The sequence below is a fragment of the Dermacentor albipictus genome, chromosome 7 (genome assembly GCF_038994185.2).
Source record: "Dermacentor albipictus isolate Rhodes 1998 colony chromosome 7, USDA_Dalb.pri_finalv2, whole genome shotgun sequence".
NCBI lineage: Eukaryota > Metazoa > Arthropoda > Arachnida > Ixodida > Ixodidae > Dermacentor > Dermacentor albipictus.
Genome location: NC_091827.1, coordinates 91,014 through 976,049, shown reverse-complemented (window position 1 = coordinate 976,049; position 885,036 = coordinate 91,014). Strand labels below are relative to the sequence as shown.

Sequence of the window (885,036 nt, the reverse complement as noted above, 5' to 3'; positions counted from 1 at the left end):
AGCACACCTCGAACAGCCACCTTGACTGCGGGTGTGTCAGTAGATTCCTGTTGTACATATGCTCATAATAAACTTCAGTAAACCTGAACTTCATAATAAGCTTGAAGGCAAATGGGACATTGATACATTGTTTTCTTTTAACATTTATTGTACACATACAATATATGTTATACTTTGCAGTGCTACAAAGCGTATTTTGAAGCTTTTCCCTGTATTTTGCACCTTTAATTACGTATGTGTTGTGTGGCCCTCAATGCAGTTCATGTTGTAGGAGCTGCTTTGTCTGTGTATCGCACATTGGCTTAAGCTCGTGATATCCACATACTTCTCTCACATATACAAAATAAAGTTCTATGTAGTCCTCAGTGTTACAACAAAAAATGAAAATAGACAATCCGATCGTGTAGTTGTGTTTATTACAGTGATTCCTATGACAGTTACTTACAAGTTGGGGGGTTTCTGGCTCTCGCGATGGTTGTGTGGGAGCCATTGCGTTGTGTTGCCGGGGGCTCCGTGTCCCTCTCCTCCTTGCGTGGACGGGGTGGCAGCGGGTCATAAAACACTGTCACTCTGCTGTCATCCCGCCCACGGGAAGGTCAACAGGCTTTCCCCATCGGCCGACATTTTGGCGGGATTCAGGCCCGGCTTGCGTGCACTCCGGGTAAGCGCGCGCAAGACGGGTCCCGGGGAGACCACATCGGGGCGTCGGAAGGTGCGTACGTGTTCCTCTCTGCCGGCGGCGGCCCCCTTTGTCCGCCGCCCGCCGATGGTTACTTCGGCTCGTCGGGGTCCCGGCCTCGGCGGGCGCGCGCGCACTCTTCCGTCGTCTCGATGTCCTGAGGCAGCGTCTGCCGATCGTGCCCCGGTCTGTTCGTCTGTCGTTTCTTTCTATTTCCCTTTTCTCTGCTGTGGGGGCGCGCGATGGCAGGCGCTGACCGAAGGATAGGCAACTTCTTACTGCTCGGGTTCTTTGTTCTTTGTTCCTCGTTTCTTCGTTCTCTCTTTGTCGCGGTGCGCCGTTAGCGGCCACCGGTGACCATTCGGCCATGTTTTGTGTAACTAGATTCATATTCGGACGTGACGTTAAAATGTGTGTTTGTATTGACTCCCAGTTTAATAAATGTACTTTCTGTCTTCTCGAGAGCTTTGCCTAGGGTCTCCCTTGCTGCGCGCGCCATATAATAATTAAAAAAACCCGACCTATCGTCGCGACGATAGATCGCGAAAGCGGATTTTGCAACATACCGCGCCCGTGTGAAGAGAATTACGGAACGCCAACGAGGAATCTGACCACAGCTTCGAGCTCGTAACCTGGTCGAGTGACACTCCTGCAACAGGCGTGACCGCTGAAAACCGCATACCGCCGGAAACTTCAACAGGATCATCCCTCGGTTGCATAACTGCCACCTGTACGGCCAACATGGACCACACCCACACCGTCCCGCAAGAACCAACTTTTAAAGCCCAAACACACGGCTGCACGCACATATCACGACACTACAAGCGAGACGCCATGCTGCTACGCTGCTACGGTTGCCGGATTCAAACTGACTACTGTCACCACGTCTAGCAAGCGTCTCAGGAGCTGGCAACCGCGGCGCGTAGCAACTTGGCGGCGCTCTTGCGGTTCCCGATTTCAATGCATGGGCCCTATGGGTAGCTTGTCCTCTAGAGACAGTATAGTAACTCTATGGTGACCCGTGCTTTCTTGAGAACCCGGCGGTGGTGACAATTGAAATATCGAAGTGGCCTAGCGCCTCGGCAGCGAAGTTCTGCGAACCGCAATGTGGCGTCGCCGTGTCCGACTTTGCTTAACGGACATCGAGGGATGGGCTGCTCGCTGCAAGTCACGTAAATTCAACTGCGTAGACCGCCCACTGTTCAGCGCTGAATGTGTGTTTTGTGTGCTGTGCCTGAAACGAGCGGTGCAGCCGTGCAGCGGGGGTGGCGGAGGAGCAGAGTGGGTTAGAGGCTCCGTTAGCGCGTTCACAGACATGTACTCCCGTCTTGGTCTCATTAGCGGCTGTCGCGGGATTGTGGTGTGCTAGCTCCTTGCCTAGTATGAAGCTTACGACGCCAACACACAGCATGTTCAAGTTTTTCCGCCCTCTGTGTCATTTGCATGACGGCCGAGTTGAAAACGAGACATATATATGTGTTCTTTGCGTTTGTGTGTTGTAAATTACTTCCTGTTTTGGAAGTTCTGGGGGTCTTATTACGCAAGGAGTGCGAACGTAAACATAAACACATGTGTCTGAAATTTGGAATTACCCATAGTACCCTTTACGACTGATAAGTGGGCTACACGGTCTGTGTGAATCAGCTGCCGTATGTTGCGATGCTCTCCCGTGTGGTAGACTGATGCATGGTGCGCGTTTATTTCTGTACTGTTGTAGAAACCATTTGTTTATTCACTCAATACAAATGTACGGCTTCTTCGCCGCAGTACATATTAGTTACGCGGTGAAGCATACTAAAAGTGGGAAGGGGCCGCTATCAGTCAGCACAGTATGTCCACTTAGGCGACCTGAGAGGCGCCGGGTGCGCGAGTGTATAATTAAAGAACTCTTATTAGGTGGGGGTCCAGTGACAGTGGCCCCTTTTCACTTTTATTATGCTTCACCGCAGTACATTGCTTAGGATTCACCGCGAAATATTAGTGTATTACGAGAAAGATAATCCTAAAAAGCTTAATTATGCAAAGTTTCTTTTGTAGCTTGCTACACCGCAATACAGGGGTGTAAATAAGCATCGTGCCGTAAAGCATACTAAGAGTGGCAAGGGCACATAGGTTTACACTGTACTCATTATTTTCAATTGTGACAAAATTTGCAAGTGCATCTGTGCTCGGGGTAAGCTTCATCGACAATTCTTTGTGCATTACAAGTTCATATTGCAGGGAAGCTTACTAAAGCACATTCGCCATTATGGTACGTGTTATTCACCTTCAATGCAGGAGCACAATGCGGATTCTTGCCCCTGCTTTTGGCTGGACTGCACATACTCTTTGAGAATTATTCATTGTCCATAAGTGCACTGGTACTTTACTCTAAATTGGAATGCTCAAGTTAATATGGATGCACAATTTTTATTTAGAGGACAAGATTTTGCCGAGATGGTTGCAGCACACCTTTTTTTTTCTTCCAGGCACCTTTTCTACTTGAAGCTTCCATTGCAGTGTTTCGAGCCTCTTTGAACCAGCACATAGTGTATATAAAAATTAGACACTGATTGGGAACATCGCCTAAGTTCATGCCTATATATAACAAAAAGATGTAGCGCGACCAGACAAAATAAATGAAGGGGGTGGGGTGTAGCAATACTAAATGTTAAATGGTGCTTTATCCTTTCCCTTGAGTTTTCTGTTTTTGTGCTTTTTATGGATACTCCGCAGTAACCATGCGAGTGCCGAACTTGAGATTGTTGGTTTCAAGTCTCGTGATTGTTACTAACAGAACAGGGTGATAAACGAACAAGGGCTTGGAGGCATCCGTTTGCTTTGCTTCAGGCACGTACCCAAGGGGAGGGGGGGGAGGGGGGGCCCGCCCCCCCCCCCGAAATCAAGTGGCATAACCCCCCCCCCCCTCCCCACCCACGCCACCACTCCTCATACATTCCTGAAGCGGCGCCAGATCAATGTTGAGACTTGGTCATCGGTCAGCATTATGCTGCCTTTTTCACTCCTTTTAGATGGCGGTAGTTATCGGCATCTCTTGTAATGTGAAGGACAATTTTCTCATAGATTCCGCACCCGCGCGATTAACTCGAGATGCGTTCAGTTGTCACCATCTATTCAACCGTCACGCGCATAGCTGTTGCTTTTGTTAGTTCAACCTTCTTTGTTTAGGCTGATCCTGGGACCAGGAGAGGGATGCGGCTGTTACTCAGCTGGTCTGTACTCTCATGGAACGAGTTGCGGCCACGGAGAAAACGCCAATTGCGTTAAGCTTTCCCTTTGCTTCATTATTTCCTTGAGTTACGGATCGCCGCGACGCTCGCAGGTGCCCGAAACCATATACACGTGATATGGGTTAGATAAGGTGGGAAATAAAATAATGTGAAAGAACGTCCGTCATGAAACCCTGCAATAATTCTTAAGCCCATAAGCAAGATGACTGTCGCCTGTTACCTCGTCTGTTTTTCCCTAATACTATAGGAAATTTTCGTGCCAAATTGGAAACTGGAAACAAAAATCGCAAGGAGTTGAGAAATTAAGCGATCTACTAAGGGAGAGAGCCAAGGCAACAACCAAACTGCAAGCAAAAGCGAATAATAAAAAAGCTAACCGTTGTTTATGAGAATATTTATGGATCAACATCTTTTTATTTAGGAAGGAAGTAGAGAAAACGCCGCCGGAAGTGGAGAACAATTACTTGTTTTGAATGACGCTTCTACAGTTATCGGTCGAACCGCCTCACGTAGCCACTTCTCTGCTGTGCTTATGTGAGTGTTTTTTAACCTTTCGCGGTGAGCACAGTACGTCTAGAACCGCAGAGTCCTGCGCTCTACGCGGTTCTATGGGAATGGCGGCCGCACAGCGTTACGCAATTCGCGGAACTGTCAAAACTGATCAACAAGGCGAAAATAACTGATATTCGAAACTATAACATGAGAAAGACTGAAGAAGCCGTAAAAAATTGAACGCACCCTTAAATCAGTAAAAAAGAAACCTGGCATAGGACAAACCATGATGTATGCACTAAAAGATAAGAAGGATAATATCATCAGCAATCTCGAAGATATAGTAAAAGCAGCGGAAAAATTCTAAGCGGACCTGTATATAGTACCCAGAGGAGTCACGATACCTCACTTAGAAACAGTAATGAAAAGGATACAGAAATTTTCCTATAACTGGCGATGAGGTCAGAAGGGCCCTGCAAGACATAAAACGATGAAGAGTGGGAGGAAAAGGTGGAATAACTATCGATTTATTCAAAGATGGAGGCGACATAATGTTTGGAAAACTGGCGGCTCTTTATACGAAGTGTCTATCGACTGCAAGGGTCCCAGAAAACTGGAAGAATGCAGACATTATACTAATCCACAAAAAAGGAAACATTAAAGAATTGAAAAATTATAGGACCTTTAGTTTGCTCCCAGTATTATATAAAACATTTACCAAAATAATCTCCAATGGAATAAGGGCAACACTCGATTTTGTCAACCAAGGGAACAGGCTGGCTTCTTGAAGAGATACCTTACAATGGATCACATCCATGTCATCAATCAGATTATCGCGAAATATGCAGAGTACAATAAGCCTCTCTATGTGGCTTATATAGATTACGAAAATGCATTTGATTCAGTAGAGATACCAGCAGTCATAGAGGCCCTACGTAATCAAGGAGTACAGAACGCTTACGTAAAAAGCTTGGAAAATATTGCTGCATGCGTGTGGTATTTGTTTGTTTGAACGAGGCGCGTGGGCGCCATCACTCCAGAAAAGAGGAGGAAGAATGAACTGGGCTCGCGCTGTGAATCTGACCGGTCTTCGCTGCAACCGTTGTTGTAAATATAATATGTAAATAGTTTCTCGTCTTACTGACTCATCCTTCGCGTAAGAATATCTATAGAGGTTCTACAGCTACCTTAATTCTACACAAGAAAAGCAGGGAGATACCTATAAAGAAAGTGGTCATACAGGGAGACACAATTTCTCCAAAGCCATTCACTACATGCTTAGAAGAATTCAAGCCAATAAACTGGGAAGGCTTAGGAGTAAAGATCGACGGCAAATATCTCAGCAACCTTCGGTTTGCCGATGACATTGTTCTATTCAACAACAGTGCGGACGAGTTACAACAAATGATTGGAGACCTTAACAGAGAGAGTGTAAGAGTGGGGTTGAATATTAATATGCAGAAGATGACGATAATGATAAATAGCCGGGCAAAGGAACAAGAGATCAGGATCGCCAGTCGGCCACTAGAGGCTGTGAAGGAGTACGTTTACCTAGGTCAATTAATCACAAGGAACGCTGATGATGAGAAGGAAATTCACAGAAGAATAAAAATAAGTTGGATCGCATACGGCAGGAATTGCCAGCTCCTGACTAGAAGCTTACCATTGTTATTGAAAAGTAAGGTGTGCATGCAATCAGTGCATTTTGCCTGAGCTGACATATGGGGCAGAGACATGAGAGCAAGTTAAGGACCGCGCAAAGAGCGATCGAACGAAGATTGCTAGGCATAACGTTAAGAGAGAGAAAGAGAGCGGTTTGGATCAGAGAGCGAACGGGTATAGACGATATTCTAATTGACATGAAGAGGAAAAAATGTAGCTGGGCAGGTCATGTAATGCGGCGGTTAGATAACCGTTGGACCATTAGGGTTACAGAATGGATACCAAGAGAAGGAAAACGCAATCGAGGACGACAAAACACTGGGTGGAGCGATGAAATTAGGAAATTCGCGGGCGCTAGTTGGAATCGGTTGGCGCAGGACAGGGGTAATTGGAGATCGCAGGGAGAGGCCTTCGTCCTGCAGTGGACATAAAACATGATGATGATGATGATGATGGAGGTGGTGGTGCCCCCCCCCCCCCGAAAAAAAATCCTGGGTACGTGCCTGCTTTGCTTGCCCCATGGTGCTGCCTCATAAGCACCGTGAGCATTCAGGCCAACTAGGAAGTGAGGTTTGTTGCAATTGCTTCTGAACTTTATTGCCACCAAAACAACAGTGCTCTCAATGACAGCTTTTGGACAGTAGAATGCTTGCACCCAGCGAAGTCTTAAGAAGGAAGCATTCAGGATGGGAGGGTGCAAAATGGGCTTTTGAAGCTGGCAGTATTACTGAAGGGGCTTTGGCCATCTGCCCTCTTTATAGATACACAAAGGTGATTTCCTCATTAAGAGGGATTGTTTCAGAGGTCGTTACATTGCAACAGTGCTGGGTGTCTAGTAGCTTGTCTTTGCCCACTGTTCATAACCTGTTCCTTCTCCAGTGCCCCTGTGAAGTGCCTACTTTTTGGACACAATGTGCTCTCCATGCATGCATGCATTTTTAGCTTGTAAAGACGTCTATTACCCCTTGCCTCAAGCAATGTACACTAACAAAACACTGTTGATACCAGTGAAACCAAATTAATGGAGCTGCTCTTTTTTTGTCCACTCCATCCTTGTTAGTTACAATGAGCAATGTCCGAACAGAAGGCATATGTTGTTGGTCGTGCATAGCCTGCGCACCAAGACTTGTTGGCATGTTATGACCTTAGCACATTGTTTATATGTAAAAACCTTCTGATGTGTTGATGACTTCCTTCTCTTTATCATACTTTGCCTGATGGAGCCAGCAAGTGGGTCAACTAGATGTTCGACAGGCTTCCCACTAGTTTTTCCAGAGTCTCCTTTACTGGGGTGCTGCTCATAGAGATCTGTTTTCTTGACCTTGCACTGCATTTCAACCATGGCCACACCTGCTAAACCTATAGCATGCGATCAAAAAAGTGCTATACATCATGTTGCCCCAAACTCGTGACATGTGATACAAGGCCTTGAGGAACACCCTCATTCATTTACGCCCTCATCATACTGTACGAAGCTTCGCATGATAAGTGCGAGAATTAACATCTGCTGGTTTTTCAGTGTTATTCCTGTCCAGCTTACTGAAAGCTATCGTGAGTGTTTCAAAAGCAAACGACCACTGCTGGACAAGAAGTGCTTAAAACAAGGGTCGCTATAACCACATATGTCACACGAAATGAAGAAGGCCACTGAGTATACAGGCTTTTTACTTCATATCCAACAAGCTTGGTTCTCCCTTTGATAGTGAGTAAACTCAACTTGCCCCGAACACATGGCCTGTGACAAACTATGTGCCAGATGCTGTGTCCCCTGCAAAGCTGAAGATGTGTACGAGATCCTGACACCCCGCAGCGGCTTCTACACTGTGCAAAGAGGCTACTATAAAAACGACTGCCTTTACTAATATGCTAATAACATGAAAACGGGCAGAAATTTGGCTATTCATTAGACCTAACTGCAGGTGCAGGCCATTCTTCCACCAGATGTGTGTTCACAGAAACTGGAGCTATACAAATGCAGATGAAGACAATGATGTTTGAAAGTAGTAGAGTTGAACTATGTCCTGCACAAGCAGTGCTACCTGCAGCACTAGTACCTTATAGCCACAATTCATGGCTGCACCACCATGCAAAGGCACTATTGAATTATTAACTTCTATTATATTTATGGTGGCCATATATTGCAATTACATATCATCCACATTGTGTGCAATATGGTTAAATGTCAATTATGATAGCCATTCCTAATCTGAAATGCAATAAAAGAGCAAATATAGGCAACAAATTGCAATTCAAAGAGAAACCAGACAACCAGTGCACAGGATAAGTGACAGACTTCCTTTAATTGAAAAATGGTCAGGCTTAGCTTGGTTAAGCCAAGAATGCGTTGCATACTGCGCGAGTTGGGTGCCCAGCTTTTCCTCCGGCTGTCGTGACGTCACGTCACGTGGTTGCGCTAAAGGTCAACGGTGGCTGCCCGGCCGCGCCCAGGGGCTGAACTGAGTGATTGCAATATGCAACGCATAAAAATAGAAGCAACTTAATAACAAACATAGCAAACTTAAAAGAGAATAAACCCACATATGAGATGCGCAGCAATGAACAATGGCTCATACCCTCAGTGGTGGCTGCCCGGCCGCGCCCAAGGGCTGAATTGAGTGATTGCAATATGCAACGCATAAAAGAAATGTGACATGTCTCATGCCACCAGCAGTGGGTAGCAATCTTTCAAGCTTGGGTGACAGAGGCAAAACTTAGCAAAATGCTACAATCACGCTGTAAAACGGCCTTGGACACAAAAAAACCGACATCATATTGTACAGAATGAAAGGGCAAGACTCCATCTAAGAACAGTTTATGGCACCACATACTTGAAATGTAAAAAATATTGACATGCCCTACCCATAAAGAAAAAGCAACAAACACAGAAGACACGCCTTAAAATGCAATGTACAAAGTCTGACACCAAGAAAAAACAACCCGAAAAAGGTTTCACTAAGTCTTTCAACGATTAAAATTGTCAAACTGTCTCACCACTTCTTAATGTGCCTGCACAGCTGAAAAGGAAGAAAAGCCTAGTAGCAGGGCTGCAGAAAATGTCGCCGAATAAATATACTGTGCTTACCAATGATACCTGTGGTTTAGTTGTGGTGTGTATAAACTTTTTTTGTTTAGAATGGTTTAGCGGATAGGGAAAAAATTACCATAAGAGCACCAGGTGTGTGCATAGTCAACGCACAAAAACCCACTGCTTTCTTACTTTTTTTTTCTCTCTACTACTATTCATGGGTATTTAAGTGCTTTAATAGCACTGCTAACATCCTACTGCAAAATACAAAATTGGGCAAATTGTGGCATAAAGAAAATTGCAGTTTCACTCAGTGTGAAACAATGATGCAGTAGCTGGTGAAATATGCACAGGAAGCTTACTTCAAGCAGTGTTTGTTGAAGTGAACACTTGCCAATGCAAGTCAGTAATCTCCGTAAAAATGTAAAATGAGTAAGTCGTATTTATTTGTGGGTGTTGTGCCTCCCAGTGTTGAAGTGGAAAGACTCGGCTTTTTTTTCTCCTCTTTCATATCCGGACTTGGCCACTGATCTACACCAAAACAACCCTTTAGCTTCTTACTGCTGAATTCGTTTTGGTTTTCTCAAATCTATATTTGGGCTACCCATTGCTAGGTATCATACTTTGCTTGAGGAAAACAAGACACCAACAGCTCCATCCAGTAAATCTGAGAAGCCAAGCACTAGAAGATTAATGAAGCAGATGCACCCAATCATTGTCATCACATGTAAGAAGAAAGGTTAACATAGGACTGCCTTCACAAGTGAGAAGGTGATGTGTAAGAACTTGAAGGTGTGGATGCCAGCTCTACATACAGTACACAGACATTGAGCAGGTGTTAGGCAATCATGGCACCTGTTGGCTAGATCACGCTCTCCGGGATCAGTATTCGCCACGACTGTACCTTCAGTAGAGAGGCTGAAATGTAGAATTGTGGACTGCCACTCTTTTTATCGTATGTTTGAATCCTCATAGCACAATGAGAACTTTATTTGCAATATTCTAGCAAGAAATTTGAGAATTCCAGTGACAACACCAGTAGACATCAGAGCAACCAGGGGAGTTAGCCCATAGCAGCTATTGCTGTAAAAAAGAAGACTGGCATAAGCACAAGAATTGAGATGGGCATACTACATGCCTTTGTTCTGGTAGTGGTCCACTACTTTGGTGCTACAGTTAATGATCTCCAGTGTCACTGGACATAATCAGAGTTATTTAATTATACATTCGCGCACCCGCCGCCTCTCATGTCGCCTAAGTGGACATACTATGCTGGCTCATAGTGGCCCCCCTCCCACCTTTAGTACGCTTCACCGCCTAACTAAAATGTACTGCGGCGAAGAAGCCGTACGTTTGTATTGAGTGAATAAACAAATGGTTTTTACAACAGTACAGAAATAAACGCGCACCATGCATCATTCTACCACAGGAAAGAGCGTCGCAACATACGGTAGCTGATTCACACAAGCCGTGTAGCCCACTTCTCAGTCGTAAAGGGTATTATGGGTAATTCAAAATTTCAGACACACATGTTTACGTTCGCACTCCTTGCGTAATAAGACTCCCAGAACCTCCACAACAGAAATTAATTCACAGCACACAAACGCAAAGAACAGAGAGATATGTCTGGTTTTCAACTCGGCCGTCATGCAAATGACATATAGCGCGGAAAAACGTTAACGTGTTAGCGTCGTAAGCTTCATACTAGGCAAGGAGCTAGCACACCGCAATCCCGCGACAGCCGCTAATGAGACCAAGACGGGAGCACATGCCTGTGAACGCGCAAACGGAGCCCCTAAGCCACTCTGCTCCTCCGCCACCCCCGCTGCACGGCTGCGCCACTCGTTTCAAGCACAGTACACCAAACACACATTCAGCGCTGAACAGTGGGCTGTCGACGCAGTTGCATTTACATGACTTGCAGCGAGCAGCACATCCCTCGATGCCCGTTAAGCAAAGTCGGACACGGCGACGCCACAACGCGGTTCGCAGAACTTCGCTACCGAGGCGCTAGACCACTTCGATATTTCGATTGTCACCACCGCCGGGTTTTTATTTATTTATTTATTTCAAAATACTGCAGGCCAATGTGTTGGCCCAAGCAGGTGTGGGTTACATCCAACATGAATGTGCAAAGCAACAGACAACAAAAAAAAACAAGCAAGAAAGAAGAAAAGCAAAAAAAAAGAAAAATAAAGCTTAAGAGAGAAGGTAACACTCCAACTCAGCGAGAAAATTATTGGAACCAAAAATATCAGACGGCAAAGAATTCCATTCTTCCACAGTTCTTGGAAAATAACTGAATTTGAAAGCCTTTGATCGGGCAAAGATTGGGGTTAGTGCAAATTCATGGCCATGGCGAGTGCGTCGTGTTGTTAAGGGTTTTATACAGTCAGGTAGATCTATTTTTATGTTACCAAGCATACAATTATAAAGAAATGAAAGGCGACTAAATTTTCTGCGGGCTTCTAGCGTAGAAATACAGTTTAATTGCATTAGGTTGAATGGGGAATCAAGTCTACGATATTTACCAAATATAAACCTAACAGCCTTTCTGTTAATACGTTCAAGTTGCATGATATTTTTCTTTAAATATGGATCCCAAATGATAGAAGCATACTCAAGCTTAGAACGAACACACGTATTATAAGCTAAAAGCTTTGTTTGCGAGGGTGCGAATTTCAGCTTTCTTTTAAGGAACCATAACTTACGTAGTGCAGATGTGCAGATATCAGAAATGTGGGTTGACCAAGTTAAGTTGCTTGTGAGGGTGACACCTAAGTACTTATATTTGCCTACAATCGAGATACTATTGTTTCTAAGGGTGTAACAGAACTGGCTCGGATTTAGTTTCCTGGTGATACGAAGTAGTACTGTTTTTTGAGTATTTGGTTGCATGCCCCAATTTTGACACCACTCGTCAATAACATTCAGTGCATGTTGCAATTCAATGTGATCTCTGGGGGATACAATTTGTTTAAAAATGATACAATCATCCGCGAACAAACGTACAGACACATTTTCGGGAATAACATCAACCAAGTCATTAACATAAATTAAAAACAAAAGTGGTCCCAATACACTTCCCTGTGGAACTCCAGACGTGACATGAAGAATAGCAGATGATGAATCATTTATTACCACATACTGTTGTCTGTTGTGAAGGTAAGCCGCAATCCATTGAACTATTTGTCTTGGTAACCCCAAGCACTGTAATTTGTAAAGCAGTTTCCCATGTGGCACTTTGTCAAAGGCTTTACAGAAATCTAAAAAGAGAACATCTATTTGACCTGATGCATCAAGCACTCGTGAAAATTCATGCACAGTTGTAACTAGTTGTGTAACAGTGGATAATCCTTTTCTAAATCCATGTTGAAATTTTGATAGTACATTGTTATCACTAAGGAATTCATGAATGAAGTTTGCAATAACATGCTCGAGAAGTTTACAACAACTGCTTGTAATAGAGATAGGACGATAATTCTCAAACGACAAGTGGTCACCTTTTTTATGAATCGGCTTAACACGTGCTATACCCCAGTCAGTCGGTATTTCCCCTGAAGACAGTGAACAGTTAAAAAGAGCAGTTAGAAACCCGGATAAATACTCAGCGTATCGGTTAAGAAAGGCATTAGGGATACCGTCAGGCCCAGCAGATTTTTTAGGATCAAGTTTTAACAGCATATGTATTACTCCTTCCCTCGTTACTTCTATGTCAGTATCAGTTTCAAGGACTGAATTCTGAAATTCGTAGTCATCGGTTTTAGTAAAAACACTCTGGAAATATGCATTAAAATGTTCAGCAATAGCACAGGAGTCAGTCATCACCAAACCATCCACATTCATTCTGCTAATCCCGGTTTTCGTCTCACAGCACGGGTCACACAACACAGATTCTGTACTGCTAGAGCTCACCGAGGCCAAAGCCGCACTGCCGCACCGCCACTACTCACGGCTTTCCGCCAAGTAACACAGAACCCAACGTTACTAGACTAGCTTCAGTTGTAAAACTCCCCGCCCGCGCGCTTACAGCCGCTGGCGCCACTTCTGTGACAGCCGCCAGAGGGCAACGCTGTTCCATCGGGCTCCACTGCAGACGCCTCGTCACAGCCTTGAGCTCGTGCGGACGGGTAGGTTGCGTGTGTTTCACGCTCGCTGGCGTTCGCCCTTGTCCGAATTAGTGATACCACGAGAAAGCGGTATCCACCTACAGCAATAAGATTTATCGCGCTAGTTCGTTAATACTGAAAGAAGGGTAAACTGCACGAAAGGAAGAAACGCATAGAGCCAAGCGCAGCAGCTGCGTTTCTAAATGTTGTTTCTTCCTGTCGTCTTAACGTTTCGCGCAGTTTAGGCTCACGAGCCTGAATATCTGGCCAAAGTGCGTGATTGTAGGATGATCTTCATCCCCACCGAAGCTTCTCACCACGCCAAAGAAGCGCTACAAAAAGAAAGATGAGGTTGGTCTTTGTACACACAAGCCACACACAAAAAAAAAGTCGGATTTTTTATTCCGTGAAGATGCTTCATCAGCGAAGCTGAAACGTGCGGCCCCGGTGTTTATCACTGGGTTAATCCCGAGGGTTCATTAAAGTATTTCTCAGTTATGAGGTTACACAATCGGCTGCGAGAGAGAACGACGTCACTGACGGTATGTCCGCAGTTGTCGCTTGCGTTCGATGTCTCGAGTTTGCTCGGCGGCGTGGTTAGCAGCCTTCGCCTGCGATTTGCTGCTTGTCATTCTTCGAAATTAAATTTCTTCAAAATTAAATTTTTCCGTTAGGTGTGACCATGGGTGGCTCATACTCCCTTAAGCAATGGCTCATACCCCCGTGAACGCGGCCTCCCCATTACGATGACAGAAGTGAAGTGAGGAGGAGGAGTAGATTTTAATGAAGAGAAAGGAGGAGAGGTCGGCCTGGAGGGCGTGTCTCTAGCCTGCTACTCCTCACTGGGGAATGGGGAAGTGGGAAATACAGGGAAAGGTAGGTGGCGGATGATTATGATATGGTACAATGAGATACTATATACACGTTGTCCAATATGCGGATGCGCACTGGAGACGCAATACACTAAGATTAATCTTGTCCATACAAAAGGTAATCTTGCCACAAAAAGTTTTTGCGCAAACACATTTCGCACTGACTACACGTCTCACAGCTTCTAGAGGCGCTCGTCTAAACCAGTCTCACTTAAAAAGTTCACAAGTGCTTTTATGGCACGTTGGGCACAGTCAACACTCCTCCACGCGCCCAAAAGCTTTTCTTCTGAAAAGGGGCGGGAGTCCAAGCTGTCAACAGTAGATTTGAGTTTTCTTCGTTCGGCCGCATATTGAGGGCACACGCAAAGTACGTGGGTTATTGTCTCGAGAGTGTGACAGACGCTACATTCAGGGTCCCGTGCTTGTCCAATCTTGTGAAGGTATCGGTGGGTGTATGCCGAAGTAAGTAAAGTGAAATTCTACGCTGGAAAGATGGGCGGCCACACAGCCAGTTGTGGAAGACGACGACGAACGCGGGAGCAGTGGCACGAGCGCGTGCCGTTGATTTCGCAGCGAGTTCCCGGTCGGCACGAGGAATCGCTCTGTTTCACGCCGAGCGAAGCGTCGCATTGCTGGGAGCACAGAAAAAGTGGTGCGCCGAACTGTCGACATCGTTCCGATAGCGGCCTATGCAGCCAGGTACGCAGCACGTCGGCATCGTCTGCTGATATTCTTCAGAAACTCGGCGAAGGCTACAGTTTCACGGATGACATGCTTGCTGAAATTCGCCGCCAACAACGAACCACAGAATACACCAACGCTGCACCGCGTGCTTAGTCTGGCCCGCCCGCGTAGCCGGCTAGTGAGGAAGTGAAGCCGGGCGCGACTGCAGCGCCACGAACGCGCGGTCGGGTGGCGGTTCCGCGCAACGGCGCCGAGTTTTAAAACTGAAGCTAGTCTAGTAACGTTGCACAGAACCTACAACCAACACACAAGCAACGCACGCACGATCACATGAGCAATGTTGAACAACGCGCGATGCAGAGAACGATCACGCCGAGGACGAACACTCCCCGGCGTCGCTCGGCGCCAGCATCGCGCCTTCTCAAAAATCCGTAAACGATGATGTCCCTAGGTACCTAGTATTGTCCCTAGGTACCTAGGATTAGGTCATTATAAGGCAAATAGACGCTCGCGGCAGCAACTGCTCACTTCATGACCGGGCGCATAGAGAAAGAAAAAGACTAAGAGCGGACACTCCGAGAAATCTGGCCTCAGGAACTACGTCACGGCTACGTAACGAACGAATGCTCTCATCAAACGCCAGGGGACGCAGGCGCAAAAAACGAAAATGTTGTAATGAATTCTGCTCAATCGCTTTACAAAATAATAATTATACACCCAAATTTGGCGTGTTTCTGATACATAAGAACAGAATTTATCGAGAACACCTTCCGTGCTTTTTGTTCTTCATTCGTACTGCCATCAACACCAATCCGCATTCGTCCATGGAGAAGAAATCAACGACACCAGCGGCGTGCCAGCGGGAACGTCTCGTGAACGTCGGCTGTGGCGGCGTTCTTGCGCGTGAGAAAGGTGAGTCACGTTTTTAAGCGAAGCTTGGAGTAATTGACTTGTGAGCGCGACGAGGTTCGCTAAAAAAAGCAGTTTGCGGCTCTATATGAGGCGGCTAGACGCGAACAATGCGAAAAGCATGCCCCCTCAAGAAACGCGTAGCAAGAGGGCTGTACTAGCTGTACTTCCTTGCTATCCCCACCGAGAACGGCATAATCTTTGTTGGTTGCGTTCCGTGAAAATAATCAAACGACGCGAAGCTGCCATTAACTTGCACCGGTTCACGGCTGTGCACTGCACTGCGGCTCGCAGCTTGTCAGACGCCATCGAGACGCTGCGTCTCGGTTTGCGAGGGTAAACCGTTCTTGCCCAGCGCTGTTTGCGATAACCGCGGTATCGGCGTTCTATTGAAATAGTTCGTGTTGGCGGATTAAAAATGATCTGCTGGACAACGCTTAAGGTCAATATCATGAATTGCACATTTCAGGAAAATTCCGGTTTCGAGAAAATTGAATTCCTAAACCGCGTTTAGATGATCGGGTCACGGTTGACGGTCTTTTCGTTGGCCCGTTCTAGAGGCTGATGAACGCTGGAAAGAACATAAAAGACGCCACGCTGATTCAGACCGAAAACGGCGTTCCGGGGACGGGCGCTACCTAAATAAAGAAAGCAGGAAGTTAGGCACGCTGTAGCCAAGTTTTGCTTGCTCGTTTCCCTTATAGAGTAAGGGCTCCTGAATATTTCAAAGATATTGCTTGCAAACAATGGCATGTGACATAAACAGCGAGCATAGCTTATTGTGTTTGGTACTTTAGCGAGGTGTGTATCTACGGCGCACGGACGGACGCTGGTGTATGCGTCCGTGCGGATTGTTTATACAGAAAAGTAACGGTGGGGAAAAGTCACCAATGACTACTGCATGTACTTATTGCGGCGGCCGTGTTGGGAAGTACTGCGCATTCTAGTAATTTTCGGTTCCTTATCATTTTTTCGTGGCGAAGACATTGCACAACGTATTGTCGCGTAGGTGTGGCGTGGCGCGCATTTGAACAAAGGCCTCGCATTTTGACGTTTCGAATGTATCTTCATCACGCTTATGTGAACTGCTATTTTGCCTACCAATGTACTCCTTATACTGAGTAGGTACAGGGGTGTCCAAAACTTCACAGGCCGCGGCTGCCGCGGTGCCCTCCATGGGATTAAATAGGATTGCGGCCTGGAAACTTTTGAACACCCCTGTAGGGAGTATTAACATTTATCCTTGTAAGTCCGGGTTATACGGGTCAGAGGTCAGGATGTGTCGGTGGTTTTATATCGTGCATCGGTTCGCTATTCATTCAAAGCGGTTTCCCGGTACAGTTATGACGTGTACATATGTTTTTGGTAATTAATGAAGCGTGCACTTATTGATATTTTCAGACCGTGCTGATGCCATGCCGTCCGGCAGTCCAAGCCACGGCAGCTACTGCTGTGTGCCGTGGTGCTTTGACAACGGCAGAACCCAGATGAAGCCTATCTTGACTTGGAAGAAAAAACATTGCGGAAACTCTGTCTCTTTGATAAATATGAGCGCTTGTACCAAAGCACAGTAGACAAGCGCGATGGATAAAGCCGTAGTGAATTATGATTACCTTTATCTCCATCTGTTACAACTTAATCGAAATAAAAATTGCGTCGCTACCTTAATTCACACCAAATATTGAACTAGACAAAAGAGTGAATCGCTAAATCTAAGCGACAAATAAAAGCGTTGCCATTTGGGTGACGAAAAGTGGTCTGAAATGACAAGCTTCCGCGACAGTCCAACGTCGGTTACGAGGGGTAATCCAAATTTCGCGCCAGCGAAACCGAAACAGGAAGTGCAGGCCAGTTTCTCTCATCAACCGTTAGGCGCGCTAGGTTTGATTGGGCCGCTGGGGGTGTATGGGAGTGTCCGCTCTCAACTTTTTTTTCTTTCTCTATGGCGTCTTCTGCAATTCGAAGAATGTAGATTGCGCTGAAATATACAATAAGATTTATATAGCGTAATACACAAAGCCGCAAATACGTCTGAATCCACAAGCACGAATATCAAATCCATGTACTTCCCATCATTCCCATGGTAGGACATAAAACCCCTTAAACTTCGTAAAGTAGTGTCACGCTTTGAAGAATGCCGCCTCCTCCTCCAGCGCTCTGGCCGAAGCCGACGCCGCGTCGCTATTGGCCTAATGGCATCACGTGGCCCCTTGCGCCTGCTTCGTTTGTTTACAGTCGCGCTTCAGTGCCATCTTTGCTCGAGAAGCGGCGCTTGTTGGCGGCATTCCTTGGCGGCTAAGTCCGGTGGGATGTTTTTCAACGATACAACTGATCAGGAGCTTACAATACAAGGCCACGAAATACCCCGAGTGGCCGAATACAAGTATCTCGGGGTATGGATAAACAAAGGGCAGATGTACACGGAAAAGCACGAACAGTCTCTAATAGCAAAAGGGCGAAGAGATGCCGGGATAATGAAACATAAGGCATTGTGGGGTTACAACAGGTATGAGGTACTGAGAGGCATTTGGAAGGGAGTAATGGTGCCGGGGCTTACTTTCGATATTGCGGTCCTGTGTTTAAGGGCAGAGGTTCAGTCGAGACTAGAAGTAAATCAGAGAGCTGTGGGAAGGTTAGCACTAGGTGCCCACGGGAAAACCACAAACGAAGCAGTACAGGGAGATATGGGCTGGGCATCATTCGAAGCAAGGGAAGCTCAGAGTAAAATCCTATACGAAAAACGTCTGAGGAAATTGGATGATAACAGGTGGGCAGCTAAGGTGTTTAAATACCTATACAGAAAGAGCGTTGACTCACAATGGCGGAAAAGAACTAGGAAGCTAACCAGTAAGTATGCCAGACACGAGGACGAAAAAGGACAGAGCATTAAACGACAGGTTAAAAATGCGGAAGGTAAAAATTGGATAAATTCAATGGAAAAGAAGCATAGTGTAGAACTATATCGATACTGGAAACAGCAGATCAGGAAGGAAGCGTTTTATGATAACTCAAGAGGCAGCGCCCTACTCTTTGAAGCTAGATCAGGATGTCTTAGAACGCGGAGCTATAACAAGAAATTTAACGAAGAAGACACATGTACTGTGTGTGGTAAATATGTAGAAACAATGGAACACCTCATACTAAAATGTGATGGTATCAATCCCGATGTCGATGCGGCCACAGTCACCCTTCCTGAGGCCCTAGGGTTCAGAGATAATGATAGTCATGTAAATAAATGTGCGGTGGAAATTAGCAAAAGGCGATTGGAGGATTGGTCGCTCAAAAGCAGAGAGGTGACATAAGGTTAAAAGGGTAGGAAGACGTATTTAAAGAAAATCGAGAAATTCAATAACACACAACACAGATAAAAATAAAAGGCAAAATAAAAATCTGAGCATGGTGGTAACTGCCATCGCCCCGTTTCAAAGGGGACGCTCCTACTTTCCATCCATCCATCCTTCCGTTCCTATTCTGTGTTGTTTTGATCTTGTGAACGCCTTGAAGGATGTTTTGTGGCAAGTGCACGCGACGTCGCTTCACGTCATTTTCTGTTACCATGACCTGCTGCGCGTTTGGATGCCAATATAGTTTTAGCAAAGGCAAGAATATGTTCGCGATACCGTCCGGTAAGCGCAACGGGTTAAGAAGAAAGACATGGCTTACCGAATCGGGAGGGAGAACTTCCGACCAACTTCCTCCGCGCGACTATGTGATGTAAGTTGTGGCTCTCTCAGAGTGTTGTATGTGCCAGGCTTGCGTATTGTGCTGCGGGCACTAACCTATAGACGAGAAAACCATGGCCAGGCGGCGCTACTGCGCCTCCCCCAATGTGGAAACGCCAAGCAGCGCGGTCGCGTCATGGCGTAGTCTCCGCTTTGTTTGCATTGTGCCGTCCGCGCTTTTCTTCGCTGCTCGTCCTCACGGCGCTCCGTTTTCGACGGCGGCAGATCGCCTGCTTGCGCAACAGCGATGCAAAGATTTCCGTGCGGTTTCCAGAAGGTTGCCGACGCCGACAGATTTTTTTCGTGGCGGCAACCTCACAATAGGGGAGCGTCTGCTTCCGAACGTGTACGGCGTTGAACAGATTGTGGACGGTGTGTGAGAGTGAAAGCCAAGTGCTTGTCACAGGTGTCCGACAAGATCGTATATGACGTCGAGTTAGAGGTACGCACCATGTTCAGAAATTTAGCCACTTTTATTTCAATTACAACATAAGTCACACTGGCAGCAGGAACTTCTGTTGTCATACTACCCGATGACTGCAGATCCATTGTGCTGCTTCTTGACGGTTCTGTCACTTCACAAAGGCATGTTCTGGAGTCTGTTTCACACGTGTCTTGCTGCTGTTCAAGAGCTGTGTCGCTGCAGTACGAAAGCACATGTCCGGGTGGTGATGACTGCTGAGAAGACTGTTGTGATTGCCATTGGTCTGTTTGGCGCCGCTTCCATCTGCATCGCATATAAATTAAATTAAAATTAAATTATGGGGTTTTACGTGCCAAAACCACTTTCTGATTATGAGGCACGCCGTAGTGGAGGACTCCGGAAATTTCGACCACCTGGGGTTCTTTAACATGCACCTAAATCTAAGCACACGGGTGTTTTCGCATTTCGCCCCCATCGAAATGCGGCCCGCATATAAATGAAGCAGTATGTGTGCCTATTTGTTGTGGGGATTAAATTCCAATAATATGTTTGCAAAGGTAACGTTCCTGTCATTGTGTGCATATATTATTCTACAAGAGCGGTTCCACTACAAGTTATGATACGTGCACACTTAGATACTTAGAAAGCATGGACAAACAACAAACATAACGCGCACGTCTCGAGCGGCTGCTTTGCGATCTGCCGCTTCCCGACGCATGCGACGACCGCGGCTTGCATTAAATACGGTCTGCTACCACACAAAAGTGGCGCGCGGCCCCTTTCGTTACCTGCACAACTAGTAATTTAAGTTGCAGCGTTTGGAAAAGGGAAATAATTATCTTGAGCTCGTCCATGCCGATCGCGAGGGAAGCCACAGTACAATCAAATAAATTCGGGGGTTCAAAACCACGAAATCATTATGAGGCCCGCTGTAATGGGGAGTCTCAGGAATAATTTTAACCTCTGCGGGTTCTTTAACGTGCACAAAAATCAAAGCACACGGTAACAAGGGTGTTCTTGCATTTTGGCCCTATCGAAATGCGGCCGCCGTGGCTGGGAATCGAGCACGCGTCGTAGAACTTAGCGGCGCAACACGCATGCATTTACCGCTAACAAACGGCGGATGCCACCACAATTCAACAACGCGACACGACTAAACAAACGACCGTGCACTAAAAACAGGCATACGACTATTCCGCTTTCAAGATATTACACGCGAATGCGAAAGTATGAGACTTACTTGACTCGGCCGCGCACTGCAGTTACCCATGCTTGTCGTCTGTCCTTCTCGTACCGCTTCCCAGGAAATCTGTAGAACATCACGGGTGGCGTAGGACCTTTCGTGTTTTCGAGGCTGCTGTGGTAATCGACAACACATCAGTATTGCGTGCCACCTTTCCTGGCTGATGACGTCGCACTCAGCATCGCAAAAACCACGCGCACGAGCGCTCCCGCCGTACAGAACACGGGCGCGCGCCAGCGCAGCGACGACCCTCGAGACTTCCATCGGTCCGCTAGGGGAGCATTCGGCGCTGGTGCCGCGCGGGCAAACTTTAGGTTGCCTCGTCTATAGTAGATGTTGCACAGTTCACTGTGTATGTTGTCATTTGTACGCACGCTTTAACATGATTTTTACGCAACGTCTGCTTTGCTTATATGCGCACTACGTGGTCGTGGCGGAACCGCATGGCGCGATTTCAGGCGCGATTGACGCGCGGATGGTGGGACGCGCGCGTCATTTTGACGCGTGCCCAGCAGGATCCATCACGAAATCGCGCCGCCGCGTGTTGCTGCTCGGAGTAGAAAAAAACGCGTCGCGCGCGCGCGTCCACCAATCAGAGTTCAGGTAAGTCACGTGGCATTTAGTCACGTGGCATTTTGGTTCTTTTTTTGCCACCAGATGGCCCTACTCTCTGCGCATCTCGACGGAACCTCCTTGGCGGAATTTTTTTGGCCGCCAATTTTTTTTTTGGCGGTAACTGGTGACACGCGCGTGGTAGAAGCGAAATGCCATACCAAAACGCTGCTGCCACGCGCGAAAGTGACGTCACAGTTATGATGACGTTGTTTAAACAAGTATGGCGTGTTCCGGTTTATAGTTTTGCGCGCGCTGCTGGAGCTGCTTCAGCGTTTCAGCTTAGCTAAAACACAATTTTACGGTTTCTTACTGTGTTGTGTGATAGAATGTTGTTCTAGTTAGTTGCGCTGGAAGAACCGGATGGTGTCCGAGCTTGCGATCTCGAGCCACACTCGGGCGCAACGCTGGAGCAGCCCGTTTCTTTATGCCTTGGAGCGCGTTTATGGTTGGTAGTGTGGTCTTGTGCAGCCCCTGTTATGTTTTTCAGTGCTGTTGCTCTTGTTTGTTGAATTTACTGATGTGAATGGAGCATATGTGGGCTCTCAGTTTGGCAGAACTTTTTGTTGTTATGGTAAAAACGTTTAAACTCGTTCCAAATGCTTGTTGCTGCAGTTGCCGCTTAGTGTTGTGCATCGATAGCGGAAAAAAAAAACAAATGTTTCATCCTTCGTAGGATTGCTGTTGCAGATATCGCCTAAGTAAGTGAGCTGTTGCAATTTTTATATGGCACTCGATGTCGCATTTACCTGTACTGTTTCTTGTCTTGCATGTTCATGCTGTTCCCTTGTTTATCGGATTTTGGCGGCTAGCGAATCGCGACTTGCTTGAGCACCTGCTCGCCACAGTTCTAAAGGAACATGTTGAGCAACCCCAATGTTAACTATGAAGACAAATATTGCAGAACGTGGCCCAGCTGCTCATAGTTCTACTTTGGCTCAATACATCGACGTCAATGCCGACGCGCACCACTTCTGCGTTTTCGAGCTCGAGAGCAGTGTGTCGACGTGGTGTCCAAGGCCAAATAGACATCCGACTTTGCCAGAAGGCGTACACACAACTTAAAGAATCGATACATACGACACCATATGCAGTCGGCGCTGTGCTACCACGACTCTTCGAAACCGACAGTCCAAATGAGGCGACATGTCGTGCTGTTTCGTGGATGCAGCACAGTGCGTTCGAAGCTTCTGTAGCTTCGTAACGGCAACGTTATTCGTACTCGCCGATATTACACAGTGACCCAATATGCACGGTCGGCGCTGTGCTACCACGTCTCTTCGAAACCGACAGTCCAAATGATGCGACATGTCGTGCCGTTTCGTGGATGCAGCACAGTTCGTTCGAAGCTTCTGTAGCTTCGTAACGGCAACGTTATTCGTACTCGCCGATATTACACAGTGATTCAATACTACAGTACACACCACACAGCCACAAGGAATCGCAACGGTCCTCCCATTGCGTGCACGCGTGTGTAAGCGCCGACAGTCATTTTCGATTTTGAAACGCAGCACAAAATAAATGCTTTATTTATTTAGGCGTAGTGTATTTAACAACAAAACGATAACGTTAGCATTTCGTGTATTTTTTTACTAAGTTTTCTTTTTGTGACGTCATCATGCGTGGCAGCAGCGGACTCCACTTGGGGTCTTCTGCTGCCACGCGCGTGCACCCAGCGCCGGCCTTTTTTTTTTTTTCTCTTGGCAGAACTGGCGCGCGCGTCGAGGGAAACATGTGCTACCGTGATTTCGTTCGCGCATCGTGTTGGTTCGCGCATCGTGTTCACCTAAAATGAACAAAGCAACCTTCAACGAGGCCCTAATAACTTAAGTGGAGAAGCGTCGCGTCTCATCGCTAATACTGGCAAGACAATTTGCTAATAATATTGCCAGTGTATGGTGCTCGCTCTCTTCTCAACCAGGCAGGCCGCACCCACATGTACCTCCTGACCCGCATTCTTTCTTGCTTCAGTATCAGCATCCCCCTTAATAGTAGCAATCGCCTCTTCTGCTCGGTAGTAAGCAGTCGACACTCCTTTTTACATGTGAAGTTGTAAACACTACTACTATATGGGGTTTTACGTGCCAAAACCACTTTCTGATTATGAGGCACGCCGTAGTGGGGGACTCCGGAAATTTTGACCACCTGGGGTTCTTTAACGTGCACCTAAATCTAAGTACACGGGTGTTTTCGCATTTCGCCCCCATCGAAATGCGGCCGCCGTGGCCGGGATTCGATCCCGCGACCTCGTGCTCAGCAGCCCAACACCATAGCCACTGAGCAACCACGGCGGGTAAGTTGTAAACAAGCAGCGGCTTCTCAGTATGTCGCAGTTTCGCACACAATATTGCTGCTTGAAATTAAGTTTGATAAATACACTTCGGAATGAAATGTCGCTGTCTAATTACACTCAGAGTATTTTTATTGTAGTGTTCTGTAAGTTTAAGGGCATATTATATATGCGGTAACAGAGACAATACATGTCGTTGAGAGCTATGTTGTCTGGCAACCCGGAAAACGCGGCGCGAAAGCGCCTCTCCTTTTTTTTTCGTAGGTGCTCGCGCGTCGGCGGCAACGCGGGCGTTTGCCGCCCGTCGCGTTTTTCGCTCGCGAAAAACGCGCCATGCGGTTCCAGCTTTAGTCATATTTGGTGTGCTTAATCGTTTTGAACTCCAACCGGCTTGAATTCGCGGGCACGCGAGGTTGCGTGCGATGACGTGACTACGAAATTTTTAAGATTCAGCGCAGTCCTTTTGATAAAATTTCAGTCTCGATCATGAAAGCGCCTCAGGAGAGCAAGTCTCTGCCTTTTGTGGTTACTTACTAGCCTTCTTTAGATAGACTAGCTTTGTTTGCCACATTTGTTCGCGTTCCTCGTTGGCGGTCGCCCGGTGGATTTGCGATACAGAGGCACCGATGAAAAGCGTGCGTGCTCTCCCGAAACCGTGTTACGCGGTGCGTTCGTCGTCGAGCGACTGCATCATAGGTAATTGAGACGTATGCGCTAATTCGCGTGAGCTTTAAAGTGTGCGAAGCTTAAGATGCGGCGGTGGAGCACTCGCAAAGAAAACGTGCGGTCGCCCGCCCGTTCCCTGGCTGGTTTAGTCGTCGTTCGTGCTTAGTCGTTTGCTCGTTCGTTCGCACGCTCGTTTAGTTCGCGCGCTCATATAGTCGTTCGCTTGCTCGTCTATGCCACTATTAGTTTCTACAGTCACTATGCCTAATTGAGACGCGCTTGCTGCAGGACTCTTAGGCTGGTGCGTTTATTTACGCAATGAGACAATAAATGGTGCACACGGACTTGTGACTGCAAAGGCAAATCTGTAATGCATCTATGTGAAAATAAACTGTTGACTTGCAACTCTAATGCCGTTTCATATCATTTTAACCTATGGATAAAACATCATTTCACTTGCCGCAATTTCGGCCGCGTCATGGCGGGGGGATTCTTTGCGCGATCATGACTTCACTAACAAAGTCATGCCTCGCAAATGTTACTTCGAAGGGAGTGCAACCGTCCTCAATGCATGCACCTCAGTGCAACTCGGTTCGCGACAAGTGGTCACTTAGTACACGGACGAACCAACGCACGATGAAGTGTTATTCGTGATAAGTCATTAACCTGAAAAAAATTACTGAAGGCCATAGTGGTCTTGTCAAGCATTGTTATCGCGCTCCCGCTTCGCGCACGAATGCTAAAAACTCATTTTATTTTCTTGTGTATGCACAGTCCCGACTCGATGATCGGCCGCGGTATTTCTGTCGGCGTTGAGACGCGAGAAACATAATAGCGCCAGCGCCCACCTCTGAGGCTTTGCGCGCGCTTAGATAGGCAAGCACGCACGTTGGTGGCACTGTAGCTTGTAATACACTTTCGAACCTCCAGAGCAGTGATCTCCGTCAGCCTTTGTACGTCATAGCTGATACGCGCCGCGAATTCACGTGGTAAGGGCGGCGCGGATTCTTTAGGCTGAGGGCTTGCTGGAAGCCAAGAGGTTGTCATTCGATGGTAAACGTGTTATTTACAACCATTCGCAACAAGATCTTGCTACACGCCCTTGACAAATGTTGCGTACCTAATTGTAGGGCATGCGATACATTCGCAGTCATCAACGCACAGCGTTAACACTCCTTCAGATACTTTTTAGGAAATAGTTATCAAAAAATGAAGCAAAAGCCGCCGTGACCGAATTTGTATAAGCATCCGACTAGAAATTCTATGCTGTACACGAAGTTACGCGGAGCTGGAAAGCCAACGTGAACGCCTAAAGAGCACTGTCTTGCTATGCGTGCATTCACTCTGCGAAAGGTCGTCTGCTGCGCTCGAGCATCGTAGGCGGCGCCATGGTCAGGAGGGAGCGTGAAAGACAGGAGAAACGAGGAGGAGTGAAGGCGGAGGAGGAGAGTGGCACTACTTTACGAAGTTTCAGGGACATTAGTAGGACATAAAGCCCCTCAATTTTTCAAAAGTAGCGCCATTCTTAGATTTTTCCGACACCCCGCTCACCCTGGCGCCTCCTCCTCCACGGCTCCTGTCTCCCCAGCCTCCTCCGCTCCCCCATTGGCCAATCTGTGTCACGTGGAAGCGGGCGCCGCGCTTTTGTATATTTTTTTCTTTCCAGCGTGGAGCAGGCGCCGCGCTTTTGTATATTTTTTCTTTCCAGCGCGCGCCGACCTCCATTGTTGGGCCTGCGCGACAAAAGTACGGCAGGCGGACTGACGGAGTGCGTTAGCGTAATAGAATGTGCAGGGCCGAGAAGATGCCATGCTGCTGCGCCTTCGGTTACCGCAACAGACACAGCGAGGGCAAAAAGTTTTTTGCTTTGCCGTCCGGCGGGCGCAACGCAAAATGAAGGGTGGAGTCGCAGGTTCGGGCGGGCTGACTTCGAGGAAGTGGCAAAGAACGCACGGCTTAGTGACGTAAGGGCCACGGCTACTCACAACCTCTTATTTTGAGCCTAGTTCACGCCTTCCGCTTCGAAAAAGTGTGCGTTCATGCTCTGCGTGGTTTTTAGCGCGTTGTCTGACTTTTTTTTTTTCGAATGTGTTCTCTTTGTTTCATGTAGTTTCGTCTTGCGGTGAAATGCACGCATCTGCAGCTGGCCTGTGACATAAAAGCGACTTTATTCAGGGTGTGTTTTGAGCTCCACCAGAAGTTCGCACATTCTCGACGCTTTTGCAAGGCTCACTATACGATGCAGTCTTAGCTTCGAATGTACGCCCGGATGTATTGATTTGGTTTGTGGTGATTAACGTTTTTAACGTTCCGAAGCGACTAAAGCTAAGATATCGTAGTGGATGGCTCCGGATAACTTTATCTAGCTCGCCTGGGGATGTTTAACGCGCACTTTGATCGTAGAGTCGTACGTGGGCCGGTAAATTCCCCGTTGGCGTTTCATAATACTCGCGCGCTAGCGCTGCTTTAGAAGTTGGCGCCTCGGCGCGATTGTATTTCTTCAATAAATTTTATTTACTAGTTGTAACAACTTGTCATTATTTCGTATTATTGACGGCACCTCCAGGGCACCAAAGCGTCAACGGGAACACCAAAGCTAGAACCAGGGCTGGATGGGGCTCGCCGAAGCCTGTGCATGCCAAGGGGGTATAAGATCGCGGACAGCCAATTTTGTATGCGAACACTCCCTGCGACGCCTGCATTAGTGTAATGTTACGTGCTCTTCAGAGGCCTCCGTTAGCCATTACATGTGCCCTCCTGGAGCAGTACTTGTAAAAAAAAAACAATATATCGTCACGATTACCAAAGCAACCCGCAATGAAAAAAAAACGGCCCTGTTGCCAGGCATTGCTGACCGCACACAGCCGGAATCTCTCACGCGCCGACCGAACGAAAGTGTCCTGCAGGTACATGAATTAACCTACGAAACCACGTACACATACTTTAACGCTGTCAACACCTGAAACTTTGGTAATTACGTGCGTGTTTGAGTACACCGCGTGCTTGTGTCGTGTTTCAGCAACACGAACTCTCAACGTCGCGCGCTTTACGCCTTGAATAATGGTAATTTTCTCCATTTCTTCCGCAATTCCAAGACGAAATTCTAAAGGCCAGTAACCTACTGACGAAGAAAGATCTCGATTGAAAAAACTGCTCCGCAGGGCTCGAACGAACTTTTCTGCGGATTTCCTCCCGTAGCGTGTTAGCCGTCGTCTGCTACGGCAGGCCCACCACCGGTGGCGCCACCATCGAGGCCGCGCCGAGCGGAGGAGGAGAGAAGCGAATGGCGCTACTATGGGAGATTGAGGGGTTTTAGTAGGACAACGACTGCAGCGCCAGAGTTCCCTCCAGTAATTTTTGTAGGAAACTCTATGCCCCTAGACCCCCTAGATCCCGGATATCTGTGCAGGTCTGGAGTTCCAGTAGGTTGGGGCCATAGAGTTTCCGAAACTGTATGGTCGTGGCTCATTACGTCAGCAGTCAGCCTTGGCAAGCGAACGCTCCATGACGCCACAGTAGTGACCCAACACGTGACCTATCGCGTACAGATCATGGAGCAAGAATCGAGATTTGCTGAAATGCTTGATTCCCAGTGGCTATGCCAATAGTTCTTATTCGGTGCTTGTTTGTGCAGCTGCCCTGCCATTGCTCTAGCTGCAAAGCGGGAGCTCTTAAACCGCGCACTTTGACAGTTTGACGTGCGGTCACAGGTTGGGCCGAAAGGTTTGACTTGAATCGCGTTGCCGTACGTTCCCTCAGATCTTTTTCTTCCTCCATGGCTACCACGGTGGCAGCACATACGGGTAACTTAAGGAACTTAAATATTCTTGAAATGACACAAGAAATAAATGCGCCGCGTATGCATTGATCTTGCCAGTACCACCTAGTACCTGGAGCAGCCGTTTCTTCCGTTTGCGTCAAGCAATTCTGCCATTTTGCAGAATGTTGTGCCGCAGTTTCGCACTGGGTCGGGTTGGCCGAATCAGCGCCTGGGCTCTTTCGAATCGACCCAGCGTATTAACAGGGGGGGCTCCGTACGGTTAGCATAAGTTACTATGATAGTGGAACGCTTGTTATAACGTTTAAATGTCAAGATTTTATTTTTTTGTCGTCAACAGCGTCCTCGTTCTCTATGTTCTCAGGTCATCGGCACAAGGTAAGCCCGCTGAAGAAAAAAAAAACTTCTTGCTAAGCAACTAGGGATAGCAGCGAATACTTTCTGCTGTTGCGACGATAGTGCCTTGGACTTAGCGAAAATGCTTTTTTTTTTTCGCCGCCGTAGCTGTATTTAGGCGATACTTCGCTCGACTTTGCGGGGGGGGGGGGGCGAAAACTCTGCTCGAAAAACGCTGAACGGGCTCCGACACGACCGAGGCCTCTCCTATGTTGTTTACGAGGTCAGCTACGTACGGGATGGCAATCCGTTGTCCTCCGGCTAATCGCAGAGCCCGATCACATACAATGCCAAGACTTGGTGTAAACATGCGCGTGTTGCGGCTCGGTTTGGTTGGTTGCGTGAATAACCCTCATACGAGTCAAGTTGTACGAAGACGAGACATTTCCGTGGGAATTGACGCGTCGTTCTTGCTTCGATTGGGAGGAAGTCTGTCTCGACCGTTCTCGAGGCCATCGTTCGTGAACAGATATGTTACTTGGGTGTCTCTGGTCGCCCGTGGCCTTGTGGAGGAGTTCGGCTGTAGACGCGCTGCTTTGGCAAAAGCGTTTTCGAGCGTCTTGAATTGTTTGCACAACAAACCCGTGTGCTTCTATCAGTAGTGATGGTAGCGTAGAGGAACGACTGATGAAACTCTGCCTACCTTGCCTTTAAAAAAAGCTTCATGTTTTTTTTTTAATTTCCTTCCGCGTGTCTGAGCTGTTTTATGTATATCTATCATCGCTATGTCTATGAAGCTATCTGATACGGTTCTCGAGTTTGAAGCTTCACGTTCAGTCTCGTTACGTTGGGCTTTATGTGAAAGCTTCCGTGGACTGCAATCTTCGCCAGGTTGGTAAATATCTGTTTTTTTAGATAGTTTGGTGCCACAGATGTATGCTTAGAGGATTGTATTGTGATGACTAGCTTGGTAGAAATGCGTCGCATTTTGAGCGAAGAGCTTATTCGTTGTCGCCTGCATAGCTGACGGGTAGCACGTGCCGTTCATTTTCAACAATAAGCTCAGCTTAGGATAGAAGCTTGAAACAGCCTAGTGCCAATGCGATTGCATTCATATTTTGAGGCCGTAGAAGCTTTTTTATATATAATGCATAATCATTCATAGAGCACTTCACGCACTTTCCGCGGGCTAGCCATGTATGTATGTATGTATGTATGTATGTATGTATGTATGTATGTATGTATGTATGTATGTATGTATGTATGTATCAAACTGTATCCCCCCTACCTTGGTCACATGCTATATCACGGTTGAACAGGTAATGCTGCTGCGCTGAGGGAAGAGGGTTGAAAACCAATCATCAGACCAACTTGGGTCACTATTTGGCAATGTGTACATGTGTTCCCCTCCTTTAGTAAACCTCTCACGTCGACATGGGTCACTGTAACATGAGGGATTGGGTAGGTACCGCTGTTCAAACAAACTGACGTTGACTTAGAGCACTGGCCATGTGCTACTCGGTCTCTTCAGCTCGTCAATGAATCTTTGACGCCAACTTGGGTAACTAGGTATGTGCCTCTGGGAATGTGTCGCTCTACAATGTCGAAAAATATCCCTTAAATTATTACAATGCTAAGAGGAATAGAACCCACATCACAAGGGTTCCTCAAGGACAGCAATCTGACACATTAGCAGGCAGTGCCACAAATGAGGGTTATGTGCGGCTTTTCAAAGAATGTGCTTCATGGCAGCGTGCTGTGCCATGAATGCATTGGGTATGTGCCACTCTTCAACTAACCTCTCGCCAACTTGGGTCACTGAGTATGTGCCAGGGGGTCTGCAGCAAGCGAGGGAACAATTCTCAGCCTTGTCAGCGCGCTGCGCTTCTTGTCTCGTAGGCCACATTGCAACTTCTAGGCAGCTCCACTAGATGGCACAGAATGCCCAGAAAAAGGCACGAGATAGGAGACTGGTTACCACGTGATGCATTTGTAAGCATGTGCATGCACCTAGCACACTATGCATTCCATCCGGAAGCCACATGAAGACTTCGCAGCGGGGGTGCTAGATGGCGGCGGGTGTTCTTAGGGAAGCGTGAAAGAAGAGTCCAGCTGCAGATATTCCTTACACCTGACTCGTTTCGGCAGTGGCAGTACGTTGTGTCGCTGTATTGATTCAATGCTAAATGCATTACTGTCAACTGTAATCGTGAGAGGGGTTCTGCCGCATTTATGTTTGTTAGTGCTGTACCATTGTTGGCTCATTGGCTGTAGCAGAAAATATTGCAAGTTATAACAATGAACTTCAAAAACCATTCTTTGACCATGGAGCATATGAAATAGGTTCACGTCTGCCAATGAATTCACGTAAATGTCTGTGTGAAGCTTGCATGCAAGTGCCTTCAGCTTCTGCGGATGTTTTTCATCCAAGTGAAACTTGGGAACCATCCCATGCATGGTTTCTGGCACTTTAAATATGTAATTTTATAGTTTGTTCCTGTTATGCAGCCATCCTGGCATGTATTCTTGGACTGCCACTTTCGGGGATATCGCTTTCAGTACGTGCTTATTGACTGGTTGACCACTGCACCACGCGAAGGTGATAGTATCACTGAAAGTGGTCATCACAAGATATGTTCCCATTTTGCTGAGCGTACATGTGCTATCAGTCAAGAGCTTATGCAGTAGTGGCCACTTAGATTAGTGTGTGTGTGTGTTTTCCAGATCAGGTTTCATCATACTCGAGTACAGATGATGATTGGTGATACACTTTCAGCACTTTTGGAATGCACTTTTGATATGTGAGGGCATTTGATTATTCACATCATCTGGAAATATTGGTTGAAATTGCAGAAACAATGAGAGTATATCATTTTAGCATCGTATCACATGTAAAATAATAGTATGTATGCAAGTAACTCTATAGAATTGAAAACAAATACATTTTCAAGAGCTAATCCTTGGTGTAACGTAGGATTAAGCCTTTTTAATGAAAAATGCAAACTGTGTTGAACGTGGTACTTGCAGAGATTAAAGTTCAGCATACTATCAACAGTAATATTGCTAGGGGATAGTATTTCCAATGACGAAGAGCCGAGCAGTAAGAAGACGACGACGACGATTAGAAGCTAGCGCAGGCTGTGGCCTCTTGGCCAAGCGCAGCGTATTTTCTTGTAAATATACTTGTACATAGCTTTTCATCTGCATCTTCCTACGTAACAATATTTACCTCGATAAGCAAGCTTAGTGTCACTGGTATCATAAATGAGCATTTGACGACCATATTTTACCCTGGGATGTGCTCTACTCATTGTGACATGTGTTAGTGGGGATAGAACGAGTGAAATTTATTGAAGAGCGATTACATTTGATGTGTACTCAGTGCGATAAATTTATTTTACCAGCTTTACTGAAAAATTATTGATGCAAATGTTGAAGGTGTGCTGACACTTATTTTTTAGAAGTAGTATTCTACCATACATTTCTCATGCATAAAAGGCTGAAACTTGGCAAGTATAAGGGTTAAGATACTTTGATTTCATACCAAGGCTGATTTCCAAATGCCGGACCTAGTGTGTCAGTGTTGACAATATTGTGACATGTTGATTCAGCAAAATTTGCTTATGCCTAGTAGTAAATGCAAGGCATGATGACATTGAACGTAAAAAGATTAATGAGAGCACTGTGCAGCATGTCTCGCTTGTGTATAGCAGCCACAGTGATCTCGGGAACAGAGCAAGCTGTGGTATATCAAGTACCAAATCTGGCTTGTAGAAACAAGTAATATAGTAAATTACTTAAGGCACTGTGGGCACTTTCCATCACTTTTGGTAAGGTTTAGAAGACCTGGACCTTTGTTTGGTCCCAAAATCGACAGCCTTTTAACATACTGTGTCAGTACTCCGTCGTTACTTCCGAGCAGCCTTTTGTTTTTCTCCTTTGATGTGAGCCACTGACATCTGCATTCATTCTGTGCATCAAGCGGGAACCACAGGGAGCCCATGTGAGTCAGACAGCGACTGTCGTCGGGCGAGCCACTATGCGTGTCACAACCACAGTTGCACCTGCCAGGTTGGCCACCATGAGGAGCTAGTCAACTCCAGCCTTGCCTGCGTTTTTGGTGAGCCCATGTTGTGGCATGACACTGCCTCTTGGTGGTTTGTGTTTTCTGTTGAAGCTAATATACATTCATAAAAAAAAATGCACAAAATGTTTTGGCACAAGTTTGTAACTTGAGAAAGATTAGAATTTCAGCACAGTCGTTCATAGGAAAAGTAAGAAAGCATGGGGACGTGCAAACAACCTCTTCCCCCTCAAAAAAAAAAAAAGATGAAATGAACGAAAAAAAGCTGTCACACAGATGAATGTAGTTGCTTAAAAGAACCGATGAATGTAGTTGCTTAAAAGAACCATAGTTATCTTTTTTGGATAAACATTGCGAATGTTCTAGAATTAAGAACCAGTAGCGCTGAACCATAAGCACTGAAGCGTAGCACACAAGTGGCCTTATTTCAGTACACTTTATTAAGCCTGTGCCTTCGCTCGAGGGGGATTCCCTTGCGTACATGGGCTTCTCGTGCATGTGTGTGTGCATGTTTCTCATTGATTGCCTGCTGAGAAGATGAATGATGATGATGATGAGAAGATGAATGAGAAGAAGATGCTGAGAAGATGAATGAGAGAAGAGAAGCCCATTTATTAAGGTAGGGAAGATAGACACAATTATGTACTACATTATTAGACACTAATTAAAGCTAGAACTTTTCGTCTAGTCTTTCCTGCGCTTCCTAGGCCTGCTGGTTTTATGTGATGGTTAATTGACCCGCTGCAGTGGACTTTGCTATCGAGCATGAAGTCATGGGTTTGTTTCCCAGTCGTAGTGGTCGTATTCTGATGGTGTGCAAAGCAAAAGAAATGCTTCTGTACAGTGTCTTGGGTGCACTTAAAGAGAACCCTCAATCGGACAGATTTAACCCCTTATCACATGGTGAAAGGTAAAATTGTTGTCCACCTGTACGTAGCACAAAGCTTCAAAGCAAACCCGTACGGGCTTTTCCGAAATAACGCTTCACAGTTTAGGAGAAATTCGTCCTGGTCTGGGATAGCTTTTCTCAACTGTGAAGCGTTATTTCTGAGCAACCTGTATGGGCTTCCTTTGTCGCTTCGTGCCACATTTGGGTATACAACAATTTTGCTTTTCTTGAGTACTTCCTCCACCTTGCGTCCTTCCGCAGAACTGATTCGCCTTGCCGCATGGTGCATTATATATAGTAAGCATAGAACAACTTCCTCTAGCATAACACATTCGAAAAGAAAGAAAATACTACATATTCATCCAGAATATGTGGTCCTAACTAGCAGTGAAAGACATACCTATTTTAACAGTGGAAATAAGGTTTGAGTTTTCTTTTAAAAAATGGCTGTGGCTTACCTAAGGTTAAGCCCAGGATGCGAAGCATACTAGCCTTTATTTTAGTTGTTGAACCACTGTTTAGCCTGGTGAACTGCTGTTGCTTGGCTATATTTGGTTCGGCTAGACGAAGAAACAACTCATGCGTTACTCTGCTTCGCCTTCAAGAGTGGAACGCGACAGCGTTCCCGTCGACCCACCAAGGGGTGTAAGACAATGGCCTACGGTGCAGCGACTACGCGCCCCGCATTGGACGCGGTGAGCGTCGAGCAACGCAGCGTTCGGCGCGGCATCGAAATGTGCGCCTGAGCAAGCGACGCACGCCTGAGCCTTAGAAACAGCTCGTTTCTAAGGCAACACCGCATTCACTAGAGGCGCTTTTGTACCGCTTTGAAGCATCGTGCTCGTGGCTCAGTGGTAGCGTCTCCGTCTCACACTCCGGAGACCCTGGTTCGATTCCCACCCAGCCCATCTTGCAAGAGTTGAGCCAAAGCCACCTAGAAAATCAGTCTCTGTAGCACGCCGCAACCTTCGCTTCTCATTCCAACGAGCAGCTCTGTCTCCAGGAGGCATCTCACCTCGTGACTGTCTAGCAGAGGCAAGTGCAGCTGCTTATATATACCGCCGCGACGGCGCGAGTTGGAGCCCCGTTTCTCCTCTGTCGTGACGTCACGGTGTCACGTGGTATTGAAGGCGACACCACCGCGCCTGAGGAGCTGGGTTGAGCTCTCGTAATATGCTTCGCATAAAATTGTATGGTGGCAGCGCATCATACAATGGGCAATATGTTTGTAAATAAGCAGGTTATTTGCACAATTTATACACTTGAAATCAGCACACAAAAAATATAGGGGCGTGTATTTGCGCTTTATTGGCCTCCTGTGATGTTTCGTTTGAGAAATACATTTGGGTGGTTCTCTAAGGCAAGCATTAAGTGCTATATTATATATTCAATGAGGTTGTGTTCAGATAAGGACAGACTGAGCGGGGGTCCCAACTATTTTTAGTTCTCAGCGAAATTATGTGAGGTGTGAAAATGTCTCTGTAGACAGGAATCAGCATTTGGTTTGCAAAACTTAGCCTGGATTTCTTTTTAAAAATTCGTATTTCACTAAAGGTGGAAAAGAGCATTTTAATTATTTGCATATTTTACAAATTTGAAGGCCTATCACTCTATTGACCCACAAGGAGCTAAATTTTACTCCCACAGTAGGTTCTTGCAAAATTTCCAAACCTTGGTTTTTGAGTAACTGTCTCTGATTGACCCCGAAATCAGAGTTGTTTATTGGGGCCAGTTAGCTAAGGCGATGAACCTGAAAATATTTATGGCAAATTTTAAAAAGGTCTCTCGCGAACTAAAAAAGTATGCAGCTACGCCATGGATATGTTTCTCTATAAAATGCCAGAACTGCAATAATAGAAAAAATTCTTACAATTCAGAGATTCCAAAAGAAGATAAACTCATTGCCAATTATTATAAAAATTTTATAGAATACCCACCTAGGACTAGTAAATCTAGTACTGCAAAAACATGTTGCATTATTTTATTTTAAGTGAGAAAATTGAGCCTCTTTTAAGACCCGTGTATGGTCATCCCAACGATTTGTCTCACTCTTACAATCAAATAAATATTGCATTCATTGTATTATGAATTTATTCTTTTTGTTGTAGTAAAGAAGAGTGACTCGGATTGTGTCTTTTTTGCCCCTTTTTAGCCAGGAAATGAGTTGAGCTTGAGTTTACAGGACTCCTGCATCTGTATTCCTACTGTGGTACGTTGAGGTAGCAAGCATGCGAGAGCATGTGCAGCAGGCTTTTTAAGACTAGTTGGCGGAGCCAATTTCTGACATTGATCTCTAATTATGTGTGATCTGGAATGCCCCCCGTGTACATTAATGATGCACCAGCCTGGAGGGAAAGCAAAATGACACCACTGCATTGGACGAGCTAGCTGGGTATGCTCGGATGAGGACAGTTGTAAACAGGTCATTTTTGATTTTCACTTAAATTTTTCTGTTAGGCGTAACAATCTTTCCATACTGCAAAACTCCGTCTACTGTTCCAAGAAACATTTTTTTTTTTTTTTTTTTGCACCCAAGAAATCTTGACTGAGGCAAGGTGCGAAGATCTCATTATCAAGTTGCAAAATGTTACATACTTTCAAAACGCATGGTATAGAGAACAGTTTTTTACATGTTAACGTTCTTACTTCAGATCTATACCGCCTTTCAAATGGAGTTAAGGCAGACTGAATTTAACATAATCTTCACCCAACAATACACACGAAGACGTTAAAGGCTTATTTGCATGTTTTTTAAGGTGTCTTAGAAAAAGAGTTCTTTTTCTTTTTCCGCCATTGTTTTTTAAGTGCTATGCAAACTACAAAATATTGTGTTGACCAATGTCTTCCTTTTGCTTGAATGTGGCAGGCAAATTAGAAAAAGGGGCCATAAAAAGTAAGGTTTGCAGCTGTTTTTCATTAAGTAAAACCTTTCCAACTTCTATAAAATTACTTGAGGACCATCTCTTGATGAACATCCTGCAAAAATGTGTTGCTGTACTCTATTGATAATAAAAGTATTCAATGCAGACTAGGAATTTTGTACCGATTCACTGTTCAGTGGTGTAATCATTGGGGTCAATGGCATACTTATCCTGATTTTGTTTATAAAGCAACACACTATTCAGTGGCTGGACTTGGTTACAATAATGAACAAGCAGCCCAAGCATTATCATAATGCAGGGTTATTTAGATGCTATCCTGAGGCTAATAGAGGTTGATTAATTTATCATTCACAATGTGGGCTGAAAGGGAAAGGGGTTTGAGGAGGTCACGTGAGAGTGCAAGAACCTTCAGGTTTAGGATTTCTGAATGAGTGTACTTGCACTATCCACAACCAGTAATATTCAGTCGGGAAGGCATGTTTTGCCCGAGTATTAGCCCTACAGCAACACGTTGGGCCAGGTCATGGGCAGTGTGAGACAGTGAGGTTTTCACAAACAGCTGCGATAGCTGACGGTGCAATTTTTGTACGTTTCTCTTATCATAGCGCTATGGCATTGTTTCATTTGAGGCGCGGATATACCTCCCAAGAACTCTCGAATGACAAGCATCATTGTTTCCTTGTTGGTCTTAGCTAAATGGCATAGCTTTTATTTATGCTACTGGGATCACCTCAATATTGCCATCCTTTCAAAAGAAGCCAGACTGTGAGATGCATTCCATACAAGCATGCAAAATACTTAAGTTGCATCTTTTTTTCTTAAACTACCATAAAAATTGGTTCTAGAACCCCTAATGTTCGCATTCTTTTAAAAAAAAAGGCTGTGGCTTAGGTAAGATTAAGCCCAGGATGCGAAGCATACTAGCCTTTATTTTAGTTGTTGAACCACTGTTTAGCGTGGTGAACTGCTGTTGCTTGGCTATATACGGTTCGGCTAGACTAAGAAACAACTCATGCGTTACTCTGCTTCGCCTTCAAGAGTGAAACGCGACAGCGTTCCCGTCGACCCGCCAAGGGGTGTAAGACAATGCGCTACGGCGCAGCGACTACGCGCCCCGCATTAGACGCAGTGAACGTCGAGCAACGCAGCGTTCGGCGCGGCAACGAAATGTGCGCCTGAGCAAGCGACGCATGCCTGAGCCTTAGAAACAGCTCGTTTCTAAGGCAACACCGCATTCACTAGAGGCGCTTTTGTACTGCTTTGAAGCATCGTACTCGTGACTCAGTGGTAGCGTCTCCGTCTCACACTCCGGAGACCCTGGTTCGATTCCCACCCAGCCCATCTTGCAAGAGTTGAGCCAAAGCCACTTCTCCTCTGTCGTGACGTCACGGTGTCACGTGGTATTGAAGGCGACACCGCCGCGCCTGAGGAGCTGAGTTGAGCTCTCGTAATATGCTTCGCATAAAATAACAATTGTTGTTTTTTTCAGCACTGCACTAAGATTATATCAAATTCAATTCACCTTAATTCCTTGTGAGAGAAGGTATAGATGTGGAGTAAAAGGCTTAACATGTAGAAAACTGTGTTCTCTATGCCATGCAACTCAATAACGAGACTCTTGCACCTTGTCTCAGTTAAGATTTCTTGTGTGTGAAAAAAATGTATGTTGGAAAAGTCGCAGTTCTGTGTTGTAGAAAGATTTTTATGCCAGATAAAAAAAATTTAAGTGAAAATAAAAAATGTTTGGGACCTGTTTTGCAACTGTCCTCATCTGAACTTACCCAGCTGGCTCATCTGCTTCAGTAGTGTCATTGTGCTTTCTCACTAGGCTCGTTCATGTAGATGGGGAGCCTTTTGGATAGCAGATGTAATTAGAGGTCAATGCCAAAAATAGGTTCCCCCAACTAGAATGTTAAAATTGCTGTCCCCACTCTTGTTACCTTGCCACTGTAGTAGGAATACAGACGCAGGAGCACTGGAAACTCAAGCTCAGCTCATTTCATGGCTAAAAGAGTAAAAAAAGACACAATCTGAGTAGCTCTCCTTTACCACAACAAATGGAATGAGTTCAGGATTCATTATGAGTGATTTTTATTTTATTATTAGGATGAAACCCATTGCTGCAATGACAGTTACGCAGGTCTTAAAATAGGCTAAATTTTCTCACTTAAAGTAAGATAATGCAGCATGTTTTTGCAGTACTGGATTCACCAGTGTTGGGTGGGTATTCTGTAGAATTTTTATGAAAATCGGCAATAATTATTCTTAGGACATTTCTAAAAGAAGCAATTTTCACTAATTTTGCAATATTGGCTTTTTGGGGATTTTATAATGAAATAATTATGAGGTGTAGCTGTGTACTATTCTTTTTCTTTAGTTTGCGAGATACATTTGTAGATTTGTCAGAATATTTTTCAGCTTCATCACCTTGGCTTAAGTGGCTCGAAAAGAACCCCTGATTTCTGGGTCCGTTAGAGGCAGTTGCTCAAAAAACAAATGTTTGGCAGTTGTTTCAAAGACATACTGTGGCTGAAATAAATTTAACTTTCTGTGGGCCGATAGTAGTAGTGGTGTAGATTTACCTAAAAAAATTTCGCTGGGTATAACGCATTAATTTTAGAGTGATAGGCCTTCGAGTTTGCAAAATCTGCAAGTGGCTATGGCCCAAACAATGAAACGTTCCTTTCCTTCGAGCGCTTCCTAACTTTACGTGAGGCCTCCTTACAGCGAAGGAACGATGGAGGAAGCAAGCGTACTCTGAAAGTTCCCTTCACCCGTCCTCACGTAAGGAGCGTTTGCCGCATGCCTGGGTTTGAGATTATATCTTAAAACTTTACGCGAGCACTATTATTCAATAAAAAATGTTGTATCGTCGCACACTCTTTAAATTGAAGAGCTAATATAGAGAAGCGTGGACGCTTTCTTCTAGTTTTGTTTACTAAACTTTAAAAGAAGTAGCACATTGCAGTGCAAAACTTGATGTGCTCCATCAACGCTGGCACGCCGGCGTCGTGCAACGCCTAGCAATGTTTCATGCCGCACGCGTGACTGAAACGAACATGCCTGGCAAGATGTACCGTGCTCGCGCTTCTCCGCAGGTGGGCGACAGCACGCATGCGCAAGCAAAGGTCCCGTGGTTAAGCAGTGAGGTGAAGCGCTCGTTCAGGGCTAGGAGCGGCGTAAGAATGCATGAAGGTAGCTTTAGAGCTACCTTATGCTGAGGAAGCACTAAGGAAGCCTTCACCGAGGGCCCCTCAGTAAGGAAGCTTTCAGAGTAACATAAGGTAGCCTCACCGCAATGAAGGCTTCCTTACTGAGGTAAGAAAGATTTCATTGTTTGGCCCTAAAACTGTTTCTTCCACTTTTAGTTTTCCCCATATTTTTTTCCCAAGAAATCCGTGCAAAGTTACGCAAAGCGAAGGTTGGTTCCTTTCTACAGAGACATTTTTGCACCTCATATAAACATTTTGCTGAAAACTAAATATAGTCGGGATCCTCCTTAGTCTGCCATTATGTGAGCACGTCCGTGATGGGGTGGGTCCATGATCTGGATAAACCCGCGCCCAGTGCTCTTTTCATTTTTCTGTCCCCTCTGGTGTCCTTGTGCTGTTAATGAAACTTTAACTCATGATAAAGCATGCAGTTGTGGTTTGTCTTGCGGAGAGCGGTAGAAGTATGTTCTCTCGTGAAATGACAAACCTGACAGCACAATTTATTGTTTTCACAAACTGTGCTTTTTCTTCTAACCATTATTGCTGCGCAGTAGGCAAGAAAATGTAAATGCCACCAGTGTTTACGAAGAATATATATAGTATGGGGCCTGCCATGTTCCAGGAACTACAAAACAGAACCAACAATGAACTCTTAGAAAAAGAGGAAGAATGTTTTCTCTTGGCTTGTGCCAAACTCATGAAGACTATGCAAAGCAGAAATTAACATGATACCAAGGTCTGTAATTGAACCGGCCTAGATATTGAAGGTATGAATTAATTTAAGATAACATAATCAAATTTTAATTAAGCTTTATAACTGGAGCTGTGAGAAATGCACTGCATCTCTTAAAGCAATGTTCCAAGGTTTTTCAATGGTTCTGATAGTTTTTGCAAGTTTTCTGCAACTCAAATGTCTTTATGCTGTGGGGTTCTCACTCGTGCTCTTGGGACAAAGGAATGACAACAGAGTAGTGCAAACAATCACAACGGCATTTATTGCATCTTTCATAGACTACTAGCTGAGTTAGCCAAGTTGCTATCACAAAACATGCCGTTGGGCGCGCAACAAATCGCGGAAGTCCGACTCACCGTGAGCGGGTAGTGAGCGAATATGTTCGCCCCATGCTGGACACCAACGCTTGTCTTTCGCGTGTACAATCATGCAAACGGTGACGCATTTGAACGATCGTGTTGTCCATTCCGGGGTAGGCCTCCTGAGACGGTCTCGCAGAAGCGTGGATCGGCGCACGCGCAGAACGTTCGCGCCGCTTGCCGACCCCAAGCCAAAGAGGAAGAGCCTTCTACTTTTTGTGCCCAAGCAACCCCGCCGTTAGGTGGCATTAGCAGAGCAACACTCGCGCCATTTCTCGTACTACTCTGCAAGCATACCGACTGCAGCCATAAAGCCACACGGCGAAGCCGGATTACAGGAGATGGGAGCTATGTGGGATAACATGCATGGGCTACACGCGTGTGGTATTTGATTGTTTGAACGAAGTGCGTGGATGCCATCAGTCGAGAAAAGAGGAGGAAGAACGAACTGGGCTCTTGCTGTGAATCTAACTGGTCAGCGCTGCAACCGCTATTGTAAATATAACCTGTAAATAGTTGCTTGTTTTACTTATTCGTCCTTCGCGTAACATCGTGGTGGAGGTAGAACGTTCCCTGTCCTCGCCATGGAGCTCCGAAGCGGCCGCACTCTCGTCTTCTCAGCCATGGCTTCCGATGGAACCTCCCCGTCGCTGCCTATACCTGCAGCGCCAACCACAACGTACGTTAGGGTTCATAGTCTCCGTGGTCCTGGGACATTCTCCGCCCAAAATGATGTTGACGTCAACGACTGGCTGAGCATGTATGAGCGTGTTAACCAGAGCCTCCACTGGGACCCTACCATCATGCTTGCCAATGTGATCTTTTATCTGGACGAGACGAGACACCACATGTCTGGTTTAACACACATGAGATCGAGCTCTCCAGCTGGGACATTTTCAAAGAGCGGCTTCGCGACCTATTTGGCAACCCGTCAGGTCGCTGGCAGGCTGCGCGAAAAGAGCTTGCCACCCGTGTCCAGTCGTCGACTGAATCGTATGTCTCCTACATACAGGAAGCGCTTGCGCTTTGCCGGAAAGTCGATGAGCACATGACCGATGTTGACGAAGTGGGCCATATCCTAAAAGGCATCACGGACGACGCCTTCAATTTGCTTGTCTATAATGTTTCTACCGTCGACGCCATTGTCAAAGAATGCCGCAGCTTCGAGGTAGCCAAAAGCCGCCGCGTCGTCCCACACTTCTCCCGGCTCCCAAACACCCCTGCCACGTCCTCTTGCTCCAGTCTTACTGCCACACAACCATTTCAAGAGAAAGTCGCCCATATCGTTCGCCGTGAGATTGAAGCGGTGAGTCCAGCCGCCTTCATCCACGACCCCCTGAAGGTACTTTTGATCAAACGGCCCCCACTATTTCCATTATCCAAGCAGTTATGTGGCAAGAAATTGCAAACCTTGGCATCCCTACCGCCTGCTCTGTCTTTACTGATTCGGCACCCACTCCCATGTCCACAACTTGTAATGACCAGTATTTTGCTCCCAGACCATGTAATCCTGCCGAATGGCGAACCCCAGACGACAAACCGATCTGCTTCCGCTGCTACCGCGTTGGTCATGCCACTGCGTTGGTCACCGCACCACCTGGATATCGCCATACTGGAGCTCATTCCCTGCTCCTCGCCCATATGCCGATGCTCGCCATTATTCACCTCGCCGTCTGTACCCTACTTCTGATGCCCCTGACCGCTGCTCCTCCCGTGCGATCACCGTCACCTCAACACTCCCCGCTTTTCCTCGCCAAACCGACGGATGGAAAACTAGGCCATGCAGCTCTTGGAGGTAGTGCTGCATCCCGTTCGTTCTGTCCAAATCCTCTGTTGACACTCCTCACCAACACGGACCTAATTTAAGTAGACTTAGATGGTTTTCCATTGACGGCATTAATTGATACTGGAGCCGAAGTGTCCATATGAGCACTAACCTATGTCGTCGCCTCAAAAAAGTTCTTACGCCTACCATCACTCGAGCCGTACGCGTCGCCCGATGGTGCCACTGTTTCCGTCAGGGATATGTGCACTGCTTGCGTATGAATTGCTGGCTGCCAAGTTCCAGTCCAGTTCACTGTGCTTACCAGTTGCCCTCATGACCTAATCTTCGGGCTCGGCTTTCTGACGACGCATTCTGCCCTCATCGACTGTGCCGCCGGTACTCTGTGCCTATTGCTTCCTCTTCTTTCAGACGTTCGCTCCGAACAGCCGAACACCCTCTGCACTACAGCGTTTGTTCGCTTACCTCCAAAATTCCTAACCTTCGTCGAATTGGCCTCAACGGCAACCGTGCCTGATGGTGACTATGTCGTCGCACCTATTCGTGATGTCCTTCTGGCGCGCGACATCTCTGTGCCACACTCTGTCGTAACCATTGCCGCTAATAGGATGCGTCTCCCCATTATCAATTTTGGCTTGACGAAGCAAGTGTTACCTGAAGGCATAGCGGTGGCCACGCTCCGGTCAGTGACAGACGACCCCATCGCTGCTTTTGCAGCTGGCACGTCCCCAGATCCTCCTGATTACCTGCAGGATGCCTTGAACCTCGACAGCCCATTACTTCCCATGGTCGCTCCGGGCCTCGCACCTGACCAAGCAGCCGTCCTATGTCGCCTTTCGCTTTCCTACCGCGACATATTTGACACTGACAATCGGCCACTCGGTCAGACGTCCCTTGTTAAACATCGGATAAACACTGGTGATGCTGTTCCCATTCACTGCCGACCGTATCGAGTGTCCACGGCAGAGCGGCAAGTTATTCAGCAGGAATTCAACAAGATGCTTGCCAGAGGCATTGTTGAGCCCTCGTCGAGTCCTTGGGCGTCGCCGGTTTTGCTCGTCAAGATGGCACGTGGCTCTTCTGCGTTGATTACCACCACCTAAACCGAATTACAAAAAAGGATGTTTACCCTTTACCATGAATCGACGACGCTCTTGATTGTCTTCACGGTGCCAAATACTTTTCGTCCATTGACCTTTGATCTGGTTATTGGCAGATTTCCGTCGATGAGCAAGACCAAGAATAGACAGCTTTCGTCACTCCAGATGGCCTCTATCAATTCAAGGTTATGCCGTTCGGTTTATGCAATGCCCCCGCCACGTTTGACCAGATGATCGACTCTCTGCTTTAAAGTTTCAAATGGTGAACTTGCCTTTGTTACCTCGACAACGTCCTTGGGTTTTCTCCTACATTTAAGATGCACCTTGAGCACGTCGCAGCTATCCTTGATGGGTCCAATTAAACTCATCGAAGCGCCACTTCGGGCGCCGACAGATTACAGTGCTAGGCCATCTCATCAATGCATCCGGAGTACAACGCGACCCGGAGAAGGTTCAAGCAGTAACGGCTTTTCCTGTACCTCAGTCTGTCAAAGACGTCCGGAGTTTTGTGAGGCTCTGTTCTTATTTCCGATGGTTCATAAAAGATTTCGCAGCAAACGCTCAACCACTCACTGAACTTCTGAAGAAAGACTTGCCTTTTACGTGGGGTTCCCCTCAGGCTGCCGCATTATCACGCCTTATCACGATTCTCACCAATCCCCACCGGTCTTGGCCCACTTTGACCCGTCCGCACCTACAGAGGTCCGAACCGATGCCAGTTGTTATGGGATCGGCACCGTCTTATCGCAACGCCAACACAGACACGACTACGTGGGATGCGCAGAAAGTGTTGTATATGAGCTTCCGCTGTCCTGTGGGAAGAAATACATCGGACAGACAGGGAGATGTCCTAATGACCAATTACGGGAACATTGCCAAACTGTGAAAAATAAGCAAAACGGTCATCTGTCAACCCACTGTCAAGAATGCGGCTGTGCGCCGGTCTATGAATCCTGTCGGGTTCTTGCAAAGCACAAAGATAAAGACGTGCGAGAGATCATTGAAGCGCAGGCTATCTGGCGGAATAGAGACGTGTGTTAGTGCCCCTTCAATCGACCTGTCAGATAAGGAGACGGCTTTTTTGAATGGATAAGATTTGGATAAGGTGGCGCCACTGTGCATGGTTTATATAGGTGTACTTCCTGAAAATCAAGTTGTTGAAGTTAGCGCATTGTGTTGTCGTCTCCCTTACGTCCTTGTTTGCTGGCGCTAAATATGCTTTCAATTTACCAACATGCCCAACAAATGGCAATGCTATGTTATAGCCTATGCTAGCTGGCTCCTGACAACTGGAGAGCACAACTATTCGATTACCGAGCGCGAATGTCTTCCTCTCGTCTGGGCTGTTTCAAAGTTCCACCCATATATGGCATGCGCTCTGTTGGCTTTCGTTGCTCTAGGATCCTACTGGCTGGCTCAGTCATTGGGCCATCCGACTACAAGAATATGCCTACACAGTGACTTACAAGTCGGGACGCCAACACCAGGACGCACATTGCCTCTGTTGCTTCGCAGTCGAAGACGCGAGCTCTACATCTGATACTGACACCGACGCCTGTGTTCTCTCTGTTTTTCCACTGCTCCATGTCGCCGACGAGCAGCGCCGTGACCCATCCTTGCGTGTCATCTTTGACCACCTGGACTCATCACTGCCGGCAGTTCGCTTCGCTTATTCACACTTCAGTGGTGGTCCAACTGCGCCATTTGCGCCATTCTGCTACAATTCGACTTGCCTGCTCTTGGCTGCGCCCACTCAAGTGCCATTTGCGCCAACTGCACAAAAGCGCGGTATTTTCTCATTTTTGCGGCAATGCAATGTTTTCAGTGGGGTTTGCAACTACAGTCAACGAACGATTTTCCGGACGCCCGACTTTTCGGACATGCCCAATGATCGGACACCTTCGCGCCACTGCCATGGTACCGCATAGTCAATGTATAAGAATGTCTGAAATTTCGGATGCAAAAACTCTTCGCCGTCCCATTTTCCAGACCTTTTTCCATGATCAGAGATCCGAAACGGCATTAATCGAAGCCACCTCCGCCGCCATTTTTATTATCTCGCCGTTTAGAACAGGCGCTCTCGCACGCAGATCCACTGGCCGCCGCCCACTGCCGCGGCAACGCTGCGCTAGGCCACCGCAGCTAGGCCTACAGCTACTTCGACGTCCGCAACCAAGCTTCTTGCTGTTCGGTCTTGTTTTTCATTAAAGCAATTCGTCGCTGTTAGCAGTCGCGCCGACTCCGTCTTTGTAATCCTCCCCCATGGCTTCGAAGCTCGGAAAGCAAAACGCGTTTAAATAATACCGGCTTCTGAAAGTCAGCTTCTCCTTAATACAGCAGTGTTATGCGGTGAAGCGTACGCGAAGAATTTTTGCGGTGAAGCATTGCAAAAGTGGAAGGGGCAATTATCACGGCACACAGGATGTACTGTATTCCTTAATTACACATCTGTGCACTCACTTCCCTGTCACAGTGCGAGCACCGATAAGCCTAGCAAGTGTACTTGCAGGCCTTCAGAGCTATTTCGAACGTTTATGTGGTGATTTGAGCCCTTGGGGCAGTAAAAGGCAGGTTCGTTTTTTCGGACGTTTTCGCGGCCTCTAGGGAGTGCGAAAATCGGACGTTACGAATCAACTATACGAATAAATTTTACATTCAAATAATTCATTTCGCGACTCAATTATTTGCTACTCTGTTTTTGCACGTTAAATGAAATATTCGGCTGAGGCCGATGCATTGCACGTAGCCTAACCGGGGCACTCAGATGGTTTCGGGACAGGAACGTCCGGGACAGAAACAGTTACGTGGCTGAACCACAATCTGATTATGAGGCACGCCTGTATTGGTACAAGGGTCGTCCCGGTCATCAACTCTAATCGAAACAATTCTTATACCCGACGCCGACAAAGGGAACGGCGACAAAAGCAGCGCTCATGTGCGAAGGTATAGGGCCAATTAGCCACTGGAAGGCACGGAGATCGTATCATATACGTGTTCATGCACGCGGATTCATGCGTTTGCACATGCATTTCGGAACCTTCTGCCAATCTGCAAGCTTCTATGCGCGATTGCAGTAGCTGCCGGCTTCAACAGTTGTCAAAAACACGTATACATGATCTTGGAACCGATCGCCGGTTAGCCACTCATACGAACATATTAGCGGCAAGCTTTCCGTTATGACTTGTGGAAAGCTTGCCGGTCAAATCGGCTAACAGCCAATTTTCGCCTTGGCACACTGCCTCGGCCTAGTTAGGCCTAATCGGTAGCGCTACGAATGGTCAGTCGAGTATAGGTGAAAAAAATTACGGTTTTGCGCCGAATCGACTGATACCTATTCGCGGATGCCACACGACACACGGGAAGGCGACAATCTGCCTCGCAACGAAAGCGAGCGTACCATCTTTGCGACATAGCGCACAACGGTACTCATTTTGGCACTGTTCATAGACGCATAGTCTTGTCAAGCTTCTAGCATTGTTTTAGGCATACTAATACCCATTTTGTCCAATGCGGTAAGTCAATCAAAGCACATTGGTCATTTGGAATGCACATAGGACATTGGCCATCACTTTTTGTCACTTCAAAATGGCGTATCCTACTGCCACAACGTTCACCCCTGACGGCCCTGCATTACTCCTTGTGATCCCTAAACACCTTCGCTTGGCTGTTCTCCACGAACTTCACGACCTACCCACTGCCGGTCACCTGGGTGTGTCACGTACCTACGACCGAATCCGTCGACGCTTCTTTTGGCCAGGGCTTGCTCGCTCCGTTCAAAAATACGTAGTTGCATGTGAGAAATGCCAGCGACACAAGACACCATCGAAGCTCCCTGCTGGGTACCTTCAATCAGTCGACATTCCCTCGAAACCATTCTTTTGGGTTGGTTTGTACTTACTTGGCCCTTTTCCTCATTCTACCTCTGGGAACAGGTGGATTGCTGTGGGCACGGATTACACCATGTGCTACGCCATCACCCGAGTGCTTCCTACAAGCTGCACCACAGATGTCGCCGAGTTTCTTCTACACGACGTGATTTTATTACATGGAGCTCTGTGACAACTTCTCACAGACAGTGGCTGGACATTCCTATCAAAAGTTATCGCGGACATCCTGCAGTCCTGTGCCATGAGGCACAAGCTATCCACGTGATACCATTCGCAAACAAATGGCCTCACGGAGCATCTCAATCGCACTCTCACAGACATGCTCTAGAAGTATGTCTCTTCAGACCATAGTGACTGGGACCTCGCTCTACCATTTGTCACATTTGCTTAAAATTCCTCGCACCATGACACGGCCGGTTATTCCCCATTTTTTCCTTCTGTTCGGCCGAGAACCAGCACTGTCCCTCGACACAACCTTCCCAGTTCACGCGGCACTGACCAGTGAGTATGCACTTGACGCCATCTCCTTCTGTGCCCACGCAAGAGTAATTGCCCGTGACCGCCTTCTGAACTCCCAAGAGAGTCAAAGGCGTTTGTACGGCCAGTGACACCGAGACGTGCACTTCCCATCTGGTTCTTTGGTGCTTCTATGGTCTCCTTCACATAAACTGCTGTCTCGTTACACAGGCCCATACCGATTGCTTCGTGCCGTGACTCCCGTCACCTACGAGATCGCCCCTGACGCCCCATCTACTTCCCAGTCCAGTGATATTGTGTGCACATTACACGACTGAAGCAGTATCACCCTCCCAGTGATGACAATTAGATGCTCAGGGACGTCGCTTCTGCCGCCGGGGGATTATGCTACCTGTGTGTGGTATTTGATTGTTTGAACGAGGTGTGTGGGCGCCATCACTTGAGAAAAGAGGAGGAAGAACGAACTGGCCTCGCGCTGTGAATCTTATCGGTCATCGCTGCAACTGCTGTTGTAGATATAACCTGTAAATAGATGCTCGTTTTACTGACTCGTCCTTCGCGTAACAGTGTCACTGGGACACGTGAGAGTCGCACATCCCCACAATGCATAGTCAGAATATATACCCATAACGGCACTGTGTATCTTTATTGATACTCGACTATTTTTGCTAATAAATTTGCAACCGAGCATTTTTTTAGAAAAGTGAGGTTGTTTTAGACATATCTCGCCTTAACGAAGGCTTCCCTAATTTTTTTTCACTAGAATATTAATTAATGTAGTAAGGGGTTAATTAGGGGCTCACAGTCTCTCTCATAGCTCATGGCTTGCCCTTGGGCATCAAGCTCCATCAACCACTGACTTAATCATGGTGAGGTATGGTTTCACAGCCTTTGTCCTAATAACTGACTTACCATTCCATTGTGCTCGCATTCATCCAGCGCATTGTGTTTCAAGCTGCAGAGAGCACATTTTATGAAGATCAACCAATATTTTCCCGAACTAATGGGGTTCTCCACTGCCTGAGCTGGAGCGCCCACGGAAATCCTGGAGTTAACACTCAGATTTCATTTGTCTGAATCTGACAGAACGGAACCTGCCACCTGTTTTATCAATATATGAAGGAAAACTATAGATAAACAGCGGTATATGTACTTAGAACATTTGCAAATACTACAGACAACAAGAACCAAAGTTTTTAAGGAGTATATCACTGCTTCATCATCAACCTATTTTATGTCCACTGCAGGACGAAGGCCTCTCCCTGTGATCTCCAATTACCCCTGTCCTGCGCCAACCAATTCCAACTAGCGCTCGCGAATTTCCAAATTTAATCGCCCCAACTAGTCTTCTGCCGTCCTCGACTGCACTTCCCTTCTCTTCGTACCCATTTCGTAACCCTAATGGTCCAACGGTTATCTAACCTGTGCGTTACAGGACCTGTCCAGCTCCATATTTTTTTCCTAAAATCACTTAGGTAAACGTTTAAGAACAAGCAGTAAAACACATTGTGGGGCTAGTTGGTGCATAGCTTTAAAAAATGATGTACCGACCCTGTGCCCGCAAGAAATTGTTGCCATATGAGTCTACACACTCCAAGACTGTAAAATGTGCGATTGCCACTATGTGCCTTGAATCCGCCCTTAAAAAATCTGGCTGTCATAAGGCACAAGCAAGCTTTGACGAACAGATTTTGAAGTTGTGGAAGGCTGGCTTTCCTTGTTTGGTTTTAAGCGCAGTTTCGGAAGCGCTATTGAAAAAGGTGAAAAAAGAAAGAAAACGAAGCAGTGCAGAATGTCAAACGTTCGAAAAGAAAACTAAACTAGTGGTGATACCGTATTCTCATAAAGTGGTGCATAATCTTAAACACGTCGCCGTGAAATACAAAGTCCCTGTGGTTTTTTTCTGCACCCCGAAAGCTTGCTACCTTGTGCCGTGCCATTGATTGGTTCTGATAGCTTGAAGAAAGTAGGATGTTCTATTAAACATATAAAACCTTTTGTTAAGTTTCAAGAAGGGGTCGTATACCGCATACCACTGAAGTAGGGAAAAGAGTATGTCGGCCAAACTGGCCGATGTGTTAATGAACGCTTGTGGGAGCATAAGCTTTTATTGAAAAATGGTTATGGTTAAAACTTGCCGCTTCATTGCAAGGCCTGCGGGAATGAGAAGAAACAAATATGTGAAGCAAGGCTTCAGGACACAACAGTCATGTTTAAAAGTAAAGATTCTCTGGCAGGTGAATTGTTGGAGGCCAACCAAATTGAGAAAAGAAGGGACGCCTGTGTGAGCACCCCATCTCTGAATATTTATAACAATGAAAGCATGTTTTAGATAAGTTTTAGATTTTGTATACAGTCGAACACGGATATATCGAACCCACATATATCGAATTATTGTCTGTATCGAACTCGTAAATTATCCCCTTGAAAATTCTGTGTAAAAGTATAGAAATTCGTACGTTTACATCGAACGATATTTTTACTCGCCATTGGATATATAGAACGCCGCGCGATCTCGGCACTCGCTGCACCCGTGTGCTCCGCGCCTCCCCCGAAAGGCTCGGAAAATGTGAGAGCGAGAGGGAGGGAGGCTCAGACGGTACTCCCGCTGTGCACGCTCTCCGACTTGCGGCAACACCTTGCTTGCGGAACTGCTTTTATTTTTCTCTCTCCCAATGTCTCTCATCCTTCCCCCGTGTAACCATACTGATCGGCTCGGAAAAGGTAGCCAGGAACGAAGGCGGCGGTGGCCTCCTCCTTTTGCCTTTTTTTTCTTGTTGCTTTTTCACGAGTTTTGCTCAGCCAACCACAGCTCGTGCCTTTCGTACGTCGCTGTCGCCCTCGGAGGTGACCATCGCGAGCGCTTTGTTGGCGGTGGTTGCGCACGTGAATTCTTGTGTTTTGTGTGCGTTCTTGTGTTTCGTGTTCATTATTGTTTTGCGTGCGTCTCACGACACGTGTGACTGGATCGTGGGGAGCTGACGCGGAAGCAATGGCCGCAGCAAGCACAAGCAGCGTCAAGAAGCGCAAGAACCTGGACTTTGCCACAAAGCTGAAAGCCATTCAGCGTGTTGAGGCGGGCGAGGAAAGTGCGACGGTGGCAGACGACTTCGGGATTCCTCGGAGCACTCTAAGCACCTTGTTAAAAAACAAGGCGGACATAAAGTCGAAAGCGGCGGAGTTACGAACGTCGGGAGCTTGTCGTGTGCGTGCTCCTGCCCACGAGAAAGTTGAAAAGGCCCTCTAAGCGTGGTTTTTAGAGGTGCGGGCTAAGAACATTCCGGTGGATGGCCCAATGCTAATGGCTAAAGCCAAATGGTTTGCCGCTGCACTCGGTGATGACAACTTCGCCGACAACACAGGGTGGCTGCAGAGGTTTAAGAACCGTCGTAAGATAGTTGGCAAAACCATTTCTGGGGAAAGCGGAGCCGTCATCATCCAGGATATCCAGCAGTGGATTTCGAAGGAATGGCCGGAAATTTGCGCGAAGTTTTCATTCGCGGAAATCTTCAACGCCGACGAGACCGGGTTGTTTTGGCAGATGCTGCCCAGCGAGCCGCTCGACGTCCGGAGCAGCAAGTGTCACAAGGGCAAGATGAGCAAAGTCCACGTGAGCGTTCTGCTCGCTGCTAACAGGGATGGCTCTCAAAAGCTCCAGCCCTTTGTGATTGGCAAAGCAAGGGCACCGCGCTGCTTCAAAAACTGTAAGCAGCTCCCCGTTCGCTACGCCTTCAATAAGAAGGCGTGGATGATGCGTCAGCTGTTCACAGAATGGCTGCAAGCGTGGGACGCCGAACTGAGCAAATCGGGGCATCACGCTTGGCTCCTCGTCGATAACTGCTCGGCCCATCACACCACCTGCAAGCTCGAAAACAACGCGCTCAAGTTTCTGCCGGCAAACACGACAGCAAAGTTGCAGCCGCTCGACCAAGGCATCATTAAGTTGTTCAAAGTCGGCTACAGGAGGCGACTCATTGATATGCTTTTGGTGAACCTCCGCATGGGCACCGAGCTTAAGGTTGACCTGCTGGGGGCCATTCAAATGATGACGGGCGCCTGGAGAGACGTGAAGCAGGATACTGTGGCCAACTGCTTCCGGAAGGCAGGCCTCGTGACAGCTAAACTTCCTGAAACCTGCGAAGACGGCGACGGCGACAACGAGTGCATGGACGACGCGTTTCGCGAGTTGTCGTCCCTTTTCCCAGCTGCCGTTCCAGCCGAAGTGTCTGCTGACGATTATGTGAACGTTGACAGCAATGTTCAGGCTGTTGCGAGCCTCGCCGACGAGGATATTGTAGCTGCAGTCGGAGGGACCCAGGCTGACAGCTCGAGTGGCGACGAAGATTGTCCGGACGAGGGCACGGCTACACGCTCGTACTCCGCCGCTGAAGTGGCGGCAGCGTTCAGCTTGATTCGCCGTTGTTGCGGCGACATGGAAGGAACCGGGCTTTCGCACCTGAACAGCCTCGATAAGATCGAGGTTGGCGTCTTTAATTTCATTTGCAAGGCGAAGAAGCAGACCAACATAAGCGATTTTTTTTCACGCAAATAAAGCATTACGTTGCGTCGTGTGGCCGGAAATAGTTGTCATTCTTGAATGCGCTGATCGGTAGTTCATCGTCCGCCACAGGTAAAGTCTCTGGGCCTGTATTTTTTATATCGAATTTTTGATATATTGAATTAATTCGCGATCCCCTTCGAGTTCGATGTATCCGTGTTCGACTGTAGTCGTGATTCTCTTCAAATATATATTCAGTGTTCTCGCACGTGCGCATTGACATAATCAGTGTCCCTCTTTTTTCATCCCCCTCTCCCCATGGCTATATAATCAGCCACCCTTGACTTCACAAAACAGTTGCAAGTAGCACGTTGTCCTATCTTTTGTTCCTTCTTAGTGGGCCATTACCATTGGTGCTTCATTTCTTGAAATAAAGAACAAGCACAAGAATGATAGCAAATAATGAAGCAAAGAACAGAATTTGCAGCAGAAGTACTGTACTCAATAAATCATATGAGTAAAAAAATGAAAGGAGGCTTTCGCGAGTGTATGAAAATCCGAGCAACTCAAACGCCAAGGACAGTGAAGATGTATAAGGGTGACCTCACATCCTTTGGAAGACTCGCGGGTCTTGTTTGCCTCTGCGGAGAATCTAAGCAAGACTTTGTAAATGCTTTACTACACGTGAACTTGGTACTCTTCATTATATCCAATACATGTGCCTGCACCAGCTTTGCTGTCGATGGCTTCCAGCTGTGTGTTCTGACAGCCTGGTCATCGGGTTGGTGGCGGTTTTCTGGCTGACATTTGATACTGACCACATCGTCACATGTTGCCTTCAGTTGCCGCCACTACTGATTTACTCGCATAATGATCGCACCCCTGAATTTTGTCGTCAAAATTAGCTCTTTTTTATTTCCTGTGTAATGATCGCACCCCGAACTTGCCGCAGCGATATGTCGTGTGCCAAGTCTAGCTAATAATGATCGTGCTATCTGTTGAATGCTACACGAATGACTCTTCAAGACAAACCAAGCGGTCTGCACGCACCAACGATTCTCAAGCACATGCCCCATTTCATTCCTTTCATCATTTTCCGCACTTCCATGACAAAAAAATAGAATAAAGAAGGCTACAACCAAACTCGCCTTTATTATGTGTAGGCTTTATAATGGCTGTGGTCAGCAACAACAACAACAAAAAAGGCGCCTTTCTAGTCTTCTCGTCTGCACTCGTAGGCATGCAACAAATCGCGAGCGGCAACGATAGCAGCCGTGTTTACACTGATACGTTAGAAGTGTACCCTAGTCATATACCGACGCTTGTAACACGGCTAAGATATTCGCCCACCCTTAGCGGAAACGGTGCCATATTAGGATAGTAGTGAAGTCAAATGCCGCAGTTTCCGCAGCATGCCCGCCATGTGTTCCTATGTCACTGGCAGTTAAGCGCGCCCATCTGTTTCTGTCCCCTCAAAGTGGACATGGCTACGTCATTGCCGCAAACTTGCCAATATTAACGACATTATTCATTACTGATATAGAAGAAACTGTTTCAATGCACGTAATGTACTCACGATAAGAAGAAAAAAACGCGTTCGGCACGTTCGGCTTGCTCCGCCGGCCGCTTTCTTTGTTTTGGTGTCCCGCACTACATACAGGGGCAGCCACCTATTTGTTGACCTGTTGTCATCCCGCAGCCAATGCGAGGTGCAAAAAAAAATTTGGGGGGGGGGGGGGGGAATTTATCTCTTGCAAGGATTGCACCCCTGAATTTGCGTCAATTTTTTTTTACAAAAAAGTGTGATCATTATGCGAGTAAATACGGCATTGCATGAAAACCACTGTTGAACTTCGCTGTAAAATGGAAGCCCCACACCTTAAGCCGGGTTGTCTGTCATTTAGTTCTGTTATCTCCTACGGAACCCCGCCCTCTCCCTTCCATGGTCACCCCATTATCCTCCTCTTTATGGATTGTCATTTTGCGTTTAGTAGTTAGTGAAAACTGCATGGTGGTGCTGGCAAAATGGAACTCTGATCATGATGGGCAGCAGAAGCTGATGATAAAGCTTTCACATGGTGGAGCAAATCGTGATTTGTGCGTGCGAATTGCATATCACGTGGTCGTACGTATGTCACCCGTGCCCACGATGCTTCCTCGGTCCACGCAAAGCGCTTCTCGATATGGCTTGGTCGCATTTGCTTCGTCGCCATTGCCCCCTGTGGGGACTGCTTCATCTGCACTGTCATACTCTGTCATGGTAATGTTAGCAGTGAAGTGGTCCAATTCATGTCACATGTCATGTGACTGATTCGTCCACGATAACGTTTGTTGAGTGAAAGCATCACCGACGGTGGGGTTGGGGGAAATGTGCGGGGAGCCACTGGCTGAAAATACGACATGGGTGAGGCGGGCATTCGCTAACAGAAACATTTTGCAAGGATTCTAGCGTTGTTGTATGCAGTTATATTGCTACGGAACAGCCGCCACAGTGCGGCTGCATTGAGGAGGAGGAAGATGACGTGGGCCCGCTTGATATAGCGTCGCCATCTTTGCCACCGTTGGTCTACGTGTAAATATATTGTAAATAGACTTGTACATCGGCTACACGTAACATTAATGTGGTGGAGGTGGACGTTCCCCGTACTCGTCGTGGAGCTTCACAGCGGTCGCAATGGCGACAGTGCAACTTCGGCTCCTGCTGGCGGCACTCCATCTACACAACCGGCTCCGCCTGCTGCCCCGACGTACGTCGACGTTTCCCCTCCTCGGGATCCTGGTGTTTTCAACGGAGTCGGCAGTCCTGATGTTGACGACTGGCTCCGCTTATACGAACATGTCAGCACCAGTCACAGGTGGGGTCCGACTATTATGCTTGCGAACATTCTTTTCTACCTCGACGGAGATCTCGAGCTGGGATCTCTTCAAAGAGAAGTTCCACGACCTCTTTGGCAATCCCTTTGGTCGCCAAGTCAATGCCAAGAAAGCCTTTGCCACACGTGTACAGACGTCGACCGAGTCCTACGTGTCGTACATTCTCGACGTCTTGGCCCTTTGTGCCAAGGCTGACCCGACCATGTCCGAGGACGATAAGGTTAATCACGTCCTCAAAGGCATTGCTGACGGCGCCTTCAATTTACTGGTGTTTATGAAAGTCACCAACATCGATACGATCCTCAAGGAGTGTTGCCGTCTTGAGCATGCTAAAAGCCGCCGGGTATCCCAGCACATCACGCAACTTCCCAACACAGCTGCTATGTCATCCTGTGACGACATCTTCCACCAGCCGTCGCGATGTGACAACTTGACCCGCATCATTCGTCGTGAGGTTGAAGCGGCACAACCGGCGGCCCCTTCATTCCCGTCACCTGATCATTCTCCGGTGACAATCTCCTTGATCCAGGCCGTCGTCCGTCAAGAGTCGTCCAATGTCGGCCTGCAATCCATTCGTTCCTTAGGCTCGGAACCTCTTTCTTCACGCACGTCCCTACCGCGCCCTTGTTACTCCTCTTATGGACAGCGCAACCCCTCCGAATGGCGAACCATGGACGACAAGCCTATCTGTTTTAACTGCCGACGCATTCGACATGTCGCTCGCCACTGCCGCAGCCGCTGGACTTCTCCGACACGCTATTCTCCTGATTACCGCCCTCGCCCCTCTAGCACGTCCTTTTCCTTCGCCCCTTCTATGCCCGCTCCATCATCTGACCCTGCGGCACCTTTGACATGACCCCGCTACTCCCACTCGCCTTCTCCCTCCCGTCATCAATCTCATTCGCCGCCGTCTCGCTGTGCTCCTTCTCCGACCTACTTGCCGCACCCCCGACCGGAAAACTAGACAGTGCAGCTTCTGGAGGTGAAGCTGCAACGACGACATTAGCACGAAATCCTCGCTTCACATTACCCACGAACAAGAATCTTTTGGACGTTCTCGTCAACAATGTTCCTGTGCGCGTTGATTGACACCGGGGCGCATGTGTCCAGTATGAGTGCTGCTCTTCGCCGTCAGCTCAAGAAAGTTCTGACACCTGCCCCGAACCAAGTTGTACAAGTCGCCGACGGAGGGACTGTCGCTATTGTTGGCATGTGCTCTGCCCGACTCACCATTGCTGACAGACACACCATCGTTCTCTTCACCGTCATCGAGCATTGCCCTCACGAACTCATTCTCGGTCTAGATTTCCTTGCCAATAGTCTTGAGCAGTCGGTAGCGGCCAATGTGCGGCTCCTCGGAGGTGCGGCTGCGCGGCGCCGAAGTCGTGCGTGTCGCAAGCACGGACACCTCCTCTCCCGTAGGGAGTTTAGGAGACTTAAAAATTAAGCCCTGGTCGGTCGTGACCGACTCATGGACGGTCTGCAGAGGTGTCCGCACACTGGACACGGCGAATGTGAGGGGGCGCAACTTTACTGTGCCTCTGTGAGCCTAGGCAGGCGGCGAATCTTCACCACAGTCGCCCTTCGCGCGGTCGTCGCAGCAACAAACCGGTGCGATCCAGCGCTGGAGACTCGCGCACGAGCATTATCCCACCAAGGCGTGTGCCTCTGCCGTGGCCTCGGAGCCGTCATCGAGGTTTGAAACAACTGTCTAGTGGCTCCCGGGAGGGTCGGGGTGGCGGGAGGGGCGACGCGAACACACCTGCTCACATGCACACACCGATGGCGGCGGATCCGGTGTGGACAACGGCACCGACGTTCACGATGCCGGACGTACACATCCGCGGTTAAAAGTGTGTGGTATGACATCGTTCACGTGGCGAGACTGAAGCCATACCACACACCTTTAACCGCGGATGTGTAGATTAAGCACCGGGACGGTGCTTCTACTGCCTGGGGTGATGCTACGGAACAGCCGCCATGTGTGGCTGCACTGAGGAGGAGAAAGACGACATGGGCCCGCTTGATATAGCGTCGCCATCTTTGCCACCGTTGGTCTACGTGTAAATATATTGTAAATAGACTTGTACATCAGCTACACGTAACAATATGCTTTTTTTTTTCTTTCCGGGCTGTTGTCACTGGAGATACTGGTTATACTCCGAAAAATACAGTAACAGTGTGGAGTATATATACATATAGGTGTGATTACTATTCATTTGCTCAAGCCCATTTTCTTTTTTTCTCTTTGCTGCATCCAATCTCCTTGACTGATGGCCACCGTCTCTCATTCTCTCAACTTCGCCTTCACCACCACGCCTTTTGACCACGCCCTCCTAACATGTGGGCCAATTGTTACATACCACCTCTTTAAAACACTTCTTGGCCTCTGATCACTGGTCCACTTCACATGAGCCCGATCACAACACAACCCACCAAAGCACTTCGTCTTTCACTTTGCATCCTATCACAGCACTTCATCGTCATTCAAAACTTCCTTCTTGTTTGTTGATGCATCACCCAGTCACAACTCTGTGTAATTCCCACCCAGGCATTTATGGCAGTTGATGAAGTAATTACTTTATGACTAATTTGAATAATTTACAAGCAAAGAGATGAACACAATGAGGAGAGTGTACAAAAAATGCTGAAGCACCTAGTAGAATCAATGCGCGTGATTCTTGGTGGTCTCGAGACTCCGGCCGCTAAAAGTGCCCTACAAGTGCTCGCCGTGCTAGAGCCGCTTATCGCAGCTCTTTATATGCTATAAGTATTTTGTTTGGCGCTTGTGCTGTTCACGCAGGGGAGGCCCTCACCAGCTTCGTCCTAACGCCTCTATTTTTATGTTCACTCAAATTGGTGACTACAAACTTGATGCGAAGCCTGATTGTGGCTTTATGGATGACATTTGTGAATGTTTGTCATCAGAGTGTTGAACTTGCTTTCACCTTTGCGCATCCCTCTTGCTATGTCATCATCATCCCTCATCACATCTTTATGTCCCCGTTCCCCCTCCCCCTGTGCAGAGTAGCAGGCTAGAGCACCTTAGCTCAGGCCAACCTCTCTGCCTTCTTTCAATTAAATTATCTCTCTCTCTGAATAATTTACTGGATATAGTACTTATAGTATATATAGTATAGTATATATACTATATATACTTTGAATAATTTTACTATATGAATAATTCTATATAAATAGACTAAAACCCTCGCATTCTCCTCGCGTGATGCAGTTGGGGTGCCGGTGGGGGAGCGCTGCTTGTCAGACGAGTCCTGCATCAACCACAACCGAACTCACTGTGGAAGCCGGCACATCTGCGTCTGCCGCCGGGGATATTATGAACACGGTGGCCTCTGCAAAACCGGTACGTCTGCACTGTTCTCTGTACACAGACTCTGAAAAACGGCTACATACAGTCTGGCCGAACTGCCTTGAAAAGATGCTGAAAGATAAATGGTTGTTAAACTGCTTTGGTAAATTACAGTTGTGTAATAAGCAAAACGGCCACCTTGGCTTGGGTAGCCAGATGCAGAAATGAAAGGCAGGAGGTGATGCTGCCATGAAGTTCCAGCTTGCCGGGATGGCATCAATTTTGACAGTAATTGCTGAAGTCTAGTTCATTGTTTAGTAGTAAAGAACCGCCTAAAGTGCATTCTAAAGGAAGCAAAGGCTCAACCCAGCAGGTTTTGTGAACTTCTTTGGCACCAAAATGGCCAGAATGTGAGAATGTACTTTTGAAATCTGACGTCAACCTAACATGCCAGTTTCAGCACAAGATTGAAGAAAGAGAAGTTTAGCCTTCATTTTTTGTACTTGTAATCGACCTGCCCCCCCCCCCCCCACCCTTTTTTTCCATGGGGACGAAATGCGAAAACACCCATGTACTTATTTATTTAGTACATACTGCAGACCACATTGTTGTCCTTGCAGGACGGGCAGACATTGAGTACAAGACATATACAGGATACATTCGTATACATTCATAAAATATATAGACTTTACAATGATATATTGCTCACAGAAACACTTGGTGAAAAAGATCAAAACGCAATACCCAAATCATTTCGTGGTGCAAACAGAACAATGTAAAAAAAGAAAGCCAAGGGAGTTTGAGAGTCGAGGACTTGCCTTGCTCATTCAACAGCAAGAACACATTCTATGCAAAAGCATAAAAGACAATAAAAACTTACATAAAACACAGTCACATGTTGTAAGGGGCGGGCAGCGAATTCCATTCAGAAATAGTCCGGGAAAAAAAGGAGAACTTATAGCTGTCTGTCCTAGCATAGATCGGTATCATCGTATCCGGACGATGGTGTCGTGTATACCCAGTGGAGAGATGACTTACATATAGTGAAGGGTCCAGAGCCAATTTGTGATTAATTAGATTATGTAAAAAATCTAGCCTGTGTTTCTGTCTTTGTTCAAGTGAAGGAACGTCGCTGGCCAACATCAACTTTGACGGCGAATCTGAACTTTTGAACTTGGAATAAATAAAACGAACAGATTTTCTCTGTATTCTCTCAAGTTTGTTAACGTTGACTTTAGTATAGGGATCCCATGCAATGCAAGCATATTCAAATTTTGGCCGGATATAGGTTAGGTAAGTGAGTAGCTTTAAGTTTGAGGGGGCATTTCTTAGTTTGTGTCACAGATAGGTTAGCTTCCAAAAGGCAGAAGAACATGTGTTGTCAATGTGAAGGTTCCAAGAAAATTTATTAGTGAACGTTACTTGCTTTAATGAAACAGCTCCCATTTGATACGAGTACTCCAGGGGATTCTTTTTATGCGTTATGCAAAAAGAGACAGTTTTATCTGTGTTTGCAGCTATGCCCCATTCTTCACACCACAAAAATATATTATTTAAGCTAGATTTAAGTTCCTTCTGATCATCCACGGACTTAATAGTACGAAATACAACGCAGTCATCTGCAAACAGCCTTATTTGTGTTCATGGTTTGATGACGGTAGCAATGTCATTAATATATAAAAGAAAGAGCAATGGACCCAGGACACTGCCCTGGGGAGCGCCTGAAGTGACTGGTAGATATAGGGAGTTGTGATCGTCAACTGAAACATACTGTTCGCGATTATCCAGATAGTATGTAATCCAACTAATTATGATGTCCGGAAGGTTAATGTTCCTTAATTTTAAAATTAGCTTTTTGTGAATTACCCTATCGAATGCTTTACTGAAGTCCAAAAACACTGCATCAATTTGACCGTTGGCATCCAAAGCTTTGGCAATTGAATCAATTATTGTTACTAATTGTGTGGTAGTGGAACAACCTTTTCTGAAGCCATGTTGAGCACTTGGTAGTATGGAGCGTTCATCTAAAAATTCATTAATGCGAGTTGCGATTATGTGCTCGAAAAGTTTGCAGCAAGATCACTTTAATGATATGGGGTGGTAATTCTCTAGCAATAATCGATCGCCTTTCTTAAAAGACCAGAACAACTTGAGCTATCTGCTAATCTTCAGGCACTTTCGTGTATAACAAAGATGCTCTGAATAATACAACTAAGAACTTGGCAACAGTTTCAGTGTATCGCCTAAGAAACACATTCGTGAGGTTCTTAGGGCCAGGAGTTGTTTTGGTTTTTAAATTGAGTAACATAGACACAATGCCATGGTAAGATATAAAGTTCGCCTCGTGCTCTTCAAACACTGCAAAACTCAAAGATGGGCCTGATTGTGCATGGGAGAATAGACTACGAAATTAAGTGTTAAAATGTGCGATGGTATTCAAGTCGTTAAGAATGATTCCATTAACTGCCATTTCCGTAATAGTCTTCTCGCTATTGCCAAGGTATCCCCAAAACTTATCTGGTGCATTTTTTTATAAAGTTGGGCAATGTTGTGGAAAAGTAATTTTTTTAATCGCGCAGAGTGCATGACAGTTCATTTTTTTAATCGCGCACAGTGCATGACAGTTTTTTTTTTTTTTTTTGAGTTCCGTGATAACGACCTAGCATGGATGCTTCTTTTTTTTATTCTTTTGATTGTGTGCTTTAGTTGTACTATTCCATGTTCATCCAAGGCGTACTTTTATTGACTTTCTTAGTTTTAGTGAGTATGAATATATCTATGCAATGCCTGCACATTGTAGTAAACGTGGTCCAAAGTGTAGACACATCACTACCACTATCTGCAAAGCACGCAAGACAAGTTTTCATGTAGTCAACTATGCTGGCGTCATCTGCTCTGGTATAATCTTCAAAAGATTGGGTATTGGCAGTTTTAGGAACAGTAGTTTTGACAATGGGCGAGAAAAGTGCAATAAGGTAATGGTCAGATAAGCCATCTTCGATTGACACGGTATGCTCGGAAAAGTTTTGGTTTAAAAAAACAACATCTAATATAGAACATCATGACCCTTGCACACGCGTGGGTTCATTAACCACTTGACTAAGATCATGTGCTAGCATAATGTCAAAAATAATGTTAGCATTTGCATCAGCCTTATTGTTTACTTGGAGGAGCTCCCAATCGACACCAGGCAAATTAAGATCGCCGATCAGAAAAATTTTCTTATTTTGGTAGAGAGACATATGCTCTTTAAGTTTATTCAAGTAATCTGGTGTACCATCAGGTGGTCTATAAATTGCGAACAGCACAAAGCATTGATCCCAGCACAGTAACCTGACGCATAGGTACTCTAGTTCGGGAGTATCACCGATAAGTGTGGCTCCGATTTGATCTTTAACTAGAACCGCTATACCTCCGCCTCTGCGCAGTCTATCCTTATGAAATACTTTGTAATGGGGTGGAAAAACGAGTTCATTTGTTATATTGCTGCGCAACCAGGTTTCCGTTATGACTGCGATGGGCAGATCGTGTTGTAGCATGTGAATTTCTAGGGAACCTGTCTTGTTACTCTTACGCAGACGTTTATCCTTGGCTGAAACTGAATTTCTGTGGATGGCAGGTTCGAAGATTTCTAAACATTAAAGTTCTGAAAGATTGTCTGGATCATCGGTGACTCTCGTGCCTATTTCTGCACTTGCACATGACGGCGGGTCGTTGGGCGGTATAGTTTTTCTGCATCGTTTTTTTTTTTACAGGAATTTACATTCAGGTCAGCCTTAAAGAACCCCAAGTGGTCCAAATTTCCGGAGTCTCCACTACGGTGTGCCTCATAATCAGAAAGTGGGTGTGGCACGTAAAACACCGTAATTACATTTTTTTCAGTGTTGCATTAATGTTCCATCCATGTCTGGGTGTTTTCATCATTTTCTTGTTTGAAACTCGTCAGGGACACCAACCTCATTGAAGGCTACAGGGGGCATAGAGAAGGCATAGTTACTTATATGCCTAACTGCACTGTGCCTGGGCTATTATTAACAACACTGCAGGAAATCTGGTGTTACTGTTGTGAAGCCAGCTACCATAAAATTCTGAGAGATAGCCCACCTAAAATCGAGAGAAAATCGAGGGAAAATGTGAGGTGGTATAACTTTCAGTGTGCAATGAAAAAAAGTTGAAAAATGCGTAGCAGCCAAAGAATGAACATGCATTTATTAGCACTGAATTAATTCATTGTCAAAACCGTCGAACAAACAGTTGTCACTTTCAAACAAAAGGTCGACAGCCTCCTGAATGAAAAGTTAGAGGGAATAGACAGGTCAATTCAGTTGCTGTCGGATCACTTCGATAAAATTCATGAACGCTTGAACGAGCAAGAGAGGGAAATAAAAAACATAAAATGCAAAATCGACAAACTTGAGAAGGAGGATCCAGCTAAGGGTCTCGCCCAGCTTCAAATTGATTTTGATGACCTCAAGTGGCGCAGCCGATGTCTGAATGATGAAATACATGGAATTCCTGAGACTGCAAGTGAAAATATTTTAAACAAGGTAAATGATCTTGCGAAAACCTTGGATTTGATGGAACTTGCTCCAGCTGATATTTCCGCTATTCACAGGATGGCATCAAGGCCAAGTAGAGAGCGTGGAGTGATCCTTCGCTTTGTCCACCAGGACCTTCGAGATACATGGTTTGAAAAAAGAAAATCCTTGATGCAGAAACAAGATCATGTTTCTATATAACTGAGAATGTGACCAAGCGTTCCCGGGCTCCCTTAATAGCAGTGAAAACCTGGGCTAGGAGAGTTGACTATGACTTTGCATGGCATTCCAATGGGAATGTCTTGGTGCGTAGAAAGAGTGGAGAACGTGCGCAGGTCATCAGGTGTGAGGATGACTTGTCAGCATTGAGCAATTTATGTGTTTGTCTTGAACTGGTCCCTAGCTTTTTTTTTTTTTCTGCTCTGTAAAATGGATGACCTCGAACATGCAGTCGCCGACCGATTTTCTGGGCTCCAAAAATTCGGACATGCTCGATTATTCGGTCTACTTTGCGGCACCGCCATTCTCCCCATAGACTATAATGTATAACAACTGCCGAAAGTTCGGACACCTTGCAACCTCTCATCTGATTTTTCGGACACTCCTTGAGCCAACTCGATCGATAGCACCATGCACCGACTCTGACCGGTGCATGGTTCGACTTGCTGAACGCCATTTTTGTTTTGAACGGAGCCTCCTTGCTGCCCCACGAAGTGGCGCTACTGTGAATCCCCGCTCATCATCTTCGTTTCTGCCTGGTTCGATAGAGTGGCTCTACAGCAGTTCCGGTTTCAGCTTAGTGAGCCTTGTTAAGACAATCCAGCAGCTGATTTGTTTCTGAGCACACGACGACACTGCGAGTTGGCCACGTTTTTCATTTGTGCGACTGGTGTCGGCATGGCGGTGTTTGCTTTGTGTGCCGTGTCAAGGTTCCGGTGATCCAACGTGGCATACGGAAACATAGCGCCAAGTGTCTAATGGCACCGACACTGCCCGCGCAGACTGCACTGGGGAATGCCGGCAAGCGCGGGCCGGGAAGCCTAAGATTTGTCGCCCTCCGATGTGCTCCCTACTGACGCGGAAAATGTTCTGCCGAGACCTGCACAGTGTTTGCATTGCGATTCTGGACACCGTCTCATTCGACAGTTTCACAGGTGCTGACACTGCTGTACAGACATGCGCAGAACTCGACGATGGCGAGATCATTCGTCAGCTTTCTGCTGCTCTGCCGGACGATGACACCGAGTCGAAAGATGACGCACCATGTGCTACGCTGCCGACGCACGCGGGGCGTGTACAAGTGGTGACTGTGCTTTCAGCTGCCTATAGTGACTGTGACATAGTAGTTCTGCGGAAACCCGCAAGGTGGAGAAAAGTAACGAATAAAGGGAAAATCAGACATCCACCCGTTCGTAGCAATTGCTACAAAGGAAACCCATACAGGTTCCTCGAAAGAAAAGCCTCATAGTTGAAGAAAGATTCGTCCTCTTGCCTTTGCTTCATGTTGTCGACAAATTCGACTTCGTCCTGCCATCAGCTAGCCGCTTGGTTAGCTCAGATGGTAGAGCGGCTGCCCCGGAAAGGCGGTGGTCCCGGGTTCGAGTCCCGGACCAGGACGAATTTTTCTTCAACTATGAGGCTTTTCTTTCGAGGAACCCGTATGTAGCAATTGCTACGAACGGGTGGATGTCTGATTTTCCCTTTATTCATTACTTCTCTCCACCTTGTGGGTTTCCACAGAACTACTACGTCAAACTCTTGCCTTTGCTTAGTGTTGTCGACAAATTTGACTTCGCCCTGCCATCAGCTAGCCGCCTGGTTAGCTCAGATGGTAGAGCGGCTGCCCCGGAAAGGCGGTGGTCCCAGGTTCGAGTCCCGGACCAGGATGAATTTTTCTTCAACTATGAGGCTTTTCTTTCGAGGAACCCGTATGGGTTTCCTTTGTAGCAATTGCTACGAACGGGTGGATGTCTGATTTTCCCTTTATTCACTATAGTGACCGTACGACCCTCTCCGAAATTCAGGCTTATTTGATAGCGCATAAATGGAACAGCGTGCAACAGCGCATTCACGATTTCTTCAAGCCTACTGCCGAGCCCGAATAAGTGCGTGGAAATAAAGGATTTCATTTTTTTTTTCTTAATCTGCTTTTTCGGACACCTGTTTATTCAGACATTTCCGCAGTCCCTGTGAGGTTCGAATAAACGGTTGGTGACTCTATCACCCTTCATGAGTCAGTGAAGCGGGAGTTAGGGAGCTGTATCACATACAAGCATTTACTTTGTGCTCAAAACGAGCAGATGTCTTATGGAATAAAATAAACTCTTTCATGGGCCGCAATCCGAGAACAGAACAAATTAAGGAGGTGCTCCATGATGGAAACTTGGTCAATGGAGAGGCTATGGCCAATGTACTTAAAGGGACACTAAAGGTTACCAGAAAGTCAAGTTAAAGTGGTAGAGCAATGTTCTGGAATGTCTAAGGCTTCAATATAATCGCAAACAGAGCTTTAGTAACCGAGAAATTGAGGTAAATGCATGACATGATTTGAGACCCCCCAGAGACATTCCGCTACTAGCCCAATGACGAAAGCACTCCTCATAATTTGCGTTACTAATACTGAACTACTCGTATTAAAAATATCAATTCATTCGATTATAAGACGGAAGAAAATGCTACTTGTCTACGTCTATTCGATTCTAAGAAAAAATAAAGTTTTGACGTTACCCTTCGGTAGTATGGGTGGTCGAAAGGTTTCGTTTTCGCTCGACTCTGCGCGCTCGACTCTGCGCCACGCACGCTTTGGAGTTTCAGTAGTTTCATTATCACGTCATGCTGTGCGGGTTCTGCTGGCTCGCGAAACTTTCATTTGGAGCAAGCGGCGAGAATGCCATGTCCATGTGATGTCGTGGGAAGACCTCGTTGCTTTCCCACTCCGGAGAGCCAGTGTCGAGGCCGCCGTCGTAGTATGCAACGACGCTGGCAGCGCGAGCCCTCAGCAGCAGGTTGCGCTCGTCAGTGCTCAAATCGCTGAAGTTGAGCCCAGCATCGCGAGCCAATCTGTCGTCAGGGTTCATTGTGACGAGCGTCGAAGTTTGCATCATAGAATGAAGTACCAGCTTATGGACGCGCGTTTCTCCTTCTGCTAGCCACCATACTCCCGCTTTCGCTCTGCTGTCGGTTCTGTCTTGGCTCTGTTTCTGGCCGCGCGTTTGCGTTTTGCGCAGAAAAGCCGTAGCGCCATCTGCGGGCGCCGTTCTACTCACCGATGGCGCAACGTCACTATGACACCATGATGTCAGTACTCCTTGATCGGAGGGCGGGCGATTTGAACTGCGCTAAAGGTACGCGGACGCTTCAGAATGCATTTTCTCTTAAAATAAGTCTCTCCATGGCACGAAACAAGCGTTTCGAGGTTTCTGGGATGGTATTTCAACAGTCCACGTTGACTTACTAGTAACCTATAGTGTCCCTTTAATGATTACTTTGTTTACAGAGACTTTGACGACAGATCACCCGCTGCTTGCCGAACTCTGGGTCCAGAAAAAACATGTTTTTCTTAGCAGGTACTACTGAACCAGAAGTCCGCACAGTATTCCCTGGCTTAAAGAACAGTCGCAGCTGCGATGCCGATGGCATGCAAATAAAACCAGTGAAATATGCTATTGATCAGATGAGTCCAGTACTAACACACATATTCAATCTCTTTTGTTTTTCTCGTTTACTCAATCTCTGTGTTTCAACAGGGAGTTTTTCCTTCGAAAATGCAAACAGCACTCATAATAGCTCTCTACAAAAAGGGGAACAAGCATAATGTTGCAAATTATCGACCGGTATCTATTCTACCTGTATTTTCTAAAGGTTTCGAAAAAGTTATTTTTAGTCGTTTACCCTGTTTTTGCACCAAATATGTCCTGACAAAATCGCAATATGGCTTCCAAAAACATAAGCATACAGAACTCGCCCTACTGGATCAAAAAGAATATATCCTTCTTAAAACTTTTTGTGCGCAAACTAACCGGGACGAATAATAGAAGAAACACAAGGACGAGCGCTTTCTAACAACTGGTTTTATTTTTGCTGAACCACCTGCTTAAATACCCACAGATTTGCGCGATATAGTCAACAGAGCACGCCTATAGCGCATATAATACACACAGATCTGCGCGATCAAGTCAAGAGAGGACGTCTATAGTACATATAACACTTGTGATAAAAAGACATGGACCAAAGCTACCCGGTCAACATAAGAACAGCAAGGTGCATGAAACAACCACTTACGATAAAATGCGTTAAAGATGTGATCATAGAAATGAATTTTCTTTTTGTTTTTCAATCCAGTGTGCTTCCACAATTTCCCTCGCGGTTTGATTCCTAAGCCTATACAAAATGTCGGTGCTACTAAGACAAGGTGAGCAATCATGGCCTTGGCGATGCATTGCCAAATGCGTACTAGGGCGACCTTTCAGACTGGACAAGTGTTCCCTTAACCTCGTGTTAATGCATCTCGCAGTCTGCCCTACGTACACATGACCACACGTCATAGGGATTTGGTAAAGAACTTTCTTCGCGCAGTCAACGAATTGGTTCTTGCGCGGATGTTTAACACTACATTCTTTCTTTACATCATCCTTTCTTTTGAACTTATTTTTAACCTTAGAGCACACACTACCTATTTTGTTTTTTGCCGAAAATACTACTTTTACTGCGTAACCACCAGCCACCTTTTTAAGTCTGTGTGAAAGGCCGTGCACATATGGAATCACTGAAACCTTGGAAGCTACATCCTTCTGCTTTTGATTCTATTTGCATTGTCCTTTATCCTGTTTAAGTTTTTTCATTAGTCTAGCGCATGATGCCTGCATCACAGCGAGCGGGTACCCAGCCTTTCTCAACCGATCAACTTGCTCAAAAAATGCAATCTTTACAGTGTGGTGACATGAATTCAACAACATTGACCGGAAACACGAGATGACTATGCCATTCTTCACAAGCCTGGAATGGTTTGAGGCATAGTTCATTAGCGGTTTTCCAGCTCGGGGTGAGAATGACCTACAACAGTTTGAACAAAAAAATTAAGTGGTAAGAATTTTTGTGTATTTCACACAAGCATTTGACTACACTCACGACTGCATTTCATTTAAAAATTAAACCATTACGGCATTCGCTGGCTTCCACTCGTACTTAAAAGCTATCTGGTGCATAGATGTCAATTTGTTTCTATAAATGATTTAGTAGCAGATAAGAAGATAATTTCAGGTGTACCACAGGGGAGCATTCTTGGTCCTTTATCGTTCACTTTATATATTATTAACGTAGTCCATATCTCCTCACAAGTTAAGTTTATTATCTATGTTTGCGCATGACACGAGTATATTTGTCACCTCAGCATCAGATGTTATTCTCTCTAGTAAAGGTAATGACGTCTTACAGAAGTTAGACAACTGGACAAGTAACAATAAGTTAAACCCCGCAGGGGCGTCTGCGCAAGCAGGCGTTTGGTGTGTTGCGACACCACGGACCCGAGCACACGAGGGTTGGACCCTCCCGCGTGTAGCCGTGCGCGGCTTAGCCGTGTCTGGGGAAAAGGGGATCCTGGGGGTTGAGCCGAAGCTGGGTGTTTGGACCTTTAAGGCCCCCCGGCGGAGGCAACACACCCCTTTGGCCTCTGCTTCACATAGACGGCACCCCCGGACTGACCCACCCGGGGGAAATCGGTAGTTGCCTTTTCCTGTCTCTCTCTTCCTCTAGTCTTCGTCTTTCTCTCACTTTTCATCTTTCCTGTCTTCTCCTAGCTTCCGCTTACTTCCAATTTTTCCAGGCAGCAAGGGTTAACCTTGTGTGAATAGCCAGCCTAGGTTATATCATATTTGGTTATAGTGGTAATGTACAGCTGGCGTTTGCAGGCCGTGTTTCACAGGTCCTGCAACGTCCCATTGTAGGACTCCACGGTGGGTGGCTGGCGTTACTGCCGAAATTACAGTCTCTTATGGCTTCTTCTTTTCCCCCCTTACCTGATCGCTCCCTCAAGAGGGGGCGCACCGATGATGTCTTCGAATTTTTTGCCTGTCAAAAAGAAACTTTTCCTCGTTTCCATGTAGTGCACTCTGAAACACCAGACAAACCAGTGCGAGCAATCTCACCATTCCTCGTGTCCAAGTCGCTGACCCAAGTTCTTGGTACAGGTTACAAAGCATCCAGAATGGCAAGTGGTGATCTCCTCTTGGAGCTCCGCAACCTGAAGCAATATGAAAAGCTACCTAATCTAGTATCATTTGGCGACGCCAAAGTAACAGTAACACCGCATCGTACTATGAATACAACCCGTGGCGTAGTCTCCGATGATGATCTCTTGGAGCTGACTGAGGCTGAGCTCTTAGAGGGCTTCAGTGAGCAGAATGTCATCAACGTTAAGCGAATTAAGATGAGGCGTGATAATAAGGAAATTCAGACCAAACACCTGATTCTTACTTTTGGCACAAGTGTTCTGCCCGAGTCCATCGAGGCCGGCTATATCAAGCTCCGTGTTCGCCCATATGTCCCAAATCCCTTGCGTTGCTTCAAGTGCCAGCGTTTCGGTCACAGTTCACAGAGCTGTCGAGGCCGCCAAACCTGCGCGAAATGCAGTGCTCATGAGCATACCTCTGAAACTTGTGAAAACTCTCTCCATTGTGTAAACTGTGAAGGGGAGCACACTGCATACTCGCGGTCATGCCCATCGTGGAAGAAAGAAAAGGAAATAGTTACAATTAAAGTAAAAGAAAACATAAGTTTCAAAGAGGCATGCAGGCGGGTATCCTTCCTGCCAAAGAACACCTTTGCCGAAGTGGCGCGTCAGGGGGCAGCGCCACAACGGTCTCCGGCGGTAGTCCGACCCACACTCAGTGAGCCGGCAGTGACGCTATCCGCCCCCCCCCCCCCCCCCCCCCCCCCCCGGCGTATGCAGCTAGTGCTCCTACGCCAACCCAGCAGACGGGGCCATCTACCTCCGGGCAGGTGACCTCAAAGGCCTCGTCCAACGTGCCGAGGCCTTCACGCCAAACAAAGCGCTCGGAAGAGCGCGTGTCCAGCGCCTCGTAAGAGGCGATGGACACAACCACGAGCAATACGGCGCCACCAGCGCCTAAGGAGCGGCGAGGCGGTCTCGATCGCTCCAAAAGAGACAGAACTCCCGTCACGGCGCCAGAAAAAGGCCCGTGAGCCAACATCAGTCTCTTAAACACAGCACCCCACGCATATAGCATAATGGATACACAAATACTACAATGGAATGTGCGAGGACTTCTACATAACCTCGACGACATTAAAGAGCTCCTACATGAATATAGACCAAATGTGCTGTGTGTTCAAGAAACGCACCTCAATCATACGCAAACTAATTTTCTCCGACAGTACGCTATTTTTCGTAAAGACCGTGATGACACTGTCGTGTCGTCCGGAGGTGTGGCCATTATAGTTGCCAAAAGTGTTGCTTGCCGGGAATTAAAACTTCGTACGCCCCTAGAGGCAGTTGGCAAATCTGATAAAGACTCGATAATTTCCGACTCTCACTAAAGGAAATGGAGCAAAGCGATTGTATTCCAACGAAGAATCAATGACTAAGCATATCAAATGCATTTCCTGAATACACAAGAAAGCCATTTAGCGCAAGCTGGAATGATTCGTGCAATTTCTGCTACTGAAATAAAAGTTACCAACCGTTAGTGGTTTTATAATGCTTATGCACTTGTCGATAACATTCCCAGCAAGGAGATGGGGAGAGGGCTGTCCGAGGAGTGTTGTTTAACAAATTAGTCACGATTAGTTCTATATACATTCCTCCGAATTACCATCTTCACAAAACAGAATTTCAAAACTATATAGATGAACTTCTGGCACCTTACATAGTTGCCGGCGACTTCAACGCACATAACACTCTGTGGGGAGATTCTCGTTGCGATGCGAGAGGTCGCCTAATTGAAAACTTCCTATCCTCCTCAGGAGCATGCATAATTAACAAGAAAGAGCCGACGTACTACAGTGTGGCACATAACACGTACTCATCAATAGACTTAAGTATAGTATCGAGTACACTAATTCCGTATATTGAGTGGAGTGTTCTGAAGAACTGCTTTGGGAGTGACCACTTTCCAATTATTTTAAACCTAACGAAACAGGATGCATGCTCGCCACATTTTCCGCAATGGAACATTAACTCAGCCAACTGGGAACTGTTCCAAGAGATGACGTATTTAGGCGATGATAACATTGCTGGTTTTAATATAGACGACGCTGTGGCATATCTAACAGGTTTTATTATTGACGCTGCAACTAAATGTACCAAGCAAACTAACGGTTTGGCAAGCAAACGTCGCATCCCATGGTGGAACGACGAATGTCGGAAAGCACGAAAAAATCAAAATAAGGCCTGGAGATTGCTTCGAAATTGTCCAACCGCTGAAAACCTTATTAAATTCAAACAAGCCAAGTCACAAGGTCAGAGAACATGTCGACGAGCAAAGAGAGAAAGCTGGGATAGGTACATCTCCAGTATAAATTCATACACTGATGAAACAAGAGTATGGAATAGGGTAAATAAGTTAATAGGCCGGGAGTCACATCCCCTACCGTTAGTAAGTAGCCAAGGTGACAGCCTGGAAAATCAGGCGGATTCTCTAGGCGACCACTTTCAATATATCTCCAGTGCATCGCACTATACAGAAACATTTCTAAGACACAAAGAACGCGAGGAGCGGCATCCCCTAAACCGCAAAGGCTCATTGCGTGATGCTTACAATTGTCCATTTACTTTGGTGGAACTTAAGGCGTCTCTGGCTTCTTGCAACCACTCGGCGCCAGGTGGCGATCGTATCATGTACGAAATGATTAGGCACCTACACCCTGAAGCTCTGGAAACACTTCTATCTCTTTTTAATACCATGTGGGCGGCGGGGTACATTCCATCGTCCTGGAAACAAGCTATAGTTATTCCCATACTTAAACAAGGGAAAGATCCGGCCTTAGCCAGCAGCTACAGGCCAATAGCGCTAACAAGCTGTCTGTGCAAAGCTTTTGAAAAAATGGTAACCCGGCACTTAATCAGCTTCTTAGAGAACAACAATAAACTAGACCCCCTTCAATGCGGTTTCCGAGAGGGAAGGTCGACAATAGACCACCTTGTCCGTATTGAGGCGAACATTAGAGATGCGTTCATTCATAAACAGTTTTTACTTTCAGTGTTTCTGGACCTAGAGAAAGCGTACGACACGACGTGGCGATACGGGATCCTCCGCGATGGGCGTCCGTGGGAACATGTTAAACACAATTGAAAGCTATCTCTCTAACCGCACTTTTCGCGTAAAGGTTGGTAATGTCTTATCGAAATCATTCACCCAAGAAACTGGTGTTCCGCAAGGAGGCGTACTTAGTTGCACACTTTTTATTGTCAAAATGAACAGCCTACATACAGTCGTTCCACGGACAATGTCTTATTCCGTTTATGTTGACGACGTACAAGTAAGTTACAAATCTTGCAATATTGCTGTCTGCGAACGACAAGTGCAGCTTGGGGTAAACAAATTGTCTAAATGGGCAGATGAGAACGGCTTCAAAATAAACACCCAAAAAAGTACCTGCATACTCTTCTCAAACAAGAGGGGGGTAGCACCACTGCCTAGTATTACGATCAAGGGAGACCACCTCTCTGTGAGCAGTCAGCATAAATTCCTGGGAATCACTTTAGATTCAAAGCTCACGTTTATTCCCCATATTCAAAATCTGAAAATAAAATGTTTGAAAACAATGAACCTCCTCAAGCTTCCCTCACACACTACATGGGGTAGTGATCGAAAGTGTCTATTAAACTTATACAACAGTCTTGTCCGCTCCCGCTTTGATTACGGAGCAATAATTTATAACTCTGCAACACCAAGTGCATTAAAAATCCTAGACCCCGTCCACCATCTGGGTATCCGTCTCGCGACGGGCGCTTTCAGAACAAGTCCAATCCAGAGCCTCTACGCTGAGTCAAATCAGTGGTCACTTCATCTACAACGGTCATATAGCAGTTTCACATACTTCGTGAGAGTACAAGCGAACAATGAACACCCTTGTTATTCAACCACAAACAATATCACCGCTGCTACGCTCTCCCATAACCGGCCTGCAATGAGGAAGCCGTTTGCTTTGCGTGTGAGGAACCTAATTGAGGAAATGGGTGTTCCCCTCCTTGAACAGTGTCCTATGACTCAAGCGAAACTGTTACCGCCATGGCAGTGGCAGATCATAGACTGTGATATGTTGTTTGTAGATGTAGGGAAACATGCGCCAGAGGCACATATTAAAATGCATTTTTTAGAACTCCAGTATAAGTACTCTTGCACTGAGTTTTACACGGACACTTCCAAGTCGGATGCAGGGGTTTCTTACGCAGCCACCGGCCCATCCTTTTCAGAATCCGGCGCACTGCACCCGGAAACTAGTATATTTACGGCAGAAGCCCATGCACTGTTGTCGACAGTGAAGCATATAATGAAATCAAAACTTCGAAAAACAGTCATATATACAGACTCTCTAAGCGTCGTAAAAGCCCTGAATTCACTCTCTAAACACAAGAACCCTGTACTTGTTGAGCTCTACTCCGTTCTGTGTAGAGCATACATATCTAACCAGCATATCATTTTATGCTGGGTACCTGGCCATAGAGGTATTGAGGGAAATGTTCTAGCAGACCAAATGGCCAGATCAATTACATCGCAAGCTACTCTTACTGCTGGGGTCCCTGCTACTGATCTGAAGCCTCTCTTACGAAGAAAACTACGAAACCACTGGCAACGCCTGTGGGACGTGGAAGCAAATAATAAGCTCCACGTGATAAAACCACAATTAGGATTCTGGCCCTCTGTAGCAAATTCACGCCGAACGGATGTCCTGTTCTGTCGTCTCAGAATAGGACACACGTTTGGCACCCATAATTTTTTACTCACTGGAAGTGACCCTCCAACCTGTGGTAGATGTGGGGATAGGCTTACCGTCCTCCATGTCCTCCTGGAGTGCCGGAAAGCCGAAGTGGAGAGAAAGAAACATTTTCCTCTTGCATACCATTACCACATTCCTCTTCACCCGGCTATGTTTCTTGGCAGAGAGCCCCTTTTTAATTTCAAGGCAGTCCTCAATTTCTTAAATGACGTTGTCCTACATGTTATAAGCCCATTACATTCGTAGAGCATCCTCGTTCCAGAGGATGCCGCTACGATAATTGTGTTGCATAGCACATGCCTCCAGACCCTTGCGTTTCAAGGGCTCTAAGGAGGCAGTAGTGCTCCAGCCATTCTTATAACCTTATATATTTTTACACATCGTATCATTCTTTTTAAATGCATCTTAATGTTCATAGCACACATCATACGCCATCGCCATAATCTTATTATACAGATTTTACGTACTTTAGAGCAACTACACCTACACTTTAAGGCCCCTTTACAGCCACGTCGCCCCAACTTCATGGAACTCATTAAGTATATCGCAAACCCATTATCATCGACATGGTGCTCTTTGGCCATACATGGCCCTTGCACCATTAAAAATCAAACATTCATTCATTCAACAATAAGTTAAAAATATATGCAACTAAAACAAAAGCCGCAGTTTTCCATTTGAAAGGTCAACAAGCAATTTTCCAGAATAACCTTGTATTGGCTCAGATATAGAAATAGAGGAGTCAGTGATACTACTTGGGGTACATTTCTCCAGTTCTTTGCAATGGGATGACCACGTCAATAATTTTCAAATAAAATTAAGCTGGATAACTATATTAAGCCGTATATTAAGCCGATATTAAGCTAGATATTAAGCCGTATCCGGTACCTTATCCCCAACTCGGTGATGTTATTATATACAAATCGCTGTTTAGTTCTTAACTACTGCTATTTGGCTTGGGGAACTACAGAAACAAAAAAATATATATATAGGATAATCAAAGTGAATGACCTATATCCATACAGACTACTATGAGAGTACTGTCTTAGCTGCAAATGCTCAAACTTCTTGTTTATGGAGATGGCAAATCTTTGCTTAAAGGAAAAGGCCTGTGAAACAAGAAATGCAAAAATGTGGAACGTTTCTTACTTTTGTACTAATTATGGCTTTCAGATGCTTTGATGTGCTTTTCCGCGAATTCTAAATCATTACACTAGCAAAGGTATAGATGTGTCTCATTTAAGTGTCGCAGAATTAACGGCTCTTGTTGTATAAGCTATGTAGCAATTTATTTAAGTACAGAAGATTGCAGCAGTTTTCTTTGTTGTATAAATTATGTATAAACTATGTTTTCAATTTTCCTTTATGGCTTAATCTTTACGTAAAACAGTGTGTTTATTTTAAAAAAGTGCTGTGATATTGTGATGTCCTTCAGCTGCTGCCATTGTTCACAGTGGGGCCGGAGGATCCCTCAAGCCGTCATTTGAACGGCTTTTTTCTCCGCCTCCGGTTACATTGCACTGTGATGAAGCAAATAAATAAATAAATGAATCCTTGCGCACGACATCCGACGTAATTGGTAGGGCAGCTGAAGAGGGGACTGCTGAAGCAAGCCGCTCACGATGCTCTCCGTCTTCTTATTCATAGTTATTCATAGAAATCTTTGAGATGATAAGGTACAAATGCGAGCGCTTGAGCACAGTAGTGACACTATCCGGCGAAGTATGCTGCTAGGCCTAACTTGTATGCCGCAAGCACAGTACCAGCAAAACGCAGAACAGAAATGAGAGAAAGAAAGCGAGAATATCACAAAAATCTAAAATCGTGATAGTGAGAGAGGTAAATATTTTCTGTTTGTAAATTACAAAAATAAAACGTGTTTGTATGCATGCCATTGCAATTTAAACAATCGCGCCTAGTACGCTGAGGGCACACAACAACTTCAGAGGGATCCGGTCGGTCGGCTCTTTGAGGATTATGAAGGCCCAAAATGGTATTGTCAGGCATGTGGTTATCTTTCGGGGTTGGGCCATCTCTCGGGGTCGGGCCATCTCTCGGAATATTATGGTGTGTTATCATGAGCAGTACGAGGTCAGTCTTGAAAGTTCACAAAAATTGTAAATAAATAAATTGTTTGCATTTACCTATCGACTAATTTAGGTTTGTCATCTTCGAAAATCTCCCCTTCTGAGTTGGTGTACTCAATCCAGTGTTTGTGCCATGAAAGGAGCGCTTCCCGGAATGCTTCTGTTAGAATGCTGTGCAGCTTAGCTAGCAAATTTTCTTTGATAGAATCAATGGATTGAAAATGCCGTCCTTTCAGAGTGGACTTCAGTTCAGACAACAAAAGTATTTTGGGGCTAAGTTTGAATATGGAGTTTGGGGAAGCATTGGCCTCAAGTACTAAGCCAGAAACTCTCTAATGAGCAGTATTGTGTGGGCGGGTGCATTATCGTAATTGCACATCCAGCCCTATTTTTAACCAGCATTTGGCCTTTTCCTCCTCACTGCTTCTTAAAATCACTTCAAAATTTCCAGATATTATTTCTTATATGGTCAATTACAATTGTGCAATAAGCAAAATAGCCTCCCGGCTACGGATAGCCAGATGCAAAAATGAGACAGGTGGTGATGCTTCTCAATACTAAAAAATTGTGAGCCAGATCTTCACATTGGACCGAAGTCATCGCACCTTCTTGGGTCACAGTGAACACCATAGTTGTAACGCCACCCGCCGGGGTTGCTTAGTGGCGATGGTGTTGAGCTGCTGAGCACGAGGTCGCAGGATCGGATCCAGGCCACGGTGGTCACATTTCGATGGGGGCGAAATGCAAAAACACCCATGTACTTAGAATTAGGTGAACGTTAAGGAACCCCAGGTGGTCCAAATTACCGGAGTCCCCCACTACGGCATGCCTCATAATCAAATCGTGGTTTTGGTGCATAAAACCCCATAATTTAATTTAATAGTTGTAATACCATGTCTCAACCTGAGCGATGACACTTTTTGTGAATTTTTCATCATCAGGCGTTGCTCGTTCCAGAACCTCTTCACTCACTTTCACTTGTCTGACGAAAGCTGCTGTACAAATGTTGCTGCGGGGCTGAGCATTCCTTTCTTGTCAGCGAAAATTTCATGGTACACAGTTTTTTTCAGCTATATACCTTTATACCTTGCTATATACACCAACCTTTTCAGCTATATTCCAAACTGTCGGGCAACAGTAGGAATGAATCAGTTCATTCACTTTCTCTACAGTGGAATGAGTTCTTAAAATGGATGGTCTTCCTAAATGGTCATCATTTCAACCCAAGTGCAGCCTTCTTTAAGCCATTTTCACCACTTGTGCATTGCAGTTTTCCTAAAGCTTGAACCCTCAGAAGCTGTTCATAGCACCTGATGTTTCTCCACAAAACGTTTTAGAAGTTTCACACAGAATTTTGCCGTTTCATCAAATACTTTACCGACGTTGCTTGGCCTTTGGCAGATCTTCTAAAGAAGAACACTGCATTCTCATGGGGCCCAGAGCAACCTCATGCGTTCGCCGCTCTCATCAGGTTTCTGACCACCCCTCCCATACTTGCCGACTTTGATCCATCTGCACCGATCGAAGTCCACACTGATGCAAGCGGCCATGGCATTGGCGCTGTTCTCGCCCAACAACAGGGTGATACCGAGTATGTGATAACTTATGCCAGCCGCCCGCTGTTAGCTGCTGAGAGAAATTACTCCATCACCGAGCGGGAGTGATTGGCTTTAGTTTCGGCTGCAGCCAAGTTTCAGCCATATTTGTACAGCCGCACGTTTTCGGTCATCACAAACCACCATGCCCTCTGCTGGCTGTCTTCCCTCTGGGATCGGACAGGACGGCTTAGTCGCTGGGCTTTGTGGCTCCGGGAATTTTCATTTATTGTCAGTCACAAGTCTGAACGTCAGAGCGCCACACTGGCCTACGTGACATTCGCGTATAACCCATCCCGACATAGCACCGCAGGGTATTCACCCTTTTATCTTTTGTATGGTCGGGACCCCACATTGCCGTTTGACACCATCCTCCCTTCTATGCCACGTGTTGCAACCCGGCATGCTCGGCATGCTCGTGAAGTCATCGATCGCGCTCACATGGTGCGTCAAGTCGCCCGATCTCGCTTATTAACCTCGCAGTATATACAAAAAGAGCATCATGACTGGTGCCATCGCTGTGTTAAGTTCGCACCACGTGCTTGGGTGCTCCTTTGGGGTCACCATGTCGCCGAGTCGGCCTCTCCCAGAAGCTTCTCTCTCACTACACTGAGCCTTATGGAGACCTACGTCAGGTTAACTTCAATTATGAGATTTCGCCATTACAGTTTGATCCATGCTCATGTCCAACGCCTGCTGACATCGTGCACGTTTCGTGGCTGAAACCAAACTTTGCTCGCAATTCTTCGCCTCCTATGTGCCGAGATGGTGCTTCAACACCTGGGGGTCCTGTTATGGAAGTATAAAAGAAGAGAGAAATGAAGAAGATCGCAAGACGCTGGCTGCTGCCTGTTGTTGCTGGTCAGCCATCTTAATTACACTGACTCTGCTTGGGTATGTATGGTAAATACAGTCTGTCTATACTCCCAGCATCCCTGTAACAATATGTACTAGAACAAACATATATGGCAGCACCACCGTGATTACTCGTCAGTCTGTTGCAATATTCCAATTTATAGTTAGGGAAGCAATATAAATGTTTGTCGTCGTCAGATAACCTCAAGTTTCAGTAATGCCAATTAGTGAAAATGCACTGGTTAGCAATGCGAAGAAATTATCAATTGCGTCGAAGGGATTACGAAGACTCCTGTGTTGAAATGAATGATGGAATGAAGTCCGCTTAAGAAAGAATTCTCTTGATCGGGTTTCAGTAGAAAAGCCATACTTGTTATGTCATTTAGGGAAACAATGATCTCTAGTCTATTTTGTTTAGGTCAGATTCATCTCGAATGCACAGAACTTTGCTATTAGTAGTCCTCCAAGCCTTAATTTGGCAGTCGTCTGTCCAAAGGAACATCCAGTTTTTTATTTTCTTTCTTCAGAGTTAGAGCTTTGGAAAAGAGAGCCTCGTTAAATGGGGTGAGAAGTCCATTTACCAACACAGGAGTGTTGAAAGAGCTGGAGAATCCAATATCGCTAAGACAGAGTTTGGCTTTACACGCTTGCTAACAAAGTCAGCTATCTTAGTTCTAGAACAGAAACGAGCGATCATATTTTTCTTGTCATTAGATCCAGTGGGTACACACTAGGCGATCGCTAGGCGATACGGGACAGCCAATTCTGTCCCCTACTGTTATTGTAATTGCAACACAGTCCTCTCCTTGGCAACCAGGAACACCTTTGATTTCGACATTTCCAAGGCGAGAGTACATTTCATGCTCCTCAGCCTTGTGAGTCAATGACTGGTTCTGAGATTTCAGCTGTGTGTTCTCAATCATTAGCATAGCATTTTGGCTACGTAGTTCTTCTACAAGTCCGTTCAAATGCTCAGCACTTGTATTCAAGGAATCAACTTCTTTTTTCAACTCAACAATCCCAATCACACACTCCTTCATTCTCAGCAAGTTTTTATCAAAGACGAGTTCACGCATATCTTTGGCCATGTTGTTAAATCTTTTCTTCCGCAGTTATTTAGTGCCATAGTGTTAAGAAGCCCGTGTCGCAGAAAATCCGGCGGCGGATGTCACATCGGCAAAAAGTTTTTCGAACCACATATACCCAAGCCTTCCATATGATGCAAGGAATTGACTGAACTAATTGAATTTCTCAAGCTAAAATACGTAGAAAAATCGTAAGCTATGACTTGCACACAACCCACAGACATGATAGCTCTCGGATTTTAATTTGACTATATGAGAAAACATAATTCTATTATGTGAAGACTCAAAGAAACCCCTTCACACACACAAACTGGTTGCGGCGTTCAGACCGGCCGCAGCGTCCACCATATTGCGCGCCTCGGTCGCGATGGGTGTCTTGGGGGCCACGGAGCGGTGCGCCCGGTTCCTTGCATTAACTCCAGCGAGCGCTTGCCTCCACCGCATCGCGCCCCACACAAGAGGCCTTGGTTCCATCACAAAGCTCGCCTTCATGCATAGCGTTCGCGGCAAGCGTTTCCAGGTAAACATTACAGTTACATATGCTCCAGTTTGCCGGGAAATGTGAGAAGCAGTCAGGGATCTTCAAATGTTATCGTGTTCTACTCTTAAAGGCAAAGCTTAAGCATAGTCCAGATTTTTTGACAGTTCTGCATTCGTCGGTATGGTATGAGTGTTAAACACAGACTTTGGTAAGGGGAAAAAAACAACAACAAGATTGATGGCAGCAGCATCAGCAGTGGCAGAAGAAAATGGCCAGGCTTAGCTTGGTTAAGCCAAGAATGCGTTGCATATTGTGCGAGTTGGGGCCCAGCTTTTCCACCGGCTGTCGTGACGTCACGTCACGTGGTTGCGCTAAAGGTCAATGGTGGCTGCCCGGCCGCGCCCAAGGGCTGAACTGAGTGATTGCAATATGCAATGCATAAAAGGGAAAGAATCAGCGTAGGAATACCGGCTCAAACAAAGGATTCAGGCTTAGATGTGGATGCCACTGCTGCCAGTTATTGTTAATAACTGATATTAACTGTTATTGAACATTCGTTGCATGACAATCATTAGTTGGAGCTAGCCTCAAATCTGCGCCAGTTGATCTTGTGAGTAGTATTAGAAACAGTTGTAGGAAGTGCGCCCCCCCCCCCCTAAATAAAGCACTTATTAAGTGTTAGGAATGTTGCCAAACTTTATCTAGATTTAGCAAAGCATGTGCTTTAAACTCTTGCAGTTCATTTGTGTGCTGAAAATTGTGCATGACAGGGGGTTAATATTCAAGGTAAAGCACTCAACTGCTTCATGGAGACATTGTGAAGTTAGAGTATGAAACACTTGAACCACAGCGAAAAACAAAGTAAGCTGCAGTGTGGATTCTTAATGAATTTATGTCACATAGTTGAAAAATTTGTGTAATAAGCATAATTCCCATGATGGCAAAACAAATTCAGTGCCACAGTATTATATTTAGTATGAAGCTTTACAGTGCGAGTGATCTGGAAAAACCATCTTGAAGTTGCTTCCTTTTGCACAGGCAAGGAGGATAGAATCCTAAGTGTTCCTTGCTCCTCTGTGCCTATGGCAAGCATTACATTCTCACCATTTCTTCAAAACAGGCCGCAAGCTTGGGGACCCATGCCGGTCCGACGTCCAGTGTGAAGCCGGCAGCAATGCGTCGGCGTGCCGAGGTTCCTCTTGCCGCTGCAAGGACGGCTACTACCAGGAGTCCATAGCGGGCAATAGCACTTGTGTACCAGGTATGCCCATCTCAGGGTTAATATTGTCACATAGTAGTGACAGGGAAAAAAAGCGACACTGTGAATGATGAAACTTGTTTTTATTGGGTGAACCTGTGCCCTCAAAAACAGGCTACAACCAAAGAACAACAATAGCGGAGAACAGCCTGTGATCATTGAAAATCTGATCAGCGAGTCAAGCGCATCGTCGGCTTTTATACATTGTTATAGAGCGCGGAATCGTTTTATTATTTAGTCAAAATGATTATGACCGATCTTGACAAGCCTCCACCAAATCTGTGTCACGTGCAATTTCATAAAGAAAACGCAAGACTTCTGAAATGATGAAATGTTTATTTTGCTGTATACAAATGCTCGTTTCGGGCTTCTTGTGCATTCATCCAAAGTTGTGGCACCAGTTAAGCAGCAGTCATTGCCATATGAAGCTCCACCGGACGCCATCAGCTGAAAGAAAGTAAATTACAAGCATGTATCATTTTGGCATATTGACCTAACAGGAGTATTGCGTGTAGAGGCGAAACGTGCGTAATTGGTGAATGAGCGGAATAATAAATTCACCTTTCCACACATATCGTAGCAAATAGACTTCTCCCAAACAATGCCATAAAATCTGAAGAAAACATCAGATTTTCAAACATCCCTCCTTTCCCGGGCATTATTTCTTGCACTTTAAGAGCACAAATACACAGGTGACTGCGTGTTTCTAAAACAACTTGGCCTCAGTCGACGCGATGGTACGCCAAGTGCACAGAGGTGGTCTACAACACGGGCTCTCAGCCCGTGGAAAACAGTACATGGAAAACTAACTCACGACGGCCTGCTTGCTTTTTTGCTAACAGCTTCACAACTCCAGGTGCGGCAAGCATGCCTCAAAAGTGTCCAAAAATTAGGAAACTAACTCACCACGGCCGGCTTGCTTTTTTGCTAACAGCTTCACAACCCCAGGTGCGGCAATCATGCCTCAAAAGTATCCAAAAATTAGGAAATAAAGTGCAATAATTTTGGGGGTCAGAGAATGCGTGACAAAATTCTTCCAGTAAGGTTCAGTACACGCGAAACTAACTGCGGCACACAGCCAAGCTGCTTTTCGCTAACTGCGTCACTACGCCGAGCGCAGCCACTGTGCTTGAAAAGTACCCCAAAAAGTTGCGAAATTAGTTACAATAGTGTCTGGAGTCAGGGAAAGTGTCAAAACTTGTCCCGGTAAGATTCAGTACACGCGAAACTGTGTCACACGGCCGAGGTGCTTTTCGTCACAAAACCAGGTGCGGCGAGCATGCCCAAAAACTACCGAAATAAGTTCTAATAATGCTTGGGCTCATAGAAAGCGTCGCAAATATCTCCCAGTGCGAGTAGTTAACTCAAGTTAACTAGGCCTGGACGGCGGAGCTGTTTTTCAATAACTGCGTCACTATATAGGTTCAATTTGTGCAGTAAGCCCAAATGCTTGAAGTGTGTCGCAGACTGTCAAATAAAATTCCTCACCTTGCTGTAGTCCAGTAGGGCAGCGGTGCTGTATCGAAATGCAGATGGAACACAAGAGAACACCGGGAGCCCGAAAAGAATGGGCTACATCCAAAACAGACAGGTCGCCAAGCACGTGAGCTTCACATGCGCAGCCCGCCTCTCTCACTCCTGTGGCATGTCTGGCGCATGATGTATGCACGCGCGCCTGGCGTGCTGCTAGCTTGTTGCTAGGCAACGCAAGACAAATTATTAGTAAAATATAAGTTCATTTACGCCCAAAACTTTTTAAGTTTTGGTCGGAAAGAATTTAAAGAATGAAACATTGTTTGTAAGTTCGTTTCACATTCTTTTTTTCCGATGCTCACGTCAACTAACGGATGGAGTTGACACTAGGCGTGACGTGTTTCCTTTTGCCAGTTTTTGCCGAGTGTCCCCTCTTGTTAAATTTCTTTCTCTGTGGTTGAGCTCTTGTCCTTCGGTCTGCCTTCTCTTCCCCATCCTTTTGTGTCAGTTCGGGCAAAAAGGGACGACGCTGTTTCAGGGAAGACTGCAATTGTGGATGCCTGCGTGAACGTTTCTCACACTGACAGGTCAATCATGCAGGGGCTAAGATGCCCTAATTACCTCTTGTGGTCGTCGACGTCTTCTTTGGGAGCCTGTGGAAGTATCAGCGCCTTCGTCAGCTTCTGCGTTGAGCTCTTGTCCTTTGGTCTGCCTTCTGTTCCCCCATCCTTTTTTGTCAGCTCGGGCAAAAAGGGGTGACGCCATTTTGGGGAAGAGAGCAATTATGTCGACATGGGGATGCCTGCTTGAACGTTTCTCACACTGACCGGTCAATCATACAGGGGCTAAGATGCCCTTAATTACCTCTTGTGATCTTGTGGTTGTCGACTTCTTCCTGAGGAGCCTGTAGAAGCATTACTGCATTCGTCAGGCTCTGCTGTAGAGCTCTTGTCCTTCGGTTTGCCTTCTCTTCTCCCATTCTTTTGTGTCAGCTTGAGGAAAAAGGGGTGTCTGCATTTTGGAGAAGAGGGCAATTACGTTGACATGGGGATGTCCACCTGAATGCTTCTCACACTTGACAGGTCAATCATAACAATGGTGAAATGCAGTCACCTGATAAAGATAAATAAGCACATGTGTCACTGCCCCCCTCTTATGAAAACATCGACCCGATGCTATGAACAAACATGAAAGTGAAAACAAAACCACGCGTAATTAAGAGAATGACAACTGTAGCAAAATAAAGTAACTAAGCCCCGAAGTTCATCAGTGGCCATAGAATGGCTTAAGACGTACCATGTGGATGACTTCAGGTCGTGTGCAATGTCACTGTGATTGCTAAATTCCATCTGGCAGGACCTCATAGTCCAGTGCGCCAATGTGACTGATGATCTTGTACAGTCCGAAATATCAGCGTAACATTTTCTCACTAAGTCCTCGTCGAAGTTCGGAGTCCAGCCCTAAACACAGTCGCCAGGCTGGTACTTGACATAGCGTCGTCGAAGATTGTAGTGTCAGTCTACTGCTGGTTCTTGACGCGCAGGCGGGCGAGCTGTCAGGCTTAATTAAGGGAAAATGAGACATCCACCCAATCGTAGCAATTGTTACAAAGGAAACCCATACGGGTTCCTCGAAAGAAAATCCTCACAGTTGAAGAAAAATTTGTCCTGGTGATGTGTGCTGCGTCTGCCAGTGGGAGAGGGCCACCCTGACGCACATCCTATGGGATTGCACCAAGTTCCCCGACGAAGCTTCAACAAGTACAACGATTCCGCCGCGACTCGCGGCTGCAGCGGAATGCTACGACCACGAAAGCCAAACCTGGGCCGTGCAGCAGGTCTCGGCGGCTCTTGAAAGACAAAGGCTGAGCGAAACCAACGGAACGTTGCCCCTCAGGGCGACCGACCGCGGGAGTAACATGCGCTGGAGTTGAGTAGAGACCTCCCGCTGAGAATACGTCAGGGCCCGCATCATGGCGCCATTTAGTCATGGTGTCGTTCTGCAGGCGACTACATGTACAGTCAACGACTGAATTTTCGGACATGCCTGATATTTCGGACGTCTTCGCGGCACCGCCACGAGCCCCATAGAATCAATGTACAGTAAAACCTAATTAAACCGTACCCGCTTAAACAGTAGTTTCGGTTTAAAAGTAGTAAAGTCAATTCCCTGACTCAGCGGCCATTGAACATAATGTATTTTGTATCCGCATAAACCGTACCAGCTTATTGCGTACGCATCGGTTAAAACGTAGCGTTTCCACTTTTCGTCGCGCAAACACGGTGGTGCGTCGTCTCCATCGGGCGGCCCGGCAGAACAGCAAGCCTCAGAGATCGGTACAATGGCCTCCAAGCGCCCAGTGCGTTTGCACGTGAAGCCGCATCAACATCAACATCATTTCGACGCCGCATGGACGCCGTGCCAGAGAGCGTTGTGGCGTCGTGCAAGCGAGGACTCGCGTCATGCCGAAGCTAAGATAAAAAAGACGCCGGGTGCTCCGCATAGAAGAAAAATTAGACATCGTCCGTGCTACCGAGCGTGACACGAAGAAGTCGGCACTGGCTTGCAACATGGATCTGCTGTTAACTACAGTGTGTGGCATTTGGAAGGCGAAGTTGCTCGGCAGCGCTGCTGCGACCGCGAAGAGATGTTGGCTACGAGGTTCGACTTTTCACCATCGTTGCCGCTGTTGTTGCCGAAGTGTCAAGTAGCGACAGTGATGAGGACGACACGGAAAGCGACAGCACGGGCTATTCAGGCCCGACAGTGGCAGAAGCTGCGCGTTACGTCAGCCTCATGAATGCGATCGTCGCAAGGAGAACAGGGGCGTGATAACGTAACTATTCCAAACGAAAAGTTTTCCGAACTCCGGCACTCGGCAATGAAAAAGGCGCCCCGGGACTTATGCAGCACTACTGCGCGTGTGCACGGAGAATACGTAACGCCAACGAGGAATCTGCCGTGCGAGTGTTTGCCGAGAGGAGGGGGGCTGGCTGAGAAGCTGGCACGCAGCTTCAGTAAGTTTGAGGCCGCTGTCGTCGTGCTAGGCCACCGGGACATCAAACGAAAATGACACTTACGTCCCGCGAAGTGAATAAATACTGCATGTTTTTTCCCCTTTCATCGCACTCTCTCCGAGTTCCGTTTTCGACAGGTAAGTGGGCGATCTCATGCTATTTCGCTTAAACAGTACTACCGTTTAGTATGTACTTTTTCCAAGCTCCGGCCGACTACGGTTTAACGAGGTTTCACTGTATAAGGACATCTGAAGTTTCGAACGCTCGAACCCCCCGCCGTCCAATTTTCCTGACTTTTTGACGCGACGGAAGGTCCTTTGGCTCCTCGTGCAGTGCCCTTGCGAAGGAAATAGACTTGCAGCCGAAGCATATCACCGCTTTGAACAACTAGCCGAATCTAGCCGTCACACACCGATTTGGTCTGGCCACGCTGGCTATGTTCATCGCCGCAAATGGCCACACTTCCACTTCCGGCGGAGTTTCCGGAGCGGCACTATTTCGTTTGCGCAGGCCACATTTTGGCTAGCGTGGTGTGTGGTTGTGCTGTTGTGTCAAGTGTGCTTTGCGACGCTAGGCCTAGGGGCTTCAACGCTCGTCAGCGAACTCCACTGTTCACAACCTGAGGATTTCGCTTGCCTTCGATGGCCCCCACTCCGTCTTCGCACTTGCCGATGGCATCGAAGCGCGGAAAGCAGTACCGTACCCACGGAAATAACTTTTGAACAGTTTGTTGACGCTGACAACAAGCTCAACTTCTGCGCAGAACTGACTGACGAGGGAATAGTCCGTCAGGTTGTGGGGGATTCAGAAGACTCCGATGTTGAAAATGAGGAGCCAATGCCTGCGCTGCCTACAAGCGCCGAGTTGACGCGAGCACTGTTGACTTTTTCATCGGTGTACCGTGCTGACATGACTCTTGCTCAGATCGAGGTGAATATGATCGCATGCAACCGGAACGCCATCCAAACAACAATCAACGAGAGAAAATGTTCCAAAAGCCAGGGGAACTCATGCTTCAAAGTGTTGTTTTCACTGCCTTTACTTAACGAAAAATAACAAAAACATAGACGTTTTGCCACCTATGCGGGTGGCATCGTCAGTACAAAATGGCAACAAATGAGAAATACATCCTATTTATCTATGAAACTGCCGTAAACATCCGGCAGGGGGCCACGGTTAGAGTTACATGAAGATTGATTACGACAGATGAACCATGATTCTACGAACTTTCTTGGGCCCCATCGGTGTTCCCGTGCTAGTGTGGTTACATTGTTAAAATCGAACATGTGTCCCTTTGATAAACAATGATCAACCAATTCCGTCTTGGCACGTGTAGCATGGGTGGCTTTCGTAGCATCTCTTAAATGTTCCTTGATACGGGTGCGACGTCGCCGCCCCGTCGCGCCAATGTAGCTGGCACCACAGTACGAGCAGTTGACCTTGTAAACGACACCACTTTGTTCGTCCGGAGGTGTGCGGTCCTTTGGCTTTGGGAACAGGTTTCCCAACGTGTACGAGGGTTTGAACACAGTTCGAACACCTAAAGGCCGTAAAGCCCTGCGCACTGCTTCTGATACACCATGGACATACGGAATGCACACAAAGGAAGCTGGCCTTTCGGCCTTGCTCTCGCGAGGCTTTTGCATGCGGCGCTGCGTATCATTGACAAAGTGCTCAGGGTAACTCCGTTTATGCAAAAGAGTGGCAACATTCGTTAATTCTTACTCCCTCAAAGTTTGCGTTGACGAGAACACATCGCAACAAGACAGGAGCGTGCGTACCACGGCATGTTTGTGTTCTATAGGGTGGTGAGAGTCAAAACTCAGCACACTCCCGCTATCGCAAGATTTGCGATATACGGCTGTCTCCACCGAACCTCCTTCGCTCCGTCGTACCAACACGTCTAGAAAGGCTAGGCTACCACTATTCTCCGTCTCACATGTAAATTGAATGGCATGATGGACGGCATTAAGCGCCTCGTGCATGGCACGCAGGTTTTTCTTTGCGACAATCACAAAGGTGTCATCTACATAGCAACAGTACATTTTGACAGGGAAGGGCAAGGACATCATCACAGCCGTTTCCACGTGTTGCATTAACAGATCAGCCACGATTACAGAAACAGGACTACCCATCGGGGGACGCCTTCTATCTGGTGATATATGGTACCGGCAAACGAGAAATATGTTTGCTTCAAGCAGAACCTAAGCAGAATCATGATGTCGTCAACAGTCAGGGAAGTACGGCTTTCTAACGTACAGTCCTCCTGCAGGCGTTTCTCAATAATATCCATAGCCAATGCTATCGGCACATTCGTGAACGAGGACACGACATCGTAGGATACCATAACATCGTCGTCCCGAAGCTGCTGCTGGCGTACCACGGTAACAAGCTCTTTAGAATTCTTGACCGTGAACGTGCTCCCTTCCGCAAGTGGCTTTAAAATTTCAACCAGAAGCTTAGACAAGTTGCATGTCGGCGACCCAACAAAAGAAACAATAGGGCGTAGGGGGCAGCCGTCTTTGTGAACTTTTGGCAACCCGCAGGCTCTCAGTGTTGCTCCGTCAGACGAAAAGAGTCGACGGTACAGCGACTGGTCGACCCTTCCTTTCGTTTTCAAGCTGCGCAAATTGTCGACCAACTGCCTTTTGCAAGTGGAAGAGGGGTCGTGCTGTAACTTCTGAAAGTGCAGAGGATCATCCAAAAGCAGTTGCATTTTTCTATCGTAGTCCTTGCGGTTCATTATTACAATACCTCCGCCCTTATCAGCTAAATATCAGATAAATAGGATGTATTTCTCATTTGTTGCCATTGTGTACTGACGATGCCACCCGCATAGGTGGCGAAACGTCTGTTTTTGTTATTTTTCGTTAAGTAAAGCCAGTGAAAACAACACTGTGAAACAATCAACGAGTTCTTCAAGCCACTGCAGCAATAACACTGGCTGCCCGACGATGCACATGTACATAATAAACTGGCAGTCGGCTGCATACAGAGTTTTTGAACACCTCTTTTTATAGCACTTCGTCCTTTACCTCTAGATTTGAGAAAAAAAGAAAAAAGGTGCGATTTTTTGCATGCATTCATTTTTTAGGACTGCCTGAATTTTCGGACGTTTTTACGTTCCCTAGAGGGTCCAAAAAATCGGTCGTTGACTGTAGTTGTTTCTCTCTGTCTCTCTCTCCTGGTCTGGGACTCGAACCCAGGACCACTGCCTTTCCGGGGCAGGCGCTCTACCATCTGAGCGAACTAGGCGGCTATCAAATGGCAGAAGTTCAATTTGTCAACAACTTGAAGCAGAGGCAAGAGTTTGATGTAATACAGTAGAGTCTCGATGATACTGCTATGGAATAGTATTACCACTGACGAAGAGGCGAGCAGTAAGAAGATGACGACGACGTTTGGAGGCTAGCGCGGGCTGTTGCCTCTTTGCCAAGTGCGGTGTAATACGTTGTAAATATACTTGTATATAGCTTTTCATCTGCGTCTTCTTACATAACATATCTGGTGGAGGTGGGCGTTCCCTGTACCTCGTCACGGAGCTTCGCAGTGGACGGTACGTCGCGCCTAGCTTCATGGCTCCCAGCGATGACAACTCGACTCAGCCGCCTCCGACACCTGCTGCCACTTCGACGACCTAAATCACTCTCCCTGCTCCTCGTAATCCAGGCGTATTCTCGGGCAAGGATGGGAAAGATGTCGAGGACTGGATCAGCCTGTACGAACACGTCAGCCGCAATAACCGGTGGGACCCTACTATCATGCTTGCCAACGTAGTCTTTTACCTCGGTGGCACACCCTGAGTTTGGTTTCGGACGCACGAAGATGAGCTCACCAGTTGGGATTCGCTCAAGCAAAAGCTCCAAGACTTGTTCGGCAACTCCTACGGTCACAAACTTGCCGCGCAGAAGGCGCTTTCCGGCCGTGTACAGACGTCAACAGAGCCCTATATCACATACATTCAGGACGTCTTGGCTCTGTGCCGCAAAGTTGTTGCACACATGACTGAGTCAGACAAGGTATCCCACGTCCTCAAAGGCATTGCCGATGACGCCTTCAACTGGCTCGTATTCAACAACGTCGCGACGGTGGATGCTGTTATAGAAGAGTGCCGCCGCCTGGAACTCGCTAAAAGCCGACGTATCGACCAGCAGTTTGCCCGTCTGCCCAACACCCCAGCGACATCTTCCTGTGCCGACGCTCCTCGTCCCAACAACACTGGCGATATTACCAAGATCGTCCGGCATGAGATCGAGGCCGCCTATCCGGCTGCCTTCGACTCCAGCCCCACCAACGCACCTCAAGTCATGGTTTCCCTAATCCAGGCAGTTGTCCGCCAGGAGTTCGAAAAGATGGGCCTTCACACCATCTGCTCAGCCCATCGCCCTGATACCCACCCGGCTTCTTCCATTCCGCCCCGTCCCGCATCTTCTTACCCACCACGCTTTCGCAACCCATCTGAATGGCGCACTGCCGACGACAAGCCCATTTGTTTTCACTGCCGTCGCATCGGGCACATTTCTCGGCACTGTCGAAGTCGCTGGACTTTTCCGACCCGGTCTGCTTATACTGCCTACTCTCGCCCCCCAGGTGGCCCTTCTCGTCCCTATGCCGCACGCTCCGATAATGTCGCCACTGACTCTCCTGCGCCGAACCGCCCCTATTCTCGTTCACCTTCGCCCCAACGACGACAATCTCGCTCTCCCCAACCCCGTCGCTCTTTTTCGCCGACTCCCTTCGGACGCCGCTCGCAGCCGGAAAACTAGATGATGCAGCGCCTCGAGGTGACGCTGCATTGCTCCCTACGTCGCCAAATCCTCTACTGACGTTGCCCACTCATCCGAAGCTTCTTGATGTGCAATTCGACGGTGTTCCTGTATCTGCTCTTATGGACCCTGGGGGGCATTTGTCGGTAATGAGCGCTGACCTGGGTACCCGCCTGAAAAAAATACTCACGCCCGCCACGACGCATGTTGTCCGTGTCGCCGATGGCGGAACAGCCCCCGTAATTGGTATGTGTGCCGCCCGTGTGTCCTTCGACGATCGCTCCACAATTGTGCTATTCACAGTCATCGCCCACTGTCCCCACGACATCATCCTCAGCTTAGACTTCCTCTCCGCACATTCAGCTCTCATCGATTGTTCCGCCAGTACTCTCCGCCTTGACCTGCCTGTTCTGGATCCCGCTGAACCACACCCCAGTCGCCTCAGTTCACCCCAGTCGCCTCAGTTCCCCCGACTTCGTTCGCTTGCCACCTTCTGCTGAACCCAGCTGATAAGAATTTCGGTGTGATACGAATTCGTAAAATTCCCCCGCCCAAAAGCATTGTGTACAATGGGCAAAAATTCGGATGTTCCGAACACTTTTTCGCGTCGCGCCAGGTGATAAGAACTTCGATACCACAACCGTCGAGCCGCCACCGACGCAGCCTGCGCCAGTGCCGGTTTGGGATTCCGCGGCAGCAGGGAGGCTGACGAGGCAAACGAAGCTTTCTCTCTCTCTACTTTTTGCGGGTGGCCTCTTCGCCTTTTTCTTTTTACTTTGTTGTTGCCCAAGGCTAGCGCCGCTGCTTATTGATCCGTTCGCCCTGCGAGCCATCCAAAATGCATCGGGAAATTCACGCTTCAAAACAGACAAGAAAATGCAACTGAACGGTACCGCATTCAGCACAACATTGAAACTTCAGGTACTTTGCTCTCTCGTCGTTTGCCCTTGCTGAGGTTGAAAATATTTAAGCTGTTGTGTGTGCCGCGATTTGTGTATGCTACTCAACAAAAGCAAATTCTGACAACCCCAAAAGGCCATGTCATCTCGTGTGAATCGAACACCCAAGTCGCAAGGGCGTGCGAAGCAAACATGAAAATGCACTTCATTTGCTGCGTAGCATGTCAACGAATACATAGAAATTAGAGAATGGCATCTGCAGCACAAGTTTTTTATTCTCCCTTCGCATACGTATCGAATTCGGCAATCCACGTCTGAGCGCATTACACTTGTTGAGTGAGACGCCATTTCCCAAAACAGACTGGCGAAATAGCTCTCCACGCAATTACGACGGAAAATCGCAGCGATCGCTGTGATTTTGCACAATCATTACATTCCTGCTGACAACCTTGGATGCTTTCTGCCTTTTGAAAAAAATCTGGAAATCTTCCTAAATTGGATGCCTGTATATTTTTTTCTCTCTCATATGGTATTTAGACCTTATTGATTAAGTAAGTCAACAAAGGTTTGTTAATTAAGCATTGGTTATTTTTTTTCAACAAAGAAGAAATTCTCATAACGAGCACAAACAAAGGCCTATCAAACATATAATGGGTGCCGTTCATTCACTCATATTTTTCTTGGCCGCATTCAGTTGGCACATCCGGTATGTAACTTCATAGTATTTTGCAAAGTCTATTAAAGAGCATTGTTTCTTATTTTGCCTGTATTTGACTATGTAGAACTTTACCAGGCTGCTCTAAAGCTCCCTTGGCCACTTCCAGCCTGTGGTATGCAGGGATGCCGAAGCAATTATTGCACTTATCGGTGGAATGAGCTGATGTGCATGACTCATTAACACTGAGCAGTGCAAAGAATAGTGCTGTGCGAAGGAGAAGGATTCATCCTTAGCAACATTGGTGGCAGAATGTGTAAAGTTTGGGGAGTTAAGATGTTTGTAAAACTGAGTATAATATAGTAGAAGCGACATCCAGCCAGAAAGTCAAGCAGAAGTTCTAGTGGCGTCTGAGTTTGCGTGATGATGTGCTGAGTGGCCGTGCTTTACAGGCAACCCTCCCCTGCTGCTGTGCTACACCAACTATGACTGCTTCATCCGTGACCGACACCTTGTTTGCGATGGCAGGTTCTGCCGTTGCAGGCAAGGCTACCACACAGAACTCACTGCTTGGGGTTGGCGATGCGCAGGTAGGTCAGTGCTGTTTGCAATAACCTGGTGCTGGTACAGATATTTCCATGGTATTCATGTGATCCAGCATGGATCAAAATGAGTCACACCCCCAAAATGTTGTCTTAGCACAGAGTTTGTACCATGTGTTCCACTGTTAGAGGGTACATTTACGTAGAGTGCAGTTAGCGTGACGGGCACCTTTCTGCACTGCTGTGCAGTGCATTGACATAGCCAGGACTTCTAGCTAGGGTGCTAGCAATGTGAGCAATACCCAGTAATGTTCCATTTGACAGCGGGCTGCACTCTGCAAAGAGTCTACATCTTCTTCAGGAATGACCTTGAGCAACTTTGATTGCAGAAATAAGAGGGCCTTGGAGCCTTGGATTACTTGAATGACAGTTTGGAATAAGACTTGGTAGTCAAAGCCACCATAAGATGTGATGAACTTCAAAAGCCATATGTAATGTAGAATTCCAGATGTTTAAAAAATAAAAGAAGTTAATGCAGTGTCTTCGGCTGTGGTGGTAGATAGTGCACCCTACCATTAATGACTACGAGAATGTCATAGTTTGCCTTCTTCCAGCTTGCCTGAAAGTTTGATATGCTACAGATTTGTATGTGTAGTGTGTTCAAAATCAATCCAGATTCCTTGTTTACAGTGTTTTTTCCATGTCACTCTGCAGCTCTTATTAGATGCTAAACCCTACCATTATTACTGTAAGGTTCTTGTAGATATTACGGGTTTTTCCCAGCTATGTGTACCTGCTCGTTTAGATGTGCTGTACAGATCAGTGTGAGCAGTGGCACTTGTGTTTTTCTGCAGATTCCTCAGGCTTACAGCGACCTGTTCACGGTGGGGTGGTGTCAGTGTTCAGGATTTCACCAGCAGCCATCCTTATCGCTTGCATTATCTTGGGATACATGTACGTACCACAGGTTTCTACACAGACACTTTTATCATTTAAATTGGTCCTTACTCTCCGCAATGGTGAACACGATGTCTCAGTTTGAGTTTCTGGATGGAGTCAAAATGAAAATTTGCTTGCATACTTAGGTGCTGATATTTTTATAAATAAAAATGGGGGCTGTGCTTTTTTAGTACAGTACAGCTTAAATAGGAGCTACTTGGTGAGACATCATTTGTTTTGCCACGCTGCTTTCCTGCACAAAAGATGACACGATAGACAACAAGGCACAGCAGTATTTTATTTGGGTTATTGGGCTACAGCATCTGTTGTTAGCCTCTATGGTGGTTTAGGGTGTTAAACCCAGTTAGTCAATATCTGTCACAGTCTAGACCGCTTATAATGCAAGTCGCTGGTGTCACAATTATCTGCACTCTAAGCAGTACCACGCTATAACACAAAACATTTGAAAGGCTGCACATATGCAAAACATGTACAAAAAGCAGCCGTGCATATTCTAGAATCGAAGCATACTACTGGGATGCTTGCATCTGTTCAAATTTACAAGTGTTTAACAGGTAGAAGAGTTCATTGTTGGGCTAGTTGGTCGTCCATATTTGAAGTAGTAGCGCGAATGAAACCACGGACACAAGGAAGACAGACAAGGACAAGCGCCACTCACAACTGTTTAATGGAAGGAAGGATAGTGCATATATATATATATCCCCTTGTCAGGCATGCTCCTACCATGTACTTCAAAGGCGGTTGCGCAAGAAGTTAAATTCGGCATCAATTAATGTGATAGAAGGCTCACTCACACATCTATCTCTATTCTTCTTGATAAAGAAGGCCTTAAGAGTGAGCCTGGAAGAGGCATTGCCGCTCCTGCCAAGAATAGTTGTCGTAGAAAATCGAGCGTCGCAACCACACGCGGTAACACGAGCCACCAAATGCGCGCCCTTATCATCTTTTTTCTTTAGTTTTTGCACATGCTCCCTTAACCGTTTCGCTGTTGGACCTTTCTGGCCATGACGCACCCCCAGTGTTGGCTTGGTTTCAGGGAACGAGCATAACAGGGAATGAACATAGCAATTTATTTTTGATTATGATTCGTGTACAAATAACATAGTCAATGGAATATGTACATTTCAGTGTTCTGCAGCTGTTCTTAGTAAATGTCATCATCATCATCATCATCATCAGCCTGACTATAATATCCGTTCAACATCCGTATCTGACGATGCGGAACTCGCCTCTTCCTCGGATGAGACGCTGTCCGAGTCCGAATCCAAGCTCAGCTCGTATTCTGAATCGGAAGAGCCACCGCTCCAATGAGCAAGCGAAGGTCCCGCGCTTAGCCATCCGAAAGTAACCGCGCACAGGGAGGATGCGCTTTCAGTCGCCCGCGCAACAGAGAGAAATGGGACTTTGCGTGATCAAAAAGACAGAGGGAGATGGAAAAAGGCTAAAAGAAAGTTTGAGGTGCTTTATGTGTCGGTCCCTTTTCAGAGGGGCAACGGCGCGAGCCCCTGAACTTGACCCGCCATAGCAGACACCCCAACAGAAGAAAGATAAAAACCTTCAAACCAGCGGAGATGGCAGAACAACCCTTGAACTCATAACCACACGCGCCCGACGCATGAGGCAGCGAACACGCAGCACCCGCGCCACTCAGCAAAGAGAGAGGAGGGAGGGAGTGGCAGTCGCAACGTACTCTTCAATACATTTATCAACACAGTGCGGGGTGAAAATACGAACTTGTAGAAAGATTCAACAGATGGCGCAGCCAGTCCAGGAGCGCCAGCTTTGCGCTCAGGCGCGAAATTTTGAACGCACGATAGAGAACGTGCCAGTACGTCCGGGACAGTGAAAGGGTTAAACGGTCATTCACACAATGCTCAGTTTGACCAATGTAGAGCTGCTCACAAGGGTGCAAGGGAATTGCATAAACAACCCCTCTGGAGCACTCAACAAAGGGCTTCACATGCCTCGTGTGGCAGCCCCGCCTGCTCCTACAGCAAACTCGAGAACACAGCTTCGAAAGCTTGTTGGGCACAGAGAAAACCAGAGGAATACCATGACGGTTAGCAACCTTTTTAGGGTTGTGTGACACCTTGTGTACGTAGAGAATAACCTCTGGTCTTGCCTTCGGACGTTTGACCTCAGCTCTCGCCCTTCGTCCTCCAAGCTTTACTATTTGCAGAAGAGACTCTACTATAGCGTTGACGACCGTCAAAGGGTAACCAGCTGCCAAAAGGCGTCCAACTTGGTTCGTAAAACTAGACCGCATTTGGTGTACGCACGATTTCCGCAAAGCCGATTCCAAGCAAACAAACACTACCAACTGCTCGCTTCACCACTTTAGAGTGTGCGGAATCGTACGGCAGCAATTGCTTCATGGCTCGTGGTTGATAGGACCAGCAGAGATGGCCAACTTCAAAAGACAGCTTTAAATCTAGATACTGCAGGCCTGTGTCATCAGGAAGTTCATAGGTAAAAACAAGCCCTTGGCCTTGGTTGTTAAAAGCTTCTAAAATAAAAGCAGGGGATGTAAAGTCACCCTTATTGTTTAGAAGCACTAAAATATCATCAACATACCTAAAAACGTTTAAAACCTGCCCCTCCATTAAAAACCTGCTCTAAAGACCTATAAAAAAAAAGACAAAAATATGTCGCACAAGATAGGAGCAACACAAGACCCAATACACACTCCCCGGCGTTGCAAATATGGCTGCTCGTTGTAAAAAATAAAAGTCACACTTAAATAAAACTCGAGCAATGTTAAAAAGCTGTTCACTGAAAGGCCCGCTGAGTTCTGGAAGTCGACCACGTCGTTGTATTCAATACATTCCCTTAAGAAAACCAGAAGCTTGTCCTGAGGAATTGAGTAGAATAGATCTTCTACGTCAACGGAAAAACCATGCTTAAGTTTTCGAAGCTGTGTTCTCGGGTTTGCTTTAAGAGCAGGCGGGGCTGCCGCACAAGGCATGAGAAGCCCTTTGTTGAGTGCTCCAGAGGCGCTGTTTATGCGATTCCCTTGCACTTTTGTGGGCAGCTCTACATTGGTCAAACTGAGCGTTGTGTAAATGACCGTTTAGGGGAACATGCGCAAAAACTAAAGAAAAAAAGAGGATAAGGGCGCACATTTGGTGGCTCATGTTACCGTGTGTAGTTGCGACGTTCGATTTTCTGCGACAACTATTCTTGGCAGGAGCGGCAACGCCTCTTCCAGGCTCACTCTTGAAGCCTTCTTTATCAAAAAGAATAGAGATAGATGTGTGAGTGAGCCTTCTATCACATTACTGGATGCCGAATTTAACCTTTGCGCAACCGCCTTTGATGTGCATGTACCGGCTACTCTTCTGCTTGGTAGGCGCATGCCTGACAAGGGGATATATATATATATGCACTATCCTTCATTCCATTAAACAGTTGTGAGTGGCGCTTGTCCTTGTCTGTCTTCCTTGTGTCTGTGGTTTTATTCGTGGTTAGCTACTACTTCAAAAATTTAACAGGTAACATCCGAGGAGCCGCAGCCTTTGCATGAAAGAAAGTAATGCAGAAAGAGAAAGTGCTATAGAGTTTTCAACAAATTTTTCAGACCTGCTTAATTATTCGGACTTACCTGTGGCACTGCCACTGACTCTAGAGAACCACTGCAGAACAGTGACAGAAATCTCGGACACCCTAATTGTGCCCCGTCGATTTCTAAGACTGATCCACGTGCGCACAATGTCGAAAACATGGTTATTGGGAACCAAGTTGCAACCATTCGAGTGCTGCCCGTGCCACATATGCCCCCACTTTCGTCGTCAAGGTGGTTCCTCTGCTCTCTAAGTGCTGTATAGCCACAGCAAAGCATTTCATTGACTCGGCACCAAACTGCAACTTTGGGTGCAGAGGCCCGATGAGGCACGCTGCTTAGGCTAAGCTGGCGGGATTGTCGAGCGACATGCCAGTAGGCAATTATATAGAGATCAGGCATGCAATCACGCGCACGGGCTCCACTGACAGCAGTGTGCATGAAGTGGAGTTTGGGTTCGCGAGGATCAGCCATCAATTACCATGAAAGCTTGTGTGTGGTGAACAAAACTAATGCCCCAAACTGAATTTGCAAAAAGCAGAAACTGACGGCATTACTAAGTCAAGGTTGCACATGCAATATCTGCACTTCACAACGACGCGTATTGTGACAGGGGAACACGAAAAGCACTTGCAACCTCGACCGTTGCGAAATTGTTGACATTCGTTTTTTCAGCCTGCCACCGTTTTTTCACATATTTTTGCAACCCCTTCCGTGTTAAAAGAATTTGTTGGCAATAGTACACAAACTGAAGAGTTAAAGAGTGACAATGCGCACCAGTTCAGCACAGAGTGCGTGCCGCTGCCAAGCGCCTGCAGCTTCTCCATCGCCTGTTCAACCCCCACATACCCACAGAGCCCGTACATGGAGCTCACCGTGGATTTTCTTTATTATTTTTTTTTTCATTCCCCGTTCTTTCACTCTGCGTCTCGTCCTCCTCCTTCGCGTTGCTCTCCCCTCAGCTAGCGCACCTCACTGAGAAGCACGCTCGCTGCCGCACTTGTCTGCGGGATTTTCAGGCAGCCGCACCACAACCAATGTTTCGTCTTGCACGGCTGAACTGTAAGTAATACCTGTATACATTGAGTTTTATTGGGAGGGTTAAAGGGAGTCGGGAAAGATTGCATTGTATCCAGTCCTGTGCTAAAGAGGTTACTTTATATGTGGTCTGTACTGTACAGTATTTTGCTTAGGGCTGTAAGATGTGCAGCCATTGTGGGTGAGCATTTTTGTGCATGGTTAAGGGGCTCCTGTGGACCTTTGTTAGTGCAACCTCTATACCCTTGCATCAAACTGGCTACAGTATGTGTGGCATCACCACTTCTCCAGGAAGCGACGCCAGAAGCCTGACACGGGCCAAGGGCTGCATGACCGCCAATTTGGAAGCCGTACACATCGATACATCATCCCATTCCGCCGCGGAGTCTCCCTGCGTGAGGTGGCTCAGCGTAAGTGCAATGTACCCCCCCCCCCCCTTTGTGTTTAAGTAAGCGACCAGTAGACCTTTCCACAGTTTTAATTTTCAGCTGATGATTGATTGATTGATTGATTGATTTTATTTTATTTTCAATACTGCCAGTCTCTTTCCGGGACCATAGCGGGTGGGCATACAGATTGTGCGTGTGGGTATAATAGTATTACATCAGCACCACATGACAAAACAGAAACAGGAATCCAATGCAGTGACAGTCATCGCAAAGGTATAAGAGTTAAAGGTATGCACAATAACTTTCCTTAATAATAATTAAGAATTAATGGCGAGCTGAAATTCTATGAACAACACACTTGTAACGCCTATAACTTATACACATTTATAATAGAAATAATATACAAAGTACACATTTTTAACCTCAGATAACAAAGTAAACAGCAGAAGATACAGCAGCGGCGTACCTTGCCACCAAGGTTTTCACTGCACTGGTACGAGTCGCGTGGGGCAATAGATATCTCTCGTTGTCGCTGTTGGACAACTCCTTATTGCCATCAACAGACCAAAGTATTTCATCCTTGTTGCCATCCATGGCATTCGAAATCCCGCACTTTTTAAAGGCCTTGTTGACCATGGCATGTGGGATCATGCACCTTGCATTTTTCACCCATCCAGCAAAGTCCTGCAGCGAGGCACGCTTCATTTTATTGGCGGGCGTGAATTCGTGGCAGCCACTGACAAGCCATTCAGTGTAGAGCGCCCGAATTCTATCTTTAACTGGCTTGTTCAAACAAACATCGAGCGGCTGGAGCTGCGATGTCATGCCGTCGGGTATTATGACAAGGTCGGTGTTGCATGCAGCCAGCTTGTCCATGATGCGCTGGTCAAGGTGGCACCTGAACGCGTCAAGCACAAGCATCCCACGCAGACCCAAACTGCCACTGGGTCTCTTCCGCCAAACGTTATCAATCCAGTCAGCGACCAAATTCGTGGTCATTCAACCTTTTTCATTTGCGCACACATTCATGCCACCCGGAAACACGATTTCTTTCGGGAGCGTCTTCCGTCTGAATATAAGATACGGAAGCAGCTTGTGCCCATCCACAGTGCAACAAAGCATTGCGGTGACTAGTTTTTTCGTGGCCAGAAGACAAAACGCGCACTTGCTTCGCTCCCTTCTTTTCAACAGTTGTGGTGGCAGGCATGTCAAAGTAGAGTGGCGTCTGATCGGCATTTCCAATCTATCCGAAATGGTAACCGTTTCTACGGTGCAACTTCAAAACGTACTGCTGAAACCTGCACAAATTTTCTTCATATTCTTCGGGCAATTTTTGGCATATCCCTGTCTGCCTTCAAAGAGAAAAGCCTTTCCTTTTCTTAAAGGGCCCCTGAAACGGTTCGGACAAATTTTGTAGACGCGTAGGGTACAGCTTAAGTAGGACATTCGCACCACAATTTAAGTGAAGCGTTACGTATTAATGGAGCTACAAGCGATAAGAAGTTACCCTCCTCCCTAGCCATGCTTTTCCTCCTCAAGTCGTTCGCCAAGCGCGCGGGGCTAAGCTCCGCCTTCACTGGTTCGACGTCACGATGCGACGTCACATCGTCCACTTCCAGTTGTTTTGGAGCCCGCCCCCGCCCGCGCGAGACCTCTCCGCTAGCCGCTTGGCCGTCGACCCCAAGCGGAGCTATCGAAGCGGCGTGCGTTGCGAGCAATCTGTCGTAGCGCCGAACGTGTCTGGTATTCCGGTAACCACAGGCAAGCTGATCATTTCGGCAAATGACTGGAGGCATAAACTCAAGCTGATGAAGGAACTTTAGCGTAGACGTACGTGAGCAGCCTGATCGGTCTGCACGGTCCAGACACTTGCTGGCGCAGCGCTTAACCAGCCAAACAAAGTGCTAATATTGCTCTAACCAAGTGTAAAACATTTTAAACATTTATAAAAACAATGTGTTGATAATTACACTCCTGCGAAAAATACACCCCAGCAGCAAAGAAGAATACACTTCGTTGCTGCTACTGTGTATGGTTGAGCTCTGTGCCACCAGGGGGCTGCACCGTGCAGACCATTCACATTTGCCCTTCTGCTCATCTCATGGCTCATCCCGTTACGGCACAGTCAAGCGGCCAGGCCCTGTCCCCTTGCACTTGCGTTTGCCCTAATACCGGACTCGCGAAACGCTATTGCGTTAGTATTCTCCCGGTGTAAAGTGACGGCCACAAACGCGCAAATCCTGGCGCCGATCGGATAGCGGCAGTGCGATGCGCAGCGGCCAGTTCGCTCGTGCGCTGCCTTGCAGAGGGACACGATGTCACAGCTTGACATATTGCCAGTCGCTACGTTTGCAGTCCACAAGGCAACAAAGTCTAATCATAGTGCTCGCGAAAAAACTGAGACCGACTCTGACCGCGGAGCTCTCGTCAAAATGGAGTACGTTGTACACAAGCAGACGACCATTGCTGTTTGCCGGAAGTGCTTAGATGTACTGAAAAATTGTTCTTGTGCATTCTCTTTATGTTACTTTCTCTTTATAAAAACAAATGAACTAACTTTCCAGCTATTACGAAGATCATTTGTTTACCATAAAGTTGGAAAAATTATCGATCACGCGCCCTGGTCAGCCAATCGAATAGCTCGCCCCACTGACGTCATATGGGTGATTGCGGTCGTATGGGTAAGGGCGGCTTAAAATTCCGCCGAGCAGTGCGCTGCGATCGGCAGCGATGTGCATTTTTAAAACCTTATAATAAATTACACGCTTTACGCGGAGCACTTAGATGTGTCAATTAATGATCAGAAGGACCTACTCTAACGACTCAGTACGTTTGTAGAAAATCGTCAAAAGCGTTTCAGGGTCCCTTTAAAATTTGATAGCCAGCACCTGCTCGCTTTGAAGTCGCTCCACATTAGCCCTATCTGTAGGGCTAACTGCATCGCCCGTACTTTGAACAGATCAGTCGTCACGGGCCGCTGTGCCGCTTGTTGCTCTCGCACGTATTCCACGAGCAGCTTTTCTATTTCGGTGAATCAGCCCTGCTTCGGTCCACTGAAACCCTTCCTTGTTGCTTTGCTGGCGAAAATATTCTCCTTCTTTTTGCGCCAGTGCCGCACGAACTCCGAACGCCCGTGATGCGGCCCAGTTTCCATCCGTCTCCACGCACATGATAACTTTCCATTTAAATGCGGCATCATGGTGGACTCGGCGTGTCTTCGCGGTCGGCACTTCCATGCTGGATTGAATAAATGCAAAAAATGGGAAGATAGGTGGCAGACTAGGTTACACCAGCGCCGGGTTACATGTACAACATGGAGGTATGCACATGGAGGATGCTACAGCGGCTAGGCAAGAAGTGCATACGAGGCGGCCATTTTTCAAATGCTGATGGCAATATGGTAACGTAGATTTATGGTCGTACTCGATTCTAATGCACATGCAATTTTTGGAGCCGTTTTATTGGAAAAAAGGTGCGCTTTAGATTCAAGTATATACAGTATTTGCTGCAGCATTCTGCATGTCGTAGGAGAAAAGGGTTGGGGATGTTGTCTGGTCCCGAAGATTTTTTGGGTCTAGTTTGAGCAAAAGACTAAATATTCCTTCGTCGCTTACACCTACAGTGCAGTCCACTGCACTGTAGGTGTAGCCACATATAACAATATATCGGTTATAACGATGGGACGACATGAGAGTGTCATTTTATGCATTAGGTCAATGGGGAAAAAAATAATTTATAGGTTATTCACCGCATATCGGATATAGCGGTCAAAATTTTGCCGTCTGGACGGCGTTTTCCGTGCCAAATAATCGTAACATTTGCATTGCTTAGTTCTTTGAAACGAACGATGTCGAGAAGAGGCGATGTTTACCTCCGTTAGTTCGTATCTGCCGCCACTATCGCGCAGCGCGTCCCGCCCCGCCCGCGCACCGGAGAATAGCTGAGTAGGCGCAGCCTGCCACAAGATGGCGCTAGCTGCTTCATGCGCGTCGGACACAGTCGCTCCAAAAGAGAGAGAAAGAAAGAAAGAAAAAAAAAGCGACAAGCAAAGCGGCACGGTGACGCCCGTCCCGCGTCTCTCTCTCGTGATAGCAGGCTGGCGCCACTGAAGCAGCGTGCAACCAACGGTTCAGAAGATGGCGCCGACAAAGCGCAAAGCTGTGTCGCTTGACACGAAGATGGATATTTTGCAGGACTCTCGATGCAGCATCAAGGTGAGCACCCTTGTGAAGAAGTATGAGCTCGCCCAGTTAGCGATACCAACCATCTTGAAAACCCGGGAGCACCGCGATGGTGAAGGCACATGCTATCAGCGGCCATGCCGATCAACGGAAAAGGGTTAGAGACCCTTTATACGCCGATGTTGAAGAGGCGCTTTACCAGTGGTTCATCACAAATTGCTTCAAAAAGGCGGGCTTTGTGCGTAAGGACGAACTTCCCCAACCCACTGAGACCAACACGGTGGAAGCCGCTGACATAACCGAGCTCTGGGAGCTCATTCCTACTGGTGACATAGGTGGTGCATCAAAGGAGGAGTTTTTGACAGCAGGCAGTGCTGTCTCGTTCTGCGATGAGGTCACCGACGAGGCGATCACCGAAGATGTGCTGTCTCGACAGACGGCAAAGTTGTGCGACGGTGGCGACGGCAGCAGCGACAGTGACAACGAGATTGACTGTGGCTCGTTGACCCCGACCTCGATGTCCATGCAAAGTGCACTGTCGTCGATCGACTCGTTGATTTTATGCATGCTAAAGGAGTTCGTGCAGCAGCTGGAATCCATGCACACCGCGCTTGTGAAGCTGAAGCTGCCGCAAAAGCAAGTGCAGATTTCGGACTATTTCGGCGCACCTAACCCTTGACACGGTCATTGGTGCTAGAAATAAAGTGTTTTTCACGGCCTACTAGGAGCTGCAAAGGTATGTTCCGCGTTTCTTCTATTTAAAACATTTTTTTTTAATAACTGCAGTCCAGATATAGTGATCATCGGTTATAACGATCATATTTTTTGTCTTTCTCGATATCGTTATAAGTGGACTGCCCTGTATTGGGTTGATTCCCATAATATCGGGGGGTATAAGCTGTGGAATTGTTCAGTTATCTTTTGGGAAGACAGAGTGGAAAAAGTTGTATATAAGTCAAATGTCAATGTATCGAACATGGATATATCGAATTATTGCATATATGAATACTTTCTATATCACCTGGAAAACCACATGCATTTAAAATTTTTTTTATGTTGAACGGGGTCGGACGTAATGTGGATATATCGAACTCCGCCACCCCAGACCACGTGCGCTCTGTTGACAGGCGGCGAGCATTCCCACAACACCCTCAAAGATTGCGGTGGCGCGATGGGCATTCTCGACTGCTGCGCACTATATCTGGCCACAATTAGTACATGACCGGGGCTGTTGGAGAAATATGGGAGAGGCCTTTGCCCTGCAGTGGGCGTAACCAGGCTGATGATGATATCTGCACACACCAATCGCGCTGAGGGCGCCATTTGAACGTAGCGGCGTAGTCATGCGGTAGCTTGGCTAGTTCGACATCAATGACGCATTGCATTTGCAGCACTGAGTCCTCCTCCGTGCCGCGCTCTGCGCCTGCCGTGCTTCGTGAGAACTGGCGATTTGCATCCGCAAAGACGCGCAACAGCACATGCTCACTGGGCTCTCTCATAGACGCCTTGGAAGACGCCACCTAACACCTTGTTATTGACAGTGTTTTAAAATGCCTTGATTGATGGACATGGAGGTCACAGCAAAAGTAGTGGCTAAACGAAAATGCTGCCGAGATTGATCCTGCAAGCGCTAATGTTGCCCCGCTCCCGATTTCAACTAAGGCTGTGGCTGCTTTGGCCTTTCTACGCCGGCACCGGCCTATCGCTTGTGGATCGTTTAGACTATGTTGAGGACTCCTTGTTCAAGCACACGGCTGCCAATAAGAAGCTGACTACACTGCTACAGTACTTTCAGCCAAACAAATAATTTGTGTGAAGCTTCAAGTGAGTATTTACTGCGCCTCGATTGGGGAGCGATTGGGGATCATTGTTAGGAGTGCTTGTTCGGTTGCGCCGTGCACGATTGGTCTAGACCGTGCCGACTTAGCGCAGCTGACGAAGTCGGCGCGGCCTACGGTAATTGCATGCAGCACAATCGACCACGTTCTCCGAACAACGATCCCATTGCGCCCTTGGTTCATTAATTGATTTGCAGAAGCTTTTGACGCGTTTTTGCACGATTTTATATATCGAATTCTGGCTATATCGAACTGTTTCACAATCACTGCTCTGTTCGATATATCGAGGTTCGACTTAGACTTCGCCTATTTCTGTTCTAATGTTAGCTCAGGACTGCCTGTTTTCCTAGGGTGGAAATGCTTTCCAAAACCTCTGCAGGTTACCAGTAATGTATGATGGTAGCGTTACTTTGAAGTAATGTTTTTTTTTTTGCTTGCTTTGCTTTAGTCTTGAAGTTTGAAATGGCAGTTTTTAGTTTTGATACATTCGCACTGCAGCACTTTTTCTTTACTGCTTTCAGTAGTCTTACTTCCCACTTTGCATGTAGAATTTCTCTTGTTAACTAGAGGTCATTTCTTTGGGGCCGTGTAAGTCTTAGTGGAATAAAGTTATTCATGCAGTAATAAACAATGTGCTTGAATCGTAGCCTGAGGTCATTTACAGTTGGGGCAGGGTCGCAGTTCAATTCCATGAACTCATCAAATTCATGAGCTGAATAAGTTAGTACGCTCGAGTCATCTGCTTTACTGAAGTTCGGAACGTGAGTTACTACTGATTGAAAGTGTGAGCTGTGATCTATTGTTAATCGGCACATGGGCACTGTGTGGTTCGAAATACCTTCAACAACATCAACTTGAGCATTGTTAAGGCTAAGGTGACTACTAATGAGTATTAGATCTAATATACTTGTGACTGTTCCTTGAACATGTGTTGGGCATGAAACAACTTGATGGAGGTTGAAATTTAACATTGAATCGAACAAAGCCTCCCAGCCTTGCGAGGTGTGGTGCATGCTACTCCATTTTATATCAGCAAGGTTAAAATCACCCATTAGTAGGACTGCAGAGCTAGCGACATGTTGCTGAAGCAAATCTTGGATGGAAACTATGCATCCAGGACCAGAGGATGGGCTACGATAAAAGCAACCCGCCACTATGCTTGTACCATTGCATGTTATTTTGCAGAAAACCACCTTTGTGTCCGGGACATGAGGCAGCAGTATATATGAAATAGAACGTTAAATTAAGGGGAGACACCCCTCTCTTGAACAATTCTTTTTATTTGTGGATCGATTGCAAGAAACTTCGATGTTCTGTGAAGTTTTATGCGCTGATTCTAAATCTGCATTTATTTTTTTCATACAATTAATAGTTTTCAAGATATTTTCAATTTTATGTTTCTCATTTGGAGTTTGATAATTTCCCAAACAATTGATCCCATGATAAAATTTAGCATACCAAATTAATGTTTGACATCTAAGGAGTGTAGTAAAACAAGAATGAGTCTCCTAGGCCAATTAGGTCTAAAGCTAGGGGTTGCCAAACCCATTGCAGCGAAAGTTCCCGCACCTGCCTTAAACAAAGCATCCTTCTTTTTTAATGTTACTGACCAATATGTGCAGTGAAATTAGTCTTACTACAAAGTAAGGTTTCTGCTTTCAAGGCAAAAAAATTACTGCACTAGCACAACTACAAGCAGAGATATGTTCACTCCAAAACTGCTGGTGTATCAAAATTGTAGTTTTGAAAAAACGAAAAACTGTTTCAAGCACCTTTATGAAAACGAAAGCTCATCATATTACAAGAATGCACCTGGGAAATAATCTGGGTGCATCCCAGATTGGTGCTTCTTTTTTGCCATCATCTGGAGGCCCAGTTATAAATGCCTGTTTCTTCCTGGAAAGCAGTGGTGCAACGCAAGTCTTTTTCTTTGGCTCTTTTTGAGCCGGAGTCTGTTACATTCACATTCATTTCTTGAAGTGTGGCTGTTGTTGGATATTCATTTCCAGTATTGAAGCGTAGTACTGCTTCTGCAACGGCTGCCTCCACAGCAAAAAGGGAGAAATGCTGCTCTTTGGAAATCATACTCCAGGTGACCGAGTGGAACAATTCATTGGAGTTTTGGGTTCTCCCTCGTTTGCACCTCTCCAGCAGCTTTCCATCTGCCAAGCGTTCATACACAGTCAAAAGGGCCTTTGCCACGTCTGCTGGCAAATTATACTTGTGCCTTGGTTGTGGCTCACCTTTTGCTGTTGCCGCATTATGATGGCACCAAGAATCCTTGCGCCTTGGGCATAGGCTGTGATTAGAACAGCTCTTGGTTGATGTGACATGGTGGTAAGTTGCCATTACCGCTCTCTGCATAGCGTCAACATCACCACAGTGAGACTTGAGTCTTCGACCATAATAGGCACTCATCCTGTTGATGAGGTCTGCTGTGAGCCTCCCCTTCCCACCAAGTCCTCGCATGCCTTCACTTTTGTGCTTCTGGAGCAGGTTTTGAAGTGCTGCACCCATATGTTTTTGTATATGATTAATGCAATGTTCTTTCTGTACATCTGCGAAGCCATACACCTTGGCATCTTTGATAGCATTAAAAGTACGACTGTCACCGTCACACAGCATGGTTGTGTACTTTGTTGCGTTCTAAAGAACACTGAAACAAGATCAATCCAGCCTCAACTTCCATTTGGCCAAATTTGCAATCAGTGTTCTTCTGGCACTGATGGGATTTCCTCCACCCAGCATACTCATCAGAGTCACGTGTGGGTCCAACTTTACAGCCCAAAGGAAAGTTCGAAAGCATGATGTAGCACAGGATGTAGCCGGTAAACAGCTCCACCACTGCACCTACTCCTATATGCAAAGAATGGCCTCGCATCATCCAGGTGCCATGAAAGCATACAGCAATGTTACCTTTGTGCCCAAAACACAAGTTGGCATAGTTCTGACTGGTGTGGTAGAAGTCTGTTGCCACCTTTGCGGGTCAATGTTGCCAGACTGCCTGCTAAATTTGACAGGGGAAAACACCGTCAAATATAGCGAATGCAACAAGGCCGTTTCAGAAGCGCACAGAGTTACCAGATGAGGAGTATAACACGCGTGCACGCTCCCAGCTCCTGATAGTACCGTAATGTTCCTGTATAACCCGCGCGCTTTTGAATCGCTTGTTGCGGGCCCTGTTTGACGTTAGAAGCACTTTCTTTCGCTGCGTACGCCGTGGCTGGTCCGCGCGAGATGACGCTTTCGCTGAATCTGAAACTGAGACGCGTTTCATAACACTCGGGTTGCTTTCTATCGCTGCAACAATAGAAAATGGTTACATCGCCTTGCTTTGCATAGGCAGTCTCCTGGGCCTTATGCTGCTCGCAATAAAGACTTTTCTGAAACTGAGACGCGTTGCATAACACTCGGGGCGCTTTCTATCACTGCATGCAATTGCTGCAACAGTAGAAAATGGATGCATCGCCTTGCTTTGCATAGGCAGTCTTCTGGGGCTTACGCTGCTCGCATAAAGACTTTTTAAAGAATAAAGACTAAAGTTTCAGAAAAGTCTTTATTAGTTGCGTCTGATCCTCGCTGCATCAGAGCTCAGACGCAACTGCCGCCCAGTATGTTGCTTAGCCCAGACCTCTCCTCCTGAGAGCATGCTACTAGCGACTGCAGCGTTGCACGCAGGCTGTCTCATTACTTTACTTGACAGGCCCCATGTGTCAGTGACAAACACTTCACAGTGGTGCGCCATCCAATGACGCTTGTACTGACAGCCGCCAATCGAGCTGGTAGGCCTAGCTCACTGACTGCCGCAATCATGACAAACAATGCTTACAATCTGACTACAGCTCATCATAGCGTGCTTATTGGTGCCAACCTAAATAACAGTCGTGCAATTCTTTTTGTGACCGTAGATGGCACTGTATCTGCAGAGCCATCAAGAGGCATTGGTTTGGCCAGGCTAGGAAGCAGGCCGCTTTCTAATAAATATCTCCCCTCCTGCTTAGGCAAAGTGTTAGAGCATGTAATTCTAAGCAGGCTGCAGAGTCACATGGATGACAGGTATGACTTCCTGCACACTATGATACGCTTTAGAGCAAATCTATCAACGCAGGACATCATACTAAGACTCTCAAAAGAGGCTTTCCACCCTATTCATAGGAAAAGAACTAGAGCTGTCCTAGCACTAGATCTAACAAAAGCCTTTAACAACAGTAAGCACGAAGCAATCATGCTTTCATTGGAGGAACTCAATGTCGGACACAAAACTTGCTACTATATCAAAGCCTTCTGCTCCGGCAGGACTGCCAAACTCCAGTTAGGTTCTATCGCATCTTCTTCATTGCAACTTGGCAGCAAAGGAACCCCACAGGGATCAGTACTATCCCCTTTCCTGTTTAACATCTGTCTTATACCACTAGCTGCTGCACTTAGCACAATCCCTGGCTTAAGACACTCACTATACGCTGACAATATCATGCTCTGGGCTAATACCGGAAGCGATAGTGAGATAGAGGAAACGCTACAAGCAGGAGCAGATAGAGTGTCATATCATGCGAATCAAATAGGTCTCTCATGCTCCCCCCAAAAGTCAAAACTTTTCATTATAAGGGCTCAACCACAAGCAAAAACGCCTCACCCGGACATCAAGGTGATGGTAGATGGCACATACATACAAGAATTGCAGACCCTTAGAATCCTGTGGATATGTGTACAAAACAACGGAAAGAATGCAGTCACCCTAAACAAACTCACAGGGTGTGTTAGCCAAACAAACAAGCTAATTAAGCGAGTAGCAAACAAACGTAAAGGCATGAAGGAAGTGTATCTCGGGCAACTTGTTCAAGCCTTCGTCCTGAGTTGGATAGTATATTCCCTTCCTTACCTGCACCCCTACCCGGCTAAAAAAAAAAGAAAATCAACTGCCTAATTAGACAATCATGCAGATCAGCCCTTCACCTCCACCCGCCGTGGTTGCTCAGTGGCTGTGGTATTAGGCTGCTGAGCACAAGGTCGCGGGATCGAATCCCGGCTGCACCGACCGCATTTCGATGGGGGCGAAATGCGAAAACACTTGTGTACTTAGATTTAAGTGCACGTTAAGGAACCCCAGGTGGTCTAAATTTCCACAGTCATCCACTACGGCGTGCTTCATAATCAGAAGGTGGTTTTGGCACGTAAAACCCCATAATTTCATTTTTTTTTTCCCTTCACCTCCCTAGATACACGACTGATGAGAAGCTCCTAGAATTGGGAATCCACAATACCCTAGAGGAGCTGGCCTAGGCACACAAATTAGCCTAGCTGGAGAGGCTATCCAAAAATAAAGTAGAAAGGCACATACTGGAGGGTCTGAGGATCCAATATGGATCCACACACACCTCCATTTGTAAACTGCCACTAAAATATACCACAGAAATTTAAGGATAGACCCAATACCAAAAAACATGCATCCTGAACATCATAGGGACAGAAGGAGAGCAAGAGCTAAAGCTCTACATAAACACTACTCAGGCCTGCAGGATACAGTCCACGTCGATGTTGCAGAATACACAAGTCGAGATGCCTTCTCCATAGGCATAGTCAACAATCAAGGACAGGCCCACTCAGCAGCAACAGTTAGTTGCGTGCATGCAGAGGAAGCAGAAGAGGCAGCTATAGCTCTGGCTATCAATGGTACCAACGCGAAAATCATGTTTAGCGATTCTAAAACTGTAGTTAGAAATTTTGCCAGTGGCAAAATCCACAAACCCACCTTGCAAATTTTAAACAAATATCCACCACCTGATCGCCAGATTCGAATCATCTAGGTCCCCGCACATTGCTCACACCCACGAAATGAGGCTACCCATAATTATGCCCGAGGTTTCGTCAGCCGGGCGGTGGGAGGTCTCGACCTGGGTTCAACGAGGGATCACAGGGGGACATTCCATGCAGTTACTATGCACCACCGCAAAGGTAGACAAAAATACCCCCCTCCACATAAATCACTGGATACACTGCAACAGTTTAGTTTAGCTGGAGACAGTTGCAGACTGGCTCATTTGCCGGCCCTTACAAGTACTCACTGATACATCCGGGCTGTTTTTCACCGAAATGCAAAAACTGCGATGCCCATAAGGTGGACCTGACACATATAGTGAGAAGCTGCCCCGGGCTAAAGCCTAGGGCAGAACTCCAACTTCATAACGCTTCGGACTGGGAGGTAAAGGTGTCCAGCTCGGATCCTGCAGTCCAGCTACAGACCGTCGACTAGGCTTTGGAGATCACCGAAAGTCGAGGGCTTAGGGCCACACCACGCCACCTGGCAGAAGAAATAACCCAGTAATTCACGTAATTCGAAGATCTGGTGAAAATAAAGTTCTTCCTCCTCCTTCTGATAAATTTATTTATTAATTCCTAACAATTGTCAACTAGGGTACCTATAGTAACATGTTTTGTTAAGTTATTTTGTTCTCATTTGCCTTCGCCGCCAACGCCAATAGCTGTCATGGTGAAGTTGATGGCATTCACTGGTAAAGCCTAAGAGTGGGACAAATTTCTTGAAGTCTTAGAACAGCACTCATCGCCAACGGCATTGCCCAAAACCAGAAACAGGCAGTGTTTCCGAGCCCCTGTGGACACCTGACATACTCGTTACCGCTTAGGTTACTGGCACCCAGAACGCCTGGTGACATCACACTTTTGGATAAAAGCCTGCAGCTGCTGATGACATACTACACGTCGAAGACTTCGGTGATTGTTCTGCACCACCAGTTCCCCTGTCAGGTGCAAAGAGAGGGCGAAATGGCAAAGAACTTTGTTGCTGAACTGCAGAAACTGCCGGGCCCATGTGCATTTGGACATAAACTTGATAATGACCTGAGACCTGGTCACTCATGGTGTTCAAGATAACACAGGAAGAGGATATCCTCTAGAAGAGCAAGACCTCACACTGGAGCAGGCCATTGGAATCGTCACCGGTATGGAGGCTGACCAGCCACGCATCGACTGTGCATATGCACCGGTTGTCTCGAAACAGGGATGCCATTGTGATAATATGGTACACGGAAGTAGAAAAAATAAACATTAAGGCAGTGCGCTGTGTGGTGACGAAGAGGGCACCAACTCTTGGCGAATACCCGTGAGTGAGGGCCCTCATCATCACCGACACCAAGTTGTGAGCGTCGACGGTGACGCCTCGAAAAGCGTGGCGTGAGAGAGTGTGGCCTCTGGCGTGAGCAGTGCACGAGGTTCGGCGTTCGAGGGCAAAGACCTTCCTCGTTGTGCGTCCGGCCCATAGGAGCTATCGCCGCCCACGTCACTATGACACACCCGAATCAACGCTGTCACCCGCTGGGAGGCTACCTCGCCCAGTTCTTCCACTGGGCAACTGGTCCAAAAGTACTGGCGGTCCTGAACTGGGGTGAACGAGCATCCGGGTGAGTGGCCACAGGGCCACCCCGCCAGCTGTGGACGTGACTCAATGACTGCTGCTGTGGGCTCCTGAGCGCAAGCCCAGCCGGAGGCAAACCGGGCACGCGGAGGCTCCGATATATCAATTGTGGCACAGGGCCACCTGAGCCCCGCGAGGCTGTCCGACCCTGCTGTCCGACCCTGCTGTCCGACCCTGCTGTCCGACCCTGCTGTCCGACCCTGCTGTCCGACCCTGCTGTCCGACCCTGCTGTCCGACCCCGCTGTCCGACCCCGCTGTCCGACCCCGCTGTCCGACCCCGCTGTCCGACCCCGCTGTCCGACCCCGCTGTCCGACCCCGCTGTCCGACCCCGCTGTCCGACCCCGCTGTCCAACCCCGCTGTCCGACCCTGCTGTCCGACACTGCTGTTCGACATCGGTTCCACGACGTCTCCGACATGGCGACATGCCCTTCCGCCTGAACTGTAGGCCGATTACATTTGACCAATACATATATATGTAGCTACATGTCGTCCAGGAGATATTTTGGGGAACTGTTGCATCTGTGTGCCGTTTTCAATGTCTGAACTGCATCAATACAAGTCTGATGTGGGTTTGGGCTTCTGTGTGCTGCTTCTGCCTCTTTCTGGAGTGATCCTGCACCCAATAACATCACAAACTGGCGAGCCTGCCAGGATTCACTCGTAAATACAGTGAAAGAGGGCAGTTTCGCTTGAGCGCAGACACACATTAGTAGACTGCACCATGTATTTAGAGAAACTCACGGCTATAGGACTCCAAATAGGATTGTCAGGCGCAGAACTTCGCAGATGGATTGAAGCAGAACAGGCAAAACAAAGGGACAAGAGAGCTGTGGAGCGAGTGGCAATCAAGGAAGCTGCTGAATTAGTGCACTTTGCTGACGAGAGTCAGCATGAGATCCTCCAGCTAAAGCTGCAGCTTCAGAAAGGAGCTCAGAATGTGCCGGCAGCGGCACCGGCAGATGGCAGGGTGAAGTTGAAATTATCGTACCTTGCGGGTTTCCGCAGAACTATTACGTCAAACTCTTGTCTTTGCTTCCAATTGTCGATAAATTCGACTTCGCCCTGCCATCTGCTAGCCGCCTGGTTAGCTCAGATGGTAGAGAGGCTGCTCCGGAAAGGCAGTGGTCCTGGGTTTGAGTCCCAGACCAGGACGAATTTTTCTTTAACTGCAAGGCTTTTCTTTCGAGGAACCCGTATGGGTTTCCTTTGTAGCAGTTGCTATGCTTGGGTGGATGTCTCATTTTTCCCTTTATTAATTACTTTCCTCCACCTTGCAGGTTTCCGCAGAACTATTACGTCATAATGTTATTCTATTAAGTTGTATTTCATTTCTGAAAAAACTACCGAATTTTTATGCTGCCATGAGCAGCCAATAGAAGCGAATGCCTTGGCTGGAATGATAGAACTGGTGAGGATCCAACCTGCTGGCAACATTGGCTCTGTGGCGTGCAATGATACACACTGTCTACATTGTTGACTGCGGCCATGCAATTGCTCCATCCTTTGCACCGCAGTATCCAGGGAGTTGGTTGGTTGTTCAGCGTCTGATCCCACACTGCATTCTATCAGAACCTGTAGGAAATCGGTTGGGGGCAGTCATTGGGATAAGTTAAATGCCGGATCAGATGCCAGATTCTATTGCATGTGCCCTGCTCCCACGGTGGAAGCATTGTTGGAATTGTGAATGACCAACATGGCACATTCTAGTTCACGTGCAGAGATTCATGAACACGTTTCGATGCACTTCCTTGCTGCAATGAATATAGCTGTTACCATGCCGCTTTCTGCATATGTGAATCTGTGCTTGGCTACCCACACTGCTAATGTGATGTGCGTTGACATGCGCTCACCCACTCTGCCTACATTCAAGACTAATCTGTCCTACAATGTGGTGGAAAATTGTAATTGACAAGCTCATTGCTAGCCCATTGCTTGTGGCGGCTTTTGTGGACAGGAAATCCATGAAATCTTTTGTCTCCTATTTTGGGGGCCTTCGGCACAATGTACCACAATGCATATTGTCAGCGCAAATCTGACTCCTTCCTTCTAACCTTGCTCATTGTAAAAGCACCTGTGGTAACTGAGGCACTCTGATTGATTTAGCTAGAGCTGGCTAAGTGCCTACTGGAACATAGTACGCAGCGACAACAGCACCATCACATCTTTGTGATGTCATGGGTTGGAGCAGGTACACAGAGCCTAGAATATATAGCTCAGTGAGCTTGGGGAGTAGGCATAAAGCTTTTGTAGTGTGACGTGTGGATGGGATTTTGGAAAGGAATTTTAATGCCAATGACGATAGCTTACCACTATTGTAGTTTTGTTTTGTATTCAAATCTAATGCACATGCAATTTTTTAGTAAACTTTTCCTGAAACACATGTGCTTTAAAATTGTGTAATTGCACTAAGTGACAACAATGGGTACTATGCGATGACAGACACATTAGGTGCGATTAAACTTCCATACCACGAAGGTAAATTCTGGACATCTAATTTTCTTTGTACAATGTTTTACTGATTGTCAAAATTGGAGGTATGCTACAGTTTCCTTGTTATAAAAGCTGGGCATGCATTAAGTTTTCTTGCACATAATTTCCTTACTTTGATATTTGTACGTGTACTAGTGTTAAGTGGTAGTAGGAGCACCCTATGGGATGATGAGCTTGAACCACTGCGGAGCCAGCTGCTGGTAAACATGATGCTTGTTCACTGCTTCCCCCTCAGGTGGTCAGAATGCAAGGACGGGCGACTCGTTTGACCACCTCCTGCCAACCACAGCGGCCTGCAGCAATCTGCCACCCGAACCACCGCCTTACCATCCGGCTGAGGAGGTAAAAGTCTAGCCTGCATGTTGCTTCCTTACCTTGTTAACTCCATAGCACGGAGCCATACCTACATTTACCGTATTTACTCAAATATAGGCAGAAATCTTTTCGAAAAATAATTTATGGACCAAATTCAAGGGTTAGCTTAAATTTGATGTGCAATTTGGCCACAACCGCCTCACATTGCCAATCACCCGCCGTGGTTGCCTAGTGGCTATGGTGTTGGGCTGCTAAGCACGAGGTCACGGGATCGTATCCCGGCCACGGTGACCGCATTTTGATGGGGGTGAAATGTGAAAACACCTGTGTACTTAGATTTAGGTGCACAATAAAGAATCCCAGGTGGCCCAAATTTTCTTAGTTTCCCCCTACGGTGTGCCTCATAATCAGATCGTGGTTTTGGCACATAAAACCCCATAATTTAATTTTTAATTTTCACGTTGCCGATCGCAGAAAGGTTTATGCCACAAGGCGGCAAAAGATGTCGCTGGTTTAATCGGGACACAAAAAGGGAAATGTCAGTAACCAGGGAGATCATGCAAGTGAAGGAGGCCGTAAAGGTTTGCAGCATTGCTCGGAACAAATTCAGTTGCCCATTTACTGACATGCCTTTGACATGTCTATTTTACTGGAGTAATGGATTGGGCCATGATGGCACAGACTAAGGCACCGGCCAACCAAATAATGTGAGCATTCCAAAAGTGATACGTCTCAAAGAGGTTGCATGACTCTTCACTCTGAATGGCTTCTTTTGTTTGGCCTGCTTTCAATGAAATCTTTCCTTTCATTTTGTGACTGCGAATTGTGGGCGTTGGCCTAGAACTGGTGCCAGCCTAGATAAATACAATATTTTGTATAGTATTGGTTCCGATTCTTGCTAGGGAAGCCATTACTGTGACAGAGCCACCCACTACAGTGGCTATAGTGTTCTGCTTCTGAGTGCAAGGTTCCAACCCTGGCCATACTCAAACAGGGGCAGAATGCAGAGAAGCTTTTAAACCCATTAAATAATGTCAAGCCACAGGCCTGTGGCAGGGGAGAGGGTGTAGGCGACCTGACACCCCCTAAAATTATCACTGCGGCAATGTACTGCTCAGCGCAGCTTACATAAGTAATTACAGTAGAACTTCACTTATTCGTTTGGAAAAAAACATACTAACCAGGAAAATGTACGATCCGAAGTAATTCCACAGACTCAACTGTTGTTGACATCTACGTAATGCGAAGTGTCGTGCGGATTGTTGCGGCACGAGAAGCCAACGCGCGTGTAGCCGGTGGTGCTCCAGCGGCCCAAGATGCGTTTTGTTGTTTTTCTATTCTGTGGTGTATTAAGAGAGCAGCGGGAAACGGAAACGAAATCAAGCTAGTGGACAACGCTGGATGCAGCCAAAGCAAAACATGATGTCCACATCCCATCGCCTGCAGCAGGGAACAGCGGCATGTTTGTATTATTGCCTGCTAAAAGCATGCAGTACGCTACCTCACGCTGTAAAACAGGTAGGTGAAGATGCTTATTGCAATAAGTTTGGCGGCAGTAGCTGTGAATGCGGCGTGCGATGACCCGGGCGAAGATTTGCTGGAATCAAAATGAGAAACTGAATGCGCGCCGTTGTTTTCACGTGAGACGGGCGGCTATATACCATCCTCGATCACGAGTGCTTCGCACCTTCTCTTGTCCACATGGGATCTAGTGGCAAGATAATGTATATGATCGCAATCTGGCAGCGAGGAATGGCAGCGTGTTTCGGTTATCGCCTGGTAAAAGCGTTCGCTACACTTCCTATCGCACTACACGCTGTAAAACAGATAGATGAAGATGCTTATTGTACTAGGATTGGCGGTGATAGCTGTGAATGCTGCGTGCGACAACCCCTGAGAAGACTTGCTGGAACCGGAATGAGAAACTGAGTGCACCCCGGCGTTTTCACATGAGACGGGCAGGCGAGTATTGCGGTGAACCTGCTGTGGTAGCCAGCAATATACTGTTCTCAATCGCACACAACTCGCGTATTTTCTCGTTTACATGGGGTCTGGCAGCCGGAAAACGTATCATACGATTGCAGTTTGTTGACGTGCGGGACACTGGTGCCAAAAATCGTGTTTTCTAGAAACGTATGAACAGGTGAAAAATGAGCGTGACTCTATTAGCAGCGAGAGTTTAGAGCGGCGCCCTCTCACGAGTGACGTCGCGGCCAGGACGCCGCTCACTCCGGCTCGCACGGCTGCCGGGTGCGCTCAATCGCTTCGTGCATGCTTGGGGTATGGGTGGCTCGAGCCGTACTTATTGAAGGATATGTCGGCTTCTTTCTGCTGCCATGTCTGAACCACAGTTCTTTCTTCAAAAGCGCGCGAGTCGAGAAAACTTGCGGCTTAGATATCACAAGCTATATAGCGTTGAAGGGGTCTACTGGTTTTACAATGTATATATGTGCCGTGTCTGTCCATAAATTTTGCGTAAGAAGAATGTCTGCAAATTCAACACGCGAAGTTGGGTATGATGCTCCCCTAAACACTTAACATTCCCTTAGTATTTAGCTATGAAAGACATTTTGTTTTACATGGAAGTAAAATCTTGCTAATTGACGTGAACATATGTTATCAGTGTTAGAAAGACACTGCCCAGTGAAGCTGTCATCGTGTTTTTTGTTACTGTGGTGAGCTGTTCGAGTCAAATATGGCCATTTATTAATGTGTAAAAGAAAGAGTTAGGCGCACATTTCTTATGAAAATGTTTGCTGCTACTTTCACCCTTTCAACGAAATAGTGAAGTGGTACAGACTTAACAGACAGACTATGCCGCCACCTCACCTGGGGCTTACCCGGGAGCAGGCAGTGTTATATAGGCAATTACAGACGGGGGGTCCTTGCTCACCCCGGTGCTAGCTAAGCTCGTGTGTCCGAGCGTGTACGCGAGTGACGTGTGTAGACTGTGCGCTAAGGAGAGAGCCACCGCGGCTCACATCCTTTGGGACTGTAGTATAAATTCACGAGAAGCCAGTGAGAAGACGACGATCCCGCCACAGCTAGAGGCTGCAACGAGGACCTATGACCAAGATACACAACTAAAGGCCGTCCAGCAGGTCTCGGCAGCTCTAGAGAGGCAGCGACCTCGCGAAACCGAGGAGAAGGGGGGCAGCACCCCCAGGAAGGGGGTGGCGGCCCTCTCGGATCCACAGAAGTAGCGAGGAACCAAGACCTCGAGGAGCATAATGCACGAGACTGACGTTGTGGCCGCGTCGCGGTAAAAGCTTGTCCTCCCTGCGTGGAGGGAGCCTAACCGACTCTGCAGGCATATTTACTAAAGTTGCTCTCTCTCTCTCTCTCTCTACTTTCACCCCTCTCTGAAACAGGCCTCCAAAAAAAACGAATTGCTCATGGCTGCTAACACGGTAGCACATCATGTAGAGTATTCACATAGTTAATTCACAAAAACCATAGTAGCAATCACCTGAGAGAAAAGTTTCGTGGTTAAGATCGAGAGCCAATCAATTGCAAGCGATGAAATGTTTCATGGTTGCCCTCAGCAGCCTTTATCAACAGTATGGCACACCCATCACGCAACGGTAGCAACCGACTGTCGGTATGGCGAGGCACACATTGTTTGCGGAACCCATCAGTTCACTACAACTTCAAATTGAAAGCATAAAGCATTTTTAGCACCGCCTATTCGAATGCCTAAAGTATTCTCGAGGTACTACAACGCAGCTTAGATTGCCTAGAAAAGGAACATTCAAGTACTTTCTGCCTCACCATGTCTCGATCCAGCGTTGTTTAATTATACAAATAGAGAACTGTTTGCTTCGTCGGTAGTGAAAGCTCGTTAATTCGAACTTCAATAATTCGAATTTATGGATAAATTGGACTGTACGATTTGGTCCGGCCAAGCTCCACAGAAATCTATGTATAAAAAAAGCCTGTTAATTCGAACACGAGAAGGTTCCGCCACGGATAATTCTAACTATGCACCACCGTGCCGGTGACTTGGCGCCTGGCACACGGCCAGAGAAACGTGTCTACTGTCTGCACACAAGGCTGCGTGGCCTCCGGAACGGAGAGAAGGCAAAGTCAAGAAAAATCTAACCGGCGCGGGGTCGGCCAGAAGGCAGCGGCGGCTGCCTCCTCTCCGTTGTACGTGATCTCCGAGACTTCTTGCCCGTCGCGAATCTTGAAGGCTTTGCAAATCTTGTGTAGCTGCTAATGTTGTGCGGCAGATGGCATGGTAAGCACCAAAACACAGCAAATCAAGCGCGTCACAGCTGCGCTTGCAATCAAAAACCGACAAATCGGGTCCTTTGCCACCTTCACATGTTCAGTGTCTTTGTCTCGGCAGTCTTCATTGGTTGTGCACGTCTGTTTTCAGCTTAGGAGGTACCGGCCGTCGCGACTCTTTGTGATGGTGTTAAGCCTCGGTAAATATTTGTTTCGGTGGACATCGGTGGTGTGGCACAGTCGGACCCAGAGCTGCGACTTGAAGATGGTGTGTGCCCGTGGCACACGCCATCACTGCGCCAAAACACTGCAAGAGAAGAGTGATATCCTGCGGGAAGTGGACGCCGGACTCTTGTCTAAGCAAGAAATTGCGAAGAAGCATGCAATACTGAAAAGCACGCTGTCTACTTACATAAAGAATAAAAGGGCCATTGAATATACCTTGGTGGCAGAAGTTGCCAACAAAAGGAAGAGGTTGCGGCTCGCAAAGTATCCCGACCGAGAGAAAGCGCTACTGCTTGGGATAAAGGACATGCATGCTCAGGATATTCCACTGAGCGGCCCTGTGATACTGGCGAAGGCATTGGACTTTGCCGTGCAGCTGGGTTGCAATGACTTTGCTGCTTCAGATGGGTGGCTGCACCGTTTCCGCAAGCGTTACGACCTTGTTTTCCGTGCTGTGTTGGGAGAAGCAAAGGTTGTAAACGTTGAAACATGTGAAGCTTGGCGCTCCGAGGTGTTGCAAGGCCATATGGAGAAGCATTCTCCACAGGACATATTTATTCCACACGAAACTGCTTTATTTTTCGAATTGCTGCCTGCCAAAACAATCACATATAAAGGCAACAAGTGCACTGGAGGGAAAAGAAGCAAGGAGAGAATAACTGTATTGGTTGCAGCGAACATGACGGGAACTGAAAAGCTGCCGCTTTTATTGATGGGCAAATCGAAAAGTCCGCGTTGCTTCAAGAACATCCGGTCCTTTCCAGTGGACTACGCGGCCAACAGAGAGGCATGGATGACGGGGGAACTGTTCAGACAGTGGCTAGCGAAGATGGACAAAAAGTTTGAGCGTTGTCGATGGAAAATCCTCCTGCTCATTGACAACTGTTCGGCTCATAAAGTCAACGTTGAGACGAAGGCCATTGAGCTAGCCTTCCTTCCACCTAACACTACAGCGGCGCTGCAGCCCCATGGACCAAGGTATCGTTAAAATTTTAAATCATTTTACCGGCGCCATTTGTTGGAGCGAATTATTTTGTGTAATAATTATCAGGTGGCGCTCCTAAGTGCGCTACACATGCTTGTGCCTGCTTGGGAGCAAGTAACTGCGGTTACGATAGCAAATCACTATCGCCGCTGCGGCTGCGGCGCTCAAGCTCTACAAGGAGGAAAGCAGCCACCTGCGCTCGAAGTTGGCGTCACCGCTCCCATGGCGGACGTTTTGCACGACATCACCTTTGCTGACTATGTCGACGGGGACGAGAGTGCAGTGGTGTGTGGTGTGCTGACAGATGAGGACATAATTTCTCAGGTCAGAAGCACTGAACCTGTCGCTGCCAGTGGCGAGGAGGAGGAGTAGGAAGACGAAGCATCAGTGCGGCCCTACGCTGCGGAGGTCATGGCTGGATTGTATGCTGCCCGTCTCTTCTTCAGTTTTGAAGAAAACGAAGAGGAGGCCTTTTGCCACATTCGCTCGTTAGAGCAAAAAGTGCTAGCTGTCGCCTTCAAGGAATAAAGGCAGACTACAATCACGCACTTTTTTAACCATTAAATTTCTGACATGCACTACTGCTTCCAAATCGCAGTGTACTGTTGTTCTCCTTCACTTTCGTTAGTTCGAACTTTCATTAATTCGAACTGAAGCAGCTTCTCCTTGCAGTTTGAATTAACGAGCTTTTACTGTACATAAAAGAGAACCTCACAAACTTTCATAAAGAAAACGCCACAAGACTTACATATTTCCCTTGATTTTTGAGCCGCCAGCGGGGAATTATGATATCTTCAATATGTCTCATACTACTAATGATTGACGCTTCGACTTTTTCAGGCTGCAACCATACGGTCCAAAAGGCACATTTCACTAAAAAATTTGGGCCGAGCAGCCTGTGTCAGTTCGCCGAACAGATTCGTCGTAGAACGACAGAAAGCTGAGCTTAGTTGGTAAGGGTTCATTATGCAAAAAAAAGGTGAGGCGTGCAGACAGCACACAAGAAAAGAGAACTGTACAACACGAACGCCGACTATCAACTGAAGGGAGCACTGAGGTGAAAAAGGAAAGAAGACACAAAACTCATCTGCACAAGCTCTAAAATGGTATCACCACGTGTCAGTCGGGTACGTACGCCGGTCTACGTGAGAGAGAGCTGTTAAGGCACTTAATTTATTCCTTATGTAAAATAATCGAATGTTGACTCACGCACGCACTTCCACTATTATAGATATGCCATGCCTCTACCATAAGACACTTATCTTCATTCTTGTGCATGTACAATATTACGCATTCATCTAACTCTGGCGTGCAGTTACAATCTTGGCAATGTAGGGATAGATTAGAAGGCGATCCACCGGTTAACGACCTTTTATGTTCCATTAGCCTCTGATTGAGATATCATCATTGAGATTCGTCATGTTTATTCGTCAAGCAACAAGCACCAGTAAATTCCTCAAGTGAGTTGAACGTGTAGCACGGAAAAGGGAATATATATTGGTACACTCCTTTTCCTATTCTGCAAATAGCTGTAAGCCTTCGTTAGCTTTACAGTCGCCGACCGATTTTCCGGACTCCGAAAATTCGGACATGCCCGATTATTCGGTCAGCTTCGCGGCACCGCCATTCTCCCCATAGACCATAATGTATAACAACTGCCGAAAGTTCGGACACCTTGCAACCTCTCGTCTGATTTTTCGTACACTCCTTGAGCCAACTCGGTCGAGAGCACCATGCACCGACTCTGACCGGTGCATGGTTCGACTTGCTGCACGCCAATTTTGATTTGAACGGAGCTTCCTTGCTGCCCCACGAAGTGGCGCTACTGGAAATTCCCGCTCATCATCATCGTTTCTGCTTGGTTCGATAGAATGGCTCTGCAGCAGTTCCGGTTTCAGCTTAGTAAGCCATGTCAAGACAATCCAGCAGCTGATTTGTTTCTTCGCGCACGACGCTGCAAGCATGCCGCGTTTTTTCGCTTGTGTGACTGGTGTCGGCACGGTGGTGTTTGCTTTGTGTGCTGTGTCGAGGTTTCGGTGATCCAACGCGGCATACGGAAACATCTCGTCAAGTGTCTAATGGCGCCGACAGTGCCCGCGCAGACTGCACTGCGGAATGCCGGCAAGCGGGTGCCGGGAGGCCTAAGATGTGCTCCCTACCGACGCGGAAAATGTTCTGCCGAGACTTGCGCAGTGGTTGCATTGCGATTCCGGACACCGTCTCATTGACAGTTTCACAGGTGCTGACACTGCTGTACTGGCATGCGCAGAACTCTACGACGGCGAGATCATTCGTCAGGTTTCTGCTGCACCGCCGGACGATGACTGAGTCGGAAGTTGACGCACCATGTGCTACGCTGCCGTCGCATGCGGAGCGTGTACAAGCAGTGACTGTGCTTTCAACCGCCTATAGTGACCGTACGACCCTCTCCGAGATTCAGGCTTATCTGATTGCGCGTAAACGGAACAGCGTGCAACGGCGCATTCGCGATTTCTTCAAGCCTACTGCCGAGCCCGAATAAGTGCGTGGAAATAAAGGATTTCATTTTTTTTTTTCATAATCTGCATTTTCGGACACCTGTTTATTCGGACATTTCCGCAGTTCCCGTGAGGTCCGAATAAACGGTCGGCGACTGTACTTCAAATTTCCGCCACCTGAAATAAACATGTGAAGAACCGCCTAATTTTGAGAAGCAGTTAAAGAAGCAAGTGGCGCTTGTAGAATCTAAACTGCAGTGTTAAGTCCTCGTGTTACTGCCGAGCGTTTCTGTGAAGAAATGCAAAAATTTGATATTACACCATGAACCACTTGTCGTGAGCAAACCTTTTATCGGATTAAAATCAAGGTAACTATTGTAGAAGTCTTATATAACCAGCATTTGTGACATACTTGTTGCACTGTGGCAGGTATGATATCATAATTGGATACCTTTATGGTGTGTTTTTTTGGTTGTCAATCTGCTCACGAAAAACCCGCAATGGGCTGGTTTGCATTCCTTCAACTGGCACAGTAGCATTGCCTTTGAGAGCTGCATTGTCGCCTAAGAAATAAGCTCACTGAATAAATTTGCGTAATGAAGGCATGGTAAAAATATATTTGAGACGACCGCCATAAGTATGCAAGCAGAGAGAACGAGGGCGAACGAACGAAAATACTGCAGAAAGCGCCCGGACACTGCCCTAACGTCACGCCAGCGGCACTCGCAGCGCCCCTGTAGTTCGTCCTTGGGGCTAATTGGGTCATTTTTTGTTTTGTTGATTGCAAACATTGGCACCAGGAAATCGTAAGTAACAGAAACATATCAACGAGGTTCTACTGTATATTGTATGCACATGTCGATAGTAGACGTCTGTTAATTGGACTACAGTTGTTTAAATTTTTCGGTTAATTCGATCCCAACTGGTAGCACTGTATTCCTATGGACCTAAACTTTTGCTATTTCTATCCTAAAATTGGCCTTCACCAGATAAATCGAACTTGACCAGTCAGCACGCACCTGACCCTTTATGGTGTACAAGGGTAGAGGCTTGGGCGAGTTGGTCATGGTTCATAATGGCAGTGTTTGCATAGCACATGAAAGCAGGAAAGGAAGGACGGAGACAAGTAACCCGAGAAATAATAGAAGCAGAGTACATTCACAATCTAGGTGACCGCTGCGTAATCATTGCTGTGTCACGACCTGAGCGAGATAACCTGGCCGTGCGCAGGGCAGTTGTGGGCTTGTGAAGTGATTTGACTCATCAGGGATGTGCTGGTTCTGCATATCCCCCCCTTTCCTCTGTGTTTTCCTGTTTCCCACGGATTTATATTATGCTTGTCCGCAAATAAAATCAGTCGGACGTACATGCTCCCCTCACACAATACTCCTATTGGAGCCTGTGAGTATTTTGAATAAATAAACATAAATAAAACTTTTTGAAGAATTCATCCTTAACGTATGTGCACGATATAGCACGACCACACTTTCTTCACAAGCCCCTATGATCGCTTTAAACACACTCAAGAACCAGATCACATGAGCCTCTGGGCATAGCCAGGAGAGCCCCGACATATGTGGTGCCACCTTTCGGCAAGAAAAGAAACTGGTGCTGGATTCTCACTTCGTTTGACGTGTCATCACTCCACCTAACCTATTTCTAACACCGTGGCCCTGACCAACTCTTTGTTGTGCCTACTCATCTGCGTCAGACCGTTCTCACCCAGTTTCATAACGTGCTGACTGCCAGTCACTTTGGCCTGTCACGGACTTATAACCACATTTGTTGGTGCTGCTTTTGGCCTGGCTTTTACTGTGACGTCGACTGTTATATTGCCGCATGTGACCTTTGTCAACGATGAGAAAAGCCAAGCACACTCCCTGCTGGCCGCCTTCAACCACTTGACATACCATCAGAACCATTCTTTCGTATAGGTGTTGATCTTTTAGGCCCTTTTCCTTCATCTGTTTTGGGTGTAGCAACAGACTACACCACCCGATATGCAATCACACGAGCTCTTCTGACAAGCTGTGAAACTGATGTCGCAGACTTCTTTCTAGAGAATGTCGTCATTCACCACAGTGCCCCTTGACAGCTCCTCCCCAAGCGAGGCCGCTCCTTTCTTTCTAAACTTGGGAATGATGTTCTACACTCTTGCGCAACTAAACACGAAGTTGCTACTGCTTATGACCCACAAACAGCCTAGCTGAGCATCTCAGCTGAATCCTTACTAACATGTTTTCCATGTATGTCTCCACTGACCATCGGGGGTGCGATGTTGCATTGCCTTTTGTTACTTTTGCCTATAAGTCTCCTTGCCACAATATCGCAAGTTTCTCTCCATTCCTCATGCTTGGCCGCGATCCTACGCTACCTTTCAACACCATTCAGCTTGCTAGTCTGAAGTCCACAGCATAGTACACCTGGAAAGCCATACTCAAGGCACAAGAGGCACACTATATTGCCTGATGTCAATTTGTGGACTTGCAAGAAAATCAGCAGTGCTTATATGATGCCTGCCGTTGCGACACCCACTACACACACCGGGCACGCCTTGGTCCTCCTTTGGTCATCGTCACCACAGAGCGGCCTCTCAGAGAAGTTACTTTCACCCTACTACGGCCCTTAACCACATCTTGCATCAAGTAAAGGATGTCATGTACGAAATCCCCCCTCTTGACCCCACTGAGGCTCAGCCTCGCTCCAATGTAGTCAATGTCACGCATGCTAAGCTGTATTTAGTCTCCTCGATTTGGCTGCCTTTTTGCACTAGTTCAGAAAAGTGTCGTGCCAGTGCAGCGCCAGTTCTTGAAGTGTGAGCGTAGCGCGACACTAGCGCTTTCGGTGCAGCGGTCAAATCGAGGACAAAAGTGCAGGAACGTACAGGCCTTCGTCTGCTGCGACTGGGCGACTGTGGCTTTTCTTTTGTTGGTGTGTGCCGCGAGCGTAAACATGTGCGCAATGTCCTTTTTTGTCCTGTGGGAAGAATTTATGTATTAGTACCTGGAAATCAGTTCAACTTCAGCATCATTATTCAGAAAGCATGACCAAGCGCAGTTTCCACACCTTTCTGAATCGTATATGGCACAACGTTTCAAACGACGGACCAATGTGGTTTCGCGTAAACGTAACGTCGAGGTAGCGGTAAGTTCGTGAGAATTAATACAAACGACTGTGACCTGCGGGAAAATCCCGGCCTTCAGTGCACTTAGCAGCAGCTGAACACGGAAAGCGCTCTTAACAAGATGCTGCGTACACACCCTAAAGAAAACTGGCGTCCGTGCTGCGTTACTAATAACAGGTGCCGTCGATGCCGTCTACCAGCACCCGCATGGCCACGGAACCGCATGTGTCGTCTGCTATCAAGAGCCTTGCACTACGTGCACAAGAAAAGAACTTGCGGAGTGTCTAGTGCCAAAGTGTACATGAACTCGTGCAGCACGACGTCAAATCGAGTGCCAAAGTGCAGGTGGCGCTAGCTGCACTGGCAAATTGAGTGCTAGAGTGCTGCACCGCCTGAACTAGTGCAGGAAGTGCAGCCAAATCGAGGAGACCAATTATTTGACTTCCTCATAAACAGCACCGGGTCAGTGCTTCACTCACCAGGGATCATGTGACAGGCTGATGAGTAAGTCATTTAAGATTAGTCCTAAGGAGAGGACGGTCTTGGACTTCACGAGCAAACTACCACCTTCTCAGCTGTTACAGTATTTGTAAATATTCTGTACATATATTTCGTGCTTCTCCTTTTCTCATAACATTATGTTGATACATCATATGTCAGCAATGTGCTTGATTCAAACGCAAAAATAGGTTTCAAAACACCACAATTTGACAATATTGGCACTGCTACACAAGACCCGCAACAACATTAAAAAATGCTCCGATACTTGTAGGCACATCTGCCAAATGACAACTTTATTGATAGCTGGCAAAGAACGGTCGCCAGAAGAAGATTTGCATGTAACATATCTGTATTGCTGCAGTTCCTCCACAAGAAACTGACCGATTAAAACAATTGAGACAGTTAGCTAGAAGGCTTCTTATACGCAGCCGGAAGAAATATCTGATTGTAGCTCGGTCTACATGACTTATCAGACTTGCAATCACCGACGAAGTGACAGCTACAAAGATATGTACAAACTGGGTTCCTAGTCACCAGTGCTTTTGCACCTGAAAAGCGTGAAGCAGGGGAAGCTTACACATAGCATCTGCAAGGTGATCACCAATTCTTACTAAACAACATAACCTGTGAGGTTAGACGTGTGCACTTGCCTCTGCCTACGAACAAAGTGGGCCCAGGCTGGGAATCTGTAGAGATTCACTGATTCGAGTGCATTTGCAGCGTCCACAGGGATCTTCGCACAACCTACAACATAGCACATTTGCCTGGACTTGGTAGAACACAGTATTGTCGCATGCAACACAACTGAATTGATGAAAACATGCCGTGCACAGTGGTGACAAGTCTTCGGGCCGTCTGGTGGTCACAACCAGCCATTCGGCGGTTCCGCAAGGTGTCACCACCTGTTAGCAGTCTGTTACTAGTACTGTGCGACAACTTAGGAATGTAGTAGAAGCTACACCCACAAACGTTACAGCTCTCTACACTTCCAATAGATAGTTCTTGTGATGTAGCAACATTGAAAGAAGTTTGTGGCTACCTTGATATCGCGGAAATGTTACAGCTCTCTACACTTCCAATAGATAGTTCTTGTGATGTAGCAACATTGAAAGAAGTTTGTGTCTACCTTGATATCGCGGAAATGAGTGTTGGACAGATTGTACTGGCATCTGCATTCTTAGGCCATGACTGAATATAGACCACAGTATGGTATTCTTGCATACCCTCTCAGACCAAGTGCACCAAATCTTGAACAAAGTCTCCAGCTGTCAGCGTAGCCCACGCTGAGATGCTACTTTTTTATTATTTTTTATTTAGTAATGCTGTAAGCCCATAAAGGGCCATTACAGGAGTGGAAGATACAAACAGATACAAGGATACAGTATGACAACAAAAGGCAAGCAAATGAACAACTGCAGACGTCTCAGCAGGGACGCGAATCAGTTTAGATTCTATGCACCTTACAAATTCCCCCCAAAACATAGGAAACAAAAATGAACAGATACTCCTTTGGCAAAGTTATGATATACACATTAGTTAGTGGCAAAAAGAATAACGTGTACACAATGTAAAAATTCCTCAGCGCTTGAGGCCGACATGACAGGGTCGGGGAGCGCATTCCATTCCGTAATACCTCTCGGGACAAAGCTGTACTTAAAACAGTCATTTCTGACTTGAGGGGGTGTGATGTACTGGCTATGATGATGTCTGGATATTTCACTTGTCGAGATTTTGAAGTACTTGTGTTTGTCGACACAATTTGATGAACATTGGGAACATGCGTACAATAAAAACAGACTCGGCGTTGTCGCAATTGTTCTTTTGCTTTTTTAGCCATTTCACGCATTTACCAGCAAAAAATGTGACTTAGAAGCACTGCGAATTCTGGTCTATAATTTTTCTGAACTATCCTTTCCTTCTTCAGGAGCCGCCACCAACGTACGAAGAGGCGGTGCGAGGGGTGCCCGTTGCGCCCGTACCACAGATGGTGCCAGGAGGGAATGCTGCCGCACAGCCAACGCGACGTGCCTGAGAAAAAGATAGTGGAGAGTCCACCACTCACCTACCAAACAGTTGTCGTCCCTACCTTCTGTATTCCTTTTTCTGTTTTTGAGTCCCCCGTCATTGCAGAAAAGCACTCATTATCACCTGTCTAGCCACGCGTGGACAGGGAGAAAAAAAGGTGTCGCGAATAAAAGAACCAACGCTGGCAGATGCATCAAAAGTAGAAGGTGGCAGCCTAATTGGAGAGGCTTTCTTCTTTGACGTGGCCACAGTGAAGTAGGGAAGGTCTGTGCATAAACTGTGGCGCTGTTGCCAAAATTGTGTGTTTTTTTTTTTTTGCAAGGTCTCGTAAAAGAACCCCTATAAAAATGAAAAAGAAAAACTGGTGCATGCTCACTTTTAGAGGATAGTTACATGGGCTTGTTGGGCTGCGCTACAACGAAGTAAAAAACACTTTTGGAGTTCCATATCTTTGTTTTTAAATGCTTCCTTCAATCGTTCTTCATGCTCAGTACACCAGCTATTTACTGCCGCAGTTTGCATGAGCTGTGCTAATTTCGAATAAGGCTTTGAGTTTTTGAGACCCTGTGATGAGACTTTTGCCTGTATTCTGCACCAAGGAAGCATTCTCAAAATAGAGATTGTTAAAAGAAAAACATAAGTTCCAGGATGTTATAAGGTGTGCTGTTAGTCAACAAAACCTTAGATTACATAGTGTATCTTAACTTTCAATCAGATTGGCGCAGGCTTGCCGACTATTTCATACTGTGCAAACAATTATCTGCTTGCGGCTGTTTCCTTTTGCTCTGCCGCAAGACTGGAGCCGTTTTGTGAGCACAAAATAGTTCTGCCTCAGTACATTGAGAGTTGTCTTATTCCTTTCTTACCTTGAAGGCATCATTTCTTTTTCTTCTTGTTTCGTAGTTTCGCATATTTAGAGATAAGCACGTGCATTCACAGTGTATGTGTGACAATGAAATTCAAATGGCACGTGAAGGCTTCTCTCAAAGTGGCTGCTTAAATGTACTCTTGTTACGAACCTAGTCGTGTAGAAGTAATTTACTAACAGAACAAAGCCACAGCGCTTAGGCTGCAGTAGGTTTAAGTCTCCTTGTGAATATTTGGGTGTGCATTTTTGTCCCTCCAATCCTCCTCTTATTTCACACATGCAGTATATATGTATTATATACTTTAAGGTCAAACTACAGTGCCAGCAGGCTTTGCCTTTTTAAGTTGTGTATCTGTGATAAAAATATTTTTTACACTACACACGCGTACAATTACCTGTCCGTCTTTTTTTAAGCAGCTTGTCCACTGTGTCACAGTCTAGCTAACTGCATCGTTTGCCACTAGATGTGAGCTTGTTTGTTTTCTGTTTTTTTGTCCTCCAGAAGCTCATATTTATGAGCTTGTAGTAATGTTGCATACATGTCATGTAGCCTTCCTCTCTCATTTTATTTTTTCGCTGCTATGGCAGAAGAAATGCCAGATTGAGCAAATTTTGCTCCTCAGAAACGTGGCGTTTGCTTGTAGCACCAACAGATTACATATAAAGCTGCATTCTTGTTTCACAGATGTTCTTGTACTCATGTGTAACCCTGTGTTCTGCTTTGATTCAGGCATAGTTGTACAATGGAACCTCTTTGAAACTGTGTACTGAATTAAGTACCTGGACAATAGTAAGCAAGCCTGATGGAGAGATAGGTCTTGTGCGTATATTAGTCAGATATTCCTATTTCCGCATGTTGTTTTTCTTGTGGGTGAGCTTTGCTGTACAGAGAGAGATTATAGAAAGGAGCAATAAGTCCGCCTCCACACCACAACTTTTTGTTTTGCATGCAAAGACTTCCACAAGCGTCAATGTTAAGAAAATGGTATGACTTCTGTTCAAAACTTTTTCCAAGCTTTACTCAAAAGGCGAATTTGTCAGTTTGTGCATTTAACGGGCACTCCCGTCAGGTAATGGTTTCTGGTTGTGCTAACACCTTTTCCCAGTGTGGGACGTCTGCTAAGCGCGACTTACTTGCACATTATGCCAGCTGTTATGTTTGAAAAGCTGCAAAGGGAGAAAAGAAGATACGCTTAGCTTTCTCTGTAGATTTTTATGTCATGGCCATGCAAATGAGCATCGCGGAAAGTGCAGTGTAGCTCCATGCAACTCCAAGCATGTTGTGTGGCCATTGCTATTGCGTCTTCAGTTACCATATACATTCCCACAGATGTATTCTCTGTCTGTCTGTCCCAGCTCTGTCTTACATAACTTTGCATGCTTTTTTTTTTCGTTTTTCATTGATACAGGAAACCCAGGAAATTTATTCATGCCATACTGTCATTAAAGCCTTATTCTCAACCATGGAAACTCCTTGTGTCTGTCTAGAAGCAGGTGTTCTGGTATTTTGTCTGTAGTGATAGTTTCATAGCTGCCTGACATAATGAAAGCTTTGCCTGCATGTACTTTAAAAGCTTCTGTACTCTGATTATGACTGCTTGCTGTTTTAGAGAGTTGTAGATAGCTATGTTAGGAAATATTCTGTCCTATGCTGCCATAACGGGGCCACAGCCTCAGATTTTTGGTTTGGTCTATGGGCCACAATGCCGTTGCACTATGCAGGCATTCTATGAAAAGAATATATATATTTGTGCTGGTTGGGAGTACCTCTCTCACAGTATCGAAATATCAATACTCGATTGGGAGGAGTTGGAAAAATGCAACGTAATGAAAATTCGTCTTTACAGTGGAATTTGTCAATGTTCAGCTGTCGTGCTGAAGTGCTCTTGGTTTCCCATCTCGTGTATGTGCTGCAAGTATACTGCAGTGCTCAAGACTTCGCATTCAGGCACTGCATCGTGTATTTGTGACATTTATTTGGAGCTCAAGCTGTGAATCGATGCGGTGATAATCTGTTTATTTATTTATTTCACATACTTTCAAGGCCCGAAGGCGTTACAGAAAGGAGTGGAGTCGAAAAAAGTAATGCAGTAAAAATACAAACAAAAAGTATTAAAATATATTGCGAGACAGCTGTTAAGCCTCAACAGTTTATTTCGCAGCTCGCGTGCTGAAGAAGATGACGCTGGCCACGATGATAAATATATACAGATGAAGAAGATAAAAGGGTAATGCTCACACAATTTCCCCCGCGTGTGGAAGCGGCCAACCTGGCTGCTGGTCATGGCGGGAAACCCCGTATGAAAGGCTTTAAACGCGAAACATGCACAATCTCTGTACATGCACAATCTCTGTGGCACGACAGCGGCCGTCCAAAGGCGGAACAACTGGAGTGACACGATAGTTCACTGGCGAAATCTGTTCCCGAACAATGTAGGGTCCGATAAAACGGGACTGAAGTTTCTCGCACAATCCAGAGAGGAAGAAGACAAGGAGGCGTGCGGACGTGTCTTGCGTGCGCTCCCAGGTTTTTCGATGTTCCTGCCGGATTTATGCTTGTGCTCAAGCCAATTTCGATTGGAATCATCAGCGGAAGTCACCAGGATCACCTGGATACCAAAATTGCGGCAAGTGGACCCAATTTTCGGCTATTTTTCGACTTTGACGCGTCGTCCCGGCGGCTGCGTTCGACCTAGCATCCACTCCGACCACTGCCCGCCGGCCAAGCGTCGGTGCGCCGCGCCGCCGACCCCTGGGGTTTAGCACGGCTGGATATTTTCGGCGGAAATGGAGGTTGTTGTTCAAGGGGAGGGTATTTCTCCTGAAGAATTTTCCAAAAAGGTCGGTTGGCTCATGATCAACACAAACCAGCAACGCGGCAGCCAAGATGGCGGCCGCAAAGGAGGAAGCCAAGGTGTTGGCTCGGATCGAGGAAGTAGACAAGATGGCGGCCACGGCCACGTGAGCACCAAATCAATCAAGATGGCGGGGAGGAAATTGGCACTGCGCTCCGTGGCGTCACAGCAACCACGCCTACCTACTGGCCTGCATAAGGTGATAATCCGACCGAGCGGAGGATTGAAAGCTCTATCTTTGGGTGGAGACGTGAAGATATATGAGATTGTTCGAACCGCTGCGGGCGTGAATTTGAAGTAGGCTAAGGAAGACATTATTCAACTTAACACCAAGCAAAACACCATTTTAGTGGGCACCATGAGTGAAGAAAGAATGCATCGGTACCTGAAGATAAAAATACTTCAGATTGATCAGGCAAAATACGAAGTAAAGGCCTACCTGTCAGCCCCCGATGGTAGTGGCAAAGGAGTTATTCATGGGATCCCGGTGGAACACACGGAAGCACAGATTCTGGACAACCTGGATTGTTCAAGGAACCCCAAAATCAGAGAAGTCAGAAAAATGGGGAAGACATTGACCTCAGTTCTGATACTCTTCGTAAATGATAATGTGCCGTTTTGGATTTATTATGGAGGCGGGCTCCTCAAGTGCTTCCTCTACAAAAAGAAGTTTGAGGTGTGCAACGCATGCAGACATCTTGGGCACCGCTATGATGTGTGTCCGGACCCGGACGACGTCAAGTGCCGCGGCTGCGGTACGGTGAAGCCACCGTATGGACACGTGTGTGATCCCAAATGTGCTCTTTGTAGAAAGGGACATGAACTGGGCAACAAGAAGTGTCGCGAGATCTACCGAACTCCGTACATCGTCAGGAAACGCCGGTGGGTGCGGAAGCTCCAAGAAGAGGAGGCGAAGAAAACACCCCCATCTGGGCGAAAAAGCCGCTCAAGAAGCCGGGAGGGCTTCCGGAGCCGCTCCGACTCCTTCCCTCGCCTCGATCACCTGGGCCGTTCCAGCTCCAGGGGCTGCTCCAGCTCCAGGGATCGTTCCGGCTCCGGGGTCCACTCCGGCTCCAGGGCAAGATCGTCGTCAAGGCCGAGGAATGAAGCCAACAAGCAAAGGGAGGTGAGCTGGGTAGATAAGGTCTCCCCAAAAAATACGGAGTCCGAGGAACTCGCCAAGATGAGAATCACGGTATAGAAACTCATTAAAAGAGTAGATGACCTCGAAAAAAAAAAACGCTATGCTAAAAAGGGAGAAGAAAGTAGCTAACTCAGTCAAAACAGCTAACACGATTGGAGCCCACCCAACCGTTGAAAGCACTGTGGCGATGCAGGTAGATGACACCCGCTCCCCACCTCTGAAAAGGAAACCAGGCGCAAACGCGCCGCAAGAACCCACAATGGCAGATCTGTGCAAGAAAATGGACGAGTTCCAGGCGAGCTGGGAGGCAAAGTTCGCATCAGTCGTCCAAGCCATCCAGGCGCTATTAAAAGAAAGCTAGAAACACAGGGCGGCGTTGGTGAGCATTAATAACTGGCAGAGGGAAACAGAGCAGAAGGTACATGGTGGCTCTCAGACGGCTGCGACCCTAATACCACTGGGTGATAATCCACAATTCAATCATGGCCAGTCACAATAAACACACGATTTGGCAGTGGAATTGCCGCGGGTACCGTCGCAAAAGGGCGGTCCTACAGCAGCTCCTTCTTGGCAAAGACAATCCGGACGTAATCGCTTTACAAGAAACTGCGGGGATGGCAAAATTATCGGGCTACATATCATTTAGTACAGATGATGGAAGATCCGGGGTAACCACCCTGGTCAGGAGGAACTTGGCAGTCGTTAAGCACGACACGGAGGTTATCAACGTAGACCACGTCCTTGTTGAACTCATTCCTGCAAAAAAGAAAGAAAAGGAAGCCTCTTTGTTCTCAATATCTATAGCAGCCCGAAACAAAGGAAGGCCCGATTTGGACCTCTTCTCCAAAAAACTCTGCGTATTGTCAACAGGCAAGCTTTGGGAGTGGTGGGAGACTTTAACGCCCAACACGCTGCCTGGGGGTACAGAAAAGAAGGAGCTAAGAGAAGGGAACTCTGGCTGGATGCACAGCAAGAGGGGCTCACCTTAATGACCGACCCCCAAACCCCCACTAGAACGGGGAATAGTGTCAGCACAGACACATCACCCGACCTCACATTCGTCAAAGACGTGGGAGATGCATCCTGGGTTAATACCCAGGAAAACCTAGGTAGCGATCACTTTATTCTCGAAACAGTGGTGAGCGCAGGCCCTGCCAGGAGAAAAGGCAGAAACCAGCTAATTGTTGAATGGGATGCCTTTCGCGAAATGAGAAGCGAGACGGCAGTGAGTGAGATAAGGGATATTGATGAACGGGCTAAGAAACTGGGCCAGGACATTAAAAACGCAACCAAGGAGATAACGGAGGACTCTGCACTGGAGACAGCGGAGAGCCACCTCCTCCATCTGTTGGAGGCTAAGCTCAGCATGGAAAAACGGCTCAGGAGGCAAAGGTGGAACCGCAATCTCAGGAGACGGATCGCTAGGCTCAATAAAGATGAAGAAGATTGCGCGCTCAAACTAACCAGGCAGAACTGGGAGTCCACCTGCGATAGGATGGAGGGAAATATAGGCCTAGCTAAGACATGGAATCTACTCTGCTACCTGCTGGATCCACAGGGCTGCAAAACAGCGCAGCGACAGAACCTTCAAAAAATTCTTCACTTGTACGAAGGTACGGAGGTAGATCTAATGAAGGACATACAGGAGAGATACATAGGGGACACTAGCAAGGAACCCCTACCTAACTATGAAGGCGTAGGCAACTCCAGCCTAGACAAACCCATCAGCGAGGCGGAGGTCCGGGCGGAGATTGCCAAGCTCAAAACCAAATCAGCTTCAGGCCTGGATGGCGTTAGCAATAAGATGCTTCGCAATCTAGACGATAACTCTATAACTGCATTAACTAACTTTATGCAGAAGTGCTGGGAAGAGGGTAAGCTACCAAATCAGTGGAAAACCGCTAAGGTGGTGATGATCCCAAAACCAGGTAAGAAACTCCAGATAGAGAACTTAAGACGCATCTCTCTAACCTCTTGTGCAGGCAAGCTTTTGGAGAACGTTATTCAAACGCGGCTCAATAACTACATGGAGGATAATGACCTCTATCCGCATTCGATGGTGGGCTTTAGGCCCAGGCTCTCCACCCAGGACGTGATGCTGCAACTAAAACACCAAATCATCGATGCGGAAACGGGGGACGCAAAGGCAATCCTAGGGCTTGACCTTGCGAAGGCCTTTGATAACGTCACACATAAAGCCTTTCTTGGGAACCTTCAGGACTTGGGAGTAGGCGTGCGAACCTACAATTACATTAGGGACTTCTTGTCAGACCGAGAAGCAAAAATACAGATTGGAGAATGCCAATCGGATGACATTAAATTAGGCAGCAAAGGGACCCCACAGGGCTCTGTGCTCTCGCCCTTTCTTTTCAATGTGGCCATGATCAAACTCCCTGAAAGACTGGAGGCTATTGAAGGACTAAATCACAGCATATACGCTGATGACATTACGTTGTGGATAGCTGGGGGCAGCGATGCCCAAATAGAGGAAACCCTCCAAAGGGCTATCCAGGCACTTGAAGGTTACGTCGGACCTAGGGGGCTTAAATGTTCACCGCAAAAATCGGAACTGCTTCTATACCAGCCGAAAGGCAGGGCCAGTAATGAACTGCAAATTTTTCTCACAGCTGGGGGGATCCCCATTCCAAAAGTGGACAAAATCAGAGTTCTGGAACTTTTGATTCAGGCCAACAGCTTTAATGGCGAAACAATAAGGAAACTAGACGGCTGCGTACTGCAGACCATGAGGCTGATCCGCAGGATCGCCAACAGGTCGTCCGGGATGAGAGAAGCGAATCTAGTTAGGCTAGTCCTGGCCTTTGTGATAGGTAGAATCGCTTATGTTGCTCCCTTCCTCAGTTTTAGGTCATTCGAGAAGAAGAAGATTGAAGGCATCATACGTAAAAGTATAAAACAGGCGCTGGGGCTTCCCATCCGCACTGCAAATAAAAAAGCTTTTAGCTCTAGGGCTCCACAACACTCTTGAGGAGATTATTGAAGCAGTGAGGATCTCGCAGTATGAGAGACTTGCGGGAAGCCCTACGGGCAGGAAAATCCTAGCTAGGCTAGGCATAAACTATGAGGGGCAGGAAGGCATCAAAGTCAACTTGCCGCGAAGCGTGTGGAACCGACTAATAATCCCACCACTACCTCAACACATGCACCCAATCCATCACAAGGAACGCAGAGAGAAACGGGCCGAGGCTCTTGAGAAGCGTTTCAAAAACTCGAAGGACGTGCTCTACGTTGATGCTGCAGACTATGGCAACGGCCGCATGGCCCTAGCTGTAGCGAGCGCTGAAACTAGATTGTTAGCCAGTGGCACAGTTCCAACAAATTGCTCTCACATTGGAGAAGAATCTGCCATAGCACTTGGAATTGCAAGTACTTCAGCCAAAATTATAGTCGGCGACTCTAAGGTTGCGGTGATGAACTTTGCCAGAGGCAGAATTTCTCCCGAGGGGAACAGAATCCTGCAGACCTGCAGAGATAGCAGGAAAATTGAAATAATCTGGGCACCTGCGCACGCCTCCCTCGCTGGGAACGAGGCGGCCCACGAATTAGCTCGAGGACTTGCATTCCGAGCTGGTGGGCTAGCCGAAGGCTTCACGGGGCGAGACTGCTTAGTGTGCTACAGAGAGATCACACAACACTACAGACTAGGGCGGGTTAAATATCCTCCGGCTGATGCATCCTTAAACAAGAGCCAGGCCTCCACTTGGCGTCGCCTGCAAACCAACTCGTTTCCAAGCCCGGTGTCGTGCAGCCTCTACTACCCGGGTCAGTACTCCAGCCAGTGTAAGCTATGTAAAGCCCGGGCTAATCTTAATGACATTCTGTGGGAATGCCCACAGGCTCCCTCTGAGGGAAGAATAAAGTCTTTAGAACAATGGGAGACCTTATTACTCAGCTCCGATCCGGAGATTCAACTGAAGACCGTCCAACTGGCCGAAACCGCCGCTAGGGTCCAAGGACTCCTGGCCGTCGTCTAGGTGGGAAGGCTTAAAGCCTTCCCTAGATCTGTTGGACAAATAAAGTTTTACAATCCAAAATCGCACAATCCAGGAGCGCAAACTGGGGTCCACAGTAACACTTCGTCTCCAGGGTGGAAGGAAACAACACGGTGAGATGCATCATAGCGAATTTTACGGTCTTGTTGACTGGCGCCGGTGTTGAGGAGGGCACGTTCGCGACACTGGGCAATGCGCGAAAAGAACTCGCACACTGATGTGGACAAGGCACGGGGTCATCGAAAAAAGAAACATCGGGGATAGGGAGCGGTTGGCGACCATACACAAGGAAAAAGGGCGAGTACCTCGTAGTGCGTTGGACGACCGTGTTGTATACGAAAATGACGAATGGTAGAATGACATCGCAATTGGTGTGGTCAGGGTTGATGTACATAGATATCATGTCGGACAGCGGGCGATGAAAGCGCTCTGTGAGACCGTTAGTTTGAGGGTGGCAGCTGGAAGTCGTTTTATGGATGGTATTGGAGGCACGGAGAACGTCGTCGAGAAGTTCAGAGAAAGATCCTGCCGCGGTCACTCAAAAGGACATGTGGGGCTCCGTGCCGTAAAAAGATGGCTTCCAAGAAAAAGGCTGCAACCTCCTCTGCGGATCCCGAAGTTAGTGCGGCTGTTTCAGCGTACCGTGTCAAGTGGTCTACAGCTGTGACGATCCATCGTTTACCGCTGTTGGTTAAGGGTAGCAGCCCATAGAGGTTGATACCAACGACTGCGAAAGGAGCTTCAGGACATGGGACAGGTTGGAGCAGTCCAGCCAGAGGTAAGGTCAGTCATTTGCGGTGTTGGCAGAGCGAACAGGAAGCCACATATTTCGCTACGCTGGTTGTAAGTCCAGGCCAAGAGAAGCGGCTGTGAATTTGCTCATAGGTTTTATGGAAACCGAAGTGACCGGCATTGGGATCGTCGTGAAAGGTCTCCAATATCTGGGCCCGAAGTGATCGGGGAACGACAGGAACCCAACGGTGTCCTTCGGGATGAAACACATATTGGTATAATATCGAATTTTCGATCTTGAAGTTCTTCAACTGCTGACTCTTCACTTTCGCTTCACTTTCGGGAAGAGTCAAGCAGTGAATAGCTCCACCTGCGGCACACCAAGTGGGGGCCGGCAACTTGTTTGCACGTGCCGCGCCTCAGGAATGTGGTCTCCGTGCTTCTGCGCTCCTTAATTAGCTGTGGTGGGATTCGATGTGGTCTGGGGAACGCGAAGTAGGCTCAGGAAACGGCCCGGTATCTAAATATATATATATATATATATATATATATATATATATATATATATATATATATATATATATATATATATATATATATATATATATATATATATATATATAGACTTTCCAGGTTTTCAAAAAAAATGCGAAGAGGAGTACACGGAAGCCATTTTTCTACCTAAGTTATGCGGCCTGGCGGTCGCAAACTGTGAGGACAATTGTCATCATAATGCCAGTATTTAATTAAATTGTATAATTAACTTCTTATTTACGGCAGTTAGCAGGTATGTTTATATCGAAAACTCGGAGGTGGTGCCATTCGGTGACGATTCCATTTTGTACAACTTTAGTAACGCGCCTGTGTCCCGACATATGCACGTCTGAAATTTTAACCCAAGCCGTCTAATTATGCATGCAAGACGGCGGCACCCGCTGTGAGACCCCTCCCTAGTGTGAAGCAGCTGATGCGTATGACGGTCCATCTGACAAGAATGTGGGGTGACAGTCGACGGTGTTTATTTTTCGTTGTTGGCCACTGCTTTCGTTCGTGGCCAGCGAAACCGAAGGATTACCTTGCGTGGTGGCTTGGCCGAGCTCTTTTTTTGAAGCAGTGACTTGCAGAATTGGCGACAAAACGCGGTGCCACCGTACACGCACTGTCGAAGCAATCAAGTGCAGGATTGTGATACTGGCCTTGGTTTTATTTATTTTGTCGCGAAGCACTTTGGGCAGTAAGCGTTCGCGACTAGAACGATAGAGCAGCGAGAGGTAGTACAGCCGATCGAGCACCGAAACAAGCTTTTTCTCTCTCGTCGTCGTTCTCTCTCTCATAGCCACAGCCCGACTGCTCCTTATTTTACAGTAGAGTTATCTCTCCCGTGGAAAAGGAAGCCATCCCGGTGACCTACAGGTAGGACAATGCAGGCGGATCATAGTACGGCTTGAGGCACTGGACATGCACAATTTCGCGTCCTCGACAGCGATGATCCAAAGGTAGCTCGAGGGTTTCCACGATATAGTTGACCGGAGACGTTTGGTTGATCACGCGGCATGAGTGAGTGAGTGAGTGAGTGAGTGAGTGAGTGAGTGAGTGAGTGAGTGAGTGAGTGAGTGAGTGAGTGAGTGAATAAACTTTATTGCAGGTCCGGCGAGGACGCGAACTCGTCGCGCACCCGGCTAGTCCCACGTCGGGACCGGCAGGTATAGCCCACCGGCCCGGTCGCGGGCACGCCGGACGGCCAGGATTTGCTTTTCTAGAGCGGGGCTATACGCAGAAGCGAGTCCCACTCCTCCTTGATAAACTTTGGGTACGTCGATCCGCACTCCCAGAGCATGTGAGGTAGAGTGGAGGTCTGGCCGCAGGACGGGCAGGCGTCGTCGCTATTGGCGGCGAGGAGTTACGGAGTCGCCATCTATCGGAAGCGCCTCGCTGGCGTAGTATGAGGGATCACGTGGCGCGCTCCTCATAGGTTTTGCTGTCAGCGCTCACTGAAAACACCACGCGCGAGCTCTTCCGGACATTTCTATAAGTACTTTAGAAACGAGAGAAGTTTTATACTGTCTAAATAATAATCTTGGGCAAACTGAAAGCACACAATCGTTTACAGACGCTATGTACCGAATACGCACAGTGAACGCCACTGCGCCCGGTCGCCGCGATGAAGTCTCCTGAACCAGCTTTTTGCGTGAAAGGTAGGTAAACGCTGAGAGCAAACTATGTGAAATATGTTCTTATAGTGTTTGTATAACTAAATGGAGCGTAATAGAACGAAGCCTCAATGCAGCGATCGCGCAGATTCTGCGCGATCGCGCAGTGCGCGTCTGCATGCTTGTCCGCGGACTGTTTCGCTTTCTCCGCGCGCGCGTTTTCGCACCGTGCCATGAGCTTTAGGCCGCAGAATATGAGCATTTGACAGTATATAAGCAACCATTGTTGCGTGGGCGCTATCACAGCTGTTCAAAAATAATTTCATTGTAGAGACATCGACGCCTACGGGGACTGTGATGTGCCGTCGCGACGATTCAATCTATTTTTTTCTTCTAAATTCTTTGACCTTTCAATACTATTTCTCAAGTTGCGTCGCACTTTATGTTTATCGGTGTTCTCAGCGTGCAATTTCCCGCTGCTCCTTTTTTGTACTCCAGTGCATTAATTCATAACACAAACATGACCATGTGCCATGCTTTCTTTAAATGTGCTTCTTACCGCTGCCTTTCCACTCCACTGAGCTTGCCAGTATCTATAGCATCGACAAGTTCATAGACCAAACCGTCACGACATTAGTCGGGCAGCGAACTCGGGCGAGCGTCTCAGTGCGCGTTTTCATAACATCGCAGACCGGGCGCCGTAGCAGAAATCTTCCTCTCGTCTGTGCTTGCTGCATATCCGAGTTGTAGCCGATGAGTGTTTGCCGGTTTTATGTTTCGCGAGCCGACCTTCACACAGCTTCTTGTCCTGCGGCTACGTGTGAATAAGGCTGACACCGGCCTCCATTACGTGCGCCCGGCCCTGCGGCACCGTGCAGTAGCCTACCATGTTGCGCGCCTTCAAAGGCAGCCACTACCTATTTTAGTGCTTTCAAGCGTTGTAAAGGAGACACTCGAAGCGGGAAAATTTCGCCACTAAATGAGGACCGCAGCGTACGAGGGAATTTAAACTCGTTTTCAGCTCGCTTCGGCACGCCCGAAGCAGCCGACGCGGCCGCTATGTCCACGTGATCCCTCCTAGCACGTCACGCCGACGGTGGCGCCAGCTTTTCCAGTGGTGGAGCTCGAGGCCAATACACGTCGGGGTAAGCCTCGTGGAGAGCGGACAGACACGGATATGTGCTGGTCTGTAGCAGCCTAAGCGAAACGGCTTGCGCCCCTATTCAACTTGGGGTGAGGGGGTAGAAAGACCCTTCTGGACATGTAGAAATATTTAATAATCTCGTTGTGAGTAGCGGGAGCGTCCCTGTGACCGTAGAGAGGAGGGGAGTCAGTGCTTCTTATAGAGGAAGCGCGGTCGGTGAGGTCACGCGCAGCCCCGTGAGCAGACTCATTGAGGTTCGGGGGAGCACCCTCGTTAGCGGGAAACCAGTGAATTGTATGGCTTGTGAGAGCATGTGGACTTGAGCTGCTAAGAAGACGAACAGCTTCCTTGGCGATGCAACCCTTCTGAAAAGCCCTAACTGCCGTTTTCGAATCACTATTAGCCCCGAGAATTAGGGGTGGCGCCCTCTCGCGAGTGACGTCACGGCCAGGACGCCGCTCGCTCCGGCTCGCTCGGCTGCCGCGCGCGCTCGTTCCCTTCGTGTATGCTTGGGGTATGGCTGGCTCGAGCCGTAACTATTGAAGGATATGTCGGCTTCTTTCTGCTGCCAAGCCTGAACCACAGTTCCTTCTCCTAAAGAGCATGAGTCAATAAAATTTGCGGCCTGGATATCGCAAGCTATGTAGCATTGAAGGAGCCTGCGGGCATTGCAATGGATGTATGAGCCGTGCCTGTACATAAATTTTGCGTAAAAGAAATGTCTGCAAATTCAACATGCGAAGTTGTGTATGATGTCTCACTAAACACATTAACATCCCCTTAGTATTTAGCTATGAGAGACATTGCATTTTACATGGCAGAAAAATTTGGTAATTGGCGTCAACATGTTATCTGATTATAGAAAGACACTGCCCAGCGAAGCTCTCATCATGATTCCTATTACTCTGGTGTGTTGTTCTATTCAAATATGGCCATTCATTAATGCGTAAAAAAATAGTTAGGCGCGCATTTCTTATGAAAAAGTTTGCTGCTACTTTCATCCCCCTCTGAAACAGGCCTCCAACAAACGAATTGCTCGTGGCTGCTAACACGACGGCGCGTCATGTAGAGTATTTGCATAGTTAATTCGCAAACACCATAGTAGCAATCACCTGAGAGAAAAGTTTCGTTGTTAAGATCGAGAGCCACTCAATTGAAAGTGATGAAATGTTTCATAGTGGCCCTCAGTAGCCTTTATCGACAATATGGCACACCCCTGATCACGTAACCGTAGCAATCGACTGTCCGTATGGCGAGGCACGCTATGTTCGCGAAACCCATCAGTTCACTACAACTTCGAATTAAAACCGTAAAGCATGTTTTTTACAGCGCCAACTGGAATGGCTAAAGTATTCTCGAGCTACTACACCGCAGCTTAGATTTCCTGTATACAAAAGGAAAATTCAAGCACCTTCTGTCTCACCATGTCTCGATCCAGCGTTATTCAATTATACAAACGGATAACTATTCGCTTCGTCGGTACATAAAAGAGAACCTTGCAGGCAAATTAAGCTTGCTCCAATCCAATCGCAAACATTCATAAAGAAAGCACCACAAGCCTTGCATATACTTTCACTTGATTTCTGGCCCTCCACCGGGGGAATTTCGATATCTTCAATATGTCCCATACTACTAATCATTGACGCTTCGACTTCTTTCTGGCTGCAGCGATGCGGTCCAGCAGGCATACTTCACTAAAAACATTGGGCCGAGCAGCCTGTGTCAGTTCGCCAAACAGATTCGTCATGTATATTCCTCAAGCAGCAAGCACCAGTAAATTTCTCAAGTGAGTTTGATTTGATTTAATAATTTCCATTTACACACACACATGTACAGAGGAGTGGTAAGTGGAGGTGGATGAGGGAAAAAAGTCGCTTGAGGTAACCTCACCCCCTTAGGTACAATAAGGCTGCATGGGGTAACACATCAAGCGTCATATAAATTACATTTATATAGTGGCCATAAAACATTGCAGTTATGCAATATATGAAAGAACAGTGAAATATTTCCACAATAACAATGCAAAACACACTGTGGCATTGAAATAAATAAATGATATACACTGGGTAACAAGACAAAAAAAGAGGAACATAACATACATTATTAATCATTAACAAACGCGCTCTAAAGAGGTGAGTTGAACGTGTAGCACGGAAAAAGGAATATATATTGGTACATTCCTATTTGTACTCTGTAAATAGCTGTAAGCCTTCATTAACTTTACTTCAAGTTTCCGCCGCTTAAAAAAAATGAATACGTGAAGAACCGCCTAATGTTGACAAGCAGTTAAAGAAGCAAGTGAGGCGTGTAGAATCTAAGCTCCAGTATTAGTTAAGTCCCCGTGCTACTGCCGAGCGCTTCTGTGAGGAAATGCAAAAATTCGATACCATAAACTACTCGTCGTGAGCAAACCTGTTTTAGCGGAATAAAATCAACGTAACTGCTGTAGAAGTCATATATAGCCAGCTTTGTGACATACTTGTTGCACCGCGGCAGGTATGGTATCATAACTGGATTCCTATAGGCCATGCTCTTGCGATTGTCTATCCGCGTATGAAAAACCCGCAATGGGCTGGTCTGCGTCGCTTCGGCTGGCACTGTAGCGTTGCCTTCGAGAGTTGCATTGTTGTCTAAGAAATTAGCTCTTTGAATAAATGTTCGCAAAGGAAGACGTCGTAAAAATATATTTGAGACGACCACCATAAGTATACAAGCAGAGAGAACGAGGGCGAACAAACGAAAACACCGCAGAAAGCGCCCGGACAACGTCCGATCTGTAGCAGACGACAGGCGCGAGTCCGTGCCCTGACGTCACGCGAGCGGCGCTCGCAGCGCCGCTCGTGTTCGTTCTCGGGGCTAATAGATTTCGGACCCACGACCGTCTAGCAGGGCGAGGGCGATGGCGAGTGTTTGTTGGCTTCTTATGATATGACTAGTCAAAATCGGGCCCCTCGGTCAACCCCCTCTCTTCTCGTTTATTACATTACGAGGGTCTCGAATCCGGCAACATTGTTGCCTTCAGGTAGCATGTGTGGATTTATTGACCAGTTGCCTTCACTCAAAAAGATCACGTTCTCGGGACGCCTGCGGCAAAAAAGGACGTTCCACGTCCGCCGCCAAGGTCTATGTGTGGTGGCGCTGGCTAACACTCCCAGGGTTCTACTCGGACACATAAATACCCAAGAAAGTGGATGGGGAAACAGCGCCGCGGTAGCTCAATTGGTAGAGCATCGCACGCGAAATGCGAATGTTGTGGGTTCGGTTCCCACCTGCGGCAAGTTGCTTTTTCATCCACTTTGATTTCCATTAATTTATCGTTTCTTCATTTCACTTATTAAGCACATCTAATTTTCCCTATGCTGTCCTTGGTGTCAGTGTTTGTTGGCTTCTTATGATATGACTAATCAAAATCGGGCCCCATCGGTCAACCCCCCTCTCTTCTCGTTTATTTGCCTTCGCCACTGATTGTCGCTACTAAGCTGGGCCATTGGAAGAAGCAAGCTCTGCTTCGGAACCTTCTGCATTAAAAAATGGCTGCTTCGTCTGGGTCAAGGTACTATTATACGGCAGAAAAAATGGATGTAGTGCTGTCAATGGCGGAGATGAATGGCAATGCCTCACTAGCAATGAGTCTGTACGCATCTCGCCATCCGGATCGGCGAGTTCCAACCAGAGCAACATTTGTTATCATTTTCAGACGTTTTCGCACAACAGGCTCAGTTCACAAAATAGACAGCCCACGAAGAGCATCATTGATGAGGACATTGAAATTGACGTCCTTGCCTGCGTGCATGCAATGCCAAATGTAAGCATCAGAGAGATTTCTAAACAACGTGGGAAAAGCGTGGGAACAGTGCACAACGTTCTAAGAAAGCACGAATTTCATCCATACTATGCGAGTCTTCAGGGCCTAAGTGAGGCAGACTTTTATAAACGGGCAGACTTTTGTGATTGGGCCCTAATAAAAAATTGACCAAGATAAGGATTTCGTATAAAGAGGGATTTGGACTGATGAGGCTCGATTTATAGGGAACGGCACGGTGAACATTCACAATGCTCACTACTGGTCGCAAGGAAATCCTCGTCCTGCGGCAACACAGCCACCAAATTCACTGGGGTCTAAATGTGTGGCGTGGTATACTTGGGAACGGAATCATTGGCACTCACTTCGAAGGGAACCTCGACGCAAAGAATTATGCGCACGGAATTCTTGCTGGTGTCGTCGATAAATTTGCCTCGAGTCTCCCTCTCAACAAACTGCATGAAGTTTGGTTGCAGCATGAAGGGGCCCCACCACATTTCTCCTCCACTGCAAGGAACTGGTTAAACTGTTAACTTTCCACGGCAGTGGATTGGACGCGAAGGAGAGATGTTTTGGCCGCCGAGATCCCCTGATCTCTCTCCACTGCACTTCTTATTGTGGGGCTACGTGAAAGACTGCGTTTACGCAGTTGAGCCCACTGATGTCACCGACATGAAGATGAGAATAGTTACCGCCTGTAGAAGCATCGACCCAGAACTGCTGCGCAGAGTTGTCGACGCAAGAGCGGTTCATGTGGCGTGTTGCGGCGGAAGGCGAGTGTTTCGAACATTTTTAACCCGCCGTGGTTGCTCAGTGGCTATGGTCTTGGGCTGCCGAGCACGAGGTCGCGGGATCGAATCCCGGCCACAGCGGCCGCATTTCGATGGGGGCGAAATGTGAAAACACCCGTGTACTTAGATTTAGGTGCACGTTAAAGAACCCCAGGGGGTCGAAATTTCCGGAGTCCTGCACTACGGCGTGCCTCATAATAAGTGGTTTTGGCACGTAAAACCCCATAATTTAATTTTTTCGAACATTTTTTAACCGTTGGTTCTCGGCGATTGTCATAATTCTAAGTTGAGAAAGATTTCATATCATTCGAAACTAATATTGTGTAAGCAACGGTATATTTGAAGCAAATTTCTAAAATGTTTGTCTTTTGTTTGTATGTAGGCCATGGATTTACACTGTATTTGCTTTTTTCTGTTCTTTTGTTCCCACTTCTTCCGAAGTAATGCCGAAATCGGAGCTGTGTGTAACTAAATAAATATGAATTTGACTACGGTGACACAATTTCATGTTCTGTCATGAGGACTGGTAGATACGTTCTAATTTTAAAAAGGTGACATATAGAATACGGGCCATTAACGCGCGTTTCCTAAGCACTGACAGTGCAGGGTCGCAAATTCTCTCAACGCATGTGCAAGTCGCCCTGGAAACTTTAGAGGTTAATAATGTGCTGTATAGTAGCTGACACTGTCGCTTTATCTTGTGAGATGGCATTAATTGCAATCATTCTGCAAACGAAGCTTCCATTATTATAAAGAAAGAAAAGCAGAGCAGTATCGCTGCGCCTGAGTGCATAAGTTTTAAGCAGCATGGCATCTTGTCACCCACTGTACTAGCAATTGTTCAAAGAAACAGGGTTCGTCTCACGTCGCCGCACTGTCATTCTTCGGTTTTGCTGGCCGAGAACGAGAAGTAATCACCGTCGCCTGTCGCCCCACATTCTTGTCAGACGGAGCGCCATATGCAACAGCTGCGTCGCACTAGGGAGGGACCTCACATGCGTATTTAGACTGCTTGGGCTGAAATTTCAGACGTGCGTATCTCGGGACACAGTCGCGTTACTAAAATTGTACAAAATAGAATAGTCACCAAATCGCACTGCCCCTGAGTTTTCAGTATAAACATATATGCTAACTTCAGTAAATAGAAAGTTAATTATCGAATTTAATTAAATACTGACATTACGACGACAATGAGCCTCACAGTTTGCGACCGCCTGGCCGCATAACCTAGGTACAAAAATGGCTTCTGTGTACTCCTCTTCGCATATTTTTTTTATCTCGGATAGTCGAACTTTGGACACCATGTATGTATATTGACACGTGTACTTGTCTTTATCGGGCGACACGTTTCACCGCCTAACATATGTTATCGCACAGCGCAGGACGCGCCTGCATGTATAGGAAGTTTCTGGAATGTTATCGATGGTTCCATGCGCTGTCTGTGACCGAACCTTGTGTAATCTTATTGCATGTGTGCGCGACGCGAATAATGTAGAACTTTGTGGAAGACACGCGGGTCCCAGCGATTAGTCTGGAACGTTCGACGATTGATGTATAAAAGCCGACGCGCTTGACCCGTTGATAAGATTTTCGACGATCACCGACCGTGTTCGCCGCCATCGCTGTGCTATAATTGTAGCCTGTTGTGTGGGCACAGGTTCGCCCAATAAAAGTTAGTTTTGTCGTTCACAGTATTGCTACTGTGTTCTTCAACGTCACCACCACGTGACAATATTATATAGTACCGGAGCACTTCGGCACCAGTTTTATGCCTGCACAGAGAAAGAAGTTGACGTTCATGTGTGTCTAGGTTTTTCGGGCTGTGGCTGCATTGTGTTAGTGGCCTTTTTCCAGATGCCGTGCCCACGTTGCTGAGACGAACACGCGTGTTACATTTGGTGGACGTGCTGGGTAGTCCCTTTCCTCGTCCTGGAGCTCCGCAGCCGTACTTCACCACCTCCCGCTGCAATGACTGAGGACGCCACTACCTCTCGAGCCGTACCCACCCCGGCGCCTGCCATGTGTGTTGGTGTGTTTCGTCAGCGTGACTCTCCGACATTCGGTGGTATTGACGATCGCGATGTGGAAGACTGGCTGTCCGAGTATGAACGCTGTTGCGCTCATAACAAGTGGATGACGCTGCCAAGCTGACTCACGTCAACTTTTGCCTGACTGATGTGGCCAGCTTATGGTTTAACAATCATGAAGCCGATTTTACGATCTGGTCGCTTTTCAAGGAACCCCTTACTTCGTTCTTCGGTCGGCCAGCCGTGCGCAAGCTTCGCGCTGAACACCGCCTGCGTGGCCGACCTCAACAAAATGGTGAGACTTTCACTAGCTACATTGAAGGCGTTATGGACCTCTGCAGGCGGGTGAATGCTTTAATGGCGGAAACCGAGAAAATAAGGTGCATCCTCAAAGGCATAGACGACGATGCCTTCCATAATTAGTTAATTAATTAGTGTTTTATGGCGCAAGGGCTACAACGGCCAAAGAGCGCCAGCAACAATGTTTAGTAGCGCGGTAGAATGTTATAAACATGTCAGCGGGTATAATGGGTTGCAATGCCTGTGATGTACTGCGGTGGCTGTAAAGTCCTAGGAATTAAAAAAACGTAAGGCTTGCATTTCTTGGCAGAATTTAAGATGATTATGTAGGATTTCGGGTAGCGTAGGCAAGATGAGCTTAAAAGCGGTAAGATATATTCGTCAAAAAGTTCACATCATTAAGATAACTTAACAGCCGGTCGATGAGGGAACATCGGCTCAGCCGATAGGAGAAATGCAGGATGCATAGGTAAATTGGTGCGGTAAAGTTCAGGAAAGTATTTTTTTGGCGTGGCTTCCATGCCAGGGCATTGTATAAGAACACGGATGACTGTGAGTTGATTTCCACATCTAATGCAGACCGGTGGATCAGTACCGGTTAGCAAGTATGAGTGCGTTGCATGTGTGTGTGTCCTATCCTCAGTCTCGACATTATTACTTCCTCCTGTCTATGCCGGTGTACAGGTGTTTGGGTAATGTAGGGTTGGATGATGTGAAGTTTGTTATTATTTTCTGTGTCCCAAGCTTCTTGCCATGTGTGACGCAGTATTCCTCGAACGACAGGTTTTATATCTGTATATGGAACATAACTTATGTCTATTTGGGGCCTTAGACCTGCTAAAGCCGCATTTGCGTCTGCCGCTTGATTACCAGGTATACTAGTATGGCCAGGTACCCAGCAGATTATAATATGTAGCCCTCTCTTGTAGGCTAAGGATAAGCTGCTGATGAGTGTTTATCACCGGATTCTTTCTTTGTTTTTCTAGGTATATCGACCGGACCACACTTAAGGCATCTGTTTATATTAATTATCGATTGATTGATCTATTTTATTGTTATTTCTTTAAGTGCGAGGAGTATAGCATGAGCTTCAGCAGTGAAGATACTTGTGTATTTATTTAATCTTAAATGGGCGACAAAATCTGGACCAATTGCAGCACATCATGTTGTCTCAGCAGTTTTTGAAGCATCAGTGTAAAATTCTGGACACTTTTACTTTGTAGTGATAAGTGTTGTTTTACAGCTTCTTGAGGTGCATGGTTTTTGTTTGTTCCTGTGAACGAGAAGTCACAATGTATGGTGACTGATTCCCATGGTGCTACTAACTCGTTAGTGTTTTGCAGGTGAACGTCCGACAGCAATATGTTGTTTTCTTGACATAGCGACAGTGCTTTCAGTGGAAATGGCTTTGCTAATCTTGGCCGCTTTGCAAAGAGGGTTTGCGTTTCTGTGCTCTTCAACATTTTGTAACACGGGTGTTCTCGGTTGGAACTAATCTTAAGTGCGTACATAAAACTACAATACTTACGTTGTCGGTCTAGGTTCCACTGATTAGCTTCTACGCGCAAACTTGGAACAGGGCTAGTGCGCAATGCACCTACGGCTAGTCGCATGCCAAGGTTATGTACAGGATCCAGAATTTTTAAAACAGAATGTGAAGCTGATTGGTAAACGATGTTCCCGTAATCGATACGTGTTCTAATTAAACTGTTATAGAGCGAGAGCAAGCATTTCTTGTCAGTTCCCCACGACTGGTGCGAAAGAATTTTGAGGATGTTCATAGTTTTTAAGCATTTCATTTTTATGTTTTTTATATGTTGCACAAACGAGAGCTTATCATCCAATATAACGTCAAGAAATTTCTGCCCCTTTTTTACACTAAGCGCATACCCGTTCATCGTAATATTCGGTTCAGGATGTATGCCTCTTTTCCGAGAAAATAACACGCATGTCGTCTTTTCTTCATTAAACCGAAAGCCATTCTTGTCAGCCCATTTTGAAAGCCTGTTCACTCCCAGCTGAATCTGCCTCTCGCATATGGACAGATTGCATGATTTAAAACTTATCTGTATATCATCTACATATAGACTGAGTAGGATATAAATGGTGCGAGTGTTTTTTGTAGTGTGTTCATTTTAACTAAGAATAGTGTGCAGCTAAGCACTCCTCCTTGTGGTACACCGTTTTCTTGCACAAAGACTCTCGACACTGCAGTTTCCACCCTTACTCTGTACTTTCGTTCGAAAAGGTAGCTTTTTATTATGTTAAACATGTTGCCTGACACGCCATACGACACGAGGTCTTGCAATATGCCATACCTCCAGGTAGTGTCATAAGCTTTTTCGAGATCAAAAAATACTGATAGACAGTATTGTTTATGAACAAATGCTTCTCGTATATAACTCTCAAGTAGGACTAGGCTATCTGTTGTGCACCTTCCTGGTCTAAAACTGGCTTGGCGGGGATCCAGAATTCCATTGTATTCCAAAAAGTAGATGCCTTCCATATGCTGGTAGCCAAGAACCCTCGGACAATCACCCAATTAATCGAACTGTCCCAAGTTTTGATGAGCTGCGTAACGAGCGCCTTTCCACGCGTCGTACTACTATGCAATCCGCGGAAATTTCAGCCTTGCAAACCACACGTACTAGAGCTGAATATTCCATTCTGCTGATGCAAATTCGCCAGTACATCCGCGAGTAAGTGGCCCGCCAGCTCTCCCTTGTGGCACCTGTTTCCGAGACACCTAGCGCATTGGGCAACCCGCTCCGTCGTGTCATTCAGACGCAAGTCGCCGAGGCACTACCAACCCCTGCGGCACCAGCGCACGTTACAGCGCCTCTCACGTACGATGAAGCCGTGAATCGCTCGTATGCGCGACCCCCGCCAGCAGCCCATTCACCAGCTTCTACTCGCCGCCACATACCGTACGCCCGGTTCACGTACCAGCGTACCCACTTCTCGGACACTCTCGCAACCCATGGCGTACTCCGGATTGTTGCCCGTCGCTGTCGCCGCCGTTGTTACGACTTTGCACCGCTGCACCACTATTACGACTTTGTGGTGGTCCCGTAGCGCTCGTAACCCGTTTCGTGACAGAGCGTTGGTAGCGAAGACTCCGAGTCAGGCGTCGGTGAGAATAACAAAAGGGATTTTATACACTATATACAGGTCATTATACAGGACAGGATCGGATCGGCACTGGGGCCGAGAGCTCACAGCAAACGCGACTGTTCCCTCACGGCGACGTCCGGCGAAAACGCGTGACACATCTCACCCCAGTCGAGCGCGGCACTCTGCTCCCGGTGGGTCGGCGGATCCGGTTTTCGAGGCGGCCGCCTCGCAGCTTTATAATCCCCGAGAACCATTGTCACTCAAACGGCCCAATAGAAAGCCAGCACTCGACGGTCGTCCGAGAGGTCCAACCAGCGACCGCGCTGGCCACCCGGTTCAAAGTTCGCGCGCGCGGTGACCTCCAGGCAAAAGGAGGTGCGGCGCCGGGCTGTCTGGCACTTGGTGACACGTTAGAACATGTTGCCCGCCGATGCTTCTCCGCAGGACACCGCTGCCTGACGGCTCAGCATCTTGACTTGTCAAGGGAGAATTTCGGCGCTCGCAGGATAAATTCTGCATCTTGCAGATTCGGAATCCGGGCTGGTGGTAATGGCACAACACCGTGTGTGTTCGTCGCGTCGCGCCGCCTTCAGTTCACGTCGGTCGCCTCGCCGCCGCTGTGGCTCTATCCGCTGTGGCTCTATCACTGATTCAAGTGACTTTTTTACGCCGTCTGAAGATTGTGCCCGTCGCCGGAACCTCGTACTTACGTTTGCCGTCTTCGAACTTGCTGATGGTTGCGGCGCAGTTTACGCGTACAATCCCTTTCCCTGCCATTCAACTTTATTACACGGCGAATGCCTCGGCCATCTGGACACTTTTTATGCCATTTTCCCATACCAGGCATCTTCTGATGTGGCACTACTGCCTCTTGATGCAGTCACTTCTCCCACCGCACCCTCCGAACGTGACCAAGTCATCCTGTCGCGCAGCATAGATAATGCCCTCACTCAAGCTCAGCGCAGCGAAGTCGTTCAACTACTTGAACGTCTCGTGCGTCATTTGACCTCGACCAACCTTCCTTGAGGTGCACGTCTGCGGTTAATCTCCGTTTTGACACTGGTGACCATGCTCTACTGCGCCAGCGTCCCTACCGGGTGTCACCGACCCAAAGCCACGTTCAGTGGCGTAGCAACAGTGGGGGCCGGGGGGCCGTGAGCCCCGGGTGCAAGGGGCCTGTGGCGGGGGGGGGGGGTGTCATATACGTTTGAAGACACCCCTCTTGGCGCCGGCTTGATTGGGCACAAATGGCAAAGAATGCTCCGGTATTCAGTAGGCCAAGCTCATGTACCCGATGTGTTGCGCCGCAGAATTGTCGGCTGCAGCTCTATCAACACCCCACGAAATAACTGCACAAATGTGCGGGCTAAAAAATAAAATTCGCAAAATGGTCGCTAAGCTACTCGCCTTAGAGGAACGTTTCATGTGGGGTGCGCTCGTGCCTTGCGGTCATGCTGGAAGCAAGCGTCGGTAAACATAGTCAGGCGTTGAGGCTCTTGGGTCCCTCTTCCGTTCAGAACGCGCAGCGAAGACGAACCAAGACAGCAGCAATTGCGCGTTCAACGAGCGTGCCCGGCGCTCGCGTTTACGGCGAAGCGTTCGTTGAGAGCGACGTTCCATAAGTGTGGCCGTCAAAAGTCACGAATGGGATTCTCTGGATCTTCTTCGGACTCGGTACCTGGAGTTCCTGGAATTTATCGGCAAATGGAACTTCTTTGAGTCCCTCCCTAATGTTACTGTTATCTTTCGCTTGTTCCTCACGATCTGCGTGTCAGTTGCATAATGCAAAAATAACTTTTCCAAGTTAAAGCTGATGAAGACGTCTCTGCGCTCCACCATAAGTGATGAAATGCTGTCCAAGTTGGCGATACTGACCACATAAAAAGAACACGGAAAAAATTTAAACTTTACTACTGTAATTAATGAGTTTTCAGAAGCGAAGTGTCAGAAAAAGAATTTCTGAAGGAAATGTCCTTACCGGTCATTACTTTAATGCGAAAGGCTCGATGTCCCACGATGGTTTGTGCATCGGCAATATGTGTACAATGTTCTATTCATAAATTTACATGGTTGTATTAATTTTTATCAGTTTCGCGGTGTTGAATAAAAGAACTTTCTTTTAGTCCTAGCTAACCGTTTCTTTATCATTTTGTTGTTGTGTGACTTCATGTCACAAGTACAGTGTCTGTCAGCTACACGGAATTTTACAAAAAAAAGGTTAATTTTGTAATAATATTTCCCGATATTCTATGACGTTATGTGTCTTTGTGATTACTAGGAACTCAGTAGCATGAAAAATATGGCAGATAAGTTATGACCATATCCTTAATAATCCCTTAATTAGTAGTTATAGGGGAAGCACTTCAATTCGAAAATTGAGGACTCAGTCATATTATTAACTCAAGCAAAACTTCTTAGACAAAATCGTTTTGGGTGCTACAGCCTGCAGTACTTTCGCACTGCGGGCGGCGCCCAGTATGGCAGCAGCGATATAAATATGAAATAGTGGACCAGTGACGTTGATCCTCTCCATTGCGAGTGCAGACCAACAGTAGTGCAAGCTTTCGCTGGCACGGGCTTCATCGCGGCCTTTCCTTTATTTTTATGCGAAGCATATTACGAGAGCTCAACCCAGCTCCTCAGGCGCGGCGGTGTCGCCTTCAATACCACGTGACACCGTGACGTCACGACAGAGGAGAAACGGGGCTCCAACTCGCGCCGTCGCTCGCGGCGTCGCGGCGGTATTGGCCTCGAGCTCCACCACTGGAAAAGCTGGCGCCACCGTCGGCGTGACGTGCTAGGAGGGATCACGTGGACATAGCGGCCGCGTCGGCTGCTTCGGGCGCGCCGAAGCGAGCTGAAAACGAGTTTAAATTCCCTCGTACGCTACGGTTTTCATTTAGTGGCGAAATTTTCCCGCTTCGAGTGTCTCCTTTACAACGCTTGAAAGCACTACAATAGGTAGTGGCTGCCTTTGAAGGCGCGCAACATGGTAGGCTACTGCTTGGTGCCGCAGGGCCGGACGCACGTGACGGAGTCCGGTGTCGGCCTTATTCACACGTAGCCGCAGGACAAGAAGCTGTGTGAAGCTTGGCTCGCGAAACATAAAACCGGCAGTCATCGGCTACAACTCGGGTATGCAGCAAGCACAGACGCGAGGAAGATTTCTGCTACGGCGCCCGGTCTGCGATGTTCTCAAAACGCGCACTGAGACGCTCGCCTGAGTCCGCTGCCCGACTAATGTCATGAAGGTTTGGTCTATGAACTTGTCGATACTATAGAGACTGCCAAGTTCAGTGGAGTGGAAAGGCAGCGGTGAGAAGCACATTTAAAGAATGCATAGCATATAGTCATGTTTGTGTTATGAATTAATGCACTGGATTACAAAAAAGGAGCAGCGGGAAATTGTACGCTGAGAACGCCGATAAACATACAGTGCGACGCAACTCGAAAAATAGTATTGAAAGGTCAAAGAATTTAGAAGAAAAAAAAAGATTGCATCGTCGCGACGGCACATCACAGTCCCCGCAGGCGTCGAAGTCTCTACAATGAAATTATTTTTGAACAGCTCTGATAGCGCCCACGCAACAATGGTTGCCTGTATACTGTCAAATGCTCATATTCTGCGGCCTAAAGCTCATGGCACGGTGCGAAAACGCGCGCGTGGAGAAAGCGAAACAGTGCGCGGACAAGCATGCAGACGCGCAGTCGGTCGCTGCGAATCTGCGCGATCGCTGCATTGAGGCTTCATTCTATTACGCTCCATTTAGTTATACAAACACTATAAGAACATATTTCACATAGTTTGCTCTCGGCGTTTACCTACCTTTCACGCAAGAAGCCGGTTCGGGAGACTCCATCGCGGCGACCGCGCGCAGTGGCGTTCACTGTACGTATTCGGTAAAGAGATAGCGGCTGTAAACGATTGTGTGCTTTCAGCTTGCCCAAGATTATTATTTAGACAGTAAGAAACTTCTCTCGTTTCGAAAGTACTTACAGAAATGTCCGGGAGAGCTCGCGCGTGGTGTTTTCAGCGAGCGCTGACAGCAAAACCTATGAGGAGCGCGTCACGTGATCCCTCATACTACGGCATCGAGGCGCTTCCGATAGAGGGCGACTCCGTAACTCCTCGCCGCCAATATATAAGCAGCTGCGCTTGCCTCTGCTAGACAGTCACGAGGTGAGATACCTCCTGGAGACAGAGCTGCTCGTTGGAATGAGAAGCGAAGGTTGCGGCGTGCTACAGAGACTGATTTTCTAGGTGGCTTTGGCTCAACTCTTGCAAGATGGGCTGGGTGGGAATCGAACCAGGGTCTCCGGAGTGTGAGACGGAGACGCTACCACTGAGCCACGAGCACGATGCTTCAAAGCGGTACAAAAGCGCCTCTAGTGAATGCGGTGTTGCCTTAGAAACGAGCTGTTTCTAAGGCTCAGGCGTGCGTCGCTTGCTCAGGCGCACATTTCGATGCCGCGCCGAACGCTGCGTTGCTCGACGCTAACCGCGTCCAATGCGGGGCGCGTAGTCGCTGCGCCGTAGCCCATTGTCTTACACCCCTTGGCGGGTCGACGGGAACGCTGTCGCGTTCCACTCTTGAAGGCGAAGCAGAGTAACGCATGAGTTGTTTCTTCGTCTAGCCGAACCAAATATAGCCAAGCAACAGCAGTTCACCAGGCTAAACAGTGGTTCAACAACTAAAATAAAGGCTAGTATGCTTCGCATCCTGGGCTTAACCTTAGGTAAGCCACAGCCATTTTTTATGGTGACGCCAAGAATCGACGCGAAGCGTGCTCTATTCTGTTCCCAATCTTGTGGTGGTACCGCAGCTCGGATAATCACGTTTGTCCGTATAGCGGCAACTAAAAAACAAGGCTTTATTGATCAGAATGAATAGAACTCGTAATTGTCATAGCATTGGCGCCCGCGCCGTAGGGAGGCAGGTGGCGTTTTCTAATAGGGTGGGGAGATGAGCATCACTGACACACAACTTAATTTTCGTTTTCGTTCAGGGCTGCCCACAGCCAAAATACTGTGAGCCATAGTCCCCAGGATGATTTTTTCAAAGCTGTTGTTGGGCAAGATATGAATGCCGGGCTTCAATTTTGCAAATGCAATATTGCCGCTAAAATTGGTAATTAAAACTTTATAAAGATATTTTTGTTACTTGTGACGTGAGCCATTTTTTCCACGATGCTACATTTGTATTGGCTGCCAAGCCTTACAGTCTGACAGAAAATGTGCACATGCGCTTATCACAAGTTATCAGTGCAGCACCCTGTGTTATTTGGCGCAGAAAAAACAGCGTGTATACCTGCTGCATTCGCCATCTCTGTGAAAGAAAGCGAAGGAGAGGAGGACCCGGGGGACGTGCGCGGTATCCAAGGCGGCTGTAGTGGTGCTGAAACCCGGAAATTGTCGATATCCTCGCCTTCCTCGACTACAACCGGGGGGGGGGGGGGGGTGACAGAAGACCTATGGGCCCCGGGTGCCAGACGACCTAGCCTCGCCACTGGAGGTTATCGGCGACCACGTCGACGATATGCTGAAACGTGGCTTGATTTAAAAATCCCACAGTACCTGGGCTTCTCTGGTCGTGTTGGTGCGTAAAAATAATGGTTCGATCAGGTTTTGCATCGATTACCGCCGGCTAAACAAGATTACACGCAAGGATGTCTATCCGCTACCGCGTATTGACGACGCCCTGGATTGCCCTCAGGGAGCCGAATACAGTAGCTGGATCTGCTCTCCGGCTACTGGCAAGTGCCCATGGCTGAATCCGACCGCCCAAAAACGGCTTTTGTCACTCCTAATGGCTTATATGAATTTAATGTGATGCCTTTCGGCCTTTGCAACGCGCCTGCAACTTTTGAGAGGATGATGAACTCTATTCTCAGAGGATTCAAATGGCAGACCTGTCTGTGCTACTTAGACGATGTAGTAGTATATTCTGCAGATCTTTCCTCTCGCATCGCTCACCTTGAACAAGTTCCTGAGTGTCTCACGTACTGCCGCAGGATTACAGCTTAACTTGAAAAAAATGCAATTTTGGCGCCCGTAAACTTACGATCTTATGCCACGTAGTCTCGAAAGAAGGCATCTTACCGGATCCTGCGAAGCTTCGTGCGGTTGCCCACTACCCCAAGCCCTGCACTATAAAGGAGCTCCGTAGCTTCATCGGCTTGTGCTCGTATTTCCGGCGTTTCATCCGCAATTTCGCCTCCTTGACGCAGCTTCTTGCCGACAGTACTGACCTCTCGACTTGGAATCCCGAGTGCGATGAGTCATTTACAACGCTTTGCCGACTCTTCACATTCCCTCCAATACTGCGTCACTCTGATCCTACCGCACCTACTTAAATCCACACGGACGCCAGTGGTGTAGGATTTGGTGCCCTACTTGTCCAACGCAAGCGTGGCTTTGACGAGTGTGTTGTGGCATATGCCAGCCGTATACCGACAAAGGCAGAGTCAAATTACTCCATAGCGGAAAAGGACTGCTTGGCCATTGTTTGGGCAATCGGTAAATTCGTACTTACCTTTACGATCGTCAGTTTGACGTCACCGACCACCATGCCCCGTGTTGGTTATCGTCGTTGAAAGATCCCACTTGGCGCCTCGCTCGCTAAGCTTTACGCCTTCAAAAACATGATAGCCGTGTCATTTATCGCTGAGGAAGTAAACACTCGGGCGCCCTCTCCGGTTCGCCCGTATACCTTCTGAACCTCAACAACTTCCACCTGCGATTCGTCATTACCATCACCGACATGCCGGTCGAACAGCGCAAAGATCCCTGGATCGCTTCGCTGCTCGACCATATGTCTCGGTCTTCGCCTGACTCACCTTTACGCACCCTTCGTCGTCAAGCTCCACTTTGCCGTTCGCGAAGGCTTGTTGTACCGTCGCAATTACTTAAGCCGATGGCTGCAGGTGGCTCCTTGTGATTACTCGTCATTTGCGCTCGGACATTTGCAGCGTTTTCCATGATGATCCCCAATGTGGCCAAGCTGGCACATTGAGGACGTACTCCCGTCTTCGCCTACGGTACTAGTAGCGCGGCTTGTATTGCTACGTTCGCCAGTATGTTAGGTCATGCCCTACGTCAGCGCCGCAAGACACCTGCTCACAGCATCGCCGGTCCTCTACAGCCATTGCCTTGTCCTGCCCGACCGTACTACCGCGTTAGAGTCGATATTTTTGGTCCCTTTGCGAACACTCCTGACGGCAACCGGTGGGTCGCCGTTGACCACCTCACACAGTATGCTGAAACATTGGCGCTGCCAACCGCCACCGCTAAAGACGTTGCTTACTTCCTTCTTTATCACGTCATTATGCGACACCACGTTAATTGCTAAGCGACCGTATCCGCGTGTTTCTCTCAAACGTCATTGAAGCCCTCTCAAAGAAATGTCAGATTGTACATCGCACCGCCTCAGCCTGCCATCCTCAAACTAACGGCATGACGGAACGTTTCAATCGTACCCTTGCCGACATGCTGGCCATGTACGTGTCCGAGGATCACACGAATTGGGACTGGGTACTTTTATTCATTACCTACGCTGATAACTCTGCCAACCAAGACACCACTGGTTTCTCGCCTTTCTTTCTTCTCTATGGACGTGAACCATCATACTGCGTAGACACAATTCTGCCATACCGACCTGATGTTTCTCAAGCGAAACCTATTTCTGAATCGGCTGCTTATGCAGAAGAATGCCGTCAACTGGCGCGTTCGTTTACCACGCAAGACCGGTGTCGTCGAAAATCTCGCCATGACGCCTCTGCATCAGCTGCGCACTATTCCCCCGGAACGCTGGTTTAACTATGGGTTCCGTCCACCTCTCTCTCTCTCTCTCTCTCTCTCTCTCTCTCTCTATATATATATATATATATATATATATATATATATATATATATATATATATATATATATATATATATATAGAGAGAGAGAGAGAGAGAGAGAGAGAGATGATAATGGCAATGAAATTGTTTTTCATCCACTTTCATTGCCATTAACTTATCATTTCTTTAATTACTAAGCACAAGTAATTTTCCCTATGTTCTTGGCGCCTTTGTTTGTTGGCTTCTCATGATATACAGGGTGCTTCATCCCGGCCACGGCGGCCGCATTTCGATGGCGGCGAAATGCGAAAACACCCGTGTACTTAGATTTAGGTGCACATTAAGGAACCCCAGGTGGTCCAAGTTATTTCAGAGTCCCGCCACTACGGTGGCCCTCATAATCCGATCACGGTGTTGACACGTACGTAGAACCCCATAATTTAATTTTACTGAATTTCAAAATCTCAGCGGTTTGTTTTTTATGATGCTGACAAGGCTTGACGAAACCTGTGAAGTGGGTGGTATGAGAAACTGGCATAAAAGTTCGGAATGAAATAACTTTCTTATATGATAAATTGCTGAAATCTAGTTAGCCCAAGTTAAAATCAAACACCAGCTCAGTCCCATATATATATATATATATATATATATATATATATATATATATATATATATATATATATATATATATATATATATATTTTATAGTACGCTTCTAGATGAGCTCGGCGTTGTCGTAGAACCCGGTAGTGTATTTCGAATTTCTAGTAGGTACAGCGGGGCGTGGCACTTGCGGAGGCGACGGACGTTTGCTTGCATGCTCGAGTAAGAGCGGGTGAAAGAGGAAATGTGGGGACTTTTGCTCCTTGAAATTACGACTCTGCCTAGGTACTATGGAGTTTTTTGGCGCGCGTGGTAGGCGCTTGTCCCTAGGCGTGCCCGCAGAAGTCGCAGGGCCCAGTAGTGCTGAACTTAGCATCGCAAGTTGGCGGCTCGACGCAGTTAAATTTATTCATGTTTTCACTAATGAAAACAATGTGTCATTATTTCTCATTATTGGCGGCGCCTCCAGGACACCAAGCTAGAACCCAGACTGGTCCGTGGGTTGGGGCTCGCAGAGGCCCGCGCGTGCCAGGGGAGTATAAGATTTTTTATGCCAATTTTTTATGCGAACGCCCCCTGGCACGCTTCGGCCTCCGCGGCCCCAACACACGGGCCGCCCTACTTCCAGCTTTGATCCCCCCGCTACCGCTTGGGTGCCCCGGAGATCCTGCGCCGCCTGCTTTAATATAACCTCAGGTGCTCTCCTGAGGCCTCCGTTTGACGGTTACATGTGCCCTCCTGGAGCAGTGCTTGTAAAAATCCGATCTATCGGCGAGACGAAAAAACCGACCCGCGACTTATACAACACCAGTCAGAACACTGCCCCTTCAGACACAGCGATCACCAATCGGCGTCCGCGCCCGCTGCCTTACCGCGCGGGCAGCCAGCGGCGGATCGTATAAGCTAACTGGACCGCACTTCGCAATGCCGGCATGTCTAGGGGACAAACGAATACAACGCGCGCTAAGAAACCTCCTCCGTCACGTGCCTAGGCAGAGTCACATATTCAAGGAGCAAAGGCCCCCAAATTTTCTCTCTCGCGCCCGCTCTTACTCGCGCTTGCGCAGAAACGTCGAGCGCCGTCAAAAGCGCCACGCCACGCTGTACCTGCTATGCAACCCGCTAGGGGCCGTCATACTTTGGGCTGAGCTTTGTAGAAAGGCCGGGAGTAGAGGAAGGAAGGCGCAGCCATAGCATGCGTTCAAGGTGAATACGATGGAAAGGACAGGCTTGCGTCATGACCATGTTTCTGGGTGGCCTAGTCTTGCGCGGTAAGTGAGCGTGCGATCTGACATTTTTCGGCATAAGTGGCGGCTTCAGGCAGAGTCGTAGATTGGGTAGCGTCGGGGCGATACAAAAGAATCGTGTCCATAAACGAGGAAGGTTCGCGACTATAAAGAAGAAACAAAGGAGAGAATCCCGTGGTAGGCTGAGTGGCGCTATTGTAAGCATGCGTAACAAAGGGAAGGATGCGATCTCAGTGCGGTCAGCAGAAACGTACATGGCGAGTATGTCGCCTAGAGTACGATTAAAGCGTTCAGTCATACCATTGGTCTGTGGATGATAGGCGCTTGTAGTTCTATGGACAATGTTGCATTCGCGAAGGACGGCTTCTACAGCTTCGGAGAGGAATGAACGACCACGGTCACTCAGTAGCTCGCGAGGCGCACCGTGTCAAAGAACGAGGTTGCGAAGGATGAACAACCCGACTTCACGTGCTGTGGCCGGCGGGAGTACTGAAGTTTCGGCGTAGTGCGTGAGGTGGTCCACGACGACGATTTACCAGCGGTTGCCATCTGGGGAGTACGGTAGAGGGCCGTACAAATCAGTGCCGATAGGGTCGAAAGGCCGGGAAGGACAAGGTAATGGTTGGAGCGGCCCTGTTATCTTGTGAGGTTGGCTCTTGCGGCGTTGGCACTTGGAGCACGAGTGGACGTACTGCCGAACGAAGCGGTACATTGCTCGCCAGTAGTATCGAAGCTGGAGGCGTGCATACGTCATTAGTTACCGGCATGGGGGCGTTGCGGATCCGCATGAAAAGAGGCACAGATATCGGGACGTAGAAGGCGAGTAATCACTAGCAACCATTTACGGCCATCCGGTAGGTAGTTGCGCCGGTACAGGAGCCCTTCGCGGATGGCAAAGTGGCAAGCAGTGCGCCGAAGCGAGCGGTCGGTTGTGCGTGGTGACGGTTGAGATAAATACTCTAGAAGAGGCATGTCGGCGAATGTGAGAGACGAAGAATCGTAGCTGGAGACAGACGGAGCACCATACTCATCGGGGAGTGGCGAGCGCGAAAGAGCGTCGGCATCCGAATGCTTACGCTCTGACCGGTAGACAACACGGATGTCGTAGTCATGTAGACGAAGCGCCTAACGAGCCAGGTGACCAGATGGGTCTATTAATGACGACCACCATCACAAGGCGTGGTGATAAGTCACGACGTCGAATGGACGGCCATATAAGTAAGGTCGAAATTTGGTGATTGCTCAAACGATTGCATTTTTCGGTGACCGAATAATTCCTTCCCGCTTTGGTGAGAGTGCGGCTGGCGTAAGAGACGGCGTACTCTTCCAAGTCAGACTTACGCTGGGTAAGAATAGCGCGGAGGCCTACTCCACTAGCGTCCGTGTGGATTTCTGTAGGAGCGTCCGGGTCAAAGTGGCGTAGGATAGGTGGAGATATCAGAAGATGGCGTCATGTGGTGAGGGCATCTTCGAAAGCCCTAGACCATGCCGAGATGCCTTGGCTGTTGGCAAGCATCTGCGTTAAGGGGGCGATTATGGACGCAAAATTACGCACGAATCGGCGAAAGTAGGAACACAGGCCTATAAAGCCACGGAGTTCTTTCAGCGTAGACTGCCTGGGGAACTCGGCGACGGCGCGAAGCTTTGCATGGTCGGGTAGGACATCGTCCTTGCTGACAACATGGCCTAATATGGTAAGCCGGCGGGCGGCAAAGCGAAACTTTTTCAAATTGAGCTGCAGTGCAGCGTCTGAAAGGCAAGTGGGGACGCTTGCGAGTGCGAGGCTGGTCAGATGGGAGCCAAAGTCCTTCGAAAAGGCTACGACGTCGCCCAGGTAGCAAAGACCCGTGTGCCATTTGAGGCCTCTAAGAATGGTGCCAATGAGACGTTCGGAGGGGCAGGCGCATTACAAAGCGCGAATGGCATCACGTTAAACTCGTATAGACCGTCTGGGCTTACAAATGCAGTCTTGGGATGGTCAATTTCATTCGTGGGGACCTGCCAGTACGAAGATCGAAGGTCCAAAGAGGAAAAAAACTCTGCTCCTTGCAAGCAGTCGAGAGCGTCGTCGATTCTGATCAAGGGATAAACGTCTTTTCACGTGATCTTGTTAAGGCGCCTATAATCAACGCAATATGTGGTGTTACCGTCGTTTTTCTTCACCGGCCTATACATTAACCATGAAATAAGGTGGCTGGGGAAGAAAACCGATTCGCTACATAAATGGCGCTGCACGAGTTTTCGACTGCGATAAGTGCAAAACGGAGGAGGGGGTTTTTGCGAGAGGTGAAGGCTTCGGAGAGCGCAAACAGGGCGGTGGAAGAGGGAGCATAGCCGCAAGGAAGTGGCCCAAACAACAAAAGACAAAGAAGGTATGTCAGTGTCCGCGGCGACGATCACTCGAGAAGGTGGCTTGTCAGACGAGGCGTCACAGGTCGGCGACAACTCAAGTTCGGCACGCTCACAGTCAACAACGGCGTGGTTAGTAGCAAGAAAGTCCCAACCCAAAATAACATCGCGCGAACATGGTGAAAAAACTACAAATTCGAATATGTACAAAATGTCCAGAATGACAAGGCGAGCTGTGCATGCCACTGAAGGTTGAATGTAGTGCGCGGTTGCGGTACGGAAGGAGACGTCGGAAAGCGGAATCGTTATCCTTTTTTAACTTGCGGCACAGTTCTTCATTAAGAACACACACAGCGGCTCCAGTATCGAGGAGTGCTTGCGCAGAAACACCTTCGATATTCACGGTGATTTCGTTCGCAGGTGGAAATCGAGGCCTTGAAGTGGTCGACACGAGTGCAGTTCTTGTCTCCCGAACTGCGATGGCTAGTTTTCCGCTTGAACGGGTGGGGGGCGACGAAGCATAGGGGAAACTGAACGGCGACGTGGTGAGGACGACCGACGTGTGTCGTGGCCACGTCGATTCGGTGAGCAGGCGTCCATCGTTGAGTGGGAGCAGGTCGGGTGCGGTGGCCCAGGACGTGAGTAGCCTTGATTTGCTGCGCCAGTACAGAAGTCCCGACGACGACAGAAACGTGTGGCATGGCCAGGTAGACAACAGAAATTGCAGATAAGCCTGTTGTCCGGGGTGCGCCAAGGATTAGGGAACGGCGGTGCGGGACGGCGGAAAGGTGGCGGGTTCGGGCGGACAGGCGCGCGCACAGCGTAGAAGGTATTCGCTGGTCTTCCAGGATCCGTGCCGAGTGGCATCGCTGCTGACTGCCTGCGTGCGACTTCAGCATAGGTCAGAGGGGCGGAAACAGGCGGATGCTGGTAGGAGGTTGGAATTGCTTCAGAAATGTGCTCTTCTATGGCTTGCCGTAGCGTCGGAGCAAGCGGCTGCGCGGAGTCCAGGACGCAGGGAGCAAGGGACGCTTGTCGGGCCACTTCTTCTCGGAAAAACTGCCGTATTTGCTGCATTAACGTTGTGGTATCAGTAGAAACGGCGCCTACAGTTAATGCTGAGATGTTGGCCGCGTCAGAGCTCGGGAGGCGGGTAGAAATGCGCTGTTTCCGCAACTCGTCGTAGCTCTGGCAGTACTGAACGAGGTCCATGACACTTTGTAGTTTTTTGGCAGTGAGCATTTGGAACGCGTCGTCCTCGATTCCCTTCGTGATGTGTCTGATTTTATCATCTTCGGACATAGCAGGGTTGATGCGACGGCAGAGGTCGACAATATCCTCAATGTAGGACGTGAAGTTCTCGCCGGATTGCAGGGCGCGACCGCACAAGCGCTGTTCTACGCGGAGCTTACGAACAGCGGGTCAGCCAGAGACTTCCGCGAAGCTCATTTTAAAGGGCAACCAGTTGGCAATGTGAGCTTCGTGGTTGTGGAACCGCAGCTGAGCCACACCCGTCAGGTAAAAGTTGTCGTTGCTGAGCTTGTCGGAGTGTTTCCAATTCGTTCTCGCCAATTGTGCTGCGTACTCCTCTGCTTTCGTTGTAATTGTCACGTTGATCTTGTTGCTCTTGTCACGTTGGCGCTGCCGTTCCTCGATCATCATCAGCATTTTTTCATTATTTAACCTAGGTAGGACATTAGGCAGGATAGTAGCAACAGCTTGGCGGCGCAACCCACCGCCCCGTTCCAAAACGCCCGCCCGCCCGCCCGCCTGCCCATCATCCCACTTATCATCATCCGTCATCCCACTTATTCTGGGCGCTTACCCGCTCATCCAGTCCTCGACGTTGTGCTCGCCGGTCCCATTGGAAATAGCAGGGTCTCGCTGTCGCAGTACTCCGGAGCAGGCGACCACAGGTGGTGCGGTAGCACCTTGCTGAGGCACATCGGTAGGCAATGCCGGGGCTGGGGGTAGGCTCCGGGCACGGAGTTCCAGGGTGGAAAATGGAAGCAGCATGCTCCACCAATTGATGGTGCACGTTTAGATGCGCTCGGTGTTTTATATTAGTGCACAGCTAGGGACAAGCAACGGCCGAGCGGAACGAGCGCGAGCACCAACAACAACAACCCCGTATTCTTCGTCTTTCGCTGGCGCCCGGATTAGCCACTACAATATATATATATATATATATATATATATACATATATATATATATATATATATATATATATATATATATATATATATATATATATATATATATATATATATATATATATATATATTGTGACTATGGGAGCAGATTTCAGTTCAAGCTTTTTTTACTGAAATTGGAAAATTAAAGAAACGAAAGCATCAAGGGGGGCGGGGGGTTACAATTTCACATCTAAGAAAAACGCGGACTTTATATAAATTATATATTGTACATTCCTTTATGAGATACCATAATTCTGCATATAGCACTTTTGCAAAACTTCGAACGAATCAGAACAAAACAGGTACAGCTAAAGTGCACATGAATAAGTTATGTGCGTTCACTCTTAGCTAGTCTAGTTTGCAGAACTGCGATATCTGTTCTTATTGATATGTAAGCTTGATGCGTCATGTTGGCAAGTTGTCAATTTTCGTCAAATATTTATGTTTATGTGCCGAAGTGAAAATTCTGCTCTAAATTGTGGGTAAGATTTTATATTGCTGCGAGATTCCTTAAGTGTCAGTAAAAAGAAAGATATGCAGGTCCCACGCACTGTGGGAACCGATGTAAGCGAAACTTTCCGTGCTGGATGCTTTGACGATAATTAGCGGTGACGTCGATGGCTAAAGCTTAATTTCTTCAACGTTTAGGCTAACACAAGAGTGGTGTGTTGATGTTAAACGTTACCTTGCGTGCACCACTGCTGTTTGTCTGCGTAGTACACAGAACACACAGGGAGACTTGTTTGCTTGAGGCGTTGTTGTGCAGCATATTTTATAGCCTCTGAGAGGGTTAAGCGTTGTTATTTACTCCTATGGCACGTCGCGTTGTGGCAGAACTATTAAACTTGTATTATGGGGCTGTACATGCAAAACCATACCTGGATTATGAGGCAAGCCGTAGTGGCGGACTCCGGATTAATTTTGACGCCGTGATCTTTAAGGTGTCCCAACATCCAAGTGCACGTGCGTTTTCTATTTCGCTCCCGTCGAAATGCGGCTGCCGCGATTGGGATCAAATCCACAACCTCTAGCAATACCATAGCCGCAAAGCTAACGCGGAGGCCACAGAAGTGTTGATTTGACGGTCGACCGTATCCATAGCGTCTCCTAGACCCTGCGGTGCGCTTTAATTAATGCGGCTCTGCGTCTGCACGCCCTGCGTAAGTTGCCCGCTTGACATGTTTGCACGGCGTCTATGTTTTCAGAAATAGCAGCAACGTACTGTGCCGTACCTTGAACTTAGTTATCCTGTTTCTCCGCAACCGCTGTCGTATAGTAGTGGGGTTTCCTTGCCTTCTGACGTCACTTCCTGCACCTCTTATATGAGAACTGCCTCTCCTCCTCCCTCGCCTCCTTCTCTCTACATATCTGCGTCCCCTCTGGCCTCGCACTTTAGTAGAAAGGGAAGCGCTGCAGTTTCTGCAATGCTTCTGAGGGGAGTCATGGATAATTACAGCTGTCAAGCGGCTAACCTTGCGACGGCCAGGGAGCTCCAGAGGGCATTGTGCACATTCGACGCGGTGGGGTGAAAACGAGTTCCTCCCGTCGCCTTTCCTCTCCTGCTCGCGCATGTCGTCTATGTACACGCTCTGAACCACCCCTCGACGCGGTGTGCGCGACAGCAGCCCACACACAGCAGCAGCAGTGGCAAAGCCGAAGGAAGAGGCTTCGCTATAATATTTCTCCATTTTTCGCATCCACTTGAACAGGGATGGCGTGTGGTAAAGCTTCGTCTTAAAGGGCCCCTAAACAACCTCTGGCAGTGTTTTGCACATTTTAAGCAAATGCACACATTGAGTAGAGAATGGCGTGACCTCTATCTCTGGTGAATGCGGCAGCGCGAAGCGACGTGGGAACGCCACAGATTCGAAGCCAATCCAGTGCTCCTCCTGCACGGAGCTCCTCCTGGCCTGGTTGCTCCAGCTGACGTGACCAGGGGCAAACGCTGCTCGCGATAGATGGATGTTATGAGCGTTCCGTTTGGAACAGGGCGGTAAGTTGCGCCACCAAGATCTTGCTATTGTACTGCCCAATGTCCTACCTAGGTTAAACAATAAAAAAGAAGAAAAGGACACTATGAACTACCACACCCAAATTTTCTGATCCCCTATTGCGAACTGTGCTTTTATACGTTTCCGTTTTTTGTCGTTTCCCTACTTTTCTTCCACCAATCGCCACTTACGATGGATGGATGGATGGATGGATGGATGGATGGACGGACGGACGGACGGACGGACGGACGGGCGGACGGGCGGGCGCTTTGGAACGGGGCGGTGGGTTGCGCCGCCAAGCTGTTGCTACTATCCAGTCTAATGTCCTACCTAGGTTAAATAATGAAAAAAATGATGATGATGATCGAGGAACGGCAGCGCCAACGTGACAAGAGCAACAAGATCAACGTGACAATTACAACGAGAGCAGAGGAGTACGCAGCACAATTGGCGAGAACGAACTGGAAACACTCCAGCGACTCTCTGAACGGAACCCTGAGTACAGCTAGGACGTGGCATATCCTGAAAGCGCTCATCGATCCGACTAAAACCAAGGCAGAGAATAACAAAGCAATATACCGGCTAATCCACCAATTCGAGGGAACCGAAGAGGAGCTCTTAGACAAAGTGCGTGTCAAATGCTTCGGGGACACGAACCCGGTGGCATATACGGGGGATTATCAGGGAAAAGAAAATCCAAGCTTAGATATACCCATCACTCGTGAAGAGGTCTATGCAGCAATCAGAAGCACAACTAGAAACACGGCAACGGGTGCGGACAAAATTAACAACGCACTCATCCGCGATCTCAGTGACGAGCTAGTCGCAGAAGTAACCGACTTCCTCTATAAGCACTGGGCAGCGGAGACCATCCTCGAGGATTGGAAACATGCAGAGGTAGTTATGATACCAAAACCGGGCAAAAAGCTACAAATCGAAAACCTAAGACCCATCTCTCTCACATCATGCCTTGGCAAGTTGTACCAGAGAGTGGTCACGATAAGGCTTCAACAATACATAGAGGATCACGAATTATACCCCCACATTAAGTTCGGATTCAAGGCGAAGCTGTCGACCCAAGAAGTACTATTACAGATCAAGGGAGAAGTCTTAAGCAACGTTCCCAGGAACGGAGAGAACGTGATAATGGCATTGGACAATAAAGGAGCCTTTGACAACGTGAGCCACGAAGCCATCCTAGAGGGTCTGGACGACCTAAACTGCGGCAGGAGGCTTTTCGGCTACGTCAAAGCATTCCTCTCCAACAGAACAGCTACGATAGGGCTAGGAGAACTCCGCTCGGAGAAGTTCCATACCCCAACAAAGGAACCCCCAGGGATGGGTCATTTCACCAACGCTATTTAACATAGCAATGATCGGCCCAGCGAAACAACTCAAAGAGGTCGAGGGCATACACCATGCCATGTACGCCGACGACATAACCATTTGGACCCACATGGGATCACTCAAAGAAAAAGAAGACGACAAGAGGCTGCGACCTGCGTAGAGAACTACGTGAGGGCAAGAGGGCTAGCCTGCTCCACCGAGAAATCTGAGCTACTCAGAGTCTGGAGAGGGAAACAGAATCACACGGTCCCGACTAGCGACGAGCGCAAGCTTGGCGTCTACCCCGAGGAAAAACTAATACCGGAGAAAACGCTCATAAGAATTTTGGGCATGTGGATACAATCGAATCAACGCTGCTCACACATCCTCGCTCTACTCAAGACATCAACTCTACAAGTCGCTCGCATGATAACGCGCATCTCCCACAGACGCTCAGGCATGCGAGAGGAAGACACGCTAAGCTGGTTAGTAGCCTGGTGATCAGCCGGTTTACCTACAGTCCCCTATACTACAACCCAATCAAGAGCGAGGTTCAGCAACTAGACGCGATCATACGCAAGGCATACAAAACCGCGCTCCACCTACCACAATGCTCATCCACGGAGAAGCTCTTGGCACTAGGACTTCATAACACTTTCGAAGAATTCAGAGAGGCACAACATGTTGCTCAGCTGCGCAGACTACAACAGACTCCGTCTGGCAGGGAACTTCTGCAGAAGTTGGGATGCAGCGAAAAGATGCAAGAAACCCAAAGAACCGCGACTATACCGGACAAAATACGAAACAGAATCAGGGTGGCTCCCATTCCCAAGAACATGGACCCCAACCTACACGAAGAACGCAGGAAGGCGAGAGCCGAATACATCCAAAAGTCGCTAGCTTCCCAGGCAACAACGGTATACGTGGACGCAGCCACCTACACCAGAAGGGCGAGACAGACCATCCCCAACGCAGTAGCCGCGGTGATAAACTCGGACATGCGAGAAATCGTCAGCGCATCTCTACGGGACTGCACGGTAGTCTATAGTTCTATAGTCGGTAGTCGGTAGTCGGTAGTTCTATAGAGATTTATACAGTACCCGTGGCACCCACGACGATAATGAAAGAGAGAATAGTCTAGAGAAGTTTGAAATCCCACAAGTAACGGCGGAAGAAGTAAAGAAAGCATTAGGAGCAATGCAAAGGGGGAAGGCAGCTGGGGAGGATCAGGTAACAGCATATTTGTTGAAGGATGGTGGGCAGATTGTTCTAGAGAAACTGGCCACCCTGTATACGCAATGCCTCATGACTTCGAGCGTACCGGAATCTTGGAAAAACGCTAACATAATCCTAATCCATAAGAAAGGGGCCGCCAAAGACTTGAAAAATTATAGACCGATCAGCTTACTGTCCGTCGCCTACAAAATATTTACTAAGGTAATTGCAAATAGAATCAGGAACACCTTAGACTTCCGTCAACCAAAGGACCAGGCAGGATTCCGTAAAGGCTACTCAACAATAGACCATATTCACACTATCAATCAGGTGATAGCAAAATGTGCGGAATATAACCAACCTTTATATATAGCTTTCATTGATTACGAGAAAACGTTTGATTCAGTTGAAACCTCAGCAGTCATGGAGGCATTGCGGAATCGGGGTGTAGACGAGCCGTATGTAAAAATACTGAAAGATATCTATAGCGGCTCCACTGCCACCGTAGTCCTCCAAAAAGAAAGCAACAAAATCCCAATAAAGAAAGGCGTCAGGCAGGGAGATACGATCTCTCTAATGCTATTCACAGCGTGCTTACAGGAGGTATTCAGAGACCTGGATTGGGAAGAATTGGGGATAAGAATTAATGGAGAATACCTTAGTAACTTGCGATTCGCTGGTGATATTGCCTTGCTTAGTAACTCAGGGCACCAACTGCAATGCATGCTCACTGACCTGGAGAGGCAAAGCCGAAGGGTGGGTCTAAAAATTAATCTGTAGAAAACTAAAGTAATGTTTAACAGTCTCGGAAGAGAACGGCAGTTTACGATAGGTAGTGAGGCTCTGGAAGTGGTAAGGGAATACATCTACTTAGGACAGGTAGTGACTGCGGATCCGGATCATGAGACTGAAATAATCAGAAGAATAAGAATGGGCTGGGGTGCGTTTGGCAGGCATTCTCAGATCATGAACAGCAGATTGCCATTATCCCTCAAGAGAAAAGTTTATAACAGCTGTGTCTTACCAGTACTCACGTACGGGGCAGAAACCTGGAGGCTTACGAAAAGGGTTCTACTTAAATTGAGGACGACGCAACGAGCTATGGAAAGAAGAATGGTAGGTTTAACGTTAAGGGATAAGAAAAGGGCAGATTGGACGAGGGAACGAACGCGAGTTAGTGATATCTTAGTTGAAATCAAGAAAAAGAAATGGGCGTGGGCAGGACACGTAATGAGGAGGGAAGATAACCTATGGTCATTAAGAGTTACGGAATGGATTCCAAGGGAAGGGAAGCGTAGCAGAGGGCGGCAGAAAGTTAGGCGGGCGGATGAGATTAAGAAGTTTGCAGGGACAACATGGCCACAATTAGCACATAACCGGAGTAGTTGGAAAAGTATGGGAAAGGCCTTTGCCCTGCAGTGGGCGTAACCAGGCTCATGATGATGATGATGATGATGAATTATTCAATTAAGTATGCTTGGATTCCGTTGCACTGGAAGCTCGCGAAAGTAATATTGATGCTTAAGAAACAAGAAGGAAGGTATGTATTGGACAACATTAGGCCCATTGCGCTTACATCAAACGTAGTAAAATTCATTGAGAGGCTTCTTCACCGTCGTATCATGAAATTTATTAATGGTAATTCCATTCTTAGTCCCTGTCAGATTGGTTTCAGGGCCGGCTGCTCCATCTGGCATGTCCACGTCGACTTAGAAAGCCGAATACAACTCGCTCGACGTCATAAGCAATACGCTGCCTTAGTGAAGCTCGATATCGCTCAAGTATACGACACCGTGTAGCACACTGTATTGATCAATCAATTAACTTCCTGTGGTGTTCCTGGGTATATAGTAGCGTGGATTCAGTCATTCTTAGGTGAAAGAGAAATCTATTGCTACGAAAGCGGCGTTTCTTCTAAACACAAACAAAGGAGACGCGTACCGCAATGCTCAGTCCTTTCCCCGGTGCTTTTTAATATTCTCATCAGCACACTACCTTGTCATCAAGGAATAACCACTTATGTTTATTCAGACGATAGTGCGTTTTTTGCATCTGCAAACGACATCCACACGCTATACCAACGACTGCAAACTTACCTTTAGGCTCTGGAGAGGTGGTTAGATGTTAATCACTTTATACTCAATGCCAGCAAATGTGCTGTTCTCGTTTTTCCGATACGTGACATAGTGCATATTTCATTGCCTTACCACCTTCAAGACATACCACAGGTGGAATCTGTTAAATACTTTGGAATTATTTATAACGCTTCTCTCAACTGGCGCCCACACATTGATCATGTTACTGGAAAAGGTAACCGTGCAATTGGCATATTGCGTAGGCTGAGCAGTCGTCGAATAGGACTGAGAAGCGATACACTCTTAATGACATATCGTATGTACGTTCGCCCTGTATTAGAATTTGGTTGCGTGCTCTTCTCTGGCGCTCCAGCCTACATGTCCCGTCCTCTAATCCTCTTAGAAAGAGAAGCATTACATCTGTGTTTAGGTCTTCCTAAATTTGTTGCAAATTCTATTCTTTATCTAGAATCCCGCGTTCCCCCTCTTTCGTGCAGGTTCCGGCTATTGACAGTGCAGACATACTTAAGTATTTATGAATCACCGCTGCGACATCCCCAAACAATCTTTATTTCACAACCTGCGTTGTTTTTCAGTGTCAATTGGCCGCGACTACTTACTCCGCAAATTATATTCGTGCAAAAATTACTTGACTCTTCGGGCGTGCGCATATGCGATGTACTTCCTATTCCCGATAGAGCTGTTGCAACGGATATTCAATTCGATGACATTTTTCCCAATAATGCGCAATTACTTCCACGCCGTATTCTAGACGGTATATTACAAGATCGTGTGAAGAATCTTCAAACAAACATTGTAATTGCGACAGAAGATTCACAATGTGAAGAAAGGTCAGGTGTAGGAATATTTCCCCCATTCTTGATTGGACATTTTCTCTTCGGCTGCCAGATTTCATACCGACCTTATTAGCCGAATTTATGGCCGTAGTGCTGGTATTACGCAAATTAGGACCATCAATTACGTCAGCCGTGATAGCCACTGATTCGTTATCATTGTGCTCATTCCTTACTGCTTCTGGTGATTCTCGCGTGATGAGGACATTCCAATTTAGTGTTGGGTACTTGAGAAGCATGCGTTTGATTTGGGTTCCTGGCCACAAAGGACTAATTATAACTGAAATTGCAGACTCTCTGGCGAAGGCATCGATAAGTGGCCCGATTCTCCCTTGCTGCCCTTTGACTGCTGATGTTACTGCTGCTAGATTTCGCAGGAGTGTCATAATGCAGGCAGTATCAGGCTCCGCAATTACGAACTCTGTGGATTACCGACATCTCCTACACCCTTGGCACAGCGATTTTTGCCGAACACGGAAAATTGAAGTGTCCATCACGAGGCTGCGCTGCCGTATACCTGCATTGAACTTCTACCTCCACAGGTCTGGTCTGGTCCCCTCACCATTATGCTCATTCTGTGGCGAAGCGGAGACAATAGACCATTTCTTGTTGTCTTGCAGGCGTTTTTCTGTTATAAGAAAACGATTACTCGAAATCCCGCTTCGTATTATTGGTCTAAATTTATCAGTGCCTGTGATCCTATCTTTTGGAGCCTCCATTATTGGATTCAGTCACAGAAATGTTTGCTTGGCCATTCAAAATTACGTCATTGATACCGGTCGATTTCCATGTTAGACTGATCGTTCTCCCACCCTACCATAGCTTTATTATTATTATTATTATTATTATTATTATTATTATTATTATTATTATTATTATTATTATTATTATTATTATTATTATTATTATTAGTAGTAGTAGTAGTAGTAGTAGTAGTAGTAGTAGTAGTAGTAGTAGTAGTAGTAGTAGTATTATACCCGGTTTTTTTCTGTATATTTTTTTTCTCTCCAAACACAAAACGTTTACTTTTAAACTGCAATGTTCAAATTGTTAACTCCCTTACTATTACTTTTTGCACCTGATTTAACCACCCGATTCATGGCCAATCCCCCATTGTGGGTATGTGCCACGGCCACCAGGACAACAACAACAACAACACTTCAAAGCGAAGCGTTCGTACGCACTGGAAGATGGATCCACGGTGGCTGAAACGAGCAGTTGCAACTTGCCCGGTGTCGGCGGTCGGTAGTACTGCCATAATGGCCATTTTCAGGCAAGTGCCCTTTTATTTGGTGTTTGTTTGGTGGGTTACGTGTTATTGTTCGCTCTAAAAGTATCTCACTGTGATCTCGTAGCACAATTCACTAATGTAAGCGCAAGAGCAGCTGCGCTCCTAGCACAGGGCAAGTTAACTACCTCGATCGCGCCCCGTGTGACTGTTTGTCAAACCTACATCGGGCGTGGTGCGCACGCATAGTTGCGCTTTGTTTCTCAGCGCTTGAACGTTCATAGATGTATTCTCTTGTGCGTTGAGTGCGGCTTGTTGTAATACGGTCGTTCGCACTTAAGTGAAATGTGGTCGACCAGTTTTGCGTCGCGTAGAAAAAGGACGACTGGCTTTGCCGCCTTTCGAAAGAACCGGCGCGGTATTGGTTCTACCGGGCGCGGTCGCGTGCTGCTGTTGCTGCTTGCCGGACGCCTTCAGCATGTCTTCGGCTTGCTTTGCGTGCGTGCGTGCGTGCGTGCGTGCGTGCGTGCGTGCGTGCGTGCGTGCGCGCGCGCGCGCGCGCATATGCTGGTTTGTATGTACCGGCGTGTTTGCGTGTGTCTAGTGCGTAAGTACGTTTTTTTTCGAGCCTGTTTGTGTATGAGTGCGTGTGCGCGCATGTTCTTGTGTCGGTCACTGTGTGTGCGTGCACGTGTTATCGTGTCCGCCTGCATGTATGTGTGCTTGTTTGTGTTTATCAATGTGCGCGAGCGCGCTTTTGTGCCTGCGCTTTCAGAGTGCGTTTTGTGTGCGTGCGTATGTATTGCGTAAGGTCGGTAGAGTTCTACTCGCAGTAAAACTCTTCAAACATGGTACAGCGAGTGTTCCCGCCTGAAAGCCGAGTTTGGTTTCAAGCCACCCGGGACAACTGCAGTATGAGGCGCCGTTTCTCAGGGGGAGCAGTGGGAAGGCGTCAGGAGTACGCTTCCTCCTTTTTTCTCTCCTCTGCCCTGATGAATCCATATCCTTGAGTGTTATTGTGAAAGGAACGTTACATCCAGAGCATAACTAAATGATTAAGGAATGTGGTAGTGTGTTTCGCTATTACACTAATTCCGATCTTAAAGACGTGGATTTCCCATTAGCCCACATTTCCGTTATGTAGACAACCACTGAAGTTATGAATGATAGGTTATGCGTTACGTTCTACGTATACAGCAATTGGCTTCAGGAGCTTCAATGAATTTGAAAAATTTAAAGTGTTGTGCTTTAGAGGTATCATATACAAGCTTTAGGTCTCTCTGGGTAGTTTTGAATGCCCTTCGAGAGCTGTCGCCTATAGCCCCTATTGAAAATCGTAACTACAGTAGAAGGCTTGCCCTGGCTCTCGAGAAAGTGTTTAAGCTGGAAGTGTATGTTGAGAAGTTTGGGGTTGGTCACACAATGGCTTTTTTATGCCTTAGCAGTAGGAGTGTCAAAGGAAAAAAAAGTGCATGTGTGTCAAGCGTGAGAAGCTGCTCATGTGGTAGAAGTGTGTGTGTGTGTGTGTGTGTGTGTGTGTGTGTGTGTGTGTGTGTGTGTGTGTGTGTGTGTGTGTGTGTGTGTGTGTGTGTGTGTGTGTGTGTGTGTGTGTGTGTGTGTGTGTGTGTGTGTGTGTGTGTGTGTGTGTGTGTGTGTGTGTGTGTGTGTGTGTGTGTGTGTGTGTGTGTGTGTGTGTGTGTGTGTGTGTGTGTGTGTGTGTGTGTGTGTGTGTGTGTGTGTGTGTGTGTGTGTGTGTGTGTGTGTGTGTGTGTGTGTGTGTGTGTGTGTGTGTGTGTGTGTGTGTGTGTGTGTGTGTGTGTGTGTGTGTGTGTGTGTGTGTGTGTGTGTGTGTGTGTGTGTGTGTGTGTGTGTGTGTGTGTGTGTGTGTGTGTGTGTGTGTGTGTGTGTGTGTGTGTGTGTGTGTGTGTGTGTGTGTGTGTGTGTGTGTGTGTGTGTGTGTGTGTGTGTGTGTGTGTGTGTGTGTGTGTGTGTGTGTGTGTGTGTGTGTGTGTGTGTGTGTGTGTGTGTGTGTGTGTGAGAGAGAGAGAGAGAGAATTCGCTCCTCAAAAGGGAGTGTGTGTAAGTGAGCTACATCGTTGCTGGTGCTGTTTGCCAAGAATTGGCGAGAAAACACAGTAATCAATTTAACTTCAAATAATGAACTATATGAGCATACAAACATGCAGCTGTGTGACAATCTTAATGCATGACTGCAACATCTGGAAGGAAGCTTGCTTCTTTTTCAGTAAGCAGCACAAAGTCAATATTTCGGCTTTTCTCGTGCAAACCAAAACGAGGCTCATTGCCAGTGATCTTGTCTCTTGTTGTAATAGCATTTGTTTATCTTGAACTAAAAGCCTTGTTTCGCGCAGGTCATGCAGATGATTGCAGCAGTTTCACAACATCAGCCTTGGTGCCCTCCATCAAGAGCAAGCCACTTGCGTTCGCCTTCAGACAGATGGTTGATGTCTTATTGGACACAGTTGTGAAGACAACATTGTAAGTAGATATAGGTGTGTAGTTTAATATAATAAGTCAAGTTTTAATTTAAAACTCTGAGGTTCCATGGCGGCCTAAGCTTAATATCATGTGCAGTTGTATGTGATTTTAAATATCGCCGATGGTACAGTGCATACTGCAGATATGACTGCTGATCCAAAGTATACACTTCCATTTTCTTGATGGCCATTTATTATGGAAATTTTCTTCGTGCAAGAATATTCACAGAATGGAGCATTGGAGCATCATATTCTTTATTGTGCATTCAGTGGTAATCTCGTATGACCTTCCTGCTGCCAATTTATTCTCTGGAAAGGAATATTTTGCTCTCTTCAACGAGATTGTTATTGGCTCATTGCATTACACTCCTCTACCTTTAATTTATTCACATATAATTATCAAAACCTTAACATTCGAGCTGTTTTTATTTTGAGTACGATATCAAAATGCGCCGGATAGCAATGTAGACTGCAAGGGAATTGAAGAAATCACAAGAAACCAGGACTTCTCGTGGGCGTTAAAAACATTTCCGCAGGCATCCGCCTATTTCTTGTACTGAGCTAGCTGCTCAAGAAAATTGCAAGCATATTTGATTTCACACACTTTTGCAGCAAATAGCAGGCCTGTCATTGTCTCTAAGCACAACCCTTCCTCATTTGCATAATGAAAATCTGTCTCGTGCTTAATTTGGGACAATTCTTGAAAAATGAATGTTTCATAATTTTGAAACTGCACTAAGTATTGGTTGGGGCTTGACAGTTTTCAGACAACTTGACCATGTTGACCCTAGCCATTACAAGACGGGAAAAAAAAAACATGCACAGGAGCACTCATTCAATCAAATGCAATGCTTATGGTCATCTTCCACGTGGCAAAATGTACTTTTAAGTGAGAGGGTGGGTAGTCAATTTACAACCATTGCGACTCATGTGGGTAGTGGCAACACAGGATGAGAAATGGTTGTGGCTCTGCAGTTCATCAAATATGTGAACACTAATATACAATACCCCCCCAGTGAGGGGTAACCATGTAATATGTGTTGGGTGGTAAAGATGATTGTTTTAGGAGACAAGAAATTTCAGGCTCTAGTTGAGAGGCAACAGAAAGAAGGACCATGTAAATAGTTGCAGACCAACATAAACTGCCTAGGAGGGACATCACAGTTTAGAGCATGAAGTAGAAATTGTGAGCATGAGGAAGGATCATAAGTTTAAATAAGGGAATACTACTTTTAAGCGTATTGCCAAGCTAACCCATTAAAGAAGGGGGCGTGCTCTAAGGAAAATGGTTGGCAACGCATGCTAAATTTTCTAGGAAAGTAGGCCGAAATTCTTGCCAAATTAGTAAATAAGATATACGCAATAAATTTTAGGATACAGAAAGGGCCTAATAAGTTCAATTGGAGAGTTGGAGATCATTGGGCTGTGTGCATGTATTGCAGGGCAAGTGAGAATAGAGACTTTTAGCTTGTACGCTATTCCGGTAAACGGGAGCGGTTTGGGCGGATTACCGGATGGTCGGGGCGTAAACGTGAGCGGTGAAGCCGCCTGGTGTTGTACAGCTCAACCAGACAAACGCATAGCTAAAACTGCAGTAACTCACCATATCCTGCTTCGCCACCCGTGCAAATTTTTGGCAGCGGCGTAATTGTGAACACGATTGCGCCACTGTCGAAAATTTACGCCAGCAGCTAAGCAGAATATAGTAATTAGCTCTGTGTTTGTGTGGTTGTGCTTTGCGCCACCAGCTGGCGCCACCAATCTGGCCGCTCAGGCTGGCGCCCCCGCTAAACCGAAAAACCGCCCGCGCTTGCCCGAGTACCGGACACGCTATATGTCTCTAATACCAGTGGGGGTTTCATAATTTTCGTTCTGTGTGCACTCCCTGTAAAACAGTACTCTTTGTCTCCTAGTGTAATAATGTTGTGTAAAAACAATTATTTTTCTATGTCTTGTGCATCTCAGTCTTAATGTGCCATATCCGGTAAGGCTGTCAGCTGCAGTACTTATAAAGTGTAATGCACAGATATATTGCAGATTTCATAATGTAAATATTATATTAAGGTCACATACACACTCCTCAACAAATGTATCTTCTTGAGAGATGTCGTTGGTAGTGTCTTTAAATTTTATACACTCTTATTTTCTGTGGTGACAAGGCTACTGTAAATTTATTTGCTTTTGCTGCTGTATGTGCAATCTTGTATTCACAATGACATAGTGGTTTAGTGTTCACGGTAAAATGCAATTCCTAAGTTTGCAAAATAGAAATTTCTCCTACCTTTCACTTGTCTTGCCCAGTTACCTGAGTTGTACATTGTGCTCAGTCACATTAATTAAGATTGTTATTTTTCAGGAGCTTGTTGCCTTATCAAACTTTCAGCAGTGTACATGTGTATTTGCACAGACTGAACTCTCATGAGTCTCTTGATTTTGCTAATGCAGGATTCAAGATTCCAGCATAGCCATGTTTTGCGTTTATTGGTCAAGATGCTCAGAAAATGGAGTCCCTGCACCTCGTGGTTAACCATGAACAGTATTTTCTTTCTTTTTGAAAGCTAAACGCCATTTGCTACATCAATTGCATTTTTGCAGCTCAAATGTGTACCATATCTTTTTTCTAATATTGAATTAATTAATATACACTGTTCAGTATATTTATAATGTTGGATACAACCATTTCTTGCTGGCAAATGTTAACAGTGTGATATTTAACATGGACTTATGCTTGTCTGCCTGTGCCTGTGTTCTTTTAGTAGCCAGAGTATGGCTGATTTAGTAAATCATATTTGCTGATTTGCATACTCGCATGCTACAGCAAGCCCTAATGTTGCATTACCGCATCTAAGTGCAAATAATTTGGAAATTTACAAAGTATTTTAGGACTGTTCACCTCTTGTGCTCAGCAAAATAGTTTAATCAGCAGTGGTTTGTTTTTATCAGGCCTCCATTGATACTGCACGTTCAACCCAAACAGTAGTAAATGTGGAATATTCAGTCTTTTGTTTTATAGTAAGAAAAAGAACCATTTTCAAGCTACATATTGTATAACGGACCAGTGCCTTCGGGTTACAAAACAAAAATTTATAGCAACCGGAATAGTTATCAGAAAATCTGCTACACAGCACCTTTAGCCCAGAGATCTCTCGCTTCCAAAAGAAAAAAATCAATTTAGGCACTAAGAATACTACATATTTTTCGTGCTCAAGTAATCTTGTTGGAAAGAGAAAATTAGCAATAATGCTCCTGGCTTAAACCTCATTTAAAGCACGTCTATGCTTGGTGAATATTGTATTAGTCTCAAAAATGTGGGCCAGTTATGCCTTACATCGACTCTCCAAACTTTTCATAATGCTTTGCCATTACATTGGTGTACAAAATAACAGGTGCGTTTCTTGTCCCTTTCTTTTATGTCCCCCAAAACTCTGCGAGGTCAACTCAGGCTCTTTCAGTGCCGTTATTCATAGTTTCTTCTCTAAAAAAACACATTTGATCAATACATATATTTTTAATTACCTTTGTGGGAAATGTACATGTTCTTGTACTTACCGATGTGTTTGGTGATTGTGCATGTTTAGATTTCATGTGATTTATGTATGTCTTGTGCTCTGCATTGTAGCATGCAATAAATATATTTACATTTTTTTGAAAATGCGGCATATATATTACGAGTCTGCGTTGCATGTTATATGGATCTGGAAAGTGTCATAACCGTTGGTGTTGATATACATGCTCAAAAGAGTCAAATTTGCTAGGTTGTATTTGGGCAGCGAAGACAGGTTTTGCAACATACAGCATGAATTACTAATATGTAATGTAATCCACACGTACAGGTGTTGTGTATGGCCATCGAAGCTTCAAGGCCGGCTGTTGGACGGTGCATTTGGTCGCCGAACTTGAACCTTCTGGCACACGAGTTACGCGTGGATCGCTGTACATAGTAGTATGAAGGCGTGTACTGCCGAACATGCCTTCCATACACACCAGAAATAAAAGGGTGTACACCCTTCCAACACCCACATAGATGGGTGTTAATATGGACTAGCACCCTTACATTCTAAATATATTTTGCTGGACACCTTACTTTTGGGCCGCTATAATTGCACCCCAACTGCAGGGTGTATACAACAGTACCCTTAGGGTGTCTGTCTGACGACGAACTGATTTACACTCTTCAGGGTGTTAAAATGCTTAGCGTGCACGCCGTTATTATAGGATGGGATTTTCTCTCACGCCACAATGTCATCATCAATTGCGCTCGGGCTGAGATTGAACTTTCCCACCTTGGTGACCTGGCCTCGGTCGATGCTCCTCCTGCCGCTAAAATTGTCGTGAAAGAAGGCACCTGTATTCCCCCGTGCTCTTCGGCATTCGTACCAGTCTTGTGTAGTACTTTATCCGACAGGACGGTCGTCTTCATGTCCTCTCATCATTTTGTTACCCGAACAGGGCTTCCCCGACAAAGACCATATCGTGTGTCCGCTACGGAACGTCGCGTCATTGCAGACCAGGTCGATGACATGCTCCGTCGAGGCGTCATTCAACCTTCCAAAAGCGCATGGGCCTCTCCCGTAGTCCTCGTCACAAAAAAAGACGGTTCCATCCGCTTCTGTGTTCATTTTCGACGGTTGAACAAGATCACGCTGAAGGACGTCTACCCATTAACCACGAATCGATGATGCTCTGGACTGTTTGCAGGGAGCCGAGTTCTTTTCTTCGCTAGATTTGCGGTCAGGCTACTGGCAGGTTCCGATGGCAGAAGCCGATCGCCCGAGAACTATTAATTCACCGTCATGCATTTTTGGACTTTGCAACGCACCTGCTACTTTCGAAAGAATGATGGATACTGTTCTGCGTGGCCTCAAATGGAAAATCTGTCTTTGCTATCTTGATGACATTGTGGTGTTCGCCCCTGATTTCGCAACGCACCTGCTCCGCCTCCAGCACGTACTCACTTGCTTGACCAACGCCGGATTCCAACTTAACCTGAAGTGTCGATTCGGTGTTTGTCAGCTGACTATTTTAGGCCATGTCGTGTGAAAGGAGGGCATTCGCCCGGATCCCGAGAAGCTACGTGCTAGTACTGCGTTCCCAGAACCTACCACTATGAAAGAGCTACGCAGTTTCATCGACTTCTGCTCTTAATTCCAGCGATTCGTTCGAAACTTTGCGTCAATTATATCGCCTCACGCAGCTCCTTGGTGGCGCTAGAGATCTCTCATCATGGTCTCCAGAGTGTAACGCCGCCTTCACAACATTGCGCCGTCTTCTCCCGACGCCACCCATTCTTCGCCATTTTGACCCTCAAGCGCCAACCGAAATCCATACCGATGCAAGCGGTATGTACGCCTTGGCGCTGTGTTGTCACAGTGTCAACCTGGCCACACAGAATACGTCGTCGCATACGCGAGTCGCGCGTTAACCAAGGCGAAGACCAATTACAGGGTAACAGAAAAGGAGTAATTGGCCATTGTTTGAGCGCTTTGCAAGTTTCGCCCATATTTACACGGCTGATGTTTTGATGTAGTGACCGACCACCACGCACTATGTTGGCTGTCGACGCTACAGGACCCATCGGGCCGCCTTGCCCGCTGGTCATTGCGAATACAAGAATATGACATCCGCGTGGTTTACCGTTCCGGGCGAAAGCACTCCGACGCTGACGCGCTATCCCAATCACCGCTTCCACCGAAGGCCAGTCACGACTACTCTTGCGAGTGCACATTGTCCTCTCTGGACTTTGACACTATCGTTGCTGCACAGCGTAATGATCCCTGGACTGCATCTCTGCTCGACCTTCTCTCGGATACGTCGAAAGTTCCAGCGTCACGAACGCTTCGGCGCCAAGTTCCTCATCTTGGAAATCGAGACCAGCTACTGTATCGACGCAACTATGCGCCAGAGGGACGCACCTGGTTACTCGTCATTCCGAGAATTTTGCGATCAGAGCTCTGCTCCTCGTTCCACGTCGACCCTCAGTGTGGCCACGCGGAAGTCTTCAAGACCTACGAAAGACTTCGACACCGCTATTACTGGCGGAGAATGTACAATTTCGTTCGAAATTTCGTCCGCTCTTGTCATGAGCGCCAACGCCATAAAGTGCCACCGCACAACTCCGCCGGTGAACTCCAGCCTTTACAATGCCCATCCCGACCCTTTGATCGCGAGGGCATAGATCTCTACGGGCCACTTCCGTTGACTCCTACCGGCAACAGGTGGATAATCGTTGCGGTAGACCACTTAACACGTTATGCGGAGACTGTTGCTCTGCCAAATGCTACAGCGCAGGAGGTCACCGATTTTATACTACGCTGTTTTATCCTTCGCCATGGAGGTCCACGTGAACTTTTAAGCGACAGAGGCCGCGCCTTCTTATCTGAAGTCACTGAACAACTGCTTGCTGAATGCGCTATTGTTCATCGCAAATGCACTGCTTATAACCCATAGACTAACGGTACCATGGAACGCTTTAATCGAACTCTTGGTCACATGCTCGCCATGTATGTCTCACCTGATCACCTTAATTGGGACCTAGTTCTTCCGTTTGACACCTATGCCTACAACACTGAGGCTCGGGCCACTACCGGATTCTCACCCTTTGACATTCTTTACGGCCGTCATCCTTCGCACACAATCGACACAATTCTTCCCTACCGGCCAGACCCATCCGAATGCCTGCCGATATCAGAAGCCGCCAGAAACGCCGAAGAACGTCGCCAGCTGGCCCGCCGATTCACGTCGGACGACCAGAACCGACAAAAAGTCATTAACAACGCCCAGAACTCGACTCCTACTTTTCTCCCGGGCGCCCTCGGCTGGTTGTTAGCGCCACACAGCACGCCTGGGCTCGCTTCAAGACGCCTTCCGAAGTACGATGGGCCATACCGCGTTCTCGAGAGAACATCACCCGTTAATTACCTGGTTGAGCCGCTAACGCCGCCGTCCGACATGCGACGTCGTAACCGCGAAGTCGTTCATGTTCAGCGTCTCAAGCCGTATCACCATTATACCGTCCTTCCAGAAAACTAAGTCGCCAGGATGGCTCCTTTATTTCCGCGGTGGCCATTGTAAGAAAGGTAACGAACGTGAGCGCTGAGTCAGCAGCATCGGCACAATCAAGCGCGCGGCAGAGGCTCGAGCTAGGGGACTGTGCTCGGTGCATCCGAGAACCGGCTGTCGTTACGAACATCAATAAATCTCCTTTATAATAATAATAATAATATACACTACGTAACGTTGGTGGTCAGACTAATTTGTCTTTTAGAGGGTACTTCGTATACAGGGAAGTGCATTACACGGGCATACTGTTAGCTTTTTGAGAGCAAGGCTTCAGCAACGTTAAAACGGAAAAACGTAATAGCGGGGAATGTCTTAGCCAGGTTCTATACGTATACTTTCCTCTGACGCCCCAGAAAAGGATTACTACTTTTACGAAATTTCGTCAGTGGATTTGAAACCGCACAGGAAGTTTGTACCAGACACTGCTCCAAATGCAGATACTTTGCAAACAACTGAATACAAGATTGCGTTTGAAAGATGACTTGGTCTTTCAGACGATCACTTCTCACGATATCAGTTTGTTTGTGTGCCAGTGCAATTGTGACGTGGCGGAAGAAGCTCGTCGGCGTGTGTGCAGTTTACGTAAACGATATTTTCACGTTAACTACAACTGATTATTGCGCTCTAGATATGCTATAATGCGCTGACATGATGGGTAGCAGAATCGTCGTGATTTCACGGAATTGCGCTGCAGAGGTTACGTTGGGCGAAACGAAGAATACGCTGAACAGATGCGATTGTTCGAGAACAAGGGTAAGTTTGTCCCACCTGCTAAAACTCCCTCAGCGATTGTTCTCAGTCTTAACGACGCCCTCATCGCGTGATCAGAGCAATGCTGTCCTATAGCACCATCCCTGATCAGTTAGGAAATAGCAATTGACGAGAACACGGATTGTGCTTAACACATTAACAATAACTCACGCATATACGACAGTACACAGTCAGCTACGCATAAATTTCCTTTTTTCTGTTAGTTTTCAGGTAGTTCTGATAACTGGCAGGAGTTTGCAGGCACCGTATAAGGGAGGTTGTAAAACACGAGCGCCTAAAAGTGCCTACTTCGCAACTTTTTCTAAACGAGACGGATATAACGTTGTCTAAACGACATAACGGGTGGGCAACTTTCAGTTTTGGAACGAACAGTATTTATATATATATATATATATATATATATATATATATATATATATATATATATATATATATATATATATATATATATATATATATATATATATATATATATATATATATATATATATATATATATATATATATATAATGGGGTAATTGAGAAGAAAGGTGTCACTTTAAGTGTTCCCACAGATGTGCATAGAAATATTTCGGCACCACCTTCCCTTTTTGAACGCCGAGTTCTACATTCCTTGACACTCGGTCGCCGCTTATGTATACACATGTATATCTAGAAACGCTACACGCAGGACACATATATTTGAAGTAGTACAGTGCAGTATAGATTTAACAGTAAAGTGCTAGAACACCAGCTCCAAGCCACGTACTGCAAATAAAATCTTTTGTCACGCGGCTTGAAGAGATGTTACTAACGAGAAACTTGGCAAAGAGGTATGGTCCGGCGAAGCGAGCGGCTATATATGGCAGAGCGTATTGTAACAGCAATACCAGAGACAGCAACAACGACAGCAACGAACATCGATTCCGGAAGAAGTGAAAAAGCGACGAGCGTCGTCGCCTTCAGTAGCCATTAATAGATGCTGAATAAGATACCACGCTAACAAGAAGCGAGCCAGATGGCGCCCTCTGTCGGCCACGGTTCGCACCATTGTTGAGGACACGAGGTGCATTAAGGCAGCGACACACACAGGGCTGTGCGAGACCCGATAAATGCAAATCTGGTACGCGAGCAGACGGACTGGCACGTAGGCATGCATGACATGGTGGTATGTGGGTCTCTACGGAAGCGTCAACGTCAACAACAGATACGGGGCTGTCGCATCTATCAAAATACCGGGACTGCAATTCAAAGCAAATACGCCACGGACACAGGGATTAGGCTACGGCCAGATTGACGGAGGTAACGTGCCTAGCACACAATGCCATGGCTAATTTCATTCGCTGACTCCTGCTGGCTTGGACACCTAAGACGTCACTGGTAGGCAGTTAAACGCTTTGACCATCTCAATCAAAAACGCACATATTACACGAACGAAGTGACATGAATTACCATAATTTCTGCATCAGTTGGAATCTTATGCAATGCTTGAATCGTATGCACCTGTTTGAATCGCACACAAAAATTATAGGGTTATGACAGTAATTTGAATTCAGCTTTGCGTACAGTCACGACAATGGTTTCAATCCAGCCTAAGGCGGAAGTCAAACCACTGTCATATCAAGTGACGTTATGCCAAACTGCTGTCTTAAAGGGACACTAAATGCAAATGCTAAGTCAAGCTAAAGTGATACATTAGTGCTCGAGAATCTCTAAGGCGTCAGTATTATCGCGAACAGAGCCATAATTATCGACAAATATAGGTAAATGCAGGACATGATTAGAGAGTCCCCCGGGACATTCAAGAATTTGCCCGATGACGAAAGCACTCCTTAGTTAAATTCTGTCACTAGTGCTCAACTACTCGCTGAAAAAAACACCCTTGTGTTGTATTATAAGATGAAGTAAATTGCAACCTGTCCAGTTCTATTTCAGTTTTAGAAAAAAAAAAACAGAATTCATTGTCGTTTTCTGTCGACACCGTGGCCCTTGTTCCTTGCTATTCGCTTTATTGGAACTGTGCCTTTCACGTGGTTTTGTATTACGAGCTTTGTGATGCATCTGTTTGTACTTTTGTCCGGAGACGTTGAGCTGAATCCTGGACCTCTGACAGAGGCTCAGGTTGCAAAGCTCATGAAAGCTGTTGATGTCATTCCTGTAATTCAAGAAAACCAGCAAAAACTTTTGAAGGAGGTCTCAGTTATCCAGTCGAATCAATGCGACTTCACGGAGAAACTAGATTGTTTGGCAACAAAGCTATCCAAAGTAGAAGAGATTGAGTCCTTCAGAGGCACACAGACAGCTGTCACGAACCTTCAGTCGACTGTAGAATCACTGACAAAACAAGTTCAAACTTTGTCAGGAAAAAACGACGACTTAGAAGACCGATCTAGGCGTTGCAACCTTGTTTTCTATGGCATTACGGATACTGAAAGGGAAACCTGGGATGAGGCAGAAAAAAATTTTATCTGTTTGTGTAAGGATCTGCTTGGTGTGAGCATGTCACAGTGATATTGAACGCGCTCACAGGATAGGGCGATCCAGCACGCAAAAGCCACGACCAATTTTAGTTGTTTTTTCATCCTACAAAACTAAACAGAAGGTCTTGCTTCAAGGTCGGAAGCTTAAAGAAACAACCTACGCTATGAGTGAGGACTACTCCGCGCAGGTTCGCTTAGAAAGAAGGCATCTAATTTCATTCGCCAAAAAGCAAACTCACCCCTTTAAGCTTCGGTTTAACCGTTTGAATATTGGAAACAGCACCTACATCTTTGATAACGAGGCAAAAGAGGTAGTACAGTGCAATACATAGCAAACCCACGAAGTTGACCGTTCTGCGCATGACAAACAAAGTTTGCAGCTTATAATTATTAACTGTCGCAGCATAAGAAATAAAGCTGACGAGTTCGCGCTCGTAATTTCACTGCATTGTCTGGACATTATCATTGGCCCTGAATCTTGGCTGGATGACACAGTTTTAAATGCTGAAGTGTTCCCAACAGGCTACACGGTTTATCGCTCCGACAGGAACAGATACAGAGGGGGCGTATTTATACTTGTTTCAGATAACTTGCAAAGCTGGCCGATCGATCTTTGCAAGATAGACTGTGAGCTTGTCCTGTGTAAAGTTGCTTCACAAACTGGTACAATTACAATAGCTTCGTTCTACAGGCCACCTGGAAATGACAGTACACCTATATCTAGCCTGTCTGAAGCACTGGCGTCAGTTTCTTGTGACGTTGTTCTACTTGGGGTTGACTTCAACCTACCAGACGTGTCCTGGGGCGGCGGTCTGCCGACCAATTAATCAAACTCGTCGTTGCATTCTGCATTTTTTAACCTCACAAGTAGCTTCAACCTGACTCAGTGCGTCGAGTCCCCAACCAGGCTTACTGCTCTGTCATCCAACACCCTCGATCTCCTCTTCACAAATGAAGCTGATCTGGTGTCTCCACCTATCTGTGTTCCCGGTATCAGCGACCACGCTGTCGTTTTAAACTGCGTTTCTTATCCACACCAAAGTAGAGCTCGGCTTACTCCAAAACTTACATACTTTTACGATCAGGGAAACTACCAGGCAATTAACAGTGAATTAACTGATTTTCTTCCAGCTTTTTCACAGGTTTGCTCAGAAAAAGATGTTAACATTGCTTGGAGCGTACTGAAAGATAAAATAGTTGCACTAATTTCGGTGCACATACTATCAAAATTTCTAACTGCCAAACGTCGGAAAGATAAACCATGGATCACCCCCGAAATCCGTCAACTCCTTAGAAGAACACACCGTCTTTTTCAGAACCTCAGAAAAAGCAAAATCCGTCGAGTCCCTAACCAGAGTTACTGCTCTGTCATCTAACACCCTCGATCTCCTCTTCACAAATGAAGCTGATCTGGTGTCTCCACCTATCTGTGTTTCCGGTATCAGCGACCACGCTGTCATTTTAACCAGCGTTTCTTATCCACACCAAAATAGAGCTCGGCTTACTCCAAAACTTATATACTTTTACGATCAGGGAAACTACCAGGCAATGAACAGTGAAATAACTGATTTTTTTCCAGCTTTTTTACAGGTTTGCTCAGAAAAAGATGTTAACATTGCTTGGAGCGTACTGAAAGATAATATAGTTGCACTAATTTCGGAGCACATACCATCAAAATTTCTAACTGCCAAACGTCGGAAAGATAAACCATGGATCACTCCCGAAATCCGTCAACCCCTTAGAAGAACACGCCGTCTTTTTCAGAACCTCACAAAAAGCAAAATGCCAGTTACTTCTGAAAAATTATTTTCTGTCCAGCAAATTTGTAAGTCGAAAATTAGTGAAGCGAAGCTTCATTTCTTCAGTACTTTAGACGCAAAGATTCGAAACAATGACAACATTATATGGATGCTTGCCAAAAAAACCAGGAAAGAGAAAATTGGTATACAATGTATCACGTCTGACAATGGCACGATAACAAATGATGAATTGAAAGCCACTGCTTTCAACGATTATTTCAGGTCCGCCTTTTCCGCTAATTCAGCGATGAGCAATATCCCTTTACCGTCTTGCGCTTCAGTTCTTCAGGAAATGCCCGACATCACTTTATCAATTCATGGTATTTTTCATATCCTTACCAGCCTAGACACAAACAAAGCGACAGGTCCTGACGGCATACCCAATCGCGTGCTGAAAGAATGTGCTGGTTCTCTTAGCAATCTTCTTCATACAATGCATATGACGTCATTATCTGAAGGAATCGTGCCGGACGAATGGAAGTTTGCTCATGTGGTTCCTGTTCATAAGAAAGGACAAAAAAAATTTAGAACAATATCGCCCAATTTCTCTCCTATGCGGCGCTTCGAAAATTATGGAACACATCGTATACAGCAACCTAATAAGGCACTTGAATTCGCAAAACTTTTTTTTTTTACCCAGAACAACATGGCTTTCGCGCCGGATTTTCTTGTGATACACAGTTAACGGAATTTTCTTTTGACATAACAAATGCATTAGATCAAGGTACTAGCGTTGAATGTTTGTTTTTAGATTTCAAAAAAGCATTCCATCGGCTACGGCATGATTGTATAATATACAAGCTTCAGCATTTAAAAATTCCCGCTGATCCAATGAACTGGTTAATTAACTACTTCGTAAATCGCAGACAGATAACAGTGGTAAATGGATGTTGCTCATCAGCTGTTCCAGTCACGTCCGGAGTACCGCAGGGGTCTGTTCTGGGCCCGTTATTATTTGTTATTTTTATTAACGATATAGCTAAGAACATCCAGTCGAACCTACGATTGTACGCAGATGACTGCGTTGTTTACCGCTCGATAAACAATCCAAATGACAGCGAAATCCTTCAAGAGGACCTTAATAAAATTTCGAAGTGGTGTACCACTTGGTGCATGACACTAAATAAATCAAAATGCAACTACGTGTGCTTTTCTAGGAAAAGAAACTGACGTTTCCCATTCTTTCAGCCTAAATAATTCGACCATTTTGAGCGTAACAGGCGCCAAGTACCTCGGCGTTCACTTCTCAAGCGATCTTACTTGGCAGGATCACATTGCAGAGATTGCCGCGAAAGGAAATAACGCACTAATGTTCTTGGCTCGAAATTTTCATCCCTGTCCTCTGGCAACCAAAAAGTTATTATACACGACATACGTAAGGCCTATTCTTGAATACGCGCGTACGATATGGGACCCTTATCAGGACAACCTTACATACATCTTAGAGCGCGTGCGAAACCGAGTGGCACGCTTTATCACTGGGCGCTATCGCAGATCTAGTAGCGTCACACAAATAAAAATACGCCTAGCGCTTACAACGTTAGCCGAACGCCGGCGCTGCTTGCGTCTCAAATTTTTTCATAAGATCTTTTACAACATTACTGGCATTCATAAATCAAAATACATGCTTAATCCGTATTACATATCCCATCGCCGTGAACACACATTAAAGGGAAGCTGAAAGGTTTTCCAGAAAAAATGTGTGAAGAGCAGTACGCCGTGGTTTTCAACCCTCTGAATTCGAATATCGCATTGAAATTGAGTTAAAGTAAGCGCAAACATATTTCATTTCGACAAAAAGTGCAGCAGCAGACACGCCCAGCTCGCGCGCCTCGTTTCCGCGTGTGATTGCTCGGGCGCCTCGTGACGTCAACAATGGTTCGACTTGCAGACGACGAGTGAACGCGACAGCCATCGCCTCGCTTGCTGCGCTGTCGCTGTCGCGTGCAAGATCACTTGTAAGGGGTTTATACTTGTACATACTACACGTACGTACATACTTGTACATACTACATGTACGAGCCGATTGCGAAGAGCCGGCCTCTCCAAGAAGCAAAAAATGCTGGTGCAAGCACTGCTTTCCACGCGAACGAAGGCGAAGTGTTAGTATCTCCTTGTGTTGGAAATGTTCTTTGGCGAGTATGTTTTTTGCTAAGCTGCATTCAGCGTTCCAGTGAGTACGTTTCCGGGCAAACAACTGTAGTGTTATGTTCCTGCATGCCTCCTCGTAGAACGTAAGCGGTGATGCGATCTTCAGCATTTGTGCGCTGCCCCAAAGCTGTCGGCAATCTACACAGACGGTTTAAACGCGCGAAAAGTTTACCGGCTGTTGTAGCACGTGTAGTATAGAACCTTCATCAGCGCGCCATCCGCACGCTACTCGTAACCGGCGAATTCCGTCAGCTACGTGAGATGGTCGGTTTCCTATGTGTGCGAGAGAAGGGGGAGTGCAGCGTCTTGGCGTGAGCAGGCTTTCCAACACATGCAAACTTTACGCTTGCACTGCGTTATGGTAGCTGCATGCAGGCTGTTTCACAACACACGTGGGAATAGAAAATTCGCGGCGCTTGGCGATGAAACCTGCGTCAAGGGTGGGCGATAAACATGCACCTTCCGTTCAGCGTGCAAACAATTTTTTTTAGGAGAACCCAAAGCACGCATTATTGATAAACTCCGGTAGTAATCGTCACGGAGGTGGTTAGAGCACAACACTTGTTCCTGAGCGCTTGAAGTTGTTTCGCTTCACAGCAGCCTCCCACTTAGCTGAAAGCTTCTTGTCTTGCAGGAACTAATGGAACATCGTCGCGGCCGCTGGTGTTTGTGCAAGCGTAGGCTGCACAGAACGCCGGCATGATCGGCCTACAAATTCAATTGATGCTGCGCACGTCAACTACCACTCCTATATACACACAAATAAAGGAATGTAGGGTCGAGCGAAGCAGATTAGGATGGCACGCACGCAGAAATAAGCCCGGTCAGGCACGGTCGCAGAGACTGCGAAGGAGCGGAACACCAGTGTTGACGTCACTAAGCCGCGGTTTCCGGTCTCCGCTCGCATCGTCAGCGTCAGCAGCAGCGCGCGGCGCTCGACGGGGGGCGGAGCTACAGCGCAATTTTAACTGACGATTGCGTCGCTCCTAAGTGAAAAATACCCCCCAAAATTTTACCTTCATGGTTTATAAGGTTCCCGCATCCGTATATGAGCGTCTTATTGAATTCGACAGACTCTTTAGCTTCCCTTTAAAAGTGAGGCCAATGAAGTCAAGAACAAACTTGTTAAAGTATTCTTTTTTTACCAAAACCATCAAAGAATGGAATGCTCTGCCTCGGGATACCGTTTCTAAAACATCAAATTCAGCCTTTTTCAATAAACTGCTTGACATGTGATCAGTTCGCGTGTTTCGATGTTTTTTTTTTTTCATTTTATTTTCCGCGTTTGCTTGCCTACTATATGTATTCCTGAGTGTATATGAGTTCGTATGTTCATGTATGCCCATTGTTAGATATGGAGCTGTTTCCTGCGATTACTTCGAGTTCCCCAGACCACGTCGGATTGCAGCACAGCTAATTGAGGAATGCAGAAGCAGGAAAGCGCATTCCAGAGAAGCGGTCGAGCAAACAAGTTTAAGGCAACAAGTTTACGTGCCAACAAGTTCGTGAGCCGCCGGGATTAGCAGGTGGGCATCCGACAATGGAGCAGGTGCAGCCCTCCCCTTCTCCTCGTTCGAAGTGCTTTGCCGGTCTGCGAGGCAAGACCGCAGAGAGCCGCCAGGTGCGACACCGCGACACGGGCGCCTACCATTGGCAGAAAGTGGCGTCATCGGAGCGGACTCTCCCATTGGTCAAACATGACGTGACTTGCAGTGCTCGAAGGGTTTATAAGAAGCCTTCCAGAGAGACCTGAGCATTCTGGGACATGCCCTGATTCCCTGATTCACCTCTCTCGAACTTCTTGCCGCGGGCCGCAGCGTCCGAGTTGCTGCCGGCCCGTAATGACTGTACGACTGATACTTGTCGCTCACCTCCCTGTACATAATGTAGAATAAATCCCTCCCAAGTTTGTGGTTTTCATCCCGAACTCCGTCCCTCAACCCCTACATCTGGTTGGCAGCGGTAGGATCGCCTCCGAATGCATCAGTTGGTGGCAGCGCTACGTATCAACCTTCGTCGAGAAAGATCCTAAGGAACCGGGAAGAGCGAAGAAGAGAGAGCCTTCGTCGAAAGAGGTCCGAAGAGACTGGGAGTATCGAAGAAGGAGCGAGCCTTCGACCCAGGGAGTCCGGAAGGAACCGGGAACAGCGGACAAATGAACCGGATGGCAGGGTGCTGCAACCGTAAGTGAGCGCGTGGTTTTTTTTCCTTATGATTCGCCAGACTCAAAGGTTGTGTGTTCAATTTTGATAGTTCTGGGAATCGGGAGTTTGTTGCATTGTGTGTTTGCACAAATTAATTAAGGAAAACAGTTTTAACCACCTGTCGGGGCAGCTGCCATGGATCTTAGAGAGTTGACGAGGTTAGATTTGTTGTTGGTGTGCGACGATTTGGGAGTTGAGGCGGACGAACGGATGGAAACGCCAGCTATCATAAAGGCGATTAATGATAGTGGCAATGATGACAAAAGCATTGAGCTTGCTTGGGAGGTGATACAGGAGCCACGGGAGCGTGTGCGTCGTGTACGTTTGCGAGAGCGTCGTGAGCTTAGGAGTGAGCGTCAGCGTGAAGAACGCGAGAATGAACGGAAGCAGGAGCTTCAAGAACTTACTCTTAGGTGTGAGCGTCACGGACGTGAGAATGAAAGCGAACGTGAGCGAGAGGAAAAGTATGAGAGAGAGAAGGCAGCACTGATCAAAGAGATACAGTATTGTGATCAGTTATTGGCACAGAGAGAACGGCTGTCTGAGAATTCTGTAGGTAGTACCGAGCGAAAGAATGAGGAAGTGTCTAGCGGACTTTCGCCAGAAGCCGACGAGAAGAGTAGTGCCTGTGAGATTGGCTGCCGATTCATAAGTGAAGGGAAAAGGCTAGCTGCTAACGATGCCTTAGTGGCAATAGAGGCCGTTAAAGGCCAGAGTAAGAGCGACGAGGTGCTGTGCCAACAGATGACTGTAGAGACAGCTAGGCCAGCTGCGAACAAATTGGCACAGTTACCGCGTGTGTGCGTCGCTGGTAATGTTAGCGAGGTTGCTAGCGAAGAAAAGGGTACTGCTGACCAGACAGAAGCGAGCACCCATGTAGAGCCAGATGTGCGTGCAGAAATGAAGTGCGAGCTGGACGATGCAGTTGAGAGTAGTTCTCGGGATGGCGAGCTCCGTAGTCCACGAGAGAACAACTGCATTGTTCAGGGATCGGTGCGGCTCTCCGCCAGTCTAGATAGCCTAGAGAGGGATGGTTCAGTTATTAATCATTCGGACTGTGCGCGTGAGACAGCGATCGATACCGACGGGCTGTGTGCCGATGCACAGCGTGAGCTGGGCAATGTAGCAGAGGGCAGTTCGCAAGAGTGCGAGTTGTCTAACTCGAGTAAAGCCTGTTGCATTGTGCCAGAGTCGGTTGGGCTGTCCGCCAGTCGAGGCAGAGAGAGTGTTGATTTAAGTGAGAATCACTCAGACTGTGCGGGTAAGAGACCGATCCGGGCCGACGAAATGTGTACCGGCCAGCACGAGGCACGAGAAGGCGACATGAAGACTAGTGCGAAGAGAAAGCGCCGTAAAAAGAAGCGCAGTAAAGACCGAAAGTCGGTAATTAATGTAGCGCCGCCAAAGATGGCGAGAAACCCAAAAGGGCAGGGCGCGAGGAAGAAGGTGCGGTCGTCTAGGACGATGTTGACGCATCCAAAATGGTCGAGCCACCGGTCAAAGGGGGACCGCGAGGAATGTTCTGCGCGGACGCGGACAAAGGGCACGGGGCAGGTAACCTCCTCGTCGTTCCGTAGTTCTTTTCAAAGCTCAGCGTGCAGTTCGAAGAAACGCAAGGTGGCAGGACGAGACCAGGTGGGGAGTAGCGACGCGGTCAATCGAGTTTGTGTTGAAAGCGGGGCGCGAGGACGCAAATTGGCAGGAGACCGTAACGTCTTGGGGGAGCTGATAGTTAGTCAGCCCTTTTGTTGTCTCTCGGCAGCCAGAGTAGCTTTCAAGCCGCGACGACCGCGAGGACGGCTCAGAGTATGAGTCAGTCGTAAGCAATCGGGAACGGGAAGCCAAGAGAGCTTCCGCAGAAGTGAAATGTTATTTTGTTTTATTTTTGAGCATCGGAAAGTTTTCGCGATTTGAGACTAGGATTTCTTTCAAGGTGTAAGGTTTGAGCTTTGTGTTTTCGTTTGAGAAGCTCGAGATTTGAAAGATGCGTTTTAAGTAAACATGTAGTCTCGCGAGATGCTCATTAATAAGTAGATAGGCTTTTTTTGTGTGTGTGTGAGTAACCTGAGGGTCAAGGTTATTGTTGAGAGGCCTATCGTAACGCGCGTGTGTTATTTAACCTTCTTTCTTTTTAAGCGTTTTTGAATTTTGTAAGGTTAAGCGCGTAGATTTGAGTGAGTGCATGATTTGCACGGAGAAGCGTTCTTAGTTCCATTAGCGCGTGTCCTGTGTGGACGGAAGAAAGCAGATTTATGACTGGGTCGCTAGTGTGTGTTGAGGGCAGCCGTATTCTGACTTCTTTAGTGAACGTGCGTGGAAAGAGTTAGTAAAGACGCATCATTTTAAGAGTTCTGCGGAGTGTGTAAGTCCCGCGAGTTTAATTGTTCGTTTACGTCACGTGTCCTGTAGGACTTTCAGGAAAGAAACGTGAGTAAGCGTGAATGAAAAGTTTGCCTACAACGCAAGTACGCGTTTTGTTTAGTGACCACAAGGCTAGTGCGCTTGTGATTACGTACTTGTGAGGTTGACCAGATTGTTCAGTGGCACCAATACGTGCGATAAGTACGCCACTGCGATAGATTGGAAACATGCTGTTCGTGTAGTTAGGCCACTTAAGTTATGTTCGGCTGTTTTCATTTGTTGTTTGCATCGTCAACGACCCTTTTGTTTTGCAACAACAATAGTACTCTGGTCTTGTCGGCATTCGGGGAGAAATGGATAGCGGTTTGGAAGGGTGGTTGGAACTGTTTTGTCGAAATTGGGGAAATAAAAGATCAGGGTTGATTTTGACTCAGTAATAGTCTGGCGAGTCAGGGGTGAAGAGCCTGCGCTTACGCGTGGTGCAGCGCTGTGCTGTTTTGTTTGTTTGACGTTTGTTCTCCAGGGCCCAGGATCCCGAGGGTTGTCAAACGAGGCTCGACTCCAGTACCCTGCAGCTTCTATCAGCGTTCCTCATGGCCAGCGAATTGAGTTCACCGGCCATTCAGAACTACCGGGGCGAGGACGAGCTGTTAGATATGGAGCTGTTTCCTGCGATTACTTCGAGTTCCCCAGACCACGTCGGATTGCAGCACAGCTAATTGAGGAATGCAGAAGCAGGAAAGCGCATTCCAGAGAAGCGGTCGAGCAAACAAGTTTAAGGCAACAAGTTTACGTGCCAACAAGTTCGTGAGCCGCCGGGATTAGCAGGTGGGCATCCGACAATGGAGCAGGTGCAGCACTCCCCTTCTCCTCGTTCGAAGTGCTTTGCCGGTCTGCGAGGCAAGACCGCAGAGAGCCGCCAGGTGCGACACCGCGACACGGGCGCCTACCATTGGCAGAAAGTGGCGTCATCGGAGCGGACTCTCCCATTGGTCAAACATGACGTGACTTGCAGTGCTCGAAGGGTTTATAAGAAGCCTTCCAGAGAGACCTGAGCATTCTGGGACATGCCCTGATTCCCTGATTCACCTCTCTCGAACTTCTTGCCGCGGGCCGCAGCTTCCGAGTTGCTGCCGGCCCGTAATGACTGTACGACTGATACTTGTCGCTCACCTCCCTGTACATAATGTAGAATAAATCCTCCCAAGTTTGGGTCTTCATCCGCGAAGTCCGTCCTCCCAACCCCTACACCATGTATGTGTATATATTGACACGTGCACTCATCTATATCGGGTGACCATGTTTCGCCGCTTAACAACTGTAATCGCACAGTGAGGGACGCGCCTGCATGTATCCGACGTTTCTGGAAAGTTATCGATGCTTCTACCCGGCTGTCTGTTGTCGCCGAACCTTGTGTTATCTGATTTCATCGCGTAACGCGAATGGTGTAGAACTTTGTGGAAGGCACGCGGGTCCGAACGATTAGTCTGGAACATTCGACGACTGCTCTATAAAAGCCGACGCGCTTGACCCGCTGATCAGATTTTCGACGATTTCCGACTGTGTTCGCCGCTCTCGTTGTGCTTTAAGCGTAGCCTGTTTTGTGGGCACAGGTTCGCCCAATAAAAGCTAGTTTTGCTTTTCACAGTATTGCTACTGTGTTCTTGACGTCACGACCACGTGACAATATGTACATATAGTCCTTTCCTTTTTTTTCCTTTTTGTTTTGGGATAGTTATGCTGCCTGCAATGCATTATTCCTCACCGTGTTTTTTTGTTATGTAACGTTAATTACAACTGTTTAACATATCTATTATTTCCCCCCCCCCCACTGTAATGCTCTCTGAGCGAATGTGGGACTGTATAATAAATAAATAAATAAATTGCGGTTGCCAACGACGCCGGCGATCGAACGGTTTCGTTAGCGCTCGACTCTGCGCCGCCCACACTTTCTCGTTTCAGTACTTTCCTGATAGCGCAGTGCTGCGCTGGTTTTTCTGGCTCGCGAAACTCGCACAAAATGGAAGTAGCAGAGAATTCAACTTCCATGTGATATGGCGGGATGCCCGAACGGTCCACGCCACTTGACCAAAAAGCAGCTGCAGCGCCGAATCCACCGCTCTGGCTTTAAAACCCCTCAATTTTTCAAAAGTAGCGCCATTCTTAGATCTTTCCGCCACCCCGCTCACCCTGGCGCTTCCTCCTCCATGCCTCCTGTCTCCCCAGCCTCCTCCGCTCCCCCATTGGCCAATCTGTGTCACGTGGAAGCGGGCGCCGCGCTTTTGTTTATTTTTTTCTTTCCAGAGCGGAGCAGGCGCCGCGCTTTTGTATATTTTTTTCTTTCCAGCGCGCTCTGACCTCCATTGTTGGGCCTGCGCGACGAAAGTACGGCGGGCAGACTGACGGAGTGCGTTAGCGTAATAGAATGTGTTAGGGCCGAGAACTTAATTGCGATGCCGTGCTGCTGCGCCTTCGGTTGCCGCAGCAGACACAGCGAGGGCAAAAAGCTTTTTGCTTTGCCATCCCGCGGGCGCAACGCAAAAAGAAAAGTTTGGATTCACAGGATCGTGATAGTTGACTTCGAGGAAGTGGCAAAGAACGCACGGCTTCGTGAAGTAAGTGCCACGGCTCCTCACAACCTCTTCTTTTGAGCCTAGTTGACACCTTCTGCTTCGATAAAGCGTATGTGTTCATGCTCTGCGTGGTTTTTAGCGCGTCGAAGTTGGCTTTTTTTTTTTCGAATGTGCTCTCTTTGTTTCATGTAGTTTCGTCTTGCGGCGAAAGTGCACGCATCTGCAGCTGGCCTGTGACATAGAAGCGACTATATACTGGGTGTGTTTTGAGCTCCACCAGAAGTTAGCACATTCTCGAAGCTTTTGCAAGGCTCACTATGACTTATGGATGCAGTCTTTTAGCTTCGAATGTACGCCCGCATGTATTGATTGGGTTTGTGGCGATTAACGTTTTTAACGTCCCTAAGCGACTAAAGCTATGATGGAGGTCGTAGTGCATGGCTCCGGATAACTTTATCTAGGTCTCCAGGGGATGTTTAACGTGCACTTTGATCGTGGAGTCGTACGTGGGCCGGTATATTCCTCGTTGGCGTTTCATAATTCTCGCGCGGGCGCGCCAGTGCTGCTTTAGAAGTTGGCGCCTCAGCGCGATTGTATTTCTTCAATAGATTTTATTTACTAGTTTTAGCAACGTGTCATTATTTCGTACTATTGACTGCGCCTCCAGGGCACCAAAGCTGCAACGGGGCACCAAAGCTAAAACCATGGCTGGATGGGGCTCGCCGAAGCCTGTGCATGCCAAGGGAGTATAAGATAGGCTATGCGGACAGCCGATTTTTGTATGCGAGCACTCCCTGCGCCGCCTGCTTTATTGTAATGTCACGTGCTCTTCAGAGGCCTCCGTTAGTCGTTACATGTGCCCTCCTGGAGCAGTACTTGTAAAAAAAAAAAACTATCGTCACGATTACCAAAGCACACACCCCGCAATGAAAAAAGCGGCCCTGTTGCCAGGCATCGCTGACCGCAGACAGTAGGAATCTCTCACGCGCCGGCCGAACAAAAGTATCCTGCAGGTACGTAAATGAACCTACGAAACCACGTAAACATACTTTCACACTGTCAAAACCTGAAACTTTGGTAATTACGCGCGTGTTTGGGCACACCGCGCTTGCGCCGTGTTTCAGCAACACGAACTCTCAACGTGCGCGCACTTTACGCCATAAATACGCCTTGAATAATAGTCCTTTTCTCTATTTCTTCCACAATTCCAACACGACATGTTTAAGGCCAGTTACCGACTGACGAAGCAACGTCTGTATTGAAAAAACGACTCCCCAGGGCTCGAACAAGCTTTTCCGCGGATTTATTCTCGTAGCGTGTTAGCCGTCGTCTGTTACGGCAGGCCCACCACCGGCGGCGCCACCGTCGAGGCCGCGCCGAGCGGAGGAGGAGGGAAGTGAATGGCGCTACTTTGGGAGATTAGATTAAGGGGCTTTATCTGGCTTGACTCGGTACTGCCGTCTGTCGGGCGCTGTTTTATTCACCGACGGCAGGCCGCAAAGGCTGGCGATGGCGTATGCAACGTCACCACTCTCTCATTTGGGTGGAGGGATATTTAAATAAAAGAAAGGCATTCGGACCCTTCAGATGCAATTTTCTCGTGAACTAAGTATTTTCTTGGCACGAAACAAGCCGCGTGATTTCTGGGATGGTATTTAAACAGTCCACGTGGATTTAGCATTTGCCTTTAGTGTCCCATTAACGTCGGACTACGATATGACGTCCCAAAATGCTCGAACCAACAAGAGCCGTTGTTCTCGTTTTCTTTGCCGGTGGTGACATCTCGTGCGCTTCACGATTATCATCCTCATCAGTCTATATTTATGCCCACTGCAGGACGAAGGCCTTTGCCAGCGATCCCGAATTATCTCCGTCTTGCGCTAGCAGACTCCCACTTTCGCCTGCAAATGTCATAATTTCATCACCCCACTTGATTTTCTGCCGCCCCCGATTGCACTTCCCTGCCTTTGCCACAAATTCTGTAACCCTAATGTTCCGCCGGTTATCTGCCCTACACATTACACGGCCTGCTCAGCGCCAGTTCTTTCCTTTAATGTGCGCCACTTAATAGAATGCAAATAAATATCGTAGCATCCGAGATCTTTAACGTGTGGCAGTCCTGAAGGTTTTCGAGGCCATACTAAAAGCAAGGGTCATGGATAGAGTACCCTACAATAGTCTAGTACACTCAGGTCATGACGAGGGCGGTGGGGATAGGCTCATGCTTTATTTGAGATGGCTTTCCTTCATTGCGTTGTTGAAATACTCTCCTCGAACGTCTGCTGTTGTGGCTACGTTTTCGACGATTTTTTACTGCGATAGCCGTTATATGGACACTCCAAGCGCACTTCTGCCGTCGCCGTGAGGTTCCGTATAAAGTCCAAGGGCGATAGTCGCCGTGCACTTACGCTGTACGTGCGAGGGAAGATCGCGACTCGCCCGCGCAGAAGAGACGAAGAGGAAGCGCGCCGGCTTCTTTCGTGCAAGGCGCCGGTGGTACGCGTTTCTATTTATGCCCAAGCTCGACCGCTGCGCCGCCATGCGCCACTCGCGCTTGCTACGTTTCTAGGTGCTTTCCCCCCGCGAAGCACCACGGCGAGCGCCCCAGATCCTTCTATGATTTGGTGGGACTAGCGAGCTTTTATGCCTGGGCGCACAATCTGCTCAGCCAGCTGTCGCTAGAAGAAAATAGGTTTTTCAAAACACGCTACCTAGGCTATTTCGAAATAGAAGTTGTGTACGGAAGCTGAAGTAACACTGGACGAATTTTTTCAGTCTCGATAAGCGGATAAAAAGACGTGATGAGAAGTTGGCCGTGGTGTGCTGAGATAATCGTGGGGCATGGAGGTTTTCTCGCACCATGAGCCATATCATCACTGCATTGAAGCCTCCTTTCCTTCTTTACATCACTATCCCTGTTCCAGCCGAAACAGCAGCAAGACGCAGGCGCCACAACGACGCAAACTATCGCGCGACATCCAGGAACGAAAAAAATAAATAAAAATAAGATAAGAAATTCACGCAGGAACTCCTCTGGAAGTTGTCTAAGCATGCGTAAGCATTGTGCTACGTGCTCGTGCTCATCTCCACGCAGCCCGATGTCATTACCAATGTTATTTAACTTTATTAGGCCAGTACTAACGACAGCGCAGTGGCGACACCAAATGGTGCCGACGGCGGCGCAAGCAAAGTACTGCTGGCGGAGGCACCAGGTGCGCTGATGACGTTGAGATTGTGAGCTGTTATCGCTCTTCTGCACCTTATCGATGGGCGACGAACCATTATGAACCGTGAAAGTACTCGGGCGGCGGCTACGTATGGCACCGCTGCGCGGACCGCACTTGAAAGCTATCTGCGATGCCCACAAACAGTACCGACTGCTGATAGGTTCCTGCGCTGTGTTCTCGCCACTTAGTGTTGAAGAGACCCGTAACTTGAAAGCGATCTGCGAAAGTGGCAGAGTGAGGCGTGTGCTGAGAGCTCTGTTAGCGCTGTGTTCTCGCCGCTTCGTTGGTGTTGAAGAGATGCAGCGCAAACGCACATTCGCTCGCTGCTGCGGGCGCTATGTGAAAGCGGTTGTCTTATTACGGGACGGACAGAGAGACGCTTTTTCTCGTTGGGTAAGCGCAGAAATGCTTACGCATTTAAGATTACGACTTACCTACAGCGCCTAAACTCTGCGAACGCGGGCTGCGCCGAGCAGACTGCGCGCCCAGGCACAGCCAAGGACGTAAAACCAAATGCCTAGAAGGATCTAGAGCGTGTGCCGTGGCGCTTCGGCGAAAAGGCACCCAGAAACGAGGTACATGCGGGCGGCGCATGGCGGCGCAGCGGTCGAGCACTTGGGGTGGCCGTAAACAGGAACACGCCGGCGGGGGGTCCAGCTGCAACTGCACATGTAGTGGCTGCGCATGCAAATGTGCAGATGTGGCGGCTATCCTGCACATGTGGCGGCTATCCTGAGAGCGATCTGCAGTTGGGAGCAGAGTCTAGGTACGCCGGCGGTTCGTATCTTTGTGCGTGCTGGGTATCCTCGGCGCTCGCTCTGCGTTGAAGCAATAGACAGCATGAATGTCACTTCGCTCGCTACTGCTGCTGCGTTTCCTCACATCAGCGTTTTGACAGCGAGTGTGCGCAGTCATCGAGCGTGATGTGTTTATGTTTGGTGTGCGCGCTGGCACCATGCTTATTAATTTAGATAGCAAGCGAATGTTTACAAGTTGATACGGCCGATAAAAGTACTATCCTTACTTCGTAAGGCTGTCTGCTAATTTGCTAACGAAATTGGTGCTTCTCCTTTCGGGCGAAACTGCGTCTTTTTTCTGTGAACATGCAGAACCCCAAACCATCCCAAACATACGTAAAAGAATATCAACGCAGATGACTGCCGCAAACAAAATTGTTTTCCTTTATACATGATAATGCAGCTGCCTAACCACACAGCAGGACGAGCTCGTCCTGTTGTGTGTTTTTTAGATTGTTGTCTTCGTCTTCTTCGCGCTGGTCCAAGTTTTACTCAAGTGAGTTCTCAGACATGTAGGATCCTCTGGGCTGGTGTTGTGCGCCATAAGGTGGCCTCGCTGCCTACATGGCTACCTGACTGAGCTATTTCTGTTACTCGGTTGCTATATTGAGAAGTTGAAATCCTCGGCCTTTTGCTCTTTTTTTTTAAATGTCCCATTATAAGTAAGTGTTCAATTTATAGCTATGTGACGGAGGCGGGGGCGGCGAGAAGAGGTAGAAGATCGGGCCTCTAATCTGAAAGTCGTAAGTTCGAATCATCCCCCAGTACACATCTCCAGGCTTGTAGTGGCGCCTGACGCCGGCAAAAAATGCAAAGAGCCAGCGGGGCTATACGAGTCCAGGTGCAACAAAATTAGGGAAGCCCACTAAGCTTCAACAAAAGACACTCCCTCACCAGAACGGAATTGGCCTCCCTGGTGCAGTATTCGGCCAGTACCTCATGACTCCTACAATAAAGATATGGCCCTCAGTCCCCAGCAGCTGCGGAGCAGCTGTCCAAGGCGGCAATCAGACCTGCAACGCAGCAGAGGGTGCTGATAATCTCTGGACTCGGTCAGGCCGCCACTGGAAACTGAACCTGGCAACGCTCAACACACGAACCCTCTCGAGTGAAGCTAGCCCAGCAGGACTCCCTCAGGAACTATCAGGCATTGTGTGGAATATTATTGGCTTTAGTGAGGGTAGAAGAACTCGTGAGGCTTATACAGTGCTGACTAATCGCCACGTCCTTTGCTATAGAGAACCTCCAGATAAGGAGCACAGAGTAGGATTCCTAATTCGTAAGGACATAGCAGGCAACATTGACGAACTCTACAGAATTAATGAGAGGGCAGCAGTAGTCGTAATAAAACTTAATAAAAGGTATAGATTAAAGGTCCAAGCCTACACCCCGACCTCCGGTCATGTTGATGATGAAGTACATCTATCATACGAAGATGTTGAATTAGCGATGAGAAAAGTGCAAACTCTGTATACTGTAGTCATGGGCGACTTCAATGCCATAGTGGGGGAAAAGCAGGCTGGTGAAAAATCAATTGGCAACCACGGCATCGATTCTAAGAAAACTAGAAGAGAGATATTGGTAGGATTCTCGGAAAGAAATAGGCTGCGAGTAATGAACACCTTGATCAGATAGCGTGGCTACAAAAAGTGCACCTAATAGCCCTAATAGTGAAACAAGAAATGAAATTGATTTCATACTTTCTGCCGATACGAGCATAGTGCAGGATGTAGAAGTGTTAGGTAGGGTAAAGTGCAGTGATCATAAGTTAGTGAGGTCTAGGATTCACCTTTGTTTGAAGAGAGAAAGAGTAAAATTCGTCATGAAGAAACAGGCCAACCTAGACGCAGTAAGGGCAAAAGCAAACCAATTCAGGCTGGCTCTTGCAAACAAATATGCAGCCTTAGAACACAGAGGTGAACATGACATAGAGGTAATGGATGAAACCGTAACTAAGCAGGCTTCAGAGGCAGCAATTGAAATGGGAGGCAAGGAACCAAGGCAACCAGTAGGCAAGCTCTCCCAAGTACCAAGGGACCTATTAAAGAAACGACAAAGCATGATAGTGTCCAACTCAAGAGATAAGGTAGAATTCGCGGAGCTTTCAAAACTGATCAACAAGGTGAAAATAAGTGATATTCTAAATTATAACGTGAGAAGGGCTGAGGAAGCAGGCAAAAATGGATGTAGCATGGAATCAGTGAGAAGAAAACTTGGCATAGGACTAGGCAAGATGTACGCACTCAAAGATAAGCAGGGTAATATCAGCAATTCCGAAGATATAGTAAGAACAGCGGAAGAATTCTATACTGATCATGCGAAGTAGTAATGAACAAGATACAGAGGCTTCTTCTAAAGTAGCGATGAAGTTAGAAGGGCCTTGCAACACATGAACTGAGGTAAAGCTGCAGGGGAAGATGGAAAAACAGTCGGTATAACATACGATGGAGGAGCTATCACAAAACTTGCGGCTTTTTATACGAAATGCCTCGCGACTTCAAACGTTCTAAAGAACTGGAAGAATGCCAACATTATACTAATCCCCAAAAAGGTGAGACGGTAAAGAATTGAGAAATTATAGGCATATTAGCTTACTTTCAGTATTGTATAAAATATTCACCGAGATAATTTCCAATATAGTAAGGGCAGCACTTGACTTCAGTCAACCATAGAGAACAGGCCGGCATCAGGAAGGGATACTCTACGATGGATCACATCCACGTCATCAATCAGGTAATAAAAAAATCTGCAGAATACAATCAACCTCTCTATATGGCTTTCATAGATAATGAAAAGGCATTAGGTTCAGTAGAGATACCAGCAGACATAGAGGCATTACGTAATCAAGGAGTACAGGAGGCATACGTGAATATCTCGGAAAATATCTACAGAGATTCCACAGCTACATTGATTCTCCAAAAAAAAAGTAGAAAGTCACCAATAAAGAAGGGGCCAGGCAAGGAGACACAATCTCTCCAGTGATATTCACTGCATGCTTGGAAGAGGTATTCAAGCTATTAAACTGGGAAGGTTTAGGAGTGAGGATCAACGGCGGATATCTCGGCAACCTTCAGTTTGCAGATGACATGAATCTGTTCAGCAACACTGGGGACAAACTGCAACAAATGATTGAGGGCCTTAACAGAGAAAGTGTAAGAGTGGGGTTGAAGGTTAATATGCAGAAGACAAAGCTCATGTTCAAAAGCCTAGCAACGGAACAAGAAAGAGTTCAAGATCGCCAGTCAGCCTCTAGAGTCTGTGGAGAAGTACGCTTACCTACGTCAATTACTCACAGAGGAAACTGACCATAAGAGGGAAATTTACAGAAGGGTACAAATGGGTTGGAGTACATATGGCAGACACTGTCTGATCCTGACTGGAAGCTTACCGCTATAATTGAAAAGAAAGGTGTACAATCAATGCATTCTACCTGTGCTAACATGTGGGGCAGAAACTTGGAGCTTGGCAAATAGGCTCGAGAACAGGTTAAGGACCGCGCAAAGAGCGATGGAAGGAAGAATGTTAGGCGTAACGTTGAGAGAGAGGTAGAGAGCGGTGTGGTTTAGAGAGAAAGCGGGGTTAGCCGATGTTCTGACATTAAGATAAAAAATTCAGAACTCTACCACTCTGCGAAGAGGGAAGTCCAGTGAAGCTGGCGCTATGGTTTGTTTTGCTGTCTCCGGAACCTCAACGTTGCACCCGGGAAAGGGTCCGATGGTGAGACGTTCGTTTTGCACTGCACCATATGCAGGGCCTTCGTAGCGCTTGCGTTTCGCCTCCCTAGCCCAACATCATCGTCGGTGGCATTCGCAAGTCGGCGCTGCTCGCACCGACCCTTTTGCTCACGTCGGCGCTCGACGCGTGCCAGTCGCCCTTCTTCAGGAAGAGCTTCGCCGGCACTCGATGTTGTCGGACAGGGTGCAGTGGCAAGGGCGGCCTCACGTTGTCGGCGACGTTCATTGTATTCCCGCTGTTCTTCCGATCGCACAATACGCGTCCTGCACATGCCGAGTCCAAAGTGCAACTCATAAAGGCAGTGGGCAGTGTCGCGACCTCTACGTCGGAGGACAGGGTAATGATGCATAACGATTGGTGGATAGAGGTTTTATTACTGCGCGGCTACGCCAATCACGGCGCGCGCTCGCCGGACAGGTGGCCGCCGAACAGCGCGCGCCGTGGTATTGCGCAATGTCGGGAGGCAGACGGCGCTCGTGGCGAGTAGACAAAACTTGGGAAAGAGGCGTCGACGGTGGAAAGGAGTATAGACGAGGCAACCTAAAGTTTTCCCGCGCGGCACCAGCGCCGAATGCTCCCCTAGCGGACCGATGGAAGTTTCGAGGGTCGTCGCTGCGCTAGCGCGCGCCTGTGTTCTGTACGGCGGGAGCGCTCGTGCGCGTGGTTTTTGCGATGCCGAGTGCGACCTCATCAGCCAGGAAAGGTGGCACGCAATAGTGATGTGTTGTTGATTGCCACAGCAGCCTCGAAAACACGAAAGGTCGTAGGCAGCCCATGAAGTTCTACAGATTTCCTGGGAAGTGGTACGAGGACAGACGACAAGCATGGATAACTGCAGTGCGCGGCAGAGTCATGTAAGTCTCATACTTTCGCATTCGCGTGTAATATCTTGAAAGCGGAATAGTCATATGCCTGTTTTTAGTGCACGGCCGTTTGTTTAGTCGTGTCGCGTTGTTGAATTGTGGTGGCATCCGCCGTTTGTTAGCGGTAAATGCATGCGTGTTGCGCCGCTAGTTTCCGCGTGCTTTGATTTTTGTGCACGTTAAAAAACCCCCAGAGGTTAAACTTATTCCTGAGACTCCCCATTACAGCGGGCCTCATAATGATTTCGTGGTTTTGGCATGGTTTTGGCACTTAGAACCCGCGAATTTATTTGATTGCACTGTGCGTTCCCTCGCGATCGGCATTGACGAGCTCAAGAGAATTATTTCCCTTTTCCGAACGCTGCAACTTAAATTACTAGTTGTGCAGGTAACGAAAGGGGCCGCGCGCTGCTTTTGTGTGGTAGCAGACCGTATTTATTGCAAGCCGCGGTCGTCGCGTGCGTCGGGAAGCGGCAGATCGGAAAGCAGCCGCTCGAGACGTGCGCGTTATGTTTGTTGTTTGCCCATGCTTTCTAAGCATCTAAGTGTGCAAGTATCATAACATGTAGTGGTACCACTCTGGTAGAATAATATATGCACACAATCACAGGAACGTTACCTTTGCAAACGTATTATTGGGAGCTAGTAATTTAATCCCCACAACAAATAGGCACACATACTGTTTCATTCTTATACGATGCAGGTGGAAGCGGTGCCAAACAGATCAATGGCAATCACAACAGTCTTCTCAGCAGTCAACACCACCGGGACATGTGCTTTCCTACTGCAGCGACGCAGCTCTTGAGCAGCGGCAAGACACGTGTGAAACAGACTCCAGAACATGCCTTTGTGAAGTGACGGAACCGTCAAGAAGCAGCCCAATGGATCTGCAGTCATCGAGTAGTATGACAACAGAAGTTCGTGCTGCCAGTGTGACGTATGTTGTAATTGAAATAAAAGTGCCTAATTTCTGAACATGGTGCGTACCTCTAACTCGACGTCGTCTGCGATCTTGTCGGACACCTGTGACACGCACTTGGCTTCCACTATCACATCACCGTCCACAATTTGTTCAACGCCGTACACGTTCGGAAGCAGACGCTCCCCTATCGTGAGGTTGCCGCCACGAAAAAAAGCTGTCGCCGTCGGCAGCCTTCTTGAAACCGCACGGCAATCTTTGCATCGCTGTTGCGCAAGCAGGCGATCTGCCGCCGTCGAAAACGGAGCGCCGTGAGCACGAGCAGCAAAGAAAAGCGCGGACAACACAATGTAAACAAAGCGGAGACTGCGCCACTGCGCGACCGCGCGGCTTGACGCTTCCACATTGGGGGCGCTGTCAGGAGACGCAGTAGCGCCGCCTGGCCATGGTTTTCTCGTCTATAAGTTGTTGGTCTATGCCCACGAAGACGAGATTCAGCGGAACCTAGCCATAAACAGCTTCAATGTAAAAAATGGAGCTGGGTATGCCATGTAATGTGTAAGATAGTTAGCCGGTGGACCATAATGAAGATAATGGTGAATAGCCGGGCAAGAGAACAAAGAATTGAGGATCGCCAATCAGCCTCTAGAGTCGGTGAAGGAGTCCGTTTACCTAGGTCAATTAGTCACAGGAAACCCTGATCATGAGAAGAAAATTCATAGAAGAATATAAATGGGTTGGGTCACATAACGGCAGACATTGTCAGCTCCTGACTGGAAGCTTGCCATTATCATTGAAAAGGAAGGTGTACATTTTACCGGTGCTGACATATGGGGCAGAGACTTGGAGACTGACAAAGAAGCTTGAGAACAAGTTAGGGACCGTGCAAAGAGCGATGGAACGAAGAGGCATAGCGTTAAGAGACAAAACGAGAGCGGTTTGGATCATAGAGCAAACGGGTGTAGCCGATATTCTCATTGACATTAAGAGAAAAGAATGGAGCTGGGCATGTCGTGTTATGCGCAGGTTAAACAACCGTTGGACCATTAGGGTTACAGAATGGATACGAAGGGAAGGGAAACGCATTCGAGGACGGCAGAAGACTAGGTGGGGCGATGAAATTAGGAAATTCGCGGGCGCTTGTTGGAATCGATTGGCGCAAGACAGGGCTAATTGGAGATCGCAGGGAGAAGCCTTCGTCCTGCAGTGGACATAAAATAGGCTGATGATGATGATGGTGATGGACCATTATTAGCCCCGAGAACGAACTACAATGGCGCTGCGAGCGCCGCTCGCGTGAAGTCAGGGCAAGTAGTCGCCATTATTCAAAAGACTAGCGCAAAATAGCAGGGACAAAGACAGAGAAGACGACAGGACGAGCGCTAAACATCAACTGGTTTTTTACTGCGAGCGAAGGTACATATATACATTTCGTCGGTGCATGCGCACACAGAGTTAAAACAGTACAATCTCATTCTAATCAAAATGTGGCAGACTGTTCTGTAAGTACTTTTTTTTTTCTTTTTGGGACAAGGCAAGTGAAGCCGTGCTGACACAGTTATCACGTTCCCTGTCAATGTGATATGCCTCACAAATCTCGAGCCCCCACCTTGTGCCTCCCCTACCAAGCACACACGTGGTGTCAAACGCAGGCACGCACCCGCATCGCTTACAGTGCATGGCCAAATGGCCGCCCCCCGCTAATGAATCTACCAGCGTTCGGTGCTCTCGTAGCCGTTCATTTTGGCAGCGGCCAGTCTGCCCTACGTAGCATCTACCGCATGAGAGAGGTATGCGGTATACGACCCCAACAATGCAGGGTACAAACTTGCATGCATGATTTATGGCGCAGACCGGTTTTTTTCTTCTCGTTTACGGCTTTGCACATGCGCACCAGCTTTTCGGGGGCAGTGAACATCACGTCCACGCCGCACTTCTCACCAACTTTTCTCAGCCGGTGCGATAGCTGGTGCACGTACGGTATAGCTGTACGTTTCAGCTTCTTGCAGCTTTTTTCGGCTGCTACGCCAGGGCGTCCACCTGCTCTGATTTCTTTCAGGAGGCATTCCGCCATAGCCGTCACGATCTCTTTCGGAAAACCGCCGTTCTGCAACCGGAGCACTTGCATCTGCAAGCTAACCTCAATTTTATGGTGGCAGGACTTTTCGAGAGCACCACGCAGGCAATTTTTTGCGATGCCCCTCTTAACCAATTTTGAGTGAGCCGAATTATATGCTAGAATTTCCTTTTCTCTGCGAGGCTGATATGACCAGCAGATGTGCCCTGTGCCAAAGTACAAACACAGCTCGAGGAATTGGAGACATCCGTTCATCGGCACTTCATACGTGAACCTTAATTTGCCAGAACAATCACCGAAAATTTCTAAAACATTTTTTACAACCTGTGGTTTGTGGCTATCGCTGAGAAAAGTTGGTGAGAAGTGCGGCGTGGACGTGTTCTTCATTGCCCCCGAAAAAGCTGGTGCGCATGTGCAAAGCCATAAACGAGAAGAAAAAACCGGTCTGCGCCATAAAACATGCATGCAAGTTTGTACCCTGCATTGTTGGGGTCGTATACCGCATACCTCTCTCATGCGGTAGATGCTACGTGGGGCAGACTGGCCGCTGCCAAAATGAACGGCTACGAGAGCACCGAACGCTGGTAGATTCATTAGCGGGGGGCGGCCATTTGGCCATGCACTGTAAGCGATGCGGGTGCGTGCCTGCGTTTGACACCACGTGTGTGCTTGGTAGGGGAGGCACAAGGTGGGGGCTCGAGATTTGTGAGGCATATCACATTGACAGGGAACGTCATAACTGTGTCAGCACGGCTTCACTTGCCTTGTCCAAAAAAGAAAAAAAAATGTACTTACAGAACAGTCTGCCACATTTTGATTAGAATGAGATTGTACTGTTTTAACTCTGTGTGCGCATGCACCGACGAAATGTATATATGTACCTTCGCTCGCAGTAAAAAAACCAGTTGATGTTTAGCGCTCGTCCTGTCGTCTTCTCTGTCTTTGTCCCTGCTATTTTGCGCTAGTCTTTTGAATAATGATGTCACACCAACTAGCCCAGCTTTCTGCCTTGATCAAGTAGTCGCGCTTGTCGTCTGCTGCAGTTCGAGGGATGTCCGGGCGCCTTCTGCAGTGTTTTCGTTTGTTCGCTCTAGTTCCCTCTGCTTCTATACTTATGGCGGTCGTCTCAAATGTATCTTTCCTGCGTATTAGTTCGGGAAAATTTATTGAAAGAATTTATTTCTTAGACGACAATACAGTTCTCAAAGGCAACGCTACAGTGCCAGCCGAATGAGCACAGACCAGCCCAGTGCGGCTTTCTCATGCGTGGATCGACAACCGCAAAAACATAAGCGTATAAGAATCCAGTTATGATACCATACCTGCAGCGGTGCAACAAATATGTAATAAACGCTGGCTATATATGACTTCTATACAACATTCTTCTATATGACTTCTATACAACATACAACTTCTATACAACAAAAATCGGATGCCCGTCACATTGAGTTGATGGATACTTTAACACAGCTTAAGGCGAACCAAGTTGAGCTAGAGCAGAAAGTATGCGACCTTACTAACAGGATTGCGGCTGTCGAATCCCAGGTACTGTCGCTGGACAATGAACGTGTTCCTGCGCTCAACGATGCCATATCCGAAGCAGTTCGTGCGGAGTCAGGTGCAATAAATTCACGGCTAGACGATCTCGAGGATCGCTCCCGTCGAGATAACCTGATTTTTTTCGGTATCCCGGACACTAGCTCTGAAACATGGGCAGAATCTGAAGAACACGTTCGAAAAATTCTTTCAGAAAAACTGGATCTATCTTTTCCCGACGAAGGTATTCATCGTGCTCATAGACTGGGCTCGTACGTCTCGGAGAAATGTCGACCCATTATAGTTAAATTCGGTTCTCCCAAATTAAGAGACAAGATTATATCGCAACGTACGAAGTTCAAAAATTCCAAAGTATCATTCAGTGAAGACTTCTCTCGCGCCGCACGCCAGTCGCGCAAAAAGTTGGCTGATTTCGGTAAGGCTTCGGGAGAGAAGTATCTCTTGCGATTGAACCGATTGTTCATCAAGAAAAAGTGCTACGTCTATTGTTCATCCACCGACCGTGTTTGTGAAGTAGATATTGCCGAAAATCGTTCCAGTGAGAACAGAGGCACATCTGTTTCGGCTTCCACGAATACTGTCAGGAGTACCTCGTTCGCCGCTAGTAGTTCATCGCTGTAGCTATCTGCTCGCCCGGTGGCTAAACCAATTTCCTTCCTTTTTACCAATGTGCGCAGTGTGCGTAATAAACGTGATGACCTGTCTTCAGCCATTGACTCGTGTTCAGCTGACGTTGTTATCTTAACTGCAACTTGGCTCTCGAGTGATATTGCAGACTATGAAATCTTTCAATGTGAAAAAGCTTTCACACTTTTTCGCTGTGATCGTGTCTCGCGTACTGGTGGCGGAGTGTTGATCGCCGTACGTGACGGCTTGAGTTGTTGTGTTATAGATATTGCTACTCGTTTGGAAATCGTGTGTACGCGAGTCACTCTCGGATATCGTGATTTTATTTTTTGTGTGTGCTATCGCCCACCCAGTTCGCCCTTAACATTTCATTCAGATCTACATGATGTATTAAATGAGTTAATTGTCCGGTTCCCCTCATGTCCACTCTTCCTTCTTGGTGATTTCAATTTTCCAGCAATTAACTGGCATGAATCTCCTCCCTCATCTGACTGCTCATCTGAGTGCTCTCTCTTCATCAACCTCTGTATGGATTTTAATTTTAAGCAACTTGTCCTTCAGCCTACACGATCTACTGACCAATCTGCTAACATTCTTGACCTCCTTCTCACTACTACACCGCGGCTTGTTTCATGTTTAAGATATTTACCTGGTTTGAGTGATCATTGCCTCATTTATTTTGAATTGCGCATATCTGTTCCCGCTACCAAAACGCCAAAAGTTATCCGAGACTATAAAAATGCTGACTTTGAATCTATAAACAGCGAACTAATGGATTTTGCCACTGACTTCATTCCAAGTGTCCACACGCGCAACATTGATGAAAATTGGACCTTATTCAAAGATAAAGTCAATTTTTTAATTAATGAATTCATCCCTCAGAAACGCATTATATCTAACTCTCATGCCCCGTGGTTTAACGCGCTTCTGCGGCGCCTACTGAACAAGAAAAAAAGGCTATTCCGGCGGGCCAAAGCAACTCAAACGGCCGAACGCTGGCACGCTTACGCCACCGCTAAGACGGATTATAAACAAACTTCGTATGAAGCAAAGCAAAATTTCTACCAGCACACGCTCCCGCTCCTTCTTAGAGATAATCCGAGGAAATTTTGGAATGTGGTCAGCGGGAATAAGCCGAATACAATAGATCTTTGCGATAATCACAACACTCCAATACACCAGAGCGATTGCTGCAAAGTGTTGAATGATTTTTTTGCCTCGTGTTTTTCTTCTGCCTTGCCGAATGTTGTCCCTCATCCTTGTACACGTGACTTTTTACCCATGGATCCAATACTCATTGATTCGGTTGGTTTGACATGTTTAATTGAAAAACAGAAGATTTCATCTTGTTCAGGCGTCGACGGCATTACAACGAAGTTCTTGAAAAGTACATCTACGTGCTCATCATTGATTCTTTGTGCAATCTTTGAACAGTCATTACAGAGTTGTACCATCCCTCCTGATTGGAAGGTGGGGAAGGTGGTTCCATTGCACAAATCAGGTAGTAAAGCTTCAATACTAAACTATCGGCCTATTTCATTAACCAGCGTTCCCTGTAAACTTCTTGAGCACATTATCTATTCTCATCTTATTACCTTCCTTGAATCTAACAACTTCTTCAATTCATGTCAACATGGCTTCAGAAAATTTTTTTCGTGTGAGACACAGCTCCTGTCTTTCACTAATGATTTGTTTCGCGCTATGGATGCTAACGTTATTGTGGATTGCGTTTTTTTAGACTTTGCTAAGGCGTTCGACACTGTTTCTCATGATCTATTATTAATTAAACTCGGTGCTCTTAATATTAACGATCAGGTATTAGGCTGGATTAAATGTTTTCTTTCCAACCGTCGTCAATATGTCTCAGTTAATGATTATGACTCGCCTCTTGTTTCCGTAACTTCTGGGGTGCCTCAAGGTTCTGTGTTAGGTCCTCTACTGTTTTTAATTTACATTAATGACCTTCCTGATAACGTTATCTCCCATATTAACCTTTTCGCAGATGACTGTGTGCTTTATCGTTCAATTACTAATCCCTCTGATGAAGCATGTTTGCAATCGGACTTGAACGCAATTTCTTCATGGTGCAGCGAATGGCTCATGACACTTAACACCACCAAGTGCAAACACCTGCGTATCTCCAGCCGTCCTCCTGAATACACCCCTCGCTATCTTCTTAATAACACTCCGTTATCATCTGTCTCATCTTACAAATACCTGGGTATTCACTTAACACACAATCTGTCCTGGAAAATGTACATCAACTACATATCTAACCAGGCCAACCGCACGCTCGGATTCCTACGGCGCCATTTCATAGCTTCTAACAGCACCATTAAGCTTCATCTATATAGGACGTTAATCAGGCCTAAACTAGAATATGCTTGCTCCATTTGGGATCCTAATCAGATAACCTTAATTAACGCTTTAGAGTCTGTTCAAAACCGCGCCGCCCGTTTTATTGTTTCAAATTATTCCCGAACAGCAAGCGTATCTGCAATGAAATCTGCACTTGGTCTTCCCGTTCTTTCTCTGCGTCGTAAATATTTTCGCTAGTGTCTTTTTCACAGAATTTATTATACCAACCCTATTCTCAAACATAAGTTACTCCTCTCTCCATCTTATATATCTTCCCGCACTGACCACAACTGCAAGGTAGGAATACCGCAATGCCGAACTAGCCTTTGTATAAATTCATTTATTCCTCGAACTGGAAATGACTGGAACCACCTCCCTGCCTTCATGGCTGCCATCACCGACGTCAACAAATTTAAGAAATCTGCCGCCGATTTTGTATGCCCCTCCTCTCTGTAATGCCTCTGGCCCTGAGAGTACTGAAATAAATAAATAAATAAATAAATTTACCTTGATTTTAATCTGCCAAAACGGGCTTACTCACGATGAGCAGTTCATGATATATGATCGAATTTTTGCGTTTCTTCACAGGACCGCTCGGCCGTAACACTGGGACTTAACACTGCAGTTTCAAATTATGGGGTTTTATGTGCCAAAACCACTTTCTGATTATGAGGCATGCCGTAGTGAAGGACTCCGGAAATTTCGACCACCTAGGGTTCTTTAACGTGCACCTAAATCTAAGCACACGGGTGTTTTAGCATTTCGCCCCCATCGAAATGCGGCTGCCATGGCCGGGATTCGATCCCGCGACCTCGTGCTCAGCAGTCCAACACCATAGCCACTGAGCAACCACGGCGGGCAACACTGCAGTTTACATTCTGCCAGCACCACTTCCTTCTTTAACTGCTTCTCAAAATTAGGCGGTTCTTCACGTGTTTAAGTGGTGGCAATTTGAAATAAAGATAATTGAGGCTTACAGCTGTGTGCAGAATACGAAAAGGATCGAATGTACCAATATATATTCCCTTTACCGTGCTACACGTTCAACTCACTTGAGCAATTTACTGGCGTTTGTTGCTTGAGGAATATACATGACGAATCTGTTTCCGAACTGATATAGGCTGCTTGGCGCAAATTTTTGCAGTGAAATATGCCTTTTGGACTGTATGGCCGCAGCCAGAAAGAAGCCGAACCGTCATTCTTTAGTTGCATTGGACATATTGAACATATAATTCCCCGTTGTCAAAAATCAAGTGAAATATGTAAGGCTTGTCGTGTCTTCCTTACGAAGGTTTGCGGGGTTCTCTATTATGTACCGACGAAGCGAATAGTTCTCCTTTTGTACAGTTAAACAACACTGAATCGAGACATGCTCAGGCAGAAGGCGTTTGAATATTGCTTTTCTAGACAGCCTAAGCTGCGCTGCAGTACTCGAGTATAGTTTAGGCATTGCAACTGTCGCTGTAAAAAACTGCTTTATGGTTTCAATTCGAAGTTGTAGGGCACTGATGGGTTTCGCGAACAATGCGTGTCTCGGTATAAGGACAGTCGGTTACCGTTATTTGAGGGGTGTGCAATATTGTCAATAAAGGCTATTGAGGGCCACCGTGAAACATTTAATCGCTTGAAATTGATTAACTCTCGAGCTTAACCACGAAACATTTATTTAAGATGATTGCTACTATGGTATTTGTGAATTAACTGTGTAAATGTAAATACTCTACATCACACGCCGTTGTGTTAGCAGCCATGAGCAAATTCGTTTTATAGGGGCCTGTTTCAGAGAGCGGTGAAAGTAGCAGCAAACGTTTTCACACGAAATGCGCGTCTAACTCTTTCTTTTACGCATTACTAAAGTGGCCATGTTTGACTAGAGCAACTCACCAGAGTAATAAGAATCATAATGACAGCTTCGCAGGGCAGTGTCTTTCTAACACGGATAACACGTTGACACCAAATACCAAGATTTTTCTTACATGTAAGATGTATGTAATAGTAAAATGTCTCTCATAGCTAAGTACTAGGGGCATTTTACATATTTCGCGAAGCATCGTACACAACTTCGCGTGTTGAATTTGCGGACATTCTTTCCTCACGTAAAATTTACGCACAGACACGGCGCATATATGCATTGCAAAACCAGTAGACCCGTTCAACGCTACATAGCTTTCTCGACTCACGCGCTTTAGAAGAAGGAACAGTGGTTCAGGGCTCCAGCGTAAGAAGCCGGTGCAACGAGCACGGCCCGGGCGCACGCGAAGGGAAACGAGCGGCGTCCCCGCCGTGACGTCACGCGCGAGAGGGCGCCGCTCCGAGCGGGCGTCAAGGGAAGCGCAGTCGAGCAAGTCGGGAAAAAAAAAAAAAACTAGGTGGAGTGATGAAATGAGGAAATTCGCGGGCGCTAGTTGCAATCGATCGGACAGGGGTAAGTGGAGATCGCAGGGAGAGGCCAACAGGCTGCTGATGATGAATGCAGCTGCCACCGTTACTAGGAAAACGTCTGAAGCTTTATCAGAACGATATCTTGTTTACGGGGATAATATGTCAGGTCTCCGTAATGTTTGCTGGCGGGCTAATTGATGATGCATTCTTCGTAGCAGTGTCAGTTCTATTCTTTCCCCCCACTAGTCTGGTTCAGCTTTGGCACATGCATTAAGCAAAGTGGTAAGCTCAGACTGGCGTCGCTATAGATTCTCAAGTTTGACACTTCAGCGTGATATGCTGGGTTCGGACTTCAAAAACGTTTTGGCGCGCACAAGTATTTGCCGTAACAGGCATATAACTATGGCCTGCTTCAAACACATTCTGAGCATAATTTGTTTTTATTTCTCCGTCGACCGCAGACGAAGAAGCTTTACATCGGAAACAACAAAATGTGGATGTTGGACATGCAGACGATATAAGTTACCACGCTTCCGGCCAAATACGTATGTCCCGTGTATTGCCTAAAAACAATGTTCAGTAAAGCCCCACCAACATGCCCTTTCATTAAAACGCTAAAATGCACAAGGTTTATCATAAAACAGGGACACAAGCAAAAGGAGCTCAGGTGTACTTTAAGGTTGCTACGGTATTTAAATGCACCGGATGTTGCTCGGGAAATGTCTGGAACGGAGTCGAGGCATCATCACAGCGTGTTGTGACCATTTCTGGCTTCGCGTCTATGAAATACAGGCAGGAATGTAAGTGTGCAGAGTACACCGTGACAGACCTATATATATATATATATATATATATATATATATATATATATATATATATATATATATATATATATATATATATATATATATATATATATATAACACGTGAACAGGTCGCCTATAAACTGTATAGTGCGAAAGGAAAGCACAGGAAGTAATATTTAAGGTACTTTAGTGCAAAGTCACAGTTGTGACAGATTGCGTCAGGACTTCTACCTGACGTCAGCCACGCATGCGCATAGTAAGGTAGAGGATTGTTGGAAAGTGACACTGGAAATTTGGGCTTCGTCATGCGAACAATTGTATGCAGCTTCTGAACACCAACTTGTAAAGCCGCCACCGACGAGGTTATTCGGCAGGACAACAAGTTGCCTTTGGAGGAGCGCCGGCATATGCTCAAGAAAAACCAACTCGTTTTCTTGAGAAGAACCTGAGTTTGGCCTAGTTGGTGTTTACTGCATATCATATGGACCGCTAAAAAGGACGAGGACACGGCCGGTATTCTTGCCATCTTAAAGGGACCACTAAAGCGAAACAATAAATCAGTTTAGACTAATGAAGCATTGCTTGAGAACCCTGAAGGCAGTCATTTCAAAAAGATAGTTTGATTATTAGATGAGAAAATGAAGGTCCAAATGTCAGTATTCGAATTTCGCGCCGAAACCCTAGTGCCGGTACGTCAGCGTGATGTCAGAGATTCCAAAGTATGTTTTCGCATTTGGGCCGGGTTGGCTGAATAAAGGTTCCTGAAACTTGCCATGTTTAATATTTGGTTCCTTTAGAACACAATGTAGTCAATCTGTACCGCTATATATAATTAGTAGGCACTAGAAGATACCATAAATATTCAAGACGTCACAGCCCCCAGGTGCGGGAACTTAAGCAGGCGTCGCCACTCGTATATCGTTCTTGCGCTTTTTCTGGCTTACCAAACGTCTTTAAGGAAACTGATCCATCGGTGAATCCCGCGCCATCGTGGCCACTTCGGCAGCGACATGACTTCTCTAACGGACTGTGTTGGCAGAAGTCCGTGCCGAACCATGTGGTGGTCTTGCGTTAATGACAAACAAAGAAACAAATAAACAAACAAAACCGCGATATCTTACCAATCATTACATCTGAGATCCCACTTAAGGAAAGCTAGCCCAGCCGCGCTGCTCTAATTTTGCTCTATAATTTCCCCTTGCTGTGTCATGAACATGAGTAGCATTTCTCTATTCTCGTAATATACAGCAAAATTTTCCACGTGATATTCAAATATAGTAAGCACAACTAAAGAAAACTACGAAGGGCGCACACACGCACGCAGCCACACACGCACACGCACACACACAAGGAAATGTTAAGGTTTGCAAGACTCCCAAATTTTAACCTGCTCTGATGAAAGTTCCACTCTCTAAACTGCTGGCAAATGAAATTTTGTGCGTTATTTATCGACCACAGCCCGCTGTGCCATTATCTTGTATATCTTGTAGTGGAAACAGCGCGAGAAACGAGGACTAAGACACACGACAAACACAACATGAGCGCTGACTATGTCATCAGTTAGGGCTCTTTGTCAGCTTGTTTGTACCTTTGGTACCCAAATCTGCCATGTGCCATCGTGTTATAGGATGGCAGTGGTACTATGCACGAATTTAGAATCACTCTTATTTTCTTCTTTCTCGGACTTCTTCCTCGAGATCAATGAATTAATCTGAATATACGAAAGTAGCATTACGAGGTACCAGCTTTGCACCATCCGGCTGCTTCCGCGTGAATCACGTATTTCTTTACCATGAAGTAGTCCCCACCTAGCGTGCAAATATCCAAGTACTGCAACACTAATGTTCTCGCCGCGTCAGAAACGTTAAAGTACTTAAAATACGAAACGAAATAAAGGAACCTGTCACTATGGAAAAATATTCAAATCTTACCGCAAGCAAATCATCATTATGGGTCATACAACGTACTGCTGTTGAAAAAAAAAAGGGAAACCCTGCGATCTGAACAGGTAAAAAGAATGTACATAGAAAATGAAGAAAGCCTGTGGAAGTGGCGTCTAAAGCCATGTCTTTTTTTTTTTTTACAACTATTGCGGTGCCGTAGTGCTTCAGATCTAAGCCGTCTGCGCTTTTACGAGGTGACTCGTCACACACTAGCCTGCGCAATAGCATAGGCCATATCACACAATAGCGTAGGCTGTATAATTCCAGAACATTTAGCGCTCCTTGTTTGATTAAGTGTAAGGCGTAAAGTTATCCACTTTTTGAAAGGCAAATGTGTAAGCAGAAGCAGCAGACGAAGCTAATGATTTGATTATCATCTGCTGCGTTTTCCTTTCAAACAGCACTGATGAGAGCAGAAGTGCACGATGCTTTCGTGACACTTGACGAACAGAAACTTCTTGCGTCATCGTTAGGCCTGCAGTGAATGGTTGGCGTTTGCAGAGCTTCCGGCTTCCCCGATGCCTGGCGCAGTTTCCTAAAAACGGAGTCGAAAGAATGTTGACTTCGTTAGTACTTTATCTATGAAAGCAATTGAGTACGCCATACAAATATATTTGAAACCACTTCAGCTTGGCTCCACACGCCTTGCTATCTTGAAGAGACCACTGGGATGCTAATTTAATAATGGTGGCAAGAAGCTCGGAATGCACATCCGCAGTGCACGTCCATTTTCACTGCTGAATGTTACGCCATTCTTATAGCCATACAGAAAATAGCAAAGGAGAACCTCGCAAATAGTATCATATACACAGACTCCCTAAGCGCACTCACAGCTCTTCATGTCAGAAATGCAGTCACACCATTATTAGGAGACATTAAACACAATTTAATGAAAGCCACCACACAAGGACTGAACATTAAATTATGCTGGGTTCCGAGCCACGTCGGAATTAGTGGCAATGAGAGAGCAGATGCATGCACGGCACAAGCCCGGCACAAAAAAAAATCACAAAAGATACCTCCTAACGACTGCATGAAGTTAATACATCGTAAACTAAGGAAAAAAAATGGCAGTCTGCTTGGAACACTGCAGTGAAAAACAAATTACACCTGTTAAAACCCGTGTTAGGCGAATGGAAATCTTGCATACACCAGGAACGTTTCAAAGAAGTGATTCTGTGCCGTCTTCGCATAGGACACACACTCCTAACACACAACTTTAACAAAGCAAGACAAACCCCAATGTGAACTATGTGAAGTTGAACTAACAGTACACCATATCCTGTTTTCATGCGGAAAACTTAAACCACTGAGGAAGAAGTTTTTTACCATATTTTACAAAGAACACAACCCTTTACACCCAGCTTTGATTTTAGGAGAAGATGCGCTTGTTGATGTATCATGTGTTTTTATCTTTTTAAAAGAAGCAGGAGTTCTTAAAAAACTTTCAAACCTCGCAGAATGCTTCACTACATATTACGGAACACCTCATCCACCTTCTCATCGCTGAGAAGAAGGCCGAGGTCTTCAGTTAATTTGTTGGGACTCTCCGGGCTCTTGCCCAGACAAGGACTCACTGAGGTGTCCCAACTTTTTAAAAGAATCTATACCTAGTGTTTGGCGCACGATAGCCTAAGCTGCTTATGTGCCATTAAACTCAACTCAACTCAACTCATACTTACAGATTTCTTAATTCACATGCACGACAAATGGCAGAAACATTCTAATGATATGCAAACACTTAACGGAATCATAAAATTTGTTCCATTTAACATGATAAAGTTATGATTCAGAACCACTATTATCGATCAGTTTGGTGTCGTAAATGATAGATCAAATAAGTGCAGTAACAAGGCGAAGGAAATAACATATGTGGTAGATTTTTAATGTTCGATTGTAGAAATGTTGCTGCCATCCAGATGTTCAAGATGTCATTATCCTATCAGCAGAAGTGCGTGTGAAGGACTCGTTTCAATAAAAAACCTATGTGGCTACCCAAGAATAGTGATACATGCGTTAGTAAGCACTTCCTACAATTTTCAAATGTATAATTAGAATTTCTGCGCAATTCCTCAGGTCGATACGCTTGCGCTTTGGCGCTTGCGGCAAAAGAGGCGTGCGCGCCATCTTTCGATGTTCCGAGCGCTCGAATTCTCTGCGAAAATGCACATGCGACAAGGACGCTGAACCAATAACAACGCGGATCGCAGACAGTTCACTGTGGCCTGCCTACTTGACTTTTGTTTTGATAAAACAACGTACTCAAACAAAAACTAACAAACCGTTTCTAAGTGGTCTATGTGTTCACCGAAGAAGGAAGTGACGGCAAGAATAATTCCGTCCTCCGCTAGGAGCTCACAAATGCAAAAATCGCCGCTGCCGCGCTCGGTGCATGCGACAGGGCGAGGCGAAATTCGCCTTTACGGAAACTGTAGCTGTGACACACGCATTACGTAATCGTACCACGTAAAACAGGCTTGAAGGAGAGGGCGTGATCCCCACAGCTGACTGGGTGAGTTGGTTTGAGCATTGCGAGCTTGTAACGCAGTGCTAATTAAATTATGGGGTTTTACGTGCCAGAACCACGCTCTGATTACGAGGCACGCCGTAGTGGGGGGTCTCCGAAATAATTTCGGAGTCCCTCGATATGGACATTTCGCCCCCATCACATTTCGCCCCCATCGATATGCGGCCGCCGTGGCCGGGATTCGATCCCGCGACCTCGTGCTTAGCAGTCCGACACCGTAGCAACCACGGCGGGCGTAATGTGTAGCGCTGGCCTATAGTTCACGAGTGCAATCATTGACCAATGCTTATCACCAAGTCGGTGACGATACGCGAATAAAAATAAAAATGGGTCACTGTAGCTTCCGTCAACTTGACAGAAAAATAACTTTGGTTTTTGGATGACACACGAGTTCAGTGCGCATGTTCGAGTGTGACATATTTTTTTTTTCATTCCGCCCAACTAGACAACTCGTCTTGATTATTGAATCAATTTCTCAAACATTATAATTGGATGAAAAGTGTCAGTGAGACAATTGTAGAGCAACATGAAAAACTCCAATACAGCTTTCTGTTACTCAGTACGTCCTACATAAAAGCGTTTTTCCGAGCGTGAAAGAAGCCCGCAAATGCGCGCAAAATTGCCGTGTGACTGGCCGCTCGAGGATTTGCGTGTATTCGCGGGCTTCTTTCACGCTCGGAAAAACACTTTTATGTAGCACGTATTGAGGAAAAAAAAGCTCTTTCGGTAGTTCTCATGTTGCTTTACAATTGTCGCATTGACACTTGTCATCCAATCATAATATTTGAGAAGTTAATTAATTAGAGAGAGAGAAAACAAGGGTAGGTAAGGCAAGGAGGTCAACCAGAACAGCATCCGGTTTGCTGCCCTACACTGGGGGCGGGGAAAAGGGGAATAGAAAGAGGAAGAAAAGGAGAGAGTAAGCACTGACTACGTGTGGTAGGAACGCCACACACAAGGACACTATAAACGGTCTATTAAGCCCGTGCACTTCAAGTACTGCACTAGTGCACGAATCGCTTTTCGAGCCAGTGACGGGTGTGGCCACGGTCCGAGTATCTTTGACTCGGTGAACGGTCTCGAGTCCAGTCGGCGTAAAGTTGCCCGCAGAGAGAGGCGTTGGACATCGTAGCGAGGGCAGGTACACAATACGTGCTCGATGGTCTCCTCGCACCCACAGGAGTCGCACATCGGACTCTCGGCCATTCCCATACGGTAGGAGTATGCGTTCGTGAACGCCACTCCGAGCCACAAGCGACACAACAAGGTTGTTTCGCCGCGGGAAAGGCTAGAAGGCAGTTGTAGCCGTAGCGTGGGGTCCAGTTTACGTAATCTGCAATTGAAGGAACTTGAAATCCAGAGATCTTGTGATTCTTGCGAGCAAGTAGGCGAAGTTCTCTGGCAGCGTCCGACCTCGCCAAAGGTATTGGACACGTCTTGGTATCTTCGTGGGCACACCGGGCAGTCTTGTCAGCTAGGTTGTTGCCGACGATGCCACAGTGAGCAGGAATCCACTGAAATATAATGTGATGTCCTCTTTCCAGAGCATGGTGGTACACTTCCCTGATGTCAGATGTCATCTGCTCGTAAGTTCTGTGACGTAATGCAGACTTGATGCTGTGAAGGGCTTCCTTAGAGTCACAAAATACGACCCATTTCTCTATTGGCTCTTCGGTGATGTACATCATATATCGGCATGAAGAGCTGCAAGTTCTGCCGATGTAGATGTAGACGTGTGCGACAATTTGAATTTAACTGTAACGTTCTTGGAACGACGAATGCGACACTTGAGCTGGTAGGTGAAGTCGAACCATCGGTATATATATGAATGTGGTCATGATACCTCTGGTGCAGAAATAGGAGCGTAAGTTGCTTCAGAGCCGGCGCTGGATGATTGGACGTTTTTGTAATTCCAGGAGTAGCAAAATTCACTTGAGGCTGTCGCAGGCACCACAGGGGAGAGGAAGGCTTCGCCGCCGGTGTAAAAGATGCAGGTATGCACTCTTGATGAGCGCTAATCACTCGTGAAAAGGTCGCTTGAGGTCTCTCGGCTGGTAGGGAGGCCAAATGATGGTCGGGGATCCTTGACAGATGGCGAATGTGCGCTCTGAGAGAGTCGACAGCTACATGTGTCTGGATTATATGGTCTCCCGCGATGACGATTGTTGCTGCTGTTGAGGTGCACCGAGGCAGCCCTAAACACGTGCGTAGGGCTTGACCTTGTATGCTCTCCAAGGCGCGAAAGTTCGTCTTGCATGCATTTGGCAACACTGGTAGGCTGTAACGTAGAAGTCCGAGAAACAAAACCCAGTACAGCTGCAACATAGAATGGACTAGTGTGCCCCAGTTTTTCCCGCAGAGAAATTTGAAGACCTGAGCAATGGCGACTAGCTTCTTCTTCAGATAGACGCAGTGAGGGCTCCACGAGAGGTTGCGGTCAATGATGACGCCCAGAAAGCGATGCGTCTTAACATAGGATACAGCTTGTCCATTGATGGTAACAGGATACAATGACATTTGTTTGCTTGTAAAACCAAGCAATGCGCACTTTTCAGTAGACACACTGAGGCCTTGTTCTCGGAGATAAGACGCCGTCATGGTTGCCGCCCGCTAAAGCCTGGCTCTTAGAAGTAATTAGAAGTAATTATGTAAGTAGGTAGAATGAAAATAATTATCTGAGTATCTCCAAGCGACGACAAACATTACCTTCGTTTGTCCAGCTACGTGGCATTCGCATCTATTTAAACTCTGGCTAAAGATGGCTGGACATCCTGTACTTGCTGCAGGTGGGAACCGAACCCACAACCTTCGCATTTCGCGTGCGATGATCTACCAATTGAGCTACCGCGGCGCTGTTTTCCCATCCACTTCCTTGGGTATTTATGTGTACTAGTAGAACCCTGGGAGTGTTAGCCAGCGCCACCACTCACAGACCTTGGCGGCGGACGTGGAACGTCCTTGTTGCCGCAGGCGTCACGAGAACGTGATCTTTGTGGGTGAAGCCAACTGGTCAATAAAACCACATATGCTACCTGAAGGCATCAATGTTGCCGGATTCGAGACGCTTGTTATGTAATAAATGAGAAGAAATGGGGTTAACCGAGGGGCCCGATTTTTATTAGTCATATCATGAGAAGCCAACAAACACTGACACCAAGGACAACATAGGGGAAATTGGACGAGGAAGACTAGGAGGCGTCTCCCAGGTTTTTTTATGTTCCTGGCGGATTTATGCTTGTGCTCAAGCCAATTTCGATTGGAATCATCAGCGGAAGTCACCAGGATCACCTGGATACCGAAATTGCGGCACGTTGACCCAATTTTCGGCTACTTTTCGACTTTGACGCGTCGTCCCGGCGGCTGCGTTCGACCTAGCGTCGACTCCGACCACTGCCCGCCGGCCTAGCCTCGGTGCGCCTCGCCGCCGACCCCTGGGGCTTAGCACGGCTGGATATTTTCGGCGAAAATGCAGGTTGTTGTTCAAGGGGAGGATATTTCTCCTGAAGATTTTTCCGAAAAGGTCGGTTGGTTCACGATCAACGCAAACCAGCAACGCGGCTGCCAAGATGGCGGCCGCGAAGGAGAAAGCCAAGGTGTCGGCTCGGATCGAGGAAGGAGACAAGATGGCGGGCACGTGAGCACCAAATCAATCAAGATGGCGGGGAGGAAATTGGCGCTGCGCTCCGTGGCGTCACAGCAACCACGCCTACCAACTGGCCTGCATAAGGTGATAACCCGACCGAGCGGTGGATTGAAAGCTCTATCTTTGGGTGGAGACGTGAAGATATATGAGATTGTTCGAGCCGCTACGGGCGTGAATTTGAAGGAGGCTAAGGAAGACATTATTCAACTTAACACCAAGCAAAACACCATTTTAGTGGGCACCATGAGTGAAGAAAGAATGCATCGGTACCTGAAGATAAAAATACGTTAGGTTGATCAGGCAAAATACGAAGTAAACGCCTACCTGTCAGCCGCCGAGGATAGTGGCAAAAGAGTTATTCATGGGATCCCAGTGGAACACACGGAAGCACAGATTCTGGACAACCTGGATTGTTCAAGGAACCCCAAAATCAGAGGGGTCAGAAGAATGGGGAAGACATCGACCTCAGTTCTGATACTCTTCGTCAATAAGAATGTGCCGTTTTATATTTATTATGGAGGCGTGCTCCTCAAATGCTTCCTCTACAATAAGAAGTTTGAAGTGTGCCACGCATGCGGACATCTTGTCACCGCTCTGATGTGTGTCCGGACCCGGACGACGTCAAGTGCCGCGGCTGCGGTACGGTGAAGCCACCGGATGGACACGTGTGCGATCCCAAATGTGCTCTTTGTAGAAAGGGACATGAACTGGGCAACAAGAAGTGTCGCGAGATCTACCGAACTCCGTACATCGTCAGGAAACGCCGGTGGGTGCGGAAGCTCCAAGAAGAGGAGGCGAAGAAAACACCCCCATCTGGGCGGAAAAGCCGCTCAAGGAGCCGGGAGGGCTTTCGGAGCCGCTCCGACTCCTTCCCTCGCCTCGATCTCACTAAAAGAGTAAACTCACTAAAAGAGTAGATGACCTCCAAAAGGAAAACGCTATGCTAGAAAGGGAGAAGAAAGTAGCTAACTCAGTCAAAACAGCTAACACGATTGGAGCCCACCCAACCGTTGAAAGCACTGTGGCGATGCAGGTAGATGACACCCGCTCCCCACCTCTGAAAAGGAAATCAGGCGCGAACGCGCCGCAAGAACCCACAATGGCAGATCTATGCAAGAAAATGGATGACTTCCAGGCGAGCTGGGAGGCAAAGTTCGCAGCAGTCATCCAAGCCATCCAGGCGCTATCGGAAGAAAGCCAGAAACACAGGGCCGAGTTGGTGAGCATTAATAACTGGCAGAGGGAAACAGAGCAGAAGGTACATGGTGGTTCTCAGACGGCTGCGACCCTAATACCACTGGGTGACAATCCACAATTCAATCATGGCCAGTCACAATAAACACACGATTTGGCAGTGGAATTGCCGCGGGTACCGTCGCAAAAGGGCGGTCCTACAGTAGCTCCTTCTTGGCAAAGACAATCCGGACGTAATCGCTTTAGAAGAAACTGCGGGGATGGCAAAATTGTCGGGCTACATATCATTTAGTACAGATGATGGAAGATCCGGGGTAACCACCCTGGTCAGGAGAAACTTGGCAGTCGTTAAGCACTACACGGAGGTTATCAACGTAGACCACGTCCTTGTTGAACTCATTCCAGCAAAAAAGAAAGAAGGCAGCCTCTTTGTTCTCAATATCTATAGCAGCCCGAAACAAAGGCAGGCCCGATTTGGACCTCTTCTCCAAAGAACTCTGCGTATTGCCAACAGGCAAGCTTTGGTAGTGGTCGGAGACTTTAACGCCCAACACGCTGCCTGGGGTTACAGAAAAGAAGTTAAGGGAAGGGAACTCTGGCTGGATGCACAGCAAGAGGGGCTCACCTTAATGACCGACCCCCAAACCCCCACTAGAACGGGGAATAGTGTCAGCGTAGGCACCTCACCCGACCTCACATTCGTGAAAAACGTGGGAGATGCAACTTGGGTTAATAACCAGGAAAACCTAGGTAGCGATCACTTTATTCTCGAAACAGTGGTGAACGCAGGCCCTGCCAGGAGAAAAGGCAGAAACCAGCTAATTGTTGTATGGGATGCCTTTCGCGAAATAAGAAGGGAGACGGCAGTGAGTGAGATAAGGGATATTGATGAATGGGCTAAGAAACTGGGCCAGGACGTTAAGAACGCAACCAAGGAGATAACGGAGGACTCTGCACTGGAGGTAGCGGACAGCCACCTCCTCCATGTGTTGGAGGCTAAGCTCAGCATGGAAAAACGGCTCAGGAGGCAAAGGTGGAACCGCAATCTCAGGAGACGGATCGCTAGGCTCAATAAAAATATCGAAGATTACGCGCTCAAGCTAACCAGGCAGAACTGGGAGTCCACCTGCGATAGGATGGAGGGAAATATAGGCCTAGCTAGGACATGGAATCTATTCTGCTACCTGCTGGATCCACAGGGCTGCAAAACAGCGCAGCGACAGAACCTTCAAAACATTCTTCACTTGTACGAAGGTACGGAGGTAGATCTAATGAAGGACATACAGGAGAGATACATAGGGGACACTAGCAAGGAACCCCTACCTAACTATGAAGGCGTAGGCAACTCCAGCCGAGACGAACCCATCAGCGAGGCGGAGGTCCGGGCGGAGATCGCCAAGCTCAAAACCAAATCAGCTTCAGGCGCGGATGGTGTAAGCAATAAAATGCTTCGCAATATAGACGATAACTCTATAACTGCATTAACTAACTTTATGCAGAAGTGCTGAGAAGAGGGTAAACTACCAAATCAGTGGAAAACAGTGTAGGTGGTGATGATCCCAAAACCAGGCAAGAAACTCCAGATAGAGAACTTAAGACCTATCTCTCTAACCTCTTGTGCAGGCAAGCTTTTGGAGCACGTTATTCAAACGCGGCTCAATAACTACATGGAGGATAATGACCTCTATCCGCATTCGATGGTGGGCTTTAGGCCCAGGCTCTCCACCCAGGACGTGATGCTGCAACTAAAACACCAAATCATCGATGCGGAAACGGGGGACGCAAAGGCAATCCTAGGGCTTGACCTTGCGAAGGCCTTTGATAACGTCACACATAAAGCCTTTCTTGGGAACCTTCAGGACTTGGGAGTAGGCGTGCGAACCTACAATTACATTAGGGACTTCTTGTCAGACCGAGAAGCAAGACTGGAGGCTATTGAAGGACTAAACCACAGCATGTACGCTGATGACATCACGTTGTGGATAGCTAGGGGCAGCGATGCCCAAATAGAGGAAACCTTCCAAAGGGCTACCCAGGCAGTTGAAGGTTACGTCGGACCTAGGGGATTTAAATGTTCACCGCAAAAATCGGAACTGCTTCTATACCAGCCGAAAGGCAGGGCCAGTAAGGAGGAACCGCAAATCTCTCTCACAGATGGGGGGATCCCCATTCCAAAAGGGGACAAAATCAGAGTTCTGGGACTTTTGATTCAGGCCAACAGCTTTAATGGCGAAACAATAAGGAAACTAGACGGCTGCGCACTGCAGACCATGAGGCTGATCCGCAGGATTGCCAACAGGCGGTCCGGGATGAGAGAAGCGAATCTAGTTAAACTAGTCCAGGCCTTTGTGATAGGTAGAATAGCTTATGTTGCTCCCTTCCTCAGTTTTAGGTCATTCGAGAAGAAGATTGAGGGCACCATACGTAAAAGTATAAAACAGGCGCTGGGTCTTCCCATCCGCACTGCAAATGAAACGCATTTAGCTCTAGGGCTCCACAACACTCTTGATGAGATTATTGAAGCAGTGAGGATCTCGCAGTATGAGAGACTTGCGGGAAGCCCTACGGGCAGGAAAATCCTAGCTAGGCTAGGCATAAACTATGAGGGGCAGGAAGGCATCAAAGTCGACCTGCCGCGAAGCGTGCGGAACCAACTAATATCCCACCACTACCTCAAAACATGCACCCAATCCATCACAAGCAACGCAGAGAGAAACGGGCCGAGGCTCTTGAGAAGCGCTTCAAAAAAATGGCTGTGGCTTAGCTAAGGTTAAGCCCAGGATGCGAAGCATACTAGCCTTTATTTTAGTTGTTGAACCACTCTTTAGCCTGGTGAACTGCTGTTGCTTGGCTATATTTGGTTCGGCTAGACGAAGAAACAACTCATGCGTTACTCTGCTGATTCCTTTATTTTCAAACCAATAAATACGCTCTACCGCTACCAATACCGCTATACCGCTGGTATAGCGGTATTGGTAACCTGGTATAGCGGGAGGAGCGCGAGTTAGGCCGCAGTACCATCTGTGCGACCGCAGGCGAGCGCACGAGCTGAGACCCGGCTATGTAGCTACGCGGCCGCAAGCGAGCGCACGAGTTGAGCCTCCCCTTTTGCAGCTGTTATGACGTCATATGGTAGCTATTCGGCCGCGCGCGGCGCAGCAAGGAAGAGCGTGGTTGTGCGGCTAGTATGCTTCGCATAAAACTCGAAGGACATGCTCTACGTTGATGCTGCAGACTATGGCAACGGCCGCATGGCCCTAGCTGTAGCGAGCGCTGAAACTAGATTGATAGCCAGTGGCACAGTTCCAACGGATTGCTCTCAGATTGGAGAAGTATCTGCCATAGCACTTGCAATTGCAAGTACTTCAGCCAAAATTATAGTAAGCGACTCTAAGGTTGCGGTGATGAACTTTGCCAGAGGCAGAATTTCTCCCGAGGCGAACAGAATCATGCAGACCTGCAGAGATAGCAGAAAAATTGAAATAATCTGGGCACCTGCGCACGCCTCCCTCGCTGGGAACGAGGCGGCCCACGAATTAGCTCGAGGACTTACATTCTGAGCTGGTGGGCTAGCCGAAGGGTTCACGGTGCGGGACCGCTTAGTGTGTTACAGAGAGATCACACAACACTACAGACTAGGGCGGGTTAAATATCCTCCGGCTGATATATCCTTAAACAAGAGCCAGGCCTCCACTTGGCGTCGCCTGCAAACCAACTCGTTTCCAAGCCCGGTGTCGCGCAGCCTCTACTATCGGGATCAGTACTCCAGCCAGTGTAAGCTATGTAAAGCCAGGGCTAATCTTAATCACGTTCTGTGGGAATGCCCACAGGCTCCCTCTGAGGGAAGAATAAAGTCTTTAGAACAATGGGAGACCTTATTTCTCAGCTCCGATCCGGAGATTCAACTGAAGACCGTCCGACTGGCCGAAACCACCGCTAGGGTTCAAGGACTCCTGGCCGTCGTCTAGGTGGGAAGGCTTAAATACTTCTCTACATCTGTTGGACAAATAAAGTTTTACAATCAATAGGGGAAATTACTTGTGCCTAATAAATGGAATGTAGAAACGATAAGTTAATGGAAATTAAAGTGGATGAAAAAACAACTTGCCGCAAGTAGGAACCGAACCCACAACCTTCGCATTTCGCGAAGGTTGTGTGTAATATATATATATATATATGTACAGGGTCGTCCACTCTTAGTTAGAATGCCGCTCCGTGCTGCCGGCGCTCCGCGGGGCGCCTCTGTCGGGCGCCGGAGGAACTATTGCGCAGGTGCAGTGAGAGCCGCAGGCGGGGCTTCGCGCGTCGTCTGCTACAGTGCGCCCTGTATTGCGGTGAAGTGGACTTCAAATTTGCACTGCCTCCGCAGAACGCCGATCGGAGAAACGTTTCTGAATAAACAAAGTCTGCTGAGAAACCTATCAGCTGCTTTTATCCCGTTGCAGCAACCGTAGCAAAGTTTCCTGCGTGCCTGGTGAGGTTGAAACACACAAATAAGCATACAGGGGAGAAAATGCGCGCTGCGTAATATTCGAAGCTTGATACTACTGCTGCAGCACTACGATCCGCCAATATTTTTAATTTTTGGCGTCTTGCTGAGTAGCTGGTAATAAGTTTTAGCAAACGACTGCTCTTGGGTGCTGAAATCTCGGCGCAACGAAAATTAATCGGAGCGGAATAGTAATAGTGGAGGTGGAATATTAAGGTCACGTGACCTAAAATGTAACGGACGGATGCTAGTAGGAACAATTAAACGCTATCGCCTTAACAAATATCCTCTCAGCAACTACTTAAAGCCGTGCAAAGCTGAAGACTGAGGTCCTGGTAAACCTTAGGGATTGTTTTCAAACGCTGATGATGCTACCTGGCCGTCTACCTGTATCTGTGGGAAGGTAAAATAGGAGACTGAAAATGTAGCTCCACCTCCACTATTACTACTCTGCTCCGATTAATTTTCGTTGCGCCGAGATTTCAGCAGACAACAGCAGTCGTCTGCTAACACTTATTACCAGCTGCTCAGCAAGACACCAAAAATTAAAAATATTGGCGGATCGTAGTGCTGCAGCAGTAGTATAAAGCTTCGAATATTAGGCGGCACGCATCTTCTCCGCTGTAAGCTTATTTGTGTGTTTCAACCTCACCAGGCACGCAGGAAACTTTGCTACGGTTGCTGCAACGGGATAAAAGCAGCTGATAGGCTTCTCAGCAGTCTTTTGTTTATTCAGAAACGTTTCTCCCATCGGCGTTCTGCGGAGGCAGTGCAAATTTGAAGTCCACTTCACCGCAATACAGGGCGCACTGTAGCAGACGACGCTCGAAGCCCCGCCTGCGGTTCTCACTGCACCTGCGCAATAGTTTCTCCGGCGCCCGACAGAGGCGCCCCGCGGAGCGCCGGCAGCACGGAGCGGCATTCTAACTAAGAGTGGACGACCCTGTACATATACCCTCTCGTAGTATATATTGTAGAGAACGATTGGAACGACTTAGTGGGTCGTCCTCTCAAGCGCTTTTGCTCGTGAACGCCGCTTGTGCTGAGAGTCCTTGCCCTGCCCTAACGGTCGCTCCCTAACGCCGGTGACTAATAAATGCCTTTGCGAGTGGTGGAGGTCGCTTCGGCCTACAACGTAAACGCTAGAACTTCGATTCCGTACCCTACGCTTAACCATGCCTGAAGACGCATCCTAGCAAACGCATCCTACGGCATCCCAGCAAGCGCATCCTCAGTCGGTCCTGTGCTCTGGTGCACATCGCCACAGGGACACTGCGATGCGATGTTGCCTCCTTCCTGCTTCGCCGATTCATACTGCGTCATGGTCCACCACAGGGGTTGCTCAGCGATCGCGGACGTGTCTGCTTGTCAGACGCCGTCGAAGCCATCCTCAAAGAGCGCCACGTTGTGCACCGCACAACTACTGCTTACCATCCGCAGAGCAACGGCCTCACAGAACGCCTTAACCGTACGCTTGGCCACATGCTCGCAATGTACGTTCGTAGCCTCCGCCCACACGAATTGAGATGACATTCTGCCCTTCGCAATCTATGCCTACGATACCGCCACTTAGTGCACCACTGGCTTTTCACCCTTTTCCTTATTGTACGGCCGGCACCCGTCGCACACAATCGACATAGTTGTCCTTGCGTACAAGCTGGATGCATCTGAGCGTGCGCCTATTTCTGCCACAGCCAGACATGCCGAAGAGTGCCGCGATCTCGCGCGGGCCTTTACTTTAAATGACCGAGAGCGCCAGAAAATCATTCGCGGTGGCACCACTTCTGCGCCCACGTTCCTCCCAGGAGCGCTTGTGTGGCTCTCGGTCCCTTTCACTGCACCTGGGCTCTCGCGGAAACTACTGGCCAGCTATGAAGCGTCGTCGAACGCACATCTCCGGTCAACTACGTGATCGAGCCAGTGGCGTAGCCAGAAATTTTGTTCGGGGGGGGCTACGCCACGGGCCTCACGTATATATATATATATATATATATATATATATATATATATATATATATACACGCACACACACACTTCACCAAATTTGAGGAGGTTTGTTGCATTTAAACGAAAAAGTTTAATTCTAGTGACTATTGGTTTCGAATTTTTCATTTAGGTGGTCAATTATTTATTAAAAATTGGCCAAATCGAAAATTTTCAGAAAACGAAACTATCAAGCTTAAAACTCCGTGACTCAACAATGAAAAATCATATCACAATTCTGTGAATTGCGTCTTATAGTACATCTACAGCGGACAAAATGGATATGTTACACATGAATCTCAAAAAAATTTTCTATTGTGGAAATACGGCTTGTGCAGAACCCTTGCACACAACGTAACCAATTCACGTAAGATACAAATTGAAATAGCGAACTTGTCCGCTTTGACTGTTATAATAGATGCCGTTTACAGAACCACAATGTCTGTTCTTCATGCAAAGCTATTAGTCTGTAAACGTCGTGCTTCTATTTTTTCAAACTTTCGAATTTTTCAAAATATTTTAAACAAAATTCAGGCCCTAAATCGAAGTTGTGTTTCCAACAGAACTAGGACTTAACTTTCTCTCTCAAATGCAACGAATTTCAATATAAGTGATTAGCAGAATTATCTAAGAAAAGCGTTTCTGCGTTTTACAAGTACTTGAATAGGCCGCGTCGGATTGGGCCCGAGCTAAAGCTTCCTCTTAAACAATTTGTCAAGGAATCAAATCCATGAATAATAACTGTATTGTCAGTGTCAAAGATGCTGCAAACGAATTCTTGAACGCTACGCACAGTCAAAACAATAAAATATGTATTTTTTTCATAAAAGAATGTACTCGTATGTGCCAAAAATTTTGCCCAAAATAACTGATATCAATGCTTCCATATTTTTGTCTATTTAAGTAAAGAAAATATCACACAAACTTTAGAACTATATCAGTTCGAAAGCAGGAAAGCAGTGCATGCCGCTGATATGAAAAATTAAAAGGCAATGAACTGAACAAGTTGAGGACAAATATGTTAATAAAACTTTGTCATTCAAGAACCGTGCTTACATTCTTGTATATATGCAATGACCAGTGAAAAATCTAAATGACGCCGTAGTTTGTTTTAATGTATTACGCAGGAGCAGCTGTCACCGGTCGTGTATCGTGAGTAATTGCACCGAAATCATAGTCCCAACAGAGGGTACGTATAAAAAGCAGGAATTCAGCAAGATATACGAGGGCAAGTCAAATGAATGGGAGCCAACAACGGGGTACTTTATTTAAAAGTAGTCTTCATGAGAATTTAGACATTTGTCCCATTGACTAACGAGTCGCGTGATTCCCGTCTTATAAAACTCCTTGGGTTGCTGCTTCAAAAAGTCTGTATCTGGTTTCCTTGAGCTGTTTTTTCGGTTGCCCCAAAATGTAGAAGTCGCAAGGTGACAGGTCTGAGCTGTATGGCGGATGCTGCAGCGTTTCCCACTTGAACTTTGCCAGTTTTGTATTAACCACATAAGTGACGTGGGGACAGGCATTGTCGTGGAATAAGATGACCCCATTCGTCAATTTTCCACGTTGTTCGTTCTTGATTGCGACACGCTGCCGTTCTGGCTTTTCACAATATCGGAAACAATTGATAGCCTCTCATGATTTAGCAAATTCTATCAGTAATGGAGCCTGACGACCGAAAAAAAGTCAACAACACCTTTCCAGCGGAAATGATGGCCTTTGCGTTCTTTGGACGTGGTAAATTCCAATGTTTCCACTGTAAGCTTTGCCGTCGTGTTTCAGGCTCGTAGTAGTGGCACCACGGTTCGTCCCCGATCACAATTGCAAACAAGAAGTCGTCATCCTCATTGTGATACCCGATCAGATGAGTCAAGGCAGCGCGAAACTTCTCCGTCTTCTCGCGATGGATCAAAATCTTGGGGATCCATTGCGCAACAAAGAGCCGATAACCGAGAAGCTCATGAATTATGGCGTGAACCGAACCATGACTGATGTTCAGACGGTCTGCCAGTTCATCGATGCTTATCCTCCGTTCTTGTTTCATCAGCTCATGAACCTTTGAAATTGTGTGGGGGGTGATTGCAGGATGGTTTTGGTCCGGTCTTGGAATGTCTTCACAGCGTCTTTTAAACCGTTTTCTCCAACGCTTCACAGTGGTCAATGAAATGCCGTGTTCAACGTAAACGGCACCCATACGGCGATTAATTTCTGTTTTGGAAACACCTTTAGCTGTCAAAAACTTCGCGACACCGAGCTGTTCAACTTTTGAAGTGTCCATTATGTGACGCAACCATATTCAACCCAGTGTATGAGAGCATTAAAAAAAATTAAATTATGGGGTTTAACGTGCCAAAACCACTTTCTGATTATGAGGCACGCCGTAGTGGAGGACTCCGGAAATTTCGACCACCTGGGGTTCTTTAACGTGCACCTAAATCTAAGTACACGGGTGTTTTCGCATTTCTCCGCCATCGAAATGCGGCCGCCGAGGCCGGGATTCGATCCCGCGACCTCGTGCTCAGCAGCCCAACACCATAGCCACTGAGCAACCACGGCGGGTTATGAGAGCATTAACGAACATTTATGTTCACATCTGCGGGTCACTTTTGTAAATGAGACATGCCGTTCTCCTACGCGCATGCCTCGCAGATAATGAACGGAATCATTATCGCGTGGTTAGGGTAGGCGCACTTTCATTTGACTTGCCTTCGTACATTAGAAATGCAAAGATACAATGGGATATACAAATGCGAAACTACGGCTTGATAAAGGACAAAAAAGTGCTACTGGAAACAAAGTTCACTGCATGTATACACAAAACCTCGCAACAAGATATTTAAGTACACGTAAAAGTCTCCAGTGAGTCTATGTATGTAAGAAAAAGTAACTGTATGTAATGCGTCAAACAAGGCAAATAAACATGTTGCACAATCACGTATAAACCCCATGCAAGCGATCTTGCACGCGACAGCGACAAGCGACGCGATGGAGATGGCTGTCGCGTTCGCTCGTCACCTACGAGTTGCACCCCATGCGAGCGATGACTTCGAGCGACGTTTCCCCAGTGTTGCCGGTATGGGGGCAGCAATATAGGCACCGAAACTAGCGTGACGCGTGCTTTATTACCTTAAGTTGATGTGTTTTACTGTAAAAAGCAGCATGAAATATTTCTGAAAGTCTTGCAGTAGGTTCTTATCCTAGCAGGTATAAAAATTCAATCGTTTGCTCATTCCCTGCGACAATCGGAAGTACTTGAGTTATGTACATGCAGTTCCGGCTTCGCGCTATTGGCTAGTCGCTCATACCACTTCCGGGCGACGAGCGACGAATTCTAGATTTGCAGAACCGAGCGATCGCGCGACAAGACCGAGCAATCTGTTCACGCGACGGCCCGATCCGTCGCTCGAAGCCGTTGCTCATCGCTGTCGCGCACAAAATCGCGCTCATGGGGTTTAGGACTCATAGATTCGCAGAATCCTAGATTCCGCCCCTATTCCATCCACTCCCCGCGATGTATTGCCCGCGACGGAAGGCGGCGCGTTTGCTCCCCGCTTTTCTCCTTTGCGCACACAAGACTGAGCCACCATCGTCGGCTCACCCATTCCACCTCCCTCCTACGCTTTCACTCGCACATACAGCATGCAGCGCGTGGTCACGATGTTATCACCCTTGGACTTCATACGAAAAATGACGGCGGCGGCGACGGCATGAATGCGCCTGGAGTGTCCATATAATTGCTTTCGTAATAATATAATAAACGTATCCGGCAACTGAAGCGTCCCGTCGCCCATTACATTCCGCAAAAGAAGTATCAAAATCGAACTTTCGCTATCCGACAATTCGCTGCGCCGCAACAATGTATTTTTTTCTGTGGGGCGGAGGCACAGAAATGAAAAAAAAAAACGTACAGGAAAGTATGTTGGCCAGAATCGAATGCCTACGTCGGGCACCTAATGGGGCTACGGAATTAATACCGAAGAAAACATGAGACGATTGGCCCACTGAGAACCATGCGCATACTGCTCAGTATCATACACCGGCGAAACAAGACTTTCCGGAAACGTTCCGCTCAAGGAACGCGGTGCAATCCTTCGAGTCCCCACAGTGATGGCGGCGAGCGACCATTTTTTTTTCTCGTCTGCTAGCCAGAAAGCGTCCAAAACTCTGTCCGGTGAAAATCCACTCGGCCAGAGAAAACCGAACACCCACTGAAGTGCACCGCGCGGTGGTCGTGGCCATACGAGAAAAACATATGCCCTCTGGCTCGCTCTGGCAGCCCGCGGGTAGGGTAGCGAGAACAAAAAAAAAAGAAATATTGAAGAGGCTCAATGCGTCCTCGGCGCATAAAAGTCAAAGTAGAAAAAGTAAATAAGAATGTAGTTACCTTGGCTGGCTTTAGTGTCTTGACATGGATGTTCTGGCGTAGGTTAAAAAAATGTTGATATTTTTTTATGTGACATGACGGCACATATGAACCACCCCACCCCTCTCATTGAACCTCGCTGCGTGCTCTGTCAACTCGTCTGCTAGTGCGTTGATTTGGCTTGTCTCGTTGTATGTTCCGATGTAAGACTTTAGAAAAGTCAATGGACCTTTGGCGTCAAATGTTTATAACAGCATTAAACCCACAAAGTTCCGCAATTGAAAATTTAAAGCACAACTTTGGAAATGTCAATGCACGTTTCACATCAAGAGCTTATGTGATTTATACCCATAAGGTTTCGCAATTGATATCCATGCGCTCCATAGATTCCGTGGCCTCAGTGAGATGCCGCGGCGAGCCCGCTCACCATCAAAGCGCCCTTGAAACTTTGTGCTCGGATGGGCCTGCTTGGCGCTATGTGACTGCAGGTGTATGGGCTTTGGCACGAAATCCAGCCCGAGTTCGCAATCTTCGCGGTTAAATGTCTTTTCGAGCGTCAAAAAGACATTCTAGACAAAATCCAGAGTGATTTCCGGCGCCGGGGGTCGCTTTGGTCGGCGGTGCATGGACAGCACGAAAAAATTTCGGGGGGGGCTGAAGCCCCATAAGCCCCCCCCCCCTGGCTACGCCCCTGGATCGAGCCCATTGAGCCGTCCTCGGTCTTGCGCCGTCGTGGACGAGACATTGTCAACGTCGACTGCCTAAAGACCTACTATGGCCCACTCATAGTGACACGCTGCTAGGTCGCCAGGATGCTCCCTTTTCTTTCCCGGGAAGAATTGTAGAGAAGGATTGGAGCGATTTAGTGGGTCGTCCTCTTCAGTGCTTTTGCTCGTGAATGCCGCTCTTACTGAGAGTCCTTGCCCTGCCTTAACAGTCGGTCGCCAACGCCGGTGACTAATAAACGCCTTTGCAAAATATACGTATATTGCCACGAGACAGTGAACGGGCTGTTAATGTCGGTCAGACGAAGACGACGGCGGCGAAATGGCCAGAGGCACGCGCGAAAGCCTTGAATCAGTTGCCGCTGCTTGTGGCTGTTGTGACCTTGTATACAGCAATAATTTGTAAATGTACGTTATCGCCGTAACAATATATATATGCACACAAGATGAAGGGTCTCGCGCCAGAACCGAAGGTACAGCCTTCAAAAAAAAAAAAAAAGACGAACGTTATGGCATATATTTTTACTGACGTTTCGGCCGCAGGACCGGGTTCGTCGGAGTCCGACGCAGAGTACAGCGATGGGAAGACCTTTGCCATCGTTATGGTCGACTCCAGCGGCAAGATTTCCAACGGCGCCTCTATTCGCACTTCAGACCTCGGTGTCGCCGAGCAAGCCGCCATCGCCCTCGCCCTGCTAGACAGTCGTGGGTCCGAGATATATACTAGCGATTTCAAAACGGCAGCTAAGGCTTTTCAGAAGCGTTGCATCGCCAAGCAAGCTGCTCGTCTTCTTAGCAGCTCGAGTCGATATGCTCTCACGCATCATTCAATCCACTGGTTTCCCGCTTACGTAGGGTCGGTCCAGGGTGCTCCTCCGAACATCAATGAGTCTGCTCACGAGGCTGCGCGTGACCTCACCGACCGCGCTTCCTCTGCAAGAAGCACCGGTTCCCCTCATCCCTATGGCCATAGGGACGCTGCCGCTACTCACAACGAGATTGCTAAATTCTTCTATATGTCTACAAGGGTCTTTCCACTGTAAAGAGCGGCCAGCTGCAGTGCAAGTTTGCCAGCCATTTACGCCAGCGGTGGCAACCTCATCTTGAAACGCCGCCGCCAACCTCTAGCCACCGCGTGACTAAGTCGACTTTGTGTCGGGAACAATACGTGCATCCCCCACTCTCCGTCGCTTCAGCTAGGATGCGTTTGACGAAGCAGGCTTTGTGCTGAAACCACCACCATTGCGATCTAGCCTCGTCACCGTTCTGACTGAAGGAGTTCGACGAAGCAGGCTTAGTGCGCAACACGACAACGCCGCCCTGTTCTGCTATGAGTGGGGCAGTTGCCGCGGAAACGCCGACGAAGGCCCCTTTCCCACGCGCCGACCAAGACGCAGGACAATGGCTACCCGGGCGTGCTACCCGGGTCCCCTCCGAGTTCTACAAAATTCGTGTGGTGTCGGTTTCGGACCGAGAACCTGTATGTGCGTCTAAACAGTCCGGCGGAGAGGCGGCGTGTTTAAGATGACTAAACGAACGTTTCCGCCACCTTGGAATCGAGGGAGGACCGAGTGTTTATAAACAGCTGTTGTGCGGATGCTCGATACACTTTTCTTAAGCAGTCATGTTGGGAACTAGGGTGGTTGCTTGAGCTAGTTGGTAATTCATGATCAAAAATAACGTACAGCGCGAAAGACAAGGACTGCGAAGACGACACACACAGCGCTGTGTATGTCGTCTTCGCAGTCCTTGTCTTTCGCGCTGTACGTTATTTTTGATCAGTCATGTTGGACTGAGACACACTCGACTGATGTACTTTCTCTCGCAGTCATGCTAGACTGATGAACTGCATGTAAATACTTTAAATAAATCCATATTCCTCGTTCTGGATGAGAAGCACTCCTTCCCTCATCAACGTCCTCAGCGTGGACAAGTTGGACGACGGCATGGGCCAGCTACCTTAGAATTCATGCCGGACTCCAATCTTGACAACGGATCACGAGCGATGGGATTGTGCCCCCAATCCTGACACCACCCCCTCACCCCACGTTGAATAGGGCGCAAGCCGTTTCGCTTAGGCTACTGCAGACCAGAACGTATCCGTGTCTGTCCGTTCTCCACAAGGCTTACCCAGACGTGTATAGCGACGACACCTGCCCCTCCTGCGGGCAGACCTCCACTCTAGCGCACATGCTCTGGGAGTGCGGGTCGACATACCCCAAGTTCATCAAGGGGGAGTGGGACTCGCTTCTGCGTAGCCCCGCTCAAGAAAAGCAAATCCTGGCCGTCCGGCGTGCCCGCGACCGGGTCGGTGGGCTAGACCTGCCGGTCCCGACGTGAGACTAGCCGGGTGCGCGACGAGTTCGCGTCCTCGCCGGACCTGCAATAAAGTTTCTTCACTCACCCAGTCCGACGAAGGCCGGTCCTCCGTCCGAAACGTCAGTATAAGCATATACCATATATATATATATATATATTCTTACATTGCGGAGGTCACATATCAAGATGGATTTACAATATTGACACGAGAGACAACGACGCCTAAACAAGATGTTCGTCGAGAGAGAGAGAGAGAAACAACTTTATTTAGTCGCCTGCAGAACGACGCCATGACTAAATGGCGCCGCGACGCCGGCCCTGACGTCTCAGCGGGTAGTCTCTACTCCAGCGCGTCTGACTGGCGCCACTCTTGGCTGCGCCGTAACAACATAGGGGAAATTGTACTTACCAAACGAATTGAAAAAAATGATAAAGTAATGGAAATGAAAGTGAATGAAAAAACAACTTGCCGCAGGTGGGGAACGATCCAACGTCTCCACCTGTGGCAAGTTGTTTTCTCATCCACTTTCATTTCGAATAATTTATCATTTGTTCAATTCATTTGGTAAGTACAAGTAATTTACCGTATCGTTATCCTTGGTGTCAATGTTTGTTGGCTTCTTATGATATTGTTACGTATTAAGACGCAGACGAAAAGCTATATACAAGTATATTTACAAGGAAATACGCTGCACTTGGCCAAGAGGCAACAGCCCGCGCTAGCCTCCAATCGTCGCCGTCGTCTTCACACTGCTCGCCTCTTCGTCATCGCAAATACTGTTGCGTAGCACTACACCCGGCGGCAAAATCGCCGTCCCGGAGCGACTAAAAGCAGGATTCGGAAGCAGTGTAGAAGGCCTTGAGCCTAGTGACGTGCACGTCATTACTATATGCCGGAGTAGAGAACAAGGTTGAACTCACAGGAGCTATTTCGTACGTCACAGGAGTCACCTAGCGCAGCACGCGGTAGGGCCCTGTGTATCGCGAAAGGAGCTTTTCTGAAAGCCCGACGTCACCAAAGGGCGACCACAGGAGCACGAGCGCACCAGTCGAAAACTGTACGTCACGGTGGCGGGCGTTGTACTGACGCTCCTAAGTGGTTTGCGAGGCCGTCAGTGGAGCACGGGCAAGCTGGCGTGCATGGTCGGCGAGGGCGATGGCGTCGCGCGCATACTCGCTTGTTGAGGTCGCAGCAGGAGGAAGTGCCGTGTCAAGGGGCAAGGTCGGTTCGCGACCGTACAGTAGAGAAAATGGAGAAAATCCGGCGGTGTCGTGCCGGGAAGAATTATACGCAAATGTTACGTAAGGAAGGGCAATGTCCCAGTCGTGGTGGTCCTTGGAAACGTACTTGAACAGCATATCGGTAAGAGTACGGTTTAACCGCTCTGTCAGGCCATTGCTCTGAGTATAGTATGAGGTAGTCAGCTTGTGTTGAGTGGAGCAAGAACGCACGATGTCGGCGATAACTTTCGAGAGGAAGTTACGACCACGTTCAGTAAGCAGCTGTCGTGGGGCGCCATGAAGCAAGATAATGTCACGCAAGAGAAAGTCTGCGATGTCAGTGGCGCAACTGGTAGGCAGAGCCCGCATGATAGCGTATCGGGTGGCGTAATCAGTTGCGACGGCTACCCATTTGTTCCCAGAGGATGACGTGGGAAAGGGACCGAGGAGGTCTAATCCGACACGAAAGAACGGTTCCACAGGGACGGTAATCGGCTGGAGATGACCGGCAGGAAGCACCTGAGGCGTTTTTCGACGCTGGCAGGGATCACAGGCAGCAACACAGCGTCGGACGGAGCGAGCGAGACTAGAAGCGGCGGCGAACGCGGTCGTACGTGCGGGTTACCCCAAGATGTCGTGCAGTGGGGGCGTCATGCATCTCAAAGAGCACAGTCTGTCGTAGATGTTTTGGCACGACAAGAAGATCAGATCCGTCAGTGAGGAAGTTCCTTCGGTACAGAATGCCGCAGGATGCGTCGGCGAACGGACGGATGCGAACGGATCGTCGAATCGGCGAACGGATGCGTCGGTAGGTGTAGAACGCAGACGCTCAATGAGTGCTCGCAGCGATAGGTCTCGGTACTGCTCATCGGGGATGTTAGCGAAGGTAGACACAGAGAAAATGCCGTTGGCGGTACTACTGTCGGCGTCGTCAGGCGCCGACAGTAGCGTTCGTCTACCGGGTAGCGAGACAGGCAGTCAGCGTCCTTGTGTAGTCGGCCAGATTTGTAGGTGACAGAATACGAATATTCTTGGAGGCGTAAGGCCCAGCGACCAAGTCTTCCTGTAGGATCTTTCAGTGAGCATAACCAGCAAAGCGCATGATGGTCTGTGACAACGGAAAAGGGTCGGCCATATAAGTATGGGCGGAACTTCCCAACCGCCCAAACTAGGGCCAGACACTTACGCTTAGTGATGGAATAGTTGCGCTCCGAGGGTCAGAGGAGCCTGCTGGCGTAAGCGATAACACGGTCGTTGCCGCGCTGCCGTTGTGCCAGTACTACGCCAATTCCGTGACCGCTGGTATCAGTACGGACTTCGGTAGGCACAGAAGGATCGAAATGGGCCAGAACGGGAGACGTTGTGAGAAGGTCTATTATATGTAAGAGTGCAGAGGCCTCGTTATCGCCCCACTGGAAAGGGGCGTCTTTATTCAAAAGCTCGGTTAGTGGTCGTGCTATGGCCGCGAAATTTTTGACGAAACGGCGAAGTACGAACAAAGGCTGATGAAGCTGCGCGCATCCTTGACACACTTCGGAACACGGACACGAATGCGTAGATCTTGCCTGGGTCCGGTTGCACTCCGTTCGCGTCAACGAGATGGCCAAGGACGGTAATCTGGCGACGGCCGAATTGGCACTTCGATGCGTTGAGTTGCAGACCGGCTCGACGAAAAACGTCCAGGACTGCTGAGAGGCGCTCGAGGTGCGTAGCGAACGTTGGGGAAAATACTATGACGTCGTCCAAGTAGCACAGGCACGTGGACCATTTGAAACCGTGAAGAATGGAGTCCATCATGCAGCCGGCATGATGGACCTCTAGCAGCTGGCAAACGCTGCTTATATCCTCTCCGCTTGACGTCATATTCCGACGTCATCGTTCGACGTCACCGTTCGAGGGCCCCGTGGACGGCGTGGACGGAGTGGACGGAAATGTTCGTCCAGTCATTGTAAACTATCCGCCCCCCCCCCCCGCAGGACGGCCCGCACACACAAAGGCACACACATTCCGATGTCCGGCGCCGACGTCCAAGGGGCGCTGTTCCGCAGAACAGTTTACGTACACATAGGCACACACATTCCGATGTCCGGCGCCGCCGTCAGAGGGCTTCGTGGAACTCTGCTCCGTCCCCGGTGGCGCTGCCGAGTACCACATTCCTGAGCTGACCGCGCACCACGTGGCTGCCGGTCATCCGCAGTTCTCTGAAGGGCTCCCCGTCTGGTGGGCTTGGAAGACGTGCAGCGGGCTGAAAGGTGGCACGATGCCACCCCGTACGGCCATTCCTAACAGGGCTCAATCCCATCGCTCGTGATCCGTTGTCAAGATTGGAGTCCCGCATGAATTAGAAGGTAGTTGGCCCATGCCGTCGTCCAACTTATCCACGCTGAGGACGTTGATGAAGGGAAGGACTGCTTCTCATCGAGAACGAGGAATATGGGTTTATTTACAGTATTTATATCAGTCTAACATGACTGTTTGAGAAAGTACATCAGTCTAACATGACTGCTCGAGAGAAAGTGTCTCAGTCCAACATGACTGCTTAAGAGAAGTGAGTCGAGCATCCTCACAACAGCAGTTTTTAAACACTCGGTTCCTCCCCCCCTCCGATACAAGGTGACGCGAACGTTCGTTTAGTCATCGCAAACTAGCCGCCTCTCTGCAGGACGGTTTACACACACACATGCACACACACACACGTGTTCACGGTCCGAAACCGACACCACGCGAATTTCGTAGAACTCGGAGCCGTTCCGGGTAGCGCGTTGTCTTGTGTCTTGGTCGGTGCGTGGGAAGGAGCCTCCGTCGGCGTTCCCGCGGTAGCTCCCCCGCCCATAGGAGATCAGGTCCGCGTTGTCGTGTTGCGCACAAAGCCTGCTTCGTCGAACTGCTTCAGTCACAACGCATCCTAGCTGAAGCGACGGAGAGTGGAGGATGCGCGTATTGATACCGACACAAGTCGACTTAGCCACGCCGTGGCTGGAGGTTGGCGGCGGCATTCCAAGATGAGGTTGCCACCGCTGGCGTAACTGGCTGGCAAACTTGCACTGCAGCTGGCCGTTCTTAACAGCGCCTTCATGGCCCGGAAAATCTTGACTGTCTAGCGCTGACAACCGCTGGGCAAGAAGAGAACGGTTGGTGGCCACGGGGTGATGCCTTGACTCGCAGCGACCACTTGTGTAATGTCACCCCCCCCCCCCAAAAAAAAAACATCCAACAAGGACAGGCAACTGCAAAATGAACCCCACAACACGGCTCTGCGCCGAGATGACGTACATTGGTTCTCACTTTAGACCCGCTAGGCTTCAAAAAACAAAACAAAGCATAAGTGCAGAAACAAAAAAAAAATGCTGCATTTCGTTATGCCAATTTCTGAAGCAATTTCGTGCTGACAAATTCAGCAATCATGCAGGGAATCCTGCTAAATGGGAGGGGATCTTCTTGGCTTAATAAAATTAACACTAGTAACCCTAAAATATAGGCGGGACCCTCAAACGCAGAATTCAAATTAGCCTGCTCGAACCATCCGCACTGCTACGCAACTTTCCCTTATATCTAACGGAGAAGTTGTACTCTTGGAGAGTGAGGCTCCATCGGAGCAAGCGGCCATTTTTGTGTGACATTTGATTGAGCCACGTCAGAGGACAGTGGTCGGTCTCGAAGATGAACTTCGCTCCGTACAAGTAACACGACTTCTGGGCGGCCCAAACTAAACAAGCGCATTCCTTCTCTGAAGCGCTGTAGGCTTCCTCTCTTACATTTAGTTTACGGCTGGCATAGAGGATAGGATGCTCCTCGTTATCGTCGCCGACCTGAGTAAGTACCACGCCCATACCTCTGTCGCTTGCGTCGCATTGAACTATGAATTCCTTTGTGTAGTCTGCCGCGGCAAGCACAGGACGAGAAACCAATAGCGTTTTCAAACTTTGGAAAGCGTTCTCTTTGTCCTTATCCCAGTGTACGTTACTCGGTGCTCCCTTTCGGAGGGCGTCCGTTAATGGACTTGCCATTTGCGAGTAACTCGGAATGTACCGTTGATAGTACCCCACAAGTCCCAAAAATGAACGAAGGTCCGTTTTCATGCGCGGCTGAGAAAATTCTCCAATCGTAGCTATTTTCAGCACAGCCGGCCGTCTCATGCCCTGGCCGACAACATGGCCCAGATAAGTAACCTGCGAACAACCAAAGCTACACTTTTCAGCCTTCATCGTTAAGCCGGCTTCCCTCAACCGTGAGAACACCTGTTTGAGGTGCGATACGTGCTTTTCCCAGCTGTTCGAAACAATTGCTACATCATCAAGATAGGGCAAGGCGAACTCCTGCAAGACTCTTAGGACAATATCCATTAACTTAGAGAAGCAAAACGGCGCGTTCTTCAGCCCGAAGCTGAGTGCGAGAGGGCGAAACGTGCCTACAGGTGAGATAAATGCGGCATAGCATCTGGCACTTTCTGAAAGGGGAACTTGCCAGTACCCCCGCACACGATCTATAGTTGAAATGTATTTAGCTGCGCTAACTCTTTCAATTCGTTCCTCAATGTTGGGTATCGGGTACAGCTGATCCCTAGTGATGCAATTTAACTTCCTGTAGTCAACACATGGACGAGGGTCCTTGTTGGGGGTTTCTACCAGTATTAGCGGTGACGTGTAGTCACTCTCAGTGGGCTCAATAACTCCCAACTCGAGCATGCGCTGTATAACTGCCTCCATAATCTCTCTCTGTCTTGGAGACACCCTGTAAGGCTTTGATCTTATTGGTTCGGTTGATGTCAGCTCTATTTCATGCGTTATTAGTTCGGTTCTACCTGGCCGATCGTTGAACCTGTCGATATATTCCCCTAACACCTCTTTTAGCTGATCTAGCTGCCCGGTTCTTAGAGCGTGCGAGCTTATCGATTGTTCTACTCCTTCTTCTAGGCCGATTTCAGAGTTGGAGGTCGCCCTATACTCCTTAAACTTGGTACTAGTGCCATCCTGCTCTTTGATGGTATAGTTGACGACTCGGCTCCGCTCTACATACGGCTTCATCAAATTGCAGTGATATATCATCACTTCCTTCCTGCGACCGGGCATTTTCAGAGCATAGTTAGTATCTGAAAGTTTGTGCTACACTTTACCGGGCCCATCCCAGTGAACTTAAAGCTTGTTCTTTCTTGAAGGTTTGAGGATCATTACCTGGTCTCCGGCGTTAAACGTACGAAGCCTCGCATTTTTGTCGTAATAGAATTTGGCGTTCTTTTGAGCTACTCCCACGTTCTTTCCGACTAGTTCTTGGGTTGCGCTTAGCCGTTCCAGCAAATTTAGCACGCATTCAACCACTGTTGGACTCTCCCCTCTTTCCTCCCACATCTCTCTTAACATTCTCAGTGGAGAAGGGAGTGTCCTCCCATACACTAGTTCTGCTGGCCAGAACCCTGTCGCTTCATGTGGAACCGTTCGCAAAGCAAACAAAGTTGCCGGCAGACAGTTCTCCCAGTCCTCCTTGTGTTCGTAACAGAGCGCACGCAAAACTCGCTTAAGCACCGAATGCCACCTCTCTACACTGTTTGACTGAGGGTGATAGACAGAACTGTGTATTAACTTTACCCCGCACTTTTGCAAGAATGTGGAAGTCAGTGCGCTGGTGAATACTTAACCCTTGATCTGCCTGAATTTCGGCTGGAAACCCAACTTGTGCAAACACTGTCAAAAGCGCATCTACTACTTCGGTGGAGCTGAGTTCTTTCAGAGGGATTGCTTCTGGAAACATTGTAGTCGGACACAGCATGGTAAAGAAGTACCTGTAGCCCGATTTTGCTTTTTTGAAGGGACCCCACCGTGTCTATGACAAGTCGTCTGAAAGGCTCTGTTATTAAGGGCACTACCTTCAGTGGAGCTTTCCATGTCTCTCCTGGTTTACCAGATCGCTGGCAGGCGTCGCATGATCTTACAAAGTTTTCTACGTCTTTGAAACAGCCAGGCCAGTAGTATTCCATAAGCAATCTTTCCTTTGATTTGTTTATGCCTAGGTGGTCGGACCACCCATTTCCATGACAGAGACTCAAAAAGTCCTCCCTATAGTTAGTAGGTACGACTAACTGATCTAAAATATCCTACCCTTTCGATGTCTGTAGTGCCGATACAACAATCCTCCTCTCTCATGTATCGTCACGTTGCGCCTAGCAATGCCTTCTTTAGCTGTGTCATGTAATTTAGCTAAGCTCTCATCATTATTTTGCTCGGATGCCAATGACTCTCTATCCACACGTAAGAGCTGATCAAAGTTCTTTGAGGCCGGTGATAATAACGACCCTGCCTCTCTCGTGAGTGCGTCAGCTTGCTCTTCCTGCAGGCTTGAACTTTGACACTCTAGTGCTACGCACTCATTGAACTGGTCAGCTGGCAGGATTTCCTCAACTGTTTTTTCATCACTCGAGCCTAGCTCGGATTCGGTTATTGCAGTTATCTCCTTTGCTACTTCCGCTGGAGCAGCTTGTGCATTTTCGGCCGAAAGCGACGCGATTTTACGAGCTTGGACTCGCGTCAATGCCTGTACTACGCCCTCTCCCAGTTTGAGCCCTTTTTCACGCACTAATTGATTTGAACGATTCGAAAAGATGTAAGGGTACTGCAGTGACAAAAATTTGGAAACTGCAGCCTCAGTCTCTAGCTCCCCGAATAGTCCACTGATTTTGACTTTGGCCATGGGCAGACACAGGCTGTGTTCTTCTACAACCTGTTTGATCCATGCTACTTCTCCGATGAAGTCACCTACCGTCACGTAAGACGGATGGACAATGTCCATCGTGGCGGCACTGTCTCTTAGCACTCGGCATGGTTTGCCATTAACTTGCAGGTCGTGAAGATATGGACTTAAAAGTTCCATATTCTCGTCTTTTTCCTCTACGTAGGAGAAAACTACGCTAGGCTTCCCGCAGTTTACAGCTATATGTCCCAGTTTGTGGCATTTGTAACAGCGAATTGTTCTAAAGGTTCAAATTTTCTTTTCTGTTCTTTTTGTGCGGTTTCTCTGTTAAGTTTCTTCTCGCTCTTTAATGCGGGCTTTTCCTCCATAGCTACAGGCTCCGATCGTCTAGTCTGCGAACCCCTTTTGAACGGAAAGGATTTCCGCGGTCCATTTCGACCGTCCCAGTTTCCGTCCTCGGCGTTCAACTTTCTACGCGTTGCGTACTCTTCGGCTAATTCAGCTGCGCTTTCCACAGTGTTTACATTCCCTCTGTCTTGCATCCACAGTTTCGCAGCTTGGGGGATGGTTTTGTAAAACTGCTCTAGACACATGCATTCAATGATCGTGTCTCCGCTGTCGTACGCTTCCGCGCTTTTCAGCCATTCGACTAGGTTGGCCTTTAAGCTATATGCAAACTCCGGATATCCCTCGCTATCTTTCTTGCCTGTGCTCCTAAACCTTTGCCGAAAAGCTTCGGCTGAAAGGCGGTATTTCTTCAGGAGACTAGCCTTAACTTTTGCCTAATCATATGCATCATGTGCACTCAGTCTGGCGATTACTTACGCCGCCTCACACGTCAACATAGACAGCAACCGCTGTGGCCATGTACTCGGGCCGAAGTTCATCTTCTCGCAAGTCCTTTCAAAATTGCTTAGGAACAAGCCTACGTCGGTCCCGACCTCAAGTGGCTTTAGTAGCCTGTCCATGCGGTACGATTATGCCTCACTTGATCACTTCCTTGAGACAACTCCAAACGTTTGCTTTCAAGTTCAAGTTGCATTTTTCTTAACTCGCGATCTTTATCGCGTTCCTCTCTTTCCCGTTCTTCTCTGTCCCATTCTTCTCTTTCTCTTTCCTGTTTCTCTGTCTTTTTGAGAAGTTCCAATCCCATTTGAATTTCTTCCTCACTGGCCCGATTGGAAATTAGCTCCAATAATTCCGATTTTAGTATTTCCTTGCGTACATCTAGGCCCAGTTCCTCACCAACAATCAACAATTCGTCTCTCAGCAGTGTGCTTAACTCCATGATTGCTGCTTTACTGCCTTGATTCTGCTCTCTAAATCTAGCTAGGAAAACACAACCTAGCTAACACTCAACAATCTAGCTCCCCTGCTGTTCTAAACAGAACAACCACAGAATGAAGCCTAGAGAGTCAAAGCAAGAACCAAGCACTCACCGCAGTCACAGCACCACGTCGCAAAGTCCATCTCACCGCTGTCAGCCAGTTGTCAGGATTGGGGGCTCAGTCCCATCGCTCGTGATCCGTTGTCAAGGGTGGAGTCCGGCATGAATTCGAAGGTAGCTGGCCCATGCCGTCGTCCAACTTATCCACGCTGACGACGTTGACGAAGGGAAGGACTGCTTCTCATCGAGAACGAGGAATATGGGTTTATTTACAGTATTTATATCAGTCTAACATGACTGTTTGAGAAAGTACATCAGTCTAACATGACTGCTTGAGAGCGTGTCTCAGTCCAACATGACTGCTTAAGAGAAGTGAGTCGAGCATCCGCACAACAGCAGTTTCTATAACCTCGGTCCCCCCCTCCCCACTCCCCCGATACAAGGTGACGCGAACGTTCGTTTAGTCATCGCAAACCAGCCGCCTCTCCGCAGGACGGTTTACATGCACACACACACGTGTTGACGGTGCGAAACCTGGCACCACACGAATTTCGTAGAACTCGGAGCTGTTCCGGGTAGCGCGCTGTCTTGTGTCTTGGTAGGTGCGTGGGAAGGAGCCTTCATCGGCGTTCCCGCGGCAGCTCCCCCGCCCGTAGGAGATCAGGTCCGCGTTGACGTGTTGCGCACAAAGCCTGCTTCGTCGAACTCCTTCAGTCACAACGCATCCTAGCTGAAGCGACGGAGTGTGGAGGATGCGCGTATTGATACCGACACAAAGTCGACTTAGCCACGCCGTGGCTAGAGGTTGGCGGCGGCATTCCAAGATGAGGTTGCCGCCGCTGGCTTAACTGGCTGGCAAACTTGCACTGCAGCTGGCCGTTCTTAACATGGCCCAACACACACGACGCCTTTGCAAGGTAGGGGTGCTCCTCGACAAATGAAACGAGTATTTCGCGCTGCCTCGCTGAAACATGAGGACCCAGCCGCCTGTCCTTGTGTGACGACATCGTTTCAGTTTCGGCGCGCGAACAAGTCCAAAACGTAAACAATGCGAGGCAAGTTGTTTGCATAACGTGTGGCACACCACCTAGCGACTAAATAAGGAAACAACACAAATAAAATTACAATTCCCAGAAGCCGTCTGTGCCGCAAGCTCAAATTTATTACTGAAAATTATATTTGCAAGTGTTCTATACAAACCAATGTTTTTTATCAAACCAGCAACATCCTTCAATTTGCTGTACCGTCCCCCAAGTACAAACCAAAATGATGACGTGATCTTCCGGCAGACCACCGCTCGTTGATTGGTTCCCCTCACGCCGCCCCGTTCCGCTCTTTCTCCGAGTGACGTAATCCAGACGTAACAGCCAGACCGAACCGGTTCCAAAGCGAACCGCCACAGAATACGGCCCGGGGACACCAAAGCTAGAACCCGAACTGTTCCGTAGGTTGGAGCTCGCCGAGGCCTCCTGACACGCTTCAACCTCCGCGGCCCCAACCCACGGGCCGCCCTGCTTTCAGCTTTGATACCCCCGGTACCCCTTGGGTACCCTGGAGATCCTGCGCCGCCTGCTTTATTATCCCCTCAGGTGCTCTCCCGAGGCCTCCGCATGCCGGTTACATGTGCCCTCCTGGAGCAGTGCTTGTAAAGAATCCAATCTATCGTCACGACGAAAAAAAGCGACCCGCGACTTATACAACACCAGTCATAACATTGCCGCTTCAGACACAGCAATCACCAAATGGGGTGTCCGTGCCCATGCCTCACCGCGCGGGCAGCCAGCGGCGGAGCGTAAACAAACTGTACCGCACTCGACGATGCCGGCATGTCTGGAGACAAACGAATACAACGCGCGCTAAGAAACCTCCTCTGTAGTGCCTAGGCAGAGTCATATATTCAAGGAGCAAAAGCCACCAGAAACAGCTGGCGATCCCTCAAATGAACGTCTCTTTCCTCTCGTCCCTTTCCTCCGCGCAACGCCGTTGCGGTGACTCTCGCCGCTACCGTCCACTCCGCCCTCACCGTTCTTTCTGCCGCTGCAGCGGCACTGCCGTGGTGCCGGCGGCGGGCGCTCCTTGTTGCCTCGCGCGTGATCCACGGCTCTCCGCTCCTCCGTCTCCACGTCGCGTGGCAGTACGGCTATCAGCCGTGTCTCTCGCTTCCCCGTTTGTGGGGCGCTTTCCTCAGTGGCATTTTTCCCCTCTGGCAGTGCTTGCGCCTGGCTGCCCTTCTCCCGCCTCTACTCTTGCCCTATACTTCCCCTTACCTGTTGAATTGCCGTTGCTGTGACTCGAAAGACAGTTGAAGCGTTTCGTCCCCTTAATTCTACCTCCCACCCCAACCTTGTGCGGCCACATTGAGGCCTGTCTGTGAGTGAATGAGTGTGTGATAGCTACACAATATCCCTCCTCTTCACCCGTTTCCTCATCCCGCCTCAGAAGAAACATTAAATGATAATTGCTAATCTCGCCCCCCCCCCCCTTCTCCGCGGAGGTAACCCACTACAACATGGCGCGATGGCGCGTCGCCGGAGCGCCGGCTCAATAGCGGCGGATCGCGGTGTACGCTGCCCAATCCGAAACGCAGAACCGCCTCCGTTCGGCACTGCGTGTTCTGTGTGCTGTCGCTGTGATAGCGCCGACAGGCGTCGTTCAGTGTCGGTTATCAGAAGCGGATAAGCAACCGCCAGCGCGTATCAGAAGCACGCGCTGTTCCGAATAAACCATTCTCTGTTCCGGAGCTGCTTGGTCTACTTGCTCGTCACGCTGCGCGTCTGCGCGCGTCACCATCCGCGCAGCACACAACACATGGCGACAAAGATGGGATCGACGCGAGTGGCTTCCCGGGACCGCGGCGGCTGCTGACAACAAGCGGGGCAGGCAACCAGGCAACCAGGCCAGGGCTGCGGAACCTCGAGGAAACGGCCAACATGCTAAAGGTGGGAAGAATCGATTGTTTCGACGAGAAGGCCGGAAGTTTTCACTCATACGTGAAACGGTTCGAGTTGTATGTGGAGGCAAATGAAGTAGCCGACGGCAAGAAATTAGCCGTATTCTTGACGGTCGTAGGACCGAAATCGTACAAAATGCTGAAAAACCTGCTCGTACCCCATGCGCCGTCCAGTAAAACGTCCGATGAGGCAAAAGCGGTTCTGAAGAACCATTACAGCCCCCAGAAAGCCATCATAGCGGAAAGATGCAGATTCAACGGCCGCGTACAGTTTGAACAAGAAAGCGTAGCGGAATTCATACTCCAGCTTAAGAACTTAGCCAGAAGTTGCGCATTCGGTGACTTTCCTGACCAAGCCTTGAGGGACAAGCTCGTAGCGGGGCTGCAATGCACGGACACCCAGTGGGAGGTGTTTGCGGTAGACGCCGGGGTTCTGACCTTTGAAGGGGCTTGCAAAATTTTCTCTGAACCGTGAAATGGCATCGAAGCAGTCGCAACAAATTAAGTCGGACGAAGCAGGTCGGCAGGCGGATCTGATAGCTGAAAGCAGGCAATCAGGACAGCTATAGAGGCTTGTTGGTAAGGCATATCTTATTTTAGGACAACAGAAAGGCACATCTGACACACACAGCGCTAACTGATCAGATACATCCATTGAACATTTTTTACAATTACTCAGGTTTTATTTATCGTCTACGTTTATTGAAAACAAAGGTACCCTGTATCTGCAGAAACGGGGAGTATGTATAGGTTCTTGCCTAGCACCAGTGCTAAGTATTCTGCTTTTAGCCAAACTGGACAGAGACCTGTCAGAGCGCCTTCACGGATCTAAGGTTGTAACAGTTTTTAGATTTGTTGACCACTGCTTAGTTCTTATTGACTGTACATCCGCTTGTTTTACTAATGAATGTGCTCCTGTTTTTACCGCTATTCGTAACTGTCTTAATCCACTAGAAGTGACCTTTGAAATGGCATGTGACGGGAGGATTAGATTCCTTGACAATAAGTTTGTGCTCACCGATAACAAAACCTGGTGGTGTTACGAACCTAGGGCAAGTGAGCGACTTTTACAATTTCATTCCGCGCATACAAAGCTTGCGAAGAGGGGAATCGTGAAGATGTGTTTTAGCGAAGCAGTGAAGAAATCATACCAACACCTAACGCACGATAGCTTCGGACGGCAAGCCTCGCGTTTAAGCTGCGCTGGTTACCCGAGACACGTGCTTGTGTTAGTCGCAGAAGGACTGCTTAACGAGGCACAGCAAAGCAGTTCGGAGCAGGTGCATGGTTCAAGCACTGACATGAACAAAAGAAAGGTTGCTGTCATCCCCTACATACACGGTTTCCCCCATAGAAAAAAGAAGATTGCTGGAAGAAGCGGCATCAACGTTGTATTTTCGGCGCCTAATAAATTGGTCAGCTTGTGCAAAAACACAAGGCCAGGAAGAATCGCACGTACCGCATGTGAAAAAGAACATAAAAACAAATTCATCGTTTGCATCGCGGGTGTGGTGTACCACATTCCATTCGGGTGTGGACGATCCTACATTGGTCGAACAGGCAGATGCATAAATGACAGGCTACGAGAACACAATAACAAAGTAAACAACTTGGCCGCTGACGGCTTTCTTGCCATCCATTGCCAGAGATGCAAATGTAAACCTAGATTTAAAGAAACGGTTATCATGAGTAAAAGCAGGTGTGAGATGACGCTCTTGATGATAGAAGCTAGACACACATCAACATTCGGCGACGCATGTGTCAGTAAACCTTCCAGTTCATTATCCTCAAAAGAGCTCAATTATCTTTGTTCGCGCCGAACGTGTACATGTCTGTGAATATGCGAGTCAAGAAACTGCTTACGAGTGGTTCATAGTGTGTGTGTGTGTGTGTGTGTGTGTGTGTGTGTGTGTGTGTGTGTGTGTGTGTGTGTGTGTGTGTGTGTGTGTGTGTGTGTGTGTGTGTGTGTGTGTGTGTGTGTGTGTGTGTGTGTGTGTGTGTGTGTGTGTGTGTGTGTGTGTGTGTGTGTGTGTGTGTGTGTGTGTGTGTGTGTGTGTGTGTGTGTGTGTGTGTGTGTGTGTGTGTGTGTGTGTGTGTGTGTGTGTGTGTGTGTGTGTGTGTGTGTGTGTGTGTGTGTGTGTGTGTGTGTGTGTGTGTGTGTGTGTGTGTGTGTGTGTGTGTGTGTGTGTGTGTGTGTGTGTGTGTGTGTGTGTGTGTGTGTGTGTGTGTGTGTGTGTGTGTGTGTGTGTGTGTGTGTGTGTGTGTGTGTGTGTGTGTGTGTGTGTGTGTGTGTGTGTGTGTGTGTGTGTGTGTGTGTGTGTGTGTGTGTGTGTGTGTGTGTGTGTGTGTGTGTGTGTGTGTGTGTGTGTGTGTGTGTGTGTATATATATATATATATATATATATATATATATATATATATATATATATATATATATATATATATATATATATATATGGTAGCTCAAGTGGTAGTGCATCGCACGTGAAATGCGAAGGTTGTGGGTTCGGTTCCCACCTGCGGCAAGTTGTTTTTTCATCCACTTTAATTTCCATGAATTTATCGTTTCTTCATTTCATTCATTAAGCACAAGTAATTTCCCCTATGTTGTCCTTGCTTGGTGTCAATGTTTGTTCGCTTCTTATGATATGACTAATATATATATATATATATATATATATATATATATATATATATATATATATATATATATATATATATATATATATATAATCATCTTTTTTCATTCTTTACCGAAATTTTACATGTGCTGTATGACGGTTCGAGGGTGTATATATAGTGACGAGAACGGGAAATAAATCTGTTGTTGAAAGTTAGCGCCGTCTATGTCAGATGTGCCTTTCTGTTGCCCTTGTTCAGCTTGCGCTACAACATAAAGCAGGCCAACAACGCCCCGTTACAGAGAACGGCAGGCGAGAAGTCGGGACAGAACCGATAGCATGTTTCCGATGTGGAAAAAACCAGTCGGAAAGAACGGGTCGATACCGCAGGTACAAGTACAACTGTGGCATGCAAGGTAATCTCAGGACGATGTGCAGGCGGGGAACCGAACCACGCTAAGAAATTTGTTGGATGGACGACCACGGAAGAATCGGAAAACGATTTCCAGATTTGTAGTATCGCCAGCAATAAGTCGGCGTATTTTGTTACCGTGGGTGTAGAGGGCCACAACGTGACCATGCAAATAGACACGGGCTCCTCCTTGGCGGCGATGCCAAAGGCAATGTATCAGCACAACTGGGCGCACCTGCCCCTGGAGGCGGTGGCTGATCCGTTAAGAACGTGCACGGGCAAGCTTATCCCTGTTCTTGGTGTGGTCGACGTGCAAGTAAAATACAACAAACAGACTTGCGTCCTTCCCCTGATAATAGTCGATGATGCAGAAAAGCAGTGGTCGTGCCTATTGGGAAGAAAGTGGCTCAGTCGACTAAGGGTAAATTGGAACGAAGTCACTAGTGTCATAGGGTAAGTAGACATGGTAACTGAGATGAAACAGAAATTTGCGCTTGTTTTTTCCAAGCAGCTAGGACCAATTTCCGGGATCAAAGCGCAAATACTAATAAAACCGGACAGCAAACACGTGTTCTGCAAAGCATGTAAGGTACCTTTCGCTCTTGGTGAACCAGTGGGAAATAAGCTGGATACTTGGGAGGAAGCCGGCGTCGTGAAGCGGGTAACAAGGAGCGAATGGGCAACAACCTTGGTCGCTGTGCCAAAAGAAGGAGGGGCGGATGTCCGGTTGTGTGGTGACTATAAGCTCACAGTGAACCCCGTGCTGAAAACAGAGCATTAACCGCTTCCACTTCCAGAAGACTTGTTCGCAGCTTTAGAGGACTTGAGTGTTTTTTGCGTTTTGGATCTAACCTCTGCATACCAGCAAGTAGAGCTATGCGAAGACTCCAAGTTACTCTTGACGATAAACACACATAAAGGGCTCTTGCAATACCAGCGTCTGCCCTTTGGCATTGCAAGCGCTCCGGCGGTATTTCAATCGCTTATGGACAGAATTCTCAGCGGTATTCTTCATGTAGGATGCTACATTTAGGACGTAATCATTGGGGGTACCACCCAATTGCAAGGGAATTTAAATAATTCTTGGGCATGGTTACCTTTTATTCCAAGTTCCTGTCGAACTTGGCGACCGTGGCAGCACCGCTGTACGCTCTTTTAAAGAAAGGCCTGCGGTGGCACTGGTTCAAAGAATGCGCTGCTGCGTTCCACAAAACAAAGAAGCTGCTCACGTCGAGCCCAGTACTCTGCTACTACAACCCAAAGCGGCCGCTAGTACTCAGTTGCGATGCATTCCAGTACGGACTGGGCGCAGTGATTTCGCATGTGCAACCAAACGGGGACGAAAGGCCCACGGCGCTTGTCTCTTGGACATTATCGGCAGCGGAGCGCGCGTACTCGCAAATTGAAAGATAAGTGTTGGAATATTATATTGGTTGAAGTTTCATCGATATCTGTACTGCCGTCTGTTTACGCTTTTCACAGACCACCAGCCGTTGCTCGGCATTATAGGTGCCTGCAAGCCGATACCAACTTTGGCCGCTGCGTGCATGCAACGATGGGCGCTTATCTTGGCGGGATATCGCTAGGAGTTTAGGTATCAGAAAGGGTCCCGAATGAAAGTGCCTGATGAGTTATCGATATTGCCACTTCCAAGTCAAGCAAAGGATGAAGAGGCTGTCTGTTTGGTAGTTTCTGAAACGGCGCCGCTGTCGGCCAGAGATGTCGCCAAGGCTACCAGACAGGACAAAGTGCTGTGCAAGGTTGCGGAACTTACTCTTAGTGGATGCTGCAAGTAAAAGCCGAGCTACGGCCATACCACACCAGACGAATAGAAGCTATCGCTAGGGCAAGGATGCGTGACATGGGGTAGCAGGGTCGTTGCTCCACCCAAACTGCAAGAATATGTGTTGGCATTACTGTATGCTCAGCACCCTGGAACAGTCCGAATGAAGATGTTCGCTCGCGGCCTAGTGTGGTGGCCTGGGCTTCACGCGGCCATTGAAACTGTCGTGAAAAGTTGCAAAATCTGCCAGGCAACGCAGAGTAGCGCTCCCCGCGCCTATTTGGCACCCTGGCCATTTCCCGCTCGCTGCTGGCAAATAGTACACGCGGATTTTTATGCGAAGCATATTACGAGAGCTCAACCCAGCTCCTCAGGCGCGGCGGTGTCGCCTTGATTACCACGTGACACCGTGACGTCACGACAGAGGAGAAGTGGCTTTGGCTCAACTCTTGCAAGATGGGCTGGGTGGGAATCGAACCAGGGTCTCCGGAGTGTGAGACGGAGACGCTACCACTGAGCCACGAGTACGATGCTTCAAAGCGGTACAAAAGCGCCTCTAGTGAATGCGGTGTTGCCTTAGAAACGAGCTGTTTCTAAGGCTCAGGCGTGCGTCGCTTGCTCAGGCGCACATTTCGTTGCCGCGCCGAACGCTGCGTTGCTCGACGCTCACCGCGTCCAATGCGGGGCGTCCAAGGCGAAGCAGAGTAACGCATGAGTTGTTTCTTCGTCTAGCCGAACCAAATATAGCCAAGCAACAGCAGTTCACCAAGCTAAACAGTGGTTCAACAACTAAAATAAAGGCTAGTATGCTTCGCATCCTGGGCTTAACCTTACCTAAGCCACAGCCATTTTTTTTAATAATCTCTCTCGGAACGCTAGCCCGTGCTGGAGCGTGCCAGCCGCTCGTGCCTCCTGTAGACGCGAGCGTCTACGTCAACTCTCGTGCGACGCCGATGCTGCTGCCGCTACAGAGGGCTCCCCCCCCCTAGAGAGGAGGAAAGTTCGACGAGCGATGGAAAGTCCACGTGACGCGGCGTGTCTTGGCGTTGTTCTTGGGTGTCACGTGCGCAGGCGGCGACGAAGGATGCAGCAGGGTCGCGTCGCATACTGGTGGAGCTGATGGCGTGGGTGCTTCGATGTAGGCGGGTTTGAGACGTTCCAGGGCAATTGTGTCTGATCGGCCGTTGACATTGACAACAAACGTCGTCAGACGACGCTCTAGAACACAATATGGGCCGGAGTAGTGTGGATGCAAAGGCTTCCGCACGGCACAGTTACGCACGAAAACGTGGGTAGCAGAGGTGAGTGTGGGAGAAAGGTACGGGGACCTTGCTTCTTGTGAACGTGTAGGCACGGGGCGCATCTGGCTGAAGAAAGCTTGCAGTTCGGCAACGTAGTCGGTAGGTGATGGCATAGGCGCTTGGGGGGTGGCGACAAAGAAATCGAACGGAAGGTGTAGGTGGGTGCCATAAACTAGCTCAGCACAGGAGCAACCTAGGTCGCTCTTGAGTGCGGCTCTGATGCCAAGTAAGACGAGGGGCAAATGCAGGACCCACTTCGGTGATTCATGTGCCATAAGGGAGGCCTTGAGATGCCGGTGAAAACGTTCAACTAGTCCATTGGACTGCGGGTGGTAAGCAGTTGTGCGAAAACGTGTCGTTCCGAGTAGTTTGAGTAGCTCGTTGAAGAGTGCCGAGTCAAACTGTCGACCGCGATCTGTGATGATTGTGGATGGGCAGCCGAACCTTGCTATCCACGTAGACATGAAAGCTGCTGCAACTGTCGGCGCTGAGATGTCAGATATAGGTGTAGCTTCTGGCCACCGTGTATAACGGTCGATGCATGTCAGTATGTAGCAGTAGCCTTTCGAAGGTGGGAGAGGGTCGATGAGGTCCAGGTGTACGGTGTCAAAACGAGCATCCGGTGGAAGAAAAGACTTGGCAGGCGGAATGGGGTGACGCTGGATCTTCGAACGTTGACACGACAAACAGCAGTGAACCCAATCGCGAACTTGCGCGTTTAGCCGAGGCCAAACGAAACGACTGGAAAGAAGCTTCTGTGTCGCGCGTATGCCAGGGTGCGACAGGTTGTGCACGGCTTCGAATAGACGTCTGCAAAGGGATGCCGGAATGTATGGTCTAGGTGTGTCGTTAGAAGTGTCGCAGACGACGGACGTACCATCTGGGGTCACAACGACGTCTTCCAATTTCAGGGACGTTCACGAATTCCGGAGTGTACGAAGTTCAGTGTCGTCACGCTGTTGACTGGCGAGTAAGTCGGCCTCGATGATGAAAGGTTCCGATGTCAACGTGGAAACGACATTGACACGACTCAGAACGTCGGCTGGAATGTTGTCGGTGCCCTTGATGTGGCGGAACGTTGTTGTAAACTCGGAGATGTAGGAAAGCTGTCGAATCTCGCGGGGCGAGGAACAGGACGCCGAACGATTCGGTGCGTGCACAAGGGGCTTGTGGTCAGTCAAGACAGTGAATGCACGGCATTCGAGGAAATGACGAAAATGCTTGATAGCCAGGTAAACAGCGAGTAATTCACGGCCGAACACGCTGTAGCGAGACTGCGCAGGCTTCAGTTTCCTGGAGAAAAAAGCGAGTGGATGCCACGCATTGTCGATGAATTGCTGCAGAACGGCACCAACGGCGGTGTTTGAAGCGTCTGTCATGATGGCAGTGGGTGCGTCTGGCTTTGGGTGCCTAAGCAGCGTGGCGTCGGCGAGGGCAGACTTGACTCTTGTGAAAGCGTCGGTGGCCTTTCCAGTCCACTGAAGCACTTGTTTGCGTTTGTTTACCAGGAGAGCGTCTAGCGGAGCCATAAGTCGTGCGCACTCGGGAATGAATCGGCGGTAGAAATTGACAAATCCGAGAAATTGACGAAGCTTGGTGAGTGTGGTCGGTCGGGGAAGGTTTTCGATGACGCGAATCTTGGACGGCAGTGGTCGAATGCCGTTAGCGTCGACGATATGACCGAGGAACTCGAGTTCGGGTTGACCGAATTCACTCTTGGCGGCGTTGATGACAATTCCTTTACTGGCAAGGCGTGAAAACAACAATCGCAAGTGGTGAAGATGTTCTTCTGCCGTAGAGCTTGCGACGAGAAGGTCGTCAATGTATGCAAAAACGAAAGGCAAACCTCGAGTGACGGAATCGATGAAACGCTGAAAGGATTGGCCCGCGTTCCGTAAACCGAAAGGCATGCGGGGAAATTCGAAAAGACCGAAGGGTGTGGTGATGGCGGTCTTGGGAATGTCTTCTTCAGCGACCGGTAGTTGATGGTAGGCGCGAACGAGATCGATCTTAGAAAAGATCGTCGCACCGTGCAACGCTACCGTGAAGTCCTGAATGTTCGGTAGAGGGTAGCGATCAGGAACGGTGACGTTGTTTAGTGCCCGGTAATCACCGCATGGGCGCCAGTCTCCCGTCTTCTTAGGCACCATGTGAAGTGGTGATGCCCAGTTACTGGAGGAAGGGCGGATGATTCCAAGTTGCAGCATGTGTTCGAACTCCGCGCGAGCGATCTTGAGTTTCTCCGGGGACAAACGCCGGGGTCGGAAGTAGACCGGTGGGCCGGAGGTGACGATATGATGGCACACGTCATGTTGTACCGGTTGCGTCCAGTCCGGCAGGCGCGTCAAAGTGGGAAACTCGCGTAGGAGCGCGGCGAAAGGTTCGTCCAACATGGCAGAAATAGGCGCTATGGGCGATGTGCCTGATGATGGGACGCCGGGAACGGATAGCTGGGTCACGGAGTCGATGAGGCGGCGTCGTTGGATGTCCACAAGGAGTCCGTAGTTATGCAAGAAGTCTGCTCCAATGACTGTATGACGGATGTCTGCAACCAGGAAAATCCAGCGGAAAGCTCGTCGAAGGCCAAGGTTGAGCATGGCGGAGCGTGACGAGAAAACTGGAATCCTGGTGCCGTTGACGGCTTGCAAAAACGAGACAGGTGTCGCTTTTCGGTCGGAGTGCTGGGCGGGTAGAATGCTGACGTCAGCACCTGTGTCGACTAAGAATCGTTGTCCCGTAACTCTGTCCGTCACGTAGAAAAGGCGACGTGTGTTGGGCCGGACCACTCGTCGCCGTTAGAGGTCGGCCGGCCTGTTTCCCTGCCAAGCGCAGGGACGCCGACAGTGACGAGCGTCGTTTTCAAAACGGCGGTGGTAGTAGCAAACGCCAGGCGGTGTAGTTGAGGCTTCATTGCGGGTGTCCGTGCGTCTTGATCTGCTGGAACTACGGCTGCGTGGGCGACGAGATGTGCGGCGATGTTCCGCTCCACAGATGATGCGTTCCAGGCGCCCAAACAAGGAGTCGAGCGGAGCTTGCACTGCGGAAGAGCACGGAAGAGTTTGCAGAGCGGTTATATTGTCACCCGGAGACGGTGACGTGGCTGCAACAGTTGGGGTGGCTACTTACATGACTTTGTCGGCCAAAGCGGCAAGTCCGGTAAGGTCCATAATAGAGGCTGTCGCCAGGACCATTTGCACGTCAGCCGGGAGTCGTTGCAAAAACAGTTCGCGCAACAGCGTGTCGTCGATGGATCTCGCGTTGTTTCCGAGCAGCTGGCTCATTCGGCTTAGAAGTTGACTAGGGCGTCGGTCGCCGAGTACTTCAGCGGACAGAAGCTGCTGGATGCGAGAACGCTGTGAAGCTGCTGTGCGCTGTAGCAGTGCTGCCTTGAGATCGTCATAGGCGGCGGCAGACAATGGGGAGTTCAACAAATCTGCTACCTCGTCAATGACGGCGGGCGAGAGCGCTGCGACGGCGTAATGGAACTTCGAGGCTTGAGAGCGGATACCAGCGACTTGAAATTGCGCTTAGGCCTGAAGAAACCACGCCGAATGATGCTGGTCCCAGTACTGTGGGAGGCGGACAGCGATGGCGGAACAGGAGGGCTCACCGCGTTCCTCGGAAGGGTTCTGGCCTTGAGCTCTCGTAGCGTCGGTCTGGTCCATGGTCGTCTCTACCACAGAAGCATATGGCAGTATCACGTCCGGGTCACCAAACTGTGGCGACGAGCGACCACGTAAACCGATAAAGTCTCGGGCTCTCGCAGGAGAGGAAGAACCGACACTCCGTCGCTTAGCGTAGCATTATTTTTAATAATCTCTCTCGGAACGCTAGCCCGTGCTGGAGCGTGTCAGCCGCTCGTGCCTCGTGTAGACGCGAGCGTCTACGTCAACTCTCGTGCGACGCCGATGCTGCCGCCGCTACACCATCATTCAAGACATGCTAAAGGGGGCAACAAACGTCCAATGCTCAACGCGACCGAGGTCGCTCTCCATGGCGCTTCTTCACGGAAGGGGACCGCGTCTACGTTAAAACTGTAAGAGGGAAGAAAATAGCGTGGACCTAAAGCCGAATAGTGAAGGTCATTAGCCCTGTGACGTACTTGGTGGACACGATGAGCAAAGTGCATTTCGTTCACGTTGATCATCTGCGTCTAGCCACTTATTCCCAGCACGCAGATACGTCTACCCCATCCCAGCCAGCCATTCCAGAGCACCTGCCATACGCGGGCCCCCAGACAGTCCCGGCGGGTATCCCCGGGAGCATGACGGGTGTGCCCCAGTGGGACCAGCTCATGGAGGGAAACCGTCAGCCAATGGGTTAACGAAAGCATCTTCAAATAATTCCTGAGGATGAGGCAACCGTTCAGCCTACGAGCTCCACACCAGCACGGCCCCCATGCCAGGCACCCATCCAGCCCACGTCATCCGAGTCCCCTGCCGTACCACGTAGAAGTTCACGACTGCGGCACCAACCTGTTCGTTACGAGTCGGAGGACTTTGGCAAAGGAACTTGTGGGGGAAGGAATGTGATAGCGCCGACAGGCGTCGTTCAGTGTCGGTTATCAGAAGCGGATAAGCAACCGCCAGCGTGTACAAGAAGCACGCGCTGTTCCGAATAAACCATTCTCTGTTCCGGAGCTCGTTGGCCTACTTGCTCGTCACGCTGAGCGCCTGCACGCGTCATCATCCGCGCAGTACATAACAGTTGCCTGTTGTTGAAATAAGGCAGCAGCTGCGCTCAAACATAGCATTATCAAGAAGCGTAATCGTTGGCCAATTTTTTTTCTTGCGACACTCCAGGCGCATTTCTGCCGTCGCCGTCGAGGTTCCGTATGAGCGAAAGCGTGTGAGGGTGAGCCTGCGAACGCGGTTCAATCTCGCGTGCACGAGCGAGGTGGTGGTGGTGATAACTTTATTGCACACAGGGGAGTTGCGGACATGCAGGTCCTTGGGCCCCCACACGGCCCCAGTGCACTCAAACGTTCATGTCCCGGAGGCTCATGACGCTGGCAGCCCGGCCTGTGGCGATGGCTTGCTTGGCTGGGTCCTCGGAGCGCAGTAGGGTCTCCCAAGTAGTAGGGTGCTCCAGGCCCCGCGGGGGAGGATCCGCCGGGCAGAGGAAAAGGATGCGATCGAGAGTGGCTTTGGGGTGGTGGCATAGGGTACAGGAGGGGTCGGTGTGGACGTGGTGATAGCGCGAGCGTATATAAGGGGAGGGTAAGGTGCGTGTTTGGAGCCGCCTCCAGAGTGTCTGGTGATACATGGAGCTCATATGGGTCCCTGCCCACTCTGGGAGTCCAGCGAGGCTGCCAACGCTTTAGCCCGAGGCTCTCTCAACCGGGCACCGGGGCAACGGCGGCCTCCGATCCAGGGTTCTCAGGGGAGCGCATGCATTCATTCAGTGAACTGACGCAAGCCTGCAAAGCCGAGCATCGGCTCTACCGCCCCCCCCCCCACATCCCTCCCTCGCGAGCGAGGCCAATGCCTCCTTTACTAGATGCCAGCCGCGTTGCTCGCTTTCCCATTGCGGCGGTGGTTCCCTTCGTTGAAGTTAGTTCAGCATAAATTCCGTGAGGCGGCGCTCGTTGCCTTTTCAACTTCCGGCGGATGTGGCAGCGGCGGCTGAATGCTCCGCGGGCGCTTTATATTGCGGCGTCTGTTAGCGAGCGTTATCACGGGCCTCCGAGATGGCAACAGACGCCATGGTAATCTCGGAGGCCGCAGCACGTGATCTAGGTTGCAGACGTCCGCCACAAGCGGCGCTCGTTGCCTTTTCGCGGTAAAGTCCCTTGATAATTTGGAAGTACCGCCACTCTTTGAACTCTGCCGCCGCCGCGCCACCTCCTCGCCTCCTCCTCACCCCTTGCGTGTCCCCCCCGCGGCAACCAGTTTTGCCCCCGTTTTTCTGCACGACGATTGGTCTCCCTGCCGTTGCCCTTGGAAACGCGCGGATCTTGAGTTTTGCCAATGCCTCCTTTACTAGATGCCAGCCGCGTTGTCCGTAAACTCGGTTCCTGGCCCTCTCCCTTTACTCTCCTCCGCGAAAAGGCAACGAGCGCCGCTTGTGGCGGACGTCTGCGTCACGTGCTGCGGCCTCGGAGATTACCATGGCGTCTGTTGCCATCTCGGAGGTCCGCATCCGCCGGAAGTTGAAAAGGCAACGAGCGCCGCCTCACGAAATTTATGCTGAACTAACTTCAACTAAGCGTGGCCTTCGCGATCGGCTCCGGCGGCGCGCCGTTGCTGCGAATCGCGGAGGCCACGAACTAAGGGAACCGCCGCCGCAATGGGAAAGCGAGCAACGCGGCTGGCATCTAGTAAAGGAGGCATTGGTTTTGCTTGTGTTTTTCTTTTTCGTTCGCGCCATTTTCCTCCTGAGCACGGCTGGCTCGGTGCTTTAGCTCAGTGTAGCGAACGTTGTGCGCAGTGTTTCTGGTCTATGTGCTAGCGCTATGCCGGGCTGTTGCGCATATAACTGCAGCAAGAAGCCTGAAGATGGTTATGCCGTTTTTATGATACCACAACGAAAGCGTAACGGCTTGCGTAGGAAGCAGTGGCTGCATGACATTGGCCGAAGCAACTTTGTTCTGACAAAGAACAGCGTTGTTTGCGAGCTGAGGAGTCTTTCTTATAGATCGTAGCAAAGCATCCCGTAATGCTGCATTTTTTTATCATTCTTCCGGCCTGCTCACCAGCGTTTTTGTTGCGGTTGTCCTCAGTATGCTTAATATTCTGGGGTGGCTCCATCACTTCGCACGTCGCTAACTGTTGTTATTCAGTCGGAAGCGCAGTATTATTGATTCTGTTTTGCGCCCTGAAAAAATTAGTGGCAAGTATCCCCGTAATATTGTAGGTGATGAGCGTTCACTAGTCAAAATTGAGCTTTTTTTAAAGTTTTAAGGCGAAAGCCATTAGATCTTTATATCTCAAGGTCGCGTTCTAAACTGGAAGTATCACGTGACCCAAGGAAGGCCAGAGGGGACCCAAAGCATGTCCACCCCTGTATGAGAGAATGATTACCCAAGTTAATTAATGAATCATTAGTGCTTGACATAAGGGGGATTAGGGAGGATTAAGGTTGATTAGAGTGTATTAAAGAAGATTAAGGTGGAATAGAGTGCATTACGAAGGACTAAGATGCATGAATAAAGATTTAGGTGCGTGGAGGAGAATTAAGGCGGATTATGGTAGATTAAGGTGAAGTGTTGATGAAAGGGTATTAAGACCGATTGGGGTGCATTGGGGTGCATGAACAACAATCCAATCACTAATCAATCATTACTTTGGTAATCATCTCTTATACGCGGCTGCACATGCTTTGGTTCGCTTCCCGCCTTCCTTCGGTCACGTGATATTTTCTGTAGCTCACAACGGGACCTTGAAACAGAGGTCTAAGGCTTTCTCTTAATAAGCCGCACACAAAGGGATGTGTCACAAGCAATACTAGACCAGACGCACGAAGTAAAGCATCTGATCATGTGGCAGAAAAATTGTCTGGAGTATAGAACTCGCCTCAAAGCTCCCTTTAAATCACTATACCCCGTTCATACGGCTTTAAGAAAAAAACCAACCTCCTCATAAACGTTGCCTCCAGCATTATCGATGCTGTTATTAGCATTTCTCAAAATTTTCAACCCCACTGGGGCGCGCAATTGGCCCAATATAACACGCCTCCATAGAATCCTGCGGCCCGTCCGCGGGAGCCCAGGAGGAATAGCGTGCCGTGCGCAGCCGACGGGCGAGGAGAATCGAGGAGGAAAGCGCCGTCAGGAGGAGAGTGTCGCTACTTTCAAATTATCAAGGGGCTTTATTTCGCGGAGGAGAGAAACGGGAGAGGGCCAGGAACCGAGTTTACGGACAACGCGGCTGGCATCTAGTAAAGGAGGCATTGGCGAGGCACGCCGCCCAGATGCATGCCCTCTCCTGTGGCGCGCGCGGCAAGGGGTCAGATGAGGGAGGAGGGGCGTTCTTCTGCGGCGGCTCAGAGTGGAGACAACCGTGGCGTCTACTACGGCGTTGGCCATGCGAATCACGGACGCGGTAGTCGACGCCTTTGGCGTCCGCCGTAAGGACGCATTGCGGGCGCTCGTGAGTCTTGAAAGCGATCATCGATGTGGCCAAAGTGCGCTCCCGCGCGGGCCTCATCTTCAAAGCTATCTGCGATGTTTGCAGAGTGCGCGTAGTGCCGGTAGCTTCGTGTGCGCTGTGCTTTCGACGTTTCGTTCTCGTTGAAGCGACAGATGCACGAAGGTCAATTGGCTCGCGGTTGCTGCCGCGATTGCTAACTCCAGCGTTTTCACAGACAGTTTTCGTTATCATCGAGCGAGATGTGTTCATGTTTACGTGTGCGCGCGTGACACCGTGCTGGTTAATTTACTTAAAACACGTTGACTGGCTAGTTGGTTTGAATCCATGACAGAATATGTAAGCGCGACTTGACAAGGACGTACAAAGAAGCAGACACACAAAGACAGCGCTGTCTCTGTGTTTGTGTCTTTCTACGTACTCGTTGAGTCACGCTTACATACTATATTATTGTTAAATTTAGTTAGTAAGCGAATGTTTACATGTATATACGGCCGATAAAACTGCTGTCCTTACTTGGTACAACTATCTACTAATTCGCTATCGCAATCGCTGTTTCGCATTTCGAGCGGAACTCCGAATTTTTTCATTCGAGCCTTCAGGGACTTCAGAAGAATCTTTATTTTGAGTGCGCTAGTCTAAAGACAAGAGAAATAAGAATTAGTTTTGCTCTAGGGCACTGAACCGCAGCTAGGACAAAATTTGTTGCATATTGTTGACAAGGCAAATCCTGTATTGACTGACGGAAACAAAGTACTAAATTAGCGAGCGTTGACGTTCGGCATTTGTGGATAAAACATACTTGCGATTTCGAAAGCGCAATGAGAGTTGAGGACAAGCCAGTGGACACACACCAGCGCTGACTTCAGCACAGGATTTATTAGAAACAGGTGCACATACTTATAGGCATGCATGTCGCTACCATGTGGAAGCCGATGCTATGCACGTAGTACATCGCAATAGAAAAAGAATAGTTATTTTCATAATAAAGCGAGCGGAGGCATATTCATGCACGTGTCATTTAAGCTCGCTATTTTCGCTGCTTCAATAATCAGCCCAGTGTTTGAGTAGACACATGCATGCGTACGCGACAGATTATTTCTAAAACAACGGCTCTAAACCAGACGTGTTGCAATGCACAGCCATGGTTGCTGTGTTATCATAATCTGTCGTCTAGACAACGTCCAGTCTGGCCTATATGTAGACTATTCCACATGAAATTTCGTACACTGCACGATATCTGCAGTTAACAAAGCGCGTTCTGTGACGTTTGCCACAGCCAAGTTAGCGGCAGGGTTTATTATGATTATACATAGTTTATCTAACTTGCAGGAGGCTGGAAAGGCTTTTCGCTAAACATGAGAGCTTTATTTTAAGCGCATAGATGACAGCAAGGTGAACCTTTAGATACATTGAGCACTACATGGTTATTATTAAGTGCCACAATGAATCTAAGAAGTCCTATGCTCTTAACTTTAGACACATTCAAATATTGTGTGAAGCCTCTCGCCCGAACCCATGAACTACCTTCCGCAGAGGGCGCGCTATGGTACCTTGACATTGTTTTTACATTTAATCCTGACCAGTTATGCTGACAGTACACGTCACGCGAGAACAAACAGCCTCCGAGTTTTAACTTTCGTCCTTTTCCAAGCTTGTCAAAAGGGGCATCATTAGCCTATGTTTCATGCGCATAGGTAGTCATGTAGCCATTGAATGATGGAAAGCTTCCTACGTCAGTCTACTGGTCTCTGAGAAGCGGGGAATCCCGTTAAAATTTCAATGGCTCAGCCCTTTATAATTTTTTTCTTGTAAGCGTGCAGACATCGCGGTCGCCGTAGGTGACCGCAAGATATTTACTGTACCTTACCTATGCAAGATTTTTTCCAACTTAAAAAAAATATATAGGCAAACGTGGTAATGGCAAGGTTGCCTTTACCGCTCAGCGCAGTGTTCACAACCAACTAGCCCAACAGGCAGCCGTGCTAAGGATAAACGACGAATGCTCGAGCGTGCGGTAAAACTTGACGCCTTAATTAAGTTTGTCTGCAGGTAGACCTATTCGATTACGCCAGCATTGCAAAAGCAGCGTTTGTGAATGATGAGCAAAAATGTTAAAGTGAAGGAACAAGTTCACCCTGTGATAACTAAGTTACTTTATAACATTTCGATATATCTCTTCCTCAGATAGAAACAAAGCTTTAAAGGCACAATGTTTGGCTTCTGGGACTTTTGTACTGAACTCATTTTTATTTAATATAAGGAGATAAATTCAAATTCTGCTTTCTCAAAACATAGAGCTGAACTGGATTTAAACGAAACAACTTTCATGCAAATGGGTCCGTCAGTTGATTAATAGGGGCCGTCCTCACGTTTCCCGTGTACCTGATTGGAGAAATAAGAAGTGGAGATCTCTGCGAACCGTTATTTGTTCTGGGCTCTGGTGAGCCACTAGGTTTGCACGTCCTTATTACCCCGTTGCCACAAACCCGCAAGGTTAGCAGAGCCGTGTCAAGCAATCACCGGCCTCTGGTGACGTGTTCTGCTACCTTCTTTCGCGGCAGAACAGATAGCGAGCATGCAAGAAATTGACGATTACCACAGTGTCCTCTTACCTTGGCTTCGACTGGCTCCATTCCTGTAGCACAGGACGCGGTCGGCGCTGCCAGAGCCTCGTTTGTCGCATGGGGCTTAGGACTTTCTACGTAGTGCGGAACTAGAAAAAGAAAGCGTAGGAAACATGACGCTAAAAAACAAAAAAGAGAAGGCACAATGAGAAATTGATCTCGACAAGCTTCGCAAGGATGGACGTATAACACGAAATAAGACGCGCTTTTTGCTGCACGGATGGCAGTGACGTACGACTTAGTATGAACAATAGACAGTTTTAGTTACACGTACGTAGAGGCGTCACGTACGCAAACGTGAAAAGCCTGCGTACCTTACGTGCACGCCATCTGAAACGCTTTTAGCTACACGTACGCGACGCACGCCAAGAGGGACCCCGTAGCCCCATCTATCGGGAAATGTGAACACGGCGGTAGCCAATTCAATCCTGTCGCCGTGTTTCGATACGAGCCGTCTGCGCGCGCGCGGACCGCTATCGCTTGTTCGTGATCTTGCGGAACTCCCGCGCGAAGCTGTCTACATGCGCAAAAAACGCACGCAAAGAATTGAATCTCACGTACATCCGTGAGACGCGCGCGCGCCCGCTACGTTCTACGCATGCGCACTGCTCACACGTAGACGCTCTACGTACTGTTGTGCCATTGCCACAAGCCCGGATTCCGAATCTGCAAGATGCAGAATTTATCCTGCGAGCGCCCAAATTCTCCCTTGACAAGTCGAGATGCTGAGCCGTCAGGCAGCCGTGTCCTGCGGAGAAGCATCGGCAGGCAACATGTTCAAACGTGTCAGCAAGTGCCAGACAGCCCGGCGCCGCACCTCCCTTTTCATGGAGGTCACCGCGCGCGCGAACTTTGAACCGGGTGGCCAGCGCGGTCGCTGGTTGGACCTCTCGGACGACCGCCGAGTGCTGACTTTGTATTGGGCCGTTTGAGTGACAATGGTTCCTCGGGGATTATAAAAGCCGCGACGCGCCGCCTGAAAAACCGGATCCGCCGACCCACCGGGAGCACAGTGCCGCTCTCGACTGGGGTGAGATGTGTCACGCGTTTTCGCCGGACGTCGCCGTGCGGGAACAGTCGCGTTTGTGTGAGCTCTCGGCCCCAGTGCCGATCCGATCTTGTCCTGTACAATGACCTGTATATAATGTATAAAATCCCTTTCGTTATTCTCATCGACGCCTGGCTCGGAGTCTTCGCTACCAACGCTCTGTCACGAAACGGGTGACGAGCGCTACGGGACCACAAAGTCGTAATAGTGGTGCAGCGGTGCACAGTCGTAACAGTGGTGGCAGCGGTGGGATGTCGTAACAGTGGATGGCAGCTACGGGATTGACCGGCATCAGCTACCTCGGCGCGGTGAGTGCGTGAAGTTTACCTCAAACACCAGACTTTCTCTGACACAGGTTATAGTAGCTTAGGGAAGGATTTGGTGTTGCATTGTGATAACCTTGTGTGTTTCAAGCCTAGTAAGAGTGTTTTGAAAACCAGGGGATGCTGAGGGGTGTGAAATACTTGCAGATGTCTTACTAGTAGCCACGGTGTAAGAATAGGATAGGTGTGCGAACGGCGGCCGCTAAACATGGAGCGGCAGTGCCCAACACTGGTGCATGTTTTGTTCACTCTCCGACAGGTGGCGCGACATTGTTAGGGGCCTACATTGGTTATGTTAGCGCCGCTCGCTCCTATCCCAACGCGGCTCGGCATTTCTTTTTCTGGTGTCAGGCGTGCACATGTGAGTGTGATGGGCAAGAAATGTTTTGTTCCCCGCTGCAGAACGGGTTACAAAGGCTGTACGGAGAAACTGTCTCTCTTTTCTCCACCGAAAGACGAAGAACGCTTGAACCTTTGGCGTCGAGCTATCCCAAGGAAGGATCGAGTCCTTCAGCCGAATGATCACGTCTGCGAAAAGCACTTCGAGCCTCACCTTGTGTCCAAGACCTGGACAGCGCACTACAAAGGACACGTCTTGGTGAGTGCTCCGCGAAAGGCATCGCTGGCGAGCGATGCTGTTCCCACAAGATTTCCCGACTGCCCGGCTTACCTATCTAAAACAGTGAAAACAAGGAAGCGCCCGGCGGAAAGACAACCGTGGTCGCAGTCGAAAAGAAAATGCGCTTCATCAAAAGATTGTAACGAGCAAGAAGCCTCGTGTAGCAGTGACAGTGGTGGCGTTAATGGGAGCTCGTTTCAAGCGTTGCCGAGTGCACCGGAGCACGACATGGATGCGTTTGAAGAGCAGACATGTGATAATATGCCTCAATCTGCTGGACCTAGCTCATCCCTGGAATCTGCGTTCGCAAGCTTGTTCGGCGATTTACCACGGTCGTTTCTTCCGTCAAAATCATGGGGATACCACCTGCTCGACTTTGGAGAAGTAAAAAGCGTCGTCTTCTCCCAACTGGAGCGCACCAAAGTACCTGTAAGCCGTTTACTGTCAGATGCAGGCCTATCGCCAGTGAGCACCGCATCTTCGTTCGTAACCACTAAAATTGTTGAAATTCATGAAGATATGCTGGCAAACATAACCGTGATGGGCAGGTCAGTTTCAATGGCAGATGTGCACTTTGAAGGTACTTTAACAACTATGGATGACGTTAAGGCTTTCTTAGAGCACGTTGATAAGACAAAACTGTGCAGTGGTGGACCGAGCACTCTGGAGTACCCGCACGCTGAAACAAAATGCGCATATCTGGACAACAACCAGAGATGGCGGCACAAGAGATGCTCTATTGTTCTTGACCCTAGTGACTCGAACTTATTAGTATGTCACAAATGTTCTGGCCTTTCAAACGTCCTGCGAATGCACCAGAAAAGAACAGAAGAAAGAAAGCGCAGGCTTAGGCCTTCAGGTACGCGTCCGTTGACTTCATACCAGAGCAAGGACAAAGTTGCAGCACTGCGTCGGGCAAATTATGCTCTGAAAAGGTCGAAAAATCGTCTGCTCAACCGCTTTAAAAAAATGTCGGCGGAGCTTGCAGAAGCTCGTATCCACATGCAAAAAATGTCAGAAGAAGAACTGGGTGAGAAACTACGCAGAATAGATCTCCCTAGTGCTCAGCTGACTGTGGTAAAGGAGTGCGTAGCAGCAGCGAGGTTCACGAACAAAAAAAGCAGACGGTACACAGAGGATTGGCTTCTGATGTGCTTGCTGTTGCACATACGCAGCCCATCTGCATACTCGTTCCTGCGAGATAATGAGGTGCTCCCCCTTCCTTGCGTTACGACGGTGCGCAAGTACCTGAGCATGATAAGAGTCAGGTGTGGCTTTGACAAGAGGTTTTTCACGGCCTTTAAGAAGAAGATGACCACTAAAGACGATTTTTAACGCCACGGGATACTTGTTTTCGACGAAATGCGCGTCCGAAAGGAAATTCGAGTTCATTCGAAGACGATGACATACAGTGGCTTCACTGATTATGGAGACTCTTCAGAGGCCCCCGACGACCTTGCTGACCACGGGCTTGTATTTACCTTTCGGTCATTTGGCGACAAGTACTCTCAGCCGATAGCTGTGTTTGCAAGCAAGGGCCCCACAAAGGGAGCTGTACTCGCTCAGCTCGTCTTAAAAGCAATATTTTTGCTTGAAGATGCGGGAGCCTTAGTCGACGCAGTCGTCTGTGATGGCGCAAGTACGAACCGTGCGATGTGGAAGGAATTCGGCGTCACTGGAGCATTGCAACATACCCGGAACTACTTCATCCACCCCGTTGATGAAAAACGCAACGTATATGTGTTTTCTGACGCACCCCATCTTTTGAAATGCGTTCGGAACCGTTTGCTTTCACAGAAAGTGTTGTGCGTAAATGGCGATCGTGTTCACTGGGCACATTTTGACAGGCTGTTTATGGAGGATTCTAAACAGCCGGGAAATTTGCGTGTTTGCCCCAAATTGACTCTGTCCCACATCAACCCTTCAACGACCGAAAAAATGCGGGTGAAGTTGGCCACTCAATTGTTCAGCTTGAGTGTATCGAAAGGCTTGGAATTCTACTCGAAGAGAGGCACAAAAGGGCTCGAAAATGTCAAGGCAACAGTAGAATTCACACTAAGGTTTAATGATCTTTTTGATGCTCTTAACCGAAACCATCCAAAGGAAAGCATCACTGTTGGCAGCCGAGATTTGAGGGTCCTGGCCTCATCGTTGCATTGGTTAAATAAATGGGAAAAAGAAGTCGTATCAGGAAAAATCTCAAGAGCAAGTTTCCTAACCGAGCAAACCGCTGAGGGCCTTCGTGTGACTATTTTGTCCGCACTGGAACTATCAAGATACCTGCTAAAGGAGTGCGGTTTCAGATATGTTTTAACAGGAAAACTTAACCAAGACGTGTTGGAACGCTTTTTTGGCATTATCCGACAGGCTGGTGGCCAAAATGACCACCCATCTATGCCCACATTTCTGCAGCTTTACAACATGTTATCAGTTTACAGTTTGATTAAACCCCCTAAATTTGGAAACTGTCAAGTTGAAAATGAATCTCGGCAAGGTGCACCTGTACTCACGCTCAAAGATTTGAAACTTGCTTTTGACGACAGTGTCAAGTCAGAAGGACACCTTAAGCAACTCAAAGAGAAGCTAGATGGCCTAGTTGCTGCTGAAGAGGAAGTTGACCATGTGTTCGACAACTTGCATGAAGCACCGGCAGCTGCAGATTGCATAATTTATTATTTAGCTGGTTTTATATGCCGCAAGTACTTGAAAAGCACAACGTGTGCAAAATGCCGTGAAGGGTTATTGGAAGAAAGCGCACTTCATCATCAGCCGGAAAGCAGCCTTGTTCTGTGTAAAACCAGGGGAGGTCTTTTGCACCCAAAGCGAAGTCTTTTTCAGTTGCTTCATGCAACGGAGATGGAATTCCACAAGCATGCGGCTCTCAGAAATGCCTATGAATTAACATTGGAAAACATGCTTGATAAGTACAAGTTTCAGTTCTCCTGTGCCGACCATAAAGAAGAAGTTATGGCTGGCGTGCTACACAGTTATGTAGCCATGAGAATGAGGCAGTTCTGCAAACAACAGAAATCTGAGGCAAAAAATAAGTCGAAGGAGCTGCGAAAGCTGTCGAAGCTTCAGTAGGTGAAAACTCTACGTTTAATGTGCTGAATTAAATGATGGGCGTCATGAACTTACCCGTGTGCGCGACATGTGTGCCAGTGTCCGGTTTGTTTATGGAACATTAACGCTTGTACGAATAATTCAGTTTATGGCATGTTCTCTGTACATGTCAAATAAATGTCAATCTGCTCAAAACTTTACTGCTTTTGCGTCCGTGGTTTTTAGATGACAGTCGTCCATATGATTGACTCACGCGGAGGAAATGCCGTCAAACCAAGGCTAGGCCATCCTGCACACTAACATCACAACAACCTCTACCAGAACATTCAACTTCAGTTATTAAAAAATGCGGCCTTCGAATAGCCACATTGGAAAGTTGTTTTGCAGTCCATTACAATTTAACTGCGAGCTTATATAGGTTACAGTACACGTAAAACTAGTTTTCGTGCGGACGTTTTGGCATTTCATCATGGTAAGGTCTGTGGTTGGGTCATGTATCGTAGCCACTAATATTTCACAAAGTTCGCTGCAGCGTCAAGGAGCCTGATCAGTATTGCCAACTACCGTTGCGCTGGACTCATTGTGCCATGCTCCTATACCGGCATGGATGAGCGCGTGCACTACATAGCTCCCGGAGAACGCTTAATGTCGTGAAACGTATGCTTCGTTCATCGCAAACAAGTTTCCGTCTCAAGCTCGAATAACATACGCATCTAGTTTACCGTAAGAAGCGAATTCGAACGTTTTATTGACGCTTTTCACATCCGCAATGACTCTCGTCCTGCTTCTCTGGTTCAAAACCAAGGCCCTTGTGTCTGTGGCGCCATCTGCCGAGGGCAAAGCGATACATGCACGACTTTTTTCCGCCGGGACGGCCTTCGTTCAGCCACCTATCCTATTCTTACACCGTGCTAGTAGCATTATAGTAGCGTACGGCAGGTATATTCAAAAAGGGTAAACAGCAGGAGGACAGTGTGAACGATGGAAAAGTACACGGTCAAGGAACTTCTCCGAATTTGTGAGGAGTTGGGCATTGAGTTGGGCTCAACCAAAAGAAAGAATGCGATCCTTGAGGTCATGAGGACTGGGGACGTAACGGCTCAGGAAGCCGGAGGCCTGGGCGGATATCAATGAACGTCGGGAAAGGGAGGAAAGGAAAGAAAAGGAACGTCGCGAGGAGGAAAAGAGCGAGAAGGAGCGTTGCGAGGAGGAAAGGGAGGAGAGGAGAGAGAGGGAACGTCGCGAGCCCGAGCTTAAAATGAAAGAGTTGGAGACCCGAAATAACTCGCCGGCGCCTAGTCCCACTTCTAATGTTCCAAGAATACGCGATGAACTTCCACCCTTTGTCATCGGAGAGGATATGGCCAAATACCTCGTGAAATTTGAGCACGTGTGCGAACGGAATAGCATTGAGCGATCCCTCTGGGCACAGAATCTGTTAGCCTTGCTTCCTGGGGAGGCATCAGACGTAATAACTTGTTTATCGAAAGAGGCGTTTGAGAGCTACAGTGATGTGAAGGAAGCGCTACTGCGGAAGTACAAATTGTCGCCCGAAGCTTTCCGGCAGAGGTTCCGGTATGCAAAAAAGGGCAAGGAGTCAAATGTAGACTTCGCGTTTCGTCTAAAAGCCGACTTGGAGGAATGGCTGAAAGGCGAAGAGGTTTACGACGACCGCGACAAAATTGTCGAATGCATCGCGTTGGAGCAGTTCTACCGTTGCATTGATGAGGATGTCCGGCTCTGGCTGCAAGGTAGGCTAAAGGAGGTTAAGCTAAACAAGGCAGCAGAGTTAGCGGAAGAGTATTACACCCGCCGCAGCTTGCACAGCAAGGCAGTGCGCGTGGAAAAAGCTGATAGAAGAGATGGGTTTTCCGGGAAGCCCGACGAACGGAAGCAAATCACGCGTCGCGAGTTTCGGGAAGACGAGTCCCTTCCCAAAGAAACTGTAAGGGAAGGACAGAATGCATCTCAGAATGATGACGATGGTCCGAAACAGCGAAACGATAGGACGCGTTCTTTTGAAAAACGGAAACCGTTAACCTGCTACAATTGCAAAAAGCAAGGGCACATCGCTGCAAGCTGCCCAGAGAGAATTGCTTTTGCAACAATACAGGAAACTCACAAAAACATACGTCTATTGGAGCCCTATGTGCAGGAAATTAAGGTAAACGGTAAGAAGTGCCGTGCACTTCGGGACTCTGCAGCAACTATGGACGTTGTTCACCCATCTTTCGTCTCCTCGAGGTATTTTACGGGAGAGTGTGCTAGGATACGGCAAGTGGCCGAGGAAGAGAGTGTCTGTTTACCGATCGCAACGGTTATCATTGAAGGAGAGTTTGGGAAACTTAATACCGAAGCCGCTGTGTCAGCCGCCCTCCCGGAGCACTTTTCCTACTTCTTCTCAAATAACTCGGAGCAGCTGTTGAAGGATCAGGGCAAATCATTCTTTGCCGACGTGGCGTACATGGCACTCACGCGATCCAAAGCGCTCCCGCTGTCGAGGGAACTTGACTTTGCGTCGGTGAGCGAAAGGCGGTGCGGCACACGAACTGATCAAGGCAACGTAAGTGGCGAGCAGGCACGGGAGAGGCAGAGCTCGGAGGCTGACCTAGGCGAGCGGGTCCTGGAAGTGAGTGGGAGTGACACGTGCAGTGCTAGCCGCGATTTGGACGCGACGCCGCGTTTAGGCGACGCGGGCTCCACACTCGCTCCGGTTTCCGCCAGCCGGCAGAAGCAGGCGGCAGTTGAAAGGGAAACTCTTGATTCGCGAGCAACAGGAAGACTGTTCACTAGCCGATCTGAGGAAGAGCGTCAAACGGGGAGTGAAAAAAAAAGAGGGTTTCATTTGGCAAGGAATCTGGCTTATTGTACCGCCGCTACACTGATAAGCAGGGTCGCAAATATAAGCAGCTTCGGATTCCGCGAAAATATCGCTGGGAAAAATGAATGACCTCATTTGCTTCCTCAGTAGTATGTTTTCGGTCCAAGCGATTTCAAGGGGACCATTCTATTTGTCGTTATTATTGCTGATTATTAATTGTTCATGATATTTCGGTGTGTTGTTAATTTGAAAACTGGTTGTTTGAGCCTTGTGTACCAGAAAGTACACCTGCCTCTTGTTGCAGCGGGAGCAAAAAGAGGGATAGCAATGTAGTTAGGTTGATTTGGATTATGGCCTTGTCTGGTGTTTGACGGGAGACAGAGGGCAGTTGTTCGTGTTGGGTGTTGCCTTTTGCCGGTCGGTTTTGCAAGCTGCAGAACGACCAACCGGGACCAGTGGCGAGAAGCAAGGGCTTAGGAATGACCGAATGGAGCTGGTCGAGTGCCTTGGCGACAACGCGGTGAGCAGAGCTCCTGTCCTGGCGAGTCGGACCTGGGCACGTGAAGTTACCTGGCGTCCCGACAATGGACGTGAACTTTGACGAGCCTGACGAACGTGCGCGCCTGGCATCCGAGCCACGTGGAGGCAGCTCGTCTTCCCGGCGCCTTATCTGAGGGCGGGGATGCTGTTGTGCCATTACCACAAGCCCGGATTCCGAATCTGCAAGATGCAGAATTTATCCTGCGAGCGCCCAAATTCTCCCTTGACAAGTCAAGATGCTGAGCCGTCAGGCAGCCGTGTCCTGCGGAGAAGCATCGGCAGGCATCATGTTCAAACGTGTCAGCAAGTGCCAGACAGCCCGGCGCCACACCTCCCTTTTCATGGAGGTCACCGCGCGCGCGAACTTTGAACCGGGTGGCCAGCGCGGTCGCTGGTTGGACCTCTCGGACGACCGCCGAGTGCTGACTTTGTATTGGGCCGTTTGAGTGACAATGGTTCCTCGGGTATTATAAAAGCCGCGACGCGCCGCCTGAAAAACTGGATCCGCCGACCCACCGGGAGCACAGTGCCGCTCTCGACTGGGGTGAGATGTGTCACGCGTTTTCGCCGGACGTCGCCGTGCGGGAACAGTCGCGTTTGTGTGAGCTCTCGGCCCCAGTGCCGATCCGATCTTGTCCTGTACAATGACCTGTATAGAATGTATAAATTCCCTTTCGTTATTTTCATCGACGCCTGGCTCGGAGTCTTCGCTACCAACGCTCTGTCACGAAACGGGTGACGAGCGCTACGGGACCACGAAGTCGTAATAGTGGTGCAGCGGTGCAAAGTCGTAACAGTACGCAAAGCCTCTACGTACGTGTAACTAAAACTGTCTAATATCAACGCTAGGCGAACAGCCTGGATCTAACATTAACACAAAAGGACTTGTCTTCGACAAGACCAAGTTGTCTTGTCGAAACGTTGGCTTCATGCCATGTTCCGACACTATTGATCACCTCAACTATCTCTCTTGCTGTGCCCTTGTATAGATACTATGATTTATCAAACGCACAACTGCGCTGACATCGCCACCGATGAACCTATTTGAAATATGTTAATATTTTCAAGACAAAATTCAAGTGTCGTGACCATTCGCGTTCCGTTAGTTCTTTACGTACAGGCTTTCGAAATGCCTAAAATCGCTAAATGAACGCGCTGAATTTGCTACGGGATAATTATGGGCAAAAATAGAGATTTATGTTTTGTAAACGGCACATACTATAACGTTTAAAGCAAATGAAATGCCCCACATTAAAGATTCTGTTAAATACTTTTGTTTTTGCCTGCACGATTGAAGTCCGATCCACAAATGCTTTTGTTTCAAAGCAATGTACAATACGTCACTTTATCCGCATTATATGTTTGAGCAAGTACTCTTAACACAATTCAGCCTCATTTGTCCGCTCTACGTTTCTACTTGATGATGATTACCGAAATTTCGTTTTTCTGAAAAAAAATATCTAAAGGCATAAATAAGTCTGCTCCCAACAGTTATTAACATTCTCTTGTAGATGCAACCTAATTCAAATCAGTTTAGCGCTTCTTAAGCTGAACATTTCCACGTTCCCGGAGCCCTTAAGCAGAGAGGACAAGAGTTGAAATGTCTTCGATATGTTCACGTTGATAAAACTAACATGAACCGTGGGCACACGAGTGCATCAACATGTTCGAATACCTCTTATGTGTTTTTACCCGAATATACGTTCTGCCGGGCATCCCAGTTGCTGCTACTCTAGGGGCCTCAGCCCATCATTACTGGCACCTCCCAGGAGGCCTGTGAAATTAGCGTCAAGGCCTTCGCTTGTAACAGCCCAAAAGGAGCACTGTGCACATTGGAAGGATCTAAGAATTTCCTTATGCAGCTTCGCTGTCCTTGACGCATGAAGTTCAACAAGGCTGATTATATTGGGCTAGTTGGTACGGTTTACTCATAATGGCAATGCCTATAGCGCTATTCAAAAAGACAGGGACGTGACAGAGACACAGGACAGCTCTGCGACCGATTATGGATTTGACATTATGAGTTGATTTATGAGTTGCTCGTAATACGTACATGTGCGAAGGTTGTTTTGTAATTAGACATGACACGCAAGAACCTTCAGATAGAATGATACAGACAACTTGATGTCGGACGTAAAATTTTGAGTGGTTACGTATTTCGGAGGTACATGTGAGGCACGAGAGTCACTTAAAAAGTGGCTAATTCAAGAACCATTGCAGAAGCTAAACTACTCGCAACTCGCAATCGCGAGTAACAATTTAAAGTAATATTCGAAGACGCTTACAACTACGCAGTAAAGCCGGAGGTAACGCAAGGAGTCGAGCGACGTGGTTCTGAACGTCCATTCGTGTAGATTGTGGGCAACATGGGTCGAACAAGGGATATCTAATGCCCCTAAATAAAATAAAGGTAGCGCCATCTCCTCTCTCCTCCTGCGCCGACGTTGGCTCCCCCTACGTGGAGCCTAACTAGGAGACGCTGTCCGAATGAAACGCTGTCGCTACGTGTCGCTCGCGCTTTGGAGGCCGTGTTTTGATCGGAATTTTTTTACAGTATATTGTCACGTGGTAGTGACGGTGAAGAAAGAAGCAGTACGGTGGAATACAAAACTAGCTTTTATTGGGCGAACCTGTGCCCACAAAACAGGCTACACTTATAGCACAACGAAAGCGGCGAACACGCTCGGCGATCGTCGAAAATCTGATCAGCCGGTCAAGCGCGTCGGCTTTTATAGATCAGTCGTCGAATGTTCCAGATTAACTGATGGGACCCGCGTGTCTTCCACAAAGTTCTACACCATTCGTGTCACGCGATGAAATCTGATAACACAAGGTTCGGCGACAACAGACACGCGGATAGAAGCGTCGATAACTTTCCAGAAACGTCGGATACATGCAGGCGCGTCCCTTGCTCTGCGATTACAGTTGTTAAGCGGCGAAACGTGGTTGCGCGATAAAGATAAGTACACGTGTCAATATCGTGACTAGCTGCCGACACATCAAGAGAGGCCGTCTGAATGTTGCTGCGCTTGGTTGGCTCTACTTATTCGTGCTGCTCTCTCGTTTCAGTGCCAACGAGGCGGCGAGAAGACAGCGTTTCAGCTGCGTCTCAGCAACGCCGCACTCGGCCACTTTCGTAGGTCGCTTTTCAAGAAACGGGACCACGCGCCTCTCTGCTCCGCTAATGAGAACACAAAGCGCGAACCTCTATCAGCAGTACTCTTTTGGGGCATCGTAGAACGCTTTCAACTTGTGGTCGCCGCACCGTCACCGCTTCGTTACGTACGGCGATACACTCAAAAGGTTTTGTTCGCATACACTGAGGCCAAACAACGACAACACGATGGAATGTATATGACCGAGTCGACAAAGAGCACGTGCGTTTGAAGACGGCCTGATTGAAGTCGGGCAAACACGTTGCAAATAAACGCAGTGCGAACACGCGGTACTTAAGAGAGCGAAAAACTAACGAATCCGCATACAAGTGGCAGCATATGAGATTAGTGTTGAGCGAAGAATAGCTAGCTTAGCTCACGCAGCCCAGGCCATTGCGGTGGGTTGAAATCAGCCCGGCTGATTCTTTGAAGGCAGACCTTCTCCTGTGCCGCATCTCGCTTCGCAGACGGAATCTGGAAGAGTCACTTGCCGTCCGTTTCACGTGCAGTGCATCCGACGGCAGAGCACCGCGAACACGCAACTGCGCTACTAAAACACAAAGGAGGTGCGAAATGCGGCGTCGGCATAAAGCCCCTCATTGCGTCAGCGTACGCCACTCGCAATGATTGGCACCGCTGTGCCGATGGAAGTAAAATCAAGCAAGAAAATAGCGCGTGACGACGTGACAGGACGGCCGACCGTCGACGGAAAGCGCAGGGGAGGAGGACGGCGGCAATCTTCAAAGGATGGAGCTACCTTTATTTCATTTAGGGGCATTAGGTATATCGCTGGAGCCAACGTGTTGGCAAGAGGAATTGTTTAGGGCCAGGGTGGCGCCAGACAAGTTGCCTTGTTGAAACTGTTGAGGTTGCTATCATCATTATTATCATAGCCACCTTGCAGCAATGATCATAACGGTTCGGTAGCGAGCAGGCCCGGCCTGCTCGAACACGGCACAGCACCAACTTCCTCCATGCTTACGGAAATCATTGAACTCAGAGACGCCCACATGCAGTGGCTTCTGGGAATGAACTATGTCTTTTTACTATCCAATAAAGCATATATATATATAGATAATACAGAGGGTACGACACGCCACCCCACGACACTGATGATAACGATGATAACAACCTCTACAGAAACGTTGGCTCAAGCGGCACTTGTTGTCTAATGTTGATCACTGAATGTTGATGTTGTTGTCTGTCTTCCTGTGATCCTGTCTTGTAAGGTATACGTGCAGATTGTATTTTTTAGTTCGCGATGGGGGAACACGTGATCACACAAGCTTTGGAAAAAAAGTAAACAGTCAGCAAGTGGCAAAACAACATGAACAGGAGCAGCAGCAACAACAAAGACGGCAGACATAAAGATGTAGTTACTACTCTGCGTCAAGTTCGTGCAAATGTACCATATAGCGAAAGCAGCGTGTGCACTCACAGTAGCGTCTTTGTCTGTAGATATTGCTCACTCCAGCAGCCGACGTGCCGGCATTGCCGTCGTCTTGTGCGCCTTCGGGCTGTACTGCAGCGGCGTTGGAGGGCATCTGTTGTTGCTTGCGCAGAGCAACTTGTCTGCGGACACGGAAAGGATGCGGCAAAGTAGGAACGAACCACATAAGGCATGACAACGCGAATTCAACGTAAAGTTCAAGGCGTACTTTTTTTAAACGGTGTAGAGTTGTAGCTAGTCCATAAACATATTATTACCATATATGGAATGTCAGAATACCGATGACGTAGGCATGAGCAGCACTAATGGTGGCACCATCTGGCATAGGTCGGCAAAATAAACGGAACTCACTCGAACTCACTCACCAATTATATTCATTGCTTCGGGCTCACTCGGCCTCACATTCACTAAAGTTCTACTTATTCGGGCTCACTCGGATTCAGACTCGCCAAAATTGTACAGGAACGTGCATATCTCGCTTAGAATGTTCGAAAAAAAATTTTACACTTACCCCTGCACTGTTCTTGCTCAAATTTGGCACAAAGATAGAATTTTGGACTACGTCGTTCACTGTGACACTTGTCACAGTTCATTGCTTAGTTTTATTCTTTTTTTTTAAATAAAGAAATGCAAATTTGCCTTCGTTTATGGAGACGCAAGCTGCCGCCGGCGACGGCTCTAGCAACAACTTGTGTCGCCGCCGACCCGTAGCTAGGTGCCGAAAGTCGCAATTTAAGGAGGGTTGCCGCATGTTGCCCGCTCCTCTGGAACACGCGGCTTAATGACTGCTTTTTGAAGCTGCCGGTAGGCGGCGACCGAAGTTTATGCTAGCGCGGTGAATTTTTATTTGTTTGTTTATTCATAATAAATTGTGTGGAGTATTGAGTAAGGAGGGCAACATGACGTGAAGAAAAGAACACACTTGGTGAAGAACGTTAATAAGAGAAAAGCAGAATGCATATAAATCGGGGTTATAGTAAAATATAGATATATGTATATACAGTATTACAGCCATAAACAAATTTCGGAGGTAACAGAGTTGCATATAGCTTTTTTTTTAAACTCGCAGTTTCGCTCGAAAAGGAACGCATCGATTGCGATAGCAAATTGGTAGACAGCTATACGAAGTAAGGGTCACCGTTTTATCAGCCATATAAACTTGCGAACATTGGCTTACTAACTAAATTAACAAGCGTGGTGTCACGTGCGCACAAGCAAACATGAACACATCTCATTCGATTACCGCGAGAACTCGCTGTCAAAACACTGGGGTCAGGAAACGCGGCAGCAGCAGCAAGCGAATTGACTTTCGCGCTGACTCTCGCTTCAACGTGAACTGACATTTTAAAACAGAGCGCGCACGAAGCTATGAGCGCTTGGCACATGCACTCTGTCCCCATCGCAGATCGCTTTCAAGAGTCGCGCGGCCGCTGCATACGCAGCAGCAGCTGGAGTCGAACATCCGTGCCTTGCGTGCGACGAAAGACGGCCCGCTTCCTCCCCGCTTTTCTCCCTTGCACGCGCTGGATTGAGTCTCCATCGTAGGTTCACCCTTGCACGATGTCCATCGCGCTACAGCAAACGGCACGCAGCAACGACGTTGTCGCCCTTGGGCCCTATACGGAACGTCACGGCGACGACAGAAATGTATTTCGCTAGAATAACAGCTTCGGCTTGTTGGTTTTCTATCCTGCTAGTAACAGCGCAAAATGTAGACTGGAGACGAGACAAGAAGACACCACAAGCGCTGACTTTCAACAACGTTTATTCCGAAAGGAACACGGCTTCTTATAAACATTGCCCACACGTGTCGCAGTCACGTGATCGCACATCATGTGAAACAAGCACTTTTTTTCTTTTATGCACTCAAGATAGCGGTTGCACGTGCAAAAGCTCAAGTTCTTTTTTGTCAGTAACAAGGACGGCGTGCTAACGCATTGGTCACGAAGTCTGGTAATCTCGGCTGCCTCAATTATCTCCCGGACCAGCTGGTCATTGTGTTTCTTCAGCACTTTACAGCGTCTAAATTCTGCGGCGCAATCTTTTGAGGCGCAATCCCTGATATGTATGCCTAGATTCCTGTTAGCCTGCTCGGCGCTAAGTTTGTGTTCCTTTAGTCTTTCATTTGTGCATCTAGAAGATTGCCCTATATACCTTTTTCCACATTTCAGAGGTATTGAATACACCACGGCGTCTGTGCACTCCACAAAACGATTCTGGTGATTAATCGTGCACCCTTCCTGGTTTATCGGCTCTTCAGCATTGACGCGTCGGCAGAGGCTTTTTAGTTTTTTCGGGGCAGTAAGCACTACATTAACTCCAGCTTTGCGCCCAATCTTTTTCAGGCGGTGAGATAAGTTGTGCACGTATGGCAGGGCCACGGTCCGTCGTTTTTCTTTCATTTTTGATTTTCGCTACCTGGCTCGCCATGGGCACGCTCGAGTTTTAGGTTCTTGCTCATTTTTTCCGCAACGGACACAAGAAGGTGCGACGGGTAACCAGCCCTAGTAAGCCGGTCAACATTTTGCGCTGTTACTAGCAGGACGACAGAAATGCACCTACAGTGCCCATCTAATTGCTGTCGCAATCAAATTGTGACGAAAAAATTACAATTGGTGTGAAACAATAGTAATAGAAGGCCACAATGCATAAAGGTTGGGGTTAAAATAAAATATATAGATAGATTATATGCAAGATTTAAGCCATAACTAACATTCGAAGAACAGAATGCAGTGAAAATAAGGCAAGAGGAAAAAGGAAACGCTGTACAAATGAAATTAACGCTGGACCGTATGAGAAGCTTTTTGTCGGCTTCTTGCCGGCTTTCTGGCGGAAAGGCGGGTTTCGGCACTAAAGAGGGACAGGCTTACACAAGTGAAGTGACAGAGGGAAGGCGGTTTCGCCTCCGCCAACAAGTTCATACTTTGCACGGCTGCGCGCCCCCCACGCCCTATTTTGAAAGGCATCTGCAGACGGTTCATACCTTTGTGCGCGCTGTGTTCTCGCCGCTCTTGCGTTGAAGCCACAGACTGCACGAAGGTCACCTCGCTCGCTGCTGCTGCTGCGCTTGTTCGCACCAGCGTTTTGACAGCGAGTGTCCGCGCTAATCGAGTGTGATGTGTTCATTTTTGCTCGTGCGCGCTGACACTGTGCTTGTTAATTCAGTCAGTGAACTAATGTTTCCATGTTTATACTGCCGATAAAATTACTATTTTTACTTCGTATAGCTCTCTACTAATTTAGTATCGCACTCTACGCTTCTCCTTTAAGGTGAAACTACGTCTTCTTTAGATGCGTCAGCATTTCTATGCTTACCCAACGAGAACACCGTCCCTCTGTCTGTCCGTGCCGTAAATCGGCCGCTTTCGAGATAGCGTCCGCAGCAGCGAGAGTATTCACCTTCATGCTGCTTCTCGCTTCAACGCAAACAAAGCGGCAAGAACGCAGCGCTCACAGAGCTCTCAGCAAACGCCTCGCTCTGCCACTTTCGCCGATTGCTTTCAAGATACAGGCCCGTGCGTCTCTCTTCAACGCAACGTAAGCGGCGAGAGCACAGCCCGTGACGGTACCAGCAGTCGGGCATCTTTGTCGACATCGAAGATCGCTTGCGAGGTGCGGCGCGCGCAGCGGTGTCCTAACGAAGCCGCGGCCTGAGTATGTTTGATCACGGTTCATAATGGTTCCACGCAGATGGATAAGCTAGGCGCTAAAAAGCGACAATGGCTTATAATGGCCGGAACGTCATCAGCGCACCTGGCGTCGTCACCTTCAGTACTTCGCTTGTATAAGCAATGATCGGGATTAGTAAAGGCAAGGCGCAGAAGATCAGGACTGAAGAACAACACAAACGACAGGACCGGCGCCACTCGAAACTGGCAATCTGAGACGGCGATCGGGTTGACGCCCAAAATGGCTGGATCGGTGCCAAAGCTTTGTTGAAAGAAAGGGCCCAACGTAGAAGAAATATGCTCAAGTAAAACTCTTTCTTGGGCTAGTTGGTTCATGCTTCAATTAGTAAAGGCAAGGCGCAGAAGATCAGGACTCAAGAAGAACACAAACGACAGGACCGGCACCACTCGAGACTGGCAAGCTGAGATGACGATCAGGTTGACACACAAAATGGCAAAGTTTTCGCACCGATTCTGCCATTTTGTGCGTCGACCTGATCGCCGTCTCAGCTTGCCAGTCTCGAGTGGCGCCGGTCCTGTCATTTGTGTTCTTCTTGAGTACTGATCTTCTGCGCCTTGCCTTTACTGATTCAAACATGAACCAACTAGCCCAAGCAAGAGTTTTACACGATCGGGATGCCGTCATGGCCGTTCCATCGTCGTCATTCTAGCTTTGTCTTCTGTTTCTCGTCATGCATTGTCGTCACGCCTTCTAAGGCCACCTAGCGGGCGATGTCGTCTCATAGTTTGGCCCATTGGGTATGTGCTCGTGGTGGTGATACCGTCATGGTGGTTGCAACATTCCGGCTTCGTCCATCGCTTCTCATTAATCATGCCGTCACCGTCACGCCGTTGTCGTTATACGCTCATCAAGCCCTCGTTTTCAGGCCGACTGCAGTAAGATATGCGACCGGGCTAGTTGGTGTTGATCTATGATGCTTGACAGCGCGAACGTGGACTAGGGACGGCGAAAGAGAATTGTTTCTTACTTTCTTGTTGGCTTGTAGCAACACTACCCATTTTGAAAGCTTCTCGCAGGTTAGTGGTAACATATTGTAACGTAGTAGTGACGGTGGCGAAAGCAGCAAAACTGTGAATGACGGAACTAGCGTTTTATTGGGCGAACCTGTGCCCTCAAGACAGGCTGCACTCAAAGAACAACGATAGCGGCGAACACAGTCGGGATCGTGGAAAATCTGATCTGCAGGTCAAGCGCGTCGGCTTTTATACACGAGTCATCGAAGTTTCCACACTAATCCTTGGTGCCCGCGTGTCTTTCAGAAAGTAGTACACAATTCGCGTCACGTATACAGTCAGATTACACAAGCTTCGGTGGCACCAGACAACGCATAGAACCATCGATAACATTACAGTAGTTTCCAATCATGCAGGTGCGTCTTGCGCTGAGCTACAACTAAGTTGTTAGTGAGTGAAATGCCGTCCCCAAGAAAAGGATAAATAAACTTGTGTCAATATGAGCAGGATAGTTAGCCTTCTCTAGCATTTCTATCTGTTGCGAAAAACTTGTATGCGGTGTGGACATGATTTAGCGATAGCAGACCTAAGAGCTGAGAAAGCTATGCGCTGTTTTACCAGTCTGGAATGGCAAGAAGAAAAATCGCCGCCCCAGCTCTCCGTACAGATGGTTCACCAGCGAATCTGAAACGTGCGACCCCACTGTTTATCAGAAGGGTTGAAATCTGGGCCAGTTGGTACATACTTGAAGGAAAAAAAAACAGTCAAAAACACAAAGGACAAGAGGAGAGGTTCACAGCACAACGACTGGACTATCAACTGAGCTTTATTAGAATCAGTGTAGTCCCAGCAAGGCCAGCAGAGCATGTTTATCATGCTGTTTATCACTGTTTGTCACTGTTTATCACTGGGTTAATCCCGAGGGTTTGTTGAACGACGGCTTGGTAGGCTGCCAGATCCTCGGTACGCAGTTGCTGCTTGCGCTCGGCTGCACGAGCATGTTCTTGTGCCGGGGCTGCAGCATTGGCACGGTGTAGATGAGCTCGCTCGCGGTTCTGCTCGCGGCGTCGCTGATCGAAAGCTCCCTGCTCCTAAGGAGTATGTATGACGCATGGCCTATCCATTTCGGAGCCGGGGAGAAACTGCTGCGCGCGCGCTCGGCTGTGATTGCGAGCTACGACGTCACTACTGGCGCCGCCCATTGCGCGCCTCTCTCTCTTTCGCCCATGCGCATGGGGTTCCGCCGGAGGAGTGTTCGGCGTACAGGCGACAGCCGGACGGAAGAATCGGCTAGCCATATACAGCTTCGCTGTAAAAATCACTGTTGAAGTTGCTCCGCTTTCGAAAGGCCGTTCCGGTTCCCATAAATATTGACTCAGTGCTGCCACCAAAAGAATTGTTACAATCATTAGGTAATATTCCTAAAGCTTTAGAGCAGCACTTTATAACTCAGCTGCAGGTTAACTTTATGGGGGCTCTGTCAAGGGATGATTTCACCGGTAACAATGGAAGAGCTTGAGCATGTTATTCGGCTGCTCCCTGGCGCAGCTCCGGGTCCAGATACCATTACATGAGGCATGTTCAATGTATTCTTTGACCTCTCCCCGCAAGACCTCTCCAATATAGTTAATTGCTCCCTCATGAACGCGTGGATACCTCCTGACTGGAAACTCGCAATATAACCCCCCCCCCCCCCGCTTATGAAGCAAGGAGCGGGAATGAATATAGATAGCTAAGGTCATTCACACTAACTTCGAATGTTATGAACTTATTAGAAAGGGTATTGCACATTCGTACCACAAAATTTTTAATGGATAATGCATTATTCAGCCCATGACAGATTGGATTTCCTGCATGCGCATGAGGTTGCGCTGAAGGAAGGTTGCATGAGGTTGCGCTGAAGGGCCTCGTCAAGCTGCTCAATGAGCAGCTTTTTGTCTGGGGTCCATTTTTCCGTTCCTTGAGGAAAATAAAACTGATTCTGATTCTGCATTTTCGGCGTACAGGCGACCGACGTATGGACCGACGGTCGAATCGGCTAGCCAGCCATGTATAGCCGTCGCTGTAAATTTTTATTTTTTATTTTTTTTGCCATCTGTGAATAGCACCAACAGATATGCTCGACATTTTAGAGGAACTTTTGCGCTGGGCGAGTCGGTGCATGGCTATGTTTTGGGAAGATTTTGCTCCTAAACAAGAACGAACACAAGAAAAAACGAGGTAGACGAAAAGAGCACTCTTTTCGTCCACCTCGTTTTCTTCCTGCGTTCATTCTTTCTTCGGCGCAACTCTTTCCAAAACATACATATGCTCGAGTTGGGACGTCAGGCAGAGATCTAAAAAATTGTAATTCATTATTCTGAATAAGCTTAAGCGTAAAACCAAGACCCCCACCACATTCCCTAAAAACCTTTAAAATATCCGTAGCTTTCTTGGTGTAGTTATCACACCAACAAAACCCGAGGTAATCATCTACGTATCGAAGCGTACGTACTCGCAATTCCTTTAGACTATTCTATAACCTTCTATTGACACGTCTTAGGTACAAAAAGAATGCTACTACAAACCAACAAAAAAAAGAGAAAAGAAAATTCAGTGCCCTTTCACTCTGTGAATAAGGAAGACCACCAAAGCTGTGTATGTGGGCCCTTTAATGACGAACTGCACCTACGCCACGGGTCGGCCCGGTATTGCACTATCTTCGGGATAGGCCCACGTATGGGGAGTGCTTAAAGCCTGCTTCACTTCCACCGCGGGTTGGCACGGTATTGCGTACCTACAGGATCGGCCTACTTATAGGGAGTGCTAAAACTGCTTCATCTCCGCCGCGGGTCGGCCCGGTAATGGAATATATTCGGAATCGGCCCACGTATGGGGAGTGCTTAAAGCCTGCTTCACCTCCGCCGCGGCTCGGCCCGGTAATGCAATATATTCGGGATCGGCCCACGTATGGGGAGTGCTTAAAGCCTGCTTTACCTACGTCGTGGGTCGGCCCGGTAATGTAATATATTCAGGATCGGCCCTGGTATGGGGAGTGCTTAAAGCCTGCTTCACCTCCGCCGCGTGTCGGCCCGGTATTTCACTATACTCGTGATCGGCCCACATATGGCGAGTGCTTAAACATGCTTCACCTCCGCCGCGACTCGGCCCGGTATTTCACTATATTCGGGATCGGCCCACGTATGCGGAGTGCTTGAGGTCTGTTTTAACTTCCTCGCGGGTCGGCCCGGTAATAGAATATATTCGGAATCGGCCCACGTATGGGAAGTGCTTAAAGCCTGCTTTACCTCCGTTGCGGGTCGGCTCGGTAATGGAATATATTCGGAATCGGCCCACGTATGGGGAGTGCTTAAAGCCTGCTTCACCTCCGTTGCGGGTCGGCCCGGTAATGCAATATATTCGGAATCGGCCCACGTATGGGGAGTGCTTAAAGCCTGCTTTACCTCCGCCGCGGCTCCGCCCGGCATTTCACTATATTCGGTATCGGCCCGTATGGGGAGTGCTTAAAGCCTAATTCACCTCCGCCGCGGCTTGGCCCGGCATTTCACTATATTCGGCATGGGCCCACGTATGGGGAGTGCTTAAAGCCTGCTTCACCTGCGCCGCGATATTCCCCGCCGATTGTCTAAGCTATACAGCCACAGACCACGAAAGGTTACCCGCCTCCCGCGGCATTTTCTTCCGATTGTCTCAGCTATAAAGCGACAAAGCACAATTGGGAAACCCACCTCCCGCGAAATTCCCCACCGATTGCCTAAGCTATACAGCCACAGACCACGAAAGGAAACCCGCTTCCCGCGGCTTTCCCTGCCGATTGTCTACGCTATAAAGCGACAAAGCTCGATTGGGAAGCTCACCTACCGCGATATTCCCCACCGATTGTCTAAGCTATACAGCCACAGACAACGAAAGGAAACCCGCCTCCCGCGGCATTCCCTGCCGATTGTCTACGCTATACAGCCACAAACCGCGAAAGGAAACGCACTTCCCGCGGCATTCTTTCGGCATTTTTCGGCATTTTTCTCATCTGTATTCCTTTATATAGAGAAAGCCTATGATACTACGTGGCCGTTTGGGATATTGAGAGACCTCGCACACTTAGGTATACGAGGTAATACGTTTAAAATTTATCGAAAGTTATCTAATAGCGCATTCCGTGTTCGAGGGGGGAAAGTTTCGTCACGGAAATTTGTACAGGAAACTGGAGTGCCATCGGGCGGGGTGCTCAGCTGCACGCTTTCTATAGTGAAAATGAATTGTCTTCGTCTACACATACCACATAACATCTCCTATTCAACATATGGTGATGATGTGGTAATAGGATTTCAAACAAGTTCTCTCGTAATCTGTGAGCGAAAGGTCCAGCTTGGTCTAAAGAATTTCTCCAAATGGGCTTATGAGAACGGGTCCAGACTGAACACAGAAAAAAAACACATGCGTCGTTTTCTCTAAAAAAAAGAGGCCTGCATCCTGATCCTGAAATTGTGTTGCATGGTGAGCGTCTGCCTCTAAACAGGGAACATAAATTTTTAGGCATAATTTTATACGCGAAATGAACCTTTGTACTGCACATAAAGTATCTTAAAAAACAAATGTATGAAAACAATGAATATCTTAAGGGTGCTGTCATGCACAACCTGGGGTAGTGATAGAAAATGTCTTATGAACTTGTATAAAAGCCTGATACTCACGACTAGACTATGGAGCGATAGTTTACCAGTCGGCTACTCCAACTGTTCTGAAGATGCTAGACCCTGTCCACCACTCAGGCATTCGCCTGTCCACAGGCACCTTTAGAACAAGCCCAATGGAAAGCCTTTACGTTGAATCGGATGAGTGGTCACTTCATCTGCACAGAACATATTCGTCTTTCATGTATTTTCTGAGAGTGAACCCGAACAGTGAGTAGCCCGCGTATTCCACCATAAACGATTTGTCCAGTTCTCAACTTTTTTCGCAACCGGCCCACAGTGGCACAGCCTTCCTCACTGCGTGTTAGAGACATAGCTGAAGAAACAAGGGTTACACTGCTTGAATACCACCTTATGGACCTTGCTATACGGCCCCCGCCGAGGCAGTGGCACCCTATATACTGTGACACATCTTTTGTAGCTGTTACAAAGCGCGCGCCTGTCGCGCATATCCGAATGTACTTCCTCGAACTACAGCACATATACTCTCTTAAATTTTTTGCATATGCATCGAAGTGTTACCCTGGGGTGTCTTACGCTGCAGTCGGTCCAACCTTTTCGGATGCCGGTGTTCTGCATCCTAACACAAGTATTTTCACAACAGAGGTCTACGCGATATTGGCCACTGTTAGATACGGGACCTTTTCCTGAGCCTCCTTCGAGTTCACGAGACCACATCGAATCGCGCCACAGCTAATTAAGGAGCGCAGAAGCACATCTACCCCGTTCCCGAGGCGCGGCACGTGCAAACGTGTTCGCGTCCCCCACTTCGTGCGCCGCAGGTGGAGCTATTCACTGCTTGACTCTTCCCGAAAGTGTAGCGGGAGCCTGGCACGGTTCCAGGTAACGTGGGTCCCGAGGCAAGACGGCTGTAATGCACCGTGAAGCCCTGGCAACAATCCCCCCATCCGCTTTGTGACGGCGCTTGCAAGTCAGAATGGCAATACCGCAGAGAGAAGTAAGCGCTCGGACAATTGGGGCCCAAGGAGCGACCCTGTGCGCCGGGTGTGACACAATCGCACGGGCGCCTACCATTGGCCGAAAATGGCGTCACATGAGCGGGCTCGCCGATTGGCCGAAAATGGCGTCACATGAGCGGGCTCGCCGATTGGCCGAACGTGACGTGACTTCAAGACACCGAAAGGATTAAAAGCCAGAGACCGGGAGCAGCAAGAGCATTCCTTCATTCTTCCCTTTCGAGCTTCTTGCCACGGGCCGCAGCGTCCGAGTTGCTGCCGACCCGTAAGGACTTTGACTCTTAATTTCTTTGTACTCTCACTGTAAATAATGTAAATAAACCTCCAGTTTTCATCTCAAAGTCCTCCTCAACCTCGGCCAATTCCCGCAGTCAACGGCAAAGTCCAATATCTGGGGGACAGCAATTGGTATTGTCCTCCAGATCCAACACCACCGTTAAACGCATTAAAGAATTTAATATCCCAAAAGCAGTTATGCACACAGACTATTTGAGCGCCGTAAACGCTTTGAAAATTGACAAAAAATATAAGAACCCTGCCATTCTGTCCCTTTACTCAGTATTATGCACCACCTATGTGTCCAAGCAGCATATCGTGGTATGATGGGTGCCGGGGCACCGAGAGATTGAAGGAAACGTGTTGGCTGACCAGCTAGCCACATCCGTCCACGCGAACGCTGCCAACTCTTCCTCGACTGTCGCTGTAGTGGACCTCAAGCCCTCACCAAGGAAAAAGCTGAGGGCTTACTGCAGCGGTTGTGGGATAAAGAAACAGAAAATAAACTACATTTTATCAAGCCGTATCTTGGCAACTGGCCGCCGTTATCAAAGAACTGCCGTACAGAAGTAACACTTTGCCGACTTATGATAGGACACTCACACACAGTACACACGCATGCCTCTTTTCCAGTGGTGATCCACCAACGTGTGATGTGGTGAGCCACTTACCGTGCTTCACATCCTGCTGCAATGCACTGAATTAGACACTGATAGGAAAAAGCATTTTCGATTACCACACCGGCAGAGAATTCCACTCCATCCTCTAATGATCACAGGTATAGAACCTCTGTTTAAATATCAAATCTTGTATGAATTTTTAAAAGATGTACATAGATTTCATATTATACCGTCAGGAAATCTGTAGCACGGCCTCTTAACAGAGGCGTCTGATGCGGTAGCTGCATTAAGAGAAAGCACCTGCCTCCCAGCCTTTGGGCTCAAAGGCCTTAAGGAGTCGTACGTGCCATTTTCATATTCTTGCATTTTAGCCCCATGATCACTTGTCATTCGTACTATACCCATAGACCACTCCACGTATCACTGACATAATTTTACACTAAATATCATTTTACGCTTCTACGATAGCGATTGATTTTAGGCCACTTTACAGCCATGTTACGTCCCATCGTCGCAACTCACCAATCAGCGCTTAACACAACATTATCAGTCATAGGGCTCTTTGGCCACGCCTGGCCCTTGCTCCACAGAAAACACGTATCATCATCATCAACCTATACAGCCAGAGACCAAGAAAGGAAACCCACCTCCCGCGTCATTCCCTGCCGATTGTCTCAGCTAGAAAGCGACAAAACACGATTGGGAAAACAACCTCCAGCGAAATTCCCCGCTCATTGTCTAAGCTATACCGCCACAGACCACGAAAGGAAACGCGCCCCCCGCGGCACTCCCTGCCTATTGTCTCAGCTATAAAGCGACGAAACACGATTGGGCAACGCACCTCCCGCGAAATTCCCCACCGATCATCTAAGCGTCGATCGTCTAATATTTAGACCCGCCCTTCCGCTTTGCCTGTCCAGGTCAGTGAGCATGCATTGCAATTGGTTCCCAAAGTTGCTAAGCAAGGCAATGTAATCAGCGAATCGCGAGTTACTAAGGTATTCTCCATCAACTCTTAACCCCAATTCTTCCAAATCCAAGTCTCTGAATACCTCCTGTAAACACGCTGTGAATAGCATTGGAGAGATCGTATCTCCCTGACTGACGCCTTTCTTCCTTGGGATTTCGTTGCTTTCTTTATGGAGGACTACAGTGGCTGTGGAGCCGCTATTGATATTTTTCAGTATTTTTACATACGGCTCGTCTACACACTGATTCCGTAATGCCTGCATGACTGCTGAAGTTTCGACTGAATCAAACGCTTTCTCGTAATCAATGAAAGCTATATATAAGGGTTGGTTATCCGCACATTGCTCTATCACCTGATTGATAGTGTAAATATGGTCTACTGTTGAGTAGCCTTTACGAAATCCTGCCTGGTCCTTTGGTTGACAGAAGTCTAAGGTGTTCCTGATTCTATTTGCGATTACCTCAATAGATACTTTGTAGGCAACCTACAGTAAGCTTATCGGTCTATAATTTTTCAAGTCTCTGGCGTCCCATTACTTATGGATTAGGTTTATCTTGGCGTTCTTCCAAGATTCCGGTATGCGACAAAGCACGATTGGGATATCCACCGTCCGCGAAATTCCCCGCCGATTTTCGAAGCTATACATCCACAGAGGACGAAAGGAAACCCACCTCTCGCGGTATTCCCTGCCGATTGTCTCAGCTATATTCGAGAAAGCATGATTGCGAAACCCCCCTCCCGCGAAATTCCCCGTCGATTGTCTCAGCTACGCCGCCACAGACCACAAGTCGGAAACACACCTTCCGCGGAATTCCTCGTCGGTTGTCAAAGCTATACAGTCACAGATCACGAAAGGAAACCTACCTCCCGCGGCATTCCCTGCAGATTGTCTCAGCTATAAAGCGACATACCACGAGTGGGAAACCCACCTACCGCGGCATTCCATGCCAATTGAATCAGCTATACCGCGACAGACCACTAGAATGAAACCCACCTGCTACGGAATTCTCCGGACATTGTATTGAGATATCAGTAAGGCCCTCCGGGCCCCAATGTTAGCAGAACCACTCGAGACTATGATAAATTCGCTGCCTTGTATATACGATGTAAATAAAGTTCACCTCGCTTTCCATAATCATCGTCACCTCCTGATTTATGCAGTGAAGGCCCTCCTTAACCATTCCTGGTCGTATCCTAACGTTGAGGCAAACGTACGTGTATAGAAACTTTATTGCAATGGCGAGCTATGCGTTATAGAATAGCTTCTGTACAGGCGTCGGTGTAATCATGAATGTATATATAGCGGCTTTTCTTTATTTTTTCTTCTACGAGAAGTGGAAGAAAATTAAAAAGAAAATATTTTTTACGCCATCTTTGTGAACAAACTGCAAAGAGATGTCAGCCACTGCCATATCTGTCGCTACTTGCCCCACATGTTCGGCATTCCGGTTTTGCGTAGGCTATAATATGCGTAGGGACACATAAAATCTATGTAATATTGCTATTGTCATAAATAATTTTGCAGCGGCACTGTTAGCCTCTCGTTGGTCGACATTTTTCGTGCCCGTCCGTGAGAAGAAAATATGATCATAGCAATGGCTGATAGCCCCCTAAGCAAGCGAAAATGCAATGGCTCATCCACCTCGTCATGAAAAGGCTACAGACACTCAGTAAAATGAAGCGAACAGTGCACACAATCATTGGAATCACGCGTACACCGTAGAGAACAGCGTGTGTTGCAATAAAGAACGTGCTTAAAACAAGCATCTGTCATCACCATCAATGGCTCATACAACCGTAAGCAAGCAAAACGCAGTCACTCTAGCATACGTCAAAGAGGATGAAGGCGAAATCTTTCAGGCTCAAGAGACATTCATTAAATTGCTTGACATTCTCATTCGAATTCGTTGTTACTTCTTATTAGTTTTGTGCCACCAAAGGTCGTGGGTTCTAGTGCCTTAATTGACGTTACCTTAATTAGCTATGCCTTAATTAACTTCACCCTATTTAACACCAAAGGTCGTGGGCTCGACTTCCACATAAGCTCGAGGGTTCAGTCCACCGAAGGTCGTGTGTTCGAATGCCTTAATTAATTCTATATTCATTAACTTTGCCTTTTCTTGGCACGACGAGCGGCATCGGAGCCACCTGTGGAAGAAGACGACGACGAACGCGCAAGCAGCGGCACGAGCGCGTGTCTGCGCGAGGCGAGCTCACAGGACTTTCTGTACCTCACGCCGCGTTTTCCAAACTCAAAGAATGGCACGAACGAACAGGGACGAGATAGAAAACATGGACAAGCACAGGTTAGCAACAATGGTTTATTTTGAAAAGCACGCAAAATATATACCCTGGCATAAACACGTGTGGCAGCTTCAAGATTAGTAGTTAAATAATCAATTGCTAGTTCGTGCAGACTCACTGATGACCTCGCCACGCACATCTCACCGGACTTATGCATACAGATTGCTTTAGAAATCTCCCTCGCTATCCTATCTTTGTGTCTTAACAGCACTTTGGTTTCTTTTAGCAACGGTTTGCACTTACATTCTTTGCCCTTTCAAAGAAGCTCTGTGGTTCATTAATCGGTTGTTCAAACACTATCCTTTTTGGCCGATGTACTATTTCACGTAAGAGAGGGAAATATGATACACTATAGTCGGATACAGCTCAAGCGTACAGCGAAGCCCCGCTCACGCCCTCATAACCGCCAGCCACGGTTCCTCCGCGAGGCTGCCAATAGTTCCTACTTGAAACGTTCCCTGTTACCTAAATAAGGCGGCAACCACAAAAATAAAATTATAAGTGCGTAGTTTTGTACATTTTCATTCGTCTGTTATAGTGGAAGGGTGAAGGCCTAGTTGTTTATTGAACTGAAATGAAACGCTTGTTTCGCTAAAACTATTTATTGTCAAGTTTTATTCTCACTTCATTTGGCAGTGAGGTTTCACGAATAAAACTGAGTCAGCAGTGAAATGAACTGTACCACGGTCTTTTGAAGAGTGAAATGCCCAGACTCCATACGCTTTGTCCACGTCTGTTGCACACCTCATCGCTTCCGCCTATGAAAGACTTTTCAAGAACAGCAGACGCACCGGAGGTATCAAGTACAACGTCATTTTGAAATGATCGCATGACGACGGTTTTGTTTGCGTCTGTGATTGGCTGGCAGAGTAACAACCCCGCTCGGTGCGTGTGCCTTGGTTGCCAACTGCCTTTTTTTTTAAGTTGTATCCTACTATACACCATTTCCACAGTCAACCAACCTGTCATGGTGTTTGACATCATAATCACTCCACTTCTGTGTATTCCCTTCAACCTTTCTTCGTACCACTGCGTAGATACATTCCGCCTCCAATGACATATTTTGCTTCCAATTTTAACTTGCTCAGTAATCTTTCGCTGAGCGAGGTTAAAGTACTTACTGGATAACCTGATTTCCTGAGCCTGTTGAGTTGATTAGAAAAAGCTTCACTCATTCGATGTGGACAGGACTTGCACAATGCGGCTTCTAAACAGGATGTGGCAATACGGTTCTTCACTAGCTTCGAGTGACCGGGACGGAATCCCATAATGGGCTTCACAGACTTCGGTGAATACACTCAACAAGCTTGCTCATCCCCAATTAGGATATATAGATCCAGAAACTGTATAATCTGCTCCTCAAGGTACTTCAAAGGTGAAGTTCAGTCCACGACCCTTCTCCTTAAGTATCTTGAGCACATTCACTCTGGTACTGACGCAGCCATTCGCATTAACAAAACCAAGATATTCGTCAACATAACGCATCGTTTTTAATTCGACACCTTCCAGAACACGAGAAGGCGATACAGGCTGTGAATAAGAACCTAAGGAGAGCAACGGTCAGACAGGCTAACCCGAAGAAGAAAGCTGTTTAGCTTATTAGGGAGCAAAAGCTGGATAAACTACGTACGGCTGTCAAAAATGAAAAGGGTCATTTGCTCAGACCCTTCTTTACTGTTGTAGTGGACAGTACTCATAGAGGCCCTCTGTCGACGAAAAAGAGACTGAACTAGCGCCATCAGGTTGAGAGGACTGGACAACGTGGACACAACGTTTAAGAGAATAAATGTGGTTTTATTGGCAAAAGAGCACGGCAAAATTACTGTGATGGTGCACGCGCACCGAACGCGGATACGAAACTCAGCTCGCGCTTGCGCAACATGCGACACAAGGTTGCCAGAATACGGGAAGGCTCACAAGGCATACAGACTCGACGATGGTAGCCGTGACATCAACGCAGTCACCGGATAAATAAATGGCAATTCTTTTTGTGGGCCTTCTGTTCCTACATGTTGGTGACCCGGACGTTATACCACATCACAACTGTACCTGTATACATCTACCAAGTTTCTTCTCGATGCCATGCAACCGGCCGCCGAAAAACGATGTCTTGACGAAAACGGAACGTCTTCCGTCGCCACACTCAAACTTCCCGATTTCTGGCCCTCAGATTGTGAACTCTGGTTCGTCCATATCGAGGAGCAGTTTCGCTGTCACCAGTGGCGTAGCCAGAAATTTTGTTCGGTGGGGGAGGGGGGGGGGGAGAGAAAGGGCTCACGTTGCAGCTCGGCCTCCTCCTTATAAAATTTGTCGAGGGATCAAATACATTAATATTGCTAGACGCGTTTGATATTTGATTGTTTGAACGAGGCGCGTGGGCACCATTACTAGAGAAAAGTGGAGGAAGAACAAATTGGGCTCACGCTGTGAATCTAACCGGTCAGCGCAGCAACCGCCGTTGTAAATATCACCTGTAAATAGTTGCTCGTCTTACTTACTCCTTTGTGTAATATTGCGGTGGAGGTGGAACGTTTCCCGTCCTCGCCACGGAGCTCTAAAGCGGCCGCACCGTCGTATTCTCAGCCATGGCTTCCGATGGAACCACCCCGTCGCCACCTACAACTGCGGCGCCTGCCACAACGTACGTTACGGTTCCTAGTCTCCGTGATCCTGGGACATTCTCCGCCCAAAATGACTTTGACGTCGACGACTGGCTCAGCATGTATGAACGTGTTAGCCAAAGCCACCACTGGGACCCTACCAGCATGCTTGCCAATGTGATCTTTTATCTGGACGGGACACCGCGTGTCTGGTTTCGCACCCATGAGGACGAGCTCTCCAGCTGGGACATCTTCAAAGAGCGCCTTCGCGACCTATTTGGCCACTCATCAGGTTGCTAACAGTCTGCGCGAAAAGAGCTTGCCACTCGTGTCCAGTCGTCGACCGAATCGTATATCTCCTACATAAAAGAAGTGCTCGCGCTTTGCCTGAAAGTCGACGAGCGCATGACCGAGGTTGACAAGTGGGCCATATCTTAAAAGGCATCGCGGACGATGCCTTCAATTTGCTCGTCTATAACGACGTTTCTACCGTCGACGCCATTGTCAAAAAATACCGCCGCTTCGAGGTAGCCACAAGCCGCCGCGTCGTCCCACACATTTCCCGGCTCCCAAACACCCCTGCCACATCCTCTGCTCCGCTCTTACCGCCACATGACCATTTCTAGAGAACGTCACCCGTATCGTTCGCCATGAGATTGAAACGGCGAGTCTATACCCTCTTCGTCCACGACCCCCTGAAGGTACCTTTGACCAAGCGGCCCCCACTATTTCCGTTAACCAAGCAGTTGGGCGGCAAGAAATTACAAACCTTGGCATCCCTACCTCCTGCTGTCTCCCGACCTGATTTAGCACCGATTCCCATGTCCACAACTTGTAATGACCAGTATTTCGCTCCCAGACCACGCAATCCTGCCGAATGGCAAACCCCAGGCGACAAACCGATCTGCTTCCGCTGCCACGGCGGAGGTCATGTATCCTGCCACTGCCGCATCACCTGGATACCCCGCCGTACTGGTGCTCATTCCCTGCTCCTCGCCCATACGCCGACGCTCGCCATTATTCACCTCGCCGTCTGTACCCTACTTCTGAGGCCCCTGACAGCCGCTCCTCCGTGTGATCGCCTACGCTCCCCGTCACCCCAGCCCTGCCGCTTTTCCTCGCCAAACCAACGGACGGAAAACTAGGCCATGCAGCTATTAGATGTAGTGCTGCATCACGTTCGTTCTGTCCAAATCCTCCGTTGGCGCTCCTCACAACACGGATTTAATTGAAGTAGACATAGATGGTTTTCCGTTGACGGCATTAATTGATAGTCGAGCCCAAGTTTTTCACAATGAGCACTAACCTATGTCGTCGCCTCGAAAGAGTTCTTACGCCTGCCATGACTCGAGCCGTACGCGTTGCCAATGGCGCCACTGTTGCCGTCAGTGGTATGTGCACTGCTCGCATAGGAATTGCTGGCCGCCAAGTTCCAGTCCTGTTCACCATGCTGACCAGTTGCCCTCATGACCTAATCTTCGGGCTCGACTTTCTGACGACGCATTCTGCCCTTATCGACTGTGCCACCGGTACGCTGTGCCTAGAGCTTCCTCTTCTTTCAGACGTTCGCCCTGAACAGCCGAACACCATCTGCACTACAGCATTTGTTCGCTTACCTCAAAAAGCCCTAACCTTCGTCGAATTGGCCTCAACGGCAACCGTGCCTGATGGCAACTATGTCGTTGCACCTATTCGTGATGTCCTCCTGGCGCGCGACATCTCTGCGCCGCACCCTGTCATAACCATTGCCAGTAATAGGATGTCTCTCACCGCTATCAATTTTTCCTTGACGAAGCAAGCGTTACCTGAAGGCATAGCGGTGGCCACGCTCCGGTCAGTGACAGACGATCACGTCGCTACTTTTGCAGCCGACGCGTCTCCAGATCCTCCTGATTAGCCGCAGGATGCCTTGAACCTCGACGGCCCATCTGCACTACAGCATTTGTTCGCTTACCTCAAAAAGCCCTAACCTTCGTCGAATTGGCCTCAACGGCAACCGTGCCTGATGGCAACTATGTCGTTGCACCTATTCGTGATGTCCTCCTGGCGCGCGACATCTCTGCGCCGCACCCTGTCATAACCATTGCCAGTAATAGGATGTCTCTCACCGCTATCAATTTTTCCTTGACGAAGCAAGCGTTACCTGAAGGCATAGCGGTGGCCACGCTCCGGTCAGTGACAGACGATCACGTCGCTACTTTTGCAGCCGACGCGTCTCCAGATCCTCCTGATTAGCCGCAGGATGCCTTGAACCTCGACGGCCCATTACGTCCCACGGTCGCTCCGGGCCTCGCACCTGACCAAGCAGGCACCCTATATCGCCTTTCGCTTTCCTAACGCGACATATTTGACACTGACAATCGGCCACGGTCAGACGTCCCTAGTTAAGCATCGGATAAACACTAGTGATGCTGTTCCCATTCACCGCCGACCATATCGCGTGTCCACGGCAGAGCGGCAAGTTATTCAGCAGGAAGTCAACAAGGTGCTCGCCAGAGACATTGTTGAACCCTCGTCGAGTCCTTGGGCGTCGCCAGTCGTGCTCGTCAAAAAGAAAGATGGCACGTGGCTTTTCTGCATTGATTACCGCCACCTAAACCGAATTACTAAAAAGGACACTTACCCTTTACCACGAATCGACGAAGCTCCTGATTGTCTTCACGGTACCAAATACTTTTCGTCCATCGACCTTCATTCTGGTTACTGGCAGATTTCCGTCGATGAGCAAGATCGAGAAAAGACCGCTGTCGTCATTCCAGATGGCCTCTACCAATTCAAGGTTATGCCGCTCCGTTTATGCAATGCCCCCGCCACGTTCGAACGGATGATCGACTCTATGCTTCAAAGTTTCAAATGATCAACTTGTCTTTGTTACCTCGACGACGTCCTTGTACTCTCTCCAACATTTGAGGCGCACCTTGAGCGGGTCGCAGCTATCCTTGATGTCTTCCGCGAGGCTGGGCTCCAATTAAACTCATCGAAGTGTCACTTCGTGCTTACATCCATCTCGTCGATGCTTCCGGAGTGCAACCCGACCCGGAGAAGGTTTGAGCGCTAACGGCTTTTCCTGTACCTCAGTCTCTCAAAGACGTCCGGAGTTTTGTGGGGCTTTGTTCTTATTTCCGACGGTTCGTGAATGATTTCGCAGCAATCGCTCGACCACTCACTGAACTTCTGAAGAAAGACGTGCCTTTTACATGGGATTCCCCTCAGGTTTGCCGCATTTTCACGCCTTATCACGATTCTCACCAATCCAACGGTCTTGGCCCACTTTGACCCGTCCACACCTACAGAGGTCCGAACCGATGCCAGTGGTTATGGGATCGGCGCCGTCTTATCGCAACGCCAACACGGACGCGACCACGTTGTAGCCTATACAAGCTGGCTCGATCCTGACAACTACAGAGCGCAACTGTTCCATTACCGACGCGAATGTCTTGCTCTCGTCTGGGCTGTTTCAAAGTTCCGCCCATATTAACGCGACAGCGTTAAAAAGCTCGTGTCGCAGAAAAGCCGGTGTCGTCGGTGTCGGCGTCGTTGGCCGTGAACGATAAATCACGGCAGGCACTTCATAAATAAAAAGCAACTTCCAAGATGGGCTGGGTGGGAATCGAACCAGGGTCTCCGGAGTGTGAGACGGAGACGCTACCACTCAGCCACGAGTTTTTTTTTTTTATTTCTATATCAAACAACATATGAAATTTAAAAAACAAGACAAATTTGCAAGTTTTCAGCACCAAGTGTCAGCCTTATAGGGCTGACTATTTTAGAATTCTTTGAGCGCGGTCAAGGGTTCCACCCTTGACAGCCACGCAGGTACACAATCTTGTGCTTTCTGAATTTCCACAAATCTCGACATGCATTCTCGGAAAAGCATTCGTGCAGGCCGAGCATCCGGATCGCAGTGATACCCCGCCATACGGGCGCACCATAGACAGTGAAGGCCAACTAGCATAATAAGGTCGAATGGCAGTCCGTCATCGTTTTCTATAGATAAATATCTAATACCCTGTGGATCTAAAGGAAAGTCCTTTTTGATAGTCCTCTGAAGTACATCCCAAAAGAAGACACCCGCCCAACAATCTAGAAATACATGATCTATAGTTTCTGGTTTCTTACAGATCAAGCAATCTGAGCCCCAGGGTAAGAAAAACCCACGATCTTCTAAAAAGGTTTTGACATTCAACGTACCCGTGTGAAGCTTAAAAAAGAAAGACTTGGTCTCTGGCGTTACTTGCATTCTTTTCACCCGCTTAAGCACGTCTTGCCCTTGACCTCCACTGTATATGGCCCTGTACATTGGCACAGGGAGAACTACATCGCATACATCTTTGTACAATGTTTTACGTTTCACTGAAAAAAGGTACTCATTTGAAAATCTAACGGACAAAAACCGTACACTTAAAATAACTTCTTTAAGAAATCCACAAACAGGACCGCTCATATTGTCTGTGCAGACTACATAGCCAGGTAACGCACTCCTTAGCCTCACTTGACACACCATGCGCAAGAAAGGATCGCTTAAGTCGCGGAAAAATAAAAACCGGTTTACTACCTGTCGTATAAAAAGGTGCGTCATTCCCAAACCTCCGTCTTTAACTCGCCTGAACAAATTCGTTCGACTGCATCGTTCCCAATTCGAAGCCCACACAAATATTGCGAATACTCGGTGCAACTTCTGTATATGTACCCTTGAACAATGCAATACCTGCATGACATACCATAATTTTGCGACAAAAAATAGATTACAGACTGTAGCTCTTGCAAACATGGACAGATGTGCAGCTTTCCACTTGTTCGCTTTTATCTGTGTGTCTCTTGTTTGATCTTGCCAATACTCATCGTTATTTTTGTAATATTCCAGCGGGACGCCTAGATATTTAACGGGTGTCGTCAGCCACTTGACATTGGCGAAAGTGACCGGGGTGGAAGGCCATTCTCCGTGCCAGAAGCCAAGACACTTTCCCCAGTTTACCATGCTTCCAGTTACCTTGCCAAAACCCTTCACTACAGCGATAGCTGCAGCCACACTCCCTTTATCTGTACAACAAACTGCGACGTCATCCGCATACGCCAGAATTTTACCTTCCGATGCCTTTAATCTGAAGCCGTTAATGTTGCTGCTTTCAATGATCGCTAGGCACCTTTTTTCTATGTATAAACTGAACAGAATGGGACTCAAGGGGCAGCCCTGGCGTACAGAACGCTTTAGGGTAATGGGGGCTCCCACTGACTTGTTAACAATGAATCGCGTAGTGCAGTTCCGGTACGCCAAAGCTACCCCATCTCTAATGATGGATCCGACATTAATGTGGTCTAGGATGTCAAGCAAAATACCATGAGATACACAATCAAACGGTTTCTCGAGATCGAGCTGTAGAATTGCTACCCCTGCTTGCATAATGTCGCAGCACTCCGTCACGCACCGCATCTTATGTATATTAGTCACAATCGAACGCCCCATAATTCCACATGTTTGGTGAGGACCGACCAATTCCTTAATTACTTTCTGTAGCCGCCTTCCTATCACTTTCATCAAGATTTTATAATCACAATTAGTTAATGATATAGGCCTGTATGAGGAAACCAATTTTAACTTCTCTGTCTCTTCTGTCTTTGGTATTAATACAGTATGTGCTTCCCCAAAAGACCGGGGCAGGACATCTAGTTCGTAAGCCTCATTAAAAAGGACTGTAAGCAGATGAGACAATTCTTTTTTGAACGTCTTGTAAAACGAAGCGCTCAGACCGTCAGGCCCTGGGGACTTGCCGAGATTCAGGTTATCTATAGCCTTTTCTACTTCCGTTTGTGATATGGGCGATTCCAACTCCGTTCTGGTGTCATCTTGCAGTCGTGGCATTCTCTCAAGAAATTCTTCTTTAAACCTCTCTGCATTCACAGGTCTAGAAGCAAAAAGCGCTTCGTAATGTCGAGTAAAAGCACGTCCTATGCTGTCATTGTCTGTCATTACTATCCCGTTATCTTCAATGACATCTATATGGTTCCGCCCGGCGCGACTTTTTTCGAGTCCAAGTGCGCGTTTTGTTGGACATTCATCTATAGCCATCGCGTCTACCCTTGCTCTCACTTGCGCTCCGCGATAACGGTTCTCATCATAAAGCTCCAGTTTCTGTTTGATACTACGCAGATCTTCGGCATAGACACCTGGCGTTTCGCATTCAAGCGCTGTTAGCTTTTCAAAAATCATCTTAAGCTCTTTCTCTTTCTTTTTGGCTTCAAACGATAAAATGCTGGATCTTTCTATCGCTTTAATTTTTATCTGTTGTTTAAAAATTTCCCACTGCTCTCCTATTCTTTCCCCACTATCTTCATGGATATTCTTAATTGCACGAATCACAGCTGCATTGAAAGATTCATCCCTTAATAAATTGGAATTCAATTTCCATTGCTCCCATGAAAAACTCTTGCTCTCTTTCCTTGATCCTATTTGACATTTTACAAGGCAGTGATCAGTAAAAGAAATTGGCGAAACACCATAACTGCGGCACTTTGGGATCGTATCCACTGACAGGTACAGTCGGTCCAAGCGGGCATGGCTGTTGCCCTGAAAATGAGTGTACTTCACAGCTCGGGAGCCTTCCAGGCACTCTGCAATATCCTCTAGCTCATGATCTGTAATCATTTGTGACAACACATCAGTGCTCTTGTCTCTAACCATTTTTCCAGTTGACCTATCACTTGAGTTCAAAACGCAATTAAAATCCCCAACCAAAACAAGCTGCTTATCAATGCACAAATACTGTCTTAGGTTAGAAAAGAAATTAACGCGTTCCTGCGCCACACTTGGAGCATACACACACATAACACGCCATGCAATATCACTATATGTGAAATCGCACAGCACAACTCTACCGGAAGAACACGAAGAAACGTTTTGCACTGACAGTCCTGGATTCCGTCGAACAAGGAGGACGCACCCACCGGACCTGCCGATAGCGGGGCTCACAACGGCGTGGTACCGTGCAGCGAACCCCCGCAGCATGTTCGCCGTCTCCTCTTCTCCTTCCACTTTCGTCTCCTGCACAGCCAAAACGTCCAGATCTTCTTCCATTAACAACCGGTACAGTTGACTTTGTTTCTTCCTAGAGGCGAGACCTCGAACGTTTAAAGTGGCGAGTGTAAGTGACGTTGGAGAAGCCATCGTTGATTTCTGGAAACGGTAGGCCCGGAGCGTGGCGCTTACATTGCGCGTCTAGCACAATGCTAGACGCCTCCGGGACCGCCCGGTGAGACGGTCTCACCACTTTGTGAAAGTGGCTTGTCGTCAACTTTCCTATCCGCCGTGCCCCCAGGCCTTGCCCTGAGGTTCGTGCGTCTACCCGTTGGTGCCTTCGCAGGCGGTCCCTCGATGCTTCGCGCGCCGACCTTGTCTCCTTGGCTTGTGGCGTCTTCCAGGGGTCTTTTAACTGCCGAGCTGACGCCAGTACTCCCCGCGACGCCGCTGGCGTGCGGCGACTCACCGAAAGCGTCCATGTCCGCACTTGAACTACGAGGGACGCTTTTCAGGACCCCCCTTTTAGACACTTCGTGCGAGGGAATTTCGGCCACTTGAGTACTTACTTCTTTTGCAGAGTCGTCTGTTCCCTCAGCCGTTCTTGCCGCAGAGTCCGGCGGGCTGTGTACTGCCTCTGATCGATCTTCACTTCCTGGAGTTGAGGCGTCGCAATGTGGCCCCGTTGTGCTCACATCCCCGCTACCTGTCGCTGCGTCCTCCGCCTCGGTCACGTCCATAATGTGCACCGTTGAATCCTCATCACCGGCTGTTGCGGTCACTGCTGCGTAGGAACGAACGCACTCGGCGTCGACGTGACCGAAACGCCGGCAGTGTGAGCAACGTGGCACCTTGCACTCGCGACGCACATGTCCCGCACCATGGCAGCGCAAACACTGCATAGGCCGACCTGGTGCAACCAACAGCGCTAGTTCACCGGCAACACGAATCTGGTGTGGCAGGTCGTCAACTTTGAGACCACTCTTGAGCTTCAGAAGCACAGTCCGAGTAGTCGAACCTCTCTCGTTCACTCCTTCCACACGCCAGCGTTCCCGAGTAACCTCGGTCACTTTGCCGAACGCCGCCAACGCAGTACGCACGTCGTCGTCCGCCACACCGTGCAGCAACCAATGAAGCCGAAGCCTCACCTGCTGCTCCTGCGGGTCGATGACGAGACAGCGTCGCCCTTTGACCTAAAGTTCTTTCAATCCAGCCAACTGCTTCGTCGCCTCTGGGCTGTTTAATGTCACGGCCCACACATGGTTGATCTGGTAGGCACCCAAAGCCACAACGTCAGGGAGCAGCCGTTCCTTGTGCAAAGCGTCCCGGAAATCTTCGACCCTGAAAGGCCGCGCTCGTACATCTCCGTGCAAGAACAATGTGTTCAAAACGACGCGTCCTGTTGGCAAATGCGGCAAAATAATCTCAAAATCCTTGTCGTCGTCTGCTACCATCCTGTTACCGCGTCCCGAGTGGGCCGCTGAGACCGCTCGTGAAGAGCCCGACATTCCGCGTCCGCTCACCTCGGTGGCTGAAGAGGAAGTGACTCAGCCACGAGTTCGATGCTTCAAAGCCGTACAAACGCGCCTCTAGTGAATGCGGTGTTGCCTTATGAACGAGCCGTGGAAAGTTATACTGCGGTGTATATTGGTAATTATGAACATGTATCTTACAGAAGTCGCAATTAGACGAGTAGCGAAGTGCGTTTCCGCTACATTTCTTCTGCGCTTTCCGCACACGCAGAGCCATCTTGCGGCACACACAGAAGACCCCCTTCTCTCCATGTACGGCGCTGCCCCGGCAGATGGCGCGCCACGCGCGCATTGGGGCTGTGCGAGGACCGGTGCGAGGTGGGTCGCGGCCTGACTCTCTCTCCCCTGACGACGCTTCGCCTTGCTCCCTCACGGGTTGCAGAATCAAGCGTCCTTCCTTTCTTTAGATCACTGTCTGTCTATCTCTCTGTCCGTGCCGATCACTACGTTTGGCTGGCGTGCATCATTTCCACCTCCGAGACACCGAGTTCTTTGGTTCGTTCCGCTTGCTCAGGCGCACGTTTCGTTGCTGCGCCGAACGCTGCGTTGCTCGACGCTCACCGCGTCCGATGCGGGGCGCCTCGTAAGTGACGGCTGCCCCGTAGCCCATTGTCTTACACCTCTTGGCGGGTCGACGGGAACGCTGTCGCGTTCCACTCTTGAAGGCGAAGCTTAAGCGTGCTTCAATTTATATGGCAAGCCCTTTTCTGTCATCACAGACCATCAAGCGCTTTGATGGCTTTCGACGCTCAAGTATCCTACTGGCCGGCTCGGTCATTGGGCCCTCCGACTGCAATATCCCTAATCATCATCATCGTCGTCATCGTGGTCGTCATCGTCATCACAATCAGCAGCAGCAGCTGCAGCAGCGGCAGCCTGGTTACGCCCACTGCAGGGCAAAGGCCTCTGCCATACTTCTTCAACTACCCGGGTTATATACTAGTTGTGGCCATGTCGTCCCTGCAAACTTCTTCATCTCATCCGCCCACCTAACTTTCTGCTGCCCCCTGCTACGCTTCCCTTCGATTGGAATCTACTCCGTAACCCTCAATGACCATCGGTTATCTTCCCTTCTCATTACATGTCCTGCCCATGCCCATTTCTTTTTCTTGGTTTCAACTAAGGAGTCATTAAATCGCGCTTGTTCCCTCACCCAATCTGCTCTTTTCTTATCCCTTAACGTTACACCTATCATTCTTCTTTCCATAGGTCGTTGCGTCGTCCTCAATTTAAGTAGAACCTTTTTCGTAAGCCTCCAGGTTTCTGCCCCGTAGGTGAGTGCTGTTAAGACACAGCTGTTATACACTTTTCTCTTGAGGGATAATGGCAACCTGCTGCTCATGATCTAAGAATGCCTGCCCAAACACACCCCAGCCCATTGTTATTCTTCTGATTATTTCAATCTCATGATCCGGATCCGCGGTCACTACGTCCCCTAAGTAGATGTATTCCCTTACTACTTCCACTGCCTCGCTACCTGTAGCCAACTGCTGTTCTCTTCCGAGACTCTTAAACATTACTTTAGTTTTCTGCAGATTAACTGTTAGACCCACCCTTCTGCTTTGCCTCTCCAGGTCAGTAAGCATGCATTGCAATTGGTCCCCTGAGTTACTAAGCAAGGCAATCTCATCAGAGAATCCAAGTTACTAAGGTATTCTCCATCAACTCTTATCCCCATTTCTTCCCAATCCAGGTCTCTGAATACCTCCTGTAAACACGCTGTGAATAGCATTGTAGAGATCGTATCTCCTTGCCTACGCCTTTCTTTATTGGGATTTTGCTGCTTTCTTTACGGAGGACTACGGTGGCTGTGGAGCCGCTATAGATATCTTTCAGTATTTTTACATACGGCTCGTCTACACCCTGAGTCTGTAATGCCTCCATGACTGCTGAGGTTTTGACGGAATCCAACGCTTTCTCGTAATCAATGAAAGCTATATATAAGGGTTGGTTATATTCCGCACATTTCTCTATCACCTGATTGATAGTGTGAATATGTTGTGTTGTTGAGTAGCCTTTAGGGAATCCTGTCTGGTCCTTTGGTTGACAGAAGTCTAAAGTGCTCCTGATTCTATTTGCGATTACCTTAATATATACTTTGTAGGCAACTGACAGTAAGCTGCTCGATCTACAATTTTACAAATCTTTAGCGTCCCCTTTCTTATGGATTAGGATTATGTTATCGTTCTTTCAAGATTCCGGTACGCTCAAAATCACAAGGCATTGCGTATACACGGTGGCTAGTTTTTCTAGAACAATCTGCCCACCATCCTTTAACAAATCAGCTGTTACCTTTTCCTCCCTAGCTGCCTTCCCTATTTGCATATCTCCCAAGGCTTTTTTTACTTCTTCCGGCGTTACCTGTGGAATTTCGAATTCCTCTAGACTATTCTCTCTTCCATTATCGTCGTGGGTGCCACTGGTACTGTATAAATCTCTATAGAACTCCTCAGCCACTTGAACTATCTCATCCATATTAGTAATGATGTTGCCGGCTTTGTCTCTTAACGCATAGATCTGGTTTTTGCCAATTCCTAGTGTTTTCTTCACTGCTTTTAGGTTTCCTCCGTGCCTGAGAGCATGTTAAATTCTATCTATAATATACTTCCTTATGTCAGCTGTCTTACGCTTGTTGATTAACTTCGAAAGTTCTGCCAGTTCTATTCTAGGTGTAGAGTTAGAGGCTTTCATACATTGGCGTTTCTTGATCAGATCTTTCGTTTCCTGCCATAGCTTACTGGTATCCTGTCTAACGGAGTTACCACCGACTTCTATTGCACACTCCTGAACGATGCTCACAAGATTGTCGTTCATTGCTTCAATATTAAGGTCTTCTTCCTAAGTTAAAGCCGAATACCTGTTCTGTAGCTTGATCTGGAATTCCTCTATTTTCCCTCTTACCGCTAATTCATTTATCGGCTTCTTATGTACCAGTTTCTTCCGTTCCATCCTTAGGTCTAATCGAATTCGAGTTCTTAACATCCTATGGTCATTGCAGCGCACCTTGCTGAGCACGTCCACATCTTGTATGATGCCAGGGTTAGCGCAGAGTATGAGGTCTATTTCATTGCTAGTCTCGCCGTTCGGGCTCCTCCACGTCCACTTTCGGCTATCCGAAAGTGGATTCCTAGTGCCTATGCCATATTCCCCCACAGACTGTCTCCAGCCTGCTTCTTGCCTACCTTGGCATTGAAGTCGCCCATCAGTATAGTGTATTTTGTTTTTACTTTACCCATCGCCGATTCCACGTCATCATAGAAGCTTTCGACTTCCTGATCATCATGACTGGATGTAGGGGCGTATACCTGTACAACCTTCAATTTGTACCTCTTATTAAGTTTCACAACAAGACCTGCCACCCTCTCGTTAATGCTATAGAATTCCTGTATGTTACCAGCTACATGCTTATTATTCAGGAATCCGACTTCTAGTTCTCGTCTCTCCGCTAAGGCCCGGTAGCACAGGACGTGCCCACTTTTTAGCGCTGTAAATGCTTCATTTGTCCTCCTAACTTCACTGAGCCCTATTATATCCCATTTACTGCCCTCTAATTCCTCCAATAGCACTGCTAGACTCGCCTCGCTAGATAACGCTCTAGCGTTAAACGTTGCCAGGTTGCGCTTGTCCTTGTCCGTCTTTCTTGTTTCCGTGGTTTTATTCGCGCTAAGCTACTACTTCAAATATAGACGACCAACTAGCCCAACAATCAACTCTTCTAAGATTCCAATGGCTGCCTGTTCGGACCCAGGTATTCTTAGCACCCTCTGCTGTGTCACAGGTCTGACCGCCGCCATGGTCAGTTGCTTCGCAGCTGCTGGGGATTGAGGGCCGGGGTTTGATTTCTACACAGTGACTTTAAAGTCGGGACGCCAATACCAGGACGCAGATTGCCTGTCCCGCTACCCAGTCGAAGACGCGACCTCTACGTCTGATACTGACACTGACGCCTGTGTTCTCTCTGTTTTTCCACTGCTCCATGTCACCGACGAGCAGCGCCGTGACCCGTCCTTGCGTATCATCACTGACCGCCTGGAATCGCCACTCACCGACAGTTCCCTTCGCTTATTCACACTTCAAGATGGCTTACTCTCCAGCCACAACCTTCACCCCGACTGCCCTGCATTACTCCTTGTGATCCCTGAACACCTTCGCTCGGCTGTTCTCCACGAACTTCACAAGCTCCCCACTGCCGGTCACCTGGGTGTGTCACGTACCTACGACTGGATCAGCCAACGCTTCTTTTGGCCAGGGCTTGCTCGCTCTCTTCGAAGATACGTAGCTGCGTGTGAAAAATGCCAGCGACGCAGGACGCTATCGACGCTCCCGGCTGCGTACCTTCAACCACTCGACATTCCTGCGGAACCATTCTTTAAAGTTGGTTTGGACTTACTTGGCCATTTTCCTCTTTCTACCTCTGGGAACAGGCGGATCGCTGTGGCCATGGATTACGCCACGCGCTGCGCCATCACCTGAGCGCTTCCTACTAGCTGCGCCACAGATGTCGCCAATTTTCTTCTACACGACGTGATTTTATTACATGGAGCTCCACGACAACTTCTCACTGACCGTGGCCGGACATTCCTATCAAAAGGCATCGCGGACATGTTGCAGTCCTGTGCCACTAGGCACAAGCTATCCACGTCATGCCATCCGCAAACAAATGGCCTCACGGAGCGTCTCAGTCGCTATCTCACAGACATGTTCGCGAAATATGTCTCTTCAGACCACACTGACTGGGACCTCGCTCTACCGTCAATCACATTTGCTTCTAATTCCTCGCGCCACAACACAGCCGGTTATATCCCATTTTTCCATCTGTTCGCCCGAGAACTAGCGCTGCCCATTGACACAACCATCCCAGTTCACGCGGCACCGACCAGTGAATATGCACTTGACGCCATCACCAGCTGTGCCCACGCAAGGGAAATTGCCCGTGACCACCTTCTGAAATCCCAAGACAGTCAAAGGCGTTTTTACGACCAGCGACACCGAGACGTCCACTTCCCGCCTGGTTGTTTGGTGCTTCTATGGTCTCTGTCACGTCAAGTAGGCCTGTCAGAAAAACTGCTGTCTCGTTACACGGGCCCGTATCGAGGGCTTCGTTCTGTGACTCCCGTCACCTACGAGATCGCCCCTGACGCTCCATCTGCTTCCCAGTCCAGTGATATCGTGCACGTTACACGACTTAAGCAGTATCACCCTCCCAGTGATGACATTTAGACGCTCCGGGACGTCGCTTCTGCCGCCGGAGGATTATGCTACACGCGTGTGATATTTGCTTGCTTGAACGAGGTTCGTGGGCGGCATCAATCAAGAAAAGAGGAGGAAGAACAAACTGGGCTCGCGCTCTTAATCTAACTGGCCAGCGCTGGAATTCATGGCCGTGGTGCTGGCATTACGCAAATTAGGACCATCAATTACGTCAGCCGTGATAGTCACTGATTCGTTATCATTGTGCTCATCCCTTACTGCTTCTAGTGATTCTCGCGTGATGAGGACGTTTCAATCATTGGTACCTGGGTACTTGAGAAGCGTGCGTTTAATTTGGGTGCCTGGCCATAAAGGACTAATCATAAATGAAATTGCAGACTCTCTAGCCAAGGCATCGATAAGTGGCCCGATTCTCCCTTGCTGCCCTTTGACTGCTCATGTTACTGCTGCTAGATTTCGCAGGAGTGTCATTATACAGGCAGTATCAGGCTCCGTAATTACCAACTCTGTGGATTACCGACATCTCCTACACCATTGGCACAGAGTGTACCTGCATTGAACTTCTACCTCCACAGGTGTGGTCTGGTCCCCTCACCATTATGCTCATTCTGTGGCGAAGTGGAGACAATAGACCATTTCTTGTTGTCTTGCAGACGTTTTTCTATTGTAAGAAAACTACTTGAAATCCCGCTTCGGTCTTTTGGTCTAACTTGTGGGAGTCCTTCGGTCTACCGGGGCGCAGTCGCTGCTGTGCCTAAGGCTCCGGACTTATTCGCCATTGCGAGGAAAACCTCTCCCAAATGCCTACCCCTCGACCGCGCGCCGCGGCCGCGTCCCGTGACGTCATGCTACGCGGCCCTGCGATTGGGTCGTGGGGCGTGACGTTGGGAAGAAGCCCCGACTGGGGACGATCGCCGTGCGCGGGGAGTGGTGCTGCGACAGGGACGGGCGCCGGTCACGAGAGGCAAGCTGCAAGGTACGTGAGCGACCAGCTATTTGCGTCCCCCAACGCCCCGGCCTGGGGACGTTCACGTGCTTTGTCAGCTTGCGTAAGTGTGGCTTGCTGAGTGGCTTTGCGTTCCGCCCTTGCGGTAGTCGCAGGTGCTCAGTGCGTCACATTTTGCGTGTCCGAACCGTCGCAGACCATTGTCGGTGACGGGAAGCGCTAGGTAGCGTTTGCGAACGCATTTCGGCCCGCGCGCGTAAACCATTGTTCGACGCGGCGTGTATCCCGCCTTCCTCGCCATCGGGAAACGCGGGCGCCGAGTGTACTCCGTGTGTTTGGGTGCAGTCTGGCACATGTTGGCCATTGGGGATCAATAAACGCCTTAACTGTCCTGGACGCCGTGTGTTCCTGGGAGAGCGCCCATGCGTACGGCCAGAGCCGTCCAGGTCTTTCGGCTCGGTGCTCGAACCTGCGGTGGGTCTATCGCCGTGCGCCGTCGTGCCGCGTCGTGAGGCTCCACTTCTCGGGGGCCACTTGGCGACGCCGTGCGCGGAGACGTACTGTGAGCCCACAAACTTTATCAGTGTCTGTGATCCTATCTTTTGGAGCCTACATTATTGGGTTCAGTCACACAAATGTTTGCTTGGCAATCCAAAATTACCTCCTTGAAACCAATCGATAGTCATGTTAGACTGATCGTTCTCCCTCCCAGCCATAGGTTTCTCTTATTTCTTATCTATTATTATTATTATTATTATTATTATTATTATTATTATTATTATTATTATTATCTAATACCCGGTTTTCTTCTGATTATTTCCTTTTTTCTCCAAACACAAAGCGTTTACTTTTAAACTCCAACGCTCAAATTGTTAACTCCCTTGTTGTTATTATTTTTATGCACCTAATTGAACCACCCGATTCATGGCCAATGCCCCATTGTGGGTATGTGCCACGGCCACTCTGGACAGCAACAACAATCGCTGTTTTCAATATAACCTATAAATAGTTGGTCGTCTTACTGACTCGTCCTTCGCGTAACAATAGTAATTGCCTTCCCATTGCCAAAGGTGCTGCAAACGAATTCTTGAACGCTACGTACGGTCAAAGAAGGTAAAGTATGCCTTTTTTTATAAAATAATATGCTCGTATGTCTCAAACATTGTACGCAATATAACTGATATCAATGCTTCCATGTTTTCTGTCTATTTAATAGGTAAAGAAAATATAACAAGAACTTTACAACTATATCAGTTTGAAACCAGCAAAGCTGTCCATGCCGCTGATATGAAAAATGTAAAGGCCATGAAATGAACAAGTTGAGCACAAATAGTTTAACGAAACTTTAACCTCCCTGCCTTTCTCTTACTTGCATCTCTCTCTGCCTGTCATTCAATAACATTGTGCACATTTTTGTACATATGCAACGACGTGAGAAAAATTTCTATGACGCTGTCCTTTGTTATAATGTATTGCGCAGGAGCAGCTTCACAGGTCGTCTATTGTTCGTAATTGCTCCGAAATTATAGACGCAACAGAGAGCGCATATGAAATGCCGGAGTTCTGCAATATATAGGCGGGCGAGTCGAATGAAAGTGAGCCAAAGTGAATATGTGACAAACGAGGTACTTTATTTAAAAGTAGTCTGCATGAGCACTTACACATTTGTCCCATTGACTAACGAGTCGCATTCTCCGCGTCTCATAAAACACCTTGGGTTGCTGCTTCAAAAAGTCTAACTCATCCTTTCACGTCATCATCGGACACGAATCTGGTTCCTTTTGGCTGTTCTTCAATTGCCCCAAAATGTGGAAGTCGCAATGCGACATGTTTGGGCTGTATGGCGAATGTTGCAGCGTTTCCCACTTGAACTTTGCCAGTCTTGTATTAACCACATCATCGACGTGGAGACGGGCATGCTCATGGAGCAAGATGACCCCATTCCTAAATTTTCCACGTCGTTTGTTCTTGATTGCGACACGCAGCCGATCCAAGGTTTCACAATATCGGAAACGATTGACAGTCTCTCCAGGTTTAGCAAATTCGATCAATAACGGGCCCTGACGATCCAAAAGAAGTCAACAACACCTTTCCGGTAGAAATGACGGCCTCTGCTTTCTTTGGGGATGGTGAATTCAAATGTTTCCACTCTAAGCTTTGCCGTCCTGTTTCAGGCTCGTAGTAGTGGCACCATGATTCGTCCCCGGTCACAATTGCAGACAAAAAGTCGTGACCCTAATTTTGATACCAGATTAGATGAGCCAAGGCAGCGCCGAACCTCTCTGTCTTCTGGAGGTGGTTCGAAATCTGGGATATTCATTCCGCACACAGGAGCCGATAACCGAGATGTTCATGAAGTATGGTGTGACCCGAACCATGACTGATGTTCACACGCCCTGCCAAATCATCGATGCTTATCCTCCGTTCTTGTCTAATCAGCCATTGTAGTTGTGTTGGGGATGATTGCACGGTGGCTTTGACCCGGTCTTGGATGATGATGGCAACTTTCACGTCCTTCTTAGAAACGTTTGCTCCAACGCTTCACAGTGCCAAATGAAATGCAATGTTCACCGTACACGTCAGCTACACGTCGACTGATTTATTTTTGAAAAACACCTTCAGCTGTAAGAAACCTGACGACGTCAACGCTCTTCCACTTTTGGAGTGTCCATTATGTCACGCAACCATGTCCAACCCAGTGTATGAGGGCATTAGAGAACATTTATCCTGACACCTGCCGGTCACTTGTAAATGAGAGATGTCTCTGTGCTACGCGCATGCCTCGCAGATAACGTACAGGACCATTATTGACGGGATGGGTTGCTCCAGGCACGTACCCAGGGGGGGGGGGGGGGGGGCCGGGGAGGCGCGGCCTCCTCCCCTCCCACCCGAAATTGGGCGGCATACCTCCCCCCCCTTCCTTGCCCCCACGCTACGTACCATTCCTCACACACATTCCTAAACCACCGCCAAATTAATGTTGAGGCTGGGCAGCTACTCGGCCGTCATCATTTCGCTGCCCTTTTCAGTACTTTTGAATATCGGTGGTTATCGGCACCTCCTGGTGTGTGAAGGCCACTTTTCTCATAGATTCGGTGACCGCGCGATTAACTCGAGGTGCGTTCAGTTGTCACCGTCTATTCAACGGTCACGCGCATCGCTGTTGCTTCGTTAGTTCAACCTTCTTTATTTAGACTGATTCAGGGATAAGGAAAGGGATTCGGTTCGCAGTCAGCTCGTCTGTATATGGTTGTGGAATGATTTGCAGCCGGAGAAAATGCCAGTTGCTTTTAACTTTTCTTTTTGATTCATTACTTCCTCGAGTGACGGCTCGCCGCTACGCTGGCAGATCCTCGGAACCATATGGTCATGATATGGGTTAGATAATATGGAAAATAAGATTATGCGAAACAGGGTCCATCATCAAACCTTGCAATAACCGTTAAATGCATAAGCAATATGAATGTCAACCGTTACCTTGTCTGGTTTTTCCCTAATTGTACAGCACTTTTCGTGCAAAATTGGCAACTGGAAACAAGAGTCGCAAGGAGTTGAGAAGTTAAGCCATTTGCTAAGGGAAAGAGCCAAGGCAACCACCAAACAGGAAAGAAAAGCGAGAAGTAACAAATTTAACCTTTCTTTCTGAAAATATTTATGGATCAACATCTTTTTATTTAAAATGGAAGGAGAGAAAACGCCGCAGGAAGTGGAGAACGATTCCGTGTATTTTGAATGACGCTTCTACAGTTATCAGTCGATCCGCCTGACGTAGCCACTTCATTGCTGTGCTTATGTGTAGGTGTTTTTCTAACCTTCCACGGTGGGCGCAGTACGTTTAGAACCGCAGCGTCCTGCGCTGTACGTAGTTGTACGGGACCGGCGGCCACGCATCGTTAATCAACTTTCCAAATAACAATACGAGTCGGTTTTACCTTTGAACTTCGTTGAGCAGTAAACGAGGGATCCAAAAGAACTGTGATTGTTCCGCAAATATATATTTCTCTATAATTCTCCAAGAGCTAATTAAGATAATGCTACTATAGTCGGACACAACTTAAGTCTGCAGTGAAGCGCTGCCCACGCCCTCATAACCACCAGGCACTGTTCCTCCGCGAGGCTGCAAATCATTCGAACTCCAAACTTTTCTTGTTACCAGAGTAAGGCAGTAACCACAATAATAAAATTATTAGCGCGTAATTTTATACGTTTTCCCTCACCTGTTATAGTGGAATGGCGAATGCCTAATCCTTTATTGAACTGAAATAACGTGCTTGCTTCGCTGCAACTATGTATTTTCAAGTTTGACTTCTGTTGGCAGTGAAGTTTCATGAGTAAAACGGGCTAAGCAATGAAATGAACTGTACCGAAGACTTTTGAAGAGTCAAATTCTCAGACTCCATACACTTTGTCCATGTCTGTTGCACACCTCATTGCTTCCGTCAATGAAAAGGCTCTTCAAGAACAGCAGACGCTCCGGATGTATCAAGTACGACGCCATTTTGAAAAGATTGGATGACAACGATTTTTTTTTGCTTCTGTGATTGGCTGGCGGAGTAACGCAACCTCGCGCGGTCCGTGTGCCTTGGTTGCCAACTGCTGTTTTTTTTAAGCTGCAATCTATTATAGGAATCATTATTTTGCACTTTCGCTTGTTTACTCGTACTTGACAGTGTTCTTCGTGCGCTTCTTTCCTGCACGAGTCCATTTCACGTGGTTCCTTGTTTGCCATGTGAAGTAGAGGTGTACCTCAAAGGCATATCTGGGAGATACACCTTATTTCATTTCTCTTTTGCTGGTTTACGCGCCTTTATGGCGAATGGTGGGCGTTATTCACATTTTTTCTAGTAAAGCAACCCCCCCCCCCCCTCATTTGCGTAGAAGGTTACCTTGGGTTGGGCACCCCCCGAAAAAAATTCCTGGGTACGCGCCTGAGTTGGCCCACTTTCATTTGACAGGCGTTCGTGCATTAGAAATGTGAAGATACAATGGAATATACAAATGCGAAAATACAGCTTGCTAAAGGGCAAGAAAGTGTCACTGGAAAGAAAGTTTACTGCACGTATACACAAAACCTAGCAACAAGATATTTCAATATACGTATAGGTCTCCAATAAATCTGCGTATCTAAGAAAAATTCCCTGTATATAATGCGTCAAACAAGGCAAATAAACATGTTGCGCAACCACAGATCACAGCACCCCCTCCCTCCATTCTTCCTGATGTATCGCGCGTGACAGGAGGCGGCGCGCTTCCTCCCCGTTTTTCTCCCTTGTGCACGCTAGACTCAGCCACAATCGTCGGCTCACCCATCAGGTTTGTCACCCATCAGCATCAGGTTTGTTTAGAGGCATATCAGCATAAAAATGTACGCATTTAAAATTGGTTCATATTGAAAATGTCCTGAACACAAGACTTAAGTATTTCCTATATTTTATGCATTTTATCGTAATGTTTTTTTCTCGCAATTATTTACAGAGAGTAAATCCTTCCATGGCCGTTTTCAGGGCAACAAACAGAAAACGTTTTCCAAAGCAGTAAACAGCGTGCGAACATAACGAAAGTAAGCTTCCTACAGTGCCTACGCGCCGCATCTTTCTTTCTCGCAGGAGCCACAGCCTCGCTCAGTAGCTTTGAACTTTTCGCAGACGCTTCGAGCAACAAGCGCGCACAAATAAATGTGAATAAATGCGACATTTTTTTTCTTTATACACGTGCGTTACTTCGCAATTACTCATCCAGTGCTCCTGCGGCAACTTTATTGCTCACATTTGAAGAACGCAGTGTAGCAGGCTCAGCACATTGCGAAACGTGCTTGTTGTACCGGCGCAGGACATACAAAATACCGAAACTATAAATGAGCTCGCGATACAACGATGCTCTAGAACAGGATTTTGAACTGATAAACGAACCAAAATGTTTTGTTAAACTGACCTGCCAAATCTCTGTTCCACTTGTTGAGTCAAGCGGAGGCGGACGCCTGCTAAAAGGTGGAAATATCGATGGCGCATAAGCAGGATGCTTCGCAACGTAGTTTTTTTTTCTGTTACCAACGGAGTGGCTGCTGCAGATTCTCGAGTTTTCGTTTGGTTGCAACGGCCCTCCGTCAGGGCTATGCAACACAATTACAGCAGAACAAAATTGTCGCACTTTCTCATGCGAGCCGCTGTGTTGTGGGGAATGCAAGTAATTCGATTACCCAACACGTTGAACGGCCCGTATCCAGTGCTCTCACCTTTCCCTTTCATACGATCGCGACGGAAATCAGTAAAACTGAACGTTGTTATTCAGTCCTTCACGTTCATGGCAATTTACAACACAACTGTAGCGTCGATTGCGGCGTTTCTTCGTAGTGCGCGGAGCTATCGCGGTTGCCGTCGTTTCCGCCATCGGTCTGAAGAGTGAGCCAGCAAGCGCTTTATGGCAGTTCGTCGGCGCGTCCGACTAGCGTAGAAATTCATAGCTCTCTGTCTGAGTGTTAAATGCGCAAAACACTCACAATATGGACCAAAGTGTAGTTAAATCGTTGTTTCGCAGTCGCTAGCTGCATAGGCAACTTAGCAAAGGAGTCGGGCTTCGTACTACTCAATTGCTGCCTCTCCGCACCGGCAGGTGGCGCTACGCGTCTTGCAAAGCTCCAGAGTCTGACGTCTATTAGCGGCTGAATGGATGGATGGATGTTATGAGGGTCCCCTTTTGAACGGGGCGGTGGGTTGCGCCACCAAGCTCTTGCTATTATACTGCCTAATGTCCTACCTAGGTGAAACAATGAAAAAAGAAAAAAAAACACTGAATTACCACGCCCAAATTTTCTGATCCCCTATTGCGAACTGTGCTTTTGTACGTCTCCGTCTTTTGTCGTTTCCCTACTTTTCTTCCACCAATCGCCTCTTACTTAGTTAGCGGCGAGAATTTGGAGTGGCGCCCTCTCGCGAGTGACGTCGCGGCCAGGATGCCGCTCTCTCCGGCTCGCTCGGCTGCCGCGCGCGCTCGTTTTCTTGGTGCGTGCTTGGGGTATTGGTGGCTTGAGCCGTACTTACAAAAGGTTATTTCGGATTATTTTTGTGCCATGCGTGGACAACAGTTTCTTCTTTGAAACCGCATGAGTCATGAAAATTTGCGACTTGTATATCGCAAGCTATGTAGCGCTGAAGGGGTCTACTTGTCTTGCAATGCATATATGCACCCTGTCTGTTCATAAATGTTGCTTAAAAATAATGTCTGCAAGTTCAACATGCGAAGTTATTTATGATGCTCCTCTAAACACTTAACATTCCCTTATTACTTAAGTATGAGAGCCATAGCATTTTACATGGATGAAATACCTTCATATTTGGTGTCAACATTATAAATCCGTATAGAAGAACACTACCCAGCGAAGCTTTCATCATAATTCTTATCACTCTGGTAAGTTGTTTTAATCAAATGAGGCAACTGTATTAAGGCCTGAATGGAAGAGATAGGCGCGCTTTTTGTGTGAGAAGGTTTGGTACTACTTTCACCGTGCTCTGAAATAGGCACCCAGAAACGCATTGGCTGTTAACACGACGGCGCATCGTGTGTGTGTATATATATATATATATATATATATATATATATATATATATATATATATATATATATATATATATATATATATATATATATATGCTTCACGAATACCACAACAGCAATCACTTGAAAGAAAATTTCGCGTTTAAGATCGAGAAGCAATCAAATGCGAGCGATGAAATGTGTAATAGTGACCCTCAGTAGCTTTTATCGACGATATAGCACACCCTTCCCGCAACGGACACAACTGACTGTCGTTATGGCGAGGCGCGCATTGTTGGCAAAACCCAGCAGTTCGCTACAACTTCGAATTGAAACTATGAAGTAGCTCTTTACAGCTCCAATTACAATGCCTATAGCATACTCGAGGCACTACAGCGCAGCTTAGGCTGCGTTGAAATGGAAAATGCAAACACATTCTGCCTCAACATGTCTCGATCCTGCGTTCTTTAATTACACAGACTGAAAACTATTTGCTTCGTCAGTGCATAAAAGAAAACCTCGCGTACCCGCCTCTTAAAGAAGACACCACAAGTCTCACATGAACACTTGACCTCCACTTAGAAACAATGATATATTAAATATGTGCAACACTACTAATGAATGGGCCTTCAGCTTCTTGCTGGCTGCAGCGAAGCGGTCGAAAAGGCATATTTCACTCAAATGTTTGACCGGAGCAGCCTGTGTCAGTTCTCCGAACAGATTCATCATGTCTGTTTCTCAAGCAAGAAGCACCAGTTAATTGTTCAAGTGAGTTGAACGTGTAGCACGGAAAGTAAAAAAATATTGGGACATTCCTTTCTGTGTGCTGCAAACAGCTGTGAACCTCAATCAGCTTTGATTCAAGTTACCACCACTTAAATTTAACCGGCGAAGTACGGCCTAATTTTGAGAACCAGTTAAAAACGCAAGTGGTGCTGGCTGAATCTAAACTGCAGTGGTAGTTAAGTCCTCGTGTTACTGCCGAGGGTTTCTGTAAAGAAATAAAAAAATTCGATATTATACCGTGAACTATTCGTCGTGAGCAAACATGTTTTAGCGGGTTAAAAACAAGATAAATGTTGTAGAAGTCATATATAGTCAGCGTTTAATTGTGACAGGCACATTGCGCCATGGTGGGTATGGAACTTTAACTAGATTCTTATGTTCTGTGCTTTGGGTCTGTGCTTTTGTTATACACGTGAGCTACCACTGGAAAGTGTAGATCCGCGCATGAAAAATCCGTAATTGGCTGGTCTGAGCTCCCTCGGGTGGTACTATAGCGTTGCCTTCGAGAAATGTATTGTCTAGGAAATAAGCTCCTTGATTACGTTTTCGCGAAAAAGGACATCGTAAAATATATATTTGAGAGGCCCGTCATAAGTATACAAGCATTGGGAACGAGTGCGAACAAACAGAAAGACTGCAGAAGGCGTCCGGACACCGCGCGAACTGCAGCAGACGACAGGCACGAATCCGTGCCCTGACGTCACGCGAGCGGCGCTCGCAGCGCCCCTCTAGGTCGTTTTCAGGGCTAATACCCATAAAGATTCAGAATTGAAATCCATGCACTCCGTAGACTCCGCGGCTACCTCGAGATGCCGCGACGAGCCCGCTTGCCATTAGCTCACCATCAAACCCCCTTGAAACTTTGTGCTAGTATGGGGCTTTGCGTAACGATATGTGACTCTTGGTGCATGGGCGTTGCCGCGATATCCAGCCCGATGTCGCAGTGTTCGAGCTGAAATGTCATTTCGAGCGTGAAAAGGAAATTCTAGACAAAATCTAGCATGATTTCCGGCGCCGGCGGTTGTTTTGATCGGCGGTGCATGACAGCACGAAAAAAATCCGGGGGTAGCTGAAGCCCCATAAGCCCTCACCCTCCCCCCCTGGCTGTCACCGAGTCACATCTCAGGCGGCCGCGTACGACAACGTCGTGTGTGCGCTTAACCCGACATCTGCCGCTTTGGTCCGCGACATTTTGCTAGCTCCTCCGCCCGATGATCGGTACGACACCCTTAAGCGGGAGTCGCGACGGATTCAATATCTCCTCTCATCGGAGGAACTTGGTGACAGAAAACTGACTAAGCTGCTTCGCCGCATGACACAACTCCTGGTAACCAGTCCATCAGTAGCAGACTCGTAAATCCTTCGGGAGCTCTTCTTCCAGTGTCTACCGAACCAGGTACGCATGATTTTATATGCCTCACCTACTACGACATCTGTCGAGGCCTTAGCGACGATGGCAGACGAGATTATGAATTCTTTCCATCCAGTGATATCCGCTGTTGGCCGTTGCAATTCACTCGTGGCGACACGACCCCAGTTACAGCAGCACTTTGACCATCCGTTGGATGCCTTACGCTTCGTGCGAATAGCCATCGAAAAGGGCGTCGCAGACCAAGGTCAAGAGTGACAGATTTCTGGCCATACGTTTTAATGCTGGAACCGTTGACGGCAGTGAGAAAGAACGTGTCGTGACGATGTCTTCTGCCGGAAATGCCCGTAATTGCGAGCGATGCCGCTGGATCGCTCGCAAGTACGGGCATTTCTGGGCCTCATCAATTATTATCGCCGTTTTATTCCTCGTTGTGCTTCAGTTTTGCAGCCTCTGCACATTGTACTCTCTGGCACACACGAGCTAGCACGCCTATTTCTTGGACTAATGCTGCAGAATCTGCTTTTATCTCTGCCAAGAACGCCCTTGCTACCACTACTCTACTGGCACACGCGTCACCAGACGCTCTAATGTCCGTTGTGGTGGACGCCTCTGACACAGCTGTTGGCTTTGTGTTTCAACAACTGGTTGGCAAGACATGGCAGCCTATATCTTTCTTTTCAAGGAATCTGACGCTGCAAGAAACCCGCTACAGCACTTTCGGTCGCGAATTGCTAGGACTCTACCTCGCAGTCCGCCACTTCCGTCACAACTTCGAAGGGCGTCAGTTCTTTATTCTCACCGACCACAGACCACTCATTTAAGCTGTTACCTCCAACAGTTCCTCACACACTCCCCGCGGAATTCACTAGCTTGCATATATCTCCGAATTCAGTACTAATATTCGGCACATCAGTGGTGTCGATAATCCCATAGCTGACGCTCTGTCTCGGATCCATATAAATGCAAGCCAAGTCAATCGTTCCGGCATTGACTTCCTTCCGCCTCGCTAACGCTCAACGCACAGACCGTGAACTTCAAACACTCCGGACTGCCAACGATTCTCTGCGCTTCGAAGATATCTTCGTCACAGTGCAACGTCACAGTGATATGCGACATGTCTACGGGTCGTCCCCGACCGCACGTTCCACAATTTCGGCAGCAAGTTTTTCACGCACTGCACTCCTTATCGCACCTTGGAGTACACCTCACACAACGTCTCGTCACTTCCCCCTATCTTTGGCCGCGTATGAACGCTGACGTCCGTTGCTGGGCTCGGGCATGCATACAGTGCCAGCTTGCCAAGGTCAATCGACACACTATGAGCGCGCCTGGTAATTTTCCTCCACGAGACGTCCGTTTCAACCACGTTCACATCGATATCGTTGGTCCGCTACCACCGTCCTCGAACCAACGATACACACTCACTTGTGCCGACCGCTTTACCCGCTGGCCTGAATCAATGTGACGCGCTCACATTACTGCAGAGCCTGTAGCTCAGGCCATCTTAAACACCTGCATTTCTCGTTACGGCGTGCCACACACCATAACGACATACAGAGGAAGATAATTTGACTCCTCCCCCTTTCAAGCTCTCTCCCATCTCCCGGTTGTAACGCGCATACAAACGACAGCTTATCACCCAAGTTCCTGTGGCACGGTAGAACGCCCCCACCGTCAACTGAAAGCAGCACTTCGTGCCCATGACTCCATGATTCCATGAAAAGAGCGCCTGCTTTTGGTTCTACTAGGTATTCGCACAGCTGTGAAAGCGTATGCACAGTGCTTCTCAGCAGAACTCGTTTTCGGCACGACACTTCGCGTACGCAGTGAGTTCTTCGCCTCGGAACCACCATCTGCTGACCTACAATCCCACGCCGACTGCCTTTGCATTACAATAGCCACTGTTATACCACCGCCGCTTCGTGACGACCGCAGAAATGTTTACATGAGCCCATATTTACTTCAGAGCAATCACGTATTTATCCCTGACGACGCTGCTCGCGCGCCTTTGCAAGCTCTTCACGACGGTCCCTTCAAAGTCCTCAACCGCGACGCCAAGTTTTTCACACTTCTTGTCAGCGGACGCCAAGCGACAATTTCGATCGACCGCTTGAAGCCAGCTTATCTAGACTCTGGTAGTGCCATCTCCACAACTTAAACCGCTCAACGGCGGTGCCTTAATCGCTAGGGGGGAGTCATGTAGTGGACAGCACTCATAGAGCACCTTGGTAGAAGGGGCTGGACTAGCGCCATCAGGTATATAGGATCAACGATGGTAGCAGCAACATCAACGCAATCACCTGATAAATAAATGGCAATTCTTTGTGGGCAGTCTGTTCCTACACTGTTAAAACACACAAAACAGGCAATACATTTCGGGTAATAGTATCTGAACATGGAACCTGGCAGTATTTGGTATCTGGATAGCTGCAAAAACACATCTCTTCACCATACATCGATGATCCTTTCTCTGTGGAGCAGATCGATGATCGATGATTCTGTGGACTTAGGAGCAAGAGCCCCTGTCAGGCCAAATGGCCTTTAGCTCTTGTTTCCTCTTTCTGTAATGAAGAAAGGAAATGAACTTCAAACTTCAAACTGTGAAAAACCCTGGTGACGTCATCAAATTCCTGGAAACAGGAGCTCCTTGCCCCATGCCTCTGTTTAGCATTGCCGTAGATGACTTATTCTACTCTTTGGAGGATGACACTTTGATGAGGTTTGTGCAGGACTGCATACAGAATGACAATGATGAACTGTGTTTCCAAGTGTGGTGTTTCTGTGGCGGCATTTCTGAAACTGCTGTCCGTGTATTTATCCTCGACGCTAATCGCTTGATGGGATGAAGTTTATACCCAGAGACTGGGAGTTTGCATAGGTTCCCACGTGGCGCCAATACTTAGTGAAATTTACCTGTGTAGGATCAATCGTGACCTAACCGGCGTTTTGGAAGGTTTCGTGTTAAAAACGATGTGTTATGTTGACGAATATCTTGTTTTTGTTGAAGCGAACGGCTGCGTCAGTACTAGATTGAATGTGCTCAAAATATTTAAGGAGAAGGGTCGTGGACTGAACTTCACCTTTGAAGTACCTTGAGGAGCAGATTATACAGTTTCTGGATCTATATATCCTAATTGGGGGTGAGCAAGCTTGTTGAGTGTATTCACCGAAGTCTGTGAAGCCCATTATGGATTTCCATTCCTATCACTCGAAGCTAGTGAAGAACGGTATTGCCACATCCTGTTTACAAGCCGCATTGCGCAAGTCCTGCCCGCATCGAATGAGTGAAGCTTTTTCTAACCAACTCAACAGGCTCAGGCAATCAAGTTATCCAGTAAGTACTTTAGCCTCGCTCAGTGAAAGATTACTGAGCAACCTAAAATTGGAAGCAAAATATGTCATGACAAGAGAGGTCAACGGTAAAGATAAGCCAGTCGCCAGTATGCCATATCTGCACAACTTGTCTCACCGAATGAAAAAGGTGGGTAATAGATTTGGCGCAAATGCCGTCTTCTCGGCAAGAAGCAAATTAGGCCGTATCTAGGCAGCGGTAGGGAGAAAGGTTGAAGAGAATACACAGAAGTGGAGTGATTGTGATGTAAAACACCGTGACGGGTTGGTTGAGTGTGGAAAGGGTGTAGTGTATCATATTACCCTGTCTCGCGGGGAAATAGTACATCGGCCAAACAGGACGGTGTTTGAACAACCCATTCATGGACCACAGAGCTTCTTTGAAAGGGCAAAGAATGTAAGTGCAAATCGTTGCTAAAAGAAACTAAGGTGCTGTCAAGACAGCATGATAGGATGGCGAGGGAGATTGCTGAAGCATTCTTTATGCATAAGTGCGGTGAGATGTGCATAGCGAGGCCATCGGTGAGTCTGCACGAACTAGCAATTGATTATTTAACCACTAAGCTTGAAGGTGCCACAGGTTTTTATGCCAGGGTATCTATTTGGCGTGTTTTTCAACACAAATCATTGTTGCTACCCTGCACTTGTCCGTGTTTTCTATCTCGTCCCTGTTAATTTGCGCCATTCTTCTTTGAGTATGGATTACCAACACACTTAACAGTTAGTGGTGGTGGTGGTGGTAACAACTTTATTGAGACTCTGCTCAGTTATGATCTGGCAGGCCCAAGTCCTAGAATGGCCCCTCACGGGGAGCGACCCTTTCGGCCCAGGCAACGAGGGCTTTTTGTACTTTTTCATCCGGCGTTCTGAGCAGCTCTTCCCACGCCTGTTGTGAGGGAGCTGGCAGGAGCGACCTGTGAGAGTCGCTCCTGCCAGCTCCCTCACAGTTAGTAGCTTTCCAAACCATTGGGGGTATGAGCCACTTAAGGCTCATACGCTCATGCCTCCGTAAGCAATGTCTCATACCCCCGTACGTAAGCAAAATTTGCAATGGCTCATAACCCCATCAGACAGAAACTACAAGAGCTCAGCCAAGTGAAGCAAACAGTCCATGCATTCATTGAAATCACCCATACAGCACACAGAACAGGATTCATTTCAATAAACATAAAGCTCAAAACAAGCATCCCAACCATAATATAAGCGTTGCATACGCCCCTCAGCAGTTGTAGTGGTTGTTTTGCAACAACTTCGCTGGACAGCCACTTTCGCAAGGCGGAGATGGTGAGTCAATTTTTTAAATCATGAGTTTATGCCATTTATTTGCGCCGTCTGTATCTTTCTGATAGCCCGATCGATTGATCAATGAATCAATCGATTAATCCAAAAGGACCACTATGGTTGTTAAAAATTAGGCGCTTGATCGTCTGTACTTTATATCAGTTTATATCGTTTGTATATTATTCAATTCAATTTCATTTAGATGTAGTCATTATCTATCAGATTTTTGGAGCCCGGACAGAAAGATTGAAAAGTATTGACTGGGTCCGTTCAACAGGGCATGGCGTACAGTCATATCAATTCTATACTTGCACGGGAGAAAATCAGTGTGCAGGAAATGCAAGAAATGTACAGAAAATCACTTAACATAAAAAAGCCAAATATGTGCATAAAAGAAATTAACAAAATATACAAATATGTGCCGAGAGATTCACTGGATCACAACCTAAAGATATAGAGAAACGTAGTATTTCAGTAAAAGGTAAAACAGTGAAAGGTTATAAATATATGCTTCATATCTAAATGAAGGAGATCAATTCAACATCTGTGGCATTTTTGACCAACTCATTTAGAAATGTGTAGCCTAGCATTTGGTTACCTTAGGTCGTGAGGCTAACGCATAGCCCAACCGCGCACTTAGCGACGCCAATTTCCGAGCGTCAAAATACCGCCAAGGTGCAGATCGAGGTGCTACGTACACACAACAGGCGAAGAGGCAGAGGACCACCACGGTCACGGGGATCACAGCGAGGATTCCGAATCCAAAGGAAGATGTTCCTGTATTGAAGATAGAAAGAAAAAGAAAAATACATTTGCGCTGTTGACCGAATCATAACTTAGATAACAAATCGTGCGTGTCCAGTTGGCCTTTTTGGTGTATCTCGAGGTAACTTTAGTAAAACAGTTTCTCACATTCATTCAATAATTCTTGGTTGGCCTTTTGAATCGCCTCGTAATTGCAACGCAGCCAATCTCTCTGGGTTTGTCGAATCCTCCATTCTTTCTTGCTCTCGCTTTTCAATACACCTCGAGGTAACTTAAATGCAAGTTCCAATTCATTCATGCATTCTCTAATTATTTCACTTATTCATTTATTGCCATTACTCCAAGATTGGTCGATGCATCTTACAGAATTGGTGCCTGTTTTTGCCCCAAATAAGCACACAAATTACTGTAAACAACCAAAACGCTTTTTAAAGCATCACAAACCTGCTGCATGCAACCGCTTTGCATATTCCACGCTTGATCCATCGGCTGCGTTGCCTGCCTGAGCAGCAGCGCGTCAACCGGCGTCAGAGGTCGCTTCGGCAAAAATAATTTTGAACCAAATTCCAAACCGCGCATACCCAACCATTCTCCTACCACTAAAGTTGCTCATATCATGTCTTTAATTCTTTACAAAGTTATTCCTCGGAATTTTGAGAACGGCAGCCCACGAACAAATGTAATGAAAAAAAAAGCCGATAGCGCATAGCTTTTTAGCTAGTTTTCCTCAGACTGAGATATTAAAAGTGCGAAACAATAACAGGACCTCGACCCGCGCAAGAGGCCGCGTTTCTACCAGAAAGCTTCCATGCGTGCATAGCGTTCGCCGCCAGCGTTTCCCGGTGAACGTTACGGTTACATCAGCTGGAGTTGCCGGGAAGCATGAAAAGCAGTCGGGGGTCTTTGAATGCATTGCGTTCCACTCTAAAAGGCGAGGCTTTAGCTTTCTCCATTTTTTATGCGAAGCATATTACGAGAGCTCAACCCAGCTCCTCAGGCGCGGCGGTGTCGCCTTGAAACCACGTGACACCGTGACGTCACGACAGAGGAGAAGTGGCTTTGGCTCAACTCTTGCAAGACGGGCTGGGTGGGAATCGAACCAGGGTCTCCGGAGTGTGGGACGGAGACGCTACCACTCAGCCACGAGTACGATGCTTCAAAGCGGTACAAAAGCGCCTCTAGTGAATGCGGTGTTGCCTTAGAAACGAGCTGTTTCTAAGGCGTGCGTCTCTTGCTCAGGCGCACATTTCGTTGCCGCGCCGAACGCTGCTTTGCTCGACGCTCACCGCGTCCAATGCGGGGCGCGTAGTCGCTGCCCTGTAGCCCATTGTCTTACACCCCTTGGCGGGTCGACGGGAACGCTATCGCGTTCCACTCTTGAAGGCGAAGCAGTAATGCATGAGTTGTTTCTTCGTCTAGCCGAACCAAATATAGCCAAGCAACAGCAGTTCACCAGGCTAAACAGTGGTTCAACAACTAAAATAAAGGCTAGTATGCTTCGCATCCTGGGCTTAACCTTACCAAAGCCACAGCCATTTTTTTTCTTCTATTTAATGGGTTTATTCAGGAGAGAAGGGGACGAGGATGGAAAAGGAGCATCACTCCAACGATGTCGTCGGCATGTGTGCGCCGTACAAATCTAACTCCTATTAAATTTCTTGCGCTGATACTTTGAATCAGTCAGCGAAACATCGACACGAGGCCACCTATTCAGATGCATGTGAAACGCAGAAACACTTTTCTGAGATAACCTCTGGGCCGATTTCAATAAAATATGTTGCAATTGCGAGAGAAAATTAAATTGTAGTGACTGTTGGAAGCGGAACTTTAATTTAGTATCTGTACTTTATTTAACGAATCTTCAGAAATGTGTAAGTGCGAAAAAAAAAAATAGAAGCTCGAAGTTTACAAATTCGTAGCTCTGGAGCTAGAACAGATATCGCGCTTCTGTAAACTGCAGCCATTAAAGCATGCAAAGCGGACAAATGGCATATCGAAGTTTTTCTGTTACGTGAATTCGTTACAATGTTTGCAAGGGGTTTGCAAGAGGTCTGCTCGTAAATTAGTGGTTTATTTGAGAGCCATGTATTTTTACTATATGTACTTTGGAAGTACTGAGAGCCATGTAGAATTTATCAATTTTGTCGCTTTAGAAGTACCATTAGGTGCCATTCATGGAATTAATATAATTTTAGTTGCTGAGTTACACAGTTGTAAATTTGATAATTTCGCTTCCTGAAAATTTGCGATTTTGACAATTTGTATTAAACATTGACGGCTGAAATAAAGAAATACCTACCAACAGTAATTAGATTTTAACATTTTCTTTTAAGTGCGACAAATTTCATCAAATATGGTGTAGTGGTTATCGAGAAAAACGATTTCTCCTTTCCCATGTATTTAGATAGGAGCCCCCGAGCTAAAGCTTCCTCTTGATGCATCTTCGCAAAAAGTTAACCAAACGACCCTACTGCAACCTTACGTTGATTAGGAGCGTTAATTTCTAGCGGCCAGGAGAGGACGCGCTTGAAAGAAGCGTATTGAAAGTAAGGCGCCCCCACGGAAAAAGCTTTACCAGATTATGCTAACCGCAACGTAGCTTTCTATTTATTGGCGAGTTTTGTTTACTGCTAGGAAACCACAGGACACTTCTTTGCACAAAACTGAATTGCAGAGCTGATGCCCTACTAACGCAAACGAAGACCGCGTTTCACCGTCTAACAAATGTTCTCGCTCAGCGCATGACTCGCCTACATGTATCCGAAGTTTCTCGAATGGTATTCGTGACTCTGTCCGCTGTCTGTTGCTACTGTAGGAGTTGGAGGTCGTAGGGAGGAAGTAGGGGGGACAGGACTACGCGAGCAGGATTTATTTACATATTTTTACATTAGAACAAGGGATACATTCGACATTCTAGCGTGACTCCTAAATGGAGCACGCAAGACGAAACATACAGCACACGAACCCGAGCACACAGCTCACGAGCACGATCACAGAGCACACTGACGAGCACCTTCTCGAGCGCCCCCTAGCAGCCGACAAACAGCTGCATATAAACACTATGTGTTCCCCAGATCCCTAGGTGAGGGAAAAACGTCCAGTCATCGCAGCCGAGCCGCCTTTGAGCGGTAGGGCTGACACACACACGTACGCGCAGCTTTCACTGCCCCCACCGGCGTAGGCCAGACGGGCTTCGCAGAACTCGGGGCTTACTTTTTGACCAAAGGAGGCGTCTCTTATTCACCAAGCTGACCCCCGCCGCGTGGCTCCCGGTTCTCCATTGTCTTGCGTCTTGAAAGGCGCGTGCGACGTTGCCGCCAGATGCATTCCCTCGGGAGCTCCCTTACTCACAGCAGACCAGGTCGCGTGTTTCTATTTACGCCCAAGCCCAGCGCTCGACCGCTGCGGCAGCATGCGCCGCTCGCGTGTACCACGTTTCTAGGTACTTTTTCGCCCCGAAGCGTCACGGCGAGCGCTCCCTAGATCCCTGTAGGTACTTGACGCGGGACTGGAGAGATGTTTTGCCTGGGCGCACAATCTGCTCACGCAGCTGTCGCTAAGAGAAAATAGGTTTTTCAAAACAAGCTGCCTAGGCTGTTTAGAAATAAGGGTTCCGTGCGGAAGCTGACGCAACACTGGACGAAATTTTTAAGTTTGGATAAGGGGATAAAGGTATGTGATAAGAAGTTGGTCGTCGTGTGCGAGCCGGCGCTTCGATCTACAAAACCTGGGATAATCGATCGTGGGGCATGGAGGTTTTCTCACACCACTAGCCGCGTCATCGCTGCGCTCAAGCTTCCATTCCTTCTTGACATAACTATCTCTCTTCCAGCAGAAACAATAGCAAGGCGCTGGCGCCATACAGTACGCATATTCATTCTTTTCATTTATTCAGCATTCTTTTTTTCATACGCTGAAGAATGCTGAATAAAGATTTGATTTGATTTGATTTGATATTAAACGTCCAGGTACAAGAAAACTATCACGCAGAAACTCCTCCGCGCAGCCCGGTGTCATTACCAATGTTATGTAGTTTGATTAGGCAATTACTAACGACAGCTCAGTGGCGACACGAACTGGTGCCGACGGTGGCGCAAGGAGCATTGACGACGCAAGCAAAGTACTGCAGGTGGAGGCCCGAGGTGCGCTGATGACGGTTCCGATCATTACATAATCCGTTATCGCTCTTCAGCGCCTTATTCATCCGCGTGAAATCATTGGAGACTTTTAGCGTGTCCGCTATTCCGGCAAACGGGGGTGGTTTGGGTGGATTGCCGGATGAGCGGGGGCAACGTGAGCGGCCAGAGCGGTGCAGCCGCCGTGGTGGCGTAGAGCTCAACCAGACAAACACAGAACTAAAATGACATTAAGCGACTATCTTCTGCTTCACTGCTGGTGCAAATTTTTGGCAGTGGCGTAACTGTCCACACTATTGCGCCGCTGTCCAAAAGCAGCTAAGCAAAATATTGGCCTCCAGCTCCACCACTGGAAAAGCTGGCGCCACCGTCGGCGTGACGTGCTAGGAGGGATCACGTGAACATAGCGGCCGCGTCGGCTGCTTCGGGCGCCCCGAAGCGAGCTGAAAACGAGTTCAAATTCCCTCTTACGATGCGGTCCTCATTTAGTGGCGAAATTTTCCCGCTTCGAGTGTCTCCTTTACAACGCTTCAAAGCGCTGCAATAGGTAGTGGCTGCCTTTGAAGGCGTGCAACATGGTAGGCAACTGCTCGGTGCCGCAGGGCCGGACGCACGTAATGGAGGCCGGTGTCAGCCTTATTCACACGTAGCCGCAGGACAAGAAGCTGCGTGAAGCTTGGCTCGCGAAACATAAAACCGGCAAACAGTCAGCGGCTACTACTCGGGTATGCAGCAAGCACAGACGCGAGGAAGATTTCTGCTACGGCGCCCGGTCTGCGATGTTCTGAAAACGCGCACTGAGACGCTCGCCCGAGTCCGCTGCCCGACTAATCTCATGACGGTTTGGTCTATGAACTTGTCGATGCTATAGATACTGGCAAGTTCAGTGGAGTGGAAAGGCAGCGGTTAGTAGCACATTTAAAAAAAGCATGGCATATGGTCATATTTGTGTTATGAATTAATGCACTGGATTACAAAAAAGGAGCAGTGGGAAATTGCACGCTGAGAACACCGATAAACATACAGTGCGACGCAACTCAAGAAATAATATTGAAAGAACAAAGAATTTAGAAGAAAAAAAAAAGATTGAATCGTCGCGACGGCACATTACAGTCCCCGTAGGCGTCGAAGTCTCTACGATGAAATTATTTTTGAACAGCTCTGATAGCGCCCACGCAACAATGGTTGCTTGTATACTGTCAAATGCTCATATTCTGCGGGCTAAAGCTCATGGCACGGTGAGAAAACGCGCGCGCGGAGAAAGCGAAACAGTGCGCGGACAAGCACGCAGACGCGCAGTCGGTCGCTGCGAATCTGCGCGATCGCTGCATTGAGGCTTCGTTCTATTACGCTCCATTTAGTTATACAAACACTATAAGAACATATTTCACATAGTTTTCTCTCGGCGTTTACCTACCTTTCACGCAAGAAGGCGGTTCGGGAGACTCCATCGCGGTGACCGCGCGCAGTGGCGTTCACTGTACGCATTCGGTAAAGAGATAGCGTCTGTAAACGATTGCGTGCTTTCAGTTTGACCAAGATTATTATTTAGACACCAAGAAACTTCTCTCGTTTTAGAAGTACTTACATAAATGTCCGGGAGAGCTCGCGCGTGGTGTTTTCAGTGAGCGCTGACAGCAAAACCTATGAGGAGCGCGCCACCTGATCCCTCATACTACGCGAGCGAGGCGCTTCCGATAGATGGCGACTCCGTAACTCCTCGCCGCCAATATCAATTGGCTCCGTGTTTATGTGGTTGAGCTTTGCGCCAACAGCTGGCGCCACCAATCTGGTCGCTCACGTTGGTGCAAATCTGTGAAAACTTGTTGCCCGAAATCAGAACCAACAGGAAAAGGCAGAAAACACAGGAAAAAGAAAAATTGAAAAAACGCGTGGTGTTGCCTTACATTCATGGCTTGTCACATAGGATAAAAAAGACAGCCCAACGCCATGACGTTCAAGTTCTGTTATCCGCTCCACAAAAACTAAAAGGCATGTGCAAGAGGGTGAATGCAGGATCCAAAGAGGCAAACACTAGTGCTACGATCTGTCAAACTAAACACGTGACAAAGTACGTGGAATGTGCAACTTCAGTTGTTTACCAAATCCCACTAGATTGCGGGAAAGTATACATCGGGCAAACTGGACGCTGTCTAAATGATAGGTTACGGGAGCACAAATACACGTGCCAGCTTCTGACAGCACCCAGCAACTTGGCTGCACATTGCAAACAATGCAAATGCTCTCCGCTTCTAGAAAGCGCCACAGTCATTGGCACGTCAAAAACAAAAACGGAGCGAGAAATATGGGAGGCGCTTGCGATAGCAAAAGAAAAAGAAATGTGCGTAAGCACTCCGTCCATCGCCCTTATCAAAGCTGAGGTTGAGTTTGCCAGGGCGAACGGGTGCCAGTGAACCATGTATGCCTGACCCGAACTATGATCACATTCCGTGAACTTGTCATATCTTTTATACCCCCCCCCCCCCGCGCCATATCTCCTTGTATATAAGCGCGTTGTTTAACATTATTAAACAGTTGGTAGTTTGCGCTACGTCCGTCCACGTCCTGTCCTTTCTTAATATCGTCTGTGTAAAACTGAGCGCAATATAACCATGAACGTTCACCAACTAGCCCCCTTCATTGCTTTACTAGCTGATGTTGGATTAACAGGGAGTAGCATGCCTCAGAAAGGCTCACCGACGTTTCGATGGGTCGACATATTTTGGTCAAATGTGGCCTTGTCATCATGGGTGGGTTAGCTCTAACGGGTTAGTAGAGTTAAGTCACGTAGTATCGCCAAGGACAGGGAAACCATGTGACGTCACCCTACTGGCCTGCTGAACCAATACGCCAAGGATGACGAGGCAGCCATTGACGAAGATAGGTGCACCTATCGAAACGTCGACCAGCCTGTCGAAGGTACCTTATCCTCGTCCATCAATCTTTATCCCAGTGTGTTTCCACTTGTCAGCCACCGCCTTTGCACTGGATTCTTACTGTGGACGCAGCTCCAGCTTCCAGAAAAGCTTCGCTCCTTGACGAAGCCGTCTTTGCAGGAGCAGGTGCCGTGCCAGCAGTAACCGCGGTGGCATTGGTGGTCCGTGTGGCACTCCCGGTCGGCCACCGCTGGCCATCCGTTTTCCTCCTCTCCATCCTTGCCAGGTCTTTGCGTCACTGGCGCTGCGAGACAGCGAGAAAGGCCTCCGTTGAGTCCAGAAGCCTGTACACTGACGGACCTCTGTAACCAAGTCCGCCCATATAAATAAATCATAGTCAATCGATTAAATAAACTGATACACTGACTGACAAAAAAGTCGCAGTTTCGCCCGAAAGGCGAAGCACCGATTGCGATAGCAAATTAGTAGATGGCTATACGAAGTAAGGATAGTAGCTTTATCGGCCGTATTAACTTGTAAACATTTGCTTACTAGCAACATTAACAATGATTTAAGGTGGTGCGACTGATCGAGGACGTAGAAAGAAAAGAGCCTCACAGAGACAGCGCTGTCTCTGTGTTCATCATTCATCATCAGCCTGGTTACGCCCACTGCAGGGCAAAGGCCTCTCCCATACTTCTCCAACGACCCCGGTCATGTACTAATTGTGGCCATGCCGTCCCTGCAAACTTCTTAATCTCATCCGCCCACCTAACTTTCTGCCGCCCCCTGCTACGCTTCCCTTCCCTTGGGATCCAGTCCGTAACCCTTAATGACCATGGGTTATCTTCCCTCCTCATTACATGTCCTGCCCATGCCCATTTCTTTTTCTTGATTTCAACTAAGATGTCATTAACTCGCCTTTGTTCCCTCACCCAATCTGCTCTTTTCTTATCCCTTAACGTTACACCTATCATTCTTCTTTACATAGCTCGTTGCGTCGTCCTCAATTTGAGTAGAACCCTTTTCGTAAGCCTCCACGTTTCTGCCCCGTAGGTGAGTACTGGTGAGACACAGCTACTATATACTTTTCTCTTGAGGGATAAGGGTCTCTGTGTGCATGTCTGTTTCTACGTCTTTGTTCAATCACAATTAAACATTCCATCATGGATTCAAACCATCTAGCGCGCCAATGTATCTTAACTAAATTAACGAGTGCGGTTAACAAGCACGTGCGCACAGGTAAACATGAGCGCATTTCGCGCGATGAGCGCGGAAACTAGCTGTCAATATGCTAGAGTGAGGAATCGCGGCAGCAGCAGCGAGCCAATTGACCTTCAGGATGCGTTGTTGGGCAAGTTGATTCATTGTAATGGGAAACATTCGTTGAGCCACGCCATTGGTAGGTGAGCCACGCCATTGGTTTTTTCTGTTTTGGGGTTTTTTCTTCTGTTATGCTGCTGATTTCTTCTGCCTGCGCTGGCATGGTCTGATATATAAGTGTTTTTTCTCGAATAAACCTCAGTTGTTAGTTTGCGCCTGTCCTGTCTTCTTACATGTGATTGTCTAGAAAGCGCAACCAATGTTTCCAATTACAATTGACCTTCGAGTATATCTCGCTTCAACGCGAACAAAACGTTGAAAATACAGCGCATACGAGACTACCGGCACTACGCGCACTCTGCAAACAGCAGATCGCTGTGAAGATGCCCCCGCGGGCGCACACTTTGGCCATGTCACAGATCGCTTTCAAGATTCGGCGCTCACTCTGCCGGAGAAGAACGCGCCCATCCCTTGCCTCACCCTGGTGCCTCGCGCGCGACAGTAGAGGGCGGCTTCCGGCACGCCGTCGGCTACGTTCACACTTGGCAAACCGCAAGCGGACGGAAAAGCCAAAGCGGCCGGATAATCTTTTTCGCGCATGTACAAAACGTTCACATTTGTTTCGCCACTGCAGCGGAAACCACTTCCGCTTTCTCACACATCTATCTAGTTTGCGTACGTTTGTCCGCGTGGTGGCACTGTTCATCACACTATTTCAAGACATACGTTCATTCATTGACCCATCAGTTACTAAAAGCTACCATTTCGCGCAACTGCGCGTGTCGTTTTTAACTTTCGTCTACCACGGAAGATAAACGAGACATAGTTTCGATAGCTTTGGCTAGTTGCTTTTTCTAAAAATAGACAATGAGCAATGGAAAATGTTAAATTTTACGACCGGATGTTTACATGCGATTGCAGCTTCCGGTAAAGCGGAGCGTCTTTCCGCTCCGCCTGGGCGAAAAAATCGGTCCGAGACCGATTTTTTCGCCGCCTGGTTTTCCGCCCGTTTCTCCGCCTAGGTGGGCGGATTTTGTCAAGTTTTTTCCGCTTCCGCCTGCTCCGAGACCAAGTGTGAACGCAGCCTTCCTCGCTCGTGCAAAGCCGCACTCGCCCATACAGCACACGACGTGGGGCGACGATCTTATGGCCCTTGGGCTTTATACGGAACCTCACGGCGACGGCAGAAATGCGCCTGGCGTGTCCATTTAATTGCTATCGAAATAAAGGTCACGCGTATCCCACGCGCTGTCGAAATAGATGTAAGCGAAGCTTTCTTTTCTTTTAGAGCGCAGCTCTTTGGCGTCCTTTCCTGGGTTTCGCGTCGTCGTCGTCGTCGGCGTTGTCGTCGTCGTCGGCGTTGTCGTCGGCCTCGTAACCAGCTCGCCGACGAATCTGCTGCTCCGCCGCCGCGCATGCGCGCTGTCGGCTCTCCGGGCGAGGGAGGATGATGGAAGGGAGGAGGAGAGACTGTGGAGGAGGGCTGGCTACACAAATGGCTCTTTGGCGTCCGTTCCTGGGTTTCGCGTCGTCGTCGGCGTCGTCGTCGGCCTCGTAACCAGCTCGCCGACGAATCTGCTCCGCCGCCGCGCATGCGCGCTGTCGGCTCTCCGGGCGAGGGAAGATGATGGAAGGGAGGAGGCGAGACTGTGGAGGAGGGCTGGCTACACAAATGGCTCTTTGGCGTCCGTTCCTGGGTTTCGCGTGGTCGTCGGCGTTATCGTCGGCCTCGTAACCAGCTCCGCCCCCCTTTCATCCCCCCAGCGCTAGCAGCGACCGACTGATACCGCTTTCGTGAGTCCGCTACCGCACTCACGAAAGACGTCGTGCACTTCCTGCAACTCGCATTAACCGTCCATCGATCCACACCGATGTTAGTAGTGGGGGACTTTAATGTTGACATAAAGACAAACAGCAATTTCCTAACACTTATGCGGGAGAACATCCCGTTCCTCTCGCTCGTAACGCGTCCCACGGCTGTGACAACCTCGCGAGGCACTTGTATAGATCTCGTCTTTGAGAATCAAGCATTGGTGTACCAAGTCGAACATATATCAGTCTATTTCTCCGACCACAAAGCTTCCTTCATGACTGTCAAGAACTGTTAGTGGAGTCTTTGTTAAAGGAATACGTGTGAAAAATAAAAAAAAAAATTCTGTGATAGCGCATACATGTGTTGCTCGATTTCTTTGCCTCAATCTATCGAAAAGGTGAAACAGCTTATTTGCTGCGCTCAAATTTCGCATTAGGAAGTAACGTAATCGTCGGTAATTTTTTGCTGGGATTGACGAAAATTACCAGTGATGTTGACGGCGGACGTTTTCTTCAGTGTTTAGTGCAATGCGAGAGTGGCGAGCTGATGCTAAACGTTGCCTTGCGTGCACCCCTGTCGTTTGTCTGCGCAGTACACAGAACACACAGCGAGATATGTCTGCTTGAGGCGTGAGGTGTGTTAAATGTTTGTTGTGCGCCGTTCATAACATCCGAGAAGATTAGCATGGTCATTGCCTCAGCCGGCACCTCGCATGTTCGCAGAAATGTTAAACATTCATTGAATTACGTTCCAAAAGCACAATCGGACTATCCTGCACGCCGTAGTGGCGGAACCCGAAAACTCGAGCGCTACGCCCTAGCCGCGAAGCTACACCACGACGGGCATCAGAAGTGTTGATTTGACGTGCGGCCCCTTTCGCAGTGTCGCCCAGACGCTGCAGCACTTCATGCCGCTTTGCGTCTGCACGGTCTGCGTCAGTTGTCCGCTTGACAAAGTTGCACAGTGTTTATTTTTCAGAAATAGTAGAAACGTAACGTACCGTACGTTGAGTTTAAATTTATCCAGTTAGTCGGCAACCGCTGTCGAGTATAGTGGTGGCTTTTCCTTTCCTTGTTACGCCTCCTTTTCCCTCTCTCGCTTTGCACCCATCTATAGGAGGTGCGAGCGAAGATTGGCAAGGCTGTTATTCACTCTTTTCATGAATGCGTCGGTTCTACCCATTTGCCTCCTCTCCCTACCTCCACTATGCCATCTTATCTACCTCCCCTCTGCACTGTTGCACGTTAGTACAAAGGTAAGCGCTGCAGTTTCTGTAAGGTTTTGGGGGGATCACGAATAATTACGGCCGTCAAGAGGCTGCTGTGGCGACGTCTAGGGAGCTCCAGAGGGCATTGTCGCACACGCGATGGAAAGGTATAAAAGGGCTTATCGCGTCGCCTTTCCAATCTGCGACACTCCTGCCAAATATACCAGATGAGCCAGTTGGACCAATATTTTTAAGAAGCGCAAGACCTCTAGAGAAGTCGTACCGACTGCACAGTAGCGGCAGCCGTGTGTACTTAGAGCCAGTATTTTTTTTCATCACGAAGTACTAATTTATTGCTGTTAATTAGCGAACATTTTAATTAATGCTTGAATCGCAAACATGTCAATTACAAAGTTGTAGGGCACCTTAAATAACCTCCGAATCAAGCATTTATTTTGTGCTGAATTGTGCCTAGTTGCTTTTTCAAAAAAAAAAAAGCCCGCGAAGTACGTAATAGATGCGCGCTCGCGCGCTGCTTGAGAGCCTCCAAGCAACCTCTAAAAGATATACACCTGCATTCGTTTATCGCCGCATCGTGTAAGGCTCGTATATAACCTAACTATAGCGTGGTGCGATAAGCGTCAGCATCTGCGGACGCAAGAATGTTTTGCTCGATCATCAGGCACTCGGGATAGCTCTACCTTCGCGTACCATGAAACAAAGCTACAAAAGAAAGTGAACCGATGTATATAAAAAAAGAAACGTTGCGCCGAAGAGCACGAAAAAAAAAGAAAAGGCAGTTCTCGGAAAAACAGAAAAGAGCTACTCAAGAATTTATTTCAATAAAAAATAAACCGAAAGCACGTAAGGCGTCTCGGCCGCCCACAAAGAAACATCCAGAAGTGCAACTGGTTCTGCCATTTACACTTTCTTTCTCTTCAACTCCGGGAAAGAGCCAAAACAAAGCAGTATTTTACTTATTTTTATCACTGTCGCAAGCTTTTTTTTAATTTAAGGATAAGGTGACATCACGAAGGTGCGTTAAACAGTCACGTTTTACACCAGTTTCGCGTGGTTATTTTCCGCTGTCACTTATAGCACGTGCTCAAACAGGTCACCATCTGAAGCAATACAATACTTGCTTCTTTCCAACATTTGTGCTGTTGCAGCTTTGACCAACGACGTTGCAATTACGCTGCAGACTCTGCTTATTTTTGCCTATAGGGCGTCCGGTATGGTAGTTTCGCTGCTATGCACGCGGTCTTTCACGTAGCCCCACAAGAAGTCCAGCGGTGTCATGTCCGACGACCTTGAAGGCCAGGGTACAGCTCTATGCCGGACAATCCACTGTCCAGAAAAAAGCTTGTCGAGCCACGTTCTAGACTGACTATGCGCAGGAGCACCATCGGGTTGAAACCAGATGTTCCGAAGGAGCGCAAGTGAAACGTTGCAACAGACGTGGTTCACCGGGGTCCTCGAGTATGTCGTTCAGGTAGCCTTGCGTCGTTAGAGTGCTGTCAAAAGAGATGGGTCCGATGATGTTGCCATCAAAAATACCGCACGGCACAATAAACGACCGCTGGTATTGGTGTCGTGTTTGCGCCAGCCACTGGGGATTACTATCACTCCACTAGTGCACATTGTGAAGATTAACTTGTGCGTTTCTGGAGAAATTAGCCTTATCCGTTGTCATGATTGGGGGTTCAATCCCATCGCTCGTGATCCGTTGCCAAGATTGGAGTCGGGCATGAATTAGAAGGTAGCTGGTCCATGCCGTCGTCCAACTTATGCACGCTGAGGACGTTGATGAAGGGAAGGACTGCTTCTCATTGAGAACGAGGAATATGGGTTTATTTACAGTATTTATATCAGTGTAACATGACTGGTTGAGAGAGAGTATCCTGAGCAGCCGCACAACAGCGGTTTTTAAACACTCGGTCCTCTTCCGATACAAGGTGATGCGAACGTTCGTTTAGTCATCGCAAACTAGCCGCCTCTCCGCGGCACGGTTTACACGCACACACGCATACACACAAGTGCGATGGTCCGGAGCCGACGTCAGAGGCGCTTCATAGAACTCGGAGCCGTTCCGGGTAGCGCGTTGTCTTGCGTCTTGGTCGGTGCGTGGGAAGGAGCCTGCGTCGGCGTTCCCGCGTCAACTCCCCCACCCGTAGCAGATCAGGTCGGCGTTGTGCTGTTGCGCACAAAGCCTGCTTCGTCAAATTCCTTCAGTCACAACGGCGATGAGGCTAGAGCGTAACGGTGACGGTTTCAGCACAAAGCCTGCTTCGTCGAACGCATCCTAGCTGAAGCGACGGAGAGTAGAGGATGCGCGTATTGTTCATGACACAAAGTCGACTTAGTCACGCCGTGGCTAGAGGTTGCCGGCGAAATTCCAAGATGAGGTTGCCACCACTGGCGTAAATGGCTGGCAAACTTGCACTGCAGCTGGCCGTTCTTAACACCGTCCAAAGCGCGCAAGTGAGAAAGCCCGGTTCTGCTTCACATTTCTTGAAAATCCGATTGGCAATGTCAAGTCTGTTTTCAAAATCTCGGTCTTCAAGTTTTTGATGACGATGTACGTAAATGGTACGGGTGCATATGGCCTCTTTTTGAAATCCTTCACACTGATGACCTTGAGTTTCCGGCCTCCGCACTGGCGTCGCGCACACTACTGTGAAGGTTAGCAGCAAAGAATGCAAAAACATCCGTTTCCACTTCAACTACAGTCGCAGTCCTGTGTAGCTTTCTTGTGGAACTAGCAGTCTCGCAAAGGACTTCGTACGTTCTAAATATTGTTGACGGACTAGGGCGTCCTCCGCAATGCCGTATCCGGAATAGCTTGGTTGCCTTCCTCATGTCACCATGCGCCGCCCGCAGAGCCATGAACATTTTAGCCTTCTGATCATTCGTGAAGGGCATGACTGTCTTCTTGAAAAGCAGGTGACTGGCGTGGTATACCGTAGAGATCTCCCCTTATTATCTACGCACTGACACGTCAAGCAAAAATGATTTACGTAACTGACAACAGCATATGCTGGCCGCACAGATCCGCCAAAACGCATTAGATGGACATAGCCCGCGCAAGGTTTTTCTGTAGCTAAAGGGAACAAAAGGAACATACGTTCCGGGTGCGCCTATCTACAGAACAAGACGAGTGAGCAAAATTAGTCCCAAGTGCGCCGTCACGATTTCCCGACTTCTGTTCTTCTATTCCAGATTTCCCCATTCTACTGAAGAATGGCGGCGTTTTAAGCAGGCCCAAAGCCGGTGTATTGCGAGCACATTCGCTCGGCTACCGAACACGGCTCCGACATCATCATGCGAGGACGGACAGGTATCGTATCCAGTTGTCCCTGTCGCCGGAACTTACACGAATCGTCTGTCGGAAAATCGAAGCAATTGCTCCTGCTCTTCCCAACACCGTCCACGGCGATTTTAACACGTTGGTCGTTTCCCTGGTCCAGTACATTGTGTGGGAAGAACTCGGCAACTTGGGTTTCGCCGCCTGCACCGTTGCTCGTTCTCGGACACCTGACTTTCGCCTTAGGTCGCCGCCTCGCCCAAGAGCAATGGTTCTGCCCTCACTCGCGGAATCCGGCTGAATGGCGGATGGCAGATGATCGGCCGATTTGTTATAACTGCAGCCATATGAGGGCGCTGCAAGCGCTTGATTTCGTCGGACGTGTGGTCCTGCAGCTCCGGCTTTTGAAGTGCCTTTTCCCTTTGTAAGTGTGAAATTCCGCCACCTCTGGCCACTCCTCGTAGCCAGTCCACCTGTGGCACCAAACCGAGCCATCGACGGCCCCCGGGATGCTCCCGGGGACAAGACAGCGTCGCCTAAAGTGAGTCCGAATGCTTTAGGCTTAGCCGCCTCATCGCGTGAACAGCGATCCCGCCAAGGCGCAATAATGCCACGCAAGAAAGAGCAGCTGCGGCAGCAGTTAGCTGTGGAGCTCATGACGACTACTCCTGCTGCTGAGTCGGTTACCGCCACCAACGAAGAGACGATGGAAGACGACGTAGGGGACCCGCGAACACAGGCGTCTCTGTGCAACGCTGCATCACCGGGCGCGTCTCCAGTGCTTGCCTCGTCAGTTGCTACTGTCCAGAAGCGTCCGTGTCTGCTGAATCCAGACTCTCTCCCGGAACGCCCATCTAACAGCCCCCCTGGATCGTACAAAGTTGCCATCCGTCCAAAGGAAGGCTACAACATAGAAGACATCCCTACGACGACCCTTCAGAAAACGCTCGCTTCTTGCGTCACCGCGACGGGCTTCTCAGGCTACACATATCACCGGGCCTACAACACGGTTTCGGTGTGGTTGCCGTCCTTAGGGAAAGTGTATGCCCTGTGCACATTGACAGCAATCACCCTTCCCAATGGACGCGTCTTGCCCGTTCAAGCATACCGGGGTGGGGGGGGTATTCTGTAAGAGTCCACCTAGTGGACTGTCCATTGCGGCCGCTGCTGATTGGGTAGGGCCGCTCGTCTCCTCCTCGCTCGTACAGCTACATCCAATCAGCAGCGGCCGAAATGGACAGTCCACTAGGTGGACTCTTGCAGAATACACCCCCCCCCCCCCAGGCATGTGTGACCACGTCCTAGGTAGCGGGCTAGCAGCACATGATGAGTGTCATAAGTCGACGTATCACATAGAGTTTCCGGCGGTTCGTCGGGATCGACCCCTGTTACCACGTAGCGAGAGATGTCCGTGCCAGAGACAGTTTCAGGACCCGCTACCCCATTTAAACGGTTTATCTGCAATGGGTGCGTCCTTCGACCTCGTTCATACCGCCCAAGCGTAGTATACTGTCACCAGTGCCTGCAACAAGGCCACATGCGTGCATCGTGCCCTAACCCGGCTCCGGTGCAGACAAATGAGCCAAACACCTCCCAAGCATTCCGATGTGGTCTACGCAAATCCAATGACTATTCAATAACGGATCGCGCTTGCCCAACGAAACGTGAGGCTCACAAAAGTAAACGCGGCGTTCGCATTTTCACCCTACTCCACATACCCAGGACCTGTTGGTGTCTCCCAACCGCTTCGCTCCGCTAACAGAAGAGGATGAAGCCATCAAGGAAGATGACCCTTCATCATCTAAGGGGGTATCCACTCCTCAGGCAACTTATAGCGATGTTACTAGCCGGACTCGTCACAGGCATCGTGCGTCTACAATGGCCCAGAATGATCTTCAAAAGGAATTGGGTGACATCGATCGCAACATCGAAAGATTTCAAACGGAATTATCCAAACTCAACTCTCGCCGCAACCGCCTTGTCACTGCGAACACTTCGTCGACAACATGCCTGATCCAAACTATGATCACATATCGTCACCTTGTCATATTTTTTTATATGTACCTCCCGCCCCGCACCATATCTCCTTGTATATAAGCGCGTTCTTTAACAGTATTAAACAGTTGGTAGTTTGCGCTACGTCCGTCCACGTCCTGTCCTTCCTTAATATCGTGTTTGTAAAACTGAGTGCGATATAACCACGAACATAAAAGTCATCGGCGGCACAAACGCCTCATAAATGTCATTCACCAGTGCCGGCGTAAGGTATTGCGTCTCTGCGTGAACCTGCGCCTAAACTCGCCTCCGACCCGGCATCGCTTCTGCGTTATGTTGTGCAACAGTTACAGGCCCTAACTGTCACTCTTGCGGAGCACTTATTATGATGGCTGCCACAATGGCCTCCAACCCGAATTCATATGTAATTCAATGGAACTGTCGGGGTCTCGCTAACAAGGTTGGCGAGCTCCGAGAACGCATTCGCTTGGGCTCACTTCGAGCTTGGGCGTTCCTCCTGCAGGAGCAGAAGTCTCTTCCTCGAATCTCGGGGTTTGCTAGTTACGCAACACCTTCCATCCCAGATCGCCGTGCGTGTCTGTCAGGTGATAAACCAGGCAAATTAGCTATATATGTTCGTACCTCCCTCGTTGAGACGGCTATACCTATGGTGACATGGTGCACTGCGTGGCAAGAGCTCGTGGCTGTAAAGGGGCAACTCTCTCAGTGTGCTATTGTGTTTGTGTCGTGTTATGTGCGTCCTCATTCGCGACAGGCTCTCTTCGTCTAGGGTGGATCACCTGGCTTCGTCGGCATCATCCTGGCTGTCCTATTCTCATCGTCGGTGATTTCAATGCTCCTAACCGTGAGTGGGGGTACTCTGTGTTTAGTGAACGTGGACGTCTCATCCTTGATACTCTCACCCAGAAGAACTTTAATCTGATTAATGACGTATCCATGCCTACACCTCGTTGCACCCACCCACGAATGCCACCGTATTAACCGGACCTGGCCTGGTGGTTGGGCCATCAGACAGTGTAGGGGTTGAAGGACGGACTTCGGGATGAAAACCAAACTTGGGAGTATTTATTCTACATTATTTACAAGGAGGTGAGCGTCAATTAACAGTCGTACTGTCATTACGGGCCGGCAGCAACTCGGACGCTGCAGCCCGCGGCAAGAAGTTCGAGAGAGGTGAATCCGGGAATCAGGGCATGCTCTGGTCTCTCTGGAAGGCTTCTTATACACCCTTCGAGCACTGGAAGTCGCGTCATGTTCGACCAATGGGAGAGTCCGCTCCGATGACGCCACTTTCAGCCAATGGTAGGCGTCCGTGCGATGGTGTCATACCCGGCGAAGAGAGTCGGCGCCTGGTCCTCCTCTCTTGATCACTTGAGCCCGGTGCGCTCTTGCCTCGCAGAATTGCAATCCACTTCTTTCGAGGAGGAGAAGGAGGGGGGCTGCTCATGCTCCATTGTCCGAGGCCCACCCGCTCCCGGTGCTACGGCCCCACAGCGGTAGCAAATGTCTTCTTCAAAGGCGAAGAGAGGTACGCTTGGACCTTCCCGGCACGTCTGGCTGTCACGGCGCATTACCGCCGTCTTGGTTTGCACCTGTCTTGTGGCCTTCAACTTGTTTGCCTGGGCGCTCCTCTGGAATGTGCTTTTCCTGCTTCTGCGTTCCTCTATTAGCTGTGCTGCGTTTCGAAGTGGTTTGGGGAACTCGAAGTAATCGCAGGAAACAGCTCCATATCTAACAACAGTTACCTGGCATCGGGAACCGGACTGCTGGGGGAGTGATCACCATCCCATTCGGCTCGGCTTAGCCCCTCAGAAAACCGACCACCTCCGTCGCCAATGTAGGGTGATCGAATGGGACACGTTTCGTGCTTCGTTATCAAGGGACGCTCTCGCCCCTCTATGCGACCCCATCCCAATGTTACAATCGGCGGTCAAAACAGCTACTTGAACGTCATCGGTCGAGGAATCTCGTCCGGCGCCAGATCTTCAACTCCTACAGCTCTGGGCACAGCGTCGCCAAGCAGAGGTTCATGCCAGCCGACACCCAGATTCCGTGGAGGCTCAACTCCGCCACCGTCAGCTGACAGCTGCAGCTAGACGCCACGAACGCCGCCTCTCACGTCAACGCTCGTTGGCCTGGTGTTCTTCGCTAGATCCAACCACCAGCGCCGCCTCAATTTGGAGAACATTCCGAGCAATGGAAGTTGGTGGACGCTCTCCTGACCCGGGTTCCAGCGCGTGCCTCGCGTCTGACAAAACCGCAGACGTCTTTGCATTTGACATAGTGCAGGCATTATTTCCTGGTTATCATACGCAGCCACCTGTGGTCTCCGCCCCATTTACGCTTCCACCGAGTGCAGGGGCACTCCCATCAGCTCACGCTATCGCTGGGATGCACTCTCCGTTCACGGTGGCTGAATTTCTCCCTGCAATAGACCAAGCCAAATCGAAGACTGCCCCGGGTCCTGAAGGCGTGACCTATGAGGCATTTAAAAACCTAGAAGGAGCCACCTTGAAAGATGTTCTTAGCTCGTTAAACGCTGCATGGCTGTCAGGAGAAGTACGGGAGCACTGGCTGCAAGCAGCTATAATCGCCATCCCAAAGCCCGGCAAACCTCATGACAACATATCAAATCTTCGACCAATTTCTCTTATGTGTGCATTATGGAAATTGTTGGCACGCATGGTGGCTAACCGTCTCCAGTGGTGGCTAGACGTACATCACTGGTATCATCCGTCGCAAGTTGGCTTCCGCCCCCACCTTGGTGCAGAAGACGGCCTAGGTCACTTGTCCTCTAAGGTTTTGATTGGTGGCCGATCGACCCGAGTGAGGTCCGTGCTCCGCATGGATGTGCACAAAGCATACGACCACGTCAGCCACGCTGCCCTCGTTGAAGTGCTACGCTGGATTCACTTACCCGCCCACATATGCAAGTTTATTCACACCTTTCTTACATCGCGTGAATTCGCCATCCGCATCAACAAGGAGAATGTGGGATCCTTTCGGCCACATTGCGGTGTACCGCAAGGGTCAGTGCTGGCCCCCATACTTTTAAACATTAGCCTCCTACCCTAGGCATGGCGATTGGGCGACATTGCTGACTTGCACGCACTCATTTACGCGGATGACATCACAGTCTGGACCGTCCACCCGTCTCTCCAAATTCAAGCCACACGGTTGCAGCTCGCTCTTACAATTACATATCAATGGCGTTCTTTTCTGGGACTCACGTTGTCGCCTCAAAAGACGGCTCTACTTCCGGTCGCGAATGCGCGCGGCCACCGTGCGTTTAACACCACCCCTATCGTCCTTCTTTTGCACGGAAGCAGAATTCCAGGCGTCAACTCACTCCGAGTCCTCGGCCTGGACCTGTACGATTCCGGCTCCGCCAGCCCCTGGATTCGCACAGCACGTCAGAAGACATCCCAAATGCTGCAACTCATTCGTAGGATTTCTCAAAAGTCAGGTGGTGCCACAACTACCATCGCCCGCCTCCTCATACGTACTGTGCTACAGCCAAAATTGATATACCAAGCCCAGTTTCATCACACGACACGAGCAGAGTGGGACCGCTTGGAATCTATCAATCGAGCAGCAATGCGGGTTATTACGGGCCTCCCACAAATTACGCCCATTCACGCACTCCAGGCCGAAGCGCAATTAAATACGCTACACGAACTGGTCCACCAGCGTAGCCAAGCTCGTTCTGCAAAGTGCCATAATATTCCTGAAGCTGCAGCTCTTGAGAAGTATATGGCAGACGGTTCAGTGATGCCCTACGATTCCTGCTCGCCACGACCACCATGGCTTTATCAGCAAGTTACGGACAATCGGCCTCTGACTCGCATACACACGCGATCCATTGGCCACCTTAGAGAGTCGAGTATCATAGCAAATAGCTCATCAGCCATGAGTGCAAGCTCTTCCTGCGGACATGTAGCGTATGTCGACGCTAGTGTGAGTGATGATCACGTCATCACGGCTATCGCTTGTCCGGAAATATTGTCAGAAATCGCAACCTGCTCGTATGCTTGCTCCCCTACCTGGCCGTCGACACAGGCGGAGCTCTTGGCAATCCGAGACGCAATATCCATCCTCTGTCCGCTGCTTCCGCGGTCTAGTAGACACATTGACATCTTCACCGATTCCTCAGCTGCCATCCGTTGTCTACGGCGTGTTCTGAATTCCGACGTTTTGGCACAGGAGATTCACGACACAGTGGAGAAATTACCCGTTATAGTACGTGTGCAATGGATACGTCGCAATGCACATTCCACACAAGCCTTAGTGGATGCAGCGGGCCATAACAAACCTTCGCGTCCACTTCAACTGGCCCCCACCTCTCCGGAGACAAGGCTCCTTACAGAAAAAGAACACCTTCGGCGCGCCACGCGAGCACTTCTCCCACCGTGTGGCACCGACCGCCCTGGCGGCCTAGCGCGCTGGGAAGAGGTCTTGTTACGAAGGTTACGCCTCCGTGTCGCTCTCACCCCTGCGGTAATCTGGTCGTGGTCGGCACAATACCGTGCCTCCATCAGCGATTCCTGCCCCTTGTGTCCCCCTCCTGTCTGCGAGGTGGACACTGGGCACCTCCTCTGGACTTGCCCTTCTCTACATGCCCTCCGCCAGAAACACCTGCTTCGATGTGGACCACCCCCAGGTCGGCCGCCAGATGTAGAAAGTTGGATCTTGGGGCCCCACCAGCGGACATTGCTCAACTTTCTCCGCGAATCTGGAGTGTATCTACACGTTTAAATATTTCTTTATGCCAGAAGGCACGCTGTCGCAATAAAAAAAAGGAACTGCAGCCATATCGGTCACGTCACGCGCCATTTCAACAACCGTTGGGTGTGACCGTTCACCCTGGATGGCACTGCTACCCGCACCGACAACTACCGCCATTTTCAGCCCACTCATCCATACAACAGTCATACCTATCGCCGCTTCCATCCTTTTGAGCCGTACGACGTCGATGTCATCCCTATACGCCGCACAGTCGCTCCACGTCGCCCCGACGCCACCAGTTTCGTTCGCCGCCAGCGCATCGTCCATCGTCGCCTTCGCCTCTACGACGACGCCCGACATCGCTGCTCAACCTACGACAGTGAAACTAAGGGATGCAACTCTTAGCGGCGACGCTGCATCTTCGACTTCCACCTGAAATTGTCTCCTCGTATTGCGGATACGACGAAGCTTGATCGACGTTGTCGTTGGCGGCTTACTGTTCCCGCACTCGTCAATACTGGGGCACAAATCTCCGTGATGAGTAATCAACTTCGTCGCCGCCTCAAGAAAGTACTTGCCTCCGCCGCTACAGGTATGATTCGCGTCGCTGATGGACGAAGTCCCGCGATCATCGGAATGTGCACAGCTCGTATCACCATCGCCGGCCACTGTATATCCGTTTTTGTTTACTGTCATCGAGCAATGCCCCAAGGACGTCATTCTTGGACTCGTTTTCTTGTCGGCGCATGCCACTCTCATTGACTGTGCAACCGGCGTCCTTGAACTTGAGCTTTCTTTTCCACCTTCACAGTCACACCGCTTATGCTCTATCGATTATGTTCGGTTGTCACCGTAAGCCGCCACGTGCGTTGCCTTGACGACGGCATCACCAGTCCCCGACGGCAACTACGTAGTATCCACTAGTTGACGTGCTGTTGACCCGAAGTATTGCTATGCCGCACACCCTCGTTACTGTTGTCGACAACCATGTCCAGCTCCCACACCTCAACTTCAGCAACCCGGCCCAACCTCTCCCGCAAGGCATCTCAGTGGTCAACGTGTCAACGCTTGACGCTTGCGACATCGCGGCATTCGACACTGAAACTTGTTCGTCCTTTCTCGAAACTGGCCCGGCGAGTCGAGTCCCCGACGAAATTACCAAGATGATTGTCCCTGACCTTCCGACCTGTCAAGCCACGGAACTCCACCACCTGCTAGCGACCTACAGGGATATCTTCGACTTCGATGACCGCCCTCTGGGTTAAACGACTCTCGTAAGTCATCGAATACATGCGGGAGATGCTATTCCTTTGAGACGGCGATCATACCATGTGTTCCATTCCGAACGCCAGGTCATACAACACGAGGTCGATAAGATGCTCTCCAAAGACGTCATAGAGATTCCTTCCAGTCCGTGGGCGGCACCTGTGGTCTTGGTAAAAGAAAAGAAGTCTGGCAACTGGAGCTTTTGCGTCGACTATCGTGCCTTAAATAAAATAACGCGCAAAGACGTATATCCGCTGCCACAAATCGACGACGCCCTTGACTGTCTTCACGATGCGAGATACTTCTCATCCATAGACCTGCGCAAGGGTTACTAGCAGATTTCTGTTGACGACTTGGACCTAGAAAAAACTACCTTTGTCGCACCGGACGGCCTCTATAAGTTCAAAGTTATGCCCTTTGGAGTGTGAAATGGCCCCGCAACCTTCGAACAGATGATGGATCTCTCTCCTTCGTGGATACAAATGGCCCATATATACGTCTGTCCCACCTAGACGACGTCATTGTGTTTTTTCCAACGTTTGAAAGTCACCCTACTCGTTTGGCGACCATTCTAGCGGTATTTCGTCGGGCGAGACTCCAGCTAAACTCCACAAATTTTCAGCAGACAACAACTCACTGTGCTTGGTCATCTTGTAAGTGCTACAGGTGTCCAACCTGACCCTGACAAGATTAGCGCTGTCAAGAACTTCCCGGTGCCCTCATTTACTAATGATGTTCGGAGTCTTGTGGAATTCGCACTTCCGCCATTTTATACGCAATTCAGCCATCATAGCCCGACTCCTAGCCGACCTTCTAAAGAAGGACGTCCCCTTCTCGTGAGGCCATGCCCAAGCTGCTGCATTCTCGGCGCTTACCAACTTGCTCTCTTGACCGCCTATAATGGCTCACTTCGATCCATCCGCGACTACTGAAATTCGCAGAGGCGCCAGTGGTAATGGAATCGGCACCGTGCTCGCTCACCTCCAGCACGGCCAAACACGTGTTATTGCATACGCCAGCCGCCTTCTCTCCACGTCTGAACGGAACTCTTCTATCACAGAACGCGAGTGCCTTGCGTTGGTTTGGGCTGTCGCGATATTTCGCCCGCATTTGTACGGCCGCGCATTGTCGGTTCCTACCGACCACCATGGCTGTCATCGCTCAAGAACCCAATTGGTCGCCTTGGTCGCTGGGCTCTCAGACTACAACAATATACACTTCAGGTAATTTATAAATATGGCAGGCTACGTCACGATGCCGATAGTCTTTCGCGCCATCCGGTGGATCCTGCTAGCCTCGCTGGCCATGACAATGATTCCTGTGCGCTCGCATCTAATTTACGTGACATTGGCACCGAACAGCGTCGGGCTGAATCCCTAAAGCTCACCATTCGGCAACCCTCATCCTGAAGAAGAACGGCCGATTGGGCTAGTTGGTGGCTTTCCATATTGTTTAATAACAGCGCTAAAGACGTACGCTGGACAACAGAATAGAGGATGGGACACAAGGCGTTGACTTACAACTGCGTTTATGGTATAACACGATGGCTTTTTGAAGCCTTACATCAAACGTGCGCGCATGCTCGATGTGAATAAAAGCACTTGTCATTACCAAAACATTACTTCGTGGTCGCGGGGGAGATTAACACAGTTGTTCACCTCTGTTCAACAAGCCCATTTCCTTCAAAGATAAGGCTATACAAGGCTGACTAACACACCCACTACCTTTTCTCATGATGTGAAATGTTTCAACCACTTCCCTTGTATTTGCTGTCATCGTGCATAAACTAGATTTTTGCGTTATCAAAGAATGGTTTCCACTCGCATTCGAGACACTGCTTTGCCAAGTTTGTAGATTTCTTGTCTAATTCTGGTGCTCCGATAGCCTCACAATAATGCATCAGCCTGTGTGCCCTATGTACGTAAGGCCGCAGGACAAATGAATTTCTTAAACAACAGCAATATTACAGGGCACGGGCTTTTTCCCATCGTTTATTTTACAGCCTGTGTTCTTTCCTTTTCCTTTGCTTCATTGGACAGCTGCTCTCACCTTACCAACTTAATAAGGCGCTGAAAACAACACTTTGACAACATATCTGGCCCCTACTTTTTTAAATCTGTGTGAGAGAGAATGAACGTAGACTATTACCGCAGCTTTTTTTTTTTTTTTTTACACCTTTCAACCGGGCTACTACGCTGCTCCAAGTCGCGTTTGGAGGGGCTTTAACTTCTTGAGGATTTTGCCTACACATAAAACAAGGACAGAGTCCTTGAAACCGGCCTTCCTGCATCGATGTACCTTTGCCTCGAAGTTAATGCTCATTTTATGACGACAAGACTTCGTGACTGCCATACCCATGCAGCCAGTAGTTCAACAGGAGCTTCTCGCTCCAAGGGAAGTACTGCCAACACAGCTGGTCTTGTGCGAAGGTTAGCTTTATATCTAGGTATTGCAGTATGCTATGTTTTGGGACTTCATGCGTGAATTTGAGTCCGGAACCGTTTCGCTTAAATACATCAAGAGCATGTGGCACATTTTCAGGGTGGAGGGATCCGACAAGCTCGAGAAAATCATCTACGTACCTAAAAATGCGTATAAAATCGCCGGTCAAGTGTTTTTCCACATTTTTTGTCAACACGAGTGAGAAACATATTACTTAGGGCAGGGGCTACTTTGGCACCCATACACGCACCAGGCATGTATGTTTGGCCTTTCCAATCAACGTACGTATTGTTGAGGTAGAAAGACGAGCTGTAGAAAGGATCCAATGTTATTTCCTTATTCACTTTGAAATACACGCTCATCATTTTCCTCCTCGATGCATTCCTGAACGTACTGGAAGAGCGTGCTGTGTGGATGGGAAAAGAACAAATCTACGCCTACACTGAAATCGGAACATGCTCCTGGGTTATCCTTCAATAGGAACTTTACGATCACCTCCGAATAAGGAACCAGGAACGGGTCTGCCACAATAGGCGTCGACAGATGTTTGTTTAAGTATGTAAACTATCTGCCAAGTGTGGCGCTCGGACACGATTGCCCTGAAGTAGACTTCAGGTTTGTACGTTTTGGCCCAAAACATACGTAAAACGTAAGTTTTGAAGTGAGGCAAGCTCACAGTAAAATTGATTATGAAGAACGGCTGAGGAATATGGAAGAAAGTAAATGGGCTGGGAGAGTGTTACGGTATCTGCACAGGAAGAACACTGATTCCCAGTGGAAGAAAATAACTAGGAAGATTACCAGCAATTGTGCGGCCTGTACGGTGAGCAACACAGCAACAAAGAACGTCAAGCGTAAGTCAGAGTGGCTGAAATAATCTCATGGGAGGCGGCAATGAAAAAGAAACCTGCCATGACTAACTAAAGAGGAAAAAACAAAATCTGGAAAGGAACAATTTATCACAGCTCAAAGGGAAGTTCATTACTTTTCGAAGCGAGATCTGGATGTTTTAGAACACGCACCTATAAAGCGAGATTTAAGAAGGAAGACGAAGCATGTGCTTGCTGCGGTAAAGCTAGGGAAACGATGGAGCATGTTTTATTAGAATGTAAAGATATCTATCTGACCAGCGGTCGGTTTAGGCACCACTGGCCTCCTTGGAGGCCTTGAGTTCAGCGAGAGCAGGGGGAAAGTAAACATGTCCAAAGTAACTAAACAAGAGGCGATTGGAAGATTGGTGGAAGCAGGGAAACGACAAAAAACGGAGAGCTACAAAAACAAAGGTCACAATAGGGGGTCAGAAATGTAATTATGGGAATTCATCGTGCTTATTTTTCCTTTTCTGTTTTTTTCATATTTAACCTAGGTAGGATATTAGGCAGTATAATAGCAAGAGCTTGGCAAGAACCCACCGCGCCGTTCCAAAGGCGACGCTCATAATATCCATCCATCCACGTCACAGTTGCCTAGGCGACCTTGTAATAATAATAATAATAATAATAATAATAATAATAATAATAATAATAATAATAATAATAATAATAATAATAATAATAATAATAATAAATCTTTTATTGCACATAACGTATACAGGGCAATGAAACGGGCCTGTCAAAGCCTCTAGTGGCTTGAGGGACTTGGCCCGGCAAAGTCGGCAGACGGACGTGCAGTAAAACATAAAATAAGAACATAATATAAACACAATATATCAACACAATACTAAGATGAAATCAATAGTGACTAAGGTGCAAAAAGTTAGGAAAAGTAACATCAACAAGAAATGAAAAATAAAGAGCAAGGAACAGTATTTTAACAATTCGTGCCTGATCATGAACATTTTTCAGGCATATAGGAACCGTGTTACAATGAGTGAACCATGATTTTTAGCATTTTTTTTGATGTTGCGGAAAATATTTCCTCTGGTAAGTCATTAAAAATTTGGGGAACATAAACACAGCGCCTGGCTTCCCCATGCCTTGTTGAAGAGCGCGGCACCTTAAAACGAATGGAACTACGCAGGTTTCGGGAGGCTGTATGACGTGTTTTGAAATTGCTGTCCCAGAAATGTTGCACCACTACAGTCTGTAGAAAGAGTGTTAGAAAGCATGGAAGACCAAGGGCTGTGAAAATATTATCAGACACAGAAAAAGGGGCGTTATATGCTATGTTTCTTAGTATGTTTCTTAATAAAGTGTCAACTCTGTTTTGCCATCTGGTTGAGCAAAAAGCAAAAACAGTAATCCCATATCTGAGAATACTGTACACCAGAGCATGCGCAATATTCTTTTTTATGTGAAAAGGAACAATGGATTTTATATGGAAAAACAACCAGGGCGCGCTCCGAAGCTTACCACAAACATGTGATAACTGGCTGTGCCAAGACATATCACGGTCGAAGAAGACACCCAAGTATTTTACCGAATTCACATAGGTGACAGGCACGCACCGACAGGGATAACAGCCGTGAACATGTAGAAAAACGGGCGCATCTATAGTTGTTAGTTTTAGTGGGGATCTGAAGCAAACGAGTTTCGTTTTAATTGGGTTAACCTCCAAGCAGTTATTAGTGAACCAATAATAATTAAATTATTATTATTATTATTATTATTATTATTATTATTATTATTATTAATTTTTATTGCAAAAAGGAATACAGAATACAAGAAACAGCTCTGTCAAATCCACAAGTGGCTTGAGGGACTTGGCCCGGCAAAATCAGCGGACGAGCGTGCAATATTTACTTTACTGTAGACATCTGGCATGACAATGCAGGAGGATGAACAGTTAGGAAGCTTAACACGAACAAGAAGCAAAACATATAGCAAGAATCAATAATAGACACCAAGACGGCAAGACGTACATGTTTTAGAAATGATGTATAGCATTTGTGACAAAGGTTGAAGCAACCATGTTACAGTGAATAAATCATGGTTTTCAATACCTTTTTTGATGTAATGGAGAATGCCTCATTTGGCAAATCGTTTAGAATTTTTGGCACATAAACACAACCCCTAGCTTCACCATATTTTGTGGAGGATCGCGGAACTACAAAGCGAACAGTACTACGAAGACTTCGCGGGGCTGTGTAACAAACTTTAAAATCATTGAACCAAAAATGCCTTAGCACCGCAGTTTCCGTAAACAGAGTCCAGAAGCATGGAAGGCCAAGCGCTGAGATGTTACCATTTGTGATTGATGGAGTGTTGTAGGCTGTTTTTTAGTATGTTTTTTTAACAAAGAATCAACACGGTTTTGCCATCGGGTGGGGCAGAAATCAAAAACAAGAACCCCATATCGAAGAGTGCTGTAGACCAAGGCATGCGCAATAGTTTTTTTTTTACTGGAAGCGGTACGATAAATTTGATGTGAAAGAATAACCACGCAGCGCTCCTAAGCTTATCGCAAATGTGCGATAGTTGACTATGCCACGAAATATCGCTGTCAAAGAATACTCCCAGGTATTTTAGCGAGTTCACGTAGTTAACCGGCTCGCATCGACAAGGATGACAGTTCCGACTGTGCACTAAAATCGGTGCATCGATTACGGTTAACTTTAACGGGGATCTGAAGCAAACAAGTGGGGGTTTTAAGGCGTTAACCTTTAGAGAGTTATCAACGAACCAAGTCATTGTCTTGCCCACATTATTCTGAAGGTTCGAGATAGCCATGTTGTACGAGAAACGTTTTGACAGGAACACAGTGTCGTCAGCGTATTGAAATATAGAACATTTTGAAACAACCCGAGATAAATCATCAATAAATATCTTGAAAAGTAGAGGTGATAGAATGGAACTTTTAGGAACTCCGGCTTTCAGTGAAAGCTCACCACTTGCATTTATCGTTTTATCCAAGACAACCACTTGTGACCGTTCTACGAGATAGTTTTTGAGGACATCGTAAAATTGACCCCTAAAACCACTGGAATATAATTTTTGTAATAGAATTCTGTGATGAACTCTATCGAAAGCTTTAGATATGTCCAAAAATAAAGCAACGCTAAAGAGATTTTGATAAAGAACTGAAAAGAGTTCATCCGAGAACTCCTCCAGAAGGGCTACGGTGCCACGACCGGTAACAAAACCAAACGGACAAGTCGACCAAATTCAAAATTTTTCAACAAAAGATGTCATGGATTTTAAGAGAAATTTTTCAGTAATGTGAGGAAGTATGGGTAGTATAGAAATACGTCAATAGTTCTTCGTGTCATCCCTTTCCCCTCCTTTAAAAAGTGGTTTAACGATTGCGGTCTTAAGCTCTTTTGGGATAAGCGCGGTATCAAGAAAATTGTTCAACATGAAGAGTAGTATATCGGATAAAGCTGCAAAGTTCCTTTGTAGCATATTCGCTGATAAACCGTCGATTCCAGGAGGCTTACTGCACTTAAAGCTGAAAATTATTTCACGGAGATCACTTTCTGAAATTCTAGGTAGAAATGCGGACGCTGAAAGGAATTCTTTAAGCGTGTATTGGACGGTCTGACATGAACATGCGTTCTCGGAAGCCAGTGCTAACAAATGGTTGAATTTATCTGCGACCTCGGCTGATTCACCCGGAAAAAAAGAAATTGGGCACATGTTTGAAGCATTTTTGCCACGAAGGGAATTTATCAGTGACCATGTTTTTGTCGCATTCCTCGATGACTGCTGGAAATTTTCGAAAAGGTACTGGCGTTTTGTGTATCTTATCAAAGCAACCACCCTATTTCTTGGGGCTTTGTACTCGAGACGTAGGTTTTTATTTTTAAGGCATGTTTACACCGTTTCCAGAGCATGTCTCTGTAAGAAATGGCACGTAATATGTCCGCGGTCAACCAATTATAATGCTTTTATGCTTGTGTATTGCAACGCGTTTAGAAATGTTTTGAAACTCTTTTATTTGGTAGCAAAAGATACTATGTACCTCCTGCGGTTAACTTGAATCAGTTATAGCCATCCAATGGAAACTGTTAATGAGGTTGTCTGAGACCCACTGGTCGTTTTATTGGGTGTGGTGGTTCGACGAGCAGTTGGCGTTGGAGAAAATGGAGACGAACGACAAGCGATGAGATAGTGATCCGCGAAACGTTGCAAAATAACACAGGAAGCAAAGGAGTAGGAGCGCGTGAAGCGAAACATGACATTGTTACGTGGTCATCAACTATTTCTTCCCGGGTGGGAGCGGTTATAGTATTAGCAATACCGTATGAGGACAAGAGGGACAAGTAATCGGATACAGAGCCTACTGTGGAATGTGGGGTATTTATATTTATGTCTCGCACTAAACATAATTCTTCCACTCAATTCCATGAGATCAACATTTCTTCGAGTTAAAGAAGAAAACGGGTAACACTGTTGCAAGGTGGCAGATACAGAGCTAGCAACCTTAAACATCGAGTGCCGCAATATACTGTCAGCGCTACGCATTCCGCATGAACGACGTTCACGTCAATGGATGCAACCTCAAACGTATCTCTAATAAAGATAGCGATCCCGCCCCCTCGTAGGCGAGGCCGCGTCACAAAACGGCATTGATAGCCTGGCACTGAAAACGCATGCATGCATGCATCTGAAACATTGATTTCTGTCAGGACAAATACGTCAACAAATCCTATTCTCGATGTGGCAACTAGCTTAAAGTTCTTCCCACTATTTTCGAAGGCTTCTGATATTAGTGTTTAAGACAGTAAATTCATTCTCTGAGCTGTTACCAAATGTGTCCTTAAAAGACTCAAAGTTTGGGATCTGGCTGCAGGCGTTGGCCATAATAGTTACAGACAATGAACTTTATTTGATCCTGAGGTGCTTCAGCGGGGGTCCCTATCGGGGACCCGCGGAAGCCGCTGGCCGCGTCCAAGTCGGGGCAGTAGTACCGTGATGTTCCGCCCTTTCTTGGGCTCTCTGGATTGCCTCTAGTTGTGTCTGGAGCGATGGGCTCCGGAGTGCCTCTTCCCAGTCGGCTTCGCTGGATAGAGGGCCGTTAGGTAACGCGGGGCATTGCCAGAGCATGTGCGCAAAGGAACAATAAATCTCATTACAGTCCAGACAGCTTGAATCGACGTCTGTGTAGATACGGCTGAGAAAGCCCAGCGAGGGGAATGAGCCCGTCTGGAGCATTCTAAGTGAAACTGATTGAGAGCTGTAAACTTCGGGTGAGGAAAAGGGTAGGCCCTTCTACGAAGCCGATAATGAGATGTTATCTCGTGAAAAGTAAGGAGCGGATCATTCTGCTGGATTTCATCCTGTCCCCATAAGGCCTCCATGCCGCTGCGGCGCGTTAGATCTCGCGCACGGTCATAGGCAAGCTCGTTGGGGTTAGGTATGTTCTGATGAACGTCCGCGCCCATATGGGCGGGAAACCAAGAGATGAAGTGAGTGCCAGGGTTTGTTCTCTTTTCCAGAATGGAGGCGGCCTCTTGAGCTAGGTTGCCAGATTCGAAAGCTTTGATGGCCACTCGTAAGTCGGTGAAAACGTTGGTGCGCGAGAGGTCGGTTATGGCCAGGGCTATGGCGACCTTGAAAGCATATTTAGCGCCAGCAAACAAGGACGGAAGGGAGACGACAACACAATGCGCTAACTTCAACAACTTGATTTTCAGGAAATACACCTATATACCCATGCACAGTGGCGCCACCTTATCCAAATCTTACCTATCCAAAAAAGCCGTTTCCTTATCTAACAGGTCGATTGAAGGGGCACTAACACACGTGTCTCTATTCCGCCAGATAGCCTGATCAGCTTCAATGATCTCTCGCACGTCTTTATCTTTGTGCTTCGCAAGAACCTGGCAGGATTCATACACCGGCGCAGAGCCGCATTCTTGACAGTGGGTTGACAGATGACCGTATTGCTTATTTTTCACAGTTTGGCAATGTTCCCGTAATCGGTCATTAAGACATCTCCCTGTCTGTCCGATGTATTTTTTCCCACAGGACAGCGGAAGCTCATATACAACAGTCTCTACGCATCCCACTAGCGCTTTTCGTTGATTCGTAGAGCACCCGGCAGCTGGCTTACGGTACGGGTCTGTCAATCGACATATTTTTGCCAGCTTTTGTGTTCACCCGGCTCGCCATTTTCTTAAGTTTATGTGCCGTTCTATGCAGGTAGGGCACTACCGCTACCTTCCTTCTACGTTCCGTCCCTTGATTTGCCATGTCCTGAATTGTGCTATCTGACCTGCACCTTTTTAGCAGCCCCTCGAGGACCGAAACTTGCACTGATTCCGGAAACCCTGCTGCTGATAACCTTCCCGATTGATCCATAAGGCTCGTATAGATCTTGTGGTGGCAAGACTTCTTTAGAGCATTTCCAAAGCAGAAGTTGGCTATGCTCCTCTTGACGAGCTTCGAGTGGGCTGACATATACGATAACAGGGGCTTACTAGCTCTAGGTTTATACTACCAACACGTGAGCCGTTCCATGAACTCGAGCTGAATATCTAGGAAGCGCAGCACGTTATTGGAGGGCTCTTCAATCGTGAGGGCTCTTCAAACGTGAGGGCTCTTCAAACTTTGCTCCCAGACCTAGGCTGGCCGTGGCCTGCAGGACAGATCGATGAGATACGGTGTCAAAGGCCTTGGTCAGGCCAAGGGCTAAGATGCCCCTAACATCCCTAGTGTTGTTATCGAAAATGTGCTTTTTAAGGAGTAGCATTGCGTCCTGTGTGGAAAGGCCTGGCCTGAAGCCAACCATGTTGTGCGGGAACAGTTCGTTGCGTTCTATGTAATCCGATATCCTGTGGAGGATCGCATGCTCCGCTACCTTGCCTACGCAAGAGGTTAGCAATATCGGCCTTAGGTTGTCAAGGTTTAGGGGCTTACCCGGTTTCGGGATAAGCACAACCGAGGCCGCTTTCCACTCGTCTACTCGTCCCAAGTCTTGTTGACCTCTTTCGTAAGCAGCTCAATTTATCTATCATCCAGATTCCTTAGCAGTCTCTTTGAGATGCCGTCCGGACCTGAGGCCGACCTACTATTTAAGTTGTGAAGTACTGCTCTGATTTCGGACTCCGTGAAGGGGTACGTCATCGAGCGCCTTTACCGTGTCACATTCCTCTGAATGTGCTGCGCCTAGCGCGAGATATCTATTGGCTACCTCGTCTAAGAGCGTTTGTTCGGTTCCTCCTTCTTGTTTGTGCCTGTGAATGAGGCGGCACAATGTCTGTCTTTGATTGCTTTTGGCTTGCGTGTCATCTAACATGTGTTTAAGGAGATTCCATTTTGCGCCTGTGCGCATGCGCCCATCGAATGCTGAACAGATTTCATCCCATTGTAGCCTAGCTAACTCGGTGCAGTACTGTTCAATCTCCATGTTAAGTGCGGCAACCTTCTTTCGCAACCTCCCGTTAAGCCTTTGTGTTTTCCATCGTCTCAATATAGAGGCTTTAGCTTCCAAGAGATGTGCTAGGTGCGGGTCAATCCTAGAAACCTCGAACTCGGTTTGAATAGTTTTTGTAGCCTTTTCAACATCTGCTCTGAGTGTCTCGACGAGTTCGCTGAAGCTGGCGTATTCGGCCGTGTCCTCCTTTCTGAGCTTACGGAAAGCATCCGAGTCCGTCACTTTAAATTCCCTGGCCTGGGGGGCTCTGACCTGAGGGGTAACACTAATGATGAAGGGATCGCTGCCCAGGTTTTCTTGCTTGTTATCTCAGGTTGTTTGCTCTACATTTCTGATAAGGGCGAGATCGGGGGTTGTGTCTCTAGCCACCGACGTGCCCAGTCTCGTGGGGAAACGGGGATCGGTGATGACTGTTAGCGCTAGGTCATCGATGGTCCGCGCTAGATTTGTGCCCTTAGCCGTCTGCCTGATGTACCCCTATGGGTTGTGTGGGGCGTTGAAGTCTCCCGCGATTACTAACGGTGACTCTCTAGCAAGCGAAGCCGCCTTCATAAACAGGGAGTGGAAAGACTGTCTCTGATCAGATGGTGGGCTGTAAACATTGAGTATGAACACGCTTTGTTAAAGCCAGCTGTTGGGGATAACCTCAACGAGAAGCGCCTCCATACTGCCGCGACCTGGCTGAATGTCATGTTCAACGTATGCGAGCTTTTTGCTCACTAGCGTAGCTATACCTCTCTTGGACTCCCCCCTTGCCGCCACCGAATTGTAGCCGGCGAGGGTGGGTGTAACACACAGTGTCTCCTGCAGCAAAATTACTTGAGGCCTTTTGGCCTCAGCTGTAATGTACTGTTGCAGCGAAGTCTTGCGCCTTTGAAAGCTAGCACAATTCCACTGCCAAATCACTAGATCCTTTTGAGTGCCCGCCATTTTGCTAGTTTAGATTTTGATGAACCTTCGGGGCCGTCCCAGTACCGTCATTAGCTGCAGCTTGCCTACGAACCTTTGACTTGGCCTTTATCGTCATCTTGTTTTCAACTGCTACTACTTTATTCTCTATAGCTCCTACTTTACTCTCAAGTGCTCCCATGCGCTGCGCGAGCTGGTTAACGTAGTAGTTACATAATTTGATATAAGTCTGCCGGTCTGGCTATTCGAAGAAGGGTCTAGTTTTCGGTCTTTTTGTCATAAATCTTGCCACGCCTAATCCAAGCAAACCTGTTCTGTTTTGCCCTAGTCTTTGCACACCAGAATAAGTCTCGATTGAATCTTGTCAAGTTGTCGTTGAAAAGTATTGTTTGGCGCTTTCGAGGTTCGCAAATATTTTGAAGCTTCCTGCGGGCTTCAAGAAACTTTTCTCTCGATGCAATGGAAGTGAAGCGCACAAGAATCCTAGGAATACTGTCGAGTCTGCCCGGTAGACGGTGGATTGTTTCAACTTCTGACAGGGAAAACTTTTGACTTCTGCTTTTCGGCGATATTACACAAGCTTCCTTGAGGTTTTCGTCCGTTTCTTCCTTGAGACCATGTTCATGTTGCGGCTGTATTGTTCACTGTCATTTAGTTCTGCTCGTAACCGTTCTAGGAGTTCGGCTTGTGTCTGGACAGCTGCTCTGAAGGTGTATATTTCTGCATCTCGAGAAGACGCTTGTTCCTTGGCTGCTTTTAATTCTTCGAGAACATAATCCTACTGTCGCGACATATAATTCACCGAGCCCTTGAATTCTTTGACTGTTGTGGTTAATGTGGACATTTGTGTTCTCAAAAGGAGCAACGAATGAACCTTGTATAAAACTCCGTTAAGCGTTGTATACTTTTTTTATATCTTGTAGTTCCGGAAGCAATGCCGATTCCACGCCCGTACTGTCATTTTTTTGCAGTTCCGCAAGTCTTGCATACCCACACGTCTCGTTTTGCGGTACCCATTGTATTAAAGGTCTTCGGTGCAATTCCAGAACAGTTCTGACGCAAATGATAAGAATATTTACAACTCGCGCAGGTTATGAATCTGCCATCATCGGGCCGTTACTTGTGGCAGGTAATACACTCCGTCATTGTCATGCAGGAAAGGAGTACACAGTGGGCAGTCAGCAGCAAATTCAAAGTCGAGAGATATCAGCCAAATGACACGCTACCTGTTGGAATACAACGTGTCAGCTTCGGCAGCGCACTCGCCGCTGACTGCAAAGGATCCCCGCTGTCCGCTGACTTATGTAGCCTGCCGGCGAATCCTTGTTTCCAGACGAGTTGGCCCCTTGTCGCCAAATTCAGCAGAATGGCCAGCACTGATGAAGGTGATAGCAGCGTCCAGGGTATCACGAGGGCTGCATCAAGGTCACCGCCTGTTGGAATGCAACGTGTTAGCTTGGGCAACGCACTCGCCGCTGACTGCAAAGGATCCCCGCTGTCCGCTGACTTAAGTAGGCTGCCGGCGAATCCTGGTTTCCAGACGAGTTGGCCCCTTGTCGCCAAAGTCAGCAGAATGGTCAGCAGTGATGAAGGTGATAGCAGCGTCCAAGGTATCGTTTATTGTCGCGTTTGTTCCGTTTATCTAACAAATTGTTATAATAGTATGTTCGCGTGTCCCCCCCCCCCTATATAATACCCTCCTCCAGAAGTCCTTTAGGTGTATTTTGAATAAATAAAATAAATAATAAATAAATCTTAAAATTCGTGTGGTGCATATTCGCCAGGGCACATCCCACCACACCACACCGCACCACGCAATGCTGTGCACTGGTACATATTGACGCAATAGTTTTGTGTCACCGACAGAACCTCATTGCAAGTCTTGTCTCGGTCAAACAGTCATCCGCGGCGCGCCGGACGCGGCGCGGAACTCATGGACAGCTAGCGTTGAAAACAGCACAGACAACCCTGTCTCAGCGACGAAAGATAGCAATCAAATGTATAGTGCCCTGTATCTGCGTTTTGAACGTCGCTATTCGGAATGACAAATAAAACTTCAGCGTACTAGTAGTTACAGCTTGAGTTACGTTGTGAACAAAGATTAGGAAGAAGTCGGAAGCAATATTTTTGTTACATGTTTGGTCAGTAACTAGCGTATGCAATTCGGTCCTGTACAAAGGTTTGGGCGCCAAAGGCTGCATTTTCTTTAGTTTTGACTCACACGCTGGGGATCAGGTAAACAGGCCAGCGTCGCCTCGCAGGAGTTGTGTCAACTGAGCAGTGATATTAGCAAAATTCCTGATAACACGACGAAAGTACGAGCAGATCCCGATGAAGTTCAGGAGTTCCTTCAGGGACGTGGGTTTCGGGAACTAAGTGACGGCGCGAAGTTTCGAAGCATCGGGTGAGATGCTGTCTTTAGAAATTATGTGTCCGGGTATCGTTGGTTGCTTTACTGCAACCAACGATACCCGCAATATTTCTTCATGTTAAGTTGGAGGCCTGCGCTAAGTATGCACTGCAAGACCTGCTCGAGACTGCACAGGTGAGTGGCGAAGTCAGGAGAAAAGACAACCACATCATCACGGTAAAATAAGCACGTCCTTCATTTTAGCCCACAAAGGAGATTGTACATCATCCGTTCAAAAGTAGCAGGGGCATTGCAAAGCCCAAACGGCATCATCCTAAATTCATACAGGCCGTCTGGTGTTACGAAAGCTGTTTCTGGGCGATTGGCCAGAGCCAGGGGCACTTGCCAATAGCATTCCCAGATCATGAACAGCAGATTGCCATTATACCTCAAGAGAAAAGTGTATAACAGCTGTGTCTTACCAGTACTCACCTACGGGGCAGAAACCTGGAAATAAAGTTCACGAGGGTTGCAATGTGGGCTTGTTGGTAATGCATCTTCAAGGGGAGTATGGTAGCGCGATTCAAAGACGGGACAAGAAAAGAGCGCTGTGTGTGTCCCTTTGTGTCTTCTCTTGTCCCGACTTTGAATCGCGCTACCATACTCCCCTTGAAGAAACCTGGAGGCTTACGAAAAGGGTTCTACTTAAATTGAGGACGACGCAACGAGCTATGGAAAGAATCATGGGTGTAACGTTAAGGGGGGACAAGAAGAGAGCAGATTGGGGTCAGGGAACAAATGCGAGTTAATGACATCTTAGTTGAAATCAAGAAAAAAAAATGGGCATGGGCAGGGCATGTAATGAGGAGGGAAGATAACCGGTGGTCCTTAAGGGTTACGGACTGGATTCCTAGAAAAGGGAAGCGTAGCAGGGGCGGCAGAAAGTTAGGTGGACGGATGAGATTAAGAAGTTTGCAGGCACAACATGGCCACAATTAGCACATGACCGAGGTAGTTGGAGAAGTATGGCAGAGGCCCTTGCCCTGCACTGGGCGTAGCCAGGCTGCTGCTGATGATGATCATAATGATGATGAAGTCGAGTGAAAAGTATTCCGCGCCTAGCAAAGAATCTAGAGCGTCGTCGATGTGCGGCAACGAATACACGACTTCACCCATTATCCTGTTAAAACTATAGTAGTCCACGCAAGCACGGATGGATCCATCTTCTATTGCGATAGCAAATATATGGACAATCCAAGCGCATTTATGCCTTCGCCGTCGCCGTGATGTTTCGTTAAAGTCCAAACTCGATAACATCGTCGCCGCGCGCCGTACGCTGTATGTGCGCGTAAAAGCTTGCGAGGGTCAGCCGACGATCGCGGCTGACCCTCGCAAGCTTTTACTTGGCCCTCGCTGATCGCAGCTGAGGGTGAAAGGCGGTGCGGAAGCGCGCCGTCTTCTGTCGCGCGCGAGGGACGGGGTGGGAGGGAGGGACGTTATACTCCGGTGGCTGTTGCTTACGGCGAGGCCACGCGGGCCTCATTTTCAAAGCGATCTGCGATGTGGACAAAACAAGCGGATAGCCGGTAGCTTCGTATGCGCTGCGCTTTCGACATTTAATTCGCCTTGCAGCGAGAGACAGCAAGAAGGTCAATTGTCTCGCTGCTGCTGCCGCGTTAGTGGCTATGGTGTTGGGCTGCTAAGTACGAAGGCGCGGGATCGAATCCTGGTCGCGGCGGCCGCATTTAAATGGGGGTATAATGCGAAAGCACCAGTGGTACTTAGATTTAGGTGCACGTTAAAGAAACCGAGTTGGTCCAAATTTCCGGAGTGCCCCACTACGGCGAGCGTCATAATCAGAAAGTGGTTTTGGCACGTAAAACCCCATATTTTTTTGCCGCGCTTGCTCATTTCAGTATTTTGACAGCGAGTTTACGCGTTCATCGAGCGAGATGTGTTCATGTTTACCTGTGCTTTTGCGACACCGTGCTTGGTAAGTTAGTTAGTTAGCGAATGTTTGCAAGTTTATACGGGCGATAAAACTAATTTTTACTTCGTATAGCTGTCTACTAATTTGCTATCACAATTGACGCTTCACCTTTCGGGCGAAATTGCAACTTTTTTCCCTTTACAGGGACTGTTAGAAGGCTGGACAACTGCGCGTTGAAGTATACGAGGTCTGTTAGAAAAGTATCCGACCTTTGGCCGAAAAGAAAAATAACTGGCACAACTGGAGTGTTGGAAACCTAATCACCCACAAAGTAGTCTCCTTGGGACTCCACACACTTCTCCCAGCAGTGCTGCCATTGTTAGAAGCATCCCGAGAAGGCCTCTTTCGGAATGGAGCTTAGCTCAGCTGTCGTTGCAGCCATAATGTCCTGTCTTGTCTGGAATCGCGCTCCTTTCAATGGCCTCTTTCAAAGGAGCGCGGTGAACTACAGGAATCAGGTTTTTCGCCAAAAAAGTCTGAATGAAATGAAGTGCCAGGAATGTGCGGGAGCATTGTCGTGATGGATGCGCCAATTTCTTGTTGACCACTACTCCGGTGTCTTGCGCCGTACAGCATCACGTAGGCGACGGAGGACATACCTATAGTACTCTTTGGTGACTGTTTGACTCTGTGGTGCGTACTTGTGGTGTACCACACCGCGGGAGTCAAAGAAGGCAGTCAGCATAACTTGGCGGGCCTTCCTTGGTCTTGGTGACGTCGGATGCTTCCACTGTGACGACTGGAATTTGGTTTCTGTGCCGTACCCGTACACCCAAGACTCGTCACCAGTGATAACGGTGTTCATGGAGTCGGGGTCACTGTTTGTGGAATGCCGCATGTCCTGTGAGACTTCAACACGAAGTTGCTTTTGCACCACCACGAGCAGCTTCGGCACGAATTTCGCCGCAACTCTCTTCATGGCCAAATATTCGGTCGTAATGGAATGTGCGGAAAAAGTGCTGATGCCCACCTCTTTCGCAATTTCTCGGATAGTCACACGACGATCCCGCATCACGACAGCGTTCACTTCGGCAATGACCGCGTCATTTCGGCATGTTGATGGCCGACCGGAGCGTGGCTCGCTCTATACCGAAAGCCGTCTGAATCTTCAGAATGGTTTCCACTTGGCTGTCCCCCAGTTTCTGGCAAAATTTGATGCAGCAGCGCTGCTCCAGTCGCTCCGCCGTTTTCCTTGCAATAAAAAACCGACGAGAGCACTGCGCACTACCTCACTCAAACGCTGCGCATAGAGAAAGAAATTTCAACAGCAGCAGACACTCCCATACAGCCGAGCGTCTGAATTGACTGTAGTGCACAATGCGGATGGTATTAACACGTTCCGGTTTTGGGCGCGATCATTTTGAACGCCAGTTCGTGCACGCCACGCCGGCTCCGCTGATGGGCGCGGCATTTTTTTTTCGCTTCTACTGCTGAAGCACATGCGGCCTCGGCACGGAATCATTCTATTATTTAGTAAAAATGATCGCGAACGATCTTTACAAGCTTCCACCGAATCTGTGTCATCTGCAATTTCATAAAAAAAACGCAGGATGTCTTCTGAAATGATGAAATCTTTATTTAGCTCTATATAAATGCTCGTTCCGGGCTTCTTATGCATTCATCCAAAGTTGTGGCACCAGGTAAGCAGCAGTCGCTGCCGTACGAAGCTCCACCGGATGCCACCAGCTGAAAATTACAAGCATGTATAATTTTGGTATATTGACCTAAAAGGAATATTGCGCGTAGAGGCGAAACATGCGTAAGTGGTGAATGAGCGGCCTTACAGATAAATTCACTTTTACATATATTTCGTAGCAAATAGACTCCTCCTAAACAATGCCATAAAATCTGAAGAAAACATCCGATTTTCAAGCATCCCTCCCTTCCCGGGCATTATTTCCTGCACTTTAAGAGCACAAATACACGAAAGACTGCGCGTTTTCAGAACAACCTGGCCTCAGTCGATGCGATGGTACGCCAAGTACACAGAGGTGGCTACAACACAGGTTCTCAGGCCATACCATGTTACACGCTCGCAGAATGCCTTCTAGTCGCACTCAAGGCGGATTCCTGGGTGCACAGCCTGTTTTCAGTCTCTCAGAAGACAGAAAGGTCAAGTTCTTGAGCTCCTCGCTGTTATCTTTTAGCGTCCTGCCGGCGCAAGCAACACACTCCCGTGTTATCACTCTCGGCAATCGCTCGTCGCGTTTTCGACAAGCGTGAAGGCACGTTTATAGTCCGACGTTATCGGCGCGCGGGCGAGCGTCGCTCGCGGTCAGTCACGCTACGTCTGTTGCGCTGCGCCAGCCGAGATGCGCGCGCCGTCGGCTGCTATCTTCGGAGCATGCGCAGAACTTTCACCAAGTCGCGCGCCGTCCGCAAAAGCCGTCTGCGGAGTTGTGTTGGCGCATTTTTCTTCGCGCGCAATGCATTGTGGGTCGACGCAGTCGGCGGCGCCGGCGTGCGAATGAAACAGGAGCCAAATTTGCGCCGGGCCCGTCGAAGCGCGCTGGCAGTCGCCGGTTACGTCGGCGCTGCAGTGCGTCGGACTATAGAAGGAGTTGTTTTCGCCAACGTAACGTAGCGTGCGCGCGCGCGCGTTACGTCGGACTATAAACGGCCCTTGAGTACCGAAATAAGATATATGTTATTGCAGGGCGATAAAAAGCTTCACAAGCTTGTCCCACTAAAATTCAGTACTCGCAAAACTAATTCACCACGGCCGGCTTGCTTTTTTGCTAACAGCTTCACAATCCCAGGCGCGGCGAGTATGCTTCAAAAGTATCCGAAAAAGTTACGATATAAATTACAATAATTTTGGGGTCAGAGAGTGCGTCACGAACTTCTCGCAGCAAGATTCACTACACGCGAAGCTAACCGCGGCACACAGCCGAGCTGCTTTTTGCTAACTGCGCCACTACGCCGAGCACGGCCACTGTGCTTGAAAACTACAACAAAAAGGAGTGAAATTAGTTACAATAACGTCTGGGGTCAGAGAAAGCTTGTCCCGGTAAGATTCAGTACACGCGAAACTGCGTCACACGGCCGAGGTGCTTTTCGTCACAAAGCCAGATGCGGCGAGCGTGCCCAAAAACTACCGAAATAAGTTATAATAATGCTTGGGCTCCCAGAAAGCGTCGCAAACATCTCCCAGTACGAGTAAATAACTTAAATACGCTTGGACGGCGAAGCTATTTTTCGATAATTGCGTCACGTCAGTTTTGCGCGGTAAACCTAAATGTGCTTGAAGTGCGTCACAGACTGTCAAACAAAATTCCTCACCTTGCTGTAGTCCAGTAGTGCAGCGGTGCCGTGTTGAAATGCAGACGGAACACAAGGGAACGCCACGAGCCCCACAAACGGGCTACATCCAAAACAGACGGGTCGCCGTGCACGCGAGCTTCGCCTGCGCTGCCGGCCTCGCTCGCTCCTGTGGCATGTCTGGCGCATGACGTGTGCACGCGCGTCTGGCGTGCCGCTAGGTTGTTGCTAGGCAACGCAAGAAAAATAAGTTGCAAAGTATTAGTTCATTCACATGCAAAACTTTTTTTAGCTTTAGTGGGAAAGAATAAAGAAAATATAAAACGTTGTCCGTAAGTTCATTTCATATTCTTTTTTTCAGATGCTCGCGTTCACTTACGGATGGAGTTGAAACTAGGCGTGACGTGTTTCCTGTTGCCAGTTTTGCCAAGTGCCCCCTCTTGTTGAATTTGTTTCTCTATGCGCCTCGTCCCAGCGACTGACGCTCTCGGCAGGCGGGAAAAGATTCGCGCATGCGCACGAAGGTTCAAGATCGGCTGATGTAAGCGCGCTTGTTTCATATCCATCAGGTGTTCGCAAAAAAAAAAAAGTAGAAGGAGGTCGGATAATTTTCTAACAGATCTCGTATGACTGACTTGGTTTTCAATAACACGTCGCTGCGTGGGTGATACGCACTAAGGTCGCTGGCGCAGCGGAGCGTGGGTGCCCTTATCCATATCGTGGTGGACCGTCGATGTGCTGCCCAAAGTCGCTCGTTGACAAGCGAATGTAGAGGAGTATTTGCGAAGCAGGTTGATGTGCTGAGAACGTTGAGTAAAGTTCAGCAGGGCATCGATAGAGCTGTCGAAGACGTCCGGCGTACACAGGGAGCAAGTAGTGCAACAAGCTAATACGCTAATCTCGGAGCAGGGGCCATCGAGTGGCGTATCGAAGACGGTCACCGAGACGATGGGCTCAAGACGCCCAATTAAGGCACTCACCAGAACGCAAGGTCAGGGGCGAGACATAATCGTTGGAGACGAGCATATGAGTGAAACCCCCCGTTGACAATGATGACAGCGAAGGGAATGAATATGCGAAAATATGCGACGGTGTAAAAAGGGCAACGGCATCTGTAACACAGTTGGAGAAGGCAGTCGCAATCACAGATGAGTGCAGGTATATCGTAATGTTATCAGCAACGAGCAGTTTTTTCGGCAGAATCATCAGCATAATCTAATTGGGAGCAGGAAGTGGCGAAAATTCGACTTCGGCGGGAGAACAGTCAGTTGTGATCGGAAAAGAAGTCCAACCACAAGATTAGACCGTATGAGCAAGAAGACAGAACAACAGACTCGATTGCTTGCGTGTGTCTTTGAATGGTGACGCGTGTAGTGCGTGCAGCAACAGCAGTAATGAGCTGTGTGTTTGCACTACGGAGCGACAGTGCAGACAGGGGTGCCGTTACTTTTCTGAGTGAGCGAACAAGTTCTCTGGTAATTGCAGAAACGGCGGCTCCTGTATCGACGAGTGCAAGTGCAACAATTCCCTCTACAGATGCGTCAATAACGTTCGTCGGGGAAGAGCGAGACCTTGTGCTGTTCGAAAAAGACGCAGTTCTTGCCTCGGGAACTGCAGCGACCAGTTTTCATGTTCGGTACGAGCGGGACGACGACGCATTGGGGAAGGCGAACGGCATCGTGGAGATGGCGAGCGGCGATCATGGGCAGAAGGATTGGCGGTGCGTGAAGAAGTCGGATGTGATTCAGGAGGCGACGAGAACAACGCAACTGGAGGGGCGTGGGAGTTTGTAGGTTGGTCAGCTCGGGGAAGCCATGAACGACGTCTACGTACCACGTGACCAGGGAGGTGACAATAGAAGCACACGCGATTCTCGGGCGTGTGCCATGGTCCAGAGCTGGCTGGTAACCTGGTGGGAAACGCGAGAGGAAGTTAACTTGATGGTACAGCGGGCAGCGGTGGCAAGAACGTCGGCGGCAATGTCCGAACTTGATGGTACAGCGGGCAGCGGTGGCAAGAACGTCGGCGGCAATGTCCGCAATGCAACATCTGCGTAGGTTATAAGACACCACTGGCGGTGCACGCGGAGACGGAATAGCCTCAGATACTTGCCTCCGTGTCACCTATTGCAGGCTTGGAGTCAAAGATGGCGTGGGGCTTGGAACGGCAGTAAGTAAAGACAGCTGCCGAGCGTCTTCGGCAAGAATGAACTCCTTGATCTCGCAGAGCAGGGGGCCGTGGTCGTGATTTGCGGTTAAGCTCGAAACCGATGCATCCTGAGTGGAACAACGCCTGGTCAGGAGACGTTGCCTGTGGAGTTCATCGTAACTCTGAAAAAGGTCAGCGACTTGGACGACGGCTGGTGCGTTTTTGGGTAGCAGCATTTCAAAGGCGTCGTGTTCGAAGCCCTTCAATATATGACGGGTCTTATCGGATTAGGGCATTGCTGCATTGACGCGCTTACAAAGGCCGACGACCTCTCCTGTATAGTTGGTGAAGTTCTCACCGGGCTGTTCGTAACGGGCACGCAAACGCTCTTCAGCACGAAGCTTTCGCACCGCGGGGCGACAGAAAACTTGCGTGGAGTTCGCCAAGTCGAACCAAGTGCGAAAATCAGATTTGTCAGATTAAGCTATATATCCGCGACACCCGTGAGGTAGAAACCGCGTTGTTCAATTTGTGAGTATCGTCCCATTTGTTGTGGGCACTCACGTGTTCATAGTATCACAGCCAATCTTCGACATCGTTTTCGTCAGAGCTGCTGAAGATGGCTGGATCCTGTTGACGCAGCAAGCCGGAAAATAGAAGGTATTTGGCTTGCGTCGTCAGGAATGATGGGCGGCAACTTCGGACTGCGGAGTTCCAGGCTTGGGGAAAGTCTAGAAACCTCTACCAAACATGTGACGTGGTTTAATTCATCATCATCATCATCAGCAGCAGCAGCAGCAGCAGCAGCAGCAGCCTGGTTACGCCCACTGCAGGGCAAAGGCCTCTCCTATACTTCTCCAACTACCCCAGTCACGTGCTAATTGTGGCAGTGTTGTCCCTGCAAACCTCTTAATTTCATCCGTGCACCTAACTTTCTGCCGCCCCCTGCTACGCTACCCTTCTCTTGGAATCCAGTCCGTAACCCTTAATGACCATCGGTTATGTTCCCTCCTCAGTACATGTCCTGCTCATGCCCATTTCGTTTTCTTGATTTCAACTAACATGTCATTAACTCGCGTTTGTTCTCTCACCCAATCTGATCTTTTCTTATCCCTTAACGTTAAACCCATCGCTTTTCTTTCCATAGCTCGTTGCGTCGTCCTCAATTTAACTAGAAGCTTTTTTCGTAAGCCTCCAGGTTTCTGCCCCGTACGTGAGTACTGGTAAGACACAGCTGTTATACACTTTTCTCTAGAGGGATAATGGCAACCTGCTGTTTATGATCTGAGAATGCCTGCCAAACGCATCCCAGCCTATTTTTATTCTTCTGACTATTTCCGTCTCATGATCCGGATCCGCCGTCACTACCTGCCCTAAGTAGATGTATTCTTGCATTGCCATTTGTTGGGCGTGTTGGTAAATTGAAAGCATATTTAGCGCCAGCAAACAAGGACGTAAGGGAGACGACAACACAATGCGCTAACTTCAACAACTTGATTTTCAGGAAGTACACTGGGAACACAAGTACATGTATTCCCTTACCACTTCTAGTGCCTCGCTACCTATTGTAAATTGCTGTTCTCTTCCAAGGCTGTTAAACATTACTTTAGTTTTCTGCAGATTAATTTTTAGACGCACTCGTCTGCTTTGCCTCTCTAGGTATGTGAGCATGCATTGCAATTAGTCCCCTGAGTTACTAAGCAAGGCAATATCATCAGCGAATCGCAAGTTACTAAGGTATTTTCCATTAACCTTTATCCCCAATTCTTCCCAATCCAAGTCTCTGAATACCTCCTGTAAACACGCTGTGAATAGCATTGGAGAGATCGTATCTCCCTGCCTGACGCCTTTCTTCCTTCGGATTTTGTTGCTTTCTTTATGGAGGACTACGGTGGCTGTGGAGCCGCTATAGATATCTTTCAGTATTTTTACATACGGCTCGTCTACACCCTGATTCCGTAATGCCTCCATGACTGCTGAGGTTTGTACAGAATCAAACGCTTTCTCGTAATCAATGAAAGCTATATATAAGGGTTGGTTACATTCCGCACATTTCTCTATAAACTGATTGATAGTGTGAATATGGTCTATTGTTGAGTAGCCTTTACGGAATCCTGCCTGGTCCTTTGCTTGACAAAAGTCTAAGGTGTTCATGATTCTATTTGCGATTACCTTAGTAAATAGTTTGTAGGCAACTGACAGTAAGCTGATTGGTCTATAATTTTTCAAGTATTTGGCGTCTCCTTTCTTATGGATTAGGATTATGGTAGTTGATTACGCCTCACCGCTTGTGCTGCCCGCCACATACAGCTATAGAACGGCTCGCGGTCTTGCAACTGGGGGCCTAGAAGGGATAGACGCTGTGTACTTGAGACGCCAAAACCCGGTGCGTGTGTTATGTCGCGCTAGTTATAATCTGATGCAATCTAGTGAACATCAAACCTCTTCCCGCTCACAATTATAAAGCCAGAACGGTACACAAGCACGTCCGTTGATCGAGCGTCAGGCACCGAGCGCGCGAACTCTATCTATTCTCGAGCGAGGCGTTGACTACTCGCCCGAAGCACACGCTTGACTCCTTTGTAACGAATCAATCAATCAATCAATCAATCAATCAATCAATTGGTGCCGCAGATACAACAGCGGAACGTTAATGTTCATATTATGACATGTATGTTATTTTTTTTTTTTGCTACTTGCTTTACTATTGGCGGTGTGTTTTTGGTCGATCACTTTCGATACTTCAACTTTTGCGTGAAGTAATGCACAAAATTGCGTCTCATTAGAGCGATGGGCGCCTAGTCCGCTGGCGCATATCGAGTGAACGCGTAGCGAACGTTATATCTCCGAAAATGATCAACTGGGAACACGGTTCTGCTGTACTGACGTTTATTGCAGCCGTCATTAATTAAATTAACACTTTTGTTGTAACCTGTGCGTCCACTGGTTGCGCCCACCTTCCTTGCAGAGGTACGGACTGTGGTGTCCGTAGCGGCAGGCGCAGATTCCATCCGTGCAGTGCACCATCTCCGGGTTCTGGCACTCGAACTCCCCGGAGCACTGGGCACCCAGTGGCTCTGCGCGAACGGAACGAAATAAACACGCCGGTTTCAGGACAGCTGTCCTCTCAGCTGGACTTTCAGGCTGCAAAGCTAAATCGGAAATTCCTCTGCTGAGAAACAATGCATGTATATATATCGCAAACAGTAGTGCGGAGACTACGAAGGCCGCGAAAAAAAAATTCAGCCTTGAAATGAAGAAGGAAATTGAGTGGTACAACGCATGTGTACGTGTTCAACCACTGCAGCCCAAGCCACAGTTTCGCCTTGCAGGGTCACGCAAAAGGAAATTTATTATACTTCTTTTTATTTGAGGTATTACGGTCTCTAAATTATGCTCACGATAGTACATATTGTGTGGCATACATTAATAAGTCCTTTCACTTATGTTCAATTTATTTTACATCCCTACTTGATGCTAAATGCAGAGAGAGAGAGAGAGAGAGAGAGTGAACTTTAATGAGAACCAGCAATTTAGTCGGCTGGGCCTAGGCCTCCCACGATGGGAAGTCGAGATCTTGCCTCTTCGCCGCTTCGTAGGCCTGCTGGGTCGCCCAGAGTTGGTCGTCGAGATGGGAGCTGCACAGGGTGGCGTGCCATGTCGACGAGAGGGTCACGGGATTAAGGTCTGTGTATTGATGTTCGCATTCAGATAGCATGTGAGGGAGTGTTGCTGATTGAGTTTTACAGATCTTGCACGTCTGGCTCGGGTAGATGTCGGGATATATGATGTGATAGCGTGTGAGGGAGGGGTATGTATTGGTCTGTAACAGGCGAAGGATGGTCGCCTGTGCTCTGTTTAACTTGCGGTGAGGGGTGGGGAAGGTTCTTCCTGCGAGGTAAAATGACTTCACAAGGTCGTTGTATCTTGTACGGCGATTGCGTCCCGCGGGTGCACCTGCACCGTCTCCGGCACGGTTGACTAGTCCTCGTGCTACGGAGTCTGTAACCTCCTTGAGGTTGGTGAGGTGCGGGTGGACAACGCCGGCGCGTGCTGGGATCCAGACGAGGGTGATTTGATTTTCAGACGAATGCGGGGCTTGTTGTAAGATATGGAGTGATTGTTGAGAAATACGACCCTTGATGTAGTTGTTGATTGCTGCGCGAGAATCGCTCAGTATGGTGTGACAGGCTAGCTCAAGAGTGGCCAGGGCGATGGCCATTTCCTCGATCATCTCGGCATTTTGGCTAACGATGGTGGCAGCATGTCGGAGCAAGCCGCCTGCTGTGGTACCAGCAGGCGGCTTGCTGATGTACCGCCGCACAGCGCCGTACATCTTGGTATTCAGCTGCGTCGACGAAGGTGACGCCCGTGGTGTTGGCATAAGCTTTGATGAGGGAAGTAGCTCGTGCCTTCCTGCGTTCTTTGTTGTGGTCTCGGTGCATGTTTTTGGTAATTGGGTCGGCGTGTATCCATTGCTGAATGTCGCGTGGTATTGAGTGTTTGTCTTCATGTTGGCGGTGGTAGGTGATGTCAAGCTTCGTTAGAATGGTGCGGCCCGTTTCCGTGAGGGTAAGCCGCTCCAGTTGGGATTGACGTTGCGCTTTGATTAACTCGTCTAGCCTGTTGTGGATACCTAATTGTAGTAGAAGTTCCGTGCTGGTGTGGTTGGGTAGTCCTAAGGCCTGCTTATAGGCCCCTCTGATGATGATGTCCAGTTTAGTCTTTTCACCGTTGTACTAGTTGAGAAAGGGCGCAACGTAAATAATGTGACAGATGATAAAAGATTGCACAAGGCGGATGAGGCTTTCTTCCTACATACCCCCTCATCGATTGGTCACTCGTTTCAGCAGTCTGGATGTACAGTGAAACTTCACTTGAACGTACTTCAAGGGACCCCAGGGAAAAGTTTGTTAAAGTGAAAGTTCACTCAACTGAAATAAGCAAGCGAGCGACAGCTTGTTGCCGTTATGTAAAAACAAATGAACTGGTGGTCAAATTGTTTATCAACGCATTTATTTGTCACTCTGCTCAAGTTCCGCTAATTAGCACTTTGCAAAGAACACTGTGATCTTCTGCTGCACTTTAGCACTTAACACTGTAGCAGTTGTGAACTGAGTCACTGTGTCTAATCACGCGAGAACCTTCTCTCGCACAGCGGGCTGCTGGGCAGCAAAATCTTTAACTTTTTCCAGGGCGATTTGTGCCTCTTTGGCAGATATATTTGGCGCTTCGTCATCACTAGTAGAATCTTCATTGTCTTCGCCTTCTTCAGGTAATGCACTTGCTACAATATCTTCTGTAGTGAGTGCAGCGCATGTCTCCAACATGGTGTCACAGGCGGCATACTCCTCAAAAGACAAATGGCTATCTGCACCTAGCCTTTCTGACAATTCCGGCCAGCCACCTGGCTCACTGTTCTCTTTATCAGTGCCATGGTCCTCTGCTTCGAGATTGGTGTCCACAGCAGTCCAGTTTGCTGCATGCAGACCTGCTTTTTGCCAGCAATTCACTATCGTTGCTGGTTTCACACTCCACCAAGCTCCTGTGAGCATTTCTGCTGCCTGCCGCACATTAACCGCGTCAGGCTTCTGCATTCTTAAATTTACCAGAATGCGCTGCACATCCGCTTCCTGTAGTGTACTTTTACATTCTTTATGATGCCTAGATCAAGACGCTGCAGGATTGACATGCAGTTGGGCGGCAGAAACTCACTGACCAGTGCTCAGTATGACCTAGGAGACAAATGCGCATGGCGCCTCGGAAACTGTTCGTAGAAGTGAAATGCGCACTGCACTGAATTTCGTTAAACTGAAGGGCGTTTGCATAGGGCTCAATGGCGCGACGGTGGGGTTTTAAAAAAAAGCTCGTACAACTGAATACTTCGTTTAAATGAAGTTCGTTCAAGTGGTATTTTACTGTATTAGCGATCTGTCGAAGGATCTTGGAGATAGCCTTAGAGTTATCTCCGTTGGCTTCTATGGTCATACCAAGAACGCGGATGCTAGTGACCACGGGTATGAGTCTGCCATCCCTCAGGTGGAGTTCGATTTCCTTGCGTTGGCGTTTCTTCGTGGAGCCCCTTGGGGGGGCGTCCACGGAGTGTGGGGTGGTATAGAAGAAGCTCCGACTTTTAATGGGAACGGCGGAGTTCCGTGTCTTGAAGATAATTTTCTACGACGTCAATGGCGTCTAGTAGGGCAGTTCCGATTTGGCCGTCACTGCCCTTTGCAGCCCATATTGTAATGTCATCGGCGTATACGGTGTGTTCAATGCCGTCGAGCTTTTGTAGTTCTAGTGCTAATCCGAACATAACCAGATTAAACCGCATTGGGGAAATGACAGGGCCTTGTGGTGTGCCCGTGCTGTCGAGGGAGAGTTCCTCCGATCGAATGTCTCCGACCGACAGGAAGGCCTTCCAATTGGATAGAAATTCTTTTACGTAGTTGTAAGTGCGTTCTCCAAGGTTGAGCAAGGAGATGCTTTCGAGGATGGTGGAGTGCCTGGTGCTATCGAAGGCGCGCTCGAGGTCGAGGCCGAAGATCGCCTTCGTGTGACGGGATTTGCCACCTAGGATTTGACGCTGAAGTTGAAGCATAACTTCTTGGGTGGAAAGATGCTGTCTAAAGCCAATTATCGAGTGGGGGTAAACAGATGTGTCTTCGAGGTGAGTGTTTACACGGATTAGCAGTGCGTGCTCCATGACCTTGCCTGCACATGAAGTTAGCGAGATGGGCCGGAGATTGGCGCGGCTAGATGGCTTACCGGGTTTGGGGACGACAATTACTTTGGCCGTTTTCCATGTCTTAAAAATGGACCCTTGGCGTCAGCAGTTGTTGATATATTCGGTGAGTTGTTGCACCGATGGGTGATCTAGATTTATTAGTGTTTTATTCGTAACACCGTCTGGGCCTGGCGCCGAACGTCTGTTCAGCTTGTGCAGGGCAGCATGAATCTCTGCCACGCTGATATTTTCATCAAGGGCGGGGTTGGCGGTCCCTGTTGACAGCAAAATGAAAAAGGGTGGATTCTTTCTCAAATGCAAACTGTTTATTATCTGCAGAGCGTCGGCGTGAAGCGTGTTGCTGCCTTCCCCGGCCGCGTCTCTCGTGTGTCTCTCCGTGCCGTCTCGTGCTCGGCTGACCTCCGGCTCTTCTCTCTCGCCTCGCTCGAACCCCCGTGTCTACTCGTGGGTCTCTTCTTACAGTCCCAGGAACTATGGCAGGGCATCGGTGCGATGAGTCTTTCCTCGTGTTTACTCAAGGGTCTCTCGCGGGGAGCAAAGTACCATGCGGGGCGTCTCGTGATCTACGTGATTGCGGCGGTGGTGCTCACTGCCTGACAGGTCGGCGTAAAATGCGTGACGGCTAAGTTACGAGAGTGCGCGCCGCTCACACGGCCTACCCAAAATTTGCGACTGTCCTCAGGCGCACGTGTCCGTCAATGTCAATTCCTCGGTGTCCAAGGCGCGTTCTTAGTACTTCCTCAGCTGTTCGACGTTTACAGTTTTTTCGTTTGATCTTCCGGGGATGATGTTTGGAACGCCAAATCGTGGGATCCACCGGTTCGTAAGAAACTCCAGGTAGTACTTGGAAGATGTGCTTGGCACTGCTGCTGCGTCCATGTACCTTGTAGCGTGGTCGATGCCATACGAGGATATAACCTTCGCCTCCATCCAGGGGATCCATGTAATCGAGAGAGATGACAACATTGGGCTCGTTTAGAACTTTTCTGGGGCTGAGGCACTCTTCAGCTCGAGTCGTTCGTGAGGTAATCATCTGGCACGTGTGACATGACTCGATGTAGCGGCGGATGTCCTTTACTTTAGATAGCCGCCAATACTTTCGCTGGACCAAGGCTTTCGTCTTCTCGCTTTCAAGGTGTCCGTTGTTGTCATGAAAGACTGCCATTACGCTGCTTCGGAGCGCCGCAGGAACCACCACCGTTTTGCAAGCTCGCCCGCCCTCGATCGATCTTCTCACCACGATGTCGTCTTCCACTTCGTAGATGGAGTTAACAGTTCCTGCTTCCGCCCGGAACTTTTGGCATTCGGGATCGCTCTCTTGAAACTGAGGGTCAGCGGGATAGGATCTGTATGTCTTTGAGGCGACGGGAATATTGTCTCTGAGATCGATGCTGTGCTCAGCGTGAGCGCAGAGCCCCAGCGCGTCCTTCCTCGTGGTGAACGCCTTATAGTGACGATGAAGAATTGAGCGCAGCTCATTTCGTTCGTCGGCGTTTGCGTCGAGGGACATATTGGATACTGCCTCTTCAACCTGATTGGTGTAATCTTCGTCAGGACCGGGGTCCTTCGTGTTCAGCTGTACGAAGCCGATATCGCTCGCCGGTAGTTCGTCTCGGACTTTGCGATTGCTAAAGGCTGTTATTAGGGTCTCTCCGACGCGATGCGCACCGTGTGCGCTGGGTGCGTGACCCGACGGCTCGCTCACCGATGGCTGAACGGGGACGAGGGTGACGTCGTTAGTGGGGTGGAACGTGACGTCAACATTCGCATCGCGGCGCCAGTCCGAACCAAGAATGAGGTCCATGGCACCTGGCAAGGGCGCGATCACTACCTCCTCGAGCCGCACGGTCGATGTCCCTATGGTCACGTTCAGAGTCGCCACTCTCGCCGGTCTGATGCTCCGGTCGAGCACTTCTATCGTTTCGGGAGACGTCCAAGGTCGGGGATGAACCTCAGGACCCACGGAGCTCTCGCCGAGGACGGAGACGTTGGAGCCGCTGTCTATGCAGACTCTGACTGGTCGGCCCTCAACGAAGCCCTTCACGATGGGTAGGGTGCCGCCCGTCGATTGCAGGAAGCAGTTGGCTTGCCTGGAGGTTGTGCCGGCGTTGCCTGCGTCATATCTGGCTTCTCGGCGTCGTTCCGCGTCGATTGTGGCCTCCGTCTTGGGTCTCGTGCACTCCCTCGACAAATGTCCGATATTGCCGCAGTTAAAGCAGGCTCGTGCTCGTGCAGCTCGAACTGGTTCTCGGTGTTCGCGCCGCATTGACTGAGCGCTCGGCTCGGGGCGTCTGTCGTCAGCTGCCGCTCTGTTCTCGTAGCTGCTCCTCATTTGGTTTCGTTGGCTCAGTTGCCCAGTTTGAGATTGTCGGCACTGCGCTGGTTGCGTCATTATTGCTTTACGCCGCCTGGAGTCGAGCAGCGCTGCGCGGTCTATCAAATCAATGACACTGCTGCAGGGCTGTGCAGCCAGAGGATTCGCCCAGGTGTCGTCTTCGATCCCGCTAAGTATCAGCGAAATTCTCTCTTCATTCGCGAGCGGGTACGGAGACTTGTCCAGTAGAGCATTTTTAGAGTACATGTACTCCACTAGGGTCTCCGAATTGCGCAGTTTTCGTGAAGCTTGCAGGTCCAGGAACTCTTGCATTGTTAGCTTCCGGTCGAAACGAGAGGCAAGTGCTTCCTTCCAACGGTCCCACGTTTCACATGCCATACCGTAAGAACTGTGCCAGTCCCTTGCCGCACCTTGCAGCCGGGTTGCTGCCGTTGCGAGCGTCAGTGATGGGGACCAGTGGGCCAGCGCAGCAATGCGTTCCACCTGCGTAATCCACGTTTGGACATTTCGTTGTACATCACCGTTGTACTCGGGGATGGCGGACGCGGTATCGTTCGTAGACTGAATCAGCACGGGCAGAGCTGGCGCGGACATTCTCGACAACGCTTCCGTCATCTGCAGCTGCGCGCGTGCGAACATGGCCACGATTTCAGTCATGCTTGGCGTACCTTCTGGAGCTGTGGCGGTGGTGTTCTCCGGCGAAGGCTGTGGAGGTGCGCCACGGTTGACTTCTGTAGGCCGTTGGTTCGCTGCCGTAGCGGGGGCTTGGATCCCGTCGAAACGTTGGGAGCCCGTTTCGTCCCCAGCTTGCGCCTGCGTTGGCTTCGGTGCCGCCGTTGTGTCACTCGTAGCGTGTGACCCGCGTTGCTGGGTTAGAAGCCGTCGCAGTTGGTCAACCTCTGCACGCAGACTCTCGATCGTAGCCGGCGCCCTTGAGTCCGCCTTTTCGTGGTCGTCGCCGTCAGCTTCGGTCTGGAGGCGAGTGTTGTCGTCTTGGAGACGGGTCACGAGATCGTCCTTGCGGCCGCTGCACGGAAGTCCACGCATTCTCAGCTCGTCAGTCAGCTGTTGCTTTTTCAGGGCGCTCAGAACTTCGCCGACAGTTGATTTCATCGGTGAATAGATGAATGTCGACTCCGAGCTCACCGATGGCGTTCTGCTGGGCTCCGTGGTGGCCGCTTGTTCTTCGTTCGGGAAAGACGCGTCTGCAGATCCTGTCGACTGCGCCATGACAGCAAAATGAAAAAGGATGGATTCTTTCTCAAATGCAAACTGTTTATTATCTGCAGAGCGTCGGCGTGAAGCGTGTTGCTGCCTTCCTCGGCCGCGTCTCTCGTGTGTCTCTCCGTGCCGTCTCGTGCTCGGCTGACCTCCGGCTCTTCTCTCTCGCCTCGCTCGAACCCCCGTGTCTACTCGTGGGTCTCTTCTTACAGTCCCAGGAACTATGGCAGGGCATCGGTGCGATGAGTCTTTCCTCGTGTTTACTCAAGGGTCTCTCGCGGGGAGCAAAGTACCATGCGGGGCGTCTCGTGATCTACGGGATTGCGGCGGTGGTGCTCACTGCCTGACAGGTCGGCGTAAAATGCGTGACGGCTAAGTTACGAGAGTGCGCGCCGCTCACACTGTGTATCGTCCGTGAGGTTGAGTGCGCCCAGGTGGGATGTACTTTTGACATAAGGTATTCTTAACATGGTCCTGGCCATGCATCTTGCTTTGTGTGAATAAAAGCTTGGTGAGGCGTTCTTGTTGATATCAGCAGGTGGCGGTGCTATCAAGCAAATGTTTGAGAAACTTCCACGAGCGGGTGTGGTGGAGTTGCCCGTCTAGAGAGTTACAGAGCTCTGTCCATTGCTGTTGACTTAGAACGCGGCAATGCGCTTCAATTTTTTTGTTGAGAAGTGCGACCTTCCGTCTGAGTCTTCTATTGAGCCGTTGTCCCTTCCACGTAGAGAGGATGAATGTTTTGGCCTCGATAAGGTGGGCGAGTCTGCTGTCCATGCGCTCAGTCTGGGCATCTGTCGTGATAGTGTGGGTGGCCGATTTAGTACCAGACTGTAGATCGCATGACCATGATTCTATGTAGGTAATGGGAGTGCCCGTTGTTGCTGTTACACGGCCTTTACGGAACGCATCCCAGTCCAAGTAAAGTTCCTTGTTCTTATCGTAACCGCTTTAGGTGTGGGAGAGAAATTTCGATGATAGAGTGATCCCTCCCGAGGTCGTCTTGGGTGCTGCGCGAATGGGCGTTGTCTGCGTTTTTGGTGAAAGTGAGGTCTGGTGTCGTATCTCGTTCAGTGGAAGTGCCTAGGCGAGTGGGGAAAGCTGGGTCAGTAATGAGTGTAACCCCGAAATCATGGGAGTCTTACCATAAGTTACGACCTGCAGCAGAGCTGTGTCCGTAACCCCATCCTGTGTGCGGGAGATTGAAGTCGCCTCCGATGATAAGGGGGTTGCTGTCTTCGATGTTCAGGGCCTTCTTGAAGAGGGTTAGAAATCGGCGTTGAGATGGACTATTGTAGATATTGAGGATAAAGATTCTTTCCTTTCGTTTTCTGTGCGGGATGAGCTCAATAAAGAGGTGTTCGATGCGCCGATCGTGGAGATCGTGTGCGGTTGCGGTAATTCTTTTTCGAACGAGTGTGGAGACTCCGTGTGGAGCGTTCTTCGTGGTGAAAGGTTGATATCCGAGAAGGTTGACGGGAGTGTTGTGCGTTTCCTGGAGCAAGATTACGTCGGGTTGACATGAAGTAGCACGGAGGTGTTGACGGAGAACGGGTTGTTTATGGAGGTAGCCCCGGCAGTGCCACTGCCAGAACGTTGTGTCAGTATTAGTGTGGGCCATGATGAAGGATAGGGGATGCCACAGGTGGCAGGATGGCGGCAACGGTTCCTGTTGTGTCCATGGCTACGGCTTGAACGGTGGAAGCGGTTTGTGTGAAAAGGGTTTGAATATTAGCTTCCATGGCGGCGACTCTGTGCATAAGGGCGATTAGTGAATTGTGTAGAGTGTCTAGCGTGTTTTCTACCGTTCTTTACTAAAGGCCGAGACAAAAAGAAATTAACAACAGAAATTCCCAGAATTGTCTTCTAAAGCGTAAGCATTGTTTGACTCGCGTGTGACTTCGTTTTGCTTAGTATTGCTTACTTGAGTTTCCTAGCTTATGCACGTCTACCCATGGTCCTTCCGGTGGCAAAAAATTGGCAGTGCCTTAGCTCGGCTATGCCAGGATATGATAGCGACAGCTAAGGCTTAGCATGGTTAGCCTTGGTTAATCTTGGTTGCATGTCCAGATTAATTTGGTTGTCTAGCTATGTTGCGGCGTTTAGACAGTCGTTTGGCGCGCTGTTCGTCTGTTTTCTGGGCGATTCGTTTCCTCTTCATCTCGTTCCGATGTCGATTCCAGGCCTCCTCCTGCTTATCAGAATTGTCGCCGTCCATACTGCCGCCTCAACTGTAGTTGCGGCGCACGCGAGCTCTCCTTTTCAATCCTCCGACATGTTATCCGGCATGCGACGCAGCTGGTGAAGCGAGCGGAGGCAACGGCAACAACGAGGAACGCGTTGTGACGTCATACCAAACAGCGGCGGCGGAGAGGCGCGGCGCTGCGCAGCGGCGGAACACCTGTGGCTTGGTGCTACTAGTGGCGCATGCGCAGTAGTGACTAGGGAGCGAGACAGACATATCCGCGGCGAGGCGCGCGTTGTGACGTCATGTGCCTCCTCGGAGCACCGCCACGGCGAAATCGCAAGTTCGCGGCCAGTAAAGCTTTCGCTTTACTGATTCGTATCCTTTAGAGGAAAACTGTCAGATTTTCTCGCCGCATGCGACACGTTCAATGCAATTGTACCCACTGAGCCGGAACGCCGGGCGCGAGCGCACCTCGACGGAGCGCGCCTCTCCCATCACCCGCAGTACACCGGGTGAAGGGTGAGTGCACCGCCGCGATGCCAAGTCACCCTCGAGCTATAGCTCACGCTGTCTCTACTGCCCGAAGGTGCTGCAGTGGAACACGCACTTGTTGCGGCGGCGTCAAGCTGACCTCTAGGAGCGCCTCCTGCGGGGCGATTACGACGTACTCGCGTTGCAGGAAGTTGGTGTGCCGGCTGAGGCGCTCCGACTGCCCGGCTATATTGGATACTACAGCGTCGCGCGGCGGTGGCCACTGTCCGAGCGACCATACAGCCAGCCCAGCCCCCACCGGACGTTTCTCACAGGGCGCTCCCTTTGTGCAAGGGTGCGAAAGACTGTGAGCTCCCTACGCGCTATCTGTTCCGGAGTGCAACATGGATCCGTCCTAAACCCCTTCCTTTTCAACTTGGCACTTGCTTCTCTTCCTTCTGTTATCCCAGCAGACCTCCGTCATCATGTCTACATCTCAGTATACGCTGATGATGTAGCTCTGTGGATTCGGAGTCCCACTAGAAGCCTTGCAGCCGTTCGGTCCTGCTTGCAGCGAGCCCTGGACGAAGTTGTTTCCTACTTCCAGACACTGGGCCTCTCCGCATCGTGCTCAAAGACAGAGGCCCTTCTCGTCCACCCTAGCGTGGCCGTACGCCAGCGAACAGTCAGGATGGTGTTGGGTGGCAACCGGATACCATGGAAGCGGGTTGTTACCTACTTGGGCATGCAGATTGGTCACTGGCTCTCGTGGGCATCGGCTACCAAGGCGCTCATCACTCAAGTGCAGAAGGTGCAAAAGGAGGTTGGCCGTCTGCTGCTCCGCGGCAGAAGATGGACACCACACTGGAGTACCGTCTATATGCCGCCGCGGCTACGTCAATGCTTCTTTATGCACTCCCTTTCGTGGCTCTCTCACGGGTTCCGGTAGACCACCTGGAGACCACCTGGATCGTGGTATCACGAAACATGGGTTTGCACTTGCATGTTTTACAATGCTGAGCCAAGGCTGAGCCATTGTAAAACATGCAAGTGCAAACCCATGTTTCGTGATACCACGATTTTGAAAAAGAGCCGTGACACCACCGCCTGAGAGTTATCGGAAGCATTCTTCATTCAGTCATTGGGGTCACAGTGTATTAGTGTGCCTTCCTTAACCTTGTACAGCGCTGAATTTGGTTTTTCGGATTCTGTCGCATGAGTGCGCTCTTGGGATCAGATGTTGGTGGCTCCACCGCATGGTGCTCACTGCGCATGTTCCTCTGGTTTGAGCGGTCTATAAAGGAGTGACGCAATAAAATGATGTCAGTTGAGAGTAGCGCCTTGTCCTGTCGTCGTTCTTGTGTTTGTCGTTCTGCGCTAAACAAAGTATTCATGGATTCGCACCAACTAGCCCGCCAACGCATTATACCAAGGTGTTTGCGGATTAAAAATGATGACGCGATTAGGAATGTACTTTTCACTTAATAGGCGTACCTGGTCTAAAATATATCCCAGTTTGACTGGACTGAACGGTTATCAAAATCAATAAAGATGTTGGAATTAATGGCGAAAGTTCAATGTCAGGAGCTTTAAAGTTGACTTTCTTGTAATCACGTATAACTTTCTTAAATTTTGTCCTTTTGGGAGAGCAGAGATGTATACGAAATGTTAGTAAGGAATGGTCACTAATACCAGGTAAGTATGTTATAGAGGAAGCTAGATCTGAACGATTAGTCAGGATTAAATCAAGCGTGTTTGCCATGTTGGTTGATAATCTGATAGGCTGAGTCACAAGCTGGGAAAATGAAAACAGGGTACATAATGCGCATGAATATTTAGCCTGAGCAGAAAAAGGCTTTATGCTGGGTGGGTGTGTATTCCATATTGGATTAGGAAAATTAATATCGCCGAGTAAGAATAACGGTGAAGTGGAAAAACGCGACAAAGTTAGATTAATAGCATTGTGCAAGTCTTCCGTGAAAGTGGCAGATGACGAGGGGGAGCGGTAGCAAATGCCGGGGATGGGGCTCTTGCATTGCCCAGGGAGCGCTGCGAAAAAGGTGCTAAAAAGCGCCCTCTATCCTAAAATGGGTCGTACCAAGCTCGGTCGTCTGCTTCGGAGGAGGAGGAGGAGTCGATTTTAATGAAGAGAAAGGAGGAGAGGTCGGCCTGGAGAGCGTGTCTCTAGCCTGCTACTCCTCACTGGGGAATGGGGAAGTGGGAAATACAGGGAAAGGTAGGTGGCGGATGATTATGATATGGTACAATGACATACTATATACACGTTGTCCAATATGCGGATGCGCAGTGGAGACGCACTACACTAAGAGTAATCTTGTCCTTACAAAAGGTAATCTTGCCACGTCTGCTTCGGAAAGCACGTTTACAATATGGACCCGCCACTTTCGGATGTGTTGTAGCACGGCCTGCAGCGAATATCGGGCGCCGAAGATTTTTTTCAGGGGTGGCACGCTGCGTAAAGGCAAGAAATTATGCAGCGCCAAATACGTGTACGCCGTTCAAGAATTAGGCGGCGAAGTTTTAGCACGGTGTCAATCGCAAGTGAAGCGAGTCGCGTACGAAGTGGAATACAGGTTAGGTTTGCACGCTAGCTGCTAGGTTCAGGCGCACAAACGCGAGAAAATGCGTGCTATAAATGAATCCACCGCAGCGATAAGCAGACATCATGTGTACGGAACTGCTCGAGCACACGACGGTACGCGCCGCGATGTACGAACTGCTCGAGCGCACGATATCGTATGCGCCGCGACGACAGCGGTCTTTCGACATGCCGCGAAACGGCGGGCCTCCTGCAATCTTTGTTGACTGCATGCCGCTAAACAAGTAGTTATGCCTGCGTTGTAGTATCGGCCATCTGTCCCTTTTAGTAACTGGTAATAACTGATGCAATGCATATGCGCTCGCACGTAGTATACGTGCGAATCGTGCTGCAGCGCGAGCTCGTGCGCTGCTCGCTTGATGTAGCTTTTAATGACAGCGCTCGAACATCGATGTGCTGCAATCAATACTGCCTCGCTGCGCTGCCTCAACGTGCTGGCTTGAGATCAAGGATGAGCGCATTTAACTCTCTTAACCTGTGCTGCTCGTAGTGGAGTAGTGAATTGTCATCGAATGAGCCCGACCATTTGTGCCCATTTGTACACATCTGGTCACTTCACCACTTCGCATCGGTCGAATTGTTAATTGTCGCTGTGGCCGGGTCTCTAATCGTAAATTACCAGCCATGCCTGCTGCTATGTCGGTCTGCTGTCGGTGCAAAAGACCGAAATTTAGAACGCAGATAATCAAGCAAGCTTCAAGACAGGCGAATCGGTCAGCATGGCGCGAAGTTTCGCTTACTCAGCGCGACGAACTGCAGCGATGCAGCGCGCCCGACGCTCCACTTCGTGAGGCCTTGAAGGAAAACAGTAGAATCTGATGTTGGGGATTCAGGCCTTCTTGTTCATGGCAGCCCACGACGCAGAAGTAATAGAGAGTTTTAGCCCAGCGGGTTTACGGCCAGCGGAGTGGAGCGGGCGAGCGGAGAGGTGACTGCGCATGCGCACCACGCTGAGGCGGCCAGCGGTTTTACGGAGCAGCGTTTACGCCCGCCGGAAAGCACTCCCAGGAGTTACGGAGTCGCCATCTATCGGAAGCGCCTCGCTGGCGTAGTATGAGGGATCACGCGGCACGCTCTTCATAGGTTTTGCTGTGAGCGGTCACTGAAAACACCACGCGCGAGCTCTCCCGGACATTTTTGTAAGTACTTTCGAAACGAGAGAAGTTTCTTAGTGTCTAAATAATAATCTTGGGCAAACTGAAAGCACACAATCGTTTACAGACGCTATCTCTTTACCGAATACGTACAGTGAACGCCACTGCGCGCGGTTGCCGCGATGGAGTCTCCCGAACCGGCTTCTTGCGTGAAAGGTAGGTAAACGCCGAGAGCAAACTATGTGAAATAGGTTCTTATACTGTTTGTATAACTAAATGGAGCGTAATAGAACGAAGCCTCAATGCAGCGATCGCGCAGATTCGCAGCGACCGACTGCGCGTCTTCATGCTTGTCCGCGCACTGTTTCGATTTCTCCGCACGCGCGTTTTCTCACCGTGCCATGAGCTTTAGGCCACAGAATATGAGCATTTGACAGTATACAAGCAACCATTGTTGCGTGGGCGCTATCAGAGCTGTTCAAAAATAATTTCATTGTAGAGACTTCGACGCCTACGGGGACTGTAATGTGCCGTCGCGACGATTCAGTCTTTCTTTCTTCTAAATTCTTTGACCTTTCAATATTATTCCTCGAGTTGCGTCGCACTGTATGTTTATCGGTGTTCTCAGCGTGCAATTTCCCGCTGCTCCTTTTTTGTAATCCAGTGCATTAATTCATAAGACAAACATGACCATATGCCATGCTTTTTTTTAAATGTGCTTCTAACCGCTGCCTTTCCACTCCACTGAACTTGCCAGTATCTATAGCATCGACAAGTTCATAGACCAAACCGTCATGAGATTAGTCGGGCAGCGGACTCGGGCGAGCGTCTCAATGCGCGTTTTCAGAACATCGCAGACCGGGCGCCGTAGCAGAAATCTTCCTCGCGTCTGTGCTTGCTGCATACCCGAGTTGTAGCCGATGACTGTTTGCCGGTTTTATGTTTCGCGAGCCAAGCTTCACGCAGCGTCTTGTCCTGCGGCTACGTGTGAATAAGGCTGACACCGACCTCCGTTACGTGCGTCCGGCCCTGCGGCACCGAGCAGTAGCCGACCATGTTGCGCGCCTTCAAAGGCAGCCACTACCGATTGTAGTGCTTTGAAGCGTTGTGAAGGAGACACTCGAAGCGGGGAAATTTCGCCTCTAAATGAGGACCGTAGCGTACGAGGGAATTTAAACTCGTTTTCAGCTCGCTTCGGCGCGCCCGAAGCAGCCGACGCGGCCGCTATGTCCACGTGATCCCTCCTAGCACGTCACGCCGACGGTGGCGCCAGCTTTTCCAGTGGTGGAGCTCGAGGCCATATTGCGCGCGAGCGTGCGTAAGGGCGCGCGGGCGTGTATGGGAAATGCAAGACGGCAGACGCGAACATGAACGCCGGCAGTTCTGCATCGAAGACGGCGACTGCCGCGCTGACCCGTACATTAATACTTGTAGCGTTCCTACTTAAAGGACACAGTAAACGTAAAGCATTGCTGTGGAACTGGCGTCCATCTTGTCTACATTTTATTCTCACTTCCTTCTCTTCTCCTGAACCCAGACTCCTGCGCTTCTTCATCTTCTATTCCAAGGCTCATACCGCTTCACCCTTCCAGGTTTCTTTTGCTAACCCCTCCTGGGGTAATACTTGAAAACGTTTCCAATCGAAGCACATTCAACTGAGCCACGTTCGCCAATGTACCACACAGTCTTCAATATTCCTTTCTGAGTGGCCGTCTTTGTCACAGAGTAAGGACCATAAAATTTGGCATTGGATTCTCTTACTCCTTTCCTAACTAGAATGAGGTCGGTGACTTGAATGTCTGGAATATCTGAGCAATGTCTCTTGTCAAAATGTTTTTTCATTCGTTTACGGTACCTCTCCTCCTGCGATTTCTGTTTCCTTTCCTCGACGATCTGGAGATTTTCTAACAGCCCAAGTTCATGGTCCGCCTGAAGAATAGGGGTTTCTCCTGAAGAAGCGAATTGCGGGCTGCATCCCAAGCCGCTGGTGTAGGAGCGATTGTGATGTCTTACAGCTGCTTCTAAAGAGCATTTCCAACCACCAGGGAAACTATCGTACATCCTGATGTATTGTTTAACATCTCGTATAGCACGCTCTGCAAGCCCATTCGCTGCGGGATGGTATGGCGCACAGAACTGGATTGATATATTATGGTCTCGAGCCCATCTTGCTAGCTTTTCGCTCTTGAACGCTGGACCGTTGTCACATACAATTGTCTTGGTTGTCCTAAACATATCCCGTTCGAGAAGGGCGATGACACTATTCGCATCTTCTTTTCCTGCCCGTGCCGCGACCATCCTGGTGCATTCATCTATGGCCAGAAGAAAAGCTTGCGTTTTTCGGACTCCTTCTCGTTCCTTATTTAGCTCGGCGAAATCCAGGTGTATAACTTCAAAAGGCACGTTTGAGTGGCAAGGTATTATCATGGCGTCCGTAGGCTGCTTATATTTCACTTTGTTGATTTGACAAATGTGGCATGAACGAACGTATCGATTGACGTCGTCTTTCATGTGAGGCCACGTAAATCTCTTGACTAGCTTGTTGTAGGTGCGCCAAAATCCGTCGTGTCCTCCAGATTCTGGGCTATCGTGGTACAAATAAAGCACCCTGGAAACCAGCGTTGGCGGGACTTGATAGCGACCTTCCCTAAAAATCAATTGTTCAGTGCCTTCCCACAATTTAATTTCATTGATTTCTGCCGATTGTTCGTTGTTGGCCTGTATCATCAGTCTAGACAATGCATTTGCATCAGTCAAAAGGGGTCCAGGTCTGTGGGAGATGGTGAAATCGAACTGCTGCAAATAGTTCACCCATCTGGCGATACGTCCCTTAGGTTGGGTCATATTCAAGAGATCAGTGAGGGCTTGGTGATCGGTGAACAAAGTAAACTTCGCACCTTCTAGGTACGTACGGAAGTACTGAATTGCTTTGAGGACTGCAAGAGCTTCCTTTTCAGTAGTGGTGTAGTTGACTTCAGGTGGCTTGAGGGTGTAGCTGTAGTAACCTACTACGTGTCGCTTTTCTCGGCCGGATGCTTCTGGACATTTCTGGTACAAGACTGCACCTGTCCCATAGTGTGAGGCGTCGGTATTCAGTTCAAAGGGTAAAGTGAAATCTGGTATGCGTAGAATAGGGTCAGCAGATATTCTGTGCACCAGATCACGGTAGACTCTCTCACATTCCTCATTCCACTCAAATGGAACTTCTTTCTGTGTTAGGCGCGTGAGGCATCTTGTTTTGATGGCAAAGTCTTTTATGAAGGGCCTGAAATGTCCTGCTAATCCCAAAAATACACGCAATGAGTGTACGTCATATGGTTTTACCAGTTGGGATATCCTCTCGACGGACTCTTGTTTCGTGCTTTTGGTAGTCCCATCAAAGACTCTTCCAAGAAACACCACTTTTCTTTGAAAGAACGCACTTTTCTTAAAATTAACCTTGAGGTGTGCCAAGCTCAAGGCATTTAATACCTGGGACAGGTGTGCCTGATGCTCCGTCTCTGTTTTGGAGAAGACGATAATATCGTCTATGTACACGTTACAAAAGACACCTAGGAAAGGCTTCAGGACTTCGTTCATAATCTTCTGGAACCATGCTGGTGAGTTTTTCCAGCCGAAAGGAAGCCGGTTATACTCGTACAGGTCGAAGGGCGTGATAAAAGCAGTGTACATTTTTGTTTCTTCGGTTAGCGGGATCTGCCAGAAACCTTTGCACAAGTCAATACGTGAAAAACATCGGCAACCACCTGTCTCATCTATAATCGTGTCTATCTTCGGCATGGGAAATGGTATAAGTTCTGTCTGTCGGTTGAGAACCCTGTAATCTGTGCACAGTCTGAAAGTTCCATCTTCTTTCGGCGCAATAGTTATGGGAGAGGCGAAGGGTGACACCGAAGGCCGGATTATATTGGCGTCTAGCATCTCCTGCAATTCCTTCTTCAACCATATCTTGCGCTCTCTTGACATGTTGTAAGGTGATTTTCGGATGACGGTCTTGTCGGTGAGTTCGAAAGGCACCTTGTGTGACGTCATCGCCGGTGGATAGCTTCCTATGCATACTAGTTCAGGATAGGTCGTTGCAATATCCTCCGCGCAATTGACAACTCGCAGGTTATCCTTTCTATCCGGCTGTGTCTCTTGCCTTGATAGTCCTTCCACTAAAACCGCATCGTCCCAGTATACGTTGATTTTTAGTTTCTTTATATCTGGTCTGGATAGCAGAAAGTCATACGTCACCCCCTCAATCACCAGTACTTCACTCGCTATTTCATGACCTTGGAACTCTATGTTTACTGAGGCCCACTGATTATGCATTGTCACTTTTCCATCGTAGCCTTGCACCCGTAGTACTCTTCCACTATGCAGGTGACTTGCATCTACCAGCTTGGCATTTATTATAGACACAGAAGCACCGCTGTCAACCAAAGCCATCATGTGTCTGTTTCCCACTTTCACAGGGATGTGAAGTAGGCTAGAGCAAGTTAAATAAACAGTCTCAGTTGTGGTCATCGGGTCGGACTGATCACCCTTGTTTATCAGTTTTTTGTCGTCGGAGCCTCTTCAGCGTCCGAAAGTAGGGGAACAGGGTCGCTGTCGATGTTATGCACCCGACCTCTGGGAGCGCGCCAACCCAAGCTCTCTGTGCCGCCTGCAAGGCGGCGCGGTTCTCGCTGATTACGGGTTGACCAATCCGTGCCGGACCGTGTGAAGTGACCGCTTGAGCTAGCGTTTATATTTTCTTCTGAAGTAAATGATATGTCGTGAAGGCACTCCAGGAGCCCGTCCATAGTTTTAGGTAACCGTAGTTGCACTTGCTTCAGGACTTGCGCGTGCAGTCCGTGCATTATTATGCTACTACGGCAGACGGAGGAAGCATAGGCTCGGCCAGCTTTAAAAGGCGGCATTTGTCAAAGAAATACTCTACGAGGGAGCCTTGCTTGAATTTGAAATTAAGCGCGGCGTCCCACCTTTGCACTGGGTTGCTTCGGAATGTCGTCAAGAATTTTTCTTTCCACTGATTCCAAGAGTTGCCAGCCTCTTCAATAATGTGCAAATCATACCACTTCCGTGCAACACCGCTTAAGTGACTACGCATGTTAGTAATCTTGTCCTCATTAGAGTGCCAGTTGTTCTTTCCAGCGGCATATTCATAGAATTCAAGCCAACCTTCTGGACTTGATGACATGCCGTCGAATGCATCAGGTTCTACAAATTTAGTCACTGGCTTCTCAGCATTTAAAGAGCTTATAAGCGATGTCACCAGCTGGTTTTGTTGCGAAATCTGTTCTTGTTGTAGCCGAAGTGCTTTCAAAACGAGGCTCACCTCTTCCGTCGACGACTGTGATCCAGAGTCCTTCCGACGCATCGGTTGAAGAACTAATTCGTCGAAGATCACCAGAGGCAAGTTCACGTTCACAGCACCCTTCCGACGTAGTTCATCAGGGTCCATGGAAGCCTTCTCTAAAACCAGGTTCATGAGTTCTGCCGAGTTGAGTTCGCGAGGTAGTTCCACCGCTGGTTCATCTTCAGCTTGGTATCTCGAAAAGATGATCTTGTCCGCGGAGGTCTCCTCAAGGAAAAATCTCACCCACATGTTGGAGTTCGCTGTCGGCTGCGCCAAAATAATGTAGCGTTCCTACTTAAAGGACACAGTAAACGTAAAGCATTGCTGTGGAACTGGCGTCCATCTTGTCTACATTTTATTCTCACTTCCTTCTTCTCTTCTCCTGAACCCAGACTCCTGCGCTTCTTCATCTTCTATTCCAAGGCTCATACTGCTTCAATACTCAGTACATTATTAACAAATAATGCACTGAGAACATGTAATATATCTTTATTCACCACTTCTTGCATAATAAAAGCAAGCGTAATTCAATTTCATTTCTCAGTAACTCCTATTCGAACCACTAGGTGGGGCAGCAGAGCTGCCCGCTCTTTACTCCGCTTGAGCGGGTGATCCGCTGGGCTAAAATTCTTTTTTCGCGAGCCGCCCCGCTGGCGCAACGGTGGAGACCGCTCCGCTCCGCTGGCCGTAAACCCGCTGGGCTAAAACTCTCTAATGACGGTGACGCCTTTTCGAGGCTGGGCTAGGTCTCTCCGGATCGGCGTCACCGATTCCGTCTGCTCCCAGCATTACGTCCCACGGCACACGGAGAGTCCGTTTTCGTTAAACTATAGGCTGCGGCGAGCTCGCAGCGTGGTCGGCGTGGTCTGTGAGAAGTGACGAGCCTTTTCGCACTCGCAACAGGGCATAAAATAGTGCGAATCGACGCAAAACTCGGCCTAAAACGTGCTTTGCCACAGCCAGGGCTCAATACGACCCAAGCTGGTACGACCCAGATGTCGTTTCCCGCGCCGCCACCGGGCGCCGCTACTATACCTCAAACTCCAGCGCAAGACGCCCATTATGTTAGTGTGACTGGGAGTTAGGCAAGCTCACGTGGTTTCAAGCTCAGTGTTAATATTTACATGAAATGACGGAATGTCGTTAGAAATTGCGAGAAGGACGCCTCCTCCCCGTCGTGCACATCTGCCACAGCGGTAGATAGTGAAATTGCAGGCGCCACAGATGGCATCACAATCGCGCACATGTGCAGCTACCGGTTTGAAGGTTATCGCGAAAGCGTCGACAGGAACAGTGCCACGGCCCAGATTCCTATTTCGAGGAGAGGGAGGGATGAGTCAGGCATAAAGGAGGGAGCGAGAAAGGGAGAGGGCTTCAATCAGGCGAGCTTCCCTTACTCTTTTTGCTGTTCCTTAAGCTGCGGTCACTCCCGTCTGAGCAAGGCGCTTTTCTCTCTCTCTCTCTCTCTCTCTTTTTTTTTTTTTGCTTCAAGGAACAGGCCGTCATGGTATTGCGGCAACGTATTCTTCGGTATTACAAGCAGAGGGAACAGGTGGCGAGTTCGTCGCGGGAGTGATTGTTGTAGCATGGAACAGCCAACGAGGCAGAGGACACTGCGAAATCTTGATTTTCACTGTTCTGAAACGGGCCGCTTGGCTGGTCGACGCTCGCGCGATAACCTTCAGGTCGCGCTAGACTGTACCTTAGCTGTCGCCGTTTCCTCAGTGTTTACAGTGGATGACGCCCGTGCAGCTCAAGCAAACCGGCGTTTCGGCGGATATCGCAGACGGTGACTGGGTGGACGACATAAAGCCTTGGCCACAGCTTCAGAGGACATGTAAGCGCTTTCGGAGCTCATTACGCGTTGTCCAAACGGTGCAAGCACACATACGGTGCTTGAACTGGAAGCGGGGCTAGAGATGTATTTAAAGCTGTCGAAGCTTTCCGATTGTGAACCAAATCAGGACCAGCATGTTTCTCTATTTGTTTTCTTTGGCAAAGACTTTCGAGATGCGGCTTGCCACGTTTCTGACTCATTAACGTTCCTCACTGCGGGCACTATCTGGTTATTTATTAAGGCGAAAGCCTTAATTGTGTGGCTCATAACCCCGATGGTATGGAAAACGCGCTGTGCGGTGCAGAAAGTCATGGTGAGCTCGCCTCGCGCAGGCACGCTCTCGTGCCAGTGCTCGCGCCTTCGTATTTTTCCACAGCTGGCTCCGATGCCGCTCATCATTCCAAAAAAAAAGGCAATGTAAATTAAGATAGAGTTAATTCAGACACTCGAACCTACGACCTTGTGTGGGAGTGAAACCCTCGAGCTTGTTTGGAAGTCGAACCCACGACCTTTGGTGTTAAGGTGAAGTTAATTGAGGCACATTTAATAAAGATAGCGTCAATTAGGGCACACAAACCCACGACCTTTGGTGGGAGAAAACAAGTAATGAGAAATAACAACGCATTCGAATGAGAATGTTAGGTGATTTAATGAATGTCTCCTGAGCGCGCAGGCGTTTGCCTTCACCTTCTTCGGCGTATGCTAAAGTGGCTGTCAATTCTTTTCTGCCTAATCGCTCACGGATGTGCTCAGTTGCGATAGCTTAATTCTTTCTGCGCACAAGGATTCGAAGGTAGATTCTCTGTACTTCGTAATAGCCTGTAGCAAATACGCATTATTGCAAGGCGCTCTCTGTGGACCGTAACGAAACGTTCAGCTTCGGATATTCGTGTGCATTCGGTGTATAAGCCGTCACCCAGGGATCGCGCATTGCTTCAAGAGTACGATCATTCACTCATTAAGGCGAAGCTTTATATGTCTTACTGATTCGTCCGTCAGCGCCGACAACTCACTGCAGCAAAGCCAACTTACACATCTACGTAGAACACTACAGTTTACATTCGCAGTACCGCGCCAGCGTCGACTGGCAGGCTGGTCAGTGCCTGATAACGGCGCGCGCGCCAGCGTCGACTGGCAGGCTGGTCAGTGCCTGATAACGGCGCGAAGCGACGAGCTCAGCAAGAGTAGCGCATGCGCAACAAGTTCACTGGAAGCGCAAGTTGCGTCTGCAAGGCATGACACCGCCCCTGTCGCATTTAACTGAACTTCCCTGCTTATCGGAGACAGCAAGTGCGCTTGAACACGGTCTGGTCTTAGGACCTGGAAGAAAAAAAATCAAAGCCCCTTTCTTAAAGAAAGATGATTGAACGCCACGCTACCTAGACGAACTGAATATATCTGCACTGCAGTGGCGTAGCCAGAAATTTCGTTCGTGGGGGGCTCACTTCTCAGCTCGGCCTCCTCCTTATAGAATTAGTCGAGGGAACAATGTATGTGTGTACATATATATATATATATATATATATATATATATATATATATATATATATATATATATATATATATATATATATATATATATATCTGTCATTCAACAACCTTGTTTACATTTTCGTACACATGCAACGACCAGGGGAAGATCTCTACGACGCTGTCCTTTGTTAGAATTATTGCGCAGGAGCAGACCGGTTGTGTATTGCGAATAATTGCTCCGAAATTATAGTCACAACAAAGAGCACATGTAAAAAGCAGGGGTTCTACAAAATATACGAGGGTGAGTCCAATGAAAGTGAGCCAATGCGAATATATGACAAACGGGGTACTTTATTTAAAGGTAGTCACCATGAGTATTTAGACACTTGTCCTACTAACGAGTCGCGTAATTCCCGTCTCATAAGACTCCTTGGGTTGCTGCCTCAAAAATCTGCAAATGATTACACGTCATCTTCCGACACGAATCTGGTTGCCTTGAGCAGTTTTTTCAAATTTTACCAAATGTGGAAGACGCAAGGCAACAGGTCTGGGCTGCATGAGGGATGTTGCAGCATTTCCCATTTGAACTTAGCCAGTTTTGTATTAACCACATCAGCGACGTGGGAACGGGCAACGTCGTCAAGCAGGATGTTCCCAATGCTCAATTTTCCACATCGTTTGTTCTTGATTGCGACACGCAGCCGATCCGACCTTTCACAATATCTGAAATGATTTAGAGTCTCTCCAGGTTTAGAAAATTGGATCAATAATGACCCCTAACGATCTAAAAAGAAGTCAACACTCTTCTGGCAAAAATGACGGCCTTAGTTTTCCTTGGAAGTGGTGAATTCAAATGTTTCCACTGTAAGCTTTGCCGTAGTGTTTCAGGCTAGTAGTAGCGGCACCATGAGTCATCCCCGGTCACAATTGCAGACAAAAAGTCGTCACCCTGATCTGGTGTTCTTTGACGTGCACTTAAATCTAAGTACACGGGTGTTTTCGCCTCCATCAAAATGCAGCCGCCGTGACCGGGATTCGATCCCGCGACCTCGTGCTCAGCAGCCCAACAGCATAGCCACTGAGCAACCACGGCCTTTTCAATTGTGTTGGGGGTGATTGCACGGTGGCTTTGGCCCGGCCATGGATCGTCTTTGTAACTTTCATGTCCTTCTTTGAACAGTTTGCTACAACGCTTCACAGTGGCCAATTAAACGCAATGTTCCACGCATACGGCAGCCATACGGCGAATAATTTCTTTTTGGGAAACATCTTCATTTGTCAAAAACCTCACGATACCAAGCTGTTAAACTTTTGGAGTGTCCATTATGTCACGCAATCATGTTCAACCCAGTGTATGAGAGCATTAAAGAACATTTAACCTCACCTCTGCATGTCACTTGTAAATGAGATGCGTATGTGCTACGCGCATGCCTCTAAAATAATGAACCGAACCATTATTGCGTGGCGCGGGTTGTCTCACTTTCATTTGACTCGCCTTCGTACATTAGAAATGCGAAGATACGATGGAATATACAAATGTGAAGATACAGATTGATACAAGGCAAAAAATTGTCACTGGAAACAAAGTTCACTGCGCATATACACAAAACCTCGCAACAAGATGTCTAAATATACGTATAAGTCTCCAATGAATTACGTACCTAAGAAAAAGCCACTATATATAATGCATCAAACAAGGCAAATAAACAGGTTGCGCAACCACAGATTCACAGATCACAGCACCCCCCCCCCCCCCTCGCTGCACTCCCAAAATGTATCGCGTGCGACAGAAGGCGGCGCGCTTCCTCCCCGCTTTTCTCCCTTGCGCACACAAGACTGAGCCACCATCGTCGGCTCAACCCCTCCCCCTCCCCCCACGCTTTCCCTCGAACATAGAGCATGCGGCGCGCGGTCACGATGTTATCGCCCTTGGCCTTTATTTATACGGAATATGAGGGCAACGGCAGGAATGCGCCTGGAGTCTTCATATAGCTGCTATCGCAATAATATAATATTATCCGGTAGCTGAAGCGTCCCGTGGCCCATTACTTTCCGCAAAAGAAGTAACAAAATCGAACTTTCACCATGCGACAATTCGCTGCGCCGCAACAATGTCTTCTTTTATTTCTTTTGTGGGGCGGGGGGCGGCGAAATAGAATAGCGCAAAGGAAAGCATGTTGGCTACAATCGAATGCCTATTTTGGGCACGTAGTGTGCCTACCGAAGGAATATATCGAAGAAAACGTGTGACGCTTGGTCCAGAAAAAACTATACGCATACTGCTCGGTATCCTACACCGGCGAGACAAAATTTTCTGGAGAGGTTGCGCTCAAGCGAATGCGTTGCAATCCGTCGAGTCCCCGCAGTGCTGGATGCGAGCGACTATGCATTGTTTCTTTTTTTCGTCTGCTAGCTAGAAAGCGTCCAAAACTCTGCCAGGTGAAAATGCAGTCGGCCAGAGAAAAACGAACGCGCATCCAAGTGCGCCGCGCGGTTGTCGATGCAGCACGAGAAAAACGCATGCGCTCTGGTTGGATTGACAGCTCATGGGCTGCCGATCCAACCAGATAGAAAGGTAGAAAAATAAATAAGAACTTAAATAAGTCTAGATAAATAAGAATAAATAAATAAATAAATAAATAAATAAGAATAAGTCTAGGTAGAAAAATAAATAAGAACTTAGTTACAATGGTGGCTTTAGTGTATTGACATGGAGGCTTTGGCGCAGGTGAAAAAAAAATGTTCATATTCTTTTCTGTGACCTGATGGCACAAATGAACCACCGCAACGCTTTGTCTCATCGGACCTCGCTGCGTGCTTTGTCAACTTGTCTGATAGTATGTTGATTTAGCTTGTCTCGTTGTATGACCCGATGTACGACTTTAGAAAAGTCGATGCACCTTTGGCGTCAAATGTTTACCACAGCATTAAACCCACAAGGTTTCGGAATTGAAAATATAAAGCACGACTTTGGAAATGTCAATGCACCTTTCGCATCAAAATGTTATGAGAACTTTATACCCACAAAGTTTCAGAATTGAAATCTAGGCGCTCCATAGATACCGCGGCCTCTGCGAAATGCCGAGACGAGCCCGCTCGCCATCAAAACGCCCTTGAAATTTTGTGCTCGGTGGGGCTCCTTGCGTTACGATATGCGAGTCCCGATGCATGGGCGTTTCCGCGAAATCCAGCCCGATTTCTCAATGTTTGCGCTAAAATGTCTTTTCGAGTGTGAATTAAGGACATTTTAGAAAAAATCGAGCATGATTTCCGGCACCCGGAGGTGTTTTGGTCGGCGGCGCATGAGAGCACGAAAAAATTTCGGGGGGGGGCTGAAGCCCCATAAGCCCCCCCCCCCCCCCCCCCCTGGCTACGCCCCTGCTGCACTGCATTACGCGCGTCACGCAATGCATTCCCGGCCGTCACCATGGGTAGGGCGCGGGAGCAGCGCACGGCAGAAGGGGCTGCCGCATGCGAAGTGCGAGCGCGATCGTACGGCTGATCCCGTGTGTCAGCAACGGTATCCAGAAGCCATGTGGGACACGCTTGTGCAGTCGAGATGCCTACAAGTCTTGGTGATCGTCAGCGTGTATGTACAGGCCCTCACACGCGGCCGCTCGCCCGCGGAGCGCGCCCGTGGAAAAAGTAGTACCATGGTCCGCACGTGCGCGGTCTCCCTAGCGAGCAAGGTTGGCACCCTAGTGCATCTAGTTTGTGTTGCGTTGCTGCAAAACGGTAGCCCTAGGTGCCCTTTAACGTTTTGTCAAGGGGGGCTGGGCCGGTGGTGTCTGTGACAAGCTGTGTCTGCGCTTCCACTCGCGTTGGAGCGTAAGCGCTCGTGTCTGCATGTTCGGGTGCTTGGGCGCCTTTTTTTTTTCTTCATTTTTCATGTGGGTCTTATTTATCATTTGCTCAATATATTTATGGTAGGTGACCGTGACTAGCGCTGGCAAAGGGCGGCGTTTTCGCCTGATGCAACCGTGATGATATCGGCGGCTCGATTGATAAAGAGATACGAACATATTTAAACAATGACAGTTACGCGAATTCCGCCCTATTCCAATCGACGCAACATGCCGAAAAGAGTGCCGATGAATGTGCGGAGAAATATAATTACGCTAAGTTCACAAGGTATACTTCAACGCGGGATGTGCCGCCTCACAGGAACGTCTATAAGTACAGTCAACCGAATAATCCAAGCATACGGGGATGAAGATGGCCGACTCAAAGATGCAGCACCATCGGGACGACACCGATGCACGTCAGAAGAGTCCGACCTTCTCATTGTTGCTGCAGCCATTGCCGATTCTTTTCAGAGCGTCCACCAGATCAAGACAGCCCTCAACCTGCAAGTCAGTGAGGAAACAATTAGAAGGCGCATGCGAGAGGCTGGTCTTCGTGGATTTGTCGCAGCACAAAAGCCACACCTTACGGAGCGCCAAAAACGCCGGCGCCTTGAGTTTGGCAGGGCATATGAGCGCTGGACGACTGAAAAATGGAAGGAAGTCATTCTGAGATGAAACGACATATTCATCTAGATGGGATCAAGAGCGCCGCGTATGGAGACCATACAACTGCAGGTATTCTTTTCTTTCTGATCTTTTAAGCACAAATTCTTCGGACGCGCGAAAGGTATTTCATCTGAAAGCACCATTATCTATTCCCTTCTTTTCTTGTAGATACGAGCCTGGGTATGTTTTCGAGATCTACAGCAGCGGCCGCTGTGCTGTCAACGTTCGTGGAGCAAGTAGCAAAGAGGACCTCGGTCCGCTAATCCGATATGTCCCCATCGTTCACAGCTGAAGCTTACTGCGAAATTCTGGACTACAAGCTATTTCCATACGCTGGCTGCTGCTGAAAAAGATAGCTGCTACTTGTTCGAACAAGACCTGATCCCGGTGCACACCGCCGGAGCTGTGGAAAGACTTCAAGAAGGTGCTGTGCGCGTTCTTGACGGGCCTCCGAAAGGTGCAGACTTCAGTGTTATGGAGAACGTGTGGGGCACGATGAAGGAAAGTTTATGCAAGCTGAATCTGGGAGGGGCCAGTGCCGACGAGCTCTGGCTCACCATGACGAGCGAGTTGGAGCGCCTTGGCGAGAGGAGGGAGTTGGCAGGTGCAATCTACGAGTCATTAATTCCACGCCGCCTACAAGCTGCGCTTCGCGTGGACGCGAGATATTGATAGTGGAACTTGCCAAGTGCTTTAGACGAAGCACAGTTACGTTTCGATTTTTTTTATTTTGTGTGGAAAAAATAAGCCCAGTGTTCTTCCTGTTATTTAGATTTACTATGTTCTCCTTACAATATTTTTGCATTCAGCTCACACAGCCTACCCTTGGTTATCATTGTATAATCCCTCTGAGGAAACGAAAATGAGTATGAAAATTAGTATCTACGCCAACAAACGCGGACACGTGATCAATACGCAAGGATACTCGCTACCAATGGGCCAGATTCCGTGACTGATTGGCGCTCATTATATGCGGACCACGTAACGTTGTGCGCCAATAAATGACTGGAGTCGTGAAGAGTTCATTAGAGTTCCCTTTGCATGAAGTGACTTCCTGTGCGTGAAATTGGCCTTGATGAACGGGCCGCGTTATTTCATTTTGTGAACTCCTTTTTTGCCACTATCGCAGACACCCGTTAAAAGGGGGTCATGTAATAGTTGAAATTGTCCTCGCAATACGAAGCTAGTAGTAACACAAATCGGTAAATAATTTAATAAGAACTAACACTTCGCAGGACAGGCTAACACGGTTGAAAAATAAGGCAGCGATGCCGTTGTATATAGCCAAGCCGCCTCACTAGCACGTAATCACCCAAAGCATTGCTATCTCCCAGGCGGGATGCAGACAATGGCGAGAATACGCTGCAAGGAATCCACAGGCCTTTATTCATAGATTACGGTGCATGCTGTGCTACAGACATTCATTCACTCAGCCCCCATTGCACAATGCTAAAGGGTACCTAGCGCTACCTTTTTGGAGCAAGACGCCAATCTAGATGCACTAGGGAGCGAAACTTGCTCGCTAGGGAGACCGCGCATGCGCAGATCCTCCCCGCGTTTATCCACCGGCGCGCTCCGCCGACGAGCAGCTGCGTGTCCGACGTTCCGAATTATTCTGGGAGCACCTGTACATCAGACCGAACATGACTCGTAGTGGCGCGGAAACGGGCCTGGCAGAAACGATGAAGACCTTAAAGCTACATAGTACGCCGATCCTCGTGTGCCGTGACTTTAACATCGATGTGGCGAAAGAACACGGCAAATTGATCGAGAGCTTTATGTTAGATTGATACTCGTTGAAACTGAAGACGCTACAGAGACCCATGACGCAACACCATTCGTGCATTGATCTCACGTTTGCAAGCAGGCTGTCACCTTACGATGACTCAAATGATATTGCGCAACAAAAAACGACACGGACGTAAGAGAGGACGACACACCAAGCCCAATAGCAGAGCCTCTGATCGTCTACCACAGCGATCACAAGGCAACACTGTGCAAGTTGTCGGTGAAAGTGTGAGTGTGTGCGTGTAATACCGCGTACATGGTCTAAAATGAAGGCTATGCAACTTAACGAAATGTCTTCATCCAACATCAGGCTTCAAAAAATACAATCCTCAACAAGCAATCAAATCACGTACGCATAGCATCGGGTCGCTCAGCATTTCCTAGCTGGCTTCGTTGCATGGTCGTTGGCTTTGAACTTTGATTCAGTTTGCATTGGGGGAAGGCTTCGTGTTCAACCGTCTTTCTTTAAGAAAGGGGCATTGACTTTTTTTTCCTAATACGTTGGCGATAGAGGGGGCGTAAGTTTGCGTGTGAGTTGGGGCGTGTTTGTGCGTGTGTAGATAAAGTGCGATAAACTTATTATGTCGGGAAGCGGCGCTATACTCCCTTCGTCACTGTGTAACGAGCAGTGTACACACTCTTTCCAACGTTTCGGAGTCCTTTCTTTGGAGGTTAGCCATGCAATGCTGGCGAACGAGTGATATCAGCTATGCTCGAGGAAGGCCGTGCCTCGCGACCCGCCGAAGGCACGGAGAGTTTAGTCCTTGTGTAGCAGCGGTGCGTGATCTTGGCCACACAGCTTCATTCCACTGATCATTATGCCGGTCATTATTTTTGCAGCCAAATACTGCACACGTCTTCCCTCTACCATTCCACGTTTTGCAGCATGAATAGAGCACAGTGCGTTAGCGAACACCCTGTTGCATGTCACTGTCGCGTGCTGCCCAACGATTTGGAGATGTTTTAGCGCGTTCCGGAGTGCATTTAACGCATTTACGTGATGTCGGTTCATATAAGGTCGTCTGGAAATCACTGTGCACGCTTTTGGTGCAGCAGTAACTACAACATGCGGAAATTTCTCTAGGCTGCGCAAACGTCGACGTGCATCTCCAGCCACGGTGTGTGTATGTGTGAACTATTTTGGCAGTGTCGATGAAAACATTTACGTGATGTCGGTTCATATAAGATCGTCTGTAAATCACCGTGTACCCTTTTGGTGCAGCAGTAGCTACAGCAGCGTAAATTTCACTTGGCTACGAAAACAGGCAACGTGCATCTCCAGCTACGGCGTGTGTATGTGTGACCTATTTCGGCCGTAGCGATTCCCACCCGATGAAAAACAGTAGTGCCTATGAATTGCCACTGGGGATTGGAGAATATTGTCACTATCTGATCGCTTGGCGTGCTCGTGTACGGCAAACACAAGTTTCTAAACACGCAGCCGGCATCGCCCACAGATCCTTTCGTATTACTACGGGCGGAGAAACTGGAGGTCATACCATAGCGTGGTTCCTGGCCCATGTGAACGATATTACTAACCAAGCGGGTTGCATCCCTAATGAGCGCATTGCCCCTTCAAAGATGCTCTTACCACCTATTAATTACTAAATTACGTCGCATTACAGACACAGCAGCAGGAAATTCCCTCCCCCTAGCCCGAAACTGAACAGGACTCAGGCCGTTACTTTCAGGCTCTTAAAGACGAGATCCTACCTCACCCCCAGAGCGCTTCGTTGGATACAACCCATCTTCCCGCAGTCGTGCTCCAAATGCGGTCACGCATGCTGCTCCTTCAACCACATGCTCTGGCTGTGCCCGTACAAAGCAGGATGTGAACTTCAATACAAGACCAAGTGGGACGCCTTGCTGAAGAGCTCGGAATTCACGCTGCAACTATACTGGCCGTTCAGAGGGCCCGCGACATCGCGGAGAGTCACCACCTCCCTGTCCCGTCTTGGGCGGAGTCACCAACTTTACTAGGGAGCCGAATCAGGTTCCTCAGGACACTCCAATAAAGTTCTTGTCACCGACACTAACACCACTGGCGACGCCCAAGGACTCTTCGACAGCTGAATAACGTCGCCTTCAAGTATTCGTTTTACCTGTCTTTCTATGGCTTCGCGTTCTCGTGGGGCTACCCGATTCGGTTTCTTCCGTATGGGCCTGGCTGTATCATCATTGACAATTCGATGTTTCGTTTACGGCGTTTGACCAACTCTCGACGTCGACGAGAAGCAGTCCTGAAACCGATGTACAAGCTCCAGGAGGCTTCGTTTCTGCGCAGGCAGCAAGCTTGGGACAACATCGATGGATAGATTTGGAGGCACGGGAGGTAGGCTGGTCGAACTACCATGCTCGACAGTGAAGCAATCTGTGACCTGACTGAACTCTTGACGTACGCGAGTGTCATACTTTTTGTAAGATGCTGGCGATCATGTCTAAAGTTTGTTACGACAACTTCTGTGCGTCCACAGTTAATGCTGACGACGCCTCTTGCAATGCATATGCCATGGCTGAATACCAGCGCCATAATTTGTTCGGGGACAGCGTCGGAGTCGCTCGGTATGACGCATGTCACCGACAGAAGGGAGATGAGCGCGGTGGGGTGGTCACGTCCTCATCGGCGACGCGTAAAGGTCGACGTCGCCGTTCTGTGCAGAGTACAACTGAACCTGGGCGCATGCTAAACGTGATCAGCCTGTCCGGAATGTTTGTAATGGCACCATATTCACGTAGAAAGTCTATTCCCAAGATCAGGTCTTTGCAGCACTCCCGCAAAACGACAAAAGTAGCAACGAAAGCCGAGGCATGCACCTATATTAATTCTAGCGGTAACTTTGTCTGTGGGCGTCATCACCTGGCTTGCTGCAGTTATGTAGGGACCCGTTCACGAAGCCTTGGCATTCTTAAGGCAATCGGCGAGTGTTTGACTTTGGTAGAGAAATCCGCGCATCTACTAGCGCTGTCACTGGGCGTCCTTTTACGTAAACGGCGAGATCGGCGCTAACAATTTTCATTGGAGCTGGCGACGTCGTATCGCCCGGCCGTACTGATGGCGTTGGGGATTTTGTAGCATCTCGACGAGCTTCCCTCCAGAGGTCGCTAATTTTACTTTCCCCGTCGATGACTAGGGGACCTGTCCCAGAATACATCGGCGTAACTGCGACGGCGCGGAGAAGTGCAGGTGACGGGAATCGGGGTCGACGATACGGTGGGGCGAATGGCTGTGCTGGCGTGGATACGCTGGTGTCGCGTTGGTTGTCCCAATGGGCACAAGGGAAGGTGTTTCCAAAGGTCTGGTATCCAGGGTCACGATACGGGCAAAAACGTTAAATATGGCCGGCTTCCCCGCAATGGAAGCAAAGTGGACGTCGGTTGACGTAGCTCCACAAGTCCGTCTTGCGAACAAGTGGTCGATTGATGGGCGGCCTTTGCGACCAAGTATGCGTAGTCAGCGTAGGACGGCATTTCCACGGGCACATTAAGCTGCGGGGTCGGCGACGGCGGCGGCTGGTACGGAGGGGTTAACGACTCGTTGTAAGGACGAGGCAGGGACCGCGAGCTGTGCGGCCCTGAGGTTGGATGACGGACGGGCGACGCGTTGTTTATAGACCGCTTGTCTGGGAGCGATTCGGGCAAAGAAAACGTTTGCCTGATTTCCTGCCGTACAACCTCTGCGACAGAAGCCACCACAGGTTCTTGCGGAGTCATCACAAGTTTGCGAAGCTCCTCTCGAACGACCTCGCGGATGAGCTCACCCAGGGAACACTCACTGCCGGCGGTCAGTGCAGACGCGCTGATCGAGGCGTTGCTCGGTCGGTCGTGCTGGCGGCACCGTTGTTGAAGTGCTCGCTCGATCATAGTAGCCTACTTGAACTCCACAACAGTTGTTAGCGGGTTAAGAAGCAGACCGGCGAACAGTTGCTCCTTCACGCCTCGCATCAAATGTCGAATTTTCTTTGTTTCAGGCATCGCGGGGTCAGCTCGGCGAAAGAGGCGGGTCATGTCCTCCGTAAACATGGCGACGCCCTCATTCGGTTTTTGTATACGCGATTCGGTGAGGTGCTGCGCCGAATCGCGACGATCATTGTTAGCGAAGGTATCCAAAAGTTCCTGCCGAAATATCATCCCAGGAAGACAGTGTGCCATCTCGGTTCCCGTACCATGTACGAGTGCTGTTCGTCAGTGCGAAGTACATGTGCGAGAGTTTCTGTTCTGAGGTCCAACGATTCGTCTTGGCGACTCTCTCATACTGTTCGAGCTAATCCTCGACGTCCTCAGAAACAACACCGTGGAAGGTCTCGGGAATCCGAGGGTGCTCAACAGTTACCTCTGAAGCGCCTGCCGTTGCCATTTCTCCAAACGGAGGATTACTTGGCTGGGGGAGTTCTAAGGGAATTACCTTGGGGCTAAGACCTCGCTGTCAGCGACTGTAGCTGTGCACAGGAGTATCCACGGCCAGAACAGGTTGTGGGTACGGACTAGAAGTGCCGTTCCGCAGAGGAGTCCCGAGCATCAGGTGTTTAAGTCCAGTACCTACATTAGTGACACGACGTCAAAAAAAAAAAAACGCAGGACCCAGGACCAGGATGACAGAAACAAAAACCAGCTCTGTGTTCAGAGACCGCAAGAGCCGACGCGCCAACTTCGTCTTCTTTCAAAAGGAGCGTGATCGCTGCTCGTGTCCTTCAATTCGTTTTCTTCTGTTGCTAGCCTTTAGTCGTGACAATATCAGACAGCTATAAGGATGCATTGCGACGATTAAAGTTTTGTGATATTTGCTGTTTTCGTTTGCTTACACTGTGTACGCTTCATTTTGCTAGTACTCTGCTTGTCTGTCTTCTTGAGCTCAGACTTCTGGATTTATAATTCTTGACCCAACCTTGTAGTATATCTTGACTTAGAGCAAAGCTATAGACAGAAAGAAGGCTCACACGTAAGTTTATCGGGAACCAGGAACATCCAAGGAAAGCGGCCATGAGTCTACAGGGGACAGAAAACAGATGATGAACATAAAAGCAAGCTGCATCTCGTACAAGATGAGACCGTGTCGCGTCCAAAGACCCAAACTGTGAGGCTGGTGGATTTTGGATATATGGGATTTTGTTTTTCTTCCTGAGAATTTGTTTCAAAACTACAACCTTGTTTTCACAGAACTTGATTTTCGACCAAGTAGTCCGAATTCCCGTTTAGTCAAGGCTTTTACTTCTTATGCGAAATGATGCGGGCATCTGCACAAGATGTTGTGTACTGTTTCTTCATACACACAAAGCTGCAATCAATTGGAGTGCTTTGAAATTGGTGGTAAAATGTGTTAATACGGGCATTGGAGAAAATCTCGCATAAATATGTTGTTTTCTTAGTCTTCTCTATTCTTATTTTTTCGTTGAACCCGCTTCAGCCTAGATATATGGCAATGATCGTGGTTAATCGCAGGGCCCAATGATACCTCTACATACATGCCAAACCATTTTTGTTTTGAGCCTCTGCTTGTAGTTATCAGTGCTGGCATGACACCTATAGTTTGACCTAATTTTATTCATAAGAATGTATTTTTTTTCGGCGTGTTAATGGTTAAACAACCTTAAAAATGCCTAATAATTGTGCTTCACAAGAGAACTGAAATTGAAAGTTTCGGATTTGTATTTAAACTCTTTTTCTTCTGAAAGGTGGTGACATACATTAATAGAGTGGTTGGGTTTCCAGAGGCAAGTCTAGAACCTCGCTGGCGAATTTTGCAAAGCTGACTCAATAAGTCCGCCAGGTATATTTGATGTTCCAGTGTGGTGGCTTGAGCCAGCTCGGCGTTTAGGGTAGATTGAGGTGGAAGGGAGATGGGTGGCGAGCAACAAGTCCCGGAGTATACAAGGGGCGTCACCGTATTTCCCGCAGTGCATTGTGCAGTAGCGTCGTTGGTAAGGTCCCATATCAGATGACGACGTGCCGATGTTGGTAAATAGTCATTTTCTCAACGACAAACAATGTTCCACACCTGATAAAATATACATTACCGAGTATAAAAAAACACTTTGTAATTCGTGATAAGAAATTACAAAGTGATTACAAAATGATTACAAGTTGTTCAGTTACGATTTGAGACTGTAACGCAAGTTATTGCTTCCTGCATCCTGCTGTATCTGTGTTCAAACGGGAAGTAGGCCTCTATCAAGATTTCTGTGGATAGTGGCCTACACGCCTCAGCATTGTTGTACTTTTTGTCCTAGTTTTTGGAATAAAGTGAACCTGACTGACATTTCAATGTCCTATATACTTGCAAGCCTATGTTACTACTTTCACTGTTCCCATGGCATTAGAGGCCGCAGCTTCTCGGTAATCTTCGTTCAGAAACCACATAGTCACAAATAGTTTTTTTTTCTTTCACAGCTATAGTACTAAATAGTTAAGCAAAGGATTATGCCAAACCTAAGCGACACTACTACACAGTCAAGCTACCAAGTGTTGCAAGGCTGAACGATATAGTACTGCATGGGGGCAAGGACGAAGTGCATCTATGCCAAACGACAGTATCGCATGACATAGAACAAGTGTGCCAATGCCAAACGATTGTGCTGCACACGATTGCGCAACCAAGTGCGTTTCTGCTAAACAGCATACTGCAATGCGAGCAAAAGAATGAGCATCTTCAAAACAATAGTACTGCACACTCAGCAGCCAAGGTGTTTCACGACTGACGTAAAGGTACGCGGCAAATAACAAGCCACAGAAAGGGGTCGCGTACGTACGCGCTTCGTCGGCGCCATGGGCCGGTAGCAGCAGCGTGGCCGTGGCCAGTCCCAGCAGCAACGGCGCTTGCAGGGCGCAGAGCAGCAGTGGGGTGGCGATCCTCCACAGCAGCGGGAAGAACGGCGCCGCATTCCTCATTTACTCATTTAACGTACGCGCGCCGGCCAACGACGAAAAGCCTTCATAGGGTGTTGGGAGACCCACGATCGACGTATACGTTGTTACTACACCGATCCGACAACGACGCCAACTTCACGCCGGCCTGCGCCCTCCGTCTTTCTTTTTTTTTTTTTTTATCGGGCTCTCCTCTCGTTCACGCCAAGGACTTCGGCGGCGAGTACGACGACGCCGTCGACGCGGGGCCTCCAGCGCCGACTCCGTCGTTGCCGATCCTGCGTCCACCTTTCGTCGCCGCGTCGACCGCCACCATGGCGAACAACGACGCCACCTCCGTTCCCGATGCCGTCGTCTCTTCCTGCCTCTGTGCCTTCTCTCGACGGAGCCCAACAGGCTGCGGATGCTGTTTCGCGTTTGCTGATGATAGTAGCTCCCCGCCAGAACCTGTGCGCGAATATGGAGCACTTGTCCCGTAGGATAAGTACGCGTCTACAGTTTACCAATCGCTGTGAATCAACCTTGTAAAGTTGAACCAATTTTCAGATCAAATTCTAACTCCTAACGGACGCAAGCGCCATCTATCGGAAAGAAAAATGACTGGATTTTTATAATAACTTCATTATTCTGGTATTTGCAATATACCCGTTCGAGCACAAGTGATGCAATGGCTTCTATGTTTTGATATTTGGAGCAGTCTTTTTTTTTTCTTCGTATTGCTTAAGAATGTGCCTAATTCTTGCGGATACTGCTCGCTAGCGCCTGCTTTCTTGTGGAAATCAATGCAGTTGCACCAGATGTGGACAAACTTCCAACACAGAAATGCTTTCTCTGACCCTCGCCCCCTCCATTATTTTTAACTTTAACGGAGGCAAGCGTCATCTACAAAAAAGAAAGCTGACTACTTTTACGATATTTACGTTTTTGGTTTGATATTGAATTGTGCTAACTCAATTGGTCCCATGCAGGTAACGCATAACGGTAACGCGATTTTGACGGCTTATTATGTATGTTCAACGTTGTAAATGACTTCAAGGTATTCGTATTTATTTTTGATGCTCCTCGCTGGCTGTCTTAGGACGTGGGGAATAATTATCGAATTCACTAGCCGTGTAAAATGTGATGAAAGATTTAGATATCCGACCATTTTTTGGGCCTTTTATGGGCCTTAACAAGAAGTACCGCCATCTATTAGCGATAGAGTAGCTAACTCTTGCAGTTTAAGCGTAAATTGACGGCACTGATCAGGTGAATTTATTCGAAAAAGTTACGAAACCTTTTGTAGCCTTTAAATTTTGACTCTCGCTGAGAATTTTTAGGAAGCATTAATAAAACTTCGTTCTGCATTGAAGTCGGCAAATTATACTGCTTGAATGGTTATCTTTAATACATTTTATTCATTGGCTCTTTGGCTCACCATAATATAAACATATTACAAAAAAAATCGGAACCCGCAACACTTCCAGGCATAGGTTGGCGCACTGGATCATGAGTGCACTAATGGGCACTCCCTCGTACTCATTTCAAAGGCGTGAGTGCGAGTGAGTGCGAGTGAGTGTGAGTGGGAGGGAACATGAACACGGTGAGTGCTTGTGAGTGAGTGAGTGTGAGTGGACGTGAGCGTGAACCTGGCGGTTTGCTGTGACTCTAAATGTAGGTGAGTGTGGACGTGAGCGAGTGCGTGAGAGTGTAAACGTGGTGAGTGCTTCTGAGTGTAGGTGAGTGTGAACGTGAGTGAATGCTTGTGAGTGAATGGAGGTGAGTGTTAAGAGGAAGCTTTAGCTCGAGCCCAACTCCGACGCGGCCTATTCAAATGCATGTAAATCGCAAAAACGTTTTTATGAGATAACCCCTGGAGCCATTTTAATGAAATTTGTTGCATTTAAAAGAGAAAGGTAAATTCTAGTGACTGTTGGAAGCGGAATTTCGATTTAGGGTTTTAATTTTCTTAAAAAGATTTTCAAATATGTGACCGTCTGAAAAATATAGAAGCACGAAGTTTACAAATTCATAGCTCTCCATAAAGAACTGATATCGCGGTTCTGTAAACGGCATCAATTAGATAATTCAAAGCGGACAAATTCTGTATGTCATTTTACATATTACGTGAGCTTGTTACGTTGGTTACAAGAGTTCTGCAAAAGCTGTATTTCCCTATTACATTTTTTATATTCATGTGTAACATATCAATTTTTTTCACTTTAGATGTACTATAAAATACAATTAACAGAATTGTATTATCATTTTTTGTTGTTGAGTTAGAGTTGTAAACTTGATAGGTTCGTTTATTGAAAATTTTTGATTTTTGACAATCTTTAATAAAAAATTGACGACCTAACTCGAAAATTCGAAACGAACAGTCACTAGATATTAAATTTTTCTTTTAGATGCAACGAACCTCGTCAAATTTAGTGCAGTGGTTGCCGATAAAAAACTAATTCTCATTTTACGTGTATTTAGATAGGAGCACCCGAGCTAAAGCTTCCTCTTAACGTGAGTGAGTGTGAGGGCTGGTGAGTGTGAACGTGAGTGAGTGAGTGCAGGTGAGTATGAATGTGAGTGCCTGTGTGCTTGTGAGTGTCAGTGATGGTATGAATGTGAGTGAGTGCTTGCGAGTGTTAGTAGACGTGAGAACGAAGGTGAGTGAATGAGTGTGAGTCGACGTGAGCATGAACGTAGGTGAGTATATCTCAGCTAGCACAAAAATTGAAGTCGTTTAATGTTCCCTTTAATAGCGGAACGCGATTGTGTAAACGGGCTACGTTCGCATTTTTACATATAAACAGCAAATTTTGTTGGTTTTCTGGTGGTATTAGATTAATTTAGAACTTAGAATCAATAATTTATTGAGCTATCCAATTATTGATTTCTCAAAACCGATGGTAGACTGAATTATGTCACTCAGATTTATCTGCGTGGTAACTGAAAAGTCCGGCGCTTGGCAACGTTGAATACGTAACACCTTGCTGCAAACTCTGGCATAACGTACCTCAGCTACGCCTCCACGTGACCGCTGGCTGGCTAGGCTTAGTGTACACGAACTCCGTCGACACAGCGTCTTCAAGTACCTGCGGCAGTTTGGTGTTGCCAGTTCAAAAGCTTCCCTCAAGTATACGCTGTCATTATAGCATCCCAGAATGAAGTAAGCCGAGCCTACACACGCGTTTTTAGTTGGGGACCAGTCGGTGACCCCAGCAGCACAAATCCGCTTCTTCCGAAGAGCGCTGCTGGAAGGAAACCTGTGATAAGACATCCTTTGCCTTGGTTGCTGTGTTCTTGCAACCGTCAGCACAACACCAGCTTCCACCCATTGCTTTACCACCTACAATGCCTTCAAACCGAAGAACAATGCCTGCAGCGACGAGCATCTGTCAAAACGGTGATCGTCGGCTGTCGTCCCTCAGACGAAGGAACGCGGTTCGTCGTCTGCTGGGCGAGCGGCGCTGTAAGTTCGCACGTCACAAGAACAGGGTGGGCAGTAAAAAACACTCAACGAATCTTTAAATTTCATGTTCAGGGAAACTAAGTGACTTGCACTCGTATCGTTTGGCACAGGTAATCAGTGCCGAAGAGAACTTTATTGAGATCAGTGGACATCAAAAAATACAGGAGTTGCCATTTAAAATGGCAGTGGCACGTAGAACAGCGCTAATGACTTCATAGAGGACTGGACGGCCCGAAGGTCGGCGTCGCAACGCTGCGGCGTGGCATTTTTTTCGAAGTCAACTCTGGCCATGGAGATTGCGTCGACACGGGAGCATCTGCGGCGGCTTTGGGTGGGCCATCAGTGTTCGCATGTCCACGATGAACTCGGATATTGAGTTGCCGTATTTCTCGTGTGGTATCTGATCTGTAAGTACAACTACCTTGAATGTTTGCAGCAACATTTTGGCACCTTGTAAATGAGCGTATACGATCTGTGAATTGGCGCTGCATCTCCGCGTCAGAGCTTTAAACGTGTGTGCGCGTGTGGTTTTCGCAATAAAGTAAACCGAAGTGCACGGTTTGCTTAACTGATTCTCTCAGTGAGGTAGTCCTCGACGGAGCTATGCGAGAGAAAGGACGTAGATGATGCAACGTAATACAGTAGACTTCCATAAATTCGATCCCGACCGAAGGTCCCAACCGGCGCCCATACATTTCTATGGCCCTATACTTCCGTTATTTCGATCTCAAAATTGGTGTTTGACAGATAATTCGAACTTTATTGGTTTCCTTCGCCGCAACACAGCTTTTTTATAGGGACAAGCATACATGGACTGTTGCGGTGAAGCATACTAAGAATGGAAAGGGGCCACTTTTGCAATAAATATTCCGCTTATAGATGTGCGCCACGGTTTGCAAGAACCGGATTGGGCATTATAGAGGTATACCATCGCAACAGTTGCAACGTCTGCGGTAACTCGCCTTCAGGTTCGCGCGCGATTGCAGCGGGCAGCAACTTTGACATCAGCGTACCTTCAAACACAATTTCAAGGGGTGTACGGTAGTGCGAATAAAAGACGGTACAAAAGAAGACCCACAAGGACACACACAGCGCTAACTTCCAATAATGTTTATCACCGAAAACCAGGTAGTGCTTATATGCTCAGCCAACATGAGTCACAGATAATAAACATTGTTGCAAGTTAGCGCTGTGTGTGTCCCTGTGTGTCTTCTTTTGTTCCGTCCTTTAATCGCGCTACCGTACACCCCTTGAAGATGCATCAACAGAAAGCGCACATTTCAGCCCTCGTGAACTTTATTTCAAACACAAGGCTTGACTGTATCGACCGAGAAATGTGCATTGATTGCGTTCACAACGTAAACCTATGACACTATACCCAGCCTCAACTAATAGACACACAATCACCTATGGAGAGACCCATCGATTCTTGGGTGTAATAATCGATTATCATCTTTCCTAGAGCCCTCATTGCACGTACCTCAAGAAAAACCTGTTGTCGATTGCTCAGGAACTGAGATTCATGTGCGGGAAACATGGGGCAAATCTGTACGCTCCATGCTTCTGTTGTACAGAGCTCTATTCCTATAGGCTATTTGCACTACAGCCTTCCAGTGTTCTCCAGTACGTGCTAGTGAAATGTGCGCTCATTGGAGAGCTTACAGGGCCCACCATTGCGCACTTGTTTTGGACTTCCTCACTGCGCATCAACAGCTGCAACAATCGTGCTCTGCAAAGATCATTCCATCCAAACATACGTTGCTGTGGATTGTCTCAGAACGCATATCCATCATCTTTCCCGCGTCCCTGATCATCACTTGGCGTTCTTGCCATCGCAGATACCGCGTGCAACGTTTTCTGAAGTTATAATCACCCATACAGATTGTCTTCCATTAGGATACATACCATCAGTAAGGCCTTCATTACCCTTGTGATGTCTCCAACAGCCTCAGGTGCGCCTAAGTATTCCGGGTGTAGAGAAGGCCAATCACCCAACAATAGCTCCGAAACAGATGACGCTGCTATTAATCAGACATACAGGTACCGATTGTACATCTATAATGATGGTTTGGTCTCGCCTACCAGCTCTTCAGGTGCCATTCTCACTCCAGCTACGATAACCACAATCAAATTCAAACTGTCCCACATGACAACATCAACGGCGGCAGAGCTTGCTGTCCTGCGTGCTGCTGTCAAATATCTCCTGCAAGAGACACCTCAGAACTTGGTCATCTTTTGCGACTCTAAGGCAGCACTGAGGAATCTGCATGTTGCCCTGTATCATAGGACTCATGAGTACCCGACAAATGAAATAAGAGATCACCATCAAGATATCGCTTAAGGGCGTGAAATTATATTCCAGCGGCTACCTGGACATACCAGCATTGCTGGTAATGACCTCGCCGACGAAGCCGTCCGGTCTGCTCATCTGGATGCCCGACCAGTTCCAATCCCCTTATCAAGAACCGACGCTGCAAGAAAGCTTCATAATTGTGACCAAAGCTATGACACACAAATACTGGTCTTCTCCCAACCTCCCGAAATGTCATCTTCGTAGGCTGGATTCATCATTAAAGCTACAAGTGCCATCAAAAATTTCCCGCTCTGACGCGACAGTTTCGTGCCGCCTCTGGCACGGGGTGGCATTTACGAATGCCTACTCGTTCCGCATTGGAATGGGGGATACGCTCATGTGCTGCTCTTGCGGAACCACAGAAACGATTGAACGCATCCTATGTATCTGTCCCCAATACGACGTCGAGCGCGAAGTTCTCCGGACAGCACTGAACCAGCTGGACTCTAGACCTTTTTCGGTGATGAAGATCCTTGAACCCTGGCCGTACGCGTCGACGGCACAGAAAGCCGCGAAAGCGCTCTTGAAAGGCCTCAAGTCGACAGGTCTTGGAAACCGTGTGTAGACTCGGTGCGAACCTTCAACTGTGCGCGAAACTGTGCTCTATCTCCTCCGTCTCTCTCTTCATCCCCAGCTGCCACATGGTGCAGGGTAGCAAACCAGTCGTGCCTCTGGTTAACCTCCCTGCCTTTCCTGTCTTCTATCTATCTATCTCTCTCTCTCTCTCTCTCCAACAAAAATGGGAAGACCACGCATTGTGCGCACGGTCGAATAACAAGCCGAGTACGGGAGAGGCATCAACAGCGGAGACACGACTGTAACCAACGGCAACGTGCCCGTGCGAAATCGGAGAACATGATCAGTGACTTTGCCTCCGAAGAACGTCAGTGAGAGCAGACGCGAGAGTCGGCGTCGAGCACAAGCTACCGATGAAGATTACGCACTGGCGGCCGCTCGTAAGCGTCAAGCTAGGACGTTCGAGTGTCCGTCGAAGCGGCAGAAGCAGGTTCGCTGGCTAATCCGCCACCATGCATATGAATGGTGCGGCGCGAAATTATTTTTAATTATGCAAGCGCGCACGCGCCGCTTCCTGCAACAGTACGAACGCCTGGACGACTAGTAAGCATACTTGCTGACATTCTGAGCTGTTTCTTACGTTGCTGTGACGATGTGAGCTCTCGTTTCACCGACCATGGGCGTCTCGTGTATGACGCCGGTTTATGACGTCTCGTGTATGAACGTAGGATTTGCAGTATTAATCAAAGAAAAAAGTATACAGTTTGTTCGAAAAGTGTTGTGTACAAGATTCTCCTGAAATGCAGTCGGTCTTATACATAGCAGACAGGTATAGATGTCTCAATGTTAGATTACAAGAACACGGCAATAAAGTGCGCAAAGGGCGGGATGGGTTTCTACCTGTCCATTGCGCACAATGCGGCTGTATCCCGCTTTTTGAAGAAACCACTATCTTAGCTAGGCATTCTAATGAATGTACTAGACTTATCATTGCAGCAGCAGCGATTGCCGAAGGTGACTCAGTTAGTAAGCCGTCAATTGCATTAACAGATAAAGAATTGTTTTTTTTTTTCTGAGGTCGCACATGCCCTCTACCCGCCGTGGTTGCTCAGTGGCTATGGTGTTGGGCTGCTGAGCACGAGGTCGCGCGATCGAATCCCGGCCACGGCGGCCGCATTTCGATGGGGGCGAAATGCGAAAACACCCGTGTGCTTAGATTTAGGAGCACGTTAAAGAACCCCAAGTGGTAAAAATTTCCGGAGTCCTCCACTACGGCGTGCCTCATAATCAGAAAGTGGTTTTGGCATGTCCTCTCATTCATTTTAGGCGGAGGTCATGGTTCCTTTGAATTTTGAATGCATGCTCATGACGGTTTGATACTTGGTGGGGGGCGCTTTTGTCTTGGTGTCTCAGTATATATGCGTGTTACTCAAAATAAAAATCAGTTGGAAGTCAGCGCTTGCCTTCGTCATTCTTTTGGTCCCTTGTCTATGTATCCGCTGTAAGTGATGTTTGAAACAATGGAATACCAACTAGCCCGTACCCAAACCTTGATTCGTGTATGAGACCGGGGCCTAGTGCGCGGTTCTTAATTACACGGGCGCGGCGCGCAAACATTGAACGCAGTTCGAAGAGCCTGTCGCGAACGGAGGGGTTGCATCGGGGCGCGAAAACCAGAGGACCAGCGTAGCAACGGACTGCACTATAAAACAAGTTTCCCTGGTTTTACGGCAAATCTGCTCCTAATGCGTGACCGAAAGGTTTTCCGTGAATACAGAACGGTCATTTACGTAGAACGGACAGCCGTAAAAGAGATCGTAATACAAATACGAGTGCTTTCGTATCTAGAAAATGGAAGACTCTGTATCTTGAATATGTAGTATAACCGTTATAGTACAGGTGCCTCACGCGTATTCAGAAAACGAAACACTCTGTATGCTGAATCTATACTATATCCGTTAAAGTACAGGTGCTTCCCGTATTTTGTCTTACAGAGCATATTCATTGTTTGGAGAATCTACTATGGGGGAAAAATTGCCCAGGATGCGCGAGCATCGACCGAATTTTACTCGTGCGCTATCTGTTGAGATAAGCCGCACTGATATGTTCGGAATGTGCGTTGTAAGACTTCAGACGTTATTGCAGGGAGGAACTTCCCACCGCTGGCAAATAGTTGTACGAGTTGGGGTCGGGCATGCAAAACATTGGAGGACGCTTAAGCTTCGCCTTCAAGAGTGGAACGCGACAGCGTTCCCGTCGACCCGCCAAGGGGTGTAAGACAATGCGCTGCGGCGCAGCGATCACTTACGAGGCGCCCCGCATCGGACACGGTGAGCGTCGAGCAACGCAGTGTTCGGCGCGGCAACGAAATGTGCGCCTGAGCAAACGGAACGAACCAAAGAACTCGGTGTCTCGGAGGAGGAAACGATCTACGCCAGCCGAACGTCGTGATCGGCACGGGCAGAGAGATAGATAGATAGATAGTAATCTAAAGAAAGGAACGGCGCTTGAGTCTGCAACCCGTGTGGGAGAACGGCGAAGCGTCGTCAGGGGAGAGGGAGTCGGGGCATGCGACGCGCCTGGCACAGGTCCGCGCACAGCCGTGGCGCGCCACCTGTCGGGGCAGCGCCGTACATTGAGAGGAGGGGGTCTTCTGTGTTTGCCGCAAGATGGCTCTGCGTGTGCGGTAAGCACAGAAGAAATGTTGCGGAAACGTACTGCGCTACTCATGTAAATGCGACTTCTGTAAGTTACATGCTCGTAATTACCGATATACACCGCAGTATAACTTTCTACGGCACGTTTCTAAGGCAACACCGCATTCACTAGAAGCGCTTTTGTACTCCTTTCAAGCATCGAAAAAAAACTCGTGGCTGAGTGGTAGCGTCTCCGTCTCACACTCCGGAGACCCTGGTTCGATTCCCACCCAGCCCATCTTCGAAGTTGCTTTTTGTTTGTGAAGTGCCTGCAGTGATTTATCGCTCATGGTCAACGCCGCGGACGCCGACACCGACGCCGACGACACCGGCTTTTCTGCGACACGAGCTCCTTAACGCTATCGCGTTAATATGTGGTAGCTGGCCCATGCCGTCGTCCAACTTAACCACGCTTGGGACGTGGCTGTAGAGAGGAACTTGCTTCCATCGAGAACTAGGAGTACGGGATTTATTTACAATATTTACATTATGACAGCAGATACATTTCAACAGTGTGGCATGACTCCCAAACGGAGCCCGAAAGTTGAAGCACCAAGCCCGAAGCACACAGAACAACGCACGACTAGCAGCCGACAAAACGACTGCTTAAAAACCCTCTGTCCTCACTAGATCCCTAGGTTAGAGAAAACTGCCTTTCAACCTTCGTCCAATGGGAGCGTCCAACCTCATCGTAGTCGACCGGCCTTTGAAGGGGAGGGTTCACACACTTACCTCCGCACTTTGGTTTCACTGAACACACTGAGGTGAGCGGGTCCTCGTAGACAGGGGTTTATACGTTTGACCCAAACAGCCGCCTCTTGATGGCAGAGCGGACTCCTCAGGTAGCCGCCGCGACTGTCAGCAGACTGTGACGAATTCTGGGGCCCACGAAAACGCACCGCAAAACATCCTTTTCCAGGAGTCCTCTTGTTCCAAGTAGACCGCGAAGGCGACCGCGAATCAAATAACTATACTCGGTCCGCCGAACGTGGCTAGCCTTGCTGGCGTCGCCGACTCTCCGAAGGAGGTACATGGTCGGTTAACGTTGCTGGCGTCGCCGGTTCTCTGATTGAGGCGCATTGTTGGCTCCCCAAAACGGCTCGTCGCAGTGGGCCGTGAAGGGTTCGAAGGTCGCTTCTCCGAAGGACGCCACCCCCGCAGGTCAATCGAAACAACTGCAGCGGGCTGAGAAATGTTTGCAGGTCGGTACCCCTGCAGGCCGATCGTAACAGCTCCTCCATGGCCCGGAAAATCTCGACTGGCCAGTGCTGATAACCACTGAACAGGAAGAGAATGGCTGGCGAGCAAGAATACGGCTGTGCTCTCTGCAACTACTGCGCACTTGAAATGCCTTAAACCATCTCACAACAAGCGGCACAGAAGAGTCGACCCCGGCAACACAATGCCACTCAGCGTGCAAACGCCCGGAAACGGCTGTTAACCTACCAGGCTTCCTATCAAAATTTCAACGTAAGCCGCACAACTGGGAACCCAAAATTTGGACCCCAAAATTTTGTGCCGCCACAGCGGGCGTTTACGTTCCTCCTGAGTTTAACCAAACCAGACCATCGTGCTGCACAAGAGCAAAGGTTTACGCCGAACTAAGCTGAAGGCTCTTAACCACCAATACCCGAACATAACTTAAGCAGCCTAACTTCACGAACAGCCTGTTCTTACTCTATCGCAGTGGCGTACTTATTGCCCGTACTGGTGCCACTGAACAGTCTGGTCAACTCCACAGGTACGTAATCACAATCACACTAGTTCTGTGGTCCTTATTCAGAACGCGTACTTGTGCCGTGCGCGAACGTTTCATCACGCTTACTCACGTTTCTTCCTCTAGTGCATACAGGACACGTACCTTAAACCAACAACTAAACTTGTGTAACTTACGCACTTTGCAGAACCCTAAAAAAATAAGTCTTCTAATAACTAGTTCCACGCATGCTTACTAGAGAAGTCAGAGCGTGGCCGCCCTCAAAACACACGAGCAACCCAGTCATAAACATTCTTCTTCCTTCCGTCCGCACAGGACACGCGCTAATGGAACTAAGAACGCTTTTCTGTGCAAATGATGCACTTACTGAAAACCTACGCACTTCAACTTAGAGACTTCGAAAACTGTTCTAAATATAAAGAAGGTTAACTAATACTCACGCGCGTTATCATAGGCCTCTCACCGATACTCACACAAAAAAAGAAAGCCTATCTACTCATTAATTATCTTGGGTACTAAGCGCGAACACACACAAGACACAAGGAAGGATATGGGACAGGCGCTCTGTCTTGTCTCCTTCGCTCTGTCTCGTCTTGTGTGTGTTCGCGCCTAGTACCCAAGATGAATTGTGACCAACTCGCCCAACAAGACGTCCTTTTATACTCATTATTTAACACCTCGCCAAACTAAATGTTTACATAAAACGCATCCTTCAAATCTTGGAGCTTCTCAAACGAAAACATAAACAAAGCTCATACTTTACACATTGAAAGAAACTTTAATCTTAAATCGCGAAAATTTTCATATGCTCAAGAATAAAACAAAACAACACGTTTCACTTCTACGGAAGCTCTCTTAGTCTCCCGTTCCAAACGTTTGCGACTTGACTCATACTTTTGAGCCGTACTCGAGGTGGTCGCGGTTCGTAAGCTATTCTGGCTATCCAGGAACAAACAAAAGGACCGACACCCTATCAGCTCCTTCAAGACGTTAGTCCTGCCACTTTGCGTCCTGGCGCCAGGCTTTCATCAACTCGACTGACCGCGTCGTGACTCCTTACCACCTAGTCTCGTCTTGCCACCTTGCGTTCCTTCGCACTACGTGCTACACTCGGAAAAGAACGACGGAACGACGAGGAACATAACTACCCCGTGCCCTTCGTTCGCGTCCGCGCAGAACATGCTTCTCGGTCTCTTCTTGACCGGTGGCTCGAACGTTCTTGATGCGCCAACGTCGTCGGCGACGACCGCACCTTTCTTTTCCTAGCGCCCTGAATTTTTGCGTCTGTCGCCGTTTTTAGCTGCGCTACGTTATTTACCGCGGTCCTTTTTACGGCGCTTTTTCCTCGAACTCCCTTTCATGCCGCCTTCTCGCGCCTCAAGCTGTCCGGTACACATCTCGTCGGCCCGGGTCGCCCTCCTACCCGCACAGTCTGAGTGATCTTAATTTAAATCAACTCTCTTTACCTCGACTGGCGGACAGCTCAACCGACTCTGGAACAGTGCGGCAGTATTTACTCGAGCTTGTGGGGATCGCACGCGCATCCCGATATCTCCGGAGCGGCCACGCGGTTATCACGCGATAATAGAGAGTTTTAGCCCAGCGGGTTTACGGCCAGCGGAGCGGAGCGGTCTTCACCGTTGCGCCAGCGGAGCGGCTCGCGAAAAAAGAATTTTAGCCCAGCGGATCACCCGCTCGAGCGGGGTAAAGAGCGGGGTAAAGCCCCTTGATGTTTGAAAGTAGCGACACTCTCCTCCTCACGGCGCTTTCCTCCTCGATTCTCCTCGCCCGCCGGCTGCGCACGGCACTCTATTCCTCCTTGGCTACCGCGGACGGGCCGCAGGATTCTATGGAGGCGTGTTATTTTGGGCCACTTGCGCGCCCCAGTGGGGTTGAAAATTTTGAGAAATGCTAACAGCAGCATTGATAATGCTAGAGGCAACATTTATGACGAGGTTGGTTTTTTCCTAAAGCCGTATGAACGGAGTATACCGATGTAAAAGGAGCTTTTGAGGCGAGTTCTATACTCCAGACAATTTTTCTGCCGCATGATGAGATGCTTTATTTCGTGCGTCTGATATAGTATTGCTTGTGACACATCCCTTTGTGTGTGGCTTATTAAGCGAAAGCCTTAGACCTCTGTATCAAGGTCCCGTTGTGGGCTACAGAAAATATCACGTGACCGAAGAAAGGCGGGAAGCGAACCAAAGCATGTGCAGCCGCGCATAGGAGATGATTAATGATTAGCAAAGTAACGATTGATTAGGATTGGATTAAGATGAATTCGGGTGTATTAAGAAGGGTTAAGGTGGATTAAAGTTGATGAAAGTGGATTACGGTGCATAAAGGAGGACAAGGTTGGATTAAGTTCGATGAAGGTGGGTTAGGGTGGATGAAGATGTGTTGAGGTGCATTAAGGACGATTATAGTGGATTAGGGTGGATTAAAGCGCATGAAGAAGGATGAGGATGGATTAGAAGGATTAAGGTGCATTAAGGAGGATTATGGTGGGCTAAAGTGAATTATAGTGAATGAAGGAGGATAAGGGTGGCCTAAAGTAGATGAATGTGGATTAAGGTGAATTAAGGACGATTATAGCGGATTAAAGTGGATTAAAGTGGATGAGGAAGTAGTAGCGTTGGTTAAGGAGGATTAAAGTGGATTAAGGAGAGTTAGAGCAGATTAAGGTCGATGACGTTGGATTAGGGTTCATTAAGGCGGACTCTCGTGGATTATGGTGGATTAAAGTGAATAAAGGAGGATTAGGGTCGATGAATGTGGATTCAGTGGATTAATGTGCATTAGGGGGATTATGGTAGACTAATCGGGCTTAATACTCAATGAACCCTTATTCACCTTAGTCCACCCTAATCCACCTTAATGCTCCTTCATCCACCTTAATACTTCCAATCCACCTTAATACAACCTAATCAATCTACACCGCCCCTAATGCACCTTACCTACCATATACGTCCTTAATCCTCCTTTATCAACCGCGATCCATTAAAATCCGTCTTAATCCTCCATCATCCACCTTAATCTTGCTTAATAGTCCCAATCTACCTTAATACACCCTAATCCACCTCTATCAAACCTAATCCAGCTCTATGGTCCCTAATCCACCGTAATCGGGCTTAATTCTCCTTTAGCAACCATAATTCACCTTAATCCACATTAATCGGCCTTAATCCTCCTCCACCCACCTTAATCCTTATTCATGCATCTTAATCCTTCTTAAGGCACTCTAATACACCTTAATCTTCTTTAATACACGCTAATATTAATCCTCCCTAATCCATTTTATGTCAATCACTAATGATTAATTAATTAACTTGGGCAATCATTCTCTTATGCAGGCGCGGACATGATTTGGGTCACCTCTGACCTTCCTTGGGTCACGTGATACCTCCAGTTTACAAGGCGACCTTGAAACAGAGATCTCAAGGCTTTCGCCTTAAAACTTCAAAAAAACTCAATGTTGACTAGCTAACGCTCATCACCTGCAATAACACGGGTATACTTGCCACTAATTTTTTCAGGGCGCAAAGCACAATCTATAAGGCTGCACTTCCGAGTGAATAACAACTGTTCGCGACGTGTGAGGGGAATATTAAGCATACTGAGGACAACCGCAACATAAACGCTGGTGAGCGTTTATGAGCGTGGTGGGCGTGGTGAGCGGAAGAATGAAAAAAAAAATGCAGCATTACGGGATGCTGTGCTACGAGCTATAGGAAAGACGCCTCTGCAGCTCGCAAACAACGCTGTTCTTTGTCGGAACAAAGTTCTTTCGGCCATTGTCATGCAGCCACTACTTCCTGCGCAAGCCGTCACGCTTTCCTTGTGGTATCATAAAAACGGCATAACCATCTTCAGGCTTCTTGCTGCAGTTATATGCGCAACAGCCCGGCATAGCTCTAGCACATATAGCAGGAAACACGGCGTACAACGTTCGCTACGCCGAGCTAAAGCGCCGAGCACGGTGTAAGAATAGGATAGGTGTGCGAACGGCGGCCGCTAAACATGGAGCGGCAGTGCCCAACACTGGTGCATGTTTTGTTCACTCTCCGACAGGTGGCGCGACATTGTTAGGGGCCTACATTGGTTATGTTAGCGCCGCTCGCTCCTATCCCAACGCGGCTCGGCATTTCTTTTTCTGGTGTCAGGCGTGCACATGTGAGTGTGATGGGCAAGAAATGTTTTGTTCCCCGCTGCAGAACGGGTTACAAAGGCTGTACGGAGAAACTGTCTCTCTTTTCTCCACCGAAAGACGAAGAACGCTTGAACCTTTGGCGTCGAGCTATCCCAAGGAAGGATCGAGTCCTTCAGCCGAATGATCACGTCTGCGAAAAGCACTTCGAGCCTCACCTTGTGTCCAAGACCTGGACAGCGCACTACAAAGGACACGTCTTGGTGAGTGCTCCGCGAAAGGCATCGCTGGCGAGCGATGCTGTTCCCACAAGATTTCCCGACTGCCCGGCTTACCTATCTAAAACAGTGAAAACAAGGAAGCGCCCGGCGGAAAGACAACCGTGGTCGCAGTCGAAAAGAAAATGCGCTTCATCAAAAGATTGTAACGAGCAAGAAGCCTCGTGTAGCAGTGACAGTGGTGGCGTTAATGGGAGCTCGTTTCAAGCGTTGCCGAGTGCACCGGAGCACGACATGGATGCGTTTGAAGAGCAGACATGTGATAATATGCCTCAATCTGCTGGACCTAGCTCATCCCTGGAATCTGCGTTCGCAAGCTTGTTCGGCGATTTACCACGGTCGTTTCTTCCGTCAAAATCATGGGGATACCACCTGCTCGACTTTGGAGAAGTAAAAAGCGTCGTCTTCTCCCAACTGGAGCGCACCAAAGTACCTGTAAGCCGTTTACTGTCAGATGCAGGCCTATCGCCAGTGAGCACCGCATCTTCGTTCGTAACCACTAAAATTGTTGAAATTCATGAAGATATGCTGGCAAACATAACCGTGATGGGCAGGTCAGTTTCAATGGCAGATGTGCACTTTGAAGGTACTTTAACAACTATGGATGACGTTAAGGCTTTCTTAGAGCACGTTGATAAGACAAAACTGTGCAGTGGTGGACCGAGCACTCTGGAGTACCCGCACGCTGAAACAAAATGCGCATATCTGGACAACAACCAGAGATGGCGGCACAAGAGATGCTCTATTGTTCTTGACCCTAGTGACTCGAACTTATTAGTATGTCACAAATGTTCTGGCCTTTCAAACGTCCTGCGAATGCACCAGAAAAGAACAGAAGAAAGAAAGCGCAGGCTTAGGCCTTCAGGTACGCGTCCGTTGACTTCATACCAGAGCAAGGACAAAGTTGCAGCACTGCGTCGGGCAAATTATGCTCTGAAAAGGTCGAAAAATCGTCTGCTCAACCGCTTTAAAAAAATGTCGGCGGAGCTTGCAGAAGCTCGTATCCACATGCAAAAAATGTCAGAAGAAGAACTGGGTGAGAAACTACGCAGAATAGATCTCCCTAGTGCTCAGCTGACTGTGGTAAAGGAGTGCGTAGCAGCAGCGAGGTTCACGAACAAAAAAAGCAGACGGTACACAGAGGATTGGCTTCTGATGTGCTTGCTGTTGCACATACGCAGCCCATCTGCATACTCGTTCCTGCGAGATAATGAGGTGCTCCCCCTTCCTTGCGTTACGACGGTGCGCAAGTACCTGAGCATGATAAGAGTCAGGTGTGGCTTTGACAAGAGGTTTTTCACGGCCTTTAAGAAGAAGATGACCACTAAAGACGATTTTTAACGCCACGGGATACTTGTTTTCGACGAAATGCGCGTCCGAAAGGAAATTCGAGTTCATTCGAAGACGATGACATACAGTGGCTTCACTGATTATGGAGACTCTTCAGAGGCCCCCGACGACCTTGCTGACCACGGGCTTGTATTTACCTTTCGGTCATTTGGCGACAAGTACTCTCAGCCGATAGCTGTGTTTGCAAGCAAGGGCCCCACAAAGGGAGCTGTACTCGCTCAGCTCGTCTTAAAAGCAATATTTTTGCTTGAAGATGCGGGAGCCTTAGTCGACGCAGTCGTCTGTGATGGCGCAAGTACGAACCGTGCGATGTGGAAGGAATTCGGCGTCACTGGAGCATTGCAACATACCCGGAACTACTTCATCCACCCCGTTGATGAAAAACGCAACGTATATGTGTTTTCTGACGCACCCCATCTTTTGAAATGCGTTCGGAACCGTTTGCTTTCACAGAAAGTGTTGTGCGTAAATGGCGATCGTGTTCACTGGGCACATTTTGACAGGCTGTTTATGGAGGATTCTAAACAGCCGGGAAATTTGCGTGTTTGCCCCAAATTGACTCTGTCCCACATCAACCCTTCAACGACCGAAAAAATGCGGGTGAAGTTGGCCACTCAATTGTTCAGCTTGAGTGTATCGAAAGGCTTGGAATTCTACTCGAAGAGAGGCACAAAAGGGCTCGAAAATGTCAAGGCAACAGTAGAATTCACACTAAGGTTTAATGATCTTTTTGATGCTCTTAACCGAAACCATCCAAAGGAAAGCATCACTGTTGGCAGCCGAGATTTGAGGGTCCTGGCCTCATCGTTGCATTGGTTAAATAAATGGGAAAAAGAAGTCGTATCAGGAAAAATCTCAAGAGCAAGTTTCCTAACCGAGCAAACCGCTGAGGGCCTTCGTGTGACTATTTTGTCCGCACTGGAACTATCAAGATACCTGCTAAAGGAGTGCGGTTTCAGATATGTTTTAACAGGAAAACTTAACCAAGACGTGTTGGAACGCTTTTTTGGCATTATCCGACAGGCTGGTGGCCAAAATGACCACCCATCTATGCCCACATTTCTGCAGCTTTACAACATGTTATCAGTTTACAGTTTGATTAAACCCCCTAAATTTGGAAACTGTCAAGTTGAAAATGAATCTCGGCAAGGTGCACCTGTACTCACGCTCAAAGATTTGAAACTTGCTTTTGACGACAGTGTCAAGTCAGAAGGACACCTTAAGCAACTCAAAGAGAAGCTAGATGGCCTAGTTGCTGCTGAAGAGGAAGTTGACCATGTGTTCGACAACTTGCATGAAGCACCGGCAGCTGCAGATTGCATAATTTATTATTTAGCTGGTTTTATATGCCGCAAGTACTTGAAAAGCACAACGTGTGCAAAATGCCGTGAAGGGTTATTGGAAGAAAGCGCACTTCATCATCAGCCGGAAAGCAGCCTTGTTCTGTGTAAAACCAGGGGAGGTCTTTTGCACCCAAAGCGAAGTCTTTTTCAGTTGCTTCATGCAACGGAGATGGAATTCCACAAGCATGCGGCTCTCAGAAATGCCTATGAATTAACATTGGAAAACATGCTTGATAAGTACAAGTTTCAGTTCTCCTGTGCCGACCATAAAGAAGAAGTTATGGCTGGCGTGCTACACAGTTATGTAGCCATGAGAATGAGGCAGTTCTGCAAACAACAGAAATCTGAGGCAAAAAATAAGTCGAAGGAGCTGCGAAAGCTGTCGAAGCTTCAGTAGGTGAAAACTCTACGTTTAATGTGCTGAATTAAATGATGGGCGTCATGAACTTACCCGTGTGCGCGACATGTGTGCCAGTGTCCGGTTTGTTTATGGAACATTAACGCTTGTACGAATAATTCAGTTTATGGCATGTTCTCTGTACATGTCAAATAAATGTCAATCTGCTCAAAACTTTACTGCTTTTGCGTCCGTGGTTTTTAGATGACAGTCGTCCATATGATTGACTCACGCGGAGGAAATGCCGTCAAACCAAGGCTAGGCCATCCTGCACACTAACATCACAACAACCTCTACCAGAACATTCAACTTCAGTTATTAAAAAATGCGGCCTTCGAATAGCCACATTGGAAAGTTGTTTTGCAGTCCATTACAATTTAACTGCGAGCTTATATAGGTTACAGTACACGTAAAACTAGTTTTCGTGCGGACGTTTTGGCATTTCATCATGGTAAGGTCTGTGGTTGGGTCATGTATCGTAGCCACTAATATTTCACAAAGTTCGCTGCAGCGTCAAGGAGCCTGATCAGTATTGCCAACTACCGTTGCGCTGGACTCATTGTGCCATGCTCCTATACCGGCATGGATGAGCGCGTGCACTACATAGCTCCCGGAGAACGCTTAATGTCGTGAAACGTATGCTTCGTTCATCGCAAACAAGTTTCCGTCTCAAGCTCGAATAACATACGCATCTAGTTTACCGTAAGAAGCGAATTCGAACGTTTTATTGACGCTTTTCACATCCGCAATGACTCTCGTCCTGCTTCTCTGGTTCAAAACCAAGGCCCTTGTGTCTGTGGCGCCATCTGCCGAGGGCAAAGCGATACATGCACGACTTTTTTCCGCCGGGACGGCCTTCGTTCAGCCACCTATCCTATTCTTACACCGTGGCGCCGAGCCAGCCGTGCTGAGGAGGAAAATGGCGCGAACGAAAAAGAAAAACACAAGCAAAACTCAAGATCCGCGCGTTTCCAAGGGCAACGGCAGGGAGACCAATCGTCGTGCAGAAAAACGGGGGCAAAATTGGTTACCGCGGGGGGAACGCACAAGGGGCGAGGAGGAGGCGAGGAGGTCGCGCGGCGGCGGCAGAGTTCAAAGAGTGTCGCTACTTTCAAATCATCAAGGGACTTTAGAGCGGGGCGCTCTGCTGCCCCACCTAGTGGTTCGAATAGGAGTTACTGAGAAATGAAATTGAATTACGCTTGCTTTTATTATGCAAGAAATGTTGAATAAAGATATATTACATGTTCTCAGTGCATTATTTGTTAATAATGTACTGAGTATTAATGTACGGGTCAGCGCGGCAGTCGCCGTCTTCGATACAGAACTGCTGGCGTTCATGTTCGCGGCAGCCGTCTTGCATTTCCCATACACGCCCGCGCGCCCTTATGCACGCTCGCGCGCTGCGTATACCCTCCACTGGGGAGTGCTTTCCAGCGGGCGTAAACGCTGCTCCGTAATGGCCTCGAGCTCCACCACTGGAAAAGCTGGCGCCACCGTCGGCGTGACGTGCTAGGAGGGATCACGTGGACATAGCGGCCGCGTCGGCTGCTTAGGGCGCGCCGAAGCGAGCTGAAAACGAGTTTAAATTCCCTCGTACGCTGCGGTTTTCATTTAGTGGCGAAATTTTCCCGTTTCGAGTGTCTCCTTTACAACGATTGAAAGCACTACAATAGGTAGTGGCTGCCTTTGAAGGCACGCAACATGGTAGGCTACTGCTCGGTGCCGCAGGGCCGGACGCACGTAACGGAGGCCGGTGTCGGCCTTATTCACACGTAGCCGCAGGACAAGAAGCTGTGTGAAGCTTGGCTCGCGAAACATAAAACCGGCAGTCATCGGTTACAACTCGGGTATGCAGCAAGCACAGGCGCGAGGAAGATTTCTGCTCCGGCGCCCGGTCTGCGATGTTCTCAAAACGTGCACTGAGACGCTCGCCTGAGTCCGCTGCCCGACTAATGTCATGACGGTTTGGTCTATGAACTTGCCGATACTATAGATACTGCCAAGTTCAGTGGAGTGGAAAGGCAGCGGTGAGAAGCACATTTAAAGAAAGCATGGCATATGGTCATGTTTGTGTTATGAATTAATGCACTGGATTACAAAAAAGGAGCAGCGGGAAATTGTACGCTGAGAACGCCGATAAGCATACAGTGCGACGCAACTCGAGAAATAGTATTGAAAGGTCAAGGAATTTAGAAGAAAAAAAAGATTGCATCGTCGCGACTGCACATCACAGTCCCCGTAGGCGTCGAAGTCTCTGCGAATGAAATTATTTTTGAACAGCTCTGATAGCGCCCACGCAACAATGGTTGCCTGTATACTGTCAAATGCTCATATTCTGCGGCCTAAAGTTCATGGCACGGTGCGAAAACGCGCGCGCGGAGAAAGCGAAACAGTGCGCGGACAAGCATGCAGACGCGCAGTCGGTCGCTGCGAATCTGCGCGATCGCTGCATTGAGGCTTCATTCTATTACGCTCCATTTAGTTATACAAACACTATAAGAACATATTTCACATAGTTTGCTCTCGGCGTTTACCTACCTTTCACGCAAGAAGCCGGTTCGGGAGACACCATCGCGGCGACCGCGCGCAGTGGCGTTCACTGTACGTAGTCCGTAAAGAGATAGCGGCTGTAAACGATTGTGTGCTTTCAGCTTGCCCAAGATTATTATTTAGACAGTAAGAAACTTATCTCGTTTCGAAAGTACTTACAGGAATGTCCGGGAGAGCTCGCGCGTGGTGTTTTCAGTGAGCGCTGACAGCAAAACCTATGAGGAGCGCGTCACGTGATCCCTCATACTACGGCATCGAGGCGCTTCCGATAGAGGGCGACTCCGTAACTCCTCGCCGCCAAAAACCGCTGGCCGCCTCAGCGTGGTGCGCATGCGCAGTCGCGTCTCCGCTCGCCCGCACCGCTCCGCTGGCCGTAAACCCGCTGGGCTAAAACTCTCTAATCACGTGCTCGCTCGCGGAGGGTAGCGGGGAGAGGGCACCTTCGCCGCTCCCGCTGCTTTTCGCGCCTGGCCGCGACGCTGCAGCCAAGGCACCCCGTTCCCTCCTTTCCCTTTCTTAGAACCGGGGAGACTCCCTCTCCGCCTCTCGGGGAGAAGCGCTATTCCCCCGATGCATCTTTGTCTTTCGGTGGAGGAGCTTGCGACTGTCCGCATCTCAAATCCGCCGCTGAGACCGCCGCACGCCGTCCCCCTGTTGCGCCCGGCCTTTGTGTGCGACTCACCGCCCCAGGGCCCGAGCGCGGATCCACTTTGGGTGAGCTGAACTCTTATCAGCCTCTTTTGTGGTTCCCACATTGTGCGTTTTTTTTCACCCCAGACGTGCGGAATGCTCCGCCACTGTGGTTTTGTTTTGTGTTGTATTTGTATGTGTTGTGGCTGTTGTTGTCTGTTGGTGTATTTGTACTCTAAGGTGAATAAACACCTTAGGTCGAGACTCACCCTGTCCCTACTGGCCTGAACCCGCCGTGGTCGCAACTCACTGCGAACCGCGGGTTAGGGGTCACAGCTCTGACTGCTAGGGCTGCTGCGAAAGTGCTAGCGAGCGACTGCCGCTCCGACGGCGCTGTGCGATCCAGAGAAGGGTCAGGTGCGCACGCGCGAGCCTGAGTAATACCCCTATATTTGGCGCCCAACCTGGGGCCAGAGGTGTGACAGGTTGAGTCTGTCTGTGTGAGTGACTGCCACTGCAAGAACGAACCATGGCAGCATACGGGGCTGATTTACAGCCGTTGTATACGCTGTCGCAGGTTGCTACCAACGGGGAACTGCTCCCCTCCCGCCAAGCCCATAACCTCCGCTGCGGTGGCAGACTGTGCCGCAGTGAGGGGCAAACGCTACCACCCGCTGCTGGACGACTCAAGCAGTTTGTCGGGGGAAGAAAAGGCTCGCCTCTCATCGCTTCTGACTGAATATGACGCCGTATTCACAGAGCGGCCTGGTTGCACTACGCTATACAGGCACAAAATTGAGACAGGCGACGCCTCTCCGTGGAAGTGTAATCCTCGGCCGGTGAGTTTGGCTAAGAGGAAAGCACTAGACAGCGCTCTGGACGAACTGCTCCATACAGGCGTTGTTGAAAGGTCGGACAGCCCATGGGGTTTTCCTGTGGTGAGCTCCGTCTGCGGTCTTCACCAAAAAAGCCATTCAGGCTGTCAACAAGAACTTCATTCTGGCAAATGAGAAAGCTCAGAAGGTAAAACGCAAAGCCATTTCTTTGTTGGAAAATATAGGCCTCACCAAGATTGTGAAAGATGTAAAACAATGTAAGGTGCTTGCTCTAGAGGTTTTTTTCACTGCAAAAACGCACAAACCGGATGTGCCTTACCGTACAATAGTCAGTGAAAACAACTGTTGGCAGGTTTTGGTTAGCCGCTTTTTGCAAAAACAGTTGAAGCATTTAACTATTGACGATCCTTATGGCATAAAGGATTCTTTCGATGTTGTTTCTTTTCTGGAAGACAACCATTCAGTAGCCGACATTTTTTCTGTTGACGTCGAAGATCTTTACTATTCGATACCACATGATGAGCTAATTCGCAGTGTGATGACGTGCATCGACAAAAGCGGAGGTAGATTTTCGCAATGCGACCGGGTTGTCTTCGGAAAGTTTCATGTCCCTTCTCGAGTTTTACTTAAGTGCAACTTTTATCCAGTTCGAAAATAACCTTTTTATCCAGAAAAATGGTGTGTGTATTGGTTCATGTGTGGCGCCTGCTCTTTGTAATATTTTTTTATCGTTTGTCGACCGCGCTCTTAAGAGTGCCTTAAACAATGACTTGGTTCAAATTTTTAGATATGTTGACGATTTTCTTGTTGTGATAAAACAGACTAACAACGAATGCTCCGTGACGGTAGCTGATATTTTAACTCTGTTCAATGACAATGGCAAAGGTTTAATTGAAAGCATATTTAGCGCCAGCATACAAGGACGTAAGGGAGACGACAACACAATGCGTCTCCCTTACGTCCTTGTTTGCTGGCGCTAAATATGCTTTCAATTTACCAACACGCCCAACAAATGGCAATGCAAAGGTTTAACTTTCACACATGAGCTATCTAGGGACGGTAAACTCCAGTTTTTAGATTTGCAGCTATCCTTACAAACAGGCCACGCCTGTTGGATGTACTCGCCACGTGCACGTAAGGAACTTTTACCTTACGCGTCTGCGCACTCAAAGACTGTGAAACGCGCTATTGCTTTGATATGTTTAGAATTTTCCTTAAAGAAATCTTGTCATCACTCTGCGAACATGAGTTTCATTGCACAGTTAAATAGGCTGCAGGCTGCTGGTTACCCAAGTGTGGTGGTGACGTCAGTCTCGGAGGTTTTGCTTCAAAAACTGAAAGGGAAGCGGCACAAAAGTAACTGCATCACACAAAACAAGAGGCGTGAAGTTGTGCCCTATTGCCACAGAGTGGCTCACAATCTAAAGAATGTCGCGACTAGATACCAAATTCCGGTAATGTTTTCCGCTCCTCAGAAACTGTCAATGTTGTGCAACCGTATTTCTAAAACAAGTAAAAAACATGATTGTGAAAAGAACCACGTGAAGTTTGTAGATTGCAGCGTCGGTGTGGTTTATAAGATTCCCTTGTCATGTGGCAAAGTGTATGTAGGGCAGTCAGGCCGCTGTGTTAACGAGCGCCTTAGAGAACATGAGCAATCCATACCAACAGGCACAGGTTCCAATTTGGCTCTGCATTGTAAAACATGCAAGTGCAAACCCCTGTTTCGTGATACCACGATTTTGAAGATGAGCCGTGACACCACCGCCCGAGAGTTATCGGAAGCATTTTTCATTCAGTCATTGGGGTCACAGTGCATTAGTGTGCCTTCCTTAACCTTGTACAGCGCTGAATTTGGTTTTTTGGATTCTGTCGCATGAGTGCGCTCTTGGGATCGGATGTTGGTGGCTCCACCGCATGGTGCTCATGCTCACTGCGCATGTTCCTCTTGTTTGAGCGGTCTATAAAGGAGTGATGCAATAAAGTGATGTCAGTTGAGAGTAGCGCCTTGTCCTGTCGTCTTTCTTGTGTCTGTCGTTTTGCGCTAAACAAAGTATTCATGGATTCGCACCAACTAGCCCACCAACGCATTGTGCGAAAGTGCCCCTCCTCCTTTTTTGTTATTTAAATGACACGTAGGGCCGTAACATGTACACTATGATCATGTGCACGGAAATCATGTACAAGGTTTCTTGCGAATAGTGTAAATTTGCTTGTACGGGAGAAACGGGGAATTTAAACGGGTGAATTATGCAGCATAAGAATGATGTCAGCAAGAAGCAATCATCAAGAAGCACTGTATCAGGAAGCACTGTCGCTAGACACGCATCAACTATCAAAGATAAGAATTATTGGGATGATTTAAAATTCTATATCTAAACTCTTTGATTATTCAGTCTCCTATCAGCACCTTCACCAGAAACGTTCATAATCATTAGGGACTTTTAGCGCGTCCGGTATCCGGGAAAGCGCGGGCGGTTTTCCGGTTTAGCGGGGGCGTAAAGGTGAGCTGCCCGATCGGTGGCGCCAGCTGGTGGCGCAAAGCTCAACCACACAACCACAGCGCTAATTACTGTATTCTGCTTAGCTGCTGGGGTAAATATTCGACAGTGGCGTAATCGTGTTCAAAATTACGCCGCTGCCAAAAATTTGCCCGAGTGGCGAAGCAGGATATGGTGAGTTACTGCAGTTTTAGCTATGCGTTTGTCTGGTTGAGCTCTACAACACCAGGCGGCTTCACCGCTCACGTTTACGCCCCGACCATCCGGTAACCCGCCCAAACCGCTCCCGTTTACCGGATTAGCGTACAAGCTAAACGTCTCTATTATCCTATCTACACCAAATCATCCTGGCCGACATATAAGCCTTGATAAGCTGCCTTTTTCACTGCTAATTCTCTGCGGGAAAGAGGTGTCCATATGAAGATCATACTATCTATTTCCAGTTTTTTGTTAAGGGAAGAATTTCACACTTAACGATAAGGGAAGAATTTCACACTTAACCTGCATTGAGATTGAGCAAGTTCTATGCTTCAAGCTGTTGATTCTCCTTCCCTTTGCGATTTTTGACCCACCTAGTTGGCTAAGTAGGCAGAAAAACTGCAGAAGAAAGGTGGTGGCGCCGAATTAGACTTGTGCCCCAGGGGACCTTTTCACGGTCGCTGGAGGAACAACTGCTTGTGGTCTTGGCTTCCGTGGTCAACTGCTGTGGCTTCGGCATCTTTCTTGAGGGCCATGGCCATGTCTAAATAACTTTGCTTCCACAGCCTGCATAAAAAAGGATAATTTTCTGAGCTACGCCTTCTTCTCAATAGAACCCATTTAAGTTGTATGCGTAGCTTTGCGATACAAGATTGCGGCATGACCGGCCGCTCAAATCACTTTACATGTAATCGCGGGCTTCTTTCTTGGAAAAACACTTTTATGTAGCACACAATGAGCAACAGTAGCTGTATCGGGAGGTTTTCATGTTGCTCTACAATTTTCTCATCGACACTTTTCATCTTACTACATTCGAGAAGTTTATTAACTAATTAAGAGTAATGATGTTATTCAGCAGAATGCAAAAAATAATCTGAGTATCTCCAAGCGACAGCAAACATTACCTTGTTACTGTCTAGCTACATGGCACTGACTTACTTCTAAATCTTGGTGCATGATACTTGGGACACCGTGTGGATCAAAAAACAATATTAAAATTTTCATAATGATGTCATGCATGTTATTGGTGGATATGACTGCTTCAAGTGATTCTTTTCGTAAGGTGGAAGCAGTTTTGAAGTTAAATTGTTTTGCAGCAAGGGCGTGCAATCGATAAAATCAAGCAAGAAGGTTAAGTTGTGTTCACTGTTCAGATGTTTAACTAAGAAGCTGTAGAAAAAAAAAAACGGGCAAGCTCGCACGAGGTTTGAAACAGCGAAGCTGCTCGATTAGGGGCTTTTCCGGCTACTGCTAGGTTGTAACTTGGCTGCCGCTAGATTGAAACTTGGCTTCAAGTAGTTTTCACCAATTATTATCCTCTATGATCGACCAGCTCGCGCGACCGAGTGCGAGCATGCCCGTTTATTGAGCGACGTAGACTCATTAACGCTGAACTGCGGACAGTTTCTCGACAGGTCCTACACAGCCGCATCTCGTCGTGGTCGCTGGCTTCCGGGAAGATGTCTCGCAGCACACACATGCCTTGTGCACGTTTCTCGACAGACCGAACCGTGCTGAGCGTCGATAGGTTCGCGTCAAACCGTCGTTGATCGCGCACTCGGCTGGATTGTCCAAACTCCAATGAGAGGAACTCACGTTGAAACCGAGCCTTGGCATCGCTGGTTGAAGCGCGCAGGCTCGGCATCGCTCGTGCTCGGCCTCCCGCATTGCAGGGTCTTGGAATAACCGTCGATGCTTGGCTCTCTCTCGGCTGGCGTATTCTTAGTCTTCGCGTAGTCGCCAGCTCTTGGCTTCGTCCTCTCTGGCCAAGTAGGTTGGATCGGCCCGTCGTTACCGTTGTTTCTCCCGCATCGCAGCAAGTCTAGCTTCGCGATGCGCAGCCTCCTCTTCGGCAGTACGAACTTTCCTAGGCCGCCCCATGGCCATAGAATGAAGAACCAACTTTAGAGAAGGGAAACTGCACCTTCCGCAGTGGTACAAAAATAAGCAGCGGCAGCGCATGGAACTTAGCGGGGCGGACGCCAGATGGCGCTGCCCAACCAGGAAGCGGAAGTGCATTTTTTTAGAGTGAAATCTAATATGGCAGTTTTTCGTCGGTAGCGTGCGCTGGTACGCGCCGTGCTCGCCCTGCTGGCTATGTGGCATGCCTCATTGCCTAGGCTGCCGCGTAGCTGGTGTGTACCAAAAAGTGTCTACTGACGCCCATACAAAGAAGCCACAAGTGAGTGAACAGGACGTGCGACTTTATTGGCAGAAGAAAAGCAGTGCACTTTCTCGTACAAGAGCAGAAATAAAATTTACATTTCGAGATGCGCTGAGAAGCTCACTTTCGTCGTCGAACATGGCAGTCTGGTAACGAGCGACAATCAGCAGCGCAAGGAAATTGGACAGTGCCCCACCTGTTTGCATCGACAGTCGCCGTAACTTGCATTGCGAAGCAATCGGGTGACGCAGGCATCTGCTGCCGCAGCCAATAGAGCGGCATGGGCTACCCGGCATTTTAGCATTAGCTCCTTTCCAACTTGCACGTTTCTTTTTGTCCTTTCGCGTGCCGCTGATGTGTAAGTCACACTTGGTGCCCCACATTCTCAATATGGGCACGGTCTGTTTTGTGGGCATCACCATTTTGCAAGCACTTTTGCAGGCCTTTCCACCCATGCAGTGGCTATCAACTTCATACAATTCGGATCATGTAATCACGTATGTTGGTCTCCATTCACGCCACATCACGGCCGATGAAAGCCCACAAGCATAATTTGCCCATGGCTGCAGCATGAAAGGTCGAACGGGGGGCGCCAATTACGGTGTGTGTAAATTGGGAGCCATTGCCACTGTGTGGACTGTAGGAGCAGATGATTACCTCGTGAGACTGACGCCGAATGCAGCTGACCAGGCCTCCATAACCTAGAAATGTAACACGGCAACCATGACCAAGTGGGACAACATTGAAATAAGACTCTGCAATCAAATCACATCAGCATACCTATAACATAATGCATTGGCACTATACACTATACATTGGCTACGATCCACATGACAACAGTGAGCATACACGCACACGGGTCGCTTACGGCACTTTCTACCGTACGACTGCAGGCATAGTGCTTGCCTTCGTCGCACATGATGGTCTGGTAACGAGTGACAACCAGCAGCGCAAGCAGATTGAACAGTGTGTCCTACATGTTTGCACTTAAGTCGCCATTGAAAATGACCAACTTGCATTACAAAGCAATCAGGTGACGCAAGCATCTGCTGCCGCAGCCAACATAGCGACAGTACCCGACATAGCGACAGTACACGGCATAGCGAGTACCCGGCATTTCAGCGTTACGTCCTTTCCGACCTGCACATTTCTTTTTGTTCTTTCGCGTGCTGCAATGTGTAACTCGCACTTGGTGCCCCACATTCTCTAAATATGGGCATGGTTGGTTTTGTGGACATCGCCATTTTGCAGCCACTTTTGCAGGCCTTTCCACACATGTGGATATCAACTTCATACACTTAGAACCATGTAATCATGTATGAGGTCTCTGTTGATGCCAAATTATGGAAGGCCACAAGCAAGATTTGCACACAGCAGCAGCAGGAAAGGACGGAGCTTGGAGCACCAACCACGGTTTGTGTAAATTCGCGGCCTATGTCACTGTGCAGACAAAGGAGCAGTTTGCTTGCCTTGAGAGACTGTTTCCCACTGCAACTGACCAGGCTCCCACATATGAGAAATTTAGCACGGTGACTAGTACCAAGTTGGACAGCAGCGAAACCAGAATCCACAATCAATCACTTCAGTGTAGTTTGCACAAAAACACAGGCTATCGAGCAACAATAGCAATCCTGAACGAGACTAGGAATTAAATATGGAAGTAAAAAAGCTTGCATTCATGGAAGAAGCCACTCTGCCTTGCAAGCACTGAAAGCCAAAAACATTAAGAAATGTTTAATGCTACATAACGCGCGGTGCAAAGGTCAATGCAAGACACACGCCAATGCAGCATCAGCCATTTCAGGAGAGGAATTGCACATGACAACTTACACTAGAAAATACTGCTACAGATATGTTATGCTACTAGACGGTGACTGCTATTAAGTACGAGCAAAGTATTGGTTGACCTTTAATGTTTGGATGAGGAAGAGGAATGATCTCTAACAAGAATGTGAAATAAAAAAAGCTTGCATTCACTGAAAAAATAAAGTAGGATTGGCACAAATGGAATTCGACAAGGCCAGGAAGCTCATTAAGGAAGGGCAAGCTGACGGAACTCTTCTGGCCAGCGTCGTCTGTACTTGCTCAGAGGTTGCAGGTACTGTACATCTGAAGACAAAGAAATTTTGTTGTTGAGGTACCTGGCTGACTCGGCCAATATCCGTGCTGGTGGCATGATGGCAGACGCTCTTTTCACTTTTGACACAGTCGTCTGCAGACTTGATATTATTACGATATTATCGGTAGATACCCGAAAGATGAGCCGCCGTGAGAACGACGACGAAGTGGGTCTGTGCCCTTGGCGCGAGTGAATGTCGGCCTGGCGCTCTGGCTCCAGTCTAGCGTAAATAGTCTGTAAATAGCCTCTTTTGTCTGTGTCTTTCTACACGTAACATTCTGGTGGAGGTCAGCGATCCCCGTCCTCGCCACGGAACTCCGGAGTGGTCGGTACGTCGAGCTTGTCACCATGCCTCCTGGTGACGAGCCCGCCTCTGCAACGGCTTCGGCTGGTCCGACTGCTCCCGTCGTCACGATTGCCCAACATCGCGACACTGGTGTGTTCTCTGGCCTGGAGGGACAGGACGTTGAAGAATGGCTCAAGCTATATCAACATGCCAGCGCTAATAACAGGTGGGACCCAACCATTATGCTCGCCAATGTCATATTTTATCTTGGCGGCACCCCACGCGTGTGGTACCAGGCGCACGACGAAGAGATCAGCAGTTGGGACTCTTTCAAAGAAAAGCTACGGGAACTGTTCGGCGACCCCATTGGTGGCAAGGTTTCCGCGAGAAAGGCTCTTGCGTCTCGCGTTCAGACATCTACAGAGCCGTACGTTTCCTACATCTTCGACGTCTTAGCTCTATGCCGCAAAGCTGACGAAGCTATGTCTGAATCAGATAAAGTGTCACATGTCCTAAAAGGCATCGCCGACGATGCTTTCAATTTGCTTGTTTTCGGCAATGTCTCGACAATCTATGCCATCATTAAATAATGCCGTCGCCTTGAACAAGCCAAGAGCCGTCGTATTACACACCACATCACGCGGCTACCCAACACCGCTGCTACGTCGACATGTGAGGGTCGATCGCGTCAGGCCACCACCTATGACGACGTGACCCGTATTGTTCGCCGCGAGCTAGAGGCCGCCTGTTCGCCAGCTTTCTCCACGACGCCTCCCGATCCGTTAGCAACCACGATTGCCATGATTCAGGCCGTTGTCCGACAAGAATTTGAGAACATGGGTCTGAACTCCGTGTGTTCAACATCTCAACCCAGCGTTCCCCAGTTCTCCACCGGCCCTCCTCAGTCCCCGACAGTCCTTTTCCGACACATCTCGCCGCGACCCGTCCGATTGGCGTACCCCTGATGACAGACCAATCTGCTTCCACTGCTGTCGCATCGGTCACGTCGCTCGTCACTGCCGCAACCGAAGGCCTCCGCCTCCTCGGAAATACGCCGCCACTTACTACCGCACCTTTGGACCTTCTGTTCCCTATGCCATCCGCCGTGAACCCACTGACGCTGATGCTCCTGCTCCGAACATTCGCTACAGCCGCTCGCCCTCACCTCGACGCCGTCAGTCCCGTTCGCCCCAACCCCGCCGCTTCTCTTCGCCGCCTACCACCCCCCGGGCCCAGCCGGAAAACTAGGGACTGCAGCTTCTGCAGGTGAAGCTGCGTTGTCGACACTGCCCCCAAATCCTCTGCTCACGTTGAACACGAACCAAAACCTTCTTGACGTTGACGTTGATGGATATCCTGTCACGGCACTCATCGACACAGGGGCACATCTTTCTATTATGAGTGCTACCTTCCGACGACGACTGAACAAGCTCCTCACCCCAGCGTCGGCACGCGTCGTCCGCGTTCCGGATGGCGGTACTGTGCCTATCATCGGCATGTGTACGGCACGTGTTAGCATCGCCGGCCGCCACACTCCTGTCCTCTTCACCGTGATTGCTCATTGCCCCCACGACCTCATTCTCGGCCTCGATTTTCTCGCCGCGCATTCTGCTCTTATTGACTGCTCTGCCAGTACCCTTCGCCTTGAGTTACCGATTCTCGCAGAACCTTCTGACGGGCCCCAGTGCCGCCTACGCCCTACTGGCTTTATTTGCCTGCCGCCAAAATCAATAGTCTATATTGAACTCTTGTCTTCCCCACCAGTCCCTGATGGCGAGTACCGCGGCACTCCTCTGCCCGACATTCCACTACAGTATGACGTTACCGTGCCTCACAGTATACTTACTATTACTGCGAACCGCACTTTCATGCCTATCTTTAACTTTGGATTGGCGAAGCGAATTCTACCACAAGGTATTTGCCTTGCCAACGTTGTCTCGGCGACCATCACGTGGCAAATTTATCAACCGATCCTTCTTGCGAGCTTAGCAGGCCTCTCGTGCCAGCCTCGGCCGCCGATCCCAAGATACAGAAAATGGTTGCGACGGACCTGTCTTCTGCGCAGGCTGAAGACCTTTATCGAGTATTGTCGGCCTACAGAGATATTTTCGACTTCGACGATCGCCCTTTAGGCCAGACGCTCGCGGTCAAGCATCGGATTCTTACTGGCGATGCTGCTCATATTAACCGACGACCGTACTAAGTTTCTGCGTCGCAACGCCAAGTTATTCAAAGCGAAGTGAACAAAATGCTAGACAAAAACATCATTGAACCTTCTTCGAGTCCCTGGGCGTCACCTGTAGTGTTGGTTAAGAAGAAGGATGGCACGTGGCGCTTCTGTGTAGACTACCGCCATCTGAACAACATTACTAAGAAGGACGTCTACCGGCTCCCACGTATAGACGACGCTCTTGACTGCCTCCACGGTTCCAGCTACTTCTCTTCTATTGATCTTCGTTCTGGATACTGGCAGATTGCTGTTGACGATATGGACAGAGAAAAAACCGCGTTCATCATACCCGATGGTTTATACCAATTTAAAGTAATGCCGTTTGGATTATGCAACGCCCCTGCCACCTTTGAGCGTATGATGGACTCCTTGCTCCGAGGTTTCAAATGGTCCACATGTCTCTGCTACCTCGACGACGTCATCGTCTTCTCACCCACGTTCGACACTCACATTGAGCGTCTCACAGCTATACTTGATGTATTTCGAAAGGCGACCGCCGCCAAATTACTGTTCTGGGCCACCTCGTTGACGCTTCCGGAGTACAGCCTGATCCTGACAAAACTCGCGCTCTCCGAGATTTTCCGGTTCCGAAGGCAGCCGCCGACGTTCGAAGTTTTATAGGGCTATGCTCGTACTTTCGTCGTTTTATTCAAGATTTTGCGGCAATTGCTAGACCCCTCACTAATCTTTTGAAGAAAGGCGTACAATTCTCGTGGGGTACTGCAGAAGCCACCGCCTTCTCTCGTCTCGTTACTCTTCTCTCCTCACCACCCATTCTCGCCCACTTCGACCCTGATGCCCCTACAGAACTGCGTAGAGATGCCAGCGGTCATGGCGTAGGTGCTGTCTTAGCCCAGCGTCAGCGTGGCCAGGATCGCGTTATTGCTTATGCGAGCCGCCTCCTCACACCACCGGAGCGCAACTATTCCATTACGGAACGAGAATGCCTTGCTGTAGTCTGGGCGGCAGCGAAGTTCCGTCCTTACCTTTACGGTCGCCCTTTTTCCGTAGTCACTGACCATCATGCTCTCTGCTGGCTCTCATCGCTAAGAGATCCTACAGGCCGGCTTGGTCGATGGGCTTTGAGGCTACAAGAATTTTCATATTCCGTGGTGTACAAGTCTGGCCGCCTGCACCAAGACGCTGACAGCTTGTCGCGTTACCCTGTTGACGACCCTGACTCCTCCAATATTACCAGTGCTGCTTGCGTAATCTCTGTGTCGCAGCTGCTTAATTTCGCCGACGAGCAACGTCGTGACGCCTACATCAGAGTACTCCTCGACCGTTTTGAACACCCTCCGGCCGACGACACACTAGTAAGTGTTTAAGTAAGTGTTTTTTTTATTTACAGTAAGCAGCATACAAAGCTCACTGCAGGGGTAGGGGCTAAAGGCAATCAAGCCTGACAAAGGTCCCTGTCCCTCCGCAGTTCGTGGCAGCTCACACGCTTCGAGTTCAACAGAGTAAAAAAAAAAAAAAAAAGATTGCAGTACATCAGTTTCAGGAAAATGGACAACTAGCTACTTGCAAGAGTACACAAAACAAATCACATGAACAAGAGAAAAAATATACATAACATCTCTAAACAATCATACAGAAGAGGTCGCGCGCACGCCATAATATATAGCTACACAAAATAAATTCAAGAAATTTGAAAATAAGAATGCATGAGGATACGATGAAATTACATTATACATGGAAACACTCAAAATACTAATTCTTGAATGATTTAAGCATTGATCGAGGCATGAAAATTCACAGGTTAATGATTATACTGTATACATGTGGTAATTAATAAGTTCTTTGCTTGTTTTTTAAATGCAGCACTACTGCCTGTAAAGTTCAATCTATCTGCAAGAATATTCAAAACATGATGTGTCTGGTACGCAGCACTTTGTTTTCCGTAATTAGTTCTTACTTTAGGTGCTCGAATCCTTTGTTCTCGTAAACAGTAGTATAGTTTTTCGGTGCGGCTTTGTTCATATAATTTATTTTGTTGAATTACTTGGAGCAATTTAAAATAGTATAACTGATCAACCCTGAGCATGGAATGTTTTAGGAACAGTGGAGCAGTTGACAGGTCTTGTAATTTTCCCCTGTACTTTTCGAAACAGCGCAATATTTTCTTCTGCATAGTAACAAGTCTATGGTAATTTCTTTGCGATGTTGTTCCCCAGACTAATATCCCATAAGTTACCTTAGAATGAAAGAGTGCATAGTACATATTTAGTTTTAACCTTAATGGGATTAAGTGTACTGTTTTGTGAAAACTACCAACTATTCGCGCTAATGCGGTAATCAGGTGATTTACATGTGTATTCCAGTTTAATTCCTCCTGAAACCACACACCAAGAAATTTTTGTTCGCTAACGTGTGTAATACAATTTCCTTCAAATGTGACACGTATTTTACTTATAGGCTTGTTTATAGGTCGGAATATCATATAGGTTGTTTTTTTGGCATTTAAGCGTAGCTTATTTTGCCTTAACCATCCTGAAAGATGCCCTAAATAGTTATTTACACTGACTTCAAGTGATAATAAATTGTCTGATGAAAAGAAAACGTTTGTATCATCAGCGTACATAATAAGTTCAGGGGAATCAGGAATTTCTACAATATCATTTATATAAGCAAGGAACAATAGTGGCCCCAATATGGACCCTTGGGGGACTCCTTGGTTTAATTTTATCTTTTTAGACATTGTGTTATTAATTTGCATGAATTGATAGCGATCTTCAAGATAACTTTTGAAGAGTTGAAGTGCGACTCCACGCACTCCATACCTCGATAATTTCTGAATTAACAGTTGGAATTGTATGGAGTCAAATGCTTTTTGAAGATCAAGAAAGAGCCCAAGTGTGTATTTTTTCTTTTCCATATGGTCGATTATCTTATCCTTAATATATAATAGAGCTTGCTCCGTTGACTTATTTTTTTGAAACCCATATTGACTCTTTGTTATTATTTGATGTTTATCAAAAAAGGATGCAAGTCTACTGTAAATTACTCCTTCAAATATTTTTGATATTGTTGGAAGCACAGATATTGGTCGATAATTTGCTAAACTATTGATATCACCACCTTTGTGTACTGCAGTGACTTTTGCCACCTTTAACTGTTCCGGAAATACACCGGCAGTGAGGGTGAGGTTGATAATATAGGACAATACATCACATATCAATGGTGATATCAATTTCAACTCAGCAGAACCTATTTCATCAATACCTGATGCAACATTATTTTTAAGTTTTCTGATTAAGTTTTCTACTTCAACCGGATCTGTGGGAACCAAAAAGATAGAATAAGGTACAGTAGACTTATCAGCAGTTGGGGCACTTTCCGTATTTCCATCGGTTGCAACATAGGAGCCCGCGTTTATGAAGTGTTCATTCATGACATTGGCCAAACTTTCGCCGCTGAGTGTTTCGCCATTAATTGTTAGGTCTTGTGTCCTATGACAGCCTTTATTCCTGTTCGTAAGCCCATTTATAACTTCCCATAATTTTCTCTGATTGTTGTAAATTTTTTCAAATAACTTTTCATAGTAGTTCGTTTTAGCCTTCCTTATATCTGAAGTTAAAACATTTCTATATGCCTTATATTTAGTGAACGCGTCAGTCTCTCTCGAGTGGATGAAATCGTGGTACAACTTATTCTTTATTTGAATGCGCCTGCAAAGATCAGAATTTATCCAAGGCTTTCTGAATTTTGTATTTATATCACGTGAGAATTCATGAAGTGGAAATGCTGCATCATAACTAGCACGCAACAGCTTTAGGAAGGCGTTATACGCTTCATCAGGGTTATTTTGCCTATAAACAGTGCTCCAATCTAGGTTCTGAACTAAGTGAAAAAAATTTTCCCGAGTTTTGCTGTTTTTAGTTCGATGTAGAAATGTCTGGGTTTTTGGTATGCAAAGGCGAGAAGTAGATAATACCAGAAAGAAGATGGGCATATGATCACTGATGTCATACGAAAAAACCCCGGTTTTTATATTCTGCGAACTTAAATTTGAAGCACATATATCAAGCAGCGTAGCGCTTACTGGTGTAATCCTAGTAGGTGATGTTATAAAATTTGCACTTCCATATGTAAGCAAAAGCGTTTCAAATTCTTTCGCATAGGGATCATTGGAGCAGAGGTCAATATTTATATCGCCCATAATTATGCAAGGAGTATTCCAGAGCACAGTTGATGATAATACAACGTCAAGGAACTGAATAAATTTCTTTTTGTTGCCACGGGGTGGCCTATATACACCAACTACTAAATATGGCCCAATACACATAGTCATGCATTCAATATCATCAGTCATGACAGAATATTTATCAAGCAGTTCACAAGAAAGCGCAGCCTTAAAATAAATAGCAAGACCTCCACCTTTTGGTTGTTCACGACAAAGGATTTCATTTCGATAACCTGGAAGGAACGGTGCATCTTCTTTACAAGTGATCCATGTTTCTGAGAAAACCAGCACATCAAACCCAATTGATAGAGACTGTAGAAAAACAGCAATATTATCGACTTTTCTTTTTATACTTCTACAATTTATATGTAATGTCGAAAACAAGTTCTTGCTAGAGCGGAATTCGCTATTAAATTCTGCAACATCATAATACTTTCGGTTATTAAAAAGATCAGACATAATAAACCGTTTTCAATTTCGTATTTCACATTGCATGTTCAATTCCCTATTTTAGTCAGGCTTGCCTCATCCGCAATGTGTATCACTCGTGAACCTTCATCTTTGCGTGCTAGCACTTTGCCACCAGATGTCCAGACAAATTTCCAGCCAGTTTCTTTCTTTTTCTGTATTGCCGCTGCAAGCAAAGCCTTGCCCCTCTGAGTCAAATGCTCATTTACAAAAATGGGCATTTTCTTCTTATCCCCAAACACAGAGCTATCCAGCCTTTTCTTTCTACACTTCGCCAGAATATCGTCACGTTTTGGTCTTTTGACAAAACGAACGATTATCTTCTGCACGCCTGGTTTAGGAGTGTGAATCCAGTGGCGTGTGTCGATGTCAGCCGGATCAATCGTCGTGCCGACAGCTTCCCCTATCTTTGTTACAACTGCCACTGGATCATTTCCCACCGGGGCACCTTTTATCTCAAGATTGTTTAGGCGCTGATACTGCTCTAGCTCATCGCATTTTTGTGCCAGTTTCTTGTTTTCTGCTTTTAGTTCCATGTTTTGCCTGATAAGTTCTTGCATTTCAGCTCTCATATTCTTAATATCAATGGCTGCATCTTTCACCTCACTGCAAGTATCAGAGCAAAATGTTATGCTGTCTTTAATTTCCCTCATCTGAATTCTGAAATCACGTTTGAAGTTTTCAAACGCCTTTGACAGCTCTGCAAGATCTTTTATGTCAGTTGTGTCCTTCTCTGCATCTTTTCCGGCATTCTTTGCGGAGTCTTTCCCCATTAGCAAAGCAAATACACTTCACGCAAAACAAATACACTTCACGCTGTGTTCGGCAGCAGTGCACAAGAACAGAAGCAAACTTAAAAACAAGTAACACCAATTCTCACCTGCAAAGGCAGAAGGTGTGTTACGATTTGCACTGTTCGTGCACCGCCGCCGAACTGCGTGGCGCACTCGGTGAAGCCGTCCTTTTATGCGTCTTTCACAACCAGCTGGCGTTGCGGCCACATGAAGATCCAAGCGCAGGCGCAGGACCACGGTGACCAAGCTTGCAGCGGAGCGTCCGTCCACGAGGTTGATAAGGGCGGTCTTCCGTGAGTTGAGCCAAGGACAGCGAGCTGCAAAGGCAGAAGGTGTGTTACGATTTGCACTGTTCGTGCACCGCCGCCGAACTGCGTCTACGCCTACTCTCCTCTTCGTCCTCTACGCCTCTTCGTCCTCCGCGACGGTACTTTGTACCGTCGTAACCATCATCCGGACGGCTCTGAGTTCCTACTTGACATACCTAAACACCTCCGCTCAACCGTTTTAGAAGAGCTTCACGACGCACCAACGGCAGGACACCTCGGCGTATCTCGAACCTATGACCGTGTACGTCGCCGTTTTTTCTGGCTGGGCCTTGCCCGACGTTACGTCGCCGCCTGTGAACTTTGCCAACGACGCAAGAAGCCTTCCCAGCTCCCCGCTGGTTACCTGCAGCCGCTCGACATCCCTGCCGAGCCCTCCCATCGTGTAGGCTTAGACCTTCTCGGCCCATTTCCGGAATCTACATCAGGAAACAAGTGGGTTGCAGTCGCGGCGTACTACGCGACCCGCTATGCTGTAACCCGCGCTCTTCCGACCAGTTGCGCAACTGATGTTGCGGACTTCCTCCTGCATGATATCATTTTGATTCATGGTGCTCCGCGTCAATTGCTAACAGACCGTGGCCGTACGTTCTTAGCCAAAGTCATTGACGACATCATGCGTGCCTGCTCAATACAGCATAAGTTTACCACCTCCTACCACCCTCAAACGAACGGCCTCACTGAGAGTTTGAACCGCACCCTTACAGACATGCTATCCAAATACGTTTCAGACGACCACCGTCACTGGGACCAGGCTCTACCTTACATCACCTTTGCGTATAACTCTTCCCGTCTCGACACTGCTGGCTTTTCTCCTTTTTACCTATTGTATGGCCGTGAACCGACGCTACCACTGGGCAATGTGCTTCCGTCCACCACACCATCAACTAGCGCTCATGCCCGTGATGCTATCGCCCATGCTGACCATGCTCGCCAACTTGCGCGCGCTCGTCTACAAGTCTCTCAAGACAAACAAAAGCAGCGCTACGACCTCCGTCACCGTGATGTCAATTTTGTCCCCGGCACCCTTGTGTTGCTTTGGTCACCATCGCGTAAAGTTGGCCTTTGTGAAAAACTGCTTTCCTGCTACATGGGCCCATATCGCGTGCTTCGCCAAGTGACAGATGTCACCTACGAAATCGTTCTCGCCACGCTCCCTACGTCCTCTGCTGCGACAACCAGTGACATTGTCCACGTCGCCCGACTCAAGCCCTACAACTCTCCACGTGCCTTGGATCTTTAACAGCACCGTGACGGCGCTTTTGCCACCGGGGGGTAGTATTACGATATTAGCGGTAGATACCCGAGAGATGAGCCGCCGTGAGAACGACGACGAAGTGGGTCTGTGCCCTTGGCGCGAGTGAATGTCGGCCTGGCGCTCTGGCTCCAGTCTAGTGTAAATAGTCTGTAAATAGCCTTTTTTGTCTGTGTCTACACCTAACAATATATCATCCAAATACTTCTGGAATGGCTTCTTTGTTCGTGGTGTAAAGCCTTGCGAATTCGGCTTCAGCAACTTCCTGCTGGTGTAGATGGGGGCTGCTGTGATGACCAAGATGTGCTTGGCACAAACTCTGTTGGGGCAGAACAGTGACACATGAGATACAGCAGGGATTATCCAAACGCATGTAGTGCTTTCTTTTATGTTCGAACCAATTATGCCGAACTGTAAATAATGTTACGTAGGAAGACGCAGACGAAAAGCTATGTACAAGTATATTTACAAGAAAATACGCTGCGCTTGGCCAAGAAGCAACAGTCCGCGCTAGCTTCTAATCGTCGTCGTCGTCGTCGTCGTCTTACTGCTCGGCTCTTCGTCATTGGTTATACTATCCCGTAGCAATATGAACAAACGTTCATATAATCTGGCACAAACAAAGGACATGTATCTCAAGAGTAGCAAGCATATATCAAGCATATTTCTTTCTGAACCAGGTGTTGTTTACCTTGTAGTAGCAGCCAAAGGCCACACAATTACCTTGTTGTAGCAGGCAACAGCTTCTCTATAGTGCGTGTAGTGTGTTGCTTTATATTGGTGCCGTCCTCATTACTGCATGTGTGGAACAGAAATTTTGGCTGCATCACAAATTGAATGAGCACAATTTTGCAATATGAAATGCAAAAAGGTGTGACATATATATTGTAATGGTTTGTGACTGCCGAACACATGCAAATGCATACTGTTCTAGGGTGCTTAAGAAGCGCGGTAAATATTGCTACTCTCCATAAAATTGATGCCTGCCTAACTACAATGCATGTCAACAGCATAAGTGTTGTTAAGACCACAAATGAGAACATTTGTGCGATAATTTATACACTAGAAGATATCACACTGCTGGTTTCACAAGCAAATGCATGAGACATGAAGCTATTAGAAATGATGCATTCTTTTTCTGCATGAACGTGATGCACCGCTTCACTCCTAGAAAAACAAATGTCCTCAGGTGAACAAAACTGAACAGCAAGAACATTTGGAACCAACAGGTACGAAATATGAATTATCATGTGTGCAACTGTTTAATACATTAAATTAAGTACTTCAGCTTCAGTTATCAAAGGGTTAGTTTGTTTCGTGGACGAAAGAACTTGCAGGCGAATTCGAAAAAAAGATATATTGATAAGGTCACTCAGTCACCGATGGCTACGGCTACAACGAGATGAAAAATGTGACGTGCGTTCCGATATCGCTTTCTCTTTCGTGAATGTGTGTAATGATGGCCTCGCAACTGAAAGTTAATTTCGGAAACGGCAGTGGAGGGTCCTGACTGCCCATATGTAATGCAGCAACTAGTTCGTTAACTTGTGTTCGCCTGTAAGCTAACGAGAGCAATATGACTTAAGGATTCAGGCAGCGCTAATAAACGACTCACCGGTGCTTCTGTCCTCAGTCGCAGAATACGGTTCCCGTTTCGATGCCGACGCATGACTCCCGACCGAAACGTAGTTTTCGGGCTGGCATGTTCGCTTGCAAACATGTCACTTCACCGCAAGTTATATAACGCGAGACATCGAAGCCCAATAAACTAATTTTAGCAACAAAGAAGCAACCAGTGTAATATCCGTGTCACACGGGCGTTTGGAAGGCCTTCCAACCGATAGTCAGTTGACTCAAAGGTCAAGTTCGAGCTGCGACACGTGCGGTTTCGAAGGCCGCCGAGTCAAGCCTATCGAAATCTCGATGGCCTTTGAGCAACGGAAACAGTGCGAACATGCCCTCTCGTTCACAGTGTGCTCGTACTATCAATTAGAAAGAACAAATCAAACCAAAATGCTCTAGAAATACTATATATGAGTGTTATTAATTATTCAATAAAGTATTTTTGCCACTTCATATGTGCGAACTGCACATACTCTCGATAACAGCGACATGCAGCGACGCAAACGTTGCCGCAGTTTCGCTACTCAACAACTTAAAAACTAAACATATATGTATGCAATGTATAAACATTTCTTTAAATGTATAAACAAACATAAAAGAAATTCTAGTGCTTTTAAGTGGCTTTAATGTCGCGTAACGTTTCGTGACATGAAAACGAAAGTAAAGATCCGCAGCGCCACACAATTTTACGAGGAACACCTGAACCACTCAACGGCCTTTCGAAAGTGCCGCGTAGCAGCGCGACAACTCCTTTGAGTCGATAGAGTTGTGGCATTTCGAAGGCCGTCGACTGGAAGACCTTCCAAATGTGCCCGTATGACACAGATATAAGTATACGAACGAATGAATCCGTGACGCCGTGCACTCGAAAACACCGGTAAAAAATTTAAATCCAGGCCAGAGGTCACGTGGTAGATCGATGATGCTGAACGCTATTGGGGTTTACAATGACAAAAAACAATAAGCTTACTGATAAAAAGTACAATATATAATTGGCAATGACATTTTTGTACACTTTTAAGTAATAAAAATGCTTCGGTAATTGCAGGAGAAATGTTGTAAGAAAAAATTGCGTTTATTACGACGCCTCTAACAAGAGATATAGAAACTAGCCCAGGCATCCCTTGAGTGCTTCTACTATGCTGGTTTTATTAGCAGCGGCGCACGATCGATTTTTTCGCCCTCTGTGGCGATTTGTTGAACTTGAGAGTGCGCGGGGCCTGGCATGGTGTAACTGACCGAGCGCCGCCGAGCACACGCTTTCATATCCTTTTCAAGGTGACGCGCATGCGCATTCCTAACCGTTATCACGGCGCATGCGCAGATCTCGGCGCGGCGGCGAAACCGGCTGCGCGCAGTGTCTCCATAGGTGGAGTTCTGTGATGCGGGGTCCATTTTGCGCTGAGCAAGAACAGCTTCACTGCTAAAAGAAAACAGGACAGAACACTTAATAAGCAGTGAGAAATTCGAAAATCTCAAATGAACAGGAAACCAGTTTTTGAAAATGCACAAAGCCACCAGCTTATGTGGAGTTCGCCCTTGTTATGTACTCCAAGTGAACTCGTTAACGCAATGCTTGGGCACATATGAACGTAACAATCAACAACATTCCGCAGAATATTACCACTAATAAATGAATTGCACTTTGAAGGTGCTCGATCTGAAATCCTCAAGAGCTTGTTTATGAGTTTAATGTGTTGAGCTCATCCTGCATTCTCAAAAGCCGGCTCTCAGAAAGCAAGCTCGCAGCCACAATTCCTCTAAAGGTAACGTCAGCTTCAGTCCCAAAGGCAAAGCGAAAAAAAAAAAACACGAGGACCAGAAAGCGCTGTGTCTTCGTTTCCTTCTCTTGGCCTCGTGTGTTTTTGCGCTTCGCCTCCCCCCCCCCCCCCCCCCAAGGTATGCAAAAAAAAAAATCTAACTCTTACGTGTTAACCGGGGGCTCACTCATGCAGCCATGAAATTGTTATGCAGACCGATGATATATTGGAGCTGGTTTCGTGAAGTGTTTCATGCTTCCAAGACTTCTCCAATTGTGATAGCTGTCTCCACTACACGAATAAGCGATGAGAGTAAAAAAAAAAGAACTTCAATATGCTAAGAATACGTTGGCCATTTGAAAGCCACCAGCAGACTTTTTGGGCTCCTAGCTTGCCTCGTGCAAATCTACTATGCCACAGTACTTTCTTCGCCCAGTGCCAGCCACCTTAAAAGGCAATGTGTTCAGAGCCCTTGCCATCTGTTTTTCTGCTTTGGAAACAGTTTACCATGTGTTCAGTTGGCGTCGAGAGAGGGGACACCAAACACAGTGCGCCATTGATCTTTAATATACTTTACTGGATGCCGCTCGCCGCGCTGGACGCAGGTGAAGCTAGTAAAAATGCGGTGTCGTGCAGCGGCTTGTCCCTGGAATCAGGTGATATGGTGCACTAACTAGTGCGTGTAATTAGATAACATTGCTCCTGCAAAAATTTTTCTTCGTGGTTTTGCATATTTTAGGAGATGCTGTCTCTACATGTCTGGTGAGCGCTTTTACGACAATCTGAACCTGTATATGATAGTGTTTTCTTACATAAAGTGTTTTCTCATTTACGAGTGTTTCCAGTGCGCGCCACTTATGTTAGCGACGCTGTGGGCGCTGCCAACGGAAAAATTCTGTAAATCTTCTCGAAACACTGTTCTGGCCTGCTTGGTTTGTTTACGGCACAAGCAGGTATTTTAGGGGAAGAAATGCCACACACCCATGCAGACGAAGTGCTGCTGCAAAGTCGTGAAGCGCCAACTTCCGGGACCAGGTTGGCTTCAGTTGAGGGCGCTCGATGTGCTATACACCTCTGTAGTAGAGATAAGTGATGAGGACCCTTTGATATTGGCTTTCCTTTCTGGTCAGAACCCTAGCAACAGCTCACACCTTACTTTTTTGAACCTGCAACACGTGCAGAGGAAGTCACATTACTGTGCGTTGATTCCATGGCTTTATTTTTCTAAGCGAACTGCCTACAAATTCTATGGAATCACTAAAAAAATACAGTTGCCACATTTTTACTACTGTTGCTAGACATGCAGGCTAGTTGCTAGACGTGTTAAACATGTTACCAGCCCTCTGACAGAATGCAACAATAGAAGCACACACTGGAAAGCTACACAATTTAAATTTATACTTGACACTGCATGAGGATACACTATGGTTACTGTATGCTCTAGCCCTGTGCCTAGTGAAATTTGATTCTCAAGTGTTTATGCTGTATTTCTACTTATTCTGAGTCTTCAAACTGCACAATCAATGTTCCAAGTTTACACATTGTTATCTTTTGACTGCCTATGTAATCCGTTTCCTACTTACACACGCAGTAATCCCACTGCAATAACACAAATTAGTTAGAAAAAGAAATGCCGCGATAATCTTCCATATTTGCTGAGGGCAGCAGCAATGGCCAATAGCACATGGTTGAAGCTGCATAAATATTCACTTTTCACGCAGCTTAATAGTTCAGCAAGTAATAAAGAGGTACGCTCTGCACCTCTGGATGAACAATGCAATCTGTATACTTGAGGCTGCACTGAAGCTGCTGCTTGGTACTGTTCGACAGTTCATAATAATAATAATGACGCCTTTATTTTCCATCCCACAGATGTGGGAGGCAGAGAGAAAAAGCTAGATTTCATACTTGACGAGCTCTCGCCTCCCCGATACAGATACGATTTTTATTTTTAAAAAGGCAAAGAGTACAAGCATATGAGCGCAGAAAAAAAGGAATATGAGAATGCATGAACAACCGACAATTTTTACACATATGTACAATGCCAAAAAACAAAGCGATGTGCATAATATCATGTCGCACATTTCAAACAAAAAGTGCCCCCCTTTCGCGTATAACTGAAACAAAATGACGCAAATATGTGGGCCGAATGCATTGAAGATTTAAATTGTAATTTTGGCAGACGTTTAAGAAATATGGATGAGTGTTTCTGAGCATATGTTGTCTGTAACCTGTTCTGAATGAATATATGTGCCAAATATCGGTGTTTCTGGTTGCGTACGTGATATTTCTCTTCTGCAGTGAGGCCAGTTGTGCAACGAACGAGACATTGTTTTTGAGCTCGGTAATGTATTTAGAAATTAGGCGGTATGCGTACAGATCATGAATCGGCATTAGAGAGTTTTAGAATAGGGGCCCCAATAGTTTGGGGCCCCAAAGATCTTTGCGGGTGTTAGCGTTGAGGCACGAAGGAGTGAAAAGTTTTAGAATAGGGTTTTACGTTTGCGGATAGCGTCTTGCGCTGACAGCGCCACTACGGCGCCAAATAAAAGCTATTAGAAATAATTAAATAAAATATACCATTTTATAATAGAAATAGTAATATTGGTTTGCGTGTATTCGCGTTTAATTACAATTGGGAGGTTATTCTATAAGCAGCAAACAATTAGTTGCGCTAAATCTAGTACACTCTAGTTGCGCTTAGTTTTGAGCAAACAGACTTTACGTGCCTTCACCAGCCAAGCTTAGCCGGGTTAGGCTTACGAGCCATAACATCCACAAACGAATTCGGAATCAGCGGCGTCTAATGAATCAATCTTCATAACACACGCTACTTGAGAGAAAGCGATAACCGCAGTCACTTCTCTCAGCTTGCGAACTTCACGCGTTACCACCAATCGAACCCAGTTTAGTGCTAGGTTAGAGCCGTCGCTTCGATGGGTGCCGCCATGTTTGCTGACGCAAAGTTTTTCGGGCCGCTATTTGGGCTCCCGCTAAATCGCTGAAATAGCGTTCCCAACGCAAAACCCAAACGCAGTTTGCGTCTCGCGCATGCGCAGTGGCTTCGACGCTATTTCTTTGGGGCCCCGAAACGTTTGGGGCCCCTATTCTAAAACTCTCTATTGTGTTGTCTTTCATAAAGAGCTGTTTAGATGAGTGGTCATATGCTACATTGTATATTATTCTGAGCATTCTTTTCTGCTGAACGTTGTAATGGTTGGAGTCGGGCATGAAATAGATGGGAGCTGGCCCATGCCCGTCATCCAACTTATCCACACTGAGGACGTTGTTGAAGGGAAGAACTGCTCCTCATCGAGAGCGAGGAATATGGGATTTATTTACAGTATCTACATGAGAACGTTACAGTTCATCAGTCTAACATGACTGAAAGAGGAATGCACACTGAGGAGTCGCCAACGGCTCTTTAAGTACACTCTGTACACCCTAGATCCCTAGGTGAGGGAAAGCGGCAGTTCACCGCCAATTCGGAGCGTCCAACGTCATCGTAGCAAACGGCCTTTGAGAGGGAGGGCCCACGCACTCACTTCCGCACAGATTGCACTGACCACGCCGAGGTGAGTGGGTTCTCGCAGACGCCTCCGAGTGTCGACTCCGTAGACAATGGCCGCCGCATCTGTCCGTTGACCGACAACTTCTAAGCTGCGTGAGACGGCACCGCAAAGCATCTCCTTCCAGGAATTCCCCCGCTCCAAACATACCTTGACGGTGACGGCGTACACACTAACAAAACTTGCTCCGCCGACTGCGGCTAGCCATCTCGGCGCCGTCCCCATGTTGACGTGGCGCATTCGTGTCGTCACAAAGCAGGTCGTCGCCGCAGACCGGCCGGCGTCGAAGGGTGGTTGACTCGAGCGTTGTAGTCCTAACAAAGTGAGTCATCGCAGCGGGCCAGGCAGATGTCGTCCTTTCAAAGCGAGTCGTCGCAGCAGACATGGTGGCGCCTTTCCGTCGTGGTTCCCCGAAGATCACCAGCCCCCGCCGGCCGTTCGTAACAACGTGTAATTTTCGTAGATTCGTGAGGGATGTTTTCCCCCAAACCAAATGACAATAATTTAGTTGGGAAGAGAACAATGAATTGTGAAGTAGCATTTTCACTTTTATAGGGAGGAGGTGCTTATGAGTGTAAATCGATCCAATGATACGTGACAGTTAAGATGATACGTAATTTTTGTGATCACCCTATGTCATTTTCTCGTTGAAAAGCACACCTAGTACTTTAAAGGAATTTACTATCTCCATTTTTTAATTATTAAAGATGATATCATCGTTAATATGAACATCCTTGTTTTTTGGACGGTAAATAATGGCCTTTGATTTGGAAGTGTTAATTTTTAGAGCGTTATATCTTGTCCACTTCTCAAGCTGCCCAAGTGCTGTATTTGCTTTCATTACCATGTTTGAGGTGGATGAGGCTGAAAACAATTAGCTGGGGTCATCAGCATATATGACCATTTTTATTTCTCTGCCTATCTGTGTTATGTCGTTCACGTATATATTAAATAGGAACGGGCCCAAAATGCTGCCTTGCGGCACGCCGGAAGAGAGACCTTTAACCAATTCGGATCGGTGACCGTTTATTTCAACATACTGTTGTCGACTTCCGAGATGGCTGCTCAAAAGTACCAATGATGTTCCTCGAAAGCCATATACTTGAAGCTTTTTCAAATGTAACTCCTGGTTCAAGTGATCAAAAGCCTTCGAAAAATCTACATATATTCCTAAAGGTATATTCCTGTCATCAATATATTTTAAAATGTATTCTTTTTGTTCTAATAGAGCGAGTTCGGTGGTCCGGAGTTTGTGAAAACCAAATTTTGAAGGTGTCAGTATATCATGCTTATTACAGAAATTATTCATCCGGGTCAAAATTACTTTCTCAAGCCGTTTCGAGAAAACAGGCAGTATTGACAAAGGCCTATAGCTTGCAAAGTCATTCTTGTCACCTTTATTATAAAGAACTGCTACTCTTGCAATCTGCATTCGCTGAGCAAAGACACCATTTGCCAGAGAAAGGTTGAATATATGGCTGAGACACGATGCTATTACATCAGTTATATATTTGACAGGTTTCACCTTAGTACCGTCTTTATCGCAGCTCCCAGAATTATTTAAAGCAAGAAATACGGTCTCTACTTCGTACTCAGTTACAGGAGTTAGGAAACATGTCTGATCTACGGTACAATTTATGAAGTTCCGAGCCATGACATCATAATTTCTCTGGAGATCAGTAAAAAAATTATTAAACGGATCATCCAACTTCCTGCCCGACAATTCATCTTCATGAATAATTTTATAACTTGGTTTTATAGGGAGGGAGGATTAAGCACGCTTGTTAACTTTTTCCACGTCACGTCAGTCCTAGAGGTTGAGTTAAAAATGAAATTACAATAATGCTCATCTCTAGCGGTTCTGATATCTTTCGTTAGTTTATTACGAATGCATTTGTACGTTTTAAAGAGATCAGAATCGCGAGTTTTCCAGAACATATAGATCCTATCCTTCACTTGGATTCTAGTAAGTAGACTTGGCGTTATCCAGGTGTTGTATACTGATATCGCGTGTCACACTACAATTTCATGATAATCGCTTATCGGCCACGCAAGCAGCAGTCGGCGGATCACATGTTCATCATCCTATAAAAAGGGCACGGCATCAATAAACGTTGTCTGTTCGCCCCTGGCGTCCGGCTGATACGCTACACCAGGGCTTATGTGTTGTTTTTGACTGTGTAAGGTACTTGTAAGGAAATTGTGCATTATATAATTTCACCCAGCTACTCAATAATAAGTTGTATGCATGATCTGCTTCTGTTTCGCACAGCACGTTGCTCTAATCAAAATTATTTACTCTCTGTCTGAAAAGTTCTAAGTTTTTAGGTGCTATTTCATGGAACTGGACACGCTGTGTGCTCTTTTGGCGTGTATTGTTAGTTTCAAGGTACATGTATATGGCATGTGATCGCTGACATCACTGCATATTACTCCGGCTTCGCACGAAGGTGTGTAGTTATTTGTTATGAATAGGTCAAGTAGTTATACAGATGTAGTGGTAATTCAGGTAGGGGAACTAATAACGTTTGTGCATCCAAAGAACAGAAGGAGCTGCTCCATTTCCCTTTTAGCGGGAGTATCAGTAAGCATGTTCATATTGAAGTCTCCGCCCATTATAATAGTGCATTTGTTATCACCGACAAAAGCCAGTAAAGACTCCAAAAGAAGAAACCAGTTACGTGCATCTCCGCTCGGGGGCCTGTACACAACAACAATAATAGTTCTGTCCATTTTTAATTACAGGAGTTTATAGTCTGTGTGAATGCATGAGTAGGTCGGCAAGATTTCGCATGAAAACTGTTTTTTACAACCACTGCTACACCGTCCCCATGGTTAGTAATTCTGTCGAAGGAGTACAGCAATGTTTATCTTAACTTAAAGGCGTTTGAATTATCAACGTAGCACGTTTCCGTTAACATTACAAAGTCGAAGCGCGACTGGATTTCAGAGAATATCTCGAGTTGAGCGACCTTATTTCTGACAGACTGTACATTCAAGTGAAAAGAACTTTGAAAATTTGAGTATAGATTACAAGATAGTTTGCCAAGATCTGAAGGCAAAACATAATCAGATTCAGCGAAGGTAAACTGTGGGACCAAGGTTAGAACAGGGGATCGAACGAACTAAATGAGGTGATCTAGGTCATCCTCGTGGCGGAGGTTGATAGCTTTATCACCGTCTTTCTGGCGAACATATATGTTCCCATTCCGATGCCACGCATAATTGAAGCCACGCGTTCGTGCCCAGTCTTTCACGTTCGCAAGAAGTGTCCTGTTTCTTTTCGTCTGATTTTCAAGATAGTGACATCGCTCATTCAATGTGTTTGGTTCCTTTCTTTGTTTCATAAACGCCTCTTTTGTCGACTGCTTTCCGAAACGGACGATAATTCCTGGCACTTTATCTTTAGCGGCTGGCAGCCTGTGAATAGCGACATCATGATCGGTCAACTCCGGGATTTTGATCTTCCTTGCTACTTCATTTACCTTTGACAACAGGTTTTCTTTTTCAGTTACCGGGATGCCGTGAAACTCGAGATTCAGTTTCCTGCTTTGCCATTCTAGCTGGTCAACCCCTTTCATAATCTGGGAGGTATCAAAGGTTTTTTCTTGTCTTTCTATTGTTTCAACACGTTTCTTCAGTTCGCCTATTTCTTTATCGTGACGACGCATGTCGGTCAGAATTTCGTCATACTGACTTGACATCAGCTGAAATGATTTCTCGATACTTTCAACAGTATCTTTAAGCGTTGCAAGCCCGTTCACCTTTTCATTCAGAGCAACCAGGAGTGTTGCTAAATCAGCTTCAATATTGGGCTTGCTTTCTTGACATCGAAATCTATTACTCGGAAGTGTTGGCTGATTTGCCAAACTTCAGCGTCTTTCGAAAAGATCGTGCTGGGACTAGAGGAGGAGGTGTGCTTATTGCCGTTAATGAACAGTTATCGTGCTCTGCCATTAACATCACATCAAAATTAGAAATACTGTTTGTTCTATGCCACGCCGCCCCACAGTCCATAATTTTAGGTGTATGTTACAGGCCCCCTCGCAATAGCGCCGACTTCGCTCGTAATCTAAACAATGCACTAAATGTGGTTTGCTCTCGTTATCCTAATGCCGACCTGCTTCTTTTTGGAGACTTTAACTTACCAGACATTGATTGGCACAACGCAGCACCCTCTCTGGTAAGCCAAACCGAATCGAGAGATTTTCTCGACGTTTGCCTCAACTTCAACCTGACACAACTCATATTAGAGCCAACGCGCGTCACCCAAGACACTGCTAACATATTAGACTTACTACTGGTCAACCGTCCAGACAGCTTGTCGTCCATCACCTATCTTAGAGAAATTAGTGACCACAAGGTCATCCATGCTTCTTTTCGCTTTGCCCCAGCTCTGCGGGAGAAGCGGGAGAAAACTATACACTTATACGACAAAGGAAATTATCATGCAATATGTGAACATTTACAGAATTTTCTACCTTCCTTCCAAGATACGTGTCATAACTGCAGCATTCATGAAACTTGGCTGATATTCAAACAAAAAATAAACAACTTAGCGAACCAGTTTATACCCAAAATCACCTTTCGAACACATGAACAAAAACCATGGTTTAACAATTCGTTAAAGAGACTAGAAAACAAAAAGAAGCGCATGTATCGTGCCGCAAAGTGCAGGATGAACACGTGTGCATGGGAAAAATACTACACTGCTGAACGCGCATACCTATCAGCGATTCGCAGGGCGAAAGATGCATTCTTTGGTGATGACCTTCGGAAACTTTTGATCAATAACACGAAAAAATTCTGGCAGGTGATAAACCCTCAAGAAAGGCACGGTGTAACACTTACCAATGAGGGTGGTGAAACGGTCGACGATGTAGAGTGCGCGAACCTTTTTAATGCAGCTTTTGTCTCGGTATTTACAGAAGAGCCTACCTCGTCCCCTTTTTCTTCGCGTACTAACGAAACAAGCGTTATGCCAACCATTACATTTTCCCCAGATGGTATCTCATCATTAATTGACAACGTTAAACTCACATCGTCAGCCGGCGTGGATAACATTAACTCGAAACTGTTAAAGAATACTAAACACGTCACCGCGGTGTTTCTTTGTATGCTATTCTCGCAGTCACTTTCAACTGGTGAAGTACCACATGACTGGAAGGTGGGGAAGGTTGTTCCCATCTACAAATCAGGTGACAGGAATTGCCCACTTAATTATCGCCCCATTTCATTAACGAGTGTGCCCTGTAAGCTCATGGAACACGTCATGTACACAGAAATCATGAAATTTCTCGACTCGAACAAATACTTTCATTCTTCACAGCATGGGTTCCGCAAAGGCTTTTCCTGCGAAACACAACTGGCCATTTTCCTGCATGATATTCACACTAACTTAGATTCTAACCTCCAAACAGACGCGATATTTGTAGATTTTGCAAAAGCGTTTGACAAGGTACCGCACCAACGTCTGCTACTAAAACTTTCTCTTGCGAACCTTCACCCTGACATTTTGCGATGGATTGAAGCGTTCCTAACAAACAGATCTCAGTTCGTTACAGTTAACAACCGCGCATCTAACCACCTACCAGTGACTTCCGGTGTACCGCAAGGATCAGTTCTTGGACCCCTACTTTTCTTAATATACATTAATGACTTACCCCTGCACGTGTCTTGCAACGTTCGTTTGTTCGCAGACGACTGCGTCATTTATCGAACAATTACTAGCACATCTAATCAAGACTTACTTCAGGAGGACATTAACTGTTTACAGCAATGGTGCGACCGGTGGTTGATGGAACTTAATCCTAAGAAATGCAACTTGATGGTATTTTCTCGTCGGCGCGACCCATTTCCTTACCAATACACAATTAATAACATTCCCGTGTGTGCTGCACAGTCTTACAAGTACCTAGGTGTTACTATATCTAACGACTTATCCTGGCGAACACACGTCAGTAACATCATTTCATCTGCTAACAAATCGCTGGGTTTTCTCAAGCGTCATCTAAAACGCGCCCCCAAACCTGTTAAACTACTGGCCTACCAGTCAATAGTCCGACCGAAATTGGAATATGCATCCGCCATATGGAATCCGCACCAAACATATCTCATTAACGCACTCGAAGCCGTTCAAAACCGTGCCACAAGGTTCATCCATTCTAATTATTCATATGACGTGAGCATATCTTACTTAAAGAAAGAATTGAATTTACTTCCCCTTTGTACGCGCCGGCGCTCTGGAACCCTTTCACTTTTCCATAAGTTTTATCACAGCTCGCTTAATCAACCACCCTATATCCTTCCCGCAGCCCGAACATCTCATCGCACATGCCACACTTTTCAAGTGGGCCGCCCTCGCATGCGCACTGTTACCTTTTCCACCTCATTCTTTTGCCAGGCCGCTACAGATTGGAACAATCTGCCCCACCAAATCTCCACCATCATTTGCCCTTCTACGTTCGTGGAGAGTGTCACTGCGCACTTTTCACAGTTGAAATGACTTGTGTTAATAGACTTATATGCTCGTGCAACTTTAGTTTGTATTACTTAGTTCTATGTATTTGCGCTGACGTATGTAACCCTTTAGCACATGCAGTTTTTTGTTGTTGTTTGCGTGTTCACTTATGTATTATGCAAATTATGTGCTAATGTATTCCCACCCCTTATGTAATACCCCTATCCAGGGGTCTTTAAGGTAATAAAATGAAATGAAATGAAATGAAATGAAATGAAACACCCCTCGTCCGGTCCGTTCTTCAAGTAGGGCACCGCCATGCATTTCTCCATGACTAAATGTGTTCTCAGATACGTTAAAACAATTTCCAAAATGATATCGGTAGCTACACTTCGCGCAAAGCAGTCCTTCACTATCCAAACACACGTCGTTACAACACAAACAGATCTCTTTTTCCGTGGAAGCCATGACAGGAAAAAAAAGTATAAACCGTTTACAGCATTTGTTGTCACTATAACGCTAAAAAGCCAAGGCAGCAGTGGCAGCAGTTTTACACGATTGGTAAAGCGAAGGTGCACAAATCGAAGACTAACCTGCAAAAACGCAGAGCATGCGAATTAGACAGTGCTGGCTGTGCTAACACGCTGGCACTGCTGCCAAATGGTGGTTCGATGTTCTTGCGTCCCTTCTTATGCTGTGACGGTCTCAACCGCGCTGACGTCGCTCTCCAGCCCGCATGCGCATGGGGTTCTTCATCATCGCTTGTAGGGCTCGCTCTTGAGTGTGTTACGTGCTTTGGGCGTGGCCGGTTCGCCGCATCTCCGACGCGTAATTAACGTCGCGATAACTGCTGCATCACAGTATATAGAGGACCAATGTAATTCCCAGCGCACCAGCATCTGAGTGCCGCAAGTTCGTTTACGTTGGCACGTAGCCCAGGGCTCCTCGTTCACTTAAACATATATACTGTATTATTAAGTGCAAAGCGCTTGTTTTGAGAACATTGCAAACGCACGCACATATTTGAGCGTATGATCAGTGTTACAAGGCCCGTATGCGCGGCACACTGCGACCGGAATAGAGGATGCGCGTGTGTGTGTGTGTCTATATATATATATATATATATATATATATATATATATATATATATATATATATACATATATATATATATATATATATATATATATATATATATATATATATATATATATATATATATATATACATATATATATATATATATATATATATATATATACACGCACGCACGCACACACACACACACACGCGATCGGTTACTGCAGCTTTTGGTAAAAGGCTAGCTCTCACATTTTGTGCGCATCTTCATAATGCGCACGGTTTGCGTGTTCAACAAAATATTGCTAGTACAAACTTTGTCAGTACGAGCGCTCATTCAGACAGCGTGTATAGTTGTCCTCGCAAAAATACGGATGTTCGCATAACAAAAAATATGGAATTCTGTCTGTTTCGTGCAAACCAGTGTAGCCACTGTATTATAGTGAAATGTCCGTAAACGTTGAAACGGGGAGCACTTCCCGTATATTAACGGAAGCTCTTGCCGTATTTTTTATAGACATACTTTCCGTATACTTACCTGCAATTCATCCGTATAATGACGGAAATTTTTTACGCAGCGGTGTGCCATGCTTGCGCCGCGAGCACGCGCCGGCCGACATTACTTTCCTCATTTTTTTGCAGTGCCGACCGAGAGCGCCGACCTTTAGCTGCGTCGGTGGGCGCTACAAGTCCGTGCACAAAGCTGAACGCTGCTGTCGTTGTAAAATGTATTTAATTTCGGAACATACTGTTGGGCCCGTTGGTTGGACCTATATTGTTGGCTTCCAGTGGTAAAGTCGGCGCAGACAAAAAGAACAAAGATGACAGCGCCCTATGAGCCGAAGTTGATTGGTTGTGCCGAAGACAGGCGTGGTAATTCAAATAAACCAAACAAGATAGTGATGCGATGTACCAACGAAAATTAGTTGATTACAAATGTTTAAGCAAAACGCGATGAATAGGACTACTAATGTGTGTATTATGAGGCGGTGGTTTGGCTGCAGGCCTCCTTTGCTTTAGCGAGTGTGCCACGCACTGCTTGGGCCCCACGCAGCGATAATGAGTATGCCCAGATGAGGAAGATAAAGTGTACATGTAGCGCTCACACTATTTTCACTGGCGTGCGAAAGCGATCATTGATTCTTACTGCTAATATTGTTCTTATTTTAACATGCAGGGAGGACGGAGACGCGTGATTCAAACCGTGTTCACCACATTAAATTGCAAAGTGTTGTGCAGGAACTCGCTCGACACACGGCCTGGTTCTAGAGCACGCGCGCGTGAGCGCACATACATACGTACGTACATACATATGTACACACGTACGTAGATACATACATACGTACGTACATGCATGCATGCTTGCATACGCACGCACGCACGCACGCACGCACGCACGCACGCACGCACGCACGCACGCACTCTTTTTTCCGCACTTTGACGCTCCTAGCGCTAACGCATTACTACCACGTTCACCAGGAGAACTTATTGAAGCACGAAGAGGGAGCCACTTCGTGCATGTGACGGGACACAGTGATTAATGCCGAGCGAGTTGCGCTGTACGGTGACCGTTGTCGTAAACCGCCGCCAGCATCGACACAGTTTTGTTTGTCTGATTCTGGAGCATCAATCATTTGCAAATTGGCTAATTTTAACAGGATCATTTACTATGTTCACAATATCATCTTTCTTTAAAAGCAAACGCCTCAGGACAATTTCGACATACTGCTTCTGATCCGCTACTATACGGAGACCGATCATACAAATGTGGGAGTCCAACATTTGCTGTACTATATAAATTATCATGCGGGACGATATACGTCGAACGCTTTCCTAAAGTAAAAAAAAAAATAACGAAGCCTGCTTAGTTACGTTTATCAAACGTAGAAGTAAGAAAATGGCCTACTGGGCATGCGTAACGGTTGGGAGCCCTTTTCTGAACCAGTGCTCAAATGGAGTTAATGTGCTGCGCTGCTCTTAAAATTCAAATGTACAAGCTGTTGCGATATGCTCGATTAGCAAATTTCCTCTATTGACCCTTTCTGCGGCGATCTCGTGGGCGCTGCCGTGTTTTATCACGTGGTGACACGTCCATTGCTTGCCTCAGCCGCCTGCGTTGCCTCTGTGTTTACAATGGATCCACAAGACGCCGGTGTGGCTGTGCAAACCTCTATTTCGGCGGATGTCTTACACGGTGACGGGCGACACGCGAAGCTTTCGCATCAGCTTCAAAGGACATGTAAGCGCTTTTGCAGCTCACTGTGGTTTGTGCAAACGGTGCGAGCCGCGTATACGGTGCTTGTAATAAAAGCGGTGCCAAAAATGTATTCGAAGCTTTCCTAACTTTCCGCTTATGAATCTAGTCAGTAACAGTGTGTATCGCTCTTATTTATTTAGCACATACTTTTAAGCAGCTGCTTATCACATTCCTGAGCTAATAAAGTTGGCTGGACGTTTGCTATCCCTGGGTTGCTATCTGATTGTTTATTTTTTCAGCCCGATCGCTCGCGGGTGCGCTCAGTTGCGATAGATTTGTTCTTGCTGAGCACAAGGCTGGTAACCTAGATGTTCTGTACGTTGTAATAGCTTTTAGAAAATACGTATTATCGCTAGTCACTCGCATACTGTGTGGACCGTTACGACATGTTCAGTTTCGAACATTAGTGTGCTGTCGGTGAAGTCGCCGTCACCCATGCATACTTCGGCGCATTGATTCAAGTGTACGCCCGTTCACGTATTCTTGATACATTGGCGACAAGGTGAGCGTAGGTTTGCGTGTGAGTTGGGGCAACACCACCTAAATAGCACAAGGCATATTCACTCCCACCCATGACGTCATGCTACTGGCCGGACTGCCATAGAATCTAATGAGTATGGTCCCGAGTAAGCCGCGGTGTTTTTAACGTCATCGCTTTCGTCACTCCAGCCTTGGCAATGTAAATTTCGAGCGAGTAACATGACATCACGGATCGGAGTGAACAGGCATTGTGCTATCTAGGTGGTGTTGGTTGGAATGGATGTGTGTAGATAAACTGCGAGAAACTTCTTATATGTCGCAAAGCGGCGCTACTCCCTTTGTCAATGTATAACGGGCGGTACTCACCCGTGCAGACATTCCGAGGCTGAAGTCCTTTCCTTGGAAGTTAGCGCTACAGCGTCGGCGGATAAGTAAATTCCTTTTAATCCTCGAGGAAAGCCGTGCATCGCGAAGGGCCGGCAACACAGGCAGACCTTACGTAGAAGGGGGCCATGAACTTACACACAGATTCATTCCACTCCTTATCATGCCAGTCACAATCTTTGCAGCCAACCACTGCACACATCTTCACTGCTCCATACATTGCAACATAAATGGAGCACATTGCGTTAGTGAAAACCCAGTTGCGTTTCCGACAGATGATCACACAGAATCAGGGCAGAAGAGGTAATGGTTTCGTATTCGTGCGCTTCCGCTGAGGCAATGTGCGGCGAGCACCGTAAATTTAGCAGAATGCGTTGTTGGGCAAGTTGGTTTATTGTATTTGGAAAGATTGGATGCGCTTTGTAGACGATCACAAGGAAGAAGACAGGATAGGCGCAAACTAACAACTGAGGTGCTAACAACTGAGGTATATTCGAGGGAAACACTTAAATATCAAATCATGCCAGCGCAGGCGCATCAGGGTATCAGCAGCAGAAAAGAAGAGAAAAAACACAAAATCAGAAAAAAACCAATGGCGTGGCTCAACTAATCATATTATCTAGGAAACGTGCCTCCCTATTGTAAAGCATGACTCATGTGTCACTGATGCATGCTTGTCCCTTCTTTCTTATATTACATGCCTCTAGAAGTTCTCCTGCTTTTTCGTTACTTCACTTGCGCAGGATCTTAACCTGGTTGAGCAGAGACCTGCATTTATGGTCTAGGCAATGCATGGGTAAATGACGTTGCTCCCTGTTTTTTAATTGACCTTTCGTGTTCTCGGATTCGCACGTTCAAACAACGGGCCGTCTGGCCTATGTTGTTTTGCCGCATGTCAGGGGGATCTGATAAATAACGCGAACTTGGCAATCTACATGGGGGTTCTTGTGTTTCACACCGCAGCCACCTTGCTTCTTGCTGGCGTGAAGTCTCTCAATGCGGGCGCAAAGGTGACTCAGCTTGCAGGGAGCCGAGAAAACGAGTGGGACACCGTGCTTGGTGGCTATCTTCTTCAGATTGTGTGTAGTTCTATGAACATATGGAATTACGATTGGCTTTGAAGCCTTGTTGGCAACATCAGAGTTTACTTTTTGAGGCGCTTTTAGCTTCTTTTCGAGCGTTTCAACCACTTCTAGCAACACCACATCAGGGAAGCCAGCCTTTTTCAGCCTAGAAATTTGCATGTCGAAGCTGGCCTGCATGGCATGCTTACATGACTTTTTCAGAGAATGCTCAATAATCTGTTTAGCAATGCATTGCCTAGGTCATAAATGCAGGCCTCTGCTCAACCAGGTTAAGATCCTGCGCAAGTGCAGTAACGAAAAAGAACGAGAACTTCTAGAGGCATATTATATAAGAAAGAAGGGACAAGCATCCATCAGTAACACATCGCTCATGCTTTGCAATAGGGAGGCACGTTTCCTAGATAATATGATTAGCTGAGCCACGCCATTGTTTTTTCTGATTTTGTGTTTTTTCTCTTCTTTTCTGCTGCTGATACCCTGATGCGCCTGCGCAGGCATGATTTGATATTTAAGTCTTTCCCTCGAATAAACCTCAGCTGTTTGTTTGCGCCTGTCCTGTCTTCTTCCTTGTGATCGTCTGCAATGCGCATCCAATCTTTCCAAAGAGCACCGTAAAGCGTCATCTGGTTTCTCTGGAGCAAACTGCTTCGCGAAAAGGGTCAATACACAGTCATTTAAAACTCCCAGAAGTGCTGTTGCTGTTTAGAGTCTCTCGTCTTTCTCTGCACTGCAGAGGCATTAACTACTTTTGAAGTACGTGACGCCCCAAAATCGTGGCCGGGATGCTATTTGTGTTGTTTTGATAACGATTGCTACATTATGACGTCAGTGCATAATAGCAACTGCTTCCAAGAGCTGTGAATTTCATATCCGCCACTTCGTCCCATACAGACCAGCGCGCACCTTATTTATCAGTGCACACCGGTGAAAGTCAGTAAGCTACGAAGGAAGAATCCACAGAGCATCGGAGCACGCGAAGCGCAGTTGTAAATAAAGAGCGGCCTTGAGGAGCCTGCGCGAAACTGCGGCGGCGGAGGCGTCGTCGTCGACGGCCGATCTCCACATACGCACGTCACTAGGGGCACTGTCGTTGCCAGCAAGTGTAGGTGAGGAGGTCAAACTCTCGTACCCGGCAGCCGATGAACAGCCGCGTCGGGCCCTCGCGTCCTGTTGCCAACCGGACCCTGAGCGCCGTCTCTGTGGCAACCAGGTTCGCAGAGAAAGGACGATGGGAGCACAGGGAAACGGGATGATGGAGCGAGCGTCAAATAGGGACAGAAAGTAGAATCGCGGGAGGAAGGAGGGAAATAGGTACAAGCAAGTGCGCCAGTAAAATAGGGGAGCACGAACTCTGCAACGGCGAGAGAACAGGTCTCCTCCGTTCAAACAGACTGAGGGAAAGGGACAAGCGTTGCCATGGTTTCGGCTGACGCTTGGGATATTGTTCTGACCGCCTTTTGATTCCCGCGCTACGACTCGTTTCTCTCTCCCTGATTATCTTGCTTGTGCCCCAAAGCAAGGTTACCTTTCCCACTCTCCCATCTTTCTATCACTCTTGCCGGTTCTTTACTCGCCTCTCTCTCTCCTTCGCGTACAGCCGCCCACGCCTATAACCGGCCATTCGCAACCGGCGCGCGGCGTTTCAAAGAGGAACAAGAGGAAAAGGAGGGAGAGGCAAGCTTGCGGCAGCTGCCCGCCATAGCAACGATGAGAGCTTGAGCAGCGGTGGCTCACTCTGGAGGGGGGGAGGGGATATCTAGCGCCTCTTTTCCTTCCCTTCAACGCTCCTTGCTTCCCCAGAATGCTCCCCTTTCCCGCTATGCTCCATGCGGTCTTCCTTCACGACCCGAACAGCGCCGTTCCTCTCTACCTCTTTTCCGTTGCTAGTGGCGGCCTGATTGCTGCGTTCGCTCCTCGTTTGATCATTTTTGTTCTCTCTCATTTTGTGTCGCAGGGTGCGGCGACTCCCTGCTTTTTCTATGCGCCCGTATATTCGGCGCTGCCCGCTGAACCGTCTCGCGTAGCAGCGAGTGTCTGCGTGCTTGTGCTTGTGTTGCGAGGTTACCGTTTCACGATCCTGCTGCACGCGCGATCAAAGGGAACAACAGGCTCGACAACAGCAACTGATCCGTGCCGAGCCAATCCAAAGCATTGGGTGCGGAAGGAGTGTCAGTTTCACGCCCATGGAGAGTGGCCTCCGTGAAATCGTCGACGGGTGCGCGTATAGTTTTCTTTTGCCCGTTTGAAAAGTGTTTGTGTGGACGGGGGTGTGCGCTTCGGCGCAGAACAGAACAGCCGTGCAAAGAAGCCAACCAGCCGACAGGAAAACGGGAGGCGAGCAGCGGTGTCGCCGTCTGTACAGGAAGCTCGTCTCCCCCTCCCGTCGAGGCCGCAGGAACAGCACTGAGGAACGATATCGTGGTCATCGTACTGACGATGAGAGCGCTGCTTCAGTAGAATACTCGAATCTTGTGCGCACGGTGTAGCCAGTGATTTCACTGGTACAGTGAAATAAGAAGTGCTTGTACGAAAAAAAAAATTTGGTTTCGCGGTAGTGAAAGGGGGAGAAGTCTCGCTTTTCCTAAACTGTGGAAAGGGGCGTGCCTATATTTCAGTCTCGCTTCTTCCCCTCTTCTCTCAGCTTCATATCGCGTAACATCACCGCCTGCGCACCTGCCGTTCAAGTTGTGGTTGTCTGTTCGACGCCTGTTCGCCTTCTGGTTGCCGTCCGCTCGTCTTTTGTTCATCGTCAGCTGGCTTCGTTCAGTCGTCTGCTCGCGACCTCTATCGACATTCGACTGCGCCAAAGAGCTGAAACACAAAACAACCTCAACGGCATGTATAGAAGCGGACACATATTCGTCGCTGCAGCCACGTTAGAGCTCCGGATCTGCGCCCTGAATCGACGAACGTAAGAAAACAGCAATCGCGTTCGTACGGCGAAGACGCGAGCCTGGAGGAAAAAGCGAACGGGCATAAGAGAAGGAGAAAAGGAAAGCGAGGCCTGTTATACGAAGCCGGTTGCCGACGTCGGCGCGCCAGCGAGCGCGCTGCGACAAGATTCGGAACGAGATCCAGCCAGCCAAGCTCTCTCCCCAGGTGGCGGCATTGAAGCGGCGGCGGCAGCAGCAGCGCGGTAAACTGCGGCGTCTCGCGGCGATATGACCGCGGTCCAGCGCGGACAACGACGGCTGTGCCTGGAATGCTGACTCCGTCATCGTGGCCTCTGCTCCTCTTGCTAGTGTCCCTGCTCACGGAGTACGCCAGAGCTGCGTTCAGTAAGTAACCACAGCCCACTAAAAAAACCCGCTTGCCGTTTGCTTGCTCCTCCAGCGCGCACTGTTCGCACTTTCGTGTAAATATGCAGTCTGCCTTTGTTTATTTTACCCGCCTACCAGCGTCAGTGCCTCGGAAGCTTCTTTTTTTTCACTTACGCATGGAATCTATACATGCGCAGTAGGGTGAGGATAACGTAGTGTCGTCGACAAAGCGTGTGCACTACCCAAGAGCCACCAGTGCCCTTTTCCATGCCTCCTATCTTATTCCCCGTATCGTTGGCGAGTGCGTCACTTGATTGCTCGTTCACATCACACTTCTTACGCCTGTGATTCTGTCACTTTGTCCAATCTTCAATTCTTTCGACATGCTACGCTCGAAAAGTTTCCGAGATGTGGAGCATTACATGGACCGTGGCTCATTCGATCGCACGCAGATACGCCGCTTTGCTCTGCGTTCTTCCCATGTAGCTCTCGTCCAACCGTTCCTCGACGGTACATCATTCGGGCCTCAGACTGCCTACGTCATGCCGTACAGTATGTAATTGAGGTACTGGCGCCTGGTAACCTTCGACATCACGCGCCCTCTGAAACCACACACGAACACAATATGGCCGAGAACGTTTCCTTCACACCGGTTTGTTCTGGAGAAGCGCTCGCTTCCCTTCCTCCCATCGGTGCAGCCTTTATCCCCGACGTCATCCCTACAAACGCAGCGTTGTCAAGCGTCGACATGGAGGTTCACGCAAGTGGAAAAATGTGTTCCCATGTCGTCGCCTCTACGTGTACGACCCTCCGCATTTTTTCTAACGCAGCATACTTTTCTACGACTTGCGGCCCTTCGGGACATCCATACGCACGCGAAAGCGCTGTGCGGACGCCGCTGTGTTACTGCCGATGTTCCGAGAAAGAAAAAATCTGGCCTTGCTTTGTTGTTGCTGAGGGAAAGCTGCAGCCCGTATTGTAGCAATAAAGGGGAAGCCTTGTGTAAGAAACGAAAGGAGCTGTGGTCTTGCGATTGGCAACGACATGAGCGAAGGAATCGGGAATGATAAAGCGAAAAGGAAGGAAGGCGCTCGCAAGGAAAGATGAAGAGTGTGCCCGTATAAGGTTAACGCTCAGCCGTGTACAGCAGGCTATTCAATCTAGGAAGAAACGACAACGACGAGGAGGAAAGGAACGAATAAATAAACAAAAGGAATAGTTCCTCACTGTGACCTCGATTTGGATCTGAGGCGCGTCTGGATTTTGGCTCGCTCGCTTTTGGCATGCCCGCCCTCGCTCGCGCGGTCGCAGTAGCAGCGCGTACAGGATGTAGGCTTAGGGCTTTCGGGGTCGGTACAGAGCGTCGGGGCGCCGGGTTTAGGCGGCGGGGCAGTGCGGATTCATGACACGCGCTTTAGAGGGAGAGGAGACTCTGTGGGACGTGCCTGCATGCTTCCAAAAGGCAATGAAAAAGAGTCAAATGAGCCTGTTTTTTTTTGTCTTCTAGGCGTTTCTCTGTAAAAAGAAATTATTGTGCAAACCTCCACCTTCTTGCTTTCAGCAACATAAATGTTTGCTTTGCGTTCAAAAATTATTTCACTGAATTCAATCGGTGCCCTTCTAAATTTGTTTTTTTCTAATAATCCTAAATTGTGCGTTTCGTGTTACTAGCTTTTCTACTTCTTCCCGCACGCTATTTCTCTCCATTTTTTTTCTTAATGTCAATTATAATATAGGCTATCCCCGTTTGCTCTCTGATCCCTACCGCTGTCTTCCTATCTCTTAACCTTATGCCTAACATTCTTTGTTCCATCGCTCTTTGCGCGGTCCTTAACTTGTTTTAGAGCTTCTTTGTCAGTCTCCAAGTTCCTGCCCCATATGTGAGCACCGGTAGAAAGCATTGATCGTACACCTTTATTTTTAATAATGGTAAGCTTCCAGTGAGGATCTGGCAATGTCTGCCGTATGTAGGCACTCCAACCCATTTTTACAGCGACGCTGTATATATGGCTAGGTTCTGATGAAAAATGTGTCCATTGGGAATAGCCGTGTAGTTTGAGAAGATTTATCTGCCCATACGTGGGCCGATCCCCATGATAGTGCAATACCGGTCCGACCCGCGCTGGAGGTGAATCAGGCTTTAAACACTCCGCCAACTTGCAAAAATAAGTTCGATATCTTAAATCGAAATACCACCCGTATCAGATATTAAGCTGATAAGAACAGATACTACACCTTGACCCGCGTCGGCCATGTCTACGTTCGCACAGCCCTTTCTTTGCCAGCGTTCCAAGCGCTTGCGTATCTCCTTTCCTTCCGCTATCCCGTGGTGGCGGTCCCGCCTAAGCGGTGCTGCATGCCAGGACCACGAGGCGGCAAGGAATGCGAACCGTCCATGCGGCCCCGATCCCGGGAACTTGGAACGTTTCACCGGAACAACGGCCCGGTTTCAGAGGGAGTTTGTGGGGAAGCAATTTTGTGTGGCGCGTGTTGTATGTGATCGCGTGTGGTTTTTTAGTGATCTCACAACCGTTACTGCACTGCGAGACGTCGACCAACGCATGATCACCTTGGTTACGGTGAAGCAGTGTGTGCCCTCGGATTGCTGTGAGGTGTGTGTCTGTTCTACGTGCCGGGATTCGTTAGTAAAAGGTGTCTGCCACGTTTTGCAACAACACATGGGTATGTATAACCCTCGGCGCCTCATCATCTTCCGAGGCTCAACATCGTGGATGAGCGACTTTATGTACATGCGGCGTTTGACACACGGCAATAGACAGTTCGCCATTAAGGGGCCCACATACACAGCTTCACTGGTCAGCCACCTTCACTGAGTGGAATGACACTGAATTTTTATTCTTTTGTAAATTTCCTTCTGATGATCAGGGCCCCCTGTGAATATAATCGACCTACGTAAACGAACTCCTTCACATATTCTGGAGGCTGACTGGCGATCCTGAACACTTGTTCCCTTGCTCGGCTATTGATCATTATCTTTGTCTTCTGCGTATTAATCTTCAACCCTACTCTTACACTCTCTCTGTTAAGGCCCTCAATCATTTCTCGTAACACGTCCCCAGTGTTGCTGAACAGGACAGTGTCATCTGCAAACCGAAGGTTGCTGAGATATTCGCCGTCGATCCTTACTTCTAAGCTTTCTCAGTTGAATAGCTTGAATACTATTTCCAAGCATGCAGTGAATAGCATTGGAGAGATTGTCTCCTTATCTGACCTCTTTCTTTATAGGTATGTTTCTGCTTGTGGAGAATTAAGGTAACTGTGGGATCGCTGTATATATTTTACAAGATATTTACGTAAGCGTCCTGTACTCCTTGATTACGTTTTGCCTCTACGACTGCTGGTGTCTCTACTTAATCAAATGCATTTTAGTAATCTATGAAAGCGATATAGCGAGGCTTATTGTACTCTGCGGATTTCTCGGTTATATCATAGGTGAAATGGCTGTGATTCATTGCAGAGTATCGCTTTCTGAAGCCAACCTGTTCCCTTGGTAGACTGAAGTCCAGTGTTGCCTTTATTCTATTGGCGATTATCTTAGGGAATATTTTATATGATACTGGAAGTAGGCTAATGGGCCTATAATTGTTTCATTCTTTAACGTTTCCCTTTTTGTGGATTAGTATAATGCTAGCATCCTCCCAGTACACTGGGACCCTTGAAGTCGATAGAGCGCATAAAGGGCCGCCAGTTTTTCAAGCATTATGTGTCCTCCGTCTTTGATTAAATCGGCTGCTATTCCATCTTCTCCTACCGTTTCTCCCCGTTTCATGCCTTGCAAGGACCTTCTAACTTCATCGCTAGTTATAGTGTTTAGAGCTTTTTGCTGGGCGAATCAGTGCATAGCTATGTTAGGAAGAGTCGCGCCTAAGAGAGAATGAACACTGGAAAAAAAAGTTGGACGAGAAGAGCACGGATTATCAACTGGGTTTATTTGTGTCCAATTTGCATATATAGGCATGTTCACACGTGACAAAAGAAATAAAGGAATGGGGAACGAGGAGGAGAGGACAAATCAAGCCTGCCTCATGTTAACGCAAGCTGCGCAGAAAATCGTATTTAACATGATACAGGGCAACAGAAGTGTCACGCAGTCATCGCCCTTTTGCATGGTCTGAAAACCTTCTAAAAGCCCACGGGCCATTTTATTATTGCTTCAGCCTAGAATCTTAATTTTGTTGAACACATAGTGTACATCCTTTGTATGGAATGCAATGAGCGGGCAAGTGTGCTCCTTCTCATTTCCGAATTGACATTGCATGGTCCTCTGCGCGTTCATTTACGCAGCGCTTTGTTTGTGCCGCATGTACTCGTCCACATCTTAGCGGGATTTGATATACCACGCTGGTGGCACATTTCACGAAAGTTCCACTCTTCTTAACATAGTTATATCGCCTCTGTGACCTGCTCATTACTACTTCGAATGGAGGTACCGTGGCTACTCTGGGCACTGTACAGGTCAGTATAGAATTCTTCCCCTGCTTTTACTATATATTCGAGCTTGCTGATATTACCCTGCTTATCTTTCAGTGCATATATATTGCCTTGCCCTACGCCAAGTTTCCTTCTCACTGATTTCAGGCTGCGTCCATTCTTTACTGCTTCGATCTCAGTCTTTCTCACGTTATGATTTCGAATATCTCTTATTTTTTTCCTTGTTGATCAGTTTTGACAGTTCCGCGAATACTATCTGATCTTTGAGTTGGACACTTTCATTCTTTGTCGTTTCGTTATTAGGCCCTTCGTTACTTGGGAGAGCTTACCTACTGTTTGCCTTGGTGCCTTACCTCCACCTTCAATTGCTGCTTCTAAAACCAACCTAGTTAGTTACAGCTTCATTCATTACCTCTGTGTATGTTGGGTGCCCCAGTGAAACAAAAACAAAAACCGGAAAACATTGAATGGGCAGATTTTATCTGGAGCCGTTTATTACGTTTATTACATTATTTGTTACAACCCACTACATAGTTTCATGACAGAGAACGCAACAATTAGGGGCTTGCGAATATTCAAAGTTTCGAATACGAATCGAATACTACGCAACAACTATTCGCATTTGGAAATGACCTACTCGGTAAGTTTGAATATTTGAAACCGACCAAATATATATTCCATCAATAGCATGTCAAAGTATCGTTACTGTTCTCAGTCTGCTAAACAAAGTATCACGAATCATGATAACTGAAACAACGGCCAAAATAGAACCAAGATCGGTATTGGCAAGTTTTGTTTTCGATTTCGCAGCGGAATCTTACATGACAACGTGTTTTTCGCTTGTAGTTTGTCATTTGTTGTGCCTGGCAGTCTAGTCGTGTAGCACTTTTATCTTTTACGCTATAACCAGTGATGTTTTCGTTGCAACATGCACTTTTACATCTACCTACGCACAGAAATCCTTCAGTGGGGTTTTTTCCCCCGACTTCTTATCCTCTCTCGACAACCATTTATGGTCCAAGAACGCTAATTCCTTGAAAAGCAAGTCATACAACACTCATTATTTCCTGGAAACTTGATTATAACGAAGTGCTAAAGTTGTTAAGAGGCTATACGTGTAGTTTTTTTTATTGACAATCAGTGATATTGTGTTCAAAACTGATCCATTGTCCCTGATAGATAGCTGCCTTATTTCCCCCACTATTCAGTACAGGCGGGATACCTAACTATACTGAAAGGAATATTTCTGCTGCAAATACGAGTATTCATTTGACTATTCGGCATTAGATTTGATATTCCATACTCGCTGTCCTTGTTCAATTCATATTTGAAAACGCCGTGCTGTCATCGACAACGACTGCAGAGCAAGCTATAAAGGAACCACTTCCATCATCCGCGCTCTGTGGGCTCGGTGGCTGTGCCACAACATCATCATCATCATCAGCCTAGTTACGCCCACTGCAGGGCAAAGGCCTCTCCCATACTTCTCCAACTACCCCGGTCATGTACTAATTGTGACCATGTTGTCCCTGCAAACGTCTTAATGTCATCTGCCCACCTAACTTTCTGGCGCCCCCTGCTACGCTTCCCTTCCCTTGGAATCCAGTCCGTAACCCTTAATGACCATCGGTTATCTTCCCTCCTCATTACATGTCCGGCCCATGCCCATTTCTTTTTCTTGATTTCAACTAAGATGTCATTTACCCGCGTTTGTTGCCTCACCCAATCTGCTCTTTTCTTATCCCTTAACGTTACACCGATCATTCTTCTTTCCATAGCTCGTTGCGTCGTCCTCAATTTCAGCAGAACCCTTTTCGTAAGCCTCCAGGTTTCTGCCCCATATGTGAGTACTGGTAACAGACAGCTGTTATACACTTTCCTTTTGAGGGATAGTGGCAGCCTGCTGTTCATGATTTGAGAATGCCTGCCAAACGCACCCCAGCCCATTCTTATTCTTCTGGTTATTTCAGTCTCATGATCCCGATCCGTGGTCACTACCTGCCCTAAGTAGATGTATTCCCTTACCACTTCCAGTGCCTCGCTACCTATCGTAAACTGCTGTTCTCTTCCGAGACTGTTAAACATTACTTTAGTTTTCTGCAGATTAATTTTCAGACCCACCCTTCTGCTTTGCCTCTCCAGGTCAGTGAGCATGCATTGCAATTGGTCTCCTGAGTTACTAAGCAAGGCAATATCATCAGCGAATCGCAAGTTGCTAAGGTATTCTCCATCAACTTTTATCCCCCATTCTTCCCACTCCAGGTCTCTGAATACCTCCTGTAAACATGCGGTGACTAGCATTGGAGAGATCGTATCTCCCTGTCTGACGCCTTTCTTTATTGGGATTTTGTTGCTTTCTTTGTGGAGGACTACGGTGGCTGTCGAGCCGCTATAGATATCTTCCAGTATTTTTACATATGGCTCATCTACACCCTGATTCCGTAATGCCTCCATGACTGCTGAGGTTTCGACTGAATCAAACGCTTTCTCGTAATCAATGAAAGCTATATATAAGGGTTGGTTATATTCTGCACATTTTTCTATCACCTGATTGATAGTGTGAATATGGTCTATTGTTGAGTAGCCTTTACGGAATCCTGCCTGGTCCTTTGGTTGACAGAAGTCTAAGGCGTTTCTGATTCTATTTGCGATTACCTTAGTAAATACTTTGTAGGCAACGGACAGTAAGCTGATCGGTCTATAATTTTTCAAGTCTTTGGCGTCCCCTTTCTTATGGATTAGGATTATGTTAGCGTTCTTCCAAGATTCCGGTACGTTCGAGGTTATGAGGCATTGCGTATGCAGGGTGGCCAGTTTCTCTAGAACAATCTGACCACCATCCTTCAACGAATCTGCTGTTACCTGATCCTCCCCAGCTGCCTTCCCCCGTTGCGTAGCTCCTAAGGCTTTCTTTACTTTTTCTGGCGTTACCTGCGGGATTTCGGATTCCTCTAGGCTATTCTCTCTTCCACGATCGTCGTGGGTGCCACTGGTACTATATAGATCTCTGTAGAACTCCTCAGCCACTTGAACTATCTCATCCATATTAGTAAGGATATTGCCGGCTTAGTCTCTCAACGCACACATCTGATTCTTGCCTATTCCTAGTTTCTTCTTCACTGTTTTTAGGCTTCCTCCGTTCCTGAGAGCCTGTTCAATTCTATCCATATTATAGTTCCTGATGTCCGCTGTCTTACGCTTGTTGATTAACTTAGAAAGTTCTGCCAGTTCTATTCTAGCTGTAGGGTTAGAGGCTTTCATACATTGGCGTTTCTTGATCAGATCTTTTGTCTCCTGCGATAGCTTACTGGTTTCCGGTCTAACGGCGATACCACCGACTTCTGTTGCGCACTCCTTAATGATGCCCATGAGATTGTCGTTCATTGCTTCAACACTAAGGTCCTCTTCCTGAGTTAAAGCCGAATACCTGTTCTGTAGCTTGATCCGGAATTCCTCTAGTTCCCCTCTTACCGCTAACTCATTGATTGGCTTCTTGTGTACCAGTTTCTTCCGTTCCCTCCTCAAGTCTAGGCTAATTCGAGTTCTTACCATCCTATGGTCACTGCAGCGTACCTTGCCGAGCACGTCTACATATTGTATGATGCCAGGGTTCGCGCAGAGTATGAAGTCGATTTCATTTCTAGTCTCACCATTCGGGCTCCTCCACGTCCACTTTCGACTAACCCGCTTGCGGAAAAAGGTATTCATTATCCGCATATTATTCTGTTCTGCAAACTCTACTAATAACTCTCCTCTGCTATTCCTAGAGCCTATGCCATATTCCCCCACTGACTTGTCTCCAGCCTGCTTCTTGCCTACCCTGGCATTGAAGTCGCCCATCAGTATAGTGTATTTTGTTTTGACTTTACCCATCGCCGATTCCACGTCTTCATAAAAGCTTTCGACTTCCTGGTCATCATGACTGCATGTACGGGCATAGACTTGTACCACCTTCAATTTGTACCTCTTATTAAGTTTCACAACAAGACCTGCCACTCTCTCGTTAATGCTATAGAATTCCTGTATGTTAACAGCTATTTCCTTATTAATCAGGAATCCGACTCCTACTTCTCGTCTCTCCGCTAAGCCCCGGTAGCACAGTACGTGCCCGCTTTTTAGCACTGTATATGCTTCTTTTGTCCTCCTAACCTCACTGAGCCCTATTATATCCCATTTTTACTACCCTCTAATTCCTCCAATAACACTGCTGGACTCGCCTCACTAGATAACGTTCTAACGTTAAACGTTGCCAGGTTCAGATTCCAATGGCGGCCTGTGCATGCCACAACACGCACCAGTAACCCACTTCTATTCATCATGCAGGTTTTCCTTTGCGCTGTCGCACGCGTGCTGCTGCCCTCGATGGTGATGTCAGCGAGCCTCGTGAGGGAACCGCCAGATCTGCGCACAGGGATTGATGTGACTAGTTGGCGCATACGTGTCGACAGTCATTCCGCCTCTCCAAATGCGCCACTACCTCAAAACTGGATGCTTGAGCATTTACCGAGAGCCGTGCTGTCATCGACAACGACTGCAGAGCAAGCTATAAAGGAACCACTTCCATCATCCGCGCTCTGTGGGCTCGGTGGCTGTGCCACAACACGCACCAGTAACCCACTTCTATTCATCATGCAGGTTTTCCTTTGCGCTGTCGCACGCGTGCTGCTGCCCTCGATGGTGATGTCAGCGAGCCTCGTGAGGGAACCGCCAGATCTGCGCACAGGGATTGATGTGACTAGTTGGCGCATACGTGTCGACAGTCATTCCGCCTCTCCAAATGCGCCACCACCTCAAAACTGGATGCTTGAGCAATTACCGAGAGCCGTGCTGTCATCGACAACGACTGCAGAGCAAGCTATAAAGGAACCACTTCCATCATCCGCGCTCTGTGGGCTCGGTGGCTGTGCCACAACACGCACCAGTAACCCACTTCTATTCATCATGCAGGTTTGTGAACCAGACTACTTGTATACTAAGAGCACTAGCAATTACTTTTTGGTGCAGCTTCCGAGCCCGCAGTGCTGCTTTGATATTGTTTGTGAGTGTCTCAGTGTAATTAAATCTATTTTGTTACAGTCAGGGGATATTGAAATGAACCCTGGTCCTGGTACTGATGCTGTGCTTGCCGAACTGAAAAAACTGTCCGCTGGCCAAGCCAAAATAATAGCCGACATGCAGGGCCTTAAAAACCAATGTACGGTTACAAGTGCTGTACTCGTTGACTTAAGCAAGAGGTTAGCGGATCTAGAGGGCCATTATCAGAAACTACTACCAATGCAAATCGAGATACAGACCATAAGGACGGATACCGAGCAAACAGCAAAGCTTGTTCACACTCTGAATGCCCGCGTTGACGATGCAGAGAATCGCTCAAGGCGAAACAATCTTGTGTTTTACGGCCTTCCTGATACAGCAGCATCAGAAACGTCGGCCCCGTCTAAAGAAAACATTTTACGTCTATGCTCAGACCACCTGAACGTGCCACTTGAACCTCAAGACATAGAGCGAGCGCATCGTGTTGGTCACCATTCTGCTAATCACCCGCGCCCACTAATTGTTAGGTTTAATCATTATAAGAAAAAAGAAATGGTGCTCTCAAATGGGCGCAAACTTAAGGGCACTGATCTCAGCATGGGTGGGGATTTTTCCCCGGCAGTTAGGGACGCCCGCAGGAAACTTGTTTCGTTTGCGAAAGCCAAATCTGTGCAATTTTCTTTGCGCTTTAAAACTCTTTTCATTGGTTCTAAGCGCTACGTATAGGATGACACATCGCAAACAGTGAAATAAATATAGCAGTCATCGCATCATCAAAAAACAAGCCATCCCCCTCGAATGAAACCTATAGCGCATGTTTCCCTTTCAATAATTTATACTAACATACGAAGCTTCATTCCAAAACGAGAACACGTGTCTAACCTCGTGCTGTCGTCCAACAGCAACATTCTTGTACTCACGGAAACGTGGCTTTGTAATGAAAACTATGACTCAGAAGTGTTGGCTGATTTTTGCCAAACTTCAGCGTCTTTCGAAAAGATCGTGCCGGGACTAGAGGAGGAGGTGTGCTTATTGCCGTTAGTCAACAGTTATCGTGCTCGGCCATTAACATCACATCAGAATTAGAAATACTGTTTATTCTATGCCACGCCGCCCCACAGTCCATTATTTTAGGTGTATGTTACAGGCCCCCTCGCAATAGCGCCGACTTCGCTCGTAATCTAAACAATGCACTAAATGTGGTTTGCTCTCGCTATCCTAATGCCGACATTCTTCTATTTGGAGACTTTAACTTACCAGACATTGATTGGCACAACACAGTACCCTCTCTGGTAAGCCAAACCGAATCGAGAGATTTTCTCGACGTTTGCCTCAACTTCAATCTGACACAACTCATATTAGAGCCAACGCGCGTCACCCAAGACACTGCAAACATATTAGATTTACTACTGGTCAACCGTCCAGACAGTTTGTCGTCCATCACCTATCTTAGAGAAATTAGTGACCACAAGGTCATCCATGCTTCTTTTCGCTTTGCTCCAGCTGTGCGGGAGAAGCGGGAGAAAACTATACACTTATACGACAAAGGAAATTATCATGCAATATGTGAACAATTACACAATTTTCTACCTTCCTTCCAAGGCACGTTTCATAACTGCAGCGTTCATGAAACTTGGCTGATATTCAAACAAAAAATAAACAACTTAGCGAACCAGTTTATACCCAAAATCACCTTTCGAACACATGAACAAAAACCATAACTTAACAATTCGTTAAAAAGACTAGAAAACAAAAAGAAAGGCATGTATCGTGCCGCAAAGTGCAGGATGAACACGTATGCATGGGAAAAATACTACACTGCTGAACGCGCATACCTATCAGCGATTCGCAAGGCGAAAGATGCATTCTTTGGTGATGACCTTCGGAAACTTTTGATCAATAACGGAAAAAAATTCTGGCAGGTGATAAACCCTCAAGAAGGGCACGGTGTAACACTTACCAATGAAGGTGGTGAAACGGTCGACGATGTAGAGTGCGCGAACCTTTTTAATGCAGCTTTTGTCTCGGTATTTACAGAAGAGCCTACCACGTCCCCTTTTTCTTCGCGTACTAACGAAACAAGCGTTATGCCAACCATTACATTTTCCCCAGATGGTATCTCATCGTTAATTGACAACCTTAAACTCACATCGTCAGCCGGCGTGGATAACATTAATTCGAAACTGTTATAGAATACTAAACACATCACCGCGGTGTTTCTGTGTATGCTATTCTCGCAGTCACTTTCAACTGGTGAAGTACCACATGACTGGAAGGTGGGGAAGGTTGTTCCCATCCACAAATCAGGTGACAGGAATTGCCGGCTTAATTATCGCCCCATTTAATTAACGAGTGTGCCCTGTAAGCTCATGGAACACGTCATGTACACAGAAATCATGAAATTTCTCGACTCGAACAAATACTTTCATTCTTCACAGCATGGGTTCCGCAAAGGCTTTTCCTGTGAAACACAACTGGCCATTTTCCTGCATGATATTCACACTAACTTAGACTCTAACCTCCAAACAGACGCGATATTTCTAGATTTTGCAAAAGCGTTTGACAAGGTACCACACCAACGTCTGCTACTAAAACTTTCTCTTGCGAACCTTCACCCCGACATTTTGCGATGGATTGAAGCGTTCCTAACAAACAGATCTCAGTTCGTTACAGTTAACAACCGGGCATCTAACCACCTACCAGTGACTTCCGGTGTACCGCAAGGATCTGTTCTTGGACCCCTACTCTTCTTAATATACATTAATGACCTATTCCTGCACGTGTCTCTCAACGTTCGTTTGTTCGCAGACGACTGCGTCATTTATCGAACAATTACTAGCACATCTAATCAAGACTTACTTCAGGAGGACATTAACTGTTTACAGCAATGGTGCGACCGGTGGTTAATGGAACTTAATCCTAAGAAATGCAACTTGATGGTATTTTCTCGTCGGCGCGACCCATTTCCTTACCCATACACAATTAATAACATTCCCGTGTGTGCTGCGCAGTCTTACAAGTACCTAGCTGTTACTATATCTAACGACTTATCCTGGCGAACACACGTCAGTAACATCATTTCATCTGCTAACAAATCGCTGGGTTTTCTCAAGCGTCATCTAAAACGCGCCCCCAAACCTGTTAAACTACTGGCCTACCAGTCAATAGCCCGACCGAAATTGGAATATGCATCCGCCATATGGAATCCGCACCAAACATATCTCATTAACGCACTCGAAGCCCTTCAAAACCGTGCCACAAGGTTAATCCATTCTAATTATTCATATGACGTGAGCATATCTTACTTAAAGAAAGAATTGAATTTAATTCCCCGTTGTACGAGCCGGCGCACTGGAACCCTTTCACTTTTCTATAAGTTTTATCACAGCTCGCTTAATCAACCACCCTATATCCTCCCCGCAGCCCGAACATCTCATCGCACACGCCACACTTTTCAAGTGGGCCGCCCTCGCATGCGCACTGTTACCTTTTCCGCCTCATTCTTTTGCCATGCCGCTACAGATTGGAACAATCTGCCCGACCAAATCTCCACCATCATTTGCCCTTCTACGTTCATGGAGAGTGTCACTGCGCACTTTTCACAATAGAAATGACTTGTGTTAATAGACTTATATGCTCGTGCAACTTTAGTTTGTATTACTTAGTTCTATGTATTTGCGCTGACGTATGTAACCCTTTAGCACATGCAGTTTTTTGTTGTTGTTTGCGTGTTCACTTATGTATTATGCAGATTATGTACTAATGTATTCCCACCCCTTATGTAATACCCCCATCAATGGGTCTTTAAAGTAATGAAATGAAATGAATTGTGCCGAGTAGCTATCTCATAAATGAAACACCTAATTAGTATTTAGCCATTAATTACGCATGACAGATTCGATGAAAGACTGTAGGCTATTGGTTTCTTGATGTATGTTTGCCCAATTCATCCCGTCAGTCACTTCTTCGCGACAGTGCAATAAATATTGCAGTTATAATGCATTTTTACCATCTGGGTGTCCTGTCCAGGAGTGGGCCATACTTCCACAGTTTCTCTTTCTTCCCTATTTGCTTCTCATTTTTCAGCTTCTTATTTCTTTTAATGTGGGGTAGCAAGCAGGCTTCTCTGTGCTGGGTGACTTTTCTGGTTTCATTGTTTCTTTGTTTCTCTGTTTAGTCCCTTCTAGATAGCTGCGATTAATATATATCAGTGGTCCCATTTGAGAACACTGCGTAGGGGGCAGGGGAGTTACAGAGATATCCAGAGTTTGTTTTCGTAGACTAAGAACTAAAACGAACGGAGAACGGGCAGCAAAATTATTATACAGTACTTGACGACCAAAGCAAGACGTACACTTGCGATCAGAAGTTAGGGGAACACGGCACCAGCAAAAGATTAAAATGTATTCAAGCGCAGCTCCGCGGCCTTGAATTGGTTTAATAAGTTGTATTGGGCAGACTCGCGCTTACGCGTGCGCTCTTGATTTCAGCCGGAATGCCCAGGCTGCGAAAAAAAGAAATCGTGGCACTTTTGGTTCCCAAACTTTTGATCGCGACTGTACATACTACAGTATTAAAAAGTTTTCGCTACGGTAATGACCGTTGTTGTTAATATCATCCCTTTTTGTTTCTATTGATTTTTGAGTGGCGTGTTATAAACAAGCTATGCCCGATGCTCAGCGTCGTACAGAACCAAGATGGAAAATGGAACAAAACAGAGGACCACACGCGTAAATGTATGGGCCCTTCCGCTGCTTATAAACATAGGCCCTGGACAGCTACGGGTTTTGCCCACTGACATAGCCCGCTAAATTTAGCCGGCAAAAAAAGGCAAAGGCGAGTAGTAGGAGGATGATAAAACAGAAGCACACAAATTTTGAGCACTTTTTCGCTGCACATAACCGTAATTTTACAAGTCAACATTGCACTGTGTTATAGCAAAAGCTATGAGAATGAGTCTTGGGACATTATGCACCTCTCTTTTTAAATATAAATACGCAGAATTAGACTGTCCGTAGATTCAAACAACCTAAAAACGCGCATTCTTTTCAGGTGTAATAGTCTGATAAGGAACGTGACCCGAAGTTTCTTCGGGCCGGTCACTCGCTGTTATCGCTCGCGCGAAGCCATTTTATGTCATTGAATAATTTTCCTAACTGACCAGTTCGTCTGTTTATTTTACTGTAACGACATTTATGGACTGCGAAATGGATTTGGGTCGTCTGTTCCATACACTTTCGCACCAACTATGCAATCATACCTAAACCCCGAGGATAAAAATGTGTGAACCCTGACTTTCGGTTGTGTCTAAACGTATAAAAAAAAATGTGAAAGGATTTCCAAGGCTAAAACAACGCAATACAACACTATAGAGGACTATACGAAACAACACTGCGCTCGTGTACTTTTGTCTTATTTTCTGTCCTGTGTATTGCGTTGTTTTATTCTTGGCAATGCTGCACCAGGTGGCCTGCGCTTTTAGTCTTCATAGGTGTAAAACGTTATGCAGATCCAACGCACATTTTGAAATCTGTGAAATGAAGCTTCCGTAAGTGGTTAATTAAATTGTATAGATCGGTTCATTTCCTAAAAGTACAGCAGTTTGTAATTCATTTCTTTTGGCCAATGTCCGGCATGTCCTGCAAGTTCTGCATGTGACCTGGACGAATGTGCAGGAGATAGATTTGTTTGAAAAATTTATTTAGAGCTGTACATGTGAAAGAACGTGTGAACGATGCAATTTGCTTCGTAATTTCCTTCGGAGTGTCATCAGATTTCTGGTTCTTGGCGAAATGGAAACTATATTTATTTTCCTTCGATGTCGGAAGGATCGGTTCTTCGCATACGGCGATGTAGGTCGTGTGGTTCAATGCCTGACCCTTAAAAAAAAAAAAAAAGACGCTAGATAGAAAAACGATTCGAGCTGTACGTCACCGTTGCGCATTACCAGAGAGGACCACCCTTTCCGCGAGAAGGCGCTTGAGCGCAAGCCTTGCCACAAAACCAAAGACGGGTGGCGATACCGCCTTGAAATTTACGTGCCAGCGCGCCGTGACGTCATGAGTTTTGACCGCGTGTGCTGGGGCATAGCTAAATTTTTATTGGTAAAAATGAACTACGCTGTATTCTGAAAGAGTAAAGGACTAAACTTTGGAAGTTTCAACAACTTTTGCTGAACCATAACGGCCGAAAGTCGAACAAGTGATTTGCGATCCCGGAATTAGGCGGCGGTTCCGGGGTTTCACCATGAAATTCAGAAGTGATACTTTGAGCATCATTTTCTCTTCCAATAATCCACCTATTACCGTGAAATCAATGAAAGGAGCATTCTTCAAAAATACTTTATCTATCTAAACCGGTTTAGTGTATCTTTTTTAGTATCCCTTTAATTGTAGCTGCAACACGACGAGCGCGTTATAGCTTAGTTATTTTACTGAGGTCGTCGTAGCGTACTCAATCTTAAAGGCATGATTCTGCCTTACTTATTTAACAATGGTCACGCGGAAAACATACATCGGGATTTGCTTGATATCATTTCCGGCCACAATGTAGAGTTCTTCCAAGTGAACATGTTTTGAAAAAGAGTTAAAAAGGCGCCGATAAAACCTAGTATCGATTCCTTCTTTTTAAAGTTGTACAGCAAGACCTTACCTGTTAAGAAATGACTGTAAAAGAAGTGTTTTTTGTACCATCGATAATTAATTAGTTGCTACGCAAAAAAAAAAAGACTGGAATTTCTTTTTTTATAGTGCAAGGATGCACTGGGATGTACTACGAAAACTATAAAAAAAAGGAGATTCCAATTATGCCATCCGATTTCTCATCCGAGTTGAAAACGGAGCAGGTATGATATGATAATGCTTCCGAGTCTGCACAGACTGCGTAAAATTAGAATGAGTGTTCGAAACGCAGATTGACATAGAAGGGAAAATTTCCCCGACAATGCGCAGTATATCAGAGATGTGATTAAGAAACCGGCTTTGCGAACGGGAAGCAATTCTGATATAAACACTACCTTGCTCTAGCAGGTAGCGTGATGGCTTGCCTTGCGGAAGTTGATTGTATTAACAGCCAATAAAGAAAAAAAAGAACACGGTAAGCAATGTTTGGGAAAGTTCGCGTAGAAAGCTTGGCTTTAAATGTATCGGTGGGCAGCGACTTCCCTATGATTTCACTCATTTTAACATGATTTAGCTTAGTGCTAAGATATTTTTTCGAAATATTCCCTTTGGCAAATAGCGGCTTTACGCGTTTTCAGGTGGATTTATGGAAGTGGAAATTAGCTGTGTGAGAAATTGTTATGTCCAGGTAGCTTATAAAGATAATTAAATACCTTTTAAATAGTGATCTTATGATTCACTTCCGAAATCGATGCCCAGCAACAGCGATATTACGTCTTATCAAAAGTCCTGCTACTAGAACCACTTCCGAGATATCAGTTCTTGAACAGTGCTATGAAGTGCTTTGACGTTCGAGTTTTCAAAGTCCTCAAGGCGTCCCCCTAAGAGTTCGGGATAACCTTAAGCGGAACATCGATGCACTTTTTAGCAGATTTTCGAGCGTTTATCTCAAAAGTTGTGCTAGTCTGAGAATTTCCGCTAGGCAGATATGACTTCTCTACAGCTGGGCTTCAATTTCATGATTAAAATGTTTGTCGTAAATATGAACAGGTGGGCAGGTAATTAGTAAATATTCTTAATTAGACACCTGTCCGCCTCGTCAGGCAATTAAACGCAACAATCTTAACACTACACGACCCATGCAATTAAAGAAAATGTCGTCGACATAAAAAGCAGTATACGGTTGCCACAAATATTGGAGGAAGATATAACAAAAGGCGGGGAAACATATCAATCGGGAGCGCGCATAGATTCGTTGAGATAACATGTCCACTTAATAGGATTTCGCTATCGATCAGCAGTTTTTAGGTATTTGTCCTCTAAAGTCGTCGCGAAATACACCGGTGTTCTCCACAGGTTCATCCCGAAATTTGCTGTGAAGACCTTCCAAGAAAATAAGTACATGCAGAAATGAAGGGTGTGATACTTTCTAACTAAATAACTAGCTAATTAATCAAGTGGGTATATGATAATATGTTACCTATCTACATACGTAACTAACTATTCAGCCAACAAATCTGCAAAAAAAAATAACCGGTCAAATAACTTCCAACTTACTAGCTAACAAAAGGGATAACTGCTAATAATATTAATAACAATTTACAAACTAGCTACATACGTAACTAAGCAAATGTTCAACCTATTAACTGAACAAAGGAACTAATTACCCACGAACTAAATCAATTATGTTACCGACCAACCAACCTAACGAGTTAGGAACTAAGCAGGCAACTTGCCAACCTACTGCCTAAATAAGGTATTAACTAAGCAACCGACTAACAGAAAAATTGAACGATACTTAGGTATCCCTGTGTGGATTTATGCGAAAGCATTGCGACGTCTCTCGGGCGACGTCTCGGCCTCGTTCGCTTACCTGTGTGGACGTCCAACGGAACCGGGCGCAGCTACTGACTGAGAAGTCGAAGGTTCGTCCATTGGAGCGCACGACGTGACGCAGTGGATTCGCCGCACCGACTGGTAGCGCCGCGACGCGCGGCGCTGTATGTAGACCGGCCACACGCAGTTCCAGGCAACTGCAGCTTATGCAACGGCCGTGTTCTTTACTGGGAAACGCTTGCGGCGAACGCTATGAGCGAAGGCGCCCTTTCTGGTTCTTTTTATTTATTTCCCTCGCACGGCCGGCGCTGCCATGATTATTATTATTATTAATGAGACTCCCCTTTGAAACAGGGCGGGGACAAATCGTCCAGGTATGCTAACAATATTCTGAAGCAAGGTTTGAGTACGGGCTAGTTGGTATTCCATGGTATCAATCGTCACTTACAGCGCATGCATAGACGGAGGACAAAAAGGGACGACGTAGACAAGCGCTGACTTCCAACTGATTTTTAATTTCAGAAACAAACGTATATACCCTGAAACACCAAGACAAAAGCGCCCTCTACAAGCAGCAACCGACAATAGTCTTTGTCTTGCAGCAGCTGACAAAGAAGGTGCGTTTTTTGTCACAACTAGGATTAATTTCTTGGAAAAAGCGAATGCTTCCATTGATTCTCTCTTTATTAAGCGAACTGGTGTTGATCTGAGGAAGGTAAACTCGCAGGCAAAACGCACTTTATTGGAATTGAATTTGGGTAATCTTGCACAATCCGTAGACAGCAAGGAAGGGTTGGCCCTTCGCATGTTTTTCTCCGCAAAAACCCACAAGCCGGAAGCGCCCTTCCGTGTCATTATTTCGGAAAAAGGCACGTGGCAATACTCTCTTTCCTGTTGGCTTCAGTGTCACCTTAAGAAGCTAGATGTTATACCCCTGTCAAGCGGGCAAGTTAAGTGCACTTACTGGGAGTGCACTTCGGGACCTTGAGTCACACTTTAGGCAACGCGCTTCTTAACGGGAAAACAAAGTGCACTCCAAGTAAAAAAAAAAAAAAGCGACAGACTAAGAGCGCGTTTTTAAAGATGTAAATTAACAAGAGAAAGCTGCTAAAAAGCGATTGTTTTAAGTAGAATTATATATAAAAACAAACTTCATCTATTTGTCTCAACAAAAAACGAAGACGTTTTTATTATAAATCTGTTGCAAGTCAATGCTGGCCAAGACGAATGCCTAGCAAATCCAAAACAACATGGCGGCGTGCGGCGAGGCGGCAGTTGATCCTGCTAGAACAGAATATGAGCGAGTATATATGAGCAAAGACGGCGAGTTCGATATTTAGCTACACTGCAAGATGCCACGCACACGGCTCAAAGCACGACCGGCATGGTCAGCACGCTTTCACACCAAAATAAACACGAACTGAATGAACATGGCGGCGCCGCAGTGCCGCAGCATTCTGGCGCCGTTAGTTGCGTACATGGTAAATTCGTTTCTTTATTGTGCTGTTTCGCTTCTCGCTAAACACAAATTATATTGTTAAAAGCTGTTCACTAACTGAAATGAATTTTTGTGTCCTTGTTCTATGCATTACATTTTGCGTCGTTGAAAGCGTTGGCGGCGAGGCTAGGCACTCCTTCAAACCGTTGGCGGCGAGACTACGTACTCGGCCAGCAAAGTGCGTTCCGTGAACGTACTCCGACAAGTGCACTCATCTGAAAGTACACTCCGCTGCGACGTTAAGATTTGGGAAAGTGCACTTAAAAACCGAGTGCACTCGCCGTAAGTGCACTTAACTTGCCCGCTTGACAGGGGTATTTGTGATCCGTTTCTGGTTAAAGGATCTATCGAGGTGATCCACTACCTGTCTCAACATTCTGATGTCCCATTTAAGGCTATGTCTATAGATATAAAATATTTTTCTATTCTATTCCGCATCATGCGCTCCTGGTTGTTATCGAAGAATCCATTAGTAGTTTTGGTGACATTGCGTTCCAGAATGATTGTGGTGTTTGTTTCAGACTTTATCAAATTGCTTCAACTTTACCTTTCCTCAACTTTCGCCGAATGAAATGGAAATGTTTTCCTTCAAAAAAGTCGGTATGTATAGGGTCACGTATTGCCCTCTTGTTGAGCGATTTATTTTTGGCTTACCTAGACAGGAACGTCATGTCACGGATGGGCAATACAAAAATCAAAAAAGCCTTTCGCTATGTCGATGATGTTTTGGTTCTGTTTAATTGTGAGGAGAGCTGTGCAGCGGCCTCTGTTCGTCAAGTGTTAGACCTGCTCGAAGAATGCCTATCTCCGCTCACACTCACTCATGAGCTTCAGAATAATGGGTCACTTAGGTTTTTAGATTTGAAGTTATCTTTTACCCGGCAACATGTATGCTGGATGTACGAGCCGCGAGCTAACAAGCCTCTGTTATCTTATCCATCTGCCCATTCAAAAATCGTTAAGAGAGGTATCGTTCAGGCTTGCTTGCAAAATTAGCTAACGAAATCATGTTATCATTTGATAGAACCCAGTTTCAGTGCGCAGATAGCTCGGTTGAGGGCTGCAGGGTACCCGAGCAACCTTCTGGTCTCAGTTTCGGAAAACCTGCGTAATAAGTTTAGCACCGATCCTCACAGCTTTGAGTCTCAGGAACATGAACGAAGTAAAAAAACAGCTGTTATCCCGTACGCCCATTGAATATCCCACAAACTTAAGAAAATAGGACAAAGAGCAGGTATCGACGTTGTTTTCTCTGCTCCAAGAAAACTTGCCCTGCTTTGTGTCAGAACCAATCCTGCTGCTAAGAAACGTAGTATTTGCAGCATTAATCACAAGAAGAAGTTTACAGGTTGTTCGAAAGGTGTAGTGTATAAGATACCCCTGAAATGCGGTAGGTCTTATATAGGACAGACTGGTAGATGCCTCAACGTTAGGTTACAAGAACACAGCAATAAAGTGCGCAAAGGGCGGGAAGGCTTCCTAGTGTTCACTGCGCACACTGCGGCTGCGTCCCAATTTTTGAGGAGACGACTATCTTTGCTAGGCATTCCAATGAAAGTACCAGAATTATCATTGAAGCAGCAGCGATTGCCGATGGCGACTCGGTTAGTAAGCCATCAATCGCACTAACAGACAAAGAACTGGTTTTCCTGAGGTCGCACATGCGCTCTCGTTCATCTTAGGTAATAAATTATGAATGCATTCTCATGTCGGGTTGCTGCTTGTAGAGGGCGCTTTTGTCTTGGTGTTTCAGGGTATATACGTTTGTTTCTGAAAATAAAAATCAGTTGGAAGTCAGCGCTTGTCTACGTCGTCCTTTTTTGTCCTCCATCTATGTATGCGCTGTAAGTGACGATTGATACCATGCTAACAATGTTTTTCCTTCTAGCATTCCTGTATACATCTCTTTAATATTCCCTATCTACTCTGTACCGCTGCCTATACCTGTAATACAACCGGTCGTGTCAGTGTTTTCCCTTGTTTTTTTTTTCCACCAATAGGCAAAACGTCTCTTGCTTATCTCCACTGCTGACCGGTTGATACTTCCGTTTACATTAAATCCGAGCTCTTCAGGAAATTGTGCGTTACGTACTGGTATCGCTGGGTGAATCGCTTCGCATTCCATTAGGATGCGCTGAATGGTCTACAGAATTTCGCTGCGACATTCACATGCCTCATCTAATTGCAGATATTTGCTCCGGTATGTTTTTGTCCTTAGGCAACCAGCTCGAGCATCAAATAGCAAGGCATTTCCCTTCGTATTATCCTACAGATCTTCCTTTCTAATTTCTTTCGCTCATTCTTGTAAATCTCCATGGTCTTCATTCGTTTCTATTCTTTGCATTCAATTCACTGTTTCTGTTTCTCTCTCTTCCCAATTACTCCTGGTTGTCGATCTGCACTTTCATTTACCCTGGACTTATACCCGTGTCACACGGGCACATTTGGAAGGCCTTCCAGTCGACGGCCTTCGAAACGCCAGAACTCTATCGACTCAAAAGAGTTGCCGCGCTGCTACACGGCACTTTTGAAAGGCCGTTGAGTGGTACCGGTGTTTCTCGCCAAATTGTGTGGCGCTGCGTATCTTTATTTTCGTTTTCATGTCACAAAAAGTTAAACAACATTAAAACCACTTAAAAAGCACTATAATTTCTTTTATGTTTCTGTATACATTAAAACAATTGTTTATACATTGTCTTACATGTATGTTTAGTTTTTAAGTTGTTGAGTAGCGAAACTGCGGCAACGTTTGCGTCGCTGCACGTCGCTGTTGTCGAGAGTGTGTGTAGTTCGAGCATATCAAGTGGCAAAAATACTTTATTGAATAATTGATAAGACTCATATACAGTATTTTTAGAGCATTTTAGTTTGATTTGTTCTTTCTAACCGTGAGTTGGAGCACACTGTGAACGAGAGGGCATGTTCGCGCTGTTTCCGTTTCCGTTGCTCAAAGGCCATCGAGATTTCGATAGAGTTGTAAGGTGCTCCGTTGACTCGATAGACTATTGACTCGGCGGCCGTCGAAATCGCCCGTGTAGCAGCTCGAACTTGACCTTTGAGTCAACTGACTATCGGTTGGAAGGCCTTCCTAACGCCCGTGTGACACGGGTATTAGTCGAAAACTTCCTTGACCTTTTCCTCCATTCTGTGCCCACTCTTTTTAGATACATATACTTGTGCGCTTTGCCGCCCCTGTCTGTTTTGTTTTAGGCTACCTTAATGCCTAGAAATGCTGACCATAAAGGTCTATTTTGAGCTACTGAAATCTTTATGCACTAAGTTAGAACAAAATATCTTCTCAGCGTCTGCCTGGTCTGAACCCATTCTGTAGTTCCCCCAGTGCATCATTTGCTTCCGCCCATTTCGACAGTTCCATTTTCAGAGCTTTTATTGCCATTCTAAACAGCACCGACGTTACTGTAACTGGCCTGTACGAGCTCATGCTATCCTTATCACCTTTGCCGTTGCAGATGAGGTTCGTCTTGCTTTCACGCCGTCCAACTGTAATTTTCTTCGTTTTAATCACTCGTTCAATGACATTAGTCAGCAGTGCCTTGCTCTTCGGACCCTGGTTCTTGATTAGCTGTATTGGGGTTTCATCGGATACCGCGGCGGTGTTATTAGCGACATTTTCTTCTGCTTATTTCCTGTAGAAGTTTTCTATGGTAAGTTTTGTTCTCTCAGGTTTCTCTGCTGATGCTGGATATGTGTTGGAACTATGCTTTCTTTTGCGGCGAAGATAGCTGTAGCGCATCGTGTCCTTCGAAGATGTTGCCGTCTTCGTCCTTTATAGCCGTCTGCATAATTTTTTGTTGGAGCTCCGAGTGTTCTTACATAGTTCCAGAATCGTTTTTTGTGCGCCTTTATCTCTTTTGCAAATATTGTGCACGCAACGTCCACTTGTGTATTTAATTTTCTCTGACACGAGCTCACTCGCCACCCATTTCTTTTCTCGGTGTGTGTTCCATCTAAGGAGCACCTCTTTTTCGCATGGTCAGAAATTTTTGGCTTCTCGATGATCCCCACACTACACGCCTGCTTACGCTCTTCTATAGCCTGCTTTATTTACTTGTTCCACCACTTACGTGGTTTCCTTTTTCCAATCCAACAGTTCTTTTTCCTTGTCTGTCTTATCTCCCTTTACATAATGTCTACCAGTTTCTTATATTCCCAAATAGTTGTAGGAAACACCTCATATTCTTCTCTGTTATTTTTTTTCTTGCAATCTCTGTTATTTGCTTTTCATTCATCTTTTAAAGAAATTCTGGTGCTATTGGTTCGTGTTTTGCATTAGTATCCTTGCCATATCTTAAGTTTAAACGTTTATGATCGCTACCCAGACTATCTTTTCCGTGTTCATCTTTCATCGTTCGGTCTAGCCGTTCGTAGACTGTTTCTGAGATTAAGGCGTAATCGATACATGACGATTTATTTCCGCAGTGCCACATTACCTCTCCATGACACTTATTTCCCTGTTAACTGCTCTCGGGTTCTGTGCATCGCAAAGATCCAGCACTAGAGAACCCTTGTAATCAGTATATCCGTCTAAATCATCTGTGTGCGCGTTCATATCTCCCACTAATATCACCTGGCCAGATTTCTTGGACTCATTAATTTCTTCTGATGCAATCAACCAATTCCTTATTTTTATCTCTGTTATCACTACCTGTCAATAGGAAAGCTACTACAAGCCACGATTCACGTCTTTTTTTGCCTTGCCGTGTGCCGTTAATCCAAAAAATGCTCCTTAGACGTCTCTTTTGCCCTTCCTGCCACTGCAGACCTCGCCTAATTAGCATGCCTACGCTTCCGCCTTTCCTTGACCCAGTCACTCGGTAGCGCCCTTCCCATACAGAATGGTCAGTAGCAGGCGGCTGCTCCAAATCTCGTAGATGCGTTTGGGTCAAGGCGTACAGGCTAATCGCTTCGCCATTCAGCTGTATTTGAATTTCTAGCCATTTTTCCTGCTTGCGACCACCCTGCATGTTTATGTAGCAAATTTTATCTCCTCTATTCTTATCCTTTGTATGTCTTTTCCTCACGTCTGGTGGTCTAATTCTGTCCTTTACTGGCGTATGGCCTAATTCAATAGTTAATGTTTGCCTTCACGCACGAAAATGCTTGCGCGGCCTGTTCGGTGCACTCCCCGGTCGATGTCAATGGCCGTAAAATTCATTGCCTTAGCTAGCGTCCAAATTTCCCTGTTTGCTGCAAGCAGTGCCCTGTCAATTGCATATCACTCCCCCCCCCCCCCCCTCCACCATGCTTTTCAGCCTCTGGCACCGTGCACACTGCGATTCGTACTTCCTTTGAAACATGCCGCAGTTCGGTAACCCCTTTTGCTTTGCGATCTCTGCCCCTCTTTCTTGCATATCATAAGAAGCCAACAAACAAAGACACCAACGACAACTTAGGGGAAATTGCTTGTACTTACGAATTGAATAAAAGAAATGAATTATCATTTTCTTAATTCAATTAGTAAGTACAAGTAATTTCCCCTATGATGTCATTGGTATCTTCTTTGTTCGTTGGCTTCTCATGATATTGTTACGGACGGATAAAAGAAGAGAAAGGAAAAAGATCGCGAGACGCTGGCTGCTGCGTGTTGTTGCTGGTCAGCCATCTTAACCATATTCACTCTGCTTGTATATATTGTAAATAGTCAGTCTGTACTCCCAACATCCGCGTGACATGTTGATGGGAGGTGCTGGGTACCACGGCTGGAAACGGAGCTCCGCAGTGGTCGTCGCATCACCGTCCTCACCACGCGCCGACGTTGAAGAGTGGGTGGCTATGTACCAACGCGTGAGTGGAATCAACAAATGAGACCCTACGCTTAAGTTAGTTAACCTGTTGTTCTACCTAAGAAGGACGGCAAAAGTGGGGTACAAAAACCACGAAGAGGAGCTAGCCAGCTGGGACCAATGCAAGAGAAGTTAAGAGAGTTGTTTGACAAACCAGCCCGCCGTAACATTTCCGCAAAGCAGGAACTGGCTTCCCTTGCCCAATCCCCCACGGAGTCCTACGTCTCGTACATTCAGGACATGCTGGCGCTTTGTCGTTGTTAAGAACGGCCCGCTGAGGTGCAAGTTTTGCCAACCAGTGCCACCGCGGGCGTCATCTTTTCCTGGATCGTCGCCGCAAACCTCTAGCCATGGCGTGACTAAGTAGACTTTGTGTCAAGAACAATACGCGCGTCCTCCACTCTCCGTCGCTGGAGCCAGGATCGACGAAGCAGGCTTTGTGCCTGCACTCGCCACCGCCGCCCTGGTCGGCCGCGAGCGGGGAAGTGCCGTGGGAACGTCGATGAAGATCCCTTCCCACGCACCGTTCTTGAAGTAAGCCCCGAGTTCTGCGAAGACAATCGGACCGCGGCGGGCTCCGTGAACTTGCGTGCGTGCGTGCGTGCGTGCGTGTGTGTGTGTGTGTGTAAGCTCTCGCGCGAAGAGGCGGCCGTTTCCGTCACCTGGGCATCGGGGGAGGACCGAGTGTTTATAAACCGCTGTTGTGCGGATGCTCAGTACACTCTCTCAAGCAGTCATGTTAGACTGACGTGCTTTTTCTCGCAGTCATGCTAGACTGATGAACTGCATGCAAATACTGTAAATAAACCCATATTCCTCGTTCTCGATGAGAAGCAGTCCTTCCCTTCATCAACGTCCTCAGCGTGGATCAGTTGGACGACGGCATGGGCCAGCTACCTTCTCATTCATGCCGGACTCCAATCTTGACAACGGGTTACGAGCGATGGGATTGAGCCCCCAATCCTGACATCGTGAATCCAATCATAACATCCCAGAAGCTGAGATGGTCGGCCACGTGCTGAAGGGAATTGCTGACGACATCTTTAATCAGCTCATGTGCAAAAGCTGCTCTACAGTTGGTTATCATTAAAGAATGCATTACCAACAATTCGAGTCGGCCAAAAGCCGACGCGTCCTGCAACCATTCGCCAGACTTCCCAATACTGCCGCAACGTCGACATGTGAAGGTCAGCCCGCACAGCAGCATGCGCCGCCATCAGGGGACGTGGTGGGAATCGTTCGAGGTGAACTGGACGCGATGGTGCCTGCAGCTTTCTGTTCGCGTTGCCCTGATGCAACACCTTTGTCAGTTCCCCTCGTACAAGCCATCGTTCGCCAGGAACTTTAAAACATTGGCCTAAATTCTGGCTGTGCTGTCGCCAACCCCAGAGCCAACGAACGCCCTTCTACTATTTTCACTCCACTCCGACGCTTCTCTCGGCCTTATCGCAACCTGACTGAGAGGAGAACTGCGGAAGACCAGCCGATATGTATCACCTCTCGCCGCATTGGTCATGTCGCCCGATACTGTCGCAACTCGTGGCCCTGAACACCTCGCACGCCAACCAACCTGAGCCGTTTTGATGGAAATATCCGCAATGTTTCGCCCACCGCCGAGTCTAACAGCGCCGACAACTCTGCTGGGAACACGTGGTACAGTCGCTTGCCATCGCCGCGCGGACACTAGATGTAGCGGTGTATGTAGCCCTTTGTCCAATTAGCCTGTGGCGCCTCGTCCCCTACAGAGCGCAGCTTCAACGTGCATCAGCAGTGCTTACACGCCGCCTACTGCTTCGCTTGCGATCGCATCAAGAAAACTGCTGCGCTAAGCGGCGCAGAAAGGCAACGATGTCGACGGGCGAATTTCGCTTTGTTCCGGCGAGACACAGGCCAGCGTGAAGCAGAGGGCCTACGCGCGTTTGCGGCGCACGCTGCGAACTCTGGAGACAGAAATTGTTTGTGAGTGGGATTGTGATTTATTCAAAATGTTCTAACAATACATATACAATACCCGCCCGCAAAAGCATGAATGCTTGTATGCATGATGCTTGTGTGCATCAAGCTATTATGTGCTATGCTAGTGATAGGAACTAACGGGTTTGTTTTCTTTCCTTTTGCCCATGTCTTTCCCCTTCGGCAGGCCACCAAACGTACAACAAGGAACCAGGTGAGTTATTTATGGAACCGCGGTTGGGTAATGGCAAAACTACCAGTCGCGTAGCCATGATTTTTGTTTGGCGGGAGCGGGCGAGGGCGCTATGGTTCCGTTGTGCTCTAAGTTCCCATGCTTCGTGCATAATAATACAACTAATATGGCCATTAATATAAAATATATGGCCTTCACTTTTTATGTATGTGTATACCCACCCCTTACTAATACCCCTTAAATGGGGCCTTTAAGGAAATAACATGAAATGAATGAAATAAAACTGTCACCTTGAGCCGGCCCTTCGTCTGCCTGAAGGTGTGTACTTGTGCTTCTCTGGGTCGGGCGTTCGAAGGATGTGCGCCTTTGTTCATAGGTGACGTGCCAGGCATCGAAGGGAGCAGGGCGCCGTCCGGGAAAAATTCTGGGCGAGGCACTGAAGCCCGGTCATGGTTAAAAAAAAAATTGTGTAAAGAAAACCTTATAATTTTAATAATAGCACGCGGTGGAATACTACTATGAATGTGAGTGCACTTTCCTTGCAGATCAACAATCTAAAAGCAAGTTTGTAGTTTGTAGCTCCGTTCAAATTCTGAAAGACCAGCGCTTAGACGAAATGCACAGAGAAATATGTCACACGCATTGCGATAACTAGCAACCCATCAGACAGTTTAGAATAGCGTTTGAAACCAAACGTAAACGCATTACGTACCCATATAAATAGCGTTGTAATTACTGAGAATGCGCCTTAAGTTATTAGGCTTCTGTGGTTTACGTGCGCCATGAGAATGTACGTTATTTGGCGAGTTTAGCGTTCGTAATGGAATAGCGCTGTCGAGCATGCCAGCAGCCATGGCTCCCGCTTCAGCATGAATTCTCGTGATGGTTACGCTCTCACTCGCGTTGCCCGTTAATAACTATTGAAAGGAGCTTTCGCTTTCGCTGAACGCCCCTGAAACGGTAATTATGAGCGCATAGCGCGTCCAATTTCTGAGATCGTTCAGTGATTCCGGCGCCCTTAGGCCTAACTAGACGCGTCCGAATAGGAACGGGGTCGTTGCTAATATATTATCTTGGCTTGGGGCCCTATAACGTAAAACTATTCCTAGTATGTTTTTATTCCAATCTAATGACGTCAAATTTGCGTAACTGCCGACGCAAGCACCGGGTGGTCACCCACAGGGTTGTCTCAACAGACCAATGAAACGCTCTCCTAGTTCATATAGGAGGTCACTTTTGTTTGCTTGAAAAACGAATAACATTGCCTACACTGAGCGGCTTGTCTTATCTAATTGGCTAACAAGAGGCGAGGAGCACGCTCAAATGGAGCGGGATTCGATGGGGCCGAGCCAGCGCACTGAAAATCGATAATCCGATGAAGAGGGTGGTGCCGGCGTCTGCGATTCGTCTGCTTTCCCTTACTTAGCTTGCGGTGGCTCGTCGACAGTCGCGGCGGCATGCAACGGAAGCTTAAGAATCACGCTAAAACGGATCTTCAGCAAAGAAGAGTGGGCAGAACGAGGTCATAAACGTACCGAAAGTGCTCGAAAACGTTACACGGCCATGAAATAAGTTTTATTATAAGCAAACAAACCCATGTTCACCGGCAGGGGCGAGTAGCCAGTGCCTGAGCGATCGACGGCAGCCATCTTTATTCCTTTCGGAACGGGCAGCCTGCGGCTATTCAGAAGAAAATTCAGTTGTCTTCGACATATTAGTGTATCTTTAACGCGTACACGTCACTTTGACGGGGTGAGTTTTTGCGGTTTTGTGACGTTGCGGGACAGGCAGGTGAGCTGGGTTCAGCCCAGAAACGCTTGACCAATAGTCGAGGGCTAATGGTGAAAAGGCGTCGAATCAGAAATAACTGTTTCTTTTGTTCGGTCAAATCACGCGTAATCGGTGTGTACACGTCATATCAGATGGGGAGCTATCGCGGTTTTCGTGACTTCGCGTGACAGACAGGTCAAGTGGGAGTGGTCCAAAAAAGTTTTTGACCAATCGCGGAGGGCCGATTACAGAAATGGAGCAGAAAAGTTTGGAATAGTCTTACGTTATAGCGCCCTTAGATACGTTTGACACGAAGTACCACACGGCGCCCTGTTTTATGACGTAGTGTGGTGAGTGATGTGATGATGTTTTTCCAGGGCTTCGTGATGGGGAAAAAAACACAACTCTTTTGTGCAAGCTTTGATCTTGCTGCTTTTTTTTTAATTGCTGACGTTTTCTTTAGCCTTTAAATAGTAATTTGCTAGTTTTCCTTTCCTTCTTTTCTTTTTCTCTTTTTTGTGTGCGCAGGTGTGTTTCGTGTATATTTGGTTTGCAGGATAATCAGAGCCTCCTTTCGCGTCACGTGCTTCAACACGTGCAACCATGTGGGACGTTGTCTTTATAGCCCTTGAATAGTAGCTTGGATATGGTAATACCATTAGTTATTAGTGATTTTAGTGTGTCTGCATTGGTATCGGGACAATTGCTCTGGTAGGATAAAGATAGCGCGGCTGCATGCTTTAACACGTGCGAACGCGTGTCATACCTTAAGTCTGTGCGGCATTTATTGCTTCTGAAACATTGTTGATAATTACTCTGCCGCATCTTAAGGGTTTCGATTCTGTGCTTTTCGGCCTTTGCTAGAGCGCACGTCCTCTGAAAGCTTCGGTGTTTGTATTAGAAAAAGCTAAGTGCAGCACATGGCAAGAAAGACGGTAAAGCGTGCAGTGTACAGGGGGTCCTCATGGTAGTGAGGGGACGGATGAGAATTACGAGGAAATCGAATCAATCGGCTGACACCGTGATGTCGATGCTAGACTAAAGAAAATGCAAGACTTCCAGCATGAGCTTGTGAAACATGTCGAAGAGCTCAAAAATGAGCTAAATATCGAGCGGGATGCACAGAAGGCGGTCGAAAGAAAGACTTCAAGCAGCCGAGGAAAAGCTGAACGGGGATGGTTGAACAAGAATGGTTGTGACTATGGAACGCAGTCCCAGACGGGACAAGACGGGGAGTGTGAACGAAGCACATGGAATGAGTGCAACCTGGTGAGCGGGTAACTGGAAAAAGCTGCACCTACCTTGATGCGGCCGCAAAGGAAAAAGCAGGAACGCCGAGGTCAATGCTCCTTCTCAAGTCCGAATCACGAGTAAAACACTAAGAAAGGGAAACGGAGAGGCCTCGACAGTAGGAGAGAGTAAAAGGGTGGTTATCGCTGGTGGTTCAAACCTGGCCAGGTGCTCAGAGGCAATTGTGGAGAGGGTGAAAGGCGACAAGAGAGTCATATCGCCTTTCACGCAGTTTACTTGCGGAAATTAATTGTGCTTTTCTTTCTTTTCTTTTTTTAACGTAGGTAGGAGATTAGGCAATACAATAACAAGAGCTTGGTGGGGCAACCCACCGCCACGTTCCAAAGAGGACGCTTATAGCGTCCATCCATCAATCAATCAATCAATCCATCCATCCATCCATCCATCCATCCATCCATCCATCCATCCATCCATCCGTCCGTCCATCCGTCCGTCCGTCCGTCCGTCCGTCCGTCCGTCCGTCCGTCCGTCCATCCATCCATGGCCCTCACGTTTGCGTACCATTGTGGTAAACTAAAGGTTTGCAAAGACGCGGACCGTAACGTCCCGCAAAGGTGTTTACGTTTAACGTACATAAGGCGACACATGCTGTTCTAAAACTGTCTATTGTAGCGTATCTTGACTCCAAACTATGATCGCCATCAGGCTTGTTTGCATTTTCTTTCCGGAAAATTCTGAACTCACTACTTTCCTGTCAAAATGCTATTTCCCGCTGGTAAAGTGCCCACACCCCCTCGCTTTTCTGAAGCCACACCCTTAATTGGTAACGATTTTTTTTTTTACTCGAAACGGGGAATTTTATTCAATACCGCTGGAAGAAAGGCACGTACGCGAAGGGACACATCGTCCATAGACGACTTGTGGCGAATAAACCCACGACTTCCTCGCCTAAGAAACTACAGCGAATACGGTGACCGCATGGGCTTCAAAGCACCAGGGCGTGAGCGCAAGCATGGAAAGCGTATAGCCAATGCACCATTAATGCCTGCCGCGTGATGCGAAAACCCCGGTTGCGTACCCTCTCCTTCGCTCCTAAGCGCTGCGGACCACCATCCAGGGTTTTCAAGTCCTTGGGAGAAAAAGCAGCCGAAAAATTCTGAAAGGTAGCCAAAAAAGTCGCGAACTGTAGCAAGAGCTTTAATTGGTAGCCAGAAAGTAGCCATGTTGCGATAAACCAATTGCGAATTTTTGATGCGGAAATAATGAGAAAGAAAAAAAGCGAAAAAGACCTGCAGTTTTCTGCTTCACTGATGAAAACAAAAATAACAACAAAACAAATGTTATCACATATTATTGCGTCATAATTTACCATAATAACCAGCTGACGTTCCTTGATAATTTTCGCCGCCCGCATTCGTGTTTTCTCACAGCCGAAGCGGCATCGCCAGTTTCAGTACAGCAAACTCGCTGCACGCCGTACTTGTACCATTATCGCGTACGAACGGTATGACGTCACATACTTCTCTCCTTGGTACGCAGTCGCATAGCCGCATGGTCATTGACACCTGTAATGTTATGGCTGCCACGACGTGTTTTCTGTTGGTGCAGTCGTTTCTGGCACCAAGAACCATCGTCATCGAGTTTCTCTATAGGGGTAACCGTCGCTGGGGGTGATGTCGGGGCACCACGCATTGCTTCCGTCGTAGGAAGGGCGCAAAAGCATTTTCTTTAAGATTCGTTAATTCCTGTTAGAAGGAGCTGCTTCGGCCTGGTGAATTATCAATCCATGATAGTCCCGGACTGGCCGAAACGTTGATTTCAGCCAACCAACGTTGCATATGAAACATCTCGGGCAGCCCTGGACAGCCCAGGATAGGTCTAATAGGCCCGCTGACCATATGGCGGCTAGATGTATTTTCAGCTCCAGAATTTGCTTCCGGAGCTTGCAAGACACAAAAGCATGGCCTTCAAGATCTGACGTTTGAGACTATTGATTCGAGGGGGCCGTCGGGCGGGGAGTGTGATTTGCATAGTACTTATACCAGTTACGACCGTCGAAATTAGCCAGAAAGTAGCCAAGTTGCCAAGCCCGACTTTCGGTCACCAGGAGCCTCTAAAAGCCAATTTGGCGAGAAGTCGCCAAACCTGACAACCCTGACACCACCGTGCTGTGGACGATGCTATCACCTCAAAAGCGTGGCAGTTTGGGCGAGTTGGTATGTCATGACTGTTTAGGCTTGTAGCGCAGCTCGGAAGAGCAAAAAAGGAATAGGGTAGGGGTAATCAAAGGGAACTCTGTTTCCCGTTCCTAAACCTAAACAGGCTATCACCTCGTTCGTTTTTATATGACGTCTGCACCATATGCGCTTCTCACACAACGCGGAGGAGGGCTCTGCAAGTGCGTGGAGCGGTTTGTTTCGATCATTGACCTATCTCCGTGTGCGCCGAACGGAATCCTGTAGCGTGATTCCAGGCGGCGGCATAGAGCCACGTGCTTAGTTGCAGTTGCAAGGGTTTTGCGATGTCTCGCATGAATGGTGAAGAAGAAAAGGAGAGCAAGACGCGCCTCGTATGGGCTCCAGCTGTCCGAAGCTATGGCAGAAGTATTGCTCCTCCTACCACTACCGAGGAGTTCTTCGGGAAGTTATCATCTCTCCGGTAAGACCACCCACATTGGATTCGGAGCTCTACAAGTGAGTTTATTTGAAGAATTCCTACATCATGCCACCGTCTCGTTAATCCTAACGTAGAGTGCCCGCCCGCTAAGCAGCTGCGCAGCTGTCCGAAAAGCATCAGCTGGCGCCGTCGATGTCGCCGCGGCTGCAGTGAGTGAAGCGAGCACGCAACAGTGGGAACCTAGGCCTATCATCGAGACTTAACCAGTCGGCCTGCTCGAACAATGGAGGTGGTGGAGGCAGCAATGGACATCCCACCAGAGCAATGCACTGAAGAATCTGGATCGCTGACTAGTGAGAAGAACAAGCAACAACGATAGCAACAAGGAAGGAAGCCGACGCAATTGAGACTCCGTGAAAGGAATGCAACGGTTAAAACAACCTACAGAAGTAGACAGTATCACCTACAGACCAAGAATGCCGAAACCACCGCAGAATGGCATAAAGGCTGTCATTCGCCCTATGGACCGTTTCAACGCCACCATGGTTGGTAGCGTTGAAATTTTCGTTGGAGCATATCCCTACGCGCAGAACTGTTCGACTCATCTGGACGCCGGGCTATGCAAGAGTAATTGGGACCAACGCTGCGCTAGACGCCGCCCGAGCACGTATCAGCCGGGAGAGTGACTAGGATAGGATGTTCCTCATTATCGTCACCTACCTGGCTAAGTACCAAGCCCATAATGTTGTCGCTTGCGTTGCACTAAACTACGAATTCTTTTGCGTAGTCCGGAGCGCGAAGCACAGGACGAGAAACCAATAGTGTTTTCAAACTTTCGAAAGTGTTCTCTTTGTCCTTATCCCAGTACACGCTATTCGGTGCTCCCCTTCAGGGGGCGTCCGTTAAAGGAATTGCCATTTGCGAGTAATTCGGAATGTACCGTTGATAGTAACCCACAAATCCCAAAAATGAACGAATGTCTGTTTTCGTGAGTGGCTGTGAAAATTTTCCAATCGCAGCTGTTTTCAGCTCAGCCGGCCATCTCGTACCCTGGCCGAAAACATGGCCCAGATAAGTAACCTGCGACCAGCCGAACCTACACTTGTCCGCCTTCATCGTTAAACCGGCTTCCCTCAACCGTGACAACACCTGTTTGAGGTGCGATAGGTGCTGTTCGCAGCTGTCCGAAGACATTGCTACATCATCAATAAATGGCAATGCGAACTCCTGCAAGTCTCTTAGGAGAATTTCCATTAACTTAGAGAAGCTAAACGGCGCGTTCTTCAGCCCGAAGCTGAGGGCGAGAGGGCTAAAAATGCCTACAGGTGAGATAAATGCGGCATAGCGGCTGGCACTTTTTGAAAGGGGAACTTGGCAGGTATCCCCGCACGAGATCTATAGCTGTAATGTATTTAGCAGCACTAACTCTTTCGATTAGTTCCTTAATGTTGGGTGTCGGGTACAGCTTATCCTTAATGATGATATTTAACTTCCTGTACTCAACACACGCACGAGGGTCCTTATTAGGGGTTTCTACTAGTAGTAGTGGTGACGTGTAGTCACTTTCAGCGGGCTAAATAACTCCCAACTCTAGCATGCGCTGTATCTCTGCCTCCATAATTTCTCTCTGTCGTGGAGACACCCTGTAAGAATTTGATCTAACGGTTACGGTTGATGTCAGCTCTATTTCGTGCGTAATTAGTTCGGTTCTACCTCGCGATCGCTGAATTTGTCGAGATATTTCCCTAACAGCCCTCTTAGCTCATCTAGCTGCTCGGGTCTAAGTGTGTGCGAGCTTACCGAATGTTTTACCACTTCTTCCAGGCTGATTTCAGAGTTGGAGGTCGCCTTATGCTCATTAAACTAGTTGCTAGGGTCATCCTGCTCTTTGATAGTACGGTTAACGACTCCGCTCCGGTCTACGTACGGCTTCATCAAATTGCAGTCATATATCCTCACCTCCTTCCTGCGACCGGGCATTTTCAGTGCATAGTTAGATAGCATCTAAGTTTGTGCAACACTTTAACGGGCCCGTCCCAGTGAACTTCAAGCTTGTTCTTTCTTGAAGGTTTGATGATCATTACCTGGTCTCTGGCGTTCAACGTAGGAAGCCTTGCATTCTTGTCGTAATAGAAGTTGGCATTCTTTTGAGCTACTCCCATGTTCTTTTCGACTAGTTCTTGGGGTGCACTTAACCGTTCCAACAGATTTAGCACGTATTCTACCGCTGTTGGACTCTCCCCTATTTCCTCCCACATCTTTCTCAACATTCTGAGCGGGGAACGGAGTGTCCTCCTATACACTAATTCTCCTGGCGAGAACCTTGTAGCCTCATGAGCAACCGTTCACAAAGCAAACAAAGTAGCCGGACGGCAATTCTCCCTGTCCTTCTGCTCGTAACAGAGTGCCCGCAAAACTCGCTTAAGCACTGAATGCCACCTCTCTACACTATTTGACTGAGGGTGATAGACAGAACTGTTTGATAACTTTTCCCCGCACTTTTGTAAGAATGTGGAAGTCAGTGATCTGGTGAATACTGACCCTTGATCCGCCTGAATTTCGGCTGGGAATCTGACTTGGGCGAATATGGTCAAAAGCGCGTCTACTACTTCGGTGGAGCTGAGCTCTTTCAGAGGGATTGCTTCTGGAAACTTTGTAGCCGGACACAGCATGGTAAACAACTACCTTTAACCCGACTTTGTCTTTGGTAGAGGCCCTACCGTGTCTATCACAAGTAGTCTGAAAGGTTCTGATATTAAGGGCACTACCTTTACATGAGCTTTCCATGTTTCTCCTGGTTTACCCGAGCGCTGGCAGGGGTCGCATGATCTTATAAAGTTTCCTACGTCTTTGAAACAGCCAGGCCAGTAGTATTCCATAAGCAATCTTTCCTTTGATTTGTTTTTGCCTAGGTGGCCGGACCACCCATTTCCATGACAGAAACTCAAAAGGTCCTCCCTGTACTTAGTAGGTACGATTAACTGATCTAAAATCCTACCCTTTCGATCTCTGTTGTGCCGATACAACAATCCTCCTCTCTCGTGTATAGTCACGTTGCGCCTAGCAATGCCTTCTTTGGCTGTGTGATGTAAAGCCTAAACTAATTTGCCTAAACTTTTATGTAAACTCATAAAAGTTTGATCGCAAAATGCTTCAATCAGTTTTCTTGTTCGGTATTTACGGAGGCAATGTTAAAGGCACAGAGCCTGGACGATCAGCGAAGTCTGGTGGACCGGGCCCGGGCTGCAGCATTAGCCAACGGCTTTCTGGACTAAGAGAGCCGCCCACCTAGGGCGAAAAAAGGACACTTTCGCGCTGTTTCTTACAATAAACGTTCATTCCTCCTCCTCATCTCTCTCTTGCGATATTTAAATACTAAGGAATTGCCTAGGATGGATGGCGTACCTACTGCTTTTCTCGTGAGATATGCCGAGTGGTGCTCGAAATTTCTGTGCATACCGTTTAACAAGTCTTTATCGTGTGCAGAAGCTCCGGGTGACTGGAAGTGCGCAAAGGTTACCCCAATACCCAAATCAGAAAACAGGTCGCTTATCACATTTCGTACAGACCAGTTTCATTGTTGGCCACATATGCTAAAACTCTCGAGCATGTTATATTTAAACATAATTCGGTCCTCCTAAATGACAACAACATAATTTAATTCCAGCTAGCAGGGGTTTCGGAAGGGTCTGTCTACAACAACACAGCTACTCGAAACTATCCACGAACTCGCAGCACTTCTAGGCAGACAGTGCCAAATTGATATGATATTCATAGATTTTGGAAAAAACATTCGACCGTGTGTCTCTCTAAACTACTTCTAAAACTGCAAACAATACTCAAAATATAATTCACCCATTTCACAGGATTTCTGCATATCTCTCGTTAAGGCGGCAAAGTGTGCTTATCGACAGTGTGCGTTCTGGCTCAGCACCGGTTCGGTCGGGCATTCCGTAGGGCTCCGTCCTTGGGCCCTTTTTCTTTCTAATCTTTGTCAGTGACCTAATAAAGGAAGCGACCGTGAAAACACGACTAATTGCAGGTGACTGTATGCTATATCAAGAAGTTAATAACGTAAATGAGGGGGTCTGTTCGAATGCTTCACTAGTCAAGGTAGAAGCATGGTGCGCCACATGCCAAATGAATGTTAATGCAAAGAAAACGGTCACTGTGTCAGTAACACAAAAACGGCACCCCTTAAAATTTTCTTAGTTTCAGTTGTAATAATCAATCTATGGTTAGCAGCTACAAATACTTAGGCCTTATAATTTCATCCGACCTTAGATGGAACGAACACATATCCTACATTACAAAAAAAGCATTGCTCCAGCTTGGTTACTTGAGAAGGTCGCTACGACAGTTCACACAAGAAATCCGTCTTTTAGCTTATAAAACGTATATGAGCCGATTCTTGAGTACGCCTCAATAGTATGGGACCCGTACACTCCGAAGAACATTAAACAATTAGAAAATATTGAAAGATAATCTGTTAGGTTAGTATTTAACTGTTATAGGTGGCAAGTATCTCCGAGCTGTTCTAATTAACAAAGCAAACATGGAGACATTAAAATTAAGGCGATATAGGGACTGACTGAAATACATGTATACTTGGCTGTGGCGCAAAATAAACTTCTTGAAAAGGGACAGAAAAAAGGAGACACTGAAGCGCCAAACTACCAAATGTTCGATGACAGCCTCAAAAACGTATAGAAAAAACAGACAACTTCCGCTCATGCGCAGAGAACCAAGGTGTGACATAGAACAACATGGTCATGGTAACATACTTTGAAGAAAGCACATACGATACTATACGATAGAATACGATACGATAGATGTATCGCTGACACAATCAGACCCTTTCTAATATAGAACGCTTCCAACAATCCCTTGCAGTTCTTGTGATGACTTTCGCTGGAATGCTCTGTACAGCCCGAGCGGATGAAGGAATATCTTGCTAGTGCGATGTATTGAATTCTTCTAGTGCGAAAGTACGCGTGTACGTAGATTTAGGTGAACGTTAAAGAACAGCAGGTGGTTGAAATTTCCGGAGTCCTCCACTATGCCGTGCCTCATACGCAGAAAGTGATTTCGGCACGTAAAACCCCATAATTTATTTAATTCTTGTAATGCTTCTTCTTGCTGTTCATTTTTTGTTCATCTGTACATTGCAGTGCCCAATCCTACACAAAGCCTAAGACTAAGGCCGGTAGTAATAAATAAATAAATTAACGTAAATGAATAAATTAATTAACCTCAACAATCATCGTGAGATGGGTTCTGCCGGAATTTACCCTAACCGAGGTTTTATAGTAATGTGACTGTCGTTTTACTTGCGTAGGTATTGTATTAGTTTTACTGCGTCCTCTACGCTGCCTTTCGTTCTATTTTTAAGGTGTGTGTGCTTGTGTTGGTGTTTGTGCGCAGAGCGGCGGCTCGGCGAGACATGCATTACGAGGACGGCGTGCGAGCTTGGCGATGCCCACTCGGACTGCATCCACTGGCAGTGTCAATGCAAGAAGGGCTTCCGTATAGAATTCCTCCATGGAGTGCCTGTGTGTGTCACCGGTGAGAGTCTCGTATTTCCTCAGGGCGACGATCTCTCACCAATTTCTCAACAATCCTCCTCCTGCAGAAAAGTTCTGCGGATGACTGTAGCATATGATCACAAAGAACTTAAACATATCGTGCAACTTGTGCCTCGTTTCTCTCATTTTGCTGGCTCGTCTGTTTATCATTGGTCATAGTGATCGTCAAGGTAACTTTACTATGCAGATCAGGGGTGGGTCTACTTTTACTAGTACAAACGTTAATAATTCACAACGTTAAAGGTGCGTAAACCAGCAAACCGAAAATGAAACAAGGTGTATCTGACAAGTGCGCCTGTGATATACATCTCTACTTTACTTGGCAAACCAGGAACTATATCAAATTGACTCTAGCATGAAAGAAGCGCCGGAAGGGCACAGCCAAGAACAAATAAACAAGCGACTGCGTAAAATGAAGATTTCTTCTACTAGTGTTTTCTAATGAGCTCTGGGTGAATTATAGTGAAATATATATTTGCGGAAATTCAGTTCTTTTGGGTCCCTCGTTTACTACCCTACCAAGTGAAGTACCAAAGCCCATAGAGTTTGTTTCATACAATAATTACCAGAGGGTACTCTGGCGGTAGTGTCTAAGGGAGCTGCAATGGAAGCGGTTGAGCCAGCATTTGGGAATGGGAAGTACATGGATTTGCCTAAAATTCGTTCTTCCGGCTTCGTGCGGCTTTGCAAACTCGTCATTTTTAACAATGTACGGCGCAGTAAATAATCAAACAAACTTTCTTAAAATTGTCCGACCGCACGATTCGAACACAGGACCTCTAGGCACAGACGCCCGATATTGAAACCATTACGCCATGTCGCATGCATCGACAAGTGACAACGCCCTTACTAATTTATAGCGGGCACGCCAGTGCTTTGAGACGCTAGGCGCGTTTCAATTTGGCCACCTCGAGAAGCTGAACCGTTGCAATTAGAAGCGATTGTTTGTGTTCGCAGCTTCTTCTGCGCTTAGAAAAGTATACATTGCTCTGAAATTTACGACAATCAACGCATACAAAGCGTAATAAACGAATGCACAAGCACGAAAATCGGACAAATCCATGTACTTCCCATCATTCCCACGGTGGCTCAACGATTGAAGCGCCAGAATGCCCTTTAGTACGTTGTAGGAAACGTTATGCCAAAACTGACTCGTATTGTTATTTGGGAAGTTGCGTAATGATGCGTGGCCGCCAGTCCAGTAAAACAGTGCAGGACGCTGTGGCTCTAGACCAGGAGCGTAACCAGGGGGGGGGGGGGGGGGGGGCTTATGCGGCTCATCATTCTGGATTTTCTGTAGACTGTCTTTTTCACGCACGAAAACACATTTCACCGCGAACATTGCGAACTCGGACTGGATTTCGCGGCAACGCCCATGAGTCACATAGCGCCAGCAGCCCCATCCGAGCAGAAAGTTTCAAGGGCCTTTTGACGGCGAGTGGGCTCGTCGCGGCATTTCGCGGAGGCCGCGGAATCTACGGAGCGCATGGATGTCGATTCCGAAACTTTACGCGTATACATTTCTCATAAACGTTTGATGTGAAAGGTGCATTGGCATTTCCAAAGTTGTGCTTAAGATTTTCAGTTGCGGAACTTTGTGGGTTTAATATTCTTATAAACATTTGACGTCAAAGCTGCATGAAATTTCTAAAGTCGTAGATCGTAACATACAACAAGACAAGCCAAATCAACACACTATCAGACAAGTTTATAAAAGCACGCAGCGAGGTCCTATGAGACGAAGCGTTGCGGTGGTTCATTTGTGCCGTCATGTCACACAAAAAATATCAACATTCTTTTTTACCTTTGCCAAAGCATCCATATCAAGACACTAAAGCCAGCAAAGGTAACTATGCTATTTATTTTTTCAACTTTGACTTTTATTCGCGCGGATACATTGTACCTCTTCAATTTTTTTGTTCTTGCTACCCTACCCGCGGGATGCCAGAGCCCATCAGAGCGCCCCTACCACCGCGTGGCACACTTTGGTGCGCGTTCGGTTTTCTCTGGCCGAGTGGATTTTCGCCTGGCAGAGTTTTTGACGCTTTCTGGCTATCGGACGAGAAAAAGAAACAATGGTCGCTCGCCGCCATCCCTGTGGGGACTCGGCGGATTCCATCGCGTTCGGTTGAGCGCAACCTCTCCGGAAAGTCTTGTCTCGCCGGTATAGAATACCGAGCAGTATGCGTCAGGTTTTTGGTGGGCCAAGCCTCTCACGTTTTCTTTGATATTCCTTCGGTAGCCACATTAAGTGCCCAAAGTAGGCATTCGATTGTAGCCAAGATACTTTCCTTTGCGTCTTTTTTTCCATTTCGGTGTCCCCACCCCACAAAAGGAAAAAGAAAAAAACATTGTTATGGCGCAGCGAATTGTCGCGTCGCATGGTGAAAGCTCGATTTTGTTGCTTCTTTTGCGGAAAGTAATGGGCCAGGGGACACTTCAGTTACCGGATACCCTTACTATATTATTGCTATAGCAATTTTATGGACACTCCAGGTGCATTCCTGTTGTCGCCCTCATGTTCGGTGTAAAGTCCAATGACGATAACATCGTGACCGCACGCGGCATGCTGTATGTGCGGGTGAAAGCGCGCGTGTGTGTGTGTATGTGTGTGTGTGTAGGGGGGGAGGGGGTTGGCGTGGGCGAGTCGACGATGGTGGCTCAGTCTTGTGTGCGCAAAAAAGAAAAGCGGGGAGTAAGCGCGCCGCCTTCCGTTGCGCGCGATACATCGGGGGGAGTGGATGGAATGGCGGTGGGATCTAGGATTCTGTGAATCTGTGATTGCGCAACATGTTTATTTGCCTTGTTTGACGCATTATATACGGTGACTTTTTCTTAGATCCGTAGATTTATTGGAGACTTATGCGTATCGTTAAATATCTTGTTACGAGGTGTTGTGTATACGTGCAGTGAATTTTGTTTCCAGTGACACTCTTTTGCCCTTTATCAAGATGTATCTTCACATTTGTATATTCCATTGTATCTTCGCATTTCTAATGTACGAGGACGAGTCAAATGAAAGTGAGCTTACCCACCCCGCGCAATAATGGTTCGGTTCATTATCTGCGAAGCATGCACGTAGCACACATGCATTTCTTATTTACAAAAGTGACACGCAGGTGTAAGGATAAATGTTCTTTAATACTCTCACACACTGGGTTGAACATAGTTGCGTGACGTAATTGACGCTCCAGAAATTTTACATCGTGGTGTCGTGAGTTTTCTGACAGCTGAAGGTGTTTCCCTCCAAAAAATTAGTCGCCGTATGGCTGCCGTGTACTTTGGACATTGCATTTCATTGGCCACTGTGAAGCGTTGTAGCAAGTTGAAAGAAGGACGTGAAAGTTGCAGAGACGATCCAAGACTGGGCCAAAGCCACCATGCAATCACCCCTAACAAAATTGCAAAGGTTAATGAGCTGATGAGACAAGAACAGAGGATAAGCATCGATGAACTGGCTGAACTTGTGAACATCAGTCACAGTTCGGTTCACGCCATAGTATATGAACAGCTCGGTTATCGGCTCTTGTGTGCGCAATGGGCACCCAAAATTTTGAACCACCGGCAGAAGGCGGAGAGGTTCGGCGCTGCCTTGACTCATCTGATCCGGTATGAGAATGAGGGTGACGATTTCTTGTCCGTAATTGCAATTGGGGACGAACCGTGGTGGCACTTCTACGAGCCTGAAACATGACGGCAAAGCTCACAGTTGAAACATTCGAATTCACCACCCCCTAGAAAGCAAAAGCCGTCATTTCCGCCGGAGAGGTGTTGTTGACTTGTTTTTCGATCGTCAGGGGCCATTACCGACAGAATTTGTTAAATCTTGAGAGACTATCAATTGTTTCCGATATTGTGAAACGCCGGATCGGCTGCGTGTCGCAATCAAGAGCAAACGACGTGGAAAATTGACGAATGGGGTCATCTTGTTTCACGACAATGCCCGTCCCCACGTCGCTGATATGGTTAATACAACACTGGCAAAGTTTAATTGAGAAACGCTGCAACACCCGCCATACAGCTCAGATCTGTCGCCTTGCGACTTACACATTTTGGGTCAACTAAAAAAACAGCTCAAGGGAACCAGATTCGTTTCTGACGATGACGTGAAAGAGTCAGTTGTACACGTTTTGAAGCAGCAACACAAGGAATTTTCTAAGACGGGAATCACACAACTCATTAGTCAACGGGACAAATGTCTAAATGCTGATGGAGACTACTTTTAAATAAAGTACCCCGTTTGTCATATATTCGCATTGGCTCACTTTCATTTCATTCGCCCTCGTATGCAGAACTTCTGCTTTTTATACGTGCCCTCAGTTGAGGCTATAATTTCAGTGCAATTACTCGCGATACACGACCGGTGAGAGCTGCTTCTGCGCAATACATTGGAACGAAGAACAGCGACATTGAGATTTTTCCCTGGCCGTTGCATATGTGCAAGAATGTAAACAAGGTTCTTCAATGACAAAGTTTCATTAACATATTTGTCCTGAACTTGTTCATTTCATGGCCTGTACGTTTTTACAGCTTTACTTGACAGCGCCATGAACTGCTTAACTGGTATCCAACTGATATAGTTCTAATGTTCGTGTGATATTTTCATTGCTTATTAAATTGACAAAACCATGGAAGCATTGATATCAGTTATTTTTGGAACAATATTTGGCACATACTGGTATATTCTTCTATGAAAAATTACATATTTTACTTGTTTGAACATTGAGTAGCGTTCAAGAATTCGTTTGCAGCACCTTTGGTCATGGCAGTGGAGTTATTATTCATGTATTTCATCCCTCGACAAATTGTTTAAGAGGAAGCTATAGCTCGGCCCCAACTCCGACGCGGCCTATTCAAATACATGTAAAACGCAGAAACGCTTTTCTGAGATAACCTCTGGATCGCTTTTAATGAAATGTGTTGCACTTGAGACAAAGTTTAATTCTAGTGTCTGTTGGAAGCGGAATTTCCATTTCGGGCCTGAATTTTCTTCGAAGTATTCTGAAAAATGAGAAAGTTCGAAAAAAATAGAAGCACGATGTTTGCAAACTACTAGCTCTGCATAAAGAACAGATATCGCGCTTCTGTAAATTCCATCTACTATAATAGTCAAAGCGGACAAATTTGGTATGTCAATTTGTATCTTGCGTGAAAAGTTTACGTTATGTGCAAGGGTTCTGCAAAAGCCGTATTTCCATAATACAAAATTTTTTGAGATTCATGTGTAACATATCACTTTTTGCCGCTGTACATGTACTATTATATGCAAATCACAGAATTGTGATATCATTTTTCCTTGTTGAGTTACAGAGTATTGAACTTGATACCTTCGTTTCCTGAAAATTGACGATTTTAGGCAATTTTTGATAACGAATTGACAACCTAAAGAAAATTCTAAACAAACAGCAACTACAATTGAAGTTCTTTTTTTAGATGCAACAAACCTCGTCAAATTTGGTGCAGTGGTTGCCGAGAAGAACGAATTCTCCTGCCACATGTACTTAGGTAGGAGCACTCGAGCTAAAGCTTTCCCTTAAGGAGGAGGCCGAGCTGAAACGCGAGCCCTCCCTCCCCCCCCCCCTTCCCCGAGCGAAATATCTGGCTACGCCACTGCTCTAGACGTACTGCGCCCACCGCGGAAGGTGAGAAAAACACCCACATAAGCACAGCAGAGAAGTGCCTACGTCGGGCGGTCCGACTGATAACTGTAGAAGAGCCATTCAAAACACAAGGAATCATTCTCCACTTTCGGCGGCGTTTTCTCTATTCGTTTTTAAGTAACAATATTTTCATCCATAAATATTTTCGGAAACAACGGATAAATTTGTAACTTTTTGCTTTTCCTTGCTGTTTGGCTGTTGCCTCGGCTCTCTCCCTTGTAGACCGCTTAATTTTTCAATTTCTTGCGACTCTTAGGGGAAAAACCATAGGAGGGAACGGGTGATATTCATATTGCTTATGGGTTCAACACTTATTGCAGGGTTTGATTGAAATTTGGAAATCTTAGGGATATTTTCTCAGCTCGGCTGGCTCAGCGCTTTGGCTCGGTGTAGCGAACGTTGTACGCTATGTTTCCTGCTCTCTGTGCTAGGGCTATGCCGTGCTGTTGTGCATATAACTGCAGCAATAAAACTGAAGATGGTTATGCAATATTTGTGATCCCACAAGGAAAGCGTGACGGCTTGCGTAGGAAGCAGTGGCTGCATAACATTGGCTGAAAGAACTTTGTTTCGACAAAGAACAATGTTGTTTGCGAGGTGAAGCGTCTTTCTTATTGCTCGTATCAAAGCATCCCCTAATGCTGCATTTTCTTTTTAATTCTCCCGGCCTGCTCACTAGCGTTTCTGCTGCGGCAATTTGTACGTTGCTTAAAAATGGGCGTGCCCTCAGTATGCTTAATATTCTGGTGGGACTCCATCACCTCGCACGTCGCCACCTGTTGTTATTCAGTAGGAAATGCAGCACTGTAAGTTGTTTTCCGCTGCGAAGAATTCTGAGTGATGATACAGCCTCTCGATCGTACTTTTCGTTATTGTTAGGTTACGTTGCCTGTGTTACTGCAAATCGAAATAGTGGCTTGTAAAGGAACTATTATTTTCAGATTACGTTGATGTGTGCGTCATTCATACAATGAATGCAGGCCCCGAAAGAATTAGCGGCAAGTATACCCATGCTATTACAGGTGATGAGCGCTAGCTAGTCCACTGTGCGTTTTTTAAAAGTTTTGATCTGTTTCAAGGTCGCGTTGTGAACAGAAAATATCACGCGTCCCTGGAAGGCGAGAAATGACCCAAAGCATGTCCAGCCGTGTATATGAGAATAATGATTAGCCATGTTAATTAATCATTGATTAGGGATTGAATTAAAGTGGATTAGGGAGGATTAAGGTTGATTATGGTGTGTTAAGGTGGCTTAGTGTATTAAGGTGAATTAAGGTGCATGAACGAGAATTAAGGTGTATTAAGTGGGATTAAGGTAGATGAACAAGGATTAAGGCGTATTAAAGATAATTAGGGTGGATGAAATATAATTACGACCGATTAGGGTGGATTAAGATGAATTAGTGTTGATGAAGGAGAAATAAGACCGATAAGGGTGGATTAAGGAGAATTACGTGGAATAAGGTGGATAAAGGGTGACGGAGGTGGATTGAGGTGAATTACAGGAGGCTTTACAAGGCTTTCGCATTCGCGTCTCCTAGGCGATTCCTAAGGACATCTTGGATTTTTGGAATTCGCTTTGAACTGCACTACCACGCACGTATGATTGGGCGACGATTATTATTTGGTTTTTTCACGGATACAGGCAATGTGCAGCGCGTGTTCACATGATCGCGAACGCTTTCTGTTGATATCAACATCTAGGCGGAGGCCGGGAATCTGCGCTTTAATAGCGAATCCTTTAAAAACACCTTTCTGCGGTTTTGTTCTGTGGGGAATCTTTTTGCATTGATGTAACATGAGCCGAAATCATTGCATCAATGCGCTTTGATTACGATGGTTGAACAATCAATCATGATTGTAGTCATGAGGTAGTAATGCAAAAAACATATTCTGCAGGCAATAATGTTTAGCGCTGCTACGTATTTCATCGTATTCCACACTAATTCGCTTTCATCCTCCTTCATCCGCCTTTATTCTCCTTAATCCACCATAATTCACCTTAATTCTGGTTAACACACCTTATTGCTCCTTAGTACACTTTAAGCCATATTAATAAAATCACTGATCAATAATTAACTTTGCTAATCAGCAATAATCTCTTATACACGGTGGACATGCTTTGGTTCGCTTCCGGCCTTCCTAGGGTCACGTGGTATTTTCAATACCTCACAACACGTCCTTGAAACAGAGATATAAGGCTTTCACTTCATATGCCAAGCGCAGAGGGGTGTGCCAGAAGCAATACTAGTTCAGACGCACAATGGTCTGCAGTATCGAACTCGCCTCAAAGAGCTCCTTTTACATCAGTATGCCCCGTTTATACGGCTTTAGAAAAAACCACCCACCTCATAAACGTTGCCTTGAGCTTTAGCGATGCGGTTATCAGGATTTCGAAAAATTTTCAAAACCACTGGGCCGTGCAACTGGCCCGAGATAACGCGCCTCCATTGCATGTTGCGGCCCGTCCGCGGCAGCCAAGGAGAAAGGGCGAGGAGAATTAAAGAGGAAAACGCGAGGAGGAGAGTGTCGCTACTTTCAAATTATCAAGGGGCTTTACAGCGAGAGTCAATAGAGACCTTTAGCCTGCCCGCTATTCCGGCAAACGGGAGTGGTTTAGGCGGATTGCCGGATTTGCGGGGCCGTAAACGTGAGCGGCCAGAGCGGTGCAGCCACCTGGTGGCGTAGAGTTCAACCAGCCAGAGCTAAAACTGCAGTAACCCACTATATCCTGCTTCGCAGCTGGTGCAAATTTTTGGCAGTGGCGTAACTGTGAAGACGATTACGCTGCTGTCGAAAATTTACACCAGCGGCTAATTAGGACATAGTAATTAGCTTTGTGTTTGTGTGGTTGATCTTTGCGCCACCAGCTGGCGCCACCATTCTGGCCGCTCACGTTTATACCCCCGCTAAACCGGCAAGCCGTCCGCGCTTGCCGGAATACCGGGTGCACTGAAATTATCTAATAAGATGTTTTAGTTGAGCGTCCTTACGGTACGCTCTGCTCCGAGTCGCCACGCTAAGCCGCAGCGCAGTGTTCCTGTATATGCTCCCGCAGGGAGCAGAGTTGCGCATAGGTCCTGTTTATGATCCAGCTCTGCAGTGGAGCTACTCCTCGCGCGCGCTGGAGGCAAATGCCAAATGCCGCGCGGTGTTCCATTTGCTTTTTTGTCTGCTGGTCGCGAGCTACATGCGGCAACTGTACGCAAGCGCTCAGCAAGATGACACATTTTAATGCAGACTATAACTCGAACGATTGGCGTAGCCGGAGAGGTGCCAACCTCCCCCCCCCCTCCCCCGAAATCTTTAGTTTGTGTGTACAATATATAGACACACGTATACAAAAACACGCATGAATGTACGTGTAGGACCCCCCTCGATCCCTCGAATAAGATCCTCACTACACCCGTGGCTCGAACAGCTTAAACGTTCGCGTGCAACAAGAAGCGGTGCTTTGCAACAAAAAGCGGTGCAATGTTTTTCAGCATGCATATGAAGTTTTCTCGCGGAGGCGGAAGTGTTAGATATGGCGCCGTTTCCTGAGGCTACTTCGAGTTCCCCAAACCACTTCGAATCGCAGCACAGCTAATTGAGGAATGCAGAAGCAGGGGTGCCACATTCCTGAGGCAGGACACTTGCAAACAAGTTCGTACGCCGCCGGGATTAGAAGGGGCCTTCGGACAATATAGCCCAATCGTCACCCCTCTTCGCCTTTGAAGAAGGCATTTGCCACCACTGCGGAGCCGTACCACCGGGAGCAGGTGGGCCCTCGTACAATGGAGCATGAGCGCCCCCCCCCCCCCTTCTCCTCCTTTGAAGAAGCGCATTACAAGTCTGCGAGGCAAGACCGCAGAGAGCCGCCGGGTGTGACAACGCGATACGGGCGCCAACCATTGGCTGAAAATGGCGTCATCTGAGCGGACTCTCCCATTGGTCGAACATGACGCGACTTCCAGTCCTCGAAGGGTTTAAAAGAAGCATTCCAGAGAGACCAGAGCATTCCCTGATTCCCTGATTGACCTCTCTCGAACTTCTTGCCGCGGGCCGCAGCGTCCGAGTTGCTGCCGGCCCGTAATGACTGTGCGACTGTTACTTGAGTCTCACCTCCCTGTATATAATGTAAAATAAACCCTCCCAAGTTTGGTTTTCATCCCGAAGTCCGTCCTTCAACCCCTACAGAAGCCAATAAATGTTTTAAAGGGCATGTTTAAAGAAAACCTCAGACACGTGTGGTAGACAATCGTGTGAGCACATTTTGGCTGCCGAAACGAGACGAATAATGAGTGCCGCCAACAGAACTATCGTGCCTGCAATTATTTATGTCAGTGACCGTTGACCGTCATTCATCACTATAGTGGTCGCGATATACGACGCCCATATTACACCTAGAGAGAAATCTGGCGCCACCGTCTATGGGAGTTTCTTAAGGGGGCACCGTGCCGTCATGGGAATGACGGTGTATGTGTCTGCGAGGCTCGTGTTGGCTAGTGTTGTACGGGGCTTCGTCTAAAACGTGGATATGGCTACACAAATAACGCGTTCTCAAAGTAAGATTTTCATAAAATGTTTTCGTTCACGCATATTACATCTTTACTCACCTACAATGCATGTCCAAGCGAATAAAAACAAAAACAGACGACGAACTGTTTCAAAACGAGCGCGAACCTTGTCGTCTGTCCTCTAACTTTAGCTGCCCGCTGATACTTTTTACGTAACATATAATTGTACACGCAATAACAAGTTCTGATAGTTAAACAAAACTTGTTTTTGTGTAATAATAAAACCAAAACAGCTTTTCACGTGCTGTTTTAGTAGAAAATGAATCATTGTGACAAACGGACCGGTGCTTGCCAAGCGCGTCTTCTAGGAGTCCTGTCTCTCCGAGAACGATGCCAATCCGAAGTCGCAATACCGGCATTCCCATGCATAACACAGCGCAGCAGCACCGTATTTCCCTCTAGGTAATGTAGTGAGAAACTCTATGACGACGCCTATAGACAGCCGCGTATGTACGAGCGGCGGAACGCACGTCAACACGCAACGAACGCAGAGGTGCAATCTGTCTTTATTTCGCGCGTCCTGTGCAACGTGGTGCTGGCGCTGCAATCGGGAGCGCGCTTACGGCGCGCCGCTACAAGGCTTCCCCCCCCCCCACCTGATAAGGGGAAGGACGTCTAAGTTTAAACCCCATGTAAGTGATCTTGCACGCGACAGCGACAAGCGACGCGATGGAGATGACTGCCACGTTCGCTCGTCGCCTACAACTCGTACCCCATGTCGTACCCCTCACTTCGAGCGACGTCTGCCCAGTGTTACCGGTATGAGGACAGCAATGTGACGCGTGCTTTATTAACTTCAGTTGATGTTTTACTGTTAAAAGCAGCATAATATATTTCTGAAACTCTTGCAGTAGGTTCTTATCCTTGCACGTATAAAAATTCCATTGTTTGCTCGTTCCGTGCGACAATCAGAAGTACTTTGGTTATGTACATCCAGTTCCGGCTTCGCGCTATTGGCTAGTCGCTCATAGCACTTCCGGGCGACGAGCGACGAATTCTAGATTTGCAAAACTGAGCGATCGCGCGACAAGACCGAGCGATCTGTTCACGCGATGGCCCGATCCGTCGCTCGAAGCCGTCGCTCGTTGCTATCGTGCACAAAATCGCACTCATGGCCCTTTATTAGGTGCGTTTCGCGCCGGTTCAACCGCTTAACTTTTGGGCAACGGAACCGAAACAGATGAGTTCGGCATGTACGCAGGTTCTATGTGGTCGATCGCTACTACGTCCGTGAAGCCGTCTATTGTCATAGTGAAGGTCTTGTCGGTACGCCCAAGCACCTTGAAAGGCCCTTCGTACGGTGCCGTAAGAGATGGCCGGATGTCTTCGCGTCGCACAAAGACGTGACTTGATGAAGCAAGGTCTCTGCTTACGAAGACATCGTAGTTGGACGGTTTTCACGTGGGCGTTGGTCGCAGACGTTGACAAAGGTGCCGAAGCTGTTCGATGTAGTCAAGCGGTGACAGTTTGGGGGCGGGAGCCGGGGCGAAGATTTCACCTGGCAGGCGAAGGCGAAGCACATACAGGAACACTACCACATCGGAGCGGCGGGCGATTTTCACGTTTTAGTTATACGTTTAGCGTAGCGGAGCGGACGTTCTTATGCCCCAACCACTGGCACGCGCTGGAAAGCTTCGGCGCGCGCCGAAGGGTCAAATGCGTCAATGCGTCGGTCGCAAACGCGGTGAAGCGGAACGTCGCGCAGCGATTATAGACAGTTTTAGTTTAGCGTCCGCAACTATAGCGTACGCTATACGCTATAACATATATGTCTACTGCCGATGCTAGAAGTTTGCCGACGCGCGGCGAAGCTGCGCCGGCGTGCACCAATGAGAGGCTGCGACGCCTCGCAGGCGTCAACCAATCGGAGGCTGCGGAGTCTCCGGCTGCCTAGGCCTGATATGGCCGACCGTGGGAAGACGCCGGCACCAACGATCGTCCGAGTTTTTTGGACGCACGACGCGCGCGACAGTGTTCCTGAAAGACAGTGTTGTAATAGTAGGCCGACAACGACACGACCGACCGACCGACGACCGTGGGTTGTGGCAGTGCGACGTGGATCCGAAGCGACTTCGAACGACGCCGACCAATCCAACCTGCCCACTGGGTTCCGCCGGGCTCGGTACGATCGTCTGCTAAAACAGCCAACCGAATCACGATTGCCGCAACGTCTGTGCTTGTTGTATGTGCACTTTGTTGTGCTCAAAACGAATGGAAACACGTTTACGAGCTCCGAAGTCTGGATAATCAACACTCGCCTATCGCGGATGTTGTTTACGTTACGCGTAGGCCTAGCGCGTCCATCGAGTTCGTAACTGGCGAGTGAACGAACTCACCTGAGAAACTCTGTCGAAGGAAATGAATTTTCAGGTCCGTTTGGTGTTGCAGTGATTTAAAGTATGGCACTCTTGACTTCGTGTGACCTGTGATGTGGTGAATGAACCGTGTGGAAGTTGGGTTGGTCAACCGCGGCGTGTTTCGTGTGGTGTCGGCTGACTCAAGTTTAACGGGCAAGCTCTGCGCTGTTTCCAGTGGTAAAGATAACTTCCGAACGCGAAATACACTAGTAGCCGAACTATTGGAAGTACTTACATAATCAGCCGTGCCGCCTGTTTCAGCTGACACTGCGCTCTTCTATTCGGCATGTGAATCCAGTTCAGTACAAGTTCACTGTACTCATTCACTCACTTCTTTCAAGTGCGTCCGTCTTTTGGGCTAGTTGGGCATAAATCGCTCGTGTAGCAATCGAGAACACTGACCCACTGAAGCATACGTGACAACGCAGTCATGTTTGAGTCAGTGTGTCGTTATAGTCGAGCACTGCAAAAAGAAGTGATCTGTTTGCAACGTGTGCCTTGTGTGCAGTGCATAGCAGGACCCCTGCATCATGCAAGACCTATGCATGTAGCAGCGTATACCACGATTGCTTCGATGCCCCCTTCAGAAGCAGCAAGTACTGAGTCAATGAAACTGTAATTGATTTTTTATCGCACTTTTTGCTTATGGAAAAAGTGGATCGTGTGAGTGCATTGTGGGGAAGGTGAAAAGGTGTCATCAGTGTTTTGTGCAGTCAGTATGCTTAAACTGCTGGAATCCCTTCAGCCTCTACTAAAATCTTTCTTGCTGCGTTACTAAAAATTGTAGTCAGGACAAAGATCTACTCAAAACCAAGTTACTAATGCATCTGCGCAGAATGTGTTTGATCAACAAGTTAACGCTCCACAACAACAATATGCTGATGCACAGCATATGTGCTTACAATAAATACATTCCGTAAAGGTGAACGACTGGGCCTACAATATCAAACTTTGTAGTAGCACCGTAAAAAGTGCTGCCATGCGTATCAGCCACAACGAAACTGCTGCACGTCCAACCTTCTTCCTTGGAGGCACTTCTATAAAGACTGTTCGGGCCCTTCCCATTCTGGGTGTAGCATTTAGCTGTTCTCTCAACTTTTCCGCATATGTCACCAGCACTGTATGTAAGCACCGGCCCTTTCTTGGGTTTGTGTCCCTTGTCTCCCTTCCCTGATGACCTAAGGTTTTCCGAGCACTCTACACTTCTATCATTCTGTCACGACTTGAGTACTGCTCATCAGTATAGTTCCCGTGCCAAACTCGCGACGCTAACAAACTTAAGCTTGTTCAGCGCCGGACAATACGTACCCTTTACTCCCGTCTTTTCGGTTGTCACAAGCTCATGCCAGCCTTCGAGGATTGCCTCAAACCCCTCAAGTAGCACACCCTGCAATACCAACGCAGCATTGCACTAGTCTATACTGCAGGGTGTTTGACGTCTCTCTGGACAGCGCTAATCTTTCTTCATTTCGTCTGAACAAGTGGTCAGCACAGCCCGAGCCCTCATCACGCCTCTATGGCCCTACACCACAACTCCATGATTATATCTGGCATGCAAAGCTTTCTCTCCAACCCCCTGGCGATTTGGATTCTCCTTCCTTGGAACAAGACTTCATTGGCACTCCTGTGTGTTGTGCACTCGTCGAATGTGTGCGTGGGTGCCGTGCTGTGTTATTGAGCAAGTGTGTGTGCACGTGGAGGGGAAGGAAGTGTCTTCTGCATCCTGCAAATTCCTGCTTTAGATGGCTGGTTATCAGATGCTCTAACATACATACATCAGCATTCTTTTTAGTCTAGTGTGCCAAGTTACCACTAAGATTATTGCTATTATTATTATTATTATTATTATTAGAATCATCACTTTGACCACATTGATTGTGTTGAAGCCAGCGTGACACATAATTCAAAATATTTCTGCAGCTTTGTGGGCTCTCTCTTCTAAAAGGAGTGCCAAAGATGTACGTCTTCTTCATGAAAATAGTGGTGTTGTCTCGAACACTGCTGATGCCTTTGCAGAACATTTCTGTTTGCTATATGGTGTGAAATATGCTTCAAGTAACCTTCCTTCTCAGTCTGGCGCAGTGTATGCTAACAGTCAATGAAAACCTCGTTTCCAAGTATATGAAGTGCCTTAAGCTTTGCCTTAAACTTTCCCTTTCTTGTGGTGCTGATGGTATTTCATCCACAGAGCTTAACCCTTTGAGAAGCTGTCTACACAATTGGGCACAGCAGGAGCGTGCATCAATAGCAAAAGCACTGATGAAAGTAATGGTATTTAAAATGTGTTTCATACATCTTGAAACACTTATAATTGGAACTGTGCTGCAATTTTGAATAACGTGCAGAATGTGTTAACAAAATGAGTGGGAAGGTAGGCGGCTGGGTGTTGTTACTCTGTGTCAGTATGTTTTATGTAGCGGGTTCACTTCTTTAATTGTTTTTTACAATGTCGTGCACCAGGCATAATTGTCAAGTGGCTGGATAAGTGCTTTTCAAGCTTTTCAAAACACGAAATAGTACACGTTTTCATATTTTGTGTTCATGTAGTGAGTTTTCGCATGGAGTCGAAATTTTGTAAACTTGACGAAACTCGCTAAACAATTGAAAATTCTTAATATTTGCTGCAGCTGTACACTTTCTACGAATCTGAGGATGCAAGAGATGTGGTGAAAGCAACTTTTCAATCAACGGGATAAAGTGGTGTCTGAAAGGGTTAAGACGTATGGAAGCATACTTGTTCCTCGTTCTCACAAGCATCTTCAATAGTTCCCTAAAGTCTAGTACCTTTTCTAGCACTCGGAAGGTAGCATGAACATTGCCTATGCACAAATCAGGTGCTAGATGTGCAGTTACTAACTGCCGACCTATATCTATCCTCTTCAGTGCGTCAGGTGTTTGAATCGATATGGGATTCCTCGCTTTCTGTTAGTGCTAAGAGCATTTTAATAAATGAACAGCATGACTTTGTGTGCCGACATTTCAGACTGTCAACAGTATTCACCACTGCATCGACTTCCAAAAAGACATTTTTTCACTCTCAAACTGGTGCAGAAGCAATAAGTACTCTTAAGTGCTTCCAACACTATGGCATTAAGCTATATGCACAAAACGCACCATGTGAAATTTCGATACACCCTACGTGATGCTCCACTCCTTAAGGTCGATGAAATGAAAGATCTTGGTGTGTACTTCGACAAAATGCTTAGCTTCTCTTCACATAGATAATTACACAAGATGCCCTTCACGCTCTTGGAATTGCATGCCGTATATTGCATGATTTCCACTCACCTGTTGTGTTTCTGAAATTCTGCTGTGTGCCTCCAACTGCTAAAGTATGCCTCTGTAGGAGGGGGGTGCAATGAGCAAATCTAATTCTGACCTCATTGAACGCATCCAGAATAAATTGATGTCTATGTTCAAGCACCACTTTTGCCATTCTGGCGACCACAGTTGAGCCTTCTCAAATATACTTCAACTCGCACCTCTAGATTCAAGTCTTAATTAATCGCACCTTTTGTTCCTGTATAAGGTGGTCCATGACATTATACATTCCTTAAAGCTTCTTGATCATATGCATTTGTTTGTGCCGCAACAGTACACCAGGTAGCATTCCACATTCGTTGCCTGGGCTTGTTACAAGATTGTGCTAATAAGACTCGACTCCAAAACATACTTCAGAGTCCATTTCCTGTGTTTTGTGTATCTGTAGATAATCACGTAGGATTACCTCCATTTTACTTTTCCGCGTTTCCTTTTTTCCCTATTTGTTTCTCTATCTTCCATTTTTTTGTCTACTGCATTCATGTTTTCTCTAAATTTTGTCTCACATAGTGCTCGTTATGTGCACCAGTAAAAAGGCTCTCTAGCTGTTCCTGGGCACTACAATAAAAATTTGAATGATTGACTATTATCGTAGTATAAAATTGTGCTTTTTAAGTATGTACTAGTATACTATTTTAGTGCAGTAGCTTTCGTGCAATTAAAGGGCATGAATTAAAAAGAGAGAGTGAAAATGATAAATGAAAGGTAGGGAGGTTAACCAGGACTGAGCCCGGTTGGCTACCCTACACTGGGGAAAGGGAAAGGGGGACGGAAAGATTAAAAGAAGAGAAAGTCCACTGGGGATATCAGTCGGTCACTCAGTCTGGATCACAGACGCTGACTCAATCCGGTATCTTTCAAATATCGCAGCAGCGCTTTTGTGGCCTTTTGTAGCTGCGATATGCGAGGCCATGGTCCCAAGATCTTGTTCAAGGTGAACGGCTTTCTATCTAGCTGATTGAGAGCTCTGCAGAGGTCTTGCCTTTCATCTTCAAAAGATGGGCAGTAGCACATTAGGTGTTCTATAGTTTCCTCGACACCGCATGCATTGCACTCGGCGCTATCAGCCATTCCAGTGAAAAATGCATATGCACTGGTGAATGCGACGCCCAAACGTAAGCGGCACAGCACTGTTTCCTCATTTCGCAGAAGACCTGGTAACAGCCGCAGTTGCATAGAGGGATCGAGGGAATGCAATCGATGTTGAGTGAATTCAGGTGTGTGCCACTTTTCCAATGTAAAAAGAGTGCGCTAGCTTGCCTAAGTGTTGGGCTGCGTCGGTCCGCGATAAAGGTACAGAAACAAGGGTTGCTCCTTCGTGGGCTTTCCTAGCAGCTTCGTCGGCGAGGTCGTTGCCGGAGATACCGCAATGACCAGGCAGCCACTGAAACACGACGTCGTGTCCTTTCATGATCATGTGATGGTGCATTTCTCGTATCTTCGACATGAGTTGTTCACATGACCCGCGACGAAGAGATGACGGAAGACATTGTGAGGCCGCCCTTGAATCGCAGAATATCGCCCACCGATTATCCGGTTGGTTATTAACATAATCAGCGGCACCTCGGAGGGCAACAAGCTCCGAACCGGTCGATGTTGTCAAGTGAGAAATCTTGTATTGGATGCTTAGCGATCGTGATGGTATAACCACTGCGCTGGTGGAGCTGGTCTGAGTGGAAGAACCATACGTATATATGTGGACTCTATCAAAGTAGAAAGTGTGCAAACAATCCAGAGCTGCTTGCTTCAAGGCCAAGGTAGGCAGGACGGTCTTCTTTCTTATCCCCGGAACCGTAAGACGCACTTGAGGTTGTTTTAAACACCACAAAGCTGAGATTGAACGTGCTGAGGGTGTGAAGCCCGATGGTAAGGAGGCACGATGGATGCTGACCTTGTTGGAGAAGGCCGCCTGTGGTCGTCGTTCTGGCATGAATTAAGAAAGTGCAATAATATGCTATGTGCCTGATCATATGCATTGTGCTATTGATTTCTTCTGAGTTTTAATAATGGCTGGCTACTGTATGCAGTGTCGTGCAATAAAATAATATGCCACAGCAATTATTGCGTGCCTCGCAGAACAAATTGAATATATCTTTCTCAGTCAAAACATCATAGCAGGCTGAAAACAATAAACTGCAATTTTTCTTTTTGTGGTGACTAAGTGTATAAATTGTGAAAATAACCTGTTTATATATTTCTTATACTATGCAAATTAGCTGCTCCCATACATTCGAATAAGTGCTTCAATAGTACGACTTGGCAAATGGCAACGAAAGACTCCTATTAAAGCCCTCTAATTCTCAAGCTTGTATTATCTGGCGGTATGTCATTTCATTAATGTAAAGAAAGGCAAACTTGATATGTGGAAACCAGTTACAATAGAACATGGCCCTTACACTGTGAAAATGTTTTGTAGCAATACACTCAATGTGAAGGCCTCTGGGTGCGGTGTTGATGCATCAAAACAACCTAGAAGAATAGAGGTGCTCCATGGGCTAGATTTGGCAGAATCAAGAATTTGGGGGAGACAAGATACGAATTACATATATTTTAGCTATTCTAGTTTTTTTTTTTGTGAGTGCTACAGGTGTTTCTATTCTGGTTTGCTGATTTACTCAGAAGCCACCTTTTTTACGTTTCTCTCATGCACCAACAAGCATAATTATATTGACACGGATGCTTTATCTGTATCTGGTTACCGTATTTCACCGGCTAAAAAATTTTAAACGTTATCGCTCGGTGCAGGATGCGCCTGAACGTATCGGAAGTTTCGCGAATGTTATCGATGGTTCTGTCTGTTGTCGATGAACCTTGCTAATCTGATTGCATGCGCGACACGAATTCTGTTGTAGTTTCTGGAAGGCGCGCGGGCACCAGCGAATAGGCTGTAACTTTCGACGACTGCCGTATGCAAACCGAGGCGCTTGACCCGCAGATGAGATTTTCTACGATTGCCGACATTGCTCGCCGCTATCGTTGCGATTGAGCCGGCACTATTCATTTACCGTCACTACTACGTGGCAATATTTCTAACACAGATTTTTTTCAGTTATACATTGCACGCCTAATTCTTACATAGTTGGCTGTGCAATGAGCTACCAAAAAATGAAATGGTGCAACAGTTTTTGATATATGGCATTGTCGTGCAGGTGTTTACAAAGCGATATTACAGACAGACGACGCGCGAGCGCTGATGTCGATATTTTGTGCACTATTGTTACTTCAAAAATAAAAAACTGTTGCGGCAGGTGTATATCATTATTCAAACGTGTTTTTTTATATATAAAAGCACATACAGATCACTAACTTATTGTTTCAAGCTTAGTTTACAGCAGGCTGTTTTAGGCCGGGCTTTGACGCATGAAGACGGAACAGTCCAGCAACAGTGCGCCGCAGTCGAGGAGCGAGCTTCGGCGCGCGTCGGAGCTTGTCTCCAGTGGTTGCGCGCTCTTTCCCTCCAGCCGAAGCGAAGCGACGCGTTCGCTTGCCAGCGCCCGCCGAAGCTTTCGGCGCGTGCAGTGGTTGGGGCATTAGGGTGCCTCGATGTCCGCCCCCGCTACAGGGTGGAGACACCGCTTTTTGTGGGCACCATCTTGGTTCGAACGTTCCCGTTCGCTGGCACTGCCCGGCGTGCAGTGATTGAGCGCTTCAGTAAAATGCGCGGAAATTGGGATCAATGAATCCCTTTTCACGGTAGGGCTTGCACATATATTGTTAGTAACAAATATGTGAATCTTCATGTAACGCGAAATTTAAGGTACGCTGTTCGGAAGTTCCAGTTCAAAGCTATTCATGTCTGTGTTTCTTTTTTTTTTTTTTTGCGCAGCACCAGTACTTACGATGCTGCGTTAGCGTGGAGTTAATTAAGCCAATCTGACACATTTTCTCCAATGGCCGAGTACTGCCTAAGCTGCTCTGAACGTCTTTTCGTCACTTTCACAGCACTCGTTGCATAAAAAAAGAAAACCGCTCACGATCGGATTAAGAGGCGACTGACAACCTGCCGCGCTAACTGTAACGTTTTTAATTTCTATTTATAATTTTGTCAGTTTTAAAGATTAATGTGCACTACATGTTATCAGTTGGCCTTCTCTTCATCCTGTTTTGAGCGCGTTTTCCCCCTCTGCAAGCATGAACGAACTCGCCGAAATTACTGCTTCAACTTAGTTTCAATTTACTCTTTTATGCACTGAACCACTGTTACTATTCTCTATCTTTACCTCCTACTTCCGTTTTCATCCTTTGCACAAGTTATCCTGTAAACACTCGCCGATTCTTCTCCGCAGCGATTCTTTTCTGAGATATTCTGTTCCACACACAACCAAGAGCACCATCCACCTACATATGCATAAAAAGTTGGACCTTAGATTTCATTTTTGTAATTATCTACGCAACGCGTCTAAGCAGTACTAGGTAGCTAGCATCACCACATAAATACAGCTGAGGCACATAATTTTAGGTGTAATGCTGCTAGTTTTCTTTTTATGAAGCTACCTGATATTGGTATTTTTGCCAGAAAGTGAAGGGGTCAATATACGTTGAAGAGCATATACAATGTATGGTTTTATTGAATCGCTCAGGTCGCACTAAATTGGTCTCAGTTTCGCAAAACTGAGTTGACATGGATTAAAATAAAACAAATGAGTTACGAAGAAGGAACAAGTGCAACTGTATAACCATGGTGTGATAGACATAATTACAAGAAAACACATTGCTAATCGCAAACAAAAAATTCCATATCTCAATTTTCTGATTTGCAGCAGCTCATCAGTTGCACCAGAAAAAACGCGGTGCTTCTCACTTGATGTTTGTGCCTGCAACCGTCTTGCTGCCATACGACTGGCCCGGTTTTTTTTTTTTGGTGTTCAACCAGCGCGTATAAATGCGAAGTCGAACTGAAAAAAAAAAGAGCGGCTTAGCAGCTTGTCAATTATGTCTGGATGCCATACGCAAAAAATTTGTCGCACACCGACATGTTTACTTATGGCTACTTTCAGTGTCTTCATTGGCTGCTTTAGACGGCTGAGATCTTCCTTCGCACAAATGTGCTTGAAGACACTTTCATGTTGAAAAACAACGTTAACCTACCGGCTTGCATATATTAAGTTATTACCACCTTTAACGCACTCTTTCAACTGGGTAAGTCCGTGCTCCTTCATTGGTTGTTCAGCCAGCAACATTGCAGTGCAGTCTCCACAAAGTTGTGCCGCAGAAACTATTGGCTTTAGTAAGAATCCAGCCAAGTGTTCTAGGATGTCTCCCTCTATTGAGGAAACTGGCTCCAGGTCGACATTTTCATCGATGCCGTCTTCACTGCCTTCTGGCTCGCGAGAGGAACGCGAAGTGGCGTCGCCGCGTGTGGACTCGGCTAATCGGCTCCGTGAGTTTTTGGGTGTAGCGCCCGTTCGTTTTGTTATATCCTAGTGGCTCTTTCACGCGACATGTGTGAAGGTGTCCGCGACGTTTTGAGACTGTTCTTGAAGAAGTATGAACGCTTGTTATTCTGACCTTTGTGGTTCCTCGCCTACGAGAGCTTGGTGGCTCTCCGGCGCCGTAGGCGTCGACACGCCTCGTGCAGGCATCATGAACCCGGTTGAGGTAGTAGAAGGGGAAGATCTTTCCCCGGAGGAGATGCTCAAGTGGCGACAAACGCACATGTACGACGCCGCATATCAAGACTCACTCCGCAAGGACGCCATCGCGCCACGGCCAAGGCTGCTGTATGGAAACAGATGATCTCCAGGAATAACAAAGTGAGGCCTCCCAATTTACCCGAAGGCTCATACAAGGCTATTTTTCGCATTCGCGGAGGCTTCGACGCCTCCCGCTTCAGCCACTTCCAACTCACCAAGATTCTCTCTACGGCAACCGGCTTTTTAGCCACTGCGGTGCTGCGCCAAGACATCGTTACCATCAACCCCACCACCAACACAGTTCCCCTCAGCACGGAAAGCTGCGATCGCTTGAAGAAATATCTCGCCATCAAGTCGCTCACGGCCGACGGCTAAGAGCACGAAGTCACCTCCTACAGCGTTCCAAACTCCGAGACGTGCAAAGGCATTATCTACATCGACAGAGTATGCCTGGGAGAAGTTATCTATAAAAAAAGACATTCTACCCATGCTTCGTGAGTGTAACCCACAAATGAACTTTTTAGAAGCCAGACGAATGGGAAAAACTTCCGACGCAGTCCTCGTGACTTTCTCGGGAACGGAAGTTCCTGTTTGGGTCAAATATGAAATGGCGATGCTCCGGGGCAAGCCTTTTCGACAAAGAATGGAGGCCTGCACATGCTGTTGGAAAATTGGACATCGTCCGGACGTGCGCCCTACGCATACTGAAGATACTTGCCATAAATGCGGAACTGTGAATCCTCTGACTGATCATGTGTGCATTCCTAAGTGTGTACTATGTAGTGGAAGTCATGAGACTGGATCCATTCAGTGTGCACTACGATATAAGCCCAAAATCTCACTCCCCAAAGCTGACAAGACTCCTCCTCAATCCAAGACCAAGTCTTCCCCTTCGCCCAAGAAGCAGGGACCTCTTCCTAAGAAAAAACAAGACGAAGATTGGCCTCTTCTATCCGCTGCTCCACATAACAACAAATCAAGCTTTCCTCAGGTAAGCTGAGAATCGGTAGCTTCCCACAGTTTACCTAAACCTAAGCAACCTAATGCCCCAATCTATGCCCTCCTACAGCAGTTTCAGGAAAAAAATCGTCTTCTGCGTAAACAAATTCTCGACCTCCAAACCCCTTCTCCATGTACGACTACTACCACTCGATCTCAACCGTCTACTCATGAACAACCCACTGTAACTCATTCCCCTGGCACTAAGAATGGCGATCAAACTCTAACACTGGACACTTCTCCTCATCCCACTACCATAACCGCCTCAAAGCGCAAATCTATTGATGATGGGAGAGATACTTGGGAGGAACGCGATAAGCTAAGTCGTAAACTCACCGCATACATTAGAAACTCTAACAATCGCTTTGAGGCCCTTGAAAAACGCATGGATGCCGTCGAAGCCAAGCTGGAGTCCCTCAATACTAAGGTTCATAGCCTCAGGGCCCATATAAATGCTCAATTTAACCAGGATGACGCGCGACTTGCCCAAATTGATGAGCGATTCAATCAGATTATCGAAAGACTCGATCGACTGCATGGCCGCATCCCCTAAGCGCTCCAACCTACTTGTGTGGCATTGGAATTGTAGGGGCTTTTCGAAAAAGAAGGCCAGTCTGCAACAATACATCGCCAATCTCACACAACCGCCCGCAGTCATTGCTTTACAAGAAACAAATGGTTACGTTAAATTCCTCGGATACAACACATTCCAATGCAAAATATGCTAAAGTCCCAACACCGCGATCCTAGCACAAAAACATTTGACTGTTACTTGCTTCCATTTCGAGGGTATCGACATTGATTACGACTTCGTAGAAATACTTCCTAAAAAGACCAGGTCGGCTCCTATTTACATCCTTAACGTTTACAGCAGTCCCAGCTATAAACACCGCCGTTTTACTACCGCTTTTGCTCGTGCAAAACAGGAAGCTCGGAAAACCCGCTCCTCATTGTTGGCGACTGTAACTCTCGAAATCAACTATGGGGTTACACTACTTCCACACCTAAAGGAAGAGCTTTATGGACCCACATTCAGGATCATCAATTCACCCTCCACAATGACTTCGACACACCCACTCGCTTAAGAAATAGTGTCTCGATAGATACATCATTAGATCTGACCCTCACCCGAAATCTAGCCCCGAAATATCGCGAGTGATGACATTCAGGCGTTTTCAGACAATCATGAACAGCCTGCACATGAATGACAGGAGCAAGGAAAAGAAACGAGGGGATGAAGGCTATGATAGGCTTGTCAAGGTACGTCCGCTCATCGACGCCCTCAACAAATCTTTTCAAGCTGAATATACTCCCTCTCCCCACCAAGCTATAGATGAAAGCATGATTCCTTTCAAAGGCAGGTCCACCATGAAGCAATATTTGCCACTCAAGCCCATAAAAAGGGGCTACAAGGTGTGGTGTAGGGCAGATTCGAAGACCGGGTACCTGTTAGAATTTCAAGTTTACGAAGGAAAAAACGCGAATCGGCCATCGGACCTGGGTCTAGGTGAACACGTAGTCCTCTCGCTTTCCAGCAACATACAGCCTGGAAGTCAACTTTATTTTGATAATTATTTAACGTCTACAAGACTGATGGAAGACCTTGCAAGGAAGAACATACTTGCGGTGGGGACTGTGCGGGTAAATAGGAAAGATCTCCCCGAAGAAATCAAGAAAGACAACAAACTGAAGAAGGGCGACTACATATGGAGATCGAAAGGCCCAGTTACAGCTTATCAGTGGCATGACACAAAAAACGTCCATGTGCCGGAAGACAATGAGGTGGTGTCACGCAAACTGTCCAATGGATCATCCATCGGTGTCACATGCCCAAAGGCAATTGCTGATTATAACTGCTGGATGAATGCTGTGGACAAGTTTGACCAAAAGAGAAATTCCTACCGCACCGACAGACGCTCAAAGAAATCATGGTATAGGATTTTCTATTTTCTTTTTGATGCAGCAGTTGTAAATGCATTTATTCAACTAGCAGCAAGCAATGAAATTTCCTACATGTATTTCCACCTCGTTCTCGGCCGTCTCTTGATAAATGGGCAGAAATTCAGGGACAACAGCAGTACTCGACCCTATCGACAGCAAAAGAAAGGACAAAAAAAAATGGCCAGAAGATGGTTGGTGTATACGACGAGGTGAGGTTTGCGGGAACAGACCACAACCCTATGGAGGTTCCCAAGAGGCGCCGGTGTAGGTGGTGTTTTACTGCTGGGAATGAGGTGCGCACAAAGTTCCTCTGCACAACTTGTGAAGTGCCCCTCTGCGCCACATGTTTTGGGCCATTTCATGCAAAAAACACAGCCAAGTAATCGCAAGATGGTGCCTTCAAGAGTCAGTGGGACAGTGTTTTCCCACTTTTGAAAAATCGCTCATGGGTCAGCGGGACATATGTGTCCCACTTTTTTTGAATAAACTATTGGCTTGATTTTGATGAAATTTGTTTTATAGTATTTCTTTGCGGTTTATATGCATATACCACAGCCGTTTTTTATATTATCGTGTGAAAAATACACATGAACCTACAAAGAGATACTATAATCATTGCTTCGATAACAGCTCTCTTCCGAGCTCATGGAAGACTGCTAAAGTAATCTTTATTCTCAAACCCAATAAACCCTCTGACATAGGTAATCTTAGACCTATTTGCTTCACGCCGTGCTTGGGCAAAACGCTCGAACATGTCATGCTTAATTGCTTCAATAAATACGCGGAAGACAATCAGTTATTCCCGCCAGAGATGATTGGCTTTCGCCAGTCGCTTTCTTGCCAGGATACCATGCTAAGGCTCAAGCATGACCTTCTCACTCCTACGTTTAGTAAAGACATCCAAGCCATCTTAGGACTCGACCTTCGCGGTGCATTCAACAACATAGATCATGGATCTGTCTTATGTGAATTGAATGTTATTAACTGTGGTAGAAAAATTCATGACTACGTCCGCGAATGTCTTGCCAATCGCACAGCTGTCATAAGTGTCAATGATCAAACTTCGCCCCCAATCACCCTAGGTAGCTTTGGCACTCCTCAGGGATTTGTGCTCTTGCCGTTTCTATTTAACCTAGCTATGAGGTCCATTGCTGGGAAGCTAGCACAAATACCGGATCTCCAATATTCTTTATATGCAGACATTACCCTATGGATTAAGGGTGGCTCGGATGGCTACATTCAAGATACCTTACTAGAGGCTGCAGATGCAGTGGCTACGAGAGCCGGGTTCATGAACCTCGAGTGCTCGCCCACCAAGTCTGAGCTGTTACTTCTATCCGCAAATAAACGCGTAACGCCTAACATTCAGATTAACATTAACGGGAAGCAAGTTCCCGTATAGACAAAATCCGCGTACTTGGCATGCACGTTCAACCTAACCGACTCAATACGTATACACTGGCAATGACAATGGCAAAGGTTTAACTTTCACACATGAGCTATCTAGGGATGATAAACTCCAGTTTTTAGATTTGCAACTATCCTTACAAACAGGCTACGCCTGTTAGATGTACTCGCCACGTGCACGTAAGGAACATTTACCTTACGCGTCTGCGCACTTAAAGACTGTGAAACATGCCATTGCTTTGATGTGTTTAGAATCTTCGTTAATGAAATCTTGTCATCACTCTGCGAACCTGAGTTTCATTGCACAGTTAAATAGGCTGCTGGTTACCCAAGTGTGGTGGTGACGTCAGTCTCGGAGGTATTACTTCAGAAACTGAAGGGGAAGCGGCACAAAAGTAGCTGCATCACACAAAAAAAGAGGCGTGAAGTTGTGGCTTATTGACACAGAGTGGCTCACAATCTAAAGAATGTCGCCACTAGATAGCGAATTCCGGTAGTGTTTTCCGCTCCTGAGAAACTGTCAATGTTGTGCAGCCGTATTTCCAAAACAAGTAAAAAACCTGATTGTGTAAAGAACCTCGCGAAGTTTGTAGGTTGCAGCGTCGGTGTGGTCTATAAGATTCCCTTGTCATGTGGCAAAGTGTATGTAGGGCAGTCAGGCCGCTGTGTTAACGAGCGCCTTAGAGAACATGAGTAATCCATACAAACAGGCACAGGTTCCCATTTGGCTCAGCATTGTAAAATATGCAAGTGCAAACCCATGTTTCGTGATACCACGATTTTGAAGATGAGCCGTGACACGACCGCCCGAGAGTTATCGGAAGCATTTTTCATTCAGTCATTGGGGTCACAGTGCATTACTGTGCCTTCCTTAACCTTGTACAGCGCTGAATTTGTTTGTTTTTTTTATTCTGTCGCATGAGTGCGCGTTTGGGATCGGATGTTGGTGGCTCCACCGCATGGTGCTCACTGCGCATGTTCCTCTAGTTTGAGCTGTCTGTAAAGGAGTGATGCAATAAAATGATGTCAGTTGAAAGTAGCGCCTTGTCGTGGGGGGGAGGTCGTCTTTCTTGTGTCTGTTGTTTTGCGCTAAACAAAGTATTCATGGATTCGCACCAACTAGCCCGCCAACGCATTGTGCTGAATATGTACCCTGTTCATCACGAACATAGAAGGCAACAATGAGCTAAAGCGCTGCAGAAAAAGTTATTTAACTAGAAGGACTTGCTCTATGTATATGCCGCAGAGTATCCGTGTGGACACAAATTCGCCATATGAGTCGTTGACTCCACTGGCAGTATTGCGACGGGAGCATCCATTATAGCCTCTTCTTCTTCGGAGGCAAAGGAGGAGGCGGTGGCACTCGCCACAGCAATACCCAATTACTCTGTCATAGTAAGTGACTGCAAAACTGCCATACACAACTTCGGAGCGGGTAGGGTTTGCAGGACAGCCATAGCCATTCTATCTCACAATCCTCCAGCCCAACTTCTGAGTTTAATCTGGACACCTGCTCACGCAGACCTAATCGGCAATGAAGCGGCCCACCTAAGTGCTCGAGCTTTCACGAACCGAGCAAAGGCTAGACTAGGGGACGGTTCAGACGCCAATAATCTCCCTCCAGCATTCACCTCCCAAAGATAGATTACTTACATACCACGACATTTGCGGGCATTACCGCCTAGGTCGCCTAACGCTCCCTCCTTTAATGATTCGGTCGTCACGCATACACGAGGTACTATATCTGGGCGTTAAATATCTGGGCGTTATTCTTACATCTGATTTAAGCTGGACCATGCATGTTGAGCATATTACTAACAAGGCAATAAAGAAACTTGGCTTTTTAAAGCGCCGTCTGTACCTTGCAAACAGTGACAAAAGACTTCGTGCATACATCTCCCTTATCAGAACAACCCTCGATTACGCCTCAATTATTTGGAACCCTCACACAGCTAACCTTTCTGATTGCATCGAATCAATTCAAAATAAGGCTGCCCGCTTTATTTTGCGCTCCTACTCTCCATATCAAAGTGTGTCGGCATTAAAGCAGACCCTTAATCTTCCGGATCTTGACACACGACGGAAATATTTCCGTCTGTCTTTTTTTCACTCCCTTTACTATGGTGGTTCATCTTTTTCATCTGCTCCCATCTTACCCGCCCATTATCTGTCCACCCGCAAGGACCATGTATGCAAAGTGACTCCCATATTTGCTAGGACCAAAAAATTCCAAAATTCCCCTTTCGTGTTATCAGTGAACGAATGGAACGCCCTGCCTCAACATATTGTAACAATCACTGACCCGTCTGCCTTCCAATCAGCCCTGCGCACATTTTTAAATGTATAAAATGTTCAGCTGCCACTTCTTGACTGGCCTGTGTTACATATATGTATAATTTCTAAATTTCCATTTACCCGCACCCACCTGCCACTTGTGCCTTGTTGAAAAGTGCCATGTACAGCAAATATGAATTGCACCATGTACTCTCGCCCAAATTGCTTTTCGTTTTTTCCCTCTTTTTTTTCATCTTCCTTTTACCAAGTGTTTCTTCTACCGAAATCTGTGCTTGTTGCCTTCAGTCATTTTTATTACAATATCATGTGTGAATTGTATCCCCCCCTATGTAATGCCTCTCGGGGCCTTTAGGGTATTGAAAATAAATAAATAATAAATAAATACTATGGCGTAAACTACAGATTTGCACTTTTCTATCTCCGGCCTTACGTCACAAAATTCACCCGGGAATATACCGTACCTCAGCCTGCAAGTTTTGTCCTGCTAGCAGAGTGGACCTTAACCATATTATGCGGCAATGCACGAACCACTCTCCTAACTTTTGTACAGTATTAAGTAGTAGGGAGCTGTGGGAGGCTGCCATGCGCAGCTACAACACCGAACTTCAGGAAGCTATACTGAGGTGGGCTGATGTGGTAGAGGAGGCTTACCGCGAATTGGATAACCTCCCTCGCCTTCTTCCCGCAGCCCCTTTCCCTTTAAGATGGGATAAATAAAGTTCTCTCTCTCTCTCTCTCTCTCTCTGGCTGGCCAATGCTTTTCACTCCGGACAAGAAGTCTATCAGATACGCACTATCTTCAATGTCGCAGCGAGATGTCTTTGGCACCTTCAAGAACTGGCTCACTGAAACTATTTTAAGTGCATTTTTAGGTCATACGAGCTCGGAACTGGTGCCCTCATCCTATTGACCGAGGAACGTTTCTCTAAGCAGTCCTGTGCAAGCCCGCCAGTGAGTAGAAACTTGTAGCCATTCGTCTAGTAGGAAAACGTGGAGCTTCATAACAACATCCGTAGACATGAGGGCCCCTGATTGGCACGGCTTCCAAACTTTCCGAACACCTATCCCCAATCCCCTAAACATTTCGGATGCAAGGTCTAAAGCAGAGATTGCCTCCTTGTATTTCAACATATCCGTGAAGCTCAATTCAACCCGTCATCAGCGTATATCACTTTCTTTCTTTCTTTTCTTTCTTTATTTGTTTCCATTGTTAAAAATAAAATATTGGGGGCTAAGATAAAAGCTGCAGTGAGGCAGTTTGAGGAGCCCTTAGCCCCCGTAGCCCCCGCGTTACATGGTGGCAGTGAGTCGCGCAATCAACCTTATGCAGAATACATTACTTATAAAAATTAAGTACAGTAATTAGCACCTTAGTAACTTGCGATTCGCTGATGATATTGCCTTGCTTAGTAACTCAGGGGACCAGCTGCAATGCATGCTCACTGACCTGGAGAGGCAAAGCCGAAGGGTGGGTCTAAAAATTAATTTGCAGAAAACTAAAGTAATGTTTAACAGTCTCGGAAGAGAACAGCAGTTTACGATAAGTAGTGAGGCACTGGAAGTGGTAAGGGAATACATCTACTTAGGACAGGTAGTGACTGAGGATCCGGATCATCAGACTGAAATAATCAGAAGAATTAGAATAGGCTGGGGTGCGTTTGGCAGGCATTCTCAGATCATGAACAGCAGGTTGCCATTATCCCTGAAGAGAAAAGTTTATAACAGCTCTGTCTTACCAGTACTCACGTACGGGGCAGAAACCTGGAGGCTTACGAAAAGGGTTCTACTTAAAGGGACACTAAAGGGAAACAACAAATCAGTTTAGACTAATGGAGCATTGTTTGAGAACCCTGCAGGCAGTCATTTCAAATAAATAGTTTGATTATTAGATCTGAAACTGAAGGTCCAAGTATCAGTATTTGAATTTCGCGCCGCAACCCCAGCGCCGGTACGTCAGCGTGACGTCAGGGATTCCAAAGTATGTTTTCGCATTTGAGCCGCGTTGGCTGAATAATGGTTCCCGAAACTTGCCATATTTAATATTTTGTTCCTTTAGAACACAATGTAGTCAATCTGTACCGCTATATATAATTGGTAGGCCCTTGAAGATACCATCAAAATCCATGACGTCACAGCCTCCAGGTGCGGGAACTCAAGTAGGTGTCGCCACCCGTATTTCGTTCTTGCGCTTTTTCTGGCTTACCAAACGTCTTAGCGTTGTAAGAGTGGTGTTTTTGGTGTTGTAGAACGGTAATTTACTGATGCAGAAGAAATCATTTTTCACTTTAGTGTCCCCTTAAATTGAGGACGAAGCAATGAGCTATGGAAAGAAGAATGATAGGTGTAACGTTAAGGGATAAGAAAAGAGCTGATTGGGTGAGGGAACAAACGCGAGTTAATGATATCTTAGTTGAAATCAAGAAAAAGAAATGGGCATAGGCAGGACACGTAACGAGGAGGGAAGACAACCGATGGTCATTAAGAGTTACGGAATGGATTCCAACTGCAGGGGAGCGTAGCAGAGGGCGGCAGAAAGTTAGGTGGGCGGATGAGATTAAGAAGTTTGCAAGCACGACATGGCCACAATTAGTGCAGGACCGGGGTAGTTGGAGAAGTATGGGAGATGCCTTTGCCCTGCAGTGGGCGTAACCAGGCTGATTATGATGATGATGACAGTAATGAATCAATTCAAAGGTATTTGCAATAGGGGAACAAACATTGGATAATGGCATGTAAAAGCAATGCAGATAGTACACACCACCTCATTACATACACTTGGCAATACGTAAATGAAAGTGAAATACGAGTACACTTGACGATGCATAATTAAAGGTGAAAAGAAATGGTGCTCGATTAACTTTGGGATGATTAAGAGAAAGAAAAAGATTAGCAAAAATTATGTCATTACAAACATGTAACAAGACGCATATGCGAATACAGGTGAAAAAGAAACTACGCTTGATTCATTATTTAGGAGAAGGTTCTAATAAGTGACAGCAGTTCTGACCGTGTTATGTTAATGATGTCAATGCCAGCGTCATGGAATGTATGAAGCAGTCTGGGTAATTTATTTTTCGTCATTTGCAAGCCATAGTTGGTTCTTGAAGGGGGTATAGACCGATATTCTCCATGCCGGGTAACATAGGTAGCTGTATTTTTTTTGTAGAAAAACAATTTCATTAAATACGCTGTTTTCAGAGTTTGAGTTTGAGTGCCGTATACGAAGGAGAGAGCGGTTGTATAGGGGGTTGTTTGTGGGCATGTTGTAATGTTTAAAGAGGTGTTCACTTTGACTGTGATATGGCACGTTTGCTATAATATGTATTATCTTTTTCTGCACGCCGATAATGCCGCTCGGGCAGCTCTTGAAGACGCACAAGAAGAGGCCATACCGCTTTCACGATCCGACGCAGCTAGCAGATTTCGAGTGCTTGCACAGGAGATCACGCTATCTCTATGGTGCACACCAAACAGCCAGACCACCCAGAGCAACCGTCAATACCACCTGCCCTCTTTGATGCATCTCTATATGCCAACTGCACTCCGTCGAAGAGAGGCGACTCTGCTTTATCGCTTATGGCTGGGGGTGGCTTTCACTAAATCTTACTCCTTCCGCATTGGAATGGCCGACAACGATCTCTGTAATGCCTGTCTTTGCGAGGAGACGCTGGAACATATTCTGTGCGACTGTCCTGAATATAATGTTCAGCGACAGTCCCTGGCATCTGTTCTACCGCGCCTTGACAGTAGACCATTGTCCCTCGACACGATTTTCACATGCCGCCGACAGAAGATATCGCAGGTGAAGGCGACAAAGGGACTACTTCGGTTTTTGAAAGAGACGGGATTGGACAAGCGGCTGTGAGAGTGATGTCGGGTACCATGCCAGATTGATGGACTCCAACGGACGATGTGTGTGTGCTGTGCTATGTGCTCTCTCTCCCTCTCCCCCTTCCCCATCTTTAATCTCCCCCATCCCTCTTCCATGTATAGGGTAGCAAACCGGTTAAGCCAAACTGGTTAACCTCCCTACCTTTCCTTCTCCACTTTTTCCTTCCTTCCTTCCATCTTTTTCTGTAGTAAGTGTAATTTCCTGAGGTTAGATTCAATTGTTGTGCCCCACACAAGGTGTGTATAATTAATGTGTGATGCAAATAATGAGTGGTAAATTAATATTTTACGGATGTTGGTAGTCGATATCTGTTTTTGTTTAGCATTCCTGTTATACTGCTATGCTTTTGTACTACAGAGTATACATGTCGATACCAGTGTAGCGTACTAGAGAAGTATGTACCTAATACTTTAATTTCATTAACTATTTCTATGCTCCCATTGTTCATCTCTAAAGTGTGACTGTGGAATCTTTGTGCCGTTTCGCATAAAAAAGTGCGCCTTTTGTGTTATTTGAATTTAATTTTAGATAATTTTCTGTAGACCATGTGGATATGTTCTGGAGAAACCCGTTTGCGCTGTTTATTAACCTAGTATAACATGCCGATGAAATAAACACACTAGTATCGCCTGCATGTATGATAAATTTTGCCTTCGGATAGATCACAACAACATTGTTTATATATAAGTTAAAAAGCAGCGGCCCAAGAATACTTCCTTGTGGGACTCCTGTTCTTATTTCTCCAGAAAACGATTGAAAGTTATTTATGTGCACATATTGCCGTCTTTTTTGTAAATATGACTTAATTAGCTGCAGTGGGAGGCCCCTGATACCATACGTCTCAAGCTTTGTTAATGAGTTACGGTTAATATGATCGAAGCCCTGAGTAAAGTATATAAATATACCTATTGTCAGTTGCTTCATTTCAAAGTTTTGCAATATATGGTCTTTCTGGTCTAGAAGTGCTAACGGTGTTGATTTACTTTTTTTTTGGAAGCCATACTGAGCTTTCGTTATAATGCGATATTTTTCACAGAAGGATGATAACCGAATCAATATTATTTTTTCAAGTGCCTTAGAAAAGTGCGGCAAAATTTATATGGGGCGATAATTTTGAATATTGAGCCTGTCTGCTTTCTTGTATATTGGAATGACTTTAGCAATCTTCATTTTTGACGGGAAGATGCCTTCAGCAATAGAGTTTTTATAGATACGTACTAGAATGGGGACTATATCGTGTATGAAATATATTATGGGTGTTATCTGCAGGTCGTCTGAATCACAGCGTTTAGAGTTTTTCATTTCTAAAAATACAGAGTAGACCTCGACAACATTAGTTGGATGGAAAAGGATTCTGTTTGAGTTTCCAGGTAGGGAGAGAGTGGCTTTCGGGTGCGCATGCGCTTGTGTTTCTCTGTTCAGGAAGTATTCATTAAACGCATTCACCATGTCTGTTTCGGACAGCAAACGACCTTCTAGGCAAATTTTTTTCTATAGGTTCTGTGCGTTGTGTCCGCTCCATTATATTATCAAGGTTCCTCCACAGTTTTTCAGAGTTTCCTTCTCACAATAAAAAAGATTGTAGATAATAGTTATCTCTGGTTTTCCTTATTTCCTTGTTTAGACTGTTCCTGTAAACTTTAAATTCTTTCAGGTCAGGAATTTGACGAGTTTTAATAAACCTGGCGTACAACTCGTTTCTTGATTTTCTTTAATAGCTCTCTTGTTATCCATGGTTTTCTACATGACTTTGGTTTATTTTGTTTGATGGTGAAGTGTTTCTTATACACAACTAAGAATGTTTCAATGAAAATATTGTAAGCTCTTTCCGCATTATTTTCTTCAAGTACGTCCTCCCAACTTACTCGTTGTAACTATTTTGAAACGCTGCCATCGTGCGCTCATTGATGTTCTGAAATAACCTAGTTATTTGTGTCTTGTGTTGCATACCAGTGCTGTTGTATGGCAGTCTTTTTTTGCTTTATATATTTCTTTTTTTTTCTTTTTTTCCCCTGTTTTTCCCATGCTCGTGTGTATATTGTACAATCCACTTCCTGTTTGGGCCAGTGCAAAGGCCTACAGTATGGTTAAATAAAAAAATAAAATAAAGTTATATTTTTGTTAAACTTTTTTCATCGGCGCTCGATAAAAATGCATATTGCATTGTGATCACCAACTGGGCAGCTTAAGACAGCGCTTTTTACATATGAAGGATCATAATTTGTAATAAATAGATCTAACGTAGTCTCAGAGGACGTCGTGATTCTAGTGCTCGATTCTATAACATTTATGCAACCGTTCGACAACATTATATTTAATAAGTCATGCTGTCTAGCACTACATGCACTCATGTCAATGTTATAATCACCACGAAGGATCACTTTTTGCTCGTTTTCGCATGCATTCGCCTGCATTCGCCAACAGACGATCTACAAAAGCGAGGCACTTCTGCACGATACCGTCTGGTGTACGATAGCACACACCAAATATAACACCATCAGGTTGAATGCAAAATGACTCGACATTACGCGTTCTTATTGTAAAGTCTTCCAATATGTCACAGGGTATGGGATTTTTCACCAGCAGAGAGACCCCTCCGCCACATCGAGTTCTGTTCATGTAAAGTGTTTTCTTTTGCGGTAGTCGAAGAATATTAACATCATTTGAGTATCAGGTTTCACATAACATAATGACATCACAGAGGTAATTTATGTCATCGAAAAAGGTTTCTACTTCGCCAAGTTTGTTACAAGCAGATTATACATTCATATGTAAACAGCTCACGCTTTTAACTGCGTCAAAAGAAGAAAACCATTTTTGTTTATCGATAAGACCAAGCTGCTCTATCGTAATGAAATCAGTAACACAAAATAGGAAGACAGGTGCTAATCGTCCGGAGTTCATTCACGTCTTTCACTACCGTCGCTGGTTCACCATTCGATTTGCGTATCAGTACGTTGTTATTTGCGTGCCAAACAAACTGATAGTCTGCATCCTTCGCCCATTCTTTAGTGGCAGCAAGAAGCTTTCTGGTTCGTGAGGTTAGGTTTTCATTAATAAAAACCCTGTTTCTCTTTTCTCTCAAAACCTTTCGCTTAGCAATCCAAGCGTACGTCTCTAGCCTCCTGACGCGCGAAGCTCAAAATGATCCCGCGCACTTTCCCTGTCTTAGCCGGCGATCTATGAACAGCGACTACATCTTGGGCTGTGATGGGCTGCATTTCCAGTTGTGCACCTAGGTTATTAACCTTCTCAAGCAGATTCTCCCCCTCGGTTTCCGCAATACCATGTATTTCAATGTTTAGTCTTCACTTTAGAAGAACTTGTTGTTGGGAGAGTTGGTAGATATTAGCGAACATTGTTTAACTGCGCGAACAAACGAACCACCAAGACAGCAAGGGACATGGACGGGCGCAGTCCATGTCTGCGCACGTCCATGTCCCTTGCTGTCTTTGTGGTTCGTTTGTTCGCGCAGTTAAACAATGTTCGCTAGTCTTCACTGCGCCACTCAAGGGATTCAAGGTCAGACTCAAGTCGACAGAGTTGTTCCGGAGCACCACTACGCTCAATCTTTTCTACTTTACGTTTCACTTCCATGATTTCCTTCTCTTGAATATCTTGACGATCTTGAATTTTGTCAAATTGGTCAGATAGCAGTTGCATCGACTTCTCGATTTCTGTCATTTTGTTTGGATTCACAAGGAGTGAACTGAGATTACGGTCCATTTCTGCAAGTTTTCTAAAATAAGTTTTGTAAGAGTCTGTCCTCGCCACCGGCGTGCTGATGCCACTTTTACCTCCGCACGCCCTGCACGCCTCACATTTCCAACTCTTCCTGTAGTGCTCCCGTTTACCGTTCAGCATGTTTTCGCTTACTCCTGAGCATTCACCGTCTTCACCAACACCGTTCACCAACTTGAAAACAAGTTAAAAAAACCAGGCGGTCGTTTCTGCCTCAGCTGGAAGCTTTTTTTTTTCTTTCTGTCAAGTATCTGATGGCTGCCGGGGACTCTCTGAACAACTGAACAGCTATGCCCACTTTCATTCTCGTGAAGTGCCCATCCGACACATGAGCTGCACTTAGGTTTGGGGCCACTTGTAGTTGCACTTCGTTCTGTAAGAGAATTAATTCTCGGACGTGGATAATTGAAATTTGGGCACACAGTAAATTATGTTTTCAAAAAGTCTCATCATCCAACTCTATGACGTCTTTGCGTACAAGGTGTCCTCTTATATTGCTAAGCATGTGAGCAGGGTACGGCAAGAAATACAACTCCTTTTCATTGTCGCATGGGTGCGGAACACTGCACACTGTCACTGACTTGCGCGAGTTAGACAAGTTCGAAGTCCGCCATATGGCGCGGTTGGACGAGCCCATGTCACACGTGACGCAACGCACACGAAGTGAAATTTCAGCACAGAGCTTGATGAGGTGAAAGACTAAGTCCTTTAAGGTGTCATCAGGTACATAAACCTGTAAAGTGATATGCGATGGCCTGTTTCCAGAGGCTGCTGATACCACCAACCATGAACGCAAGCGCATGGTTTGCTGTTGGTTGCTCTCGGGAAGTGTTGCCGTGCCAAGAAAAGAGTCGCTGCCACGGTCAAGCTCAACTCCGCTTCGGATTTCCATTTTGTCTAAAAATAAGACGCAGTCCCTTTCTATGTCACTCATCGTGGCAACTTTTGTCTTCATAACGTCGAAGATTTCCGGCAGTAGACCGGGCTGCAAGAGCAGATGCTGAAGCTTTCTGCAGTGTTCTTTTTGACGGCAGAGGGAGCCCTTGTTCCAGCAGAAGATCGTAACGTTTTGACCCACAGGCAAATTTCAGCTGCAGGGCTTTTTTAACTGTTTGGGCACTCCAATTACAGCCTTTACGGTTGTCTTTCTGGAGGGCAACTTTTTGGTCCTCGTTTAAGAACTTGGGGTTTGATGTCATGTCATGTCATGAGCTGGCATGCGGCGCCCAAGAGTCTTCGTTTTCTTTGTTTCCAGTTTCATTTTTTCCTTGGTGTCATCGAATCTTTCCTGTAGTGATGCACGCTTCTTCTGCAAACCCTGCAAAGTTTTAAGCACTTCGCTCGGCGAAAGCGAAAGGGGATCAACTGTCTCCTCTTCCGAGTTAGAGCTGTTTGTAGCTTCCGGTTCCATGAAATCACTAGCATTCATTTCAATGTCGCTCTCTTCCGAGTCACTAGAAGCGACACCATGTCTGTCTGCTGTGGATGGAGAGCTTTCACTGGCATCAGCTGTGTGAACTGCAGGAACTGTCCTCTTAGTGGGAAGTTTCCGGAGTTTTGGTGGAGCTGCAAGGCAAAAAAAAGTTTTAATCTGCACAATTGTACTAAAAAAATGGGCCACATAAAAAATGAAACAGAGCACCTTTCTTTTATTAGCTAGCAGGCTTAGCAAACACGAAAAGAGTCCATGAGAGCACATTCATATTGCCCTGGTTTTTCACGCCTTATAATATCTACCGACAAATCAAACTATCGTGACGAACCTGAATCAGTATAACAGCACAGTCGAACTATTATACCAAACACATGAAGCATGGAAGACGCTATATGCAACACTGAAGAAAGATTGTCCTCTCCGCGATATAAGAGCATCTTCGAGGGGGGCTAAGGCATATTCTCTGCTGAACACTGGAAACAAAATTACTCCTTTCGATTCGCAACACCGCGTGGACGTCGGTAGAGGCATGTGTGTGATGCAGTTAAACCTCCTCCTTTGGCAGGGGACCAGTGGGTAAAGGACATTTCTTCGGCATCTCGAAATGAATTTGGAATCAAATACATTTAGTGTCTTCACAGACACTAAAACTGCACAGATGTCTCTAATCCATTTATGTTGCCAATTTTCGAATATTAGAACAATATGTTGTTGTTTCTTTCCAAGGTCAGCCAGCTGTTTATACAAAACCCTTGAAGGAATGAGGAGAACAAACAATGCAATTGTCACAATAGTTCCAACAGTTCCAATAAAGGAACAGAATGCACAAAATCATGCACAAGGTGGGTTGTAAAAAAAAACGCATTTTACTGCGAAAGAGCAGCAATGAGTAAAAGAGAAAACGATCATATTTACCACAAGTGTAAATCGGCGCGACGGCTCGATCCACACGTCCGTATCTTGTGTGCACTCGCATGTCATCGTGATTTAATTATATGCTTCTGCGAACAAGATTGGTTCTAGTAATACTATCCACAATATCTGTTCGACAGCTACGGCGTAAACACTTATTACGAAATCAGAAATAACAGTTACGTCTAAAATAAAAAAGTGAAGGCACGGCTGTGAACTTCAACAACCGGTGCCCATCCAGACGATTTGCCTCGAACTGGCTGTCCTCTAAATGCAGCTGAAATCAAGGAGCATGAAAGAGCATTTTAACACTGTAGTGAGAACATCGAAGACTGATGGCAACTTCTCGTTCCTATGCAGCCGTTCTTGTTGATTTTTTTAGAGAGTAAATGCATCGGTATGACGCTGTTTAATAATAGCGTCCATAAAACAGCAGATTCACACAATGATTATGATATGCAGCTATAGCGATACAAGTATTATACAAGTATTTAATTCGTGTATAAACGTTCAACAGCCTATTTCTCGTGGCATGACTCGCGGCAATGCTTATGCGTTAAATGACAGTGTATTGCCAAACGTGCGCGTGAAACTATGGCCATAGTTAAGGCGACGTGACATGCGCGCTGTGTTGTGCCATCACCACAAGCCCGGATTCCGAATCTGCAAGATGCAGAATCTATCCTGCGAGCGCCCTAATTCTCCCTTCACAAGTCAAGATGCTGAGCCGTCAGGCAGCGGGTCCTGCGGGAGAAGCGGAGAAGCCTCGGCAAGCCGCAAGTTTGGACATGTCAGCGTGTGCCAGACAGCCCGGCGCCGCACCTCCCTTTGCCTGGAGGTCACCGCGCGCGCGAACTTTGAACCGGGTGGCCAGCGCGGTCGCTGGTTGGACCCCTCGGACGACCGTCGTGTGCTGACTTTGTATTGGGCCGTTTGAGTGACAATGGTCCTCGGGGATTATAAAAGCAGCGACACGCCGCTCGAAAACAGGATCCGCCAACCCACCGGGAGAGAGTGTCGCTCCCGACTGGGGTGAGATGTGTCACGCGTTTTCGCCGGACGTCGTCGTGCGAGAACAGTCGCGTTTGTTGTGAGCACTCGGCCCCAGTGCCGACCCCGTTCATGTCCTGTATGATAACCTGTATATAATGTATAAAGTCCCTTTTGTTATTCTCATCGACGCCAGGCTCGGAGTCTTCGCTACCAACGCTCTGTCACGAAACGGGTGACGAGCGCTACGGGACCACAAAGCAGTAATCGTGGTGCAGCGGTACAAGTTCGTAACACTGGTGGCACCGGTTGGGTGTCGTAACACTGGTGGCACCGGTTGGAAGACGTAACACTGGATGGCAGCTACGGGATTGACCGGCATCAGCTACCTCGGCGCGGTGAGTGCCTGAAGTTTACCTCAAACACCAGACTTTCTCTGACACAGGTTATAGTAGCTTAGGGAAGGATTTGGTGTTGCATTGTGATAACCTTGTGTGTTTCAAGCCTAGTAAGAGTGTTTGGAAAACCAGGGGATGCTGAGGGGGTAAACAGGGCAGTGTGTGAAATACTTGCATATGTCTTACTAGTAGTGTTATAGTAGCGTACGGCAGGTATATTCAAAAAGGGTAAACAGCAGGAGGACAGTGTGAACGATGGAGAAGTACAAGGTGAAGGAACTTCTCGAAATTTGTGAGGAGTTGGGCATTGAGTTGGGCTCAACCAAAAGAAAGAATGCGATCCTCGAGGTCATGAGGACCGGGGACGTAACGGCTGAGGAAGCCGCTGAGGCCTGGGCGGGTATCAATGAACGTCGGGAAAGGGAGGAGAAGGAACGTTGCGAGCAGGAGAGGAAGGAAAATGAACGACGGGAAAAGGAGGAAAGGAGAGAACAGGAACGTCGCGAAGAGGAAAAGGAGGAAAGGAGAGAACAGCAACGTCGCGAGGAGGAAAAGGAGGAAAGGAGAGAGATTCGTGAGCACGAGCTTAAAATGAAAGAGTTGGAGACCCGAAATAGCTCGCCAGCGCCTAGTCTCACTTCTAATGTTCCAAGAATACGAGATCAGCTTCCACCCTTTGTCGTCGGAGAGGATATGGCCAAATACCTCGTGAAATTTGAGCACGTGTGCGAACGGAATAGCATTGAGCGATCCCTTTGGGCGCAGAATCTGTTAGCCTTGCTTCCTGGGGAGGCATCAGACGTAATAACTTGCTTATCGAAAGAGGCGTTTGAGAGCTACAGTGATGTGAAGGAAGCGCTACTGCGGAAGTACAAATTGTCGCCCGAAGCTTTCCGGCAGAGGTTCCGGTATGCAAAAAAGGGTAAGGAGTCGAATGTTGACTTCGCGTTTCGTCTAAAAGCCGACCTGGTGGAATGGCTGAAGGGCGAAGAGGTTTACGACGACCGCGACAAAATTGTCGAATGCATCGCGTTGGAGCAGTTCTACCGTTGCATTGATGAGGATGTCCGGCTCTGGCTGCAAGATAGGCTAAAGGAGGTTAAGCTAAACAAGGCAGCAGAGTTAGCGGAAGAGTATTACACCCGCCGCAGCTTGCACAGCAAGGCAGTGCGCATAGAAAAAGCAGATAGAAGAGATGGGTTTTACGGGAAGCCCGACGAACGGAAGGAAATCACGCGTCGCGAGTTTCGGGACGACGAGTCCCTTCCCAAAGAAACTGTAAGGGATGGACAGAATGCATCTCAGAATGATGACGATGGTCCGAAACAGCGAAACGAAATGACGCGTTCTTTTGAAAAACGGAAACCGTTAACCTGCTACAATTGCAAAAAGCAAGGGCATATCGCTGCAAGCTGCCCAGATAGAATTGCTTTCGCAACGATACAGGAAACTCACAAGAACATACGTCTATTGGAGCCCTATGTGCAGGAAATTAAGGTAAACGGCAAGAAGTGCCGAGCACTGCGGGACTCTGCAGCAACTATGGACGTTGTTCACCCGTCTTTCGTCTCCTCGAGTGATTTTACGGGAGAGTGCGTTAGGATACGGCAAGTGGCCGAGAAGGAGAGTGTCTGTTTACCGATCGCAACGGTTATCATTGAAGGAGAATTTGGGAAACTTAACACCGAAGCCGCTGTGTCAGCCGCCCTCCCGGAGCAATTTTCCTACCTCTTCTCAAATAGCTCGGAGCAGCTGCTGAGGGATCAGGGCAAATCATTCTTTGCCGACGTGGCGTACATGGCCCCCACGCGATCCAAAGCGCGCCCGCTGTCGAGGGAACTTGACTTAGCGTCGGTGAGCGAACAGCGGTGCGGCACACGGACCGATCACGGTAACTTGAGTGGCGAGCAGTCACGGGAGAGGCAGAGCTCGGAGGCTGGCCTAGACGAGCGGGTCCTGGAAGTGAGTGGGAGTGACGCGTGCAGTGCTAGCCGCGATATAGACTCGACGCCGCAATTAGGCGACGCGGGCTCCACACTCGCTCCGGTTTCCGCCAGCCGGCAGGAGCAGGCTGCAGTTGAAAGAGAAAGTCTGATTCGCGAGCAACAGGAAGGCTGTTCATTAGCCGATCTGAGGAAGAGCGTCAAACGGGGAGTGAAAAAAAAGAGGGTTTCATTTGGCAAAGAATCTGGCTTATCGTACCGCGGCTACACGGATAAGCAGGGTCGCAAATATAAGCAGCTTCGGATTCCGCGAAAATATCGCCGGGAAAAATGAATGACCTCATTTGCTTCCTCAGAAGTATGGTTTCGGTCCAAAGCGATTTCAAGGGGACCATTCTATTTGTCATTATTATTGCTGATTATTAATTGTTTCTATTTTGGTGTGTTGTTGATTTGAAAACTGATTGTTTGAGCCTTGTGTGCTAGATCGTACAACTGCCTCTTGTTGCAGCGGGAGCAAAAAGAGGGATAGCAATTTAGTTAGGTTGATTTGAATTATGGCCTTGTCTGGTGTTTGACGGGAGACAGAGGGCACTTGTTCGTGTTGGGTGTTGCCTTTTGCCGGTCGGTTTTGCAAGCTGCAGAACGACCAAGCGGGACCAGTGGCGAGAAGCAAGGTCTTAGGAACGACCCGAGCGGAGCTGGTCAAGGTGCCTTGGCGACGACGCGGTGAGCAGAGCTCCTGTCCTGGCGAGTCGGACCTGGGCACGTGAAGTTACCTGGCGTCCCGACACTGGACGTGAACTTGGACGAGCCTGACGAACGTGCGCGCCTGGCATCCGAGCCACGTGGAGGCAGCTCGTCTTCCCGGCGCCTTATCTGAGGGCGGGGATGCTGTTGTGCCATCACCACAAGCCCGGATTCCGAATCTGCAAGATGCAGAATCTATCCTGCGAGCGCCCTAATTCTCCCTTCACAAGTCAAGATGCTGAGCCGTCAGGCAGCGGGTCCTGCGGGAGAAGCGGCGAAGCCTCGGCAAGCCGCAAGTTTGGACATGTCAGCGTGTGCCAGACAGCCCGGCGCCGCACCTCCCTTTGCCTGGAGGTCACCGCGCGCGCGAACTTTGAACCGGGTGGCCAGCGCGGTCGCTGGTTGGACCCCTCGGACGACCGTCGTGTGCTGACTTTGTATTGGGCCGTTTGAGTGACAATGGTCCTCGGGGATTATAAAAGCAGCGACACGCCGCTCGAAAACAGGATCCGCCAACCCACCGGGAGAGAGTGTCGCTCCCGACTGGGGTGAGATGTGTCACGCGTTTTCGCCGGACGTCGTCGTGCGAGAACAGTCGCGTTTGTTGTGAGCACTCGGCCCCAGTGCCGACCCCGTTCATGTCCTGTATGATAACCTGTATATAATGTATAAAGTCCCTTTTGTTATTCTCATCGACGCCAGGCTCGGAGTCTTCGCTACCAACGCTCTGTCACGAAACGGGTGACGAGCGCTACGGGACCACAAAGCAGTAATCGTGGTGCAGCGGTACAAGTTCGTAACACTGGTGGCACCGGTTGGGTGTCGTAACACTGGTGGCACCGGTTGGAAGACGTAACAGCTGGTGCCTCAAGAGGCAACACATGAGATCGGTTGCCGTGAACGTATATATGAAAAAGGCAAAGAAGACCTATCGTGCGACGAATTCCGCTGTAGTGAAAAATCCGCTTTAATCTGCGTTACACTGCAAGTTTCGTCTTAGATACGTGTGATGAAGCGTGCTGTTCTATCTTGAATTGATTCTAGCATACAAACTAAATAATTTTGATGTGGCGACCATACTGATGAAGCATATTCTAATTGTGGGCGAACAAAAGTTTGATATGCCAATTTACGAACTGTAGCAGGGGATTTACGCAAGTTCTATCGGAGATAACCCAGAGTTTGTGAGGCGTTCGCGCAGGTAGCTGTTATGTGTGTACTCCAGGAAGGATGTGTTGTAAGTTGAACGCCAAGTATGACGTAAGAAAAGCGAGAGTTAGAAAGTTTTCGCGAGAAGGACATAACTTTACATATGTGTGAGTTAAGGATCATTTGCCATGTACTGTACCAGAAACTGACAAGGTTAAGATCATTCTGAAATAATAAATGGTCATCGGATGTTGTTATCGTACGGTATATAATGCAATCGTCTGCGAAAATGCTTATCTGCGATGATAGGTTTTGTGGAAAGTCATTAATGAAAATTAACAAAAGAAGAGGACCAAGGACACTGCCCTGCGGTACACCAGAAATAACGTCAAAAGGGAGCGATGAGTGCTTATTAACCACAACGAACTGCTTCCGCAATGACAGAAAGTTTCGGAGCCAAGGTAAAGGTAATGAATCCAGTCGAAGTGCAGATAATTTTCAGATGAGGCCACATAGCCCAAACAAAGCCAAGTCGCCGATTTTCAGTAGCCAATTCGCCCAAGTCGACGCCAAAAATTGTTTTCTGTAGCCCCATTTGGCTATATATAGCCAAACCTAGCAATCCTGGTAGAGTCCGCAGTGACGCGATCATTACGTCACAAGGCAACGATACATAACGATTGGTGGATAGAGACAATGATATTTTATGATAGGCTGGCTGCGCCAATCACTTCGCGCGCTCGCGCTCTTCGGTGGGTATTGGCGGCGAGGAGGAGCGCCGAAGCGAGCTTAAAACGAGTTTAAATTCCCTCGTACGCTGCGGTCTTCATTTAGTGGCGAAATTTTCACGCTTCGAGTGTCTCCTTTACAACGCTTCAAAGCACTACAATAGGTAGTGGCTGCCTTTGAAGACGCGCAACATGGTAGGCTACTGCTCGGTGCCACAGGGCCGGACGCACGTAACGGAGGCCGGTGTCAGCCTTATTCACACGTAGCCGCATGACAAGAAGCTGCGTGAAGCTTGGTTCGCGAAACATAAAACCGGCAAAGAGTCGTTGGCTACAACTCGGGTATGCAGCAAGCACAGAAGCGAGGAAGATTTCTGCTACGGCGCCCGGTTTGCGATGTTCTGAAAACGCTCACTGAGACGCTCGCCCGAGTCCGCTGCCCGACTAATGTCATGACGCTTTGGTCTATGAACTTGTCGATGCTATTAGCCCTGAGAACGAACTACAGGGGCGCTGCGAGCGCCGCTCGCGTGACGTCAGGGCAAGGACTCGCGCCTGTCGTCTGCTACAGTTCGGGTGGTGTCCGGGCGCTTTCGGCGGTGTTGTCGTTTGCGCGCCCTCGTTCTCTTTGATTGTATACTTATGGCGGTCGTTTCAAATATATTTTTACGACGTCTTCATTTGCGAAAATTTATTCAAAGAGCTTATTTCTTAGACGACAATGCAGCTCTCGAAGGCAACGCTACAGTGCCAGCCGAAGGAGCGCAGACCAGCCCATTGCGGGTTTTTCAATCGACAACCGCAAAAATATAGAAAATAAGAATTCACGTATGATACGATACATGGCGCGGTGCAACAAGTATGTCGCAGACGCTGGCTATATATGACTCCTGCAGCAGTTACAATCCGCTAAAACTGATTTGCTCACGACGAGTAGTTCATGGTGTAATATCGAATTTTTGCGTTTTTTCACAGAAACGGTCGGCGGTAACACGAGGACTTAACTAATACTGCAGTTAGGTTCTACAAGTACAACTTGCTTCTTTGACTGCTTCTTAAAATTAGGCGGTTCTTCACGTGCTTATTTTAAGCGGCGGCAATTAGAAGTAAAGCTAATGAAGGCTTACGTCTATTTACAGAATACAAAATGGAATGTACCAATATATATTCCCTTTTCTGTGCTACACGTTCAACTCACTTGAGAAATTAACTGCTGGTGTTTGTTGCTTGAGGAATATACATGGCGAATTTGTTTGGCGAACTGACACAGGCTACACGGCCTAAATTTTTTAGTGAAATATGCCTGTTGGACCGCATGCCGCAGCCAGAAAGAAGTCGAAGCGTCAATCATTAGTAGTATGGGACATATTGAAGATATAATTCCCCTGTGGAGGGTCAAAAATCAAGTGAATATTATAGGGGTATTACTCAGGCTCGCGCGTGCGCACCTGACCCTTCTCTGGATCGCACAGCGCCGATGGAGCGGCGGTCGCTCGCTAGCACTTTCGCAGCAGCCCTAGCAGTCAGAGCTGTGACCCCTAACCCGCGGTTCGCAGTGAGTTGCGACCACGGCGGGTTCAGGCCAGGGGGGACAGGGTGAGTCTCGACCTAAGGTGTTTATTCACCTTAGAGTATAATGATTCCAACAGACAACAACAGCCACAACACACACAAATACAACACAACACAAAACCTCAGCGGCGGAGCATTCCGCACGTCTGGGGTGAAACAAACCGCACAATGTGGGAACCACAAAAGAGGCTGATAAGAGTTCAGCTCACCCAAAGTGGAACCGCGCTCGGGCGCTGGGGCGGTGAGTCGCACACAAAGGCCGGGCGCAACAGGGGGACGGCGTGCGGCGGTCTCAGCGGCTGATTTGAGATGCGGCCTCTCGCAAGCTCTTCCGCCGTGAGACACTAAGCGACATCTGCCACGCGCGCCACCTTGGAAGTTCCTGTAGCAGACGGCGCCCAAGCTAAACCGCGGCGCCGCGGTATTCGTGAGGTAAAAAATATCTGCACACACGCGAAAATAAAACGCTACTGGTGCCTGACTGTGGTGAAAAACGAAAAAAGGGCCCGAACTGCTAAATCTAGTCCTTTAATTTCAAATGAGCGCTGAAAGGAAAGCGCTCACGGAATGAGTGCTTGATCGCCTCGCGATTCCGCATGTTTGCCTTTCGTTCGTTTGCGTTCGTTTGCGAGCCTTGGTGATTGCTTGCGCTTAATCCTGTTTGCTCTGTGAATTCTTTTGCTCGTAAGTGTGCTGCGTACACACAGCGGTTACTTTGAACGAAGAATTCGGGTAAAAAAAGAAGGACCGCAAAGTTGAAACGTGCGACCCTCACGGCAACTAAACAACATCCTGTATGTGTGTGGAAACGAGTGCGCCAACAGTCTTCTTGCCGCTGAGTGTGTTTGTCGTTTAGCGAATACACGACGGCTTTTGTTTTCTGGTTCAGTGCTACGAGCCAGTGCAACTGTCGTGACATTCTAAAGCGGCGGTATGGATCATGTCAGCGAGTCTCCTCGATCGTGTTCGGGCTGCCAGCGCGATCTAATCACGCGGCCCACCAACATCGAGCGTAGTGTGTGCGCGTGTGTGAATGCGGTTGAGTGTTCTCGTGAACCGTGCGACGTCGCCACGTAAACTTGAATCATGACGTGCATTGTTGTGTTTATGCCTTTTCGCCTCCGTGCACCGCTAAAGCCCCCTAAGAATTAGGGCGCCCTTATACGAAACGCAAGCGGATTGGCCTAGCTATTACTGCACTGTGTTTTGCTGGCGATCCGTGTATCGCTTCTGGCGTTTTTCTTATGCTAATTTGCAGTTGTGTGTTTTTCATCAGTAAAATGGCATCGGCGATTACTGACACTTCTTCGAGTGTAAGGGAAACATGGAAGGAACGAGCTCGCAGCTGTATGTAATCTACTTTGATAAATTGTATTATACTATTACACTTTATTATTTGATGGCCAGTAGCAGTGGCTATGCAGTATTTGTTTTTAAAAGCAGAGTAATGCAGGAACTTAGGGATATATTTATTCACATATGCAATGCACAACAAACTATTAGGATATGCACAGTTGGAAATGACTTTTTGGACATATTGTAAAGCGCAGTTAACAACGCGCGCAAACACAGGAAAGTGTGAAAGTAGAATTCGCTGCTGAAATTTATTTTTTATCGCACGTAACGCAATGCGGATATTTGTCAGCGAGTTAATGCGTTTCTGCCCCACTATTTACTTGCATGCTAGGTCTTACTGCACTTGCTAAGTCAACGGGCTCATAATGCACTAAAATGAATAATCTCCACAAACCTCTGCCGTCAACATTCATGCGCGTGAACGAAATACTATCGCAGCTCTGCACACACACGTGTATACTTTCTCTCGCACCTTCGTATCGCTCTACGTTACTTTCCTCGCATAGTCGTGCAGTTACCGACGGTTCTGTCTTTCCGTCCGATTCTATGCGACCACATTTATTTTCTGGTTAGGTTTTGTTTGCCGCGCGGAATGCAAAATAACTTCTAGCCATCCTCCGTCTGATCTCGGCACTTACGCGCACAGCAACAAGGCATTTCGGTCCTTTGCATCCTAGGTCATACTGAGCTATTCGGCGGGCTCATAACGAACTAAAATAAATAATATCCACAAACTTCGGCCATCAACATTCATGCGCGCGAATGAAATACTATCATAGCTCGACGCATGCACGTGTATACTTTCTATCGCACCTTTGTATCGTTCTGTGTTTCTTGCGTCGCAAAACCGTGCAGTTACCGGCAGTTCAAAGTCCTTCCGTCTAATTCTGTGCAAGCATACTTTTCTTCTGGTTAGGTTCTGGTTGCCGCGCGGGATGCAAAATAACTTCTTGCCATCGTTCGTCCGGTTTCGGCACCTAACCGCAAAGCAACAAGGCCATTCGGCCCTCCCGGAACGAAATTATCGCAGCAATGCGCATAGCACAACAGGCGAAACGCGCGCACTTCCCCCGGCACGCAGGAACTTTCATGGCGGCAAAGGGGCGGAGCAAGGTCACATGTCACCGATCAGCCTATCGCTGGCGTCGTTGGCTGGATCAAAGCCTGTCTATACTTTGGAATCATTGAGGGATTTTATCCTGACAGCGCCCCAATGTGGAAACGCCAAGCAGCGCGGTCGCGTTGCGGCGTAGTCTCCGCTTTGTTTTAATTGTGCCGTCCGCGCTTTTCTTCGCTGCTCGTTCTCACGGCGCTCCGTTTTCGACGGCGGCAGATCGCCTGCTTGCGCAACAGCGATGCGAAGATTGCCGTGCGGTTTCAAGAAGGTTGCCGACGCCGACAGCTTTTTTTCGTGGCGGAAACCTCACGATAGAGGAGCGTCTGCTTCCGAACGTGTACGACGTTGAACAAATTGTGGACGGTGATGTGAGAGTGAAAGCCAACTGCATGTCACAGGTGTCCGACAAGATCGTAGACGACATCGAGTTAGAGGTACGCACCATGTTCAGAAATTTAGCCATTTTATTTCAATTACAACATAAGTCACACTGGCAGCAGGAACTTCTGTTGTCATACTACTCGATGACTGCAGATCCATTGGGCTGCTTCTTGACGGTTACGCGTCACTTCACAAAGGCATGTGCTGGAGTCTGTTTCACACGTGTCTTGCTGCTGCTCAAGAGCTGTGTCGCTGCAGTACGAAAGCACATGTCCCGGTGGTGCTGACTGCTGAGAAGACTGTTGTGATTGCCATTGGTCTGTTTGGCGCGGCTTCCATCTGCATCGCATATAAATGAAACAGTATGTGTGCCTATTTGTTGTGGGGATTAAATTACTCCCAATAATATGTTCGCAAAGGTAACGTTCCTGTGATTGTGTGCATATATTATTCTACAAGAGTGGTATCACTACAAGTTATGATACTTGCATACTTAGATACTTAGAAAGCATGGGCAAACAACAAACATAACGCGCACGTATCGAGCGGCTGCTTTCCGATGTGCCGCTTCCCGACGCACGCGATGACCGCGGCTTGCATTAAATACGGCCTGCTACCACACAAAAGTAGCGCGCGGCCCCTTTCGTTACGTGCACAACTAGTAATTTAAGTTGCGGCGTTTGGAAAAGGGAAATAATTCTCTTGAGCTCGTCCATGCCGATCGCGAGGGAAGGCACAGTGCAATCAAATAAATTCGGGGGTTCTAAGTGCCAAAACCATGCCAAAACCACGAAATCATTATGAGGCCCGCTGTAATGGGGAGTCTCAGGAATAATTTTAACCTCTGGGGGTTCTTTAACGTGCACAAAAATCAAAGCACACGGTAACAAGGGTGTTCTTGCATTTTGCCCCTATCGAAATGCGGCCGCCGTGGCTGGGAATCGAGCACGCGTCGTAGAGCTTAGCGGCGCAACACGCATGAATTTACCGCTAAAAAACGGCGGATGCCACCACAATTCAACAACGCGACACGACTAAACAAATGGCCGAGCACTAAAACAGGCATATGACTATTCCACTTTCAAGATATTACACGCGAATGCGAAAGTATGAGACTTACTTGACTCGGCGCACTGCAGTTATCCACGCTTGTCGTCTGTCCTTCTCGTATCACTTCCCAGGAAATCTGTAGAACTTCACGGGCGGCGTACGACCTTTCGTGTTTTCGAGGCTGCTGTGGCAATCAACAACACATCAGTATTGCGTGCCGCCGTTCCTGGCTGATGAGGTCGCACTCGGCATCGCAAAAACCACGCGCACGAGCGCTCCCGCCGTACAGAACACGGGCGCGCGCTAGCGTAGCGACGACCCTCGAAACTTCCATCGGTCCGCTAGGGCAGCATTCGGCGCTGGTGCCGCGCGGGCGAAGGTTGCCTCGTTGTCAGGAGAGGGACGGCGCTCGTGGCGCAGTGGCGCCGCCTGTGAGCAGCGCCATACTGGCTTGGGTGAAAGCGGTCTTTTGCATGGCAGGTATAGGCCGCGTGCACCGCCTATAGAGGCGCCACTGATAGCCACCTAGCGGGCGCTTCCAACAATACGCGTGGGAGCAGTAGCAGACGACAACGCTTTGCAGCAAGAGTGACTGAAGTTCGCGGCTGCGATTTGTCCTTTATTCGGGCGCCAGACTGCTTCTTCTGCGGTGACAGCTGTAGGGAAGACGCAGACCTCTGTGGGAGCGGGTATGAACAAGATGTTACCGGTGTTTGGGGCAACGTGGTCCACATACGCGCCAGCTGCGTCCCGCAGACAAACGCCATGAAGACCATTTACATGAAGTGGAGCTCATGTAAACTTGCCGACAAATTTTGTTGACTAATGCGATGTCTCGACCGTGTTTTCTTTTTTAAATTCTACCCTTGCCGTAATGCTGCTTCTGTACCTCAGTAATAAGCACCCGTCGTTAGTGTAGACTTAGATAACAAATCCGCACGGTGCGATGTCTGCATATGCCGTTGTGATTTTTCTGCCGATGAATACATGTGACGCCGCCGAATAAGTGTAGTGAAAGTCGCCTGAAGAAGAATAATTGCGAATTTATTGATAGAAACGCGTACACTATATAGTCAACGAAGCCACCAAACGCAGGGGTAATAAAAGCGCGTGTTAGCGCTGTACCGCCGATGAACTGCCGTTCGCGCTGCAGTTTTTGCAATTTTAATTTCCCTAAGGGAGCTGCTTGGAGACGTACAAAGCTATAGTCTGACTAACATTGCAGTACTTTTTTTAAATGTTACTAGAGAGAGGTGCCACATGATATATATCCAGCGCTGGCGGCAAGGCCGTGTTTAGTCGTATGCGGCGTAAGCATAATAAGAAACAATTCAGTTGAGTACAAAATTCACTTGCAAGAAGCGACTACGTTGTGAAACAAACAAATCACTCGGCGTGTTAAGTCTGCTCAGAAAGCATCAAGGTGTGATGACTTACCAAACGTGACGCGAACTATTCAGCGAAAAATGGATCAGCGAAAAATGTTACAAAAATACCATATGCAGCAACTATTAGCGATTCTCGCCCTGAGCTACCTATTTTCTAAACACATTTCCCAAAAAACCACAATATCTAAGATGCCCTCGGGCGAAATGAATAAAGCTGTTAAAGAAGCACTTGCTTGGTGTCATTCCGATAAGACACAGCGTGATTTATACCCTTTACAAACGAGGCAGGGTGAAAACCTCGCAGCTCAAAAGAATCAAGAGTTATGCATGAAGCAACTAGCAACAGTTAAACATGTGCGAAGCCACGCATAAAATCGATGTAAAAACATGAAGTGTGTGACAGCTGGTGCGAGGATTTACCGGGCCACATAAAACTAACAATTTGAGTTCTTGCAAACTTCTGTAGCTTTAACATACAATACAATGCGCTCGTGCAGTCGTGCTGCCTAGCTAGCCCAACGCGGTAAAGAAGCGGAAAACAATATAAGCGGCAAACGGCATTCTGAACTTTAGCGAAATGCCTTTAAACCGCATGTTGCACTGCAGACGAACTTCGTCGCTTACGCGTCTAACTACAATCGAGTAAAAAATAATAATAAAAAAGAAAAAAATACCGAAGCGACAAAGGAAAGGATGAGAACAAGAAATTTCGCGCCGAAGCGACGATCCATTGCCACCGTTGCTCCTGCTGAAGAGGCTTTGCGGGGAATAATTAGAACCGTATCACCGGCACGTTTTCGCCGGTATTTGAGCGCCCCACCCTGCAACAATTTTTCTTCGACATTCTTCGGAAGCTTTGGCCATCCCACACATGCGAAGGGTGTTGCCTATTTTGCTCTGAAAACACAAATAACGCGGAGAAGCACTATCAACGACGCAACAAACTACGGCGTGCTACGGCGCGCGGCTCGCTCCTCTCCCATGCGTTCTGCGCAAGGCCGCCACCAGTGGCGCGGCCATCGGCGTGCACGCCGCGTATACGCTCGGCGGTAGGTTCTGGCGTTTGTTTTCGCGGTCGTGTGGTCTGTTTAGTATGACGTGCGTCTTCTACGTGGTAAGCGCTTCTGTGAGACGTGCTGACATGGTTTAAGGCGTCATGGCCGGAATTTTCTGCTGGCGTTGAGGTGGACGGAACACGCAGCGCGATGTGTGCGCGCATAATTGAGCTTACACTAATCTGACCTTATTGCACTATTACCCTCTATTTCTAAGCTGCGGTTTAGGAGCCATGAAATATACGGGACGATCGTAACAGGGGGGTGCCGTTCTGCTACGATAGGAGCTGTGATATTATACCGTATATACTCGATTCTAAGCACCCCCTTTTTTTCACGATCGCGATGCCCAAAGTGAGGGGGGGGGGAGTGCTTAGATTCGAAAAATCTAGACTGACCCCCCCCCCCTCCCTCTTTTCGCTGTGACATCACGACGATACGGGTGCGAGCAATAACATGTTCTTTTGCAAACATTCAAAAGAAAAGTCGGTGCAGACAGTGAACCCACCGATTGTATCGGATGCTCAGTTGCTATCAATGCCACTCGAGTTCGTCGCACTGCTTGAACCGCCGCACTCGGTATCCCAAAGCAGGTCGTCTTCCGTTCCGTCGAAGTGGTTTGGGATCGAGCACTTCTTAAGGTTTTACCACAACGTCCACTTGGACCCGCTTCCACGCGTCCGAAATTCACTTTGCCATGGTTAATGGAGACGCTTTCTGCAGCTTTCGCCATACAGCCGTACAGTCCGGCTGTACGGCGTACTCGAGCCGCGGACGCCGTGCCACCTCGGGAGGCCGACGGCTCCGGCTCGATGGCAGAGGGAGCAAGCGTGCTTGGCGGCCTTGGCTTGGCTACACGCTCTTCCTAACAAATAGGGGGGTGCTTAGATTCGCATGCAAACTTTTTTCCCAGTTTTCTCTCGAAAATAGAGGGGGGTGCTTAGAATCGCGAAAATACGGTACTTTGACAAGCGTTCAACCTGTTCGCTGCAGGTTACATTGCGTGACTACTTGGTTCGATGGATGAGGTTTCCGCCCCTGAATAAAATAGTTTTGGCAAGTAATAGTGTACCTTACAGTCTGAATTAAGCTTGTCCAGCAAAGGGACTGTTTACGAACTGCGAGAGTGTCTATAAGCAGTGGTAGGTGCTGGATTACATATGTCTTTGTTCTATATACCGCATGGTCCAAGCATAAGGCATTAGCGGTTATATATTTATAAACGTTGTGCGGCGTGACTATGCGAGGTCCTATTGTGGCGTTAGGTTAGCCCGTTTTCTCTTGCTTTTTCTTTTTTTAAATTATGGGGTTTTACGTACCAAAACCACTTTCTGATCATGACGCACGCCGTAGTGGAGGACTCCGGAAATTTTGACTACCTGGGGTTCTTTAACGTGCACCTAAACCTAAGCACACGGGTGTTTTCGCATTTCGCCCCCATCGAAATGCGATGGGGGCGTCAGCCTGGAGGCTTACGAAACGGGTTCTACTCAAATTGAGGACGACGCAACGAGCTATAGAAAGAAGAATGATAGGTGTAACGTTAAGGGATAAGAAAAGAGCAGATTGGGTGAGGGAACAAACGCGAGTTAATGACATCTTAGTTGAAATCAAGAAAAAGAAATGGGCATGGGCAGGACATGTAATGAGGAGGGAAGATAACCGATGGTCATTAAGGGTTACGGACTGGATTCCAAGGGAAGGAAAGCGTAGCAGGGGGCGGCAGAAAGTTAGGTGGGCGGATGAGATTAAGAAGTTTGCAGGGACGGCATGGCCACAATTAGTACATGACCGGGGTTGTTGGAGAAACATGGGAGAGGCCTTTGCCCTGCAGTGGGCGTGACCAGGCTGATGATGATGATGAAATGCGGCCGCCGTGGCCGGGATTCGATCCCGCGACCTCGTGCTCAGCAACCCAACACCATAGCCACTGAGCAACCATGGCGGGTCTCTTGCTTTTTCGAGAAAGAGAATAACCGGGTTTTTTTTCGATTGTGTTCGTTCCGTTCTCTACGACGCACTAACACGTGTTACTGAAATTGTTTCCTCAAAAATAGGCATCGCATTCTTTTTATGCGATCCCTCATATATTATGGCTGTATGCAGGCCAAAAAGGCAATGCCGAAGCGCACAGCTTACATATGTACCGTGCTGGATCACCAACCGCAGTGATCGCTGTGTTGAGCAGCGCCATCGGCCTCATGCAGGAAGGCTAGCGTAGACATATGGTAATTTGAAGCCTACTAGACTTGAAGTGCGCGAGAACGATGCCGGTGCATCACAAATATTTGATAGCGCCTGCCGCTTAGATGTTTCGTAGTTGCCTTAGGTTGGCCGTGCACGAGCATGCGCTCTTATGCTTTATGTTTTACTCCCTACGCCAAGCGATCAGATAGTGAGCAGATTTACCATTTCATGCTGCTAATACAGACACACCGGTTTTCTTTGTTGAATTAAAACCGATATAAGCGAAATAGTTCACAACACATACAAACACCGCAACTGATAATGTGCATACATCGCGGCTGATAAAGCGCGTCACATTTTTGCGCCCCCAAGAGATATTTCCGCCTACTGTAGTTGCCGATGCACCGAAAGACTTCCCTGACAACCTTATACGAACGGACATGGCGTAGATATCACAAAGTATCATCTAAAACACCTCGAAATCGTTCCGCAGCACGCGACAGCAATACTTTCAAGCAGCGCCGCGCCGGATCGCCCAAGCCAGAGAGGAGGAAAGGCTCTCCGCGCGACCTATCCTCCTCGCCCGATGAAACGGTCTATACACAACCTGCGAAAGAGGCGTCGGCAGTGGAAAGGAGAATCAATTGTTGGTCTATGTCCACGGAGATCCGCCAGGACCTAGCCACAAGCAGCTTCGCTGTAAAACCTGCGTGTGTAAACAGACTTCATAACACTCTCTCTACCATTACCGTTCGAACGCCAGCTATAAAAAATGCCTTATTGTTTAAATTTGCCACTTCTTCAAGTCAATGTGCCCTCAGCCGGCAGAGTGCAAGACGATTTTGGCAATTAATTTGCGTTATTAGTTGGAATTGATTAATCCCTGTCGTGGTACTTCGCCGCCCATCCCTGACCAAAACACGCCTTTAACCCACAACCAATGTTTTGATTATGAGTGATATAAATGCATATGTTGTTGGAAGGGACTACCCTTTCGTTGTAGTCAGTTGAAACATTTTGATCTTCATTTTTTTTTAATATTCTGAAATATATATATATATATATATATATATATATATATATATATATATATATATATTTTAATTTTCCCATTGAGTTACACTTGTGCATTGCCGTGAAGTTCCGAAGGAAAATGTCCAGAATTCCTGGATATGACAAGCTTGCTACTCCACTACCCTGGTTTCGGAGGGGAGACTCATTAATCAGCCATTTACGTGAGGTAATTTTCACAAATACGTTCTACGGTTGGTAATATCGATGAATTATTAATCGATTATTCTTGTTAACTGTATCCCGCAGAACGAATAATTTTTAACAATGCCCACCTCCTTTCATTTTACTGACTTAATCGAGTAGGCCCGTTCAAATAATCGTTTTTGAGAGTTCAGCAGCAGTGGCGCGAAAAAAGCGTACCGGAATGGTGGTCACAACCAGTGACTCTGCGGCTGTGGTAGAGCGACTGTCGACTGTTTTTACGAGTCCCGAGTGATGCTGTGCCTAGCACTTCGCCTCCGGCACATCAGACACGCCACCATGCCGCCCGTAGCCGGAGACTTGAAATGTCCTCGCAATTCAAGGCATACATAACAGCCTAGTCGTTCATCGTCGTGCCACTCCCAGTCCACTAAAGAGGTGGCATAGCTTGCGCGCTGGCTTGAATCATGTACTTTGACATAGCCATGTAGTTCATGTCGATTCCAGCAAATCTATAGCGTCTGAGCATCTATTCTGGCATGCTGGTTGTGTGGCCATTCAAAGAAAGTGCCGGTTTCGCCCAAACAACCCAGCCAATTGACATTCCTTCGCTTTATATAAAAGAGCATGTTCTTTAAAATCCTAGACCAATAATTTTCGTTCCCCTCTGTATATTGCAGTTTCGTGCATGTTTCTTTTGGACTTCACCTTTCACTTTTGCCATTTTGCTTGTTTAAGTGTACTGTACTGTAAAGATTATCCTTTATCAAACGTTTATCGAATTGTGTTCTTGTGTGTTTGTGTGTTCCCAATCTCAAGCATTAAAATAGTGCTCTACAAGTGTAGATAGCTGTGTGTCAACCTTTTCAAAAGTGCCCGGCAGAAATTTTGATTAATCGATTAATCGGGGAAAATTGCCTGCATAAAAAGTGATTTATCGATTGAAGGCTAAGAAGATGAATTATTCATTGTTAAACGAATAAGAAAATTTATCCACCGTCTCTAATACGTTCGTTTGCAGGTTTCTTCCCGAACCAGTGCTACTCGCACAACCAGTGCATCGAGATGGACGAGCATGCCCTGTGCGTGAGCAACGTGTGTGACTGCGAAAACGGCTACCAGAGGGAGCTCATCTATTGGAAGTACGTCTGCAGGCCAGGTAAGTGGTAAATAGCTTGTTTTATCGTAGGGTTCAAGTTTACGCGCTTCTTAAAGGGACACTAAAGGCGAATACTAAGTTGACGTGGACTGTTTAAATACCATTCCAGAAAATTCGATACGCTTGTTTCGTGCCCAGGAAAGACTTAGTTCACGAGAAAATTGCATCTCAAGGGTACGAATACATTTTGAAAATTCAAGTCTCCTGCCACCAAACTGGGGGAGTGGTGACGCAGGGTGTGAGACCGGGCTAGTTGGTATTCCATGCTGGAGAGATTAGCGCAAGAGTGGACACGGGACACTAAAAAGGCGACAAGGACAAGGACATCGCGCTTGTCCTTGTCGCCTTTCTAGTGTCCCGTGTCCACTCTTGCGCTAGTCTCTGCGGAGTGGTGACGTTGCATACGCCATCACCACCGTTTGCTGCCGTCGGTCAGTAAAACGGCGCCCAATAAACGGTGGTACCGAGCTAAGGCAGAGCGTTGGATTCGCCGCTGCAGCTGCTTTTCGGTCAAGTGGCGTAGACCGTTCGGGCATCACGCGACATCACATGGGAGTTGAATTCTCTTCTGCCTGCAGTTTGTGCGAGTTTCGCGGGCCAGCAAAACCAGCGCAGCACTATGCCATAACGTAACTACTGAAACGCGTGGGCGGCGCGGAGTGGCGTTAAAACGAAACCTTTCGACGCCCGCGTCGTTGTAAAGGGTAGTTTCAATGAGTTTTTCTTTCTAAGAATGAAATAGAACTGAACAAGTAGCATTTTATTTCGTCTTATAGTACAAGGATGTTTTTTTCCAACGAGTGGTTGAGTACTAGTAACGGAATTTAACTGAGGCGTGCTTTCGTCATCAGGCTAGTGCTTGCACGTGCTGGGGAAGTCTCTAATCATGTCCTGCATTTACCTCAATTTCTTATTTATTGCGGCTCTGTTCGCGATAATATTGACGCCTTTGAGATCCTTAACCACTAATCTATCACTTTAGCTTGACTTAATATCTGCCTTTAGTGTCCCTTTAGAAACAACTGTTTATTATGTCAACTTTCCGGCCTGAGCCCATCCCGCGCCCGAACGTCGACATAACAGACCGTTTTTCAGAACTGAAGCAGCTTTTCAATAATTTTCGCCCATGACATATCATGGTCGAAACACATTGACATCATATGTAACAAAGCTTTTAGACGTCTCGGTTACTTCCATCGTTCATTGCGTGAGGCTCCAAAGGATACCAAACTGATGACGTATAAAACACTTATCTGCCCCATTCTTGATTATGGCCGCATCATATGGAATCCTCATAAGAAATCCGACATTAAAAAGTTAGAATCAGTCCAAAAGAAATCAGTGCGCTTCATTTTTCGCAACTATAGCCGAGATTTTTCCCCTTCTTCCCATTATACAGCTACAGGTCTTACAGTTCTTTCATCTCGCCGCCGCTTAGAATGCATGAAATTTTTAGACACGCTGATTTATTCTGAGCGCCTTGATACACTAAATAATTATTTGAAACCTTCTATCACTAGGAGTTCCCATAATCTCAACCTTATCCCTTTCTTTTGCCGAACGGAAATGTTCAAGCACAGCTTCTTTCCATTGGCCATTGAACTCTGGAATTCACTGCCTGGAAGCATCCGCTCTTTACCTATGCAAGAATTTTTGAAAGCAATTACATATACTTGATATTCATATTTTTTGTGCCTGTATCTCGTTTTCTTGCTTTCCTTTTTTTTTCACTACCCACTCCTGCAATAGCCTTCACCGAGGCTGCAGTATGTATAAATAAATAAAATAAATAAAATAAAATATACAGGGTGTTTCAGCGAACACTTTCAAAAATTCTTAAACGTTGCCTGTGGCAGATAGCACAATTCTTGTTCATGAGGTGGTCTACACGAAGCGGCGGACACTACTTGCACAAAAAAATTAAATGCATAATCGACTATTTAATAAAAATTCGCCTGTTAGCTTTTTAACTAATGACCTTATGGCGCATATTGCAGTTAACAAATTCTAGCCGTGGAGTTCGCAAGGCGATCGGATGCACTTGGAATGAATTCTCAGTAAAGCAATGAAGGGGGCAAGTTGGTGAACGTTCACAATTTCTTTGCGCTACGTTCTTCCACGTCCTGTCCTTCCTTAATATCGTCTGTGTAAAACTGAGCGCAATATAACCATTCTCAGGGTGACATCAGTTTCGAGATATTAATTCCCGAACATTGCGGAGAAGTGCATTGGGGTTCCAGTTACATTCGCGCTTGAATGCACCAAACTACGTTTTGTTAAGAAAGTAACCGGAATGCTAATGCATTTCTCCGCAAAGTTCGGGAATTCATCCCTCGAAACTAGTGTCATCCTGATAATTTGTTCCAATTGAATACGCCTTGCGAACTGCACGGCTAGAATTTGTAAATTGCAAATTGGGCCCTAAAGTAATTACTTAAAACATAATTAGATATATTTTGCTAATTAGTCGGTTATGCATTTCAATTTTTGTGCATGTCTCTTCGAGTAGACCAGCTCATGAACTAGAATTGTGCTATCTGCCACAGGGAACCTTTGAAAATTTTTGAGTGTTCGCTGAAACACATAGTATAAAGGGTGTCCCAACTACCATGCCCCAATATTTAAAAACATACAAATGCCACGTAGCTGGACAGAACCGAAGTAATGTTGTTTACCGTCGCTTGGAGATAATTAGGCTATTTTTGTATTCTGCCTAATTACATAATTAGCCATGATGAATTAATCATCATTCTCAAGTATTTTAATTAGATGAAAAGTGTTAACGAGAAATTGTAGAGCGGCGTGAAAAAGGTCGCAGTGACGTTTCGCTTCGTGAACGCAGATGACGCGCAAGCGTATGGGTGCTATACGCACACGATGCTATCGGCCCCCCGTGCGCCTTGATGCCTACGCTGTCCGCATCGCAGATCGTATTCAAGACAGGGCTCGCGCAGCAGCGCCATACGCAGGAGCTGCCGGAGAAGAACGCCCTCCTCCCTAGCCTCTCCCCCTTGCCTCGCGTGATCGACAGGAGGGGGCGCGCTTTCATCCCGCCTTTCTCGCTCGCGCACGCGAGATGGAGCCGCGTTCACCTGCTCACCCTCGCACTTTTAACGCGACAGCGTTAAGGAGCTCGTGTCGCAGAAAAGCCGGTGTCGGCGGCGTTGGCCGTGAGCGATAAATCCCAGCAGGCAATTCATGAATAAAAAACAACTTGCAAGATGTGCTGGGTGGGAATCGAACCAGGGTCTCCGGAGTGTGAGACGGAGACGTTACCACTGAGCCACGAGTGTTTTTTTTTCTCTCTTGTTGTGCACGTGTCTTCGAAGACTGGGTTTGATTGTATGTTTGTCAAGCTATGTACCCACTGAGCCACGAGTTCGATGCTTCAAAGCGGTGCAAAACCGCCTCTAGTGAACGCGGTGTTGCCTTAGAAACGAGCTGTTTCTACGGCTCAGGCATGCGTCGCTTGCTCAGGCGCACATTTCGTTGTCGCGCCGAACGCTGCGTTGCTCGACGCTCACCGCGTCCGATGCGGGGCGCGTAGTCGCTGCGCCGTAGCCCATTGTCTTACACCCCTTGGCGTGTCGACTCTTGAAGGCGAAGCTTAAGCGTCCTCCAATTTTTTTCACATACACATACAGTATACGGCGCGCGACGACGAATTTATCGCCCCTGGACTTTAGACGGAACCTCACGCCTACGGCGATGCAGACGAGAGAAATGCGACTCGTGTGTCCACACAATTGATATCCCAATAAAATATCGTGTTTAGGAGTGAGCGTCTGGATGAACGTCGTTTCCATCGCCCAGAGCAGCCTGTTCTCTCTCCACACCGTCATTATAACACCTCTGTTCCAACCGTCCCCCCTGGCTGTAGCCAATCACACACAGGTCACAACCCACCAGGACGACAGCGAATGAAGAAGCCCCAACACTGTCCCAGACGAAATATCGTGCCGACGACACCACCAAGTTCCAGCGGAAGCAAAGGTCGAGAGAGGGTCTGGCCGTGGGAATGTGAGATATATTTTGCTTGATTTGTGCAAAGGGGAGCTCAGAAGCGTTGCGAAAAAAGTAGACGTGCACAGGGAAGACGCTCACTTGCAACTAGGTATGTTTTCAGAGACAACCAACCAGGAACGTTATTGCGCATGCGCTGGCATTGAGAATTGTAAAAATGTTTACATTTTATATATATATAAAATTCACCCAACAACAGGGCATGCATCACTACATCAATAATGGCAGTTATAGTGTAGGTGATAGCAACAACGGCAGGTGCAAGTGGCCCGACAGAAGTCATCCCAAAAAATCCTTTGGGGGGAGGGGGACTGAGGAGGGGGCGTCGAAACTTCAGCCAAGGGCGAGGAACGTAAATTCCTTATTCGGAACGTAAATTCCTTATTCATCAGATGCACTAACGGGGCACCAATACAAAGGCTAGCATGTCCACGTCTCCTTTTTCGGCAATGCTTCTGCGCTACCCTTTGCATAAATCATGTCAAACCAACTACGCCAACAGCTTACTATTCTAGATCTTTTACTCCCAACGGTTCTTCTCCACTGCTTCTCAGTACAGAAAAGGCACAAGTTCGTGGCGGCTTTTTTCCGCGAGACGTCCATGAGCCCCGTAGAACGCCCTGTTGTAAGCATTCGCTTACTGTCTAAATTGCCTAGCATGGTGTCAGCGCGCACATGCAAACATGAACTCTTGTGTTCATTGCGAAGTGTTGTATGTTCTTGCATCCTTTGTTGATCAATACGAACATACTCATTACTAGACTCATTATTAGCATTATTTAATAACACTTCCTCCTATGTGAAATATCTAAATGGGCCCTCTACTAGCCATTGACTAGGCGACCGTACAGATTGTGCGTATCCTGTAGAACGAAAAGTGTGTGTGCAATAAAGAAAGAAACGAAACTTCATACTCGATGATCGCGGACACTTGCTATCGAAACGCTGGCGTCAAGAATCGCGGAAGACCCGCCCTGGTTGCTCAGTGGCTATGGTGTTGGGCTGCAGAGCACGAGGTCGCGGGATCGAATCCCGGTCATGGCGGCCGCATTTAGATGGGGGCGAAGTGCGAAAACACCCGTGTACTTAGATTTAGGCGCACGTTAAAGAACCCCAGGTGGTCAAAATTTCCGGAGTCCTCCACTACGGCGTGCCTCATAATCAGAAAGTTGTTTTGGCATGTAAAACCCCACAATTTTAAGAATCGCGGCAGCAGCAGCGAGCGAAGCAAACTTGCTGCTGTCTATCGCTTCAACGCAAACTGAGTGGCGAAAACAGTGTGACCACAGCGCATGCAAAGCTATGAGCCATCGGCCCACGACTATGCCCCCAAAGCAGATCGCTTTCAAGATAAAGCGCGAGCGACCGCGCGCGGCCGAAGTAAAACGCCCCCCTCCCTCCCCTTGTTTTGTTGTAGCGCAAGCTGAACAAGGACAACAGAAAGGCACATCTGACACACACAGCGCTAACTTTTAACAACAATTTATCGTTCTCGTCGCTATATATAGACCCGTGCAACGTCATACAGCTCGTGTAAAATTTCGCTAAAAATGAACAAAAAAATAAACTGGGAACCACACGTAGCAGGTCTTTGACTCACATATTCACAGACATGTACACGTTCAGCGCGAACAAAGGTAATTGAGCTCTTTTGAGGATAATGAAATGGAAGGTTTACTGGCGCATGCGTCGCCGAATGTTGATCTGTGTCTAGCTTCTATTATCAAGCGAGTCATCTCACACCTGCTTTTACTCATGATGACTGTTTCTTTAAATCTAGGCTCGCATTTGGATTTCTGGCAATGGATGGCAAGAAAGCCGTCGGCGGCCAAGTTGTTTACTTTGTTATTGTGTTCTCCTAACCTGTCATTTAATATTAATAAGATATGCCGTACCATCAAGCCCCTATAGCTACCCTCATATCCCTCCCCTCCCCTGGTGCCATGCGCACGACGGAATACGGCGCGCTTCCTCCCCTTACGCACGCGAGATTGAGCCGCCATCGACGGCTCACCGTCGCACACTTTTACTCGCGCACACAGCGTAGGACGGTGTTACCACGAGACGAACCTAGTACGTACGCATCGCAGAGAAAACCTGTAGCAGCCGCCAGAGGAGCTAAACTCAGCGCGCATTCGCCTACCTCTCTCCTGCACGATGCTTCGCCATAGGTGTTCTGTGGCTTCGCCTAGTTTCTCCATACCCACTTCGCGCAACGTTACCTACAGATTTCACTAGGTGGTCGTACTTTGCAGCGCGCTGAGCGCACTCCTACGTGCTTTCCCAGGCGCGCAATTCCCATCACTTCCAGGCGCCTTCTTCGTTCGCTTGTTCGCGGCCTCAGAAGACACCGCCTATGTAAAAAGCTGGCGTAAAACTTGCGCGTGAAACTCCCCATACCCAAGAACTAAGAAAAACGTTGTGCCCTTCGATAGCGCACATTCGAAATTGATAAAGAGGGGCACAGCCACCAGATGCCTTCAGAGTGCTTTGCAAAAGTCATCTGTTCACCAAATTGAGCATAGTGTGTGTAGCCAAGTAGACAGATTGAAACATGCAGGTTTTCTAGTGTCTGTCATTTCATTTGTCTGTGGAACATTGCGTCACAAATTAAAACGGGTGAGGAAGTGCCCAACCAAAGATTGTGGCAAAAGACCTGTACATGTAATCCCTTACCTCCATAAAGTTTCACGTAATTTGAAAAGGTCGCAAACTGACACAATGTCAATCTAGTTTTTTCAGTGCCTTGTAAATTGTCAGCAGTGTGTAACCTTCAAAACAAGAAGCACCAGAAACGCACGCAGTGTCATACTAATCACCGGACCAGTTACGCCGAATGCACTTCAGATGTTGTGTATCAGATGCCCTTAGATTGTGGACACGTTTATACAGGACAAACCGGCCAGTGTTCAATGACAAGGCTAGACAGCACAGTAATGACGTTAGAAAAGGATACGGTAGTCGCCTGGCCGAACACTGCAAAAAGTGCGCGTCCACACACAGGTTTGGTGACACAACTTTCTTGAGGAAAGGAAACACAATAACAAATCGCGAAATAGTTGAAGCATAGTGCCACAGGAATGAGAGTAGCCAAAAGGGATAGGGAATTGTATTTACAAAATACGTACAGAGAGAGAGGGCTGCAGGCTAGATGGCAGAACAACACGAGCGCTACTCTGATCGTCGTCTTCACCGTCTTTCTGGCGCATTCTTCCGTGCTCGGCAGGATGCGTGCTTCCATGCACGGGAATAGCGCGTAAAATGGAACCCCCGCTGGCGAGAGCGCCGTCTCGACGCTTAAGGAGCAGTAGGATCGTGTCCGGCAACATAAGGCTTAAGTCGGGAGACGTGCACGATATCATTGGCGGACGCGCCAGATGATCGACTGTCCTATGGAGCGATATCGTACGTGACGTCACTGATTTGGCGTAGGACCTTGTAAGGCCTGGAGTAGCAGGAAAGAAGCTTTGACGACTTACGAACGTGGCGGCAAGGCGTCTAGACGAGGACGGAAGAGCCCGGAGAGTAATTTACGCCTCTGTGATGCGATTGTAGCGGGCCTTCAGGGACAGCTGGGAGGCATAAAGACAATCCCTTACAATCTGGCGAGCCGTTGCAGCACGAGAAATGGCATCGCGGGCGCAGTCTGTAACAGGGTACACAGGTGATGGTAAAAGAGTCTCGAAGGGCGATGTGGGATGGCGGCCAAACGAGAGATAAAAGGGGGGAAAGCCAGCGGTGTCATGGCGTGACGAGTTGTAGGCAAATGTCACACAAGGCAAGGGGCTGTCCCAATCACGGTGGTCTGAGGAAACGTACATGGAGAGCATTGTGGTCAGCGTATGGCTGAGGCGCTCGGTAAGCCCATTGGTTTGCGGATGGTAGGCAGTGGTTAGCTTGTGACGTATGGAACACGAGCGAAGAATGTCGTCGACGACTTGGGACGGCAATGAGCGACCACGGTTGGTCAGCAGCTGTCGAGGAGCACCGTTGTGAAGAATGACGTCGTAAAGGAGAAATTCCGCATCGTCAGTGGCACAGCTTGTCGGCAGCGTCCGCGTGATAACCTATCGTGTCGCGTAGTCCGTAGCTACGGCAATCTACTTGTTCCCAGTCAGAGATGTTGCGAATGGCCCGATGAGATCAAGGCCGACGTGGTAGAACGGGACACCAGGAATGTCTATGGGCTGAAGAGGACCGGCTGGCGACAAGGATGGATGCTTGTGGCGCTGGCAGGACTCGCAAGCAGTAACGTATCGGCGCACAGAGCACTGGAGGCCTGACCAGAAGAACCGACGCCGAACGCCACCGTACGTGCGAGTTGCTACGAGATGTCCAGCGGTCGGGGCGTCATGAAGCTGTCTGAGAACACTGGAACGGAATGTTTCGGGAACAACCAGTAGGAGCTCTGGGCGATCGGAGCTGGTGTTGCGTCTGTATAAGATTAATTGTAGGCACGGGACAGAGTGATGATAGCGTATAAGGTGAATGATGGACCGCAAATTGGCATCGCGGAGCTGTTCGCTTCGTAGGTCGGTTAAATCGGTTATTGCGAATACACAGGCGTCCGAATCGTGCGCTGACAAGCCGGGAGGATCCACTGGATGACGGAATAGGCAGCCCGCATCCTGGTGCAGTCTGCCAGACTTGCAAATGATGTCAAAGCTGTATTCTTGCAGTTTCAGTGCCCAGCGATCACCCAGTGCCCTATGCCCAGTCGGATCTTTGAGGGATGACAACCAGCAAAATGCATGGTGGTCTGTGATGACCGAAAAGGTGCGGCCGAATAAGTATGTTCGAAACTTGCCGACAGCCCAAACTAGTGCGAGGCACTCGCGCTCAGTGATCGAAAATTTGCACTCTGAAGGGGAAAGAAGGCGACTGGCATAGGCGATGACGCGGTCTCGTCCTTGTTGTTGCAGGGCGAGGACAGCGCCGATGGCATGTCCACTGGCGTCGGTGCGAAGCTCGGGGGGGGGGGGGGTGCTGACGGGTCAAAATGGGCCAAGATGGGTGGCGACGTAAGCAAAGTCGTGAGCTTGTAAAACGCAGTGGCCTGTTCAGGACCCTAAGAAAATCACGTTTTCTTCTAGAGTTGAGTGAGTGGACGGGCAGCCTCGGGAAGTTCTTGACAAAACGTCGAAAATAGGAGCACAAGCCGACAAAGCTCCGTATGTCTTTAGTGGAACGTGGCATAGGGTAGTTTTGTACAACGCGAATTTTTTCTGGGTCAGGTTGCACGCCTTCAACACTCACAAGATGGCCAAGCACAGTGATGTCGCGGCGGCTAAAACGGCATTTGGCAGAGTTGAGCTGACGGCCAGCTTGCCGGAAAGCTTCATTAACTGCCGACAAGCGGCTAAGGTAGCTTTCAAATTTCGGTGAGAAAACGATGACATCGTCAAGGTAACAGAGGTATGTTGACCATTTGTATCCATGGAAGGAGTCCATCATCCTTTCAATGTGGCTGGGGCTTTACTCAGTCCAAAGGGCATTACCTGGTAAAGTAACTGGTAAAGTCCATCGGGCGTAGCAAATGCGGTCTTTTCACGGTCTTGATCATCGACGGATATATGCCAGTATCCTGACCACAGGACGGTAGAAGAGAAATAGGCAGATCCGTGTAGACAGTCGAGAGCGTCATCGATCCGCGGCAGTGGGTAGACGTCCTTGCGCTTTACTTTAAGTGGCGGTAGTCTACGCAGAAGCGCCAGCTGACCTCTTTCTTTTTGACTAGGACGACCGATGATGCCCAAGGACTGCATGAAGGTTCATTGACGTCCTCGGTGAATATCTTGTCAACTTCACACTGTATCACTTCTCGCTCGGCATAGGACACGCGATAAGGACGTCGTCTGATTGGGCTGGCGTCCCCAGTATTAATCTTATGAGTGATCACAGATGTCTGTCCCAAAGTACGGTAATTAAAGTAAAAATGTCGCGGTAGGACTTCAATATGCGCCGCATATCGGCTGTCTGAGCAGGAAGGAGCCCAGACGATGTCATCTTGTTAATATCACCGTCGACGAGATTGTGCGAGGAAGGGGAAGGGGCAGAGGAAAAAGAAGCGTCGGTGACGAACGCAGCAAACGCACATTCATCGATAGAAGAGATGTGGGCTAGAGTCGTGTCGCCTGGGATAAGTTGCGTGCACTAATTAAAGTTCAATATGGGTAGAGGGGTTCGATTATCCGTAACTCTAGTAAGGGTGTGAGGAAGAGTGATGCTTTTGGGCGAATGAGACGTCAACGATCGGGGTCAAGATGTAATCGCCATCGGGAATGGGAGAAAAAGACCGCAAGTTCGCATATATAACGGCTGAGCACAAGCGCGGTTGGCGTGCAGTAAGAGCGTCATTGTAGTACGGTAGGTCTATCTGAAGCAAACTGGTTCTACAGCCAATAAGGGCAGTATGGGCAGACAGAAAATTCATACCGAAGATGAGTTCATGGGAGCATTTCTCGAGCACGGCAACTAATACGCTTGTGGATCGGTCAGCAATACTTATTCGAGCAGAGCATATCCCTAGCACGGGGAAACGTTGCGCCATTGGCGACACGAATGAATGGTACAGTGGGTGGTGTTAGAACCTCCTTAAGGCGGCGACGAAGCTCCGAATTCATCACTGATATCTGAGCCCCAGTATACACTAGAGCAACAACATGTGCGTCATCCAGTTCAACGTATGTGCAATGTCGCGTCTGCTGAAGGACGAATCCCAACATAAAAACGTAACGACCGTTTATTCGATTAGCAATGGCAGCAGACGAGCATACCAACGCTACGCTCGTCCCGGTAGCGGAAGGAAAAAAAGCGGCTCCAAGGTAAATATACGTGGTAGCGAAGCTTCCATAGGAGCGCATACGTTCAAAACATGGCGGTCCATCGGCGGTTCATGGGGCTTAGCGCTATCTGTATGTGGTGGGAACACTTCCGGCGGAAGAAAAATAATGTGACGTCATGTCCGTTAAAAGCAAAAGTGACGTCACTTTGTTTTCGAAGGCGCGAAATTTATTTTGTTGTCCTTCATTTGGAGCTATATATTCAAAAGCCCCGCCATTCGACTTGATGGACGTTTCGAGCTTTCAGCGTGGAAAGCGATGCAGGAAAAGGCCAGCCTTACGGTTTTCGAAATCGCATCCCTGCACAGAACATACTTTCTTTATAGGCCGACGAAAGCTTTAGGTGTAGAGTGCTGATCCTATAGTCGGATGCCAAGCCCGTCGGCCAGCGCAGTCGCACGAAAACAACTACACAATTATCTGGCGGTCGTAATTCATTACTTTTGACTGAACAGATTAAGAAGCGATGAAGCTACCCGCGTCACCAAATTCAGACAAACTTCGACAAGCAAGAAAGCACTAACTGTGAGGGGGGGGGGGGGGGGCGTATTTCAACAGGTGAACTTTACGAGTGCGCCTTTCTGCCCATTTCAAGACGTGCATTGCATTGCGAGTGATAGTGTCGTCAACGCCCCCTTTAGCGATGGGCGCTGAAAAGAAATGCATTTGTTATTAATAATAAATTAAACTTGTATTTTCTTAACTCGTCACGAATATATAATATTGACTAGGAATTGTATTTTCCTTGAATGATTCTGTGTCTCGTTTGAATTTAAATGCGAGTTTTTCTTTCCCAATGTTTGTTCTCTCCAAACATAGTCGCGCTTCAATCACTTCTCCCATAACTCCCCATGCTGATGTCGGTGACAATCTGTACTGAACCGCTTTTCGCCCGAAGCTTCGCGACCTATTTGAATCGACCTTGGCGGCTCTTCCCAGCCGGGCAGCCTGTTTTTGTAGCCACCGTCGGTGACGTATACCTCGGGTGACGCAGCGATGGCGCGGTGTTTTATCGGTAACGCAGTCCAGCGTGTAGCCGTGTTACGCTGGGCCGGATGATAACAAGACGAAAGCTGCGCAGAAATATGCGCACAGTGTGTCGCCACACGTCTGTCAGAGCTGCTATCTTGTACACGCTCGAAAAACCGACGTTCGATTTCGCCTCACGCGATTGGACTAGATTGGCCTAGGCCGCGATAACGGCACAGCCTGGACAATCGCGCGAGGCGAAATCGAACGTCGGCTTTTCGAACGTGTACAAGATAGCGGCCCAGGTTCCTTCTGGTCTGCAGTGTAGTCAGAGGATTTGTCAGGCGATTTATCGATGCAGCATCACCTCTGGGAGGTGTATCGTCTAGTTTTACCGAGGGCATAGAGAAAGAAATTTCAACAAGAGCGGACACTCCCATAGAGCCCAGCGGCCGAATTGACTGTAGCACACCAAGCGGATGTTGTTGACTCTATCCGGTTTCGGTTTTGGGCGCGCGCGTTTTGAACACCAGTTGGCACACGCCGCGCCGGCTCCGCTCCTCAGCATTCATCTGTTTTTTTTTTTCGCTTCTGCTGAACCTCGCGTGGCCTTGGCGTGGAATCGTTTCATTATTAAGTAGAAATGATTGCGATTGACCTTTACAAGACTGCGCCGAATCTGTCAGGTGCAATTTCATAAACAAAACGAAAGACGTCTTCTGAAATGATGAAATTTTTATTTTGCTCTATATAAATGCTCGTTCCCGGCTTCTGCATTCATCCAAAGTTGTGGCACCAGGTAAGCAGCAGTCCTTGCCGTACGATGCTCCACCGGATGCCATCAGCTGAAAGAAAGTAAATTACAAGCATGTATCATTTTGGTTTATTGACCTAACAGTATTGCGTGTAGAGGCGAAACGTGCGTAAGTGGTGAATGAGCGGCATTACAGATAAATTAACTTTTACGTACATTTAGCAGCAAAGACTCCTCCCAAACAATGCCATAACATCTGAACATCCGATTTTCAAGCACCCCTCCTTTCCCGGGCATTATTTCCTGCACTTTAAGTGCACAAATACACGGGTGACTGCGCGTTGCCAAAAAAACTTGGCCTCAGTCGACACGATGGTACGCCAAGTACACAAAGGTGGCTACAACACAGGCTCAGCGAGACCATGTTACACACTCGCAGAATGCCTTCTAATCGCTATCAAGTCAGACTCGTGGGTGCAAAGCCTATTTTCAGCCGCTCAGATTACGTAAATGCCATGTTCTTGGGCTCCTCCGTGTTATCTTTCACGCGTCCTGCCGGCGCATGCAACACTCCCGTGTTATCACTCTCGGCAATCGCTCGTCGCGTTTTCGAGAAGCGTGAGTACCGAAATAAGGTATATGTTGTTGCAGGTCTATAAAATGCGTCACAAACTTGTCCCACTAAAATTCAGTACACGCAAAACTATCTCACTATGGTCGGCTTGCTTTTTTGCTAACAGCTTCACAACCGCAGGCGCGGCGAGCAAGCCTCAAGATATCCCAAAAAGTTACCAAATAAATTACAATACTTTTTCGGGTCAGAGGATGCGTCACGAACTTCTACCAGTAAGATTCAGTACACGCGAAACTAACTGCGGCACACAGCCGAGCTACTTTTCGCTAACTGCGTCAATAAGCCGGGCGCGGCAACCGTGCTTCTAAACTACCCCAAATATAACGACGTTAGTTACAATAATGTTGGAGGCCACAGAATGCGCGAAACTCGTCTATCTTAGGTGCTACGACGTAGCACACGCATGGACACGCGCAAATGTGTCACACGGCCGAGCCGGTTTTCGCTTACTGCGTCAATAAGCTGGGTGCGGTGAGCGTGCCCAAAAACTACCGAAATAAGTTAAAGTAATGTTGGGGCTCATAGAAAGCGTCGCAAACATCTCTCATGACGAGGCATTAACTCAAGTTAACTGCGCCAGGACGGCGGAGCTGTTTTTCGCTAACTGCGCCACTCGAACTAAGCCTAATGTTCTTAAAATGCGCCGCACACTGTCACACACAATTTCTCACCTTGCCGTAGTCCAGTAGTGCAGTGGTGCCGTGTCGAAATGCAGACGATACGCAAGAAGTGCATAGAGAAGGCCGGGAACCCAAAAACATGGGCTATATCCAAAACAGACGGGTCGCCGAGCACGCGAGCTTCGCACGTACGACCGGCCTCGCTCACTCCTGCGGCTTGTCTGGCGCATGACGTATACACACGCGTCTAACGTGCCGCTAGCTTGTTGGTAGGCAACGCAACAAAAAGTTGCAAAGTATAAGTTCATTTACACGCAAAACTTTTTCACTTTTAGTGGGAAGGAATAAAAAAAATGAAATGTTGTCTGGAAGTTTATTTCACATTCTTTTTTTTTTTCTGATGCTCGCGTCAACTAACGGATGTTGTTGAAACTAGGCGTGACGTGTTTCCTGTTGCCAGTTTTTGAAGAGTGTCCCCTCTTGTTGAATTCCGAGGGATTCGTTCAATGGGCGAAGTATGGCGGCGGAATTGGAGCGAGCGAGATGATTGGCGACGAGACAACGGCGAACGGCAGTGTTGACCACGTGGGAATGGTGAACGACGATACGGCATGGAGGGAGCGTCGTCGCCGGTGGTTTGGGGAGGTTCGCGGTAGGGCTGTAATCGGCCATGATTCATGTCGGGGCGACGGTTGTATCCATAGAGCATCTGATACCAATACCACTGGCTGTTACAATGGCGAGCCACGTGTCCAATACGACGGCTGCTTAAGCAAATGGGACGGTCATCAGCAGTCCTTCACTCGGCTAGATTGCGAGTAATGAACGGCGGTTGATTGGCTGGTAAGGAGCTGCGGCGCGCACAGAGTCCAGGCCAGCATTGGAGACCTCCTGATGAACGATAGCTTGAACTAGTGGCACCACCTGGGAGGTATGGTCACAGGTACGGCCTCACATAGAAGCAGGAGACACAGCGTCAAATTCACGTCGGATGAACTTCTTCACGTGTTCTACGGTTAGCGGCGCCGGCGGCTCAGGTACGTCTTCGGACGACCACGTTGCTGCCGTGCTCGGAAATCGAGCGAAATGATGGGCAATGTGTCGACTTTTGGCGGCCTCAAAGTGCTTGCACTCTTGGATGATGGTATCAGCGGTGTCGCAGTCTGCAAATTAGCAGGTTGAAGGCACCATCTGCTGTGCCCTTTAACACGTGGCCTACTTTCTCAGACTCCGTCATGCCGTCGTCGGCTTTGACGCAAAGGGCACGCACGTCCTGTATATAAGTCAGGTATGACTGTCGCTGTCTGCGCACGAGATGCCATCTCCTTTGCTGCTGCATTTCTACCTGCAACAGGGAGGGAGGAAATAACTTTAATGTGTCCTGAGGAACCCCTCCCCACCCACTCTTGGTTTAGTGGGCGGCAGGGGTCGCGGGCCGCACCCACGTTGGGACGGGAAGCCCGTGAGCCTCCGCCCTTTCGTGAGCCCTCTGGACGGCCCGGAGCTGGGTCTGGTGGTCGTCGCTTTGCAGGGCGTCCACCCAGTCTTCTTCTTTAGTGAACACGGTGCCGCTTAACGCGGAGCATTGCCAAAGCATGTGCGCTAGCGAGCAGTAAGATTCGCCACAATCCGGACATTGCGGCTCTACTTCTGGTGAATAACGGCTCAGTCTGCCTCTCGAGGGGAACGACCCTGTCTGAAGCATTCTGAATATCGATGACTGTGGTCTAGTGAGTTTAGCGTGGGGGAGTGGGAAGGTCCTCCTCGACAGCTGATAGTGTGTTGTTATTTCGTTGAAGGTGAGCAGCGGGTCTCGGTGCTCCCCTCCCTCCCCGCCACCTCGCTCGCCACGATCGCCGCGGTGCGTGAGTCCTCGCGCGCGTCCGTGCGCCAGCTCGTTAGCGTTGGGAAATTCAGGGTGCACGTCGGCCCCCATGTGGGCTGGAAACCATTTGACGAGGTGCTGACCCGCGGCTCCCTCGCTGCCGAGGACGGCCGCCGCTTCCCGGGATATCGAGCCCGAGGCGAATGCTCTTGCCGCCGCTCGCGAATCTGTGTAGACGTAAGGACGTTCGGGGTCTCTCATTGCCATGGCTATTGCCACCTGTTCGGCCACTTCGGACGTTACCCCCTTGACCGATGCTGCGTTAATTATTGTGCCATCCCAGCGTACCGAGACGGCAGCGTACCGGTCGCTGCGCCCATACTGGGCCGCGTCTACAAATGCCGCCAGGCCCGGGCAGTTGGCGATCGATTTCAGCAGTGCTCGGGCCCTCGCCTTTCGGCGCCCCTCGTTGAATTGCGGGTGGACGTTTCTTGGAAGCGGTTCTACCTCGAAAGTGCCCCTTACCGCCGCGCTGAGCGCAATCTTGTGTGCGTTGCACTCTGCCTCGGCATTTATCCCTGCTTCTTCTAGGATGCGCCTGCCGGCCCTGGTGGTCGACAGCCGCACGACCTGCAACAGGGAACGCATCTTTTCTTTGCATGCATTCCAGCTCCCAATTTCGTCTTTGTTATTCTCAAACCACACGTTCGCTGTTCCTTTGAGGCAAAATAATATATTTGCCAACATGATCGTCTTATCCCAGTGATTATTTCTACTTGCACGCTCGTAGAGGGGTAGCCACTCCTCGATGTCGACGTTGTCAGTCCCGCAGAATGTGCGTGCGCCTTTTAGTTGAGCCAGGACGACCGTTGTCCTCGTAGTCGCCTCGGTGGGCGCCGACCCCTCTTCCGCCATCGTGGAGAAAGCCAAGCGTGGGCCGCTGTAGAGCTCCGTTGTACCGTGTGTGTACCCCCCACCTCTCCCACCAAAATGCCACGGGGATGAGAGTAGCCAAAAAGGATAAGAAATTGTATTTACAATATATATACAGAGAGAGACGGCTGCAGACGACATGATGATGATGATGATGATGATGATGATGATGATGGTGGTGGTGGTGGTGGTGGTGGTGGTATGATGATGATGATGATGACGAAGCCTCAGTTGCGGAACAACAACACGAGCTCTACTCTGTTCGTCGTCTTCACCGTCTTTCTGGTGCATTCTTCCATGCTCGGCAGGATGCGTGCTTCAGTGCGCGGGAATAGCGCGTAACAATAGTTTATGGGGAAAGCAGGCGACAAGTGCGTCAGCTGTCCGTCTTTGGTTTTTGTAAAAAAAAGAAATGACGTTTAGTCCGAAGTATCTAGGCACATGAACTGATTGACCATACAAGCGTGTGTATGAAGTAATTCATTTACATTCTTTTGTGTGTATGATGATGATACCGTTATGGATCTGATGCGCAGAGCATGAATAGATGGCCATTTGCAATAAACGCCAGTTGGAAGTAGCGCCAGTCCTGTCGTATCTGTTCCTTTCGTCTTCGTCTTTAGCGCGTTCTTATGGAAATTGTCCTGATGCAGTTTTTCTTGCTAGAGTGAGGAATCTGCTTTGTTGCTGGAGTGAGAAATTTGTTTCTGAAGTGATGAAAATGCTGTGGTGAAGAATCGGGGCCGAAGAAGCTATGGAATTGACCTTCGTGCATCTCTTCCTTCAACACGAACGAAGCGACGAAAGCACAGAGCATGCGAAGCTACCGGCACTAAGCGCGCTCTGCAAACATCACAGATCGCTTTGCGGATGGGGCCCACGCGTGCGCGCACTTAGGCCACGTCAAGATCGCCTTCAATATGGGGGGCGAGGACTTACGGAGTCGCCATCTGTCGGAAGCGCCTCCCTTGCGTACGATCACGCGGCATGCTCCTCATAGATTTGGCTTACGGCGCTTAATAAAACCACCACGCTGTAGCCCTCCTGTACATTTCTGTAAGTACTCTCAAAGCGAGGGAACATTATTAGTGTCAAAATAATATTCTTGGGCAAACTGAAAGCACAGAATTGTTTACAGACGCCATCTCTTTAGCGAATACGTACACTGAATGCCACTGCGCGCAGTCCCCGCGATGGAGTCTCCCTAACGTGCTTGCGTGAAAGGTCGGAAATCGCTGAGCGCAAAGTATGTGAAATATGTTCTTACAGTGGGCGGTCTGTATAACCGTATGGCGCATAACAGAACGAAGCCTTAATGCATGCAGCGATCGCAAGGGTTCGCGGCGACCGACTGCGCGTCCGCATGCATGTCCACGCACAATGTTTCGCTTTCACTGGGGGCGTTTTCGCGCCGTGCTGTGAGCTTTAGGCCGCAGAATATGAGCATTTGACAGTCCGCAAGCAAGTAAAACTCTTGCTTGGGCTAGTTGCCCTTACAAAAATTTTTATAGAAAGTCCATAGACAGTCTATAGACATTTGTCTATGAAGTCTATAGACTGTCTAAGACATTTCTTTAGACTAGTCTATAGACAGTCTATAGATTTATGGCCATACACTTTTTATAGACTAGTCTATAAAAAGTCTGAGTCTATAGACTGTCTATAGACATTCCTTTAGACTAGTCTATAGACAGTCTATAGACTTATGGCCATACACTTTTTATAGACTAGTCTACAAAAAGTCTGAGTCTATAGACTGTCTATACACTGTCTATAGACAGTCTACAGACTTATAGCCATACTTTTTATAGACTAGTCTATTTGGATGACGTCATCGTCTTCGCCGGAAATTTCGACTATCACCTTAGGCGGCTTGCGACAGTATTAGAGGCCGTCATGTCATCAGGGCTCACTCTGAAGCCGGAGAAGTGCCGCTTCGCTTACGATGAGCTTCTGTTCCTAGGCCACGTCATCAGCAAATCTGGAGTCCGCCCGGACCCGCAGAAGACAGCTGCCATCGCAAAGTTCCCGCAGCTCATCGACAAGAAGGCGTAGAAGGAGACATGGATAGGAGCTTGAGGGGATCGTCCTAACGATTAGCGGAACTTACTCGCTCGTAGTCGTCCAGCCAGTCCTGCACATGTTTCCTACGAAGACCAGCGAAGAGATGGGGTCACGCTGATGGCTGCGTCGGATATAAGGGGCGGCTAGCGGTGTCGGAAAGGTAGCGGTAGAAGTGGATAGTGGGTCAGACTAAGACATGCTAGCGGATAGTGAGCGCAAACGGCGGCGTGAACAAAGCTCCAGGGGCTAGACTGAGGGAGTACAGGGCTGAGGATCGAAAAGTCACCGCTACCACCTATGACGTCTCTGTTGGAGCGACATTTGTTTGGCCCTAGTACTCGCCGCCGAACCAGCACAGGCACACACCCGATGATTATGATCAGACACGGAACTGAAGATGACGATCGATCAGCGTAGGATGATGGTGATAATATACAGATAAAGAAGACGAGCGTAATAATCGCCTAAAATATATGTATAATTAGGCATGCAAGATAATTAAGAAATATGTAAGTATGCTCTCACGTAATGATTTCGTGTTAGAAATTTCGAAAGGAAACTTAAGAGAATTTAAGAAGGATTCAAAAAATATCAATGTTAGTTTGTATCACAGCCATTTTAAACCTTCTTTTTGAGCTTGTGCTATCTATGTCTAAGAAGCAGTCGACTTTATTAAGCAATGTAGGCATGTGATATGTAGTGTCTTGCCGTCCATAAATAGTTCGTATCTTTGGAGTCCTTCTAACACGGTTACGGAAAGGATACGGATAACCCTGAAAACCTTGCAAGCAAAAAAAACCTATTGCACTTTGTATACTGGAACAATTTGAAATAGTATACTTGGTTCCCGTACGAAAAATATTATTGAGAAGGCACTGATTTATTATTGGTCAATGTTGAGTTTTTCATTGAGGAATTGTGGAAATTTTGTTGGAGAATTGTTGCGCTGATTGTTGAGTGGTCTTGAATATTGGCCACTGAAATTTAATTGGAACACCATTGGGTGTCTCAATGTTGAATAATTGCTAAGTTACCATTGAAATTCCATTGTGCTTAGACGGCTCGTTGTGTTTATTCTGTTGAATGGTTGTTGGGTTACCATTGATAATGCATTGAACTGACGTTGTGGTAGTTCTGTTGACCTGTTGTTGAGTTATTGTTGTCACAGCACTGAAAAGTACGTTGTGGCCCAGTTGAGATGGCATTGAGATTTCAGAAGTCGCCATTGAAATATGGTTGGCATTTCATTGGGCTAGTAGATTTTTGTTTATATATTGAAATTCATTTGCTGTTCACACTTGCATGCCCCGGTGCCTGCTCAAAACTTTCACAAACAAAAGCAAAGGAGAGAATGATCAATTTGAAGTACCTTTATTTACACTAAAGATGCGTGCCCATGAAACATTATTACAGTACATAAGGCACCACTACATGGAACCTGGAGACATAGGCTAGTACCTACAGCACTCTTAACAGCGTAAATACATCTGAAAAAATCTATACATATGAATTAAATCAAAACGATCATTGTGGTCTTCACTTGCGACTTAATTTTATGACTAGAAGGCAAAGCGACTCAAAAAGCAGGGCTTAAGCATACGCTTTTAACAACCAACTTTGAACACATGAACACTTGAAGCTGCTTGCGTGTGAACACACACAAGACATCTGAATACGTTACGTTAAAATGTTCCGCATACTAACCCATCACAGGAACAGTTACGGCTGATTGTAAGGCAAAATAACAGACTTGAAACAAATGACTTCACGTAAATATATACGAGCTTTAGCACGTCTTTCACCGCGATTAAAATTTAATGAAGTACCAAAGTAGACTGTTCTAAGCTTTTTGTCTTCCGAGATGTATTTATTTTCAGGTTGCCCAATTATTTTATAAAATAACATCACTCAACTTAGCTATTAATTGATGAGACATTTAGAAAGTTGTCTGGCATGGTGAACACCTGAATTATGTTTCTGACGAGCCAGGTTTGCAAGAACAGTACACCATTTGTATATTTTAAATTGAGGTACAGAAGAGTTTGTTGGTGGTATTTCCTCAATTTAGTGAGCTCATCTTCAGTTAATTTTTCTGGACTTGCACAAAGCTAATTAGAGCACTTTTTGGGGCCTTTTCACTATAACCAGCAACTAAGTGGTACCTCAGTCAATAAAGAGATAAGGCAAGGCTAATACCTTGAACGATAAGAGAAAACACAATTATTTAGCACAGAAAATTGGTAGTAACACACGGCTAACACGGCAACACCGACGCCGACGACACCGGCTTTTCTGCGACACGAGCTCCTTAACGCTATCGCGTTAAAACGAAGCTACAACGGTTGCAACCGCGTGCGCACACGCCCGAGCGCTGCCTTGACGTTTGTGGCGCCATCTAGGAATAAAAATTACTACTAATTTTATCATTTTTACAAAAGTAACGCTACTAGAATAGTTTATAGTACCTTTGCAGATGAGGCGACAAGTAAGGTGTTATAAGAGTCCGTTACCTGTATTTCTTTCATTTTCCTTTGGTGTTCTATTTGACTGAACGTACGGGACCTGTCCTGCAGGCTTGGGAGAGGACGACAGTTCGGCGAGGCTCGAATAAATCGCAAGGCGAGAGTCGGGAGCAGCCGCAGATACAGCGATTAGCTGCGATACTGTTGCGGCTGTTTCTGAATCAGAAGCTCTTCGAAGTCGATGGTTACAGCGGCTGCGCGCTGCGATCTCAAAGCGTGTTCGTTGTTTTATCTCTAGCACCACGGCCGTTGATTAAAAACAGCTATATTTACTTTCCGGACAGAGGCTGCGTCGCAGGAAATTCGAAGATCTCTCGCGCGTATGTTTGCAGCATGTGCGCCGCTTGCATCCTACGGTTCCCACAGCGCGTCGGATGCTTGAAGGTAGCGTCGTCGCGTGTCGGCGCCTGTCTTATCGCCGGCCGCGCTGGCGCCGTGTCTACTTTTGGGGAACTCCACATGCGCGTAGTCACCGTGTTTGCGAGTGAACTTCGTATTCTTCTGCTCCCCGAAACGTGCTCATTTTGGATCGTACCAATTGATATGTCATCTAGTGTATGTTAAAACGACGATGGCATTTGTACACCGGCGAAGAAATAAATCGTTATGAACTTGGGCGGTCATGAAGCTAGTCTAACGCTGCAGTTTTTAAGAGAGAGAAAACGGCTACGAAAGTGGGGCGGTCCCGGAGATGGGCGCTTGAAAGCGCCAGCTTTAGCGACAGCACGAGGAAGCGGCACGCTGCGCACGCGCCAAGCATTTCAGAACTTACTGGCTGTCGAACGAGAGGAGCATGCGCGCGTACGTGGCCTAATGGTTAGAGCACCGGACTCAACGGTTGACGTTCAATGCCACCGCATCGGTCACACATGATTTTCTTTTTATGAAAACGAAGCGAAAGAAGAACCTACCTGCCGCAAAGCGACAGCAATGAGGTTGGAACGCTTCGCATTAAATTTTTTGGAATGTCTTCATATGCGAGTCCTAATTATTGATACTGGACTCAACTGCTACACAACAAAAAAACAACTACAAAAATCAACACAAATGACCCAATAAGTTGTTTGTTGAGAACACTCAACGGTAATATTGTTGTGCAATCGTTGAGCGAACTCAATTGCCTTTGAAAATTTGTTGAAGTGCGTTGTTTCAACAATTCCCCAACAATATATCAATGGTTAATCAACAGTCATTTTTGTACGGTTTGGCTTTTAACATATGATGATTTAGAAAAAGCGGCTTTGTCCGCAGCTCAGGTAACGGGCCGTAATAACTCAAAAATTCTCAACGGCCTTTTTTTTTTGCAAAATAACGAGTTTAGTACAATTGGTCAACGTCGATGTTCCCCACGCAAGCGCACAATAAGAAAGTCGCGAGTAGAACAGAGTATAGCAGAGCACCTTTCTTAGTCACAGCGATATTAATGAATTTCATTTGTACATGCATCCAATGCTTCTACTTAACTCGGCCGTTAACTTTGTTATGTGTTCGTGAGTGTCCGGATCATTACGCATAAGCACTTCCACCAGATGCCTCGCTGTCATGGCGGCGAAGAATAAGACACTGACAAACCATACAATCCGCAAAGCACAACATTATCGGCGATCGCAGTAGTCGGTCATGGAAATTTTACCTACGGGTAAACTTCGTCGTCTATATATGCATGACTCATCCAACATTCGAGTGCAATCGCTGATACTCGCGTACGTTCAAGAACGTTACTACACCATTCACGTCCCATTCACCATTCAGTAGCCAGTGGCTATGGCGTTGCTTTGCTGAGTTCGAAGCCACGGGGTCCGCGACGGCTGCATTCCGTTGCAAAAGCGCCCGTGTACCGTGCAAGGAATCCACGTTATGGAACCCCGGCTAGTCTAATTTAACCCGAGGCCCCTTACTACCGCGTGCCTCATCAGATCGTGGTTTTGGCAGGGAAACCGCCAGAATATTTAATTTCGTTTGCGTCGCGCGCGCATCTGATTAGATAATATTAATTCGCTAGAGAATCGGTGACAACCACTGATCTGTACTGGTGATAACATTCGATAATGTTCCGATACATGAAGGCGCGTCTTGCGCTGAGCGATAACTTTGTAACGGGAGTTTGCCGGTTAAATATGCTCACCGGAAAAATATAAACAATGTACGCACATCAACGTACTATCAAATAAAGAGAAACACCCACAATGTCGGAATGGCATTGCCTGTTGGAGCGCTAATATCCCAATGCAAAATGTGGTAGGTCAAAGAAACCAGAACAGGTGCCTTCTTTACTTTCATCTTTCGTAAAATTTTGATATTATTGTTTGTTTAACGACACGTTGATAATTATCATCATCGAATAGCAACTTCAATGGCCTGCGGCGATGCCAGCGCCGCCAATGAATCACAAAATTCCCGGTATCGACCATTCACGTAGAAAAAATAGGGAAGAAATGAACGAGAAAACGATAGGGAAGCGATAATTCATTGGCAAATACAGATGAAACAATACGTGCGTGCACGTGTGAAGCAGAAGGGAGTAAAATAGCAGTGGAATAAAGAAACTGAAAGGAAAATACTTCAATGGGAAGGACACTGTAAAAAGCGACGTCTTGAATTTGTAAAGGCTCCTTTCCCATCCTCCCTATCTCTCTTTCTCACGTGCACACTCCATCACGCAAGCCCACGCATACACACCTGCACAAACATAAGCAAAATACTTCTCACATACAAAAAAAATTTGCACGAGATGCGCGAGGGAGTGGGGGTCTCTGAACGGGGCCATCAAAACAAGCTGGCCTGGGTGCTCGTCATCCAGCCACGCCCTCCACAACGAAGCCGGCAGCGGCAGCAGCGGTAGCGGCCAGAAAAGCACGTCCTCCCGAAAAGTTTACGTGCCCATTCACGCTCTACACGAGGTATTCGCGCCCTTGTAGAGCGAGTGCCGCGCGGGTCCCAAACGCGTACTTGGCCCGACTGGCGAGCCACATAGCTCTCTCGTCCTACGCCACACCACCCCCTCTACTTCGCCCATGCAGGTCGGCCTTTCGTCCGTGCTGTCTTTTCTCTTCCTGTATTATTCATCTATTCGCCATTTGATCTCACACTATGCACACACAAACACGGACCTTCATTCTTTCAATCACACTTCTTTATCCGACATTTCGGGTTTGTTTAAAAAATATTTCTACCTAGTTCCTTACGTTTTCTTGGCCTTGTTCTGGTTATCGGCTCCACTTCAAATCCCCATTCTACGCGTAGTTCCCTGATTTTGTTTTCTTATTTTTCAAGTCCCTGTTCTGTCCTTTTTCTGCCATCTCCCTGAATTTTCTTGTTCCATTTTCCTTATATCTCGCTTGTTCGGGCAGAACACGAGACTTCATTCACCCCTGATTTGTCCCTTGAGATTTCTCGCGAAAGCGCATTCTCTTCTGTAGACGACGCCCTAGGTGATTTCTCCGTAAACTTGTATTATTTTGTTCTTCTTTTTGCCTTTTTCCGCTCCTACCCTATTCTCTTTTCATTTCCTTCACTATTCCGTGCTTGAAACGGCCGCTTCCTCTCACTTGCGCCACCTTTTATTTCTTTTATATTTCTTTCTTCTTTTTTGTGCCGCTCTAACAGCTATGGCTTCCTGCGGCTCACTCGTCGATATTGCCTGGCGTTCCCTGAAACGTTCGCCGTCGACCGAAGAGCTTCCTGGTAAAGCAGGACTATCGATTTCCAGGGGCGAGCGGCAGCTACTGCGTCCGCGTACCCGATCCTGCTGCTTCTGCTTGGATAGCTTCGACGGGCGCGCACACGGGCTCTCTCTCTCTCTCTCTCTATCTCTCTCTCTCTCTCTCTCTCGGAAACCCTTCTTACTCTCGCCGGATTTCCGCCACGTACAAGCTAACTAGCTTAAAGCTCGTTTCTCCAAGTTTGGTGCCCGTCGTTTTTTCCCTTTAGTGCAGTTGCTCTCCCCGATTTGCGTGCCATCGCCGACGACAACGACACTGTCGCTTCGTTGCCAACGCGCACCGCTTGAGAAAAAAAAAAGACAGGTGGTACATAAGATACAGATAGCAGTCGCCATCAAGTTACTTTGGATAAGTTGCAGGCGCTGGGTTGTTTTCAACGCACCTCACTCTTCTCTACGGCCCGCTTTGTTTTTCTCACGCCGTACTTTTAGCCTTTATTGCGCGTCGTTCCCCACGCATTTTACCTTTTCGTAACCTGCACATTGCTCTCACCACGTCTTAAACTTCATCTTCTACGTCGTTTTCCCGGTACGCTTTCTTTACTCTCCGCATTGTTTATCCTCAGGCCGTACTCTTGCTTACCCTTCTCTACGTTGTTTTCCCCACTCTCCAACTTTCCTTACCCAGTGCGTAGTTTTTTCTTGGCGTTTCCCTTTTCTAATTGCCCCACGCTGTCCTCACCATTGCGCACAATTTTTATCCTCTACGTCGTTTTGCCCCACGATTTATCCTTCCTTTTATTCGCGCTTGTTTTCCCATAAGCCTCACATTACCCAATCCTTGAAAATATCGCCCGTACGCCTTTCCTTTCTCTGCCATCGTGCATATTGCTCTCCATTTTCTTTCCTTCCACGCCACTTCACTCATTACATTTGCAAATATCGGCGTCATTTTTTCCATTGTCTTCCATGTACCTACCGTTTACCGCTTTCCCTATGTCCCATCAGGTTTCGAATGAACCTTTCGTTCTCGAATTCGTGCAACTCGCACCATGTCGGCTTGCTTCTACTAGGAATTTCAATTGACATCTAAGGCGGGCGACGAGTAACTGAGAAAAATGTTGCTACCTTCGTCACACGTGAGGTGTACCTGTACTTTTGCGCCGCGTCTAGCCCTGTTCGTTTCGCCTACTTGCTGACTGTCTAACTCATCAATATCTTCTCTCGGCTCTATCTGCGCCAAACATCCCCGTCGTGTTGTGAACATCCGTCGGAATTAGAGTCAGCTGTTGAGAAAACAGGCGTAACTCTTGGAATTACGCTAAGCTTTGGGTGTACGCTAAACGTTGCTATAGGGAAAATGTATATCTCGATCACTGTGCCAGGTGACGTGGTACTGAGAAGGCACCCCGCTTCAGGGAATCCTTGCATTATCATTGATGCATTCAGAGTTAAGCGGAACTTGGCGAGTAAGTGTGTCAGGCGATGCGCTACCGAGAAGTGAATGTGACTCTTGAGTCACGTGAGGCGTTGGTTGCATTTCAGATCGTTGCTAAGGAGACAGTCGCGGCCCGGCCAGTAAGCATATATATATATATATATATATATATATATATATGGGAAGCTCGCCGCTATCTGCTCTAGTGCTCCACCTAGCGCCGAATCGGTATGAGTGACCGAATCGATGATGGGTAACAGGGCTTCTAGCGGCTAATACGCTGAATAGTGTTCAGTACCTCTCATGCTTTCGCCAATTTTTGTGAACCATGGGTAAGTGCTTTGTTAGCTTTCAAGTGTTATGAACGACATCATAGTAAACAGTTATGGGACCATAGTGGTTAGGTGACGCGGGCAAGAAAAAACGACAAGGACGGGCGCCCCGCCCCGCCTTGTCCTCGTCACCTAAGCTCTGTAGTCCCAATAATTGTATCAGACCAGTTAGCCCAAAAGTCTGTAATATTCGTGCTCTCTGATCATTGCTGCTGTTGTACTTCGGTGTATCGTACCTTGCTAATTGTTTTCTATATTTTTTCTTCTCTTTTTTGTTCCCAACAGAAAAATCGGACAAAAGCCTTATCATATTCATCCTGAGCTTCACGCTACTCCTACTAATTGTTGTATTGCTGTATATCGGGTAAGTGGGCTTTCAACCAATGCAAGCTGCACTCCTTCTTGGTCTAATATCTACTTTTAATCGGCATGCGTACTTTTAGCGTAATCACGCCATTAATTCTCCCGTACAAAAAATTATTTAGAAAATGTTCAAATGTGATTGGTCAGTGTTGCATAAGTATTGACAACATGTTGTGCGTTTGTTGAAATATCATTGATATAAGCGTTGAGACCTCTTGCATATTGGCCACTGAAACTATATTGAAAGCCCATTGAGCTAGAAACCGTTTATTTTATTTACAGATACCTCACAGACCCCATGTAAAAGTATTATGTGAGTGGGTCTCGACAATAATTGTTAACAAGAACGCAGAAACAAACAAAAGAAGTTAAATAACCAGCTGTTATACGACGGTAAAATGTGGTAGATATGATGTAACATGGGTGTAACATTGTTATAATAAAAAACTTGGTATGTATTACAGAAATTTTCATAAGCCTACTGACATCATTATAAAATGTACAAACATGATTTCAAGTGATCATATGGTTGGCAAGAACAGTCATAGCTGGTTAGTAATTTATTTATAAATACCACATTATATATCACTGGCTCCGGACAGGCCGCCATTGGAATATGAACCTGGCAACGTTTAACGCTAGAACGTTATCTAGTGAGGCGAGTCTAGCAGTGCTATTGGAGGAATTAGAGGGCAGTAAATGGGATATAATAGGGCTCAGCGAAGTTAGGAGGCCAAAAGAAGCATATACAGTGCTAAAAAGCGGGCACGTCCTGTGCTACCGGGGCTTAGCAGAGAGAAGGGAACTAGGCGTCGGATTCCTGATAAATAAGAATATAGCTGGTAACATACAGGAATTCTATAGCATTAACGAGAGGGTGGCAGGTCTTGTTGTGAAACTTAATAAGAGGTACAAAATGAAGATTGTACAGGTCTACGCCCCTACATCCAGTCATGATGACCAGGAAGTCGAAAGCTTCTATGAAGACGTGGAATCGGCGATGGGTAGAGTGAAAACTAAATACACTATACTAATGGGTGACTTTAATGCCAAGGTAGGCAAAAAGCAGGCTGGAGACAAAGCAGTGGGGGAATATGGCATAGGCACTAGGAATATCAGGGGGGAGTTATTGGTAGAGTTTGCGGAACAGAATAATATGAGGATAATGAATACCTTCTTCCGCAAACGGGATAGCCGAAAGTGGACGTGGAGGGGCCCGAACGGCGAGACTAGAAATGAAATAGACTTCATACTCTGCGCTAACCCTGGCATCATAAAAGATATGGACGTGCTCGGCAAGGTGCGCTGCAGTGACCACAGGATGGTAAGAACTCGAATTAGCCTAGACCTGAGAAGGGAAAGGAAGAAACTGGTACATAAAAAGCCGATCAATGAGTTAGCGGTTAGGGGGAAAATAGAGCAATTCCAGATCAAGCTACAGAACAGGTATTCGGCTTTAACTCAGGAAGAGGACCTTAGTGTTGAAGCAATGAACGACAATCTTGTGGACATCATTAAGGAGTGTGCAATGGAAGTCGGTGGTAACTCCGTTAGGCAGGATACCAGTAAACTATCGCAGGAGACGAAAGATCTGATCAAGAAACGCCAATGTATGAAAGCCTCTAACCCTACAGCTAGAATAGAACTGGCAGAACTTTCGAAGTTAATCAACAAGCGTAAGACAGCTGCCATAAGGAAGTATAATATGGATGGAACTGAACATGCTCTCAGGAACGGAGGAAGCCTAAAAGCAGTGAAGAAGAAACTAGGAATTGGCAAGAATCAGATGTATGCGTTAAGAGACAAAGCCGGCAATATCATTACTAATATGGATGAGATAGTACAAGTGGCTGGAGGAGTTCTATAGAGATTTGTACAGTACCAGTGCCACCCACGACGATAATGGAAGAGAAAATAGTCTAGAGGAAATCGAAATCCCACAGGTAACGCCGGAAGAAGTAAAGAAAGCCTTGGTAGATATGCAAAGGGGGAAGGCAGCTGGGGAGGATCAGGTAACAGCAGATTTGTTGAAGGATGGTGGGCAGATTGTTCTAGAGAAACTGGCCACCCTGTATACGCAATGCCTCATAACGTCGAGCGTACCGGAATCTTGGAAAAATGCTAACATAATCCTAATTCATAAGAAAGGGGACGCCAAAGACTTGAAAAATTATAGACCAATCAGCTTACTGTCCGTTGCCTACAAACTATTTACTAAGGTAATCGCAAATAGAATCAGGAACACCTTGGACTTCTATCAAGCAAAGGACCAGGCAGGATTCCGTAAAGGCTACTCAACAATAGATCATATTTACACTATCAATCAGGTGATAGAGAAATGTGCGGAATATAACCAACCATTATATATAGCTTTCATTGATTACGAGAAAGCATTTGATTCTGTCGAAACCTCAGCAGTCATGGAGGCATTACGGAATCAGGGTGTAGACGAGCCATATGTAAAAATACTGAAAAATATCTATAGCGGCTCCACAGCCACCATAGTCCTCCATAAAGAAAGCAACAAAATCCCAATAAAGAAAGGCGTCAGGCAGGGAGATACGATCTCTCCAATGCTATTCACAGCGTGTTTACAGGAGGTATTCAGAGACCTGGATTGGGAAGAAATGGGGATAAAAGTTAATGGAGAATACCTTAGTAACTTGCGTTTGCTGATGATATTGCCTTGCTTAGTAACTCAGGGGACCAACTGCAATGCATGCTCACTGACCTGGAGAGGCAAAGCAGAAGAGTGGGTCTGAAAATTCATCTGTAGAAAACTAAAGTAATGTTTAACAGTCTCGGAAGAGAACAGCAGTTTACAATAGGCAGCGAGGCACTGGAAGTCGTAAGGGAATACATCTACTTAGGGCAGGTAGTGACTGCGGATCCGGATCATGAGACAGAAATAATCAGAAGAATAAGAATGGGCTGGGGTGCGTTTGGCAGGCATTCTCAGATCATGAACAGGAGGCTGCCATTATCCCTCAAGAGAAAAGTGTATAATAGCTGTGTCTCACCAGTACTCACCTACGGGGCAGAAACCTGGAGGCTTACGAAAAGGGTTCTACTCAAATTGAGGACGACGCAACGAGCTATGGAAAGAAGAATGATAGGTGTAACGTTAAGGGATAAGAAAAGAGCAGATTGGGTGAGGGAACAAAGGCGAGTTAATGACATCTTAGTTGAAATCAAGAAAAAGAAATGGGCATGGGCAGGACATGTAATGAGGAGGGAAGATAACCGATGGTCATTAAGGGTTACGGACTGGATTCCAAGGGAAGGGAAGCGTAGCAGGGGGCGACAGAAAGTTAGGTGGGCGGATGAGATTAAGAAGTTTGCAGGGACGGCATGGCCACAATTAGTACATGACCGGGGTTGTTGGAGAAATATGGGAGAGGCCTTTGCCCTGCAGTGGGCGTAACCAGGCTGCTGCTGCTGCTGCTGCTGCTGCTGATGATGATGATGATGACGACCACATTATCATGAATACAGACGACATGATCAAGGATGTCATTCCACCGACTAATTGCACGTGGAAGCGCATATGCGTTAAGGGCTTGTGTGCGACCACAAAGACTAGTAAAACTATGTTGATTATGAAGCCCTCGAGATGTGCGATGTGGTTTTGATAGCGGCAAGGTATTTGCGTGCGCGCTGTAGACTGTTTTGTGCAATTAACAGAGAATGGCTATCTTCCTGCGTGATTCCAAGAATGACAGAGATTACGAAGTCTTCATGTTAGTCACACTGGAGTGTAGGTTATATTATCGAGCGATAAAACGTGCAGCGCGGTTTTCCATAGATTCCAGTAAGTTGATAAGATAGGCTTGGTGAGGTGACCAGATGGATGATCCGTATTCTAGGTGTGGACGAACGAATGTCTGGTATGCTAGTTTACGTGTTAAGGAAGGCGCCGCATTAAGGTTACGTTTCAGGTATCCTAGTGTGCGCGAAGCCGTAGCAGTAATTTTTCAATGTGTGTTGACCAGGAAAGATTAGAAGTCAAGCTAATGCCAAGGTACTTGTAGTAGGGCGTTACTAGTATAGAGTCATTGTTAACGGTACACTAAAGGCAAACGCTAACTCGACGTGGACCGCTTAAATACCGTTCCAGAAACCTCGAAACAGTTGTTTTGTGCTAATAAAAGACTTAGTTTACGATAAAATTGCACCTGAACCGTCCGAATACCTTTTTCGAAATTCAACTCTCCCGCAACGCAACCGGGGGAGTGGCGACGTTGCATACGCCATCACCACCCTTTTCTGCCGTCGGTGAGCAAAACAGCGCCCGACAGACGGCGGTACCGAGCCAAGACTCCGGTGGATTCACCGCTGTAGCTGCTTTTTGGCCAAGCGGCGTGGACCGTTCGGGCATCCCGCGACTTCATATGGAAGTTCAATTCTCTGCTACTTGCAGTTTGTGCGAGTTTCTCGAGCCAGCGAAACCAGCGCAGCACAATGCGATAACGAAACTACTGAAACGCGAAAGCGTGGACGGCGCGGAGTCGAGCGAAAACGAAACCTTTCGACCGCCCGCGTTGTTGTCTATGGTAATTTCGATGAGTCCTTTTTTTTTCTAAAATTCAAACAGAATTGTACAACTAGCATTTGGTTTCGTCTTATATTACAATACAAGGATATTATTTTTTTGCAACGAGTGCTTCAGTACTAGTGACAGAATTTAACTTAGGAGTGCCTTCGTCAGTGGGCAAGTACTTGACTGTCACGGGGTAGTCTCTAATCATGTCCTGCATGTACCTCGAATTTCTCGATGATTAAGGCTTTGTTCGTGATAGTATTGACGCCTTAGAGATTCTCGAGCACTAATCTATAACTGTAGCTTGACTTGATATTTGCCTTTAGTGTCCCTTTAAGAGAGTACGTGTAAGTCGAGTTCGACTGCTTTCGGCTTAACGTCGTCAGTTTGGATTTGTCAGTGTTCATTTGCCGCTGCGATCACCAGAATGTGATGTTGTCAAGGTCCTGTTGTAGTAAGAGATAATCTGCGTGAGCCATAAGCTTACGGTATATTATGGAACCGTCAACAAACAAGCGGTCACTAATTAAGGTAAGTAATTAATCATTAAGCAACGATCTTAATTAATCATTAAGCGATTAATAATGTATATGAGACATAATAGAAGTTTATTGTGCATTTAAAAGACCATTATGCGTTCGTTGAAATATTATTTAGGCAAGTGTTGAGAACTCTTCAATATTTGCCAGTGAAACGTAATTGAACCTCGGCTGTGCTATGGCTGTGTTGAATATTGATGAGCCTCCGTTCGCATAGTATTGACAGCACTTTGTGCTTTTGTTAGGATGACATTGAGATTTCTTCAAAATCAGCCTTTATAGTTTAAGAAAATACCTTTAGAGCGCTACGGTTTCATTGTTGATTTATTGATGAAAATGCATTCATATTCCACTCTTCCGTGTTGTGATGCTGATTAAAGGCACGTACAATCAGAATAAAAGCATGTGCGTTGCGCTACAGGCAGAAAATTTTAATTTTTAAATTTTCCGGGGTGGGAGGCTGAGAAATTTCAGTAAAATCTCTGGTAAAACTTCATTTGGGCCTAGTTGGTGCAGAATTCTGAACTTAAACTTACAGCGCAAACACCTAAGGCGAACCACAAAAGGAAGATACGACACACATTGGCGCGGCTGTGTGTCGCATCGTCCTTTTTTGGTTCGTCTTAGTGGTTTGCGCTGTAAGTTTAAGTTTAGGCTGAGGCCTGACCAGCTTTCCGAACCCCCATATATGTATATATCATGAGAAGCTTTGGCTTCTCACGATATGATGCATAAAAATCGGGCCCCTCGGCCAACCCCCCTCTCTCTCTCTCTCTCTCTCTCTCTATATATATATATATATATATATATATATATATATATATATATATATATATATATATATATATATATATATATATATATATATATATAGATTTAGAAACGAAGGTGCACACTTACGAAAATTGCATCTTTAATGTTTGTAACGTTTCGGCCGTGGCGGCGTTTATTCTGACGAAGGCCGTGCCACGGCCGAAACGTTACAAACATTAAAGATGCAATTTTCGTAAGTGTGCACCTTCGTTTCTAAATCTACTTATGCACCGGACCTACAGAACTTCTCATTTAATTATATATATATATATATATATATATATATATATATATATATATATATATATATATATATATATATATATATATATATGTAGTGAACTCTCACTTGAGTGAGAGTTCACTTAACTTAACTTATCACTTAAAGTGATAGTTCACTTAACTGAAAGTTCATTGAACTGAATGTTCACTAGACCAACATAAGACATGGCATACAGGGTCAGAAGTTTGAAGTACAATTCATGGAGCAAAATACATGGCATCCATAGTGTTAGAAATGTGTGAAATGGAATTTATTCATATCAACAAGTACAAGGTTCATAACAGTTATAATGCTGCCTTTCTCACTTCTCTCTCTCTCTCTATATATATATAGAGAGAGAGAGAAGGAAAGGGTTAGCCGAGAGGCCCGATTTTCATAGATAGATAGATAGATAGATAGATAGATAGATAGATAGATAGATAGATAGATAGATAGATAGATAGATAGATAGATAGATAGATAGATAGATAGATAGATAGATAGATAGATAGATAGATAGATAGATAGATAGATAGATAGATAGATAGATAGATAGATAGATAGATAGATAGATAGATAGATAGACTTTGAATAACAGTTTCACTTGCAGAAACTTCGTGTGACCTCGAACAATTCTGACGGCCCTATAGGAGCATATACAAGACATTATAGCAAGAAACAGTTCAATTTCACAGCCTGAGTCATCTCGCACCACCAAGAATCTGGCGTCTCTCGATGGTATAATATTCTATCTTCGCAATATACGTTGTATACTTCGTGTATACCTCGCTATCACTAATACTGCATCGCCATTCCAGAGAAACTGCAGTAGCTCTTTCGTTTTTCTTTCTGTGAATCCGAGTATAAGGGCTGCTGCGCATGGCTGCTGTTGATTATGATTTTGAGTGAATCCGGCTTGGTCTCATTCAGTCACTGAGTGAATTGTATAGGGTGCCCCAACTGTCATCCACCAGTACTTAAAGCAAAGAGCAATTGCGTTACTAGAAGAAAACTAGTGCATATTGTTTCCAGTACACTGGAGCAGCCGCCAGTAATATTTTCGTTACTGAGATTTAATTAGGAAATTATAATTCATTATCTAACTTGATAAGTAGTGTCGTAATTATCAAAGTGTTAATGAGGCATTTGTAGACACCACTAAATGACATCTAACTGCGGTGTTTCAGCCACGTACTAATTGCCTACATATTTTTTCGGCTGGTAAAGAAACTCCACGAACAATGAAAAATACCACATGGCTGCGTTCCCACCCGCATCATAAAGCCGAACCTCAAATAAGCTGATTAAAATCAACTGATTTACCTGCCGCAAACTCAGAGACAGCGCATCAACTTGATAATAATACAGCAGGAGCACCAGCAGCAGGTTTCTCGGCTTCGCAGCTATTTCTTCCTCACATTTCTACGCCACACTTATTATCCGTATCTGAAGGCCGACTGATCGCACTCATAACAAAAGCCCATTGATAACGCGGCCGAAGCGCCGCTATGACCACGCACGAAACGCGAAAATCAATGGAATAGGCATAGAATGTTTCAAAATCTCGGCTCTGCTCGCACCGCATCGAAAGAGTGCGCACGCAGATATACTTCGCAATAGAAACTTGGTTCACACAAAACACAAATTAAAGTGAAGGTTTTTTTCTTCTTTAGAGTGTATACGTGCTGTAAAAGCCGGCTCGTTGGCAGTTGAATCCACTACCTTTGGTGTTAATTAAGGCACATTTAATTAAGGCACTCGAACACACAAGCTTTGATAGGAGTCGAACCCGAAGCCTTTGGTGTTAACTAGGGCGAATGTAATTAAGACACTGATAATTAGGATATAGTATTAAGGCACTCAAACCCACGACCTTTGGTGGGAGAAAACAATAGGAAGTAAAACTCATGAGGATGAAAATGTCAAGTAATTTAATTAGTGTCTCGTGAGCGCGCAGACTTTCGCCTTCACCCTCTTTAGCTTATGCTAATGTGACTGTCGACGTTTGAAGAAAGTACTGCGAATATCAAAATCTTTCATCTTTTTCGAGCTAAAAATGGGCATCCGATACCGAGGAAGGACTCGGTCAAGATACTAGGTCTCCTCATTGATGCCAAGGGCTGTAACTCGACGGCCCTCAACAGGCTCACTGGACAGGCTAGTAATGTCCTAAGACTTGTAGCCCGCGTCTCAAATCGAAGAGGCGGTCTTAAAGAGGATAATTTGCTCAGAGCTTATCAGGCATTCTTCCTGAGTCATGTCACCTACATCGCGCCGTACCTTAATTGGGGTAAAGCGGAAAAGGCCAAGCTCGACTCCCTAATCAGAACCGGCCTCAAGCGCGTGCTCGGCCTTCCGCAGTCCACAAGCACTGAGAAGCTGCTGGAGCTAGGACTCCATAACACCATCGATGAGCTAATAGAAGCTCACACAGCGGCTCAGATAATGAGACTTTCATCCACTAAGCCAGGGATTAAGATTTTAGAAGAAGCAGGAATCCAACCCAGACATGAACCGGCGACCAAAGTTAGCTTGACCCGGGAAACCAGAGCTCACATCGTGGTTGACCCCGTCCCGCGAAACATCCACCCAGTGCATAACCAAGGAAGAAGATTCGCGAGAGCCAAGTCCATCCTTAAAAAGATCAATCAGCAGAAGCTAGATGCCCTCTTTGTCGATGCTGCCAGATATGACAGTGGGGATAAGTTCCCTGTCTCGGTGGTAGACGCGGGGGGCAACCTGGTCAATGCAGCCACTGTTTATACTAAGTTTGCCCATGTGGCGGTGGAAGCGGCGATCGCTCTGGCTTTTCACAGCTCGAAAGTTCCCGCTATCATCTTCTCGGACTCGCGCACCGCGGTTAGATCCTTCTCGTCCGCCCTCATATCTGAACAGGCGTACAGTATTGTGATCAAAGCACTACAAAGGACTAGGAAGAGTACCGAAGGAGGATACCAAATCTCGTGGTTCCCAGCCCATATAGATAGCTCAAATAACCCGCTTGGATGTAATCCTAACGAGCAGGCCCACCGGAGAGCGCGCGATTTCACGCACCGCGCTGTCGCGGGTAGCCAGGCTTGGAACGAGGTCAACATCCACAAAGATCCATTAAGTACATTCCACGAAATTGTTTCTCATTATCGACTAGGCAGGAGGACATTTCCACCCCCTCACCCCAAATTGAACAAACCTCAGGCTACCACACTAAGACTCCTGCAAACCCGTACATATCCCACTCCTCGGTCTCTTCACAGGATAGATCCTGAACACTCACAGTCGTGCCCCAAATGTGGTCATGACTCATTCTCCTCTGACCACATGCTCTGGCTGTGCCCAGCCCTTAACGCCTCTCCACCCATCACGAAAGAACAATGGCAGGACTCTCTCAAGAGCAGCAATCTCAACATTCAACTCCAGGCTGTCCAGAGGGCCCACGACATTGCCGCGGCACGTGATCTCCCGGTTCCATCGTGGGCGGAGCCACCGACTTGATCTTCGGGAGCCTTCGGTTTGGCTCCCCGAGGTCTCAGTCCCTCAGGACTCAAATAAAGTTCTTGTCACGTCATGTTTCATCTTTTTCACAAACTTTTATACTTTTGGAGATGGTTGTTGCTTCATCACTGATGAACTTATTGATTATTTAACTTTCACTGATTAAAATGTTGGCTGTTAACTTAAAGGCTATATGTTTCAATCGCGTAATTGAAGTCACTCACTTATTCCCTCATAGCTGAAAGTCACTCTCTTCGACTTCCACTTAATAACATTTTGACTACTCACTTTAGAGTTCATTTCCAAATTGTGGAATTCAATAAGTCACTCTCTTATTAATGCACCCTCACGAGCTCTTGCCGTTTTCTGTCTTGAAGCTGTGTGATGTTCTTGCGCTGTTTGAGTTTTTAAAGCTGATTTTTTATTTGCGTCTACTCAGAGCGAATCCATTTCAAGTCCGTCACAGTGCACTCATTTAAGCGTTGGGTCCGCAGGAAACATTACGTGCAGTCGGAATGTGCCGGACCTCCGAACCCGCCCTGTCCCGCATCCACAACCATCACCGGCTTCACGGGTTCCATCCAGGACGCAGACAGTGAGTGTACCGTGGCCATCGAGCCATTTCGCCATTTTTTTCGCTGGTATACAACATGGGAGGACCGCGTCTATACTGTGAAGAAAATGTTCTGATGCAGCAGGTCCTTTGTTTGGCCCTGTTCTTTAGATAAACTAATATTGCAACGTCCGTCCAGTCGATGTGCATTTTTTTGTGTTTGCTTTCCGTGCCACAATAGTTAAATCAGTGTGTCTGAACAATTAACTCATAGAAAAGCTCTGCTACGACTTGTTTTCTTCAAATGGCGCTATGTCATCTCCCCAAGCAGCCTTAATCCTAGCATCACATGCGTCAACCTCATAGCAGAAGCAACACGCGTACCACGGTTGGTGTCCGTCTTGCGGATGTGGGTTTCTGCGTCTGCGTTTTTCACACCATAATACTTATACCACTTGCGATATAGCGAAAGTTGTGAGACATGAGCAGCCATTTGCATACAGAATGTACAGTGACCTATTCTTTATTGTAACACCCTTGATAGAAGATTTTCAGCTTTCAGCCGCTATTTCTCTCGATCAAATATCACAGCCAAATCACGCTTTTTATTCAACATGAGGGATATTGCTCATTATTTTGTCCGCCCATATTTCGTCGTTCTTTCCCACGGAAACACAAATTAAACTGTGAAAGTATGATTAGTGTTCATGTTCATTTTACCATTCAAAGCATCCTTGTTTTTCTTTAAGGAACAAGTTAGATGACAAAAAAGAAACAAAGTCGGCTGGAACACATGGAGCAGGAGCAAAACGCAGGAGTGGCACTGACGTCACTTAGCCTCACCCTCGCCATCAGGCTTATGGGGCAGCTCCTCCTTTCCATCACCCTTCTCGTCGTTCCTGCCTTGCAGACGGTGCAAGCGGGACCTTTTTTTTTTTTTGCTCATTGCGTAACCGAGAACCCATCCTCTGTATTTTGCGCCGTTTTCCATGCATAGGCAACGCTAAGAAGGCTAGAGAGACTCCTTGCAGTCCTCGCACTTGCTGCCAAAACATGGTGCGCCACATTTGAAAGAGGTATGTGCCACATAATCACGCGTAACATTGTCTTACGCGTTTTTGTCACAATATGTTAAATATTTATTACGTGAAAGGCGTTGCAGTTCGTAGTTTATATACCAACAAATTAGCGGAATTATACGTTTTTGCGACCGGCGACCACAGTGCACCGCTTGCGCTCACGACTGAAACGTAGTATATGTCGCATAAAGGAAGCCCAAAGGTGCACAAATAACACATGATTTGATGTAACTTTCCGTCCACGAGTTGTATCTGTAATTTGTCAATATTTTTTTTTAAAGAGAGTAGCAGATTAAAGCATCTGCGCTACGAGACGAGTGTCGTTTATGCAATTAGAAGAAGGAAGTCGCGTGGGGACAATAAAGAAAAGAAGATGATGTACATGCATCGATTGCATGCTCACTGTTCTAGCCGGTTCCAGAGCAGTGGCCACGGTGGACCGAAAGCTGCTCGGTGCCTCTTGAAGCTTCGTTGACCTGCAGTAGTGTTTTGGCTGAGTAACATCCTGAGCACTATCGTGTGGTTACGGGTGTCTCACCAACCTTACTTTAGTCCCTGATTTATTAGCATTCCTTGAATCAGCCGTCTTGGGCTGATGTAGACCAATTTTCCTGGCCAGGCGTGATCCGCTTGGTCAGTATCCCTGCCACCTAATGAATTGCCTTTAGATTTAGTGTTTCGCTGTGGCGTCAGCACCATTCCTTTTGCGCTTATGCCTACCAATGGAGGTTTCTTTAGGCTCACAAACCTACAAGCTGTCCAGAAGGAACTTAAGACCATGTCCAATCGCTTCGAAACCATCACTGACGTGCGAGCGTTCAGACGGGAGGTATAGTGTGTCGGTCACCCGACCAGACCTGTTTTAAAGACTTACTGAAATACACTTCATTCGCTTCCACACCGGTGAGTATTTTTATCCCGCCACATTTTGCGTGCATTAAGCGTCTTATACGGAGCGTAGACTCCCGCTTAAGTCCAACTGAAACACTGGACAAGCTCTCCGCAGCAGGCGTCATTGCTATTTACCGTTGCAATCGGCTTGTAAATAACACGAAGATCCGACTGAATCAGTAATCGCAACGTTTGTGGGCACATCATGTCCCTCAGAAATAAAGGTGTTGCCTCTTTTGTTCCGTGTAGAACCACTCGCGTCACGACCAATCCAGTGTCAGAATTGTTGACGATTCGTTCACAGCGCAGGAGGATGTAAGTCGAGCTTGCGTTGCCGCACCTGTGGAGATGGTCATTCTTCAAGTGAATGCTCCGCTCAATCTAAAAAGTGCTGCCTCTGTGGGGGAGCACACCCAGTAGACTATTCGAACTGCTCAGCTCGCGCTCAAGAAACACAAATTCTTGAAATAATGGACCGCCGTCACTGCTCCCGAAGAGATGCAATTGCAGTTATTAAAGACAGGGCCTTCGGATACTCTGGTGTTGCAGCGCGCAACACTCCAAGCATGGATCTTATTATCTCGGAAGCAATTGACTCTGCTGTGGAAAAAGCAATGACTAAAGCTGTGTATAAATTAATATCCAGCCTATCAGATTGCTTAGCGCAAATCATTTCCGGTCATATGATACAAATAATAAAGGCCACTAAGACAACGATGCAATCCTCAGTATCTAATGTAACGCCACACCTCGAATGCCTAGCAACGAGGTGGAGACGCCTTCTACGTTTGTAGATCAGTCGACAGGCACTACTCCGCTAGTCCAACCGTGTGAGGATGAGTCCTCGTATTACGACACCTTTTGTGTCACAGATATGGAACTTGACAGTCGAGCTCCCAAACGCATGACATCCCCAATTTCTACGATTATGAAACCAAAATAAAGAAAGTCAGCCATCTCCTATGATTAAAGAAAGTATTCTAAAGGCGCCAGTTGTCGCTGCGGTCCGATCAACACCATTGGACAGTTGGAAGTACTGCAAGGAAGCTGTCGCTCCATATTTTCAGCTTTAACAGATTTATCTTGCCCATCTAATCAACATATCTCACATGACATAGTTCTTCAAGACACTTGGCTTTCACCAGAGGAAAATTTTCAATTGAAATGTGTTCGGTCTTTCCGATTAGATAGACAGGCGCGTGGTGGAAGATTACTGATACTTGTTTCCAGTAAAATTTGTCACAAGGCAAGCATATATTTTCAAATTACGGGCACCGACTGCGAAATTTTGGCAATAGATTTATGTCTCCCAGGGTAACATCCATTTTCAATTACAAATGCTCATTCCCCACCGGTGTGCAAAGTACGCTTCGACTTGATAGGGCTGTGGCTGCCTGTAGAAAAGAAATTTTGTTTGCAGGGGATTTTAATTCGCATAACGTGTCGTGTGGGCTAAAAACAGATTTGTGTGGTAAGCGACTAAGGGAGTGAACTATTGATAGTCACTTTTCATATCAGAACCCAGGACAAGTAACATCTGCGAGAGGTCACTTCCATTTGGTGTTAGATTTAACATTTTGTAGGGCTGGCATCAATGTTTCGTCATGGTTAGCGGTTGACTGAGCAACCAAGAGTGATCATCTTCCTGTGTCATTCGAAAGCAGTTGTACAATTACATCTTTAGAATACCGGGCGTGCACATAAATTTAAGACTTCCTTGCATTCAGAAGTTTCGAAACTTGCCAATGGCAATGATAAGGAAATCGCTCCAACCATGTGCTCAGTCTAGAGAGTTCCTGCAAGCTAGCAGAATTTATCATTCCTTCGGCTAAAAGCACCTCTTGTCGTTAGTGGATTGATGAGTGTTTGCGGGACCATGGAAAAACAAAAGCCGCTTGTAAAATGCTTCTGCATAATCAGTGCCCGACAAATTGGAAGAATTCTCAGCTTCACGCTAGTGTATTTAAGCGTGCTGTTAATCGAGCCAAAGATGAATATGATATTGAAGCGAAATAGGTTTGCACGTGTTGACACCGGACCCTTTAGGCGAGAACGACGAAGTTCGTGATTGCGCGCGGGCTCTCCTAGGACCAGCCATCGCTAAAGGCAGACGTTTTGTCCCAGTCTGTCGGTGCTAAACTGTTTTAGTTGCCATAGCTGGGTGACATTTCTGGTGGAGGTGCGGGGTACGGTCGATGTTAAAATCTCCGGAGCATACCCCAGACCTAAGCCCGGCGAGTAGTTCAACCGAGCTTACCCCTGTGCACGTACGTGCCAGCCTCCGCCTCCAGGAATACGACATAACTGTTGTCTACAGATCCGGCCATAAGCATAGCGACGCTGACTGCTTGTCACGTTCTCCTATTCCCCTGACATCCTCCGACTTGGAGCTAGATTTGCCGTTTCTTGGTGTCGTCGACGTGGTGCGCATGGCTGACTATCAACGTGCAGACTCTGAGCTGCTTCCAGTCATCCGATATCTCGAGGGAGCTGACGTTGTTGTCCCACGCCCACTTTCACGAGGATTGAGGTCGTACTGCCTGCGAAACGATGTCCTGTACAAGAAAAATTTCGAGAACAGCCAGGACACGTTCCTTCTCGTCGTTCCGACGGCACTGCGCGAGGAAGTTTTACAGGCGTGTCACGACGATCCCTGTGCCGGCCACTTAGGCTTCGCGAGGACATTAGCGCGCATACGGCAAAAATACTATTGGCCACACCTATTTTCATCGGTTCAGCGCTATGTGCGAACATGCCGTGACTGTCAGAGGCGTAAAGTTCCACCCGTCAAGCCTGCCGGCCTCCTCCAGCCTTTGGATCCGCCTCCGGCGCCGTTCCAGCAAGTGGGAATGGACCTTCTTGGGCCGTTCCCCACGTCCTCCTCGCAAAATAAGTGGATAATCGTGGCAACTGACTATTTAACTCGCTATGCGGAGACAAAAGCTGTGCCGCGGGGAACTGCTGCTGAAGTCGCCAGCTTCTTCGTCCACAACATCGTGCTTCGCCACGGTGCACCCGCTGTACTCATTACTGACCGCGGTGCAGCGTTTACAGCGGAGTTATTGCAACAAGTCGTCACACTGACGCACACCGACCACCGAAAGACCACAGCCTATCATCCCCAAACTAACGGCTTAACAGAGCGCCTAAACAGAACATTAGCCGACATGCTCTCCATGTACATTGATGTGGAACACAAAACATGGGATGAAATTTTGCCATACGTCACGTTTGCTTACAACACCGCTGTGCAGGAGACCACCGAGTTTACACCATTCGAGCTTGTTTACGGACGTCGCGTTACAACCCCCTTAGACGCCATGCTGCCGGTAGACCAAGGAACCACAAGGAATGACAACACTGAAGCTTTCGTCGAGAAAGCCGAGGAAGCTCGCCAGCTTGCTCGGAATCGCATCCGCACCCAGCAGAATGCCGACGCCTGCCGTTACAACCGGACCCGACGGAATGTCCAGTACTTACCAGGCGACCACGTGTGGGTGTGGACGCCTATCCGGCACCGCGGGCTCTCAGAGAAATTGTTGCGCCGCTACTTCGGCCCCTACGAAGTCGTACGCCGCCTCAGTGATGTGAACTACGAGGTGGTGCCTCGAACCTCTGATCCTGGTTCGAACCGACGCCGTCCACGTGCTGAAGTCGTCCACGTAGTACGGATGAAGCCGTACTACGCACGCCAGGGCTAAGGAACCCTCACAAACCGCTTCAGCATTGTGTCCATTCCTTTATGTATTTTTTTTGTCTTTTCATGTCGACACTCTTGCCCATAGTGCGCGCCCGCTGCCCTTGAAGCGACCGGGCCGGTCGCTTTTGAGAGGGGAGCAATGAAGCGAAATAGGTTTGCACGTGTTGACACCGGACCCTTTAGGCGAGAACGACGAAGTTCGTGATTGCGCGCGGGCTCTCCTAGGACCAGCCATCGCTAAAGGCAGACGTTTTGTCCCAGTCTGTCGGTGCTAAACTGTTTTAGTTGCCATAGCTGGGTGACAATATTAGGTATTATGGTTATCTATCAAACTCAAAAAGATAAGTGTGCTCTATTCGCATTTCTTCGCGCTAGGAAGGTGCTACCCTTAGGATTAGACTGGATTGTTTTGACGCCGCGAGAATTGAGCGCTTCCCTTGCAGAGATTGCGAAAGGCTTAGAAAACACATGATTTGATGTAACTTTCCGTCCACGAGTTGTATCTGTAATTTGTCAATATTTTTTTTTTTTAAGAGAGTAGCAGATTAAAGCATCTGCGCTACGAGACGAGTGTCGTTTATGCAATTAGAAGAAGGAAGTCGCGTGGGGACAATAAAGAAAAGAAGATGATGTACATGCATCGATTGCATGCTCACTGTTCTAGCCGGTTCCAGAGCAGTGGCCACGGTGGACCGAAAGCTGCTCGGTGCCTCTTGAAGCTTCGTTGACCTGCAGTAGTGTTTTGGCTGAGTAACATCCTGAGCACTATCGTGTGGTTACGGGTGTCTCACCAACCTTACTTTAGTCCCTGATTTATTAGCATTCCTGGAATCAGCCGTCTTGGGCTGATTCAAGGAACCTAACATACTTAACAAACCGAGGTTCAAACGGTCAAAACATGTTCTTTCAACGTTTACGATGCCGTCGTTTTCTCGTCAGGGCTTCGACACCACAGCGCGACACAAACATCGTCCCAGTGCGCTATCGCCACTTCGAGCAACAGAACAAAGGCAGAGAGCTTTGCGTTGCACTATCCCCCTGCAGGCTATAGCAATTGCAGTTGGAGCGAAACCATAACTGCTAAGAAATACTTGCAGACTAGTTCGCCAGTCAACAGAATGCCAATCCATAGCATGTACTTCCCATCGTTACCATGATGGTTAAACGATCGCAGCGCCAGATTTTCCTCTAGTAATACTAACACGAAAATCTATGCGTGCGAGGAAGGCGGGCAGGAAGCGTGCCCTCTCCTCTCGCGCGCGAGGCACGGGGGTGAGACGGCGGAGGGATGGGGGCGTTCTTCCCCGGTGGCTGCTGCTTACGGCGCGGCGTGGGCGCCGTATCTTCAAAGCGATCTGCGATGTTTGCAGAGTGCGCGTAGTGCCGGCAGCTTCGTGTGCGCAGTGCTTTTGATGTTTCGTTCGCACTGAAGCGAGAGATGCACGGTCAGTTCAATCGCTGCTGTTGCCGCGATTCCTCACTCCAGCATTTTGACAGCGAGTTTCCGCTCTTATCGAGTGAGATGTCTTCATGTTTACCTGTGCGTCACGTTGGCAGGCTAGTTAGTTTGAATCCATGATAAAATGTGTAGTAAGTCCGACTGGACGAGGACGTAGAACCAAACAGACACACAGAGACAGCGCGGTTTCTGCGTGTCTGTTTCTTTCTACGTGCTCGTTCAGTCGCGCTTACACATTATGTCATTGTTAATTTAGTTAGCAAGCGAATGTTTACAAGTTTACACGGCCGATAAAACTACTATCCTTACTTCGTATAGCTATCTATTAATTTGCTATCGCAATCGATGTTTCGCCTTTCGGGCGAAACTGCGACTTTTCCCATGGGTACAATAAAGTTCATCGAACAGATGCTGTTGCATCTTTGTGTCACAAAAGAAATAAAGATTGAATAGTTACGCAAACTTCGCACTGATATTTTTTATGACATTATACACAGTATTAGGTCCGTCATCTTCAGTCACTTTCGCGTAAATTTGCACGCATAGCGGTGCATGTTCGGGACCTTTATTCTGCCGTACAAGAACCTGCGTGCTCGCCGGTCTTGTTTCAAGATGAAGCGTCAAATGCTTGCGATTACACCTCATCGTAAGGATTGACGACACAGGAACCATGCAGTTTATGCTTAATCGTCGTGCGTCAATGAATGGACAGTTATTGACAGAGATGAGATATTTTGGAATATTGTGGGGTGATTTAAGCCTATTACAGTGCAGTTCAGTAAAGCCATTTAACTCTTGGGTTAATTGTTTCTCTTATTCGAAAATGCCATGCAGTTAATTCTTTGCGAGATCATTTGTTGCTAAATGCAAACGCAATTACGGTTATTATACCGCTCTCAGCGTTTCGGTACTGATTTATAGTGCTCACAGTTTTTTTGCGCAGAGCACTAGTGTAATTCCTACCGCAGGAGCACCTCAGCGGCGCAAGTTTATTAGCATTGGCGCGTGTTCCCACCACTGTTCGTTCACTTGAACATATATGCATTATTATAGATTGCAAAGCGTTGACACCAAATAATGTGAAAATATTGCAAACTCATTCATATATTTTGTGCCTGTTACCAGCGCCACTAGGCCTGTATGCGCGGCCAACCGCGGCTGGGATAGAGGGTGCGTACATATATTCTAACGTCTGTATTAAATAAACTCTGTGAGTACAAGCGCTCATTCAGACAGCATTTAGTTTTTCTCGCAAAAATACGAATGTTTGCATAACAAGGAATTTTGTCCGTTTCGTGAACAGTGCAGCCACTGTATTATTCCGTCTGAAATGCTCGTAAAACTTAAAACAGGGAGCACTTCCTGTACTTCTAACGGAAATTCTTGCCGTATTTTCTTTTAAAGAGTTATATTTTCTGTATCTTTACCTGCATTTTCTCACTATAACGACGGAAACTTTTTTACAGTGTACCCGATACAGAAAAGCGTATGAAATTGGCACAAGCTAGACATTGTCTGCAAAATTCAGTTTGAACGCGAGAACTGCTTAGCGCGTATCGCCGTGACGTTCCAACTCGCTATTGTACCTGAACAATAACACAGATCCATCCTCATTCCTGTCTCTGCTGTAATCTACTACGCAGGTCCGGAGTGGGATTTGGTGGTGATACCCAGGGCCGTAAGACCACCGTCCCCCGTGCTGCCTTCCAAAGAAGTGAGTCGTCGATACGTAGTCGACGAGGGTGGCGATATGTTCTTGTTGGTCTATCATCATGGAATGGTGTCTGGATAGCGCAGCAAACACGGGCACAAGAAGAAACGAAGACGAAGAAGCGCTTGTCTTCGTTTCTTCTTGTGTCCGTGTTTTGCTCCGCTAACCAGATGCCATTCCATGTCGACAGGTAGATCCTCGCGATTCAATAGGTAGTCAGCATAATATCAACGGTGCAGCTATGGAGCACAGAACCCATGTTATAAGGGGCGTGTCTGCCCATACGACGGGGTAGGAGATAAGTCAAGGAGATAGAATGTATCCAGAAGAGGGTTATAGCGCCGAAAAAACACAACACACAGCAAGCAAGACGGGACAGGCGCCTGTCCCGCCTTGCTTGCTGTGTGTTGTGTTTTTTTCGGCGCTATAACCCTCTTCTGGAAACATGCACCAACTAGCCCCCCAACAAGTATTACTCAGATAGAATGTAGATCACCACATTCATGGCTGAAGGTGAAAGCAAGAATTACTCCGTAATTAAGGAGGTATCATTTAGAAATCTCAGCTCTTTTGTAGACTATGATGATATTTAAATGCATGCCATTCAAAACTGGGCGGCAACCGATAGCCGCCTTGCCAGCTTGAGTAATCAGGTGTTATACACATATATTGCAGTCCCACATTTTGCCCATCTCTCCTTGATCTTCTCTTTTCATTAAAGCGTATATCTCCATATTGTGCAATTATCTACGCCTGTAACGGTTCCGGTTTTATCAATCTCCCTTCTCTTTTTATCTTCCACCAATGCTTCAAACGCATCTTGGTTATCTCGGGACGAACTGGTGTGCTAGTTGGTTATACTTGTCTACTTGAACGCAACGCACACTAAATTGACAGGGACTGACAGAGTAAAGAAACCACAAAGCGCCCACTGCAACTGGCTTATTGCCACGCGAAACGCTTATATATACAATTCGATGCATACGCACGCACAGAAACAACAACTATGTGAAGATGATACGTGAAGCGCCTCCTTGATAGCGGTGAAAGATTTCCTGCGAATCAAAGCCACGTTTATTTCTGTGTGTTTTTATTGCGAAAGCAATACTGCTCGCACTTTCGGCCCATCGGTGGTCGTGGCGCCTCCTTACACAGCTGCGCGTCACGTGACCGTGTGACGTCACGCCAGACCGAGAGACTGGGCCCCAGCTCACGGCATCGATGGTGGAGGCGAAGCCTTGCGCGGCGCTGCTGCGGCGCTACCGAGAGGGTGCTGGCTGGTGTGACGTCACGCTAGGAGGATAAATGGGGCTACAGCTCGGCTCCTCGCAGGGGTCGGCGCGCTGCCTTGCGCTATGTCGGATGATGTATAGCCATAAGTTTAACAAAGGGCAACCATGTCCACACCATCAGCCGAACCAAGGTGCAGCCAAGGGTATTGCTTTCGCAATCTCCCAGGCTTAACCAAGCTAAGCCTTCAGCCAATTTTTTTTTAGACGTAAAAAGTTAGGTGCTCCAAAGTGAGACGCATTTTCGGTATGCTTGCAAAAGCAGTAGCTTGCATTGTCTTTTACAAAACTGGAGATATCACCAACGCTGCCTTTGCCACTTCCTACTTGCCTGTGAGCAGTAACTGTGGCTTCGTTCATTGATAACTTCTTAACAAGGCATCCAGTCATAAAACAAATAGGGCAGGTGGATATGAACTATTCTGTATCACGCACACCTGTTCTCAAATCGCATGCTTGTATCATGCTAACTGCTAGGGTTTTAAAGAGAACTTCTCAGAAAAACTTCATCGAGTATCTTCACATGACAGGAAGAAGGCACCTGTTGACTTGAACATCCATGAACTTATCAGGAACCAGATAAAGAGCAGCGAAACATCAAGATTAGTCGCAACCCACTAGAATCTAAAAATATTACCAAAGAGTCATGCAACACAGCATTTATCTTGCGTTGCATTAGCGCAAACATGGCTCCACGCAAAAGTTTTGTTTATAACGTATGTGAATGCGTATATTTATTGTATTGAAGAGCTAGATATGTAAGACTTAGTAAGCAATGTATATAAATATATAAAATATAAATTTAAACCAAAATATATAAATATATAAACCAAAATATATAAATCTTATGCTATTTAAAACCAAGATTATTTATTTAAAACGATAAATGACGTGTTTTTGCATCTTTCCTGCTTGATTCTCTTCTCGCCCCAGGTTTGAAATTGTTTAGATAACGGCATTGTTTTTTTAAGTACGTGTTAAATAGCAAATCATTAATTTTAAGCTCGGAAAATGAGCAGTAAATGTGCCGCGTACATGTAAACCAGCGCAAAAGACATGCAGAGCTGCTCTTTCTTCTTTTGTCCCTTACAATGCAGCTAAAGAGCAGACGACAGGGGCAGCATTGTGGGGTTATTTTTCTCTGGCGATCCGGCATGTGCTGTACCATTCCAACACAAGAACTCTACCAAACCAGTCATCAAGATACAAAAGTCTTTATATTGAGAATTATGCGTTTCCGAAGCACGGTTTTTTGAGCGAGACTATTTTAGTCGCGGAAGCAATCCGCTGTCGCTCTTTGGTCATCTGGGCGGGGCATCCCCTTTTTTTCGAATATTGTACCCGCCCATCCCTTGATGTTGCGGCTCTGGCATAATCCAGTCGTGAAAAGTACTTGATAAGCCGATCTTGTGAACTATTTTCTCGATTTATCCACTGCGCGTTACGATGTAACACGCTACGCGTTACGAGCGCTGTCCTTTGTCTCTGTCACGTCCCTGGCTTTTTGAATTGCGCTAAAGACTTTGCCATTATGAGTGTTACGATGTAAGCCACATTTTTAGCCAGATATGTAAATCATCATCATCAGCAGCAGCAGCAGCCTGGTTACGCCCACTGCAGGCCAAAGACCTCTCCCATACGTCTCCAACAACCTCGGTCGTGTACTAATTGTGGCCATGTCGTCCCTGCAAACGTCTTGATCTCATCCGCCCACGTAAATTTCTGCGGCCCCCTGCTATGCTTCTCTTCCCTTGGAATCCAGTCCGTAACCCTTAATGACCATCGGTTATCTTCCCTCCTCATTACATGGCCTGCCCATGCCCATTTCTTTTTCTTGATTTCAACTAAGATGTCATTAACTCGCGTTTGTTCCCTCACCCAATCTGCTGTTTTCTTATCCCTTAACGTTATACCCATCAGTCTTCTTTCCATAGCTTGTTGCGTCGTACTCAATTTAATTAGAACCCTTTTCGTAAGCCTCCAGGTTTCTGCCCCGTAGGTGAGTACTGGTAAGACACAGCTATCATACACTTTTCTCTTGAGGGATAATGGCATGTAAATATGTATATATACCCGCCGCGGTTGCTCAGTGGCTATGGTGCTAGGCTGCTGAGCACGAGGTCGCGGGATCGTATCCCGGCCACGGCGGCCGCATTTCGATGGGGGCGAAATGCGAGACGGTGTGCCTCATAATCAGAAAGTGGTTTTGGCACGTAAAACCCCATAATTTAAATATGTATATAATATGTGAAGATATGTAAATACCTCTTCACTAATAATTGCCTCCCTGTTTCGTCTCATAGGACCTGCCGCCCAGCTACGAGGAGGTGATGCGGTACCTCTCCCAGCAATCGTCGAAAAGATGACGTTCACACCACGAGGCATGGAGGCGTGCCTATCGCTGACCAGTGGCCTCAGCCCTTGCGACGCAAGAGCAGCAGCAGCAGTGCACTCGCCGCATCCTACGGCCACTGGCGGTCGCCTCTAGGGCTGACCTTTGTCGATCGGTTCGACTATCCGGCGGTGCCGGCTGCGGCGGCGGTTTTGTAACCATGGCCAAGGAACTGACAGACCTGTCTTCACTGCCGCCACCGCCATCTCCCCCGCCGCCGCCACCACCACCAGCGCCTGCTGAACTAGTGGCGCCACTATCCGAGCTCTCTCGCCCTTCCACCACGCTCTCTACAGCGTCCGCAGGGGAGCACTTCCATCGAGCCCTGATCCACCAGGAGCCGCCACCTCCTCCACCGCCACCGCTACCTGCAACGTCACAGCTGACAGCCACGAACCTGGCGAGCTGCGTGCGCATCGCGCAAGAGCGGATGCACGAAGAAGCCATAGAAATTGAACCTGTTACCTTCGCCGTCGCCGAGGCGTACGACTCCGTCAGAAACAAGACCCGGTGCTTGAGGTTCGATCTTAGGTTCTAAGTGCTGACACTAAAATAACAGGAAGAAAGGCAAACTGAGGGTTGAGTGTTTGGTGCTGTAACTTGTTATTGGCACTTCGGTAGTGTTTTGTTCATTGGAGTGCACGCGGTAACTATCCGCGATATCAAGAGACGTTCTTTGCAAGATACTGGAGTTTTAATCACTGCACGTTGTGCAGTGTACTCAGAGAAAGAGTGTAGGACGACTTTTCTGAGAGGACGGCAATAGGACATGTAATGTCGTTTTCGAATAATCGTGCATCACTATGCGAACATCAGCGTTCCGCCTACAGAAATTGCCGTCTTTTGGAACCGATCTGCTCAAGTCAGTGCTGAACTTTGCTTGTGAGAATTGACTTCTTCAATCGCGCAGGTGATGTCTTCAGCGGAACACAGGTAAAGCAAAACGCCCGGATAATACACGACACGCGGTCAAGCCTTACCGCACATGGTCGAAATCGCGGGCTTTTTCTTTGTTTGCTGCTCCTTGTTCATGGTATTCTCGAGCACCACTTCCATTTCTTTTCTCTTTCGAACGAGTATCATCATCAGCCATAACTTCCGACTTACGGAAGTAGTGTTCAGGACTGTATATTTGCACAGTATACACTAACGCATACATATATCTAACCATACCCATTTAACTATATCAGCTCTAAAGCCAACGCTAATGGCTCAACAGTTGTCTAGAACTCACTGCCCTTGTTCGTACGCCAAGCCGACACAAGTCGCGCACGTGGAGTTCGCAAATGTTTGCATGTACTGAGCTCATCTTATGGTTGGTTCGTTAATTGGTCGCCTCCACGAAGCCAACTTAAAGGGACCCTGAAACAATTTTGACGATTTTGTACAAACGTACTGAGTCGTTAGAGTAGGTCCTCCTGATCATTAATTGACGCATCTAAGTGCTCCGCGTCAAGCGTGCAATTGTAAGGTTTTAAAAATGTACATCGCTGCCGATCGTAGCAGACTGCTCGGCGGAATTTTCAGCCGCCCCTAACCATATGACGTAAATCACCCAATTGACGTCAGCAGGGCGAGTTATCCGATTGGCTGCGCAGGGCGCGTCATCGATAATTTTTCCACTTTTATGGCGAACAAATAATGTTCGTAATAGTTGGAACGCTAGTTAATTTGTTTCTATAAAAAGAAAGTAACAGAAAGAGAATGCACAAGAACAATTTCTCACTACATTTAAGCACTTCCGGCACACAGCAAGCGTCGTGTGCTTCTGTTACAACGTGCTCCATTTTGGCGAGAGCTCCGCGGTCCGAGTCGATTACAGTCTTTTCGCGAGCACTATGACACGACTTTGTTGCGTTGTGGACTGCAAACGTAGCGACTGCCAATATGTCAAGCTGCGACATCGTGTCCATCTGCAAGGCAACAGACGAGCGGTCTGGCTGCAGCGCATCGGACTGCCGCTATCTAGTCGGCGCCAGGATTTGTGCGTTGGCGGCTTTCACTTTACACCGGAAGATTACTAACGCAATAGCGTTTCGCGTGTCCGGTATTAGGATAAACTCGAGCGCAAGGGGGCAGGGCCTGGCCGTTTGACTGCGTTGTTTCACGAGATGAGCAGAAGCGCAAATGTGAATGGTCTGCACGGTGCAGCCACCTGGTGGCACAGAGCTCAACCACACACTGTAGCAGTAACGAAATGTATTCTTTGCTGCTGGCGTACATTTTTCGCAGGAGTGTAATCGTTAATTAACACGTTGTTTTTGTAAATGTTTAAAATGTTTTACACTTGGATAGAGGAATGTTAGCGCTTTGTTTGGCTGGTTAAGCTAGGCGCCAACAGGTGACTGCACCGTGCACACCGATCAGGCCAACGTCTACGCTAAAGTTCCTTCATCAGCTTGAATTTATGCCTCCAGCCATCCATCGAAACGCCCAGTTCGCCTGTGGTTACCGGAATAGCAGACACGTTCGACGCTGGCACAGAATGCTCGCAGCGCACGCTGCTTCGATAGCTCTCGCGTGGGGTCGACTGCAACAGCCGGCGGAGAGCGTGGAGAGGCTTCGCGTGCTCGCCCCTAGAGAACCGGAAGTCGACGACAGGACGTGCCATCATGACGCAGAGCCAGTGAAGGCGGAGCTTAGCCCCGATCAATCGGCGAACGAGTTGAGGAAAAAATGCATGACTGTGGAAGAGGGTAACTTGCAATCGTCCATAGCTCTTTTAGTGTGAGACGGTTCACACAAATTGTGGTGCGAATGGTTAACTTTAGCTGTACCCTACGCTTCTACAAAATGTGTCCGAACCGTTTCAGGGGCCCTTTAACTTCACTGACAGCAATTGTGAGACATGGCGCAGGGATTCCTGCTAATCGTTATGTTTCTAAGAAATGTCGTTAGGCCTTGCATAGTGTCTTTCGTAGCTAGACACACACACACACCACACCCTCTCTCTCTCTCTCACACTCTCTCTCTCTCTCTCTCTCTCTCACACACACACACACACACACACACAGCCTGTAAATGAAGTACCGTTTGTTACAGAGGTTTTAAAGAGCACATGCTCAAGTACTCGCACTTTGCAGCGAGTCGCCGCCGCACGAAGTGCACCCGTTGGTGAACGACACGGGAAAGATTGACTGGCTGGTTCATTCAATGTAACAGGTATTCAGGCATCTTTCATATTGGAGATAGCACAGAATATATACATTACATCTTTCCGTTTGAGACAGAACACACCACCCTGCGGCAAATTCAAAAAACAATATAATTTCTTTATCAAAAAAGGTTAGCACATTGGTTAAAACTGTGATAAAAGCTTGCAAGCTAGGCATGCACAGATGTTTATTGGCCTCAGTGCAGATGCTGTTAGTTGTTTATTTGTTTTCTGACGTTTTTACAGCTGCGTTCATGGAAGCGCGGACAGAAATTAACACGCCTTATCGTCACGTCACACCATATTTTTTATTCCTATAAAACACCAGAAAGAGGTATGCATTTGCCTCGAAACACGTGCCGTCATCTTGCGCCATTGTTTTCTGTCCAAATGCCGTCTTATCACCGTTTTACTAACGCATATCAAAGATATGCTTCCAAACAGAGTTGTGCTCAAGCGTCAGCAGCGTTAACCGTTATGGGCCCCACATCCACATGGCTAAAGTGCGTGTGTCTATGTATTCTTGTTACAGCACGATATGGGTATTTTTTTCCGTCTTTGTTTACCTGAAGGACCGATACCGCTCGCGGTCAGCGATATTGTTTCAACTGTGTGAAAGAAGAACATGACTGTGACAATGTAATCTGAAAGGAAACAAATGTGTGTCTCGTGCTCGCGAGGAGTGTCAAAAATACGTGGCATGAACATCGGGCAGACCATTAGCACGGCGGCATTGCGGTGTATGCAGAACGCCACGCCCCCCCCCCCCCTTTCTCCCCCACTGAAGCGTTTGCGTGGCAGTCTAATCATGACGAAGATGTCACAGAAAGCCATAAGGAGACTTGAAGTCATCAACATTGGGTGAACGAGCGAAGCCACAGCCTGGAGTCAGCGTTTCGACGACGGGATTTGCCGTCGTCAAGAACTGGTCAGTGCCCTCGCAAGTGCCGTATCCGTCAGAGCTTCGTTGGTGCGCTCAAAAGTTCTACATGCCATGAGCTGAATTACGAGGTTTTACGTGTCAAAAACCATGATTTGTTTATGAGGCGTGCCGTAGTGGGGGCACCCGGGGTTAATTTTGACCGTCAGGTTATCCTTAACGTGCCCCAACGCATGGGGCACGGGCGTTTTGGCATTTCTCCCCCATCTAAATGCGGCTGCAGCGGCCGAGGTTTGATCCTGCGACCTCGTGGTCAGGTGCGCCACACTGTAGCCGCTAAAATACCACGGCGGGTAAATTCCTGTCTTCGTCGGGACCTCTAGCCTGTAGTCAACGTTTCGGCAGGGAAGTTGTCTTTGCCAGTTTCCTCATAAATCATCCAAGGGGATTCGTCTTCTGCCAGTGCGCTGTCAGATCCAGCTATCAAAACGCTGCTTTCACACTGAAGCTTCCAGTGTTCACCCGCTGTACGTCAGCTCCATCTTCTTGCGACTGCTTCGTCTACACAACAAAAATAGGGTGTTATAAGAGGGATATTTGTCTGGCGTATGTGTATTTTTAGTTAGAGGCGTCGAGAGTAGTGCAGAAGCAGTGTTCTGCGATACATTAAATGGAATGCATTTGTAATATGCTGTGTTCTATGAAAAAAAAATTAACCTGTTTTCTGAAAAGCGGAGTGCTTGCGACTTTCAATCTGAAGTTTCTACCTGGCTAATATTTCATGCAAGCATTCTTGCAACACTCCCGTCAAATAGAAAGGATTGGGTGCTCGCGTCAAGTGTGCTTTAGTTTCTAAATACCCAAAGTAAGAATCACGACACGCGTCGCGACAGTGTCTACAGCGTAGTTATCTGCCGAAATATTCTGTGCAATTTAAGGACACCTGTAAATATGTAGCCCCATGAAAGGAAGGAAGCGAAAAGCGTAGCGACAGTGTAATGACGTGCAACGGAATATTATCATCGCCGAATATGTTCCCATATGTTCTCATTTTGGGAACGCTCGTGGAAACTTGCTTGTTTAAATAAAGAAAACCAAGAAAATTTCATGACTAAGCGTCATTGTTTTTCCGTGGGGCTTTTGTCTTTCTTAAAATTGCGCCTAAACAAAGTCCTGTTTTTGTGCATTTGTTTGTTGCAAGGTTCCTGTCTAATTACAATTAATGTTGTTCCCAAGCGACGCCGTTTACTCACGCAGAAGACTGGCCAACAAACCGATCTTAGTCTAATCTTTAATGAATGATATATTAAATAACAAAATGTAGAAGTATGGGTGTGGGTGGTTTATGGTGAAAAAAGAAATATAAACTGCAGACATGAGAACTACCTTGGCGTAATTTAAAAAATATAAAATGATTATTTCGTTATGATATTTATTACGAACGTCTTAAGATTCTTTCTGAAGTGTATTTCTTACAAAAGCTAGGTATATTGAAGCAGAGTCGTTGCCCACTCCCGCTCGTGGCCCAATCGGGGCAAGCAGTATTTATGTGGCTGCCCAGTCCCCCCCCCCCCTTCCTGCAGAAAAAAAATATATTCTGGCTGCGCTGCTGCAAGGCCTCAGTATAGTCTGGCCTCTATTTCGCAATCACAACGCGTGACCGCCCTAAAAAAAAATTAGTTAAATGGCCTCCTAAAAGCGTTCACGTCTCTGAGAGTGATTAGATGTGCTGGGAATGCGGAGAGATCGGCGTGAACTGTGCAATTTCCTGGGGACAATCAGTTCCGTGAGGACTTTTGCTACTTCTGCACTCGGCGCGCACACACACACACGCGCGCGCGCACACAGTCAAAAACAAACGCACCCATATAAAGATACAAATGAGCGCGCACACATGCAAGCACGCACACACACGAGCGAATACAAACACGCATACACAAAGAGACAAACGTACGCACGCACGCACTCATACACAGAAAGACAAGCACATCCACACATAAGTGCACACACACGCACAAACACTCGAGTACGTGCAACGCCCTGTCCCCATCTGGTTCTTTGAAATGTTTGTAACCGTCTCGCGACTTGGAGGACGTTTTGACGCTTAGAGGACAGCGCTGGCCACCACGCTGATCGGGCGCAGTCATGCGCACCCACCGCCGACGTCACCGCGCGTTAGGCCTCGCTCCGTCGGGTTCCAATGGAGTCCTTAAATCGAGTCGGAAGATATAGAGATGAAAGGAGCGGCACCGAACAAAAAGTAGGCCGGATGGGGGTGGCAGAGTGAAGGGGGGCGGTGAGGGAAGGAGGCGTGACGGCGCACAAGAAGTAAGCAAACATCGACAAACGTAAGAAAAGCATACTGGTCAGTGAAGTTCTGGCATTATAGATGAAGAGGAAGCTTAACCTCCAGGCAGACTCTGGCTTCCATACTCAAACATATGAAACGGAGAAATGCTATTATCCTACAACTACTGAGCCAATTCGAATGAAATTTGTTGCCTTTAAGAGAGAAAGCTTAATTCTACCAAGCGAAGGAGCAAATTGTCTTGTTTGTGTAATAGGTTTATCTTTTAATCAGGCAATAACGGTACATTACCGAAAATTTGGAATCGCGAAGCATGCAAATTCGTATTTTTTCGCTAAATACAGATAAACAAATTTTGTAAACTACATCTGTTTAGAGCATGTGGGTCGCACAAGTGTGATTCGTGAGTTTACCGTTTACATGAAGTTATAACATTTACGACAGTTTTGCAACACTTGTAGTAGTAAGTAGTCGTTTATATAAGCTGCACGGGAGGGAAATGGGAGTAACTGCTGTAGTTTGTCCTCATGATTAGCAGTTAATCCAGGAAGGAATTAACTGTGAGGAGATGTTGTCGGGTGAAAACAACTCGAGAAACCGTTGGTCCGCGGCGAGCAGGCGCATAGGCAGGATTTCATTTCAGAGGGAGGCTAAGGTTCCATTACTCTGTTACGTTTCCCAAGCTTGTTGGATAATAATACAACTATTACCTTAAGCAGGCCCTTGGTATGCCTGAAAGCGTGTACCATCCTGTACTTGCCTGACGCGGGCGTTCGAAGCATATGCGCCCTTGTTCATAGGCGACGTGCCAGGCATAAAAGAGAGAGGGCGCCGACCGGAAAATTTTCGATAGAGAGGGGTGGGCTGAAGCCCGGTCAGTTAAAGCCCCTTAAACTTCGTAAAGTACTGCCACGCTTTGAAAAATGCCGCCCCCTCCTCGAGCGCTCTGCTCGAAGCCGACGCCGCGTCGCTATTGGCCTAATGGCATCACGTGGCCCCTTGCGCCGGCTTCGTTTGTTTACAGTCACGCTTCAGTGCCATTTTTGCACGAGAAGCGACGCTTGTTGGCGCCATTCCTTCCGTTCCTATTTTGTGTAGTTTTGATTTTGTGAACGCCTTGAAGGATGTTTTGTGGCAAGTGCGACGTCGCTTCACGTCATTTTCTGTGACCATGACCTGCTGCGCGTTCGGATGCCAATATAGTTTTAGCAAAGGCAAGAATCTGTTCGCGATACCGTCCGGTAAGCGCGACGGGTTAAGAAGAAAGACATGACTTCACCGAATCGGAAGGGAGAACTTCCGACCAACTTCCTCCGCGCGACTATGCGAGGTAAGTTGCGAGTCTCTCAGAGTATAGTATGTGCCAGGCTTGCGTATTGTGCTGCGGGCAATAGCGTAGTAGATATTGCACAGTTCACTGTGCATGCTGTCATTTGTACGCACGCTTTAACACGATTTTTACGCAACGTCTGCTTTGTTTATGTACGCACTACGTGGTCGTGTTAGTCGTATTTGGTGCGCTTAATCGTTTTGTACGCCAACCGGCTTGATTTCGCGGGCACGCGAGGTTGCGTGCGATAACATTATTACAAAATTTGTAAGATTCAGCGCAGTCCTTTTGACAAAATTTCAGTCTCGATCATGAAAGCGCCTCAGGAGAGCAACTCTCTGCCTTTTGTGGTTACTTACTAGCCTTCTTTAGATAGAATAGCGTTGTTTGCCTCATTTGTTCGCGTTCATCGTTGGCGGTCGCCCGGTGGATTTGCGATACAGAGGCACCGATGAAAAGCGTGCGTGCTCTCCCGAAACCGTGTTACGCGGTGCGTTCGTCGCCGAGCGACAGCATCATAGGTAATTGAGACGTATGTGCTAATTCGCGTGAGCTTTAAAGTGTGCGAAGCTTCAGATGCGGCGGTGGAGCACTCGCAAAGAAAACGTGCGGTCGCCCGCCCGTTGTCTGGCTGGTTTTTGATATGAAGTGCTGTGTCACACGTGTCAAACATGATTCGTTCTTTTTATGTTACGTCATAGGCAAGCAGCCTATATATATAGTTCGCTGTCACTGAAATAAAACAGTGCGGTACGTGCTCTTGGATCGTCTCCGTTACTCTGCCACCCGCTACAACAGTGGCGACGAGGATGACCACCCCGCGGAGCCCCCGCCACGAATAGCGGCGTCTTGGTAGCGCTGGGAGTCCTGCTGGGTACTGAAAGCAATCGAGTCTACGGAGCATCGGCGGTTATGGCGCTGGCTACGAACCTCGGTACCCCATGTTTCGACGAAAATCAAGATAAGTGGGATATTTACTTGACTCGACTGGAGGCATTTTTTGAAGCAAATGATATTAATACAGATGATAAGAAAAGGGCGCTCTTGGTTTCGACACTGTCAACGAAGACGGTAGGCGTTCTTGCTGGACACTGCGCCCCCCCCAGAAAGTAAATAGCCTGAGTTACAAGGACGCACTTACCATTCTAAATAACCACTATGCGCCGAAGACTAATGAGGTTAATTGCCGCAAGTTACAAGTTCTTTACAAGGGATCAGGCTGCAAGCGAATCTGTCCGGGACTATGTTGTCGAGCTACGCAAGCTTGCGGATAATTGTCACTTCGGCACTACTTTGGACCGTATGTTACGGGGCCGCATTGTTTGTGGCATCCGAAATCGGGTGGTGCAGCAGACGCTGCTTGAAAAAACTGAGCTCACACTTGCCCAAGCTGGAACGATTGCCATAGCGGCAGAGACAGCCGCACTGGAAGTAAGCGCCATGACTAGACCTGATAATGAGGCAGCGGTGTGCACTGTAGCGAGTAAATCGCGCCGATATCAGACCTTCACCAAAGATAAGCAAAGCCATACTGAGTGCGCACGCTGCGGAAACTACGATCACGAAGCAAGCGACTGTCCGCACAAAAAAGAGCAGTGTTTTCGCTGTCGGAAGACTGGTCATTTCGCAAGAAAATGCCGCTCCCAGTCGGGGGTGGTTGCTTGGGCTAGTTGGTAATTCATGATCAAACTTCATGACTTGCTGTTAGGACACCCCCTGTGACTGTCGTATATTTTCTGCGCATGCCTCTTCTTGCATATATACACACGATGTGGCGACGCAATAAAATCTTGTTGGAAGTCAGCGCTGTGTATGTCGTCTTCACTGTCCTTCTCCTTTGCACTGTACGTTATTTTTGACCCAGTCGGGGCTGCGGGTTGGTCGTAGGCGCGATTGCGTCGCTAACGCAGTTCATTATGAGAGCGCTGTGTCCGAAACGGAGGAAGGCGATATTTCATGAGTCTTCACATTGCAGGAATCACGGGAAAAGAAATCTTTGCTCCAGGCGTTCCGCAGAGTTATCCGCTGGGGTGGCGTGCCCTTGAACATGATTATTGACACCGGATCACCGTTTTCTATCATTCCGCCGGAGGTGTATCTAAAGCACCGTCTGACTTGGCCACGCTTATCGAAATGCAAACGCACGCTCATCTGTTACTTGGGCAAGCTACCCATTGTCGGTGAACTGCACCTTGAAGCCCATTTTGCGGGGAAGACTGTACCTGCCACATTGATAATTACAGGCTGCTCGGGTCCAAGCCTTTGCGGAAGGGACTTAATCCAAGCGTTCTCGCTTTTGCCGTCCGGGTTTCTCGCTACGGTTCAATCGACGTCAGCAGATCCCGACAGCCTCAGGACCGAGTTTCCTGCCCTTTTTGAGGCAGGACTTGGAAACATTCAGGGGCCACCTGTGAAATTCCACATTCGAGAAGGCACCCAACCGAAGTTCCACAAGGCGCGGTCAATTCCTTATGCTCTTCGTGAAAAAGTGGAAACTGAGCTGGACCGTTTAGTAGAGCAAGGCATATTATCGCCCATAGCACATTCTGAGTGGGCGGCGCCAATCGTACCAGTACTCAAGAAAGACGGTTCCCTTCGCATCTGCGGCGATTTCAAAACCACAATCAATGCTGCGTGCATAACTGAGCAGTACCCTTTACCAAACATTGAAGACATTTTCGCGTCGCTACGTGGGGGATCATTTTTCACAACACTGGACCTTAAGGATGCCTATAACCAATTCCTATTGGATGAGGAGGCGAGGAAGTTGGCCGTGATAAACACTCACAAAGGGTTGTTCTGCTATAACCGTCTTCCGTTTGGAGTTGCCTCAGCTCCCGCGATTTTTCAGCGGCGCATGGAAACGGTCCTGGCCAGTCTTCCAGCCGTGCAGGTGTATTTGGATGATGTATTGATAGCGGAACGTCAAGAGGATAATGGTTCAGTGCTTCGGGACGTTTTGCGCAGGCTTCAAGGAAATGGTATAAAGCTGAAGGCCGAAAAATGCCATTTTCGCAAAGACTCAATCGTCTAGCTGGGCCATCGCATTGACAAAGACGGCTTGCATCCGCTTGAAAAGAACCTGGCAGCAATACGCGACTCGCCACGGCCTACGAATGTGAGCGAACTGCGCTCGTTTTTTGGGTCTGTTGACTTATTATCACCGGTTCTTGCCACACATGTCAACGATGCTGTCCCCGTTGTATCTTCTGCTTGAAAAAGAGCGTAAATGGCACTGGGGGAACGGCGCAGGAAAATTCGTATCGGAAGGCTAAACAAACACTTCTGAGTTCGCCTGTTCTGACGTATTTCGATCCCAGCCAACCAGTGCGCTTGGAATGCGATGCGTCACCTTCGGGTTTAGGTGCCGTAATCTCGCACCGAATTGGAAAAATGGATAAGTCCATTGCCTTCCGTTCCCGCACGTTAGCACACGCCGAAAAGAATTATTCTCAGCTCGAGAAGGAAGCGCTCGCACTGGTATTCGGAGTAACAAAGTTTCGAGACTACCTGCTGGGCCGCGAGTTTGTATTGGTCACGGACCACCAACCACTGGTGGGACTTCTACGAGAAGATCGACCTGTGCCCCCAATGGCGTCGGCACGTATTCAGAGATGGGCTCTGTTTCTAAGCCAATATAGCTACCACATAGAGTACAAGGCCGGCAAGGAAAACGCCAACGCGGACGCACTCAGCCGCTTGACCGTGCCGATAACAGACATTTGTCGATCGGGCACCTTACCAGAATAGTCTTGTCTTCAGAGACCCTTGACAGCTCGTTCGTGCCAGCGGATGCCATACGGGCGCTGACGAACGGCGATGAAAACCTTAGCGTTGTGCAGCACTTTGTACTGAATGGATGGCCTAAACGCTTGTCACCGTGTCACAATCACCTTCAACCTTATTTTTGCAGAAGACTGGAACTGTCAAGCGTAGAAGGCCTGCTCTACTGAGGTCATAGCATCGTCGTACCCCGCAAAGCGCGAGTCTCCATGCTCGCTGAGCTACATCGGTCACACCAGGGTGCATCTGCGATGAAAAGACTGGCTCGGACGCTGTTCTGGTGGCCTGGGTTGGATGCTGAGATCGAAAGCCTTGCACGTTCGTGCATCTCATGTGTACAAGCTCGGCCAATGCCCCATCGACAGGTTCGTATCTGTTGGCCAGAAATGGGAACCAAATGGTCAAGGTTTCACGCCGGACCGATAGAGGGACGCATGCTGCTGATAGTCGTCGACTCGCATACTAAATGGATTGAGGCACTTCCCGTCAAGTCGGCGACCACAGAAGTCACAATCGCGCGGCTTCGAGAATTGTTTGCGCGTTTTGGCTTGCCGCAAACAGCTGTATCAGATAACGGGCCTCAGTTTGCAAGTCAGCAGTTTTCCCAGTTCATGACTGTCAACAACATAACTCATCTACGTAGTGCACCGTACCACCCACAATCTAATGGTCTGGCAGAGCGTGCGGTCCGCACAATAAAGGATGGCCTTCTTAAGCACTCGATGGTGAACGATCTCGAAACAAAACTAGCGCGAGTGCTCCTAGGCTATCGACGTACCCCACTACCGTGCGGCAAGTCTCCTTCGGAGATGCTGCTGAACTACCAAATTCGTTCGCGCTTGGATACTTGCGTCCCGTCTCTACCTCGAACTTGCTCGCAGCCTCCCAGGTTCCAGTCCGGCGACCAGGTGTGGGTGCGCAACTTTGGCCAAGGGGAGCGTTGGCGTCCAGGCATCGTCAAGAGCACAGAGGGTTCACGCCTTGTAACGGTCGACAATCCAGATGGCCTAGCCAGACGTCACTTCGACCAAATTATCCGTCGCATCGTGAAACATAGTTCCAGCGTACATTTGAACAAGGACGAGGCGAGAAAGACAACACAAACACCGGCGTTTGTGTTGTCTTTCTCGCCTCGTCCTTGTTCAAATGTACGCTGGAACTATGTTTCACAATGCTAATCATAACCAACTAGCCCAGCTGTCCATACTTTTCCGTCGCGTGCCTGCGTCACCCATGACCCCAAAAGCGGACGCTCCCGACTCGCTCCAACCCAGCCCGGACAACAAGAATCGGCCCACGTCAACGCCAGATAGCCGGTGCAGCCTGGCCACTCCAGAAGCAACTGGCGCTGCGCCTGTTCCTTCGACAACACCTCCAACGTCCCTCCCAGCCGATCAGGCTCTCTGTCCCCCAAGTCCGCCGGTCTTACGGAGGTCTACCCGACAACGAAGACCCGTGCAAAGACTTCAGTTTTAAAAGAAAGGGAGAAGTGATATGAAGTGCTGTGCCAGACGTGTCAAACATGATTCGTTCTTTTTATGTTACGTCATAGGCAAGCAGCCTATATATATAGTTCGCTGTCACTGAAATAAAACAGTGCGGTACGTGCTCGTGGATCGTCTCCGTTACTCTGCCACCCGCTACAACAGTTTTCATGCTTAGTCGTTTGCTCGTTCGTTCGCACGCTCGTTTAGTCGTTCGCACGCTCGCTTAGTCGTTTGCTCGTTCGTTTAGTTCGCGCGCTCGTATAGCCTTTCGCTTGCTCGTTCATTCCACTATTAGTTTCTACAGTCACGGTGCCTAATTGAGACGCGCTTGCTGTAGGCCTCTTAGGCTGGTGTGTTTATTTACGCAATGAGACAATAAATGGTGCACACGGACTTGTGACTGCAAAGGCAAATCTGTAATGCATCTATGCTGAAAATAAACTGTTAACTTGCAACTCGAATGCCGTTTCATATAATTTTGACCTCTAGATAAAACATGATTTCACTTGCCGCAATTTCGGCCGCGTCATGGCGGCGGGATTCTTTGCGCGATCATGACTTCACTGATAAAGTCATGTCTCGCAAGTGTTACTTCGGAGGGAGTGCAACCGTCCTCAATGCATGCACTTCAGTGCAACACGGTTAGCGACAAGTACGTCACTTAGTAAAAGCACGAACCAACGCACGATGAAGTGTTATTCGTGATAAGTCATTAACCTGAAAAAAATTACTGAAGCCCACAGTGGTCTTGTTCGAGATTGAGTCAAGCATTGTTATCGCGCTCCCGCTTCACGCACGAATGCTAAAAACCTATTTTATTTTTTTGTGTACGCAGAGTCCCGACTCGATGATCGGCCGCGGTATTTCTGTCGACGTTGAGACACGAGAAACATAATAGCACCAGCGCGCACCTCTGAGTCTTTGCGCGCGCTTAGATTGGCAAGCACGCACGTTGGCGGGACTGTAGCTTGTCATACACTTTCGAACCTTCAGAGCAGTGATCTCCGTCAGCCTTTGTACGTCATAGCCGATGCGCGCTGCGAATTCACATGGTAAGGGCGGCGTATAGATTCTTTAGGCTGAAGGGTTGCTGGAAGTCAAGATGTTGTCATTCGATCGTAAACGTGTTATTTACAACTGTTCGCAACAAGATCTTGCGACACGCCCTTGACAAATGTTGCGTACCGAATTGTAGGGCACGCGATACATTCGCAGTCGTCAACGCACAGCGTTAACACTCCTTCAGATACTTTTAAAAAAAATAGTTATCAGGAAATGAAACAAAAGCTGCCGTTACTGAATTTGTATAGCCATCCGACTGGAAATTCTACGCTGTACACGAAGTTACGCGGAGCTGGAAAGCCAACGTGAACGCCTAACGAGCACTGCCTTGCTATGCATGCATTCACTCTGCGAAAGGTCGTCTGCTGCGCTCGAGCATCGTAGGCGGCGCCACGGTCGTGGAGGGAGCGTGAAAGAGAGGAGAAACGAGGAGTGAAGGCGGAGGAGTAGAGTGACACTACTTTACGAAGTTTAAGGGGTTTTACGGTCAGCACCTGCCCCCTTGCTACGTCACTGCCGGAGAGTAAGGCTTTCTCCCATGGAAATTTCCAGCAGCGCGGCAACCGCAGCGCGCCGCGAACGAATGGGCAGCATACGCGAAAGGAAGTAGTCCGCTGAAACGAAAATTGTGCACATCTTAATTTCAAATCAATGGTAATTACACTACGACAGAAATAAATACAGTGCCCTTGATGTGGAGTATGGACAAAGGAGTGCGAAAAAAAATGCGTGCGAAAATTTTGCTCACGCATAGGTTTTATCAATGCGTGACGTGTTTCCCGGTCGTGGGCTTATGGGGCTCTTGCATTGCCCAGAGGGCGCTGCGAAAATGGTGCTAAAAAGCGCCATCTGTCCTGAACTCGGTAGTACCAGAGTCCTTCCATGTTTTTTTCTGGTCACGAAACTGCCGCCTCAGTTTCATATAGCGCCAGCGCCCGCCGCTAGAGGCGCAACCGTGCATGAGAGGGCATGCGAACGTCGCTACCGCTGTGGTTGTGTGTGGGGCAGCCTCGGTATTCTAGCTTTCTCAACTTCCTCAACGATCGCTTTAGTTTCACGTAACTATTTTTAACATTGAATCTAATTAAATTACTGCCTGAGCGTGTCTTCGGCGATGATATGAGCGCACGGGACGAAAAAAAAAGCCACTCATAACATGGAGCTTGCGGCGGTCTCAGACCAAAAAAAAAAAAAAAAGAAAGATCTGGAATTTTAAGAGCCAGAACCGCGATACGATTATGAGGCACGCCGTAGTGGGGGACTCAGGATTAGTTTTGACCACCTGGGATGCTTTAAAATGCACCTAAATTTAAATAAACGGGTGTTTTGCATTTCGCCCCCGTCGAAGTGCGTCTGCTGTACACGGCCGGGTGGTCTCGGTCCGGATTTTCTTCGTCATCGCCGTTCGCCTCAACGCTTCGGTGGGCTCCGTTTTTTATTATTTGCTTTAAATTAAACACCGCGCATTCGCAACAAAACGCCAGTGGTCCCACTTATCACCAGATAAGTAAGCGCCTATTCTCCGTTGCGCCAGATTGTTCGCCGAGCACAGCTGTTCAGTTTCTGTTAAACTGTGGCAGAGGACTCTGTGGGCAGTATCTTATAACGAGATCAAAAGAATGAAATTGCTATTGCAAAGGGCTGCTACCGTAGAATACTTAATGACAAAGAAAAGGGAACTGAGCTGCTCCATGCGCTTAAGATTTCTTGCAAAGCGATGCCATTTCTGAATAAGATTTAGGTAGAATTAATGCAAGACGAACTTCGCTACTAAATGTTTTCGGTGCAGCTTTTAACAACGGATTAAGGTGAACCTGAAGTGCTAGGACCTGCACAGTTGAAACTAGCTGTAATTAGGCAATAGCCTTAGCAAGCAGTCGTTTAGAAGAGTCAGTAAACCCAGCACTTATTCACGCTGCTCGTGGTTTCGACGAAGAAACGAAGAGACAAGGTATTTGGGTTCTTAATTCGCAACTATTTACAATATGTTAAAATGTTGTAATCACCGGTCCTGATATTCTTATCATGGTCGAAAAATGAAAAAAAAAACTTTATAATTCGATTAAGAAAAGAAATAAAACGTGTTGGTGCAAAAACTAAATACAAGCACCATCATTTATTTATCATGTAAAATAAGCGGAGCGAAATACAGGTAGCACAGAGGCGTCCGGTCATTAATGGTCCACCATTCACAATGCAAGAAGTTTGTTAAAAGCATGACACTGATACAATACGCATAAAGAAATAAGATTAAACGTGAGAGGTATGCATTGGGAGGCAGGAAACAAACACCAGCAAACGAATGGCAATAAGTACAGAATGCATAGTCGATTGTTTCTATAAACAAGAAAGTGTCGAACTGTCGATGAGCGGGACCGAGGTTTGGGCTTCGTCAGGTACGCTGGAAGGCCTTCAAAAATCCTTGGAACGGCGTTAGTCTTCAGCGTCGGCTTCTCACGCTCCAGGGACACGTCGTCGCCGTTGATGTTGAAATTGTACGCAGTGACGATGTCCGAGGCGTCAAAGTGTTTCGCGCACACACGTGTATACTTCGATTCGAAATTAAAACCGCCACTTTCCTGCCGCGGTATGGCCCGCTTCCATTTCTCGCGCTGCTCCTTGTTATTAGGTAAACAGAACAACGACACCTTTTCGGTCGTGCCCTTGTAGCCGGAACGGCACCCAGGCACGCAACACGTGTTCGGCATCCTTGTCCCACCCCACCACTTCAACCAAACACCCCAACACTCGAAAAAAAATTGGAGGACGCTTAAGCTTCGCCTTCAAGAGTGGGACGCGACAGCGTTCCCGTCGACCCGCCAAGGGGTATATGACAATGCGCTACGGCACAGCAATCACTTACGATGCGCCCCGCATCGGACTTAGCGCCCACCTATCACGCGGTGAGCGTCGAGCAACGCAGCGTTGGGCGCGGCAACGAAACGTGCGCCTGAGCGAACGAAACGAACCAAAGAACTCGGTGTCTCGGAGGGGAAACGATCTACGCCAGCCAAACGTCGTGATCGGCACGGGCAGAGAGATAGATAGTAATCTAAACCGGAAGCACGGCGAAGCGTCGTCAGGGGAGAGGGAGTCCCGCGACGCGCCTGGCAGCGGTCCCAATGCGCGCGCGGCGCGCCTCCTGTCGGGGCAGCGCCGTACATTGAGAGGAGGGGGTCTTCTGTGTTTGCCGCAAGATGGCTCTGCGTGTGCGGAAAGCGCAGAAGAAATGCAGCGGAAACGCACTTCGCAACTCGTGTAATTGTGACTTCTGTACGTTACATGTTCATAATTACCGATATACACCGCAGTATAACTTTCTACGGCTCGTTTCGAAGGCAACACCGCATTCACTAGAGGCGCGTTTGCACCGCTTGGAAGCAACGAACTCGTGGCTGAGTGGTAGCGTCTCCGTCTCACACTCCGGAGACCTGGGTTCGATTCCCACCGGGCCAATCTTGGAAGTTGCTTTTTATTTATGAAGCGCCTGCCGTGATTTATCGCTCACGGTCAACGCCGCCGACGCCGACACCGACGCCGACGACACCGGCTTTTCTGCGACACGAGCTCCTTAACGCTATCGCGTTAATAGCACAGAACGCACCCGATCAGTCAGCTCGCCTCGCACTGCGCACGCATTTCGGTACGCGAACGATGCCCTCTGTGGCACAGTGGCGCCGCGTCGCGGCACCTTTGGGCAGCATATGAACCTCTCCCATAGCGTGACGGCGGAGTTTCGTGACCAGAAAAACATGGAAGGACTCTGGTAGTACCAAGCTCGGTCGTCTGCTTCGGAAAACACGTTTACAATATGGACCTGCCACTTTCGGTTATGTTGTACCACGGCTTGCAGCGAATATCGGGCGCCGAAGATTTTTTCAGGGGTGGCATGCTGCGTAAAGGAAAGAAATTATGCAATGCCGAATATGCGTACGCCGTTCAAGAAATAAGCGGCGAGGTTTTAGCGCGGTGTCAATCGCAAGTGGAAGCGAGTCGCGTACGAAGTTGAACTTCAGGTTACGTCTGCACGCTTCTAGATTCAGGCGCACAAAGGCGAGGAAATGCTTGCTATTGGCCTCGAGCTCCACCACTGGAAAAGCTTGCGCCACCGTCGGCGTGACGTGCTATTAGGGATCACGTGGACATAGCGGCCGCGTCGGCTGCTTCGGGAGCGCCGAAGCGAGCTGAAAACGAGTTTCAATTCCCTCGTACGCTGCGGTCCTCATTTAGTGGCGAGATTTTCCCGCTTCGAGTGTCTCCTTTAGACCGCTTGAAAGCACTACAATAGATAGTGGCTGCCTTTGAAGGCGCGCAACATGGTAGGCTACTGCTCGGTGCCGCAATGCCGGACGTACGCAACGGAGCCCGGTGTGAGCCTTATTCACACGTAGCCGCAGGACAAGCTGCGTGAAGCTTGGCTCGCGAAACATAAAACCGGCAAGCAGTCATCGGCTACAACTCAGGTATGCAGCAAGCACAGACGCGAGGAAGATTTCTGCTACGGCGCAGGGTCCGCGATGTTCAGAAAACGCGCACTGAGACGCTCGCCCGAGTCCGCTGCCCAACTAATGTGAATGAATGAATGGTTTATTTTATCATCATCAGTTCAGCATACATATCCAGTGGTACAGCGGGAAGGGGTGGCAAAAAGGCAACTGAATGCCTGACAATGCGCCAATCCCCGCCCAGACCACGACATTGCACAACACTCAGCGAGTCACTAGATAATACATCAATGTAGTAAAAAACGAAAAAAAGAAAGAAAAACAATTGTTGCAGTACACTCAGCCTGTAATACACAATACATAAATATAACACTACATAATGACACATAATGTAACACTAATACATCATGTAATACATAAATGCAGAAGAGAAAAAAAAAGAACTAAGCCGTGGTTTTAATAAGTGAACTAGAACATAATTGGTACGAACAGCTTATTGACAAAAAATTTTCATGGCTGAATTTTGAGGCACAATGCAGTTCTGGAAGAAAGCTTATACAATATAAGGAAGTCTTACACGGAAGAGAAAGAAAAAAAATGTCATGTTTGAAGCGCCATTAGATAAGCATGCATCTTTTTTTTGAAAATTGCTACTGATCGGCTTTCATTCACTATGCTTATGGCCGTCATGTTAGAGTTTAGAAATGAAGGTATAAGGTGCGTTAGTTTTTGCTTGCCGTAGTTGGTTCGAATCCTTTCACTGTAATAGGTGGTTTTCCTAAGATTATACGTGTGTGTTTCCCGCGAGTAGGTATCCTGAAATATACCTGCGTCCGATTTAATTTGATTGTAGATGACTGTCGCTAGTTTTTTAAGGAATATGTTTTCTAATTTTAATATGCCGTGTTTATGGAAAAGTGTAGCAGAAGGCGTTCGGCGCGGAACATTTTCGATAATACGCAAGATTCTTTTTTGGAGCCTGTGAATGCTATCTTTATTTGTTTTTGTTGTTGTGCCCCAGATTAATAGGCAGTAATGTATGCGCGAGTAAACTAAAGTGTAGTAAAGCTCCTTTGTCACCCAGAGGGGTAGTAAACATCTGATTTTGCCAATTATGCCAATGGATCGCGATATGTGGGTGCGAAGATTATCTATGTGATTGGACCAACTCAATGTTTCGTGAAAGATAACGCCTAGAAATTTTTGAGCCTGGACGCGCTCAATTAAAGCTCCTTGGAATGTGAGCTGCGTATTGTGGAGAATACAATGGTTCCGAGGTTTAAAAATGATGTACTTTGTTTTCTTAATGTTTAATTCGAGCTTATTTGTTCTCAGCCATAGCGACAAATTGCTAAGCCAAAGGTTCGCTTCTTGTACTAAAGTAGACATATCCTGACCCGAGAAAAAGACGTTAGTGTCATCGGCATATAATATAATATCTGGTGTTAGAGGTACGTTTACGATGTCATTTATATAAAATAAGAATAAAAGTGGCCCAAGTATAGAACCCTGTGGGACGCCGTACTTGATCTTGCCCATTTGTGACTTCGAGTGCTGCATATCTGTATACTGATACCGATTAGTGAGGTAACTCATGACGATTGGTAACGATTAGTGAGGTAACTCATGGTAATGTCATGACGATTTGGTCTATGAACTTGTCGGTGCTATAGATACTGGCAAGTTCAGTGGAGTGGAAAAGGAGCGTAAGAAGGACATTATAAAAAAGTAGTACATAAGGTAATGTTTGTGTTATGGAGTAATGCACTGGGTTACAAAAAAAGAAGCACCGGGAAATCGGACGCTGAGAACACCGATAAACATACAGTGCGACGCAACTCGAGAAATAATATTGAAATGTCCAAGAATTTAGAAGAAGAAAAAAGATTGAATCGTCGCGACGGCACATCACAGTTGCCGGAGGCGTCGAAGTCTCTACAATGAAATTATTTTTGAACAGCTCTGATAGCGCCCACGCAACAATGGTTGCTTGTATACTGTCAAATGCTCATATTCTGCGGCCTAGAGCTCATGGCACGGTGCGAAAACGCGCGCGCGGAGAAAGCGAAACAGTGCGCGGACAAGCATGCAGACGCGCAGTCGGTCGCTGCGAATCTGCGCGATCGCTGCATTGAGGCTTCGTTCTATTACACTCCATTTAGCTATACAAACACTATAAGAACATATTTCACATAGTTTGCTCTCAGCGTTTACCTACTTTTCACGCTAGAAGCCGGTTCGGGAGACTCCATCGTGGCGACCGCGCGCAGTGGCGATCACTGTACGTATTCGGTAAAGAGATAGCGTCATGGAAACGATTCTGTGCTTTCAGTTTGCCTAAGATTATTATTTAGACAGTAAAAAACTTCTCTCGTTTCGAAAGTACGTACACAAATGTCCGGGAGAGCTCGCGCGTGGTGTTTTCTGTAAGCGCTGACAGCAAAACAAATGAGGAGCGCGCTGCGTGATCCCTCATACTACGCCAGCGAGGCGCTTCCGATAGATCGCGACTCCGTAACTCCTCGCCGCCAATGAATGAATTCACAGCTGCGTTAAGCAGACATCATGTGTACGGAACTGCTTGAGCGCACGATCGTACGCGCCGCGACGGCAGCGGTCTTTCGACATGCCGCGAAATGGCGGGCCTGCAATATTTGTTGACTGCTTGCCGCTAGACAAGTAGTTATGCCTGCGCTGTAGTAGCGCCCATCTGTCCCTTTAGCAACTGATAACTGATGGAATGCATATGAGCTCGCAGTAACGTACGTGCGAATCGCGCTGCAGCGCGAGCTCGTGCGCTGCTCGCTTGATGTAGCTTTTAATGACAGCGCTCGAACATCGATGTGCTGCAATCAGTACTACCTTGCTGTGCTGCCTCAACGTGCTGGCTTGAGGTCAAGGATGAGCACTTTAACTCTCTAACCTGTACGTGCTGCTCGTAGTGGGGTGGTGAATTGTCACCGAATCAGCCCTACCATTTTTGAGCATTTGCACACACCTGGTCACTTCACCATTTAGCACCGGTCGAATTGTTAATTGTCGCTGTGGCCGGGTCTCGAATCGTGAATCACCAGCCATGCCTGCTGCTATGTCGGTCTGTCGTCGGCCCTGGAGGTCCAAAATACCGAATTTTATAGCGCAGATAATCAAGCAAGCTTCAAGACAGGCGAAGCAGTCAACATGGCGCGAAGTTTCGCTTACCCAGCGCGACGAACTGCAGCATTACGTCCCACGGAGAGTCCGTTTGCGTTAAACTGTAGGCTGGAGCTAGCTCCCAGCATGGTCGGCGTGGTCTGTGAGAAGTGACGAGCCTTTTCGCACTCGCAACAGGTCAGAAGAAAGTGCGAATCGACGCAAAGCTCGGGCTAGAAACGTACTTCGCCACAGCAAGGACTGAATACTACCCAAGCTGCCCCTATACCCAGATAACGTTTCGCGCGCTGACACCAGGCGCCGTTACTACACCTCAAACTCCAGCGCAAGGCGCCCATAGGAGCCGTTGTGTCCATTCGCAAGGTAGCCCTCGACTGATTTGCTGCGGGTAGTGGCGTTGCCGGATTATTCTTAATTGTTTTTGTGTTATTGGCGCCGCGCATGAAGTACCGAATAACGAGCTTGTTGGTACAATGATTTTCATTTGTGTGACGAGCTGAAACGGTCAAGAAAAACAGACGCAAGCTGTGGCGGTATCCTGGAGAAATCACCTTTCGCAAGATTCTGTATGACTTGCCACCGGACGCGTCAAATGACCGACAGTATTCCTGATACTGCGAAGACAGCGAGCTTCGCGTGTCTGGAACACTGTCAGCCATATGCTTCGATGCGTCCGGTGCGGAGTGACGCAATACTCGTGAAAATGATCGTTTCTCTGTAAGGGATCGCTCTACAATACTGCTTTTGTTCTCTCTGCGATTCCATAGCCTGCGGGGTGTCCTTAAAAAAAAAAGAAAGGAGTAGCGCGTTGACATTTTCAAACCGGCGAGTTTCTCCTTCACGCTCACTTCAAAAAGTTGGCGAAAGTTTCACCCTTGCGTGCGTATCGGGTAACTGCGTTACAGGCGGCGGCGACCCGAGCATCGGCTACACTCTAAAAACTAGGGAGGGTATCGCAGGAGTGAAGCGGCCGATTTACTCTTCAAAGCGTTGTTTTACTCTCGCAAAATGTCGAGTGGAGTGAAATGCATTGTTCACTCCGTTACCAACGAGAAAGTGAAATGTGCTGTTCACTCTGTCCTTCTGAGAGAGAGTAGAATGCCCGTTCTAGCAGTACTAGAGAACAAAATATAGCGTAATCTTTTGCTTCAACTGTAGGAGGCTGACCCCGAACATGGCGATGTATCACTCACGCACGCTGAGCAAAGAAAACGCCGTTTTGCTTCTAGGAGAACAGGCAGCCACAGTTCAAAGGAATGCGGAGCCAGCGCTGTAATTTTTCACTCGGAGTTGCTCCACCGCACGCGCGCCCAACTTCGTGGAACAGCACAGCACCGGAGAGAGGTGATCCGTCCAGCGGGCAGCAACGAAGGCCATCCAAAGGAGATCGTGTGCCAGCCATCTCGCGTCGCCGTGAAAACACGACAGTCGTTCATCATTCGTCGGATATATACGTCAAACTCTAGAGTTGTGCAAGACTCGTAGCGCCACCTGCTGGTGCGAAGAAGCAGTAATTCAATAGTGCGAAGCCCGACTCCCTTGCTAAGTTGCCTATGCAGCTAGCAAGCGCGAAACAGCGATGTGACTAGATTTTGGTCCATAGTGCGAGTGTTTTGCGCATTTAACACCCACACAGGTAGCTATGAATTTCCGCGCTAGTCGGACGCGCCGCCGAACTGCCATAAAGCGCTTGCTGGCCCACTCGTCTGTCTGATGGCGGAAACAACGGCAACCTCGGTAGCTCCGCGCGCTACGAAGAAACGCCGCAATCGACGCTACTGTTGTGTTGTAAATTGGCATGAACGTGAAGGACTGAATAACGACGTTCAGTTTTACCGATTTCCATCGCGATCGTATGAAGGGGAAAGGCCAGAGTGCTGGATACGGGCCGTTCAATGTCTTGGGTAATCGAATTACTTGCATTCCCCACAACACAGCGGCTCGCATGAGAAAGTGTGATAGTGTTGTTCTGCTGTAATTTGCTGCGTAGCCCTGACGGAGGACCGTGGCAACCAAGCGAAAACTCGAGAATCTGCAGCCCCCATTTAGTTGGAAACAGAATAAACAACATTGCGAACCATCCTGCGTATGTGCCATCGATATTTCCACCTGTTAACAGACGTCCGCCTCCGCTTGACTGAACAAGTGGAACGGATAGGTTTGGCAGGTCAGTTTAACCAAACATTTTGGTTCGTTTATGAATTCAAAATCCTGTTCTAGAGCACCGTTGTATCGCGAGCTCATTTCTTGTTTCGGTAGTTTGTATGTCCTGCGCCGATACAACAAGCACGTTTCGCAATGTGCTCATCCTGCTCGACTGCGTTTTTCAAATGTGAGCAATAAAGTTGCTGTAGGAGCACTGGATGAGTAATTTCGAAGTAACGCACGTGTGTACAAAAAAATGTCGCGTTTATGTACATTTATTTGTGCGCGTGTGTTGCTTGAAGCGTCTGCGAAAAGCTCAAAGGTACTGAGCGATGCCGTAGCACCTGCGAGACAGAAATATGCGGCGCGCAGGCACTGTAGGAAGCTTACTTTCGTTATGTTCGCACGCTGTTTGCTGCCTTGGAAAACGTTTTCTGTTTGCTGCTTCGACAAAGGCTATAGAAGGATTTACTCTCTGTAAATAATTGCGAGAAAGAACATTACGATAAAATGCATAAAGATATAGAATATACTTAAGTCTTGTGTTCAGGACATCTTCAATATTGTTACGGTGAAGGGAACGAAGAAGTTGGATTGGACTAGATGAAGACGAAGTCTGGCAGTTGCCTGAACGCATATACGCCAGTTGTAAATATACGTTATTTTACGCTCGTGGTCCTGCTTTCTTCCTGCAACATTTTGGTGGAAGATGCTGGGTACAATCGCGGAACTTCGCGGCGGACGTCATCTACCTGCCGCCACAATGGCAAATCAACCGACACAAGCGACAACGCCTCAGCAGCCCGTGCCAACGGTCATCCTCACTCATCCGCGGGACCCAGGGACATTTTGTGGCACGGACAACGCCGACGTCGAGGACTGGCTTACGATGTATGAACGAGTGTGCGACAACAACAGGTGGGATCCAACAATGATGCTTGCAAACGTGATATTTTACCTATGAGGAACTGCGAGGCAATGGTACGACACACACGAAGCTCACCTAACGAGCTGGGATGTCTGCAAAGAAAAAATGCGAGACCTGTTTGGCAGACCTGTCGGTCGTCAGCTGGCGGCAAAAAAAGAACTTGCGTGTCGCGCTCAAACGTCCACAGAATCCTATGTCGTCTACATACAGGATGTGCTGGCCCTCTGTCGCAAGGCTGATAACAACATGACCGAGGCAGACAAGATTGGTCACATATTGAAATGTATCGCAGACGATGCCTTCAATCTCCTGATGTGCAAGGATTGTGCCACTGTGGATGCAATTATAAAGGAGTGCCGGCGCTTCGAACAAACGAAGGGCCGCCGCGTCGCTCAGACTTTCAACCGATTGCCCAATACCGCCGCGACATCTTCTTGCGAAGACCCGCCGCGCTTCGTTCATCCCACAGGACCGGAAGAAATCACGCGCATCGTTCGCCGTGAGCTTGAAGCCATGGCTCCGGCTCCAGTCCGTTCTGACTGTCGGGAAAGCGTGCCCGCTATCTCCCTTATACAAGCGGTCGTTCGGGAGGAAATAGCAAGTTTGGGCATTCCATCTCTCTGCTCGGTCCGCCATACAAACACCTACCAGATTTCTCCGGCCGCTCGCTCCCAGACGCAAAGCTTTCCGCCCCCTCGTCGCAACCCAGCTGACTGGCGCACAGCGGATGATAAACCTATCTGTTTTAATTGTTCCGGTATTGGACACATCGCCCGACATTGCCGCAACCATTGGTCGTCGCCTCCTCGGTGGTCGTCTCCGGGTCACTACCGCCAAGTACCAGACAATCGTACTTTCTCGCCCTCTACGCCGACTAGGAACATCAACGCCGACAGTGCTCCACCAAGATCCAGCCGCTCCCCGTCTCCGCAAGGTCGTAGGTCCCGTTCGCCTCTCGTTCACCGCTCTTCGTCCCCTTCTGCAACCGGTCGCTTCGCTTTGGGAAACTAGGCGGTGCAGCTCCCGGAGGAGAAGCTGCAACTCCGACCCGCGGCCCACAAATCCACTGTTAACCCTGCCTACATGTGGAAACCTACTGGACATTGAAGTTGATGGCGTTCCTGTTAGATCTCTCGTTGACACAGGAGCGCAGCTTTCAGTTATGAGCGCTGCTCTCCGCCGAAGGCTCAAAAAGGTTCTGACACCCGCCGTACCGTGCACTGTGCGAGTCGCCGATGGGAGTACTTCACCTGTCCTTGGAATGTGCACAGCACGTGTGACCATTGGGGGCCATTACGCCGTTGTTGTATTTATCGTCCTTGAACACTGTCCACACGACCTAATTCTCGGCCTCGACTTCCTTTCGAAACACTCTGCCCAAATTGACTGCTCCGCAGGTGTTGTACAGTTGGATCTGCCGCTTCCTGCCGACGCAACAACTTGTGTTTCACACCGCTTATGTTCTGCTGAGTTTGCAAGGCTGTCTCCACAAGCGGCTACAAATGTCCTTCATACGCCCTGTCCTCCCGTACCTGATGGCGAGTACGTCGTGTCGCCGCTTACTGACGTGGTTTTGTCGCGCAATATTGCCCTACCGAGCCCCTTAATCCGGATGCGCGAAATCTGCGCTCGCGTGCCCATCCTCAATTTTGGATTTTCGTCGCATGTGCTGCCACACGGTATCGCCATAGCGCATATCACTCCTTTGGAAGAATTTGAGATTTCTTCTTTGACCTCTGAATCCTTCGTCAGTACCAACGGACCTTTGTCACCCACTCCTCCGTACTCGACGCCTGTGGACGATGTTTCTAGCATGATCGCCCCTGACCTTCCTTCCGAGCAAACAACAGCTCTTCGTCACCGCCTGTCATCTTTTCGGGACATCTTTGATTTGGACGACCGTCCACTTGGCCAGACATTTCTTGTCACGCATCGCATCAACACCGGTGACGCCAACCCCATTCATAGGCGGCCATATCGTGTCTCCCCAACAGAAATGGCCATTATACAGAAAGAAGTAGACAGGATGATGGACAAGGACATCATTAAACCTTCCAGTAGCCCGTGGGCATCGCCGGTTATCTTAGTAAAGAGAAAAAAAACTCGTGGCGCTTCTGCGTTGACTACCGTCACCTCAACAGGATAACAAATATGGATGTTCATCCCCTGCCGCGCATTGATGATGCTCTTGACTGCCTTCACGGATCCCAATACTTTTCATCAATTGACCTCCGCTCCGGCTATAGGCAGATTAGCGTCGATGAGATGGACCGCGAGAAAACAGCCTTCGTCACACTGGACGGTCTGTACCAATTTAAAGTCATGCCGTTTGGATTATGCAATGCGCCAGCTACATTCGAGTGCATGATGGACTCTCTCTTGCGCGGCTTGAAGTGGTCTACATGCCTCTGTTACCTCGACGATGTGATTGTGTTTTCGCCGAACTTTGAGAGCCACCTGCGGCGCCTCCCAACCATACTCTCCGTGTTTCGCAGGGCTGGCCTTCAGCTAAACTCCTCCGAGTGCCATTTCGGTCGCCGTGAAATTAACATGCTCGGCCATCTCGTAAACGCCGCCGGAATACAACCTGATCCACAGAAAGTTCACGCCGTGCGAAATTTTCCTGTACCTTGTTCAACAAACGATGTCCGTAGTTTTCTGGCCTTATACTCTTATTTCCGGCGATTTGTGAAAAATTCTGCCGACATCGCTCACCCTCTCACTGACCTTCTTAAAGACGTCTCTTTCTCTTGGGGACCTCTGCAGGAGAAAGCCTTCTCTACTCTGATTGAGCGGCTTACAACTTCCCCAATTCTGTCACACTTTGATCCTTCTGCGCCCACTGAAGTACGAACTGACGCGAGTGGTCATGGCATCGGCGCTGTCCTCGCTCAGCGTCAACAGGGCCAAGACCGTGTCATCGCTTACGCTAGCCGCCGTCTTTCCACGCCCGAGCGAAATTACTCCATTACCGAGAGAGAATGTCTCGCGCTCGTATGGGCGATCGCGAAATTCCGGCCGTACCTTTTAGGTCGGAGCTTCTGCGTCGTAACCGATCATCACGCCCTCTGCTGGCTCTCCGCTTTGAAGGCCCCAACTGGACGACTTGCACGTTGGGCATTGTGTCTACAGGAATATACATTTTCTGTTATGTATAAGTCAGGGCGCCTGCATAAAGACGCTGACTGCCTGTCCCGCAAACCCGAGGATCAACCGGACGATACCGATGCAGAATCGGAGATCAGTGTTCTATCCATCTCCGACTTCCTCCATATTGGCGACGAGCAGCGCAAATATCCTGTTAATCGAAAACTTATGGAACGCCTAAGCTCCTCGCCCAATGACCCGTCCCTCCGCATGTTCACTTTGCGCGATGGAACTTTATACCGTCGTAGCGTTCGTCCTGACGGCCCGGAGCTCCTCCTAGTCGTTCCCAAGCACCTTCGACTAGCCGTGCTCCAGCAACTTCACGACGCTCCTACTGCTGGACATCTGGGCATCACTCGTACATACGACCGCCTGCGGTGCCGCTTCTGGCCCGGCATTTATCGCTCTGTGCGCCGTTATGTCACTTCTTGCGACCTGTGTCAGCGCCGGAAGACGCCTGCTACGCCTCCCGCTGGTTTGCTTCAACCAATCGATATCCCCACAGAGCCTTTCTTTCGTGTGGGCCTAGACCTCCTGGGCCCTTTCCAATTTCTATCAAAGGCAACAAATGGATTGCTGTACCAACCGATTATGCCACGAGATATGCCATCGCGCGAGCGCTACCAACCAGCTGCGCTACAGATGTCGCAGACTTCTTACTATACGACGTCATCCTGCACCATGGCGCCCCTCGCCAGTTGCTGACGGATCGCGGCCGCTACTTTTTATCGAAGGTCGTCGATGACCTGCTCCGCTCCTGCGCAACAGAACACCAGATTGCTACCGCGTACCACCCTCAAACGAACGGCCTCACCGAGCGACTCAACCGCTCGCTAACTGAAATGCTGGCTATGTACGTTTCCGATGATCGCCGTGACTGGGACGTCGCTTTACCATACATCACTTTCGCATACAACTCGTCCCGTCACGACACTGCCGGATTTTCACCATTTTACATTTTGTATGGCCGCGACCCCTCCTTGCCCTTTGACACGTTGCTACCTTCCGCAGTACAATCACCCAGCACTGGTTACGCTCGCGATGCTATTGACTTAGCCGCCCAGGCCCGAGATGTCGCCCGTCATCGCCTCACAGTCTCGCAAGCTTCTCAAAAGCGACGCTACGACCTTCGGCACCGAGACTACCATTCTTCACCTGGTTCCCTTGTCCTTCTCTGGACGCCTTCGCGTCGCGTCGGCTTGTCGGAAAAACTACTTTCCCGGTATTCTGGTCCGTACCAGATCTTACGCCAACTGTCCGACGTGACATACGAGATCGCGCCAGTCGGTCAGCCTTCAGTGCATCGCAACGTCACCAGCGATGTTGTTCACGTCGCCAGGCTTAAGCCTTATGTCCCCTCCCCCCCATTAAGTGAGGCTCTATAATTTGCACTGGGACGGAGCTACTCCACCGGGAGGGTGATGTGTCGTAACAATTGCTACGAATGGGTGGATGTCTGATTTTCTCTTTATCAATTTGAAATGTTTAGATTTTCATGCTCATATGCCGATAAACAAACCAGATGCTCTCTGTATCGGCGAGTTGCAGCACGCCGAATTAACACCTGATAGTTCTTTTATATTGTACACGTACTTCGCCCTGCTGAGCCTCCTCCCTTTCTGAAGCGTGGATGGGCGGAAGAAGCTTTCCAGGTCCTTCATTTTTAGGCAACGGTGCCTCAAGACAAACGAAAGAGGAGGGTCCATAGTGGCCTGTGCACCTTCGCTTGCTGGACAGCTCTTCTTGCATTACTCAATTCGCGCCAAGGTTTTTTTCCGCAGCTCCGCCTGGGCAGAGTCTGAGGTCTATAACAAGAAATCCTCCGCGGCAAGTAAATTCTAACTTAGGTGTACATTCTCCGATATGACATGCTCGTATAATACCGGCGATGCAGCACCTGTTCGCCGACGCCCATACCGGGTGCCACCCTCTGGGCGACAAATTATTCAGAGCGAGGCTGACAAAATGCTTGCCAAAGGGATTATTGAACACTCTTGCAGCCCGTGGGCTTCCCCTGTTGTTCTCGTCAAAAAGAAGGATAACGGCTGCTGATCCTGCGTTGACTATCGTCATCTAAACACGAACACCAAGAAAGATGCATATCCACTTCCCCGCATTGACGATGTTCTGGATTGTCTCCACGGTGCCGCTTATTTTTGATCGATAGACCCCTTCGCTCTGGATATTGGCAAATTGCCGTGGATGAAATGGACCGTGAAAAGACCGCATTCGTCACACAAGAAGGCCTATATCAGTTCCAGGTAATGCCTTTGGCTTGTGCAATGGCGCGGCGACCTTTGAACGGATGATGCACATGCTCTTGCGTGGCTTGAAATGGTACATCTGTTTGAGCTACTCGGATGACGTCATCGCATTCTCTTCAACGTTTGCGACCTCTCTTGAAAGACTTTCATCTGTTCTTTCTGTTTTTCGCACCGCTGGCTTGCAGCTCAACAAGTCCAAGTGCCACTTCGATCACCGCCAAATAACCATGTTCACGGACATCTCATCGATACGTCAGCCATTCGCCCCGACCCCACTTAAGTTCATGTTGTGCAGAATTTCCCCGTAGCAACTTGGGCCAAAGTAGTTCGAAGCTTTATTGACCTTTCCTCTTTCGCAGGTTTGGGGAAAATTTCGTCCATGTTGCCCGTCCACAGGCTGACCTCCTCAAGAAAGACGTTCCTTTCTGCTGGCGCTCTGTAGAAGCGCCTGCTTTCTCGTAGCTCATCACGCTGGTCACCGCACTTCCTGTTCTCGTCCATTTTGACGCCTCCGCCCCGACAGAATTCCGCACTGAAGCCAGTGGCCATGGCTTCGGCGCAATTTAACTCAACGCCAACGTGTGCTGTAACGTCTGGGGTCAGGCATGAAATACATGGTAGCTTGCCCATGCCGTCGTCCAACTTATCCACGCTGAGGACGTTGCTGAAGGGAGAGACTTGTTCTGATCGAGAACGAGGAATATGGGATTTATTTATAGCATTTACATGAGAACGTTACAGTTCATCAGTCTAACATGACTAAAAGTGGAATTCACACAGAAGAGCCGACAACGGCTGCTCATAAACACTCTGTCCTCCCTAGATCCCTAGGTGAGGGAAAACGGCCGTTCGACCAAACGGAGCGTTCAAAGTCATCGTCGTCGACCCGCCTTTGAGGTGGAGGGCTTACACACTCACTTCTGCACAGGTTTCACTGAAAGCACCGAGGTGAGAGGGTTTCTTGCGAACAGGGGTCTTGACCCGAGCTGGCGCCTCTTGATTCAAGAACTGACCCCATAGTCAGTGGCCGCCGCGTCTGTCCATTGGCCGACGAGTTCTGGCGCCCGTGAAACCGCAGCTGCAAAATATCTTTTTCCAGGAATTTCCCCACTCCAAGCAACCCGTGGCGGCTGCGGCGAATCCACTAACAATACATGGTCCACCGACCGCGTTTAGTCATAGTGGCGCCGAGGGGGTGTTTATGCGGCAAATCGTCGTCCCTACAAAACGAGTCGCCGCAGCAGGTGGGGAAGAGTTCCAGGGTCCCTTCTGAGAAGCTCGCCATCCTCGCAGGTGTGGCTGGCTGGGAAAATTGTGTAGGTCGGTACCCTTGCAGGCCGTTCGTAACAGATCCTCCATGGCCCGGAAAATCTCCACTGGCCAGTGCTGATAACTGCTGGGCAGAAAGAGAATGGCTGGTGGCAAGGGGGGACGCCTTGGTTTGCAGCGACCAGCTGTGAAATGATCACACCTCCCCAAAACATCCAACAAGGACAGGCAACTGCAAAGCGAACCCCACAACATGGCTCTGCGTCGAGGTGACGTATCTTGGATCTCACTTTAGACCCGCTAGGCTTCAAAGAAAACAGAAATGCAGAAACAAAAAAGATGTTGCATTTCGCTACGTCAATTGTTGAAGCAATTTCATGCTGACAAATTAAACAATCATGTATGGAGTCCTGCTAAATGAGAGGGAATCTTTTTGGCTCAACAAAATTAAGAATAAGAACCCCAACATTTAGGCGCGATCCCTAAACGCAGAATTCAATATAGCCTGCTCAGACCATCCGCATTGCTGTGCAACTTTACCTTCTCATATCTAACGGAGAAGTCGTACTCTTGGAGAATGAGGCTCCATCGAAGCAAGCGGCCATTTTTGTGTGACATTTGGTTGAGCCACGCCAGAGGACAGTGGTCGGTCTCGAAGATCAACCTCGCTCCGTACAAATAACATGACAACTTCTGGGCTGCCCAAACTAAACGAGCACATTCCTTCTCTGAAACGCTGTAAGCTTTCTTTCTTACAGTTTACGGCTGGCATAGCGGATAGGAGGTTCCTCATTATCGTCGCCGACCTGTCTAAGCACCACGCCCACACGCCTGTCGCTTGCGTCGCGCCGAACTATGAATTCTTTTGTGTAGTATGGCGCGCGAAGCACAGGTTGAGAAACCAATATCGTTTTCAAACTTTGGAAAGGGTTCTCCTTGTCCTTATCCCAGTGCAGGCTATTCGGTGCTCCCTTTCGGAGGGCCTCCGTTAAAGGACTTGCCATTTGCGAGACGATGAGCAAAACGTGAACAAGGTGAATGCAGGAGCCAACGTTTCGACAAGTGGACTTGTCTTTGAACAAGGTGAATGCAGGAGCCAACGGTTCGACAAGTGTACTTGTCTTCTTTGAAGAAGACAAGTCCACTTCTCGAAACGTTGGCTCCTGCATTCACCTTGTTCACGTTTTGCTCATCGTCTTGAATTTCCATCTCCCGCATTCCCCGTCTTTTCCCTTGCCATTTGCGAGTAATTCGGAATGTACCGTTGATAGTACCCCACAAGTCCCAAAAATGAACAAATGTCTGTTTTCGTGCGTGCACGGCTGTGAAAATTCTCCAATCGCAGCTGTATTCAGCTCGGCCGGCCGTCTCGTGCCCTGGCCGATAATATGGCCCAGATAAGTACCCTGCGAACAGCCAAACCTACATTTTTCCGCCTTCATCGTTAAACCGACTTCCCCCACCAGTGAGAACTCTTTTCTGAGGTGCGATACATGCTGTTCCCAGCTGTCCTAAAAAATTGCTACATCATCAACATATGGCAAGGCGAACTCCTGAAAGTCTTTTAGCACAATATCCATTAACTTAGAGAAGCTAAACGGCGCGTTCTTCAGCCCGAAGCTTAGGGCGAAAGGGCGAAAATTGCCTACAGGTGAGATAAATGCGGCATAGTGCTGGCACTTTCTGAAAGGGAAACTTGCCAGTATCCCCGAACGAAATGTATAGTTGAAATGTATTTAGCAGCGCTAACCCTTTCAATTGGTTCCTCAATGTTGAGTATCCGGTCCAGCTGATCCCTAGTGATGGCATTTACCTTCCTTTTACCCTAGTCAACACAGGACAAGGGCCCTAACTGGGGGTTTCTACAAGTAATAACGGTGACGTGTAGTCACTCTCAGCGGTCTCAATAACTCCCAACTCTAGCATGCGCTGTATTTCTGCCTCCATAATTTTTCTCTGTCGTGGAGACACCCTGGTAAGGCTTTGATCTTACAGGTTCGGTTAATGTCAGCTCTATTTAATGCGTTATTAGTTCGTTTCTACCTGGCCGATTGCTGAATATGTCGAGATATTCCCCCAACAGCCCTCTTAGCTCATCTAGCAGCTTCTGTCTAAGAGCGCGCGAGCTTACCGAATTTTTACCACTTCTTCCAGTCTGATTTCAGAGTTGAAGGCCGCCTGATACTCATTAAACTCGGTACTAGTGTCATCCTGCTCCTTGTTGGTGCAGTTAACGACTCCGCGCCGCGCTACGTACGGCTTCATCAAATTGCAGTGGTATATTCTCTCCTCCGTCCTGCGACCGGGCATTTTCAGAGCATAGTTAGTATCTGAAAGCTTGCGCAACACTTTGACGGGCCCGTCCCAGTGAACTTAAAGCTTGTTCTTTCTTGAAGGTTTCAGGATCATTACCCCCGGCGTTAAACGTACGAAGCCTCGCATTCTTGTCGTAATAGAACTTGGCGTTCTTTTGAGCTACTCCCATGTTCTTTTCGACTAGTTCTTCAGTTGCACTCAGCCTTTCCAGCAGATTTAGCACGTATTCTATCACTGTCAGACTCTTTCCTCTTTCCTCCCACATCTCTCTTAACATTCTCAGTGGAGAACGGAGTGTTCTCCCATACACTAGTTCTGCTGGCGAGAACCCTGTAGCTTCATGAGGAACCGTTCGCAAAGCAAACAAAGTGGCCGTAAGACAATTCTCCCACTCCTTCTTGTGCTCGTAACAGAGCGCCCGCCAAACTCGCTTAAGCACTGAATGCAACCTCTCTAGACTATTTAACTAAGGGTGATAGAAGTTACCCTTAGATAACTAAGGGTAACTTTACCGCGCACTTTTGTAAGAATGTGGAGGTCAGTGCGCTGGTGAATACTGACCCTTGGTCCGCCTGAATTTCGGCTGGAAACCCAACTCCTGCGAATACTCTCAAAAGCGCTACTACTTCGGTGAAGCTGAGCTCTTTCTGAGGGATTGCTTCTGGAAACTTTGAAGCCGGACACAGCATGGTAAACAGTACCTGTAACCCGACTTTGACTTTGGTAGATGCCCTACCGTGTCTATCACAAGTCGTCTGAAAGGTTCTGTTATTAAGGGCACTACCTTTAGTAGAGCTCTCCATGTTCCCCACGAGCCAGGGAAGGACGACGACGAAGTGTTTCTATCATAGAACGCTTGTACCTTTGTCTCACTTTGTTTCTTTCCAGACTCTAGGAACCGCCGCTCCCTTGTTGCGGCAACGGATGAAGAAGCCCTCGAAGACCTTCCTGGAGCGAAGCCATCACGTGGGGCCGCGTCGAGGAAACGTGGAAATGCGTCAAGTGACACGGACAGCGAGGCAACCGAGTTGTACTCGGACAGCGTCGACTCGTCAAACGACGATTTCACGCTTGTAATGAGCCGAACCACAAAAAGAAGACTGCTACGGAGGTCATCGTCGCCAAGTGTCTCCACCGTGAAGACAACACCACAGCGCTGGCCGTACACTATGTTCTTCATGCCTGTGGACCCAGTGTCCAATCTGCGACTCCTAAACAGGCAAGTCCTTTCTGCGTTTCTTGAGGGAATCGCGCCAAACGAGATAAAACACGTGAGAGTAAACGCACGGAAAAATGTCCTTGCAGTAGATGTTCTTCACCGTAGTGCACTGCAAAGCCTGCGGTACGTAACGGAGATCGACAAAGTACAAGTGCGATCCATGATACCTATAGGCTGCAATGGCAGTGTCGGCGTCATTTATGATGTCGATATTTCTGGACCAACCGACGACTTACCATTATTAATAAAGCCAACTACAGAAGGCACTCTTATCACGCACATCACAAGACTTGGCAACGCACGGTGCCTGAAGCTGTGGTTTGAGGGAGACAGCCTTGCTTCACACGTCAAAGTTGGCCACGTCCGCCATCCAGTCCGCCCATACGTACCGAAGCCCCTGCAATGGTACAAATGCTGCAAGATGGGACACGTAAAAGGTGTCTAGCTGTAGGAATAAACGAAGAGTTCTGCCTGCACCGCTTTCGACATCGAGCTAGCGAAACTTCGAGCAATTCGCCTTCGTGCGGAGCAAAGATATAGACGCACGAAGTCCAATTATGCTTTGAGATTGGCTAGACGAACCCAAAAGAAAATACAGCGTCACATGAACAAGCTGGCTTCGCGACAATGGGTATCCTTCTGCGAGTCCCTGGATCCGCGAAAACCTTTGTCGCTTATACGGAGGTCTGTTCGTGGCCTTCGCACAACCTCTGGTGAGCGCCACCCATTTAAATCTCTGGCCCTCCATCTACAATGCAGAGATATTGACGTCGCTGAATCTTTCTGCAGAAAGATTGCTGGCGAAGCAAATTCCGATGGAACAGGTACGGGAACGGTCGACCACCCACTGTTATCACGCGGTCCTCGCATGGAATGCCCTTTTCTATGGAAGAACTAGAAGATGCGCTGGCTTTGTGCAGGCATTCTTCAGCGCCAGGACCTGACGGCATTACATGCCGTGCCCTGTGTAACCTGGGAGACCAAGCTCGGAAGGCACTCTTGCTCCTGTACAACGACTCCTGGCAGACGGGTACGGTTCCCCAAGAATGGAAGCCAACTCGCCTCATTCCACTTCTCAAAGCTGGCAAGTCGCCTTTGGACATTTCCTCATACTGTCCGATCGTACTTGCCAGCTGTGTCGGAAAAACAATGGAAAGAATGATTTTAACACGTCTGGAATGGTACTTAGAGTACTATGAAATCTACCCAGATGCTATGGCCGGATTCAGACGTGGTCGTTCGTCAACAGACAACGTTGTTGACTTGATAACATTTGTGCAACACCAAAAGACCTCTAAGCGACTATCTGCTGCTCTGTTTCTAGACGTTAAATGGGCTTATGATCATGTCACCCATGAAGCCATCTTTAGCACGTTAGAAGCCGTCGGACTTGGTGGTAAGATATATATGTGGGTGTGCAGCTGCTTACAGAGGAGACCCTTCTACGTGCACGCAGAAAATGGCCCGACATCCGAGCATTACGGTAGCCGAGGAGTCCCTCAAGGCCTAGTGCTTACCCCGACTCTTTTCAATCTCACCCTCTGTGGATCAGTTGACAACCTGCCAAGCACCGTACGACTTTTCATCTATGCGGACGACATCTGCATTTGGGCATCAGGTGTGACATGACTTCAGCTTCGCGCTCGGCTTCAGAATGCAGCCACAATGACATCTTGCTACCTTCGTGAACAAGGACTTGAAATTTCATGCGGGAAGTGCGCAATGGAGGCATTCACGACGAAGCGAATGTCTTTACGGCATATCTATTAACGGGCAACTTATACCATACAGCAAAAGTCACAGGTTCTTGAGTCGTAATTGACAGAGACCTATCTTGGACTCCGCACGTGAATTACGTGAAAAAGCGGCTGACTGCTATCTGTCACCTGTTCAGGTTCCTTGCAGGAAAAAGTTGGGGAGTATCTATACACGCTATGTTACAGCTGAAACATGGCGTTGTTCGTGTTATTCCTGCGATGCAGCCTGCCTGCAATATCCAACACCTGCAAGGCTAACCTGCGTACGATTCAGAGTATTTAAGCCCAAGCCCTTAAGATATGTCTTGGCTTACCACGCAGTGCATCAACGGCTGAAGACATTGCCCTTGCGCAGGATTACCCAATCACGACGCACATTACCGTTGAGACAATGCGTATACATCTCAGGCATTATGCTAGGACCCCTTCGCACCACTTGGCGAGCTTCCTGCCGCAAGGCCCTGCTCGACATTTAGCCGTATTATCAGTGCACATCGTGCGTCGTTTACTTCAGGGTACGCACCTGCGACCAAGCCAGCGTTTCCTCCGTGGTGTTTGAGCTGTCCACAAGTACATATAATGATTCCAGGACTACAGAAGAAGACAGATCTACCGGTCCCTGCATTAAAACAGCTGAGCTTCTTTTGCACGAAAAGTACAGCAACCACGTGCACATCTATACCGATGGATCGACTACGTCGTGCAGTTCTGGTGGTCCCGTGGTTATACCAACGCGAGGAATGACACTGCGGTTCAAGACATCGCATGTCACGACCTCAACGGCTGCAGAACTAACGGCCCTGCGCCGAGCACTGGAATTCATTGATTCTGAAAGACCTAGAAAATGGGCTGTCTTCTGTGATTCAAAACCGGCATTACAGTGCACGCAGTCAGTTATCCGACATGAATTCCATGACCAATTGACATACGAAATCGGGAAACTTTACCGTCACGTCCAACAAAAAGGTCGCGAGGTCGTCTTTCAATGGGTACCTGGCCATTGTGGAATCAGTGGCAATGATTCCGCCGATAACGCTGGTGGCACAGCACATCAAGAAGAGCACAGCGTTCCAATTCCGCTTTCGAGGACAGACGCCGCAAGGCAGCTTCGAAACCTGGGACGCAGTCTCACACTGACCGAGTGGAACTCGCCAAGCTTACGACTTACACGACTGCATCAACTAAACCCCTCCCTGCAACTCTGACGTCCACTCGGACTTCCTCGACGTGAAGCTATGCTTCTCTGTCACCTTTGGTTTGCAGTTGCCTTCACAAAGGCAAACTCTACATTAACTGGAGTGACTGACAGTGCAGCATGCGAGGTCTGTGGCACCGAAGAAAACATCGACCCCCTGCTGTGCCACTGTCTACGATACACCCCAGAGAGACAAGAACTTGCCAAAGCTTTCCAAAAACTGGACAATCGGCCGCTTTCTGTGCAGGTGCTGCTCGAACACCGTCCCCATCGCCCATCGGCCCATAAAGCGGTGAAGGCGTTTTTGTGCTTCTTAAGGACGATAGGCTTGTGCGACCATCTTTGACTATTAATGCAATTTCTGTAAGACCACACACGTCGGCGAACTCACCGCAATTTCCTTCTTTCCTTCCCTCCTCTCTCTCCCTGTTATCTTTGTTCCCCCTTTTCCTTTCCCCCGGTGTAGGGTAGCCAACCGGACGTTATTCTGGCTAACCTCCCTGCCTTTTACTTATCTCTTTCCCTCCCTCCTCCATGTTTTTCCTGGTTTACCCGAGTGCTGGCAGGCGTCGCATGAAGGTACAAAGTTTTCTACGTCTTTGAAACAGCCAGGCCAGTAGTATTCCATAATCTTTCATTTAATTTGTTTATGGCTACGTGGCCAGACCACCCATTTTCATGACAGACTCAAAAGGTCCTCCCTTTACTTACTAGGTACGACTAACTGAACTAGAATCCTACCCTCTCGGTCTCTGTAGTGACGATAAAACAATCCTCCTCTCTCATGAATCGTCACGTTGCGCCAAGCAATGCCTTCTTTAGCTGTGTTATGCAATTTAGCTAAGCTGTCATCACTCTTTTGCTCGGCTGCCAGTGTCTCTCTGTCCACACGGAAGAGCTGATCAAAGTTCTTTGAGGCTGGTGATAGGAACGACCCTGTCTCGCTTGCGAGTGCGTCAGCTGGCTGTTCCTGCAGGCGTGAACTTTGACACTCTAATGAAACGCTCTCATTGAGCTGGTCAAATGGCAATGTTTCCTCAACCGTTTTTTTTGTCCCTCGAGCCTAGTTCGGATTCGGTCACTAAAGTTACCTCTTTTGCTACTGTTGTGCCATTACCACAAGCCCGGATTCCGAATCTGCAAGATGCGGAATCTATCCTGCGAGCGCCATAATTCTCCCTTCACAAGACAAGATGCTGCGCCGTCGTGCGGGAGAAGCCTCGGCGAGCAGCGTGTTTGGACGTGTCCGCGTGTGCCCGACGGCCCGGCGCCGCACCTCCCTTGCCTGGAGGTCACCGCGCGCGCGAACTTTGAACCGGGTGGCCAGCGCGGTCGCTGGTTGGACCCCTCGGACGACCGTCGTGTGCTGACTTTGTATTGGGCCGTTTGAGTGACAATGGGCCTCGGGATTATAAAAGCAGCGACACGCCGCTCGAAAACAGGATCTGCCGACCCCACCGGGAGAGTGTGTCGCTCCCGACTGGGGTGAGATGTTGGAAAGAACGGCGGGTTGCACAACAAGATTGTCACCTTGCCACCCGATTACGACAAGGGGTGCTAGACGCGCACCTCCCGCTCTCCGCCGCTGCAGCTGCGAGGCGTTCAAAGAAGCGACCTTTGCGCTGGAATCCGCCGCCTTCCTCCAGCCCGCTTCGACATTGTGACAAGACGAGTTTGGTGTGTGGACAATGATTCCAGAGTTCCTCAACGCGGCGCTGATCTGACACGCCTGAAGAAGCTACCGCGGGAACGTCTTATTTTTGCGCTCTCACGGTTCAGCATGTTGCAAAACAACGAGCGTCCCTCGAGCGGCGTCGATTTTCCGGAACGGCACCACCTTCAACGCCGTCGCTTGGGCTTCGGAATGTGTGTGCCTTTGTGTCTGAAAACTGGTCTTCAGAGCAGCTGCGAGTTGGTGGTGTGTAAACGAACAGCCGCCGCGTCGTAGGACCAGCGGATCGAGTGTATAAAAACTGTGGTTGTGCGATTGTTGGACACACTTCTCTTGAGCAGTCATGTTAGACTGGTTCACTTCTCTCATGCAGTCCTGTTGGACTAATACTATTTTTCTCAAACAGTCATGTTAGACTGAGTTAATTTTCTGTAAATAAACCCCTTTTTCCTCGTTCTCGATGAGAAGCAGTTCTTCACTTCATCAACGATCTCAGCGTAAATAAGTTGGACGACGGCATGGGCCAGCTACCTTCGAATTCATGCCGTACTCCAATCTTGGCAAAGGACCACGGACGAAGGGATTGAGCCCCCAATCCTGACAACTGGCTGACAGCGGTGGGATGGACTTTGCGACATGGTGCTGTATCTGCGGTGAGTGCTTGGTTTTTGCTTTGACTCTCTAGGCTTCATTTTGTGGTTGTTCTGTTTAGAACAGTAGGGAAGCTAGATTGTTGTGTGTTAGCTAGGTTGCGTTTTCCTAGCTAGATTTAGAGAGCAGAATCAAGGCAGTAAAGCAGCAGTCATGGAGTTAAGGACACTGCTGAGAGACGAGTTGTTGATTGTTGGTGAGGAACTGGGCCTAGATGTACGCAAGGAAATGCTCAAATCGGAATTATTGGAGCTAATTTCCAATCAGGCCAGTGAGCAAGATATTGAAATGGGATTGGAACTTCTCAAAAAGAGAGAGAAACGGGAAAAAGAAAGAGAAGAACGAGACAGAGAAAAACGAGAGAGAGAGGAACGCGATAAAGATCGCGAGATAACAAAAATGCAACTTGAACTTGAAAACAGACGTTTGGAGTTGTCTCAAGGAAGTGAAGGAGCTCTGGGTCGATCAAGTGAGGCAGAATCGTACCGCATGGACAGGCTATTAAAGCCATATGAGGTCGGGACCGACATAGGCTTGTTCCTAAGCAATTTTGAAAGGACTTGCGAAAAGATGAACTTCGGTCCGAGTACATGGCCACAGCGGTTGCTGTCTATGTTGCCGTGTGAGGCGGCGGAAGTAATCGCCAGATTGAGTGTGCACGATGCATATGATTATGCGAAAGTTAAGGCTAGTCTCCTGAAGAAATACCGCCTTTCAGCCGAAGCTTTTCGGCAAAGGTTTAGGAGCACAGGCAAGAAAGATAGCGAGGGCTATCCGGAGTTTGCATATAGCTTAAAGGCCAACCTAGTCGAGTGGCTTAAAAGCGCGGAAGCGTACGACAGCAGAGACATGATCATTGAATGCATGTGTCTAGAGCAGTTTTACAAAACCATCCCCCAAGCTGTGAAACTGTGGGTGCAAGACAGAGGTAATGTAAACACTGTGGAAAGGGCGGCTGAATTAGCCGAAGAGTACGCAACCCGTAGAAAATTGAACGCCGAGGAGGGAAACTGGGACGGTCGAAATGGACCGCGGAAACCATTTCCGTTCAAAAAGGGTGCGCAAACTAGACGATCGAAGCCTGTAGATATGGCGGAAAAGCCCGCAGAAAAGAGCGAGGAGAAACTTAACGGAGAAACCGCACAAGAACCGAAAAGAAAGTTCGGATCTTTTAGACCAATTCGCTGTTACAAATGCCACAAACTGGGACATATAGCTGTAAACTGCGAGAAGCCTAGCGTAGTTTTTTCCTACGTAGAGGAAAAGGATGAGAATATGGAACTTTTAAGTCCATATCTCCACGACCTGCAAGTTAATGGAAAACCATGCCGAGTGCTAAGAGACAGTGCCGCCACGCTGGACATTGTCCATCCGTCTTACGTGATGGTAGATGACTTCACCGGAGAAGTAGCATGGATAAAACAGGTTGTAGAAGAACACAGCGTGTGTCTGCCCATGGCCAAAGTCAAAATCAGTGGACCATTCGGGGAGCTAGAGACTGAGGCTGCAGTTTCCAAATTTTTGTCACTGCAGTATCCCTACATCTTTTCGAATCGCTCGAATCAGTTACTGCGTGACAGAGGGCTCAAACTGGGAGAGGGCATGGTACAGGCATTGACCCGAGGCCAAGCTCGTAAGATCGCGGCGCTTTCGGCTGAAAATGCTCAAGCTCCTCCAGTGGAAGCAAAAAAGGGAATAACTTCAGTACCCGAATCCAAGCTAGGCCCGAGGGACAAAAGAACAGTTGAGGAGAGCCTGCCAGTTGACCAGCTCAATGAGAGCGTAGCACTAGAGTGTCAGAGTTCTAGCCTGCAGGAAGAGCATGCAGACGCGCTCCCAAGCGAGACAGGGTCGTTATTATCACCGGCCTCAAAGAACTTTGATCAACTCTTACGCGTGGATAGAGAGTCACTGGCAGCTGAGCAAAAGAATGATGAGAGCTTGGCTAAATTACGGGACACAGCTAAAGAAGGCATTGCTAGGCGCAACGTAACGATACATGAGAAAGGAGGATTGTTGTATCGGCATTACAGAGATCGAAAGGGTAGGATTTTAGATCAGTTAGTCATACCTACTAAGTATAGGGAGGACCTTTTGAGTCTTTGTCATGGAAATGGGTGGTCCGGCCACCTAGGCATAAACAAATCAAAGGAAAGATTGCTTATGGAATACTACTGGCCTGGCTGTTTCAAAGATGTAGAAAACTTTGTAAGATCATGCGACGCCTGCCAGCGTTCTGGTAAACCAGGAGAGACTTGGAAAGCTCCACTGAAGGTAGTGCCCTTAATAACAGAGCCTTTCAGACGGCTTGTAATAGACACGGTAGGGCCTCTTCCAAAAACAAAATCAGGCTACAGGTACTTGTTTACCATGCTGTGTCCGGCTACCAAGTTTCCAGAAGCAATCCCTTTGAAAGAGCTCAGCTCCACTGAAGTAGTAGACGCGCTTTTGACAGTGTTTGCACGAGTTGGGTTTCCAGCCGAAATTCAGGCAGATCAAGGGTCAGTATTCACGAGCGCACTGACTTCCACATTCTTGCAAAAGTGCGGGGTAACGTTAATACACAGTTCTGTCTATCACCCTCAGTCAAACAGTGTAGAGAGGTGGCATTCGGTGCTTAAGCGAGTTTTGCGTGCGCTCTGTTACGAGCACAAGGAGGACTGGGAGAACTGTCTGCCGGCAACTTTGTTTGCTTTGCGAACGGTTCCACATGAAGCGACAGGGTTCTCACCAGCAGAACTAGTGTATGGGAGGACACTCCGTTCTCCACTGAGAATGTTAAGAGAGATGTGGGAGGAAAGAGGGGAGAGTCCAACCGTGGTTGAATACGTGCTAAATTTACTGGAACGGCTAAGCGCAACCCAAGAACTAGTCGGAAAGAACATGGCACTAGCTCAAAAGAACGCCAAATTCTATTACGACAGGAATGCGAGGCTTCGTACGTTTAACGCCGGAGACCAGGTAATGATCCTCAAACCTTCAAGAAAGAACAAGCTTGAAGTTCACTGGGACGGGCCCGTTAAAGTGTTGCACAAACTTTCAGAAACTAACTATGCTTTGAGAATGCCCGGTCGCAGGAAGGAAGTGAGGATATATCACTGTAATTTGATGAAGCCGTATGTAGAGCGGAGCGGAGTCGTTAACTATACTGTCAAAGAGCCGGATGGCATTGGTACCAAGTTTAAGGAGGATAGGGCAACCTCCAACTCTGAAATCGGCCTAGAAGAAGTAGTAGAACACTCGGTAAGCTCGCATGCTCTAAGACCCGAGCAGCTAGATGAGCTAAAAGGGGTGTTAGGGGAATATCTCGACAGATTCAGCGATCGGCCGGGTAGAACCGAACTGATAACGCATGAAATTGAGCTGACCTCTGCCGAACCAGTAAGATCAAAACCTTACAGGGTGTCTCCAAGACAGAGAGAGATTATGGAGGCAGAGATACAGCGCATGCTAGAGTTGGGAGTTATTGAGCCCGCTGAGAGTGACTACACGTCACCGCTAATACTCGTAGAAACCCCTAACAAGGACCCTCGTCCGTGTGTTGACTACAGGAAGTTAAATGCGATCACTAGGGATCAGCTGTACCCGATACCCAACATTGAGGAACGAATTGAAAGAGTTAGCGCTGCTAAATACATTTCAACTATAGATCTCGTGCGGGGGTACTGGCAAGTTCCCCTTTCCGAAAGTGCCAGCCGCTATGCCGCATTCATCTCGCCTGTAGGCACTTTTCGCCCTCTCGCACTCAGCTTCGGGCTGAAGAACGCGCCGTTTAGCTTCTCTAAGTTAATGGATATTGTCCTAAAGGACTTGCAGGAGTTCGCCTTACCTTATCTTGATGATGTGGCCATTTTTTCGGACAGCTGGGAACAACACGTATCGCACCTCAAACAGGTGTTCTCACGGTTGAGGGAAGCCGGCTTAACGATGAAAGCGGAAAAGTGTAGGTTTGGTTGTTCGCAGGTTACTTATCTGGGCCATGTTGTTGGTCAGGGCATGAGACGGCCGGCTGAGCTGAAAATAGCTACGATTGGAGATTTTTCTCAGCCGCGCACGAAAACGGACGTTCGTTCATTTTTGGGACTTGTGGGGTACTATCAACGGTACATTCCGAATTACTCACAATTGGCAAGTCCATTAACAGACGCCCTCCGAAAGGGAGCACCGAGTAACGTACACTGGGATAAGGACAAAGAGAACGCTTTTCAAAGTTTGAAAACGCTATTGGTTTCTCGCCCTGTGCTTCGCGCGCCAGACTACACAAAGGAATTCATAGTTCAATGCGACGCAAGCGACAGAGGTATGGGCGTGGTACTTAGTCAAGTCGGCGACGATAACGAGGAGCATCCTATCCTCTACGCCAGCCGTAAACTAAATGTAAGAGAGGAAGCCTACAGCGCTTCAGAGAAGGAATGCGCTTGTTTGGTTTGGGCCGCCCAGAAGTTGTCGTGTTATTTGTACGGAGCGAAGTTCATCTTCGAGACCGACCACTGTCCTCTGACGTGGCTCAATCAAATGTCACACAAAAACGGCCGCTTGCTCCGATGGAGCCTCACTCTCCAAGAGTACAACTTCTCCGTTAGATATAAGAAGGGAAAGTTGCATAGCAATGCGGATGGTTTGAGCAGGCTAATTTGAATTCTGCGTTTGAGGGTCCCGCCTAAATTTTAGGGTTACTAGTGTTAAATTTATTAAGCGAAGAAGATCCCCTCTCATTTAGCAGGATTCCCTCCATGATTGCTGAATTTGTCAGCAGGAATTTGCTTCAGAAATTGGCATAGTGAAATGCAGCATTTTTTTTGTTTCTGCACTTATGTTGTTGTTGTTTTTTTTTGAAGCCTAGCGAGTCTAAAGTGAGAGCCAATGCACGTCATCTCGGCGCAGAGCCGTGTTGTGGGGTTCATTTTGCAGTTGCCTGTCCTTGTTGGATGTTTTGGGGCGGTGACATCAATGCACAAGTGGTCGCTGCGAGCCAAGACATCGATCCCCCCCTGACCAGCAGCCGTTCTCTTCCTGCCTAGCGGTTGTCAGCGCTAGACAGTCGAGACTTTTGGGGCCATGGAGGCGCTGTAAAGAACGGCGGGTTGCACAACAAGATTGTCACCTTGCCACCCGATTACGACAAGGGGTGCTAGACGCGCACCTCCCGCTCTCCGCCGCTGCAGCTGCGAGGCGTTCAAAGAAGCGACCTTTGCGCTGGAATCCGCCGCCTTCCTCCAGCCCGCTTCGACATTGTGACAAGACGAGTTTGGTGTGTGGACAATGATTCCAGAGTTCCTCAACGCGGCGCTGATCTGACACGCCTGAAGAAGCTACCGCGGGAACGTCTTATTTTTGCGCTCTCACGGTTCAGCATGTTGCAAAACAACGAGCGTCCCTCGAGCGGCGTCGATTTTCCGGAACGGCACCACCTTCAACGCCGTCGCTTGGGCTTCGGAATGTGTGTGCCTTTGTGTCTGAAAACTGGTCTTCAGAGCAGCTGCGAGTTGGTGGTGTGTAAACGAACAGCCGCCGCGTCGTAGGACCAGCGGATCGAGTGTATAAAAACTGTGGTTGTGCGATTGTTGGACACACTTCTCTTGAGCAGTCATGTTAGACTGGTTCACTTCTCTCATGCAGTCCTGTTGGACTAATACTATTTTTCTCAAACAGTCATGTTAGACTGAGTTAATTTTCTGTAAATAAACCCCTTTTTCCTCGTTCTCGATGAGAAGCAGTTCTTCACTTCATCAACGATCTCAGCGTAAATAAGTTGGACGACGGCATGGGCCAGCTACCTTCGAATTCATGCCGTACTCCAATCTTGGCAAAGGACCACGGACGAAGGGATTGAGCCCCCAATCCTGACAATGTGTAACGCGTTTTCGCCGGACGTCGTCGTGCGGGAACAGTCGCGTTTGTTGTGAGCACTCGGCCCCAGTGCCGACCCGTTCATGTCCTGTATGATAACCTGTATATAATGTATAAAGTCCCTTTTGTTATTCTCATCGACGCCAGGCTCGGAGTCTTCGCTACCAACGCTCTGTCACGAAACGGGTGACGAGCGCTACGGGACCACAAAGCCGTAATCGTGGTGCAGCGGTGCAAGTTCGTAACACTGGTGGCACCGGTTGGATGTCGTAACACTGGCGGCACCGGTTGGAAGACGTAACACTGGTGGCACCGGGTGGAAGTTCGTAACACTGGCGGCACCGGTTGGGAGTTCATAACACTGGATGGCAGCTACGGGATTGACCGGCATCAGCTACCTCGGCGCGGTGAGTGCCTGAAGTTTACCTCAAACACCAGACTTTCTCTGACACAGGTTATAGTAGCTTAGGGAAGGATTTGGTGTTGCATTGTGATAACCTTGTGTGTTTCAAGCCTAGTAAGAGTGTTTTGAAAACCAGGGGATGCTGAGGGGGTAAACAGGGCAGTGTGTGAAATACGTGCATATGTCTTACTAGTAGTGTTATAGTAGCGTACGGCGGGTATATTCAAAAAGGGTAAACAGCAGGAGGACAGTGTGAACGATGGAGAAGTACAAGGTGAAGGAACTTCTCGAAATTTGTGAGGAGTTGGGCATTGAGTTGGGCTCAACCAAAAGAAAGAATGCGATCCTTGAGGTCGTGAGGACCGGGGACGTAACGGCTGAGGAAGCCGCTGAGGCCTGGGCGGGTATCAATGAACGTCGGGAAAGGGAGGAGAAGGAACGTTGCGAGCAGGAAAGGAGAGAAAATGAACGACGGGAAAGGGAGGAAAGGAGAGAACAAGAACGTCGCGAAGAGGAAAGGAGAGAACAGCAACGTCGCGAGGAGGAAAAGGAGGAAAGGAGAGAGATTCGTGAGCACGAGCTTAAAATGAAAGAGTTGGAGACCCGAAATAGCTCGCCAGCGCCTAGTCTCACTTCTAATGTTCCAAGAATACGCGATCAACTTCCACCCTTTGTCGTCGGAGAGGATATGGCCAAATACCTCGTGAAATTTGAGCACGTGTGTGAACGGAATAGCATTGAGCGATCCCTTTGGGCACAGAATCTGTTAGCGTTGCTTCCTGGGGAGGCATCAGACGTAATAACTTGCTTATCGAAAGACGCGTTTGAGAGCTACAGTGATGTGAAGGAAGCGCTACTGCGGAAGTACAAATTGTCGCCCGAAGCTTTCCGGCAGAGGTTCCGGTATGCAAAAAAGGGTAAGGAGTCGAATGTTGACTTCGCGTTTCGTCTAAAAGCCGACTTGGTGGAATGGCTGAAGGGCGAAGAGGTTTTCGACGACCGCGACAAAATTGTCGGATGCATCGCGTTGGAGCAGTTCTACCGTTGCATTGATGAGGATGTCCGGCTCTGGCTGCAAGATAGGCTAAAGGAGGTTAAGCTAAACAAGGCAGCAGAGTTAGCGGAAGAGTATTACACCCGCCGCAGCTTGCACAGCAAGGCAGTGCGCATAGAAAAAGCAGATAGAAGAGATGGGTTTTACGGGAAGCCCGACGAACGGAAGGAAATCACGCGTCGCGAGTTTCGGGACGACGAGTCCCTTCCCAAAGAAACTGTAAGGGATGGACAGAATGCATCTCAGAATGATGACGATGGTCCGAAACAGCGAAACGAAATGACGCGTTCTTTTGAAAAACGGAGACCGTTAACCTGCTACAATTGCAAAAAGCAAGGGCACATCGCTGCAAGCTGCCCAGAGAGAATTGCTTTTGCAACGATACAGGAAACTCACAAAAACATACGTCTATTGGAGCCCTATGTGCAGGAAATTAAGGTAAACGGCAAGAAGTGCCGAGCACTGCGGGACTCTGCAGCAACTATGGACGTTGTTCACCCGTCTTTAGTCTCCTCGAGTGATTTTACGGGAGAGTGCGTTAGGATACGGCAAGTGGCCGAGAAGGAGAGTGTCTGTTTACCGATCGCAACGGTTATCATTGAAGGAGAGTTTGGAAAACTTAACACCGAAGCCGCTGTGTCAGCCGCCCTCCCGGAGCAATTTTCCTACCTCTTCTCAAATAGCTCGGAGCAGCTGCTGAGGGATCAGGGCAAATCATTCTTTGCCGACGTGGCGTACATGGCCCCCACGCGATCCAAAGCGCGCCCGCTGTCGAGGGAACTTGACTTAGCGTCGGTGAGCGAAAGGCGGTGCGGCACACGGACCGATCACGGTAACTTGAGTAGCGAGCAGTCACGGGAGAGGCAGAGCTCGGAGGCTGGCCTAGACGAGCGGGTCCTGGAGGTGAGTGGGAGTGACGCGTGCAGTGCTAGCCGCGATATAGACGCGACGCCGCAATTAGGCGACGCGGGCTCCACACTCGCTCCGGTTTCCGCCAGCCGGCAGGAGCAGGCCGCAGTTGAAAGAGAAAGTCTGATTCGCGAGCAACAGGAAGGCTGTTCATTAGACGATCTGAGGAAGAGCGTCAAACGGGGAGTGGAAAAAAAGAGGGTTTCATTTGGCAAGGAATCTGGCTTATTGTACCGCCGCTACACGGATAAGCAGGGTCGCAAATATAAGCAGCTTCGGATTCCGCGAAAATATCACCGGGAAAAATGAATGACCTCATTTGCTTCCTCAGAAGTATGTTTTCGGTCCAAAGCGATTTCAAGGGGACCATTCTATTTGTAATTATTATTGCTGAATAATAATTGTTTCTATTTTGTTGTGTTGATGATTTGAAAACTGATTGTTTAAGCCTTGTGTGCTAGATCGTACACCTGCCTCTTGTTGCAGCGGGAGAAAAAAGGGGAAAACAATTTAGTTAGGTTGATTTGAATTATGGCCTTGTCTGGTGTTTGACGGGAGACAGAGGGCACTTGTTCGTGTTGGGTGTTGCCTTTTGCCGGTCGGTTTTGCAAGCTGCAGAACGACCAAGCGGGACCAGTGGCGAGAAGCAAGGTCTTAGGAACGACCCGAGCGGAGCTGGTCAAGGTGCCTTGGCGACGACGTGGTGAGCAGAGCTCCTGTCCTGGCGAGTCGGACCTGGGCACGTGATGTTACCTGGCGTCCCGACACTGGACGTGAACTTGGACGAGCCTGACGAACGTGCGCGCCTGGCATCCGAGCCACGTGGAGGCAGCTCGTCTTCCCGGCGCCTTATCTGAGGGCGGGGATGCTGTTGTGCCATTACCACAAGCCCGGATTCCGAATCTGCAAGATGCGGAATCTATCCTGCGAGCGCCATAATTCTCCCTTCACAAGACAAGATGCTGCGCCGTCGTGCGGGAGAAGCCTCGGCGAGCAGCGTGTTTGGACGTGTCCGCGTGTGCCCGACGGCCCGGCGCCGCACCTCCCTTGCCTGGAGGTCACCGCGCGCGCGAACTTTGAACCGGGTGGCCAGCGCGGTCGCTGGTTGGACCCCTCGGACGACCGTCGTGTGCTGACTTTGTATTGGGCCGTTTGAGTGACAATGGGCCTCGGGATTATAAAAGCAGCGACACGCCGCTCGAAAACAGGATCTGCCGACCCCACCGGGAGAGTGTGTCGCTCCCGACTGGGGTGAGATGTGTAACGCGTTTTCGCCGGACGTCGTCGTGCGAGAACAGTCGCGTTTGTTGTGAGCACTCGGCCCCAGTGCCGACCCGTTCATGTCCTGTATGATAACCTGTATATAATGTATAAAGTCCCTTTTGTTATTCTCATCGACGCCAGGCTCGGAGTCTTCGCTACCAACGCTCTGTCACGAAACGGGTGACGAGCGCTACGGGACCACAAAGCCGTAATCGTGGTGCAGCGGTGCAAGTTCGTAACACTGGTGGCACCGGTTGGATGTCGTAACACTGGCGGCACCGGTTGGAAGACGTAACACTGGTGGCACCGGGTGGAAGTTCGTAACACTGGCGGCACCGGTTGGGAGTTCATAACACTACTTCCGCTGGAGCAGCTTTTGCATTTTGAGCCGAAAGCGACGCGTTCTTATGTTGAATTCCAATGGCGGAGTCGGAGCAAGTTTTTCTGCTCGTTTCGGAGCAAGTTTGTTCCAATGACAGAGTGAGGGCGGGAGTAAGGTGTTCTAATGAGAGAGTCGGAATGGATTCAGAGCGGGAGTCACACCGTGGAGCAGAAAAAGATGCTCCGCCAAAATCGGCGGAGTGGACCGGAACTCTGCGTGACGTATTTCCTTTACCACGTTTGTCTGCTGGGCGGCGCCACCGGTCACGACTCGCGAGGAAGCAAAAGCTGCTGCACGCTTGGCGAGATATTCATTCCGCACTTTTAAAAAACAGCAGGTGAACGGCGCTGAAGAGTCAACTGACCGGTGTGGCGGTTCTGGAAGCAAACAGCGGAAGGAAATGACAACACGCAAGGTACCCTGGGTAACTCGGTGATAGAACTTCCGCTTCCGCCTTGCTCCGGCGGCGCAGGCTGTGTTCCACTCGCGGAAATGGAGGCGTTGCTCTACGCCAGAGTCGAGTGCTCGCTCGCGGAGTCCGTCGGCTGCTCCGACTCCGCCATTGGAATTCAACATTAGAGCTTTGCCTCGCGTCAACGCCTGTACTACGCCCTCTCCCAGTTTAAGCCCTTTGTCACGCAGTAACTGATCTGACCGATTCGAAAAAATGTAAGGGCACTGCAGCGACAATAATTTGGAAACTGAAGCCTCGATCGCGACCTCCTCGAACGATCCACTGATTTTGACTTTGGCCATGGGCAGACACCGGCTGTGTTCTTCTACAACCTGTTTGATCCATGCTACTTCTCCATTGAAGTCATCTACAGTCACGTAAGATGGATGGACAATGTCCATAGTGGCGGCACTGTCACGCAGCACCCGGCATGGTTTGCCCTTAACTTGCAGGTCGTGAAGGTATGGGCTTAAATGTTCGATATTCTCGTCTTTCTCATCCACGTAGGAGAAAACTACGCTAGGCTTCCCGCTGCTTACAGTAATATGTCCGAGTTGGTGGCACTTATAGCAGCGGATCGGTCTGAAAGATTCGAACTTTACTTTCTGCTCCTTTTGTACGGTTTCCCTGTTTGATTTCTCGTCGCTCTTTTTTGAGGGCTTTTCCTCTGCGTCTACATGCTCCGGTCGTCTAGTCTGCGAACCCTTTTTGAACGGAAATGGTTTCCGCGGTCAATTTCAACCGTCCCAATTTCCGTCCTCGGCGTTCAGCTTTGTACGCGTTGCGTACTCTTCGGCTAATTCAGCTGCCCATTCCACAGTGTATACATTTCCTCTGTATTGCACCCACAGCTTCACAGATGGTGGGATGCTTTTGTAAAACTGCTCTAGACACATGCATTCAATCATCATGTACGCTTTCGTACGCTTCCGCGCTTTTCAACCACTCGACTAGGTTGGCCTTTAAGCTATATGCAAACTGCGGATATCCCTGGCTATCCTTCTTGCTTGTGCTTCTAAACTTTTGCCGAAAAGCTTTGGCCGAAAGGCGGTACTTTTTCAAAAGACTAGCCTTAACCTTTGCATAATCATATGCATCCTGCGCACTGAGTCTGGCGATTACTTCCGCAGCCTCACACGGCAACATAGACAGCAACCGTTGTGGCCATGTACTCGGACCATGTACTCGGACCGCAATTCCTTGCAAAATTTCTGAGGAACAAGTCCCCGACCTCAAATGGCTTTAACAGCCTGTCCATGCGCTATGATTCTGCCTCATTTGATCGCCTCAGAGCCCGTTCACTTCCATGAAACAACTCCAACCGTTTTCTTTCTAGCTCAAGTTGCATTTTTCCCAACTCGCGTTCCTCTCCGTCCCGTTCTTCTCTCTCTCTGTCCCGTTTCTCTCTTTTCCTAAGGAGTTCTAGCCCAATTTCTACGTCCTCCTCACTGGCTTTTTCGGAAATCAGCTTCAATAATTCCAATTTTAGGATTTCCTTGTGTACCTCTAGGCCCAGTTCCCCACCAACAGTCAACAATTCGTCTCTCAGGAGTGTCCTTAACTCCATGATTGCTGCTTCATTGCCGTGGTCCTGCTTGCTAAACCTACCTAGGAAAACACAACCTAGCTAAGAATCAACAATCTAGCTACCCTACTGTTCTAAATAGAACAACCACAGAATGAAGCGAAGAGAGTACAATCTTTGCAATGAAGCGTGTTCGTTTTAGAATCACCATTTTCCTATTTTTGTAATTTTGTACATGCTGCCTTTCCCGACGCAATAGTCTGTATCATTAAGCATTCTTTTTTTATGGTTCCTCGTAACCTAAGTTTTTGTTGTTTTTGACTTGCGGTGCCGACTTTGTATACACTCACTCCTGCCTGGACTGCCAAGAGGCAGTTGGCAGTATGTAATAAATAAATAAAATAAGCGAAGAGAGTCAAAGCAAGAACCAAGCACTCACCGCAGATGGATGGATGGAAAAACTTTATTTTCGTCAGAACGCATGTGCGGACGATTCAGTGCTAGATGGCCATCAGATCATGGCTGACGGCGACCTGGGTGGCCCACTCCACGGCACTCGTGTGGACGACCGGGTCTGAGCTGGCCAACACGGCCTCCCACTGCTCGAGAGAAGTATCACGCATAATATCCGCCGGTGGCGGCGCTATGCTACAGCTCCATAATATGTGGTCATAGGTGGCCAATTCCTGGCACCATTTGCATTCCGGCTGAACGTCCGGGTACACAGCACCACGTCGCAAAGTCCGTCTCACCGCTACCAGCCAGTTGTGATGGTTGTGGTTGGGCATGAAATAGATGGTAGCTGGCCCATGCCGTCGTCCACCTTATCCACGCTGAGGAAGTTGTTGAAGCGAGAGACTTGGTCTCATCGAGGACGAGGAATATGGGATTTATTTACAGTATTTACATGAGAACGTTACAGTTCATCAGTCTAACATGACTGAAAGAGGAATCTACACCAACGAGCCGACAACGGCTGCTTATGAACACTCTGTCTTCCCTAGATCCTTAGGTGAGGGGAAACCGCCGTTCGACCAAAAGGAGCGTTAAAAGACATCGTCGTCGACCCGCCTTTGAGGAGGAGGGTTTGCACACTCACTTCCGCACAGTTTTCACTGAACACACCGAGGTGAGAGGGTTTCTTGCAGGCAGGGGTAATGACCCGAGCAGGCGCGTCTTGATCCAAGAACTGACCCCGTAGTCAGTGGCCGCCGCGTCTGTCCACTGGCCGACAACTTCAAGCGCCCGTGGGACCGCAGCTGCAAAATATCTCTTTCCAGGAGTTCCCCCGCTCCTAGCAACGCGTAGCGGCTACGGCGAATCCACTAAGAATACTTGGTCCTCCGACCGCGTTTAGTCATAGTTGCGCCGAGGGGGTGTTGATGCGGCACATCGTTGTCCCTACAAAACGAGTCGCCGCAGCAGGTGGGGAAGGGTTCCAAGATCGCTTGTACGAAGCTCGCCACCCTCGCAGCTGTGGCTGGCTGGGAAAATTGTGTAGGTCATTACCCTTGCAGACCGTTCGTAACAGTGCACAACCGCGTTATCGCCTACGCCAGCGGCCTTCTCTTTCCAGCCCAGCGTAATTACTCGATTACCGAGCGCGAGTGTGTCGTCCTCATTTGGGAGGTGGACAAGTTCCGACCCTACATATATGGTCGACTATTTACAATTACAACCGATCACCGTGCCCTTTGTTGGCTTTCTTGCCTCTACAATCCCACCGGACGCCTCGGTCGCTGGGTCTTACGGCTTCAGGAATACACATACACTGTGGTTTAAAAGTCAGGCCACCTAATCAGGATGCCGACTGCCTGTCTAGTTAGTCATCCCGTCAATGCACCGGACGGTTTTGTGGATGTCGCGCCGATCGGCGTTCTTTCGCTCTGCGCCTTGAAAGACATTTGCACTCAACTACGACGCGATGAATCGTTACGGTCCATTATCGAACGCCTGCTCTCTGATCCGTCTGACCTATCCCTCCACATCTTCGTGCTACAAAATGGCGTCCTGTATCGCCGCATTATGCACCCCCATGGGCCCGAACTCCTGACCGTCATTCCATCCCATCTTCGACAGATTGTGCTCCAGCAACTGCACGACGTTCCCACGGCTGGGCACCTTGGCATCACTCGGACCTATGACCGAATTCGGCGATGGTTTTTTTGCCCCCATCTCAACCGCTCCTTCCGGTGATATGTTGCCGCGTGTGATTCACGCCAACGCCGGAAAAGACCAGCTGTGCATCCTGCTGGTCTGCTACACCCTTTGGATATACCGACCGACCCTGCTTTCGCGTTGGCGTTGATCTTCCCCAACCATTCCCTATATCAAATAACGCAAATAGGTGGATTGCCGTCGCTACAGACTATACAACCCGCTATGTCATTACTAGAGCCCTACCGACGAGTTGCGCTACAGACGTCTCTGACTTCTTGCTCCACGACGTTATCTTACACCACGGTGCACCTCGTCAACTTCTCACCGATCGCGGTAGATACTTTCTTGCCAAAGTCATAGACTACTTACTTCGATCATGTGCTTACTACCGCTTGCCATCCTCAAACTAACGGTCTTACCGCTTGCCTGAACCGCACATTAACTTACATGCTAGCAATGTACGTTTCCTCCGATCATCGCGACTGGGACACTGCTCTACCATTTGTCACATTCGCTTAGAATTACTACGCCACGACACAGCTGGCTACTCACCCTTCTCCTCTTCGACCATGAGCCGTTTGCCTCTCGAGACTCTCCTTTCGACCACGCTCGACTCGCCGATAGAGTACACTCGGGATGTCATAACCACAGCGACCCATGAACGCCAGATTGCCCGCATTCGCCTTTGTGCTTCACAGACACGCCAGAAGTGCCCTTACGACCAGCGCCATAACGAGGAATAAGAACCAGGTGCTCTTGTGCTAGTTCGGTCACGAACTCGGCGTATTGCTCTTTCGGAGAAACTCCTCTCGCGATACTACGGCCCTTACCGCATCCTCTCACATATGAAGTGTCTCCACTAGATGCCACCGTGCCTTCACCGCGTCACCACGTCAGCCGTCTCAAGCCGTACCTTTTTCAGACCGATGAGCCGCACCAATAAGGTGCTTTTTGCGACGGGCGTGATGACACAGTCTGTAATGGGTGAAGAAGATGATGCTGATGGTGGCCTTCGAGACGACGAAGAAGAGTTCACTATTATCGCTGCCCTATGCTTGTTGGCTCCACCGTTAAAAGCCATCTGTGAATAGACGTACGCTTCTTCCTTCCCCGTAACATCATATATAGATACTATGGCAAAGAAGTCCGACACGGCTGTGGACGGCACGATGGACGCAGACAAGAAGACGCAACAGCGTAGGCTTAGCCAGTCACACTAGGAACAGCGTCTAGCCCGAGCCCCACTTCAGTAGCATTGGCGATCCGGCTGCGGAGCTCTGCACGGCGCACTTCTTCCTTACAACTTCCCCCCTCGCTGAAGACGGAGCCGCACAGGAGGCCTAAGGCGTCGTGAGGATGAAGGGCTCGTGATGCGGCTTGAGCCGATCTACGTGCGCAGTTTCGCGGCCTCGGCGACGCAGGTCCGTAGGGGGGGTCAGAGGTTCGATGACGTAGTTCACCGGAGAAGTTTGCTGTAGAACCCGGTAGGGCCCTGGGTATCGGGATACAAACTTGGAGGAGACACCTGGTGTCGAAGTAAGAGGCACCCACAACCAAACGAGAGCGTCAGGCGAAAGCTGGTGGTGGGGGCGCCCGTCGTCATGACGAAATTTCTGTAGGGCTTGTTCTTGCGTTGTAAGTGAGCGAGCTAGTTGCCGACAATCTTCTGCATACCGGGCGGCTTCGGAAACAGGTGTACCCTCTGATAAGTCGGGAACGTAAGGAAGAGTAGTGTCAATGGGAAATGATGGTTCGCTGTCATATAGAAGAAAGAAGGGAGAAAAAACCCGTCGTTGACTGGGGTGCCGTATTGTAGGCGTACGTTACATAGGGAAGGATGAGGTCCCAGTTAGTGTGGTTGGAGGCGACATACATCGAAAGCATGTCGCCAAGAGTTCGGTTAAAGCGTTCTGTCAATCCGTTTGTTTGCGGGTGATATGCGGTGGTACAGCGATGAATAACGCGGCATTCAGCGAGAAGTTCTGGAATGACATCGCCGAGAAAGACGCGGCCACGGTCGCTCAGGAGTTCGCAGGGAGCGCCGTGACGTAGAACGAAGCGTTGAAGGAGGAAGGACGCAACGTCACGAGCCGTCGCGGCCGTTTCTGCATACCTCGTGAGATGGTCTACAGCTACAATGACCCAGCGATTGCCAGCAGCTGTGTATGGCAGAGTCCCGTAGAGGTCTATCCCAACCCGGTCAAAGGGTCGCGAAGGGCACGGCAAACGTTGCATTGGTCTAGAAGGGCGGCAATGATCAGGCTTCCGGCGTTCACATTCTGTGCAAGAGCGAATGTACTTTTGCACAAATGTGTACATACCACGCCAATAAAACCTATGACGTAGTCTGGTGTAGGTCTTGAAGAGACCAGCGTCTGCGCACTGAGGGTTGGCGTGGAAAGCGGCGCATACATCAGTGCGGAGCTGCCGAGGTATTACAAGCAGCCATTTCCGGCCATCGGAACTGTAGTTACGGCGATAGACAATTCCGTCGCGGATGGCGAAGTGCGCAGCTTGTCGGCGTAACGCTCGGGATGGTGGACGTGAAGGTGAATTAGAGATGTAATCTATCAAAGATGAAATCCAGGAGTCCTTGCGCTGCTCCAAAGCCATGTCGACAGAAATGAATGGAAGTGGGTCGTCTAGGACGGACACATTGACAATGTCGGCGTGGACATGCGAGCACAAAAGAGCATCGCCATCGGCGCGCTTCTTGCCTGAGCGGTAGACAACCCGGATATCGTACTCTTGGAGCCTCAGTGCCCACCGGGCTAGGCGGCCACAGGGATCCTTGAGAGACGACAACCAACAAAGTGCGTGGTCATCGGTAACGACATCGAAGGACCGGCCGTACAGGTATGGGCGAAATTTCGTGATGGCCCAGATGATCAGGAGACATTGTTTTGCCGTGACGGAATAGTTCGCTTCAGCTTTCGTCAGAGTGCGGCTCGCGTAAGCAACAACATATTCTTAGCAGCCGGGCTTTCGCTGGGCGAGCACAGCGCCAAGACCATTGTAATGGGGATATTGTAATGGGGTGTATTGAACAGTTCAGTTGGTAGCGTCTGTTCGTAATCGAGAAGGCAGGTCACGCAGAGCAGGAACAGCTGGTTGCCCAAACGGCTCACGCTCGTGCTAAGCACTGGCGATCCGGCTGGCCCACTGGTTGCACTGCAGGCACGGAACAGACGATCTGGCTGGCCTTGTCCTTGTGCTCTTCTTCTTCGTTACAATCAACCCCGGTGCAAAATCGGAGCCATCCTGGCGACTTACGACGTGAAGACGAGCGGGTTATAGAATTGTTTCAGGCGGTGAACGTAAACAACGTCCCGTCCATGGCGGCGCTTGTCGGATGCCGGTGTAAGCGGCTCTGTGACATAGTTGGCCGGTGAGGTGCGTTCGACTATGCGGTATGGTCCATCATACTGCGAGAGAGGTTTTGTCGAAAGTCCAGGCATGGTAGAAGGCACGGACAATAATACAAGTGTGCCGGGAGCGAAGTTCGGATTCGTAGCGCCGCCATCACGATTGGCTTTTTGTCGTTGTTGGTCGTGCGGAGGTGAACTTTCGGGCTAATTGACGCTATTCCTCGGCGTATCGGGTGACGGCTGAAACGAGAGCATACTCTGACGTGTCTGGTGTATAAGGCAAAATCGTATCGATGGTATGGGAAGGATCGCGACCGTAGAGAAGAAAGTATGGAGAAAATCCTGTAGTACTTTGTGTAGCCGTATTATATGCGTACGTGACAAATGGGAGGATGATGTCCCAGTTTGTATGCTCCGATGAAACGTACATGGCGAGCATATCAGTAAGGGTGCGATTGAAACGCTCCGTAAGCCCGTTAGTTTGAGGATGGTACGCAGTGGTGGTCCGGTGAACTATGCGGCATTGAGCAAGCAGAGCTTCAGCCAACTGCGACAAAAACACACGGCCTCTATCACTCAGCAGCTCCCGAGGTGGGCCATGACGAAGAATGAAACGATGGAGCAGAAAGGATGCAACGTCACTGGCGGTTGCTGCAAGTAGAGCAGCGGTTTCAGCATAGCGTGTAAGGTGATAAAGTGCGACAATAATCCATTGTTTGCCAGCGGGTGTTAGCGGTAGCGGCCCGTACAGGTCAATTCCCACACGATCGAAGGCACGAGCAGGGCACGGAAGCGGCTGTAATAAACCATGGGCCTGAGGAGGCGGAGATTTGCGGCGTTGGCATTGCGGGTACGAGCGGACAAACTTTTGGACAAAAGTAAACATTCCTCGCCAGTAGTAACGTTGCCGCAGGCGCTCATACGTCTTCGAAACACCTGCTAGTGCACATTGTGAGTCAGTATGGAAAGACGCGCACATGTCGGAACGCAGAATCCCAGGGATAACCAAGAGCCACCTGCGACCATCGGTCTGGTAGTTGCGTCGATACAAGGGGTTGTCCCGGACAGCAAAATTGGCAGCCTGGCGACGCAGGGAGCAATAGATGGAAGATGCAGGCGATCCAGAAAGGAGATCCAGAAGAGAGGCCACCCAAAGATCTTTGCGCGGTTATGATGCGCAGGTGTCGATGTCGACCGATGTCGATGTCGATATATATATATATATATATATATATATATATATATATATATATATATATATATATATATATATATATATATATATATATATATATATATATATTGTTACGGTTCAAGTTAGACAGGCTTTATTTAAGGACCGAGATTGATGGTGAAGTAAAGATGGCGTCCCGAGGCTGCACACGCTAACGTCTTCTTTCTCTTCTCCTCGCCCGGCTCATGCCGTAGCAATCCCCGGTTGCCAGACGAAGCCCGCTGGGCAAGTCCAAATCACTCGGAAAGCGTAGGGTGAAACCGCTTAAGACGGGCAACATGTACTAACTGGGTCCGGCTAGACCGACGACCAACGGACGTCACGCGTGCCACCACGTACGTCAAGTCACTCAAGCGATCTACAATGACGAATGGGCCCGTGTACTGGGGTAAAAATGTTTCTCATAAGCCACGTTTACGTTGCGGAGTCCACAACCACACAAAGTCTCCTTTGGCGTACGAGACAGACTGGTGTCGGCTGTCATAGCGCTCTTTCGATCGGTCTTGCGATGCCATAGTGCGAAGAAGAGCGATACGCCTGGCTTCTTCGGCAAGACGAAGCGTCTTGGCAACAGAGTACTCGCTGTGAAAGTCAAACGGTAGTATATATTGTCAATGCAGCTTAGCGGTGAACGTGCGTAAAGGAGATAAAAAGGACTGTAATTGGTCGTCTCATGCTTTGCAGTATTATAAGCATAGGTGATGAAGGGGAGTACGTCATCCCAGTCCTTGTGATCGGAAGATACGTACATGGCCAGCATGTTAGTTAGAGTTCTGTTCGTACGTTCCACAAGCCCATTTGTCTGAGGGTGATAAGGCGTTGAATGACGGAACTGCGAACTGCAGAGACGAAGCAGTTCTTCTACGGCGTCCGCAACGAACTGACGACCGCGATCGCTAATGATGACACGGGGGGGGACCATGTCGAAGAATAATGAATCGAAGCAAAAACGTCGCAACGGACGCAGCTGTTGAAGATGGTATGGCCGCCGTTTCTGCGTAACGGGTCAGATGGTCGACACATACGATCACCCATCGGTTGTCGTTAGATGATCGGGGAAATGGGCCCAGAAGATCAATACCCACTTGTTCAAATGGCAGGCAAGGTGGCGGCAGAGGTTGGAGAAGACCTGGCGGAGCGGTCGGAGGTCGCTTGTAGCATTGACATTGTTCACAACTGGCGACGTAGTGCTTGACTGTGTCCCGCATTTTGGGCCAGTAAAAACGCTCCTGTGTCCGGTTCAAAGTTCTTACGAATCCTAGATGGCCAGAGGTTACATCGTTGTGCATGGCTCTCAGTATGTCCGTTCGCAGACTTTGCGGCACCACCAGAAGGAAGCGTGCGCCTTTAACCGCATAATTGGTCTTGTAAAGCAGGCCGTCACGGACACAAAATCGACCGGTGGCTCCAGGCCGCGATGCGGCTACAAATAGCGGTTCCAAACTAATATCATTTTCCTGCTCTGCTTTGAAAGTCATCGAGTCTGGGAATGTAGAAGAAATGGGAGCAAAACAGTCATCAAAATTCTCTTCGTCACACTCCGTCGTCGTCAGAGGAAAGCGGGAGAGACAGTCCGCATCTGCGTGGCGACGCCCGGACTTGTCGGAAATAACGAAGTCGTACTCCTGCAGTCGAAGAGCCCAACGTGCCAGTCGTCCACTCGGGTCACGGAGATTCACCAACCAGCACAACGCGTGGTGGTCAGTAATGATAGTGAACGGGCGTCCGTAGATATAGGGTCGAAATTTGTGGACAGCGAAAACAGCTGCCAGGCATTCTTGCTCGGTCACAGTGTAATTGCGTTCCGCCTTAGTCAAAGAGCGACTAGCATAAGCCACAACGTGTTCAGCTCCTTGATCACGTTGCACAAGTACGGCACCGATGCCGATGCCACTGGCATCAGCGTGCACTTCCGTAGGTGCGGATGCATCGAAGTGACGCAATATGGGCCCAGACGTTAGCAGAAATTTTAGCTGACGGAACGCGTCGTCGCAAGCCGATGTCCAATTGAAAGGGACGGCTTTTTGGAGAAGACATGTTAGGGGGTACACCACGTCGGCGAATCTTGGAACGAAGCGACGAAAGTACGAGCACAGGCCCAAGAAACTCCTCAACTCCCGCACTGACTTCGGTGCTTCGAAGGAACTGACTGCCTCAATCTTCCGTGGATCTGGCCGCACACCGTTTTTGTCGACCAGATGCCCAAGTACTAACATCTCGGTTTCTCCGAAACGACATTTCTTGGAATTTAGGATCAAGCCGGCTTGTTTGACACAATCCAGGACAAGATTGAGACGGCTGTTATGTTCACTCAATGTGCTGCCAAAAATCACCACATCATCGAGGTAGCACAAACAAATTTCCCATTTAAGTCCTCGGAGGATAGTATCCATGAATCGTTCGAATGTTGCTGGCGCGTTACAAAGACCGAACGGCATAACGTTAAATTCAAAAAGACCGTCTGGTGTCACGAAGGCCGTTTTCTCCTTATCGTCTGGGTTCCGTTCTCCTTATCGTCTGGGTTATCGTTCCAGCCGTTGTACTTGCTCACACGCTTGTATAGTGGGTGAGCCATTCCTCCACGTCCTCGCCGAATTTTCCTGAGAAAGGGCGGGGCTCCATCTGATGCATCCAGGCGCCGGTTATTCGCACTGGAGCTGCCAGAGAAGGTTGTTGGTCACCGCTGTGGGACATCGGGATCTCAAGTGGTGTTGGGGGCAGTCGAGCGAGGTGTCGGCTCCGGCGTGGTACTTGCTGCAGCAGCTCCGTCGTCTTGGTCGAAGTACCCAGCACCTACACCACAAAACTGTTACGGTTAAAGTTAAACAGGCTTTATTTAAAGGGACACTAAAGGTTACCAGAAACTCAAGTTAAAGTGCTAGAGCAATGTTCTAGAACGTCTAAGGCGTCAATATAATCGCGAACAGAGCTTTAGTAACCGAGAAATCGAGGTAAATGCATGACGCGATTTGAGACCCCCCAGCGACATTCCGGTACTAGCCCGATGACGAAAGGACTCCTCATAATTTGTGTTACTAATACTCAGCTACTCGTATTAAAATATCATTTCAGTCGATTATAAGACGGCAAAAAATGCTACTATCTACGTCTATTCGATTCTAAGAAAAAATAACATTTTGACGTTACCCTTCAGTAATATGGGTGTTCGAAAGGTTTCGTTTTCGCTCGACTCTGCGCCGCGCACGCTTTGGGGTTTCAGTAGTTTGGTTATCGCGTCGTGCTGTGAGGGTTCTGCTGGCTCGCGAAACTTTCATTTGGAACAAGCAGCGAGAATGCCACGTCCATGTGATGTCGTGGGAAGCCTTCGTTGCTTTCCCGCTCCGCGCAGCCGGTGTCGAGGTCGCCGTCGTAGTACGCAACGACGCCGGCAGCGTGCGCCCACAGCAGCAGGTCGCGCTCGTCAGTGCTCAAATCGCTGATGTTGAGCCCACCATCGCGAGCCAATCTGTCGGTGTCAGGGTCCATTGCGACGAGCGTCGAAGTTTGCGTCATAGAATGAAGTATCAGCTTATGGGCGTCTTGCGCTGGAGTTTGAGGTATAGTAGCGGCGCCTGGTGGCGGTGCGGGAAACGACATCTGTGACGTACCAGCTTGGATCGCATTGAGCCCTGGCTGTGGCGAAGCACGTTTCTAGGCCGAGTTTTGCGTCGATTCGCACTTTTTTATGCCCTGTTGTGAGTGCGAAAAGACTCGTCACTTCTCGCAGACCACGCCGACCACGCTGCGAGCTCGCCGCAGCCTATAGTTTAACGAAAACGGACTCTCCGTGTGCCGTAGGGCGTAATGCTTGGAGCAGCCACCATACTCCCGCTTTCGCTCTGCTGTCGGCTCTGTCTTGGCTCTGTTTCTGGCCGCGCGTTCGCGTTTTGCGCAGAAAAGCCGTAGCGCCGTATGCGCACGCCTTTCTACTCACCGATGGCGCAACGTCACTATGAGACCATGATGTCAGTACTCCTCGATCGGAGGGCGGGCGATTTGAACTGCGCTAGAGGTACGCGGATGCTTCAGAACGCATTTTCTCTTAAAATAAGTCTCTCCTTGGCACGAAACAAGCGTTTCGAGGTTTCTGGGATGGTATTTCAACAGTCCTCGTTGACCTAATAGTAACCTTTAGTGTCCCTTTAAGGACCGAGATTGATGGTGAAGTAAAGATGGCGTCCCGAGGCTGCACACGCTAACGTCTTCTTTCTCTTCTCCTCGCCCGGTTCATGCCGTAGCAATATATATATATATATATATATATATATATATATATATATATATATATATATATATATATATAAAGGTTCTGCACGAATATATTAATATTTTACACAATTAACTAAGCGTATATTATAAGATTCGCTGGACAGGAACGGAAGCAGATGAAATGAATGCGGATAACAAGACCGTCAAGCAAGAGAAGTGCTTCGAACAATTTTACTCGTGTAAAGTCTAAAGTTGCAAGTTTTATTCGATATCAGTCGCACTCTGTCTTGGATTTAACATTTGCTAGCTCACAATCATCAATCTCGTCTTGGGCTGCAGTTGATGACGCCAAAAGTAGAGATCGCTGTCCTCTATCGATGGATATTTTCTGCCCTTTAATTTGTTTAGATAATGAAGTGCACATTTTCGGGGACTACTCAAAATTAAATAAGACGTTACAGTCCACGTTGTCTTGTTTGATAACTATGGAGGGAGACGCTAAAGCTATGAACCTTTGCTCAGTTTTGAAGGGTGCCATAAAGAAATGGGAGTGTGTAGTATCGATAGCAAAAGGTAATTCTGGCTGTCCCTGGTCGAACCCTGACTGTGTACGAGATTGCAGGCGCCGAAAGGCTGCGTGAAAGAAACTTCTTAACCAATGCCCTACAAATTGGAGTGTCTATACGTATGCTGCAGCTATGTTTACATGAACACTTCCATTAGCAAAGAATAATTACGGTGAAAAAATACGTCATAATTTTCTCTCAAATAGTGGCAATAAAAATTGCTTTTTAGGTTTCTTCTATTTCGCAAGCCTATACCAACGCCCATAAATACTGATTCAGTAATCTCATCGCCTAAAAATTATTAGAATTGTTGCACATGGCCACTAGAGCAGAGGATTAGAAAAACGTTTCATAACTCAGTTACAATTATACTTTGTTAGGCGTACATCGGGGGACAATTTTACAAATGTAACGATTGCAAAACTTGCGCACGTTGTGCGACTGATACCTGCCCCAACTCCAGGTCCAAATCACAACGAGTATCTTATAAATAGTATTGGACGTATCTCCACAGGACCTACTTAATATTGTCAATTACTCCTTTACGAACAGTTAGATTCCTCTAGATTAAAGGCTTGCTTAAATTCTTCCCTTGCTTAACAAACAAGGAGCGGGATTGCATATGGATTGTTGTCCATATGACCCATTGAGCTAACGTCTAATATTATGAAACTAACAGAAGTAGTATTATTTGTCCGTGTAATGAAATTTTTGACTGATAGCACATTACTGAGCCCATTTCAGATTGGGCTGAGACTCGGATGCTCGAATTGGTGAGTGCACGTTGATTTGTAGGGACGCATTTAGCTTGCTCTACACAGGCGGCAATATGCAGCGTTGGTGGTTCTTGATATAGCTAAGGCACACAACAGTTAAAGCATGTGGTTCTCCTGAATATCCTAACGAGCATGAATTTTATTCCATATTTAAAAGATGGATTTACGAATTCCTAAGAGATAAAAAATTATATTGCTCCCAAGACGGCATTTCGATGTCAAAATATAATCAGTCCAGAGGAGTTCCACAGGGTTCCGTTCTTTCTCCTATTTTGTTTAATATTCTAATTAGTTCAATTCCACCGTGTGATGACGTAGAAGTGTATGTCTACGCAGACGACGTTGCATTGTTAGCGTCAGCGAGTCATATTCGCGTATTGCGTAGAATACTATGTATTTATCAATACTTGAAGATTGGCTTGAGGATTCTCGTATGTCATTAAAAGTTAGCCAGAGTACAACGGAAGCTAGGAGTTTGCTTGAGCAAATGAACTTCTCGCTTCGCTTCCATTTAAGCCTATTTACCAGGGTACTCAGCAGCCATGCCTCATGGTGCGCACAGTCATTGACGAGTTCTCCGAAATATGAAACTTGTAGAACGTATTTGACGCTGTCTGGGCGCCTTGTGCTGTCTTTGTTCCTTCCCAGTGTGCCGTAACTATTGGCGCTTCATCTATTGAAAGCTATGCACCGACTAGCCCCACAATGTGTTTTAATGGGCGCAAACCTGCAGTATTTCTGAGGAAAACGCGGTGCCCCAAAGAGAAAAGCAGAGAGTTCAGCTTCATTTAGAACAGTATGTATTGAGCGAAGGACGGTCCGTTGATGAAGAGTTTCCAGATTCAAAGAAAACATTGAGAGTCAAAGTTTTTCTACCCGTTTGGACCTACTGATTGCGAAGCTGACTAGGCGGGTCACGGAGAATAATGATGTACTCTACAGAGTCAGCATCCTCCATCCCCGGAGTGAGAATATTGTGGACATCTCCTTAGTCAGGCCTTTCGCCGAGCACTATGCATGCGACATCAAAAGCGTTGAAGTTGAGTGCAAGCTCCTAACGAGACTTCTTCAGCTCATCGAAGCCGAAAGGAAGTGCGACATAGAGACACGTCGGTGGCCTAGCTTGTATAGTGAACAGTGTATAGTCAGAGAGCTATTATTTTCGTTTTTGAAACATGCTGTACTGTATGGCCAAATATAAATTATGGTTTTTTACGCGCCAAAACCACTTTCTGATTATGAGGCACGCCGTAGTGGAGGACTCCGGAAATTTCGACCACCTGGGGTGCTTTAACGTGCACCTAAATCTAAGTACAGTATGGCCAAATATGACACTGACTGAAATGCCTGTTACGTGCTCTATTTTTGCAGTTGTTTCCTCTTTTCTATTTGTTTTGTCATTATTTTTCCCTATACCTTTTTGTTATTATTTTTCCCATTTACAACGTTTAGAACCACCAGCCGGCCCCACAAGGGTTTATTATTATTATTATTATTGTTGTTGTTGTTGTTGTTGTTGTTGTTGTTGTTGTAATCTAGCGCGTCTTTACCAACGCTGGAATTGATATGCACATTGCTCAGAGGGTGTTAGTTCTCTCTCCTGTTGTGAAACATACTCTTTTGACGCTATATTGCGACCTAGTTAACTGATGTTATTTTGTTGCTGTTGGGTACCTGTTTTTTTCTCCTTAATTTAATAATGCTTTTATGCGTGTGCTTTACCATGTAATGTATAAATTTTTATTTTCTTAGCAGAGGCACTAAGTGTGAGTATGCTAGGAGGAGGAAATAACTTTATTGGGTACTGAGGAACCCCTCCCCACCCACTCTTGGTATGCTAAATTTTAATTTATATTTAACTGCGATGCTGGAACAGCTTGTAGCGGCAGCAGCATCGGCGTCGCATGAGAATTACGTAGACGCTCGCGTCTACACGAGGCACGAGCGGTTGACACGCTATACGGCACGAGCTAGCGTTGCGAAAGGGATTTAAAAAATGTTACGCTGAGAGAGCGAGTGTAGGTTTTCCTCTCCCGCGACAGCCCGAGACTTTACCACTCTACGTGGTCGCTCGTCACCACAGTTTGGTGACCGCGGACGTGATACTGCCATATGCTCCTGTGGTAGAGACGACCATGGATCAGACCAACGCTACGATAGCTCAAGGCCAGAATCCTTCCGAGGAACGCGGTGAGCTCTCCTGTTCGACCATCGCTGTCCGCCTCCCACAGTACTGGGACGAACATCCTTTGGCGTGGTTTCTTCAGGCTGAATAGCAATTTCAAGTCGCTAGTATCCGCTTTCAAGCCTCAAAGTTTCATTGCACCGTTGCAGTGCTCTCGCCCGCCGCCATTGACGAAGTAGCAGATTTGTTAAGCTCCCCATTGTCTACCGCTGCCTATGACGATCTCAAGGGAGCCCTGCTAAAGCGCACAGCAGATTCACAGCGTTCTTGCTTCCAGCAGCTTCTGTCCGCTGAAGAACTCGGCAATCGACGCCCTAGTCAACTTCGCCGAATGAGGCAGCTGCTCGGAAACAACGCGAGATCCATCGACGACGCGCTATTGCACGAATTGTTTTTGCAACGACTCCCAGCTAACGTACAGATGGTCCTGGCGACAGCCTCTACCATGGACATTACCAGAGCTGCCGCTTTGGCTGACGAAGTCATGGAAGTAGCCACCCCAACCATCGCAGCCACGGCATCGTCTCCCGGTGGCATTACAACCGCTCTGCAAACCCTTCCCTGCTCTTCAGCAGTGCAATCTCCGCTCGACTCCTTGTGTGAGAGCCTGGAACGCATCATCTGTGGAGCGGAACATCGCCGCGCGTCATCTCGTCGCCCATGCAGCCGTAGTTCCAGCAAATCAAGACGCACGGGCACCCGAAATGAAACACCAACTACAACGTATGGCGTTTGCTACTACCACCGCCGTTTTGGAAACGACGGTCGTCACTATCGGCGTCCCTGCACTTGGCAGGGAAACAGGCCGGCCGACCTCTAACGGCGACGAGTGGTCCGGCGCAACACACAAGTCGCCTTTTCTACGTGATGGACAGAGTTGCGGGACAACGATTCTTCGACACGGGAGCTGATGTCAGCATTCTCCCCTTCTACCACTCCGACCGAAAAGAGACACCTGTGTCATTTTTGCAAGCCGTCAACGCTACCAGTGTTCCAGTTTTGTTGTCAGGTTCTGTCATGCTAAACTTTGGCCTTCGATGAGCGTTCCGCTGGATTTTCCTGTTTGCAGACGTCCGTCGTACAGCCATTGGAGCAGACTTCTTGCACAACTACGTACTCCTTGTCGACGTCCAACGACGCCGTCTCGTCGACTCCGTGACCCAGCTATCTGTTCCCGGCGTCCCATCATCAGGCACATCACCGATCGCGCCCATTTCTGCGCTGTTGGACGAACCTTTCGCCGCGCTCCTACGCGAGTTTCCCACTTAGACGCGCCTGCCGGACTGGACGCAACCGTTGCAACATGACGTGTACCATCACATTGTCACCTCCGGCCCACCAGTCTATTTCCGACCCCGGATTTTGTCCCCGGAGAAACGCAAGATCGCTCGCGCGGAGTTCTAGTACATGCTGCAACTTGGCATCATCCGCCCTTCCTCCAGTAATTAGGCATCACCACTTCACGTGGCGGCTAAGAAGACGGGAGACTGGCGCCCGTGCGGCGATTACCGGGCACTAAACAGCGTTACAGTTCTTGATCGCTACCCTCTACCGAACATTTAGGACTTCACCGTAGCGTTGCAAGGCGCGACGATCTTTTCTAAGATTGATCTCGTTCGCGCCTATCATCAGCTACCGGTCGCTGTAGAAGACATTCCGAAGACCGCCGTCGCCACACCCTTCGGTCTTTTTGAATTTCTCCGCATGCCTTTCGGTTTACGCAACGCGGGCCAATATTTTCAGCGTTTCGTTGATTCCGTCACCTGCGGCTTGCCGTTCGTTTTTGCATACATTGACGACCTTCTCGTCGCAAACTCTTCCGCAGAAGAACATCTTCACCACTTGCGGTTGTTGTTTTCACGCCTTGCCAGTAAAGGAATTGTCATCAATGCCGCCAAGAGCGAATTCGGTCTACGCTTACACGATTTCTTCGGTCATATCGTCGACGCTACCGGCATTCGACCACTGCCGTCCAAGATTCACGTCATCGAAAACCTTCCGCGACCGACCACACTCACCAAGCTTTGTCAATTTCTCGGATTCGTCAGTTTCTACCGCCGATTCATTACCGATTGCGCACGTCTTGTGGCTCCGCTAGCCACTCTGCTGGTAAACAAAAGTAAACAAATGCTCCATTGGACTGAAGAGACCACCGACGCTTTCACAAGAGCACGCTGTGCACAAGAGTCACGTCTACCCTCGCCGACGCCACGCTGCTTAGACACCCAAAGCCAGACGCGCCCACTGCCATTATGACCGACGCTTCAAACACCGCCCTTGGTGCCGTTCTGCAGCAATTCATCGACAATGCGTGGCATCCACTCGGCTTTTTTCTCCAATAAACTGAAGCCTGCGCAGTCCGGGTATACAGCATATTCGGCCGCGAGCTACTCGCCGTTTACCTGGCTATCAAACATTTTCACCATTTCCTAGAAGGCCGTGCATTTACTGTGTTGACTGACCACAAGCCCCTTGCCGACAATATGAACCGTTGGACGTCCTGTTACTCGGCCTGCGAGAGTCGACACCTTTCCTACATCTCCGAATTTACAACAACGTTCCGCCAGATCAAGGGCGCCCACAACGTTCCAGCCGACGTTCTGAATCGCGTCAATGCCGTTTCCACGTTGACGTCGGAACCTTCCTTCATCGATGTCGACTTACTCGCCAGTCAACAGCGTGACGACACCGAACTTCGTACACTCCGGAATTCGTCAACGTGCCTGAAATTGGAGTACGCCGTTATGACCCCAGATGGTACGTCCGTCGTCTGCAACACTTCTACCGACACACCTAGATCATACATTCCGGCATCTCTTCGCAGACGTCTATTCGAAACCGTGCACAACCTGTCGCATCCTGGCATACGCGCGACACAGAAACCTTTTTCCAGTCTTTTCGTTTGGCCTTGGCTAAACGCGCAAGTTCACGATTGGGTTCGCTGCTGTTTGTCGTGTCAACGCTCTAAGATCCAGCGTCACCCCATTCCGCCTGCCAAGCCTTTTCTTCTACCGGATGCTCGTTTTGACACCGTACACCTGGACCTCGTTGGCCCTCTCGCACCTTCCAAAGGTTACTGCTACATACTGCCATGCATCGACCGCTATACACGGCGGCCAGAAGCTACACCTATATCTGACATCTCAGCGCCCACTGTCGCAGCAGCTTTCGTGTCTACATGGATGGCACGGTTCGGCTGCCCATCCCCAATAGTCACCTATCGCGGTCGGCAGTTTGACTCAGCACTCTTCAACGAACTACTCAAACTACTCGGAGCGACACGTTTTGGCACGACTGCTTACCACCCGCAGTCCAATGGACCAGTTGAACGTTTTCACCGGCATTTCAAGGCCTCCCTTATGGCGCATGAATCGCCGGAGAAGTGGGTTCTCCATTTGCCTCTCATCTTACTTGGCATCAGAGCCGCACTCAAGAGCGACCTAGTTTGATCCTGTGCTGAGCTAGTCCACGGCCTCACCTACGCCTTCCGTGCGATTTTTATGCGAAGCATATTACTAGAGCTCAACCCAGCTCCTCAGGAGCGGCGGTGTCGCCTTCAATACCACGTGACACCTTGACGTCACGACAGAGGAGAAACGGGGCTCCAACTCGCGCCGTCGCTCGCGGCGTCGCGGCGGTATATAAGCAGCTGCGCTTGCCTCTGCTAGACGCGCACGAGGTGAGATGCCTCCTGGAGACAGAGCTTCTCGTTGGACTGAGAAGCGAAGGTTGCGGCGTGCTACAGAGACTGTTTCTAGGTGGCTTTGCTACGGCGCAGCGACTACGCGCCCCGCATCGGACGCGGTGAGCGTCGAGCAACGCAGCGTTCGGCGCGACAACGAAATGTGCGCCTGAGCAAGCGCCGCACGCCTGAGCCGACGCCGACGACACCGGCTTTTCTGCGACACGAGCTCCTTAACGCTGTCGTGTTAAAATAAAGGCTAGTATGCTTCGCATCCTTAGCTAAGCCGCAGCCATTTTTTGTCGCCACCACCAAACCACCTATGCCATCACCTGCCGACTACGTTGCCGAACTGCAAGCTTTCTTCAGCCAGATACGCCCCGTGCCAACGCGTTCACAAGAAGTAAGGTCTCCGTACGTTTCTCCCGCACTCACCTCTGCCACCCACGTTTTCGTGGGTAACTGTGCCGTGCGGAAGCTTTTGCAGACACACTACTCCGGCCCATGTGTTCTCGAGCGTCGTCAGACGACTTGTGTCGTGAATGTCAACGGCCGCTCAGACACAATTGCCCTAGAACGTCTCAAGCCCGCCGACATTGAAGCACCTGCGCCATCGGCCCCATCCAATGTACGACGCAACCCTGCTGCATCCTTCGACGCCGCCTGCGTACGTGACACCCAACACCAACGCATGCCAACGCCAAGACACGCCTCGTCACGTGGACTTTCGATCGTTCGTCGAATTTTCCTCCTCTCTATACACCAGAACACCGTGAATTCAAAGGGCGCCGCCATATTGATGAGCGCTGGTCGCGCCATCTATCCCAAGCGCCGCGAAGTAGCAGGCCTGGGCTGCCACGCCGGGAGATGCGACCCGGCGCGAAAGCGAAACTTGGGCTTTTTAGCTGGGCGGAAGGCGTGTTTCACGTTTTTTCTAACCTGTCATTTGCGCTGTCTGGATTCAATCAAACTTCAAGACCTCGTGCAAGTCCACAATGGACACACTGAGTGCTGTGCAGACTGCAGAAGCGAATACATCGGGTAGGTACGCTATTACGTTTGTACAAACCGCGCGCTATATGCTAGAACACCTGTGAGCTTTTTGGCACGTAACCTGTGAAGGAATTTACAGCACTGTGTTGGTGCCATATATTGTTAAAGCACGCAGAACACTGTCATCTGCACATTCATTTTGGTCTTATTTGTAATGGTCTCTACTGGGTTGGCCGCGCTTGGCAACCAACTGGCGAGGTCGTTTGACTGCCTGGTTAGCAGACGCCTGCCCTTCACCACCTGCACACTGAAAACAAAATAGATGTAATAGTAAGAAGGGCTGTAGTTCTTTCCCATGCCATCACTTTTGCGAAGATATAAAGTCCTCTCAAAATGAAATAGAAAATACACCAGGCCAATTGTATCGTGCAACCACTGAAGAGTACAACATTCAGAACAAAAGCCTACAGCACTCGAACAAGCAGCATATGATGCTAAACCTGCACTCATTGGAAAATGAGGTACTACAGTAGTTATAATGTTCAACTACATGTGCAGTCAAAGCCCGTATAACAGGGCGAGCATGACAGATGCAGGTGTTGTACAGTTGCACAAACCATGACAGGGCACGTAAAATTACCATCCCTACTTAAAGCTGCATCATCAGGACCCCTTTGGTACAAGACAACAACCGCACCTGCATTCCAAGAAATTAGCCCCACCAACTGCAGCTACCTGGTACCAGACCTGTTTCGCTTGTGCGAGGCCATCGGATTGTTGGCGCTCCCTTAGAAAAGAAAACAGTAAAAAAAAAACTAGCGAGAACGATCAAAATTTTGTTACAAAATACAAGAATAATTAAGCACCTTATTTTCCTCGCCATATGAACGGAAATATTTTGCGCTTTGCCCCGCATAACAGCCCGCACGCAGTTTAGAGCTCAGGAGGCTCAAATGAATTCGTTACGAATGACACCTGCAACACCAGCTCGTAAAGGTAGGCGCACTGCAAGAACACCTTCGGCGACGAGTAGTCTTCGTTTACGTTTTTGTGGACGCATGCTACGTGACGAGCAGACTTCGGTTTACTTTCATTAGCAATAACGCTCACCAGCAAGGCCTACAACTTGTCGTTCACGCTTAATGGTCATTCCGTGCACCAGCTGCAAGTATCGCTGACCGCAAACTCAACTGTTCCGCTTAACCGTCGGGAGCTCTACCAGAATGAAAACACGAAAAGGCTTGCCTTTTTGTTATAGCCAAGGCGAAGCACCGGCGCGGGATTCTGCTCTGTAGGCTTGTTGCCCAGAAAGTGCTCGGAGCAAACCTGCGTATTACGTTTGTAGGGCGCAAAGTTGAACGTGGCACCAAAATATACACAGATCGAATACTCACTCGTGCATTTTTACTGGGTTGGTAGTTCTTCCTATTCACTGCAGCTATCCACCGGTGGCGCAGCTTGGCATTCTTCGTTGCGGATGGAAATCGGCGCAGGCTGAAAACACCGCACCGGCACGATTCCCTACGTGTGTTGTGCTCTTCACAAACAGCGCTAAGCAACCTGCTCCTTTTCCGCTGGTTGTTTTGGTATCCAAACACGACGCAATGATGCCCAGATGATTTCTTCTACTTTGGATCCATGTGAACGGGCACATTTCCGCACTTTGGAGCCCTAGAGCTGGCGCTTACCATGTCTACTGGCCGCCGGCGAACATACTTTGGCAGCCCAGTACGAAATAGCGCCGGTCGACCGGGCAACCCGGGTGCGAGAGTATGCGTTCGGTTAGTCTGGGTGTGAGACTAGCGTGTTCTGTTCTATACACCAGAACACCGTGAATTCAAAGGGCGCCGCCATATTGATGAGCGCCGGTCGCGCCATCTATCCCAAGAGCCGCGAAGTAGCAGGCCTGGGCTGCCACGCCGGGAGATGCGACCCGGCGCGAAAGCTAAACTTGGGCTTTTTAGCTGGGCGGAAGGCGTGTTTCACGTTTTTTCTAACCTGTCATTTTCGCTGTCTGAATTCAATCAAACTTCAAGACCTCGTGCAAGTCCACAATGGACACACTGAGTGCTGTGCAGACTGCAGAAGCGAATACATCGGGTAGGTACGCTATTACGTTTGTACAAACCGCGCGCTATATGCTAGAACACCTGTGAGCTTTTTGGCACGTAACCTGTGAAGGAATTTACAGCACTGTGTTGGTGCCATATATTATTAAAGCACGCAGAACACTGTCATCTGCACTTTCAGTTTGGTCTTGTTTGTAATGGTCTCTACTGGGTTGGCCGCGCTTGGCAACCAACTGGCGAGGTCATTTGACTGCCTGGTTAGCAGACGCCTGCCCTTCACCACCTGCACACTGAAAACAAAATAGATGTTATAGCAAGAAAAGCTGTAGTTCTTTCCCATGCCATCACTTTTGCGAAGATATAAAGTCCTCTCAAAATGAAATAGAAAATACACCAGGCCAATTGTATCATGCAACCACTTAAGAGTACAACATTCAGAACAAAAGCCTACAGCACTCGAACAAGCAGCATATGATGCTAAACCTGCACTCATTGGAAAGTGAGGTACTACAGTAGTTATAATGTTCAACTACATGTGCAGTCAAAGCCCGTATAACAGGGCGAGCATGACAGATGCAGGTGTTGTACAGTTGCACAAACCATGACAGGGCACGTAAAATTACCATCCCTACTTAAAGCTGCATCATCAGGACCCCTTTGGTACAAGACAACAACCGCACCTGCATTCCAAGAAATTAGCCCCACCAACTGCAGCTACCTGGTACCAGACCTGTTTCGCTTGTGCGAGGCCATCGGATTGTTGGCGCTCCCTTAGAAAAGAAAACAGTAAACAAAAAAAACTAGTGAGAACGATCAAAATTTTGTTACAAAATACAAGAATAATTAAGCACCTTATTTTCCTCGCCATATGAACGGAAATATTTTGCGCTTTGCCCCGCATAACAGCCCGCACGCAGTTTAGAGCTCAGGAGGCTCAAATGAATTCGTTACGAATGACACCTGCAACACCAGCTCGTAAAGGTAGGTGCGCTGCAAGAACACCTTCGGCGACGAGTAGTCATCGTTTACGTTTTTGTGGACGCATGCTACGTGACGAGCAGACTTCGGTTTACTTTCATTAACAATAACGCTCACCAGCAAGGCCTACAACTTGTCGTTCACGCTTAATGGTCATTCCGTGCACCAGCTGCAAGTATCGCTAACCGCAAACTCAACTGTTCCGCTTAACCGTCGGGAGCTCTGCCTGAATGAAAACACGAAAAGGCTTGCCTTTTTGTTATAGCCAATTAAGGCGAAGCACCGGCGCGGGATTCTGCTCTGTAGGCTTGTTGCCCAGAAAGTGCTCGGAGCAAACCTGCGTATTACGTTTGTAGGGCGCAAAGTTGAACGTGGCACCAAAATATACACAGATCGAATACTCACTCGTGCATTTTCACTGGGTTGGTAGTTCTTCCTATTCACTGCAGCTATCCACCGGTGGCGCAGCTTGGCATTCTTCGTTGCGGATGGAAATCGGCGCAGGCTGAAAACACCGCACCGGCACGATTCCCTACGTGTGTTGTGCTCTTCGCAAACAGCGCTAAGCAACCTGCTCCTTTTCCGCTGGTTGTTTTGGCATCCAAACACGACGCAATGATGCCCAGATGACTTCTTCTACTTTGGATCCGTGTGAACGGGCACATTTCCGCACTTTGGAGCCCTAGAGCTGGCGCTTGCCATGTCTACTGGTCGCCGGCGAACACACTTTGGCAGCCCAGTACAAAATAGCGCCGGTCGACCGGGCAACCCGGGTGCGAGAGTATGCGTTCGGTTAGTCTGGGTGCGAGACTAGCGTGTTCTGGTCTATAGTGGGCCTTCTGTAGCGGCAGCAGCATCGGCGTCGCATGAGAATTACGTAGACGCTCGCGTCTACACGAGGCACGAACAGCTGGCACGCTCCGGCACGGGCTAGCGTTCCTAAAGGAATTTTAAGAAATGCTACGCTGAGAGATCGAGTGTCGGTTTTTCCTCTCCCGCGACAGCCCGAGACGTTACCGGTCTACGGGGTCGCTCATCACCACGAGCTTATTCACACTGATGTGGTTAGAAGGCCTTCAGCCCAGTTAAACATAATCAAAACAACGCATAAGTTCCCCGCCTCCCTGCCTCCCCCCCCCCCCCCCTCCGAGGGGTCTCACCTGCCGTTAGTACGTGTCCCCCAAGTAAAAAAATTCTAGCGCCGCGATATTCTCCAGCGACAGCCTGAGACTTTACCGGTCTACGTGGTCGCTCGTCACCACGAGCTGATTCACACTGATGTGCTTAGACGGCCTTCAGCCCAGTTAAACATAATCAGAACAACGCATAAGTTCCCCGCCTCCCTGCCCCCTCGCCTCCCCCCCCCCCTAAGGAGCTCACCTGCCGTTGGTACGAGCCCCCGAAGTAAAAAAATTCTGGCGCCGCCCCTGCCAGGGGGACACAATGTGAGATGATAATTATCGCTATCACTAGCCCAATTAACTAAAGTTGAATAATAACTTCTTGGCAACGGCAGTAAGTTGGCATGTTTGTAGTGAAAAGTTAGAGGCCGTTGTGTTTCTACAGCGTATTAGTTGAAATAATTCTAGCATGTCTGTGCTCCGAGATATCCGACTCCAAGTTTTAATTGTCGTTTGCATGATTACGCATGCAAGAGAGTTAGGATTGGCATAAATCTCCGATTGTAGGATTATATATATATATATATATATATATATATATATATATATATATATATATATATATATATATATATATATATATATATATATATATATATATATATATATATATATATATATATAATACTATACTCGTCTTTATTTCTCTTAGACTTCGGCAGGGTTGCGTGTTGCAATGCATACCAAGACAAAAAGCAGAATAAATAGTAATCAGAAGTTCCTGAAAGTACGAGGAATGAGGAATTCTACACAAACGAATTCGAGCGGAAAGATGGTACAAAGAACTCATAGTCAATGGCGAATACCATAGATGTCTAAAATGTCAATGCTTACGAAAACGTATTAAGCAAAAGAAAGAAACAAAAGAAATAAACTCAGAATGTGCTGTCTGAATGTGCTAGTACTGGCTGCAATGCTAGATATAAAATACAGAAAATGGCTAGTTAAATGAATTAAGAGAATATAATACGACAGGAGAATACATTTAGCAACATCAAATATCGCCCCTCCGTCCTTCAGCTCTGGGTGCGCAGTCACGGAGAATTGGTTTACGTGCGAATACGCCGCTTCGTCAAAAAGAAAAAAAAAAACAGAACGCTGACCGACGCTGCTCGTCAAATACTGTGACGCTAAATCGAAATTGACGTCAAAAGGACCCTTCCTCTATACCTGCGCGAACCTCGGGTGAGGTCCGGCAAGCAGTGACTGAGATAGGACCGAACCGACGGCTTTTGAGCTGCCGCCGCCGCGCACAATTTCATGCAAACGCGGCGGGGGCCGCTAACAATAACTTGTGCTTCACAATAGCACGGAAGAAATATTAAAAGTTATCGGTGTGCGGGCCATAATAGGAGAGCGCGCGTAGAAACTGGGGAAGCTGAACAGGAATGACGCAGGGTGCTGTTTTCATCGGCTATCCGATGCACGACAGGGGAGGAAAGCTTGTTTTTATGGACAAGGGGTGCCTTCCCGGCATATAAAAAAAGAAAAAGAAAGGAATGAAGGAGCAGGTATGGCCTGTAGCGTCGTTTATCAATGTTACCAGACGCAAAAGCGAGATGTACGATTGCTCCGCCTCCATTCGCCCTATTTCACGTTTAAAACCGCTTAGTATATGGAACAATGCATGCGAGATTGATGTTGAAGCAGACTTGGCGACTTGAAAGAACCCTGATTAGGCGTACAGTGTGTTGTAGAACATACTGTGGCTTGGAATTAAAATGTAGATGTGTGGTGAGCAGAATGATTTGAAAGAAGGCGGTGGGTCGTGTCGGCAAGGATCAAGACATTTACATTGCAAGAGGCTTAGCGATGAGTAGGACATTTGAAAGGAGGCCGGTTAGAGAAAGATTGTGTAGCGGAGGGCATAGTGAGTTGAGATAAAGTGTAGTTGAGTGGTGAATCGAACTGTGAGAAAGAAGGCGGTTTTAAGGAGACGGACAGGAGAGGGGGGAGTGGGAAGGAGGGTGATGCCTCTCTCGCCGGGCCCGAGCACAGGAACCGGCTTATGGCTTGGCTTCTTACGCGAACGGCTGCGGAACTAGATTTGTAGTATTGGAGGAGGATAATCAACTCGGGACACACGTGTGGGTGGGGAGTTCACTCTGGAAGCTCACATTAATCTTCCATGGTCGGTGTGTCCGGCGTGGATTACGAAGCGGGTTGGTGGTGCGTCGACGATGAATTGAGCGAGACTCGCCCGCGTTATTGTGTTTGAAAAAGAGCGCGCGTGCGTGTTTGTGTGAAGTTTCGCGTCAGGAGCGCTTGACTTTTGGTGAGCCGGAGGAAAATATTGGAATTGAAAACGAGAGGAACAAACCTTGAAAGCAAGAGGTAAGATTATGATGATCCTTACTTGTTTCACATATGGCTAAGAAAGCGCTGTAAACCCTCTGTTAGCGTGAGTCAGAGGGGGGAAACGTTGGACAAAAACTCCCAGTCTCGAGTAGTCAGCAAAGAATTTTCACGCTACAGGCAGTACTCAAATAATTTCAAATCACCTCAGTTCTTACACTCGTGTTGCTATTTTTTCTGCAACCAAGGAAGCCCTTATCTAATGAAAAATGTGGGCGCATTAAGAGTACTCAGCAACGAAGAGACTGGACCAGTTATCTTCAGCTTCCTGTTCTGTTTTAGTGCTGTATGGGGGCAGCTGAGAAGTTGTACTTCAACTACTCCCGAGAAATTCACGCGACGTTGTTTCTGATTCTGCTTGGCGTCTCGTCTAAGGTAACAATGCTTCATGGGTACAATGACAGAGAAAGAAAAACGGAGGAAAAGCCCTCCGGTGAATCTACAAACTAGACACGTTTGGGATTACGAAACAAATATTCTTATTTAAAAATTATTCCAAGGAATTTTCGGTGCGGTGTAAGTTTGCACTACTTTCTACAAGTACTAGACTGATATTAGGACATTGGTGCACTTTGATGTTACTTGAAGTTAACCAACTAAACTGGGAGAAGCACAGCATATATAGGTACTTCTTATTGGGTGCAGTACCGCCTTGCTACAAAATAATTCATCTCCATCAACTAACTACACGTCAAACTACGAAATGACGCAAAAGCCCCCAGTGTAACAGACATGTTAATTTAAACACTGACGCAAAAGCACGTGACAGCTAGCGTCTGTTTCATCCGTTTTAAATAACGAAACTTGCAGGTTGCGTCGTTAGAGCTAGGTTGCAGGCTGTACAGCACTGAATTTCCTTTATAAGAACAATGCCTGTCCTACAGGCCTGTGTCGTCGCGAAATATTAATATATTAGTCCTTCCCTGTTCCCTCAACATCTACGGGTGAAGTGCACGCAGAAGTAAGGCAGGTTACAAGTGCAACTGAATGGAACTAAGTATGTTGTCAACGCAGTGGACCACTGTGGCCTTCAATATCAAATCACAGTACGGCTGCTCACGCCTCGGGTCAAAGTGTATTCAATTTTGCGCGTAATGATAAAGACGCCAGCTATACATGCGTCCGCGCCACGCAAAGATTGAAATAAAGTAAAGCTTAGCACCAGGGAAAGTTGAGCTAGTTGATCAGCTTTCTGTGGATTCATCGAAGAAGAACCTAACCGAACCTAACCTAACCAGACAACATAACCTCAGCGTGTTGTCTGGTTGTCTTCTATTGTGCCCGTGTCGGCACGCCTTACCTTGTTTCACGATGAGGTAGAACTAAGCTTATAGCTCAAACATATTCGCGGCTCGCGGGTGAGGCTAAAAAACCTTGTTTTCCAGAACGTTCCTTTTTCAATTCCGCACCGCTGCACACCCGTATGAATAGTCTCAAACCGGTTAGAACCATTCAATTCTTGCTCAGGAACTGAGCCTAAACCAAAGGAAGAATATTTAGAGGACTGAGCCTGAACTTAACCTAACGCAAAATTGTTGAGTCTGACACCCATGCTATTGACACCCATTATCAGTAGGCGTCGGGTTATTTCCAAATGAATGTATTATCCTTCAACCTCTGACTTCCCTTCGACACCAAGTATGCTCACAGATTAACCTCAATGTTGCTGTTGCCAGGTTTGGTGCATGAAATTATATTACACTTGATCTCACATTGCTTAAAAACTGCGCTAACGACAGAGGACACAGGAAAGATGATGGGACACACACCGCTCTGACTTACAACTGCGTTTATTGGAAAAACATGTTGGCTTTTTGAAGCATTACATCAAACATTATGGAAAACCACCAACTCGCCCAATCTGCCGTTCTTCTACACTAAATCTGTTTTCCTTCAGGTCATGAATAAGAATCCACTGACATTTGATTATAATTATAACGAGTCTTTACTGACGCAAGTTAACGAGTACAATTGTTTAGTGGTTACTATCACTGCGCGTCCAAGATGGTCTACTCACATCAATATGATTTGTGTGTCCGCCTGAAGAAAACATGTATCACTGTGATACGCACTAAATACCGCAACATCTCATGTAATAATGATTGCGTATATAATTCACTCGTGACATAGAATACGCAAGCGTCGCGTGAGATCCTCACTTAAAAGAAGACATCCACATGCGTGAAATAAGTCAATCAGCAGCAATTCGTTTCATCGTCACCATCACCATCACCATTTATTTTCCATTAAGTACCCCTGTCGGGGTATTACATAAGGGTGGGGGGGTTACAGAAGACAAAAATGGAAACAAGGACATGGTCATAATTTCCTACAAAACTCAGTCTGTGGATTCGTATGAGAAAAGAAAAGAAAAAAAGGCCAAGGGGCACACTGAATTCAATGCAAAAACAAATCAGCAGAACTGTCACAATGTGAAACGGCAATCGCAAAAGAACAAAAACACAGTGAAGTCACTATAAGGTTACGGTTTGAGGCAACCATTAAGCAGCTGTTTGAAGATAATGGGGTTACGTTCATTGACAATTCTATCTGGTAAATTGTTCCGCTCTACGATGGCGCTAGGCAAAAACGATTTATTAAAGAAAAATGTTGCACCATGCAAGCGCTGGATGCTGCAAGAGTCAAAAATGTAACGAGATGTATGGGTTGGTGGGATTAGTAGCTTTCCGTGTCTTTAACTCCTATCGATGCGACTATTTACCGACCTAGCTCATGCCAAAAAACAACATTTTCTCTCTAGATAAAATAAGAGCTGTTACTGGACAAAAAACGTTTTACTTAACTCAAACGAGTCCAATGGTTCAGTAAGCGCCGACGCATATTTACGCCCCTGTTTAATACTATTTAATACTATAGTTTAATACTATTTACGCCCCTGTTTAACCCTTTAGGGACCGGTTTTTTTTTCTTGCTATCTTGAAATAAATCTAATATATTAACTTACCTTTATACTAATAATTCACATGCAAAAAATTATTACTCTTGGCTAATTAGTTCTTGAAATATAGCCCGTGACCATATGGTCACACTGGGCCCTTACGCTACAGCAAAATACTCGAAGTGAAAAACATTTATTTCAAGCCATGAAACATCCCAAAAAAACATACATAGTGAACAGTCGAGCACTTATTTAGTGTGATATGGTTTAAATCATGGAATACACATGCTGACGTCATACTTTGTGCGTTTTGTGTGCACTGCATTGTTGCAATTATCTCATGTGCACCTCCACCTCTCGCCATCAGACTTCGTCATACCGTGTACCAGTCAGGACATCGCCAGTCTTTGGAATTCTGCGTTGACCAGGTTCTCTAGGCTTATTGTCCCATCCCATCAGGTAGCTTTGTGCAATTTGCCTGCGGAATTTCACCTGCGTGACGCTGAACCCTGTGCTACGAATGAGCGTCCAGGTGGTGCTTATAGATACATCACAAAGTGAAAATCAGCCACCACCACTTTTTTCCATGGATTGCAATCCTGTAGGCTCCTAAATTTGCATCCATCTGCTCCGTACTTCCCATAAATCGTGTACTGAGCAAGTGTTTGGATGGGCCACCTTGATTCGCTTCTTCTGAACACGAGAGTACCTGTCTGCATATGACATTGGCTCTACGCCGTGAATGGTGCTTACGATCGTTACTACAGAATTGTCCATCCAGCGGACAACAATTATCCCATTGTCGCTCAGCATGGGCCCTTCGTGCCCGCGAGGTTAGCGCTTGACGAATTCTGGTCGAGCGATAGGGCATTTTTTGGGAACACGGTTCTACTTCACTGTGCCCATGCCTTCGTAGCCCTGTGCCTTGAGATGCCCGAGTGGCTGCAAGCTTGTGAATAAATTGTAAAGATAAAAAAAGAAAGGAAGGTCGTGCGTCTCTGCTGCGAGTTCATCCATCATTCGGAGAAGTGGCGCCGCTGCTTTTCCGAAGTCCTTTTCATATTTTTCAGATGTTCCGAAATCCCCTGCTTGCCTTGATATACGTTGAAGTTTACAAGGTATCCGTTCTTGGCATTTAGGCACCATACTTTATGCCCGAAACGGATAAGCTTTCCGCGTATGAACTGTTTACAGCCATGACGACCATAATGCTCAATCATACTTTCGTCATAGCTCAGGTGAAGCACAGGTCGAAAGTGTTCCAGAAACCAACGTTACTAGACTCGTTTCAGTTTTAAAACTCGGCGCTGTTGCGCGGAACCGCCACCCGCCCGCGCCTTCGTGGCGCTGCAGTCGCGCCCGGCTTCACTTCCTCACTGGCCGGCTACGCGGGCGGGCCGGATTAAGCACGCGGTGCAGCGTTGGTGTATTCTGTGGTTCTTTGTTGACAGCGAATTTCAGCTAGCATGTCATCCGTGGTACTGTAGCCTTTGCCGAGTTCAGTAGACGATGCCGACGTGCTGCGTACCTGGCTGCATAGGCCGCTATCGGAACGATGTCGACAGTTCGGCGCACCACTTTTTCTGTCCTCCCAGCAACGCGACGCTTCGCTCGGCGTGAAACAGAGCGATTCCTCGTGCCGACCGGGAACTGTCTTGTCTTGTGTCCCAGACAGTGGCGCGTACCCACTATGGGGGATTGGCCAAGAAGCAGGCGGTTTTCCGTATGGTTAGGAGTAGAGAGAAACTAGATTTGTATAGTGGAGCGTGGGACGATAGTACTGTAATTTAGAAGTGTAATTAAATATTGTTAGGAATTCCGATAAATTAAGTAAACGTAAAGAAATGAAATAAATTAAATTATGGATAATTTTAGAAATTCAGCAAGGTACTCTTTTTGTGTCTCTAATAAAATTGTAAACTGCCAGAAAAGCATCCCTGTGGCTGGATCCCAGTGAAGTCGCCCCAAAAGAAAGAATGGTTGGCGAGGTTAGCGAGAGGCCAAGTTTGGTAAATGAGTATTCTAATAGTTTTCTTTGTCTTAGAAAGCGACGACACGAGAGAAAGTAATGTTCGATAGTTTCAGGTTTACTGCAAAAGGAACATAGAGGGGACATTGCGAGACCAGACCTGTGTAAGTGAAAATTTAGAGGAGGTATGCCGTATGCGACCCCTCAATTCTGTAAAGAAACTTCCAATTGCCTTGAAGGACACCAATTAGTATTCCATGGGAAGCCAAGGTGGTGGAAATCAGAAGACGGTGTTAGAATGGATATTGCAGAGTTTTGATATATAGAGAAATCTCTGTATCTAGCCGCGGTGACATAAGCTGGTGTCGGCAAAACAGTTCAAAACAGGTAAGCTCGTGCGAGTGAATCAGCCATTTCATTCAAGTGCAACCTATGATGTCCCGGTACCCAAAGCAAACGTACTTTTCGTAAGTATATACGGAGGCACCATCGAACGAGATGTTCTTTGAATTGCTGAATTTAAAGATGCAGTTAGTGCTGTTCATACAGATAGCGAGTCGGTCACAATAACAGCTAATGGGTCATTTTGGACTTTCTGCGATATCCACGGCACGCGCTCGTGCCACTGCTCCCGCGTTCGTCGACGTCTCCCACAGCTGGCTCGGTGCCGTTGATCTTTCTAGCGTTGAATTTCACTTCACTTCTGTCGTCGTAATGGGGAGGCCGCGTTTACGGGGGTATACTCCCTTAAGCCATTGCTTAAGGGAGTATGAGCCACTCATCGTCTTACGTAACGGAAAGATTTAATATTGAAGAAATTTAATTTCGAAGAATCAAGCGGCTAATCGCAGGCGAAGGCTGCTAACCATGCCGCCGAGCAAACTCGTTACATCGAACGCAAGCGACAACTGCGGACGGTGGGCATACCGTCAGTGACGTCGTTCTCTCCGTCGCAGCCGATTTTGTGTGTAACCTCATAACTGAGAAATACTTTAATGAACCCTCGGGAGTAACCCAGTGATAAAAACAGGGGCCGTACGTTTCAGCTTCGCAGATAAAGCATTTTCACGGAATGAAAAATCCGACTTTTTTTTTTTTGGCTTTTGTGTACAATGACCGACCTCATCTTTCTTTTTGTAGCGCTTCTTTGGCGTGGCGAGAAGCTTCGGTGGGGATGATGATGGCCAGATATTCAGGCTCGTGAGCCTAAACTGCGCGAAATGTTAAGACGACAGGAAGAGACACACGACATTTAGAAACGCAGCTTCTGCGCTTCGCTGTATGCGTTTCTTCCTTTCGTGCAGTTTACTCTTCGTTCAGTATTAACGAACCGGCACGATAAATCTTATTGCTGTAGGTGGACCGCTTTCTCGTGGTATCACTATTTCGGACAAGGGAGAGCGCCAGCGAGCGTGAAACACGCGCAAACTGCCCGTCCCTACGAGCTCAAGCGTGTGACGAGGCGTCTGCAGTGGAGCCCGATGGAACAGCGTTGCCCTCTGGCGGCTGTCACAGAAGTGGCGACAGCGGCTGTAAGCGCGCGGGCGAGGAGTTTTACAACTGAAGCTAGTCTAGTAACGTTGCCAGAAACCTTGCTTTCAATAGTGCCATCAATGGGCGCAACTTTGTCAACTTCTCACTAAGTGTTAGGCTTGCATTTCGCTCAGTGCAGGAATCTCGTTATCTGAACGAAGCGATTTCTTCGCATAGCATTGTAGGCCATCGTGTTGCGCATATCCGTGCCGCTGTCCCAATAGCACTTTTTATCTGCCAAGCGGTTATAGCCGGACAAAACAAGTACTCCAAGAAAACTTATCTTAATTCTTCTTTGGTAACCTCCGGATCAGGCATATTCAATACAACGCATACTTTCTTGTTTTTTCGACTAGCAGCTCCACGACGGCTTCGTCAAAAAAGAGTTCGAACAGCTCAACAGGTGAAAAGTCCATGTAAGCAACAAAGTTTGGGTCGAGAAATATGCCAAGGCTCTTCTGGTGATCACCCTTCGTCCACTTAGAAGCAGTGGATAATTTCGCAGGAATGGCCACATCAACTACAGCAGTAGAAACGTCGGATGTTCCGTCACTTTGCCCGCCGGGGTCATTGGGGTCCGACTCGCATCCACCAATGCGGCGTCCGTCAGAGAAAACAGTTTCAGCGCCGGCTCATAGCTGCCGCCCGCTTAGATTGTCAATGAGCCCGTCTGAGTCTTCATCAGGCGAGTCTTCATCCAAATAGGCGCTAGCCTCTGGCGGCTCGATATAAATCACTGGCACGTCGTCCTCTTCCTCTTCGAGTATCTTCGCTATTTCTTCCAGAATCTACCTATTCAGACAATAAAATAACAAATAACCACTGCGGGAACGCTCCAGCAGCCGTGCGAGTGATGAGAATGCAGTTAAAAAAAAATAGAAAGTTAGGTATCCTAAAGGCCCAGCGTGACCATATGGCAACGCACAAGATAACGTACTCGTTCATTGATAAATCAAACGTAATTCTTTCACAAATGCTCGTCGAAGGTCACATATTCAAGGAGCAATATGGAGGGAACGATATCCGACTATTACTTAAACGACTAGTGAAAAAAAAACACTTAACCCTTGGAGCGAGGCACCACGACGCTACTCGCAGAACAACACTTATTTCCGCCTTTGCGAGGGGCTCCCACAAAACGACTGACAGCTGCTGACACTTGGTATCCATAAAGGGAACTCTAATCTGTCAATCAGCATGTCAATGGCGATTTTGGTGCCGTTTTGTTAATCTTAATTAATTGAAATACACTGTGCATACTAGCGTGACCATATGGTCACGCTGGTCTTTAATGGGTTAATACAAACGACACGGTACGCTCATAATCTTCAGACACCCTAGTTCGTGCGCACCAACATATATATATATATATATATATATATATATATATATATATATATATATATATATATATATATATATATATATATACTATTTCTTTTTTTTTTCGCACCGTAGCTGGACCACAAAGCTGCCGGAACGGGCCGTGCCTTGTATATTTGTACTGTGACACTGTGTTTCTTTCTACAAGTTGCCGCTCTTCTGTCTTCCTTCTGGGCCCCTTCTCTATTGTGCCCCCCGCCACCCGCTCCCGCTACAACGGCAGCCCACGCACTGGAGCTGCGGAGCGACCGTTTTCTCCCTCCTTGCCTCGGGTGCACGGGAACCTAGCTGCCGCTACTTCCCGCCCCCCTCCCTCTCTGTCTTACGTCTCCCTCCTCCTGGGTGCTTTTTTCTTTTTCTTTCCGTTTTCTTTCTCTCTTCCTTTTTCGTTTTTTTTCCTCCTCACACACCTCCTTGCTCTAGATACATGTGACTCCGCCTTCCTCTTGCCCTGCATAGCTGCCAAAGGCCGCTGTAAATCTGCCAAGGCGCCGAAAATCAATCACTGTCACAACTGTTCCTCTCGGATTGATGTATGTAAGAACGACCGGGTACCCGGTCTGGTGTCTTCCCTACCACGGCCGAACTGCCATTTTTTTGCAAACCCTGACGAAGATCGGTCCACCGATCGAAACTGTCGAAATTAAATACTTGTTCTGTTTACCTTGTAGCACCACTCAAGTTCTTTACGTTTGAAAGGTAGCCTGAAGAAACCGTCTTTGCCTACTACTACTACTCATGGCTACTAAACCTGCTACAGGGAAACAGATCTCATGGAAATTCCCGCATAAGATACCGCACTGTGCCGTCATCGGCGATTCACAGACCAAGTATGTTTTCAGTCACTTTGATCCGCACGAGGACGACGCCCCAGCCTTCGTCTCGCAGTCATGTGCATCGATTGAAGACACGTTGTCACTTTTGGACTTTGTGCCACGCTCCGTGACCACCTTGGTGCTACATGTGGGTACGAACGACCTCACCTCTCAGTCAGGCAGCATGGTCTTCCAGCGGTATAGAAAGCTGCTGGACACAATTCGCAAGCTGCGCCCGGAAATCAAGAAGTTGTTCGCCACCTTGGTGCTGCCGAGAACACCAAACCGCCGCCGAGCGTGTCGCAACAGACGGTACATCGAGCGCTTCAACAAGGAGGCATGTCACTTCAATGCCTTGCTGCGAAATCACTGCCGGCGGACAAGGAACGCCATCTACCTTGACCACGAGTTCCAGTGGCTGCTCCCAGGCAGAGTACTCGCATCTGATGGGGTGCACCCCAGCTTCGAGGGGGTGGCCATCATTGCCAGTCACCTGAGGTGCGTGCTCCTGCGGGGTGGCGGACGGTTGCATGGATCGTGGCGTGATCACACCTCGAATGGTTACGCCGGGCCCATGCGGCGGGGCTCACCATACCATCCGGGCTATGCCCAGGCTGCCCCCTGTGACGGGTCCGACCAACACGCTGCACGTGCCCGGAGCTCAGGCACGACCAGGGGCGCCGGTTGCCGGGAGGGCAGCGGACACCGCGGAGATCGCCCCACCTACGCCGAGGCTGTCGGCTGCGCAGCGCCAACGCCGAGAGATTGACTGGCCAACACTTCAGGTACGGCGCGATCCGGCACTTTTTGGTCCCGCGAGTTCATGACGTTGCGTAAGACAACTGACAAGCGTGTGCGATTTGAGATGCATGCCTCTAATATGAATAAATATTTAGCCTCGGGCGTCGCGCCGAAGGGTCTCCAGGTAAAACACAAGCTGGCAATGGACACCTTTGACGAAAAAGAAAGAGAGCAGTGGAATGCTGTACTACGGGAGGCCTCGCTTGGGCTCACTCGTCTGGTGGCACAACATAGCGTGCGTAGAGCATCGCAGCTTAAAAACGAGGAGCAGCTTCTGTTGTGTCAGTCAAAGCTCACTGAATTGGAAGCGCTGGAACTGGTAAAGTACGAGGGAAGGAAAAATTTCAATATCCAAGAACAACAAAGAAAGAAACGGGAGCGTGACAATATCCCAACGGTCATCAGAGCTGATTCTCAAAGCCAAAACCCTGAATCCGAGGCAACCGATTGTTCTGAAGTAATCAGTGGAAAAAAGCACGAGACAGTGGGCAACACCTCAAATGTCATAAACTTGTCGAGTAGCCCATTGTCGAGTGCGCAACTAAATCTCCTTTCGAAAGGTCTAACTTTTTGTCCGGCGTCAGGAAGGATGAACGAGTTTCAATTGCTTCAAGATTTGGATGACTTCGCGAGAAATTTGCGACTACGGGAGTACTTTTATGATCGAAAAACTACAGAAGGGTGTCTTGACCGGCTACCTGAACTCTCCGAAAAATCATGGACACCTGGCGAGGCACGCGACAAATACTTGGACATGTATATTTGTGCGGTTCAAAAAGACATTATAAAAGAGTACGAGAGGCATCGTCCCATCCGCAGTAACCTCTCAAAAGAGGAAGAGCAGGCACTGCGAACTCTACGTGATGATCAGACAATTGTCATTAAGCCAGCGGACAAGGGTGGTGCAGTGGTGGTACTTGACCGGAATGTTTACATAGCCGAAGGATTCCGTCAACTGGGAAACTCTAAATTTTACAGAGAACTCCCAAGCGACCCTACCGAGAAATTTGAAAGCGAAATAAAGGACGCCCTAACCACTCTGCGCAAGGCAGGGCAGATAACCGATAAGACGCTCAAAGCATTGATACCAAGAAACTCTGGCCCCGGCCGTTTCTACCTACTACCCAAAATCCACAAAATAAACAATCCCGGTCGGCCTATCGTTTCCAGTAATGGAACAGTGACTGAGAAAATATCCAGCTTTATTGACAGTCTCATTAAGGACATCCCATCTTCATTTCCCTCGTACATTAAAGACACAAATCATTTCCTTCGGGAGGTATCAAACCTGACGGTACCGGCGGGGGGTTACTTGGTCACTATGGATGTCGCATCTTTGTACACCAACATACCTCACGCCGAGGGCATAGCATCCGCAGTTTCAGCTTACGCTGACTCCAGCCAATCTAGGCAATTAGATAAAGACACAGTTGAGACTCTTTTAAATCTAGTACTGAAATATAATCACTTTGAGTTCGAGGACAAGCATTATTTGCAAATCAGTGGAACCGCCATGGGAACGAAGATGGCGCCAAATTATGCAAATATCTTTATGGCATCTTTAGAAATACCGTTCCTCGCAAACTCGGCCATAAAACCAATATTTTATAAGCGATTCCTGGATGACATTTTCTTTGTGTGGGCCGACAATGAACAAAGTCTCTTAAACTTCATTTCCAATTTCAATTCTCTGCACCCGTCAATCTGCTTTACGCACAACTTCTCCCAAAATAGTATTCACTTCCTCGACGTCACTCTGTCACTGAGTGGCGGTCGCATTTCCACGTCCCTATACAAAAAGCCGACAGATCGTCAGCAATATCTGCATTTTTATAGTAGCCACCCCCATCACTGCAAAACAGGCATTCCCTACTCCCAGGCCCACAGATACAGAAGAGTCTGTTCCGAATCTGCGCAATTTGAGCGACACGCGGAGGAACTGAAATCTGCTCTCATACGCCAAAAATATCCTCCGAAAATAGTAGACGATGCCATTGAACGCGCCCGCAGCTTAGATCGAGCACAGATAATGGGAGAAAAGGTTAGCAATACTAATACACAATCAGATCCAAACTTGGTCCTCACATACACCGCCGGTGCTCCGCGGGTCAATGCCATTCTCACCCGCCATTTTAATATCATGAAACAGAGCATCCGACTCGCTACTATCTTCAAGCAGCCGCCTCGGGTTGTGTATAGAAGAAACAAAAATTTAAGGGATTTGTTAGTCAGGGCGAGGACACAGAAGTCAAACACGCCCAAGGGCTGTCGACCGTGTGGGAAACCTCGTTGCAAGGTATGCCGTCACATGACAACAGCAGACACGGCTGAAGCATCGAACTCGCCCTTCGTATATAAAATTACCGAAAATCTTGACTGTGATTCCAGTAACGTCGTGTACAAAATTCGATGCGAGGTGTGTAAGCAGGAATATATTGGCCAAACAGAGACCCCTTTTCGCCTGCGGTTTAACAATCACCGCGCGCATGTGAAAAGTCTCCCCAATTTACCCTTCTCCAGGCACGTTCGGCTGCCAGATCACTCCTTTGAACGCGTGAGCGTTGTGCTCTTGCAATCTGGTTTCCAACACACCCGTGCACGCGAGCAGAGAGAATCTTTTTTCATCCATAAATTTGGAACGTACACTAAAGGAATTAATGAGAGTCCGGGGCGGATGACGTGCCTACGGGATATGCCGTGAAAGCGCGTGGGAAACGCGAATACATTCTATGTACTCTAAAATTGAGACGCTGGCTATTCACTGCTTGCTCACCCCTCCGCATGCGCCTCAAGGGGGCGAGTGGAAAACCAATAAATTCAGTTCCCTGGACCCTGCCACTGAAGTGGTCATTCGGAGTGACCTATTGCCCTTCCTGAAATACGCACGTGCTGACTTAGTGTCAGTTGTCTGTTAAACGTTCAAAAATTGGACCACAAGGAGGCTATTTAACTCGACTCCCTAAATCTAAGCCCATGGGCGCACTTGCTTTGCGAATCCCATGCATATATTCTTTTTTGGAACTATTTTTTTCTTTTTCTTTTTTTTTTCGCACCGTAGCTGGACCACAAAGCTGCCGGAACGGGCCGTGCCTTGTATATTTGTACTGTGACACTGTGTTTCTTTCTACAAGTTGCCGCTCTTCTGTCTTCCTTCTGGGCCCCTTCTCTATTGTGCCCCCCGCCACCCGCTCCCGCTACAACGGCAGCCCACGCACTGGAGCTGCGGAGCGACCGTTTTCTCCCTCCTTGCCTCGGGTGCACGGGAACCTAGCTGCCGCTACTTCCCGCCCCCCTCCCTCTCTGTCTTACGTCTCCCTCCTCCTGGGTGCTTTTTTCTTTTTCTTTCCGTTTTCTTTCTCTCTTCCTTTTTCGTTTTTTTTCCTCCTCACACACCTCCTTGCTCTAGATACATGTGACTCCGCCTTCCTCTTGCCCTGCATAGCTGCCAAAGGCCGCTGTAAATCTGCCAAGGCGCCGAAAATCAATCACTGTCACAACTGTTCCTCTCGGATTGATGTATGTAAGAACGACCGGGTACCCGGTCTGGTGTCTTCCCTACCACGGCCGAACTGCCATTTTTTTGAAAACCCTGACGAAGATCGGTCCACCGATCGAAACTGTCGAAATTAAATACTTGTTCTGTTTACCTTGTAGCACCACTCAAGTTCTTTACGTTTGAAAGGTAGCCTGAAGAAACCGTCTTTGCCTACCACACATATATATATATATATATATTATGTGCGTGCGTGTGTGCGTGTGTGTGTGTAAGAGAGAGAGAGAGAGAGAGCCGGAGAGCGCGACTCAATCGTATGCGCGAGCGATGAAGGCGGCACGAATTCCCGCCCTCTCCTGTCGCGCGCGAGGCACAGGGGTGCGGCAAGGGAGGGGAGGCGTCCTTCTCCTGCGGCTGCTGCTAGTCTCCCTCTATCCTCCCCCGTTTATGCTCCCTGCGAGAGTATTGGCGGCGAGGAGTTGCGGAGTCGCCATCTATCGGTAGCGCCTCACTGGCGTAGTATGAGGGATCACGCGGCGCGCTCCTCATAGGTTTTGCTGTCAGCGCTCACTGAAAACACCACGTGCGAGCTCTCCCGGACATTTCTGTAAGTACTTTTGAAACGAGAAATGTTTTTTACTGTCTAAATAGCAATCTTGGGCAAACTGAAATCACAGACTCATTTACAGACGCTATCTCTTTACCGAATGCGTACAGTGAACGCCACTGCGCGCGGTCACCGCGATGGAGACTTCCGAACCAGCTTTCTTGCGTGAAAGGTGGGTAAACGCTGAGAGTAAACAATGTGAAATATGTTCTTATAGTGTTTGTATAACTAATTGGAGCGTAATAGAATGAAGCCTCAATGCAGCGATCGCACAGATTCGCAGCGACCAACTGCACGTGCGCATGCTTGTCCGCGCACTGTTTCGCTTTCGCCGCTTGCGCGCTTTCGCACCGTGTCATGAGCTTTAGGCCGCATAATATGAGCATTTGACAGTATACAAGTAACCATTGTTGCGTGGGCGCTATCAGAGCTGTTCAAAAATAATCTCATTGTAGAGACTTCGACGTCTACGGGGACTGTGATGTGCGGTCGCGACGATTCAATCTTTCTTTTTCTTCTAAATTCTTGGACGTTTCAATATTATTTCTCGAGTTGCGTCGCACTGTATGCTTAATGGTGTTTTCAGCGTGCGATTTCCCGCTGCTTGTTTTTTGTAATCCTGTGCACAGAATTCATAACACAAACATGACCATATGCCATGCTTCTTTTAATGTACTTCTTACCGCTCCCTTTCCACACCAGTGAACTTGCCAGTATCTATAGCATCTACAAGTTCATAGACCAAACTGTCATGACATTAGTCGGGCAGCGGACTCGGGCGAGCGTCTCAGTGCGCGTTTTCCGAACATCGCAGACTCAGCGCCGTAGCATAAATCTTCCTCGCGTCTGTGCTTGCTGCATAGCCAAGTTGTAGCCGATTACTGTTTGCCGGTTTTATGTTTCGCTAGCCAAGCTTCACGCAGCTTCTTGTCCTGCGGCTACGTGTGAATAAGGCTGACACCTGGCTGCGTTGCGTACGTCCGGCACTGCGGCACCGAGCAGTAGCCTACCATGTTGCGCGCCTTCAAAGGCAGGTACTACTAATTTAGTGCTTTCCAGCGTTGTAAAGGAGACACTTGAAGCGGGAAAATCTCGCCACTAAATGTGGACCGCAGCGTACAAGCGAATTTAAACTCTCGTTCTCAGCTCGCTTCGGCGCTCCCGAAGCAGCCGACGCGGCCGCTATGTCCACGTGATCCCTGACAGCACGTCACGCCGACGGTGGCGCCAGCTTTCCCAATGGTGGAGCTCGAGGCCAATATACAGGAGCACTAGCTGCTGCTTACGGCCGGCGCGACCGTTCGGGCGCCGTATCTTGAAAGCGATCTGCGACTTCACCATAGTGCGCGCCCACGCGGGCCTCATTTTCTAAGCGATCTGCGATGTTTGCTGAGTGCGCGTAGCGCCGGTAGCTTCTTACGTGCTGTGCTTTCGACGTATCGTTCGCGTTGAAGCGAGAGATGAACGAAGGTCAATTGGCTCGCTGCTGCTGCATCGCTTGCTGCACTCCAGCGTTTTGACAGCTTGTTTCCACAGCTTCAGGCGAGATGTGTTCATGTTCGTTGGTGCGTGCAAGACACCATGCTTGTTATTTTGCTTAGTATGCATTTGTTTACAACTTTATATGGTCAATGAAACTACTATCGTTACTTAGTATAGCTGCCCACTAATTTGCTATCGCAATCTATGCTTCGCCTTGTAGGCGAAACTGCGACTTTTATTTTTTATCTCCCGCACTATCGCACATCGGAACGCCTTGCTGGAAAATGTTCTTGCGATTGAAGACGTTAAAACAGGTCAATATTTTGTTGAATTACATTCCACTGTATTCTGCCATGTGCACAGCACAAAGCGTTCTCGTTTTTTCGTAACGTCACTGATTGTGAGCACAATGCGTTGGCGGGCTAGTTGGTGCGAATCCATGAATACTTTGTTTAGCGCAAAACGACAGACACAAGAAAGACGACAGGACAAGGCGCTACTCTCAACTGACATCATTTTATTGCGTCACTCCTTTCTATACCGCTCAAACAAGAGGAACATGCGCAGTGAGCATGAGCACCAGGCGGTGGAGCCACCAACATCCGATCCCAAGAGCGCACTCATGCGACAGAGTCCAAAAAACCAAATTCAGCGCTGTACAAGGTTAAGGAAGGCACACTAATGCACTGCGACCCCAATGACTGAATGAAAAATGCTTCCGATAACTCTCGGGCGGTGGTGTCACGGCTCATCTTCAAAATCGTGGTATCACGAAACAGGGGTTTGCACTTGCATGTTTTACAATGCAGAGCCAAATTGGAACCTGTGCCTGTTGGTATGGATCGCTCATGTTCTCTAAGGCGCTCGTTAACACAGCGGCCTGACTGCCCTACATACACTTTGCCACATGACAAGGGAATCTTATAAACCACACCGACGCTGCAATCTACAAACTTCACGTGGTTCTTTTCACAATCATGTTTTTTACTTGTTTTAGAAATACGGTTGCACAACATTGACAGTTTCTGAGGAGCGGAAAACACTACCGGAATTTGGTATCTAGTGGCGACATTCTTTAGATTGTGGGCCACTCTGTGGCAATACGGCACAACTTCAGGCCTCTTCTTTTGTGTGATGCAGTTACTTTTGTGCCGCTTCCCTTTCAGTTTTTGAAGCAAAACCTCCGAGACTGACGTCACCACCACACTTGGGTAACCAGCAGCCTGCAGCCTATTTAACTGTGCAATGAAACTCATGTTCGCAGAGTGATGACAAGATTTCTTTAAGGAAGATTCTAAACACATCAAAGCAATAGCGCGTTTCACAGTCTTTGAGTGCGCAGACGCGTAAGGCAAAAGTTCCTTACGTGCACGTGGCGAGTACATACAACAGGCGTGGCCTGTTTGTAAGGATAGCTGCAAATCTAAAAACTGGAGTTTACCGTCCCTAGATAGCTCATGTGTGAAAGTTAAACCTTTGCCATTGTCATTGAACAGAGTTAAAATATCAGCTACCGTCACGGAGCATTCGTTGTTAGTCTGTTTTATCACAACAAGAAAATCGTCAACATATCTAAAAATTTGAACAGAGTCATTGTTTAAGGCACTCTTAAGAGCGCGGTCGACAAACGATAAAAAAATATTACAAAGAGCAGGCGCCACACATGAACCAATACACACACCATTTTTCTGGATAAAAAGGTTATTTTCGAACTGGATAAAAGTTGCACTTAAGTAAAATTCGAGAACGGACATGAAACTTCCCGAAGACAACCCGGTCGCATTGCGAAAATCTACCTCGCCGCTTTCTTCGATGCACGTCATCACACTGCGAAATAGCTCATCATGTGGTATCGAATAGTAAAGATCTTCGACGTCAACAGAAAAAAATGTCGGCTACTGAATGGTTGTCTTCCAGAAAGGAAACAACATCGAAAGAATCCTTTATGCCATAAGGATCATCAATAGTTAAATGCTTCAACTGTTTTTGCAAAAAGCTGCTAACCAAAACCTGACGATACTGAAAGTAATGCCGTCGTCACGCCGTCATCGTCGTTGTAGCTTTGTCATCTCTACTGGCTACAGTCTTGCACGTTTGGCCGGTACCGCACATAGCGCACACAAACACCGTACATAGTGCGAACCGAGGCGGCCCGCGGTTCCTTCGTTCCTTCGGTCCACTGCAGCGAAAGGCGCACGATTTGCGGGTCGGCGACCGTGTTGCAGGTTTGCTTGACGCCCGGCAACTTGCAGGCGAGCGGCGACCTGCTGCCGAGTCGCTACGTCGAAGGTCCGAGAATTTTGGGCCCGGCTCCATTGTGTCTCTTAGCAGCCATTTGCGACATGGTGAGCTTCAGGAATGTGCGCGGTAAAGTTCGCAGCGTGCGCCGCGAACACGCCAAGGCGTTCTGCTGCACGCTGGCATGTCTCTCGCCGGACCAAAACGAGATTCGCGCGCCGCCGTCGTTACCTTTCTGCGCCGCTTAGCGCAGCAGCTTTCTTAGTTAGTGCCATCACAAGCGAAGCAGTAGGCGGCGTTTAAGCAGTGCTGATGCATGTTAAAGCAGCACTCTGTAGGCGACGAGGCATCACAGGCTAATCAGACGCGAAAGACAAACCATGTGGGGAAACTGCGTCATCACCTCAGCAGGCCTACACCGCCTACATCAGGCTACACCACGTTGGAGCCTCCCAGTGTTGCCAACTCAGTGTGCGGTATTATCCCTAGATTGCGAAAGAAATCCCTAAAGTTGTTTGCAGTGACGACGCTGTGCTTCACGGGGCCGCAGACCTTAGTGTGCGCTTCTGTTCACATCTTCATATGTTGTGTTGAATGATAAAGTAAATTGTTTTCTTTCTTTTTTTTACTCGGCTCACCTTGCTAGGCGCCGCCCGTTCCATAAGTTGCCATTTACTTTGGTGATGCGTCTACTGTATGCAGAGCTCTTAACACCATAACGCATGAGCTGCTGTGAAAGTAGAAATATTGTAGACTGCAAAGCTTGCATTCTCGAGCGCGCATAGATAAAGCTGGCCAAACTTTAGAAGTTTCGCTTTTAACTGCCATGCATGCGCAGCAACTGTGATACCCAGCGGCGATAATTCTAAGCCCTCTTTCGCAGAGAAAAGCAAAGGGTTTCCAAAACGAAGCATAGGCAGAAGCGCTGAACGCCCTTTTTGGTCAAAAATGAAACACTATGTTACTACAGCCACCTCAATTATAGGGCAGCCGGAAGACTTGCCCCCTGCAGCCGTCAAAAGATGAACGACACCCGCTCTCCCCTCACCTATTACAATGCCAGAATTAAAAGAAGTCGTGAATGACTACAGCCTCGCTAGTGCTGGCGACCGCCACTCCGTGTGCGCTGCTCCACGCCCACTCGTAGTGCTAGAGAGTTAAGAAGCGGCCGGTTCAAGTAACCTTGCTAATGTCTGGGTGGGTACTTATGAGTATGCATGCGGCGTAAGTGGCGAGATAACTGCGTCTTTAAAAAACCCCTAGGTACTTCGAGAAATCCATAAACATGCCCGTGAACCACGATATCTAAGGCTAAGTCCCTATATAGACTTTGGCATCACTGGGGTCTCCGCTGCGCTGACACTAGCTGAGATTACCGAAGCACTCACTTTAAGCGCTCTAGTGTCATGGTGCTTCGCTTCGCCGCTCCTAGAGGGCGGCACCATCCCTGTCAAAAGAGCATATTTTACGCGTTATCGCGTCACATTAGTTACTTACAGGAAGTTGATCGTGGACCCTGACATGAAACACTTTCGTGTTAATAAAGGCCGGGCTCGTGTACACCTGAAGTGAACAACGTCGCAGACATCATTATTCCAGAGCGCTTTTCGCGCTTGCACGTACTATTGCCGACGTCGACGCTTATGCCGTTACAAGGCCCTGACATTCCATGCAGTCGATACTTGCGCAATATTTCGTCTCTTTGATTTCGCTGCACTTTCTGTACTAGTTCGGAGTGTGCAGCGCTTATGTCCTCGACTTTATAGTGCAACACGCGCCGCGTGCACCGCGCTCTTCGATTCCACTTCGTGAAAGGCAAGCTGTGCACGAGTTCACAGTTACCCTTGCACTCGCCACTTCGCACGTACATACAGGTATCGTGCAAGCTCCCGGTAGCAGACTATATAGGGCTCGGCTAGCTTTATAATGACTCGCCGACGTAAATATCCCCCGCTTTGGTTACAACAGTTCCTAAGAACGTGAAGTACAAGTCCGATGCCTGAATGGTTGCCAGGCCACTATAGTAGAGTCATGTGACGTGTTAAATTGCTTTTGGCCGATAAATAATTTGGAACGCGTTCTCTGACGGAAAGACAGCATCTACGTCTGTAGAGGATCCGATTCCGGCGGCGCCGCCGTGAACGTGTGCACAACGAGCGGATGTTTATGTTTGCGGTGCCGGCCTCCTCGGCCTGGAAGGCACGTACAGTTTCACCGCCGCTCGGCTGCTCGTCGGTTTCACTCGTTCTCTTCTCTCTGCGGACGCATTTCGCGCCCCTAAGGCCTGGTTACCCGGACGTAGAAGCACACGCGATGTCAGACGAAACGAACACTGCAGCGTTCAGCAACAACGCCCCGGCTCCTCAGCCCCAGTCAACAGTGACAGCCAACATCCCTGCCCCCATCGCTTCCATGAACGCCATTTCCAATGCACAGCTGCGGCTGCCGCCGTTTTGGCCGAAGAATCCCGCCGTGTGGTTCTTGCAAGTAGAAGCCCTCTTCGATCTTCAAAAAATCACATCGCAACGTGTGATGTACCTGCACGTCGTCTCAGTACTTTCCTCCGAGGTAGCTGATGATTTCGACGACGTCATGAGAGCCCCACATACGGCCGCACCCTACGGCCACAGTGGTCACACGCAAAACCGTGTCGGATAGAAGCCGCTTACAGCAACTACGCGGACGAACTTGGCGATCGCCGACCGTCGCAGCTATTACATCGGATGCGGCAGCTACTCGGGGACCGTACCAAAGACTCCGAGAGTCCACTATTGCGTGAGCTATTTCTGCAACGCTTGCCTCAGACACTTGTCGTGGTTTTGGCAGCTGCAGATGACATGCCTCTTGACAAACTGGCAGAGCTCGCAGACTGCATCAACGATCTCCGGCGCAAGCTCCGCGGTGTCCTCGACCACTGTCACATCAGACCTCGAGGCCCGGCAATCTCGCCCACCTCGAGGAGAAAATAGACCGGCTGATGGACACCATGGCAGCAATGCAGATGGACACGCCTCGTCGCTCTCCCTTGGCTAGAGGTGGCTCACGTTCGCGTTCCCATTCCCGCCCAAGACACACTTCCGACGGCTTCTGCTAGTACCACACCAGGTTCGGAGCCAGTTCTGTCAAATGTCGACAGCCTTGTCGCTGGCAGGGGAACATGGGAGCGAGTCACTAATGACGGCGCGTGACTAAACTGCGACGCAAAGCCGCCTATTCTACATCACAGACAGGATCGCAGGCCATCGCTTTCTTGTGGACACTGGTGCAGAGGTGAACGTCATTCCTGCATCCCGCCTCGACCGACACCGTTGTTCGAAGACAATGCCTTTGCAAGCTGTGAATACATCCACAATCGCAACATATGGCCAATGCCTCCTCACCATTGGCCTGGGCCTGCGTCGCATATTTCGGTGAATTTTCATCCTCGCGCTTCATCCTCGCGCTTCGCCATACAAGGTGTGGACTTTCTTGCCCATTTCGCTTTGAACGTGAATCTCCGCACCCGTCAATGTGGACTGTACGACCAGCCTCTCCGAGCAACGCATCTTTGCACCGTTGTCCGCCTCTACTTAAGCAGCTCCGCATTCGCCATCATGAGAATTTACCTCTATCCTAAGTGAATTTCCTGAACTTACCAAACCTAGCAACCTGGAACTTGCGGTGCGACACATTGTGACGCACCACATCGTCACCACGGGTCCTCCAGAGTCCTGCAAGCCACGACGTCTTGCTGGAGACAGCCTCGCCATAGCTCGCAGAGAATTTGACCACATGCTGCAGTTAGGCATAATCCGCCCATCGTCAAGCAGCTGGTCATCTGCCCTGCACATGGTGCCCAAGCGTGACCCTGGAGATAGGCGCCCTTGTGGAGACAATCGTGCATTATCTGCATGCTGTTATCGCTTCCGCACATTCACGACTTTGCTACCACTCTTGCTGGAACAACCATCTTTAGCAAGATTGCCCTAGTCAAGGCATATCATCAAATTTCTGTTGAACCAGCAGAGATACCGAAGACGGCCATCACAACACCTTTCGACCTATTCGAGTACGTCCACATGCCTTTCGGGTAATGGAATGCAGGCCAAACTTTTCAACGCTTCATCAATGAAGTCATACGTGGTCTGCACTTCGTCGTCGCCTATCTTGATGATCTGCTGGTGGCAAGTTCTTCACCAGAGCAGCACGCTGACCATCTGCGGTTGCTGTTTTCGGGATTGCAGGAACATGGCTTGACTATAAATACAGCCAAATGTGTCTTTGGTGTTTACAACGTCGAATTTCGTGGACACCTTCTCACACCTGAGGTAATCAAGCCATAGGGCAGCAAGGTTCAAGCTCTGTGGGATTTTCCACGCCCAAGATCGCTTCGCAAACTTCGCGAATTTCTCTTGCTTCTGGTCTTCCAACGTCGGTTCCTGCCTAATATAGCACGCATCATTCTACCTCTGACCGACATGCTGAAGGCTCCAAAGGCACCATCTGCGGTCTCGGAGTGGGCATTCGAAGCAGACGCCGCCTTCAAAGAAGCCAAGAATGCCCTGGCACACGCCACCCTCCTAGTGCATACCCTAAACGACGCCCCCATGCGGCTCATCACCGTGGCCTCCTCTAGTGCCGTTGGTGCAGTACTGCAGCAATACCAGTATAATTTGTGGTGTCCACTCGGTTTCTTTTCGCAGAAGATGAAGCCGGCAGAAACTCGATACAGCACTTTAGACCGCGAACTCCTGGCTGTCTACCTTGACATTCGCCACTTTCGCCACCTTCTCGAAAGCACCGTGTTCCACGTACTGACGGAACACAAGCCACTGACATTCACTTTCCGTGGAAACCACAGCACACACACGTCCCGGCAAATTCGGCACCTGCATTTCATCTCCGAATTCACAGTTGACATCTGGTACATCGAAGGACCTGTTAATGCGGCTGCCGACGCCCTGTCACGTGTCGACGCGTCTTCCACTGCTGCTGTGGACTTCGGGATCATCGCAGAAGCACAACATTCCGAAAACGAGCTGCGTGACCTGCGTGCAGGGTCCACATCTTTCTCGTTTTCTGAGGTGCCACTGCCGTTCTCCTCCAGTACGATCGCCTGCGACATGTCAACAGGCTGTGCCCGTCCATTTGTGCCTTCCTCGCCCCGTTGTAAATTTTTTGGCAAGCTACATGACTCGCGCCATCCAGATGTTCGTAACACTCAGCGCCTTATCACCTCCCGTTATGTGTGGCCTGGTGTTGGGCTGCTGAGCACAAGTTCGCTAGATCGAATCCCGGCCACGGCGGCCGCATAGCGATGGGGGCGAAATGCGAAAACACCCGTGTGCTTAGATTTAGGTGCACGTTAAAGAACCCCAGGTGGTCGAAATTTCCGGAGCCCTTCACTACGGCGTGCCTCATAATCAGAAAGTGGTTTTGGCACGTAAAACCCCATAATTTAACTTTCTTTATGTGTGGCCCGGCATCACCGCAGATGTGCGCCGCTGGGCTCGAGAATGTCAGCGCTGCCACCGTGCAAAAGCGACCCGCCACACCAAGTCACCACTTCAAATATTCCGGCCGCCTGTCTCTCGCTTTGACCCAGCGTATCGCATGGTATACGCTACATCCTCACCTGCGTGGACCGCTACACGTGCGGGCCTGTAGAGGATCCGATTCCGGCGCCGGCGCCGTGAACGTCTGCACAACGAGATGTTTATGTTTGCGGCGCCGGCCTCCTCGCAATAAAGGCTCAGTTTCACCGCCGCTCGGCTGCTCGTCGGTTGCACTCAAAGTTCGTTCTCTTCTCTCCGCGCGCGACTGTCAATAGCAGATGCATTCCGCGCCCCTATAAGTCCACCATTCCGTTCTCACTGCGGAGTACAATCCCAATAGCAATTATTGCGAGAACGAAAAAGAAGGCCCCTCTGGTGGTGCTCTCAAGTTTGATGAAATGGTTCACGACAGGTCTGCGCTAAATTCATGGGATGTGCTGCCAGATTGCAGAAGCGTGTCCAGCGTAGTTGAAAGCAAAACATTTTTCCAACCGCGACGAGCCACACCAAATAAAAAAAAACGTGACCAACAGCAGACGTAGAACCCGCAGCGCGCAATGGCATGTCACAAGAACAGAAGCTACACAACACCCTGAGCCAAAAGCGCGAAATTCGCCGAGCAGTAATCATGGCACGTACTTTTGTGTTGGTTATTGAAATAAACGTGCAGCGCTACTGCAGACGAACTTTCTGAATTTGCACTGCACTCTGCTGCTCCCACACTGTACCGCAACGAAACTGGCGCTGAAAGTGCAGCGAAATCGAATAGACCTATTGAGAAAATTGGGGAGGCTGTATATACGCCCACCTGCGTGATCCTCGTAATGTAGTATATTTCAAATAAAAAAATCAAATAAATAGAAATACAAGAGGAAGGCAGGGCTTCTCATCGACTTGTCTTCGTCGATCTTTCGTACTGTTCACTAGCTATTATGCTAACGTCCTCTCTATCTCTTTTCTGATTAACAGGCAGTGAGGAGATCTTCCTTGCATTCGGGGATCGACAGCGGCAGTAGCAGACTGTACCCTTGGAAGTTCCCGAATCGATACACCGACGCAAATGAAGACAGCGCTCCTGAAACCTTGCAGCCGAAGCGACGACCGCAGTTACAATGGTCGACCGTTTACCATTGAACTCAAATGAGCCCCACTTTCGAGTTCCAATGTCGTCCAGTCCAGACGGGCCGTCCCCGGTGTCCACTTGTCAAAAGTGTCAGCGATCGCCTTCGAGCTGTGCTATTCGCGGCTTATCAAAGCCGGCAACTACAACGACGACTACCGGTGCAACACACGACGTCGACGTCACCATCCACTCCGAAAGTGGAAAAAGCAACACTGAAAGCCGAATTAACGAGATGAGTGTCGAGCACCCTTCGTTTAGGTGTGGCAGGACTGACTTCTCTATCGACGGATTGCTTTCGTCTTGCGGAGGAAGACACGGTGTTGGTTCGAATTCGCTTTCTACAACGAATTTGAGTTCGAATGCCGGCACGAGTTTCGATTGCTGGGTGACGCGCGCACCGGGAGATGTGAAGTTGGAAGCAGGCCGTGAGCTCTTCGCGAGAATCCCGCAGTCCCCGGCCGCTGAGTCTTCCAAAAACTGTGGCCCGGACCTGGGTGAGGTGGCCAACTTCGAGTGGCTCCAGTGCAGCCGCTACAAACCTCCCAAGCTTCCGAGTGAGTGAGAATTTGTTATATTTAGCAACGTTATGCGTTCTAACAACAGCGATAGATTGAGTGAAAGCTACATACAACCTCACGTACTTCCCTTAATGTACTCGTGGTCGCTTGGCGCAAGATGATAAGAGTCCAAAATGTTGTTGGCGTTCCCACCGCTTTTCCTGCAAAGGAGGCGTGTCTGATGAGACTGTGCACGCGTCGTGACTAGCTTTTTATGTATATTCGCGAACGTGCACGAGCACTACACTCTGGAATCTACCGTTAGACCCGTATAAAAGTTTGGCAGTTTCAAAGGACATGCTTCCTTGACAGCATGAGAGCTTCCTTCTAAATTACTACAAGGAACTGTGGCGTCGCGATCGTTCAGCTTGCATGTGAATGATGGTTAGCGCATGAATTTATATTATTTTCGTGCTTGTGGCTTGAGATGTCCTCGTGGCTTTTTTACTATGTGCTTTATCTGCCTTTATTGGGGCCAACAATCGAAGCGCTCCTATTTTTCTAAATTCAGAAGGCAAAAAAGGCTTGTTAGACTTTGTTATAAATTATCAGTTTGCCAAGCCGCAAGGCCGTATAAAGCCATAAGGATTACGTTTAGGCAAATCTGTGTACTAATATAGCGTAGTACTAACAGTAAGGACGAAGAAGTGCGCCGTGTGTAGTAAAGGACCGAAGAAAGGCGTCGTGACTTTTTGTACTCAGCGGCATAGTTTTTCGGCAATCACAGATGTGGCGGCACCTGTGTCAATAAGGGCAAGCACAGAGACACATTTCAACAGCGACATCAATAACGTTGGACGGCGAAAGAAGAGGGCTTAAGCTTGTTTCACATCATGCGATTTTCGTCGCACCGGAAGTGCGATTTCCGTCGTTGGCGATGAAAATCGCAGTCGCAGTGCCGACCCCCCGATTTGCGGCTGCGACCGACCGGTTCTTCGGACAGTAGCACCTTCGCACAGATCGCTGCGATTTTCCGTCGAAATTGCGCGGAGAGCTGTCGTGGAGCTATTTCGCCGGTTTGTTTTGGAAAATGGCGTCCCGTACGACAAGTGCAATGCGCGGAGACGTGGATTGTCGAATTTGGTACGTACGTGAAGGGAGAATAAACAACTTGTACCGAAGGTCACATTCTTCCATTTCTACGCGTTCGGTGAGACGCTACGCAGCAAATGAAGTGCAGTTTCACGTTTGCTTCGTACACCTTTGCGAGTTGCCACGAGACGACATGGCCTTTTGGGGTCATCACAATTTTCTTTTGTTGAATAGCATACAAAAATCGCGCGTACGGAGCAGCTGAAATAATTTCAATCTCGGCAAGGGCAAATGACAAAACAGCAAAGTGCCAGACGTTTAAACGTTGTGCTGAACGCGGTACCTTTCAGTTGCATTTTCTTGTCGGTTTTCAGGCGTGAATTTCCCGATGCATCTTGAAAGGTTATCTTACCTGACTTGTTAACTTTGACAGTGCAAAAGTGTAGGCTATCGTAATGAATTTTCTACGATAGCATTAAAACCGTGGCGTGAATAAACAGCGTCGTAGCGTCGTTAATTTGTTTTCTAATATTGCAGGCACGTTAATTGCACATCTTCTCTGCAGAAACCAACAAACATTGAATATGTTGCGGGCTTTGTATCCTTACTGCACCTGCAGTAGCATTTGCTTTGAAAGGTAATTGACTCTACAGCTAGTAATTAAGTAAATTATTTGCTTTCGATAGTGGCACAATGACAACGTACCCTCCTGCACCGTCATGTAAAACTCGTGCGACAATGTGAAAAGCAGGCAAACAGCCTGTTCTTGTGGGGATAAAACAGTACAAAACGACACGTTAAAGAAAAGTAAATCACAACTGTGCAGTGAAGTTAGCCAGTTGCATCCCTTCCTGTGAAACTTTGAATCGTTTAAGTACAAGCAGTTCTTGCACGTTCACAGCTGATCAAGTGTGCAGAAACATTGATGCCTTACATGTTTCTAAAAGGCAGAGAGGTCGGCCTGAGCTATAACTTGCTCTGGCCTGCTACTCTACACTGGGCAAAAGGGACCGGGAGGGAAAGGGCTGATGAATGATGATGATGGTATAAGGAAGAGATGCGTATATACATATTCACAGAGTTGTAGCATCTCTAAAGCCATGCGTCCAGCCCAGTAGCTTGGAGAAAAGCTATAGTGGCACTTGTTATCAGGGCTGCGCTGTTTGCATTAGGCCAAGGACCTAAAAGAAACTCGTCTGATAGCGGCCTCTCGTGGATCTTTGCAACGGAAGAGATCAGTTGCTTTCGTTCTTGCGCGTACGCGGGATACACGCAAAATATATGATAATGTGTTTCTGGCACCTCACAGTATTCACAGTTTGGGCTAGTCTCACTGCCACCTATCATATGTCTATAACGGTTGGTGAATGCGACACCAAGGTGAATCCGGTGCCCCATGCTCGTTTGGCTTCTTTTGAGCTTGTGAGGCATACGAAATTTCATTTCTTTACCCCATTTGTGTACTAGCTGGTGTCGTCGATCATGTTGGTTCCAGTGTTCCAACGTACGGTTGCGTATTACGCGACGTAGTAGGTCATTTGTGTCTGTTCGCACCTGCCGTGGTTGCTCAGTGGCTATGGTGTTGGGCTGCTGAGCACGAGGTCGCGGGATCGAATCCCGGCCACGGCGGCCGCATTTCGATGGGGGCGAAATGCGAAAACACCCGTGTGCTTAGATTTAGGTGCACGTTAAAGAACCCCGGGTGGTCAAAATTTCCGGAGTCCTCCACTACGGCGTGCCTCATAATCAGAAAGTGGTTTTGGCACGTAAAACCCCAAATATTATTATTATTATGTGTCTGTTCGCAAGAACGGAATGCGTACTTCAGAAGCAGTATGTAAAGCAGTTTTCGCTTCAGCGTCTGCCTGTTCGTTTCCTATCATGCCACAGTGTGAAGGTATCCACTGAAAGGTGACACTGCGTCCATTTCTAGTTGCGTGGTCGAGATGTTCTGTAATTCCTATAGCTCCGGAATAATACGGGCCCCGTCTGAGGACACAGTCAATCGTTTTAAGAGCTGGCTTGCAATCGCAGAATATCGTCCGTGCGTGAGGAGGCTCCTCAGAGAGAAATCGAAGTGCCTCCCGGATAGCTACAACTTCTGCGGCAGTTGATGTTGATCCATGGTCCAATTTAAACCACCGAGCGATGAACATATGTGGAATGACGAAGGCTGCAGTGGAGGCATATGGTGTGACAGAGCCATCGGTATACACGTGTACAGTATCTCCGTAGTCTGCCGAAATGTGCAACAGGGTATGTTGCCTGAGACCAATAGGTGTAACGGATCACTTTATAGTAATTCTAGGGATCTGCAATGTAACGAAAGGTTTAGGCAGAACCCACGGGGTTATTCTCGGAATACAAGCGGGTGAAAATCTTGACGGTAGAACACTCTGATGACGTGATATAGCCCTTGAAGAGCTGGAACCTGGGTGGGTAGCAGGGAGCGATGACAGCTAGAGGATGATGCCTGTGTCGGTTCAACGCGCGAAGGTACATACGAAGAGACTCGCAAAGCAGGTATACCCCAATAGGACAAGCACAAGCTTCCGCCATTGTTTCATTGGTTGACGTGCATCGTGGGAGGCCCAAACATGTGCGCAGTGTTTGAGCTTGAATGCTCTCCGACGTGCGCACAGAGCTAAGTCCCATGCTTGAGAGCGCCTGTAAGCTGTACCTTATATACCCTACGAATAGTGCTTGGTACAATTGGAGTCATGGCGACTCCCACGGGCCCCATCTTGTTTCTGCAACAACGCGAAGGACGTGAACAAAACTCTTCAGCGTTGACTTTAGTGCGGCGACGTGTCTTGACCAAGATGATCCCCGGTCTATGACAAAGCCAAGGAATCTGTGGTGTGTAACCATAAGTATCGCTACTCCGTTAACGATTATCGGATACCTGGTCATTCGTTTTCGCGTGAATGCAATCACAGGACATTTTTCTGTTGAGAGCTAGAGGCCTTGACGTCGCAGATACTTAGCTGTGGTTGTCACTGCACGTTGAAGCCTAGCACGCATTTGTGGACGGGTGGCTCCAGATGCCCATATGCATATGTCGCCCGCATATGTGCTAATCTTCACCGTGTTAGGAAGTTTAGATGCAAGGCCAATCAATGCAACACTGGAAGGAATTGGACTGAGAACTACCCCTTGTGGAACACCTCGATGGATATTGTAGTGTCCGGTGTTTCTATCACTTGTCGACATATACACCGTGCGGCCACTGAGGTAGCTAACAATCCTTGGATATCGCCGGCCACCGACGTTTAAATCTTCCAGTGCATCAAGGATTGCATAACGGAGTACATTGTCGTATGCACCCTTAATGTCCAGAAAAATAGCTCCAACTAACCGACGGCGACTTCTTTCCTGTTCAACAGTGGAGACCAAGTCGATAACAGCGTCAATGGAAGAACGGCCTCTTCTAAATCCGTGCATAAAATCATGAAAGCGATTATTCTAACCTTTTCAAAGCTGGAAACAATTCCAGCCTTGACAAGACCATTCTTTCCATTACTTTTCCGACGCAACTGGCTAAGGCGATTGGTGTGTAGGAGGAAAGCTCGTTAGGTGACTTCTCCGGTTTAAGCAGCGCTACTACGCGACTGCGTTTCCAACTACCTGGATCATTTCCTGTCTCTCACCTCGTGTTTTAAAAAGATAGAAGAAGACGTCGTGATTTTGTGCCAAGATGGCAGAGTGCAGCATACGTGATTCCGTCTGGTCCTGGTGCTGATGAGCGTCGAGAAACCGAAATTGCAGCGTCAAGCTCTTGCATCGTATACGGTACTTGGAGTTGACGGGGGCGCGATGGTGACAAAGGATGAAGCCACTGCATTAGATGCGTCCACAATGAGTTTACAGTAGTCCTCTGCTACCTCCAATTCGGTCCGGCATTGATGTAGAGCCACCGCACGGAATGGGTGTCTTTGTTGTGGAGTTGCCTGGAGACTTCGTATGACCCGTCAGATCTTAGATAGAGGCTGTCTTGGATCTAAAGATCCAAAGAATGTCCTCCAACGCTGTCTGTCCAGCTTGTACAGATGTCGTAGAACATGTCGCTGAGCTCGGCGACTGTTCGAAAGATCTGGCGATGACTTTGTTCTTCTGTATCGCCGTTCCGCACGGCGACGGATTGCACGAAAGGCCTCATATTGTATGTCGACCGATGATCTGTGCGTCCGTAGGCTAACTTCTCTGGTTGTGTCCTGCAGGGTGGATGCAATGATGTCCTTTATTTCGAATGGAGATGTCATACTTTGACAGGCGGTGTTGACAGAGGTCTTAAATAAAGTCCAGTCTGTTTGACGAATGCAACGTGAGGCTGAACGGCGAAACCAGCTAAAGTGAACGTAAGTTCGGAGGTGGTCACTACCATGAGACTCTAGATCCGTCGACCAGCTTGCTGAAGACAAGGCTCCTTGATACAAATGTTAGGTCAAGATAACTGCTGTAGGACGTGCCACGAATAAATGTAGGAGACCCGTCTTTGAGCACAGTTAGTCCCTGACTACACATGAAGTCGGCCAAATGTTTGCCACGATAATTGATCAAAGTGCTACCCCACAGGGGATGGTGTGCGTAAAAGTCACCAATCACAATATGAGGACCTTGAGATGCTTGCAGCAGAAACATCAGGCGCGAGCAATCGATCCTCGCTCTTGGGTAGATGTATCCTCCAATCACTGTAAATGTGCGACATCTGTGTTTTATGGTAAGGCATACGTAATCATTAGTAGTATGCGATGGGACGTAATGTCTGAAATACACTAGATCGTGACGTATACCAACTAACACTTTGCTTGAGGTGTGATCGTTACGAGACCATGTCTGGACATATCCAGAAATACGGAAAGAAGAATCCATATTAGGTTCACAGATAACGATAACTGGAAATTGGTACTTAAATACCCGCTGTCGGAAGTGCGACAAACTACCACGTTGACCTCGAGCATTACAGTGCATAACAAGCGATTGACGCACCCTTTCTCCAAACGTCTTCGCCATACTTGTTTAGTGAAGAACCACTAGAAGTGGTTCCAACACTTCAAGTTGTTGCACGGCAGCCTTGGCAGCCCGGGTATTCAGTACGAAAAGAAAACTGCGCATGGAGCCCATCAAATTTTTCAACATACTTGCGACGTCAATGTCATCCATCTTTTCATTCTCGTCAGTGCGTGTAGAAGCGGTGCATAAGGGCGTTCCCGCAGGCCTTGATGGTAACGAAGGCCACTGAGTCTCCGATGTGTTTGGGGCCGGTGATGAGTCGCCTTGTACTTTCGTAGAATACAAAGGCCTTGAGGCACGTGCTCAGACGAGGAGGGGGTGGAAGCTGCACTTGAGCTGTCGATACTTCTACGCGAGGAAGGATGCGGTCCCGTTGATGTCGGTGTCATGAACGGCGTCTGCGGTGGCGGATAGCCTTTGCCGCTTCGCTGTGTGTGGAATGATATCTACCGGTTCTGTACAGGAGCCGAGGAACCAGGCGGACTACCGGCAAGGCGGAAACTAAAACGATCTTTATTCCCATTCCCCAAGGCCCCTATATATAAGGTCTTTTCAGATTGTAGCGCCACCTTATATGCACAGGTGGCGATTTCTACATCCCTCCTTTTCACCTCTTATGTGAAAGAGCCCTACATGTCCAACCGTCGGGGTGGTCTCACTATACAACCGCTGCGAGTCTGTGTCACCGTTTCCTGCGGCGTTACTTCTGGCAGCGTTGGATTTTCTTGAGGTGCTGCAGGCTGCATGATCTCGGGAGGGACAGGCAGAGACGCTGCCAGTTGGGCTGGGATGCCTTCCGATGAATGACGCGCCAGGTGTCGACGATTACGCTGAAGGACGCCTCTGGGGGTCTGAACAAGGTAGGACCGCGGACGCTGAGCCGGCGAGAGTACTTCACCATTGCAGCGTGTGTCAGTGACCCACACATAGTCTGTAGGACTCAGAGGTGCCAATTGGCTTGAAGCATGACGGCGATTGTAGTTCATCGCTTGCCGTGCCTTGTTCCACGAGTCCTTTTCCCTGAAACTTATGTGGCATGGTAACGACGGCATTAGTTGTTCCGGTAGTTTCGGGAGAAGAGTTTGTAATTTCCTTCCCGTCAGGGCTTGAGCCGGGGAAATGCCGTTGGGGCCTGTCATGTCACGGCACGGCAGTAAGGAAAGGTAGGGATCAGGACCTTTGAAGAGCAAGTCTTTCACTGTGCGCACCATGCGCTCTGCCTCGCCATTGCTCTTGGTGTACCTCGGGCCACTGGTCTCGTGACGGAAGCCGTATGACCGCGCAAACTCGGCGAACTCGTTGGACACAAACTGCGGTCCGTTGTCGGTCCGGACGATGTCAGGTATGCCAAAGCGGGCAATACAGCTCTTGATCGCCGAGATGACTGCTGGTGTCGTGGTGGACCTACGGAGACTACTTCAGGAAACCTGGAATAATAATCAACAATCTGGACGTAATCGCGACCTCTAAGTTGAAACAGATCGATGCCAAGGTGCTGCCATGGTCTGTCGGGTGTCACCGTGGACAACATAGGCTAAGAACGCTGAAATAGAGCTTCGGCGCATATGGCACATTGGGTCACCATATGCTCAACATGCACGTTACAGTTAGGTCGCCAAACATACTCCCTGGCCCGTTCTTGGCAGCGGCGCACTGCCTGATGACCTTCGTGTAACAGGGTGAGAATGTCCTGATGCAAGGCTGAAGGAATGACAAGTCGTCGGTCCAGCAGAAGGATGCCGTCGTATATGCTCAATATGTCTCTCTCCTTCCAAAATGGAGCGATCTGCAGTGGCATGTTGTTTTTGTGTGGCCATCATTTCGTGCAAACTTCATGACCGCAGAGCAGGCTCCATCTTTGGCTTGGTGTATGCGGACATCTAGCCGTCTTGCTACAAGAGGCGGTAATTCCTTGAACACTTCACTGACAAACAACTCCAGGGTGTCTACCATGCGAGTAGCTGGCAAATCAGAGGGAGCTCGTGACAAAGTGTCCGCCGTAGCTAAGTGCTTTCCAGGAACATATTTCAGCACCTACTGATATCGCATCAGTTTTATTCGCATTCGTTGTATGCGAGGCGGCACGAGTTCTAGGTCCTTCTTACCCAAAAGGGTGACCAGAGGAAGGTGATGTCTCTCTACCTCGAAGATTAGGCCGCAAAGTAACTGGTCGTACCGTGAAATGGCCCAAGTCACCGCGAGACCTTCCTTTTCTGTTTGACTATAACGTGCTTCCGTCGGAGTAAGCGCCCTTGAAGCATACGCTACAGCCCGTCGAGTACCTTCAGGCTGGTCCTGTAGCAGTACAGCTACCAGACCGTAGGAGCTGGCATCCGCGGAAACTACAGTGGGGTAGGAAGAATCGTATTTCGCAATGCATGTGTCGGAGCTCAACAGCAACTTGAGGCGTGAGAAGGCCTTTTCTTGACTGGAACCCAAAGTGCAGGCGCTGTTCTTCTTTAGGAGGGAATGAATGGGCTCCGTAACGACGGATAAGTGGGGTATGAAACGTGCGACGTGATTGGTCATTCCCAGCAATCGTCGTACTCCGCTGACGTCGGTCGTTGGCGGCGGATCTGTGACAACTTTCACCCTTTCCGGGTCTCGTGAGATCCCGTCCGCCCCAATCACTACTCCAAGGAACTTGACCGAACTGACCCGAAAAGCACACTTCTTTTTGTTAAGGGTGACACTCTCCTCCTCAAGGCGAGCTAGGACTGCAGCCAGACGCTCGTCGTGGTGTTGACGATCTTTCCCGAAGATTAGAATATCATCAATCAGGTTCATGACTCCAGGCAAGCGGTCAAGAATCGACATTAGCTGCTCGACATTAGCTGCTGAAAATACTCTGGTGCCGTGGCTATACCAACAGGGAGCCTCTTGTAACAGTACCGGCCGAATGGCGTTATAGATGTCGTGAGCTCCTGGCTGTCAGCGCTAAGCTTCAGCTGATGGAAACTAGACCGCGCATCCAACTTGAAGAATATTCGCGCTCCACCCAACTGGCCGAGGATCTGTTCCACCGTTGGCAAGATGAAGCGCTCCCTTTCGATGACTTCGTTCAACTTCGTCAGATCGACGCAGATTCTGTAGCCGCCCTACGATTTGGGCACGACTACAAGCCCGAAGCACCACTCTGTTGGGGTCTCTACCTTCCTTATGACGTCCTGCGACTCCAGGTCGTCTAGCTCTTTCTTGACAACGTCGCTTAAAGGAATTAGAATCCGCCTTGGAGCGCTCAGGGAAAATGGACGAGCGCCGGGTTTAACGCGAATGCGATATTCGGCTTGCCGAAATTTTCTCAACCCTTGGAAAATCTTGGCTGGGGGGGTATGAAAGCACTCGGCAGAATCCAGGAAGTGAACAGCACCAAGGGCTTCAATTGCAGGGAGCCCAAGCAGGTGAGTGTGCTGTTAGGATCGGCCTGCAGCGATTTCAGCCCACTGCATGTGTTGCGATCCAACCGGGATGGTAGCGCACTTCAGAGAATTGCGGATAACCGGCAGCCACTTGGCGAGGGGTCAGCTCAGGGGAGCTCTCGAGGGGAGGTAATTGGTGGAACCTCCCCATGCGCTTTTCGAGACACCAGACAATGTGCTACCCGGGCGCGCCACCCGGGACGGCTCCGAGTTCGAAGAAGCAGGCTTTGTGCGCAACACGACAACGCCCCCCTGTTCTGCTATGAGTGGGGGAGTTGCCGCGGGAACGCCAACGAGGGCTCCTTCCCACGCGCCGACCAAGACGCAAGACAATGCGCTACCTGGGCGCGCAATCGGGTCGGCTCAGAGCTCTACGAAGCCCCTCTGACGTCGGCCCCGGACTATTGCACCTGTGTGTGTGCGACACGTGTATGTGAGCCCTTCTCTTCCAAACGGGCGGGTCATCTTCAATGACGTCGAACTATGACGTCGAGCAGAGTGCTTATAAGCAGCGATTGTCGGCTGCTAGAGTGTGCTCGTTGTCGTGCTCGAAATGTACTCGTGAGCTGTGTGCTCGTTTGCTATATGTTCGTCTTGCGTGCTCCATTTGGGAGCCATGCTAGACTGTCGATGTATGTCTTGTTTTAACTGTAAATAATGTAAATAAGCCCTGTTCGCCTAAGTCCCGACGAAGAGTCAAGTTCATCCCAAGGTCCCCCCTACAACTACGACTGCCAAATCCTACAAATGAATGGCAGCGGTGAGATCGGCCTACGGCTTGTAGATCGGCCTATGACTCGTGGACAGCAACGGCAGCTCACGGACTTTGGCACATGGTGACCGACCGGTATCCTGATCAAGTTGGAGGCGACTTGAGATTGACCACCTCTTGCAACTGACTGGGTACGGTGGAGAAGGAATGGTGATATGGTGCTGCTTCAGTGGGTGGCCTATCCCCCTTAGTGGGTGCGAGCCATGACAAAGGTTCATCATCATCAAGAGTCATGTCAGGCCACCCACGTTCGCTTCTGCTCCTTACGTCCCCATGTCGTCGAGAAACTCGGGGTCCAGTCGCCAGTCCCCGACGTCCTCTACTGAGACCACAGTGAGTGATGCCTGAGCTTGCAAAGCCTGTTAATAACCCAAATATAATGTCCAATCGCGACTGAACGAGGACGTAGAAAGAGACAGATACACAAAGACAGCGCTACTTTAACTATAGTTGTTATTTTCGCACGCATCAATAAATATATACAGAACGAGCGGAAACAAACGAGACAAAAAAAAAAAAGATTCGCAGTTCCGCCTGAAGGGCGAAGCACCGATTGCGATAGCAAATGAGTAGATAGCTGTACAAAGTAAGGATAGTAGGAGGACTTCTTCTTGGGCAAGTTGGTGCTTAGATTTCCCATGTATACATTGTGGCGCAAAATGTATTTTTTGAAAAGGTACAGAACAAAGGAAGACAGTGAAGCGCCAAACTACCAACTGTTTAATGACAGCCTCAGGCTGTCATTAAACAGTCGGTAGTTTGGCGCTTCACTGTCTTCCTTTCTTCTGTCCCTTTTCAAGAAATGTATTTTGCACCACAAAGTACACCTAGGAAATAAAAGGATAGTAGCTTTAGCTGTCATATAAACTTGTAAACATTCACTTGCTAACTAAATTGTCAATGATAGAATGTGTAAGCGTGTAAGCGTGACGCAACGAGGACTTAGAAAGAAACAGACATACAGACAGCGCTGTCTTTATGTGTCTGCTTCTTTCTACGTCCTTGTTCATTTGCGCTCACACATTCTCTCATCGATTAGCCTCACCAACTAGCCCGTCAACGTGTTTTAACTAAATTAACCAACACGGTGTCATGCACGCACAGGTATACATGATTACATCTCGCTCCATGAGCGCGGAAACTCGCGGTGAAAAATTTGCAGTTAGGAAGCGCGGCAGTAGTCGAGCCAATTGACCTCCGTGCATCCGTCGCTTCAACCCGAACGGAACGCCGAAAGCACAGCGCATACGAAACTACCGGCACTGTATACGCGCACTCTGCAAACATCGCAGATCGCTTTGAAGATGAGGCCCGCGCGGGCGCGCACTTTGGCCACGTCGCAGGGCGCTTTCAGGACACATGAGCGCCGGCAACACGTCCCTACGGCGTCCGCGATTGGCGCGGCTAATCACGCCGCGGTTGTCTCCACTGCGTACGGCGTGGTGGGCGAGGAGGACATCGAGTACATCGAGGCATCCTAGCAGTCGCCGGAGAAGAAGAAAAATTGGCTATGGTTTAGCTCTGGTTTAACCTGGTTGAACTGCGAAAGCTAGCCTTTCGGCTACACAGTTTAGCGGAGGCAAACCTGGTGTCATAGGAGGGTACTTATAACCATTAGACACACTGTACAGTGGAATCTTCTGTTCTCTCAGACTAGAGTTACAAGTATTGCACACCTTGGCAGTTTCTGTAGTCACTTCAGTCCAATCTGGGAAGGCTTCACGAAGAGTCCCATACATGTTCTCACTCACCGTTTGCAAATCCTGCTAATGCCAGAGTCGATTGCATGCACAACACAACCTTCCAAACGGGTTCTCGGTGAAGCGGCGATCGAATTCACGTGTAGCTGATGCAAACTGAGCCACTTGTTCGATGTAGTCACTTATTTGCACAGGTTCTTCAGTAGAAACACACATTTTTCCTCCTCCGCTTTTCAAGACGTTCAGCCCGTTGTCCTGTTTCCTGGGCACGTCGTCGTCTCATAGTTTTATTCCGTCTAGCACGACTAGACTCACCTTCTAAAGCGGCTCGCTTAGCTGCTTCGGCTTCTCGTCGTTTTCGCAATCGTTCTTCTCGTTGTTCCTCTGTTTCCTGGGCACGTTGCAACCTCTTTCTCTCATTCTTCCTAACTTGCTTAGCTTTCGCCTTAAAATTTAACTGCTCCGAAGCAGTAGAGCAACTAGATTCAGATATAGAATCTTCGTCGGTAACTTTCATGGCGAGACTGATCAACCAACGCGTAGCGCACCGTGAAGCCGCCACGGAGCGAGCTCAAGGCAAGGAGGTCGTCATATCAACGGAGAGACCACCTGTTAGGCGCGGCGCCTGCTCGGGGGCCACGGCACATGCGACGAGCGGCTCCCTTCTAGCTGTGGCGGGAGCAAGCTGTCGTCACGCGTCGCCACTAGCAACAGAGAGATCTGACGTCACACCGCCTGCTAAGCGCAGCGCCGGCTCGGGGGGCGGGCCACGGCATACGCGACGAGCGGTTAGACCTGGCGTAGTATTGCTTTCGCAATAAAAAAATTGGAGGACGCTTAAGCTTCACCTTCAAGAGTGGAACGCGATAGCGTTATCGCACCCCGTTCGCGCCGCCCACTCATTCGCTCTGCCTGCTCTTGAATCACACAAAGACGAAACGTGCGCCTGAGCAAGCGGAACGAACCAAAGAACTCGGTGTCTCGGAGGGAGAAACGATCTACGCGAGCCAAACGTCGTGATCGACACGGACAGCCGGGGCGCGACGCGCCATGAAGGCAGACGCGATCATGGAGCTGACGCCTCGATGGGATCGTCCTCTGTCTCGCTTGGGAGCACCACGCAGACGCATGACTCCTCGCCAGCAGCACGGCACACATCGCAGGGGACGCTTTCCCACCAGACGCGCTACGGCGCAGCGATCACGTCAGAGGCGTGCCGCATCGGACGCTGCACCTAGGAATCGCGCTGTGAGCGGAAAGAGGGGCCCCATCGCCTAAACACGAGGGTTGAACTGACGCACGCTGTAAGTTGGAAGGGGGAGAGAGAGAGAAAACTTAATAAACGCAAGGGTATTGGGGCATCCTCGCACCGGTCCCCGCACGGCCCCAATGCGCTCAAACGAGATGGAGAGACGTGGACGAGTGGCGCGCCATCTCTCGTGGTAGCGCCGTAGATTGCGAGGAGGGGGTCTTCTGTGTCTGCCGCAAGATGGCTGTGCGTGTGCGGCAAGCGCAGAAGAAATGTAGCGGAAACGTACTTCGCTGCGCGTTTAACTACGACTTCTGTAATTTACATGCTAATACTTACCGATATACACCGCAGTAAAACTTCCTACGGCACGTTTCTAAGGCAACACCACATTCACTCGAGGCGCTTTTGTCTGAGTTTGAACCATCGAACTCATGGCTGAGTCGCTTCCTCTTCAGCCACCGAGGTGAGCGGACGCGGAATGTCGGGCTCTTCACGAGCGGTCTCAGCGGCCCACCCGGGACGCGGTAACAGGATGGTAGCTGAAGACAAGGATTTTGAGATAATTTTGCCGCATTTGCCAACAGGATGCGTCGTTTTGAACACATTGTTCTTGCACGGAGATGTACGAGCGCGGCCATTCAGGGTCGAAGATTTCCGGGACGCTTTGCACAAGGAACGGCTGCTCCCTGACGTTGTGGCTTTGGGTGCCTACCAGATTAACCACGTGTGGGCCGTGACATTAAATAGCCCAGAGGCGACGAAGCAATTGGCTGGATTGAAAGAAGTTCAGGTCAAAGGGCAACGCTGTCTCGTCATCGACCCGCAGGAGCAGCAGGTGAGGCTTCGGCTTTATTGGTTGCCACACGGCGTGGCGGAGGACGATGTGCGTACGGCGTTGGCGGCGTTTGGCAAAGTGACCGAGGTTACTCGGGAACGCTGGTGTGTGGAAGGAGTGAACGAGAAAGGTTCGACTACTCGGACTGTGCTCCTGAAACTCAAGAGTGGTCTCAAAGTCGACGACCTGCCACACCAGATTCGCCTCGCCGGTGAACTAGCGCTGTTGGTTGCACGAGGTCGGCCTATGCAGTGTTTGCGCTGCCATGGTTCGGGACATGTGCGTCGCGAGTGCAAGGTGCCAAGTTGCTCACACTGCCGTCGTTTCGGTCACGTCGACGCCGAGTGCGTTCGTTCCAACGCCGTAGTGACCGCAACGGCCGGTGATGAGGATTCAACGGTGCACATTATGGACGTGACCGAGGCGGAGGACGCAGCGAAAGGTAGCGGGGATGTGAGCAAAACTGGGCCACATTGCGATGCCTCAACTCCAGCAAGTGAAGATCGATCAGAGGCAGCACACAGCCCGCCGGACTCTGCGGCAAAAACGGCTGAGGGAACAGACGACTCTGAAAAAGAAGTAAGTTCTCAAGTAGCCGAAACTCCCACACACGAAGTGTCTCAAAGGGGGGTCGTGAAAGGCGTCCCTCGTAGTTCAAGTACGGACATGGACGCTTTCGACGACTCACCGAACGCCAGCGGCGTCGCGGGAGTACTGGCGTCAGCTCGGCAGTTAAAAGACCCCTGGAAGACGTCACAAGCCAAGGAGACAAGGTCGGCGCGCGAAGCATCGAGGGACCGCCTGCGAAGACACCAACGGGTAGACGCACGAACCTCAGGGCAAGGCCTGGGGGCACAGCGGATAGGAAAGTTGACGACAAGCCACTCTCGCAAAGTGGTGAGACCGTCTCACCGGGCGGTCGCGGAGGCGTCTAGCATTGAGCTAGACGCGCAATGTAAGCGCCACGCTCCGGGCCTACCGTTTCCAGAAATCAACGATGGCTTCTCAAACATAACTTACACTCGCCACATTAAACGTTCGAGGTCTCGCCTCTAGGAAAAAACAGTCAACTTTACCGGTTCTTAATGGAAGAAGATCTCGACGTTTTGGCTGTGCAGGAGACGAAAGTGGAAGGAGAAGAGGAGACGGCGAACATGCTGTGGGGGTTCACTACACGGTACCACGCCGTTGTGAGCCACGCTATCGGCATGTCCGGTGGGTGCGTCTTCCTTGTTCGAAGGAATCCAGGACTGTCTGTGCAAAACGTTTCTTCGTGTTCTTCCGGTAGATTTGCGCTGTGTGATTTCACATATAGTGATATTGCATGGCGTGTTATGTGTGTTTATGCTCCAAGTGTGGCGCAGGATTGCGTTAATTTCTTTTCTAACCTAAGACAGTATTTGTGCATTGATAAGCAGCTTGTTTTGGTTGGGGATTTTAATTGCGTTTTGAACTCAAGTGATAGGTCAACTGGAAGAATGGTTAGAGGCAAAAGCAGTGATGTGTTGTCACAAATGATTGCAGATCATGAGCTAGAGCATATTGCAGAGTGCCTGGAGGGCTCCCGAGCTGCGAAGTACACTCATTTTCAGGGCAACAGCCATGCCCGCTTGGACCGACTGTACGTGTCGGTGGATACGATCCCAAAGTGTCGCAGTTATGGTGTTTCGCCAATTTCTTTCACTGATCACTGCCTTGTAAAATGTCAAATAGGATCAAGGAAATAGAGCAAGATTTTTTCATGGGAGCAATGGAAATTGAATTCCAATTTATTAAGGGATGAATCTTTCAATGAAGCTGTGACTCATGCAATTAAGAATATCCATGAAGATGGTGGGGACAGAATAGGAGAGCAGTGGGAAATTTTTAAGCAAGAGATAAAAATTAAAGCGATAGAAAGATCCAGCATTTTATTGTTTGAAGCCAAAAAGAAAAAGAAAGAGCTCAAGATGATTTTTGAAAAGCTAACAGCGCTTGAATGCGAAACGCCAGGTGTGTATGCCGAAGATCTGCGTAGTATCAAACAGAAACTGGAGCTTTATGATGAGAACAGTTATCGCGGAGCGCAAGTGAGAGCAAGGGTAGAAGCGATGGCTGTAGATGTCCAACAAATGCGCACTTGGACTCGAAAAAAGTCGCGCCCGGCGGAACCATATACATAGATGTTATTGAAGATAACGGGATAGTAATGACCGACAGTGACAGCATAGAACGTGCTTTTGCTCGACATTACGAAGCGCTTTTTGCTTCTAGACCTGTGAATGCAGAGAGGTTTAAAGAGTAATTTCTTGAGAGGATGCCACGACTGCAAGATGACACCAGAACAGAGTTGGAATCACCCATATCACAAACGGAAGTAGGAGAGGCTATAGAAAACCTGAATCTCTGGAAGTCGCCAGGGCCTGATGGTCTGAGCGCTTCGTTTTACAAGACGTTTAAAAAAGAATTGTCTCATCTGCTTACAGTTCTTTTTAATGAGGCTTACGAACTAGATGTCCTGCCCCGGACTTTTGGGGAAGCACATACTGTATTAATACCAAAGACAGAAGAGACAGAGAAGTTAAAATTGGTTTCCTCATACAGGCCTATATCATCAACTAATTGTGATTATAAAATCTTGATGAAAGTGCTAGAAAGACGGCTACAGAAAGTAATTAAAGAATTGGTTGGTCCTCACCAAACTTGTGGAATTATGGGGCATTCGATTGTGACTAATATACATAAGATGCGGTGCGTGACGGAGTGCTGCGACATTATGCAAGCAGGGGTGGCAATTCTACAGCTCGATCTCGAGAAACCGTTTGATTGTGTATCTCATGGTATTTTGCTTGACATCCTAGACCACATTAATGTCGGATCCATCATTAGAGATGGGGTAGCTTTGGCGTACCGGAACTGCACTACGCGATTCATTGTTAACAAGTCAGTGGGAGCCCCCATTACCCTAAAGCGTTCTGTACGCCAGGGCTGCCCCTTGAGTCCCATTCTGTTCAGTTTATACATAGAAAAAAGGTGCCTAGCGATCATTGAAAGCAGCAACATTAACGGCTTCAGATTAAAGGCATCGGAAGTTAAAATTCTGGCGTATGCGGATGACGTCGCAGTTTGTTGTACAGATAAAGGGAGTGTGGCTGCAGCTATCGCTGTAGTGAAGGGTTTTGGCAAGGTAACTGGAAGCATGGTAAACTGGGGAAAGTGCCTTGGCTTCTGGCACGGAGAATGGCCTTCCACCCCTGTCACTTTTGCCAACGTCAAGTGGCTGACGACACCCGTTAAATACCTAGGCGTCCCGCTGGAATATTACGAAAATAACGATGAGTATTGGCAAGATCAAACAAGAGAAACACAGATAAAAGCGAACAAGTGGAAAGGTGGACATCTGTCAATGTTTGCAAGAGCTACAGTCTGCAATCTATTTTTTGTCGCAAAAATATGGTACGTAATGCAGGTATTGCATTGTTCAAGTGTAAATATACAGAAGTTGCACCGAGTAACGCAGTATTTGTGTGGGCTTCGAATTGGGAACGATGCAGTCGAACAAATTTGTTCAGGCGAATTAAGGAGGGAAGTTTGGGAATGACGCACCTTTTTGTACGACAGGTCGTAAACCGGTTTTTATTTTTCCGCGACTTAAGCGATCCTTTCTTGCGCACGGTGTGCCAAGTGAGGCTAAGGAGCGCGTTACCTGGCTATGTAGTCTGTACAGACAATATGAGCGGTCCTGTTTGGATTTCTTAAAGTTATTTTAAGTGTACGGTTTTTGTCCGTTAGATTTTCAAATGAGTACCTTTTTTCACTGAAACGTAAAACATTGTACAAAGATGTATGCGATGTAGTTCTCCCTGTGCCAATGTACAGGGCCATATACAGTGGAGGCCAAGGGCAAGACGTGCTTAAGCGGGTGAAAAAAATGCAAGCAACGCCAGAGACCAAGTTTTTCTTCTTTAAGCTTCACACGGGTACGTTGAATGTCAAAACCTTTTCAGAAGATCGTGGGTTTTTCTTACCCTGGGGCTCGCATTGCTTGATCTGTAAGAAACCAGAAACTATAGATCATGTATTTCTAGATTGTTGGGCGGGTGTCTTCTTTTGGGATGTACTTCAGAGGACTATCAAAAAGGACTTTCCTTTAGATACACAGGGTATTAATATTTATTTATAGAAAACGATGATGGACTGCCATTTGACCTTATTATGCTTGTTGGCCTTCACTGTCTATGGCGCGCCCGTATGGCGGGGTATCACTGCGATGCGGATGCTCGGTCTGCACAAATGCTTTTTCGAGAATGCATGTCAAATTTGTGAAAATTCATGAAGCAAAATATTGTGTACCTGCGTGGCTGTCAAGGGTGTAACCCTTGACTGCGCTCAAAGAATTCTAAAATAGTCAGCCCTGTAAGGCTGACACTTGGTGCTGAAAACTTGCTAATTTATATTGTTTTCTGAAGTCATTTGTTGTTTGATATAGAAGTACAAAACAGGCAATAAAAAATAAAAACTCATGGCTGAGTGGTAGCGTCTCCGTCTCACACTCCGGAGACCATGGTTCGATTTCCACCCAGCCCATCTTGCAAGTTGTTTTATGCGAAGCATATTACGAGAGCTCAACCCAGCTCCTCAGGCGCGGCGGTGTCGCCTTCAATACCACGTGACACCGTGACGTCACGACAGAGGAGAAACGGGGCTCCAACTCGCGCCGCCGCTCGCGGCGTCGCGGCGGTATATAACCAGCTGCGCTTGCCACTGCTAGACACTCACGAGGTGAGATGCCTCCTGGAGACAGAGCTGCTCGTTGGAATGAGAAGTGAAGGTTGCGGCGTGCTACAGAGACTGTTTCTAGGTGGCTTTGCTACGGCGCAGCGACTACGCGCCCCGCATCGGACGCAGTGAGCGTCGAGCAACGCAGCGTTCGGCGCGACAACAAAATGTGCGCCTGAGCAAGCGCCGCACGACTGAGCCGACGCCGACGACACCGGCTTTTCTGCGACACGAGCTCCTTAACGCTGTCGCGTTAAAATAAAGGCTAGTATGCTTCGCATCCTGGGCTTAACCTTAGCTAAGCCACAGCCAGTTTTTTATTTATGAATTGCCTTCCGCCATTTTTCGCTCATGGGCACCGGTGCCGACGCCGACGACACCGGCTTTTCTGCGACACGAGATCCTTAACGCTGTCGCGTTAAAACGAGGAAGAACGCCCCTCCTCCCTCGCCTGACCTCTCTGCCTCGTGCGCCACAGGAGATGGTACGCATCCGGGCCGCGTTCCTCGCTCGTGCACGCGAGATTGAACCGCGTTCCTCGGCTCACCCTCACACGCTATCACTCACACAGAACCTGACGGCGAAGGCGATTTCAGAAATGTGCCTGGAGTGTCCATATGATTGGTATCGTAATACAATACCACGAGGTAAAGCAAGTACTCAAATGCGGGCTGAAGTTCGCGACTCAGCAAAAGTCTGTTCCCGATCTGTTGGCAACGGTACAAGTATCAAAGCGAGAACCTGAAACCGAGTTGGAAAGGTGTGTATCAGAGGGAGTGGATGTGATAACGCGGTCTCGTCCCTTTAGCGAAAGGTTCTTGAATAAGGCTATTTAAGTTCATGAAAGACGCTGTGCTCACACTTATGCCCGCGGAAAAAGAGGAAAACCTGGAAGAAACATGTAGCGACCTTTTTATAAAATTACTTAAAGCTCTTACCAGTCGACGACCCATTTTATTGCGATAGCAATTATATGGACACTCCAGGTGCATTTCTGTTGTCGCCATCGCCGTGAGGTTCCGTGTGAGTGAAAGCGTGTGAGGGTGAGCCGACGCACACGGTTCAATCCCGCGTGCGCGAGTGCGGAAGGCAGCCCGGATGTGTTCTTACAATTGCTAGTACGTACAGCGTAGCGTGGAGCTTTTGACGACACTCGACGTTTCTGCGCAGGCGCGAGTAAGAGCGGGTGTGACAGAGAAAATCTGGGGGCCTTTGCACTTTGACCATGTGAATCTGCCTAGGCACTACGGTGGAGAAGTTTCTTTGCGCATGTAGCGTGCGTTTGTCCCTAGGCGTGCCGGCATGGCGGAGGGGGGTCGAGTTTACCTTCCGCCGCTGACTGCCCGCGCGGTGAGGCAGTGGGCACGGACGCCCAAATTGGTGATCACTGTCTCTGAAGGGGCAAGGTTCTGACTGGTGTTGTATAAGACGCGGGTCACTTTGTTAGTCGCGACTATAGATTGTATTTTTTACAAGCACTGCTCCAGGAAGGCACATGTAACTGGCAAACAAAATTAACATTGACGGCGAACTGTTCGAATGGGATGCTACAGAAAATAAAGGGTTCCTGTTAGAAAGCCCGACGCCAGCAAGAAGCAATGAACTGAAACTGGCAATAAACAACCATTTTGTTTCCTGAACCTTAATGCGCGTAGCATTATGAATAAGTCCGAAGAAATAGAAAGAATCATTCTGATGTACCCACCACATTTAATAATATTAACCGAGACTTGGCTGCACAGTGAAATCAGCGACGATGAGGTAACGCCACCGGGCTATCAAATTCACCGCACGGATAGGGATTCCCGAGGCGGTGGTGTCGCAATTATCTTTCAAGAAACGCTACACGTGGGGAAGCTTCCTGGCGTACCTGGTATCGAGAAGGTAATCTTAAAAGTCTTTCTTGATGACCTTAGTCTTGTAGTAGCAGGGTTTTACAGACCGCCTAACTCAGGTAATTCCTTTTTTGAGAAACTTAATGTATTTTTATGCGCTAGCAAAAGTTATTTTTGGAATTTGATTCTCGGTGGCGATTTTAACGTACCGTCCATAAACTGGAACAGTAAATTCCCCGACCCCTTATGCAGCTCTGTCGAGCCTTTTGTTGATTTATCCTTTTCCATGACCTAACACAATTAGTTACCGAACCAACACGGATACAAGGGGAAACCATGTCTATTTTAGATCTTTTTCTCGTCAGCAATAGCATCGTCAATCGCAGTCCGAAAACGTATGTTATAGGAGGTATATCTGATCATAAGATGGTAAGTTTATATGTAGATTTGCATTGTATAAAGAAAAGCAAGAAACAGGCATCTATAGTACCGATTTTTGCGCGTTCTGATGATGTTAGTATATTGGACCAGCTTGATATCTCGTTTTCACAATTTGTTGTCCTATCTGAGTCTGGGGAAATTTCCGTTGATGACTTGTGGCGTTTCTTCAAAAACCTTGTTTTAAGGTGCATACAAGATTTCGTACCATTCCGAGTGAATTGTGTGCAACGCTCAAACCAGTGAATGACTAAAGACATTGTACGCTTGGGACGAAAGACGAAAAAGATCCGAAAGAAACTTCATCGAGGTCCCTCCGATGATACCGTGCGAAAACTTTCCGACATGCGCAGGCAGTTAAAACACACTATCAAGAAGGCTAAGGAACATTATCACAGTCTAACTATGAAAAACTTTCTTCTTTCGTCCCCGGCCAAATTTTGGCGTCATTTCAAACAAACAAAAAAAAGAGTACGATATCGAAGCTACGTATTGATGGTAGACCTGTTACGGATCCATTTGCCATTGCGAGTTCATTCAATGATTACTTCTGTGAAGTGTTCACGAAAGATGACAGCAATCTGCCACACTTTACACTACCTCACGAATGCCCTGCTATAGGTGACGTATCAATAACTGAGGAAGGCGTTTTTTCGCTTCTTTTGAAAGTTGACAGCAAAAAATCCCCTGGAATCAGGCACGTACCCAGGATTATTTTTCGAGGGGGGGGGGGGTTTCTTTACTAGTAGGGGGGGGGGGGGTCTTTACTAGTACAAATGTGAAAAACGTCCACCATTCGCCATAAAAACGCGTAAACCCACAAAAGAGAAATAAAATAAGGTGTATTCTACAGGTACACCCTGTGCGATACACCTCTCCTTTACTTAGCAAACAACGAACTACGTCAGACTTGCGTAGGAAAGAAGCGTAGGAAGAACACTGCCAAGAACAAGTAAAGAAGCCAAAGTGTAAAATAAAGGTTGCTTTAGTAAAATACAACTTAATAAAGCAGCAGTTGGCAACCAAGACACTCAAAGCGCGCGGAGTTGTGTTACTTCACTAGCCAATCACAGAAGCAAACAAAATCGTCGTCATGCGGCATTTTCAAAATGGCGTCGTACTTGATACCTCCAGAGTGTCTGCTGTTCTTGAAGAGTCTTTTCATCGGCGGGAGCAATGAGGTGTGCAACAGACATGGACAAAATGTATGGAGTCTGAGCATTTCACTCTTCAAACGTCTGCGGTGCCGTTCATTTCACTGTTGAACCCGTTTAACTCATGAAACTTCACAGCCAACTGATGTGAAACTTGACAATAAATAGTTGCAGCAAAGCAAGCATGTTATTTCAGTTCAATAAATAATTAGGCTTTGGCCATATCACTATAACAGGCGAGGAAACAGGTATAAAATTACGCGTTAATTTTATTTTTGTGGTTACCACCTTATTTGGGTAACAGGAAAAGTTTGAAGTATGAATTATTTGCAGCCTCGCAGAGGGACAGTGACTGGCGGTTATGAGGACATGGGCGGGACTTCACTGCAGACTTAATTTGTATCCGACTGTAGTAGCGTTTTTTCTTTAATTAGCTCTGGAAGAATTACAGAGAAATATATATTTGCGGAACAATCACAGCTCCTTTGGATTCGTCGTTTATGCTCTACCAAGTTAAGTGCCACAACCGACTCGTACTTTTGTCTGGGAAGTTACGTAACGATGTGTGGCTGCCAGTACCGTAAAACCGCGTAGGGCGCAGAACGCTACGGTTCTAGACGTACTACGCCAACTGCGGAAGGTTAGAAAAACACACACATAAGCACAGCAGAGAAGTGGCTAAGTTAGGCAGCTCAAATGATAACTGTAGAAGCGTCATTCAGAACACACGGAACTCTTCTCCTCTTCCTTTTTCTGTTCCACTTCCTTTTTAAATAAAAACATGTTGATCCATACATATTTTCATAAACAACGGTTTTATTTGTTAATTTTCCTGTTTGGCTGCTGCCTTGGTTCTCTCTCTTAGTAGATCGCCTCATTTCTCAACTCCTTGCGACTCTTGTGTCCAGTTGGTGATTTTGCACGAAATGAGCTCTACAATGAGGTAAAAACCAGACGAGTTAACGGGTGACAGTTATATGGCCTATGAGTTTAAGGGTTATTGCAGGGTTTGATGATGTAAGCTGTCTTGTATTATTTTATTTTTCACCTTATCTAACTCATGTCGCGGGTATATGGTTCCGAGGATCTGCCAGCGTCGCGGCGAGCCGTCACTCGAGGAAATAATGAAGCAAAAGGAAAAGTTAAACGCCATTGCCGTTTTCTCTGGCCTCGTTCCACCTGCATTCAGACCAGCTGACCACGCACTGAATCCCTTTCCTAGTCCCTGGATAAGTGTAAACAAAGAAGATTGAACTATCGACTCAACAGCGATGCGCGTGACCGTCGAAAAGACGGTGACAACTGAATGCATCTCAAGTTAATCGCATGGGCACCGAATCGATTAGGAAACTGGCCTTCACACCCCAGGAGATGCCAATGACTGGCCCCATCCCAAAGGAGGGAAAAAGGCAGCAACATGTTGACCGCCGAATAGCTGTCAAGTTTCAACATTGATTTGGCGGCGCTTTAGGAATGTGTGTGAAAAGTGGTGGCGTGGGGGGGAAGTTGGGGGGGGGGGTATGCGTCCTAATTTCGGGGGTGGGGGGGCCTGGGCCCCATCAGGCCCCCCCCTTGGGTGCGTGCCTGCCTGGAATAGACGGCATACCGAATGCCTTCCTCATTAAGTATGCCGAATGGTGCTCGAAATATTTAACCATAATATTTAAAGAATCCTTGCGGTGAGGGGAACTTCCACATGATTGGAAGTATGGAAGAATTGTCTCCGTTCCTAAATCACAATATCCATCACATATCGCGATATACCGGCCTATCTCCATTTTATGAACACGTGTGAAGACACTTGAACATGTCATCTTCAGGCATATATCGCCATTTCTTGAAAATAACAATCTGATCGATTCCAGACAGCATTGTTTTCGCAAGAACATGTCAACGGTAACACAATTGCTCGAAACCGTTCATGATTTTGCCGCATCATTAGATAAGCAAAGCCAGGTAGACATTATATTCTTAGATTTCGAGAAAGCCTTTGATCGCGTGTCCCATCCTAAACTGCTTGTGAAAATTAAATAAATATTCAAGAACACTTCATTAATATCCTGGATAGAAGCATATCTTTCAATGCGACAGCAGAGTGTTTCCATCGACAGCATGAGTTCCAGTTCGGCCCCAGTTTTGTCAGGCATACCGGAGGGATTCATCCTGGGACCACTGTTCTTTTTAATTTTTATTAATGGCATTACTTAAGACATACCAGTGAAAACTAAGTTGTTTGCTGACGATTGCAGATTATATAATGTAATTCAGTGTCCGAATGATCTGGCTCTTCTAAATTCATCTCTTTCTAAAATAGACCGTTTGGTGTTCTGAGTGGCTACCGAAGGTAAGTGAGAAGAAGACCGTATCAATGACAATAACAAGAAAACGGATTCCCCTACACTTCCAGTATTCAATAAATGGCCGCAGTTGTTCTTCAGTAGAGAGTTATAAATGCTTGGGTGTCATGATCACGTCTGATCTCAGGTGGAACACACATATTAACTACATACAAAAAAGACCATGAAGAAGCTTGGGTACCTGAAACGTTCCCTGCGTCAGTCGACAGAAGAAATAAATTTACTGGCATATAAAACATTTATTAGGCCGATTCTTGAATAATGCCACGGCCTCGACACAGCTGACAGCCAATCGGTGCGATTCGGTGCCACATGCTAGGCATGTTGGGTGGCTCCCAGGAGAAGAGAACGACGAAGGTGCCAGAACAGTGATATATATAAAGAGATCTATAGCGTCGACCGAAGTCCCTTGTGGCTTTGTATGTGACAAACTGGTGGTGGTGCTGGGTACGCGTCTATGTACTCTGACCCCCAGGAACTGGAAGCGGACAACCTACGCAAAAGCCGACGGCTTCAAAGACTGCCTCCGGAATGCGGCCCGCAAGATCTGCCGAGAGAGAGAGAGAGAGAATAAACTTTATTCAAGAACCCCGGTCCGGGTTCGCCCGCTTTGTTCTAATTGTCTGCCAAGCCGAGCGTCGTGATGAGCTCGATCATGGCACGTACGTAGTCGGGGGAGGAGTCCGCCAGCCACTCCTCAAGCGTCGTAGGTCTACGGATGGGTGAGAGTTTGGCAAGGCTAGCCTGAATAGCGAGACGGCTCCCCGGACAATCCCACAGAATGTGAGCATTATCCAGGAAGCCGCCACATGCCATGCAAGCAGGTTTACCAGGCAAACCTTGTATGTAGTGTTGGAAGTGTGGGGACAAGAGAGAGTGCGTCTGTGCACGCCTCCATAGTACCGCCTCTCTTCGATTCATGTGTGTATTCGCTTGTGGATACTTCATGGAGTTGTTTAGTAAATCATCAAGTTTTTCGCGCCTTTCCGCCCGCGCGAAGGCATATTGCTTATTCAGACTCAGTGGGTCCGGCCACCACAGAGGAGGGCCCGGGAGATTTGCGCGGGATGTGGCATGTGCCACTTCGTTCCCTCTGATCCCTGTGTGACTCGGAATCCACTGAATCCGCACTCTAATGTTAGGGTGTGCGTTGAGGTGCGTTGTTAATGCTGAGTGTAGTGCCGCGGAAACGTTTCTGGCGGCGAGTGCCCTGCATGCAGCCTGGCTATCTGTTCGAATGAGCAGATTTCGTTCGTGTGGATTTGGCATGGTCGCGGCTTCCACGATAGCTGTAAGTTCCGCTTGATGTTGTGACGTAATATTGCAGTGTAGGCCCCATGATAAAGGTGTAGAGTCGGTTGCCACCCCTGTGCAGAAGCCTCGATTATTTGGAGAGGCGTCCGTGTATAGGATCCAGTCGTCGGTGTCGTCCTTGAGGTGTAGTGCTCGACTTTGTCGTCTTTCTGGTTGTGTGTCTGCCCCCATATTTCGAGGTATTGAGTCGACGGTAATATGGTCTAGCGTGTCCCACGGGGGATATTGTTGTTCCCTGTCTGGGCATTGTGGGACATCGTAGCCTAGATCACGCATAAATGCCCGTCCCTGTCTAGATAGCTTCAGGCGACTAAATTGTGCCTCTTGGTGCAGTTGTTTCAGCTCATCCAGTTTAGGCAGCACTGCCGTCTCATCAACTCGGTTGGATGGCGAATATGCAGGGGTGCCTAGAATAACTCTCGTTATCTGCCGGAGCATGATTTCAAGTTTGTTTTTTTGTGTTTTGGTGACTTGTAAGTATGGGTATTGGTACATTATCCGAGGTATAGCCAGGGCCATGGTGAGTCTTCTAAGCTGGTGCTCTTTGATACCTCTCACCCTTTGTGTTGTTCTTGTAAGTAGCCTCTTGACTTCATGGAGCTGCCGAATTGTTTGCCGCACCCAAACGTCGGCCTTACCATTGTCCTGCAGCCAAAAGCCCAGGACCTTGATATACGTTTTTCTCGGGACAATATCTTGATTCACTTGTAGTGTTATTAGTTTTCGTTCCTCTTCTGCCTGCGGTTCTCTTTGGTTGGTTACCACTATGTGCTCGCACTTTGCACTGGACAGGGCGAGGCCCCTTTCTTGAAGGTATAGCGCCGTGACATTAATACCTGTTTGCAGTGTCTTGAATTTCAGCTGGAGATCCTCTGCTGGCCCAGAGCGTAATGTCGTCCGCATAAATTGTAAAGTGAAGGTCTTCTACACGCCTCAAGAGAGTTGGCAGCTTGCTTAATGCTAGCGAGAATAGTGTGGGTGAAAGAATCGACCCTTGGGGTACACCTCTTGTCAGGTACCTTTTTTCGGACTCTTCTTCGTTTACCTTCACGGTAACTGTGCGGGTTGTAAGAAACCCTTTTACGTAGTTGTAAAGCTTTTGACCTGGTTGTATGGTTTGCAGTCCTTCGAGTACCGCTTCATGGGTAACGTTATCAAATGCTCCTTTGATATCCAACCCCACTACGGCTCTGAGTTGGCTGCTGCTCTGTGCTCTGTATATTTCTTGTATGGCAAGCATCGCATCCTGTGTGCACATGTGCTTTCGAAAACCAATGGCTCGAGGATCGATAGCAGTGCAATTTTCCTGCTGCCATAGGAGTCGTGTTAGGGCCATTCGTTCCATAATCTTTCCCGGACATGATGTTAAAGAAATGGGGCGCAGGTGGCTGACGGCGCTTGGGGTCTTATTGGGCTTTGGTATTGGGATCAGAGTAGCCATTTTCCAGGTCTCCGGTATGTCACCGCTTTCCCAAGCTTGGTTTATGATAGCCAGAAGCTGTTCCAGTTGTGTGTCTGGCATATTGCGTAGCATCTTGTTTGTGATGCCATCCGCTCCAGGTGTCGTGTGTCTTTTACTTGCATTGATGGCTGCTTTAAGCTCCCCAATTGTAAATGGCTGGTCTGCAGGTACCTCGCCGCAATCTTGTGTGGATGGTAGTTGTCGCTGATCTTTCTGTAAGGTGGCCGAAGGGAAGAAATGGTTGGCTATTTGTTCTGCGAGATCGCGCGCTCCGATTTCCTCCCTTAGTTGGATTGCCTCCAGGTGGTTCTTTCTCCTGGGTTGCCCAAGAAGCACCCGAAAGAGCGACCAGGCTCGGCTTGTGTGCATGTTGTTTCCGGCTTGCTCGCATATCTGCATCCAGTTGTCAGTTGCGAGTTTGTCAGCGTATTCTTGCGGCCTCCTTGGTGATGATATCTATACGGCATTTTAAGCGCTTGTTCAGCTTGTTCTTTCGCCATTTTCTAAGTAGCTTGTGCCTATTGTCCCATAGATTGAGTAAGTGTCTGTCTATTTGCGGGTGGTCTTCAGTTCTTTGTACTGTCTTGGTTGTGCCCTTGTGCACGGTGCGTAGTGTTTTCGCCCATTCTTCCGGGTTATCAGAACGCGCTCCTTGGAGAAGACTCCTGAAAGCATCCCAGTCTGTGATATTTGTGGCTGTAGTGCGATTTCCTTTAGTCGTGCATTGCTTCTGCGGTACGGGAATGATTATTTCTATGATGCTGTGATCACTACCCAACGTTTCCCCGGTGTTTTTCCACTCCACTTCCTTAGCTGTCCGGCCCCAGGTCAGGTCTGGGTTTGTGTCTCTTTCCACTGAATTTCCCATACGAGTGGGAGTTTCTATGTCATTCAGAAGCCATAGGTGGGCATCACTTGCATTTCGTAGGAGCTGCCTTCCATTTGGCGTACTATGATTGTAGCCCCACGCCTCATGGTGGCTGTTAAAGTCGCCTACCCATAGCAAGTCCTTCTTGCCATGCTCTTTGAGCAAGCTCGTCCATGCTTTGCGATAAGCCCCTCCTTTAGGAGTACGGTAGGTGTTAATAATGGTTAAGTCGTATCGTTTGAAGAAGCGGCATTTAACCAATACGCTTTCCTCTTCCCCGTTGTTCATATGACTGAGGTCATCGTGTAAGGCCGTATGTTGATTCGCCACCAGTGTCACCGTCATTGTAGGATAACTAATCGGATCATCATTGGTTCGCCTTCGGGACCGGTGTGTAATACTTGGATTGTGGTAGGCCGTGTAACCCGGTAGGGAGATCGGTGCAATGGTCTCCTGAAGAGTTATTACGTCCGGATTATGCGCAGTGTGTGTGAGGTATTGTATTAGAGAGTTTTTTTTTTACGGCGTATTCCTCTACAATTCCATTGCCATACAGTAACAGCCATTTCGTGTAGTGAGTTACGTTTGCTGTCATTAATCGCCATAATTGCTAGAATGACCTTGTTTATAGGGGTGCGCTTCCTCCCTGGCGGGAAGTCGTTTTCTAAAGGTTCGTTGTAAAGTTTCCACGCTTTGCGTTAGCGCGGCAAGTTGTTGTGTAATAGCAACGAGTTGTTTTTGCATTTCCGCTACTATTCTGTCGCGTTCTGCATCTTCTTTTTTGAAATCTACTTGTTCTTTTCGAATTTCTGCTATCTCACTTAGAATGTAGGCAAGCGTGCTGTCATTGGTTGTTTCGTGGGTTGCGTTTCGCTGTGTTCCTGTATAGGCAGCTTTCCTGACCATGATTCTTGTCTTGCATGTGACTGAGTGGGGTTGTGGGGAGGATTAGTTTTGTTTTTGTCGTCAGTACGGCTCTGAGGAGTGGGAGCTGGCGGACTTACCTCTGCCCGTGACCTCCATGCTCCTTTGACTTCTGCACTGCCTTGTTGAGGTTTCTTGTTTGCCTTGTTCTTGGCGTTGTTCGTTGGTGGTGTAGTGCCTTTGTGTGGTTGCCGCCTACTGAGGTCAGGTAGGCTGCCGTAGTTTTCGGAACGCCTCAGGACGTTCTCAGGTGATGGTTCTCTTAGGCAGTCGAAGCGATTCTGTGTCTTCAGCGGTGGGTAGTTGGTGTCGTTTTTAGGTGGTGGCTTATTGCGGTATGCTTGCGGGTGTCGATTGCTCGTGTTTTCTTTCCTTGATGTGTGTTGCTTGCGTTTTTCGGCCGCCAATCTGGCCATGCGGTCTGCTTGTTGTTTCTTTGGACAATCGGGATCTCTTGCCCCATGAGGCCCGCCACAGTTCACGCACTTCATTTCGCACTCGTGCAGTGTTCTGTCCGGTCTTTGGTCCGGTGGGAATTGAAGCCCGCATTGTTCACACCGCACAAAATTCCGCGCGTTGGGGCAGACGTCGGCTCGATGCCCAATGGTGAAGCATGTTGTACACTGGACCGCCTTGGGACGGAATGGTTGTATTTTGGTGACTGATCTTCCAAGAAGGGCTCTCTTGGGTAGCTCTGGTCCTTTGACAGTGATGAGTATAGCTGTTGATCGGCCCAGTCTTCTCGCTGCTAGAAGTTCCCGATCTTCAAGAGTTATGACTTTTGTCAGTTCGTCGTCCGGGACGTCAAGTGGGAGCCCTTTAACTACACCCCTTGCGTTGTCCGGCTCATGCGCCACGTATGCTGTTATTTCGTGTTGTTCCCCTCCGAACTTCAACGTCTTGAGTGCGGCGAGCTTCTGCGTCGCAGATTCCCGCCGGCTTTCCGCAACTACAAGGTTCTGCAGCTGTCTAACTTGGGTAGTGACGTCCCGAGATTCGGTTGTGGTAAGTCCAGCTGCTGCCGTGATGGCAGCGCTCACATGGTAGGGCATGGCTTCTCTTAAGTTGATTTTAGTCCCCAGCCGCAGAATGACGATCTTGGGCTTGGCGTGCCGTATCACGGTTGGAATAGTAATGAATTCTTCCTCACCGTTTTGATCGTGTGGTTCCATGGCTGCCTCGTCGTCCATGACGCTTCAGGCGTCGACGTGCCTAGCCGCCGGCGAGGCTCCGGCGGTTAGGGTTAGCGACTCCTTTACACGTCGCCTTCGGAGGAGCAGCCGTAGAGCTTCGAAAAACCATTCAACTCACCCCAAATTGCGTCCTGAGGTGCCGGTCCACTACGCGTTGCTTTGTGCCGAAAATGGCACCAATGCTGTTGATATTTCTGGTGTTTCAGGTGATTTCAACGGAGCCGTTCCGTCGCGCGTCTTATCGCCTCGAGCCGGCGTTCCAGAGCCCCCCTGCCGAGGATGTCCACCACAACCGCAAGCCAGACACAGGAGACATACGGTGCGGGACAGCCTCCTGCGTCGCTGGTTCTCCACACCCCAGGCTGGCCGCGGCCGTTCCATGGTGAGCCTTTTGAGGACGTGGAAGACTGGCTCGACGACTTCGATCGTGTGGCTGACGTCAATTATTGGGACGAGCAGAAAAAGTTAAGGAACGTGTACTTCGCCCTAGAGGACTCTGCCCGAACATGGTTCGCTAACCACGAGCCATCCATCACCACCTGGCAAGAATTTCAACGGCAGATACGCGATACGTACAGCAGCCCCGCAAGAAACGAGCGAACAGAGCAAGCCCTTCAGAATAGGGTTCAAAGGCCGAACGAAAGCGTAGCCATGTTCGTAGAGGACATGTCGCGGCTTTTCAAGCGTGCTGACCCTGGCATGACAGAAGCGAAGAAAGTACGCCTGCTGATGCGTGCAGTGAAAGAACAGCTGTTTGCTGGACTGATGCGAAGGCCTCCGGCTACATGAGCTGAATTCGTCAGTGAGGCGACAACAATGGAGCGAGCCCTTCAGCAACGCTCCTTGGTCTACGATCGCCAAATCAGCCTGGGATCAGCATCTTCTCTCTCGTTGCCCTATGACACCGATGCGCTTCGAGAGCTTGTACGTAGTGTCGTGCGTGAGGAGCTCGATCGACTACAGGGAGTGCGATTTCAACCAACCGTAACATCCCTCACAGATATCGTCTTCGAAGAAGTCCGCCAGGCGGCACAGCCATTCGTGCAAACCAGATTTGAAGCCACCCCCGTACTTGACTTATGCGCAAGCAGTGAGGCTACCTGCGCAACCCGGGAACCATCCTAACCCGCCTTCTTCTGAAGAGCCGCTGTGCCACCTCCAGGGCCAAGCTTCACGTACAAATATGTGCGGGTCCATGAGCCCCCGAATCAATACGCGAAAGTCAGACGTGTGGCGCACACTTGACTATCAGCCACTCTGCTTCCACTGTGGCGAAGCGGGCCACTTGTACCGTGCCTGCTACTACCGAAGAATAGGACTCCAGGGCTATCACCCTGGCGCTCGTCGCCCACGTGAGGGAGAGCGCCCGCGAGAAATCCAGCAATATCTGGCCAGTCAACCTTCGTCGCCGTACGCGCAGTTCCCACCGGTTGAACAGTCCCTGCCAACGACCCGATCTCAGTCTCCACAGAGGCGCCAGTCACGATCACCACCTCCTCGACGATCGGCGTCACCTAGCCGCTACACTACGTTCTCCGCTTCCGTGGGCAACCTGCCCACGAGCCCAAGTCGGAGAAACTAAAAACAATGACCTCCGGGGGTGGGGCCGCTGTCCAACGCACTTGGAAACATCCTCCGCTGCGACGCCCCGACGACGGCGTCGACGACGACGACGACGACGATAACGACGACGACAACGACGACTGCGTACCTTCGACACCTTCCTTCGAAAACCGTGAACCTGTTTCAGCCGACATACTCGTTTCTGTAGACAACCACCCGGTAACCGCTCTTGTCGATACTGGTGCCGATTATTCTGTCATGAGCGGACAACTGGTTACTGCACTTCGCAAGGTGACGACACCGTGGCCAGGACCTAAGCTCCGTACAGCCGGCGGTCATGTTCTCACGCCGATCGGCAAATGCACTGCGAGGGAAAAAATTTGTGAGGTCACATTTGTCGGTTCATTTATTATACTGGCAGAGAGCTCTAGGCAGGTCATACTCGGCATGGACTTTCTTCGGGAGTACGGCGCAATCATAAACCTTCGCAAGTTGCTTGCCACTTTTTCCAGCGAACACGCAACTCATTCAAACGACTCCCACCCACAGTGCACGGTGTTACGCATTTCGGGTGACTGTGCTACTTTACCATCCCGGAGTACTGCGTTGATCACTGTAGAAACAGACGATGATCCTCCCCATCTCGGAATCGCTGAAGGCAATCTGTCAGTCTTGTTGGCTCGACCGGTTTGCGTAGCCTGCGGCATCTTGCAGCTGTCGTCACGGACTGCTCAGATTTTAGTGACTAATTTCAGTCGTGAATACCAGCACTTCGCCCCACGAACTGCCATCGCCTATTCCGTCTTATGGGACCCATTTACTGAAGTTAATATAAGAAAAATCGATAGTTTCCAAAGAAAACCAGTAAGATTCGTCTTTAATTCATACAGCTGGCACACATCTCCGACTCAGCTGCAAGAAAAACCAAATTTAGAAACAGTTCAACTAAGACGTCATCGTGATAGGTTGAAATATATGTATTTGATATATCATGATAATCTGCGTATCAATAAGGAATTGTACATTCAACAGGTGACTCGTCGGTCCACACGAGTAAATCACTCGAAAAAAGGTAAAGAATTCGCCTGCAGAACCGATTGCTTCAGCAATTCATTTTTTTCCGCGAACTATCCGAAAATGGAACCGGCTCAGTGCACAGATTGTCGAGGAACCCACCATACATTCATTCTTAAGTGCTTTATAATTCTCCCATCAGCCTACGATTTTCAGCAACACTTATCATCTCGCGACATATGCTATGGTTCTCCCGCAAAATGCTTCGATAAGTGATGAATTAAAGCAGTTTCTCATGTCGTGCGACGCGCATGGGCAGCTTGAATGGTCCGTGTTCTTATCTAATTTTTCCTTGTGAAGCACTCTGTCAATATATCAGTACACAATTTTATTTCTGTAGCACGGGTTTGTATGCAAGCCACGGGCAAACTATTGGTCTTTCGCTGCTTTTCAGTGCGTGGTGTGAGCCTTGTGTAATGTGTTCTTGTCTTCTTATTTTTGATCATTTCTTCATATGTACTGTCCACTCCTGCCCACGGCCTTCTCTGAAGGCTGGCAGTATTTATGAAATAAAAAATAAAATAAAATAAAAAAACAAACAAACGGAGGCATAAGGAGCGCACCTGAGGTGCGCACCTGAAAGGCGGCGCAGGATCTCCGGGGCACCCAAGCGGTAGCGGGGAGATCAAAGCTGGAAGCAGGGTGGCTTGCGGGTTGGGGCCGCTGAAGCCGAAGCGCTCCGGGGGGTGTTTGCATAAAAAAATTGTCTGTGCGCTATCGCGGACAGTCGATCTTATACTCCCCTGGCACGCGCAGGCCTTTGTGATGTGATAGCAACTTGCGTTGCTAGGTTCAGCACTACCGCGCCCCGCGACTTCTGCCGGTGCGCCTAGGGACAAGCGCATACAACGCGCGCCAAGAAACTTCTCCGTAGTGCCTAGGCAGAGTTGTATATTCAAGAAGCAAAAGTCCCCACATTTCCTCTCTCGCACCCGTTCTTAAGGTGGATACACACGCGAGGGCAAAAGCCCGCCTGCTCCGCGGACTAAACAGTAACGTCATCACTTTAATCCGGCGTAGCCGAGTTAGGTCGCATTCACACAGCCGGAGCGCCGTTTGCGGAATCCGCGTGCCTACTCTCGACTCCAACGCCACGCACGTTGCCAATTTGCTGGGTACAAGAGTGCATTCCAAGATGGACGGCTATCGGAGGCGGCGTTTGTCCGCGTTGGCTGTTCTACTTGAGAGAGAGAGAGAAGGAGATTCTTGATGGGAAGGAAAGGTTGGGGTAAAGTGCAGCGCAGTAACTGTCTCTCAGAAGAGGACACCTCAACCGCGCTGCACAGGGGTTAGGGAATGAAAGTAGGGGGAGAGAAAGAGCACCTGAAACAGCAGAGCTAAAGGCGGTCGGCGAGGCCGACAGCCTCAGCGAATGTCAGGAGCGCACGTAGAAGTGTCCTGTGTCGTGAAGGGCAGCCCGAGGGGTGCAGGAGTTCAGTCACGGTGTCGCACGGCAGGCCGTGCCCACGGTAGACACGGGCAAGGGACGCGCGCGCGAGCGAAAAGTTGGGGCACTCACACAGCAGGTGCTGGAGTGTCTCGATCGCGCCGCAGTCGCCGCAAAGGGGAGAGGGGGCTCCACGCAGTCGATGCCGCCGCTCGGCGGGCCACACAGAACCGGTCCGAAGGGCGAGGAGGAGGGCGCGCTCGCGCCTAGTGAATCCGGTCTGCGGGAGATGACGCGGTGGGCGCCCCTGCGCAACTCGGTCGTCGGGATGGCGGAGCGCGAGCTCCCGTCTGAAGTGAAGTCGCGCTGTGTCCAGCGAGCTCACCCGGTCTGTCAGCGCGGTCGACGAGTCGTGTGCGCGCCTGGCCAGCCGGTCCGCCGTCTCGTTGCCCGCGACTCCGACGTGCGAGGGGATCCACTGCAGGCGTAGGTTGCATCGCCCCTGCAGTGCGTGCAGACGGACGGCAACGCGCTGTGCAAGGGGCGGCGCGCGCTCGTCGAGTAGCAGCTGCTGCAGCGCGGACCTCGAGTCGCAGAGAATCGCCGCGCTGGTGATGTGCGGCGACTCCTCGAGGATGTCCGCAGCGAGGTGAAGTCCCGCTAGCTCCGCCGTGGTAGAGGAAGCCCGGTAGTAGAGCCGGCACTGCTTCGTGATGCCAAGTGCGGGAGCAACACAGGCGGCAGCCGCCGAGCCGTCGCTGAGGACGGAGCCATCGGCATACAAGTGCGTCATTCCTCCCAGGTCGTCCTCGATCCTGGCAGCAGCCTCCTGCTGTACAGCGCAGAGAGGCGTGCGATGTTTGGAGCGAACGCCCGGGAGGTCGAGACACACGTGAAGTGGCGTGCGCTGGTGTGGCGGTGGCCAGGTAGGCAGTACGGGCGGAGGGTCGACCACCAGGCTGTCAAACAGTTCGCACACTGTTCCCACTCGTGACTGGGGCAGGCAACGGATGAGGGACAGGATGGGTCCTGCGTCCGGGGCACAGGAGAGGCGCTCGAGGTGACCGAGGGCACGCAGGTCAGCCGTCAAAGAGACGGGCCACGCGCCAGTTTCCGCGAGCGTTTCCGCAACCCGCGATGAGCGAGGGAGGCCGTGGCACATGCGAAGCACTCGGCGGTGGTCGCTGTCGATGAGCTTCCACAGCCGGGCACTGACACGACACAGTGGTAGCGCGTACAACACTTTCGGCAGTGCCACCGCAGAGTAGAGCGCCGCCGCGAACGAGGCAGGGCAGCCGTCGCCACGGGCGAGAAGGCCGCGCACCGCACTCTCCACTCGGCGCATCTCAGCGCGCAGCCGGCGCACAGCAGCGAACCACGTGAGGCGGTTGTCTATCGTCAGCCCCAGGTACAGCACTGTCAGGCGCCAGGGCAGGGGCACTCCATCGACGAGCACGCAGCCGGTGCGGCGGCGAACACCACAGGGGCGGATCAGAATAGCCTCGGATTTCGTCGACGACAGCCGCAAGCCGATGGCGCGCAGGAAGTTCGCGACGCCGTCCAGCGCCTCCTGAAGCCGGAAGCGCATCTCCCCCGTCGCAGAGGTCGGCCCGTGCACGAGAAGCGCGATGTCGTCTGCGTAGAGCACAGCACGCACAGGGAAGCGGCCCGTTTTGGGGATGCACTCGATGATGGGCGCGAGGGCAAGGTTGAACAAAAACGGGCTCAACACGCTTCCCTGAGGCACACCGCAGCTCACAGGACGGGGCGAGCCGACAGTGCCCCCGACTCGGACAGCTGATGTTCTCCCGGCGAGGAAGGCCTCGATGTAAGCAAGGAGCCTGCCCTCCACACCGAGCGCCCGCACAGCCGAGAGGATGGTGTCGTGAGGGAGGCAGTCGAATGCGCTCTGGACATCGAGGAGCAGCAAGAAGGCAGTCTCCCTGTCGAGCCTGGCCTGCTCGAGGGTGCCGGCGACGATAGCGATGCAATCCGCCGTGGAGCGGCGAGCGCGGAAGCCGCACTGCTCGGGAGGTAGCACCGCGGGCATCCGCAATCCACTGGAGCCGGGACAGAGCCATCGCCTCCATCGTCTTGCCCGGTATAGACGTGAGGGAGATCGGCCGGTATGAGGCAGGGCTGTGAGGTGGCTTGCCGCGTTTCAGCACGGGGACGATTACAGCATGTCGCCACGAATCCGGGAGGGAGCCGCTGTGCAGGACGTCGTTGTAAGCGTCGAGCAGGAGGCGGCGCTGCGGCTCGTCCAGGTTTCGCAGCATCTGCAGCGTGATCCCGTCCGCCCCAGGCGCGCTGCGGCGGCGCCGGCCGCGCGACAGGGCCCGCCGCAGCTCGTGATGAATGAAGTCACTCTCGCACAGGCTTGTGATTGCCTGTGCGTGGTTTGTGTGAGCTTCGCCCCGCACGAACACCGCAGCCTACAGCGCCTGTAACACAGCCGGGGGCGCGCTGGAAGCAGGAGGGGTGGCAGCAAAAGCGTTCGCCAGAAGCTCTGCGAGCTCCAGCTCGCTGATCCCGCGCGCTATGGCGATGGCTAGCACCGGGAACCGCGGTGCCTTCGGGTTCAGGAGGGCCCGGAGGACTCGCCATCCACGGCGCTCGTTGCACGGCTGGGCGAGCGACGAGCAGAGGCCGGCCCAAGATCGGCGGCGCAGCTGACGGGCGTGTCGTCTGCACACAGCGTCCAGGCGGTTGTACAATGTCCAGTCCGCCTCGGCTCCGGTTCGCATCGCTCTCCGCTGAGCGCGGCGGTGAGCGGCGCGCACATTGAGGAGCTTGATGTCCGGGCAAGGGGAACCGGCAGGTACGGCAACACGCGTCGAAGCCCGATTCGCGCAGTCTGCGATGTGCGCGAAGAAATCGTCTCCGCGCGGGGTTTGGGCACAGAAATCGCGGAACATGGGCCAGCGCACGACCGTGTACACACGCGTGGCGCCGCGATTCGGCCGCACGGGGGAGAGGGAGATGGGGAAGTGGTCGGATCCCGCGGTGTCCGGGGCACGCTGCCACTCGTATGAGCAGCGCTCGGAAACAAGCGCGAGATCGATCACTGTGGCGGTCCTGCTGCGTCGGGCGAAGGTGGGCTGGCCGCTGTTGATGACGGCAAGGCCCGCCGCACCGGCCGCGCCCATCAAGTTCTTCCCCCGGATGGTGGTCTTTGCAGAGCCCCAGCACCCATGATGCGCGTTGAAATCGCCGCACACCACACAGTCACGCGCGAGCGAAGCGGCGAGGCGCGACAGGAACGTCATGTCGCACTGCAGAGCGGGTCGCACGTACACACTCGCGACCGACGTATCGGTGCCGCGCACACGGACGGTAACGGCCACGCACTCGACCACTGCACAGCACAGATGTTCCGTGGCGATGAGGGCGTGCGGGAGAGAGGCACGCACATACACCGCTGCGCGAGGGGAGCCAGGCGGGTGCGCAGCGTCGGTGCAGGGCGCAGCATCGCAGTCGTCGCGTCGGCACTCTGTGGGGCTGCTGTATCCGATGTAGCCGGGCAGCGAGACCTCCTCTGCACGCGCATACGTTTCCTGGAAGGCAAGGACGTCGTAGTCGTGCAGAGGCAGCTGCTCGGCCAACTCGGCGTGCCTTCGCCGCAGGGAGTTGCAGTTCCACTGCAGGATGCGCGGCCGACAATCAGCAGTGGGACTGGCCATGATGGTTCGGTGGCTGTTGTAAGGCCACTGCCTGCAGGCAGATGGGTCGTAGCGGGTGGTCAGCTGGCAGCATACCGCCGACTGCTTGCATGGTAACCAGCAGGTTTGCTACCAGCTGATCCACTGTAGCCTGGCCAGGGGGGTCAGCATTGTCCCGTGCCTCCTGACGGCGGGAGGTTCGAGGGGCTGGTACCGGACGCTTGGGTGCGGGACTGGGGCCTTTCAGCGCGCTCGCATATGACCGCGCCAAGGTTGAGGACTGCTGCTGCTGCTCCTCCCGGACTGCTGCCCTGACAGCACGCCTCGACAGTGCTGCGGTGGAAGAAGCCATGATGGTTGCCACCTGGCGTTCTTCTTGCCATTTAGGGCAGGCGGGGGTGTCGGCCCTGTGGGGGCCCCCGCAGTTCCTGCAGCGAACCGTCCGGCATGGTTCGCCCTCCGCATGGCTTTTGCCGCAGGAGATGCAGTCAGACGGCCAACTGCAGGATTCCAGCACGTGCCCGAAGCGGCCGCACTGGCGACACTGCACCGGACGCGGCCTGGCTGGCCTCACCCTGAAGCCGAGCTTGAAGAGGCTCAGGTGTTCAGGGGGGACCGGCCCCGCGAACCGGACAGTGATGGTGCTTCCATCCCGCGTCGCCGACAGTACTGGAACGCTCGACTCCATGGCTCCCAGCAGGTCAGCGTCCGCAGGTAATCCGGTCACCCCGTGCAGGTAGCCGGTGCTCTGGCCGCGCACGGCCGGCAGTCGGGCAGTCACCGAGATGCCGTGCAGCTCGGTTATCGCCAGCAGCTCCTCCTGGCATTCCCGGGTGGTGGTGTCGGCGGCCACGATGTTGCGCCTGTGGTTGACGCGCACCGCAGCAACACCGGCCCGCGATGAGAGGGCCGCCGCGAGTGCGAGGCGCGGTGCTCCCCTGAAGGCTCCGCCGGGCGCCGAGGGCCGGAAGAGGACCGTACCGATGACCGCAGGGTCCACCGGGAGTGCTGCAGTCTCCAGGGCCTTCGCACGCCGCCTGTCCCACCTCGACTGCACGAGGGTGAAGCCATCTGAGGTTGGCTCGCTGGCGGGTGGTGTCTGCCTCAGTACAGCCGCTGCAGGTACGCTGGGGGCGACAGGGCTGGCGGGCGGGCGCCGCGAGCCGCCCGAAGCGACGGGAGACGAAGACGAGGCAACGGCAGGAGCTTTGTTGTGCTTCCGGTGCTTCTTCCCCTTTCGCTTCGGCAGCGGAGCAGGCTGGCGTGGCGGGTCCTTCAGGAACCGCGCCGCGGGGTGCTCGGGGCCCTGCTTGGACGAGACGGCGGGAGGTGCGTCTGCCAGCTCCATCGCGTCGGTAGCGTTAACGCGTGCAGCCGAAGCGCTAGCAGACGCCGTTTCCGGAGGGGCTCCTGCTTGGGCGGCCGGAGAGGAGAGGGTGGCGGCTGCGTCTCGGCAGGGTGGCAAGATGGCGCCGCCCTGGCCTGCCTGCTCAACATGGCCGCTGGCTTCAACGTGCTGCTCCGCGCTGGGGGGAGCATACGGCGGCTGCTTGCGACGCGCGGTTGCCTCGTCATCGTCGCTCTCCGTTTCACGAGCTCGTTTTCTGGAGCTCGTCAGGTCCATCTCCTCGTCGTCAGAGGAAGGGAGCGGGACTGAAGCATGGGGCGCCTCGCTTGCTGAGAAACGCTCCGCGGGAGGCTTCGAGGCTACCTCGGGGGCTGACGGATTCGCGGTGTCGACTGGGGCGGCCTCAGTCTGGGAGGGAACCACGGGTGGAGCAGTGGTGGTGGTGGCCCGTTGACGAAGCCATTCGCCCAGCATGCTTGAAGCCCTCACATGCAGATCCTCCCTGGCGCGTAGCTCGTCAAGGGACGCGGGGCCGAGCGTCAGCCGGCTCATGCTAGCATGGCGTCGGTGGCGCACGGGCGGCGGGCGCTCGCTTGGCGAGCGAAACGCCATCATCACAGGCTGCGATGGCCTCTTCTCGCGAGCGGGAAGAAGGCCAAGTGCAGCGAAGGCACGTCACACGTGTATCGCGATGGTCGCAGGAAGCGTCCGTTGTCGTGCTCGGAATAGGCGAAGAGGAGCGCGTGAGACGCTGTAGCGTCTGCTGCTGACGCAGGAGCTCCAAACCTCACGTCCGCACACGGTGGTAGCTCCGAGTGGACTCCGCTGTTCTACTTGAAGTGAGTGAAGGCGACGAGGTGTAGGCTGTAAAATGAAAACGATTATGCTGGACGAAACCACGGATGTCGAAGAAGACGCTTGGTGTTCAGAGCTTTCTTTATGAAGAGCTGCTGGAGTGTGATCCTGCCCCGTTCACACTGAGACATTCGGCGTCTGGAGCGGCGCCCAGTTCGGCGGAACCCAGTTCGGCGGCGGCGAGATCCGCCGGAAAAGCCCCTTCCGCGCCGATCGCTCCCGTACCGATTTTTGCGGCAGCTGCCGCCGGATCGCCTCGCCGCCGCGCGGCGCTGACCAATCGGGGAGCGCGAAACAGAACTTCCAAAGATGGCGGCCGAGTCTTACGTCATGTCGCACTTGTCGCAGTCATCGAAGTCCGCCGCGACATCCACATCCGAAATGCACATCGAACTGGTGCGCAACCACCCAGTCCTCTACGATAAGCGCCACTTGAAGCACAAAGACAACGTGCTGAAGGACGACTTGTGGCACAAGCTCGGTCGCGAGATTGGTGGGCGAACCCACCAACGCCGCTGCCGCCGTCTCTTCGGCGAATGCTTCTGCGCGTCATGCATCGCCAGAAAGGTGTTTGCCAACAGGCCGAGCAGTACTGCCTCTTCTTGCTCGGGGTTCATCATTGTCTTTTCAAGCAACGGTGGGGACTCGCAACATAAACAGACGAACTCGATGCGAGCGGAGACAACTGCGCAATTTCGAGCCGCTCGAACATCCGGGATATCCCACGTTTGATGGAGGTTAGCACTTTATGGGACAGATGGCGCTGTATGTCTTTCCGGCGGCGCGGTCCGCAAGCAGTGTGAACTACGCGATTTTCGGCGGCAGGAGAATTCCATTCGCTGTAGACGCCGGATTCCTCAGTGTGAACGTACCAGAATACAAGCGCTTACTGCTCGTCAGCAGCATGCATTTTTTCGAACTTCTGGCCCGCGTTCAACATACGATCGAGCGGCAAGAAACCATCGTGAGACCATCTGTGCCAGCGAAGACACGGCTTCAAATCACTCTTCGCTTCCTCGGCGCAGGTAAGCGCTAGCGTTTGCTTCAATTTGAAGTATCAAGTGTCACTTTTGATGAGGCGCGCTGACTTTTAAAGCGAAGGCATCCCCAGCTTTCTCGACCGTGACTGCTGCTGCTCTCTTGTGAAGTGCGCGCTTCACGTCGCGTGTAATGTGCGCGTGCACTTATTTCCGTTAGCCCATGGACGCAGGAATGAAACGAAAAAAAAAATGACCAGACCAATCTTTAGCGTCCGACATCTCTGTGCACTGTGTACAACGACAAACACATCTTCGTTTTGACATGGCTGCCTTTACCTCTCGCAAAGAACAGTTCGTGTATTTCGGCGTAGATATAGCGAATGCTACGCCGCATAAACATTATGGTACTAAATCGTTTTGACCGGCACGGCGCATATGAACATATTGCATAAGAATTTTGGAAATATGGTGAAATAAAGACAACTGTGTGTTTGGAATTTAGTTTCATAGCATGAAAATAGCCGCTTCATAAAGGATTCGCTTCACACAGATTCCAGTGGGAATGTCATATGTGCATATTTTATTCGAATGCGGAGTTCTTTCTTTGTTAATTCTTAGCGTAACCAACAATTATATTGTTTTTTTAATAGGAGAAACGCACTACTTATTAAGCTTACAGTTCAGGGTAGGACACTCAACTGTCAAACAGCTCATAAAAGAGACCCGTGTGGCAATCTACCTGGAGCTGAAAGACGAATTCTTGAAGACTCCCAAGACTGGTGGAGAGTGGTCTACTGTCATGCAAGACTTCAAAGAAAAGTGGCAGTTCCCAAATTGTATAGGTGCGATAGATGAGAAGCATGTGTGCATCATTAAGTCAAAAGATTCAGGCTCTTTGTATTTCAACTACAAGAAAACCTGTAGCATAGTGCTATTTGCGCTTGTTGATGCAAACTATAGGTTTCGCTATTTGGACATTGGCGCCCCTGATTCAAAGGGTGATGGCGGAGTTTAGCAGTCAACACCTCTGTGAAAAGCAATTGATGAAATAAAATGCGGGACTGCCCAAAACCGTGAAAGTGTCAAATTTACCGGATCTTCACATGCCCCCGGTTATTGTAGGAGATGATGCTTTTCCTCCGGGTGGAAACTCCTGAAGGTGCGATGTTTCTTCGCGAACACAGTTTTTAGAAACTCCGCAGAGGTTCAATCAGATGAAGGAAACAATGGGTCAAATCTAGAAGAGCATTCATCAAACGTCCGTCGTCTCCGCAAATACCACGCCCCGCTGTACCTACTAGCAATTGGAAATGCAAAAGGTTAGACAGCTGGGCGAGTTGGTACGATAACATGATCTTGGCTTCTAGCGCGAAATAAAACACAGACACAGAAACGAGCAGACAGGACGAGCGCTAACTCTCAACTAAATTTTTATTGAAATGAAGAACATATATATAGGTGATTGCAAAAACCGTAGCATAAGATCATGACAAGATAAAAAACATGAGTTAAACATATCAGGGGGTATGGAAGTCAAAGAACAAAAAATTACCTCAGATTAGTACACGTATTCCAAAGGTACTGAAATTCGCAATCTAACAAAGACAACGAAGTATGGCTGACGCAAGTGTCTTTTAATCTTTTTATGTGGTATACCTCGATAATTTCCCGCGTGGTTTGGCATCTGTGTCTAGAAAGAAGTTTTGTGTCTTCAAAGAAAGGTTTGCAACCACAATCGAAACAATGCGCCGCTAAATGTGATGCATTAGGGTTGTTTAGTGAATGTTTGTGTTCTTTTAGTCTAATGTTAATGCACCTGCCGCTCTGTCCAATGTAAGCTTTCCGGCACTCGAGTGGAATCTGATAAACTATACCCGTGTTGCAAGGCACTAAAGGGGACACACGTTTGACTCCGCAATCGTCTTTTCTTTTTTTTTGCCTTCCTGATCAAGTCTCCTATTTATCATAGGGCACATGTTAGACAACTTGCTCCTTTCTGTGTCCGTGATTTATTTCGCGCTAGAAGCCCAGATCAAATTGGGAAATACGCCGGATAGCCCGGATGTGTGCCCTCTCCTGTGGCGCGCGAGGCACGGGGGTTCATGCGAGTGAGGAAGGGCGTTTTTCTCCGGCGGCTGCCAGGGTGTCTCGAGGTCCTCCTCGCCCGCCCTTCCGTACAGAGTGTTGTGCCATTACCACAAGCCCGGATCCCGAATCTGCAAGATGCAGAATCTATCCTGCGAGCGCCATAATTCTCCCTTCACCAGTCAAGAGGCTGCGCCTTCGTGCGGGAGAAGCCTCGGCGAAGCAGCGTGTTCAAACGTGTTCGCGTGTGCCCGCCAGTCCGGCGCCGCACCTCCCTTGCCTGGAGGACACCGCGCGCGCGAACTTTGAACCGGGTGGCCAGCGCGGTCGCTGGTTGGACCCCTCGGACGACCGTCGTGTGCTGACTTTGTATTGGGCCGTTTGAGTGACAATGGGCCTCGGGGATTATAAAAGCAGGGACACGCCGCCTGAAAAACAGGATCCGCTGACCCCACCTGGAGAGAGGGTCGCTCCCGACTGGGGTGAGATGTGTCACGCGTTTTCGCCGGACGCCGTCGTGCGAGAACAGTCGCGTTTGTGTGAGCTCTCGGCCCCAGTGCCGATCCGTTCATGTCCTGTATGATAACCTGTATATAATGTATAAAGTCCCTTTTGTTATTCTCATCGACGCCAGGCTCGGAGTCTTCGCTACCAACGCTCTGTCACGAAACGGGTGACGAGCGCTACGGGACCACAAAGCCGTTATCGTGGTGCAGCGGTTGAAGTTCGTAATACTGGTGGCACCGGTTGGATGTCGTAACACTGGTGGCACCGGTTGGAATTCCATAACACTGGATGGCAGCTACGGGATTGACCGGCATCAGCTACCTCGGCGCGGTGAGTGCCTGAAGTTTACCTCAAACACCAGACTTTCTTTGACACAGGGTATAGTAGCTTAAGGAAGGATTTGGTGTTGCATTGTGATAACCTTGTGTGTTTCAAGCCTAGTAAGAGCGTTTTGAAAACCAGGGGATGCTGAGGGGGTAAACAGGGCAGTGTGTGATATACTTGCATATGTGTTACTAGTAGTGTTGTAGTAGCGTACGGCAGGTATATTCAAAAAGGGTAAACAGCAGGAGGACAGTGTGAACGATGGAGAAGTACAAGGTGAAGGAACTTCTCGAAATTTGTGAGGAGTTGGGCATTGAGTTGGGCTCAACTAAAAGAAAGAATGCGATCCTTGAGGTCATGAGGACTGGGGACGTAACGGCGGAGGAAGCCGCTGAGGCCTGGGCGGATATCAAGGAACGTCGGGAAAGGGAGGAAAGGGAGAAGGAACGTTGCGAGCAGGAAAGGAGAGAACAGCAACGTCGCGAGGAGGAAAAGGAGGAAAGGAGAGAGAGGGAGCGACGGGAGCACGAGCTTAAAATGAAAGAGCTGGAGATCCGAAATAACTCGCCGGCGCCTAGTCTCACTTCTAATGTTCCCAGAATACGCGATCAACTTCCACCCTTTGTCGTCGGAGAGGATATGGCCAAATACCTCGTGAAATTTGAGCACGTGTGTGAACGGAATAGCATTGAGCGATCCCTTTGGGCACAGAATCTGTTAGCGTTGCTTCCTGGGGAGGCATCAGACGTAATAACTTGCTTATCGAAAGAGGCGTTTGAGAGCTACAGTGATGTGAAGGAAGCGCTACTGCGGAAGTACAAATTGTCGCCCGAAGCTTTCCGGCAGAGGTTCCGGTATGCAAAAAAGGGTAAGGAGTCGAATGTTGACTTCGCGTTTCGTCTAAAAGCCGACTTGGTGGAATGGCTGAAGGGCGAAGAGGTTTACGACGACCGCGACAAAATTGTCGAATGCATCGCGTTGGAGCAGTTCTACCGTTGCATTGATGAGGATGTCCGGCTCTGGCTGCAAGATAGGCTAAAGGAGGTTAAGCTAAACAAGGCAGCAGAGTTAGCGGAAGAGTATTACACACGCCGCAGCTTGCACAGCAAGGCAGTGCGTGTAGAAAAAGCAGATAGAAGAGATGGGTTTTACGGGAAGCCCGACGAACGGAAGGAAATCACGCGTCGCGAGTTTCGGGACGACGAGTCCCTTCCCAAAGAAACTGTAAGGGAAGGACAGAATGCATCTCAGAATGATGACGATAGTCCGAAACAGCGAAACGAGATGACGCGCTCTTTTGAAAAACGGAAACCGTTAACCTGCTACAATTGCAAAAAGCAAGGGCACATCGCTGCAAGCTGCCCAGAGAGAATTGCTTTTGCAACGATACAGGAAACCCACAAGAACATACGTCTATTGGAGCCCTATGTGCAGGAAATTAAGGTAAACGGCAAGAAGTGCCGAGCACTGCGGGACTCTGCAGCAACTATGGACGTTGTTCACCCGTCTTTCGTCTCCTCGAGTGATTTTACGGGAGAGTGCGTTAGGATACGGCAAGTGGCCGAGAAGGAGAGTGTCTGTTTACCGATCGCAACGGTTATCATTGAAGGAGAGTTTGGAAAATTTAACACCGAAGCCGCTGTGTCAGCCGCCCTCCCGGAGCAATTTTCCTACCTCTTCTCAAATAGCTCGGAGCAGCTGCTGAGGGATCAGGGCAAATCATTCTTTGCCGACGTGGCGTACATGGCCCCCACGCGATCCAAAGCGCGCCCGCTGTCGAGGGAACTTGACTTAGTGTCGGTGAGCGAAAGGCGGTGCGGCACACGGACTGATCAAGGTAACTTGAGTGGCGAGCAGTCACGGGAGAGGCAGAGCTCGGACGCTGGCCTAGACGAGCGGGTCCTGGAAGTGAGTGGGAGTGACGCGTGCAGTGCTAGCCGCGATATAGACTCGACGCCGCAATTAGGCGACGCGGGCTCCACACTCGCTCCGGTTTCCGCCAGCCGGCAGGAGCAGGCTGCAGTTGAAAGAAAAAGTCTGATTCGCGAACAACAGGAAGATTGTTCACTAGCCGATCTGAGGAAGAGCGTCAAACGGGGAGTGAAAGAAAAGGGGGTTTCATTTGGCAAGGAATCTGGCTTATTGTATCGCCGCTACACGGATAAACAGGGTCGCAAATATAAGCAGCTTCGGATTCCGCGAAAATATCGCCGGGAAAAATGAATGACCTCATTTGCTTCCTCAGAAGTATGTTTTCGGTCCAAGCGATTTCAAGGGGACCATTCTATTTGTCATTATTATTGATGATTAATAATTGTTTCTATTTTGTTGCGTTGATAATTTGAAAACTGGTTGTTTGAGCCTTGTGTACTGGATCGTACACCTGCCTCCTGTTGCAGCGGGAGAAAAAAGGGGAAAACAATTTAGTTAGGTTGATTTGAATTATGGCCTTGTCTGGTGTTTGACGGGAGACAGAGGGCACTTGTTCGTGTTGGGTGTTGCCTTTTGCCGGTCGGTTTTGCAAGCTGCAGAACGACCAAGCGGGACCAGTGGCGAGAAGCAAGGTCTTAGGAACGACCCGAGCGGAGCTGGTCAAGGTGCCTTGGCGACGACGTGGTGAGCAGAGCTCCTGTCCTGGCGAGTCGGACCTGGGCACGTGAGGTTACCTGGCGTCCCGACACTGGACGTGAACTTGGACGAGCCTGACGAACGTGCGCGCCTGGCATCCGAGCCACGTGGAGGCAGCTCGTCTTCCCGGCGCCTTATCTGAGGGCGGGGATGCTGTTGTGCCATTACCACAAGCCCGGATCCCGAATCTGCAAGATGCAGAATCTATCCTGCGAGCGCCATAATTCTCCCTTCACCAGTCAAGAGGCTGCGCCTTCGTGCGGGAGAAGCCTCGGCGAAGCAGCGTGTTCAAACGTGTTCGCGTGTGCCCGCCAGTCCGGCGCCGCACCTCCCTTGCCTGGAGGACACCGCGCGCGCGAACTTTGAACCGGGTGGCCAGCGCGGTCGCTGGTTGGACCCCTCGGACGACCGTCGTGTGCTGACTTTGTATTGGGCCGTTTGAGTGACAATGGGCCTCGGGGATTATAAAAGCAGGGACACGCCGCCTGAAAAACAGGATCCGCTGACCCCACCTGGAGAGAGGGTCGCTCCCGACTGGGGTGAGATGTGTCACGCGTTTTCGCCGGACGCCGTCGTGCGAGAACAGTCGCGTTTGTGTGAGCTCTCGGCCCCAGTGCCGATCCGTTCATGTCCTGTATGATAACCTGTATATAATGTATAAAGTCCCTTTTGTTATTCTCATCGACGCCAGGCTCGGAGTCTTCGCTACCAACGCTCTGTCACGAAACGGGTGACGAGCGCTACGGGACCACAAAGCCGTTATCGTGGTGCAGCGGTTGAAGTTCGTAATACTGGTGGCACCGGTTGGATGTCGTAACACTGGTGGCACCGGTTGGAATTCCATAACAAGAGCAAAGACAACCGCGTCGTTTAGTACGGCGTTGGCCACGGAAATCGTGGACGCCGTAGTGGACGCCTTTGGCGGACGCCATAGCGACGCGTTGCCGGTGCTCGTGTGTCTTGAAAGCAATCTGCGACGTGGCCAAAGTGCGCGCGGCCCTCATCTTCAAAGCGATGTGCGTTATTTGCAGAGTGTGCGTAGTACCGGTAGCTTCGTATCCACTGTACTTTCGACGTTTTGTTCGCGTTGAAGCGACAGATGCAGGGTGGTCAATTGGCTCGCGGCTGCTGGCGCGATTCCTAACTCCAGCGTTTTTACAGACAGTTTCCGCTGTTATCGACCGAGATGTGTTCATGTTTACCTGTGCGTGCGTGACACCATGCTGGTTAATTTAGTTAAAACACGTTGACGCGCTAATTGGTTTGAATTTATGATAGAATGGCTAAGCGCTACTGAACAAGGACGTAGAAGGACGCAGGCACGCAATGACACCGCTGTCTCTGTGTGTCTGTTTCTGTCTATGTCCTCGTCGAGTCACGCTTACATATTCTATCATTGTTAATCTAGTTAGTAAGCGAATGTTTACAAGTTTATATGGGCGATAAAACTACTATCCTTATTTCGTACAGCTATCTACTAATTTGCTTTCGCAATCGGTGCTTCGTGTTTCGGGCCGAATTGCGAATTTTTTGGTGACTAAGTCTGAACAAGCGGTGGAATTTTTTACAGACTGGCAAGACACGAACGTTATCGCTTTTTCTATTTACTTAAAAAACCTGTAGTATTCTCTTGACGTGATGAAATGTGTAACTGACTGCATTTATAAGTTTGGAGCTATTCGATTTCAAAACGTTTCTGGTTTGAATTGTGGCAAATTTCTGGAACTTCTTAGTTTTTATGTTAACCCGACTTACGCGACTTGGGAAGGAAACGTTGTCTAGCAAGAAGATGTCATATACATTGAGTGATGTATTGCTTCTTGCTTAAGTGACTTATATCTAGCTAACCGTGACCAGGTTCTTGATGAACGCCTGAAAAATAACACCGATTTCGCGAGTGTTCAGTTTTGTTGGCCATTCTTAAATTATTTTGAATAACGAATCAGGTAATTTCGACTCGGTGGTTTCAAAAACGCTAGCCTTGTTCACTGGAGTGTTGTATCCGTTGTCGTTGACGGATGAAGTCCCCGTAGGCAATTTCATGTGGCTTCCAGTCTTGGGATTCACCACAAAAGGTCTGGCGGAGTTATGAGCCGAGAGGCAGTAAGCCAGGCCTACCATTTCATTCCGCTTATTCAAAACTCGTAAAACGCGCAATAGTAACGTCTTGTTTCAGTAATTCTCTCATGAGGTCTGTAGGGGTTTGAGGATGGACATCGGGATGAAAACCAAACTTGGGAGTATTTATTTTACATTATATACAGGGAGGTGAGAGACAAGTAACATTCGTACAGTCATTACGGGCCGGCAGCAACTCGGACGCTGCGGCCCGCGGCAAGAAGTTCGAGAGAGGTGAATCAGGGAATCAGGGAATGCTCTGGTCTCTCCGGAATGCTTCTTTTAAACCCTTCGAGGACTGGAAGTCGCGTCATGTTCGACCAATGGGAGAGTCCGCTCAGATGACGCCATTTTCAGCCAATGGTTGGCGCCCGTATCGCGTTGTCACACCCGGCGGCTCTCTGCGGTCTTGCCTCGCAGACTTGCAATGCACTTCTTCTAAGGTGGAGAAGGGGGGGGGGGCGCTCATGCTCCATTGTACGAGGGTCCACCTGCTCCCGGTGGTACGGCTTCGCAGTGGTGGCAAATGCCTTCTTCAAAGGCGAAGAGGGGTGACGATTGGGCTCTATTGTCCGAGGGCCCCTTCTAATCCCGGCGGCGTACGAACTTGTTTGCAAGTGTCCTGCCTCAGGAATGTGGCACCCCTGCTTCTGCATTCCTCAATTAGCTGTGCTGCGATTCGAAGTGGTTTGGGGAACTCGAAGTAGCCTCAGGAAACGGCGCCATATCTAACAGGTCATGTGACGTCATGTTACCCCGATGCGTATTGGATTGGGAAAACGTTTATTGAGCCTGCAGTAAAGTGCGCAGGTGCGCTTCGGACGTGGCCTACGTCGTCATCGTGGCGGCTGCTCTGCGAGGACCCCCGCTCGCCGTTGCCGGCTCGCCAGGCTCTTGCCTAGCTGGACGGCCTGGAGTTGTTTCTCTTGGTCGTCGCACCGCGTTGCTACCTCGAGCTGCGGCGGTATACGCCCTGAGTTAGCTTCGCTTGGATGTTTGGAGCAATCCCATAGCATGTGCTCGAATGTGGCCGTCTTCCTGCAGTACGCTCTGCACATGTCGTCGGGGGGCGATTCTGGGTACATCCTATGCAATAGCGCCGGGCTTGGAAACGTTCTCGTTTCTAGTAGCCTGAACAGCACGGCCTGCGACCTGCTCAGCCCTTTTCAGGGCGGCGGGAGAAGTCTGCGGGCCAGCCGAAAGGCCTTGGTCAGTTCGTTATAGCTGGTCATCCTGTCTTTGGCGCTGCACCACAGCGGGCGGCCGTTGCCTTGGGCGCGGTCGGTTAGTGCTCGCGCTCGGGCGTGTGCCGTTTCGTTGCGATTGGCATTCTTCTCCGAGGCTTATCCTGCGTGCGCCGGTAACCACTTGATTCCAGTCCTCTTGTCGCGGTCAGCCTGTCGGAGCAGGATGCATTCTTCCTTTGGCGTAGTTCCTGACCGCCTGTCTGGAGTCGCTGAGGATCGTGTGGCATTCTAGGTCTACGATGGCCAGGGCGATGGCTATTTCTTCTGCTTCCTCCACTTGCTTGCTCGATGTGCTGGCGGTCGCCCGCACGTTGCCTCCGGAGTCGACCACAGCGATCGCGAAGCCGTTGCAGCCGGCATATTCGGCTGCATCCACGTAGCTGGCGCCAGGGTCTTCCGCGGGCAGGTGTGTCAGTGCCTTGGCTCTAGCGCGTCTTCTGCCTTCGTTGAATTCCGGGTGCATGTTCTTCGGCAAAAGGTCAACCCGCGCGCTCCGTCGTACGTGGTAGGGGACAGAGCATTTTGGTGCTTGCTGTTCGTGATAACCGATGCCTAGATTGCACAGGATCTTTCTGCCGGCCTTTGTTTATGACAGTCTTTCCAACTAAGCGGCTCTTTGAGCCTCGGCGATCTCGTCGAGCGTGTTGTGTATGCCTAGCTGGGGGAGACGTTTCGTGTTGGTAGTTTCGGGTAGACCGAGGGCTGTCTTGTAAGCCCTCCGGATTAGGATGTGTAGCTTGTTCTTTTCGCTTTTCATCCACTTGTGGAAGGCTGCCCCGTACACTATGTGGCAGAGTACAAAGGAGTGTATAAGTCTGATGAGGATGTATAAGTCTGCCTCCCTTCTTGGTGGTAACGCGCTTGAGCAGTTTAATCGCGTTGGTCGCGAAGCGCTGGCCGTTCCTGCCTAGCGCTTCGATCGTCATGCCCAGGACTCGGATCTTGCTGACTGTCGGTATTGTTTACCATCCCTGGTGCGGATCTTGATCTTTTCGTGTTCCCTTTGCTTCTTGATTTTGTGCGTTTTGATCGGTTGGTAAAGCAGGAGCTCCGACTTACTTGGGGAGCAACGCAGTCCCGTACCTTCCAGGCTTCGATCGTGTCGACGGCCGTCTGCAGTGTGGATTCTATGCGGGCATCACTTCCCCCGTCCACCCACAGCCTAATGTCGTCCGCGTATATCGTGTACTTCAGTCCTTCAAGATGGTATAGTCTTTTGGCAACTTGAATCATAACAAGGTTAAATAGCATGGGTGAGAGACGGAGCCTTGGGGAGTGCCCTGGCTCCCTAATGTCTTCTCGTCCGTCTTCAGGTCGCCGGCTCTGAGCTCCGCCGTCCTGTCAGTGAGGAAGTTTTTGATATATTCGTACGACCTCTCGCTTAGGTTTAGATGGAATACCTGCGCGAGGATGGCAGAGTGCGTCACTTTTTTTGTCGTAGGCGCTTCCTAGGTCGAGCCCGAGAACGGCTTTGGTGTCCCTGGTTTCGCCGTCGATGACGTGATGTTTGATTTGGATCATGGAGTCCTGCGTGCTGAGGTGTTGGCAGAAGCCGATAATCGTCTCGAGGTAGAGATCCTCGTTTTGTAGGTGCTCTTGCCATCGGTTGAGTAGGACGTGTTCCAGGACCTTGCCCACGCAGGACGTGAGCGAGATCGGGCGGAGGTTGTCCGTGCTCAGTGGCTTCCCTGGTTTGGGGATGAGAATTGTCTTGGCCTTCTTCCATTGCTTCGGCAGGGTGCTGCTCTTCCAGCATTTGTTGTAAACGCCGTTAGGTTCTCGACTGAGCGGTCCTCAAGATTCTTTAGGGCCTTGTTTGTGATGAGGTCCGGGCCAGTTGCCGATCGGCTGTTCAGATCGTGCAGGGCTGTGCGTACCTCTTCGATTTCTATGTCCCTGTCCAGGCGCACGTTGGGTCGGCCGCCCTATGGACCGTGGTCGACCGACGGTGTCGTCAGGACGTACTTGTCTTGGAGCTTCTTTCGCACGGCGGCAGCCTCGCTCTCCGTGGTCTGTCGATGTAAAAATTTGTCGAGACGATCTTTTTGGTGGGACTTGGCTTTGGTTTCAACCAGTAGGTGTTTGAGTAAATTCCACGTCTTGCCGTTGTGTATCTGGCCGTCAGCCGTGTTGCATAACTCGTTCCATTGCTGGCAGCAGAGCGTGTGGCAGTGCTCTTCGATCGCGCGGTTCAGCTCGGCCACTTTCTTGCGGAGCCTTCTGCTGAGTCTCTGCTTCTTCCATCTGTTGAGTATGGATTTCCTTGCCTCGATGAGGTGGGCAAGTCGGCTGCCCATGTTGTCTGTCTCGACGTCTGTCTCGATATCTCGGGTGGAATCGTGCACGTTTCGGACGACCTTCTCAGTCCACGCGTCGATGTCAGTGATCTCGTCCACTGCGGCTTCTTCTCGATCCCTGAGTTTCCGTATGTTCACCTCGGTCGCGGAAGGTTTAAGCGGAAAGTATATAAACGCATTGAAGAAAAGCGGTAGGACTGCTTGAGCAAAGAAAGTTGCTATGGTACCGTACAGGTGCTCCCAGAATAATTCGGAACGCAACACACGCGGCCGCTCGCCGGCGGAGCGCACCCGTTGAAGTAGTACCATGGTCTGCGCGTTCGCGGTCTCCCTAGCGAGCAAGGTTGAATCCCTAGTGCATCTAGTTTGTGTTGCGTTGCTCCAGAACGGTAGCCCTAGGTGCCCCTTAACGTTTTGTCTAGGGGGGTTGGGCCGGTGGTGTCTGTGGCAAGCTGTGTCTGCGCATGCACTCGCGTTGGAGCAAAAGCGCTCGTGTCTGCATGTTCGCGTGCTTGGGCACCTTTTTTTTTCATTTTTCGGGTGGGCTGTATCTATCATTTGCTAAAAATATTTATGGTAGGCGACCAGGACTAGCGCTGGCAAAGGGTGGCGTTTTCATCTGATGCCACCGCGATGATATCGGCGGCTCGATTGATAAAGGGATACGAACATATTTAAACAACGACAGTTACGCGAATTCCGCCCTATTCCTATCGAGGCAACATGCCGAAAAGAGTGCTGATGAATGTGCGGAGAAATATAATTAAGCTCAGTTCACAAGGTATACCTCAACGGGAGATATGCCGCCTCACAGGAAAGTCTATAAGTGCGGTCAATGCAAGCATACAGGGATGAAGATGGCCGACTCAAAGATGCAGCGCGATCGGGACGACACCGATGCACCTCGGAAGTGTCCGATCTTATTGTTGCTGCAGCCGCTGCTGATCCTTTTCAGAGCGCCCGTCAGATCAAGACAGCCCTCAATCTGCAAGCCAGTGAGGAAACAATTAGAAGGCGCATGCGAGAGGCTGGTCTTCGTGGATTTATCGCGGCACAAAAGCCACACCTTACGGAGCACCAAAAATGCCGGCGCCTTGAGTTTTGCAGGGAATATGAGCGCTGGACGACTGCAGAATGGAAGGAAGTGATATTTTCAGATGAATCGACATTTTCATCTAAATGGGATCAAGAGCGCCGCGTATGGAGACCATATAACTGCAGGAATTTTCATTTTCTGTCTTATCTTTTATGCAGAAATTCTTCGGACGCGCAAGAGGTATTTCATCTGAAAAGACCATTATCTATTCCCTTCTTTATGTGTATAGATACGAGCCTGGGTATGTTTACGAGAACTACAGCAGCGGCCGCGGTACTGTCAACGTTTGGGGAGCAATTAGCAAAGAGGGCCTCGGTCCGCAAATCCGACTGTCCCCATCGTTCGCAGCTGAAGCTTACTGCGAAATTCTGGACTACCACCTATTGCCATACGCTCTGGACGGGCCATATAAAGATGGCTACTACTTGTTCCAACAAGACCTGAGCCCGGTGCGCACAGTCAGAGCTGTGGAAAAACTTCTTCAAGAACGTGGTGTTCGCGTTCTTGACTGCATGGCCTCCGAAAGGTGCAGAATTCAATGTTATGGAGAACGTGTGGGGCATGATGAAGGAAAGCTTATCAAAGCTGAGTCTGGGAGGGGCCAGTGCCGACGAGCTCTGGCTCACCATAACGCGCGAGTGAAAGCGCCTTGGTGAGAGGAGGGACTTCGTCGATGCACTCTACGAGTCAATTCCACGCCGCGCACAAGCTGCGTTTCGCGTTGACGGCGCATTTGCGAGATATTGATAGCGGAATATGCCAATCGCTTTAGACGAAACACTGTGGTATAAAATTTTGTAAACAGGGATGAAGTACCTCAGACAGGCTGGCCAACGTTTCGATAGGTGGACCTATCTTCGACCTATCTTCGCCTTTGACGAAGATAGGTCCACCTATCGAAACGTTGGCCAGCCTGTCTGAGGTACTTCATCCCTGGTTACAAAATTTTATACCACAGTGTGCTATTCCATCTGTCAGCGTCTTTCTTGTTTTTGGACTTTAGACGAAACAGTTACGTTTCGATTCTTTTTTGTTTTTTACTCTGGAAAAAATAAACCCCGTGTTCTTCCTGTTATTTATATTTACTATGTTCTCCTTACAATTTTTTTTTTGCATTCAACTCACACAGCCTACCCTTGATTATCATTGTGTATTTCCTCTGAGCAAAATAAATTAGTGTGAAAATGAGTAACTTCGCCAACAAACGCCGACTCGCGATCAATACCTAAGGATACTCGCTACCAATGGTCCAGATTCCGTGATTGATTGTCGCACAATATATACGAACCACGTAACGGGGTGCAGCACTAAATTACTAGAGTCGTGAAGAGTTCATTAGAGTGCCCTTTGCATGAAGTGACTTCCTGTGCGTGAAATTGATATAGATGAACGTGCCGTGTTATTTCATTTTGTGAACTCTTTTATTGCCACTATCGCAGGCACACCCGTCAAGAGGGGTCGTGTAATAGTGGAAATTGGGAAATTGTCCTCGTATTACGAAGCTAGTAGTAACACGGATAGGAAAATATTTTACTAAGAGATAATACTTCGCAGGACAGGCTAACGCGGTGGAAAAATAAGGCAGCGTTGCCGTTGTACCCAAGCCGCCTCACTAGCACGCAATCACGCAAAGCATTGCTATGTCCGACCCGGGATGCAGACCACGGCGAGAATATGCTGCAAGGAATGCCGGAGCCTTTATTTGTAGATTACGGTGCATGCATGCTGTGCTACAGACATTCATTCGCCCAGCCCCCTTTGCACAATGCTAAAGGGCACCTAGCGCTACCTTCTTGGAGCAAGGCAACGCCAACCTAGATGCACTAGGGAGCGAAACTTGCTCGCTAGGGAGACCGCGCATGCGCAAATCTTGCCTGTATTTATCCGCCGGCGCGCTCCGCCGACGAGCAACTGCGTGTCCAGCGTTCCGAATTATTCTGGGAGCACCTGTACATTCATTGTCTTTCACATAATCTCAGAAGAATAGCGGCAAAATCGGGGGTGGACGTGGTTTTCTCTGCCCCTGAGCGTCTACAGAAGCTATGCAAACAGATTAATTCAGGGAATAACAAGAGGAACGCATGTTCTGCTCAACATCTCAAACAATTTGTAACCTGCACTCATAACGTTGTCTATGCCATTCCGCTTTTGTGCGGAAGAGCGTATGTTGGTCACACTGGCAGATGCATCAAAGAGAGACTAAAAGAGCATCAATATAATGACACTAGAGTAATCTCGGGCCATTTGGGCATTCATTGCCGAGATTGTCCTTGCAAACCCATGTTTGAAAATACTTCTATTTTTATTGGACTCATAGCAGGATGACAGATTGTGGAGGCCTTCTGTAAGGTCGCTCTGATTGTTCGTGTTCTTAAGTGTCACGAATCGGCCACGTGCTGTGTGTATAGAGAGGGGGTTCACTCCCCCCCCCCCCATGTCAGCGGTGCAACTGTTTCTGTGTTATGTGGGGTCACGGACCGCGCGAGGTTGGGTGACGCGTCGCGGCAGGCGCCAGGAGGGCGACTGCCGATTCCGGGAAGTCGGTATTGTGCGCACGGTGTTGGCAGTCCGCCGACGGTCACACAGACCAGCCTTGAAACGGACCGCTGTACAGGGTATTGTGGGTCTGGCGCCTGAGTGCCTGACTAATTGGAGGCGCCGCCGAGGTTAAGAAGGACTTAGCAACTCTGACCCCGTGCCGCATGCAGTGAGCATGGACCTAATCTTCTACGCGTCCGGAACGCAATCGCCAGCCTTGTTGGGTGCGACTGCCTGTGTAGTGTCGAAGGCCAGCTTACCGTGCACGCTGTAGGAATGCGGTGCACACGTAAAGAGTGCATTCGGACGACGGCGTCTCGGAAACACGCACTCGGAGAACTTTGTCTTGTAGACAATAAGTTTGAAGGACAAGGAGGGCCATCCGTCTCGCACACGGCCAAGCTTTGAGTACAGCGGCACTCCTTGGTGTCGATGCTCCTGCTTCCGAGACATTTGCGGCCTAGACGCCGTTGGGATTGGAGGCGGTCTAGCGATAACGTGTTCGGGCCTGGCGTGTTTTGCTGAGCCCACCACTAACTACGGAGAAATGAGAGGGCAACGGAGTTTTGGGGAAGAAGGAAAAGAGCTTTGTTTTCCAATATGTTTATTTTTAAGAGTAAGGCCATCCCTGTGGGTTGTGGCTTGACAAACGGTTGACTCTGATTGGCAACTGAACCTGTGGGACGGGCCAACGGCCCTACCGCCTTTTTTTTCTTTGTGTAATTGGGCTATAAAAATCGGGACGACATGCTGTCCCTCAGACTTGGCTGAAATCAGGATTGCTGATACATCAGTGAGCCTCCGTACTATGTACGTTAAAACGAGTCTGGGCTCTAACAGTCATTGAGACAGTCGAAGAGTGAGACTTTGTTTCTAGATTGTTCAAATTTGTAATGTATTTGTTTTACCTGCCATGTATATAGAAAAGTTTACGTATAAATATTTCGTGTACATCTGATCTCATCGTTTCCTGCCTGCGTTTGATCAACAACTGCCGATCATCGTCCGAGAAGCTTCAAGTTCCAACGGTGAAGCGAGGACGGAGAACGAACGAAACTTTACTCCTACGAAATTGCAAAATTACACGAAATGTGCTTTTGCAAGCCATCAGTGTCGCTGTCTGGAAAACAGATACGATTCCTCGGTTTATCGTTTTGTAACTATTACAGCGCATGCTTTGATCATGCCTTACACACATGTACTGTTCATCGACATGCAGCACTGAATGTTCCTTTTTGTCTCGTTTGTTCCCGATCGTTCAGTATACAGTTATTATTGCATGCGAAAATAAAATCTGTAGTTGAAAGTAGCACTGTCTCGGTATATCTGTTTCTTTCTACGTCCCCGTTCGGTCGCGCTTACACATTCTATCATGGATTTAAACTAACTAGCTCGCCAACGTATTTTAACCGTTAATAACTCCATTTATTTTACTGTGCGAAAGCGTCAAATTGTCCGTTAAGCGAAAAAGGCACCCAACGCAAGATGCTTCATAGCGAACGTCGAAGCAGCTAGGCCTAGCGTTGCCACAGTGGTGGCTACGGCTGCCAGCGGATCTGCGTGCAAGAGCGACGGTTCGAGGCGGCGACGTAATCAAAACGGCAGCGGTGGTGGCTTTTATTAATGACGTTTCGAACCTACGGTCACGGTAAAGCGTCCAGAAAATCGGACGGCGAAGAGTTCTTGCGTCAGAAATTTCAGACGTTCTGATACATTGACTCTATGGGTGGTGGTGCCGCGAAGCCGTCCAAATTATCGGTAATCCGGAAAGTCGGTCGTTGACTCTACACTGGCAACTTCTACAGCCGACGACAGGACGTCAAAGACGATTCATTACGATTCCTGTCTGTTACTCGAGCCAGCATTATACCGCGACTTGCGACGCTCTCAATAATATTACAGCTAATTTTCCCTGATAGAGGCACAAATTCCTTGAGTTTCCCCTGAGTTTTTCCAGACTACTCAAAATCCCTGAGAATTCCCGGTTGGTAGACACCCTGTTATTTATAAGTGTAGATACACGCCGGATTCCCGGACAAATTCTAGCAAAGACCGGTGGTGGACGGGGCCCCAAGAGTGAACGCGCATCTGTCAAACAAGAGAAACGCAAACAATATTGATACGTTCGCCACATTTTGCGTAACAAAACACAACTTAAGCACAATGTAAACACACCCTCAAATTTTTGTGGCGATGTAGCGGTACGTCGTGGTTGACGGTGCAGCAGAAGTACCGCAAAAAAATATATATATATATATCTTCTTAAATTCTGTTTCAGACATAGCGTGCAACGCTGTGGAGGATAGCAAGGGGAAAGTGTTTAACCTTAGTAATAACTGCAAATAGTTTTGAACCTTAAAAAACAACAAACTGCGTTATGCGGCTGTTAATACGTTGTTTTATATTGTATTGCTTTTGTGTTTGTTTTTCCGCCTTAATTTCTAGCCCGTCGCGGCAGCCTCACGCACAGGCTTGCAATGAGATTGCGCGAACGTGTCTGACGACGAAGCTTGACCACAACACGCGCGCAGGTATACATTTTGATTACCCAACTTCATGCGTAGCTTTCACAGCGTTGCACGCTAAGTAGGGTTGATCACCGACGCCCGGCAGCGCGTTCTCATTAACGCCCATGTTATATGACTGTCTCGGTGCTCCCACATAATAGTTTCGTACAATAATATAATAGTAAACTCTAGCGCTGCAATTTTTCAACCGCCATGGGAATGATAGTAAATTAATTCGTCTGATTTTCGTACTTGTTGATTCAGCCGCTCTTGTCGCTTTGTTTCTTACGCTTTAGCTGCCTTCATTGTCCCAAATTTTAGAGCAACTTATGTCTTCCTAAGTGCAGAAAACTTTGCGAATATGTAAAATTGCTACAATTACCGCAGTGCTTCCTGTTGCTATGGACAATTTAAACGTCTCAACGCTCTGGCTTGCCCGCGAGAAATTCATAAGGGCGTTCTATGGCTGTTAGTAGTTTTTAGCGGGAAGACACGCGCGACAAGAGAGAAGGCGCAAAGGACACAGCGCTACTACCTGATGGTCTAATGTACAGGTGCTCCCAGAATAATTCGGAATGCTGGACACGCAGTTGCTCGTCGGCGGAGCGCGCCGGCGGATAAATACAGGCAAGATTTGCGCATGCGCGGTCTCCCTAGCGAGCAAGTTTCGCTCCCTAGTGCATCTAGGTTGGCGTTGCCTTGCTCCAAGAAGGTAGCGCTAGGTGCCCTTTAGCATTGTGCAATGGGGGCTGGGCGAATGAATGTCTGTAGCACAGCATGCATGCACCGTAATCTACAAATGAAGGCTCCGGCATTCCTTGCAGCATATTCTCGCCATGGTCTGCATCCCGGGTGGGACATAGCAATGCTTTGCGTGATTGCGTGCTAGTGAGGCGGCTTGGGTACAATGGCAACGCTGCCTTATTTTTCCACCGCGTTAGCCTGTCCTGCGATGTATTAGCTCTTAGTAAAATATTTTCCTATCCGTGTTACTACTAGCTTCGTAATACGAGGACAATTTCCCAATTTCCACTATTACACGACCCCTCTTGACGGGTGTGCCTGCGATAGTGGCAATAAAAGAGTTCACAAAATGAAATAACACGGCACGTTCATCTATGTCAATTTCACGCACAGGAAGTCACTTCATGCAAAGGGCACTCTAATGAACTCTTCACGACTCTAGTAATTTACTGCTGCACCCCGTTACGTGGTTCGTATATATTGTGCGACAATCAATCACGGAATCTGGACCATTGGTAGCGAGTATCCTTACGTATTGATCGCGAGTCGGCGTTTGTTGGCGAAGTTACTCATTTTCACACTAATTTATTTTGCTCAGAGGAAATACACAATGATAATCAAGGGTAGGCTGTGTGAGTTGAATGCAAAAAAAAAAATTTTAAGGAGAACATAGTAAATATAAATAACAGGAAGAACACGGGGTTTATTTTTTCCAGAGTAAAAAACAAAAAAGAATCGAAACGTAACTGTTTCGTCTAAAGCGATTGGCATATTCCGCTATCAATATCTCGCAAATGCGCCGTCAACGCGAAACGCAGCTTGTGCGCGGCGTGGAATTGACTCGTAGAGTGCATCGACGAAGTCCCTCCTCTCACCAAGGCGCTTTCACTCGCGCGTTATGGTGAGCCAGAGCTCGTCGGCACTGGCCCCTCCCAGACTCAGCTTTGATAAGCTTTCCTTCATCATGCCCCACACGTTCTCCATAACATTGAATTCTGCACCTTTCGGAGGCCAGTCAAGAACGCGAACACCACGTTCTTGAAGAAGTTTTTCCACAGCTCTAACTGTGCGCACCGGGCTCAGGTCTTGTTGGAGCAAGTAGTAGCCATCTTTATATGGCCCGTCCAGAGCGTATGGCAATAGGTGGTAGTCCAGAATTTCGCAGTAAGCTTCAGCTGCGAACGATGGGGACAGTCGGATTTGCGGACCGAGGCCCTCTTTGCTAATTGCTCCCCAAACGTTGACAGTACAGCGGCCGCTGCTGTAGTTCTCGTAAACATACCCAGGCTCGTATCTATACACGTAAAGAAGGGAATAGATAATGGTCTTTTCAGATGAAATACCTCTTGCGCGTCCGAAGAATTTCTGCTTAAAAGATAAGAAAGAAAATGAAAATTCCTGCAGTTATATGGTCTCCATAAGCGGCGCTCTTGATCCCATTTAGATGAAAATGTCGATTCATCTGAAAATATCACTTCCTTCCATTCTGCAGTCGTCCAGCGCTCATACGCCCTGCAAAACTCAAGGCGCCGGCATTTTTGGTGCTCCGTAAGGTGTGGCTTTTGTGCCGCGACAAATCCACGAAGACCAGCCTCTCGCATGCGCCTTCTAATTGTTTCCTCACTGGCTTGCAGGTTGAGGGCTGTCTTGATCTGACGGGCGCTCTGAAAAGGATCAGCAGCGGCTGCAGCAACAATAAGATCGGACACTTCCGAGGTGCATCGGTGTCGTCCCGATCGCGCTGCATCTTTGAGTCGGCCATCTTCATCCCTGTATGCTTGCATTGACCGCACTTATAGACTTTCCTGTGAGGCGGCATATCTCCTGTTGAGGTATACCTTGTGAACTGAGCTTAATTATATTTCTCCGCACATTCATCAGCACTCTTTTCGGCATGTTGCCTCGATAGGAATAAGGCGGAATTCGCGTAACTGTCGTTTAAATATGTTCGTATCCCTTTATCAATCGAGCCGCCGATATCATCGCGGTGGCATCAGATGAAAACGCCGCCCTTTGCCAGCGCTAGTCATGGTCGCCTACCATAAATATTTTTAGCAAATGATAAATACAGCCCACCCGAAAAATGAAAAAAAAAAGGTGCCCAAGCACGCGAACATGCAGACACGAGCGCTTTTGCTCCAACGCGAGTGCATGCGCAGACACAGCTTGCCACAGACACCACCGGCCCAACCCCCCTAGACAAAACATTAAGGGGCACCTAGGGCTACCGTTTTGGAGCAACGCAACACAAACTAGATGCACTAGGGATCCAACCTTGCTCGCTAGGGAGACCGCGCACTCGCAGACCATGGTACTACTTCCACGGGTGCGCTCCGCCGGCGAGCGGCCGCGTGTGTTGCGTTCCGAATTATTCTGGGAGCACCTGTACTTCGTCACAGTATAAGTAGCACCGTACAGTAAAAGACGGAAAGGGAGTGTAACGTCATCGCAGATCATTGCAGATCACAGATCGCCTAACGGCATAGCAAGCCACCACTACCGTGACAAGAACAGTATGTCATTCTCTGACAACGCCACAGATGAGCAGCTCACGCAATCTTTTGTTTTTGTTTATTTCAAACGCATTTACAATTTCCCTTGTCACTTGATCAGAATGTCTGGCCATCACTCTACTCTTTTTAAACAAAGGTTTGCAGCCACGGCGTATGCAGTGTGCAGCAAGATGACCGGTTACGCCAGTTTGTCAACATTGTTTGAGTACTCTCGTAAGCGATCGTTAATACATGTGCCTGGTTGTCCCAAATATTCTTTCCCGTATGAAAATGTAGTGCAGTAAACTACGCCTTCCACACGTGGGACAACAAAGTGTTCTCGATTATTTGTATCACAAGCATTGCGTTTTTGCTTGGTATGATTTACTTTCGCACACAAGATAGAAAGCTTATGCGGGGCAGAAAAAACAACGTCCAATCCAACTCTTTGCGCAATTTTCTTCAAATTGTGACCGACTTTGTCTAGATACGGCACCACAAGCACGTTTTCACTTCTGCATGGCTGCAAGGCGGCACCAGGGCTACCAGTTTTGATTTTTCTTAAGATGTTGCTAGCACTGCAATCAGCAACTGTAAAGACTAGCCAGCTGCGCACAGTCGCAAAACCTGGTTATCGAAATGTTTTTGCACAAGATGCTTGCAAGATTTCAGAACAGCATTTTTAAAACACAGGCTGGTGATGCCCCTCTTAACTAATTTCAAATGTGCTGATGCATATGGAAGACGAGACTTCTTTCCTCTTGGTTCATAACACGAACATGTATGAGTACTTAAGGCATGAAGGGTGAGGTGTAAGGACCTAATGCATCCGTGAACAGACTCTCCACATGTTAAACTGAGAGGCTTTAGGCATTCGCGGAGAAAGGAGCAGATTGTCGATGCGGCAAACCCGTTGCAATCGATGTCACATTTTAATATCACCAAGCAGTCTGCTACGTACCTGAATACTTTTGCTACCACTGTTGTTTCCAAGCAAGAGTACAAAATCCTTTCGTAATGTCAAGAAAAAAGTCAGTTAAAATTAGGACGAGGCAAGACCGTATGCAAACGGCTTCTTTCGTATGAACGTTGGATCACCCCAAGCGGCCAACCTGGATGACAAATAAAGCTTTAAAACTTCTAAGAACAGATTAGTGGTTAGACCGGCTTCATTCTGAAATGTCACCACACTGTGATTGTCAATGGCGTCCTCCACGCATTGAAACAGATCTTTATGCGGTAAAGAGTAAAACAGATCCTTAATGTCAAGCGAGAAGGCACGGAAGCTATCATGAGTGTAGTCTTTCAAAAAATTGATTACTTTGTCTGAACTGCTAATCATAAAAGGATCGTCAATAGTCAAAATCTTGAGTTTGGCCTGCAACAAACATGCAGCAGATTTCTGCCAGCAGCCTTTCTGCGAAAAAAATCATACGGAACGAAGAATCCGCCTTGTGCGTTTTTGCAGAAAAGAACCTTTGCAGACAGAATCCCTTAGTCTAAAGCTGTTTCACATGCTGCGACTGGAACGACGAAAATCGGTACAGTCGCACGCGTCGCAATGTGATTTTTAAATGGCCCATTTCACATGTTTGCGATTTCAGCAAAGCGACTGGTGCGACGCCCAGGGTTGCTTAATGCCAGGTTTCGCGGCGCACGCTGCATAATTAATTTATTTTTAAAAATCACAAATTTAAAGAATACTACAAAAGATTACTTATATCATTATTTTTATTCCAGTTTTATCAGAAATAAATTTGAGTTTATATTAATGAATAAAACGTTTTCATTATATTATTGTCTTTTCTTGATTAAGAGCAAATAATATGCACGTTTATCAATTTAAATACGTGTAAGTTAAGATTTGTTTTGGAGTGCGCAACGGCGGTTTATGAAGTTCAGTGCAACATGGCGCACATAAATAGCTGTTCGCAATTGGTTTAGCGCTGTGTGTTTTCTCATCTGCCTTTCTATGACCGTTTCGTTCTGCCTGCGCTACAATCAAGATGACCTATCGACAAGTTCATATAGCTACCCTCGCCGCATATGCAGTATTCAGAATTCGGCTGCCACGAGGTCGTCGTGTCAACCCAAAAAGATCCTCGCGTTACCCGTGCTCGGCGTCAGCTTCTGGAGAAATGATGCGTGTACATTGCTCGTGATTGCGCATATGCGGTGCCTGCTCCTAACCATATTCTTGCGCCAAACGCAACTACAAGCACCAACCCGAAAGCCCGCGTGTGCCCCTGAACGAAGCCGCAAATCTGTGTGATTACTGGACGTGGAATGAAAATTGTGTTGTGAAATTCAACCTTAGTGCTAGCCTGGTTCGTCCATCGCCATGCGTGCGCTGTGAATATAATTATGGGAGTCCTCTCAAGATATTTCTAAAGGCGCAAAAGCCGACGCATCAAATGTTTTGAGTGGCTACCGTCACTTCTGTAGAAACCTGTACGTTGCAGTATAGCATTTTAAAAGACACGCTTCTCGTCCATTTTGTTGTCCTATGTCTCGCGCTGGTAGTATACTGTAATGGTTGGTGTCGTGCATGAAATAGATGGTAGCTGGCCCATGCCGTCGTCCAAGTCATCCACGCTGAGAACGTTGTTGAAGGGAGAGACTGAATCTCATCGAGAACGAGGAATATGGGATTTATTTACAGTATCTACATGAGAACGTTACAGTTCATCAGTCTATCATGTCTGAAAGAGAATGCACACTCAGCAGCCGCGCCACAGCTGCTTATAAACACTGTCCTCCCTAGGTCACTAGGTGAGGGAAAACGGCCGTTCAACCGTTGACCAATGTCATCGTAGCCGACCCGCCTTTGATGGGCAGGGTTTACCCTCTCACTTCCGCACAGGTTTCACTGACCACACCAAGGTGAGAGGGTTTTCTCAGACACGGGTCTTGGTCTGAGCAGGCGCCTCTTGGTCCCAGAGTTGACCCCGCAGGCAGTGGCCGCCGCGTCTGTCCATTGACTGACGACTTCTAGGACCCGTGAGACGGCGCCGCAAAACCCCTCCTTCCAGGAGTTCGCCCGCTCCAAACAAATCGTGACGGTGACGGTGAATCCACTAACGATACTTGGTCCACCGACTGCGTCTAGACAACCCGGCGCCACTCACTTGGGGACGCCGCGTATTGTCGTTCTCAGTAAGCGAGGTGCCGCAGCAGACATGCCGGCGCCAACGGGTTGTTGACGAGGTGTATTGTCGTCCTTGCAAACCGAGTCGCCGCAGCGGGCCGGGCGCGTTCCAAGGTCTGGTTCTCCAAGTATCGCCACCCCCGCAGCTGCGGCTGGCTGGGAAAATTTTGTAGGTCGGTAACTTTGCAGGCCGTTCGTAACAGCTCCTCCATGGCCCGGAAAATCTCGACTGGTCAGTGCTGATTACCGCTGGGCAGGAATAGAATGGCTAGTGGCAAGAGGAGGATACCTTGGCTTGCAGCGCCCAGCTCTGAAATGATGACACCGCCCCAAAACATGCAACAAGCACAGGCAACCGCAAAGCAAACCCCACAACATGGCTCTGCTCCGAGATGACGCATCTTGGTTCTCACTTTAGACCAGCTAGGCTTCAAAGAAAACATAAGTGCAGAAACAAAAAATGATGCATTTCGCTATGCCAATTTTTGAAGTAATTTCGTGCTGACAAATTCAGCAATCATGGAGGGAATCTTGCTAAATGAGAGGGGATATTTTTGGCTTAACAAAATTAACAATAGTAACCCTAAAATTTAGGCGGGACCCTTAAACGCAGAATTCCAATTAGCCTGCTGAAACCATCCGCATTGCTATGCAACTTTCCCTTCTAATATCCAACGGAGATGTTGTACTCTTGGAGAGTGAGTCTCCATCGGAGCAAGCGGCCATTTTTGTGTGACATTTGATTGAGCCACTTCACAGGACACTGGTCGGTCTCGAAGATGAACTTCGCTCCGTACAAGTAACACGACAACTTCTGGGCTGCCCAAACCAAACAAGCACATTCCTTCTCTGAAGCGCTGTACGCTTCTCCTCTCACAGTTAGTTTACAGCTGGCATAGAGCATAGGATGTTCCTCATTATCATCGCCGACCTGACCAAGTTCCACGCCCATACCCCTGTCGCTTGCGTCGCACTGAACTATGAATTCCTTTGTGTAGTCTGGCGCGCGAAGTACAGGACGAGAAACCAATAGCATTCTCAAACCTTAGAAAGCGTTCTCTTTGTCCTTATCCCAGTGCACGTTTAGGTGCTCCCTTTCGGAGGGCCTCCGTTAAAGGACTTCCTATTTGCGAGTAATTCGGAATGTACCGTTGATAGTACCCCACAAGCCCCAAAAAAGAACGAATCTCTGCTTTCGTGCGTGGTTGAGAAAAATCTCCAATCGTAGCTATTTTCAGCTCGGCCGGCCGTGTCGTGCCCTGACCGACAACATGGCCCAGCTAAGTAACCTGCGAGTAGCCAAACCTACATTTGTCCGCCTTCATCGTTAATCCGGCTTCCCTCAACCGTTAGAACACCTCTTTGAGGTGCGATACGTGCTGTTCCGAGCTGTTCACGCTCTTTGCTGGTTGTCCAACCTAAAAGACCCGTCGGGCCGCCTGGCTCTGTGGGCCCTCCGAATCCAGGAATATGATATCCGTGTCGTCTGTCGTTCTGGACGCAAACACTCTGTCGCCGATGCCCTCTCGCGCTCCCCAGTTACTTCAGACAGCAGCACTTCTACTTATCGACATGACATCTCACCACGTGACATCCTGGACATGGCATCGGAGCAACGAAAAGACCCATGGATCGTCATGATATTCGACTTTTTGTCCAATACTCCGGCAACTTCGGCACCTCGAGCGTTACGCCGACAGGCGCAGCATTTCACAATCCTCGACGGACTTTTATACCGCCGCAACTACTACAATGACGGCCGCAAATGGCTTTTAGTAGTGCCTTGCCACCTACGACAAGATTTATGCTCCGCTTTTCATTCTGACCCGCAGTGTGGTCACGGCGGAGCGTCAAAAACCTACACACGGCTTCGCCTACGATATTATTGGCGAGGGATGTACACCTTCGTCCACAAATACGTGCGCTCCTGCATTGCCTGCCAGCGACGCAAATGTGTCCCACATCTCTCCACCGCACCTCTCCAACCACTTCCCTACCCAGCACCTCCACCAATTGTAAAGGGGGTTTATTCGACAACTGGCCCTTTCTTTGACGTCTGCTCAACTGTGCCGCCAAAAAGACCGCCATGACCTCAATCCTCCCCCTCACCCCTTCCCCGTCGACTCACTCGTGTGGCTTTGGGTCCCGCCTGTTGCTGCTCCTGGCTTTTCGTCCAAGCTCCTCCCGAAGTACCATGGGCCCTACCGCGTGGCTGCACAAACATCACCAGTGAACTACGTGGTCGAACCCGTATCGCCAGCTCCCGATGTCCGTCGACGAGGGCAAGAGACTGTACACATTGACCGGCTGAAGCAGTACTACGATCCGCCCACCTCTTCCTAGGTCGCCAGGATGGCTACTCTTCAATTCCGGGGGTGATTGTGACGAAGAAGATCGGCAGGCTGAAAAGCCCCGTTGCCATCGTGTGGCTGGTACCCAGTTCGTTCGCTGGCTGCGCCCTACCTGCTGTTGCCGCGTTGGTCGCTGCTGCTCTACGACCCGAATAAACCCCCTTTACACCCTAACCTTTGCATAATCATATGCATCCTGCACACTGAGTCTGGCGATTACTTCCGCAGCCTCACACTGCAACATAGACAGCAACCGCTGTGGCCAATGTACTCGGACCGAAGTTCATCTTCTCGCAAGTCCTTTCAAAATTTCCTAGGAATAAGCCTATGTCTTTCAGGACCTCAATTGGCTTGAACAGCCTGTCATTGCGGTATGATTCTGCCTCACTTGATCGTTCCAGAGCCGCTTCACTTCCTTGACACAACTCCAAACGTTTTCTTTCAAGCTCAATTTGCATTTTTTCAACTCGCGTTTCTCACTGTCCCGTTCTTCTCTCTTTCGGTCCCGTTCTTCTCTCTCTCTGTCCTGTTTCTCTGTTTTCCTAAGAAGTTCTAGCCCAATTTCAACGTGCTCCTCACTGGCCTTTTCTGAAATCAGCTTCAATAATTCCTATTTCAGCATTTCCTTGTGTATCTCTAGGCCCAGTTCCTCACCAACAATCAACAATTCGTCTCTCAGCAGTGTCCTTAAATCTATGATTGCTGCTTTACTGCCTTGGTCCTGCTCGCTAAACCTACCTAGGGAAACAACCTAGCTAACCATCAACAATCTAGCTACCCTACTGTTCTAAACAAAACAACCACAAAATGAAGCTTAGAGAGTCAAAGCAAGAACCAAGCACTCACCGCTGACGCAGCACCACGTCGCAAAGTCCATCTCACCGCTGCCAGCCAGTTGTAATGGTTGGGGTCGGGCGTAAGATAGATGGCAGCGGGCCCATGCTGTCGTCCAACTCATCCACGCTGAGGACGAGGAATATGGGATTCATTTACAGTATCTACGTGAGAATGTTACAGCTCATCAGTCTAGCATGACTGAAAGAGAATCAGCAGCCGCGCCAGGGCTGCTCATAAACACTGTCCTCCCTAGATCCCTAGGTGACGGAAAATGGCCGTTCAGCCGTCGACCAATTCGGTAAGTATGGACAGCTGGGCTAGTTGGTTATGATTAGCATTGTGAAACATAGTTCCAGCGCACAATTGAACAAGGACTCCTCGTCCTTGTTCAATTCCTGAACTCCTCGTCCTTGTTCAATTGTGCGCTGGAACTATGTTTCACAATGCTGACCAATTCGGAGCGTCCAAAATCATCGTAGCCGACCCGCCTTTGAGGGGGAGGGTGTACCCACTTCCTGCCGCACAGGTTTCACTGACCACACCAAGGTGAGAGGGTTTTCGCAGACATGGGTCTTGGCCTGAGCAGGCGCCTCCTGATCCCAGAGTTGACCCCGCCGACAATGGCCGCCGCGTCTGTCCATTGACTTACGACGTCTAATGCCCCAACCACTGGCACGCGCCGAAAGCTTCGGCGCGCTTGCAAGCGAACGCGTCGCTTCGCTTCGGCTGGAGGGAGAGGGCGCACAACCACTGGAGACAAGCTCCGACGCGCGCCGAAGCGCGCTCCTCGGCTGCGGCGCACTGTTGCTGGACTATTCCGTCTTCATCCGTCAAAGTCCGGCCTAAAAGAGCCTGCTGTAAACTAAGCTTGAAACAATAAGTTAGTGATCTGTATGTGCTTTTAGATATAAAAAACACGTTTGAATAATGAATATACACCTACCGCAACAGTTTTTTTTATTTTTGAAGTAACAATAGTGCACAAAATATCGACATCAGCGCTCGCGCGTCGGCTCTCTGCAAGATCGCTTCGCAAACACGTGCACGACGATGCCATATATCAAAAACTGTTGCACCATTTCATTTTTTGGTAACTTATTGCACAGCCAACTATGTAAGAATTAGGCGTGCAATGTATAACTGAAAAAAATCTGTGTTGGAAATATTGCCACGTAGTAGTGACGGTAAATAAATAGTGCCGGCTCAATCGCAACGATAGCGGCGAGCAATGTCGGCAATCGTAGAAAATCTCATCGGCGGGTCAAGCGCGTCGGTTTGCATACGTCAGTCGTCGAAAGTTACAGCCTATTCGCTGGTGCCCGCGCGCCTTCCAGAAACTACAACACAATTCGTGTCGCGTATGCAATCAGCTTAGCAAGGTTCGTCGACAACAGAGAGAACCATCGATAACATTCGCGAAACTTCCGATACGTTCAGGCGCATCCTGCACCGAGCGATAACGTTTAACATTTTTTAGCCGGTGAAATACGGTAACCGGATACAGATAAAGCATCCGTGTCAATATAATTATCCTTGTTGGTGCATGAGAGAAACATGAAAAAGTGGGTTCTGAGAAAATCAGCAAAACAGAATTGAAACACCTGTAGCACTCACAAAAAAAAAAAAACTAGAATAGCTAAAATGTATGTAATTCGCATCTTGTCTCCCCCCAATTCTTGATTCCGCCAAATCTAGCCCATGGAGCACCTCTATTATTCTAGGTTGTTTTGATGCATCAACACCGCATCTGGAGGCCTTCACAGTGAGTGTATTGCTACAACACATTTTCACAGTGTAAGGGCCATGTTCTATTGTAACTGGTTTTCACATATCAAGTTTGCCTTTCTTTACATTAATGAAATGACATACCGTCAGATAATACAAGCTTGACAATTAGAGCGTTTGAATAGGAGTCTTTCGTTGCCCTTTGCCAAGTCGTACTATTGAAGCACTTATTCGAACGTATGGGAGCAGCTCATTTGCATAGTATAAGAAATATATAAACAGGTTATTTTTACAATCTATACACTTCGTCACCACAAAAAGAAAAACTGCAGTTTATTGTTTTCAGCCTGCTATGATGTTTTGACTGAGAAAGATATATTCAATTTGTTCTGCGAGGCACGCAATAATTGCTGTGGCATATTATTTTATTGCACGACACTGCATACAGTAGCCAGCCATTATTAAAACTCAGAAGAAATCAATAGCACAATGCATATGATCAGGCACATAGCATATTATTGCACTTTCTTAATTCATGCCAGAACGACGACCACAGGCGGCCTTCTCCAACAAGGTCAGCATCCATCGTGCCTCCTTACCATCGGGCTTCACACCCTCAGCACGTTCAAACTCAGCTTTGTGGTGTTTAAAACAACCTCAAGTGCGTCTTACGGTTCCAGGAATAAGAAAGAATACCGTCCTGCCTACCTTGGCCTTGAAGCAAGCAGCTCTGGATTGTTTGCACACTTTCTACTTTGATCGAGTCCACATATATACGGATGGTTCTTCCACTCAGACCAGCTCCACCAGCGCAGTGGTTATACCATCACGATCACTCAGCATCCAATACAAGATTTTTCACTTGACGACATCGACCGGTTCGGAGCTTGTTGCCCTCCGAGGTGCCGTTGATTATATTAATAACCAACCGGCTAATCGGTGGGCAATATTCTGCAATTCAAAGGCGGCCTTACAATGTCTTCTGTCATCTCTTCGTCGCGGGTCATGTGAACAACTCGTGTTGGAGATACGAGAAATGCTCCATCACATGATCATGAAAGGACACGACGTCGTGTTTCAGTGGCTGCCTGGTCATTGCAGTATCTCCGGCAACGACCTCGCCGACGAAGCTGCTAGGAAAGCCCACAAAGGAGCAACCCTTGTTTCTGTACCTTTATCGCGGACTGACGCAGCCCAACACATAGGCAAGCTAGCGCACTCTTTTGACATTGGAAAAGTGGCACACACCTGAATTCACTCAACATCGATTGCATTCCCTCGATCCCTCTATGCAACTGCAGCTGTTACCAGGTCTTCCGCGAAATGAGGAAACAGTGCTGTGCCGCTTACGTTTGGGCGTCGCCTTCACCAATGCATATGCGCTTTTGATTGGAATGGCTGATAGCGCCGAGTGCAATGCCTGCGGTGTCGAGGAAACCATAGAACACCTACTGTGCTACTGCCCATCTTTTGAAGATGAAAGGCAAGACCTCTGCAGAGCTCTCAATCAGCTAGATGGAAAGCCGTTCACCTTGAACAAGATCTTGGGACTATGGCCTCGCATATTGCAGCTACAAAAGGTCACAAAAGCGCTGCTGCGATATTTGAAAGATACCGGATTGAGTCAGCGTCTGTGATCCAGACTGAGTGACCGACTGTATCCCCATTGGACTTTCTCTTCTTTTAATCTTTCCGTCCCCATTTCCCTTTCCTCAGTGTAGGGTAGCCAACCGGGCTCAGTCCTGGTTAACTTCCATACCTTTCATTAATCATTTTCTCTCTCTCATCTTAATTCATGCCCTTTATTTAATTGCACGAAAGCTACTGCACTAAAATAGTATACTAGTACATACTTAAAAAGCACAATTTTATACTACGATAATAATCAATCATTCAAATTTTTATTGTAGTGCCCAGGAACAGCTAGAGAGTCTTTGTACTGGTGCGCTTAACGAGCACTATGCGAGACAAAATGTAGAGAAAACATGAATGTAGCAGACAAAAAAATGGAAGATAGAGAAAGAAATAGGGAAAAAAGGAAACGCGGAAAAGTAAAAGGGAGTTAATCCTACGTGATTATCTACAGATACACAAAACACAGGAAATGGACTCTGAAATATGTTTTGGAGTCGAGTCTTATTAGCACAATCTTGTAAAAAGCCCAGGCAACGAATGTGGAATGCTACCTGGTATACTGTTGCGGCACAAACAAATGCATATGATCAAGAAGCTTTAAGGAATGTATAATGTCATGGACCACCTTATACAGGAATAAAAGGTGCGATTAATTAAGACTTGAATCTAGAGGTGCGAGTTGAAGTATATTTGAGAAGGCTCAACTGTGGTGGCCAGAATGGCAAAAGTGGTGCTTGGAGATAGACATCAATTTATTCTGGATGCGTTCAATGAGGTCAGAATTAGATTTGCTCATTGCACCCCCTCCTACAGAGGCATACTCTAGTAGTTGGAGGCACACAGCAGAATTTCAGAAACACAACAGGTGAGTGGAAATCATGCAATATACGGCATGCAATTCCAAGAGCGTGAAAGGCATCTTGTGTAATTATCTATGTGAAGAGAAGCTTAGCATTTTGTTGAAGTACACACCAAGATCTTTCATTTCATCCACCCTAAGGAGTGGAGCATCACGTAGGGTGTATCAAAATTTCACATGGTGCGTTTTGTGCATATAACTTAATGCCATAGTGTTGGAAGCATTTACGAGTACTTATTGTTTCTGCACGAGTTTGAGAGTAAAAAATGTCTTTTTGGAAGTCGATGCAGTGGTGAACAATGTTGACAGTCTGAAATAGTTTTAAGTTGTCGGCACACAAAGTCATGCTGTTCATTTATTAAAATGCTCTTAGCACTAACAGAAAGCGAGGAATCCCATATCGATTCAAACACCTGACGCACTGAAGAGGATAGATATAGGTCGGCAGTTAGTAACTGCACATCTAGCACCTGATTTGTGCATGGGCAATGTTCATGCTACCTTCCGAGTGCTAGAAAAGGTACTAGACTTTAGGGAACTATTGAAGATGCTTGTGAGAACGAGGAACAAGTATGCTTCCATACGTCTTAACCGTTTCAGACACCGCTTTATCCCGTTGATTGAAAAGTTGCTTTCACCACAACTCTTGCATCCTCAGAATCGTAGAAAGTGTACAGCTGCAGCAAATATTAAGGATTTTCAATTGTTTAGCGAGTTTTGTGAAGTTTACAAAATTTCGACTCTATGCGAAAACTCACTACAGGAACACAATATATGAAAACATGTACTATTTCGTGTTTTGAAAAGCTTGAAAAGCACTTATCCAGCCACTTGACAATTATGCCTGGTGCACGACATTGTAAAACACAATGAAAGAAGTGAACCCGCTACATACAACATACTGACACAGAGTAAACAACACCCAGCCGTCTACCTTCCCACTCGTTTCGTTAAAACATTCTGCACGTTATTCAAAATTGCAGCACAGTTCCAATTATAAGTGTTTGAAGATGTATGAAACACATTTTAAATACCATTACTCTCATCAGTGCTTTTGCTATTGATGCACGCTCCTGCTGTGCCTAGTTGTGTAGACAGCGTCTCAAAGGGTTAAGCTCTGTGGAGGAAATACCATCAACACCACAAGAAAGGGAAAGTTTAAGGCAAAGTTTAAGGCACTTCATATACTTGGAAACGAGGTTTTCATTGACTGTTGGCATACACTGCGCCAGACTGCGAAGGAAGGTTACTAGAAGCATATTTCACACCATATAGCAAACAGAAATGTTCTGCAAAGGGATCAGCAGTGTTCGAGACAACACCACTATTTTCATGAAGAAGACGTACATCTTTGGCACTCTTTTTAGAAGAGAGAGCCCACAAAGCTCCAGAAATATTTAGAATTATGTGTCACGCTGGCTTCAACACAATCAATGTGGTCAAAGTGATGATTCTAATAATAATAATAATAATAATAATAATAATAATAATAATAATAATAATAATAATAGTCTTAGTGGTAACTTGGCACACTAGACTAAAAAGAAGGCTGATGCCTGTATGTTAGAGCATCTGATAACCAGCCATCTAGAGCAGGAATTTGCAGGATGCAGAAGACACTTTTTCCCTCCACGTGCACACACACTTGCTCAATAACACAGCACGGCACACATGCACACATTCGACAGGTGCACAACACACAGGAGTGGCAATTCAGTCTGGTTTCAAGGAAGGAGGATCCAAATCGTCACGGGGGTGGAGAGAAAGCTCTGCATGCCAAATATAATCATGAAGTTGTGGTGTCGGGCCATAGAGGCGCGATGAGGGCTCAGGCTGTGCTGACCACTTGTTCAGACGAACTGAAGAAATATTAGTGCTGTCCAGAGAGTCGTCAAGCACCCTGCAGTATAGACTAGTGCAATGTTGCGTTGGTATTGCAGGGTTTGCTACTTGAGGGGTTTGAGGCAATCCTCGAAGGCTGGCATGAGCTTGTGACAACCGAAAAGACGGGAGTAAAGGATGCGTATTGTCCGGCGCTGAACAAGCTTAAGTTTGTTAGCGTCGCGAGTTTGGTACGGGAACTATACTGATGAGCAGTACTCAAGTCGTGACAGAATGATAGAAGTGTAGAGTGCTCGGAAAACTTTAGGTCATCAGGGAAGGGAGACACGGGACACAAACCCAAGAATGGGCCGGTGCTTACATACAGTGCTGGTGACAGTTGAGAGAAGAGCTAAATGTTACACCCAGAATGGGAAGGGCGTGAACAGTCTTTATAGAGGTGCCTCCAAGGAAGAAGGTTGGACGTACAGCAGTTTCGTTGTGGCTGATACGCATGGCAACACTTTTTACGGTGCTACTACAAAGTTTGATATTGTAGGCCCAGTCGTTCATCTTTACAGAATGTATTTATTGTAAGCACATATTCTGTGCATTGGCATATTGTTGTTGTGGAAGTGTTAACTTGTTAATCAAACACATTCTGCGCAGATGCATTAGTAACTTGGTTTTGAGTAGATCTTTGTCCTGACTACAATTTATAGTATCGCAGCAATAAACATTTTAGTAGAAGCTGAAGTGATTCCAGCAGTCTAAGCATACTGACTGCACAAAACACTGATGACACCTTTTCACCTTCCTCACAATGCACTCACACCATCTACACTTTCCATAAGCAAAAAGTGAGATAAAAAATCAATTACAGTTTCATTGACTCAGTACTTGCTGCTTCTGAAGCGGGCATCGAAGCAATCGTGGTATACGCTGCTACATGCATAGGTCTCGCATGATGCAGGTCCTGCTATGCACTGCACACAGGGCACACGTTGCAAACAGTTAATTTCTTTTTGCAGTGCTCAACTATAAGGACACACTGACTCAAACATGACTGCGTTGTCGCGTATGCTTCAGTGCGTCAGTGTTGATTGCTGCACGAGCGAATTATCCCCAACTAGCCCAAAAGACGGACGCACTTGAAAGAAGTGAGTGAATGAGTACAGTGAACTTGTACTGAACTGGATTCACATGCCGAATAGAAGAGCGCAAAGTCAGCTGAAACAGGCGGCACGGCTGATTATGTAAATGCTTCCAAAAGTTCGGCTACTAGTGTATTTCGCTTTCGGAAGTTATCTTTACCACTGGAAACAGCGCAGAGCTTGCCCGTGAAACTTGAGTCAACCTACACCACTCGAAACACGCCGCGGTTGACCAACCAAACTTCCACACGGTTCACTCACCACATCACACATCACACGAAATCAGGTGTGCCATATTTTAAATCACTGCAGCACCAAACGGACCTGAAAATTCACTTCCTTCGACAGATTTTTCTTAGCTGGCCTCGTTCACTCGCCAGTTACGGACTCGATGGACCCGCTAAGCCTACGCGTAACGTAAACAACATCGGCGATAGGCGAGTGCTGGTTATCCAGACTTCAGAACTCGTAAACATGTTTCCATTCGTTTTGAGCACAACAAAATACACACACAACAAGCACAGACGTTGCGGTAATCGTGATTCGGTTGGCTGTTTTAGCAGACGATCGCACTGAGCCCGGCGGAACCCAGTGGGCAGGTTGGATTTTTCGGCGTCGTTGGAAGTCGCTTCGGATCCACGTCGCACTACCACAACCCACGGTCGTCGGTCGTGTCGCCGTCGGCATACTATTACAACACTGTCTTTCAGGAACACTGTCGCGCGCGTCGTACGCCCAAGGAACTCGGACGATCTCGGACGAACTCGAACTCGTACGGGCGGCCATCGTAGGCCTAGCAGCCGGAGACTCCGCAGCCTCCGATTGGTTGACGCCTGCGAGGCGTCGCAGCCTCTCATTGGTGCACGCCGACGCAGCTTCGCCGCGCGTCGGCAATAACGCTGACATAATCGCTGCGCGACGTTCCGCTTCACCGCGTTTGCGACCGACGCGTCGACGCATTTGACCCTTCGGCGCGCGCCGAAGCTTTCCAGCGCGTGCCAGTGGTTGGGGCATAAGACCTGCGCCACAAAACAACTCTTACCAAGTGTTCCCCTGCTACAAGCAAACCGTGACGGTGAAGGCGAATCGACTAACGATAGTCGTTCCGCCGGCTGCGTCTAGACGTCCCGGCGCCGCTCCCTTGGTGACGCGGCGTATTGTCGTTCTTACAAAGCGAATCGCCGCAACAGACATGCTGGCGCCGATTGGTTGTTGAGGAGGCGTATTGTCCTTACAAAGCGAGCCGCCGCAGCATGTCGGGCGCCTTCCAAGGTCTGGTTCTCCGAATATATCCCCACCCCTTCAGCTGCGGCTGGTCGGGAAAATTTTATAGGTCGCTACCTTTGCAGGCCGTTCGTAACAATATTCGGAACTTCTAACAAGAACACCATATCAATACGCGCTATCCGTATTGCAGCAACGTAGGACTACGGCAGGCGCACTTGCCCTAGGGTTTTTCAGCTTTCTGCTCAGCCTCGCACGCCGCTCACGGTTAGCCTGTTTTGTGGAAATATATATTATTATTGTATTATCAATGTTATTCGATATTATAGTTTCTTCACTGTAATTCATAGCAATCATCCAGATTTCTTAAGCTAGTCATGCATTTAACCTGTATTACATCAACATTGTTACGACATGCTTGTAGGAGTCGTGTCAAACTAGATTGCTCAGACAGAGAAAGTACAAATGAAAGTCTTAATGTTTATTCCAATTTCGTATTCCTAAACAGATTATATTGGCAGAATTTTACGCCTGCCTGCATTACCTGTAATTCAGTGTTTAGAGCTGAAAAAACTGGTTCCTTTTCTTGCTGTCGAAAAGCTGCTTCAAGTCAATCATCATCATCATCATCATCATCATCATCAGCCTGGTTACGCCCACTGCAGGGCAAAGGCCTCTCCCATATTTCTCCAACTACCCCCACCACGTACTAATTGTGAGCATATTGTTCGTGCGACCTTCTTAATCTCATCCGCCCACATAACTTCATGCCGTCCCCTGCTACGCCTCCCTTCCCTTGGAATCCAGTCCGTAACCCTTAATGACCATCGGTTATCTGCCCTCCTCATTACATGTCCTGCAAATGCCTATTTTTTTTTTCTTGATTTCAACTAAGATGTCATTAATGCGCGTTTGTTCCCTCACACAATCTGCTCTTTTCTTATCCCTTAACGTTACACCTATCATTCTTCATTCCATAGCTCGTTGCGTCGTCCTCAATTTAAGTAGAACCCTTTTCGTAAGCCTCCAGGTTTCTGCCCCCTACGTGAGTACTGGTAAGACACAGCTATTATACACTTTTCTCTTGAGGGATAATGGCAACCTGCTGTTCGTGATCTGAGAATGCCTGCCAAACACACCCCAGCCCATTCTTACTCTTCTGATTATTTCATTCTCATGATCCCGATCCGCGGTCCCTACCTGCCCTAAGTAGATGTATTCCCTTACCGCTTCCAGTGCCTCGCTACCTATCGTAAACTGCTGTTTCCTTCCTGGACTGTTGAACATTACTTTAGTTTTCTGCAGATTAATTTTTAGACCCACCCTTCTGCTCTGCTTATCCAGATCAGTGAGCATGCATTGCAATTGGTCCCCTTAGTTACTAAGCAAGGCAATATCATCAGCGAATCGCAAGTTACTAAGGTATTCTCCATTAACTCTTATCCCGAATTCTTCCCAATCCAGGTCTCTGAATACCTCCTGTAAACACGCTGTGAATAGCATTGGAGATATCGTATCTCCCTGCCTGACGCCTTTCTTTTTTGGGATTTTGTTGCTTTCTTTGTGGAGAACTACGGTGGCTGTGGAGCCGCTCTATATATCTTTCAGTATTTTTACATACGGTGCGTGTACACCCTGATTCCGTAATGACTCCATGACTGCGTAGGTTTCGACTGAATCAAACGCTTTCTCGTAATCAATGAAAGCTATATATAAATAAGGGTTGGTTAAATTCCGCACATTTCTCTATCACCTGATTGATAGTGGGAATATCGTCTATTGTTGAGTAACCTTTACGGAATCCTACCTGGTCCTTTGGTTGACAGACGTCTAAGGTGTTCCTGATTCTATTTGCGAGTACCTGAATAAATAGTTTGTAGGCAACTGACAGTAAGCTGATCGGTCTATAATTTTTCAAGTGTTTGGCGTCCCCTTTCTTATAGATTAGGATTATATTAGCATTCTTCCACGATTCCAGTACGCTCGAGGTCATGAGGCATTGCGTATACAGGGTGGCCAGTTCCTCTAGAACAATCTGCCCACCATCCTTCAACAAATCTGCTGTTACCTGATCCTCCACCGCTGCCTTCCCCCTTTGCACAGCTCCCAAGGCTTTCTTTACTTCTTCTGGCGTTAGTTCCTGGATTTCAAATTTCTCTAGACTATTGTGTATTCCATTGGCGTCGTGGGTGCCCCTGGTGCTGTATAAATCTCTATAGAACTCCTCACACACTTGAACTATCTCTTTTATATTAGTAATGTTATTGCCGGCTTTGTCTCTTAACGCATACATCTGATTCTTGCCTATTCCTAGTTTCTTTTTCACTTCTTTTAGGATTCATCCGTTCCTGAGAGCATGTTCAGTTCTATCCATATTATACTTCCTTATGTCAGCTGTCTTACGCTTGTTGATTAACTTCGAAATTTCTGCCAGTTCTATTCTAGCTGTAGGGTTAGAGGCTTTCATACATTGGCGTTTCTTGATCAGATGTTTCGTCTCCTGCGATAGTTTACTGGTATCCTGCCTAAAGACGTTACCACCGACTTCTATTGCACACTCCTTAATGATGCCCACAAGATTGTCGTTCATTGCTTCAACACTAAGTTCATCCTCCTGAGTTAAAGCCGAATACCTGCTCTGTAGCTTGATCCGGGATTCTTCTATTTTCCCTCTTACCGCTAACTCATCGATCGGCTTCTTATGTACCAGTTGCTTGCGTTCCCTCCTCAAGTCTAGGCTAATTCGAGTTCTTACCATCCTATGGTCACTGCAGCGCACTTTACCGAGCACGTCCACATCTTGTATGATGCCAGGGTTCGCGCAGAGTATAAGGCCTATTTCGTTTCTAGTCTCGCCATGCGGGCTCCTCCACGTCCACTTTCGGCTTTCCCGTTTGCGGAAGAAGGTATTCATTATCCGCATGTTATTCTGTCCTCCAAACTCTACTAATAACTCTCCTTCCAGAAGAGGGTTATAGCGCCGAAAAAACACAACACAGAGCGAGCGAGACGGGACAGGCGCAACTTCCAACTGTTTATTCACCGCGTATGCGAATGAATATAAGGACAAAGATGGGCAGCAAGAACCACACATGCGCACGAGGTTTTTACATAAAGCGGATAAAGATAGGTTAAGTACACACGTATCTCACGCCCGTGTATCTAAAAAAGCAGTTTCATTCTTATAAATGGCGATAGATGGGGCGCTAACACAATCGCTACAGTTTCTTTTAATATAGTAGGCCTCCAACAGTTCACGGGCAGTCTGGTCCTTACTTCTGTTTAAAACCTTTGCTTCATTCAGCCTTGCCACACACTTGATCTTCCTTTCTTCTCCGCAGGCTTTACAATGATGCGGCAGATGGGAACCAGTGCCATTTTTTAAATCGCGATTATGTTCTGCTAATCGGTCATTAATACAACGGCCGGTTTGTCCGATGTACTTCTTTCCACATGTGAGAGGTATCTGATATACCACACCCACGGCACACTTAACAAACGGGGCTGCATGTCTCTTTTTACAGTCAGTTTTGTTTACATTGTCGGGGTCAGTTTTAACGCACAAACCAGCCAGTTTCTTTGGGGCGGAAAAAACCACAGGAATCTTATATTTTGCCGCTACATGCTTCAAATTGTGCGCTACCTTATGGGTGTACGGGATGACAACCGGTCTACTTTTGCTTTTGGGGACGACATCTTGGTCGCCCTTCTTTGTACTTTCTTTTTTCATTTTTTGCAGCAAGGCTTCCGCTACTCCGGTTAAGATCGAGGTTGGAAAGCCTGCTTTTTCCAACTTACGAATCTGGGTGTGAAAGCTTTCCTCTGCCTTATGGCAACAAGATTTCTTCAGTGACGCTTCCAGGCACATCTGAGCAATGGCGCGTTTTACTGTCTTTGAATGGGAGGAATCATATGGCATTAGTTCTTTTTGTGCGCGAGGGTGATACATCCAGCAAAAGCTTTGGTCATTAAGGGTAATGTGAATGTCTAAAAACTGCAATCTGTTGCGTTGGGCAAGCTCGTAGGTGAAGTCCAAACCTTTTCCAAGTAGTTTAAAACCAGATAAAACTTCTTCCACTATTTGTGGGTAAGATGAGGAAACCTGTTTCTTTAAAATAATTAAAAAATCGTCAACGTATCTAAAAGTTTTCAGCACTTTGGCTTCGTCGAAAGTATCCGCCAGTGACTTGTCCATCTGCGCGAGAAAGATGTTACATAGCACTGGAGCGACGCAGGAACCAATGCAAATTCCTTTTTTCTGAACAAACAGCCGGTCTTCAAATAAAACCACCGTGCAAGACAAGTAAAATTCTAACAATGCCATGAAATTCGCAACAGAAACACCGGCAGAGTTCTGGAAGGAAATCGCCCCATTCATTTCAATGCACGACTGTACAGCGGCTAACAACTCAGTCTGTGGGATAGAATAGAAAAGGTCAACAACGTCAATGGAAAACATATAGCCTGAAGACTTATTGTCATTCAAAAATTTGACAACTTCAAGAGAGTTCCTGCAAGAAAATGGATCTTCGACATCTAACCCATTAAGTTGCCTTAGCAGGAAACCACTAACATGGCTCTGCCAAGCCCCTCTTTCACTCACGATACATCTGAATGGGATTCGTTCCTTATGTGTTTTTGCAGTGAAAAACACATGTAAGCTGTTTCCTTTACAAAGCCGAATACCTTTAGCAATTCTGTCCAAGCCAATACTTTCACACAGTGAAACCGCATTAGATTTCAGCTTTCCCAGATTAACCACGGTCTTCCGGAAATTCTTGTGCACAGCTTCATGAGCCTTCTCGTTGAACATACCAGACGGAATGATGACGAATCCGCCCTGCTTGTCCGCTTGGGTGAGTCGCAGCTTCTGGTCGGCGAAGAACTCGACGACTCGTTTGGTGGTCGACTCATGTCTAGCTCTGTTGATGGGCGCGGTCCTGTTGAGGCTGTCCACACCATCTAGCAAGCACCTTTCCTGGTCCTCTGAGTCAGCTTTACCGGCAATCCTTCGGTTCAAGGAAAGTAGCTCATGCCCTTGAATCCTAGGCTCGATGCTGTACTTCGGGCCCTTCCTAAGGATGGCAACTACATCATCCGGAATACTAGTACCCCCCAGAACCCTGAGCGCCATGCTGTTGTCTTGGTTTCTTCTTTCACCACATTTTGATAGTACCGGCAATGTCTTTTTCCACAAGAATTCACTAGTTTGGGCGGCCAGCCGCCTGAAGGACAGAAGTTTCACGCCTGCAATGTTCGCAGAATTCTGGGAAAAACATATCCATTGCAGCCAATCGTGCAGAAGACGTACCTGACGCCACAGTTCCGCGCGTAAAATTCGGCATATCCTCTTGACGTGGCCAAGTGAAGGTCTGGTAGAACCAAACAGGCAGGAGATCTCGTGTGGGACCAGGCCTTTTCTTATGCAGAATCCCATCTTCCTAGCGCGGCAGGAGATGAGGGCGATATGGCTGACTAACACTGAAAGAGGCGGTGGTCTTGCAGAAGGAACACAAAGAAAGGGGCCCACTGTAGAAGAAAGGTAACTGAGTAATACTTGTTGGGGGGCTAGTTGGTGCATGTTTCCAGAAGAGGGTTATAGCGCCGAAAAAACACAACACAGAGCGAGCGAGACGGGACAGGCGCAACTTCCAACTGTTTATTCACCGCGTATGCGAATGAATATAAGGACAAAGATGGGCAGCAAGAACCACACATGCGCACGAGGTTTTTACATAAAGCGGATAAAGATAGGTTAAGTACACACGTATCTCACGCCCGTGTATCTAAAAAAGCAGTTTCATTCTTATAAATGGCGATAGATGGGGCGCTAACACAATCGCTACAGTTTCTTTTAATATAGTAGGCCTCCAACAGTTCACGGGCAGTCTGGTCCTTACTTCTGTTTAAAACCTTTGCTTCATTCATGCATTGCATCATTCATGCTTTGCATTGGTTCCTGCGTCGCTCCAGTGCTATGTAACATCTTTCTCGCGCAGATGGACAAGTCACTGGCGGATACTTTCGACGAAGCCAAAGTGCTGAAAACTTTTAGATACGTTGACGATTTTTTAATTATTTTAAAGAAACAGGTTTCCTCATCTTACCCACAAATAGTGGAAGAAGTTTTATCTGGTTTTAAACTACTTGGAAAAGGTTTGGACTTCACCTACGAGCTTGCCCAACGCAACAGATTGCAGTTTTTAGACATTCACATTACCCTTAATGACCAAAGCTTTTGCTGGATGTATCACCCTCGCGCACAAAAAGAACTAATGCCATATGATTCCTCCCATTCAAAGACAGTAAAACGCGCCATTGCTCAGATGTGCCTGGAAGCGTCACTGAAGAAATCTTGTTGCCATAAGGCAGAGGAAAGCTTTCACACCCAGATTCGTAAGTTGGAAAAAGCAGGCTTTCCAACCTCGATCTTAACCGGAGTAGCGGAAGCCTTGCTGCAAAAAATGAAAAAAGAAAGTACAAAGAAGGGCGACCAAGATGTCGTCCCCAAAAGCAAAAGTAGACCGGTTGTCATCCCGTACACCCATAAGGTAGCGCACAATTTGAAGCATGTAGCGGCAAAATATAAGATTCCTGTGGTTTTTTCCGCCCCAAAGAAACTGGCTGGTTTGTGCGTTAAAACTGACCCCGACAATGTAAACAAAACTGACTGTAAAAAGAGACATGCAGCCCCGTTTGTTAAGTGTGCCGTGGGTGTGGTATATCAGATACCTCTCACATGTGGAAAGAAGTACATCGGACAAACCGGCCGTTGTATTAATGACCGATTAGCAGAACATAATCGCGATTTAAAAAATGGCACTGGTTCCCATCTGCCGCATCATTGTAAAGCCTGCGGAGAAGAAAGGAAGATCAAGTGTGTGGCAAGGCTGAATGAAGCAAAGGTTTTAAACAGAAGTAAGGACCAGACTGCCCGTGAACTGTTGGAGGCCTACTATATTAAAAGAAACTGTAGCGATTGTGTTAGCGCCCCATCTATCGCCATTTATAAGAATGAAACTGCTTTTTTAGATACACGGGCGTGAGATACGTGTGTACTTAACCTATCTTTATCCGCTTTATGTAAAAACCTCGTGCGCATGTGTGGTTCTTGCTGCCCATCTTTGTCCTTATATTCATTCGCATACGCGGTGAATAAACAGTTGGAAGTTGCGCCTGTCCCGTCTCGCTCGCTCTGTGTTGTGTTTTTTCGGCGCTATAACCCTCTTCTGGAAACATGCACCAACTAGCCCCCCAACAAGTATTAATAACTCTCCCCTGCTATTCCTAGAGCGTATGCCATATTCCCCCACTCACGTGTCTCCAGCCTGCTTCTTGCCTACCCTGGCATTGAAGTCGCCCATCAGTATAGCGTATTTTAACGCGATAGCGTTAAGGAGCTCGTGTCGCAGAAAAGCCGGTGTCGTCGGCGTCGGTGTCGGCGTCGGCGGCGTTGACCGTGAGCGATAAATCACGGCAGGCGCTTCATAAATAAAAAGCAACTTCCAAGATTGGCCCGGTGGGAATCGAACCCGGGTCTCCGGAGTGTGAGACGGAGACGCTACCACTCAGCCACGAGTGCGATGCTTCCAAGCGGTGCAAACGCGCCTCTAGTGAATGCGGTGTTGCCTTCGAAACGAGCCGTGGAAAGTTATACTGCGGTGTATATCGGTAATTATGAACATGTAACGTACAGAAGTCACAATTACACGAGTTGCGAAGTGCGTTTCCGCTGCATTTCTTCTGCGCTTTCCGCACACGCAGAGCCATCTTGCGGCAAACACAGAAGACCCCCTCCTCTCAATGTACGGCGCTGCCCCGACAGGAGGCGCGCCGCGCGCGCATTGGGACCGCTGCCAGGCGCGTCGCGGGACTCCCTCTCCCCTGACGACGCTTCGCCGTGCTCCCGGTTTAGATTACTATCTATCTCTCTGCCCGTGCCGATCACGACGTTTGGCTGGCGTAGATCGTTTCCCCTCCGAGACACCTTGTTCTTTGGTTCGTTTCGTTCGCTCAGGCGCACGTTTCGTTGCCGCGCCGAACGCTGCGTTGCTCGACGCTCACCGCGTGATAGGTGGGCGCTAAGTCCGATGCGGGGCGCATGTGCCGTAGCGCATTGTCTTATACCCCTTGGCGGGTCGACGGGAACGCTGTCGCGTCCCACTCTTGAAGGCGAAGCTTAAGCGTCCTCCAATTTTTGTTTTGGCTTTACCCTTCGCCGGTTCCACGTCTTCATAGAAGCTTTCGACTTTCTGGTCATCATGACTGGATGTGGGGGCGTAGACCTGTACGACCTTCAATTTGTGCCTCTTATTAAGTTTCACAGCAAGACCTGCCGCCCTCTCGCTAATGCTATAGAACTCTTGTATGTTACCAGCTATATCCTTATTAATCAGGAATCCGAGTCCTAGTTCTCGTCTATCCGCTAAGCCCCGGTAGCACAGGACGTGCCCGCTTTTTAGCACTGTATATGCTTCTTTTGTCCTTCTAACTTCACTGAGCCCTATTATATCCCATTTACTGCGGTCTAATTCCTACAATAGCACTCCTAGACTCGCCTCACTAGATAACGTTCTAGCGTTATACGTTGCCAGGTTGAGCTTCTAATGGTGGCCTATTCAGACCTAGGTATTCTTAGCACCCTCTGCTGCCTCACAGGTCTGGCCGCCGCCGTGGTCAATAACAGAAAAAAAATTACTGCCCATGTACCCTGTACCGATGGTAAACCAGCGAAGCTCAAATGTGCGGCTCCTGTGTTTATCACTGGGTTAATTCTGACGGTTTTTTCAAGTCTTTCTATATTATTGGTTATGCCTGTGTTTCTTAATGAGGTTACGCACGCAATTTGCTTGGGTTTATCACATTGTTTATTTGGAATGCCACACATTGCACTTCGCAAGATCACCATCATGGAAAGGGCAGTGAGTGGTTCATTGTGTTACTCCAGCGGGTCCACCAAATTCTTTCTGAATTATGTTACGCAGTTGTGTTTTGTAAAGCGTTAATCATAGTATTTATGACTCGGTTATGTACTTTAGTTACCAAGTGACACACCGGGGCTGCACATTTCATTTAATTAAATACAGAGACACATTTTTGAACCTATCGGGAAGTCGGAGAGAGACTGCTGCACGCGCCCTCTGCAGCGAGAGAGAAACGACGTCACTATCGGTCTAGCCAATGGCCCACCACACCTTTGCTGCGAGATAATTATGACACCATGATCTTGTGTTAACCCCGTCCCATTCTGTGTCCCTTTCTTGCAATAATGCGTAGGTAAATGTATGTTTTAAATGCGTAATCATTTCTATGTCTACCCAACAAGAAATTTCTCCGTCCATCATGTAAGAAAAATAATGGCTCACACCCCCCTAAACAATGGCTCATAGCCCTACACTAGGGTTTTTGTGATCGGACCATGAGTGTTTCGCCTAGGCATATATATACAGCTTCACTGTAAATATAATTAACACCTTTCTGCTGGAGACCAAGACGATCATGAGGCGTACTAACAAATGAAAGTTTTTTGAACATGCCGAGTAAATGCTGGTCGACAAGCAATAAATCGAAGTTACACAAAAAGCAGAAACAAAAACTGATGTGTGTCCATACAGATCCGAACAGGAACGCACCCATCTCTGAAAGTGTAACAGAGGCCATGCTGACACAACATTCTCCCAGTGTCCCTGCATCTACAGCTTCCATAACTTCTCTTGGCGGCCGGTCTCCACAGAATGCTAGCTTCTTCCTCTACAATGCACTCTGGACATCTGAGCGTGCATTGTAGAGGGAGAAGCTAGCATTCTGTGCAGATCAGCGGCCTTGAGAAATTATGGAAGCTGTAGATCTGAAAATGCTGGGGAAACCTTGTCAGTATGGCCTCCATTAGAAAGGGATGCATTTCCTGTCAGGAAAGAAACATTAATTTTTGCTTCTCCTTTTTGTGTACGGTTTATTTCCAGCCATCATTTACTCGGTGTGTACATTAAACTTTGGGTTGTTAGATCATCTCGGCCTTCTTGTTCGTCCCATGTGTTCTATGGTGCCGTTTGCAACCCGTCTATTCTTTATTTTATTAGACTGCAACAAGTGACTTTAATTGCCCTTATGATGCTTCTGTGTACCTTTTAAAATCTTTTGTTTGGCCGATGTAGCAAGAGTGTATAGTGTAAAGCAGTAAGAACAGGGTACGCTCACTGCTAATTAAATGGTTTATTGTCAAAATGCAGTGATCTATAAAGGTTACCAGAAAGTAGTACAGCAATAAAACTTTATAAAAACTAGTGCTTGATGAAACCAAACATAAAAACCGGAAAGGGAGAAAATACATAAAGATATACAAGTCCAGGGGAAACAAACATTGTGGTCACCAAGTGCGCATGTGGCTAGCTTCCAAGAAACTTTTTTTCCCAATGGCATAGAAGTGGAGAAGTGTGCTTGCATAAACAAGCTGTCAGTCTGTCTATTGGAATAAGAACAGTGTTTCTTGAAAGGTGCTTGCATGCAGGATTGGCAATTGTAATGATTTTTTTCCTGCACTTGGAATTTTTCTGCGTTTTTGTTTCTGTAGCATATTTAATCATGCTTGGGTGCATCAAGCACCAATTTTTATCTAGCCTTCAAATATTTCTTTCTTTTTTTCTGATAATTTGTATAACTCGCCACATTTTTACAATGAACCTTAGTTGAAAGTTAGTCCTCATCCATATCTAGTGTCATCCTGTTGACACTGCTTCATGCTGTGCACCCTTGCAATATTTGTGTTTTTGTGCGTGCGTGCGCGCACGCACGCACGTACGCACGCATGGATTTGGATGTGAAATCAGGTCCTTGGGTGAAGGTATCATTCTTCTCCTGTGCAGCCTCATGAAATCATTAACTATAGTGCAACAAAAATACGATGGACAAGAACGAAGTGAACGCACAGAGCGCTTCGTTCTTGTCCGTTGTCTATCTGTTGCGCTTTAGTTAATGATGAATACACACCAACTAGTCCAGTTTTCAGTTCTTGTGTCAGGCTTATAAGCTCGCTTGTGTCCTGGAATATCTGCATGGCTATGTATCCTATAATTTAATTCTTGGCCATGTACTTGCAAGTCGCCTGTCAACCTCCTGATTTTCCTGACAATCTCATGTGATTTGCAGGCCCAGACAGTTTCTGGTGAATCCATGCAGGTGTGCAGGGTGTTGTGCAGGGTGTAATTTGCACTACAAGTGCTGCTTGATTGCTTTCAGTTCAGCTTTTCTGGGTGAAGGATGACCTGGAATGTTACTCACTTATTAGGGGTTTAATTTTATGTAGTGTCATATTACTCTTACACTGCTATTGCCACATCGGTGTACTATATGTTACTGATGTTTGCTTGCATTTTCGTGATTAGCAACCTCCTCTGTGTGTTTGTCAGCTGCATATAGTCTCCTGGCCTAATTGTTTGCCCCATATTGCACGGTATGGGCCTGTTGTGTTTCAAGTTCAGGTGCTCTCGCGGTTGTTTCTGAAGGGAGAGGTAGTGATCTTTGCATCTCATATGCTAGATGGCATAGTATCTGTGGGCCTGGTTCCGAGCTCTTGAGGCACAGAATTTGTGCTGCAGGCTGCTACTTTACTCTGTCTGCGTGCTTGTTCTTTTGCTCTTTCTCATAGAGGTGTTCGAGCATGGTAAAGTCGGAAAGGCTTCTTATTACCAGATGCCTGTATTCGATCAGTGGTCTTTTGTGTGCGCTGCTGGTAGTTCATACCGTATAATACCTTGGACACAAGCACAGCATCTGCGATTTTCCGTAGTATCCACTCGTCCACCCCCCATGATTTCAAGATTATTCTTTATTCTCAAGATTATTCAGATTATTGTAGAATTTGCGTCCCGTGCTGGCTCTGCCGTCATGGTCTTACACTAGCTGAGGATTTGTGGATGTTGACTGGCGGGTATGTTTGTCCAGCTATGTGGAGCACAATGTGCAATCTGGGGTAGTTCTTGATTCTAGCCTTTTTTCCGACGTCGATGCAAGCTGACTTATCAGGAAGCGAGAGGCCAGACTGGCCAAGAAAGTCTGCAGTGTTATCAAGAGCTTATTGGATCATTCTTCATTTTTGTATAAGATAGCTTTCCCATAGAGTGTAGTACACCATAGGCTGTAGTACTTCTTGTAGTATGCCTGTGTTGTTGGTGTGGGTGGGCGAAATATGCCTCCAACTCTCACCTGGAATTTTCTGTCTTTCAGAAAGTTACGGATTAACTTAAGTGCTCTACCAGAAATTTTTTTGCTCATCGTTCCTCTTATTAGATCAGCATGAGGTACTTCATTTAAAAGCCTCTTCACTCTTTTCACTCTTTCATAAGCGGTATTACACAATGCCCTGCAATAAAGTTTATGCTGCTTATGGCCCACTCATATCTGCCAGAAGGGACAACTCTTGAAAAAGGTTTTCTTTGTGCTGTTTGTGCGACGTTGTATGAGCATTCATGTCTTGACATTTATACATCTACAGAACCAGCTTCCTGACAGAGTACTTGCTTGACCTGATTATGCTTATTTGCGCAGTGCTGTTGAACAATACATATTGATGGAATGAGCAATTACACACTCGAATTATCACGAAATATGGTTGTTTTACAATTGTTCCCTTTGCTTTCCATTGGTGTTAGATTTTGCATAAGCATGGGCCCCTATGCAGCAGTATTTGAAAATTTAAGGGTTCAATAGAAGGTGATCAACTAAATCTAAGTGCAATAGCTTTTTTTACCTATGACTCCCATCGAAATGCGACTTCCATGGCTGGCAATTCAACTCCTCGCCTTGTGTTAGCAGCAAAATGCCACAGTAGCAGGTGAATAAATTGAAGAACAATATCTTTGCCTATAGATTTTTTCCTTGCTTGTTTGTAGGTAAATCTTGGAATTAGTTTTTCATTGCAAAAAAGCAGTTTGTGGTCCTTTATTGAATAAACCACATATTCTGTATAGTTGAAATGCAGAAATTTGTTCTAAAATCCCCGGGTGATATGTTCTTGCAAGTAGCATGGTATTTTATTACTTATAAAGATAGTAATCACAACGGCAATCATTATATGGCTTTACACGCTAATAAATGCTATCACAAACTCCTTAGAAACTATTCTTACAAACATGTAAGGCATGAATGTTTCTGCACATTGATCAGCTGTGAACGTGCAAGAACTCCTTGTACTTTAAAGATTCAAAGTTTCAAAGGAAGGCATGCAACTGGCTGACTTCACTGCACAGTTTTGATTTACTTTTCTTTAACGTGTCGTTTTCTACTGTTTAATCCCCACAAGAACAGGCTGTTTGCCTGCTTTTCGCATTGTTGCACAAGTTTTACATCACTGTGCTGGAGGGAACGTTGTCACTGTGTCGCTAAACCAAGCGAATAATTTACTTAATTTACTAGCTGTAGAGTTCATTACCTTTCAAAGCAAATGTTAATACAGGTGCAGTATGGATACGAAGTGCGCAACATATTCAATGTTTATTGGTTTCTGTGCAAGAAAAAAAATTCTCCAGAGAACATGTGCAACTTAACGTGCATGTAATATTCGAAAACAAATTAACGACGCTGTTTATTCAAGCCACGGATTGAATGCTATCGTAGAAAAATCATTACGACAGCCTACACTTTTGCTCTGACATATTTAATAAGCGAGGTAAGATAACCTTTCAACATGCATAGGGAAATTCACGCTTGAAAACTGACAAGAAAACGCAACTGAACGGTACCGCGTTCAGCACAACGTTGAAACTTCGGTTACTTTGCTGTCTTGTCATTCGCCCTTGCCGAGGTTGAAATTGTTTAAGTTGCTCCGAACGCGCGATTTTTGTATGCTATTCAACAGAAGAAAATTGTGAAGACCCCAAAAGGCCATGTTGTCTCGTGGCACCTCGCAAAATTGTACGAAGCAAACGTGAACGTGCGCTTCATTTGCTGCGTAGCATGTCACCGAACTCGTAGAAATGGGAGAATGGAATCTATGGTACAAGTTTTTATCCTCCCCTCGTGTACGTACCGAATTAGGTAATCTGCGTCTCCGTGCATTGCACTTGTTGAGCGAGATGCCATTTCCCCCAACACAAGCCGGCGAAATAGCTCTCCGCGCAATTTCGACGGAAAACTTCAGCGATCGCTGCGACGGTACGACTGTGCGACCAACCGGTTAGTCGCAGCCGAAAATCGGGGGGTCGGCACTGCGACTGCGATTTTTGTCGCAAACGACGGAAATCGCACTTACGGTGCGACAAAAATCGCATCATCTGAAACAGGCTTTACTTAGATTATGACAAAGCGCTAGATTAAAGTTCTTACAGAGTTTACGGGCCTCTTTCTTTACTTTTTTTAGTCTAACGTCATTGCCTTTGACGAACACAATGTATGGCTGGTAATGCTTTGGTTCCGTACGCGCCTTTACCTAGCACGGTGAAACCACCTCACCTTCTTTGTCAGCCGGAACTAGATACAATGACTAATTTTTGAGGTAAGTAACATTAGCGTTAAGGACATACGGGCTGGCGACTGTAAGCGATCTTTCAAGTATGTCCACACCTTCAGAGATGCATCGAGGAGCGTCAAGGTCAGAAGCGTTGCTGTCGATACTCCTCACTATGGCGAGCAGTTCTGGCGCTGGCTTTTTTGGCAGAACGGCAAACTTTGGTCCTTTGCTGAGAACCTCCATGACGTTATTCGACAGGTGGACATTCCCGACCATGTTGACATTTCCGACCATGTGAACATTTCCCACCATGTGGACGGTGTTCTATAAGCTACAGGTGTCTTTTCTGGAAGGCAGGCCAGAAGTTGATGCAGAGCGATTGCAACGCGTTTACCACATCGACAATCTTCTCCTTTTTCTGCGACTGCCGCAAACCTCTCACCTTAACGTGTGAAGAGCCTGTTGACGGACGCATTAAGTTCTTAGACCTCACCCTTCATGTCTTAAGTACTCATACATGTTGGTGTTACGAGCAAAGAGGAAGGAAACCTCTTCCATACGCATAAGCACACTTGAAATCACTTAAGATGGGCATCATCAACCTGTGTTTAAAAAATGCTGTTCTGAAATCTTGCCAGCATCTTGTGCAAAAACATTTCGATAACCAGGTTTTGCGACTGTGCGCAGCTGGCTAGTCTTTACAGTTGCTGATTGCAGTGGCTAGCAACATCTTAAGAAAAATCAAAACTGGTAGTCCTGGTACCGCCTTGCAGCCATGCAGAAGTGAAAACGTGCTTGTGGTGCCGTATCTACACAAAGTCGGTCACAATTTGAAGAAAATTGTAGAAAGAGTTGGATTGGACGTTGTTTTTTCGGCCCCGCATAAGCTTTCTATCTTGTGTGCGAAAGTAAATCATACCAAGCAAAAACACAATGCTTGTGATACAAATAATCGAGAACACTTTGTTGTCCCACGTGTGGAAGGCGTAGTTTACTGCAGTACATTTTCGTACGGGAAAGGATATTTGGGACAAACTGGTAGATGTCTTAACGATCGCTTACGGGAGCACTCAAACAATTTTGACAAACTGGCGTAACCGGTCATCTTGCTGCACACTGCATACGCTGTGGCTGCAAACCTTTGTTTAACAAGACTAGAGTGATGGCCAGACATTCTGATCAAGTCACACGGGAAATTGTAGAGGCGTTTGAAATGAACAGAAACAAAGATTTCGTGAGCTGTACATCTGTCGCGTTGTCAGACAAGGAAATACTGTTCTTGTCGCGGTAGCGGTGGCTTGTTATACTGTTCGGCGATCTGTGATGCTGTGGTGACGTTACACTCCCTTTCCGTCGTTTATTGTAGGGTGCTATATATATGCTGTGACGAAGTACAATAAAGCGCCATTTATTAGTAGCGCTGTGTTCTGTGGTCCTCCTGTCGTGTCGTGCGTTTCTTTGCACTAAAAACTATTAACATGAAATACCAACTAGCCGACCAGTCTGTTTTGCTGAACTTCGTTCCATGCCGCTTGTCTATGCATGCGTCCGTGTGGAAATGGGCTCAATCGGGCTTCTGTACTGAGGTCCTGTGTTAGAACCCTGCAGCCGGACAATTTTATTATAGTTTATTGAATTATTTGTTACGCAGTACTTTGTTTGAAAGAACTATATGAAGGAAAAAGGACGAAGTTTAGGCAAATCAATGTGCTACCCATCATTCTCATGCTGGTTGAACCGTCCCGCTTGTCGCTGCTGTAGGCACTGGCGTCGCAGTTCCCTCTAGGAAATACTGTATGAAACTCTATTTCCGATGAAGGTTCCGTTGTTGGTTGCCTGTATAATAGTTTGATATCAACCAAAACAAAACTAACGAAAACAAACAGTACTAACGAAAACAAAGAAACTTCGTTCGGTATTGCCGGCGTTGCTTTTGGGCGCAGGCACCGGGCTACGTGACTGTTGTTTAGAGAGAGCTTTAGCTCGGGCGCTCCTATCTGAATACATGTAAAAGGAGAATCCGTTTTTCTCGGCAACAACTGCACCAAATTTGACAAGGTTTGTTGCAATTAAAAGCAAAACCTAAATCGTAGCTTTCGGTATCGAATTTTTGAGTTAGGTCGTCAATTTTTCATTAAACATTGGCAAAAATCGCACATTTTCAAAAAACGAAACTATCAAGTTTACAACTCTGTAACTCAACAGCGAAAAACGATAACACAAATCTGTGAATTGCATCTAATAGCACATCTAAAGCGGACAAAATTTATATGTTACACATGAATATAAAAAAATTTAGTAATATGGAAATACAGCTTTTGCAGAACCCTTGTAAGCAATGCAACAAATTCATGTAAGATGTAAAATGACATATCGAATTTGTCCGCTTCGAATGATCTAATGGGTGCCTTTGAGAAAATCGCGATATCCGTTCTTAATGCAGGGCTATGAATTTGTAAAATTTGTGCTTCTATTTTTTCAAACTGTCGAATATTCGGAAATTTTTAAACAAAATTCAAACCCTAAAGCGAAATTTCGCTTCTAGCAGTCACTAGAATTTACCTTTCTCTCTCAACTGCAACAAATTTCATTAAAATCGGTCTAGGGGTTATTTCAGAAAAACGTTTTTTGCGTTTTATGTGTATTTGAACAGGCCGCGTCGGAGTTGGGCCCGAGCTAAAGCTTCCTCTTAAGTGTAGCATACTACTACGATTCCACCAATGTGTGTCGCCACCTGTGCGAACGCACGCCGACTGATACTCTCTGCAGGATAGTCCTGTTGAAGTGCCGCCAACCGTGATTCGTCCGTCGTGCGCCTGGAGCGCCACTTACGTCACGTGCTTCCTCATGGTCGCCGTGACCGGCTCGTGCGCAGCTTTCTACTTCGGTGTGGACCTCTCAAAGTGGCTGTCTCCGACACGTGTTTGCGTAACCCCAGGCTGCCTGCAGCTGGCCGACCGACTCACGGCGTCCATCGACGCAGCCGTGAACCCCTGCGATGACTTCTACCGCTTCGCGTGCGGCGGAATTATCGGCGCGGCGGCGAACTCAACGTCATCGAAGTTACATTCGACATCTAATTCAGGGGCAGACTTTCAGGGTGGCATGCTGTCCAGGGTCCACGCCATCCTGACCAACTGGGCCCTCGAAGACAAGATCCAGACTCCGCTGCAGGCGTCCGCGTCCCTCTACCAGGGCTGCATTGCCGTGGTCAGTGGACAAAAGAAGGGTGTACGACGTCTGGTGCGTTTTCTGCAGAAGTGCCGCCTTAACTTCGCCAAGGCCGAGGACCTTGACACGGAACCGCTGGACTCGGCGCTGAATCTCGACGTGCGCTACAACGTCAAGACGCTGTTCGACGTAGCGGCCGAAGGTAACCAGCTCCTGGTGCGGCCCCGGCGCTCCCTGGACATCTGGTCGTCGCAGCGTCAGGCGCTCGTCAAGAAACACACCTACAGCGATTACCTTGAGAACACGTTCGCACTTCTGGGCTTCCCGACGCGCATGAAGATCGCCTTCATGGCTGCGTCCATTTGGGAGACTGAGGACGCGGTGCTGCGTCTCTTTGCTGGGGTCAAGCCGGATGAAGAGACACTCGTGACGTTCAACTATGTCGAGCCCGGCACCGTCATGGACCGTCCTGAGTGGAAGGGGCACCTTGGTCGCTTCTGGGACCGTGTCGCCGTCAAGGGTGCCTCTATGGCGACTTACCTCAAGCGCCTCTTCGCCGACCTCACGCCGTCGGCCATCACCCAGTACGTTTTTTGGGAGGTCGTCCGGCAGTTGGGACCCTTAGCTGACTATCGCCTGAGGTTTCCAGAGGAGAGCGTGCATCTCGTCGAAGATCGTTGCTTCCGCGTCGTCTACGATGTCGCCGGACTCGTACCTTTGGCGGTCGTTTTAGCGCAGGAGGTCAGCACCGAGACGATCCTCTCTGCCGCGTCCTTTCTCACTAGGATCGTTAGGAACTTGGGCGCGACGAACATGACCATACACGTGGTCGATCCGAGACACCTGTTGCTGGAGACGATATCAGTCTGGTCCAAACCGGCGTCCAGTCCTCGTCCGGGAGACGTCGTGGCCGCTGATAATTCGTGGCCGCAGATGCGTCAATATGACGAGGACGGCGCGTTCTTTGACTTCTACCTCCGCTTCCTGTGGACATCGCGGGAGCGGGAGTTGGACTTGCTCAACGCCCTCGTGCCGGTGACCACTGAGCAAGACCTGCTGGCGTCTCGCTGTGCTGTCGACGTCGGTAACAACCGGGTTACGGTGCCGACTTCGATGCTACTTCAGCCCTGGTTCTCGCCCGAAGTTCCACGCAGCTTCAACTACGCCGGCCTGGGGTTCGCCGTCGTTAGAGAACTGATCCGCGCCGGTATACATCTAAAGGCGCGGTTTGCTTCTATGTCGACCTTGGCAGGCGGCGACTGCAACCACACGGCTCGCGGAAGCGATAGTCGCGCCCTGGAGGCCCTGCTGCGAGTCCTAGGCCATGCAGGTCGGGAACGGAAGAAGTTGAGGCTCCCGGGTTTGTTGGATTCCATGAGCGAGGAGCAACTGTTCTTCCTCGCCTACTGTACGGGCGGCTGCCGTAGCAGCGACGGCACCGATAGCCACATCGGCGAATGCAACGATGTGCTTCGCAGCACATTACGCTTTGGCAGTTCCTTCCAGTGCGTGCGTGGAGTGCACATGAATCCGACGGAACTTAATCGCTGCGCCAACGCGAAGCCTGCCCTGAAGAGTCACCTGAAGTCACTCTTTAGCGGCCCTTTCTGGCATGACGTCGCGCGGAAGGTCGCGAACATGTGGCCGCATAACCGGACCTTGAGCCACTGACGATGTTGACCTTGCTTGCTTCGGTTGTTATTTTGTCCTTTTTTACATTGTTTATATTTCTTTCCATATTTTGTTGTTTTATCCCACGTGTGAACACACTGCACATCATATTCCTAGAAGAGAGATTTTCTACGTGTTGCGTTTTACTTTCTCGCTGATGCAACGAAGTTGAGATCCGTTATTCTGGTCTTTAGGCTTCGTCCATCCCAATCCTCTACCCGAACCATTGGTTTTCGAACGTTTTGTTGCCAGAAGCAGTGCGAATGGTTGTCCACAGTTATAAGAATAAGGTTGTGGAGGGGGGCTTCTTTCAGGCCACATTTGTGCATAAGGCTTAGGCTTGACAGTCGCCTCCCCATTGCTTGCCTAGTACGGCCGTGCTTTGGTGGTACCAGGACAAGCAGAACACGACAGCACAATGTTTAATAACATCATAAGAACGTTTACTGCTCCAGATGATTCGCTTCGAAGCAGGCTAGTTACGACCGAGACATTGACCGGTGTCGTGAGGCGAACGAAGGATTTACTAAATGCAACGATGTAATGCAAGGCCGAGGACCTTGACACTGAACCGCTGGACACGGCGCTGAATCTCGACGTGCGCTACAACGTCAAGACGCTGTTTGACGTAGCGGCCGAAGTTGACCAGCTCCTGGTGCGGCCCCGGCGCTCCCTGGACATCTGGTCGTCGCAGCGTCAGGCGCTCGTCAAGAAACACACCTACAGCGATTACCTTGAGAACACGTTCGCACTTCTGGGCTTCCCGACACGCATGAGAATCGCCTTCATGGCTGCGTCCATTGCCGTTCCTGCCTTGTTCCTTGCTTGGTCCAATTAGCACGTGGCTGGTCAGCGTTCGCGACTAGTTTCCAGGCGTCACCGCGAGGAGAGCCGTCTGGCTCCACGCAGGAGAAGAGAGGAGGAAGGCGTTTGCTCTCCTCGCTTACGTGTCGCGCATAGGAGCGCAGGATATTGTAAACCTTCATAATTGCCACAAGCTTCACGTATTTACGTCAGAGGACCTCGTAAATTGATTGTTCAGTGACGTTCAATACACGTTTCGAATCTGCTTTCGTTAAAGTGCATCTATACCAGGGCGTATGTTTACACAAGTTTTGCCGTCACTTACCACGCGAATTAGACTTGGTAGCCAGTACGAGCATATCGACTGCGCGTCAACAAATTTTATTGCGATATCAATTATATAGACGCTCCAAGCGTATTTCCGCCGTCGCCCTGAGGTTCCGTATAAAGTGCAAGGGCTATACACCGTCGCCACGTGCGTTACGCTGTATGTGCGACTGAAGGCATGGGAGTGGAACCGATAATGGTGGCTCATCCTCGTCCGCGCAAAAATTGGAGGACGCTTAAGCTTCGCCTTCAAGAGTGGGACGCGACAGCGTTCCCGTCGACCCGCCAAGGGGTATAAGACAATGCGCTACGGCACAGCAATCACTTACGATGCGCCCCGCATCGGACTTAGCGCCCACCTATCACGCGGTGAGCGTCAAGCAACGCAGCGCAGCGAAACGAACCAAAGAACTCGGTGTCTCGGAGGGGAAACGATCTACGCCAGCCAAACGTCGTGATCGGCACGGGCAGAGAGATAGATAGTAATCTAAACCGGAAGCACGGCGAAGCGTCGTCAGGGGAGAGGGAGTCCCGCGACGCGCCTGGCAGCGGTCCCAATGCGCGCGCGGCGCTCCTCCTGTCGGGGCAGCGCCGTACATTGAGAGGAGGGGGTCTTCTGTGTTTGCCGCAAGATGGCTCTGCGTGTGCGGAAAGCGCAGAAGAAATGCAGCGGAAACGCACTTCGCAACTCGTGTAATTGTGACTTCTGTACGTTACATGTTCATAATTACCGATATACACCGCAGTATAACTTTCCACGGCTCGTTTCGAAGGCAACACCGCATTCACTAGAGGCGCGTTTGCACCGCTTGGAAGCATCGAACTCGTGGCTGAGTGGTAGCGTCTCCGTCTCACACTCCGGAGACCTGGGTTCGATTCCCACCGGGCCAATCTTGGAAGTTGCTTTTTATTTATGAAGCGCCTGCCGTGATTTATGCCGTGTCGGCGTCGGCGGCGTAGACATGCCGCCGACGCCGACACCCGACGCCGACGACACCGGCTTTTCTGCGACACGAGCTCCTTAACGCTATCGCGTTAAAAGAGACGAATCGGCCAGGAAGCGCGCCGTCTCCACTCGTGCGCGAGGCACCCTACGTTGTGTCGCCTAGGAGGGAGGGGAGAGAAGAGGCTGCGGCGGTCTGCTCCGCCTGCAACTGCGCATGTGGCGGCTCCGCACGGTCGCCCGGCCCTATCTTGAGAGCGATATCTGCGTTGGGGGCAGAGTGCAGGCATGGCGAAAGGATTCAACAAGAGCGGACACTCTCATAGAGCCCAGCGGCCGAATTGGCTACTGATGAATACCTGAACCACATTTCCGGTTTCGATTTTCGGCGCGCGCATTTTAACAGCGGAGCTGTTTAATAGGAAGCTTTACCTCGGGCGCAACTCTGACGCGGCCTATTCAAATACATGTAAAACGCAAAAACGGGCGGATGGCAAAAACTTTAATGAGCAAAGGACCTGCGAGGTTGCCAGCCCGGGCTCAGGCCACCCGGGCATCATGTGCCGTGAGGCATAGCCTTTCCATCACTGCCCAGGCCCGTTGGATAGCCCATATAGTTGGTCGTAGTTCCGAGCTAGTCGGCGCGCTTAGCCATCGCTCCTCGAGAAGGTCCTGTTCTATGTTGTCCTCTACATATATCGATCTGATCTTTGTGCACTTCCATAAGATGTGTGCCATGTCTGCGTGTTCGCGCTTGCAGAGTTTGCAGCTCACGTGTGGGTATTGTGTTTAATTTACTCTGTTTAAATGTACTGGGTTTCGGAACGCTCTCGTTTGCAACCTTCTCCAATCTGTTTTTTGAGACCTTGTGGGGCTGTGGATATGCTTCTCCTTGTTTCGTATAGTGTGTCAGTATGTCGTGGTACGTGACCAGTCTGTCCCTGTCGTCTTCTATCGTTACTTCGTCGTTGTCGCCTCCTCCGTGTTCTCCATCGCCTCCGCCGCAGTCTTTCCCCTTCCCCGGGGGTTGCAGGGTGTTGGGCCGTCACTGTCCGAGCCGCGGTGGGTTAGTTCTCGCGCGGCTCGGTGGGCCTTCTCGTTGAGGTCGGGAGGGGCATTCGTGGTTACTTCTATTATATGTGCCGGGATCCACTTGAGGTATTTAGATGTGATTTTGCCGTTCTTGAAGTCTTCTGCTCTGCGGTTCAGTATTTTGGCCGCCTCGGTGGAGACGCAGCCCTTTGTGAAGTTCCTAATTAATAGCCGTATTGGAGTCGCTGATTATTGTTTTGTCTTGTTGCCGACCGTTGATTATAGCCAATGCGATTGCCGTTTCTTCCACTGCCTCCGACGATCTGGCCCTTACGGAGCCCGCAGTCACTGCCTTTCCTTCCGTGCATACGACCGCCACTGCGGAGAGGTAGTTACCTTTGTCAGCGCCGACACCCCCATTGTCGTCCCGGTATCGGGGGTACCGGGCGGCGTCTACGAAGAGCACCTCCTGCCGCGCGCCGTGGTTTATGATAATCGTTTTGTGCGGCATTTTCTTCTCTCGACATTGTGCACGGGGTGCATGTTCTTCGGGATATTTTCCGTGTTTATTGCGGCTCGCACGTCTGGTTGGATCTGCGCCCTGGAGCCGTTCATTCCGTGGTAGTTAATGCCGTTATTTTCCATGATTTCTCTACCTCCCTTGGTTCCCGAGAGTCTTTAGAGTTGCGCTATCATCTGTGCTTTCGCGATTTCCTCCAGCGTGTTATGTACCCCGAGTTGTAGTAACTTTTCGTTTCTTGTGTATTTGGGGAGACCCAGTGCCGTTCTGCACGCTTTCCTAATGAGCGCGTTGACCTTGTCTTTCTCGGCTTTGTTCCAGTGGACGAATGCTGCCACGTACGAGACGTGGCTGATCGCGAAGGCCTGAACGAGCCGTACGACGTTTCTTTCTCTAATGCCCCGCCTGTTGTTGGAGACTCTCTGTATTAGCCGAATGATTGCCGTGACTTTCTTTTCCAGGCGCGTTATAGTTTCCGCGTTTTTTCCCCTAGCTTCGATCCAGACACCCAGGACTCTGATATCTCGGAGCATGGGTATCTCCGTGCCTTTTCTCGTGGTTAATCTGATTACCCTTTTGTGTAGTTCCGCTACGTCTCTGGACGGTTTGCCTAGCCTCCTGGGGCGGTAGAGCTGTAGTTGCGATTTCTCCGGCGAGCATTCTAGTCCGGTGTCCTCCAGATGATTTTCGATTGCCTCCACCGCCCCTTGAAGTCTGTTCTCCATATCGCCCTCGCTTGCGTCCTTTGTGGTCCAAATCGTAATGCCGTCTGCATAAAAGGTGTGATTAATGCCTTGTATTTTGCTCCAGCTTTTCCGATAGACGATCATGACGAGGTTGAGCATCGGTGACACGACGGACCCTTGCGGTGTGCCAGCGATGCCCATGTCCACCTGAATGCTCTTTTCCTCGTCCAGTCTAATTCTGGCTGTTCTTCGCGTAAGGAAATTTCGGATCTAATTATATGTTCGTTCGCCCAGGCCGAGTTGCGCGATTCTGTCGAGGATTCCAGTGTGCTTGACCCTGTCGAAGGCCTTCTTTAGATCAAGTCTAAGTATTGCCCTCAGGGCCCGCCCCGTGGTGTCTATAACTTGCTCCTTGAGTTGTATCATGGCGTCTTGGGTGGAGAGCCCTCTTCTGAAGCCAATTGTGTTGCTGTGGTAGGGGTCGTTTGACTCCAGGTAGCCGTTAACTCTACTCAGGCAAGCGTGCTTCATCACTTTACCAACGCAGGAAGTGTAAGAGATCGGCCGCATGTTCAGGCTGTATCTCTAAGGATTTACCCGGCTTGGGGACGAGGATCACGACGGAACTCTTCCATTCGTCGGATGTCCCGCCGCTCCACCAGCACTCGTTGTATGTAATCTGTCAAGCGGTTCGTTGCCTGGTCGTCCAGGTTCCGGAGCATCTTGTTGGTCACATTGTCGGGGCCCGGAGCCGACTTGGTCTTGATTGTCTGCAGGACCGCCTTGATTTCTTGCTGGTAGAATCTCTGTCGAGGTTCGCGTTGGGAGAGCTCGAGTAGTTCCGATGTTCAACGGCTGGAGGTCTCTGAAGGTAGAGGTTGACGATTTCAACACCCATCTCACGGATGTTTCCTTTGTACCTGTGTCTGAGCTTGGTCATTTCCGCTTTCGCCGCTGTATTCGTGCCCGATGGGTCGAGCAGTTTCTTGAAGATCTTCCACGTCCTGCCCGTGTTGGTGCTGCTGTCCATGGCGACGCATACCTCGTCCCAATCCTGATTGCATAACTAGGCGCAGTCTGCTTCGATGATCTTGTTTAGTTCCGCGATTTTGCGCCTTAGATTGCGCCTTGCAGACGTTTCTGGGTGGATATTTTGGCCTGTACCAGGTGCGCGAGCCTGCTTTCCATCCGCGGAGAGTGACCACCACCGTCGTCGTCGTCTTCGTGTTCGCGTCGAGCCTCCCAGTCGTCCAACTCCATCTCGGTCGTGGCCTTTGCTACGTCCCGTAGCAGCTCCCCGTTCCACTCTTCTATGTTTCTTATGGGTCCCTGTGCTTTTTCGCCGGAACTTATGTTTTATTCCCTTCGTGACGGGGGCCTCTCCTAGGGCTATACTGAGTATCCTGTGATCGTCCCCAGGTCCTCGAAGGTGTTCTCCCAGGTGATTCTTCCGGCGCTCCTACGTAGCGTTAGGTCTGGTGTCGTGTCCCTATGGGGGCCGGCACCCACTCTGGTGTGTGAGGCCGGCTCGTTGAGAAGGGTTAGGCCGGCCTTTTCTATGAGGTAGGCCAGATCTTCTCCCTTCTTGGACGAGTGTCCATATCCCCACTGCTTGTGTGGAGCGTTGAAGCCACCTCCGATGACGAGCCTGTTGTCGCCTGCGATGGTCTTCGTTTCGTTAATTAAATCTTCGAAATTGTGTGTTAGGCCCTTTTTGGACGGGCTGCTGTAGACGTTCAGGACGAAAGTGCTGCTCTCCTTCTTGCTGCGTGGCACGACTTCTATGAAGATGTGGCTAATGTCCGTAATTTTTCTCATAATTCGTGGGATCTCGACCAGTCCTTTTTTGACTAATGTGCTCACGACTGTCCCTTCCCGTCCCTATTGTGCGCTGTTTGTGGGTGGCGTACCCGGCAATCTTGGCGTGGTCGAATGTTTCCTGGAGAATGATTGCGTCGAGCTTTTTTTTCTTTTTGCGGTGATTTTAATGTGTTGTGTCATCGTTGCTTTTTTGTTTGAGAAGCTGCGGCAAATCCACTGCCAGATGACGAGTCTTCCCTCTTTGGTCTTTATGAGATCTTTACAAAATTTTCTTCTCCAGCTCTGCGAGCCGCCTATCGTCCTTTAAGGCCTGCGCCTTCCTCTCTGCCTCGCTGTCACTAATGCGCGCCACCAGCATCTCGAACATTTTCTCCATTTTATCCGAGAGCTTCTTGATCATGTCCTCAAGGACGTCTGTATTTTTTTGTGCTAGGTCGGGGTCTCTTGACCTCCTGTGCCGAAGCCACCTGTTCTTTGGTCTTGGTTTCCGCGATTTTTCATTTGGCGCCCAGTGGGTGTGCTGCATCTTCTAACATACCCACTTCCTCCTTCATGGCTTCGGTGGATGGGTTGGAGACGCAGGCGAAGGCGGCTGACGGGGCCGACGATTGTGTCTGCATTTTGGTGAGTATTTCATGAAGTGTTTTCTGTAGTTCGTCAATTTTTTTGGCTGATTCGCTGTTCTTTCTTTTTCTAGCTCCTGTCTGAGTAGCTGGTTTTCCGTTCGATATTCCTTCACGTGTTCCTTTATGTGCTTGTACTTGCCCCTGTCCTTGCTGGTATTGTCGGACCTTCCCGATTCGCGATTGGGCGCTACGTCTGACCAGCTTACCTTTGCTGGTGTCGTCGGTTCTTCATTCCTCCCGTTCGTTTCGGCCTTCTTCCCCCATGAGGCGGATATGAACCCACTACCGGTCCTGTCTCTGTTCCCGGACCTGGACCTCGAGGTCGGTCGTCCCCGTGCTTCCGACCTGGACATGGATCTGGATCTGGACTTGAATCTGGGTGTGGGAGATGTGTGGCTGCTTTCCTGGCCGTCGGGGTCTTGTAAGCCGGCTACCCGCAAGAGTTCTTCCTCGTTTCTTCTCGCTGTCCATCTTCTTAGTTTGACCATGTACGGCGTCTTGTATTTAGCCCTGCAAGTGCGGTCCGCCGTGGGGTAAGCTTCTCCGCAGTGCATTCGTGCTCTTTGGCCGGGTTTTTGACACCGCACGCCGGGTACATCTTGTCGTCCGGTCTGGGCCACACATCGGGTCTATGCCCGAGTTTGCCGCACTCTTTGTAAACGATTGCAAACGATCTTTACAAGCCTACATCGAATACGTGCCACGAGCAATTTCATAAAGAAGACGCAAGACGCCTTGTGAAATGAGGAAATGTTTATTTTGCTCTATATGAGTGCTCGTTCCGGGCTTTATGCGCATTCATCTAACGTTGTGGCACCAGGTAAGTAGTTCTCGTACGAAGCTCACCGGACGACGTCAGCTGAAAAAAGTAAATTGCAAGCACACGTCATTTTGGTATTAACACCTTATAAGAATAATGCGTGCACAGATGAAACGTGCGAAAGCGGCAAATGCATGGGTGGCATTACAAACAAAAGCAATTAGCTTTTACATACATGGTGTAGAAAATAACCGACTCATCCCCAACAATACTCTACGTAACATCGCGAAAACATTCGATTACCAAGCATTCCCGCATTCCTGGGCCTTTATTTCGTGCACTTTAAGAGCTCAAATACAAGGGTGGCTGCGCGTTTCGAAGAGAACTTCGCTCCAACCGACTCGATAGTACGCTACGTATACACAGAGGTGGCCACAACACAGGTTCTCAAGTCCATGCTAGACGCTCGCAGAATTCCTTCTACTTGCACTCAAGACAAATGCTTGGGTGCAAAGCCTGTTTTCAGTCATTCAGAAGGCAGCATTTTCGAGGTGCAAGTTACTGGTGTTTGAGCTCCTTGGCGTTATCTTTTGTGCGTTCTGCCGGCGCAAGCAGCCCACTCCCGTGTTATCACTCTTGGCAATCGCTCGTCGCGTGTTAACAAGCGTGTAGGGAAAGAAGGTATATGTTGTTGCGGGGCCATAGAAAGCGTCACCAACTTGTGCCACTAAGATTCAGTACACGCCAAACTAACTTTGTCACTACGGCCGAGCTACTTGTCATTGCGTCACGACAGGCGCGGTGACTGTGCCTCAAAAGCATCCCAAAAAGTAACAAATTACAATCATGTTGAGGGTCATAGAAAGCGTCGCGAACTTGTTCCAGCAAGATTTTGTGCACGCGAAACTAACTTGCGCCACGCGACCTAGCTGCTTTTCGCAAAATGCGTAACAACGCCAGGCGTGGCGAGCGCGCCCAGAAACTACCAAAATTAGTTACAATAATGTGGAACTCGCAGAAAGCGTCGTAAACATCTCCTAGTACGACTAATTAACTCAAATTGACTGCGCCAGGACGGCTGAGCTGTTTTCCGCTAAATGCGTCACAAATCTAGGTTACGTGCCGTAACCTAATTGCTTGAAATGCGTCGCAGACTGTCAAATAAAATGTATCATCTTGCCGTGGTGCAACAGTGCAGTGGTGCCGTGTCGAAGTGAAGAAGAAACGCAAGAATACGCCGGGAGCCCATAGAGAAAGAAATTAAACAAGAGGAAAGACTCGGCAAAAACTGCCAACAGGAAACACGTCACGCCTACTGTCAACTCCATCCGTTAGTTGACGCGAACATCGAAAAAAAAAAAATGTGAAATGAACTTACAGGCAACGTTTTATTTTTTTTATACTTTCCCGCTAAAACTAAAAAGTTTTGCGTATAAATGAACTTGTACTTCGCGACTTATTTTTCTTGCGTCACCTAGCAACAAGCTAGCGGCACGCCAGCCGCGCAATACGCATGCGTCATAAAATATATTTCCTTGGTCCAGGCAAAGGTCATCAGAGGTGTCAAAACAAAAATAAAAAAAGAAAAACTTTTCCCTCTCTTTGTTACATCACTCAGTACAATCTTGTTCATCTCCCGCCCTACCTTGCTGATTCGACACACCCGTTTGCCCTGAGATAATCAATTTCTTTTGTCCCGAGTGCAACAGAAGGAGCACTGACACAGTAATCGTTTTTATTGTAAATACAAAACGCTTCAAATATTTCCCGGTGTTTCTGATTGCTATATTTGCGCAACACGCGTGTTCGTTCGAAAAACGTCTTCCATGCTGGCTTGTGCGAGCAACGGCGAATGTGGTCGGCTAAATGACCAGCGCCACTTAGTGATGTAGCATTCCTGCGGTGCTCTAGCAAGCGTTCATTCAGACAGCGCCCGGTTTGGCCAATATAGCATTTCCCACAGGCGAGGGGAATACTGTACAAAACGCCGACGTCACATTCAACGAGGGCTTTGGTGTGCTTTATTTTGCAAGCTGGCTTCTTCTGGGATTCGTTTACTAGGCGACACATTCGTCCCAGCTTTTCCGGTACTGAGAACACAACACGCACCCCGCACCTGTCGTCAACCTTCTTGAGGCGGTGAGAAAGCTGGTGCCAATAGGGCACTACGACAGGGCGCTTTTGCGGGCGTGCGTCTTTTTTCAGCCTGCGCCTCCCGCCAGCCTTTGCTTCGCGAATCTGGCTCTCTACCACCGAGGCCACGATTTCTCCGTGGAACCCAGCCTTCTCCAGACGCCTTAGCTGGGCGTCGACGCTGTCACGAACTTGATGTTCGCATGACTTGTGTAGAGCGGAGCGGATGCAGTTTTTTGCTATAGCTCTTTTTACGAGCTTGGAGTGGGCCGATTGATAATTCAGAATTTGCTTTTCGACCGTGGCTTGTACTGCCAGCACACGCGCGCTCCATGAAAAATAAGACACAAGTCGAGGTACCGGATGCGACCATCTTGCGGCAGTTCGTGCGTGAACTTCATTCAAAAGGCGTTACTAGCAAAAGTATCGAGAATGTTGCTTATACTATTGCCTTTATCCTGAGCATCAGTCGTATTCATTACCACGAGGTAATCGTCGACATATCTAAAAACTTTCTGCACGCCTGCGTTGTAAAGGGACGCTTGAATGCGCTTGTCAATGCTTGCTAAGAAAATGCTTGCTAAGAAAAGTGGTGCTAGGCAAGAGCCGATGCACACTCCTTCTTTTTGGATAAAACAGCTGTCATTAAAAGTGATAATGGTGGATGAGAGATAAAAGGAAATTAGCTCTAAAAAATTGTCGGTTGATAACCCAGTCATGTTTTGGAAGGCCACTGGTGCCATGTTTTCAATGTGGCTTCTAACCGCGCTGAAAAGCTCAGGATGAGGCAATGAGTAAAACAAATCTTCTACATCGATAGAAAATGCAAACTTCTTTTGACACGAGGTTTCACAGCCAGAAAAATATTCGATAACCTCTGTAGAATTTTTTACCAGGAAAGGGTCTTCTAACGGAATAGTACTAAGGTGCTTCTTCAGATACCTTGACAAGATGCCCTGCCAGGAGCTCTTCTCAGTGACAATAGCCCTGAATGGAACAGATTCCTTGTGGGTCTTTACAGTGAAGAAAACACTCAAAGACACAATGTCAGCAGCGTTGATGCTCTTTCTTAATTTTTCTAGGTTGAGCTCTTCACATAAAGCAATAACCTTTTTCTTCACTTTAGCTAACGACACATTCACTGGGACAAAGTTTTTTGCGATAGCCTCATTTGCCTTCTGTAGGAACAGACCTATTGGCACCACAACAAAGCTGCCCTCTTCGTTTCCAACTAATAGGTTAAGATCTTTGCTCTTCAAGTAGTTAACAGTGAATCTGACAAGTAATTGACCAGAACCAGAACCAGAACCGGTAACGCACTCCCTCACCAGAGCAGGATTGGCCACCCTGGTGCAGTACTTGGCCACAACCGCCTATATGAACACAGCAATCAAACCCCGGCCCTCCGTCCCCAGCAGCTGCGAAGCAACTGACCACGGCGGCGGTCAGACCTGCGACGCAGCAGAGGGTGCTAAGAATCCCTGGCTCCAGACAGGCCGCCATTGGAACATGAACCTGGCAACGTTTAACGCTAGAACGTCATCTAGTGAGCCGAGTCTAGCAGCGATATTGGAGGAATTAGAGGGCAGGAAATGGGATATAATAGGGCTCAGTTAAGTTAGGAGGCCAAAAGAAGCATATACAGTGTTAAAAGGCGGGCACGTCCTGTGCTACCGGGGCTCAGCGGAGAGGCGAGAACTAGGAGTCGGATTCCTGATTAATAAGAATATAGTTGGCAACATGCAGCAATTCTATAGCATTAACGAGAGGGTGGCAGTTCTTGTTGCGAAACTTAATAAGAGGTACAAAATGAAGTTTGTACAGGTCTACGCCCCTACATCCAGTCATGATGACCAGGAAGTCGAAAGCTTCTATGAAGACGTGGAATCTGCGATGGGTAAAGTCAAAACAAAATGCACTATACTGATGGGCGACTTCAATGCCAAGGTAGGCAAGAAGCAGGCTGGAGACAAGGCAGTGGGGGAATATGGCATAGGCACTAGGAATGCGGAACAGAATAATATGCGGATAATGAATACCTTCTTCCGCAAGCGGGATAGCCGAAAGTGGACGTGGAGGAGCCCAAACGGCGAGACTAGAAATGAAATAGACTTCATCTCTCGGCGCTAACCCTGGCATCATACAAGATGTGGACGTGCTCAGCAAGGTGCGCTGCAGTGACCATAGGATGGTAAGAACTCGAATTAGCTTAGACCTGAGGAGGTAACGGAAGAAACTGGTACATAAGAAGCCGATCAATGAGTTAGCGGTAAGAGGGAAAATAGAGGAATTCCAGATCAAGCTACAGAACAGGTATTCGGCTTTAACTCAGGAAGAGGACCTTAGTGTTGAAGCAATGAACGACAATCTTGTGCGCATCATTAAGGAGTGTGCAATAGAAGTCGGTGGTAACTCCGTTAGACACGATACCAGTAAGCTATCGCAGGAGACGAAAGATCTGATCAAGAAACGCCAATGTATGAAAGCCTCTAACCCTACAGCTAGAATAGAACTGGCAGAACTTTCGAAGTTAATCAACAAGCGTAAGACAGCTGACATAAGGAAGTATAATATGGATATAATTGAACATGCTCTCAGGAACGGTGGAAGCCTAAAAGCAGTGAAGATGAAACTAGGAATTGGCAAGAACCAGATGTATGCGTTAAGAGACAAATCCTGCAATATCATTACTGATATGGATGAGATAGTTCAAGTGGCTGAGGAGTTCTATAAGAGATTTATACAGTAGTACCAGTGGCACCCACGACGATAATGGAAGAGAGAATAGTCTAGAGGAATTCGAAATCCCACAGGTAACGCCGGAAGGAGTAAAGAAAGCCTTGGGAGCTATGCAAAGGGGGAAGGCCGCTGGGGAGGATCAGGTAACAGCAGATTTGTTGAACGATGGTGGGCAGATTGTTCTAGAGGAACTGGCCACCCTGTATACGCAATGCCGCATGACTTCGAGCGTACTGGAATCTTGGAAAAACGCTAACATAATTCTAATCCATAAGAAAGGGGACGCCAAAGACTCGGCATGCTCTTGACGAGACGAAGGGGAGAAGCGGGTGAGTGGCGCGCCGCCTGTCGGCGCAGCGCCGTACATTGTGAGGAGGGCGTCTTCTGTGTTTGCCGCAAGATGGCTCTGCGTGTGCGCCAAGCGCAGAAGAAATGTAGCGGAAACATAATTCGCTACTCGTTTAACTGCGACTTCTGTAATTTACATGCTCATAATTACCTATATACACCGCAGTATAACTTTCTACGGCACGTTTCTAAGGCAACACCGCATTCACTAAAGGCGTTTTTGTCTCGCTTTGAACCATCGAACTCATGGCTGAGTGATAGCGTCTCCTTCTCACATTCCGGACATCCTGGTTCGGTTACCACCCAGCCCATCTTGCAAGTTGTTTTTATTTATAAATTGCCTTCCGGGATTTCTCGCTCACGGCCAACGCCGCCGACACCGGCTTTTCTGCGGCACGATCTCCTTAACGCTGTCGCGTTAAAAATGACCAAAGTTATCTGCCAGAGTATCAGTGATAAACGTCTCGTCAGCCTTGTTAAAAATCATGAAATGTGGAATAGCTAAAGCGTTCATGTGGGATAGGACAGGTAATGTGTACAAGAAATACGTTATGAGGCAGTGGGCACGGCGGACCATCGACAAGCATGTGGCTTAAACCGTTCTGCTACCTTGTGCAGGTGCTTGCTCATGGCCTGGCCGGACCAACGTTACCACAATTGCCGCAGCATGACCTGTCTTCAAGAAATGAAATCGACCGTCCCCATCTACCAAACTTCGCCACGTGCACTTGGACCACAACTACAACACCGATGCCACGTCACTGCTTTCATGACGCCAACCCTTCGCTGTTTTGGGATGCGTCACTTGAGGCGCCACCTATTCTTCTCGTGACGTCGACGCATCGCTTTATAAAGGAACAGCTCCAGGCCTACACTTTCAGTGGGCACGGCGGACCATCGACAAGCATGTGGCTTAAACCGTTCTGCTACCTTGTGCAGGTGCTTGCTCATGGCCTGGCCGGACCAACGTTACCACAATTGCCGCAGCATGACCTGTCTTCAAGAAATGAAATCGACCGTCCCCATCTACCAAGCTTCGCCACGTGCACTTGGACCACAACTACAACACCGATGCGACGTCACTGCTTTCATGACGCCAACCCTTCGCTGTTTTGGGATGCGTCACTTGAGGCGCCACCTATTCTTCTCGTGACGTCGACGCATCGCTTTATAAAGGAACAGCTCCAGGCCTACACTTTCAGTGGGCACGGCGGACCATCGACAAGCATGTGGCTTAAACCGTTCTGCTACCTTGTGCAGGTTAGTAACTGCTATAGCACGATTAGAAGTGATTGTCGTGGTCTTTTGGTCTTGCCGTGCCCCCTACGGTGTGCTTCTATTGTCCATGATGTGTACTGCTTGCTGCTGATGTGCGGCGACATTGAGTTAAATCCCGGCCCCACTGACGGTAGCGGGGCCTCTATCGAATCCATGCTGAAAGAGTTGCTGTCTGGTCAGAGCAAGTTGGCAGCTGACGTGACTGCGCTCAGGGAGCAACAGAATAAGGTGGAAAACGTTATAGCTGACTGGGGAGCCAGATTCGTTGAATTAGAAAAACGAGCCTCGCGTGTAGATGACCTTGAACGTACAGTAAGGTCACTGGAGGCGAAGTTGACTGATCTAGAGGATAGGAGCAGGAGATCCAATCTCGTAGTCTTTGGCATTCCGGAGGATGCCGGCGAAACTGAACCTATTCTTAAAAATAAAGTTCTTGACGAGGTGTTTTCTGCAAAGCTTGCTGTTCCTTGCAAATCTGTCGGCCGAATTCATCGTCTTGGTAACAAAGGTAACAAGAGACCGGTCATCATTTATTTCCAGGATTTTACCGAAAAACAGCTTGTCTTAAAAAGTGCGTGCAAACTAAAGGGTAGTCGAATATCGATTCAAAACGATTACTCGCGCAGCACACTAAGGAAACGTAAACTCTTGTGGGATAATGCTAAAAGTGAAAGAGAACAAGGCAAGAAAGTTCGCTTAATTAATAAGATGAGTATTAACAATGAGTTTTTCACATGGGATGACAGTAAGAACCTGAGGATCAAAACTGACGGCCATGTAAATACTTCGAAAAATGATTGACTTGCCTCCGCTGATACTTCCCCTGGTGTTAAAGAACTGAGAATTTTAAACATCAACGCCCGCAGTGTCGTTAATAAATGGGAAAGCCTTGAGGCAACTATCATGGGTTACAATCCACATGTAGTTGTGATAACAGAAACATGGTTGCATGACAATATTGAAGATGCTGTTGTGTTTCCTCCATCTTATCAAGCATATCGCCGTGACAGGTGTACTAGAGGGGGCGGGGTAGCAGTTTTGATAACAGAAACTATATCCGGTACTCTGTTATGTCAGGCTGATAACCTGGAATCTGTTACAATGAAGCTTACTTGCTGGGATAAATCATTTTTGCTATTTGCAGTTTATCGAGCACCTGACTCGCGCCCAGAATTTTTTCGTAATCTTTTTGAACACATGGTTTCATTCACAAGCGATAAAGTGCTACTTATAGGCGATTTTAACCTACCAGATATTGATTGGGAGAATGGGTTTCTCTGCACCGGGATTAATTCACACTTAGATTACTTACATGACATCATTCTGTCTCACAATCTTCACCAGGTTGTGAGACAGCCAACGCGCACCTATGGTACGTCAGCAACCATACTTGACCTCGTTTTTGTCAGTCGTTCATTAGAAAACTTTTTTGTTTCGGTTGAGTCTGGAATTTCTGACCATAGTCTGGTATATTTTTCTTGTTCTTTGGGAGTGCTTAACACTAAAAAATGTAAAACAACCACTGTTAAAGATTCTTCTCGTGCCAGAGACGAAAGTGACTTGGATTATCTTGAGCAATGCTTTGATAACTTTCACAGTAACAATACTACTGTGCTTTGGGATATATTTAAAGAAATTATCGCTCACTGCCTTAGCAACTTCATTCCTAATCGAACTAAAAAAACTTCCAAGACTACTCCCTGGATAACGAGAAAGATCTTGCACCTTAAAAGAAAAGTTAAGCGCTTAAGACGACGATGTGCATCACGTGCTTCAATTCATGAAATCCAAAATAAGCTAAACCAAGAAGTGCGGCTAGCTAAGCGCTGGTATTTTCACCATACATTGCCAAATTTCATTCAAACGGCACCCCCAAAATTTTGGGCTTTTCTAAGCTCAAAAACCAAGCCAATTAATCAAATTGTTCACGAGGGCCATGTCGTTGTCGAAAAACAACGCATCGCGGAGCACTTCAATAATTATTTTCAGAGTGTTTTTTCCCATTTTGATGGTGGTATAAACGTTAACCGCATGTCATGCAACTCGACCTCTGATATTGTATCGCAACCGGGTGTAGTGTCGATGCTGCTGAACCTCAAAGCTAAATCATCTCCAGGACCAGACAACATACCGAACGCTTTTCTGCGCAGATATGCTGAAGCGTTAGCCCCTTTTCTTGTTGTTATCTTCCGTTCCTCGTTATCTACGGCTAATCTTCCTACAGACTGGCTTACTGCACGTGTCGTTCCCATACCAAAAAAAGGTGACAGAACCCTAGTAACTAGTTATCGTCCTATCTCATTAACTTCATCATGTTGCAAGTTAATCGAACATATTATAGCTAATGAAATAACCAAATTCCTAAGTGACAACAACGTAATGTCTCCTCATCAGCATGGTTTCCGGAAGGGTTTTTCTACTGTGACACAATTAACCACAATTATTCACAACTTTGCAAGTGCTCTTGACAAGTCAAGCCAAATTGACGTAATATTTTTAGACTTTAAGAAAGCGTTTGACCTTGTACCTCACAATAAACTTATAGAAAAATTACAGTCAATAGATCTTCCAGCCTATATTATTAACTGGGTGGCGGCTTATCTGTCTAATCACAAGCAGTTCGTTTCAATTGATAATTACTCTTCTAACGAACTTTCAGTAACCTCTGGAGTACCTCAAGGTAGCGTACTAGGACGTTTCCTATTTCTAATTTACATAAACGACATCACTAACGAAATTTCTCATCCCGTTCAAGTTAGACTTTTTGCTGACGATTGTGTGTTGTTTAACGAGGTTACTTGCCACGATGACCAATTACTGCTTAACTCTGACCTTCAAAACATTCTTTCCTGGTGCAGTCGGTGGGGTATGGAATTGAACAGAGAAAAAACTGTTTATATATCCATAACAAAAAAAATAAATAAAATGTCGTTTGTCTATAACCTCGGCACGGAACCACTGACCAAGGTCAGCCAATATAACTATCTTGGAATCACAATAACCAGTGACCTCAGCTGGAATAGGCACATTTCTAACGTATGTAACTCGTCTTTCAGGAAACTTTGTCTTCTCAGGCACAAACTAAAGCACGCTCCCTCTAGTACTAGATTACTGGCTTACACTTCACTCATCCGACCGAAACTGGAATATGTATGCATTGTGTGGGATCCCTATAAGAAAATTAACATTAACACTTTAGAGATGGTCCAGCGTAAAGCTGTCAGGTTTATTTTTTCTAAATATAGACTGAGTGACTCTCCTACTAGCCTAATGATTCAACATAATATCCAAACGCTACAACTACGCAGGAAAATACAACGACTGAAATTTCTTTTCTTGCTTAAAAACAACTGTTTGTCCCTCCAGCCGCAGGCTTATGTTAAACCACTTACAGCGCGCCGAACACGGCATCGTCACGCTGATTCTTTGACGCCTTATAACACCCGAACTAACCTTTTCAAGTTTTCATTCTTCCCTCGCACTGTAACAGATTGGAACAGCCTGCCATTATCACAATTGATAAACACCGATTCTATTGACCGCTTGTGTCTGTGATACTGGGGGTATTGCCATATGGGCAAACCTTGTTGCTGTTTTCTTCTTTTTTACACGTGAATATTGTATAATACCTTCCACATCATCCTTATTCTATTCGGTATTTTGCAATGAGCGCTCGTTCAACTTCTGGTACTTTTTTTCCCTCTCTCGATAGTGGTTGCCAGTGCTCATATATGCGTGTGATACTGTTCTAATGTTTGTCAAGTTGCCTTCCTCCAGTGTACCTTCTCTTAATCTTATTAGTCGTCGCTTTCATTTTTTGTTTTCTTATAATATTTACATATGTTTCATTGCTTTTGTATTTTCTTTTCATGTCTGTATGTATATATAAGTACGTGCATACGCAAATATTTATGTATTCTGCCCCTCCTGCTTGGGCCCTCATTTGGGCCTGCAGTATTGTATAAATAAATAAATAAATAAATAAATAATATGATCCGAGATTCCTTCCAGGATATCATGGTTACAACGTAAATGAGCAAGACTGACTGATAAACACTAAGTATGGAGTTCTGCCGCATATTCTTATCAACTAATTGTATCAGGTTATGGGACAAAGAAAACGTAATTAGGTCTCTACAAATAGAGGCACTAGTTGCGAAATATGCAAGGAAATGCCAGTGAATGCCGGGAGCGTTAAAGTCACCAGGAACGATTACTATGGTCATGTATAAAATGCGAAATATTATCGAACAAGTCACTAGCGCTATCAGGGAGGCGATAAAGACTACAAATTGTTAAATTCTGTTTATGCACTAGGAACTTGCACCAAACCGATACTACATTGGAGGACGTGGTAGACCCTTAAAGTTAAAATCTGAACGTAAAAGCAAACCAACACCACCGCTTTTCCTATTCTGGCGGTCATGTCGGACAGCAATGTGACCAGGAGGTGTGAATTCTGTCGTGAATATCTTCATGAAGCCATGTTTCTGTGATGCATATAACATGAGGAGAACATGAAGAAACTAGCGAAATAAACTGTGGAAATTTGTTAGTTATGCTTCTGGCATTAAAATTTAAAAGCACAAGATCTGTGGCAGAGTGATGGGATTGTCAAACTAGGGATGATGAAACATTTAGAAATCTTACGCTAGAATCAAAATCATCAACTATTACTAATCTATTTGAGGCACCGTCCCAGTTGTAACGAACGATATCTATAAATAAAAGCTCGAACCTCATTTTAACCGAGCCGTTATTCCTCTGCTCAACCGAAGCGTCCCATAGCTTTTTACGTACTGCACGCACTCTGGACGGAAAATCTTCGGAAAGTTTCATGCCGGAATTTTTCAGATTATAAACGTTTTTCAGCGTCACTGAAATGAAGCATTATGTTGTTGCTTCGTGAACGGTATTCAAGATCGTCATATTTGGCAGTTCGGTAAAGTGAGCTTTAGGCAAGCCGCATCAGAACGAAGCTGATCAGAGTCTTGATCAGACCTTGCCTTCGAACATGAGGTTTCGAAAGCATCCACACGCAATTCCAAGCCATCCAAACGCGTATTCACAGCATTTCTTGATTTCAGATATGTCTTGCTACGTATTTTTCTGACAAGCAACTAAATCGGAAAGAACCTTCACAAAAGAAGGGTTATCACAACTAGGCATTGCCAGCTAGGCCGACGTCTCAAGGGCGTTAAAAACGCTTTATTGGGATTCGTCAGGTTTGCCAGTTTTTGACGCCGGTCTCCTGGGGCCGGGGTTAATATCAACGTCACCGCTCAGGATAAGACGATAAGGTAAGGTAATCGAATTTACCTCTGTGACACAAAAAGATTCATCATCGTCATCATCAGCCTGGTTACGCTCACTGCAGGGCAAAGGCCTCTCCCATACTTCTCCAACTATAATTGCGGCCATGTCGTCCCTGCAAACTTCTTAATCTCATCCGCCCACCTAACCGGTGCAGTGCAGCGGTGGCGTATAGGTCGAACATCCGCCTCGCGTGCAAGAGGACCATGGTTCGAATCCCGGTTCCGCGCAATTTTCCACCGGACTAAAAAAAAATCCGCGTGTTGAGAAAATTGCATAAACAGGCCTGGAGTGCGGCCTGATCCCGGTGACCAGAACCGGTAACGCACTCCCTCACCAGAGCAGGATTGGCCACCCTGGTGCAGCACTTGGCCACAACCTCCCATATGAATACAACAAAAAAATGTCTTATTAATATTTCCCATTTTCTTTGATTTATTTCTCCTTCACAAATTATCAATGGAGAAAATTCAAACGGCAAAAACACTAATTCAGAGTAGTTATTCATATTCTTATTTAAAAGTTTACTTATTTATTCTTTACGTGTACCCTTTACTTTAGATAATTGTAGTAAGTGCACATCACAGTTCCTTTCTATCCAGGGCTGACTACCTCATTATACACTATCTTATTTCATTTATTATCGTTTTCTTTCTAACCTTCGAGTATTCATTTCTTTTCCCTTGTTAATTTTCTCTTTATCATATTACCATCCAGTTCCAAGCCTATCCCCTAGAGTGGGTTTGTGCCATTAAATAAAGCGTAAGCATCATCATCTACAGGGTCCGAACAATGACATGCTGCTCCATCGGCCAGCAACTACAGTTAATCGGCGCCGCTCACAATATATCGTAGACGGCCTGCATCAACCAGCCGCCCACACTTGGTCACCTGCGGACTGATTCGCTTTCCTCCTGACGATAAATGGCAGGCTGGCCGACTCCACGGTTCAACCACCGTTTCCCCTGTTCTATAGTCAGGATGTGGTCGGCTGGTTCGTCAAGCGGGAGGCTGTCATGGCTCACAACCTCATTCCCGTTCTAGTTTGAGGTGCTTGCGTATGCGCTCCCGCTTGATGTAGCTATGGACCTGCCCTTCCCCTCGCCGAGCGCCACAGCCTATGACGGCCCGAAGCGGAACGTTTTGAACAACTTCGACGAGCCGGACTCCTGAAGCAGCTCTACGACACCAGCGGTTTTGTTGAGGTGCACGGTCCTCTACCATCGGAGCGTGCACCGGCCGACGTCTGATCTCTAACCATGCCATTTAAGCACCACGAGCCACAGGTTAGCTTGATGATTCTGGCGCATGGCGAATCCACGTACAAGCGCCGTATGACGTCGTGCGCGTTTTCCAAGATCTCCGCAGCTAGCAGAAGGAGCAAATCGCCGCCATCTGACGTTTCGCATGAAACCAGCGATTCTGCTACCGCGGAGCAACGCTCGCATATGCCAACACCATCCATATATGCCACGCCGACCACACAGACGGACAATCTGCATGCCGCTTCGCACACTCGCTTTCCTGCGGCACCCTCCCAACGCGGTTCCAAGACCTGACGCGCGTCGTCAACTTCTGCAGGTTAGAGCACACCTCCTGCGGGCCCCACCTTGCATTCTCACCAGCCCTCGGCGCACGAGACCACTAACCGAGCGAGCAAGCAAACCGCATGCGTGCCGGTTGCAACGGCGTCGACGCTACCTCGCAAGCGCCACCCTTGGCCAACATCGCACACGACTCTCCGGCGCCGAAATTTTACCTCACAACCTTCATCACAACCGCCCTTTCAACTTTTTTCATGCTGCAGGCGTCCATTGAGTAGATGCGTCTTGCGTCAGCAGACGGGACCCCATTCTCAACACAGGTTTCAACGGCACCACGGAACAAATGTCCTTCTCGCACTGAATTTGACAGGGTGAACTGTGCAGCCACATGCACGTTGGGATATGTTGAAGAACGCCACTAGCAAGAGCGATATGTTGACGGCGCGAGCCCCGCGCAGACTGCCTTTCGCCTGTCGCAGCGCACAACACTCGTGCGTCTTACCGCCACCCACGCTCCTGCACCTACCACCGCAGCGATGCCAGTTCTAGACGCGCCTGATACGCGCACAAAGGCTGCACAGGCGCCTGCGCAGCTTCTCTCGAGGTTTCTGCCGCGCTGTTAGAACTGCACTGTTTTTATGCAGATACTCGAACCGTTCCCCTCTTCCTGACAATGGGCCGTGCCAAATGTTGTAGTACCACGACCTCGACCCGCACGCAACAGCCAGTGTCACCCTCCCGAAACAAGCCCCGCACACCGGACAGTCTCAATGCCATGACCTTACCTCCCGCCCTTGAATGTACATACTGTAACACATCAGAGTGTCGGTTTAGGCCAGTTGGTGATTCATAATTTTGGGAAGTTACCGCTAGCAAAACACGAGACTTCACATAATGTAAATACTGTAGATTTATCTACTGTAAGTAGTCTGTTGGGCCTCACACCACTTTCTAAATAGCCATATATTTTCTCTTCGCTCATATCCGATCATACATATTTGTAAGGACATATTTGAACTTTTCGCTTTTGTCTTTAGTGCAGACTACTCGTTCTAGTTTACTCGGTTTCTTTCTTTTTTTCTGGGAGTTGTGTCTGCTTTTGTAGTGGCGCTAACATCGTAAGCCGTGCTCCTCGGTCTGCGGAAGACAGTGTCAATCTGTCCCTTCTTCATAGAAAACGACTTCTCTCTCAGACGCTCGCGGTGGCTGCCAAAGAAGCGTACGATGGGCCAGGCACGAGGCTGGATCAAGAACGCTCTATGCTACGGGGTCCAAACAACGGTATGCTGCTCTACCGTCCAGCCGCCACAGTTAATCGCCGTCGCTCATAATAAAAGTTAGAAGGCTCGCATTAACCGGCCGTCTACAAATCAATAATTAAATGAATCAGTCATTCAATGAAAACAGTGCCTCAATAGGGATTACTGGCGCCTGCGGAAGTTGTAACAAAACAGGTGCTATCCACAGGGCCCACGTACGCTTAGCAAATCGTTGCAAGGAATGTGGTTGTATTAGTAATGTTGAGTGACCACGTTAACTATGAAACTGTATTGAAAGCAAAAAACGAAGTGCCGATTGCATAGTTGCTGCTGCAAACGTTTTCCTGTGGTATAAAACTTTTTTTGCTGCTTGCTTTTGGTGCCTTTTCAATTCCCATATCCTTTTCATATTTCCTTGTTATTGTTTTTCTTTTCTTCATGTATTGCAGCCGCTTCATTTTCTAGTAATTAGTATTGAGTATTTTCCAGTTAATATTTTGAATATGTTTAGTAGTAAATATTAAGTTATTTAGTCGCAAAGGGTTGAGAAAATGAAGTCCAGTATTCACTTTAACTCTACATTTAAGGGCCCCTGAAACGGTTCGGACAGATTTTGTAGACGCGTAGGGTACAGCTTAAGTAGAACATTCGCACCACAATTTAAGTGAAGCGTTACGTATTAATGGAGCTACAAGCGATTACAAGTTACTCTCCTCCCTAGCCATGCTTTTCGTCCTCAACTCGTTCGCCGAGCGATCGGCGCTAAGCTCCGCCTTCACTGGTTCCGCGTCACGATGCGACGTCACATCGTCCACTTCCGGTTGTTCTGGAGCCCGTCCCCGCCTGCGCGAAACCTCTCCGATAGCCGCTTGGCCGTCGCTACAGAAGAAGCTACAGAAGCAGCGTGCGTTGCGAGCATTCTGTCGCAGCGCCGAACGTGTCTGGTATTTCGGTAACCACACACTGGCTGAACTTTTCGACGGAACGGTGGAGGCATAAACTTAAGCTGATGAAGGAACTTTAGCGTAGACGTACGTGAGCTGCCTGATCGCTCTCCACGGTCCAGCCACCCGTGGCGCAGAGCTTAACCAGCCAAAGAAAGAGCTAATATTGCTCTAACCGAGTGTAAAACATTTTAAACATTTACAAAAACAACGTGTTAACGATTACACTGCTGCGAAAAATTCACACCAGCAGCAAAGAAGAATACATTTTGTTACTGCTACTGTGTCTGGTTGAGCTCTATGCCACCAGATGGCTGCACCGTGCAGACCATTCCCATTTGCGCCTCTGTTCATCCCATGAAACGGCACGCAAGGGAACACGGCCAGGACCTGTCCCCTTGCGCTTGCGTTTACCCTAATACCGGACTCGCGAAATGCTACTGCGTTAGTAATTTTCCGGTCTGAAGTGACCGCCGCAATCCCGCAAATCCTGGCGTCGATCACATAGCGGCAGTCCGATGCACTGCAGCCAGTCCGCTCGTCTACTGGCTTAGCAGAGGGACACGGTGTCCCTTCAAACTGACCCTGAAACGCTTTTGACGATTTTCTACAAACGTACTGAGTCGTTAGAGTAGGTCCTTCTGATCCTTAATTGACGCATCTAAGTACTCCGCGTAAAGCGTGTAATTTATTTTAAGGTTTTAAAAATGCACATTGCTGCCGGTCGCAGCACACTGCTCGGCGGAATTTCCAGCCGCCCCTACCCATATGACCGAAATCACCCATACGACGTCAGTGGGGCGAGCTATCCGATTGGCTGACCAGGGCGCCGATAATTTTTCCAACTTTATGGTAACCAAATGGTCTTCATACTAGTTGGAATGTTAGTTAATTTGTTTTTATGAAAAGAAAGTAACCTAAAGAGAATGCACAAGAACAATTTTTCAGTACGCTTAAGCACTTCCGGCACACAGCAAGTGTCGTCTGCTTGTGTTACAACGTACTCCGTTTTTACGAGAGCTCCGCGGTCGGAGTCGGTCTTAGTCTTTTCGCGAGCACTATGATTCGACTTTGTTGTCTTGTGGACTGCAAACGTAGCGACTGGCAATGTGTCAAGCTGCGACATCGTGTCCCTCTGCAAGGCAGCGTACGAGCGAACTGGCTGCTGCGCATCGGACTGCCGCTATCCGATCGGTGCGAGGATTTGCGCGTTTGTGGACGTCACTAGACAGTTTTAGTTTAGCGTACGCTATACTAAAACTGTCTACTTTACACCGGAAGATTACTAACGCAATAGCATTTCGCGAGTCCGGTATTCGGGCACGCGCAAGGGGACACAGTCTGGCCGCTTGACTGTGCCGTAACGGGATGAGCCACGAGATGAGCAGAAGGGTAAATGTGAATGGTCTGCACGGTGCAGCCACCTGGTGGCACAGAGCTCAACCATACACAGTAGCAGCAACGCAGTGTATTCTTCTTTGCTGCTGGTGTGTATTTTTCGCAGGAGTGTAATCATCAACACGTTGTTTTTATAAATGTTTAAAATGTTTTACACTTGGTTAGAGCAATATTTGGCGCGGCTGGTTAAGTGCCGCGCCAACAGGTGTATCCGTGCAGATCGATCAGGCCGCTCACGTACGTCTACGCTAAAGTTCCTTCATCAGCTTGAGTTTATGCCTCCAGTCATTTGCCGAAATGACCAGCTTGCCTGTGTTTACCGGAATACAAGACACGTTCGGCGCTACGACAGAATGCTCGCAACGCACGCTGCTTCGATAGCTCTCGCTTGTGGTCGACGGCCAAGCGGCTAGCGGAGAGGTCTCGCGCGGGCGGGCTCCAAAACAACCGGAAGTGGACGATGTGACGTCGCATCGTGACGCAAACCAGTGAAGGCGGAGCTTAGCCCCGCTCGCTCGGCGAACGAGTTGAGGAGGAAAAGCATGGCTAGGGAGGAGAGTAACTTTCAATCGCTTGTAACTTCATTCATATGTAAGGCTTTACTTAAATTGTGGTGCTAATGTTCTACTTAAGCTCTACCCTAAGCTGTAACCGTTTCAGGGGCCCTTTAAGCCTCAGCGCCGGTGCGTCAACATGATGCTGCGGATTTCAACGTAATGTCTCGTAGCTGGATCCTTACAGCGCAAAAAAATATTTTTCATAACCTGCTTGGTGAAGCGTTTGCATGCACTACAATTTAGTGCAATGTCCTTTTTTTACATATAAATTTGTTTCCGGTTCTGAAATTGCTTCGAGCGCATAATATTTGCGTAAGCATCGCCTTCATAGTCTGTTTCTGTTAGTCTGTTTCCGTTACTTTTTACTTACTTTAATTTAGACACCAACTATTAGACAAGTTTAGGCACTGCAAAAATCTATTACGTCAGTGAGCTGCGAAGGCTTCAGGGCAGCGTAGCCCTCCGCCTTTTGTATTTGCGTATTTACCGACTTTTCATCTAAAATCTCGTGATAGGAGTGGTCACTTTGCCAGTGCGTGGGCGCAATTTACTATTCCATCTTAATAGTGTTTTTTAACACTTATACATTCGTCTGTCTGACTGGAAATTGCTGGTGGCGGCGCTGATGATGATGACGATTGCTTTGTTGTTGTGGTTGTTGCTTGTTTCATAAAATATGCCTATAAAAATTACTAGACGGTATTCCAGCGCTAGTGTCTACGTCACCTGGCAAATATAGCTAGCGGTTTATATATGTAGAGCTTATACTACATGGATTTGCTTACACTTTGACTTGGTGCTTTCGAACGACTTTGCACATTGATAATTGTTAAGTAAGCTTTGCGTTATAAGTGCAAGAAGTCCCAATAATAATGTACATATGCAGATACTCGATGGCTTCACTGCCTTTGGAAAAATATGGTTGGTTCGAAATCCATCAAGATATAACGCAGAATATATGAAGCCAGAAGAACGATGATTGGACAAATTCATGTTGTACTAATTCTCGCCGTAGCTGAACTCGGCCGCAGCAACAGAGTATCCTTTAGTAATTAGCTTCTTAAGGCATCGTAAGCAGTACGTATCAATAGGAACATCCTCCTCAGATATTAAATGCATAAAGATGGGAGTACCTCAGGGCAGCATATTGGGGCCACTTTAATTTTGTGTTTACGTTAACGACCTACACTCCTTTACCTTAAATCCACATGTAACATCAATTCGCTATGCTGATGACACTACATTATTAATCACCGGTAAAACAACTGACGATATACAAAAGATATCTGATGAAACAATGCCGCTGTTACTGGAATGGACAAAGTGCAATTCCTTACTTATTAATACCGCCAGAACAAAAGTAATACTCTTCAGACCAAAAAATATGGTTGTAAGCTTGCCGCTGATTACACTTGGTCACACTGTAATTGAAATAGTAGAATGCATGAAAGTGCTGGGCGTATATTCTTCAAGTACTTTAACTTGGGATGACCATATCCACGAAACTCATAAACTCATAAAAAATTGTGCGAGACTGCGGGTATGCTAAACAAATGTAGACCTATCATTCCTCAACATATAAAACTACTACTATACAACTCGTTAGCCCTTTCTCAGTTATCCTACGCCCACCTAGTATGGGGCACAACAACAAATACGAATCTAAACCGACTGTTCCTAATTCAAAAGAAGTTTATGCGAATAATTGCAAACGTCCCATATGATTTTCACACGCAGCAACTCTTTAAACAATTGAAGGTTATAAATGTCCATGATTTTTACAATTATCGTTTACTCCAGACATACTGCTCGGCCACAAAAAAGAGCTCTTTTTACAGCGAGATTTCAGAGCTAAGAGAAAATATTGCCGTATACACTACGCGTCACCACAATATTTGGCACATGCCTACTCCTCAAAACAACTTTGCGAAACAATCAATCGCTTTTACTCTTCCAGCTCTGCTCAATAATCTTGCCAACAAATCTGTAGATGTGTCACAGTTGTCTAAAAAAAAACAATGAGAGCTCAGTCCCTGTGAATTATGATGCATTTATTTATCTATTTTCATATATTTTTGCTCATAAATGTGAAGCTTTCTTTTGTATTTTGCAAAATGCTTATGTTCCGTTGTGCAGCCATTGTCCGTACATCTGTATGAAAGTAGTCATTTGTATGAAAATTGTTTCTTAACTACTGCTGCTGCTGCTGCTGTGTAAAGGGGCAGCCACCTCGTCAAGCTACTAATCTCAGTAGCGTTTTGTGGCTACTCCTTCCTTGTGTATTTGTTCAAGGAGAATAAAAATTCAATTCAATTCAATTTCTGCGGGAGACTCGTTGTTGTTGGTGATGATAATGTTGTCGACGATGCCGGCTGGCTGCTGTTGATACCGGCTGGACGCAGGACGACGTGAGTTTCCCCGGAGGCGGTACTTGGGCCGCAACCCCCGCATTCCGTTCACGAGCGTCCAGGTATCTGCGCTGGAGGCGCAGTTTGCGGTCACTCGCTATCTGAGCGGCGCGCAGGTGCACAGCATCGCCGTCGCTCTGGGACTCACCGACACCAGGGTGAGTGCTGACATGACAGTTTCAACTTGGTGTGTGTGTGTGTGTGTGTGTGTGTGTGTGTGTGTGTGTGTGTGTGTGTGTGTGTGTGTGTGTGCGTGCGCGTGCGCGTGTGCGTGTGCGTGTGCGTGTGCGTGTGTGTGTGTGTGTGTGTGTGTGTGTGTGTGTGTGTGTGTGTGTGTGTGTGTTTTGAAGCTCCCAATCTTCTAATCCCTAGAAATAATAGTAAAAGCGCCCTAAAATTTTACTAAGGTCGTGTTCCAGTACTCGCCGTAGACTTCTGGATGGACAGCTGAGTTGACAGCAGCCATATTCACACGTTGATGCACTGTAATTCATTTTATCCCAGTTTTGTTTTTGTGTTGTATTTACATTTATGCACTGTTCTTTGCCTTACCGATGTAACCTTTACCCTATGTAATACACTCCCTAGAGGGCCATTAGGGTTATTGTGAAGCAATAATAATAGAGAGACTGCTTCGCGAAAACAGCATTAAAGTCAACATCGATACAATCTACGTACATTGTTGCCTAAATAAGATGGCGGCCGTGCAGGAGCCTTCGAAACTCGATGGGAAGGTCGCTTTCTCACAGGAAAACGTTGTTACGTTGTTTTTCTACGTGCAAGCGTATATGGCCAGCTCGTCAAATCGGCGAATATATGTTTGAAGCCACAAAGCAAGCGAATGACGTAAGCGCGTGGAGGTGAGCAAAAAAATGGAAGGCGCTTAAGCTTCGTATTAAAGGGTGGAACGCGATAACATTCAAAGATCCCTGACTGCTTCTCACGCTTCCCGGCAACTGGAGCGTATGTTACCGTAATGTTTACCAGGAAACGCTGGCCGCGAGTGCGATGCACGAAGGCGGACATTCTGGTAGAAACGCGGCCTCTTGCGTTGTCCGCGATGCGGCGGAGGCAAGCGCCATCCGGAAGAGCGCTTGCCTGCGTCGCATCTGGAAATGCGCCATCTGGAAATGCGCAGGGCCGGCGCCTATTAGAAGCAGGTTATCCTATTGTAGCAGTGGCCACTGTGGCTTAGCGCCTAAAGAAGTCGGTTTCGAGGGGATGGACGTGATTACAGAGAGCAGTAATAGCAAAAAAAGAGTACTATAGTGGCTATTCCGTACATTCATTCAGTGTCGCACACGATTAAAAAAAGTTGCAAGTAGATATGATGCTAATGTTGCTTTCACTGCTCCCAATAAGCTAGGTAAGATATGCGCTGCCATACAGAGGAAAAAGGAGCAGGTAAAAAGAAAAAAAAAAGAACAGATATTTGTCCATTGAAGCACAATAAGAACAACAGTTTTACTGACTGTCATATGGGTGTGGTTTATAATATTCCCCTTAGCTGTGGCCAGTTCTACGTAGGGCAAACGGGGCGGCGTATCAATCAGAGGCTAATAGAACGTAAAAGGTCAACCGGTGGATCGCCTTCTAATGTTTCCCTACATTGTCAAGATTGTAACTGCACGCCAGAGTTAGATGAATGCGCGATATTGTACACGCATAAGAATAAAGATACCCGTCTTATGGTAGAGGCATGGCATATCTTTAATGGTGGAAGTGCGTGCGTGAGTCAGCCTTCGATTACTTTACATAAGAAAGAGATTAAGTGGCTTAACAGTTATTTATCACCAGACCGGCACATGTACCCGACTGACACATGGTGATACCATTCCTGAGCTTGCGCAGATGAGTTCTGTGTCTTTTTTTTTTTTTTTCGCCTGAGTGCTCCCTTCAGTTGACAGTCGGCGTTCGTGTTGTCCACTTCTCTACTCTTGTGTCCTGCCTGCACGCCTCACTTCTTTTTTGCATAATGAATCCTTACCAACTAGCTGAGCTTTATTCTGTCGTTCTAACCATCTGGAAGTATTGCAAGTAATCGGGCGCCCTGCTCCGTGGCCCCAAGACCTTCGGGTGCCGGCACGCGCAAATGACGGACGCCGTGGACAGTATATGAATGCTAGAAACGCTGGAAAAGGGTTCCCTGAGCTTTCGTGGGACAAAATCATGTTTTCTCGCATAGTGAAATTACAATCTATGCTATCATACCTGTTAGTTGTGTGTACGTTGTGCTTTACGATTTTCTACGTACTTAAGCTTGGGAAATTCAGTTAGTTCAGTAGCTTCCTTGCGCTACACGGAGGGCCGGGTATGGCTGGTTCGAAAATCGTTTTGCGGTAACGACGTCCGACCGGGCCTCGGAAACTCCGCCACTTCGTGGCACACATAAAGTGGGAATGCACCTCGCTCCCGTTCTCTCATCCGCCCGTCAGCAGCGAGACTGACTGGACCTGGTCCCCGGACCTAACTGGCTCAGGTCCGGGGACGTCGACCGACAGCTTGAACTGGTAGACTGGGCGGAGAAGGCCAAGCAGGCCGAGGCCTTACTTGAGCCCGATCGCTCAGCCACCTCCCCCTTTCCCCTTCCCGCTTTCAATAAAGTTTACCACAACCACCGTGGCAGAGGTAATTGGGGCTATCCATCGGGAGGGCGCGAAAGCAACACGCTTTCCCTGCACGGCCTCTTAGATCGGCACGCGCGCCGATCGAGGAGGTTGTGCCCTTTCACACCTTGTCTCGCCTTCTTTCCCCTTGCCCTGCCATAGTAACCTCCTCACTTTCGACTGCCTTCGCGCGCGCGCGCCGGCCTGGCGCCAGCTTAGCCGCTGCATGAAGTTTCATGTTTCGTTGCTGTAATCTAAAAGCGTGCGCTTCTGTGCGTTGACCGGCGTGGGTCGTTGCGTCAGTTTCGTGGTCCTGGATAGCTGTGTGCTTGTGCTCCGCGATGTTTCACCCGTTTCACGACTCGCACCGCTCGTGCATCGTGCAGTGGTGCACGAATACCTCAAAAACAAGCCCTGCAATGTTATTGCGGGTGTCTAAAGACAACAGAGGGGCGCGCAGACACGAGAACATAAGAAGACGGATGCACGCGAATACGGCCCTCTGCATGTGTGTGCTCCGTGAGTCTCCGGACGTCGTTGCGCCTTGATTGTGCACGTCCCTCTTACCGGTAGCGAAAGCTGACAAAAAGATGTTCCTCCTCATTGTCACATGGTCTGTGACTTGTTTTTCTGTGCCAAGTCTCATTCTGCAACTTCACTAACTCGCCTAGCTTTCCATTCGGCCCTCGGTGCTTTTTCTCTGTGTCACCCTTCTACAAAGTTACTAACAGCTGAAAAATTAACGTTCGTACGTGTTTATGTATTATCTCAGTAATTGCCTATGGTAAAACCGCGCGAACAACCTGCATGTGTGGGCATGATACGCTTTTTTTTCTTCTGGAAAGCGTGAGCATTGCAGGTGTCCTGTGTGCAGATTTTTACACTTCGTGTTTATTAGACCAAGGACTGCCCAGTAGGCATGACTTAGTGCTTAAGTGACGTAATTTTATTGCTAAGCAATGCATTCGTGGTGAAAGAAAAGTCGTCTTGTTGGCTTATTTTACCTGGTTTTTGATTGAGAAATAGGCCTTTCTGGGAATGTTTTCTGTGTGCTGCTGCAAAAGCTGGCTACCTTCTGTTCCTCCTTGCCACCGTTACTCAAGTTGTGGCCAAGTGCAAAATAATGTGATAATGTGTATTTCCGTTTTTAGTACAAAGTTATTTTTGTTCTGCCGTGTCCCTTTCATTTTATCCAGTAGTAATGAACTTGTCATGCATTTCATGTGTTTCATATGCATTTCATACAAGTGCTGACATTTCATTTCATGTCAGCACTTGTAGCGTGGATGACCTGTGGCTTGTTTTCAAAAACATTGTTCCTGACTGCATTCAGCGTTTTGTACCAGTGATATGCAAGAAATCAGACAATGACAATCCCTGGATTACGCGAGAAACTTTGCAATTGCTGCGCAAGCTAAAGCGATTAAAGAAAAGAATAAAAAAAATCAAGCTCAGCCTTTTTAGGGGCAAAAATTCATAAAGTTTCAGAGAAATTAAAACAGTGCATTCTGAAAGATAAAGAAAAATACTACAATAAGCAACTTCCGGCTTTTATAAAAACTGCACCTGAAAAGTTTTGGCGTTAAACTGCACCAGTTTCTCGTTCTACTGATGCATTTATTATAAATGGACAACATGTAAGTTACAATGTCCAGGTTTCAGCAGCATTTAATAACACCTTTAAGAAAGTTTTCACAAAAGATGACGGGCGTCTCCCACCTTTTAGCATGTCCCTTCCTTCCATGCCTGATGTTATAATTTCTGAAGAGGGTGTTTTTAATCTATTGTTAAAACGCGTAGCTAGGCGCGCACGATTCACCGCGTGTGGTTGGGAAGGCGCGCTCGCGCGTGGCCGCACGCGCCCTATCCTGAATGTGATGTTCGATGGAGACAGAGTACGCCGACTGCGGATAGCTTCGTGTGCGCTGTGTTTTTGCCGCTTAGTTCGATGTTCAAGTAAAAGGTAGCACGAAGTTCAATTCGCTCGCTGCTACGGCCACGCTTCCTCACTCCAGCGTTTTGACAGCGAGTTTCCATGGTCATTGAGTACATGTGTCCATGTTTGCTTTTGCGTGCGTGACACTACGCTTTTTAATTTAATTACTAAGCGGGTGTTTACAAGCGTATATGGCCTATAAAACTACTATCCTAACTCACTAATTTGCTATCGCAATCGATGCGGCGTCTTTTTACAAGCGTATATGGCCTATAAAACTACTATCCTAACTCACTAATTTGCTATCGCAATCGATGCGGCGTCTTTTTACTGGTATCGAGGATATGTCGACACTGGCCCAGCTCACAGAGCTTTACGGCAAGTCCTGTGCATGCTTGTAGCCGATGTCAGTAGTCACAGAATGGTATACACGTGGCAGAGATCAGAGCTAGCCGCCGTCTGTTGGACTGGAGTTACGCTTCGATACCTATATGGCTCTCAAGTCCTGATTGGAATTTTCGACGGTTATGCGGGGTCACATGCTGCACAGTACAGCTTCGAACGAGGAACTAAACGCCGCTGTTAGCGGAGGGGCGCCGTTTGACTTATTCTGTTGGGGAGAAAGGTGGTTTGCCGTGATATCGTTGTCCCTATCTCGCTACTAGTGAGCTGTTTTTCTTTCTTTCTATCGATCGCATGTGGCATTTTGCTCCAGACACAAAGTCACTATGCCAATGTCAAGTAGTACATAAATTTGTTTGTTCTTTGTGCCGGTGGCTTCAGACATCCTTTTGGCGTTATTTATTATGCTTTACCGCTTTAAACTTTTAGGATCTTGTATTCTTTTTCAATACGCACAAAGGCTACAGGTCAATGCACACCTGCGTAATCATTGGAAATTGTTGCATAGTGTTCGACATGTCATGTTGAAAACTATCGACTTGCAAGGTCACACAAGGTTATTTGAAGGCACCAGGAGAAAGTTCAGCCAAATTTATGGAAGCGTTAAAGTTTTTGTATTGATCCCACTGGCATGGTAATATATCATCAGTTGCCAATAGCGCTGACCGGCGTTAGGTCAATAACTTGACCTAACGCTCATCACGAACGCCGGGCACCCCACAAGAACGGGTAACTCGGTCAACCGCGACACAACGCCAGATCTCACTTTCGTCCGCAACGTTCCAAACTATCAGTGGAACAACCTGTTCGAGGATCTCGGCAGCGATCATCACATTGTTGAGACAACAATTGACACCCCATCCAGAGGACCCAGGAAAATGACGTACGTCGACTGGGACAAGTTCCGCGAGTTCAGACACGAACGCCGAACAGGCAAAGAATCAATGGAACAATGGACGTCGCAACTAAAGGCCGACATTAAGGCGGCCACGAAAGAAATAGAGACAGATCTTCCCGTTCATAGCATGGACAGCCGACTGGTCCACATGCTCGAAGCCAAACAATCGCTCACCAGGAGATGGAAAGAACAAAGACACAATCGACGACTCAGGAAAAGAATTTCTTCCCTCAACCGGCTGATTGCAGAATATTGCACGCAACTATCTAACCAGCAATGGAACGAGGTGTGCGACGCCGCGGACGGCCGCATCAACAGCGGGACGACGTGGCACCTGCTCAAACATCTTTTAGATAGAACCAAAACCAAAGCGGACCAGGGTCGTACGCTGAACAAGATCATGCACGAGGAACTCAAAATTACTACGGAAAATGAGCTCATTGACCGTCTCGCCGACAAGTACCTCCCGCTGGCCAAAAATGTTAGAGGCACGACCGCCGATGCATATCGCGGCAAAGCCAACCCAGAGCTTGATCGGGACTTCTCAACCGAAGAGATACGCACGGCGCTTCAGAACCTAAACAGCAAGTCAGCGCCGGGGCCGGATGGCGTAACTAACAAGGCACTTAGAAACCTCGACGAAACCTCAATCGAAACCCTCACAGAGGAAATCAAACATCTTGAGGAATGGAGCACTACCAGAAGACTGGAAAACGGCCCTTATCGTGCTCATCCCAAAGCCTGGCAAGGCGCCCAACATCAATAACCTCAGACCTATCTCGCTGACGTCTTGCGTCGGCAAGGTAGCCGAGCACGCGGTCCTAAACAGGCTCTCGAAACATCTCGAAGATAAAGATGTCTACCCCGCAGCAATGATCGGCTTTAGACCCGGGCTATCCACCCAAGACGCCATGAAGCTCCTCAAGCATCAGATCATTGACGCAGACACGAGAGACGCGAGAGTAATCCTAGGGCTAGACCTCGAAAAGGCATTCGATAATTTATCACATGACTACATACTGGACACGATCTCCAACCTCGACCTCGGCACGAGACTCTACGCTTATACAAAATCATTCCTGAGTGACAGAACGGCCACCCTCCGTCTAGGGGAAATCAAGTCCCAGAAATACAAACTCGGAGGCAGGGGCACCCCGCAAGGTTCTGTCATCTCTCCGACGCTTTTTAACCTTGCGCTAGCCGGCCTAGGCAAGAAATTGGATCAAATCGAGAACGTCAAATACACGATATACGCCGATGACGTAACGCTCTGGGTCCCCGGAGGTAGCCTGGGATCAATTGAAAGCGCTCTGCAGGCTCGCTCCCACTGGCCTGCGATGTTCGCCTGCGAAGTCAGAGCTCCTCGTCTACAAACCGTCGAGGAGCGGTCCCAAACCAAAGAACGAAATCAGAGACACACACGTCGTTACTCTAAGAACAAAAGACGGAGGAACCATTCCACACGTCAGCAAAATCAGAGTCCTTGGGATGTTCATTGAGAGCAACGGCTCTAACGCCGCTACAATGGAGAAGATCGTGACAAAGTCGAATAATGCCTTGAATCTCATACGACGCGTAGCCAACAGACAACACGGCCTTAAAGGGAAGCTGAAAGGTTTTCCAGAAAAAATGAGTGAACATGTGTACATAATGGTTTTCAACCCTCCGAATTCGAATATCGTATCGAAATTGAGCGAAAGAAAGCGCAAATATATTTTATTTCGACGAAAAGTGCAGCAGCGGACACGCCCAGGCGTCTCGTTTCCGCCTGTGATTGGTCGGGCGACCCGTGACGTCAACTTTAGCGACCGACCGCTGCCGCTCCACATGAAGCGCGGTGCCAGGTAGTTTGGTGCCGAAATGGAAAATTAAGAGGTAATAGAAAATTTAGAGAGACTGCGTTTTTCTGAAGAGTTCGGCGTTGCTCCCTACATGTACGAGCCAATTGCAAAGAGCCGGCCTCTCGAAGAAGCAAACGATGCTGGTGCGAGCAGTGCTTTCGACGAGAACGAAAGCGAAATCTTGGGATCTCCTCGTGTTGGAAATGCTCTTTGGTGAGTATGTTTTTTGCAAAGCGATCTAGTGATCTCGCCGATCTTTCGCCGATCTAGTGAGCTCGTTTCCGGTCAAACAACTGCAGTGTTGTGTTCCTGCATGCCTCCTCGTGGAACGTAAGCGGGGATGCGATCGTCGGCATTTGTGCGCTGTCCAAAGCTGTCGGCAACCTACAAAGACGGTTCAAACGCGTGAAAAGCTTCCCGGTTCATGCAGTACGTGTAGTGACCATCTGTGCGCCATCCGCACACTACTCGTAACCGAAGTCGTAAAGGCGGCGAATTCCGTCGGCTACGTGAGACGGTCGGTTTCTCGCTGTGCGTGAGAGACGGGGGGAGCGTAGCGTCCTGGCGTGCGCCGGCTTTCCAGCACATGCAAACTCTGCATTTGCACTGCGTTATCGTAGCTGCGTGCAGGCTGTTTTACAACACACGTGCAAATAGAAAATTCGCGGCGCTTTGCGACGAAACCTGCGTCGAGGGCGGGAAATAAACATGCACCTTCCGTTCAGCGTGCTAACATGAAGGAGCTCGCAGTAAATGAAAATCCAGGTTTGGGCGAGTTCGTGTATTCATAAAGCCTTCCAACACCAGTTATCATCAGTCAGTCCGCACTCGTGCCGTCTTTGTTTTCGTTGCTCCGATCTCTTCGCGCTGCGTTTAGAAAGCCTGCTAGTGGAAATTCTGGTGATAATCGTCGTCACGGAAGTTGTTAGAGCACAGCAGTGTTGTTCTTGAGGGCTTGAAATTCTTTCGCTTTAGAGCAGCCTCCCACTTCCTTAAAAGCTTCTTGTCTTGTGGGAAGCAATGGAAGACAACATCGTCGCGGCCGCTGGTGTTCGTGCAACCGTAGGCTGCACAGAAAGACGGCATGATCGGCCCACCACATCAGTTGATGCTGCGCACGTTGACCACCACTCTACATACACACAGACGCACCAACAAAGAAATGCAGGGTCGATCGAAGCAGATTACGACGGCACGCACGCAGAAACAAGCACGGTCAGGCACGTTCGCGCAGGCTGCGAAGGAGCAAAACACTAAAGTTGACGTCACAACACCGCGGTTTCCGGTCTCCGCTCGCATCGTCAGCGTCAGCAGCAGCGCGCGGCATTCGACGGGGGGCGGAGCTACAGCGCAATTTCAACCGACGATTACGTCGCTCCTATTGGAAAAAAAAAAAACCCAAATTTGACCTACATGGTTTATAAGGTTCCCGCATCCGTATATGAGCGTCTTATTGAATTCGACAGACTCTTCAGCTTCCCTTTAAGGAAGAAAATCTCCTCAAGCTAACACACGCCTTTGCGCTATGCCACTTCACCTACGAGGCGGCCATGCACAGATGGAAGGTAGCGGAGAAGGACAAACTCAACGTACAACTGAGGAAGCTAGTCAAACAAGCGCTGGGAATCCCCAAGAAGACCCAGACAGAGCTCCTGCTGCAACTGGGGGTACACAACACACTTGAAGAAATCGCCGAAGCTCAAGAACGGGCTCAATGGACAAGACTCTCTGGAACCAAACAGGGTAGAGAAATCCTAGCCAAACTAGGCCATGACACCACAGTAATCGAGACTCTATATCAAAGCGTTCCGACGGACACACGCAACTCCTACACGGTTCGCCCACTGCCGCGGAACATGAACCCCACGCACCATCAACCCAGAAGGCTGGCACGCGGATCGTTCATCCTGCGCGAAATACGTGATAAGAAAATCCTAGCCTGTTTCGTTGACGCGGCACAGTACCCAACCAGGAAGGCCTTCGTTGCCACAACGATCAACAAGCAAGGTCAAGTGAGAAACGCTCTTACAGTCAAGACCCACAAGTCCGAGATAGCAGAACAGGTTGCCATCGCACTCGCGCTCACAGACCCGACCACCACCCACGTCTACAGCGATTCACGCTCAGGCGTCAAAGCCTTTCAGAAAGGAACAGTTGCAAGACAAGCACTACAAATAATCAATCGATCCGCACCGCTGCAGCATCACACCATCTGCTGGTTCCCGGCACACCTCGGAGAGATCGAGGACGTCCCTCGCAATCTCAATAAGATGGCTCACAGGAGCGCGCGAGACCTAACCTTCCGCGACGCCACCTATTCTGGTCGTGACCATCCCAGCGAGAATCGGGACCCTCCCTCCACATATAACGAGATCATAAAGCACTTTTATCTAGACCGCAGAATATACAGCACACCTCACAATAAGCTCACCAGGCCTCAAGCCCTGACGTTCAGAATGCTTCAAACAAACACGTACCCCACGCAGAACAGACTACATCACTACATGCCTGACCTATACAAAACATCACATTGCGAAAATTGCCATAGCACACTAGACGTACATCACTTGCTCTGGCCGTGTGGTCGGACCCACGCAAACAAGGATCAAGACTCCGCCAGGCTACAAGACGCATTACGCAGCACGGACCTGGCGGAGCAGCTCTGGGCCGTCCAGCGAGCCCACGATGCGGCCAGGGAGTTACAACTCCCGGTCCCAACGTGGGAGTAGCCCGCTCTATGGGGACCTTGCGCCCCGTAGCTCGCAGGACCTTTCTATAAAGTTACTCCATCCATCCATCCATCCAATAGCGCTGTGTTCCTATTCTTTTCTGTTACATGATTCATGCAATTTCCACTAGCAACTATGTAAGTGCCCAACATTCCCGAGGGGGGTGCGTTTAATTTTATTATATAAGGACGTCTAAAACAGTGTGAAATGGCCACATACATAAGAAGACACACACACAGGTGCTACTTCAAACAGTTTATACTTGTGACCATATTACTGCATTTATACCTCAGATATCAGCGTATAGACCAAGCTTATCAGTGTGCGAAACAAGAAAGAAAATCCAAAGAATTCATAAACTACAAATAAAAGTAAACCGTGATGCTACTCTAGGAAAGTCAAGGTCTTTTGCTCCTAGCTTGATTGATGGCATGCTTACACACATATGACCAAGTCTTTCTATCGCTTCCGGTTTGACAATCTGTCTAGTAAACTGATTATCGCTCCGGCCAGCAATATTGCAAGTGTCAAAACACGGATGACAGTGACATCTTACAATGCGACGCAAGAAAACCACCAGCAAGTTTTTATTTTACGTTTTAACAGTACTCTCTTGACCTATCGTTATAGTATCGGCCGGAACCGATCAATTATTCGTTCCGTTCTAAACCCCTGCGCAGGTGAAAATCTGGTTCCAGAACCGTCGTGCCCGGGAGAAGCGTGAACGCCAGCCTTACCATCTAATTGAACACGGCTCCACAACAGCACAGTCTGCTGCATTAGGAGCATCGCTAGCAGCTGAAACAGTTCGTCTGGCGCCGACAATGGGCTTCGACTTGTCGCGGCCGCTACATGAGCGGTTGCATTCCCCAACAGTGCTTGCACCTTCAGGTCTGGAAACGGTGTCTACTCGGCAAGTCTCACTGAACAGAAGCGGAACCAACTTCTTTCCACCTTTTGGGTACTGGCCAGCGCTGCCAGTGCTGCAGTGGAGTTCACAAGCAAGCGACAGTTTGCCCTGACTTGTGTTGCGATCTAAAAGCCTTTAAAGGGTCGGAAATTTTGTGGAGCTCCCAACAGTCTCAGAGAGCTTGCTTTCATGGATACTCAATATGAAAGCTGAATTTAAAATTTCTGTATACTGTTTGTAAAATTTTGCTTTCACATAAACGTATTTTCTTGCCTATACCAAAAGTCTAAACAGTGTCCATAAAATGTTCTTTTCTCTGTTCGTCGATCACATACTTGCATAAAGCTCGTTGGCACAAAGTACACAGAAGGAATGAAGGAACACTTCGTTCCATTACGACTCTAGTTCAAATCATCCCCACTCGTAGAGGTCGCACTCAATGGTGGCAGATTGGATTGAAGGCATGGACTAGGAGATCTTGGCACGTGTAATGATGTCGGGCGAGGTGAGGCGTTGGGGGTAAATCTTGCTGTTTGCCATCCGTAGCGTGAAGCAGGACAGACCAAAGAAACTACTGACGTAAAACGTTGTAATCCTGCTGTTAACAGCGCAAAATGTAGACAAGAGACGAGACAAGAAGACACCACAAGCGCTGCGCTTGTGGTGCAGCGGTTGTGGTGTCTTCTTGTCTCGTCTCTTGACTACATTTTGCGCTGTTAACAGCAGGATGGAAAACCAACAAGCCCAAGCTGCTATTCTAACGTTCTAATCGCAACCTCACATTCCGGCCACACAACAACCACTGGAGGCGCGCAGGCCTCATACTTATATTCTTGCATAGAAGTGGTGCGCATGCGCCAACACCAATAACTTTTTAAGTCAGTGTGCGAGGCGTTCACGAGGCAGCGCCCTACAATGTCCACGTAAGTCCACATATGCCCACTTACGTACACTTACATCCACTTAAGCCACCTTACTTCTAGTTGCATCCACGTACGTTCGCGTACAGGCGTTATTTACGAGTAATTAATGTTTAAGGGCAAGCTTTATCTCAGGACCAACTCTGACTGTCTTATTCAAGTAACTGTGAGATACAGAAATGAAATGTAATGAAAGGGTGATGATCAGACGTCTGCCTCAAAGCCAGTAGAAACTCATACAATGTCAACTTAAATCGCTTTAATATGTCCCACAAAACCATTTCTCACTTAGAAGATGCCATGTTATACTGATTAGATCGCGCGAGCAAAAAAAAAAAAAGAAAACCTCCAGAAATCGCCGCCTAGTGTACACATGGCATAAAACGGAGCCAGCATGCCGACTGCCCATAGATAGCGCCACTGCCTACGCAGTGTTGTGGCACCCTTAAAGAAAAGTGCATAAGCAACTAGGCCGTGCAACTCAGCTGTGATCTCTTGGAGTCCTTTGAGCGTTTCGGCAATAGAGCAAAGTTCAAGATAGCAGCTTGTTGTATCAGTCTGTTCTTGTATTTGTCCCCTACATCTGTTCTGTTAGTCACTAGAAACTTGGACGCCCAGTAGGACAAGTTATAAGCAGCGTTTGTACACCTCCTTGAAACCATTGAATTTGGAAAAACATTCTCAAAGACCTTTGCAACTCTTTGAAAATAAATACGCTCCTTGATTTCCTTGAAAAATATGGTTGGTGGTAACTTCTGAACATTCAAAGTAACAAACTCCACATCGGAGTTATGCCCTCAACACTCTCTTAGGAAAATGATCCTATATATTTCTTGGGGAGTTACGCCAGGCGACTGCAGTCTCAAATGTCCACAGCCCCTGATTACAAGCTTGTTTAGATGGTCATTGCCATTTTGGTGCTATAGACAGTCAGATTAAGCAACCAAGCCGTGTCACCATTTCTCTTGTTTTACTAGTTGGCTGGCATTGCACGTTTTTGAGGCCTGGGCTATAGAAATGCCTATAGGAAAGTAAGTTTTAACTATTGGCTGTAGTGTTTCTGGTTCTAGAGTTTGGCTCTAGAACTAGGTCTAGAAATCTAGAAACTGTAGAGATTGGCTCTAGGGTTTCCTTGGGCGAAGCCGGACGCTATTAACCCTTATTCAGCAAAGTGTGATGTGCCACAAGGCAATTGACATCGTTACAATGGGACAATGGCAATGTCCCATTGACGTTACAACGGTACAATGGCCCAGGGCCCCACTGGTTACAGCGGCTCGCCGGGCCTGGTCAAGGGTCGCCAGTTGGCTTCCCAATTCCACTTCCGCGAGTCGCGCCTCCCACGACCAGTTATGGAGAGTGTTGTCTAACAGCGGCGAGGTGGCTGCCGCCGGACGTAACGCGCACTGGAATGTTATGTTTTCCAATGTCGGTGTTCCTTCGCACCACGGGCATTTGTTGCTGTATTTGTCTGGGTACATTTTGTGTAGCCTGTATAAATGTGGGAAAGTGATTGTTTGCAGGCGGCGCCAGTCCCGTGCTTGCCTCCTGTCTAGGTCTGGGTGAGGAAGGGCTTTGGTTCGCCTACTTAGCCGTTGTAATTCGAGGATTTCTCTTGGCGCACCGGGTGTCGATGTGTTCTCTCGGGTGGTGTGGCCCGTGCTCGGCCTGTCATGCCTCGAGCCAAGCGGTCCGCCCGTTCGTTCCTCGCTATCCCTGTGTGCGCCGGGCACCAGGTCACGCAATGATCCAGGGTGAGTTCCGTTCCTAGGATGCGGAAGACGCAGCCCGGTAAAGCCCCCCCCCCCCCCCCCCCCCCCCCCCCCAAGGAAGAGGCGGTAGGCGTCCTGCGAGTCTGTCAGCACGTAGGCCGATTGGCCCTTAGCTTCCGCGGCGCGTATGGCCAGGGCTATGGCCACAGCTTCGGCCGTTACAACCGATTTCGCGTGTATGGATGCTGTTGCGGTTGTTCGTCCTTGGCTAGTCACGACTGCTGCAATTGTATTGAGGGTGCCTGTATTCCTCTGATACGAACCCGCGTCTGTAAAGTAAGTATCCTGATCGCTTCGCCGCCTTAGTAAGGTGTAGTAAGGAGTCCGAGCCGCATGATGGACTGGGTGCATGTGACGGGGGATTGGCGCCACGTGGATCCGCTCTTGGATTTCACATGGCAGTAGTATTGTTTCGTCGCCGCAATATTGTGGTGTCAGTGGATAGTGAAGTCTTTGTAAAACCGAGCGTCCCTGAGGTGTCGTGTTTAGCCGTTCACGCTGCGCCAGTAGTGTGGCTGCTGCATATTCCTCGAAAGTGTTCATCATTCCCAATTCGTTCAGTCGGATCGTGCTTGTGCTTTCAGGCAGGCCGAGTGCTGCTTTACAGGCGATTCTTATGAGCTTATCCGCATGTTCGATGTCGTTACGCCGCGTGGTTTGGAAAGGCAGGGCGTGCATTAGACGACTAATGTCGAAGGCGTTTACTAGTTGCATGGTGTCTGCTTCGGTCATGCCTTATCTGCTGCGTGCAACTTTGCTAATAAACCCGGTTACGCTCCGAACAGTGCCTCTGAGATTGTAGAGCGCTATGCTAACGCCGCCTGTTCCTTGAATGCACATTCCCAGTACGCGCAGGTGGGATGCCCTCTTGATGGGCTCTCCCTCCAAGGTGAGCTGCAGATCCGGAGCCCTGGTCGCTTCGGTATGTCTAGGTCTAACATGAATGTACTCAGATTTCGCTGGAGCGCACCTCATGCCTGCTCGCCTCATATAGCTTTCAATGGTGTTGATGGCCTGTTGAAGCGTGTCCAGTCGGTTTCCGTAGGACCCATTGCAGGCCCAGAGTGTAATGTCGTCTGCATATATGGCGCAGCCAAGGTCCCGGTTCTTCTGTAAGTCCAGGGCCATTCTACGTAAGCCGATGTTAAACAGAAGTTGTGACAATCTGGATCCTTGAGGAGTGCGCTTATCTGGTAGGCGATACAGGGCAGAACGTGCTGAACCCAGTCATATTTTCGCGGAGCGGCTGCACAGGAAGTCTTGAACGTAATGGAATACTCTTCCTCCACACCCGACATCTCGTAGTCCGTCTAGTATTGTAGTGTGTGAAATGTTATGAAATGCTTTATGGACGTCGAGTGCTAGCAAGATTCTGTCCATACTGCCCGGAGGAGGATCGAGCACCTCATCTCTTAATAGAAGAAAGACGTCCTGTGCACAGATTCCCCTGCGGAAACCGAACATGGATTCAGGGAAGAGTGAGTTTCGTTCGATGTGGGCTTCGAGTCGGGTTAGAATTACTCGTTCAAAGAGCTTGCCCATGCAAGACGTGAACGATATGGGCCTGAGATGGTTGAGCTCGCGCGGCTTGCCCGGTTTTGGTATAAGCACGATGTCTGCCTCCTTCCATTCTCGCGGTAGTCTTCCATCCGGTCGCCAGACCTGTTCGTTGAAGAACTAAGTGTTGTAGGGCTACGTCACTAAGGTTGCGCAGCATTGCGTTGGTGATTTGGTCGGGTCCAGGAGCCATGTTCTTCTTGAAGGTTTGTGCCGCTGCGTAGAGCTCTGAGAAGGTGACGGGGGCGTCCAAGCTCGAGTTATCCTGTCCTTGGTATTCTCTCATAACGCGTGAAGATGTCTGGGCAGCGCCGGTGTAGGTGCGTTTTAGGTGGTCGAGTAGTTCTTGTTCTGAGCCCTTGTATTCTCCTAAGAGCCGTCGCATGACGTTAGACGTCTCGGTGCGCGTGCTAGTTGGGTCTAACATGCACCGAAGAATGGCCCAGGTCTTGGTGCTGAGGGTGCCTCTGAGAGAGTCGCAGATACTGCGCCAGTTTTGATTATTTAGCTCATTTGCATAGGTGTGAGCTTCGTTTGCCAGCAGGGCTATTCGGCGCCTAAGTTTGCGATTACGCCGCTGCCGCTTCCAGCATTTGGTGAGGCTTCTGTGGGCCTCCCAGGGGCGAGATGGCTGTCTACTGCTGGTGCTTCTGTTGTGGTCTTGATCTCTCTGGTGGTGGCAGCATGGGCTTCCTTGAGGAAAGTTGTCCAACCTGCGGCTGTGGCTGGAAATGAGGAAGCAGCCTGTTGTCGTTCTCTATACGTTTTCCAATCAGTGAGCCTGGCCACGCCTAGAACTGTCGAACTTTAGCTGTGTTAACATTGATACACAATAGATAGTGATCACTACCTAGCGTTTCGTCTAGGTTACACCAGGTGACCCCCGTCTCATTGTTGACAAACGTAAGGTCCGGCGTGGTGTCCCGGGCAACGCTGTTTCCTATCCTTGTAGGAGTGCCTGGCTGCGTAATCACTACAAGTTTGTGGGACTGAGTTTCTCGTAGTAGATTGAAGCCCTTGGCGGTGTCGCGTTGATAACTTCATGCGGAGTGCCAAGCGTTAAAGTCACCGAGAAAGATTAGTCGGTCTTTCGTTGAGAGCAAGGTAGATACATGACTTAAAATTAATGAAAAATCAGCCCTCTTATCCCTAAGGGGGCTATATACGTTGGTTATCAGGCACTTGGGACGACCCTTCTTAACTGGCCAAATGGTGAGTATTTGGTGGTGGATTTTTCCGCCAGGTGCTATGGCGACAGTGATTGTCAGGTCCTTGCAGGCCAATACTGCCACTTCAGGGTAGTTCGAATCGCTGTAAAAACGGTAGCCCCAATAGGTATCCGCATTTTCCCCACTTCCTGAAGACAAATAATGTCAGGTGGGACGAGCGCCGCCTTGATATATTAAGGGCAGCATGTTTGTTATGTAGTGATCGGCAGTTCCACTGGAAAATTACGAGATTCTCTTGGTGCGTAGGTGTGTAGTTAGCCAGAGTATGGGCTCTCAATGTGTTCTGTGTCTGTGGTTACGGTGACCTTTGGATGTCGGTTCTCTGGGCTAAGGCTGCTACGACGGTTTCGCGTTTTTTTAACTCCTTTGAGCGAGTCGTCGGCGCTTCCAGATGAGTGATGGGTGTAGGCGTTTGTTCTTCAGGCTGCGTTTGTGATAGTGGTTTGGTCTGCGTTGGTTTTATTTATTTATTTATTTTATTTACAAATACTGCTGTCTCAATACATGAGACATAGCAGGAGTGGATACATCAGAGATTCGATCAACACAACATACAATGAACTTGAAACGTAATTACAAAATATGGTTAGACAATTCTTCGCAAACTCACAAACTCTTCACAAACTCTTCATTAGGTTTTTCCCGCAAGGAACCAGCTAGGTTGTTCCAAATTTCAACAGTGCTTGGAAAAAACGAATACTTAAAACAATTTACAAAAGACTGGAAAGGAACAATATTAAGTGGGTGTGAACGGCGCGTGGCACGCCCAGTGGGATGACTGAAGGAAATCGGGGCATCAATGCAACTTTGGCCGTGTACAATCTTGTGTACCAAAGTGATACGTTCAAGTGTGCGTCGATGAGCCAAGGGTTCTATTGATAATGCGCATGCGTGAGATGAGGGAGAAAAGTTGCGGTCATATCGGCTAAAAATGAACCGTATTGCTTTCTTTTGTATAGCTTCAAGCTTACTAATGTCAAGTGCAGTGTATGGTGCCCAAACCACTGAGGCGTACTCTAGTAATGGTCTGACGAGGCATTTATAAGCTGTTAATTTGCAGTCCTTAGTTGAGAATTTGAGGGTTCGCTTTAAATATCCCAGTTTCCTAAGTGCCCTAGCGCAAATTGTTTCAATATGAAGCTGCCATTTTAAGTTTTGAGTGAAGGTAACTCCAAGATATTTGAAGGTATTCACAGAATTTAGGTAGTGCCCATTACAGCTATAACTGAAATTGAACGGCTGCTTTTTATTAGTGAAAGTCATTTGTACAGTTTTTTGGTATTAATACTCATTTGCCACGCATTGCTCCAACCACAAAAGGACGAAAATACATTGTTGAGAACCTCTTGATCTCGTCTGTTAGTTACTGCGGTATAAAGCACGCAGTCGTCGGCGTACAATCGCAGTTTCACTGGTGTGTCCCTAATGACCTGTGTGACATCGTTAATATAAATAATGAACAGCAGGGGCCCAAGGACTGAGCCCTGTGGTACCCCGGAAGTGACTGTGGCCGAAGATGACTGCGCGTGATTAAAAGTAACATACTGAGATCTTAAATGTAGCCAATCAGCTATCCAGCCAAGTATTTTATCATCGTTAATAATTTTACTGAGCCTAAGAAGAAGTTGTCTGTGGCACACCATATCAAAGGCTTTGCTATAATCTATGAATATGGCATCAACCTGAGCTCGATTATTTAGAGCCGAAGCGATGTCATGAGTGAATTCAATGAGGTGAGTAGTTGTAGAAAAACCAGAGCGGAAACCGTGTTGATTCTGCGACAATATATTATTAGTAGTTAAATACTGAAGGACATGTTTGTGAATTATGTGCTCTAAGAGTTTGCAACAAGTGCTTGTTAACGAGATAGGCCTGTAGTTGGAAATTAGTTGCTTATTACCCGATTTGAACACAGGAATTACGTTGGCGATTTTCCAAATGGCCGGTACAGTACATATCTCTAATGACTTACAAAAAATTATGGTTAGGTAATGAGCATTCCATTCTGCATAGCGCTTCAAAAACATGTTTGGTATACCATCCGGTCCGGCACCCTTAGTGACGTCGATGTTCAAGAGAAGGTTATAAATACCGGTATAGCTCATTTCAATTACTGGAAACGGAGGCATTTCCTGGATAATACCAATGTCGGGGGTGGTACCATTGTCATCTCCAAACACAGATTTGAAATAGCCATTAAACGCCTCCGAGATTGTCGAAGGGTCCGAACAGGACACATCATTTATTACGAAGGATGACGGGCAGGAGGTAGCAGGGTTGATGGTTTTCCAAAACTTAAGTGGATTATTTTTCATAAAAGAGGATAATGTGGTATTGAAATAGAACCTTCTAGCCTCACTCATTTTGGATTTTAGTTCAGATTTAAGTAATTTATTTAGGGACTCCCCGTCATTATTTTGTGCATTACGTCGTTTTCGCAGTCGCTTAATGCGACGTTTGAGTTGTATAATTGGTCTGGTATACCACGGGTGTGTAGCATGCCGTTTTATACTCTTTTGAGGAACAAATTGCGCTATACACTCATTAGCTATACCATAAAATTGGTTAGTCAACATATCAACACTGTAGTGTGCACTACAAGACACAAAATCATCAAAACATGATGCAAGTTTAGCAATAATAGAAGTGTCGTCAGCACGCTCAAAATTCAGGACAGTTTTAAACGTTGGTCGTACTGGTACACAAGCAACATTTAGGCGAACAATAACAGCCTTATGGTCGGAAATTCCGTCAACAACATGGCACTGATATCCATTCTTTACCAGGTCATCATTGACAAAAACAAGATCTAAGACAGCATCTTCGCGCGTTGTATCGACAACCAGCTGCGATAGATCGAAAGCTACTGACATGTCAATTAACGAATCACAAATTATCCTATCACGGCCAGTTGATGATAACAAATGCCAATCTATAGCGGGTGCGTTAAAGTCACCGGTTAGTACCAGTTTAGAACAGTTAAGCTTATGTCGGACAATATAATCACTGATAGCCGAAAAAATGTCAGGGGCGGAATTTGGCGGACGGTAGATAGCACCGATAACAATAGCGAGACCATCAATTTTTAATTTACACCATATTGATTCAACATCTGGAAGTTGAGGTAGTAAAGAGAATTCAATACCACTCTTAATAAAAAGTGCTACTCCGCCACCACGGCCAGAAGGCCTGTCTTTTCTCAGAACCGTGTAACTAGGAGGCAAGAACTCATGGTCAAGAATGGATTCGTTTAGCCAAGTCTCAGTCACACATATAATTGATGGAGTATGACATTCTATTAGCCAGTTAAAGTTTTCAATTTTGTTAATGAGGCTACGTGCATTTAAATTCAAAAGCGTGAAGCGTTGCTCTCGGAACTGTCAATCGCTGTCTTTAGCGGTCAAGCGACGGCTTTCTCTAACGATAACTTTTTTGCTATCATCCCAAGAGTACCGAACGTTGTCCACTAAAAGATGATCATAGTGCAACCGGGCTTTTTGCGCATTTTTCCTTATGTCAGCGGAATTCTGCCAGAGCTCCCTCCGCACCTGCCTCACGCGAACAGAGAAGTCTTCATTTATAAATATGTTTGTGCCCTTCAACTTTTTCGCGTTTCTTAATATAGCATCCTTAGTTCTAAAATCCAGCAACTTAATAATTACAGGTCTTGGATTATTGCTCTTTCGCATTCCCACCCTATGACAGCGTTCGATATCGCTGCAGTTAATTTCTAGTTTCGATGTAATCAGTTCAGTTACCGCTTTCAGCAACTCCTCTGAAGATTCGCGGAAGCTTTCAGCAAGACCGAATATAAGCAAGTTATTTCTGCGGGACCTGTTTTCTAAATCGTCGTTTTTGCGATTTAATTTATTAACGATCACTCGAAGGTCAGTTACAGCCTTTTCAAGCTCAGATACCCGCGATGTAACTTCAGCAATTGGTGCAATAGACTGCTCTATACCAGTTAACCGCTCTTCGAAGGAAACAACCCTAGAGGAAAGAGCCGCTAGCTCTTGGCTAATTTTTGTTTGTCCCGAGAGTAATTCGAGCAACATTTTTTCAATATCGGGGCCAGGGTTAGTTTCCACGTCACCGCACAATAGTAACAGCATTTTTAAGGAATTTATGAGCGAAAGAAACACATTTATGAGGACTGCAGGGGGGTCCGGCAGCAGCAATAGAAAACGATTGTCACTTCTATAGCTCTTGAAATTGTACTTCAAGCTTACCTGCAAGGCAGAACATAAGATTTTGAAGCGAGTGCATTCCATGCTGCCGCCGGACCCACTGAAGAGTAGCACACGATGCGACGCTTTTATAGGCTCCAGTGTGTTCGTAGTTGTCCTGGTACCGCGCCACGCGCAGTTCAACCACGCATTGACAGTCCAGCAGATATGGTGGAAATCAGGCTTCTTCGCAGTATCCCTGCAAGCATCTTCACCGCACGAGGCATTGACAAAGCATCTGCTGACTGGCAAAGAAGGTAGGCTATCGAGATGGCTTGAACAGGACGGGCCGTCCTGAACGTAGAAGATTCCGGTGCATGCAGCAATCTGCAAGGCAGAACATAAGATTTTGAAGCGAGTGCATTCCATGCTGCCGCCGGACCCACTGAAGAGTAGCACACGATGCGACGCTTTTATAGGCTCCAGTGTGTTCGTAGTTGTCCTGGTACCGCGCCACGCGCAGTTCAACCACGCATTGACAGTCCAGCAGATATGGTGGAAATCAGGCTTCTTCGCAGTATCCCTGCAAGCATCTTCACCGCACGAGGCATTGACAAAGCATCTGCTGACTGGCAAAGAAGGTAGGCTATCGAGATGGCTTGAACAGGACGGGCCGTCCTGAACGTAGAAGATTCCGGTGCATGCAGCAATCTGCCACGCAGAACATAAGATTTTGAAGCGAGTGCATTCCATGCTGCCGCCGGACCCACTGTGTATTGGATAGTTGTGCGGGTGCGTTTGTTTTATGGGTTCCTCCGTGCGTCATCATGCTTGCCATTTGTCGTTTAAGCGTTTCGAGTTCATTTTTCATGCTGTCCAAGCTTGCCTTAAGTGGGGTGGCGCCCCGCGGCTGGCGACGTCGGCGCGGAGTAGGCCAATCGCGCGCGCCGGTAACCGAACGAACGCGCCCAACAACCATCTCCGATCGCACCCATGGGGCGCGATCGGAGATATTTTGTTCGATACGCGTTCTGTTCAGTTGCTGCAACGTCACAAAGTTGCAGTATGCAAAATTTGTGACAGCGGGGCGGAGAGAGCAGCCAATCAGGAAGCGGTCACCTCCCCGGAAGTTTACCTCCGTCGTTTGTCGTCTGCTTGCAAACAGTATACTATAAAGCCAAATGTTTCTCGTCTTCCAATTGAATGAAATCTTTGTCTAAAAAAACGTATTTTTTCTTCTCAAGCCCAAACACGTTTTCAAATAGCAGTACGTGTGACTACTGCAATTTATACCTATTAGGTTCTTTCCGTCGTCCCTAGGTGGTGTCGCGCACAGCGAGAAGGAAAAAGAAAGAAAAGCGACGGGAAGAGTGGCGCACTTTTCAAGAGGCAGCCACAACATCCCAGTGGCTCGCTGGCACCGATGATGTTGTCGATTTCTCTGTACAACCAACGAATTATTTGTTTCGAGAAACAAAAACGACGCCGGAATTCGCTTTCTGCCATTTCTTCAAACGCGTTTCGCACCCCCACCCACTCTCCTCCTTCCTCTAGAAACGCCAGCGAAACAACCGAAGTTTCTAACGGAAGCGCCATTTTCTAGAATTAAACTATGGATCGGATTCAAACGTGCCATTCCGCAGCCGAAAAGGCCGCCTGTTGGATCCAATCCAATCCACCAGACGCGCCATGCGAAGCCCTATGATCGCTCCAAACTTCTCAACTCCCGTCGCGTTCGGACGAAATGCTCGGTGGGCGGATGATTGACAGGAGCGTGTCGTCATTTTGACGTCACCAAAAACGGGGCGGCGCCCCGCGCCAGGCGACGTCGGCGCGGAGTAGGCCAATCGCGCGCGCCGGTAACCGAACGAACGCGCCGAACAACCATCTCCGATCGCACCCCAGGGGTGCGATCGGAGATGGAGCCTACGGGAGGCCCGCGGGACGCCCCGCGGAGTTGTTTATGGCTGCGGGGGTGGTGCGCAGCTCCATCGCCGCGCCGCTACACCCTATTATTTGTTCACAATATTACTCAAGCTGTAACTTCTAGTACACTGAACTTTTATTTGTCATTTCAAATAGCGACGTTCAACAGGCAGATATAGTGCACCATACACTTCATTGTCATCTTTTGCTGCTGAGACAGAGTTGACTGGGCTCTTTTCAACGCCAGTGGTCCGTGAGTTCCGGGACGCAGATTTTGCGCAGCCTCCTTCGAGAGATGACGCCACGCTGCGTGACCAGGCTGGCGGCGTCCGGCACGCCGGAGATGGTTGTAATAGTCGTAATTACTCAACCAATCTGCTTTTCCAGCAGCCATTTCATGCTTACATTTACTCTCGATTACGCGAGAGCCAGCACTTATTTTTTTCTGTGTTAACATTTTTAAAAATAACCTGTGGCATATGGCACAGAACTACTGACTGAGTTGAATTAATCGAAAAGGTCGACATTATTCCTGTGTAAATCAAAAAGCATAATTGTCTAACAAAATTTTGTCACTTAAGCTTTTAGCTAATTACTTTCGTGTTGCAATGTACTGATTAAAGTCTGCGATTTCACAAGGTACATTCACTTAGAATTTTCAAGGTAACACCAGTTATGACATAAGCGCTGCCCAACATGCGGTAAAGATGCACTGCCGTTCTACTTACTTTTTTAACAAAGCGAGGTTTTAAACTTTTATTCCTTGACGCTCAGAATTTACCAGAACCTCAATGCATTTAGTCTGAAACTTTAGGAACGCATATTTGGAAACTGGTGTCATGTTCACAATCCGTTCCAAGTTGATATCAATTTTGAAGCCACCAGGCCCCGGCTACAATTTATAAATATAAATATATTGTCACGTGGTGGTGACGTTGAAGAACACAGCAGCAATACTGTGAAAGACAAAATTAACTTTTGTTGGGTGAACCTGTGCCCACAAAAACAGGCTACACTTATAGCACAACGATAGCGGCGAACACGGTCGGCGATCGTCGAAAATCTGATCAGCTGGTCATGCGCGTCGGCTTTTATACATCAGTCGTCGAATGTTCCAGAGTAATCGCTGGGACCCGCGTGCATTCCACAAAGTTCTACATTATTCGCGTCGCGCGCACATTCAATCAGATTACACAAGGTTCGGTCACAGACAGCGGATGGAACCATCGATAACATTTCAGAAACTTCCTATACAAGCAGGCATGTCCTGCGCTGTGCGATAACATTTGTTAGGCGGCGAAACGTGTCGCTCGATAAATACAAGTACACGTGTCAATATGCCACAAGGTAATTTGAATAAACTTATTTAGATAAACATTGTTTTTATGAAATATTTTTTATGAATTCGATTCTCGTGGAAAAAACCACCACTTCTAAGAGTAGTGTAGCTCATTGTTAGGAATGGCCGTACGGGGTGACGTGCCAGCTTTCAGACCGCTGCACGTGTTCCGATCCAACCAGACGGGGCGCACTTCAGAGAACTGCGGATGACCGGCAGCCACGTGGCGCGGGGTCAGCTTAGGAATGTGGTACTCGGCCGCGCCACCCGGGACGAAGCAGAGTTCTACGAAGCCCTCTGACGTCGGCTCCACCTGTGTGTGTGTGCGGCACTGAAACCTGCGCAACACGTGTTTGTGAGCCCTCCTCCAAAAGGGCGGGTCATCAACGGTGTCGTCGAACGATGACTGGTCGAACGTTTCCGCCCACTGGGAATCAAGGGGCGACCAAGTGCTATTAAGCAGCGTTTGCCGGCTGCTAGAGCGTGCTCGTCGTCGGGAGCTGAGTGTTCGTTGTCGTGCTAGAAATGTACTAGTGAGCTGTGTGCTCGTAAGCTGTTTGCTGTATGTTAGTCTTGCGGGCTCCATATTGGAGTCACGCTAGACTGCCAATGTATCTTGCTTAAAATGTAAATACTGCAATTAATTCCGGCTCGCCTAGTCCTGTCCTCCCAAGTTCATCCCTACAGCTACGACTGCCAAATCCAATAACTGAATGGCAGCGGTGTGATCAGCCTACGGCTCCTAGATCGGCCTACGACTCGGAGACAGCAACGGCAGCTGACAGACGTTGGCACATGGTGACCGACCGGTATCCTGATCAAGTTGGAGGCGACTTGGGATTGACCACCTCTTGCAACTGACTGGGTACGGCGGAGAAGGACTGGTGATATGGTGCTGCTTCAGTGGGTAAGCGTTTGGTTTTGGCTGTAAGATTTACCAGGCTTCAATTTCTCTGTGTTTTTGGATTTGATTCGCTGGGGATCTTTTACTTGTATTTTGATTTGCGTGAGTATCGCAGCAAGTATTGTGTGACAGCAGAGCCAAAGCTTAAAGTAGCGACCATGGTCCTAGTGTGTTTGACGAGAGCTGACCTGTTGTGGTTGTGTGAGGAGATCGAGGCAGACGTAGAGGAAGACTTGACGGAAACAGAAATTCGTAAGACAATTCTCGAAAGTGAGAATGATTTGAAATTCATAGAACAAATGGGCAAACTAATTCTAAGTAAGAAACGGGAACAGGAAGCAATTAGGCAAGAACAGGATGAATTTAGGCAAAAACAGGAAGAAGCTAGGCAGAAACTAAAAAGTATTTCGCAGGAAGAAGGCCTAACAGAAGTTACGAGGCAGTACGTTGCTGCATTGAACAATGAGATTCGATGTTTTGAGCAGTTAATCGAGCAAAGTCAACAGCGGCTTGAGAAATCTGTAGGCTGGACGCAGCGAAAGTGGGAGGAAGTAGACAGCAGATTTCAGTCGAAAGCCGACAGAAGTAGTAGTACCTGTGAGCGTAGCAGCACGTTCACGGGTGAACTCGAAGTGCTTGCAGCTAACGATGCCTTAGTGGCAACAGAGGCCGTTAAAGGCCAGAGTGAGAGCGACGAGGTGCTGTGCCAACAGAGGACTGTAGAGACAGCTATAGGCCAGCTGCGAACAAATTGGCACAGTTACCGCGCGTCTGCGTCGCATCTCATGGTAGCAAGGTCGTTAGCGAGGTGCAGAATACTACGGACTTGACAGACGTGAGCACCCATGTCGAGTTAGATCTCCGTGCCGAAGAGAAGTGCCAGCTGGACGATGCAGTTGAGAGTAGTTCTCGGGATGGCGAGTTCCGTAGCTCACGAGAGAACAACTGCATTGTTCAGGGATCAGTGAGGCTCTCCGCCAGTCTAGGTAGCCAAGAGAGCAATGATTTAGTTAAAGATCAATGAGACTGCGGGTAAGAGACCGATCCGGGCCGATGAGAGGTGTAACGGCCAGCACGAGGCGCCAGAAGGCGACATTAAAGAGAATTCAAAGAGAAAGCGCCGCAGAAAGAAGCGCCCTAAAGATAGGAATGCGGTGACTAATGTAGCGCCGCCAAACACGGCGAGAGACCCAAAAGTGCAGGGCGCGAGGAACAGAAAGGTGCGGTCGTCACTGACGATGTTGACGCATCAAACACGTTCGAGCCATCGGTCAAAGGGGGACCGCGAAGCATGTTCTGCACGGACGCGGACAAAGGGCACGGGGCAGTTAAATTCCTCGTCGTTCTCTTCGAAATTCAGCGTGTAGTACCAAGAAGCGCAAGGTGGCAAGACGAGACCGGGTGGGGACTAGCGACGCGGTCAATCGAGTTCGTGTTGAAAGCAGGGCGCCAGGACGCAAATTGGCAGAAGACTGTAACGTCTTGGAGGAGCTGATAGTGAGTCAGCCCTTTTGTTGTTCCTGGGTAGCCAGAATAGCTTTCAAACCGCGACCCCCTCGAGTACGGCTCAAAGTATGAGTCAAACGTAAGCATTTGGAACGGGAGGCCAAGAGCGCTTCCGTAGAAATGAAGTGTTTTGTTTTATATTTGAGCACTCGAATAGTTTTCGCTATTTAAGACTAGAGTTTCTTTCAGTATTTAAGGTATGAGCTTTGTTTGTGTTTTGTTTGAGAAGCTCGAGAGTTGAAAGACGCGTTTTAACTAAATCGGTAGTTTAGCGAGTTGTTAGTTAATGAGTAAATAGGCTTTCTTTTTTTGTGTGTAAGTAACCTGAGTGTAAGTAATGAGTGATATCGGGCGATAATTCGATGGATCAGTTCTGCCGCCACTTTTGAAAACCAGGACAACCTTGCTTAACTTCCAGTCGTTAGGAATGGTACTGGTAGTTATGGACTGCGTAAAGATGATTTGTAGAATTTTACTAGTAAGCGCCTTAGTGCTTTTGACAACTTTAGCGGGAATGTTATCCGGGCCGGGAGCACTGGAGACCTTGATATTATCGATCAGGGCCAAAATGTCCTCTGATGTGACGTCACTTGAAGGCATACAGGAAAAGTTGCAGTCAGGAAGGGTACTCTTACCTAAGGCGGGTTCTTGAGTGAAAACGGAAGAAAAATAGGAATTCATGACATCGGATCGATGATCAGCAGAGGCAGGTGATCCATCAGGATATGTCAAAGTTATATTGTTAATAGCACTGCGGTTTGTGGGTAGAAGTTTCCAAAATTTCTGTAGGTTTTCACGAAGGATACTAAGAAGGTCTATATGAAAAAATTTATTTTTTGATTGCCTTAACAAATTATTGTATTGGCGGAGGCATGCGAAATACTTTCCTATTTGGAATCACAGTCTGAGTGTTTAGCTGCCCGAAAAAGGCGCTTCTTATTGCTTACGAGTTTCCTAGGGGAGTTGGTGAACTATGGTTTATCGACATCGCCCCGAATGCGGACAAGTGGCACATATTTCTCGACAAGAGACAATATCTTCTGTTTATAAAGTAGCCAATTGCTCTGTACATTTCGCGAGGAAGCGGACTGCTCAGACACAAAAAAGCATCTTATTCCTGATTTATTTTTGAGAAGTCTGATTTGTTGTAATCGCGGATATATTTTGTTGAAGGTTGACTGGTTCGTACCGGAAAGGTCAGGTCAAATAACACCATCTTGTGATCACTTCGGCCATCAATACACACTAATGATTGAACAGCATCGGGGTTGGAAACCAAAACTAAATCAAGAATATTGGCACCGCGAGTCGGCGTATAGACACCATTTGTGTGAGGTTAAATGTTAGAACAAGATCAAGAAATTCTTTAGATAGCTGAGAAGATGCTGTCATTTTATCCCAGTTAATGTCAGGAAGGTTACACTCACCGCAGAGGATAAAGTTACTTTTGGGAAATGTAGCAAATAAATGCAAAAGCAAGTTGTGTAAGTTTTTCGTAAAATATTTATCGCAGTGGGGCGCATGGTAGCACGCGAGAATAATATTTGTGCAAAAACGAAAAGATACTTTAACGCAAAGATTCGTTGTTGATTGGTATTACGGAGGAAGACAGATCAGATTAAATCAGTAAGAGAACCCCCCCCCCCCCCCCGCGACCAACCCTGTCAATTCTGAAGGTGTTGAACACGTCATTGGACAAAAGTTCTTGTGTGTCAATATCAGTAGTAAGCCATGACTCTGTAAATGTTGCAATGTCGGCAGAACTGTCATCAATAACGGCTTCTATTAGGTTTCTTTTAGGAAGATAGCTTCGTACGTTTCCCAGTAGGAATGAAATACTGTCGTATACTGGGACTTTAGGCTTGTGTGAATGTGGCCATGTAGTGTGGCAGGATAACCGCGAGCGAGTTTGCGGTGAACGCTACGACTTTAGTTCTCTTACGGTATCAGTCAGATAGTCGTAAATGAATAATTTGTTGTTCATTGATAGCTTGTCAAAACGAATTTTAAAGGAAGTGGACCGAGCTTCTTGCGCATGTGCAAAAAGTTTTTGGCGTGCTATTCTGACACGTGCCGAGTAATCTTCGCGAACTGCAAAGGGTGTATCCTTCAGCTTTGATGTTTCAGAAAGAATTGAACTTTTATCCTTAAATCTTGCAAACTTTGCAATTATCGGACGGTTCTTTCCAACCTGGTAACGTCCTAGTCTATGCGCCCTTTCAATATCACTGCTGTTAATCGTAATGGCTAGCTTATCAGCACAAAATGGGACAACATGCGACTCTGAGCGCGTCCAGCTCTCCCCATTCTCATCCGGAATTCCAAAAAATAGCAGATTTGACCGGCGCTGACGGTTTTCTGAGTCGTCGCACTTTCCGGCTAAGGCATGTACTTCAGCAGTAAGTTTGGCAATTTCAGCATTAGGGGAGGAGATTGACTCAGAAGTGGCGTAACGGTTATCTTCAGCAAGTTTTTCTAAGGCATCAACACGACTTGAAAGACTGTTGACGAGGTGCTCAATATTACTCAGTATGCTCAATATTACTCGATATTACTCAATATGCTCAATATGAACAATACAACCGTCCTTTTGTTGTGGCCGAGCTCAGAGTGACTGTGAATACCTGTGAAAAGTATGCTCCGTGAACTGATTGGATTTTATGCATAGTGGTCGAACATGTTCACCCTCACACGCGAAAGGTTCTGTTATAGTTATGTTGCATCTTTGCCACTTTGCAAAAAAAGGCTGCTGCGCATGCGCGAGCGCCCCCTGTGTTCTTGGAAAGCTAGCAGACGACGAATTATTACGGCAACCATAACGTCATTTTTGTTATTTAGTTGTTTCCGTCCGAGTTGTGGTACCTGCTAAAAAGAGCGTTGTAGCTGAATGCTGTAAAGCGGTTGAATGCGGACGGCTCAGTTTGGTAACTCAGGGATTTGGATCCGCAGCGAGCACTTTATAACAGTTACACGTCATGAATTTTAGACTGTAATGCGTCCTTTGTATTAATATCTGCCCTTCATCAATTTTAGGCCAGCCTTCAAACTTTTCTAGCCACCCTGACTAATATAACAGAGGAACTTTTCTGTCTGCTACACCAGGCAGTCCAGTGGGGCAGCATGGTCACCCGCCAAATCAGGCTCACCGAAGGGCTGAGACAGGGCTGTCCAATGTCGCCACTCCTGTTCATGCTGTGTGTGTCAGGGATGGAGAGACGGCTGTCAAAATCTGGGCTGGGCTTCGGCCTTAGCTACTCAGAGCTGGGCATGCTGAGAGTGCGACGGCTGCCTCCACTTTTCTACGCGGATCATATTGTCCTACTAGCGGGCCGCAAGCATGAGCTCCAGACTTTGCTAGACACCTGTGCTGGGGAGCGCACTGAGCTAGGGCTCAGCTTCACTGTCAAAAAGTCAGCGGCCATGCGTTTCTGGCCCCGGGTACAGGAGCATGACTCGCAGCTGCAAGTGCAGAGAAAGCCGCTTGTGTGGGTGGAAAACTACAGACACCTCGGAGTGACAGTGGCGGCAGCGGATAACCATGTACGCGAATACGAGGTGGAGTTGTGCGCAAAGGCCTTGGCGCGTCATGCTTTCCTGGGATCGAGGGCCTTGTGAGCCTTCAGCCCATATGAGGTCACCAGGGAGCTATGCAAAGGTGTAGCAGTCCTGTCCCTCACTTTCGGAAAGGCGGTTGTGTGCCTCTCGTCGGCGACCCGGCAGGCTCTCCAGGTCCGCCAATGGGAAGCTGGCCGTACGGCACTAGGAGTGCACGGTGTGATGGTTGGGGTCGGGCATGAAATAGATGGTAGCTGGCCCGTGCCATCGTCCAACTCATCCACGCTGAGAACGTTGTTGAAGGGAAGCACTTGTTCTCATCGAGAACGAGGAATATTTCATTTCATTTCATGTATTGAAGCCTTAAAGGCCCGGAGGCATTACACAAGGCGGGGGCAAACAAAGTGTGCGGAACTCTTCATAACGCTAAGGAGGGAAAAGAGAAAGAAAAGATTGACGAGGAATAGAAAAGGAAACAACGCTCAGGAGGGAACCGAACAAGCGGTACTGTCATCAAAATCACTGTAAAGAAGCCATAAAATACAACAAAATACATACTACATAAATACTACTAAATACACACTATGCATGAGAACGAATCACTATCAATTAATTACTTAAAAGGGCCAAGTAATAAATGCATTTTTAACAAACCATTCTAGGTGCAGTGGATTGTTAGTTTCTCACGAAAAGTCGTGTGGTCGGCGGAAGAGACAATACAGTCGGGCAGAGTGTTCCACAGCGCTATTGCATTTGGAAAGAAAGAATCCTTCCTCGAAGACGTACGGCACTGAATGTGTGCGATTGGACAGCTGTGGTTGAGGCGGGGAGAGGTTCTAGGCGGAGGTTGTAGTCGAGGGTGTCTGGCTATTGGGTGATAGTAGAAAGAGTGAAGCATGCAGAGACGCGAGATGATACGACGTGATTGGAGACTGGAAAGATCGAGTGTGCGTTTTAGTTCAGTTAGGCTGGTTTTACTTGAGTAGTTTGACATGATAAAGCGTGCAGCACGATTCTGAATGGCTTCTAATTCGTAGGTGAGATATGCTTGCGAGGGGTGCCAGATAGATGATGCGTACTCCAGTTTCGGCCGAACGTATGTCTGATATGCAAGTCTTTTTACAGCGGGCGATGCAGATTTCAGATTGCTACGCAAGAAACCAAGTGTGCGCGAGGCGTTTGCGCATATTGTTTCAATGTGAGTAACCCATGATAATGATGATGTCAAGTGAGCACGTAGATACTTATAGCAGTCTGTTCGTGGTATTGTAGTTTAGCTTATGTGGTACGCGTAATTTGTAATGCTACGCTTACGTGAAAAGGACAGACCAACCCATGTATTTAACAATTATCACACAATATGGGATTTATTAACAGAATCTACATGAGAACGTTACAGTTCATCAGCCTAACATGACTTAAAGAGGAATGGAGATAATGAACCGAACCATTATTGCGCGGAGTGGGTTGGCTCACTTCCACTTGGCTCGCCTTCGTACATTAGAAATACGAAGATAAAGTGGAATACGCAAATGCGAAGATACGGCTTGATAAGGGCAAAAAAAGTGTCACTGTAAACAAAGTTCACTACACGTATACACAGAACTTCGCAACAAAATATTTAAATATACATATCAGTCTCCAATAAATCTACGTATCTAAGAAAAAGGCACGGTATATAGTTCGTCAAACAAGGCAAATAAACATCTTGCGCAATCACACATTCACAGATCACAGAATCCTAAGGCCCGCGCGCGACGGAAGGCGGCCCGCTTGCTCCCCGCTTTTCTCCTTTGCGCACCCAAGACTGGGTCACCATCGTCAGCCCACCCATTCCAACCCCCCCCCCCCCTACGCTTTCACTCGCACATACAGCACGCGGCGCTCGGTCACGATGTTATCGCCCTTGGACTTTATAGAAAACACGAGGGCGACGGCGACGGCAGGAATGCGCCTGGAGTGTCCACATAATTGCTATTGCAATAATATGATAAGAGTATCCGGCAACTGAAGCGTCCCGTCGCCCATTACTTTCCGCAAAAGAAGAGGTAAGAAAATCGAACTTTCACCATACGACAATTCGCTGCCCCGCAACAATGTCTTTTTTTTTTCCTTTTGTGGGGCGTGGGCACCGAAATGAAAAAAAAAAAGAACGCTAAGGAAAGTATGTTGGCCAGAATCGAATGCCTACTGCACCTAAAGTGGCTACCGAAGGAATATCGAAGCAAACGTGAGACGCTTGGTCCACCGAGAACCATACGCATACTGCTCGGTATCCTACACCGGCGAGACAAGACTTTCCGGAGAGGTTGCGCCCAAACGAACGCGGTGCAATCCGTCGAGTCCCCATAGCGATAGCGGCGAGCGACCATTGTTTCTTTTTGTCGTCTGCTAGCCAGAAAGCGTCCAAAACTCTGCCAGGCGAAAATCCACTCTGCCAGAGCAAACCGAATGCGCACCAAAGTGCGCCGCGCGGTGGTCGGAGCAACACGAGAAAAATGTACGCACTCTGGCTGACTCTGGCAGCCCACGGTTAGGGTAGCGAAAAAAAAAAGAAAAAAAAAAGAAGCGGCTCAGTGTGTCCTTGCGAATAAAAGTCAAAGTAGAAAAATTAAATAAGGACGTAGTTACCTTGGCTGGCTTTAGTGTCTTGACACGGATGCTATGGCGTAGGTGAAAAAAAATGTTTATTTTTTTATGTGACATGACGGCACAAAAGAACCACCACAACGCTTCATCTTATCGGACCTCGCTGCGTGCTTTGTCGACTTGTCTGATAGTGTGTTGAATTGGCTTGTCTCGTATGTTCCGATGTAAGACTTTAGAAAAGCAATGCAGTTTTAGCGTCGAATGTTTATAACAGCATTAATCCCACAAAGTTCCGCAATTGAACATCTAAAGCATAGCGTTGGAAATGCCAATGCACCTTTCACATCAAAAGTTTATGGGAACTTTATACCAGTAAAGTTTCGAAATTGAAATCCATGCGCTTTGTAGATTCCACGGCCTCCGCGAGTCCGCGACGAGCGCTTTCGCCATCAAAACGCCCTTGAAACTTTGTGCTCGCATGGGGCTGCTTGCGTTATGTGACTCCCGGTGCATGGGTGTTGCCGCGAAATCCAGCCCGAGTTCGCAATGTTCGCGGTGAAATGTCTTTTCGAGTGTGAAAGAGACATTCTAGATAAAATCCAGAATGATTTCCGGTGCCGGGGGTCGGCGGTGCATGTGCAGCACGAAAAAATTTCGCGGGGGGCTGAAGCCCCATAAGCCTCCCCCCCCCCCCCACCCCCGGCAACGCCCCTTTACGTGGCGGATCTGATCTTCTTCTCTTCGTGCCAAAACAACTACGACAGACTGTGCTCTTTGAGATGCATGACGCACCCACTGCAGGACATCTTGGGCTAACCCGCACGTACGACCGCGTCCGCCGCCGCTTCTATTGGCCTGGTCTCGCTCGCTCCGTCCGACGCTGTGTTGCTGCTTGTGATCCCTGCCAGCGTTGGAAAACACCTCAGGTGCTACCTGCCGGTCATCTCCAGCCGATCACCGTCCCTGCGGATCCGTTCTTTCGTGTTGGATTAGACCTCCTCGGTCCCTTTCCCACGTCATCCTCTGGGAACAAATGGGTAGCCGTTGCAACTTATTACGCCATCCGATACGCTATCACGCGGGCTCTCCCTACCAGTCGCGCCACTGACGTCGCGGACATTCTCTTGCGTGACATTATCCTACTTCATGGCGCCTCGCGACAGCTGCTTACTGACCGTGGTCGTAACTTTCTCTCGAAAGTTATCGCCGACAGTGTGCGTTCCTCCTCCACTCAACACAAGCTGACTACCTTATACCATCCTCAAACCAGTGGCCTGACAGAGCGGTTAAACCGCACTCTTACCGATATGCTGTCCAAGTACGTTTCCAAAGACCACCACGACTGGGACATTGCCGTTCCTTACGTCACATTTGCGTATATTTCTTCCCGGCACGACACCGGCGGATTTTCTCCATTTTACCTTCTGTGCGGTCGTGAACCGACCTTGCCCCTTGACACGGCACTTCCTCCTGCTGCGATCTCAGCAAGCGAGTATGCGCGCGACGCCATCGCCCTCACCGACCATGCACGCCAGCTTGCCCGTTCTCGACTGACGGCCTCGCAAACCACTCAGCAGCGTCAGTACAACGCCCGCCACCGTGACGTACAGTTTTCGCCTGGTGTGCTCGTGCTCCTGTGGTCGCCCTCTCGTCACGTCGGACTTTCAGAAAAGCTCATTTCGCGATACACAGGGCCCTACCGCGTGCTGCGCCAGGTGACGCCTGTGACGTACGAAATTGCTCCTATGAGTTCAACCTCGTCATCTACACTGGCATCTAGTGATGTCGTGCACGTCAGTAGGCTCAAGGTCTACTACACTGCTTCCGAGTCCGCCGTTTAGTCGCTCCGGGACGGCGCTTTTCGTAGATCTTCGTGAAAGAGACTGTTTTGCCTCCCGAATAGCTGATAAATATGCGCCTTCCGCTGCGTAGTATTTATCCCAGGCGCATGTGTTTGTCCTGCCGTTTGCTGCACGGTACAAACGCTTTTTTTTTATTATTATCAAGTCTCTTCGAAGAATTTGTGAACCATGGCTTCTGAAGTTGCGTTCGAAACGTTATCGTTGGAATGAACCTGTCAGCTAGATCATTTATTTTTTCTTTGAGCCATTGCCAGTTGGTATGGATGTCGTGTTTGTTAAAGGATGCCTCGAATGAAATAAAGAAGTCCTACAGATTATCGCGTATAGCCTCGTAGTTGCCTTTGTTCAAAAGATGTATTGTCTTCTGAAGTTTCTGGCGTGGAATTTGCGCGAAGTGAAAGGAAGCGTGAATAATTTCATGGTTGCTAATTTCCCTCAGATAGGTAATTGACGATAAACTGTCTGGTCGACTTGTTAGTATTAGGTCTGATACGTTAGCTGTGTCTGGTGTGACGCGCGTTGGTTTAGATACAAGTTAAGCGAGGTTAAAATTAAAACAAACATCAAGGAAATTTCTTTCTTCTGTCTGATTTACGAAAGACGGAGCTATATTGTGCCAATCGATATCTGGAAAGTTAGTCTCCGAAGTGAAGGAGGTCAGCTTTGGGGTACTGAAAAGTTAGTTTGCAGAGTACATTGCTAAGGTGACAGACAAAATCTGGGCTACTGCGAAGGGGGTCTATAGCAAACGCCCAAAAGAACCGATTGTGGAGCGGCGTGACAATGAATGAAAAGGATATCTAAGTCGGATGTGACGCTAACAACAGAACACGATAATTGTTGACTGACAGCTATAAGGACGCCTCTTCCTCGTGTTGTCGTGCGATCTTTCCGAAACACGTTAAAATTCGGTAAATCAGCCAGCACTTCCGAGTCTGGAATGTGGTCACTAAGCCAGGTTTCCGTGAGTACCAGCACGTTGCTTTTAGACATTAGTACAATGTTAGACACGTGTTCGCGTTTTGCAATGAAGCTTCGCATGTTAGTAAATATTACTGAGATAGAAGTGCGTGATACAACTGCTATTCGGGGGCGTCGATTTATTTTTTGATTACGAAGTGGTTGCTATACTTCTTTAATCGTCTGCAACACTTCATCATATACGTAGCGCTTGGAACCTATGAATAGTGTTTTAAAACGTAGGGAAAATGACACAGACTTAGCTTTTGGGAAGGCGACAAGGTGTTTACGGGCTTTCCTAACAGCCTGCGAAAAGTCTTCGGCAACGCTGAAGTCAGTGCCTTTAAGATTATGGCCATTAGAAAGGACAGCTTCCTTTGTTTTAGAGAATACAAATTTAAGTATAATTGGGCGCTTGCGATAAGGGGAATACCGACCAATTCGATGCGCTCGCTCTATTTACTTAGGCTCAAGCGGTACTTTCAGATGATCCGAGCAGAGGCGTAAGATCATTTTTTCCGTTTCATTTGATGGCTCTGATGCTGATGGATCGGGGAGGCCATAAAAAATAAAATTATTTCGCCTTGACCAGTTCTCAGCATCATCTACACGGGCATCCAGTTTATGAACCAGCTGCGTCGTTCGTTCACTGTCTTCCCGTATGGATTGCATATCGGCTTGCATGGATAAAACACTTTGGTAATTGCCCTCCAGGTGCGTCAGCCTCTCGCTTAGAGCATCTAGAGATGCAGTCGTAGCCATGTATTTGCTTTTGAGATCTTGCATCTCAGCGATAGTCGTATCTTGGCCAGCGGATACCTTCTTCATTTCGGCAAGTAATGTGGTGTAATCCGGACCGGGATTACTTTTAATATCCCCAGAGAGTAACAAAAGATATCTGATAACACAAAGGCACTCAGAGACAACACACAAGCAGCACTACGGGCTCGGTAGCTGCACGAAAGAATAATTATTGGTTTTCTTAGCGTAAAGAGAGCGTGGTTCACAGACCTGCATGAAGACCAGCAACGGGTTAGTGGATCGCATCGTGGCAATGCCACCGAGCCCACAGTGCGGCAGGGGTAGTCGGTCCTCTTTTATAGGCAGCTGGATGGTTGTTGACGGTGGCAGTAGGGCTAGCGGCGTTTCGTCCAGGATCCATTCTTTCACTGGCGGCGTTGCCAGACGGGTTGAATCCCTGTTGGTTCTGATATCCCATGTTATTACGTCATCGAAGCACGGGTGCGATCGTCCCAAACTGACGCTCGTTGATTTTACAAGAAGAGGCAGCTGCATTCGCATGATAACTGACGTGAAAACCTGCATGAAGAACAGCAGCGGGTTAGTGGATCGCATCGTGGCAATGCCACCGAGCCCACGAGGTAACCGAATATAAATACCAAGGTATTTATATTCTGTTACCCGAGGTATTTCCTGACCCTGTATCTCCACTGTCTGTTCACTGTTTTTATTGAATACCATAACACCTCATTTTCTAACACTAAATTTCAAACCTAAATTGTTGCCTTCCTGCCCAGAGATATTAGCCAGACGTTGCAAATCACTTTGCTTGTTAGCTAGCAACACAATGTCGTCCGCATAAAATAAACCTAGGAGCTGCTGCTCTATTACGGTTCCCGCCTGGTTGTATGAGAGATTAAACCCGGTGTTACTTCATTCTGGTGCCCTCTATATACTCGCCATGTAGATCATAAACATCAGCAGGCATAAAGGGCACCCCTGCTTCAATCCCTTGTTGATATGAGCTTTCTCCTCGCTCCTCATCCCTTTTGATCCAACGAAAACAATATTTTCTAGGTAAATCTCTCTCAAAAGCTGTAGACAATCGTCAGCTGAGCCTTCCCCTTCCAAAATATCCCACAAAATGTTGCGGTTTACGTTGTCCCAGGCTCCTGTAATGTCTAAAAAGGCCACATATAACGGTCTGCTTTCTACTTTTGATATTTCAATACACTGAGTAATAACAACTAAGTTATCATCTAAACGCCTACATATTCTGAAGCCATTCTGAAGTTCTCCCAGAATGCCATTATTCTCTGCCCATGCTTGAAGCTTTAATTTGATTGCCTGCATTGCTACCCTGTATATTACCGATGTAATGGTGAATTCTATCTTTCTCCCCCCTACGTTTATAAATTAAATGCATTCTACCTTGTCGCCAACTCTCTGGTATTATTCTATCTTTTAAAGTTATTATACATATTCTGAAGCCATTCTGAAGTTCTCCTAGAATGCCATTATTCTCTGCCCATGCTTGAAGCTTTAATTTGATTGCCTGCATTGCTACCCTGTATATTACCGATGTAATGGTGAATTCTATCTTTCTCCCCCCTACGTTTATAAATTAAATGCATTCTACCTTGTCGCCAACTCTCTGGTATTAGTCTATCTTTTAAAGTTATTATACTGCTTTCACCAGAGCTGTCCTAGTTAATTAACCAGCATAACGGGAACCTCGTCTAGCCCCGTGGCTGTGCGCTTAGAAACGTTCTCTTCCGCTTTGTTCCAGTTGAAATTTGTCAGCACCAGATCCTTTTCCACTTGGGTCTCTTTCATGCTCGTTTTTCTTCAAATAGAACCTCGTCATTGGCTTGGAAAGGTTCGGCTGTTATTTTTCGGCTGTAAATTATTGCCGCTTCTCCTTCCAGTCTGTTTTCGTCTTCGTCTAGGATATGTTGTTGTATTGTTGTTGACTTCCTGCCTAATAGTTTTATGTGGTTCCAAAATATTCTAGGTGCGGCCTTCTTTTCCTCACGTATTTCTGACAACCAACGTTCACTTTCACTTTTTAATTTTGCTTGCACCAGTATTTGAACCGTATAATTTTTGTCCAGGTATATTTCCCATTTACTGGTTATTTCATCTTGCGGCAACTGCGCCTTCTTTGCCTGCCTGTGCTCTCGAGATACTTTCTGTCGTTCGGCGATCGCTTCTCGTATCTCCCTGTTCCACCAGCTTTTCAATTTCTTTCTTCCTTTCCAAAGAACATGTTGTTTCTCTTTCCGTATTTCGGTCGTTATTACACTTAGAAGCTCACCATATTCCCACTCTTTACTTGGCCATTTGCCAAGTTCTTCCTCGACTCTAGTGACTATATTTGCTATTTGTTCAGTGTTCAAATTTGAACTGGCCATTTTGCGCTCCTTGCTCTCTTTCCCGACTACATATCCCATTTTCAAAATGATGCGTTTATGGTCACTCCCTATGCTGCTATACCCTTCCTCATCAATGACCATTTCTCTCAACTTATCATGAATTCCTTCTGTCATCAGGCAGTAATCAATGGTTGATTGCCGGTTTCCCACTTCCCACGTGATCTGCCCTTCACATTTAGGCCCTGTATCCACGATAACGAGGTTATGTTGCTCACAAAGGTCTAGCATTGACTTCCCGTTGTTGTCGGTATAGCCATCTAAATCCTGTATGTGGGCATTCATGTCACCTAATAGGTTAACTTGAACACCTTCCCGAAACCCTTAATATCAGCGCTTATGCATTCCACTAACTCTTTTTTCTTCTCTGCGCAATTATTTCCTGTTCACTAATACGTAACGCCCAGCCAAGTTTTTCCCCCACTCATTGTACTAGATAACCAAAGATGCTCTTGGCGTTTTGAATTTACTCTTTTCCATTTGGCTCCCTGACGGATGAGCATTCCGACTCCCCTTCCCTTTCTTTCCGACTTAGTTCTGCTGCACCCTTCCCCAACATAATTCTCAATCACTGGCGGCTCTTCCGAGTCTCTAAGGTGCGTTTCTATAGCCGCATACACCCTTACCTGTTCTCTATTTAACTGCTCTTCAATCTCTGCCCACTTTTCCTTTCCTCTGCCGCCCTGCATGTTTATGTAGCCTATTGCATGGCGAGCTCTCTTTCTTGCTTTCCTCTTTTTACTGTTATCTACGGCAATGCTCTTCTGAGGTTCCCCTAGGGGACCTTCTTCATTACTATCTACTCTGGCCTCCTGAGCGCCCGCGAGCCCCCTAAAAAAGCAACAGCGCTACCACCAAGTCGCCGGCCCACTTCTCGTGCCAGTCTATTGAAGTGGATCCCGTCTCGTTTAAAACCACCACACCTTCTCACTTCCCTGTTTACTTCGACAATCTCAAAGCTTTTCTTTCGGCTCATTTTTCATATTGCCTCATTAGCAGCCACTACGGCTCTTTGTACGTGACTGTCACCTACAGGCACCTCCGGCACCGTGCACTCCACGATCTGCACGTGAGGGGATAGCTCGCGCAAGTCGTCCACCCCCTTCGCCAAGCACTGGACTAGTCCAGTCCCTTTCCTGTTTAGGAGGTCATTTAGCCCACCTGCTACTATGACATAGTTGCGCATGTGGGCATCTTCCGCGAGCTTTTATTTTGCTCGCTCCATGACAGAACCCAGTGTCCACCTCGGAAACGTCCCTACCGCCACTATTTTATAGCCTTTCACCCTCTCCATAATTGCTTTTGAGCACCCAGCCAGGTTTGAGTCGCTGGCGATAATCACCTTTTCACTCTCTCCCCGCTTCTCTTTGTCCTTTTCCGCGTGATTCGGAGTCGACAAGGGGCATTGTCCCCTCGGCGCCTGCTTTTTCCGCGTGGTGACCTCAATGTAGGTGCCACTCTTTCCAGCTAAGCCGCCGGTGCATGCGCTGCATGCGTTGCATCACGCTGCATGCGTTCCACGTACTTTGCTGACATTCCATCGCTTGTCGCGTCGGGGGTCGGCGTTCCATTTTCACGCACATTTTCATTCACATTGGCGGTCCTGTTCAGCTTTTCCTCGGCTGATTCAAGTCTTTTTTCAACTACCTTCCGTGCATCACGGTCCTTGTTTAGCTCATTTTTGAGCTCTTGCACCTGTTTGAGAAGCTCTTCCTGGAAAGCCTCCATTTTCTGCCACCTAGTATCGGCATCATATTGTGTACCGGTTGATTCGATGTCCTCTCCATTCTTATCCGTCTCCTCATCTGCCTTGAGGGACCCTCCGCGCACTGCCTGCTTTGCCGTCTTTCTCGCCATGTATTGTATGGCTTTTTGCAAATACTATAATAATGCTACTACTGATGCAAATACTATAATACTATATCAGTGCAGAGCACGTGCCTTTTAGCAAAAACCGATACGTACAGGATCCAAATCCTCAAAATGTCGCAGAGCAACTCTCACCACTGTTTCAAAAGCAATCAATGCCGCGGAGAGAGAAGGTATGACATGCTCTCGCACGCGCTCAACCACGCGGCCACGCTCTTACTTTCCTACCAAAACACGCACAGTAAAACCACTAATAGCTATTTGTCTTGCCCCTTCCAAGCTACCATTTAAAGACTACAAACACTCATCGTCCCACCCGGCTGCACGTGTTGGAGCACGTGGCACGAAAGGACGCTCTAACCATCCTGCAAAACCAAATGTGCACGAAGCACACCCGCGCACCCGAAATACGGGAGACAAAAAGAAAGGAAAGAAAAAGAAAACCACCCAATTACTATTTAAATGCAAAGAAATCAGCAAATAAAAAACAGAAGCAAGCTCAAAGCATCCACAGAAACTTGTGATTTCGTCGCCGCCACGGAGCCCCGAAAAGCACGTCCATTCGCCACAAAATCCAAATTCGAAACACCGATGATGAGCTTGCTCTCGATGAGCTTGCATGGGCCCGCCTCCGCAGGTGGCAACCCGCAGGTCCGGGATCGTTGGCGGTTGATTCCTTTTCTCAGGTGACCTTTCG

General features: G+C 48.0%; 6 protein-coding genes, 1 long non-coding RNA gene and 1 pseudogene across 14 annotated transcripts; 4 read left to right on the top strand and 4 right to left on the bottom strand.

Moving 5' to 3' along the window:
• The first annotated feature begins 28,597 nt into the window (after positions 1–28,597).
• LOC135918022 (neurogenic locus notch homolog protein 1-like) lies at positions 28,598–131,135 on the top strand. The gene is made up of 9 exons (XM_065451691.2): positions 28,598–28,775; positions 32,716–32,853; positions 58,744–58,875; positions 81,539–81,679; positions 92,939–93,076; positions 93,883–93,982; positions 98,877–98,995; positions 115,151–115,257; positions 128,697–131,135. Exons 1-9 carry the CDS (start codon positions 28,706–28,708, stop codon positions 128,802–128,804), a joined length of 1,053 nt encoding a protein of 350 aa, XP_065307763.2. The 5' UTR covers positions 28,598–28,705; the 3' UTR covers positions 128,805–131,135.
• A 16,899-nt stretch (positions 131,136–148,034) lies between these two features.
• On the top strand, positions 148,035–622,538 carry LOC135918024 (uncharacterized). 5 transcript variants are annotated; one of them, XM_070521484.1, is made up of 10 exons: positions 148,036–148,615; positions 253,152–253,292; positions 397,873–397,957; positions 500,721–500,747; positions 511,788–511,928; positions 568,401–568,538; positions 595,441–595,519; positions 605,659–605,759; positions 614,490–614,560; positions 618,150–622,538. In XM_070521484.1, exons 1-10 carry the CDS (start codon positions 148,469–148,471, stop codon positions 618,210–618,212), a joined length of 993 nt encoding a protein of 330 aa, XP_070377585.1. In that variant the 5' UTR covers positions 148,036–148,468; the 3' UTR covers positions 618,213–622,538. The 5 variants fall into 5 exon arrangements, with proteins under 5 accessions (XP_065307768.2, XP_065307767.2, XP_070377585.1 ...); XM_065451694.2 differs by having other exon boundaries at positions 397,846–397,957; XM_065451696.2 differs by lacking the exons at positions 500,721–500,747; positions 511,788–511,928 and having other exon boundaries at positions 148,035–148,615.
• Positions 218,068–413,045, bottom strand: LOC135918026 (uncharacterized). Of its 2 annotated transcripts, none has more exons than XM_065451698.2 (7): positions 412,469–413,045; positions 377,060–377,179; positions 337,154–337,336; positions 329,954–330,032; positions 283,142–283,275; positions 270,123–270,223; positions 218,068–220,359 (listed from the first exon to the last, which is right to left on the bottom strand). In XM_065451698.2, exons 1-7 carry the CDS (start codon positions 412,602–412,604, stop codon positions 220,294–220,296), a joined length of 819 nt encoding a protein of 272 aa, XP_065307770.2. In that variant the 5' UTR covers positions 412,605–413,045; the 3' UTR covers positions 218,068–220,293. The 2 variants fall into 2 exon arrangements, with proteins under 2 accessions (XP_065307770.2, XP_065307769.2); XM_065451697.2 differs by having other exon boundaries at positions 412,473–413,045.
• Positions 416,134–439,432, bottom strand: LOC135918023 (uncharacterized). Its single transcript, XR_010569511.2, has 3 exons — positions 439,147–439,432; positions 437,925–438,117; positions 416,134–416,437 (listed from the first exon to the last, which is right to left on the bottom strand). It is a non-coding gene; the product is annotated as an uncharacterized lncRNA (long non-coding RNA).
• On the bottom strand, positions 475,411–475,590 carry LOC135918027 (U2 spliceosomal RNA; annotated as a pseudogene).
• Positions 622,539–730,892: 108,354 nt separating the features above from the next.
• Positions 730,893–816,417, top strand: LOC135918010 (membrane metallo-endopeptidase-like 1). Of its 3 annotated transcripts, none has more exons than XM_065451674.2 (2): positions 730,893–731,002; positions 814,178–816,417. In XM_065451674.2, exons 1-2 carry the CDS (start codon positions 730,943–730,945, stop codon positions 816,248–816,250), a joined length of 2,133 nt encoding a protein of 710 aa, XP_065307746.2. In that variant the 5' UTR covers positions 730,893–730,942; the 3' UTR covers positions 816,251–816,417. The 3 variants fall into 3 exon arrangements, with proteins under 3 accessions (XP_065307746.2, XP_070377582.1, XP_070377583.1); XM_070521481.1 differs by lacking the exon at positions 730,893–731,002 and adding an exon at positions 781,439–781,551; XM_070521482.1 differs by lacking the exon at positions 730,893–731,002 and adding an exon at positions 781,450–781,472.
• Positions 753,200–756,833, bottom strand: LOC139047480 (uncharacterized). The gene is made up of 2 exons (XM_070521284.1): positions 754,916–756,833; positions 753,200–753,234 (listed from the first exon to the last, which is right to left on the bottom strand). Exons 1-2 carry the CDS (start codon positions 756,831–756,833, stop codon positions 753,200–753,202), a joined length of 1,953 nt encoding a protein of 650 aa, XP_070377385.1.
• Positions 761,649–855,288, top strand: LOC135918011 (uncharacterized). The gene is made up of 5 exons (XM_070521483.1): positions 761,649–761,673; positions 829,608–830,249; positions 838,318–838,405; positions 843,685–843,848; positions 854,783–855,288. The coding sequence occupies exons 2-5, from the start codon at positions 829,740–829,742 to the stop codon at positions 855,122–855,124; spliced, it is 1,104 nt and encodes a 367-aa protein (XP_070377584.1). The 5' UTR covers positions 761,649–761,673; positions 829,608–829,739; the 3' UTR covers positions 855,125–855,288.
• The last annotated feature ends 29,748 nt before the right edge of the window (positions 855,289–885,036 follow it).

What these genes read in the sequence shown, in the direction of transcription:
- LOC135918022 (XM_065451691.2), top strand. Translation starts at nt 28,706, where the DNA reads ATGTCAAGATTTTATTTTTTTGTCGTCAACAGCGTCCTCGTTCTCTAT. An exon ending in CGGTGGCCTCTGCAAAACCG is followed by an intron (nt 58,876 to 81,538) that starts GTACGTCTGCAC and finishes TCTTCAAAACAG; the next exon opens with GCCGCAAGCTTGGGGACCCA. An exon ending in TGCATTATCTTGGGATACAT is followed by an intron (nt 93,983 to 98,876) that starts GTACGTACCACA and finishes CCACTTCTCCAG; the next exon opens with GAAGCGACGCCAGAAGCCTG.
- LOC135918024 (XM_065451694.2), top strand. Translation starts at nt 148,469, where the DNA reads ATGTGGCCAGCTTATGGTTTAACAATCATGAAGCCGATTTTACGATCT. An exon ending in TGGCCGACCTCAACAAAATG is followed by an intron (nt 148,616 to 253,151) that starts GTGAGACTTTCA and finishes CCATCCGCGCAG; the next exon opens with CACACAACACATGGCGACAA. An exon ending in AAACGGCCAACATGCTAAAG is followed by an intron (nt 253,293 to 397,845) that starts GTGGGAAGAATC and finishes CCGTTTCCTCAG; the next exon opens with TGTTTACAGTGGATGACGCC.
- LOC135918026 (XM_065451697.2), bottom strand. Translation starts at nt 412,611, where the DNA reads ATGAGGAATGCGGCGCCGTTCTTCCCGCTGCTGTGGAGGATCGCCACC. An exon ending in TGCCTCTTCGCCTGTTGTGT is followed by an intron (nt 283,276 to 329,953) that starts GTACGTAGCACC and finishes CCGTGTCCGCAG; the next exon opens with ACAAGTTGCTCTGCGCAAGC. An exon ending in TGGAGCCAGTCGAAGCCAAG is followed by an intron (nt 220,360 to 270,122) that starts GTAAGAGGACAC and finishes CTCCGTTTTTAG; the next exon opens with GAAACTGCGCCAGGCATCGG.
- LOC135918010 (XM_065451674.2), top strand. Translation starts at nt 730,943, where the DNA reads ATGTCGTCGAGAAACTCGGGGTCCAGTCGCCAGTCCCCGACGTCCTCT. An exon ending in CGTCCTCTACTGAGACCACA is followed by an intron (nt 731,003 to 814,177) that starts GTGAGTGATGCC and finishes TACTCTCTGCAG; the next exon opens with GATAGTCCTGTTGAAGTGCC.
- LOC139047480 (XM_070521284.1), bottom strand. Translation starts at nt 756,833, where the DNA reads ATGCCCGCGGTGCTACCTCCCGAGCAGTGCGGCTTCCGCGCTCGCCGC. An exon ending in GACACTCCAGCACCTGCTGT is followed by an intron (nt 753,235 to 754,915) that starts GTGAGTGCCCCA and finishes TTTTTCTTGCAG; the next exon opens with CTGAGTCGGAGATGTGTGCC.
- LOC135918011 (XM_070521483.1), top strand. Translation starts at nt 829,740, where the DNA reads ATGCCACGTCACTGCTTTCATGACGCCAACCCTTCGCTGTTTTGGGAT. An exon ending in CGTTCTGCTACCTTGTGCAG is followed by an intron (nt 830,250 to 838,317) that starts GTTAGTAACTGC and finishes CTTCTCTCTCAG; the next exon opens with ACGCTCGCGGTGGCTGCCAA. An exon ending in GCTACGGGGTCCAAACAACG is followed by an intron (nt 838,406 to 843,684) that starts GTATGCTGCTCT and finishes GGCTGGACGCAG; the next exon opens with GACGACGTGAGTTTCCCCGG.